This window comes from Phyllobates terribilis, unplaced genomic scaffold (assembly GCF_046119375.1).
Source record: "Phyllobates terribilis strain yellow unplaced genomic scaffold, ASM4611937v1 Scaffold_2__4_contigs__length_985480577, whole genome shotgun sequence".
NCBI classification, from domain to species: Eukaryota; Metazoa; Chordata; class Amphibia; order Anura; family Dendrobatidae; genus Phyllobates; species Phyllobates terribilis.
Genome location: NW_027362762.1, coordinates 657,208,974 through 658,362,406, shown reverse-complemented (window position 1 = coordinate 658,362,406; position 1,153,433 = coordinate 657,208,974). Strand labels below are relative to the sequence as shown.

The 1,153,433-nt window shown below is 44.9% G+C and overlaps 4 protein-coding genes across 6 annotated transcripts; 1 reads left to right on the top strand and 3 right to left on the bottom strand.

Moving 5' to 3' along the window:
• Positions 1-525,851: 525,851 nt before the first annotated feature.
• Positions 525,852-548,867, bottom strand: LOC141223072 (gastricsin-like). The gene is made up of 9 exons (XM_073666751.1): positions 548,709-548,867; positions 540,738-540,879; positions 540,002-540,119; positions 531,442-531,572; positions 530,963-531,162; positions 528,631-528,738; positions 527,358-527,502; positions 526,609-526,707; positions 525,852-526,157 (listed from the first exon to the last, which is right to left on the bottom strand). Exons 1-9 carry the CDS (start codon positions 548,762-548,764, stop codon positions 526,005-526,007), a joined length of 1,152 nt encoding a protein of 383 aa, XP_073522852.1. The 5' UTR covers positions 548,765-548,867; the 3' UTR covers positions 525,852-526,004.
• A 59,888-nt stretch (positions 548,868-608,755) lies between these two features.
• On the bottom strand, positions 608,756-1,096,841 carry LOC141223046 (gastricsin-like). Of its 2 annotated transcripts, none has more exons than XM_073666750.1 (9): positions 1,096,836-1,096,841; positions 615,353-615,488; positions 615,092-615,209; positions 614,524-614,642; positions 610,870-611,069; positions 610,646-610,768; positions 609,540-609,687; positions 609,121-609,219; positions 608,756-609,028 (listed from the first exon to the last, which is right to left on the bottom strand). In XM_073666750.1, the coding sequence occupies exons 2-9, from the start codon at positions 615,461-615,463 to the stop codon at positions 608,876-608,878; spliced, it is 1,071 nt and encodes a 356-aa protein (XP_073522851.1). In that variant the 5' UTR covers positions 615,464-615,488; positions 1,096,836-1,096,841; the 3' UTR covers positions 608,756-608,875. The 2 variants fall into 2 exon arrangements, with proteins under 2 accessions (XP_073522851.1, XP_073522850.1); XM_073666749.1 differs by lacking the exon at positions 1,096,836-1,096,841 and adding an exon at positions 623,147-623,287.
• On the bottom strand, positions 826,425-876,905 carry FRS3 (fibroblast growth factor receptor substrate 3). The gene is made up of 7 exons (XM_073666746.1): positions 876,686-876,905; positions 864,657-864,792; positions 858,973-859,055; positions 850,447-850,633; positions 847,402-847,563; positions 843,893-844,044; positions 826,425-836,885 (listed from the first exon to the last, which is right to left on the bottom strand). The coding sequence occupies exons 3-7, from the start codon at positions 859,030-859,032 to the stop codon at positions 835,893-835,895; spliced, it is 1,554 nt and encodes a 517-aa protein (XP_073522847.1). The 5' UTR covers positions 859,033-859,055; positions 864,657-864,792; positions 876,686-876,905; the 3' UTR covers positions 826,425-835,892.
• On the top strand, positions 1,019,899-1,127,799 carry PRICKLE4 (prickle planar cell polarity protein 4). Of its 2 annotated transcripts, none has more exons than XM_073666748.1 (7): positions 1,019,899-1,020,041; positions 1,042,940-1,043,067; positions 1,048,345-1,048,443; positions 1,099,655-1,099,792; positions 1,117,530-1,117,736; positions 1,126,131-1,126,317; positions 1,127,096-1,127,799. In XM_073666748.1, the coding sequence occupies exons 2-7, from the start codon at positions 1,042,954-1,042,956 to the stop codon at positions 1,127,659-1,127,661; spliced, it is 1,311 nt and encodes a 436-aa protein (XP_073522849.1). In that variant the 5' UTR covers positions 1,019,899-1,020,041; positions 1,042,940-1,042,953; the 3' UTR covers positions 1,127,662-1,127,799. The 2 variants fall into 2 exon arrangements, with proteins under 2 accessions (XP_073522849.1, XP_073522848.1); XM_073666747.1 differs by having other exon boundaries at positions 1,042,937-1,043,067.
• The last annotated feature ends 25,634 nt before the right edge of the window (positions 1,127,800-1,153,433 follow it).

Genomic DNA, 1,153,433 nt, shown 5'->3' with positions numbered 1-1,153,433 from the left:
TGACTGACAGAACTTATTCAGTAAACGTGAGTGAACTATGTGGCACTGTGACTGAGAGAACTTATCCAGTAAACGTGTCTGAACTACGTGGCACTGTGACTGACAGAACATGTTCAGTAAACGTGAGTGAACTACATGGCACTGTGACTGAGAGAACTTGTTCAGTAAACGTGAGTGAACTACGTGGCACTGTGACTGACAGAACTTATCCAGTAAACGTGAGTGAACTACGTGGCACTGTGACTGACAGAACGTGTTCAGTAAACGTGAGTGAACTACGTGGCACTGTGACTGACAGAACTTATCCAGTAAACGTGAGTGAACTGCGTGGCACTGTGACAGACAGAATGTGTTCAGTAAACGTGAGTGAACTACGTGGCACTGTGACTGACAGAAGGTGTTCAGTAAACGTGAGTGAGCTACGTGGCACTGTGACTGACAGAACTTATCCAGTAAACGTGAGTGAACTACTTGGCACTGTGACTGACAGAACTTTTTCAGTAAACGTGAGTGAACTATGTGGCACTGTGACTGACAGAACGTGTTCAGTAAATGTGACTGAACTATGTTGCACTGGGACTGACAGAACTTATTCAGTAAACGTGAGTGAACTACGTGGCACTGTGACTGACAGAACTTATCCAGTAAACATGTCTGAACTACGTGGCACTGTGACTGACAGAACGTGTTCAGTAAACCTGAGTGAACTACGTGGCACTGTGACTGACAGAACATGTTCAGTAAACATGAGTGAACTACGTGGCACTGTGACTGACAGAACTTATTCAGTAAACGTCAGTGAACTACGTGGCACTGTGACTGACAGAACGTGTTCAGTAAACGTGAGTGAACTACGTGGCACTGTGACTGACAGAACGTGTTCAGTAAACGTGAGTGAACTATGTGGCACTGTGTCTGACAGAACTTATCCAGTAAACGTGAGTGAACTACGTGGCACTGTGACTGACAGAACTTATCCAGTAAACGTGAGTGAACTACGTGGCACTGTGACTGACAGAACTTGTTCAGTAAACGTGAGTGAACTACGTGGCACTGTGACTGACAGAACGTGTTCAGTAAACGTGACTGAACTATGTGGCACTGGGACTGACAGAACTTATTCAGTAAACGTGAGAGAAATACGTGGGACTGTGACTGACAGAACGTGTTCAGTAAACGTGAGTGAACTACGTGGCACTGTGACTGACAGAACATATCCAGTAAACGTGAGTGAACCACGTGGCACTGTGACTGACAGAACTTGTTCAGTAAACGTCTGTGAACTACGTTGCACTGTGACTGACAGAACTTATCCAGTAAACGTGTCTGAACTACGTGGCACTGTGACTGACAGAACTTATCCAGTAAACGTGTCTGAACTACGTGGCACTGTGACTGACAGAACTTATTCAGTAAACGTGAGTGAACTACGTGGCACTGTGACTGACAGAACTTATTCAGTAAACGTGTCTGAACTACGTGGCACTGTGACTGACAGAACGTATTCAGTAAACGTGAGTGAACTACGTGGCACTGTGACTGAGAGAACGTGTTCAGTAAACGTGAGTGAACTACGTGGCACTGTGACTGACAGAACTTATCCAGTAAACGTGAGTGAACTGCGTGGCACTGTGACTGACAGAACATGTTCAGTAAACGTGAGTGAACTATGTGGCACTGTGACTGACAGAACTTATCCAGTAAACGTGAGTGAACTACGTGGCACTGTGACTGACAGAACATGTTCAGTAAATGTGAGTGAGCTACTAGGCACTGTGACTGACAGAACTTATCCAGTAAACGTGCGTGAACTACGTGGCACTGTGACTGACAACTTATCCAGTAAACGTGAGTGAACTACTTGGCACTGTGACTGACAGAACTTGTTCAGTAAACGTGAGTGAACTACGTGGCACTGTGACTGACAGAATGTGTTCAGTAAACGTGACTGAACTATATGGCACTGGGACTGACAGAAATTATTCAGTAAACGTGAGTGAACTACGTGGCACTGTGACTGACAGAACTTATCCAGTAAACATGTCTGAACTACGTGGCACTGTGACTGACAGAACGTGTTCAGTAAACGTGAGTGAACTACGTGGCACTGTGACTAACAGAACGTGTTCAGTAAACGTGAGTGAACTACGTGGCACTGTGACTGACAGAACATATCCAGTAAACGTGACTGAACTATGTGGCACTGGGACTGACAGAAATTATTCAGTAAACGTGAGTGAACTATGTGGCACTGTGACTGACAGAACTTATCCAGTAAACATGTCTGAACTACGTGGCACTGTGACTGACAGAATGTGTTCAGTAAACGTGAGTAAACTACGTGGCACTGTGACTGACAGAACGTGTTCAGTAAATGTGAGTGAACTACGTGGCACTGTGACTGACAGAACTTATCCAGTAAACGTGTCTGAACTACGTGGCACTGTGACTGACAGAACGTGTTCAGTAAACGAGAGTGAACTACGTGGCACTGTGACTGACAGAACGTGTTCAATAAACGTGAGTGAACTACGTGGCACTGTGACTGACAGAACATATCCAGTAAACGTGAGTGAACTACGTGGCACTGTGACTGACAGAACTTGTTCAGTAAACGTGAGTGAACTACGTGGCACTGTGACTGACAGAACTTATCCGGTAAATGTGTCTGAACTACGTGGCACTGTGACTGACAGAACTTATCCAGTAAATGTGTCTGAACTACGTGGCACTGTGACTGACAGAACTTATCCAGTAAACGTGTCTGAACTACGTGGCACTGTGACTGACAGAACGTGTTCAGTAAACGTGAGTGAACTACGTGGCACTGTGACTGAGAGAACGTGCTCAGTAAACGTGAGTGAACTACGTGGCACTGTGACTGACAAAATGTGTTCAGTAAACGTGAGTGAACTATGTGGCACTGTGACTGACAGAATGTGTTCAGTAAACGTGAGTGAACTACGTGGCACTGTGACTGACAGAACTTATCCAGTAAACGTGAGTGAACTACGTGGCACTGTGACTGACAGAACGTGTTCAGTAAACGTGAGTGAACTACGTGGCACGGTGACTGACAGAACTTATCCAGTAAATGTGTCTGAACTACGTGGCACTGTGACTGACAGAACTTATGCAGTAAACGTGAGTGAACTATGTGGCACTGTGACTGAGAGAACTTATCCAGTAAACGTGTCTGAACTACGTGGCACTGTGACTGACAGAACGTGTTCAGTAAACGTGAGTGAACTACATGGCACTGTGACTGAGAGAACTTGTTCAGTAAACGTGAGTGAACTACGTGGCACTGTGACTGACAGAACTTATCCAGTAAACGTGAGTGAACTACGTGGCACTGTGACTGACAGAACGTGTTCAGTAAACGTGAGTGAACTACGTGGCACTGTGACTGACAGAACTTATCCAGTAAACGTGAGTGAACTGCGTGGCACTGTGACAGACAGAATGTGTTCAGTAAACGTGAGTGAACTACGTGGCACTGTGACTGACAGAAGGTGTAGAGTAAACGTGAGTGAGCTACGTGGCACTGTGACTGACAGAACTTATCCAGTAAACGTGAGTGAACTACTTGGCACTGTGACTGACAGAACTTTTTCAGTAAACGTGAGTGAACTATGTGGCACTGTGACTGACAGAACGTGTTCAGTAAATGTGACTGAACTATGTTGCACTGGGACTGACAGAACTTATTCAGTAAACGTGAGTGAACTACGTGGCACTGTGACTGATAGAACTTATCCAGTAAACATGTCTGAACTACGTGCCACTGTGACTGACAGAACGTGTTCAGTAAACGTGAGTGAACTACGTGGCACTGTGACTGACAGAACATGTTCAGTAAACATGAGTGAACTACGTGGCACTGTGACTGACAGAACTTATTCAGTAAACGTGAGTGAACTACGTGGCACTGTGACTGACAGAACGTGTTCAGTAAACGTGAGTGAACTACGTGGCACTGTGACTGACAGAACGTGTTCAGTAAACGTGAGTGAACTACATGGCACTGTGACTGACAGAACATATCCAGTAAACGTGAGTGAACCACGTGGCACTGTGACTGACAGAACTTGTTCAGTAAACGTCTGTGAACTACGTGGCACTGTGACTGACAGAACTTATCCAGTAAACGTGTCTGAACTACGTGGCACTGTGACTGACAGAACGTGTTCAGTAAACGTGAGTGAACTACGTGGCACTGTGACTGGCAGAACATGTTCAGTAAACGTGAGTGAACTACGTGGCACTGTGACTGACAGAACTTATCCATTAAACGTGAGTGAACTACGTGGCACTGTGACTGACAGAACTTATCCAGTAAACGTGTCTGAACTACGTGGCACTGTGACTGACAGAACGTGTTCAGTAAACGTGAGTGAACTACTTGGCACTGTGACTGACAGAACGTGTTCAGTAAACATGAGTGAACTACGTGGCACTGTGACTGACAGAACTTATCCAGTAAACGTGAGTGAACTACGTGGCACTGTGACTGACAGAACGTGTTCAGTAAACGTGAGTGAACTATGTGGCACTGTGACTGACAGAACGTGTTCAGTAAACGTGAGTGAACTACGTGGCACTGTGACTGACAGAACTTATCCAGTAAACGTGAGTGAACTACGTGGCACTGTGACTGACAGAACGTGTTCAGTAAACGTGAGTGAACTACGTGGCACTGTGACTGACAGAACGTGTTCAGTAAACGTGAGTGAACTACATGGCACTGTGACTGAGAGAACTTGTTCAGTAAACGTGAGTGAACTACGTGGCACTGTGACTGACAGAACTTATCCAGTAAACGTGAGTGAACTACGTGGCACTGTGACTGACAGAACTTATCCAGTAAACATGTCTGAACTACGTGGCACTGTGACTGACAGAACGTGTTCAGTAAACCTGAGTGAACTACGTGGCACTGTGACTGACAGAACATGTTCAGTAAACATGAGTGAACTACGTGGCACTGTGACTGACAGAACTTATTCAGTAAACGTCAGTGAACTACGTGGCACTGTGACTGACAGAACGTGTTCAGTAAACGTGAGTGAACTACGTGGCACTGTGACTGACAGAACGTGTTCAGTAAACGTGAGTGAACTATGTGGCACTGTGTCTGACAGAACTTATCCAGTAAACGTGAGTGAACTACGTGGCACTGTAAATGACAGAACTTATCCAGTAAACGTGAGTGAACTACGTGGCACTGTGACTGACAGAACTTGTTCAGTAAACGTGAGTGAACTACGTGGCACTGTGACTGACAGAACATGTTCAGTAAACGTGACTGAACTACGTGGCACTGTGACTGACAGAACGTGTTCAGTAAACGTGAGTGAACTACGTGGCACTGTGACTGACAGAACATATCCAGTAAACGTGAGTGAACCACGTGGCACTGTGACTGACAGAACTTGTTCAGGAAACGTCTGTGAACTACGTGGCACTGTGACTGACAGAACTTATCCAGTAAACGTGTCTGAACTACGTGGCACTGTGACTGACAGAACTTATCCAGTAAACGTGTCTGAACTACGTGGCACTGTGACTGACAGAACTTTTTCAGTAAACGTGAGTGAACTACGTGGCACTGTGACTGACAGAACTTATTCAGTAAACGTGTCTGAACTACGTGGCACTGTGACTGACAGAACGTATTCAGTAAACGTGAGTGAACTACGTGGCACTGTGACTGAGAGAACGTGTTCAGTAAACGTGAGTGAACTACGTGGCACTGTGACTGACAGAACTTATCCAGTAAACGTGAGTGAACTACGTGGCACTGTGACTGACAGAACATGTTCAGTAAACGTGAGTGAACTACGTGGCACTGTGACTGACAACTTATCCAGTAAACGTGAGTGAACTACTTGGCACTGTGACTGACAGAACGTGTTCAGTAAACGTGACTGAACTACGTGGCACTGTGACTGACAGAACGTGTTCAGTAAACGTGAGTGAACTACGTGGCACTGTGACTGAGAGAACGTGTTCAGTAAACGTCAGTGAACTACGTGGCGCTGTGACTGACAGAACTTATCCAGTAAACGTGCGTGAACTACATGGCACTGTGACTGACAGAACTTATCCAGTAAACGTGAGTGAACTACGTGGCACTGTGACTGACAGAACGTGTTCAGTAAAGGTGAGTGAACTACGTGGCACTGTGACTGACAGAACGTGTTCAGTAAACGTGAGTGAACTACGTGGCACTGTGACTGACAGAACTTATCCAGTAAACGTGAGTGAACTACGTGGCACTGTGACTGACAGAACTTATCCAGTAAACGTGAGTGAACTACGTGGCACTGTGACTGACAGAACTTGTTCAGTAAACGTGAGTGAACTACGTGGCACTGTGACTGACAGAACGTGTTCAGTAAACGTGACTGAACTATGTGGCACTGGGACTGACAGAACTTATTCAGTAAACGTGAGAGAAATACGTGGGACTGTGACTGACAGAACGTGTTCAGTAAACGTGAGTGAACTACGTGGCACTGTGACTGACAGAACTTATCCAGTAAACGTGAGTGAACTACGTGGCACTGTGGCTGACAGAACGTGTTCAGTAAATGTGAGTGAACTACGTGGCACTGTGACTGACAGAACTTATCCAGTAAACGTGAGTGAACTACGTGGCACTGTGACTGACAGAACTTATCCGGTAAATGTGTCTGAACTACGTGGCACTGTGACTGACAGAACTTATCCAGTAAATGTGTCCGAACTACATGGCACTGTGACTGACAAAACTTATCCAGTAAACGTGTCTGAACTACGTGGCACTGTGACTGACAGAACGTGTTTAGTAAATGTGAGTGAACTATGTGGCACTGTGACTGAGAGAACGTGCTCAGTAAACGTGAGTGAACTACGTGGTACTGTGACTGACAGAACTTATCCACTAAACGTGAGTGAACTACGTGGCACTGTGACTGACAAAACGTGTTCAGTAGACGTGAGTGAACTACGTGGCACTGTGACTGACAGAACGTGTTCAGTAAACGTGAGTGAACTACGTGGCACTGTGACTGACAGAACTTATCCAGTAAACGTGAGTGAACTACGTGGCACTGTGACTGACAGAACATGTTCAGTAAACGTGAGTGAACTACGTGGCACTGTGACTGACAGAACGTGTTCAGTAAACGTGAGTGAACTACGTGGCACTGTGACTGACAGAACATATCCAGTAAACGTGAGTGAACTACGTGGCACTGTGACTGACAGAACTTGTTCAGTAAACATGAGTGAACTACGTGGCACTGTGACTGACAGAACTTATCCAGTAAATGTGTCTGAACTACGTGGCACTGTGACTGACAGAACTTATTCAGTAAACGTGAGTGAACTATGTGGCACTGTGACTGAGAGAACTTATCCAGTAAACGTGTCTGAACTACGTGGCACTGTGACTGACAGAACGTGTTCAGTAAACGTGAGTGAACTACATGGCACTGTGACTGAGAGAACTTGTTCAGTAAACGTGAGTGAACTACGTGGCACTGTGACTGACAGAACTTATCCAGTAAACGTGAGTGAACTACGTGGTACTGTGACTGACAGAACGTGTTCAGTAAACGTGAGTGAACTACGTGGCACTGTGACTGACAGAACTTATCCAGTAAACGTGAGTGAACTACGTGGCACTGTGACAGACAGAATGTGTTCAGTAAACGTGAGTGAACTACGTGGCACTGTGACTGACAGAAGGTGTTCAGTAAACGTGAGTGAGCTACGTGGCACTGTGACTGACAGAACTTATCCAGTAAAAGTGAGTGAACTACTTGGCACTGTGACTGACAGAACTTGTTCAGTAAACGTGAGTGAACTACGTGGCACTGTGACTAACAGAACGTGTTCAGTAAACGTGAGTGAACTACGTGGCACTGTGACTGACAGAACATATCCAGTAAACGTGACTGAACTATGTGGCACTGGGACTGACAGAAATTATTCAGTAAACGTGAGTGAACTATGTGGCACTGTGACTGACAGAACTTATCCAGTAAACATGTCTGAACTACGTGGCACTGTGACTGACAGAACGTGTTCAGTAAACGTGAGTAAACTTCGTGGCACTGTGACTGACAGAACGTGTTCAGTAAACGTGAGTGAACTACGTGGCACTGTGACTGACAGAACGTGTTCAGTAAACGAGAGTGAACTACGTGGCACTGTGACTGACAGAACGTGTTCAATAAACGTGAGTGAACTACGTGGCACTGTGACTGACAGAACATATCCAGTAAATGTGAGTGAACTACGTGGCACTGTGACTGACAGAACTTGTTCAGTAAACGTGAGTGAACTACGTGGCACTGTGACTGACAGAACTTATCCGGTAAATGTGTCTGAACTACGTGGCACTGTGACTGACAGAACTTATCCAGTAAATGTGTCTGAACTACGTGGCACTGTGACTGACAGAACTTATCCAGTAAACGTGTCTGAACTACGTGGCACTGTGACTGACAGAACGTGTTCAGTAAACGTGAGTGAACTACGTGGCACTGTGACTGAGAGAACGTGCTCAGTAAACGTGATTGAACTACGTGGCACTGTGACTGACAGAACTTATCCAGTAAACGTGAGTGAACTATGTGGCACTGTGACTGACAAAACGTGTTCAGTAAAGGTGAGTGAACTATGTGGCACTGTGACTGACAGAACGTGTTCAGTAAACGTGAGTGAACTACGTGGCACTGTGACTGACAGAACTTATCCGGTAAACATGAGTGAACTACGTGGCACTGTGACTGACAGAACTTGTTCAGTAAACGTGAGTGAACTACGTGACACTGTGACTGACAGAACGTGTTCAGTAAACGTGAGTGAACTACGTGGCACTGTGACTGACAGAACATATCCAGTAAACGTGAGTGAACTACGTGGCACTGTGACTGACAGAACTTGTTCAGTAAACGTGAGTGAACTACGTGGCACTGTGACTGACAGAACTTATCCAGTAAATGTGTCTGAACTACGTGGCACTGTGACTGACAGAACTTATTCAGTAAACGTGAGTGAACTATGTGGCACTGTGACTGAGAGAACTTATCCAGTAAACGTGTCTGAACTACGTGGCACTGTGACTGACAGAACATGTTCAGTAAACGTGAGTGAACTACATGGCACTGTGACTGAGAGAACTTGTTCAGTAAACGTGAGTGAACTACGTGGCACTGTGACTGACAGAACTTATCCAGTAAACGTGAGTGAACTGCGTGGCACTGTGACAGACAGAATGTGTTCAGTAAACGTGAGTGAACTACGTGGCACTGTGACTGACAGAAGGTGTTCAGTAAACGTGAGTGAGCTACGTGGCACTGTGACTGACAGAACTTATCCAGTAAACGTGAGTGAACTACTTGGCACTGTGACTGACAGAACTTTTTCAGTAAACGTGAGTGAACTATGTGGCACTGTGACTGACAGAACGTGTTCAGTAAATGTGACTGAACTATGTTGCACTGGGACTGACAGAACTTATTCAGTAAACGTGAGTGAACTACGTGGCACTGTGACTGACAGAACTTATCCAGTAAACATGTCTGAACTACGTGGCACTGTGACTGACAGAACGTGTTCAGTAAACCTGAGTGAACTACGTGGCACTGTGACTGACAGAACATGTTCAGTAAACATGAGTGAACTACGTGGCACTGTGACTGACAGAACTTATTCAGTAAACGTCAGTGAACTACGTGGCACTGTGACTGACAGAACGTGTTCAGTAAACGTGAGTGAACTACGTGGCACTGTGACTGACAGAACGTGTTCAGTAAACGTGAGTGAACTATGTGGCACTGTGTCTGACAGAACTTATCCAGTAAACGTGAGTGAACTACGTGGCACTGTGACTGACAGAACTTATCCAGTAAACGTGAGTGAACTACGTGGCACTGTGACTGACAGAACTTGTTCAGTAAACGTGAGTGAACTACGTGGCACTGTGACTGACAGAACATGTTCAGTAAACGTGACTGAACTACGTGGCACTGTGACTGACAGAACGTGTTCAGTAAACGTGAGTGAACTACGTGGCACTGTGACTGACAGAACATATCCAGTAAACGTGAGTGAACCACGTGGCACTGTGACTGACAGAACTTGTTCAGGAAACGTCTGTGAACTACGTGGCACTGTGACTGACAGAACTTATCCAGTAAACGTGTCTGAACTACGTGGCACTGTGACTGACAGAACTTATCCAGTAAACGTGTCTGAACTACGTGGCACTGTGACTGACAGAACTTTTTCAGTAAACGTGAGTGAACTACGTGGCACTGTGACTGACAGAACTTATTCAGTAAACGTGTCTGAACTACGTGGCACTGTGACTGACAGAACGTATTCAGTAAACGTGAGTGAACTACGTGGCACTGTGACTGAGAGAACGTGTTCAGTAAACGTGAGTGAACTACGTGGCACTGTGACTGACAGAACTTATCCAGTAAACGTGAGTGAACTACGTGGCACTGTGACTGACAGAACATGTTCAGTAAACGTGAGTGAACTACGTGGCACTGTGACTGACAACTTATCCAGTAAACGTGAGTGAACTACTTGGCACTGTGACTGACAGAACGTGTTCAGTAAACGTGACTGAACTACGTGGCACTGTGACTGACAGAACGTGTTCAGTAAACGTGAGTGAACTACGTGGCACTGTGACTGAGAGAACGTGTTCAGTAAACGTCAGTGAACTACGTGGCGCTGTGACTGACAGAACTTATCCAGTAAACGTGCGTGAACTACATGGCACTGTGACTGACAGAACTTATCCAGTAAACGTGAGTGAACTACGTGGCACTGTGACTGACAGAACGTGTTCAGTAAAGGTGAGTGAACTACGTGGCACTGTGACTGACAGAACGTGTTCAGTAAACGTGAGTGAACTACGTGGCACTGTGACTGACAGAACTTATCCAGTAAACGTGAGTGAACTACGTGGCACTGTGACTGACAGAACTTATCCAGTAAACGTGAGTGAACTACGTGGCACTGTGACTGACAGAACTTGTTCAGTAAACGTGAGTGAACTACGTGGCACTGTGACTGACAGAACGTGTTCAGTAAACGTGACTGAACTATGTGGCACTGGGACTGACAGAACTTATTCAGTAAACGTGAGAGAAATACGTGGGACTGTGACTGACAGAACGTGTTCAGTAAACGTGAGTGAACTACGTGGCACTGTGACTGACAGAACTTATCCAGTAAACGTGAGTGAACTACGTGGCACTGTGGCTGACAGAACGTGTTCAGTAAATGTGAGTGAACTACGTGGCACTGTGACTGACAGAACTTATCCAGTAAACATTTCTGAACTACGTGGCACTGTGACTGACAGAACGTGTTCAGTAAACGTGAGTGAACTACGTGGCACTGTGACTGACAGAACATGTTCAGTAAACATGAGTGAACTACGTGGCACTGTGACTGACAGAACTTATTCAGTAAACGTGAGTGAACTACGTGGCACTGTGACTGACAGAACGTGTTCAGTAAACGTGAGTGAACTACGTGGCACTGTGACTGACAGAACGTGTTCAGTAAACGTGAGTGAACTATGTGGCACTGTGTCTGACAGAACTTATCCAGTAAACGTGAGTGAACTACGTGGCACTGTGACTGACAGAACTTATCCAGTAAACGTGAGTGAACTACGTGGCACTGTGACTGACAGAACTTGTTCAGTAAACGTGAGTGAACTACGTGGCACTGTGACTGACAGAACATGTTCAGTAAACGTGAGTGAACTACGTGGCACTGTGACTGACAGAACGTGTTCAGTAAACGTGAGTGAACTACGTGGCACTGTGACTGACAGAACATATCCAGTAAACGTGAGTGAACCACGTGGCACTGTGACTGACAGAACTTATTCAGTAAACGTCTGTGAACTACGTGGCACTGTGACTGACAGAACTTATCCAGTAAACGTGTCTGAACTACGTGGCACTGTGACTGACAGAACTTATCCAGTAAACGTGTCTGAACTACGTGGCACTGTGACTGACAGAACTTTTTCAGTAAACGTGAGTGAACTACGTGGCACTGTGACTGACAGAACTTATTCAGTAAACGTGTCTGAACTACGTGGCACTGTGACTGACAGAACGTATTCAGTAAACGTGAGTGAACTACGTGGCACTGTGACTGAGAGAACGTGTTCAGTAAACGTGAGTGAACTACGTGGCACTGTGACTGACAGAACTTGTTCAGTAAACGTGAGTGAACTACGTAGCACTGTGACTGACAGAACGTGTTCAGTAAACGTGACTGAACTATGTGGCACTGGGACTGACAGAACTTATTCAGTAAACGTGAGAGAAATACGTGGGACTGTGACTGACAGAACGTGTTCAGTAAACGTGAGTGAACTACGTGGCACTGTGACTGACAGAACTTATCCAGTAAACGTGAGTGAACTACGTGGCACTGTGGCTGACAGAACGTGTTCAGTAAAAGTGAGTGAACTACGTGGCACTGTGACTGACAGAACGTATTCAGTAAACGTGAGTGAACTACGTGGCACTGTGACTGAGAGAACGTGCTCAGTAAACGTGAGTGAACTACGTGGCACTGTGACTGACAAAACGTGTTCAGTAAACGTGAGTGAACTATGTGGCACTGTGACTGACAGAACGTGTTCAGTAAACGTGAGTGAACTACGTGGCACTGTGACTGACAGAACTTATCCAGTAAACGTGAGTGAACTACGTGGCACTGTGACTGACAGAACGTGTTCAGTAAACGTGAGTGAACTACGTGACACTGTGACTGACAGAACGTGTTCAGTAAACGTGAGTGAACTACGTGGCACTGTGACTGACAGAACTTGTTCAGTAAACGTGAGTGAACTACGTGGCACTGTGACTGACAGAACTTATCCAGTAAATGTGTCTGAACTATGTGGCACTGTGACTGACAGAACTTATGCAGTAAACGTGAGTGAACTATGTGGCACTGTGACTGAGAGAACTTATCCAGTAAACGTGTCTGAACTACGTGGCACTGTGACTGACAGAACGTGTTCAGTAAACGTGAGTGAACTACATGGCATTGTGACTGAGAGAACTTGTTCAGTAAACGTGAGTGAACTACGTGGCACTGTGACTGACAGAACTTATCCAGTAAACGTGAGTGAACTACGTGGCACTGTGACTGACAGAACGTGTTCAGTAAACGTGAGTGAACTACGTGGCACTGTGACTGACAGAACTTATCCAGTAAACGTGAGTGAACTGCGTGGCACTGTGACAGACAGAATGTGTTCAGTAAACGTGAGTGAACTACGTGGCACTGTGACTGACAGAAGGTGTAGAGTAAACGTGAGTGAGCTACATGGCACTGTGACTGACAGAACTTATCCAGTAAACGTGAGTGAACTACTTGGCACTGTGACTGACAGAACTTTTTCAGTAAACGTGAGTGAACTATGTGGCACTGTGACTGACAGAACGTGTTCAGTAAATGTGACTGAACTATGTTGCACTGGGACTGACAGAACTTATTCAGTAAACGTGAGTGAACTACGTGGCACTGTGACTGATAGAACTTATCCAGTAAACATGTCTGAACTACGTGCCACTGTGACTGACAGAACGTGTTCAGTAAACGTGAGTGAACTACGTGGCACTGTGACTGACAGAACATGTTCAGTAAACATGAGTGAACTAGGTGGCACTGTGACTGACAGAACTTATTCAGTAAACGTGAGTGAACTACGTGGCACTGTGACTGACAGAACGTGTTCAGTAAACGTGAGTGAACTACGTGGCACTGTGACTGACAGAACGTGTTCAGTAAACGTGAGTGAACTACGTGGCACTGTGACTGACAGAACATATCCAGTAAACGTGAGTGAACCACGTGGCACTGTGACTGACAGAACTTGTTCAGTAAACGTCTGTGAACTACGTGGCACTGTGACTGACAGAACTTATCCAGTAAACGTGTCTGAACTACGTGGCACTGTGACTGACAGAACGTGTTCAGTAAACGTGAGTGAACTACGTGGCACTGTGACTGGCAGAACATGTTCAGTAAACGTGAGTGAACTACGTGGCACTGTGACTGACAGAACTTATCCAGTAAATGTGATTGAACTACGTGGCACTGTGACAGACAGAACGTGTTGAGTAAATGTGAGAGAACTACGTGGCACTGTGACTGACAGAACATGTTGAGTAAACGTGAGTGAACTACGTGGCACTGTGACTGACAGAACTTATCCATTAAACGTGAGTGAACTACGTGGCACTGTGACTGACAGAACTTATCCAGTAAACGTGTCTGAACTACGTGGCACTGTGACTGACAGAACGTGTTCAGTAAACGTGAGTGAACTACTTGGCACTGTGACTGACAGAACGTGTTCAGTAAACATGAGTGAACTACGTGGCACTGTGACTGACAGAACTTATCCAGTAAACGTGAGTGAACTACGTGGCACTGTGACTGACAGAACGTGTTCAGTAAACGTGAGTGAACTATGTGGCACTGTGACTGACAGAACGTGTTCAGTAAACGTGAGTGAACTACGTGGCACTGTGACTGACAGAACTTATCCAGTAAACGTGAGTGAACTACGTGGCACTGTGACTGACAGAACGTGTTCAGTAAACGTGAGTGAACTACGTGGCACTGTGACTGACAGAACGTGTTCAGTAAACGTGAGTGAACTACATGGCACTGTGACAGAGAGAACTTGTTCAGTAAACGTGAGTGAACTACGTGGCACTGTGACTGACAGAACTTATCCAGTAAACGTGAGTGAACTACGTGGCACTGTGACTGACAGAACGTGTTCAGTAAACGTGAGTGAACTATGTGGCACTGTGACTGACAGAATGTGTGCAGTAAACGTGAGTGAACTACGTGGCACTGTGACTGACAGAACGTGTTCAGTAAACGTGAGTGAACTACGTGGCACTGTGACTGACAGAACATATCCAGTAAACGTGAGTGAACTACGTGGCACTGTGACTGACAGAACTTGTTCAGTAAACGTGAGTGAACTACGTGGCACTGTGACTGACAGAACTTATCCGGTAAATGTGTCTGAACTACGTGGCACTGTGACTGACAGAACTTATCCAGTAAACGTGTCTGAACTACGTGGCACTGTGACTGACAGAACGTGTTTAGTAAATGTGAGTGAACTATGTGGCACTGTGACTGAGAGAACGTGCTCAGTAAACGTGAGTGAACTACGTGGTACTGTGACTGACAGAACTTATCCACTAAACGTGAGTGAACTACGTGGCACTGTGACTGACAAAACGTGTTCAGTAGACGTGAGTGAACTACGTGGCACTGTGACTGACAGAACGTGTTCAGTAAACGTGAGTGAACTACGTGGCACTGTGACTGACAGAACTTATCCAGTAAACGTGAGTGAACTACGTGGCACTGTGACTGACAGAACATGTTCAGTAAACGTGAGTGAACTACGTGGCACTGTGACTGACAGAACGTGTTCAGTAAACGTGAGTGAACTACGTGGCACTGTGACTGACAGAACATATCCAGTAAACGTGAGTGAACTACGTGGCACTGTGACTGACAGAACTTGTTCAGTAAACATGAGTGAACTACGTGGCACTGTGACTGACAGAACTTATCCAGTAAATGTGTCTGAACTACGTGGCACTGTGACTGACAGAACTTATTCAGTAAACGTGAGTGAACTATGTGGCACTGTGACTGAGAGAACTTATCCAGTAAACGTGTCTGAACTACGTGGCACTGTGACTGACAGAACGTGTTCAGTAAACGTGAGTGAACTACATGGCACTGTGACTGAGAGAACTTGTTCAGTAAACGTGAGTGAACTACGTGGCACTGTGACTGACAGAACTTATCCAGTAAACGTGAGTGAACTACGTGGTACTGTGACTGACAGAACGTGTTCAGTAAACGTGAGTGAACTACGTGGCACTGTGACTGACAGAACTTATCCAGTAAACGTGAGTGAACTACGTGGCACTGTGACAGACAGAATGTGTTCAGTAAACGTGAGTGAACTACGTGGCACTGTGACTGACAGAAGGTGTTCAGTAAACGTGAGTGAGCTACGTGGCACTGTGACTGACAGAACTTATCCAGTAAAAGTGAGTGAACTACTTGGCACTGTGACTGACAGAACTTGTTCAGTAAACGTGAGTGAACTACGTGGCACTGTGACTAACAGAACGTGTTCAGTAAACGTGAGTGAACTACGTGGCACTGTGACTGACAGAACATATCCAGTAAACGTGACTGAACTATGTGGCACTGGGACTGACAGAAATTATTCAGTAAACGTGAGTGAACTATGTGGCACTGTGACTGACAGAACTTATCCAGTAAACATGTCTGAACTACGTGGCACTGTGACTGACAGAACGTGTTCAGTAAACGTGAGTAAACTTCGTGGCACTGTGACTGACAGAACGTGTTCAGTAAACGTGAGTGAACTACGTGGCACTGTGACTGACAGAACGTGTTCAGTAAACGAGAGTGAACTACGTGGCACTGTGACTGACAGAACGTGTTCAATAAACGTGAGTGAACTACGTGGCACTGTGACTGACAGAACATATCCAGTAAATGTGAGTGAACTACGTGGCACTGTGACTGACAGAACTTGTTCAGTAAACGTGAGTGAACTACGTGGCACTGTGACTGACAGAACTTATCCGGTAAATGTGTCTGAACTACGTGGCACTGTGACTGACAGAACTTATCCAGTAAATGTGTCTGAACTACGTGGCACTGTGACTGACAGAACTTATCCAGTAAACGTGTCTGAACTACGTGGCACTGTGACTGACAGAACGTGTTCAGTAAACGTGAGTGAACTACGTGGCACTGTGACTGAGAGAACGTGCTCAGTAAACGTGATTGAACTACGTGGCACTGTGACTGACAGAACTTATCCAGTAAACGTGAGTGAACTATGTGGCACTGTGACTGACAAAACGTGTTCAGTAAAGGTGAGTGAACTATGTGGCACTGTGACTGACAGAACGTGTTCAGTAAACGTGAGTGAACTACGTGGCACTGTGACTGACAGAACTTATCCGGTAAACATGAGTGAACTACGTGGCACTGTGACTGACAGAACTTGTTCAGTAAACGTGAGTGAACTACGTGACACTGTGACTGACAGAACGTGTTCAGTAAACGTGAGTGAACTACGTGGCACTGTGACTGACAGAACATATCCAGTAAACGTGAGTGAACTACGTGGCACTGTGACTGACAGAACTTGTTCAGTAAACGTGAGTGAACTACGTGGCACTGTGACTGACAGAACTTATCCAGTAAATGTGTCTGAACTACGTGGCACTGTGACTGACAGAACTTATTCAGTAAACGTGAGTGAACTATGTGGCACTGTGACTGAGAGAACTTATCCAGTAAACGTGTCTGAACTACGTGGCACTGTGACTGACAGAACATGTTCAGTAAACGTGAGTGAACTACATGGCACTGTGACTGAGAGAACTTGTTCAGTAAACGTGAGTGAACTACGTGGCACTGTGACTGACAGAACTTATCCAGTAAACGTGAGTGAACTGCGTGGCACTGTGACAGACAGAATGTGTTCAGTAAACGTGAGTGAACTACGTGGCACTGTGACTGACAGAAGGTGTTCAGTAAACGTGAGTGAGCTACGTGGCACTGTGACTGACAGAACTTATCCAGTAAACGTGAGTGAACTACTTGGCACTGTGACTGACAGAACTTTTTCAGTAAACGTGAGTGAACTATGTGGCACTGTGACTGACAGAACGTGTTCAGTAAATGTGACTGAACTATGTTGCACTGGGACTGACAGAACTTATTCAGTAAACGTGAGTGAACTACGTGGCACTGTGACTGACAGAACTTATCCAGTAAACATGTCTGAACTACGTGGCACTGTGACTGACAGAACGTGTTCAGTAAACCTGAGTGAACTACGTGGCACTGTGACTGACAGAACATGTTCAGTAAACATGAGTGAACTACGTGGCACTGTGACTGACAGAACTTATTCAGTAAACGTCAGTGAACTACGTGGCACTGTGACTGACAGAACGTGTTCAGTAAACGTGAGTGAACTACGTGGCACTGTGACTGACAGAACGTGTTCAGTAAACGTGAGTGAACTATGTGGCACTGTGTCTGACAGAACTTATCCAGTAAACGTGAGTGAACTACGTGGCACTGTGACTGACAGAACTTATCCAGTAAACGTGAGTGAACTACGTGGCACTGTGACTGACAGAACTTGTTCAGTAAACGTGAGTGAACTACGTGGCACTGTGACTGACAGAACATGTTCAGTAAACGTGACTGAACTACGTGGCACTGTGACTGACAGAACGTGTTCAGTAAACGTGAGTGAACTACGTGGCACTGTGACTGACAGAACATATCCAGTAAACGTGAGTGAACCACGTGGCACTGTGACTGACAGAACTTGTTCAGGAAACGTCTGTGAACTACGTGGCACTGTGACTGACAGAACTTATCCAGTAAACGTGTCTGAACTACGTGGCACTGTGACTGACAGAACTTATCCAGTAAACGTGTCTGAACTACGTGGCACTGTGACTGACAGAACTTTTTCAGTAAACGTGAGTGAACTACGTGGCACTGTGACTGACAGAACTTATTCAGTAAACGTGTCTGAACTACGTGGCACTGTGACTGACAGAACGTATTCAGTAAACGTGAGTGAACTACGTGGCACTGTGACTGAGAGAACGTGTTCAGTAAACGTGAGTGAACTACGTGGCACTGTGACTGACAGAACTTATCCAGTAAACGTGAGTGAACTACGTGGCACTGTGACTGACAGAACATGTTCAGTAAACGTGAGTGAACTACGTGGCACTGTGACTGACAACTTATCCAGTAAACGTGAGTGAACTACTTGGCACTGTGACTGACAGAACGTGTTCAGTAAACGTGACTGAACTACGTGGCACTGTGACTGACAGAACGTGTTCAGTAAACGTGAGTGAACTACGTGGCACTGTGACTGAGAGAACGTGTTCAGTAAACGTCAGTGAACTACGTGGCGCTGTGACTGACAGAACTTATCCAGTAAACGTGCGTGAACTACATGGCACTGTGACTGACAGAACTTATCCAGTAAACGTGAGTGAACTACGTGGCACTGTGACTGACAGAACGTGTTCAGTAAAGGTGAGTGAACTACGTGGCACTGTGACTGACAGAACGTGTTCAGTAAACGTGAGTGAACTACGTGGCACTGTGACTGACAGAACTTATCCAGTAAACGTGAGTGAACTACGTGGCACTGTGACTGACAGAACTTATCCAGTAAACGTGAGTGAACTACGTGGCACTGTGACTGACAGAACTTGTTCAGTAAACGTGAGTGAACTACGTGGCACTGTGACTGACAGAACGTGTTCAGTAAACGTGACTGAACTATGTGGCACTGGGACTGACAGAACTTATTCAGTAAACGTGAGAGAAATACGTGGGACTGTGACTGACAGAACGTGTTCAGTAAACGTGAGTGAACTACGTGGCACTGTGACTGACAGAACTTATCCAGTAAACGTGAGTGAACTACGTGGCACTGTGGCTGACAGAACGTGTTCAGTAAATGTGAGTGAACTACGTGGCACTGTGACTGACAGAACTTATCCAGTAAACATTTCTGAACTACGTGGCACTGTGACTGACAGAACGTGTTCAGTAAACGTGAGTGAACTACGTGGCACTGTGACTGACAGAACATGTTCAGTAAACATGAGTGAACTACGTGGCACTGTGACTGACAGAACTTATTCAGTAAACGTGAGTGAACTACGTGGCACTGTGACTGACAGAACGTGTTCAGTAAACGTGAGTGAACTACGTGGCACTGTGACTGACAGAACGTGTTCAGTAAACGTGAGTGAACTATGTGGCACTGTGTCTGACAGAACTTATCCAGTAAACGTGAGTGAACTACGTGGCACTGTGACTGACAGAACTTATCCAGTAAACGTGAGTGAACTACGTGGCACTGTGACTGACAGAACTTGTTCAGTAAACGTGAGTGAACTACGTGGCACTGTGACTGACAGAACATGTTCAGTAAACGTGAGTGAACTACGTGGCACTGTGACTGACAGAACGTGTTCAGTAAACGTGAGTGAACTACGTGGCACTGTGACTGACAGAACATATCCAGTAAACGTGAGTGAACCACGTGGCACTGTGACTGACAGAACTTATTCAGTAAACGTCTGTGAACTACGTGGCACTGTGACTGACAGAACTTATCCAGTAAACGTGTCTGAACTACGTGGCACTGTGACTGACAGAACTTATCCAGTAAACGTGTCTGAACTACGTGGCACTGTGACTGACAGAACTTTTTCAGTAAACGTGAGTGAACTACGTGGCACTGTGACTGACAGAACTTATTCAGTAAACGTGTCTGAACTACGTGGCACTGTGACTGACAGAACGTATTCAGTAAACGTGAGTGAACTACGTGGCACTGTGACTGAGAGAACGTGTTCAGTAAACGTGAGTGAACTACGTGGCACTGTGACTGACAGAACTTGTTCAGTAAACGTGAGTGAACTACGTAGCACTGTGACTGACAGAACGTGTTCAGTAAACGTGACTGAACTATGTGGCACTGGGACTGACAGAACTTATTCAGTAAACGTGAGAGAAATACGTGGGACTGTGACTGACAGAACGTGTTCAGTAAACGTGAGTGAACTACGTGGCACTGTGACTGACAGAACTTATCCAGTAAACGTGAGTGAACTACGTGGCACTGTGGCTGACAGAACGTGTTCAGTAAAAGTGAGTGAACTACGTGGCACTGTGACTGACAGAACGTATTCAGTAAACGTGAGTGAACTACGTGGCACTGTGACTGAGAGAACGTGCTCAGTAAACGTGAGTGAACTACGTGGCACTGTGACTGACAAAACGTGTTCAGTAAACGTGAGTGAACTATGTGGCACTGTGACTGACAGAACGTGTTCAGTAAACGTGAGTGAACTACGTGGCACTGTGACTGACAGAACTTATCCAGTAAACGTGAGTGAACTACGTGGCACTGTGACTGACAGAACGTGTTCAGTAAACGTGAGTGAACTACGTGACACTGTGACTGACAGAACGTGTTCAGTAAACGTGAGTGAACTACGTGGCACTGTGACTGACAGAACTTGTTCAGTAAACGTGAGTGAACTACGTGGCACTGTGACTGACAGAACTTATCCAGTAAATGTGTCTGAACTATGTGGCACTGTGACTGACAGAACTTATGCAGTAAACGTGAGTGAACTATGTGGCACTGTGACTGAGAGAACTTATCCAGTAAACGTGTCTGAACTACGTGGCACTGTGACTGACAGAACGTGTTCAGTAAACGTGAGTGAACTACATGGCATTGTGACTGAGAGAACTTGTTCAGTAAACGTGAGTGAACTACGTGGCACTGTGACTGACAGAACTTATCCAGTAAACGTGAGTGAACTACGTGGCACTGTGACTGACAGAACGTGTTCAGTAAACGTGAGTGAACTACGTGGCACTGTGACTGACAGAACTTATCCAGTAAACGTGAGTGAACTGCGTGGCACTGTGACAGACAGAATGTGTTCAGTAAACGTGAGTGAACTACGTGGCACTGTGACTGACAGAAGGTGTAGAGTAAACGTGAGTGAGCTACATGGCACTGTGACTGACAGAACTTATCCAGTAAACGTGAGTGAACTACTTGGCACTGTGACTGACAGAACTTTTTCAGTAAACGTGAGTGAACTATGTGGCACTGTGACTGACAGAACGTGTTCAGTAAATGTGACTGAACTATGTTGCACTGGGACTGACAGAACTTATTCAGTAAACGTGAGTGAACTACGTGGCACTGTGACTGATAGAACTTATCCAGTAAACATGTCTGAACTACGTGCCACTGTGACTGACAGAACGTGTTCAGTAAACGTGAGTGAACTACGTGGCACTGTGACTGACAGAACATGTTCAGTAAACATGAGTGAACTAGGTGGCACTGTGACTGACAGAACTTATTCAGTAAACGTGAGTGAACTACGTGGCACTGTGACTGACAGAACGTGTTCAGTAAACGTGAGTGAACTACGTGGCACTGTGACTGACAGAACGTGTTCAGTAAACGTGAGTGAACTACGTGGCACTGTGACTGACAGAACATATCCAGTAAACGTGAGTGAACCACGTGGCACTGTGACTGACAGAACTTGTTCAGTAAACGTCTGTGAACTACGTGGCACTGTGACTGACAGAACTTATCCAGTAAACGTGTCTGAACTACGTGGCACTGTGACTGACAGAACGTGTTCAGTAAACGTGAGTGAACTACGTGGCACTGTGACTGGCAGAACATGTTCAGTAAACGTGAGTGAACTACGTGGCACTGTGACTGACAGAACTTATCCAGTAAATGTGATTGAACTACGTGGCACTGTGACAGACAGAACGTGTTGAGTAAATGTGAGAGAACTACGTGGCACTGTGACTGACAGAACATGTTGAGTAAACGTGAGTGAACTACGTGGCACTGTGACTGACAGAACTTATCCATTAAACGTGAGTGAACTACGTGGCACTGTGACTGACAGAACTTATCCAGTAAACGTGTCTGAACTACGTGGCACTGTGACTGACAGAACGTGTTCAGTAAACGTGAGTGAACTACTTGGCACTGTGACTGACAGAACGTGTTCAGTAAACATGAGTGAACTACGTGGCACTGTGACTGACAGAACTTATCCAGTAAACGTGAGTGAACTACGTGGCACTGTGACTGACAGAACGTGTTCAGTAAACGTGAGTGAACTATGTGGCACTGTGACTGACAGAACGTGTTCAGTAAACGTGAGTGAACTACGTGGCACTGTGACTGACAGAACTTATCCAGTAAACGTGAGTGAACTACGTGGCACTGTGACTGACAGAACGTGTTCAGTAAACGTGAGTGAACTACGTGGCACTGTGACTGACAGAACGTGTTCAGTAAACGTGAGTGAACTACATGGCACTGTGACAGAGAGAACTTGTTCAGTAAACGTGAGTGAACTACGTGGCACTGTGACTGACAGAACTTATCCAGTAAACGTGAGTGAACTACGTGGCACTGTGACTGACAGAACGTGTTCAGTAAACGTGAGTGAACTATGTGGCACTGTGACTGACAGAATGTGTGCAGTAAACGTGAGTGAACTACGTGGCACTGTGACTGACAGAACGTGTTCAGTAAACGTGAGTGAACTACGTGGCACTGTGACTGACAGAACATATCCAGTAAACGTGAGTGAACTACGTGGCACTGTGACTGACAGAACTTGTTCAGTAAACGTGAGTGAACTACGTGGCACTGTGACTGACAGAACTTATCCGGTAAATGTGTCTGAACTACGTGGCACTGTGACTGACAGAACTTATCCAGTAAACGTGTCTGAACTACGTGGCACTGTGACTGACAGAACGTGTTTAGTAAATGTGAGTGAACTATGTGGCACTGTGACTGAGAGAACGTGCTCAGTAAACGTGAGTGAACTACGTGGTACTGTGACTGACAGAACTTATCCACTAAACGTGAGTGAACTACGTGGCACTGTGACTGACAAAACGTGTTCAGTAGACGTGAGTGAACTACGTGGCACTGTGACTGACAGAACGTGTTCAGTAAACGTGAGTGAACTACGTGGCACTGTGACTGACAGAACTTATCCAGTAAACGTGAGTGAACTACGTGGCACTGTGACTGACAGAACATGTTCAGTAAACGTGAGTGAACTACGTGGCACTGTGACTGACAGAACGTGTTCAGTAAACGTGAGTGAACTACGTGGCACTGTGACTGACAGAACATATCCAGTAAACGTGAGTGAACTACGTGGCACTGTGACTGACAGAACTTGTTCAGTAAACATGAGTGAACTACGTGGCACTGTGACTGACAGAACTTATCCAGTAAATGTGTCTGAACTACGTGGCACTGTGACTGACAGAACTTATTCAGTAAACGTGAGTGAACTATGTGGCACTGTGACTGAGAGAACTTATCCAGTAAACGTGTCTGAACTACGTGGCACTGTGACTGACAGAACGTGTTCAGTAAACGTGAGTGAACTACATGGCACTGTGACTGAGAGAACTTGTTCAGTAAACGTGAGTGAACTACGTGGCACTGTGACTGACAGAACTTATCCAGTAAACGTGAGTGAACTACGTGGTACTGTGACTGACAGAACGTGTTCAGTAAACGTGAGTGAACTACGTGGCACTGTGACTGACAGAACTTATCCAGTAAACGTGAGTGAACTACGTGGCACTGTGACAGACAGAATGTGTTCAGTAAACGTGAGTGAACTACGTGGCACTGTGACTGACAGAAGGTGTTCAGTAAACGTGAGTGAGCTACGTGGCACTGTGACTGACAGAACTTATCCAGTAAAAGTGAGTGAACTACTTGGCACTGTGACTGACAGAACTTGTTCAGTAAACGTGAGTGAACTACGTGGCACTGTGACTAACAGAACGTGTTCAGTAAACGTGAGTGAACTACGTGGCACTGTGACTGACAGAACATATCCAGTAAACGTGACTGAACTATGTGGCACTGGGACTGACAGAAATTATTCAGTAAACGTGAGTGAACTATGTGGCACTGTGACTGACAGAACTTATCCAGTAAACATGTCTGAACTACGTGGCACTGTGACTGACAGAACGTGTTCAGTAAACGTGAGTAAACTTCGTGGCACTGTGACTGACAGAACGTGTTCAGTAAACGTGAGTGAACTACGTGGCACTGTGACTGACAGAACGTGTTCAGTAAACGAGAGTGAACTACGTGGCACTGTGACTGACAGAACGTGTTCAATAAACGTGAGTGAACTACGTGGCACTGTGACTGACAGAACATATCCAGTAAATGTGAGTGAACTACGTGGCACTGTGACTGACAGAACTTGTTCAGTAAACGTGAGTGAACTACGTGGCACTGTGACTGACAGAACTTATCCGGTAAATGTGTCTGAACTACGTGGCACTGTGACTGACAGAACTTATCCAGTAAATGTGTCTGAACTACGTGGCACTGTGACTGACAGAACTTATCCAGTAAACGTGTCTGAACTACGTGGCACTGTGACTGACAGAACGTGTTCAGTAAACGTGAGTGAACTACGTGGCACTGTAACTGAGAGAACGTGCTCAGTAAACGTGATTGAACTACGTGGCACTGTGACTGACAGAACTTATCCAGTAAACGTGAGTGAACTATGTGGCACTGTGACTGACAAAACGTGTTCAGTAAAGGTGAGTGAACTATGTGGCACTGTGACTGACAGAACGTGTTCAGTAAACGTGAGTGAACTACGTGGCACTGTGACTGACAGAACTTATCCAGTAAACATGAGTGAACTACGTGGCACTGTGACTGACAGAACTTGTTCAGTAAACGTGAGTGAACTACGTGACACTGTGACTGACAGAACGTGTTCAGTAAACGTGAGTGAACTACGTGGCACTGTGACTGACAGAACATATCCAGTAAACGTGAGTGAACTACGTGGCACTGTGACTGACAGAACTTGTTCAGTAAACGTGAGTGAACTACGTGGCACTGTGACTGACAGAACTTATCCAGTAAATGTGTCTGAACTACGTGGCACTGTGACTGACAGAACTTATTCAGTAAACGTGAGTGAACTATGTGGCACTGTGACTGAGAGAACTTATCCAGTAAACGTGTCTGAACTACGTGGCACTGTGACTGACAGAACATGTTCAGTAAACGTGAGTGAACTACATGGCACTGTGACTGAGAGAACTTGTTCAGTAAACGTGAGTGAACTACGTGGCACTGTGACTGACAGAACGTGTTCAGTAAACGTGAGTGAACTACGTGGCACTGTGACTGACAGAACTTATCCAGTAAACGTGAGTGAACTGCGTGGCACTGTGACAGACAGAATGTGTTCAGTAAACGTGAGTGAACTACGTGGCACTGTGACTGACAGAAGGTGTTCAGTAAACGTGAGTGAGCTACGTGGCACTGTGACTGACAGAACTTATCCAGTAAACGTGAGTGAACTACTTGGCACTGTGACTGACAGAACTTTTTCAGTAAACGTGAGTGAACTATGTGGCACTGTGACTGACAGAACGTGTTCAGTAAACGTGAGTGAACTACGTGGCACTGTGACTGACAGAACGTGTTCAGTAAACGTGAGTGAACTATGTGGCACTGTGTCTGACAGAACTTATCCAGTAAACGTGAGTGAACTACGTGGCACTGTGACTGACAGAACTTATCCAGTAAACGTGAGTGAACTACGTGGCACTGTGACTGACAGAACTTGTTCAGTAAACGTGAGTGAACTACGTGGCACTGTGACTGACAGAACATGTTCAGTAAACGTGAGTGAACTACGTGGCACTGTGACTGACAGAACGTGTTCAGTAAACGTGAGTGAACTACGTGGCACTGTGACTGACAGAACATATCCAGTAAACGTGAGTGAACCACGTGGCACTGTGACTGACAGAACTTATTCAGTAAACGTCTGTGAACTACGTGGCACTGTGACTGACAGAACTTATCCAGTAAACGTGTCTGAACTACGTGGCACTGTGACTGACAGAACTTATCCAGTAAACGTGTCTGAACTACGTGGCACTGTGACTGACAGAACTTTTTCAGTAAACGTGAGTGAACTACGTGGCACTGTGACTGACAGAACTTATTCAGTAAACGTGTCTGAACTACGTGGCACTGTGACTGACAGAACGTATTCAGTAAACGTGAGTGAACTACGTGGCACTGTGACTGAGAGAACGTGTTCAGTAAACGTGAGTGAACTACATGGCACTGTGACTGACAGAACTTGTTCAGTAAACGTGAGTGAACTACGTAGCACTGTGACTGACAGAACGTGTTCAGTAAACGTGACTGAACTATGTGGCACTGGGACTGACAGAACTTATTCAGTAAACGTGAGAGAAATACGTGGGACTGTGACTGACAGAACGTGTTCAGTAAACGTGAGTGAACTACGTGGCACTGTGACTGACAGAACTTATCCAGTAAACGTGAGTGAACTACGTGGCACTGTGGCTGACAGAACGTGTTCAGTAAAAGTGAGTGAACTACGTGGCACTGTGACTGACAGAACGTATTCAGTAAACGTGAGTGAACTACGTGGCACTGTGACTGAGAGAACGTGCTCAGTAAACGTGAGTGAACTACGTGGCACTGTGACTGACAAAACGTGTTCAGTAAACGTGAGTGAACTATGTGGCACTGTGACTGACAGAACGTGTTCAGTAAACGTGAGTGAACTACGTGGCACTGTGACTGACAGAACTTATCCAGTAAACGTGAGTGAACTACGTGGCACTGTGACTGACAGAACGTGTTCAGTAAACGTGAGTGAACTACGTGACACTGTGACTGACAGAACGTGTTCAGTAAACGTGAGTGAACTACGTGGCACTGTGACTGACAGAACTTGTTCAGTAAACGTGAGTGAACTACGTGGCACTGTGACTGACAGAACTTATCCAGTAAATGTGTCTGAACTATGTGGCACTGTGACTGACAGAACTTATGCAGTAAACGTGAGTGAACTATGTGGCACTGTGACTGAGAGAACTTATCCAGTAAACGTGTCTGAACTACGTGGCACTGTGACTGACAGAACGTGTTCAGTAAACGTGAGTGAACTACATGGCATTGTGACTGAGAGAACTTGTTCAGTAAACGTGAGTGAACTACGTGGCACTGTGACTGACAGAACTTATCCAGTAAACGTGAGTGAACTACGTGGCACTGTGACTGACAGAACGTGTTCAGTAAACGTGAGTGAACTACGTGGCACTGTGACTGACAGAACTTATCCAGTAAACGTGAGTGAACTGCGTGGCACTGTGACAGACAGAATGTGTTCAGTAAACGTGAGTGAACTACGTGGCACTGTGACTGACAGAAGGTGTAGAGTAAACGTGAGTGAGCTACATGGCACTGTGACTGACAGAACTTATCCAGTAAACGTGAGTGAACTACTTGGCACTGTGACTGACAGAACTTTTTCAGTAAACGTGAGTGAACTATGTGGCACTGTGACTGACAGAACGTGTTCAGTAAATGTGACTGAACTATGTTGCACTGGGACTGACAGAACTTATTCAGTAAACGTGAGTGAACTACGTGGCACTGTGACTGATAGAACTTATCCAGTAAACATGTCTGAACTACGTGCCACTGTGACTGACAGAACGTGTTCAGTAAACGTGAGTGAACTACGTGGCACTGTGACTGACAGAACATGTTCAGTAAACATGAGTGAACTAGGTGGCACTGTGACTGACAGAACTTATTCAGTAAACGTGAGTGAACTACGTGGCACTGTGACTGACAGAACGTGTTCAGTAAACGTGAGTGAACTACGTGGCACTGTGACTGACAGAACGTGTTCAGTAAACGTGAGTGAACTACGTGGCACTGTGACTGACAGAACATATCCAGTAAACGTGAGTGAACCACGTGGCACTGTGACTGACAGAACTTGTTCAGTAAACGTCTGTGAACTACGTGGCACTGTGACTGACAGAACTTATCCAGTAAACGTGTCTGAACTACGTGGCACTGTGACTGACAGAACGTGTTCAGTAAACGTGAGTGAACTACGTGGCACTGTGACTGGCAGAACATGTTCAGTAAACGTGAGTGAACTACGTGGCACTGTGACTGACAGAACTTATCCAGTAAATGTGATTGAACTACGTGGCACTGTGACAGACAGAACGTGTTGAGTAAATGTGAGAGAACTACGTGGCACTGTGACTGACAGAACATGTTGAGTAAACGTGAGTGAACTACGTGGCACTGTGACTGACAGAACTTATCCATTAAACGTGAGTGAACTACGTGGCACTGTGACTGACAGAACTTATCCAGTAAACGTGTCTGAACTACGTGGCACTGTGACTGACAGAACGTGTTCAGTAAACGTGAGTGAACTACTTGGCACTGTGACTGACAGAACGTGTTCAGTAAACATGAGTGAACTACGTGGCACTGTGACTGACAGAACTTATCCAGTAAACGTGAGTGAACTACGTGGCACTGTGACTGACAGAACGTGTTCAGTAAACGTGAGTGAACTATGTGGCACTGTGACTGACAGAACGTGTTCAGTAAACGTGAGTGAACTACGTGGCACTGTGACTGACAGAACTTATCCAGTAAACGTGAGTGAACTACGTGGCACTGTGACTGACAGAACGTGTTCAGTAAACGTGAGTGAACTACGTGGCACTGTGACTGACAGAACGTGTTCAGTAAACGTGAGTGAACTACATGGCACTGTGACAGAGAGAACTTGTTCAGTAAACGTGAGTGAACTACGTGGCACTGTGACTGACAGAACTTATCCAGTAAACGTGAGTGAACTACGTGGCACTGTGACTGACAGAACGTGTTCAGTAAACGTGAGTGAACTATGTGGCACTGTGACTGACAGAATGTGTGCAGTAAACGTGAGTGAACTACGTGGCACTGTGACTGACAGAACGTGTTCAGTAAACGTGAGTGAACTACGTGGCACTGTGACTGACAGAACATATCCAGTAAACGTGAGTGAACTACGTGGCACTGTGACTGACAGAACTTGTTCAGTAAACGTGAGTGAACTACGTGGCACTGTGACTGACAGAACTTATCCGGTAAATGTGTCTGAACTACGTGGCACTGTGACTGACAGAACTTATCCAGTAAACGTGTCTGAACTACGTGGCACTGTGACTGACAGAACGTGTTTAGTAAATGTGAGTGAACTATGTGGCACTGTGACTGAGAGAACGTGCTCAGTAAACGTGAGTGAACTACGTGGTACTGTGACTGACAGAACTTATCCACTAAACGTGAGTGAACTACGTGGCACTGTGACTGACAAAACGTGTTCAGTAGACGTGAGTGAACTACGTGGCACTGTGACTGACAGAACGTGTTCAGTAAACGTGAGTGAACTACGTGGCACTGTGACTGACAGAACTTATCCAGTAAACGTGAGTGAACTACGTGGCACTGTGACTGACAGAACATGTTCAGTAAACGTGAGTGAACTACGTGGCACTGTGACTGACAGAACGTGTTCAGTAAACGTGAGTGAACTACGTGGCACTGTGACTGACAGAACATATCCAGTAAACGTGAGTGAACTACGTGGCACTGTGACTGACAGAACTTGTTCAGTAAACATGAGTGAACTACGTGGCACTGTGACTGACAGAACTTATCCAGTAAATGTGTCTGAACTACGTGGCACTGTGACTGACAGAACTTATTCAGTAAACGTGAGTGAACTATGTGGCACTGTGACTGAGAGAACTTATCCAGTAAACGTGTCTGAACTACGTGGCACTGTGACTGACAGAACGTGTTCAGTAAACGTGAGTGAACTACATGGCACTGTGACTGAGAGAACTTGTTCAGTAAACGTGAGTGAACTACGTGGCACTGTGACTGACAGAACTTATCCAGTAAACGTGAGTGAACTACGTGGTACTGTGACTGACAGAACGTGTTCAGTAAACGTGAGTGAACTACGTGGCACTGTGACTGACAGAACTTATCCAGTAAACGTGAGTGAACTACGTGGCACTGTGACAGACAGAATGTGTTCAGTAAACGTGAGTGAACTACGTGGCACTGTGACTGACAGAAGGTGTTCAGTAAACGTGAGTGAGCTACGTGGCACTGTGACTGACAGAACTTATCCAGTAAAAGTGAGTGAACTACTTGGCACTGTGACTGACAGAACTTGTTCAGTAAACGTGAGTGAACTACGTGGCACTGTGACTAACAGAACGTGTTCAGTAAACGTGAGTGAACTACGTGGCACTGTGACTGACAGAACATATCCAGTAAACGTGACTGAACTATGTGGCACTGGGACTGACAGAAATTATTCAGTAAACGTGAGTGAACTATGTGGCACTGTGACTGACAGAACTTATCCAGTAAACATGTCTGAACTACGTGGCACTGTGACTGACAGAACGTGTTCAGTAAACGTGAGTAAACTTCGTGGCACTGTGACTGACAGAACGTGTTCAGTAAACGTGAGTGAACTACGTGGCACTGTGACTGACAGAACGTGTTCAGTAAACGAGAGTGAACTACGTGGCACTGTGACTGACAGAACGTGTTCAATAAACGTGAGTGAACTACGTGGCACTGTGACTGACAGAACATATCCAGTAAATGTGAGTGAACTACGTGGCACTGTGACTGACAGAACTTGTTCAGTAAACGTGAGTGAACTACGTGGCACTGTGACTGACAGAACTTATCCGGTAAATGTGTCTGAACTACGTGGCACTGTGACTGACAGAACTTATCCAGTAAATGTGTCTGAACTACGTGGCACTGTGACTGACAGAACTTATCCAGTAAACGTGTCTGAACTACGTGGCACTGTGACTGACAGAACGTGTTCAGTAAACGTGAGTGAACTACGTGGCACTGTAACTGAGAGAACGTGCTCAGTAAACGTGATTGAACTACGTGGCACTGTGACTGACAGAACTTATCCAGTAAACGTGAGTGAACTATGTGGCACTGTGACTGACAAAACGTGTTCAGTAAAGGTGAGTGAACTATGTGGCACTGTGACTGACAGAACGTGTTCAGTAAACGTGAGTGAACTACGTGGCACTGTGACTGACAGAACTTATCCAGTAAACATGAGTGAACTACGTGGCACTGTGACTGACAGAACTTGTTCAGTAAACGTGAGTGAACTACGTGACACTGTGACTGACAGAACGTGTTCAGTAAACGTGAGTGAACTACGTGGCACTGTGACTGACAGAACATATCCAGTAAACGTGAGTGAACTACGTGGCACTGTGACTGACAGAACTTGTTCAGTAAACGTGAGTGAACTACGTGGCACTGTGACTGACAGAACTTATCCAGTAAATGTGTCTGAACTACGTGGCACTGTGACTGACAGAACTTATTCAGTAAACGTGAGTGAACTATGTGGCACTGTGACTGAGAGAACTTATCCAGTAAACGTGTCTGAACTACGTGGCACTGTGACTGACAGAACATGTTCAGTAAACGTGAGTGAACTACATGGCACTGTGACTGAGAGAACTTGTTCAGTAAACGTGAGTGAACTACGTGGCACTGTGACTGACAGAACGTGTTCAGTAAACGTGAGTGAACTACGTGGCACTGTGACTGACAGAACTTATCCAGTAAACGTGAGTGAACTGCGTGGCACTGTGACAGACAGAATGTGTTCAGTAAACGTGAGTGAACTACGTGGCACTGTGACTGACAGAAGGTGTTCAGTAAACGTGAGTGAGCTACGTGGCACTGTGACTGACAGAACTTATCCAGTAAACGTGAGTGAACTACTTGGCACTGTGACTGACAGAACTTTTTCAGTAAACGTGAGTGAACTATGTGGCACTGTGACTGACAGAACGTGATCAGTAAATGTGACTGAACTATGTTGCACTGGGACTGACAGAACTTATTCAGTAAACGTGAGTGAACTACGTGGCAATGTGACTGACAGAACTTATCCAGTAAACATGTCTGAACTACGTGGCACTGTGACTGACAGAATGTGTTCAGTAAACCTGAGTGAACTACGTGGCACTGTGACTGACAGAACATGTTCAGTAAACATGAGTGAACTACGTGGCACTGTGACTGACAGAACTTATTCAGTAAACGTCAGTGAACTACGTGGCACTGTGACTGACAGAACGTGTTCAGTAAACGTGAGTGAACTACGTGGCACTGTGACTGACAGAACGTGTTCAGTAAACGTGAGTGAACTATGTGGCACTGTGTCTGACAGAACTTATCCAGTAAACGTGAGTGAACTACGTGGCACTGTGACTGACAGAACTTATCCAGTAAACGTGAGTGAACTACGTGGCACTGTGACTGACAGAACTTGTTCAGTAAACGTGAGTGAACTGCGTGGCACTGTGACTGACAGAACATGTTCAGTAAACGTGACTGAACTACGTGGCACTGTGACTGACAGAACGTGTTCAGTAAACGTGAGTGAACTACGTGGCACTGTGACTGACAGAACATATCCAGTAAACGTGAGTGAACCACGTGGCACTGTGACTGACAGAACTTGTTCAGGAAACGTCTGTGAACTACGTGGCACTGTGACTGACAGAACTTATCCAGTAAACGTGTCTGAACTACGTGGCACTGTGACTGACAGAACTTATCCAGTAAACGTGTCTGAACTACGTGGCACTGTGACTGACAGAACTTTTTCAGTAAACGTGAGTGAACTACGTGGCACTGTGACTGACAGAACTTATTCAGTAAACGTGTCTGAACTATGTGGCACTGTGACTGACAGAACGTATTCAGTAAACGTGAGTGAACTACGTGGCACTGTGACTGAGAGAACGTGTTCAGTAAACGTGAGTGAACTACGTGGCACTGTGACTGACAGAACTTATCCAGTAAACGTGAGTGAACTACGTGGCACTGTGACTGACAGAACATGTTCAGTAAACGTGAGTGAACTACGTGGCACTGTGACTGACAACTTATCCAGTAAACGTGAGTGAACTACTTGGCACTGTGACTGACAGAACGTGTTCAGTAAACGTGACTGAACTACGTGGCACTGTGACTGACAGAACGTGTTCAGTAAACGTGAGTGAACTACGTGGCACTGTGACTGAGAGAACGTGTTCAGTAAACGTCAGTGAACTACGTGGCGCTGTGACTGACAGAACTTATCCAGTAAACGTGCGTGAACTACATGGCACTGTGACTGACAGAACTTATCCAGTAAACGTGAGTGAACTACGTGGCACTGTGACTGACAGAACGTGTTCAGTAAAGGTGAGTGAACTACGTGGCACTGTGACTGACAGAACGTGTTCAGTAAACGTGAGTGAACTACGTGGCACTGTGACTGACAGAACTTATCCAGTAAACGTGAGTGAACTACGTGGCACTGTGACTGACAGAACTTATCCAGTAAACGTGAGTGAACTACGTGGCACTGTGACTGACAGAACTTGTTCAGTAAACGTGAGTGAACTACGTGGCACTGTGACTGACAGAACGTGTTCAGTAAACGTGACTGAACTATGTGGCACTGGGACTGACAGAACTTATTCAGTAAACGTGAGAGAAATACGTGGGACTGTGACTGACAGAACGTGTTCAGTAAACGTGAGTGAACTACGTGGCACTGTGACTGACAGAACTTATCCAGTAAACATGAGTGAACTACGTGGCACTGTGGCTGACAGAACGTGTTCAGTAAATGTGAGTGAACTACGTGGCACTGTGACTGACAGAACTTATCCAGTAAACGTGAGTGAACTACGTGGCACTGTGACTGACAGAACGTGTTCAGTAAACGTGAGTGAACTACGTGGTACTGTGACTGACAGAACGTGTTCAGTAAACGTGAGTGAACTACGTGGCACTGTGACTGACAGAACTTATCCAGTAAACGTGAGTGAACTACGTGGCACTGTGACTGACAGAACTTGTTCAGTAAACGTGAGTGAACTACGTGGCACTGTGACTGACAGAACTTATCCAGTAAACGTGTCTGAACTACGTGGCACTGTGACTGACAGAACTTTTCCAGTAAACGTGAGTGAACTACATGGCACTGTGACTGACAGAACTTGTTCAGTAAACGTGAGTGAACTACGTGGCACTGTGACTGACAGAACTTATCCAGTAAACGTGAGTGAACTACGTGGCACTGTGACTAACAGAACGTGTTCAGTAAACGTGAGTGAACTACGTGGCACTGTGACTGACAGAACATATCCAGTAAACGTGAGTGAACTACGTGGCACTGTGACTGACAGAACTTGTTCAGTAAACGTCAGTGAACTACGTGGCACTGTGACTGACAGAACTTATCCAGCAAACGTGTCTGAACTACGTGGCACTGTGACTGACAGAACTTATTCAGTAAACGTGAGTGAACTACGTGGCACTGTGACTGACAGAACTTATTCAGTAAACGTGTCTGAACTACGTGGCACTGTGACTGACAGAACGTGTTCAGTAAACGTGAGTGAACTACGTGGCACTGTGACTGAGAGAACGTGTTCAGTAAACGTCAGTGAACTACGTGGCGCTGTGACTGACAGAACTTATCCAGTAAACGTGCGTGAACTACATGGCACTGTGACTGACAGAACTTATCCAGTAAAAGTGAGTGAACTACTTGGCACTCTGACTGACAGAACTTGTTAAGTAAACGTGAGTGAACTACGTGGCACTGTGACTAACAGAATGTGTTCAGTAAACGTGAGTGAACTACGTGGCACTGTGACTGACAGAACATATCCAGTAAACGTGACTGAACTATGTGGCACTGGGACTGACAGAAATTATTCAGTAAACGTGAGTGAACTACGTGGCACTGTGACTGACAGAACTTATCCAGTAAACATGTCTGAACTACGTGGCACTGTGACTGACAGAACGTGTTCAGTAAACGTGAGTAAACTACGCGGCACTGTGACTGCCAGAACGTGTTCAGTAAACGTGAGTGAACTACGTTGCACTGTGACTGACAGAACTTATCCAGTAAACGTGAGTGAACGACGTGGCACTGTGACTGACAGAACGTGTTCAGTAAACGAGAGTGAACTACGTGGCACTGTGACTGACAGAACATGTTCAATAAACGTGAGTGAACTACGTGGCACTGTGACTGACAGAACATATCCAGGAAACGTGAGTGAACTACGTGGCACTGTGACTGACAGAACTTGTTCAGTAAACGTGAGTGAACTACGTGGCACTGTGACTGACAGAACTTATCCGGTAAATGTGTCTGAACTACGTGGCACTGTGACTGACAGAACTTATCCAGTAAATGTGTCTGAACTACGTGGCACTGTGACTGACAGAACTTATCCAGTAAACGTGTCTGAACTACGTGGCACTGTGACTGACAGAACGTGTTCAGTAAACGTGAGTGAACTACGTGGCACTGTGACTGAGAGAACGTGCTCAGTAAACGTGAGTGAACTACGTGGCACTGTGACTGACAGAACTTATCCAGTAAACGTGAGTGAACTATGTGGCACTGTGACTGACAAAACGTGTTCAGTAAAGGTGAGTGAACTATGTGGCACTGTGACTGACAGAACGTGTTCAGTAAACGTGAGTGAACTACGTGGCACTGTGACTGACAGAACTTATCCAGTAAACATGAGTGAACTACGTGGCACTGTGACTGACAGAACGTGTTCAGTAAACGTGAGTGAACTACGTGACACTGTGACTGACAGAACGTGTTCAGTAAACGTGAGTGAACTACGTGGCACTGTGACTGACAGAACATATCCAGTAAACGTGAGTGAACTACGTGGCACTGTGACTGACAGAACTTGTTCAGTAAACGTGAGTGAACTACGTGGCACTGTGACTGACAGAACTTATCCAGTAAATGTGTCTGAACTACGTGGCACTGTGACTGACAGAACTTATTCAGTAAACGTGAGTGAACTATGTGGCACTGTGACAGAGAACTTATCCAGTAAACGTGTCTGAACTACGTGGCACTGTGACTGACAGAACATGTTCAGTAAACGTGAGTGAACTACATGGCACTGTGACTGAGAGAACTTGTTCAGTAAACGTGAGTGAACTATGTGGCACTGTGACTGACAGAACTTATCCAGTAAACGTGAGTGAACTACGTGGCACTGTGACTGACAGAACGTGTTCAGTAAACGTGAGTGAACTACGTGGCACTGTGACTGACAGAACTTATCCAGTAAACGTGAGTGAACTGCGTGGCACTGTGACAGACAGAATGTGTTCAGTAAACGTGAGTGAACTACGTGGCACTGTGACTGACAGAAGGTGTTCAGTAAACGTGAGTGAGCTATGTGGCACTGTGACTGACAGAACTTATCCAGTAAACGTGAGTGAACTACTTGGCACTGTGACTGACAGAACTTTTTCAGTAAACGTGAGTGAACTATGTGGCACTGTGACTGACAGAACGTGTTCAGTAAATGTGACTGAACTATTTTGCACTGGGACTGACAGAACTTATTCAGTAAACGTGAGTGAACTACATGGCACTGTGACTGACAGAACTTATCCAGTAAACATTTCTGAACTACGTGGCACTGTGACTGACAGAACGTGTTCAGTAAACGTGAGTGAACTACGTGGCACTGTGACTGACAGAACATGTTCAGTAAACATGAGTGAACTACGTGGCACTGTGACTGACAGAACTTATTCAGTAAACGTGAGTGAACTACGTGGCACTGTGACTGACAGAACGTGTTCAGTAAACGTAAGTGAACTACGTGGCACTGTGACTGACAGAACGTGTTCAGTAAACGTGAGTGAACTATGTGGCACTGTGTCTGACAGAACTTATCCAGTAAACGTGAGTGAACTACGTGGCACTGTGACTGACAGAACTTATCCAGTAAACGTGAGTGAACTACGTGGCACTGTGACTGACAGAACTTGTTCAGTAAACGTGAGTGAACTACGTGGCACTGTGACTGACAGAACATGTTCAGTAAACGTGAGTGAACTACGTGGCACTGTGACTGACAGAACGTGTTCAGTAAACGTGAGTGAACTACGTGGCACTGTGACTGACAGAACATATCCAGTAAACGTGAGTGAACCACGTGGCACTGTGACTGACAGAACTTATTCAGTAAACGTCTGTGAACTACGTGGCACTGTGACTGACAGAACTTATCCAGTAAACGTGTCTGAACTACGTGGCACTGTGACTGACAGAACTTATCCAGTAAACGTGTCTGAACTACGTGGCACTGTGACTGACAGAACTTTTTCAGTAAACGTGAGTGAACTACGTGGCACTGTGACTGACAGAACTTATTCAGTAAACGTGTCTGAACTACGTGGCACTGTGACTGACAGAACGTATTCAGTAAACGTGAGTGAACTACGTGGCACTGTGACTGAGAGAACGTGTTCAGTAAACGTGAGTGAACTACGTGGCACTGTGACTGACAGAACTTGTTCAGTAAACGTGAGTGAACTACGTAGCACTGTGACTGACAGAACGTGTTCAGTAAACGTGACTGAACTATGTGGCACTGGGACTGACAGAACTTATTCAGTAAACGTGAGAGAAATACGTGGGACTGTGACTGACAGAACGTGTTCAGTAAACGTGAGTGAACTACGTGGCACTGTGACTGACAGAACTTATCCAGTAAACGTGAGTGAACTACGTGGCACTGTGGCTGACAGAACGTGTTCAGTAAAAGTGAGTGAACTACGTGGCACTGTGACTGACAGAACTTATCCAGTAAACGTGAGTGAACTACGTGGCACTGTGACTGACAGAACGTGTTCAGTAAACGTGAGTGAACTACGTGGTACTGTGACTGACAGAACGTGTTCAGTAAACGTGAGTGAACTACGTGGCACTGTGACTGACAGAACTTATCCAGTAAACGTGAGTGAACTACGTGGCACTGTGACTGACAGAACTTGTTCAGTAAACGTGAGTGAACTACGTGGCACTGTGACTGACAGAACTTATCCAGTAAACGTGTCTGAACTACGTGGCACTGTGACTGACAGAACTTTTCCAGTAAACGTGAGTGAACTACATGGCACTGTGACTGACAGAACTTGTTCAGTAAACGTGAGTGAACTACGTGGCACTGTGACTGACAGAACTTATCCAGTTAACGTGAGTGAACTACGTGGCACTGTGACTAACAGAACGTGTTCAGTAAACGTGAGTGAACTACGTGGCACTGTGACTGACAGAACATATCCAGTAAACGTGAGTGAACTACGTGGCACTGTGACTGACAGAACTTGTTCAGTAAACGTCAGTGAACTACGTGGCACTGTGACTGACAGAACTTATCCAGTAAACGTGTCTGAACTACGTGGCACTGTGACTGACAGAACTTATTCAGTAAACGTGAGTGAACTACGTGGCACTGTGACTGACAGAACTTATCCAGTAAACATGTCTGAACTGCGTGGCACTGTGACTGACAGAACGTGTTCAGTAAACATGAGTAAACTACGCGGCACTGTGACTGCCAGAACGTGTTCAGTAAACGTGAGTGAACTACGTTGCACTGTGACTTACAGAACTTATCCAGTAAACGTGAGTGAACGACGTGGCACTGTGACTGACAGAACGTGTTCAGTAAACGAGAGTGAACTACGTGGCACTGTGACTGACAGAACGTGTTCAATAAACGTGAGTGAACTACGTGGCACTGTGACTGACAGAACTTATCCAGTAAACGTGAGTGAACTACGTGGCACTGTGACTGACAGAACTTGTTCAGTAAACGTGAGTGAACTACGTGGCACTGTGACTGACAGAACGTGTTCAGTAAACGTGACTGAACAATGTGGCACTGGGACTGACAGAACTTATTCAGTAAACGTGAGTGAACTACGTGGCACTGTGACTGACAGAACTTATCCAGTAAACGTGACTGAACTACGTGGCACTGTGACTGACAGAACTTATCCAGTAAACATGAGTGAACTACGTGGCACTGTGACTGACAGAACGTGTTCAGTAAACGTGAGTGAACTACGTGGCACTGTGACTGACAGAACTTATCCAGTAAACGAGAGTGAACTACGTGGCACTGTGACTGACAGAACGTGTTCAGTAAACGTGAGTGAACTACGTGGCACTGTGACTGACAAAAATTATCCAGTAAACGTGAGTGAACTACGTGGCACTGTGACTGACAGAACGTGTTCAGTAAACATGAGTGAACTACGTGGCACTGTGACTGACAGAACGTGTTCAGTAAACGTGAGTGAACTACGTGGCACTGTGACTGACAGAACTTATCCAGTAAACGTGAGTGAACTACGTGGCACTTTGACTGACAGAACTTGTTCAGTAAACGTGAGTGAACTACATGGCACTGTGACTGACAGAACTTATCCAGTAAACGTGAGTGAACTACGTGGCACTGTGACTGACAGAACTTGCTCTGTAAATGTGAGTGAACTACGTGGCACTGTGACTGACAGAACTAATCCAGTAAACGTGTCTGAACTACGTGGCACTGTAACTGACAGAACGTGTTCAGTAAACGTGAGTGAACTACGTGGCACTGTGACTGACAGAACTTATCCAGTAAACGTGAGTGAACTACATGGCACTGTGACTGACAGAACTTATCCAGTAAACGTGAGTGAACTACGTGGCACTGTGACTGACAGAACTTATCCAGTAAACGTGAGTGAACTACGTGGCACTGTGACTGACAGAACTTATCCAGTAAACGTGAGTGAACTACGTGGCACTGTGACTGACAGAACGTGTTCAGTAAACGTGAGTGAACTACGTGGCACTGTGACTGACAGAACATGTTCAGTAAACGTGAGTGAACTACGTGGCACTGTGACTGACAGAACGTGTTCAGTAAACGTGAGTGAACTACGTGGCACTGTGACTGACAGAACATATCCAGTAAACGTGAGTGAACCACGTGGCACTGTGACTGACAGAACTTATTCAGTAAACGTCTGTGAACTACGTGGCACTGTGACTGACAGAACTTATCCAGTAAACGTGTCTGAACTACGTGGCACTGTGACTGACAGAACTTATCCAGTAAACGTGTCTGAACTACGTGGCACTGTGACTGACAGAACTTTTTCAGTAAACGTGAGTGAACTACGTGGCACTGTGACTGACAGAACTTATTCAGTAAACGTGTCTGAACTACGTGGCACTGTGACTGACAGAACGTATTCAGTAAACGTGAGTGAACTACGTGTCACTGTGACTGAGAGAACGTGTTCAGTAAACGTGAGTGAACTACGTGGCACTGTGACTGACAGAACTTGTTCAGTAAACGTGAGTGAACTACGTAGCACTGTGACTGACAGAACGTGTTCAGTAAACGTGACTGAACTATGTGGCACTGGGACTGACAGAACTTATTCAGTAAACGTGAGAGAAATACGTGGGACTGTGACTGACAGAACGTGTTCAGTAAACGTGAGTGAACTACGTGGCACTGTGACTGACAGAACTTATCCAGTAAACGTGAGTGAACTACGTGGCACTGTGGCTGACAGAACGTGTTCAGTAAAAGTGAGTGAAATACGTGGCACTGTGACTGACAGAACTTATCCAGTAAACGTGAGTGAACTACGTGGCACTGTGACTGACAGAACGTGTTCAGTAAACGTGAGTGAACTACGTGGTACTGTGACTGACAGAACGTGTTCAGTAAACGTGAGTGAACTACGTGGCACTGTGACTGACAGAACTTATCCAGTAAACGTGAGTGAACTACGTGGCACTGTGACTGACAGAACTTGTTCAGTAAACGTGAGTGAACTACGTGGCACTGTGACTGACAGAACTTATCCAGTAAACGTGTCTGAACTACGTGGCACTGTGACTGACAGAACTTTTCCAGTAAACGTGAGTGAACTACATGGCACTGTGACTGACAGAACTTGTTCAGTAAACGTGAGTGAACTACGTGGCACTGTGACTGACAGAACTTATCCAGTTAACGTGAGTGAACTACGTGGCACTGTGACTAACAGAACGTGTTCAGTAAACGTGAGTGAACTACGTGGCACTGTGACTGACAGAACATATCCAGTAAACGTGAGTGAACTACGTGGCACTGTGACTGACAGAACTTGTTCAGTAAACGTCAGTGAACTACGTGGCACTGTGACTGACAGAACTTATCCAGTAAACGTGTCTGAACTACGTGGCACTGTGACTGACAGAACTTATTCAGTAAACGTGAGTGAACTACGTGGCACTGTGACTGACAGAACTTATCCAGTAAACATGTCTGAACTACGTGGCACTGTGACTGACAGAACGTGTTCAGTAAACATGAGTAAACTACGCGGCACTGTGACTGCCAGAACGTGTTCAGTAAACGTGAGTGAACTACGTTGCACTGTGACTTACAGAACTTATCCAGTAAACGTGAGTGAACGACGTGGCACTGTGACTGACAGAACGTGTTCAGTAAACGAGAGTGAACTACGTGGCACTGTGACTGACAGAACGTGTTCAATAAACGTGAGTGAACTACGTGGCACTGTGACTGACAGAACTTATCCAGTAAACGTGAGTGAACTACGTGGCACTGTGACTGACAGAACTTGTTCAGTAAACGTGAGTGAACTACGTGGCACTGTGACTGACAGAACGTGTTCAGTAAACGTGACTGAACAATGTGGCACTGGGACTGACAGAACTTATTCAGTAAACGTGAGTGAACTACGTGGCACTGTGACTGACAGAACTTATCCAGTAAACGTGACTGAACTACGTGGCACTGTGACTGACAGAACTTATCCAGTAAACATGAGTGAACTACGTGGCACTGTGACTGACAGAACGTGTTCAGTAAACGTGAGTGAACTACGTGGCACTGTGACTGACAGAACTTATCCAGTAAACGAGAGTGAACTACGTGGCACTGTGACTGACAGAACGTGTTCAGTAAACGTGAGTGAACTACGTGGCACTGTGACTGACAAAAATTATCCAGTAAACGTGAGTGAACTACGTGGCACTGTGACTGACAGAACGTGTTCAGTAAACATGAGTGAACTACGTGGCACTGTGACTGACAGAACGTGTTCAGTAAACGTGAGTGAACTACGTGGCACTGTGACTGACAGAACTTATCCAGTAAACGTGAGTGAACTACGTGGCACTTTGACTGACAGAACTTGTTCAGTAAACGTGAGTGAACTACATGGCACTGTGACTGACAGAACTTATCCAGTAAACGTGAGTGAACTACGTGGCACTGTGACTGACAGAACTTGCTCTGTAAATGTGAGTGAACTACGTGGCACTGTGACTGACAGAACTAATCCAGTAAACGTGTCTGAACTACGTGGCACTGTAACTGACAGAACGTGTTCAGTAAACGTGAGTGAACTACGTGGCACTGTGACTGACAGAACTTATCCAGTAAACGTGAGTGAACTACATGGCACTGTGACTGACAGAACTTATCCAGTAAACGTGAGTGAACTACGTGGCACTGTGACTGACAGAACTTATCCAGTAAACGTGAGTGAACTACGTGGCACTGTGACTGACAGAACTTATCCAGTAAACGTGAGTGAACTACGTGGCACTGTGACTGACAGAACGTGTTCAGTAAACGTGAGTGAACTACGTGGCACTGTGACTGACAGAACTTATCAAGTAAACGTGAGTGAACTACGTGGCACTGTGACTGACAGAACTTGTTCAGTAAACGTGAGTGAACTATGTGGCCCTGTGACTGACAGAACTTACCAGTAAACGTGAGTGAACTACGTGGCACTGTGACTGACAGAACTTGTTCAGTAAATGTGAGTGAACTACGTGTCACTGTTACTGACAGAACGTGTTCAGTAAACGTGACTGAACTATGTGGCACTGGGCCTGACAGAACTTACCAGTAAACGTGAGTGAACTATGTGGCACTGTGACTGACAGAACTTGTTCAGTAAATGTGAGTGAGCTACGTGTCACTGTGACTGACAGAACGTGTTCAGTAAACGTGAGTGAACTACGTGACACTGTGACTGACAGAACGTGTTCAGTAAACGTGAGTGAACTACGTGGCACTGTGACTGACAGAACATATCCAGTAAACGTGAGTGAACTACGTGGCACTGTGACTGACAGAACTTGTTCAGTAAACGTGAGTGAACTACGTGGCACTGTGACTGACAGAACTTATCCAGTAAATGTGTCTGAACTACGTGGCACTGTGACTGACAGAACTTATTCAGTAAACGTGAGTGAACTATGTGGCACTGTGACAGAGAACTTATCCAGTAAACGTGTCTGAACTACGTGGCACTGTGACTGACAGAACATGTTCAGTAAACGTGAGTGAACTACATGGCACTGTGACTGAGAGAACTTGTTCAGTAAACGTGCGTGAACTATGTGGCACTGTGACTGACAGAACTTATCCAGTAAACGTGAGTGAACTACGTGGCACTGTGACTGACAGAACGTGTTCAGTAAACGTGAGTGAACTACGTGGCACTGTGACTGACAGAACTTATCCAGTAAACGTGAGTGAACTGCGTGGCACTGTGACAGACAGAATGTGTTCAGTAAACGTGAGTGAACTACGTGGCACTGTGACTGACAGAAGGTGTTCAGTAAACGTGAGTGAGCTACGTGGCACTGTGACTGACAGAACTTATCCAGTAAACGTGAGTGAACTACTTGGCACTGTGACTGACAGAACTTTTTCAGTAAACGTGAGTGAACTATGTGGCACTGTGACTGACAGAACGTGTTCAGTAAATGTGACTGAACTATGTTGCACTGGGACTGACAGAACTTATTCAGTAAACGTGAGTGAACTACATGGCACTGTGACTGACAGAACTTATCCAGTAAACATGTCTGAACTACGTGGCACTGTGACTGACAGAACGTGTTCAGTAAACGTGAGTGAACTACGTGGCACTGTGACTGACAGAACATGTTCAGTAAACATGAGTGAACTACGTGGCACTGTGACTGACAGAACTTATTCAGTAAACGTGAGTGAACTACGTGGCACTGTGACTGACAGAACGTGTTCAGTAAACGTGAGTGAACTACGTGGCACTGTGACTGACAGAACGTGTTCAGTAAACGTGAGTGAACTATGTGGCACTGTGTCTGACAGAACTTATCCAGTAAACGTGAGTGAACTACGTGGCACTGTGACTGACAGAACTTATCCAGTAAACGTGAGTGAACTACGTGGCACTGTGACTGACAGAACTTGTTCAGTAAACGTGAGTGAACTACGTGGCACTGTGACTGACAGAACATGTTCAGTAAACGTGAGTGAACTACGTGGCACTGTGACTGACAGAACGTGTTCAGTAAACGTGAGTGAACTACGTGGCACTGTGACTGACAGAACATATCCAGTAAACGTGAGTGAACCACGTGGCACTGTGACTGACAGAACTTATTCAGTAAACGTCTGTGAACTACGTGGCACTGTGACTGACAGAACTTATCCAGTAAACGTGTCTGAACTACGTGGCACTGTGACTGACAGAACTTATCCAGTAAACGTGTCTGAACTACGTGGCACTGTGACTGACAGAACTTTTTCAGTAAACGTGAGTGAACTACGTGGCACTGTGACTGACAGAACTTATTCAGTAAACGTGTCTGAACTACGTGGCACTGTGACTGACAGAACGTATTCAGTAAACGTGAGTGAACTACGTGGCACTGTGACTGAGAGAACGTGTTCAGTAAACGTGAGTGAACTACGTGGCACTGTGACTGACAGAACTTGTTCAGTAAACGTGAGTGAACTACGTAGCACTGTGACTGACAGAACGTGTTCAGTAAACGTGACTGAACTATGTGGCACTGGGACTGACAGAACTTATTCAGTAAACGTGAGAGAAATACGTGGGACTGTGACTGACAGAACGTGTTCAGTAAACGTGAGTGAACTACGTGGCACTGTGACTGACAGAACTTATCCAGTAAACGTGAGTGAACTACGTGGCACTGTGGCTGACAGAACGTGTTCAGTAAAAGTGAGTGAACTACGTGGCACTGTGACTGACAGAACTTATCCAGTAAACGTGAGTGAACTACGTGGCACTGTGACTGACAGAACGTGTTCAGTAAACGTGAGTGAACTACGTGGTACTGTGACTGACAGAACGTGTTCAGTAAACGTGAGTGAACTACGTGGCACTGTGACTGACAGAACTTATCCAGTAAACGTGAGTGAACTACGTGGCACTGTGACTGACAGAACTTGTTCAGTAAACGTGAGTGAACTACGTGGCACTGTGACTGACAGAACTTATCCAGTAAACGTGTCTGAACTACGTGGCACTGTGACTGACAGAACTTTTCCAGTAAACGTGAGTGAACTACATGGCACTGTGACTGACAGAACTTGTTCAGTAAACGTGAGTGAACTACGTGGCACTGTGACTGACAGAACTTATCCAGTTAACGTGAGTGAACTACGTGGCACTGTGACTAACAGAACGTGTTCAGTAAACGTGAGTGAACTACGTGGCACTGTGACTGACAGAACATATCCAGTAAACGTGAGTGAACTACGTGGCACTGTGACTGACAGAACTTGTTCAGTAAACGTCAGTGAACTACGTGGCACTGTGACTGACAGAACTTATCCAGTAAACGTGTCTGAACTACGTGGCACTGTGACTGACAGAACTTATTCAGTAAACGTGAGTGAACTACGTGGCACTGTGACTGACAGAACTTATCCAGTAAACATGTCTGAACTACGTGGCACTGTGACTGACAGAACGTGTTCAGTAAACGTGAGTAAACTACGCGGCACTGTGACTGCCAGAACGTGTTCAGTAAACGTGAGTGAACTACGTTGCACTGTGACTTACAGAACTTATCCAGTAAACGTGAGTGAACGACGTGGCACTGTGACTGACAGAACGTGTTCAGTAAACGAGAGTGAACTACGTGGCACTGTGACTGACAGAACGTGTTCAATAAACGTGAGTGAACTACGTGGCACTGTGACTGACAGAACTTATCCAGTAAACGTGAGTGAACTACGTGGCACTGTGACTGACAGATCTTGTTCAGTAAACGTGAGTGAACTACGTGGCACTGTGACTGACAGAACGTGTTCAGTAAACGTGACTGAACAATGTGACACTGGGACTGACAGAACTTATTCAGTAAACGTGAGTGAACTACGTGGCACTGTGACTGACAGAACTTATCCAGTAAACGTGACTGAACTACGTGGCACTGTGACTGACAGAACTTATCCAGTAAACATGATTGAACTACGTGGCACTGTGACTGACAGAACGTGTTCAGTAAACGTGAGTGAACTACGTGGCACTGTGACTGACAGAACTTATCCAGTAAACGTGAGTGAACTACGTGGCACTGTGACTGACAGAACGTGTTCAGTAAACGTGAGTGAACTACGTGGCACTGTGACTGACAAAAATTATCCAGTAAACGTGAGTGAACTACGTGGCACTGTGACTGACAGAACGTGTTCAGTAAACATGAGTGAACTACGTGGCACTGTGACTGACAGAACGTGTTCAGTAAACGTGAGTGAACTACGTGGCACTGTGACTGACAGAACTTATCCAGTAAACGTGAGTGAACTACGTGGCACTTTGACTGACAGAACTTGTTCAGTAAACGTGAGTGAACTACATGGCACTGTGACTGACAGAACTTATCCAGTAAACGTGAGTGAACTACGTGGCACTGTGACTGACAGAACTTGCTCTGTAAATGTGAGTGAACTACGTGGCACTGTGACTGACAGAACTTATCCAGTAAACGTGTCTGAACTACGTGGCACTGTAACTGACAGAACGTGTTCAGTAAACGTGAGTGAACTACGTGGCACTGTGACTGACAGAACTTATCCAGTAAACGTGTGTGAACTACATGGCACTGTGACTGACAGAACTTATCCAGTAAACGTGAGTGAACTACGTGGCACTGTGACTGACAGAACTTATCCAGTAAACGTGAGTGAACTACGTGGCACTGTGACTGACAGAACTTATCCAGTAAACGTGAGTGAACTACGTGGCACTGTGACTGACAGAACGTGTTCAGTAAACGTGAGTGAACTACGTGGCACTGTGACTGACAGAACTTATCAAGTAAACGTGAGTGAACTACGTGGCACTGTGACTGACAGAACTTGTTCAGTAAACGTGAGTGAACTATGTGGCCCTGTGACTGACAGAACTTACCAGTAAACGTGAGTGAACTACGTGGCACTGTGACTGACAGAACTTGTTCAGTAAATGTGAGTGAACTACGTGTCACTGTTACTGACAGAACGTGTTCAGTAAACGTGACTGAACTATGTGGCACTGGGCCTGACAGAACTTACCAGTAAACGTGAGTGAACTATGTGGCACTGTGACTGACAGAACTTGTTCAGTAAATGTGAGTGAGCTACGTGTCACTGTGACTGACAGAACGTGTTCAGTAAACGTGAGTGAACTACGTGACACTGTGACTGACAGAACGTGTTCAGTAAACGTGAGTGAACTACGTGGCACTGTGACTGACAGAACATATCCAGTAAACGTGAGTGAACTACGTGGCACTGTGACTGACAGAACTTGTTCAGTAAACGTGAGTGAACTACGTGGCACTGTGACTGACAGAACTTATCCAGTAAATGTGTCTGAACTACGTGGCACTGTGACTGACAGAACTTATTCAGTAAACGTGAGTGAACTATGTGGCACTGTGACAGAGAACTTATCCAGTAAACGTGTCTGAACTACGTGGCACTGTGACTGACAGAACATGTTCAGTAAACGTGAGTGAACTACATGGCACTGTGACTGAGAGAACTTGTTCAGTAAACGTGAGTGAACTATGTGGCACTGTGACTGACAGAACTTATCCAGTAAACGTGAGTGAACTACGTGGCACTGTGACTGACAGAACGTGTTCAGTAAACGTGAGTGAACTACGTGGCACTGTGACTGACAGAACTTATCCAGTAAACGTGAGTGAACTGCGTGGCACTGTGACAGACAGAATGTGTTCAGTAAACGTGAGTGAACTACGTGGCACTGTGACTGACAGAAGGTGTTCAGTAAACGTGAGTGAGCTACGTGGCACTGTGACTGACAGAACTTATCCAGTAAACGTGAGTGAACTACTTGGCACTGTGACTGACAGAACTTTTTCAGTAAACGTGAGTGAACTATGTGGCACTGTGACTGACAGAACGTGTTCAGTAAATGTGACTGAACTATGTTGCACTGGGACTGACAGAACTTATTCAGTAAACGTGAGTGAACTACATGGCACTGTGACTGACAGAACTTATCCAGTAAACATGTCTGAACTACGTGGCACTGTGACTGACAGAACGTGTTCAGTAAACGTGAGTGAACTACGTGGCACTGTGACTGACAGAACATGTTCAGTAAACATGAGTGAACTACGTGGCACTGTGACTGACAGAACTTATTCAGTAAACGTGAGTGAACTACGTGGCACTGTGACTGACAGAACGTGTTCAGTAAACGTGAGTGAACTACGTGGCACTGTGACTGACAGAACGTGTTCAGTAAACGTGAGTGAACTATGTGGCACTGTGTCTGACAGAACTTATCCAGTAAACGTGAGTGAACTACGTGGCACTGTGACTGACAGAACTTATCCAGTAAACGTGAGTGAACTACGTGGCACTGTGACTGACAGAACTTGTTCAGTAAACGTGAGTGAACTACGTGGCACTGTGACTGACAGAACATGTTCAGTAAACGTGAGTGAACTACGTGGCACTGTGACTGACAGAACGTGTTCAGTAAACGTGAGTGAACTACGTGGCACTGTGACTGACAGAACATATCCAGTAAACGTGAGTGAACCACGTGGCACTGTGACTGACAGAACTTATTCAGTAAACGTCTGTGAACTACGTGGCACTGTGACTGACAGAACTTATCCAGTAAACGTGTCTGAACTATGTGGCACTGTGACTGACAGAACTTATCCAGTAAACGTGAGTGAACTACGTGGCACTGTGACTGACAGAACTTGTTCAGTAAACGTGAGTGAACTACGTGGCACTGTGACTGACAGAACGTGTTCAGTAAACGTGACTGAACAATGTGGCACTGGGACTGACAGAACTTATTCAGTAAACGTGAGTGAACTACGTGGCACTGTGACTGACAGAACTTATCCAGTAAACGTGACTGAACTACGTGGCACTGTGACTGACAGAACTTATCCAGTAAACATGAGTGAACTACGTGGCACTGTGACTGACAGAACGTGTTCAGTAAACGTGAGTGAACTACGTGGCACTGTGACTGACAGAACTTATCCAGTAAACGAGAGTGAACTACGTGGCACTGTGACTGACAGAACGTGTTCAGTAAACGTGAGTGAACTACGTGGCACTGTGACTGACAAAAATTATCCAGTAAACGTGAGTGAACTACGTGGCACTGTGACTGACAGAACGTGTTCAGTAAACATGAGTGAACTACGTGGCACTGTGACTGACAGAACGTGTTCAGTAAACGTGAGTGAACTACGTGGCACTGTGACTGACAGAACTTATCCAGTAAACGTGAGTGAACTACGTGGCACTTTGACTGACAGAACTTGTTCAGTAAACGTGAGTGAACTACATGGCACTGTGACTGACAGAACTTATCCAGTAAACGTGAGTGAACTACGTGGCACTGTGACTGACAGAACTTGCTCTGTAAATGTGAGTGAACTACGTGGCACTGTGACTGACAGAACTAATCCAGTAAACGTGTCTGAACTACGTGGCACTGTAACTGACAGAACGTGTTCAGTAAACGTGAGTGAACTACGTGGCACTGTGACTGACAGAACTTATCCAGTAAACGTGAGTGAACTACATGGCACTGTGACTGACAGAACTTATCCAGTAAACGTGAGTGAACTACGTGGCACTGTGACTGACAGAACTTATCCAGTAAACGTGAGTGAACTACGTGGCACTGTGACTGACAGAACTTATCCAGTAAACGTGAGTGAACTACGTGGCACTGTGACTGACAGAACGTGTTCAGTAAACGTGAGTGAACTACGTGGCACTGTGACTGACAGAACTTATCAAGTAAACGTGAGTGAACTACGTGGCACTGTGACTGACAGAACTTGTTCAGTAAACGTGAGTGAACTATGTGGCCCTGTGACTGACAGAACTTACCAGTAAACGTGAGTGAACTACGTGGCACTGTGACTGACAGAACTTGTTCAGTAAATGTGAGTGAACTACGTGTCACTGTTACTGACAGAACGTGTTCAGTAAACGTGACTGAACTATGTGGCACTGGGCCTGACAGAACTTACCAGTAAACGTGAGTGAACTATGTGGCACTGTGACTGACAGAACTTGTTCAGTAAATGTGAGTGAGCTACGTGTCACTGTGACTGACAGAACGTGTTCAGTAAACGTGAGTGAACTACGTGACACTGTGACTGACAGAACGTGTTCAGTAAACGTGAGTGAACTACGTGGCACTGTGACTGACAGAACATATCCAGTAAACGTGAGTGAACTACGTGGCACTGTGACTGACAGAACTTGTTCAGTAAACGTGAGTGAACTACGTGGCACTGTGACTGACAGAACTTATCCAGTAAATGTGTCTGAACTACGTGGCACTGTGACTGACAGAACTTATCCAGTAAACGTGAGTGAACTACGTGGCACTGTGACTGACAGAACTTGTTCAGTAAACGTGAGTGAACTACGTGGCACTGTGACTGACAGAACATGTTCAGTAAACGTGAGTGAACTACGTGGCACTGTGACTGACAGAACGTGTTCAGTAAACGTGAGTGAACTACGTGGCACTGTGACTGACAGAACTTATCCAGTAAACGTGTCTGAACTACGTGGCACTGTGACTGACAGAACTTATCCAGTAAACGTGTCTGAACTACGTGGCACTGTGACTGACAGAACTTTTTCAGTAAACGTGAGTGAACTACGTGGCACTGTGACTGACAGAACTTATTCAGTAAACGTGTCTGAACTACGTGGCACTGTGACTGACAGAACGTATTCAGTAAACGTGAGTGAACTACGTGGCACTGTGACTGAGAGAACGTGTTCAGTAAACGTGAGTGAACTACGTGGCACTGTGACTGACAGAACTTGTTCAGTAAACGTGAGTGAACTACGTAGCACTGTGACTGACAGAACGTGTTCAGTAAACGTGACTGAACTATGTGGCACTGGGACTGACAGAACTTATTCAGTAAACGTGAGAGAAATACGTGGGACTGTGACTGACAGAACGTGTTCAGTAAACGTGAGTGAACTACGTGGCACTGTGACTGACAGAACTTATCCAGTAAACGTGAGTGAACTACGTGGCACTGTGGCTGACAGAACGTGTTCAGTAAAAGTGAGTGAACTACGTGGCACTGTGACTGACAGAACTTATCCAGTAAACGTGAGTGAACTACGTGGCACTGTGACTGACAGAACGTGTTCAGTAAACGTGAGTGAACTACGTGGTACTGTGACTGACAGAACGTGTTCAGTAAACGTGAGTGAACTACGTGGCACTGTGACTGACAGAACTTATCCAGTAAACGTGAGTGAACTACGTGGCACTGTGACTGACAGAACTTGTTCAGTAAACGTGAGTGAACTACGTGGCACTGTGACTGACAGAACTTATCCAGTAAACGTGTCTGAACTACGTGGCACTGTGACTGACAGAACTTTTCCAGTAAACGTGAGTGAACTACATGGCACTGTGACTGACAGAACTTGTTCAGTAAACGTGAGTGAACTACGTGGCACTGTGACTGACAGAACTTATCCAGTTAACGTGAGTGAACTACGTGGCACTGTGACTAACAGAACGTGTTCAGTAAACGTGAGTGAACTACGTGGCACTGTGACTGACAGAACATATCCAGTAAACGTGAGTGAACTACGTGGCACTGTGACTGACAGAACTTGTTCAGTAAACGTCAGTGAACTACGTGGCACTGTGACTGACAGAACTTATCCAGTAAACGTGTCTGAACTACGTGGCACTGTGACTGACAGAACTTATTCAGTAAACGTGAGTGAACTACGTGGCACTGTGACTGACAGAACTTATCCAGTAAACATGTCTGAACTACGTGGCACTGTGACTGACAGAACGTGTTCAGTAAACGTGAGTAAACTACGCGGCACTGTGACTGCCAGAACGTGTTCAGTAAACGTGAGTGAACTACGTTGCACTGTGACTTACAGAACTTATCCAGTAAACGTGAGTGAACGACGTGGCACTGTGACTGACAGAACGTGTTCAGTAAACGAGAGTGAACTACGTGGCACTGTGACTGACAGAACGTGTTCAATAAACGTGAGTGAACTACGTGGCACTGTGACTGACAGAACTTATCCAGTAAACGTGAGTGAACTACGTGGCACTGTGACTGACAGATCTTGTTCAGTAAACGTGAGTGAACTACGTGGCACTGTGACTGACAGAACGTGTTCAGTAAACGTGACTGAACAATGTGACACTGGGACTGACAGAACTTATTCAGTAAACGTGAGTGAACTACGTGGCACTGTGACTGACAGAACTTATCCAGTAAACGTGACTGAACTACGTGGCACTGTGACTGACAGAACTTATCCAGTAAACATGATTGAACTACGTGGCACTGTGACTGACAGAACGTGTTCAGTAAACGTGAGTGAACTACGTGGCACTGTGACTGACAGAACTTATCCAGTAAACGTGAGTGAACTACGTGGCACTGTGACTGACAGAACGTGTTCAGTAAACGTGAGTGAACTACGTGGCACTGTGACTGACAAAAATTATCCAGTAAACGTGAGTGAACTACGTGGCACTGTGACTGACAGAACGTGTTCAGTAAACATGAGTGAACTACGTGGCACTGTGACTGACAGAACGTGTTCAGTAAACGTGAGTGAACTACGTGGCACTGTGACTGACAGAACTTATCCAGTAAACGTGAGTGAACTACGTGGCACTTTGACTGACAGAACTTGTTCAGTAAACGTGAGTGAACTACATGGCACTGTGACTGACAGAACTTATCCAGTAAACGTGAGTGAACTACGTGGCACTGTGACTGACAGAACTTGCTCTGTAAATGTGAGTGAACTACGTGGCACTGTGACTGACAGAACTTATCCAGTAAACGTGTCTGAACTACGTGGCACTGTAACTGACAGAACGTGTTCAGTAAACGTGAGTGAACTACGTGGCACTGTGACTGACAGAACTTATCCAGTAAACGTGTGTGAACTACATGGCACTGTGACTGACAGAACTTATCCAGTAAACGTGAGTGAACTACGTGGCACTGTGACTGACAGAACTTATCCAGTAAACGTGAGTGAACTACGTGGCACTGTGACTGACAGAACTTATCCAGTAAACGTGAGTGAACTACGTGGCACTGTGACTGACAGAACGTGTTCAGTAAACGTGAGTGAACTACGTGGCACTGTGACTGACAGAACTTATCAAGTAAACGTGAGTGAACTACGTGGCACTGTGACTGACAGAACTTGTTCAGTAAACGTGAGTGAACTATGTGGCCCTGTGACTGACAGAACTTACCAGTAAACGTGAGTGAACTACGTGGCACTGTGACTGACAGAACTTGTTCAGTAAATGTGAGTGAACTACGTGTCACTGTTACTGACAGAACGTGTTCAGTAAACGTGACTGAACTATGTGGCACTGGGCCTGACAGAACTTACCAGTAAACGTGAGTGAACTATGTGGCACTGTGACTGACAGAACTTGTTCAGTAAATGTGAGTGAGCTACGTGTCACTGTGACTGACAGAACGTGTTCAGTAAACGTGAGTGAACTACGTGACACTGTGACTGACAGAACGTGTTCAGTAAACGTGAGTGAACTACGTGGCACTGTGACTGACAGAACATATCCAGTAAACGTGAGTGAACTACGTGGCACTGTGACTGACAGAACTTGTTCAGTAAACGTGAGTGAACTACGTGGCACTGTGACTGACAGAACTTATCCAGTAAATGTGTCTGAACTACGTGGCACTGTGACTGACAGAACTTATTCAGTAAACGTGAGTGAACTATGTGGCACTGTGACAGAGAACTTATCCAGTAAACGTGTCTGAACTACGTGGCACTGTGACTGACAGAACATGTTCAGTAAACGTGAGTGAACTACATGGCACTGTGACTGAGAGAACTTGTTCAGTAAACGTGAGTGAACTATGTGGCACTGTGACTGACAGAACTTATCCAGTAAACGTGAGTGAACTACGTGGCACTGTGACTGACAGAACGTGTTCAGTAAACGTGAGTGAACTACGTGGCACTGTGACTGACAGAACTTATCCAGTAAACGTGAGTGAACTGCGTGGCACTGTGACAGACAGAATGTGTTCAGTAAACGTGAGTGAACTACGTGGCACTGTGACTGACAGAAGGTGTTCAGTAAACGTGAGTGAGCTACGTGGCACTGTGACTGACAGAACTTATCCAGTAAACGTGAGTGAACTACTTGGCACTGTGACTGACAGAACTTTTTCAGTAAACGTGAGTGAACTATGTGGCACTGTGACTGACAGAACGTGTTCAGTAAATGTGACTGAACTATGTTGCACTGGGACTGACAGAACTTATTCAGTAAACGTGAGTGAACTACATGGCACTGTGACTGACAGAACTTATCCAGTAAACATGTCTGAACTACGTGGCACTGTGACTGACAGAACGTGTTCAGTAAACGTGAGTGAACTACGTGGCACTGTGACTGACAGAACATGTTCAGTAAACATGAGTGAACTACGTGGCACTGTGACTGACAGAACTTATTCAGTAAACGTGAGTGAACTACGTGGCACTGTGACTGACAGAACGTGTTCAGTAAACGTGAGTGAACTACGTGGCACTGTGACTGACAGAACGTGTTCAGTAAACGTGAGTGAACTATGTGGCACTGTGTCTGACAGAACTTATCCAGTAAACGTGAGTGAACTACGTGGCACTGTGACTGACAGAACTTATCCAGTAAACGTGAGTGAACTACGTGGCACTGTGACTGACAGAACTTGTTCAGTAAACGTGAGTGAACTACGTGGCACTGTGACTGACAGAACATGTTCAGTAAACGTGAGTGAACTACGTGGCACTGTGACTGACAGAACGTGTTCAGTAAACGTGAGTGAACTACGTGGCACTGTGACTGACAGAACATATCCAGTAAACGTGAGTGAACCACGTGGCACTGTGACTGACAGAACTTATTCAGTAAACGTCTGTGAACTACGTGGCACTGTGACTGACAGAACTTATCCAGTAAACGTGTCTGAACTATGTGGCACTGTGACTGACAGAACTTATCCAGTAAACGTGAGTGAACTACGTGGCACTGTGACTGACAGAACTTGTTCAGTAAACGTGAGTGAACTACGTGGCACTGTGACTGACAGAACGTGTTCAGTAAACGTGACTGAACAATGTGGCACTGGGACTGACAGAACTTATTCAGTAAACGTGAGTGAACTACGTGGCACTGTGACTGACAGAACTTATCCAGTAAACGTGACTGAACTACGTGGCACTGTGACTGACAGAACTTATCCAGTAAACATGAGTGAACTACGTGGCACTGTGACTGACAGAACGTGTTCAGTAAACGTGAGTGAACTACGTGGCACTGTGACTGACAGAACTTATCCAGTAAACGAGAGTGAACTACGTGGCACTGTGACTGACAGAACGTGTTCAGTAAACGTGAGTGAACTACGTGGCACTGTGACTGACAAAAATTATCCAGTAAACGTGAGTGAACTACGTGGCACTGTGACTGACAGAACGTGTTCAGTAAACATGAGTGAACTACGTGGCACTGTGACTGACAGAACGTGTTCAGTAAACGTGAGTGAACTACGTGGCACTGTGACTGACAGAACTTATCCAGTAAACGTGAGTGAACTACGTGGCACTTTGACTGACAGAACTTGTTCAGTAAACGTGAGTGAACTACATGGCACTGTGACTGACAGAACTTATCCAGTAAACGTGAGTGAACTACGTGGCACTGTGACTGACAGAACTTGCTCTGTAAATGTGAGTGAACTACGTGGCACTGTGACTGACAGAACTAATCCAGTAAACGTGTCTGAACTACGTGGCACTGTAACTGACAGAACGTGTTCAGTAAACGTGAGTGAACTACGTGGCACTGTGACTGACAGAACTTATCCAGTAAACGTGAGTGAACTACATGGCACTGTGACTGACAGAACTTATCCAGTAAACGTGAGTGAACTACGTGGCACTGTGACTGACAGAACTTATCCAGTAAACGTGAGTGAACTACGTGGCACTGTGACTGACAGAACTTATCCAGTAAACGTGAGTGAACTACGTGGCACTGTGACTGACAGAACGTGTTCAGTAAACGTGAGTGAACTACGTGGCACTGTGACTGACAGAACTTATCAAGTAAACGTGAGTGAACTACGTGGCACTGTGACTGACAGAACTTGTTCAGTAAACGTGAGTGAACTATGTGGCCCTGTGACTGACAGAACTTACCAGTAAACGTGAGTGAACTACGTGGCACTGTGACTGACAGAACTTGTTCAGTAAATGTGAGTGAACTACGTGTCACTGTTACTGACAGAACGTGTTCAGTAAACGTGACTGAACTATGTGGCACTGGGCCTGACAGAACTTACCAGTAAACGTGAGTGAACTATGTGGCACTGTGACTGACAGAACTTGTTCAGTAAATGTGAGTGAGCTACGTGTCACTGTGACTGACAGAACGTGTTCAGTAAACGTGAGTGAACTACGTGACACTGTGACTGACAGAACGTGTTCAGTAAACGTGAGTGAACTACGTGGCACTGTGACTGACAGAACATATCCAGTAAACGTGAGTGAACTACGTGGCACTGTGACTGACAGAACTTGTTCAGTAAACGTGAGTGAACTACGTGGCACTGTGACTGACAGAACTTATCCAGTAAATGTGTCTGAACTACGTGGCACTGTGACTGACAGAACTTATTCAGTAAACGTGAGTGAACTATGTGGCACTGTGACAGAGAACTTATCCAGTAAACGTGTCTGAACTACGTGGCACTGTGACTGACAGAACATGTTCAGTAAACGTGAGTGAACTACATGGCACTGTGACTGAGAGAACTTGTTCAGTAAACGTGCGTGAACTATGTGGCACTGTGACTGACAGAACTTATCCAGTAAACGTGAGTGAACTACGTGGCACTGTGACTGACAGAACGTGTTCAGTAAACGTGAGTGAACTACGTGGCACTGTGACTGACAGAACTTATCCAGTAAACGTGAGTGAACTGCGTGGCACTGTGACAGACAGAATGTGTTCAGTAAACGTGAGTGAACTACGTGGCACTGTGACTGACAGAAGGTGTTCAGTAAACGTGAGTGAGCTACGTGGCACTGTGACTGACAGAACTTATCCAGTAAACGTGAGTGAACTACTTGGCACTGTGACTGACAGAACTTTTTCAGTAAACGTGAGTGAACTATGTGGCACTGTGACTGACAGAACGTGTTCAGTAAATGTGACTGAACTATGTTGCACTGGGACTGACAGAACTTATTCAGTAAACGTGAGTGAACTACATGGCACTGTGACTGACAGAACTTATCCAGTAAACATGTCTGAACTACGTGGCACTGTGACTGACAGAACGTGTTCAGTAAACGTGAGTGAACTACGTGGCACTGTGACTGACAGAACATGTTCAGTAAACATGAGTGAACTACGTGGCACTGTGACTGACAGAACTTATTCAGTAAACGTGAGTGAACTACGTGGCACTGTGACTGACAGAACGTGTTCAGTAAACGTGAGTGAACTACGTGGCACTGTGACTGACAGAACGTGTTCAGTAAACGTGAGTGAACTATGTGGCACTGTGTCTGACAGAACTTATCCAGTAAACGTGAGTGAACTACGTGGCACTGTGACTGACAGAACTTATCCAGTAAACGTGAGTGAACTACGTGGCACTGTGACTGACAGAACTTGTTCAGTAAACGTGAGTGAACTACGTGGCACTGTGACTGACAGAACATGTTCAGTAAACGTGAGTGAACTACGTGGCACTGTGACTGACAGAACGTGTTCAGTAAACGTGAGTGAACTACGTGGCACTGTGACTGACAGAACATATCCAGTAAACGTGAGTGAACCACGTGGCACTGTGACTGACAGAACTTATTCAGTAAACGTCTGTGAACTACGTGGCACTGTGACTGACAGAACTTATCCAGTAAACGTGTCTGAACTACGTGGCACTGTGACTGACATAACTTATCCAGTAAACGTGTCTGAACTACGTGGCACTGTGACTGACAGAACTTTTTCAGTAAACGTGAGTGAACTACGTGGCACTGTGACTGACAGAACTTATTCAGTAAACGTGTCTGAACTACGTGGCACTGTGGCTGACAGAACGTATTCAGTAAACGTGAGTGAACTACGTGGCACTGTGACTGAGAGAACGTGTTCAGTAAACGTGAGTGAACTACGTGGCACTGTGACTGACAGAACTTGTTCAGTAAACGTGAGTGAACTACGTAGCACTGTGACTGACAGAACGTGTTCAGTAAACGTGACTGAACTATGTGGCACTGGGACTGACAGAACTTATTCAGTAAACGTGAGAGAAATACGTGGGACTGTGACTGACAGAACGTGTTCAGTAAACGTGAGTGAACTACGTGGCACTGTGACTGACAGAACTTATCCAGTAAATGTGAGTGAACTACGTGGCACTGTGGCTGACAGAACGTGTTCAGTAAAAGTGAGTGAACTACGTGGCACTGTGACTGACAGAACTTATCCAGTAAACGTGAGTGAACTACGTGGCACTGTGACTGACAGAACGTGTTCAGTAAACGTGAGTGAACTACGTGGTACTGTGACTGACAGAACGTGTTCAGTAAACGTGAGTGAACTACGTGGCACTGTGACTGACAGAACTTATCCAGTAAACGTGAGTGAACTACGTGGCACTGTGACTGACAGAACTTGTTCAGTAAACGTGAGTGAACTACGTGGCACTGTGACTGACAGAACTTATCCAGTAAACGTGTCTGAACTACGTGGCACTGTGACTGACAGAACTTTTCCAGTAAACGTGAGTGAACTACATGGCACTGTGACTGACAGAACTTGTTCAGTAAACGTGAGTGAACTACGTGGCACTGTGACTGACAGAACGTGTTCAGTAAACATGAGTGAACTACGTGGCACTGTGACTGACAGAACGTGTTCAGTAAACGTGAGTGAACTACGTGGCACTGTGACTGACAGAACTTATCCAGTAAACGTGAGTGAACTACGTGGCACTTTGACTGACAGAACTTGTTCAGTAAACGTGAGTGAACTACATGGCACTGTGACTGACAGAACTTATCCAGTAAACGTGAGTGAACTACGTGGCACTGTGACTGACAGAACTTGCTCTGTAAATGTGAGTGAACTACGTGGCACTGTGACTGACAGAACTAATCCAGTAAACGTGTCTGAACTACGTGGCACTGTAACTGACAGAACGTGTTCAGTAAACGTGAGTGAACTACGTGGCACTGTGACTGACAGAACTTATCCAGTAAACGTGAGTGAACTACATGGCACTGTGACTGACAGAACTTATCCAGTAAACGTGAGTGAACTACGTGGCACTGTGACTGACAGAACTTATCCAGTAAACGTGAGTGAACTACGTGGCACTGTGACTGACAGAACTTATCCAGTAAACGTGAGTGAACTACGTGGCACTGTGACTGACAGAACGTGTTCAGTAAACGTGAGTGAACTACGTGGCACTGTGACTGACAGAACTTATCAAGTAAACGTGAGTGAACTACGTGGCACTGTGACTGACAGAACTTGTTCAGTAAACGTGAGTGAACTATGTGGCCCTGTGACTGACAGAACTTACCAGTAAACGTGAGTGAACTACGTGGCACTGTGACTGACAGAACTTGTTCAGTAAATGTGAGTGAACTACGTGTCACTGTTACTGACAGAACGTGTTCAGTAAACGTGACTGAACTATGTGGCACTGGGCCTGACAGAACTTACCAGTAAACGTGAGTGAACTATGTGGCACTGTGACTGACAGAACTTGTTCAGTAAATGTGAGTGAGCTACGTGTCACTCTGACTGACAGAACGTGTTCAGTAAACGTGAGTGAACTACGTGACACTGTGACTGACAGAACGTGTTCAGTAAACGTGAGTGAACTACGTGGCACTGTGACTGACAGAACATATCCAGTAAACGTGAGTGAACTACGTGGCACTGTGACTGACAGAACTTGTTCAGTAAACGTGAGTGAACTACGTGGCACTGTGACTGACAGAACTTATCCAGTAAATGTGTCTGAACTACGTGGCACTGTGACTGACAGAACTTATTCAGTAAACGTGAGTGAACTATGTGGCACTGTGACAGAGAACTTATCCAGTAAACGTGTCTGAACTACGTGGCACTGTGACTGACAGAACATGTTCAGTAAACGTGAGTGAACTACATGGCACTGTGACTGAGAGAACTTGTTCAGTAAACGTGCGTGAACTATGTGGCACTGTGACTGACAGAACTTATCCAGTAAACGTGAGTGAACTACGTGGCACTGTGACTGACAGAACGTGTTCAGTAAACGTGAGTGAACTACGTGGCACTGTGACTGACAGAACTTATCCAGTAAACGTGAGTGAACTGCGTGGCACTGTGACAGACAGAATGTGTTCAGTAAACGTGAGTGAACTACGTGGCACTGTGACTGACAGAAGGTGTTCAGTAAACGTGAGTGAGCTACGTGGCACTGTGACTGACAGAACTTATCCAGTAAACGTGAGTGAACTACTTGGCACTGTGACTGACAGAACTTTTTCAGTAAACGTGAGTGAACTATGTGGCACTGTGACTGACAGAACGTGTTCAGTAAATGTGACTGAACTATGTTGCACTGGGACTGACAGAACTTATTCAGTAAACGTGAGTGAACTATGTGGCACTGTGACTGACAGAACGTGTTCAGTAAATGTGACTGAACTATGTTGCACTGGGACTGACAGAACTTATTCAGTAAACGTGAGTGAACTACATGGCACTGTGACTGACAGAACTTATCCAGTAAACATGTCTGAACTACGTGGCACTGTGACTGACAGAACGTGTTCAGTAAACGTGAGTGAACTACGTGGCACTGTGACTGACAGAACATGTTCAGTAAACATGAGTGAACTACGTGGCACTGTGACTGACAGAACTTATTCAGTAAACGTGAGTGAACTACGTGGCACTGTGACTGACAGAACGTGTTCAGTAAACGTGAGTGAACTACGTGGCACTGTGACTGACAGAACGTGTTCAGTAAACGTGAGTGAACTATGTGGCACTGTGTCTGACAGAACTTATCCAGTAAACGTGAGTGAACTACGTGGCACTGTGACTGACAGAACTTATCCAGTAAACGTGAGTGAACTACGTGGCACTGTGACTGACAGAACTTGTTCAGTAAACGTGAGTGAACTACGTGGCACTGTGACTGACAGAACATGTTCAGTAAACGTGAGTGAACTACGTGGCACTGTGACTGACAGAACGTGTTCAGTAAACGTGAGTGAACTACGTGGCACTGTGACTGACAGAACATATCCAGTAAACGTGAGTGAACCACGTGGCACTGTGACTGACAGTACTTATTCAGTAAACGTCTGTGAACTACGTGGCACTGTGACTGACAGAACTTATCCAGTAAACGTGTCTGAACTACGTGGCACTGTGACTGACAGAACTTATCCAGTAAACGTGTCTGAACTATGTGGCACTGTGACTGACAGAACTTTTTCAGTAAACGTGAGTGAACTACGTGGCACTGTGACTGACAGAACTTATTCAGTAAACGTGTCTGAACTACGTGGCACTGTGACTGACAGAACGTATTCAGTAAACGTGAGTGAACTACGTGGCACTGTGACTGAGAGAACGTGTTCAGTAAACGTGAGTGAACTACGTGGCACTGTGACTGACAGAACTTGTTCAGTAAACGTGAGTGAACTACGTAGCACTGTGACTGACAGAACGTGTTCAGTAAACGTGACTGAACTATGTGGCACTGGGACTGACAGAACTTATTCAGTAAACGTGAGAGAAATACGTGGGACTGTGACTGACAGAACGTGTTCAGTAAACGTGAGTGAACTACGTGGCACTGTGACTGACAGAACTTATCCAGTAAACGTGAGTGAACTACGTGGCACTGTGGCTGACAGAACGTGTTCAGTAAAAGTGAGTGAACTACGTGGCACTGTGACTGACAGAACTTATCCAGTAAACGTGAGTGAACTACGTGGCACTGTGACTGACAGAACGTGTTCAGTAAACGTGAGTGAACTACGTGGTACTGTGACTGACAGAACGTGTTCAGTAAACGTGAGTGAACTACGTGGCACTGTGACTGACAGAACTTATCCAGTAAACGTGAGTGAACTACGTGGCACTGTGACTGACAGAACTTGTTCAGTAAACGTGAGTGAACTACGTGGCACTGTGACTGACAGAACTTATCCAGTAAACGTGTCTGAACTACGTGGCACTGTGACTGACAGAACTTTTCCAGTAAACGTGAGTGAACTACATGGCACTGTGACTGACAGAACTTGTTCAGTAAACGTGAGTGAACTACGTGGCACTGTGACTGACAGAACTTATCCAGTTAACGTGAGTGAACTACGTGGCACTGTGACTAACAGAACGTGTTCAGTAAACGTGAGTGAACTACGTGGCACTGTGACTGACAGAACATATCCAGTAAACGTGAGTGAACTACGTGGCACTGTGACTGACAGAACTTGTTCAGTAAACGTCAGTGAACTACGTGGCACTGTGACTGACAGAACTTATCCAGTAAACGTGTCTGAACTACGTGGCACTGTGACTGACAGAACTTATTCAGTAAACGTGAGTGAACTACGTGGCACTGTGACTGACAGAACTTATCCAGTAAACATGTCTGAACTACGTGGCACTGTGACTGACAGAACGTGTTCAGTAAACGTGAGTAAACTACGCGGCACTGTGACTGCCAGAACGTGTTCAGTAAACGTGAGTGAACTACGTTGCACTGTGACTTACAGAACTTATCCAGTAAACGTGAGTGAACGACGTGGCACTGTGACTGACAGAACGTGTTCAGTAAACGAGAGTGAACTACGTGGCACTGTGACTGACAGAACGTGTTCAATAAACGTGAGTGAACTACGTGGCACTGTGACTGACAGAACTTATCCAGTAAACGTGAGTGAACTACGTGGCACTGTGACTGACAGAACTTGTTCAGTAAACGTGAGTGAACTACGTGGCACTGTGACTGACAGAACGTGTTCAGTAAACGTGACTGAACAATGTGGCACTGGGACTGACAGAACTTATTCAGTAAACGTGAGTGAACTACGTGGCACTGTGACTGACAGAACTTATCCAGTAAACGTGACTGAACTACGTGGCACTGTGACTGACAGAACTTATCCAGTAAACATGATTGAACTACGTGGCACTGTGACTGACAGAACGTGTTCAGTAAACGTGAGTGAACTACGTGGCACTGTGACTGACAGAACTTATCCAGTAAACGTGAGTGAACTACGTGGCACTGTGACTGACAGAACGTGTTCAGTAAACGTGAGTGAACTACGTGGCACTGTGACTGACAAAAATTATCCAGTAAACGTGAGTGAACTACGTGGCACTGTGACTGACAGAACGTGTTCAGTAAACATGAGTGAACTACGTGGCACCGTGACTGACAGAACGTGTTCAGTAAACGTGAGTGAACTACGTGGCACTGTGACTGACAGAACTTATCCAGTAAACGTGAGTGAACTACGTGGCACTTTGACTGACAGAACTTGTTCAGTAAACGTGAGTGAACTACATGGCACTGTGACTGACAGAACTTATCCAGTAAACGTGAGTGAACTACGTGGCACTGTGACTGACAGAACTTGCTCTGTAAATGTGAGTGAACTACGTGGCACTGTGACTGACAGAACTTATCCAGTAAACGTGTCTGAACTACGTGGCACTGTAACTGACAGAACGTGTTCAGTAAACGTGAGTGAACTAAGTGGCACTGTGACTGACAGAACTTATCCAGTAAACGTGAGTGAACTACATGGCACTGTGACTGACAGAACTTATCCAGTAAACGTGAGTGAACTACGTGGCACTGTGACTGACAGAACTTATCCAGTAAACGTGAGTGAACTACGTGGCACTGTGACTGACAGAACTTATCCAGTAAACGTGAGTGAACTACGTGGCACTGTGACTGACAGAACGTGTTCAGTAAACGTGAGTGAACTACGTGGCACTGTGACTGACAGAACTTATCAAGTAAACGTGAGTGAACTACGTGGCACTGTGACTGACAGAACTTGTTCAGTAAACGTGAGTGAACTATGTGGCCCTGTGACTGACAGAACTTACCAGTAAACGTGAGTGAACTACGTGGCACTGTGACTGACAGAACTTGTTCAGTAAATGTGAGTGAACTACGTGTCACTGTTACTGACAGAACGTGTTCAGTAAACGTGACTGAACTATGTGGCACTGGGCCTGACAGAACTTACCAGTAAACGTGAGTGAACTATGTGGCACTGTGACTGACAGAACTTGTTCAGTAAATGTGAGTGAGCTACGTGTCACTGTGACTGACAGAACGTGTTCAGTAAACGTGAGTGAACTACGTGACACTGTGACTGACAGAACGTGTTCAGTAAACGTGAGTGAACTACGTGGCACTGTGACTGACAGAACATATCCAGTAAACGTGAGTGAACTACGTGGCACTGTGACTGACAGAACTTGTTCAGTAAACGTGAGTGAACTACGTGGCACTGTGACTGACAGAACTTATCCAGTAAATGTGTCTGAACTACGTGGCACTGTGACTGACAGAACTTATTCAGTAAACGTGAGTGAACTATGTGGCACTGTGACAGAGAACTTATCCAGTAAACGTGTCTGAACTACGTGGCACTGTGACTGACAGAACATGTTCAGTAAACGTGAGTGAACTACATGGCACTGTGACTGAGAGAACTTGTTCAGTAAACGTGAGTGAACTATGTGGCACTGTGACTGACAGAACTTATCCAGTAAACGTGAGTGAACTACGTGGCACTGTGACTGACAGAACGTGTTCAGTAAACGTGAGTGAACTACGTGGCACTGTGACTGACAGAACTTATCCAGTAAACGTGAGTGAACTGCGTGGCACTGTGACAGACAGAATGTGTTCAGTAAACGTGAGTGAACTACGTGGCACTGTGACTGACAGAAGGTGTTCAGTAAACGTGAGTGAGCTACGTGGCACTGTGACTGACAGAACTTATCCAGTAAACGTGAGTGAACTACTTGGCACTGTGACTGACAGAACTTTTTCAGTAAACGTGAGTGAACTATGTGGCACTGTGACTGACAGAACGTGTTCAGTAAATGTGACTGAACTATGTTGCACTGGGACTGACAGAACTTATTCAGTAAACGTGAGTGAACTACATGGCACTGTGACTGACAGAACTTATCCAGTAAACATGTCTGAACTACGTGGCACTGTGACTGACAGAACGTGTTCAGTAAACGTGAGTGAACTACGTGGCACTGTGACTGACAGAACATGTTCAGTAAACATGAGTGAACTACGTGGCACTGTGACTGACAGAACTTATTCAGTAAACGTGAGTGAACTACGTGGCACTGTGACTGACAGAACGTGTTCAGTAAACGTGAGTGAACTACGTGGCACTGTGACTGACAGAACGTGTTCAGTAAACGTGAGTGAACTATGTGGCACTGTGTCTGACAGAACTTATCCAGTAAACGTGAGTGAACTACGTGGCACTGTGACTGACAGAACTTATCCAGTAAACGTGAGTGAACTACGTGGCACTGTGACTGACAGAACTTGTTCAGTAAACGTGAGTGAACTACGTGGCACTGTGACTGACAGAACATGTTCAGTAAACGTGAGTGAACTACGTGGCACTGTGACTGACAGAACGTGTTCAGTAAACGTGAGTGAACTACGTGGCACTGTGACTGACAGAACATATCCAGTAAACGTGAGTGAACCACGTGGCACTGTGACTGACAGAACTTATTCAGTAAACGTCTGTGAACTACGTGGCACTGTGACTGACAGAACTTATCCAGTAAACGTGTCTGAACTATGTGGCACTGTGACTGACAGAACTTATCCAGTAAACGTGAGTGAACTACGTGGCACTGTGACTGACAGAACTTGTTCAGTAAACGTGAGTGAACTACGTGGCACTGTGACTGACAGAACGTGTTCAGTAAACGTGACTGAACAATGTGGCACTGGGACTGACAGAACTTATTCAGTAAACGTGAGTGAACTACGTGGCACTGTGACTGACAGAACTTATCCAGTAAACGTGACTGAACTACGTGGCACTGTGACTGACAGAACTTATCCAGTAAACATGAGTGAACTACGTGGCACTGTGACTGACAGAATGTGTTCAGTAAACGTGAGTGAACTACGTGGCACTGTGACTGACAGAACTTATCCAGTAAACGAGAGTGAACTACGTGGCACTGTGACTGACAGAACGTGTTCAGTAAACGTGAGTGAACTACGTGGCACTGTGACTGACAAAAATTATCCAGTAAACGTGAGTGAACTACGTGGCACTGTGACTGACAGAACGTGTTCAGTAAACATGAGTGAACTACGTGGCACTGTGACTGACAGAACGTGTTCAGTAAACGTGAGTGAACTACGTGGCACTGTGACTGACAGAACTTATCCAGTAAACGTGAGTGAACTACGTGGCACTTTGACTGACAGAACTTGTTCAGTAAACGTGAGTGAACTACATGGCACTGTGACTGACAGAACTTATCCAGTAAACGTGAGTGAACTACGTGGCACTGTGACTGACAGAACTTGCTCTGTAAATGTGAGTGAACTACGTGGCACTGTGACTGACAGAACTAATCCAGTAAACGTGTCTGAACTACGTGGCACTGTAACTGACAGAACGTGTTCAGTAAACGTGAGTGAACTACGTGGCACTGTGACTGACAGAACTTATCCAGTAAACGTGAGTGAACTACATGGCACTGTGACTGACAGAACTTATCCAGTAAACGTGAGTGAACTACGTGGCACTGTGACTGACAGAACTTATCCAGTAAACGTGAGTGAACTACGTGGCACTGTGACTGACAGAACTTATCCAGTAAACGTGAGTGAACTACATGGCACTGTGACTGACAGAACGTGTTCAGTAAACGTGAGTGAACTACGTGGCACTGTGACTGACAGAACTTATCAAGTAAACGTGAGTGAACTACGTGGCACTGTGACTGACAGAACTTGTTCAGTAAACGTGAGTGAACTATGTGGCCCTGTGACTGACAGAACTTACCAGTAAACGTGAGTGAACTACGTGGCACTGTGACTGACAGAACTTGTTCAGTAAATGTGAGTGAACTACGTGTCACTGTTACTGACAGAACGTGTTCAGTAAACGTGACTGAACTATGTGGCACTGGGCCTGACAGAACTTACCAGTAAACGTGAGTGAACTATGTGGCACTGTGACTGACAGAACTTGTTCAGTAAATGTGAGTGAGCTACGTGTCACTGTGACTGACAGAACGTGTTCAGTAAACGTGAGTGAACTACGTGACACTGTGACTGACAGAACGTGTTCAGTAAACGTGAGTGAACTACGTGGCACTGTGACTGACAGAACATATCCAGTAAACGTGAGTGAACTACGTGGCACTGTGACTGACAGAACTTGTTCAGTAAACGTGAGTGAACTACGTGGCACTGTGACTGACAGAACTTATCCAGTAAATGTGTCTGAACTACGTGGCACTGTGACTGACAGAACTTATTCAGTAAACGTGAGTGAACTATGTGGCACTGTGACAGAGAACTTATCCAGTAAACGTGTCTGAACTACGTGGCACTGTGACTGACAGAACATGTTCAGTAAACGTGAGTGAACTACATGGCACTGTGACTGAGAGAACTTGTTCAGTAAACGTGCGTGAACTATGTGGCACTGTGACTGACAGAACTTATCCAGTAAACGTGAGTGAACTACGTGGCACTGTGACTGACAGAACGTGTTCAGTAAACGTGAGTGAACTACGTGGCACTGTGACTGACAGAACTTATCCAGTAAACGTGAGTGAACTGCGTGGCACTGTGACAGACAGAATGTGTTCAGTAAACGTGAGTGAACTACGTGGCACTGTGACTGACAGAAGGTGTTCAGTAAACGTGAGTGAGCTACGTGGCACTGTGACTGACAGAACTTATCCAGTAAACGTGAGTGAACTACTTGGCACTGTGACTGACAGAACTTTTTCAGTAAACGTGAGTGAACTATGTGGCACTGTGACTGACAGAACGTGTTCAGTAAATGTGACTGAACTATGTTGCACTGGGACTGACAGAACTTATTCAGTAAACGTGAGTGAACTACATGGCACTGTGACTGACAGAACTTATCCAGTAAACATGTCTGAACTACGTGGCACTGTGACTGACAGAACGTGTTCAGTAAACGTGAGTGAACTACGTGGCACTGTGACTGACAGAACATGTTCAGTAAACATGAGTGAACTACGTGGCACTGTGACTGACAGAACTTATTCAGTAAACGTGAGTGAACTACGTGGCACTGTGACTGACAGAACGTGTTCAGTAAACGTGAGTGAACTACGTGGCACTGTGACTGACAGAACGTGTTCAGTAAACGTGAGTGAACTATGTGGCACTGTGTCTGACAGAACTTATCCAGTAAACGTGAGTGAACTACGTGGCACTGTGACTGACAGAACTTATCCAGTAAACGTGAGTGAACTACGTGGCACTGTGACTGACAGAACTTGTTCAGTAAACGTGAGTGAACTACGTGGCACTGTGACTGACAGAACATGTTCAGTAAACGTGAGTGAACTACGTGGCACTGTGACTGACAGAACGTGTTCAGTAAACGTGAGTGAACTACGTGGCACTGTGACTGACAGAACATATCCAGTAAACGTGAGTGAACCACGTGGCACTGTGACTGACAGAACTTATTCAGTAAACGTCTGTGAACTACGTGGCACTGTGACTGACAGAACTTATCCAGTAAACGTGTCTGAACTACGTGGCACTGTGACTGACAGAACTTATCCAGTAAACGTGTCTGAACTACGTGGCACTGTGACTGACAGAACTTTTTCAGTAAACGTGAGTGAACTACGTGGCACTGTGACTGACAGAACTTATTCAGTAAACGTGTCTGAACTACGTGGCACTGTGACTGACAGAACGTATTCAGTAAACGTGAGTGAACTACGTGGCACTGTGACTGAGAGAACGTGTTCAGTAAACGTGAGTGAACTACGTGGCACTGTGACTGACAGAACTTGTTCAGTAAACGTGAGTGAACTACGTAGCACTGTGACTGACAGAACGTGTTCAGTAAACGTGACTGAACTATGTGGCACTGGGACTGACAGAACTTATTCAGTAAACGTGAGAGAAATACGTGGGACTGTGACTGACAGAACGTGTTCAGTAAACGTGAGTGAACTACGTGGCACTGTGACTGACAGAACTTATCCAGTAAATGTGAGTGAACTACGTGGCACTGTGGCTGACAGAACGTGTTCAGTAAAAGTGAGTGAACTACGTGGCACTGTGACTGACAGAACTTATCCAGTAAACGTGAGTGAACTACGTGGCACTGTGACTGACAGAACGTGTTCAGTAAACGTGAGTGAACTACGTGGTACTGTGACTGACAGAACGTGTTCAGTAAACGTGAGTGAACTACGTGGCACTGTGACTGACAGAACTTATCCAGTAAACGTGAGTGAACTACGTGGCACTGTGACTGACAGAACTTGTTCAGTAAACGTGAGTGAACTACGTGGCACTGTGACTGACAGAACTTATCCAGTAAACGTGTCTGAACTACGTGGCACTGTGACTGACAGAACTTTTCCAGTAAACGTGAGTGAACTACATGGCACTGTGACTGACAGAACTTGTTCAGTAAACGTGAGTGAACTACGTGGCACTGTGACTGACAGAACTTATCCAGTTAACGTGAGTGAACTACGTGGCACTGTGACTAACAGAACGTGTTCAGTAAACGTGAGTGAACTACGTGGCACTGTGACTGACAGAACATATCCAGTAAACGTGAGTGAACTACGTGGCACTGTGACTGACAGAACTTGTTCAGTAAACGTCAGTGAACTACGTGGCACTGTGACTGACAGAACTTATCCAGTAAACGTGTCTGAACTACGTGGCACTGTGACTGACAGAACTTATTCAGTAAACGTGAGTGAACTACGTGGCACTGTGACTGACAGAACTTATCCAGTAAACATGTCTGAACTACGTGGCACTGTGACTGACAGAACGTGTTCAGTAAACGTGAGTAAACTACGCGGCACTGTGACTGCCAGAACGTGTTCAGTAAACGTGAGTGAACTACGTTGCACTGTGACTTACAGAACTTATCCAGTAAACGTGAGTGAACGACTTGGCACTGTGACTGACAGAACGTGTTCAGTAAACGAGAGTGAACTACGTGGCACTGTGACTGACAGAACGTGTTCAATAAACGTGAGTGAACTACGTGGCACTGTGACTGACAGAACTTATCCAGTAAACGTGAGTGAACTACGTGGCACTGTGACTGACAGAACTTGTTCAGTAAACGTGAGTGAACTACGTGGCACTGTGACTGACAGAACGTGTTCAGTAAACGTGACTGAACAATGTGGCACTGGGACTGACAGAACTTATTCAGTAAACGTGAGTGAACTACGTGGCACTGTGACTGACAGAACTTATCCAGTAAACGTGACTGAACTACGTGGCACTGTGACTGACAGAACTTATCCAGTAAACATGATTGAACTACGTGGCACTGTGACTGACAGAACGTGTTCAGTAAACGTGAGTGAACTACGTGGCACTGTGACTGACAGAACTTATCCAGTAAACGTGAGTGAACTACGTGGCACTGTGACTGACAGAACGTGTTCAGTAAACGTGAGTGAACTACGTGGCACTGTGACTGACAAAAATTATCCAGTAAACGTGAGTGAACTACGTGGCACTGTGACTGACAGAACGTGTTCAGTAAACATGAGTGAACTACGTGGCACTGTGACTGACAGAACGTGTTCAGTAAACGTGAGTGAACTACGTGGCACTGTGACTGACAGAACTTATCCAGTAAACGTGAGTGAACTACGTGGCACTTTGACTGACAGAATTTGTTCAGTAAACGTGAGTGAACTACATGGCACTGTGACTGACAGAACTTATCCAGTAAACGTGAGTGAACTACGTGGCACTGTGACTGACAGAACTTGCTCTGTAAATGTGAGTGAACTACGTGGCACTGTGACTGACAGAACTTATCCAGTAAACGTGTCTGAACTACGTGGCACTGTAACTGACAGAACGTGTTCAGTAAACGTGAGTGAACTACGTGGCACTGTGACTGACAGAACTTATCCAGTAAACGTGAGTGAACTACATGGCACTGTGACTGACAGAACTTATCCAGTAAACGTGAGTGAACTACGTGGCACTGTGACTGACAGAACTTATCCAGTAAACGTGAGTGAACTACGTGGCACTGTGACTGACAGAACTTATCCAGTAAACGTGAGTGAACTACGTGGCACTGTGACTGACAGAACATGTTCAGTAAACGTGAGTGAACTACGTGGCACTGTGACTGACAGAACTTATCAAGTAAACGTGAGTGAACTACGTGGCACTGTGACTGACAGAACTTGTTCAGTAAACGTGAGTGAACTATGTGGCCCTGTGACTGACAGAACTTACCAGTAAACGTGAGTGAACTACGTGGCACTGTGACTGACAGAACTTGTTCAGTAAATGTGAGTGAACTACGTGTCACTGTTACTGACAGAACGTGTTCAGTAAACGTGACTGAACTATGTGGCACTGGGCCTGACAGAACTTACCAGTAAACGTGAGTGAACTATGTGGCACTGTGACTGACAGAACTTGTTCAGTAAATGTGAGTGAGCTACGTGTCACTGTGACTGACAGAACGTGTTCAGTAAACGTGAGTGAACTACGTGACACTGTGACTGACAGAACGTGTTCAGTAAACGTGAGTGAACTACGTGGCACTGTGACTGACAGAACATATCCAGTAAACGTGAGTGAACTACGTGGCACTGTGACTGACAGAACTTGTTCAGTAAACGTGAGTGAACTATGTGGCACTGTGACTGACAGAACTTATCCAGTAAATGTGTCTGAACTACGTGGCACTGTGACTGACAGAACTTATTCAGTAAACGTGAGTGAACTATGTGGCACTGTGACAGAGAACTTATCCAGTAAACGTGTCTGAACAACGTGGCACTGTGACTGACAGAACATGTTCAGTAAACGTGAGTGAACTACATGGCACTGTGACTGAGAGAACTTGTTCAGTAAACGTGAGTGAACTATGTGGCACTGTGACTGACAGAACTTATCCAGTAAACGTGAGTGAACTACGTGGCACTATGACTGACAGAACGTGTTCAGTAAACGTGAGTGAACTACGTGGCACTGTGACTGACAGAACTTATCCAGTAAACGTGAGTGAACTGCGTGGCACTGTGACAGACAGAATGTGTTCAGTAAACGTGAGTGAACTACGTGGCACTGTGACTGACAGAAGGTGTTCAGTAAACGTGAGTGAGCTACGTGGCACTGTGACTGACAGAACTTATCCAGTAAACGTGAGTGAACTACTTGGCACTGTGACTGACAGAACTTTTTCAGTAAACGTGAGTGAACTATGTGGCACTGTGACTGACAGAACGTGTTGAGTAAATGTGACTGAACTATGTTGCACTGGGACTGACAGAACTTATTCAGTAAACGTGAGTGAACTACATGGCACTGTGACTGACAGAACTTATCCAGTAAACATGTCTGAACTACGTGGCACTGTGACTGACAGAACGTGTTCAGTAAACGTGAGTGAACTACGTGGCACTGTGACTGACAGAACATGTTCAGTAAACATGAGTGAACTACGTGGCACTGTGACTGACAGAACTTATTCAGTAAACGTGAGTGAACTACGTGGCACTGTGACTGACAGAACGTGTTCAGTAAACGTGAGTGAACTACGTGGCACTGTGACTGACAGAACGTGTTCAGTAAACGTGAGTGAACTATGTGGCACTGTGTCTGACAGAACTTATCCAGTAAACGTGAGTGAACTACGTGGCACTGTGACTGACAGAACTTATCCAGTAAACGTGAGTGAACTACGTGGCACTGTGACTGACAGAACTTGTTCAGTAAACGTGAGTGAACTACGTGGCACTGTGACTGACAGAACATGTTCAGTAAACGTGAGTGAACTACGTGGCACTGTGACTGACAGAACGTGTTCAGTAAACGTGAGTGAACTACGTGGCACTGTGACTGACAGAACATATCCAGTAAACGTGAGTGAACCACGTGGCACTGTGACTGACAGAACTTATTCAGTAAACGTCTGTGAACTACGTGGCACTGTGACTGACAGAACTTATCCAGTAAACGTGTCTGAACTATGTGGCACTGTGACTGACAGAACTTATCCAGTAAACGTGTCTGAACTACGTGGCACTGTGACTGACAGAACTTTTTCAGTAAACGTGAGTGAACTACGTGGCACTGTGACTGACAGAACTTATTCAGTAAACGTGTCTGAACTACGTGGCACTGTGACTGACAGAACGTATTCAGTAAACGTGAGTGAACTACGTGGCACTGTGACTGAGAGAACGTGTTCAGTAAACGTGAGTGAACTACGTGGCACTGTGACTGACAGAACTTGTTCAGTAAACGTGAGTGAACTACGTAGCACTGTGACTGACAGAACGTGTTCAGTAAACGTGACTGAACTATGTGGCACTGGGACTGACAGAACTTATTCAGTAAACGTGAGAGAAATACGTGGGACTGTGACTGACAGAACGTGTTCAGTAAACGTGAGTGAACTACGTGGCACTGTGACTGACAGAACTTATCCAGTAAATGTGAGTGAACTACGTGGCACTGTGGCTGACAGAACGTGTTCAGTAAAAGTGAGTGAACTACGTGGCACTGTGACTGACAGAACTTATCCAGTAAACGTGAGTGAACTACGTGGCACTGTGACTGACAGAACCTGTTCAGTAAACGTGAGTGAACTACGTGGTACTGTGACTGACAGAACGTGTTCAGTAAACGTGAGTGAACTACGTGGCACTGTGACTGACAGAACTTATCCAGTAAACGTGAGTGAACTACGTGGCACTGTGACTGACAGAACTTGTTCAGTAAACGTGAGTGAACTACGTGGCACTGTGACTGACAGAACTTATCCAGTAAACGTGTCTGAACTACGTGGCACTGTGACTGACAGAACTTTACCAGTAAACGTAAGTGAACTACATGGCACTGTGACTGACAGAACTTGTTCAGTAAACGTGAGTGAACTACGTGGCACTGTGACTGACAGAACTTATCCAGTTAACGTGAGTGAACTACGTGGCACTGTGACTAACAGAACGTGTTCAGTAAACGTGAGTGAACTACGTGGCACTGTGACTGACAGAACATATCCAGTAAACGTGAGTGAACTACGTGGCACTGTGACTGACAGAACTTGTTCAGTAAACGTCAGTGAACTACGTGGCACTGTGACTGACAGAACTTATCCAGTAAACGTGTCTGAACTACGTGGCACTGTGACTGACAGAACTTATTCAGTAAACGTGAGTGAACTACGTGGCACTGTGACTGACAGAACTTATCCAGTAAACATGTCTGAACTACGTGGCACTGTGACTGACAGAACGTGTTCAGTAAACGTGAGTAAACTACGCGGCACTGTGACTGCCAGAACGTGTTCAGTAAACGTGAGTGAACTACGTTGCACTGTGACTTACAGAACTTATCCAGTAAACGTGAGTGAACGACGTGGCACTGTGACTGACAGAACGTGTTCAGTAAACGAGAGTGAACTACGTGGCACTGTGACTGACAGAACGTGTTCAATAAACGTGAGTGAACTACGTGGCACTGTGACTGACAGAACTTATCCAGTAAACGTGAGTGAACTACGTGGCACTGTGACTGACAGAACTTGTTCAGTAAACGTGAGTGAACTACGTGGCACTGTGACTGACAGAACGTGTTCAGTAAACGTGACTGAACAATGTGGCACTGGGACTGACAGAACTTATTCAGTAAACGTGAGTGAACTACGTGGCACTGTGACTGACAGAACTTATCCAGTAAACGTGACTGAACTACGTGGCACTGTGACTGACAGAACTTATCCAGTAAACATGAGTGAACTACGTGGCACTGTGACTGACAGAACGTGTTCAGTAAACGTGAGTGAACTACGTGGCACTGTGACTGACAGAACTTATCCAGTAAACGTGAGTGAACTACGTGGCACTGTGACTGACAGAACGTGTTCAGTAAACGTGAGTGAACTACGTGGCACTGTGACTGACAAAAATTATCCAGTAAACGTGAGTGAACTACGTGGCACTGTGACTGACAGAACGTGTTCAGTAAACATGAGTGAACTACGTGGCACTGTGACTGACAGAACGTGTTCAGTAAACGTGAGTGAACTACGTGGCACTGTGACTGACAGAACTTATCCAGTAAACGTGAGTGAACTACGTGGCACTTTGACTGACAGAACTTGTTCAGTAAACGTGAGTGAACTACATGGCACTGTGACTGACAGAACTTATCCAGTAAACGTGAGTGAACTACGTGGCACTGTGACTGACAGAACTTGCTCTGTAAATGTGAGTGAACTACGTGGCACTGTGACTGACAGAACTTATCCAGTAAACGTGTCTGAACTACGTGGCACTGTAACTGACAGAACGTGTTCAGTAAACGTGAGTGAACTACGTGGCACTGTGACTGACAGAAATTATCCAGTAAACGTGAGTGAACTACATGGCACTGTGACTGACAGAACTTATCCAGTAAACGTGAGTGAACTACGTGGCACTGTGACTGACAGAACTTATCCAGTAAACGTGAGTGAACTACGTGGCACTGTGACTGACAGAACTTATCCAGTAAACGTGAGTGAACTACGTGGCACTGTGACTGACAGAACGTGTTCAGTAAACGTGAGTGAACTACGTGGCACTGTGACTGACAGAACTTATCAAGTAAACGTGAGTGAACTACGTGGCACTGTGACTGACAGAACTTGTTCAGTAAACGTGAGTGAACTATGTGGCCCTGTGACTGACAGAACTTACCAGTAAACGTGAGTGAACTACGTGGCACTGTGACTGACAGAACTTGTTCAGTAAATGTGAGTGAACTACGTGTCACTGTTACTGACAGAACTTGTTCAGTAAACGTGACTGAACTATGTGGCACTGGGACTGACAGAACTTACCAGTAAACGTGAGTGAACTATGTGGCACTGTGACTGACAGAACTTGTTCAGTAAATGTGAGTGAACTACGTGTCACTGTGACTGACAGAACGTGTTCAGTAAACGTGACTGAACAATGTGGCACTGTGACTGACAGAACTTATCCAGTAAACGTGTCTGAACTACGTGGCACTGTGACTGACAGAACTTATTCAGTAAACGTGAGTGAACTACGTGGCACTGTGACTGACAGAACTTATTCAGTAAACGTGTCTGAACTACGTGGCATTGTGACTGACAGAACATGTTCAGTAAACGTGAGTGAACTACGTGGCACTGTGACTGAGAGAACATGTTCAGTAAACGTCAGTGAACTACGTGGCGCTGTGACTGACAGAACTTATCCAGTAAACGTGCGTGAACTACATGGCACTGTGACTGACAGAACTTATCCAGTAAAAGTGAGTGAACTACTTGGCACTGTGACTGACAGAACTTGTTCAGTAAACGTGAGTGAACTACGTGGCACTGTGACTAACAGAACGTGTTCAGTAAACGTGAGTGAACTACGTGGCACTGTGACTGACAGAACATATCCAGTAAACGTGACTGAACTATGTGGCACTGGGACTGAGAGAAATTATTCAGTAAACGTGAGTGAACTACGTGGCACTGTGACTGACAGAACTTATCCAGTAAACGTGAGTGAACTACGTGGCACTGTGACTGACAGAAGGTGTAGAGTAAACGTGAGTGAGCTACGTGGCACTGTGACTGACAGAACTTATCCAGTAAACGTGAGTGAACTACTTGGCACTGTGACTGACAGAACTTTTTCAGTAAACGTGAGTGAACTATGTGGCACTGTGACTGACAGAACGTGTTCAGTAAATGTGACTGAACTATGTTGCACTGGGACTGACAGAACTTATTCAGTAAACGTGAGTGAACTACGTGGCACTGTGACTGATAGAACTTATCCAGTAAACATGTCTGAACTACGTGCCACTGTGACTGACAGAACGTGTTCAGTAAACGTGAGTGAACTACGTGGCACTGTGACTGACAGAACATGTTCAGTAAACATGAGTGAACTACGTGGCACTGTGACTGACAGAACTTATTCAGTAAACGTGAGTGAACTACGTGGCACTGTGACTGACAGAACGTGTTCAGTAAACGTGAGTGAACTACGTGGCACTGTGACTGACAGAACGTGTTCAGTAAACGTGAGTGAACTATGTGGCACTGTGACTGACAGAACTTATCCAGTAAACGTGAGTGAACTACGTGGCACTGTGACTGACAGAACTTGTTCAGTAAACGTGAGTGAACTACGTGGCACTGTGACTGACAGAACGTGTTCAGTAAACCTGACTGAACAATGTGGCACTGGGACTGACAGAACTTATTCAGTAAACGTGAGTGAACTACGTGGCACTGTGACTGACAGAACTTATCCAGTAAACGTGACTGAACTACGTGGCACTGTGACTGACAGAACTTATCCAGTAAACATGAGTGTACTACGTGGCACTGTGACTGACAGAACGTGTTCAGTAAACGTGAGTAAACTACGTGGCACTGTGACTGACAGAACTTATCCAGTAAACGTGAGTGAACTACGTGGCACTGTGACTGACAGAACGTGTTCAGTAAACGTGAGTGAACTACGTGGCACTGTGACTGACAAAAATTATCCAGTAAACGTGAGTGAACTACGTGGCACTGTGACTGACAGAACGTGTTCAGTAAACGTGAGTGAACTACGTGGCACTGTGACTGACTGAACGTGTTCAGTAAACGTGAGTGAACTACGTGGCACTGTAACTGACAGAACGTGTTCAGTAAACGTGAGTGAACTACGTGGCACTGTGACTGACAGAACTTATCCAGTAAACGTGAGTGAACTACATGGCACTGTGACTGACAGAACTTATCCAGTAAACTTGAGTGAACTACGTGGCACTGTGACTGACAGAACTTATCCAGTAAACGTGAGTGAACTACGTGGCACTGTGACTGACAGAACTTATCCAGTAAACGTGAGTAAACTACGTGGCACTGTGACTGACAGAACGTGTTCAGTAAACGTGAGTGAACTACGTGGCACTGTGACTGACAGAACTTATCAAGTAAACGTGAGTGAACTACGTGGCACTGTGACTGACAGAACTTGTTCAGTAAACGTGAGTGAACTATGTGGCCCTGTGACTGACAGAACTTACCAGTAAACGTGAGTGAACTACGTGGCACTGTGACTGACAGAACTTGTTCAGTAAATGTGAGGGAACTACGTGTCACTGTTACTGACAGAACGTGTTCAGTAAACGTGACTGAACTATGTGGCACTGGGACTGACAGAACTTACCAGTAAACGTGAGTGAACTATGTGGCACTCTGACTGACAGAACTTGTTCAGTAAATGTGAGTGAACTACGTGTCACTGTGACTGACAGAACGTGTTCAGTAAACGTGACTGAACAATGTGGCACTGTGACTGACAGAACTTATCAAGTAAACGTGAGTGAACTACGTGGCACTGTGACTGAGAGAACATGTTCAGTAAACGTCAGTGAACTACGTGGCGCTGTGACTGACAGAACTTATACAGTAAACGTGCGTGAACTACATGGCACTGTGACTGACAGAACTTATCCAGTAAAAGTGAGTGAACTACTTGGCACTGTGACTGACAGAACTTATTCAGTAAACGTGAGTGAACTACGTGGCACTGTGACTAACAGAACGTGTTCAGTAAACGTGAGTGAACTACGTGGCACTGTGACTGACAGAACATATCCAGTAAACGTGACTGAACTATGTGGCACTGGGACTGACAGAAATTATTCAGTAAACGTGAGTGAACTACGTGGCACTGTGACTGACAGAACTTATCCAGTAAACGTGAGTGAACTGCGTGGCACTGTGACAGACAGAATGTGTTCAGTAAACGTGAGTGAACTACGTGGCACTGTGACTGACAGAAGGTGTAGAGTAAACGTGAGTGAGCTACGTGGCACTGTGACTGACAGAACTTATCCAGTAAACGTGAGTGAACTACTTGGCACTGTGACTGACAGAACTTTTTCAGTAAATGTGACTGAACTATGTTGCACTGGGACTGACAGAACTTATTCAGTAAACGTGAGTGAACTACGTGGCACTGTGACTGATAGAACTTATCCAGTAAACATGTCTGAACTACGTGCCACTGTGACTGACAGAACGTGTTCAGTAAACGTGAGTGAACTACGTGGCACTGTGACTGACAGAACATGTTCAGTAAACATGAGTGAACTACGTGGCACTGTGACTGACAGAACTTATTCAGTAAACGTGAGTGAACTACGTGGCACTGTGACTGACAGAACGTGTTCAGTAAACGTGAGTGAACTACGTGGCACTGTGACTGACAGAACGTGTTCAGTAAACGTGAGTGAACTATGTGGCACTGTGTCTGACAGAACTTATCCAGTAAACGTGAGTGAACTACGTGGCACTGTGACTGACAGAACTTATCCAGTAAACGTGAGTGAACTACGTGGCACTGTGGCTGACAGAACGTGTTCAGTAAATGTGAGTGAACTACGTGGCACTGTGACTGACAGAACTTATCCAGTAAACGTGAGTGAACTACGTGGCACTGTGACTGACAGAACGTGTTCAGTAAACGTGAGTGAACTACGTGGTACTGTGACTGACAGAACGTGTTCAGTAAACGTGAGTGAACTACGTGGCACTGTGACTGACAGAACTTATCCAGTAAACGTGAGAGAACTACGTGGCACTGTGACTGACAGAACTTGTTCAGTAAACGTGAGTGAACTACGTGGCACTGTGACTGACAGAACTTATCCAGTAAACGTGTTTGAACTACGTGGCACTGTGACTGACAGAACTTTTCCAGTAAACGTGAGTGAACTACATGGCACTGTGACTGACAGAACTTGTTCAGTAAATGTGAGTGAACTACGTGGCACTGTGACTGACAGAACTTATCCAGTAAACGTGAGTGAACTACGTGGCACTGTGACTAACAGAACGTGTTCAGTAAACGTGAGTGAACTACGTGGCACTGTGACTGACAGAACATATCCAGTAAACGTGAGTGAACTACGTGGCACTGTGACTGACAGAACTTGTTCAGTAAACATCAGTGAACTACGTGGCACTGTGACTGACAGAACTTATCCAGTAAACGTGTCTGAACTACGTGGCACTGTGACTGACAGAACTTATTCAGTAAACGTGAGTGAACTACGTGGCACTGTGACTGACAGAACTTATTCAGTAAACGTGTCTGAACTACGTGGCACTGTGACTGACAGAACGTGTTCAGTAAACGTGAGTGAACTACGTGGCACTGTGACTGAGAGAACGTGTTCAGTAAACGTCAGTGAACTACGTGGCGCTGTGACTGACAGAACTTATCCAGTAAACGTGCGTGAACTACATGGCACTGTGACTGACAGAACTTATCCAGTAAAAGTGAGTGAACTACTTGGCACTCTGACTGACAGAACTTGTTCAGTAAACGTGAGTGAACTACGTGGCACTGTGACTAACAGAACGTGTTCAGTAAACGTGAGTGAACTACGTGGCACTGTGACTGACAGAACATATCCAGTAAACGTGACTGAACTATGTGGCACTGGGACTGACAGAAATTATTCAGTAAACGTGAGTGAACTACGTGGCACTGTGACTGACAGAACTTATCCAGTAAACATGTCTGAACTACGTGGCACTGTGACTGACAGAACGTGTTCAGTAAACGTGAGTAAACTACGCGGCACTGTGACTGACAGAACGTGTTCAGTAAACGTGAGTGAACTACGTTGCACTGTGACTGACAGAACTTATCCAGTAAACGTGAGTGAACGACGTGGCACTGAGACTGACAGAACGTGTTCAGTAAACGAGAGTGAACTACGTGGCACTGTGACTGACAGAACGTGTTCAATAAACGTGAGTGAACTACGTGGCACTGTGACTGACAGAACTTATCCAGTAAACGTGAGTGAACTACGTGGCACTGTGACTGACAGAACTTGTTCAGTAAACGTGAGTGAACTACGTGGCACTGTGACTGACAGAACGTGTTCAGTAAACGTGACTGAACAATGTGGCACTGGGACTGACAGAACTTATTCAGTAAACGTGAGTGAACTACGTGGCACTGTGACTGACAGAACTTATCCAGTAAACGTGACTGAACTACGTGGCACTGTGACTGACAGAACTTATCCAGTAAACATGAGTGAACTACGTGGCACTGTGACTGACAGAACGTGTTCAGTAAACGTGAGTGAACTACGTGGCACTGTGACTGACAGAACTTATCCAGTAAACGTGAGTGAACTACGTGGCACTGTGACTGACAGAACGTGTTCAGTAAACGTGAGTGAACTACGTGGCACTGTGACTGACAAAAATTATCCAGTAAATGTGAGTGAACTACGTGGCACTGTGACTGACAGAACGTGTTCAGTAAACGTGAGTGAACTACGTGGCACTGTGACTGACAGAACGTGTTCAGTAAACGTGAGTGAACTACGTGGCACTGTGACTGACAGAACTTATCCAGTAAACGTGAGTGAACTACGTGGCACTGTGACTGACAGAACTTGTTCAGTAAACGTGAGTGAACTACATGGCACTGTGACTGACAGAACTTATCCAGTAAACGTGAGTGAACTACGTGGCACTGTGACTGACAGAACTTGCTCTGTAAATGTGAGTGAACTACGTGGCACTGTGACTGACAGAACTTATCCAGTAAACGTGTCTGAACTACGTGGCACTGTAACTGACAGAACGTGTTCAGTAAACGTGAGTGAACTACGTGGCACTGTGACTGACAGAACTTATCCAGTAAACGTGAGTGAACTACATGGCACTGTGACTGACAGAACTTATCCAGTAAACGTGAGTGAACTACGTGGCACTGTGACTGACAGAACTTATCCAGTAAACGTGAGTGAACTACGTGGCACTGTGACTGACAGAACTTATCCAGTAAACGTGAGTGAACTATGTGGCACTGTGACTGACAGAACGTGTTCAGTAAACGTGAGTGAACTACGTGGCACTGTGACTGACAGAACTTATCAAGTAAACGTGAGTGAACTACGTGGCACTGTGACTGACAGAACTTGTTCAGTAAACGTGAGTGAACTATGTGGCCCTGTGACTGACAGAACTTACCAGTAAACGTGAGTGAACTACGTGGCACTGTGACTGACAGAACTTGTTCAGTAAACGTGAGTGAACTACGTGTCACTGTTACTGACAGAATGTGTTCAGTAAACGTGACTGAACTATGTGGCACTGGGACTGACAGAACTTACCAGTAAACGTGAGTGAACTATGTGGCACTGTGACTGACAGAACTTGTTCAGTAAATGTGAGTGAACTACGTGTCACTGTGACTGACAGAACGTGTTCAGTAAACGTCAGTGAACTACGTGGCGCTTTGACTGACAGAACTTATCCAGTAAACGTGCGTGAACTACATGGCACTGTGACTGACAGAACTTATCCAGTAAAAGTTAGTGAACTACTTGGCACTGTGACTGACAGAACTTGTTCAGTAAACGTGAGTGAACTACGTGGCACTGTGACTAACAGAACGTGTTCAGTAAACGTGAGTGAACTACGTGGCACTGTGACTGACAGAACATATCCAGTAAACGTGACTGAACTATGTGGCACTGGGACTGACAGAAATTATTCAGTAAACGTGAGTGAACTACGTGGCACTGTGACTGACAGAACTTATCCAGTAAACGTGAGTGAACTGCATGGCACTGTGACAGACAGAATGTGTTCAGTAAACGTGAGTGAACTACGTGGCACTGTGACTGACAGAAGGTGTAGAGTAAACGTGAGTGAGCTACGTGGCACTGTGACTGACAGAACTTATCCAGTAAACGTGAGTGAACTACTTGGCACTGTGACTGACAGAACTTTTTCAGTAAACGTGAGTGAACTATGTGGCACTGTGACTGACAGAACGTGTTCAGTAAACGTGAGTGAACTACGTGGCACTGTGACTGACAGAACTTATCCAGTAAACGTGAGTGAACTACATGGCACTGTGACTGACAGAACTTATCCAGTAAACGTGAGTGAACTACGTGGCACTGTGACTGACAGAACTTATCCAGTAAACGTGAGTGAACTACGTGGCACTGTGACTGACAGAACTTATCCAGTAAACGTGAATGAACTACGTGGCACTGTGACTGACAGAACTTATCCAGTAAACGTGAGTGAACTACGTGGCACTGTGACTGACAGAACGTGTTCAGTAAACGTGAGTGAACTACGTGGCACTGTGACTGACAGAACTTATCAAGTAAACGTGAGTGAACTACGTGGCACTGTGACTGACAGAACTTGTTCAGTAAACGTGAGTGAACTACGTGGCACTGTGACTGACAGAACTTATCCAGTAAACGTGAGTGAACTACATGGCACTGTGACTGACAGAACTTATCCAGTAAACGTGAGTGAACTACTTGGCACTGTGACTGACAGAACTTTTTCAGTAAACGTGAGTGAACTATGTGGCACTGTGACTGACAGAATGTGTTCAGTAAACGTGAGTGAACTACGTGGCACTGTGACTGACAGAACTTATCCAGTAAACGTGAGTGAACTACATGGCACTGTGACTGACAGAACGTGTTCAGTAAACGTGAGTGAACTACGTGGCACTGTGACTGACAGAACTTATCAAGTAAACGTGAGTGAACTACGTGGCACTGTGACTGACAGAACTTATCCAGTAAACGTGAGTGAACTACGTGGCACTGTGACTGACAGAACTTATCCAGTAAACGTGAGTGAACTACGTGGCACTGTGACTGACAGAACGTGTTCAGTAAACGTGAGTGAACTACGTGGCACTGTGACTGACAGAACTTATCAAGTAAACGTGAGTGAACTACGTGGCACTGTGACTGACAGAACTTGTTCAGTAAACGTGAGAGAACTATGTGGCCCTGTGACTGACAGATCTTACCAGTAAACGTGAGTGAACTACGTGGCACTGTGACTGACAGAACTTGTTCAGTAAATGTGAGTGAACTACGTGTCACTGTTACTGACAGAACGTGTTCAGTAAAAGTGACTGAACTATGTGGCACTGGGACTGACAGAACTTACCAGTAAACGTGAGTGAACTATGTGGCACTGTGACTGACAGAACGTGTTCAGTAAACGTGACTGAACAATGTGGCACTGTGACTGACAGAACTTATCCAGTAAACGTGTCTGAACTACGTGGAACTGTGACTGACAGAACTTATTCAGTAAACGTGAGTGAACTACGTGGCACTGTGACTGACAGAAATTATTCAGTAAACGTGTCTGAACTACGTGGCACTGTGACTGACAGAACGTGTTCAGTAAACGTGAGTGAACTACGTGGCACTGTGACTGAGAGAACATGTTCAGTAAACGTCAGTGAACTACGTGGCGCTGTGACTGACAGAACTTATCCAGTAAACGTGCGTGAACTACATGGCACTGTGACTGACAGAACTTATCCAGTAAAAGTTAGTGAACTGCTTGGCACTGTGACTGACAGAACTTGTTCAGTAAACGTGAGTGAACTACGTGGCACTGTGACTAACAGAACGTGTTCAGTAAACGTGAGTGAACTACGTGGCACTGTGACTGACAGAACATATCCAGTAAACGTGACTGAACTATGTGGCACTGGGACTGACAGAAATTATTCAGTAAACGTGAGTGAACTACGTGGCACTGTGACTGACAGAACTTATCCAGTAAACGTGAGTGAACTGCGTGGCACTGTGACAGACAGAATGTGTTCAGTAAACATGAGTGAACTACGTGGCACTGTGACTGACAGAAGGTGTAGAGTAAACGTGAGTGAGCTACGTGGCACTGTGACTGACAGAACTTATCCAGTAAACGTGAGTGAACTACTTGGCACTGTGACTGACAGAACTTTTTCAGTAAACGTGAGTGAACTATGTGGCACTGTGACTGACAGAACGTGTTCAGTAAATGTGACTGAACTATGTTGCACTGGGACTGACAGAACTTATTCAGTAAACGTGAGTGAACTATGTGGCACTGTGACTGATAGAACTTTCCAGTAAACATGTCTGAACTACGTGCCACTGTGACTGACAGAACGTGTTCAGTAAACGTGAGTGAACTACGTGGCACTGTGACTGACAGAACATGTTCAGTAAACATGAGTGAACTACGTGGCACTGTGACTGACAGAACTTATTCAGTAAACGTGAGTGAACTACGTGGCACTGTGACTGACAGAACGTGTTCAGTAAACGTGAGTGAACTACGTGGCACTGTGACTGACAGAACGTGTTCAGTAAACGTGAGTGAACTATGTGGCACTGTGTCTGACAGAACTTAATCAGTAAACGTGAGTGAACTACGTGGCACTGTGACTGACAGAACTTATCCAGTAAACGTGAGTGAACTACGTGGCACTGTGACTGACAGAACTTGTTCAGTAAACGTGAGTGAACTACGTGGCACTGTGACTGACAGAACATGTTCAGTAAACGTGAGTGAACTACGTGGCACTGTGACTGACAGAACGTGTTCAGTAAACGTGAGTGAACTACGTGGCACTGTGACTGACAGAACATATCCAGTAAACGTGAGTGAACCACGTGGCACTGGGACTGACAGAACTTATTCAGTAAACGTGAGTGAACTACGTGGCACTGTGACTGATAGAACTTATCCAGTAAACATGTCTGAACTACGTGCCACTGTGACAGACAGAACGTGTTGAGTAAATGTGAGAGAACTATGTGGCACTGTGACTGACAGAACATGTTGAGTAAACGTGAGTGAACTACGTGGCACTGTGACTGACAGAACTTATCCATTAAACGTGAGTGAACTACGTGGCACTGTGACTGACAGAACTTATCCAGTAAACGTGTCTGAACTACGTGGCACTGTGACTGACAGAACATGTTCAGTAAACGTGAGTGAACTACTTGGCACTGTGACTGACAGAACGTGTTCAGTAAACATGAGTGAACTACGTGGCACTGTGACTGACAGAACTTATCCAGTAAACGTGAGTGAACTACGTGGCACTGTGACTGACAGAACGTGTTCAGTAAACGTGAGTGAACTACGTGGCACTGTGACTGACAGAACGTGTTCAGTAAACGTGAGTGAACTACGTGGCACTGTGACTGACAGAACTTATCCAGTAAACGTGAGTGAACTATGTGGCACTGTGACTGACAGAACGTGTTCAGTAAACGTGAGTGAACTACGTGGCACTGTAACTGACATAACGTGTTCAGTAAACGTGAGTGAACAATGTGGCACTGTGACTGACAGAATGTGTGCAGTAAACGTGAGTGAACTACGTGGCACTGTGACTGACAGAACGTGTTCAGTAAACGTGAGTGAACTACGTGGCACTGTGACTGACAGAACATATCCAGTAAACGTGAGTGAACTACGTGGCACTGTGACTGACAGAACTTGTTCAGTAAACGTGAGTGAACTACGTGGCACTGTGACTGACAGAACTTATCCGGTAAATGTGTCTGAACTACGTGGCACTGTGACTGACAGAACTTATCCAGTAAATGTGTCTGAACTACATGGCACTGTGACTGACAAAACTTATCCAGTAAACGTGTCTGAACTACGTGGCACTGTGACTGACAGAACGTGTTTAGTAAACGTGAGTGAACTACGTGGCACTGTGACTGAGAGAACGTGCTCAGTAAACGTGAGTGAACTACGTGGTACTGTGACTGACAGAACTTATCCACTAAACGTGAGTGAACTACGTGGCACTGTGACTGACAAAACGTTTTCAGTAAACGTGAGTGAACTACGTGGCACTGTGACTGACAGAACGTGTTCAGTAAACGTGAGTGAACTACGTGGCACTGTGACTGACAGAACTTATCCAGTAAACGTGAGTGAACTACGTGGCACTGTGACTGACAGAACATGTTCAGTAAACGTGAGTGAACTACGTGGCACTGTGACTGACAGAACGTGTTCAGTAAACGTGAGTGAACTACGTGGCACTGTGACTGACAGAACATATCCAGTAAACGTGAGTGAACTACGTGGCACTGTGACTGACAGAACTTGTTCAGTAAACATGAGTGAACTACGTGGCACTGTGACTGACAGAACTTATCCAGTAATTGTGTCTGAACTACGTGGCACTGTGACTGACAGAACTTATTCAGTAAACGTAAGTGAACTATGTGGCACTGTGACTGAGAGAACTTATCCAGTAAACGTGTCTGAACTACGTGGCACTGTGACTGACAGAACGTGTTCAGTAAACGTGAGTGAACTACATGGCACTGTGACTGAGAGAACTTGTTCAGTAAACGTGAGTGAACTACGTGGCACTGTGACTAACAGAACGTGTTCAGTAAACGTGAGTGAACTACGTGGCACTGTGACTGACAGAACATATCCAGTAAACGTGACTGAACTATGTGGCACTGGGACTGACAGAAATTATTCAGTAAACGTGAGTGAACTACGTGGCACTGTGACTGACAGAACTTATCCATTAAACGTGAGTGAACTACGTGGCACTGTGACTGACAGAACTTATCCAGTAAACGTGTCTGAACTACGTGGCACTGTGACTGACAGAACGTGTTCAGTAAACGTGAGTGAACTACTTGGCACTGTGACTGACAGAACGTGTTCAGTAAACATGAGTGAACTACGTGGCACTGTGACTGACAGAACTTATCCAGTAAACGTGAGTGAACTACGTGGCACTGTGACTGACAGAACGTGTTCAGTAAACGTGAGTGAACTACGTGGCACTGTGACTGACAGAACTTATCCAGTAAACGTGAGTGAACTACGTGGCACTGTGACTGACAGAACGTGTTCAGTAAACGTGAGTGAACTACGTGGCACTGTAACTGACATAACGTGTTCAGTAAACGTGAGTGAACAATGTGGCACTGTGACTGACAGAATGTGTGCAGTAAACGTGAGTGAACTACGTGGCACTGTGACTGACAGAACGTGTTCAGTAAACGTGAGTGAACTACGTGGCACTGTGACTGACAGAACATATCCAGTAAACGTGAGTGAACTACGTGGCACTGTGACTGACAGAACTTGTTCAGTAAACGTGAGTGAACTACGTGGCACTGTGACTGACAGAACTTATCCGGTAAATGTGTCTGAACTACGTGGCACTGTGACTGACAGAACTTATCCAGTAAATGTGTCTGAACTACATGGCACTGTGACTGACCAAACTTATCCAGAAAACGTGTCTGAACTACGTGGCACTGTGACTGACAGAACGTGTTTAGTAAACGTGAGTGAACTACGTGGCACTGTGACTGAGAGAACGTGCTCAGTAAACGTGAGTGAACTACGTGGTACTGTGACTGACAGAACTAATCCACTAAACGTGAGTGAACTACGTGGCACTGTGACTGACAAAACGTGTTCAGTAAACGTGAGTGAACTACGTGGCACTGTGACTGACAGAACGTGTTCAGTAAACGTGAGTGAACTACGTGGCACTGTGACTGACAGAACTTATCCAGTAAACGTGAGTGAACTACGTGGCACTGTGACTGACAGAACATGTTCAGTAAACGTGAGTGAACTACGTGGCACTGTGACTGACAGAACGTGTTCAGTAAACGTGAGTGAACTACGTGGCACTGTGACTGACAGAACATATCCAGTAAACGTGAGTGAACTACGTGGCACTGTGACTGACAGAACTTGTTCAGTAAACATGAGTGAACTACGTGGCACTGTGACTGACAGAACTTATCCAGTAAATGTGTCTGAACTACGTGGCACTGTGACTGACAGAACTTATTCAGTAAACGTGAGTGAACTATGTGGCACTGTGACTGAGAGAACTTATCCAGTAAACGTGTCTGAACTACGTGGCACTGTGACTGACAGAACGTGTTCAGTAAACGTGAGTGAACTACATGGCACTGTGACTGAGAGAACTTGTTCAGTAAACGTGAGTGAACTACGTGGCACTGTGACTGACAGAACTTATCCAGTAAACGTGAGTGAACTACGTGGTACTGTGACTGACAGAACGTGTTCAGTAAACGTGAGTGAACTACGTGGCACTGTGACTGACAGAACTTATCCAGTAAACGTGAGTGAACTACGTGGCACTGTGACAGACAGAATGTGTTCAGTAAACGTGAGTGAACTACGTGGCACTGTGACTGACAGAAGGTGTTCAGTAAACGTGAGTGAGCTACGTGGCACTGTGACTGACAGAACTTATCCAGTAAAAGTGAGTGAACTACTTGGCACTGTGACTGACAGAACTTGTTCAGTAAACGTGAGTGAACTACCTGGCACTGTGACTAACAGAACGTGTTCAGTAAACGTGAGTGAACTACGTGGCACTGTGACTGACAGAACATATCCAGTAAACGTGACTGAACTATGTGGCACTGGGACTAACAGAAATTATTCAGTAAACGTCAGTGAACTATGTGGCACTGTGACTGACAGAACTTATCCAGTAAACATGTCTGAACTACGTGGCACTGTGACTGACAGAACGTGTTCAGTAAACGTGAGTAAACTACGTGGCACTGTGACTGACAGAACGTGTTCAGTAAACGTGAGTGAACTACGTGGCACTGTGACTGACAGAACTTATCCAGTAAACGTGAGTGAACTACGTGGCACTGTGACTGACAGAACGTGTTCAGTAAACGAGAGTGAACTACGTGGCACTGTGACTGACAGAACGTGTTCAATAAACGTGAGTGAACTACGTGGCACTGTGACTGACAGAACATATCCAGTAAACGTGAGTGAACTACGTGGCACTGTGACTGACAGAACTTGTTCAGTAAACATGAGTGAACCACGTGGCACTGTGACTGACAGAACTTATCCGGTAAATGTGTCTGAACTACGTGGCACTGTGACTGACAGAACTTATCCAGTAAATGTGTCTGAACTACGTGGCACTGTGACTGACAGAACTTATCCAGTAAACGTGTCTGAACTACGTGGCACTGTGACTGACAGAACGTGTTCAGTAAACGTGAGTGAACTACGTGGCACTGTGACTGAGAGAACGTGCTCAGTAAACGTGAATGAACTACGTGGCACTGTGACTGACAGAACTTATCCAGTAAACGTGAGTGAACTATGTGGCACTGTGACTGACAAAACGTGTTCAGTAAAGGTGAGTGAACTATGTGGCACTGTGACTGACAGAACGTGTTCAGTAAACGTGAGTGAACTACGTGGCACTGTGACTGACAGAACTTATCCAGTAAACATGAGTGAACTACGTGGCACTGTGACTGACAGAACGTGTTCAGTAAACGTGAGTGAACTACGTGACACTGTGACTGACAGAACGTGTTCAGTAAACGTGAGTGAACTACGTGGCACTGTGACTGACAGAACATATCCAGTAAACGTGAGTGAACTACGTGGCACTGTGACTGACAGAACTTGTTCAGTAAACCTGAGTGAACTACGTGGCACTGTGACTGACAGAACTTATCCAGTAAATGTGTCTGAACTACGTGGCACTGTGACTGACAGAACTTATTCAGTAAACGTGAGTGAACTATGTGGCACTGTGACTGAGAGAACTTATCCAGTAAACGTGTCTGAACTACGTGGCACTGTGACTGACAGAACGTGTTCAGTAAACGTGAGTGAACTACATGGCACTGTGACTGAGAGAACTTGTTCAGTAAACGTGAGTGAACTACGTGGCACTGTGACTGACAGAACTTATCCAGTAAACGTGAGTGAACTACGTGGCACTGTGACTGACAGAACGTGTTCAGTAAACGTGAGTGAACTACGTGGCACTGTGACTGACAGAACTTATCCAGTAAACGTGAGTGAACTGCGTGGCACTGTGACAGACAGAATGTGTTCAGTAAACGTGAGTGAACTACGTGGCACTGTGACTGACAGAAGGTGTTCAGTAAACGTGAGTGAGCTACGTGGCACTGTGACTGACAGAACTTATCCAGTAAACGTGAGTGAACTACTTGGCACTGTGACTGACAGAACTTTTTCAGTAAACGTGAGTGAACTATGTGGCACTGTGACTGACAGAACGTGTTCAGTAAATGTGACTGAACTATGTTGCACTGGGACTGACAGAACTTATTCAGTAAACGTGAGTGAACTACGTGGCACTGTGACTGACAGAACTTATCCAGTAAACATGTCTGAACTATGTGGCAGTGTGACTGACAGAACGTGTTCAGTAAACGTGAGTGAACTACGTGGCACTGTGACTGACAGAACATGTTCAGTAAACATGAGTGAACTACGTGGCACTGTGACTGACAGAACTTATTCAGTAAACGTGAGTGAACTACGTGGCACTGTGACTGACAGAACGTGTTCAGTAAACGTGAGTGAACTACGTGGCACTGTGACTGACAGAACGTGTTCAGTAAACGTGAGTGAACTATGTGGCACTGTGTCTGACAGAACTTATCCAGTAAACGTGAGTGAACTACGTGGCACTTTGACTGACAGAACTTATCCAGTAAACGTGAGTGAACTACGTGGCACTGTGACTGACAGAACTTGTTCAGTAAACGTGAGTGAACTACGTGGCACTGTGACTGACAGAACATGTTCAGTAAACGTGAGTGAACTACGTGGCACTGTGACTGACAGAATGTGTTCAGTAAACGTGAGTGAACTACGTGGCACTGTGACTGACAGAACATATCCAGTAAACGTGAGTGAACCACGTGGCACTGTGACTGACAGAACTTGTTCAGTAAATGTCTGTGAACTACGTGGCACTGTGACTGACAGAACTTATCCAGTAAACGTGTCTGAACTACGTGGCACTGTGACTGACAGAACTTATCCAGTAAACGTGTCTGAACTACGTGGCACTGTGACTGACAGAACTTATTCAGTAAACGTGAGTGAACTACGTGGCACTGTGACTGACAGAGCTTATTCAGTAAACGTGTCGGAACTACGTGGCACTGTGACTGACAGAACGTATTCAGTAAACATGAGTGAACTACGTGGCACTGTGACTGAGAGAACGTGTTCAGTAAACGTGAGTGAACTACGTGGCACTGTGACTGACAGAACTTATCCAGTAAACGTGAGTGAACTACGTGGCACTGTGACTGACAGAACATGTTCAGTAAATGTGAGTGAACTATGTGGCACTGTGACTGACAGAACTTATCCAGTAAACGTGATTGAACTACGTGACACTGTGACAGACAGAACGTGTTCATTAAACGTGAGTGAACTACGTGGCACTGTGACTGACAGAACGTGTTCAGTAAATGTGAGTGAACTACTTGGCACTGTGACTGACAGAACTTATCCAGTAAACGTGCGTGAACTACGTGGCACTGTGACTGACAACTTATCCAGTAAACGTGAGTGAACTACTTGGCACTGTGACTGACAGAACTTGTTCAGTAAACGTGAGTGAACTACGTGGCACTGTGACTGACAGAACTTATCCAGTAAACATGTCTGAACTACGTGGCACTGTGACTGACAGAACGTGTTCAGTAAACGTGAGTGAACTACGTGGCACTGTGACTGACAGAACGTGTTCAGTAAACGTGAGTGAACTACGTGGCACTGTGACTGACAGAACTTATCCAGTAAACGTGAGTGAACTACGTGGCACTGTGACTGACAGAACGTGTTCAGTAAAGGTGAGTGAACTACGTGGCAGTGTGACTGACAGAACGTGTTCAGTAAACGTGAGTGAACTACGTGGCACTGTGACTGACAGAACTTATCCAGTAAACATGAGTGAACTACGTGGCACTGTGACTGACAGAACTTATCCAGTAAAGGTGAGTGAACTACGTGGCACTGTGACTGACAGAACTTGTTCAGTAAACGTGAGTGAACTACGTGGCACTGTGACTGACAGAACGTGTTCAGTAAACGTGACTGAACTATGTGGCACTGGGACTGACAGAACTTATTCAGTAAACGTGAGAGAACTACGTGGCACTGTGACTGACAGAACGTGTTCAGTAAACGTGAGTGAACTACGTGGCACTGTGACTGACAGAACTTATCCAGTAAACGTGAGTGAACTACGTGGCACTGTGGCTGACAGAACGTGTTCAGTAAATGTGAGTGAACTACGTGGCACTGTGACTGACAGAACTTATCCAGCAAACGTGAGTGAACTACGTGGCACTGTGACTGACAGAACGTGTTCAGTAAACGTGAGTGAACTACGTGGTACTGTGACTGACAGAACGTGTTCAGTAAACGTGAGTGAACTACGTGGCACTGTGACTGACAGAACTTATCCAGTAAACGTGAGTGAACTACGTGGCACTGTGACTGACAGAACTTGTTCAGTAAACGTGAGTGAACTACGTGGCACTGTGACTGACAGAACTTATCCAGTAAACGTGTCTGAACTACGTGGCACTGTGACTGACAGAACTTATCCAGTAAACGTGAGTGAACTACGTGGCACTGTGACTGACAGAACATGTTCAGTAAATGTGAGTGAACTATGTGGCACTGTGACTGACAGAACTTATCCAGTAAACGTGAGTGAACTACGTGACACTGTGACAGACAGAACGTGTTCATTAAACGTGAGTGAACTACGTGGCACTGTGACTGACAGAACGTGTTCAGTAAATGTGAGTGAACTACTTGGCACTGTGACTGACAGAACTTATCCAGTAAACGTGCGTGAACTACGTGGCACTGTGACTGACAACTTATCCAGTAAACGTGAGTGAACTACGTGGCACTGTGACTGACAGAACTTGTTCAGTAAACGTGAGTGAACTACGTGGCACTGTGACTGACAGAACTTATCCAGTAAACATGTCTGAACTACGTGGCACTGTGACTGACAGAACGTGTTCAGTAAACGTGAGTGAACTACGTGGCACTGTGACTGACAGAACGTGTTCAGTAAACGTGAGTGAACTACGTGGCACTGTGACTGACAGAACTTATCCAGTAAACGTGAGTGAACTACGTGGCACTGTGACTGACAGAACGTGTTCAGTAAAGGTGAGTGAACTACGTGGCAGTGTGACTGACAGAACGTGTTCAGTAAACGTGAGTGAACTACGTGGCACTGTGACTGACAGAACTTATCCAGTAAACATGAGTGAACTACGTGGCACTGTGACTGACAGAACTTATCCAGTAAAGGTGAGTGAACTACGTGGCACTGTGACTGACAGAACTTGTTCAGTAAACGTGAGTGAACTACGTGGCACTGTGACTGACAGAACGTGTTCAGTAAACGTGACTGAACTATGTGGCACTGGGACTGACAGAACTTATTCAGTAAACGTGAGAGAACTACGTGGCACTGTGACTGACAGAACGTGTTCAGTAAACGTGAGTGAACTACGTGGCACTGTGACTGACAGAACTTATCCAGTAAACGTGAGTGAACTACGTGGCACTGTGGCTGACAGAACGTGTTCAGTAAATGTGAGTGAACTACGTGGCACTGTGACTGACAGAACTTATCCAGTAAACGTGAGTGAACTACGTGGCACTGTGACTGACAGAACGTGTTCAGTAAACGTGAGTGAACTACGTGGTACTGTGACTGACAGAACGTGTTCAGTAAACGTGAGTGAACTACGTGGCACTGTGACTGACAGAACTTATCCAGTAAACGTGAGTGAACTACGTGGCACTGTGACTGACAGAACTTGTTCAGTAAACGTGAGTGAACTACGTGGCACTGTGACTGACAGAACTTATCCAGTAAACGTGTCTGAACTACGTGGCACTGTGACTGACAGAACTTATCCAGTAAACGTGAGTGAACTACGTGGCACTGTGACTGACAGAACGTGTTCAGTAAACGTGAGTGAACTACGTGGTACTGTGACTGACAGATCGTGTTCAGTAAACGTGAGTGAACTACGTGGCACTGTGACTGACAGAACTTATCCAGTAAACGTGAGTGAACTACGTGGCACTGTGACTGACAGAACTTGTTCAGTAAACGTGAGTGAACTACGTGGCACTGTGACTGACAGAACTTATCCAGTAAACGTGTCTGAACTACGTGGCACTGTGACTGACAGAACTTTTCCAGTAAACGTGAGTGAACTACATGGCACTGTGACTGACAGAACTTATCCAGTAAACGTGAGTGAACTACGTGGCACTGTGACTAACAGATCATGTTCAGTAAACGTGAGTGAACTACGTGGCACTGTGACTGACAGAACATATCCAGTAAACGTGAGTGAACTACGTGGCACTGTGACTGACAGAACTTGTTCAGTAAACGTCAGTGAACTACGTGGCACTGTGACTGACAGAACTTATCCAGTAAACGTGTCTGAACTACGTCCCACTGTGACTGACAGAACTTATTCAGTAAACGTGAGTGAACTACGTGGCACTGTGACTGACAGAACTTATTCAGTAAACGTGTCTGAACTACGTGGCACTGTGACTGACAGAACGTGTTCAGTAAACGTGAGTGAACTACGTGGCACTGTGACTGAGAGAACGTGTTCAGTAAACGTCAGTGAACTACGTGGCGCTGTGACTGACAGAACTTATCCAGTAAACGTGCGTGAACTACATGGCACTGTGACTGACAGAATTTATCCAGTAAAAGTGAGTGAACTACTTGGCACTCTGACTGACAGAACTTGTTCAGTAAACGTGAGTGAACTACGTGGCACTGTGACTGACAGAACGTGTTCAGTAAACGTGAGTGAACTACGTGGTACTGTGACTGACAGAACGTGTTCAGTAAACGTGAGTGAACTACGTGGCACTGTGACTGACAGAACTTATCCAGTAAACGTGAGTGAACTACGTGGCACTGTGACTGACAGAACTTGTTCAGTAAACGTGAGTGAACTACGTGGCACTGTGACTGACAGAACTTATCCAGTAAACGTGTCTGAACTACGTGGCACTGTGACTGACAGAGCTTTTCCAGTAAACGTGAGTGAACTACATGGCACTGTGACTGACAGAACTTATCCAGTAAACGTGAGTGAACTACGTGGCACTGTGACTAACAGAACGTGTTCAGTAAACGTGAGTGAACTACGTGGCACTGTGACTGACAGAACATTTCCAGTAAACGTGAGTGAACTACGTGGCACTGTGACTGACAGAACTTGTTCAGTAAACGTCAGTGAACTACGTGGCACTGTGACTGACAGAACTTATCCAGTAAACGTGTCTGAACTACGTCCCACTGTGACTGACAGAACTTATTCAGTAAACGTGAGTGAACTACGTGGCACTGTGACTGACAGAACTTATTCAGTAAACGTGTCTGAACTACGTGGCACTGTGACTGACAGAACGTGTTCAGTAAACGTGAGTGAACTACGTGGCACTGTGACTGAGAGAACGTGTTCAGTAAACGTCAGTGAACTACGTGGCGCTGTGACTGACAGAACTTATCCAGTAAACGTGCGTGAACTACATGGCACTGTGACTGACAGAATTTATCCAGTAAAAGTGAGTGAACTACTTGGCACTCTGACTGACAGAACTTGTTCAGTAAACGTGAGTGAACTACGTGGCACTGTGACTAACAGAACGTGTTCAGTAAACGTGAGTGAACTACGTGGCACTGTGACTGACAGAACATATCCAGTAAACGTGACTGAACTATGTGGCACTGGGACTGACAGAAATTATTCAGTAAACGTGAGTGAACTACGTGGCACTGTGACTGACAGAACTTATCCAGTAAACATGTCTGAACTACGTGGCACTGTGACTGACAGAACGTGTTCAGTAAACGTGAGTAAACTACGTGGCACTGTGACTGACAGAACGTGTTCAGTAAACGTGAGTGAACTACGTGGCACTGTGACTGACAGAACTTATCCAGTAAACGTGAGTGAACTACGTGGCACTGTGACTGACAGAACATGTTCAGTAAACGTGAGTGAACTACGTGGCACTGTGACTGACAGAACGTGTTCAGTAAACGTGAGTGAACTACGTGGCACTGTGACTGACAGAACATATCCAGTAAACGTGAGTGAACTACGTGGCACTGTGACTGACAGAACTTGTTCAGTAAACATGAGTGAACTACGTGGCACTGTGACTGACAGAACTTATCCAGTAAATGTGTCTGAACTACGTGGCACTGTGACTGACAGAACTTATTCAGTAAACGTGAGTGAACTATGTGGCACTGTGACTGAGAGAACTTATCCAGTAAACGTGTCTGAACTACGTGGCACTGTGACTGACAGAACGTGTTCAGTAAACGTGAGTGAACTACATGGCACTGTGACTGAGAGAACTTGTTCAGTAAACGTGAGTGAACTACGTGGCACTGTGACTGACAGAACTTATCCAGTAAACGTGAGTGAACTACGTGGTACTGTGACTGACAGAACGTGTTCAGTAAACGTGAGTGAACTACGTGGCACTGTGACTGACAGAACTTATCCAGTAAACGTGAGTGAACTACGTGGCACTGTGACAGACAGAATGTGTTCAGTAAACGTGAGTGAACTACGTGGCACTGTGACTGACAGAAGGTGTTCAGTAAACGTGAGTGAGCTACGTGGCACTGTGACTGACAGAACTTATCCAGTAAAAGTGAGTGAACTACTTGGCACTGTGACTGACAGAACTTGTTCAGTAAACGTGAGTGAACTACCTGGCACTGTGACTAACAGAACGTGTTCAGTAAACGTGAGTGAACTACGTGGCACTGTGACTGACAGAACATATCCAGTAAACGTGACTGAACTATGTGGCACTGGGACTAACAGAAATTATTCAGTAAACGTCAGTGAACTATGTGGCACTGTGACTGACAGAACTTATCCAGTAAACATGTCTGAACTACGTGGCACTGTGACTGACAGAACGTGTTCAGTAAACGTGAGTAAACTACGTGGCACTGTGACTGACAGAACGTGTTCAGTAAACGTGAGTGAACTACGTGGCACTGTGACTGACAGAACTTATCCAGTAAACGTGAGTGAACTACGTGGCACTGTGACTGACAGAACGTGTTCAGTAAACGAGAGTGAACTACGTGGCACTGTGACTGACAGAACGTGTTCAATAAACGTGAGTGAACTACGTGGCACTGTGACTGACAGAACATATCCAGTAAACGTGAGTGAACTACGTGGCACTGTGACTGACAGAACTTGTTCAGTAAACATGAGTGAACCACGTGGCACTGTGACTGACAGAACTTATCCGGTAAATGTGTCTGAACTACGTGGCACTGTGACTGACAGAACTTATCCAGTAAATGTGTCTGAACTACGTGGCACTGTGACTGACAGAACTTATCCAGTAAACGTGTCTGAACTACGTGGCACTGTGACTGACAGAACGTGTTCAGTAAACGTGAGTGAACTACGTGGCACTGTGACTGAGAGAACGTGCTCAGTAAACGTGAATGAACTACGTGGCACTGTGACTGACAGAACTTATCCAGTAAACGTGAGTGAACTATGTGGCACTGTGACTGACAAAACGTGTTCAGTAAAGGTGAGTGAACTATGTGGCACTGTGACTGACAGAACGTGTTCAGTAAACGTGAGTGAACTACGTGGCACTGTGACTGACAGAACTTATCCAGTAAACATGAGTGAACTACGTGGCACTGTGACTGACAGAACGTGTTCAGTAAACGTGAGTGAACTACGTGACACTGTGACTGACTGAACAGAACGTGTTCAGTAAACGTGAGTGAACTACGTGGCACTGTGACTGACAGAACATATCCAGTAAACGTGAGTGAACTACGTGGCACTGTGACTGACAGAACTTGTTCAGTAAACGTGAGTGAACTACGTGGCACTGTGACTGACAGAACTTATCCAGTAAATGTGTCTGAACTACGTGGCACTGTGACTGACAGAACTTATTCAGTAAACGTGAGTGAACTATGTGGCACTGTGACTGAGAGAACTTATCCAGTAAACGTGTCTGAACTACGTGGCACTGTGACTGACAGAACGTGTTCAGTAAACGTGAGTGAACTACATGGCACTGTGACTGAGAGAACTTGTTCAGTAAACGTGAGTGAACTACGTGGCACTGTGACTGACAGAACTTATCCAGTAAACGTGAGTGAACTACGTGGCACTGTGACTGACAGAACGTGTTCAGTAAACGTGAGTGAACTACGTGGCACTGTGACTGACAGAACTTATCCAGTAAACGTGAGTGAACTGCGTGGCACTGTGACAGACAGAATGTGTTCAGTAAACGTGAGTGAACTACGTGGCACTGTGACTGACAGAAGGTGTTCAGTAAACGTGAGTGAGCTACGTGGCACTGTGACTGACAGAACTTATCCAGTAAACGTGAGTGAACTACTTGGCACTGTGACTGACAGAACTTTTTCAGTAAACGTGAGTGAACTATGTGGCACTGTGACTGACAGAATGTGTTCAGTAAATGTGACTGAACTATGTTGCACTGGGACTGACAGAACTTATTCAGTAAACGTGAGTGAACTACGTGGCACTGTGACTGACAGAACTTATCCAGTAAACATGTCTGAACTATGTGGCAGTGTGACTGACAGAACGTGTTCAGTAAACGTGAGTGAACTACGTGGCACTGTGACTGACAGAACATGTTCAGTAAACATGAGTGAACTACGTGGCACTGTGACTGACAGAACTTATTCAGTAAACGTGAGTGAACTACGTGGCACTGTGACTGACAGAACGTGTTCAGTAAACGTGAGTGAACTACGTGGCACTGTGACTGACAGAACGTGTTCAGTAAACGTGAGTGAACTATGTGGCACTGTGTCTGACAGAACTTATCCAGTAAACGTGAGTGAACTACGTGGCACTTTGACTGACAGAACTTATCCAGTAAACGTGAGTGAACTACGTGGCACTGTGACTGACAGAACTTGTTCAGTAAACGTGAGTGAACTACGTGGCACTGTGACTGACAGAACATGTTCAGTAAACGTGAGTGAACTACGTGGCACTGTGACTGACAGAACGTGTTCAGTAAACGTGAGTGAACTACGTGGCACTGTGACTGACAGAACATATCCAGTAAACGTGAGTGAACCACGTGGCACTGTGACTGACAGAACTTGTTCAGTAAATGTCTGTGAACTACGTGGCACTGTGACTGACAGAACTTATCCAGTAAACGTGTCTGAACTACGTGGCACTGTGACTGACAGAACTTATCCAGTAAACGTGTCTGAACTACGTGGCACTGTGACTGACAGAACTTATTCAGTAAACGTGAGTGAACTACGTGGCACTGTGACTGACAGAGCTTATTCAGTAAACGTGTCGGAACTACGTGGCACTGTGACTGACAGAACGTATTCAGTAAACGTGAGTGAACTACGTGGCACTGTGACTGAGAGAACGTGTTCAGTAAACGTGAGTGAACTACGTGGCACTGTGACTGACAGAACTTATCCAGTAAACGTGAGTGAACTACGTGGCACTGTGACTGACAGAACATGTTCAGTAAATGTGAGTGAACTATGTGGCACTGTGACTGACAGAACTTATCCAGTAAACGTGAGTGAACTACGTGACACTGTGACAGACAGAACGTGTTCATTAAACGTGAGTGAACTACGTGGCACTGTGACTGACAGAACGTGTTCAGTAAATGTGAGTGAACTACTTGGCACTGTGACTGACAGAACTTATCCAGTAAACGTGCGTGAACTACGTGGCACTGTGACTGACAACTTATCCAGTAAACGTGAGTGAACTACTTGGCACTGTGACTGACAGAACTTGTTCAGTAAACGTGAGTGAACTACGTGGCACTGTGACTGACAGAACTTATCCAGTAAACATGTCTGAACTACGTGGCACTGTGACTGACAGAACGTGTTCAGTAAACGTGAGTGAACTACATGGCACTGTGACTGACAGAACGTGTTCAGTAAACGTGAGTGAACTACGTGGCACTGTGACTGACAGAACTTATCCAGTAAACGTGAGTGAACTACGTGGCACTGTGACTGACAGAACGTGTTCAGTAAAGGTGAGTGAACTACGTGGCAGTGTGACTGAGAGAACGTGTTCAGTAAACGTGAGTGAACTACGTGGCACTGTGACTGACAGAACTTATCCAGTAAACATGAGTGAACTACGTGGCACTGTGACTGACAGAACTTATCCAGTAAAGGTGAGTGAACTACGTGGCACTGTGACTGACAGAACTTGTTCAGTAAACGTGAGTGAACTACGTGGCACTGTGACTGACAGAACGTGTTCAGTAAACGTGACTGAACTATGTGGCACTGGGACTGACAGAACTTATTCAGTAAACGTGAGAGAACTACGTGGCACTGTGACTGACAGAACGTGTTCAGTAAACGTGAGTGAACTACGTGGCACTGTGACTGACAGAACTTATCCAGTAAACGTGAGTGAACTACGTGGCACTGTGGCTGACAGAACGTGTTCAGTAAATGTGAGTGAACTACGTGGCACTGTGACTGACAGAACTTATCCAGTAAACGTGAGTGAACTACGTGGCACTGTGACTGACAGAACGTGTTCAGTAAACGTGAGTGAACTACGTGGTACTGTGACTGACAGAACGTGTTCAGTAAACGTGAGTGAACTACGTGGCACTGTGACTGACAGAACTTATCCAGTAAACGTGAGTGAACTACGTGGCACTGTGACTGACAGAACTTGTTCAGTAAACGTGAGTGAACTACGTGGCACTGTGACTGACAGAACTTATCCAGTAAACGTGTCTGAACTACGTGGCACTGTGACTGACAGAACTTATCCAGTAAACGTGAGTGAACTACGTGGCACTGTGACTGACAGAACATGTTCAGTAAATGTGAGTGAACTATGTGGCACTGTGACTGACAGAACTTATCCAGTAAACGTGAGTGAACTACGTGACACTGTGACAGACAGAACGTGTTCATTAAACGTGAGTGAACTACGTGGCACTGTGACTGACAGAACGTGTTCAGTAAATGTGAGTGAACTACTTGGCACTGTGACTGACAGAACTTATCCAGTAAACGTGCGTGAACTACGTGGCACTGTGACTGACAACTTATCCAGTAAACGTGAGTGAACTACTTGGCACTGTGACTGACAGAACTTGTTCAGTAAACGTGAGTGAACTACGTGGCACTGTGACTGACAGAACTTATCCAGTAAACATGTCTGAACTACGTGGCACTGTGACTGACAGAACGTGTTCAGTAAACGTGAGTGAACTACGTGGCACTGTGACTGACAGAACGTGTTCAGTAAACGTGAGTGAACTACGTGGCACTGTGACTGACAGAACTTATCCAGTAAACGTGAGTGAACTACGTGGCACTGTGACTGACAGAACGTGTTCAGTAAAGGTGAGTGAACTACGTGGCAGTGTGACTGACAGAACGTGTTCAGTAAACGTGAGTGAACTACGTGGCACTGTGACTGACAGAACTTATCCAGTAAACATGAGTGAACTACGTGGCACTGTGACTGACAGAACTTATCCAGTAAAGGTGAGTGAACTACGTGGCACTGTGACTGACAGAACTTGTTCAGTAAACGTGAGTGAACTACGTGGCACTGTGACTGACAGAACGTGTTCAGTAAACGTGACTGAACTATGTGGCACTGGGACTGACAGAACTTATTCAGTAAACGTGAGAGAACTACGTGGCACTGTGACTGACAGAACGTGTTCAGTAAACGTGAGTGAACTACGTGGCACTGTGACTGACAGAACTTATCCAGTAAACGTGAGTGAACTACGTGGCACTGTGGCTGACAGAACGTGTTCAGTAAATGTGAGTGAACTACGTGGCACTGTGACTGACAGAACTTATCCAGTAAACGTGAGTGAACTACGTGGCACTGTGACTGACAGAACGTGTTCAGTAAACGTGAGTGAACTACGTGGTACTGTGACTGACAGAACGTGTTCAGTAAACGTGAGTGAACTACGTGGCACTGTGACTGACAGAACTTATCCAGTAAACGTGAGTGAACTACGTGGCACTGTGACTGACAGAACTTGTTCAGTAAACGTGAGTGAACTACGTGGCACTGTGACTGACAGAACTTATCCAGTAAACGTGTCTGAACTACGTGGCACTGTGACTGACAGAACTTATCCAGTAAACGTGAGTGAACTACGTGGCACTGTGACTGACAGAACGTGTTCAGTAAACGTGAGTGAACTACGTGGTACTGTGACTGACAGAACGTGTTCAGTAAACGTGAGTGAACTACGTGGCACTGTGACTGACAGAACTTATCCAGTAAACGTGAGTGAACTACGTGGCACTGTGACTGACAGAACTTGTTCAGTAAACGTGAGTGAACTACGTGGCACTGTGACTGACAGAACTTATCCAGTAAACGTGTCTGAACTACGTGGCACTGTGACTGACAGAACTTTTCCAGTAAACGTGAGTGAACTACATGGCACTGTGACTGACAGAACTTATCCAGTAAACGTGAGTGAACTACGTGGCACTGTGACTAACAGAACGTGTTCAGTAAACGTGAGTGAACTACGTGGCACTGTGACTGACAGAACATATCCAGTAAACGTGAGTGAACTACGTGGCACTGTGACTGACAGAACTTGTTCAGTAAATGTCAGTGAACTACGTGGCACTGTGACTGACAGAACTTATCCAGTAAACGTGTCTGAACTACGTCCCACTGTGACTGACAGAACTTATTCAGTAAACGTGAGTGAACTACGTGGCACTGTGACTGACAGAACTTATTCAGTAAACGTGTCTGAACTACGTGGCACTGTGACTGACAGAACGTGTTCAGTAAACGTGAGTGAACTACGTGGCACTGTGACTGAGAGAACGTGTTCAGTAAACGTCAGTGAACTACGTGGCGCTGTGACTGACAGAACTTATCCAGTAAACGTGCGTGAACTACATGGCACTGTGACTGACAGAATTTATCCAGTAAAAGTGAGTGAACTACTTGGCACTCTGACTGACAGAACTTGTTCAGTAAACGTGAGTGAACTACGTGGCACTGTGACTGACAGAACGTGTTCAGTAAACGTGAGTGAACTACGTGGTACTGTGACTGACAGAACGTGTTCAGTAAACGTGAGTGAACTACGTGGCACTGTGACTGACAGAACTTATCCAGTAAACGTGAGTGAACTACGTGGCACTGTGACTGACAGAACTTGTTCAGTAAACGTGAGTGAACTACGTGGCACTGTGACTGACAGAACTTATCCAGTAAACGTGTCTGAACTACGTGGCACTGTGACTGACAGAACTTTTCCAGTAAACGTGAGTGAACTACATGGCACTGTGACTGACAGAACTTATCCAGTAAACGTGAGTGAACTACGTGGCACTGTGACTAACAGAACGTGTTCAGTAAACGTGAGTGAACTACGTGGCACTGTGACTGACAGAACATTTCCAGTAAACGTGAGTGAACTACGTGGCACTGTGACTGACAGAACTTGTTCAGTAAACGTCAGTGAACTACGTGGCACTGTGACTGACAGAACTTATCCAGTAAACGTGTCTGAACTACGTCCCACTGTGACTGACAGAACTTATTCAGTAAACGTGAGTGAACTACGTGGCACTGTGACTGACAGAACTTATTCAGTAAACGTGTCTGAACTACGTGGCACTGTGACTGACAGAACGTGTTCAGTAAACGTGAGTGAACTACGTGGCACTGTGACTGAGAGAACGTGTTCAGTAAACGTCAGTGAACTACGTGGCGCTGTGACTGACAGAACTTATCCAGTAAACGTGCGTGAACTACATGGCACTGTGACTGACAGAATTTATCCAGTAAAAGTGAGTGAACTACTTGGCACTCTGACTGACAGAACTTGTTCAGTAAACGTGAGTGAACTACATGGCACTGTGACTAACAGAACGTGTTCAGTAAACGTGAGTGAACTACGTGGCACTGTGACTGACAGAACATATCCAGTAAACGTGACTGAACTATGTGGCACTGGGACTGACAGAAATTATTCAGTAAACGTGAGTGAACTACGTGGCACTGTGACTGACAGAACTTATCCAGTAAACATGTCTGAACTACGTGGCACTGTGACTGACAGAACGTGTTCAGTAAACGTGAGTAAACTACGCGGCACTGTGACTGCCAGAACGTGTTCAGTAAACGTGAGTGAACTACGTTGCACTGTGACTGACAGAACTTATCCAGTAAACGTGAGTGAACGACGTGGCACTGTGACTGACAGAACGTGTTCAGTAAACGAGAGTGAACTACGTGGCACTGTGACTGACAGAACGTGTTCAATAAACGTGAGTGAACTACGTGGCACTGTGACTGACAGAACTTATCCAGTAAACGTGAGTGAACTACGTGGCACTGTGACTGACAGAACTTGTTCAGTAAACGTGAGTGAACTACGTGGCACTGTGACTGACAGAACGTGTTCAGTAAACGTGACTGAACAATGTGGCACTGGGACTGACAGAACTTATTCAGTAAACGTGAGTGAACTACGTGGCACTGTGACTGACAGAACTTATCCAGTAAACGTGACTGAACTACGTGGCACTGTGACTGACAGAACTTATCCAGTAAACATGAGTGAACTACGTGGCACTGTGACTGACAGAACGTGTTCAGTAAACGTGAGTGAACTACGTGGCACTGTGACTGACAGAACTTATCCAGTAAACGTGAGTGAACTACGTGGCACTGTGACTGACAGAACGTGTTCAGTAAACGTGAGTGAACTACGTGGCACTGTGACTGACAAAAATTATCCAGTAAACATGAGTGAACTACGTGGCACTGTGACTGACAGAACGTGTTCAGTAAACGTGAGTGAACTACGTGGCACTGTGACTGACAGAACGTGTTCAGTAAACGTGAGTGAACTACGTGGCACTGTGACTGACAGAACTTATCCAGTAAACGTGAGTGAACTACGTGGCACTGTGACTGACAGAACTTATTCAGTAAACGTGAGTGAACTATGTGGCACTGTGACTGAGAGAACTTATCCAGTAAACGTGTCTGAACTACGTGGCACTGTGACTGACAGAACGTGTTCAGTAAACGTGAGTGAACTACATGGCACTGTGACTGAGAGAACTTGTTCAGTAAACGTGAGTGAACTACGTGGCACTGTGACTGACAGAACTTATCCAGTAAACGTGAGTGAACTACGTGGTACTGTGACTGACAGAACGTGTTCAGTAAACGTGAGTGAACTACGTGGCACTGTGACTGACAGAACTTATCCAGTAAACGTGAGTGAACTACGTGGCACTGTGACAGACAGAATGTGTTCAGTAAACGTGAGTGAACTACGTGGCACTGTGACTGACAGAAGGTGTTCAGTAAACGTGAGTGAGCTACGTGGCACTGTGACTGACAGAACTTATCCAGTAAAAGTGAGTGAACTACTTGGCACTGTGACTGACAGAACTTGTTCAGTAAACGTGAGTGAACTACCTGGCACTGTGACTAACAGAACGTGTTCAGTAAACGTGAGTGAACTACGTGGCACTGTGACTGACAGAACATATCCAGTAAACGTGACTGAACTATGTGGCACTGGGACTAACAGAAATTATTCAGTAAACGTCAGTGAACTATGTGGCACTGTGACTGACAGAACTTATCCAGTAAACATGTCTGAACTACGTGGCACTGTGACTGACAGAACGTGTTCAGTAAACGTGAGTAAACTACGTGGCACTGTGACTGACAGAACGTGTTCAGTAAACGTGAGTGAACTACGTGGCACTGTGACTGACAGAACTTATCCAGTAAACGTGAGTGAACTACGTGGCACTGTGACTGACAGAACGTGTTCAGTAAACGAGAGTGAACTACGTGGCACTGTGACTGACAGAACGTGTTCAATAAACGTGAGTGAACTACGTGGCACTGTGACTGACAGAACATATCCAGTAAACGTGAGTGAACTACGTGGCACTGTGACTGACAGAACTTGTTCAGTAAACATGAGTGAACCACGTGGCACTGTGACTGACAGAACTTATCCGGTAAATGTGTCTGAACTACGTGGCACTGTGACTGACAGAACTTATCCAGTAAATGTGTCTGAACTACGTGGCACTGTGACTGACAGAACTTATCCAGTAAACGTGTCTGAACTACGTGGCACTGTGACTGACAGAACGTGTTCAGTAAACGTGAGTGAACTACGTGGCACTGTGACTGAGAGAACGTGCTCAGTAAACGTGAATGAACTACGTGGCACTGTGACTGACAGAACTTATCCAGTAAACGTGAGTGAACTATGTGGCACTGTGACTGACAAAACGTGTTCAGTAAAGGTGAGTGAACTATGTGGCACTGTGACTGACAGAACGTGTTCAGTAAACGTGAGTGAACTACGTGGCACTGTGACTGACAGAACTTATCCAGTAAACATGAGTGAACTACGTGGCACTGTGACTGACAGAACGTGTTCAGTAAACGTGAGTGAACTACGTGACACTGTGACTGACAGAACAGAACGTGTTCAGTAAACGTGAGTGAACTACGTGGCACTGTGACTGACAGAACATATCCAGTAAACGTGAGTGAACTACGTGGCACTGTGACTGACAGAACTTGTTCAGTAAACGTGAGTGAACTACGTGGCACTGTGACTGACAGAACTTATCCAGTAAATGTGTCTGAACTACGTGGCACTGTGACTGACAGAACTTATTCAGTAAACGTGAGTGAACTATGTGGCACTGTGACTGAGAGAACTTATCCAGTAAACGTGTCTGAACTACGTGGCACTGTGACTGACAGAACGTGTTCAGTAAACGTGAGTGAACTACATGGCACTGTGACTGAGAGAACTTGTTCAGTAAACGTGAGTGAACTACGTGGCACTGTGACTGACAGAACTTATCCAGTAAACGTGAGTGAACTACGTGGCACTGTGACTGACAGAACGTGTTCAGTAAACGTGAGTGAACTACGTGGCACTGTGACTGACAGAACTTATCCAGTAAACGTGAGTGAACTGCGTGGCACTGTGACAGACAGAATGTGTTCAGTAAACGTGAGTGAACTACGTGGCACTGTGACTGACAGAAGGTGTTCAGTAAACGTGAGTGAGCTACGTGGCACTGTGACTGACAGAACTTATCCAGTAAACGTGAGTGAACTACTTGGCACTGTGACTGACAGAACTTTTTCAGTAAACGTGAGTGAACTATGTGGCACTGTGACTGACAGAATGTGTTCAGTAAATGTGACTGAACTATGTTGCACTGGGACTGACAGAACTTATTCAGTAAACGTGAGTGAACTACGTGGCACTGTGACTGACAGAACTTATCCAGTAAACATGTCTGAACTATGTGGCAGTGTGACTGACAGAACGTGTTCAGTAAACGTGAGTGAACTACGTGGCACTGTGACTGACAGAACATGTTCAGTAAACATGAGTGAACTACGTGGCACTGTGACTGACAGAACTTATTCAGTAAACGTGAGTGAACTACGTGGCACTGTGACTGACAGAACGTGTTCAGTAAACGTGAGTGAACTACGTGGCACTGTGACTGACAGAACGTGTTCAGTAAACGTGAGTGAACTATGTGGCACTGTGTCTGACAGAACTTATCCAGTAAACGTGAGTGAACTACGTGGCACTTTGACTGACAGAACTTATCCAGTAAACGTGAGTGAACTACGTGGCACTGTGACTGACAGAACTTGTTCAGTAAACGTGAGTGAACTACGTGGCACTGTGACTGACAGAACATGTTCAGTAAACGTGAGTGAACTACGTGGCACTGTGACTGACAGAACGTGTTCAGTAAACGTGAGTGAACTACGTGGCACTGTGACTGACAGAACATATCCAGTAAACGTGAGTGAACCACGTGGCACTGTGACTGACAGAACTTGTTCAGTAAATGTCTGTGAACTACGTGGCACTGTGACTGACAGAACTTATCCAGTAAACGTGTCTGAACTACGTGGCACTGTGACTGACAGAACTTATCCAGTAAACGTGTCTGAACTACGTGGCACTGTGACTGACAGAACTTATTCAGTAAACGTGAGTGAACTACGTGGCACTGTGACTGACAGAGCTTATTCAGTAAACGTGTCGGAACTACGTGGCACTGTGACTGACAGAACGTATTCAGTAAACGTGAGTGAACTACGTGGCACTGTGACTGAGAGAACGTGTTCAGTAAACGTGAGTGAACTACGTGGCACTGTGACTGACAGAACTTATCCAGTAAACGTGAGTGAACTACGTGGCACTGTGACTGACAGAACATGTTCAGTAAATGTGAGTGAACTATGTGGCACTGTGACTGACAGAACTTATCCAGTAAACGTGAGTGAACTACGTGACACTGTGACAGACAGAACGTGTTCATTAAACGTGAGTGAACTACGTGGCACTGTGACTGACAGAACGTGTTCAGTAAATGTGAGTGAACTACTTGGCACTGTGACTGACAGAACTTATCCAGTAAACGTGCGTGAACTACGTGGCACTGTGACTGACAACTTATCCAGTAAACGTGAGTGAACTACTTGGCACTGTGACTGACAGAACTTGTTCAGTAAACGTGAGTGAACTACGTGGCACTGTGACTGACAGAACTTATCCAGTAAACATGTCTGAACTACGTGGCACTGTGACTGACAGAACGTGTTCAGTAAACGTGAGTGAACTACGTGGCACTGTGACTGACAGAACGTGTTCAGTAAACGTGAGTGAACTACGTGGCACTGTGACTGACAGAACTTATCCAGTAAACGTGAGTGAACTACGTGGCACTGTGACTGACAGAACGTGTTCAGTAAAGGTGAGTGAACTACGTGGCAGTGTGACTGACAGAACGTGTTCAGTAAACGTGAGTGAACTACGTGGCACTGTGACTGACAGAACTTATCCAGTAAACATGAGTGAACTACGTGGCACTGTGACTGACAGAACTTATCCAGTAAAGGTGAGTGAACTACGTGGCACTGTGACTGACAGAACTTGTTCAGTAAACGTGAGTGAACTACGTGGCACTGTGACTGACAGAACGTGTTCAGTAAACGTGACTGAACTATGTGGCACTGGGACTGACAGAACTTATTCAGTAAACGTGAGAGAACTACGTGGCACTGTGACTGACAGAACGTGTTCAGTAAACGTGAGTGAACTACGTGGCACTGTGACTGACAGAACTTATCCAGTAAACGTGAGTGAACTACGTGGCACTGTGGCTGACAGAACGTGTTCAGTAAATGTGAGTGAACTACGTGGCACTGTGACTGACAGAACTTATCCAGTAAACGTGAGTGAACTACGTGGCACTGTGACTGACAGAACGTGTTCAGTAAACGTGAGTGAACTACGTGGTACTGTGACTGACAGAACGTGTTCAGTAAACGTGAGTGAACTACGTGGCACTGTGACTGACAGAACTTATCCAGTAAACGTGAGTGAACTACGTGGCACTGTGACTGACAGAACTTGTTCAGTAAACGTGAGTGAACTACGTGGCACTGTGACTGACAGAACTTATCCAGTAAACGTGTCTGAACTACGTGGCACTGTGACTGACAGAACTTATCCAGTAAACGTGAGTGAACTACGTGGCACTGTGACTGACAGAACATGTTCAGTAAATGTGAGTGAACTATGTGGCACTGTGACTGACAGAACTTATCCAGTAAACGTGAGTGAACTACGTGACACTGTGACAGACAGAACGTGTTCATTAAACGTGAGTGAACTACGTGGCACTGTGACTGACAGAACGTGTTCAGTAAATGTGAGTGAACTACTTGGCACTGTGACTGACAGAACTTATCCAGTAAACGTGCGTGAACTACGTGGCACTGTGACTGACAACTTATCCAGTAAACGTGAGTGAACTACTTGGCACTGTGACTGACAGAACTTGTTCAGTAAACGTGAGTGAACTACGTGGCACTGTGACTGACAGAACTTATCCAGTAAACATGTCTGAACTACGTGGCACTGTGACTGACAGAACGTGTTCAGTAAACGTGAGTGAACTACGTGGCACTGTGACTGACAGAACGTGTTCAGTAAACGTGAGTGAACTACGTGGCACTGTGACTGACAGAACTTATCCAGTAAACGTGAGTGAACTACGTGGCACTGTGACTGACAGAACGTGTTCAGTAAAGGTGAGTGAACTACGTGGCAGTGTGACTGACAGAACGTGTTCAGTAAACGTGAGTGAACTACGTGGCACTGTGACTGACAGAACTTATCCAGTAAACATGAGTGAACTACGTGGCACTGTGACTGACAGAACTTATCCAGTAAAGGTGAGTGAACTACGTGGCACTGTGACTGACAGAACTTGTTCAGTAAACGTGAGTGAACTACGTGGCACTGTGACTGACAGAACGTGTTCAGTAAACGTGACTGAACTATGTGGCACTGGGACTGACAGAACTTATTCAGTAAACGTGAGAGAACTACGTGGCACTGTGACTGACAGAACGTGTTCAGTAAACGTGAGTGAACTACGTGGCACTGTGACTGACAGAACTTATCCAGTAAACGTGAGTGAACTACGTGGCACTGTGGCTGACAGAACGTGTTCAGTAAATGTGAGTGAACTACGTGGCACTGTGACTGACAGAACTTATCCAGTAAACGTGAGTGAACTACGTGGCACTGTGACTGACAGAACGTGTTCAGTAAACGTGAGTGAACTACGTGGTACTGTGACTGACAGAACGTGTTCAGTAAACGTGAGTGAACTACGTGGCACTGTGACTGACAGAACTTATCCAGTAAACGTGAGTGAACTACGTGGCACTGTGACTGACAGAACTTGTTCAGTAAACGTGAGTGAACTACGTGGCACTGTGACTGACAGAACTTATCCAGTAAACGTGTCTGAACTACGTGGCACTGTGACTGACAGAACTTATCCAGTAAACGTGAGTGAACTACGTGGCACTGTGACTGACAGAACGTGTTCAGTAAACGTGAGTGAACTACGTGGTACTGTGACTGACAGAACGTGTTCAGTAAACGTGAGTGAACTACGTGGCACTGTGACTGACAGAACTTATCCAGTAAACGTGAGTGAACTACGTGGCACTGTGACTGACAGAACTTGTTCAGTAAACGTGAGTGAACTACGTGGCACTGTGACTGACAGAACTTATCCAGTAAACGTGTCTGAACTACGTGGCACTGTGACTGACAGAACTTTTCCAGTAAACGTGAGTGAACTACATGGCACTGTGACTGACAGAACTTATCCAGTAAACGTGAGTGAACTACGTGGCACTGTGACTAACAGAACGTGTTCAGTAAACGTGAGTGAACTACGTGGCACTGTGACTGACAGAACATATCCAGTAAACGTGAGTGAACTACGTGGCACTGTGACTGACAGAACTTGTTCAGTAAACGTCAGTGAACTACGTGGCACTGTGACTGACAGAACTTATCCAGTAAACATGTCTGAACTACGTCCCACTGTGACTGACAGAACTTATTCAGTAAACGTGAGTGAACTACGTGGCACTGTGACTGACAGAACTTATTCAGTAAACGTGTCTGAACTACGTGGCACTGTGACTGACAGAACGTGTTCAGTAAACGTGAGTGAACTACGTGGCACTGTGACTGAGAGAACGTGTTCAGTAAACGTCAGTGAACTACGTGGCGCTGTGACTGACAGAACTTATCCAGTAAACGTGCGTGAACTACATGGCACTGTGACTGACAGAATTTATCCAGTAAAAGTGAGTGAACTACTTGGCACTCTGACTGACAGAACTTGTTCAGTAAACGTGAGTGAACTACGTGGCACTGTGACTGACAGAACGTGTTCAGTAAACGTGAGTGAACTACGTGGTACTGTGACTGACAGAACGTGTTCAGTAAACGTGAGTGAACTACGTGGCACTGTGACTGACAGAACTTATCCAGTAAACGTGAGTGAACTACGTGGCACTGTGACTGACAGAACTTGTTCAGTAAACGTGAGTGAACTACGTGGCACTGTGACTGACAGAACTTATCCAGTAAACGTGTCTGAACTACGTGGCACTGTGACTGACAGAACTTTTCCAGTAAACGTGAGTGAACTACATGGCACTGTGACTGACAGAACTTATCCAGTAAACGTGAGTGAACTACGTGGCACTGTGACTAACAGAACGTGTTCAGTAAACGTGAGTGAACTACGTGGCACTGTGACTGACAGAACATTTCCAGTAAACGTGAGTGAACTACGTGGCACTGTGACTGACAGAACTTGTTCAGTAAACGTCAGTGAACTACGTGGCACTGTGACTGACAGAACTTATCCAGTAAACGTGTCTGAACTACGTCCCACTGTGACTGACAGAACTTATTCAGTAAACGTGAGTGAACTACGTGGCACTGTGACTGACAGAACTTATTCAGTAAACGTGTCTGAACTACGTGGCACTGTGACTGACAGAACGTGTTCAGTAAACGTGAGTGAACTACGTGGCACTGTGACTGAGAGAACGTGTTCAGTAAACGTCAGTGAACTACGTGGCGCTGTGACTGACAGAACTTATCCAGTAAACGTGCGTGAACTACATGGCACTGTGACTGACAGAATTTATCCAGTAAAAGTGAGTGAACTACTTGGCACTCTGACTGACAGAACTTGTTCAGTAAACGTGAGTGAACTACATGGCACTGTGACTAACAGAACGTGTTCAGTAAACGTGAGTGAACTACGTGGCACTGTGACTGACAGAACATATCCAGTAAACGTGACTGAACTATGTGGCACTGGGACTGACAGAAATTATTCAGTAAACGTGAGTGAACTACGTGGCACTGTGACTGACAGAACTTATCCAGTAAACATGTCTGAACTACGTGGCACTGTGACTGACAGAACGTGTTCAGTAAACGTGAGTAAACTACGCGGCACTGTGACTGCCAGAACGTGTTCAGTAAACGTGAGTGAACTACGTTGCACTGTGACTGACAGAACTTATCCAGTAAACGTGAGTGAACGACGTGGCACTGTGACTGACAGAACGTGTTCAGTAAACGAGAGTGAACTACGTGGCACTGTGACTGACAGAACGTGTTCAATAAACGTGAGTGAACTACGTGGCACTGTGACTGACAGAACTTATCCAGTAAACGTGAGTGAACTACGTGGCACTGTGACTGACAGAACTTGTTCAGTAAACGTGAGTGAACTACGTGGCACTGTGACTGACAGAACGTGTTCAGTAAACGTGACTGAACAATGTGGCACTGGGACTGACAGAACTTATTCAGTAAACGTGAGTGAACTACGTGGCACTGTGACTGACAGAACTTATCCAGTAAACGTGACTGAACTACGTGGCACTGTTACTGACAGAACTTATCCAGTAAACATGAGTGAACTACGTGGCACTGTGACTGACAGAACGTGTTCAGTAAACGTGAGTGAACTACGTGGCACTGTGACTGACAGAACTTATCCAGTAAACGTGAGTGAACTACGTGGCACTGTGACTGACAGAACGTGTTCAGTAAACGTGAGTGAACTACGTGGCACTGTGACTGACAAAAATTATCCAGTAAACATGAGTGAACTACGTGGCACTGTGACTGACAGAACGTGTTCAGTAAACGTGAGTGAACTACGTGGCACTGTGACTGACAGAACGTGTTCAGTAAACGTGAGTGAACTACGTGGCACTGTGACTGACAGAACTTATCCAGTAAACGTGAGTGAACTACGTGGCACTGTGACTGACAGAACTTGTTCAGTAAACGTGAGTGAACTACATGGCACTGTGACTGACAGAACTTATCCAGTAAACGTGAGTGAACTACGTGGCACTGTGACTGACAGAACTTGCTCTGTAAATGTGAGTGAACTACGTGGCACTGTGACTGACAGAACTTATCCAGTAAACGTGTCTGAACTACGTGGCACTGTGACTGAGAGAACTTGTTCAGTAAATGTGAGTGAACTACGTGGCACTGTGACTGACAGAACTTATCCAGTAAACGTGAGTGAACTACGTGGCAATGTGACTGACAGAACGTGTTCAGTAAAGGTGAGTGAACTACGTGGCAGTGTGACTGACAGAACGTGTTCAGTAAACGTGAGTGAACTACGTGGCACTGTGACTGACAGAACTTATCCAGTAAACGTGAGTGAACTACGTGGCACTGTCACTGACAGAACTTATCCAGTAAACGTGAGTGAACTACGTGGCACTGTGACTGACAGAACTTGTTCAGTAAACGTGAGTGAACTACGTGGCACTGTGACTGACAGAACGTGTTCAGTAAACGTGACTGAACTATGTGGCACTGGGACTGACAGAACTTATTCAGTAAACGTGAGAGAACTACGTGGCACTGTGACTGACAGAACGTGTTCAGTAAACGTGAGTGAACTACGTGGCACTGTGACTGACAGAACTTATCCAGTAAACGTCAGTGAACTACGTGGCACTGTGACTGACAGAACGTGTTCAGTAAACGTGAGTGAACTACGTGGTACTGTGACTGACAGAACGTGTTCAGTAAACGTGAGTGAACTACGTGGCACTGTGACTGACAGAACTTATCCAGTAAACGTGAGTGAACTACGTGGCACTGTGACTGACAGAACTTGTTCAGTAAACGTGAGTGAACTACGTGGCACTGTGACTGACAGAACTTATCCAGTAAACGTGTCTGAACTACGTGGCACTGTGACTGACAGAACTTATCCAGTAAACGTGAGTGAACTACGTGGCACTGTGACTGACAGAACGTGTTCAGTAAACGTGAGTGAACTACGTGGTACTGTGACTGACAGAACATGTTCAGTAAACGTGAGTGAACTACGTGGCACTGTGACTGACAGAACTTATCCAGTAAACGTGAGTGAACTACGTGGCACTGTGACTGACAGAACTTGTTCAGTAAACGTGAGTGAACTACGTGGCACTGTGACTGACAGAACTTATCCAGTAAACGTGTCTGAACTACGTGGCACTGTGACTGACAGAACTTTTCCAGTAAACGTGAGTGAACTACATGGCACTGTGACTGACAGAACTTATCCAGTAAACGTGAGTGAACTACGTGGCACTGTGACTAACAGAACGTGTTCAGTAAACGTGAGTGAACTACGTGGCACTGTGACTGACAGAACATATCCAGTAAACGTGAGTGAACTACGTGGCACTGTGACTGACAGAACTTGTTCAGTAAACGTCAGTGAACTACGTGGCACTGTGACTGACAGAACTTATCCAGTAAACGTGTCTGAACTACGTCCCACTGTGACTGACAGAACTTATTCAGTAAACGTGAGTGAACTACGTGGCACTGTGACTGACAGAACTTATTCAGTAAACGTGTCTGAACTACGTGGCACTGTGACTGACAGAACGTGTTCAGTAAACGTGAGTGAACTACGTGGCACTGTGACTGAGAGAACGTGTTCAGTAAACGTGAGTGAACTACGTGGCACTGTGACTGACAGAACTTATCCAGTAAACGTGAGTGAACTACGTGGCACTGTGACTGACAGAACTTGTTCAGTAAACGTGAGTGAACTACGTGGCACTGTGACTGACAGAACTTATCCAGTAAACGTGTCTGAACTACGTGGCACTGTGACTGACAGAACTTTTCCAGTAAACGTGAGTGAACTACATGGCACTGTGACTGACAGAACTTATCCAGTAAACGTGAGTGAACTACGTGGCACTGTGACTAACAGAACGTGTTCAGTAAACGTGAGTGAACTACGTGGCACTGTGACTGACAGAACATATCCAGTAAACGTGAGTGAACTACGTGGCACTGTGACTGACAGAACTTGTTCAGTAAACGTCAGTGAACTACGTGGCACTGTGACTGACAGAACTTATCCAGTAAACGTGTCTGAACTACGTCCCACTGTGACTGACAGAACTTATTCAGTAAACGTGAGTGAACTACGTGGCACTGTGACTGACAGAACTTATTCAGTAAACGTGTCTGAACTACGTGGCACTGTGACTGACAGAACGTGTTCAGTAAACGTGAGTGAACTACGTGGCACTGTGACTGAGAGCACGTGTTCAGTAAACGTCAGTGAACTACGTGGCGCTGTGACTGACAGAACTTATCCAGTAAACGTGCGTGAACTACATGGCACTGTGACTGACAGAATTTATCCAGTAAAAGTGAGTGAACTACTTGGCACTCTGACTGACAGAACTTGTTCAGTAAACGTGAGTGAACTACGTGGCACTGTGACTGACAGAACGTGTTCAGTAAACGTGAGTGAACTACGTGGTACTGTGACTGACAGAACGTGTTCAGTAAACGTGAGTGAACTACGTGGCACTGTGACTGACAGAACTTATCCAGTAAACGTGAGTGAACTACGTGGCACTGTGACTGACAGAACTTGTTCAGTAAACGTGAGTGAACTACGTGGCACTGTGACTGACAGAACTTATCCAGTAAACGTGTCTGAACTACGTGGCACTGTGACTGACAGAACTTTTCCAGTAAACGTGAGTGAACTACATGGCACTGTGACTGACAGAACTTATCCAGTAAACGTGAGTGAACTACGTGGCACTGTGACTAACAGAACGTGTTCAGTAAACGTGAGTGAACTACGTGGCACTGTGACTGACAGAACATTTCCAGTAAACGTGAGTGAACTACGTGGCACTGTGACTGACAGAACTTGTTCAGTAAACGTCAGTGAACTACGTGGCACTGTGACTGACAGAACTTATCCAGTAAACGTGTCTGAACTACGTCCCACTGTGACTGACAGAACTTATTCAGTAAACGTGAGTGAACTACGTGGCACTGTGACTGACAGAACTTATTCAGTAAACGTGTCTGAACTACGTGGCACTGTGACTGACAGAACGTGTTCAGTAAACGTGAGTGAACTACGTGGCACTGTGACTGAGAGAACGTGTTCAGTAAACGTCAGTGAACTACGTGGCGCTGTGACTGACAGAACTTATCCAGTAAACGTGCGTGAACTACATGGCACTGTGACTGACAGAATTTATCCAGTAAAAGTGAGTGAACTACTTGGCACTCTGACTGACAGAACTTGTTCAGTAAACGTGAGTGAACTACGTGGCACTGTGACTAACAGAACGTGTTCAGTAAACGTGAGTGAACTACGTGGCACTGTGACTGACAGAACATATCCAGTAAACGTGACTGAACTATGTGGCACTGGGACTGACAGAAATTATTCAGTAAACGTGAGTGAACTACGTGGCACTGTGACTGACAGAACTTATCCAGTAAACATGTCTGAACTACGTGGCACTGTGACTGACAGAACGTGTTCAGTAAACGTGAGTAAACTACGCGGCACTGTGACTGCCAGAACGTGTTCAGTAAACGTGAGTGAACTACGTTGCACTGTGACTGACAGAACTTATCCAGTAAACGTGAGTGAACGACGTGGCACTGTGACTGACAGAACGTGTTCAGTAAACGAGAGTGAACTACGTGGCACTGTGACTGACAGAACGTGTTCAATAAACGTGAGTGAACTACGTGGCACTGTGACTGACAGAACTTATCCAGTAAACGTGAGTGAACTACGTGGCACTGTGACTGACAGAACTTGTTCAGTAAACGTGAGTGAACTACGTGGCACTGTGACTGACAGAACGTGTTCAGTAAACGTGACTGAACAATGTGGCACTGGGACTGACAGAACTTATTCAGTAAACGTGAGTGAACTACGTGGCACTGTGACTGACAGAACTTATCCAGTAAACGTGACTGAACTACGTGGCACTGTGACTGACAGAACTTATCCAGTAAACATGAGTGAACTACGTGGCACTGTGACTGACAGAACGTGTTCAGTAAACGTGAGTGAACTACGTGGCACTGTGACTGACAGAACTTATCCAGTAAACGTGAGTGAACTACGTGGCACTGTGACTGACAGAACGTGTTCAGTAAACGTGAGTGAACTACATGGCACTGTGACTGACAAAAATTATCCAGTAAACATGAGTGAACTACGTGGCACTGTGACTGACAGAACGTGTTCAGTAAACGTGAGTGAACTACGTGGCACTGTGACTGACAGAACGTGTTCAGTAAACGTGAGTGAACTACGTGGCACTGTGACTGACAGAACTTATCCAGTAAACGTGAGTGAACTACGTGGCACTGTGACTGACAGAACTTGTTCAGTAAACGTGAGTGAACTACATGGCACTGTGACTGACAGAACTTATCCAGTAAACGTGAGTGAACTACGTGGCACTGTGACTGACAGAACTTGCTCTGTAAATGTGAGTGAACTACGTGGCACTGTGACTGACAGAACTTATCCAGTAAACGTGTCTGAACTACGTGGCACTGTGACTGAGAGAACTTGTTCAGTAAACGTGAGTGAACTACGTGGCACTGTGACTGACAGAACTTATCCAGTAAACGTGAGTGAACTACGTGGCAATGTGACTGACAGAAAGTGTTCAGTAAAGGTGAGTGAACTACGTGGCAGTGTGACTGACAGAACGTGTTCAGTAAACGTGAGTGAACTACGTGGCACTGTGACTGACAGAACTTATCCAGTAAACGTGAGTGAACTACGTGGCACTGTCACTGACAGAACTTATCCAGTAAACGTGAGTGAACTACGTGGCACTGTGACTGACAGAACTTGTTCAGTAAACGTGAGTGAACTACGTGGCACTGTGACTGACAGAACGTGTTCAGTAAACGTGAATGAACTATGTGGCACTGGGACTGACAGAACTTATTCAGTAAACGTGAGAGAACTACGTGGCACTGTGACTGACAGAACGTGTTCAGTAAACGTGAGTGAACTACGTGGCACTGTGACTGACAGAACTTATCCAGTAAACGTGAGTGAACTACGTGGCACTGTGGCTGACAGAACGTGTTCAGTAAATGTGAGTGAACTACGTGGCACTGTGACTGACAGAACTTATCCAGTAAACGTCAGTGAACTACGTGGCACTGTGACTGACAGAACGTGTTCAGTAAACGTGAGTGAACTACGTGGTACTGTGACTGACAGAACGTGTTCAGTAAACGTGAGTGAACTACGTGGCACTGTGACTGACAGAACTTATCCAGTAAACGTGAGTGAACTACGTGGCACTGTGACTGACAGAACTTGTTCAGTAAACGTGAGTGAACTACGTGGCACTGTGACTGACAGAACTTATCCAGTAAACGTGTCTGAACTACGTGGCACTGTGACTGACAGAACTTATCCAGTAAACGTGAGTGAACTACGTGGCACTGTGACTGACAGAACGTGTTCAGTAAACGTGAGTGAACTACGTGGTACTGTGACTGACAGAACATGTTCAGTAAACGTGAGTGAACTACGTGGCACTGTGACTGACAGAACTTATCCAGTAAACGTGAGTGAACTACGTGGCACTGTGACTGACAGAACTTGTTCAGTAAACGTGAGTGAACTACGTGGCACTGTGACTGACAGAACTTATCCAGTAAACGTGTCTGAACTACGTGGCACTGTGACTGACAGAACTTTTCCAGTAAACGTGAGTGAACTACATGGCACTGTGACTGACAGAACTTATCCAGTAAATGTGAGTGAACTACGTGGCACTGTGACTAACAGAACGTGTTCAGTAAATGTGAGTGAACTACGTGGCACTGTGACTGACAGAACATATCCAGTAAACGTGAGTGAACTACGTGGCACTGTGACTGACAGAACTTGTTCAGTAAACGTCAGTGAACTACGTGGCACTGTGACTGACAGAACTTATCCAGTAAACGTGTCTGAACTACGTCCCACTGTGACTGACAGAACTTATTCAGTAAACGTGAGTGAACTACGTGGCACTGTGACTGACAGAACTTATTCAGTAAACGTGTCTGAACTACGTGGCACTGTGACTGACAGAACGTGTTCAGTAAACGTGAGTGAACTACGTGGCACTGTGACTGAGAGAACGTGTTCAGTAAACGTGAGTGAACTACGTGGCACTGTGACTGACAGAACTTATCCAGTAAACGTGAGTGAACTACGTGGCACTGTGACTGACAGAACTTGTTCAGTAAACGTGAGTGAACTACGTGGCACTGTGACTGACAGAACTTATCCAGTAAACGTGTCTGAACTACGTGGCACTGTGACTGACAGAACTTTTCCAGTAAACGTGAGTGAACTACATGGCACTGTGACTGACAGAACTTATCCAGTAAACGTGAGTGAACTACGTGGCACTGTGACTAACAGAACGTGTTCAGTAAACGTGAGTGAACTACGTGGCACTGTGACTGACAGAACATATCCAGTAAACGTGAGTGAACTACGTGGCACTGTGACTGACAGAACTTGTTCAGTAAACGTCAGTGAACTACGTGGCACTGTGACTGACAGAACTTATCCAGTAAACGTGTCTGAACTACGTCCCACTGTGACTGACAGAACTTATTCAGTAAACGTGAGTGAACTACGTGGCACTGTGACTGACAGAACTTATTCAGTAAACGTGTCTGAACTACGTGGCACTGTGACTGACAGAACGTGTTCAGTAAACGTGAGTGAACTACGTGGCACTGTGACTGAGAGCACGTGTTCAGTAAACGTCAGTGAACTACGTGGCGCTGTGACTGACAGAACTTATCCAGTAAACGTGCGTGAACTACATGGCACTGTGACTGACAGAATTTATCCAGTAAAAGTGAGTGAACTACTTGGCACTCTGACTGACAGAACTTGTTCAGTAAACGTGAGTGAACTACGTGGCACTGTGACTGACAGAACGTGTTCAGTAAACGTGAGTGAACTACGTGGTACTGTGACTGACAGAACGTGTTCAGTAAACGTGAGTGAACTACGTGGCACTGTGACTGACAGAACTTATCCAGTAAACGTGAGTGAACTACGTGGCACTGTGACTGACAGAACTTGTTCAGTAAACGTGAGTGAACTACGTGGCACTGTGACTGACAGAACTTATCCAGTAAACGTGTCTGAACTACGTGGCACTGTGACTGACAGAACTTTTCCAGTAAACGTGAGTGAACTACATGGCACTGTGACTGACAGAACTTATCCAGTAAACGTGAGTGAACTACGTGGCACTGTGACTGACAGAACATTTCCAGTAAACGTGAGTGAACTACGTGGCACTGTGACTGACAGAACTTGTTCAGTAAACGTCAGTGAACTACGTGGCACTGTGACTGACAGAACTTATCCAGTAAACGTGTCTGAACTACGTCCCACTGTGACTGACAGAACTTATTCAGTAAACGTGAGTGAACTACGTGGCACTGTGACTGACAGAACTTATTCAGTAAACGTGTCTGAACTACGTGGCACTGTGACTGACAGAACGTGTTCAGTAAACGTGAGTGAACTACGTGGCACTGTGACTGAGAGAACGTGTTCAGTAAACGTCAGTGAACTACGTGGCGCTGTGACTGACAGAACTTATCCAGTAAACGTGCGTGAACTACATGGCACTGTGACTGACAGAATTTATCCAGTAAAAGTGAGTGAACTACTTGGCACTCTGACTGACAGAACTTGTTCAGTAAACGTGAGTGAACTACGTGGCACTGTGACTAACAGAACATGTTCAGTAAACGTGAGTGAACTACGTGGCACTGTGACTGACAGAACATATCCAGTAAACGTGACTGAACTATGTGGCACTGGGACTGACAGAAATTATTCAGTAAACGTGAGTGAACTACGTGGCACTGTGACTGACAGAACTTATCCAGTAAACATGTCTGAACTACGTGGCACTGTGACTGACAGAACGTGTTCAGTAAACGTGAGTAAACTACGCGGCACTGTGACTGCCAGAACGTGTTCAGTAAACGTGAGTGAACTACGTTGCACTGTGACTGACAGAACTTATCCAGTAAACGTGAGTGAACGACGTGGCACTGTGACTGACAGAACGTGTTCAGTAAACGAGAGTGAACTACGTGGCACTGTGACTGACAGAACGTGTTCAATAAACGTGAGTGAACTACGTGGCACTGTGACTGACAGAACTTATCCAGTAAACGTGAGTGAACTACGTGGCACTGTGACTGACAGAACTTGTTCAGTAAACGTGAGTGAACTACGTGGCACTGTGACTGACAGAACGTGTTCAGTAAACGTGACTGAACAATGTGGCACTGGGACTGACAGAACTTATTCAGTAAACGTGAGTGAACTACGTGGCACTGTGACTGACAGAACTTATCCAGTAAACGTGACTGAACTACGTGGCACTGTGACTGACAGAACTTATCCAGTAAACATGAGTGAACTACGTGGCACTGTGACTGACAGAACGTGTTCAGTAAACGTTAGTGAACTACGTGGCACTGTGACTGACAGAACTTATCCAGTAAACGTGAGTGAACTACGTGGCACTGTGACTGACAAAACGTGTTCAGTAAACGTGAGTGAACTACGTGGCACTGTGACTGACAAAAATTATCCAGTAAACATGAGTGAACTACGTGGCACTGTGACTGACAGAACGTGTTCAGTAAACGTGAGTGAACTACGTGGCACTGTGACTGACAGAACGTGTTCAGTAAACGTGAGTGAACTACGTGGCACTGTGACTGACAGAACTTATCCATTAAACGTGAGTGAACTACGTGGCACTGTGACTGACAGAACTTGTTCAGTAAACGTGAGTGAACTACATGGCACTGTGACTGACAGAACTTATCCAGTAAACGTGAGTGAACTACGTGGCACTGTGACTGACAGAACTTGCTCTGTAAATGTGAGTGAACTACGTGGCACTGTGACTGACAGAACTTATCCAGTAAACGTGTCTGAACTACGTGGCACTGTGACTGAGAGAACTTCTTCACTAAACGTGAGTGAACTACGTGGCACTGTGACTGACAGAACTTATCCAGTAAACGTGAGTGAACTACGTGGCAATGTGACTGACAGAACGTGTTCAGTAAAGGTGAGTGAACTACGTGGCAGTGTGACTGACAGAACGTGTTCAGTAAACGTGAGTGAACTACGTGGCACTGTGACTGACAGAACTTATCCAGTAAACGTGAGTGAACTACGTGGCACTGTCACTGACAGAACTTATCCAGTAAACGTGAGTGAACTACGTGGCACTGTGACTGACAGAACTTGTTCAGTAAACGTGAGTGAACTACGTGGCACTGTGACTGACAGAACGTGTTCAGTAAACGTGACTGAACTATGTGGCACTGGGACTGACAGAACTTATTCAGTAAACGTGAGAGAACTACGTGGCACTGTGACTGACAGAACGTGTTCAGTAAACGTGAGTGAACTACGTGGCACTGTGACTGACAGAACTTATCCAGTAAACGTGAGTGAACTACGTGGCACTGTGGCTGACAGAACGTGTTCAGTAAATGTGAGTGAACTACGTGGCACTGTGACTGACAGAACTTATCCAGTAAACGTCAGTGAACTACGTGGCACTGTGACTGACAGAACGTGTTCAGTAAACGTGAGTGAACTACGTGGTACTGTGACTGACAGAACGTGTTCAGTAAACGTGAGTGAACTACGTGGCACTGTGACTGACAGAACTTATCCAGTAAACGTGAGTGAACTACGTGGCACTGTGACTGACAGAACTTGTTCAGTAAACGTGAGTGAACTACGTGGCACTGTGACTGACAGAACTTATCCAGTAAACGTGTCTGAACTACGTGGCACTGTGACTGACAGAACTTATCCAGTAAACGTGAGTGAACTACGTGGCACTGTGACTGACAGAACGTGTTCAGTAAACGTGAGTGAACTACGTGGTACTGTGACTGACAGAACATGTTCAGTAAACGTGAGTGAACTACGTGGCACTGTGACTGACAGAACTTATCCAGTAAACGTGAGTGAACTACGTGGCACTGTGACTGACAGAACTTGTTCAGTAAACGTGAGTGAACTACGTGGCACTGTGACTGACAGAACTTATCCAGTAAACGTGTCTGAACTACGTGGCACTGTGACTGACAGAACTTTTCCAGTAAACGTGAGTGAACTACATGGCACTGTGACTGACAGAACTTATCCAGTAAACGTGAGTGAACTACGTGGCACTGTGACTAACAGAACGTGTTCAGTAAACGTGAGTGAACTACGTGGCACTGTGACTGACAGAACATATCCAGTAAACGTGAGTGAACTACGTGGCACTGTGACTGACAGAACTTGTTCAGTAAACGTCAGTGAACTACGTGGCACTGTGACTGACAGAACTTATCCAGTAAACGTGTCTGAACTACGTCCCACTGTGACTGACAGAACTTATTCAGTAAACGTGAGTGAACTACGTGGCACTGTGACTGACAGAACTTATTCAGTAAACGTGTCTGAACTACGTGGCACTGTGACTGACAGAACGTGTTCAGTAAACGTGAGTGAACTACGTGGCACTGTGACTGAGAGAACGTGTTCAGTAAACGTGAGTGAACTACGTGGCACTGTGACTGACAGAACTTATCCAGTAAACGTGAGTGAACTACGTGGCACTGTGACTGACAGAACTTGTTCAGTAAACGTGAGTGAACTACGTGGCACTGTGACTGACAGAACTTATCCAGTAAACGTGTCTGAACTACGTGGCACTGTGACTGACAGAACTTTTCCAGTAAACGTGAGTGAACTACATGGCACTGTGACTGACAGAACTTATCCAGTAAACGTGAGTGAACTACGTGGCACTGTCACTGACAGAACTTATCCAGTAAACGTGAGTGAACTACGTGGCACTGTGACTGACAGAACTTGTTCAGTAAACGTGAGTGAACTACGTGGCACTGTGACTGACAGAACGTGTTCAGTAAACGTGACTGAACTATGTGGCACTGGGACTGACAGAACTTATTCAGTAAACGTGAGAGAACTACGTGGCACTGTGACTGACAGAACGTGTTCAGTAAACGTGAGTGAACTACGTGGCACTGTGACTGACAGAACTTATCCAGTAAACGTCAGTGAACTACGTGGCACTGTGACTGACAGAACGTGTTCAGTAAACGTGAGTGAACTACGTGGTACTGTGACTGACAGAACGTGTTCAGTAAACGTGAGTGAACTACGTGGCACTGTGACTGACAGAACTTATCCAGTAAACGTGAGTGAACTACGTGGCACTGTGACTGACAGAACTTGTTCAGTAAACGTGAGTGAACTACGTGGCACTGTGACTGACAGAACTTATCCAGTAAACGTGTCTGAACTACGTGGCACTGTGACTGACAGAACTTATCCAGTAAACGTGAGTGAACTACGTGGCACTGTGACTGACAGAACGTGTTCAGTAAACGTGAGTGAACTACGTGGTACTGTGACTGACAGAACATGTTCAGTAAACGTGAGTGAACTACGTGGCACTGTGACTGACAGAACTTATCCAGTAAACGTGAGTGAACTACGTGGCACTGTGACTGACAGAACTTGTTCAGTAAACGTGAGTGAACTACGTGGCACTGTGACTGACAGAACTTATCCAGTAAACGTGTCTGAACTACGTGGCACTGTGACTGACAGAACTTTTCCAGTAAACGTGAGTGAACTACATGGCACTGTGACTGACAGAACTTATCCAGTAAACGTGAGTGAACTACGTGGCACTGTGACTAACAGAACGTGTTCAGTAAACGTGAGTGAACTACGTGGCACTGTGACTGACAGAACATATCCAGTAAACGTGAGTGAACTACGTGGCACTGTGACTGACAGAACTTGTTCAGTAAACGTCAGTGAACTACGTGGCACTGTGACTGACAGAACTTATCCAGTAAACGTGTCTGAACTACGTCCCACTGTGACTGACAGAACTTATTCAGTAAACGTGAGTGAACTACGTGGCACTGTGACTGACAGAACTTATTCAGTAAACGTGTCTGAACTACGTGGCACTGTGACTGACAGAACGTGTTCAGTAAACGTGAGTGAACTACGTGGCACTGTGACTGAGAGAACGTGTTCAGTAAACGTGAGTGAACTACGTGGCACTGTGACTGACAGAACTTATCCAGTAAACGTGAGTGAACTACGTGGCACTGTGACTGACAGAACTTGTTCAGTAAACGTGAGTGAACTACGTGGCACTGTGACTGACAGAACTTATCCAGTAAACGTGTCTGAACTACGTGGCACTGTGACTGACAGAACTTTTCCAGTAAACGTGAGTGAACTACATGGCACTGTGACTGACAGAACTTATCCAGTAAACGTGAGTGAACTACGTGGCACTGTGACTAACAGAACGTGTTCAGTAAACGTGAGTGAACTACGTGGCACTGTGACTGACAGAACATATCCAGTAAACGTGAGTGAACTACGTGGCACTGTGACTGACAGAACTTGTTCAGTAAACGTCAGTGAACTACGTGGCACTGTGACTGACAGAACTTATCCAGTAAACGTGTCTGAACTACGTCCCACTGTGACTGACAGAACTTATTCAGTAAACGTGAGTGAACTACGTGGCACTGTGACTGACAGAACTTATTCAGTAAACGTGTCTGAACTACGTGGCACTGTGACTGACAGAACGTGTTCAGTAAACGTGAGTGAACTACGTGGCACTGTGACTGAGAGCACGTGTTCAGTAAACGTCAGTGAACTACGTGGCGCTGTGACTGACAGAACTTATCCAGTAAACGTGCGTGAACTACATGGCACTGTGACTGACAGAATTTATCCAGTAAAAGTGAGTGAACTACTTGGCACTCTGACTGACAGAACTTGTTCAGTAAACGTGAGTGAACTACGTGGCACTGTGACTGACAGAACGTGTTCAGTAAATGTGAGTGAACTACGTGGTACTGTGACTCACAGAACGTGTTCAGTAAACGTGAGTGAACTACGTGGCACTGTGACTGACAGAACTTATCCAGTAAACGTGAGTGAACTACGTGGCACTGTGACTGACAGAACTTGTTCAGTAAACGTGAGTGAACTACGTGGCACTGTGACTGACAGAACTTATCCAGTAAACGTGTCTGAACTACGTCCCACTGTGACTGACAGAACTTATTCAGTAAACGTGAGTGAACTACGTGGCACTGTGACTGACAGAACTTATTCAGTAAACGTGTCTGAACTACGTGGCACTGTGACTGACAGAACGTGTTCAGTAAACGTGAGTGAACTACGTGGCACTGTGACTGAGAGAACGTGTTCAGTAAACGTCAGTGAACTACGTGGCGCTGTGACTGACAGAACTTATCCAGTAAACGTGCGTGAACTACATGGCACTGTGACTGACAGAATTTATCCAGTAAAAGTGAGTGAACTACTTGGCACTCTGACTGACAGAACTTGTTCAGTAAACGTGAGTGAACTACGTGGCACTGTGACTAACAGAACGTGTTCAGTAAACGTGAGTGAACTACGTGGCACTGTGACTGACAGAACATATCCAGTAAACGTGACTGAACTATGTGGCACTGGGACTGACAGAAATTATTCAGTAAACGTGAGTGAACTACGTGGCACTGTGACTGACAGAACTTATCCAGTAAACGTGCGTGAACTACATGGCACTGTGACTGACAGAATTTATCCAGTAAAAGTGAGTGAACTACTTGGCACTCTGACTGACAGAACTTGTTCAGTAAACGTGAGTGAACTACGTGGCACTGTGACTGACAGAACGTGTTCAGTAAACGTGAGTGAACTACGTGGTACTGTGACTGACAGAACGTGTTCAGTAAACGTGAGTGAACTACGTGGCACTGTGACTGACAGAACTTATCCAGTAAACGTGAGTGAACTACGTGGCACTGTGACTGACAGAACTTGTTCAGTAAACGTGAGTGAACTACGTGGCACTGTGACTGACAGAACTTATCCAGTAAACGTGTCTGAACTACGTGGCACTGTGACTGACAGAACTTTTCCAGTAAACGTGAGTGAACTACATGGCACTGTGACTGACAGAACTTATCCAGTAAACGTGAGTGAACTACGTGGCACTGTGACTGACAGAACATTTCCAGTAAACGTGAGTGAACTACGTGGCACTGTGACTGACAGAACTTGTTCAGTAAACGTCAGTGAACTACGTGGCACTGTGACTGACAGAACTTATCCAGTAAACGTGTCTGAACTACGTCCCACTGTGACTGACAGAACTTATTCAGTAAACGTGAGTGAACTACGTGGCACTGTGACTGACAGAACTTATTCAGTAAACGTGTCTGAACTACGTGGCACTGTGACTGACAGAACGTGTTCAGTAAACGTGAGTGAACTACGTGGCACTGTGACTGAGAGAACGTGTTCAGTAAACGTCAGTGAACTACGTGGCGCTGTGACTGACAGAACTTATCCAGTAAACGTGCGTGAACTACATGGCACTGTGACTGACAGAATTTATCCAGTAAAAGTGAGTGAACTACTTGGCACTCTGACTGACAGAACTTGTTCAGTAAACGTGAGTGAACTACGTGGCACTGTGACTAACAGAACATGTTCAGTAAACGTGAGTGAACTACGTGGCACTGTGACTGACAGAACATATCCAGTAAACGTGACTGAACTATGTGGCACTGGGACTGACAGAAATTATTCAGTAAACGTGAGTGAACTACGTGGCACTGTGACTGACAGAACTTATCCAGTAAACATGTCTGAACTACGTGGCACTGTGACTGACAGAACGTGTTCAGTAAACGTGAGTAAACTACGCGGCACTGTGACTGCCAGAACGTGTTCAGTAAACGTGAGTGAACTACGTTGCACTGTGACTGACAGAACTTATCCAGTAAACGTGAGTGAACGACGTGGCACTGTGACTGACAGAACGTGTTCAGTAAACGAGAGTGAACTACGTGGCACTGTGACTGACAGAACGTGTTCAATAAACGTGAGTGAACTACGTGGCACTGTGACTGACAGAACTTATCCAGTAAACGTGAGTGAACTACGTGGCACTGTGACTGACAGAACTTGTTCAGTAAACGTGAGTGAACTACGTGGCACTGTGACTGACAGAACGTGTTCAGTAAACGTGACTGAACAATGTGGCACTGGGACTGACAGAACTTATTCAGTAAACGTGAGTGAACTACGTGGCACTGTGACTGACAGAACTTATCCAGTAAACGTGACTGAACTACGTGGCACTGTGACTGACAGAACTTATCCAGTAAACATGAGTGAACTACGTGGCACTGTGACTGACAGAACGTGTTCAGTAAACGTTAGTGAACTACGTGGCACTGTGACTGACAGAACTTATCCAGTAAACGTGAGTGAACTACGTGGCACTGTGACTGACAAAACGTGTTCAGTAAACGTGAGTGAACTACGTGGCACTGTGACTGACAAAAATTATCCAGTAAACATGAGTGAACTACGTGGCACTGTGACTGACAGAACGTGTTCAGTAAACGTGAGTGAACTACGTGGCACTGTGACTGACAGAACGTGTTCAGTAAACGTGAGTGAACTACGTGGCACTGTGACTGACAGAACTTATCCATTAAACGTGAGTGAACTACGTGGCACTGTGACTGACAGAACTTGTTCAGTAAACGTGAGTGAACTACATGGCACTGTGACTGACAGAACTTATCCAGTAAACGTGAGTGAACTACGTGGCACTGTGACTGACAGAACTTGCTCTGTAAATGTGAGTGAACTACGTGGCACTGTGACTGACAGAACTTATCCAGTAAACGTGTCTGAACTACGTGGCACTGTGACTGAGAGAACTTCTTCACTAAACGTGAGTGAACTACGTGGCACTGTGACTGACAGAACTTATCCAGTAAACGTGAGTGAACTACGTGGCAATGTGACTGACAGAACGTGTTCAGTAAAGGTGAGTGAACTACGTGGCAGTGTGACTGACAGAACGTGTTCAGTAAACGTGAGTGAACTACGTGGCACTGTGACTGACAGAACTTATCCAGTAAACGTGAGTGAACTACGTGGCACTGTCACTGACAGAACTTATCCAGTAAACGTGAGTGAACTACGTGGCACTGTGACTGACAGAACTTGTTCAGTAAACGTGAGTGAACTACGTGGCACTGTGACTGACAGAACGTGTTCAGTAAACGTGACTGAACTATGTGGCACTGGGACTGACAGAACTTATTCAGTAAACGTGAGAGAACTACGTGGCACTGTGACTGACAGAACGTGTTCAGTAAACGTGAGTGAACTACGTGGCACTGTGACTGACAGAACTTATCCAGTAAACGTGAGTGAACTACGTGGCACTGTGGCTGACAGAACGTGTTCAGTAAATGTGAGTGAACTACGTGGCACTGTGACTGACAGAACTTATCCAGTAAACGTCAGTGAACTACGTGGCACTGTGACTGACAGAACGTGTTCAGTAAACGTGAGTGAACTACGTGGTACTGTGACTGACAGAACGTGTTCAGTAAACGTGAGTGAACTACGTGGCACTGTGACTGACAGAACTTATCCAGTAAACGTGAGTGAACTACGTGGCACTGTGACTGACAGAACTTGTTCAGTAAACGTGAGTGAACTACGTGGCACTGTGACTGACAGAACTTATCCAGTAAACGTGTCTGAACTACGTGGCACTGTGACTGACAGAACTTATCCAGTAAACGTGAGTGAACTACGTGGCACTGTGACTGACAGAACGTGTTCAGTAAACGTGAGTGAACTACGTGGTACTGTGACTGACAGAACATGTTCAGTAAACGTGAGTGAACTACGTGGCACTGTGACTGACAGAACTTATCCAGTAAACGTGAGTGAACTACGTGGCACTGTGACTGACAGAACTTGTTCAGTAAACGTGAGTGAACTACGTGGCACTGTGACTGACAGAACTTATCCAGTAAACGTGTCTGAACTACGTGGCACTGTGACTGACAGAACTTTTCCAGTAAACGTGAGTGAACTACATGGCACTGTGACTGACAGAACTTATCCAGTAAACGTGAGTGAACTACGTGGCACTGTGACTAACAGAACGTGTTCAGTAAACGTGAGTGAACTACGTGGCACTGTGACTGACAGAACATATCCAGTAAACGTGAGTGAACTACGTGGCACTGTGACTGACAGAACTTGTTCAGTAAACGTCAGTGAACTACGTGGCACTGTGACTGACAGAACTTATCCAGTAAACGTGTCTGAACTACGTCCCACTGTGACTGACAGAACTTATTCAGTAAACGTGAGTGAACTACGTGGCACTGTGACTGACAGAACTTATTCAGTAAACGTGTCTGAACTACGTGGCACTGTGACTGACAGAACGTGTTCAGTAAACGTGAGTGAACTACGTGGCACTGTGACTGAGAGAACGTGTTCAGTAAACGTGAGTGAACTACGTGGCACTGTGACTGACAGAACTTATCCAGTAAACGTGAGTGAACTACGTGGCACTGTGACTGACAGAACTTGTTCAGTAAACGTGAGTGAACTACGTGGCACTGTGACTGACAGAACTTATCCAGTAAACGTGTCTGAACTACGTGGCACTGTGACTGACAGAACTTTTCCAGTAAACGTGAGTGAACTACATGGCACTGTGACTGACAGAACTTATCCAGTAAACGTGAGTGAACTACGTGGCACTGTCACTGACAGAACTTATCCAGTAAACGTGAGTGAACTACGTGGCACTGTGACTGACAGAACTTGTTCAGTAAACGTGAGTGAACTACGTGGCACTGTGACTGACAGAACGTGTTCAGTAAACGTGACTGAACTATGTGGCACTGGGACTGACAGAACTTATTCAGTAAACGTGAGAGAACTACGTGGCACTGTGACTGACAGAACGTGTTCAGTAAACGTGAGTGAACTACGTGGCACTGTGACTGACAGAACTTATCCAGTAAACGTCAGTGAACTACGTGGCACTGTGACTGACAGAACGTGTTCAGTAAACGTGAGTGAACTACGTGGTACTGTGACTGACAGAACGTGTTCAGTAAACGTGAGTGAACTACGTGGCACTGTGACTGACAGAACTTATCCAGTAAACGTGAGTGAACTACGTGGCACTGTGACTGACAGAACTTGTTCAGTAAACGTGAGTGAACTACGTGGCACTGTGACTGACAGAACTTATCCAGTAAACGTGTCTGAACTACGTGGCACTGTGACTGACAGAACTTATCCAGTAAACGTGAGTGAACTACGTGGCACTGTGACTGACAGAACGTGTTCAGTAAACGTGAGTGAACTACGTGGTACTGTGACTGACAGAACATGTTCAGTAAACGTGAGTGAACTACGTGGCACTGTGACTGACAGAACTTATCCAGTAAACGTGAGTGAACTACGTGGCACTGTGACTGACAGAACTTGTTCAGTAAACGTGAGTGAACTACGTGGCACTGTGACTGACAGAACTTATCCAGTAAACGTGTCTGAACTACGTGGCACTGTGACTGACAGAACTTTTCCAGTAAACGTGAGTGAACTACATGGCACTGTGACTGACAGAACTTATCCAGTAAACGTGAGTGAACTACGTGGCACTGTGACTAACAGAACGTGTTCAGTAAACGTGAGTGAACTACGTGGCACTGTGACTGACAGAACATATCCAGTAAACGTGAGTGAACTACGTGGCACTGTGACTGACAGAACTTGTTCAGTAAACGTCAGTGAACTACGTGGCACTGTGACTGACAGAACTTATCCAGTAAACGTGTCTGAACTACGTCCCACTGTGACTGACAGAACTTATTCAGTAAACGTGAGTGAACTACGTGGCACTGTGACTGACAGAACTTATTCAGTAAACGTGTCTGAACTACGTGGCACTGTGACTGACAGAACGTGTTCAGTAAACGTGAGTGAACTACGTGGCACTGTGACTGAGAGAACGTGTTCAGTAAACGTGAGTGAACTACGTGGCACTGTGACTGACAGAACTTATCCAGTAAACGTGAGTGAACTACGTGGCACTGTGACTGACAGAACTTGTTCAGTAAACGTGAGTGAACTACGTGGCACTGTGACTGACAGAACTTATCCAGTAAACGTGTCTGAACTACGTGGCACTGTGACTGACAGAACTTTTCCAGTAAACGTGAGTGAACTACATGGCACTGTGACTGACAGAACTTATCCAGTAAACGTGAGTGAACTACGTGGCACTGTGACTAACAGAACGTGTTCAGTAAACGTGAGTGAACTACGTGGCACTGTGACTGACAGAACATATCCAGTAAACGTGAGTGAACTACGTGGCACTGTGACTGACAGAACTTGTTCAGTAAACGTCAGTGAACTACGTGGCACTGTGACTGACAGAACTTATCCAGTAAACGTGTCTGAACTACGTCCCACTGTGACTGACAGAACTTATTCAGTAAACGTGAGTGAACTACGTGGCACTGTGACTGACAGAACTTATTCAGTAAACGTGTCTGAACTACGTGGCACTGTGACTGACAGAACGTGTTCAGTAAACGTGAGTGAACTACGTGGCACTGTGACTGAGAGCACGTGTTCAGTAAACGTCAGTGAACTACGTGGCGCTGTGACTGACAGAACTTATCCAGTAAACGTGCGTGAACTACATGGCACTGTGACTGACAGAATTTATCCAGTAAAAGTGAGTGAACTACTTGGCACTCTGACTGACAGAACTTGTTCAGTAAACGTGAGTGAACTACGTGGCACTGTGACTGACAGAACGTGTTCAGTAAATGTGAGTGAACTACGTGGTACTGTGACTCACAGAACGTGTTCAGTAAACGTGAGTGAACTACGTGGCACTGTGACTGACAGAACTTATCCAGTAAACGTGAGTGAACTACGTGGCACTGTGACTGACAGAACTTGTTCAGTAAACGTGAGTGAACTACGTGGCACTGTGACTGACAGAACTTATCCAGTAAACGTGTCTGAACTACGTCCCACTGTGACTGACAGAACTTATTCAGTAAACGTGAGTGAACTACGTGGCACTGTGACTGACAGAACTTATTCAGTAAACGTGTCTGAACTACGTGGCACTGTGACTGACAGAACGTGTTCAGTAAACGTGAGTGAACTACGTGGCACTGTGACTGAGAGAACGTGTTCAGTAAACGTCAGTGAACTACGTGGCGCTGTGACTGACAGAACTTATCCAGTAAACGTGCGTGAACTACATGGCACTGTGACTGACAGAATTTATCCAGTAAAAGTGAGTGAACTACTTGGCACTCTGACTGACAGAACTTGTTCAGTAAACGTGAGTGAACTACGTGGCACTGTGACTAACAGAACGTGTTCAGTAAACGTGAGTGAACTACGTGGCACTGTGACTGACAGAACATATCCAGTAAACGTGACTGAACTATGTGGCACTGGGACTGACAGAAATTATTCAGTAAACGTGAGTGAACTACGTGGCACTGTGACTGACAGAACTTATCCAGTAAACATGTCTGAACTACGTGGCACTGTGACTGACAGAACGTGTTCAGTAAACGTGAGTAAACTACGCGGCACTGTGACTGACAGAACTTATCCAGTAAACGTGAGTGAACGACGTGGCACTGTGACTGACAGAATGTGTTCAGTAAACGAGAGTGAACTACGTGGCACTGTGACTGACAGAACGTGTTCAATAAACGTGAGTGAACTACGTGGCACTGTGACTGACAGAACTTATCCAGTAAACGTGAGTGAACTACGTGGCACTGTGACTGACAGAACTTGTTCAGTAAACGTGAGTGAACTACGTGGCACTGTGACTGACAGAACGTGTTCAGTAAACGTGACTGAACAATGTGGCACTGGGACTGACAGAACTTATTCAGTAAACGTGAGTGAACTACGTGGCACTGTGACTGACAGAACTTATCCAGTAAACGTGACTGAACTACGTGGCACTGTGACTGACAGAACTTATCCAGTAAACATGAGTGAACTACGTGGCACTGTGACTGACAGAACGTGTTCAGTAAACGTGAGTGAACTACGTGGCACTGTGACTGACAGAACTTATCCAGTAAACGTGAGTGAACTACGTGGCACTGTGACTGACAGAACGTGTTCAGTAAACGTGAGTGAACTACGTGGCACTGTGACTGACAAAAATTATCCAGTAAACATGAGTGAACTACGTGGCACTGTGACTGACAGAACGTGTTCAGTAAACGTGAGTGAACTACGTGGCACTGTGACTGACAGAACGTGTTCAGTAAACGTGAGTGAACTACGTGGCACTGTGACTGACAGAACTTATCCAGTAAACGTGAGTGAACTACGTGGCACTGTGACTGACAGAACTTGTTCAGTAAACGTGAGTGAACTACATGGCACTGTGACTGACAGAACTTATCCAGTAAACGTGAGTGAACTACGTGGCACTGTGACTGACAGAACTTGCTCTGTAAATGTGAGTGAACTATGTGGCACTGTGACTGACAGAACTTATCCAGTAAACGTGTCTGAACTACGTGGCACTGTGACTGAGAGAACTTGTTCAGTAAACGTGAGTGAACTACGTGGCACTGTGACTGACAGAACTTATCCAGTAAACGTGAGTGAACTACGTGGCAATGTGACTGACAGAACGTGTTCAGTAAAGGTGAGTGAACTACGTGGCAGTGTGACTGACAGAACGTGTTCAGTAAACGTGAGTGAACTACGTGGCACTGTGACTGACAGAACTTATCCAGTAAACGTGAGTGAACTACGTGGCACTGTCACTGACAGAACTTATCCAGTAAATGTGAGTGAACTACGTGGCACTGTGACTGACAGAACTTGTTCAGTAAACGTGAGTGAACTACGTGGCACTGTGACTGACAGAACGTGTTCAGTAAACGTGAATGAACTATGTGGCACTGGGACTGACAGAACTTATTCAGTAAACGTGAGAGAACTACGTGGCACTGTGACTGACAGAACGTGTTCAGTAAACGTGAGTGAACTACGTGGCACTGTGACTGACAGAACTTATCCAGTAAACGTGAGTGAACTACGTGGCACTGTGGCTGACAGAACGTGTTCAGTAAATGTGAGTGAACTACGTGGCACTGTGACTGACAGAACTTATCCAGTAAACGTCAGTGAACTACGTGGCACTGTGACTGACAGAACGTGTTCAGTAAACGTGAGTGAACTACGTGGTACTGTGACTGACAGAACGTGTTCAGTAAACGTGAGTGAACTACGTGGCACTGTGACTGACAGAACTTATCCAGTAAACGTGAGTGAACTACGTGGCACTGTGACTGACAGAACTTGTTCAGTAAACGTGAGTGAACTACGTGGCACTGTGACTGACAGAACTTATCCAGTAAACGTGTCTGAACTACGTGGCACTGTGACTGACAGAACTTATCCAGTAAACGTGAGTGAACTACGTGGCACTGTGACTGACAGAACGTGTTCAGTAAACGTGAGTGAACTACGTGGTACTGTGACTGACAGAACATGTTCAGTAAACGTGAGTGAACTACGTGGCACTGTGACTGACAGAACTTATCCAGTAAACGTGAGTGAACTACGTGGCACTGTGACTGACAGAACTTGTTCAGTAAACGTGAGTGAACTACGTGGCACTGTGACTGACAGAACTTATCCAGTAAACGTGTCTGAACTACGTGGCACTGTGACTGACAGAACTTTTCCAGTAAACGTGAGTGAACTACATGGCACTGTGACTGACAGAACTTATCCAGTAAATGTGAGTGAACTACGTGGCACTGTGACTAACAGAACGTGTTCAGCAAACGTGAGTGAACTACGTGGCACTGTGACTGACAGAACATATCCAGTAAACGTGAGTGAACTACGTGGCACTGTGACTGACAGAACTTGTTCAGTAAACGTCAGTGAACTACGTGGCACTGTGACTGACAGAACTTATCCAGTAAACGTGTCTGAACTACGTCCCACTGTGACTGACAGAACTTATTCAGTAAACGTGAGTGAACTACGTGGCACTGTGACTGACAGAACTTATTCAGTAAACGTGTCTGAACTACGTGGCACTGTGACTGACAGAACGTGTTCAGTAAACGTGAGTGAACTACGTGGCACTGTGACTGAGAGAACGTGTTCAGTAAACGTGAGTGAACTACGTGGCACTGTGACTGACAGAACTTATCCAGTAAACGTGAGTGAACTACGTGGCACTGTGACTGACAGAACTTGTTCAGTAAACGTGAGTGAACTACGTGGCACTGTGACTGACAGAACTTATCCAGTAAACGTGTCTGAACTACGTGGCACTGTGACTGACAGAACTTTTCCAGTAAACGTGAGTGAACTACATGGCACTGTGACTGACAGAACTTATCCAGTAAACGTGAGTGAACTACGTGGCACTGTGACTAACAGAACGTGTTCAGTAAACGTGAGTGAACTACGTGGCACTGTGACTGACAGAACATATCCAGTAAACGTGAGTGAACTACGTGGCACTGTGACTGACAGAACTTGTTCAGTAAACGTCAGTGAACTACGTGGCACTGTGACTGACAGAACTTATCCAGTAAACGTGTCTGAACTACGTCCCACTGTGACTGACAGAACTTATTCAGTAAACGTGAGTGAACTACGTGGCACTGTGACTGACAGAACTTATTCAGTAAACGTGTCTGAACTACGTGGCACTGTGACTGACAGAACGTGTTCAGTAAACGTGAGTGAACTACGTGGCACTGTGACTGAGAGCACGTGTTCAGTAAACGTCAGTGAACTACGTGGCGCTGTGACTGACAGAACTTATCCAGTAAACGTGCGTGAACTACATGGCACTGTGACTGACAGAATTTATCCAGTAAAAGTGAGTGAACTACTTGGCACTCTGACTGACAGAACTTGTTCAGTAAACGTGAGTGAACTACGTGGCACTGTGACTGACAGAACGTGTTCAGTAAACGTGAGTGAACTACGTGGTACTGTGACTGACAGAACGTGTTCAGTAAACGTGAGTGAACTACGTGGCACTGTGACTGACAGAACTTATCCAGTAAACGTGAGTGAACTACGTGGCACTGTGACTGACAGAACTTGTTCAGTAAACGTGAGTGAACTACGTGGCACTGTGACTGACAGAACTTATCCAGTAAACGTGTCTGAACTACGTGGCACTGTGACTGACAGAACTTTTCCAGTAAACGTGAGTGAACTACATGGCACTGTGACTGACAGAACTTATCCAGTAAACGTGAGTGAACTACGTGGCACTGTGACTGACAGAACATTTCCAGTAAACGTGAGTGAACTACGTGGCACTGTGACTGACAGAACTTGTTCAGTAAACGTCAGTGAACTACGTGGCACTGTGACTGACAGAACTTATCCAGTAAACGTGTCTGAACTACGTCCCACTGTGACTGACAGAACTTATTCAGTAAACGTGAGTGAACTACGTGGCACTGTGACTGACAGAACTTATTCAGTAAACGTGTCTGAACTACGTGGCACTGTGACTGACAGAACGTGTTCAGTAAACGTGAGTGAACTACGTGGCACTGTGACTGAGAGAACGTGTTCAGTAAACGTCAGTGAACTACGTGGCGCTGTGACTGACAGAACTTATCCAGTAAACGTGCGTGAACTACATGGCACTGTGACTGACAGAATTTATCCAGTAAAAGTGAGTGAACTACTTGGCACTCTGACTGACAGAACTTGTTCAGTAAACGTGAGTGAACTACGAGGCACTGTGACTAACAGAACATGTTCAGTAAACGTGAGTGAACTACGTGGCACTGTGACTGACAGAACATATCCAGTAAACGTGACTGAACTATGTGGCACTGGGACTGACAGAAATTATTCAGTAAACGTGAGTGAACTACGTGGCACTGTGACTGACAGAACTTATCCAGTAAACATGTCTGAACTACGTGGCACTGTGACTGACAGAACGTGTTCAGTAAACGTGAGTAAACTACGCGGCACTGTGACTGCCAGAACGTGTTCAGTAAACGTGAGTGAACTACGTTGCACTGTGACTGACAGAACTTATCCAGTAAACGTGAGTGAACGACGTGGCACTGTGACTGACAGAACGTGTTCAGTAAACGAGAGTGAACTACGTGGCACTGTGACTGACAGAACGTGTTCAATAAACGTGAGTGAACTACGTGGCACTGTGACTGACAGAACTTATCCAGTAAACGTGAGTGAACTACGTGGCACTGTGACTGACAGAACTTGTTCAGTAAACGTGAGTGAACTACGTGGCACTGTGACTGACAGAACGTGTTCAGTAAACGTGACTGAACAATGTGGCACTGGGACTGACAGAACTTATTCAGTAAACGTGAGTGAACTACGTGGCACTGTGACTGACAGAACTTATCCAGTAAACGTGACTGAACTACGTGGCACTGTGACTGACAGAACTTATCCAGTAAACATGAGTGAACTACGTGGCACTGTGACTGACAGAACGTGTTCAGTAAACGTTAGTGAACTACGTGGCACTGTGACTGACAGAACTTATCCAGTAAACGTGAGTGAACTACGTGGCACTGTGACTGACAAAACGTGTTCAGTAAACGTGAGTGAACTACGTGGCACTGTGACTGACAAAAATTATCCAGTAAACATGAGTGAACTACGTGGCACTGTGACTGACAGAACGTGTTCAGTAAACGTGAGTGAACTACGTGGCACTGTGACTGACAGAACGTGTTCAGTAAACGTGAGTGAACTACGTGGCACTGTGACTGACAGAACTTATCCAGTAAACGTGAGTGAACTACGTGGCACTGTGACTGACAGAACTTGTTCAGTAAACGTGAGTGAACTACATGGCACTGTGACTGACAGAACTTATCCAGTAAACGTGAGTGAACTACGTGGCACTGTGACTGACAGAACTTGCTCTGTAAATGTGAGTGAACTACGTGGCACTGTGACTGACAGAACTTATCCAGTAAACGTGTCTGAACTACGTGGCACTGTGACTGAGAGAACTTGTTCACTAAACGTGAGTGAACTACGTGGCACTGTGACTGACAGAACTTATCCAGTAAACGTGAGTGAACTACGTGGCAATGTGACTGACAGAACGTGTTCAGTAAAGGTGAGTGAACTACGTGGCAGTGTGACTGACAGAACGTGTTCAGTAAACGTGAGTGAACTACGTGGCACTGTGACTGACAGAACTTATCCAGTAAACGTGAGTGAACTACGTGGCACTGTCACTGACAGAACTTATCCAGTAAACGTGAGTGAACTACGTGGCACTGTGACTGACAGAACTTGTTCAGTAAACGTGAGTGAACTACGTGGCACTGTGACTGACAGAACGTGTTCAGTAAACGTGACTGAACTATGTGGCACTGGGACTGACAGAACTTATTCAGTAAACGTGAGAGAACTACGTGGCACTGTGACTGACAGAACGTGTTCAGTAAACGTGAGTGAACTACGTGGCACTGTGACTGACAGAACTTATCCAGTAAACGTGAGTGAACTACGTGGCACTGTGGCTGACAGAACGTGTTCAGTAAATGTGAGTGAACTACGTGGCACTGTGACTGACAGAACTTATCCAGTAAACGTCAGTGAACTACGTGGCACTGTGACTGACAGAACGTGTTCAGTAAACGTGAGTGAACTACGTGGTACTGTGACTGACAGAACGTGTTCAGTAAACGTGAGTGAACTACGTGGCACTGTGACTGACAGAACTTATCCAGTAAACGTGAGTGAACTACGTGGCACTGTGACTGACAGAACTTGTTCAGTAAACGTGAGTGAACTACGTGGCACTGTGACTGACAGAACTTATCCAGTAAACGTGTCTGAACTACGTGGCACTGTGACTGACAGAACTTATCCAGTAAACGTGAGTGAACTACGTGGCACTGTGACTGACAGAACGTGTTCAGTAAACGTGAGTGAACTACGTGGTACTGTGACTGACAGAACATGTTCAGTAAACGTGAGTGAACTACGTGGCACTGTGACTGACAGAACTTATCCAGTAAACGTGAGTGAACTACGTGGCACTGTGACTGACAGAACTTGTTCAGTAAACGTGAGTGAACTACGTGGCACTGTGACTGACAGAACTTATCCAGTAAACGTGTCTGAACTACGTGGCACTGTGACTGACAGAACTTTTCCAGTAAACGTGAGTGAACTACATGGCACTGTGACTGACAGAACTTATCCAGTAAACGTGAGTGAACTACGTGGCACTGTGACTAACAGAACGTGTTCAGTAAACGTGAGTGAACTACGTGGCACTGTGACTGACAGAACATATCCAGTAAACGTGAGTGAACTACGTGGCACTGTGACTGACAGAACTTGTTCAGTAAACGTCAGTGAACTACGTGGCACTGTGACTGACAGAACTTATCCAGTAAACGTGTCTGAACTACGTCCCACTGTGACTGACAGAACTTATTCAGTAAACGTGAGTGAACTACGTGGCACTGTGACTGACAGAACTTATTCAGTAAACGTGTCTGAACTACGTGGCACTGTGACTGACAGAACGTGTTCAGTAAACGTGAGTGAACTACGTGGCACTGTGACTGAGAGAACGTGTTCAGTAAACGTGAGTGAACTACGTGGCACTGTGACTGACAGAACTTATCCAGTAAACGTGAGTGAACTACGTGGCACTGTGACTGACAGAACTTGTTCAGTAAACGTGAGTGAACTACGTGGCACTGTGACTGACAGAACTTATCCAGTAAACGTGTCTGAACTACGTGGCACTGTGACTGACAGAACTTTTCCAGTAAACGTGAGTGAACTACATGGCACTGTGACTGACAGAACTTATCCAGTAAACGTGAGTGAACTACGTGGCACTGTGACTAACAGAACGTGTTCAGTAAACGTGAGTGAACTACGTGGCACTGTGACTGACAGAACATATCCAGTAAACGTGAGTGAACTACGTGGCACTGTGACTGACAGAACTTGTTCAGTAAACGTCAGTGAACTACGTGGCACTGTGACTGACAGAACTTATCCAGTAAACGTGTCTGAACTACGTCCCACTGTGACTGACAGAACTTATTCAGTAAACATGAGTGAACTACGTGGCACTGTGACTGACAGAACTTATTCAGTAAACGTGTCTGAACTACGTGGCACTGTGACTGACAGAACGTGTTCAGTAAACGTGAGTGAACTACGTGGCACTGTGACTGAGAGCACGTTTTCAGTAAACGTCAGTGAACTACGTGGCGCTGTGACTGACAGAACTTATCCAGTAAACGTGCGTGAACTACATGGCACTGTGACTGACAGAATTTATCCAGTAAAAGTGAGTGAACTACTTGGCACTCTGACTGACAGAACTTGTTCAGTAAACGTGAGTGAACTACGTGGCACTGTGACTGACAGAACGTGTTCAGTAAACGTGAGTGAACTACGTGGTACTGTGACTGACAGAACGTGTTCAGTAAACGTGAGTGAACTACGTGGCACTGTGACTGACAGAACTTATCCAGTAAACGTGAGTGAACTACGTGGCACTGTGACTGACAGAACTTGTTCAGTAAACGTGAGTGAACTACGTGGCACTGTGACTGACAGAACTTATCCAGTAAACGTGTCTGAACTACGTGGCACTGTGACTGACAGAACTTTTCCAGTAAACGTGAGTGAACTACATGGCACTGTGACTGACAGAACTTATCCAGTAAACGTGAGTGAACTACGTGGCACTGTGACTAACAGAACGTGTTCAGTAAACGTGAGTGAACTACGTGGCACTGTGACTGACAGAACATTTCCAGTAAACGTGAGTGAACTACGTGGCACTGTGACTGACAGAACTTGTTCAGTAAACGTCAGTGAACTACGTGGCACTGTGACTGACAGAACTTATCCAGTAAACGTGTCTGAACTACGTCCCACTGTGACTGACAGAACTTATTCAGTAAACGTGAGTGAACTACGTGGCACTGTGACTGACAGAACTTATTCAGTAAACGTGTCTGAACTACGTGGCACTGTGACTGACAGAACGTGTTCAGTAAACGTGAGTGAACTACGTGGCACTGTGACTGAGAGAACGTGTTCAGTAAACGTCAGTGAACTACGTGGCGCTGTGACTGACAGAACTTATCCAGTAAACGTGCGTGAACTACATGGCACTGTGACTGACAGAATTTATCCAGTAAAAGTGAGTGAACTACTTGGCACTCTGACTGACAGAACTTGTTCAGTAAATGTGAGTGAACTACGTGGGACTGTGACTAACAGAACGTGTTCAGTAAACGTGAGTGAACTACGTGGCACTGTGACTGACAGAACATATCCAGTAAACGTGACTGAACTATGTGGCACTGGGACTGACAGAAATTATTCAGTAAACGTGAGTGAACTACGTGGCACTGTGACTGACAGAACTTATCCAGTAAACATGTCTGAACTACGTGGCACTGTGACTGACAGAACGTGTTCAGTAAACGTGAGTAAACTACGCGGCACTGTGACTGCCAGAACGTGTTCAGTAAACGTGAGTGAACTACGTTGCACTGTGACTGACAGAACTTATCCAGTAAACGTGAGTGAACGACGTGGCACTGTGACTGACAGAACGTGTTCAGTAAACGAGAGTGAACTACGTGGCACTGTGACTGACAGAACGTGTTCAATAAACGTGAGTGAACTACGTGGCACTGTGACTGACAGAACTTATCCAGTAAACGTGAGTGAACTACGTGGCACTGTGACTGACAGAACTTGTTCAGTAAACGTGAGTGAACTACGTGGCACTGTGACTGACAGAACGTGTTCAGTAAACGTGACTGAACAATGTGGCACTGGGACTGACAGAACTTATTCAGTAAACGTGAGTGAACTACGTGGCACTGTGACTGACAGAACTTATCCAGTAAACGTGACTGAACTACGTGGCACTGTGACTGACAGAACTTATCCAGTAAACATGAGTGAACTACGTGGCACTGTGACTGACAGAACGTGTTCAGTAAACGTGAGTGAACTACGTGGCACTGTGACTGACAGAACTTATCCAGTAAACGTGAGTGAACTACGTGGCACTGTGACTGACAGAACGTGTTCAGTAAACGTGAGTGAACTACGTGGCACTGTGACTGACAAAAATTATCCAGTAAACATGAGTGAACTACGTGGCACTGTGACTGACAGAACGTGTTCAGTAAACGTGAGTGAACTACGTGGCACTGTGACTGACAGAACGTGTTCAGTAAACGTGAGTGAACTACGTGGCACTGTGACTGACAGAACTTATCCAGTAAACGTGAGTGAACTACGTGGCACTGTGACTGACAGAACTTGTTCAGTAAACGTGAGTGAACTACATGGCACTGTGACTGACAGAACTTATCCAGTAAACGTGAGTGAACTACGTGGCACTGTGACTGACAGAACTTGCTCTGTAAATGTGAGTGAACTACGTGGCACTGTGACTGACAGAACTTATCCAGTAAACGTGTCTGAACTACGTGGCACTGTGACTGAGAGAACTTGTTCAGTAAACGTGAGTGAACTACGTGGCACTGTGACTGACAGAACTTATCCAGTAAACGTGAGTGAACTACGTGGCAATGTGACTGACAGAACGTGTTCAGTAAAGGTGAGTGAACTACGTGGCAGTGTGACTGACAGAACGTGTTCAGTAAACGTGAGTGAACTACGTGGCACTGTGACTGACAGAACTTATCCAGTAAACGTGAGTGAACTACGTGGCACTGTCACTGACAGAACTTATCCAGTAAACGTGAGTGAACTACGTGGCACTGTGACTGACAGAACTTGTTCAGTAAACGTGAGTGAACTACGTGGCACTGTGACTGACAGAACGTGTTCAGTAAACGTGACTGAACTATGTGGCACTGGGACTGACAGAACTTATTCAGTAAACGTGAGAGAACTACGTGGCACTGTGACTGACAGAACGTGTTCAGTAAACGTGAGTGAACTACGTGGCACTGTGACTGACAGAACTTATCCAGTAAACGTGAGTGAACGACGTGGCACTGTGACTGACAGAACGTGTTCAGTAAACGAGAGTGAACTACGTGGCACTGTGACTGACAGAACGTGTTCAATAAACGTGAGTGAACTACGTGGCACTGTGACTGACAGAACTTATCCAGTAAACGTGAGTGAACTACGTGGCACTGTGACTGACAGAACTTGTTCAGTAAACGTGAGTGAACTACGTGGCACTGTGACTGACAGAACGTGTTCAGTAAACGTGACTGAACTATGTGGCACTGGGACTGACAGAACTTATTCAGTAAACGTGAGAGAACTACGTGGCACTGTGACTGACAGAACGTGTTCAGTAAACGTGAGTGAACTACGTGGCACTGTGACTGACAGAACTTATCCAGTAAACGTGAGTGAACTACGTGGCACTGTGGCTGACAGAACGTGTTCAGTAAATGTGAGTGAACTACGTGGCACTGTGACTGACAGAACTTATCCAGTAAACGTCAGTGAACTACGTGGCACTGTGACTGACAGAACGTGTTCAGTAAACGTGAGTGAACTACGTGGTACTGTGACTGACAGAACGTGTTCAGTAAACGTGAGTGAACTACGTGGCACTGTGACTGACAGAACTTATCCAGTAAACGTGAGTGAACTACGTGGCACTGTGACTGACAGAACTTGTTCAGTAAACGTGAGTGAACTACGTGGCACTGTGACTGACAGAACTTATCCAGTAAACGTGTCTGAACTACGTGGCACTGTGACTGACAGAACTTATCCAGTAAACGTGAGTGAACTACGTGGCACTGTGACTGACAGAACGTGTTCAGTAAACGTGAGTGAACTACGTGGTACTGTGACTGACAGAACATGTTCAGTAAACGTGAGTGAACTACGTGGCACTGTGACTGACAGAACTTATCCAGTAAACGTGAGTGAACTACGTGGCACTGTGACTGACAGAACTTGTTCAGTAAACGTGAGTGAACTACGTGGCACTGTGACTGACAGAACTTATCCAGTAAACGTGTCTGAACTACGTGGCACTGTGACTGACAGAACTTTTCCAGTAAACGTGAGTGAACTACATGGCACTGTGACTGACAGAACTTATCCAGTAAATGTGAGTGAACTACGTGGCACTGTGACTAACAGAACGTGTTCAGTAAACGTGAGTGAACTACGTGGCACTGTGACTGACAGAACATATCCAGTAAACGTGAGTGAACTACGTGGCACTGTGACTGACAGAACTTGTTCAGTAAACGTCAGTGAACTACGTGGCACTGTGACTGACAGAACTTATCCAGAAAACGTGTCTGAACTACGTCCCACTGTGACTGACAGAACTTATTCAGTAAACGTGAGTGAACTACGTGGCACTGTGACTGACAGAACTTATTCAGTAAACGTGTCTGAACTACGTGGCACTGTGACTGACAGAACGTGTTCAGTAAACGTGAGTGAACTACGTGGCACTGTGACTGAGAGAACGTGTTCAGTAAACGTGAGTGAACTACGTGGCACTGTGACTGACAGAACTTATCCAGTAAACGTGAGTGAACTACGTGGCACTGTGACTGACAGAACTTGTTCAGTAAACGTGAGTGAACTACGTGGCACTGTGACTGACAGAACTTATCCAGTAAACGTGTCTGAACTACGTGGCACTGTGACTGACAGAACTTTTCCAGTAAACGTGAGTGAACTACATGGCACTGTGACTGACAGAACTTATCCAGTAAACGTGAGTGAACTACGTGGCACTGTGACTAACAGAACGTGTTCAGTAAACGTGAGTGAACTACGTGGCACTGTGACTGACAGAACATATCCAGTAAACGTGAGTGAACTACGTGGCACTGTTTCTGACAGAACTTGTTCAGTAAACGTCAGTGAACTACGTGGCACTGTGACTGACAGAACTTATCCAGTAAACGTGTCTGAACTACGTCCCACTGTGACTGACAGAACTTATTCAGTAAACGTGAGTGAACTACGTGGCACTGTGACTGACAGAACTTATTCAGTAAACGTGTCTGAACTACGTGGCACTGTGACTGACAGAACGTGTTCAGTAAACGTGAGTGAACTACGTGGCACTGTGACTGAGAGCACGTGTTCAGTAAACGTCAGTGAACTACGTGGCGCTGTGACTGACAGAACTTATCCAGTAAACGTGCGTGAACTACATGGCACTGTGACTGACAGAATTTATCCAGTAAAAGTGAGTGAACTACTTGGCACTCTGACTGACAGAACTTGTTCAGTAAACGTGAGTGAACTACGTTGCACTGTGACTGACAGAACGTGTTCAGTAAACGTGAGTGAACTACGTGGTACTGTGACTGACAGAACGTGTTCAGTAAACGTGAGTGAACTACGTGGCACTGTGACTGACAGAACTTATCCAGTAAACGTGAGTGAACTACGTGGCACTGTGACTGACAGAACTTGTTCAGTAAACGTGAGTGAACTACGTGGCACTGTGACTGACAGAACTTATCCAGTAAACGTGTCTGAACTACGTGGCACTGTGACTGACAGAACTTTTCCAGTAAACGTGAGTGAACTACATGGCACTGTGACTGACAGAACTTATCCAGTAAACGTGAGTGAACTACGTGGCACTGTGACTAACAGAACGTGTTCAGTAAACGTGAGTGAACTACGTGGCACTGTGACTGACAGAACATTTCCAGTAAACGTGAGTGAACTACGTGGCACTGTGACTGACAGAACTTGTTCAGTAAACGTCAGTGAACTACGTGGCACTGTGACTGACAGAACTTATCCAGTAAACGTGTCTGAACTACGTCCCACTGTGACTGACAGAACTTATTCAGTAAACGTGAGTGAACTACGTGGCACTGTGACTGACAGAACTTATTCAGTAAACGTGTCTGAACTACGTGGCACTGTGACTGACAGAACGTGTTCAGTAAACGTGAGTGAACTACGTGGCACTGTGACTGAGAGAACGTGTTCAGTAAACGTCAGTGAACTACGTGGCGCTGTGACTGACAGAACTTATCCAGTAAACGTGCGTGAACTACATGGCACTGTGACTGACAGAATTTATCCAGTAAAAGTGAATGAACTACTTGGCACTCTGACTGACAGAACTTGTTCAGTAAACGTGAGTGAACTACGTGGCACTGTGACTAACAGAACGTGTTCAGTAAACGTGAGTGAACTACGTGGCACTGTGACTGACAGAACATATCCAGTAAACGTGACTGAACTATGTGGCACTGGGACTGACAGAAATTATTCAGTAAACGTGAGTGAACTACGTGGCACTGTGACTGACAGAACTTATCCAGTAAACATGTCTGAACTACGTGGCACTGTGACTGACAGAACGTGTTCAGTAAACGTGAGTAAACTACGCGGCACTGTGACTGCCAGAACGTGTTCAGTAAACGTGAGTGAACTACGTTGCACTGTGACTGACAGAACTTATCCAGTAAACGTGAGTGAACGACGTGGCACTGTGACTGACAGAACGTGTTCAGTAAACGAGAGTGAACTACGTGGCACTGTGACTGACAGAACGTGTTCAATAAACGTGAGTGAACTACGTGGCACTGTGACTGACAGAACTTATCCAGTAAACGTGAGTGAACTACGTGGCACTGTGACTGACAGAACTTGTTCAGTAAACGTGAGTGAACTACGTGGCACTGTGACTGACAGAACGTGTTCAGTAAACGTGACTGAACAATGTGGCACTGGGACTGACAGAACTTATTCAGTAAACGTGAGTGAACTACGTGGCACTGTGACTGACAGAACTTATCCAGTAAACGTGACTGAACTACGTGGCACTGTGACTGACAGAACTTATCCAGTAAACATGAGTGAACTACGTGGCACTGTGACTGACAGAACGTGTTCAGTAAACGTGAGTGAACTACGTGGCACTGTGACTGACAGAACTTATCCAGTAAACGTGAGTGAACTACGTGGCACTGTGACTGACAGAACGTGTTCAGTAAACGTGAGTGAACTACGTGGCACTGTGACTGACAAAAATTATCCAGTAAACATGAGTGAACTACGTGGCACTGTGACTGACAGAACGTGTTCAGTAAACGTGAGTGAACTACGTGGCACTGTGACTGACAGAACGTGTTCAGTAAACGTGAGTGAACTACGTGGCACTGTGACTGACAGAACTTATCCAGTAAACGTGAGTGAACTACGTGGCACTGTGACTGACAGAACTTGTTCAGTAAACGTGAGTGAACTACATGGCACTGTGACTGACAGAACTTATCCAGTAAACGTGAGTGAACTACGTGGCACTGTGACTGACAGAACTTGCTCTGTAAATGTGAGTGAACTACGTGGCACTGTGACTGACAGAACTTATCCAGTAAACGTGTCTGAACTACGTGGCACTGTGACTGAGAGAACTTGTTCAGTAAACGTGAGTGAACTACGTGGCACTGTGACTGACAGAACTTATCCAGTAAACGTGAGTGAACTACGTGGCAATGTGACTGACAGAACGTGTTCAGTAAAGGTGAGTGAACTACGTGGCAGTGTGACTGACAGAACGTGTTCAGTAAACGTGAGTGAACTACGTGGCACTGTGACTGACAGAACTTATCCAGTAAACGTGAGTGAACTACGTGGCACTGTCACTGACAGAACTTATCCAGTAAACGTGAGTGAACTACGTGGCACTGTGACTGACAGAACTTGTTCAGTAAACGTGAGTGAACTACGTGGCACTGTGACTGACAGAACGTGTTCAGTAAACGTGACTGAACTATGTGGCACTGGGACTGACAGAACTTATTCAGTAAACGTGAGAGAACTACGTGGCACTGTGACTGACAGAACGTGTTCAGTAAACGTGAGTGAACTACGTGGCACTGTGACTGACAGAACTTATCCAGTAAACGTGAGTGAACTACGTGGCACTGTGGCTGACAGAACGTGTTCAGTAAATGTGAGTGAACTACGTGGCACTGTGACTGACAGAACTTATCCAGTAAACGTCAGTGAACTACGTGGCACTGTGACTGACAGAACGTGTTCAGTAAACGTGAGTGAACTACGTGGTACTGTGACTGACAGAACGTGTTCAGTAAACGTGAGTGAACTACGTGGCACTGTGACTGACAGAACTTATCCAGTAAACGTGAGTGAACTACGTGGCACTGTGACTGACAGAACTTGTTCAGTAAACGTGAGTGAACTACGTGGCACTGTGACTGACAGAACTTATCCAGTAAACGTGTCTGAACTACGTGGCACTGTGACTGACAGAACTTATCCAGTAAACGTGAGTGAACTACGTGGCACTGTGACTGACAGAACGTGTTCAGTAAACGTGAGTGAACTACGTGGTACTGTGACTGACAGAACTTATCCAGTAAACGTGAGTGAACTACGTGGCACTGTGACTGACAGAACTTGTTCAGTAAACGTGAGTGAACTACGTGGCACTGTGACTGACAGAACTTATCCAGTAAACGTGTCTGAACTACGTGGCACTGTGACTGACAGAACTTTTCCAGTAAACGTGAGTGAACTACATGGCACTGTGACTGACAGAACTTATCCAGTAAACGTGAGTGAACTACGTGGCACTGTGACTAACAGAACGTGTTCAGTAAACGTGAGTGAACTACGTGGCACTGTGACTGACAGAACATATCCAGTAAACGTGAGTGAATTACGTGGCACTGTGACTGACAGAACTTGTTCAGTAAACGTCAGTGAACTACGTGGCACTGTGACTGACAGAACTTATCCAGTAAACGTGTCTGAACTACGTCCCACTGTGACTGACAGAACTTATTCAGTAAACGTGAGTGAACTACGTGGCAATGTGACTGACAGAACTTATTCAGTAAACGTGTCTGAACTACGTGGCACTGTGACTGACAGAACGTGTTCAGTAAACGTGAGTGAACTACGTGGCACTGTGACTGAGAGAACGTGTTCAGTAAACGTGAGTGAACTACGTGGCACTGTGACTGACAGAACTTATCCAGTAAACGTGAGTGAACTACGTGGCACTGTGACTGACAGAACTTGTTCAGTAAACGTGAGTGAACTACGTGGCACTGTGACTGACAGAACTTATCCAGTAAACGTGTCTGAACTACGTGGCACTGTGACTGACAGAACTTTTCCAGTAAACGTGAGTGAACTACATGGCACTGTGACTGACAGAACTTATCCAGTAAACGTGAGTGAACTACGTGGCACTGTGACTAACAGAACGTGTTCAGTAAACGTGAGTGAACTACGTGGCACTGTGACTGACAGAACATATCCAGTAAACGTGAGTGAACTACGTGGCACTGTGACTGACAGAACTTGTTCAGTAAACGTCAGTGAACTACGTGGCACTGTGACTGACAGAACTTATCCAGTAAACGTGTCTGAACTACGTCCCACTGTGACTGACAGAACTTATTCAGTAAACGTGAGTGAACTACGTGGCACTGTGACTGACAGAACTTATTCAGTAAACGTGTCTGAACTACGTGGCACTGTGACTGACAGAACGTGTTCAGTAAACGTGAGTGAACTACGTGGCACTGTGACTGAGAGCACGTGTTCAGTAAACGTCAGTGAACTACGTGGCGCTGTGACTGACAGAACTTATCCAGTAAACGTGCGTGAACTACATGGCACTGTGACTGACAGAATTTATCCAGTAAAAGTGAGTGAACTACTTGGCACTCTGACTGACAGAACTTGTTCAGTAAACGTGAGTGAACTACGTGGCACTGTGACTGACAGAACGTGTTCAGTAAACGTGAGTGAACTACGTGGTACTGTGACTGACAGAACGTGTTCAGTAAACGTGAGTGAACTACGTGGCACTGTGACTGACAGAACTTATCCAGTAAACGTGAGTGAACTACGTGGCACTGTGACTGACAGAACTTGTTCAGTAAACGTGAGTGAACTACGTGGCACTGTGACTGACAGAACTTATCCAGTAAACGTGTCTGAACTACGTGGCACTGTGACTGACAGAACTTTTCCAGTAAACGTGAGTGAACTACATGGCACTGTGACTGACAGAACTTATCCAGTAAACGTGAGTGAACTACGTGGCACTGTGACTAACAGAACGTGTTCAGTAAACGTGAGTGAACTACGTGGCACTGTGACTGACAGAACATTTCCAGTAAACGTGAGTGAACTACGTGGCACTGTGACTGACAGAACTTGTTCAGTAAACGTCAGTGAACTACGTGGCACTGTGACTGACAGAACTTATCCAGTAAACGTGTCTGAACTACGTCCCACTGTGACTGACAGAACTTATTCAGTAAACGTGAGTGAACTACGTGGCACTGTGACTGACAGAACTTATTCAGTAAACGTGTCTGAACTACGTGGCACTGTGACTGACAGAACGTGTTCAGTAAACGTGAGTGAACTACGTGGCACTGTGACTGAGAGAACGTGTTCAGTAAACGTCAGTGAACTACGTGGCGCTGTGACTGACAGAACTTATCCAGTAAACGTGCGTGAACTACATGGCACTGTGACTGACAGAATTTATCCAGTAAAAGTGAGTGAACTACTTGGCACTCTGACTGACAGAACTTGTTCAGTAAACGTGAGTGAACTACGTGGCACTGTGACTAACAGAACGTGTTCAGTAAACGTGAGTGAACTACGTGGCACTGTGACTGACAGAACATATCCAGTAAACGTGACTGAACTATGTGGCACTGGGACTGACAGAAATTATTCAGTAAACGTGAGTGAACTACGTGGCACTGTGACTGACAGAACTTATCCAGTAAACATGTCTGAACTACGTGGCACTGTGACTGACAGAACGTGTTCAGTAAACGTGAGTAAACTACGCGGCACTGTGACTGCCAGAACGTGTTCAGTAAACGTGAGTGAACTACGTTGCACTGTGACTGACAGAACTTATCCAGTAAACGTGAGTGAACGACGTGGCACTGTGACTGACAGAACGTGTTCAGTAAACGAGAGTGAACTACGTGGCACTGTGACTGACAGAACGTGTTCAATAAACGTGAGTGAACTACGTGGCACTGTGACTGACAGAACTTATCCAGTAAACGTGAGTGAACTACGTGGCACTGTGACTGACAGAACTTGTTCAGTAAACGTGAGTGAACTACGTGGCACTGTGACTGACAGAACGTGTTCAGTAAACGTGACTGAACAATGTGGCACTGGGACTGACAGAACTTATTCAGTAAACGTGAGTGAACTACGTGGCACTGTGACTGACAGAACTTATCCAGTAAACGTGACTGAACTACGTGGCACTGTGACTGACAGAACTTATCCAGTAAACATGAGTGAACTACGTGGCACTGTGACTGACAGAACGTGTTCAGTAAACGTGAGTGAACTACGTGGCACTGTGACTGACAGAACTTATCCAGTAAACGTGAGTGAACTACGTGGCACTGTGACTGACAGAACGTGTTCAGTAAACGTGAGTGAACTACGTGGCACTGTGACTGACAAAAATTATCCAGTAAACATGAGTGAACTACGTGGCACTGTGACTGACAGAACGTGTTCAGTAAACGTGAGTGAACTACGTGGCACTGTGACTGACAGAACGTGTTCAGTAAACGTGAGTGAACTACGTGGCACTGTGACTGACAGAACTTATCCAGTAAACGTGAGTGAACTACGTGGCACTGTGACTGACAGAACTTGTTCAGTAAACGTGAGTGAACTACATGGCACTGTGACTGACAGAACTTATCCAGTAAACGTGAGTGAACTACGTGGCACTGTGACTGACAGAACTTGCTCTGTAAATGTGAGTGAACTACGTGGCACTGTGACTGACAGAACTTATCCAGTAAACGTGTCTGAACTACGTGGCACTGTGACTGAGAGAACTTGTTCAGTAAACGTGAGTGAACTACGTGGCACTGTGACTGACAGAACTTATCCAGTAAACGTGAGTGAACTACGTGGCAATGTGACTGACAGAACGTGTTCAGTAAAGGTGAGTGAACTACGTGGCAGTGTGACTGACAGAACGTGTTCAGTAAACGTGAGTGAACTACGTGGCACTGTGACTGACAGAACTTATCCAGTAAACGTGAGTGAACTACGTGGCACTGTCACTGACAGAACTTATCCAGTAAACGTGAGTGAACTACGTGGCACTGTGACTGACAGAACTTGTTCAGTAAACGTGAGTGAACTACGTGGCACTGTGACTGACAGAACGTGTTCAGTAAACGTGACTGAACTATGTGGCACTGGGACTGACAGAACTTATTCAGTAAACGTGAGAGAACTACGTGGCACTGTGACTGACAGAACGTGTTCAGTAAACGTGAGTGAACTACGTGGCACTGTGACTGACAGAACTTATCCAGTAAACGTGAGTGAACTACGTGGCACTGTGGCTGACAGAACGTGTTCAGTAAATGTGAGTGAACTACGTGGCACTGTGACTGACAGAACTTATCCAGTAAACGTCAGTGAACTACGTGGCACTGTGACTGACAGAACGTGTTCAGTAAACGTGAGTGAACTACGTGGTACTGTGACTGACAGAACGTGTTCAGTAAACGTGAGTGAACTACGTGGCACTGTGACTGACAGAACTTATCCAGTAAACGTGAGTGAACTACGTGGCACTGTGACTGACAGAACTTGTTCAGTAAACGTGAGTGAACTACGTGGCACTGTGACTGACAGAACTTATCCAGTAAACGTGTCTGAACTACGTGGCACTGTGACTGACAGAACTTATCCAGTAAACGTGAGTGAACTACGTGGCACTGTGACTGACAGAACGTGTTCAGTAAACGTGAGTGAACTACGTGGTACTGTGACTGACAGAACATGTTCAGTAAACGTGAGTGAACTACGTGGCACTGTGACTGACAGAACTTATCCAGTAAACGTGAGTGAACTACGTGGCACTGTGACTGACAGAACTTGTTCAGTAAACGTGAATGAACTACGTGGCACTGTGACTGACAGAACTTATCCAGTAAACGTGTCTGAACTACGTGGCACTGTGACTGACAGAACTTTTCCAGTAAACGTGAGTGAACTACATGGCACTGTGACTGACAGAACTTATCCAGTAAATGTGAGTGAACTACGTGGCACTGTGACTAACAGAACGTGTTCAGTAAACGTGAGTGAACTACGTGGCACTGTGACTGACAGAACATATCCAGTAAACGTGAGTGAACTACGTGGCACTGTGACTGACAGAACTTGTTCAGTAAACGTCAGTGAACTACGTGGCACTGTGACTGACAGAACTTATCCAGTAAACGTGTCTGAACTACGTCCCACTGTGACTGACAGAACTTATTCAGTAAACGTGAGTGAACTACGTGGCACTGTGACTGACAGAACTTATTCAGTAAACGTGTCTGAACTACGTGGCACTGTGACTGACAGAACGTGTTCAGTAAACGTGAGTGAACTACGTGGCACTGTGACTGAGAGAACGTGTTCAGTAAACGTGAGTGAACTACGTGGCACTGTGACTGACAGAACTTATCCAGTAAACGTGAGTGAACTACGTGGCACTGTGACTGACAGAACTTGTTCAGTAAACGTGAGTGAACTACGTGGCACTGTGACTGACAGAACTTATCCAGTAAACGTGTCTGAACTACGTGGCACTGTGACTGACAGAACTTTTCCAGTAAACGTGAGTGAACTACATGGCACTGTGACTGACAGAACTTATCCAGTAAACGTGAGTGAACTACGTGGCACTGTGACTAACAGAACGTGTTCAGTAAACGTGAGTGAACTACGTGGCACTGTGACTGACAGAACATATCCAGTAAACGTGAGTGAACTACGTGGCACTGTGACTGACAGAACTTGTTCAGTAAACGTCAGTGAACTACGTGGCACTGTGACTGACAGAACTTATCCAGTAAACGTGTCTGAACTACGTCCCACTGTGACTGACAGAACTTATTCAGTAAACGTGAGTGAACTACGTGGCACTGTGACTGACAGAACTTATTCAGTAAACGTGTCTGAACTACGTGGCACTGTGACTGACAGAACGTGTTCAGTAAACGTGAGTGAACTACGTGGCACTGTGACTGAGAGCACGTGTTCAGTAAACGTCAGTGAACTACGTGGCGCTGTGACTGACAGAACTTATCCAGTAAACGTGCGTGAACTACATGGCACTGTGACTGACAGAATTTATCCAGTAAAAGTGAGTGAACTACTTGGCACTCTGACTGACAGAACTTGTTCAGTAAACGTGAGTGAACTACGTGGCACTGTGACTGACAGAACGTGTTCAGTAAACGTGAGTGAACTACGTGGTACTGTGACTGACAGAACGTGTTCAGTAAACGTGAGTGAACTACGTGGCACTGTGACTGACAGAACTTATCCAGTAAACGTGAGTGAACTACGTGGCACTGTGACTGACAGAACTTGTTCAGTAAACGTGAGTGAACTACGTGGCACTGTGACTGACAGAACTTATCCAGTAAACGTGTCTGAACTACGTGGCACTGTGACTGACAGAACTTTTCCAGTAAACGTGAGTGAACTACATGGCACTGTGACTGACAGAACTTATCCAGTAAACGTGAGTGAACTACGTGGCACTGTGACTGACAGAACATTTCCAGTAAACGTGAGTGAACTACGTGGCACTGTGACTGACAGAACTTGTTCAGTAAACGTCAGTGAACTACGTGGCACTGTGACTGACAGAACTTATCCAGTAAACGTGTCTGAACTACGTCCCACTGTGACTGACAGAACTTATTCAGTAAACGTGAGTGAACTACGTGGCACTGTGACTGACAGAACTTATTCAGTAAACGTGTCTGAACTACGTGGCACTGTGACTGACAGAACGTGTTCAGTAAACGTGAGTGAACTACGTGGCACTGTGACTGAGAGAACGTGTTCAGTAAACGTCAGTGAACTACGTGGCGCTGTGACTGACAGAACTTATCCAGTAAACGTGCGTGAACTACATGGCACTGTGACTGACAGAATTTATCCAGTAAAAGTGAGTGAACTACTTGGCACTCTGACTGACAGAACTTGTTCAGTAAACGTGAGTGAACTACGTGGCACTGTGACTAACAGAACATGTTCAGTAAACGTGAGTGAACTACGTGGCACTGTGACTGACAGAACATATCCAGTAAACGTGACTGAACTATGTGGCACTGGGACTGACAGAAATTATTCAGTAAACGTGAGTGAACTACGTGGCACTGTGACTGACAGAACTTATCCAGTAAACATGTCTGAACTACGTGGCACTGTGACTGACAGAACGTGTTCAGTAAACGTGAGTAAACTACGCGGCACTGTGACTGCCAGAACGTGTTCAGTAAACGTGAGTGAACTACGTTGCACTGTGACTGACAGAACTTATCCAGTAAACGTGAGTGAACGACGTGGCACTGTGACTGACAGAACGTGTTCAGTAAACGAGAGTGAACTACGTGGCACTGTGACTGACAGAACGTGTTCAATAAACGTGAGTGAACTACGTGGCACTGTGACTGACAGAACTTATCCAGTAAACGTGAGTGAACTACGTGGCACTGTGACTGACAGAACTTGTTCAGTAAACGTGAGTGAACTACGTGGCACTGTGACTGACAGAACGTGTTCAGTAAACGTGACTGAACAATGTGGCACTGGGACTGACAGAACTTATTCAGTAAACGTGAGTGAACTACGTGGCACTGTGACTGACAGAACTTATCCAGTAAACGTGACTGAACTACGTGGCACTGTGACTGACAGAACTTATCCAGTAAACATGAGTGAACTACGTGGCACTGTGACTGACAGAACGTGTTCAGTAAACGTTAGTGAACTACGTGGCACTGTGACTGACAGAACTTATCCAGTAAACGTGAGTGAACTACGTGGCACTGTGACTGACAAAACGTGTTCAGTAAACGTGAGTGAACTACGTGGCACTGTGACTGACAAAAATTATCCAGTAAACATGAGTGAACTACGTGGCACTGTGACTGACAGAACGTGTTCAGTAAACGTGAGTGAACTACGTGGCACTGTGACTGACAGAACGTGTTCAGTAAACGTGAGTGAACTACGTGGCACTGTGACTGACAGAACTTATCCAGTAAACGTGAGTGAACTACGTGGCACTGTGACTGACAGAACTTGTTCAGTAAACGTGAGTGAACTACATGGCACTGTGACTGACAGAACTTATCCAGTAAACGTGAGTGAACTACGTGGCACTGTGACTGACAGAACTTGCTCTGTAAATGTGAGTGAACTACGTGGCACTGTGACTGACAGAACTTATCCAGTAAACGTGTCTGAACTACGTGGCACTGTGACTGAGAGAACTTCTTCACTAAACGTGAGTGAACTACGTGGCACTGTGACTGACAGAACTTATCCAGTAAACGTGAGTGAACTACGTGGCAATGTGACTGACAGAACGTGTTCAGTAAAGGTGAGTGAACTACGTGGCAGTGTGACTGACAGAACGTGTTCAGTAAACGTGAGTGAACTACGTGGCACTGTGACTGACAGAACTTATCCAGTAAACGTGAGTGAACTACGTGGCACTGTCACTGACAGAACTTATCCAGTAAACGTGAGTGAACTACGTGGCACTGTGACTGACAGAACTTGTTCAGTAAACGTGAGTGAACTACGTGGCACTGTGACTGACAGAACGTGTTCAGTAAACGTGACTGAACTATGTGGCACTGGGACTGACAGAACTTATTCAGTAAACGTGAGAGAACTACGTGGCACTGTGACTGACAGAACGTGTTCAGTAAACGTGAGTGAACTACGTGGCACTGTGACTGACAGAACTTATCCAGTAAACGTGAGTGAACTACGTGGCACTGTGGCTGACAGAACGTGTTCAGTAAATGTGAGTGAACTACGTGGCACTGTGACTGACAGAACTTATCCAGTAAACGTCAGTGAACTACGTGGCACTGTGACTGACAGAACGTGTTCAGTAAACGTGAGTGAACTACGTGGTACTGTGACTGACAGAACGTGTTCAGTAAACGTGAGTGAACTACGTGGCACTGTGACTGACAGAACTTATCCAGTAAACGTGAGTGAACTACGTGGCACTGTGACTGACAGAACTTGTTCAGTAAACGTGAGTGAACTACGTGGCACTGTGACTGACAGAACTTATCCAGTAAACGTGTCTGAACTACGTGGCACTGTGACTGACAGAACTTATCCAGTAAACGTGAGTGAACTACGTGGCACTGTGACTGACAGAACGTGTTCAGTAAACGTGAGTGAACTACGTGGTACTGTGACTGACAGAACATGTTCAGTAAACGTGAGTGAACTACGTGGCACTGTGACTGACAGAACTTATCCAGTAAACGTGAGTGAACTACGTGGCACTGTGACTGACAGAACTTGTTCAGTAAACGTGAGTGAACTACGTGGCACTGTGACTGACAGAACTTATCCAGTAAACGTGTCTGAACTACGTGGCACTGTGACTGACAGAACTTTTCCAGTAAACGTGAGTGAACTACATGGCACTGTGACTGACAGAACTTATCCAGTAAACGTGAGTGAACTACGTGGCACTGTGACTAACAGAACGTGTTCAGTAAACGTGAGTGAACTACGTGGCACTGTGACTGACAGAACATATCCAGTAAACGTGAGTGAACTACGTGGCACTGTGACTGACAGAACTTGTTCAGTAAACGTCAGTGAACTACGTGGCACTGTGACTGACAGAACTTATCCAGTAAACGTGTCTGAACTACGTCCCACTGTGACTGACAGAACTTATTCAGTAAACGTGAGTGAACTACGTGGCACTGTGACTGACAGAACTTATTCAGTAAACGTGTCTGAACTACGTGGCACTGTGACTGACAGAACGTGTTCAGTAAACGTGAGTGAACTACGTGGCACTGTGACTGAGAGAACGTGTTCAGTAAACGTGAGTGAACTACGTGGCACTGTGACTGACAGAACTTATCCAGTAAACGTGAGTGAACTACGTGGCACTGTGACTGACAGAACTTGTTCAGTAAACGTGAGTGAACTACGTGGCACTGTGACTGACAGAACTTATCCAGTAAACGTGTCTGAACTACGTGGCACTGTGACTGACAGAACTTTTCCAGTAAACGTGAGTGAACTACATGGCACTGTGACTGACAGAACTTATCCAGTAAACGTGAGTGAACTACGTGGCACTGTCACTGACAGAACTTATCCAGTAAACGTGAGTGAACTACGTGGCACTGTGACTGACAGAACTTGTTCAGTAAACGTGAGTGAACTACGTGGCACTGTGACTGACAGAACGTGTTCAGTAAACGTGACTGAACTATGTGGCACTGGGACTGACAGAACTTATTCAGTAAACGTGAGAGAACTACGTGGCACTGTGACTGACAGAACGTGTTCAGTAAACGTGAGTGAACTACGTGGCACTGTGACTGACAGAACTTATCCAGTAAACGTCAGTGAACTACGTGGCACTGTGACTGACAGAACGTGTTCAGTAAACGTGAGTGAACTACGTGGTACTGTGACTGACAGAACGTGTTCAGTAAACGTGAGTGAACTACGTGGCACTGTGACTGACAGAACTTATCCAGTAAACGTGAGTGAACTACGTGGCACTGTGACTGACAGAACTTGTTCAGTAAACGTGAGTGAACTACGTGGCACTGTGACTGACAGAACTTATCCAGTAAACGTGTCTGAACTACGTGGCACTGTGACTGACAGAACTTATCCAGTAAACGTGAGTGAACTACGTGGCACTGTGACTGACAGAACGTGTTCAGTAAACGTGAGTGAACTACGTGGTACTGTGACTGACAGAACATGTTCAGTAAACGTGAGTGAACTACGTGGCACTGTGACTGACAGAACTTATCCAGTAAACGTGAGTGAACTACGTGGCACTGTGACTGACAGAACTTGTTCAGTAAACGTGAGTGAACTACGTGGCACTGTGACTGACAGAACTTATCCAGTAAACGTGTCTGAACTACGTGGCACTGTGACTGACAGAACTTTTCCAGTAAACGTGAGTGAACTACATGGCACTGTGACTGACAGAACTTATCCAGTAAACGTGAGTGAACTACGTGGCACTGTGACTAACAGAACGTGTTCAGTAAACGTGAGTGAACTACGTGGCACTGTGACTGACAGAACATATCCAGTAAACGTGAGTGAACTACGTGGCACTGTGACTGACAGAACTTGTTCAGTAAACGTCAGTGAACTACGTGGCACTGTGACTGACAGAACTTATCCAGTAAACGTGTCTGAACTACGTCCCACTGTGACTGACAGAACTTATTCAGTAAACGTGAGTGAACTACGTGGCACTGTGACTGACAGAACTTATTCAGTAAACGTGTCTGAACTACGTGGCACTGTGACTGACAGAACGTGTTCAGTAAACGTGAGTGAACTACGTGGCACTGTGACTGAGAGAACGTGTTCAGTAAACGTGAGTGAACTACGTGGCACTGTGACTGACAGAACTTATCCAGTAAACGTGAGTGAACTACGTGGCACTGTCACTGACAGAACTTATCCAGTAAACGTGAGTGAACTACGTGGCACTGTGACTGACAGAACTTGTTCAGTAAACGTGAGTGAACTACGTGGCACTGTGACTGACAGAACGTGTTCAGTAAACGTGAATGAACTATGTGGCACTGGGACTGACAGAACTTATTCAGTAAACGTGAGAGAACTACGTGGCACTGTGACTGACAGAACGTGTTCAGTAAACGTGAGTGAACTACGTGGCACTGTGACTGACAGAACTTATCCAGTAAACGTGAGTGAACTACGTGGCACTGTGGCTGACAGAACGTGTTCAGTAAATGTGAGTGAACTACGTGGCACTGTGACTGACAGAACTTATCCAGTAAACGTCAGTGAACTACGTGGCACTGTGACTGACAGAACGTGTTCAGTAAACGTGAGTGAACTACGTGGTACTGTGACTGACAGAACGTGTTCAGTAAACGTGAGTGAACTACGTGGCACTGTGACTGACAGAACTTATCCAGTAAACGTGAGTGAACTACGTGGCACTGTGACTGACAGAACTTGTTCAGTAAACGTGAGTGAACTACGTGGCACTGTGACTGACAGAACTTATCCAGTAAACGTGTCTGAACTACGTGGCACTGTGACTGACAGAACTTATCCAGTAAACGTGAGTGAACTACGTGGCACTGTGACTGACAGAACGTGTTCAGTAAACGTGAGTGAACTACGTGGTACTGTGACTGACAGAACATGTTCAGTAAACGTGAGTGAACTACGTGGCACTGTGACTGACAGAACTTATCCAGTAAACGTGAGTGAACTACGTGGCACTGTGACTGACAGAACTTGTTCAGTAAACGTGAGTGAACTACGTGGCACTGTGACTGACAGAACTTATCCAGTAAACGTGTCTGAACTACGTGGCACTGTGACTGACAGAACTTTTCCAGTAAACGTGAGTGAACTACATGGCACTGTGACTGACAGAACTTATCCAGTAAATGTGAGTGAACTACGTGGCACTGTGACTAACAGAACGTGTTCAGTAAACGTGAGTGAACTACGTGGCACTGTGACTGACAGAACATATCCAGTAAACGTGAGTGAACTACGTGGCACTGTGACTGACAGAACTTGTTCAGTAAACGTCAGTGAACTACGTGGCACTGTGACTGACAGAACTTATCCAGTAAACGTGTCTGAACTACGTCCCACTGTGACTGACAGAACTTATTCAGTAAACGTGAGTGAACTACGTGGCACTGTGACTGACAGAACTTATTCAGTAAACGTGTCTGAACTACGTGGCACTGTGACTGACAGAACGTGTTCAGTAAACGTGAGTGAACTACGTGGCACTGTGACTGAGAGAACGTGTTCAGTAAACGTGAGTGAACTACGTGGCACTGTGACTGACAGAACTTATCCAGTAAACGTGAGTGAACTACGTGGCACTGTGACTGACAGAACTTGTTCAGTAAACGTGAGTGAACTACGTGGCACTGTGACTGACAGAACTTATCCAGTAAACGTGTCTGAACTACGTGGCACTGTGACTGACAGAACTTTTCCAGTAAACGTGAGTGAACTACATGGCACTGTGACTGACAGAACTTATCCAGTAAACGTGAGTGAACTACGTGGCACTGTGACTAACAGAACGTGTTCAGTAAACGTGAGTGAACTACGTGGCACTGTGACTGACAGAACATATCCAGTAAACGTGAGTGAACTACGTGGCACTGTGACTGACAGAACTTGTTCAGTAAACGTCAGTGAACTACGTGGCACTGTGACTGACAGAACTTATCCAGTAAACGTGTCTGAACTACGTCCCACTGTGACTGACAGAACTTATTCAGTAAACATGAGTGAACTACGTGGCACTGTGACTGACAGAACTTATTCAGTAAACGTGTCTGAACTACGTGGCACTGTGACTGACAGAACGTGTTCAGTAAACGTGAGTGAACTACGTGGCACTGTGACTGAGAGCACGTGTTCAGTAAACGTCAGTGAACTACGTGGCGCTGTGACTGACAGAACTTATCCAGTAAACGTGCGTGAACTACATGGCACTGTGACTGACAGAATTTATCCAGTAAAAGTGAGTGAACTACTTGGCACTCTGACTGACAGAACTTGTTCAGTAAACGTGAGTGAACTACGTGGCACTGTGACTGACAGAACGTGTTCAGTAAACGTGAGTGAACTACGTGGTACTGTGACTGACAGAACGTGTTCAGTAAACGTGAGTGAACTACGTGGCACTGTGACTGACAGAACTTATCCAGTAAACGTGAGTGAACTACGTGGCACTGTGACTGACAGAACTTGTTCAGTAAACGTGAGTGAACTACGTGGCACTGTGACTGACAGAACTTATCCAGTAAACGTGTCTGAACTACGTGGCACTGTGACTGACAGAACTTTTCCAGTAAACGTGAGTGAACTACATGGCACTGTGACTGACAGAACTTATCCAGTAAACGTGAGTGAACTACGTGGCACTGTGACTGACAGAACATTTCCAGTAAACGTGAGTGAACTACGTGGCACTGTGACTGACAGAACTTGTTCAGTAAACGTCAGTGAACTACGTGGCACTGTGACTGACAGAACTTATCCAGTAAACGTGTCTGAACTACGTCCCACTGTGACTGACAGAACTTATTCAGTAAACGTGAGTGAACTACGTGGCACTGTGACTGACAGAACTTATTCAGTAAACGTGTCTGAACTACGTGGCACTGTGACTGACAGAACGTGTTCAGTAAACGTGAGTGAACTACGTGGCACTGTGACTGAGAGAACGTGTTCAGTAAACGTCAGTGAACTACGTGGCGCTGTGACTGACAGAACTTATCCAGTAAACGTGCGTGAACTACATGGCACTGTGACTGACAGAATTTATCCAGTAAAAGTGAGTGAACTACTTGGCACTCTGACTGACAGAACTTGTTCAGTAAACGTGAGTGAACTACGTGGCACTGTGACTAACAGAACATGTTCAGTAAACGTGAGTGAACTACGTGGCACTGTGACTGACAGAACATATCCAGTAAACGTGACTGAACTATGTGGCACTGGGACTGACAGAAATTATTCAGTAAACGTGAGTGAACTACGTGGCACTGTGACTGACAGAACTTATCCAGTAAACATGTCTGAACTACGTGGCACTGTGACTGACAGAACGTGTTCAGTAAACGTGAGTAAACTACGCGGCACTGTGACTGCCAGAACGTGTTCAGTAAACGTGAGTGAACTACGTTGCACTGTGACTGACAGAACTTATCCAGTAAACGTGAGTGAACGACGTGGCACTGTGACTGACAGAACGTGTTCAGTAAACGAGAGTGAACTACGTGGCACTGTGACTGACAGAACGTGTTCAATAAACGTGAGTGAACTACGTGGCACTGTGACTGACAGAACTTATCCAGTAAACGTGAGTGAACTACGTGGCACTGTGACTGACAGAACTTGTTCAGTAAACGTGAGTGAACTACGTGGCACTGTGACTGACAGAACGTGTTCAGTAAACGTGACTGAACAATGTGGCACTGGGACTGACAGAACTTATTCAGTAAACGTGAGTGAACTACGTGGCACTGTGACTGACAGAACTTATCCAGTAAACGTGACTGAACTACGTGGCACTGTGACTGACAGAACTTATCCAGTAAACATGAGTGAACTACGTGGCACTGTGACTGACAGAACGTGTTCAGTAAACGTTAGTGAACTACGTGGCACTGTGACTGACAGAACTTATCCAGTAAACGTGAGTGAACTACGTGGCACTGTGACTGACAAAACGTGTTCAGTAAACGTGAGTGAACTACGTGGCACTGTGACTGACAAAAATTATCCAGTAAACATGAGTGAACTACGTGGCACTGTGACTGACAGAACGTGTTCAGTAAACGTGAGTGAACTACGTGGCACTGTGACTGACAGAACGTGTTCAGTAAACGTGAGTGAACTACGTGGCACTGTGACTGACAGAACTTATCCAGTAAACGTGAGTGAACTACGTGGCACTGTGACTGACAGAACTTGTTCAGTAAACGTGAGTGAACTACATGGCACTGTGACTGACAGAACTTATCCAGTAAACGTGAGTGAACTACGTGGCACTGTGACTGACAGAACTTGCTCTGTAAATGTGAGTGAACTACGTGGCACTGTGACTGACAGAACTTATCCAGTAAACGTGTCTGAACTACGTGGCACTGTGACTGAGAGAACTTGTTCACTAAACGTGAGTGAACTACGTGGCACTGTGACTGACAGAACTTATCCAGTAAACGTGAGTGAACTACGTGGCAATGTGACTGACAGAACGTGTTCAGTAAAGGTGAGTGAACTACGTGGCAGTGTGACTGACAGAACGTGTTCAGTAAACGTGAGTGAACTACGTGGCACTGTGACTGACAGAACTTATCCAGTAAACGTGAGTGAACTACGTGGCACTGTCACTGACAGAACTTATCCAGTAAACGTGAGTGAACTACGTGGCACTGTGACTGACAGAACTTGTTCAGTAAACGTGAGTGAACTACGTGGCACTGTGACTGACAGAACGTGTTCAGTAAACGTGACTGAACTATGTGGCACTGGGACTGACAGAACTTATTCAGTAAACGTGAGAGAACTACGTGGCACTGTGACTGACAGAACGTGTTCAGTAAACGTGAGTGAACTACGTGGCACTGTGACTGACAGAACTTATCCAGTAAACGTGAGTGAACTACGTGGCACTGTGGCTGACAGAACGTGTTCAGTAAATGTGAGTGAACTACGTGGCACTGTGACTGACAGAACTTATCCAGTAAACGTCAGTGAACTACGTGGCACTGTGACTGACAGAACGTGTTCAGTAAACGTGAGTGAACTACGTGGTACTGTGACTGACAGAACGTGTTCAGTAAACGTGAGTGAACTACGTGGCACTGTGACTGACAGAACTTATCCAGTAAACGTGAGTGAACTACGTGGCACTGTGACTGACAGAACTTGTTCAGTAAACGTGAGTGAACTACGTGGCACTGTGACTGACAGAACTTATCCAGTAAACGTGTCTGAACTACGTGGCACTGTGACTGACAGAACTTATCCAGTAAACGTGAGTGAACTACGTGGCACTGTGACTGACAGAACGTGTTCAGTAAACGTGAGTGAACTACGTGGTACTGTGACTGACAGAACATGTTCAGTAAACGTGAGTGAACTACGTGGCACTGTGACTGACAGAACTTATCCAGTAAACGTGAGTGAACTACGTGGCACTGTGACTGACAGAACTTGTTCAGTAAACGTGAGTGAACTACGTGGCACTGTGACTGACAGAACTTATCCAGTAAACGTGAGTGAACTACATGGCACTGTGACTGACAGAACTTATCCAGTAAACGTGAGTGAACTACGTGGCACTGTGACTAACAGAACGTGTTCAGTAAACGTGAGTGAACTACGTGGCACTGTGACTGACAGAACATATCCAGTAAACGTGAGTGAACTACGTGGCACTGTGACTGACAGAACTTGTTCAGTAAACGTCAGTGAACTACGTGGCACTGTGACTGACAGAACTTATCCAGTAAACGTGTCTGAACTACGTCCCACTGTGACTGACAGAACTTATTCAGTAAACGTGAGTGAACTACGTGGCACTGTGACTGACAGAACTTATTCAGTAAACGTGTCTGAACTACGTGGCACTGTGACTGACAGAACGTGTTCAGTAAACGTGAGTGAACTACGTGGCACTGTGACTGAGAGAACGTGTTCAGTAAACGTGAGTGAACTACGTGGCACTGTGACTGACAGAACTTATCCAGTAAACGTGAGTGAACTACGTGGCACTGTGACTGACAGAACTTGTTCAGTAAACGTGAGTGAACTACGTGGCACTGTGACTGACAGAACTTATCCAGTAAACGTGTCTGAACTACGTGGCACTGTGACTGACAGAACTTTTCCAGTAAACGTGAGTGAACTACATGGCACTGTGACTGACAGAACTTATCCAGTAAACGTGAGTGAACTACGTGGCACTGTGACTAACAGAACGTGTTCAGTAAACGTGAGTGAACTACGTGGCACTGTGACTGACAGAACATATCCAGTAAACGTGAGTGAACTACGTGGCACTGTGACTGACAGAACTTGTTCAGTAAACGTCAGTGAACTACGTGGCACTGTGACTGACAGAACTTATCCAGTAAACGTGTCTGAACTACGTCCCACTGTGACTGACAGAACTTATTCAGTAAACATGAGTGAACTACGTGGCACTGTGACTGACAGAACTTATTCAGTAAACGTGTCTGAACTACGTGGCACTGTGACTGACAGAACGTGTTCAGTAAACGTGAGTGAACTACGTGGCACTGTGACTGAGAGCACGTGTTCAGTAAACGTCAGTGAACTACGTGGCGCTGTGACTGACAGAACTTATCCAGTAAACGTGCGTGAACTACATGGCACTGTGACTGACAGAATTTATCCAGTAAAAGTGAGTGAACTACTTGGCACTCTGACTGACAGAACTTGTTCAGTAAACGTGAGTGAACTACGTGGCACTGTGACTGACAGAACGTGTTCAGTAAACGTGAGTGAACTACGTGGTACTGTGACTGACAGAACGTGTTCAGTAAACGTGAGTGAACTACGTGGCACTGTGACTGACAGAACTTATCCAGTAAACGTGAGTGAACTACGTGGCACTGTGACTGACAGAACTTGTTCAGTAAACGTGAGTGAACTACGTGGCACTGTGACTGACAGAACTTATCCAGTAAACGTGTCTGAACTACGTGGCACTGTGACTGACAGAACTTTTCCAGTAAACGTGAGTGAACTACATGGCACTGTGACTGACAGAACTTATCCAGTAAACGTGAGTGAACTACGTGGCACTGTGACTAACAGAACGTGTTCAGTAAACGTGAGTGAACTACGTGGCACTGTGACTGACAGAACATTTCCAGTAAACGTGAGTGAACTACGTGGCACTGTGACTGACAGAACTTGTTCAGTAAACGTCAGTGAACTACGTGGCACTGTGACTGACAGAACTTATCCAGTAAACGTGTCTGAACTACGTCCCACTGTGACTGACAGAACTTATTCAGTAAACGTGAGTGAACTACGTGGCACTGTGACTGACAGAACTTATTCAGTAAACGTGTCTGAACTACGTGGCACTGTGACTGACAGAACGTGTTCAGTAAACGTGAGTGAACTACGTGGCACTGTGACTGAGAGAACGTGTTCAGTAAACGTCAGTGAACTACGTGGCGCTGTGACTGACAGAACTTATCCAGTAAACGTGCGTGAACTACATGGCACTGTGACTGACAGAATTTATCCAGTAAAAGTGAGTGAACTACTTGGCACTCTGACTGACAGAACTTGTTCAGTAAACGTGAGTGAACTACGTGGCACTGTGACTAACAGAACGTGTTCAGTAAACGTGAGTGAACTACGTGGCACTGTGACTGACAGAACATATCCAGTAAACGTGACTGAACTATGTGGCACTGGGACTGACAGAAATTATTCAGTAAACGTGAGTGAACTACGTGGCACTGTGACTGACAGAACTTATCCAGTAAACATGTCTGAACTACGTGGCACTGTGACTGACAGAACGTGTTCAGTAAACGTGAGTAAACTACGCGGCACTGTGACTGCCAGAACGTGTTCAGTAAACGTGAGTGAACTACGTTGCACTGTGACTGACAGAACTTATCCAGTAAACGTGAGTGAACGACGTGGCACTGTGACTGACAGAACGTGTTCAGTAAACGAGAGTGAACTACGTGGCACTGTGACTGACAGAACGTGTTCAATAAACGTGAGTGAACTACGTGGCACTGTGACTGACAGAACTTATCCAGTAAACGTGAGTGAACTACGTGGCACTGTGACTGACAGAACTTGTTCAGTAAACGTGAGTGAACTACGTGGCACTGTGACTGACAGAACGTGTTCAGTAAACGTGACTGAACAATGTGGCACTGGGACTGACAGAACTTATTCAGTAAACGTGAGTGAACTACGTGGCACTGTGACTGACAGAACTTATCCAGTAAACGTGACTGAACTACGTGGCACTGTGACTGACAGAACTTATCCAGTAAACATGAGTGAACTACGTGGCACTGTGACTGACAGAACGTGTTCAGTAAACGTGAGTGAACTACGTGGCACTGTGACTGACAGAACTTATCCAGTAAACGTGAGTGAACTACGTGGCACTGTGACTGACAGAACGTGTTCAGTAAACGTGAGTGAACTACGTGGCACTGTGACTGACAAAAATTATCCAGTAAACATGAGTGAACTACGTGGCACTGTGACTGACAGAACGTGTTCAGTAAACGTGAGTGAACTACGTGGCACTGTGACTGACAGAACGTGTTCAGTAAACGTGAGTGAACTACGTGGCACTGTGACTGACAGAACTTATCCAGTAAACGTGAGTGAACTACGTGGCACTGTGACTGACAGAACTTGTTCAGTAAACGTGAGTGAACTACATGGCACTGTGACTGACAGAACTTATCCAGTAAACGTGAGTGAACTACGTGGCACTGTGACTGACAGAACTTGCTCTGTAAATGTGAGTGAACTACGTGGCACTGTGACTGACAGAACTTATCCAGTAAACGTGTCTGAACTACGTGGCACTGTGACTGAGAGAACTTGTTCAGTAAACGTGAGTGAACTACGTGGCACTGTGACTGACAGAACTTATCCAGTAAACGTGAGTGAACTACGTGGCAATGTGACTGACAGAACGTGTTCAGTAAAGGTGAGTGAACTACGTGGCAGTGTGACTGACAGAACGTGTTCAGTAAACGTGAGTGAACTACGTGGCACTGTGACTGACAGAACTTATCCAGTAAACGTGAGTGAACTATGTGGCACTGTCACTGACAGAACTTATCCAGTAAACGTGAGTGAACTACGTGGCACTGTGACTGACAGAACTTGTTCAGTAAACGTGAGTGAACTACGTGGCACTGTGACTGACAGAACGTGTTCAGTAAACGTGACTGAACTATGTGGCACTGGGACTGACAGAACTTATTCAGTAAACGTGAGAGAACTACGTGGCACTGTGACTGACAGAACGTGTTCAGTAAACGTGAGTGAACTACGTGGCACTGTGACTGACAGAACTTATCCAGTAAACGTGAGTGAACTACGTGGCACTGTGGCTGACAGAACGTGTTCAGTAAATGTGAGTGAACTACGTGGCACTGTGACTGACAGAACTTATCCAGTAAACGTCAGTGAACTACGTGGCACTGTGACTGACAGAACGTGTTCAGTAAACGTGAGTGAACTACGTGGTACTGTGACTGACAGAACGTGTTCAGTAAACGTGAGTGAACTACGTGGCACTGTGACTGACAGAACTTATCCAGTAAACGTGAGTGAACTACGTGGCACTGTGACTGACAGAACGTGTTCAGTAAACGTGACTGAACTATGTGGCACTGGGACTGACAGAACTTATTCAGTAAACGTGAGAGAACTACGTGGCACTGTGACTGACAGAACGTGTTCAGTAAACGTGAGTGAACTACGTGGCACTGTGACTGACAGAACATATCCAGTAAACGTGACTGAACTATGTGGCACTGGGACTGACAGAAATTATTCAGTAAACGTGAGTGAACTACGTGGCACTGTGACTGACAGAACTTATCCAGTAAACATGTCTGAACTACGTGGCACTGTGACTGACAGAACGTGTTCAGTAAACGTGAGTAAACTACGCGGCACTGTGACTGCCAGAACGTGTTCAGTAAACGTGAGTGAACTACGTTGCACTGTGACTGACAGAACTTATCCAGTAAACGTGAGTGAATGACGTGGCACTGTGACTGACAGAACGTGTTCAGTAAACGAGAGTGAACTACGTGGCACTGTGACTGACAGAACGTGTTCAATAAACGTGAGTGAACTACGTGGCACTGTGACTGACAGAACTTATCCAGTAAACGTGAGTGAACTACGTGGCACTGTGACTGACAGAACTTGTTCAGTAAACGTGAATGAACTACGTGGCACTGTGACTGACAGAACGTGTTCAGTAAACGTGACTGAACAATGTGGCACTGGGACTGACAGAACTTATTCAGTAAACGTGAGTGAACTACGTGGCACTGTGACTGACGGAACTTATCCAGTAAACGTGACTGAACTACGTGGCACTGTGACTGACAGAACTTATCCAGTAAACATGAGTGAACTACGTGGCACTGTGACTGACAGAACGTGTTCAGTAAACGTGAGTGAACTACGTGGCACTGTGACTGACAGAACTTATCCAGTAAATGTGAGTGAACTACGTGGCACTGTGACTGACAGAACGTGTTCAGTAAACGTGAGTGAACTACGTGGCACTGTGACTGACAAAAATTATCCAGTAAACGTGAGTGAACTACGTGGCACTGTGACTGACAGAACGTGTTCAGTAAACGTGAGTGAACTACGTGGCACTGTGACTGACAGAACGTGTTCAGTAAACGTGAGTGAACTACGTGGCACTGTGACTGACAGAACTTATCCAGTAAACGTGAGTGAACTACGTGGCACTGTGACTGACAGAACTTGTTCAGTAAACGTGAGTGAACTACATGGCACTGTGACTGACAGAACTTATCCAGTAAACGTGAGTGAACTACGTGGCACTGTGACTGACAGAACTTGCTCTGTAAATGTGAGTGAACTACGTGGCACTGTGACTGACAGAACTTATCCAGTAAACGTGTCTGAACTACGTGGCACTGTAACTGACAGAACGTGTTCAGTAAACGTGAGTGAACTACGTGGCACTGTGACTGACAGAACTTATCCAGTAAACGTGAGTGAACTACATGGCACTGTGACTGACAGAACTTATCCAGTAAACGTGAGTGAACTACGTGGCACTGTGACTGACAGAACTTATCCAGTAAACGTGAGTGAACTACGTGGCACTGTGACTGACAGAACTTATCCAGTAAACGTGAGTGAACTACGTGGCACTGTGACTGACAGAACGTGTTCAGTAAACGTGAGTGAACTACGTGGCACTGTGACTGACAGAACTTATCAAGTAAACGTGAGTGAACTACGTGGCACTGTGACTGACAGAACTTGTTCAGTAAACGTGAGTGAACTATGTGGCCCTGTGACTGACAGAACTTACCAGTAAACGTGAGTGAACTACGTGGCACTGTGACTGACAGAACTTGTTCAGTAAATGTGAGTGAACTACGTGTCACTGTTACTGACAGAACGTGTTCAGTAAACGTGACTGAACTATGTGGCACTGGGACTGACAGAACTTACCAGTAAACGTGAGTGAACTATGTGGCACTGTGACTGACAGAACTTGTTCAGTAAATGTGAGTGAACTACGTGTCACTGTGACTGACAGAACTTATCCAGTAAACGTGACTGAACAATGTGGCACTGTGACTGACAGAACTTATCCAGTAAACGTGTCTGAACTACGTGGCACTGTGACTGACAGAACTTATTCAGTAAACGTGAGTGAACTACGTGGCACTGTGACTGACAGAACTTATTCAGTAAACGTGTCTGAACTACGTGGCACTGTGACTGACAGAACGTGTTCAGTAAACGTGAGTGAACTACGTGGCACTGTGACTGAGAGAACATGTTCAGTAAACGTCAGTGAACTACGTGGCGCTGTGACTGACAGAACTTATCCAGTAAACGTGCGTGAGCTACATGGCACTGTGACTGACAGAACTTATCCAGTAAAAGTGAGTGAACTACTTGGCACTGTGACTGACAGAACTTGTTCAGTAAACGTGAGTGAACTACGTGGCACTGTGACTAACAGAACGTGTTCAGTAAACGTGAGTGAACTACGTGGCACTGTGAATGACAGAACATATCCAGTAAACGTGACTGAACTATGTGGCACTGGGACTGACAGAAATTATTCAGTAAACGTGAGTGAACTACGTGGCACTGTGACTGACAGAACTTATCCAGTAAACATGTCTGAACTACGTGGCACTGTGACTGACAGAACGTCTTCAGTAAACGTGAGTAAACTACGTGGCACTGTGACTGACAGAACGTGTTCAGTAAACGTGAGTGAACTACGTGGCACTGTGACTGACAGAACTTATCCAGTAAACGTGAGTGAACTACGTGGCACTGTGACTGACAGAACTTATCCAGTAAACGTGAGTAAACTACGTGGCACTGTGACTGACAGAACGTGTTCAGTAAACGTGAGTGAACTACATGGCACTGTGACTGACAGAACTTATCCAGTAAACGTGAGTGAACTACGTGGCACTGTGACTGACAGAACGTGTTCAGTAAGCGTGAGTGAACTACGTGGCACTGTGACTGAGAAAACTTATCCAGTAAACGTGAGTGAACTACGTGGCACTGTGACTGACAGAACATGTTCAGTAAACGTGAGTGAACTACGTGGCACTGTGACTGACAGAACGTGTTCAGTAAACGTGAGTGAACTACGTGCACTGTGACTGACAGAACTTATCCAGTAAACGTGAGTGAACTACGTGGCACTGTGACTGACAGAACTTGTTCAGTAAACGTGAGTGAACTACATGGCACTGTGACTGACAGAACTTATCCAGTAAACGTGAGTGAACTACGTGGCATTGTGACTGACAGAACTTATCCAGTAAACGTGAGTGAACTACGTGGCACTGTGACTGACAGAACTTATCCAGTAAACGTGACTGAACTACGTGGCACTGTGACTGACAGAACTTATCCAGTAAACATGAGTGAACTACGTGGCACTCTGACTGACAGAACGTGTTCAGTAAACGTGAGTGAACTACGTGGCACTGTGACTGACAGAACTTATCCAGTAAACGTGAGTGAACTACGTGGCACTGTGACTGACAGAACGTGTTCAGTAAACGTGAGTGAACTACGTGGCACTGTGACTGACAGAACGTGTTCAGTAAACGTGAGTGAACTACATGGCACTGTGACTGACAGAACGTGTTCAGTAAACGTGAGTGAACTACGTGGCACTGTGACTGACAGAACTTATCCAGTAAACGTGAGTGAAGTACGTGGCACTGTGACTGACAGAACTTGTTCAGTAAACATGTGTGAACTACGTGGCACTGTGACTGACAGAACTTATCCAGTAAACGTGAGTGAACTACGTGGCACTGACTGGCAGAACTTGCTCAGTAAACGTGAGTGAACTATGGGGCACTGTGACTGACAGAACGTGTTCAGGAAACGTGACTGAACTATGTGGCACTGGGACTGACAGAAATTATTCAGTAAACGTGAGTGAACTACGTGGCACTGTGACTGACAAAACTTATCCAGTAAACATGTCTGAACTACGTGGCACTGTGACTGACAGAACGTGTTCAGTAAACGTGAGTGAACTACGTGGCACTGTGACTAACAGAACTTATCCAGTGAACGTGAGTGAACTACGTGGCACTGTGACTGACAGAACATGTTCAGTAAACGTGAGTGAACTACGTGGAACTGTGACTGACAACGTGTTCAGTAAACGTGAGTGAACTACGTGGCACTGGGACTGACAGAACGTGTTCAGCAAACTTGAGTGAACTACGTGGCACTGTGACTAACAGAACTTATCCAGTAAACGTGAGTGAACTACGTGGCACTGTGACTGACAGAACATGTTCAGTAAACGTTAGTGAACTACGTGGAACTGTGACTGACAACGTGTTCAGTAAACGTGAGTGAACTACGTGGCACTGTGACTGACAGAACTTATCCAGTAAACGTGAGTGAACTACGTGGCGCTGTGACTGACAGAACGTGTTCAGTAAACGTGAGTGAACTACGTGGCACTGTGACTGACAGAACTTGTTCAGTAAACGTGAGTGAACTACGTGGCACTGTGACTGACAGAACGTGTTCAGTAAACATAACTGAACTATGTGGCACTGGGACTGACAGAACTTATTCAGTAAACGTGAGTGAACTACTTGGCACTGTGACTGACAGAACTTATCCAGTAAACGTGACTGAACTACGTGGCACTGTGACTGACAGAACTTATCCAGTAAACATGAGTGAACTACGTGGCACTGTGACTGACAGAACGTGTTCAGTAAACGTGAGTGAACTACGTGGCACTGTGACTGACAGAACTTATCGAGTAAACGTGAGTGAACTACGTGGCACTGTGACTGACAGAACGTGTTCAGTAAACGTGAGTGAACTACGTGGCACTGTGACTGACAGAACTTATCCAGTAAACGTGAGTGAACTACGTTGCACTGTGACTGACAAAACGTGTTCAGTAAACGTGAGTGAACTACGTGGCACTGTGACTGACAGAACTTATCCAGTAAACGTGAGTGAACTACGTGGCACTGTGACTGACAGAACGTGTTCAGTAAACGTGAGTGAACTACGTGGCACTGTGAGTGACAGAACATGTTCAGTAAACGTGAGTGAACTACGTGGCACTGTGACTGACAGAACTTATCCAGTAAACGTGAGTGAACTACGTGGCACTGTGACTGACAGAACTTGTTCAGTAAACGTGAGTGAACTACGTGGCACTGTGACTGACAAAACGTATCCAGTAAACGTGAGTGAACTACGTGACACTGTGACTGACAGAACTTGTTCAGTAAACGTGAGTGAACTACGTGGCACTGTGACTGACAGAACTTATCCAGTAAACGTGTCTGAACTACGTGGCACTGTAACTGACAGAACGTGTTCAGTAAACGTGAGTGAACTACGTGGCACTGTGACTGACAGAACTTATCCAGTAAACGTGAGTGAACTACGTGGCACTGTGACTGACAGAACTTATCCAGTAAACGTGAGTGAACTACGTGGCACTGTGACTGACAGAACTTGTTCAGCAAACGTGAGTGAACTACGTGGCACTGTGACTGACAGAACGTGTTCAGTAAACGTGAGTGAACTACGTGGCACTGTGACTGACAGAATATATCCAGTAAACGTGAGTGAACTACTTGGCACTGTGACTGACAGAACATCTTCAGTAAACGTGAGTGAACTACGTGGCACTGTGACTGACAGAACTTATCCAGTAAACGTGAGTGAACTACGTGGCACTATGACTGACAGAACGTGTTCAGTAAACGTGAGTGAAGTACGTGGCACTGTGACTGACAGAACGTGTTCAGTAAACGTGAGTGAACTACGTGGCTCTGTGACTGACAACGTGTTCAGTAAACGTGAGTGAACTACGTGGCACTGTGACTGACAGAACTTATCCAGTAAATGTGAGTGAACTATGTGACACTGTGACTGACAGAACGTGTTCAGTAAACGTGAGTGAACTACGTGGCACTGTGACTGACAGAACTTGTTCAGTAAACGTGAGTGAACTACGTGGCACTGTGACTGACAGAACGTGTTCAGTAAACGTGACTGAACTATGTGGCACTGGGACTGACAGAACTTATTCAGCAAACGTGAGTGAACTACGTGGCACTGTGACTGACAGAACTTATCCAGTAAACGTGACTGAACTACGTGGCACTGTGACTGACAGAACTTGTTCAGTAAACGTCAGTGAACTACGTGGCACTGTGACTGACAGAACTTATCCAGTAAACGTGTCTGAACTACGTACCACTGTGACTGACAGAACTTATTCAGTAAACGTGAGTGAACTACGTGGCACTGTGACTGACAGAACTTATTCAGTAAACGTGTCTGAACTACGTGGCACTGTGACTGACAGAACGTGTTCAGTAAACGTGAGTGAACTACGTGGCACTGTGACTGATAGAACGTGTTCAGTAAACGTCAGTGAACTACGTGGCGCTGTGACTGACAGAACTTATCCAGTAAACGTGCGTGAACTACATGGCACTGTGACTGACAGAATTTATCCAGTAAAAGTGAGTGAACTACTTGGCACTCTGACTGACAGAACTTGTTCAGTAAACGTGAGTGAACTACGTGGCACTGTGACTGACAGAATGTGTTCAGTAAACGTGAGTGAACTACGTGGTACTGTGACTGACAGAACGTGTTCAGTAAACGTGAGTGAACTACGTGGCACTGTGACTGACAGAACTTATCCAGTAAACGTGAGTGAACTACGTGGCACTGTGACTGACAGAACTTGTTCAGTAAACGTGAGTGAACTACGTGGCACTGTGACTGACAGAACTTATCCAGTAAACGTGTCTGAACTACGTGGCACTGTGACTGACAGAACTTTTCCAGTAAACGTGAGTGAACTACATGGCAATGTGACTGACAGAACTTATCCAGTAAACGTGAGTGAACTACGTGGCACTGTGACTAACAGAACGTGTTCAGTAAACGTGAGTGAACTACGTGGCACTGTGACTGACAGAACATTTCCAGTAAACGTGAGTGAACTACGTGGCACTGTGACTGACAGAACTTGTTCAGTAAACGTCAGTGAACTACGTGGCACTGTGACTGACAGAACTTATCCAGTAAACGTGTCTGAACTACGTCCCACTGTGACTGACAGAACTTATTCAGTAAACGTGAGTGAACTACGTGGCACTGTGACTGACAGAACTTATTCAGTAAACGTGTCTGAACTACGTGGCACTGTGACTGACAGAACGTGTTCAGTAAACGTGAGTGAACTACGTGGCACTGTGACTGAGAGAACGTGTTCAGTAAACGTCAGTGAACTACGTGGCGCTGTGACTGACAGAACTTATCCAGTAAACGTGCGTGAACTACATGGCACTGTGACTGACAGAATTTATCCAGTAAAAGTGAGTGAACTACTTGGCACTCTGACTGACAGAACTTGTTCAGTAAACGTGAGTGAACTACGTGGCACTGTGACTAACAGAACATGTTCAGTAAACGTGAGTGAACTACGTGGCACTGTGACTGACAGAACATATCCAGTAAACGTGACTGAACTATGTGGCACTGGGACTGACAGAAATTATTCAGTAAACGTGAGTGAACTACGTGGCACTGTGACTGACAGAACTTATCCAGTAAACATGTCTGAACTACGTGGCACTGTGACTGACAGAACGTGTTCAGTAAACGTGAGTAAACTACGCGGCACTGTGACTGCCAGAACGTGTTCAGTAAACGTGAGTGAACTACGTTGCACTGTGACTGACAGAACTTATCCAGTAAACGTGAGTGAACGACGTGGCACTGTGACTGACAGAACGTGTTCAGTAAACGAGAGTGAACTACGTGGCACTGTGACTGACAGAACGTGTTCAATAAACGTGAGTGAACTACGTGGCACTGTGACTGACAGAACTTATCCAGTAAACGTGAGTGAACTACGTGGCACTGTGACTGACAGAACTTGTTCAGTAAACGTGAGTGAACTACGTGGCACTGTGACTGACAGAACGTGTTCAGTAAACGTGACTGAACAATGTGGCACTGGGACTGACAGAACTTATTCAGTAAACGTGAGTGAACTACGTGGCACTGTGACTGACAGAACTTATCCAGTAAACGTGACTGAACTACGTGGCACTGTGACTGACAGAACTTATCCAGTAAACATGAGTGAACTACGTGGCACTGTGACTGACAGAACGTGTTCAGTAAACGTGAGTGAACTACGTGGCACTGTGACTGACAGAACTTATCCAGTAAACGTGAGTGAACTACGTGGCACTGTGACTGACAGAACGTGTTCAGTAAACGTGAGTGAACTACGTGGCACTGTGACTGACAAAAATTATCCAGTAAACATGAGTGAACTACGTGGCACTGTGACTGACAGAACGTGTTCAGTAAACGTGAGTGAACTACGTGGCACTGTGACTGACAGAACGTGTTCAGTAAACGTGAGTGAACTACGTGGCACTGTGACTGACAGAACTTATCCAGTAAACGTGAGTGAACTACGTGGCACTGTGACTGACAGAACTTGTTCAGTAAACGTGAGTGAACTACATGGCACTGTGACTGACAGAACTTATCCAGTAAACGTGAGTGAACTACGTGGCACTGTGACTGACAGAACTTGCTCTGTAAATGTGAGTGAACTACGTGGCACTGTGACTGACAGAACTTATCCAGTAAACGTGTCTGAACTACGTGGCACTGTGACTGAGAGAACTTGTTCAGTAAACGTGAGTGAACTACGTGGCACTGTGACTGACAGAACTTATCCAGTAAACGTGAGTGAACTACGTGGCAATGTGACTGACAGAACGTGTTCAGTAAAGGTGAGTGAACTACGTGGCAGTGTGACTGACAGAACGTGTTCAGTAAACGTGAGTGAACTACGTGGCACTGTGACTGACAGAACTTATCCAGTAAACGTGAGTGAACTACGTGGCACTGTCACTGACAGAACTTATCCAGTAAACGTGAGTGAACTACGTGGCACTGTGACTGACAGAACTTGTTCAGTAAACGTGAGTGAACTACGTGGCACTGTGACTGACAGAACGTGTTCAGTAAACGTGACTGAACTATGTGGCACTGGGACTGACAGAACTTATTCAGTAAACGTGAGAGAACTACGTGGCACTGTGACTGACAGAACGTGTTCAGTAAACGTGAGTGAACTACGTGGCACTGTGACTGACAGAACTTATCCAGTAAACGTGAGTGAACGACGTGGCACTGTGACTGACAGAACGTGTTCAGTAAACGAGAGTGAACTACGTGGCACTGTGACTGACAGAACGTGTTCAATAAACGTGAGTGAACTACGTGGCACTGTGACTGACAGAACTTATCCAGTAAACGTGAGTGAACTACGTGGCACTGTGACTGACAGAACTTGTTCAGTAAACGTGAGTGAACTACGTGGCACTGTGACTGACAGAACGTGTTCAGTAAACGTGACTGAACTATGTGGCACTGGGACTGACAGAACTTATTCAGTAAACGTGAGAGAACTACGTGGCACTGTGACTGACAGAACGTGTTCAGTAAACGTGAGTGAACTACGTGGCACTGTGACTGACAGAACTTATCCAGTAAACGTGAGTGAACTACGTGGCACTGTGGCTGACAGAACGTGTTCAGTAAATGTGAGTGAACTACGTGGCACTGTGACTGACAGAACTTATCCAGTAAACGTCAGTGAACTACGTGGCACTGTGACTGACAGAACGTGTTCAGTAAACGTGAGTGAACTACGTGGTACTGTGACTGACAGAACGTGTTCAGTAAACGTGAGTGAACTACGTGGCACTGTGACTGACAGAACTTATCCAGTAAACGTGAGTGAACTACGTGGCACTGTGACTGACAGAACTTGTTCAGTAAACGTGAGTGAACTACGTGGCACTGTGACTGACAGAACTTATCCAGTAAACGTGTCTGAACTACGTGGCACTGTGACTGACAGAACTTATCCAGTAAACGTGAGTGAACTACGTGGCACTGTGACTGACAGAACGTGTTCAGTAAACGTGAGTGAACTACGTGGTACTGTGACTGACAGAACATGTTCAGTAAACGTGAGTGAACTACGTGGCACTGTGACTGACAGAACTTATCCAGTAAACGTGAGTGAACTACGTGGCACTGTGACTGACAGAACTTGTTCAGTAAACGTGAGTGAACTACGTGGCACTGTGACTGACAGAACTTATCCAGTAAACGTGTCTGAACTACGTGGCACTGTGACTGACAGAACTTTTCCAGTAAACGTGAGTGAACTACATGGCACTGTGACTGACAGAACTTATCCAGTAAATGTGAGTGAACTACGTGGCACTGTGACTAACAGAACGTGTTCAGTAAACGTGAGTGAACTACGTGGCACTGTGACTGACAGAACATATCCAGTAAACGTGAGTGAACTACGTGGCACTGTGACTGACAGAACTTGTTCAGTAAACGTCAGTGAACTACGTGGCACTGTGACTGACAGAACTTATCCAGTAAACGTGTCTGAACTACGTCCCACTGTGACTGACAGAACTTATTCAGTAAACGTGAGTGAACTACGTGGCACTGTGACTGACAGAACTTATTCAGTAAACGTGTCTGAACTACGTGGCACTGTGACTGACAGAACGTGTTCAGTAAACGTGAGTGAACTACGTGGCACTGTGACTGAGAGAACGTGTTCAGTAAACGTGAGTGAACTACGTGGCACTGTGACTGACAGAACTTATCCAGTAAACGTGAGTGAACTACGTGGCACTGTGACTGACAGAACTTGTTCAGTAAACGTGAGTGAACTACGTGGCACTGTGACTGACAGAACTTATCCAGTAAACGTGTCTGAACTACGTGGCACTGTGACTGACAGAACTTTTCCAGTAAACGTGAGTGAACTACATGGCACTGTGACTGACAGAACTTATCCAGTAAACGTGAGTGAACTACGTGGCACTGTGACTAACAGAACGTGTTCAGTAAACGTGAGTGAACTACGTGGCACTGTGACTGACAGAACATATCCAGTAAACGTGAGTGAACTACGTGGCACTGTTTCTGACAGAACTTGTTCAGTAAACGTCAGTGAACTACGTGGCACTGTGACTGACAGAACTTATCCAGTAAACGTGTCTGAACTACGTCCCACTGTGACTGACAGAACTTATTCAGTAAACGTGAGTGAACTACGTGGCACTGTGACTGACAGAACTTATTCAGTAAACGTGTCTGAACTACGTGGCACTGTGACTGACAGAACGTGTTCAGTAAACGTGAGTGAACTACGTGGCACTGTGACTGAGAGCACGTGTTCAGTAAACGTCAGTGAACTACGTGGCGCTGTGACTGACAGAACTTATCCAGTAAACGTGCGTGAACTACATGGCACTGTGACTGACAGAATTTATCCAGTAAAAGTGAGTGAACTACTTGGCACTCTGACTGACAGAACTTGTTCAGTAAACGTGAGTGAACTACGTTGCACTGTGACTGACAGAACGTGTTCAGTAAACGTGAGTGAACTACGTGGTACTGTGACTGACAGAACGTGTTCAGTAAACGTGAGTGAACTACGTGGCACTGTGACTGACAGAACTTATCCAGTAAACGTGAGTGAACTACGTGGCACTGTGACTGACAGAACTTGTTCAGTAAACGTGAGTGAACTACGTGGCACTGTGACTGACAGAACTTATCCAGTAAACGTGTCTGAACTACGTGGCACTGTGACTGACAGAACTTTTCCAGTAAACGTGAGTGAACTACATGGCACTGTGACTGACAGAACTTATCCAGTAAACGTGAGTGAACTACGTGGCACTGTGACTAACAGAACGTGTTCAGTAAACGTGAGTGAACTACGTGGCACTGTGACTGACAGAACATTTCCAGTAAACGTGAGTGAACTACGTGGCACTGTGACTGACAGAACTTGTTCAGTAAACGTCAGTGAACTACGTGGCACTGTGACTGACAGAACTTATCCAGTAAACGTGTCTGAACTACGTCCCACTGTGACTGACAGAACTTATTCAGTAAACGTGAGTGAACTACGTGGCACTGTGACTGACAGAACTTATTCAGTAAACGTGTCTGAACTACGTGGCACTGTGACTGACAGAACGTGTTCAGTAAACGTGAGTGAACTACGTGGCACTGTGACTGAGAGAACGTGTTCAGTAAACGTCAGTGAACTACGTGGCGCTGTGACTGACAGAACTTATCCAGTAAACGTGCGTGAACTACATGGCACTGTGACTGACAGAATTTATCCAGTAAAAGTGAATGAACTACTTGGCACTCTGACTGACAGAACTTGTTCAGTAAACGTGAGTGAACTACGTGGCACTGTGACTAACAGAACGTGTTCAGTAAACGTGAGTGAACTACGTGGCACTGTGACTGACAGAACATATCCAGTAAACGTGACTGAACTATGTGGCACTGGGACTGACAGAAATTATTCAGTAAACGTGAGTGAACTACGTGGCACTGTGACTGACAGAACTTATCCAGTAAACATGTCTGAACTACGTGGCACTGTGACTGACAGAACGTGTTCAGTAAACGTGAGTAAACTACGCGGCACTGTGACTGCCAGAACGTGTTCAGTAAACGTGAGTGAACTACGTTGCACTGTGACTGACAGAACTTATCCAGTAAACGTGAGTGAACGACGTGGCACTGTGACTGACAGAACGTGTTCAGTAAACGAGAGTGAACTACGTGGCACTGTGACTGACAGAACGTGTTCAATAAACGTGAGTGAACTACGTGGCACTGTGACTGACAGAACTTATCCAGTAAACGTGAGTGAACTACGTGGCACTGTGACTGACAGAACTTGTTCAGTAAACGTGAGTGAACTACGTGGCACTGTGACTGACAGAACGTGTTCAGTAAACGTGACTGAACAATGTGGCACTGGGACTGACAGAACTTATTCAGTAAACGTGAGTGAACTACGTGGCACTGTGACTGACAGAACTTATCCAGTAAACGTGACTGAACTACGTGGCACTGTGACTGACAGAACTTATCCAGTAAACATGAGTGAACTACGTGGCACTGTGACTGACAGAACGTGTTCAGTAAACGTGAGTGAACTACGTGGCACTGTGACTGACAGAACTTATCCAGTAAACGTGAGTGAACTACGTGGCACTGTGACTGACAGAACGTGTTCAGTAAACGTGAGTGAACTACGTGGCACTGTGACTGACAAAAATTATCCAGTAAACATGAGTGAACTACGTGGCACTGTGACTGACAGAACGTGTTCAGTAAACGTGAGTGAACTACGTGGCACTGTGACTGACAGAACGTGTTCAGTAAACGTGAGTGAACTACGTGGCACTGTGACTGACAGAACTTATCCAGTAAACGTGAGTGAACTACGTGGCACTGTGACTGACAGAACTTGTTCAGTAAACGTGAGTGAACTACATGGCACTGTGACTGACAGAACTTATCCAGTAAACGTGAGTGAACTACGTGGCACTGTGACTGACAGAACTTGCTCTGTAAATGTGAGTGAACTACGTGGCACTGTGACTGACAGAACTTATCCAGTAAACGTGTCTGAACTACGTGGCACTGTGACTGAGAGAACTTGTTCAGTAAACGTGAGTGAACTACGTGGCACTGTGACTGACAGAACTTATCCAGTAAACGTGAGTGAACTACGTGGCAATGTGACTGACAGAACGTGTTCAGTAAAGGTGAGTGAACTACGTGGCAGTGTGACTGACAGAACGTGTTCAGTAAACGTGAGTGAACTACGTGGCACTGTGACTGACAGAACTTATCCAGTAAACGTGAGTGAACTACGTGGCACTGTCACTGACAGAACTTATCCAGTAAACGTGAGTGAACTACGTGGCACTGTGACTGACAGAACTTGTTCAGTAAACGTGAGTGAACTACGTGGCACTGTGACTGACAGAACGTGTTCAGTAAACGTGACTGAACTATGTGGCACTGGGACTGACAGAACTTATTCAGTAAACGTGAGAGAACTACGTGGCACTGTGACTGACAGAACGTGTTCAGTAAACGTGAGTGAACTACGTGGCACTGTGACTGACAGAACTTATCCAGTAAACGTGAGTGAACTACGTGGCACTGTGGCTGACAGAACGTGTTCAGTAAATGTGAGTGAACTACGTGGCACTGTGACTGACAGAACTTATCCAGTAAACGTCAGTGAACTACGTGGCACTGTGACTGACAGAACGTGTTCAGTAAACGTGAGTGAACTACATGGTACTGTGACTGACAGAACGTGTTCAGTAAACGTGAGTGAACTACGTGGCACTGTGACTGACAGAACTTATCCAGTAAACGTGAGTGAACTACGTGGCACTGTGACTGACAGAACTTGTTCAGTAAACGTGAGTGAACTACGTGGCACTGTGACTGACAGAACTTATCCAGTAAACGTGTCTGAACTACGTGGCACTGTGACTGACAGAACTTATCCAGTAAACGTGAGTGAACTACGTGGCACTGTGACTGACAGAACGTGTTCAGTAAACGTGAGTGAACTACGTGGTACTGTGACTGACAGAACATGTTCAGTAAACGTGAGTGAACTACGTGGCACTGTGACTGACAGAACTTATCCAGTAAACGTGAGTGAACTACGTGGCACTGTGACTGACAGAACTTGTTCAGTAAACGTGAGTGAACTACGTGGCACTGTGACTGACAGAACTTATCCAGTAAACGTGTCTGAACTACGTGGCACTGTGACTGACAGAACTTTTCCAGTAAACGTGAGTGAACTACATGGCACTGTGACTGACAGAACTTATCCAGTAAACGTGAGTGAACTACGTGGCACTGTGACTAACAGAACGTGTTCAGTAAACGTGAGTGAACTACGTGGCACTGTGACTGACAGAACATATCCAGTAAACGTGAGTGAACTACGTGGCACTGTGACTGACAGAACTTGTTCAGTAAACGTCAGTGAACTACGTGGCACTGTGACTGACAGAACTTATCCAGTAAACGTGTCTGAACTACGTCCCACTGTGACTGACAGAACTTATTCAGTAAACGTGAGTGAACTACGTGGCACTGTGACTGACAGAACTTATTCAGTAAACGTGTCTGAACTACGTGGCACTGTGACTGACAGAACGTGTTCAGTAAACGTGAGTGAACTACGTGGCACTGTGACTGAGAGAACGTGTTCAGTAAACGTGAGTGAACTACGTGGCACTGTGACTGACAGAACTTATCCAGTAAACGTGAGTGAACTACGTGGCACTGTGACTGACAGAACTTGTTCAGTAAACGTGAGTGAACTACGTGGCACTGTGACTGACAGAACTTATCCAGTAAACGTGTCTGAACTACGTGGCACTGTGACTGACAGAACTTTTCCAGTAAACGTGAGTGAACTACATGGCACTGTGACTGACAGAACTTATCCAGTAAACGTGAGTGAACTACGTGGCACTGTGACTAACAGAACGTGTTCAGTAAACGTGAGTGAACTACGTGGCACTGTGACTGACAGAACATATCCAGTAAACGTGAGTGAACTACGTGGCACTGTGACTGACAGAACTTGTTCAGTAAACGTCAGTGAACTACGTGGCACTGTGACTGACAGAACTTATCCAGTAAACGTGTCTGAACTACGTCCCACTGTGACTGACAGAACTTATTCAGTAAACGTGAGTGAACTACGTGGCACTGTGACTGACAGAACTTATTCAGTAAACGTGTCTGAACTACGTGGCACTGTGACTGACAGAACGTGTTCAGTAAACGTGAGTGAACTACGTGGCACTGTGACTGAGAGCACGTGTTCAGTAAACGTCAGTGAACTACGTGGCGCTGTGACTGACAGAACTTATCCAGTAAACGTGCGTGAACTACATGGCACTGTGACTGACAGAATTTATCCAGTAAAAGTGAGTGAACTACTTGGCACTCTGACTGACAGAACTTGTTCAGTAAACGTGAGTGAACTACGTGGCACTGTGACTGACAGAACGTGTTCAGTAAACGTGAGTGAACTACGTGGTACTGTGACTGACAGAACGTGTTCAGTAAACGTGAGTGAACTACGTGGCACTGTGACTGACAGAACTTATCCAGTAAACGTGAGTGAACTACGTGGCACTGTGACTGACAGAACTTGTTCAGTAAACGTGAGTGAACTACGTGGCACTGTGACTGACAGAACTTATCCAGTAAACGTGTCTGAACTACGTGGCACTGTGACTGACAGAACTTTTCCAGTAAACGTGAGTGAACTACATGGCACTGTGACTGACAGAACTTATCCAGTAAACGTGAGTGAACTACGTGGCACTGTGACTAACAGAACGTGTTCAGTAAACGTGAGTGAACTACGTGGCACTGTGACTGACAGAACATTTCCAGTAAACGTGAGTGAACTACGTGGCACTGTGACTGACAGAACTTGTTCAGTAAACGTCAGTGAACTACGTGGCACTGTGACTGACAGAACTTATCCAGTAAACGTGTCTGAACTACGTCCCACTGTGACTGACAGAACTTATTCAGTAAACGTGAGTGAACTACGTGGCACTGTGACTGACAGAACTTATTCAGTAAACGTGTCTGAACTACGTGGCACTGTGACTGACAGAACGTGTTCAGTAAACGTGAGTGAACTACGTGGCACTGTGACTGAGAGAACGTGTTCAGTAAACGTCAGTGAACTACGTGGCGCTGTGACTGACAGAACTTATCCAGTAAACGTGCGTGAACTACATGGCACTGTGACTGACAGAATTTATCCAGTAAAAGTGAGTGAACTACTTGGCACTCTGACTGACAGAACTTGTTCAGTAAACGTGAGTGAACTACGTGGCACTGTGACTAACAGAACGTGTTCAGTAAACGTGAGTGAACTACGTGGCACTGTGACTGACAGAACATATCCAGTAAACGTGACTGAACTATGTGGCACTGGGACTGACAGAAATTATTCAGTAAACGTGAGTGAACTACGTGGCACTGTGACTGACAGAACTTATCCAGTAAACATGTCTGAACTACGTGGCACTGTGACTGACAGAACGTGTTCAGTAAACGTGAGTAAACTACGCGGCACTGTGACTGCCAGAACGTGTTCAGTAAACGTGAGTGAACTACGTTGCACTGTGACTGACAGAACTTATCCAGTAAACGTGAGTGAACGACGTGGCACTGTGACTGACAGAACGTGTTCAGTAAACGAGAGTGAACTACGTGGCACTGTGACTGACAGAACGTGTTCAATAAACGTGAGTGAACTACGTGGCACTGTGACTGACAGAACTTATCCAGTAAACGTGAGTGAACTACGTGGCACTGTGACTGACAGAACTTGTTCAGTAAACGTGAGTGAACTACGTGGCACTGTGACTGACAGAACGTGTTCAGTAAACGTGACTGAACAATGTGGCACTGGGACTGACAGAACTTATTCAGTAAACGTGAGTGAACTACGTGGCACTGTGACTGACAGAACTTATCCAGTAAACGTGACTGAACTACGTGGCACTGTGACTGACAGAACTTATCCAGTAAACATGAGTGAACTACGTGGCACTGTGACTGACAGAACGTGTTCAGTAAATGTGAGTGAACTACGTGGCACTGTGACTGACAGAACTTATCCAGTAAACGTGAGTGAACTACGTGGCACTGTGACTGACAGAACGTGTTCAGTAAACGTGAGTGAACTACGTGGCACTGTGACTGACAAAAATTATCCAGTAAACATGAGTGAACTACGTGGCACTGTGACTGACAGAACGTGTTCAGTAAACGTGAGTGAACTACGTGGCACTGTGACTGACAGAACGTGTTCAGTAAACGTGAGTGAACTACGTGGCACTGTGACTGACAGAACTTATCCAGTAAACGTGAGTGAACTACGTGGCACTGTGACTGACAGAACTTGTTCAGTAAACGTGAGTGAACTACATGGCACTGTGACTGACAGAACTTATCCAGTAAACGTGAGTGAACTACGTGGCACTGTGACTGACAGAACTTGCTCTGTAAATGTGAGTGAACTACGTGGCACTGTGACTGACAGAACTTATCCAGTAAACGTGTCTGAACTACGTGGCACTGTGACTGAGAGAACTTGTTCAGTAAACGTGAGTGAACTACGTGGCACTGTGACTGACAGAACTTATCCAGTAAACGTGAGTGAACTACGTGGCAATGTGACTGACAGAACGTGTTCAGTAAAGGTGAGTGAACTACGTGGCAGTGTGACTGACAGAACGTGTTCAGTAAACGTGAGTGAACTACGTGGCACTGTGACTGACAGAACTTATCCAGTAAACGTGAGTGAACTACGTGGCACTGTCACTGACAGAACTTATCCAGTAAACGTGAGTGAACTACGTGGCACTGTGACTGACAGAACTTGTTCAGTAAACGTGAGTGAACTACGTGGCACTGTGACTGACAGAACGTGTTCAGTAAACGTGACTGAACTATGTGGCACTGGGACTGACAGAACTTATTCAGTAAACGTGAGAGAACTACGTGGCACTGTGACTGACAGAACGTGTTCAGTAAACGTGAGTGAACTACGTGGCACTGTGACTGACAGAACTTATCCAGTAAACGTGAGTGAACTACGTGGCACTGTGGCTGACAGAACGTGTTCAGTAAATGTGAGTGAACTACGTGGCACTGTGACTGACAGAACTTATCCAGTAAACGTCAGTGAACTACGTGGCACTGTGACTGACAGAACGTGTTCAGTAAACGTGAGTGAACTACGTGGTACTGTGACTGACAGAACGTGTTCAGTAAACGTGAGTGAACTACGTGGCACTGTGACTGACAGAACTTATCCAGTAAACGTGAGTGAACTACGTGGCACTGTGACTGACAGAACGTGTTCAGTAAACGTGACTGAACTATGTGGCACTGGGACTGACAGAACTTATTCAGTAAACGTGAGAGAACTACGTGGCACTGTGACTGACAGAACGTGTTCAGTAAACGTGAGTGAACTACGTGGCACTGTGACTGACAGAACATATCCAGTAAACGTGACTGAACTATGTGGCACTGGGACTGACAGAAATTATTCAGTAAACGTGAGTGAACTACGTGGCACTGTGACTGACAGAACTTATCCAGTAAACATGTCTGAACTACGTGGCACTGTGACTGACAGAACGTGTTCAGTAAACGTGAGTAAACTACGCGGCACTGTGACTGCCAGAACGTGTTCAGTAAACGTGAGTGAACTACGTTGCACTGTGACTGACAGAACTTATCCAGTAAACGTGAGTGAACGACGTGGCACTGTGACTGACAGAACGTGTTCAGTAAACGAGAGTGAACTACGTGGCACTGTGACTGACAGAACGTGTTCAATAAACGTGAGTGAACTACGTGGCACTGTGACTGACAGAACTTATCCAGTAAACGTGAGTGAACTACGTGGCACTGTGACTGACAGAACTTGTTCAGTAAACGTGAATGAACTACGTGGCACTGTGACTGACAGAACGTGTTCAGTAAACGTGACTGAACAATGTGGCACTGGGACTGACAGAACTTATTCAGTAAACGTGAGTGAACTACGTGGCACTGTGACTGACGGAACTTATCCAGTAAACGTGACTGAACTACGTGGCACTGTGACTGACAGAACTTATCCAGTAAACATGAGTGAACTACGTGGCACTGTGACTGACAGAACGTGTTCAGTAAACGTGAGTGAACTACGTGGCACTGTGACTGACAGAACTTATCCAGTAAACGTGAGTGAACTACGTGGCACTGTGACTGACAGAACGTGTTCAGTAAACGTGAGTGAACTACGTGGCACTGTGACTGACAAAAATTATCCAGTAAACGTGAGTGAACTACGTGGCACTGTGACTGACAGAACGTTCAGTAAACGTGAGTGAACTACGTGGCACTGTGACTGACAGAACGTGTTCAGTAAACGTGAGTGAACTACGTGGCACTGTGACTGACAGAACTTATCCAGTAAACGTGAGTGAACTACGTGGCACTGTGACTGACAGAACTTGTTCAGTAAACGTGAGTGAACTACATGGCACTGTGACTGACAGAACTTATCCAGTAAACGTGAGTGAACTACGTGGCACTGTGACTGACAGAACTTGCTCTGTAAATGTGAGTGAACTACGTGGCACTGTGACTGACAGAACTTATCCAGTAAACGTGTCTGAACTACGTGGCACTGTAACTGACAGAACGTGTTCAGTAAACGTGAGTGAACTACGTGGCACTGTGACTGACAGAACTTATCCAGTAAACGTGAGTGAACTACATGGCACTGTGACTGACAGAACTTATCCAGTAAACGTGAGTGAACTACGTGGCACTGTGACTGACAGAACTTATCCAGTAAACGTGAGTGAACTACGTGGCACTGTGACTGACAGAACTTATCCAGTAAACGTGAGTGAACTACGTGGCACTGTGACTGACAGAACGTGTTCAGTAAACGTGAGTGAACTACGTGGCACTGTGACTGACAGAACTTATCAAGTAAACGTGAGTGAACTACGTGGCACTGTGACTGACAGAACTTGTTCAGTAAACGTGAGTGAACTATGTGGCCCTGTGACTGACAGAACTTACCAGTAAACGTGAGTGAACTACGTGGCACTGTGACTGACAGAACTTGTTCAGTAAATGTGAGTGAACTACGTGTCACTGTTACTGACAGAACGTGTTCAGTAAACGTGACTGAACTATGTGGCACTGGAACTGACAGAACTTACCAGTAAACGTGAGTGAACTATGTGGCACTGTGACTGACAGAACTTGTTCAGTAAATGTGAGTGAACTACGTGTCACTGTGACTGACAGAACTTATCCAGTAAACGTGACTGAACAATGTGGCACTGTGACTGACAGAACTTATCCAGTAAACGTGTCTGAACTACGTGGCACTGTGACTGACAGAACTTATTCAGTAAACGTGAGTGAACTACGTGGCACTGTGACTGACAGAACTTATTCAGTAAACGTGTCTGAACTACGTGGCACTGTGACTGACAGAACGTGTTCAGTAAACGTGAGTGAACTACGTGGCACTGTGACTGAGAGAACATGTTCAGTAAACGTCAGTGAACTACGTGGCGCTGTGACTGACAGAACTTATCCAGTAAACGTGCGTGAGCTACATGGCACTGTGACTGACAGAACTTATCCAGTAAAAGTGAGTGAACTACTTGGCACTGTGACTGACAGAACTTGTTCAGTAAACGTGAGTGAACTACGTGGCACTGTGACTAACAGAACGTGTTCAGTAAACGTGAGTGAACTACGTGGCACTGTGAATGACAGAACATATCCAGTAAACGTGACTGAACTATGTGGCACTGGGACTGACAGAAATTATTCAGTAAACGTGAGTGAACTACGTGGCACTGTGACTGACAGAACTTATCCAGTAAACATGTCTGAACTACGTGGCACTGTGACTGACAGAACGTGTTCAGTAAACGTGAGTAAACTACGTGGCACTGTGACTGACAGAACGTGTTCAGTAAACGTGAGTGAACTACGTGGCACTGTGACTGACAGAACTTATCCAGTAAACGTGAGTGAACTACGTGGCACTGTGACTGACAGAACTTATCCAGTAAACGTGAGTAAACTACGTGGCACTGTGACTGACAGAACGTGTTCAGTAAACGTGAGTGAACTACGTGGCACTGTGACTGACAGAACTTATCCAGTAAACGTGAGTGAACTACGTGGCACTGTGACTGACAGAACGTGTTCAGTAAGCGTGAGTGAACTACGTGGCACTGTGACTGAGAAAACTTATCCAGTAAACGTGAGTGAACTACGTGGCACTGTGACTGACAGAACATGTTCAGTAAACGTGAGTGAACTACGTGGCACTGTGACTGACAGAACGTGTTCAGTAAACGTGAGTGAACTACGTGCACTGTGACTGACAGAACTTATCCAGTAAACGTGAGTGAACTACGTGGCACTGTGACTGACAGAACTTGTTCAGTAAACGTGAGTGAACTACATGGCACTGTGACTGACAGAACTTATCCAGTAAACGTGAGTGAAATACGTGGCACTGTGACTGACAGAACTTGCTCTGTAAATGTGAGTGAACTACGTGGCACTGTGACTGACAGAACTTATCCAGTAAACGTGAGTGAACTACGTGGCACTGTGACTGACGGAACTTATCCAGTAAACGTGACTGAACTACGTGGCACTGTGACTGACAGAACTTATCCAGTAAACATGAGTGAACTACGTGGCACTGTGACTGACAGAACGTGTTCAGTAAACGTGAGTGAACTACGTGGCACTGTGACTGACAGAACTTATCCAGTAAACGTGAGTGAACTACGTGGCACTGTGACTGACAGAACGTGTTCAGTAAACGTGAGTGAACTACGTGGCACTGTGACTGACAAAAATTATCCAGTAAACGTGAGTGAACTACGTGGCACTGTGACTGACAGAACGTGTTCAGTAAACGTGAGTGAACTACGTGGCACTGTGACTGACAGAACGTGTTCAGTAAACGTGAGTGAACTACGTGGCACTGTGACTGACAGAACTTATCCAGTAAACGTGAGTGAACTACGTGGCACTGTGACTGACAGAACTTGTTCAGTAAACGTGAGTGAACTACATGGCACTGTGACTGACAGAACTTATCCAGTAAACGTGAGTGAACTACGTGGCACTGTGACTGACAGAACTTGCTCTGTAAATGTGAGTGAACTACGTGGCACTGTGACTGACAGAACTTATCCAGTAAACGTGTCTGAACTACGTGGCACTGTAACTGACAGAACGTGTTCAGTAAACGTGAGTGAACTACGTGGCACTGTGACTGACAGAACTTATCCAGTAAACGTGAGTGAACTACATGGCACTGTGACTGACAGAACTTATCCAGTAAACGTGAGTGAACTACGTGGCACTGTGACTGACAGAACTTATCCAGTAAACGTGAGTGAACTACGTGGCACTGTGACTGACAGAACTTATCCAGTAAACGTGAGTGAACTACGTGGCACTGTGACTGACAGAACGTGTTCAGTAAACGTGAGTGAACTACGTGGCACTGTGACTGACAGAACTTATCAAGTAAACGTGAGTGAACTACGTGGCACTGTGACTGACAGAACTTGTTCAGTAAACGTGAGTGAACTATGTGGCCCTGTGACTGACAGAACTTACCAGTAAACGTGAGTGAACTACGTGGCACTGTGACTGACAGAACTTGTTCAGTAAATGTGAGTGAACTACGTGTCACTGTTACTGACAGAACGTGTTCAGTAAACGTGACTGAACTATGTGGCACTGGGACTGACAGAACTTACCAGTAAACGTGAGTGAACTATGTGGCACTGTGACTGACAGAACTTGTTCAGTAAATGTGAGTGAACTACGTGTCACTGTGACTGACAGAACTTATCCAGTAAACGTGACTGAACAATGTGGCACTGTGACTGACAGAACTTATCCAGTAAACGTGTCTGAACTACGTGGCACTGTGACTGACAGAACTTATTCAGTAAACGTGAGTGAACTACGTGGCACTGTGACTGACAGAACTTATTCAGTAAACGTGTCTGAACTACGTGGCACTGTGACTGACAGAACGTGTTCAGTAAACGTGAGTTAACTACGTGGCACTGTGACTGAGAGAACATGTTCAGTAAACGTCAGTGAACTACGTGGCGCTGTGACTGACAGAACTTATCCAGTAAACGTGCGTGAGCTACATGGCACTGTGACTGACAGAACTTATCCAGTAAAAGTGAGTGAACTACTTGGCACTGTGACTGACAGAACTTGTTCAGTAAACGTGAGTGAACTACGTGGCACTGTGACTAACAGAACGTGTTCAGTAAACGTGAGTGAACTACGTGGCACTGTGAATGACAGAACATATCCAGTAAACGTGACTGAACTATGTGGCACTGGGACTGACAGAAATTATTCAGTAAACGTGAGTGAACTACGTGGCACTGTGACTGACAGAACTTATCCAGTAAACATGTCTGAACTACGTGGCACTGTGACTGACAGAACGTGTTCAGTAAACGTGAGTAAACTACGTGGCACTGTGACTGACAGAACGTGTTCAGTAAACGTGAGTGAACTACGTGGCACTGTGACTGACAGAACTTATCCAGTAAACGTGAGTGAACTACGTGGCACTGTGACTGACAGAACTTATCCAGTAAACGTGAGTAAACTACGTGGCACTGTGACTGACAGAACGTGTTCAGTAAACGTGAGTGAACTACGTGGCACTGTGACTGACAGAACTTATCCAGTAAACGTGAGTGAACTACGTGGCACTGTGACTGACAGAACGTGTTCAGTAAGCGTGAGTGAACTACGTGGCACTGTGACTGAGAAAACTTATCCAGTAAACGTGAGTGAACTACGTGGCACTGTGACTGACAGAACATGTTCAGTAAACGTGAGTGAACTACGTGGCACTGTGACTGACAGAACGTGTTCAGTAAACGTGAGTGAACTACGTGCACTGTGACTGACAGAACTTATCCAGTAAACGTGAGTGAACTACGTGGCACTGTGACTGACAGAACTTGTTCAGTAAACGTGAGTGAACTACATGGCACTGTGACTGACAGAACTTATCCAGTAAACGTGAGTGAAATACGTGGCACTGTGACTGACAGAACTTGCTCTGTAAATGTGAGTGAACTACGTGGCACTGTGACTGACAGAACTTATCCAGTAAACGTGTCTGAACTACGTGGCACTGTGACTGAGAGAACTTGTTCAGTAAACGTGAGTGAACTACGTGGCACTGTGACTGACAGAACTTATCCAGTAAACGTGAGTGAACTACGTGGCAATGTGACTGACAGAACGTGTTCAGTAAAGGTGAGTGAACTACGTGGCAGTGTGACTGACAGAACGTGTTCAGTAAACGTGAGTGAACTACGTGGCACTGTGACTGACAGAACTTATCCAGTAAACGTGAGTGAACTACGTGGCACTGTCACTGACAGAACTTATCCAGTAAACGTGAGTGAACTACGTGGCACTGTGACTGACAGAACTTGTTCAGTAAACGTGAGTGAACTACGTGGCACTGTGACTGACAGAACGTGTTCAGTAAACGTGACTGAACTATGTGGCACTGGGACTGACAGAACTTATTCAGTAAACGTGAGAGAACTACGTGGCACTGTGACTGACAGAACGTGTTCAGTAAACGTGAGTGAACTACGTGGCACTGTGACTGACAGAACTTATCCAGTAAACGTGAGTGAACTACGTGGCACTGTGGCTGACAGAACGTGTTCAGTAAATGTGAGTGAACTACGTGGCACTGTGACTGACAGAACTTATCCAGTAAACGTCAGTGAACTACGTGGCACTGTGACTGACAGAACGTGTTCAGTAAACGTGAGTGAACTACGTGGTACTGTGACTGACAGAACGTGTTCAGTAAACGTGAGTGAACTACGTGGCACTGTGACTGACAGAACTTATCCAGTAAACGTGAGTGAACTACGTGGCACTGTGACTGACAGAACGTGTTCAGTAAACGTGACTGAACTATGTGGCACTGGGACTGACAGAACTTATTCAGTAAACGTGAGAGAACTACGTGGCACTGTGACTGACAGAACGTGTTCAGTAAACGTGAGTGAACTACGTGGCACTGTGACTGACAGAACATATCCAGTAAACGTGACTGAACTATGTGGCACTGGGACTGACAGAAATTATTCAGTAAACGTGAGTGAACTACGTGGCACTGTGACTGACAGAACTTATCCAGTAAACATGTCTGAACTACGTGGCACTGTGACTGACAGAACGTGTTCAGTAAACGTGAGTAAACTACGCGGCACTGTGACTGCCAGAACGTGTTCAGTAAACGTGAGTGAACTACGTTGCACTGTGACTGACAGAACTTATCCAGTAAACGTGAGTGAACGACGTGGCACTGTGACTGACAGAACGTGTTCAGTAAACGAGAGTGAACTACGTGGCACTGTGACTGACAGAACGTGTTCAATAAACGTGAGTGAACTACGTGGCACTGTGACTGACAGAACTTATCCAGTAAACGTGAGTGAACTACGTGGCACTGTGACTGACAGAACTTGTTCAGTAAACGTGAATGAACTACGTGGCACTGTGACTGACAGAACGTGTTCAGTAAACGTGACTGAACAATGTGGCACTGGGACTGACAGAACTTATTCAGTAAACGTGAGTGAACTACGTGGCACTGTGACTGACGGAACTTATCCAGTAAACGTGACTGAACTACGTGGCACTGTGACTGACAGAACTTATCCAGTAAACATGAGTGAACTACGTGGCACTGTGACTGACAGAACGTGTTCAGTAAACGTGAGTGAACTACGTGGCACTGTGACTGACAGAACTTATCCAGTAAACGTGAGTGAACTACGTGGCACTGTGACTGACAGAACGTGTTCAGTAAACGTGAGTGAACTACGTGGCACTGTGACTGACAAAAATTATCCAGTAAACGTGAGTGAACTACGTGGCACTGTGACTGACAGAACGTGTTCAGTAAACGTGAGTGAACTACGTGGCACTGTGACTGACAGAACGTGTTCAGTAAACGTGAGTGAACTACGTGGCACTGTGACTGACAGAACTTATCCAGTAAACGTGAGTGAACTACGTGGCACTGTGACTGACAGAACTTGTTCAGTAAACGTGAGTGAACTACATGGCACTGTGACTGACAGAACTTATCCAGTAAACGTGAGTGAACTACGTGGCACTGTGACTGACAGAACTTGCTCTGTAAATGTGAGTGAACTACGTGGCACTGTGACTGACAGAACTTATCCAGTAAACGTGTCTGAACTACGTGGCACTGTAACTGACAGAACGTGTTCAGTAAACGTGAGTGAACTACGTGGCACTGTGACTGACAGAACTTATCCAGTAAACGTGAGTGAACTACATGGCACTGTGACTGACAGAACTTATCCAGTAAACGTGAGTGAACTACGTGGCACTGTGACTGACAGAACTTATCCAGTAAACGTGAGTGAACTACGTGGCACTGTGACTGACAGAACTTATCCAGTAAACGTGAGTGAACTACGTGGCACTGTGACTGACAGAACGTGTTCAGTAAACGTGAGTGAACTACGTGGCACTGTGACTGACAGAACTTATCAAGTAAACGTGAGTGAACTACGTGGCACTGTGACTGACAGAACTTGTTCAGTAAACGTGAGTGAACTATGTGGCCCTGTGACTGACAGAACTTACCAGTAAACGTGAGTGAACTACGTGGCACTGTGACTGACAGAACTTGTTCAGTAAATGTGAGTGAACTACGTGTCACTGTTACTGACAGAACGTGTTCAGTAAACGTGACTGAACTATGTGGCACTGGGACTGACAGAACTTACCAGTAAACGTGAGTGAACTATGTGGCACTGTGACTGACAGAACTTGTTCAGTAAATGTGAGTGAACTACGTGTCACTGTGACTGACAGAACTTATCCAGTAAACGTGACTGAACAATGTGGCACTGTGACTGACAGAACTTATCCAGTAAACGTGTCTGAACTACGTGGCACTGTGACTGACAGAACTTATTCAGTAAACGTGAGTGAACTACGTGGCACTGTGACTGACAGAACTTATTCAGTAAACGTGTCTGAACTACGTGGCACTGTGACTGACAGAACGTGTTCAGTAAACGTGAGTGAACTACGTGGCACTGTGACTGAGAGAACATGTTCAGTAAACGTCAGTGAACTACGTGGCGCTGTGACTGACAGAACTTATCCAGTAAACGTGCGTGAGCTACATGGCACTGTGACTGACAGAACTTATCCAGTAAAAGTGAGTGAACTACTTGGCACTGTGACTGACAGAACTTGTTCAGTAAACGTGAGTGAACTACGTGGCACTGTGACTAACAGAACGTGTTCAGTAAACGTGAGTGAACTACGTGGCACTGTGAATGACAGAACATATCCAGTAAACGTGACTGAACTATGTGGCACTGGGACTGACAGAAATTATTCAGTAAACGTGAGTGAACTACGTGGCACTGTGACTGACAGAACTTATCCAGTAAACATGTCTGAACTACGTGGCACTGTGACTGACAGAACGTGTTCAGTAAACGTGAGTAAACTACGTGGCACTGTGACTGTCAGAACGTGTTCAGTAAACGTGAGTGAACTACGTGGCACTGTGACTGACAGAACTTATCCAGTAAACGTGAGTGAACTACGTGGCACTGTGACTGACAGAACTTATCCAGTAAACGTGAGTAAACTACGTGGCACTGTGACTGACAGAACGTGTTCAGTAAACGTGAGTGAACTACGTGGCACTGTGACTGACAGAACTTATCCAGTAAACGTGAGTGAACTACGTGGCACTGTGACTGACAGAACGTGTTCAGTAAGCGTGAGTGAACTACGTGGCACTGTGACTGAGAAAACTTATCCAGTAAACGTGAGTGAACTACGTGGCACTGTGACTGACAGAACATGTTCAGTAAACGTGAGTGAACTACGTGGCACTGTGACTGACAGAACGTGTTCAGTAAACGTGAGTGAACTACGTGCACTGTGACTGACAGAACTTATCCAGTAAACGTGAGTGAACTACGTGGCACTGTGACTGACAGAACTTGTTCAGTAAACGTGAGTGAACTACATGGCACTGTGACTGACAGAACTTATCCAGTAAACGTGAGTGAAATACGTGGCACTGTGACTGACAGAAGTTGCTCTGTAAACGTGAGTGAACTACGTGGCACTGTGACTGACAGAACTTATCCAGTAAACGTGAGTGAACTACGTGGCATTGTGACTGACAGAACTTATCCAGTAAACGTGAGTGAACTACGTGGCACTGTGACTGACAGAACTTATCCAGTAAACGTGACTGAACTACGTGGCACTGTGACTGACAGAACTTATCCAGTAAACATGAGTGAACTACGTGGCACTCTGACTGACAGAACGTGTTCAGTAAACGTGAGTGAACTACGTGGCACTGTGACTGACAGAACTTATCCAGTAAACGTGAGTGAACTACGTGGCACTGTGACTGACAGAACGTGTTCAGTAAACGTGAGTGAACTACGTGGCACTGTGACTGACAGAACGTGTTCAGTAAACGTGAGTGAACTACGTGGCACTGTGACTGACAGAACGTGTTCAGTAAACGTGAGTGAACTACGTGGCACTGTGACTGACAGAACTTATCCAGTAAACGTGAGTGAAGTACGTGGCACTGTGACTGACAGAACTTGTTCAGTAAACATGTGTGAACTACGTGGCACTGTGACTGACAGAACTTATCCAGTAAACGTGAGTGAACTACGTGGCACTGACTGGCAGAACTTGCTCAGTAAACGTGAGTGAACTATGGGGCACTGTGACTGACAGAACGTGTTCAGGAAACGTGACTGAACTATGTGGCACTGGGACTGACAGAAATTATTCAGTAAACGTGAGTGAACTACGTGGCACTGTGACTGACAAAACTTATCCAGTAAACATGTCTGAACTACGTGGCACTGTGACTGACAGAACGTGTTCAGTAAACGTGAGTGAACTACGTGGCACTGTGACTAACAGAACTTATCCAGTGAACGTGAGTGAACTACGTGGCACTGTGACTGACAGAACATGTTCAGTAAACGTGAGTGAACTACGTGGAACTGTGACTGACAACGTGTTCAGTAAACGTGAGTGAACTACGTGGCACTGGGACTGACAGAACGTGTTCAGCAAACTTGAGTGAACTACGTGGCACTGTGACTAACAGAACTTATCCAGTAAACGTGAGTGAACTACGTGGCACTGTGACTGACAGAACATGTTCAGTAAACGTTAGTGAACTACGTGGAACTGTGACTGACAACGTGTTCAGTAAACGTGAGTGAACTACGTGGCACTGTGACTGACAGAACTTATCCAGTAAACGTGAGTGAACTACGTGGCGCTGTGACTGACAGAACGTGTTCAGTAAACGTGAGTGAACTACGTGGCACTGTGACTGACAGAACTTGTTCAGTAAACGTGAGTGAACTACGTGGCACTGTGACTGACAGAACGTGTTCAGTAAACATAACTGAACTATGTGGCACTGGGACTGACAGAACTTATTCAGTAAACGTGAGTGAACTACTTGGCACTGTGACTGACAGAACTTATGCAGTAAACGTGACTGAACTACGTGGCACTGTGACTGACAGAACTTATCCAGTAAACATGAGTGAACTACGTGGCACTGTGACTGACAGAACGTGTTCAGTAAACGTGAGTGAACTACGTGGCACTGTGACTGACAGAACTTATCGAGTAAACGTGAGTGAACTACGTGGCACTGTGACTGACAGAACGTGTTCAGTAAACGTGAGTGAACTACGTGGCACTGTGACTGACAGAACTTATCCAGTAAACGTGAGTGAACTACGTGGCACTGTGACTGACAGAACGTGTTCAGTAAACGTGAGTGAACTACGTGGCACTGTGACTGACAGAACTTATCCAGTAAACGTGAGTGAACTACGTGGCACTGTGACTGACAGAACGTGTTCAGTAAACGTGAGTGAACTACGTGGCACTGTGAGTGACAGAACATGTTCAGTAAACGTGAGTGAACTACGTGGCACTGTGACTGACAGAACTTATCCAGTAAACGTGAGTGAACTACGTGGCACTGTGACTGACAGAACTTGTTCAGTAAACGTGAGTGAACTACGTGGCACTGTGACTGACAAAACGTATCCAGTAAACGTGAGTGAACTACGTGACACTGTGACTGACAGAACTTGTTCAGTAAACGTGAGTGAACTACGTGGCACTGTGACTGACAGAACTTATCCAGTAAACGTGTCTGAACTACGTGGCACTGTAACTGACAGAACGTGTTCAGTAAACGTGAGTGAACTACGTGGCACTGTGACTGACAGAACTTATCCAGTAAACGTGAGTGAACTACGTGGCACTGTGACTGACAGAACTTATCCAGTAAACGTGAGTGAACTACGTGGCACTGTGACTGACAGAACTTGTTCAGTAAACGTGAGTGAACTACGTGGCACTGTGACTGACAGAACGTGTTCAGTAAACGTGAGTGAACTACGTGGCACTGTGACTGACAGAACTTATCCAGTAAACGTGAGTGAACTACTTGGCACTGTGACTGACAGAACATCTTCAGTAAACGTGAGTGAACTACGTGGCACTGTGACTGACAGAACTTATCCAGTAAACGTGAGTGAACTACGTGGCACTATGACTGACAGAACGTGTTCAGTAAACGTGAGTGAAGTACGTGGCACTGTGACTGACAGAACGTGTTCAGTAAACGTGAGTGAACTACGTGGCTCTGTGACTGACAACGTGTTCAGTAAACGTGAGTGAACTACGTGGCACTGTGACTGACAGAACTTATCCAGTAAATGTGAGTGAACTACGTGGCACTGTGACTGACAGAACGTGTTCAGTAAACGTGAGTGAACTACGTGGCACTGTGACTGACAGAACTTGTTCAGTAAACGTGAGTGAACTACGTGGCACTGTGACTGACAGAACGTGTTCAGTAAACGTGACTGAACTATGTGGCACTGGGACTGACAGAACTTATTCAGCAAACGTGAGTGAACTACGTGGCACTGTGACTGACAGAACTTATCCAGTAAACGTGAGTGAACTACGTGGCACTGTGACTGACAGAACTTGCTCTGTAAATGTGAGTGAACTACGTGGCACTGTGACTGACAGAACTTATCCAGTAAACGTGTCTGAACTACGTGGCACTGTAACTGACAGAACGTGTTCAGTAAACGTGAGTGAACTACGTGGCACTGTGACTGACAGAACTTATTCAGTAAACGTGAGTGAACTACATGGCACTGTGACTGACAGAACTTATCCAGTAAACGTGAGTGAACTACGTGGCACTGTGACTGACAGAACTTATCCAGTAAACGTGAGTGAACTACGTGGCACTGTGACTGACAGAACTTATCCAGTAAACGTGAGTGAACTACGTGGCACTGTGACTGACAGAACGTGTTCAGTAAACGTGAGTGAACTACGTGGCACTGTGACTGACAGAACTTATCAAGTAAACGTGAGTGAACTACGTGGCACTGTGACTGACAGAACTTGTTCAGTAAACGTGAGTGAACTATGTGGCCCTGTGACTGACAGAACTTACCAGTAAACGTGAGTGAACTACGTGGCACTGTGACTGACAGAACTTGTTCAGTAAATGTGAGTGAACTACGTGTCACTGTTACTGACAGAACGTGTTCAGTAAACGTGACTGAACTATGTGGCACTGGGACTGACAGAACTTACCAGTAAACGTGAGTGAACTATGTGGCACTGTGACTGACAGAACTTGTTCAGTAAATGTGAGTGAACTACGTGTCACTGTGACTGACAGAACTTATCCAGTAAACGTGACTGAACAATGTGGCACTGTGACTGACAGAACTTATCCAGTAAACGTGTCTGAACTACGTGGCACTGTGACTGACAGAACTTATTCAGTAAACGTGAGTGAACTACGTGGCACTGTGACTGACAGAACTTATTCAGTAAACGTGTCTGAACTACGTGGCACTGTGACTGACAGAACGTGTTCAGTAAACGTGAGTGAACTACGTGGCACTGTGACTGAGAGAACATGTTCAGTAAACGTCAGTGAACTACGTGGCGCTGTGACTGACAGAACTTATCCAGTAAACGTGCGTGAGCTACATGGCACTGTGACTGACAGAACTTATCCAGTAAAAGTGAGTGAACTACTTGGCACTGTGACTGACAGAACTTGTTCAGTAAACGTGAGTGAACTACGTGGCACTGTGACTAACAGAACGTGTTCAGTAAACGTGAGTGAACTACGTGGCACTGTGAATGACAGAACATATCCAGTAAACGTGACTGAACTATGTGGCACTGGGACTGACAGAAATTATTCAGTAAACGTGAGTGAACTACGTGGCACTGTGACTGACAGAACTTATCCAGTAAACATGTCTGAACTACGTGGCACTGTGACTGACAGAACGTGTTCAGTAAACGTGAGTAAACTACGTGGCACTGTGACTGACAGAACGTGTTCAGTAAACGTGAGTGAACTACGTGGCACTGTGACTGACAGAACTTATCCAGTAAACGTGAGTGAACTACGTGGCACTGTGACTGACAGAACTTATCCAGTAAACGTGAGTAAACTACGTGGCACTGTGACTGACAGAACGTGTTCAGTAAACGTGAGTGAACTACGTGGCACTATGACTGACAGAACTTATCCAGTAAACGTGAGTGAACTACGTGGCACTGTGACTGACAGAACGTGTTCAGTAAGCGTGAGTGAACTACGTGGCACTGTGACTGAGAAAACTTATCCAGTAAACGTGAGTGAACTACGTGGCACTGTGACTGACAGAACATGTTCAGTAAACGTGAGTGAACTACGTGGCACTGTGACTGACAGAACGTGTTCAGTAAACGTGAGTGAACTACGTGCACTGTGACTGACAGAACTTATCCAGTAAACGTGAGTGAACTACGTGGCACTGTGACTGACAGAACTTGTTCAGTAAACGTGAGTGAACTACATGGCACTGTGACTGACAGAACTTATCCAGTAAACGTGAGTGAAATACGTGGCACTGTGACTGACAGAACTTGCTCTGTAAATGTGAGTGAACTACGTGGCACTGTGACTGACAGAACTTATCCAGTAAACGTGTCTGAACTACGTGGCACTGTGACTGAGAGAACTTGTTCAGTAAACGTGAGTGAACTACGTGGCACTGTGACTGACAGAACTTATCCAGTAAACGTGAGTGAACTACGTGGCAATGTGACTGACAGAACGTGTTCAGTAAAGGTGAGTGAACTACGTGGCAGTGTGACTGACAGAACGTGTTCAGTAAACGTGAGTGAACTACGTGGCACTGTGACTGACAGAACTTATCCAGTAAACGTGAGTGAACTACGTGGCACTGTCACTGACAGAACTTATCCAGTAAACGTGAGTGAACTACGTGGCACTGTGACTGACAGAACTTGTTCAGTAAACGTGAGTGAACTACGTGGCACTGTGACTGACAGAACGTGTTCAGTAAACGTGACTGAACTATGTGGCACTGGGACTGACAGAACTTATTCAGTAAACGTGAGAGAACTACGTGGCACTGTGACTGACAGAACGTGTTCAGTAAACGTGAGTGAACTACGTGGCACTGTGACTGACAGAACTTATCCAGTAAACGTGAGTGAACTACGTGGCACTGTGGCTGACAGAACGTGTTCAGTAAATGTGAGTGAACTACGTGGCACTGTGACTGACAGAACTTATCCAGTAAACGTCAGTGAACTACGTGGCACTGTGACTGACAGAACGTGTTCAGTAAACGTGAGTGAACTACGTGGTACTGTGACTGACAGAACGTGTTCAGTAAACGTGAGTGAACTACGTGGCACTGTGACTGACAGAACTTATCCAGTAAACGTGAGTGAACTACGTGGCACTGTGACTGACAGAACGTGTTCAGTAAACGTGACTGAACTATGTGGCACTGGGACTGACAGAACTTATTCAGTAAACGTGAGAGAACTACGTGGCACTGTGACTGACAGAACGTGTTCAGTAAACGTGAGTGAACTACGTGGCACTGTGACTGACAGAACATATCCAGTAAACGTGACTGAACTATGTGGCACTGGGACTGACAGAAATTATTCAGTAAACGTGAGTGAACTACGTGGCACTGTGACTGACAGAACTTATCCAGTAAACATGTCTGAACTACGTGGCACTGTGACTGACAGAACGTGTTCAGTAAACGTGAGTAAACTACGCGGCACTGTGACTGCCAGAACGTGTTCAGTAAACGTGAGTGAACTACGTTGCACTGTGACTGACAGAACTTATCCAGTAAACGTGAGTGAACGACGTGGCACTGTGACTGACAGAACGTGTTCAGTAAACGAGAGTGAACTACGTGGCACTGTGACTGACAGAACGTGTTCAATAAACGTGAGTGAACTACGTGGCACTGTGACTGACAGAACTTATCCAGTAAACGTGAGTGAACTACGTGGCACTGTGACTGACAGAACTTATCCAGTAAACATGTCTGAACTACGTGGCACTGTGACTGACAGAACGTGTTCAGTAAACGTGAGTAAACTACGCGGCACTGTGACTGCCAGAACGTGTTCAGTAAACGTGAGTGAACTACGTTGCACTGTGACTGACAGAACTTATCCAGTAAACGTGAGTGAACGACGTGGCACTGTGACTGACAGAACGTGTTCAGTAAACGAGAGTGAACTACGTGGCACTGTGACTGACAGAACGTGTTCAATAAACGTGAGTGAACTACGTGGCACTGTGACTGACAGAACTTATCCAGTAAACGTGAGTGAACTACGTGGCACTGTGACTGACAGAACTTGTTCAGTAAACGTGAATGAACTACGTGGCACTGTGACTGACAGAACGTGTTCAGTAAACGTGACTGAACAATGTGGCACTGGGACTGACAGAACTTATTCAGTAAACGTGAGTGAACTACGTGGCACTGTGACTGACGGAACTTATCCAGTAAACGTGACTGAACTACGTGGCACTGTGACTGACAGAACTTATCCAGTAAACATGAGTGAACTACGTGGCACTGTGACTGACAGAACGTGTTCAGTAAACGTGAGTGAACTACGTGGCACTGTGACTGACAGAACTTATCCAGTAAACGTGAGTGAACTACGTGGCACTGTGACTGACAGAACGTGTTCAGTAAACGTGAGTGAACTACGTGGCACTGTGACTGACAAAAATTATCCAGTAAACGTGAGTGAACTACGTGGCACTGTGACTGACAGAACGTGTTCAGTAAACGTGAGTGAACTACGTGGCACTGTGACTGACAGAAGGTGTTCAGTAAACGTGAGTGAGCTACGTGGCACTGTGACTGACAGAACTTATCCAGTAAAAGTGAGTGAACTACTTGGCACTGTGACTGACAGAACTTGTTCAGTAAACGTGAGTGAACTACCTGGCACTGTGACTAACAGAACGTGTTCAGTAAACGTGAGTGAACTACGTGGCACTGTGACTGACAGAACATATCCAGTAAACGTGACTGAACTATGTGGCACTGGGACTAACAGAAATTATTCAGTAAACGTCAGTGAACTATGTGGCACTGTGACTGACAGAACTTATCCAGTAAACATGTCTGAACTACGTGGCACTGTGACTGACAGAACGTGTTCAGTAAACGTGAGTAAACTACGTGGCACTGTGACTGACAGAACGTGTTCAGTAAACGTGAGTGAACTACGTGGCACTGTGACTGACAGAACTTATCCAGTAAACGTGAGTGAACTACGTGGCACTGTGACTGACAGAACGTGTTCAGTAAACGAGAGTGAACTACGTGGCACTGTGACTGACAGAACGTGTTCAATAAACGTGAGTGAACTACGTGGCACTGTGACTGACAGAACATATCCAGTAAACGTGAGTGAACTACGTGGCACTGTGACTGACAGAACTTGTTCAGTAAACATGAGTGAACCACGTGGCACTGTGACTGACAGAACTTATCCGGTAAATGTGTCTGAACTACGTGGCACTGTGACTGACAGAACTTATCCAGTAAATGTGTCTGAACTACGTGGCACTGTGACTGACAGAACTTATCCAGTAAACGTGTCTGAACTACGTGGCACTGTGACTGACAGAACGTGTTCAGTAAACGTGAGTGAACTACGTGGCACTGTGACTGAGAGAACGTGCTCAGTAAACGTGAATGAACTACGTGGCACTGTGACTGACAGAACTTATCCAGTAAACGTGAGTGAACTATGTGGCACTGTGACTGACAAAACGTGTTCAGTAAAGGTGAGTGAACTATGTGGCACTGTGACTGACAGAACGTGTTCAGTAAACGTGAGTGAACTACGTGGCACTGTGACTGACAGAACTTATCCAGTAAACATGAGTGAACTACGTGGCACTGTGACTGACAGAACGTGTTCAGTAAACGTGAGTGAACTACGTGACACTGTGACTGACAGAACAGAACGTGTTCAGTAAACGTGAGTGAACTACGTGGCACTGTGACTGACAGAACATATCCAGTAAACGTGAGTGAACTACGTGGCACTGTGACTGACAGAACTTGTTCAGTAAACGTGAGTGAACTACGTGGCACTGTGACTGACAGAACTTATCCAGTAAATGTGTCTGAACTACGTGGCACTGTGACTGACAGAACTTATTCAGTAAACGTGAGTGAACTATGTGGCACTGTGACTGAGAGAACTTATCCAGTAAACGTGTCTGAACTACGTGGCACTGTGACTGACAGAACGTGTTCAGTAAACGTGAGTGAACTACATGGCACTGTGACTGAGAGAACTTGTTCAGTAAACGTGAGTGAACTACGTGGCACTGTGACTGACAGAACTTATCCAGTAAACGTGAGTGAACTACGTGGCACTGTGACTGACAGAACGTGTTCAGTAAACGTGAGTGAACTACGTGGCACTGTGACTGACAGAACTTATCCAGTAAACGTGAGTGAACTGCGTGGCACTGTGACAGACAGAATGTGTTCAGTAAACGTGAGTGAACTACGTGGCACTGTGACTGACAGAAGGTGTTCAGTAAACGTGAGTGAGCTACGTGGCACTGTGACTGACAGAACTTATCCAGTAAACGTGAGTGAACTACTTGGCACTGTGACTGACAGAACTTTTTCAGTAAACGTGAGTGAACTATGTGGCACTGTGACTGACAGAATGTGTTCAGTAAATGTGACTGAACTATGTTGCACTGGGACTGACAGAACTTATTCAGTAAACGTGAGTGAACTACGTGGCACTGTGACTGACAGAACTTATCCAGTAAACATGTCTGAACTATGTGGCAGTGTGACTGACAGAACGTGTTCAGTAAACGTGAGTGAACTACGTGGCACTGTGACTGACAGAACATGTTCAGTAAACATGAGTGAACTACGTGGCACTGTGACTGACAGAACTTATTCAGTAAACGTGAGTGAACTACGTGGCACTGTGACTGACAGAACGTGTTCAGTAAACGTGAGTGAACTACGTGGCACTGTGACTGACAGAACGTGTTCAGTAAACGTGAGTGAACTATGTGGCACTGTGTCTGACAGAACTTATCCAGTAAACGTGAGTGAACTACGTGGCACTTTGACTGACAGAACTTATCCAGTAAACGTGAGTGAACTACGTGGCACTGTGACTGACAGAACTTGTTCAGTAAACGTGAGTGAACTACGTGGCACTGTGACTGACAGAACATGTTCAGTAAACGTGAGTGAACTACGTGGCACTGTGACTGACAGAACGTGTTCAGTAAACGTGAGTGAACTACGTGGCACTGTGACTGACAGAACATATCCAGTAAACGTGAGTGAACCACGTGGCACTGTGACTGACAGAACTTGTTCAGTAAATGTCTGTGAACTACGTGGCACTGTGACTGACAGAACTTATCCAGTAAACGTGTCTGAACTACGTGGCACTGTGACTGACAGAACTTATCCAGTAAACGTGTCTGAACTACGTGGCACTGTGACTGACAGAACTTATTCAGTAAACGTGAGTGAACTACGTGGCACTGTGACTGACAGAGCTTATTCAGTAAACGTGTCGGAACTACGTGGCACTGTGACTGACAGAACGTATTCAGTAAACGTGAGTGAACTACGTGGCACTGTGACTGAGAGAACGTGTTCAGTAAACGTGAGTGAACTACGTGGCACTGTGACTGACAGAACTTATCCAGTAAACGTGAGTGAACTACGTGGCACTGTGACTGACAGAACATGTTCAGTAAATGTGAGTGAACTATGTGGCACTGTGACTGACAGAACTTATCCAGTAAACGTGAGTGAACTACGTGACACTGTGACAGACAGAACGTGTTCATTAAACGTGAGTGAACTACGTGGCACTGTGACTGACAGAACGTGTTCAGTAAATGTGAGTGAACTACTTGGCACTGTGACTGACAGAACTTATCCAGTAAACGTGCGTGAACTACGTGGCACTGTGACTGACAACTTATCCAGTAAACGTGAGTGAACTACTTGGCACTGTGACTGACAGAACTTGTTCAGTAAACGTGAGTGAACTACGTGGCACTGTGACTGACAGAACTTATCCAGTAAACATGTCTGAACTACGTGGCACTGTGACTGACAGAACGTGTTCAGTAAACGTGAGTGAACTACGTGGCACTGTGACTGACAGAACGTGTTCAGTAAACGTGAGTGAACTACGTGGCACTGTGACTGACAGAACTTATCCAGTAAACGTGAGTGAACTACGTGGCACTGTGACTGACAGAACGTGTTCAGTAAAGGTGAGTGAACTACGTGGCAGTGTGACTGACAGAACGTGTTCAGTAAACGTGAGTGAACTACGTGGCACTGTGACTGACAGAACTTATCCAGTAAACATGAGTGAACTACGTGGCACTGTGACTGACAGAACTTATCCAGTAAAGGTGAGTGAACTACGTGGCACTGTGACTGACAGAACTTGTTCAGTAAACGTGAGTGAACTACGTGGCACTGTGACTGACAGTACGTGTTCAGTAAACGTGACTGAACTATGTGGCACTGGGACTGACAGAACTTATTCAGTAAACGTGAGAGAACTACGTGGCACTGTGACTGACAGAACGTGTTCAGTAAACGTGAGTGAACTACGTGGCACTGTGACTGACAGAACTTATCCAGTAAACGTGAGTGAACTACGTGGCACTGTGGCTGACAGAACGTGTTCAGTAAATGTGAGTGAACTACGTGGCACTGTGACTGACAGAACTTATCCAGTAAACGTGAGTGAACTACGTGGCACTGTGACTGACAGAACGTGTTCAGTAAACGTGAGTGAACTACGTGGTACTGTGACTGACAGAACGTGTTCAGTAAACGTGAGTGAACTACGTGGCACTGTGACTGACAGAACTTATCCAGTAAACGTGAGTGAACTACGTGGCACTGTGACTGACAGAACTTGTTCAGTAAACGTGAGTGAACTACGTGGCACTGTGACTGACAGAACTTATCCAGTAAACGTGTCTGAACTACGTGGCACTGTGACTGACAGAACTTATCCAGTAAACGTGAGTGAACTACGTGGCACTGTGACTGACAGAACATGTTCAGTAAATGTGAGTGAACTATGTGGCACTGTGACTGACAGAACTTATCCAGTAAACGTGAGTGAACTACGTGACACTGTGACAGACAGAACGTGTTCATTAAACGTGAGTGAACTACGTGGCACTGTGACTGACAGAACGTGTTCAGTAAATGTGAGTGAACTACTTGGCACTGTGACTGACAGAACTTATCCAGTAAACGTGCGTGAACTACGTGGCACTGTGACTGACAACTTATCCAGTAAACGTGAGTGAACTACTTGGCACTGTGACTGACAGAACTTGTTCAGTAGACGTGAGTGAACTACGTGGCACTGTGACTGACAGAACTTATCCAGTAAACATGTCTGAACTACGTGGCACTGTGACTGACAGAACGTGTTCAGTAAACGTGAGTGAACTACGTGGCACTGTGACTGACAGAACGTGTTCAGTAAACGTGAGTGAACTACGTGGCACTGTGACTGACAGAACTTATCCAGTAAACGTGAGTGAACTACGTGGCACTGTGACTGACAGAACGTGTTCAGTAAAGGTGAGTGAACTACGTGGCAGTGTGACTGACAGAACGTGTTCAGTAAACGTGAGTGAACTACGTGGCACTGTGACTGACAGAACTTATCCAGTAAACATGAGTGAACTACGTGGCACTGTGACTGACAGAACTTATCCAGTAAAGGTGAGTGAACTACGTGGCACTGTGACTGACAGAACTTGTTCAGTAAACGTGAGTGAACTACGTGGCACTGTGACTGACAGAACGTGTTCAGTAAACGTGACTGAACTATGTGGCACTGGGACTGACAGAACTTATTCAGTAAACGTGAGAGAACTACGTGGCACTGTGACTGACAGAACGTGTTCAGTAAACGTGAGTGAACTACGTGGCACTGTGACTGACAGAACTTATCCAGTAAACGTGAGTGAACTACGTGGCACTGTGGCTGACAGAACGTGTTCAGTAAATGTGAGTGAACTACGTGGCACTGTGACTGACAGAACTTATCCAGTAAACGTGAGTGAACTACGTGGCACTGTGACTGACAGAACGTGTTCAGTAAACGTGAGTGAACTACGTGGTACTGTGACTGACAGAACGTGTTCAGTAAACGTGAGTGAACTACGTGGCACTGTGACTGACAGAACTTATCCAGTAAACGTGAGTGAACTACGTGGCACTGTGACTGACAGAACTTGTTCAGTAAACGTGAGTGAACTACGTGGCACTGTGACTGACAGAACTTATCCAGTAAACGTGTCTGAACTACGTGGCACTGTGACTGACAGAACTTATCCAGTAAACGTGAGTGAACTACGTGGCACTGTGACTGACAGAACGTGTTCAGTAAACGTGAGTGAACTACGTGGTACTGTGACTGACAGAACGTGTTCAGTAAACGTGAGTGAACTACGTGGCACTGTGACTGACAGAACTTATCCAGTAAACGTGAGTGAACTACGTGGCACTGTGACTGACAGAACTTGTTCAGTAAACGTGAGTGAACTACGTGGCACTGTGACTGACAGAACTTATCCAGTAAACGTGTCTGAACTACGTGGCACTGTGACTGACAGAACTTTTCCAGTAAACGTGAGTGAACTACATGGCACTGTGACTGACAGAACTTATCCAGTAAACGTGAGTGAACTACGTGGCACTGTGACTAACAGAACGTGTTCAGTAAACGTGAGTGAACTACGTGGCACTGTGACTGACAGAACATATCCAGTAAACGTGAGTGAACTACGTGGCACTGTGACTGACAGAACTTGTTCAGTAAACGTCAGTGAACTACGTGGCACTGTGACTGACAGAACTTATCCAGTAAACGTGTCTGAACTACGTCCCACTGTGACTGACAGAACTTATTCAGTAAACGTGAGTGAACTACGTGGCACTGTGACTGACAGAACTTATTCAGTAAACGTGTCTGAACTACGTGGCACTGTGACTGACAGAACGTGTTCAGTAAACGTGAGTGAACTACGTGGCACTGTGACTGAGAGAACGTGTTCAGTAAACGTCAGTGAACTACGTGGCGCTGTGACTGACAGAACTTATCCAGTAAACGTGCGTGAACTACATGGCACTGTGACTGACAGAATTTATCCAGTAAAAGTGAGTGAACTACTTGGCACTCTGACTGACAGAACTTGTTCAGTAAACGTGAGTGAACTACGTGGCACTGTGACTGACAGAACGTGTTCAGTAAACGTGAGTGAACTACGTGGTACTGTGACTGACAGAACGTGTTCAGTAAACGTGAGTGAACTACGTGGCACTGTGACTGACAGAACTTATCCAGTAAACGTGAGTGAACTACGTGGCACTGTGACTGACAGAACTTGTTCAGTAAACGTGAGTGAACTACGTGGCACTGTGACTGACAGAACTTATCCAGTAAACGTGTCTGAACTACGTGGCACTGTGACTGACAGAACTTTTCCAGTAAACGTGAGTGAACTACATGGCACTGTGACTGACAGAACTTATCCAGTAAACGTGAGTGAACTACGTGGCACTGTGACTAACAGAACGTGTTCAGTAAACGTGAGTGAACTACGTGGCACTGTGACTGACAGAACATTTCCAGTAAACGTGAGTGAACTACGTGGCACTGTGACTGACAGAACTTGTTCAGTAAACGTCAGTGAACTACGTGGCACTGTGACTGACAGAACTTATCCAGTAAACGTGTCTGAACTACGTCCCACTGTGACTGACAGAACTTATTCAGTAAACGTGAGTGAACTACGTGGCACTGTGACTGACAGAACTTATTCAGTAAACGTGTCTGAACTACGTGGCACTGTGACTGACAGAACGTGTTCAGTAAACGTGAGTGAACTACGTGGCACTGTGACTGAGAGAACGTGTTCAGTAAACGTCAGTGAACTACGTGGCGCTGTGACTGACAGAACTTATCCAGTAAACGTGCGTGAACTACATGGCACTGTGACTGACAGAATTTATCCAGTAAAAGTGAGTGAACTACTTGGCACTCTGACTGACAGAACTTGTTCAGTAAACGTGAGTGAACTACGTGGCACTGTGACTAACAGAACGTGTTCAGTAAACGTGAGTGAACTACGTGGCACTGTGACTGACAGAACATATCCAGTAAACGTGACTGAACTATGTGGCACTGGGACTGACAGAAATTATTCAGTAAACGTGAGTGAACTACGTGGCACTGTGACTGACAGAACTTATCCAGTAAACATGTCTGAACTACGTGGCACTGTGACTGACAGAACGTGTTCAGTAAACGTGAGTAAACTACGCGGCACTGTGACTGCCAGAACGTGTTCAGTAAACGTGAGTGAACTACGTTGCACTGTGACTGACAGAACTTATCCAGTAAACGTGAGTGAACGACGTGGCACTGTGACTGACAGAACGTGTTCAGTAAACGAGAGTGAACTACGTGGCACTGTGACTGACAGAACGTGTTCAATAAACGTGAGTGAACTACGTGGCACTGTGACTGACAGAACTTATCCAGTAAACGTGAGTGAACTACGTGGCACTGTGACTGACAGAACTTGTTCAGTAAACGTGAGTGAACTACGTGGCACTGTGACTGACAGAACGTGTTCAGTAAACGTGACTGAACAATGTGGCACTGGGACTGACAGAACTTATTCAGTAAACGTGAGTGAACTACGTGGCACTGTGACTGACAGAACTTATCCAGTAAACGTGACTGAACTACGTGGCACTGTGACTGACAGAACTTATCCAGTAAACATGAGTGAACTACGTGGCACTGTGACTGACAGAACGTGTTCAGTAAACGTGAGTGAACTACGTGGCACTGTGACTGACAGAACTTATCCAGTAAACGTGAGTGAACTACGTGGCACTGTGACTGACAGAACGTGTTCAGTAAACGTGAGTGAACTACGTGGCACTGTGACTGACAAAAATTATCCAGTAAACATGAGTGAACTACGTGGCACTGTGACTGACAGAACGTGTTCAGTAAACGTGAGTGAACTACGTGGCACTGTGACTGACAGAACGTGTTCAGTAAACGTGAGTGAACTACGTGGCACTGTGACTGACAGAACTTATCCAGTAAACGTGAGTGAACTACGTGGCACTGTGACTGACAGAACTTGTTCAGTAAACGTGAGTGAACTACATGGCACTGTGACTGACAGAACTTATCCAGTAAACGTGAGTGAACTACGTGGCACTGTGACTGACAGAACTTGCTCTGTAAATGTGAGTGAACTACGTGGCACTGTGACTGACAGAACTTATCCAGTAAACGTGTCTGAACTACGTGGCACTGTGACTGAGAGAACTTGTTCAGTAAATGTGAGTGAACTACGTGGCACTGTGACTGACAGAACTTATCCAGTAAACGTGAGTGAACTACGTGGCAATGTGACTGACAGAACGTGTTCAGTAAAGGTGAGTGAACTACGTGGCAGTGTGACTGACAGAACGTGTTCAGTAAACGTGAGTGAACTACGTGGCACTGTGACTGACAGAACTTATCCAGTAAACGTGAGTGAACTACGTGGCACTGTCACTGACAGAACTTATCCAGTAAACGTGAGTGAACTACGTGGCACTGTGACTGACAGAACTTGTTCAGTAAACGTGAGTGAACTACGTGGCACTGTGACTGACAGAACGTGTTCAGTAAACGTGACTGAACTATGTGGCACTGGGACTGACAGAACTTATTCAGTAAACGTGAGAGAACTACGTGGCACTGTGACTGACAGAACGTGTTCAGTAAACGTGAGTGAACTACGTGGCACTGTGACTGACAGAACTTATCCAGTAAACGTCAGTGAACTACGTGGCACTGTGACTGACAGAACGTGTTCAGTAAACGTGAGTGAACTACGTGGTACTGTGACTGACAGAACGTGTTCAGTAAACGTGAGTGAACTACGTGGCACTGTGACTGACAGAACTTATCCAGTAAACGTGAGTGAACTACGTGGCACTGTGACTGACAGAACTTGTTCAGTAAACGTGAGTGAACTACGTGGCACTGTGACTGACAGAACTTATCCAGTAAACGTGTCTGAACTACGTGGCACTGTGACTGACAGAACTTATCCAGTAAACGTGAGTGAACTACGTGGCACTGTGACTGACAGAACGTGTTCAGTAAACGTGAGTGAACTACGTGGTACTGTGACTGACAGAACATGTTCAGTAAACGTGAGTGAACTACGTGGCACTGTGACTGACAGAACTTATCCAGTAAACGTGAGTGAACTACGTGGCACTGTGACTGACAGAACTTGTTCAGTAAACGTGAGTGAACTACGTGGCACTGTGACTGACAGAACTTATCCAGTAAACGTGTCTGAACTACGTGGCACTGTGACTGACAGAACTTTTCCAGTAAACGTGAGTGAACTACATGGCACTGTGACTGACAGAACTTATCCAGTAAACGTGAGTGAACTACGTGGCACTGTGACTAACAGAACGTGTTCAGTAAACGTGAGTGAACTACGTGGCACTGTGACTGACAGAACATATCCAGTAAACGTGAGTGAACTACGTGGCACTGTGACTGACAGAACTTGTTCAGTAAACGTCAGTGAACTACGTGGCACTGTGACTGACAGAACTTATCCAGTAAACGTGTCTGAACTACGTCCCACTGTGACTGACAGAACTTATTCAGTAAACGTGAGTGAACTACGTGGCACTGTGACTGACAGAACTTATTCAGTAAACGTGTCTGAACTACGTGGCACTGTGACTGACAGAACGTGTTCAGTAAACGTGAGTGAACTACGTGGCACTGTGACTGAGAGAACGTGTTCAGTAAACGTGAGTGAACTACGTGGCACTGTGACTGACAGAACTTATCCAGTAAACGTGAGTGAACTACGTGGCACTGTGACTGACAGAACTTGTTCAGTAAACGTGAGTGAACTACGTGGCACTGTGACTGACAGAACTTATCCAGTAAACGTGTCTGAACTACGTGGCACTGTGACTGACAGAACTTTTCCAGTAAACGTGAGTGAACTACATGGCACTGTGACTGACAGAACTTATCCAGTAAACGTGAGTGAACTACGTGGCACTGTGACTAACAGAACGTGTTCAGTAAACGTGAGTGAACTACGTGGCACTGTGACTGACAGAACATATCCAGTAAACGTGAGTGAACTACGTGGCACTGTGACTGACAGAACTTGTTCAGTAAACGTCAGTGAACTACGTGGCACTGTGACTGACAGAACTTATCCAGTAAACGTGTCTGAACTACGTCCCACTGTGACTGACAGAACTTATTCAGTAAACGTGAGTGAACTACGTGGCACTGTGACTGACAGAACTTATTCAGTAAACGTGTCTGAACTACGTGGCACTGTGACTGACAGAACGTGTTCAGTAAACGTGAGTGAACTACGTGGCACTGTGACTGAGAGCACGTGTTCAGTAAACGTCAGTGAACTACGTGGCGCTGTGACTGACAGAACTTATCCAGTAAACGTGCGTGAACTACATGGCACTGTGACTGACAGAATTTATCCAGTAAAAGTGAGTGAACTACTTGGCACTCTGACTGACAGAACTTGTTCAGTAAACGTGAGTGAACTACGTGGCACTGTGACTGACAGAACGTGTTCAGTAAACGTGAGTGAACTACGTGGTACTGTGACTGACAGAACGTGTTCAGTAAACGTGAGTGAACTACGTGGCACTGTGACTGACAGAACTTATCCAGTAAACGTGAGTGAACTACGTGGCACTGTGACTGACAGAACTTGTTCAGTAAACGTGAGTGAACTACGTGGCACTGTGACTGACAGAACTTATCCAGTAAACGTGTCTGAACTACGTGGCACTGTGACTGACAGAACTTTTCCAGTAAACGTGAGTGAACTACATGGCACTGTGACTGACAGAACTTATCCAGTAAACGTGAGTGAACTACGTGGCACTGTGACTAACAGAACGTGTTCAGTAAACGTGAGTGAACTACGTGGCACTGTGACTGACAGAACATTTCCAGTAAACGTGAGTGAACTACGTGGCACTGTGACTGACAGAACTTGTTCAGTAAACGTCAGTGAACTACGTGGCACTGTGACTGACAGAACTTATCCAGTAAACGTGTCTGAACTACGTCCCACTGTGACTGACAGAACTTATTCAGTAAACGTGAGTGAACTACGTGGCACTGTGACTGACAGAACTTATTCAGTAAACGTGTCTGAACTACGTGGCACTGTGACTGACAGAACGTGTTCAGTAAACGTGAGTGAACTACGTGGCACTGTGACTGAGAGAACGTGTTCAGTAAACGTCAGTGAACTACGTGGCGCTGTGACTGACAGAACTTATCCAGTAAACGTGCGTGAACTACATGGCACTGTGACTGACAGAATTTATCCAGTAAAAGTGAGTGAACTACTTGGCACTCTGACTGACAGAACTTGTTCAGTAAACGTGAGTGAACTACGTGGCACTGTGACTAACAGAACGTGTTCAGTAAACGTGAGTGAACTACGTGGCACTGTGACTGACAGAACATATCCAGTAAACGTGACTGAACTATGTGGCACTGGGACTGACAGAAATTATTCAGTAAACGTGAGTGAACTACGTGGCACTGTGACTGACAGAACTTATCCAGTAAACATGTCTGAACTACGTGGCACTGTGACTGACAGAACGTGTTCAGTAAACGTGAGTAAACTACGCGGCACTGTGACTGCCAGAACGTGTTCAGTAAACGTGAGTGAACTACGTTGCACTGTGACTGACAGAACTTATCCAGTAAACGTGAGTGAACGACGTGGCACTGTGACTGACAGAACGTGTTCAGTAAACGAGAGTGAACTACGTGGCACTGTGACTGACAGAACGTGTTCAATAAACGTGAGTGAACTACGTGGCACTGTGACTGACAGAACTTATCCAGTAAACGTGAGTGAACTACGTGGCACTGTGACTGACAGAACTTGTTCAGTAAACGTGAGTGAACTACGTGGCACTGTGACTGACAGAACGTGTTCAGTAAACGTGACTGAACAATGTGGCACTGGGACTGACAGAACTTATTCAGTAAACGTGAGTGAACTACGTGGCACTGTGACTGACAGAACTTATCCAGTAAACGTGACTGAACTACGTGGCACTGTGACTGACAGAACTTATCCAGTAAACATGAGTGAACTACGTGGCACTGTGACTGACAGAACGTGTTCAGTAAACGTGAGTGAACTACGTGGCACTGTGACTGACAGAACTTATCCAGTAAACGTGAGTGAACTACGTGGCACTGTGACTGACAGAACGTGTTCAGTAAACGTGAGTGAACTACATGGCACTGTGACTGACAAAAATTATCCAGTAAACATGAGTGAACTACGTGGCACTGTGACTGACAGAACGTGTTCAGTAAACGTGAGTGAACTACGTGGCACTGTGACTGACAGAACGTGTTCAGTAAACGTGAGTGAACTACGTGGCACTGTGACTGACAGAACTTATCCAGTAAACGTGAGTGAACTACGTGGCACTGTGACTGACAGAACTTGTTCAGTAAACGTGAGTGAACTACATGGCACTGTGACTGACAGAACTTATCCAGTAAACGTGAGTGAACTACGTGGCACTGTGACTGACAGAACTTATCCAGTAAACGTGTCTGAACTACGTGGCACTGTGACTGACAGAACTTTTCCAGTAAACGTGAGTGAACTACATGGCACTGTGACTGACAGAACTTATCCAGTAAACGTGAGTGAACTACGTGGCACTGTGACTAACAGAACGTGTTCAGTAAACGTGAGTGAACTACGTGGCACTGTGACTGACAGAACATATCCAGTAAACGTGAGTGAACTACGTGGCACTGTGACTGACAGAACTTGTTCAGTAAACGTCAGTGAACTACGTGGCACTGTGACTGACAGAACTTATCCAGTAAACGTGTCTGAACTACGTCCCACTGTGACTGACAGAACTTATTCAGTAAACGTGAGTGAACTACGTGGCACTGTGACTGACAGAACTTATTCAGTAAACGTGTCTGAACTACGTGGCACTGTGACTGACAGAACGTGTTCAGTAAACGTGAGTGAACTACGTGGCACTGTGACTGAGAGAACGTGTTCAGTAAACGTGAGTGAACTACGTGGCACTGTGACTGACAGAACTTATCCAGTAAACGTGAGTGAACTACGTGGCACTGTGACTGACAGAACTTGTTCAGTAAACGTGAGTGAACTACGTGGCACTGTGACTGACAGAACTTATCCAGTAAACGTGTCTGAACTACGTGGCACTGTGACTGACAGAACTTTTCCAGTAAACGTGAGTGAACTACATGGCACTGTGACTGACAGAACTTATCCAGTAAACGTGAGTGAACTACGTGGCACTGTGACTAACAGAACGTGTTCAGTAAACGTGAGTGAACTACGTGGCACTGTGACTGACAGAACATATCCAGTAAACGTGAGTGAACTACGTGGCACTGTGACTGACAGAACTTGTTCAGTAAACGTCAGTGAACTACGTGGCACTGTGACTGACAGAACTTATCCAGTAAACGTGTCTGAACTACGTCCCACTGTGACTGACAGAACTTATTCAGTAAACGTGAGTGAACTACGTGGCACTGTGACTGACAGAACTTATTCAGTAAACGTGTCTGAACTACGTGGCACTGTGACTGACAGAACGTGTTCAGTAAACGTGAGTGAACTACGTGGCACTGTGACTGAGAGCACGTGTTCAGTAAACGTCAGTGAACTACGTGGCGCTGTGACTGACAGAACTTATCCAGTAAACGTGCGTGAACTACATGGCACTGTGACTGACAGAATTTATCCAGTAAAAGTGAGTGAACTACTTGGCACTCTGACTGACAGAACTTGTTCAGTAAACGTGAGTGAACTACGTGGCACTGTGACTGACAGAACGTGTTCAGTAAACGTGAGTGAACTACGTGGTACTGTGACTGACAGAACGTGTTCAGTAAACGTGAGTGAACTACGTGGCACTGTGACTGACAGAACTTATCCAGTAAACGTGAGTGAACTACGTGGCACTGTGACTGACAGAACTTGTTCAGTAAACGTGAGTGAACTACGTGGCACTGTGACTGACAGAACTTATCCAGTAAACGTGTCTGAACTACGTGGCACTGTGACTGACAGAACTTTTCCAGTAAACGTGAGTGAACTACATGGCACTGTGACTGACAGAACTTATCCAGTAAACGTGAGTGAACTACGTGGCACTGTGACTAACAGAACGTGTTCAGTAAACGTGAGTGAACTACGTGGCACTGTGACTGACAGAACATTTCCAGTAAACGTGAGTGAACTACGTGGCACTGTGACTGACAGAACTTGTTCAGTAAACGTCAGTGAACTACGTGGCACTGTGACTGACAGAACTTATCCAGTAAACGTGTCTGAACTACGTCCCACTGTGACTGACAGAACTTATTCAGTAAACGTGAGTGAACTACGTGGCACTGTGACTGACAGAACTTATTCAGTAAACGTGTCTGAACTACGTGGCACTGTGACTGACAGAACGTGTTCAGTAAACGTGAGTGAACTACGTGGCACTGTGACTGAGAGAACGTGTTCAGTAAACGTCAGTGAACTACGTGGCGCTGTGACTGACAGAACTTATCCAGTAAACGTGCGTGAACTACATGGCACTGTGACTGACAGAATTTATCCAGTAAAAGTGAGTGAACTACTTGGCACTCTGACTGACAGAACTTGTTCAGTAAACGTGAGTGAACTACGTGGCACTGTGACTAACAGAACGTGTTCAGTAAACGTGAGTGAACTACGTGGCACTGTGACTGACAGAACATATCCAGTAAACGTGACTGAACTATGTGGCACTGGGACTGACAGAAATTATTCAGTAAACGTGAGTGAACTACGTGGCACTGTGACTGACAGAACTTATCCAGTAAACATGTCTGAACTACGTGGCACTGTGACTGACAGAACGTGTTCAGTAAACGTGAGTAAACTACGCGGCACTGTGACTGCCAGAACGTGTTCAGTAAACGTGAGTGAACTACGTTGCACTGTGACTGACAGAACTTATCCAGTAAACGTGAGTGAACGACGTGGCACTGTGACTGACAGAACGTGTTCAGTAAACGAGAGTGAACTACGTGGCACTGTGACTGACAGAACGTGTTCAATAAACGTGAGTGAACTACGTGGCACTGTGACTGACAGAACTTATCCAGTAAACGTGAGTGAACTACGTGGCACTGTGACTGACAGAACTTGTTCAGTAAACGTGAGTGAACTACGTGGCACTGTGACTGACAGAACGTGTTCAGTAAACGTGACTGAACAATGTGGCACTGGGACTGACAGAACTTATTCAGTAAACGTGAGTGAACTACGTGGCACTGTGACTGACAGAACTTATCCAGTAAACGTGACTGAACTACGTGGCACTGTGACTGACAGAACTTATCCAGTAAACATGAGTGAACTACGTGGCACTGTGACTGACAGAACGTGTTCAGTAAACGTGAGTGAACTACGTGGCACTGTGACTGACAGAACTTATCCAGTAAACGTGAGTGAACTACGTGGCACTGTGACTGACAGAACGTGTTCAGTAAACGTGAGTGAACTACATGGCACTGTGACTGACAAAAATTATCCAGTAAACATGAGTGAACTACGTGGCACTGTGACTGACAGAACGTGTTCAGTAAACGTGAGTGAACTACGTGGCACTGTGACTGACAGAACGTGTTCAGTAAACGTGAGTGAACTACGTGGCACTGTGACTGACAGAACTTATCCAGTAAACGTGAGTGAACTACGTGGCACTGTGACTGACAGAACTTGTTCAGTAAACGTGAGTGAACTACATGGCACTGTGACTGACAGAACTTATCCAGTAAACGTGAGTGAACTACGTGGCACTGTGACTGACAGAACTTGCTCTGTAAATGTGAGTGAACTACGTGGCACTGTGACTGACAGAACTTATCCAGTAAACGTGTCTGAACTACGTGGCACTGTGACTGAGAGAACTTGTTCAGTAAACGTGAGTGAACTACGTGGCACTGTGACTGACAGAACTTATCCAGTAAACGTGAGTGAACTACGTGGCAATGTGACTGACAGAAAGTGTTCAGTAAAGGTGAGTGAACTACGTGGCAGTGTGACTGACAGAACGTGTTCAGTAAACGTGAGTGAACTACGTGGCACTGTGACTGACAGAACTTATCCAGTAAACGTGAGTGAACTACGTGGCACTGTCACTGACAGAACTTATCCAGTAAACGTGAGTGAACTACGTGGCACTGTGACTGACAGAACTTGTTCAGTAAACGTGAGTGAACTACGTGGCACTGTGACTGACAGAACGTGTTCAGTAAACGTGAATGAACTATGTGGCACTGGGACTGACAGAACTTATTCAGTAAACGTGAGAGAACTACGTGGCACTGTGACTGACAGAACGTGTTCAGTAAACGTGAGTGAACTACGTGGCACTGTGACTGACAGAACTTATCCAGTAAACGTGAGTGAACTACGTGGCACTGTGGCTGACAGAACGTGTTCAGTAAATGTGAGTGAACTACGTGGCACTGTGACTGACAGAACTTATCCAGTAAACGTCAGTGAACTACGTGGCACTGTGACTGACAGAACGTGTTCAGTAAACGTGAGTGAACTACGTGGTACTGTGACTGACAGAACGTGTTCAGTAAACGTGAGTGAACTACGTGGCACTGTGACTGACAGAACTTATCCAGTAAACGTGAGTGAACTACGTGGCACTGTGACTGACAGAACTTGTTCAGTAAACGTGAGTGAACTACGTGGCACTGTGACTGACAGAACTTATCCAGTAAACGTGTCTGAACTACGTGGCACTGTGACTGACAGAACTTATCCAGTAAACGTGAGTGAACTACGTGGCACTGTGACTGACAGAACGTGTTCAGTAAACGTGAGTGAACTACGTGGTACTGTGACTGACAGAACATGTTCAGTAAACGTGAGTGAACTACGTGGCACTGTGACTGACAGAACTTATCCAGTAAACGTGAGTGAACTACGTGGCACTGTGACTGACAGAACTTGTTCAGTAAACGTGAGTGAACTACGTGGCACTGTGACTGACAGAACTTATCCAGTAAACGTGTCTGAACTACGTGGCACTGTGACTGACAGAACTTTTCCAGTAAACGTGAGTGAACTACATGGCACTGTGACTGACAGAACTTATCCAGTAAATGTGAGTGAACTACGTGGCACTGTGACTAACAGAACGTGTTCAGTAAATGTGAGTGAACTACGTGGCACTGTGACTGACAGAACATATCCAGTAAACGTGAGTGAACTACGTGGCACTGTGACTGACAGAACTTGTTCAGTAAACGTCAGTGAACTACGTGGCACTGTGACTGACAGAACTTATCCAGTAAACGTGTCTGAACTACGTCCCACTGTGACTGACAGAACTTATTCAGTAAACGTGAGTGAACTACGTGGCACTGTGACTGACAGAACTTATTCAGTAAACGTGTCTGAACTACGTGGCACTGTGACTGACAGAACGTGTTCAGTAAACGTGAGTGAACTACGTGGCACTGTGACTGAGAGAACGTGTTCAGTAAACGTGAGTGAACTACGTGGCACTGTGACTGACAGAACTTATCCAGTAAACGTGAGTGAACTACGTGGCACTGTGACTGACAGAACTTGTTCAGTAAACGTGAGTGAACTACGTGGCACTGTGACTGACAGAACTTATCCAGTAAACGTGTCTGAACTACGTGGCACTGTGACTGACAGAACTTTTCCAGTAAACGTGAGTGAACTACATGGCACTGTGACTGACAGAACTTATCCAGTAAACGTGAGTGAACTACATGGCACTGTGACTAACAGAACGTGTTCAGTAAACGTGAGTGAACTACGTGGCACTGTGACTGACAGAACATATCCAGTAAACGTGAGTGAACTACGTGGCACTGTGACTGACAGAACTTGTTCAGTAAACGTCAGTGAACTACGTGGCACTGTGACTGACAGAACTTATCCAGTAAACGTGTCTGAACTACGTCCCACTGTGACTGACAGAACTTATTCAGTAAACGTGAGTGAACTACGTGGCACTGTGACTGACAGAACTTATTCAGTAAACGTGTCTGAACTACGTGGCACTGTGACTGACAGAACGTGTTCAGTAAACGTGAGTGAACTACGTGGCACTGTGACTGAGAGCACGTGTTCAGTAAACGTCAGTGAACTACGTGGCGCTGTGACTGACAGAACTTATCCAGTAAACGTGCGTGAACTACATGGCACTGTGACTGACAGAATTTATCCAGTAAAAGTGAGTGAACTACTTGGCACTCTGACTGACAGAACTTGTTCAGTAAACGTGAGTGAACTACGTGGCACTGTGACTGACAGAACGTGTTCAGTAAACGTGAGTGAACTACGTGGTACTGTGACTGACAGAACGTGTTCAGTAAACGTGAGTGAACTACGTGGCACTGTGACTGACAGAACTTATCCAGTAAACGTGAGTGAACTACGTGGCACTGTGACTGACAGAACTTGTTCAGTAAACGTGAGTGAACTACGTGGCACTGTGACTGACAGAACTTATCCAGTAAACGTGTCTGAACTACGTGGCACTGTGACTGACAGAACTTTTCCAGTAAACGTGAGTGAACTACATGGCACTGTGACTGACAGAACTTATCCAGTAAACGTGAGTGAACTACGTGGCACTGTGACTGACAGAACATTTCCAGTAAACGTGAGTGAACTACGTGGCACTGTGACTGACAGAACTTGTTCAGTAAACGTCAGTGAACTACGTGGCACTGTGACTGACAGAACTTATCCAGTAAACGTGTCTGAACTACGTCCCACTGTGACTGACAGAACTTATTCAGTAAACGTGAGTGAACTACGTGGCACTGTGACTGACAGAACTTATTCAGTAAACGTGTCTGAACTACGTGGCACTGTGACTGACAGAACGTGTTCAGTAAACGTGAGTGAACTACGTGGCACTGTGACTGAGAGAACGTGTTCAGTAAACGTCAGTGAACTACGTGGCGCTGTGACTGACAGAACTTATCCAGTAAACGTGCGTGAACTACATGGCACTGTGACTGACAGAATTTATCCAGTAAAAGTGAGTGAACTACTTGGCACTCTGACTGACAGAACTTGTTCAGTAAACGTGAGTGAACTACGTGGCACTGTGACTAACAGAACATGTTCAGTAAACGTGAGTGAACTACGTGGCACTGTGACTGACAGAACATATCCAGTAAACGTGACTGAACTATGTGGCACTGGGACTGACAGAAATTATTCAGTAAACGTGAGTGAACTACGTGGCACTGTGACTGACAGAACTTATCCAGTAAACATGTCTGAACTACGTGGCACTGTGACTGACAGAACGTGTTCAGTAAACGTGAGTAAACTACGCGGCACTGTGACTGCCAGAACGTGTTCAGTAAACGTGAGTGAACTACGTTGCACTGTGACTGACAGAACTTATCCAGTAAACGTGAGTGAACGACGTGGCACTGTGACTGACAGAACGTGTTCAGTAAACGAGAGTGAACTACGTGGCACTGTGACTGACAGAACGTGTTCAATAAACGTGAGTGAACTACGTGGCACTGTGACTGACAGAACTTATCCAGTAAACGTGAGTGAACTACGTGGCACTGTGACTGACAGAACTTGTTCAGTAAACGTGAGTGAACTACGTGGCACTGTGACTGACAGAACGTGTTCAGTAAACGTGACTGAACAATGTGGCACTGGGACTGACAGAACTTATTCAGTAAACGTGAGTGAACTACGTGGCACTGTGACTGACAGAACTTATCCAGTAAACGTGACTGAACTACGTGGCACTGTGACTGACAGAACTTATCCAGTAAACATGAGTGAACTACGTGGCACTGTGACTGACAGAACGTGTTCAGTAAACGTTAGTGAACTACGTGGCACTGTGACTGACAGAACTTATCCAGTAAACGTGAGTGAACTACGTGGCACTGTGACTGACAAAACGTGTTCAGTAAACGTGAGTGAACTACGTGGCACTGTGACTGACAAAAATTATCCAGTAAACATGAGTGAACTACGTGGCACTGTGACTGACAGAACGTGTTCAGTAAACGTGAGTGAACTACGTGGCACTGTGACTGACAGAACGTGTTCAGTAAACGTGAGTGAACTACGTGGCACTGTGACTGACAGAACTTATCCATTAAACGTGAGTGAACTACGTGGCACTGTGACTGACAGAACTTGTTCAGTAAACGTGAGTGAACTACATGGCACTGTGACTGACAGAACTTATCCAGTAAACGTGAGTGAACTACGTGGCACTGTGACTGACAGAACTTGCTCTGTAAATGTGAGTGAACTACGTGGCACTGTGACTGACAGAACTTATCCAGTAAACGTGTCTGAACTACGTGGCACTGTGACTGAGAGAACTTCTTCACTAAACGTGAGTGAACTACGTGGCACTGTGACTGACAGAACTTATCCAGTAAACGTGAGTGAACTACGTGGCAATGTGACTGACAGAACGTGTTCAGTAAAGGTGAGTGAACTACGTGGCAGTGTGACTGACAGAACGTGTTCAGTAAACGTGAGTGAACTACGTGGCACTGTGACTGACAGAACTTATCCAGTAAACGTGAGTGAACTACGTGGCACTGTCACTGACAGAACTTATCCAGTAAACGTGAGTGAACTACGTGGCACTGTGACTGACAGAACTTGTTCAGTAAACGTGAGTGAACTACGTGGCACTGTGACTGACAGAACGTGTTCAGTAAACGTGACTGAACTATGTGGCACTGGGACTGACAGAACTTATTCAGTAAACGTGAGAGAACTACGTGGCACTGTGACTGACAGAACGTGTTCAGTAAACGTGAGTGAACTACGTGGCACTGTGACTGACAGAACTTATCCAGTAAACGTGAGTGAACTACGTGGCACTGTGGCTGACAGAACGTGTTCAGTAAATGTGAGTGAACTACGTGGCACTGTGACTGACAGAACTTATCCAGTAAACGTCAGTGAACTACGTGGCACTGTGACTGACAGAACGTGTTCAGTAAACGTGAGTGAACTACGTGGTACTGTGACTGACAGAACGTGTTCAGTAAACGTGAGTGAACTACGTGGCACTGTGACTGACAGAACTTATCCAGTAAACGTGAGTGAACTACGTGGCACTGTGACTGACAGAACTTGTTCAGTAAACGTGAGTGAACTACGTGGCACTGTGACTGACAGAACTTATCCAGTAAACGTGTCTGAACTACGTGGCACTGTGACTGACAGAACTTATCCAGTAAACGTGAGTGAACTACGTGGCACTGTGACTGACAGAACGTGTTCAGTAAACGTGAGTGAACTACGTGGTACTGTGACTGACAGAACATGTTCAGTAAACGTGAGTGAACTACGTGGCACTGTGACTGACAGAACTTATCCAGTAAACGTGAGTGAACTACGTGGCACTGTGACTGACAGAACTTGTTCAGTAAACGTGAGTGAACTACGTGGCACTGTGACTGACAGAACTTATCCAGTAAACGTGTCTGAACTACGTGGCACTGTGACTGACAGAACTTTTCCAGTAAACGTGAGTGAACTACATGGCACTGTGACTGACAGAACTTATCCAGTAAACGTGAGTGAACTACGTGGCACTGTGACTAACAGAACGTGTTCAGTAAACGTGAGTGAACTACGTGGCACTGTGACTGACAGAACATATCCAGTAAACGTGAGTGAACTACGTGGCACTGTGACTGACAGAACTTGTTCAGTAAACGTCAGTGAACTACGTGGCACTGTGACTGACAGAACTTATCCAGTAAACGTGTCTGAACTACGTCCCACTGTGACTGACAGAACTTATTCAGTAAACGTGAGTGAACTACGTGGCACTGTGACTGACAGAACTTATTCAGTAAACGTGTCTGAACTACGTGGCACTGTGACTGACAGAACGTGTTCAGTAAACGTGAGTGAACTACGTGGCACTGTGACTGAGAGAACGTGTTCAGTAAACGTGAGTGAACTACGTGGCACTGTGACTGACAGAACTTATCCAGTAAACGTGAGTGAACTACGTGGCACTGTGACTGACAGAACTTGTTCAGTAAACGTGAGTGAACTACGTGGCACTGTGACTGACAGAACTTATCCAGTAAACGTGTCTGAACTACGTGGCACTGTGACTGACAGAACTTTTCCAGTAAACGTGAGTGAACTACATGGCACTGTGACTGACAGAACTTATCCAGTAAACGTGAGTGAACTACGTGGCACTGTCACTGACAGAACTTATCCAGTAAACGTGAGTGAAATACGTGGCACTGTGACTGACAGAACTTGTTCAGTAAACGTGAGTGAACTACGTGGCACTGTGACTGACAGAACGTGTTCAGTAAACGTGACTGAACTATGTGGCACTGGGACTGACAGAACTTATTCAGTAAACGTGAGAGAACTACGTGGCACTGTGACTGACAGAACGTGTTCAGTAAACGTGAGTGAACTACGTGGCACTGTGACTGACAGAACTTATCCAGTAAACGTCAGTGAACTACGTGGCACTGTGACTGACAGAACGTGTTCAGTAAACGTGAGTGAACTACGTGGTACTGTGACTGACAGAACGTGTTCAGTAAACGTGAGTGAACTACGTGGCACTGTGACTGACAGAACTTATCCAGTAAACGTGAGTGAACTACGTGGCACTGTGACTGACAGAACTTGTTCAGTAAACGTGAGTGAACTACGTGGCACTGTGACTGACAGAACTTATCCAGTAAACGTGTCTGAACTACGTGGCACTGTGACTGACAGAACTTATCCAGTAAACGTGAGTGAACTACGTGGCACTGTGACTGACAGAACGTGTTCAGTAAACGTGAGTGAACTACGTGGTACTGTGACTGACAGAACATGTTCAGTAAACGTGAGTGAACTACGTGGCACTGTGACTGACAGAACTTATCCAGTAAACGTGAGTGAACTACGTGGCACTGTGACTGACAGAACTTGTTCAGTAAACGTGAGTGAACTACGTGGCACTGTGACTGACAGAACTTATCCAGTAAACGTGTCTGAACTACGTGGCACTGTGACTGACAGAACTTTTCCAGTAAACGTGAGTGAACTACATGGCACTGTGACTGACAGAACTTATCCAGTAAACGTGAGTGAACTACGTGGCACTGTGACTAACAGAACGTGTTCAGTAAACGTGAGTGAACTACGTGGCACTGTGACTGACAGAACATATCCAGTAAACGTGAGTGAACTACGTGGCACTGTGACTGACAGAACTTGTTCAGTAAACGTCAGTGAACTACGTGGCACTGTGACTGACAGAACTTATCCAGTAAACGTGTCTGAACTACGTCCCACTGTGACTGACAGAACTTATTCAGTAAACGTGAGTGAACTACGTGGCACTGTGACTGACAGAACTTATTCAGTAAACGTGTCTGAACTACGTGGCACTGTGACTGACAGAACGTGTTCAGTAAACGTGAGTGAACTACGTGGCACTGTGACTGAGAGAACGTGTTCAGTAAACGTGAGTGAACTACGTGGCACTGTGACTGACAGAACTTATCCAGTAAACGTGAGTGAACTACGTGGCACTGTGACTGACAGAACTTGTTCAGTAAACGTGAGTGAACTACGTGGCACTGTGACTGACAGAACTTATCCAGTAAACGTGTCTGAACTACGTGGCACTGTGACTGACAGAACTTTTCCAGTAAACGTGAGTGAACTACATGGCACTGTGACTGACAGAACTTATCCAGTAAACGTGAGTGAACTACGTGGCACTGTGACTAACAGAACGTGTTCAGTAAACGTGAGTGAACTACGTGGCACTGTGACTGACAGAACATATCCAGTAAACGTGAGTGAACTACGTGGCACTGTGACTGACAGAACTTGTTCAGTAAACGTCAGTGAACTACGTGGCACTGTGACTGACAGAACTTATCCAGTAAACGTGTCTGAACTACGTCCCACTGTGACTGACAGAACTTATTCAGTAAACGTGAGTGAACTACGTGGCACTGTGACTGACAGAACTTATTCAGTAAACGTGTCTGAACTACGTGGCACTGTGACTGACAGAACGTGTTCAGTAAACGTGAGTGAACTACGTGGCACTGTGACTGAGAGCACGTGTTCAGTAAACGTCAGTGAACTACGTGGCGCTGTGACTGACAGAACTTATCCAGTAAACGTGCGTGAACTACATGGCACTGTGACTGACAGAATTTATCCAGTAAAAGTGAGTGAACTACTTGGCACTCTGACTGACAGAACTTGTTCAGTAAACGTGAGTGAACTACGTGGCACTGTGACTGACAGAACGTGTTCAGTAAATGTGAGTGAACTACGTGGTACTGTGACTCACAGAACGTGTTCAGTAAACGTGAGTGAACTACGTGGCACTGTGACTGACAGAACTTATCCAGTAAACGTGAGTGAACTACGTGGCACTGTGACTGACAGAACTTGTTCAGTAAACGTGAGTGAACTACGTGGCACTGTGACTGACAGAACTTATCCAGTAAACGTGTCTGAACTACGTGGCACTGTGACTGACAGAACTTTTCCAGTAAACGTGAGTGAACTACATGGCACTGTGACTGACAGAACTTATCCAGTAAACGTGAGTGAACTACGTGGCACTGTGACTAACAGAACGTGTTCAGTAAACGTGAGTGAACTACGTGGCACTGTGACTGACAGAACATTTCCAGTAAACGTGAGTGAACTACGTGGCACTGTGACTGACAGAACTTGTTCAGTAAACGTCAGTGAACTACGTGGCACTGTGACTGACAGAACTTATCCAGTAAACGTGTCTGAACTACGTCCCACTGTGACTGACAGAACTTATTCAGTAAACGTGAGTGAACTACGTGGCACTGTGACTGACAGAACTTATTCAGTAAACGTGTCTGAACTACGTGGCACTGTGACTGACAGAACGTGTTCAGTAAACGTGAGTGAACTACGTGGCACTGTGACTGAGAGAACGTGTTCAGTAAACGTCAGTGAACTACGTGGCGCTGTGACTGACAGAACTTATCCAGTAAACGTGCGTGAACTACATGGCACTGTGACTGACAGAATTTATCCAGTAAAAGTGAGTGAACTACTTGGCACTCTGACTGACAGAACTTGTTCAGTAAACGTGAGTGAACTACGTGGCACTGTGACTAACAGAACGTGTTCAGTAAACGTGAGTGAACTACGTGGCACTGTGACTGACAGAACATATCCAGTAAACGTGACTGAACTATGTGGCACTGGGACTGACAGAAATTATTCAGTAAACGTGAGTGAACTACGTGGCACTGTGACTGACAGAACTTATCCAGTAAACATGTCTGAACTACGTGGCACTGTGACTGACAGAACGTGTTCAGTAAACGTGAGTAAACTACGCGGCACTGTGACTGACAGAACTTATCCAGTAAACGTGAGTGAACGACGTGGCACTGTGACTGACAGAACGTGTTCAGTAAACGAGAGTGAACTACGTGGCACTGTGACTGACAGAACGTGTTCAGTAAACGTGAGTGAACTACGTGGCACTGTGACTGACAGAACTTATCCAGTAAACGTGAGTGAACTACGTGGCACTGTGACTGACAGAACGTGTTCAGTAAACGTGAGTGAACTACGTGGCACTGTGACTGACAGAACGTGTTCAGTAAACGTGACTGAACAATGTGGCACTGGGACTGACAGAACTTATTCAGTAAACGTGAGTGAACTACGTGGCACTGTGACTGACAGAACTTATCCAGTAAACGTGACTGAACTACGTGGCACTGTGACTGACAGAACTTATCCAGTAAACATGAGTGAACTACGTGGCACTGTGACTGACAGAACGTGTTCAGTAAACGTGAGTGAACTACGTGGCACTGTGACTGACAGAACTTATCCAGTAAACGTGAGTGAACTACGTGGCACTGTGACTGACAGAACGTGTTCAGTAAACGTGAGTGAACTACGTGGCACTGTGACTGACAAAAATTATCCAGTAAACATGAGTGAACTACGTGGCACTGTGACTGACAGAACGTGTTCAGTAAACGTGAGTGAACTACGTGGCACTGTGACTGACAGAACGTGTTCAGTAAACGTGAGTGAACTACGTGGCACTGTGACTGACAGAACTTATCCAGTAAACGTGAGTGAACTACGTGGCACTGTGACTGACAGAACTTGTTCAGTAAACGTGAGTGAACTACATGGCACTGTGACTGACAGAACTTATCCAGTAAACGTGAGTGAACTACGTGGCACTGTGACTGACAGAACTTGCTCTGTAAATGTGAGTGAACTATGTGGCACTGTGACTGACAGAACTTATCCAGTAAACGTGTCTGAACTACGTGGCACTGTGACTGAGAGAACTTGTTCAGTAAACGTGAGTGAACTACGTGGCACTGTGACTGACAGAACTTATCCAGTAAACGTGAGTGAACTACGTGGCAATGTGACTGACAGAACGTGTTCAGTAAAGGTGAGTGAACTACGTGGCAGTGTGACTGACAGAACGTGTTCAGTAAACGTGAGTGAACTACGTGGCACTGTGACTGACAGAACTTATCCAGTAAACGTGAGTGAACTACGTGGCACTGTCACTGACAGAACTTATCCAGTAAACGTGAGTGAACTACGTGGCACTGTGACTGACAGAACTTGTTCAGTAAACGTGAGTGAACTACGTGGCACTGTGACTGACAGAACGTGTTCAGTAAACGTGAATGAACTATGTGGCACTGGGACTGACAGAACTTATTCAGTAAACGTGAGAGAACTACGTGGCACTGTGACTGACAGAACGTGTTCAGTAAACGTGAGTGAACTACGTGGCACTGTGACTGACAGAACTTATCCAGTAAACGTGAGTGAACTACGTGGCACTGTGGCTGACAGAACGTGTTCAGTAAATGTGAGTGAACTACGTGGCACTGTGACTGACAGAACTTATCCAGTAAACGTCAGTGAACTACGTGGCACTGTGACTGACAGAACGTGTTCAGTAAACGTGAGTGAACTACGTGGTACTGTGACTGACAGAACGTGTTCAGTAAACGTGAGTGAACTACGTGGCACTGTGACTGACAGAACTTATCCAGTAAACGTGAGTGAACTACGTGGCACTGTGACTGACAGAACTTGTTCAGTAAACGTGAGTGAACTACGTGGCACTGTGACTGACAGAACTTATCCAGTAAACGTGTCTGAACTACGTGGCACTGTGACTGACAGAACTTATCCAGTAAACGTGAGTGAACTACGTGGCACTGTGACTGACAGAACGTGTTCAGTAAACGTGAGTGAACTACGTGGTACTGTGACTGACAGAACATGTTCAGTAAACGTGAGTGAACTACGTGGCACTGTGACTGACAGAACTTATCCAGTAAACGTGAGTGAACTACGTGGCACTGTGACTGACAGAACTTGTTCAGTAAACGTGAGTGAACTACGTGGCACTGTGACTGACAGAACTTATCCAGTAAACGTGTCTGAACTACGTGGCACTGTGACTGACAGAACTTTTCCAGTAAACGTGAGTGAACTACATGGCACTGTGACTGACAGAACTTATCCAGTAAATGTGAGTGAACTACGTGGCACTGTGACTAACAGAACGTGTTCAGCAAACGTGAGTGAACTACGTGGCACTGTGACTGACAGAACATATCCAGTAAACGTGAGTGAACTACGTGGCACTGTGACTGACAGAACTTGTTCAGTAAACGTCAGTGAACTACGTGGCACTGTGACTGACAGAACTTATCCAGTAAACGTGTCTGAACTACGTCCCACTGTGACTGACAGAACTTATTCAGTAAACGTGAGTGAACTACGTGGCACTGTGACTGACAGAACTTATTCAGTAAACGTGTCTGAACTACGTGGCACTGTGACTGACAGAACGTGTTCAGTAAACGTGAGTGAACTACGTGGCACTGTGACTGAGAGAACGTGTTCAGTAAACGTGAGTGAACTACGTGGCACTGTGACTGACAGAACTTATCCAGTAAACGTGAGTGAACTACGTGGCACTGTGACTGACAGAACTTGTTCAGTAAACGTGAGTGAACTACGTGGCACTGTGACTGACAGAACTTATCCAGTAAACGTGTCTGAACTACGTGGCACTGTGACTGACAGAACTTTTCCAGTAAACGTGAGTGAACTACATGGCACTGTGACTGACAGAACTTATCCAGTAAACGTGAGTGAACTACGTGGCACTGTGACTAACAGAACGTGTTCAGTAAACGTGAGTGAACTACGTGGCACTGTGACTGACAGAACATATCCAGTAAACGTGAGTGAACTACGTGGCACTGTGACTGACAGAACTTGTTCAGTAAACGTCAGTGAACTACGTGGCACTGTGACTGACAGAACTTATCCAGTAAACGTGTCTGAACTACGTCCCACTGTGACTGACAGAACTTATTCAGTAAACGTGAGTGAACTACGTGGCACTGTGACTGACAGAACTTTTTCAGTAAACGTGTCTGAACTACGTGGCACTGTGACTGACAGAACGTGTTCAGTAAACGTGAGTGAACTACGTGGCACTGTGACTGAGAGCACGTGTTCAGTAAACGTCAGTGAACTACGTGGCGCTGTGACTGACAGAACTTATCCAGTAAACGTGCGTGAACTACATGGCACTGTGACTGACAGAATTTATCCAGTAAAAGTGAGTGAACTACTTGGCACTCTGACTGACAGAACTTGTTCAGTAAACGTGAGTGAACTACGTGGCACTGTGACTGACAGAACGTGTTCAGTAAACGTGAGTGAACTACGTGGTACTGTGACTGACAGAACGTGTTCAGTAAACGTGAGTGAACTACGTGGCACTGTGACTGACAGAACTTATCCAGTAAACGTGAGTGAACTACGTGGCACTGTGACTGACAGAACTTGTTCAGTAAACGTGAGTGAACTACGTGGCACTGTGACTGACAGAACTTATCCAGTAAACGTGTCTGAACTACGTGGCACTGTGACTGACAGAACTTTTCCAGTAAACGTGAGTGAACTACATGGCACTGTGACTGACAGAACTTATCCAGTAAACGTGAGTGAACTACGTGGCACTGTGACTGACAGAACATTTCCAGTAAACGTGAGTGAACTACGTGGCACTGTGACTGACAGAACTTGTTCAGTAAACGTCAGTGAACTACGTGGCACTGTGACTGACAGAACTTATCCAGTAAACGTGTCTGAACTACGTCCCACTGTGACTGACAGAACTTATTCAGTAAACGTGAGTGAACTACGTGGCACTGTGACTGACAGAACTTATTCAGTAAACGTGTCTGAACTACGTGGCACTGTGACTGACAGAACGTGTTCAGTAAACGTGAGTGAACTACGTGGCACTGTGACTGAGAGAACGTGTTCAGTAAACGTCAGTGAACTACGTGGCGCTGTGACTGACAGAACTTATCCAGTAAACGTGCGTGAACTACATGGCACTGTGACTGACAGAATTTATCCAGTAAAAGTGAGTGAACTACTTGGCACTCTGACTGACAGAACTTGTTCAGTAAACGTGAGTGAACTACGAGGCACTGTGACTAACAGAACATGTTCAGTAAACGTGAGTGAACTACGTGGCACTGTGACTGACAGAACATATCCAGTAAACGTGACTGAACTATGTGGCACTGGGACTGACAGAAATTATTCAGTAAACGTGAGTGAACTACGTGGCACTGTGACTGACAGAACTTATCCAGTAAACATGTCTGAACTACGTGGCACTGTGACTGACAGAACGTGTTCAGTAAACGTGAGTAAACTACGCGGCACTGTGACTGCCAGAACCTGTTCAGTAAACGTGAGTGAACTACGTTGCACTGTGACTGACAGAACTTATCCAGTAAACGTGAGTGAACGACGTGGCACTGTGACTGACAGAACGTGTTCAGTAAACGAGAGTGAACTACGTGGCACTGTGACTGACAGAACGTGTTCAATAAACGTGAGTGAACTACGTGGCACTGTGACTGACAGAACTTATCCAGTAAACGTGAGTGAACTACGTGGCACTGTGACTGACAGAACTTGTTCAGTAAACGTGAGTGAACTACGTGGCACTGTGACTGACAGAACGTGTTCAGTAAACGTGACTGAACAATGTGGCACTGGGACTGACAGAACTTATTCAGTAAACGTGAGTGAACTACGTGGCACTGTGACTGACAGAACTTATCCAGTAAACGTGACTGAACTACGTGGCACTGTGACTGACAGAACTTATCCAGTAAACATGAGTGAACTACGTGGCACTGTGACTGACAGAACGTGTTCAGTAAACGTTAGTGAACTACGTGGCACTGTGACTGACAGAACTTATCCAGTAAACGTGAGTGAACTACGTGGCACTGTGACTGACAAAACGTGTTCAGTAAACGTGAGTGAACTACGTGGCACTGTGACTGACAAAAATTATCCAGTAAACATGAGTGAACTACGTGGCACTGTGACTGACAGAACGTGTTCAGTAAACGTGAGTGAACTACGTGGCACTGTGACTGACAGAACGTGTTCAGTAAACGTGAGTGAACTACGTGGCACTGTGACTGACAGAACTTATCCAGTAAACGTGAGTGAACTACGTGGCACTGTGACTGACAGAACTTGTTCAGTAAACGTGAGTGAACTACATGGCACTGTGACTGACAGAACTTATCCAGTAAACGTGAGTGAACTACGTGGCACTGTGACTGACAGAACTTGCTCTGTAAATGTGAGTGAACTACGTGGCACTGTGACTGACAGAACTTATCCAGTAAACGTGTCTGAACTACGTGGCACTGTGACTGAGAGAACTTGTTCACTAAACGTGAGTGAACTACGTGGCACTGTGACTGACAGAACTTATCCAGTAAACGTGAGTGAACTACGTGGCAATGTGACTGACAGAACGTGTTCAGTAAAGGTGAGTGAACTACGTGGCAGTGTGACTGACAGAACGTGTTCAGTAAACGTGAGTGAACTACGTGGCACTGTGACTGACAGAACTTATCCAGTAAACGTGAGTGAACTACGTGGCACTGTCACTGACAGAACTTATCCAGTAAACGTGAGTGAACTACGTGGCACTGTGACTGACAGAACTTGTTCAGTAAACGTGAGTGAACTACGTGGCACTGTGACTGACAGAACGTGTTCAGTAAACGTGACTGAACAATGTGGCACTGGGACTGACAGAACTTATTCAGTAAACGTGAGTGAACTACGTGGCACTGTGACTGACAGAACTTATCCAGTAAACGTGACTGAACTACGTGGCACTGTGACTGACAGAACTTATCCAGTAAACATGAGTGAACTACGTGGCACTGTGACTGACAGAACGTGTTCAGTAAACGTGAGTGAACTACGTGGCACTGTGACTGACAGAACTTATCCAGTAAACGTGAGTGAACTACGTGGCACTGTGACTGACAGAACGTGTTCAGTAAACGTGAGTGAACTACGTGGCACTGTGACTGACAAAAATTATCCAGTAAACATGAGTGAACTACGTGGCACTGTGACTGACAGAACGTGTTCAGTAAACGTGAGTGAACTACGTGGCACTGTGACTGACAGAACGTGTTCAGTAAACGTGAGTGAACTACGTGGCACTGTGACTGACAGAACTTATCCAGTAAACGTGAGTGAACTACGTGGCACTGTGACTGACAGAACTTGTTCAGTAAACGTGAGTGAACTACATGGCACTGTGACTGACAGAACTTATCCAGTAAACGTGAGTGAACTACGTGGCACTGTGACTGACAGAACTTGCTCTGTAAATGTGAGTGAACTATGTGGCACTGTGACTGACAGAACTTATCCAGTAAACGTGTCTGAACTACGTGGCACTGTGACTGAGAGAACTTGTTCAGTAAACGTGAGTGAACTACGTGGCACTGTGACTGACAGAACTTATCCAGTAAACGTGAGTGAACTACGTGGCAATGTGACTGACAGAACGTGTTCAGTAAAGGTGAGTGAACTACGTGGCAGTGTGACTGACAGAACGTGTTCAGTAAACGTGAGTGAACTACGTGGCACTGTGACTGACAGAACTTATCCAGTAAACGTGAGTGAACTACGTGGCACTGTCACTGACAGAACTTATCCAGTAAACGTGAGTGAACTACGTGGCACTGTGACTGACAGAACTTGTTCAGTAAACGTGAGTGAACTACGTGGCACTGTGACTGACAGAACGTGTTCAGTAAACGTGAATGAACTATGTGGCACTGGGACTGACAGAACTTATTCAGTAAACGTGAGAGAACTACGTGGCACTGTGACTGACAGAACGTGTTCAGTAAACGTGAGTGAACTACGTGGCACTGTGACTGACAGAACTTATCCAGTAAACGTGAGTGAACTACGTGGCACTGTGGCTGACAGAACGTGTTCAGTAAATGTGAGTGAACTACGTGGCACTGTGACTGACAGAACTTATCCAGTAAACGTCAGTGAACTACGTGGCACTGTGACTGACAGAACGTGTTCAGTAAACGTGAGTGAACTACGTGGTACTGTGACTGACAGAACGTGTTCAGTAAACGTGAGTGAACTACGTGGCACTGTGACTGACAGAACTTATCCAGTAAACGTGAGTGAACTACGTGGCACTGTGACTGACAGAACTTGTTCAGTAAACGTGAGTGAACTACGTGGCACTGTGACTGACAGAACTTATCCAGTAAACGTGTCTGAACTACGTGGCACTGTGACTGACAGAACTTATCCAGTAAACGTGAGTGAACTACGTGGCACTGTGACTGACAGAACATGTTCAGTAAACGTGAGTGAACTACGTGGTACTGTGACTGACAGAACATGTTCAGTAAACGTGAGTGAACTACGTGGCACTGTGACTGACAGAACTTATCCAGTAAACGTGAGTGAACTACGTGGCACTGTGACTGACAGAACTTGTTCAGTAAACGTGAGTGAACTACGTGGCACTGTGACTGACAGAACTTATCCAGTAAACGTGTCTGAACTACGTGGCACTGTGACTGACAGAACTTTTCCAGTAAACGTGAGTGAACTACATGGCACTGTGACTGACAGAACTTATCCAGTAAATGTGAGTGAACTACGTGGCACTGTGACTAACAGAACGTGTTCAGCAAACGTGAGTGAACTACGTGGCACTGTGACTGACAGAACATATCCAGTAAACGTGAGTGAACTACGTGGCACTGTGACTGACAGAACTTGTTCAGTAAACGTCAGTGAACTACGTGGCACTGTGACTGACAGAACTTATCCAGTAAACGTGTCTGAACTACGTCCCACTGTGACTGACAGAACTTATTCAGTAAACGTGAGTGAACTACGTGGCACTGTGACTGACAGAACTTATTCAGTAAACGTGTCTGAACTACGTGGCACTGTGACTGACAGAACGTGTTCAGTAAACGTGAGTGAACTACGTGGCACTGTGACTGAGAGAACGTGTTCAGTAAACGTGAGTGAACTACGTGGCACTGTGACTGACAGAACTTATCCAGTAAACGTGAGTGAACTACGTGGCACTGTGACTGACAGAACTTGTTCAGTAAACGTGAGTGAACTACGCGGCACTGTGACTGACAGAACTTATCCAGTAAACGTGTCTGAACTACGTGGCACTGTGACTGACAGAACTTTTCCAGTAAACGTGAGTGAACTACATGGCACTGTGACTGACAGAACTTATCCAGTAAACGTGAGTGAACTACGTGGCACTGTGACTAACAGAACGTGTTCAGTAAACGTGAGTGAACTACGTGGCACTGTGACTGACAGAACATATCCAGTAAACGTGAGTGAACTACGTGGCACTGTGACTGACAGAACTTGTTCAGTAAACGTCAGTGAACTACGTGGCACTGTGACTGACAGAACTTATCCAGTAAACGTGTCTGAACTACGTCCCACTGTGACTGACAGAACTTATTCAGTAAACGTGAGTGAACTACGTGGCACTGTGACTGACAGAACTTATTCAGTAAACGTGTCTGAACTACGTGGCACTGTGACTGACAGAACGTGTTCAGTAAACGTGAGTGAACTACGTGGCACTGTGACTGAGAGCACGTGTTCAGTAAACGTCAGTGAACTACGTGGCGCTGTGACTGACAGAACTTATCCAGTAAACGTGCGTGAACTACATGGCACTGTGACTGACAGAATTTATCCAGTAAAAGTGAGTGAACTACTTGGCACTCTGACTGACAGAACTTGTTCAGTAAACGTGAGTGAACTACGTGGCACTGTGACTGACAGAACGTGTTCAGTAAACGTGAGTGAACTACGTGGTACTGTGACTGACAGAACGTGTTCAGTAAACGTGAGTGAACTACGTGGCACTGTGACTGACAGAACTTATCCAGTAAACGTGAGTGAACTACGTGGCACTGTGACTGACAGAACTTGTTCAGTAAACGTGAGTGAACTACGTGGCACTGTGACTGACAGAACTTATCCAGTAAACGTGTCTGAACTACGTGGCACTGTGACTGACAGAACTTTTCCAGTAAACGTGAGTGAACTACATGGCACTGTGACTGACAGAACTTATCCAGTAAACGTGAGTGAACTACGTGGCACTGTGACTGACAGAACATTTCCAGTAAACGTGAGTGAACTACGTGGCACTGTGACTGACAGAACTTGTTCAGTAAACGTCAGTGAACTACGTGGCACTGTGACTGACAGAACTTATCCAGTAAACGTGTCTGAACTACGTCCCACTGTGACTGACAGAACTTATTCAGTAAACGTGAGTGAACTACGTGGCACTGTGACTGACAGAACTTATTCAGTAAACGTGTCTGAACTACGTGGCACTGTGACTGACAGAACGTGTTCAGTAAACGTGAGTGAACTACGTGGCACTGTGACTGAGAGAACGTGTTCAGTAAACGTCAGTGAACTACGTGGCGCTGTGACTGACAGAACTTATCCAGTAAACGTGCGTGAACTACATGGCACTGTGACTGACAGAATTTATCCAGTAAAAGTGAGTGAACTACTTGGCACTCTGACTGACAGAACTTGTTCAGTAAACGTGAGTGAACTACGAGGCACTGTGACTAACAGAACATGTTCAGTAAACGTGAGTGAACTACGTGGCACTGTGACTGACAGAACATATCCAGTAAACGTGACTGAACTATGTGGCACTGGGACTGACAGAAATTATTCAGTAAACGTGAGTGAACTACGTGGCACTGTGACTGACAGAACTTATCCAGTAAACATGTCTGAACTACGTGGCACTGTGACTGACAGAACGTGTTCAGTAAACGTGAGTAAACTACGCGGCACTGTGACTGCCAGAACATGTTCAGTAAACGTGAGTGAACTACGTTGCACTGTGACTGACAGAACTTATCCAGTAAACGTGAGTGAACGACGTGGCACTGTGACTGACAGAACGTGTTCAGTAAACGAGAGTGAACTACGTGGCACTGTGACTGACAGAACGTGTTCAATAAACGTGAGTGAACTACGTGGCACTGTGACTGACAGAACTTATCCAGTAAACGTGAGTGAACTACGTGGCACTGTGACTGACAGAACTTGTTCAGTAAACGTGAGTGAACTACGTGGCACTGTGACTGACAGAACGTGTTCAGTAAACGTGACTGAACAATGTGGCACTGGGACTGACAGAACTTATTCAGTAAACGTGAGTGAACTACGTGGCACTGTGACTGACAGAACTTATCCAGTAAACGTGACTGAACTACGTGGCACTGTGACTGACAGAACTTATCCAGTAAACATGAGTGAACTACGTGGCACTGTGACTGACAGAACGTGTTCAGTAAACGTTAGTGAACTACGTGGCACTGTGACTGACAGAACTTATCCAGTAAACGTGAGTGAACTACGTGGCACTGTGACTGACAAAACGTGTTCAGTAAACGTGAGTGAACTACGTGGCACTGTGACTGACAAAAATTATCCAGTAAACATGAGTGAACTACGTGGCACTGTGACTGACAGAACGTGTTCAGTAAACGTGAGTGAACTACGTGGCACTGTGACTGACAGAACGTGTTCAGTAAACGTGAGTGAACTACGTGGCACTGTGACTGACAGAACTTATCCAGTAAACGTGAGTGAACTACGTGGCACTGTGACTGACAGAACTTGTTCAGTAAACGTGAGTGAACTACATGGCACTGTGACTGACAGAACTTATCCAGTAAACGTGAGTGAACTACGTGGCACTGTGACTGACAGAACTTGCTCTGTAAATGTGAGTGAACTACGTGGCACTGTGACTGACAGAACTTATCCAGTAAACGTGTCTGAACTACGTGGCACTGTGACTGAGAGAACTTGTTCACTAAACGTGAGTGAACTACGTGGCACTGTGACTGACAGAACTTATCCAGTAAACGTGAGTGAACTACGTGGCAATGTGACTGACAGAACGTGTTCAGTAAAGGTGAGTGAACTACGTGGCAGTGTGACTGACAGAACGTGTTCAGTAAACGTGAGTGAACTACGTGGCACTGTGACTGACAGAACTTATCCAGTAAACGTGAGTGAACTACGTGGCACTGTCACTGACAGAACTTATCCAGTAAACGTGAGTGAACTACGTGGCACTGTGACTGACAGAACTTGTTCAGTAAACGTGAGTGAACTACGTGGCACTGTGACTGACAGAACGTGTTCAGTAAACGTGACTGAACTATGTGGCACTGGGACTGACAGAACTTATTCAGTAAACGTGAGAGAACTACGTGGCACTGTGACTGACAGAACGTGTTCAGTAAACGTGAGTGAACTACGTGGCACTGTGACTGACAGAACTTATCCAGTAAACGTGAGTGAACTACGTGGCACTGTGGCTGACAGAACGTGTTCAGTAAATGTGAGTGAACTACGTGGCACTGTGACTGACAGAACTTATCCAGTAAACGTCAGTGAACTACGTGGCACTGTGACTGACAGAACGTGTTCAGTAAACGTGAGTGAACTACGTGGTACTGTGACTGACAGAACGTGTTCAGTAAACGTGAGTGAACTACGTGGCACTGTGACTGACAGAACTTATCCAGTAAACGTGAGTGAACTACGTGGCACTGTGACTGACAGAACTTGTTCAGTAAACGTGAGTGAACTACGTGGCACTGTGACTGACAGAACTTATCCAGTAAACGTGTCTGAACTACGTGGCACTGTGACTGACAGAACTTATCCAGTAAACGTGAGTGAACTACGTGGCACTGTGACTGACAGAACGTGTTCAGTAAACGTGAGTGAACTACGTGGTACTGTGACTGACAGAACATGTTCAGTAAACGTGAGTGAACTACGTGGCACTGTGACTGACAGAACTTATCCAGTAAACGTGAGTGAACTACGTGGCACTGTGACTGACAGAACTTGTTCAGTAAACGTGAGTGAACTACGTGGCACTGTGACTGACAGAACTTATCCAGTAAACGTGTCTGAACTACGTGGCACTGTGACTGACAGAACTTTTCCAGTAAACGTGAGTGAACTACATGGCACTGTGACTGACAGAACTTATCCAGTAAACGTGAGTGAACTACGTGGCACTGTGACTAACAGAACGTGTTCAGTAAACGTGAGTGAACTACGTGGCACTGTGACTGACAGAACATATCCAGTAAACGTGAGTGAACTACGTGGCACTGTGACTGACAGAACTTGTTCAGTAAACGTCAGTGAACTACGTGGCACTGTGACTGACAGAACTTATCCAGTAAACGTGTCTGAACTACGTCCCACTGTGACTGACAGAACTTATTCAGTAAACGTGAGTGAACTACGTGGCACTGTGACTGACAGAACTTATTCAGTAAACGTGTCTGAACTACGTGGCACTGTGACTGACAGAACGTGTTCAGTAAACGTGAGTGAACTACGTGGCACTGTGACTGAGAGAACGTGTTCAGTAAACGTGAGTGAACTACGTGGCACTGTGACTGACAGAACTTATCCAGTAAACGTGAGTGAACTACGTGGCACTGTGACTGACAGAACTTGTTCAGTAAACGTGAGTGAACTACGTGGCACTGTGACTGACAGAACTTATCCAGTAAACGTGTCTGAACTACGTGGCACTGTGACTGACAGAACTTTTCCAGTAAACGTGAGTGAACTACATGGCACTGTGACTGACAGAACTTATCCAGTAAACGTGAGTGAACTACGTGGCACTGTGACTAACAGAACGTGTTCAGTAAACGTGAGTGAACTACGTGGCACTGTGACTGACAGAACATATCCAGTAAACGTGAGTGAACTACGTGGCACTGTGACTGACAGAACTTGTTCAGTAAACGTCAGTGAACTACGTGGCACTGTGACTGACAGAACTTATCCAGTAAACGTGTCTGAACTACGTCCCACTGTGACTGACAGAACTTATTCAGTAAACATGAGTGAACTACGTGGCACTGTGACTGACAGAACTTATTCAGTAAACGTGTCTGAACTACGTGGCACTGTGACTGACAGAACGTGTTCAGTAAACGTGAGTGAACTACGTGGCACTGTGACTGAGAGCACGTGTTCAGTAAACGTCAGTGAACTACGTGGCGCTGTGACTGACAGAACTTATCCAGTAAACGTGCGTGAACTACATGGCACTGTGACTGACAGAATTTATCCAGTAAAAGTGAGTGAACTACTTGGCACTCTGACTGACAGAACTTGTTCAGTAAACGTGAGTGAACTACGTGGCACTGTGACTGACAGAACGTGTTCAGTAAACGTGAGTGAACTACGTGGTACTGTGACTGACAGAACGTGTTCAGTAAACGTGAGTGAACTACGTGGCACTGTGACTGACAGAACTTATCCAGTAAACGTGAGTGAACTACGTGGCACTGTGACTGACAGAACTTGTTCAGTAAACGTGAGTGAACTACGTGGCACTGTGACTGACAGAACTTATCCAGTAAACGTGTCTGAACTACGTGGCACTGTGACTGACAGAACTTTTCCAGTAAACGTGAGTGAACTACATGGCACTGTGACTGACAGAACTTATCCAGTAAACGTGAGTGAACTACGTGGCACTGTGACTAACAGAACGTGTTCAGTAAACGTGAGTGAACTACGTGGCACTGTGACTGACAGAACATTTCCAGTAAACGTGAGTGAACTACGTGGCACTGTGACTGACAGAACTTGTTCAGTAAACGTCAGTGAACTACGTGGCACTGTGACTGACAGAACTTATCCAGTAAACGTGTCTGAACTACGTCCCACTGTGACTGACAGAACTTATTCAGTAAACGTGAGTGAACTACGTGGCACTGTGACTGACAGAACTTATTCAGTAAACGTGTCTGAACTACGTGGCACTGTGACTGACAGAACGTGTTCAGTAAACGTGAGTGAACTACGTGGCACTGTGACTGAGAGAACGTGTTCAGTAAACGTCAGTGAACTACGTGGCGCTGTGACTGACAGAACTTATCCAGTAAACGTGCGTGAACTACATGGCACTGTGACTGACAGAATTTATCCAGTAAAAGTGAGTGAACTACTTGGCACTCTGACTGACAGAACTTGTTCAGTAAATGTGAGTGAACTACGTGGCACTGTGACTAACAGAACGTGTTCAGTAAACGTGAGTGAACTACGTGGCACTGTGACTGACAGAACATATCCAGTAAACGTGACTGAACTATGTGGCACTGGGACTGACAGAAATTATTCAGTAAACGTGAGTGAACTACGTGGCACTGTGACTGACAGAACTTATCCAGTAAACATGTCTGAACTACGTGGCACTGTGACTGACAGAACGTGTTCAGTAAACGTGAGTAAACTACGCGGCACTGTGACTGCCAGAACGTGTTCAGTAAACGTGAGTGAACTACGTTGCACTGTGACTGACAGAACTTATCCAGTAAACGTGAGTGAACGACGTGGCACTGTGACTGACAGAACGTGTTCAGTAAACGAGAGTGAACTACGTGGCACTGTGACTGACAGAACGTGTTCAATAAACGTGAGTGAACTACGTGGCACTGTGACTGACAGAACTTATCCAGTAAACGTGAGTGAACTACGTGGCACTGTGACTGACAGAACTTGTTCAGTAAACGTGAGTGAACTACGTGGCACTGTGACTGACAGAACGTGTTCAGTAAACGTGACTGAACAATGTGGCACTGGGACTGACAGAACTTATTCAGTAAACGTGAGTGAACTACGTGGCACTGTGACTGACAGAACTTATCCAGTAAACGTGACTGAACTACGTGGCACTGTGACTGACAGAACTTATCCAGTAAACATGAGTGAACTACGTGGCACTGTGACTGACAGAACGTGTTCAGTAAACGTGAGTGAACTACGTGGCACTGTGACTGACAGAACTTATCCAGTAAACGTGAGTGAACTACGTGGCACTGTGACTGACAGAACGTGTTCAGTAAACGTGAGTGAACTACGTGGCACTGTGACTGACAAAAATTATCCAGTAAACATGAGTGAACTACGTGGCACTGTGACTGACAGAACGTGTTCAGTAAACGTGAGTGAACTACGTGGCACTGTGACTGACAGAACGTGTTCAGTAAACGTGAGTGAACTACGTGGCACTGTGACTGACAGAACTTATCCAGTAAACGTGAGTGAACTACGTGGCACTGTGACTGACAGAACTTGTTCAGTAAACGTGAGTGAACTACATGGCACTGTGACTGACAGAACTTATCCAGTAAACGTGAGTGAACTACGTGGCACTGTGACTGACAGAACTTGCTCTGTAAATGTGAGTGAACTACGTGGCACTGTGACTGACAGAACTTATCCAGTAAACGTGTCTGAACTACGTGGCACTGTGACTGAGAGAACTTGTTCAGTAAACGTGAGTGAACTACGTGGCACTGTGACTGACAGAACTTATCCAGTAAACGTGAGTGAACTACGTGGCAATGTGACTGACAGAACGTGTTCAGTAAAGGTGAGTGAACTACGTGGCAGTGTGACTGACAGAACGTGTTCAGTAAACGTGAGTGAACTACGTGGCACTGTGACTGACAGAACTTATCCAGTAAACGTGAGTGAACTACGTGGCACTGTCACTGACAGAACTTATCCAGTAAACGTGAGTGAACTACGTGGCACTGTGACTGACAGAACTTGTTCAGTAAACGTGAGTGAACTACGTGGCACTGTGACTGACAGAACGTGTTCAGTAAACGTGACTGAACTATGTGGCACTGGGACTGACAGAACTTATCCAGTAAACGTGAGTGAACGACGTGGCACTGTGACTGACAGAACGTGTTCAGTAAACGAGAGTGAACTACGTGGCACTGTGACTGACAGAACGTGTTCAATAAACGTGAGTGAACTACGTGGCACTGTGACTGACAGAACTTATCCAGTAAACGTGAGTGAACTACGTGGCACTGTGACTGACAGAACTTGTTCAGTAAACGTGAGTGAACTACGTGGCACTGTGACTGACAGAACGTGTTCAGTAAACGTGACTGAACTATGTGGCACTGGGACTGACAGAACTTATTCAGTAAACGTGAGAGAACTACGTGGCACTGTGACTGACAGAACGTGTTCAGTAAACGTGAGTGAACTACGTGGCACTGTGACTGACAGAACTTATCCAGTAAACGTGAGTGAACTACGTGGCACTGTGGCTGACAGAACGTGTTCAGTAAATGTGAGTGAACTACGTGGCACTGTGACTGACAGAACTTATCCAGTAAACGTCAGTGAACTACGTGGCACTGTGACTGACAGAACGTGTTCAGTAAACGTGAGTGAACTACGTGGTACTGTGACTGACAGAACGTGTTCAGTAAACGTGAGTGAACTACGTGGCACTGTGACTGACAGAACTTATCCAGTAAACGTGAGTGAACTACGTGGCACTGTGACTGACAGAACTTGTTCAGTAAACGTGAGTGAACTACGTGGCACTGTGACTGACAGAACTTATCCAGTAAACGTGTCTGAACTACGTGGCACTGTGACTGACAGAACTTATCCAGTAAACGTGAGTGAACTACGTGGCACTGTGACTGACAGAACGTGTTCAGTAAACGTGAGTGAACTACGTGGTACTGTGACTGACAGAACATGTTCAGTAAACGTGAGTGAACTACGTGGCACTGTGACTGACAGAACTTATCCAGTAAACGTGAGTGAACTACGTGGCACTGTGACTGACAGAACTTGTTCAGTAAACGTGAGTGAACTACGTGGCACTGTGACTGACAGAACTTATCCAGTAAACGTGTCTGAACTACGTGGCACTGTGACTGACAGAACTTTTCCAGTAAACGTGAGTGAACTACATGGCACTGTGACTGACAGAACTTATCCAGTAAATGTGAGTGAACTACGTGGCACTGTGACTAACAGAACGTGTTCAGTAAACGTGAGTGAACTACGTGGCACTGTGACTGACAGAACATATCCAGTAAACGTGAGTGAACTACGTGGCACTGTGACTGACAGAACTTGTTCAGTAAACGTCAGTGAACTACGTGGCACTGTGACTGACAGAACTTATCCAGAAAACGTGTCTGAACTACGTCCCACTGTGACTGACAGAACTTATTCAGTAAACGTGAGTGAACTACGTGGCACTGTGACTGACAGAACTTATTCAGTAAACGTGTCTGAACTACGTGGCACTGTGACTGACAGAACGTGTTCAGTAAACGTGAGTGAACTACGTGGCACTGTGACTGAGAGAACGTGTTCAGTAAACGTGAGTGAACTACGTGGCACTGTGACTGACAGAACTTATCCAGTAAACGTGAGTGAACTACGTGGCACTGTGACTGACAGAACTTGTTCAGTAAACGTGAGTGAACTACGTGGCACTGTGACTGACAGAACTTATCCAGTAAACGTGTCTGAACTACGTGGCACTGTGACTGACAGAACTTTTCCAGTAAACGTGAGTGAACTACATGGCACTGTGACTGACAGAACTTATCCAGTAAACGTGAGTGAACTACGTGGCACTGTGACTAACAGAACGTGTTCAGTAAACGTGAGTGAACTACGTGGCACTGTGACTGACAGAACATATCCAGTAAACGTGAGTGAACTACGTGGCACTGTTTCTGACAGAACTTGTTCAGTAAACGTCAGTGAACTACGTGGCACTGTGACTGACAGAACTTATCCAGTAAACGTGTCTGAACTACGTCCCACTGTGACTGACAGAACTTATTCAGTAAACGTGAGTGAACTACGTGGCACTGTGACTGACAGAACTTATTCAGTAAACGTGTCTGAACTACGTGGCACTGTGACTGACAGAACGTGTTCAGTAAACGTGAGTGAACTACGTGGCACTGTGACTGAGAGCACGTGTTCAGTAAACGTCAGTGAACTACGTGGCGCTGTGACTGACAGAACTTATCCAGTAAACGTGCGTGAACTACATGGCACTGTGACTGACAGAATTTATCCAGTAAAAGTGAGTGAACTACTTGGCACTCTGACTGACAGAACTTGTTCAGTAAACGTGAGTGAACTACGTTGCACTGTGACTGACAGAACGTGTTCAGTAAACGTGAGTGAACTACGTGGTACTGTGACTGACAGAACGTGTTCAGTAAACGTGAGTGAACTACGTGGCACTGTGACTGACAGAACTTATCCAGTAAACGTGAGTGAACTACGTGGCACTGTGACTGACAGAACTTGTTCAGTAAACGTGAGTGAACTACGTGGCACTGTGACTGACAGAACTTATCCAGTAAACGTGTCTGAACTACGTGGCACTGTGACTGACAGAACTTTTCCAGTAAACGTGAGTGAACTACATGGCACTGTGACTGACAGAACTTATCCAGTAAACGTGAGTGAACTACGTGGCACTGTGACTAACAGAACGTGTTCAGTAAACGTGAGTGAACTACGTGGCACTGTGACTGACAGAACATTTCCAGTAAACGTGAGTGAACTACGTGGCACTGTGACTGACAGAACTTGTTCAGTAAACGTCAGTGAACTACGTGGCACTGTGACTGACAGAACTTATCCAGTAAACGTGTCTGAACTACGTCCCACTGTGACTGACAGAACTTATTCAGTAAACGTGAGTGAACTACGTGGCACTGTGACTGACAGAACTTATTCAGTAAACGTGTCTGAACTACGTGGCACTGTGACTGACAGAACGTGTTCAGTAAACGTGAGTGAACTACGTGGCACTGTGACTGAGAGAACGTGTTCAGTAAACGTCAGTGAACTACGTGGCGCTGTGACTGACAGAACTTATCCAGTAAACGTGCGTGAACTACATGGCACTGTGACTGACAGAATTTATCCAGTAAAAGTGAATGAACTACTTGGCACTCTGACTGACAGAACTTGTTCAGTAAACGTGAGTGAACTACGTGGCACTGTGACTAACAGAACGTGTTCAGTAAACGTGAGTGAACTACGTGGCACTGTGACTGACAGAACATATCCAGTAAACGTGACTGAACTATGTGGCACTGGGACTGACAGAAATTATTCAGTAAACGTGAGTGAACTACGTGGCACTGTGACTGACAGAACTTATCCAGTAAACATGTCTGAACTACGTGGCACTGTGACTGACAGAACGTGTTCAGTAAACGTGAGTAAACTACGCGGCACTGTGACTGCCAGAACGTGTTCAGTAAACGTGAGTGAACTACGTTGCACTGTGACTGACAGAACTTATCCAGTAAACGTGAGTGAACGACGTGGCACTGTGACTGACAGAACGTGTTCAGTAAACGAGAGTGAACTACGTGGCACTGTGACTGACAGAACGTGTTCAATAAACGTGAGTGAACTACGTGGCACTGTGACTGACAGAACTTATCCAGTAAACGTGAGTGAACTACGTGGCACTGTGACTGACAGAACTTGTTCAGTAAACGTGAGTGAACTACGTGGCACTGTGACTGACAGAACGTGTTCAGTAAACGTGACTGAACAATGTGGCACTGGGACTGACAGAACTTATTCAGTAAACGTGAGTGAACTACGTGGCACTGTGACTGACAGAACTTATCCAGTAAACGTGACTGAACTACGTGGCACTGTGACTGACAGAACTTATCCAGTAAACATGAGTGAACTACGTGGCACTGTGACTGACAGAACGTGTTCAGTAAACGTGAGTGAACTACGTGGCACTGTGACTGACAGAACTTATCCAGTAAACGTGAGTGAACTACGTGGCACTGTGACTGACAGAACGTGTTCAGTAAACGTGAGTGAACTACGTGGCACTGTGACTGACAAAAATTATCCAGTAAACATGAGTGAACTACGTGGCACTGTGACTGACAGAACGTGTTCAGTAAACGTGAGTGAACTACGTGGCACTGTGACTGACAGAACGTGTTCAGTAAACGTGAGTGAACTACGTGGCACTGTGACTGACAGAACTTATCCAGTAAACGTGAGTGAACTACGTGGCACTGTGACTGACAGAACTTGTTCAGTAAACGTGAGTGAACTACATGGCACTGTGACTGACAGAACTTATCCAGTAAACGTGAGTGAACTACGTGGCACTGTGACTGACAGAACTTGCTCTGTAAATGTGAGTGAACTACGTGGCACTGTGACTGACAGAACTTATCCAGTAAACGTGTCTGAACTACGTGGCACTGTGACTGAGAGAACTTGTTCAGTAAACGTGAGTGAACTACGTGGCACTGTGACTGACAGAACTTATCCAGTAAACGTGAGTGAACTACGTGGCAATGTGACTGACAGAACGTGTTCAGTAAAGGTGAGTGAACTACGTGGCAGTGTGACTGACAGAACGTGTTCAGTAAACGTGAGTGAACTACGTGGCACTGTGACTGACAGAACTTATCCAGTAAACGTGAGTGAACTACGTGGCACTGTCACTGACAGAACTTATCCAGTAAACGTGAGTGAACTACGTGGCACTGTGACTGACAGAACTTGTTCAGTAAACGTGAGTGAACTACGTGGCACTGTGACTGACAGAACGTGTTCAGTAAACGTGACTGAACTATGTGGCACTGGGACTGACAGAACTTATTCAGTAAACGTGAGAGAACTACGTGGCACTGTGACTGACAGAACGTGTTCAGTAAACGTGAGTGAACTACGTGGCACTGTGACTGACAGAACTTATCCAGTAAACGTGAGTGAACTACGTGGCACTGTGGCTGACAGAACGTGTTCAGTAAATGTGAGTGAACTACGTGGCACTGTGACTGACAGAACTTATCCAGTAAACGTCAGTGAACTACGTGGCACTGTGACTGACAGAACGTGTTCAGTAAACGTGAGTGAACTACGTGGTACTGTGACTGACAGAACGTGTTCAGTAAACGTGAGTGAACTACGTGGCACTGTGACTGACAGAACTTATCCAGTAAACGTGAGTGAACTACGTGGCACTGTGACTGACAGAACTTGTTCAGTAAACGTGAGTGAACTACGTGGCACTGTGACTGACAGAACTTATCCAGTAAACGTGTCTGAACTACGTGGCACTGTGACTGACAGAACTTATCCAGTAAACGTGAGTGAACTACGTGGCACTGTGACTGACAGAACGTGTTCAGTAAACGTGAGTGAACTACGTGGTACTGTGACTGACAGAACTTATCCAGTAAACGTGAGTGAACTACGTGGCACTGTGACTGACAGAACTTGTTCAGTAAACGTGAGTGAACTACGTGGCACTGTGACTGACAGAACTTATCCAGTAAACGTGTCTGAACTACGTGGCACTGTGACTGACAGAACTTTTCCAGTAAACGTGAGTGAACTACATGGCACTGTGACTGACAGAACTTATCCAGTAAACGTGAGTGAACTACGTGGCACTGTGACTAACAGAACGTGTTCAGTAAACGTGAGTGAACTACGTGGCACTGTGACTGACAGAACATATCCAGTAAACGTGAGTGAACTACGTGGCACTGTGACTGACAGAACTTGTTCAGTAAACGTCAGTGAACTACGTGGCACTGTGACTGACAGAACTTATCCAGTAAACGTGTCTGAACTACGTCCCACTGTGACTGACAGAACTTATTCAGTAAACGTGAGTGAACTACGTGGCAATGTGACTGACAGAACTTATTCAGTAAACGTGTCTGAACTACGTGGCACTGTGACTGACAGAACGTGTTCAGTAAACGTGAGTGAACTACATGGCACTGTGACTGAGAGAACGTGTTCAGTAAACGTGAGTGAACTACGTGGCACTGTGACTGACAGAACTTATCCAGTAAACGTGAGTGAACTACGTGGCACTGTGACTGACAGAACTTGTTCAGTAAACGTGAGTGAACTACGTGGCACTGTGACTGACAGAACTTATCCAGTAAACGTGTCTGAACTACGTGGCACTGTGACTGACAGAACTTTTCCAGTAAACGTGAGTGAACTACATGGCACTGTGACTGACAGAACTTATCCAGTAAACGTGAGTGAACTACGTGGCACTGTGACTAACAGAACGTGTTCAGTAAACGTGAGTGAACTACGTGGCACTGTGACTGACAGAACATATCCAGTAAACGTGAGTGAACTACGTGGCACTGTGACTGACAGAACTTGTTCAGTAAACGTCAGTGAACTACGTGGCACTGTGACTGACAGAACTTATCCAGTAAACGTGTCTGAACTACGTCCCACTGTGACTGACAGAACTTATTCAGTAAACGTGAGTGAACTACGTGGCACTGTGACTGACAGAACTTATTCAGTAAACGTGTCTGAACTACGTGGCACTGTGACTGACAGAACGTGTTCAGTAAACGTGAGTGAACTACGTGGCACTGTGACTGAGAGCACGTGTTCAGTAAACGTCAGTGAACTACGTGGCGCTGTGACTGACAGAACTTATCCAGTAAACGTGCGTGAACTACATGGCACTGTGACTGACAGAATTTATCCAGTAAAAGTGAGTGAACTACTTGGCACTCTGACTGACAGAACTTGTTCAGTAAACGTGAGTGAACTACGTGGCACTGTGACTGACAGAACGTGTTCAGTAAACGTGAGTGAACTACGTGGTACTGTGACTGACAGAACGTGTTCAGTAAACGTGAGTGAACTACGTGGCACTGTGACTGACAGAACTTATCCAGTAAACGTGAGTGAACTACGTGGCACTGTGACTGACAGAACTTGTTCAGTAAACGTGAGTGAACTACGTGGCACTGTGACTGACAGAACTTATCCAGTAAACGTGTCTGAACTACGTGGCACTGTGACTGACAGAACTTTTCCAGTAAACGTGAGTGAACTACATGGCACTGTGACTGACAGAACTTATCCAGTAAACGTGAGTGAACTACGTGGCACTGTGACTAACAGAACGTGTTCAGTAAACGTGAGTGAACTACGTGGCACTGTGACTGACAGAACATTTCCAGTAAACGTGAGTGAACTACGTGGCACTGTGACTGACAGAACTTGTTCAGTAAACGTCAGTGAACTACGTGGCACTGTGACTGACAGAACTTATCCAGTAAACGTGTCTGAACTACGTCCCACTGTGACTGACAGAACTTATTCAGTAAACGTGAGTGAACTACGTGGCACTGTGACTGACAGAACTTATTCAGTAAACGTGTCTGAACTACGTGGCACTGTGACTGACAGAACGTGTTCAGTAAACGTGAGTGAACTACGTGGCACTGTGACTGAGAGAACGTGTTCAGTAAACGTCAGTGAACTACGTGGCGCTGTGACTGACAGAACTTATCCAGTAAACGTGCGTGAACTACATGGCACTGTGACTGACAGAATTTATCCAGTAAAAGTGAGTGAACTACTTGGCACTCTGACTGACAGAACTTGTTCAGTAAACGTGAGTGAACTACGTGGCACTGTGACTAACAGAACGTGTTCAGTAAACGTGAGTGAACTACGTGGCACTGTGACTGACAGAACATATCCAGTAAACGTGACTGAACTATGTGGCACTGGGACTGACAGAAATTATTCAGTAAACGTGAGTGAACTACGTGGCACTGTGACTGACAGAACTTATCCAGTAAACATGTCTGAACTACGTGGCACTGTGACTGACAGAACGTGTTCAGTAAACGTGAGTAAACTACGCGGCACTGTGACTGCCAGAACGTGTTCAGTAAACGTGAGTGAACTACGTTGCACTGTGACTGACAGAACTTATCCAGTAAACGTGAGTGAACGACGTGGCACTGTGACTGACAGAACGTGTTCAGTAAACGAGAGTGAACTACGTGGCACTGTGACTGACAGAACGTGTTCAATAAACGTGAGTGAACTACGTGGCACTGTGACTGACAGAACTTATCCAGTAAACGTGAGTGAACTACGTGGCACTGTGACTGACAGAACTTGTTCAGTAAACGTGAGTGAACTACGTGGCACTGTGACTGACAGAACGTGTTCAGTAAACGTGACTGAACAATGTGGCACTGGGACTGACAGAACTTATTCAGTAAACGTGAGTGAACTACGTGGCACTGTGACTGACAGAACTTATCCAGTAAACGTGACTGAACTACGTGGCACTGTGACTGACAGAACTTATCCAGTAAACATGAGTGAACTACGTGGCACTGTGACTGACAGAACGTGTTCAGTAAACGTGAGTGAACTACGTGGCACTGTGACTGACAGAACTTATCCAGTAAACGTGAGTGAACTACGTGGCACTGTGACTGACAGAACGTGTTCAGTAAACGTGAGTGAACTACGTGGCACTGTGACTGACAAAAATTATCCAGTAAACATGAGTGAACTACGTGGCACTGTGACTGACAGAACGTGTTCAGTAAACGTGAGTGAACTACGTGGCACTGTGACTGACAGAACGTGTTCAGTAAACGTGAGTGAACTACGTGGCACTGTGACTGACAGAACTTATCCAGTAAACGTGAGTGAACTACGTGGCACTGTGACTGACAGAACTTGTTCAGTAAACGTGAGTGAACTACATGGCACTGTGACTGACAGAACTTATCCAGTAAACGTGAGTGAACTACGTGGCACTGTGACTGACAGAACTTGCTCTGTAAATGTGAGTGAACTACGTGGCACTGTGACTGACAGAACTTATCCAGTAAACGTGTCTGAACTACGTGGCACTGTGACTGAGAGAACTTGTTCAGTAAACGTGAGTGAACTACGTGGCACTGTGACTGACAGAACTTATCCAGTAAACGTGAGTGAACTACGTGGCAATGTGACTGACAGAACGTGTTCAGTAAAGGTGAGTGAACTACGTGGCAGTGTGACTGACAGAACGTGTTCAGTAAACGTGAGTGAACTACGTGGCACTGTGACTGACAGAACTTATCCAGTAAACGTGAGTGAACTACGTGGCACTGTCACTGACAGAACTTATCCAGTAAACGTGAGTGAACTACGTGGCACTGTGACTGACAGAACTTGTTCAGTAAACGTGAGTGAACTACGTGGCACTGTGACTGACAGAACGTGTTCAGTAAACGTGACTGAACTATGTGGCACTGGGACTGACAGAACTTATTCAGTAAACGTGAGAGAACTACGTGGCACTGTGACTGACAGAACGTGTTCAGTAAACGTGAGTGAACTACGTGGCACTGTGACTGACAGAACTTATCCAGTAAACGTGAGTGAACTACGTGGCACTGTGGCTGACAGAACGTGTTCAGTAAATGTGAGTGAACTACGTGGCACTGTGACTGACAGAACTTATCCAGTAAACGTCAGTGAACTACGTGGCACTGTGACTGACAGAACGTGTTCAGTAAACGTGAGTGAACTACGTGGTACTGTGACTGACAGAACGTGTTCAGTAAACGTGAGTGAACTACGTGGCACTGTGACTGACAGAACTTATCCAGTAAACGTGAGTGAACTACGTGGCACTGTGACTGACAGAACTTGTTCAGTAAACGTGAGTGAACTACGTGGCACTGTGACTGACAGAACTTATCCAGTAAACGTGTCTGAACTACGTGGCACTGTGACTGACAGAACTTATCCAGTAAACGTGAGTGAACTACGTGGCACTGTGACTGACAGAACGTGTTCAGTAAACGTGAGTGAACTACGTGGTACTGTGACTGACAGAACATGTTCAGTAAACGTGAGTGAACTACGTGGCACTGTGACTGACAGAACTTATCCAGTAAACGTGAGTGAACTACGTGGCACTGTGACTGACAGAACTTGTTCAGTAAACGTGAGTGAACTACGTGGCACTGTGACTGACAGAACTTATCCAGTAAACGTGTCTGAACTACGTGGCACTGTGACTGACAGAACTTTTCCAGTAAACGTGAGTGAACTACATGGCACTGTGACTGACAGAACTTATCCAGTAAATGTGAGTGAACTACGTGGCACTGTGACTAACAGAACGTGTTCAGTAAACGTGAGTGAACTACGTGGCACTGTGACTGACAGAACATATCCAGTAAACGTGAGTGAACTACGTGGCACTGTGACTGACAGAACTTGTTCAGTAAACGTCAGTGAACTACGTGGCACTGTGACTGACAGAACTTATCCAGTAAACGTGTCTGAACTACGTCCCACTGTGACTGACAGAACTTATTCAGTAAACGTGAGTGAACTACGTGGCACTGTGACTGACAGAACTTATTCAGTAAACGTGTCTGAACTACGTGGCACTGTGACTGACAGAACGTGTTCAGTAAACGTGAGTGAACTACGTGGCACTGTGACTGAGAGAACGTGTTCAGTAAACGTGAGTGAACTACGTGGCACTGTGACTGACAGAACTTATCCAGTAAACGTGAGTGAACTACGTGGCACTGTGACTGACAGAACTTGTTCAGTAAACGTGAGTGAACTACGTGGCACTGTGACTGACAGAACTTATCCAGTAAACGTGTCTGAACTACGTGGCACTGTGACTGACAGAACTTTTCCAGTAAACGTGAGTGAACTACATGGCACTGTGACTGACAGAACTTATCCAGTAAACGTGAGTGAACTACGTGGCACTGTGACTGAGAGCACGTGTTCAGTAAACGTCAGTGAACTACGTGGCGCTGTGACTGACAGAACTTATCCAGTAAACGTGCGTGAACTACATGGCACTGTGACTGACAGAATTTATCCAGTAAAAGTGAGTGAACTACTTGGCACTCTGACTGACAGAACTTGTTCAGTAAACGTGAGTGAACTACGTGGCACTGTGACTGACAGAACGTGTTCAGTAAACGTGAGTGAACTACGTGGTACTGTGACTGACAGAACGTGTTCAGTAAACGTGAGTGAACTACGTGGCACTGTGACTGACAGAACTTATCCAGTAAACGTGAGTGAACTACGTGGCACTGTGACTGACAGAACTTGTTCAGTAAACGTGAGTGAACTACGTGGCACTGTGACTGAGAGCACGTGTTCAGTAAACGTCAGTGAACTACGTGGCGCTGTGACTGACAGAACTTATCCAGTAAACGTGCGTGAACTACATGGCACTGTGACTGACAGAATTTATCCAGTAAAAGTGAGTGAACTACTTGGCACTCTGACTGACAGAACTTGTTCAGTAAACGTGAGTGAACTACGTGGCACTGTGACTGACAGAACGTGTTCAGTAAACGTGAGTGAACTACGTGGTACTGTGACTGACAGAACGTGTTCAGTAAACGTGAGTGAACTACGTGGCACTGTGACTGACAGAACTTATCCAGTAAACGTGAGTGAACTACGTGGCACTGTGACTGACAGAACTTGTTCAGTAAACGTGAGTGAACTACGTGGCACTGTGACTGACAGAACTTATCCAGTAAACGTGTCTGAACTACGTGGCACTGTGACTGACAGAACTTTTCCAGTAAACGTGAGTGAACTACATGGCACTGTGACTGACAGAACTTATCCAGTAAACGTGAGTGAACTACGTGGCACTGTGACTAACAGAACGTGTTCAGTAAACGTGAGTGAACTACGTGGCACTGTGACTGACAGAACATATCCAGTAAACGTGAGTGAACTACGTGGCACTGTGACTGACAGAACTTGTTCAGTAAACGTCAGTGAACTACGTGGCACTGTGACTGACAGAACTTATCCAGTAAACGTGTCTGAACTACGTCCCACTGTGACTGACAGAACTTATTCAGTAAACGTGAGTGAACTACGTGGCAATGTGACTGACAGAACTTATTCAGTAAACGTGTCTGAACTACGTGGCACTGTGACTGACAGAACGTGTTCAGTAAACGTGAGTGAACTACATGGCACTGTGACTGAGAGAACGTGTTCAGTAAACGTGAGTGAACTACGTGGCACTGTGACTGACAGAACTTATCCAGTAAACGTGAGTGAACTACGTGGCACTGTGACTGACAGAACTTGTTCAGTAAACGTGAGTGAACTACGTGGCACTGTGACTGACAGAACTTATCCAGTAAACGTGTCTGAACTACGTGGCACTGTGACTGACAGAACTTTTCCAGTAAACGTGAGTGAACTACATGGCACTGTGACTGACAGAACTTATCCAGTAAACGTGAGTGAACTACGTGGCACTGTGACTAACAGAACGTGTTCAGTAAACGTGAGTGAACTACGTGGCACTGTGACTGACAGAACATATCCAGTAAACGTGAGTGAACTACGTGGCACTGTGACTGACAGAACTTGTTCAGTAAACGTCAGTGAACTACGTGGCACTGTGACTGACAGAACTTATCCAGTAAACGTGTCTGAACTACGTCCCACTGTGACTGACAGAACTTATTCAGTAAACGTGAGTGAACTACGTGGCACTGTGACTGACAGAACTTATTCAGTAAACGTGTCTGAACTACGTGGCACTGTGACTGACAGAACGTGTTCAGTAAACGTGAGTGAACTACGTGGCACTGTGACTGAGAGCACGTGTTCAGTAAACGTCAGTGAACTACGTGGCGCTGTGACTGACAGAACTTATCCAGTAAACGTGCGTGAACTACATGGCACTGTGACTGACAGAATTTATCCAGTAAAAGTGAGTGAACTACTTGGCACTCTGACTGACAGAACTTGTTCAGTAAACGTGAGTGAACTACGTGGCACTGTGACTGACAGAACGTGTTCAGTAAACGTGAGTGAACTACGTGGTACTGTGACTGACAGAACGTGTTCAGTAAACGTGAGTGAACTACGTGGCACTGTGACTGACAGAACTTATCCAGTAAACGTGAGTGAACTACGTGGCACTGTGACTGACAGAACTTGTTCAGTAAACGTGAGTGAACTACGTGGCACTGTGACTGACAGAACTTATCCAGTAAACGTGTCTGAACTACGTGGCACTGTGACTGACAGAACTTTTCCAGTAAACGTGAGTGAACTACATGGCACTGTGACTGACAGAACTTATCCAGTAAACGTGAGTGAACTACGTGGCACTGTGACTAACAGAACGTGTTCAGTAAACGTGAGTGAACTACGTGGCACTGTGACTGACAGAACATTTCCAGTAAACGTGAGTGAACTACGTGGCACTGTGACTGACAGAACTTGTTCAGTAAACGTCAGTGAACTACGTGGCACTGTGACTGACAGAACTTATCCAGTAAACGTGTCTGAACTACGTCCCACTGTGACTGACAGAACTTATTCAGTAAACGTGAGTGAACTACGTGGCACTGTGACTGACAGAACTTATTCAGTAAACGTGTCTGAACTACGTGGCACTGTGACTGACAGAACGTGTTCAGTAAACGTGAGTGAACTACGTGGCACTGTGACTGAGAGAACGTGTTCAGTAAACGTCAGTGAACTACGTGGCGCTGTGACTGACAGAACTTATCCAGTAAACGTGCGTGAACTACATGGCACTGTGACTGACAGAATTTATCCAGTAAAAGTGAGTGAACTACTTGGCACTCTGACTGACAGAACTTGTTCAGTAAACGTGAGTGAACTACGTGGCACTGTGACTAACAGAACGTGTTCAGTAAACGTGAGTGAACTACGTGGCACTGTGACTGACAGAACATATCCAGTAAACGTGACTGAACTATGTGGCACTGGGACTGACAGAAATTATTCAGTAAACGTGAGTGAACTACGTGGCACTGTGACTGACAGAACTTATCCAGTAAACATGTCTGAACTACGTGGCACTGTGACTGACAGAACGTGTTCAGTAAACGTGAGTAAACTACGCGGCACTGTGACTGCCAGAACGTGTTCAGTAAACGTGAGTGAACTACGTTGCACTGTGACTGACAGAACTTATCCAGTAAACGTGAGTGAACGACGTGGCACTGTGACTGACAGAACGTGTTCAGTAAACGAGAGTGAACTACGTGGCACTGTGACTGACAGAACGTGTTCAATAAACGTGAGTGAACTACGTGGCACTGTGACTGACAGAACTTATCCAGTAAACGTGAGTGAACTACGTGGCACTGTGACTGACAGAACTTGTTCAGTAAACGTGAGTGAACTACGTGGCACTGTGACTGACAGAACGTGTTCAGTAAACGTGACTGAACAATGTGGCACTGGGACTGACAGAACTTATTCAGTAAACGTGAGTGAACTACGTGGCACTGTGACTGACAGAACTTATCCAGTAAACGTGACTGAACTACGTGGCACTGTGACTGACAGAACTTATCCAGTAAACATGAGTGAACTACGTGGCACTGTGACTGACAGAACGTGTTCAGTAAACGTGAGTGAACTACGTGGCACTGTGACTGACAGAACTTATCCAGTAAACGTGAGTGAACTACGTGGCACTGTGACTGACAGAACGTGTTCAGTAAACGTGAGTGAACTACGTGGCACTGTGACTGACAAAAATTATCCAGTAAACATGAGTGAACTACGTGGCACTGTGACTGACAGAACGTGTTCAGTAAACGTGAGTGAACTACGTGGCACTGTGACTGAGAGAACGTGTTCAGTAAACGTGAGTGAACTACGTGGCACTGTGACTGACAGAACTTATCCAGTAAACGTGAGTGAACTACGTGGCACTGTGACTGACAGAACTTGTTCAGTAAACGTGAGTGAACTACATGGCACTGTGACTGACAGAACTTATCCAGTAAACGTGAGTGAACTACGTGGCACTGTGACTGACAGAACTTGCTCTGTAAATGTGAGTGAACTACGTGGCACTGTGACTGACAGAACTTATCCAGTAAACGTGTCTGAACTACGTGGCACTGTGACTGAGAGAACTTGTTCAGTAAACGTGAGTGAACTACGTGGCACTGTGACTGACAGAACTTATCCAGTAAACGTGAGTGAACTACGTGGCAATGTGACTGACAGAACGTGTTCAGTAAAGGTGAGTGAACTACGTGGCAGTGTGACTGACAGAACGTGTTCAGTAAACGTGAGTGAACTACGTGGCACTGTGACTGACAGAACTTATCCAGTAAACGTGAGTGAACTACGTGGCACTGTCACTGACAGAACTTATCCAGTAAACGTGAGTGAACTACGTGGCACTGTGACTGACAGAACTTGTTCAGTAAACGTGAGTGAACTACGTGGCACTGTGACTGACAGAACGTGTTCAGTAAACGTGACTGAACTATGTGGCACTGGGACTGACAGAACTTATTCAGTAAACGTGAGAGAACTACGTGGCACTGTGACTGACAGAACGTGTTCAGTAAACGTGAGTGAACTACGTGGCACTGTGACTGACAGAACTTATCCAGTAAACGTGAGTGAACTACGTGGCACTGTGGCTGACAGAACGTGTTCAGTAAATGTGAGTGAACTACGTGGCACTGTGACTGACAGAACTTATCCAGTAAACGTCAGTGAACTACGTGGCACTGTGACTGACAGAACGTGTTCAGTAAACGTGAGTGAACTACGTGGTACTGTGACTGACAGAACGTGTTCAGTAAACGTGAGTGAACTACGTGGCACTGTGACTGACAGAACTTATCCAGTAAACGTGAGTGAACTACGTGGCACTGTGACTGACAGAACTTGTTCAGTAAACGTGAGTGAACTACGTGGCACTGTGACTGACAGAACTTATCCAGTAAACGTGTCTGAACTACGTGGCACTGTGACTGACAGAACTTATCCAGTAAACGTGAGTGAACTACGTGGCACTGTGACTGACAGAACGTGTTCAGTAAACGTGAGTGAACTACGTGGTACTGTGACTGACAGAACATGTTCAGTAAACGTGAGTGAACTACGTGGCACTGTGACTGACAGAACTTATCCAGTAAACGTGAGTGAACTACGTGGCACTGTGACTGACAGAACTTGTTCAGTAAACGTGAGTGAACTACGTGGCACTGTGACTGACAGAACTTATCCAGTAAACGTGTCTGAACTACGTGGCACTGTGACTGACAGAACTTTTCCAGTAAACGTGAGTGAACTACATGGCACTGTGACTGACAGAACTTATCCAGTAAATGTGAGTGAACTACGTGGCACTGTGACTAACAGAACGTGTTCAGTAAACGTGAGTGAACTACGTGGCACTGTGACTGACAGAACATATCCAGTAAACGTGAGTGAACTACGTGGCACTGTGACTGACAGAACTTGTTCAGTAAACGTCAGTGAACTACGTGGCACTGTGACTGACAGAACTTATCCAGTAAACGTGTCTGAACTACGTCCCACTGTGACTGACAGAACTTATTCAGTAAACGTGAGTGAACTACGTGGCACTGTGACTGACAGAACTTATTCAGTAAACGTGTCTGAACTACGTGGCACTGTGACTGACAGAACGTGTTCAGTAAACGTGAGTGAACTACGTGGCACTGTGACTGAGAGAACGTGTTCAGTAAACGTGAGTGAACTACGTGGCACTGTGACTGACAGAACTTATCCAGTAAACGTGAGTGAACTACGTGGCACTGTGACTGACAGAACTTGTTCAGTAAACGTGAGTGAACTACGTGGCACTGTGACTGACAGAACTTATCCAGTAAACGTGTCTGAACTACGTGGCACTGTGACTGACAGAACTTTTCCAGTAAACGTGAGTGAACTACATGGCACTGTGACTGACAGAACTTATCCAGTAAACGTGAGTGAACTACGTGGCACTGTGACTGAGAGCACGTGTTCAGTAAACGTCAGTGAACTACGTGGCGCTGTGACTGACAGAACTTATCCAGTAAACGTGCGTGAACTACATGGCACTGTGACTGACAGAATTTATCCAGTAAAAGTGAGTGAACTACTTGGCACTCTGACTGACAGAACTTGTTCAGTAAACGTGAGTGAACTACGTGGCACTGTGACTGACAGAACGTGTTCAGTAAACGTGAGTGAACTACGTGGTACTGTGACTGACAGAACGTGTTCAGTAAACGTGAGTGAACTACGTGGCACTGTGACTGACAGAACTTATCCAGTAAACGTGAGTGAACTACGTGGCACTGTGACTGACAGAACTTGTTCAGTAAACGTGAGTGAACTACGTGGCACTGTGACTGACAGAACTTATCCAGTAAACATGTCTGAACTACGTGGCACTGTGACTGACAGAACGTGTTCAGTAAACGTGAGTAAACTACGCGGCACTGTGACTGCCAGAACGTGTTCAGTAAACGTGAGTGAACTACGTTGCACTGTGACTGACAGAACTTATCCAGTAAACGTGAGTGAACGACGTGGCACTGTGACTGACAGAACGTGTTCAGTAAACGAGAGTGAACTACGTGGCACTGTGACTGACAGAACGTGTTCAATAAACGTGAGTGAACTACGTGGCACTGTGACTGACAGAACTTATCCAGTAAACGTGAGTGAACTACGTGGCACTGTGACTGACAGAACTTGTTCAGTAAACGTGAGTGAACTACGTGGCACTGTGACTGACAGAACGTGTTCAGTAAACGTGACTGAACAATGTGGCACTGGGACTGACAGAACTTATTCAGTAAACGTGAGTGAACTACGTGGCACTGTGACTGACAGAACTTATCCAGTAAACGTGACTGAACTACGTGGCACTGTGACTGACAGAACTTATCCAGTAAACATGAGTGAACTACGTGGCACTGTGACTGACAGAACGTGTTCAGTAAACGTGAGTGAACTACGTGGCACTGTGACTGACAGAACTTATCCAGTAAACGTGAGTGAACTACGTGGCACTGTGACTGACAGAACGTGTTCAGTAAACGTGAGTGAACTACGTGGCACTGTGACTGACAAAAATTATCCAGTAAACATGAGTGAACTACGTGGCACTGTGACTGACAGAACGTGTTCAGTAAACGTGAGTGAACTACGTGGCACTGTGACTGACAGAACGTGTTCAGTAAACGTGAGTGAACTACGTGGCACTGTGACTGACAGAACTTATCCAGTAAACGTGAGTGAACTACGTGGCACTGTGACTGACAGAACTTGTTCAGTAAACGTGAGTGAACTACATGGCACTGTGACTGACAGAACTTATCCAGTAAACGTGAGTGAACTACGTGGCACTGTGACTGACAGAACTTGCTCTGTAAATGTGAGTGAACTACGTGGCACTGTGACTGACAGAACTTATCCAGTAAACGTGTCTGAACTACGTGGCACTGTGACTGAGAGAACTTGTTCAGTAAACGTGAGTGAACTACGTGGCACTGTGACTGACAGAACTTATCCAGTAAACGTGAGTGAACTACGTGGCAATGTGACTGACAGAACGTGTTCAGTAAAGGTGAGTGAACTACGTGGCAGTGTGACTGACAGAACGTGTTCAGTAAACGTGAGTGAACTACGTGGCACTGTGACTGACAGAACTTATCCAGTAAACGTGAGTGAACTACGTGGCACTGTCACTGACAGAACTTATCCAGTAAACGTGAGTGAACTACGTGGCACTGTGACTGACAGAACTTGTTCAGTAAACGTGAGTGAACTACGTGGCACTGTGACTGACAGAACGTGTTCAGTAAACGTGACTGAACTATGTGGCACTGGGACTGACAGAACTTATTCAGTAAACGTGAGAGAACTACGTGGCACTGTGACTGACAGAACGTGTTCAGTAAACGTGAGTGAACTACGTGGCACTGTGACTGACAGAACTTATCCAGTAAACGTGAGTGAACTACGTGGCACTGTGGCTGACAGAACGTGTTCAGTAAATGTGAGTGAACTACGTGGCACTGTGACTGACAGAACTTATCCAGTAAACGTCAGTGAACTACGTGGCACTGTGACTGACAGAACGTGTTCAGTAAACGTGAGTGAACTACGTGGTACTGTGACTGACAGAACGTGTTCAGTAAACGTGAGTGAACTACGTGGCACTGTGACTGACAGAACTTATCCAGTAAACGTGAGTGAACTACGTGGCACTGTGACTGACAGAACTTGTTCAGTAAACGTGAGTGAACTACGTGGCACTGTGACTGACAGAACTTATCCAGTAAACGTGTCTGAACTACGTGGCACTGTGACTGACAGAACTTATCCAGTAAACGTGAGTGAACTACGTGGCACTGTGACTGACAGAACGTGTTCAGTAAACGTGAGTGAACTACGTGGTACTGTGACTGACAGAACATGTTCAGTAAACGTGAGTGAACTACGTGGCACTGTGACTGACAGAACTTATCCAGTAAACGTGAGTGAACTACGTGGCACTGTGACTGACAGAACTTGTTCAGTAAACGTGAGTGAACTACGTGGCACTGTGACTGACAGAACTTATCCAGTAAACGTGTCTGAACTACGTGGCACTGTGACTGACAGAACTTTTCCAGTAAACGTGAGTGAACTACATGGCACTGTGACTGACAGAACTTATCCAGTAAATGTGAGTGAACTACGTGGCACTGTGACTAACAGAACGTGTTCAGTAAACGTGAGTGAACTACGTGGCACTGTGACTGACAGAACATATCCAGTAAACGTGAGTGAACTACGTGGCACTGTGACTGACAGAACTTGTTCAGTAAACGTCAGTGAACTACGTGGCACTGTGACTGACAGAACTTATCCAGTAAACGTGTCTGAACTACGTCCCACTGTGACTGACAGAACTTATTCAGTAAACGTGAGTGAACTACGTGGCACTGTGACTGACAGAACTTATTCAGTAAACGTGTCTGAACTACGTGGCACTGTGACTGACAGAACGTGTTCAGTAAACGTGAGTGAACTACGTGGCACTGTGACTGAGAGAACGTGTTCAGTAAACGTGAGTGAACTACGTGGCACTGTGACTGACAGAACTTATCCAGTAAACGTGAGTGAACTACGTGGCACTGTGACTGACAGAACTTGTTCAGTAAACGTGAGTGAACTACGTGGCACTGTGACTGACAGAACTTATCCAGTAAACGTGTCTGAACTACGTGGCACTGTGACTGACAGAACTTTTCCAGTAAACGTGAGTGAACTACATGGCACTGTGACTGACAGAACTTATCCAGTAAACGTGAGTGAACTACGTGGCACTGTGACTGAGAGCACGTGTTCAGTAAACGTCAGTGAACTACGTGGCGCTGTGACTGACAGAACTTATCCAGTAAACGTGCGTGAACTACATGGCACTGTGACTGACAGAATTTATCCAGTAAAAGTGAGTGAACTACTTGGCACTCTGACTGACAGAACTTGTTCAGTAAACGTGAGTGAACTACGTGGCACTGTGACTGACAGAACGTGTTCAGTAAACGTGAGTGAACTACGTGGTACTGTGACTGACAGAACGTGTTCAGTAAACGTGAGTGAACTACGTGGCACTGTGACTGACAGAACTTATCCAGTAAACGTGAGTGAACTACGTGGCACTGTGACTGACAGAACTTGTTCAGTAAACGTGAGTGAACTACGTGGCACTGTGACTGACAGAACTTATCCAGTAAACGTGTCTGAACTACGTGGCACTGTGACTGACAGAACTTTTCCAGTAAACGTGAGTGAACTACATGGCACTGTGACTGACAGAACTTATCCAGTAAACGTGAGTGAACTACGTGGCACTGTGACTGACAGAACATTTCCAGTAAACGTGAGTGAACTACGTGGCACTGTGACTGACAGAACTTGTTCAGTAAACGTCAGTGAACTACGTGGCACTGTGACTGACAGAACTTATCCAGTAAACGTGTCTGAACTACGTCCCACTGTGACTGACAGAACTTATTCAGTAAACGTGAGTGAACTACGTGGCACTGTGACTGACAGAACTTATTCAGTAAACGTGTCTGAACTACGTGGCACTGTGACTGACAGAACGTGTTCAGTAAACGTGAGTGAACTACGTGGCACTGTGACTGAGAGAACGTGTTCAGTAAACGTCAGTGAACTACGTGGCGCTGTGACTGACAGAACTTATCCAGTAAACGTGCGTGAACTACATGGCACTGTGACTGACAGAATTTATCCAGTAAAAGTGAGTGAACTACTTGGCACTCTGACTGACAGAACTTGTTCAGTAAACGTGAGTGAACTACGTGGCACTGTGACTAACAGAACATGTTCAGTAAACGTGAGTGAACTACGTGGCACTGTGACTGACAGAACATATCCAGTAAACGTGACTGAACTATGTGGCACTGGGACTGACAGAAATTATTCAGTAAACGTGAGTGAACTACGTGGCACTGTGACTGACAGAACTTATCCAGTAAACATGTCTGAACTACGTGGCACTGTGACTGACAGAACGTGTTCAGTAAACGTGAGTAAACTACGCGGCACTGTGACTGCCAGAACGTGTTCAGTAAACGTGAGTGAACTACGTTGCACTGTGACTGACAGAACTTATCCAGTAAACGTGAGTGAACGACGTGGCACTGTGACTGACAGAACGTGTTCAGTAAACGAGAGTGAACTACGTGGCACTGTGACTGACAGAACGTGTTCAATAAACGTGAGTGAACTACGTGGCACTGTGACTGACAGAACTTATCCAGTAAACGTGAGTGAACTACGTGGCACTGTGACTGACAGAACTTGTTCAGTAAACGTGAGTGAACTACGTGGCACTGTGACTGACAGAACGTGTTCAGTAAACGTGACTGAACAATGTGGCACTGGGACTGACAGAACTTATTCAGTAAACGTGAGTGAACTACGTGGCACTGTGACTGACAGAACTTATCCAGTAAACGTGACTGAACTACGTGGCACTGTGACTGACAGAACTTATCCAGTAAACATGAGTGAACTACGTGGCACTGTGACTGACAGAACGTGTTCAGTAAACGTTAGTGAACTACGTGGCACTGTGACTGACAGAACTTATCCAGTAAACGTGAGTGAACTACGTGGCACTGTGACTGACAAAACGTGTTCAGTAAACGTGAGTGAACTACGTGGCACTGTGACTGACAAAAATTATCCAGTAAACATGAGTGAACTACGTGGCACTGTGACTGACAGAACGTGTTCAGTAAACGTGAGTGAACTACGTGGCACTGTGACTGACAGAACGTGTTCAGTAAACGTGAGTGAACTACGTGGCACTGTGACTGACAGAACTTATCCAGTAAACGTGAGTGAACTACGTGGCACTGTGACTGACAGAACTTGTTCAGTAAACGTGAGTGAACTACATGGCACTGTGACTGACAGAACTTATCCAGTAAACGTGAGTGAACTACGTGGCACTGTGACTGACAGAACTTGCTCTGTAAATGTGAGTGAACTACGTGGCACTGTGACTGACAGAACTTATCCAGTAAACGTGTCTGAACTACGTGGCACTGTGACTGAGAGAACTTCTTCACTAAACGTGAGTGAACTACGTGGCACTGTGACTGACAGAACTTATCCAGTAAACGTGAGTGAACTACGTGGCAATGTGACTGACAGAACGTGTTCAGTAAAGGTGAGTGAACTACGTGGCAGTGTGACTGACAGAACGTGTTCAGTAAACGTGAGTGAACTACGTGGCACTGTGACTGACAGAACTTATCCAGTAAACGTGAGTGAACTACGTGGCACTGTCACTGACAGAACTTATCCAGTAAACGTGAGTGAACTACGTGGCACTGTGACTGACAGAACTTGTTCAGTAAACGTGAGTGAACTACGTGGCACTGTGACTGACAGAACGTGTTCAGTAAACGTGAGTGAACTACGTGGCACTGTGACTGACAGAACTTATCCAGTAAACGTGAGTGAACTACGTGGCACTGTGGCTGACAGAACGTGTTCAGTAAATGTGAGTGAACTACGTGGCACTGTGACTGACAGAACTTATCCAGTAAACGTCAGTGAACTACGTGGCACTGTGACTGACAGAACGTGTTCAGTAAACGTGAGTGAACTACGTGGTACTGTGACTGACAGAACGTGTTCAGTAAACGTGAGTGAACTACGTGGCACTGTGACTGACAGAACTTATCCAGTAAACGTGAGTGAACTACGTGGCACTGTGACTGACAGAACTTGTTCAGTAAACGTGAGTGAACTACGTGGCACTGTGACTGACAGAACTTATCCAGTAAACGTGTCTGAACTACGTGGCACTGTGACTGACAGAACTTATCCAGTAAACGTGAGTGAACTACGTGGCACTGTGACTGACAGAACGTGTTCAGTAAACGTGAGTGAACTACGTGGTACTGTGACTGACAGAACATGTTCAGTAAACGTGAGTGAACTACGTGGCACTGTGACTGACAGAACTTATCCAGTAAACGTGAGTGAACTACGTGGCACTGTGACTGACAGAACTTGTTCAGTAAACGTGAGTGAACTACGTGGCACTGTGACTGACAGAACTTATCCAGTAAACGTGTCTGAACTACGTGGCACTGTGACTGACAGAACTTTTCCAGTAAACGTGAGTGAACTACATGGCACTGTGACTGACAGAACTTATCCAGTAAACGTGAGTGAACTACGTGGCACTGTGACTAACAGAACGTGTTCAGTAAACGTGAGTGAACTACGTGGCACTGTGACTGACAGAACATATCCAGTAAACGTGAGTGAACTACGTGGCACTGTGACTGACAGAACTTGTTCAGTAAACGTCAGTGAACTACGTGGCACTGTGACTGACAGAACTTATCCAGTAAACGTGTCTGAACTACGTCCCACTGTGACTGACAGAACTTATTCAGTAAACGTGAGTGAACTACGTGGCACTGTGACTGACAGAACTTATTCAGTAAACGTGTCTGAACTACGTGGCACTGTGACTGACAGAACGTGTTCAGTAAACGTGAGTGAACTACGTGGCACTGTGACTGAGAGAACGTGTTCAGTAAACGTGAGTGAACTACGTGGCACTGTGACTGACAGAACTTATCCAGTAAACGTGAGTGAACTACGTGGCACTGTGACTGACAGAACTTGTTCAGTAAACGTGAGTGAACTACGTGGCACTGTGACTGACAGAACTTATCCAGTAAACGTGTCTGAACTACGTGGCACTGTGACTGACAGAACTTTTCCAGTAAACGTGAGTGAACTACATGGCACTGTGACTGACAGAACTTATCCAGTAAACGTGAGTGAACTACGTGGCACTGTCACTGACAGAACTTATCCAGTAAACGTGAGTGAACTACGTGGCACTGTGACTGACAGAACTTGTTCAGTAAACGTGAGTGAACTACGTGGCACTGTGACTGACAGAACGTGTTCAGTAAACGTGACTGAACTATGTGGCACTGGGACTGACAGAACTTATTCAGTAAACGTGAGAGAACTACGTGGCACTGTGACTGACAGAACGTGTTCAGTAAACGTGAGTGAACTACGTGGCACTGTGACTGACAGAACTTATCCAGTAAACGTCAGTGAACTACGTGGCACTGTGACTGACAGAACGTGTTCAGTAAACGTGAGTGAACTACGTGGTACTGTGACTGACAGAACGTGTTCAGTAAACGTGAGTGAACTACGTGGCACTGTGACTGACAGAACTTATCCAGTAAACGTGAGTGAACTACGTGGCACTGTGACTGACAGAACTTGTTCAGTAAACGTGAGTGAACTACGTGGCACTGTGACTGACAGAACTTATCCAGTAAACGTGTCTGAACTACGTGGCACTGTGACTGACAGAACTTATCCAGTAAACGTGAGTGAACTACGTGGCACTGTGACTGACAGAACGTGTTCAGTAAACGTGAGTGAACTACGTGGTACTGTGACTGACAGAACATGTTCAGTAAACGTGAGTGAACTACGTGGCACTGTGACTGACAGAACTTATCCAGTAAACGTGAGTGAACTACGTGGCACTGTGACTGACAGAACTTGTTCAGTAAACGTGAGTGAACTACGTGGCACTGTGACTGACAGAACTTATCCAGTAAACGTGTCTGAACTACGTGGCACTGTGACTGACAGAACTTTTCCAGTAAACGTGAGTGAACTACATGGCACTGTGACTGACAGAACTTATCCAGTAAACGTGAGTGAACTACGTGGCACTGTGACTAACAGAACGTGTTCAGTAAACGTGAGTGAACTACGTGGCACTGTGACTGACAGAACATATCCAGTAAACGTGAGTGAACTACGTGGCACTGTGACTGACAGAACTTGTTCAGTAAACGTCAGTGAACTACGTGGCACTGTGACTGACAGAACTTATCCAGTAAACGTGTCTGAACTACGTCCCACTGTGACTGACAGAACTTATTCAGTAAACGTGAGTGAACTACGTGGCACTGTGACTGACAGAACTTATTCAGTAAACGTGTCTGAACTACGTGGCACTGTGACTGACAGAACGTGTTCAGTAAACGTGAGTGAACTACGTGGCACTGTGACTGAGAGAACGTGTTCAGTAAACGTGAGTGAACTACGTGGCACTGTGACTGACAGAACTTATCCAGTAAACGTGAGTGAACTACGTGGCACTGTGACTGACAGAACTTGTTCAGTAAACGTGAGTGAACTACGTGGCACTGTGACTGACAGAACTTATCCAGTAAACGTGTCTGAACTACGTGGCACTGTGACTGACAGAACTTTTCCAGTAAACGTGAGTGAACTACATGGCACTGTGACTGACAGAACTTATCCAGTAAACGTGAGTGAACTACGTGGCACTGTGACTAACAGAACGTGTTCAGTAAACGTGAGTGAACTACGTGGCACTGTGACTGACAGAACATATCCAGTAAACGTGAGTGAACTACGTGGCACTGTGACTGACAGAACTTGTTCAGTAAACGTCAGTGAACTACGTGGCACTGTGACTGACAGAACTTATCCAGTAAACGTGTCTGAACTACGTCCCACTGTGACTGACAGAACTTATTCAGTAAACGTGAGTGAACTACGTGGCACTGTGACTGACAGAACTTATTCAGTAAACGTGTCTGAACTACGTGGCACTGTGACTGACAGAACGTGTTCAGTAAACGTGAGTGAACTACGTGGCACTGTGACTGAGAGCACGTGTTCAGTAAACGTCAGTGAACTACGTGGCGCTGTGACTGACAGAACTTATCCAGTAAACGTGCGTGAACTACATGGCACTGTGACTGACAGAATTTATCCAGTAAAAGTGAGTGAACTACTTGGCACTCTGACTGACAGAACTTGTTCAGTAAACGTGAGTGAACTACGTGGCACTGTGACTGACAGAACGTGTTCAGTAAACGTGAGTGAACTACGTGGTACTGTGACTGACAGAACGTGTTCAGTAAACGTGAGTGAACTACGTGGCACTGTGACTGACAGAACTTATCCAGTAAACGTGAGTGAACTACGTGGCACTGTGACTGACAGAACTTGTTCAGTAAACGTGAGTGAACTACGTGGCACTGTGACTGACAGAACTTATCCAGTAAACGTGTCTGAACTACGTGGCACTGTGACTGACAGAACTTTTCCAGTAAACGTGAGTGAACTACATGGCACTGTGACTGACAGAACTTATCCAGTAAACGTGAGTGAACTACGTGGCACTGTGACTAACAGAACGTGTTCAGTAAACGTGAGTGAACTACGTGGCACTGTGACTGACAGAACATTTCCAGTAAACGTGAGTGAACTACGTGGCACTGTGACTGACAGAACTTGTTCAGTAAACGTCAGTGAACTACGTGGCACTGTGACTGACAGAACTTATCCAGTAAACGTGTCTGAACTACGTCCCACTGTGACTGACAGAACTTATTCAGTAAACGTGAGTGAACTACGTGGCACTGTGACTGACAGAACTTATTCAGTAAACGTGTCTGAACTACGTGGCACTGTGACTGACAGAACGTGTTCAGTAAACGTGAGTGAACTACGTGGCACTGTGACTGAGAGAACGTGTTCAGTAAACGTCAGTGAACTACGTGGCGCTGTGACTGACAGAACTTATCCAGTAAACGTGCGTGAACTACATGGCACTGTGACTGACAGAATTTATCCAGTAAAAGTGAGTGAACTACTTGGCACTCTGACTGACAGAACTTGTTCAGTAAACGTGAGTGAACTACGTGGCACTGTGACTAACAGAACGTGTTCAGTAAACGTGAGTGAACTACGTGGCACTGTGACTGACAGAACATATCCAGTAAACGTGACTGAACTATGTGGCACTGGGACTGACAGAAATTATTCAGTAAACGTGAGTGAACTACGTGGCACTGTGACTGACAGAACTTATCCAGTAAACATGTCTGAACTACGTGGCACTGTGACTGACAGAACGTGTTCAGTAAACGTGAGTAAACTACGCAGCACTGTGACTGACAGAACTTATCCAGTAAACGTGAGTGAACGACGTGGCACTGTGACTGACAGAACGTGTTCAGTAAACGAGAGTGAACTACGTGGCACTGTGACTGACAGAACGTGTTCAATAAACGTGAGTGAACTACGTGGCACTGTGACTGACAGAACTTATCCAGTAAACGTGAGTGAACTACGTGGCACTGTGACTGACAGAACTTGTTCAGTAAACGTGAGTGAACTACGTGGCACTGTGACTGACAGAACGTGTTCAGTAAACGTGACTGAACAATGTGGCACTGGGACTGACAGAACTTATTCAGTAAACGTGAGTGAACTACGTGGCACTGTGACTGACAGAACTTATCCAGTAAACGTGACTGAACTACGTGGCACTGTGACTGACAGAACTTATCCAGTAAACATGAGTGAACTACGTGGCACTGTGACTGACAGAACGTGTTCAGTAAACGTGAGTGAACTACGTGGCACTGTGACTGACAGAACTTATCCAGTAAACGTGAGTGAACTACGTGGCACTGTGACTGACAGAACGTGTTCAGTAAACGTGAGTGAACTACGTGGCACTGTGACTGACAAAAATTATCCAGTAAACATGAGTGAACTACGTGGCACTGTGACTGACAGAACGTGTTCAGTAAACGTGAGTGAACTACGTGGCACTGTGACTGACAGAACGTGTTCAGTAAACGTGAGTGAACTACGTGGCACTGTGACTGACAGAACTTATCCAGTAAACGTGAGTGAACTACGTGGCACTGTGACTGACAGAACTTGTTCAGTAAACGTGAGTGAACTACATGGCACTGTGACTGACAGAACTTATCCAGTAAACGTGAGTGAACTACGTGGCACTGTGACTGACAGAACTTGCTCTGTAAATGTGAGTGAACTACGTGGCACTGTGACTGACAGAACTTATCCAGTAAACGTGTCTGAACTACGTGGCACTGTGACTGAGAGAACTTGTTCAGTAAACGTGAGTGAACTACGTGGCACTGTGACTGACAGAACTTATCCAGTAAACGTGAGTGAACTACGTGGCAATGTGACTGACAGAACGTGTTCAGTAAAGGTGAGTGAACTACGTGGCAGTGTGACTGACAGAACGTGTTCAGTAAACGTGAGTGAACTACGTGGCACTGTGACTGACAGAACTTATCCAGTAAACGTGAGTGAACTACGTGGCACTGTCACTGACAGAACTTATCCAGTAAACGTGAGTGAACTACGTGGCACTGTGACTGACAGAACTTGTTCAGTAAACGTGAGTGAACTACGTGGCACTGTGACTGACAGAACGTGTTCAGTAAACGTGAATGAACTATGTGGCACTGGGACTGACAGAACTTATTCAGTAAACGTGAGAGAACTACGTGGCACTGTGACTGACAGAACGTGTTCAGTAAACGTGAGTGAACTACGTGGCACTGTGACTGACAGAACTTATCCAGTAAACGTGAGTGAACTACGTGGCACTGTGGCTGACAGAACGTGTTCAGTAAATGTGAGTGAACTACGTGGCACTGTGACTGACAGAACTTATCCAGTAAACGTCAGTGAACTACGTGGCACTGTGACTGACAGAACGTGTTCAGTAAACGTGAGTGAACTACGTGGTACTGTGACTGACAGAACGTGTTCAGTAAACGTGAGTGAACTACGTGGCACTGTGACTGACAGAACTTATCCAGTAAACGTGAGTGAACTACGTGGCACTGTGACTGACAGAACTTGTTCAGTAAACGTGAGTGAACTACGTGGCACTGTGACTGACAGAACTTATCCAGTAAACGTGTCTGAACTACGTGGCACTGTGACTGACAGAACTTATCCAGTAAACGTGAGTGAACTACGTGGCACTGTGACTGACAGAACGTGTTCAGTAAACGTGAGTGAACTACGTGGTACTGTGACTGACAGAACATGTTCAGTAAACGTGAGTGAACTACGTGGCACTGTGACTGACAGAACTTATCCAGTAAACGTGAGTGAACTACGTGGCACTGTGACTGACAGAACTTGTTCAGTAAACGTGAGTGAACTACGTGGCACTGTGACTGACAGAACTTATCCAGTAAACGTGTCTGAACTACGTGGCACTGTGACTGACAGAACTTTTCCAGTAAACGTGAGTGAACTACATGGCACTGTGACTGACAGAACTTATCCAGTAAATGTGAGTGAACTACGTGGCACTGTGACTAACAGAACGTGTTCAGTAAACGTGAGTGAACTACGTGGCACTGTGACTGACAGAACATATCCAGTAAACGTGAGTGAACTACGTGGCACTGTGACTGACAGAACTTGTTCAGTAAACGTCAGTGAACTACGTGGCACTGTGACTGACAGAACTTATCCAGTAAACGTGTCTGAACTACGTCCCACTGTGACTGACAGAACTTATTCAGTAAACGTGAGTGAACTACGTGGCACTGTGACTGACAGAACTTATTCAGTAAACGTGTCTGAACTACGTGGCACTGTGACTGACAGAACGTGTTCAGTAAACGTGAGTGAACTACGTGGCACTGTGACTGAGAGAACGTGTTCAGTAAACGTGAGTGAACTACGTGGCACTGTGACTGACAGAACTTATCCAGTAAACGTGAGTGAACTACGTGGCACTGTGACTGACAGAACTTGTTCAGTAAACGTGAGTGAACTACGTGGCACTGTGACTGACAGAACTTATCCAGTAAACGTGTCTGAACTACGTGGCACTGTGACTGACAGAACTTTTCCAGTAAACGTGAGTGAACTACATGGCACTGTGACTGACAGAACTTATCCAGTAAACGTGAGTGAACTACGTGGCACTGTGACTAACAGAACGTGTTCAGTAAACGTGAGTGAACTACGTGGCACTGTGACTGACAGAACATATCCAGTAAACGTGAGTGAACTACGTGGCACTGTGACTGACAGAACTTGTTCAGTAAACGTCAGTGAACTACGTGGCACTGTGACTGACAGAACTTATCCAGTAAACGTGTCTGAACTACGTCCCACTGTGACTGACAGAACTTATTCAGTAAACATGAGTGAACTACGTGGCACTGTGACTGACAGAACTTATTCAGTAAACGTGTCTGAACTACGTGGCACTGTGACTGACAGAACGTGTTCAGTAAACGTGAGTGAACTACGTGGCACTGTGACTGAGAGCACGTGTTCAGTAAACGTCAGTGAACTACGTGGCGCTGTGACTGACAGAACTTATCCAGTAAACGTGCGTGAACTACATGGCACTGTGACTGACAGAATTTATCCAGTAAAAGTGAGTGAACTACTTGGCACTCTGACTGACAGAACTTGTTCAGTAAACGTGAGTGAACTACGTGGCACTGTGACTGACAGAACGTGTTCAGTAAACGTGAGTGAACTACGTGGTACTGTGACTGACAGAACGTGTTCAGTAAACGTGAGTGAACTACGTGGCACTGTGACTGACAGAACTTATCCAGTAAACGTGAGTGAACTACGTGGCACTGTGACTGACAGAACTTGTTCAGTAAACGTGAGTGAACTACGTGGCACTGTGACTGACAGAACTTATCCAGTAAATGTGTCTGAACTACGTGGCACTGTGACTGACAGAACTTTTCCAGTAAACGTGAGTGAACTACATGGCACTGTGACTGACAGAACTTATCCAGTAAACGTGAGTGAACTACGTGGCACTGTGACTGACAGAACATTTCCAGTAAACGTGAGTGAACTACGTGGCACTGTGACTGACAGAACTTGTTCAGTAAACGTCAGTGAACTACGTGGCACTGTGACTGACAGAACTTATCCAGTAAACGTGTCTGAACTACGTCCCACTGTGACTGACAGAACTTATTCAGTAAACGTGAGTGAACTACGTGGCACTGTGACTGACAGAACTTATTCAGTAAACGTGTCTGAACTACGTGGCACTGTGACTGACAGAACGTGTTCAGTAAACGTGAGTGAACTACGTGGCACTGTGACTGAGAGAACGTGTTCAGTAAACGTCAGTGAACTACGTGGCGCTGTGACTGACAGAACTTATCCAGTAAACGTGCGTGAACTACATGGCACTGTGACTGACAGAATTTATCCAGTAAAAGTGAGTGAACTACTTGGCACTCTGACTGACAGAACTTGTTCAGTAAACGTGAGTGAACTACGTGGCACTGTGACTAACAGAACATGTTCAGTAAACGTGAGTGAACTACGTGGCACTGTGACTGACAGAACATATCCAGTAAACGTGACTGAACTATGTGGCACTGGGACTGACAGAAATTATTCAGTAAACGTGAGTGAACTACGTGGCACTGTGACTGACAGAACTTATCCAGTAAACATGTCTGAACTACGTGGCACTGTGACTGACAGAACGTGTTCAGTAAACGTGAGTAAACTACGCGGCACTGTGACTGCCAGAACGTGTTCAGTAAACGTGAGTGAACTACGTTGCACTGTGACTGACAGAACTTATCCAGTAAACGTGAGTGAACGACGTGGCACTGTGACTGACAGAACGTGTTCAGTAAACGAGAGTGAACTACGTGGCACTGTGACTGACAGAACGTGTTCAATAAACGTGAGTGAACTACGTGGCACTGTGACTGACAGAACTTATCCAGTAAACGTGAGTGAACTACGTGGCACTGTGACTGACAGAACTTGTTCAGTAAACGTGAGTGAACTACGTGGCACTGTGACTGACAGAACGTGTTCAGTAAACGTGACTGAACAATGTGGCACTGGGACTGACAGAACTTATTCAGTAAACGTGAGTGAACTACGTGGCACTGTGACTGACAGAACTTATCCAGTAAACGTGACTGAACTACGTGGCACTGTGACTGACAGAACTTATCCAGTAAACATGAGTGAACTACGTGGCACTGTGACTGACAGAACGTGTTCAGTAAACGTTAGTGAACTACGTGGCACTGTGACTGACAGAACTTATCCAGTAAACGTGAGTGAACTACGTGGCACTGTGACTGACAAAGCGTGTTCAGTAAACGTGAGTGAACTACGTGGCACTGTGACTGACAAAAATTATCCAGTAAACATGAGTGAACTACGTGGCACTGTGACTGACAGAACGTGTTCAGTAAACGTGAGTGAACTACGTGGCACTGTGACTGACAGAACGTGTTCAGTAAACGTGAGTGAACTACGTGGCACTGTGACTGACAGAACTTATCCAGTAAACGTGAGTGAACTACGTGGCACTGTGACTGACAGAACTTGTTCAGTAAACGTGAGTGAACTACATGGCACTGTGACTGACAGAACTTATCCAGTAAACGTGAGTGAACTACGTGGCACTGTGACTGACAGAACTTGCTCTGTAAATGTGAGTGAACTACGTGGCACTGTGACTGACAGAACTTATCCAGTAAACGTGTCTGAACTACGTGGCACTGTGACTGAGAGAACTTGTTCACTAAACGTGAGTGAACTACGTGGCACTGTGACTGACAGAACTTATCCAGTAAACGTGAGTGAACTACGTGGCAATGTGACTGACAGAACGTGTTCAGTAAAGGTGAGTGAACTACGTGGCAGTGTGACTGACAGAACGTGTTCAGTAAACGTGAGTGAACTACGTGGCACTGTGACTGACAGAACTTATCCAATAAACGTGAGTGAACTACGTGGCACTGTCACTGACAGAACTTATCCAGTAAACGTGAGTGAACTACGTGGCACTGTGACTGACAGAACTTGTTCAGTAAACGTGAGTGAACTACGTGGCACTGTGACTGACAGAACGTGTTCAGTAAACGTGACTGAACTATGTGGCACTGGGACTGACAGAACTTATTCAGTAAACGTGAGAGAACTACGTGGCACTGTGACTGACAGAACGTGTTCAGTAAACGTGAGTGAACTACGTGGCACTGTGACTGACAGAACTTATCCAGTAAACGTGAGTGAACTACGTGGCACTGTGGCTGACAGAACGTGTTCAGTAAATGTGAGTGAACTACGTGGCACTGTGACTGACAGAACTTATCCAGTAAACGTCAGTGAACTACGTGGCACTGTGACTGACAGAACGTGTTCAGTAAACGTGAGTGAACTACGTGGTACTGTGACTGACAGAACGTGTTCAGTAAACGTGAGTGAACTACGTGGCACTGTGACTGACAGAACTTATCCAGTAAACGTGAGTGAACTACGTGGCACTGTGACTGACAGAACTTGTTCAGTAAACGTGAGTGAACTACGTGGCACTGTGACTGACAGAACTTATCCAGTAAACGTGTCTGAACTACGTGGCACTGTGACTGACAGAACTTATCCAGTAAACGTGAGTGAACTACGTGGCACTGTGACTGACAGAACGTGTTCAGTAAACGTGAGTGAACTACGTGGTACTGTGACTGACAGAACATGTTCAGTAAACGTGAGTGAACTACGTGGCACTGTGACTGACAGAACTTATCCAGTAAACGTGAGTGAACTACGTGGCACTGTGACTGACAGAACTTGTTCAGTAAACGTGAGTGAACTACGTGGCACTGTGACTGACAGAACTTATCCAGTAAACGTGAGTGAACTACATGGCACTGTGACTGACAGAACTTATCCAGTAAACGTGAGTGAACTACGTGGCACTGTGACTAACAGAACGTGTTCAGTAAACGTGAGTGAACTACGTGGCACTGTGACTGACAGAACATATCCAGTAAACGTGAGTGAACTACGTGGCACTGTGACTGACAGAACTTGTTCAGTAAACGTCAGTGAACTACGTGGCACTGTGACTGACAGAACTTATCCAGTAAACGTGTCTGAACTACGTCCCACTGTGACTGACAGAACTTATTCAGTAAACGTGAGTGAACTACGTGGCACTGTGACTGACAGAACTTATTCAGTAAACGTGTCTGAACTACGTGGCACTGTGACTGACAGAACGTGTTCAGTAAACGTGAGTGAACTACGTGGCACTGTGACTGAGAGAACGTGTTCAGTAAACGTGAGTGAACTACGTGGCACTGTGACTGACAGAACTTATCCAGTAAACGTGAGTGAACTACGTGGCACTGTGACTGACAGAACTTGTTCAGTAAACGTGAGTGAACTACGTGGCACTGTGACTGACAGAACTTATCCAGTAAACGTGTCTGAACTACGTGGCACTGTGACTGACAGAACTTTTCCAGTAAACGTGAGTGAACTACATGGCACTGTGACTGACAGAACTTATCCAGTAAACGTGAGTGAACTACGTGGCACTGTGACTAACAGAACGTGTTCAGTAAACGTGAGTGAACTACGTGGCACTGTGACTGACAGAACATATCCAGTAAACGTGAGTGAACTACGTGGCACTGTGACTGACAGAACTTGTTCAGTAAACGTCAGTGAACTACGTGGCACTGTGACTGACAGAACTTATCCAGTAAACGTGTCTGAACTACGTCCCACTGTGACTGACAGAACTTATTCAGTAAACATGAGTGAACTACGTGGCACTGTGACTGACAGAACTTATTCAGTAAACGTGTCTGAACTACGTGGCACTGTGACTGACAGAACGTGTTCAGTAAACGTGAGTGAACTACGTGGCACTGTGACTGAGAGCACGTGTTCAGTAAACGTCAGTGAACTACGTGGCGCTGTGACTGACAGAACTTATCCAGTAAACGTGCGTGAACTACATGGCACTGTGACTGACAGAATTTATCCAGTAAAAGTGAGTGAACTACTTGGCACTCTGACTGACAGAACTTGTTCAGTAAACGTGAGTGAACTACGTGGCACTGTGACTGACAGAACGTGTTCAGTAAACGTGAGTGAACTACGTGGTACTGTGACTGACAGAACGTGTTCAGTAAACGTGAGTGAACTACGTGGCACTGTGACTGACAGAACTTATCCAGTAAACGTGAGTGAACTACGTGGCACTGTGACTGACAGAACTTGTTCAGTAAACGTGAGTGAACTACGTGGCACTGTGACTGACAGAACTTATCCAGTAAACGTGTCTGAACTACGTGGCACTGTGACTGACAGAACTTTTCCAGTAAACGTGAGTGAACTACATGGCACTGTGACTGACAGAACTTATCCAGTAAACGTGAGTGAACTACGTGGCACTGTGACTAACAGAACGTGTTCAGTAAACGTGAGTGAACTACGTGGCACTGTGACTGACAGAACATTTCCAGTAAACGTGAGTGAACTACGTGGCACTGTGACTGACAGAACTTGTTCAGTAAACGTCAGTGAACTACGTGGCACTGTGACTGACAGAACTTATCCAGTAAACGTGTCTGAACTACGTCCCACTGTGACTGACAGAACTTATTCAGTAAACGTGAGTGAACTACGTGGCACTGTGACTGACAGAACTTATTCAGTAAACGTGTCTGAACTACGTGGCACTGTGACTGACAGAACGTGTTCAGTAAACGTGAGTGAACTACGTGGCACTGTGACTGAGAGAACGTGTTCAGTAAACGTCAGTGAACTACGTGGCGCTGTGACTGACAGAACTTATCCAGTAAACGTGCGTGAACTACATGGCACTGTGACTGACAGAATTTATCCAGTAAAAGTGAGTGAACTACTTGGCACTCTGACTGACAGAACTTGTTCAGTAAACGTGAGTGAACTACGTGGCACTGTGACTAACAGAACGTGTTCAGTAAACGTGAGTGAACTACGTGGCACTGTGACTGACAGAACATATCCAGTAAACGTGACTGAACTATGTGGCACTGGGACTGACAGAAATTATTCAGTAAACGTGAGTGAACTACGTGGCACTGTGACTGACAGAACTTATCCAGTAAACATGTCTGAACTACGTGGCACTGTGACTGACAGAACGTGTTCAGTAAACGTGAGTAAACTACGCGGCACTGTGACTGCCAGAACGTGTTCAGTAAACGTGAGTGAACTACGTTGCACTGTGACTGACAGAACTTATCCAGTAAACGTGAGTGAACGACGTGGCACTGTGACTGACAGAACGTGTTCAGTAAACGAGAGTGAACTACGTGGCACTGTGACTGACAGAACGTGTTCAATAAACGTGAGTGAACTACGTGGCACTGTGACTGACAGAACTTATCCAGTAAACGTGAGTGAACTACGTGGCACTGTGACTGACAGAACTTGTTCAGTAAACGTGAGTGAACTACGTGGCACTGTGACTGACAGAACGTGTTCAGTAAACGTGACTGAACAATGTGGCACTGGGACTGACAGAACTTATTCAGTAAACGTGAGTGAACTACGTGGCACTGTGACTGACAGAACTTATCCAGTAAACGTGACTGAACTACGTGGCACTGTGACTGACAGAACTTATCCAGTAAACATGAGTGAACTACGTGGCACTGTGACTGACAGAACGTGTTCAGTAAACGTGAGTGAACTACGTGGCACTGTGACTGACAGAACTTATCCAGTAAACGTGAGTGAACTACGTGGCACTGTGACTGACAGAACGTGTTCAGTAAACGTGAGTGAACTACGTGGCACTGTGACTGACAAAAATTATCCAGTAAACATGAGTGAACTACGTGGCACTGTGACTGACAGAACGTGTTCAGTAAACGTGAGTGAACTACGTGGCACTGTGACTGACAGAACGTGTTCAGTAAACGTGAGTGAACTACGTGGCACTGTGACTGACAGAACTTATCCAGTAAACGTGAGTGAACTACGTGGCACTGTGACTGACAGAACTTGTTCAGTAAACGTGAGTGAACTACATGGCACTGTGACTGACAGAACTTATCCAGTAAACGTGAGTGAACTACGTGGCACTGTGACTGACAGAACTTGCTCTGTAAATGTGAGTGAACTACGTGGCACTGTGACTGACAGAACTTATCCAGTAAACGTGTCTGAACTACGTGGCACTGTGACTGAGAGAACTTGTTCAGTAAACGTGAGTGAACTACGTGGCACTGTGACTGACAGAACTTATCCAGTAAACGTGAGTGAACTACGTGGCAATGTGACTGACAGAACGTGTTCAGTAAAGGTGAGTGAACTACGTGGCAGTGTGACTGACAGAACGTGTTCAGTAAACGTGAGTGAACTACGTGGCACTGTGACTGACAGAACTTATCCAGTAAACGTGAGTGAACTATGTGGCACTGTCACTGACAGAACTTATCCAGTAAACGTGAGTGAACTACGTGGCACTGTGACTGACAGAACTTGTTCAGTAAACGTGAGTGAACTACGTGGCACTGTGACTGACAGAACGTGTTCAGTAAACGTGACTGAACTATGTGGCACTGGGACTGACAGAACTTATTCAGTAAACGTGAGAGAACTACGTGGCACTGTGACTGACAGAACGTGTTCAGTAAACGTGAGTGAACTACGTGGCACTGTGACTGACAGAACTTATCCAGTAAACGTGAGTGAACTACGTGGCACTGTGGCTGACAGAACGTGTTCAGTAAATGTGAGTGAACTACGTGGCACTGTGACTGACAGAACTTATCCAGTAAACGTCAGTGAACTACGTGGCACTGTGACTGACAGAACGTGTTCAGTAAACGTGAGTGAACTACGTGGTACTGTGACTGACAGAACGTGTTCAGTAAACGTGAGTGAACTACGTGGCACTGTGACTGACAGAACTTATCCAGTAAACGTGAGTGAACTACGTGGCACTGTGACTGACAGAACGTGTTCAGTAAACGTGACTGAACTATGTGGCACTGGGACTGACAGAACTTATTCAGTAAACGTGAGAGAACTACGTGGCACTGTGACTGACAGAACGTGTTCAGTAAACGTGAGTGAACTACGTGGCACTGTGACTGACAGAACATATCCAGTAAACGTGACTGAACTATGTGGCACTGGGACTGACAGAAATTATTCAGTAAACGTGAGTGAACTACGTGGCACTGTGACTGACAGAACTTATCCAGTAAACATGTCTGAACTACGTGGCACTGTGACTGACAGAACGTGTTCAGTAAACGTGAGTAAACTACGCGGCACTGTGACTGCCAGAACGTGTTCAGTAAACGTGAGTGAACTACGTTGCACTGTGACTGACAGAACTTATCCAGTAAACGTGAGTGAACGACGTGGCACTGTGACTGACAGAACGTGTTCAGTAAACGAGAGTGAACTACGTGGCACTGTGACTGACAGAACGTGTTCAATAAACGTGAGTGAACTACGTGGCACTGTGACTGACAGAACTTATCCAGTAAACGTGAGTGAACTACGTGGCACTGTGACTGACAGAACTTGTTCAGTAAACGTGAATGAACTACGTGGCACTGTGACTGACAGAACGTGTTCAGTAAACGTGACTGAACAATGTGGCACTGGGACTGACAGAACTTATTCAGTAAACGTGAGTGAACTACGTGGCACTGTGACTGACGGAACTTATCCAGTAAACGTGACTGAACTACGTGGCACTGTGACTGACAGAACTTATCCAGTAAACATGAGTGAACTACGTGGCACTGTGACTGACAGAACGTGTTCAGTAAACGTGAGTGAACTACGTGGCACTGTGACTGACAGAACTTATCCAGTAAATGTGAGTGAACTACGTGGCACTGTGACTGACAGAACGTGTTCAGTAAACGTGAGTGAACTACGTGGCACTGTGACTGACAAAAATTATCCAGTAAACGTGAGTGAACTACGTGGCACTGTGACTGACAGAACGTGTTCAGTAAACGTGAGTGAACTACGTGGCACTGTGACTGACAGAACGTGTTCAGTAAACGTGAGTGAACTACGTGGCACTGTGACTGACAGAACTTATCCAGTAAACGTGAGTGAACTACGTGGCACTGTGACTGACAGAACTTGTTCAGTAAACGTGAGTGAACTACATGGCACTGTGACTGACAGAACTTATCCAGTAAACGTGAGTGAACTACGTGGCACTGTGACTGACAGAACTTGCTCTGTAAATGTGAGTGAACTACGTGGCACTGTGACTGACAGAACTTATCCAGTAAACGTGTCTGAACTACGTGGCACTGTAACTGACAGAACGTGTTCAGTAAACGTGAGTGAACTACGTGGCACTGTGACTGACAGAACTTATCCAGTAAACGTGAGTGAACTACATGGCACTGTGACTGACAGAACTTATCCAGTAAACGTGAGTGAACTACGTGGCACTGTGACTGACAGAACTTATCCAGTAAACGTGAGTGAACTACGTGGCACTGTGACTGACAGAACTTATCCAGTAAACGTGAGTGAACTACGTGGCACTGTGACTGACAGAACGTGTTCAGTAAACGTGAGTGAACTACGTGGCACTGTGACTGACAGAACTTATCAAGTAAACGTGAGTGAACTACGTGGCACTGTGACTGACAGAACTTGTTCAGTAAACGTGAGTGAACTATGTGGCCCTGTGACTGACAGAACTTACCAGTAAACGTGAGTGAACTACGTGGCACTGTGACTGACAGAACTTGTTCAGTAAATGTGAGTGAACTACGTGTCACTGTTACTGACAGAACGTGTTCAGTAAACGTGACTGAACTATGTGGCACTGGGACTGACAGAACTTACCAGTAAACGTGAGTGAACTATGTGGCACTGTGACTGACAGAACTTGTTCAGTAAATGTGAGTGAACTACGTGTCACTGTGACTGACAGAACTTATCCAGTAAACGTGACTGAACAATGTGGCACTGTGACTGACAGAACTTATCCAGTAAACGTGTCTGAACTACGTGGCACTGTGACTGACAGAACTTATTCAGTAAACGTGAGTGAACTACGTGGCACTGTGACTGACAGAACTTATTCAGTAAACGTGTCTGAACTACGTGGCACTGTGACTGACAGAACGTGTTCAGTAAACGTGAGTGAACTACGTGGCACTGTGACTGAGAGAACATGTTCAGTAAACGTCAGTGAACTACGTGGCGCTGTGACTGACAGAACTTATCCAGTAAACGTGCGTGAGCTACATGGCACTGTGACTGACAGAACTTATCCAGTAAAAGTGAGTGAACTACTTGGCACTGTGACTGACAGAACTTGTTCAGTAAACGTGAGTGAACTACGTGGCACTGTGACTAACAGAACGTGTTCAGTAAACGTGAGTGAACTACGTGGCACTGTGAATGACAGAACATATCCAGTAAACGTGACTGAACTATGTGGCACTGGGACTGACAGAAATTATTCAGTAAACGTGAGTGAACTACGTGGCACTGTGACTGACAGAACTTATCCAGTAAACATGTCTGAACTACGTGGCACTGTGACTGACAGAACGTCTTCAGTAAACGTGAGTAAACTACGTGGCACTGTGACTGACAGAACGTGTTCAGTAAACGTGAGTGAACTACGTGGCACTGTGACTGACAGAACTTATCCAGTAAACGTGAGTGAACTACGTGGCACTGTGACTGACAGAACTTATCCAGTAAACGTGAGTAAACTACGTGGCACTGTGACTGACAGAACGTGTTCAGTAAACGTGAGTGAACTACATGGCACTGTGACTGACAGAACTTATCCAGTAAACGTGAGTGAACTACGTGGCACTGTGACTGACAGAACGTGTTCAGTAAGCGTGAGTGAACTACGTGGCACTGTGACTGAGAAAACTTATCCAGTAAACGTGAGTGAACTACGTGGCACTGTGACTGACAGAACATGTTCAGTAAACGTGAGTGAACTACGTGGCACTGTGACTGACAGAACGTGTTCAGTAAACGTGAGTGAACTACGTGCACTGTGACTGACAGAACTTATCCAGTAAACGTGAGTGAACTACGTGGCACTGTGACTGACAGAACTTGTTCAGTAAACGTGAGTGAACTACATGGCACTGTGACTGACAGAACTTATCCAGTAAACGTGAGTGAACTACGTGGCATTGTGACTGACAGAACTTATCCAGTAAACGTGAGTGAACTACGTGGCACTGTGACTGACAGAACTTATCCAGTAAACGTGACTGAACTACGTGGCACTGTGACTGACAGAACTTATCCAGTAAACATGAGTGAACTACGTGGCACTCTGACTGACAGAACGTGTTCAGTAAACGTGAGTGAACTACGTGGCACTGTGACTGACAGAACTTATCCAGTAAACGTGAGTGAACTACGTGGCACTGTGACTGACAAAACGTGTTCAGTAAACGTGAGTGAACTACGTGGCACTGTGACTGACAGAACGTGTTCAGTAAACGTGAGTGAACTACATGGCACTGTGACTGACAGAACGTGTTCAGTAAACGTGAGTGAACTACGTGGCACTGTGACTGACAGAACTTATCCAGTAAACGTGAGTGAAGTACGTGGCACTGTGACTGACAGAACTTGTTCAGTAAACATGTGTGAACTACGTGGCACTGTGACTGACAGAACTTATCCAGTAAACGTGAGTGAACTACGTGGCACTGACTGGCAGAACTTGCTCAGTAAACGTGAGTGAACTATGGGGCACTGTGACTGACAGAACGTGTTCAGGAAACGTGACTGAACTATGTGGCACTGGGACTGACAGAAATTATTCAGTAAACGTGAGTGAACTACGTGGCACTGTGACTGACAAAACTTATCCAGTAAACATGTCTGAACTACGTGGCACTGTGACTGACAGAACGTGTTCAGTAAACGTGAGTGAACTACGTGGCACTGTGACTAACAGAACTTATCCAGTGAACGTGAGTGAACTACGTGGCACTGTGACTGACAGAACATGTTCAGTAAACGTGAGTGAACTACGTGGAACTGTGACTGACAACGTGTTCAGTAAACGTGAGTGAACTACGTGGCACTGGGACTGACAGAACGTGTTCAGCAAACTTGAGTGAACTACGTGGCACTGTGACTAACAGAACTTATCCAGTAAACGTGAGTGAACTACGTGGCACTGTGACTGACAGAACATGTTCAGTAAACGTTAGTGAACTACGTGGAACTGTGACTGACAACGTGTTCAGTAAACGTGAGTGAACTACGTGGCACTGTGACTGACAGAACTTATCCAGTAAACGTGAGTGAACTACGTGGCGCTGTGACTGACAGAACGTGTTCAGTAAACGTGAGTGAACTACGTGGCACTGTGACTGACAGAACTTGTTCAGTAAACGTGAGTGAACTACGTGGCACTGTGACTGACAGAACGTGTTCAGTAAACATAACTGAACTATGTGGCACTGGGACTGACAGAACTTATTCAGTAAACGTGAGTGAACTACTTGGCACTGTGACTGACAGAACTTATCCAGTAAACGTGACTGAACTACGTGGCACTGTGACTGACAGAACTTATCCAGTAAACATGAGTGAACTACGTGGCACTGTGACTGACAGAACGTGTTCAGTAAACGTGAGTGAACTACGTGGCACTGTGACTGACAGAACTTATCGAGTAAACGTGAGTGAACTACGTGGCACTGTGACTGACAGAACGTGTTCAGTAAACGTGAGTGAACTACGTGGCACTGTGACTGACAGAACTTATCCAGTAAACGTGAGTGAACTACGTTGCACTGTGACTGACAAAACGTGTTCAGTAAACGTGAGTGAACTACGTGGCACTGTGACTGACAGAACTTATCCAGTAAACGTGAGTGAACTACGTGGCACTGTGACTGACAGAACTTGTTCAGTAAACGTGAGTGAACTACGTGGCACTGTGAGTGACAGAACATGTTCAGTAAACGTGAGTGAACTACGTGGCACTGTGACTGACAGAACTTATCCAGTAAACGTGAGTGAACTACGTGGCACTGTGACTGACAGAACTTGTTCAGTAAACGTGAGTGAACTACGTGGCACTGTGACTGACAAAACGTATCCAGTAAACGTGAGTGAACTACGTGACACTGTGACTGACAGAACTTGTTCAGTAAACGTGAGTGAACTACGTGGCACTGTGACTGACAGAACTTATCCAGTAAACGTGTCTGAACTACGTGGCACTGTAACTGACAGAACGTGTTCAGTAAACGTGAGTGAACTACGTGGCACTGTGACTGACAGAACTTATCCAGTAAACGTGAGTGAACTACGTGGCACTGTGACTGACAGAACTTATCCAGTAAACGTGAGTGAACTACGTGGCACTGTGACTGACAGAACTTGTTCAGCAAACGTGAGTGAACTACGTGGCACTGTGACTGACAGAACGTGTTCAGTAAACGTGAGTGAACTACGTGGCACTGTGACTGACAGAATATATCCAGTAAACGTGAGTGAACTACTTGGCACTGTGACTGACAGAACATCTTCAGTAAACGTGAGTGAACTACGTGGCACTGTGACTGACAGAACTTATCCAGTAAACGTGAGTGAACTACGTGGCACTATGACTGACAGAACGTGTTCAGTAAACGTGAGTGAAGTACGTGGCACTGTGACTGACAGAACGTGTTCAGTAAACGTGAGTGAACTACGTGGCTCTGTGACTGACAACGTGTTCAGTAAACGTGAGTGAACTACGTGGCACTGTGACTGACAGAACTTATCCAGTAAATGTGAGTGAACTATGTGGCACTGTGACTGACAGAACGTGTTCAGTAAACGTGAGTGAACTACGTGGCACTGTGACTGACAGAACTTGTTCAGTAAACGTGAGTGAACTACGTGGCACTGTGACTGACAGAACGTGTTCAGTAAACGTGACTGAACTATGTGGCACTGGGACTGACAGAACTTATTCAGCAAACGTGAGTGAACTACGTGGCACTGTGACTGACAGAACTTATCCAGTAAACGTGACTGAACTACGTGGCACTGTGACTGACAGAACTTGTTCAGTAAACGTCAGTGAACTACGTGGCACTGTGACTGACAGAACTTATCCAGTAAACGTGTCTGAACTACGTACCACTGTGACTGACAGAACTTATTCAGTAAACGTGAGTGAACTACGTGGCACTGTGACTGACAGAACTTATTCAGTAAACGTGTCTGAACTACGTGGCACTGTGACTGACAGAACGTGTTCAGTAAACGTGAGTGAACTACGTGGCACTGTGACTGAGAGAACGTGTTCAGTAAACGTCAGTGAACTACGTGGCGCTGTGACTGACAGAACTTATCCAGTAAACGTGCGTGAACTACATGGCACTGTGACTGACAGAATTTATCCAGTAAAAGTGAGTGAACTACTTGGCACTCTGACTGACAGAACTTGTTCAGTAAACGTGAGTGAACTACGTGGCACTGTGACTGACAGAACGTGTTCAGTAAACGTGAGTGAACTACGTGGTACTGTGACTGACAGAACGTGTTCAGTAAACGTGAGTGAACTACGTGGCACTGTGACTGACAGAACTTATCCAGTAAACGTGAGTGAACTACGTGGCACTGTGACTGACAGAACTTGTTCAGTAAACGTGAGTGAACTACGTGGCACTGTGACTGACAGAACTTATCCAGTAAACGTGTCTGAACTACGTGGCACTGTGACTGACAGAACTTTTCCAGTAAACGTGAGTGAACTACATGGCAATGTGACTGACAGAACTTATCCAGTAAACGTGAGTGAACTACGTGGCACTGTGACTAACAGAACGTGTTCAGTAAACGTGAGTGAACTACGTGGCACTGTGACTGACAGAACATTTCCAGTAAACGTGAGTGAACTACGTGGCACTGTGACTGACAGAACTTGTTCAGTAAACGTCAGTGAACTACGTGGCACTGTGACTGACAGAACTTATCCAGTAAACGTGTCTGAACTACGTCCCACTGTGACTGACAGAACTTATTCAGTAAACGTGAGTGAACTACGTGGCACTGTGACTGACAGAACTTATTCAGTAAACGTGTCTGAACTACGTGGCACTGTGACTGACAGAACGTGTTCAGTAAACGTGAGTGAACTACGTGGCACTGTGACTGAGAGAACGTGTTCAGTAAACGTCAGTGAACTACGTGGCGCTGTGACTGACAGAACTTATCCAGTAAACGTGCGTGAACTACATGGCACTGTGACTGACAGAATTTATCCAGTAAAAGTGAGTGAACTACTTGGCACTCTGACTGACAGAACTTGTTCAGTAAACGTGAGTGAACTACGTGGCACTGTGACTAACAGAACATGTTCAGTAAACGTGAGTGAACTACGTGGCACTGTGACTGACAGAACATATCCAGTAAACGTGACTGAACTATGTGGCACTGGGACTGACAGAAATTATTCAGTAAACGTGAGTGAACTACGTGGCACTGTGACTGACAGAACTTATCCAGTAAACATGTCTGAACTACGTGGCACTGTGACTGACAGAACGTGTTCAGTAAACGTGAGTAAACTACGCGGCACTGTGACTGCCAGAACGTGTTCAGTAAACGTGAGTGAACTACGTTGCACTGTGACTGACAGAACTTATCCAGTAAACGTGAGTGAACGACGTGGCACTGTGACTGACAGAACGTGTTCAGTAAACGAGAGTGAACTACGTGGCACTGTGACTGACAGAACGTGTTCAATAAACGTGAGTGAACTACGTGGCACTGTGACTGACAGAACTTATCCAGTAAACGTGAGTGAACTACGTGGCACTGTGACTGACAGAACTTGTTCAGTAAACGTGAGTGAACTACGTGGCACTGTGACTGACAGAACGTGTTCAGTAAACGTGACTGAACAATGTGGCACTGGGACTGACAGAACTTATTCAGTAAACGTGAGTGAACTACGTGGCACTGTGACGGACAGAACTTATCCAGTAAACGTGACTGAACTACGTGGCACTGTGACTGACAGAACTTATCCAGTAAACATGAGTGAACTACGTGGCACTGTGACTGACAGAACGTGTTCAGTAAACGTGAGTGAACTACGTGGCACTGTGACTGACAGAACTTATCCAGTAAACGTGAGTGAACTACGTGGCACTGTGACTGACAGAACGTGTTCAGTAAACGTGAGTGAACTACGTGGCACTGTGACTGACAAAAATTATCCAGTAAACATGAGTGAACTACGTGGCACTGTGACTGACAGAACGTGTTCAGTAAACGTGAGTGAACTACGTGGCACTGTGACTGACAGAACGTGTTCAGTAAACGTGAGTGAACTACGTGGCACTGTGACTGACAGAACTTATCCAGTAAACGTGAGTGAACTACGTGGCACTGTGACTGACAGAACTTGTTCAGTAAACGTGAGTGAACTACATGGCACTGTGACTGACAGAACTTATCCAGTAAACGTGAGTGAACTACGTGGCACTGTGACTGACAGAACTTGCTCTGTAAATGTGAGTGAACTACGTGGCACTGTGACTGACAGAACTTATCCAGTAAACGTGTCTGAACTACGTGGCACTGTGACTGAGAGAACTTGTTCAGTAAACGTGAGTGAACTACGTGGCACTGTGACTGACAGAACTTATCCAGTAAACGTGAGTGAACTACGTGGCAATGTGACTGACAGAACGTGTTCAGTAAAGGTGAGTGAACTACGTGGCAGTGTGACTGACAGAACGTGTTCAGTAAACGTGAGTGAACTACGTGGCACTGTGACTGACAGAACTTATCCAGTAAACGTGAGTGAACTACGTGGCACTGTCACTGACAGAACTTATCCAGTAAACGTGAGTGAACTACGTGGCACTGTGACTGACAGAACTTGTTCAGTAAACGTGAGTGAACTACGTGGCACTGTGACTGACAGAACGTGTTCAGTAAACGTGACTGAACTATGTGGCACTGGGACTGACAGAACTTATTCAGTAAACGTGAGAGAACTACGTGGCACTGTGACTGACAGAACATGTTCAGTAAACGTGAGTGAACTACGTGGCACTGTGACTGACAGAACTTATCCAGTAAACGTGAGTGAACGACGTGGCACTGTGACTGACAGAACGTGTTCAGTAAACGAGAGTGAACTACGTGGCACTGTGACTGACAGAACGTGTTCAATAAACGTGAGTGAACTACGTGGCACTGTGACTGACAGAACTTATCCAGTAAACGTGAGTGAACTACGTGGCACTGTGACTGACAGAACTTGTTCAGTAAACGTGAGTGAACTACGTGGCACTGTGACTGACAGAACGTGTTCAGTAAACGTGACTGAACTATGTGGCACTGGGACTGACAGAACTTATTCAGTAAACGTGAGAGAACTACGTGGCACTGTGACTGACAGAACGTGTTCAGTAAACGTGAGTGAACTACGTGGCACTGTGACTGACAGAACTTATCCAGTAAACGTGAGTGAACTACGTGGCACTGTGGCTGACAGAACGTGTTCAGTAAATGTGAGTGAACTACGTGGCACTGTGACTGACAGAACTTATCCAGTAAACGTCAGTGAACTACGTGGCACTGTGACTGACAGAACGTGTTCAGTAAACGTGAGTGAACTACGTGGTACTGTGACTGACAGAACGTGTTCAGTAAACGTGAGTGAACTACGTGGCACTGTGACTGACAGAACTTATCCAGTAAACGTGAGTGAACTACGTGGCACTGTGACTGACAGAACTTGTTCAGTAAACGTGAGTGAACTACGTGGCACTGTGACTGACAGAACTTATCCAGTAAACGTGTCTGAACTACGTGGCACTGTGACTGACAGAACTTATCCAGTAAACGTGAGTGAACTACGTGGCACTGTGACTGACAGAACGTGTTCAGTAAACGTGAGTGAACTACGTGGTACTGTGACTGACAGAACATGTTCAGTAAACGTGAGTGAACTACGTGGCACTGTGACTGACAGAACTTATCCAGTAAACGTGAGTGAACTACGTGGCACTGTGACTGACAGAACTTGTTCAGTAAACGTGAGTGAACTACGTGGCACTGTGACTGACAGAACTTATCCAGTAAACGTGTCTGAACTACGTGGCACTGTGACTGACAGAACTTTTCCAGTAAACGTGAGTGAACTACATGGCACTGTGACTGACAGAACTTATCCAGTAAATGTGAGTGAACTACGTGGCACTGTGACTAACAGAACGTGTTCAGTAAACGTGAGTGAACTACGTGGCACTGTGACTGACAGAACATATCCAGTAAACGTGAGTGAACTACGTGGCACTGTGACTGACAGAACTTGTTCAGTAAACGTCAGTGAACTACGTGGCACTGTGACTGACAGAACTTATCCAGTAAACGTGTCTGAACTACGTCCCACTGTGACTGACAGAACTTATTCAGTAAACGTGAGTGAACTACGTGGCACTGTGACTGACAGAACTTATTCAGTAAACGTGTCTGAACTACGTGGCACTGTGACTGACAGAACATGTTCAGTAAACGTGAGTGAACTACGTGGCACTGTGACTGAGAGAACGTGTTCAGTAAACGTGAGTGAACTACGTGGCACTGTGACTGACAGAACTTATCCAGTAAACGTGAGTGAACTACGTGGCACTGTGACTGACAGAACTTGTTCAGTAAACGTGAGTGAACTACGTGGCACTGTGACTGACAGAACTTATCCAGTAAACGTGTCTGAACTACGTGGCACTGTGACTGACAGAACTTTTCCAGTAAACGTGAGTGAACTACATGGCACTGTGACTGACAGAACTTATCCAGTAAACGTGAGTGAACTACGTGGCACTGTGACTAACAGAACGTGTTCAGTAAACGTGAGTGAACTACGTGGCACTGTGACTGACAGAACATATCCAGTAAACGTGAGTGAACTACGTGGCACTGTTTCTGACAGAACTTGTTCAGTAAACGTCAGTGAACTACGTGGCACTGTGACTGACAGAACTTATCCAGTAAACGTGTCTGAACTACGTCCCACTGTGACTGACAGAACTTATTCAGTAAACGTGAGTGAACTACGTGGCACTGTGACTGACAGAACTTATTCAGTAAACGTGTCTGAACTACGTGGCACTGTGACTGACAGAACGTGTTCAGTAAACGTGAGTGAACTACGTGGCACTGTGACTGAGAGCACGTGTTCAGTAAACGTCAGTGAACTACGTGGCGCTGTGACTGACAGAACTTATCCAGTAAACGTGCGTGAACTACATGGCACTGTGACTGACAGAATTTATCCAGTAAAAGTGAGTGAACTACTTGGCACTCTGACTGACAGAACTTGTTCAGTAAACGTGAGTGAACTACGTTGCACTGTGACTGACAGAACGTGTTCAGTAAACGTGAGTGAACTACGTGGTACTGTGACTGACAGAACGTGTTCAGTAAACGTGAGTGAACTACGTGGCACTGTGACTGACAGAACTTATCCAGTAAACGTGAGTGAACTACGTGGCACTGTGACTGACAGAACTTGTTCAGTAAACGTGAGTGAACTACGTGGCACTGTGACTGACAGAACTTATCCAGTAAACGTGTCTGAACTACGTGGCACTGTGACTGACAGAACTTTTCCAGTAAACGTGAGTGAACTACATGGCACTGTGACTGACAGAACTTATCCAGTAAACGTGAGTGAACTACGTGGCACTGTGACTAACAGAACGTGTTCAGTAAACGTGAGTGAACTACGTGGCACTGTGACTGACAGAACATTTCCAGTAAACGTGAGTGAACTACGTGGCACTGTGACTGACAGAACTTGTTCAGTAAACGTCAGTGAACTACGTGGCACTGTGACTGACAGAACTTATCCAGTAAACGTGTCTGAACTACGTCCCACTGTGACTGACAGAACTTATTCAGTAAACGTGAGTGAACTACGTGGCACTGTGACTGACAGAACTTATTCAGTAAACGTGTCTGAACTACGTGGCACTGTGACTGACAGAACGTGTTCAGTAAACGTGAGTGAACTACGTGGCACTGTGACTGAGAGAACGTGTTCAGTAAACGTCAGTGAACTACGTGGCGCTGTGACTGACAGAACTTATCCAGTAAACGTGCGTGAACTACATGGCACTGTGACTGACAGAATTTATCCAGTAAAAGTGAATGAACTACTTGGCACTCTGACTGACAGAACTTGTTCAGTAAACGTGAGTGAACTACGTGGCACTGTGACTAACAGAACGTGTTCAGTAAACGTGAGTGAACTACGTGGCACTGTGACTGACAGAACATATCCAGTAAACGTGACTGAACTATGTGGCACTGGGACTGACAGAAATTATTCAGTAAACGTGAGTGAACTACGTGGCACTGTGACTGACAGAACTTATCCAGTAAACATGTCTGAACTACGTGGCACTGTGACTGACAGAACGTGTTCAGTAAACGTGAGTAAACTACGCGGCACTGTGACTGCCAGAACGTGTTCAGTAAACGTGAGTGAACTACGTTGCACTGTGACTGACAGAACTTATCCAGTAAACGTGAGTGAACGACGTGGCACTGTGACTGACAGAACGTGTTCAGTAAACGAGAGTGAACTACGTGGCACTGTGACTGACAGAACGTGTTCAATAAACGTGAGTGAACTACGTGGCACTGTGACTGACAGAACTTATCCAGTAAACGTGAGTGAACTACGTGGCACTGTGACTGACAGAACTTGTTCAGTAAACGTGAGTGAACTACGTGGCACTGTGACTGACAGAACGTGTTCAGTAAACGTGACTGAACAATGTGGCACTGGGACTGACAGAACTTATTCAGTAAACGTGAGTGAACTACGTGGCACTGTGACTGACAGAACTTATCCAGTAAACGTGACTGAACTACGTGGCACTGTGACTGACAGAACTTATCCAGTAAACATGAGTGAACTACGTGGCACTGTGACTGACAGAACGTGTTCAGTAAACGTGAGTGAACTACGTGGCACTGTGACTGACAGAACTTATCCAGTAAACGTGAGTGAACTACGTGGCACTGTGACTGACAGAACGTGTTCAGTAAACGTGAGTGAACTACGTGGCACTGTGACTGACAAAAATTATCCAGTAAACATGAGTGAACTACGTGGCACTGTGACTGACAGAACGTGTTCAGTAAACGTGAGTGAACTACGTGGCACTGTGACTGACAGAACGTGTTCAGTAAACGTGAGTGAACTACGTGGCACTGTGACTGACAGAACTTATCCAGTAAACGTGAGTGAACTACGTGGCACTGTGACTGACAGAACTTGTTCAGTAAACGTGAGTGAACTACATGGCACTGTGACTGACAGAACTTATCCAGTAAACGTGAGTGAACTACGTGGCACTGTGACTGACAGAACTTGCTCTGTAAATGTGAGTGAACTACGTGGCACTGTGACTGACAGAACTTATCCAGTAAACGTGTCTGAACTACGTGGCACTGTGACTGAGAGAACTTGTTCAGTAAACGTGAGTGAACTACGTGGCACTGTGACTGACAGAACTTATCCAGTAAACGTGAGTGAACTACGTGGCAATGTGACTGACAGAACGTGTTCAGTAAAGGTGAGTGAACTACGTGGCAGTGTGACTGACAGAACGTGTTCAGTAAACGTGAGTGAACTACGTGGCACTGTGACTGACAGAACTTATCCAGTAAACGTGAGTGAACTACGTGGCACTGTCACTGACAGAACTTATCCAGTAAACGTGAGTGAACTACGTGGCACTGTGACTGACAGAACTTGTTCAGTAAACGTGAGTGAACTACGTGGCACTGTGACTGACAGAACGTGTTCAGTAAACGTGACTGAACTATGTGGCACTGGGACTGACAGAACTTATTCAGTAAACGTGAGAGAACTACGTGGCACTGTGACTGACAGAACGTGTTCAGTAAACGTGAGTGAACTACGTGGCACTGTGACTGACAGAACTTATCCAGTAAACGTGAGTGAACTACGTGGCACTGTGGCTGACAGAACGTGTTCAGTAAATGTGAGTGAACTACGTGGCACTGTGACTGACAGAACTTATCCAGTAAACGTCAGGGAACTACGTGGCACTGTGACTGACAGAACGTGTTCAGTAAACGTGAGTGAACTACATGGTACTGTGACTGACAGAACGTGTTCAGTAAACGTGAGTGAACTACGTGGCACTGTGACTGACAGAACTTATCCAGTAAACGTGAGTGAACTACGTGGCACTGTGACTGACAGAACTTGTTCAGTAAACGTGAGTGAACTACGTGGCACTGTGACTGACAGAACTTATCCAGTAAACGTGTCTGAACTACGTGGCACTGTGACTGACAGAACTTATCCAGTAAACGTGAGTGAACTACGTGGCACTGTGACTGACAGAACGTGTTCAGTAAACGTGAGTGAACTACGTGGTACTGTGACTGACAGAACATGTTCAGTAAACGTGAGTGAACTACGTGGCACTGTGACTGACAGAACTTATCCAGTAAACGTGAGTGAACTACGTGGCACTGTGACTGACAGAACTTGTTCAGTAAACGTGAGTGAACTACGTGGCACTGTGACTGACAGAACTTATCCAGTAAACGTGTCTGAACTACGTGGCACTGTGACTGACAGAACTTTTCCAGTAAACGTGAGTGAACTACATGGCACTGTGACTGACAGAACTTATCCAGTAAACGTGAGTGAACTACGTGGCACTGTGACTAACAGAACGTGTTCAGTAAACGTGAGTGAACTACGTGGCACTGTGACTGACAGAACATATCCAGTAAACGTGAGTGAACTACGTGGCACTGTGACTGACAGAACTTGTTCAGTAAACGTCAGTGAACTACGTGGCACTGTGACTGACAGAACTTATCCAGTAAACGTGTCTGAACTACGTCCCACTGTGACTGACAGAACTTATTCAGTAAACGTGAGTGAACTACGTGGCACTGTGACTGACAGAACTTATTCAGTAAACGTGTCTGAACTACGTGGCACTGTGACTGACAGAACGTGTTCAGTAAACGTGAGTGAACTACGTGGCACTGTGACTGAGAGAACGTGTTCAGTAAACGTGAGTGAACTACGTGGCACTGTGACTGACAGAACTTATCCAGTAAACGTGAGTGAACTACGTGGCACTGTGACTGACAGAACTTGTTCAGTAAACGTGAGTGAACTACGTGGCACTGTGACTGACAGAACTTATCCAGTAAACGTGTCTGAACTACGTGGCACTGTGACTGACAGAACTTTTCCAGTAAACGTGAGTGAACTACATGGCACTGTGACTGACAGAACTTATCCAGTAAACGTGAGTGAACTACGTGGCACTGTGACTAACAGAACGTGTTCAGTAAACGTGAGTGAACTACGTGGCACTGTGACTGACAGAACATATCCAGTAAACGTGAGTGAACTACGTGGCACTGTGACTGACAGAACTTGTTCAGTAAACGTCAGTGAACTACGTGGCACTGTGACTGACAGAACTTATCCAGTAAACGTGTCTGAACTACGTCCCACTGTGACTGACAGAACTTATTCAGTAAACGTGAGTGAACTACGTGGCACTGTGACTGACAGAACTTATTCAGTAAACGTGTCTGAACTACGTGGCACTGTGACTGACAGAACGTGTTCAGTAAACGTGAGTGAACTACGTGGCACTGTGACTGAGAGCACGTGTTCAGTAAACGTCAGTGAACTACGTGGCGCTGTGACTGACAGAACTTATCCAGTAAACGTGCGTGAACTACATGGCACTGTGACTGACAGAATTTATCCAGTAAAAGTGAGTGAACTACTTGGCACTCTGACTGACAGAACTTGTTCAGTAAACGTGAGTGAACTACGTGGCACTGTGACTGACAGAACGTGTTCAGTAAACGTGAGTGAACTACGTGGTACTGTGACTGACAGAACGTGTTCAGTAAACGTGAGTGAACTACGTGGCACTGTGACTGACAGAACTTATCCAGTAAACGTGAGTGAACTACGTGGCACTGTGACTGACAGAACTTGTTCAGTAAACGTGAGTGAACTACGTGGCACTGTGACTGACAGAACTTATCCAGTAAACGTGTCTGAACTACGTGGCACTGTGACTGACAGAACTTTTCCAGTAAACGTGAGTGAACTACATGGCACTGTGACTGACAGAACTTATCCAGTAAACGTGAGTGAACTACGTGGCACTGTGACTAACAGAACGTGTTCAGTAAACGTGAGTGAACTACGTGGCACTGTGACTGACAGAACATTTCCAGTAAACGTGAGTGAACTACGTGGCACTGTGACTGACAGAACTTGTTCAGTAAACGTCAGTGAACTACGTGGCACTGTGACTGACAGAACTTATCCAGTAAACGTGTCTGAACTACGTCCCACTGTGACTGACAGAACTTATTCAGTAAACGTGAGTGAACTACGTGGCACTGTGACTGACAGAACTTATTCAGTAAACGTGTCTGAACTACGTGGCACTGTGACTGACAGAACGTGTTCAGTAAACGTGAGTGAACTACGTGGCACTGTGACTGAGAGAACGTGTTCAGTAAACGTCAGTGAACTACGTGGCGCTGTGACTGACAGAACTTATCCAGTAAACGTGCGTGAACTACATGGCACTGTGACTGACAGAATTTATCCAGTAAAAGTGAGTGAACTACTTGGCACTCTGACTGACAGAACTTGTTCAGTAAACGTGAGTGAACTACGTGGCACTGTGACTAACAGAACGTGTTCAGTAAACGTGAGTGAACTACGTGGCACTGTGACTGACAGAACATATCCAGTAAACGTGACTGAACTATGTGGCACTGGGACTGACAGAAATTATTCAGTAAACGTGAGTGAACTACGTGGCACTGTGACTGACAGAACTTATCCAGTAAACATGTCTGAACTACGTGGCACTGTGACTGACAGAACGTGTTCAGTAAACGTGAGTAAACTACGCGGCACTGTGACTGCCAGAACGTGTTCAGTAAACGTGAGTGAACTACGTTGCACTGTGACTGACAGAACTTATCCAGTAAACGTGAGTGAACGACGTGGCACTGTGACTGACAGAACGTGTTCAGTAAACGAGAGTGAACTACGTGGCACTGTGACTGACAGAACGTGTTCAATAAACGTGAGTGAACTACGTGGCACTGTGACTGACAGAACTTATCCAGTAAACGTGAGTGAACTACGTGGCACTGTGACTGACAGAACTTGTTCAGTAAACGTGAGTGAACTACGTGGCACTGTGACTGACAGAACGTGTTCAGTAAACGTGACTGAACAATGTGGCACTGGGACTGACAGAACTTATTCAGTAAACGTGAGTGAACTACGTGGCACTGTGACTGACAGAACTTATCCAGTAAACGTGACTGAACTACGTGGCACTGTGACTGACAGAACTTATCCAGTAAACATGAGTGAACTACGTGGCACTGTGACTGACAGAACGTGTTCAGTAAATGTGAGTGAACTACGTGGCACTGTGACTGACAGAACTTATCCAGTAAACGTGAGTGAACTACGTGGCACTGTGACTGACAGAACGTGTTCAGTAAACGTGAGTGAACTACGTGGCACTGTGACTGACAAAAATTATCCAGTAAACATGAGTGAACTACGTGGCACTGTGACTGACAGAACGTGTTCAGTAAACGTGAGTGAACTACGTGGCACTGTGACTGACAGAACGTGTTCAGTAAACGTGAGTGAACTACGTGGCACTGTGACTGACAGAACTTATCCAGTAAACGTGAGTGAACTACGTGGCACTGTGACTGACAGAACTTGTTCAGTAAACGTGAGTGAACTACATGGCACTGTGACTGACAGAACTTATCCAGTAAACGTGAGTGAACTACGTGGCACTGTGACTGACAGAACTTGCTCTGTAAATGTGAGTGAACTACGTGGCACTGTGACTGACAGAACTTATCCAGTAAACGTGTCTGAACTACGTGGCACTGTGACTGAGAGAACTTGTTCAGTAAACGTGAGTGAACTACGTGGCACTGTGACTGACAGAACTTATCCAGTAAACGTGAGTGAACTACGTGGCAATGTGACTGACAGAACGTGTTCAGTAAAGGTGAGTGAACTACGTGGCAGTGTGACTGACAGAACGTGTTCAGTAAACGTGAGTGAACTACGTGGCACTGTGACTGACAGAACTTATCCAGTAAACGTGAGTGAACTACGTGGCACTGTCACTGACAGAACTTATCCAGTAAACGTGAGTGAACTACGTGGCACTGTGACTGACAGAACTTGTTCAGTAAACGTGAGTGAACTACGTGGCACTGTGACTGACAGAACGTGTTCAGTAAACGTGACTGAACTATGTGGCACTGGGACTGACAGAACTTATTCAGTAAACGTGAGAGAACTACGTGGCACTGTGACTGACAGAACGTGTTCAGTAAACGTGAGTGAACTACGTGGCACTGTGACTGACAGAACTTATCCAGTAAACGTGAGTGAACTACGTGGCACTGTGGCTGACAGAACGTGTTCAGTAAATGTGAGTGAACTACGTGGCACTGTGACTGACAGAACTTATCCAGTAAACGTCAGTGAACTACGTGGCACTGTGACTGACAGAACGTGTTCAGTAAACGTGAGTGAACTACGTGGTACTGTGACTGACAGAACGTGTTCAGTAAACGTGAGTGAACTACGTGGCACTGTGACTGACAGAACTTATCCAGTAAACGTGAGTGAACTACGTGGCACTGTGACTGACAGAACGTGTTCAGTAAACGTGACTGAACTATGTGGCACTGGGACTGACAGAACTTATTCAGTAAACGTGAGAGAACTACGTGGCACTGTGACTGACAGAACGTGTTCAGTAAACGTGAGTGAACTACGTGGCACTGTGACTGACAGAACATATCCAGTAAACGTGACTGAACTATGTGGCACTGGGACTGACAGAAATTATTCAGTAAACGTGAGTGAACTACGTGGCACTGTGACTGACAGAACTTATCCAGTAAACATGTCTGAACTACGTGGCACTGTGACTGACAGAACGTGTTCAGTAAACGTGAGTAAACTACGCGGCACTGTGACTGCCAGAACGTGTTCAGTAAACGTGAGTGAACTACGTTGCACTGTGACTGACAGAACTTATCCAGTAAACGTGAGTGAACGACGTGGCACTGTGACTGACAGAACGTGTTCAGTAAACGAGAGTGAACTACGTGGCACTGTGACTGACAGAACGTGTTCAATAAACGTGAGTGAACTACGTGGCACTGTGACTGACAGAACTTATCCAGTAAACGTGAGTGAACTACGTGGCACTGTGACTGACAGAACTTGTTCAGTAAACGTGAATGAACTACGTGGCACTGTGACTGACAGAACGTGTTCAGTAAACGTGACTGAACAATGTGGCACTGGGACTGACAGAACTTATTCAGTAAACGTGAGTGAACTACGTGGCACTGTGACTGACGGAACTTATCCAGTAAACGTGACTGAACTACGTGGCACTGTGACTGACAGAACTTATCCAGTAAACATGAGTGAACTACGTGGCACTGTGACTGACAGAACGTGTTCAGTAAACGTGAGTGAACTACGTGGCACTGTGACTGACAGAACTTATCCAGTAAACGTGAGTGAACTACGTGGCACTGTGACTGACAGAACGTGTTCAGTAAACGTGAGTGAACTACGTGGCACTGTGACTGACAAAAATTATCCAGTAAACGTGAGTGAACTACGTGGCACTGTGACTGACAGAACGTGTTCAGTAAACGTGAGTGAACTACGTGGCACTGTGACTGACAGAACGTGTTCAGTAAACGTGAGTGAACTACGTGGCACTGTGACTGACAGAACTTATCCAGTAAACGTGAGTGAACTACGTGGCACTGTGACTGACAGAACTTGTTCAGTAAACGTGAGTGAACTACATGGCACTGTGACTGACAGAACTTATCCAGTAAACGTGAGTGAACTACGTGGCACTGTGACTGACAGAACTTGCTCTGTAAATGTGAGTGAACTACGTGGCACTGTGACTGACAGAACTTATCCAGTAAACGTGTCTGAACTACGTGGCACTGTAACTGACAGAACGTGTTCAGTAAACGTGAGTGAACTACGTGGCACTGTGACTGACAGAACTTATCCAGTAAACGTGAGTGAACTACATGGCACTGTGACTGACAGAACTTATCCAGTAAACGTGAGTGAACTACGTGGCACTGTGACTGACAGAACTTATCCAGTAAACGTGAGTGAACTACGTGGCACTGTGACTGACAGAACTTATCCAGTAAACGTGAGTGAACTACGTGGCACTGTGACTGACAGAACGTGTTCAGTAAACGTGAGTGAACTACGTGGCACTGTGACTGACAGAACTTATCAAGTAAACGTGAGTGAACTACGTGGCACTGTGACTGACAGAACTTGTTCAGTAAACGTGAGTGAACTATGTGGCCCTGTGACTGACAGAACTTACCAGTAAACGTGAGTGAACTACGTGGCACTGTGACTGACAGAACTTGTTCAGTAAATGTGAGTGAACTACGTGTCACTGTTACTGACAGAACGTGTTCAGTAAACGTGACTGAACTATGTGGCACTGGAACTGACAGAACTTACCAGTAAACGTGAGTGAACTATGTGGCACTGTGACTGACAGAACTTGTTCAGTAAATGTGAGTGAACTACGTGTCACTGTGACTGACAGAACTTATCCAGTAAACGTGACTGAACAATGTGGCACTGTGACTGACAGAACTTATCCAGTAAACGTGTCTGAACTACGTGGCACTGTGACTGACAGAACTTATTCAGTAAACGTGAGTGAACTACGTGGCACTGTGACTGACAGAACTTATTCAGTAAACGTGTCTGAACTACGTGGCACTGTGACTGACAGAACGTGTTCAGTAAACGTGAGTGAACTACGTGGCACTGTGACTGAGAGAACATGTTCAGTAAACGTCAGTGAACTACGTGGCGCTGTGACTGACAGAACTTATCCAGTAAACGTGCGTGAGCTACATGGCACTGTGACTGACAGAACTTATCCAGTAAAAGTGAGTGAACTACTTGGCACTGTGACTGACAGAACTTGTTCAGTAAACGTGAGTGAACTACGTGGCACTGTGACTAACAGAACGTGTTCAGTAAACGTGAGTGAACTACGTGGCACTGTGAATGACAGAACATATCCAGTAAACGTGACTGAACTATGTGGCACTGGGACTGACAGAAATTATTCAGTAAACGTGAGTGAACTACGTGGCACTGTGACTGACAGAACTTATCCAGTAAACATGTCTGAACTACGTGGCACTGTGACTGACAGAACGTGTTCAGTAAACGTGAGTAAACTACGTGGCACTGTGACTGACAGAACGTGTTCAGTAAACGTGAGTGAACTACGTGGCACTGTGACTGACAGAACTTATCCAGTAAACGTGAGTGAACTACGTGGCACTGTGACTGACAGAACTTATCCAGTAAACGTGAGTAAACTACGTGGCACTGTGACTGACAGAACGTGTTCAGTAAACGTGAGTGAACTACGTGGCACTGTGACTGACAGAACTTATCCAGTAAACGTGAGTGAACTACGTGGCACTGTGACTGACAGAACGTGTTCAGTAAGCGTGAGTGAACTACGTGGCACTGTGACTGAGAAAACTTATCCAGTAAACGTGAGTGAACTACGTGGCACTGTGACTGACAGAACATGTTCAGTAAACGTGAGTGAACTACGTGGCACTGTGACTGACAGAACGTGTTCAGTAAACGTGAGTGAACTACGTGCACTGTGACTGACAGAACTTATCCAGTAAACGTGAGTGAACTACGTGGCACTGTGACTGACAGAACTTGTTCAGTAAACGTGAGTGAACTACATGGCACTGTGACTGACAGAACTTATCCAGTAAACGTGAGTGAAATACGTGGCACTGTGACTGACAGAACTTGCTCTGTAAATGTGAGTGAACTACGTGGCACTGTGACTGACAGAACGTGTTCAGTAAACGTGAGTGAACTACGTGGTACTGTGACTGACAGAACATGTTCAGTAAACGTGAGTGAACTACGTGGCACTGTGACTGACAGAACTTATCCAGTAAACGTGAGTGAACTACGTGGCACTGTGACTGACAGAACTTGTTCAGTAAACGTGAGTGAACTACGTGGCACTGTGACTGACAGAACTTATCCAGTAAACGTGTCTGAACTACGTGGCACTGTGACTGACAGAACTTTTCCAGTAAACGTGAGTGAACTACATGGCACTGTGACTGACAGAACTTATCCAGTAAACGTGAGTGAACTACGTGGCACTGTGACTAACAGAACGTGTTCAGTAAACGTGAGTGAACTACGTGGCACTGTGACTGACAGAACATATCCAGTAAACGTGAGTGAACTACGTGGCACTGTGACTGACAGAACTTGTTCAGTAAACGTCAGTGAACTACGTGGCACTGTGACTGACAGAACTTATCCAGTAAACGTGTCTGAACTACGTCCCACTGTGACTGACAGAACTTATTCAGTAAACGTGAGTGAACTACGTGGCACTGTGACTGACAGAACTTATTCAGTAAACGTGTCTGAACTACGTGGCACTGTGACTGACAGAACGTGTTCAGTAAACGTGAGTGAACTACGTGGCACTGTGACTGAGAGAACGTGTTCAGTAAACGTGAGTGAACTACGTGGCACTGTGACTGACAGAACTTATCCAGTAAACGTGAGTGAACTACGTGGCACTGTGACTGACAGAACTTGTTCAGTAAACGTGAGTGAACTACGTGGCACTGTGACTGACAGAACTTATCCAGTAAACGTGTCTGAACTACGTGGCACTGTGACTGACAGAACTTTTCCAGTAAACGTGAGTGAACTACATGGCACTGTGACTGACAGAACTTATCCAGTAAACGTGAGTGAACTACGTGGCACTGTGACTAACAGAACGTGTTCAGTAAACGTGAGTGAACTACGTGGCACTGTGACTGACAGAACATATCCAGTAAACGTGAGTGAACTACGTGGCACTGTGACTGACAGAACTTGTTCAGTAAACGTCAGTGAACTACGTGGCACTGTGACTGACAGAACTTATCCAGTAAACGTGTCTGAACTACGTCCCACTGTGACTGACAGAACTTATTCAGTAAACGTGAGTGAACTACGTGGCACTGTGACTGACAGAACTTATTCAGTAAACGTGTCTGAACTACGTGGCACTGTGACTGACAGAACGTGTTCAGTAAACGTGAGTGAACTACGTGGCACTGTGACTGAGAGCACGTGTTCAGTAAACGTCAGTGAACTACGTGGCGCTGTGACTGACAGAACTTATCCAGTAAACGTGCGTGAACTACATGGCACTGTGACTGACAGAATTTATCCAGTAAAAGTGAGTGAACTACTTGGCACTCTGACTGACAGAACTTGTTCAGTAAACGTGAGTGAACTACGTGGCACTGTGACTGACAGAACGTGTTCAGTAAACGTGAGTGAACTACGTGGTACTGTGACTGACAGAACGTGTTCAGTAAACGTGAGTGAACTACGTGGCACTGTGACTGACAGAACTTATCCAGTAAACGTGAGTGAACTACGTGGCACTGTGACTGACAGAACTTGTTCAGTAAACGTGAGTGAACTACGTGGCACTGTGACTGACAGAACTTATCCAGTAAACGTGTCTGAACTACGTGGCACTGTGACTGACAGAACTTTTCCAGTAAACGTGAGTGAACTACATGGCACTGTGACTGACAGAACTTATCCAGTAAACGTGAGTGAACTACGTGGCACTGTGACTAACAGAACGTGTTCAGTAAACGTGAGTGAACTACGTGGCACTGTGACTGACAGAACATTTCCAGTAAACGTGAGTGAACTACGTGGCACTGTGACTGACAGAACTTGTTCAGTAAACGTCAGTGAACTACGTGGCACTGTGACTGACAGAACTTATCCAGTAAACGTGTCTGAACTACGTCCCACTGTGACTGACAGAACTTATTCAGTAAACGTGAGTGAACTACGTGGCACTGTGACTGACAGAACTTATTCAGTAAACGTGTCTGAACTACGTGGCACTGTGACTGACAGAACGTGTTCAGTAAACGTGAGTGAACTACGTGGCACTGTGACTGAGAGAACGTGTTCAGTAAACGTCAGTGAACTACGTGGCGCTGTGACTGACAGAACTTATCCAGTAAACGTGCGTGAACTACATGGCACTGTGACTGACAGAATTTATCCAGTAAAAGTGAGTGAACTACTTGGCACTCTGACTGACAGAACTTGTTCAGTAAACGTGAGTGAACTACGTGGCACTGTGACTAACAGAACGTGTTCAGTAAACGTGAGTGAACTACGTGGCACTGTGACTGACAGAACATATCCAGTAAACGTGACTGAACTATGTGGCACTGGGACTGACAGAAATTATTCAGTAAACGTGAGTGAACTACGTGGCACTGTGACTGACAGAACTTATCCAGTAAACATGTCTGAACTACGTGGCACTGTGACTGACAGAACGTGTTCAGTAAACGTGAGTAAACTACGCGGCACTGTGACTGCCAGAACGTGTTCAGTAAACGTGAGTGAACTACGTTGCACTGTGACTGACAGAACTTATCCAGTAAACGTGAGTGAACGACGTGGCACTGTGACTGACAGAACGTGTTCAGTAAACGAGAGTGAACTACGTGGCACTGTGACTGACAGAACGTGTTCAATAAACGTGAGTGAACTACGTGGCACTGTGACTGACAGAACTTATCCAGTAAACGTGAGTGAACTACGTGGCACTGTGACTGACAGAACTTGTTCAGTAAACGTGAGTGAACTACGTGGCACTGTGACTGACAGAACGTGTTCAGTAAACGTGACTGAACAATGTGGCACTGGGACTGACAGAACTTATTCAGTAAACGTGAGTGAACTACGTGGCACTGTGACTGACAGAACTTATCCAGTAAACGTGACTGAACTACGTGGCACTGTGACTGACAGAACTTATCCAGTAAACATGAGTGAACTACGTGGCACTGTGACTGACAGAACGTGTTCAGTAAATGTGAGTGAACTACGTGGCACTGTGACTGACAGAACTTATCCAGTAAACGTGAGTGAACTACGTGGCACTGTGACTGACAGAACGTGTTCAGTAAACGTGAGTGAACTACGTGGCACTGTGACTGACAAAAATTATCCAGTAAACATGAGTGAACTACGTGGCACTGTGACTGACAGAACGTGTTCAGTAAACGTGAGTGAACTACGTGGCACTGTGACTGACAGAACGTGTTCAGTAAACGTGAGTGAACTACGTGGCACTGTGACTGACAGAACTTATCCAGTAAACGTGAGTGAACTACGTGGCACTGTGACTGACAGAACTTGTTCAGTAAACGTGAGTGAACTACATGGCACTGTGACTGACAGAACTTATCCAGTAAACGTGAGTGAACTACGTGGCACTGTGACTGACAGAACTTGCTCTGTAAATGTGAGTGAACTACGTGGCACTGTGACTGACAGAACTTATCCAGTAAACGTGTCTGAACTACGTGGCACTGTGACTGAGAGAACTTGTTCAGTAAACGTGAGTGAACTACGTGGCACTGTGACTGACAGAACTTATCCAGTAAACGTGAGTGAACTACGTGGCAATGTGACTGACAGAACGTGTTCAGTAAAGGTGAGTGAACTACGTGGCAGTGTGACTGACAGAACGTGTTCAGTAAACGTGAGTGAACTACGTGGCACTGTGACTGACAGAACTTATCCAGTAAACGTGAGTGAACTACGTGGCACTGTCACTGACAGAACTTATCCAGTAAACGTGAGTGAACTACGTGGCACTGTGACTGACAGAACTTGTTCAGTAAACGTGAGTGAACTACGTGGCACTGTGACTGACAGAACGTGTTCAGTAAACGTGACTGAACTATGTGGCACTGGGACTGACAGAACTTATTCAGTAAACGTGAGAGAACTACGTGGCACTGTGACTGACAGAACGTGTTCAGTAAACGTGAGTGAACTACGTGGCACTGTGACTGACAGAACTTATCCAGTAAACGTGAGTGAACTACGTGGCACTGTGGCTGACAGAACGTGTTCAGTAAATGTGAGTGAACTACGTGGCACTGTGACTGACAGAACTTATCCAGTAAACGTCAGTGAACTACGTGGCACTGTGACTGACAGAACGTGTTCAGTAAACGTGAGTGAACTACGTGGTACTGTGACTGACAGAACGTGTTCAGTAAACGTGAGTGAACTACGTGGCACTGTGACTGACAGAACTTATCCAGTAAACGTGAGTGAACTACGTGGCACTGTGACTGACAGAACGTGTTCAGTAAACGTGACTGAACTATGTGGCACTGGGACTGACAGAACTTATTCAGTAAACGTGAGAGAACTACGTGGCACTGTGACTGACAGAACGTGTTCAGTAAACGTGAGTGAACTACGTGGCACTGTGACTGACAGAACATATCCAGTAAACGTGACTGAACTATGTGGCACTGGGACTGACAGAAATTATTCAGTAAACGTGAGTGAACTACGTGGCACTGTGACTGACAGAACTTATCCAGTAAACATGTCTGAACTACGTGGCACTGTGACTGACAGAACGTGTTCAGTAAACGTGAGTAAACTACGCGGCACTGTGACTGCCAGAACGTGTTCAGTAAACGTGAGTGAACTACGTTGCACTGTGACTGACAGAACTTATCCAGTAAACGTGAGTGAACGACGTGGCACTGTGACTGACAGAACGTGTTCAGTAAACGAGAGTGAACTACGTGGCACTGTGACTGACAGAACGTGTTCAATAAACGTGAGTGAACTACGTGGCACTGTGACTGACAGAACTTATCCAGTAAACGTGAGTGAACTACGTGGCACTGTGACTGACAGAACTTGTTCAGTAAACGTGAATGAACTACGTGGCACTGTGACTGACAGAACGTGTTCAGTAAACGTGACTGAACAATGTGGCACTGGGACTGACAGAACTTATTCAGTAAACGTGAGTGAACTACGTGGCACTGTGACTGACGGAACTTATCCAGTAAACGTGACTGAACTACGTGGCACTGTGACTGACAGAACTTATCCAGTAAACATGAGTGAACTACGTGGCACTGTGACTGACAGAACGTGTTCAGTAAACGTGAGTGAACTACGTGGCACTGTGACTGACAGAACTTATCCAGTAAACGTGAGTGAACTACGTGGCACTGTGACTGACAGAACGTGTTCAGTAAACGTGAGTGAACTACGTGGCACTGTGACTGACAAAAATTATCCAGTAAACGTGAGTGAACTACGTGGCACTGTGACTGACAGAACGTGTTCAGTAAACGTGAGTGAACTACGTGGCACTGTGACTGACAGAACGTGTTCAGTAAACGTGAGTGAACTACGTGGCACTGTGACTGACAGAACTTATCCAGTAAACGTGAGTGAACTACGTGGCACTGTGACTGACAGAACTTGTTCAGTAAACGTGAGTGAACTACATGGCACTGTGACTGACAGAACTTATCCAGTAAACGTGAGTGAACTACGTGGCACTGTGACTGACAGAACTTGCTCTGTAAATGTGAGTGAACTACGTGGCACTGTGACTGACAGAACTTATCCAGTAAACGTGTCTGAACTACGTGGCACTGTAACTGACAGAACGTGTTCAGTAAACGTGAGTGAACTACGTGGCACTGTGACTGACAGAACTTATCCAGTAAACGTGAGTGAACTACATGGCACTGTGACTGACAGAACTTATCCAGTAAACGTGAGTGAACTACGTGGCACTGTGACTGACAGAACTTATCCAGTAAACGTGAGTGAACTACGTGGCACTGTGACTGACAGAACTTATCCAGTAAACGTGAGTGAACTACGTGGCACTGTGACTGACAGAACGTGTTCAGTAAACGTGAGTGAACTACGTGGCACTGTGACTGACAGAACTTATCAAGTAAACGTGAGTGAACTACGTGGCACTGTGACTGACAGAACTTGTTCAGTAAACGTGAGTGAACTATGTGGCCCTGTGACTGACAGAACTTACCAGTAAACGTGAGTGAACTACGTGGCACTGTGACTGACAGAACTTGTTCAGTAAATGTGAGTGAACTACGTGTCACTGTTACTGACAGAACGTGTTCAGTAAACGTGACTGAACTATGTGGCACTGGAACTGACAGAACTTACCAGTAAACGTGAGTGAACTATGTGGCACTGTGACTGACAGAACTTGTTCAGTAAATGTGAGTGAACTACGTGTCACTGTGACTGACAGAACTTATCCAGTAAACGTGACTGAACAATGTGGCACTGTGACTGACAGAACTTATCCAGTAAACGTGTCTGAACTACGTGGCACTGTGACTGACAGAACTTATTCAGTAAACGTGAGTGAACTACGTGGCACTGTGACTGACAGAACTTATTCAGTAAACGTGTCTGAACTACGTGGCACTGTGACTGACAGAACGTGTTCAGTAAACGTGAGTGAACTACGTGGCACTGTGACTGAGAGAACATGTTCAGTAAACGTCAGTGAACTACGTGGCGCTGTGACTGACAGAACTTATCCAGTAAACGTGCGTGAGCTACATGGCACTGTGACTGACAGAACTTATCCAGTAAAAGTGAGTGAACTACTTGGCACTGTGACTGACAGAACTTGTTCAGTAAACGTGAGTGAACTACGTGGCACTGTGACTAACAGAACGTGTTCAGTAAACGTGAGTGAACTACGTGGCACTGTGAATGACAGAACATATCCAGTAAACGTGACTGAACTATGTGGCACTGGGACTGACAGAAATTATTCAGTAAACGTGAGTGAACTACGTGGCACTGTGACTGACAGAACTTATCCAGTAAACATGTCTGAACTACGTGGCACTGTGACTGACAGAATGTGTTCAGTAAACGTGAGTAAACTACGTGGCACTGTGACTGACAGAACGTGTTCAGTAAACGTGAGTGAACTACGTGGCACTGTGACTGACAGAACTTATCCAGTAAACGTGAGTGAACTACGTGGCACTGTGACTGACAGAACTTATCCAGTAAACGTGAGTAAACTACGTGGCACTGTGACTGACAGAACGTGTTCAGTAAACGTGAGTGAACTACGTGGCACTGTGACTGACAGAACTTATCCAGTAAACGTGAGTGAACTACGTGGCACTGTGACTGACAGAACGTGTTCAGTAAGCGTGAGTGAACTACGTGGCACTGTGACTGAGAAAACTTATCCAGTAAACGTGAGTGAACTACGTGGCACTGTGACTGACAGAACATGTTCAGTAAACGTGAGTGAACTACGTGGCACTGTGACTGACAGAACGTGTTCAGTAAACGTGAGTGAACTACGTGCACTGTGACTGACAGAACTTATCCAGTAAACGTGAGTGAACTACGTGGCACTGTGACTGACAGAACTTGTTCAGTAAACGTGAGTGAACTACATGGCACTGTGACTGACAGAACTTATCCAGTAAACGTGAGTGAAATACGTGGCACTGTGACTGACAGAACTTGCTCTGTAAATGTGAGTGAACTACGTGGCACTGTGACTGACAGAACTTATCCAGTAAACGTGAGTGAACTACGTGGCACTGTGACTGACGGAACTTATCCAGTAAACGTGACTGAACTACGTGGCACTGTGACTGACAGAACTTATCCAGTAAACATGAGTGAACTACGTGGCACTGTGACTGACAGAACGTGTTCAGTAAACGTGAGTGAACTACGTGGCACTGTGACTGACAGAACTTATCCAGTAAACGTGAGTGAACTACGTGGCACTGTGACTGACAGAACGTGTTCAGTAAACGTGAGTGAACTACGTGGCACTGTGACTGACAAAAATTATCCAGTAAACGTGAGTGAACTACGTGGCACTGTGACTGACAGAACGTGTTCAGTAAACGTGAGTGAACTACGTGGCACTGTGACTGACAGAACGTGTTCAGTAAACGTGAGTGAACTACGTGGCACTGTGACTGACAGAACTTATCCAGTAAACGTGAGTGAACTACGTGGCACTGTGACTGACAGAACTTGTTCAGTAAACGTGAGTGAACTACATGGCACTGTGACTGACAGAACTTATCCAGTAAACGTGAGTGAACTACGTGGCACTGTGACTGACAGAACTTGCTCTGTAAATGTGAGTGAACTACGTGGCACTGTGACTGACAGAACTTATCCAGTAAACGTGTCTGAACTACGTGGCACTGTAACTGACAGAACGTGTTCAGTAAACGTGAGTGAACTACGTGGCACTGTGACTGACAGAACTTATCCAGTAAACGTGAGTGAACTACATGGCACTGTGACTGACAGAACTTATCCAGTAAACGTGAGTGAACTACGTGGCACTGTGACTGACAGAACTTATCCAGTAAACGTGAGTGAACTACGTGGCACTGTGACTGACAGAACTTATCCAGTAAACGTGAGTGAACTACGTGGCACTGTGACTGACAGAACGTGTTCAGTAAACGTGAGTGAACTACGTGGCACTGTGACTGACAGAACTTATCAAGTAAACGTGAGTGAACTACGTGGCACTGTGACTGACAGAACTTGTTCAGTAAACGTGAGTGAACTATGTGGCCCTGTGACTGACAGAACTTACCAGTAAACGTGAGTGAACTACGTGGCACTGTGACTGACAGAACTTGTTCAGTAAATGTGAGTGAACTACGTGTCACTGTTACTGACAGAACGTGTTCAGTAAACGTGACTGAACTATGTGGCACTGGGACTGACAGAACTTACCAGTAAACGTGAGTGAACTATGTGGCACTGTGACTGACAGAACTTGTTCAGTAAATGTGAGTGAACTACGTGTCACTGTGACTGACAGAACTTATCCAGTAAACGTGACTGAACAATGTGGCACTGTGACTGACAGAACTTATCCAGTAAACGTGTCTGAACTACGTGGCACTGTGACTGACAGAACTTATTCAGTAAACGTGAGTGAACTACGTGGCACTGTGACTGACAGAACTTATTCAGTAAACGTGTCTGAACTACGTGGCACTGTGACTGACAGAACGTGTTCAGTAAACGTGAGTTAACTACGTGGCACTGTGACTGAGAGAACATGTTCAGTAAACGTCAGTGAACTACGTGGCGCTGTGACTGACAGAACTTATCCAGTAAACGTGCGTGAGCTACATGGCACTGTGACTGACAGAACTTATCCAGTAAAAGTGAGTGAACTACTTGGCACTGTGACTGACAGAACTTGTTCAGTAAACGTGAGTGAACTACGTGGCACTGTGACTAACAGAACGTGTTCAGTAAACGTGAGTGAACTACGTGGCACTGTGAATGACAGAACATATCCAGTAAACGTGACTGAACTATGTGGCACTGGGACTGACAGAAATTATTCAGTAAACGTGAGTGAACTACGTGGCACTGTGACTGACAGAACTTATCCAGTAAACATGTCTGAACTACGTGGCACTGTGACTGACAGAACGTGTTCAGTAAACGTGAGTAAACTACGTGGCACTGTGACTGACAGAACGTGTTCAGTAAACGTGAGTGAACTACGTGGCACTGTGACTGACAGAACTTATCCAGTAAACGTGAGTGAACTACGTGGCACTGTGACTGACAGAACTTATCCAGTAAACGTGAGTAAACTACGTGGCACTGTGACTGACAGAACGTGTTCAGTAAACGTGAGTGAACTACGTGGCACTGTGACTGACAGAACTTATCCAGTAAACGTGAGTGAACTACGTGGCACTGTGACTGACAGAACGTGTTCAGTAAGCGTGAGTGAACTACGTGGCACTGTGACTGAGAAAACTTATCCAGTAAACGTGAGTGAACTACGTGGCACTGTGACTGACAGAACATGTTCAGTAAACGTGAGTGAACTACGTGGCACTGTGACTGACAGAACGTGTTCAGTAAACGTGAGTGAACTACGTGCACTGTGACTGACAGAACTTATCCAGTAAACGTGAGTGAACTACGTGGCACTGTGACTGACAGAACTTGTTCAGTAAACGTGAGTGAACTACATGGCACTGTGACTGACAGAACTTATCCAGTAAACGTGAGTGAAATACGTGGCACTGTGACTGACAGAACTTGCTCTGTAAATGTGAGTGAACTACGTGGCACTGTGACTGACAGAACTTATCCAGTAAACGTGTCTGAACTACGTGGCACTGTGACTGAGAGAACTTGTTCAGTAAACGTGAGTGAACTACGTGGCACTGTGACTGACAGAACTTATCCAGTAAACGTGAGTGAACTACGTGGCAATGTGACTGACAGAACGTGTTCAGTAAAGGTGAGTGAACTACGTGGCAGTGTGACTGACAGAACGTGTTCAGTAAACGTGAGTGAACTACGTGGCACTGTGACTGACAGAACTTATCCAGTAAACGTGAGTGAACTACGTGGCACTGTCACTGACAGAACTTATCCAGTAAACGTGAGTGAACTACGTGGCACTGTGACTGACAGAACTTGTTCAGTAAACGTGAGTGAACTACGTGGCACTGTGACTGACAGAACGTGTTCAGTAAACGTGACTGAACTATGTGGCACTGGGACTGACAGAACTTATTCAGTAAACGTGAGAGAACTACGTGGCACTGTGACTGACAGAACGTGTTCAGTAAACGTGAGTGAACTACGTGGCACTGTGACTGACAGAACTTATCCAGTAAACGTGAGTGAACTACGTGGCACTGTGGCTGACAGAACGTGTTCAGTAAATGTGAGTGAACTACGTGGCACTGTGACTGACAGAACTTATCCAGTAAACGTCAGTGAACTACGTGGCACTGTGACTGACAGAACGTGTTCAGTAAACGTGAGTGAACTACGTGGTACTGTGACTGACAGAACGTGTTCAGTAAACGTGAGTGAACTACGTGGCACTGTGACTGACAGAACTTATCCAGTAAACGTGAGTGAACTACGTGGCACTGTGACTGACAGAACGTGTTCAGTAAACGTGACTGAACTATGTGGCACTGGGACTGACAGAACTTATTCAGTAAACGTGAGAGAACTACGTGGCACTGTGACTGACAGAACGTGTTCAGTAAACGTGAGTGAACTACGTGGCACTGTGACTGACAGAACATATCCAGTAAACGTGACTGAACTATGTGGCACTGGGACTGACAGAAATTATTCAGTAAACGTGAGTGAACTACGTGGCACTGTGACTGACAGAACTTATCCAGTAAACATGTCTGAACTACGTGGCACTGTGACTGACAGAACGTGTTCAGTAAACGTGAGTAAACTACGCGGCACTGTGACTGCCAGAACGTGTTCAGTAAACGTGAGTGAACTACGTTGCACTGTGACTGACAGAACTTATCCAGTAAACGTGAGTGAACGACGTGGCACTGTGACTGACAGAACGTGTTCAGTAAACGAGAGTGAACTACGTGGCACTGTGACTGACAGAACGTGTTCAATAAACGTGAGTGAACTACGTGGCACTGTGACTGACAGAACTTATCCAGTAAACGTGAGTGAACTACGTGGCACTGTGACTGACAGAACTTGTTCAGTAAACGTGAATGAACTACGTGGCACTGTGACTGACAGAACGTGTTCAGTAAACGTGACTGAACAATGTGGCACTGGGACTGACAGAACTTATTCAGTAAACGTGAGTGAACTACGTGGCACTGTGACTGACGGAACTTATCCAGTAAACGTGACTGAACTACGTGGCACTGTGACTGACAGAACTTATCCAGTAAACATGAGTGAACTACGTGGCACTGTGACTGACAGAACGTGTTCAGTAAACGTGAGTGAACTACGTGGCACTGTGACTGACAGAACTTATCCAGTAAACGTGAGTGAACTACGTGGCACTGTGACTGACAGAACGTGTTCAGTAAACGTGAGTGAACTACGTGGCACTGTGACTGACAAAAATTATCCAGTAAACGTGAGTGAACTACGTGGCACTGTGACTGACAGAACGTGTTCAGTAAACGTGAGTGAACTACGTGGCACTGTGACTGACAGAACGTGTTCAGTAAACGTGAGTGAACTACGTGGCACTGTGACTGACAGAACTTATCCAGTAAACGTGAGTGAACTACGTGGCACTGTGACTGACAGAACTTGTTCAGTAAACGTGAGTGAACTACATGGCACTGTGACTGACAGAACTTATCCAGTAAACGTGAGTGAACTACGTGGCACTGTGACTGACAGAACTTGCTCTGTAAATGTGAGTGAACTACGTGGCACTGTGACTGACAGAACTTATCCAGTAAACGTGTCTGAACTACGTGGCACTGTAACTGACAGAACGTGTTCAGTAAACGTGAGTGAACTACGTGGCACTGTGACTGACAGAACTTATCCAGTAAACGTGAGTGAACTACATGGCACTGTGACTGACAGAACTTATCCAGTAAACGTGAGTGAACTACGTGGCACTGTGACTGACAGAACTTATCCAGTAAACGTGAGTGAACTACGTGGCACTGTGACTGACAGAACTTATCCAGTAAACGTGAGTGAACTACGTGGCACTGTGACTGACAGAACGTGTTCAGTAAACGTGAGTGAACTACGTGGCACTGTGACTGACAGAACTTATCAAGTAAACGTGAGTGAACTACGTGGCACTGTGACTGACAGAACTTGTTCAGTAAACGTGAGTGAACTATGTGGCCCTGTGACTGACAGAACTTACCAGTAAACGTGAGTGAACTACGTGGCACTGTGACTGACAGAACTTGTTCAGTAAATGTGAGTGAACTACGTGTCACTGTTACTGACAGAACGTGTTCAGTAAACGTGACTGAACTATGTGGCACTGGGACTGACAGAACTTACCAGTAAACGTGAGTGAACTATGTGGCACTGTGACTGACAGAACTTGTTCAGTAAATGTGAGTGAACTACGTGTCACTGTGACTGACAGAACTTATCCAGTAAACGTGACTGAACAATGTGGCACTGTGACTGACAGAACTTATCCAGTAAACGTGTCTGAACTACGTGGCACTGTGACTGACAGAACTTATTCAGTAAACGTGAGTGAACTACATGGCACTGTGACTGACAGAACTTATTCAGTAAACGTGTCTGAACTACGTGGCACTGTGACTGACAGAACGTGTTCAGTAAACGTGAGTGAACTACGTGGCACTGTGACTGAGAGAACATGTTCAGTAAACGTCAGTGAACTACGTGGCGCTGTGACTGACAGAACTTATCCAGTAAACGTGCGTGAGCTACATGGCACTGTGACTGACAGAACTTATCCAGTAAAAGTGAGTGAACTACTTGGCACTGTGACTGACAGAACTTGTTCAGTAAACGTGAGTGAACTACGTGGCACTGTGACTAACAGAACGTGTTCAGTAAACGTGAGTGAACTACGTGGCACTGTGAATGACAGAACATATCCAGTAAACGTGACTGAACTATGTGGCACTGGGACTGACAGAAATTATTCAGTAAACGTGAGTGAACTACGTGGCACTGTGACTGACAGAACTTATCCAGTAAACATGTCTGAACTACGTGGCACTGTGACTGACAGAACGTGTTCAGTAAACGTGAGTAAACTACATGGCACTGTGACTGTCAGAACGTGTTCAGTAAACGTGAGTGAACTACGTGGCACTGTGACTGACAGAACTTATCCAGTAAACGTGAGTGAACTACGTGGCACTGTGACTGACAGAACTTATCCAGTAAACGTGAGTAAACTACGTGGCACTGTGACTGACAGAACGTGTTCAGTAAACGTGAGTGAACTACGTGGCACTGTGACTGACAGAACTTATCCAGTAAACGTGAGTGAACTACGTGGCACTGTGACTGACAGAACGTGTTCAGTAAGCGTGAGTGAACTACGTGGCACTGTGACTGAGAAAACTTATCCAGTAAACGTGAGTGAACTACGTGGCACTGTGACTGACAGAACATGTTCAGTAAACGTGAGTGAACTACGTGGCACTGTGACTGACAGAACGTGTTCAGTAAACGTGAGTGAACTACGTGCACTGTGACTGACAGAACTTATCCAGTAAACGTGAGTGAACTACGTGGCACTGTGACTGACAGAACTTGTTCAGTAAACGTGAGTGAACTACATGGCACTGTGACTGACAGAACTTATCCAGTAAACGTGAGTGAAATACGTGGCACTGTGACTGACAGAAGTTGCTCTGTAAACGTGAGTGAACTACGTGGCACTGTGACTGACAGAACTTATCCAGTAAACGTGAGTGAACTACGTGGCATTGTGACTGACAGAACTTATCCAGTAAACGTGAGTGAACTACGTGGCACTGTGACTGACAGAACTTATCCAGTAAACGTGACTGAACTACGTGGCACTGTGACTGACAGAACTTATCCAGTAAACATGAGTGAACTACGTGGCACTCTGACTGACAGAACGTGTTCAGTAAACGTGAGTGAACTACGTGGCACTGTGACTGACAGAACTTATCCAGTAAACGTGAGTGAACTACGTGGCACTGTGACTGACAGAACGTGTTCAGTAAACGTGAGTGAACTACGTGGCACTGTGACTGACAGAACGTGTTCAGTAAACGTGAGTGAACTACGTGGCACTGTGACTGACAGAACGTGTTCAGTAAACGTGAGTGAACTACGTGGCACTGTGACTGACAGAACTTATCCAGTAAACGTGAGTGAAGTACGTGGCACTGTGACTGACAGAACTTGTTCAGTAAACATGTGTGAACTACGTGGCACTGTGACTGACAGAACTTATCCAGTAAACGTGAGTGAACTACGTGGCACTGACTGGCAGAACTTGCTCAGTAAACGTGAGTGAACTATGGGGCACTGTGACTGACAGAACGTGTTCAGGAAACGTGACTGAACTATGTGGCACTGGGACTGACAGAAATTATTCAGTAAACGTGAGTGAACTACGTGGCACTGTGACTGACAAAACTTATCCAGTAAACATGTCTGAACTACGTGGCACTGTGACTGACAGAACGTGTTCAGTAAACGTGAGTGAACTACGTGGCACTGTGACTAACAGAACTTATCCAGTGAACGTGAGTGAACTACGTGGCACTGTGACTGACAGAACATGTTCAGTAAACGTGAGTGAACTACGTGGAACTGTGACTGACAACGTGTTCAGTAAACGTGAGTGAACTACGTGGCACTGGGACTGACAGAACGTGTTCAGCAAACTTGAGTGAACTACGTGGCACTGTGACTAACAGAACTTATCCAGTAAACGTGAGTGAACTACGTGGCACTGTGACTGACAGAACATGTTCAGTAAACGTTAGTGAACTACGTGGAACTGTGACTGACAACGTGTTCAGTAAACGTGAGTGAACTACGTGGCACTGTGACTGACAGAACTTATCCAGTAAACGTGAGTGAACTACGTGGCGCTGTGACTGACAGAACGTGTTCAGTAAACGTGAGTGAACTACGTGGCACTGTGACTGACAGAACTTGTTCAGTAAACGTGAGTGAACTACGTGGCACTGTGACTGACAGAACGTGTTCAGTAAACATAACTGAACTATGTGGCACTGGGACTGACAGAACTTATTCAGTAAACGTGAGTGAACTACTTGGCACTGTGACTGACAGAACTTATGCAGTAAACGTGACTGAACTACGTGGCACTGTGACTGACAGAACTTATCCAGTAAACATGAGTGAACTACGTGGCACTGTGACTGACAGAACGTGTTCAGTAAACGTGAGTGAACTACGTGGCACTGTGACTGACAGAACTTATCGAGTAAACGTGAGTGAACTACGTGGCACTGTGACTGACAGAACGTGTTCAGTAAACGTGAGTGAACTACGTGGCACTGTGACTGACAGAACTTATCCAGTAAACGTGAGTGAACTACGTGGCACTGTGACTGACAGAACGTGTTCAGTAAACGTGAGTGAACTACGTGGCACTGTGACTGACAGAACTTATCCAGTAAACGTGAGTGAACTACGTGGCACTGTGACTGACAGAACGTGTTCAGTAAACGTGAGTGAACTACGTGGCACTGTGAGTGACAGAACATGTTCAGTAAACGTGAGTGAACTACGTGGCACTGTGACTGACAGAACTTATCCAGTAAACGTGAGTGAACTACGTGGCACTGTGACTGACAGAACTTGTTCAGTAAACGTGAGTGAACTACGTGGCACTGTGACTGACAAAACGTATCCAGTAAACGTGAGTGAACTACGTGACACTGTGACTGACAGAACTTGTTCAGTAAACGTGAGTGAACTACGTGGCACTGTGACTGACAGAACTTATCCAGTAAACGTGTCTGAACTACGTGGCACTGTAACTGACAGAACGTGTTCAGTAAACGTGAGTGAACTACGTGGCACTGTGACTGACAGAACTTATCCAGTAAACGTGAGTGAACTACGTGGCACTGTGACTGACAGAACTTATCCAGTAAACGTGAGTGAACTACGTGGCACTGTGACTGACAGAACTTGTTCAGTAAACGTGAGTGAACTACGTGGCACTGTGACTGACAGAACGTGTTCAGTAAACGTGAGTGAACTACGTGGCACTGTGACTGACAGAACTTATCCAGTAAACGTGAGTGAACTACTTGGCACTGTGACTGACAGAACATCTTCAGTAAACGTGAGTGAACTACGTGGCACTGTGACTGACAGAACTTATCCAGTAAACGTGAGTGAACTACGTGGCACTATGACTGACAGAACGTGTTCAGTAAACGTGAGTGAAGTACGTGGCACTGTGACTGACAGAACGTGTTCAGTAAACGTGAGTGAACTACGTGGCTCTGTGACTGACAACGTGTTCAGTAAACGTGAGTGAACTACGTGGCACTGTGACTGACAGAACTTATCCAGTAAATGTGAGTGAACTACGTGGCACTGTGACTGACAGAACGTGTTCAGTAAACGTGAGTGAACTACGTGGCACTGTGACTGACAGAACTTGTTCAGTAAACGTGAGTGAACTACGTGGCACTGTGACTGACAGAACGTGTTCAGTAAACGTGACTGAACTATGTGGCACTGGGACTGACAGAACTTATTCAGCAAACGTGAGTGAACTACGTGGCACTGTGACTGACAGAACTTATCCAGTAAACGTGAGTGAACTACGTGGCACTGTGACTGACAGAACTTGCTCTGTAAATGTGAGTGAACTACGTGGCACTGTGACTGACAGAACTTATCCAGTAAACGTGTCTGAACTACGTGGCACTGTAACTGACAGAACGTGTTCAGTAAACGTGAGTGAACTACGTGGCACTGTGACTGACAGAACTTATCCAGTAAACGTGAGTGAACTACATGGCACTGTGACTGACAGAACTTATCCAGTAAACGTGAGTGAACTACGTGGCACTGTGACTGACAGAACTTATCCAGTAAACGTGAGTGAACTATGTGGCACTGTGACTGACAGAACTTATCCAGTAAACGTGAGTGAACTACGTGGCACTGTGACTGACAGAACGTGTTCAGTAAACGTGAGTGAACTACGTGGCACTGTGACTGACAGAACTTATCAAGTAAACGTGAGTGAACTACGTGGCACTGTGACTGACAGAACTTGTTCAGTAAACGTGAGTGAACTATGTGGCCCTGTGACTGACAGAACTTACCAGTAAACGTGAGTGAACTACGTGGCACTGTGACTGACAGAACTTGTTCAGTAAATGTGAGTGAACTACGTGTCACTGTTACTGACAGAACGTGTTCAGTAAACGTGACTGAACTATGTGGCACTGGGACTGACAGAACTTACCAGTAAACGTGAGTGAACTATGTGGCACTGTGACTGACAGAACTTGTTCAGTAAATGTGAGTGAACTACGTGTCACTGTGACTGACAGAACTTATCCAGTAAACGTGACTGAACAATGTGGCACTGTGACTGACAGAACTTATCCAGTAAACGTGTCTGAACTACGTGGCACTGTGACTGACAGAACTTATTCAGTAAACGTGAGTGAACTACGTGGCACTGTGACTGACAGAACTTATTCAGTAAACGTGTCTGAACTACGTGGCACTGTGACTGACAGAACGTGTTCAGTAAACGTGAGTGAACTACGTGGCACTGTGACTGAGAGAACATGTTCAGTAAACGTCAGTGAACTACGTGGCGCTGTGACTGACAGAACTTATCCAGTAAACGTGCGTGAGCTACATGGCACTGTGACTGACAGAACTTATCCAGTAAAAGTGAGTGAACTACTTGGCACTGTGACTGACAGAACTTGTTCAGTAAACGTGAGTGAACTACGTGGCACTGTGACTAACAGAACGTGTTCAGTAAACGTGAGTGAACTACGTGGCACTGTGAATGACAGAACATATCCAGTAAACGTGACTGAACTATGTGGCACTGGGACTGACAGAAATTATTCAGTAAACGTGAGTGAACTACGTGGCACTGTGACTGACAGAACTTATCCAGTAAACATGTCTGAACTACGTGGCACTGTGACTGACAGAACGTGTTCAGTAAACGTGAGTAAACTACGTGGCACTGTGACTGACAGAACGTGTTCAGTAAACGTGAGTGAACTACGTGGCACTGTGACTGACAGAACTTATCCAGTAAACGTGAGTGAACTACGTGGCACTGTGACTGACAGAACTTATCCAGTAAACGTGAGTAAACTACGTGGCACTGTGACTGACAGAACGTGTTCAGTAAACGTGAGTGAACTACGTGGCACTATGACTGACAGAACTTATCCAGTAAACGTGAGTGAACTACGTGGCACTGTGACTGACAGAACGTGTTCAGTAAGCGTGAGTGAACTACGTGGCACTGTGACTGAGAAAACTTATCCAGTAAACGTGAGTGAACTACGTGGCACTGTGACTGACAGAACATGTTCAGTAAACGTGAGTGAACTACGTGGCACTGTGACTGACAGAACGTGTTCAGTAAACGTGAGTGAACTACGTGCACTGTGACTGACAGAACTTATCCAGTAAACGTGAGTGAACTACGTGGCACTGTGACTGACAGAACTTGTTCAGTAAACGTGAGTGAACTACATGGCACTGTGACTGACAGAACTTATCCAGTAAACGTGAGTGAAATACGTGGCACTGTGACTGACAGAACTTGCTCTGTAAATGTGAGTGAACTACGTGGCACTGTGACTGACAGAACTTATCCAGTAAACGTGTCTGAACTACGTGGCACTGTGACTGAGAGAACTTGTTCAGTAAACGTGAGTGAACTACGTGGCACTGTGACTGACAGAACTTATCCAGTAAACGTGAGTGAACTACGTGGCAATGTGACTGACAGAACGTGTTCAGTAAAGGTGAGTGAACTACGTGGCAGTGTGACTGACAGAACGTGTTCAGTAAACGTGAGTGAACTACGTGGCACTGTGACTGACAGAACTTATCCAGTAAACGTGAGTGAACTACGTGGCACTGTCACTGACAGAACTTATCCAGTAAACGTGAGTGAACTACGTGGCACTGTGACTGACAGAACTTGTTCAGTAAACGTGAGTGAACTACGTGGCACTGTGACTGACAGAACGTGTTCAGTAAACGTGACTGAACTATGTGGCACTGGGACTGACAGAACTTATTCAGTAAACGTGAGAGAACTACGTGGCACTGTGACTGACAGAACGTGTTCAGTAAACGTGAGTGAACTACGTGGCACTGTGACTGACAGAACTTATCCAGTAAACGTGAGTGAACTACGTGGCACTGTGGCTGACAGAACGTGTTCAGTAAATGTGAGTGAACTACGTGGCACTGTGACTGACAGAACTTATCCAGTAAACGTCAGTGAACTACGTGGCACTGTGACTGACAGAACGTGTTCAGTAAACGTGAGTGAACTACGTGGTACTGTGACTGACAGAACGTGTTCAGTAAACGTGAGTGAACTACGTGGCACTGTGACTGACAGAACTTATCCAGTAAACGTGAGTGAACTACGTGGCACTGTGACTGACAGAACGTGTTCAGTAAACGTGACTGAACTATGTGGCACTGGGACTGACAGAACTTATTCAGTAAACGTGAGAGAACTACGTGGCACTGTGACTGACAGAACGTGTTCAGTAAACGTGAGTGAACTACGTGGCACTGTGACTGACAGAACATATCCAGTAAACGTGACTGAACTATGTGGCACTGGGACTGACAGAAATTATTCAGTAAACGTGAGTGAACTACGTGGCACTGTGACTGACAGAACTTATCCAGTAAACATGTCTGAACTACGTGGCACTGTGACTGACAGAACGTGTTCAGTAAACGTGAGTAAACTACGCGGCACTGTGACTGCCAGAACGTGTTCAGTAAACGTGAGTGAACTACGTTGCACTGTGACTGACAGAACTTATCCAGTAAACGTGAGTGAACGACGTGGCACTGTGACTGACAGAACGTGTTCAGTAAACGAGAGTGAACTACGTGGCACTGTGACTGACAGAACGTGTTCAATAAACGTGAGTGAACTACGTGGCACTGTGACTGACAGAACTTATCCAGTAAACGTGAGTGAACTACGTGGCACTGTGACTGACAGAACTTATCCAGTAAACATGTCTGAACTACGTGGCACTGTGACTGACAGAACGTGTTCAGTAAACGTGAGTAAACTACGCGGCACTGTGACTGCCAGAACGTGTTCAGTAAACGTGAGTGAACTACGTTGCACTGTGACTGACAGAACTTATCCAGTAAACGTGAGTGAACGACGTGGCACTGTGACTGACAGAACGTGTTCAGTAAACGAGAGTGAACTACGTGGCACTGTGACTGACAGAACGTGTTCAATAAACGTGAGTGAACTACGTGGCACTGTGACTGACAGAACTTATCCAGTAAACGTGAGTGAACTACGTGGCACTGTGACTGACAGAACTTGTTCAGTAAACGTGAATGAACTACGTGGCACTGTGACTGACAGAACGTGTTCAGTAAACGTGACTGAACAATGTGGCACTGGGACTGACAGAACTTATTCAGTAAACGTGAGTGAACTACGTGGCACTGTGACTGACGGAACTTATCCAGTAAACGTGACTGAACTACGTGGCACTGTGACTGACAGAACTTATCCAGTAAACATGAGTGAACTACGTGGCACTGTGACTGACAGAACGTGTTCAGTAAACGTGAGTGAACTACGTGGCACTGTGACTGACAGAACTTATCCAGTAAACGTGAGTGAACTACGTGGCACTGTGACTGACAGAACGTGTTCAGTAAACGTGAGTGAACTACGTGGCACTGTGACTGACAAAAATTATCCAGTAAACGTGAGTGAACTACGTGGCACTGTGACTGACAGAACGTGTTCAGTAAACGTGAGTGAACTACGTGGCACTGTGACTGACAGAACGTGTTCAGTAAACGTGAGTGAACTACGTGGCACTGTGACTGACAGAACTTATCCAGTAAACGTGAGTGAACTACGTGGCACTGTGACTGACAGAACTTGTTCAGTAAACGTGAGTGAACTACATGGCACTGTGACTGACAGAACTTATCCAGTAAACGTGAGTGAACTACGTGGCACTGTGACTGACAGAACTTGCTCTGTAAATGTGAGTGAACTACGTGGCACTGTGACTGACAGAACTTATCCAGTAAACGTGTCTGAACTACGTGGCACTGTAACTGACAGAACGTGTTCAGTAAACGTGAGTGAACTACGTGGCACTGTGACTGACAGAACTTATCCAGTAAACATGAGTGAACTACATGGCACTGTGACTGACAGAACTTATCCAGTAAACGTGAGTGAACTACGTGGCACTGTGACTGACAGAACTTATCCAGTAAACGTGAGTGAACTACGTGGCACTGTGACTGACAGAACTTATCCAGTAAACGTGAGTGAACTACGTGGCACTGTGACTGACAGAACGTGTTCAGTAAACGTGAGTGAACTACGTGGCACTGTGACTGACAGAACTTATCAAGTAAACGTGAGTGAACTACGTGGCACTGTGACTGACAGAACTTGTTCAGTAAACGTGAGTGAACTATGTGGCCCTGTGACTGACAGAACTTACCAGTAAACGTGAGTGAACTACGTGGCACTGTGACTGACAGAACTTGTTCAGTAAATGTGAGTGAACTACGTGTCACTGTTACTGACAGAACGTGTTCAGTAAACGTGACTGAACTATGTGGCACTGGGACTGACAGAACTTACCAGTAAACGTGAGTGAACTATGTGGCACTGTGACTGACAGAACTTGTTCAGTAAATGTGAGTGAACTACGTGTCACTGTGACTGACAGAACTTATCCAGTAAACGTGACTGAACAATGTGGCACTGTGACTGACAGAACTTATCCAGTAAACGTGTCTGAACTACGTGGCACTGTGACTGACAGAACTTATTCAGTAAACGTGAGTGAACTACGTGGCACTGTGACTGACAGAACTTATTCAGTAAACGTGTCTGAACTACGTGGCACTGTGACTGACAGAACGTGTTCAGTAAACGTGAGTGAACTACGTGGCACTGTGACTGAGAGAACATGTTCAGTAAACGTCAGTGAACTACGTGGCGCTGTGACTGACAGAACTTATCCAGTAAACGTGCGTGAGCTACATGGCACTGTGACTGACAGAACTTATCCAGTAAAAGTGAGTGAACTACTTGGCACTGTGACTGACAGAACTTGTTCAGTAAACGTGAGTGAACTACGTGGCACTGTGACTAACAGAACGTGTTCAGTAAACGTGAGTGAACTACGTGGCACTGTGAATGACAGAACATATCCAGTAAACGTGACTGAACTATGTGGCACTGGGACTGACAGAAATTATTCAGTAAACGTGAGTGAACTACGTGGCACTGTGACTGACAGAACTTATCCAGTAAACATGTCTGAACTACGTGGCACTGTGACTGACAGAACGTGTTCAGTAAACGTGAGTAAACTACGTGGCACTGTGACTGACAGAACGTGTTCAGTAAACGTGAGTGAACTACGTGGCACTGTGACTGACAGAACTTATCCAGTAAACGTGAGTGAACTACGTGGCACTGTGACTGACAGAACTTATCCAGTAAACGTGAGTAAACTACGTGGCACTGTGACTGACAGAACGTGTTCAGTAAACGTGAGTGAACTACGTGGCACTGTGACTGACAGAACTTATCCAGTAAACGTGAGTGAACTACGTGGCACTGTGACTGACAGAACGTGTTCAGTAAGCGTGAGTGAACTACGTGGCACTGTGACTGAGAAAACTTATCCAGTAAACGTGAGTGAACTACGTGGCACTGTGACTGACAGAACATGTTCAGTAAACGTGAGTGAACTACGTGGCACTGTGACTGACAGAACGTGTTCAGTAAACGTGAGTGAACTACGTGCACTGTGACTGACAGAACTTATCCAGTAAACGTGAGTGAACTACGTGGCACTGTGACTGACAGAACTTGTTCAGTAAACGTGAGTGAACTACATGGCACTGTGACTGACAGAACTTATCCAGTAAACGTGAGTGAAATACGTGGCACTGTGACTGACAGAAGTTGCTCTGTAAACGTGAGTGAACTACGTGGCACTGTGACTGACAGAACTTATCCAGTAAACGTGAGTGAACTACGTGGCATTGTGACTGACAGAACTTATCCAGTAAACGTGAGTGAACTACGTGGCACTGTGACTGACAGAACTTATCCAGTAAACGTGACTGAACTACGTGGCACTGTGACTGACAGAACTTATCCAGTAAACATGAGTGAACTACGTGGCACTCTGACTGACAGAACGTGTTCAGTAAACGTGAGTGAACTACGTGGCACTGTGACTGACAGAACTTATCCAGTAAACGTGAGTGAACTACGTGGCACTGTGACTGACAGAACGTGTTCAGTAAACGTGAGTGAACTACGTGGCACTGTGACTGACAGAACGTGTTCAGTAAACGTGAGTGAACTACGTGGCACTGTGACTGACAGAACGTGTTCAGTAAACGTGAGTGAACTACGTGGCACTGTGACTGACAGAACTTATCCAGTAAACGTGAGTGAAGTACGTGGCACTGTGACTGACAGAACTTGTTCAGTAAACATGTGTGAACTACGTGGCACTGTGACTGACAGAACTTATCCAGTAAACGTGAGTGAACTACGTGGCACTGACTGGCAGAACTTGCTCAGTAAACGTGAGTGAACTATGGGGCACTGTGACTGACAGAACGTGTTCAGGAAACGTGACTGAACTATGTGGCACTGGGACTGACAGAAATTATTCAGTAAACGTGAGTGAACTACGTGGCACTGTGACTGACAAAACTTATCCAGTAAACATGTCTGAACTACGTGGCACTGTGACTGACAGAACGTGTTCAGTAAACGTGAGTGAACTACGTGGCACTGTAACTAACAGAACTTATCCAGTGAACGTGAGTGAACTACGTGGCACTGTGACTGACAGAACATGTTCAGTAAACGTGAGTGAACTACGTGGAACTGTGACTGACAACGTGTTCAGTAAACGTGAGTGAACTACGTGGCACTGGGACTGACAGAACGTGTTCAGCAAACTTGAGTGAACTACGTGGCACTGTGACTAACAGAACTTATCCAGTAAACGTGAGTGAACTACGTGGCACTGTGACTGACAGAACATGTTCAGTAAACGTTAGTGAACTACGTGGAACTGTGACTGACAACGTGTTCAGTAAACGTGAGTGAACTACGTGGCACTGTGACTGACAGAACTTATCCAGTAAACGTGAGTGAACTACGTGGCGCTGTGACTGACAGAACGTGTTCAGTAAACGTGAGTGAACTACGTGGCACTGTGACTGACAGAACTTGTTCAGTAAACGTGAGTGAACTACGTGGCACTGTGACTGACAGAACGTGTTCAGTAAACATACCTGAACTATGTGGCACTGGGACTGACAGAACTTATTCAGTAAACGTGAGTGAACTACTTGGCACTGTGACTGACAGAACTTATCCAGTAAACGTGACTGAACTACGTGGCACTGTGACTGACAGAACTTATCCAGTAAACATGAGTGAACTACGTGGCACTGTGACTGACAGAACGTGTTCAGTAAACGTGAGTGAACTACGTGGCACTGTGACTGACAGAACTTATCGAGTAAACGTGAGTGAACTACGTGGCACTGTGACTGACAGAACGTGTTCAGTAAACGTGAGTGAACTACGTGGCACTGTGACTGACAGAACTTATCCAGTAAACGTGAGTGAACTACGTGGCACTGTGACTGACAGAACGTGTTCAGTAAACGTGAGTGAACTACGTGGCACTGTGACTGACAGAACTTATCCAGTAAACGTGAGTGAACTACGTGGCACTGTGACTGACAGAACGTGTTCAGTAAACGTGAGTGAACTACGTGGCACTGTGAGTGACAGAACATGTTCAGTAAACGTGAGTGAACTACGTGGCACTGTGACTGACAGAACTTATCCAGTAAACGTGAGTGAACTACGTGGCACTGTGACTGACAGAACTTGTTCAGTAAACGTGAGTGAACTACGTGGCACTGTGACTGACAAAACGTATCCAGTAAACGTGAGTGAACTACGTGACACTGTGACTGACAGAACTTGTTCAGTAAACGTGAGTGAACTACGTGGCACTGTGACTGACAGAACTTATCCAGTAAACGTGTCTGAACTACGTGGCACTGTAACTGACAGAACGTGTTCAGTAAACGTGAGTGAACTACGTGGCACTGTGACTGACAGAACTTATCCAGTAAACGTGAGTGAACTACGTGGCACTGTGACTGACAGAACTTATCCAGTAAACGTGAGTGAACTACGTGGCACTGTGACTGACAGAACTTGTTCAGTAAACGTGAGTGAACTACGTGGCACTGTGACTGACAGAACGTGTTCAGTAAACGTGAGTGAACTACGTGGCACTGTGACTGACAGAACTTATCCAGTAAACGTGAGTGAACTACTTGGCACTGTGACTGACAGAACATCTTCAGTAAACGTGAGTGAACTACGTGGCACTGTGACTGACAGAACTTATCCAGTAAACGTGAGTGAACTACGTGGCACTATGACTGACAGAACGTGTTCAGTAAACGTGAGTGAAGTACGTGGCACTGTGACTGACAGAACGTGTTCAGTAAACGTGAGTGAACTACGTGGCTCTGTGACTGACAACGTGTTCAGTAAACGTGAGTGAACTACGTGGCACTGTGACTGACAGAACTTATCCAGTAAATGTGAGTGAACTACGTGGCACTGTGACTGACAGAACGTGTTCAGTAAACGTGAGTGAACTACGTGGCACTGTGACTGACAGAACTTGTTCAGTAAACGTGAGTGAACTACGTGGCACTGTGACTGACAGAACGTGTTCAGTAAACGTGACTGAACTATGTGGCACTGGGACTGACAGAACTTATTCAGCAAACGTGAGTGAACTACGTGGCACTGTGACTGACAGAACTTATCCAGTAAACGTGACTGAACTACGTGGCACTGTGACTGACAGAACTTATCCAGTAAACATGAGTGAACTACGTGGCACTGTGACTGACAGAACGTGTTCAGTAAACGTGACTGAACTACGTGGCACTGTGACTGACAGAACTTATCCAGTAAACGTGAGTGAACTAAGTGGCACTGTGACTGACAGAACGTGTTCAGTAAACGTGAGTGAACTACGTGGCACTGTGACTGACAGAACTTATCCAGTAAACGTGAGTGAACTACGTGGCACTGTGACTGACAGAACGTGTTCAGTAAACGTGAGTGAACTACGTGGCACTGTGAGTGACAGAACGTGTTCAGTAGAGATGAGCGGTGTTCGACTAGAACTGTTCGCCAATCTCAAATTCGAGCTGTTTTGGGCGGTGTTCGAGTTGTACGACGAACCCGAACGATTTGCAAAAAATTCGGCTGTTCGAGGTTATGTTCGATAACTGTTCGTGCACCAAAAGCGTGTCCTGCATGTCTGGTGCTATTTAGAGCACCAATCATGCAGGGATTGTCTGCCACTCACTGTAATGCCACAGCCATGGTGGTTGTGGCATTACAGTGATTGCCCAAATCGATGGGAACAGTGCCAACAGTGAAACATGAAAAGCCGGCAATTCAGCAGCGGCATACACCGGTACCCGACAATTTAGAACCGAAAGAATAGAGCTTCACACATAGATTAGATAGATAGAAACATGTCAGTCACATATATATGAAGTACAGTGACAATGTTGCTTACTGTACTTGTCATTTAGCGTAAAGGATTTATCAAAAAAAATAATAGTGTTTTCATGCACCGTCTCTTTAAGAAAGCCGGCCGGCAATTCAGCATCTGTACCCGACAATTTAGAATAGAAGGAATAGAGAATCACACATAGATTAGATAGATAGAAACATGTCAGTCACATATAAATGAAGTACAGTGACAGTGTTGCTTACTGTGCTTGTCATTTAGTGTAAAGGATTTATTAAAAAAAATAATAGTGTTTTCATGCACCGTCTCTTTAAGAAAGCCGGCCGGCAATTCAGCAGCGGTACCCGACAATTTATAACAGACAGAATAGAGCTTCACACATAGATTAGATAGATAGAAACATGTCAGTCACATATATATGAAGTACAGTGATAGTGTTGGTTACTGTACTTGTCATTTAGTATTAAAATAAAGGATTTATTATTAAAAAAATTGGCGTGGGGTTCCCCTTAATTTTAGGCTCTAGCGTAGGTTAAGCAGACAGCTGGGGCAGATGTTTGAAGCCTGGGAAGGGGGTAATACCCACGGAGCTTCCCAGGCTACTAATATCAGCCCCCAGCTGAATACATAGCCTTTACTAGCTATTAAAATGGGGGACCCCCCCAAAAAAATGACGTGGGGTCCCCCCTAATTTAATAGCTAGCAAAGGCTAGGCAGACAGCTGGGGGCTGATATTAATAGCCCAGGAAGGGAGCCATGAATATTGGCCCCCTCCCAGGCTAGAAACACCAGCCGTCAGCCGCCCCAGAAATGGCGCATTCATAGGATGCGCCAATTCTGGCACTTAGCCTCGCTCTTCCACGCTGCCCTGGTGCGGTGGCAGGGGGTAATAGGGCTGGGGTTGATGTCAGCTTATAATGCCAGCTGACATCAAGCCCAGGTTAGTAATGGAGAGGCGTCTATAAGTCACCCCCATTACTAACTCCATAATCAAAGTTAAAAAAAACACAAACACCCAGAATAAAGTCCTTTAATTGAAATAAAGACACAATTCTTTATTGTTCTAAATTAAACCATACTTACCATCACGCCCATTCCAGCTGAAGCCAACGATCTCCTGTAATAAAAATAAAATAATAAAGCAACCTCATCCTTACCTTTCCATGGTTCCCACGACAGCTTCAGCTCTGCTACATCGAGATGACAGGCTGGACCGCAGCAGAAAGCTGCCATCCAGCCTGTCATCCCGCAGACACTGAGAAGCGCAGGCATGCTTGCGCTCTGCAGTGTCTGGCTGTGACGGCATAAAGATGAGACGAGTTCATGTCCAATGAACTCGGCTCACCTCATGCACGTCACTGACAGCGTGGGAAAATTCTCACGCTGAAGCGCTGAGTGCAGGAGAATTCTCCCACGCTGTCAGTGAGGTGCATGAGGTGAGCTGAGTTCATTGGACATGAGCTCACCTCATGCACGTCACTGACAGCGTGGGAGAATTCTCCTGCACTCAGCACTTCAGCGTGAGAATTTTCCCACGCTGTCAGTGACGTGCATGAGGTGAGCCGAGTTCATTGGACATGACCTCGGCTCATCTGGATGCCGTCACAGCGAGACACTGAGGAGCGCAAGCATGCCTGCTCTTCTCAGTGTCTGCGGGATGACAGGCTGGATGGCAGCGTTCTGCTGCGGTCCAGCCTGTCATCTCGATGTAGCAGAGCTGAAGCTGTCGTGGGAACCATGGAAAGGTAAGGATGAGGTTGGTTTATTATTTTTCTTTTATTGCAGGAGATCGTTGGCTTCAGCTGGAATGGGCGTGATGGTAAGTATAGTTTAATTTAGAACAATAAAGAATTGTGTCTTTATTTCAATTAAAGGACTTTATTCTGGGTGTTGTGTTTTTTTTAAATACTTTACTAGAAATTCATGGCGGTCATGTCTAATACTGGCGTGACCCCATGAATTTTGGGCTTGGGGCCAGCTGACAATACCAAGCTGGCCCTAACCCCTTTATTACCCAGTGAGCCACCGCACCAGGGCCCTGGATGAGTTGGGTACAGCGCCAGAAGATGGTGCTTCTATGAACGCGCCATTTTCCGGGGTGGCTGCGGACTGCAATTTGCAGCGGGGGGGGCCCAGAAAGCTTGGGCCTCCCTGCGCTGCAGATTCCAGCCCCCAGCTGCCTAGTTGTACCTGGCTGGACACAAAAATAGGGCGAAGCCCCACGTATTTTTTTTTTAATTATTTCATGAAATTCATGAAATAATTAAGAAAAAAAGGCCTTCCCTATATTGTTGTGTCCGGCCAGATACAAATAGTCAGCTGGTGGTTGGGGGCAGCCCGTTCCTGCCTGCTGTACCTGGCTGGACACAAATATAGTGCGAAGCCCCACTTGAATTTTTTTTAATTATTTCATGAAATTTATGAAATAATTAAGAAAAAAAGGCCTTCCCTATATTGTTGTGTCCGGCCAGGTACAAATAGGCAGCTGGTGGTTGGGGGCAGCCCATTCCTGCCTGCTGTACCTGGCTGGACACAAATATAGTGCGAAGCCCCACTTCAATTTTTTTAAATTATTTCAGGAAATAATTAAAAAAAAATTGACGAGGGGCTTCGCACTATATTTGTGTCCAGTCAGGTGCAGCAGGCAGGAACGGGCTGCCCCCAACCAACAGCTGCCTATTTGTACCTGGCCGGACACAACAATGTAGGGAAGCCCTTTTTTTCTTAATTATTTCATGAAATAATTTAAAGAAAATTGACGTGGGGCTTCGCCCTGTTTTTGTGTCCAGCCAGGTACAACTAGGCAGCTGGGGGCTGGAATCCGCAGCGCAGGGAGGCCCAAGCTTTCTGGGCCACCCCCGCTGCAAATTGCTGTCCGCAGCCACCCCGGAAAATGGCGCGTTCATAGAAACGCCATCTTCTGGCGCTGTACCCAACTCATCCAGGGCCCTGATGCGGTGGCTCACTGGGTAATAAAGGGGATAGGGCCAGCTTGGCATTATCAGCTGGCCCTAAGCCCAAAATTCATGGGGTCACGCCAATATTAGACATGACCACCATGAATTTCTAGTAAAGTATTTAAAAAAAACACAACCCCCAGAAAAAAGTCCTTTAATTGAAATAAACACACAATTCTTTATTGTTCTAAATTAAACCATACTTACCGTCACGCCCATTCCAGCTGAAGCCAACGATCTCCTGAAATAAAAGAAAAATAATAAAGCAACATCATCCTTACCTTTCCATGGTTCCCATGACAGCTTCAGCTCTGCTACATCGAGATGACAGGCTGGACCGCAGCAGAACGCTGCCATCCAGCCTGTCATCCCGCAGACACTGAGAAGCGCAGGCTTGCTTGCGCTCCACAGTGTCTCTCTGTGAGGGCATCCAGATGAGCCGAGTTAATGTCCAATGAACTCGGCTCACCTCATGCACGTCACTGACAGCGTGGGAAAATTCTCCTGCACTCAGCACTTCAGCGTGGGAGAATTCTTACACTGAAGCGCTGAGTGCAGGAGAATTCTCCCACGCTGTCAGTGACGTGCAGGAGGTGAGCTGAGTTCATTGGACATGAGCTCACCTTATGCACGTCACTGACAGCGTGGGAAAATTCTCCTGCACTCAGCGCTTCAGCGTGAGAGAATTCTCACGCTGAAGCGCTGAGTGCAGGAGAATTCTCCCACGCTGTCAGTGACGTGCAGGAGGTTAGCTGAGTTCATTGGACATGAGCTCACCTTATGCACGTCACTGACAGCGTGGGAGAATTCTCCTGCACTCAGCGCTTCAGCGTGAGAATTTTCCCACGCTGTCAGTGACGTGCATGAGGTGCGCCGAGTTCATTGGACATGAACTCGTCTCATCTTTATGCCGTCACAGCCAGACACTGCAGAGCGCAAGCATGCCTGCGCTTCTCAGTGTCTGCGGGATGACAGGCTGGATGGCAGCGTTCTGCTGCGGTCCAGCCTGTCATCTCGATGTAGCAGAGCTGAAGCTGTCGTGGGAACCATGGAAAGGTAAGGATGAGGTTGCTTTATTATTTTTCTTTTATTGCAGGAGATCGTTGGCTTCAGCTGGAATGGGCGTGATGGTAAGTATGGTTTAATTTACAACAATAAAGGATTGTGTCTTTATTTCAATTAAAGGACTTTATTCTGGGTGTTTGTGTTTTCTTTTAACTTTGACTATGGGGTTAGTAATGGGGGTGTCTTATAGACGCCTCTCCATTACTAACCTGGGCTTGATGTCAGCTGGCATTATAAGCTGACATCAACCCCAGCCCTATTACCCCCTGCCACCGCTACAGGGCAGCGTGGAAGAGCGAGGCTAAGTGCCAGAATTGGCGCATCCTATGAATGCGCCATTTCTGGGGCGGCTGACGGCTGGTGTTTCTAGCCTGGGAGGGGGCCAATATTCATGGCTCCCTTCCTGGGCTATTAATATCAGCCCCCAGCTGTCTGCCTAGCCTTTGCTAGCTATTAAATTAGGGGGGACCCCACGTCATTTTTTTGGGGGGGTCCCCCATTTTAATAGCTAGTAAAGGCTATGTATTCAGCTGGGGGCTGATATTAGTAGCGTGGGAAGCTCCGTGGGTATTACCCCCTTCCCAGGCTTCAAACATCTGCCCCAGCTGTCTGCTTAACCTCCGCTAGAGCCTAAAATTAAGGGGAACCCCACGCCAATTTTTTTTAATAATAAATCCTTTATTTTAATACTAAATGACAAGTACAGTAACCAACACTATCACTGTACTTCATATATATGTGACTGACATGTTTCTATCTATCTAATCTATGTGTGAAGCTCTATTCTGTCTGTTATAAATTGTCGGGTACAGATGCTGAATTGCCGGCCGGCTTTTTTAAAGAGACGGTGCATGAAAACACTATTATTTTTTTTAATAAATCCTTTACACTAAATGACAAGTACAGTAAGCAACATTGTCACTGTACTTCATATATATGTGACTGACATGTTTCTATCTATCTAATCTATGTGTGAAGCTCTATTCTGTCTGTTATAAATTGTCGGGTACAGATGCTGAATTGCCGGCCGGCTTTTTTAAAGAGACAGTGCATGAAAACACTATTATATTTTTTAATAAATCCTTTACACTAAATGACAAGTACAGTAAGCAACACTGTCACTGTACTTCATATATATGTGACTGACATGTTTCTATCTATCTAATCTATGTGTGAGGCTCTATTTCTTCTTGTCTAAATTGTCGGGTACCGGTGTATGCCGCTGCTGAATTGCCGGCCGGCTTTTTTAAAGAAAGCGTCTTCTGAGCAGTTTGTCAGCTTTTGGACACCTTTCAAGGTGTTTTCTATGTGTTTCTATGTGTTTTTGTTTGCCTGCCATTGGTTTTAACGGTGTTCGACGGTGTTCTAAGGTGTTCGACGAACAGTTCGACGAACAGTTCCTCGAACATCCCGGTGTTCGACGAACCGAACCGAACCCGAACACTACGGGGGTGGCTCAACACTAGTGTTCAGTAAACGTGCGTGAACTACGTGGCACTGTGACTGACAGAACTTATGCAGTAAACGTGAGTGAACTACGTGGCACTGTGACTGACAGAACTTGTTCAGTAAACGTGAGTGAACTACGTGGCACTGTGACTGACAAAACGTATCCAGTAAACGTGAGTGAACTACGTGGCACTGTGACTGACAGAACTTGTTCAGTAAACGTGAGTGAACTACGTGGCACTGTGACTGACAGAACTTATCCAGTAAACGTGTCTGAACTACGTGGCACTGTAACTGACAGAACGTGTTCAGTAAACGTGAGTGAACTACGTGGCACTGTGACTGACAGAACTTATCCAGTAAACGTGAGTGAACTACGTGGCACTATGACTGACAGAACTTATCCAGTAAACGTGAGTGAACTACGTGGCACTGTGACTGACAGAACTTGTTCAGTAAACGTGAGTGAACTACGTGGCACTGTGACTGACAGAACGTGTTCAGTAAACGTGAGTGAACTACGTGGCACTGTGACTGACAGAACTTATCCAGTAAACGTGAGTGAACTACGTGGCACTGTGACTGACAGAACGTCTTCAGTAAGCGTGAGTGAACTACGTGGCACTGTGACTGACAGAACTTATCCAGTAAACGTGAGTGAACTACGTGGCACTGTGACTGACAGAACGTGTTCAGTAAACGTGAGTGAACTACGTGGCACTGTGACTGACAGAACGTGTTCAATAAACGTGAGTGGGCTACGTGGCACTGTGACTGACAGAACTTTTCCAGTAAACGTGAGTGAACTACGTGGCACTGTGACTGACAGAACTTGTTCAGTAAACGTGCGTGATCTACGTGGCACTGTGACTGACAGAACTTATCCAGTAAACGTGAGTGAACTACATGGCACTGTGACTGACAGAACTTGTTCAGTAAACGTGAGTGAACTACGTAGCACTGTGACTGACAGAACGTGTTCAGTAAACGTGACTGAACTATGTGGCACTGGGACTGACAGAACTTATTCAGTAAACGTGAGTGAACTACATGGCACTGTGACTGACAGAACTTTTCCAGTAAACGTGTATGAACTACGTGGCACTGTGACTGACAGAACGTGTTCAGTAAACGTGACTGAACTATGTGGCACTGGGACTGACAGAATTTATTCAGTAAACGTGAGTGAACTACGTGGCACTGTGACTGACAGAACTTTTCCAGTAAACGTGTCTGAACTACATGGCACTGTGACTGACAGAACGTGTTCAGTAAACGTGAGTGCAATACGTGGCACTGTGACTGACAGAACGTGTTCAGTAAACGTGAGTGAACTACGTGCCACTGTGACTGACAGAACGTGTTCAGTAAACGTGAGTGAACTACGTGGCATTGTGACTGACAGAACTTATCCAGTAAACGTGAGTGAACTACGTGGCACTGTGACTGACAGAACGTGTTCAGTAAACGTGAGTGAACTACGTCGCACTGTGACTGACAGAACTTATCCAGTAAACGTGAGTTAACTACATGGCACTGTGACTGACAGAACTTATCCAGTAAACGTGAGTGAACTACGTGACACTGTGACTGACAGAACTTGTTCAGTAAACGTGAGTGAACTACGTGGCACTGTGACTGACAGAACGTGTTCAGTAAACGTGAGTGAACTACGTGGCACTGTGACTGACAGAACTTATCCAGTAAACGTGAGTGAACTACGTGGCACTGTGACTGACAGAACGTGTTCAGTAAACGTGAGTGAACTACGTGGCACTGTGACTGACAGAACTTAACCAGTAAACGTGAGTGAACTACGTGGCACTGTGACTGACAGAACGTGTTCAGTAAACGTGAGGGAACTACGTGGCACTGTGAGTGACAGAACGTGTTCAGTAAACGTGAGTGAACTACGTGGCACTGTGACTGACAGAACTTATCCAGTAAACGTGATTGAACTACGTGGCACTGTGACTGACAGAACGTGTTCAGTAAACGTGAGTGAACTACGTGGCACTGTGACTGACAAAACGTATCCAGTAAACGTGAGTGAACTACGTGGCACTGTGACTGACAGAACTTATCCAGTAAACGTGTCTGAACTACGTGGCACTGTAACTGACAGAACGTGTTCAGTAAACGTGAGTGAACTACGTGGCACTGTGACTGACAGAACTTATCCAGTAAACGTGAGTGAACTACGTGGCACTGTGACTGACAGAACTTATCCAGTAAACGTAAGTGAACTACGTGGCACTGTGACTGACAGAACTTGTTCAGTAAACATGAGTGAACTACGTGGCACTGTGACTGACAGAACGTGTTCAGTAAACGTGAGTGAACTACGTGGCACTGTGACTGACAGAACTTAACCAGTAAACGTGAGTGAACTACGTGGCACTGTGACTGACAGAACGTGTTCAGTAAACGTGAGTGAACTACGTGGCACTGTGACTGACAGAACTTATCCATTAAACGTGAGTGAACTACGTGGCACTGTGACTGACAGAACGTGTTCAGTAAATGTGAGTGAACTAAGTGGCACTGTGACTGACAGAATGTGTTCAGTAAACGTGAGTGAACTAAGTGGCACTGTGACTGACAGAACTTATCAAGTAAACGTGAGTGAACTACGTGGCACTGTAACTGACAGAACTTGTTCAGTAAACGTGAGTGAACTACGTGGCACTGTGACTGACAGAACTTACCAGTAAGCGTGAGTGAACTACGTGGCACTGTGACTGACAGAACTTGTTCAGTAAACATGAGTGAACTACGTGTCACTGTGACTGACAGAACTTATCCAGTAAACGTGTCTAAACTATGTGGCACTGTGACTGACAGAACTTTTCCAGTAAACGTGTCTGAACTACGTGGCACTGTGACTGACAGAACTTATCCAGTAAACGTGAGTGAACTACGTGGCACTGTGACTGACAGAACTTGTTCAGTAAACGTGCGTGAACTACGTGGCACTGTGACTGACAGAACTTATCCAGTAAACGTGAGTGAACTACATGGCACTGTGACTGACAGAACTTGTTCAGTAAACGTGAGTGAACTATGTAGCACTGTGACTGACAGAACGTGTTCAGTAAACGTGACTGAACTATGTGGCACTGGGACTGACAGAACTTATTCAGTAAACGTGAGTGAACTACATGGCACTGTGACTGACAGAACTTTTCCAATAAACGTGTCTGAACTACGTGGCACTGTGACTGACAGAACGTGTTCAGTAAACGTGACTGAACTACGTGGCACTGTGACTGACAGAACGTGTTCAGTAAACGTGAGTGAACTACGTCGCACTGTGACTGACAGAACTTATCCAGTAAACGTGAGTTAACTACGTGGCACTGTGACTGACAGAACTTATCCAGTAAACGTGAGTGAACTACGTGGCACTGTGACTGACAGAACTTGTTCAGTAAACGTGAGTGAACTATGTGGCACTGTGACTGACAGAACGTGTTCAGTAAACGTGACTGAACGATGTGGCACTGGGACTGACAGAACTTATCCAGTAAACGTGACTGAACTACGTGGCACTGTGACTGACAGAACTTATCCAGTAAACATAAGTGAACTACGTGGCACTGTGACTGACAGAACGTGTTCAGTAAACGTGAGTGAACTACGTGGCACTGTGACTGACAGAACTTATCCAGTAAACGTGAGTGAACTACGTGGCACTGTGACTGACAGAACGTGTTCAGTAAATGTGAGTGAACAACGTGGCACTGTGACTGACAGAACTTATCCAGTAAACGTGACTGAACTACGTGGCACTGTGACTGACAGAACGTGTTCAGTAAACGTGAGTGAACTACGTGGCACTGTGACTGACAGAACGTGTTCAGTAAACGTGAGTGAACTACGTGGCACTGTGACTGACAGAACTTATCCAGTAAACGTGAGTGAACTACGTGGCACTGACTGACAGAACTTGTTCAGTAAACGTGAGTGAACTACGTGGCACTGTAACTGACAGAACTTATCCAGTAAACGTGAGTGAACTACGTGGCACTGTGACTGACAGAACGTGTTCAGTAAACGTGAGTGAACTACGTGGCACTGTGACTGACAGAACTTATCCAGTAAACGTGAGTGAACTACGTGGCACTGTGACTGACAGAACGTGTTCAGTAAATGTGAGTGAACTACGTGGCACTGTGAGTGACAGAACGTGTTCAGTAAACGTGAGTGAACTACGTGGCACTGTGACTGACAGAACTTATCCAGTAAACGTGATTGAACTACGTGGCACTGTGACTGACAGAACGTGTTCAGTAAACGTGAGTGAACTACGTGGCACTGTGACTGACAAAACGTATCCAGTAAACGTGAGTGAACTACGTGGCACTGTGACTGACAGAACTTGTTCAGTAAACGTGAGTGAACTACGTGGCACTGTGACTGACAGAACTTATCCAGTAAACGTGTCTGAACTACGTGGCACTGTAACTGACAGAACGTGTTCAGTAAACGTGAGTGAACTACGTGGCACTGTGACTGACAGAACTTATCCAGTAAACGTGAGTGAACTACGTGGCACTGTGACTGACAGAACTTATCTAGTAAACGTAAGTGAACTACGTGGCACTGTGACTGACAGAACTTGTTCAGTAAACATGAGTGAACTACGTGGCACTGTGACTGACAGAACGTGTTCAGTAAACGTGAGTGAACTACGTGGCACTGTGACTGACAGAACTTATCCAGTAAACGTGAGTGAACTACGTGGCACTGTGACTGACAGAACGTGTTCAGTAAACGTGAGTGAACTACGTGGCACTGTGACTGACAGAACTTATCCATTAAACGTGAGTGAACTACGTGGCACTGTGACTGACAGAACGTGTTCAGTAAACGTGAGTGAACTAAGTGGCACTGTGACTGACAGAATGTGTTCAGTAAACGTGAGTGAACTAAGTGGCAGTGACTGACAGAACTTATCAAGTAAATGTGAGTGAACTACGTGGCACTGTAACTGACAGAACTTGTTCAGTAAACGTGAGTGAACTACGTGGCACTGTGACTGACAGAACTTACCAGTAAGCGTGAGTGAACTACGTGGCACTGTGACTGACAGAACTTATCCAGTAAACGTGACTGAACTACGTGGCACTGTGACTGACAGAACTTATCCAGTAAACATAAGTGAACTACGTGGCACTGTGACTGACAGAACGTGTTCAGTAAACGTGAGTGAACTACGTGGCACTGTGACTGACAGAACTTATCCAGTAAACGTGAGTGAACTACGTGGCACTGTGACTGACAGAACGTGTTCAGTAAATGTGAGTGAACAACGTGGCACTGTGACTGACAGAACTTATCCAGTAAACGTGACTGAACTACGTGGCACTGTGACTGACAGAACGTGTTCAGTAAACGTGAGTGAACTACGTGGCACTGTGACTGACAGAACGTGTTCAGTAAACGTGAGTGAACTACGTGGCACTGTGACTGACAGAACTTATCCAGTAAACGTGAGTGAACTACGTGGCACTGACTGACAGAACTTGTTCAGTAAACGTGAGTGAACTACGTGGCACTGTAACTGACAGAACTTATCCAGTAAACGTGAGTGAACTACGTGGCACTGTGACTGACAGAACGTGTTCAGTAAACGTGAGTGAACTACGTGGCACTGTGACAGACAGAACTTATCCAGTAAACGTGAGTGAACTACGTGGCACTGTGACTGACAGAACATGTTCAGTAAATGTGAGTGAACTACGTGGCACTGTGAGTGACAGAACGTGTTCAGTAAACGTGAGTGAACTACGTGCCACTGTGACTGACAGAACGTGTTCAGTAAACGTGAGTGAACTACGTGGCATTGTGACTGACAGAACTTATCCAGTAAACGTGAGTGAACTACGTGGCACTGTGACTGACAGAACGTGTTCAGTAAACGTGAGTGAACTACGTCGCACTGTGACTGACAGAACTTATCCAGTAAACGTGAGTTAACTACGTGGCACTGTGACTGACAGAACTTATCCAGTAAACGTGAGTGAACTACGTGGTACTGTGACTAACAGAACTTGTTCAGTAAACGTGAGTGAACTATGTGGCACTGTGACTGACAGAACGTGTTCAGTAAACGTGACTGAACGATGTGGCACTGGGACTGACAGAACTTATCCAGTAAACGTGACTGAACTACGTGGCACTGTGACTGACAGAACTTATCCAGTAAACATAAGTGAACTACGTGGCACTGTGACTGACAGAACGTGTTCAGTAAACGTGAGTGAACTACGTGGCACTGTGACTGACAGAACTTATCCAGTAAACGTGAGTGAACTACGTGGCACTGTGACTGACAGAACGTGTTCAGTAAATGTGAGTGAACTACGTGGCACTGTGACTGACAGAACTTATCCAGTAAACGTGACTGAACTACGTGGCACTGTGACTGACAGAACGTGTTCAGGAAACGTGAGTGAACTACGTGGCACTGTGACTGACAGAACGTGTTCAGTAAACGTGAGTGAACTACGTGGCACTGTGACTGACAGAACTTATCCAGTAAACGTGAGTGAACTACGTGGCACTGTGACTGACAGAACTTGTTCAGTAAACGTGAGTGAACTACGTGGCACTGTAACTGACAGAACTTATCCAGTAAACGTGAGTGAACTACGTGGCACTGTGACTGACAGAACGTGTTCAGTAAACGTGAGTGAACTACGTGGCACTGTGACTGACAGAACTTATCCAGTAAACGTGAGTGAACTACGTGGCACTGTGACTGACAGAACGTGTTCAGTAAATGTGAGTGAACTACGTGGCACTGTGAGTGACAGAACATGTTCAGTAAACGTGAGTGAACTACGTGGCACTGTGACTGACAAAACGTATCCAGTAAACGTGAGTGAACTACGTGGCACTGTGACTGACAGAACTTGTTCAGTAAACGTGAGTGAACTACGTGGCACTGTGACTGACAGAACTTATCCAGTAAACGTGTCTGAACTACGTGGCACTGTAACTGACAGAACGTGTTCAGTAAACGTGAGTGAACTACGTGGCACTGTGACTGACAGAACTTATCCAGTAAACGTGAGTGAACTACGTGGCACTGTGACTGACAGAACTTATCTAGTAAACGTAAGTGAACTACGTGGCACTGTGACTGACAGAACTTGTTCAGTAAACATGAGTGAACTACGTGGCACTGTGACTGACAGAACGTGTTCAGTAAACGTGAGTGAACTACGTGGCACTGTGACTGACAGAACGTGTTCAGTAAATGTGAGTGAACTACGTGGCACTGTGAGTGACAGAACATGTTCAGTAAACGTGAGTGAACTACGTGGCACTGTGACTGACAAAACGTATCCAGTAAACGTGAGTGAACTACGTGGCACTGTGACTGACAGAACTTGTTCAGTAAACGTGAGTGAACTACGTGGCACTGTGACTGACAGAACTTATCCAGTAAACGTGTCTGAACTACGTGGCACTGTAACTGACAGAACGTGTTCAGTAAACGTGAGTGAACTACGTGGCACTGTGACTGACAGAACTTATCCAGTAAACGTGAGTGAACTACGTGGCACTGTGACTGACAGAACTTATCTAGTAAACGTAAGTGAACTACGTGGCACTGTGACTGACAGAACGTGTTCAGTAAACGTGAGTGAACTACGTGGCACTGTGACTGACAGAACTTATCCAGTAAACGTGAGTGATCTACGTGGCACTGTGACTGACAGAACGTGTTCAGTAAACGTGAGTGAACTACGTGGCACTGTGACTGACAGAACTTATCCATTAAACGTGAGTGAACTACGTGGCACTGTGACTGACAGAACGTGTTCAGTAAACGTGAGTGAACTAAGTGGCACTGTGACTGACAGAATGTGTTCAGTAAACGTGAGTGAACTAAGTGGCACTGTGACTGACAGAACTTATCAAGTAAATGTGAGTGAACTACGTGGCACTGTAACTGACAGAACTTGTTCAGTAAACGTGAGTGAAGTACGTGGCACTGTGACTGACAGAACTTACCAGTAAGCGTGAGTGAACTACGTGGCACTGTGATTGACAGAACTTGTTCAGTAAACGTGAGTGAACTACGTGGCACTGTGACTGACAGAACTTATCCAGTAAACGTGTCTGAACTACGTGGCACTGTGACTGACAGAACTTTTCCAGTAAACGTGTCTGAACTACGTGGCACTGTGACTGACAGAACTTATCCAGTAAACGTGAGTGAACTACGTGGCACTGTGACTGACAGAACTTGTTCAGTAAACGTGCGTGAACTACGTGGCACTGTGACTGACAGAACTTATCCAGTAAACGTGAGTGAACTGCGTGGCACTGTGACTGACAGAACGTGTTCAGTAAACGTGAGTGAACTACGTGGCACTGTGAGTGACAGAACGTGTTCAGTAAACGTGAGTGAACTACGTGGCACTGTGACTGACAGAACTTATCCAGTAAACGTGATTGAACTACGTGGCACTGTGACTGACAGAACGTGTTCAGTAAACGTGAGTGAACTACGTGGCACTGTGACTGACAAAACGTATCCAGTAAACGTGAGTGAACTACGTGGCACTGTGACTGACAGAACTTGTTCAGTAAACGTGAGTGAACTACGTGGCACTGTGACTGACAGAACTAATCCAGTAAACGTGTCTGAACTACGTGGCACTGTAACTGACAGAACGTGTTCAGTAAACGTGAGTGAACTACGTGGCACTGTGACTGACAGAACTTATCCAGTAAACGTGAGTGAACTACGTGGCACTGTGACTGACAGAACTTATCCAGTAAACGTAAGTGAACTACGTGGCACTGTGACTGACAGAACTTGTTCAGTAAACATGAGTGAACTACGTGGCACTGTGACTGACAGAACGTGTTCAGTGAACTACGTGGCACTGTGACTGACAGAACTTATCCAGTAAACGTGAGTGAACTACGTGGCACTGTGACTGACAGAACGTGTTCAGTAAACGTGAGTGAACTACGTGGCACTGTGACTGACAGAACTTATCCATTAAACGTGAGTGAACTACGTGGCACTGTGACTGACAGAACGTGTTCAGTAAACGTGAGTGAACTAAGTGGCACTGTGACTGACAGAATGTGTTCAGTAAACGTGAGTGAACTAAGTGGCACTGTGACTGACAGAACTTATCAAGTAAACGTGAGTGAACTACGCGGCACTGTAACTGACAGAACTTGTTCAGTAAACGTGAGTGAACTACGTGGCACTGTGACTGTCAGAACTTACCAGTAAGCGTGAGTGAACTACGTGGCACTGTGACTGACAGAACTTGTTCAGTAAACATGAGTGAACTACGTGGCACTGTGACTGACAGAACTTATCCAGTAAACGTGTCTGAACTACGTGGCACTGTGACTGACAGAACTTTTCCAGTAAACGTGTCTGAACTACGTGACACTGTGACTGACAGAACTTATCCAGTAAACGTGAGTGAACTACGTGGCACTGTGACTGACAGAACTTGTTCAGTAAACGTGCGTGAACTACGTGGCACTGTGACTGACAGAACTTATCCAGTAAACGTGAGTGAACTACATGGCACTGTGACTGACAGAACTTGTTCAGTAAACGTGAGTGAACTATGTAGCACTGTGACTGACAGAACGTGTTCAGTAAACGTGACTGAACTATGTGGCACTGGGACTGACAGAACTTATTCAGTAAACGTGAGTGAACTACATGGCACTGTGACTGACAGAACTTTTCCAATAAACGTGAGTGAACTACGTGGCACTGTGACTGACAGAACGTGTTCAGTAAACGTGACTGAACTATGTGGCACTGGGACTGACAGAACTTATTCAGTAAACGTGAGTGAACTACGTGGCACTGTGACTGACAGAACTTTTCCAGTAAACGTGTCTGAACTACATGGCACTGTGACTGACAGAACGTGTTCAGTAAATGTGAGTGAACTACGTGGCACTGTGACTGACAGAACGTGTTCAGTAAACGTGAGTGAACTACGTGCCACTGTGACTGACAGAACGTGTTCAGTAAACGTGAGTGAACTACGTGGCATTGTGACTGACAGAACTTATCCAGTAAACGTGAGTGAACTATGTGGCACTGTGACTGACAGAACGTGTTCAGTAAACGTGAGTGAACTACGTCGCACTGTGACTGACAGAACTTATCCAGTAAACGTGAGTTAACTACGTGGCACTGTGACTGACAGAACTTATCCAGTAAACGTGAGTGAACTACGTGGCACTGTGACTGACAGAACTTGTTCAGTAAACGTGAGTGAACTATGTGGCACTGTGACTGACAGAACGTGTTCAGTAAACGTGACTGAACGATGTGGCACTGGGACTGACAGAACTTATCCAGTAAACGTGACTGAACTACGTGGCACTGTGACTGACAGAACTTATCCAGTAAACATAAGTGAACTACGTGGCACTGTGACTGACAGAACGTGTTCAGTAAACGTGAGTGAACTACGTGGCACTGTGACTGACAGAACTTATCCAGTAAACGTGAGTGAACTACGTGGCACTGTGACTGACAGAACGTGTTCAGTAAATGTGAGTGAACAACGTGGCACTGTGACTGACAGAACTTATCCAGTAAACGTGACTGAACTACGTGGCACTGTGACTGACAGAACGTGTTCAGTAAACGTGAGTGAACTACGTGGCACTGTGACTGACAGAACGTGTTCAGTAAACGTGAGTGAACTACGTGGCACTGTGACTGACAGAACTTATCCAGTAAACGTGAGTGAACTACGTGGCACTGACTGACAGAACTTGTTCAGTAAACGTGAGTGAACTACGTGGCACTGTAACTGACAGAACTTATCCAGTAAACGTGAGTGAACTACGTGGCACTGTGACTGACAGAACGTGTTCAGTAAACGTGAGTGAACTACGTGGCACTGTGACTGACAGAACTTATCCAGTAAACGTGAGTGAACTACGTGGCACTGTGACTGACAGAACGTGTTCAGTAAATGTGAGTGAACTACGTGGCACTGTGAGTGACAGAACGTGTTCAGTAAACGTGAGTGAACTACGTGGCACTGTGACTGACAGAACTTATCCAGTAAACGTGATTGAACTACGTGGCACTGTGACTGACAGAACGTGTTCAGTAAACGTGAGTGAACTACGTGGCACTGTGACTGACAAAACGTATCCAGTAAACGTGAGTGAACTACGTGGCACTGTGACTGACAGAACTTGTTCAGTAAACGTGAGTGAACTACGTGGCACTGTGACTGACAGAACTTATCCAGTAAACGTGTCTGAACTACGTGGCACTGTAACTGACAGAACGTGTTCAGTAAACGTGAGTGAACTACGTGGCACTGTGACTGACAGAACTTATCCAGTAAACGTGAGTGAACTACGTGGCACTGTGACTGACAGAACTTATCTAGTAAACGTAAGTGAACTACGTGGCACTGTGACTGACAGAACTTGTTCAGTAAACATGAGTGAACTACGTGGCACTGTGACTGACAGAACGTGTTCAGTAAACGTGAGTGAACTACGTGGCACTGTGACTGACAGAACTTATCCAGTAAACGTGAGTGAACTACGTGGCACTGTGACTGACAGAACGTGTTCAGTAAACGTGAGTGAACTACGTGGCACTGTGACTGACAGAACTTATCCATTAAACGTGAGTGAACTACGTGGCACTGTGACTGACAGAACGTGTTCAGTAAACGTGAGTGAACTAAGTGGCACTGTGACTGACAGAATGTGTTCAGTAAACGTGAGTGAACTAAGTGGCAGTGACTGACAGAACTTATCAAGTAAATGTGAGTGAACTACGTGGCACTGTAACTGACAGAACTTGTTCAGTAAACGTGAGTGAACTACGTGGCACTGTGACTGACAGAACTTACCAGTAAGCGTGAGTGAACTACGTGGCACTGTGACTGACAGAACTTATCCAGTAAACGTGACTGAACTACGTGGCACTGTGACTGACAGAACTTATCCAGTAAACATAAGTGAACTACGTGGCACTGTGACTGACAGAACGTGTTCAGTAAACGTGAGTGAACTACGTGGCACTGTGACTGACAGAACTTATCCAGTAAACGTGAGTGAACTACGTGGCACTGTGACTGACAGAACGTGTTCAGTAAATGTGAGTGAACAACGTGGCACTGTGACTGACAGAACTTATCCAGTAAACGTGACTGAACTACGTGGCACTGTGACTGACAGAACGTGTTCAGTAAACGTGAGTGAACTACGTGGCACTGTGACTGACAGAACGTGTTCAGTAAACGTGAGTGAACTACGTGGCACTGTGACTGACAGAACTTATCCAGTAAACGTGAGTGAACTACGTGGCACTGACTGACAGAACTTGTTCAGTAAACGTGAGTGAACTACGTGGCACTGTAACTGACAGAACTTATCCAGTAAACGTGAGTGAACTACGTGGCACTGTGACTGACAGAACGTGTTCAGTAAACGTGAGTGAACTACGTGGCACTGTGACTGACAGAACTTATCCAGTAAACGTGAGTGAACTACGTGGCACTGTGACTGACAGAACGTGTTCAGTAAATGTGAGTGAACTACGTGGCACTGTGAGTGACAGAACGTGTTCAGTAAACGTGAGTGAACTACGTGGCACTGTGACTGACAGAACTTATCCAGTAAACGTGATTGAACTACGTGGCACTGTGACTGACAGAACGTGTTCAGTAAACGTGAGTGAACTACGTGGCACTGTGAGTGACAAAACCTATCCAGTAAACGTGAGTGAACTACGTGGCACTGTGACTGACAGAACTTGTTCAGTAAACGTGAGTGAACTACGTGGCACTGTGACTGACAGAACTTATCCAGTAAACGTGTCTGAACTACGTGGCACTGTAACTGACAGAACGTGTTCAGTAAACGTGAGTGAACTACGTGGCACTGTGACTGACAGAACTTATCCAGTAAACGTGAGTGAACTACGTGGCACTGTGACTGACAGAACGTGTTCAGTAAACGTGAGTAAACTACGTGGCACTGTGACTGACAGAACTTATCCATTAAACGTGAGTGAACTACGTGGCACTGTGACTGACAGAACGTGTTCAGTAAACGTGAGTGAACTAAGTGGCACTGTGACTGACAGAACTTATCCAGTAAACGTGAGTTAACTACGTGGCACTGTGACTGACAGAACTTATCCAGTAAACGTGAGTGAACTACGTGGCACTGTGACTAACAGAACTTGTTCAGTAAACGTGAGTGAACTATGTGGCACTGTGACTGACAGAACGTGTTCAGTAAACGTGACTGAACGATGTGGCACTGGGACTGACAGAACTTATCCAGTAAACGTGACTGAACTACGTGGCACTGTGACTGACAGAACTTATCCAGTAAACATAAGTGAACTACGTGGCACTGTGACTGACAGAACGTGTTCAGTAAACGTGAGTAAACTACGTGGCACTGTGACTGACAGAACTTATCCATTAAACGTGAGTGAACTACGTGGCACTGTGACTGACAGAACGTGTTCAGTAAACGTGAGTGAACTACGTCGCACTGTGACTGACAGAACTTATCCAGTAAACGTGAGTTAACTACGTGGCACTGTGACTGACAGAACTTATCCAGTAAACGTGAGTGAACTACGTGGCACTGTGACTAACAGAACTTGTTCAGTAAACGTGAGTGAACTATGTGGCACTGTGACTGACAGAACGTGTTCAGTAAACGTGACTGAACGATGTGGCACTGGGACTGACAGAACTTATCCAGTAAACGTGACTGAACTACGTGGCACTGTGACTGACAGAACTTATCCAGTAAACATAAGTGAACTACGTGGCACTGTGACTGACAGAACGTGTTCAGTAAACGTGAGTGAACTACGTGGCACTGTGACTGACAGAACTTATCCAGTAAATGTGAGTGAACTGCGTGGCACTGTGACTGACAGAACGTGTTCAGTAAACGTGAGTGAACTACGTGCCACTGTGACTGACAGAACGTGTTCAGTAAACGTGAGTGAACTACGTGGCACTGTGACTGACAGAACGTGTTCAGTAAACGTGAGTGAACTACGTGGCACTGTGACTGACAGAACTTATCCAGTAAACGTGAGTGAACTACGTGGCACTGTGACTGACAGAACGTGTTCAGTAAATGTGAGTGAACTACGTGGCACTGTGAGTGACAGAACGTGTTCAGTAAACGTGAGTGAACTACGTGGCACTGTGACTGACAGAACTTATCCAGTAAACGTGATTGAACTACGTGGCACTGTGACTGACAGAACGTGTTCAGTAAACGTGAGTGAACTACGTGGCACTGTGACTGACAAAACGTATCCAGTAAACGTGAGTGAACTACGTGGCACTGTGACTGACAGAACTTGTTCAGTAAACGTGAGTGAACTACGTGGCACTGTGACTGACAGAACTTATCCAGTAAACGTGTCTGAACTACGTGGCACTGTAACTGACAGAACGTGTTCAGTAAACGTGAGTGAACTACGTGGCACTGTGACTGACAGAACTTATCCAGTAAACGTGAGTGAACTACGTGGCACTGTGACTGACAGAACTTATCTAGTAAACGTAAGTGAACTACGTGGCACTGTGACTGACAGAACTTGTTCAGTAAACATGAGTGAACTACGTGGCACTGTGACTGACAGAACGTGTTCAGTAAACGTGAGTGAACTACGTGGCACTGTGACTGACAGAACTTATCCAGTAAACGTGAGTGAACTACGTGGCACTGTGACTGACAGAACGTGTTCAGTAAACGTGAGTGAACTACGTGGCACTGTGACTGACAGAACGTATCCATTAAACGTGAGTGAACTACGTGGCACTGTGACTGACAGAACGTGTTCAGTAAACGTGAGTGAACTAAGTGGCACTGTGACTGACAGAATGTGTTCAGTAAACGTGAGTGAACTAAGTGGCAGTGACTGACAGAACTTATCAAGTAAATGTGAGTGAACTACGTGGCACTGTAACTGACAGAACTTGTTCAGTAAACGTGAGTGAACTACGTGGCACTGTGACTGACAGAACTTACCAGTAAGCGTGAGTGAACTACGTGGCACTGTGACTGACAGAACTTATCCAGTAAACGTGACTGAACTACGTGGCACTGTGACTGACAGAACTTATCCAGTAAACATAAGTGAACTACGTGGCACTGTGACTGACAGAACGTGTTCAGTAAACGTGAGTGAACTACGTGGCACTGTGACTGACAGAACTTATCCAGTAAACGTGAGTGAACTACGTGGCACTGTGACTGACAGAACGTGTTCAGTAAATGTGAGTGAACAACGTGGCACTGTGACTGACAGAACTTATCCAGTAAACGTGACTGAACTACGTGGCACTGTGACTGACAGAACGTGTTCAGTAAACGTGAGTGAACTACGTGGCACTGTGACTGACAGAACGTGTTCAGTAAACGTGAGTGAACTACGTGGCACTGTGACTGACAGAACTTATCCAGTAAACGTGAGTGAACTACGTGGCACTGACTGACAGAACTTGTTCAGTAAACGTGAGTGAACTACGTGGCACTGTAACTGACAGAACTTATCCAGTAAACGTGAGTGAACTACGTGGCACTGTGACTGACAGAACGTGTTCAGTAAACGTGAGTGAACTACGTGGCACTGTGACTGACAGAACTTATCCAGTAAACGTGAGTGAACTACGTGGCACTGTGACTGACAGAACGTGTTCAGTAAATGTGAGTGAACTACGTGGCACTGTGAGTGACAGAACGTGTTCAGTAAACGTGAGTGAACTACGTGGCACTGTGACTGACAGAACTTATCCAGTAAACGTGATTGAACTACGTGGCACTGTGACTGACAGAACGTGTTCAGTAAACGTGAGTGAACTACGTGGCACTGTGAGTGACAAAACCTATCCAGTAAACGTGAGTGAACTACGTGGCACTGTGACTGACAGAACTTGTTCAGTAAACGTGAGTGAACTACGTGGCACTGTGACTGACAGAACTTATCCAGTAAACGTGTCTGAACTACGTGGCACTGTAACTGACAGAACGTGTTCAGTAAACGTGAGTGAACTACGTGGCACTGTGACTGACAGAACTTATCCAGTAAACGTGAGTGAACTACGTGGCACTGTGACTGACAGAACGTGTTCAGTAAACGTGAGTAAACTACGTGGCACTGTGACTGACAGAACTTATCCATTAAACGTGAGTGAACTACGTGGCACTGTGACTGACAGAACGTGTTCAGTAAACGTGAGTGAACTAAGTGGCACTGTGACTGACAGAACTTATCCAGTAAACGTGAGTTAACTACGTGGCACTGTGACTGACAGAACTTATCCAGTAAACGTGAGTGAACTACGTGGCACTGTGACTAACAGAACTTGTTCAGTAAACGTGAGTGAACTATGTGGCACTGTGACTGACAGAACGTGTTCAGTAAACGTGACTGAACGATGTGGCACTGGGACTGACAGAACTTATCCAGTAAACGTGAGTAAACTACGTGGCACTGTGACTGACAGAACTTATCCATTAAACGTGAGTGAACTACGTGGCACTGTGACTGACAGAACGTGTTCAGTAAACGTGAGTGAACTACGTCGCACTGTGACTGACAGAACTTATCCAGTAAACGTGAGTTAACTACGTGGCACTGTGACTGACAGAACTTATCCAGTAAACGTGAGTGAACTACGTGGCACTGTGACTAACAGAACTTGTTCAGTAAACGTGAGTGAACTATGTGGCACTGTGACTGACAGAACGTGTTCAGTAAACGTGACTGAACGATGTGGCACTGGGACTGACAGAACTTATCCAGTAAACGTGACTGAACTACGTGGCACTGTGACTGACAGAACTTATCCAGTAAACATAAGTGAACTACGTGGCACTGTGACTGACAGAACGTGTTCAGTAAACGTGAGTGAACTACGTGGCACTGTGACTGACAGAACTTATCCAGTAAATGTGAGTGAACTGCGTGGCACTGTGACTGACAGAACGTGTTCAGTAAACGTGAGTGAACTACGTGCCACTGTGACTGACAGAACGTGTTCAGTAAACGTGAGTGAACTACGTGGCACTGTGACTGACAGAACGTGTTCAGTAAACGTGAGTGAACTACGTGGCACTGTGACTGACAGAACTTATCCAGTAAACGTGAGTGAACTACGTGGCACTGTGACTGACAGAACGTGTTCAGTAAATGTGAGTGAACTACGTGGCACTGTGAGTGACAGAACGTGTTCAGTAAACGTGAGTGAACTACGTGGCACTGTGACTGACAGTACTTATCCAGTAAACGTGATTGAACTACGTGGCACTGTGACTGACAGAACGTGTTCAGTAAACGTAAGTGAACTACGTGGCACTGTGACTGACAAAACGTATCCAGTAAACGTGAGTGAACTACGTGGCACTGTGACTGACAGAACTTGTTCAGTAAACGTGAGTGAACTACGTGGCACTGTGACTGACAGAACTTGTTCAGTAAACGTTAGTGAACTACGTGGCACTGTGACTGACAGAACTTATCCAGTAAACGTGTCTGAACTACGTGGCACTGTAACTGACAGAACGTGTTCAGTAAACGTGAGTGAACTACGTGGCACTGTGACTGACAGAACTTATCCAGTAAACGTGAGTGAACTACGTGGCACTGTGACTGACAGAACTTATCCAGTAAACGTGAGTGAACTATGTGGCACTGTGACTGACAGAACTTGTTCAGTAAACGTGAGTGAACTACGTGGCACTGTGACTGACAGAACGTGTTCAGTAAACGTGACTGAACTATGTGGTACTGGGACTGTCAGAATTTATTCAGTAAACGTGAGTGAACTACGTGGCACTGTGACTGACAGAACTTATCCAGTAAACGTGTCTGAACTACGTGGCACTGTGACTGACAGAACTTATCCAGTAAACGTGAGTGAACTACGTGGCACTGTGACTGACAGAACTTGTTCAGTAAACGTGAGTGAACTACGTGGCACTGTGACTGACAGAACTTATCCAGTAAACGTGAATGAACTACGTGGCACTGTGATTGACAGAACGTGTTCAGTAAACGTGAGTGAACTACATGGCACTGTGACTGACAGAACATATCCAGTAAATGTGAGTGAACTACGTGGCACTGTGACTGACAGAACTTGTTCAGTAAACGTCAGTGAACTACGTGGCACTGTGACTGACAGAACTTATCCAGTAAACGTGTCTGAACTACGTGGCACTGTGACTGACAGAACTTATTCAGTAAACGTGAGTGAATTACGTGGCACTGTGACTGACAGAAATTATTCAGTAAACGTGTCTGAACTACGTGGCACTCTGACTGACCGAACGTGTTCAGTAAACGTGAGTGAACTACTTGGCACTGAGACTGAGAGAACGTGTTCAGTAAACGTGAGTGAACTACGTGGCACTGTGACTGACAGAACTTATCCAGTAAACGTGAGTGAACTACGTGGCACTGTGACTGACAGAACTTATCCAGTAAACTTGAGTGAACTACGTGGCACTGTGACAGACAGAACGTGTTCAGTAAACGTGAGTGAACTACGTGGCACTGTGACTGACAGAACGTGTTCATTAAATATGAGTGAACTACGTGGCACTGTGACTGACAGAACTTATCCAGTAAACGTGAGTGAACTACTTGGCACTGTGACTGACAGAACTTGTTCAGTAAACGTGAGTGAACTACGTGGCACTGTGACTGACAGAACTTATCCAGTAAACGTGTCTGAACTACGTGGCACTGTAAGAGACAGAACGTGTTCAGTAAACGTGAGTGAACTACGTGGCACTGTGACTGACAGAACTTATCCAGTAAACGTGAGTGAACTACGTGGCACTGTGACTGACAGAACTTATCCAGTAAACGTGAGTGAACTATGTGGCACTGTGACTGACAGAACTTGTTCAGTAAACGTGAGTGAACTACGTGGCACTGTGACTGACAGAACGTGTTCAGTAAACGTGACTGAACTATGTGGTACTGGGACTGACAGAATTTATTCAGTAAACGTGAGTGAACTACGTGGCACTGTGACTGACAGAACTTATCCAGTAAACGTGTCTGAACTACGTGGCACTGTGACTGACAGAACTTATCCAGTAAACGTGAGTGAACTACGTGGCACTGTGACTGACAGAACTTGTTCAGTAAACGTGAGTGAACTACGTGGCACTGTGACTGACAGAACTTATCCAGTAAACGTGAATGAACTACGTGGCACTGTGATTGACAGAACGTGTTCAGTAAACGTGAGTGAACTACATGGCACTGTGACTGACAGAACATATCCAGGAAATGTGAGTGAACTACGTGGCACTGTGACTGACAGAACTTGTTCAGTAAACGTCAGTGAACTACGTGGCACTGTGACTGACAGAACTTATCCAGTAAACGTGTCTGAACTACGTGGCACTGTGACTGACAGAACTTATTCAGTAAACGTGAGTGAATTACGTGGCACTGTGACTGACAGAAATTATTCAGTAAACGTGTCTGAACTACGTGGCACTCTGACTGACCGAACGTGTTCAGTAAACGTGAGTGAACTACTTGGCACTGAGACTGAGAGAACGTGTTCAGTAAACGTGAGTGAACTACGTGGCACTGTGACTGACAGAACTTATCCAGTAAACGTGAGTGAACTACGTGGCACTGTGACTGACAGAACTTATCCAGTAAACTTGAGTGAACTACGTGGCACTGTGACAGACAGAACGTGTTCAGTAAACGTGAGTGAACTACGTGGCACTGTGACTGACAGAACGTGTTCATTAAATATGAGTGAACTACGTGGCACTGTGACTGACAGAACTTATCCAGTAAACGTGAGTGAACTACTTGGCACTGTGACTGACAGAACTTGTTCAGTAAACGTGAGTGAACTACGTGGCACTGTGACTGACAGAACGTGTTCAGTAAACTTGACTGAACTATGTGGCACTGGGACTGACAGAAATTATTCAGTAAACGTGAGTGAACTACGTGGCACTGTGACTGACAGAACTTATCCAGTAAACATGTCTGAACTACATGGCACTGTGACTGACAGAACGCATTCAGTAAACGTGAGTGAACTACGTGGCACTGTGACTGACAGAACGTGTTCAGTAAACGTGAGTGAACTACGTGGCACTGTGACTGATAGAACTTATCCAGTAAACGTGAGTGAACTACGTGGCACTGTGACTGACAGAACGTGTTCAGTAAACGTGAGTGAACTACGTGGCACTGTGACTGACAGAACGTGTTCAGTAAACGTGAGTGAACTACGTGGCACTGTGACTGACAAAACTTATCCAGTAAACGTGAGTGAACTACGTGGCACTGTGACTGACAGAACTTATCCAGTAAACGTGAGTGAACTACGTGGCACTGTGACTGACAGAACTTGTTCAGTAAACGTAAGTGAACTACGTGGCACTGTGACTGACAGAACGTGTTCAGTAAACGTGACTGAACTATGTGGCACTGGAACTGACAGAACTTATTCAGTAAACGTGAGTGAACTACGTGGCACTGTGACTGACAGAACTTATCTAGTAAACGTAAGTGAACTACGTGGCACTGTGACTGACAGAACTTGTTCAGTAAACATGAGTGAACTACGTGGCACTGTGACTGACAGAACGTATCCAGTAAACGTGAGTGAACTATGTGGCACTGTGACTGACAAAACGTATCCAGTAAACGTGAGTGAACTATGTGGCACTGTGACTGACAGAACTTGTTCAGTAAACGTGAGTGAACTACGTGGAACTGTGACTGACAGAACTTATCCAGTAAACGTGTCTGAACTACGTGGCACTGTAACTGACAGAACGTGTTCAGTAAACGTGAGTGAACTACGTGGCACTGTGACTGACAGAACTTATCCAGTAAACGTGAGTGAACTACGTGGCACTGTGACTGACAGAACTTATCTAGTAAACGTAAGTGAACTACGTGGCACTGTGACTGACAGAACTTGTTCAGTAAACATGAGTGAACTACGTGGCACTGTGACTGACAGAACGTGTTCAGTAAACGTGAGTGAACTACGTGGCACTGTGACTGACAGAACTTATCCAGTAAACGTGAGTGAACTACGTGGCACTGTGACTGACAGAACGTGTTCAGTAAACGTGAGTGAACTACGTGGCACTGTGACTGACAGAACTTATCCATTAAACGTGAGTGAACTACGTGGCACTGTGACTGACAGAACGTGTTCAGTAAACGTGAGTGAACTAAGTGGCACTGTGACTGACAGAATGTGTTCAGTAAACGTGAGTGAACTAAGTGGCACTGTGACTGACAGAACTTATCAAGTAAATGTGAGTGAACTACGTGGCACTGTAACTGACAGAACTTGTTCAGTAAACGTGAGTGAACTACGTGGCACTGTGACTGACAGAACTTATCCAGTAAACGTGTCTGAACTACGTGGCACTGTGACTGACAGAACTTTTCCAGTAAACGTGTCTGAACTACGTGGCACTGTGACTGACAGAACTTATCCAGTAAACGTGAGTGAAGTACGTGGCACTGTGACTGACAGAACTTGTTCAGTAAACGTGCGTGAACTACGTGGCACTGTGACTGACAGAACTTATCCAGTAAACGTGAGTGAACTACATGGCACTGTGACTGACAGAACTTTTCCAATAAACGTGTCTGAACTACGTGGCACTGTGACTGACAGAACGTGTTCAGTAAACGTGACTGAACTATGTGGCACTGGGACTGACAGAACTTATTCAGTAAACGTGAGTGAACTACATGGCACTGTGACTGACAGAACTTTTTCAATAAACGTGTCTGAACTACGTGGCACTGTGACTGACAGAACGTGTTCAGTAAACGTGACTGAACTATGTGGCACTGGGACTGACAGAACTTATTCAGTAAACGTGAGTGAACTACGTGGCACTGTGACTGACAGAACTTTTCCAGTAAACGTGTCTGAACTACATGGCACTGTGACTGACAGAACGTGTTCAGTAAATGTGAGTGAACTGCGTGGCACTGTGACTGACAGAACGTGTTCAGTAAACGTGAGTGAACTACGTGCCACTGTGACTGACAGAACGTGTTCAGTAAACGTGAGTGAACTACGTGGCGCTGTGACTGACAGAACGTGTTCAGTAAACGTGAGTGAACTACGTGGCACTGTGACTGACAGAACTTATCCAGTAAACGTGAGTGAACTACGTGGCACTGTGACTGACAGAACGTGTTCAGTAAATGTGAGTGAACTACGTGGCACTGTGAGTGACAGAACGTGTTCAGTAAACGTGAGTGAACTACGTGGCACTGTGACTGACAGAACTTATCCAGTAAACGTGATTGAACTACGTGGCACTGTGACTGACAGAACGTGTTCAGTAAACGTGAGTGAACTACGTGGCACTGTGACTGACAAAACGTATCCAGTAAACGTGAGTGAACTACGTGGCACTGTGACTGACAGAACTTGTTCAGTAAACGTGAGTGAACTACGTGGCACTGTGACTGACAGAACTTGTTCAGTAAACGTGAGTGAACTACATGGCACTGTGACTGACAGAACTTATCCAGTAAACGTGTCTGAACTACGTGGCACTGTAACTGACAGAACGTGTTCAGTAAACGTGAGTGAACTACGTGGCACTGTGACTGACAGAACTTATCCAGTAAACGTGAGTGAACTACGTGGCACGGTGACTGACAGAACTTATCCAGTAAACGTGAGTGAACTATGTGGCACTGTGACTGACAGAACTTGTTCAGTAAACGTGAGTGAACTACGTGGCACTGTGACTGACAGAACGTGTTCAGTAAACGTGACTGAACTATGTGGTACTGGGACTGACAGAATTTATTCAGTAAACGTGAGTGAACTACGTGGCACTGTGACTGACATAACTTATCCAGTAAACGTGTCTGAACTACGTGGCACTGTGACTGACAGAACTTATCCAGTAAACGTGAGTGAACTACGTGGCACTGTGACTGACACAACTTGTTCAGTAAACGTGAGTGAACCACGTGGCACTGTGACTGACAGAACTTATCCAGTAAACGTGAATGAACTACGTGGCACTGTGACTGACAGAACGTGTTCAGTAAACGTGAGTGAACTACATGGCACTGTGACTGACAGAACATATCCAGTAAATGTGAGTGAACTACGTGGCACTGTGACTGACAGAACTTGTTCAGTAAACGTCAGTGAACTACGTGGCACTGTGACTGACAGAACTTATCCAGTAAACGTGTCTGAACTATGTGGCACTGTGACTGACAGAACTTATTCAGTAAACGTGAGTGAATTACGTGGCACTGTGACTGACAGAAATTATTCAGTAAACGTGTCTGAACTACGTGGCACTCTGACTGACCGAACGTGTTCAGTAAACGTGAGTGAACTAATTGGCACTGAGACTGAGAGAACGTGTTCAGTAAACGTGAGTGAACTACGTCGCACTGTGACTGACAGAACTTATCCAGTAAACGTGAGTGAACTACGTGGCACTGTGACTGACAGAACTTATCCAGTAAACTTGAGTGAACTACGTGGCACTGTGACAGACAGAACGTGTTCAGTAAACGTGAGTGAACTACGTGGCACTGTGACTGACAGAACGTGTTCATTAAATATGAGTGAACTACGTGGCACTGTGACTGACAGAACTTATCCAGTAAACGTGAGTGAACTACTTGGCACTGTGACTGACAGAACTTGTTCAGTAAACGTGAGTGAACTACGTGGCACTGTGACTGACAGAACATGTTCAGTAAACGTGACTGAACTATGTGGCACTGGGACTGACAGAAATTATTCAGTAAACGTGAGTGAACTACGTGGCACTGTGACTGACAGAACTTATCCAGTAAACATGTCTGAACTACATGGCACTGTGACTGACAGAACGCATTCAGTAAACGTGAGTGAACTACGTGGCACTGTGACTGACAGAACGTGTTCAGTAAACGTGAGTGAACTACGTGGCACTGTGACTGATAGAACTTATCCAGTAAACGTGAGTGAACTACGTGGCACTGTGACTGACAGAACGTGTTCAGTAAACGTGAGTGAACTACGTGGCACTGTGACTGACAGAACGTGTTCAGTAAATGTGAGTGAACTACGTGGCACTGTGACTGACAGAACTTATCCAGTAAACGTGAGTGAACTACGTGGCACTGTGACTGACAGAACTTGTTCAGTAAACGTAAGTGAACTACGTGGCACTGTGACTGACAGAACGTGTTCAGTAAACGTGACTGAACTATGTGGCACTGGAACTGACAGAACTTATTCAGTAAACGTGAGTGAACTACGTGGCACTGTGACTGACAGAACTTATCCAGTAAATGTGACTGAACTACGTGGCACTGTGACTGACAGAACTTATCCAGTAAACATGAGTGAACTACGTGGCACTGTGACTGACAGAACGTGTTCAGTAAACGTGAGTGAACTACGTGGCACTGTGACTGACAGAACTTATCCAGTAAACGTGAGTGAACTACGTGGCACTGTGACTGAGAGAACGTGTTCAGTAAACATGAGTGAACTACGTGGCACTGTGACTGACAGAACTTGTTCAGTAAACGTCAGTGAACTACGTGGCACTGTGACTGACAGAACTTATCCAGTAAACGTGTCTTAACTACGTGGCACTGTGACTGACACAACTTTTTCAGTAAACGTGAGTGAACTACGTGGCACTGTGACTGACAGAACTTATTCAGTAAACGTGTCTGAACTACGTGGCACTGTGACTGACAGAACATGTTCAGTAAACGTGAGAGAACTACGTGGAACTGTGACTGACAGAACTTGTTCAGTAAACGTGAGTGAACTATGTGGCACTGTGACTGACAGAACTTATCCAGTAAACGTGAGTGAACTGCGTGGCACTGTGACTGACAGAACGTGTTTAGTAAACGTGAGTGAACTACGTGGCACTGTGACTGACAGAACATATCCAGTAAACGTGAGTGAACTACGTGGCACTGTGACTGACAGAACTTATCCAGTAAACGTGTCTGAACTACTTGGCACTGTGACTGATAGAACTTATTCAGTAAACGTAAGTGAACTACGTGGCACTGTGACTGACAGAACTTATTCAGTAAACGTGTCTGAACTACGTGGCACTGTGACTGACAGAACATGTTCAGTAAACGTGAGTGAACTACTTGGCACTGAGACTGAGAGAACGTGTTCAGTAAACGTGAGTGAACTACGTGGCACTGTGACTGACAGAACTTATCCAGTAAACGTGAGTGAACTACGTGGCACTGTGACTGACAGAACTTATCCAGTAAACTTGAGTGAACTACGTGGCACTGTGACACACAGAGCGTGTTCAGTAAACGTGAGTGAACTACGTGGCACTGTGACTGACAGGACGTGTTCAGTAAATGTGAGTGAACTACGTGGCACTGTGACTGAAAGAACGTGTTCAGTAAACGTGACTGAACTATGTGGCACTGGGACTGACAGAAATTATTCAGTAAACGTGAGTGAACTACGTGGCACTGTGACTGAAAGAACTTATCCAGTAAACATGTCTGAACTATGTGGCACTGTGACTGACAGAACGTGTTCAGTAAACGTGAGTAAACTACGTGGCACTGTGACTGACAGAACGTGTTCAGTAAACGTGAGTGAACTACGTGGCACTGTGACTGACAGAACTTATCCAGTAAACGTGAGTGAACTACGTGCACTGTGACTGACAGAAATTATTCAGTAAACGTGAGTGAATTACGTGGCACTGTGACTGACAGAAATTATTCAGTAAACGTGTCTGAACTACGTGGCACTCTGACTGACCGAACGTGTTCAGTAAACGTGAGTGAACTACTTGGCACTGAGACTGAGAGAACGTGTTCAGTAAACGTGAGTGAACTACGTGGCACTGTGACTGACAGAACTTATCCAGTAAACGTGAGTGAACTACGTGGCACTGTGACTGACAGAACTTATCCAGTAAACTTGAGTGAACTACGTGGCACTGTGACAGACAGAACGTGTTCAGTAAACGTGAGTGAACTACGTGGCACTGTGACTGACAGAACGTGTTCATTAAATATGAGTGAACTACGTGGCACTGTGACTGACAGAACTTATCCAGTAAACGTGAGTGAACTACTTGGCACTGTGACTGACAGAACTTGTTCAGTAAACGTGAGTGAACTACGTGGCACTGTGACTGACAGAACGTGTTCAGTAAACTTGACTGAACTATGTGGCACTGGGACTGACAGAAATTATTCAGTAAACGTGAGTGAACTACGTGGCACTGTGACTGACAGAACTTATCCAGTAAACATGTCTGAACTACATGGCACTGTGACTGACAGAACGCATTCAGTAAACGTGAGTGAACTACGTGGCACTGTGACTGACAGAACGTGTTCAGTAAACGTGAGTGAACTACGTGGCACTGTGACTGATAGAACTTATCCAGTAAACGTGAGTGAACTACGTGGCACTGTGACTGACAGAACGTGTTCAGTAAACGTGAGTGAACTACATGGCACTGTGACTGACAGAACTTTTCCAATAAACGTGTCTGAACTACGTGGCACTGTGACTGACAGAACGTGTTCAGTAAACGTGACTGAACTATGTGGCACTGGGACTGACAGAACTTATTCAGTAAACGTGAGTGAACTACGTGGCACTGTGACTGACAGAACTTTTCCAGTAAACGTGTCTGAACTACATGGCACTGTGACTGACAGAACGTGTTCAGTAAATGTGAGTGAACTGCGTGGCACTGTGACTGACAGAACGTGTTCAGTAAACGTGAGTGAACTACGTGCCACTGTGACTGACAGAACGTGTTCAGTAAACGTGAGTGAACTACGTGGCGCTGTGACTGACAGAACGTGTTCAGTAAACGTGAGTGAACTACGTGGCACTGTGACTGACAGAACTTATCCAGTAAACGTGAGTGAACTACGTGGCACTGTGACTGACAGAACGTGTTCAGTAAATGTGAGTGAACTACGTGGCACTGTGAGTGACAGAACGTGTTCAGTAAACGTGAGTGAACTACGTGGCACTGTGACTGACAGAACTTATCCAGTAAACGTGATTGAACTACGTGGCACTGTGACTGACAGAACGTGTTCAGTAAACGTGAGTGAACTACGTGGCACTGTGACTGACAAAACGTATCCAGTAAACGTGAGTGAACTACGTGGCACTGTGACTGACAGAACTTGTTCAGTAAACGTGAGTGAACTACGTGGCACTGTGACTGACAGAACTTGTTCAGTAAACGTGAGTGAACTACATGGCACTGTGACTGACAGAACTTATCCAGTAAACGTGAGTGAACTACGTGGCACTGTAACTGACAGAACGTGTTCAGTAAACGTGAGTGAACTACGTGGCACTGTGACTGACAGAACTTATCCAGTAAACGTGAGTGAACTACGTGGCACTGTGACTGACAGAACTTATCCAGTAAACGTGAGTGAACTATGTGGCACTGTGACTGACAGAACTTGTTCAGTAAACGTGAGTGAACTACGTGGCACTGTGACTGACAGAACGTGTTCAGTAAACGTGACTGAACTATGTGGTACTGGGACTGACAGAATTTATTCAGTAAACGTGAGTGAACTACGTGGCACTGTGACTGACATAACTTATCCAGTAAACGTGTCTGAACTACGTGGCACTGTGACTGACAGAACTTATCCAGTAAACGTGAGTGAACTACGTGGCACTGTGACTGACAGAACTTGTTCAGTAAACGTGAGTGAACCACGTGGCACTGTGACTGACAGAACTTATCCAGTAAACGTGAATGAACTACGTGGCACTGTGACTGACAGAACGTGTTCAGTAAACGTGAGTGAACTACATGGCACTGTGACTGACAGAACATATCCAGTAAATGTGAGTGAACTACGTGGCACTGTGACTGACAGAACTTGTTCAGTAAACGTCAGTGAACTACGTGGCACTGTGACTGACAGAACTTATCCAGTAAACGTGTCTGAACTATGTGGCACTGTGACTGACAGAACTTATTCAGTAAACGTGAGTGAATTACGTGGCACTGTGACTGACAGAAATTATTCAGTAAACGTGTCTGAACTACGTGGCACTCTGACTGACCGAACGTGTTCAGTAAACGTGAGTGAACTAATTGGCACTGAGACTGAGAGAACGTGTTCAGTAAACGTGAGTGAACTACGTCGCACTGTGACTGACAGAACTTATCCAGTAAACGTGAGTGAACTACGTGGCACTGTGACTGACAGAAGTTATCCAGTAAACTTGAGTGAACTACGTGGCACTGTGACAGACAGAACGTGTTCAGTAAACGTGAGTGAACTACGTGGCACTGTGACTGACAGAACGTGTTCATTAAATATGAGTGAACTACGTGGCACTGTGACTGACAGAACTTATCCAGTAAACGTGAGTGAACTACTTGGCACTGTGACTGACAGAACTTGTTCAGTAAACGTGAGTGAACTACGTGGCACTGTGACTGACAGAACGTGTTCAGTAAACGTGACTGAACTATGTGGCACTGGGACTGACAGAAATTATTCAGTAAACGTGAGTGAACTACGTGGCACTGTGACTGACAGAACTTATCCAGTAAACATGTCTGAACTACATGGCACTGTGACTGACAGAACGCATTCAGTAAACGTGAGTGAACTACGTGGCACTGTGACTGACAGAACGTGTTCAGTAAACGTGAGTGAACTACGTGGCACTGTGACTGATAGAACTTATCCAGTAAACGTGAGTGAACTACGTGGCACTGTGACTGACAGAACGTGTTCAGTAAACGTGAGTGAACCACGTGGCACTGTGACTGACAGAACGTGTTCAGTAAATGTGAGTGAACTACGTGGCACTGTGACTGACAGAACTTATCCAGTAAACGTGAGTGAACTACGTGGCACTGTGACTGACAGAACTTATCCAGTAAACGTGAGTGAACTACGTGGCACTGTGACTGACAGAACTTGTTCAGTAAACGTAAGTGAACTACGTGGCACTGTGACTGACAGAACGTGTTCAGTAAACGTGACTGAACTACGTGGCACTGTGACTGACAGAACTTATCCAGTAAACGTGAGTGAACTACGTGGCACTGTGACTGACAGAACGTGTTCAGTAAACGTGAGTGAACTACGTGGCACTGTGACTGACAGAACTTGTTCAGTAAACGTCAGTGAACTACGTGGCACTGTGACTGACAGAACTTATCCAGTAAACGTGTCTTAACTACGTGGCACTGTGACTGACACAACTTTTTCAGTAAACGTGAGTGAACTACGTGGCACTGTGACTGACAGAACTTATTCAGTAAACGTGTCTGAACTACGTGGCACTGTGACTGACAGAACATGTTCAGTAAACGTGAGAGAACTACGTGGCACTGTGACTGACAGAACTTGTTCAGTAAACGTGAGTGAACTATGTGGCACTGTGACTGACAGAACTTATCCAGTAAACGTGAGTGAACTGCGTGGCACTGTGACTGACAGAACGTGTTTAGTAAACGTGAGTGAACTACGTGGCACTGTGACTGACAGAACATATCCAGTAAACGTGAGTGAACTACGTGGCACTGTGACTGACAGAACTTATCCAGTAAACGTGTCTGAACTACTTGGCACTGTGACTGATAGAACTTATTCAGTAAACGTAAGTGAACTACGTGGCACTGTGACTGACAGAACTTATTCAGTAAACGTGTCTGAACTACGTGGCACTGTGACTGACAGAACATGTTCAGTAAACGTGAGTGAACTACTTGGCACTGAGACTGAGAGAACGTGTTCAGTAAACGTGAGTGAACTACGTGGCACTGTGACTGACAGAACTTATCCAGTAAACGTGAGTGAACTACGTGGCACTGTGACTGACAGAACTTATCCAGTAAACTTGAGTGAACTACGTGGCACTGTGACAGACAGAGCGTGTTCAGTAAACGTGAGTGAACTACGTGGCACTGTGACTGACAGGACGTGTTCAGTAAATGTGAGTGAACTACGTGGCACTGTGACTGACAGAACGTGTTCAGTAAACGTGACTGAACTATGTGGCACTGGGACTGACAGAAATTATTCAGTAAACGTGAGTGAACTACGTGGCACTGTGACTGAAAGAACTTATCCAGTAAACATGTCTGAACTATGTGGCACTGTGACTGACAGAACGTGTTCAGTAAACGTGAGTAAACTACGTGGCACTGTGACTGACAGAACGTGTTCAGTAAACGTGAGTGAACTACGTGGCACTGTGACTGACAGAACTTATCCAGTAAACGTGAGTGAACTACGTGCACTGTGACTGACAGAAATTATTCAGTAAACGTGAGTGAATTACGTGGCACTGTGACTGACAGAAATTATTCAGTAAACGTGTCTGAACTACGTGGCACTCTGACTGACCGAACGTGTTCAGTAAACGTGAGTGAACTACTTGGCACTGAGACTGAGAGAACGTGTTCAGTAAACGTGAGTGAACTACGTGGCACTGTGACTGACAGAACTTATCCAGTAAACGTGAGTGAACTACGTGGCACTGTGACTGACAGAACTTATCCAGTAAACTTGAGTGAACTACGTGGCGCTGTGACAGACAGAACGTGTTCAGTAAACGTGAGTGAACTACGTGGCACTGTGACTGACAGAACGTGTTCATTAAATATGAGTGAACTACGTGGCACTGTGACTGACAGAACTTATCCAGTAAACGTGAGTGAACTACTTGGCACTGTGACTGACAGAACTTGTTCAGTAAACGTGAGTGAACTACGTGGCACTGTGACTGACAGAACGTGTTCAGTAAACTTGACTGAACTATGTGGCACTGGGACTGATAGAAATTATTCAGTAAACGTGAGTGAACTACGTGGCACTGTGACTGACAGAACTTATCCAGTAAAGATGTCTGAACTACATGGCACTGTGACTGACAGAACGCATTCAGTAAACGTGAGTGAACTACGTGGCACTGTGACTGACAGAACGTGTTCAGTAAACGTGAGTGAACTACGTGGCACTGTGACTGATAGAACTTATCCAGTAAACGTGAGTGAACTACGTGGCACTGTGACTGACAGAACGTGTTCAGTAAACGTGAGTGAACTACGTGGCACTGTGACTGACAGAACGTGTTCAGTAAACGTGAGTGAACTACGTGGCACTGTGACTGACAAAACTTATCCAGTAAACGTGAGTGAACTACGTGGCACTGTGACTGACAGAACTTATCCAGTAAACGTGAGTGAACTACGTGGCACTGTGACTGACAGAACTTGTTCAGTAAACGTAAGTGAACTACGTGGCACTGTGACTGACAGAACGTGTTCAGTAAACGTGACTGAACTATGTGGCACTGGAACTGACAGAACTTATTCAGTAAACGTGAGTGAACTACGTGGCACTGTGACTGACAGAACTTATCTAGTAAACGTAAGTGAACTACGTGGCACTGTGACTGACAGAACTTGTTCAGTAAACATGAGTGAACTACGTGGCACTGTGACTGACAGAACGTGTTCAGTAAACGTGAGTGAACTACGTGGCACTGTGACTGACAGAACTTATCCATTAAACGTGAGTGAACTACGTGGCACTGTGACTGACAGAACGTGTTCAGTAAACGTGAGTGAACTAAGTGGCACTGTGACTGACAGAATGTGTTCAGTAAACGTGAGTGAACTAAGTGGCACTGTGACTGACAGAACTTATCAAGTAAATGTGAGTGAACTACGTGGCACTGTAACTGACAGAACTTGTTCAGTAAACGTGAGTGAACTACGTGGCACTGTGACTGACAGAACTTACCAGTAAGCGTGAGTGAACTACGTGGCACTGTGACTGACAGAACTTGTTCAGTAAACGTGAGTGAACTACGTGGCACTGTGACTGACAGAACTTATCCAGTAAACGTGTCTGAACTACGTGGCACTGTGACTGACAGAACTTTTCCAGTAAACGTGTCTGAACTACGTGGCACTGTGACTGACAGAACTTATCCAGTAAACGTGAGTGAACTACGTTGCACTGTGACTGACAGAACTTGTTCAGTAAACGTGCATGAACTACGTGGCACTGTGACTGACAGAACTTATCCAGTAAACGTGAGTGAACTACATGGCACTGTGACTGACAGAACTTGTTCAGTAAACGTGAGTGAACTACGCAGCACTGTGACTGACAGAACGTGTTCAGTAAACGTGACTGAACTATGTGGCACTGGGACTGACAGAACTTATTCAGTAAACGTGAGTGAACTACATGGCACTGTGACTGACAGAACTTTTCCAATAAACGTGTCTGAACTACGTGGCACTGTGACTGACAGAACGTGTTCAGTAAACGTGACTGAACTATGTGGCACTGGGACTGACAGAACTTATTCAGTAAACGTGAGTGAACTACATGGCACTGTGACTGACAGAACTTTTCCAGTAAACGTGTCTGAACTACATGGCACTGTGACTGACAGAACGTGTTCAGTAAATGTGAGTGAACTGCGTGGCACTGTGACTGACAGAACGTGTTCAGTAAACGTGAGTGAACTACGTGCCACTGTGACTGACAGAACGTGTTCAGTAAACGTGAGTGAACTACGTGGCACTGTGACTGACAGAACGTGTTCAGTAAACGTGAGTGAACTACGTGGCACTGTGACTGACAGAACTTATCCAGTAAACGTGAGTGAACTACGTGGCACTGTGACTGACAGAACGTGTTCAGTAAATGTGAGTGAACTACGTGGCACTGTGAGTGACAGAACTTATCCAGTAAACGTGATTGAACTACGTGGCACTGTGACTGACAGAACGTGTTCAGTAAACGTGAGTGAACTACGTGGCACTGTGACTGACAAAACGTATCCAGTAAACGTGAGTGAACTACGTGGCACTGTGACTGACAGAACTTGTTCAGTAAACGTGAGTGAACTACGTGGCACTGTGACTGACAGAACTTGTTCAGTAAACGTGAGTGAACTACGTGGCACTGTGACTGACAGAACTTATCCAGTAAACGTGTCTGAACTACGTGGCACTGTAACTGACAGAACGTGTTCAGTAAACGTGAGTGAACTACGTGGCACTGTGACTGACAGAACTTATCCAGTAAACGTGAGTGAACTACGTGGCACTGTGACTGACAGAACTTATCCAGTAAACGTGAGTGAACTATGTGGCACTGTGACTGACAGAACTTGTTCAGTAAACGTGAGTGAACTACGTGGCACTGTGACTGACAGAACGTGTTCAGTAAACGTGACTGAACTATGTGGTACTGGGACTGACAGAATTTAGTCAGTAAACGTGAGTGAACTACGTGGCACTGTGACTGACAGAACTTATCCAGTAAACGTGTCTGAACTACGTGGCACTGTGACTGACAGAACTTATCCAGTAAACGTGAGTGAACTACGTGGCACTGTGACTGACAGAACTTATCCAGTAAACGTGAATGAACTACGTGGCACTGTGACTGACAGAACGTGTTCAGTAAACGTGAGTGAACTACATGGCACTGTGACTGACAGAACATATCCAGTAAATGTGAGTGAACTACGTGGCACTGTGACTGACAGAACTTGTTCAGTAAACGTCAGTGAACTACGTGGCACTGTGACTGACAGAACTTATCCAGTAAACGTGTCTGAACTACGTGGCACTGTGACTGACAGAACTTATTCAGTAAACGTGAGTGAATTACGTGGCACTGTGACTGACAGAAATTATTCAGTAAACGTGTCTGAACTACGTGGCACTCTGACTGACCGAACGTGTTCAGTAAACGTGAGTGAACTACTTGGCACTGAGACTGAGAGAACGTGTTCAGTAAACGTGAGTGAACTACGTGGCACTGTGACTGACAGAACTTATCCAGTAAACGTGAGTGAACTACGTGGCACTGTGACTGACAGAACTTATCCAGTAAACTTGAGTGAACTACGTGGCACTGTGACAGACAGAACGTGTTCAGTAAACGTGAGTGAACTACGTGGCACTGTGACTGACAGAACGTGTTCATTAAATATGAGTGAACTACGTGGCACTGTGACTGACAGAACTTATCCAGTAAACGTGAGTGAACTACTTGGCACTGTGACTGACAGAACTTGTTCAGTAAACGTGAGTGAACTACGTGGCACTGTGACTGACAGAACGTGTTCAGTAAACGTGACTGAACTATGTGGCACTGGGACTGACAGAAATTATTCAGTAAACGTGAGTGAACTACGTGGCACTGTGACTGACAGAACTCATCCAGTAAACATGTCTGAACTACATGGCACTGTGACTGACAGAACGCATTCAGTAAACGTGAGTGAACTACGTGGCACTGTGACTGACAGAACGTGTTCAGTAAACGTGAGTGAACTACGTGGCACTGTGACTGATAGAACTTATCCAGTAAACGTGAGTGAACTACGTGGCACTGTGACTGACAGAACGTGTTCAGTAAACGTGAGTGAACTACGTGGCACTGTGACTGACAGAACGTGTTCAGTAAACGTGAGTGAACTACGTGGCACTGTGACTGACAGAACTTATCCAGTAAACGTGAGTGAACTACGTGGCACTGTGACTGACAGAACTTGTTCAGTAAACGTAAGTGAACTACGTGGCACTGTGACTGACAGAACGTGTTCAGTAAACGTGACTGAACTATGTGGCACTGGAACTGACAGAACTTATTCAGTAAACGTGAGTGAACTACGTGGCACTGTGACTGACAGAACTTATCCAGTAAATGTGACTGAACTACGTGGCACTGTGACTGACAGAACTTATCCAGTAAACATGAGTGAACTACGTGGCACTGTGACTGACAGAACGTGTTCAGTAAACGTGAGTGAACTACGTGGCACTGTGACTGACAGAACTTATCCAGTAAACGTGAGTGAACTACGTGGCACTGTGACTGACAGAACGTGTTCAGTAAACGTGAGTGAACTACGTGGCACTGTGACTGACAGAACGTGTTCAGTAAACGTGAGTGAACTACGTGGCACTGTGACTGACAGAACTTATCCAGTAAACGTGAGTGAACTACGTGGCACTGTGACTGACAGAACGTGTTCAGTAAACATGACTGAACTATGTGGCACTGTGACTGACAGAACTTGTTCAGTAAACGTCAGTGAACTACGTGGCACTGTGACTGACAGAACTTATCCAGTAAACGTGTCTGAACTACGTGGCACTGTGACTGACACAACTTTTTCAGTAAACGTGAGTGAACTACGTGGCACTGTGACTGACAGAACTTATTCAGTAAACGTGTCTGAACTACGTGGCACTGTGACTGACAGAACATGTTCAGTAAACGTGAGAGAACTACGTGGCACTGTGACTGACAGAACTTGTTCAGTAAACGTGAGTGAACTACGTGGCACTGTAACTGACAGAACTTATCCAGTAAACGTGAGTGAACTACGTGGCACTGTGACTGACAGAACGTGTTCAGTAAACGTGAGTGAACTACGTGGCACTGTGACTGACAGAACTTATCCAGTAAACGTGAGTGAACTACGTGGCACTGTGACTGACAGAACGTGTTCAGTAAATGTGAGTGAACTACGTGGCACTGTGAGTGACAGAACGTGTTCAGTAAACGTGAGTGAACTACGTGGCACTGTGACTGACAGAACTTATCCAGTAAACGTGATTGAACTACGTGGCACTGTGACTGACAGAACGTGTTCAGTAAACGTGAGTGAACTACGTGGCACTGTGACTGACAAAACGTATCCAGTAAACGTGAGTGAACTACGTGGCACTGTGACTGACAGAACTTGTTCAGTAAACGTGAGTGAACTACGTGGCACTGTGACTGACAGAACTTATCCAGTAAACGTGTCTGAACTACGTGGCACTGTAACTGACAGAACGTGTTCAGTAAACGTGAGTGAACTACGTGGCACTGTGACTGACAGAACTTATCCAGTAAACGTGAGTGAACTACGTGGCACTGTGACTGACAGAACTTATCTAGTAAACGTAAGTGAACTACGTGGCACTGTGACTGACAGAACTTCTTCAGTAAACATGAGTGAACTACGTGGCACTGTGACTGACAGAACGTGTTCAGTAAACGTGAGTGAACTACGTGGCACTGTGACTGACAGAACTTATCCAGTAAACGTGAGTGAACTACGTGGCACTGTGACTGACAGAACGTGTTCAGTAAACGTGAGTGAACTACGTGGCACTTTGACTGACAGAACTTATCCATTAAACGTGAGTGAACTACGTGGCACTGTGACTGACAGAACGTGTTCAGTAAACGTGAGTGAACTAAGTGGCACTGTGACTGACAGAATGTGTTCAGTAAACGTGAGTGAACTAAGTGGCACTGTGACTGACAGAACTTATCAAGTAAATGTGAGTGAACTACGTGGCACTGTAACTGACAGAACTTGTTCAGTAAACGTGAGTGAACTACGTGGCACTGTGACTGACAGAACTTACCAGTAAGCGTGAGTGAACTACGTGGCACTGTGACTGACAGAACTTATCCAGTAAACGTGTCTGAACTACGTGGCACTGTGACTGACAGAACTTTTCCAGTAAACGTGTCTGAACTACGTGGCACTGTGACTGACAGAACTTATCCAGTAAACGTGAGTGAACTACGTGGCACTGTGACTGACAGAACTTGTTCAGTAAACGTGCGTGAACTACGTGGCACTGTGACTGACAGAACTTATCCAGTAAACGTGATTGAACTACGTGGCACTGTGACTGACAGAACGTGTTCAGTAAACGTGAGTGAACTACGTGGCACTGTGACTGACAAAACGTATCCAGTAAACGTGAGTGAACTATGTGGCACTGTGACTGACAGAACTTGTTCAGTAAACGTGAGTGAACTACGTGGCACTGTGACTGACAGAACTTATCCAGTAAACGTGTCTGAACTACGTGGCACTGTAACTGACAGAACGTGTTCAGTAAACGTGAGTGAACTACGTGGCACTGTGACTGACAGAACTTATCCAGTAAACGTGAGTGAACTACGTGGCACTGTGACTGACAGAACTTATCTAGTAAACGTAAGTGAACTACGTGGCACTGTGACTGACAGAACTTGTTCAGTAAACATGAGTGAACTACGTGGCACTGTGACTGACAGAACGTGTTCAGTAAACGTGAGTGAACTACGTGGCACTGTGACTGACAGAACTTATCCAGTAAACGTGAGTGAACTACGTGGCACTGTGACTGACAGAACGTGTTCAGTAAACGTGAGTGAACTACGTGGCACTGTGACTGACAGAACTTATCCATTAAACGTGAGTGAACTACGTGGCACTGTGACTGACAGAACGTGTTCAGTAAACGTGAGTGAACTAAGTGGCACTGTGACTGACAGAATGTGTTCAGTAAACGTGAGTGAACTAAGTGGCACTGTGACTGACAGAACTTATCAAGTAAATGTGAGTGAACTACGTGGCACTGTAACTGACAGAACTTGTTCAGTAAACGTGAGTGAACTACGTGGCACTGTGACTGACAGAACTTACCAGTAAGCGTGAGTGAACTACGTGGCACTGTGACTGACAGAACTTGTTCAGTAAACGTGAGTGAACTACGTGGCACTGTGACTGACAGAACTTATCCAGTAAACGTGTCTGAACTACGTGGCACTGTGACTGACAGAACTTTTCCAGTAAACGTGTCTGAACTACGTGGCACTGTGACTGACAGAACTTATCCAGTAAACGTGAGTGAAGTACGTGGCACTGTGACTGACAGAACTTGTTCAGTAAACGTGCGTGAACTACGTGGCACTGTGACTGACAGAACTTATCCAGTAAACGTGAGTGAACTACATGGCACTGTGACTGACAGAACTTTTCCAATAAACGTGTCTGAACTACGTGGCACTGTGACTGACAGAACGTGTTCAGTAAACGTGACTGAACTATGTGGCACTGGGACTGACAGAACTTATTCAGTAAACGTGAGTGAACTACATGGCACTGTGACTGACAGAACTTTTCCAATAAACGTGTCTGAACTACGTGGCACTGTGACTGACAGAACGTGTTCAGTAAACGTGACTGAACTATGTGGCACTGGGACTGACAGAACTTATTCAGTAAACGTGAGTGAACTACGTGGCACTGTGACTGACAGAACTTTTCCAGTAAACGTGTCTGAACTACATGGCACTGTGACTGACAGAACGTGTTCAGTAAATGTGAGTGAACTGCGTGGCACTGTGACTGACAGAACGTGTTCAGTAAACGTGAGTGAACTACGTGCCACTGTGACTGACAGAACGTGTTCAGTAAACGTGAGTGAACTACGTGGCGCTGTGACTGACAGAACGTGTTCAGTAAACGTGAGTGAACTACGTGGCACTGTGACTGACAGAACTTATCCAGTAAACGTGAGTGAACTACGTGGCACTGTGACTGACAGAACGTGTTCAGTAAATGTGAGTGAACTACGTGGCACTGTGAGTGACAGAACGTGTTCAGTAAACGTGAGTGAACTACGTGGCACTGTGACTGACAGAACTTATCCAGTAAACGTGATTGAACTACGTGGCACTGTGACTGACAGAACGTGTTCAGTAAACGTGAGTGAACTACGTGGCACTGTGACTGACAAAACGTATCCAGTAAACGTGAGTGAACTACGTGGCACTGTGACTGACAGAACTTGTTCAGTAAACGTGAGTGAACTACGTGGCACTGTGACTGACAGAACTTGTTCAGTAAACGTGAGTGAACTACATGGCACTGTGACTGACAGAACTTATCCAGTAAACGTGTCTGAACTACGTGGCACTGTAACTGACAGAACGTGTTCAGTAAACGTGAGTGAACTACGTGGCACTGTGACTGACAGAACTTATCCAGTAAACGTGAGTGAACTACGTGGCACTGTGACTGACAGAACTTATCCAGTAAACGTGAGTGAACTATGTGGCACTGTGACTGACAGAACTTGTTCAGTAAACGTGAGTGAACTACGTGGCACTGTGACTGACAGAACGTGTTCAGTAAACGTGACTGAACTATGTGGTACTGGGACTGACAGAATTTATTCAGTAAACGTGAGTGAACTACGTGGCACTGTGACTGACATAACTTATCCAGTAAACGTGTCTGAACTACGTGGCACTGTGACTGACAGAACTTATCCAGTAAACGTGAGTGAACTACGTGGCACTGTGACTGACAGAACTTGTTCAGTAAACGTGAGTGAACCACGTGGCACTGTGACTGACAGAACTTATCCAGTAAACGTGAATGAACTACGTGGCACTGTGACTGACAGAACGTGTTCAGTAAACGTGAGTGAACTACATGGCACTGTGACTGACAGAACATATCCAGTAAATGTGAGTGAACTACGTGGCACTGTGACTGACAGAACTTGTTCAGTAAACGTCAGTGAACTACGTGGCACTGTGACTGACAGAACTTATCCAGTAAACGTGTCTGAACTATGTGGCACTGTGACTGACAGAACTTATTCAGTAAACGTGAGTGAATTACGTGGCACTGTGACTGACAGAAATTATTCAGTAAACGTGTCTGAACTACGTGGCACTCTGACTGACCGAACGTGTTCAGTAAACGTGAGTGAACTAATTGGCACTGAGACTGAGAGAACGTGTTCAGTAAACGTGAGTGAACTACGTCGCACTGTGACTGACAGAACTTATCCAGTAAACGTGAGTGAACTACGTGGCACTGTGACTGACAGAACTTATCCAGTAAACTTGAGTGAACTACGTGGCACTGTGACAGACAGAACGTGTTCAGTAAACGTGAGTGAACTACGTGGCACTGTGACTGACAGAACGTGTTCATTAAATATGAGTGAACTACGTGGCACTGTGACTGACAGAACTTATCCAGTAAACGTGAGTGAACTACTTGGCACTGTGACTGACAGAACTTGTTCAGTAAACGTGAGTGAACTACGTGGCACTGTAACTGACAGAACGTGTTCAGTAAACGTGAGTGAACTACGTGGCACTGTGACTGACAGAACTTATCCAGTAAACGTGAGTGAACTACGTGGCACTGTGACTGACAGAACTTATCCAGTAAACGTGAGTGAACTATGTGGCACTGTGACTGACAGAACTTGTTCAGTAAACGTGAGTGAACTACGTGGCACTGTGACTGACAGAACGTGTTCAGTAAACGTGACTGAACTATGTGGTACTGGGACTGACAGAATTTATTCAGTAAACGTGAGTGAACTACGTGGCACTGTGACTGACATAACTTATCCAGTAAACGTGTCTGAACTACGTGGCACTGTGACTGACAGAACTTATCCAGTAAACGTGAGTGAACTACGTGGCACTGTGACTGACAGAACTTGTTCAGTAAACGTGAGTGAACCACGTGGCACTGTGACTGACAGAACTTATCCAGTAAACGTGAATGAACTACGTGGCACTGTGACTGACAGAACGTGTTCAGTAAACGTGAGTGAACTACATGGCACTGTGACTGACAGAACATATCCAGTAAATGTGAGTGAACTACGTGGCACTGTGACTGACAGAACTTGTTCAGTAAACGTCAGTGAACTACGTGGCACTGTGACTGACAGAACTTATCCAGTAAACGTGTCTGAACTATGTGGCACTGTGACTGACAGAACTTATTCAGTAAACGTGAGTGAATTACGTGGCACTGTGACTGACAGAAATTATTCAGTAAACGTGTCTGAACTACGTGGCACTCTGACTGACCGAACGTGTTCAGTAAACGTGAGTGAACTAATTGGCACTGAGACTGAGAGAACGTGTTCAGTAAACGTGAGTGAACTACGTCGCACTGTGACTGACAGAACTTATCCAGTAAACGTGAGTGAACTACGTGGCACTGTGACTGACAGAACTTATCCAGTAAACTTGAGTGAACTACGTGGCACTGTGACAGACAGAACGTGTTCAGTAAACGTGAGTGAACTACGTGGCACTGTGACTGACAGAACGTGTTCATTAAATATGAGTGAACTACGTGGCACTGTGACTGACAGAACTTATCCAGTAAACGTGAGTGAACTACTTGGCACTGTGACTGACAGAACTTGTTCAGTAAACGTGAGTGAACTACGTGGCACTGTGACTGACAGAACGTGTTCAGTAAACGTGACTGAACTATGTGGCACTGGGACTGACAGAAATTATTCAGTAAACGTGAGTGAACTACGTGGCACTGTGACTGACAGAACTTATCCAGTAAACATGTCTGAACTACATGGCACTGTGACTGACAGAACGCATTCAGTAAACGTGAGTGAACTACGTGGCACTGTGACTGACAGAACGTGTTCAGTAAACGTGAGTGAACTACGTGGCACTGTGACTGATAGAACTTATCCAGTAAACGTGAGTGAACTACGTGGCACTGTGACTGACAGAACGTGTTCAGTAAACGTGAGTGAACTACGTGGCACTGTGACTGACAGAACGTGTTCAGTAAATGTGAGTGAACTACGTGGCACTGTGACTGACAGAACTTATCCAGTAAACGTGAGTGAACTACGTGGCACTGTGACTGACAGAACTTATCCAGTAAACGTGAGTGAACTACGTGGCACTGTGACTGACAGAACTTGTTCAGTAAACGTAAGTGAACTACGTGGCACTGTGACTGACAGAACGTGTTCAGTAAACGTGACTGAACTATGTGGCACTGGAACTGACAGAACTTATTCAGTAAACGTGAGTGAACTACGTGGCACTGTGACTGACAGAACTTATCCAGTAAATGTGACTGAACTACGTGGCACTGTGACTGACAGAACTTATCCAGTAAACATGAGTGAACTACGTGGCACTGTGACTGACAGAACGTGTTCAGTAAACGTGAGTGAACTACGTGGCACTGTGACTGACAGAACTTATCCAGTAAACGTGAGTGAACTACGTGGCACTGTGACTGACAGAACGTGTTCAGTAAACGTGAGTGAACTACGTGGCACTGTGACTGACAGAACTTGTTCAGTAAACGTCAGTGAACTACGTGGCACTGTGACTGACAGAACTTATCCAGTAAACGTGTCTTAACTACGTGGCACTGTGACTGACACAACTTTTTCAGTAAACGTGAGTGAACTACGTGGCACTGTGACTGACAGAACTTATTCAGTAAACGTGTCTGAACTACGTGGCACTGTGACTGACAGAACATGTTCAGTAAACGTGAGAGAACTACGTGGCACTGTGACTGACAGAACTTGTTCAGTAAACGTGAGTGAACTATGTGGCACTGTGACTGACAGAACTTATCCAGTAAACGTGAGTGAACTGCGTGGCACTGTGACTGACAGAACGTGTTTAGTAAACGTGAGTGAGCTACGTGGCACTGTGACTGACAGAACATATCCAGTAAACGTGAGTGAACTACGTGGCACTGTGACTGACAGAACTTATCCAGTAAACGTGTCTGAACTACTTGGCACTGTGACTGATAGAACTTATTCAGTAAACGTAAGTGAACTACGTGGCACTGTGACTGACAGATCTTATTCAGTAAACGTGTCTGAACTACGTGGCACTGTGACTGACAGAACATGTTCAGTAAACGTGAGTGAACTACTTGGCACTGAGACTGAGAGAACGTGTTCAGTAAACGTGAGTGAACTACGTGGCACTGTGACTGACAGAACTTATCCAGTAAACGTGAGTGAACTACGTGGCACTGTGACTGACAGAACTTATCCAGTAAACTTGAGTGAACTACGTGGCACTGTGACAGACAGAGCGTGTTCAGTAAACGTGAGTGAACTACGTGGCACTGTGACTGACAGGACGTGTTCAGTAAATGTGAGTGAACTACGTGGCACTGTGACTGACAGAACGTGTTCAGTAAACGTGACTGAACTATGTGGCACTGGGACTGACAGAAATTATTCAGTAAACGTGAGTGAACTACGTGGCACTGTGACTGAAAGAACTTATCCAGTAAACATGTCTGAACTATGTGGCACTGTGACTGACAGAACGTGTTCAGTAAACGTGAGTAAACTACGTGGCACTGTGACTGACAGAACGTGTTCAGTAAACGTGAGTGAACTACGTGGCACTGTGACTGACAGAACTTATCCAGTAAACGTGAGTGAACTACGTGCACTGTGACTGACAGAACGTGTTCAGTAAACGTGAGTGAACTACGTGGCACTGTGACTGACAGAACGTGTTCAGTAAACGTGAGTGAACCACGTGGCACTGTGACTGACAGAAATTATCCAGTAAACGTGAGTGAACTACGTGGCACTGTGACTGACAGAACTTATCCAGTAAACGTGAGTGAACTACGTGGCACTGTGACTGACAGAACTTGTTCAGTAAACGTGAGTGAACTACGTGGCACTGTGACTGACAGAACGTATTCAGTAAACGTGACTGAACTATGTGGCACTGGGACTGACAGAACTTATTCAGTAAACGTGAGTGAACTACGTGGCACTGTGACTGACAGAACTTATCCAGTAAATGTGACTGAACTACGTGACACTGTGACTGACAGAACTTATCCAGTAAACATGAGTGAACTACGTGGCACTGTGACTGACAGAACGTGTTCAGTAAACGTGAGTGAACTACGTGGCACTGTGACTGACAGAACTTATCCAGTAAACATGAGTGAACTACGTGGCACTGTGACTGACAGAACGTGTTCAGTAAACGTGAGTGAACTATGTGGCACTGTGACTGACAGAACGTGTTCAGTAAACGTGAGTAAACTACGTGGCACTGTGACTGACAGAACTTATCCAGTAAACGTGAGTGAACTACGTGGCACTGTGACTGACAGAACGTGTTCAGTAAATGTGACTGAACTATGTGGCACTGTGACTGACAGAACTTGTTCAGTAAACGTCAGTGAACTACGTGGCAATGTGACTGACAGAACTTATCCAGTAAACGTGTCTGAACTACGTGGCACTGTGACTGACACAACTTATTCAGTAAACGTGAGTGAAGTACGTGGCACTGTGACTGACAGAACTTATTCAGTAAACGTGTCTGATCTACGTGGCACTGTGACTGACAGAACTTATCCAGTAAACATCAGTGAACTACGTGGCACTGTGACTGACAGAACGTGTTCAGTAAACGTGAGTTAACTACATGGCACTGTGACTGACAGAACTTATCCAGTAAACGTGAGTGAACTACGTGGCACTGTGACTGACAGAACGTGTTCAGTAAACGTGAGTGAACTACGTGGCACTGTGACTGACAGAACGTGTTCAGTAAACGTGAATGAACTACGTGGCACTGTGACTGACAGAACTTATCCAGTAAACGTGAGTGAACTACGTGGCACTGTGACTGACAGAACTTTTCCAGTAAACGTGAGTGAACTACGTGGCACTGTGACTGATAGAACTTGTTCAGTAAACGTGAGTGAACTACGTGGCACTGTGACTGACAGAACGTGTTCAGTAAACGTGACTGAACTATGTGGCAATGGGACTGACAGAACTTATTCAGTAAACGTGAGTGAACTACGTGGCACTGTGACTGACAGAACTTATCCAGTTAATGTGACTGAACTACGTGGCACTGTGACTGACAGAACTTATCCAGTAAACATCAGTGAACTACGTGGCACTGTCACTGACAGAACGTGTTCAGTAAACGTGAGTGAGCTACGTGGCACTGTGACTGACAGAACTTATCCAGTAAACGTGAGTGAACTACGTGGCACTGTGACTGACAGAACGTGTTCAGTAAACGTGAGTGAACTACGTGGCACTGTGACTGACAGAACGTGTTCAGTAAACGTGAGTGAACTACGTGGCACTGTGACTGACAGAACTTATCCAGTAAACGTGAGTGAACTACGTGGCACTGTGACTGACAGAACGTGTTCAGTAAACGTGACTGAACTATGTGGCACTGTCACTGACAGAACTTGTTCAGTAAACATCAGTGAACTACGTGGCACTGTGACTGACAGAACTTATCCAGTAAACGTGTCTGAACTACGTGGCACTGTGACTGACACAACTTATTCAGTAAATGTGAGTGAACTATGTGGCACTGTGACTGACAGAACTTATTCAGTAAACGTGTCTGAACTACGTGGCACTGTGACTGACAGAACATGTTCAGTAAACGTGAGTGAACTACTTGGCACTGTGACTGAGAGAACGTGTTCAGTAAACGTGAGTGAACTACGTGGCACTGTGACTAACAGAGCTTATCCAGTAAACGTGAGTGAACTACGTGGCACTGTGACTGACAGAACGTGTTCAGTAAACGTGACTGAACTATGTGGCACTGGGACTGACAGAAATTATTCAGTAAACGTGAGTGAACTACGTGGCACTGTGACTGACAGAACTTATCCAGTAAACATGTCTGAACTACATGGCACTGTGACTGACAGAACGCATTCAGTAAACGTGAGTGAACTACGTGGCACTGTGACTGACAGAACGTGTTCAGTAAACGTGAGTGAACTACGTGGCACTGTGACTGATAGAACTTATCCAGTAAACGTGAGTGAACTACGTGGCACTGTGACTGACAGAACGTGTTCAGTAAACGTGAGTGAACTACGTGGCACTGTGACTGACAGAACGTGTTCAGTAAATGTGAGTGAACTACGTGGCACTGTGACTGACAGAACTTATCCAGTAAACGTGAGTGAACTACGTGGCACTGTGACTGACAGAACTTATCCAGTAAACGTGAGTGAACTACGTGGCACTGTGACTGACAGAACTTGTTCAGTAAACGTAAGTGAACTACGTGGCACTGTGACTGACAGAACGTGTTCAGTAAACGTGACTGAACTATGTGGCACTGGAACTGACAGAACTTATTCAGTAAACGTGAGTGAACTACGTGGCACTGTGACTGACAGAACTTATCCAGTAAATGTGACTGAACTACGTGGCACTGTGACTGACAGAACTTATCCAGTAAACATGAGTGAACTACGTGGCACTGTGACTGACAGAACGTGTTCAGTAAACGTGAGTGAACTACGTGGCACTGTGACTGACAGAACTTATCCAGTAAACGTGAGTGAACTACGTGGCACTGTGACTGACAGAACGTGTTCAGTAAACGTGAGTGAACTACGTGGCACTGTGACTGACAGAACTTGTTCAGTAAACGTCAGTGAACTACGTGGCACTGTGACTGACAGAACTTATCCAGTAAACGTGTCTTAACTACGTGGCACTGTGACTGACACAACTTTTTCAGTAAACGTGAGTGAACTACGTGGCACTGTGACTGACAGAACTTATTCAGTAAACGTGTCTGAACTACGTGGCACTGTGACTGACAGAACATGTTCAGTAAACGTGAGAGAACTACGTGGCACTGTGACTGACAGAACTTGTTCAGTAAACGTGAGTGAACTATGTGGCACTGTGACTGACAGAACTTATCCAGTAAACGTGAGTGAACTGCGTGGCACTGTGACTGACAGAACGTGTTTAGTAAACGTGAGTGAGCTACGTGGCACTGTGACTGACAGAACATATCCAGTAAACGTGAGTGAACTACGTGGCACTGTGACTGACAGAACTTATCCAGTAAACGTGTCTGAACTACTTGGCACTGTGACTGATAGAACTTATTCAGTAAACGTAAGTGAACTACGTGGCACTGTGACTGACAGATCTTATTCAGTAAACGTGTCTGAACTACGTGGCACTGTGACTGACAGAACATGTTCAGTAAACGTGAGTAAACTACTTGGCACTGAGACTGAGAGAACGTGTTCAGTAAACGTGAGTGAACTACGTGGCACTGTGACTGACAGAACTTATCCAGTAAACGTGAGTGAACTACGTGGCACTGTGACTGACAGAACTTATCCAGTAAACTTGAGTGAACTACGTGGCACTGTGACAGACAGAGCGTGTTCAGTAAACGTGAGTGAACTACGTGGCACTGTGACTGACAGGACGTGTTCAGTAAATGTGAGTGAACTACGTGGCACTGTGACTGACAGAACGTGTTCAGTAAACGTGACTGAACTATGTGGCACTGGGACTGACAGAAATTATTCAGTAAACGTGAGTGAACTACGTGGCACTGTGACTGAAAGAACTTATCCAGTAAACATGTCTGAACTATGTGGCACTGTGACTGACAGAACGTGTTCAGTAAACGTGAGTAAACTACGTGGCACTGTGACTGACAGAACGTGTTCAGTAAACGTGAGTGAACTACGTGGCACTGTGACTGACAGAACTTATCCAGTAAACGTGAGTGAACTACGTGCACTGTGACTGACAGAACGTGTTCAGTAAACGTGAGTGAACTACGTGGCACTGTGACTGACAGAACGTGTTCAGTAAACGTGAGTGAACCACGTGGCACTGTGACTGACAGAAATTATCCAGTAAACGTGAGTGAACTACGTGGCACTGTGACTGACAGAACTTATCCAGTAAACGTGAGTGAACTACGTGGCACTGTGACTGACAGAACTTGTTCAGTAAACGTGAGTGAACTACGTGGCACTGTGACTGACAGAACGTATTCAGTAAACGTGACTGAACTATGTGGCACTGGGACTGACAGAACTTATTCAGTAAACGTGAGTGAACTACGTGGCACTGTGACTGACAGAACTTATCCAGTAAATGTGACTGAACTACGTGACACTGTGACTGACAGAACTTATCCAGTAAACATGAGTGAACTACGTGGCACTGTGACTGACAGAACGTGTTCAGTAAACGTGAGTGAACTACGTGGCACTGTGACTGACAGAACTTATCCAGTAAACATGAGTGAACTACGTGGCACTGTGACTGACAGAACGTGTTCAGTAAACGTGAGTGAACTATGTGGCACTGTGACTGACAGAACGTGTTCAGTAAACGTGAGTAAACTACGTGGCACTGTGACTGACAGAACTTATCCAGTAAACGTGAGTGAACTACGTGGCACTGTGACTGACAGAACGTGTTCAGTAAACGTGACTGAACTATGTGGCACTGTGACTGACAGAACTTGTTCAGTAAACGTCAGTGAACTACGTGGCAATGTGACTGACAGAACTTATCCAGTAAACGTGTCTGAACTACGTGGCACTGTGACTGACACAACTTATTCAGTAAACGTGAGTGAAGTACGTGGCACTGTGACTGACAGAACTTATTCAGTAAACGTGTCTGATCTACGTGGCACTGTGACTGACAGAACTTATCCAGTAAACATCAGTGAACTACGTGGCACTGTGACTGACAGAACGTGTTCAGTAAACGTGAGTTAACTACATGGCACTGTGACTGACAGAACTTATCCAGTAAACGTGAGTGAACTACGTGGCACTGTGACTGACAGAACGTGTTCAGTAAACGTGAGTGAACTACGTGGCACTGTGACTGACAGAACGTGTTCAGTAAACGTGAATGAACTACGTGGCACTGTGACTGACAGAACTTATCCAGTAAACGTGAGTGAACTACGTGGCACTGTGACTGACAGAACTTTTCCAGTAAACGTGAGTGAACTACGTGGCACTGTGACTGATAGAACTTGTTCAGTAAACGTGAGTGAACTACGTGGCACTGTGACTGACAGAACGTGTTCAGTAAACGTGACTGAACTATGTGGCAATGGGACTGACAGAACTTATTCAGTAAACGTGAGTGAACTACGTGGCACTGTGACTGACAGAACTTATCCAGTTAATGTGACTGAACTACGTGGCACTGTGACTGACAGAACTTATCCAGTAAACATCAGTGAACTACGTGGCACTGTCACTGACAGAACGTGTTCAGTAAACGTGAGTGAGCTACGTGGCACTGTGACTGACAGAACTTATCCAGTAAACGTGAGTGAACTACGTGGCACTGTGACTGACAGAACGTGTTCAGTAAACGTGAGTGAACTACGTGGCACTGTGACTGACAGAACGTGTTCAGTAAACGTGAGTGAACTACGTGGCACTGTGACTGACAGAACTTATCCAGTAAACGTGAGTGAACTACGTGGCACTGTGACTGACAGAACGTGTTCAGTAAACGTGACTGAACTATGTGGCACTGTCACTGACAGAACTTGTTCAGTAAACATCAGTGAACTACGTGGCACTGTGACTGACAGAACTTATCCAGTAAACGTGTCTGAACTACGTGGCACTGTGACTGACACAACTTATTCAGTAAATGTGAGTGAACTATGTGGCACTGTGACTGACAGAACTTATTCAGTAAACGTGTCTGAACTACGTGGCACTGTGACTGACAGAACATGTTCAGTAAACGTGAGTGAACTACTTGGCACTGTGACTGAGAGAACGTGTTCAGTAAACGTGAGTGAACTACGTGGCACTGTGACTAACAGAGCTTATCCAGTAAACGTGAGTGAACTACGTGGCACTGTGACTGACAGAACTTATCCAGTAAACGTAAGTGAACTACGTGGCACTGTGACAGACAGAACGTGTTCAGTAAACGTGAGTGAACTACGTGGCACTGTGACTGACAGAATGTGTTCAGTAAATGTGAGTAAACTACGTGGCACTGTGACTGACAGAACTTATCCAGTAAACGTGCGTGAACTACGTAGCACTGTGACTGACAGAACTTATCCAGTAAACGTGAGTGAACTACGTGGCACTGTGACTGACAGAACGTGTTCAGTAAACGTGACTGAACTATGTGGCACTGTGACTGACAGAACTTGTTCAGTAAACGTCAGTGAACTACGTGGCACTGTGACTGACAGAACTTATCGAGTAAACGTGTCTGAACTACTTGGCACTGTGACTGACACAACTTATTCAGTAAACGTGAGTGAACTACGTGGCACTGTGACTGACACAACTTATTCAGTAAACGTGAGTGAACTACGTGGCACTGTGACTGACAGAACTTATTCAGTAAACGTGTCTGAACTACGTGGCACTGTGACTGACAGAACATGTTCAGTAAACGTGAGTGAACTACTTGGCACTGTGACTGAGAGAACGTGTTCAGTAAACGTGAGTGAACTACGTGGCACTGTGACTGACAGAACTTATCCAGTAAACGTGACTGAACTACGTGGCACTGTGACTGACAGAACTTATCCAGTAAACGTGAATGAACTACGTGTCACTGTGACTGACAGAACTTATCCAGTAAACGTGAGTGAACTACGTGGCACTGTGACTGACAGAACTTGTTCAGTAAACGTGAGTGAACTACGTGGCACTGTGACTGACAGAACGTGTTCAGTAAACGTGACTGAACTATGTGGCACTGGGACTGACAGAACTTATTCAGTAAACGTGAGTGAACTACGTGGCACTGTGACTGACAGAACTTATCCAGTAAACGTGACTGAATTACGGGGCACTGTGACTGACAGAACTTATCCAGTAAACATGATTGAACTACGTGGCATTGTGACTGACAGAACGTGTTCAGTAAACGTGAGTGAACTACGTGGCACTGTGACTGACAGAACTTATCCAGTAAACGTGAGTGAACTACGTGGCACTGTGACTGACAGAACTTGTTCAGTAAACGTGAGTGAACTACGTGGCACTGTGACTGACAGAACGTGTTCAGTAAATGTGAGTGAACTACGTGGCACTGTGACTGACAGAACTTATCCAGTAAACGTGAGTGAACTACGTGGCACTGTGACTGACAGAACGTGTTCAGTAAACGTGACTGAACTATGTGGCACTGTGACTGACAGAACTTGTTCAGTAAACGTCAGTGAAGTACGTGGCACTGTGACTGACAGAACTTATCCAGTAAACGTGCGTGAACTACGTGGCACTGTGACTGACAGCACTTATCCAGTAAACGTGAGTGAACTACGTGGCACTGTGACTGACAGAACTTATTCAGTAAACGTGTCTGAACTACGTGGCACTGTGACTGACAGAACATGTTCAGTAAACGTGGCACTGTGACTGACAGAACTTATCCAGTAAACGTGCGTGAACTACGTGGCACTGTGACTGACAGCACTTATCCAGTAAACGTGAGTGAACTACGTGGCACTGTGACTGACAGAACTTGTTCAGTAAACGTGAGTGAACTACGTGGCACTGTGACTGACAGAACATGTTCAGTAAACGTGACTGAACTATGTGGCACTGGGACTGACAGAAATTATTCAGTAAACGTGAGTGAACTACGTGGCACTGTGACTGACAGAACTTGTTCAGTAAACATGTCTGAACTACGTGGCACTGTGACTGACAGAACGTGTTCAGTAAACGTGAGTGAACTACGTGGCACTGTGACTGACAGAATGTGTTCAGTAAACGTGAGTGAACTACGTGGCACTGTGACTGACAGAACTTATCCAGTAAACGTGAGTGAACTACGTGGCACTGTGACTGACAGAACATGTTCAGTAAACGTGAGTGAACTACGTGGCACTGTGACTGACAGAACGTGTTCAGTAAACGTGAGTGAACTACTTGGCACTGTGACTGACAGAACTTATCCAGTAAATGTGAGTGAACTACGTGTCACTGTGACTGACAGAACTTATCCAGTAAACATGAGTGAACTACGTGGCACTGTGACTGACAGAACTTGTTCAGTAAACGTGAGTGAACTATGTGGCACTGTGACTGACAGAACGTGTTCAGTAAACGTGACTGAACTATGTGGCACTGGGACTGACAGAACTTATTCAGTAAACGTGAGTGAACTACGTGGCACTGTGACTGACAGAACTTATCCAGTAAATGTGACTGAATTACGTGGCACTGTGACTGACAGAACTTATCCAGTAAACATGAGTGAACTACGTGGCACTGTGACTGACAGAACGTGTTCAGTAAACGTGAGTGAACTACGTTGCACTGTGACTGACAGAACTTATCCAGTAAACGTGAGTGAACTACGTGGCTCTGTGACTGACAGAACGTGTTCAGTAAACGTTAGTGAACTACGTGGCACTGTGACTGACAGAACTTATCCAGTAAACGTGAGTGAACTACGTGGCACTGTGACTGACAGAACGTGTTCAGTAAACGTGAGTGAACTACGTGGCACTGTGACTGACAGAACGTGTTCAGTAAACGTGAGTGAACTACGTGGCACTGTGACTGACAGAACTTATCCAGTAAACGTGAGTGAACTATGTGGCACTGTGACTGACAGAACTTGTTCAGTAAACGTGAGTGAATTACGTGGCACTGTGACTGACAGAACTTATCCAGTAAACGTGAGTGAACTACGTGGCACTGTGACTGACAGAACTTGTTCAGTAAACGTGAGTGAACTACGTGGCACTGTGACTGACAGAACTTATCCAGTAAACGTGTCTGAACTACGTGGCACTGTAACTGACAGAACGTCTTCAGTAAACGTGAGTGAACTACGTGGCACTGTGACTGACAGAACTTATCCAGTAAACGTGAGTGAACTACGTGGCACTGTGACTGACAGAACTTATCCAGTAAACGTGAGTAAAATACGTGGCACTGTGAGACAGAACATGTTCAGTAAACGTGAGTGAACTACGTGGCACTGTGACTGACAGAACGTGTTCAGTAAATGTGAGTGAACTACGTGGCACTGTGACTGACAGAACTTATCCAGTAAACGTGTGTGAACTACGTGGCACTTTGACTGACATAACTTATCCAGTAAACGTGAGTGAACTAGGTGGCACTGTGACTGACAGAACGTGTTCAGTAAACGTGAGTGAACTACGTGGCACTGTGACTGACAGAACTTATCCAGTAAACGTGAGTGAACTATGTGGCACTGTGACTGACAGAACGTGTTCCGTAAACGTGAGTGAACTACGTGGCACTGTGACTGACAGAACGTGTTCAGTAAATGTGAGTGAACTACGTGGCACTGTGACTGACAGAACTTATCCAGTAAACGTGAGTGAACTACGTGGCACTGTGACTGACAGAACTTGTTCAGTAAACATGAGTGAACTACGTGGCACTGTGACTGACAGAAATTATCCAGTAAACGTGAGTGAACTACGTGGCACTGTGACTGACAGAACTTGTTCAGTAAGCGTGAGTGAACTACGTGGCACTGTGACTGACAGAACTTATCCAGTAAACGTGAATGAACTACGTGGCACTGTGACTGACAGAACGTGTTCAGTAAACGTGAGTGAACTACATGGCACTGTGACTGACAGAACATATCCAGTAAATGTGAGTGAACTACGTGGCACTGTGACTGACAGAACTTGTTCAGTAAACGTCAGTGAACTACGTGGCACTGTGACTGACAGAACTTATCCAGTAAACGTGTCTGAACTACGTGGCACTGTGACTGACAGAACTTATTCAGTAAACGTGAGTGAATTACGTGGCACTGTGACTGACAGAAATTATTCAGTAAACGTGTCTGAACTACGTGGCCCTCTGACTGACCGAACGTGTTCAGTAAACGTGAGTGAACTAATTGGCACTGAGACTGAGAGAACGTGTTCAGTAAACGTGAGTGAACTACGTCGCACTGTGACTGACAGAACTTATCCAGTAAACGTGAGTGAACTACCTGGCACTGTGACTGACAGAACTTATCCAGTAAACTTGAGTGAACTACGTGGCACTGTGACAGACAGAACGTGTTCAGTAAACGTGAGTGAACTACGTGGCACTGTGACTGACAGAACGTGTTCATTAAATATGAGTGAACTACGTGGCACTGTGACTGACAGAACTTATCCAGTAAACGTGAGTGAACTACTTGGCACTGTGACTGACAGAACTTGTTCAGTAAACGTGAGTGAACTACGTGGCACTGTGACTGACAGAACGTGTTCAGTAAACGTGAGTGAACTACGTGGCACTGTGACTGATAGAACTTATCCAGTAAACGTGAGTGAACTACGTGGCACTGTGACTGACAGAACGTGTTCAGTAAACGTGAGTGAACTACGTGGCACTGTGACTGACAGAACGTGTTCAGTAAACGTGAGTGAACTACGTGGCACTGTGACTGACAGAACTTATCCAGTAAACGTGAGTGAACTACGTGGCACTGTGACTGACAGAACTTGTTCAGTAAACGTAAGTGAACTACGTGGCACTGTGACTGACAGAACGTGTTCAGTAAACGTGACTGAACTATGTGGCACTGGAACTGACAGAACTTATTCAGTAAACGTGAGTGAACTACGTGGCACTGTGACTGACAGAACTTATCCAGTAAATGTGACTGAACTACGTGGCACTGTGACTGACAGAACTTATCCAGTAAACATGAGTGAACTACGTGGCACTGTGACTGACAGAACGTGTTCAGTAAACGTGAGTGAACTACGTGGCACTGTGACTGACAGAACTTATCCAGTAAACGTGAGTGAACTACGTGGCACTGTGACTGACAGAACGTGTTCAGTAAACGTGAGTGAACTACGTGGCACTGTGACTGACAGAACGTGTTCAGTAAACGTGAGTGAACTACGTGGCACTGTGACTGACAGAACTTATCCAGTAAACGTGAGTGAACTATGTGGCACTGTGACTGACAGAACGTGTTCAGTAAACGTGAGTAAACTACGTGGCACTGTGACTGACAGAACGTGTTCAGTAAACGTGAGTGAACTACGTGGCACTGTGACTGACAGAACTTATCCAGTAAACGTGAGTGAACTACGTGCACTGTGACTGACAGAAATTATTCAGTAAACGTGAGTGAATTACGTGGCACTGTGACTGACAGAAATTATTCAGTAAACGTGTCTGAACTACGTGGCACTCTGACTGACCGAACGTGTTCAGTAAACGTGAGAGAACTACTTGGCACTGAGACTGAGAGAACGTGTTCAGTAAACGTGAGTGAACTACGTGGCACTGTGACTGACAGAACTTATCCAGTAAACGTGAGTGAACTACGTGGCACTGTGACTGACAGAACTTATCCAGTAAACTTGAGTGAACTACGTGGCACTGTGACAGACAGAACGTGTTCAGTAAACGTGAGTGAACTACGTGGCACTGTGACTGACAGAACGTGTTCATTAAATATGAGTGAACTACGTGGCACTGTGACTGACAGAACTTATCCAGTAAACGTGAGTGAAATACTTGGCACTGTGACTGACAGAACTTGTTCAGTAAACGTGAGTGAACTACGTGGCACTGTGACTGACAGAACGTGTTCAGTAAACTTGACTGAACTATGTGGCACTGGGACTGACAGAAATTATTCAGTAAACGTGAGTGAACTACGTGGCACTGTGACTGACAGAACTTATCCAGTAAACATGTCTGAACTACATGGCACTGTGACTGACAGAACGCATTCAGTAAACGTGAGTGAACTACGTGGCACTGTGACTGACAGAACGTGTTCAGTAAACGTGAGTGAACTACGTGGCACTGTGACTGATAGAACTTATCCAGTAAACGTGAGTGAACTACGTGGCACTGTGACTGACAGAACGTGTTCAGTAAACGTGAGTGAACTACATGGCACTGTGACTGACAGAACTTTTCCAATAAACGTGTCTGAACTACGTGGCACTGTGACTGACAGAACGTGTTCAGTAAACGTGACTGAACTATGTGGCACTGGGACTGACAGAACTTATTCAGTAAACGTGAGTGAACTACGTGGCACTGTGACTGACAGAACTTTTCCAGTAAACGTGTCTGAACTACATGGCACTGTGACTGACAGAACGTGTTCAGTAAATGTGAGTGAACTGCGTGGCACTGTGACTGACAGAACGTGTTCAGTAAACGTGAGTGAACTACGTGCCACTGTGACTGACAGAACGTGTTCAGTAAACGTGAGTGAACTACGTGGCGCTGTGACTGACAGAACGTGTTCAGTAAACGTGAGTGAACTACGTGGCACTGTGACTGACAGAACTTATCCAGTAAACGTGAGTGAACTACGTGGCACTGTGACTGACAGAACGTGTTCAGTAAATGTGAGTGAACTACGTGGCACTGTGAGTGACAGAACGTGTTCAGTAAACGTGAGTGAACTACGTGGCACTGTGACTGACAGAACTTATCCAGTAAACGTGATTGAACTACGTGGCACTGTGACTGACAGAACGTGTTCAGTAAACGTGAGTGAACTACGTGGCACTGTGACTGACAAAACGTATCCAGTAAACGTGAGTGAACTACGTGGCACTGTGACTGACAGAACTTGTTCAGTAAACGTGAGTGAACTACGTGGCACTGTGACTGACAGAACTTGTTCAGTAAACGTGAGTGAACTACATGGCACTGTGACTGACAGAACTTATCCAGTAAACGTGTCTGAACTACGTGGCACTGTAACTGACAGAACGTGTTCAGTAAACGTGAGTGAACTACGTGGCACTGTGACTGACAGAACTTATCCAGTAAACGTGAGTGAACTACGTGGCACTGTGACTGACAGAACTTATCCAGTAAACGTGAGTGAACTATGTGGCACTGTGACTGACAGAACTTGTTCAGTAAACGTGAGTGAACTACGTGGCACTGTGACTGACAGAACGTGTTCAGTAAACGTGACTGAACTATGTGGTACTGGGACTGACAGAATTTATTCAGTAAACGTGAGTGAACTACGTGGCACTGTGACTGACATAACTTATCCAGTAAACGTGTCTGAACTACGTGGCACTGTGACTGACAGAACTTATCCAGTAAACGTGAGTGAACTACGTGGCACTGTGACTGACAGAACTTGTTCAGTAAACGTGAGTGAACCACGTGGCACTGTGACTGACAGAACTTATCCAGTAAACGTGAATGAACTACGTGGCACTGTGACTGACAGAACGTGTTCAGTAAACGTGAGTGAACTACATGGCACTGTGACTGACAGAACATATCCAGTAAATGTGAGTGAACTACGTGGCACTGTGACTGACAGAACTTGTTCAGTAAACGTCAGTGAACTACGTGGCACTGTGACTGACAGAACTTATCCAGTAAACGTGTCTGAACTATGTGGCACTGTGACTGACAGAACTTATTCAGTAAACGTGAGTGAATTACGTGGCACTGTGACTGACAGAAATTATTCAGTAAACGTGTCTGAACTACGTGGCACTCTGACTGACCGAACGTGTTCAGTAAACGTGAGTGAACTAATTGGCACTGAGACTGAGAGAACGTGTTCAGTAAACGTGAGTGAACTACGTCGCACTGTGACTGACAGAACTTATCCAGTAAACGTGAGTGAACTACGTGGCACTGTGACTGACAGAACTTATCCAGTAAACTTGAGTGAACTACGTGGCACTGTGACAGACAGAACGTGTTCAGTAAACGTGAGTGAACTACGTGGCACTGTGACTGACAGAACGTGTTCATTAAATATGAGTGAACTACGTGGCACTGTGACTGACAGAACTTATCCAGTAAACGTGAGTGAACTACTTGGCACTGTGACTGACAGAACTTGTTCAGTAAACGTGAGTGAACTACGTGGCACTGTGACTGACAGAACGTGTTCAGTAAACGTGACTGAACTATGTGGCACTGGGACTGACAGAAATTATTCAGTAAACGTGAGTGAACTACGTAGCACTGTGACTGACAGAACTTATCCAGTAAACATGTCTGAACTACATGGCACTGTGACTGACAGAACGCATTCAGTAAACGTGAGTGAACTACGTGGCACTGTGACTGACAGAACGTGTTCAGTAAACGTGAGTGAACTACGTGGCACTGTGACTGATAGAACTTATCCAGTAAACGTGAGTGAACTACGTGGCACTGTGACTGACAGAACGTGTTCAGTAAACGTGAGTGAACTACGTGGCACTGTGACTGACAGAACGTGTTCAGTAAATGTGAGTGAACTACGTGGCACTGTGACTGACAGAACTTATCCAGTAAACGTGAGTGAACTACGTGGCACTGTGACTGACAGAACTTATCCAGTAAACGTGAGTGAACTACGTGGCACTGTGACTGACAGAACTTGTTCAGTAAACGTAAGTGAACTACGTGGCACTGTGACTGACAGAACGTGTTCAGTAAACGTGACTGAACTATGTGGCACTGGAACTGACAGAACTTATTCAGTAAACGTGAGTGAACTACGTGGCACTGTGACTGACAGAACTTATCCAGTAAATGTGACTGAACTACGTGGCACTGTGACTGACAGAACTTATCCAGTAAACATGAGTGAACTACGTGGCACTGTGACTGACAGAACGTGTTCAGTAAACGTGAGTGAACTACGTGGCACTGTGACTGACAGAACTTATCCAGTAAACGTGAGTGAACTACGTGGCACTGTGACTGACAGAACGTGTTCAGTAAACGTGAGTGAACTACGTGGCACTGTGACTGACAGAACTTGTTCAGTAAACGTCAGTGAACTACGTGGCACTGTGACTGACAGAACTTATCCAGTAAACGTGTCTTAACTACGTGGCACTGTGACTGACACAACTTTTTCAGTAAACGTGAGTGAACTACGTGGCACTGTGACTGACAGAACTTATTCAGTAAACGTGTCTGAACTACGTGGCACTGTGACTGACAGAACATGTTCAGTAAACGTGAGAGAACTACGTGGCACTGTGACTGACAGAACTTGTTCAGTAAACGTGAGTGAACTATGTGGCACTGTGACTGACAGAACTTATCCAGTAAACGTGAGTGAACTGCGTGGCACTGTGACTGACAGAACGTGTTTAGTAAACGTGAGTGAACTACGTGGCACTGTGACTGACAGAACATATCCAGTAAACGTGAGTGAACTACGTGGCACTGTGACTGACAGAACTTATCCAGTAAACGTGTCTGAACTACTTGGCACTGTGACTGATAGAACTTATTCAGTAAACGTAAGTGAACTACGTGGCACTGTGACTGACAGAACTTATTCAGTAAACGTGTCTGAACTACGTGGCACTGTGACTGACAGAACATGTTCAGTAAACGTGAGTGAACTACTTGGCACTGAGACTGAGAGAACGTGTTCAGTAAACGTGAGTGAACTACGTGGCACTGTGACTGACAGAACTTATCCAGTAAACGTGAGTGAACTACGTGGCACTGTGACTGACAGAACTTATCCAGTAAACTTGAGTGAACTACGTGGCACTGTGACAGACAGAGCGTGTTCAGTAAACGTGAGTGAACTACGTGGCACTGTGACTGACAGGACGTGTTCAGTAAATGTGAGTGAACTACGTGGCACTGTGACTGACAGAACGTGTTCAGTAAACGTGACTGAACTATGTGGCACTGGGACTGACAGAAATTATTCAGTAAACGTGAGTGAACTACGTGGCACTGTGACTGAAAGAACTTATCCAGTAAACATGTCTGAACTATGTGGCACTGTGACTGACAGAACGTGTTCAGTAAACGTGAGTAAACTACGTGGCACTGTGACTGACAGAACGTGTTCAGTAAACGTGAGTGAACTACGTGGCACTGTGACTGACAGAACTTATCCAGTAAACGTGAGTGAACTACGTGCACTGTGACTGACAGAAATTATTCAGTAAACGTGAGTGAATTACGTGGCACTGTGACTGACAGAAATTATTCAGTAAACGTGTCTGAACTACGTGGCACTCTGACTGACCGAACGTGTTCAGTAAACGTGAGTGAACTACTTGGCACTGAGACTGAGAGAACGTGTTCAGTAAACGTGAGTGAACTACGTGGCACTGTGACTGACAGAACTTATCCAGTAAACGTGAGTGAACTACGTGGCACTGTGACTGACAGAACTTATCCAGTAAACTTGAGTGAACTACGTGGCGCTGTGACAGACAGAACGTGTTCAGTAAACGTGAGTGAACTACGTGGCACTGTGACTGACAGAACGTGTTCATTAAATATGAGTGAACTACGTGGCACTGTGACTGACAGAACTTATCCAGTAAACGTGAGTGAACTACTTGGCACTGTGACTGACAGAACTTGTTCAGTAAACGTGAGTGAACTACGTGGCACTGTGACTGACAGAACGTGTTCAGTAAACTTGACTGAACTATGTGGCACTGGGACTGATAGAAATTATTCAGTAAACGTGAGTGAACTACGTGGCACTGTGACTGACAGAACTTATCCAGTAAAGATGTCTGAACTACATGGCACTGTGACTGACAGAACGCATTCAGTAAACGTGAGTGAACTACGTGGCACTGTGACTGACAGAACGTGTTCAGTAAACGTGAGTGAACTACGTGGCACTGTGACTGATAGAACTTATCCAGTAAACGTGAGTGAACTACGTGGCACTGTGACTGACAGAACGTGTCCAGTAAACGTGAGTGAACTACGTGGCACTGTGACTGACAGAACGTGTTCAGTAAACGTGAGTGAACTACGTGGCACTGTGACTGACAGAACGTGTTCAGTAAACGTGAGTGAACTACGTGGCACTGTGACTGACAAAACTTATCCAGTAAACGTGAGTGAACTACGTGGCACTGTGACTGACAGAACTTATCCAGTAAACGTGAGTGAACTACGTGGCACTGTGACTGACAGAACTTGTTCAGTAAACGTAAGTGAACTACGTGGCACTGTGACTGACAGAACGTGTTCAGTAAACGTGACTGAACTATGTGGCACTGGAACTGACAGAACTTATTCAGTAAACGTGAGTGAACTACGTGGCACTGTGACTGACAGAACTTATCTAGTAAACGTAAGTGAACTACGTGGCACTGTGACTGACAGAACTTGTTCAGTAAACATGAGTGAACTACGTGGCACTGTGACTGACAGAACGTGTTCAGTAAACGTGAGTGAACTACGTGGCACTGTGACTGACAGAACTTATCCATTAAACGTGAGTGAACTACGTGGCACTGTGACTGACAGAACGTGTTCAGTAAACGTGAGTGAACTAAGTGGCACTGTGACTGACAGAATGTGTTCAGTAAACGTGAGTGAACTAAGTGGCACTGTGACTGACAGAACTTATCAAGTAAATGTGAGTGAACTACGTGGCACTGTAACTGACAGAACTTGTTCAGTAAACGTGAGTGAACTACGTGGCACTGTGACTGACAGAACTTACCAGTAAGCGTGAGTGAACTACGTGGCACTGTGACTGACAGAACTTGTTCAGTAAACGTGAGTGAACTACGTGGCACTGTGACTGACAGAACTTATCCAGTAAACGTGTCTGAACTACGTGGCACTGTGACTGACAGAACTTTTCCAGTAAACGTGTCTGAACTACGTGGCACTGTGACTGACAGAACTTATCCAGTAAACGTGAGTGAACTACGTGGCACTGTGACTGACAGAACTTGTTCAGTAAACGTGCGTGAACTACGTGGCACTGTGACTGACAGAACTTATCCAGTAAACGTGAGTGAACTACATGGCACTGTGACTGACAGAACTTGTTCAGTAAACGTGAGTGAACTACGCAGCACTGTGACTGACAGAACGTGTTCAGTAAACGTGACTGAACTATGTGGCACTGGGACTGACAGAACTTATTCAGTAAACGTGAGTGAACTACATGGCACTGTGACTGACAGAACTTTTCCAATAAACGTGTCTGAACTACGTGGCACTGTGACTGACAGAACGTGTTCAGTAAACGTGACTGAACTATGTGGCACTGGGACTGACAGAACTTATTCAGTAAACGTGAGTGAACTACGTGGCACTGTGACTGACAGAACTTTTCCAGTAAACGTGTCTGAACTACATGGCACTGTGACTGACAGAACGTGTTCAGTAAATGTGAGTGAACTGCGTGGCACTGTGACTGACAGAACGTGTTCAGTAAACGTGAGTGAACTACGTGCCACTGTGACTGACAGAACGTGTTCAGTAAACGTGAGTGAACTACGTGGCACTGTGACTGACAGAACGTGTTCAGTAAACGTGAGTGAACTACGTGGCACTGTGACTGACAGAACTTATCCAGTAAACGTGAGTGAACTACGTGGCACTGTGACTGACAGAACGTGTTCAGTAAATGTGAGTGAACTACGTGGCACTGTGAGTGACAGAACGTGTTCAGTAAACGTGAGTGAACTACGTGGCACTGTGACTGACAGAACTTATCCAGTAAACGTGATTGAACTACGTGGCACTGTGACTGACAGAACGTGTTCAGTAAACGTGAGTGAACTACGTGGCACTGTGACTGACAAAACGTATCCAGTAAACGTGAGTGAACTACGTGGCACTGTGACTGACAGAACTTGTTCAGTAAACGTGAGTGAACTACGTGGCACTGTGACTGACAGAACTTGTTCAGTAAACGTGAGTGAACTACGTGGCACTGTGACTGACAGAACTTATCCAGTAAACGTGTCTGAACTACGTGGCACTGTAACTGACAGAACGTGTTCAGTAAATGTGAGTGAACTACGTGGCACTGTGACTGACAGAACTTATCCAGTAAACGTGAGTGAACTACGTGGCACTGTGACTGACAGAACTTATCCAGTAAACGTGAGTGAACTATGTGGCACTGTGACTGACAGAACTTGTTCAGTAAACGTGAGTGAACTACGTGGCACTGTGACTGACAGAACGTGTTCAGTAAACGTGACTGAACTATGTGGTACTGGGACTGACAGAATTTATTCAGTAAACGTGAGTGAACTACGTGGCACTGTGACTGACAGAACTTATCCAGTAAACGTGTCTGAACTACGTGGCACTGTGACTGACAGAACTTATCCAGTAAACGTGAGTGAACTACGTGGCACTGTGACTGACAGAACTTATCCAGTAAACGTGAATGAACTACGTGGCACTGTGACTGACAGAACGTGTTCAGTAAACGTGAGTGAACTACATGGCACTGTGACTGACAGAACATATCCAGTAAATGTGAGTGAACTACGTGGCACTGTGACTGACAGAACTTGTTCAGTAAACGTCAGTGAACTACGTGGCACTGTGACTGACAGAACTTATCCAGTAAACGTGTCTGAACTACGTGGCACTGTGACTGACAGAACTTATTCAGTAAACGTGAGTGAATTACGTGGCACTGTGACTGACAGAAATTATTCAGTAAACGTGTCTGAACTACGTGGCACTCTGACTGACCGAACGTGTTCAGTAAACGTGAGTGAACTACTTGGCACTGAGACTGAGAGAACGTGTTCAGTAAACGTGAGTGAACTACGTGGCACTGTGACTGACAGAACTTATCCAGTAAACGTGAGTGAACTACGTGGCACTGTGACTGACAGAACTTATCCAGTAAACTTGAGTGAACTACGTGGCACTGTGACAGACAGAACGTGTTCAGTAAACGTGAGTGAACTACGTGGCACTGTGACTGACAGAACGTGTTCAGTAAACGTGAGTGAACTACGTGGCACTGTGACTGACAGAACGTGTTCATTAAATATGAGTGAACTACGTGGCACTGTGACTGACAGAACTTATCCAGTAAACGTGAGTGAACTACTTGGCACTGTGACTGACAGAACTTGTTCAGTAAACGTGAGTGAACTACGTGGCACTGTGACTGACAGAACGTGTTCAGTAAACGTGACTGAACTATGTGGCACTGGGACTGACAGAAATTATTCAGTAAACGTGAGTGAACTACGTAGCACTGTGACTGACAGAACTTATCCAGTAAACATGTCTGAACTACATGGCACTGTGACTGACAGAACGCATTCAGTAAACGTGAGTGAACTACGTGGCACTGTGACTGACAGAACGTGTTCAGTAAACGTGAGTGAACTACGTGGCACTGTGACTGATAGAACTTATCCAGTAAACGTGAGTGAACTACGTGGCACTGTGACTGACAGAACGTGTTCAGTAAACGTGAGTGAACTACGTGGCACTGTGACTGACAGAACGTGTTCAGTAAATGTGAGTGAACTACGTGGCACTGTGACTGACAGAACTTATCCAGTAAACGTGAGTGAACTACGTGGCACTATGACTGACAGAACTTATCCAGTAAACGTGAGTGAACTACGTGGCACTGTGACTGACAGAACTTGTTCAGTAAACGTAAGTGAACTACGTGGCACTGTGACTGACAGAACGTGTTCAGTAAACGTGACTGAACTATGTGGCACTGGAACTGACAGAACTTATTCAGTAAACGTGAGTGAACTACGTGGCACTGTGACTGACAGAACTTATCCAGTAAATGTGACTGAACTACGTGGCACTGTGACTGACAGAACTTATCCAGTAAACATGAGTGAACTACGTGGCACTGTGACTGACAGAACGTGTTCAGTAAACGTGAGTGAACTACGTGGCACTGTGACTGACAGAACTTATCCAGTAAACGTGAGTGAACTACGTGGCACTGTGACTGACAGAACGTGTTCAGTAAACGTGAGTGAACTACGTGGCACTGTGACTGACAGAACTTGTTCAGTAAACGTCAGTGAACTACGTGGCACTGTGACTGACAGAACTTATCCAGTAAACGTGTCTTAACTACGTGGCACTGTGACTGACACAACTTTTTCAGTAAACGTGAGTGAACTACGTGGCACTGTGACTGACAGAACTTATTCAGTAAACGTGTCTGAACTACGTGGCACTGTGACTGACAGAACATGTTCAGTAAACGTGAGAGAACTACGTGGCACTGTGACTGACAGAACTTGTTCAGTAAACGTGAGTGAACTATGTGGCACTGTGACTGACAGAACTTATCCAGTAAACGTGAGTGAACTGCGTGGCACTGTGACTGACAGAACGTGTTTAGTAAACGTGAGTGAACTACGTGGCACTGTGACTGACAGAACATATCCAGTAAACGTGAGTGAACTACGTGGCACTGTGACTGACAGAACTTATCCAGTAAACGTGTCTGAACTACTTGGCACTGTGACTGATAGAACTTATTCAGTAAACGTAAGTGAACTACGTGGCACTGTGACTGACAGAACTTATTCAGTAAACGTGTCTGAACTACGTGGCACTGTGACTGACAGAACATGTTCAGTAAACGTGAGTGAACTACTTGGCACTGAGACTGAGAGAACGTGTTCAGTAAACGTGAGTGAACTACGTGGCACTGTGACTGACAGAACTTATCCAGTAAACGTGAGTGAACTACGTGGCACTGTGACTGACAGAACTTATCCAGTAAACTTGAGTGAACTACGTGGCACTGTGACAGACAGAGCGTGTTCAGTAAACGTGAGTGAACTACGTGGCACTGTGACTGACAGGACGTGTTCAGTAAATGTGAGTGAACTACGTGGCACTGTGACTGACAGAACGTGTTCAGTAAACGTGACTGAACTATGTGGCACTGGGACTGACAGAAATTATTCAGTAAACGTGAGTGAACTACGTGGCACTGTGACTGAAAGAACTTATCCAGTAAACATGTCTGAACTATGTGGCACTGTGACTGACAGAACGTGTTCAGTAAACGTGAGTAAACTACGTGGCACTGTGACTGACAGAACGTGTTCAGTAAACGTGAGTGAACTACGTGGCACTGTGACTGACAGAACTTATCCAGTAAACGTGAGTGAACTACGTGCACTGTGACTGACAGAAATTATTCAGTAAACGTGAGTGAATTACGTGGCACTGTGACTGACAGAAATTATTCAGTAAACGTGTCTGAACTACGTGGCACTCTGACTGACCGAACGTGTTCAGTAAACGTGAGTGAACTACTTGGCACTGAGACTGAGAGAACGTGTTCAGTAAACGTGAGTGAACTACGTGGCACTGTGACTGACAGAACTTATCCAGTAAACGTGAGTGAACTACGTGGCACTGTGACTGACAGAACTTATCCAGTAAACTTGAGTGAACTACGTGGCGCTGTGACAGACAGAACGTGTTCAGTAAACGTGAGTGAACTACGTGGCACTGTGACTGACAGAACGTGTTCATTAAATATGAGTGAACTACGTGGCACTGTGACTGACAGAACTTATCCAGTAAACGTGAGTGAACTACTTGGCACTGTGACTGACAGAACTTGTTCAGTAAACGTGAGTGAACTACGTGGCACTGTGACTGACAGAACGTGTTCAGTAAACTTGACTGAACTATGTGGCACTGGGACTGATAGAAATTATTCAGTAAACGTGAGTGAACTACGTGGCACTGTGACTGACAGAACTTATCCAGTAAAGATGTCTGAACTACATGGCACTGTGACTGACAGAACGCATTCAGTAAACGTGAGTGAACTACGTGGCACTGTGACTGACAGAACGTGTTCAGTAAACGTGAGTGAACTACGTGGCACTGTGACTGATAGAACTTATCCAGTAAACGTGAGTGAACTACGTGGCACTGTGACTGACAGAACGTGTCCAGTAAACGTGAGTGAACTACGTGGCACTGTGACTGACAGAACGTGTTCAGTAAACGTGAGTGAACTACGTGGCACTGTGACTGACAGAACGTGTTCAGTAAACGTGAGTGAACTACGTGGCACTGTGACTGACAAAACTTATCCAGTAAACGTGAGTGAACTACGTGGCACTGTGACTGACAGAACTTATCCAGTAAACGTGAGTGAACTACGTGGCACTGTGACTGACAGAACTTGTTCAGTAAACGTAAGTGAACTACGTGGCACTGTGACTGACAGAACGTGTTCAGTAAACGTGACTGAACTATGTGGCACTGGAACTGACAGAACTTATTCAGTAAACGTGAGTGAACTACGTGGCACTGTGACTGACAGAACTTATCTAGTAAACGTAAGTGAACTACGTGGCACTGTGACTGACAGAACTTGTTCAGTAAACATGAGTGAACTACGTGGCACTGTGACTGACAGAACGTGTTCAGTAAACGTGAGTGAACTACGTGGCACTGTGACTGACAGAACTTATCCATTAAACGTGAGTGAACTACGTGGCACTGTGACTGACAGAACGTGTTCAGTAAACGTGAGTGAACTAAGTGGCACTGTGACTGACAGAATGTGTTCAGTAAACGTGAGTGAACTAAGTGGCACTGTGACTGACAGAACTTATCAAGTAAATGTGAGTGAACTACGTGGCACTGTAACTGACAGAACTTGTTCAGTAAACGTGAGTGAACTACGTGGCACTGTGACTGACAGAACTTACCAGTAAGCGTGAGTGAACTACGTGGCACTGTGACTGACAGAACTTGTTCAGTAAACGTGAGTGAACTACGTGGCACTGTGACTGACAGAACTTATCCAGTAAACGTGTCTGAACTACGTGGCACTGTGACTGACAGAACTTTTCCAGTAAACGTGTCTGAACTACGTGGCACTGTGACTGACAGAACTTATCCAGTAAACGTGAGTGAACTACGTGGCACTGTGACTGACAGAACTTGTTCAGTAAACGTGCGTGAACTACGTGGCACTGTGACTGACAGAACTTATCCAGTAAACGTGAGTGAACTACATGGCACTGTGACTGACAGAACTTGTTCAGTAAACGTGAGTGAACTACGCAGCACTGTGACTGACAGAACGTGTTCAGTAAACGTGACTGAACTATGTGGCACTGGGACTGACAGAACTTATTCAGTAAACGTGAGTGAACTACATGGCACTGTGACTGACAGAACTTTTCCAATAAACGTGTCTGAACTACGTGGCACTGTGACTGACAGAACGTGTTCAGTAAACGTGACTGAACTATGTGGCACTGGGACTGACAGAACTTATTCAGTAAACGTGAGTGAACTACGTGGCACTGTGACTGACAGAACTTTTCCAGTAAACGTGTCTGAACTACATGGCACTGTGACTGACAGAACGTGTTCAGTAAATGTGAGTGAACTGCGTGGCACTGTGACTGACAGAACGTGTTCAGTAAACGTGAGTGAACTACGTGCCACTGTGACTGACAGAACGTGTTCAGTAAACGTGAGTGAACTACGTGGCACTGTGACTGACAGAACGTGTTCAGTAAACGTGAGTGAACTACGTGGCACTGTGACTGACAGAACTTATCCAGTAAACGTGAGTGAACTACGTGGCACTGTGACTGACAGAACGTGTTCAGTAAATGTGAGTGAACTACGTGGCACTGTGAGTGACAGAACGTGTTCAGTAAACGTGAGTGAACTACGTGGCACTGTGACTGACAGAACTTATCCAGTAAACGTGATTGAACTACGTGGCACTGTGACTGACAGAACGTGTTCAGTAAACGTGAGTGAACTACGTGGCACTGTGACTGACAAAACGTATCCAGTAAACGTGAGTGAACTACGTGGCACTGTGACTGACAGAACTTGTTCAGTAAACGTGAGTGAACTACGTGGCACTGTGACTGACAGAACTTGTTCAGTAAACGTGAGTGAACTACGTGGCACTGTGACTGACAGAACTTATCCAGTAAACGTGTCTGAACTACGTGGCACTGTAACTGACAGAACGTGTTCAGTAAATGTGAGTGAACTACGTGGCACTGTGACTGACAGAACTTATCCAGTAAACGTGAGTGAACTACGTGGCACTGTGACTGACAGAACTTATCCAGTAAACGTGAGTGAACTATGTGGCACTGTGACTGACAGAACTTGTTCAGTAAACGTGAGTGAACTACGTGGCACTGTGACTGACAGAACGTGTTCAGTAAACGTGACTGAACTATGTGGTACTGGGACTGACAGAATTTATTCAGTAAACGTGAGTGAACTACGTGGCACTGTGACTGACAGAACTTATCCAGTAAACGTGTCTGAACTACGTGGCACTGTGACTGACAGAACTTATCCAGTAAACGTGAGTGAACTACGTGGCACTGTGACTGACAGAACTTATCCAGTAAACGTGAATGAACTACGTGGCACTGTGACTGACAGAACGTGTTCAGTAAACGTGAGTGAACTACATGGCACTGTGACTGACAGAACATATCCAGTAAATGTGAGTGAACTACGTGGCACTGTGACTGACAGAACTTGTTCAGTAAACGTCAGTGAACTACGTGGCACTGTGACTGACAGAACTTATCCAGTAAACGTGTCTGAACTACGTGGCACTGTGACTGACAGAACTTATTCAGTAAACGTGAGTGAATTACGTGGCACTGTGACTGACAGAAATTATTCAGTAAACGTGTCTGAACTACGTGGCACTCTGACTGACCGAACGTGTTCAGTAAACGTGAGTGAACTACTTGGCACTGAGACTGAGAGAACGTGTTCAGTAAACGTGAGTGAACTACGTGGCACTGTGACTGACAGAACTTATCCAGTAAACGTGAGTGAACTACGTGGCACTGTGACTGACAGAACTTATCCAGTAAACTTGAGTGAACTACGTGGCACTGTGACAGACAGAACGTGTTCAGTAAACGTGAGTGAACTACGTGGCACTGTGACTGACAGAACGTGTTCATTAAATATGAGTGAACTACGTGGCACTGTGACTGACAGAACTTATCCAGTAAACGTGAGTGAACTACTTGGCACTGTGACTGACAGAACTTGTTCAGTAAACGTGAGTGAACTACGTGGCACTGTGACTGACAGAACGTGTTCAGTAAACGTGACTGAACTATGTGGCACTGGGACTGACAGAAATTATTCAGTAAACGTGAGTGAACTACGTGGCACTGTGACTGACAGAACTTATCCAGTAAACATGTCTGAACTACATGGCACTGTGACTGACAGAACGCATTCAGTAAACGTGAGTGAACTACGTGGCACTGTGACTGACAGAACGTGTTCAGTAAACGTGAGTGAACTACGTGGCACTGTGACTGATAGAACTTATCCAGTAAACGTGAGTGAACTACGTGGCACTGTGACTGACAGAACGTGTTCAGTAAACGTGAGTGAACTACGTGGCACTGTGACTGACAGAACGTGTTCAGTAAACGTGAGTGAACTACGTGGCACTGTGACTGACAGAACTTATCCAGTAAACGTGAGTGAACTACGTGGCACTGTGACTGACAGAACTTGTTCAGTAAACGTAAGTGAACTACGTGGCACTGTGACTGACAGAACGTGTTCAGTAAACGTGACTGAACTATGTGGCACTGGAACTGACAGAACTTATTCAGTAAACGTGAGTGAACTACGTGGCACTGTGACTGACAGAACTTATCCAGTAAATGTGACTGAACTACGTGGCACTGTGACTGACAGAACTTATCCAGTAAACATGAGTGAACTACGTGGCACTGTGACTGACAGAACGTGTTCAGTAAACGTGAGTGAACTACGTGGCACTGTGACTGACAGAACTTATCCAGTAAACGTGAGTTAACTACGTGGCACTGTGACTGACAGAACGTGTTCAGTAAACGTGAGTGAACTACGTGGCACTGTGACTGACAGAACGTGTTCAGTAAACGTGAGTGAACTACGTGGCACTGTGACTGACAGAACTTATCCAGTAAACGTGAGTGAACTACGTGGCACTGTGACTGACAGAACGTGTTCAGTAAACATGACTGAACTATGTGGCACTGTGACTGACAGAACTTGTTCAGTAAACGTCAGTGAACTACGTGGCACTGTGACTGACAGAACTTATCCAGTAAACGTGTCTGAACTACGTGGCACTGTGACTGACACAACTTTTTCAGTAAACGTGAGTGAACTACGTGGCACTGTGACTGACAGAACTTATTCAGTAAACGTGTCTGAACTACGTGGCACTGTGACTGACAGAACATGTTCAGTAAACGTGAGAGAACTACGTGGCACTGTGACTGACAGAACTTGTTCAGTAAACGTGAGTGAACTACGTGGCACTGTAACTGACAGAACTTATCCAGTAAACGTGAGTGAACTACGTGGCACTGTGACTGACAGAACGTGTTCAGTAAACGTGAGTGAACTACGTGGCACTGTGACTGACAGAACTTATCCAGTAAACGTGAGTGAACTACGTGGCACTGTGACTGACAGAACGTGTTCAGTAAATGTGAGTGAACTACGTGGCACTGTGAGTGACAGAACGTGTTCAGTAAACGTGAGTGAACTACGTGGCACTGTGACTGACAGAACTTATCCAGTAAACGTGATTGAACTACGTGGCACTGTGACTGACAGAACGTGTTCAGTAAACGTGAGTGAACTACGTGGCACTGTGACTGACAAAACGTATCCAGTAAACGTGAGTGAACTACGTGGCACTGTGACTGACAGAACTTGTTCAGTAAACGTGAGTGAACTACGTGGCACTGTGACTGACAGAACTTATCCAGTAAACGTGTCTGAACTACGTGGCACTGTAACTGACAGAACGTGTTCAGTAAACGTGAGTGAACTACGTGGCACTGTGACTGACAGAACTTATCCAGTAAACGTGAGTGAACTACGTGGCACTGTGACTGACAGAACTTATCTAGTAAACGTAAGTGAACTACGTGGCACTGTGACTGACAGAACTTCTTCAGTAAACATGAGTGAACTACGTGGCACTGTGACTGACAGAACGTGTTCAGTAAACGTGAGTGAACTACGTGGCACTGTGACTGACAGAACTTATCCAGTAAACGTGAGTGAACTACGTGGCACTGTGACTGACAGAACGTGTTCAGTAAACGTGAGTGAACTACGTGGCACTTTGACTGACAGAACTTATCCATTAAACGTGAGTGAACTACGTGGCACTGTGACTGACAGAACGTGTTCAGTAAACGTGAGTGAACTAAGTGGCACTGTGACTGACAGAATGTGTTCAGTAAACGTGAGTGAACTAAGTGGCACTGTGACTGACAGAACTTATCAAGTAAATGTGAGTGAACTACGTGGCACTGTAACTGACAGAACTTGTTCAGTAAACGTGAGTGAACTACGTGGCACTGTGACTGACAGAACTTACCAGTAAGCGTGAGTGAACTACGTGGCACTGTGACTGACAGAACTTATCCAGTAAACGTGTCTGAACTACGTGGCACTGTGACTGACAGAACTTTTCCAGTAAACGTGTCTGAACTACGTGGCACTGTGACTGACAGAACTTATCCAGTAAACGTGAGTGAACTACGTGGCACTGTGACTGACAGAACTTGTTCAGTAAACGTGCGTGAACTACGTGGCACTGTGACTGACAGAACTTATCCAGTAAACGTGATTGAACTACGTGGCACTGTGACTGACAGAACGTGTTCAGTAAACGTGAGTGAACTACGTGGCACTGTGACTGACAAAACGTATCCAGTAAACGTGAGTGAACTATGTGGCACTGTGACTGACAGAACTTGTTCAGTAAACGTGAGTGAACTACGTGGCACTGTGACTGACAGAACTTATCCAGTAAACGTGTCTGAACTACGTGGCACTGTAACTGACAGAACGTGTTCAGTAAACGTGAGTGAACTACGTGGCACTGTGACTGACAGAACTTATCCAGTAAACGTGAGTGAACTACGTGGCACTGTGACTGACAGAACTTATCTAGTAAACGTAAGTGAACTACGTGGCACTGTGACTGACAGAACTTGTTCAGTAAACATGAGTGAACTACGTGGCACTGTGACTGACAGAACGTGTTCAGTAAACGTGAGTGAACTACGTGGCACTGTGACTGACAGAACTTATCCAGTAAACGTGAGTGAACTACGTGGCACTGTGACTGACAGAACGTGTTCAGTAAACGTGAGTGAACTACGTGGCACTGTGACTGACAGAACTTATCCATTAAACGTGAGTGAACTACGTGGCACTGTGACTGACAGAACGTGTTCAGTAAACGTGAGTGAACTAAGTGGCACTGTGACTGACAGAATGTGTTCAGTAAACGTGAGTGAACTAAGTGGCACTGTGACTGACAGAACTTATCAAGTAAATGTGAGTGAACTACGTGGCACTGTAACTGACAGAACTTGTTCAGTAAACGTGAGTGAACTACGTGGCACTGTGACTGACAGAACTTACCAGTAAGCGTGAGTGAACTACGTGGCACTGTGACTGACAGAACTTGTTCAGTAAACGTGAGTGAACTACGTGGCACTGTGACTGACAGAACTTATCCAGTAAACGTGTCTGAACTACGTGGCACTGTGACTGACAGAACTTTTCCAGTAAACGTGTCTGAACTACGTGGCACTGTGACTGACAGAACTTATCCAGTAAACGTGAGTGAAGTACGTGGCACTGTGACTGACAGAACTTGTTCAGTAAACGTGCGTGAACTACGTGGCACTGTGACTGACAGAACTTATCCAGTAAACGTGAGTGAACTACATGGCACTGTGACTGACAGAACTTTTCCAATAAACGTGTCTGAACTACGTGGCACTGTGACTGACAGAACGTGTTCAGTAAACGTGACTGAACTATGTGGCACTGGGACTGACAGAACTTATTCAGTAAACGTGAGTGAACTACATGGCACTGTGACTGACAGAACTTTTCCAATAAACGTGTCTGAACTACGTGGCACTGTGACTGACAGAACGTGTTCAGTAAACGTGACTGAACTATGTGGCACTGGGACTGACAGAACTTATTCAGTAAACGTGAGTGAACTACGTGGCACTGTGACTGACAGAACTTTTCCAGTAAACGTGTCTGAACTACATGGCACTGTGACTGACAGAACGTGTTCAGTAAATGTGAGTGAACTGCGTGGCACTGTGACTGACAGAACGTGTTCAGTAAACGTGAGTGAACTACGTGCCACTGTGACTGACAGAACGTGTTCAGTAAACGTGAGTGAACTACGTGGCGCTGTGACTGACAGAACGTGTTCAGTAAACGTGAGTGAACTACGTGGCACTGTGACTGACAGAACTTATCCAGTAAACGTGAGTGAACTACGTGGCACTGTGACTGACAGAACGTGTTCAGTAAATGTGAGTGAACTACGTGGCACTGTGAGTGACAGAACGTGTTCAGTAAACGTGAGTGAACTACGTGGCACTGTGACTGACAGAACTTATCCAGTAAACGTGATTGAACTACGTGGCACTGTGACTGACAGAACGTGTTCAGTAAACGTGAGTGAACTACGTGGCACTGTGACTGACAAAACGTATCCAGTAAACGTGAGTGAACTACGTGGCACTGTGACTGACAGAACTTGTTCAGTAAACGTGAGTGAACTACGTGGCACTGTGACTGACAGAACTTGTTCAGTAAACGTGAGTGAACTACATGGCACTGTGACTGACAGAACTTATCCAGTAAACGTGTCTGAACTACGTGGCACTGTAACTGACAGAACGTGTTCAGTAAACGTGAGTGAACTACGTGGCACTGTGACTGACAGAACTTATCCAGTAAACGTGAGTGAACTACGTGGCACTGTGACTGACAGAACTTATCCAGTAAACGTGAGTGAACTATGTGGCACTGTGACTGACAGAACTTGTTCAGTAAACGTGAGTGAACTACGTGGCACTGTGACTGACAGAACGTGTTCAGTAAACGTGACTGAACTATGTGGTACTGGGACTGACAGAATTTATTCAGTAAACGTGAGTGAACTACGTGGCACTGTGACTGACATAACTTATCCAGTAAACGTGTCTGAACTACGTGGCACTGTGACTGACAGAACTTATCCAGTAAACGTGAGTGAACTACGTGGCACTGTGACTGACAGAACTTGTTCAGTAAACGTGAGTGAACCACGTGGCACTGTGACTGACAGAACTTATCCAGTAAACGTGAATGAACTACGTGGCACTGTGACTGACAGAACGTGTTCAGTAAACGTGAGTGAACTACATGGCACTGTGACTGACAGAACATATCCAGTAAATGTGAGTGAACTACGTGGCACTGTGACTGACAGAACTTGTTCAGTAAACGTCAGTGAACTACGTGGCACTGTGACTGACAGAACTTATCCAGTAAACGTGTCTGAACTATGTGGCACTGTGACTGACAGAACTTATTCAGTAAACGTGAGTGAATTACGTGGCACTGTGACTGACATAAATTATTCAGTAAACGTGTCTGAACTACGTGGCACTCTGACTGACCGAACGTGTTCAGTAAACGTGAGTGAACTAATTGGCACTGAGACTGAGAGAACGTGTTCAGTAAACGTGAGTGAACTACGTCGCACTGTGACTGACAGAACTTATCCAGTAAACGTGAGTGAACTACGTGGCACTGTGACTGACAGAACTTATCCAGTAAACTTGAGTGAACTACGTGGCACTGTGACAGACAGAACGTGTTCAGTAAACGTGAGTGAACTACGTGGCACTGTGACTGACAGAACGTGTTCATTAAATATGAGTGAACTACGTGGCACTGTGACTGACAGAACTTATCCAGTAAACGTGAGTGAACTACTTGGCACTGTGACTGACAGAACTTGTTCAGTAAACGTGAGTGAACTACGTGGCACTGTAACTGACAGAACGTGTTCAGTAAACGTGAGTGAACTACGTGGCACTGTGACTGACAGAACTTATCCAGTAAACGTGAGTGAACTACGTGGCACTGTGACTGACAGAACTTATCCAGTAAACGTGAGTGAACTATGTGGCACTGTGACTGACAGAACTTGTTCAGTAAACGTGAGTGAACTACGTGGCACTGTGACTGACAGAACGTGTTCAGTAAACGTGACTGAACTATGTGGTACTGGGACTGACAGAATTTATTCAGTAAACGTGAGTGAACTACGTGGCACTGTGACTGACATAACTTATCCAGTAAACGTGTCTGAACTACGTGGCACTGTGACTGACAGAACTTATCCAGTAAACGTGAGTGAACTACGTGGCACTGTGACTGACAGAACTTATTCAGTAAACGTGAGTGAACCACGTGGCACTGTGACTGACAGAACTTATCCAGTAAACGTGAATGAACTACGTGGCACTGTGACTGACAGAACGTGTTCAGTAAACGTGAGTGAACTACATGGCACTGTGACTGACAGAACATATCCAGTAAATGTGAGTGAACTACGTGGCACTGTGACTGACAGAACTTGTTCAGTAAACGTCAGTGAACTACGTGGCACTGTGACTGACAGAACTTATCCAGTAAACGTGTCTGAACTATGTGGCACTGTGACTGACAGAACTTATTCAGTAAACGTGAGTGAATTACGTGGCACTGTGACTGACAGAAATTATTCAGTAAACGTGTCTGAACTACGTGGCACTCTGACTGACCGAACGTGTTCAGTAAACGTGAGTGAACTAATTGGCACTGAGACTGAGAGAACGTGTTCAGTAAACGTGAGTGAACTACGTCGCACTGTGACTGACAGAACTTATCCAGTAAACGTGAGTGAACTACGTGGCACTGTGACTGACAGAACTTATCCAGTAAACTTGAGTGAACTACGTGGCACTGTGACAGACAGAACGTGTTCAGTAAACGTGAGTGAACTACGTGGCACTGTGACTGACAGAACGTGTTCATTAAATATGAGTGAACTACGTGGCACTGTGACTGACAGAACTTATCCAGTAAACGTGAGTGAACTACTTGGCACTGTGACTGACAGAACTTGTTCAGTAAACGTGAGTGAACTACGTGGCACTGTGACTGACAGAACGTGTTCAGTAAACGTGACTGAACTATGTGGCACTGGGACTGACAGAAATTATTCAGTAAACGTGAGTGAACTACGTGGCACTGTGACTGACAGAACTTATCCAGTAAACATGTCTGAACTACATGGCACTGTGACTGACAGAACGCATTCAGTAAACGTGAGTGAACTACGTGGCACTGTGACTGACAGAACGTGTTCAGTAAACGTGAGTGAACTACGTGGCACTGTGACTGATAGAACTTATCCAGTAAACGTGAGTGAACTACGTGGCACTGTGACTGACAGAACGTGTTCAGTAAACGTGAGTGAACTACGTGGCACTGTGACTGACAGAACGTGTTCAGTAAATGTGAGTGAACTACGTGGCACTGTGACTGACAGAACTTATCCAGTAAACGTGAGTGAACTACGTGGCACTGTGACTGACAGAACTTATCCAGTAAACGTGAGTGAACTACGTGGCACTGTGACTGACAGAACTTGTTCAGTAAACGTAAGTGAACTACGTGGCACTGTGACTGACAGAACGTGTTCAGTAAACGTGACTGAACTATGTGGCACTGGAACTGACAGAACTTATTCAGTAAACGTGAGTGAACTACGTGGCACTGTGACTGACAGAACTTATCCAGTAAATGTGACTGAATTACGTGGCACTGTGACTGACAGAACTTATCCAGTAAACATGAGTGAACTACGTGGCACTGTGACTGACAGAACGTGTTCAGTAAACGTGAGTGAACTACGTGGCACTGTGACTGACAGAACTTATCCAGTAAACGTGAGTGAACTACGTGGCACTGTGACTGACAGAACGTGTTCAGTAAACGTGAGTGAACTACGTGGCACTGTGACTGACAGAACTTGTTCAGTAAACGTCAGTGAACTACGTGGCACTGTGACTGACAGAACTTATCCAGTAAACGTGTCTTAACTACGTGGCACTGTGACTGACACAACTTTTTCAGTAAACGTGAGTGAACTACGTGGCACTGTGACTGACAGAACTTATTCAGTAAACGTGTCTGAACTACGTGGCACTGTGACTGACAGAACATGTTCAGTAAACGTGAGAGAACTACGTGGCACTGTGACTGACAGAACTTGTTCAGTAAACGTGAGTGAACTATGTGGCACTGTGACTGACAGAACTTATCCAGTAAACGTGAGTGAACTGCGTGGCACTGTGACTGACAGAACGTGTTTAGTAAACGTGAGTGAGCTACGTGGCACTGTGACTGACAGAACATATCCAGTAAACGTGAGTGAACTACGTGGCACTGTGACTGACAGAACTTATCCAGTAAACGTGTCTGAACTACTTGGCACTGTGACTGATAGAACTTATTCAGTAAACGTAAGTGAACTACGTGGCACTGTGACTGACAGATCTTATTCAGTAAACGTGTCTGAACTACGTGGCACTGTGACTGACAGAACATGTTCAGTAAACGTGAGTGAACTACTTGGCACTGAGACTGAGAGAACGTGTTCAGTAAACGTGAGTGAACTACGTGGCACTGTGACTGACAGAACTTATCCAGTAAACGTGAGTGAACTACGTGGCACTGTGACTGACAGAACTTATCCAGTAAACTTGAGTGAACTACGTGGCACTGTGACAGACAGAGCGTGTTCAGTAAACGTGAGTGAACTACGTGGCACTGTGACTGACAGGACGTGTTCAGTAAATGTGAGTGAACTACGTGGCACTGTGACTGACAGAACGTGTTCAGTAAACGTGACTGAACTATGTGGCACTGGGACTGACAGAAATTATTCAGTAAACGTGAGTGAACTACGTGGCACTGTGACTGAAAGAACTTATCCAGTAAACATGTCTGAACTATGTGGCACTGTGACTGACAGAACGTGTTCAGTAAACGTGAGTAAACTACGTGGCACTGTGACTGACAGAACGTGTTCAGTAAACGTGAGTGAACTACGTGGCACTGTGACTGACAGAACTTATCCAGTAAACGTGAGTGAACTACGTGCACTGTGACTGACAGAACGTGTTCAGTAAACGTGAGTGAACTACGTGGCACTGTGACTGACAGAACGTGTTCAGTAAACGTGAGTGAACCACGTGGCACTGTGACTGACAGAAATTATCCAGTAAACGTGAGTGAACTACGTGGCACTGTGACTGACAGAACTTATCCAGTAAACGTGAGTGAACTACGTGGCACTGTGACTGACAGAACTTGTTCAGTAAACGTGAGTGAACTACGTGGCACTGTGACTGACAGAACGTATTCAGTAAACGTGACTGAACTATGTGGCACTGGGACTGACAGAACTTATTCAGTAAACGTGAGTGAACTACGTGGCACTGTGACTGACAGAACTTATCCAGTAAATGTGACTGAACTACGTGACACTGTGACTGACAGAACTTATCCAGTAAACATGAGTGAACTACGTGGCACTGTGACTGACAGAACGTGTTCAGTAAACGTGAGTGAACTACGTGGCACTGTGACTGACAGAACTTATCCAGTAAACATGAGTGAACTACGTGGCACTGTGACTGACAGAACGTGTTCAGTAAACGTGAGTGAACTATGTGGCACTGTGACTGACAGAACGTGTTCAGTAAACGTGAGTAAACTACGTGGCACTGTGACTGACAGAACTTATCCAGTAAACGTGAGTGAACTACGTGGCACTGTGACTGACAGAACTTATCCAGTAAACGTGACTGAACTATGTGGCACTGTGACTGACAGAACTTGTTCAGTAAACGTCAGTGAACTACGTGGCAATGTGACTGACAGAACTTATCCAGTAAACGTGTCTGAACTACGTGGCACTGTGACTGACACAACTTATTCAGTAAACGTGAGTGAAGTACGTGGCACTGTGACTGACAGAACTTATTCAGTAAACGTGTCTGATCTACGTGGCACTGTGACTGACAGAACTTATCCAGTAAACATCAGTGAACTACGTGGCACTGTGACTGACAGAACGTGTTCAGTAAACGTGAGTTAACTACATGGCACTGTGACTGACAGAACTTATCCAGTAAACGTGAGTGAACTACGTGGCACTGTGACTGACAGAACGTGTTCAGTAAACGTGAGTGAACTACGTGGCACTGTGACTGACAGAACGTGTTCAGTAAACGTGAATGAACTACGTGGCACTGTGACTGACAGAACTTATCCAGTAAACGTGAGTGAACTACGTGGCACTGTGACTGACAGAACTTTTCCAGTAAACGTGAGTGAACTACGTGGCACTGTGACTGATAGAACTTGTTCAGTAAACGTGAGTGAACTACGTGGCACTGTGACTGACAGAACGTGTTCAGTAAACGTGACTGAACTATGTGGCAATGGGACTGACAGAACTTATTCAGTAAACGTGAGTGAACTACGTGGCACTGTGACTGACAGAACTTATCCAGTTAATGTGACTGAACTACGTGGCACTGTGACTGACAGAACTTATCCAGTAAACATCAGTGAACTACGTGGCACTGTCACTGACAGAACGTGTTCAGTAAACGTGAGTGAGCTACGTGGCACTGTGACTGACAGAACTTATCCAGTAAACGTGAGTGAACTACGTGGCACTGTGACTGACAGAACGTGTTCAGTAAACGTGAGTGAACTACGTGGCACTGTGACTGACAGAACGTGTTCAGTAAACGTGAGTGAACTACGTGGCACTGTGACTGACAGAACTTATCCAGTAAACGTGAGTGAACTACGTGGCACTGTGACTGACAGAACGTGTTCAGTAAACGTGACTGAACTATGTGGCACTGTCACTGACAGAACTTGTTCAGTAAACATCAGTGAACTACGTGGCACTGTGACTGACAGAACTTATCCAGTAAACGTGTCTGAACTACGTGGCACTGTGACTGACACAACTTATTCAGTAAATGTGAGTGAACTATGTGGCACTGTGACTGACAGAACTTATTCAGTAAACGTGTCTGAACTACGTGGCACTGTGACTGACAGAACATGTTCAGTAAACGTGAGTGAACTACTTGGCACTGTGACTGAGAGAACGTGTTCAGTAAACGTGAGTGAACTACGTGGCACTGTGACTAACAGAGCTTATCCAGTAAACGTGAGTGAACTACGTGGCACTGTGACTGACAGAACTTATCCAGTAAACGTAAGTGAACTACGTGGCACTGTGACAGACAGAACGTGTTCAGTAAACGTGAGTGAAATACGTGGCACTGTGACTGACAGAATGTGTTCAGTAAATGTGAGTAAACTACGTGGCACTGTGACTGACAGAACTTATCCAGTAAACGTGCGTGAACTACGTGGCACTGTGACTGACAGAACTTATCCAGTAAACGTGAGTGAACTACGTGGCACTGTGACTGACAGAACGTGTTCAGTAAACGTGACTGAACTATGTGGCACTGTGACTGACAGAACTTGTTCAGTAAACATCAGTGAACTACGTGGCACTGTGACTGACAGAACTTATCCAGTAAACGTGTCTGAACTACTTGGCACTGTGACTGACACAACTTATTCAGTAAACGTGAGTGAACTACGTGGCACTGTGACTGACACAACTTATTCAGTAAACGTGAGTGAACTACGTGGCACTGTGACTGACAGAACTTATTCAGTAAACGTGTCTGAACTACGTGGCACTGTGACTGACAGAACATGTTCAGTAAACGTGAGTGAACTACTTGGCACTGTGACTGAGAGAACGTGTTCAGTAAACGTGAGTGAACTACGTGGCACTGTGACTGACAGAACTTATCCAGTAAACGTGACTGAACTACGTGGCACTGTGACTGACAGAACTTATCCAGTAAACGTGAATGAACTACGTGTCACTGTGACTGACAGAACTTATCCAGTAAACGTGAGTGAACTACGTGGCACTGTGACTGACAGAACTTGTTCAGTAAACGTGAGTGAACTACGTGGCACTGTGACTGACAGAACGTGTTCAGTAAACGTGACTGAACTATGTGGCACTGGGACTGACAGAACTTATTCAGTAAACGTGAGTGAACTACGTGGCACTGTGACTGACAGAACTTATCCAGTAAACGTGACTGAATTACGGGGCACTGTGACTGACAGAACTTATCCAGTAAACATGATTGAACTACGTGGCATTGTGACTGACAGAACGTGTTCAGTAAACGTGAGTGAACTACGTGGCACTGTGACTGACAGAACTTATCCAGTAAACGTGAGTGAACTACGTGGCACTGTGACTGACAGAACTTGTTCAGTAAACGTGAGTGAACTACGTGGCACTGTGACTGACAGAACGTGTTCAGTAAATGTGAGTGAACTACGTGGCACTGTGACTGACAGAACTTATCCAGTAAACGTGAGTGAACTACGTGGCACTGTGACTGACAGAACGTGTTCAGTAAACGTGACTGAACTATGTGGCACTGTGACTGACAGAACTTGTTCAGTAAACGTCAGTGAAGTACGTGGCACTGTGACTGACAGAACTTATCCAGTAAACGTGCGTGAACTACGTGGCACTGTGACTGACAGCACTTATCCAGTAAACGTGAGTGAACTACGTGGCACTGTGACTGACAGAACTTATTCAGTAAACGTGTCTGAACTACGTGGCACTGTGACTGACAGAACATGTTCAGTAAACGTGGCACTGTGACTGACAGAACTTATCCAGTAAACGTGCGTGAACTACGTGGCACTGTGACTGACAGCACTTATCCAGTAAACGTGAGTGAACTACGTGGCACTGTGACTGACAGAACTTGTTCAGTAAACGTGAGTGAACTACGTGGCACTGTGACTGACAGAACATGTTCAGTAAACGTGACTGAACTATGTGGCACTGGGACTGACAGAAATTATTCAGTAAACGTGAGTGAACTACGTGGCACTGTGACTGACAGAACTTGTTCAGTAAACATGTCTGAACTACGTGGCACTGTGACTGACAGAACGTGTTCAGTAAACGTGAGTGAACTACGTGGCACTGTGACTGACAGAATGTGTTCAGTAAACGTGAGTGAACTACGTGGCACTGTGACTGACAGAACTTATCCAGTAAACGTGAGTGAACTACGTGGCACTGTGACTGACAGAACATGTTCAGTAAATGTGAGTGAACTACGTGGCACTGTGACTGACAGAACGTGTTCAGTAAACGTGAGTGAACTACTTGGCACTGTGACTGACAGAACTTATCCAGTAAATGTGAGTGAACTACGTGTCACTGTGACTGACAGAACTTATCCAGTAAACATGAGTGAACTACGTGGCACTGTGACTGACAGAACTTGTTCAGTAAACGTGAGTGAACTATGTGGCACTGTGACTGACAGAACGTGTTCAGTAAACGTGACTGAACTATGTGGCACTGGGACTGACAGAACTTATTCAGTAAACGTGAGTGAACTACGTGGCACTGTGACTGACAGAACTTATCCAGTAAATGTGACTGAATTACGTGGCACTGTGACTGACAGAACTTATCCAGTAAACATGAGTGAACTACGTGGCACTGTGACTGACAGAACGTGTTCAGTAAACGTGAGTGAACTACGTTGCACTGTGACTGACAGAACTTATCCAGTAAACGTGAGTGAACTACGTGGCTCTGTGACTGACAGAACGTGTTCAGTAAACGTTAGTGAACTACGTGGCACTGTGACTGACAGAACTTATCCAGTAAACGTGAGTGAACTACGTGGCACTGTGACTGACAGAACGTGTTCAGTAAACGTGAGTGAACTACGTGGCACTGTGACTGACAGAACGTGTTCAGTAAACGTGAGTGAACTACGTGGCACTGTGACTGACAGAACTTATCCAGTAAACGTCAGTGAACTATGTGGCACTGTGACTGACAGAACTTGTTCAGTAAACGTGAGTGAATTACGTGGCACTGTGACTGACAGAACTTATCCAGTAAACGTGAGTGAACTACGTGGCACTGTGACTGACAGAACTTGTTCAGTAAACGTGAGTGAACTACGTGGCACTGTGACTGACAGAACTTATCCAGTAAACGTGTCTGAACTACGTGGCACTGTAACTGACAGAACGTCTTCAGTAAACGTGAGTGAACTACGTGGCACTGTGACTGACAGAACTTATCCAGTAAACGTGAGTGAACTACGTGGCACTGTGACTGACAGAACTTATCCAGTAAACGTGAGTAAAATACGTGGCACTGTGAGACAGAACATGTTCAGTAAACGTGAGTGAACTACGTGGCACTGTGACTGACAGAACGTGTTCAGTAAATGTGAGTGAACTACGTGGCACTGTGACTGACAGAACTTATCCAGTAAACGTGTGTGAACTACGTGGCACTTTGACTGACATAACTTATCCAGTAAACGTGAGTGAACTAGGTGGCACTGTGACTGACAGAACGTGTTCAGTAAACGTGAGTGAACTACGTGGCACTGTGACTGACAGAACTTATCCAGTAAACGTGAGTGAACTATGTGGCACTGTGACTGACAGAACGTGTTCCGTAAACGTGAGTGAACTACGTGGCACTGTGACTGACAGAACGTGTTCAGTAAACGTGAGTGAACTACGTGGCACTGTGACTGACAGAACTTATCCAGTAAACGTGAGTGAACTACGTGGCACTGTGACTGACAGAACTTGTTCAGTAAACATGAGTGAACTACGTGGCACTGTGACTGACAGAAATTATCCAGTAAACGTGAGTGAACTACGTGGCACTGTGACTGACAGAACTTGTTCAGTAAGCGTGAGTGAACTACGTGGCACTGTGACTGACAGAACTTATCCAGTAAACGTGAATGAACTACGTGGCACTGTGACTGACAGAACGTGTTCAGTAAACGTGAGTGAACTACATGGCACTGTGACTGACAGAACATATCCAGTAAATGTGAGTGAACTACGTGGCACTGTGACTGACAGAACTTGTTCAGTAAACGTCAGTGAACTACGTGGCACTGTGACTGACAGAACTTATCCAGTAAATGTGTCTGAACTACGTGGCACTGTGACTGACAGAACTTATTCAGTAAACGTTAGTGAATTACGTGGCACTGTGACTGACAGAAATTATTCAGTAAACGTGTCTGAACTACGTGGCCCTCTGACTGACCGAACGTGTTCAGTAAACGTGAGTGAACTAATTGGCACTGAGACTGAGAGAACGTGTTCAGTAAACGTGAGTGAACTACGTCGCACTGTGACTGACAGAACTTATCCAGTAAACGTGAGTGAACTACGTGGCACTGTGACTGACAGAACTTATCCAGTAAACTTGAGTGAACTACGTGGCACTGTGACAGACAGAACGTGTTCAGTAAACGTGAGTGAACTACGTGGCACTGTGACTGACAGAACGTGTTCATTAAATATGAGTGAACTACGTGGCACTGTGACTGACAGAACTTATCCAGTAAACGTGAGTGAACTACTTGGCACTGTGACTGACAGAACTTGTTCAGTAAACGTGAGTGAACTACGTGGCACTGTGACTGACAGAACGTGTTCAGTAAACGTGAGTGAACTACGTGGCACTGTGACTGACAGAACTTATCCAGTAAACGTGAGTGAACTACGTGGCACTGTGACTGACAGAACTTGTTCAGTAAACGTAAGTGAACTACGTGGCACTGTGACTGACAGAACGTGTTCAGTAAACGTGACTGAACTATGTGGCACTGGAACTGACAGAACTTATTCAGTAAACGTGAGTGAACTACGTGGCACTGTGACTGACAGAACTTATCCAGTAAATGTGACTGAACTACGTGGCACTGTGACTGACAGAACTTATCCAGTAAACATGAGTGAACTACGTGGCACTGTGACTGACAGAACGTGTTCAGTAAACGTGAGTGAACTACGTGGCACTGTGACTGACAGAACTTATCCAGTAAACGTGAGTGAACTACGTGGCACTGTGACTGACAGAACGTGTTCAGTAAACGTGAGTGAACTACGTGGCACTGTGACTGACAGAACGTGTTCAGTAAACGTGAGTGAACTACGTGGCACTGTGACTGACAGAACTTATCCAGTAAACGTGAGTGAACTACGTGGCACTGTGACTGACAGAACGTGTTCAGTAAACATGACTGAACTATGTGGCACTGTGACTGACAGAACTTGTTCAGTAAACGTCAGTGAACTACGTGGCACTGTGACTGACAGAACTTATCCAGTAAACGTGTCTGAACTACGTGGCACTGTGACTGACACAACTTTTTCAGTAAACGTGAGTGAACTACGTGGCACTGTGACTGACAGAACTTATTCAGTAAACGTGTCTGAACTACGTGGCACTGTGACTGACAGAACATGTTCAGTAAACGTGAGAGAACTACGTGGCACTGTGACTGACAGAACTTGTTCAGTAAACGTGAGTGAACTACGTGGCACTGTAACTGACAGAACTTATCCAGTAAACGTGAGTGAACTACGTGGCACTGTGACTGACAGAACGTGTTCAGTAAACGTGAGTGAACTACGTGGCACTGTGACTGACAGAACTTATCCAGTAAACGTGAGTGAACTACGTGGCACTGTGACTGACAGAACGTGTTCAGTAAATGTGAGTGAACTACGTGGCACTGTGAGTGACAGAACGTGTTCAGTAAACGTGAGTGAACTACGTGGCACTGTGACTGACAGAACTTATCCAGTAAACGTGATTGAACTACGTGGCACTGTGACTGACAGAACGTGTTCAGTAAACGTGAGTGAACTACGTGGCACTGTGACTGACAAAACGTATCCAGTAAACGTGAGTGAACTACGTGGCACTGTGACTGACAGAACTTGTTCAGTAAACGTGAGTGAACTACGTGGCACTGTGACTGACAGAACTTATCCAGTAAACGTGTCTGAACTACGTGGCACTGTAACTGACAGAACGTGTTCAGTAAACGTGAGTGAACTACGTGGCACTGTGACTGACAGAACTTATCCAGTAAACGTGAGTGAACTACGTGGCACTGTGACTGACAGAAAGTATCTAGTAAACGTAAGTGAACTACGTGGCACTGTGACTGACAGAACTTGTTCAGTAAACATGAGTGAACTACGTGGCACTGTGACTGACAGAACGTGTTCAGTAAACGTGAGTGAACTACGTGGCACTGTGACTGACAGAACTTATCCAGTAAACGTGAGTGAACTACGTGGCACTGTGACTGACAGAACGTGTTCAGTAAACGTGAGTGAACTACGTGGCACTTTGACTGACAGAACTTATCCATTAAACGTGAGTGAACTACGTGGCACTGTGACTGACAGAACGTGTTCAGTAAACGTGAGTGAACTAAGTGGCACTGTGACTGACAGAATGTGTTCAGTAAACGTGAGTGAACTAAGTGGCACTGTGACTGACAGAACTTATCAAGTAAATGTGAGTGAACTACGTGGCACTGTAACTGACAGAACTTGTTCAGTAAACGTGAGTGAACTACGTGGCACTGTGACTGACAGAACTTACCAGTAAGCGTGAGTGAACTACGTGGCACTGTGACTGACAGAACTTGTTCAGTAAACGTGAGTGAACTACGTGGCACTGTGACTGACAGAACTTATCCAGTAAACGTGTCTGAACTACGTGGCACTGTGACTGACAGAACTTTTCCAGTAAACGTGTCTGAACTACGTGGCACTGTGACTGACAGAACTTATCCAGTAAACGTGAGTGAACTACGTGGCACTGTGACTGACAGAACTTGTTCAGTAAACGTGCGTGAACTACGTGGCACTGTGACTGACAGAACTTATCCAGTAAACGTGATTGAACTACGTGGCACTGTGACTGACAGAACGTGTTCAGTAAACGTGAGTGAACTACGTGGCACTGTGACTGACAAAACGTATCCAGTAAACGTGAGTGAACTATGTGGCACTGTGACTGACAGAACTTGTTCAGTAAACGTGAGTGAACTACGTGGCACTGTGACTGACAGAACTTATCCAGTAAACGTGTCTGAACTACGTGGCACTGTAACTGACAGAACGTGTTCAGTAAACGTGAGTGAACTACGTGGCACTGTGACTGACAGAACTTATCCAGTAAACGTGAGTGAACTACGTGGCACTGTGACTGACAGAACTTATCTAGTAAACGTAAGTGAACTACGTGGCACTGTGACTGACAGAACTTGTTCAGTAAACATGAGTGAACTACGTGGCACTGTGACTGACAGAACGTGTTCAGTAAACGTGAGTGAACTACGTGGCACTGTGACTGACAGAACTTATCCAGTAAATGTGAGTGAACTACGTGGCACTGTGACTGACAGAACGTGTTCAGTAAACGTGAGTGAACTAAGTGGCACTGTGACTGACAGAATGTGTTCAGTAAACGTGAGTGAACTAAGTGGCACTGTGACTGACAGAACTTATCAAGTAAATGTGAGTGAACTACGTGGCACTGTAACTGACAGAACTTGTTCAGTAAACGTGAGTGAACTACGTGGCACTGTGACTGACAGAACTTACCAGTAAGCGTGAGTGAACTACGTGGCACTGTGACTGACAGAACTTGTTCAGTAAACGTGAGTGAACTACGTGGCACTGTGACTGACAGAACTTATCCAGTAAACGTGTCTGAACTACGTGGCACTGTGACTGACAGAACTTTTCCAGTAAACGTGTCTGAACTACGTGGCACTGTGACTGACAGAACTTATCCAGTAAACGTGAGTGAAGTACGTGGCACTGTGACTGACAGAACTTGTTCAGTAAACGTGCGTGAACTACGTGGCACTGTGACTGACAGAACTTATCCAGTAAACGTGAGTGAACTACATGGCACTGTGACTGACAGAACTTTTCCAATAAACGTGTCTGAACTACGTGGCACTGTGACTGACAGAACGTGTTCAGTAAACGTGACTGAACTATGTGGCACTGGGACTGACAGAACTTATTCAGTAAACGTGAGTGAACTACATGGCACTGTGACTGACAGAACTTTTCCAATAAACGTGTCTGAACTACGTGGCACTGTGACTGACAGAACGTGTTCAGTAAACGTGACTGAACTATGTGGCACTGGGACTGACAGAACTTATTCAGTAAACGTGAGTGAACTACGTGGCACTGTGACTGACAGAACTTTTCCAGTAAACGTGTCTGAACTACATGGCACTGTGACTGACAGAACGTGTTCAGTAAATGTGAGTGAACTGCGTGGCACTGTGACTGACAGAACGTGTTCAGTAAACGTGAGTGAACTACGTGCCACTGTGACTGACAGAACGTGTTCAGTAAACGTGAGTGAACTACGTGGCGCTGTGACTGACAGAACGTGTTCAGTAAACGTGAGTGAACTACGTGGCACTGTGACTGACAGAACTTATCCAGTAAACGTGAGTGAACTACGTGGCACTGTGACTGACAGAACGTGTTCAGTAAATGTGAGTGAACTACGTGGCACTGTGAGTGACAGAACGTGTTCAGTAAACGTGAGTGAACTACGTGGCACTGTGACTGACAGAACTTATCCAGTAAACGTGATTGAACTACGTGGCACTGTGACTGACAGAACGTGTTCAGTAAACGTGAGTGAACTACGTGGCACTGTGACTGACAAAACGTATCCAGTAAACGTGAGTGAACTACGTGGCACTGTGACTGACAGAACTTGTTCAGTAAACGTGAGTGAACTACGTGGCACTGTGACTGACAGAACTTGTTCAGTAAACGTGAGTGAACTACATGGCACTGTGACTGACAGAACTTATCCAGTAAACGTGTCTGAACTACGTGGCACTGTAACTGACAGAACGTGTTCAGTAAACGTGAGTGAACTACGTGGCACTGTGACTGACAGAACTTATCCAGTAAACGTGAGTGAACTACGTGGCACTGTGACTGACAGAACTTATCCAGTAAACGTGAGTGAACTATGTGGCACTGTGACTGACAGAACTTGTTCAGTAAACGTGAGTGAACTACGTGGCACTGTGACTGACAGAACGTGTTCAGTAAACGTGACTGAACTATGTGGTACTGGGACTGACAGAATTTATTCAGTAAACGTGAGTCAACTACGTGGCACTGTGACTGACATAACTTATCCAGTAAACGTGTCTGAACTACGTGGCACTGTGACTGACAGAACTTATCCAGTAAACGTGAGTGAACTACGTGGCACTGTGACTGACAGAACTTGTTCAGTAAACGTGAGTGAACCACGTGGCACTGTGACTGACAGAACTTATCCAGTAAACGTGAATGAACTACGTGGCACTGTGACTGACAGAACGTGTTCAGTAAACGTGAGTGAACTACATGGCACTGTGACTGACAGAACATATCCAGTAAATGTGAGTGAACTACGTGGCACTGTGACTGACAGAACTTGTTCAGCAAACGTCAGTGAACTACGTGGCACTGTGACTGACAGAACTTATCCAGTAAACGTGTCTGAACTATGTGGCACTGTGACTGACAGAACTTATTCAGTAAACGTGAGTGAATTACGTGGCACTGTGACTGACAGAAATTATTCAGTAAACGTGTCTGAACTACGTGGCACTCTGACTGACCGAACGTGTTCAGTAAACGTGAGTGAACTAATTGGCACTGAGACTGAGAGAACGTGTTCAGTAAACGTGAGTGAACTACGTCGCACTGTGACTGACAGAACTTATCCAGTAAACGTGAGTGAACTACGTGGCACTGTGACTGACAGAACTTATCCAGTAAACGTGAGTGAACTACGTGGCACTGTGACTGACAGAACGTGTTCAGTAAACGTGAGTGAACTACGTGGCACTGTGACTGAGAGAACGTGTTCAGTAAACGTGAGTGAACTACGTGGCACTGTGACTGACAGAACTTATCCAGTAAACGTGAGTGAACTACGTGGCACTGTGACTGACAGAACTTGTTCAGTAAACGTAAGTGAACTACGTGGCACTGTGACTGACAGAACGTGTTCAGTAAATGTGACTGAACTATGTGGCACTGGAACTGACAGAACTTATTCAGTAAACGTGAGTGAACTACGTGGCACTGTGACTGACAGAACTTCTCCAGTAAATGTGACTGAACTACGTGGCACTGTGACTGACAGAACTTATCCAGTAAACATGAGTGAACTACGTGGCACTGTGACTGACAGAACGTGTTCAGTAAACGTGAGTGAACTACGTGGCACTGTGACTGACAGAACTTATCCAGTAAACGTGAGTGAACTACGTGGCACTGTGACTGACAGAACGTGTTCAGTAAACGTGAGTGAACTACGTGGCACTGTGACTGACAGAACGTGTTCAGTAAACGTGAGTGAACTACGTGGCACTGTGACTGACAGAACTTATCCAGTAAACGTGAGTGAACTACGTGGCACTGTGACTGACAGAACGTGTTCAGTAAACATGACTGAACTATGTGGCACTGTGACTGACAGAACTTGTTCAGTAAACGTCAGTGAACTACGTGGCACTGTGACTGACAGAACTTATCCAGTAAACGTGTCTGAACTACGTGGCACTGTGACTGACACAACTTTTTCAGTAAACGTGAGTGAACTACGTGGCACTGTGACTGACAGAACTTATTCAGTAAACGTGTCTGAACTACGTGGCACTGTGACTGACAGAACATGTTCAGTAAACGTGAGAGAACTACGTGGCACTGTGACTGACAGAACTTGTTCAGTAAACGTGAGTGAACTACGTGGCACTGTAACTGACATAACTTATCCAGTAAACGTGAGTGAACTACGTGGCACTGTGACTGACAGAACGTGTTCAGTAAACGTGAGTGAACTACGTGGCACTGTGACTGACAGAACTTATCCAGTAAACGTCAGTGAACTACGTGGCACTGTGACTGACAGAACGTGTTCAGTAAATGTGAGTGAACTACGTGGCACTGTGAGTGACAGAACGTGTTCAGTAAACGTGAGTGAACTACGTGGCACTGTGACTGACAGAACTTATCCAGTAAACGTGATTGAACTACGTGGCACTGTGACTGACAGAACGTGTTCAGTAAACGTGAGTGAACTACGTGGCACTGTGACTGACAAAACGTATCCAGTAAACGTGAGTGAACTACGTGGCACTGTGACTGACAGAACTTGTTCAGTAAACGTGAGTGAACTACGTGGCACTGTGACTGACAGAACTTATCCAGTAAACGTGTCTGAACTACGTGGCACTGTAACTGACAGAACGTGTTCAGTAAACGTGAGTGAACTACGTGGCACTGTGACTGACAGAACTTATCCAGTAAACGTGAGTGAACTACGTGGCACTGTGACTGACAGAACTTATCTAGTAAACGAAAGTGAACTACGTGGCACTGTGACTGACAGAACTTGTTCAGTAAACATGAGTGAACTACGTGGCACTGTGACTGACAGAACGTGTTCAGTAAACGTGAGTGAACTACGTGGCACTGTGACTGACAGAACTTATCCAGTAAACGTGAGTGAACTACGTGGCACTGTGACTGACAGAACGTGTTCAGTAAACGTGAGTGAACTACGTGGCACTTTGACTGACAGAACTTATCCATTAAACGTGAGTGAACTACGTGGCACTGTGACTGACAGAACGTGTTCAGTAAACGTGAGTGAACTAAGTGGCACTGTGACTGACAGAATGTGTTCAGTAAACGTGAGTGAACTAAGTGGCACTGTGACTGACAGAACTTATCAAGTAAATGTGAGTGAACTACGTGGCACTGTAACTGACAGAACTTGTTCAGTAAACGTGAGTGAACTACGTGGCACTGTGACTGACAGAACTTACCAGTAAGCGTGAGTGAACTACGTGGCACTGTGACTGACAGAACTTGTTCAGTAAACGTGAGTGAACTACGTGGCACTGTGACTGACAGAACTTATCCAGTAAACGTGTCTGAACTACGTGGCACTGTGACTGACAGAACTTTTCCAGTAAACGTGTCTGAACTACGTGGCACTGTGACTGACAGAACTTATCCAGTAAACGTGAGTGAACTACGTGGCACTGTGACTGACAGAACTTGTTCAGTAAACGTGCGTGAACTACGTGGCACTGTGACTGACAGAACTTATCCAGTAAACGTGATTGAACTACGTGGCACTGTGACTGACAGAACTTATCCAGTAAACGTGTCTGAACTACGTGGCACTGTGACTGACAGAACTTTTCCAGTAAACGTGTCTGAACTACGTGGCACTGTGACTGACAGAACTTATCCAGTAAACGTGAGTGAACTACGTGGCACTGTGACTGACAGAACTTGTTCAGTAAACGTGCGTGAACTACGTGGCACTGTGACTGACAGAACTTATCCAGTAAACGTGATTGAACTACGTGGCACTGTGACTGACAGAACGTGTTCAGTAAACGTGAGTGAACTACGTGGCACTGTGACTGACAAAACGTATCCAGTAAACGTGAGTGAACTATGTGGCACTGTGACTGACAGAACTTGTTCAGTAAACGTGAGTGAACTACGTGGCACTGTGACTGACAGAACTTATCCAGTAAACGTGTCTGAACTACGTGGCACTGTAACTGACAGAACGTGTTCAGTAAACGTGAGTGAACTACGTGGCACTGTGACTGACAGAACTTATCCAGTAAACGTGAGTGAACTACGTGGCACTGTGACTGACAGAACTTATCTAGTAAACGTAAGTGAACTACGTGGCACTGTGACTGACAGAACTTGTTCAGTAAACATGAGTGAACTACGTGGCACTGTGACTGACAGAACGTGTTCAGTAAACGTGAGTGAACTACGTGGCACTGTGACTGACAGAACTTATCCAGTAAACGTGAGTGAACTACGTGGCACTGTGACTGACAGAACGTGTTCAGTAAATGTGAGTGAACTACGTGGCACTGTGACTGACAGAACTTATCCATTAAACGTGAGTGAACTACGTGGCACTGTGACTGACAGAACGTGTTCAGTAAACGTGAGTGAACTAAGTGGCACTGTGACTGACAGAATGTGTTCAGTAAACGTGAGTGAACTAAGTGGCACTGTGACTGACAGAACTTATCAAGTAAATGTGAGTGAACTACGTGGCACTGTAACTGACAGAACTTGTTCAGTAAACGTGAGTGAACTACGTGGCACTGTGACTGACAGAACTTACCAGTAAGCGTGAGTGAACTACGTGGCACTGTGACTGACAGAACTTGTTCAGTAAACGTGAGTGAACTACGTGGCACTGTGACTGACAGAACTTATCCAGTAAACGTGTCTGAACTACGTGGCACTGTGACTGACAGAACTTTCCAGTAAACGTGTCTGAACTACGTGGCACTGTGACTGACAGAACTTATCCAGTAAACGTGAGTGAAGTACGTGGCACTGTGACTGACAGAACTTGTTCAGTAAACGTGCGTGAACTACGTGGCACTGTGACTGACAGAACTTATCCAGTAAACGTGAGTGAACTACATGGCACTGTGACTGACAGAACTTTTCCAATAAACGTGTCTGAACTACGTGGCACTGTGACTGACAGAACGTGTTCAGTAAACGTGACTGAACTATGTGGCACTGGGACTGACAGAACTTATTCAGTAAACGTGAGTGAACTACATGGCACTGTGACTGACAGAACTTTTCCAATAAACGTGTCTGAACTACGTGGCACTGTGACTGACAGAACGTGTTCAGTAAACGTGACTGAACTATGTGGCACTGGGACTGACAGAACTTATTCAGTAAACGTGAGTGAACTACGTGGCACTGTGACTGACAGAACTTTTCCAGTAAACGTGTCTGAACTACATGGCACTGTGACTGACAGAACGTGTTCAGTAAATGTGAGTGAACTGCGTGGCACTGTGACTGACAGAACGTGTTCAGTAAACGTGAGTGAACTACGTGCCACTGTGACTGACAGAACGTGTTCAGTAAACGTGAGTGAACTACGTGGCGCTGTGACTGACAGAACGTGTTCAGTAAACGTGAGTGAACTACGTGGCACTGTGACTGACAGAACTTATCCAGTAAACGTGAGTGAACTACGTGGCACTGTGACTGACAGAACGTGTTCAGTAAATGTGAGTGAACTACGTGGCACTGTGAGTGACAGAACGTGTTCAGTAAACGTGAGTGAACTACGTGGCACTGTGACTGACAGAACTTATCCAGTAAACGTGATTGAACTACGTGGCACTGTGACTGACAGAACGTGTTCAGTAAACGTGAGTGAACTACGTGGCACTGTGACTGACAAAACGTATCCAGTAAACGTGAGTGAACTACGTGGCACTGTGACTGACAGAACTTGTTCAGTAAACGTGAGTGAACTACGTGGCACTGTGACTGACAGAACTTGTTCAGTAAACGTGAGTGAACTACATGGCACTGTGACTGACAGAACTTATCCAGTAAACGTGTCTGAACTACGTGGCACTGTAACTGACAGAACGTGTTCAGTAAACGTGAGTGAACTACGTGGCACTGTGACTGACAGAACTTATCCAGTAAACGTGAGTGAACTACGTGGCACTGTGACTGACAGAACTTATCCAGTAAACGTGAGTGAACTATGTGGCACTGTGACTGACAGAACTTGTTCAGTAAACGTGAGTGAACTACGTGGCACTGTGACTGACAGAACGTGTTCAGTAAACGTGACTGAACTATGTGGTACTGGGACTGACAGAATTTATTCAGTAAACGTGAGTCAACTACGTGGCACTGTGACTGACATAACTTATCCAGTAAACGTGTCTGAACTACGTGGCACTGTGACTGACAGAACTTATCCAGTAAACGTGAGTGAACTACGTGGCACTGTGACTGACAGAACTTGTTCAGTAAACGTGAGTGAACCACGTGGCACTGTGACTGACAGAACTTATCCAGTAAACGTGAATGAACTACGTGGCACTGTGACTGACAGAACGTGTTCAGTAAACGTGAGTGAACTACATGGCACTGTGACTGACAGAACATATCCAGTAAATGTGAGTGAACTACGTGGCACTGTGACTGACAGAACTTGTTCAGTAAACGTCAGTGAACTACGTGGCACTGTGACTGACAGAACTTATCCAGTAAACGTGTCTGAACTATGTGGCACTGTGACTGACAGAACTTATTCAGTAAACGTGAGTGAATTACGTGGCACTGTGACTGACAGAAATTATTCAGTAAACGTGTCTGAACTACGTGGCACTCTGACTGACCGAACGTGTTCAGTAAACGTGAGTGAACTAATTGGCACTGAGACTGAGAGAACGTGTTCAGTAAACGTGAGTGAACTACGTCGCACTGTGACTGACAGAACTTATCCAGTAAACGTGAGTGAACTACGTGGCACTGTGACTGACAGAACTTATCCAGTAAACGTGAGTGAACTACGTGGCACTGTGACTGACAGAACGTGTTCAGTAAACGTGAGTGAACTACGTGGCACTGTGACTGACAGAACGTGTTCAGTAAACGTGAGTGAACTACGTGGCACTGTGACTGACAGAACTTATCCAGTAAACGTGAGTGAACTACGTGGCACTGTGACTGACAGAACTTGTTCAGTAAACGTAAGTGAACTACGTGGCACTGTGACTGACAGAACGTGTTCAGTAAACGTGACTGAACTATGTGGCACTGGAACTGACAGAACTTATTCAGTAAACGTGAGTGAACTACGTGGCACTGTGACTGACAGAACTTATCCAGTAAATGTGACTGAACTACGTGGCACTGTGACTGACAGAACTTATCCAGTAAACATGAGTGAACTACGTGGCACTGTGACTGACAGAACGTGTTCAGTAAACGTGAGTGAACTACGTGGCACTGTGACTGACAGAACTTATCCAGTAAACGTGAGTGAACTACGTGGCACTGTGACTGACAGAACGTGTTCAGTAAACGTGAGTGAACTACGTGGCACTGTGACTGACAGAACGTGTTCAGTAAACGTGAGTGAACTACGTGGCACTGTGACTGACAGAACTTATCCAGTAAACGTGAGTGAACTACGTGGCACTGTGACTGACAGAACGTGTTCAGTAAACATGACTGAACTATGTGGCACTGTGACTGACAGAACTTGTTCAGTAAACGTCAGTGAACTACGTGGCACTGTGACTGACAGAACTTATCCAGTAAACGTGTCTGAACTACGTGGCACTGTGACTGACACAACTTTTTCAGTAAACGTGAGTGAACTACGTGGCACTGTGACTGACAGAACTTATTCAGTAAACGTGTCTGAACTACGTGGCACTGTGACTGACAGAACATGTTCAGTAAACGTGAGAGAACTACGTGGCACTGTGACTGACAGAACTTGTTCAGTAAACGTGAGTGAACTACGTGGCACTGTAACTGACAGAACTTATCCAGTAAACGTGAGTGAACTACGTGGCACTGTGACTGACAGAACGTGTTCAGTAAACGTGAGTGAACTACGTGGCACTGTGACTGACAGAACTTATCCAGTAAACGTCAGTGAACTACGTGGCACTGTGACTGACAGAACGTGTTCAGTAAATGTGAGTGAACTACGTGGCACTGTGAGTGACAGAACGTGTTCAGTAAACGTGAGTGAACTACGTGGCACTGTGACTGACAGAACTTATCCAGTAAACGTGATTGAACTACGTGGCACTGTGACTGACAGAACGTGTTCAGTAAACGTGAGTGAACTACGTGGCACTGTGACTGACAAAACGTATCCAGTAAACGTGAGTGAACTACGTGGCACTGTGACTGACAGAACTTGTTCAGTAAACGTGAGTGAACTACGTGGCACTGTGACTGACAGAACTTATCCAGTAAACGTGTCTGAACTACGTGGCACTGTAACTGACAGAACGTGTTCAGTAAACGTGAGTGAACTACGTGGCACTGTGACTGACAGAACTTATCCAGTAAACGTGAGTGAACTACGTGGCACTGTGACTGACAGAACTTATCTAGTAAACGTAAGTGAACTACGTGGCACTGTGACTGACAGAACTTGTTCAGTAAACATGAGTGAACTACGTGGCACTGTGACTGACAGAACGTGTTCAGTAAACGTGAGTGAACTACGTGGCACTGTGACTGACAGAACTTATCCAGTAAACGTGAGTGAACTACGTGGCACTGTGACTGACAGAACGTGTTCAGTAAACGTGAGTGAACTACGTGGCACTTTGACTGACAGAACTTATCCATTAAACGTGAGTGAACTACGTGGCACTGTGACTGACAGAACGTGTTCAGTAAACGTGAGTGAACTAAGTGGCACTGTGACTGACAGAATGTGTTCAGTAAACGTGAGTGAACTAAGTGGCACTGTGACTGACAGAACTTATCAAGTAAATGTGAGTGAACTACGTGGCACTGTAACTGACAGAACTTGTTCAGTAAACGTGAGTGAACTACGTGGCACTGTGACTGACAGAACTTACCAGTAAGCGTGAGTGAACTACGTGGCACTGTGACTGACAGAACTTGTTCAGTAAACGTGAGTGAACTACGTGGCACTGTGACTGACAGAACTTATCCAGTAAACGTGTCTGAACTACGTGGCACTGTGACTGACAGAACTTTTCCAGTAAACGTGTCTGAACTACGTGGCACTGTGACTGACAGAACTTATCCAGTAAACGTGAGTGAACTACGTGGCACTGTGACTGACAGAACTTGTTCAGTAAACGTGCGTGAACTACGTGGCACTGTGACTGACAGAACTTATCCAGTAAACGTGATTGAACTACGTGGCACTGTGACTGACAGAACGTGTTCAGTAAACGTGAGTGAACTACGTGGCACTGTGACTGACAAAACGTATCCAGTAAACGTGAGTGAACTATGTGGCACTGTGACTGACAGAACTTGTTCAGTAAACGTGAGTGAACTACGTGGCACTGTGACTGACAGAACTTATCCAGTAAACGTGTCTGAACTACGTGGCACTGTAACTGACAGAACGTGTTCAGTAAATGTGAGTGAACTACGTGGCACTGTGACTGACAGAACTTATCCAGTAAACGTGAGTGAACTACGTGGCACTGTGACTGACAGAACTTATCTAGTAAACGTAAGTGAACTACGTGGCACTGTGACTGACAGAACTTGTTCAGTAAACATGAGTGAACTACGTGGCACTGTGACTGACAGAACGTGTTCAGTAAACGTGAGTGAACTACGTGGCACTGTGACTGACAGAACTTATCCAGTAAACGTGAGTGAACTACGTGGCACTGTGACTGACAGAACGTGTTCAGTAAACGTGAGTGAACTACGTGGCACTGTGACTGACAGAACTTATCCATTAAACGTGAGTGAACTACGTGGCACTGTGACTGACAGAACGTGTTCAGTAAACGTGAGTGAACTAAGTGGCACTGTGACTGACAGAATGTGTTCAGTAAACGTGAGTGAACTAAGTGGCACTGTGACTGACAGAACTTATCAAGTAAATGTGAGTGAACTACGTGGCACTGTAACTGACAGAACTTGTTCAGTAAACGTGAGTGAACTACGTGGCACTGTGACTGACAGAACTTACCAGTAAGCGTGAGTGAACTACGTGGCACTGTGACTGACAGAACTTGTTCAGTAAACGTAAGTGAACTACGTGGCACTGTGACTGACAGAACTTATCCAGTAAACGTGTCTGAACTACGTGGCACTGTGACTGACAGAACTTTTCCAGTAAACGTGTCTGAACTACGTGGCACTGTGACTGACAGAACTTATCCAGTAAACGTGAGTGAAGTACGTGGCACTGTGACTGACAGAACTTGTTCAGTAAACGTGCGTGAACTACGTGGCACTGTGACTGACAGAACTTATCCAGTAAACGTGAGTGAACTACATGGCACTGTGACTGACAGAACTTTTCCAATAAACGTGTCTGAACTACGTGGCACTGTGACTGACAGAACGTGTTCAGTAAACGTGACTGAACTATGTGGCACTGGGACTGACAGAACTTATTCAGTAAACGTGAGTGAACTACATGGCACTGTGACTGACAGAACTTTTCCAATAAACGTGTCTGAACTACGTGGCACTGTGACTGACAGAACGTGTTCAGTAAACGTGACTGAACTATGTGGCACTGGGACTGACAGAACTTATTCAGTAAACGTGAGTGAACTACGTGGCACTGTGACTGACAGAACTTTTCCAGTAAACGTGTCTGAACTACATGGCACTGTGACTGACAGAACGTGTTCAGTAAATGTGAGTGAACTGCGTGGCACTGTGACTGACAGAACGTGTTCAGTAAACGTGAGTGAACTACGTGCCACTGTGACTGACAGAACGTGTTCAGTAAACGTGAGTGAACTACGTGGCGCTGTGACTGACAGAACGTGTTCAGTAAACGTGAGTGAACTACGTGGCACTGTGACTGACAGAACTTATCCAGTAAACGTGAGTGAACTACGTGGCACTGTGACTGACAGAACGTGTTCAGTAAATGTGAGTGAACTACGTGGCACTGTGAGTGACAGAACGTGTTCAGTAAACGTGAGTGAACTACGTGGCACTGTGACTGACAGAACTTATCCAGTAAACGTGATTGAACTACGTGGCACTGTGACTGACAGAACGTGTTCAGTAAACGTGAGTGAACTACGTGGCACTGTGACTGACAAAACGTATCCAGTAAACGTGAGTGAACTACGTGGCACTGTGACTGACAGAACTTGTTCAGTAAACGTGAGTGAACTACGTGGCACTGTGACTGACAGAACTTGTTCAGTAAACGTGAGTGAACTACATGGCACTGTGACTGACAGAACTTATCCAGTAAACGTGTCTGAACTACGTGGCACTGTAACTGACAGAACGTGTTCAGTAAACGTGAGTGAACTACGTGGCACTGTGACTGACAGAACTTATCCAGTAAACGTGAGTGAACTACGTGGCACTGTGACTGACAGAACTTATCCAGTAAACGTGAGTGAACTATGTGGCACTGTGACTGACAGAACTTGTTCAGTAAACGTGAGTGAACTACGTGGCACTGTGACTGACAGAACGTGTTCAGTAAACGTGACTGAACTATGTGGTACTGGGACTGACAGAATTTATTCAGTAAACGTGAGTGAACTACGTGGCACTGTGACTGACATAACTTATCCAGTAAACGTGTCTGAACTACGTGGCACTGTGACTGACAGAACTTATCCAGTAAACGTGAGTGAACTACGTGGCACTGTGACTGACAGAACTTGTTCAGTAAACGTGAGTGAACCACGTGGCACTGTGACTGACAGAACTTATCCAGTAAACGTGAATGAACTACGTGGCACTGTGACTGACAGAACGTGTTCAGTAAACGTGAGTGAACTACATGGCACTGTGACTGACAGAACATATCCAGTAAATGTGAGTGAACTACGTGGCACTGTGACTGACAGAACTTGTTCAGCAAACGTCAGTGAACTACGTGGCACTGTGACTGACAGAACTTATCCAGTAAACGTGTCTGAACTATGTGGCACTGTGACTGACAGAACTTATTCAGTAAACGTGAGTGAATTACGTGGCACTGTGACTGACAGAAATTATTCAGTAAACGTGTCTGAACTACGTGGCACTCTGACTGACCGAACGTGTTCAGTAAACGTGAGTGAACTAATTGGCACTGAGACTGAGAGAACGTGTTCAGTAAACGTGAGTGAACTACGTCGCACTGTGACTGACAGAACTTATCCAGTAAACGTGAGTGAACTACGTGGCACTGTGACTGACAGAACTTATCCAGTAAACGTGAGTGAACTACGTGGCACTGTGACTGACAGAACGTGTTCAGTAAACGTGAGTGAACTACGTGGCACTGTGACTGACAGAACGTGTTCAGTAAACGTGAGTGAACTACGTGGCACTGTGACTGACAGAACTTATCCAGTAAACGTGAGTGAACTACGTGGCACTGTGACTGACAGAACTTGTTCAGTAAACGTAAGTGAACTACGTGGCACTGTGACTGACAGAACGTGTTCAGTAAACGTGACTGAACTATGTGGCACTGGAACTGACAGAACTTATTCAGTAAACGTGAGTGAACTACGTGGCACTGTGACTGACAGAACTTATCCAGTAAATGTGACTGAACTACGTGGCACTGTGACTGACAGAACTTATCCAGTAAACATGAGTGAACTACGTGGCACTGTGACTGACAGAACGTGTTCAGTAAACGTGAGTGAACTACGTGGCACTGTGACTGACAGAACTTATCCAGTAAACGTGAGTGAACTACGTGGCACTGTGACTGACAGAACGTGTTCAGTAAACGTGAGTGAACTACGTGGCACTGTGACTGACAGAACGTGTTCAGTAAACGTGAGTGAACTACGTGGCACTGTGACTGACAGAACTTATCCAGTAAACGTGAGTGAACTACGTGGCACTGTGACTGACAGAACGTGTTCAGTAAACATGACTGAACTATGTGGCACTGTGACTGACAGAACTTGTTCAGTAAACGTCAGTGAACTACGTGGCACTGTGACTGACAGAACTTATCCAGTAAACGTGTCTGAACTACGTGGCACTGTGACTGACACAACTTTTTCAGTAAACGTGAGTGAACTACGTGGCACTGTGACTGACAGAACTTATTCAGTAAACGTGTCTGAACTACGTGGCACTGTGACTGACAGAACATGTTCAGTAAACGTGAGAGAACTACGTGGCACTGTGACTGACAGAACTTGTTCAGTAAACGTGAGTGAACTACGTGGCACTGTAACTGACAGAACTTATCCAGTAAACGTGAGTGAACTACGTGGCACTGTGACTGACAGAACGTGTTCAGTAAACGTGAGTGAACTACGTGGCACTGTGACTGACAGAACTTATCCAGTAAACGTCAGTGAACTACGTGGCACTGTGACTGACAGAACGTGTTCAGTAAATGTGAGTGAACTACGTGGCACTGTGAGTGACAGAACGTGTTCAGTAAACGTGAGTGAACTACGTGGCACTGTGACTGACAGAACTTATCCAGTAAACGTGATTGAACTACGTGGCACTGTGACTGACAGAACGTGTTCAGTAAACGTGAGTGAACTACGTGGCACTGTGACTGACAAAACGTATCCAGTAAACGTGAGTGAACTACGTGGCACTGTGACTGACAGAACTTGTTCAGTAAACGTGAGTGAACTACGTGGCACTGTGACTGACAGAACTTATCCAGTAAACGTGTCTGAACTACGTGGCACTGTAACTGACAGAACGTGTTCAGTAAACGTGAGTGAACTACGTGGCACTGTGACTGACAGAACTTATCCAGTAAACGTGAGTGAACTACGTGGCACTGTGACTGACAGAACTTATCTAGTAAACGAAAGTGAACTACGTGGCACTGTGACTGACAGAACTTGTTCAGTAAGCATGAGTGAACTACGTGGCACTGTGACTGACAGAACGTGTTCAGTAAACGTGAGTGAACTACGTGGCACTGTGACTGACAGAACTTATCCAGTAAACGTGAGTGAACTACGTGGCACTGTGACTGACAGAACGTGTTCAGTAAACGTGAGTGAACTACGTGACACTTTGACTGACAGAACTTATCCATTAAACGTGAGTGAACTACGTGGCACTGTGACTGACAGAACGTGTTCAGTAAACGTGAGTGAACTAAGTGGCACTGTGACTGACAGAATGTGTTCAGTAAACGTGAGTGAACTAAGTGGCACTGTGACTGACAGAACTTATCAAGTAAATGTGAGTGAACTACGTGGCACTGTAACTGACAGAACTTGTTCAGTAAACGTGAGTGAACTACGTGGCACTGTGACTGACAGAACTTACCAGTAAGCGTGAGTGAACTACGTGGCACTGTGACTGACAGAACTTGTTCAGTAAACGTGAGTGAACTACGTGGCACTGTGACTGACAGAACTTATCCAGTAAACGTGTCTGAACTACGTGGCACTGTGACTGACAGAACTTTTCCAGTAAACGTGTCTGAACTACGTGGCACTGTGACTGACAGAACTTATCCAGTAAACGTGAGTGAACTACGTGGCACTGTGACTGACAGAACTTGTTCAGTAAACGTGCGTGAACTACGTGGCACTGTGACTGACAGAACTTATCCAGTAAACGTGATTGAACTACGTGGCACTGTGACTGACAGAACTTATCCAGTAAACGTGTCTGAACTACGTGGCACTGTGACTGACAGAACTTTTCCAGTAAACGTGTCTGAACTACGTGGCACTGTGACTGACAGAACTTATCCAGTAAACGTGAGTGAACTACGTGGCACTGTGACTGACAGAACTTGTTCAGTAAACGTGCGTGAACTACGTGGCACTGTGACTGACAGAACTTATCCAGTAAACGTGATTGAACTACGTGGCACTGTGACTGACAGAACGTGTTCAGTAAACGTGAGTGAACTACGTGGCACTGTGACTGACAAAACGTATCCAGTAAACGTGAGTGAACTATGTGGCACTGTGACTGACAGAACTTGTTCAGTAAACGTGAGTGAACTACGTGGCACTGTGACTGACAGAACTTATCCAGTAAACGTGTCTGAACTACGTGGCACTGTAACTGACAGAACGTGTTCAGTAAACGTGAGTGAACTACGTGGCACTGTGACTGACAGAACTTATCCAGTAAACGTGAGTGAACTACGTGGCACTGTGACTGACAGAACTTATCTAGTAAACGTAAGTGAACTACGTGGCACTGTGACTGACAGAACTTGTTCAGTAAACATGAGTGAACTACGTGGCACTGTGACTGACAGAACGTGTTCAGTAAACGTGAGTGAACTACGTGGCACTGTGACTGACAGAACTTATCCAGTAAACGTGAGTGAACTACGTGGCACTGTGACTGACAGAACGTGTTCAGTAAATGTGAGTGAACTACGTGGCACTGTGACTGACAGAACTTATCCATTAAACGTGAGTGAACTACGTGGCACTGTGACTGACAGAACGTGTTCAGTAAACGTGAGTGAACTAAGTGGCACTGTGACTGACAGAATGTGTTCAGTAAACGTGAGTGAACTAAGTGGCACTGTGACTGACAGAACTTATCAAGTAAATGTGAGTGAACTACGTGGCACTGTAACTGACAGAACTTGTTCAGTAAACGTGAGTGAACTACGTGGCACTGTGACTGACAGAACTTACCAGTAAGCGTGAGTGAACTACGTGGCACTGTGACTGACAGAACTTGTTCAGTAAACGTGAGTGAACTACGTGGCACTGTGACTGACAGAACTTATCCAGTAAACGTGTCTGAACTACGTGGCACTGTGACTGACAGAACTTATCCAGTAAACGTGAGTGAAGTACGTGGCACTGTGACTGACAGAACTTGTTCAGTAAACGTGCGTGAACTACGTGGCACTGTGACTGACAGAACTTATCCAGTAAACGTGAGTGAACTACATGGCACTGTGACTGACAGAACTTTTCCAATAAACGTGTCTGAACTACGTGGCACTGTGACTGACAGAACGTGTTCAGTAAACGTGACTGAACTATGTGGCACTGGGACTGACAGAACTTATTCAGTAAACGTGAGTGAACTACATGGCACTGTGACTGACAGAACTTTTCCAATAAACGTGTCTGAACTACGTGGCACTGTGACTGACAGAACGTGTTCAGTAAACGTGACTGAACTATGTGGCACTGGGACTGACAGAACTTATTCAGTAAACGTGAGTGAACTACGTGGCACTGTGACTGACAGAACTTTTCCAGTAAACGTGTCTGAACTACATGGCACTGTGACTGACAGAACGTGTTCAGTAAATGTGAGTGAACTGCGTGGCACTGTGACTGACAGAACGTGTTCAGTAAACGTGAGTGAACTACGTGCCACTGTGACTGACAGAACGTGTTCAGTAAACGTGAGTGAACTACGTGGCGCTGTGACTGACAGAACGTGTTCAGTAAACGTGAGTGAACTACGTGGCACTGTGACTGACAGAACTTATCCAGTAAACGTGAGTGAACTACGTGGCACTGTGACTGACAGAACGTGTTCAGTAAATGTGAGTGAACTACGTGGCACTGTGAGTGACAGAACGTGTTCAGTAAACATGAGTGAACTACGTGGCACTGTGACTGACAGAACTTATCCAGTAAACGTGATTGAACTACGTGGCACTGTGACTGACAGAACGTGTTCAGTAAACGTGAGTGAACTACGTGGCACTGTGACTGACAAAACGTATCCAGTAAACGTGAGTGAACTACGTGGCACTGTGACTGACAGAACTTGTTCAGTAAACGTGAGTGAACTACGTGGCACTGTGACTGACAGAACTTGTTCAGTAAACGTGAGTGAACTACATGGCACTGTGACTGACAGAACTTATCCAGTAAACGTGTCTGAACTACGTGGCACTGTAACTGACAGAACGTGTTCAGTAAACGTGAGTGAACTACGTGGCACTGTGACTGACAGAACTTATCCAGTAAACGTGAGTGAACTACGTGGCACTGTGACTGACAGAACTTATCCAGTAAACGTGAGTGAACTATGTGGCACTGTGACTGACAGAACTTGTTCAGTAAACGTGAGTGAACTACGTGGCACTGTGACTGACAGAACGTGTTCAGTAAACGTGACTGAACTATGTGGTACTGGGACTGACAGAATTTATTCAGTAAACGTGAGTCAACTACGTGGCACTGTGACTGACATAACTTATCCAGTAAACGTGTCTGAACTACGTGGCACTGTGACTGACAGAACTTATCCAGTAAACGTGAGTGAACTACGTGGCACTGTGACTGACAGAACTTGTTCAGTAAACGTGAGTGAACCACGTGGCACTGTGACTGACAGAACTTATCCAGTAAACGTGAATGAACTACGTGGCACTGTGACTGACAGAACGTGTTCAGTAAACGTGAGTGAACTACATGGCACTGTGACTGACAGAACATATCCAGTAAATGTGAGTGAACTACGTGGCACTGTGACTGACAGAACTTGTTCAGTAAACGTCAGTGAACTACGTGGCACTGTGACTGACAGAACTTATCCAGTAAACGTGTCTGAACTATGTGGCACTGTGACTGACAGAACTTATTCAGTAAACGTGAGTGAATTACGTGGCACTGTGACTGACAGAAATTATTCAGTAAACGTGTCTGAACTACGTGGCACTCTGACTGACCGAACGTGTTCAGTAAACGTGAGTGAACTAATTGGCACTGAGACTGAGAGAACGTGTTCAGTAAACGTGAGTGAACTACGTCGCACTGTGACTGACAGAACTTATCCAGTAAACGTGAGTGAACTACGTGGCACTGTGACTGACAGAACTTATCCAGTAAACGTGAGTGAACTACGTGGCACTGTGACTGACAGAACGTGTTCAGTAAACGTGAGTGAACTACGTGGCACTGTGACTGACAGAACGTGTTCAGTAAACGTGAGTGAACTACGTGGCACTGTGACTGACAGAACTTATCCAGTAAACGTGAGTGAACTACGTGGCACTGTGACTGACAGAACTTGTTCAGTAAACGTAAGTGAACTACGTGGCACTGTGACTGACAGAACGTGTTCAGTAAACGTGACTGAACTATGTGGCACTGGAACTGACAGAACTTATTCAGTAAACGTGAGTGAACTACGTGGCACTGTGACTGACAGAACTTATCCAGTAAATGTGACTGAACTACGTGGCACTGTGACTGACAGAACTTATCCAGTAAACATGAGTGAACTACGTGGCACTGTGACTGACAGAACGTGTTCAGTAAACGTGAGTGAACTACGTGGCACTGTGACTGACAGAACTTATCCAGTAAACGTGAGTGAACTACGTGGCACTGTGACTGACAGAACGTGTTCAGTAAACGTGAGTGAACTACGTGGCACTGTGACTGACAGAACGTGTTCAGTAAACGTGAGTGAACTACGTGGCACTGTGACTGACAGAACTTATCCAGTAAACGTGAGTGAACTACGTGGCACTGTGACTGACAGAACGTGTTCAGTAAACATGACTGAACTATGTGGCACTGTGACTGACAGAACTTGTTCAGTAAACGTCAGTGAACTACGTGGCACTGTGACTGACAGAACTTATCCAGTAAACGTGTCTGAACTACGTGGCACTGTGACTGACACAACTTTTTCAGTAAACGTGAGTGAACTACGTGGCACTGTGACTGACAGAACTTATTCAGTAAACGTGTCTGAACTACGTGGCACTGTGACTGACAGAACATGTTCAGTAAACGTGAGAGAACTACGTGGCACTGTGACTGACAGAACTTGTTCAGTAAACGTGAGTGAACTACGTGGCACTGTAACTGACAGAACTTATCCAGTAAACGTGAGTGAACTACGTGGCACTGTGACTGACAGAACGTGTTCAGTAAACGTGAGTGAACTACGTGGCACTGTGACTGACAGAACTTATCCAGTAAACGTCAGTGAACTACGTGGCACTGTGACTGACAGAACGTGTTCAGTAAATGTGAGTGAACTACGTGGCACTGTGAGTGACAGAACGTGTTCAGTAAACGTGAGTGAACTACGTGGCACTGTGACTGACAGAACTTATCCAGTAAACGTGATTGAACTACGTGGCACTGTGACTGACAGAACGTGTTCAGTAAACGTGAGTGAACTACGTGGCACTGTGACTGACAAAACGTATCCAGTAAACGTGAGTGAACTACGTGGCACTGTGACTGACAGAACTTGTTCAGTAAACGTGAGTGAACTACGTGGCACTGTGACTGACAGAACTTATCCAGTAAACGTGTCTGAACTACGTGGCACTGTAACTGACAGAACGTGTTCAGTAAACGTGAGTGAACTACGTGGCACTGTGACTGACAGAACTTATCCAGTAAACGTGAGTGAACTACGTGGCACTGTGACTGACAGAACTTATCTAGTAAACGTAAGTGAACTACGTGGCACTGTGACTGACAGAACTTGTTCAGTAAACATGAGTGAACTACGTGGCACTGTGACTGACAGAACGTGTTCAGTAAACGTGAGTGAACTACGTGGCACTGTGACTGACAGAACTTATCCAGTAAACGTGAGTGAACTACGTGGCACTGTGACTGACAGAACGTGTTCAGTAAACGTGAGTGAACTACGTGGCACTTTGACTGACAGAACTTATCCATTAAACGTGAGTGAACTACGTGGCACTGTGACTGACAGAACGTGTTCAGTAAACGTGAGTGAACTAAGTGGCACTGTGACTGACAGAATGTGTTCAGTAAACGTGAGTGAACTAAGTGGCACTGTGACTGACAGAACTTATCAAGTAAATGTGAGTGAACTACGTGGCACTGTAACTGACAGAACTTGTTCAGTAAACGTGAGTGAACTACGTGGCACTGTGACTGACAGAACTTACCAGTAAGCGTGAGTGAACTACGTGGCACTGTGACTGACAGAACTTGTTCAGTAAACGTGAGTGAACTACGTGGCACTGTGACTGACAGAACTTATCCAGTAAACGTGTCTGAACTACGTGGCACTGTGACTGACAGAACTTTTCCAGTAAACGTGTCTGAACTACGTGGCACTGTGACTGACAGAACTTATCCAGTAAACGTGAGTGAACTACGTGGCACTGTGACTGACAGAACTTGTTCAGTAAACGTGCGTGAACTACGTGGCACTGTGACTGACAGAACTTATCCAGTAAACGTGATTGAACTACGTGGCACTGTGACTGACAGAACGTGTTCAGTAAACGTGAGTGAACTACGTGGCACTGTGACTGACAAAACGTATCCAGTAAACGTGAGTGAACTATGTGGCACTGTGACTGACAGAACTTGTTCAGTAAACGTGAGTGAACTACGTGGCACTGTGACTGACAGAACTTATCCAGTAAACGTGTCTGAACTACGTGGCACTGTAACTGACAGAACGTGTTCAGTAAATGTGAGTGAACTACGTGGCACTGTGACTGACAGAACTTATCCAGTAAACGTGAGTGAACTACGTGGCACTGTGACTGACAGAACTTATCTAGTAAACGTAAGTGAACTACGTGGCACTGTGACTGACAGAACTTGTTCAGTAAACATGAGTGAACTACGTGGCACTGTGACTGACAGAACGTGTTCAGTAAACGTGAGTGAACTACGTGGCACTGTGACTGACAGAACTTATCCAGTAAACGTGAGTGAACTACGTGGCACTGTGACTGACAGAACGTGTTCAGTAAACGTGAGTGAACTACGTGGCACTGTGACTGACAGAACTTATCCATTAAACGTGAGTGAACTACGTGGCACTGTGACTGACAGAACGTGTTCAGTAAACGTGAGTGAACTAAGTGGCACTGTGACTGACAGAATGTGTTCAGTAAACGTGAGTGAACTAAGTGGCACTGTGACTGACAGAACTTATCAAGTAAATGTGAGTGAACTACGTGGCACTGTAACTGACAGAACTTGTTCAGTAAACGTGAGTGAACTACGTGGCACTGTGACTGACAGAACTTACCAGTAAGCGTGAGTGAACTACGTGGCACTGTGACTGACAGAACTTGTTCAGTAAACGTAAGTGAACTACGTGGCACTGTGACTGACAGAACTTATCCAGTAAACGTGTCTGAACTACGTGGCACTGTGACTGACAGAACTTTTCCAGTAAACGTGTCTGAACTACGTGGCACTGTGACTGACAGAACTTATCCAGTAAACGTGAGTGAAGTACGTGGCACTGTGACTGACAGAACTTGTTCAGTAAACGTGCGTGAACTACGTGGCACTGTGACTGACAGAACTTATCCAGTAAACGTGAGTGAACTACATGGCACTGTGACTGACAGAACTTTTCCAATAAACGTGTCTGAACTACGTGGCACTGTGACTGACAGAACGTGTTCAGTAAACGTGACTGATCTATGTGGCACTGGGACTGACAGAACTTATTCAGTAAACGTGAGTGAACTACATGGCACTGTGACTGACAGAACTTTTCCAATAAACGTGTCTGAACTACGTGGCACTGTGACTGACAGAACGTGTTCAGTAAACGTGACTGAACTATGTGGCACTGGGACTGACAGAACTTATTCAGTAAACGTGAGTGAACTACGTGGCACTGTGACTGACAGAACTTTTCCAGTAAACGTGTCTGAACTACATGGCACTGTGACTGACAGAACGTGTTCAGTAAATGTGAGTGAACTGCGTGGCACTGTGACTGACAGAACGTGTTCAGTAAACGTGAGTGAACTACGTGCCACTGTGACTGACAGAACGTGTTCAGTAAACGTGAGTGAACTACGTGGCGCTGTGACTGACAGAACGTGTTCAGTAAACGTGAGTGAACTACGTGGCACTGTGACTGACAGAACTTATCCAGTAAACGTGAGTGAACTACGTGGCACTGTGACTGACAGAACGTGTTCAGTAAATGTGAGTGAACTACGTGGCACTGTGAGTGACAGAACGTGTTCAGTAAACGTGAGTGAACTACGTGGCACTGTGACTGACAGAACTTATCCAGTAAACGTGATTGAACTACGTGGCACTGTGACTGACAGAACGTGTTCAGTAAACGTGAGTGAACTACGTGGCACTGTGACTGACAAAACGTATCCAGTAAACGTGAGTGAACTACGTGGCACTGTGACTGACAGAACTTGTTCAGTAAACGTGAGTGAACTACGTGGCACTGTGACTGACAGAACTTGTTCAGTAAACGTGAGTGAACTACATGGCACTGTGACTGACAGAACTTATCCAGTAAACGTGTCTGAACTACGTGGCACTGTAACTGACAGAACGTGTTCAGTAAACGTGAGTGAACTACGTGGCACTGTGACTGACAGAACTTATCCAGTAAACGTGAGTGAACTACGTGGCACTGTGACTGACAGAACTTATCCAGTAAACGTGAGTGAACTATGTGGCACTGTGACTGACAGAACTTGTTCAGTAAACGTGAGTGAACTACGTGGCACTGTGACTGACAGAACGTGTTCAGTAAACGTGACTGAACTATGTGGTACTGGGACTGACAGAATTTATTCAGTAAACGTGAGTGAACTACGTGGCACTGTGACTGACATAACTTATCCAGTAAACGTGTCTGAACTACGTGGCACTGTGACTGACAGAACTTATCCAGTAAACGTGAGTGAACTACGTGGCACTGTGACTGACAGAACTTGTTCAGTAAACGTGAGTGAACCACGTGGCACTGTGACTGACAGAACTTATCCAGTAAACGTGAATGAACTACGTGGCACTGTGACTGACAGAACGTGTTCAGTAAACGTGAGTGAACTACATGGCACTGTGACTGACAGAACATATCCAGTAAATGTGAGTGAACTACGTGGCACTGTGACTGACAGAACTTGTTCAGTAAACGTCAGTGAACTACGTGGCACTGTGACTGACAGAACTTATCCAGTAAACGTGTCTGAACTATGTGGCACTGTGACTGACAGAACTTATTCAGTAAACGTGAGTGAATTACGTGGCACTGTGACTGACAGAAATTATTCAGTAAACGTGTCTGAACTACGTGGCACTCTGACTGACCGAACGTGTTCAGTAAACGTGAGTGAACTAATTGGCACTGAGACTGAGAGAACGTGTTCAGTAAACGTGAGTGAACTACGTCGCACTGTGACTGACAGAACTTATCCAGTAAACGTGAGTGAACTACGTGGCACTGTGACTGACAGAACTTATCCAGTAAACTTGAGTGAACTACGTGGCACTGTGACAGACAGAACGTGTTCAGTAAACGTGAGTGAACTACGTGGCACTGTGACTGACAGAACGTGTTCATTAAATATGAGTGAACTACGTGGCACTGTGACTGACAGAACTTATCCAGTAAACGTGAGTGAACTACTTGGCACTGTGACTGACAGAACTTGTTCAGTAAACGTGAGTGAACTACGTGGCACTGTGACTGACAGAACGTGTTCAGTAAACGTGACTGAACTATGTGGCACTGGGACTGACAGAAATTATTCAGTAAACGTGAGTGAACTACGTGGCACTGTGACTGACAGAACTTATCCAGTAAACATGTCTGAACTACATGGCACTGTGACTGACAGAACGCATTCAGTAAACGTGAGTGAACTACGTGGCACTGTGACTGACAGAACGTGTTCAGTAAACGTGAGTGAACTACGTGGCACTGTGACTGATAGAACTTATCCAGTAAACGTGAGTGAACTACGTGGCACTGTGACTGACAGAACGTGTTCAGTAAACGTGAGTGAACTACGTGGCACTGTGACTGACAGAACGTGTTCAGTAAATGTGAGTGAACTACGTGGCACTGTGACTGACAGAACTTATCCAGTAAACGTGAGTGAACTACGTGGCACTGTGACTGACAGAACTTATCCAGTAAACGTGAGTGAACTACGTGGCACTGTGACTGACAGAACTTGTTCAGTAAACGTAAGTGAACTACGTGGCACTGTGACTGACAGAACGTGTTCAGTAAACGTGACTGAACTATGTGGCACTGGAACTGACAGAACTTATTCAGTAAACGTGAGTGAACTACGTGGCACTGTGACTGACAGAACTTATCCAGTAAATGTGACTGAACTACGTGGCACTGTGACTGACAGAACTTATCCAGTAAACATGAGTGAACTACGTGGCACTGTGACTGACAGAACGTGTTCAGTAAACGTGAGTGAACTACGTGGCACTGTGACTGACAGAACTTATCCAGTAAACGTGAGTGAACTACGTGGCACTGTGACTGACAGAACGTGTTCAGTAAACGTGAGTGAACTACGTGGCACTGTGACTGACAGAACTTGTTCAGTAAACGTCAGTGAACTACGTGGCACTGTGACTGACAGAACTTATCCAGTAAACGTGTCTTAACTACGTGGCACTGTGACTGACACAACTTTTTCAGTAAACGTGAGTGAACTACGTGGCACTGTGACTGACAGAACTTATTCAGTAAACGTGTCTGAACTACGTGGCACTGTGACTGACAGAACATGTTCAGTAAACGTGAGAGAACTACGTGGCACTGTGACTGACAGAACTTGTTCAGTAAACGTGAGTGAACTATGTGGCACTGTGACTGACAGAACTTATCCAGTAAACGTGAGTGAACTGCGTGGCACTGTGACTGACAGAACGTGTTTAGTAAACGTGAGTGAACTACGTGGCACTGTGACTGACAGAACATATCCAGTAAACGTGAGTGAACTACGTGGCACTGTGACTGACAGAACTTATCCAGTAAACGTGTCTGAACTACTTGGCACTGTGACTGATAGAACTTATTCAGTAAACGTAAGTGAACTACGTGGCACTGTGACTGACAGATCTTATTCAGTAAACGTGTCTGAACTACGTGGCACTGTGACTGACAGAACATGTTCAGTAAACGTGAGTGAACTACTTGGCACTGAGACTGAGAGAACGTGTTCAGTAAACGTGAGTGAACTACGTGGCACTGTGACTGACAGAACTTCTCCAGTAAACGTGAGTGAACTACGTGGCACTGTGACTGACAGAACTTATCCAGTAAACTTGAGTGAACTACGTGGCACTGTGACAGACAGAGCGTGTTCAGTAAACGTGAGTGAACTACGTGGCACTGTGACTGACAGGACGTGTTCAGTAAATGTGAGTGAACTACGTGGCACTGTGACTGACAGAACGTGTTCAGTAAACGTGACTGAACTATGTGGCACTGGGACTGACAGAAATTATTCAGTAAACGTGAGTGAACTACGTGGCACTGTGACTGAAAGAACTTATCCAGTAAACATGTCTGAACTATGTGGCACTGTGACTGACAGAACGTGTTCAGTAAACGTGAGTAAACTACGTGGCACTGTGACTGACAGAACGTGTTCAGTAAACGTGAGTGAACTACGTGGCACTGTGACTGACAGAACTTATCCAGTAAACGTGAGTGAACTACGTGCACTGTGACTGACAGAACGTGTTCAGTAAACGTGAGTGAACTACGTGGCACTGTGACTGACAGAACGTGTTCAGTAAACGTGAGTGAACCACGTGGCACTGTGACTGACAGAAATTATCCAGTAAACGTGAGTGAACTACGTGGCACTGTGACTGACAGAACTTATCCAGTAAACGTGAGTGAACTACGTGGCACTGTGACTGACAGAACTTGTTCAGTAAACGTGAGTGAACTACGTGGCACTGTGACTGACAGAACGTATTCAGTAAACGTGACTGAAATATGTGGCACTGGGACTGACAGAACTTATTCAGTAAACGTGAGTGAACTACGTGGCACTGTGACTGACAGAACTTATCCAGTAAATGTGACTGAACTACGTGACACTGTGACTGACAGAACTTATCCAGTAAACATGAGTGAACTACGTGGCACTGTGACTGACAGAACGTGTTCAGTAAACGTGAGTGAACTACGTGGCACTGTGACTGACAGAACTTATCCAGTAAACATGAGTGAACTACGTGGCACTGTGACTGACAGAACGTGTTCAGTAAACGTGAGTGAACTATGTGGCACTGTGACTGACAGAACGTGTTCAGTAAACGTGAGTAAACTACGTGGCACTGTGACTGACAGAACTTATCCAGTAAACGTGAGTGAACTACGTGGCACTGTGACTGACAGAACGTGTTCAGTAAACGTGACTGAACTATGTGGCACTGTGACTGACAGAACTTGTTCAGTAAACGTCAGTGAACTACGTGGCAATGTGACTGACAGAACTTATCCAGTAAACGTGTCTGAACTACGTGGCACTGTGACTGACACAACTTATTCAGTAAACGTGAGTGAAGTACGTGGCACTGTGACTGACAGAACTTATTCAGTAAACGTGTCTGATCTACGTGGCACTGTGACTGACAGAACTTATCCAGTAAACATCAGTGAACTACGTGGCACTGTGACTGACAGAACGTGTTCAGTAAACGTGAGTTAACTACATGGCACTGTGACTGACAGAACTTATCCAGTAAACGTGAGTGAACTACGTGGCACTGTGACTGACAGAACGTGTTCAGTAAACGTGAGTGAACTACGTGGCACTGTGACTGACAGAACGTGTTCAGTAAACGTGAATGAACTACGTGGCACTGTGACTGACAGAACTTATCCAGTAAACGTGAGTGAACTACGTGGCACTGTGACTGACAGAACTTTTCCAGTAAACGTGAGTGAACTACGTGGCACTGTGACTGATAGAACTTGTTCAGTAAACGTGAGTGAACTACGTGGCACTGTGACTGACAGAACGTGTTCAGTAAACGTGACTGAACTATGTGGCAATGGGACTGACAGAACTTATTCAGTAAACGTGAGTGAACTACGTGGCACTGTGACTGACAGAACTTATCCAGTTAATGTGACTGAACTACGTGGCACTGTGACTGACAGAACTTATCCAGTAAACATCAGTGAACTACGTGGCACTGTCACTGACAGAACGTGTTCAGTAAACGTGAGTGAGCTACGTGGCACTGTGACTGACAGAACTTATCCTGTAAACGTGAGTGAACTACGTGGCACTGTGACTGACAGAACGTGTTCAGTAAACGTGAGTGAACTACGTGGCACTGTGACTGACAGAACGTGTTCAGTAAACGTGAGTGAACTACGTGGCACTGTGACTGACAGAACTTATCCAGTAAACGTGAGTGAACTACGTGGCACTGTGACTGACAGAACGTGTTCAGTAAACGTGACTGAACTATGTGGCACTGTCACTGACAGAACTTGTTCAGTAAACGTCAGTGAACTACGTGGCACTGTGACTGACAGAACTTATCCAGTAAACGTGTCTGAACTACGTGGCACTGTGACTGACACAACTTATTCAGTAAATGTGAGTGAACTATGTGGCACTGTGACTGACAGAACTTATTCAGTAAACGTGTCTGAACTACGTGGCACTGTGACTGACAGAACATGTTCAGTAAACGTGAGTGAACTACTTGGCACTGTGACTGAGAGAACGTGTTCAGTAAACGTGAGTGAACTACGTGGCACTGTGACTGACAGAGCTTATCCAGTAAACGTGAGTGAACTACGTGGCACTGTGACTGACAGAACTTATCCAGTAAACGTAAGTGAACTACGTGGCACTGTGACAGACAGAACGTGTTCAGTAAACGTGAGTGAACTACGTGGCACTGTGACTGACAGAATGTGTTCAGTAAATGTGAGTAAACTACGTGGCACTGTGACTGACAGAACTTATCCAGTAAACGTGCGTGAACTACGTGGCACTGTGACTGACAGAACTTATCCAGTAAACGTGAGTGAACTACGTGGCACTGTGACTGACAGAACGTGTTCAGTAAACGTGACTGAACTATGTGGCACTGTGACTGACAGAACTTGTTCAGTAAACGTCAGTGAACTACGTGGCACTGTGACTGACAGAACTTATCCAGTAAACGTGTCTGAACTACTTGGCACTGTGACTGACACAACTTATTCAGTAAACGTGAGTGAACTACGTGGCACTGTGACTGACACAACTTATTCAGTAAACGTGAGTGAACTACGTGGCACTGTGACTGACAGAACTTATTCAGTAAACGTGTCTGAACTACGTGGCACTGTGACTGACAGAACATGTTCAGTAAACGTGAGTGAACTACTTGGCACTGTGACTGAGAGAACGTGTTCAGTAAACGTGAGTGAACTACGTGGCACTGTGACTGACAGAACTTATCCAGTAAACGTGACTGAACTACGTGGCACTGTGACTGACAGAACTTATCCAGTAAACGTGAATGAACTACGTGTCACTGTGACTGACAGAACTTATCCAGTAAACGTGAGTGAACTACGTGGCACTGTGACTGACAGAACTTGTTCAGTAAACGTGAGTGAACTACGTGGCACTGTGACTGACAGAACGTGTTCAGTAAACGTGACTGAACTGTGTGGCACTGGGACTGACAGAACTTATTCAGTAAACGTGAGTGAACTACGTGGCACTGTGACTGACAGAACTTATCCAGTAAACGTGACTGAATTACGTGGCACTGTGACTGACAGAACTTATCCAGTAAACATGATTGAACTACGTGGCATTGTGACTGACAGAACGTGTTCAGTAAACGTGAGTGAACTACGTGGCACTGTGACTGACAGAACTTATCCAGTAAACGTGAGTGAACTACGTGGCACTGTGACTGACAGAACTTGTTCAGTAAACGTGAGTGAACTACGTGGCACTGTGACTGACAGAACGTGTTCAGTAAATGTGAGTGAACTACGTGGCACTGTGACTGACAGAACTTATCCAGTAAACGTGAGTGAACTACGTGGCACTGTGACTGACAGAACGTGTTCAGTAAACGTGACTGAACTATGTGGCACTGTGACTGACAGAACTTGTTCAGTAAACGTCAGTGAAGTACGTGGCACTGTGACTGACAGAACTTATCCAGTAAACGTGCGTGAACTACGTGGCACTGTGACTGACAGCACTTATCCAGTAAACGTGAGTGAACTACGTGGCACTGTGACTGACAGAACTTATTCAGTAAACGTGTCTGAACTACGTGGCACTGTGACTGACAGAACATGTTCAGTAAACGTGGCACTGTGACTGACAGAACTTATCCAGTAAACGTGCGTGAACTACGTGGCACTGTGACTGACAGCACTTATCCAGTAAACGTGAGTGAACTACGTGGCACTGTGACTGACAGAACTTGTTCAGTAAACGTGAGTGAACTACGTGGCACTGTGACTGACAGAACATGTTCAGTAAACGTGACTGAACTATGTGGCACTGGGACTGACAGAAATTATTCAGTAAACGTGAGTGAACTACGTGGCACTGTGACTGACAGAACTTGTTCAGTAAACATGTCTGAACTACGTGGCACTGTGACTGACAGAACGTGTTCAGTAAACGTGAGTGAACTACGTGGCACTGTGACTGACAGAATGTGTTCAGTAAACGTGAGTGAACTACGTGGCACTGTGACTGACAGAACTTATCCAGTAAACGTGAGTGAACTACGTGGCACTGTGACTGACAGAACATGTTCAGTAAACGTGAGTGAACTACGTGGCACTGTGACTGACAGAACGTGTTCAGTAAACGTGAGTGAACTACCTGGCACTGTGACTGACAGAACTTATCCATTTAATGTGAGTGAACTACGTGTCACTGTGACTGACAGAACTTATCCAGTAAACATGAGTGAACTACGTGGCACTGTGACTGACAGAACTTGTTCAGTAAACGTGAGTGAACTATGTGGCACTGTGACTGACAGAACGTGTTCAGTAAACGTGACTGAACTATGTGGCACTGGGACTGACAGAACTTATTCAGTAAACGTGAGTGAACTACGTGGCACTGTGACTGACAGAACTTATCCAGTAAATGTGACTGAATTACGTGGCACTGTGACTGACAGAACTTATCCAGTAAACATGAGTGAACTACGTGGCACTGTGACTGACAGAACGTGTTCAGTAAACGTGAGTGAACTACGTTGCACTGTGACTGACAGAACTTATCCAGTAAACGTGAGTGAACTACGTGGCTCTGTGACTGACAGAACGTGTTCAGTAAACGTTAGTGAACTACGTGGCACTGTGACTGACAGAACTTATCCAGTAAACGTGAGTGAACTACGTGGCACTGTGACTGACAGAACGTGTTCAGTAAACGTGAGTGAACTACGTGGCACTGTGACTGACAGAACGTGTTCAGTAAACGTGAGTGAACTACGTGGCACTGTGACTGACAGAACTTATCCAGTAAACGTGAGTGAACTATGTGGCACTGTGACTGACAGAACTTGTTCAGTAAACGTGAGTGAATTACGTGGCACTGTGACTGACAGAACTTATCCAGTAAACGTGAGTGAACTACGTGGCACTGTGACTGACAGAACTTGTTCAGTAAACGTGAGTGAACTACGTGGCACTGTGACTGACAGAACTTATCCAGTAAACGTGTCTGAACTACGTGGCACTGTAACTGACAGAACGTCTTCAGTAAACGTGAGTGAACTACGTGGCACTGTGACTGACAGAACTTATCCAGTAAACGTGAGTGAACTACGTGGCACTGTGACTGACAGAACTTATCCAGTAAACGTGAGTAAAATACGTGGCACTGTGAGACAGAACATGTTCAGTAAACGTGAGTGAACTACGTGGCACTGTGACTGACAGAACGTGTTCAGTAAATGTGAGTGAACTACGTGGCACTGTGACTGACAGAACTTATCCAGTAAACGTGTGTGAACTACGTGGCACTTTGACTGACATAACTTATCCAGTAAACGTGAGTGAACTAGGTGGCACTGTGACTGACAGAACGTGTTCAGTAAACGTGAGTGAACTACGTGGCACTGTGACTGACAGAACTTATCCAGTAAACGTGAGTGAACTATGTGGCACTGTGACTGACAGAACGTGTTCCGTAAACGTGAGTGAACTACGTGGCACTGTGACTGACAGAACGTGTTCAGTAAACGTGAGTGAACTACGTGGCACTGTGACTGACAGAACTTATCCAGTAAACGTGAGTGAACTACGTGGCACTGTGACTGACAGAACTTGTTCAGTAAACATGAGTGAACTACATGGCACTGTGACTGACAGAAATTATCCAGTAAACGTGAGTGAACTACGTGGCACTGTGACTGACAGAACTTGTTCAGTAAGCGTGAGTGAACTACGTGGCACTGTGACTGACAGAACTTATCCAGTAAACGTGAATGAACTACGTGGCACTGTGACTGACAGAACGTGTTCAGTAAACGTGAGTGAACTACATGGCACTGTGACTGACAGAACATATCCAGTAAATGTGAGTGAACTACGTGGCACTGTGACTGACAGAACTTGTTCAGTAAACGTCAGTGAACTACGTGGCACTGTGACTGACAGAACTTATCCAGTAAACGTGTCTGAACTACGTGGCACTGTGACTGACAGAACTTATTCAGTAAACGTGAGTGAATTACGTGGCACTGTGACTGACAGAAATTATTCAGTAAACGTGTCTGAACTACGTGGCCCTCTGACTGACCGAACGTGTTCAGTAAACGTGAGTGAACTAATTGGCACTGAGACTGAGAGAACGTGTTCAGTAAACGTGAGTGAACTACGTCGCACTGTGACTGACAGAACTTATCCAGTAAACGTGAGTGAACTACGTGGCACTGTGACTGACAGAACTTATCCAGTAAACTTGAGTGAACTACGTGGCACTGTGACAGACAGAACGTGTTCAGTAAACGTGAGTGAACTACGTGGCACTGTGACTGACAGAACGTGTTCATTAAATATGAGTGAACTACGTGGCACTGTGACTGACAGAACTTATCCAGTAAACGTGAGTGAACTACTTGGCACTGTGACTGACAGAACTTGTTCAGTAAACGTGAGTGAACTACGTGGCACTGTGACTGACAGAACGTGTTCAGTAAACGTGACTGAACTATGTGGCACTGGGACTGACAGAAATTATTCAGTAAACGTGATTGAACTACGTGGCACTGTGACTGACAGAACTTATCCAGTAAACATGTCTGAACTACATGGCACTGTGACTGACAGAACGCATTCAGTAAACGTGAGTGAACTACATGGCACTGTGACTGACAGAACGTGTTCAGTAAACGTGAGTGAACTACGTGGCACTGTGACTGATAGAACTTATCCAGTAAACGTGAGTGAACTACGTGGCACTGTGACTGACAGAACGTGTTCAGTAAACGTGAGTGAACTACGTGGCACTGTGACTGACAGAACGTGTTCAGTAAACGTGAGTGAACTACGTGGCACTGTGACTGACAGAACTTATCCAGTAAACGTGAGTGAACTACGTGGCACTGTGACTGACAGAACTTATCCAGTAAACGTGAGTGAACTACGTGGCACTGTGACTGACAGAACTTGTTCAGTAAACGTAAGTGAACTACGTGGCACTGTGACTGACAGAACGTGTTCAGTAAACGTGACTGAACTATGTGGCACTGGAACTGACAGAACTTATTCAGTAAACGTGAGTGAACTACGTGGCACTGTGACTGACAGAACTTATCCAGTAAATGTGACTGAACTACGTGGCACTGTGACTGACAGAACTTATCCAGTAAACATGAGTGAACTACGTGGCACTGTGACTGACAGAACGTGTTCAGTAAACGTGAGTGAACTACGTGGCACTGTGACTGACAGAACTTATCCAGTAAACGTGAGTGAACTACGTGGCACTGTGACTGACAGAACGTGTTCAGTAAACGTGAGTGAACTACGTGGCACTGTGACTGACAGAACGTGTTCAGTAAACGTGAGTGAACTAAGTGGCACTGTGACTGACAGAATGTGTTCAGTAAACGTGAGTGAACTAAGTGGCACTGTGACTGACAGAACTTATCAAGTAAATGTGAGTGAACTACGTGGCACTGTAACTGACAGAACTTGTTCAGTAAACGTGAGTGAACTACGTGGCACTGTGACTGACAGAACTTACCAGTAAGCGTGAGTGAACTACGTGGCACTGTGACTGACAGAACTTGTTCAGTAAACGTGAGTGAACTACGTGGCACTGTGACTGACAGAACTTATCCAGTAAACGTGTCTGAACTACGTGGCACTGTGACTGACAGAACTTTTCCAGTAAACGTGTCTGAACTACGTGGCACTGTGACTGACAGAACTTATCCAGTAAACGTGAGTGAACTACGTGGCACTGTGACTGACAGAACTTGTTCAGTAAACGTGCGTGAACTACGTGGCACTGTGACTGACAGAACTTATCCAGTAAACGTGATTGAACTACGTGGCACTGTGACTGACAGAACTTATCCAGTAAACGTGTCTGAACTACGTGGCACTGTGACTGACAGAACTTTTCCAGTAAACGTGTCTGAACTACGTGGCACTGTGACTGACAGAACTTATCCAGTAAACGTGAGTGAACTACGTGGCACTGTGACTGACAGAACTTGTTCAGTAAACGTGCGTGAACTACGTGGCACTGTGACTGACAGAACTTATCCAGTAAACGTGATTGAACTACGTGGCACTGTGACTGACAGAACGTGTTCAGTAAACGTGAGTGAACTACGTGGCACTGTGACTGACAAAACGTATCCAGTAAACGTGAGTGAACTATGTGGCACTGTGACTGACAGAACTTGTTCAGTAAACGTGAGTGAACTACGTGGCACTGTGACTGACAGAACTTATCCAGTAAACGTGTCTGAACTACGTGGCACTGTAACTGACAGAACGTGTTCAGTAAACGTGAGTGAACTACGTGGCACTGTGACTGACAGAACTTATCCAGTAAACGTGAGTGAACTACGTGGCACTGTGACTGACAGAACTTATCTAGTAAACGTAAGTGAACTACGTGGCACTGTGACTGACAGAACTTGTTCAGTAAACATGAGTGAACTACGTGGCACTGTGACTGACAGAACGTGTTCAGTAAACGTGAGTGAACTACGTGGCACTGTGACTGACAGAACTTATCCAGTAAACGTGAGTGAACTACGTGGCACTGTGACTGACAGAACGTGTTCAGTAAATGTGAGTGAACTACGTGGCACTGTGACTGACAGAACTTATCCATTAAACGTGAGTGAACTACGTGGCACTGTGACTGACAGAACGTGTTCAGTAAACGTGAGTGAACTAAGTGGCACTGTGACTGACAGAATGTGTTCAGTAAACGTGAGTGAACTAAGTGGCACTGTGACTGACAGAACTTATCAAGTAAATGTGAGTGAACTACGTGGCACTGTAACTGACAGAACTTGTTCAGTAAACGTGAGTGAACTACGTGGCACTGTGACTGACAGAACTTACCAGTAAGCGTGAGTGAACTACGTGGCACTGTGACTGACAGAACTTGTTCAGTAAACGTGAGTGAACTACGTGGCACTGTGACTGACAGAACTTATCCAGTAAACGTGTCTGAACTACGTGGCACTGTGACTGACAGAACTTTCCAGTAAACGTGTCTGAACTACGTGGCACTGTGACTGACAGAACTTATCCAGTAAACGTGAGTGAAGTACGTGGCACTGTGACTGACAGAACTTGTTCAGTAAACGTGCGTGAACTACGTGGCACTGTGACTGACAGAACTTATCCAGTAAACGTGAGTGAACTACATGGCACTGTGACTGACAGAACTTTTCCAATAAACGTGTCTGAACTACGTGGCACTGTGACTGACAGAACGTGTTCAGTAAACGTGACTGAACTATGTGGCACTGGGACTGACAGAACTTATTCAGTAAACGTGAGTGAACTACATGGCACTGTGACTGACAGAACTTTTCCAATAAACGTGTCTGAACTACGTGGCACTGTGACTGACAGAACGTGTTCAGTAAACGTGACTGAACTATGTGGCACTGGGACTGACAGAACTTATTCAGTAAACGTGAGTGAACTACGTGGCACTGTGACTGACAGAACTTTTCCAGTAAACGTGTCTGAACTACATGGCACTGTGACTGACAGAACGTGTTCAGTAAATGTGAGTGAACTGCGTGGCACTGTGACTGACAGAACGTGTTCAGTAAACGTGAGTGAACTACGTGCCACTGTGACTGACAGAACGTGTTCAGTAAACGTGAGTGAACTACGTGGCGCTGTGACTGACAGAACGTGTTCAGTAAACGTGAGTGAACTACGTGGCACTGTGACTGACAGAACTTATCCAGTAAACGTGAGTGAACTACGTGGCACTGTGACTGACAGAACGTGTTCAGTAAATGTGAGTGAACTACGTGGCACTGTGAGTGACAGAACGTGTTCAGTAAACGTGAGTGAACTACGTGGCACTGTGACTGACAGAACTTATCCAGTAAACGTGATTGAACTACGTGGCACTGTGACTGACAGAACGTGTTCAGTAAACGTGAGTGAACTACGTGGCACTGTGACTGACAAAACGTATCCAGTAAACGTGAGTGAACTACGTGGCACTGTGACTGACAGAACTTGTTCAGTAAACGTGAGTGAACTACGTGGCACTGTGACTGACAGAACTTGTTCAGTAAACGTGAGTGAACTACATGGCACTGTGACTGACAGAACTTATCCAGTAAACGTGTCTGAACTACGTGGCACTGTAACTGACAGAACGTGTTCAGTAAACGTGAGTGAACTACGTGGCACTGTGACTGACAGAACTTATCCAGTAAACGTGAGTGAACTACGTGGCACTGTGACTGACAGAACTTATCCAGTAAACGTGAGTGAACTATGTGGCACTGTGACTGACAGAACTTGTTCAGTAAACGTGAGTGAACTACGTGGCACTGTGACTGACAGAACGTGTTCAGTAAACGTGACTGAACTATGTGGTACTGGGACTGACAGAATTTATTCAGTAAACGTGAGTCAACTACGTGGCACTGTGACTGACATAACTTATCCAGTAAACGTGTCTGAACTACGTGGCACTGTGACTGACAGAACTTATCCAGTAAACGTGAGTGAACTACGTGGCACTGTGACTGACAGAACTTGTTCAGTAAACGTGAGTGAACCACGTGGCACTGTGACTGACAGAACTTATCCAGTAAACGTGAATGAACTACGTGGCACTGTGACTGACAGAACGTGTTCAGTAAACGTGAGTGAACTACATGGCACTGTGACTGACAGAACATATCCAGTAAATGTGAGTGAACTACGTGGCACTGTGACTGACAGAACTTGTTCAGTAAACGTCAGTGAACTACGTGGCACTGTGACTGACAGAACTTATCCAGTAAACGTGTCTGAACTATGTGGCACTGTGACTGACAGAACTTATTCAGTAAACGTGAGTGAATTACGTGGCACTGTGACTGACAGAAATTATTCAGTAAACGTGTCTGAACTACGTGGCACTCTGACTGACCGAACGTGTTCAGTAAACGTGAGTGAACTAATTGGCACTGAGACTGAGAGAACGTGTTCAGTAAACGTGAGTGAACTACGTCGCACTGTGACTGACAGAACTTATCCAGTAAACGTGAGTGAACTACGTGGCACTGTGACTGACAGAACTTATCCAGTAAACGTGAGTGAACTACGTGGCACTGTGACTGACAGAACGTGTTCAGTAAACGTGAGTGAACTACGTGGCACTGTGACTGACAGAACGTGTTCAGTAAACGTGAGTGAACTACGTGGCACTGTGACTGACAGAACTTATCCAGTAAACGTGAGTGAACTACGTGGCACTGTGACTGACAGAACTTGTTCAGTAAACGTAAGTGAACTACGTGGCACTGTGACTGACAGAACGTGTTCAGTAAACGTGACTGAACTATGTGGCACTGGAACTGACAGAACTTATTCAGTAAACGTGAGTGAACTACGTGGCACTGTGACTGACAGAACTTATCCAGTAAATGTGACTGAACTACGTGGCACTGTGACTGACAGAACTTATCCAGTAAACATGAGTGAACTACGTGGCACTGTGACTGACAGAACGTGTTCAGTAAACGTGAGTGAACTACGTGGCACTGTGACTGACAGAACTTATCCAGTAAACGTGAGTGAACTACGTGGCACTGTGACTGACAGAACGTGTTCAGTAAACGTGAGTGAACTACGTGGCACTGTGACTGACAGAACGTGTTCAGTAAACGTGAGTGAACTACGTGGCACTGTGACTGACAGAACTTATCCAGTAAACGTGAGTGAACTACGTGGCACTGTGACTGACAGAACGTGTTCAGTAAACATGACTGAACTATGTGGCACTGTGACTGACAGAACTTGTTCAGTAAACGTCAGTGAACTACGTGGCACTGTGACTGACAGAACTTATCCAGTAAACGTGTCTGAACTACGTGGCACTGTGACTGACACAACTTTATCAGTAAACGTGAGTGAACTACGTGGCACTGTGACTGACAGAACTTATTCAGTAAACGTGTCTGAACTACGTGGCACTGTGACTGACAGAACATGTTCAGTAAACGTGAGAGAACTACGTGGCACTGTGACTGACAGAACTTGTTCAGTAAACGTGAGTGAACTACGTGGCACTGTAACTGACAGAACTTATCCAGTAAACGTGAGTGAACTACGTGGCACTGTGACTGACAGAACGTGTTCAGTAAACGTGAGTGAACTACGTGGCACTGTGACTGACAGAACTTATCCAGTAAACGTCAGTGAACTACGTGGCACTGTGACTGACAGAACGTGTTCAGTAAATGTGAGTGAACTACGTGGCACTGTGAGTGACAGAACGTGTTCAGTAAACGTGAGTGAACTACGTGGCACTGTGACTGACAGAACTTATCCAGTAAACGTGATTGAACTACGTGGCACTGTGACTGACAGAACGTGTTCAGTAAACGTGAGTGAACTACGTGGCACTGTGACTGACAAAACGTATCCAGTAAACGTGAGTGAACTACGTGGCACTGTGACTGACAGAACTTGTTCAGTAAACGTGAGTGAACTACGTGGCACTGTGACTGACAGAACTTATCCAGTAAACGTGTCTGAACTACGTGGCACTGTAACTGACAGAACGTGTTCAGTAAACGTGAGTGAACTACGTGGCACTGTGACTGACAGAACTTATCCAGTAAACGTGAGTGAACTACGTGGCACTGTGACTGACAGAACTTATCTAGTAAACGTAAGTGAACTACGTGGCACTGTGACTGACAGAACTTGTTCAGTAAACATGAGTGAACTACGTGGCACTGTGACTGACAGAACGTGTTCAGTAAACGTGAGTGAACTACGTGGCACTGTGACTGACAGAACTTATCCAGTAAACGTGAGTGAACTACGTGGCACTGTGACTGACAGAACGTGTTCAGTAAACGTGAGTGAACTACGTGGCACTTTGACTGACAGAACTTATCCATTAAACGTGAGTGAACTACGTGGCACTGTGACTGACAGAACGTGTTCAGTAAACGTGAGTGAACTAAGTGGCACTGTGACTGACAGAATGTGTTCAGTAAACGTGAGTGAACTAAGTGGCACTGTGACTGACAGAACTTATCAAGTAAATGTGAGTGAACTACGTGGCACTGTAACTGACAGAACTTGTTCAGTAAACGTGAGTGAACTACGTGGCACTGTGACTGACAGAACTTACCAGTAAGCGTGAGTGAACTACGTGGCACTGTGACTGACAGAACTTGTTCAGTAAACGTGAGTGAACTACGTGGCACTGTGACTGACAGAACTTATCCAGTAAACGTGTCTGAACTACGTGGCACTGTGACTGACAGAACTTTTCCAGTAAACGTGTCTGAACTACGTGGCACTGTGACTGACAGAACTTATCCAGTAAACGTGAGTGAACTACGTGGCACTGTGACTGACAGAACTTGTTCAGTAAACGTGCGTGAACTACGTGGCACTGTGACTGACAGAACTTATCCAGTAAACGTGATTGAACTACGTGGCACTGTGACTGACAGAACGTGTTCAGTAAACGTGAGTGAACTACGTGGCACTGTGACTGACAAAACGTATCCAGTAAACGTGAGTGAACTATGTGGCACTGTGACTGACAGAACTTGTTCAGTAAACGTGAGTGAACTACGTGGCACTGTGACTGACAGAACTTATCCAGTAAACGTGTCTGAACTACGTGGCACTGTAACTGACAGAACGTGTTCAGTAAATGTGAGTGAACTACGTGGCACTGTGACTGACAGAACTTATCCAGTAAACGTGAGTGAACTACGTGGCACTGTGACTGACAGAACTTATCTAGTAAACGTAAGTGAACTACGTGGCACTGTGACTGACAGAACTTGTTCAGTAAACATGAGTGAACTACGTGGCACTGTGACTGACAGAACGTGTTCAGTAAACGTGAGTGAACTACGTGGCACTGTGACTGACAGAACTTATCCAGTAAACGTGAGTGAACTACGTGGCACTGTGACTGACAGAACGTGTTCAGTAAACGTGAGTGAACTACGTGGCACTGTGACTGACAGAACTTATCCATTAAACGTGAGTGAACTACGTGGCACTGTGACTGACAGAACGTGTTCAGTAAACGTGAGTGAACTAAGTGGCACTGTGACTGACAGAATGTGTTCAGTAAACGTGAGTGAACTAAGTGGCACTGTGACTGACAGAACTTATCAAGTAAATGTGAGTGAACTACGTGGCACTGTAACTGACAGAACTTGTTCAGTAAACGTGAGTGAACTACGTGGCACTGTGACTGACAGAACTTACCAGTAAGCGTGAGTGAACTACGTGGCACTGTGACTGACAGAACTTGTTCAGTAAACGTAAGTGAACTACGTGGCACTGTGACTGACAGAACTTATCCAGTAAACGTGTCTGAACTACGTGGCACTGTGACTGACAGAACTTTTCCAGTAAACGTGTCTGAACTACGTGGCACTGTGACTGACAGAACTTATCCAGTAAACGTGAGTGAAGTACGTGGCACTGTGACTGACAGAACTTGTTCAGTAAACGTGCGTGAACTACGTGGCACTGTGACTGACAGAACTTATCCAGTAAACGTGAGTGAACTACATGGCACTGTGACTGACAGAACTTTTCCAATAAACGTGTCTGAACTACGTGGCACTGTGACTGACAGAACGTGTTCAGTAAACGTGACTGAACTATGTGGCACTGGGACTGACAGAACTTATTCAGTAAACGTGAGTGAACTACATGGCACTGTGACTGACAGAACTTTTCCAATAAACGTGTCTGAACTACGTGGCACTGTGACTGACAGAACGTGTTCAGTAAACGTGACTGAACTATGTGGCACTGGGACTGACAGAACTTATTCAGTAAACGTGAGTGAACTACGTGGCACTGTGACTGACAGAACTTTTCCAGTAAACGTGTCTGAACTACATGGCACTGTGACTGACAGAACGTGTTCAGTAAATGTGAGTGAACTGCGTGGCACTGTGACTGACAGAACGTGTTCAGTAAACGTGAGTGAACTACGTGCCACTGTGACTGACAGAACGTGTTCAGTAAACGTGAGTGAACTACGTGGCGCTGTGACTGACAGAACGTGTTCAGTAAACGTGAGTGAACTACGTGGCACTGTGACTGACAGAACTTATCCAGTAAACGTGAGTGAACTACGTGGCACTGTGACTGACAGAACGTGTTCAGTAAATGTGAGTGAACTACGTGGCACTGTGAGTGACAGAACGTGTTCAGTAAACGTGAGTGAACTACGTGGCACTGTGACTGACAGAACTTATCCAGTAAACGTGATTGAACTACGTGGCACTGTGACTGACAGAACGTGTTCAGTAAACGTGAGTGAACTACGTGGCACTGTGACTGACAAAACGTATCCAGTAAACGTGAGTGAACTACGTGGCACTGTGACTGACAGAACTTGTTCAGTAAACGTGAGTGAACTACGTGGCACTGTGACTGACAGAACTTGTTCAGTAAACGTGAGTGAACTACATGGCACTGTGACTGACAGAACTTATCCAGTAAACGTGTCTGAACTACGTGGCACTGTAACTGACAGAACGTGTTCAGTAAACGTGAGTGAACTACGTGGCACTGTGACTGACAGAACTTATCCAGTAAACGTGAGTGAACTACGTGGCACTGTGACTGACAGAACTTATCCAGTAAACGTGAGTGAACTATGTGGCACTGTGACTGACAGAACTTGTTCAGTAAACGTGAGTGAACTACGTGGCACTGTGACTGACAGAACGTGTTCAGTAAACGTGACTGAACTATGTGGTACTGGGACTGACAGAATTTATTCAGTAAACGTGAGTGAACTACGTGGCACTGTGACTGACATAACTTATCCAGTAAACGTGTCTGAACTACGTGGCACTGTGACTGACAGAACTTATCCAGTAAACGTGAGTGAACTACGTGGCACTGTGACTGACAGAACTTGTTCAGTAAACGTGAGTGAACCACGTGGCACTGTGACTGACAGAACTTATCCAGTAAACGTGAATGAACTACGTGGCACTGTGACTGACAGAACGTGTTCAGTAAACGTGAGTGAACTACATGGCACTGTGACTGACAGAACATATCCAGTAAATGTGAGTGAACTACGTGGCACTGTGACTGACAGAACTTGTTCAGCAAACGTCAGTGAACTACGTGGCACTGTGACTGACAGAACTTATCCAGTAAACGTGTCTGAACTATGTGGCACTGTGACTGACAGAACTTATTCAGTAAACGTGAGTGAATTACGTGGCACTGTGACTGACAGAAATTATTCAGTAAACGTGTCTGAACTACGTGGCACTCTGACTGACCGAACGTGTTCAGTAAACGTGAGTGAACTAATTGGCACTGAGACTGAGAGAACGTGTTCAGTAAACGTGAGTGAACTACGTCGCACTGTGACTGACAGAACTTATCCAGTAAACGTGAGTGAACTACGTGGCACTGTGACTGACAGAACTTATCCAGTAAACGTGAGTGAACTACGTGGCACTGTGACTGACAGAACGTGTTCAGTAAACGTGAGTGAACTACGTGGCACTGTGACTGACAGAACGTGTTCAGTAAACGTGAGTGAACTACGTGGCACTGTGACTGACAGAACTTATCCAGTAAACGTGAGTGAACTACGTGGCACTGTGACTGACAGAACTTGTTCAGTAAACGTAAGTGAACTACGTGGCACTGTGACTGACAGAACGTGTTCAGTAAACGTGACTGAACTATGTGGCACTGGAACTGACAGAACTTATTCAGTAAACGTGAGTGAACTACGTGGCACTGTGACTGACAGAACTTATCCAGTAAATGTGACTGAACTACGTGGCACTGTGACTGACAGAACTTATCCAGTAAACATGAGTGAACTACGTGGCACTGTGACTGACAGAACGTGTTCAGTAAACGTGAGTGAACTACGTGGCACTGTGACTGACAGAACTTATCCAGTAAACGTGAGTGAACTACGTGGCACTGTGACTGACAGAACGTGTTCAGTAAACGTGAGTGAACTACGTGGCACTGTGACTGACAGAACGTGTTCAGTAAACGTGAGTGAACTACGTGGCACTGTGACTGACAGAACTTATCCAGTAAACGTGAGTGAACTACGTGGCACTGTGACTGACAGAACGTGTTCAGTAAACATGACTGAACTATGTGGCACTGTGACTGACAGAACTTGTTCAGTAAACGTCAGTGAACTACGTGGCACTGTGACTGACAGAACTTATCCAGTAAACGTGTCTGAACTACGTGGCACTGTGACTGACACAACTTTTTCAGTAAACGTGAGTGAACTACGTGGCACTGTGACTGACAGAACTTATTCAGTAAACGTGTCTGAACTACGTGGCACTGTGACTGACAGAACATGTTCAGTAAACGTGAGAGAACTACGTGGCACTGTGACTGACAGAACTTGTTCAGTAAACGTGAGTGAACTACGTGGCACTGTAACTGACAGAACTTATCCAGTAAACGTGAGTGAACTACGTGGCACTGTGACTGACAGAACGTGTTCAGTAAACGTGAGTGAACTACGTGGCACTGTGACTGACAGAACTTATCCAGTAAACGTCAGTGAACTACGTGGCACTGTGACTGACAGAACGTGTTCAGTAAATGTGAGTGAACTACGTGGCACTGTGAGTGACAGAACGTGTTCAGTAAACGTGAGTGAACTACGTGGCACTGTGACTGACAGAACTTATCCAGTAAACGTGATTGAACTACGTGGCACTGTGACTGACAGAACGTGTTCAGTAAACGTGAGTGAACTACGTGGCACTGTGACTGACAAAACGTATCCAGTAAACGTGAGTGAACTACGTGGCACTGTGACTGACAGAACTTGTTCAGTAAACGTGAGTGAACTACGTGGCACTGTGACTGACAGAACTTATCCAGTAAACGTGTCTGAACTACGTGGCACTGTAACTGACAGAACGTGTTCAGTAAACGTGAGTGAACTACGTGGCACTGTGACTGACAGAACTTATCCAGTAAACGTGAGTGAACTACGTGGCACTGTGACTGACAGAACTTATCTAGTAAACGAAAGTGAACTACGTGGCACTGTGACTGACAGAACTTGTTCAGTAAACATGAGTGAACTACGTGGCACTGTGACTGACAGAACGTGTTCAGTAAACGTGAGTGAACTACGTGGCACTGTGACTGACAGAACTTATCCAGTAAACGTGAGTGAACTACGTGGCACTGTGACTGACAGAACGTGTTCAGTAAACGTGAGTGAACTACGTGGCACTTTGACTGACAGAACTTATCCATTAAACGTGAGTGAACTACGTGGCACTGTGACTGACAGAACGTGTTCAGTAAACGTGAGTGAACTAAGTGGCACTGTGACTGACAGAATGTGTTCAGTAAACGTGAGTGAACTAAGTGGCACTGTGACTGACAGAACTTATCAAGTAAATGTGAGTGAACTACGTGGCACTGTAACTGACAGAACTTGTTCAGTAAACGTGAGTGAACTACGTGGCACTGTGACTGACAGAACTTACCAGTAAGCGTGAGTGAACTACGTGGCACTGTGACTGACAGAACTTGTTCAGTAAACGTGAGTGAACTACGTGGCACTGTGACTGACAGAACTTATCCAGTAAACGTGTCTGAACTACGTGGCACTGTGACTGACAGAACTTTTCCAGTAAACGTGTCTGAACTACGTGGCACTGTGACTGACAGAACTTATCCAGTAAACGTGAGTGAACTACGTGGCACTGTGACTGACAGAACTTGTTCAGTAAACGTGCGTGAACTACGTGGCACTGTGACTGACAGAACTTATCCAGTAAACGTGATTGAACTACGTGGCACTGTGACTGACAGAACTTATCCAGTAAACGTGTCTGAACTACGTGGCACTGTGACTGACAGAACTTTTCCAGTAAACGTGTCTGAACTACGTGGCACTGTGACTGACAGAACTTATCCAGTAAACGTGAGTGAACTACGTGGCACTGTGACTGACAGAACTTGTTCAGTAAACGTGCGTGAACTACGTGGCACTGTGACTGACAGAACTTATCCAGTAAACGTGATTGAACTACGTGGCACTGTGACTGACAGAACGTGTTCAGTAAACGTGAGTGAACTACGTGGCACTGTGACTGACAAAACGTATCCAGTAAACGTGAGTGAACTATGTGGCACTGTGACTGACAGAACTTGTTCAGTAAACGTGAGTGAACTACGTGGCACTGTGACTGACAGAACTTATCCAGTAAACGTGTCTGAACTACGTGGCACTGTAACTGACAGAACGTGTTCAGTAAACGTGAGTGAACTACGTGGCACTGTGACTGACAGAACTTATCCAGTAAACGTGAGTGAACTACGTGGCACTGTGACTGACAGAACTTATCTAGTAAACGTAAGTGAACTACGTGGCACTGTGACTGACAGAACTTGTTCAGTAAACATGAGTGAACTACGTGGCACTGTGACTGACAGAACGTGTTCAGTAAACGTGAGTGAACTACGTGGCACTGTGACTGACAGAACTTATCCAGTAAACGTGAGTGAACTACGTGGCACTGTGACTGACAGAACGTGTTCAGTAAATGTGAGTGAACTACGTGGCACTGTGACTGACAGAACTTATCCATTAAACGTGAGTGAACTACGTGGCACTGTGACTGACAGAACGTGTTCAGTAAACGTGAGTGAACTAAGTGGCACTGTGACTGACAGAATGTGTTCAGTAAACGTGAGTGAACTAAGTGGCACTGTGACTGACAGAACTTATCAAGTAAATGTGAGTGAACTACGTGGCACTGTAACTGACAGAACTTGTTCAGTAAACGTGAGTGAACTACGTGGCACTGTGACTGACAGAACTTACCAGTAAGCGTGAGTGAACTACGTGGCACTGTGACTGACAGAACTTGTTCAGTAAACGTGAGTGAACTACGTGGCACTGTGACTGACAGAACTTATCCAGTAAACGTGTCTGAACTACGTGGCACTGTGACTGACAGAACTTATCCAGTAAACGTGAGTGAAGTACGTGGCACTGTGACTGACAGAACTTGTTCAGTAAACGTGCGTGAACTACGTGGCACTGTGACTGACAGAACATATCCAGTAAATGTGAGTGAACTACGTGGCACTGTGACTGACAGAACTTGTTCAGTAAACGTCAGTGAACTACGTGGCACTGTGACTGACAGAACTTATCCAGTAAACGTGTCTGAACTATGTGGCACTGTGACTGACAGAACTTATTCAGTAAACGTGAGTGAATTACGTGGCACTGTGACTGACAGAAATTATTCAGTAAACGTGTCTGAACTACGTGGCACTCTGACTGACCGAACGTGTTCAGTAAACGTGAGTGAACTAATTGGCACTGAGACTGAGAGAACGTGTTCAGTAAACGTGAGTGAACTACGTCGCACTGTGACTGACAGAACTTATCCAGTAAACGTGAGTGAACTACGTGGCACTGTGACTGACAGAACTTATCCAGTAAACGTGAGTGAACTACGTGGCACTGTGACTGACAGAACGTGTTCAGTAAACGTGAGTGAACTACGTGGCACTGTGACTGACAGAACGTGTTCAGTAAACGTGAGTGAACTACGTGGCACTGTGACTGACAGAACTTATCCAGTAAACGTGAGTGAACTACGTGGCACTGTGACTGACAGAACTTGTTCAGTAAACGTAAGTGAACTACGTGGCACTGTGACTGACAGAACGTGTTCAGTAAACGTGACTGAACTATGTGGCACTGGAACTGACAGAACTTATTCAGTAAACGTGAGTGAACTACGTGGCACTGTGACTGACAGAACTTATCCAGTAAATGTGACTGAACTACGTGGCACTGTGACTGACAGAACTTATCCAGTAAACATGAGTGAACTACGTGGCACTGTGACTGACAGAACGTGTTCAGTAAACGTGAGTGAACTACGTGGCACTGTGACTGACAGAACTTATCCAGTAAACGTGAGTGAACTACGTGGCACTGTGACTGACAGAACGTGTTCAGTAAACGTGAGTGAACTACGTGGCACTGTGACTGACAGAACGTGTTCAGTAAACGTGAGTGAACTACGTGGCACTGTGACTGACAGAACTTATCCAGTAAACGTGAGTGAACTACGTGGCACTGTGACTGACAGAACGTGTTCAGTAAACATGACTGAACTATGTGGCACTGTGACTGACAGAACTTGTTCAGTAAACGTCAGTGAACTACGTGGCACTGTGACTGACAGAACTTATCCAGTAAACGTGTCTGAACTACGTGGCACTGTGACTGACACAACTTTTTCAGTAAACGTGAGTGAACTACGTGGCACTGTGACTGACAGAACTTATTCAGTAAACGTGTCTGAACTACGTGGCACTGTGACTGACAGAACATGTTCAGTAAACGTGAGAGAACTACGTGGCACTGTGACTGACAGAACTTGTTCAGTAAACGTGAGTGAACTACGTGGCACTGTAACTGACAGAACTTATCCAGTAAACGTGAGTGAACTACGTGGCACTGTGACTGACAGAACGTGTTCAGTAAACGTGAGTGAACTACGTGGCACTGTGACTGACAGAACTTATCCAGTAAACGTCAGTGAACTACGTGGCACTGTGACTGACAGAACGTGTTCAGTAAATGTGAGTGAACTACGTGGCACTGTGAGTGACAGAACGTGTTCAGTAAACGTGAGTGAACTACGTGGCACTGTGACTGACAGAACTTATCCAGTAAACGTGATTGAACTACGTGGCACTGTGACTGACAGAACGTGTTCAGTAAACGTGAGTGAACTACGTGGCACTGTGACTGACAAAACGTATCCAGTAAACGTGAGTGAACTACGTGGCACTGTGACTGACAGAACTTGTTCAGTAAACGTGAGTGAACTACGTGGCACTGTGACTGACAGAACTTATCCAGTAAACGTGTCTGAACTACGTGGCACTGTAACTGACAGAACGTGTTCAGTAAACGTGAGTGAACTACGTGGCACTGTGACTGACAGAACTTATCCAGTAAACGTGAGTGAACTACGTGGCACTGTGACTGACAGAACTTATCTAGTAAACGAAAGTGAACTACGTGGCACTGTGACTGACAGAACTTGTTCAGTAAACATGAGTGAACTACGTGGCACTGTGACTGACAGAACGTGTTCAGTAAACGTGAGTGAACTACGTGGCACTGTGACTGACAGAACTTATCCAGTAAACGTGAGTGAACTACGTGGCACTGTGACTGACAGAACGTGTTCAGTAAACGTGAGTGAACTACGTGGCACTTTGACTGACAGAACTTATCCATTAAACGTGAGTGAACTACGTGGCACTGTGACTGACAGAACGTGTTCAGTAAACGTGAGTGAACTAAGTGGCACTGTGACTGACAGAATGTGTTCAGTAAACGTGAGTGAACTAAGTGGCACTGTGACTGACAGAACTTATCAAGTAAATGTGAGTGAACTACGTGGCACTGTAACTGACAGAACTTGTTCAGTAAACGTGAGTGAACTACGTGGCACTGTGACTGACAGAACTTACCAGTAAGCGTGAGTGAACTACGTGGCACTGTGACTGACAGAACTTGTTCAGTAAACGTGAGTGAACTACGTGGCACTGTGACTGACAGAACTTATCCAGTAAACGTGTCTGAACTACGTGGCACTGTGACTGACAGAACTTTTCCAGTAAACGTGTCTGAACTACGTGGCACTGTGACTGACAGAACTTATCCAGTAAACGTGAGTGAACTACGTGGCACTGTGACTGACAGAACTTGTTCAGTAAACGTGCGTGAACTACGTGGCACTGTGACTGACAGAACTTATCCAGTAAACGTGATTGAACTACGTGGCACTGTGACTGACAGAACTTATCCAGTAAACGTGTCTGAACTACGTGGCACTGTGACTGACAGAACTTTTCCAGTAAACGTGTCTGAACTACGTGGCACTGTGACTGACAGAACTTATCCAGTAAACGTGAGTGAACTACGTGGCACTGTGACTGACAGAACTTGTTCAGTAAACGTGCGTGAACTACGTGGCACTGTGACTGACAGAACTTATCCAGTAAACGTGATTGAACTACGTGGCACTGTGACTGACAGAACGTGTTCAGTAAACGTGAGTGAACTACGTGGCACTGTGACTGACAAAACGTATCCAGTAAACGTGAGTGAACTATGTGGCACTGTGACTGACAGAACTTGTTCAGTAAACGTGAGTGAACTACGTGGCACTGTGACTGACAGAACTTATCCAGTAAACGTGTCTGAACTACGTGGCACTGTAACTGACAGAACGTGTTCAGTAAACGTGAGTGAACTACGTGGCACTGTGACTGACAGAACTTATCCAGTAAACGTGAGTGAACTACGTGGCACTGTGACTGACAGAACTTATCTAGTAAACGTAAGTGAACTACGTGGCACTGTGACTGACAGAACTTGTTCAGTAAACATGAGTGAACTACGTGGCACTGTGACTGACAGAACGTGTTCAGTAAACGTGAGTGAACTACGTGGCACTGTGACTGACAGAACTTATCCAGTAAACGTGAGTGAACTACGTGGCACTGTGACTGACAGAACGTGTTCAGTAAATGTGAGTGAACTACGTGGCACTGTGACTGACAGAACTTATCCATTAAACGTGAGTGAACTACGTGGCACTGTGACTGACAGAACGTGTTCAGTAAACGTGAGTGAACTAAGTGGCACTGTGACTGACAGAATGTGTTCAGTAAACGTGAGTGAACTAAGTGGCACTGTGACTGACAGAACTTATCAAGTAAATGTGAGTGAACTACGTGGCACTGTAACTGACAGAACTTGTTCAGTAAACGTGAGTGAACTACGTGGCACTGTGACTGACAGAACTTACCAGTAAGCGTGAGTGAACTACGTGGCACTGTGACTGACAGAACTTGTTCAGTAAACGTGAGTGAACTACGTGGCACTGTGACTGACAGAACTTATCCAGTAAACGTGTCTGAACTACGTGGCACTGTGACTGACAGAACTTATCCAGTAAACGTGAGTGAAGTACGTGGCACTGTGACTGACAGAACTTGTTCAGTAAACGTGCGTGAACTACGTGGCACTGTGACTGACAGAACTTATCCAGTAAACGTGAGTGAACTACATGGCACTGTGACTGACAGAACTTTTCCAATAAACGTGTCTGAACTACGTGGCACTGTGACTGACAGAACGTGTTCAGTAAACGTGACTGAACTATGTGGCACTGGGACTGACAGAACTTATTCAGTAAACGTGAGTGAACTACATGGCACTGTGACTGACAGAACTTTTCCAATAAACGTGTCTGAACTACGTGGCACTGTGACTGACAGAACGTGTTCAGTAAACGTGACTGAACTATGTGGCACTGGGACTGACAGAACTTATTCAGTAAACGTGAGTGAACTACGTGGCACTGTGACTGACAGAACTTTTCCAGTAAACGTGTCTGAACTACATGGCACTGTGACTGACAGAACGTGTTCAGTAAATGTGAGTGAACTGCGTGGCACTGTGACTGACAGAACGTGTTCAGTAAACGTGAGTGAACTACGTGCCACTGTGACTGACAGAACGTGTTCAGTAAACGTGAGTGAACTACGTGGCGCTGTGACTGACAGAACGTGTTCAGTAAACGTGAGTGAACTACGTGGCACTGTGACTGACAGAACTTATCCAGTAAACGTGAGTGAACTACGTGGCACTGTGACTGACAGAACGTGTTCAGTAAATGTGAGTGAACTACGTGGCACTGTGAGTGACAGAACGTGTTCAGTAAACGTGAGTGAACTACGTGGCACTGTGACTGACAGAACTTATCCAGTAAACGTGATTGAACTACGTGGCACTGTGACTGACAGAACGTGTTCAGTAAACGTGAGTGAACTACGTGGCACTGTGACTGACAAAACGTATCCAGTAAACGTGAGTGAACTACGTGGCACTGTGACTGACAGAACTTGTTCAGTAAACGTGAGTGAACTACGTGGCACTGTGACTGACAGAACTTGTTCAGTAAACGTGAGTGAACTACATGGCACTGTGACTGACAGAACTTATCCAGTAAACGTGTCTGAACTACGTGGCACTGTAACTGACAGAACGTGTTCAGTAAACGTGAGTGAACTACGTGGCACTGTGACTGACAGAACTTATCCAGTAAACGTGAGTGAACTACGTGGCACTGTGACTGACAGAACTTATCCAGTAAACGTGAGTGAACTATGTGGCACTGTGACTGACAGAACTTGTTCAGTAAACGTGAGTGAACTACGTGGCACTGTGACTGACAGAACGTGTTCAGTAAACGTGACTGAACTATGTGGTACTGGGACTGACAGAATTTATTCAGTAAACGTGAGTCAACTACGTGGCACTGTGACTGACATAACTTATCCAGTAAACGTGTCTGAACTACGTGGCACTGTGACTGACAGAACTTATCCAGTAAACGTGAGTGAACTACGTGGCACTGTGACTGACAGAACTTGTTCAGTAAACGTGAGTGAACCACGTGGCACTGTGACTGACAGAACTTATCCAGTAAACGTGAATGAACTACGTGGCACTGTGACTGACAGAACGTGTTCAGTAAACGTGAGTGAACTACATGGCACTGTGACTGACAGAACATATCCAGTAAATGTGAGTGAACTACGTGGCACTGTGACTGACAGAACTTGTTCAGTAAACGTCAGTGAACTACGTGGCACTGTGACTGACAGAACTTATCCAGTAAACGTGTCTGAACTATGTGGCACTGTGACTGACAGAACTTATTCAGTAAACGTGAGTGAATTACGTGGCACTGTGACTGACAGAAATTATTCAGTAAACGTGTCTGAACTACGTGGCACTCTGACTGACCGAACGTGTTCAGTAAACGTGAGTGAACTAATTGGCACTGAGACTGAGAGAACGTGTTCAGTAAACGTGAGTGAACTACGTCGCACTGTGACTGACAGAACTTATCCAGTAAACGTGAGTGAACTACGTGGCACTGTGACTGACAGAACTTATCCAGTAAACGTGAGTGAACTACGTGGCACTGTGACTGACAGAACGTGTTCAGTAAACGTGAGTGAACTACGTGGCACTGTGACTGACAGAACGTGTTCAGTAAACGTGAGTGAACTACGTGGCACTGTGACTGACAGAACTTATCCAGTAAACGTGAGTGAACTACGTGGCACTGTGACTGACAGAACTTGTTCAGTAAACGTAAGTGAACTACGTGGCACTGTGACTGACAGAACGTGTTCAGTAAACGTGACTGAACTATGTGGCACTGGAACTGACAGAACTTATTCAGTAAACGTGAGTGAACTACGTGGCACTGTGACTGACAGAACTTATCCAGTAAATGTGACTGAACTACGTGGCACTGTGACTGACAGAACTTATCCAGTAAACATGAGTGAACTACGTGGCACTGTGACTGACAGAACGTGTTCAGTAAACGTGAGTGAACTACGTGGCACTGTGACTGACAGAACTTATCCAGTAAACGTGAGTGAACTACGTGGCACTGTGACTGACAGAACGTGTTCAGTAAACGTGAGTGAACTACGTGGCACTGTGACTGACAGAACGTGTTCAGTAAACGTGAGTGAACTACGTGGCACTGTGACTGACAGAACTTATCCAGTAAACGTGAGTGAACTACGTGGCACTGTGACTGACAGAACGTGTTCAGTAAACATGACTGAACTATGTGGCACTGTGACTGACAGAACTTGTTCAGTAAACGTCAGTGAACTACGTGGCACTGTGACTGACAGAACTTATCCAGTAAACGTGTCTGAACTACGTGGCACTGTGACTGACACAACTTTTTCAGTAAACGTGAGTGAACTACGTGGCACTGTGACTGACAGAACTTATTCAGTAAACGTGTCTGAACTACGTGGCACTGTGACTGACAGAACATGTTCAGTAAACGTGAGAGAACTACGTGGCACTGTGACTGACAGAACTTGTTCAGTAAACGTGAGTGAACTACGTGGCACTGTAACTGACAGAACTTATCCAGTAAACGTGAGTGAACTACGTGGCACTGTGACTGACAGAACGTGTTCAGTAAACGTGAGTGAACTACGTGGCACTGTGACTGACAGAACTTATCCAGTAAACGTCAGTGAACTACGTGGCACTGTGACTGACAGAACGTGTTCAGTAAATGTGAGTGAACTACGTGGCACTGTGAGTGACAGAACGTGTTCAGTAAACGTGAGTGAACTACGTGGCACTGTGACTGACAGAACTTATCCAGTAAACGTGATTGAACTACGTGGCACTGTGACTGACAGAACGTGTTCAGTAAACGTGAGTGAACTACGTGGCACTGTGACTGACAAAACGTATCCAGTAAACGTGAGTGAACTACGTGGCACTGTGACTGACAGAACTTGTTCAGTAAACGTGAGTGAACTACGTGGCACTGTGACTGACAGAACTTATCCAGTAAACGTGTCTGAACTACGTGGCACTGTAACTGACAGAACGTGTTCAGTAAACGTGAGTGAACTACGTGGCACTGTGACTGACAGAACTTATCCAGTAAACGTGAGTGAACTACGTGGCACTGTGACTGACAGAACTTATCTAGTAAACGTAAGTGAACTACGTGGCACTGTGACTGACAGAACTTGTTCAGTAAACATGAGTGAACTACGTGGCACTGTGACTGACAGAACGTGTTCAGTAAACGTGAGTGAACTACGTGGCACTGTGACTGACAGAACTTATCCAGTAAACGTGAGTGAACTACGTGGCACTGTGACTGACAGAACGTGTTCAGTAAACGTGAGTGAACTACGTGGCACTTTGACTGACAGAACTTATCCATTAAACGTGAGTGAACTACGTGGCACTGTGACTGACAGAACGTGTTCAGTAAACGTGAGTGAACTAAGTGGCACTGTGACTGACAGAATGTGTTCAGTAAACGTGAGTGAACTAAGTGGCACTGTGACTGACAGAACTTATCAAGTAAATGTGAGTGAACTACGTGGCACTGTAACTGACAGAACTTGTTCAGTAAACGTGAGTGAACTACGTGGCACTGTGACTGACAGAACTTACCAGTAAGCGTGAGTGAACTACGTGGCACTGTGACTGACAGAACTTGTTCAGTAAACGTGAGTGAACTACGTGGCACTGTGACTGACAGAACTTATCCAGTAAACGTGTCTGAACTACGTGGCACTGTGACTGACAGAACTTTTCCAGTAAACGTGTCTGAACTACGTGGCACTGTGACTGACAGAACTTATCCAGTAAACGTGAGTGAACTACGTGGCACTGTGACTGACAGAACTTGTTCAGTAAACGTGCGTGAACTACGTGGCACTGTGACTGACAGAACTTATCCAGTAAACGTGATTGAACTACGTGGCACTGTGACTGACAGAACGTGTTCAGTAAACGTGAGTGAACTACGTGGCACTGTGACTGACAAAACGTATCCAGTAAACGTGAGTGAACTATGTGGCACTGTGACTGACAGAACTTGTTCAGTAAACGTGAGTGAACTACGTGGCACTGTGACTGACAGAACTTATCCAGTAAACGTGTCTGAACTACGTGGCACTGTAACTGACAGAACGTGTTCAGTAAATGTGAGTGAACTACGTGGCACTGTGACTGACAGAACTTATCCAGTAAACGTGAGTGAACTACGTGGCACTGTGACTGACAGAACTTATCTAGTAAACGTAAGTGAACTACGTGGCACTGTGACTGACAGAACTTGTTCAGTAAACATGAGTGAACTACGTGGCACTGTGACTGACAGAACGTGTTCAGTAAACGTGAGTGAACTACGTGGCACTGTGACTGACAGAACTTATCCAGTAAACGTGAGTGAACTACGTGGCACTGTGACTGACAGAACGTGTTCAGTAAACGTGAGTGAACTACGTGGCACTGTGACTGACAGAACTTATCCATTAAACGTGAGTGAACTACGTGGCACTGTGACTGACAGAACGTGTTCAGTAAACGTGAGTGAACTAAGTGGCACTGTGACTGACAGAATGTGTTCAGTAAACGTGAGTGAACTAAGTGGCACTGTGACTGACAGAACTTATCAAGTAAATGTGAGTGAACTACGTGGCACTGTAACTGACAGAACTTGTTCAGTAAACGTGAGTGAACTACGTGGCACTGTGACTGACAGAACTTACCAGTAAGCGTGAGTGAACTACGTGGCACTGTGACTGACAGAACTTGTTCAGTAAACGTAAGTGAACTACGTGGCACTGTGACTGACAGAACTTATCCAGTAAACGTGTCTGAACTACGTGGCACTGTGACTGACAGAACTTTTCCAGTAAACGTGTCTGAACTACGTGGCACTGTGACTGACAGAACTTATCCAGTAAACGTGAGTGAAGTACGTGGCACTGTGACTGACAGAACTTGTTCAGTAAACGTGCGTGAACTACGTGGCACTGTGACTGACAGAACTTATCCAGTAAACGTGAGTGAACTACATGGCACTGTGACTGACAGAACTTTTCCAATAAACGTGTCTGAACTACGTGGCACTGTGACTGACAGAACGTGTTCAGTAAACGTGACTGATCTATGTGGCACTGGGACTGACAGAACTTATTCAGTAAACGTGAGTGAACTACATGGCACTGTGACTGACAGAACTTTTCCAATAAACGTGTCTGAACTACGTGGCACTGTGACTGACAGAACGTGTTCAGTAAACGTGACTGAACTATGTGGCACTGGGACTGACAGAACTTATTCAGTAAACGTGAGTGAACTACGTGGCACTGTGACTGACAGAACTTTTCCAGTAAACGTGTCTGAACTACATGGCACTGTGACTGACAGAACGTGTTCAGTAAATGTGAGTGAACTGCGTGGCACTGTGACTGACAGAACGTGTTCAGTAAACGTGAGTGAACTACGTGCCACTGTGACTGACAGAACGTGTTCAGTAAACGTGAGTGAACTACGTGGCGCTGTGACTGACAGAACGTGTTCAGTAAACGTGAGTGAACTACGTGGCACTGTGACTGACAGAACTTATCCAGTAAACGTGAGTGAACTACGTGGCACTGTGACTGACAGAACGTGTTCAGTAAATGTGAGTGAACTACGTGGCACTGTGAGTGACAGAACGTGTTCAGTAAACGTGAGTGAACTACGTGGCACTGTGACTGACAGAACTTATCCAGTAAACGTGATTGAACTACGTGGCACTGTGACTGACAGAACGTGTTCAGTAAACGTGAGTGAACTACGTGGCACTGTGACTGACAAAACGTATCCAGTAAACGTGAGTGAACTACGTGGCACTGTGACTGACAGAACTTGTTCAGTAAACGTGAGTGAACTACGTGGCACTGTGACTGACAGAACTTGTTCAGTAAACGTGAGTGAACTACATGGCACTGTGACTGACAGAACTTATCCAGTAAACGTGTCTGAACTACGTGGCACTGTAACTGACAGAACGTGTTCAGTAAACGTGAGTGAACTACGTGGCACTGTGACTGACAGAACTTATCCAGTAAACGTGAGTGAACTACGTGGCACTGTGACTGACAGAACTTATCCAGTAAACGTGAGTGAACTATGTGGCACTGTGACTGACAGAACTTGTTCAGTAAACGTGAGTGAACTACGTGGCACTGTGACTGACAGAACGTGTTCAGTAAACGTGACTGAACTATGTGGTACTGGGACTGACAGAATTTATTCAGTAAACGTGAGTGAACTACGTGGCACTGTGACTGACATAACTTATCCAGTAAACGTGTCTGAACTACGTGGCACTGTGACTGACAGAACTTATCCAGTAAACGTGAGTGAACTACGTGGCACTGTGACTGACAGAACTTGTTCAGTAAACGTGAGTGAACCACGTGGCACTGTGACTGACAGAACTTATCCAGTAAACGTGAATGAACTACGTGGCACTGTGACTGACAGAACGTGTTCAGTAAACGTGAGTGAACTACATGGCACTGTGACTGACAGAACATATCCAGTAAATGTGAGTGAACTACGTGGCACTGTGACTGACAGAACTTGTTCAGTAAACGTCAGTGAACTACGTGGCACTGTGACTGACAGAACTTATCCAGTAAACGTGTCTGAACTATGTGGCACTGTGACTGACAGAACTTATTCAGTAAACGTGAGTGAATTACGTGGCACTGTGACTGACAGAAATTATTCAGTAAACGTGTCTGAACTACGTGGCACTCTGACTGACCGAACGTGTTCAGTAAACGTGAGTGAACTAATTGGCACTGAGACTGAGAGAACGTGTTCAGTAAACGTGAGTGAACTACGTCGCACTGTGACTGACAGAACTTATCCAGTAAACGTGAGTGAACTACGTGGCACTGTGACTGACAGAACTTATCCAGTAAACTTGAGTGAACTACGTGGCACTGTGACAGACAGAACGTGTTCAGTAAACGTGAGTGAACTACGTGGCACTGTGACTGACAGAACGTGTTCATTAAATATGAGTGAACTACGTGGCACTGTGACTGACAGAACTTATCCAGTAAACGTGAGTGAACTACTTGGCACTGTGACTGACAGAACTTGTTCAGTAAACGTGAGTGAACTACGTGGCACTGTGACTGACAGAACGTGTTCAGTAAACGTGACTGAACTATGTGGCACTGGGACTGACAGAAATTATTCAGTAAACGTGAGTGAACTACGTGGCACTGTGACTGACAGAACTTATCCAGTAAACATGTCTGAACTACATGGCACTGTGACTGACAGAACGCATTCAGTAAACGTGAGTGAACTACGTGGCACTGTGACTGACAGAACGTGTTCAGTAAACGTGAGTGAACTACGTGGCACTGTGACTGATAGAACTTATCCAGTAAACGTGAGTGAACTACGTGGCACTGTGACTGACAGAACGTGTTCAGTAAACGTGAGTGAACTACGTGGCACTGTGACTGACAGAACGTGTTCAGTAAATGTGAGTGAACTACGTGGCACTGTGACTGACAGAACTTATCCAGTAAACGTGAGTGAACTACGTGGCACTGTGACTGACAGAACTTATCCAGTAAACGTGAGTGAACTACGTGGCACTGTGACTGACAGAACTTGTTCAGTAAACGTAAGTGAACTACGTGGCACTGTGACTGACAGAACGTGTTCAGTAAACGTGACTGAACTATGTGGCACTGGAACTGACAGAACTTATTCAGTAAACGTGAGTGAACTACGTGGCACTGTGACTGACAGAACTTATCCAGTAAATGTGACTGAACTACGTGGCACTGTGACTGACAGAACTTATCCAGTAAACATGAGTGAACTACGTGGCACTGTGACTGACAGAACGTGTTCAGTAAACGTGAGTGAACTACGTGGCACTGTGACTGACAGAACTTATCCAGTAAACGTGAGTGAACTACGTGGCACTGTGACTGACAGAACGTGTTCAGTAAACGTGAGTGAACTACGTGGCACTGTGACTGACAGAACTTGTTCAGTAAACGTCAGTGAACTACGTGGCACTGTGACTGACAGAACTTATCCAGTAAACGTGTCTTAACTACGTGGCACTGTGACTGACACAACTTTTTCAGTAAACGTGAGTGAACTACGTGGCACTGTGACTGACAGAACTTATTCAGTAAACGTGTCTGAACTACGTGGCACTGTGACTGACAGAACATGTTCAGTAAACGTGAGAGAACTACGTGGCACTGTGACTGACAGAACTTGTTCAGTAAACGTGAGTGAACTATGTGGCACTGTGACTGACAGAACTTATCCAGTAAACGTGAGTGAACTGCGTGGCACTGTGACTGACAGAACGTGTTTAGTAAACGTGAGTGAACTACGTGGCACTGTGACTGACAGAACATATCCAGTAAACGTGAGTGAACTACGTGGCACTGTGACTGACAGAACTTATCCAGTAAACGTGTCTGAACTACTTGGCACTGTGACTGATAGAACTTATTCAGTAAACGTAAGTGAACTACGTGGCACTGTGACTGACAGATCTTATTCAGTAAACGTGTCTGAACTACGTGGCACTGTGACTGACAGAACATGTTCAGTAAACGTGAGTGAACTACTTGGCACTGAGACTGAGAGAACGTGTTCAGTAAACGTGAGTGAACTACGTGGCACTGTGACTGACAGAACTTCTCCAGTAAACGTGAGTGAACTACGTGGCACTGTGACTGACAGAACTTATCCAGTAAACTTGAGTGAACTACGTGGCACTGTGACAGACAGAGCGTGTTCAGTAAACGTGAGTGAACTACGTGGCACTGTGACTGACAGGACGTGTTCAGTAAATGTGAGTGAACTACGTGGCACTGTGACTGACAGAACGTGTTCAGTAAACGTGACTGAACTATGTGGCACTGGGACTGACAGAAATTATTCAGTAAACGTGAGTGAACTACGTGGCACTGTGACTGAAAGAACTTATCCAGTAAACATGTCTGAACTATGTGGCACTGTGACTGACAGAACGTGTTCAGTAAACGTGAGTAAACTACGTGGCACTGTGACTGACAGAACGTGTTCAGTAAACGTGAGTGAACTACGTGGCACTGTGACTGACAGAACTTATCCAGTAAACGTGAGTGAACTACGTGCACTGTGACTGACAGAACGTGTTCAGTAAACGTGAGTGAACTACGTGGCACTGTGACTGACAGAACGTGTTCAGTAAACGTGAGTGAACCACGTGGCACTGTGACTGACAGAAATTATCCAGTAAACGTGAGTGAACTACGTGGCACTGTGACTGACAGAACTTATCCAGTAAACGTGAGTGAACTACGTGGCACTGTGACTGACAGAACTTGTTCAGTAAACGTGAGTGAACTACGTGGCACTGTGACTGACAGAACGTATTCAGTAAACGTGACTGAAATATGTGGCACTGGGACTGACAGAACTTATTCAGTAAACGTGAGTGAACTACGTGGCACTGTGACTGACAGAACTTATCCAGTAAATGTGACTGAACTACGTGACACTGTGACTGACAGAACTTATCCAGTAAACATGAGTGAACTACGTGGCACTGTGACTGACAGAACGTGTTCAGTAAACGTGAGTGAACTACGTGGCACTGTGACTGACAGAACTTATCCAGTAAACATGAGTGAACTACGTGGCACTGTGACTGACAGAACGTGTTCAGTAAACGTGAGTGAACTATGTGGCACTGTGACTGACAGAACGTGTTCAGTAAACGTGAGTAAACTACGTGGCACTGTGACTGACAGAACTTATCCAGTAAACGTGAGTGAACTACGTGGCACTGTGACTGACAGAACGTGTTCAGTAAACGTGACTGAACTATGTGGCACTGTGACTGACAGAACTTGTTCAGTAAACGTCAGTGAACTACGTGGCAATGTGACTGACAGAACTTATCCAGTAAACGTGTCTGAACTACGTGGCACTGTGACTGACACAACTTATTCAGTAAACGTGAGTGAAGTACGTGGCACTGTGACTGACAGAACTTATTCAGTAAACGTGTCTGATCTACGTGGCACTGTGACTGACAGAACTTATCCAGTAAACATCAGTGAACTACGTGGCACTGTGACTGACAGAACGTGTTCAGTAAACGTGAGTTAACTACATGGCACTGTGACTGACAGAACTTATCCAGTAAACGTGAGTGAACTACGTGGCACTGTGACTGACAGAACGTGTTCAGTAAACGTGAGTGAACTACGTGGCACTGTGACTGACAGAACGTGTTCAGTAAACGTGAATGAACTACGTGGCACTGTGACTGACAGAACTTATCCAGTAAACGTGAGTGAACTACGTGGCACTGTGACTGACAGAACTTTTCCAGTAAACGTGAGTGAACTACGTGGCACTGTGACTGATAGAACTTGTTCAGTAAACGTGAGTGAACTACGTGGCACTGTGACTGACAGAACGTGTTCAGTAAACGTGACTGAACTATGTGGCAATGGGACTGACAGAACTTATTCAGTAAACGTGAGTGAACTACGTGGCACTGTGACTGACAGAACTTATCCAGTTAATGTGACTGAACTACGTGGCACTGTGACTGACAGAACTTATCCAGTAAACATCAGTGAACTACGTGGCACTGTCACTGACAGAACGTGTTCAGTAAACGTGAGTGAGCTACGTGGCACTGTGACTGACAGAACTTATCCAGTAAACGTGAGTGAACTACGTGGCACTGTGACTGACAGAACGTGTTCAGTAAACGTGAGTGAACTACGTGGCACTGTGACTGACAGAACGTGTTCAGTAAACGTGAGTGAACTACGTGGCACTGTGACTGACAGAACTTATCCAGTAAACGTGAGTGAACTACGTGGCACTGTGACTGACAGAACGTGTTCAGTAAACGTGACTGAACTATGTGGCACTGTCACTGACAGAACTTGTTCAGTAAACGTCAGTGAACTACGTGGCACTGTGACTGACAGAACTTATCCAGTAAACGTGTCTGAACTACGTGGCACTGTGACTGACACAACTTATTCAGTAAATGTGAGTGAACTATGTGGCACTGTGACTGACAGAACTTATTCAGTAAACGTGTCTGAACTACGTGGCACTGTGACTGACAGAACATGTTCAGTAAACGTGAGTGAACTACTTGGCACTGTGACTGAGAGAACGTGTTCAGTAAACGTGAGTGAACTACGTGGCACTGTGACTGACAGAGCTTATCCAGTAAACGTGAGTGAACTACGTGGCACTGTGACTGACAGAACTTATCCAGTAAACGTAAGTGAACTACGTGGCACTGTGACAGACAGAACGTGTTCAGTAAACGTGAGTGAACTACGTGGCACTGTGACTGACAGAATGTGTTCAGTAAATGTGAGTAAACTACGTGGCACTGTGACTGACAGAACTTATCCAGTAAACGTGCGTGAACTACGTGGCACTGTGACTGACAGAACTTATCCAGTAAACGTGAGTGAACTACGTGGCACTGTGACTGACAGAACGTGTTCAGTAAACGTGACTGAACTATGTGGCACTGTGACTGACAGAACTTGTTCAGTAAACGTCAGTGAACTACGTGGCACTGTGACTGACAGAACTTATCCAGTAAACGTGTCTGAACTACTTGGCACTGTGACTGACACAACTTATTCAGTAAACGTGACTGAACTACGTGGCACTGTGACTGACACAACTTATTCAGTAAACGTGAGTGAACTACGTGGCACTGTGACTGACAGAACTTATTCAGTAAACGTGTCTGAACTACGTGGCACTGTGACTGACAGAACATGTTCAGTAAACGTGAGTGAACTACTTGGCACTGTGACTGAGAGAACGTGTTCAGTAAACGTGAGTGAACTACGTGGCACTGTGACTGACAGAACTTATCCAGTAAACGTGACTGAACTACGTGGCACTGTGACTGACAGAACTTATCCAGTAAACGTGAATGAACTACGTGTCACTGTGACTGACAGAACTTATCCAGTAAACGTGAGTGAACTACGTGGCACTGTGACTGACAGAACTTGTTCAGTAAACGTGAGTGAACTACGTGGCACTGTGACTGACAGAACGTGTTCAGTAAACGTGACTGAACTGTGTGGCACTGGGACTGACAGAACTTATTCAGTAAACGTGAGTGAACTACGTGGCACTGTGACTGACAGAACTTATCCAGTAAACGTGACTGAATTACGTGGCACTGTGACTGACAGAACTTATCCAGTAAACATGATTGAACTACGTGGCATTGTGACTGACAGAACGTGTTCAGTAAACGTGAGTGAACTACGTGGCACTGTGACTGACAGAACTTATCCAGTAAACGTGAGTGAACTACGTGGCACTGTGACTGACAGAACTTGTTCAGTAAACGTGAGTGAACTACGTGGCACTGTGACTGACAGAACGTGTTCAGTAAATGTGAGTGAACTACGTGGCACTGTGACTGACAGAACTTATCCAGTAAACGTGAGTGAACTACGTGGCACTGTGACTGACAGAACGTGTTCAGTAAACGTGACTGAACTATGTGGCACTGTGACTGACAGAACTTGTTCAGTAAACGTCAGTGAAGTACGTGGCACTGTGACTGACAGAACTTATCCAGTAAACGTGCATGAACTACGTGGCACTGTGACTGACAGCACTTATCCAGTAAACGTGAGTGAACTACGTGGCACTGTGACTGACAGAACTTATTCAGTAAACGTGTCTGAACTACGTGGCACTGTGACTGACAGAACATGTTCAGTAAACGTGGCACTGTGACTGACAGAACTTATCCAGTAAACGTGCGTGAACTACGTGGCACTGTGACTGACAGCACTTATCCAGTAAACGTGAGTGAACTACGTGGCACTGTGACTGACAGAACTTGTTCAGTAAACGTGAGTGAACTACGTGGCACTGTGACTGACAGAACATGTTCAGTAAACGTGACTGAACTATGTGGCACTGGGACTGACAGAAATTATTCAGTAAACGTGAGTGAACTACGTGGCACTGTGACTGACAGAACTTGTTCAGTAAACATGTCTGAACTACGTGGCACTGTGACTGACAGAACGTGTTCAGTAAACGTGAGTGAACTACGTGGCACTGTGACTGACAGAATGTGTTCAGTAAACGTGAGTGAACTACGTGGCACTGTGACTGACAGAACTTATCCAGTAAACGTGAGTGAACTACGTGGCACTGTGACTGACAGAACATGTTCAGTAAACGTGAGTGAACTACGTGGCACTGTGACTGACAGAACGTGTTCAGTAAACGTGAGTGAACTACCTGGCACTGTGACTGACAGAACTTATCCATTTAATGTGAGTGAACTACGTGTCACTGTGACTGACAGAACTTATCCAGTAAACATGAGTGAACTACGTGGCACTGTGACTGACAGAACTTGTTCAGTAAACGTGAGTGAACTATGTGGCACTGTGACTGACAGAACGTGTTCAGTAAACGTGACTGAACTATGTGGCACTGGGACTGACAGAACTTATTCAGTAAACGTGAGTGAACTACGTGGCACTGTGACTGACAGAACTTATCCAGTAAATGTGACTGAATTACGTGGCACTGTGACTGACAGAACTTATCCAGTAAACATGAGTGAACTACGTGGCACTGTGACTGACAGAACGTGTTCAGTAAACGTGAGTGAACTACGTTGCACTGTGACTGACAGAACTTATCCAGTAAACGTGAGTGAACTACGTGGCTCTGTGACTGACAGAACGTGTTCAGTAAACGTTAGTGAACTACGTGGCACTGTGACTGACAGAACTTATCCAGTAAACGTGAGTGAACTACGTGGCACTGTGACTGACAGAACGTGTTCAGTAAACGTGAGTGAACTACGTGGCACTGTGACTGACAGAACGTGTTCAGTAAACGTGAGTGAACTACGTGGCACTGTGACTGACAGAACTTATCCAGTAAACGTGAGTGAACTATGTGGCACTGTGACTGACAGAACTTGTTCAGTAAACGTGAGTGAATTACGTGGCACTGTGACTGACAGAACTTATCCAGTAAACGTGAGTGAACTACGTGGCACTGTGACTGACAGAACTTGTTCAGTAAACGTGAGTGAACTACGTGGCACTGTGACTGACAGAACTTATCCAGTAAACGTGTCTGAACTACGTGGCACTGTAACTGACAGAACGTCTTCAGTAAACGTGAGTGAACTACGTGGCACTGTGACTGACAGAACTTATCCAGTAAACGTGAGTGAACTACGTGGCACTGTGACTGACAGAACTTATCCAGTAAACGTGAGTAAAATACGTGGCACTGTGAGACAGAACATGTTCAGTAAACGTGAGTGAACTACGTGGCACTGTGACTGACAGAACGTGTTCAGTAAATGTGAGTGAACTACGTGGCACTGTGACTGACAGAACTTATCCAGTAAACGTGTGTGAACTACGTGGCACTTTGACTGACATAACTTATCCAGTAAACGTGAGTGAACTAGGTGGCACTGTGACTGACAGAACGTGTTCAGTAAACGTGAGTGAACTACGTGGCACTGTGACTGACAGAACTTATCCAGTAAACGTGAGTGAACTATGTGGCACTGTGACTGACAGAACGTGTTCCGTAAACGTGAGTGAACTACGTGGCACTGTGACTGACAGAACGTGTTCAGTAAACGTGAGTGAACTACGTGGCACTGTGACTGACAGAACTTATCCAGTAAACGTGAGTGAACTACGTGGCACTGTGACTGACAGAACTTGTTCAGTAAACATGAGTGAACTACATGGCACTGTGACTGACAGAAATTATCCAGTAAACGTGAGTGAACTACGTGGCACTGTGACTGACAGAACTTGTTCAGTAAGCGTGAGTGAACTACGTGGCACTGTGACTGACAGAACTTATCCAGTAAACGTGAATGAACTACGTGGCACTGTGACTGACAGAACGTGTTCAGTAAACGTGAGTGAACTACATGGCACTGTGACTGACAGAACATATCCAGTAAATGTGAGTGAACTACGTGGCACTGTGACTGACAGAACTTGTTCAGTAAACGTCAGTGAACTACGTGGCACTGTGACTGACAGAACTTATCCAGTAAACGTGTCTGAACTACGTGGCACTGTGACTGACAGAACTTATTCAGTAAACGTGAGTGAATTACGTGGCACTGTGACTGACAGAAATTATTCAGTAAACGTGTCTGAACTACGTGGCCCTCTGACTGACCGAACGTGTTCAGTAAACGTGAGTGAACTAATTGGCACTGAGACTGAGAGAACGTGTTCAGTAAACGTGAGTGAACTACGTCGCACTGTGACTGACAGAACTTATCCAGTAAACGTGAGTGAACTACGTGGCACTGTGACTGACAGAACTTATCCAGTAAACTTGAGTGAACTACGTGGCACTGTGACAGACAGAACGTGTTCAGTAAACGTGAGTGAACTACGTGGCACTGTGACTGACAGAACGTGTTCATTAAATATGAGTGAACTACGTGGCACTGTGACTGACAGAACTTATCCAGTAAACGTGAGTGAACTACTTGGCACTGTGACTGACAGAACTTGTTCAGTAAACGTGAGTGAACTACGTGGCACTGTGACTGACAGAACGTGTTCAGTAAACGTGACTGAACTATGTGGCACTGGGACTGACAGAAATTATTCAGTAAACGTGAGTGAACTACGTGGCACTGTGACTGACAGAACTTATCCAGTAAACATGTCTGAACTACATGGCACTGTGACTGACAGAACGCATTCAGTAAACGTGAGTGAACTACATGGCACTGTGACTGACAGAACGTGTTCAGTAAACGTGAGTGAACTACGTGGCACTGTGACTGATAGAACTTATCCAGTAAACGTGAGTGAACTACGTGGCACTGTGACTGACAGAACGTGTTCAGTAAACGTGAGTGAACTACGTGGCACTGTGACTGACAGAACGTGTTCAGTAAACGTGAGTGAACTACGTGGCACTGTGACTGACAGAACTTATCCAGTAAACGTGAGTGAACTACGTGGCACTGTGACTGACAGAACTTATCCAGTAAACGTGAGTGAACTACGTGGCACTGTGACTGACAGAACTTGTTCAGTAAACGTAAGTGAACTACGTGGCACTGTGACTGACAGAACGTGTTCAGTAAACGTGACTGAACTATGTGGCACTGGAACTGACAGAACTTATTCAGTAAACGTGAGTGAACTACGTGGCACTGTGACTGACAGAACTTATCCAGTAAATGTGACTGAACTACGTGGCACTGTGACTGACAGAACTTATCCAGTAAACATGAGTGAACTACGTGGCACTGTGACTGACAGAACGTGTTCAGTAAACGTGAGTGAACTACGTGGCACTGTGACTGACAGAACTTATCCAGTAAACGTGAGTGAACTACGTGGCACTGTGACTGACAGAACGTGTTCAGTAAACGTGAGTGAACTACGTGGCACTGTGACTGACAGAACTTGTTCAGTAAACGTCAGTGAACTACGTGGCACTGTGACTGACAGAACTTATCCAGTAAACGTGTCTTAACTACGTGGCACTGTGACTGACACAACTTTTTCAGTAAACGTGAGTGAACTACGTGGCACTGTGACTGACAGAACTTATTCAGTAAACGTGTCTGAACTACGTGGCACTGTGACTGACAGAACATGTTCAGTAAACGTGAGAGAACTACGTGGCACTGTGACTGACAGAACTTGTTCAGTAAACGTGAGTGAACTATGTGGCACTGTGACTGACAGAACTTATCCAGTAAACGTGAGTGAACTGCGTGGCACTGTGACTGACAGAACGTGTTTAGTAAACGTGAGTGAACTACGTGGCACTGTGACTGACAGAACATATCCAGTAAACGTGAGTGAACTACGTGGCAATGTGACTGACAGAACTTATCCAGTAAACGTGTCTGAACTACTTGGCACTGTGACTGATAGAACTTATTCAGTAAACGTAAGTGAACTACGTGGCACTGTGACTGACAGAACTTATTCAGTAAACGTGTCTGAACTACGTGGCACTGTGACTGACAGAACATGTTCAGTAAACGTGAGTGAACTACTTGGCACTGAGACTGAGAGAACGTGTTCAGTAAACGTGAGTGAACTACGTGGCACTGTGACTGACAGAACTTATCCAGTAAACGTGAGTGAACTACGTGGCACTGTGACTGACAGAACTTATCCAGTAAACTTGAGTGAACTACGTGGCACTGTGACAGACAGAGCGTGTTCAGTAAACGTGAGTGAACTACGTGGCACTGTGACTGACAGGACGTGTTCAGTAAATGTGAGTGAACTACGTGGCACTGTGACTGACAGAACGTGTTCAGTAAACGTGACTGAACTATGTGGCACTGGGACTGACAGAAATTATTCAGTAAACGTGAGTGAACTACGTGGCACTGTGACTGACAGAACTTATCCAGTAAACATGTCTGAACTATGTGGCACTGTGACTGACAGAACGTGTTCAGTAAACGTGAGTAAACTACGTGGCACTGTGACTGACAGAACGTGTTCAGTAAACGTGAGTGAACTACGTGGCACTGTGACTGACAGAACTTATCCAGTAAACGTGAGTGAACTACGTGCACTGTGACTGACAGAACGTGTTCAGTAAACGTGAGTGAACTACGTGGCACTGTGACTGACAGAACGTGTTCAGTAAACGTGAGTGAACCACGTGGCACTGTGACTGACAGAAATTATCCAGTAAACGTGAGTGAACTACGTGGCACTGTGACTGACAGAACTTATCCAGTAAACGTGAGTGAACTACGTGGCACTGTGACTGACAGAACTTGTTCAGTAAACGTGAGTGAACTACGTGGCACTGTGACTGACAGAACGTATTCAGTAAACGTGACTGAACTATGTAGCACTGGGACTGACAGAACTTATTCAGTTAACGTGAGTGAACTACGTGGCACTGTGACTGACAGAACTTATCCAGTAAATGTGACTGAACTACGTGACACTGTGACTGACAGAACTTATCCAGTAAACATGAGTGAACTACGTGGCACTGTGACTGACAGAACTTATCCAGTAAACGTGAGTGAACTACGTGGCACTGTGACTGACAGAACTTGTTCAGTAAACGTGAGTGAACCACGTGGCACTGTGACTGACAGAACTTATCCAGTAAACGTGAATGAACTACGTGGCACTGTGACTGACAGAACGTGTTCAGTAAACGTGAGTGAACTACATGGCACTGTGACTGACAGAACATATCCAGTAAATGTGAGTGAACTACGTGGCACTGTGACTGACAGAACTTGTTCAGTAAACGTCAGTGAACTACGTGGCACTGTGACTGACAGAACTTATCCAGTAAACGTGTCTGAACTATGTGGCACTGTGACTGACAGAACTTATTCAGTAAACGTGAGTGAATTACGTGGCACTGTGACTGACAGAAATTATTCAGTAAACGTGTCTGAACTACGTGGCACTCTGACTGACCGAACGTGTTCAGTAAACGTGAGTGAACTAATTGGCACTGAGACTGAGAGAACGTGTTCAGTAAACGTGAGTGAACTACGTCGCACTGTGACTGACAGAACTTATCCAGTAAACGTGAGTGAACTACGTGGCACTGTGACTGACAGAACTTATCCAGTAAACGTGAGTGAACTACGTGGCACTGTGACTGACAGAACGTGTTCAGTAAACGTGAGTGAACTACGTGGCACTGTGACTGACAGAACGTGTTCAGTAAACGTGAGTGAACTACGTGGCACTGTGACTGACAGAACTTATCCAGTAAACGTGAGTGAACTACGTGGCACTGTGACTGACAGAACTTGTTCAGTAAACGTAAGTGAACTACGTGGCACTGTGACTGACAGAACGTGTTCAGTAAACGTGACTGAACTATGTGGCACTGGAACTGACAGAACTTATTCAGTAAACGTGAGTGAACTACGTGGCACTGTGACTGACAGAACTTATCCAGTAAATGTGACTGAACTACGTGGCACTGTGACTGACAGAACTTATCCAGTAAACATGAGTGAACTACGTGGCACTGTGACTGACAGAACGTGTTCAGTAAACGTGAGTGAACTACGTGGCACTGTGACTGACAGAACTTATCCAGTAAACGTGAGTGAACTACGTGGCACTGTGACTGACAGAACGTGTTCAGTAAACGTGAGTGAACTACGTGGCACTGTGACTGACAGAACGTGTTCAGTAAACGTGAGTGAACTACGTGGCACTGTGACTGACAGAACTTATCCAGTAAACGTGAGTGAACTACGTGGCACTGTGACTGACAGAACGTGTTCAGTAAACATGACTGAACTATGTGGCACTGTGACTGACAGAACTTGTTCAGTAAACGTCAGTGAACTACGTGGCACTGTGACTGACAGAACTTATCCAGTAAACGTGTCTGAACTACGTGGCACTGTGACTGACACAACTTTTTCAGTAAACGTGAGTGAACTACGTGGCACTGTGACTGACAGAACTTATTCAGTAAACGTGTCTGAACTACGTGGCACTGTGACTGACAGAACATGTTCAGTAAACGTGAGAGAACTACGTGGCACTGTGACTGACAGAACTTGTTCAGTAAACGTGAGTGAACTACGTGGCACTGTAACTGACAGAACTTATCCAGTAAACGTGAGTGAACTACGTGGCACTGTGACTGACAGAACGTGTTCAGTAAACGTGAGTGAACTACGTGGCACTGTGACTGACAGAACTTATCCAGTAAACGTCAGTGAACTACGTGGCACTGTGACTGACAGAACGTGTTCAGTAAATGTGAGTGAACTACGTGGCACTGTGAGTGACAGAACGTGTTCAGTAAACGTGAGTGAACTACGTGGCACTGTGACTGACAGAACTTATCCAGTAAACGTGATTGAACTACGTGGCACTGTGACTGACAGAACGTGTTCAGTAAACGTGAGTGAACTACGTGGCACTGTGACTGACAAAACGTATCCAGTAAACGTGAGTGAACTACGTGGCACTGTGACTGACAGAACTTGTTCAGTAAACGTGAGTGAACTACGTGGCACTGTGACTGACAGAACTTATCCAGTAAACGTGTCTGAACTACGTGGCACTGTAACTGACAGAACGTGTTCAGTAAACGTGAGTGAACTACGTGGCACTGTGACTGACAGAACTTATCCAGTAAACGTGAGTGAACTACGTGGCACTGTGACTGACAGAACTTATCTAGTAAACGTAAGTGAACTACGTGGCACTGTGACTGACAGAACTTGTTCAGTAAACATGAGTGAACTACGTGGCACTGTGACTGACAGAACGTGTTCAGTAAACGTGAGTGAACTACGTGGCACTGTGACTGACAGAACTTATCCAGTAAACGTGAGTGAACTACGTGGCACTGTGACTGACAGAACGTGTTCAGTAAACGTGAGTGAACTACGTGGCACTTTGACTGACAGAACTTATCCATTAAACGTGAGTGAACTACGTGGCACTGTGACTGACAGAACGTGTTCAGTAAACGTGAGTGAACTAAGTGGCACTGTGACTGACAGAATGTGTTCAGTAAACGTGAGTGAACTAAGTGGCACTGTGACTGACAGAACTTATCAAGTAAATGTGAGTGAACTACGTGGCACTGTAACTGACAGAACTTGTTCAGTAAACGTGAGTGAACTACGTGGCACTGTGACTGACAGAACTTACCAGTAAGCGTGAGTGAATTACGTGGCACTGTGACTGACAGAACTTGTTCAGTAAACGTGAGTGAACTACGTGGCACTGTGACTGACAGAACTTATCCAGTAAACGTGTCTGAACTACGTGGCACTGTGACTGACAGAACTTTTCCAGTAAACGTGTCTGAACTACGTGGCACTGTGACTGACAGAACTTATCCAGTAAACGTGAGTGAACTACGTGGCACTGTGACTGACAGAACTTGTTCAGTAAACGTGCGTGAACTACGTGGCACTGTGACTGACAGAACTTATCCAGTAAACGTGATTGAACTACGTGGCACTGTGACTGACAGAACGTGTTCAGTAAACGTGAGTGAACTACGTGGCACTGTGACTGACAAAACGTATCCAGTAAACGTGAGTGAACTATGTGGCACTGTGACTGACAGAACTTGTTCAGTAAACGTGAGTGAACTACGTGGCACTGTGACTGACAGAACTTATCCAGTAAACGTGTCTGAACTACGTGGCACTGTAACTGACAGAACGTGTTCAGTAAATGTGAGTGAACTACGTGGCACTGTGACTGACAGAACTTATCCAGTAAACGTGAGTGAACTACGTGGCACTGTGACTGACAGAACTTATCTAGTAAACGTAAGTGAACTACGTGGCACTGTGACTGACAGAACTTGTTCAGTAAACATGAGTGAACTACGTGGCACTGTGACTGACAGAACGTGTTCAGTAAACGTGAGTGAACTACGTGGCACTGTGACTGACAGAACTTATCCAGTAAACGTGAGTGAACTACGTGGCACTGTGACTGACAGAACGTGTTCAGTAAACGTGAGTGAACTACGTGGCACTGTGACTGACAGAACTTATCCATTAAACGTGAGTGAACTACGTGGCACTGTGACTGACAGAACGTGTTCAGTAAACGTGAGTGAACTAAGTGGCACTGTGACTGACAGAATGTGTTCAGTAAACGTGAGTGAACTAAGTGGCACTGTGACTGACAGAACTTATCAAGTAAATGTGAGTGAACTACGTGGCACTGTAACTGACAGAACTTGTTCAGTAAACGTGAGTGAACTACGTGGCACTGTGACTGACAGAACTTACCAGTAAGCGTGAGTGAACTACGTGGCACTGTGACTGACAGAACTTGTTCAGTAAACGTAAGTGAACTACGTGGCACTGTGACTGACAGAACTTATCCAGTAAACGTGTCTGAACTACGTGGCACTGTGACTGACAGAACTTTTCCAGTAAACGTGTCTGAACTACGTGGCACTGTGACTGACAGAACTTATCCAGTAAACGTGAGTGAAGTACGTGGCACTGTGACTGACAGAACTTGTTCAGTAAACGTGCGTGAACTACGTGGCACTGTGACTGACAGAACTTATCCAGTAAACGTGAGTGAACTACATGGCACTGTGACTGACAGAACTTTTCCAATAAACGTGTCTGAACTACGTGGCACTGTGACTGACAGAACGTGTTCAGTAAACGTGACTGAACTATGTGGCACTGGGACTGACAGAACTTATTCAGTAAACGTGAGTGAACTACATGGCACTGTGACTGACAGAACTTTTCCAATAAACGTGTCTGAACTACGTGGCACTGTGACTGACAGAACGTGTTCAGTAAACGTGACTGAACTATGTGGCACTGGGACTGACAGAACTTATTCAGTAAACGTGAGTGAACTACGTGGCACTGTGACTGACAGAACTTTTCCAGTAAACGTGTCTGAACTACATGGCACTGTGACTGACAGAACGTGTTCAGTAAATGTGAGTGAACTGCGTGGCACTGTGACTGACAGAACGTGTTCAGTAAACGTGAGTGAACTACGTGCCACTGTGACTGACAGAACGTGTTCAGTAAACGTGAGTGAACTACGTGGCGCTGTGACTGACAGAACGTGTTCAGTAAACGTGAGTGAACTACGTGGCACTGTGACTGACAGAACTTATCCAGTAAACGTGAGTGAACTACGTGGCACTGTGACTGACAGAACGTGTTCAGTAAATGTGAGTGAACTACGTGGCACTGTGAGTGACAGAACGTGTTCAGTAAACGTGAGTGAACTACGTGGCACTGTGACTGACAGAACTTATCCAGTAAACGTGATTGAACTACGTGGCACTGTGACTGACAGAACGTGTTCAGTAAACGTGAGTGAACTACGTGGCACTGTGACTGACAAAACGTATCCAGTAAACGTGAGTGAACTACGTGGCACTGTGACTGACAGAACTTGTTCAGTAAACGTGAGTGAACTACGTGGCACTGTGACTGACAGAACTTGTTCAGTAAACGTGAGTGAACTACATGGCACTGTGACTGACAGAACTTATCCAGTAAACGTGTCTGAACTACGTGGCACTGTAACTGACAGAACGTGTTCAGTAAACGTGAGTGAACTACGTGGCACTGTGACTGACAGAACTTATCCAGTAAACGTGAGTGAACTACGTGGCACTGTGACTGACAGAACTTATCCAGTAAACGTGAGTGAACTATGTGGCACTGTGACTGACAGAACTTGTTCAGTAAACGTGAGTGAACTACGTGGCACTGTGACTGACAGAACGTGTTCAGTAAACGTGACTGAACTATGTGGTACTGGGACTGACAGAATTTATTCAGTAAACGTGAGTGAACTACGTGGCACTGTGACTGACATAACTTATCCAGTAAACGTGTCTGAACTACGTGGCACTGTGACTGACAGAACTTATCCAGTAAACGTGAGTGAACTACGTGGCACTGTGACTGACAGAACTTGTTCAGTAAACGTGAGTGAACCACGTGGCACTGTGACTGACAGAACTTATCCAGTAAACGTGAATGAACTACGTGGCACTGTGACTGACAGAACGTGTTCAGTAAACGTGAGTGAACTACATGGCACTGTGACTGACAGAACATATCCAGTAAATGTGAGTGAACTACGTGGCACTGTGACTGACAGAACTTGTTCAGTAAACGTCAGTGAACTACGTGGCACTGTGACTGACAGAACTTATCCAGTAAACGTGTCTGAACTATGTGGCACTGTGACTGACAGAACTTATTCAGTAAACGTGAGTGAATTACGTGGCACTGTGACTGACAGAAATTATTCAGTAAACGTGTCTGAACTACGTGGCACTCTGACTGACCGAACGTGTTCAGTAAACGTGAGTGAACTAATTGGCACTGAGACTGAGAGAACGTGTTCAGTAAACGTGAGTGAACTACGTCGCACTGTGACTGACAGAACTTATCCAGTAAACGTGAGTGAACTACGTGGCACTGTGACTGACAGAACTTATCCAGTAAACTTGAGTGAACTACGTGGCACTGTGACAGACAGAACGTGTTCAGTAAACGTGAGTGAACTACGTGGCACTGTGACTGACAGAACGTGTTCATTAAATATGAGTGAACTACGTGGCACTGTGACTGACAGAACTTATCCAGTAAACGTGAGTGAACTACTTGGCACTGTGACTGACAGAACTTGTTCAGTAAACGTGAGTGAACTACGTGGCACTGTGACTGACAGAACGTGTTCAGTAAACGTGACTGAACTATGTGGCACTGGGACTGACAGAAATTATTCAGTAAACGTGAGTGAACTACGTGGCACTGTGACTGACAGAACTTATCCAGTAAACATGTCTGAACTACATGGCACTGTGACTGACAGAACGCATTCAGTAAACGTGAGTGAACTACGTGGCACTGTGACTGACAGAACGTGTTCAGTAAACGTGAGTGAACTACGTGGCACTGTGACTGATAGAACTTATCCAGTAAACGTGAGTGAACTACGTGGCACTGTGACTGACAGAACGTGTTCAGTAAACGTGAGTGAACTACGTGGCACTGTGACTGACAGAACGTGTTCAGTAAATGTGAGTGAACTACGTGGCACTGTGACTGACAGAACTTATCCAGTAAACGTGAGTGAACTACGTGGCACTGTGACTGACAGAACTTATCCAGTAAACGTGAGTGAACTACGTGGCACTGTGACTGACAGAACTTGTTCAGTAAACGTAAGTGAACTACGTGGCACTGTGACTGACAGAACGTGTTCAGTAAACGTGACTGAACTATGTGGCACTGGAACTGACAGAACTTATTCAGTAAACGTGAGTGAACTACGTGGCACTGTGACTGACAGAACTTATCCAGTAAATGTGACTGAACTACGTGGCACTGTGACTGACAGAACTTATCCAGTAAACATGAGTAAACTACGTGGCACTGTGACTGACAGAACGTGTTCAGTAAACGTGAGTGAACTACGTGGCACTGTGACTGACAGAACTTATCCAGTAAACGTGAGTGAACTACGTGGCACTGTGACTGACAGAACGTGTTCAGTAAACGTGAGTGAACTACGTGGCACTGTGACTGACAGAACTTGTTCAGTAAACGTCAGTGAACTACGTGGCACTGTGACTGACAGAACTTATCCAGTAAACGTGTCTTAACTACGTGGCACTGTGACTGACACAACTTTTTCAGTAAACGTGAGTGAACTACGTGGCACTGTGACTGACAGAACTTATTCAGTAAACGTGTCTGAACTACGTGGCACTGTGACTGACAGAACATGTTCAGTAAACGTGAGAGAACTACGTGGCACTGTGACTGACAGAACTTGTTCAGTAAACGTGAGTGAACTATGTGGCACTGTGACTGACAGAACTTATCCAGTAAACGTGAGTGAACTGCGTGGCACTGTGACTGACAGAACGTGTTTAGTAAACGTGAGTGAACTACGTGGCACTGTGACTGACAGAACATATCCAGTAAACGTGAGTGAACTACGTGGCACTGTGACTGACAGAACTTATCCAGTAAACGTGTCTGAACTACTTGGCACTGTGACTGATAGAACTTATTCAGTAAACGTAAGTGAACTACGTGGCACTGTGACTGACAGATCTTATTCAGTAAACGTGTCTGAACTACGTGGCACTGTGACTGACAGAACATGTTCAGTAAACGTGAGTGAACTACTTGGCACTGAGACTGAGAGAACGTGTTCAGTAAACGTGAGTGAACTACGTGGCACTGTGACTGACAGAACTTCTCCAGTAAACGTGAGTGAACTACGTGGCACTGTGACTGACAGAACTTATCCAGTAAACTTGAGTGAACTACGTGGCACTGTGACAGACAGAGCGTGTTCAGTAAACGTGAGTGAACTACGTGGCACTGTGACTGACAGGACGTGTTCAGTAAATGTGAGTGAACTACGTGGCACTGTGACTGACAGAACGTGTTCAGTAAACGTGACTGAACTATGTGGCACTGGGACTGACAGAAATTATTCAGTAAACGTGAGTGAACTACGTGGCACTGTGACTGAAAGAACTTATCCAGTAAACATGTCTGAACTATGTGGCACTGTGACTGACAGAACGTGTTCAGTAAACGTGAGTAAACTACGTGGCACTGTGACTGACAGAACGTGTTCAGTAAACGTGAGTGAACTACGTGGCACTGTGACTGACAGAACTTATCCAGTAAACGTGAGTGAACTACGTGCACTGTGACTGACAGAACGTGTTCAGTAAACGTGAGTGAACTACGTGGCACTGTGACTGACAGAACGTGTTCAGTAAACGTGAGTGAACCACGTGGCACTGTGACTGACAGAAATTATCCAGTAAACGTGAGTGAACTACGTGGCACTGTGACTGACAGAACTTATCCAGTAAACGTGAGTGAACTACGTGGCACTGTGACTGACAGAACTTGTTCAGTAAACGTGAGTGAACTACGTGGCACTGTGACTGACAGAACGTATTCAGTAAACGTGACTGAAATATGTGGCACTGGGACTGACAGAACTTATTCAGTAAACGTGAGTGAACTACGTGGCACTGTGACTGACAGAACTTATCCAGTAAATGTGACTGAACTACGTGACACTGTGACTGACAGAACTTATCCAGTAAACATGAGTGAACTACGTGGCACTGTGACTGACAGAACGTGTTCAGTAAACGTGAGTGAACTACGTGGCACTGTGACTGACAGAACTTATCCAGTAAACATGAGTGAACTACGTGGCACTGTGACTGACAGAACGTGTTCAGTAAACGTGAGTGAACTATGTGGCACTGTGACTGACAGAACGTGTTCAGTAAACGTGAGTAAACTACGTGGCACTGTGACTGACAGAACTTATCCAGTAAACGTGAGTGAACTACGTGGCACTGTGACTGACAGAACGTGTTCAGTAAACGTGACTGAACTATGTGGCACTGTGACTGACAGAACTTGTTCAGTAAACGTCAGTGAACTACGTGGCAATGTGACTGACAGAACTTATCCAGTAAACGTGTCTGAACTACGTGGCACTGTGACTGACACAACTTATTCAGTAAACGTGAGTGAAGTACGTGGCACTGTGACTGACAGAACTTATTCAGTAAACGTGTCTGATCTACGTGGCACTGTGACTGACAGAACTTATCCAGTAAACATCAGTGAACTACGTGGCACTGTGACTGACAGAACGTGTTCAGTAAACGTGAGTTAACTACATGGCACTGTGACTGACAGAACTTATCCAGTAAACGTGAGTGAACTACGTGGCACTGTGACTGACAGAACGTGTTCAGTAAACGTGAGTGAACTACGTGGCACTGTGACTGACAGAACGTGTTCAGTAAACGTGAATGAACTACGTGGCACTGTGACTGACAGAACTTATCCAGTAAACGTGAGTGAACTACGTGGCACTGTGACTGACAGAACTTTTCCAGTAAACGTGAGTGAACTACGTGGCACTGTGACTGATAGAACTTGTTCAGTAAACGTGAGTGAACTACGTGGCACTGTGACTGACAGAACGTGTTCAGTAAACGTGACTGAACTATGTGGCAATGGGACTGACAGAACTTATTCAGTAAACGTGAGTGAACTACGTGGCACTGTGACTGACAGAACTTATCCAGTTAATGTGACTGAACTACGTGGCACTGTGACTGACAGAACTTATCCAGTAAACATCAGTGAACTAGTGGCACTGTCACTGACAGAACGTGTTCAGTAAACGTGAGTGAGCTACGTGGCACTGTGACTGACAGAACTTATCCAGTAAACGTGAGTGAACTACGTGGCACTGTGACTGACAGAACGTGTTCAGTAAACGTGAGTGAACTACGTGGCACTGTGACTGACAGAACGTGTTCAGTAAACGTGAGTGAACTACGTGGCACTGTGACTGACAGAACTTATCCAGTAAACGTGAGTGAACTACGTGGCACTGTGACTGACAGAACGTGTTCAGTAAACGTGACTGAACTATGTGGCACTGTCACTGACAGAACTTGTTCAGTAAACGTCAGTGAACTACGTGGCACTGTGACTGACAGAACTTATCCAGTAAACGTGTCTGAACTACGTGGCACTGTGACTGACACAACTTATTCAGTAAATGTGAGTGAACTATGTGGCACTGTGACTGACAGAACTTATTCAGTAAACGTGTCTGAACTACGTGGCACTGTGACTGACAGAACATGTTCAGTAAACGTGAGTGAACTACTTGGCACTGTGACTGAGAGAACGTGTTCAGTAAACGTGAGTGAACTACGTGGCACTGTGACTGACAGAGCTTATCCAGTAAACGTGAGTGAACTACGTGGCACTGTGACTGACAGAACTTATCCAGTAAACGTAAGTGAACTACGTGGCACTGTGACAGACAGAACGTGTTCAGTAAACGTGAGTGAACTACGTGGCACTGTGACTGACAGAATGTGTTCAGTAAATGTGAGTAAACTACGTGGCACTGTGACTGACAGAACTTATCCAGTAAACGTGCGTGAACTACGTGGCACTGTGACTGACAGAACTTATCCAGTAAACGTGAGTGAACTACGTGGCACTGTGACTGACAGAACGTGTTCAGTAAACGTGACTGAACTATGTGGCACTGTGACTGACAGAACTTGTTCAGTAAACGTCAGTGAACTACGTGGCACTGTGACTGACAGAACTTATCCAGTAAACGTGTCTGAACTACTTGGCACTGTGACTGACACAACTTATTCAGTAAACGTGAGTGAACTACGTGGCACTGTGACTGACACAACTTATTCAGTAAACGTGAGTGAACTACGTGGCACTGTGACTGACAGAACTTATTCAGTAAACGTGTCTGAACTACGTGGCACTGTGACTGACAGAACATGTTCAGTAAACGTGAGTGAACTACTTGGCACTGTGACTGAGAGAACGTGTTCAGTAAACGTGAGTGAACTACGTGGCACTGTGACTGACAGAACTTATCCAGTAAACGTGACTGAACTACGTGGCACTGTGACTGACAGAACTTATCCAGTAAACGTGAATGAACTACGTGTCACTGTGACTGACAGAACTTATCCAGTAAACGTGAGTGAACTACGTGGCACTGTGACTGACAGAACTTGTTCAGTAAACGTGAGTGAACTACGTGGCACTGTGACTGACAGAACGTGTTCAGTAAACGTGACTGAACTGTGTGGCACTGGGACTGACAGAACTTATTCAGTAAACGTGAGTGAACTACGTGGCACTGTGACTGACAGAACTTATCCAGTAAACGTGACTGAATTACGTGGCACTGTGACTGACAGAACTTATCCAGTAAACATGATTGAACTACGTGGCATTGTGACTGACAGAACGTGTTCAGTAAACGTGAGTGAACTACGTGGCACTGTGACTGACAGAACTTATCCAGTAAACGTGAGTGAACTACGTGGCACTGTGACTGACAGAACTTGTTCAGTAAACGTGAGTGAACTACGTGGCACTGTGACTGACAGAACGTGTTCAGTAAATGTGAGTGAACTACGTGGCACTGTGACTGACAGAACTTATCCAGTAAACGTGAGTGAACTACGTGGCACTGTGACTGACAGAACGTGTTCAGTAAACGTGACTGAACTATGTGGCACTGTGACTGACAGAACTTGTTCAGTAAACGTCAGTGAAGTACGTGGCACTGTGACTGACAGAACTTATCCAGTAAACGTGCGTGAACTACGTGGCACTGTGACTGACAGCACTTATCCAGTAAACGTGAGTGAATTACGTGGCACTGTGACTGACAGAACTTATTCAGTAAACGTGTCTGAACTACGTGGCACTGTGACTGACAGAACATGTTCAGTAAACGTGGCACTGTGACTGACAGAACTTATCCAGTAAACGTGCGTGAACTACGTGGCACTGTGACTGACAGCACTTATCCAGTAAACGTGAGTGAACTACGTGGCACTGTGACTGACAGAACTTGTTCAGTAAACGTGAGTGAACTACGTGGCACTGTGACTGACAGAACATGTTCAGTAAACGTGACTGAACTATGTGGCACTGGGACTGACAGAAATTATTCAGTAAACGTGAGTGAACTACGTGGCACTGTGACTGACAGAACTTGTTCAGTAAACATGTCTGAACTACGTGGCACTGTGACTGACAGAACGTGTTCAGTAAACGTGAGTGAACTACGTGGCACTGTGACTGACAGAATGTGTTCAGTAAACGTGAGTGAACTACGTGGCACTGTGACTGACAGAACTTATCCAGTAAACGTGAGTGAACTACGTGGCACTGTGACTGACAGAACATGTTCAGTAAACGTGAGTGAACTACGTGGCACTGTGACTGACAGAACGTGTTCAGTAAACGTGAGTGAACTACCTGGCACTGTGACTGACAGAACTTATCCATTTAATGTGAGTGAACTACGTGTCACTGTGACTGACAGAACTTATCCAGTAAACATGAGTGAACTACGTGGCACTGTGACTGACAGAACTTGTTCAGTAAACGTGAGTGAACTATGTGGCACTGTGACTGACAGAACGTGTTCAGTAAACGTGACTGAACTATGTGGCACTGGGACTGACAGAACTTATTCAGTAAACGTGAGTGAACTACGTGGCACTGTGACTGACAGAACTTATCCAGTAAATGTGACTGAATTACGTGGCACTGTGACTGACAGAACTTATCCAGTAAACATGAGTGAACTACGTGGCACTGTGACTGACAGAACGTGTTCAGTAAACGTGAGTGAACTACGTTGCACTGTGACTGACAGAACTTATCCAGTAAACGTGAGTGAACTACGTGGCTCTGTGACTGACAGAACGTGTTCAGTAAACGTTAGTGAACTACGTGGCACTGTGACTGACAGAACTTATCCAGTAAACGTGAGTGAACTACGTGGCACTGTGACTGACAGAACGTGTTCAGTAAACGTGAGTGAACTACGTGGCACTGTGACTGACAGAACGTGTTCAGTAAACGTGAGTGAACTACGTGGCACTGTGACTGACAGAACTTATCCAGTAAACGTGAGTGAACTATGTGGCACTGTGACTGACAGAACTTGTTCAGTAAACGTGAGTGAATTACGTGGCACTGTGACTGACAGAACTTATCCAGTAAACGTGAGTGAACTACGTGGCACTGTGACTGACAGAACTTGTTCAGTAAACGTGAGTGAACTACGTGGCACTGTGACTGACAGAACTTATCCAGTAAACGTGTCTGAACTACGTGGCACTGTAACTGACAGAACGTCTTCAGTAAACGTGAGTGAACTACGTGGCACTGTGACTGACAGAACTTATCCAGTAAACGTGAGTGAACTACGTGGCACTGTGACTGACAGAACTTATCCAGTAAACGTGAGTAAAATACGTGGCACTGTGAGACAGAACATGTTCAGTAAACGTGAGTGAACTACGTGGCACTGTGACTGACAGAACGTGTTCAGTAAATGTGAGTGAACTACGTGGCACTGTGACTGACAGAACTTATCCAGTAAACGTGTGTGAACTACGTGGCACTTTGACTGACATAACTTATCCAGTAAACGTGAGTGAACTAGGTGGCACTGTGACTGACAGAACGTGTTCAGTAAACGTGAGTGAACTACGTGGCACTGTGACTGACAGAACTTATCCAGTAAACGTGAGTGAACTATGTGGCACTGTGACTGACAGAACGTGTTCCGTAAACGTGAGTGAACTACGTGGCACTGTGACTGACAGAACGTGTTCAGTAAACGTGAGTGAACTACGTGGCACTGTGACTGACAGAACTTATCCAGTAAACGTGAGTGAACTACGTGGCACTGTGACTGACAGAACTTGTTCAGTAAACATGAGTGAACTACATGGCACTGTGACTGACAGAAATTATCCAGTAAACGTGAGTGAACTACGTGGCACTGTGACTGACAGAACTTGTTCAGTAAGCGTGAGTGAACTACGTGGCACTGTGACTGACAGAACTTATCCAGTAAATGTGAATGAACTACGTGGCACTGTGACTGACAGAACGTGTTCAGTAAACGTGAGTGAACTACATGGCACTGTGACTGACAGAACATATCCAGTAAATGTGAGTGAACTACGTGGCACTGTGACTGACAGAACTTGTTCAGTAAACGTCAGTGAACTACGTGGCACTGTGACTGACAGAACTTATCCAGTAAACGTGTCTGAACTACGTGGCACTGTGACTGACAGAACTTATTCAGTAAACGTGAGTGAATTACGTGGCACTGTGACTGACAGAAATTATTCAGTAAACGTGTCTGAACTACGTGGCCCTCTGACTGACCGAACGTGTTCAGTAAACGTGAGTGAACTAATTGGCACTGAGACTGAGAGAACGTGTTCAGTAAACGTGAGTGAACTACGTCGCACTGTGACTGACAGAACTTATCCAGTAAACGTGAGTGAACTACGTGGCACTGTGACTGACAGAACTTATCCAGTAAACTTGAGTGAACTACGTGGCACTGTGACAGACAGAACGTGTTCAGTAAACGTGAGTGAACTACGTGGCACTGTGACTGACAGAACGTGTTCATTAAATATGAGTGAACTACGTGGCACTGTGACTGACAGAACTTATCCAGTAAACGTGAGTGAACTACTTGGCACTGTGACTGACAGAACTTGTTCAGTAAACGTGAGTGAACTACGTGGCACTGTGACTGACAGAACGTGTTCAGTAAACGTGACTGAACTATGTGGCACTGGGACTGACAGAAATTATTCAGTAAACGTGAGTGAACTACGTGGCACTGTGACTGACAGAACTTATCCAGTAAACATGTCTGAACTACATGGCACTGTGACTGACAGAACGCATTCAGTAAACGTGAGTGAACTACATGGCACTGTGACTGACAGAACGTGTTCAGTAAACGTGAGTGAACTACGTGGCACTGTGACTGATAGAACTTATCCAGTAAACGTGAGTGAACTACGTGGCACTGTGACTGACAGAACGTGTTCAGTAAACGTGAGTGAACTACGTGGCACTGTGACTGACAGAACGTGTTCAGTAAACGTGAGTGAACTACGTGGCACTGTGACTGACAGAACTTATCCAGTAAACGTGAGTGAACTACGTGGCACTGTGACTGACAGAACTTATCCAGTAAACGTGAGTGAACTACGTGGCACTGTGACTGACAGAACTTGTTCAGTAAACGTAAGTGAACTACGTGGCACTGTGACTGACAGAACGTGTTCAGTAAACGTGACTGAACTATGTGGCACTGGAACTGACAGAACTTATTCAGTAAACGTGAGTGAACTACGTGGCACTGTGACTGACAGAACTTATCCAGTAAATGTGACTGAACTACGTGGCACTGTGACTGACAGAACTTATCCAGTAAACATGAGTGAACTACGTGGCACTGTGACTGACAGAACGTGTTCAGTAAACGTGAGTGAACTACGTGGCACTGTGACTGACAGAACTTATCCAGTAAACGTGAGTGAACTACGTGGCACTGTGACTGACAGAACGTGTTCAGTAAACGTGAGTGAACTACGTGGCACTGTGACTGACAGAACTTGTTCAGTAAACGTCAGTGAACTACGTGGCACTGTGACTGACAGAACTTATCCAGTAAACGTGTCTTAACTACGTGGCACTGTGACTGACACAACTTTTTCAGTAAACGTGAGTGAACTACGTGGCACTGTGACTGACAGAACTTATTCAGTAAACGTGTCTGAACTACGTGGCACTGTGACTGACAGAACATGTTCAGTAAACGTGAGAGAACTACGTGGCACTGTGACTGACAGAACTTGTTCAGTAAACGTGAGTGAACTATGTGGCACTGTGACTGACAGAACTTATCCAGTAAACGTGAGTGAACTGCGTGGCACTGTGACTGACAGAACGTGTTTAGTAAACGTGAGTGAACTACGTGGCACTGTGACTGACAGAACATATCCAGTAAACGTGAGTGAACTACGTGGCAATGTGACTGACAGAACTTATCCAGTAAACGTGTCTGAACTACTTGGCACTGTGACTGATAGAACTTATTCAGTAAACGTAAGTGAACTGCTTGGCACTGAGACTGAGAGAACGTGTTCAGTAAACGTGAGTGAACTACGTGGCACTGTGACTGACAGAACTTATCCAGTAAACGTGAGTGAACTACGTGGCACTGTGACTGACAGAACTTATCCAGTAAACTTGAGTGAACTACGTGGCACTGTGACAGACAGAGCGTGTTCAGTAAACGTGAGTGAACTACGTGGCACTGTGACTGACAGGACGTGTTCAGTAAATGTGAGTGAACTACGTGGCACTGTGACTGACAGAACGTGTTCAGTAAACGTGACTGAACTATGTGGCACTGGGACTGACAGAAATTATTCAGTAAACGTGAGTGAACTACGTGGCACTGTGACTGACAGAACTTATCCAGTAAACATGTCTGAACTATGTGGCACTGTGACTGACAGAACGTGTTCAGTAAACGTGAGTAAACTACGTGGCACTGTGACTGACAGAACGTGTTCAGTAAACGTGAGTGAACTACGTGGCACTGTGACTGACAGAACTTATCCAGTAAACGTGAGTGAACTACGTGCACTGTGACTGACAGAACGTGTTCAGTAAACGTGAGTGAACTACGTGGCACTGTGACTGACAGAACGTGTTCAGTAAACGTGAGTGAACCACGTGGCACTGTGACTGACAGAAATTATCCAGTAAACGTGAGTGAACTACGTGGCACTGTGACTGACAGAACTTATCCAGTAAACGTGAGTGAACTACGTGGCACTGTGACTGACAGAACTTGTTCAGTAAACGTGAGTGAACTACGTGGCACTGTGACTGACAGAACGTATTCAGTAAACGTGACTGAACTATGTAGCACTGGGACTGACAGAACTTATTCAGTTAACGTGAGTGAACTACGTGGCACTGTGACTGACAGAACTTATCCAGTAAATGTGACTGAACTACGTGACACTGTGACTGACAGAACTTATCCAGTAAACATGAGTGAACTACGTGGCACTGTGACTGACAGAAAGTGTTCAGTAAACGTGAGTGAACTACGTGGCACTGTGACTGACAGAACTTATCCAGTAAACATGAGTGAACTACGTGGCACTGTGACTGACAGAACGTGTTCAGTAAACGTGAGTGAACTATGTGGCACTGTGACTGACAGAACGTGTTCAGTAAACGTGAGTAAACTACGTGGCACTGTGACTGACAGAACTTATCCAGTAAACGTGAGTGAACTACGTGGCACTGTGACTGACAGAACGTGTTCAGTAAACGTGACTGAACTATGTGGCACTGTGACTGACAGAACTTGTTCAGTAAACGTCAGTGAACTACGTGGCAATGTGACTGACAGAACTTATCCAGTAAACGTGTCTGAACTACGTGGCACTGTGACTGACACAACTTATTCAGTAAACGTGAGTGAAGTACGTGGCACTGTGACTGACAGAACTTATTCAGTAAACGTGTCTGATCTACGTGGCACTGTGACTGACAGAACTTATCCAGTAAACATCAGTGAACTACGTGGCACTGTGACTGACAGAACGTGTTCAGTAAACGTGAGTTAACTACATGGCACTGTGACTGACAGAACTTATCCAGTAAACGTGAGTGAACTACGTGGCACTGTGACTGACAGAACGTGTTCAGTAAACGTGAGTGAACTACGTGGCACTGTGACTGACAGAACGTGTTCAGTAAACGTGAATGAACTACGTGGCACTGTGACTGACAGAACTTATCCAGTAAACATGAGTGAACTACGTGGCACTGTGACTGACAGAACTTTTCCAGTAAACGTGAGTGAACTATGTGGCAATGGGACTGACAGAACTTATTCAGTAAACGTGAGTGAACTACGTGGCACTGTGACTGACAGAACTTATCCAGTTAATGTGACTGAACTACGTGGCACTGTGACTGACAGAACTTATCCAGTAAACGTGAGTGAACTACGTGGCACTGTGACTGACAGAACGTGTTCAGTAAACGTGAGTGAACTACGTGGCACTGTGACTGACAGAACGTGTTCAGTAAACGTGAGTGAACCACGTGGCACTGTGACTGACAGAACTTATCCAGTAAACGTGAGTGAACTACGTGGCACTGTGACTGACAGAACGTGTTCAGTAAACGTGACTGAACTATGTGGCACTGTCACTGACAGAACTTGTTCAGTAAACGTCAGTGAACTACGTGGCACTGTGACTGACAGAACTTATCCAGTAAACGTGTCTGAACTACGTGGCACTGTGACTGACACAACTTATTCAGTAAATGTGAGTGAACTATGTGGCACTGTGACTGACAGAACTTATTCAGTAAACGTGTCTGAACTACGTGGCACTGTGACTGACAGAACATGTTCAGTAAACGTGAGTGAACTACTTGGCACTGTGACTGAGAGAACGTGTTCAGTAAACGTGAGTGAACTACGTGGCACTGTGACTGACAGAGCTTATCCAGTAAACGTGAGTGAACTACGTGGCACTGTGACTGACAGAACTTATCCAGTAAACGTAAGTGAACTACGTGGCACTGTGACAGACAGAACGTGTTCAGTAAACGTGAGTGAACTACGTGGCACTGTGACTGACAGAATGTGTTCAGTAAATGTGAGTGAACTACGTGGCACTGTGACTGACAGAACTTATCCAGTAAACGTGCGTGAACTACGTGGCACTGTGACTGACAGAACTTATCCAGTAAACGTGAGTGAACTACGTGGCACTGTGACTGACAGAACGTGTTCAGTAAACGTGACTGAACTATGTGGCACTGTGACTGACAGAACTTGTTCAGTAAACGTCAGTGAACTACGTTGCACTGTGACTGACAGAACTTATCCAGTAAACGTGTCTGAACTACTTGGCACTGTGACTGACACAACTTATTCAGTAAACGTGAGTGAACTACGTGGCACTGTGACTGACACAACTTATTCAGTAAACGTGAGTGAACTACGTGGCACTGTGACTGACAGAACTTATTCAGTAAACGTGTCTGAACTACGTGGCACTGTGACTGACAGAACATGTTCAGTAAACGTGAGTGAACTACTTGGCACTGTGACTGAGAGAACGTGTTCAGTAAACGTGAGTGAACTACGTGGCACTGTGACTGACAGAACTTATCCAGTAAACGTGAGTGAACTACGTGGCACTGTGACTGACAGAACTTATCCAGTAAACGTGAATGAACTACGTGTCACTGTGACTGACAGAACTTATCCAGTAAACGTGAGTGAACTACGTGGCACTGTGACTGACAGAACTTGTTCAGTAAACGTGAGTGAACTACGTGGCACTGTGACTGACAGAACGTGTTCAGTAAACGTGACTGAACTATGTGGCACTGGGACTGACAGAACTTATTCAGTAAACGTGAGTGAACTACGTGGCACTGTGACTGACAGAACTTATCCAGTAAACGTGACTGAATTACGTGGCACTGTGACTGACAGAACTTATCCAGTAAACATGATTGAACTACGTGGCATTGTGACTGACAGAACGTGTTCAGTAAACGTGAGTGAACTACGTGGCACTGTGACTGACAGAACTTATCCAGTAAACGTGAGTGAACTACGTGGCACTGTGACTGACAGAACTTGTTCAGTAAACGTGAGTGAACTACGTGGCACTGTGACTGACAGAACGTGTTCAGTAAATGTGAGTGAACTACGTGGCACTGTGACTGACAGAACTTATCCAGTAAACGTGAGTGAACTACGTGGCACTGTGACTGACAGAACGTGTTCAGTAAACGTGACTGAACTATGTGGCACTGTGACTGACAGAACTTGTTCAGTAAACGTCAGTGAAGTACGTGGCACTGTGACTGACAGAACTTATCCAGTAAACGTGCGTGAACTACGTGGCACTGTGACTGACAGCACTTATCCAGTAAACGTGAGTGAACTACGTGGCACTGTGACTGACAGAACTTATTCAGTAAACGTGTCTGAACTACGTGGCACTGTGACTGACAGAACATGTTCAGTAAACGTGGCACTGTGACTGACAGAACTTATCCAGTAAACGTGCGTGAACTACGTGGCACTGTGACTGACAGCACTTATCCAGTAAACGTGAGTGAACTACGTGGCACTGTGACTAACAGAACTTGTTCAGTAAACGTGAGTGAACTACGTGGCACTGTGACTGACAGAACATGTTCAGTAAACGTGACTGAACTATGTGGCACTGGGACTGACAGAAATTATTCAGTAAACGTGAGTGAACTACGTGGCACTGTGACTGACAGAACTTGTTCAGTAAACATGTCTGAACTACGTGGCACTGTGACTGACAGAACGTGTTCAGTAAACGTGAGTGAACTACATGGCACTGTGACTGACAGAATGTGTTCAGTAAACGTGAGTGAACTACGTGGCACTGTGACTGACAGAACTTATCCAGTAAACGTGAGTGAACTACGTGGCACTGTGACTGACAGAACATGTTCAGTAAACGTGAGTGAACTACGTGGCACTGTGACTGACAGAACGTGTTCAGTAAACGTGAGTGAACTACTTGGCACTTTGACTGACAGAACTTATCCAGTAAATGTGAGTGAACTACGTGTCACTGTGACTGACAGAACTTATCCAGTAAACATGAGTGAACTACGTGGCACTGTGACTGACAGAACTTGTTCAGTAAACGTGAGTGAACTATGTGGCACTGTGACTGACAGAACGTGTTCAGTAAACGTGACTGAACTATGTGGCACTGGGACTGACAGAACTTATTCAGTAAACGTGAGTGAACTACGTGGCACTGTGACTGACAGAACTTATCCAGTAAATGTGACTGAATTACGTGGCACTGTGACTGACAGAACTTATCCAGTAAACATGAGTGAACTACGTGGCACTGTGACTGACAGAACGTGTTCAGTAAACGTGAGTGAACTACGTTGCACTGTGACTGACAGAACTTATCCAGTAAACGTGAGTGAACTACGTGGCTCTGTGACTGACAGAACGTGTTCAGTAAACGTTAGTGAACTACGTGGCACTGTGACTGACAGAACTTATCCAGTAAACGTGAGTGAACTACGTGGCACTGTGACTGACAGAACGTGTTCAGTAAACGTGAGTGAACTACGTGGCACTGTGACTGACAGAACGTGTTCAGTAAACGTGAGTGAACTACGTGGCACTGTGACTGACAGAACTTATCCAGTAAACGTGAGTGAACTATGTGGCACTGTGACTGACAGAACTTGTTCAGTAAACGTGAGTGAATTACGTGGCACTGTGACTGACAGAACTTATCCAGTAAACGTGAGTGAACTACGTGGCACTGTGACTGACAGAACTTGTTCAGTAAACGTGAGTGAACTACGTGGCACTGTGACTGACAGAACTTATCCAGTAAACGTGTCTGAACTACGTGGCACTGTAACTGACAGAACGTCTTCAGTAAACGTGAGTGAACTACGTGGCACTGTGACTGACAGAACTTATCCAGTAAACGTGAGTGAACTACGTGGCACTGTGACTGACAGAACTTATCCAGTAAACGTGAGTAAAATACGTGGCACTGTGAGACAGAACATGTTCAGTAAACGTGAGTGAACTACGTGGCACTGTGACTGACAGAACGTGTTCAGTAAATGTGAGTGAACTACGTGGCACTGTGACTGACAGAACTTATCCAGTAAACGTGTGTGAACTACGTGGCACTGTGACTGACATAACTTATCCAGTAAACGTGAGTGAACTAGGTGGCACTGTGACTGACAGAACGTGTTCAGTAAACGTGAGTGAACTACGTGGCACTGTGACTGACAGAACGTGTTCAGTAAACGTGAGTGAACTACGTGGCACTGTGACTGACAGAACTTATCCAGTAAACGTGAGTGAACTATGTGGCACTGTGACTGACAGAACGTGTTCCGTAAACGTGAGTGAACTACGTGGCACTGTGACTGACAGAACGTGTTCAGTAAACGTGAGTGAACTACGTGGCACTGTGACTGACAGAACTTATCCAGTAAACGTGAGTGAACTACGTGGCACTGTGACTGACAGAACTTGTTCAGTAAACATGAGTGAACTACGTGGCACTGTGACTGACAGAAATTATCCAGTAAACGTGAGTGAACTACGTGGCACTGTGACTGACAGAACTTGTTCAGTAAGCGTGAGTGAACTACGTGGCACTGTGACTGACAGAACTTATCCAGTAAACGTGTCTGAACTACGTGGCACTGTAACTGACAGAACGTGTTCAGTAAACGTGAGTGAACTACGTGGCACTGTGACTGACAGAACTTATCCAGTAAACGCGAGTGAACTACGTGGCACTGTGACTGACAGAACTTATCCAGTAAACGTGAGTGAACTACGTGGCACTGTGACTGACAGAACTTGTTCAGTAAATGTGAGTGAACTCCGTGGCACTGTGTCTGACAGAACTTGTTCAGTAAACGTGACTGAACTATGTGGCACTTGGACTGACAGAACTTATTCAGTAAACGTGAGTGAACTACGTGGCACTGTGACTGACAGAACTTATCCAGTAAACGTGTCTGAACTACGTGGCACTGTGACTGACAGAACTTATCCAGTAAACGTGAGTGAACTACGTGGCACTGTGACTGACAGAACTTGTTCAGTAAACGTGCGTGAACTACGTGGCACTGACTGACAGAACTTATCCAGTAAACGTGAGTGAACTACATGGCACTGTGACTGACAGATCTTGTTCAGTAAACGTGAGTGAACTACGTAGCACTGTGACTGACAGAACGTGTTCAGTAAACGTGACTGAACTATGTGGCACTGGGACTGACAGAACTTATTCAGTAAACGTGAGTGAACTACATGGCACTGTGACTGACAGAACTTTTCCAGTAAACGTGTCTGAATTACGTGGCACTGTGACTGACAGAACGTGTTCAGTAAACGTGACTGAACTATGTTTCACTGGGACTGACAGAACTTATTCAGTAAACGTGAGTGAACTACGTGGAACTGTGACTGACAGAACTTTTCCAGTAAACGTGTCTGAACTACATGGCACTGTGACTGACAGAACGTGTTCAGTAAACGTGAGTGAACTACGTGGCACTGTGACTGACAGAACGTGTTCAGTAAACATGAGTGAACTACGTGCCACTGTGACTGACAGAGCGTGTTCAGTAAACGTGAGTGAACTACGTGGCACTGTGACTAACAGAACTTATCCAGTAAACGTGAGTGAACTACGTGGCACTGTGACTGACAGAACGTGTTCAGTAAACGTGAGTGAACTACGTCGCACTGTGACTGACAGAACTTATCCAGTAAACGTGAGTGAACTATGTCGCACAGTGACTGACAGAACGTGTTCAGTAAATGTGAGTGAACTACGTGGCACTGTGACTGACAGAACGTGTTCAGTAAACGTGAGTGAACTACGTGGCACTGTGACTGACAGAACTTATCCAGTAAACGTGAGTGAACTACGTCACACTGTGACTGACAGAACTTATCCAGTAAACGTGAGTGAACTACGTTGCACTGTGACTGACAGAACGTGTTCAGTAAACGTGAGTGAACTACGTCGCACTGTGACTGACAGAACGTGTTCAGTAAATGTGAGTGAACTACGTCGCACTGTGACTGGGGGTTAAATTCTGCGCCAATATCTCTGATTGGTCACGGCCGGCCGGGCGCGACCAATCCGCAAAGCCGGGTTTGAATTGCGCACCAATATCGCTGATTGGTCGCGGCCGGGTGCGACTAATCAGCGAAGCGGGGCTTAAAAGGGTTGTCCACTACTTTAAATTAACCCCCCAATGTATCCCCCCGGGGCCCCTAATGAATTTCATAAATACCTCATGCTGCCAATACTGCCAATTCGCGGCCGGACTGTGCCTGTCACTGATTGGTCGCAGGCGGCTGGCGCGACCAATCAGCGACGCGGGATTTCCGTTACAGACAAACAGACAGTATTAGATGATTATATACTGTATATAGATTGTACGTGTGCACTGATTCATTCAGACGACTGATTTTATATGCTGTCAGTGTGCTGCCAAGCTCAACTAACAGCACACGGACCGCATATACAATCATCTGAATGTGCCAGAACTGAAATTTAACCCTTTTGCAACATAGGACATAATATATATGTCCTATGTTGCGTCCCTATGTATGGAAGGGGCTCAGGAGGTGACCCCAACCATACCCAGCAGAAGTAGCCATCAATACACAGGTAAATAACGTAAAAACGATGATCTTTTTTTTGTTCCTAATTACATAAAAAAAAATAACAAATGTGCAACAGTTATATATACATATATACTTTTATATATATATATATATATATATATATATATATATATATATATATACACACACATGTTTGTAAAAATGGCACTTAACAAAATTACAGCTCGTCTCACAAAAATCAAGTCTTTATAACTATGAATGAATAAGCAAAAAAAATCATCTGGTGATGCGAAGAAGTGCATGACAATATATATAGGTATTATATATATGCTTTTGTGCATGTGTATACTATGTACATGTATGTATAATGTGTAAATCGACATATTACAGTATATTATATTGTGCTCAATGTCAATATGAATGTATTTATGTGGTTGGGGCTTAATAGTGGGGCCCAGACACAAGTCCTGCACAGGTGCCCTTCACTGTCAGTGTCCACCCCAGATTAAATGTATCTCAATCGGTCAAATTGCTTCGCTAGTTGAGTCATTCAGTTGTAGTATACATATGGGTAGATTGATCTACCTATTTTTAGCTATATACAGTATTTTTCAGACTATAAGACGCACTTTCTTCCTCCAAAATTTTGGAGGAACAATGTTCAAATGTTCGGCTGTGGCTGTGGGTGGTGGTGGGACACGGGGGGGCGGCAGCGGGGGATGAGCGGGGCACAGGAAGCAGCAGCCGCCTGTTGCAGTCTACACTGAGCCCGCTACTAAAGAAAATGAATATTCACTGCTCCCCACTGCTAACCACTTTTGTAATTAGCTTTATTGTACAATGCCCTATACTTCTCCCTACCTAACTAATCCCTAATTGTGATTTTTTTTTTACTTCACATCCTATGACAATTCGTATGAGAAGTGTCTCAAGCAGGATGTCACAGGAGGCCAGGCCTGCACTCACTTCCTTGCAATGTCTATCGACCCTCATGGAACAGAACGTCAACAGAACACCTCAGGGAGGTAAGTGCAGCCCCAGCCTCCTTTGACTTTCTGTTTGAGACTCCTCTCAAACTAAACATCACAGGTAGTGAAGTAAAAAAACACATTTAGGGATTAGCTAGATAGGAAGAAGTGTATGGGATTGTATAATAAAAATAATTACAAAAGTAATTGTGGTGTAAAGGTAGATAGTTAGAAAGAACATTTTTGGCGTAAGACCAACCCTTTAAGTACAGTTTTAGGAGACCTCAGAGTAGGAGTTTTTTAAGAGTAACTTCAGGCTTTGCAGAACTTGCAATTCATGGCAAATTGATTAGCTGCTAATCAAAGTTTTTGAATTCCACAAAGCAGGCAAATGTGAATTACAAAAGATTTGCTCATCTCTAATAAACCATGATTTTTTTTTTGTGTCAGAAAATATTCAAGTGGAAACAGTATTGGCAATTATAATGTAAATAATATAATTCAGAAACATGTTGGCAAATATAAAATAGTTTGTGATTTTCCTACGATTAGCTTTTCTTCACCGAAGAAAATAAAAAAATGACAAACATTAAGTAATTTTTTGCAACCAGTTTATTGTTAGAAATAGGAAACATGGATATGAAATAAGACTATTCCGCAAATGATATTGCAATATAATTGGCTGATATATATTGTCATCGATCATGACGTTCTCATGTTTCCAGCACACTGGTAATCCCAGGCAGTCTATGCCACTTGAGCAAATCCAATGCGGTTGTTTCCAAAGTCGAAGACTGAATAATACTGCCTCAGGAAAACATCTCCCAGAATCCAGAGAGGGTCTCCATTCTGAGCTGGAAGGCTGATGTCCAGGAAGTTGGCGTAACAGTATCCATTCTCCTAGAATTTTAACACAATTATAATATAATCCTCTATATAAAAAAGATGTATCAACATGTTCAGAGGGTTTGAACCTTTATTATAATGTAAGTCATATAAATGAAGAATTTGTATTAAAACAAAAACACTGAAAAAGTAATGTCTATCTTTTTTTTTTCTCTTCTAATGTCTATCTAAAGCAGACTGAAAATTAATATCTACAAAAATCAAACTCACTATTGTATAGATTAGTTACCCTCAACCAGTATAGTCTAGGATTTTGGTAAACCTCCTGGAAGCTCTGCATCCATCTTTTCAAGTTTATCCATATTGCGACTCCTTATTTGTTTTTCTCTAGATGATCAGTATGTACGATTTAACTTTAAAATCTCTGCCGATTTTTGGAAGTTCATGATTTCCTTCATATCTGGTCATAAATATTTAAAACAGATATAATATTTCAAGTTCTTACCTGAATGATGTATGCGGATGATTCCAGGGGGAAGGAGACTCCATTGATGGTGAAGCTGAGAGTTGGCATGTTCTGAAGGTCGTTGCAGTTAACGTAGTACTGAAAATGGAAAGTATAATTAGGATATAGATCCGATATAGCGCCAACATATTTCTCAGTTATTAACTAAATATTGCAGCTCAACCTATATCTGCAATGCTCTCCTATATACAAATTAATACCATCATTTTGTAACTGTCAATATAAATGAAACATATACAGTACTGTGCAAAAGATTTAGGACATTGTGAAAAAAATGCTTGAAAGTAAGAATTATTTAAAAAATATATGCTTATAGTTTACTTTTACCAAATCATCAAAATGCAAAATGAACGAACAAAGGGGAAATCTATATCAAATCTATATTTGGTGTGACTGCTGTTTGCCTTCAAAACAGCATCAATTCTTCTGAGTACATTTGTACAAAATCAGGGATTTTGTAAGATTATAGCCAGGTGTATGAGTAACTATTGTGTATGAGTAACTATTTATATCAAAGAGGTGACAATGATCATCAATTTCATATGTGAAACAGGAGGTGGACACAGACAGAAAAGGGCCACAGTGGAAGACCAATATATGGTCCCTTAGCAGTCTATAGATATACACATATATATATATATATATATATGTATAAAGAATATACATATATATTCTATATACATATATATATAAACATTTGTATAGAAAATAAATAAAAACAGTCTTACATTTCCGCTCCCTGACTGGATGCCAAGGTATGGTAGCAGCTGTTGCATGTATGTTTGGGGAATATTGAGCTGAGTGGTTCCAGTATCTACGATGGCTTGACAACCACCACTGCACCAACCAGTAGCTTGTCCATTGATGGAAAATCTGTAAAAATATACAAAAGCTTCAGTAAAAAGTAAAATACACACCAATCATTACATATATGTTTAACAATTGTTTCTATGGTCTTGTAACACATATTTATTAACAGTAAGATATATTAATTAAATGTTTAGGAAAAAATATGCTCTAGTATGACTTACAAGTCAACAAATGCTTATTTATTTATTTTACTCACTTATATAGCGCCATTAATTTCACAGCGCTTTACAGGCTCACAATCTAAATTCCCTATCAGTATGTCTTTGGAGTGTGGGAGAAAACCGGAGAACCTGGAGGAAACCCACACAAACACGGGGAGAACATACAAACTCCTTGCAGATGTTGTCCTTGGTGGGATTTGAACCCAGGACCCCAGCACTGCAAGGCTGCAATGCTAACCACTGAGCCACCATGCTGTCCCTATTATAAACCAATTGTTTAATTATTCAGAAAAGTGAAAGCCAACAATACATTGGGATGAAAAATAACACTTGAGTTCACACTTACAAATTTTCAGGCATGTTTGAAGACCACTGTTTGATGAACTGATATTTCTCTTATGTATACCTCACATTCCTAGGTTTCAGTTCCTTGCATTAACTGGCGATAGTAGCCAAATGTAACAGTGAATTAATAGCTTTCCATTTAAAGGCAGTATTTGAACTCTGTTTTTATGTGAATTGTAGACCTCATTAAGATAGATGTATGGTACCAATCTTTGACTATCCATATTTTAAATGTACCATCCAGACCCCTATCACTCTGCTGTATGATCTTGCATTACCATAGACACTGATATGTGGACTAACGACGGCCACATTCAATTCTGTGTTAGAACTTATTTTGTAATGGAGGTAGTAATTGGACTTTAAAATAACCTGAAACTAACCTTACATTGTAATGATCATCAAGACTATTACACAAAAGGTTTATACAATCTAGATAACTAAGGAGTCAATTTGTTCTTCATCCATAAGACCTGTACGCTGATCTATTGGTGAAGCTTTGGTATCCAATGCATCTAGAAATATAGTTATTAAGAATATTTTTTTTTATTTAGGCCTCCATCTGAATGTAAGACGCAGAAACAGGATAGAATAAAAGAAAAATATAATAGTAGACGATACTTACTCCTGAAGAGCAACCTGCCAGTATAGCTGATCTGAAAGTGGAGCCCAGTTAATTTGTCCAGTGTAATAGTTAGGATCCACTCCTCCAAACACAACTTCACCTGATTGGCTAAAAACAAGAAATAAAATATAAAAAAATATTATAGATGGATGGCTAGTGCTAGGAGAATACCATGAATTTAACACCTGGAGTTAAGAAAATATGTCATTCTGGTGATGAGAACTTTTTTTTTCCATTGAAGAGCATCAAAAGATACAAACATCATTTACCTTTAATCTTTATGCACATGAAAATATTGAACCATCAAAAAAAACATCATTTACCTCTAATCTTTATGCACATTAATGCATGAGTGTTGTTCATTTTTTACTTAGTATGAGGCATTCAGAATATTCTCATGGATCTAAATATTCCATAAAAAACATAATTTAATCTTTTTGCATGTGAGTGCATGAATCCTGATAATTCCTTACTTACAGATAGGTTCAGAAATATTTGGACAGTGACCGATTCTTCATGATTTGGACTTTGCATGACACTATTTTGAATTGAAAATGAAACAACTGAGATGTAATTGAAGTTTAGACTTTCAGGTTTAATTTAAGGGGTTGAACAAAAATATTCTGTGACACGTTTAGGAATTGCAACCGTTATTCTACAAAGCTTCCTCATTTCAGGGGCTCAAAAGTAATTGGACAAATTAACTTTTCCATAAATAAAATGTTCACTTTTAATACTTTGTAGAGAATACTTTGCAGACAATGACTGCCTGAAGTCTGAAAGCAATGGATGTCACCAAAAACTAGGTTTCCTCCTTTGTGATGCTTTGCCAGGCCTTTACTGAAGCTGGCTTCAGTTGTTGCTTGTTTGTGGGTTTTCCTGCCTTACGTTTTATCTAAAGCATGTGAAATGCTCAATGGGGTTGGGATTTGGTGATTGACTCTGCCATTGCAGAATATTCTACTTCTTTGCCTTAATAAACTCCTGGGTTGCTTTTGCAATAAGTGTTGGGTCAATGTCTTTCTGTATTGTGAAGCGCTGTCCAATCAACCTTACTGCATTTGGTTGAATCTGACCAGAAAGTATAGCTCTGTCCATTTCAGAGTTCATCTGACTGCTTCTGTCTTCAGTCACATCATCAATAAACACTAGTGACCCAGTGCCATTGGAAGCCATGCATGCCCATGCCATCTCACTGCCTCCACCATGTTTTACACAGAATGTGGTGTGCTTTGGATCATAAGCCGTTCCAAGACTTCTCCATACTTTCTTCTTCATGCTTTCAAGAATGCTTTTCCAGACCTGGGCTGGCTTCTTAAAATGTTTTTTTGGAAAAGTCAAATCTGGCCTTTCTATTTTGAAGGCTGATTAATGGTTTACACCTTGTGGTGAACCCTCTGTATTTGCTCTCTTGAAGCCTTCTCTTTATGGTAGACTTAGATACTGAAACACCTACTTCCTGGAGAGTGTTCTTCACTTCGGTGGATGTTGTGAAGGGGTTTTTCTTCACTATGGAAAGGATTCTGTGATCATTCACCACTGCTGTCTTCTGTGGACGTCCAGACCTTTTTGAGTTCCCAAGCTCACCAGTGCACTCCTTTTTTTGTAGAATGTACCAAACTGGTGATTTGGTCACTCTAAAAATTTCTGCTATCTCTCTGATGGATTTCTTCTTTCTTTCAGTCTAATTCTTTTATATTGAGAGCTCCTTTGAATGCAGGTTGTGGGTTCACAGCAACAGCTTCCAAATGCAAATTTGTAATCAGCTCCAGACCTTTTACCTGCTTAACTGATGATGAATTAACTAGGGAAAAGCCCATGCCGCCCAATAAAGAACTTTTGCGATAATTGTCCAATTACATTTTGGTTCCTTGAAAAAGAGGCAGCTACATATTAGAGAGCTGTAATTCCTAAACCCTTACTCCAATTAGGATGTGAATACCCTCAAATTAAGGCCACATTCACACGTTCAGTATTTGGTCAGTATTTTACATCTGTATTTACAAGCCAAAGTCAGGAATGGAACAATCAAAGGAAAAGTATACTAGAAACACATGCACCACTTCTACATTTTTCACACACTGCTGGTTTTGGCTTACAAATACTGATGTAAAATACTGACCAAATACTGAAGGTGTGAACATGGCCTAAAGATCAGAGTTTGCACTTTATGCCCATATTGATTATATAACTGTGTCTTGAATATTTTTTTGTAAACAGCTAAAAACTTGTGTCACTATCCAAACATTTCTGGACCTAACTGTAATTTTTGGTCATCAGCCCATTCTCATGTATCTAAATATTCCATAAAAAAACATTAAACATATTTTACCTGCCAAGGTAGATGCCAAAAATGGGCTGATTCAAGAGGTTCTCCTGTAATATTCCTTGCATCACAGTGGTAGCACCACCAACTGAAAGACCAGGATAAGCTAATCCCAAGATACCATCAAATGGGGAATAATAAAAGTTACCGGAGGGCTCTGTAATGGTCAGACCAAATTCCTGATTTGTGATGGTAAGGCCTTGAATCTAGAAGAATGAAAACAAGGGATGCCGTAAATCTTTCAAGATCACACAAATGGCCTAATATTCTGGCCCTTTGGTCTTTGAGATGTATTGATTAATACTATTATTTTTGAGCAGACATCTTCATAATGCAATCATAACTGTTATTGCATGTTATTTATTTCAGCAAACTTTGTAGATTTTTTCCACATTAGCGATTGTCAAGGCTTAACCTCGTGAAGTCAATTTTAGCAAATGCTGAATTAGACCGAAAGGGTTAACTGGTGCAACACAATGCCTTACATAGACAGTATCATATCCAAACAATCCAGTGACGCTGCTGGCAACGTTTCCACCTCCATATCCCATATTGAATCGCTGTCCATTGGAAGTATAAGTGGAGGACTGACTTGGGTTAAATACATGATGGTTTGCTAAAGAAGAAATAAAAAAGCAAATAAAACATTTATATTAACTATATATTTAAATTTAACAACAATTATTTTTAAAATGTCTTTACAGCTAGTGTAAGAGGTAAATATCACCATCTAACATCTATCCGATGGCGTAGCTGCATCCTATTGTTTATGGGGATTTTTTAGGCTATATTCACACATCATGGTTTTTTCGGCGTTTTTTATGCAAATTTTCAGCAGAGTTTTGCAGTACCAGCAAAGTCTATGAGATTGTAGAATTCTTAGTTCACACATCATTTTGTTTTTTCAGGATTTTGGGCTTTGTATGGTTTTTTGAAAGATAGAACATGTCACTTCTTTCAGCATTTTTTGAGCGTTTTTTTACCCATTGGAAGTAATGAGTGATGAAAAAAACGCAGAAAAAACGCACCAAAGTTTTCAACGTTTTTTGAGCGTTTTTTGTGCATAAACCAGGTAGCGTCCTGGGTTCAGTCACAGGAGTGGCACCTACTCATAAAGTGCAGGACCCCCCTCCTGTTCCCCTTGAGAAAGATTACAAAACGTACGTTGGGGGACTGCATTTCACCCTGAGGGGGGGGGGTCCTGCACTTTATGGGTAGGTGTTTACTGCCTTAGGGCAATCATTAAGTATTAACTGTTTCTATCTGATGAGCTTCAATGTAAAGTATCAGGAGATCAGGAGATCCTGGCAATTGTGTGTGGTTCTTTTAGACCACTATATGGATTTTGAGCATTAACCGGTTCCCGACCGCCCACTGTAGATAAACGTCGGCGCTTGCCGGGCTCTGTGCAGTGCCGACGTTTAAAAACGGTGGGTGGTCTCGCAGTGCTCAGGACCCCCAGGGTCCTGCAAGCACTGCGATTCCGGTGCAGAGCGTTAGCTCTGACAGGGTACATCATCGGGACCTGATTAGATCAGGTCCCAGTGATGTTAACCCTTTGCTGTCTTCTATATGCTGTGATCTATAGTGATCGCGGCATATAGGAGACAGCAGGAAGAGAGGGGGTAGTCTTACTTACCTCCGAAGACCTCCGTTTCGTTTGAGGACCTGGGGTTGCTATGGCAGCTGGAGGTCACATGACCGTCTCCAGCTCTGCCATATATGGTGTCCTTCCTGTCTGGCTTCAGCTTGTATGTAGCTGAAGTCAGACAGGAGACTCTGACTGAAACAGTCAGTGAAGATCTCATATAATGTAATATATGTGTATTACATTACATGAGATCAGTGATCAGAAAAATAAAAATTAATGTCCCATACAGGGACTAAGTAAAAATGTAAAAAAAAGTAAAAAAAAAAGTTTTTAAACTATTAAAAAAAAAAATCACAAAATAAATAAAAATAAATAAATAAAATATTAAACCAATAAATCCGTAAATTATTACAAAACCAAAAAAAGTACACATATTTGGTATCGCCGCGTCTGAAACAACCCGAGCTATAAAACTGTCACACTAATTAACTCCTTCTGTGCACACCGTAATAAAAATAAATAAAAAACGGAGCAAAAAAATATGCTTTTTCATCATATCGCCAAACAAAAAGTGGAAAAAAATGTGATCAAAAAGCAGAATAGAAATAAAAATGGTACCACTGAAAACGTCATCTTGTTTCGCAAAAAAAGCCGCCATACAGCTCCATCAGCCAAAAAATAAAAAAGTTATAGCGCTCAGAATAAAGCAATGCAAAAAAAATATTTTTTTTTCTATAAAATTGTTTTATTGTGTAAAAGCGCCAAAACATAAAAAAAATACAGTAAGTGTAGTATCGCTGTAAACGTACTGACCCGAAGAATAATGCTGCCTGATCACTTTTACCACACGCAGAACGGCATAAAAAAAAACTCAAAAAACAATTCCTGAAGTGTTTGTTTTTGCTAACTTTACCTCCCAAAAAACGGAATAGAAGGCGATCAAAAAATGTCACGTGCCCAAAAATGGTTCCAATAAAAATTTCAACTCGTCCCGCAAAAAACAAGCCGTCACATGACTCTATCGGCCGAAATATGGAAAAATTATAGCTCTCAAAATATGGTGATGCAAAAACTAGATTTTGCAAAAAAAGCGTATTTTAGTGTGTGACAGCTGTCAGTCATAAAAACCCGATATAAATCAGGTATCTCTGTAATCGCACCGACCCGAAGAATAAAGTAATCTAATCAGTTATATCACACTAGGAACGGCATAAAAAATAAATAAAACAAATATTATTCACCTGCTACTGATTTGTTTATTATGTCTCCCAAAGATCCCAGTAAGGCTCTGCTCACATTTATCCTGTGCTCTGCGCTGAGCACTTACACCAGAGTTTCCGTGTAAATCTCTGAAATACGTGATTCAGCCAGAACCCATGATGGAAGATTCCCTGTAATGAGGCAGATATAGGCCACTGTGGATGCCGTCTAGCCTGGGATCCCACGGTGTCATTTGTTTTAGGCGTGCATAAAAGTGCGGTTGGCCACAGTTTTGTGCACTTCTGAAAAAAAGGACACCACTAAACAGAGGCCAGACGGAGTCCAGAGTAACTCTGCTGCCTCATTACAGTGAATGGATCCTGCAGGGGTTTCATCTGAATTACATCACTTGGAAAATTAGATGGAAACCCCGATGTAAGTGCTCAGCCTAGAGCGCCGAATAAATGTTACGTAAAATGTTCCCAATAAAAGCTTCAACTCAGTCCTCAAAAAAAGCTAGTCCCCACTCAGGTCCATCATCTGTTAAAAATATAAGGGACTTCCAAGTTACTGGTAGCAGAAAGGCTCTGGAAAAGCAAAATGGTCCTTGCCCCCCAAAAGAAATTCAGAAAATGTTGTGCTCCCAAATCCAAATGCCTATTCTACAATAATTTGTTCTCCAATTGTCAAATAGCGCTCCTTCCCCCTCAAATCTCACCGTATGGCTAAGTGGTACGATACAGCCACATATGGGGTATTGACACTTTTAGAAGAAATTGTGTGACACATTTCGGCACCATTTTTACCCATTGCCCTGTGTGAAAATGTAAAATCTGAGGGTAAAACATTTTTTTGTGGTAAAAATATAATTATGCTTTTTTCACTGCCCAATGGTATAAATTTAAAAATTTAAAAATGCTCACTACTTCCCTAGATGAATTCCTTGAGAGGTGTAGTTTACAAAATGGGGTCACTTGTGGGGGTTTCTGCTGTTTTGGCATGTCAGCGACACTTCAAATGTGACATGGTGTCTGCTGCCTATCCCAGCCAACATAGCGCTTCTTTCTCTTCCGAACCCTGCCGTACACCAAAGCAGTGGTTTTCCCCCACATATGGGGTATCGGCGTACTCAGGAGAAATTGTACAACAAATTTCATGGTGCAATTTATCCTGTTACTCTTATGATAATGCAAAATTAGGGAATGAAAAACATTTTTTATGGGAAAAATGTGAAAATTTTATTTTTACGGCTCAATATTATAAACTTCTGTGAAGCAGCTGGGGGTGCAAGGTGCTCACCACACATCTAGATAAGTTCCCTAAGGGGTCTAGTTTCCAAAATGGTGGCACTTGTGGGGGGTTTCCGCTGTTTAGGCACATTAGGGGCTCCCCAAATGTGACATGGCGTCCGCTAATTGTTAGAACCTTGCTGTTAGGTTTTTTTTCCTTTGCTGGTCACATGACCTTGTTGGCCTATTTAATCCTGCTCCGCCCTTCTGGCTTTGCTGGACTTCATTGTATATCTACTTTCTAGCTAGCCTGTGCTCTGTATCTAACTCTGTTAGTTTGCTTGGTCGTGGACCGTTTTAGCAAGATGTGTCACTTGGTTCCCTTCGTCAAACTGCCCTGCGCTAAAACTCTCGCTAAGGCCTTTGTCAAGGAAATTGTCAGACTTCATGGCGTTCCTACTGACATTGTTTCTGATAGGGGTCCTCAGTTCGTGGCTCGTTTTTGGCGTGCCTTTTGTGACAGGTTGGGAATTCATTTGTCGTTTTCGTCCGGATATCATCCTGAATCTAATGGCCAGACAGAAAGGAAAAACCAGGATGTTGAGCAGTTCTTGCGTTGTTTTGTGGCAGACAATCAAGAGGGGTGGTCTGAGTTTCTGCCACTTGCCGAATTTGCTCTGAACAATCATACATCTTCTTCTGCTGGTTGTTCGCCTTTTTTTTGTTGTTCTGGGAGACATCCGTCGTTTGGGTCGTTCTCCAAGTTGGGATCTGCCGTGCCTGAGGAGGAGAATTTTTCCGGTGATTTGGAAAGAGTTTGGACGGATGTGCGTGGTAATCTTCAGGAGGCCAACAGAAAATCTAAAGACTACTTTGATAGGAAACGACAGGAGGTTTTGTTCGCTGTTGGTGACATGGTTTGGTTGTCCTCTAGGAATCTGCGGTTGAGGATTCCTTCTAAGAAATTGGGTCCCAAGTTTGTAGGGCCCTTTAAGGTGCTTCAGGTTGTCAACCAATCTGCTGTTAGGTTGGAGGTTCCTACCTCCTGGAGAATTAATCCGGTCTTTCATGTCTCTCTGTTAAAAAAAGCTGTTGTGTCGGATGGTGACGCCTCTGCCTCTGTTCCTCCGGTGGTGGAGGACGGGGAATATGAAATTTCTCGCATCCTTGACTCTAGACGGTATAGAGGTAGTTTGCAGTATCTTGTGGCCTGGAAAGGTTTCGGACCCGAGGATAACTCTTGGGTGAGGTCAGATGATGTTTCCGCGTCCAGACTTATCAGAGCGTTTCACAGGAGATTTCCTGATAAGCCTGGTCCTAGGGGATCCGGAGGATCCTCTTAGAAGGGGGGGTACTGTTAGAACCTTGCTGTTAGGTTTTTTTTCCTTTGCTGGTCACATGACCTTGTTGGCCTATTTAATCCTGCTCCGCCCTTCTGGCTTTGCTGGACTTCATTGTATATCTACTTTCTAGCTAGCCTGTGCTCTGTATCTAACTCTGTTAGTTTGCTTGGTCTACGGACCTCTATGTTCTATCTATTTTGTTTGTTCGTCTGTCTGCTACTATTTCTGTTAGGAGGTGTCCCATATTCCTCCCAGTCCTTAGTACTTGTAGGGATTCCCTCCTCACATCTATAGGTCTCCGTACAGACTAGATTAGGACTTTAGCAGGTCTGATCGCAGGATCAGGTTCCCTGTTACATCGTAGGGATTCAGCTGAGTCTTATAGTAGGGACAGATCTCCTCTCTTTCCTTAGCTTTGGTAGCAGAACATAACACTAATTATTCAAACAAATTTTACATTCAAAAAGTCAAATGGCGCTCCTTCCCTTTCAAATCCTGCCATGTGCCCAAACAGTAATTTGCCTCCACATATGGGGTATCGGCGTGTTCAGGAGAAATTGCACAACAAATTTCATGGTGCAATTTATCCTGTTACCCTTATGATAATACAAAATTAGGGAATGAAAAACATTTTTTGAGGGAAAAATGTGAAAATTTTATTTTTACGGCTCAATATTATAAACTTCTGTGAAGCAGCTGGGGGTGCAAGGTGCTCACCACACATCTAGATAAGTTCCCTAAGGGGTCTAGTTTCCAAAATGGTGGCACTTGTGGGGGGTTTCCACTGTTTAGGCACATTAGGGGCTCCCCAAATGTGACATGGCGTCCGCTAATTATTCAAACAAATTTTACATTCAAAAAGTCAAATGACGCTCCTTCCCTTTCAAACCCTGCCGTGCGCCCAAACAGTAATTTGCCTCCACATATGGGGTATTGGCGTGTTCAGGAGAAATTGCACAACAAATTTCATGGTGCAATTTATCCTATTACCCTTATGATAATGCAAAATTAAGGGATGAAAAACGGTTTTGTGGGAAAAATGTGAAAATTTTATTTTTACAGCTCAATATTATAAACTTCTGTGAAGCACCTTGGGGTTCAAGGTGCTCACCACACATCTAGATAAGTTCCCTAAGGGGTCTAGTTTCCAAAATGGTGTCACTTGTGGGGGGTTTCCACTGTTAAGGCACATCAGGAGCTCTCCAAACGCAACATGGCGTCCGCTAATTATTCAGACAAATTTTACATTCAAAAAGTCTAATGGCGCTCCTTCCCTTCCGAACCCTGCCGTGCACCCAAACAGTGGTTTTCCCTCACATATGGGATATCAGCACGCTCAAGAGAAATTGCACAAAAAAATTTGGGGTCCATTTTTTCATGTTACCCCTGTGAAAATAAAAAATTGGGTCTAAAGTAACATTTTTGTGAAAAAAGTTAAATGTTAATTTTTTTCTTCCACATTCCAAAAATTCCTGTGAAGCACCGGAAGGGTTAATAAAGTTCTTGAATGTGGTTTTGAGCACCTTGAGGGGTGCAGTTTTTAGAATGGTGTCACTTTTGGGTATTTTCTGTCATAAAGACCCCTCAAAGTGACTTCAAATATGATGTGGTCCCTAAAAAAATGTTTTTGTAAATTTTGTTGGAAAAATGAGAAATCGCTGGTCAACTTTTAACCCTTATAGCTCCCTAACAAAAAAAAATTTGGGTTCCAAAATTGTGCTGATGTAAAGTAGACATGTGGGAAATGTTATTTATTAACTATTTTGTGTGACATATCTCTCTGATTTAAGGGCATGAAAATTCAAAGTTTGAAAATTGCAAAATTTTCAAAATTTTCGCCAAATTTCCAATTTTTTCACAAATAAACGCAAGTGATATCGAAGAAATTTTACCACTATCATGAAGTACAATATGTCACGAAAAAACAGTCTCAGAATCAGGGGAATACGTTGAAGCGTTCCAGGGTAATTACTTCATAAACTGGCAGTGGTCAGAATTGAAAAAATTGGCCCGGTCACGAAGGCAAAAACAGGCTCTGGCGCGAAGTGGTTAATTGAGATTCTCCAATATAATTCACTAAGCTCTCCTATTATTTGGATCACCTACCCTTATGTCATACGTTCCTCCTCCCAAAGCGTACTTTCTGTTTTAAATTTTTGTTGTTTGTTGTTGTTACATGTTTTTGGGAACTCATTGCTGAGATCCAGTGTATTTTTCTATACGTGTTTTTAGCAATTTATCTATAAATAAAGATTCACTTTTATTGTTCAAAAAACTCCTTTTTCTCCTCCTTATTCATATGTATGTATGTATGTATATACAGTACTGACCAAAAGTTTGGACACACCTCATTTAAAGATTTTTCTGTATTTTCATGACTATGAAAATTGTACATTCACACTGAATGCATCAAAACTATGAATTAACACATGTGGAATTATATACTTAACAAAAAAGTGTGAAACAACTGAAAATATGTCTTATATTCTAGGTTCTTCAAAGTAGCCACCTTTTGCTTTGATGACTGCTTTGCACACTCTTGGCCCTAGCTGCTGATCTCTCGACGGTAGCCGCATGGAGGTCAGCGGTGCCGCCGGTCGGGGTACTTATGCTGCGAGCAGCCGAAAGATGACCGGCTAGCGCCGGTCATCTCCCGGCTGCATCGCCGCTGACCTCCGTGCAGCAGATGAGCCGCTAACGGCCGCCATCTTGTTCTGAAATCCCGTGTCGCTGATTGGCCGCGGCCGGACCAATCAGCGAAGCGGGATTTCCTGGACAGAAGGACAGACAGACAGACGGGATAAGACGATTATATATATTAGATCATTACTATTATTACTATTATTAGATCAGCTTTTAAAATAAAGAATACAAATTTAGTGATAGGTTCTCTTTAAATTTTGCAGTTGGTATTGATCTAGGCATCCAAGTGATGTAACAGTCAAGATAAGGCTCCCTATGTTATCCCATAGTTGTCATCCTGTCCATTGTTATAGGGTTTCAATTGTATGTAATAGCTGTGGATAGCATAGCCCATGCAATCCCCACATCATAAATGTCTGTAGTCAGCAAAAATAGCACTATAAGGCTATGTGCACACAGTGCGTTTTTTGGTGCGTTTTTTCCACGCAGAAATAGCCCAAAAACGCATTGCATACCTTATCCCATGGCTTCCTATGACATTTTGCAAGTTCTGTGCACATGATCAGGATTTTTCCTAACTGCATTTCATGTGCAGAAAAAGAAGCAGCATGTCCATTCTTTGTGTGTTTTTTCCTATACAATTCATTGGAAAAAACGCGTGGCAAATCCGCAGGCAAAAACGCTGCGGTCTTTCCAAAGCGATTTTGCTTCCAAGAGGTGCAGCAACGCTGCAGAAATTTTCCTGATCGTGCACACCATAGCCTAAAGTTATGCCTGCCTAGAGCTGGCGTTCATGTGAAAGATTAGCATACTTCTGGCCACATTCCGACTAGACATGCCTGACCTCGCTCACTTCACTTGTATTGAGCGAGGCCATGCACGTCTAGTAAGCACATGACCGCACGCCCGCTCAATCCCAGCATCGGAGAACCCTGACAGTGTGCAGTGAGTCACTAGAGACTTTAACCTCAAGCCTCGACAACACCTTTAAGGAAAGAGACTGAAATCAATGTACTGTACTGGCCACTTTCATACTCACTGCAGGCTGTGCTTTGACAGTAAGTAGATGGGACCCAGAGGTTGGAGGAACCTGTGTCAAACAAAACCAGGAAGTTCTGAGGAGGTGTTCCAATACTAATTGGTCCATAGTAATATGTCTAAAAGCCAAACATAAAAGTTATGTTACATTATTGAAATATAATATCTGCTGCATAATAATGATAAAAATGTAGACACCAATTAAAAAAAACAAAGCAATATAGCGCTTCTCCAGGGAAGTTCTACATTTAAAGAGGTTGTCAACTACTTTTTCACTGATGACCTATCCTCAGGATAGGTCATCAATGTCGGATCGGTCGGGTTTTGACACCCAGCACTGCCGCCGATCAGCTGTTCTCTGTGTCGACGGCGGTCGAAAGTGCTCAATTTCAGAGCTGCTCCATCTTCTGATAGTGGCTGCCGCAGGGTACTGCATATTCGCTTCCGATTGATTTGAATAGGAGGCGGATGTGCAGTACCCAGCCGCGGCCACTATTAGAAGATGGAGAAGCTCCGCAATTGAGCAGTTCCAGTCGCGCACCACTGAAAACAGCTGTTTGGCGAGGGTGCTGGGTGTCAGACCCAATCCATCAGACATTGATGACCTATCCCAGGGATAGGTCATCAGTGATAAAGTAATGGACAACCTGTTTAATATTTGAGTACAATTGACTATGATCCATTAAAAAAAAATCACTAAACATTTAATAAATGCTATCTTAGGAAGTCTAACATACATCAAAATACATGGACTCTGTAGCAACGGCATATCCTCTGTATTTATCGGACAAATCAATCTTGTGCGTCTTCAGATATTCATCCAGAACTCCAGCTTCCCTCATTTTCTGCCGGATGGACTTTCCTTTACTCAGAGGAACTCTAAAAATGAACATAAATAGTATAAATGTGATGTAGCAGCGCTGTTGTAATAATGTTGGTATTCTTGATGAATAAATTAGTTTGACGGATTAAACTTGAATTTCACAAATAAATTGGTTTCTCCTGCATTCATATTTTTTTGTGATTTTCTTTGAGTGAATTCAGCTACATCTCAGCCAGTCTGCCATCATTTTGCTGATTTGTGGAGGGGCAGCTAAGGGGTGAAAAAAATAAAATCGAAAAATAATATGTTGATGTTCACCTGTCCAACTGCAGCTCACCATCTGGTCCTTCATATCCCCTCCAGCTTCTTCTTTATTTATCCACCTCGTGTGACGTACACTTCCTCCATCTTCACTGCAGGCCTTGGACATCAAGAACAAGGACCCAGGCAACGCAAGTCACGATGTCTGTCGTGATGTCAGAGGCCTACTCACCACCAGACACCAGAGTGAAGATGGAGGAATAAAATGTCACTTACGGTGAACAAGCAAAGAAGGGGCCCGAGTCAGCTGTGTGGAGTACTGATGAAGTGCTGCGGTGGTGGGGGAGAGACAGACACACATGAGCAGAGCGTATTATTTTACTTTGTTCACCCTACATTTATTGTCCTCCGAGTTCTGGAGACCCCAGAGGATAATAAGGAATATGACATTTGCGTTGAATAGATTACATGCCAATTACAGTTCTTCTCCAAATTTGAGCAAATTCACATTTAGGCAAATTCGCTCATCACTAGTTTCTATATTTTGAAGCTATTTAGAAGCTCCAGATAATGGGCTGTGCTATTATCAGTATGTAAAACTGATATTCAGTATCTCTGGATAGATGTGAGTTGATAAGAAGCATGTAGCCATCTTAAGCAGAGACAGAGGAATAACGATCATGGTTGTCGAGGGTGCAACCTGTGGAGTCAAGGGGCCCACCGATGCCAGCACCGTTTTCAGCTGAATGAGTGTCCTGGACGAACATGCAGCAGCAATGTATTGCAGCACATAGAGCTGCCGGCTCCCTGCACCGCAATCACTATACATGTCATTGGCTAATCAGAAGTCAGCAGCGCGTGCCTGTCTTGGTCGGTGCCTGATGTCACTGCCATGTGTTGCTGCCCCCCCTGCTCCAGGTATAGAGGAGAAAGAGGACACTGTGTGACTTGGGAGCTGGGAGATGTAAAAGGAATTGTTTATTTTTTTTTAAATGTTTTGGAGAAGAGCACCAGGATAGGGACATTACTACAGGAAGGGGTCAGGATGGGAAACATTATAACAAGAAAGGGTCAGGATGGGGGAAATCATTATAGGAAAGAGTCAGGAATGGGGACATTATTGCCGGAAGCCTCTTAGGATGGGGGACAGTATTATATGAAGGGGCCAAGATAGGTGACATTATTACAGGAAGGGGCCCAGGACGGGGGACATCAATACAGGAAAAGGCCAGAATGGGGAATATTAATTATTAAAGGAAGATACCAGGATGAGGGACATTATTACAGGCGGGGGGACAGGACGGAGAACATTATTGCAGGATAAGGGCCAGGCAGATGACATTATTACATTTTACCAACATGATGGTGGATGCCCAGGTCCAAATTTTAGCCCGGGCACCATAGGACTCTCGGTACACCACTGAACAAAGATAATGATGATAATTACAGCTGTCAGGAGATTTAGAACTGTCTTCTAGGACATTCCTATGAGGAGATATGACTTTATTTGGAAATGTGTCCTCCAACACTGTCCTCCGGTAAATGGCAATTAAATAGACATTGAAAGATGTGTACACCTTAGGGGACATTTTTTTATTGACCAGTGAAAATAAATGATCAGTTATTCACGAGATAGGTGATAGCTTACAGATCAGTGTGTGTCTGACCACTGAGATCTACACTGATCAGAAGACACTTTCATGCTCATTGTTCTAATTCAAAATGTAGCAGCAGTTCACATGTCTGACCAGCTCTCTATCCACTCCCTACGGGACTGTCAAGTGCTGAACTTAGCTTTAATGAAAGCCACAAAGAGAATGAATGGAGCAATGGTCGGGTATGTACATTCCCTGACAGAAGTTATGTCGCTTATCCATGTTATGTAAATAAAAGCTTATAACCTGACGTTAAATTCATCCATTGGTTTTATAAATGACTCTTTTGAAAGTTGAAACCCTCCCAAATTTGGTTTAGGTAAAGAAAATAAATTGGCATCAATGCTGAAATATTGATCATTTAATGAACACAGGATGGTCAGATTTTGGAAAGACAAAAGTTTTGTCGCCTGGTCATATAATGCACCCAATCCTAGTTTACATCCTCACCAGTGATCAGTAAATGATCGGTTAATTAGTGGGTGTGTATAAAAAGAAACCCAGCACCCCAGACCTTCACTTGAACTGCAACTTGAGCTCTGACAACATGCCAAAAATCCACCCTGCGACCAAAGCATTGATTATCAAGAGGCTGAAGACTAGATCCACTGCAGAGGTGGCTGGCATCTTTAATGTGTCTCAGCGTCAAGTACAAAGAATTAAAAAAAGATATGAAGAGACTGGAGAAGTGTTTGACAAGCCCAGGTCCAGCAGACCCCGCAAGACAACTTCTCAGGAGGAACGTTTGTTGGTTAGAAAATCCAAAGCAAGCCCCTCTTCCACTGAAGCAGAGCTCCAACAGGCCTGGTGACCTCAAGTCCCTGTGTCAACTAGAAAAGTTTGTAGGATTCTGTCTCGAAATGGCCTCCATGGTTGAATCAGTGCTCAGAAGCCAGCACTAAACAAAAGGCAAATAAAGAACCGTGTGGCATTTGCAAAGTCCCACAGCCTGCTAAACAGATGGACGCTGGAAAAGTGGCAGAAGGTGGATTTCTCTGATGAATCTTCAGTAGAATTATACCACAGCCGCCGCAAATACTGCAGGAGACCTACTGGAGCCCGTATGGATCCAAAATACACCCACAAAACAGTTAAATTTGGTGGTGGAAAGATCATGGTCTGGGGTTACATTCAGTATGGGGGGTGTGCGAAACATTTGCAAGGTGGAAGGTAATATCAATAGCCTAAAATATCAAGAAGTATTAGCTACCTCTTACATTCCAAATCATAAAAGGGGTCAAATTCTGCAGCAGGATGGTGCTCCATCTCATACATCCATCTCTACAACAAAGTTCCTCCAGGCAAAAAAGATCAAGGTGCTCAAGGACTGGCCAGCCCTGTCACCAAACATGAACATCATTCAGCATGTTTGGGGTAGGATGAAAGAGGAAGCTTGTAAGACAAAACCAAAGGATCTAGATGAACTTCTGGAGGCATGTAAGACTGCATTCTTTGCTATTCCTGACGACTTCATTAATAAATTGTGTGAATCATTGTTGAACCGCATGGATGCAGTTCTTCAAGCTCATGGAAGTCACACAAAATATTAAATATGACTCTAATAGCACCACAACTTCATTCAACAATGTTATGTAACATATATTTGTATTTTAAGATAATTATTTGTTTGAATATCACATTACTTTCTGTGGGCGACAAAACTTTTGTCTTGCCAAAATCTGACCATTTTGTGTTCATTAAATGATCAATATTTCAGCATTGATGCTAACTTATTTTCTTAACCTAAACCAAATTTGAGAGGGTTTCAGCTTTCAAAAGAGTAATTTATAAAACCAATGGATGAATTTAACGTCAGGTTATAAGTTTTTATTTACATAACATGGATAAGCGACATAACTTCTGTCAGGGAGTGTACACTGCCGCTCCATTCTAACAACGATAAAAGTGCCCCATTCTGCCAATTGGTCCCAATGGCTGGCCCCCACAGATATCCAAATGCTGATTTTTACCCCAAAATACAGGCATTTAAGTAAAAAAAATTGTCCCCTGAAGATCTCCATATTCTTTAAAGGGAATCTGACAGCAGATTTTTGCTATTAAATTTGAGAGCATATAATGAGAGAATAATGTACCGGCAAACACCCTCATTCCTAGGATGTGTCACTTGCTCGCAGCTTGTTATAGTGTCATTACAATCAGTGTTTTATTACCAGGAAATTATCACTGCAGGATTAGGTGTCTCATGACAGCAATCCAGCGCATCTGTGTAGCCCCGCCCATACCACTGATTGACCGCTTGCTGACAATGTATGTAACGAGGTGGCACGGGGTGGTAGTCGTGGGCGAGTCTACTGAGCAACCTTCAGCGAGCACCCCGGCACCTCGCACATGAATAAACGGATAGAGTCAGTGCTTTTAAATAAAACCAACTTTACTGACAGATTGCAGTGTACAGGCAGGTGCAGCAGATATTCTCAGGCCCAGGTCTTATGCAGGGACAATAAGCCGTTTCTCTAACTTCAGACTCAGTTTATCACAGCAGGCAGGCTTTCACCTTCAGCACACCCTCTGTCCTGGTTGCCGCTTGTCCAAGGGAAGCTGTGCTACTCGGATATAGATATATATATATTGTAATGCAGCGACTTGCTGGCATTACGGTAATGGTCCAGGATGTGTTTTACCTGACCATGTACCTTCCCCCTCAGGTGACTGGTCACATGACTGTGACATAGCACAGGTCCTGCGCGCACAGAATGTCTGTCTGATCACATGACTGTGACATCAGCAAGGTCCTGTCTGTGTGTGTGTGTGCACGGGATGGATATATAAACCCTGCTTGATGGGAGACAGGTGTGTTCGGTGTCAGGTGTGAAAGGCATGAGGCCTGTTCCTGTGAGAGAGGCACGAGGCTGTTCCCTGTGTGTGGGGGAACACCGCTCGTGTGAGGCCTGGTGAGGCCTGGTGGACTCCTGGGATGTGAAGCCTGGATCCTTGTATGAGAGTGTAAGGGATGCCAGTAAGCCTCGGAGTGCCAGACAAGCGTCCTGGAGGGCAGAGCCTGGATCTGAGAGTGGGAGAAATGCCAGTGGCCTTGGACGGGAGGAGGGCTGGAGACCACGTGTAGTCAAGCCTTAGAGCCACAGTGGTGGCGGACTGAAGCAGCTAAAACCGACAAAGGTAATACTCTTTGTGTTATGGACATTTACATGGACATTGCTTTATTATTACCTTGCGGAAGGCTGTAACTAGAACCAAGTGGGCCTGTCTGCCACTTGGGCTTGTTTGACATTATATGTGTGAACGGCTGTTTATGATGAGGCAATAAACTGCTGAGTTGAGAAAAACGGAGAGACATTGCACGTGTGCATTGATTGACGCAGCGAAGCGAGTATCCCCCAGGATGATGACAAGCGCTGCCTTACAATATACATCCCTTTTCCACAGCCTCTGTTCGGTCCTCAGCTCCTGCTGAGGGCTGTCAGCACTCTCTTTCTCTCCCGCGCACCTTCTAACCCTGGCCTGGGTCTATGGCTGCCGGACTCTGCTTAGTGCCTAGTCTCTGTCCTCGGATCCGCGCACCTTCTAACCCTGGCTCAGGTCTCTGGCTGCCGGACTCTCTGCTACTCACATGGACCCTTGATGTCTCGTGTACTGGCCTCTTCTCTGAGTGCATTTACACCATCACTGGTCCACTCATGGGCTTACGGCCCCACTGCCTCGACCTGTCCTCGGTCCTGACCTGCCATGAGAAGGTCCTCACTCATGGGCTTACGGCCCCCACTGCCTCGACTCCTTCTTTGCGGGGACACACAAGCTCCCTTTCTCTGGAGCTCTTCTCTGACATCTTGTCCTATTCATGGCCGCCCGGACACTGCCCCTTGACTTCCTGTCTCCTGTCTCTAAGCTCACTGCCTCTGCTCCTCCCTGCTACGCTCCTCCCCCTGGCCAGCTCTGCCATGCTGCTGTCACTAGGCAACTACTGCCCTGTACAATACAGGGAGAACACATAAAAGCATCAACATTACATTAGACATTACACTCACACGGGGACAACTACTGCTGCACCGTGGGAATAATAACAGGGAAAAGTCCTTCTTAAAGGGGTGGTGGCGTCCATCCCCCTTACATGTACACAGGAAGCTACCAATCAGGGGTGTGGGTGAGGTTATACACAGCTCAGCATTCTGTCCACTGCAACATCTACAGCAGAGAAAACGGATTCTACCAAAACTGCACCAAGCAATCCAGTAAGTGATACATCCCTGGAATCAGGCTCTCTGCCTCTACATCATGAGGCATTCTGATTTCATAGCAAAAACCTGCTGACAGATTCTCTAACTTATTTGATTCTAGAGAGCAGTGTGCACTTGAGAGAACCTGTGTGTTATTATAGTCTATAGGCATGTTCACATGTCCATCTTTTTGAGGACCAGTTGTTGCTTAGATCATTTTTAGCCAAGTATGACAGGTCAATGTAAGATTAGGGTCACACAATCATTTTCTCCACATTCAAGAAAATCGGTCCGCTTATGCTAATCACACTCTGCACAGACTTGGATCAAGTTTGATCAGAGTGTGATCCAATTTTCTCGGAGGTGGAGAGAAAAAAAAAAGTTTTTCCACCTCTATAATGTCGGTCCGTGAAAATCGGACTGCACTCTGATGTCATCTGAGTGCGGTCCAATATTTTTCCCGGACCCATAGACATGAATAGGTGAGTGCCATCCAATTTTGGAGACAAATCATGCAATGCTGAGATTTTTTCCTTGGATTGACTCAGTCTGAGGAAAAAATCGGACATGTGCACGTCCCCATAGAATAACATGGGGACGAGTGCTATCTGTCAAAACCACTTAATGAGTTCAAGAGAGGCCTTGACGCCTTTCTTGAGAACAATAAAATTACATCTTATGCTTAGTTAATTAATACAGGGATTTAATCTGACTGCCAGATTGGTGTCGGGAAGTGAATTTTTCCTCAATGATGTAAATTGGCCTATACCGCATGGTATAGGAATAGCGGAATAGCTGCAGTGCACAAGAAATAGGCTGAACTGGATGGACGCTTGTCTTTTTTCGGCCTTATAAACTATGTAACTATGTAACTATGTAATATAGATAGCACTTGTCCAAGTTATAGGGCTCGAGCATACGACTGTAGAACTCACATACATGTGCATAGATATAGATGTAGGTATTGATAATCAATTTTCTAAAAAAAATTTCTATGCAAAGTTGATTCATTTTTCATTAATACATACATACATACATTTGAATACATTATACAGATCTATAACATAAGTTGATTGTCCATTTCTTTTATTCCATTGGCATCTTCTACATAAAATTATCAAGTAGAGCTGTAGTTTCCCACTTGCGCTCCAGTGCCAACTCTCCTTTGCTGCTCTGGTCTTTATTGGTATGGCTGCAGCGGTTATATCTCATCAGCATCACATGTCCGCTCCAGCCAAACACTAGGATCAGCAGTGATCCAGACTGTTGTGATCAGTGATTGGCTGCAGGGGTGATGTGAGCTGTCAATGTGACTTCACCACTGCAGCCAAAATACTGAGACCAGATCAGCGGCAGGGAGCTGGCTCTGGAGCAAGGGGAAAAGTGAGTACCATCTGTCTTTGCTTTTTTACATTCCGGGCAGTGTCAGACTGGCTTGCCAAGGGCCCACAAATAACATTGACTTTGGGGTCCCACTGTTCTATTATGTGCAGATATTACATTACCCTCATTCAGTAATTTACCTCTGCTTATATATAATAATACACTGGGTAGTTTGTTATATGAATGATGAGATACTGCCCTTATCTGTACATTGTGAGTCAAGTATATGTTGCCAACTAATGCTCATATAGAGGAGAGAGGAGCACAGGGGTCCACCAGGGGATTCACCGGTTTCCCTGTGGGCCAGTCCGAGCCTGATTACAGGAATCGTTTGGCATCTACTTTTCTAAATGTGGAAAACCCCTTTAAAGTGATTTCACTTATGTCACTTACCTCACGAGTCCCTCTGAGAGATGTAAGCAAACGAGTGCAAAGACCAAAACCTTCATGATTGCGGTATTCCCCCAACCTGGCTGATTCCTGTCACTTGCAGGGTCTTTTATACTGCACGCCTCATGACCCAATCAGTTAGCACAATCCTACAATTGCTCAGTATCTTGTATTGTGTTTGCTTTCCTTTCAAGCAATATTTAAATCAGGAAGTAGATTTGGCAAAAATATTCCATTGCCTAAGATAATATCTAAAATATATTAAGTGATACAACACTACAATACCCATTACTTACGGTTTAGTTAACCTTCAGGCTTTGGATTTGATTTTACTGAGGTAGAATAATGTACTAATTCATGCTATAGGCTGGCATACGAATAAGCACGTGGCCTAGTTAAGTTACCCTACGTAATTACTTTTAGGGCCAGCGTATAAATCGGACGAGTGCTATTGGATTTTTTATCGGATAGCACTCTTACCAATGTTACTCAATGGGGCAGTGCTGATGACTGATTTTTGTCACTGACTGAATCTGTTTCACTCCAAAATCGGATCAGGTCTATGGGTGCACGGAAAACATAGGACTGCACTCAGACGACATCCGAGTGCAGTCAGATTTACGTTGACTCACATAATGGAGATGATGGAGAAATTTGGTTCTCCATCTTCTCCTCACAATGTGCTACCATTGTCTCATCCGAGAGAACCGCATCACACTATGCTGACATTTGGATCAGAGTTTGAGAGAATCTACGGCCATCTGACCGTAGCCTTAGGCCATTTTTTCCTGCATTTTTCAGTATCTGACTGCACCAAAATCCACAATAGCCATCTGTTTTGTTTGCTGCATTTTTGTTGCTTTTTAATAATATGTTTTTCAGGATCCCTTGAAAAGTCTCTGGGAAAACCACGTATCACAAAATGCACAATGGGCATGAATAATCATTAAATCATATCCATTTTGCTTCAACTTTTAAACGCTGCTGATGTTCTGCACACAAAAAATGCAACAATTATGATATGACATGATTTGATACAGTTGTGCTCAAAAGTTTACATACCCCGGCAGAATTTTTCCTTTTTTGGCCTTGTTTCAGATTATATGAATGATAACAAAAAAACTTTTTCTCCACTCATGGTTATTGGTTGTGTGAAGCCATTTATTGTCAAACTACTGTGTTTTCTCTTTTTAAATCTTAATGATAACTAAAAACATCCAATGACCCTGATCAAAAGTTCACATACCCCAGTTCTTAATAACGTGTAATGCCCTCTCTAACATCAATGACAGCTTGAAGTCTTTTGTGGTAGTTGTGGATGAGGTTCTTTCTTTTCTCAGATGGTAAAGCTGCCCATTCTTTTGGCAAAAAGCCTCCAGTTCCTGTAAATCCCTGGGCTGTCTAGCATGAACTGAGTGCTTGAGATCTCCCCAGAGTGGCTCAATGATATTGAGGTCAGGAGACTGAGATGGCCACTCCAGAACCTTCACTTTGTTCTGCTGTAGCCAATGACAGGTTGACTTGACCTTGTGTTTTTGATTGTTGTCATGATGGAACGTCCAAGTACGTCCTATGCGCAGCTTCCGGGCTGATGAGTGTAAATTTGCCTCCAGTATTTGCTGATAACGTGCTGCATTCATCTTTCCTTCAACTTTTACCAAGTTTCCTGTGCGTTTGTAGCTCACACATCCCCAAAACATCAGCGATCCACCTCTGTACTTTACTGTAGGAATGGTGTTCCTTTCATCATAGGCCTTGTTGACCTCTCTCCAAATGTAACGTTTATGGTTGTGGCCAAAAAGTTACATTTTGGTCTCATCACTCCAAATTTCCTTGTTCCAAAAATTTTGAGGCTTGTCTCTGTGCTGTTTGGCGTATTGTTGGCGAGATACTTTTTGGCATTTGTGCAGTAATGGCTTTCGTCTGGCAACTCAATCATACAAACTATTTTTCGTCAAGTGTCTCCTTATTGTATATCTTGAAACAGCCACACCACTAGTTTTCAGAGTCCTGAATTTCAGCTGATGTTATTTGTGGGTTTTTCTTTGCATCTCGAACAATTTTCTGTTGCACAGCTTCTGGATACCCACAGTAGCTGTAGAAACTTCACAGAGCAGATTACATGGGATAACAAGCTTTTACTTTTCAGAACATGATTTAAAGGAAAAACGCACAGTCACACAGCACTGCACCAGGAAGTAAGAACAAAACAGAAAATACAAGAGAGTCTTTTTTCTTTTACAATACAGTAAACAAGGAAACTTTACACAACATCGCCATCTACTGTCAGATCAGCATAAAGTCCTCCTTTATACAAACAAAGAAGTCCACAATGTTGCATATACCAACATTTTCCTGGCAGTTGTGGCCGAAATTGTTGTTGATCTACCTGACCGTGGTTTGGTTTTTACAGAGCCACTAATTGTCCATTTGTTAATCACAGTTTGAACGCTGTTGACTGGCATTATCAATTCCTTGGATATATTTTGTATCCCTTTCCTGTGTTATACAGTTCAGTTACCTTTTCCCGTAGATCCATTGACAATTCTTTTGCTTTGCCCATGACTCACAATCCAGAAACATCAGTGGCTGGATGAAAAATGCAAGAGTCTGTCTGGATCCCAGAAACTCACTCAGCTTTTACGCACACACACTGATTACAAGCAAACAGGTCACAGGTGAGGATGTTACCTTTAGTAGCCATTCAAACCCATTTGTGTCAAATTCTGTGCATGTTATCAAGCCAAAATCACCAGGGTATGTGAACTTTTGATCAGGGTAATTTGTATGTTTTTGGTTGTCATTAAGATTTTAAAAGAGAAAACACAGTAGTTTGACAATAAATGGCTTCATCCAACCAATAACCATGAGTGGAGAAACAGTTTTTTTGTTATCATTCATATTCTCTGAGGCCAAGAAAGCAAAAATTCTCCCGGGGTATGTTAACTTTTGAGCACAACTGTACATGGCTTCATGGCTTAGGATGTGAATACTGCTTTAAAGACTGGGTCAGAGCAACTCTAAAACGATAGGTCTTATAAGCGTTTCCTACCAAACGTGGTTCTAAAATGAATCAACTGGCAAAACATCATGGGCACCCATGGCATATTTATGCATGTAGGAAACTAATTTGGTCTGATCATACAAAAGGGGCGCAGTTGGACTAATTTCTAAGTTGTACAACTTTTTGTGAGCAGTATATCTATTATATATTATAAACCTGTATATTGTATCTTAGGTTTGTAATTGGATATGCATATATAATATTTAGTTATTATATACTGTATATACATTAAATATTTTTCATTATTATGGGATATATGTACATTATTTGATTGCTCTGATAGACTTTCTTGCCAATTGCGGTATTTACATTTTGTTTTGCTGTTATTTATTAATTATTGATACACTTTGATACATGTGGTCATTTTGGAGAATTTCCTTGTTTATGTGCATCATGTCAGTGATGAAGGCTATTTATAATTAGTTTTAAATGGTTTTAATCATGTAGTTTGTTGCTTTTTGAATAAATATACATACATACAGTACAGACCAAAAGTTTGGACACACCTCATTTAAAGATTTTTCTGTATTTTCTTGACTATGAAAATTGTACATTCACACTGAAGGCATCAAAACTATGAATTAACACATGTGGAATTATATACGTAACAAAAAAGTGTGAAACAACTGAAAATATGTCTTATATGCTAGGTTCTTCAAAGTAGCCACCTTTTGCTTTGATGACTGCTTTGCACACTCTTGGCATTCTATTGATGAGCTTCAAGAGGTAGTCACCGGAAATGGTTTTCACTTCACAGGTGTGCCCTGTCAGGTTTAATAAGTGGGATTTCTTGCCTTATAAATGGGGTTGGGACCATCAGTTGTGTTGTGCAGAAGTCTGGTAGATACACAGCTGATAGTCCTACTGAATAGACTGTTAGAATTTGTTTTATGGCAAGAAAAAAGCAGCTAAGTAAAGAAAAACGAGTGGCCATGATTACTTTAAGAAATGAAGGTCAGTCAGTCTGAAAAATTGGGAAAACTTTGAAAGTGTCCCCAAGTGCAGTTGCAAAAACTATCAAGCGCTACAAAGAAACTGGCTCACGTGAGGACCGCCCCAGGAAAGGAAGACCAAGAGTCACCTCTGCTTCTGAGGATAAGTTTATCCGAGTCACCAGCCTCAGAAATCGCAGGTTAGCAGCAGCTCAGATTAGAGACCAGGTCAATGCCACAGCGTTCTAGCAGCAGACACATCTCTTCAACAACTGCTAAGAGGAGACTTTGTGCAGCAGGCCTTCATGGTAAAATAGCTGCTAGGAAACCACTGCTAAGGACAGGCAACAAGCAGAACAGACAGGTTTGGGCTAAAGAACACAAGGAATGGACATTAGACCAGTGGAAATCTGTGCTTTGGTCTGATGAGTCCAAATTTGAGATCTTTGGTTCCAACCACCGTGTCTTTGTGCGATGTAGAAAAGGTGAACGGATGGACTCTACATGCCTAGTTCCCACCGTGAAGCATGGAGGAGGAGGTGTGATGGTGTGGGGGTGCTTTGCTGGTGACACTGTTGGGGATTTATTCAAAACTGAAGGCATACTGAACCAGCATGGCTACCACAGCATCTTGCAGCGGCATGCTATTCCATCCGGTTTGCGTTTAGTTGGACCATCATTTATTTTTCATAAGGACAATGACCCCAAACACACCTCCAGGCTGTGTAAGGGCTATTTGATCAAGGGGAAGAGTGATGGGGTGCTACGCCAGATGACCTGGCCTCCACAGTCACCAGACCTGAACCCAATCGAGATGGTTTGGGGTGAGCTGGACCGCAGAGTAAAGGCAAAAGGGCCAACAAGTGCTAAGCATCTCTGGGAACTCCTTCAAGATTGTTGGAAGACCATTTCCGGTGACTACCTCTTGAAGCTCATCAAGAGAATGCCAAGAGTGTGCAAAGCAGTCATCAAAGCAAAAGGTGGCTACTTTGACGAACCTAGAATATAAGACATATTTTCAGTTGTTTCACACTTTTTTGTTAAGTATATAATTCCACATGTGTTAATTCATAGTTTTGATGCCTTCAGTGTGAATGAACAATTTTCATAGTCAAGAAAATGCAGAAAAGTCTTTAAATGAGAAGGTGTGTCCAAATTTTTGGTCTGTACTGTATATTCCTGTGTGCACATCGTTATGGGTATCATCTTTTTCTTCTGTTTTTTTATTTGCTCCTCCTGCTTCACTGACAGCCTCTATGCTGTGTGACTTCAGGCAAGGGAGGCATCAGCCGCCGGGTGCAGTGTTGAGCCTGTGCCGCTGCTCCATTTATTTGTTGTGGTATTGTTGTGATATTATCTGTAGTACTGACCAGGGGCGTACATAGAAATCATGGGGCCCCATAGCAGAAGTTCTGATTGGGCTCAATGCTCAATCCTTCATACAGTATAATGCACCCTCATGGTCCTCCATACAGTATAATGCACCCCCCCCATGATCTTCCATACAGTATAATGCACCTCCATGGTCCTCCATACAGCATAATGAACCCCCATGGTCCTCAATACAGCATAGTGCACCCCCCATGATCCTCCATACAGTATAATGCACCCCCATGGTCCTCCATAAAGCTTAATGCACCCCAATGATCCTCCATACAGTATAATGCACCCCCATGGTCCTACATACAGTATAATGCACCCCAGGTGTCCCCATACAGCATAATGCTCCCCCCATGATCCTCCATACAGTATAATGCACCCCTATGGTCCTTCATACAGTATAATGTAGCCCCATGTCCTCCATACAGTATAATGCACCCCCATGGTCCTCCATACAGCATAATGCACCCCCATAGTTCTCCATACAATATAATGCATCCCATGGTCCTTTATACAGTATAAGGCACCCCCCATGGTCCTCCATATAGTATAATGCACTCCCAGCAGATGCTTCCAAACCCATCATTCTGTGCGGGTGGACAGGAAGCGCGGGTGCTGAAAGGCGGAGGCGGGGCCCAGTGCGGGGAGGGCCTGCTGCAGTGTGGGCCCGCTGCAGTGAGGGCCTGGTGTGGTGAGGGCCGAGTGTGGACCACTTCAGCTCACGGGCCCCATAGCAGTGTCCTGCAGACAATCCATGCAATAACAGACACCAGGAGCAGTGGTGGAGAATCACCACTGGTAGGATGAGTAAAGCAAACTGCAGATTTAGGACAGAGATTTTATGAAACTTGATTATCCCTTTAATATTCAAAGGCCACCTGCCATGTTTGAAAATGGCTTACAGCCTCCATAAAGTTGGCGGCCTATGACATTAATTTATGACAATGCTCTTAAAGAGAACCTGTGAGCATGATTTTGTAATGTAAAGTACATTACATCCAACTGCCTCCGGTCTCTGAGTTTCCTGCCTCCTCTGTTTGAAATCTCAGCAGTGACCTGTCATTCAAAGACCGGAGGCGGCGGAGAGGCCGGGGAATAACAGACAAGGCGGAGAAGATGCAGTGCACAGTCCGGCCCCAGTGTACCAAAATCTAATAAGCAGTCAACATGAAATGGTGATTAAAGAAGAAGCACAAAGCAGATTTCTTCACCAATGGTATCAATGTAATCTGTATATCAGCCCCATTACAGCCATGTCTCTACTTTACATTGCAAAATTGTGCTGACAGGTTCTCTTTAAGTAACTTTGGTCCTGTTCCATAATCAGTAAAACTGCCTGGCCCAGAATTCCTTATCTTTTTGTAATAACACATAAGATCAGTCTTTGACTATTGACATCTTGGTCAGTAATTAGGGAAAACTAAACATTTATTTTATGAAGAACAAAGCACTATCCACGCACCAGGGTTATCAAGGGAAAGTCTTTCATTATTACTAATTATCTTATCTTTATAATCCATGTTGATATTTGCCAGACAATAAAGTCTGAATTCAAAGTTAAGTAAATTCTCTATGACACAAAATACATGTTACCACACTTCTTTTGGCACATTCATTTGATATTTGTACGGGCTTTTGTCACTACTGAGATATCCATTTACCCATTAGCAGTACTAAACAACTGTACCATATCTGCTCTTTGGGCTACTTCGGAAAAACCAGGTTTCAAATGTTTGCTTTTGCTATGTTGGCCGGTGTAAGATGTCAGATTGGTAAAGATTTAACCCCAAAAGGAAATACAACAATTACGCTGATATGCAGGCTTTCATGGCCTGGGGGAAATTCTTAGGACACCGGAAGCCATAAGAAAGCAGAGGCTGTGGGGTTGATGAGGATGGACTAGCTGAAAGTCACCATCTTCTGTCAGACAACTTAGATGACGAGGTCACTATTGACTGCAACGTGTAAGGGTTTAAACAATTAGAGACCAACTTTATCTGTCTGATTATTTTCTGACACCCAAGGTTCTTGGCAACATCTTGGAAATCAGGATAGTACAGCACATAGTTTCTTCTGAAGAACTGAAATTCACGGTGGGTGGCTATGTCACAATCTGTACAGGCATGTCAAAAATCTCCTGATCCATATCATTCAATGCTATTTGCTGCTATTAGAGAAAAGGTCCCAGCTCCAATATGACAATTTGAAAAGTTTACCTGATCTACAGTACAGACCAAAAGTTTGGACACACCTTCTCATTTAAAGATTTTTCTGTTTTTTCATGACTATGAAAATTATACATTCACACTGAAGGCATCAAAACTATGAATTAACACATGTGAAATTATATACTTAACAAAAAAGTGTGAAACAACTGAAAATATGTCTTATATTCTAGGTTCTTCAAAGTAGCCACCTTTTGCTTTGATGACAGCTTTGCACGCTCTTGGCATTCTCTTGATGAGCTTCAAGAGGTAGTCACCGGAAATGGTTTTCACTTCACAGGTGTGCCCTGTCAGGTTTAATAAGTGGGATTTCTTGCCTTATAAATGGGGTTGGGACCATCAGTTGTGTTGTGCAGAAGTCTGGTGGATACACAGCTGATAGTCCTACTGAATAGACTGTTAGTATTTGTATTATGGCAAGAAAAAAGCAGCTAAGTAAAGAAAACTGAGTGGCAATCATTACTTTAAGAAATGAAGGTCAGTCAGTCTGAAAAATTGGGAAAACTTTGAAAGTGTCTCTAAGTGCAGTTGCAAAAACCATCAAGCGCTACAAAGAAACTGGCTCATATGAGGACCGCCCCAGGAAAGGAAGACCAAGAGTCACCTCTGCTTCTGAGGATAAGTTTATCCGAGTCACCAGCCTCAGAAATCGCAGGTTAACAGCAGCTCAGATTAGAGACCAGGTCAATGCCACACAGAGTTCTAGCAGCAGACACATCTCTACAACAACTGTTAAGAGGAGACTTTGTGCAGCAGGCCTTCATGGTAAAATAGCTGCTAGGAAACCACTGCTAAGGACAGGCAACAAGCAGAAGAGACTTCTTTGGGCTAAAGAACAGAAAGAATGGACATTAGACCAGTGGAAATCTGTGCTTTGGTCTGATGAGTCCAAATTTGAGATCTTTGGTTACAACCACCGTGTCTTTGTGCGACGCAGAAAAGGTGAACAGATGGACTCTACATGCCTGGTTCCCACCGTGAAGCATGGAGGAGGAGGTGTGATGGTGTGGGGGTGCTTTGCTGAGGACACTGTTGGGGATTTATTCAAAATTGAAGGCATACTGAACCAGCATGGCTACCACAGCATCTTGCAGTGGCATGCTATTCCATCCGGTTTGCGTTTAGTTGGACCATCATTTATTTTTCAACAGGACAATGACCCCAAACACACCTCCAGGCTGTGTAAGGGCTATTTGACCAAGATGGAGAGTGATGGGGTGCTACGCCAGATGACCTGGCCTCCACAGTCACCAGACCTGAACCCAATCGAGATGGTTTGGGGTGAGCTGGACCGCAGAGTGAAGGCAAAGGGGCCAACAAGTGCTAAGCATCTCTGGGAACTCCTTCAAGATTGTTGGAAGACCATTACCGGTGACTACCTCTTGAAGCTCATCAAGAGAATGCCAAGAGTGTGCAAAGCAGTCATCAAAGCAAAAGGTGGCTACTTTGAAGAACCTAGAATATAAGACATATTTTCAGTTGTTTCACACTTTTTTGTTAAGTATATAATTCCACATGTGTTAATTCATAGTTTTGATGCCTTCAGTGTGAATGTACAATTTTCATAGTCATGAAAATACAGAAAAATCTTTAAATGAGAAGGTGTGTCCAAACTTTTGGTCTGCACTGTAAGTTTACATGGACCGACCAGTGGCTCTAAATGATCACCAATCGGTAAACTCGTAGTGATCGGCAGTCATAAAATAGCTTGCTTACACAGGCTGACCGCAGTAAATGATGGGCACTGAGCAATCTGTAATAGATTGATTGGGGCGCGTAAGCTTCCATTGGTCTCCGCAGTGTAAGTCCTCTTTATGATGCATCGCCAAGAACGATATTTTTTTGCGCTGTGCAAAAGATCATTTCACAAGATGATCTTTTGCCCACCAATACCATGGCACCCTGCCCCGGACCCCGGCTTTCTGCACCTCCACGCTTCGGAGGCGACCCCGCTCAAGCTCGGGGCTTCATAAACCAGTGCACCCTGCACTTTGAACTCCTGTCCCACCAGTTTATCTCCGACCGGGCCAAAGTAGCCTTCATCATGTCCCATCTCACGGGGGAGGCACTGGCTTGGCTAAATCCTCTATGGGAGAGAGGAGACCCCCTGGTGTCCAACCTGCCAGCCTTTCTCACGGCTTTCCGGAAAGTCTTCGAAGAACCCGGACGGAAGACCTCATCCGCATCATCTCTGCTACGCCTCCATCAAGGAAATCTCACCGTGGGCCAATATGCCATACGGTTCTGTAGCCTTGCTTCGGAGCTGGCCTGGGATAACGACGCCCTGGTGTCTGTCTTTTGGGAGGGTCTGTCCGGCCGTATTAAAGATGAACTCGCCGGTCGGGACATACCTACCACTCTCGACGACTTAATAACTCTTGCCACCCGGATTGACATCCGGTTCCATGAACGCGCCAAAGAGGTCACCCGTGAGAGGAGGTTTCCACGTCTAGCCTCTACCTTTCAGAAACCTGTCACTTCTCCCGCTACTCCCCAGGCGCACTCACCCGAGCCTATGCAGGTCGACCAGACCAAGATGGTCAAAACCCGTCAAGAGTTACGCCGTGCCGAGGGGAGCTGCTTCTACTGTGGCAGTAAGGAGCACCGGATCCGTTCCTGCCCGGAGAGGTCGGGAAACACCTGTGTCTAGGATCGCTCAGAGAGTTCGTCCTAGACAAGAGTAAACCCTCTCCATCTCTGTTGCTGTCGGTCTCTATCATCTGCGGGGAGAACCGTTATTTTGAACTAGCCCAACTTGACTCTGGAGCTGCCAGAAATCTCATTTCTCAGTCTCTGGTAGAGAAATACCGCATTCCCACCAAACCTCTAGCTGTACCCTTATCTGTCGCTGCCGTGGATGGGGGCCTCTTACCACATCCCATCCAACTCATTACCGAATCCATAACCCTGCAGGTGGGAATGCTGCACTCTGAGAGCATCTTCTTTCATGTTCTGCCTGGACTCTCTCACGCCCTCTTACTAGGCCTACCTTGGCTTCAGAGACATGCACCCGTGCTTGATTGGCAGACCGGAGAAGTCCTTCGCTGGGGACAGGACTGCCATAAGACTTGTTTAGTTCCCGTCCATCCTGTCCGTCCTTCTCCTACTCCAGCCAATCTACCTGGTCTTCCGGCTCCTTATTGGTCGTATGCGGACGTCTTTAATAAAAAGGAGGCAGAGACATTACCCCCTCATAGACCATACGACTGCCCGATCGACCTGATGCCCGGCGCTATTCCTCCCCGTGGGCGCATTTACCCTTTGTCCGCTGCTGAGACCCGATCCATGTCAGAATATATTGAGGAGAATCTGGCCCGGGGATTCATCCGGAAATCTACTTCCACGGCGGGAGCAGGTTTCTTCTTCGTCAAAAAGAAGGACGGCTCACTCCGTCCCTGTATAGACTATAGAGGCCTTAACCAGATCACGGTGAAGAATAAATACCCCCTTCAGCTCATTCCGGAATTATTTGACCGTCTGAGGGGGGCTAGAATCTTCACCAAGCTGGACCTCCGTTTGGCGTATAACCTGGTCCGTATCCATCAGGGGGATGAATGGAAGACGGCATTCAACACCCGGGAAGGCCACTATGAATACCTGGTAATGCCCTTCGGTCTCTGTAACGCTCCCGCCGTCTTTCAAGAGTTGGTCAATGACATCTTCCGGGACCTTCTCTACTCCTGCGTAGTGGTTACCTGGACGACATCTTGGTCTTCTCTCCGGATCTCCCCACACACCGGAGGGATGTTCGTCAGGTTCTGCTCAGGCTCAGGCAGGACCACCTCTACGCCAAATATGAGAAGTGCCTCTTTGAGCAGACCTCGCTTCCGTTTTTGGGCTACATAATTTCTCAGACCGGCCTACGAATGGATCCTGAGAAACTGTCTGCCATCGAGAAGTGGCCTCGACCAGAGGGGTTGAAGGCTATTCAGCGGTTCCTGGGCTTCGCCAACTACTACCGCCTCTTCATACTGCACTTCTCTTCCCGGACTGCCCCAATCTCTGCGCTCACCCGTAAGGGCACTAATCCCAGAGAATGGCCGCCCGAAGCTGAGGAAGCCTTTCTTTCCTTAAAACAGGCTTTCTCTTCCGCCCCTGTGCTGCATCGCCCGGACGGTAACAAACAATTCTTCCTGGAAGTTGACGCCTCCTCTTCTGGAGCCGGAGAGGTACTTACCCAAAAATCGTCTTCCGGGAGAATGGTAACTTGCGGCTTCTTCTCCAAACTCTTCTCCTCTTCCGAGCGCAACTATTCTATAGGAGACCGAGAGTTATTGGCCATTAAGCTGGCATTGGAGGAGTGGCGTTACCTGCTCGAGGGGGCTCTTCACCCGGTAATAATTTACACGGACCACAAGAACTTGGCTTACCTCCAGAGTGCCCAGAGACTTAACCCGCGCCAAGCCCGGTGGTCCTTGTTTTTTGCTCGCTTTGATTTTGTTCTTCATTTTCACCCGGCTGACAAAAACATCAAAGCTGACGCCTTGTCCCGATCCTTCCTGGTGTCTGATCTTGAGGAGGAACCTAAACACATCATCGATCCCGCCGTGAGTCTAAATCGTCTCCCTCCCGGAAAGACGTTCGTAACGGTACCTGATCGGGAGAAGATCCTACACTGGGGTCACTCGTCTAAGCTTGCTGGCCATGCCGGTCAGAAAAAGACCCTCCAGCTTATCACCCGGCACTACTTGTGGCCTACCCTGCACAGGGACATAATAGACCTTGTTTCTGCCTGTGTGTCCTGCGCCCGCAACAAGGTTCCGAGACACCTGCCAGCCGGTCGCCTCCTTCCTCTTCCAGTACCTGCTGCTCCCTGGCAGCATATAGCTATGGACTTTATAACAGATCTCCCTGTCTCTGCCGGTTGTACGGTCATTTGGGTGGTCGCTGACCGCTTTTCCAAATTGGCTCATTTCATTCCCCTGCCAGGCCTCCCGTCTGCACCCGAGCTGGCTAAAGACTTTATCCGCCACATCTTCCGTCTCCATGGCCTGCCCCTCCACATCGTGTCGGATCGTGGGGTTCAGTTCACCTCACGCTTCGGGAGAGCCACATGTAAGCTGCTAGACGTCACCCTGGACTTCTCCTCCGCATACCACCCACAGTTCAATGGTCAAGTGGAGCGGATCAATCAGATCCTGACCAGTTACCTCCGGCACTTCGTTAATGCCCACCATTCAGACTGGGTGGATCTCCTGCCATGGGCCGAATTTTCTTACAATAATCACGAGAGCGAATCTTCCTCCAAATCCCCGTTTTTTGTAGTCTTCGGTCAGCATCCTCGGATCCCATTTCCCGTCTCCACCTCGGTGGACAATCCGGCTGCGGAATCTCTCGTTAGCAAATTTTCCTCCATTTGGGAGAGTACCCGATCCGCACTCCTTCAGTCGTCCGAGCAGATGAAAAAACACGCTGCCAAAAAACGCCTGGATCCTCCACAATTTCGTCCTGGAGATAAAGTCTGGCTCTCGTCCAAGATTCCTTCCTACAAGTTAGGGCCTCGGTTCATCGGCCCACTAGAAGTTATCAAACAAATCAACCCAGTGGCCTATAAATTGAAACTCCCGGCCAACTTGCGGATCCCTAACTCCTTCCATGTATCTCTCCTCAAACCCGTGGTACTTAACTCTTTTTCAAAGTCTACAGGTACGCCTCCTGCTCCGGTTTCCGCTGAAAACAAGTTTGAGGTAGAGAACATTCTGGCCACCAAAAGGGTAAGAGGAAAAACCTTTTTTCTGGTAGATTGGAAGGGGTTTGGTCCTGAGGAGAGAACGTGGGAGCCCCGGGAGAACATTCATGCCCCTCTCATCCTTGATAAATTTCTGTCTGGCCTAAAAAAGGGGGGGCCTAAAGGGGGGGGGGGTACTGTAGCGTCGGCGTCCCTGCCTCCTGCTAGGCAGGGACGCTGTTCCCCTCACCTCTCCGCTCCGTGCCCGGCGTCCTCCTCCCGCTCTGCTGGCAGCGCCCGCTGCTTCCCGGCCACTGTGCTTAGGGCGCGCGCGTGCTCCCCCTCTCTTAAAGGGGCCGCGCGCGCCGTCCTAAGGAGTCCCCGGCCAATGGCTGGAGGACCTCACCATATATAAGGCACCTCCTCCAAAATGGAGGTGCCCGAGCAATGTTGTTGCAAAGCCTTCACTCTGCTTCAGCCCTCAGGTCCCGTTTCCAGTTACCTGCCAGTCACCTGCCAGATTCCTGCTTGATACCTGCCTGATATCCGCTTACCTGCTTGCAAGCCTGCGGTCCGACGGTCTGCCTTCCGACACCTGTCAGTCTGTCTATGGACCAGCCTGCCCGCTCACCTGGGAGCGCTCACCTGCTACCTGCCTGCTAGCCTACCTGGAGGCTCTGCCGTCACTTGCCGTGACCACCTGCCAGTCCAGAGACTCTTGCCCGCTCACCTGGGAGAGCTCACCTGCTACCTGCCTGCTAGCCTACCTGGAGGCTCTGCCATCTCTTGCCGTGACCACCTGCCAGTCCAGAGACTCTTGCCCGCTCACCTGGGAGCGTTCACCTGCTACCTGCCTGCTAGCCAACCTGGAGGCTCTGCCGTCACTTGCCGTGACAACCTGCCTGTCCAGAGACTCTTGCCCGCTCACCTGGGAGCGCTCACCTGCTACCTGCCTGCTAGCCTACCTGGAGACTCTGCCGTCACTTGCTGTGACCACCTGCCCGTCCAGAGACTCTTGCCCGCTCACCTGGGAGCGTCCACCTGCTACCTGTCTGCTAGTCTACCCAGAGACTGTCCCTGTCACTTGCTGTGACTACCTGCCCTTCTACCCAGAGACTGTCCCTGTCACTTGCCGTGACTACCTGCCCTTCTACCCAGAGACTGTCCCTGTCACTTGCCGTGACTACCTGCCCGTCTTCCCTGGGAGCCACCCGCTTCCTTACAAGGACCGCCCCCTTGTAGAGTTGCTCAGAGGTTCCGCCTCCCAGACCCATTACATGCGCATTGTCAAAATCTGTTTAGACTTATCCTCTACTTATCAATCCTAAAGTAATGACAAACTGAGAGAATCAATTGATCAAAGTGGAAGGGATACAGTCTTGAAGAGAGAAGCTGGGTTCTTAAAAGAGATATTAAAGCTCCACTCTTAACAGATTTCATTCCAAGCATTCTCTCTAGTGTTACAATGTCTTCTGGGGGAGTTCTAAATGTATCAAACCAGTTGTTTTCTTTGAGGAGCGCTAAACAGGAGTACTGCTACATATATGTCTTGGCTCAGGCTATTGTTTTCTTTCGCTAACTTTATTAGAACATGATTAAAAATAATTCTAGTAGTATTCTGTATTTAACATGGATATTTGTTAGGTGAAGACACAAAAAAAGAAAATGACAAAAGTTAATATTTAAATATAAATACATGGGTAGTGTTACTATAAACATTATAATCCAAAATTACATATCCAAGAGTCTTTAAGGTTATATTAATTGTTTATAGCAGATATATTTACGTTGTTTTACCACATTAATAGGGGAGCTTGTTTCATAAAGTCTATAATTTTGCATATTGTCAACATTATATCTATCAGAATCAAGTAAAGTGGCAACTGCATATATCATAGATCTAGTAAGCTATTGAAACAGCCAAATAGGATAAATAGCAAATATACCCTATAGTGGGAACATGCTTACCCGTGTATTAGTGAGTGCGTCCTGCGTGTCAAACTACCCCAATGTGCATTTCGCACAAGCTGCTTCCTCAAGGGACCTCCTTGATCGATGGGAGGCAGAATGAACAAATGAACAACAGGTGAAGAATTGGCTTTATTTATTTTTGATGCCGTTCCTCGTGCAGTATAAGTGATAAGACAACTTTATTCTTCGGGTCAGTGCTATTACAGCGATACCAGATTTTTATCAGTTTTTTATGTTTGGCTGCTATCACACACTAACAGACACTTTTTTTTGTAAAACAAAATTTTTGCATCATCATATTTTGAAAGCTATAATTTTTCATATTTCTGCTAACAGAGTCCTGTGAGGGCTTGTTTTTTGCGGGACAAGTTGACGTTTTTATTGGTGCCATTTTCAGTCACATAACATTTTTGGTCGCTTTCTATTTTGATTTTTGGGAGGACAATTGAACAAAACCAGAAATTCTGGATTTTTTTTTTGGGGGGGGGGTTAATGCCATTCACAGTGTGGTAAAAGTGATAAGACAACTTTATTCTTTGGGTCAGTACGATTACAGTGATACCACATTTCTATAATTTTTTTTTATGTTTTGCCGCTTTTATACAATAAAAACTATTTTATAGAAAAAATAATTGTTTTTGCATCACTCTATTCTGAGAACTATAACTTTTTTATTTCTCTGCTAATGGAGCTGTGTAGTGGCTTGTTTTTTGCTGGGCAATATAACGTTTCCAGTGATACCATTTTTATTTGCATTCGACCTCCTGTTCATGTTTTATTCTACTTTTTGTTAATGTTTTATTCTACTTTTTTTTCAGCAGTATGATGAAAAAGCATAGTTTTTTGCTACTTTTTTACGGTGTTTACTGAAGGGATTAACTAGTGGGACAGTTTTATAGGTCAGGTTGATCACGATGCTATACCAAATATGTTTACTTTATTTGTTTTTACATAAATATATGTATTTATTGGATTAATATTTTTTTCTCTTTATTTTGTGATTTTTTTTTAAATATTCTTACAATTTTTTTAAAAACTTTTTTTTTATTTTGTCCCAGGATGAGACATTCCCTGCCCTGATCGCTGATCAAATACTCTGCAGTACTTTTGTATTGCAGTGCATTAGATCAGTGCAACGAACACAGGGAGGAGGCATGTCAGCCCTTCTCTGAGCAGGAGCTTGCAGGCCACCGTACCTGGGTGACCCCGTGGCCATCTTTCGGCATAGGGTCACCATGGAGACCATCGGCACAACGTGATCGCAATCGTGCCGATCTTAGCAGAGAGGGAGCTACCTCCCTCTGCTATGCCGATAGATGTTGCTGTCACTATTGACAGCGGCATCAGAGGGGCTAAATGTCCGTGATCGGCGCTAGCACCGAACATGGGCATTGCTGTAGGGTGTCAGCTCTCGTATAGCTCTGACACCCGCTTTTGATTCGCCGGCGCTCAGAATGAGCCCGCGCAATCACGTCATACATGCACGGCGTTTACAGGAACGCACCTCCCGCATCGCCGTATATGTACAATGGATGTCGTGAAGGGGTTAAATAAAATTTAGATTTGGACCACCCCTTTAATAGCCTGCTTAAACAGACAGAAAACAGTGAATGACTGCCGATGGGTAATGTTTTACCGATTGGTGGTCATTTAGTGCCGCTGATGGCTCTGTGAAAATGTACCACTATACAGTAACCCTAAACAGAATATATATTTACATCCAGTAACACACCTGTCTCTTTTTATCTTGTCAAACTTTCATGTCGACGTCCTAACACCGGGACTCCGTCATTGCAGTTTGCTGCACTAATCATGGCATCCTTGAAAATAAAAAAGGTAATATTATGTACACTTTTGTTTCCTGAATAAGAAATTCCTCCACACTGCGCAGCTGAATACAGACATGCACCCACCATTAATATATAATTAGTTATTATGCAACTCACCATTCCAAATTTAGATTGATAATCCACCACTTTGCCCCCCACTCACTATAAATAGCCACTTTTCCCCACCCAATAAATATATAAATTAATTAGCACTCTTTCCTCCAATTCAATACCAGTCACACTCCTACATCCTCTACGCCCCCCAATTCTGTACCTCCCAATCCCCAATTCATTATATTTACATGCCCCCCTCCGCTCCAATTCATTATGTCATGTCCTCTCTCACCAACACCCATTATTCATTATCATTAGCTCTCACCCATCCTCAATTCATTATCAATTGCTCTCCCCACCCCACACCCTCAATTCATCATCATTTGCTCTCCCCCGACCTCCACCCTCAATTCATCATGATTTGCTGTCCCCACCCTCAGTCTCAATACATCTTAATTTGCTCTCCCCCACACTCAATACATCACCATTTACTCTACCCACCGTCAATTTATCATTATTTCCTTTCCCCCCTCAATTCATCATAATTTTCATTCCCTAACCCCAGTCTCAATTCATCATTTGCTGTCCCCCACCAACACCCTCAATTCCTGACCATTTGCTGTTCATCACCCCCCCACCCTCAATTCATCATTTACTGTCCCCAACCCTCCATTCATCATCATTTGCTATCCCACATCTCCCAGTCTCAATACATCATCATTTGCTATCCCCCATCTCCCAGTCTCAATACATCATCATTTGCTCTCCCCCATCCTCAGTACATCATCATTTACTCCCCCACCCTCAATTCATCATTATTTGCTCTCCTTCACCCTCAATTTTTCATCATTTACTGTCCCCCACATCCCACTCTCAATTTATAATCATTTGCTCTTTCCCACTGCCCACCCTCAATTCATCATCATTTGCTGTCCCGCAGCCCCAATTCATCATCATTTGCTGTCCCTCACCCCCACCTTCAATACATCATCATTTGCTCTCCCCCACCTTCAATATAGCATCATTTACTCTCCCCCACCCGCAATTCATCATTATTTTCTCTTCCCACCCCCCACCCTCAATTTGTTCTGTCCTACCCCAACCTCAATTCATCATCATTTTCTCTCCCCCACCCTCAATTCATCATCATTTGCTCTCTCCCCCTTCAATTCATAATTTGCGCTCCCCCTCCTCCCAGTCTTAATACAGCATATTTTACTCTCCCCCACCCACAATTAATTTTATTAAATTAAAAAAAAAGTTTTCATAGTTACATCTCCATACGATCCCCTTCAGCTCCACTTCTGACGTCAGCGCGCAGGCGCTATTGCCAACCCGTGACAGTACCCCCCATTCTACGAGCGACCTCCGAAACCTCAGGGCCGGGTTTTCCCGAGTGTGCCATGTGAAAAGACTGGATCAACCTAACCGGATGGACATCAGGTGATGATACTCACATCCTTTATTCAGGACCGTAACCCCTCCAGTGTACCAGATACTGAAGAGACTGACGAACCAAGCGAGAGTCAACAATCTTAGCAATCTGAAACTCCAAATTACCATCAACAATGACTGTAGATGGAGGTAAAGATGATGGTACAGATGATACAACATATGTTTTGAGTAGAGACCGGTGAAACACATTATGAATCCTAAAGGTGGGCGGCAAAGCTACAGGGTTGACAACGTCCATAATTTTATAAGGACTGATGAACCTGGGTCCCAGTTTCCAAGAAGGAACCTTCAACTTAATGTTCTTCAAGGACAACGACACCAAATCACCAACAAATAGGTCCGGACCCACCAAATGTCTCCAATCAGCCACACACTTAAATTTGGACCCCATCGTCTTCAAGTTATTTAAAACCACTTGCCACACAGATATAATAGATGATGAAAATCGTTCCTCTTCAAGTATTCCTGACGAATGATTCCTATTAAACGATCTGAACTGAGCTAAACTGAGGATGAAACCCATAGTCCCCGAAGAACTGGGATTTACTAGTAGACTCATGACAACGGTTATTAACCGCAAATTCAGCTAGAGGTAGGTAAGTAACCCAATCCACCTGATTGTCAGACACAAAATACCTAAGATAAGTTTCAAGATTCTGGTTAACACGTTCAGTTTACCCATAAGACTGTGGATGAAAAAAAAAATGACAGATGGATCCCCAAATGAGCGCAAAACCCCTTCCAATACTTGGAAATAAATTGCACCCCCCGATCAGAAACAATATCGGTAGGAATCCCATGTAATTTTACGATCTCTCTAATGAAAAGTGGCACCAAGGTCTTGGCATTAGGTAAAGCAGGTAGCACATTGAAATGTGACATCTTACTCAATCTGTCCGCCACCACCAAAATTACAGTATTACCTGCCGACATGGGTAGATCAGTCATGAACTCAACCGATAAATGAGTCCAAGGTCTACTGGTAATCACCAATGGTTGGAGAGACCCATTACTATGCCTTTAAACAATTCTGGACTGCCCATATGATGATGTCATGTGTATGGAAGCTTATGATTGTTTTGGCAACATCTGAGTTAATTAGAGACACACCTGTGGATGTATTTTAATGCACCCCTGAAACACACTGCTTCTTTGTGTAGCATCATGGGAAAGCCTAAAGAAATCAGCCAAGATATCAGGAAGAGAATTGTGGACTTGCACAAGTCTGGCTCATCCTTGGGTAGAATTTCAAGATACCTGAAGGTGCCTTGTTCATCTGAACAAACAATTATATGCAAGTACAAACAAGATGGGGATGTCCAGACATCATACTGCTCAGGAAGGAGACGGGTTCTGTGTCCCAGAGATGAATGTGCTTTGATCCGACATGTGCATATCAACCCAAGGACAAAAGCAAAACACATTGTGAAGATGATGGCGGAAGCTGGTAAGATTGTGTCTTTGGAGGAAAAAGGGAGAAGCTTGGAAGCGTAAGAACACCATCCCAACTGTGAAACACGGAGGTGGCAGCATCATGTTGTGGGGTTGTTTTGCTGCAGGAGGGACTGGTGCACTTCACAAAATAGATGGCATCATGAGAAAAGAAGATGATGTGGCGATACTGAAGCAACATCTCAAGACATCAGCCAGAAAGTTAAAGATTGGGCGGAAATGGGTCTTCCAAATGGACAATAACCCGAAGCATGCTGCCAAAATGGTAACAAAGTGGCTTAAGGATGACAAAATCAATGTTTTGGAGTGGCCATCACAAAGCCCTGATCTCAATCCTATTGAAAATTTATGGGCAAAGAGGAAAAGGCAGGTGCTAGCAAGGCGACCTACAAACCTGGATCAGTTACACCAGTTTTGTCAGGAGGAATGGACCCAAATTCCAACCAACTATTGTGAGAAGTTTGTGGAAGGATATCCTAAACGTTTGACCTAAGTCATTCAGTTTAAGGGCAATGATACCAAATCCTAATAAAATGTATGTAAACTTTTAACTTTGCAGTAAGTAATAAAAATGCCTTAAACATTATCTCTCTCTCATTATTCTGGCATTTGGCAAATATTAAAAATTATGGTAATCATAATTGACCTAAAACAGGAAAGGTTTACTCTGATTTCTTGTCAGATATTGAGAAAAACATGCATATGTGTCCTTTTATATAGTGTATGTAAACTTCTGGTTTCAACTGTACATACTCCCAAACATGCTGGTGTACCCCTAACCCCCAAAAACGCAGAGTAAGGAGATTTGTGGTGGGTTTACTACCAGGATGCCAGGCCAAGACCGAATCATGATGTTCACTTAAAACTCTTAGATGGAGATTCACAGTTACGAACAGTGTACCAAATGGACAGGCAGCAGGGGCGTCCCCCTGAGCCTCTACAATCTCCTTCTCAAGATCGGAGCATATAGATGCAATAACCACCCTTTTTTGTAGTATAGGAACCAGTTCAAAATTATCTCCACCCCCGGAAAAATTACAAGATAAGGCATCCGCCTTTATGTTCTTGTTCCCTGGCCTATATGTAACAAAAAAGTTAAATCTGGTGAAGAATAACGCCCACATTGCCTGTCTTAGCATTAGACGTTTTTCAGACTCTAGATATACAAGATTATTTTTATCCGTGATTACCAAATCTGGATGAACTGCCCCTCCAGAAAATGACGCCACTCTTCAAAGGCCCACTTGATTTCCAAGAGTGCCCTGTTACCAATGTCATAGTTTTTCTCAGCAAATGACAGTTTTTTAGAAAAATATGCACACAGACGCCATTTACCAGGAGATGAAACCTGTGACAAAACAGTTCCCACCCCTACTTCAGACGCGTCAACTTCAACAATAAATAGTTGAGTGATGTAAGGCTGTATGAGAATCACCGCAAATACAAAACACTCCTTCAATGTATCAAATGAATCCCTGGCCGGATTGGACCTTTTTCGAAAGTCTGTCCCTTTCCTGGTCATATCCGTCAGAGGTTTGGCCACTACCAAAAAGTTTTTGATGAACTTACCGTAGTAGTTGGCGAAACTCAAAAACCTTTGTAATGACTTTAAGTCCTCAGGACGATCCCAATCCAGTACTGCCTGGACTTTCACCATGTGAAAAACGGTGGACCATAAAACATAGCCCAGAAAAAGGATCTCTTCAACTAAGAACATACATTTTTCTGGTTTGACAAATAATTTATTGTCTCAGAGTATCTGTAAGACCTGCCTGACATGTACCTGATGTAACTCAAGGTCAGGCGAATAAATTAACATGTCATCAAGACAAATCACAACAAATCTACATGGCAAGTGACAAAAAATGTCATCTACAAAGTACTTAAAGACGGCGGGAGCATTAGTCAACCCAAATGGCATTGAGGTTGTCATAGTGTCCCTCTGGTGTATTGAAGGATGTTTTCTACTAGTCCTGTGGCGCCCCTGAGGGTTCAGTCGCCACAGGGGTACTGCACCTCAGATAGAGGTGTGGTATCTCCTCTTCCACGTAAGGATGGAGCATCTCTCAGGACCCCACTTCACCATTCAACACTACACCACTCCTAAATGCACCAGGGTGCTGCCCCGGTCCGGGATAGAGGAGATGGGGGTAACCAAAGATAGGTGAAACCCTGTAATGGGTGAGGGTGGAGGACACACTTTTAGGAAACACTTATTGATTCATATTTAATCTACGGCCATCTTAGGTTCAAGGTCTTTTGATTGTGGTCTTCTGTCAAGGTCCAGCAAGAGTCTGCTGCTGGCTGAAGATACACGGTCCTCGTTCTCTGGTCTTGAGACGAGGAGCAGGTCAAAGTTAACCACTGTCTCTACCCGGTCAGGGTCCTGTCCTAAGAAGGGCTTGGAGGGGAGCAGAGGAGATAGGCTCCACAGGCAAAAGGATCCCAGGGGGATACGGACGGAGCAGAGTCGCCACCTGTATTCTTTACTCTGGCCTGGCCAGAGGGATTCCTGCTGCAAAAGGGGTGACCGGCCCCCGATATCTGACTTTGTTACTTCACGTCTCAGTCAGAAAAGCCCGGAGGCTTAGTGGATCCCAGGGGGGATACGGACGGAGCGGAGTAGCCACCTGTATCTCTCACACTGCGTTTATCCAGTGGGACCCGGCCTTACACCACGTTCGTACCACACACAGTCATGAAAAGACTCAGTGGGAGAACTTACAAAGGAGAGGAACACACACCAGCGGGGTCTCGACAGGTGCTCCTGATCTACCTGGGAAGTGCTGAACCCCCTTCCCGGTGGCCGCAGTGCGCCATGTGTAGCAGACAGAAGCTTTGCAGCTGAAAGTTCATCTAAAGTGAGTAAAGACCCGGATGACTTCATTCACCGCCTCCGCTTGTTTATTCCTGCGCGGCATTGCACCCACCATCCCTTCTCATACTGCCCTGAGGCCTGCTCCGCCTGTGGGGAGCCGTCCCATCTTAGCTGCCCCTAACACTGGCCTCAGAGGACTGTCGCAGCGCTGGTGGCCATCACCAGGAACCGCAGGTGGCGTAGTCGAAATACCACTCATCCTTGAAAGCCCAATATTTTTTTGATGTGACAGCCCTGGGCACGGAACGGGTCGAGGCCACGACTGCATCCCCCGCAACCCCTACACTGACCCGGCTCCGAGTAACCCCAAAAGCCCAGGGAGGGCGTCGCAATCCCCTCTTTAATATGAAGGAGATTATACGCCCCCTGAGATCCAATTTAAAAAAACATTTTGCTCCTATGATCTGGTCAAAGAGGTCCAGGATGAGAGGGAGAAGGTTCGGAACCCGGACCATGATCTGATTGAGTTTGTGGAAATATAGGCAGGGGAGTAACCCCCCCCCCCGACTTTTTTCTTTACAAAGAAAAACCCCTCAGTAATGGAGGATGAGAATAGTCTGCTATTGTCACGGGTGTGTCAAATATGACAGACAGTCATCCTCCAGTTGGTTCCAGAAGATCTTTTCGTTTGGCATTACAGACACCTTCTTAGCTGTTTCACTCTAGGACCCAGTGGCTGCCTCCCTCCTACTCTAATTGACACCCTTGCCTGGGTGTTTAAATAGTTTCACTTTGCTGCAGGGCGGTGCCGGTGATATTCACATGTTTACTTGTGAAAGCTTGGAGCGAGTGGTGTCTGTTTACTTCCTCTCTGGTGCTAAGAGGACTTGTGTATTATCTCTCTGAAGTCGGCTTAAGCTAAGTTATTTTTCCCCCGTGTCTGCTTACCTTGTAGTATTTAGTTGTTAGTGGGGATTGACTAGTGCTCATCCACACTTCCTTATTCAGAGCCAAGTGCTAGGGAAATACAGGGTAGGTTCCTGTGCGGCGATTGGTGAAGAACCAATATAGGGACGGTAGGGAAGACAGGGTGATATCAGATTAGCCAAGGAGGTCTCCACTCCCCCCTTTCCCTAGAGTCTGGGCTCCCTTCCCCTCTTCCCTTTGTGCTACACTTAGTCTTTCTGACACCTTGCGTGACAGATATGATCCTTTGCCAAACTTTCCGCTATACAGATCTTCATAGCTTGCCTCTCTGGACCAGTGATGTTATATAGTCTGCTCTTTGGCAGCTTGGCCCCAGGAATAAGATTAACGGCGCAGTCATAAGAATGATGGGGAAGTTCTTGGCAGCCCTGCTCTGAAAACACATCGCCAAAGTCAGACAGGTATTTAGACACAGATTGGGTATCCACCCTGGCTAGCCGAGTGCCCAAGCAGTGTCCTTGACAATACTCGCTCCACTTTGCCACCTCCCGAGTCTGCCAATCTACCACAGGAGACGGCAGACCCTCTAGCACATAACAGTGAATACATTCTGAGTGCATTGCCCCTACCTATAGATGTATCCCTCAGATGACTTGAGTAAAATGCCCCTAGCTCAAAAGTGCTGAGTCAATGGCGATTATGGGTATGTGTCTAGACAGTGTATGTGGTTTGAGGCCTTGGACCTGGATGAATCTAGCGTTGATCAAATTAAACTGCCCCACTGTCCAGAAAGGCTGAAATAACCACCTTATTTTTGCCAAGATGGATATCAGCCGGTAGAAAAAATTGTGTCCTACCCACGGAGGAAATATGTACACCCAGGTTGCTAACTTCCCCGCAACCTGGGCTCCTTAGTTTTCCAGCGGTTGTTTTGCGGTGTGGTAGGGAAGAACAAACATCCACAAAATTACCCTTTCCTCCACAGTAAAAAAAACTCCCCCTTTGTGCTGAACTATAGTTTAACCTAGAGAACAAGTTGCCCCAAACTGCTTGGGTTACTCAATTGACCCTGACCAAGGTTTCCTTGACCCCAGACCTCCTGCAAATTGGAGGGACTCTATGTCTCTGGCAAAGACGACGATCCACCTAGATAGCCAGAGACATAGCCGCCTTAAGGGAAACCGGAGTCTCATACAAAGCAAATGCGTCCTTTACCGATAGCCCTTGACAGAACTGACTACGGATCGCAGGGTCATTCCATTTAGTATCTGTGGACCACCTCCAAAACTCGAAGCAATACTCCTCTGCTGGCCGGCCTCCCTGCTGGAACTGATGTAGCATGGACTTGGCCAGAGAGACACAGTCGGGGTCATCATATATATGACCTAGCACCTGGAAAAATTCATCAACTGTCCAAAGCAACAGAGAGTCGGCAGGGAGAGAAAATGCCCAGGATTGAGGGTCATCCTGAAGGAGGGATATTACAATTCCGACCCGCTGCTCCTCAGTTCCTGAGGATGTAACTTAAAGTAAAGCTTACAGGCCTCCCTGAAAACAACAAACTTGTCCCGCCCCCAGAGAATCTGTCAGGCAAAGCTATATTGAGCTCCACTAGGGGTTACTTGATAATCACGGTTCTCAAACCTGACGGGTTAGGATGCTGCAAAGCTACTATACATAGGTCTGCCACCTCCAGGCTAAGTTGCTGCAGTTTTCCTTCCAAAGCAGTCACTGGATCCATGGTGGATAAAAAAAAAAAACAGTTACAGCCAGAGTTAATGTCATGACTCTGTTGGGGCAAGGAGCTTCTTCCCTGTCCCTAACGCTAGGGGCACCCTAGCTAATCCTGTTTTCTGGATTACTTCTAATGGTGAAGACGCCGGGGCCATGTACCTTGCTGAGTTCCTGAATCCACCCTCAGTCTGTTCCCTCTTTCCACTCAAGGAAGAGGGGAGTAGTAGTGTATGGCAATACACCAACCACACTAACAAGGTAATACAAACAGGGATAAAGGAAAATACCAATCATACAAAAATGTACTCACAAACAACATAGGGAAACACCAGGGAGTGAAGGATGTTTAACAGGGAAGCTCAAACACACAGGCTTATACTTTTCATGTGGGAACATGCTCACATATGACTTGCCATCATTTCCCAAAATGCTAAAAACACTTTCATCACTAAATAGCACATTCTGCCACTCCGCCTTTCTCCATTTTGAATATTTCAATGCCCATAGTGTTTGCTTTTGTCTTTGTATGGCTGTCATCAATGGCTTCTTTCAGGCCTTGCACCCTCTCAAACCTGCTTCCAAACGTCTCTTCTTAACAGTTGATGTTGCTACCTCAACATTGTACTTTTCTTGCCATTCTCACAGAAGCTGAGGAGAGGTGAGCTTTTGATTGGCAAGGGATGTTCTTATTAGTACTCTATCCTCCCTTTTTGTTGACTTTCTGGGCCGACCAGATCTGGGCCTTTTCTGAGTTATTCCAAGCTGCTTATGTTTCTGCAAAATCCTTAAAACTGTACTCTGATTATAGCCTTGTGATGTGAGGGCCAGAATAACCCTCTTCATGCAGTACCACAACTCGCACATGATTCTCCGCCTACAAAAATCTGAAAGCCCTTATCATAATCAGTTCTTTTCTCTAGATTGACCAACAAATAAACCAAAGATTAAAGCAGCAGATGTGATGCAATGTACTTGGCTACCACATCCAGCTTATGATTGGTCACACCATCATCATCTGTGATTGGCTAATTTTGGATCTGAAATTGTACAATATTTAGTTGTGCTCTTAATTTCAATATTGTTGGAGAAATTGCTGGCAAAGCTGCTTCAAAATCTAAAAATATTACACGGAGAGAATGCAAAATTTAATTTTGAACAATACCATATATAATATGTCATATTAGTGTCAAAGACATTTGACAGAAGATGTTTTAGACTTGAAAAATATATTTATCCTACGCCTATGCAGAACTTTTGAACACCACTGTACCTTTTTTATATTATACTTTTTTCAGTAGAAAAGTCACTTTTTTTCTTAAAAATAATTTTTATTGGTTGTCTTATTTGAAAATTCCTAATTTTTTTTCATTTTCATCTACTGAGATGCATAAGGGCTTGTTATATGTACAATGAGCTATTGATTTTATTGATGCCATTTTGAAATCTAAGTATTTGTTTGATCACTTTTTTAACGGATATGAACAAAGGCATCAATTATGGCATAATTTTAAAAAATTCTCTAGCGGCGTTCACCATACAGGATGAAAAATAACCCTTTACATTAATTTAGTATGGAAACACATTTTGACTCGCCTGTGATAAATTACAAAAGAGATTCAACCTGTGATTAATTGTCGGTGGCCACGTGACATGATTAGCCAATGAATGATGACTTCAGTGTTTTAAAAAGCCACATGGCAGGCACTGTTCCTTTGCCACAATGGTGAAGACAAATGAGCTGTCTGAGGACATCAGAACAGCTATTATTCACAAACATAAGACTTCCAAATGGTATAAGGCCATCTCCTAAGACCTTGGTATCCCAGTTTTAACAGTGTGCAATGTTATTAAGAAGTTTGCCAAGCATGCAACCGTCAAGAACCTCCCTAGAAGTTGGGGAAAGAGGAAAATTAACAAGATACAGTACAGACCAAAAGTTTGGACACACTTTCTCATTTAAAGATTTTTCTGTATTTCATGACTTTGAAAATTGTACATTCACACTGAAGGCATCAAAACTATGAATTAACACATGTGGAATTATATACTTAAGAAAAAAGTGTGAAACAACTGAAAATATGTCTTATATTCTAGGTTCTTCAAAGTAGCCACCTTTTGCTTTGATGACTGCTTTGCACACTCTTGGCATTCTCTTGATGAGCTTCAAGAGGTAGTCACCGGAAATGGTTTTCACTTCACAGGTGTGCCCTGTCAGGTTTAGTAAGTGAGATTTCTTGCCTTATAAATGGGGTTGGGACCATCAGCTGGGTTGTGCAGAAGTCAGGTGGATACACAGCTGATAGTCCTACTGAACAAACTGTTAGAATTTGTATTATGGCAAGAAAAAAGCAGCTAAGTAAAGAAAAACGAGTGGCCATCATTACTTTAAGAAATGAAGGTCAGTCAGTCCGAAAAATTGGGCAAACTTTGAAAGTGTCCCCAAGTGCAGTTGCAGAAACCATCAAGTGCTACAAAGAAACTGGCTCACATGAGGACCGCCCCAGGAAAGGAAGACCAAGAGTCACCTCTGCTTCTGAGGATAAGTTTATCAGAGTCACCAGCCTTAGAAATCGCAGGTTAACAGCAGCTCAGATTAGAGACCAGGTCAATGCCACACAGAGTTCTAGCAGCAGACACATCTCTGCAACAACTGTTAAGAGGAGACTTTGTGCAGCAGGCCTTCATGATAAAATAGCTGCTAGGAAACCACTGCTAAGGACAGGCGATAAGCAGAAGACACTTTTTTGGGCTAAAGAGCACAAGGAATGGACATTAGACCAGTGGAAATCTGTGCTTTGGTATGATGAGTCCAAATTTGAGATCTTTGGTTCCAACCACCGTGTCTTTGTGCGACGCAGAAAAGGTGATCGGATGGACTCTACATGCCTGGTTCCCACCGTGAAGCATGGAGGAGGAGGTGTGATGATGTGGGGGTGCTCTGCTGGTGACACTGTTGGGGATTTATTCAAAATTGAAGGCATACTGAACCAGCATGGCTACCACAGCATCTTGCAGCGGCATGCTATTCCATCCGGTTTGCGTTTAGTTGGACCATCATTTATTTTTCAACAAGACAATGACCCCAAACACACCTCCAGGCTGTGTAAGGGCTATTTGACCAAGCAGGAGAGTGATGGAGTGCTACGCCAGATGACCTGGCCTCCACAGTCACCAGACCTGAACCCAATCGAGATGGTTTGGGGTGAGCTGGACCGCAGATTGAAGGCAAAAGGGCCAACAAGTGCTAAGCATCTCTGGGAACGCCTTCAAGATTGTTGGAAGACCATTTCCAGTGACTACCTCTTGAAGCTCATCAAGAGAATGCCAAGAGTGTGCAAAGCAGTGATCAAAGCAAAAGGTGGCTACTTTGAAGAACCTAGAATATAAGACATATTTTCAGTTGTTTCACACTTTTTTCTTAAGTATACAATTCCACATGTGTTAATTCATAGTTTTGATGCCTTCAGTGTGAATGTACAATTTTCATAGTCATGAAAATACAGAAAAATCTTTAAATGTGAAGGTGTGTCCAAACTTTTGGTCTGTACTGTATGTCTTCGAAGGTTGGTGCGAATGGTGGAAAAAACACCAAGTCAAACATCCAAAGACCTGAAGGCCAACCTGGAACAGTCTGGGGTCATGGTTTCCACAAGTACCATATGCTGCACACTAAATCAAGCAAAGCTTTATGGGCAAAGGCCAAGGAAAAAAACATTGCTGAAGAAAAGGCATCAAAAGGAATGACTGATCTTTGCCATAGAGTACCTTGACAAACCACAAACCTTCTGGGAAAATGTTCTGTGGACAGATGAAACAAAAATAGAGCTTTTTGGCAATGCAAAGCAACAGTTTGTTTACAGACGTCGCAATGAAGCTTATAAGGAAAAAAACACCTTACCAAAAGTTAAGCATGGTTGAGGAACCATTGTTAGAACTCTCCTGTTAGTTTTTTTCTATTATGCTGGTTACATGACCGTTTTTGCCTATTTAATCCTGCTCCGCCCTTCTGGCCTTGCTAGACTTCATTGTAATTTCTACCCTTAAGCTAGCCAGGTGCTTAGTTACCTTTCTCAGTCAGTTTAGCTAGGTCTTTTGATCTCTATGTTCTATGTGGTTTGTTCGTCTTTTACTGCTACAATTTCTTCTAAGAGGTGTCCATCTTTCTCCCAGTCCCTAGTTCTTGTAGGGATCCCTCCCTCACATCTATAGGTCTTCGTTCAGACTAGCTGAGGACTTTAGTGGGTCTGATTGCAGGATCAGGTTCCCCGTTACATCGTAGGGATCTAGCTTAGTTCTATTGTAGGGACAGATCTCCTGTCTTTCCTTAGTGCCTGTAGTAGATCATAACAGTAAGTCCAGCCCAAAAAAATTCTCTAAGGAAAGACCTCCAGTTTCCATCATGATGTCGGTTCAGGATTTGGCTCAACGCCTGCAGGGACTCTCTCTGGAGGTGGCCGAGCTCCAACAACACGTGAGTAGCTGTTCTGGAGCGCATTTTGTGGAACCAAAGGTACGATTGCCTGATTTATTTTTTGGTGAACAACAAGATTTTTTTTCCTTTAAAAATGCTTGTTTATTGTATTTTCGTTTGAGACCCAGATCCTCTGGTGATGAATCACAGTGCATAGGGTTCATAATGTCACTTTTGCGCAAAGAACCTCAGGGATGGGCCTTTTCTCTCCAACCTAGTGATCCGTGCTTTAGATCAGTGGATAGTTTTTTTTCTGCTTTGGAGTTGTTGTATGATGATCCTGATCGTGTCTCATCAGCTGAGACGGAATTGAGACATTTGAGGCAGGGATCAGGTAATGTGGAAAATTATTGTACCCACTTCCGTCGGTGGTTTGCTCAGGTGGGGTGGAACGATTCAGCTTTGAAAAGTTTGTTTCTTGCTGGGCTAGGTGAAAGGGTTAAGGATCTGCGGATTGCTTATCCTACACCTGGAAACTTGCAGGAGGCAATGCAATTAGCTATATGGGTGGACAGGAGACTGCGTGCAAGGGTTAATGAGAGTAAATCATCTGCTATGTCAGCTCCGAGTCTTGAGAGGGTCTGTACTGACACTGGAGAGGCGATGGAGATTGGGGCGATGTCACCCCGCTCTCAGGAAAAAGACCGCAGGTTTTTTGAAGGTTTGTGCTTCTATTGCGGCAAATCTGACCATTTCATTAAGAACTGTGTGCTTCGTATGAACAAAGAAAAAAAAAAGGTCAGTTACGCCCATATAGCCTGTTTAAATACTAAGGGGGTATTTCTTTCTGCTACTACCGCAGCTCAGGAAGAATTAATTGAATTTTGGGTATTTGTGGATTGTGGTTCAACTCTGAATGTGATTGATGGGGGATTCTTGGAAAAACTTAATTTAAAACCCAAACCTTTGTCATCCCCTATTGCCATGGTTTCTGTCGATGGCACTCCCTTGAAATGTGTTACTCACAAGGTTTATGAATTTCCCCTCACTATTAATGGTATTCACCAAGAAAATTTGGATTTGGTGGTATTAAATAATTTGCCTTCTCCAGTAGTTTTGGGGTTGCCCTGGTTAAAATTGCACAATCCTGTACTGGATTGGTCTACCAATGAAATTAAGTCCTGGAGCCCTAAGTGTTATGACAAGTGTTGTAACGGGTGCATTGCTGCTGTGGATAAAGGGGAGTTACCTGTACCTATTCAGGATTTTTGGAAAGTTTTTTCTGAGGAGGAGTCGCAAATTTTTTCCTCCCCATAGAGACTACGATTGTACCATTGAATTTGTCCCTGGAGCGACTCTTCCTAAAAGTCGTTTATTTAATCTGACTATTCCTGAGAGAAAGGCTTTGGAGGAATACATACAGACGAGCTTGGCCGTCGGTCATATCAGACCCATATCTAAGTCACCTGTGGCTGTTGGATTTTTTTTTTTGTTAAAAAAAAGGACGGCGGTTTACGTCCTTGTTTGGACTTCCGCGAGATTAATAAAATTACTGTACGCAATCCCTACCCACTGCCATTGATTCCTGATTTGTTTAACCAGTTAGTGGGGGCCAAGTGGTTCTCTAAAATTGACCTCCGGGGGCATACAATTTGTTGCGCATGAAGGAGGGTGACGAATGGAAGACTGCTTTTAACACTCTTGTGGGTCATTTTGAGAATTTGGTTATGCCTTTTGGTCTTACCAATGCACCAGCATTTTTTCAGAATCTTATTAATGACATCCTTAGACCTTTGATCGGCAAAAATGTGGTTGTGTATTTGGATGACATTTTGATTTATTCGCCTGACCTGGAGTCTCATTGGCGGAGCGTACGTTAGGTATTGCAGTTATTGATTGACAATTCGCTTTTTGCTAAGCTGGAGAAATGTGAGTTCGCTGTACAGAGAATTAGTTTTTTGGGCTAAATTATCTCCAGCGAAGGCTTTGAGATGGACCCGGTGAAAGTGCAAGCTGTGCAGGAATGGCCTAGGCCTATTGGTTTGAAATCGATACAGAGGTTTTTGGGTTTCGCCAATTATTACAGAAAATTCATTAAAAATTTTTCTATTATTGTTAAACCACTGACCGATCTCACCAGGAAAGGTTCTAATACGGTTCAGTGGACTACTGAGGCCATTGAAGCTTTTGTGTTTCTAAAGGAGAGGTCCAGCTCTGCCCCCATCCTTATGCAGCCTGATGTGACTAAGCCGTTTTTGGTTGAGGTTGATACTTCTTCTGTGGGGGTCGGTGCGGTGTTGTCTCAGGAAAGCAAGGATGGAGTACATCCCTGTGCCTTTTTTTCAAAAAAAATTTCTGAGACTGAACTTAATTACGATATTGGTAATCGGAAATTGCTGGCTATTAAACTCGCATTTGAACACTGGCGTCATCTCTTGGAAGGTGCTGATTTTCCCATTCAGGTTTTCACTGATCATAAAAATCTGATCTACCTTGATGCTGCCAAGCGCTTGAATGCCCGTCAAGCTAGGTGGGCACTTTTTTTTCGCGGTTTAATTTTTCTGTTACTTACATTCCGGGTACCAAGAATGTAAAAGCTGATGCTTTATCTCGCAGTTTTTCTCCCATGGTTGGTACTGAGGAGGAGGAGAGCATTTTACAAGAAGGTGTTGTGATAGCAGCATTGGACTCCGTTTTGGAAGATGGGATTCTGAAAGCCCAGGAGAATGCCCCATCTAACACTCCCCATGGGAGGTTGTTTGTGCCTAGGACCTTTAGGAGAGATTTGTTTGTTGAGTGTCATGAGTCTCGGTTGGCAGGTCATCCTGGAATTTCTGAGACCAAGAGACTTGTGGGTCGCAGTTTTTGGTGGCCTGGATGGCAGAAGGAGGTCATTAAGTGGGTGCGTCAATGTACTGTGTGTGCTAGATCTAAGTCTTCACATACTCCTGCTGCGGGGTTGCTCTGCCCTCTGGAGGTTCCTAGTGCACCTTGGACACATCTGGCTATGGACTTTATTACTAACCTTCTCCCCTCTGAGGGTTTCACGGTCATCTGGGTGGTCGTGGACCGTTTTAGCAAGATGTGTCACTTGGTTCCCTTCATCAAACTGCCCTGCGCTAAGACACTCGCTAAGGCCTTTGTCAAGGAGATTGTCAGACTCCATGGTGTTCCTACTGACATTGTTTCCGATAGGGGACCTCAGTTCGTGGCTCGTTTTTGGCGTGCCTTTTGTGACAGGTTGGGAGTTCATTTGTCATTTTCATCTGGATATCATCCTGAGTCTAATGGCCAGACAGAAAGGAAGAACCGGGATGTTGAGCAGTTCTTGCGTTGTTTTGTGGCAGACAATCAAGAGGGGTGGTCTGAGTTTCTGCCGCTTGCTGAATTTGCTCTTAACAACCATACATCCTCTTCTGCTGGGTGTTCGCCTTTTTTTTGTTGTTCTGGGAGACATCCGTCTTTTGGGTCATTCTCCAAATTGGTATCGGCTGTGCCTGAGGAGGAGAGTTTTTCCGGTGATTTGGAAAGAGTTTGGACGGATGTGCGTGGTAATCTTCAGGAGGCTAACAAAAAATCTAAGAGGTACTTTGACAGGAAACGTCAAGAGGTTTTGTTTACGGTTGGTGACATGGTTTGGTTGTCCTCTAAGAATCTGCGGTTGAGGATTCCTTCTAAAAAATGGGGCCCAAGTTTGTAGGGCCCTTTAAGGTGCTTCAGGTAGTTAACCAATCTGCTGTTAGGTTGGAGGTTCCTACCTCCTGGAAGATTAATCCGGTGTTTCATGTTTCTCTATTGAAAAAAGCTTATGTATCTGATAGAGACGCCACTGCCACTGTTTCTCTGGTGGTGGAGGACGGGGAATATGAAATTTCCCGCATCCTTAATTCTAGACGGTATAGAGGGAGTTTGCAGTATCTCTTCGCTTGGAAGGGTTTCGGTCCCGGGGATAACTCATGGGTGAGGGCAGATGATGTTTCTGCTTCTAGACTTGTCAGAGCGTTTCACAAGAGGTTTCCTGATAAGCCTGGGCCTAGGGGATCCGGAGGATCCTCTTAGAAGAGGGGGTACTGTTAGAACTCTCCTGTTAGGTTTTTTCTATTATGCTGGTCACATGACCATTTTTGCCTATTTAATCCTGCTCCGCCCTTCTGACCTTGCTGGACTTCATTGTAATTTCTACTCTTAAGCTAGCCAGGTGCTTAGTTACCTTTCTCAGTCAGTTTAGCTAGGTCTTTTGATCTCTATGTTCTATGTGGTTTGTTCGTCTTTTACTGCTACAATTTCTGCTAGGAGGTGTCCATCTTTCTCCCAGTCCCTAGTTCTTGTAGGGATCCCTCCCTCACATCTATAGGTCTTCGTTCAGACTAACTGAGGACTTTAGCGGGTCTGATCGCAGGATCAGGTTCCCCGTTACATCGTAGGGATCTAGCTTTGTTCTATTGTAGGGACAGATCTCCTGTCTTTCCTTAGTGCCTGTAGCAGATCATAATAACCATAATGCTTTGGGGTTGATTTGCTGCACCCGGTACTGGAGGCCTTGACCGTATCACAGAAATCATGAAATCAGAGAATTATTAAGAGATTTTAGAGCGAAATGTCCTACCCAGTGTAAGAAAACTTGGTTTGAGTTGAAGATCATGGGTCCTCCAGCAAGACAATGACCCAAAGCACACATCCAGAAGTACACAGGAATGGTTGAAAAAGAAAAAATGGACTGTTTTAAGATGGGAAGCAATGAGTATTGACCTCATTCCCATTGAAAATCTTTTGGGTGAGCTGTAATCTGCCATTGGGAATAAGAACGCTGCAAACATTCAAGAGCTTGAACAAACTGCAAAGGAAGAGTGAGGGAAAATTGTAGCTGAAAAGTGCAAGAAGCTTATAAACAAGAAACGTTTGGAGGCTGTCAGCAATGCCAAAGGGTATGCAACCAAGTATTAATTAGGGGTGCCTTTATTGCTGCAAATGCTATTTATTATCTTTTTTTTCTTTGAAATTGCATCATGGAAGTTGAAAAGCAATGTTTTATTGTTGTATAACTTTGGACAACTAATTAAAAAATCCTGAGTATATAACTTTGGTACATTTCCATTTATTTCTGAAGATATATTACAGTCTATGAAAAAAATGAAAGGGTGATCAGCTCTGTACATCACATAGGAGACACCAGGGCTGGAGTATATACATTGCTCAAAAAAATAAAGGGAACACTCAAATAACATATCCTAGATCTGAATGAATGAAATATCCTCACTGAATACTTTGTTCTGTACAAAGTTGAATGTGCTGACAACAAAATCACACAAAAATCATCAATGGAAATCAAATTTATTAACCAATGGAGGCCTGGATTTGGAGTCACCCCCAAAATTAAAGTGGAAAAACACAATACGGGCTGATCCAACTTTGATGCAATGTCCTTAAAACAAGTCAAAATGAGGCTCAGTATTGTGTGTGGCCTCCACATGCCTGTATGACCTCCCTACAATGCCTGGGCATGCTCCTGATGAGGTTGCGGATGGTCTCCTGTGAAATCTCCTCCCAGACCTGAACTAAAGCATCCGCCAACTCCTGGACAGTCTGTGGTGCAACGTGACGTTGTAGTATCGGCGTCTATGCTCCACCACCCCCCCGTGCCTGAGGTTCCTCACCATTGCCCTAAAGGGATAATCTTTTGTTTCTAAAGCTCTTTACCTCTTTACCAGGGCTTGTCTTATCTAATTATCCTGAAGTGAAACATGCTACATAATTCCTTTCTTGTTTTTTTTGATTGCCCAAGTAGAGTAGAAGACATAAATTCAAATTTACTTATCAGGTGCCTCTCGGTCCCTTACAGCTTCTGCCCATTCCTCAAAAAGCCTCGTCCAAAATATTCATGGATTTTGTCATGAATCTTCTTGCTGCTCAAGACGTAACTTGGTTGTGATGCATTTTATCTCCAAAATGGTGCACTTTGTTCCTTTATCCGGTCTGCCTTCCTCTTCACAGTTGGCCCAAGTCTGTTTCAAGGAGACCTTCTATTCCATGTTCTTGTTTCCTGTATTGTTTCTAACCAAAGAGTTCAGTTTGTTTCATAATTCTGCAGGGCTCTCTCCACAATTCTGAAGATTCCTCTAGATTTCTACTCTGATAAATCAGCCTCAATGCAATTGTCAGACTGAGACAATTGATCAATCAATGGAACTATATCTTTGAATATTTTTTGAATATTTTTTAACACCCATCAAAACTTTAAGTTTGAATTTGCTCATAAAAACTGAGTGACTGAGACCACTGGGCATTCCGAATTCTTTACAGTCTGTTATCGGGAGCCTTGTCTTCTTTGCCTATAGGGGCCAGTTTCCTGCTGTGGAGAAGATTTGTCCACATTCAAGATGTCAGGGCCGAGGTCCAAGCCAATCTGTCTGCAGATATAGCTAAAATGAAGGGAATATAGATGTCATACTCCAAAAATATTTCTCCTGGAGAATACTTTTGTCTCTTTATTTGAAGCATCAGTCTGAAAACTATCTGTAAAACACTCACTTCAGGATTCATTGGTTCATTCAAGATGAAAAAAACAAAACCATGTGGTCACATTTCATTTGAAACTGCCATTCACTCTTAAAACTCCTACCATCTTACAGGTATCTTTGCTCCATCCTCTGGTCCTTAATGAATTCTCTACTGAGATCAAAACAGTTCCTGTTTCTGTCCAGGACCCCAGTAGAGAAAATGAAATTAACCAAATTATGAACTGCAAGAGATTTTGTGGGAAGCTACTCCATGTTATTGATTGGAAAGGATACAATCCTGAAGAGAAGAGTTGGGTTCCTAAAAAGACATTAATGGTCAAATTTTAGCTTAAAAAGTTCCATGCCAAATACCATATCTTTTTTCTCTTTTGGACATGTCTGGGAGGGGTCCAAAATGGGGGTACTATTAATATTATTTATTATAGCGCCATTTATTCCATGGCGCTTTACATGTGAAAAAGGGGTTTACATAATAAAAACAAGTATAATAATCTTAGACAATAGAAGTCGCTGACTAGTGCAAGAAGAGAGAGGACCCTGCCCGCGAGGGTTCACAATCTACAAGGGATGGGTGAGGATACAATAGATGGGGGCAAAGCTGGTTGTATAGTGGTTTGGTGGAGCAGTGGTTACTGTAGGTTGTAGGCTTATCGGAAGAACCTATCTTGGCTCCAGTAACGAGTGCTGCCGGCCTAGCCCTTTTCTTATCCTATGTGTTGTGTTGTCTTGGCAACCCGACATGTTCCTATGACATCATAACCCAAGGCATTACCATCTGAATATTCAGAAGGTTGGCTTATTTGCGCTGTGAACCACCTCTCTTCTTACCCTGCTGTCCCATTGTTCCCGCAATGTACCACCCTGCTACACTGTGGTTCAAGGATTACTACATTTGTATACAACACTGCTACTTACGGTTAAAACCCTGCTACATTGATGTTACCAACTCTGCTACATTGTTGTTACAAAGTCTGATATATTATGATTTGAGCACTATTTCATTGCAAACACATCACTGCCGTAAAGTATATTCCGGTTTTCGGAGTTCCAGCACTACTACCTCAGTCACCACTCTAAACACAACTGATATTTCAGTCATCTGCGCTCCAGCACTGCTACATCAGTCACTGTTGCAAACTCAACGCTGCTATTTCACTAGACCATCTTTGGTACATCAGTTCATTATATCTGAGCTTTACTACGCTATTCAAGCTCTACTTCATCAAAGATTGTTGTTTAAAGCTTTGCTGCATCAGTCTTCACTGATCCAGCCCTGCTATACCAGTCATTACTGTTCCAGCTCTTCTACATCTCCTCTGCAGCCCACTGTTCCATACTGTTGCTCCAATGCCACCTGTCTGAGCTGCTCTAAAACTGCTCTTCCAGATCTGGGGCTGCAATGATCCACCTCACCAAGGGAGGCGTAACATACTCTTTGTCATACAAATAATGCAGCATTGGTGATTCACCTAAACCTGTGCGTTAGAAGTTAGAAAAAAAAATAAAGACATAAACATAAAAAATATAACATTTTCAACTAAAAAGGTTGAAAATTAGGGAGAGTGTGTCATGTCATTAGTCATGTGGGGTAGTGTAACAGAAAACCATGTAAGAATAATCTGTATGTTGAAACGCTAAAATTTTTCCTCATCATGATTTCCTATGTGACAATTTAGGGGCCAATTCATTAAGACTGTCACTGCTTATGCCAGTCATAATGAAGGGCAAGCCTTTGAAGTTGGCACATTTTCTCAGTGACATGCGTCTTCATGAACCGAGACAGAAATTTTTTAGTCAGGGACTAGAGTAGCATTTCTGGCATAAAAAATGCCCGGAGTTTTGCCGAATTTGACATTGGGTGTAGCCACACCCCATCCCTCCCCAGGGACTCCCAACTCATGTCATTTTGGCAAAGCTACTTCAAACTGGCATGAAAATGACAAAAGTTGCAAAATTTCAGTTACTGAAAAGTGTAGACTTTTCAAAGGATTTAATACTTAGGTCCCATTTATGCCAGCATTAATGAGGGGGCGTGTTGTAGTCAGAGGTGCCTGATTTATTAAGATCACCTTAAAAGTGGCTTGGGCTTCTGTCCCTGACTGGAATGAGAATTGTGGTGAAGGTGCGCAACATCTTGTCGTGAAATAGAAGAGTGGTAGTTGCCTTGTTCCTTCCCGAAAGCTCTGCCTATTTTGGCCATGCTGACAGAAACTGGGGAGTAACACCAAAAGTCGCAAACTTTTTGCACAATGTCGTATTGTGCAAAAATGTTGTGACTTTTAAGTATTTTAAGACAGATTTCTGGCGTAAACACTTTGTTGAATCAGAGCCATACTTTTCAAGGATTTCTGATCACCTTCTGCACCAATAAGACAACAGTCTTCACTAACCCAGGTTGGCTGGATTCTTGAAGACTGTTGGGAGACAATGTCCAAATCTGGATCCTCTGGATACTGCTGCTGCTCTCTTTTATTTTGCTATCTATCGGAAAGGAAAACCTTATCTGTAGGAGAGTTCATTGTAATGGAATAAAGTTAGAAAACTTAGGGCACTTTTCTGTTGCAAAGTAAGTCAAGATTCTTCTTGATAAAGTTTGATTTTGATTTTTTTAAGCATCAGTCTGCTGGAGCAGCTTCAGGTTCAGGAACCGCAGGTGCGGCCACAGGCTAAGGTATTGCAGGTTGCGGTGTCAAGCTCAGGTATCGCAGGTTGAAGTGTCAGGGTTCACGTGCAGCTTCAGACACAAGTAACGCAAGGAGCGGTGAAAGGCTGAGATACCGCAGAGAGCGGTGTCTGGCTCAGGTACCACTAGGAGCGGTGTCAGGCTCAAGTACTGCAGTGAGCGGTGTCACGGCTCGCATACAGTGGGTGCAGCTTCATGCACAGGTACCACAGGGAGCGGTGTCGGCTCAGGTTCTGCAGGGAGCTGTGTCAGGTTTATCGTACTGCGAGTGTGGCTTCAGGCACAGGTATCGCAGGGAGTGGTGTCAGTGTTCACATACTGTGGGTGCGGCTTCAGACACAGGTACCGCAGGGAGCGGCGTCAGGCTCAGGTACCGCAGGGAGCGGTGTCAGGGTTCATGTACCACGGGTGCGGCTTCAGGCACAGGTATTGCAGGGAGCGGTGTCAGGCTCAGGTACCACAGGGAGCGGTGTCAGGGTTTACGTACTGCGGGTGTGGCTTCAGGCACAGGTACCGCAGGGAGCGGTGTCAGGGTTCATGTACCGTGGGTGCAGCTTCAGGCACAGGTACCATAGGGAGCGGTGTTAAGCTCAGGTACTGAAAGGAGTGGTGTCAGGGTTCACATACTGCGGGTGCAGCTTCAGACACAGGTACCGCAGGGAGCGGTGTCAGGCTAAAGTATCGCAGGGAGCGGTGTCAGGGTTCACGTACCGCGGGTGCAGCTTCAGGCACAGGTACCGTAGGGAGCGGTGTTAGGCTCAGGTACTGCAAGGAGTGGTGTCAGGGTTCACATACTGCGGGTGCGGCTTCAGACACAGGTACCGCAGGGAGCGGTGTCAGGCTAAGGTATCGCAGGGAGCGGTGTCAGGGTTCATGTACTGCGGGTGCGGCTTCAGACACAGGTACCGCAGGTAGTGGTGTTAGGCTCAGGTACTGCAAGGAGTGGTGTCGGGGTTCACGTACCGCTGGTGCAGCTTCAGGCACAGGTACCGTAGGGAGCGGTGCTAGGCTCAGGTACTGCAAGGAGTGGTGTCAGGGTTCAAGTACCGCGGGTGCGGCTTCAGACACAGGTACTGCAGGGAGCGGTGTCAGGCTAAGGTATCGCAGCCAGCGGTGTCAGGGTTCATGCACAAGGTACCGCCGGAGCGGTATCAGGGTTCAGGTGCCGCGGGTGCAGCTTTAAGGAAAGGGTACCACTGAAGCGGCTTCAGGATTTAGGGCTACACAAGAAGGGATAAAGGAAAAGGTTTAGACTAAACACAGTATGGGATACAGGGACCTGGCAACTCACTAGTTGCACAAAAGTATAGAATGGAAAATGTTACTCAGGCACCTCTCTACTGGGGAGAGGGCCTCAAATACTTAATACCTCCCAGCTATTGGCTGGGTGCATTTACAAAGTGCGTGCACTGCTCCTTTAAGAACGGGGGAACACGCGTGCACTAGGCGTGCTGCCAGGAGACCTGTGTGGCATTCACAGAGCAGGAGGAAGCACAGCGGAGAAAAAGAGTGCCGCCGGGGCCCGGACGGTGAGTATGTCAGCGTCCCTGCCAGGAGGAGGGAGGAGAACCACACAGGGACACCGACATGGTGTTACATAAGGGAATTCAAGTAAAGCTGCATGAACAAATCAGCCAGTATAAGTCTAGATACAAAGTGTTACTGATCGCATAGGGGTGTGTGAACACGTGATAGAAAGGACCAAATTTTGAGGAGAATTTAAGAAGGAACAGTAAAGACCAGTTGGAATAGTAATGTGATTTGGTAGTCCTGTCTGAAGAGATGTGTTTTAGATATTGGGAATGAACCGGATTTTCCACGGGTGTGCATTAAAGAGAACTGGCGCAGCTCGAGAAAAGTCTTGGAAACGGGAGTGAGACGTTCAGATTATGGAGGATGTTAGCTTTAGATCATTAACAGAACTGAGATGAGGGAGATGTAGGGTGGTGCAGAACTATAGAGACCTTTGTCGGCGAGTGTTATAAGTCTTTATTGTATTCTGTAGTGGATGGGCAACCACTGCAATAACTGGATCAGGGCAGTGGCATCAATGTAGTCCAGATGAGAATAAATAAGTTTTTGCAGTTTCAAAGGTAGGAAGAGAGTGAATTCTGAAGATGTTTTTGAAGTGCAGATGGCATGAGCGAGTGAGTGATTGTAAATAAGGGGTAAAGAAAAGATCCGAGTCATAAAACCTCAACCTCAAGACAGTGGGAGTGCTGCTTGGGACTTAAGTTAGAACTAGCCTTGGAAATGGCACTATCAGGTTTAGATAGGATATTAGATTGAGGAAACACAAGAAGTTCAGATTTGGAAAGATTCATTTTCAGATACAGTGACGATATGCTGTTGGAGACAGCAGAAAAAGGCAATCACTGGTATTTTTTAGTAGTGTGGGGGCGATGTGAGGAGAAGATTTGTATAATTGGGTATCATCTGCATTGAGATAGCACTGAAAACCAAATCTTCTGATGGTTTGTCCAAAAAGGATAGGTCATAGAGAAAAGAGGGCATCTAGGACTGAACCTTGAGGGACCCCAATAATAAGGGGAAGAGAAGAGGCAGAAGAGCAAGCAAAAGATACACTGAAGGAATGGTCAGAGAGGTAGGAGGTGAACCAATAGAGAGCAGTATCTTTGAGACTGATAGAGCAGAGCACGGTGAGGAGGAGTTGGTGATCCACAGTGTCAGATGCTGAAGCAAGGTGCCTGGTAACTTCTGTGGCCAGTTCAAAGGCGGAAAGTAAATTTGATAAAGTGCAGTACAGAGGGGATCCATGATATTATGGATTTGAGATCAAATTTCCTCTAAGATATTGTACATTTTTTTTAGAAATAAGCGGCCAGATTGTTAATGCTGAGATTAGTAACGGGACATGCAATTTATGACTAAGGAGGAAATGAAAAGTGTCAGAGTCATTTTGGATTATCAGATAACGAGGTGATGAATTAAGTAGGCTTATTTGGCAAGGAGAAGGGCAGAGTTATTAGTTTTGGGCAGTACATTTGATAAAGTTGTAAGGTGCCTCAGCGAGGTAGTCGTGGGCGAGCTGTAGCCCCTGCTCGCTCTGGCACCCTACAGACAATACATGTCCTCTCTCTGATGTGTGGTTGTGTATGTGGTGTTCTCCACCTACTTCAAACCATACGATCGCGGCTGTCTCCAGACATTTCTCTTCTGGGACCAGGGCAGCAATAAATTCAGAGGACACGAGGTTCTTAACCATAACGTGGACTTTACTTGGGCAGAGGAGTATGTACAATATTTACAGGCAGATATAATGGCAGGTTATTATCTCCCTCACAGGCGCTGGCAACATCTTCAGCCCTGGTTCCCTCTTTAAGTGAAGCATCTCTGTGACTCTAATCTCTAGCCCAAGAGACTCTTCTGCAATACCAACAGTGTTCCGGATCCGATATCTCCCCCACGTCTTAGCCTGGAGTCCTATTTATCTTCCTCTGCTACCTGCAGACTAGAAGTGCCCCGGGTCCTCAATACCTCCGTTGAGTTTCTCCGGCCGGCTAACAGGACTCTTGCGTAGGGAGACTTTTACACTGGTGATCCCACTGTCTGAGGGTATGGAGCTCCCGTCTACCCTAGCAGCCACCATATAGTCAGGCTGCCCGTACGGTTCACTGTACTAACTCTTACTACTCATCACTTCCTGCTCCTGGAAACTAAGCAGGGATTTTCCTAATGTGCCCTGATGGGCTGCCATCGCACAGCATTAACCCCATCACTGTCTGTAACACTGCTAGCAGACTCAACCTGACATCTGCACCCAGGACAGTGGCATCTTGCGGCTGGTTACAGGTACTGCAGCCCACAAGGAATTATGCCAGGAACAAGCTCTATAACACTCAAGGCTTGATCAGGGCACTAAGTTCCCCCTCTACACTACTGACTGGACTACTGAAGCTAACCCCTTAGCCTGGTCTTCCAACAGTTCAGAGAGGTCTAACTACGGGAACACTTTCTTTAACTACTTCAGTGCCAAAGGAAGGCTGCGTCCTTCCCCACTATTACAAAGTCTTCAGCCAGATGTGATTTTCTCCACAGATTTTCAAGACCTCTGGAGAATTGATGGACAAAACATTTTGGCAGCGTATGCCGTCGTCTGTGCTAAGGTATTTTGTCTGTAGGGGGTGCTGCTTCATTCAAGGCAGTTTTGAGTGTGTTATTACTGTATAATGTATCAATGCTAAGTCAGGACAGGATGGAGGAGATTGGGTACAATGAAGACTGTAAAGTCTTCATAAGTTTTCTGAGTATTGATGGCATGTAGATTTCTATAAGTGTGGTAAGTAGGTGTGTCCTGAGAAGGAAGTTAAATCTTAGAGACTTATAGATAAATGATAGAATAAATATTATAGGTTGTATATTATTATGTTATATCACAAAACCAAACAACCCACTTACATTAAAATGAACATATTTTATGCATTTTACTTAAAAACATACCCACAGTGGAAAATATCACAAATATGTATATTCATAAGAATTAGGCTTGGATAAATCCCCAAGCAGGAAATAACTTTAATTTATGACCATGAAAAAGGGCTAATACAGTATGACCATAGAAAATTAGCTTAAATAGGGGAAAATAGGGGAAAAAATATTCAATTAAAGCAGTATGGGGAAAAGGAATCTGGTCCAATAATACCATAGCAAATCTGACCCATTCCTGACGCTGGAGATTGGCACCCTAATAGGTAACGATAAGGGCGCCTTCACTCAGCGAAGGCTGTCCCTAAAATTTCCCTATAACAGCGCTAATATTTACACGATATCATAGCACAACCAAGAAAGTAAGAAATAAGCTTCTCTTTGATGAGCATGATTCCCCAAAATTTCATAATGCAAAAGCGTCTTCAAAAGTCTCAGCTCATTTTCCCCTACAGATGAGCAGGGTTCATTAGGAAACCAAGTTCCAACGCTAGGTTCAATCACCCATGGCAGAAGAAAGTGACAGTGGTCATTCTAATTAGTGCACCAAGGGATTTTAAAGCTTCCCGGAGAAGGAACATCACTTCTGACATGTCATAGCCAGCACCCACAGTAACAGAATGCCACGTCTGTTCCATACAAGGTGTAGCGTGCGTTCTAACTCTAAGACCTCACTTCTGGAACGTCATATTCAAGTGCCACCTAGAAAGGATGTATGCGGCGGATGAGATCAGCGTGCTTATTATTGCACTAGCCGCGAGCATTCCAGCAACACAACCAGTAAGTAAAACCTATTGCAATAATTGCTATGTCCCATAACCACAGCGAACATGCAAATTGTATTGAAATAGCAAAAATCCACATTTGCCAAATAATAAGGGCTCTTGAATAACAATTAATAAAGACAAATAGATAGAGCCTTTTATTATAGTGCAGTCAACATGATGAAAGGAAATAAAGGACAATACTAAATATGTAGACAAAAAATGGGGAATTATAGGGTACAGTAATAAATAGTGATGAGCGACCACTAAAATGCTTAGGTACTCGTTGCTCGGGTCAAGCAAATTGGAATACTCGGGTGCTCGACCCGAGCAACGAGCCCAATGTAAGTCTATGGGAAACTCGAGCATTTTTCAGGCGGCTCCCCCCGGCGGTCTGCAGAGGGCCTAAAAATTGCCCAGATCGATGGAAACAGTGCTCAAATGACATGGAAACAGCATAGGGAAGAGCCCTGGAAGCATTTCTGACTCCCAGGTCACTGCTGTCAACAACGTTGTCAGAGATATTACGCCACTTTTACGGATTCACAATAAAACATACAAAAACGAATCCAAAATGGATTTTCCTGGGAAATATGTTAAGGAACATCCTTTCCAGGGTAATGACTTGTATATAAGGCAAAATAAATAACCAAAACCAAAAATACTCCTCCACACCTTGGGCTATGTTCACACGTAGCGTTTTTGATGCATTTTTGCTTTCAACCAAGACAAATGCATTCACTGGGAAATGTCATTTTAACATTTTACAACCTTATCTGGTCATGTGGTGTGTGACACATCATCAGACATATGCATACAGTGCTGAAAAGACATGGGAACAGCATGGGGAAGACCCCTGGAAGCATCTCTGACTCCTAGGTCACTGCCTAAAAGTGTGCCTATCATAAGTGATCCTTTGCGCATGTGAAGATGCCTCCCGCCATGCACCTGTCGTTGCAGACTTGCAACAATCACCTTCCACGTCTTTGTCCCAGTGCAGCGTTCAGTTGCCCCTACCCCATTCCTTGGAATGCAAGCGCAAGTATGCAGCCACCCACAGGCTGCAATACTATACTGCCAAATTTTTGACAGCTGCTTGCACTTGAAATGTGGCCTTTTAGGTTTGTGGAGGCGCAGTCTTATGGTGGCGGCGGCCGGGTATCCATACTCGGTCTCGAGCCGCCACTATTTCTCCCGGTGTCGTCTCCGCCTTCCACAAGCACGGGTCACACAACATTGCCCGTGCCCTCCCCAGTGAACTTACTGGGAAGGACCGCCTACCCACCAACTCGTGGTCAAGTGAATGTGGCCAGGGACGGTACGGAACCAGTCCACAGCTTTTTTTGCTGAGAGTTGTATTTCACCACAGCCATATTCTTTAGCTTGGTGAAAGGACTTGGGAAACCATATCTACTCCAGCTGTCATTTCTCCCAGGAAGTCCTCTAAAGCTGCTTTCACTTGAAATGTGGTCTTTTAGGCTCGTGGAGGCGGAAGCTTTTCACAACCTCATGCCTCATGTCCATACTCGGTCTCCAGCTGCCACTATTTCTCCCGGTCTTGTCTCCGCCTTCTACAACTGCGGGTCCCTGAACATTCATGCTGCTACTTTTCTGTGGGAATCTGCTTGCCTCCTACCAGCCTGGAATATTTTCAGTAAACTATGGTACGGCACCATGGTATTAGCACTGCCCCCAGTACCAGTAGCGAAGCCATACCCAATTTCCGTCTCAGAAATTTAATTTGGTAGACTGAGTGGCTGCCCAAATACATTAGTTTCTTACAAAGGAGCTGAAGATAGAGTGGCAGTAGGTGCAGGTTTCTCCAGCCTGTTAGATATCAGAGGGTGAACAGCAGCACATTGGATCAGTAGTTAGCACTGAAGCCTTGCAGCGCTGGGATCCTGGGTTCAAATCCCAGCAATGACAACATCTGCAAGGATTTTGTATGTTTTCCTCATGTTTGCGTGGGTTTCCACCTCAGTAAAAAAGCAGCCATAGAGTGTCTGGGAACTTTCCCACACACTTTCCTTAGCCAGGACTGCTTCTCGGCAGGGATGGACAGTCCCTGGCATTTACATCAGGAGGGTTCATGATAGCGCTAACTTTGCAGCTGCTATGGGGCTCTTGAGCGGGGGAGAAAGGTGAGCCCTCAGAATCAAATCCTCTGGTGGGCCCAATGTTTTTCAATCTGAGACAGCTTCTCAGTGGGAGTTGTATTTCACCACAGCCATATTCTTTATCTCGGTGAAAGGACTGGCATAGAGGGAAACCGTATCTACTCTGGCTGTCATTTCTCCATCACCAGGTTACGCCCATTGTCACACATGACCATGCCTGGCTGTATGTTCAGCAGTGAGAGCCACAGATCAGGCTGCTGTGTTACAACTTTCAACAACTCTGCAGCGCTGGGCGGTTTATCACTTAAGCATTAAGCATGTTATCTTCAGCACAGCCTGTTGCCGCTTGGCCAAGGCAGTGCTGCAGTGCTTTCAGCTTGTGACTGATATGGTCATTTCGGAGATGGAGGAGGAGGTGCAGGAGCTGAACAATGTGATTACATTGAGGTTACATTGGCGACTCTGTTTTTTATACTAAAGAAAGATCCTACTGTTTTTTTTTTAACGTTATTTTTTAAGACAAATGCATTCATCGGGAAATGTCATTTTAACATTTTACAACCTTATCTTTCATTTATGATAGAGGGACTCTGAAAGTCACAAAGCCTATTTTTATAGGGCCATCAGATGGCCCTTACTATTCTTAAAAGGCCATGAGTTGGCCCTCGCTATTGTTACAGAGCCATCAGCCGGCTATGTTGTTGTTCCCATTATTAACGAGTGGGTCTCCTATACTGTTATTGCGTAAGCAGTGACTGCAAGGGCTACCAAAAATTCAGATGCAACCCAATAACCCTTTGAAGAGACATAGAGGAGGGTCTCAGTAAAAAAAATGTTCCCATTATAAAGGAGCGGGTCTCCTATAGTAGTAATGCCCATGCTATGACAGCAAGGGCTGCCAAAATTTGGGAAAAACCCCACTAAAAATTTAAAGACACATAGAGCAGGGCCACAGTAACGAGTACGACATGTTCCCATTAGAAAGCTGAGAGTCTGCTATACAGTTACAGGGTATGCAGTGAGTCCAACGGCTAACCAAATTTAGGAAAAACCCCACTAACAATTTAAAGACACATAGAGCAGGGCCACAGTAACGAGTACGACATGTTCCCATTAGAAAGGAGCGGGTATGCTATACAGTTATAGACTATTCAGTGAGTCCAATGGCTGACCAAATTTAGGAAAAACCCCACTAAGAATTTAAAGACACATAGAGCAGGGCCACAGTAACGACTTATTCCCATTAAAAGGAGAGGGTCTCCCATAGTGTTGGCCTACGCAGTGAATGCAAGGGCTGCCAAAAATTGAGAGGCACTCCAATGCCCCATGGAAGAGACGTACAGGGCCTCATGAAAACATATTCCCATTATTAGGAAGTGGGTCTCCCATAGTGTTGTTCTATGCAGTGAATGCAAGGGCTGCCAAAAATTGGGAAGCTCTCCAATGCCCCTTGGAAGAGACTTAGAGCGCCTCATAAAAAAATGTTTCCATTAGAAAGGAGCGGGTCTCCTATACTTGTAATGCCCATGCACTAAGTGTATGGGCTGACAAACATTTACCGCTGGGGGTTTACTGTATAAAAATTTTTTTTTACGGTCATCATAAACACCCTTTAAAAAAATTAGGAGTGTGTTGCATCACGGACCACGGTCACCCTGGTGATATGGTGGGGGAGGATGAGGAGAAGGAGGAGGACAAGAGCAAATAGCCAAAATCAGAAAGCGTATACCCATGTGTGGGTGTGAAAAGGTGCATGGGAATACACCTCCCAAAAAAAGACCCTGGATTTGAGTTTATGTTATGCTGCTATCATTCGGTGGTGTTGAGAAGTCTGGCCCAATCCAGTCCTTGTTCATTTGCCTGTCAGCATTTTCGGTTGACAGGGGGATGCGCTTATCAGTTATAATTTCACCAGCGGCAATAAAAACCCGCTCTGATAAAATGCTGGCGGCAGGGCAGGCCAGGACCTCCAAGGCATAGAGAGCCAGTTCATTCCACGTATCCACCTTGGATACCCAATAATTATAAGACACAGAAGAATCACGGAGGATATTGGTAAGGTCGGCAAGGTACTCCGTCAGCATATTCCCAAACTTTGCACTCCTTGTGAGAGTACCCCGCGCCTCAGGTCTTGTGCGATGGGAGGGGCTGAGAAAATTCTCCCAGAACTTTGAAAGTGGTCCCCTGCCTCTTCTGGATTGGAGTCCAGCGAACTATAACCTCTGCCGCCAGCGTTTTCAGATGGAAATTTTTTTTAATAGTTCCGCAACAAGGGCCTTCTGGTACTGCCCCATTTTTGTAGACCTGTCCACCTCAGGAATAAGAGATATAAAGTTCTCCTTGTAGCGTGGGTCTAGGAGTGTCACCAACCAGTAATGACTGTCACCCAAAATTTTGAGAACGCGAGGGTCAATGGAAAGGCAGCGTAACATAAACTCAGCCATGCATGCCAGACTGCTAACAGGCAAGAATTCTGTGTCCTCACCAAGAGGACGAGTGACCATGCTCTCTTCCTCCTCCTCCTCCTCTTCCTCTTTGTCCTCAGACCATCCACGCTGAACAGACGGTATGACAGTTGTGCAGGTAGTACCATCTATAGCGCATGAAACTAGCTCCTGTTCTTCCTCCTCATCCTCCTCTTCCTCATTGTCACCCAATCCATGTTGTGACGAGATGAGGCTTGGCTGTGTGTAATCACCCTGTATGGTTCCTTGCTCCATCACATCGTGCTCCGCCTGCAATGCATCCTCTTTGATCTTGAGCAGAGAGCGTTTCAGAAGACAGAGAAGCGGGATGGTGATGCTAATTATGGCGTCATCGCCGCTCACCATCTTGGTGGAGTTCTCAAAGTTTTGGAGGATGGTACATATGTCTGACATACATGTCCACTCCTGAGGTCTTATGTGCGGAGTCTGAACTGAATACATCTGCAGTGTAGAGTTCCAACGCGTGGGGACATCACACACCAGTCTGTGAGCCAGAAGCTGCAAACGCTGCTAAAGCACGGCAAGGAAGGCTGAAGCTGTAGCTGATTTTCTAAAATGGGCACACAGGTGGCACACTTTCACAAGCAGATCTGGCAGCTCCGGGTAGGATTTGAGAAATCACTGAACCACGAGGTTAAGCACATGGGCCAGGCATGGTACGTGTGTGAGCTCCCTTGCCTCAGAGCCGCCATCAAGTTCCAGCCATTGTCACACACGACCATGCCTGGATGTAGGTTCAGCGGTGTGAGCCACAGATCTGCCTGCTCTTTCAGAGCTGTCCACAACTCTTCAGCATTGTGCGGTTTGTCACCTAAGCATATTAGCTTCAACAAAGCCTGTTGCTGCTTGGCAGAGGCAGTGCTGCAGTGATTCCAGCTTGTGACTGATGTGGTCATTTCAGAGATGGAGGCTGAAGAGGAGGAGGAGGCTGAGGAGGATAAGGTGCAGCAGGTGTAGACTGTGGTGGCAACCCTGATTGACCTAGGGCCTGCGATCCTTGGCATCGGGAGGACGTGTTCCGTCCCAAGGTCCGACTGGGTCTCGGCTTCCACTATGTTAACCCAGTGTGCCGTCAGCGAGACGTGCACCGTCCCTACCCACAAGCACTTGTCCACGTATCCGTGGTTAGGTGGACTTTCCCTGTAACTGCGTTGTTGAGGGCATGGCTAATGTTTTAGGACACGTGCTTGTGTAATGCGGGGACGGCACACCTGGAGAAATAGTGGCAGCTGGGGACCGAGTGCTGAGCAACGGCCACCGCCATTAGGTTGTGGAATGCTTCCGTCTCCACGAGCCTAAAAGGCAAAATTTCTACCGCAAGCAGTCGTGAAATGTAGGAATATAGTAGTGTGGCCTGTGGGGTCGTTGGCTTCGTATTTCGCGTACGTTCCAAGGACTGGGGTATGGACAAGGACGTGGACATGCTTCCTGATGCTGCTACTTGAGAGCAGGCTGGTCGTTTTGCCACCCCCGCTGATGCTGGTGTGGCAGGTGGTGCAAATGGCCTTTTTGGGGTTATCGACAGAGTCTTTAAAAAACAACCAAACTCGGGAAGACCTAACAGTTGTACTGGCAACTTCCTCCGTATTGTTGTTACGGGGAACGGTTGCCTGCCTTCTTTCTGCGGCCACCACACTGCTTCTTCCTGCCTGTTGGGGTACTCTGCCTCCCTCCCCCTGTGTGCTGTTGTCCTCGCTCTGCATGTCCTCCTGCCAGGTTGAGTCAGTTAGTATTTCATCCAACATCTCGTCTTCCACTTCCGCACTCTGGTCCTCCTCCTGACTTTCTGGCAATTGTGTCTCATCATCGTCCACCTCTTGTGACACTTTCCCACCGTTGCCTTCGTGTGACCGTGACTGCTCAAATATTTGGGCATTGCTACATGCGATCTCCTCTTGCCCCGCTTCAAGTGGACCAGGCGAGAGACCCGAATCTATAAATGGAAAAGTGAACAGCTCTTCGGAGTGTCCAAGAGTGGCACATGGCATGGTGGGAGGAAGGATGTTCAGGGTGAGGAATATGCGGTCACAGCTACTGAGACTTGACCGTGTGGAAGACAAGGTGGTGGTGGTGGTGGCTAAATGACTGGAAGCATTATCTGCTATTCAACCAATAACCTTTTCACACTGCTCTGTGTTCAATAGTGGTGTTCAGCGGTCCCCTATTAATTGGGACAGGAAGGTCGAGCGAGAAGATGTGGGTGTTTGTTGTGGCACAATTTCAGCTTGCCCATGGCCTCGGCCTCTGCATGCACCATCACCATCACGTCCAGTTCCCCGTCCCTTGCCACGTGCCTTGCCTATTTTAAATGGAGGACAATATCTTCCACGCTCACTATAAAATGACTGAATTTAGAGCAAACTTATATGTGATCTGTGTGATGGACAAACCACAGTTTTAAATACCTGGCCTGTAGGTAACTATTTTGATCAGCAAACTGGTGTCAATTGCTTCACTGACACACTGAAACAAATTTTTAATGGAGGTCAGAAATGGCAGAATTTTCTGAAAATGTATATGTGATCTGTGTGACGGAGAAAACACAGTTTTGAATACCTGGTCTGTAGGTAACTATTTTGATCAGCAAACTGGTGTCAATTGCTTCACTGACACACTGAAACAAATTTTTAATGGAGTTCAGAAATGGCAGTATTTTCTGAAAACGTATATGTGATCCGTGTGACGGACAAACCACAGTTTTAAATACTTGACCTGTAGGTAACTATTTTGAACAGCAAACTTGTGTCAATTGCTTCACTGAAACACTGAAACAAATTTTTGCTTTTTCGTTTTTTGCTCCCCTTGTTCCCAGAGCCATAGCGTTTTTATTTTTTGGTCAATATGGCCATGTGAGGGCTTATTTTTTGCGAGACGAGTTGTACTTTTCAACGCCATTACTAGTTTTACCATATCTTGTACGGGAAAACCGGAAAAAAATTCCAAGTGCGGTAAAATTGAAAAAAAAGTGCAATACCACAGTTGTTTTTTATTTATTTTTTTACCACGTTCACTCAATGCTAAAACTGACCTGCCATTCTTATTCTCCAGGTCATTACGAGTTCTTAGACACCAAACATGTATAGGTTCTTTCATATTTAAGTGGTGGAAAAAATTTCCAAAATTTGGTAAAAAAAAAAAAATAGCGCCATTTTCCGAGACCTGTAGCGTCTCCATTTTTCGTGATCTGGGGCTGGGTGAGGGCTTATTTTTTGCGAGCCGGGCTGACGTTTTTATTGATAACATTTTGGGGTAGATCCGATGTTTTGATCGCCCGTTATTGCATTTTATTGCAATTTTGCAGCAACCAAAAAACGTAATTCTGGCGTTTAGAATTTTTTTCTCGTTACACCGTTTACCGATCGGATTAATTCTTTTTTTATATTGATAGATGGGGCGATTCTGAACGCGACGATACCAAATATGTCTATGTGGCTTTTTTTTTATATATATATTTTATTTTGAATGGGGTGAAAGGGGGGTGATTTAAACTTTTATATTTTTTTAATTTTTTTATATTTTTAAAAACTTTTTTTTTTCACTTACTGCATGCTTCAATAGTCTCCATAGGAGACTAGAAGCAGCAGTTGTCTGATCGGTTCTGCTACATACAGGGGACCAGCAGATCCCCTGCATGCAGCAGAAATGGTCCTGTGCTATGAGCACCGACCACTAGGTGGCGCTCATAGCGACCAGATCATGACAACCACAGGCATCTGCTGCAGACCCTGGGTTGTCATGCCCACCCATCGGTGACCCGCGATCACGTGACGGGGTCGCCGATGGGCGGGGCTTATGACGCGCAGTCCGGAAGCGCACGTTAAATGCTGCTGTCGGAGATTGACAGCGGCATTTAACATGTTAACAGCCGCGGGTGGATCGCGATTCCACCCGCGGCTGTTGCGGGCACATGTCAACTGTAAGAATCCGTTGACATGTGCTCGGTTCAGTGAGGGCTCAGCGCAGCAGCCCTCACTGAACGGGGGGTACGCAAATGTGCGTACTAAGACGTCATGGGTTGTAAAGGGGTTAAATACCTGGCCTGTAGGTTATAATTTTGATCAGCAAACTGGTGTCAATTGCTTCACTGACACACTGAAACAAATTTTTAATGGAGGTCTGAAATGGCAGTATTTTCTGAAAACGTATATGTGATCCTTGTGACTGACAAAACACAGTTTTAAATACCTTGCCTGTAGGTAACTATTTTGAACAGCAAACTGGTGTCAATTGCTTCACTGACTCACTGAAAAAAAATTTTAATGGATGCTAGAAATGGCAGTATTTTTTGAAAACGTATATGTGATCCATGTGACGGAGAAAAGACAGTTTTAAATACCTTGCCTGTAGGTAACTATTTTGAACAGCAAACTTGTGTCAATTGCTTCACTCACACACTGAAATTTTTTTTAATGGAGGCCAGAAATTGCAGTATTTTCTGAAAACGTATATGTGATCCGTGTGACGGAGAAAGCACAGCTTTAAATACCTGGCCTGTAGGTAACTATTTTGAACAGCAAACTGGTGTCAATTGCTTCACTGACACACTGAAACAAATTTTTAATGTAGGCCAGAAATGGCAGTATTTTCTGAAAACATATATGTGATCTGTGTGACAGACAAACCACAGTTTTAAATACCTGGCCTGTAGTTAACTATTTTGTACGGCAAACTGGTGTCAATTGCTTCACTGACACACTGAAACAAATTTTTAATGGATGCCAGAAATGGCTGTATTTTCAGCGCAATTATATGTAATCCGTGTGACGGACAAACCACAGTTTTAAATAGCTGGATTTTTAGCGCTGTAATATGGAAAGGACATGGCTGTATTCTGCAGTGCCAACAAGCAAATGGCGCAGAGCAGCGGTGTTCTCTGGATTGCTTTTTAAGCAATGAGGATTAAGATCCCAAAAAAATTATTCCTGGCCTCTGAAACCTGGGCCTATTTCTAGAAATATCTAACAGCAGCAGCAGACAAAACTGGAATGGAGCCTCTTGTGCTATGTGCACTGCAGTCTGCTATATACCCTGCCTGCCTGCCTATATACACTGCCTGCCTGATATCTCTGCAGATGGATTAGTCCTCAGAAAGACTGTTTGTTGAGATGGATGTGTGTCTCTAATATAGTTTGGCACACCTACACTAACTAGAAACAAGCAAATCTCTCCCTAGCTCAGCAGCACCTCTCCCTACACTGTCTGATTCCGGAGTCACTGTGACGAGCATGGCGGTGCCAGGTCTGATATAGACTTGATGACGCTGTGCGGCCAGCCAATCACTGTAATGCCACAACCAACATGGCTACGGCATTACAGTGAGTGGCAGGTAATCCCTGCATGTTCATTAGCTCTGTAAAGAGCGCCAAACATGCAGGGAGGAGACCCGAACTCCCGCCGAGCAACCCCGGAAATACTCAATATTTCAAGAAACATTGAGTTGATTACACCTGCCCAACAAATTCATTAAAAGTGGCGGCGTTTCTTACTCCAGACTTGAGTAAAATTACTGATTCGCTGAGTTCAGTAAGTGGCATGTGCCTATTAATAAATTCAGTGCATCTTATTCCTGCATGCCCCTCATTAAGTGTGGTGGAGGAAACATCAGTATTAATGTATGAGGGCCAGTCAGAATTTTATGTAGATTGTAAAAAACTTCTTCATCTATTAGAATAAATTAACTTTTTTTTGCAAATGTATATATTTAAATAGAAGCTTCACGTACAGAGACAGTGTCATATCCCAGGATTCCAGTCAAGCTTCCAGTTCCGTACTGCAGAGAAAACTGCTGGTTGTTTGAAGAATAGGTAGAAGACAGGCTGTGTTGAAGTGTTGAATTTTAACAATTTAAGGGATAAAGGAATATAAATATGATCAAAGCAATAAATACCAATCATACTAGTAAATAATTATTCAAATCAGACAATTAAGTAAAACATTCTAACTTATAGGAAAATATTAGGAAAGAAGGAAGGGGTAAAAGCAGAAGGGGGGAGAGAATAGGAAGAGGATAATGAAAAAGGGCAATATGAGGGGATAGGAACATGAAGGGAGAGGAATAAAAGGAAGAATGGTGAAGGATAAACAAAAAAGAACAAAGATACATATAGAAAAGATCATCCGTATTGTAATAATAGTTTAAACAATACAATTTTTTCAATTTGTTTGAACAGATATACAGTTGTACACGTGTTTCCTGCCATAAGATAATACTTCTTATCTAAAGAGGCATTCCTACTTGGATGACAGATACAAATTCCAAGGAGACCATAGGGTATAATATTTCTTTAAAGAATTATTTCCTAAAGCATACAAATATTCGAAAGAATTATGAGAAAACATTCTTTTTATAATTTCTGAAATAGTAGGCACATCCGTTGATTTCCACTTAGATGCTATCAGTATTTTTGTCACAGGGAATATATCAATTGCAATATGTTTAATTTTCCAGGAGAGTCGGTTTGAGTCAAGGGATAGTAGAATTAGTTGAGGTGAAATTTCAACCGTGGCGTTGTTCATGTTACTCAATAGTTTAGCTACTTCTTCCCATAAATCAGTAATTTTAGGACAGGACCAGAAGATATATAATAGGTTAGCTTTTTGACCACAGTTTCTCCAACATAAACAGTAGTTTGACAATAAATGGCTTCACCCAACCAATAACCATGAGTGGAGAAAAAGTTTTTTTGTTATCATTCATATTCTCTGAAACAAGGCCAAGAAAGCAAAAATTCTGCCGGGGTATGTAAACTTTTGAGCACAACTGTATGTTTTTTGTATTCCAAAAAATACATACACTTTTGATACAGTTTCCATAAGAGAAATAATAACTCTTAAAAGTATAGGAAGAGAAAATTTCTCACTTATATAATTTCAAAGGTCCAAAAAATTAAACAATTCCTCCTTTGGAAGGTTATACACGGTTGTTAGAGAGAAAAAATGTATAATTGAGTCTTTTTTAGGGCCAGTGATTAAATCCAAGTAATTTGTGATACCAATCCTCCATGTATCTATGGGAAAATCAGGGAGGGCAGTTTGAAATATAAATAGAGGAAGTAAATGGGTAACTACTTGACTATTTTTGGTAGTATTATATAGTTTCCTCCATGACAAAATAGTAGATTTTATTAGTGTATTATCTGGTAATGGGAGAGTTTGATCTCGTAAATTCGATATATTAAGAGCCTCTAAGGATAGATCCTCAATATATGATTTTTCCATTGCTGTCCAGCTGGTTTTCGCCTAGCCTGAGAGCCACTTCCTGCTCTGCACAATGATGTTGGCTTCGGAATAGGCCTGTAAATTTGGGAGACCTATGCCTCCATTTATTTTATTTGTATATAGTAGCGTTTTTGCGACTCTTGGGGCTTTTTTATTCCATATGTAGCTTAACATTTGTTTATTATTACTTTTAATCAAAGTTTCTAGAATCTGGTTTGGGATGGTTCTGAAAACATAGCGAAGTTTTGGTAGGATTATCATTTTATATAGGACAATCCTATCAAGCTACAAATTGTTTGTTTTGTCAAAATTATTAATACCGATTTGAATTTGTTTTTGCAAAAAACTGAAATTCTCATCTAGGATCTTACTTAAAGGATTAGTAATTTTTATTCCTAAGTAAGGAATGTGAGATTTTTCCCAGATGTAGGGAAATGTAATGCCAATTGGTCTATATTTAATTGTGGAATATTAGCTTTTGAAAGAAAATTATTTATTCCTGAAGAATTTGGCTCTTCAGTGTCATCCTTCAAATTATATAAAGAAGAGTAAATCCCAGCAAATTGTTCAGCTATTTCATGTGGATGTGTATATGTTATTCTATTTTTCTTAATAGAATTGACCCTAGTTTTTGTATGTTGCTTTTTGACCCTGTTTGGTCATTTTATTATAGGAAAAACAATGTTTGAGCTTAATACAATTCATGAGTTTATCATATTCATCTACCAGAATAGATTTTAATTTTGCTCTAAGACTGGGTAGAACTGAGTGTGTTTTCTCTGTAAGGTTTTTTTGTAGTTTTTTCTCTTCTTCCACAATTTTTTGTGTAATTTTTTGTATTTCTTCATTAGTTTTCCTTTTATGTTGCCATTCAATTGGATAAGGATCCCTCTGAGGACAGCCTTATGGGCATTCCAAGTAATGATGGGGGATGTCTCTTTCACTTGTTTTCTTGAAAGTATAATTTGATAGCATTATCAAGTTTGGTTTTATATGTTGGGGAGTGAAGTTGAAGCCTTGTTTTGGCTAAGCTGTTTGAAGATGTAGGTTTCAAAACTATCTACATGCTAGCATGGTCTGACCTTGTAATATTATCAATTTGAATTTCTTTGAATCTTTCAAGAGATTTAATATTGGTCAGAACCATCTCAATTCTTGAAAAAGTTTTATGCATGTTAGAATAGTACATATATTCCCTTGAAGATGAATTAAGAAACCTAAATGCGTCAAACAATTGTTCCTTTATCAACCAATTTTTTAATGTAAATGTTTTATTCCTGGGTGAGGTTTAAGTATCCATGTTCTGATCATTAATTATATTAAAATCTCCAAAAATAAGTAAATTAATATCCATCTTTTTGATGTCTTTGTACTTTTTTCATAAGTTTAAAAACTAAATTTGGCCTCCATTAGGCACGTACAGTATATATATTAACTAAGGTATAGGTGATAGTGTCTATGGTACATATAAGAATATGGTGTCTTCCATTGTTATCATGAATTTCTTCAATTAGCTGAAAGGTCACAGAATTCTTTATTGCGGTGATCACACTGGCTTTTTTTTTCCTCTGAAGAGGATTTAAAAGTATGGGGAAAGTTGTTATGTGAAAATTCTGGTGGATTATTCTGAGAAAATTTTGCTTCCTGAAACGCTACAATATCAGAGCTGGATCTCTTTGCCTCCCTCCCTGCGGAATACCTCTTGAAAGGACTATTAAGTCCTTTCACATTCAATGTCAATCTTGTTAACGCCATATTAGTTCAAGTTAACAAAGTATTGATAAGCCAGGAATAAACATGTACATACATTTTCATTATTTAGGCAATTGAACCTGTGAAAATAAAAAGGGTAAATAACACAAAGTTTTCAAAACACTCAGAAACACAAATCAAAAACAAGAGAATACCAAAAAGAAAAAACTGAGTTTCCTCAGATGATCTGGTGGAGAGAACGAAAACTGCATGACTCAAGCTCACAAGTACCTCTCCCTGGTGTTGGGGGGTGAAAAAGTTTGGCGGAGTCCGCCCATGAGTCCTGAAATTAGGACATCTACAATTATAGTATCCAATAAAATGGTATCAGAAGACTTTTTATAAAACCTGGAAATAGGAAGAAAAAACTCTAAATATCATTATAATAGTACAATGAAAAAGTGTTTTTTACACCTTCTCAGTATGCAACTCTGGAGGTTCTTGACTTCTTTTCTGAGGAGGGTTACATTTGTGACCAAGTACATTGTAATTTTTCAGAAAGCTCCAGCCTTCATCTGGATCATAGACTAGATGAGATTTTCCATGAATAAACACAATGAGTTTAGTGGGAACACCCCATTTGTAGGGTATGTTATTAGATCTCAGCATGGTGGTTATTCCTGTAAATGATTTCCTTGCATTTTAAAGTCTCCATTGAGAAATCCAGAAATACTTTAATATTTTCATATGGGGGGGGGGGGCAAATTCTTGTGCTTCCCGAGGTAATCTAATAAGCGGTCTTTTCTTTGAAAGAAATGGAGCTTGGCAATCACTTCTCTTAGGACCTCTTTTGGGAGGAAGCTGGGCTTCTGTAATCTGTGGACCCTGTCTGTGTTGAGGTCAATAGTAGAGGAAGTTGGTATAGCTTTATGAATTAGATCTTGGAAGTATGGAACAAGATCTGAGGGGGGGGGACATTTCCTGGGACACCTCTGAACTTTAGGTTGAATCTTCTTTTACAATCCTCTAAATTGGTGAGCTTTGCCTTTAATGCTTTAACCTCACTTTTTAGCAAGTAGTGGTCTGTCTCCAGTGTATTTTGCTTGGTAGTTATAGATTCAACCTTCTTGTCGGTGTCTGTAATTTTTTGGTTCACAGCTTCTAATTGTGTACAAATAACAGCAAATTTATTGTCAATGTTTAGGCTCACCTGCTGAATAGAAAATGTCAGAAGGTCTGACAAGTATTTTACAGAGGCCACTAGACTGTCTGTGTTCCCCAAGGGGGGAGGAGGTTGGCAGATATCACTGTTTATGTTTGTTGCTGTAGATATGGAAGAAATGGAATATGCAAAAGGAGAATTTGCTTTTTCCAATCTTGGTTTTCGTTTAAAAGGAGTTATGTTAGGGGAAATGTCCTCCGATTCTTCATCTGTGTCAGATGTATACATTACTATGTTAGTATTTGTGATGTCACGACTACTAGCTAACTCCTTTCTTTTATTTCTTACGGATAGCCTTCCTGATTGAAATGCTGTATCCATGTCTATGTGTGGGGTACTTGCTGTAGATGACTTACTAGCAGACAGGTTTGTATTGCTATCAGACATCTTGCTTCTGGAATACCATGTATTAGGCTCATTTATTGAAGGTATAGCTGAATTAGAGCTTGTGTTGTCTGTATTACAAGAAATTTGGACAGGGGACCTCTTCGGTCTGGTTTGCTATCCTTGGTGGAAAATTTATATATTCCCATTTTCTGTTATTATGATGGTAATGCAATTTGAAACTGGAACATGTTATTTGTTACAAATTAACAATGTCCTCTTCAATTTTTAATTCAATAATGATCTGAACATCACAAGAGATCTATGCACAACCGGATCATTTCAATCTAGCATTACACTTTACAAGATTTGTTCAAAGTTGCTTTTAAAAAAATTTAAAACAATATTTATTACTAGCAAATTAATAGTAACATTGCTCTTCTCCGGGGTTGAGTGTTTTTTTTTAGTAAATTACAATAATGGACTCATGACTCTAAATTTAATGACAGCAACTAATTATAGAATTAATTAATTAGAACTTATAGAATAGCACGTGAGCATAACTTAAATCATTGCTTCCAAATTACACAATAAAAGTATCCTCAGGGTTCAGGATATCCACATATCATTGCCTTTCAAAAATATTCAAGAAACATTGAGTTGATTATACACTTTTATTAATGGCATTTTAAGCAACATACTGTATACCCATTCTGTATAATGATTTTTAATAATCTGTTACTAGGAAAATCATGCACACCACTAACAAGTATATCTGGTTTATGCAGCAGAAGCAAAACCAACTTGGTTATTTCCCAGATCATATACAGAGTAGTACTGCCTGAGGAAGACATCACCAAGGATCCAAAGTGGCTGTCCATTCTGAGAAGGCAGGTAAGTTGGCATAATACCAATAGTGCAGTATCCATTGCTCTAAATGTATAAAAACACAACACAATATAAATAATATTCATTAATTTTTGTCACATGCCCCCCAAAAATTGTATTTTAAGAAAGAAGACTACCTGAAGAACGTAGGCAGATGGTGGAAGTGGAAAAGAAGTTCCACTAATGGTGAAGCTTATTGTGGGAAGACTCTGAATGTTATCACAGCTCACGGCATACTGCAAAAAAAAATACAATTATTACTACAATTTAGGGTGATCGATGTAAAATAAAGCAAAACATCTACACGCAACAGAAAAGTGTACAAAATCTGCTCTGTGAAGAAAAATGTGAATGTGGACACATTTGGAATCCAAGGAAAATAAGTAGTGACATGTATTTGTTATAACATATAATAGACATAACATGAAGAAGACATTGTGCTTACTGAATGTTTAATACTTAGCATCACACCAACTTCATAAACATATACAGAAAATATATAACTATAGAATTGACTTGACTAAAATATTTGCCATACGCAGCCATTTTATCTTACCTGTCCATTTTGATCTTGTTGTGCACCAATGGATTGCATGAGGGAGGAGAACTCTCCTTGAGGGGCTGTCAGCAGGGAAGTTCCAGTGTCAACGATACCCTGGCATCCTTGGCTACACCATCCAGTTGCTTGCCCATTGATGGAGAATCTAAAGGAAATACATTCAGCTTTTGTTGTTTGGCGTTTGACAATGGAAGAACGCTCCAACTGTTAGCCCAATGGCACCCCCACAGCGTGATTATGAGGCACCAGTTAATTGCTATGGCATCCGTAGGTCTGAAAAAAAGTCTGTTCCAGGTCTGTTATAAACTACAGCCAATCAGATCCTCCATATGCAGTGTCTAATCGGCTACCTGATTGACAGGATGGACACTGCTCCATATTTATTACATTCGTGGAGCATTGAATTAACCATAGATTCGCATGTTCAAGTATTAAGTTTTGAAAAAAAATGTTTTTAAGTGTTTAAAAAAAGTAAAACACCCAATTTTCCAAAATACTAGTATGCCAGTCATGTCAGGTCAATATTAGTGAATAAGAGCGGATTACTGTCTCCTCACGCAGACAGCAGGTTGTCCTCCTCAGACATTCCTCAGGTAACTGACCAGCCCAAGCTGGATCATTTTATCCAGAACTAGAACTAGTACTAGCATGTGATTATATCTCCAGTCATCTTTTTACACCAGTGCCATTCCCGTGACGTTGGCACTGGGTCACCCAGTGAAATTAGTATGTGATTAACTTTCTAGTCATCTTTCTGCACCAGCGCCATACCAGTGATGTTGGCACTGGGTTTCCCAGTGTTCATGTAACATTCATGTGAGCGCTATAACCACTCAACGGCCGTTAATGGGCTGCATCACTTACACTTCTGTTGGACAAAACTTGGATGTCTGAGGGAACTGCAGCCGATTAGCTGCCACTGGTTTGCTGCAGCGTTCACCTGGCATAAAAATGTCACGCGAGCACCAGCAGACAGTCACCACTGGAACGATGTTGGTGTGGGAGGTAAGTATCAGTTGTTGTTTTTTTTACTCTAGGTAGTATAATATTTAAGAAGCGGTTGTCCAAGTAGGGAAGAACCCATTTAAGGCTTGAGCACCCACCCCTGAATTCCAATTTGCCAGTATGTTTCAGAGGTGACAGGAGTCCAATAGATTTGTCCTGAGTAGTAGTTCTGGTCAACTCCTCCAAAAGCTACTTCTCCACCATTTTGAGAGCTCTCTTGGCTGCAAAAAAAAATAAATGATGTGCATAAGTTTACATTCAGGATAATTGTTACAACACAGAGTAAACAAGAAACCAGAATTTTCAGAATATATAACCTTACCCGCTCAGGTAGAAACCAAATAAAGGCTGATCAATGAGATTCTGCTGGATCATTTCCTGCATTACGGTGGTGGCTCCTCCTTCGGCAATAGATGGATAAGCTAGACCCAGAATACCATCAAACTGTGCGTACACAAAGTTGGTTCCAGGCTCAGTCTCACTCAAGCCAAATTCTTGTTGGGAAATAGCTATATTTTGGATCTATGGGAAAGCAAATATTTAAAGGTGAGACTATTAGCTGTTATAGGTAAATTTGTAATTTAAAAGGGGCTGTCCGGAACTAACATATTGATGACCTATCATTAGGATAGGTCACCATTATAACAGTGATAGTTTCACACCTGGTACCACCAGTTATTATCAGCGCCTGCAGCAACTGGATGTAAAGTACAGAGGGGCACAGCACAGTTCTGCACATTGGTTATTAGCTGCTACAAAGTGCTGTATGTATTTTATCTCCCTGTCGAGTGAGAATAGCAGATAAGCTGCAGTACTCAGCTGTGGCCACTGTGGCGTTCCCCTCCATACATCGCTTACATCCAGCGGCTGCAGGCATAGATAGCAGCTGATTGGTGTGTGTGCCAGGTGTCAGACCTCCACCAATCTAGCATTGATGACCTATTACACAGATAGGTAATCAATTTAATAATCCCGGACCACTCCTATATGCATAACTTTGTGAGGAACAACTGATTCGGAACTTTAAATTCATGTTTGACATCTGTGATCATTTGAAGATTTGTAAAAAATGTTCTCCTAGTGCTTTAGAATGGCAAAATACATATATCAGTTTGAATAGTAGTAGTCACAGATTTATATTAATCCCTTACTGAACCTTTCAACATGTATAATGCAGGTTCAGGAGTTATACAGCCAGAATCTGCCCCTAAGGCCGGGGTCACACTGACGTATAACACAGCTGATATGTGATAAAACATTGCATAGCGCTCAGCCCAGTGTAATTCTATGGGGCAGCTCAGATCTGCGATTATTTTCTCATGTTGATTGATGGCATGAGAGAACAGTCTCAGATCACATGCACCCATACAAGTCTATGAGTGCATGTGAAACATCGGACTGCACTCGGATGTCATCTCAGTGTAGTCCGATATACGCCGAGTCAGGCCATGGAAGAAATAGAGAAATTACTCTCTCTGCCTGCTCCGCACCTGTGCTACCATTCTCCAATGCGAGAGGATCGGAGCACAGAGCACTGACACTCGGCTCACGCTCGCAGCAGAGCTGGAGCCGAGGGTCATTAGCATATCACATGGGATGCCATTCACTAGTCTGTTTCTAGCCTAACAGCAGCTAGCAGAGTCAAGTTCTGCTCTCTGCTAACCCCTTAGATGTTGTTGTAAATCACCGACACAAAGCACAAGGTCTGGGGAGTGCAGGGGCTGGCTGGGCCAGGGAGCAGGGGGGCATATGCCCCCCGGGCCTTTCCCTCAGCAGCTAGTTAGGGCCACCCAGCCGCTTGCTGCTTTAGTAGCTGGGAGGCACTGCACCTTTAAATTCTGCAGCCTGTGCACGGCCGAGTCCTGTCATTGTGATTATATTCTCATGCTGATACGGTATGGGAAAGTAATCACAGCATGCTGCAAGTGCATGCAAGAATCAAATCATGAGCACCCATACAAGTCTATGGATGTGAGTGAAACATCAGACTGCACTCGGATGCCATCCCAGTGCAGTCCGATATATGCCGAGACAGTCAATCGAGGAGATGGAGAAATTACTTTGCACCTGTGCTGCGATTCTCTCATGCGAGACAATCGGATCACAGTAAGATGACACTCGGCTCACACTCTGACAGAGTTGTCATTTGTATAATCGGCCCCAATTCTCTTGCACGACAGAACATACTCTCATGTGACCCCGGCCTATGGCTACGTTCACACATTCAGTACTTGGTCAGTATTTTCCCTCAGTATTTGTAAGCCAAAATCAGGAGGGAACAATCAGAGGAAAAGTATAATAGAAACACGTCACCACTTCTGTATTTATCACCCACTCCTGGTTTTGGCTTACAAATAATGAGGTAAAATACTGACCAAATACTGAACATTTGGTTCCCGTATCTATGTAGTGAGCTTAGTCCTGTTCCCATATCCATGTATTAAGCTCAGATTTTCTCGCATAACTATAGACAGCTTGGTTTTGCTCCCGTATCTATTTAGTAAGCTCAGTTGTTGTATTATGCAGCAGCCTGAGGTAAGTAGGTTAAAGATGGGCCCACTGTTGTGTGCTTGCCCCCCAGGCTAAAATTTGCCAGCAAGCCCCTGGGGGACTGTACCCTTCCGATTCATACGAGTTACTGTGGTAGCCAGGGGTGTGCTGAAGGCCCCTGTGAATGCCATATCAGTACTCTATTGAAGCTCAGCTAGTCGCTGGGCTTCAAAGGAAACCATTGTTTTCTAAATATACTGCTATAATGTTGTATTGTCCTATATAGAAAAAGCTATCAGTCAATCGCAGGCAAAAGTCCCCTAAGGGGGTGTAAAAAATGAAAACTTTGAATTATTTATTTTTTGCCACATTAAAAATAAAGATATTTAAAATATTCAAAAATAAACAAACTCAGTATTACTACGTCCGTAAAAGACTGATCTATGAAAGTATAAAAATATTTCAATTGTAAAGTAACTGCTGTTTGGCAAAAAAAAAATCGAAATGCCAGAATTGCAATTTTTGGGTAGATACACATCTGCAGAAATACAAAATAAAAGTGATAAGACGTCGTATTTACCCAGATATTACATCAATAAAAATGCCAGATTGTCCCCAATTATACCCAAAAAACAATGGTACAAAGGCAGTTTTTTTACAATTTCACCACACTTGGAATTTTTTTTTTACTATTTTCCAGTACATTGTAAGGTAAAAGTTGTGATGTAATTTCAAACTACAAATCGTTCCACAAAAAATAAGACCTCATATCTACGCAGACAGAAAAAAATGCTATGGTTCTTGGGAAAAGAGGAGGAAAAATCTAAATCAATGTATGTAATTGATGAATAGGTTACAGATCATCAATCCACCTTATTTATCTGTCACTGAATTCTCTCTTGGCCATCAGCCATCACTCGTCAGGGAAGATTTGAGAGGATCCAGTAAACATTAAATGGTTGGCCAGACCTGCCACATTGGCTGACTAACGTGCATGGGACTGGGAGATGAAGGAAAGCATATTTATAGTCAGGTGATCAATTCATGAATATGTAGGCCCCAATTCATCAAAATGTTTATGCCAGAATATTTTGAAAAGTTGCAAAATGTTTGCGTCACTCCAGTTTCGGGCAGCTCCGCCAAAATGTGAGGCAGAGCTGGAGCAGGACAGGTGCGGCATCACCTGCCCAACAAATTCATTAAAAGTGGCGGCGTTTCTTACTTCAGACTCAAGTAAAATTACTGATGAGGCACATGGAGGTCACTTATAAGATTCGCTGAGTTCACTAAGTGGCATGTTCCTCTTAATAAATTCAGCGCATCTTATTCCTGCATGCCCCTCATTAAGAGTGGAGGAGGAAACACCAGTTTTCATGAATGAGGGTCAGTCAGAATTTTATGTGGATTGTAAAAAAACTTCTTCATCTATTAGAATTAATTTACTCTTTTTTGCAAATGTATACATTTAAATAGAAGCTTCACGTACAGAGACAGTGTCATATCCCAGGATTCCAGTCAAGCTTCCAGTTCCGTACTGCAGAGAAAACTGCTGGTTGTTTGAAGAATAGGTAGAAGACTGACTTGGGTTGAAGTTAGGGTGATTGGCTGGGGAAATAATACAAGGATCATTGATTCTGTTACATGAATGAACAATATATGAGTGTTGCTCACAGCTTATCAGCAGTCATAATTAACAAAATAATATTTCTATAAACCCCTTGAGGACACAATCATTTTGGACCATTAAGACCCAGCATCATTTTTTTTTCATTGTCACATTCAAGAGCCATAATATTCTTATTATTTGCTATAGGAATGATAAATTGATGATACTTATGAATTTCAGGTATCTTAGTTGTGTCTTTAATGCTACAGTAGAACTACCGCAAGGTTACAACTTAAACTAGTTCTTGATCCAATATTTAATATGCAGCTTCATTTTCTGAAATTGCCTCCTGGTGTCATAGCATCATAAGTTAGGTATCATGAAGCCAAATATTTCTAACTTTTTATTTTACTTATACTTATTTAACCTCAAATCTTCATTTACTTACTGCATGCCTGGCTTTGACAATAGGTTGAGGCTACCCACAAGTTTGAAGATCCAGTGTCAAACAGAACGAGGAAGTTCTGGGGTGGTGTGCCAATGCTGATTTCTCCATAGTATGACATCTATCCTCAAAGAAAGAACAAAAACAATGACTACGTTTACAGTTTTTCTAATCTATGTACCTTTAGAACTAATAACATTCGTTTTTAGAAATCTTCCCTTAGGTTAGTCTATGAATTACTAATCTAATATCATTACTACTCACATCCATATAGTTAGCCAGAGGCTCATAAGCAACGGCAAGCTGGTTGTAATACTTTGAAGCTGGGTCCACCCTTGGGGCTTTGATACCATGCTCACTCATCACCTCTCTCATGGATTTGAACCTCTTCAGGGGGACTCTGTGAAGGAAATTTCAGAGTTACTATAGAGGATGTCTTTATAAGCATTGGTAGTGGCAGGACAATTGTTCAACCCTCTTTGTAAATTAGGTTTATTATCAACACTTACAAACATTCTGCTCTCTGCAATATATTAATAACTACAATTATAATACTAAAGACATAACTAATAAAACAAGGTGCTTGTCTAAGTTCAAAATGCCTAATTTATTGACTACTGCAGTCTCAGAAATATTCAACCTCTTCATGTACTAATTCTAAAGCACTTAGTAGAGCACGCTTTAGCTGTTGTGACTTGCTACAAACATGATGCATAGACAGATACCAGCTTCTGGTATCATTCTTGAGGAACCATAGCCCATTCCTCATGTGCAATGGCTTCCAGTTCACAAATATATTTTTGAGATGTCAAGAGAATGGTCCAAAAGGTTAAGAGGAGAGAATATTAGGAAACTGGAGGCCATTGCTTATGAAGAATGGGCTAAATGTCTTCAGAAACACTGCCAAAAGCCGTTGTCTGGTTATGCATCGCATTTGCAGCAGGTCATAACAGCCAAAGGTGTTCTAATGTAGTAAAGACACTTGTCATGTAGGAATTGTATCATTCTGAGACTACAGTAGTTATTAAAAATGGCATTTTGTGTTTAATTTGGAGAAACCACTTGTTATATTAGTTGTGTTGAGCTAATTAAGCCGCTCTTATTTGTAAATTTTGCTAATAAACATAATGTGCAATAGGAGTTGAATAATTATGATTGCAACTTTATATTTATATGCATTTTTTGGATATTATAAGATTGGAAGATGGAAGGTTACACTAAACTCCTGTTAACCCTTTACCACCATTGAACATACTGGTACGTCATATGTTAGCATACCTGACAGATGTCAACTGTTTTACATAGCCAGCATGTTACAGCAGCAATTAGATTTAAGGTCCATTTGCTGCTGTTAACCCATTAAATGCCACTGTCAATCGCTTACCATTCCTTTCACCCATTGGCCTTTACAATATGATCATCAGATGTCGAAAGGTTAAACTTCATAGGGGACCTTGATTTTTGCTATATACTTCAATACTGTAGTAATGCATTATATGCATTCTGTTACAAATATATTGTGGGCCAGGAGTCTGTGTCAGACTTTAGTCTGTGTCCATTACCTTAAGTGTGGCCACTAGCTGAAGTGTGAGAAACATGAATTATATCTGAATTGAACCTGAAGTGAACTGAAGGTAACTGGATACTAAGTCACAGTAAACAATGTTTGTGTTTGTTTTCACTCTCACCCCCTTAATCCTTCACCTTTTCCAACCACCCCTAATCCCTACATCTGGTAACGAATTCTTCATCTCTCCCTCCATTCTCCCCACCCATCTCACCTCCTCCTCAGAGCTATTCCTCAACATACAATCCTTTGCCTCCAAACACTGACAGCCACCTCATGCCCTCTCCTGCTCCCACCTACTAACGCTTTCTCTGCTCCTCCTCACTGCCGGAGACATCTCTTCACATCCCGGCCCTCCTCACCACATCCCCACTGTCACTTCCACCTCCTACCCACGATCTATCCCAAAACTCTCGTAACCCTTCTAACCTTATACCCATCCGCCCAGCCCCCGCTTCCCCAGTCCCCCGAACAGGAGCTCTATGGAACGCGCGCTCGGTCTGCAACAAACTTTCCTACATTCACGATCTCTTCATCACTAACAAGCTTTCCTTCTCGGCATCACTGAAACCTGGCTCACCCCCTCCGACACGGCCTCTCCTGCTGCACTTTTGTACGGCAGATTCCACCTCTCCCATACCCCCCGCCCCACCAGCAAGCACGGTGGAGGAATAGGTTTCCTCCTCTCAGATAACTGCTCCTTCACCCATATCCCACTGCCACCCTCAATTACTTTCCCCTCTTTTGAAGTGCACTGCGTGCGCATCTACTCCCCCTCCAACCTCCAACTGGCTGTCATCTACCGCCCCCCAGGATCAGCCACCACTTTCTTTGACCACTTCACCACTTGGCTACTTCATTTCCTCTCCGTTGACATCCCCACTATCCTCATGGGCGACTTCAACATCCCCATTGACACTTCCCTCTCAGCTGCCTCTAAGCTTCTATCCCTCACTTCCTCCTTCGGTCTTACCCAGTGGTCTTCCACACCCACCCACAAAGACGGCCACACGCTGGACCTCATCTTCACCCACCTCTGTTCCCTATGTAACCTCTCTAACTCACCTCTCCCTCTCTCTGACCACAACCTACTAACATTCTCTACCCTCTCCTCTCCAGGGCAACAATCCCCACTCCACAAACTTGCATACCCTCGCAGAAATCTCAAACACCTTGACCTACACTCACTCTGAATCCCTTCTCCCTCTTACAGACATTAATTCCTTACATGATGCAGATGTTGCTGCCACTTTATACAACACCACAACAGCTGCAGCTCTCGATTCAGTCGCCCCCCTCACACATACCAAAGCTTGCACAATCAACAGACAACCCTGGCACACCAGCCTAACTAAAGAACTGCGACGGGCCTCCAGGGTTGCTGAGTGTAGATGGAAAAGGTCCCACTCCAATGAGCACTTCATCGCATTCAAATAGTCCCTCACTACCTTCAAGTCCACACTCACTGCAGCAAAACAAACATACTTCTCATCTCTCATATCCTCCCTGTCTCACAAGCCCAAACAACTATTCAACACCTTAAATTCTCTCCTCCATCCCCCAGTGCCTCCTCCCTCTCCTCTTATTTCAGCCGAAGACTTTGCCTCACTCTTCAAGCAGAAGATTGACACCATCAGACAAAGCTTTTGCCTAGAGCCCCCACAGCCCCTCCCCACACCTACTCAACCCTCCCCCTCCAAAACCACATTCTCCACCATTACGGAAGATCAACTTTCCTCTTTACTCTCCAAATCACACCTCACCACCTGTAAACTTGACCCAATCCCGTCCCACCTCATCCCAAACCTTACCACTATCTTCATCCCACCCCTAGCCCACCTCTTCAACCTGTCACTAACAACTGGTGTCTTCCCCTCATGCTTCAAACATGCCTCAATCACATCAATCCTCAAAAAGCCCTCCCTTGACTCATCCTCTCTGTCTAGCTATCGCCCCATATCACTTCTCCCCTATGCCTCAAAACTACTGGAACAACACGTCCATTCTGAGATGTCCTCCCACCTCTCCTCCTGCTCCCTCTTCGACCGCCTACAATCTGGTTTCCGACTGCACCATTCTACTGAAACTGCAGTAAAGTCACCAACGACCTACTAACCTCCAAATCTAAGCGACACTACTCTGTCCTTCTTCTCTTAGACCTGTCATCTGCTTTCGACACAGTGGACCATTCCCTCTTACTACAAACTCTCTCATCTCTCGGCATGACAGACTTGGCCCTATCCTGGATCTCCTCATACCTAACAGATAGGAAATTCAGTGTCTCTCACTCACAGACCACCTCCTCATCTCGCCCCCTATCTGTCGGTGTCCCCCAAGGTTCAGTTCTAGGACCTCTGCTCTTCTCCATCTACACCTTAGGCCTGGGACAGCTCATAGAGTCTCATGGCTTTCATTATCACCTCTATGCTGATGACACACAGATCTACCTCTCTGGACCCGATATCACCTCCTTACTAACCAAAATCCCACAATGTCTGTCTGCTATTTCATCCTTCTTCTCTGCTAGATTTCTAAAACTTAACATGGACAAAACAGAATTCATCATCTTTCCGCCATCACATTCAATCCCCCCAACTGACCTATCTATCAATGTCAATGGCTGCCCACTCTCCCCCGTCCCTCAGGCTTGCTGCCTTGGGGTAACCCTGGACTCTGAACTCTCCTTCAAACCACATATCCAAGCCCTTTCCACTTCCTGCCGACTCCAACTCAAAAATATCTCCTGGATCCGCACATTCCTCAACCATGAATCTGCAAAAACACTAGTGCACGCCCTCATCATCTCCCGCCTTGACTACTGCAACCTCCTGCTCTGTGGCCTCCCTTCCAACACTCTCGCACCCCTCCAATCCATCCTAAACTCTGCTGCCCGACTAATCCACCTGTCCCCCCGCTATTCCCCAGCCTCTCCTCTCTGTCAATCTCTTCACTGGCTCCTTATTGCCCAGAGACTCCAGTTCAAAACCCTAACATGACATACAAAGCCATTCACAACCTGTCTCCTCCATATATCTCTGACCTAGTCTCCCGGTACATACCCGCACGCAACCTCCGATCCTCACAAGATCTCCTTCTCTACTCCCCTCTAATCTCCTCCTCCCACAATCGCATACAAGATTTCTCCCGTGCTTCCCCCCTACTTTGGAACTCTCTACCCCAACACATCAGACTCTCGTCGACCGTGGAAACCTTCAAAAAGAGCCCGAAGACCCACCTCTTCCGACAAGCCTACAACCTGCAGTAACCACCACTCCACCAATACCGCTGCACGACCAGCTCTACCCTCACCTACTGTATCCTCACCCATGTAATAATTATATAGATTATATATGTAGGTTATATAGATCAAGTGATCAAACCAACGCAGTTTAAGTCCCCCAAAGAAACTAAGAAAGTTTTTTTAAAAAATTGTTAGAAATATACAAACATTTTAATTTCACTCCTATTCCCCCCATTTAAAAATAAAAAAAAATATGCTGTAGATATATTTGTTATTGGCGCCTCAATAAAATTCCAATCTGTAAATTATGAAATTAAATATCCTATATAGTAAAAGCTGTAAAGAGAAAAAAATTAAAACGCCAGATTTGCATTCTTTTTGTTGCTGCATTTCCACAAAATAATTCAATAAGAATCTATCAAACATTGAGTATACCTCACCAATGGAAATAATCAAAATGTTACAGATTTCAGATAATTGCAATGTAAATCCAATTTTTCATTACTAAATTAAGATTTTTTTACCCCACTAAAAAAAACCTTTACATGTTTGGTATTGCCGTCATCGTAGTGACCAGAAATATCACCATAAGAACAAAACCCAAAAAACAGTGGCGGAATTCTTTGGCATTTTTTCCCATATTCCAGTACATAACATAGTAAACTGAAAAGTGTAATTTAAAACTACAACTTGTCCTGACAAAAAATAGCTCTCCTATGGCTATGTCAACATAAAAAAAGGTTTTGCTTTTGGAAGAGGTGAAACGCAGAAATGAAAAATTTCCCGGTCACAAAGGGATTAAGTCCAGAAGTTATTAGAGAACTACTTTCAAATAAGGGCAAACTATTTAAAAATTAAATGTGTTTGGTTAGTATCAGTGGAGAAAATGGAAGGTATATTTACACGGTAGCCTTTAATCTGAATGGTAAACAATGTAATACATGGACAGACCTACTCCACCAAAGCAAGGGCCATTCTTTCAAAGTATCCCTTTGCTCTGGCTAAAATGAAGGAGTCCCAAGTGTGGGACCCAGTGTTATGATGTCCACATGCTCTGAAGGCCCCCATACACATTAGACTAATGCCGATATTGATGGGTTTGTCCAACGGTCTAAAGTGTATAGGGGCGCCTGCCGTCTCATGGTTGAATGAGATGTCGATTGCGCATGCCTGATTTCAGACTGCCGATCGCATTGCTCTCCCAAAGATAAGGCGCCATCCAATTTGTCATGCCAGTGGCTTTCTCATATAGTACATTGGGGAGCAGAGTGTCAGCCAAGTGAGCGATACTGTGTATGGGAGAGTTGGGAGAGTTTGAACAATCAACCGAAGCATCATTTGGCAGTGAAAAGTAACAAAAGTAAAATTCTGATATTTTCATGGTAGAATATATTGAGGTAAATTATAGTCACATCTAGAATTGCAGGTTTTCAAATAGGGTTTCAAAGGGGGCAAAAGCAGCTTATATTTGGAGGACCCCCTTCAATGGTGTTGAGTTGGCATGTCAGACACAGCCCTTAAAGAGGTTATCCAGGATATTTTTTTTCACTACGTGCGTAAAAACTAACAGGCATGTAGTTGCTAACAGTACCAACAACCTGCCTGTTGTACCCAGCTCAGAGCAGTCACTGATTGCTCCTGCCAACGATTCAGCTGCTCCGTGCCAATAGAGTGGCTCTTCTTCTGGGCGTGACTACTGGTGTCATGCTGATTGACTGCCCACTCCTGCAGTTAGGAAGGAAAGAAGCCACTACTTTGTCAAAGTGATGTCAGCGGAAGCCACTGGATCGCCGGCAGGAGTGGTCTGTAACCGCTCTGTGCTGGCAGAAATCGGTGCCAGGCACTAGAGGCAGGTAGTTAGCAACTTAGGCACATTGTAGAAGGAAAAAAAGTCCCAGATAACCCCTTTAAAAAGAATTGTGTTGTTTTGGTTCTGATCTAAAACAGTTCTTTTAACCAGTTCAAGGTCAGGCCATTCACTCTTGTTCATGACAGGCACATTTTTGAGATTTTTCCATACATGCAACTTAAAGTGCTGTAAAATGTTTATCATTTGGATATTCAAGTAATTTTTGCATCTTTTTTGTGATACACGGAGCCTAATTTTTATGTTATTTTCTTTTTTATTTTATTGCTGATATTGAGCGATTTCGGTGTGAAAATAAAGAAGTTATGTTTCTGTTTTTTATATTTTTTTCATTTATTTATTTTTTTAATGACAACAAAGGACCACTGAAATACATTTTAAAATGTGTTCACCTTTCCAGAACAATTAGTAATATATATCAGACACGTTTTTTTTTTTTTCTCAATGTAGGTGTGGCTAGAAACATCAGTTTGGATTATTAAAGGCCTCTTTTATTTATACAGGTTTTTTTTCTTTTTATTTATGTATTTATTTAATTATATTTCATTTAATTTACACATTGTGTCACCATAATGTCATAAAAGATCTTTAGGGGGGCATTTCAACATTTAAATACTTTTTTTTTAGTAGCCAATTTCCTTTGTAACTGAGGCTGGTATATTAGCTCCATTTACAGTGGTAATTCAGCCTTTTGGCTGCATAGCAGAGATGATTGGGTTTCTTACGACCCTGTAGCTCCTGTGCCCTCCCTAAATCCTGTATTCATATGACCGCTAAGTCTGGAAGAGGAGGCGACATTAGTGACTCCTATATACTGAGTGCACAGCACTTTTTCAGCACTATATATACAGTGATTGGGAAGGCAGAAACGGTAACAAACTGTCTCTGCCTTCTTTAAAAGGAGTTTGGTTGTGTCTGACAGTCAACTCCGGCTCTCACAGCTGCACAATGTCATGCAGCTGCTCTACTATGCAGTAATGTTTTAGAAAGACACTTGGGAGTAAAACGCAGACTGCCTAGACGTTTATCGACTATGGGTGGTCCGGAAGTAGTCGATAATTAAAGCGTAGTATATAGTGATGCAATATTTTTCATAATTAACCAGTTAATATGATGCAATGTCTTTTCTTGAGTCTTACAATTCATAGTATAGATCAGAAGAAGGAGGAAAAAAAAGAATGTAAAATAATAAAAGTACAAAAAAAATTAGAATTTCGTTTTTTGCCAAGGATTTAAATATAACTAACATTAACATTAAATATTTTCCAAATGGATAAGAGCGACATGTTGTGTTGATTTGCGTAGCTTTATAATTAGTGTATGTACAAAAAAAATAAAACTTTAAAGCATTATTATTATTATTATTATGCGGCTTATACTTACTTAACAATCCCCTCTGAGAGGTGGAGGCAAATGAAAGCAAGAATTAAACACTTCATGTTGGTGGATAAAGTTCCACTTCTGTTCAGACTTGCACAGCTATGACCACTTTATATACTCAGAGAACTCTTACTATCTTATCGCTAAAACATTTTATCAAAATGTCAATGTCATTAAGATTCTGTTATCAAAGATCTGAGCCTCCTACATTTTTTCCACTAAGGTTAGATTACAAAATTCTTTCAGGTACTTTGAAAACAAGTAGGAAAAATATAATTAATTCCTTAACCCTTTTGCTGCCACTGGTTTTGTACATTTTGCACCTCATGTAGCCTGGGCAATTTCCACACAATATTTAAAGTGAATAACATATTTTGAGTTCATACAATTTTGTGTCAAGGTGTGATTTTTTTCTTAAAAATTGATAAAGATGACATTTTAAGATGTCCAGCATCTAAAGTTTCTTTTAGGCCAATGTCTATGGAAATAGTATTTGGATTGCGCTACTTTGAATAAATAGAATATAGTGGCACTTGGTGGTAGAGTGGTTTTCTCAGTTAGGGATGACAAAGGGAATGCAGACATACAGTGACTTGCGAAAGCATTCACCCCCTTGGCTTTTTACCTTTTTACCTATTTTTTTTTTTTTACATTACGACCTATGTTTAAATATTTTTTAATCTGATTTGTATGTGATGCATCAGCACTAAATAGTTTAAGTTGGGGAAGTGAAGTGAGAAAAGTATAGGCAAAAATTAAATTTATGGGATATAATAAATAAAAATTGGCATGTACATATGTATTCACCCCTTTTGCAATGAAGCCCCTAAAAATATCTGGTGTTAGCAATTACCTTCATAAATCACATGCTTAGTGAAATGAAGTCCACCTGTGTGCAATCTAAGTGTCACATGGTTTGTCAGTATATACACACCTTTTCTGAAAGGCCACAAAGTCTGCAACACCATTAAGCTAGAGGCATCACTAACCAAACAACATCATGAATGCCAAGGAGATAGCCAAACAAGTCAGGGATTAAAGGCCCCATCACACATAACGAGATCGCTAGCGAGATCGTTATTATGTCACGGTTTTGGGATCGCTGGAGAGTCGTTTCGTGATCGCTGGGGAGCTATCTAACATGCAGAACTTCCCAACGATTTCGGCCGCCCCAGCGATCTAACTAACGATCTCGGCGGTCGTTGGGACGCTTTCACACAGCAGCTATTTCAACGATCCACACCTTGATAGGGACTGTACTGTGTCACAAAGGCGTGCATAAAATTACTTTTCCGCGCCCCCTCATCTCCGATTGGTGGACGCTACTGCGTTCTGATTGGGCGGCCTTGGTTTAACACAAGACCCCCCACCAGACGGGATCGCTACTGCGTCTCCAGTCAGATGGGATCGCTACTGCGTCTCTGGTCAGACGGGAACACTGGTGTGTGCATTGTTCCTGTACAGATGTATGGATGTCCATATATTTATATGGATATATTTATAGAGATGTAAATGGCCATTTATGTGTATGCATATCTGTATGTTTGATAGTATGTATGTGTACATATAGTTATCTGTATACGTATGTGTATATGAGTGTGTGTATATATATTTATGTACATTTAAAGATATGTATGAGTACATGGATGAATCTGTTTACATACGAGTACACGAATGTATATGTGTGTATGTATGTATGTATGTATCTGTATACGCATGTGTATACATAGGTATATATATATATATGGACTGCTTACTGCGGTGACTACTGCTACTACTGAAAGAATGAGAAACAAAGCTTTTGCATAGTAGAACACACAGTTTATTAGACACATCACTACAGAAATGTCAGTAGTGTAGAAACATGAATAGTTGCCCACTATAGATTCTGATGCTGCCAAGGAACAGCACCAGGACCGTTAAAATACTGGCAGTAGTTGTCGTGGCAGGTCTTCGCATCATGGGTGTTTCTGCCATGTCCCACTGGTCGAAGGCCTGCAATTGCAGGATCGTTTGCACGCCATTCACCGAGCTCCACTTCCCCATTGGCTAGGTCCACAGAGTCCACGAAGCCAGGCGGACAGTACGTAATTGCATCACGTCGACGATGAAAGTTGTGAAGCGTGCAACAGGCCAAAACAACAGAGTCTATTGATTTAAGCTTCATGTTAATTGGCGTGTGAAAAATTCTGAAGCGGTTGGCCAGGACAGCGTGTCAGAAAACGTGCTGTGTGGGTGTGTGTGCACGAGACCCCTAAAATATCTGCCCATGCAAAAGCATATATATATACAGATAGAAGCCAAGCCCTCCCTCCCTGAAGAGCAATGATAGCAGATAATTGGTAGATGTCCTATAAATTAATTAAAAATCAAAACTCATTTGAGACCCCAAACAATACCTACCTTGCTAAAGATGTCTGATTTCTTCAAAGTGGAGTCACAGTCGGAGAACGCTGGTGGGATCCGAAAAACAAGGACGCAGTAGCGACCACCAATCGGGGACGAGGGGCGCGGAAAAGTCCAATTTATGCACGCCTATGTGTCTCAGTTCTGAATCGCTAACGAGGTCGTTGATAAGGTGTCAAATACAGCGATGCACACTGCCCAGCGGGAGCGCAACGACCCAGGAATGGTCCAGGAAGCTTTGTAACGATCAGCAATCTCACAGCAGGGGCCTGATCGTTGCTACCTGTCAGACGTAACGAGATCGCTAGCGAGATCGCTATTGCGTCACGAAAACCGTGACGTATCAATGATCTCGCTAGTGATCTCGTTATGTGTGACGGGGCCTTTAGTATTTGAGAAGTACAAATCCGGATTGTGTTATAAAAAAAATCCCAATCTCTGATGATCCCTTGGATCACCATCAAATCCATTTTCATCAAATGGAAAGAACATGGTACCACAACAAACCTACCAAGAGAGGGCCGCCCACCAAAACTCTTATTCCAGGCAAGGAGGGCATTAATCAGAGAGGCAGCACAGAGACCAAAGGTAATCCTGAAGGAGCTGCAGAGTTCCCAAGCAGACACTGGAGTATCTGTCCATACGACCACAATAAGCTGTACACTCCATTGAGGTGGCCTTTATAGAACAGTTGCCAGAAAAAAAGCCTTTACTTACACACAAAAATTGTAAGGCTCGTTTTGAGTTTGCCAAAAGACATGTGGGAGACTCCCCAAACATATGGGGGAATGTGCTGTGTCCAGATGAGACCAAAATTGAACTTTTTGGTCACCAAGGTAAATGCTTTGTCTGGCCCCAAACCAACACAGCTTATCACCCCAAGAACACCATCCCCACAGTTAAACATGGTGGTGGCAGCATCATGCTGTGGGGATGTTTTTGGTAACAGGGACCGGGAAAATGGTCATCGTCAAAGGCAAGATGGTTTGTGTGAAATACAGGGATATTCTTGAGCAAAACCTGTTTCAATCTGTCAGTGATTTGAGACTGGGTTGGAGGTTCACTTTTCAACAAGACAATGACCCAAAGCATACTGATAAAGCAATACTCAAGTGGTTTTATGGGAAATGTGTAAATGTTTTGGAGCAGCGTAGTCAAAGCCCAGACCTTAATCCAAAGCTTAGTCTGTGGTCAGAATTGAAGATTGCTGTTCACCAGAGTAAACCAACTAACTTGTAGGAGCAGGAGCATTTTTACCTTGAAGAATGGGCAAAAATCACAGTGGCAAGATGTGGAAATCTCATAGAGACTTATCCAAAGAGACTTGCAGCTTTAATTTCCACAAAAGGAGGCGCTACAAAGAACTGACATTGGGGGCGTGAATAGTTATGCACACTGAAGTTTTAAATTATTTTGTCCAATTTATTGTTTTTGTTTACAAAATGGGGAGAACACCAACAAAACCCCTCTCTAACAAGCCATAAAACTTAGCTTTTATTTATTAATTGTATTAAAATACATAAGGGTATAAAATCTTGTCCTTAATCCGCCTTCAGTTTTGTCATAGCAATAAACTTATATATTTACTTGGTGACACCCCGGGGTGCCATCATTCATATGGCAGAATAGGACAATTTGCACTCATAGCACGAGTCCCCACAACATGTTTCACCACATGTGTGTCGTCAACAAGGGATGGTACACTGGCAAACTGAAGTTTTCATTTCTTTTGTCCTATTTGCTGTTTGCTTGACAAAAAAAGAAAAACATATGTTCACAGTTATATGTATGATCTTTACATGAAATGATGCAAACCCTCAAAAGAAAACAGTGAAATTCCAGGCTGTGAGGTAGAAAAACACGAAAAATGCCAATGGGGGTGAATACTTTCGCAAGCCACTGTACACAGAAAACAGTTAAAGGGATTGTCTATTACATAGTTACATATTACTTTAAATTGATAGCCTATCCTTAGTATAGGTTATCAATATCAGATTGGTGAAAGTGCAACACCCAACACCCCCCGCCAATCAGCTGTTTTTGGTGCCTTTGGCAGCCAAATGTGATAGGGAAAAGCTTATTGACAGGGGTGCCAAGTGTAGCATCCACACCAATCTGATATTGATGACCTATCCTAAGGATAGGCCATCAATATAAAGTACTAGACAACCCCCTTTAATAAAAAGATTTACTTATGATGAGACAACAAGCTTGATGACTACAGAATCTTAAGAGATGTGTTCATGGTAAAAACAAACAGAATGCAATGGCTTGGCTTGAACGAAGGCAGATAGTTGACATTTGCAATAACAGTGGGCTTGCAGTTGTGTGAACAGCTTACTAGGATGCAACAACACTGATAATGCTGATGCGGAAGTAGCCAATCAAAGCTGTTTATTTTTCTACCACAGAAAGGAAGTCTAACTATAGGAACATATGGTTATGCAGGTATATGGAAACAAGTAAACACAATCTTAGAAATAATGGCAATATAAGCGGTATAATACATTGACGCTTAATGCAATATTTTATCCTAGGTTCTATTTGCATACACTGTCTTGTTATTCAACAGTTAAATGAATATTGATGTCTTAGCTCACTGGACGCCACTCCTAATGCTAGGGCTGTCGTTATCGTATGCTCTCCAATTGTTATACTAGCACTAATGTGGGTCACCGGTACTTTCCGCTAGGCCGCCCCTCATATATGAGTCACTTAGAACCCTGTGTGTTCCTCTTTCCGGCTGCCTTCGTTCCCCGAAGCACGGCCACTCGGGTCTCCTCGTCAGCATGGCAGACGTTCTGTCTCTTCCAAAGACCATCGTTCGACCTTCGAAGTTTGGATGTCAGGTCTTGGCTGATGAAGTCTGGGCTTCTGGTCTTGACCACGGGAATCTGGGACTTGGGTCTTAACCGTCGATGTCTGGGCTTCGGTGCTTGACCAACGACATCTCGCCTGTCCCTGTATCAAGCCACTCCTCGGTCGCTCTGCTCCTGGGTTAGATACTAGTGCCTTACACTGCTCACGCGTCCTCTCTGTATTGCATGCTGATACTGACTGCCTTCCCGCCTCACCACTCCGGCCTTTTATATTTGACAACTGCACCACCGCTATCACCTGACCCAGCGTCCCCTTCAAGTTCATCCCGCTAGAAACACTTCCTCTATCTTTTAGGTTCCTGCCTACTCGGTTCGTAAGCAGATGACAATATTCAGTAGCAAGTGCCGTGGAACGTTGATGAACCACATCATCCATTCTCCACCCCCTTACATTCCTCCTTCCTTTAAACTTGCCAGTCCTCGGGCGAGAAGGGCCCTCACATGTCTTGATATTCTTCAGGGGTGGTCCTATTGCTGCCAGCAACAGAGCACACTCATCTGTCTTTTGTATCATACGTTGCCAAATGAACTCGTCTTGCGCATATCTTGTATAGGAACACCGGTGTTGGTGCATTTAGTTTTACGAGGTTCCTCTTGCAGGGACTTTTCAGGGACACTCAAGACTTAGGGTGCTTCACACGAAGCTTTAATTTCAGACTCCTTCTCCAATTCTGGCAAAGGCAGCAGCGCCACCTCACAGGGTTCCATCGGCACGGCAAACTACTCATCCTCATCGCTAGCAGTCTTTCCTGATTCAGCATTTTGCTGTTCCTTTTATTTTCTTTTTCTTCCGAAAAGCGGGGACAGAGCATGTTCTGGTGTAACACCTTACTAGGGGCCTATTCCTTTCCTTTCGGGTCGAACTTCATACACTGGGTTATCAGGGTGAACCCTTCTCGTCACTCAGTGAGGTACTGCCTCCCAGCGCTAAACTAACTTGTTTTTAAGATGCTTGGCTCGCACCAACACCTGATCTCCCGGCTGGAGTGACGCTTCCTGCACTGAGGTTACATCTGGATAATCCAGTTCCCAAAATTTCTGCTCCACTAGTCATCTCAGTGTCTGTAGCCAATGTCTATGTTCTCGGACCCAGATGCTTGGATTGCACCTTGCACAATGTTCCTCAAGATTCAGCTCTAATTCAGGGATCTCTGCCATTCCAACCAAATAGCAACATGTATGGCATGTACCCGGTGGTGGCATGGACTTGATTGTTTTACACCCACACTAGCTCACAGGCCCCATTCCCTTACAGAAGGAATGGTGTCATTTGGGACTTGTCAGTGTCATAGAGTCGGTGCAATTCCTCCATGATTCTTCCATGAAAGCAGGCTCTCTGGTTGGAGTGTATTCTCTTTGGGCACTTGTACATATGAATAAAGTCTCGGCATATTGCTCTGGCTGCCACCTTAGCCGTCTAATCACTAGTTGGAGTCACAACTGCAAACTTGGTGAAGTGATCAGTCATTGCTAGACAGTACTCGTAGCCATTATGGGACGCACCAGTCACCAAGTAGTCGATCATCAGTACCTCCAGTGTTGCAGAAGTTCGGATCACTTGGATGAGGGCCCTTTGTTCTGGGAGTTTGGTCAGCTCACACTGTCGGCACCTTTGGCAAACTTCCTCCACCGCTCAGCGTAATTGAGGCCAATACATTAGTCGCTGCAGCCACTCGAAGGTCCTTTCTGTTCCAAAGTGCGTGCCCATTTTGTCCCTTTTGCTAAGCTCAGTGCCATCCCTTCTGGTATCACCACCTGCCATGTGGTGCTGAATTCTCGGGGCATCTGCATACATCGGTATAGTAAACCGTTCTTCTTGAGGAGTCTTTCCCACGGTCCTAGTATTTGTAGAGCATTGATTGATAAGGCCCCTCTCTTTTCCCTGCTGGTTTTCTGACTTAGGGTGACCCACTTTCACAACTCGGCCAGCTTGGAATTAGACTGCTGTAACTGCACCCATTCGTCTATTGGGCGTCCAGGTATCAGAGTGGATTGAGGTTCCTCTCCTGACTCAAGAGCAGCTAATAAGACTGTCACAAAGAGCTTGAATTCTGGAGTCTCGTTCCCTTCCAACTCTTCATCTGTGTCACGAATTGTGCGTTCTTGAGTTACCCTAGACAGTGCATCTGCATATGTATTCTCAGCCTTCAACCAGTAGGATATCTTGTATCGTAATTTGGACATTCGCGCAACCCACCTCTGGGCGAGAGGAATGTTATCAGTTTGCACATACAGTCATGGCCAAAAGTATTGAGAATGAGACAAATAGTAATTTTTCCAAAGTTTACTGCTTCATTTTTTGTAATGGCAATTTGCATATACTCCTGAATGTCAAAGAGTGATCAGCTTAACAGCAATTACTGTACTTGCAAAGTCAATATTTGCCCAGAAAATGAACTTTAACCCCCAAAACACATTTCAACATCATTGCAGTCCTGCCTTAAAAGGAGCAGCTAACATCGTTTTAGTGATTTATCCATTAACACAGGTGTGGGTGTTGATGAGGACAGGGCTGGCGATCAATCAGTCATGATTAAGTAAGAATGACATCACTGGACACTTTAAAAGGAGGATGGTTCTTGGTATCATTGTTTCTCTTCAGTTAACCATGGTTATCTCTAAAGAAACACGTGCAGCCATCATTGCACTGCGCAAAAATGGCCTAACAGGGAAGAGTATCGCAGCTACAAAGATTGCACCTCAGTCAACAATCTATCGCATCATCAAGAACTTCAAGGAGAGAGCTTCCATTGTTGTCAAAAAGGCTCCAGGGCGCCCAAGAAAGACCAGCAAGCGCCAGGACCGTATCTTAAAACTGTTTCAGCTGCGGGATCGGACTACCAGCAGTTCCGAGCTTGCTCAGGAATGGCAGCAGGCTGGTGTGAGTGCTTCTGCACGCACTGTGAGGCGGAGACTCTTTGAGCAAGGGCTGGTTTCAAGGAGGGAAGCAAAGAAGCCACTTCTCTCCAGAAAAAAACATCAGGGACCGACTGATATTCTGAAAAAGGTACAGGGAGTGGACTGCTGAGGACTGGGGCAAAGTCATTTTCTCTGATAAATCCCCTTTTCGATTGTTTGGGACATCTGGAAAACAGCTTATTCGGAGAAGAAGAGGTGAGCGCTACCACCAGTCTTGTCTCATGCCAACTGTAAAGCATCCTGAAACCATTCATGTGTGGGGTTGCTTCTGAGCCAAGGGAATCGGCTCACTCACAGTCTTGCCTAAAAACACAGCCATGAATAAAGAATGGTACCAGAATGTCCTCCAAGAGCATCTTCTCCCAACCATCCAAGAGCAGTTTGGCGCCCAACAATGCCTTTTCCAGCATGATGGAGCACCTTGCCATAAAGAAAAGGTGATAACTAAATGGCTCATGGAACAAAACATAGAGAATTTGGGTCCATGGCCTGGAAACTCCCCAGATCTTAATCCCATTGAGAACTTGTGGTCAATCATCAAGAGACGGGTGGACAAACAAAAACCAACAAATTCTGGAAAATGCAAGAATTGATTATGCAAGAATGGACTGCTATCAGTCAGGATTTGGTCCAAAAGTTGATTGAGAGCATGCCAGGGAGAATTACAGAGGTCTTGAAGAAGAAGGGGCAACACTGCAAATATTGACTTGCTGCATTAACTCATTCTAACTGTCAATATAACCTATTAGTACTCATAATATGATTGCAATTATATTTCTGTATGTGATATAAACATCAGACAAACACTAATAAAAACCAGAGGCCAGCAGATCATGTGAAAATATAATTTTGGTGTCATTCTCAAAACTTTTGGCCATGACTGTACACTTCCGATCCTTACAGGTATTCTACAAGTTTTTCCATCATAGCCCACACCAAGTGCTAGCAACTCCATCTTGAACGAACTGTAGTTATTGGGATTCTTCTCCAAGTCCTTCAAGGACCGACTGTCATACACAATCACCCCTTCATGTCCTTCTTGGATCTGAGCCAACATCGCTCCTAGACCGTAGAGTCTTCCATCCGTATATAGCACAAAGGGTAGGGAGAAGTCTGCATACGCCAGGCTGGGGATATTAGTCAGTGTGAGCTTCAGGGCCCGGAAGGCCTCTTCCTGTCCTGGGCCCCGCTGACTTGACTGACACTTGGTCTCTCTGGGTGTTCCCCTCAATAATTCATGTAGTGGTGCCACAGTCTTGGCAAAATCCTTGATGAACCTTCATTAGTACTCAGACAGGCCCAGTAATGCTCTCAGCTCTCTCAGTGTTGTGGGTGTAGGCTATTTTTATACAGCAGCCACCTTCTCCATTGTGGGATAGACCCCCTCACTGGAGAAAATGTGCCCCAAGCACTCAATCTCTCTCAGGCGGGGTTTTATCTTTAGTTGATGCCTTTGAAGCCACTCCTGCACTTGTCGACGCCTGACGAGATGTTCTTCGAAGGTGGCAGAGTAGATGATAATGTCGTTGAGTTATATTAGTGTTGCTTCGAAGTGTAGGTCCCTTAGACACCTATCCTTCAGGCGCTGGAATGTTCATGGCGCCTGATGGAAACCCGAACAGCATCTGGGTGAACTCAAATAACACCATGGGAAGGATGAAAGCAGTCTTTGGCTGAACTTGCGCAGCCATAGGTACCTGCCAGTAGCCACTGGCCAGATCAAGAGAGGAGAAGTACTTGGCTGTTCTTAAGGTGGACAGGGACTCTTCTATCCTCGGCAGAGAGAATGAGTCTCGAACGGTGCAGGCGTTTAACCGCCGATATTCCACATAGAACATTAGTGTCCCTTCCTTCCTGACCAATACAATGGGTGCAGCCCATGGGCTCTGGCTTTCGCGTATCACTCTATTTACGTAGCATGTGTGACACCAAGTCTTTCACCTCCTGGTACATTTGGCGTGTGATCTGACTGTACCTTTCTCGGATGGGGGGCATACTTCCCCTGGGGATTTCATGCATGATAGCCTTAGTGCACCAGAAGTCGGCATCATGTTGGGCAAAGACCTCTTGATATCTCCTCAGCAGGTCTTCTACCTGTCCTCCTTGCCTGGAGGAGAATTCTGTCAGGTTCGCTTTCATCTGCTCCAAGATGCTCTGGTTTCACCTCTACTCTTCTTTGGGTTAAGAGACACCAACAGGGTCCACGAGTTCCCTTTCACTGGAGTAAATTCTATGGCATCAGACTGCATGAGATCCTCTGGCATCATATACACTCAAGCAACTTCCTTCCTGGAGATCAGCTGTAGGCACTCCCCTCTCAGTTCAATGCATCTCACTAACACACACTTCTGGGGTAAGGTCACCAAAGTACGAGTGACCATTGGTCCCGGCATCTCTTTCCCTTCTTGTGGGGATTTGACCTGTAGCTGCACCCACTCTAATGGCATGTGGGCTCAGACTTGCATGTTGAGTACCGTCTATCTTGATGGCAGCATCACTGCAGCTTCGGGAGACGCCACCACTTTTCCAAGGTACAGAGACGTAGTTGGACAGTGTCGAGTCAAGAGGACCCAGCTACTCCCTCGCCATCTGCCTGCCACGAACTGCCCCACTTCTCTTAGGACATTCATCCCCAGAGTCATGATAGGTCCTACACTGTTGGGGCTTTTCACTAATACAATCCCCTTCTTCCCCAGATCCTTTCCACATACTTGTATTGTCATCCACACTACTTCTGCCACAGGGATGGGCAGCTGGTTGGCAGCTATCAGCCATATAGTATGTTCCTCCCTGGAGCGGGAAATGTCCGGGAATTGCCATTGGAAGTATTCTTCGGGCATGGTGGTTGTCTGGGACCTGGTGTACATTAGACAGCAGATTCTCCTCCCATTAAATTCAGCCCAGATAGTGGGTCTTTCAGAAACGATGTCTTCAGAGTCTTCGTTCCCCATCTTCCGCCACAGGTTCAGCATTCGACCCCACATTATTCAGGTGTGGCCGGTGCTGTTGGCCTCTGGGTGGGGGGTACCTCTGCTCTGGCTTCTCCTCATACCGGGTCGCAGTGTTAAGCGTTGTGGTATTGGCTGGAGATCCCCTGTTGCTGCGTAGTTTCCCCCCTTATTTCTTGCATCTCTTGCCGTAAGTCCCAAACCTAATCTGGATCGGCATTGGGCAGCTCAGAGGCCGTTAACTCATGGCGTCTGTGTCAGACTTTACTCTGTGTCCATTACCTTAAGTGTGTCCATTTCTTAAGTGTGAGAAATATGAATTAATCCTGAATTGAACCTGAAGTAAACTGAAGGTAACTGGATACTAAGTCACAGTAAACAATGTTTGTCTTTGTTTTCACTCTCACCCCCTTAATCCTTCACCTTTTCCAACCACGGCCTCTCCTGCTGCACTTTCTTATGGTGGTTTCCACCTTTCCCACACCCCCAGCTCCACCGGCAAGCATGGTGGAGGAATAGATTTCCTCTTATCAGATAACTGCTCCCTCACCCAAATCCCACTGCCGCCCTCCATTACTTTCCCCTCTTTTGAGTTGCACTGTGTGTGCATCTACTCCCCCTCCAACCTCCAACTGGCTGTCATTTATCGCCCTCCAGGATCAACCACCACCTTCTTTGACCACTTCACCACCTGGCTACTTCATTTCCTCTCTGTTGACATCCCCACTATCCTTATGGGCGACTTCCACATCCCCATTGACACTTCCCTCTCAGCTGTCTCTAAGCTTCTATCCCTCACTTCCTCCTTCGGCCTTACTCAGAGGTCTTCCGCAGCTACCCACAAAGACGGCCACACACTGGACCTCATCTTCACCCGCCTCTGTTCCCTATCTAAGCTCTCTAGATCACCTCTCCCTCTTTCTGACCACAACCTACTTACATTCTCTACCCTCTCCTCTCCAGGGCAACAATCCCCACTCCACAAACATGCACACCCTCGCAGAAATCTTAAACACCTTGACCTACATTCACTCTCTGAATCTCTTCTCCCTCTTACAGACATTAGTTCCTTACATGATGCAGATGTTGCTGCCACTTTATACAACACCACAACAGCTGCAGCTCTCAATTCGGTTGCCCCCCTCACACATACCAAAGCTCGCACAATCAACAGACAACCCAGGCACACCAGCCTAACTAAAGAACTGCGACGGGCCTCCAGGGTTGCTGAGATGGAAAAGGTCCCACTCCAATGCGCACTTCATCACATTCAAACAGTCCCTCACTACCTTCAAGTCCACACTCACTGTAGCAAAACACACATACTTCTCATCTCTCATATCCTCCCTGTCTCACAACCCCAAACAATTATTCTACACCTTCAATTTTCTCCTCCGTCCCCCAGTGCCTCCTCCCTCTCCTTTTATTTCAGCCAAAGACTTTGCCTCATTCTTCAAGCAGAAGATTGATACCATCAGACAAAGCTTTTGCCTAAAGTCCCCACAGCCCCTCCCCACACCTACTCAATCCTCCTCCTCCATAATCAACTTCTCCACCATTACGGAAGACCAACTTTCCTCTTTACTCTTCAAATCACACCTCACCACCTGTGAACTTGACCCAATCCCGTCCCACCTTATCCCAAACCTTACCACTATCTTCATCCCAACTCTAGCCCACCTTTTCAACTTGTCACTAACAACTGCCATCTTCCCCTCATGCTTCAAACATGCCTCGATCACACCCATTCTCAAAAATCCATCCCTTGACCTATCCTCTCTGACTAGCTATCACCCCATATCCCTTCTCCCCTATGCCTCAAAACTACTGGAACAACACGTCCTTTGTGAACTGTCCTCCCACCTCTCCTCCTGCTCCCTCTTCGACCGCCTACAATCTGGTTTCCGACCGCACCATTCTACTGAAACTGCACTGACTAAAGTCACCAACGACCTACTAACCGCCAAACCCAGCGACACTACTCTGTCCTCCTCCTCCTGGACTCTCTCATCTCTCGGAATCACAGACTTGGCCCTATCCTGGATCTCCTCGTACCTAACAGACCGGACATTCAGTGTCTCCCACTCACACACCACCTCCTCATCTCACCCCCTATTTGTCGGTTTCCCCCAAGGTTCAGTTCTAGGACCCCTACTCTTCTCCATCTACACCTTAGGCCTGGGACAGCTCATAGAGTCTGACGGCTTTCATTATCACCTCTATGCCGACGACACACAGATGTACCTCTCTGGACCCGATATCTCCTCCCTACTAACCAAAATTCCACTATGTCTGTCCACTATTTCATCCTTCTTCTCTGCTAGATTTCTAAAACTTAACATGGACAAAACAGAATTCATCATCTTTCCACCATCTCATTCAACCCCCCCCCAACTGACCTATCTATCAACTTCAATGGCTGTCCACTCTTCTCAGTCCCTCAAGCTCGCTGCCTTGGGGTAACCCTAGACTCTGAACTCTCCTTCAAACTACATATCCAATCCCTTTCCACTTCCTGCCGACTCCAACTTAAAAATAACTCCTGGATCCGCACATTCCTCAACCCTGAATCTTCAAAAACACTAGTGCACGCCCTCATCATCTCCCGCCTCGACTACTGCAACCTCCTGCTCTGTGGCCTCCCTTCCAACACTCTCGCACCCCTCCAATCTATCCTAAACTCTGTTGCCCGACTAATCCACCTGTCCTCCGCTATATCTTGGCCTCTCCTCTCTGTCAATCTCTTCACTGGTTACTCATTGCTCAGAGACTCCAGTTGAAAACCCTAACCAATTGCATACAAAGCCATTCACAACCTGTCTCCTCCATATATCTCTGACTTAGTCTCCCGGTACATACCCGAACGCAACCTCCGATCCTCACAAGATCTCCTTCTCTATTCCCCTCTTATCTCCTCCTTCCACAATCGCATACAAGATTTATCCCGTGCATCCCCCCTACTCTGGAACTCTCTACCCCAACATATCAGACTCTCGCCGACCGTGGAAACCTTCAAAAGGAACCTGAAGACCCACCTCTTCTGACAAGCCTACAACCTGCATTAACCATCGCTCCACCATACCGCTCCACGACGAACCCTACCCTCACCTACTGTATCCTCACTCATCCCTTGTAGATTGTGAGCCCTCTCGGGCAGGGTCCTCGCTCCTCCTCTATCAGTCGCTGTCACATTTTGTTCAAGATTATTGTAATTGTTTTTGCTATGTATACTCCTTTTTCACATGTAAAGCGCCATGGAATAAATGGTGGTATAATAATAAATAATAATAATAAATGGTTCTGGACCACACCTGTCATGGCTGGTGCCTCCAGTTCTCAAACCCTAGCTTCCTCCCCGAACTCCAGGAAGCTCATGTTGGGGTTATAGCGTAGAAGTTCCTTCAGGGCCTCAGATTGGGATCCCTCAAGCTCATCAGCATCTCGTCCAGTTGTCTCAATCTCCGATTCTCTTCATGAGTCTTCTTAGTGATGTAGGCCGTTACTTTCTCTAGAGGGTTCACATACTGGGCCACTGTCTCTCCTTCCCTCTGAGCCCAACGGAATAGGCGTATGCGTAACTTATCCAAGTCAGTAGTGTCGTTGTGCATATCTTCTAGGATCCTAATCACTTTGTCTATCATATCACAGTCTTGGGGTTGTTGGAACATAACTGTCTGTCGGGTCTCCCCATCTAAGATCAGCAGAGCCAACTCTGCCCGTGTTACGGATCCAGGTGGTGGAACCTCTGTGCTGCGGTGCAAGGAGGGACCGGAGGGGCGTAACTAGGTATCAACTCGGACTGACCAAGGTCGCACGGTGGCTCAATCGACTCCATGAACCAGGGAAGGACCGAGCAGAGGGACAAGGTGCTACTCTGGGCCAGTCCTTGTATGAGAGCAGGTGACTCCCACGGGTAACTGGCAGGAGCCTCCAGGTAGGCTGGCTGGTAGGCACGGCAGGTAACTGGTAGGAGCCTCCAGGTAGGCTGGCTGGTAGGCACGGCAGGTAACTGGTAGGATCTCCGGGTAGGCAGGCAAGCCAGGCCCATAGACAGACTAGCGGGTTTGGACCGTAGGCAGACCGTCGGGCTGGAGAGTGCACTTGGCTGACGGAGACAGGTAGTCAGGCTGGCGGACTGGACTGGTAGTCAGGCTGGAGGACTGGACTGGTAGTCAGGCTGGCAGACTGGACTGGTAGTCAGACTAGCAGCGGGACCTGAGGGCTGAAGCAGAGTTTAGAACACAAAGCTACAATCTTGCACGGGCACCTCCATTTTGGAGGAGGTGCCTTCTATATGAGAAGTCCTCCGGCGCAGTGCCCGGGAAGCTGCGCGCGCCGGCAGCAGCAGCAGGAGAGCCGGAAGATGCCGGGCCAGGAGCGCGTCAGTAAGGGGGATGGCGTCTCTGCCTGTCAGGGGGCAGAGACGCCGATGCTACAGCTTGTAAGGCAGGTGTCATGGGATTCATGTGCAACATGCTCCTCAGTTGCCCCACCCAGTCCCATGGCAACAAATTGTTTTCCGTAAGTTTTGGTAGGTTGCTAAGCATAGCCCCCAGGGGAATGCTCCCCCTGGTGGACTTGGTCACTCACTGATCTGCCATTTCTGCTCTGGATTGTCGCATCCTTCAGACTATGCCAAATGTGAACAGGTTACTAGGATGCAACCACGCAGATAATGCTGATGCGGAAGTAGTCAATCAGAGCTGCTTATATTTCTACCACAGTAAGGAAGCCTAACTATAGGAACATATGGTTATGCAGGTATATAGAAACAAGTAAATACTATCTTAGAAGTAATGACAATAAAAGCAGTATAATACTTTTTGACGATTGATGCAATATTTTATCCTAGGTTCTATTTGCATACACTGTCTTGTTATTCAACAGTTAAAATGAATATTGATGTCTCCCTGTCTTAGCTCACTGAGCACCAATTCCAATGCTAGGCCCTTCATTGTTGTAGCACCTTTGATTGTTATACTGGTACTTCCCACTAGGCCGCAAGTCCCTCATATGTGAGTCACTTAACACCCCATGTGTTTCTTGTTCCAGCCGCCTTCATTCCCCGAAGCATGGCCTCTGCCCACATCCTGTACAGGTTCATGCGGGTCTCCTTGTCAGCACAGCAGACGTCCTGTCTCATCGAAAGACCAGCGTTTGACTTTCGGTGCTTGACCTGTGGAGTCTGGATGTCGGGTCTTGACTGATGAAGTCCGGATTTCAGGCCTTGACCAATGTAGTCTGGGCCTCGGGTCTTGACCGGCAAAGTCTTGCTTGTCCCGGTATCTAGGTACTCCTCAGTCACTCCTCTCCTGGGTTGGATACTCGTGCATTACACTGCTCACGCATCCTCTTTCTCTCACAATTACACCACAGCTATCACCTGACCTGACATCCCCTTCAAGTTCTGGAAACACTTTCTCTATCTTTTAGTTCCTACTTACTCGGTTCGCTCAGCAGATGATGATATTCGGTAGCAAGTGCCGTGGAACATTGATGAATCACATCCTCCGTTCTATACCCCCTTACATTTGCAAGAATTTCCACAGCCTGCTGTCAATCCCCTCTTTTCTTAGCTGCTTCATAATAATAATAATGATTTTTATTTTTATAGCGCCAAACATATTCCGCAGCACTTTCAATTTTAAAGGGGACTTGTACAGGCACAAAAGACATTACAGAATAAGCATAACTCAGATATCAAAATCAGTGATGGCCCTGCTTACAATATATGAGGAAATAGGGGAGACACAATAGGTAAATGGTAAAATGTGGTTATATTGTACAATACAGCCATAATATGATATACATTTTCATTGCAGCACAGCACACACTCTCGGTGATTGTCACAGCATCCTCAGACAATTCTATTGACAGAAATGCATTGCTCTAGCTTGTAGAGCAATTTTGCAAACTTCTATGTCCTACTGTGAGGGTCACATACAAGCAACAGTCTTCTTGTTGTCTCTGATGTGGCACGTCTTCTCTGAGGCGTACAGACTTTCCTTGGTTTGGCTCCACAACTCTTGGGGGGGGGGGGGGGGCAATACTTTGACTTTTTGACAGATGCACTTTTCACACACACAGAACTAAGCTTCCTTGCTCCCTTCTATGGTGAGAAGCTTCACCGTCTCTCAATGCTAGGCTGCACTGTCATCTACTGGAAAGAAACAGGAACTTTTTATTTCCTCTCTAATTATACCAGGAGACCTGCTATCCAGCTATTTCCTCAGCAATTTAATCACAAAGAGCAACTATCGCTTCTTGGACCCCCTAATCCACGCTAAGGTCATTCATTACATTACTGACCGGATGCATATCTCCCATATTATTCATGCCGTGTTTCCTTATTTTGTCACAACTCTATTTGCAGCCCCAGACATAAATAATAGTGATGTATAGCATGTTCATTGGCTGATCGCTGACGGACCTCTGCCCAGAGAGGTGTCAGCCCTGGACTACTTGCAAGGGGGAAGAAAGGCTGTGACCCCTTCCCACCCCCTTCCCCCTGATCCCAGCAGAGTCCATAAAATTAAGTTCCACAGGATAAGATATCTTCACCCTAGGAGCAACTTTCATGGGACTATCCCCTGTAGGGACAGAAAAAAACACTGAAGTGCGGTGGTGGGAGGGGCCTTTTAACCTCTCAATGATCCTGTTCCTGCATGGGTCAAGGAGGACTACCTCCTGTGTGCAGTCTAGAGGGACGACCTGGAAGTCAGATGTTATGATTTACATCACAAAGAGCCAGCACTCCCAAAAATGCTGGAACAGAGACTATGCAGTATTTAATCGGGTTTTACAAATGTGTTTAAAATATATACTTCACACAAAGCAAGCTGCTATAATACCAAAATGTAAATGTTTTCAAAGAGCATAGTATGCTAGATATATATAAAAATACAAATTTATAATCTATTTGTACAACCCATTTCCCTTTTGCATCAGTGATAAAAAAAAATTGCATGAAAATTCACAATGAAAATGGGCACTAAAATGCCTTATGCAAACAAAATATACTCTGCAAAAATGTGCAAGATGCAAAAAGTTCACACATCCGATCATTGGTGCATGTGTCAAAGAAACACCAAAACCACAGAAATGTGTACTCCAGTGTTTGCATGCAAATGAAATTGGGAATTCTCATATAGATATATAATTTTCCATCACCCTACACAAACTCTAAAGCTGGCCAAACATATTACATACCGTTGAAACCAGAAGTTTATATACACTATATAAAAAGACACATATGCATGTTTTTCTCAATATCTGACTTGAAATCAGAATAAACCTTTCCCGTTTTAGGTCAATTAGGATTACCATAATTTTTAATATTTGCCAAGTGCCAGAATAATGAGAGCGAGAGTGTGTTTTAAGGCATTTTATTACTTACTGCAAAGTCAAAAGTTTACATACATTTCATTAGTATTTGGTACCATTGCCCTTAAACTGAATGACTTGGGTCAAACATTTGGGATATCCTTCCACAAGCTTCTCACAATAGTTGGTGGGAATTTGGGTCCATTCCTCCTGACAAAACTGGTGTGACTGATCCAGGTATGTAGGTCGCCTTGCTCGCACCTGCCTTTTCAGCTTTGCCCATAAATTTTCAATAGGATTGAGATCAGGGCTTTGTGATGGCCACTCCAAAACATTGACTTTGTTATCCTTAAGCCACTTTGTTACCATTTTGGCAGCATGCTTTGGGTCATTGTCCATTTGTGACGAATAACTCACTCTGTTGATAACATCACAGAAGGTTATCTCATTTAAAAGGAAATATGATGTTTTAAAGGGAATCTGTTAGCAGGATTTTCATGCTATAGACTATTTAACCCCTTAATAACATCTGACGTACTAATACGCGTCTGTGCCCTGGGACTTAAGAGCCAGACCCGTATTAGTACGTCATATCTTTAATGCGGCACCGCGACTTAAGTCGCGGTGACAGCATTAAAGTTACGGTGCCATCTTACCTCCTGGTAGATGGCGTCATCATCCCGGGGGCTGTCACCGCCCCCCCGCACCAGCGATCGCTGTGATTGGCTGTTCAAATCTGAACAGCCAATCACAGCATTTCTCACTGTTTCCGGCAATGTGATTGCCGGAAACAGTGATCTGCAGCCTAGGATCGGTGCTCCTATGAGCACCGATCCTAGACTGTTGCTAGGACACCCCAGCCCTGGCCCCGGACTGCTATGATCGGTGCGATCGCCGATCACATCGATCTCACCGATCGTAGCACCGCGACCGCGTGGTGACAGGGCGTTCATGGGGCGGTGACCGGCTTGTGACCTGCCTGTCACCGCCCCATGACCCCCTGTAATGTGATTCAAGCCCCCAGACTGCTGTGATTGGAGCGATCGATGATGACATCGATCGCTCCAATCAGAGTACCTGAATACAGGTGACCAGGCGGTCACAGGGAGGTGTCACCCCTCTGTGACCCCCTGTGGTGCGTGCTCTGCTCCAGCCATGTCTGATTGGTGCAATCAGTGTCACCAATCAGATGGCTGGGGCACAACATGCACCACAGGGGGTCACAGAGGGGTGACACCTCCCTGTGACCGCCTGGTCACCTGTATTCAGGTACTCTGATTGGAGCGATCGATGTCATCAATGATTGCTCCAATCAGATTACCTCCACCTGTCACCACCCCATCATCACCCTGTGACCGCCCTGCAGACCCTCACATTTGGTGAGGATTTCTACAGAGCGATCACATCTGATGTGTCTGTGCTGGGCCTTGTAGTGCCACAGAATATTCTGTGACACCACAAGACCATCTTCTCACTGTTCCAGTCGCTGCTGCTGCCGCTGCTCCTGGATCTTCTGTTCCAGCGTCCTGGATCTTCTGCTCCAGCTCCTAGATCTTCTGCTCCTGACCTGCTGTGGTTCCTGCTCCAGAGCCTGCTGCTGATCCTGCAGAGAAGACTTTGGTAAGTCTGTTCTCCCCTCATCCACCCCAATCCCCCCTCCCCCCTCTTTTTACCCCCCCCTTACCTTTTTTTTCTGCGTCCTGCAGCGGTCTCCAGCTCTGGTCCGAGTCTCCAGCTCCACTCCCGGTCACCAGCGCCGGGCTCCTGGTCACCAGCGCCGGGCTCCCGGTCTCCTGCTCTGGGTCTTCTGTTCCAGTCCTGCTGACCCTTTGGTAAGTCCATCACTGATCTCCCCTCATTCACCCCAATCCCCCTCTTCCCACTCCCCTGTCTTTTTACCCCTCTTCCCACTCCCCTGTCTTTTAACCCCCCTTCCCACCCCAGTGTCCCTGTTAATTCTTTTGCTTCTGATCTCCAGCTCCAGTACCGGTCTCCTGCTCCGGGCTCCTGGTCTCCTGCACCGGGCTCCTGGTCTCCTGCACCGGGCTCCTGGTCTCCGGCACCGGGCTCCTGGTCTCCTGCACCGGGCTCCTGGTCTCCTGCACCGGGCTCCTGGTCTCCTGCTCCGGGCTCCTGGTCTCCTGCTCCGGGTTCCTGGTCTCCTGCTCTGGGTCTTCTGTTCCAGTCCTGCTGACCCTTTGGTAAGTCCATCTCTGATCTCCCCTCATCCACCCCAATCCCCCTCTTCCCCCTCTTCCCACTCCCCTGTCTTTTTACCCCTCTTCCCACTATCCTGTCTTTTAACCCCCCTTCCCACCCCAGTGTCCCTGTTAATTCTTTTGCTTCTGATCTCCAGCTCCAGTACCGGTCTCCTGCTCCGGGCTCCTGGTCTCCTGCTCCGGGCTCCTGGTCTACTGCTCCCGGGCTCCTGCGCCGGGCTCCCGATCACCAGCTTCGGGCTCCCGGTCAACAGCGCCGGGCTCCTGGTCTCCTGCACCGGGCTCCTGGTCTCCTGCACCGGGCTCCTGGTCTCCTGCTCCGGGTTCCTGGTCTCCTGCTCCGGGCTCCCGGGCTCCTGCTCTGGGTCTTCTGTTTCAGTCCTGCTGACCCTTTGGTAAGTCCATCTCTGATCTCCCCTCATCCACCCCAATCCCCCTCTTCCCACTCTCCTGTCTTTTTACCCCTCTTCCCACTCCCCTGTCTTTTTACCCCCCTTCCCATCCCAATCCGCCTCACCCCAGTGTCCCTGTTAATTCTTTTGCTTCTGATCTCCAGGCTCCCGTCTTCCTGCTCCGGGCTCCCGGTCTCCTGCTCCGGGCTCCCGTCTTCCTGCTCCGGGCTCCCGGTCTCCTGCTCCGGGCTCCCGGTCTCCTGCTCCAGGCTCCCGTCTTCCTGCTCCGGGCTCCCGGTCTCCTGCTCCGGGCTCCCGGTCTCCTGCTCCGGGCCCCTGGTCTCCTGCTCCGGGCCCCCGGTCTCCTGCTCCGGGCTCCCGGTCTCCTGCTCCGGGCTCCCGGTCACCAGCGCCGGGCTCCGGCTACTGGCTCCCGGTCCTGAAAGAACAGAGAGGACTTTGGTAAGTAATCTGATCTCCCCTCATCCAACCCAATTCCCCTCTTCCCACTCCCCACACATTTGTGCGCACATCCAGCAGCCGCCGAGTATTGATCGGTGGCATAGTTCACCAATCCACACTCGTGCTCGCTGTTTGCACCACATACAGTATTTCCTTTTTCCACACACTCTAAATAAAGTACTGACACACACACACTCTCAAAGAATTGACACACACGCACCACATACATAACAAACAATGTCCTGCTCATCCCAAACTCATTATTCAGCGGAGGAGGCTTGCGCTATTCTTGCCTCCGACACTGACAGTGAGGGTGAGGATCCCACATTTCTTTGTTTTTCCGACTCCTCGTCGCCTTCCTCCTTCTCTTCTTCCTCCTCTTCCTCAGGTTCTGCTGGCCCGCCCCGCCGTCGTCGCAGGAGAGATGTTCCAGCACCCCCCACTACTGAGCCTATATGGACTTCGCCCCCCGAAAATTATGAGCCGCTGATTCCTGATTTCATAGCGGAATCAGGAATCAAGTTTGACACCACCGGCCTCACAGAAATAGACTTTTTCAAAGTCTTTTTCTCTGAGGATTTTATAAACCTCATGGTGGGCCAAACTAATTTATACGCTCATCAATTTTTAGAACAAAACCCCTCTTCATCATTTTCTAAGTGGTCTCCTGTAGACGCAGTAGAAATGATGAAGTTTTGGGGCCTGGTCCTTCTTATGGGGATCTTGAAGAAGCCCAAGCTTCGGCAATACTGGAGTGTTGACGTTTTGTATAACACTCCAGTGTTCCGAATGGTCATGCCCCGGACACGTTTTCAGGCCATCTACAAGTTCTTGCATTACCAAGATAATGCAAGGTGTCCTGCACGCGATGACCCAAACTTTGATCGTCTTTTCAAAGTTCGGCCGGTCATCGAACACTTCAACAACAAGTTTGGTGAAGTGTACGTGCCCCAAAGGGACATTTGTGTGGATGAGTCCTTAATTTCTTTTAAGGGGCGGCTTGGATTCCGGCAGTACCTGCCCAGTAAGAGGGCAAGGTATGGGATCAAGCTGTATAAACTTTGTGAGAGTACCTCAGGATACACTCACAAGTTTAGAGTTTATGAAGGGAAGGACTCCCGGATTGAACCCCCTGAATGCCCCCCTGTTCTGGGAGTGAGTGGGAAAATTATGTGGGACTTGGTGCACCCACTGCTTGATAAAGGTTATCACCTCTACGTGGATAACTTTTATACAAGTATCCCGCTCTTCCAGTCCCTCTCTGCGCGACGTACCGCAGCCTGCGGTACTGTCCGCAAAATTCAGAAAGGCCTCCCAAAGACGCTAATTGGGCAGCTGCTCAAAAGGGGTGAGAGCAGAGCCCAATGTAGCGACCACCTGTTGATGGTCAAGTACAAGGACAAAAGGGATGTCCTTTTCTTGACCACCATACATGGTGATGGCAGCACACTCAGCACTGTACGAGATTCCACTACACAGGTCGTCAAACCAGACTGTGTAGTGGGGTACAACAAGTACATGGGGGGAGTTGATCTCTCTGATCAAGTCCTCCAGCCATACAGTGCTTTGAGAAAGTCCAGAGTGTGGTACAAGAAGCTGGCCGTGCACATTGTACAGATGGCAATGCACAATGCTTTCCTTCTGTCACAATGTGCAGGCCAGACTTCTGCGTCGTACCTTCAGTTTCAGGAAACAGTTATCAAGGCCCTGATATTTGGCAGCGGTGACAGAGAGGGCCCCAGTACTTCTGGAATTGAAGGACCAAGAATTGTACCAGGCCAGCATTTCCCAGGGCAGATCCCTCACAGCGGAAAAAAAGGAAAGTCACAAAAGAGGTGCCGAGTGTGTTATAAAAGTGGAATACGCAAGGACACCATTTATCAATGTGACACCTGCCCTGACAAACCTGGCCTGTGTATGAAAGACTGCTTCAAAAGGTACCATACTTCGATGGACTATTGAATTAATTTCTGAAGTATGACAACCTGACGAACACTGCACAGCTGACGTAGTGTTCGTCAGGTTGTCATACATCAGTTGTGTAGTGTTCGTCAGATTGTCCTACACAATTGATGTATAACACTACATTACAAAATTCAAAAATCAACTAACACTACCAAAAAGGGGGCACTTGTTAGGCATTTCACTGTTTAGGCACATCAAGGGCTCTGAGAACATGACATGACGCCCGCAGACCATTCCATCAAAGTCTGCGTTCAAAAGCGTCACTCCTTCCCTTCCGAGCCCTTACATGCGCCCAAACAGTAGTTTTTTTCCAACACATGGGGTATATGAGTACTCAGGAGAAATTGCACAACAACTTATGGGGTGCAATTTCTCCTAGTACCCTTGTGAAAATATTTTTTTTTGCATTTTTGTGGAAAAAATGTTTTTTTTTTATTTTCACAAGTCAACATTATGATTTTCTGAGAGGCACCTGGGGGTTCAATGGGCTCACCACACATCTATATAAGTTCCCTGGGGGGTCTAGTTTCCAAAATGGGGTCACTTGTGGGGGAGCTCCAATGTTTAGACACACAGGGGCTCTCAAAACGCAACATGGTGTCCGCTAACAAATTGGAACCATGTCGCGTTTGGAGAGATCCTGTGTGTCTAAACATTGGAGCTCCCCCACAAGTGACACCATTTTGGAAACTAGACCCCCCAAGGCACCTATCTAGATGCATAGTGAGCACTTGGAACCCCCAGGTGCTTCACAAATTGATCCATAAAAATGAAAAAGTGTTTTTTTTTCACTTATTCAATTTTACGAATCAATTTGTGAAGCACCTGGGGGTTCCAAGTGCTCATTATGCATCTAGATAGGTGCCTTGGGGGGTCTAGTTTCCAAAATGGGGTCACTTGTGGGGGAGCTCCAATGTTTGGGCACACAGGAACTCTTCAAATGCAACATGGTATCCGCTAACAAATTGTCGGCTCAAATTGTTAGCGGATACCATGTTGCATTTGAAGAGTCCCTGTGTGCCCAAACATTGGAGCTCCCCCACAAGTGACCCCATTTTGGAAACTAGACCCCCCAAGGCACCTATCTAGATGCATAATGAGCACTTGGAACCCCCAGGTGCTTCACAAATTGATTTGTAAAATTGAATAAGTGAAAAAAAAACACTTTTTCATTTTTATGGATCAATTTGTGAAGCACCTGGGGGTTCCAAGTGCTCACTATGCATCTCAATAGGTGCCTTGGGGGGTCTAGTTTCCAAAATGGGGTCACTTGTGGGGGAGCTCCAATATTTGGGCACACAGCGGCTCTCCAAATGCAACATGGTGTCCGCTAACAAATTTAACGGAAAATCGGCTCAAATTGTCAGCGACACCATGTTGCGTTTGGAGAGCCGCTGTGTGCCCAAACATTGGAGCTCCCCCACAAGTGACCCCATTTTGGAAACTAGACCCCCTAAGGCACCTATCTAGATGCATAGTGAGCACTTGGAACCCCCAGGTGCTTCACAAATTGATTCGTAACAATGAAAAAGTGAAAAAAAAAACACTTTTTCATTTTTATGAATCAATTTGTGAAGCACCTGAGGGTTCCAAGTGCTCACTTTGCATCTAGATAGGTGCCTTGGGTGGTCTAGTTTCCAAAATGGGGTCACTTGTGGGGGAGCTCCAATATTTGGGCACACAGCGGCTCTCCAAATGCAACATGGTGTCCGCTAACAAATTTAACGGAAAATCGGCTCAAATTGTTAGCGACACCATGTTGCGTTTGGAGAGCCGCTGTGTGCCCAAACATTGGAGCTCCCCCACAAGTGACCCCATTTTGGAAACTAGACCCCCCAAGGCACCTATCTAGATGCATTGTGAGCACTTGGAACCCTCAGGTGCTTCACAAATTGATTCATAAAAATGAAAAAGTGTTGTTTTTTTCACTTTTTCATTGTTACGAATCAATTTGTGAAGCACCTGGGGGTTCCAAGTGCTCACTATGCATCTAGAAAGGTGCCTTGGGGGGTCTAGTTTCCAAAATGGGGTCACTTGTGGGGGAGCTCCAAAGTTTGGGCACACATGGGCTCTCCAAACACAACATGGCATCCGCTAATTATTCAAGCAAATTTTACAATCAAAAAGTCAAATGGCGCTCCTTCCCTTCCGAGCCCTGCCGTGCGCCCAAACAGTGTTTTTTCCCCAAATATTGGGTATCTGCGTGCCCAGGGGACATTGCACAACAAATTTTGGGGTCCATTTTTTCTTGTTACCCCTGTGAAAATAAAAAAAATTGGGTCTAAAGTAACATTTTTGTGAAAAAAGTTAAATGTTCATTTTTTTCTTCCACATTCAAAAAATTCCTGTGAAGCACCTGAAGGGTTAATAAAGTTCTTGAATGTGGTTTTGAGCACCTTGAGGGGTGCAGTTTTTAGAATGGTGTCACTTTTGGGTATTTTCTGTCATAAAGACCTCTCAAAGTCACATCAAATGTGATGTGGTCCCTAAAAAAATGGTTTTGTAAATTTTGTTGGAAAAATGAGAAATCGCTGGTCAACTTTTAACCCTTATAGCTCCCTAACAAAAAAAAATTTTGGTTCCAAAATGGTGCTGATGTAAAGTAGACATGTGGGAAATGTTATTTATTAACTCTTTTGTGTGACATATCGCTCTGATTTCAGGGCTTAAAAATTCAAATTTTGAAAATTGCTAAATTTTCAAAATTTTCGCCAAATTTCCGTTTTTTTCACAAATAAACGCAAGTGATATCGAAGAAATTTTTCCACAATCATGAAGTACAATATGTCACAAAAAAACAATCTCAGAATAAGAGGGATCCGTTGAAGCGTTCCAGAGTAATTACCTCATAAATTGACAGTGGTCAGAATTGTAAAAATTGGCCCGGTCATTAACGTGCAAACCACCCGCGGGGCTTAAGGGGTTAAATGTCCATGTAGGCCTTTCAAAGACAAGTCCAGCAATACCTTCACATGGCCAGTCCATTCATCTGTAACTGAGAAATTAATGTTTGAATTGATAGGCAAATGAGGCTGTATATCTGTTAATCCAGTGCTATACCGCACTCAGTGCCGCCACCTCCTGCGTGACTGACAGCCTCTATGCTGTGTGAGGTCAGGTAAGCAGCAGTCAGTCAAGCAGGAGGAGGCAGCGCTGAGTGGGGAATAGAGCTGTAGTAGATCTACCATGATCCTTCAGCCTCATTGATTCCTCAATAACAAAGGAAAAGAGTGGCCATATGAGGGTTGATGTTCTTGTCTTTGAAAGATGTACATGCGCATATAACTAGTTAGGGTTGTGAAATCTTGCTGACAGATTCCCTTTAACATTACACAAGCCATTGACTGATGTTTGACACACGTGGATCATCAATTTTGCTCCAAAAATAGAAGCTACAGCCATGGGGGCATCTTTTGAACCCTCATATGCCAACCTGTTCTTGAGGCTGTGGGAGAGGGATTTGTTCTTGTCAGATCGATATACGTCAATAGGACCACGTCCCCTTCTGGACACGATACATTGACGACATATTTTTGATCTAGCAGGATTTTGTTGAAGTGTTGCACACATTCATGGCTTCATTGAATCAAAACGAATACAATATTCATCTTACGTGTAGATGGGATAAGACATCGATTGATTTCCTGGATGTTGTGGTAAAGAGAGACCAATTTGATTGTTGACAAACTGATTTGTTCCGCAAACCAAATGCAGTCAATGCACTGCTACATGCGTCCCAATGATATCCACCTGCAATCATCAGGTCCATACCAACAAGCCAATTCTTACGCATTAGACGCATTTGCTCAAATGATATTGATTTTGAGCGTCAAGCCTTGGACTTAAAGAATAGATTTCTTGACCGTGGCTACAGACATAGATCAGTAAAAAGGGCAAACAATACAGCAAAACATTCACTAAGATGCACTGGCCAGGAGTCATTATCAAAATAAACATACTACCTTTCTTGACTCTATCAAACCACCTTGGGGGTGTGCTCCATGCGGGAAATGTGTGGCTTGTCTTAACATTTGTTGGGCCACGAAAATAACAAAGTCTGTACTATGACCCAAACAATTTCTTGTACCACTCGTGCAGTAATATATTAATCCACATGCCTGTGTCCTAAAATTTATATTGGCCTCACCACATGGCAATTGAAAGTCGGTGTGCGTGAGCATATCAATGGAATCATTGCAGCCTGAGATGTGGATGACCCCTCCACTCTCAAGACTATCCCCAGACATTTCAGGAAGCACCATAATTGTGATCCTTCACAATTTATGGTAAGTGGGATTGACAGAATCATCCACAACATAAGGGGCGCCAATGTAAGTAATCAATCTGCAAGATTAGAATCCAAATGGATTTGGTTCCTTAACACTGTACATCCCCTGGGTGTCAATTAGAACCTAAGCTTTGTCTCCTTTCTACAAATACTTGTATGTCTTGTGTTTTGTGGGTTTTTATTTTTTTATCTGATGTTAATACCTTGCTTTTTATTCCGTAGTCTCATTCACGGTATGAATTTACCTGTCTTTCTGTTTGGTTCCATGGATATTGGATACCTCCTATGTCTATGGACGTCTGCTGTCTATGAATCAAGTATTGCGGATCCCAAAACATCTTCCAATTTTGGCTAAGAGCCATATTGTTACTTCCATGGACTATAATTTTCTTTTTTCTTGTTTATATATTTTTTTTTTTCAATTAATGTTTAAATGTGATTCTCCGTTTTTGATACTGTTTGTATGGGTTCTGTAATATATTTGGGTGTATTGATGGATAAATTTTTCCAACTAATGTTTGTGATCCCTATTATCGTTGTTTACACCAATCTCAATACATTTTGAACACATTTTATGGACACTATATATATATATATATATATATATATATATATATATATATTATATATATATTTCTTTCCCCCTTATTCTTTCCCCTTCCCCCCCTTTTCTTCTCCTATCCTTACACCATATACTCTAATAAGGCATATAATCATACCATCTATTGTATATTCTGTGTATTCACTGTTTTCTATGTAATGAATGATTTACACCATCTTAATTATGCTGATTCCTTTTTTTCACTTATTTTTCTTCACTTATATTATTTTTATATACACTGTGTGCAGAATTATTAGGCAAGTTGTATTTTAGAGGATTATTTTTATTATTGATCAACAACTATGTTCTCAATCAGCCCAAAAGACTCATAAATATCCAAGCTTAATATTTTTGGAAGTTGGAGTGTTTTTTTTTTTAGATTTGGCTTTCTTAGGAGGATATCTGTTTGTGCAGGTAACTATTACTGTGCAGAATTATTAGGCAACTTAATATAAACCAAATATAATCCCATCTCACTTGTTTATTTTCACCAGGTAAACCAATATCAGTGCACAAAATTTAGAAATAAACATTTCTGACATGCAAAAACAAAAAAAAATAGTGATGAATATAGCCACCTTTCTTTATGATGACACTCAACAGCCTTCCATCCATAGATTCTGTCATTTGCTTGATCTGTTTTCGATCAACATTGCGTGCAGCTGCCACCACAGCCTCCCAGACAGTGTTCCGAGAGGTGTACTGTTTTCCCTCCCTGTAAATCTCACATTTTATGATGGACCACAGGTTCTCTATGGGGTTCAGATCAGGTGAACAAGGGGGCCATGTCATTATTTTTTCTTCTTTTAGACCTTTACTGGCCAGCCACGCTGTGGAGTAGTTGGATGCATGTGATGGAGCATTGTCCTGCATGAAAATCATGTTTTTCTTGAACGATACCGACTTCTTCCTGTACCACTGCTTGAAGAAGTTGTCTTCCAGAAACTGGCAGTAGATCTGGGAGTTGAGCTTCACTCCATCCTCAACCCGAAAAGGTCCCACAAGTTCATCTTTGATGATACCAGCCCATACCAGTACCCCACCTCCACCTTGCTGGTGTCTGAGTCGGAGTGGAGCTCTCGCCTTTTACTGATACAGCCTCTGGCCCATCCATCTGGCCCATCAAGAGTCACTCTCATTTCATCAGTCCATAAAACCTTTGAAAAATCAGTCTTAAGATATTTCTTGGCCCATTCTTGATGTTTTATCTTATGTTTCTTGTTCAAAGGTGGTAGTTTTTCAGCCTTCCTTACCGTGGCCATGTCTCTGAGTATCGCACACCTTGTGCTTTTTGATACTCCAGTAACGTTGCAGCTCTGAAATATGGCAAAACTGGTGGCGAATGGCATCTTGGCAGCTTCACACTTGATTTTCCTCAATTCATGGGCAGTTATTTTGCGCCTTTTTTGGCCAACACGCTTCTTACGACCCTGTTGGCTATTTGCCATGAAACACTTGATTGTTCGGTGATCACGCTTCAAAAGTTTGGAAATTTCAAAACTGCTGCATCCCTCTACAAGACATCTCACAATTTTGGACTTTTCAGAGCCCGTCAAATCTCTCTTATGACCCATTTTGCCAAAGGAAAGGAAGTTGCCTAATAATTAAGCACACCTTATATAGGGTGTTGATGTCATTAGTCAACACCCCTCCTCATCACAGAGATGCTCATCACCAGATTTACTTAATCAGTAGTTGGCTCTCAAGCCTATGCAGCTTGGAGTAGGACAACATGTATAAAAAGTATCATGTGATCAAAATACTCATTTGCCTAATAATTCTGCACACAGTGTATATTATCCACTTTACTCTCACTTATAATTAGTGTAATTCACTTATATTTAAAATTTTATTTTGGTATGACTATACAATTTGATGTGGTATAATAAACATCACTGGTCTCATTATTCACTTTTTACACAATTTTATATTTGATCTTTATATCATATTCCACCCCTTAGCTCGGTTATACTATTTTTCACCTGCTTTATATCATATAGTTATATTTATTATTTATTAATTTTTTTCCTTATTGCTAATATATTGTTTATTATTTTCATAATCACATCATCGATTTTATTATTATGTACAATACTGTTCAAAACAATTTTGTGTTTTCCATGAAACCTCATACTTTTATTTATCAAATGAGTTGCAAAATGATTAGAAAATATAGTCCAGACATTGACAAAGTTAGAAATAATTATTTTTATTAGAAAGCATAATTTTTTCCTTCAAACTTTGCTTTCGTCACAGAATGCTCCCTTTGCAGTAATTACAGCATTGCAGACCTTTGGCATTCTAGCTGTTAATTTGCTGAGGTAATCTTGAGAAATTTCACCCCATGCTTCCTGAAGCCCCTCCCACAAGTTGGATTGGCTTGATGGGCATTTTTTGCGTACCATACGGTCAAGCTGCTCCCACAACAGCTCAATGGGGTTGAGATCTGGTGACTGCGCTGGCCACTCCATTGCAGATAGAATACCAGCTGCCTGCTTCTTCCCTAAATAGTTCATGCATAATTTGGAGGTGTGCTTTGGGTCCTTGTCCTGTTGCAGGATGAAATTGGTTCCGATCAAGCGCTGTCCACAGGGAATAGCATGGCGTTGCAAAATGGAGTGATAGCTTTCCTTATTCAAAATCCCATTTACATTGTACAAATCTCCCACTTTACCAGCACCAAAGCAACCCCAGACCATCACATTACCTCCACCATGCTTTACAGATGGCGTCAGGCACTCTTCCAGCATCTTTTCAGTTGTTCTGCGTCTCACAAATGTTCTTCTGTGTGATCCAAACATCTCAAACTTTGAATCGTCTGTCCATAAAACTTTTTCCAATCTTCCTCTGTCCAATGTCTGTGTTCTTTTGCCCATATTAATCTTTTCCTCTTATTAGCCAGTCTCAGATATAGCTTTTTCTTTGCCACTTTACCCTGAAGGCCAGCATCCCGGAGTTGCCTCTTCACTGTAGACTTTGACACTGGCGTTTTGGGTGTACTATTTAATGCAGCTGCCAGTTGAGGAGCTGTGAGGTGTTGATTTCTCAAACTAGAGACTCTAATGTACTTGTCTTGTTGCTCAGTTGTGCAGCGGGGCCTCCCACTTTTCTTTCTACTCTGGTTAGAGCCTGTTTGTGCTCTCCTCTGAAGGGAGTAGTACACACCGTTGTAGGAAATCTTCAGTTTCTTGGCAACATCTCGCATGGAATAGCCTTCATTTCTAAGAACAAGAATAGACTGTCGAGTTTCACATGAAAGTTCTCTTTTTCTGGCCATTAAGAGAGTTTCATAGAACAAACAAATGTAATGCTTCAGATTCTCAACTTGCTCAAAGGAAGGTCAATTTTATAGCTTCTCAAATCAGCCAAACCATTTTCAGCTGGGCTAACATACTTGTGCAAGGGTTTCCTAGGGTTTTCTAAACATCCATTAGCCTTCTTACACAGTTAGCAAACACAATGTACCATTAAAACACTGAAGTGGTGGTTGTTGGAAATGGGCCTCTCTACACCTATGTAGATATTGCAATGAAAACAAGACGTTTGCAGCTAGAATAGTCATTTATCACATTAACAGTGTATAGAGTGTATTTCTGATTCATTTAATGCTAGCTTCATTGAAGAAAATGTGCTTTTCTTTCAAAAATAATAACATTTCTAAATGACCCCAAACTTTTGAACGGTAGTGTACCTACATACATCTCTCAATTCCATATTTTCCATCTAATCATATCTACACTGCGGAGTAATATTCATTTTGCATTTAATAACCAACGATTGGTGACAGATATGCGCATGCACTCTCTGTGTCCCTAATTCTCCCTGCGTCTGCGTCTCGATGTTGCCCGGGCCACCCGATCATGTGATGCCCCAGTTGATGCGTCACGTGGCTGGTGACTCCCACGGCCATATGACGCGGCCGCCGGCTGAACTTCCGGGTCCTCCTGAGACTGAACGCGCTGCCAATCTCTGCTCTTTTCTCATTGGCTACGGGAACTATTTATACCACACCCCCACAACGACACCACTCCCTGATGAAGGTCTGTTCCAAAACGTGGTTCGGGGTTCTGTCGCCACTCTTAACAGCTCACTATTCATACTGGTATGTATTTTTAGCATCATGCTACCTTCTAGTACTTATTACTGACATCCATAATCTTAAGGCTATGTGCCCACGATGCAGAAATGCTGCATATTTTTTACGCTTCTCCCTGGGAGGAAAAACGCATGCAGATTTTACATGCGTTTTTCCCGCCAGGTAGAAGCGTTTGTCAAGCGTTTTTGCATGCATTTCTGTATGCGGGTTATCAAGCGCTTTTCCAAGCAATTTTAGCATCACTAGGAAAAGTGCTTGACAACTTGGTCACACTATATAAATCCATGCAACCGGCATGGATTTATACAGTGTGACCAAGTAATAGTTTAAAAAAAAGAATAAGAATGGTAAAAAATAAAAAATAACGATTATACTTACCTTCCGATGGCCCGCGGTCTCCTTCTCCGCTCCGTCCTGTCTCCCCGGTGTCTCGCGGTGGTGTGAAGGACCTGCGATGACGTCATTGAGTCATGTGACAGGTCACGCGACCGCCGACGTCAGCGGTCGCGTGACCTGTCACATGACTCAATGACGTCATGTCAGGTCCTCACACCACCGCGAGCTGCCCAACACCTCGCTTGCATCGCTGAGGAGGCCGGGGGACATCGGAAGGTGAGTATAATCTTTATTTTTTATTTTAAATTCTTTTTTTTTACAGTTTCTATGGTACCTGGGCCCGGAGGAGAGTCTCCTCTTCTCCAGACCTGGGTACCATCAGCACATTGAACCGTGTGATATCCGCATGTGCAGATGCAGTGATGCGGATGTCACGCGGTCCAATGCAAGTCAATGGCAGCGATTACACTGCGTGTCCACAAAATTAATGGACATGCTGCGTATTGTTCCGCATTGATAATCCGCAGCGGAAATTTCCGCAGCATGTGCACAGCACATGTGGATTATCATTGGGGACCATAGGGCACGTATTACCAAGCATTTTTTAAGCGTTTTCGCTGCGGAAATTCCACGGCAGAAACGCTTGAAAAATGCATAGTGGGCACGCAGCCTAACAGTTTAACATGCAGCATTGCCCTCTTCACCATTGGACAGGTTAAAGACTCCCCATTCTTGATCATGTACTTTTGCACCTGTCTTGTTCATATATACTAGCAGTACTATGAATCCATATTGACTCATTGTTATATATATGAAGGACTCATTTTCGTCCATTCTGACCCTCATTTTCATGGGTGTGAAGTACATAATCTATTTTATAATCATCAATGTACATATACAGTATGTATTCTCACTATTGATTGCTTATGTACGAGTATGTTCCATTAAATCTCCTTGCTGCTAGCAGTTTGCACTTTGTTTATGAAAATATATCATTCATATAATTCATGGTGGATTTATGCTGCTTCTTATTATTATTGTATGTTATATACTCTCATATATTTTTTGGGAGCGCCTTCTGTGCCACCACATGCCCAATATTTTGCAGTAAAGGCTATTTTTAATTCAACAATGTCCCTTCATCCATATATTCTTTGACCTTTTCTTCGAATTTTTATTTTCGGTTCTGATATATAGAGTATGTATATGTTTGAATATTGGGCACAGCGTATTTATGCACCTACATGATAAATTAATACTATAGGTGTGCTGGCCCTTTTTATATTTTTTGTGGCAAATCACCAAAAACTAAACAAAAAAGAGGCACCAATGCTATAATAAATCAGGCTCAAAGAGCCCGATTCATTAATACTGGTGTTTAATAGATCATTCTTAGTCAAGGACTAACTGGAGTATGATGCCCCGAATGCATTATGAGGTGCACGCCATTTAATGATTTTGGTGCGTCTTCTCAGTGTCAATTGCCAAGAGACAATTTGCATATTTCCAAGAGGAGCATTGTGGCTTTAAAAGTCTCCTCACCGTGACATGCTTAACATGTCGCTCTCCGCAAGGAGAAATGTTACTACTTAGATACCGGTCTGACACCTCTCATCTAGCCAAACCAGAACTCACACTTTGCACTGACGAGGGGCAGTACCCCGAAACACAGTGTCTGCAAATTGAGTTTCTGGTTCTGGCTTATATCCTAAGTGATGTGATAAGGCTCGTTAAAGAGTCACTATTGACTTTTAGGATTGCTACTTCCTGTAGGTGGCACTAGAGTTCTGGTCCTCTTCCTCTCTGAAGAGACAATTCTCAGTGTCATGTGCCTCCATTTCAGAAATGCCAGAACATGAGTATCAATTTTGACGTAAAAAAACGCTGGTGGATTCAACAGGCGGATGAAACCATGCCCTGCCAAACTCCAGCTCTATTCCTGCTCCACCTACTTCTGAAAAACTGATTCAAACTGGAGTGAAAATGCCAAAAGTCACAACATTTTTGCACAACTACGCATTGAGGAAAATGTTACATCTTTTCAAAGCATTTTCAATGTATAGCAAAAAGAAAAAGAGCGGCACTCACCAAATCCTTTTCTTAAAAGTCCTTTAATCCATCAAGTGGGACAATAGTGCGGTGCGCAGGAGGTATATGCGGGAGAGAGAGGACCTTCTCTCTTCCGCATATACCCCCTGTGCAGCGCAGTAATGTTGCACTTGATGGTGTGGTAGATTGACTCACTAGGCTGATTAAAGAGGTATTCACAGGAACACTTTTCTTTTAAGTTTTCAACTGGTTTATTAAAACCGTACTGCATAAACCAGTCCAAAATTAGGTAAACAAACACAGCCCTTCTGGAATAACAGGAAAAATAAATTAGCATACAGTACACTCAGTGGAACAAAAACAAGGTTCAGTTCTCTTTAACAGGAGCATAGCTCTGGAGCCCTCAACTCCCAAACACTGAATGAATCCAAATTCCACGTTTAGCTTCTCGACCACTCCCTGGGGTGGAGATATGGTGAACAGCCTCCCACCCACTCTTCAGATGCTTACAAAAATCCAGCCCTTAATATGGCTGATTAACCCCTCTCAGCACTTAGTATGCTGAAGCATTTTTCCAGGTTCATATCACTGAGGCTAACATCCTGAGTAACGTGTATTTCACCTCCAGTATTTTACCAGTGGCAATGTAATTAAAGGACTTTTAAGAAAATGATTTGGTGAGTGCCGCTCTTCTTTTTGCTACAAATTGATTTTCGTGGCTCTAAGCAGAGCACCACCATTAACCTTGTAATGCGGATGTTATTCAATATGGACGTATAGGATCTCAATAGTAGAGATGAGCGGTGTTCGACTCGAACTGTTTGCCAATCTCAAATTCAAGCTGTTTTGGGCGGTGTTCGAGCCGTTTGGCGAACACGAACGATTTGAAAAAAATTTGGCTGTTCGAGGTTATCTTCGATAACTGTTCATGCACCAAAATCATAACTGGATTTTTTCTCAGTAATGCTGAAAATTAATGTTAATACGCAGTTTGAGTGTACAGCGGGGCGGGGGGAGGGGCAGGAGATGGATCTCTGCAGGAATAATGAAGATCTCCATTTTTTTTTCTCTTTCCCGCATTTACAGTGGGGAGGTGCAGTCTGTCAGCCTATCAGCAGCGCACACACGGAGCGAACTGCTTTTTTTCACACAAGAAAGGGCATGTGTCATTGGCAGTGTATGTCACATGTCCTTGCCCTATAAGACCCAGCCATTTTCCCTGTCGCCACCATTTTCTCACTGCTGCAGCTGCGTGTTAGACGGCACCGCTGTTGCTGTGTGCGCTATACTTTGTTAATTTCAAGCCAATTTTCGCACAAATCTACAGATAGCTTGGGAGTAGGGAAGAGTTGTGATTGCATTCCTTTTAAGGACTAGGATACATTATTTCCTACGACTTTTATCAGGCAGGTCTGTGCTTTTAAATAGATTGGTTGTGGGAGTAAAGACTAATTGTAATTGCAGGCCTTTTCAGGGCTAGGTTACATCAGTTCCTATCACTTTTATCAGGCAGGTCTGTGATCTTAAATAGATAGGTTGGGAGTAAAGACTAATTGTAATTGCAGTCCTTTTCAGGGCTAGGTTACATCAGTTTCTATCACTTTTTGCCAGGCAGGTCTGTGCCAGTGCTGCGCAAGTTTTTTTCCACAGCATTTGGCTAAATATAGCAAAGCAAATCCTTTTTGGCCTATTGCAGAGTGTGTTAGTCAGTGGAGTAGCCTATCTGTGTTGCAAGCTACACCACCTGTGCATAGAATACAAATTTTTTTACTGCCCCTAGTGAAGTAAAACCTTTTGGGCATAGCATCATTATATTAGTCCATCTATACTAACCTCCACCAGGTTGCAAATTCAATATAATATTTTTCTGCATCGAGCTCTGAAAAACTATTTAGGCTTCTAGCAGTGTGTGGGACTTGTTCTATTAGTCCATCTATACTGACCTCCAACAGGTTGCAAATTCAATATAATTTTTTTCTGCATCTAGCTCTGAAAAAATATTTAGGCTTCTAGCAGTGTGTGGGACTTGGTCTATTAGTCCATCTATACTAACCTCCATCAGGTTGCAAATTCAATATAATTTTTTTCTGCATCTAGCTCTGAAAAAATATTTAGGCTTCTAGCAGTGTGTGGGACCTAGTCTATTAGTCCATCTATACTAACCTCCACCAGGTTGCAAATTAAAAATAATTTTTATCTGCATCTAGCTCTGAAAAAATATTTAGGCTTCTAGCAGTGTGTGGGACTTGTTCTATTAGTCCATCTATACTGACCTCCATCAGGTTGCAAATTCAATATAATTTTTTTCTGCATCTAGCTCTGAAAAAATATTTCAGCTTCTAGCACTGTGTGGGACTTGTTCTATTAGTCCACCTATACTGACCTCCATCAGGTTGCAAATTCAATATAATTTTTTTCTGCATCTAGCTCTGAAAAAATATTTAGGCTTCTAGCAGTGTGTGGGACTGGTTCTATTAGTCCATCTATACTGACCTCCATCAGGTTGCAAATTCAAAATTTTTGTTTTCTGCATCTAGCTCTGAAAAAATATTTAGGCTTCTAGCAGTGTGTGGGACTTGGTCTATTAGTCCATCTATAATAACCTCCATCAGGTTGCAAATTCAATATAATTTTTTTCTGCATCGAGCTCTGAAAAAATATTTAGGCTTCTAGCAGTGTGTGGGACTTGGTCTATTAGTCCATCTATACTAACCTCCACCAGGTTGCAAATTAAAAATAATTTCTATCTGCATTTAGCTCTGAAAAATTATTTAGGCTTCTAGCAGTGTGTGGGACTTGTTCTATTAGTCCATCTATACTGACCTCCATCAGGTTGCAAATTCAATATAATTTTTTTCTGCATCTAGCTCTGAAAAAATATTTCAGCTTCTAGCAGTGTGTGGGACTTGTTCTATTAGTCCATCTATACTGACCTCCATCAGGTTGCAAATTCAATATAATTTTTTTCTGCAACTAGCTTTGAAAAATATTTAGGCTTCTAGCAGTCTGTGGGACTTGTTCTATTAGTCCATCTATACTGACCTCCATCAGGTTGTAAATTCAATATAATTTTTTTCTGCATCTAGCTCTGAAAAAATATTTCAGCTTGTAGCAGTGTGTGGGACTTGTTCTATTAGTCCATCTATACTGACCTCCATCAGGTTGCAAATTCAATATAATTTTTTTCTGCATCTAGCTCTGAAAAAATATTTAGGCTTCTAGCAGTGTGTGGGACTTGGTCTATTAGTCCATCTATACTGACCTCCATCAGGTTGCAAATTCAATATCATTTTTTTCTGCATCTAGCTCTGAAAAAATATTTCAGCTTCTAGCAGTGTGTGGGACTTGTTCTATTAGTCCATCTATACTGACTTCCATCAGGTTGTAAATTCAATATCATTTTTTTCTGGATCTAGCTCTGAAAAAATATTTAGGCTTCTAGCAGTGTGTGGGACTTGTTCTATTAGTCCATCTATACTGACCTCCATCAGGTTGCAAATTCAATATAATTTTTTTCTGCATCTAGCTCTGAAAACATATTTAGGCTTCTAGCAGTGTGTGGGACTTGGTCTATTAGTCCATCTAAACTAACCTCCATCAGGTTGCAAATTCAGTATAATTTTTTTCTGCATCTAGCTCTGAAAAGATATTTAGGCTTCTAGCAGTGTGTGGGACTTGGTCTATTAGTCCATCTATACTAACCTCCACCAGGTTGCAAATTAAAAATAATTTTTATCTGCATTTAGCTCTGAAAAAATATTTAGGCTTCTAGCAGTGTGTGGGACTGGGTCTATTAGTCCATCCTTACTAACCTCCATCAGGTTGCAAATTCAATATAATTTTTTCCTGCATCTAGCTCTGAAAAAATATTTAGGCTTCTAGCAGTGTGTGGGACTTGGTCTGTTAGTCCATCTATACTAACCTCCATCAGGTTGCAAATTCAATATAATTTTTTTCTGCATCTAGCTCTGAAAAAATATTTAGGCTTCTAGCAGTGTGTGGGACTTGGTCTATTAGTCCATCTATACTAACCTCCACCAGGTTGCAAATTAAAAATATTTTTTATCTGCATCTAGCTCTGAAAAAAATATTTAGGCTTCTAGCAGTATGTGGGACTTGTTCTATTAGTCCATCTATACTGACCTCCATCAGGTTGCAAATTCAATATAATCTTTTTCTGCATCTAGCTCTGAAAAAATATTTAGGCTTCTAGCAGTGTGTTGGACTTGGTCTATTAGCCCATCTATACTAACCTCCATCAGGTTGCAAATTCAATATAATTTTTTTCTGCATCTAGCTCTGAAAAAATATTTAGGCTTTTAGCAGTGTGTGGGACTTGTTCAATTAGTTCATCTATACTGACCTCCATCAGGTTGCAAATTCAATATAATTTTTTTCTGCATCTAGCTCTGAAAAAATATTTCAGCTTGTAGCAGTGTGTGGGACTTGTTCTATTAGTCCATCTATACTGACCTCCATCAGGTTGAAAATTCAATATAATTTTTATCTGCATCTAACCCAGCCAATACTTTTGGCCTAATACCATAGTTTGGCCACTCAGCTCTGCTCGGTTCCCATCCATTGTTTTTTTGTGCAAACAACTCCAGAGTTGTGAATTAGTTAACCACCAAAATGAGTGGAAAAAGGCCTGCTGCTGGTGGAAAGGGGAATAGGCGTGTTGGGAAGGGGAAAAAAGGTTGTGTCCGTGGGGTAGGCGTTAAAGCAACAGTAACATCTGCAGAAGAAAGACCATCTTCCAGTAAAACTAAAATGTCTACTTCTTTTAGCGGACAATGTGATAAGATCCCTTTCTTACGGCCACGCCAATCGCTTCAAATTCCAGATGAGGCACAAAAACAGCAGGTGCTTCAACGGATATCAAGTGCTCCTTTAAGTGGGCTCTCCTCCACCTCAACTTCAACATCACAAATACTCCAGTCCTCAGAGTTGTCACCCCAATCGCACTTGCTTTCTCACAGCTCCCAAGTCTCCAGCTGCCCGTCTGAGTATGGGGTAGAACAGATGGTTGAGTCTGCAGATCTGTTTACTCATACTATAGCCTGGGAATCAGAGGTCGGCTCCAGAGCTTCTGTGAATCCAGATGAGGAAATGATCTGCACTGATGCCCAGAATCTTTATGAGTCGGATCCAGGACCAGACGCAGAAGGTTCTGACTAGTGTTGAGCCACCCCCGTAGTGTTCGAGTTCGGTTCGGTTCGTCGAACACCCGTGTGTTCGCCGAACTGTTCGTCGAACACCTTCGAACACCGTTAAAACCAATGGCAGGCAAACAAAAACACATAGAAACACATAGAAAACACCTTCAAAGGTGTCCAAAAGCTGACAAACTGCTCAGAAGACACAACTAACACATGGAAAAGTGACAAGTACATATAGTCATGCGAAAAGAAAAGAGGTGGAGGAGTAAAAGGAGGGGGAGACACAGATATAGGCATGTCATGCCCTTCTAAAATCCAAAAAGTGAGAAGCCGAGACGGCCAGTCCGCTCCTGCCCGTGCCACCTCCGTGTCGCCGGGTTTGTGCCAGAGCCGCGGTGAACCCTGACGGCCAGCCCCCCTCTCCCAATACTGGTGCCTGTCCGCTGGTGGGTCGAGAGAGCCCCCCTGTGGTGGAGGCAGCTCTAAGCTTTTTAATTTAAATTGTCCCTCTAATTTGAATGAATACACTTTAAATCCATTTACAAGGATCTATTGGAGGGCAAGTCTCATGCCAGCAGCCGCGTAATTCCAGCTCCAGTAGCGTCCACTAAAGCTGCTGCAGTTAAAAAGCTTTTATAAGGATCGAGCTCGGCTGTCCACCGCAAGGCATCCTAGTGCCAGTCCCAGCCCCTATGCCTTGGGGTGCCTCCTGATGCTCTTCACTAAGTATCCCGGGGTCCCGAAGCATTTCCTTTGAAAAAATTAAGTGTCCAAACTACAGGTGGTGTAGCTTGCTTAACAGCCGGGATAATCCGCTGACTAGCAGACACTGCTACTAGGCACAAAGTATTTCCTGGGCTAGATGCAGTTAAAAATTTGTAAGTAGATACTCTCGTTGGATGCTGAGAAAGCATTCCATAGAGTCTCCTGGCACGCCATATATGATTCTCTTAAAAAGCTTGGGGTAGGGGTCTAGGGGACCATTTTATAGCCAAAATCACGGCCCTGTATCACAATACGTCACCTAGGCTGAAGATAAATGGAACTGTAGCACCGAGGGTTCGGTTGCTACAGACGTATTGCACCTCACCCAGAGGTGTGATATCTCACTCTCAGATAAGGATGGAGTGTGGATCAGGACCCGACACCTGCATGCATTACACCACATTGCCGTGGGGCAGGGCGACCAATATGCCCCTGAGATGGGCACGACAGTCCCTGTCCCTGGCTGGAGTGGGGGGAGGGAACACTGAGGAAGGGGAACCCTGCAGTGCAGGAGCAGGGAGGAAGCAGTTCCTGGGTGCATTGAGAAGGGAGTATAAAAGGTGGGCACCATCTTAGTTCAGTGCAGAGAAGTCTGAGCAGAAGTGGCAGGGAGCAGGGGCTCTGCATGAGCTCTGCTCCGGAGGCGGGCCTAGTAACAGAGGCCCAGGCCTGCAAGAGGGAGAAGGAAGGAAGAGGAGCGGAGAAGGCTCCAGGAACGAGGAATGAAGGGATCCCAGGGGTGCGGACGGGCGAGTCGCCACCGCACGCCCGAATCCACCTGCGTGGAGGGGTCAGGCCAAAGGGGGAGACCGGTCCCCGAACTAGTGGAGGCAGGAAACGACCCTCAGCTAGAAACCGGAGGCTCTGACATTTTATGTGGCGCAGCCCCTTGCTCCACCCGCTAGGAAGGCACCACATAGGGTCAGGGAAACTGGCGCCAAGTTTACCAAGAGGAGGCCTGAGGCAGCCGGACAGAAGTGTTGGTAAGAAAGGCCAGACAAAGGACACACAAAGGGGGTCCTGTGAAGCGCTCCAAAGTTATCTGGGAGTTGTCTGAGCCCCTCACCTGGTGAGCACAGTACGACGTGGGCAGCCGTTACCTGCAGACGTGGTCTGGATAATAAGAACTGTGAGTAAAGGCCCTGAACTGCATCACTGACTCCGTGTCGTTACTGCTGCTGCCCTGCACCATCACCCCCATCCTCCGCATACACTGCCCTGAGGCTATACTCCTCCCGTGGGGAGTTATGCTACGCTCTGCTGCACCCACAACACCAGCCTTAGCGGTCTGCCCTGTAGCGGCGGTTCACTCTGACCGCAATCCACGGGTGGCGTAGTCGGACATTTAAACATCAAAACCACATAAATAGTTCCGCCACTGGTTTGACCGCCCTGAGCCACGGAACTGGGTCGCCGCCACGAAGACTACAACCACCAGCATCCACCAAAAAGGGTCCGGCTCCGGGTGTCCCAAGGCCCAGGGGGTGCGTCAGAACATTTTCATCACCTTTCACAATCACCAATGGGACAAGGCAGGGATGTCCTCTGTCCCCTCTCTTATACATCCTAGTGACGGAGCACCTGCTCTCATCAATTCGCCATAACCCCAATATTAGGTGGATTGAGGTGGGAGGCACCGAGTACAAGTGCTCTCTATTTGCTGATGATGTCCTAGTATATATCACTCAATCACATATATCCATCCCTGCTGTTATGGCTGAAATAGATCACTTTGTTACATGGTAAAATTTTAAAATCAATGCAGCGAAGTCTGAGGCCCTCGATGTCTCCCTCCCTAAATCCATATAGGATTCCATCCAGTCCAACTTTCCCTTTGCCTGGCCCTCACAGGGTATCAAATACTTAGGAATTCCTATTCATAGAGACCTCTCCCATCTATGTTATCTTAATTTTGGGCCCTTTATTGAACAATTCCATACAGACCACGGTTGGCAAGTTGGAACTGTGAGATTCACTACGTGCACCACTGGTATTTTGTGGAAAAGCACATGTAAGATTCTGCAACAGTCTCTGCTGATACTCCTGCATGCGTGCATCCCTTTCTATGGCAGGAATAATTTCTGCAAATTTACTTTTGTACCGGGGATCTAACAGTGTGGCAACCCAGTAGTCAGGATTATTTCTAATTCTCACAATTCGAGGGTCATGTTGCAGGTAGTGCAGCAAGAAGGCACTCATGTGTGTTGCGCATCCAGGAGCACCAAGTCCCTGTTGTGTTGGTGGCGAGGTAACAATCATGCTTCCTTCCTCTGTCCTCTCCCCCCAACCTCGCACAACAGAAATGTGATCAAGGTCTCCCTCATCTGATGAGTCTTCCATCAGTTCATCCTCCACTTCTTCCTGGGCTCCTGCACCTTCCTCACTAGTTTGGCTGCTACCATGCGCCCTGGTAAAATCATCTCCCCCACCCTCACATGCCTGCCGCCCTGGTGCTGCCGACCGTCTGGACCTTGCAGATGTTAGCCCTTCCGCATACAACTCCTCCTCCTCTACTTCCTCCACCTCCTCTTGTGCCACCACCTGACTCCGAATTCTGTTTAACATGTGCTCCAGCATGTAAATCACCGGAATAGTCATGCTGATAATGGCATCGTCAGCACTAAACATCTTCGTCGCCATTTCAAAACTGTGCAGAAGGGTGCATAGGTCCCTGATCTGAGACCACTCCTCCAGCGTGATTTGCCCCACCTCTGAATCTCGTTGGCCCAGGCTATACGTCAGAACGTATTGCACCAGGGCTTGTCGGTGCTGCCACAGTCGCTGCAACATGTGCAGAGTTGAATTCCACCGGGTAGGCACATCGCATTTTAGCCGGTGAAGTGGCAGGCCCAACGACTTCTGTAGAGATGTAAGTCGCTGAGCTGCGGGATGCGAACGGCGGAAGTGAGCACACAGCGACCGTGCCCTCTGCAGAAGGCCATCTAGTCTGGGATAGTGGGCTAAAAATTGCTGGACAACCAGGTTCAACACGTGAGCCATACAAGGCACGTGTGTGACATTGCCCCGGCGAAGGGCCGCACCCAGGTTTGCAGCATTGTCGCACACGGCCTTCCCTGGTTTCAGGTCCAGTGGAGACAACCATTCATGAAATTGGTTCTCCAGAGCTGACCACAACTCCTCAGCTGTGTGACTCACATTTCCCAGACATTTCAATGTAAAAACCGCCTGATGACGTTGAGCCCTACTGCCAGCATAGTAAGGAGGTGTGCAGGATCCCTTCTGCGCAGTTAGAAAGCTTGTGGCATGACCAGACAGGCTTTGGGTGCAGGTGGAAGACCGAGAGGAGGTTGAGGAGGCAGAAGCAGTGGAGGAAAAATGACATAAAGAGGATTGACGCACAACTCGTGGGGACGGCAAGACTTGGACAGCAGCCCCTTGTCCTGCTGTCACCATAGTTACCCAGTGCCCAGTCAGCGACATGTAACGCCCCTGTCCATGCCTACTCGTCCAAGTGTCTGTGGTGAAATGCACCCTGTCACACACAGAGTTTCTCAAAGAAGCGGTGATGTTGTGTGCGACATGCTGGTGGAGCGCAGGCACACCTTTCTTTGAGAAGTAGTGCCGACTGGGCATCTGGTACTGGGGCACTGCGACGGACATAAGGTCTCGAAAATCCTCTGTGTCCACCAGGCGGAAAGGCAGCATTTCTGTAGCCAAGAGCTTGCAGATGGTGAAATTCAACCTCTTAGCTTTCTCATGGCTAGGAGGAAATGGTCTTTTACTTGTCCACATCTGAGGGACCGAGGGCTGGCTATTGTGCTTAGACGGGGTTGATAAGGGTGTCCCCGGCAAACTGCCGGTCTGTGAGGAAGATGCAGGCGGACATGTTAGGTTGCCTTGATCCAAAGGTGGTGCTATCGATGTCGGACAGCGCTCAACACCAGCTGGTGTTACCACCTCCAAAGAAAATGATGACCTGCCAATCACGCTGGCTGTTGCGGGTAAAGAGGTGGCAGGTCTGCGCCCCAAAACAGGTGTGACTGCTGTCCCCCCAGTCACAGAGGATGAAGAGGCCGCGGATGCACAAGATATGGCAGACGGTGGTTGGCCCGGCCGGCTAGACCGCATTGTAGCACACTGAGCTTCCCACTGCAACTTATGCTTCATGTCCATGTGCCGGTTCATGCATGAAGTACTCTAACTATGTATTTTTTGGCCTCTACTTAGCTTTTGCTGACAAATGTTACAGATAACACGAGTTGGGTCATCTTTATCAATCTGAAAAAATGCCCAGGCTATGCAAGGCTTAGCACCCATGCGACCTGAAGAGCCACCACGACTTGTGGTGAGAGGCAGAGTTGTGTTTGAGGATGCAGTTGTTGACGTGCTTCCAGTACTACGTCTCTGTCCAGGAAGGCGCAACCTGACCTCGTCGTCACTAGCATCTTCCTCCACCTCCTCTGCTGACCTCATCTCTTGGCTGACTGTGGGTTGACAGTAAGTGGGATCTCCGACCTCATCATCATCACCCTGTGCGTTATCACACCCGTCGTCCTCAGAGCCAACCTGTTCCTGCCCTGACAAAAAACTAAAGTTGTCGCTCCAATCAGGTATTTGAGTCTTATCATCGTCTTCCTCATTGTCTCCACCAACAGGAGTTACAGTTTGGGAATGAGGGTCTACATTATGGTCAGAACCTTCTGCGTCTGGTCCTGGATCCGACTCATAAAGATTCTGGGCATCAGTGCAGATCATTTCCTCGTCTGGATTCACAGAAGCGCTGGAGTCGACCTCTGATTCCCAGGCTATAGTATGAGTAAACAGCTCTGCAGACTCAACCATCTGTTCTACCTCATACTCAGACGGGCAGCTGGAGATTTGGGAGCTGTGAGGAAGCAAGTGCGATTTGGGTGACACCTTTGAGGACTGGAGTATTTGTGATGTTGAAGTTGATGTGGAGGAGAGCCCACTTAAAGGAGCACTTGATATCCGTTGAAGCACCTGCTGTTTTTGTGCCTCATCTGGAATTTGTAGCGATTGGCGTGGCCGTAAGAAAGGGATCTTATCACATTGTCCGCTAAAAGAAGTAGACATTTTAGTTTGGCTGGAAGATGGTCTTTCTTCTGCACCTACCCCACGGACACAACCTTTTTTCCCCTTCCCAACACGCCTATTCCCCTTTCCACCAGCAGCAGGCCTTTTTCCACTCATTTTGGTGGTTAACTAATTCACAACTCTGGAGTTGTTTGCACAAAAAAACAATGGATGGTAACCGAGCAGAGCTGAGTGGCCAAACTGTGGTATTAGGCCAAAACTATTGGCTGGGTTAGATGCAGAAAAAAATTATTTTTAATTTGCAACCTGATGGAGGTCAGTATAGATGGACTAATAGACCAAGTCCCACACACCGCTAGAAGCCCAAATATTTTTTCAGAGCTAGATGCAGAAAATTTTTTTATTCAATTTGCAACCTGATGGAGGTCAGTATAGATGGACTAATAGACCAAGTCCCACACACTGCTAGAAGCCCAAATATTTTTTCAGAGCTAGATGCAGAAAAAAATTATTTTTAATTTGCAACCTGATGGAGGTCAGTATAGATGGACTAATAGACCAAGTCCCACACACCGCTAGAAGCCCAAATATTTTTTCAGAGCTAGATGCAGAAAAAAATTATTTTTAATTTGCAACCTGATGGAGGTCAGTATAGATGGACTAATAGACCAAGTCCCACACACCGCTAGAAGCCCAAATATTTTTTCAGAGCTAGATGCAGAAAAAAATTATATTCAATTTGCAACCTGCTGGAGGTCAGTATAGAAGGACTAATAGAACAAGTCCCAAACACTGCTAGAAGCCCAAATATTTTTTCAGAGCTAGATGCAGAAAAAAATTATATTCAATTTGCAACCTGCTGGAGGTCAGTATAGAAGGACTAATAGAACAAGTCCCACACACTGCTAGAAGCCCAAATATTTTTTCAGAGCTAGATGCAGAAAATTTTTTTATTCAATTTGCAACCTGATGGAGGTCAGTATAGATGGACTAATAGACCAAGTCCCACACACTGCTAGAAGCCCAAATATTTTTTCAGAGCTAGATGCAGAAAAAAATTATTTTTAATTTGCAACCTGATGGAGGTCAGTATAGATGGACTAATAGACCAAGTCCCACACACCGCTAGAAGCCCAAATATTTTTTCAGAGCTAGATGCAGAAAAAAATTATTTTTAATTTGCAACCTGATGGAGGTCAGTATAGATGGACTAATAGACCAAGTCCCACACACCGCTAGAAGCCCAAATATTTTTTCAGAGCTAGATGCAGAAAAAAATTATATTCAATTTGCAACCTGCTGGAGGTCAGTATAGAAGGACTAAAAGAACAAGTCCCACACACTGCTAGAAGCCCAAATATTTTTTCAGAGCTAAATGAAGAAAAAAATTATTTTTAATTTGCAACCTGATGGAGGTCAGTATAGATGGACTAATAGACCAAGTCCCACACACTGCTAGAAGCCCAAATATTTTTTCAGAGCTAGATGCAGAAAAAAATTATTTTTAATTTGCAACCTGATGGAGGTCAGTATAGATGGACTAATAGACCAAGTCCCACACACTGCTAGAAGCCCAAATATTTTTTCAGAGCTAGATGCAGAAAAAAATTATTTTTAATTTGCAACCTGATGGAGGTCAGTATAGATGGACTAATAGACCAAGTCCCACACACCGCTAGAAGCCCAAATATTTTTTCAGAGCTAGATGCAGAAAAAAATTATATTCAATTTGCAACCTGCTGGACGTCAGTATAGAAGGACTAATAGAACAAGTCCCACACACTGCTAGAAGCCCAAATATTTTTTCAGAGCTAAATGAAGAAAAAAATTATTTTTAATTTGCAACCTGATGGAGGTCAGTATAGATGGACTAATAGACCAAGTCCCACACACTGCTAGAAGCCCAAATATTTTTTCAGAGCTAGATGCAGAAAAAAATTATTTTTAATTTGCAACCTGATGGAGGTCAGTATAGATGGACTAATAGACCAAGTCCCACACATCGCTAGAAGCCCAAATATTTTTTCAGAGCTTGATGCAGAAAATTTTTTTATTCAATTTGCAACCTGATGGAGGTCAGTATAGATGGACTAATAGACCAAGTCCCACACACTGCTAGAAGCCCAAATATTTTTTCAGAGCTAGATGCAGAAAAAAATTATTTTTAATTTGCAACCTGATGGAGGTCAGTATAGATGGACTAATAGACCAAGTCCCACACACTGCTAGAAGCCCAAATATTTTTTCAGAGCTAGATGCAGAAAAAAAATATTTTTAATTTGCAACCTGATGGAGGTCAGTATAGATGGACTAATAGAACAAGTCCCACACGCTGCTAGAAGCCCAAATATTTTTTCAGAGATAAATGAAGAAAAAAATTATTTTTAATTTGCAACCTGCTGGAGGTCAGTATAGATGGACTAATAGACCAAGTCCCACACACTGCTAGAAGCCCAAATATTTTTTCAGAGCTAGATGCAGAAAAAAATTATTTTTAATTTGCAACCTGATGGAGGTCAGTATAGATGGACTAATAGACCAAGTCCCACACACCGCTAGAAGCCCAAATATTTTTTCAGAGCTAGATGCAGAAAAAAATTATATTCAATTTGCAACCTGCTGGAGGTCAGTATAGAAGGACTAATAGAACAAGTCCCACACACTGCTAGAAGCCCAAATATTTTTTCAGAGCTAAATGAAGAAAAAAATTATTTTTAATTTGCAACCTGATGGAGGTCAGTATAGATGGACTAATAGACCAAGTCCCACACACTGCTAGAAGCCCAAATATTTTTTCAGAGCTAGATGCAGAAATAAATTATATTCAGTTTGCAACCTGATGGAGGTCAGTATAGATGGACTAATAGAATGATGCTATGCCCAAAAGATTTTACTTCACTAGGTGCAGTAAAAAAATTGGTATTCTATACACAGGTGGTATATCTTGCAACACAGATAGGCTACTCCACTGACTAACACACTCTGCAATAGGCCAAAAAGGATTAGCTTTGCTAGATTCAGCCAAATGCTGTGAAAAAAACTTGCACAGCACTGGCACAGACCTGCCTGGCAAAAACTGATAGGAACTGATGTAACCTAGTCCTGAAAAGGACTCCAATTACAATTAGTCTTTACTCCCACAATCTATCTATTTAAGAGCACAGACCTGCCTGATAAAAGTCGTAGGAAATGCTGTAACCTAGTCCTTAAAAGGACTGCAATCACAACTATTCCCTACTCCCAAGCTATCTGTATATTTGTGCGAAAATTGGCTTGAAATTAACAAGGTATAGCGCACACAGCAACAGCGGTGCCGTCTAACACGCAGCTGCAGCAGTGAGAAAATGGTGGCGACGGGGAAAATGGCTTGGTCTTATAGGGCAAGGACATGTGACATACACTGCCAATCACACATGCCCTTGCTTGTGTGAAAAAAAGCACTTCGCTCCGTGTGTGCGCTGCTGATAGGCTGACAGATTGCACCTCCCCACTGCAAATGCGGGAAAGAGAAAAAAAAATGGAGATCTTCATTGTTCCTGCAGAGATCCATCCCCTGCCCCTCCCCCCGCCCCGCTGTACACTCAAACTGCGTATTAACATTAATTTTCATCATTACTGAGAAAAAATCCAGTTATGATTTTGGTGCACGAACAGTTATCGAACATAACCTCGAACAGCCGAATTTTTCTCAAATTGTTCGTGTTCGCCGACCGGCTCGAACACCGCCCAAAACAGCTCGAATTTGAGATTGGCGAACAGTTCGAGTAGAACAACGCTCATCTCTAGTTCTGACCATAATGTAGACCCTCGTTCCCAAACTGTAACTCCTGTTGGTGGAGACAATGAGGAAGACGATGATGAGACTCAAATACCTGATTGGAGCGACAACTTTAGCTTTTTGTCAGGGCAGGAACAGGTTGGCTCTGAGGACGACGGGTGTGATAACACACAGGGTGATGATGATGAGGTTGGAGATCCCACTTACTGTCAACCCACAGTCAGCCAAGAGATGAGGTCAGCAGAGGAGGTGGAGGAGGATGCTAGTGACGATGAGGTCAGGTTGCGCCTTCCTAGACAGAGACGTAGTACTGGAAGCACGTCAACAACTGCATCCTCAAACACAACTCTGCCTCTGACCACAAGTCGTGGTGGCTTTTCAGGTTTCATGTGTGCTAAGCCTTGCATAGCCTGGGCATTTTTTCAGATCGATAAAGATGACCCAATTCGTGTTATCTGTAACATTTGTCAGCAAAAGCTAAGTAGAGGACAAAAAATACATAGTTTGAGTACTTCATGCATGAACCGGCACATGGACATGAAGCATAAGTTGCAGTGGGAAGCTCACTGTGCTACAATGCGGCCTAGCCGGCCGGGCCAACTGCCGTCTGCCACATCTTGTGCATCCGCGGCCTCTTCATCCTCTGTGACTGGGGGGACAGCAGTCACACCTGTTTTGGGACGCAGACCTGCCACCTCTTTACCCGCAACAGCCAGCGTGATTGGCAGGTCATCATTTTCTTTGGAGGTGGTAACACCAGCTGGTGTTGAGCGCTGTCCGACATCGATAGCACCGCCTTTGGATCAAGGCAACCTAACATGTCCGCCTGCATCTTCCTCACAGACCGGCAGTTTGCCGGGGACACCCTTCTCAACCCCGTCTAAGCACAACAGCCAGCCCTCGGTCCCTCAGATGTGGACAAGTAAAAGACCATTTCCTCCTAGCCATGAGAAAGCTAAGAGGTTGAATTTCACCATCTGCAAGCTCTTGGCTACAGAAATGCTTCCTTTCCGCCTGGTGGACAAAGAGGATTTTCGAGACCTTATGTCCGTCGCAGTGCCCCAGTACCAGATGCCCAGTCGGCACTACTTCTCAAAGAAAGGTGTGCCTGTGCTCCACTAGCATGTCACATACAACATCACCCCTTCTTTGAGAAACTCTGTGTGTGACAGGGTGCATTTCACCACAAACACTTGGACGAGTAGGCATGGACAGGGGCGTTACATGTCGCTGACTGGGCACTGGGTAACTATGGTGACAGCAGGACAAGGGGCTGCTGTCCAAGTCTTGCCGTTCCCACGAGTTGTGCGTCAATGCTCTTTATCTCAAAGTTCCTCCACTGCTTCTGCCTCCTCAACCTCCTCTCGGTCCTCCACCTGCACCCAAAGCCTGTCTGGTCATGCCACAAGCTTTCTAACTGCGCAGAAGGGATCCTGCACACCTCCTTACTATGCCGGCAGCAGGGCTCAACGTCATCGGGCAGTTTTTACTTTGAAATGTCTGGGAAATGTGAGTCACACAGCTGAGGAGTTGTGGTCAGCTCTGGAGAACCAGTTTCATGAATGGTTGTCTCCACTGGACCTGAAACCAGGGAAGGCCGTGTGCGACAATGCTGCAAACCTGGGTGCGGCCCTTCGCCGGGGCAATGTCACACACGTGCCTTGTATGGCTCACGTGTTGAACCTGGTTGTCCAGCAATTTTTAGCCCACTATCCCGGACTAGATGGCCTTCTGCAGAGGGCACGGTCGCTGTGTGCTCACTTCCGCCGTTCGCATCCCGCAGCTCAGCGACTTACATCTCTACAGAAGTCGTTGGGCCTGCCACTTCACCGGCTAAAATGCGATGTGCCTACCCGGTGGAATTCAACTCTGCACATGTTGCAGCGACTGTGGCAGCACCGACAAGCCCTGGTGCAATACGTTCTGACGTATAGCCTGGGCCAACGAGATCCAGAGGTGGAGCAAATCACGCTGGAGGAGTGGTCTCAGATCAGGGACCTATGCACCCTTCCGCACAGTTTTGAAATGGCGACGAAGATGTTTAGTGCTGACGATGCCATTATCAGCATGACTATTCCGGTGATTTACATGCTGGAGCACATGTTAAACAGAATTCGGAGTCAGGTGGTGGCACAAGAGGAGGTGGAGGAAGTAGAGGAGGAGTTGTATGCGGAAGGGCTAACATCTGCAAGGTCCAGACGGTCGGCAGCACCAAGGCGGCAGGCATGTGAGGGTGGGGGAGATGGTTTTACCAGGGCGCATGGTAGCAGCCAAATTAGTGAGGAAGGTGCAGGAGCCCTGGAAGAAGTGGAGGACAAACTGATGGAAGACTCATCAGATGATCACATTTCTGTTGTGCGAGGTTGGGGGGAGAGGACAGAGGAAGGAAGCATGATTGTTACCTCGCCACCAACACAACAGGGACTTGGTGCTCCTGGATGTGCAAGACACATGAGTGCCTTCTTGCTGCACTACCTGCAACATGACCCTCGAATTGTGAGAATTAGAAATAATCCTGACTACTGGGTTGCCACACTGTTAGATCCCCGGTACAAAAGTAAATTTGCAGAAATTATTCCTGCCATAGAAAGGGATGCACACATGCAGGAGTATCAGCACAGACATCTTACATGTGCTTTTCCACAAAACACCAGTGGTGCACGTAGTGAATCTCACAGTTCCAACTTGCCAACCGTGGGACCGTCGAGTGTTCAGCACTCAAACCGTAACAGAAACACAGTATCTGCTGGTAACATCAATTTTGCGGAATCATTTCACCACTTTTTTAGCCCATCCTTTGCAAGGCCACAGGAGACAAGAAGTCTGACACATAGTCAACGCCTAGAGACGATGGTACAGGAGTATCTCCAAGTAAACATTGAAGCCATGACTGTGTCACTAGACCCTTGCTCTTTTTGGGCTTCCAATGTGGATAAATGGCCGGAGCTCGCCACTTACGCCTTGGAGATCTTGTCATGCCCTGCAGCCAGCGTTCTGTCTGAACGTGTGTTCAGCGCTGCTGGTGGTGTGCTGACAGATAAGCGCACGTGGCTCTCCACTGATAATGTAGACAGACTCACGTTCATAAAGATGAACAAATCATGCATCCGAAACGACTTTTCTACCCCTGTGGGAGAGTAAAAGCTTGATGATTTGTTAAAATCACCTCACCAACCGTTTTAAGCTTTAAAATTACTAATCATGTTTATCTGTATCTTGGCTGGAAAATAATTTGGGCTTTGTAGCAGTGTGCAGTACTGATTCTATTAGGCTATCTATACTAAGCTCCACCAGATTTAAAATTACTTATCATGTTTATCTGTATCTTGGCTGGAAAATAATTTGGGCTTTGTAGCAGTGTGCAGTACTGATTCTATTAGGCCATCTATACTAAGCTCCACCAGATTTAAAATTACTAATCATGTTTATCTGTATCTTGGCTGGAAAATAATTTGGGCTTTGTAGCAGTGTGCAGTACTGATTCTATTAGGCCATCTATACTAAGCTCCACCAGATTTAAAATTACTAATCATGTTTATCTGTATCTTGGCTGGAAAATAATTTGGGCTTTGTAGCAGTGTGCAGTACTGATTCTATTAGGCCATCTATACTAAGCTCCACCAGCTTTCAAATTAATAATAATTTTTAGCTGCATTTAGCCCGGAAAATAATTTTGGGTCTCCTAGATGCGTAAGACACATGAGTGCCTTCTTGCTGCACTACCTGCAACATGACCCTCAGATTGTCAGAATTCGAAGTAATCCTGACTACTGGGTTGCCACACTCTTAGATCCCCCACACTCTTTGATCAACCTTTTCATTTTAATAAAGAACAAAAAAATGTCCATTTTTGAAATTATAAGCATTAGCAGGTTATTAGAAACTGAAATTAAACAGTTTTCAACTCAAAACTTTATTCTAGGTGATGTTACATTTGCACATTGGACCCCTTGTTCGAAAGGAGCTTCTGAACTGTCTCGTCCATTGAATTTGTCTGGTTTTGGGTGGTTTCTGCTTCAATTGTTTTGCATGAGGACAGAATACCCTCCCAGAGCTGTTGCTTAGATGTGAACTGCCTCCCGCCATCATAGACACTCCTTTTGATGATGCTCCAGAGGTTCTGAATGGGGTTGAGGTCAGGGAGCATGGGGTCACACCATAAGTTTGTCCCCTTTTATGCCCATATCAGCCAGAGATGCAGATGTGTTATGTGCAGCATGAGACGGTGCACTATCATGCATGAAAATGATCTTGCTGTGGAATACACGGTTCTTCTTCTTGAACCATGGCAGGAAGTGCTGTTTGAGAAACTCCACATACATTATGGAGTTCATCTTTACCCCTTCAGGGATCCTAAAGGGGCCGACAATCTCTCTCCCCATGATTCCAGCCCAAAACATTACTCCACCTCCTCCTTGTTGGCGCTGTAGCCGTGTTTGCGTGGGGTGTCCATCAACCAGCCATCCTCCACTCCATCCATCTGGACCATCGAGCGTTGCACGGCACTCATCGGTGAATAAAACAGTTTTGAAGTCAGTCTTCATGTATTGTTTGGCCCACTGGAGCCGTTTCTGCTTGTGTGCAGTGGATAGAGGAGGTCGACAGGATGGCTTACGCACAGCTGCAAACCTCTGAAGGACTCTGCATCTTGTTGTTCGGGGGACGTTGGAGGCACCAGCAGCTTCAAAACCTTGTCTGCTGCTATGACAAGGCTTTTTTGCCGCTGCTCTTTTAACCTGACGTAATTGCCTGTAGGAAAGAGTCCTCAATTTTCCCTTAACAGCACGCACACGTGTGTACTGTGAATCAGCTACATACTTCTTGATTGTGCGATGATCAGGATGAAGTGTCTTGGCAATGTTGATTGTAGTCATGCCTTGACCTAAACACTCCACAATTTGTTGCTTCTCAGCAGCCGACACATCCTTTTTCTTTCCCATTTTGGCAGAAAATGTAGGCTGCTTAATAATGTGGGACAGCCTTCTTAAGTAGTTTTGCCTTTCATTGGACACACCTGCCAAACTAATTAGCACAGGTGTCTGCATTTGCTTACAGTGATATAAAGAGCCCTGACACACATCACCATCAATGAGTTTAACTGACAAACAAACAAATTCTTCCCTTATCACTCCTAAACACTTTTTGCATAATAATTTGGAACACAGTGTACATGTGCTTTTCCACAAAACACCAGTGGTTCACGTAGTGAATCTTACAGTTCTAACTTGCCAACCGTGGTCTGTATGGAGTTGTTCAATAAAGGGCCCAAAATTAAGATAACATAGACGGGAGAGGTCTCTATGAATAGGAATTCCTAAGTATTTGATACCCTGTGAGGGCCAGGCAAAGGGAAAGTTGGACTGGATGGAATCCTGTATGGATTTGGGGAGGGAGACATCGAGGGCCTCAGACTTCGCTGCATTGATTTTAAAATTTGACCATGTAACAAAGTGATCTATTTCAGCCATAACAGCAGGGATGGATATATGTGATTGAGTGATATATACTAGGACATCATCAGCACATGCAGAGCACTTGCACTCGGTGCCTCCCACCTCAATCCACCTAATATTGGGGTTATGACGAATTGATGAGAGCAGGTGCTCCGTCACTAGGATGTATAAAAGAGGGGACAGAGGACATCCCTGCCTTGTCCCATTGGTGATTATGAAAGGTGATGAAAATGTTCTGACGCGCCCCCTGGGCCTTGGAGCACCCGGAGCCGGACCCTTTTTGGTGGATGCTGGTGGTTGTAGTCTCCGTGGCGGCGACCCGGTTCCGTTGCTCAGGGCGGTCAAACCAGTGGCGGAACTATTTATGTGGTTTTGATGTTTAAATGTCCGACTACGCCACCCGTGGATTGCGGTCAGAGTGAACCGCCGCTGCAGGGCAGACCGCTGAGGCTGGTGTTGTGGGTGCAGCAGATCGTAGTATAACTCCCCACGGGAGGAGTATAGCCTCAGGGCAGTGTATGCGGAGGATGGGGGTGATGGTGCAGGGCAGCAGTAGTAACGACACGGAGTCAGTGATGCAGTCCAGGGCCTTTACTCACAGTTCTTATTATCCAGACCACTTCTGCAGGTAACGGCTGCCCACGTCGTACTGTGCTCACCAGGTGAGGGGCTCAGACAACTCCCAGATAACTTTGGAGCGCTTCACAGGACCCCCTTTGTGTGTCCTTTGTCTGGCCTTTCTTACCAACGCTTCTGTCCGGCTGCCTCGGGCCTCCTCTTGGTAAACTTGGCGCCAGTTTCCCTGACCCTATGTGGTGCCTTCCTAGCGGGTGTAGCAAGGGGCTGCGCCACATAAAAAGTCACAGCCTCCGGTTTCCAGCTGAGGGTTGTTTTCTGCCTCCACTAGTTTCGGGGAACGGTCTCCCCCTTTGGCCTGACCCCTCCACGCAGGTGGATTCGGGCGTGCGGTGGCGACTCGCCCGTCCGCACCCCTGGGATCCCTTCGTTCCTCGTTCCTGGAGCCTTCTCCGCTCCTCTTCCTTCTTTCTCCCTCTTCCAGGCCTGGGCCTCTGTTACTAGGCCCGCCTCCGGAGCAGAGCTCATGCAGAGCCCCTGCTCCCTGTCACTTCTGCTCAGACTTCTCTGCACTGAACTAAGATGGTGCCCACCTTTTATACTCCCTTCTCAATGCACCCAGGAACTGCTTCCTCCCTACTCCTGCACTACAGGATTCCCCTTCCTCGGTGTTCCCTCCCCCCACTCCAGCCAGGGACAGGGACTGTCGTGCCAATCTCAGGGGCATATTGGTCGCCCTGCCCCACGGCAGTGTGGTGTAATGCATGCAGGTGTCGGGGTCCTGATCCACACTTCATCCTTACCTGAGAGTGAGATATCACACCTCTGGGTGAGGTGCAATACCTCTGTAGCAACCGAGCCCTCGGGGTGCTACAGTTCCATTTATCTTCAGCCTAGGTGACGTATTGCGATACAGGGCCGTGATTTTGCCTATAAAAGGGTCCCCTAGACCCCTACCCCAAGCTTTTTAAGAGAATAATATATGGCGTGCCAGGAGACTCTATGGAATGCTTTCTCAGCATCCAACGAGAGTATCTAATTACAAATTTTTAACTGCATCTAGCCCAGGAAATACTTTGTGCCTAGTAGCTGTGTCTGCTAGTCAGCGGATTATCCCAGCTGTTAAGCAAGCTACACCACCTGGACACTTCATTTTTTCAAAGGAAATGCTTCGGGACCCCGGGATACTCAGTGAAGAGCATCAGGAGGCACCCCAAGGCATAGGGGCTGGGACTGGCGGTAGGACGCCTTGCGGTGGACCGCCGAGCTCGATCCTTATAAAAGCTTTTTAACTGCAGCAGCTTTAGTGGACTCTACTGGAGCTGGAATTACGCGGCTGCTGGCATGAGACTTGCCCTCCAATAGATCCTTGTAAAAGGATTTAAAGTGTATTCATTCAAATTAGAGAGACAATTTAAATTAAAAAGCTTAGACCTGCCTCCACCACAGGGGGGCTCGCTCGACCCACCAGCGGACAGGCACCAGTATTGGGAGAGGGGGGCTGGCTGTCAGGGTCCACCGCAGCTCTGGCACAAACCCGGCGACACGGAGGTCGCACGGGCAGGAACGGACTGGCCGTGTCGGCTTCGCACTTTTTCAGTTTTAGAAGGGCATGACATGCCTATATCTGTGTCTCCCCCTCCTTTTACTCCTCCACCTCTTTTCTTTTCGCATGTGACGCGCCCCCTGGGCCAGTGCTGTTTGGGGATTACCCGGAGCCGGATCTGATGGGGGTTGTAGTCTCCGAGTGGCGGCGACCCGGTCCGTGCCCAGGGTGTCAAACTCAGTGTGTGGCAGTCTTTACAGATGTTATTAGTTGTTCTTAGTGTCGACTACGCCACCCGTTGATTTGCGGTCAAAAGGCCGCCGCTGCAGCAGGGTCCGCTGAGGCTGGTGGTATATGTGCAGCTGTGGTAGTATAACCCCCAACGGGAGGGGTATAGCCTCAGGGCAGCAGGTGTAGAGGATGGTGGTAGTGGTGGTGCAGTGTGGATGGTAAGAAGACTCAGAGTCGGGCTGTGCAGTTCAGGGTTTTTACTTACTGCTGTTCTGTTGGTCACTCTGGCCTTGAGTGACCGCCCGAGCCGTGCTGCGTCCACCAGGTCCTGGACTCGGCCAACCCCCAAGCAATTCTGGAGCGTGGTCCTGAGCCCCCTTTCTGACTGTCCTCTCTACTGGCCGTTCCCACCAGGGGTCCACTTATGTCCGGCTCCCTCGGGTCTCCTGTTGGGTGAACCTTCTTTGGCTTCCCTGACCCTATGCTCGGTGTGCCTTCTTAGTGGACTTGGTGAGGGGCTGCTCCACATGTAATGTCGCAGCCTCTGGTTCTTAGTTGAGGGTAGTTTCTCTCCTCCACTAATTTGGGATCCGGTTCCCTTGCGTGCCAACCCTTCACCCTTCTGGTTGTATACTGGGTTCTTGGGGTTCCTTCTTCTCCCCCTCTGGGTCCTTCTCTTCTCCTCTCTCTCTTCTCTCTGCAGGCGCTCCTGGACCTCTCTCAGGACTGACTGACCCTCTACAGAAGACTGACCGACCCTCTACAGAAGACTGACCCTGATCTAAGATGGTGCCCACCTTATATACTCCCTCTATGTGTGAGCTCAGGTGACCAGCACCCAATGAGCTCCTAGCCTTACCCAAACTGCTCCCCCTATCTGCCCCTACACTACTGGGATGTTCCACCCCCCTCCCACTCCAGCCAGGGACAGACGCTGTCGTACCTGCACATAAACTTGGTGGGAGTACCGTAGTTCTGTCCCCCGGAAATGGGATGTATGTAGTGCATGCAGCCTACTGAGCTCAGTTCCACACTCCATCCTTACCCGGGAGTGGAATACCACACCTCTGGCTTGAGGTGTAATACCCCTGTAGCAGCCGAATCCTCAGGGTGCTACATTCCCCCCCTGGTAAATCACAGCACGTCCTCGGGCTGTAAAAGAATAAACATCCAAAAACATACAATTTTTTCAAAACATCATAAACATATAAAACATTATATATATATTTCTGCAGCATAAAACTTTTTCATAATAACCATTCTTGTAAACTTTCTTGTTCCTCCGGCCACGGTGCAACTTGTGACCGGGTAAAGTGCGACAGTCTCTTGTAGAATAACACAGCTTTCCTATAAAACCAGTAGGGGGCGCCTTAAAAAGCGCAACTATATACAAGGGGAAATATGGCCGCTCTCAGTCCTCGGCCAGGTATTAGGAAAGGAATGACCGCTCTCAGTCCTTGGTCAGTGGGAATAGGGACACACGGGTTTCAGTTCAATTTGCTGGTCCCAACGGGGACTATATTTTAACTAGCAGCAGTAACAGTTCTTATACCCTGACGGGTAACTATGTACAGTCTCTTTACCGTACTTTAATGACGGCGTACTCCTGCTCCTCCTTCACACCGTAGCTCCTCCGGTGGGGTCCCACTCGAACTGCGCTTCTTCCAGCGGGAGCGGGGTTCTCTTAACGGGCTTCGGAGCCGGAATCAGGGGCTCGCACAGGGGCCTTGCTTTTTGGAGTTCCAGTTGGTAGTACTCCGGTGGCCATCTAAAGGGCTGCCCATCCGGGCACGTATGCTGGGCAAATAGGTCTTCACCCAGGTGTGGCGCTGTGGATGTTGAGGGCGCGGTGGTGGTGGCGGCGCCCGGGTTCGCCAGGCCTTGCGACCAGGCCTGGGGTACCCTGAACGTAAAGGGCACCGTGAAGACGGCGGCGCCCGGGGTTACTTGGCCCAGCGACCAGGCCGGTGGCTCAGTGGAGGTAGAGGGCGCTGTTGGTACTGCGGCGCCCGGGGGTACTAGACCTTTGCGACCAGGCCGGTGGTGTTTCCTGCTTTGCCGCGCTCAGGGTTGAGGCGCGTGACGTCACAGGGGTCGCGGCCGCGGCTTCTGCTTGAGGCCTTGTCTGGAGCGATGATGATGCAGCGACGGGCACGGCAGGGGGAATTTCGGGCTCTGCGACGGGGAGCTGGGGCAGGCACGCGGTTTCTCGGCTCGGGGTAGTGACGTCCCCTTTACCTGCCTCCATCTGTTCAGCTCCCTCTTCGGCGCCGTCTCCGGCCTTCACTCCTCCTGCACCATCCTCAGAGGCGGTCTGTTTCCTCGTCTCGGGTGGCGTGCTTCGCTGGCGGGTTCTTGCCTGCAGGGCCATCTCTCGGCTCCACTCCGTCAGCGTCTCTCGCTGCACCTGGGCCATCCTCCATGCGAGGCGCTCCAGCGCGGTCTGCGCACACTCCCGGTCTCGGGGGAGCTGTGCCAGGATCTCCACTAAGCCTAGTGGGGTTGTTGCTTGCAGCAGGCTCCTGACCACAGGGTCGGTGCTGCCTGACTCTCCTTCCATCTCCGGGTACGACTTCTCCGGAGTCCTCTCCAGACTTCTTGTCTCCGGGTGCGCTCTCTCCAGACTCCTCCAGGCTGCACCCATCTTCGCTCTCTTGTTCTGTCTCCGCCCACATTGAAGGTGGTCCCGGGGCAACTTTGTGATTGTCAGTTCCAGGGGCAGTTCTCTCACGCTGATGGACATATCAATCATCACAGTCTCTGCTGGTGGGGGCGGTTTCCACTTTTGGCGCCATTTCCGATCCTGGCCCACGATGGGAGGTGGCCTCTTGCCACCCTCTGGCACGCCCATAATGGCGTCCGCTCTTCCAAGGCGGGAAATCTTCTGGAAATGGCGGGAATCGTCTCCCAGTGGCGGGAAACTCCGTGGATGGCGGGAAAAAGCTGCAGATGGCGGGCAACCGGCGGGAAACGATCCGTGATGGCGTCCCATGGCGGGGACCCTCTGGAACCGGCGGGAGACTTCTTCTTGAGGTAAATTTGAACTTTTCTTCAGGCACGCAGTACCCGGTGGTTGCGGGCACGAGATCCTGCCGACTACGCCAAAGTTGGCACGCCCACTGGGCCAGTGCTGTTTGGGGATTACCCGGAGCCGGATCTGATGGGGGTTGTAGTCTCCGAGTGGCGGCGACCCGGTCCGTGCCCAGGGTGTCAAACTCAGTGTGTGGCAGTCTTTACAGATGTTATTAGTTGTTCTTAGTGTCGACTACGCCACCTGTTGATTTGCGGTCAAAAAGCCGCCGCTGCAGCAGGGTCCGCTGAGGCTGGTGGTATATGTGCAGCTGTGGTAGTATAACCCCCAACGGGAGGGGTATAGCCTCAGGGCAGCAGGTGTAGAGGATGGTGGTAGTGGTGGTGCAGTGTGGATGGTAAGAAGACTCAGAGTCGGGCTGTGCAGTTCAGGGTTTTTACTTACTGCTGTTCTGTTGGTCACTCTGGCCTTGAGTGACCGCCCGAGCTGTGCTGCGTCCACCAGGTCCTGGACTCGGCCAACCCCCAAGCAATTCTGGAGCGTGGTCCTGAGCCCCCTTTCTGACTGTCCTCTCTACTGGCCGTTCCCACCAGGGGTCCACTTATGTCCGGCTCCCTCGGCTCTCCTGTTGGGTGAACCTTCTTTGGCTTCCCTGACCCTATGCTCGGTGTGCCTTCTTAGTGGACTTGGTGAGGGGCTGCTCCACATGTAATGTCGCAGCCTCCGGTTCTTAGTTGAGGGTAGTTTCTCTCCTCCACTAATTTGGGATCCGGTTCCCTTGCGTGCCAACCCTTCACCCTTCTGGTTGTATACTGGGTTCTTGGGGTTCCTTCTTCTCCCCCTCTGGGTCCTTCTCTTCTCCTCTCTCTCTTCTCTCTGCAGGCGCTCCTGGACCTCTCTCAGGACTGACTGACCCTCTACAGAAGACTGACCGACCCTCTACAGAAGACTGACCCTGATCTAAGATGGTGCCCACCTTATATACTCCCTCTATGTGTGAGCTCAGGTGACCAGCACCCAATGAGCTCCTAGCCTTACCCAAACTGCTCCCCCTATCTGCCCCTACACTACTGGGATGTTCCACCCCCCTCCCACTCCAGCCAGGGACAGACGCTGTCGTACCTGCACATAAACTTGGTGGGAGTACCGTAGTTCTGTCCCCCGGAAATGGGATGTATGTAGTGCATGCAGCCTACTGAGCTCAGTTCCACACTCCATCCTTACCCGGGAGTGGAATACCACACCTCTGGCTTGAGGTGTAATACCCCTGTAGCAGCCGAATCCTCAGGGTGCTACACATGACTATATGTACTTGTCACTTTTCCATGTGTTAGTTGTGTCTTCTGAGCAGTTTGTCAGCTTTTGGACACCTTTGAATATGTTTTCTATGTGTTTCTATGTGTTTTTGTTTGCCTGCCATTGGTTTTAACGGTGTTCGAAGGTGTTCGACAAACAGTTCGACGAACAGTTCTGCAAACATACGGGTGTTCGACGAACCGAACCGAACTCGAACACTACGGGGGTGGCTCAACACTACTCAATAGGCTCTGAGTAGCCTGGTGCTCGAAAACTTTTTTTCCCTTGAATTTTCAAAGCATTTTACTACAGTTTTCCTCCATGAAATCTATGATGAATCGCTCTCAAAGTGCATTAACTAAGGCCAGTTTCAGCTGGGCATAACATCCAAACTTCTTGCTGATAATCACAAAGTAAAGCCAAATTCACACATCATTCTGCTTACATCAGATACACATTCATTGAAATCTGCGAGTTATATACAGTTGTTGTGCCTAATGTAGGTGCTAAAAAGCACTTCTGCTAGACCTGTGTAAAGCCCCCAAATATAATTTTTTTGTGAAACTAGCTGAAAACAGTCATTTATGGCACCAGTTAATAGGTATTTTCTGAAAATCTTTATCTGTTAGAAATGTATTAAGGTACATTTATTTGGGTCAAGAATTGGTAAATGTTATTATGAAGGCTCATTGACAATTATTGGCCCATGTATAAATGCCGACAATCACCCAAGTCAAAATTGAATTTGTCATTGATTAGATCGTTTATGCTGGCAAAAAAAAAATCATAAAAATTGTCAGTATATTACACAGTGCAAACAGGGCATGTTCCTCCGACAATCTCATGTGCATTCATGTACCGGTTTGACTCTCCTCCACTAGAACATTGAGAAGCAAAGGAGGGTCTAGTCGGCATGTGACTGCAAGTATGCAAATCACAAATTGAAATACAGGGCACTTGACAGTCTGCCAACATATAGGGAAGCTGCAGACTTTTCTTTTCAGCTCAGAAAACCCCTTTAAAAGTGTAAAGATCTGAGGTTGTGGGTTATAAGTAATCACCTAGGCAGGTTAACGATGCAACAATATTTTATTAATCACATCCATGGTAATGCAGGAATTCCAAGTAAATGGCCAAATTACAGTTCTCTCAGTCCTTAAGTTCTCAACCTTGGATCAGTAGTTCTACTGGCTTTGTATCAGGCCACACTCACTGTCTCCCAACTTTTGGTTGGCCCACAGATTTCGTATCTCCAGCCAGTATAGTTTGTGGCCACAGTCTACAATCCTCCAGATGACAGATAAACAATGGAAGCACAGGTATCCAGTAGCAGCACTCCTTCAATAAAGTTTAAATCCAAACGACATATCCTTAACTGTAGCACGTTTATCCAGCTTAGTTGATAACTCATCTCCAACACTCCGTAATCCTTCAGCTCCACATCCACAGCCATAAATCCTATCCCTTCAGCGTCCTTCCACCACTCACCTGTGGTGACGACTCCTCTGAGTCTACTCTTTCCATCTACCCCTGAGATAAGGCCACTGAATGGAATTGATACCGGAGGTTGAACTGATGAGCAAACAAATCACTAACACAACAAAGCAAGCAAATTTCTAACAAAACACAAAAATAAGATTGACGAAAATGGGTGCTCCGGGCTGGAAAAGTATTTAGTAAACGGGCAGTTCCTCACACTCCTCCCCCACTTTTTCAGCACGGACACGAATGTAAGAGGTCTCACCTTTGTGAGAATGAAACTTTGTATCATCCAGTTTCCTCAGAGCATATTCCATGTCGTTCTTACGAATTAGCGCCACAATCCCCATTCCACCCTGGTATACATCAGTATAATAGACATCTGCAGCTTAGTTCGCTGGATCAGGGGTCTGTCCCTTCCACAGGGTCCTCCATATCCTCCCCCTGATCCCTGGTTTGTCCTGGGAAACTCCACACATACCCCATGAGAACCAAACTTGTATCCATGGCGACCAACCCCAGGGTGTTGACACACAGTTAGGGGGATGGCCACTTGGCGGCCAGGTAAATAGTGTTCTGGGAGAACAATATCTGGGCTGACCAGGGTGAAGGTAGAACCAGTGTCCCGAAGTCCATGGGCCTCCTCCCTGATGTCATTTACCTCCCCCAGGTCACATTCCTTCATGGTAGCAGTCATTGCATTTTGTGCATTACTCACCACAGGTGGGGGGTTAGTCTGCAGATAGCTCGCTCCCTCTCGGCTGAAGCAGTGTGAACTGGTCCTTGGCTTTGGGTTACGACATTGGCCCAGTGGCACACCAATCCTGCTCCAAGGTTGTGATGTTGGCTAGAACATTCATGGCATTCCCTGGCAAAATGTCCCATGCATCCACAGTTATGGCAGTTTAGCCCTCCTCGCCCCAACACGGGCCGTACTTGGGGGCTTTGGAAACCTGCCCCCTCTTTGCGAAGTCCAAAATCCCTGCAGTTCCTCATCTGACCAGTCCATGGGTCTCACTAGCCTCCTGTAAGCTCCTGTTCCCCACTCGCTGGGGCTGTCCTTCCACATAGCCATGGTCAATTAGCAGACCAATCATCAGTCAATCTTGCAGCCTCATCCAGGCTAAGACGTTTTCTATCCGCCACCCATTCTTTTAAGTCACCTGGGAGTTTGGACATAAATTGTTCAAGCATGAATATATCCACGACATGTTCTGCTTCTTGAGCCCTCAGTCCTTCTATCCACAAAGTGCATGCCGTACGTAGTGTGTTGGCGAACTCCCGATGCGTGTGTGCAGGGGGCTTGTCAGTCTCCCGAAACTTGCTCCGGTAGGTTACAGGCGTGACTGCATACCTCTCTAGTAATGCGCTGCAAATGGTATAGTAGCTAGTGTTGAGCCACCCCCGTAGTGTTCGAGTTCGGTTCGGTTCGTCGAACACCCGTGTGTTCGCCGAACTGTTCGTCGAACTGTTCGTCGAACACCTTCGAACACCGTTAAAACCAATGGCAGGCAAACAAAAACACATAGAAACACATAGAAAACACCTTCAAAGGTGTCCAAAAGCTGACAAACTGCTCAGAAGACATAACTAACACATGGAAAAGTGACAAGTACATATAGTCATGCGAAAATAAAAGAGGTGGAGGAGTAAAAGGAGGGGGAGACACAGATATAGGCATGTCATGCCCTTCTAAAATCCAAAAAGTGAGAAGCCGACACGGCCAGTCCGCTCCTGCCCGTGCCACCTCCGTGTCGCCGGGTTTGTGCCAGAGCCGCGGTGAACCCTGACGGCCAGCCCCCCTCTCCCAATACTGGTGCCTGTCCGCTGGTGGGTCGAGCGAGCCCCCCTGTGGTGGAGGCAGCTCTAAGCTTTTTAATTTAAATTGTCTCTCTAATTTGAATGAATACACTTTAAATCCATTTACAAGGATCTATTGGAGGGCAAGTCTCATGCCAGCAGCCGCGGTAATTCCAGCTCCAGTAGCGTCCACTAAAGCTGCTGCAGTTAAAAAGCTTTTATAAGGATCGAGCTCGGCTGTCCACCGCAAGGCATCCTACTGCCAGTCCCAGCCCCTATGCCTTGGGGTGCCTCCTGATGCTCTTCACTAAGTATCCCATGGTCACGAAGCATTTCCTTTGAAAAAATTAAGTGTCTAAACTACAGGTGGTGCAGCTTGCTTAACAGCCGGGATAATCCGCTCACTAGCAGACACTGCTACTAGGCACAAAGTATTTCCTGGGCTAGATGCAGTTAAAAATTTGTAATTAGATACTCTCGTTGGATGCTGAGAAAGCATTCCATAGAGTCTCCTGGCACGCCATATATGATTCTCTTAAAAAGCTTGGGGTAGGGGTCTAGGGGACCCTTTTATAGCCAAAATCACGGCCCTGTATCGCAATACGTCACCTAGGCTGAAGATAAATGGAACTGTAGCACCCTGAGGGCTCGGTTGCTACAGACTTATTGCACCTCACCGAGAGGTGTGATATCTCACTCTCAGGTAAGGATGGAGTGTGGATCAGGACCCGACAACTGCATGCATTACACCACATTGCAGTGGGGCAGGGCGACCAATATGCCCCTGAGATGGGCACGACAGTCCCTGTCCCTGGCTGGAGTGGGGGGAGGGAACACTGAGGAAGGGGAACCCTGTAGTGCAGGAGCAGGGAGGAAGCAGTTCCTGGGTGCATTGAGAAGGGAGTATAAAAGGTGGGCACCATCTTAGTTCAGTGCAGAGAAGTCTGAGCAGAAGTGGCAGGGAGCAGGGGCTCTGCATGAGCTCTGCTCCGGAGGCGGGCCTAGTAACAGAGGCCCAGGCCTGGAAGAGGGAGAAGGAAGGAAGAGGAGCGGAGAAGACTCCAGGAACGAGGAATGAAGGGATCCCAGGGGTGCGGACGGGCGAGTCGCCACCGCACGCCCGAATCCACCTGCGTGGAGGGGTCAGGCCAAAGGGGGAGACCGGTCCCCGAACTAGTGTAGGCAGGAAACGACCCTCAGCTAGAAACCGGAGGCTCTGACATTTTATGTGGCGCAGCCCCTCGCTACACCCGCTAGGAAGGCACCACATAGGGTCAGGGAAACTGGCGCCAAGTTTACCAAGAGGAGGCCCGAGGCAGCCGGACAGAAGTGTTGGTAAGAAAGGCCAGACAAAGGACACACAAAGGGGGTCCTGTGAAGTGCTCCAAAGTTATCTGGGAGTTGTCTGAGCCCCTCACCTGGTGAGCACAGTACGACGTGGGCAGCCGTTACCTGCAGACGTGGTCTGGATAATAAGAACTATGAGTAAAGGCCCTGAACTGCATCACTGACTCCGTGTCGTTACTGCTGCTGCCCTGCACCATCACCCCCATCCTCCGCACACACTGCCCTGAGGCTATACTCCTCCCGTGGGGAGTTATGCTACGCTCTGCTGCACCCACAACACCAGCCTCAGTGGTCTGCCCTGTAGCGGCGGTTCACTCTGACCGCAATCCACGGGTGGCGTAGTCGGACATTTAAACATGAAAACCACATAAATAGTTCCGCCACTGGTTTGACCGCCCTGAGCCACGGAACTGGGTCGCCGCCACGAAGACTACAACCACCAGCATCCACCAAAAAGGGTCCGGCTCCGGGTGTCCCAAGGCCCAGGGGGTGCGTCAGAACATTTTCATCACCTTTCACTATCACCAATGGGACAAGGCAGTGATGTCCTCTGTCCCCTCTCTTATACATCCTAGTGATGGAGCACCTGCTCTCATCAATTCGCCATAACCCCAATATTAGGTGGATTGAGGTGGGAGGCACCGAGTACAAGTGCTCTCTATTTGCTGATGATGTCCTAGTATATATCACTCAATCACATATATCCATCCATGCTGTTATGGCTGAAATAGATCACTTTGTTACATGGTAAAATTTTAAAATCAATGCAGCGAAGTCTGAGGCCCTCGATGTCTCCCTCCCCAAATCCATATAGGATTCCATCCAGTCCAACTTTCCCTTTGCCTGGCCCTCACAGGGTATCAAATACTTAGGAATTCCTATTCATAGAGACCTCTCCCATCTATGTTATCTTAATTTTGGGCCCTTTATTGAACAACTCCATACAGACCACGGTTGGCAAGTTAGAACTGTAAGATTCACTACGTGAACCACTGGTGTTTTGTGGAAAAGCACATGTACACTGCGTTCCAAATTATTATACAAAAAGTGTTTAGGAGTGATAAGGGAAGAATTTGTTTGTTTGTCAGTTAAACTCGTTGATGGTGATGTGTGTCAGGGCTCTTTATATCACTGTAAGCAATTGCAGACACCTGTGCTAATTAGTTTGGCAGGTGTGTCCAATGAAAGGCAAGACTACTTAAGAAGGCTCTCTCACATTATTAAGCAGCCTACATTTTCTGCCAAAATGGGAAAGAAAAAGGATGTGTCGGCTTCTGAGAAGCAACAAATTGTGGAGTGTTTAGGTCAAGGCATGACTACAATCAACATTGTGCGATGATCAGGATGAAGTGTCTTGGCATTCAAGAAGTATGTAGCTGATTCACAGTACACACGTGTGCGTGCTGATAAGGGCAAATTGAGGACTCTTTCCTACAGGCAATTACGTCAGGTTGAAAGAGCAGCGGCAAAAAAGCCTTGTCATAGCAGCAGACAAGTTTTTGAAGCTGCTTGTGCCTCCAACGTCCCCCGAACAACAAGATGCAGGGTCCTTCAGAGGTTTGCAGCTGTGCATGCGCCATCCTGTCGACCTCCTCTATCCACTTCACACAAGCAGAAACGGCTCCAGTGGGCCAAACATTACATGAAGACTGATTTCAAAACTGTTTTGTTCACGGATGAGTGCCGTGCAGCGCTCGATGGTCCAGATGGATGGAGTGGAGGATGGCTGGTTGATGGACACCCCACGCAAACACGGCTACAGCGCCAACAAGGAGGAGGTGGAGTAATGTTTTGGGCTGGAATCATGGGGAGAGAGATTGTCGGCCCCTTTAGGATCCCTGAAGGCGCTAAAGATGAACTCCATAATGTATGTGGATTTTCTCAAACAGCACTTCCTGCCATGGTTCAAGAAGAAGAACCGTGTATTTCACAGCAAGATCATTTTTCTGCATGATAATGCACCATCTCATGCTGCACATAAAACATCTGCATCTCTGGCTGATATGGGCATAAAAGGGGACAAACTTATGGTGTGACCCCCATGCTCCCCTGACCTCTACCCCATTCAGAACCTTTGGAGCATCATTAAAAGGAGTGTCTATGATGGCGGGAGGCAGTTCACATCTAAGCAACAGCTCTGGGAGGGTATTCTGTCCTCATGCAAAACAATTGAAGCAGAAACCATCCAAAACCTGACAAATTCAATGGACGAGAGAGTTCAGAAGCTCCTTTCGAACAAGGGGTCCTATGTGAAAATGTAACATCACCTAGAATAAAGTTTTGAGTTGAAAACTGTTTGATTTCAGTTTCTAACAACCTGCTAATGCTTATAATTTCAAAAATGACCATTTTTTTGGTCTTTATTAAAATGAAAAGGTTGATCGAAAAGTTTGGGGGATCTAAGAGTGTGGCAACCCAGTAGTCATGATTACTTCGAATTCTGACAATATGAGGGTCATGCTGCAGGTAGTGCAGCAAGAAGGCACTTATGTGCCTTGCGCATCTCGGAGCCCCAAAATTATTTTCCGGGCTAGATGCAGCTAAAAATTATTTTTAATTTTAAATCTGGTGAAGCTTTAGTATAGATGGCCTAATAGGATCAGTGCTGCACACTGCTACAAAGCCCAAATTATTTTCCAGTCAAGATACAGATAAACATGATTAGTAATTTGAAAGCTTAAAACGGTTGGTAGGGTGATTTTAACCAATCATCAAGCTTTTACTCTCCCCAGGATGACACAGGGGTAGAAAAGTCGTTTCGGATCCATGATTTGTTCATCTTTATGAACGTGAGTCTGTCTACATTATCAGTGGAGAGCCGCGTGCGCTTATCTGTCAGCACACCACCAGCAGCGCTGAACACACGTTCAGACAGAACGCTGGCTGCGGGGCATGACAAGATCTCCAAGGCGTAAGTGGCTAGCTCCGGCCATTTATCCAGATTGGAAGCCCAAAAAGAGCAAGGGTCCAGTGACACAGTCGTGGCTTCAATGTTTACTTGGAGATACTCCTGTACCATCGTCTCTAGGCGTTGACTATGTGTCAGACTTCTTGTCTCCTGTGGCCTTGCAAAGGATGGGCTAAAAAAGTGGTGAAATGATTCCGCAAAATTGATGTTACCAGCAGATACTGTGGTTCTGTTACGGTTTGAGTGCTGAACACTTGACGGTCCCACGGTTGGCAAGTTGGAACTGTGAGATTCACTACGTGCACCACTGGTATTTTGTGGAAAAGCACATGTAAGATTCTGCAACAGTCTCTGCTGATACTCCTGCATGCGTGCATCCCTTTCTATGGCAGGAATAATTTCTGCAAATTTACTTTTGTACCGGGGATCTAACAGTGTGGCAACCCAGTAGTCAGGATTATTTCTAATTCTCACAATTCGAGGGTCATGTTGCAGGTAGTGCAGCAAGAAGGCACTCATGTGTGTTGCGCATCCAGGAGCACCAAGTCCCTGTTGTGTTGGTGGCGAGGTAACAATCATGCTTCCTTCCTCTGTCCTCTCCCCCCAACCTCGCACAACAGAAATGTGATCAAGGTCTCCCTCATCTGATGAGTCTTCCATCAGTTCGTCCTCCACTTCTTCCTGGGCTCCTGCACCTTCCTCACTAGTTTGGCTGCTACCATGCGCCCTGGTAAAACCATCTCCCCCACCCTCACATGCCTGCCGCCTTGGTGCTGCCGACCGTCTGGACCTTGCAGATGTTAGCCCTTCCGCATACAACTCCTCCTCCTCTACTTCCTCCACCTCCTCTTGTGCCACCACCTGACTCCGAATTCTGTTTAACATGTGCTCCAGCATGTAAATCACCGGAATAGTCATGCTGATAATGGCATCGTCAGCACTAAACATCTTCGTCGCCATTTCAAAACTGTGCAGAAGGGTGCATAGGTCCCTGATCTGAGACCACTCCTCCAGCGTGATTTGCCCCACCTCTGAATCTCGTTGGCCCAGGCTATACGTCTGAACGTATTGCACCAGGGCTTGTCGGTGCTGCCACAGTCGCTGCAACATGTGCAGAGTTGAATTCCACCGGGTAGGCACATCGCATTTTAGCCGGTGAAGTGGCAGGCCCAACGACTTCTGTAGAGATGTAAGTCGCTGAGCTGCGGGATGCGAACGGCGGAAGTGAGCACACAGCGACCGTGCCCTCTGCAGAAGGCCATCTAGTCTGGGATAGTGGGCTAAAAATTGCTGGACAACCAGGTTCAACACGTGAGCCATACAAGGCACGTGTGTGACATTGCCCCGGCGAAGGGCCGCACCCAGGTTTGCAGCATTGTCGCACACGGCCTTCCCTGGTTTCAGGTCCAGTGGAGACAACCATTCATGAAATTGGTTCTCCAGAGCTGACCACAACTCCTCAGCTGTGTGACTCACATTTCCCAGACATTTCAATGTAAAAACCGCCTGATGACGTTGAGCCCTACTGCCAGCATAGTAAGGAGGTGTGCAGGATCCTGTTATGTTCTGCTACCAAAGCTAAGGAAAGAGAGGAGATCTGTCCCTACTATAAGACTCAGCTGAATCCCTACGATGTAACAGGGAACCTGATCCTGCGATCAGACCTGCTAAAGTCCTAATCTAGTCTGTACGGAGACCTATAGATTTGGGGAGGGAATCCCTACAAGTACTAAGGACTGGGAGGAATATGGGACACCTCCTAACAGAAATAGTAGCAGACAGACGAACAAACAAAATAGATAGAACCTAGAGGTCCGTAGACCAAGCAAACTAACAGAGTTAGATACAGAGCACAGGCTAGCTAGAAAGTAGATATACAATGAAGTCCAGCAAAGCCAGAAGGGCGGAGCAGGATTAAATAGGCCAACAAGGTCATGTGACCAGCAAAGGAAAAAAAAACCTAACAGCAAGGTTCTAACAGTACCCCCCCTTCTAAGAGGATCCTCCGGATCCCCTAGGACCAGGCTTATCAGGAAATCTCCTGTGAAACGCTCTGATAAGTCTGGACGCGGAAACATCATCTGACCTCACCCAAGAGTTATCCTCGGGTCCGAAACCTTTCCAGGCCACAAGATACTGCAAACTACCTCTATACCGTCTAGAGTCAAGGATGCGAGAAATTTCATATTCCCCGTCCTCCACCACCGGAGGAACAGAGGCAGAGGCGTCACCATCCGACACAACAGCTTTTTTTAACAGAGAGACATGAAAGACCGGATTAATTCTCCAGGAGGTAGGAACCTCCAACCTAACAGCAGATTGGTTGACAACCTGAAGCACCTTAAAGGGCCCTACAAACTTGGGACCCAATTTCTTAGAAGGAATCCTCAACCGCAGATTCCTAGAGGACAACCAAACCATGTCACCAACAGCGAACAAAACCTCCTGTCGTTTCCTATCAAAGTAGTCTTTAGATTTTCTGTTGGCCTCCTGAAGATTACCACGCACATCCGTCCAAACTCTTTCCAAATCACCGGAAAAATTCTCCTCCTCAGGCACGGCAGATCCCAACTTGGAGAACGACCCAAACGACGGATGTCTCCCAGAACAACAAAAAAAAGGCGAACAACCAGCAGAAGAAGATGTATGATTGTTCAGAGCAAATTCGGCAAGTGGCAGAAACTCAGACCACCCCTCTTGATTGTCTGCCACAAAACAACGCAAGAACTGCTCAACATCCTGGTTTTTCCTTTCTGTCTGGCCATTAGATTCAGGATGATATCCGGACGAAAACGACAAATGAATTCCCAACCTGTCACAAAAGGCACGCCAAAAACGAGCCACGAACTGAGGACCCCTATCAGAAACAATGTCAGTAGGAACGCCATGAAGTCTGACAATTTCCTTGACAAAGGCCTTAGCGAGAGTTTTAGCGCAGGGCAGTTTGACGAAGGGAACCAAGTGACACATCTTGCTAAAACGGTCCACGACCACCCAGATGACAGTAAAACCCTCAGAGGGGGGAAGGTCAGTTATAAAGTCCATAGCCAAATGTGTCCAAGGAGCACTGGGGACCTCCAAAGGACAAAGCAACCCCGCAGCAGGAGTATGTGAGGACTTAGATCTAGCACATATAGTACATTGGCGCACCCACTTAATGACTTCCTTCTGCCATCCAGGCCACCAAAAACTGCGACCCACCAGTCTCTTGGTCTCAGAGATTCCGGGATGACCTGCCAACCGAGATTCGTGACACTCAACAAACAAATCTCTCCTAAAGGTCCCAGGCACAAACAACCTCCCATGAGGAGTGTTAGATGGGGCATTCTCCTGAGCTTTAAGAATCTCATCTTCCAAAACGGAGTCTAAAGCAGCTATCACAACACCTTCTTGTAAAATGTTTTCCTCTTTCTCAGCACCGACTATGGGAGAAAAACTGCGAGACAAGGCATCCGCCTTAACATTCTTAGTACCAGGGATGTAAGTAACGGAGAAATTAAACCGCGAGAAAAACAGTGCCCACCTAGCCTGACGGGCATTCAGGCGCTTGGCAGCGTCAAGATATATCAGATTTTTATGATCCGTAAGAACCTGAACGGGAAATTCCGCACCTTCCAAGAAGTGGCGCCAGTGTTCAAATGCGAGTTTAATAGCCAATAATTCCCGATTACCAATATCGTAATTCAATTCAGTCTCCGAAAATTTTTTTGAAAAAAATGCACAGGGATGTAATCCATCCCCGTTATCCTGCGACAATACTGCGCCAACCCCCACAGAGGAAGCATCAACCTCAACCAAAAACGGCCTAGTAACATCAGGCTGCATAAGGATGGGAGCAGAGGTGAACCTCTCCTTGAGATACACAAAAGCTTCAATGGCCTCAGAAGACCACTGAACCGCATCAGCACCTTTCCTGGTGAGATCAGTCAGAGGTTTGACAATACTAGAAAAATTTTTTATGAATTTTCTATAGTAATTGGCGAAACCCAAAAACCTCTGTATTGATTTCAAACCAATAGGCCTAGGCCATTCCTGCACAGCCTGAACCTTAACCGGATCCATCTCAAAACCTTTGCTGGAGATAATGTAGCCCAAAAAACTAATTCTCTGTACAGCGAACTCACATTTCTCCAGCTTAGCAAAAAGCGAATTGTCCATTAATAACTGTAATACCTCACGCACGCTCCGCCAATGAGACTCCAGATCTGGCGAATAAATCAAAATGTCATCCAAATACACAACCACATTTTTACCGATCAAAGGTCTAAGGATGTCATTAATCAGATTCTGAAAAAATGCAGGAGCATTAGTAAGACCAAAAGGCATAACCAGATTCTCAAAATGACCCACAGGAGTGTTAAAAGCAGTCTTCCATTCATCACCCTCCTTCATGCGCAACAGATTGTATGCCCCCTTAAGGTCAATTTTAGAGAACCACTTGGCCCCCAATAACTGGTTAAACAGATCAGGAATCAATGGCAGTGGGTAAGGATTGCGTACCGTAATTTTGTTAATCTCACGAAAATCCAGACAAGGACGTAAACCGCCGTCCTTTTTTTTTACAAAAAAAAATCCAACCGCCACAGGAGACTTAGAGGGCCTAATGTGACCGGCGGCCAAACTTGTCTGTATGTATTCCTCCAAAGCCTTCCTCTCAGGAATAGTAAGGTTAAATAAACGACTTTTAGGAAGAGTCGCTCCAGGGACAAATTCAATAGAACAATCATAGTCTCTATGGGGAGGCAAAACCTGCGATTCTTTCTCAGAAAAAACTCTCCAAAAATCCTGAATAGGAATAGGCAATTCTCCCCTATCCAAAGCTGCAATACGCCCATTACAACACTTGTCATAACATTTATGGCTCCAGGATTTAATTTCACTGGTAGACCAATCCAGTACAGGATTGTGAAATTTTAACCAGGGCAAACCCAATATTACTGGAGAAGGCAAGTTATTCAACACTACCAAATCCAATTTCTCATGGTGAACACCATTAATAGTGAGAGGAAATTCACTGACCTTGAGAGTAATATTCTTCAAAGGGGAGCCATCCACAGAAACCACAGCAATGGGGGATGATAAAGGTTCAGGTTTTAAATTGAGTTTTTCCACGAATCCCCCATCAATAACATTCAGTGTAGACCCGCAATCAACAAACACCCGAAATTCCATTAATTTTTCCTGAGCAATCGTGGAAGCAGCTAAAAATATACCCTTGGAATTTAAACAGGCAATACGGGCGTGACTGACCATTTTTTTTTCTTTCTTCATACGAAGCTCACAGCCTTTAATCAAATGACCAGATTTCCCGCAATAGAAACACAAGCCTTCTGAAAAACGACGGTGTTTTTCTTGAGAGCGAGGTGCCACCGATCCAATCTCCATCGGTTCACCACTGTTAGTACACACATTATCATAACCAGAAACTGACATAGCAGAGGATTTGCTCTCATTAACCCTAGCACGCAGTCTTCTGTCCACCCGTATAGCTAATTGCATAGCCTGTTGCAAATCCTCAGGTGTAGGATAAGCAATTAGCAGGTCTTTAACCTTTTCACTGAGCCCAGCAAGAAATAGACTTTTCAGAGCAGAATCGTTCCACCCTGTTTGAGTGGACCAACGACGAAAATGTGTACAATATTTTTCCATATTACCTGACCCTTGTTTTAAACGTCTCAACTCAGTCTCAGCTGATGCCACACGGTCAGGATCATCATATAATAGTCCTAAAGCAGAAAAAAAACTATCCACTGATCTGAAGCATGTATCACTAGGTTGCAAAGAAAAGGCCCACTCCTGAGGCTCTTTGCGCAAAAGTGACATTATGAACCCTACGCGCTGGGATTCATCCCCAGAGGACTTGGGTCTCAAACGAAAATACAATAAGCAAGCATTTTTAAATGAAAAAAATTCTCGGTGTTCACCAAAAAATAAATCCGGCAAACATACCTTAGGCTCCAAGAAATATGCTCCAGGACAGTTACTCACGTGCTGACGGAGCTCGGCCACTTCCAGAGAGAGTCCCTGCAGGTGTTTAGCCAAATCCTGAACCGACACCATGATGGAACAAAAAAAAAAAATCTTTCCTTAGAGAATTTACAGGCTGGACTTACTGTTATGTTCTGCTACCAAAGCTAAGGAAAGAGAGGAGATCTGTCCCTACTATAAGACTCAGCTGAATCCCTACGATGTAACAGGGAACCTGATCCTGCGATCAGACCTGCTAAAGTCCTAATCTAGTCTGTACGGAGACCTATAGATTTGGGGAGGGAATCCCTACAAGTACTAAGGACTGGGAGGAATATGGGACACCTCCTAACAGAAATAGTAGCAGACAGACGAACAAACAAAATAGATAGAACCTAGAGGTCCGTAGACCAAGCAAACTAACAGAGTTAGATACAGAGCACAGGCTAGCTAGAAAGTAGATATACAATGAAGTCCAGCAAAGCCAGAAGGGCGGAGCAGGATTAAATAGGCCAACAAGGTCATGTGACCAGCAAAGGAAAAAAAAACCTAACAGCAAGGTTCTAACAGATCCCTTCTGCGCAGTTAGAAAGCTTGTGGCATGACCAGACAGGCTTTGGGTGCAGGTGGAAGACCGAGAGGAGGTTGAGGAGGCAGAAGCAGTGGAGGAACTTTGACATAAAGAGGATTGACGCACAACTCGTGGGGACGGCAAGACTTGGACAGCAGCCCCTTGTCCTGCTGTCACCATAGTTACCCAGTGCCCAGTCACCGACATGTAACGCCCCTGTCCATGCCTACTCGTCCAAGTGTCTGTGGTGAAATGCACCCTGTCACACACAGAGTTTCTCAAAGAAGCGGTGATGTTGTGTGCGACATGCTGGTGGAGCGCAGGCACACCTTTCTTTGAGAAGTAGTGCCGACTGGGCATCTGGTACTGGGGCACTGCGACGGACATAAGGTCTCGAAAATCCTCTGTGTCCACCAGGCGGAAAGGCAGCATTTCTGTAGCCAAGAGCTTGCAGATGGTGAAATTCAACCTCTTAGCTTTCTCATGGCTAGGAGGAAATGGTCTTTTACTTGTCCACATCTGAGGGACCGAGGGCTGGCTATTGTGCTTAGACGGGGTTGATAAGGGTGTCCCCGGCAAACTGCCGGTCTGTGAGGAAGATGCAGGCGGACATGTTAGGTTGCCTTGATCCAAAGGTGGTGCTATCGATGTCGGACAGCGCTCAACACCAGCTGGTGTTACCACCTCCAAAGAAAATGATGACCTGCCAATCACGCTGGCTGTTGCGGGTAAAGAGGTGGCAGGTCTGCGCCCCAAAACAGGTGTGACTGCTGTCCCCCCAGTCACAGAGGATGAAGAGGCCGCGGATGCACAAGATATGGCAGACGGTGATTGGCCCGGCCGGCTAGGCCGCATTGTAGCACACTGAGCTTCCCACTGCAACTTATGCTTCATGTCCATGTGCCGGTTCATGCATGAAGTACTCAAACTATGTATTTTTTGGCCTCTACTTAGCTTTTGCTGACAAATGTTACAGATAACACGAGTTGGGTCATCTTTATCGATCTGAAAAAATGCCCAGGCTATGCAAGGCTTAGCACCCATGCGACCTGAAGAGCCACCACGACTTGTGGTGAGAGGCAGAGTTGTGTTTGAGGATGCAGTTGTTGACGTGCTTCCAGTACTACGTCTCTGTCCAGGAAGGCGCAACCTGACCTTGTCGTCACTAGCATCTTCCTCCACCTCCTCTGCTGACCTCATCTCTTGGCTGACTGTGGGTTGACAGTAAGTGGGATCTCCGACCTCATCATCATCACCCTGTGCGTTATCACACCCGTCGTCCTCAGAGCCAACCTGTTCCTGCCCTGACAAAAAACTAAAGTTGTCGCTCCAATCAGGTATTTGAGTCTTATCATCGTCTTCCTCATTGTCTCCACCAACAGGAGTTACAGTTTGGGAATGAGGGTCTACATTATGGTCAGAACCTTCTGCGTCTGGTCCTGGATCCGACTCATAAAGATTCTGGGCATCAGTGCAGATCATTTCCTCGTCTGGATTCACAGAAGCGCTGGAGTCGACCTCTGATTCCCAGGCTATAGTATGAGTAAACAGCTCTGCAGACTCAACCATCTGTTCTACCTCATACTCAGACGGGCAGCTGGAGATTTGGGAGCTGTGAGGAAGCAAGTGCGATTTGGGTGACACCTTTGAGGACTGGAGTATTTGTGATGTTGAAGTTGATGTGGAGGAGAGCCCACTTAAAGGAGCACTTGATATCCGTTGAAGCACCTGCTGTTTTTGTGCCTCATCTGGAATTTGTAGCGATTGGCGTGGCCGTAAGAAAGGGATCTTATCACATTGTCCGCTAAAAGAAGTAAACATTTTAGTTTGGCTGGAAGATGGTCTTTCTTCTGCAGATGTTACTGTTGCTTTAACACCTACCCCACGGACACAACCTTTTTTCCCCTTCCCAACACGCCTATTCCCCTTTCCACCAGCAGCAGGCCTTTTTCCACTCATTTTGGTGGTTAACTAATTCACAACTCTGGAGTTGTTTGCACAAAAAAACAATGGATGGTAACCGAGCAGAGCTGAGTGGCCAAACTGTGGTATTAGGCCAAAACTATTGGCTGGGTTAGATGCAGAAAAAAATTATTTTGAATTTGCAACCTGATGGAGGTCAGTATAGATGGACTAATACAAATAGTCCCACACACTGCTAGAAGCCCAAATATTTTTTCAGAGGTACTGTAGATGCAGATAAAAATTATTTTTAATTTGCAACCTGATGGAGGTCAGTATAGATGGACTAATAGACCAAGTCCCACACACTGCTAGAAGCCCAAATATTTTTTCAGAGCTAGATGCAGAAAAAAATTATTTTTAATTTGCAACCTGATGGAGGTCAGTATAGATGGACTAATAGACCAAGTCCCACACACCGCTAGAAGCCCAACTATTTTTTCAGAGCTAGATGCAGAAAAAAATTATATTCAATTTGCAACCTGCTGGAGGTCAGTATAGAAGGACTAATAGAACAAGTCCCACACACTGCTAGAAGCCCAAATATTTTTTCAGAGCTAAATGAAGAAAAAAATTATTTTTAATTTGCAACCTGATGGAGGTCAGTATAGATGGACTAATAGACCAAGTCCCACACACTGCTAGAAGCCCAAATATTTTTTTCAGAGCTAGATGCAGAAAAAAAATATTTTTAATTTGCAACCTGATGGAGGTCAGTATAGATGGACTAATAGACCAAGTCCCACACACCGCTAGAAGCCCAAATATTTTTTCAGAGCTAGATGCAGAAAAAAATTATTTTTAATTTGCAACCTGATGGAGGTCAGTATAGATGGACTAATAGACCAAGTTCCACACACTGCTAGAAGCCCAAATATTTTTTCAGAGCTAGATGCAGAAAAAAATTATTTTTAATTTGCAACCTGATGGAGGTCAGTATAGATGGACTAATAGACCAAGTCCCACACACCGCTAGAAGCCCAAATATTTTTTCAGAGCTAGATGCAGAAAAAAATTATTTTTAATTTGCAACCTGATGGAGGTCAGTATAGATGGACTAATAGACCAAGTCCCACACACTGCTAGAAGCCCAAATATTTTTTCAGAGCTAGATGCAGAAAAAAATTATTTTTAATTTGCAACCTGATGGAGGTCAGTATAGATGAACTAATAGACCAAGTCCCACACACCGCTAGAAGCCCAACTATTTTTTCAGAGCTAGATGCAGAAAACAATTATATTCAATTTGCAACCTGCTGGAGGTCAGTATAGAAGGACTAATAGAACAAGTCCCACACACTGCTAGAAGCCCAAATATTTTTTCAGAGCTAAATGAAGAAAAAAATTATTTTTAATTTGCAACCTGATGGAGGTCAGTATAGATGGACTAATAGACCAAGTCCCACACACTGCTAGAAGCCCAAATATTTTTTCAGAGCTAGATGCAGAAAAAATTATTTTTAATTTGCAACCTGATGGAGGTCAGTATAGATGGACTAATAGACCAAGTCCCACACACTGCTAGAACCCCAAATATTTTTTCAGAGCTAGATGCAGAAAAAAATTATTTTTAATTTGCAACCTGATGGAGGTCAGTATAGATGGACTAATAGACCAAGTCCCACACACTGCTAGAAGCCCAAATATTTTTTCAGAGCTAGATGCAGAAAAAAATTATTTTTAATTTGCAACCTGATGGAGGTCAGTATAGATGGACTAATAGACCAAGTCCCACACACCGCTAGAAGCCCAACTATTTTTTCAGAGCTAGATGCAGAAAAAAATTATATTCAATTTGCAACCTGCTGGAGGTCAGTATAGAAGGACTAATAGAACAAGTCCCACACACTGCTAGAAGCCTAAATATTTTTTCAGAGCTAAATGAAGAAAAAAATTATTTTTAATTTGCAACCTGATGGAGGTCAGTATAGATGGACTAATAGACCAAGTCCCACACACTGCTAGAAGCCCAAATATTTTTTCAGAGCTAGATGCAGAAAAAAATTATATTCAGTTTGCAACCTGATGGAGGTCAGTATAGATGGACTAATAGAATGATGCTATGCCCAAAAGATTTTACTTCACTAGGTGCAGTAAAAAAATTGGTATTCTATACACAGGTGTTATATCTTGCAACACAGATAGGCTACTCCACTGACTAACACACTCTGCAATAGGCCAAAAAGGATTAGCTTTGCTAGATTCAGCCAAATGCTGTGAAAAAAACTTGCACAGCACTGGCACAGACCTGCCTGGCAAAAACTGATAGGAACTCATGTAACCTAGTCCTGAAAAGGACTCCAATTACAATTAGTCTTTACTCCCACAACCTATCTATTTAAGAGCACAGACCTGCCTGATAAAAGTCGTAGGAAATGCTGTAACCTAGTCCTTAAATGGACTGCAATCACAACTATTCCCTACTCCCAAGCTATCTGTATATTTGTGCGAAAATTGGCTTGAAATTAACAAGGTATAGCGCACACAGCAACAGCGGTGCCGTCTAACACGCAGCTGCAGCAGTGAGAAAATGGTGGCGACGGGGAAAATGGCTTGGTCTTATAGGGCAAGGACATGTGACATACACTGCCAATGACACATGCCCTTGCTTGTGTGAAAAAAAGCACTTCGCTCCGTGTGTGCGCTGCTGATAGGCTGACAGATTGCACCTCCCCACTGCAAATGCGGGAAAGAGAAAAAAAAATGGAGATCTTCATTGTTCCTGCAGAGATCCATCCCCTGCCCCTCCCCCCACCCCGCTGTACACTCAAACTGCGTATTAACATTAATTTTCATCATTACTGAGAAAAAATCCAGTTATGATTTTGGTGCACGAACAGTTATCGAACATAACCTCGAACAGCCGAATTTTTCTCAAATTGTTCGTGTTCGCCGAACGGCTCGAACACCGCCCAAAACAGCTCGAATTTGAGATTGGCGAACAGTTCGAGTAGAACAACGCTCATCTCTAATAGTAGCATCTCTGATCCCCAGAAGACAAGTTATTAAAAGCTTCTCTTGCTTTTCCGGTCAGGCCAACGCTCAAAAAGCTGGGCCAGTCACTGACTGACACCTCATGCAGCATGCAGAGGTTCTCAAATAACCAGAGATGTTCATCAATATTTGAGGTGTTCTCATTAAACTGTGGTATATCCTGGTATCTTAAAGATGCAGGCCCCTCTCTCCTTTTATCCACTGTCCTCTGCGATGGGGCGGGTGGGGGTAGTGCTACATGCACACCCAGATATTTGCTTAACATTGCCATCTCCTAGCGCATCCAGCATCCGCCTCAACTCAGTCAGTCGATCCTCCGCCATCTATTCTGCCAAGTCACTGCTCGATAGCTTTCCCTGGTATGCTGTCCAGAGATATGTGATCCTACTTGCTTGTCACCACTTGTAATGATCTGAGGTTGTGGGTTATAAGTAATCACCTAGGCAGGTTAACGATGCAACAATATTTTATTAATCACATTCATGATAATGCAGGAATTCCAAATAAATGGCCAAAATACAGCTCTCTCAGTCTTTAAGTTCTCAACCTTGGATCAGTAGTTCCACTGGGCTTTGTATCAGGCCATACTCACTGTCTCCCAACTTTTGGTTGGCCCACAGATTTCGTATCTCCAGCCAGTATAGTCTGTAGCCACAGTCCATGATCCTCCAGATGACAGATAAATGATGGAAGCACAGATATCCAGTAGCAGCACTCCTTAAATAAAGTTTAAATCCAAATGACATATCCACAACTGTAGCACGTTTATCCAGATTAGTTGATAACTCATCTCCAACATCCATCCATAAGCCATCCATCCATTAGCTCCACAGCCATAGATCCTATCCCTTCAGCATCCTTCCACCACTCCCACTAAACACGTCTCCTCTTTCCTCTGGGCTCAGCCCCCTCCTAGGTCAGTAGTGATGACACCCTCCACCTTAAGCATTTAAGCTTTTAGCTGAAACAATGAAGAATATTCCAGGAGTCCTCACCTGAGACTGCATGTTAAACCCCCTATGGTGACAGCTCCTCTGCGTCTACTCTTTCCATCTACTCAAGGGGTCTATTGGTTGAGAGAACAATGGCCCAAGGCCCCTGAGATAAGGCCACTGAATGGAATTGATACCAGAGGTTGAACTGATGACCAAACAAATCACTAATACAACAAAGCAAGCAAATTTCTAACAAAACACAAACATAAGATCGACGAAAATGGGTGCTCTGGGCTGGAAAAGTATTTAGTAAATGGCCAGTTCCTCACAAAAAGGTTTTTCCATGTCTCAGTATGATGGCTCATCTTTCAGCTTCCTCCCTTCTTCCCCCATTTTTAAAAAATGTTAAACATTCTCTGATAATTTTATTTATCTCTTAAGCTGTAATGCTCATAGTAGTAAGTCTGGGAGGCCGCTGTATATCCAACAATTAGCCCATCTCCTACCTTCTTGTTCTTTGAGGCACTTTGTGAGTACCAGCAGGGTGTTAGGCTCACCCGGTGAGATGCACCCTCCAAGCCCAAGGTCCGGGTGGGAACATGGGCATTAGTGCAGCAGGCAGGTGAGGCACATGGAAGACAAATAGCAAAGGTACTGGAGGCTGCAGGTGGACAGTAGGGTGAGGGACTGGAAGCTGCAGGTAGCCTGGAAACGTTTTGGACATTTGCAGACAGGTTGCAGCGATGCATTCAGATGCAGATAAGAAAAATCCACAGCAAATTGTGAACTAGTGCGACCAGACTCGAACTTTATTCTGTGGTACTTACTGCAAACAATTGGTTAACCAGCAGCAGAAGAAAGAATTGTGAACAGAGTGACAACACAGAATTTTTAAATTATGGCAGACACATATTTAGTAAGCCCAGGGACATAGGCCATTGTTATACGAGCCTCAACATTGACTCTTGAGTTGATATTTACTGCAGCAAATTGTGTTGCTATTAGTGTTGAGCCACCCCCGTAGTGTTCGGGTTCGGTTCGGTTCGTCGAACACCGGGATGTTCGAGGAACTGTTCGTCGAACTGTTCGTCGAACACCTTAGAACACCGTCGAACACCGTTAAAACCAATGGCAGGCAAACAAAAACACATAGAAACACATAGAAAACACCTTCAAAGGTGTCCAAAAGCTGACAAACTGCTCAGAAGATGCTTTCTTTAAAAAAGCCGGCCGGCAATTCAGCAGCGGCATACACCGGTACCCGACAATTTAGACAAGAAGGAATAGAGCCTCACACATAGATTAGATAGATAGAAACATGTCAGTCACATATATATGAAGTACAGTGACAGTGTTGCTTACTGTACTTGTCATTTAGTGTAAAGGATTTATTAAAAAATATAATAGTGTTTTCATGCACTGTCTCTTTAAAAAAGCCGGCCGGCAATTCAGCATCTGTACCCGACAATTTATAACAGACAGAATAGAGCTTCACACATAGATTAGATAGATAGAAACATGTCAGTCACATATATATGAAGTACAGTGACAATGTTGCTTACTGTACTTGTCATTTAGTGTAAAGGATTTATTAAAAAAAATAATAGTGTTTTCATGCACCTTCTCTTTAAAAAAGCCGGCCGGCAATTCAGCATCTGTACCCGACAATTTATAACAGACAGAATAGAGCTTCACACATAGATTAGATAGATAGAAACATGTCAGTCACATATATATGAAGTACAGTGATAGTGTTGGTTACTGTACTTGTCATTTAGTATTAAAATAAAGGATTTATTATTAAAAAAAATTGGCGTGGGGTTCCCCTTAATTTTAGTCTCTAGCGGAGGTTAAGCAGACAGCTGGGGCAGATGTTTGAAGCCTGGGAAGGGGGTAATACCCACGGAGCTTCCCAGGCTACTAATATCAGCCCCCAGCTGAATACATAGCCTTTACTAGCTATTAAAATGGGGGACCCCCCAAAAAAAATGACGTGGGGTCCCCCCTAATTTAATAGCTAGCAAAGGCTAGGCAGACAGCTGGGGGCTGATATTAATAGCCCAGGAAGGAAGCCATGAATATTGGCCCCCTCCCAGGCTAGAAACACCAGCCGTCAGCCGCCCCAGAAATGGCGCATTCATAGGATGCGCCAATTCTGGCACTTAGCCTCGCTCTTCCACGCTGCCCTGTAGCGGTGGCAGGGGGTAATAGGGCTGGGGTTGATGTCAGCTTATAATGCCAGCTGACATCAAGCCCAGGTTAGTAATGGAGAGGCGTCTATAAGACACCCCCATTACTAACCCCATAGTCAAAGTTAAAAGAAAACACAAACACCCAGAATAAAGTCCTTTAATTGAAATAAAGACACAATCCTTTATTGTTCTAAATTAAACCATACTTACCATCACGCCCATTCCAGCTGAAGCCAACGATCTCCTGCAATAAAAGAAAAATAATAAAGCAACCTCATCCTTACCTTTCCATGGTTCCCACGACAGCTTCAGCTCTGCTACATCGAGATGACAGGCTGGACCGCAGCAGAACGCTGCCATCCAGCCTGTCATCCCGAAGACACTGAGAAGCGCAGGCATGCTTGCGCTCTGCAGTGTCTGGCTGTGACGGCATAAAGATGAGACGAGTTCATGTCCAATGAACTCGGCGCACCTCATGCACGTCACTGACAGCGTGGGAAAATTCTCACGCTGAAGCGCTGAGTGCAGGAGAATTCTCCCACGCTGTCAGTGACGTGCATAAGGTGAGCTCATGTCCAATGAACTCAGCTAACCTCCTGCACGTCACTGACAGCGTGGGAGAATTCTCCTGCACTCAGCGCTTCAGCGTGAGAATTCTCTCACGCTGAAGCGCTGAGTGCAGGAGAATTTTCCCACGCTGTCAGTGACGTGCATAAGGTGAGCTCATGTCCAATGAACTCAGCTCACCTCCTGCACGTCACTGACAGCGTGGGAGAATTCTCCTGCACTCAGCGCTTCAGTGTGAGAATTCTCCCACGCTGAAGCGCTGAGTGCAGGAGAATTTTCCCACGCTGTCAGTGACGTGCATGAGGTGAGCCGAGTTCATTGGACATTAACTCGGCTCATCTGGATGCCCTCACAGAGAGACACTGTGGAGCGCAAGCAAGCCTGCGCTTCTCAGTGTCTGCGGGATGACAGGCTGGATGGCAGCGTTCTGCTGCGGTCCAGCCTGTCATCTCGATGTAGCAGAGCTGAAGCTGTCATGGGAACCATGGAAAGGTAAGGATGATGTTGCTTTATTATTTTTCTTTTATTTCAGGAGATCGTTGGCTTCAGCTGGAATGGGCGTGACGGTAAGTATGGTTTAATTTAGAACAATAAAGAATTGTGTGTTTATTTCAATTAAAGGACTTTTTTCTGGGTGTTGTGTTTTTTTTAAATACTTTACTAGAAATTCATGGTGGTCATGTCTAATATTGGCGTGACCCCATGAATTTTGGGCTTAGGGCCAGCTGATAATGCCAAGCTGGCCCTAACCCCTTTATTACCCAGTGAGCCACCGCATCAGGGCCCTGGATGAGTTGGGTACAGCGCCAGAAGATGGCGCTTCTATGAACGCGCCATTTTCCGGGGTGGCTGCGGACTGCAATTTGCAGCGGGGGTGGCCCAGAAAGCTTGGGCCTCCCTGCGCTGCGGATTCCAGCCCCCAGCTGCCTAGTTGTACCTGGCTGGACACAAAAACAGGGCGAAGCCCCACGTCAATTTTCTTTAAATTATTTCATGAAATAATTAAGAAAAAAAGGGCTTCCCTACATTGTTGTGTCCGGCCAGGTACAAATAGGCAGCTGTTGGTTGGGGGCAGCCCGTTCCTGCCTGCTGCACCTGACTGGACACAAATGTAGTGCGAAGCCCCTCGTCAATTTTTTTTTAATTATTTCCTGAAATAATTTAAAAAAATTGAAGTGGGGCTTCGCACTATATTTGTGTCCAGCCAGGTACAGCAGGCAGGAATGGGCTGCCCCCAACCACCAGCTGACTATTTGTATCTGGCCGGACACAACAATATAGGGAAGGCCTTTTTTTCTTAATTATTTCATGAATTTCATGAAATAATTAAAAAAAAAATACGTGGGGCTTCGCCCTATTTTTGTGTCCAGCCAGGTACAACTAGGCAGCTGGGGGCTGGAATCTGCAGCGCAGGGAGGCCCAAGCTTTCTGGGCCCCCCCCGCTGCAAATTGCAGTCCGCAGCCACCCCGGAAAATGGCGCGTTCATAGAAGCGCCATCTTCTGGCGCTGTACCCAACTCATCCAGGGCCCTGGTGCGGTGGCTCACTGGGTAATAAAGGGGTTAGGGCCAGCTTGGTATTGTCAGCTGGCCCCAAGCCCAAAATTCATGGGGTCACGCCAGTATTAGACATGACCGCCATGAATTTCTAGTAAAGTATTTAAAAAAAACACAACACCCAGAATAAAGTCCTTTAATTGAAATAAAGACACAATTCTTTATTGTTCTAAATTAAACTATACTTACCATCACGCCCATTCCAGCTGAAGCCAACGATCTCCTGCAATAAAAGAAAAATAATAAACCAACCTCATCCTTACCTTTCCATGGTTCCCACGACAGCTTCAGCTCTGCTACATCGAGATGACAGGCTGGACCGCAGCAGAACGCTGCCATCCAGCCTGTCATCCCGCAGACACTGAGAACAGCAAGCATGCTTGCGCTCCCCAGTGTCTCGCTGTGACGGCATCCAGATGAGCCGAGGTCATGTCCAATGAACTCGGCTCACCTTATGCACGTCACTGACAGCGTGGGAAAATTCTCACGCTGAAGTGCTGAGTGCAGGAGAATTCTCCCACGCTGTCAGTGACGTGCATGAGGTGAGCTCATGTCCAATGAACTCAGCTCACCTCATGCACCTCACTGACAGCGTGGGAGAATTCTCCTGCACTCAGCGCTTCAGCGTGAGAATTTTCCCACGCTGTCAGTGACGTGCATGAGGTGAGCCGAGTTCATTGGACATGAACTCGTCTCATCTTTATGCCGTCACAGCCAGACACTGCAGAGCGCAAGCATGCCTGCGCTTCTCAGTGTCGGCGGGATGACAGGCTGGATGGCAGCTTTCTGCTGCGGTCCAGCCTGTCATCTCGATGTAGCAGAGCTGAAGCTGTCATGGGAACTATGGAAAGGTAAGGATGAGGTTGCTTTATTATTTTATTTTTATTACAGGAGATCGTTGGCTTCAGCTGGAATGGGCGTGATGGTAAGTATGGTTTAATTTAGAACAATAAAGAATTGTGTCTTTATTTCAATTAAAGGACTTTATTCTGGGTGTTTGTGTTTTTTTTAACTTTGATTATGGGGTTAGTAATGGGGGTGTCTTATAGACGCCTCTCCATTACTAACCTGGGCTTGATGTCAGCTGGCATTATAAGCTGACATCAACCCCAGCCCTAATACCCCCTGCCACCGCACCAGGGCAGCGTGGAAGAGCGAGGCTAAGTGCCAGAATTGGCGCATCCTATGAATGTGACGCGCCCCCTGGGCCATATTCGTTAGTGGGAATATCCGGAGCCGGATCAGATGGGGGTTGTAGTCTTCCGAGTGGCTGTGACCCGGTCCGTGCCCAGGGTGTCAAACTCAGTTGTATGTGGCAGTCCTACAGATGTTATAAGTTCTTAATTGTCGACTACGCCACCCGTTGTGTTGCGGTCACTATGGCCGCCGCTGCAGCAGGGTCCACTGAGGCTGATGGTATAGGTGCAGCTTGTGATGGTATAACCCCCAACGGGTGGGGTATAGCCTCAGGGGGTCAGGTGCAGAGGATGGGGGTTGTGGTGGTGCAGCATAGGTGTTACAGGAAGACAGAGTCGGGTTGTGCAGTTTTGGGGTATTTACTCACTGCTGATGTTCCGGTCACTCCAGCTTCGAGTGACCTCCCGAGCCGTGCTGCGTCCACCAGGTCCTGGATCCAGCCAACCCCCAAGCGAGTCCGGAGCGTGACCCTGAGCTCTCCTTCTGTCCTTTCTCTGGCCGTCCCCACTAGTGATCCACCCAGGTCCAGCTCCCTCGGGCCTTCTGTTGGGAGACCCTTGGCCTTGGGTTCCCTGACCCTCCACGTGGTATGCCTTCGGGGTGGATGTGGTGGGTAGCCGTGGCAGACGCTGCCCACGGCCTCCGGTCTCTGGCTAGGGTGTGCTTTTGCCCCCACCAGCTTGGGTTCCGGTACCCTAATGCCGGCTCTTCACCCGTTGTTTGAATTTGGGGTCTTAGAGTCCTCTCTTCTGCTTCCCCCCTCTGGGTCTCTCTTTCTCTGCTCCACTCTCTCTCTCTCTAGGGCTCTGCTCTGCTCCTCTTCCTGATTCTGACAGACTGACCCTGATCTCTGATGGTGCCCACCTTATATACACCCTCTATGTGTGAGCTCAGGTGACCAGCACCCAATGAGCTCCTATCTTTACCCAGGCTGCTCCCCCTATCTGCCCCTACACTACTTGGGATGTACCACCCCCCTCCCACTCCAGCCAGGAACAGACTCGGTCGTACCTGCACATTTCTAAGTGGGAGTACCGTCGGTCTGCTCCTCGGAAATGGGATGTGTGTAGTGCATGCAGCCTACCGAGCTCAGTTCCACACTCCATCCTTACCCGGGAGTGGAATATCACACCTCTGGGTTGAGGTGCAATACCCCTGTAGCAGCCGAATCCTCAGGGTGCTACATTCCCCCCTGGTAAATCACAGCACGTCCTCGGGCTGTAAGACAAAAACACCATAAAACATACAAGTTTTTTTCATAAACATATAAAACATATAAAACATTATATAAAACTTTTCATTCTGGTTCCTCCTCCTCCGGACACTGTGCAACGTGTGTCCGGGAAAAGTGCGACAGTCTCTTAGAAAAATGGTTTTTCTGTAAAACCGGTAGGGGGCGCTTTAGGACGCGCAACTATATACAGGGATATGGCCGCTCTCAGTCCTCGGCCAGGTATTGGGGAGGAATGACCGCTCTCAGCCCTCGGTCAGTGGGATTTAGGGGTTAAACGGGTAACAGTTCACACTTGCTGGTCCCAACGGGGACTATATTAGCAGTAACAGTTTCAGTTTCAGTTTCAATTCACTGTGCCCCGACGGGCAACTATATACAGCTCCTGCTTCGCTGTCCTTAACGACGGCGTCCTCCTGCTCTTTCTTTATTGTTACCTTTGGCTTCAGACCTGTCCGGGCACGTATGCTGGGCGAACAGGTCCTCTCCCAGATGCGGCACTCTTGGTCTTATGGGCGCGGTGGTGTTAGCGCCCAGGTTGCCCGGGCCTTGCGGCCAGGCCTGGGGTATCTGGAAGGTGAAGGGCACCGTAAGGACGGCGGCGCCCTGGGCTACTTGGCCCTGCGACCAGGCCGGGGGCTCCGCGGAGGTAGGGGGCGCTGTTGGTATTGCGGCGCCCGGGGGTACTAGGCCTTGCGACCAGGCTGGTGGTACTTCCTGCTTGGTCACGCTCGGGGTCGAGGCGTGTGACGTCACAGGGGTCGCGGCTCCCGTTTGAGGCCTAGTCTGCGGCGGTGACGTTGCAGCGACGGGCACGGCAGGATAGACTTCGGGCTCTGCGACGGGGAGCTGGGGCAGGTTCGCGGTTTCCCGGTTTGGGGTATAGACGTCCCCTTTACCTGCCTCCACTCGTTCGGCTCCCTTCTCGGCGCCGTCTCCGGCCTTGAGTCCTCCCGCGCCATCCTCAGAGGCGGTCGGTCTCCTCGTCTTGGGTGGCGTGCTCCGCTGACAGGTCTCGGTCTGCTGGGCCATCTCACGGCTCCACTCCGCCAACGTCTCTCGCTGCACCCGGGCCATCCTCCTTGCGAGGCCCTCCAGAGCGGTCTGCGCACACTCCCGATCTCGGGGGAGCTGTGCTAGGACCTCCACTAGGCCTAGTGGGGTCGTTGTTTCCAGCAGGCTCCTGACCAACGGGTCGGTGCTGCTCTGCTCTTCTACAGTTGTCTCCAGCAGGCTCCTGGCCAGCGGGCCGGTGCTGCTCTGCTCTCCCTCTTCTGTTTCTAGCAGGCTCCTGGCCAACGGGCCGGTGCTGCTCTGCTTTCTCGCCATCTCCGGGTAAGCTCCTCCGAAACTCTTCTCCAGGCTTCTTGCCTCCGGTTGCGCTCGCTCTAGACTGCTCCAGGCGGCACCCATCTTTTTTCTCTCCTTTCGTCTCCTCCCCCTTCGAGGGCGGTCCCGGGGCCACTTGGTGACTGTCAGCTCCAGGGGCTGTTCTTTCACGCTGACAGACACCTCTAGCATCACAGTCTCTGTTGGTGGGGGCGGTTTCCACTTTTGGCGCCATTTTCGGTCCTGGCCCACGATGGGAGGTGGCCTCTCGCCATCCTCTGGCACGCCCATAATGGCGTCCGCTCTTCCAAGGCGGGAAACCTTTGGAAATGGCGGGAATCGTCTCCCAGTGGCGGGAAACTCTGCAGATGGCGGGAAAAAGCTGTTAATGGCGGACAACCGGCGGGAATCGATCTGTGACGGAGTCCGATGGCGGGGACCCTCCGGAACCGGCAGGAGACTTCTTTTTGAGGTAACGGTGTACTTTTCTTCAGGCACGCAGTACCCGGTTGTTGCGGGCACGTAATCCTGCCGACTACGCCAAAGTTGACGCGCCCCCTGGGCCATATTCGTTAGTGGGAATATCCGGAGCCGGATCAGATGGGGGTTGTAGTCTTCCGATTGGCTGTGACCCGGTCCGTGCCCAGGGTGTCAAACTCAGTTGTATGTGGCAGTCCTACAGATGTTATAAGTTCTTAATTGTCGACTACGCCACCCGTTGTGTTGCGGTCACTATGGCCGCCGCTGCAGCAGGGTCCACTGAGGCTGATGGTATAGGTGCAGCTTGTGATGGTATAACCCCCAACGGGTGGGGTATAGCCTCAGGGGGTCAGGTGCAGAGGATGGGGGTTGTGGTGGTGCAGCATAGGTGTTACAGGAAGACAGAGTCGGGTTGTGCAGTTTTGGGGTATTTACTCACTGCTGATGTTCCGGTCACTCCAGCTTCGAGTGACCTCCCGAGCCGTGCTGCGTCCACCAGGTCCTGGATCCAGCCAACCCCCAAGCGAGTCCGGAGCGTGACCCTGAGCTCTCCTTCTGTCCTTTCTCTGGCCGTCCCCACTAGTGATCCACCCAGGTCCAGCTCCCTCGGGCCTTCTGTTGGGAGACCCTTGGCCTTGGGTTCCCTGACCCTCCACGTGGTATGCCTTCGGGGTGGATGTGGTGGGTAGCCGTGGCAGACGCTGCCCACGGCCTCCGGTCTCTGGCTAGGGTGTGCTTTTGCCCCCACCAGCTTGGGTTCCGGTACCCTAATGCCGGCTCTTCACCCGTTGTTTGAATTTGGGGTCTTAGAGTCCTCTCTTCTGCTTCCCCCCTCTGGGTCTCTCTTTCTCTGCTCCACTCTCTCTCTCTCTAGGGCTCTGCTCTGCTCCTCTTCCTGATTCTGACAGACTGACCCTGATCTCTGATGGTGCCCACCTTATATACACCCTCTATGTGTGAGCTCAGGTGACCAGCACCCAATGAGCTCCTATCTTTACCCAGGCTGCTCCCCCTATCTGCCCCTACACTACTTGGGATGTACCACCCCCCTCCCACTCCAGCCAGGAACAGACTCGGTCGTACCTGCACATTTCTAAGTGGGAGTACCGTCGGTCTGCTCCTCGGAAATGGGATGTGTGTAGTGCATGCAGCCTACCGAGCTCAGTTCCACACTCCATCCTTACCCGGGAGTGGAATATCACACCTCTGGGTTGAGGTGCAATACCCCTGTAGCAGCCGAATCCTCAGGGTGCTACAAATGCGCCATTTCTGGGGCGGCTGACGGCTGGTGTTTCTAGCCTGGGAGGGGGCCAATATTCATGGCTCCCTTCCTGGGCTATTGATATCAGCCCCCAGCTGTCTGCCTAGCCTTTGCTAGCTATTAAATTAGGGGGGACCCCACGTCATTTTTTTGGGGGGGTCCCCCATTTTAATAGCTAGTAAAGGCTATGTATTCAGCTGGGGGCTGATATTAGTAGCCTGGGAAGCTCCGTGGGTATTACCCCCTTCCCAGGCTTCAAACATCTGCCCCAGCTGTCTGCTTAACCTCCGCTAGAGCCTAAAATTAAGGGGAACCCCACGCCAATTTTTTTAATAATAAATCCTTTATTTTAATACTAAATGACAAGTACAGTAACCAACACTATCACTGTACTTCATATATATGTGACTGACATGTTTCTATCTATCTAATCTATGTGTGAAGCTCTATTCTGTCTGTTATAAATTGTCGGGTACCGCTGCTGAATTGCCGGCCGGCTTTCTTAAAGAGACGGTGCATGAAAACACTATTATTTTTTTTAATAAATCCTTTACACTAAATGACAAGCACAGTAAGCAACACTGTCACTGTACTTCATATATATGTGACTGACATGTTTCTATCTATCTAATCTATGTGTGATTCTCTATTCCTTCTATTCTAAATTGTCGGGTACAGATGCTGAATTGCCGGCCGGCTTTCTTAAAGAGACGGTGCATGAAAACACTATTATTTTTTTTGATAAATCCTGTACGCTAAATGACAAGTACAGTAAGCAACATTGTCACTGTACTTCATATATATGTGACTGACATGTTTCTATCTATCTAATCTATGTGTGAAGCTCTATTCTTTCGGTTCTAAATTGTCGGGTACCGGTGTATGCCGCTGCTGAATTGCCGGCTTTTCATGTTTCACTGTTGGCACTGTTCCCATCGATTTGGGCAATCACTGTAATGCCACAACCACCATGGCTGTGGCATTACAGTGAGTGGCAGACAATCCCTGCATGATTGGTGCTCTAAATAGCACCAGACATGCAGGACACGCTTTTGGTGCACGAACAGTTATCGAACATAACCTCGAACAGCCGAATTTTTTGCAAATCGTTCGGGTTCGTCGAACAACTTGAACACCGCCCAAAACAGCTCGAATTTGAGATTGGCGAACAGTTCTAGTCGAACACCGCTCATCTCTAGTTGCTATCCTTGGACGACAGGGACGCTGGGTCATTGAACAATCGATGTTTGCTAATATGTTGATTATCCATTGTATATGTGCATGCAACTTGTTGACCTGCAAGCAGGGAAGGGCAAACTATGCAGATTGATTAGATAATCAAACAATGAGAGTTGATCTCATCCCACCTTCCCCCTGACAAGTGAATGATGACCTGGAGGACAGATGGGGTATAAAGAGGGACCTCCATGCTTCAGCAAGAAGATTTTGACAGAAAAGCAGCAAGGCAGCATGACTCGAACCGGAAGAATACAGATTTGATCCACTGCCCATCACAGAGTCCATGGAGACGTTTGACGCACCCAGGTTGGGAAAATCAGGTCACCTGGCCACATACCTCAATGAACTGTCAGCTTCCTAAGCTTGCTGCTACCTCCCCTCTGTGGGTGCCTGCCAAAAATGGGGTGCCACTGGTTGGGGTAGTTGGCCCTGGAAGCCCCGAAGTCGCAGCTGCTCTAATCCCGGCAAGCCAGTGGACGAGTGAGACTGTGTAATTTGCACCATCTTGTGTATTTACTGGGACTGTTATAGATGTTATTGTCTGTTGGTGGTTCAATAAAGTATTGCCACACTGTTTTACCCTCACCCTGTGTTGTCTGAGTAGTATTCTGCCCACGGGAAAGGAGTGCAGGCATTCAGTGGGATGAGCCCTAGTGCATGTGGTCTTTCTAAAGACAGCCGGGCAAGCGGACGAGAGCACCCACTGACACTCGGTCTCCACAGTGCAGAAGCAAATGGGAGGAATCGCAAGAGCCTGAAGAAATTATGGAAACAAAAGAAACAGGATGATCACAATCTCCAAATGGCTACTAAACACATACAGGCGCAATACTCAGAAACAGAAGTGTGTCTAATTATGTCTTTAACCCCTTCCTGACCTTAGACATATCCATACATCCTAGTTGGAAGCACTTCCCAACCTTGGAAATATGGATACGTCATAGCGATTTTGCGCACACAGAACCTGTGCGCGCACAATCCCTGCTGGGTGTTCAGCGAATCTGACAGCTGACACAGCTCTCACTGCCAGAAGCGGTGCCCACGCCGCACCCGTCAGTTTAATATCGATCGCTGCATTTAGACGACCTCTGGTCACCATGACAACGATGGGGCCTCTGCAATTATGTCGCGGGGGATGTCGATCGGAGGGGAGAGGGAGCCCCCCTTCCCTCTCACCTCCGATTGGCACCCCATAACATAATTGCAATGGTTTATAACAGCGATCAGACTACAAAAAGTGTAAGGCCTATAGAGGGACTAAGTAAAAAAGTTTAAAAAAAATGTAAAAATAATTTTTTTAGAAAAAAATTACAGAATTATAAACAAGAAATAAAAATATATTGTACCCATAAATAAATATTTTTATGAAAAAAAAACATAAAACAAATTTTAAAAAAGTACACATTTAATATCGCCGTGTCCGGAACGACTCAACCTATAAAACTGTCAAACTAGTTAACCCCTTCAGTGGACATCATAAACAAAATAAATAAAAAACAAGGCAAAAAATTATGCTTTTTATTCATACCACTGAACATTAAGTGGAATAAAACGCGATCAAAAGGAAAAATGTAAATAAAAATAGTATCGCTGAAAACATCATCTTGTCCTGCAAAAGCAAGCCACCATACAGCTACATCAATGGAAAAATAAAAAAGTTATAGCTCTCAGAAAAGAACGATGCAAAAATAATTATTTTTTCTATAAAATAGTTTTTATCGTGTAAAAGCGCCAAAACGTAAAAAAATTCTATAAATTTGATTTCACTGTACTGACCCAAAAAATATAGCTGCCTTATCAATTTTACCACACATGGTTGATTTGTTCATTTTGCCTCCCAAAGATCACAGTAAGGCTTGGGGCACATTTATCCTGCGCTCTGCTCTGAGTGCTTACACCGGGGTTTCCATGTAAATCTCTGAAATACGTGATTCAGACGGAACCCTCGGTGGAAGATTCCCTAAAATGAGGTAGATGCAGTCAGTTTGTATGTTGTTATGAGAGCAGGATTTATACTTTATCTGTCCTGACTCCATTTTGATTTTTGAATGTGTAACTCCTTGCTTTCTGAAATGGAGTTTGAGCAAGTATGTGTGTTTTCAGATAAGGGGTCCCTTAGGAATGTCTTTATCTAAAGACTTAAGGCCCCGTCACACTTAGCGACGCTGCAACGATCCCGACAACGATACGACCTGTCAGGGATCGTTGCTGCGTCGCTATGTGGTCGCTGGTGAGCTGTCAAACAGGCAGGCAGACCAACGATCAGGGGAGCAGCGACATCGTGGAAAGAATCTTTCCACGATGTCCTGCTCCTGGTTACCAGCCTGCTGAAGCAGGAGCAGGCTGGTAGCCATGATAAACATCAGGTTACTAGGGGCACACGTGCAACTAGTAACCCGTTGTTTATCATGGTTACCACTCTGCTACAGTGAGTGGGAGGTTACCGCTCACTTTAGCAGGCTCGTAACCATGATAAACAGCGGATTACTAAGTGCGCGTGTGCCCCTAGTAACCCGATGTTTATCATGGTTACCAGCCTGATCGCTGCTCCCGCTGGTCACACACAGCGATGTGTGGTGACCAGCGGGAGGGCAATGACCAAAAAATGGTCTCGGACACTTTGCAGCGATCAGCGACCTCACAGCAGGGGTCTGATCGCTGCAAAGTGTCACACATAGCGACATCGCTGGTGAGGTCGCTGTTTCGTCACCAAAACCGTGACACAGCAGCGATCTCGCTAGCGATCTCGCTATGTGAGACGGGGGCTTTAGAGAAAACACAGGAAAGAGAAACGAAACTAGAAAGTGAGAGATTCCTAAATCCAAAAGATGGGTATAGACAGAATTACCTTTAGCCAATGAGATGTATGTATGCTAATGCCAGCACATATGTAGAGATAAGCTGAGCCAATTATATTGTTACCATGTATGACTATTAACAACCTATAAAACCCTTATAAATGATGTAATAAAGTCAGACCTTCCATGATGCTCAAAAGTATCAGTGTAGTTCTTCCGTTCATGTATTTGAATTTTACATTTTAATTTAGAACAGGCACAATGTCTCAGAACGTCCCACATTATGTGGCGACGACATTGTCTTGCCTATGATCCGGCAGTGTCCGTCTTTTTAGGCGTGCCTCCGTCTTTTTAGGTGTGCATAAAAGTGCCGTCAGCCACAGTTTTGTGCACCTCTGAAAAGAGGGACACTACTGAGCACAGGCCAGACAGAGTCCAGAGTAATTCTGTTGCCTCACTATAGTGAATGGATCCCTTGGGAGTTTCATCTGAATCATGTCATTCAGAGATTTAGATGGCAATCCCGATGTAAGTGCTTAGCGAAGAGCGCAGAATAAATGTGATCCCAATTGTTCTGTAAAACGTTCTCAATAAAAGTTTCAACTCAATCCACAAAAAAAAGTAAGTCCACACTCAAGTCCATCATCTGTTAACAGCAAATATCGGGGGCTTCCACGTTACTGGTAGTACAAAGGCTCTGGAAAAGCGCTATGGCTCCTCACCCACAAAAGAAATCCAGCGAATTCTGTGCTCCCAAGTCCAAATAGCCCCCTCCCTTCTGAGCCCCAAAGTGTGTCTAAACCACATTTAGCAACCACATGTTTGGCATTTCTGTAGCGATGAGATCCTGCTTAATTTACGGATGCATGTCTCCAGAAGCATGAGCTGGGCATAACGAACTGGGCACTACAATGTATGGGCATTACAAAGTACTGGCACTACAATAGCAGATTTGCAATTTTCACTCACCAACATTCACTGCTGCTTCTTTCTGGAAAACACCCATAGAGTCAAATCATCAGTACACCTATAGATAAATTGCCAAAGGGATAAAATTTCCAAAAAGGGGTCACTTGAGGGTGTATTCTGCTGTTCTAGCACTTAGGAGCTCTGTATATATAGTCTGCAAACTATTTTAGGACAATCTGCACTGCAGGAGGCAAATAGCCGTGTGGCTAAGCCAGCACTGTACAGCAACATATGGGGTATTGCAACATACAACAGAAATTGTGTGACAAATTTTGAAGCCATATTTACCCATTTCCCCTTGTAAAAATGTAAAATCTGGGGCTAAAACTAAATTTTTGTGGTAAAAATGCAATTATTTTTTCTTCACTGCCCAATGGTATAAAATTATGTGACACACCCGTGGTGTCAATATGATCACTGCACCCTTAGATGAATTCAGTGAGAAGTGAAGTTTGTAAAATGGGGTCACTTATGGGTGGGTTTTGCTGTTCGGACACCTCAGGGGCTCTTCCAGTGGGTCATGGCACCAGTAGTCCATAGCAGTAAAATTTGCACTAAATTATGGTGCTCCTTCCCTTCTGAGTTTTTCACTGTGCCTCAAAAGGAGCTCCCGATTACACAGTATTGTTGTACTCAGGAGAAATTTTACAACAATAGACAGGTCCATTTTTTCCTATTAACCCTTATAAAAATTTAAAATTTGGGGCAAAAACATTTTAGCTGTAAAAATGTAATTATTCTTTCACCACCACCCAATGGTATAAATTTCTGTGAGGCATATGTCGTGTCAACATGCTCACTGCACCCCTAAATGAATTCATTGAGAGGTATAGTTTGTAAAATGATGTCACTTATGGGGGTTTCTGCTGTTCTGGCACCTTGGTGGCCCTGCCAATATGACATGGCACCCTCAAATCATTACAGCAAAATCTGAACTCCAATATTGTGCTTCTTCCCTTCTGAGCTATGTACTGTGCCAAAAAAGTCGTTTTCGACCACATATGGGGTACGCATTTTTGTGGCCATAGGATGATGCCTCATTGACGACATGCCATTATATCCCCTGATGAACCCCAGCTATTCTTAATGGGGGGAAACGATTTGGGATTTTAGATATGAATTCTGATGAAGGATTGATTGAAATTAATCTGATGAAGTTGGCTATAAGCTAAGTATAACTTTTACTCATCCAGGATAGTGTCTGTTATTGCCCTATCTTCTTACTAAATTCCTAAATTATTTGTATTAACTACTTCCTTGCCTATGGGAGTCAAGGATCTGTCAATAATTATAGAAATGTATCCTGATTATTAGATAGGAGCAATATGGTGTTTATGTCTATCTAAGATTTTTACTACCTGTGCTGCACTTTATATTGTAGGTGTTATAAGATCATAAGGGATAGCCACCGACGAATGGGGGCGCCATACCATTACAAATTAGGGCGCCAACCTCCGCTGGTAGGCAGAGACTTCTTAGGGGAGTATTAGGGTGTGATAGTTTTGCACATTATATCCGGTCTTACATATCTTTCCCTTGATAGATAATGTGTACATAGGTATACACCCTATAATATTTTAGATGTTATTTGAGAGTATATGTGAGTTTTTAACTTTATTATTAAAGGTTATATTTTAGAGGTCTTCTTTTATATTCTGGTCTGTTAACTAAGTGGGGCCCCGTCCATTATATATTTTTCCATTTTTATGTCACCCTCAAACCATTCCAGAAAAATCTGAACTCCAATATGGTGCTTCTTCCCGTCTGAGCTATGCACTGTGCCTATAAAGTAGTTTTCGTCTACTTATGGGGTATCGGTGTACTCAGGAGACGTTGCACAACAAATTGTGTGGTGCATTTGTTCTTCTTACCCTTGTGAAAATTTGGGGCTAAAAACATTTGTGGGAAAAAAGTGACTTTTCATTTTCACAGCTGTACGTTATAAACTTCTGGGGGTTCAAGGTGCTCACCACACATCTAGATACATCCTCAAGGGGTGGTTTCCAAAATGGGGTCACTTGTGGGGGTATTCCACTGTTTAAGCACAACAGGGGCTTTCTACATGCGACATGGCTCTCGATTCCAGCCAAAAAGTCAAAGGGTGCTCCTTCCCTTCCGAGCCCTGCAATGCGCCCAAACAGTAGTTTCTCCTCAAATATAGGGTATTGGCATACTCAGAAGACGTTGCACAACAAATCTTGGGGTCTATTTTCTCCTGTTACCCTTGTGAAAATAAAAAAATTAGGGCTAAATTAAAATTTTGGTGAAAAAAAGTAAAATGTTCATTTTTTCCTTCCACATTGCATTAATTTCTGTGTAGCACCTGAAGGGTTAATAAACTTCTTGATTGTGATTTTGTAGACGTTGAGGGGTACAGTTTTTATAATGAAGTCACTTTTGGGTATTTTATGTCATATAGGTCCCCCAAAGTCACTTCAAAATCTGATGTGGCCCCTAAAAAAATGATTTTGTAAATTTGAATGGAAAAATTAGAAATTGCTGATCAACTTTTAACCCATCTAATTTCCTAACAAAAAAAAATTATGTTTAAAAAATGATGCAGATGTAAAGAAGACATGTGGGAAATGTTATTTATTTTCTATTTTCGTGACATAACTCTCTGGCTTAAAGGTATAAGAATTAAAATTTTGAAAAATGTAAAATTTTCAAAAACTTTGACGAATTTTCGATATTTTCACAAATAAACACAAGACATATGGAGCAAATGTTACCACTATTATGAAGCACAATATGTCACGAAAAAACAATCTCAGAATCAATGGGATCCGTTGAAGGGTTCCAAAGTTATTATCCCATAAATTGAAACTGGTGAGAATTGTAAAATTTGGCCTGGTCATGAAGGTGAAAACTGGCTTGGGGGTGAAAGAGTTGGGATATTATGTTACTGAGGAATGCCAGGTCTCTTGTAAGATCCAACATGGATCACTGCAAAGGGCAGCAGTCATAGGGGAACAGAGCAGAGCATGGTCTGAATCAGGTTTGCGTAGAAACATAACAATTTTGGAATTGCTTACAATAATCAACATGTATGTATTTAAAGACCTGTTTTCCAGAAATGCTTCAACTGAGTTCAATCCAGCAAAAGAAATTATAATTATCTTAACTAAGCTTGGGAAGGCATAGATGATTTCAAAAAGTTGTCTTTTTGGTCTTCTTATGGCTATGTATAGTTTAAAGTAATAGTCTCATAAGGCATTGGCTATGCCTCTAGGAGAGAGAATAGTTTGGTTGTAGGGTGTCTTATGAAGAAAATTTTATTTTTTTGTGTTTGTTTCAACTTCTTAGCTAAAGACAGTGCCTGCTATCTGAGAATAGAAGCGTAGTTTGCCTGTTTTTTTTTCTTTTTTAGAGTGTGTGTTTGTATTTGTGTAGCAAAATATTACGGAGATGAAGCACATTAAGTCACCACTCACCTAACTAAAATATTTAACCTCTCTCTTTCTTCAGGTATCTTTCCCTCCTCATTTAAACATGCCATCATAACCCCTTTACTTAAAAAGCCATCCCCGGACCAGAACTGCACTGCTAACTACAGACCGGTCTCTAATCTTCCTTTCATCTCTAAACTCCTGGAACGCTTGGTTCACTCCCGTCTAATCCTCTATCTCTCAGATAACTCTCTCCTTGACCCTCTACAATCTGGTTTCCGCTCCCTACACTCCACTGAAACTGCCCTCACTAAAGTCTCTAATGATCTACTAACAGCCAAATCCAAAGGTCACTGCTCCCTGCTGATTCTCCTGGATCTCTCTGCAGCATTTGACACTGTGGATCACCAGCTCCTCCTCACTATGCTCCGCTCTATAGGCCTCAAGGAAACCGTTCTCTCCTGGTTCTCCTCCTACCTCTCTGACCGCTCCTTCACTGTATCTTTTGCCGGCTCCTCTTCCCCTCCTCATCCCCTTACTATCGGGGTTCCGCAGGGCACAGTCCTAGGCCCCCTCCTCTTCTCTCTATACACTGCCCCTATTGGACAAACAATCAGCAGATTTGGGTTCCAGTATCATCTCTATGCTGACGACACCCAATTATACACTTCTTCCCCTGACATCACCCCTCCCCTAATACAGAATACCAAGGATTGTCTGTCTGCTGTGTCTAACATCATGTCCTCCCTCTATCCTAAACTAAATCTCTCCAAAACTGAACTTCTTGTGTTTCCCCCCTCTACTAACCTAACTCTACCTAACATCGAAATTACCTTGTAGGGTTCAACCATAACTCTCAATCAGCACGCCCGCTGCCTTGGGGTCATATTCGACACTAACCTTTCCTTTTCTCCCTATATCCGATCACTCACTCGCTTTTGTCACCTGCATCTTAAAAACATCTCCAGAATCCGATCTTTTCTCACTTTTGAAACTGCTAAAACTCTTACTGTCGCTCTTATTCACTCTCGTCTGGACTACTGCAACTCTCTTCTGATCGGTCTCCCTCTTACCAAAATTTTGCAATTTGCTCATCCATGTATCTCTTGGCCTCAGTAACGCCTTAGGAATTCTGATGGGAGGGGTGAAGTCGTTTCTCAGCGCCATCTTTGCCAACTCGACATGAATCTCTCTGTTATCAGCCATGCACATGCATACGTCATTCCCAGGAAATCATTTAGTTGTTCATGCCTACAATAAGAACAGAAATGGTTAGTTATATATTCATTAACTATTAGCATAATCCATGTGCATATACACATTTTCATACATACATACACATAGATTATTCCATCATCTCTATATTAATTCACACTGATTAGGTAATCTATTAAAATAAACTAATTGATTTTCTATAATATATATATTTTACCTTGACAGACCCCCTAAAATCAATTATTTGCTTTTAATATCCATATGCTAAAAATCAGAGGGGGAGAAGGAATTGACCCTATGTTAAGACTATTCTGGAAACCGACGATGTGGCGGGCGCCCCGTCCCGTTTAGACGGACCCACCATTGTTTCCTAAATCTAACTCAAACGGAGACCTACAGGAAAGGGATGGAGACCCTAAAAGATCTAGTGACTGGTTAATCGAGGGCCACCCCTAACACAGAAATATGGATATTAACTTTACCAACCCATTTACTTCCGGTAATCTCTCTGGTACAACCATGTTCTAAGGGGAACTGTTTGTTCATAGGCCTCTTCATTAGATTCTTCGGACAAGACGCTGACAGGTACTGCTGCATCTACTGTTTTGGCAATTAACCTTTTGACACAGGGAATCACACAGATTAGCAATAAACTAATTAGAATTATCACACTTAGTAAAATAATTCCCCCTTGGATTAACCAACTCTTCCAATCTCTCATCCAAGAAAAATATTTATCCCAGGGATCAGTCACACCTGAATTCCTTTCCAGTTCTTCACTTAAATCTGTCAATTTTTTGAGAGCCTTAGTAACTTTCCCTGTGGGGCCGGTATTGTCTGGGATATAAGTACAACAATGCTCACCTATCATTTTGCATACCCCTCCTTTTTCTGCAAGTAACATATCCAGAGCTATTCTGTTTTGGAAGGCCATGGTAGATGTGGGTGCCAGTTGGTCAGCTATCCCTTGTAAGGCATCTTTGGTGTAATTGACAAATCTTTGTTGGTTATAATATATGTAATTTATCTAATCTACATTCTTGTTAACGGTTATTATGGGTATTATGGACTCAAATCCCGCCTTCACTTGGTCTTGGGCCTTGAATTCGTCTGGCACCCTCTAGGCACTCCGAGAACATCAATATATATATGTGGGTCAAAACTGCCTTTGGGGTTAACTTCTCTCTTGGCCCTGTATGTATCTGCAAACGCAGCCTTTATTTCCTCTTTGGATTCCTGGGACTCAGATATAAGGTAAACAGATATTATTGCTTTAGCTAAGGCACATTACACAGTCCATGTGCCCTCCAGTCTAGTCCTAATCTTCATGTCACCACAATTCCACTACACGTCACTCAGAGATTGTTTCTGGTCCTCGGCCTCTGTACCCTCTATAGTACTGTAATTCCCACAGTGACCTTGTGTAAAATTCCCTAAGAAATCCCCACTCCCCCGGGTATTTTGGAAACAAGTGTAATTTCCTGGGTAGATGATTATTCCCTGTCCGGAGCTTGATATTTCGGCGGTAATTAACTACTTTGTTCTCCAGGGGATGCAGACACTGTGTAATGCACACGCCCGGACTGACTGACGTGTGCGTGTTTAGTGGTTCCACTGTGCCATGAACCAGAGAGTGCCTGGAGGGGCGTAACTAAGTATCTGCTCGATCCGACCAAGGTCGCACGACGGCATACGACGCCAGTGCACCAGGTAGGAACCGAGCAGAGGGACCAGGGTCTACTCCAGGTCAGACTCCGGACACGGCTGTTGACCCACACCAGGGAATACAGGAACAGGCAGGCTAGAGCACAGGCTGGGTAGGGTCCAGTACAGACTGGGAGACGAGTTCAGAGCCGCAGAGTAAAGCGAAACCGCAGGTGCGGTAGACAAGGCTGAGCAGAGCGAAACCGCAGACGCGGTAGACAGGGCTGAGCAGAGCGAAACTGCAGACGCGGTGGACAAAGCTGAGCAGAGCAAAACCACAGACGCGGTAGACAAGGCTGAGCAGAGCAGAACCGCAGACGCGGTAGACAAGGCTGAGCAGAGCGAAACCACAGACGCAGTAGACAAGGCTGAGCAGAGCGAAACCGCAGACGCGGTAGACAAGGCTGAGCAGAGCGAAACCGCAGACGCGGTAGACAAGGCTGAGCAGAGCGAAACCGCAGACGCGGTAGACAAGGCTGAGCAGAGCGAAACCGCAGACGCGGTAGACAAGGCTGAGCAGAGCGAAACCGCAGACGCGGTGGACAAGGCTGAGCAGAGCAAAACCGCAGACGCGGTGGACAAGGCTGAGTAAAGCGAAACCGCAGACATGGTGGACAGGGCTGAGCAAAGCGAAACCGCAGACGCGGTGGACAAGGCTGAGCAGAGCGAAACCGCAGACGCGGTGGACAAGGCTGAGCAGAGCGAAACCGCAGGTGCGGTGGACAAGGCTGAGCAGAGCGAAACCGCAGACGCGGTGGACAAGGCTGAGCAGAGCGAAACTGCAGACGCGGTGGACAAGGCTGAGCAGAGCGAAACCGCAGACGCGGTGGACAAGGCTGAGCAGAGCGAAACCGCAGACGTGGTGGACAGCGCTGAGATAAATCGCCGAAGGGGTAAACAAAGACAAAGCAAAGGGGATAGGGCTCTGTTCACACGGAACAGAAAGAAAGGCAGAACCAGATACACACTAGATACTTGCAAAGAAGTAGCGAGAGGACTCTAACTCACAAACGGAAGTACAGCGACAACGAGAAGGAGTTAGGTGCAGGTTCAGACAACGCAGGAAAAGGGAAGGGACGGACCTAGAGACGAAACAGGTAAAAGGTAAGGAGACAGTTCAGACAGGAACTGCAACAAAATACAGGAACGAGCCAAGGCAAAGCCAAGTGCTGGTTTAGACAAAGCAGGAGAAAGGGAAGGTAGGAACATAGAAAGAAACAGGAAGCAGGTTAGGAGACAGTTCAGACAGGAACTGTACTGCAACAAATACAGGAGCGAGTCTGGGTATGCGGCCCCCAGAGGGCAAGACGTGTTCAGACTGGTCTGGAAATACAGCCTCCAGGAAGGCGGACAGACAACAGGCTAGAGTGCACAGACAGGACACAGTTCAGACACGGGAACTGATACCGATAGGCAGGAAACATAGACAGGACCTGGCATGTCAGCGACCAGAAGCCAACTGACAGAACAAGATGCTCAGGCAAGGATTCCAAGGAGGAGCTGGGTTAAATACCAGGTGACAGACAGCAGTAGGCTGAGGACTAGTGTTGAGCGATACCTACCGATATCAGGAAATATCGTATCGGATTGGATCGGACCGATACTCAAAAAGTATCGGATATCGCCGATTCCGATACCGGAAACCAATGCAAGTCAATGGGACACAAATATCGGAATGAAAATAAACCCTTTCTTTCCTTGTAGGTTAATTCTACATGAAGTAAAACAACTAAGAATAATGTAGAATGTATTACGCGAAAAGCCGGCAATTCATCAGCGCATACACTGGTACCCGACAATTTACAACAGAAAGAATAGAGCTTCACACATAGATTAGATAGACAGAAACATGTCAGTCACATATATATGAAGTACAGTGACAGTGTTGCTTAATGTACTTGTCATTTAGTGCAAAGGATTTATTAAAAAAAATATTAGTGTTTTCATGCACCGTCTCTTTAAAAAAGCCGGCCGGCAATTCAGCAGCGGTACCCGACAATTTATAACAGACAGAATAGAGCTTCACACATAGATTAGATAGATAGAAACATGTCAGTCACATATATATGAAGTACAGTGACAGTGTTGCTTACTGTACTTGTCATTTAGTGTAAAGGATTTATTTAAAAAAATAATAGTGTTTTAATGCACCGTCTCTTTAAGAAAGCCGGCCGGCAATTCAGCATCTGTACCCGACAATTTAGAATAGAAGGAATAGAGAATCACACATAGATTATATAGATAGAAACATGTCAGTCACATATATATGAAGTACAGTGATAGTGTTGCTTACTGTACTTGTCATTTAGTGTTAAAATAAAGTCCATATTTATTGATATTATTGATACTTATTGATCCCCAGTCCTTAGTTAATTGACCCACCGTCCATACCTATTTATTTGCTTTACCCCCATCCTATTTAATTAAACCCCCTGTCCATAATTAATTGATTGATTCCCTAGTCCACAATTAATTATTTCCCCAGTCCATACTTATTGATCCCAGTCCATAGTTAATTGACACACCGTCCATACTTAATTAATCCACCTGACCCACTCAGCTGATCCCCCGTCCATACTTAATTGATACTTAATTGATCCCCTGTCCATACTTAACTGATCCCGCGCCGATATCTAATCGATACACTTGCACATCCCTAATTGATCCCCGTCCATACACCTATATATAAATAATTGTGTTTTGTACTTGTACATATATACTGACTGTATCCCCATATTTAGAATGACGTCCATGTTGGCCGGAGCCGTGCAGTGTACATCTTGCGCAATGTATGCATTCCCTGAGCTACCGCTCAGGGATCCATACTGCTGCGAGAGATGTGAGCATATCGTGCACTTGGAAGCCCAAATCCTGGATCTAAGTGCTCAGATAGCGGTACTGAGGAGCATCGACAACATGGAACGGAGTTTGCTGCTCACCGAGCAGACACTCAATGGGTCAACACTGGGGGTGGAGCTTAGTAGGGAAGCGCAGGCTGAACAGGCAGGGAGCTGGGTAACAGTTAGAAGGGATAGAGGGAAGAAGTATAGGAAGGCTGGTTCAGAACCGGCATTATTGGAGCACGACAGATCCTCTGACCGCCGGGGGAGTGTATGCTCCAGTAATGAGGGGGAGGGGGGAAGTGTAGGGCAGGCTAGACAGGTCCTGGTAGTGGGTGACTCTATTATTAGGGGGACAGACAGGGCAATCTGTCACAAAGACCGGGATCGCCGAACGGTGTGCTGCCTCCCTGGCGCTCGAGTCCGGCACATCGCGGATCGGGTTGACAGGTTACTGGGTGGGGCTGGCGAAGACCCAGCGGTCATGGTCCACATTGGCACCAATGACAAAGTGAGTGGTAGATGGAGGGTCCTTAAAAATGATTTCAGGGATCTAGGTAGGAAGCTTAGGGCAAGGACCTCCAAGGTAGTTTTCTCAGAAATACTACCAATCCCGCGAGCCACACAGGAGCGCCAACGGGAGGTTAGGGAGGTGAATAAGTGGCTAAAGAGTTGGTGCAAGGCAGAAGGGTTTGGGTTCATGGAGAACTGGGCCGACTTCGCTGTCGGCTACAGGCTCTACCGTAGGGACGGGCTGCATCTCAATGGGGAGGGTGCAGCGGTGCTGAGGAAGAAGATGGCTAATAGGTTGGAGGAGTTTTTAAACTAGAGACGGGGGGGGGAACCAAGGAAATAGGTGGGATGTGAGGCAAGCAAGGGGGAAGGGGAGAAGTGAATATAATGAGGGTGGAGAGGGGGGTGGGGATAGTACAGTTAGATCGTTAGAGAAGAATAGGATGCTAAATAACCCCAAAGTTTTATCTTGCATGCTGATCAACGCAAGAAGCCTGACCAATAAGGCGGATGAGCTGCGGGCGCTTATATCGGAGGAGAGGTATGACATCGTAGGTATAACAGAGACTTGGCTAGACGATAGCTACGACTGGGCGGTAAATTTAACAGATTATAGTTTATTTAGAAGGGACCGGAAACAGGGGAAGGGCGGAGGAGTCTGCTTATATGTAAAGTCACGTCTAAAGCCTAGACTAAGGGAAGATATAGGAGAGGGAGAAGAGGGGGTCGAGTCCATGTGGGTAGAGATAGAGGGGGCAAAAAATAATAATAAAATATTACTGGGGGTCTGCTATAAGCCACCCAATATAACAGAGGAGAATGAGAAACTGCTATTAGGACAAATAGACAAAGTAGCAAAACATAATGAGGTGATTGTAATGGGGGATTTCAACTACCCGGATATTGACTGGGAAACAGAAACCTGTAGATCGCAGAAAGGAAAAAGGTTCTTGACAAATATCAAGGATAATTATCTCTCCCAACTAGTGCAGGAACCAATGAGAGGGAAGGCAGTGTTGGACTTAATATTGACTAATAGGCCTGATAGAATAACTGAGGTACAGATAGGGGGGCACCTAGGTAATAGCGATCATAATATTATCAATTTCAAAATGCCCTTCAGTAGGGTTATCAATAAGGGAACAACTAAAACATTAAACTTTAGGAGGGCGAAGTTTGATCAGCTGAAAGAAAACCTTCATCTTATAGACTGGGACAAAGTTCTTAATCAAGGAAATACGAATAGTAAATGGGAAACCTTCAAAAGAATTCTGAATACTCAGTGCGAGAGGTATATACCGTATGGGAATAAAAGGGCCAGAAATAAGAGGAAACCAATATGGTTGAATAAGAACGTAAAAGGGGCGTTAAATAGCAAAAAAGAGGCATTCAAGAGATTAAAACAGGAAAACAGCAAGGAGGCACTAATGTGTTACAAGGAAAAAACGAGAACCTGCAAAAAACAAATAAAAATAGCAAAGGAGGAAACAGAGAGACGTATTGCTAGGGAAAGTAGATCAAATCCCAAACTGTTCTTTACGTATATAAATAGTAAAAGGATTAAATCGAATAATATTGGACCGATAAAAAGTGATGAAGGCAAAATCATAGAGAAAGATGAGGATAAAGCTAATCTATTAAATAAATTTTTTTCGTCAACTTTCACAAAGGAAAAAGAACTAACAGGCGAAATGAGAAGTGACAAGTAGAGATGAGCGTTGTTCTACTCGAACTGTTCGCCAATCTCAAATTCGAGCTGTTTTGGGCGGTGTTCGAGCCGTTCGGCGAACACGAACAATTTGAGAAAAATTCGGCTGTTCGAGGTTATGTTCGGTAACTGTTCGTGCACCAAAATCATAACTGGATTTTTTCTCAGTAATGATGAAAATTAATGTTAATACGCAGTTTGAGTGTACAGCGGGGTGGGGGGAGGGGCAGGGGATGGATCTCTGCAGGAACAATGAAGATCTCCATTTTTTTTTCTCTTTCCCGCATTTGCAGTGGGGAGGTGCAATCTGTCAGCCTATCAGCAGCGCACACACGGAGCGAAGTGCTTTTTTTCACACAAGCAAGGGCATGTGTCATTGGCAGTGTATGTCACATGTCCTTGCCCTATAAGACCAAGCCATTTTCCCCGTCACCACCATTTTCTCACTGCTGCAGCTGCGTGTTAGACGGCACCGCTGTTGCTGTGTGCGCTATACCTTGTTAATTTCAAGCCAATTTTCACACAAATATACAGATAGCTTGGGAGTAGGGAATAGTTGTGATTGCAGTCCTTTTAAGGACTAGGTTACAGCATTTCCTACGACTTTTATCAGGGAGGTCTGTGCTCTTAAATAGATAGGTTGTGGGAGTAAAGACTAATTGTAATTGGAGTCCTTTTCAGGACTAGGTTACATGAGTTCCTATCTGTTTTTGCCAGGCAGGTCTGTGCCAGTGCTGTGCAAGTTTTTTTCACAGCATTTGGCTGAATCTAGCAAAGCTAATCCTTTTTGGCCTATTGCAGAGTGTGTTAGTCAGTGGAGTAGCCTATCTGTGTTGCAAGATATAACACCTGTGTATAGAATACCAATTTTTTTACTGCACCTAGTGAAGTAAAATCTTTTGGGCATAGCATCATTCTATTAGTCCATCTATACTGACCTCCATCAGGTTGCAAACTGAATATAATTTTTTTCTGCATCTAGCTCTGAAAAAATATTTGGGCTTCTAGCAGTGTGTGGGACTTGGTCTATTAGTCCATCTATACTGACCTCCATCAGGTTGCAAATTAAAAATAATTTTTTTCTTCATTTAGCTCTGAAAAAATATTTGGGCTTCTAGCAGTGTGTGGGACTTGTTCTATTAGTCCTTCTATACTGACCTCCAGCAGGTTGCAAATTGAATATAATTTTTTTCTGCATCTAGCTCTGAAAAAATAGTTGGGCTTCTAGCGGTGTGTGGGACTTGGTCTATTAGTCCATCTATACTGACCTCCATCAGGTTGCAAATTAAAAATAATTTTTTTCTGCATCTAGCTCTGAAAAAATATTTGGGCTTCTAGCAGTGTGTGGGACTTGGTCTATTAGTCCATCTATACTGACCTCCATCAGGTTGCAAATTAAAAATAATTTTTTTCTGCATCTAGCTCTGAAAAAATATTTGGGTTTCTAGCAGTGTGTGGGACTTGGTCTATTAGTCCATCTATACTGACCTCCATCAGGTTGCAAATTAAAAATAATTTTTTTCTGCATCTAGCTCTGAAAAAATATTTGGGCTTCTAGCAGTGTGTGGGACTTGGTCTATTAGTCCATCTATACTGACCTCCATCAGGTTGCAAATTAAAAATAATTTTTTTCTTCATTTAGCTCTGAAAAAATATTTGGGCTTCTAGCAGTGTGTGGGACTTGTTCTATTAGTCCTTCTATACTGACCTCCAGCAGGTTGCAAATTGAATATAATTTTTTTCTGCATCTAGCTCTGAAAAAATAGTTGGGCTTCTAGCGGTGTGTGGGACTTGGTCTATTAGTCCATCTATACTGACCTCCATCAGGTTGCAAATTAAAAATTATTTTTTTCTGCATCTAGCTCTGAAAAAATATTTGGGCTTCTAGCAGTGTGTGGGACTTGGTCTATTAGTCCATCTATACTGACCTCCATCAGGTTGCAAATTAAAAATAATTTTTTTCTGCATCTAGCTCTGAAAAAATATTTGGGCTTCTAGCGGTGTGTGGGACTTGGTCTATTAGTCCATCTATACTGACCTCCATCAGGTTGCAAATTAAAAATATTTTTTTTCTGCATCTAGCTCTGAAAAAATATTTGGGCTTCTAGCAGTGTGTGGGACTTGGTCTATTAGTCCATCTATACTGACCTCCATCAGGTTGCAAATTAAAAATAATTTTTTTCTGCATCTAGCTCTGAAAAAATATTTGGGCTTCTAGCGGTGTGTGGGACTTGGTCTATTAGTCCATCTATACTGACCTCCATCAGGTTGCAAATTAAAAATAATTTTTTTCTGCATCTAGCTCTGAAAAAATATTTGGGCTTCTAGCAGTGTGTGGGACTTGGTCTATTAGTCCATCTATACTGACCTCCATCAGGTTGCAAATTAAAAATAATTTTTTTCTTCATTTAGCTCTGAAAAAATATTTGGGCTTCTAGCAGTGTGTGGGACTTGTTCTATTAGTCCTTCTATACTGACCTCCAGCAGGTTGCAAATTGAATATAATTTTTTTCTGCATCTAGCTCTGAAAAAATAGTTGGGCTTCTAGCGGTGTGTGGGACTTGGTCTATTAGTCCATCTATACTGACCTCCATCAGGTTGCAAATTAAAAATATTTTTTTTCTGCATCTAGCTCTGAAAAAATATTTGGGCTTCTAGCAGTGTGTGGGACTTGGTCTATTAGTCCATCTATACTGACCTCCATCAGGTTGCAAATTAAAAATAATTTTTATCTGCATCTACAGTACCTCTGAAAAAATATTTGGGCTTCTAGCAGTGTGTGGGACTATTTGTATTAGTCCATCTATACTGACCTCCATCAGGTTGCAAATTCAAAATAATTTTTTTCTGCATCTAACCCAGCCAATAGTTTTGGCCTAATACCACAGTTTGGCCACTCAGCTCTGCTCGGAAACCATCCATTGTTTTTTTGTGCAAACAACTCCAGAGTTGTGAATTAGTTAACCACCAAAATGAGTGGAAAAAGGCCTGCTGCTGGTGGAAAGGGGAATAGGCGTGTTGGGAAGGGGAAAAAAGGTTGTGTCCGTGGGGTAGGTGTTAAAGCAACAGTAACATCTGCAGAAGAAAGACCATCTTCCAGCCAAACTAAAATGTCTACTTCTTTTAGCGGACAATGTGATAAGATCCCTTTCTTACGGCCACGCCAATCGCTACAAATTCCAGATGAGGCACAAAAACAGCAGGTGCTTCAACGGATATCAAGTGCTCCTTTAAGTGGGCTCTCCTCCACATCAACTTCAACATCACAAATACTCCAGTCCTCAAAGGTGTCACCCAAATCGCACTTGCTTCCTCACAGCTCCCAAATCTCCAGCTGCCCGTCTGAGTATGAGGTAGAACAGATGGTTGAGTCTGCAGAGCTGTTTACTCATACTATAGCCTGGGAATCAGAGGTCGACTCCAGCGCTTCTGTGAATCCAGACGAGGAAATGATCTGCACTGATGCCCAGAATCTTTATGAGTCGGATCCAGGACCAGACGCAGAAGGTTCTGACCATAATGTAGACCCTCATTCCCAAACTGTAACTCCTGTTGGTGGAGACAATGAGGAAGACGATGATAAGACTCAAATACCTGATTGGAGCGACAACTTTAGTTTTTTGTCAGGGCAGGAACAGGTTGGCTCTGAGGACGACGGGTGTGATAACGCACAGGGTGATGATGATGAGGTCGGAGATCCCACTTACTGTCAACCCACAGTCAGCCAAGAGATGAGGTCAGCAGAGGAGGTGGAGGAAGATGCTAGTGACGACGAGGTCAGGTTGCGCCTTCCTGGACAGAGACGTAGTACTGGAAGCACGTCAACAACTGCATCCTCAAACACAACTCTGCCTCTCACCACAAGTCGTGGTGGCTCTTCAGGTCGCATGGGTGCTAAGCCTTGCATAGCCTGGGCATTTTTTCAGATCGATAAAGATGACCCAACTCGTGTTATCTGTAACATTTGTCAGCAAAAGCTAAGTAGAGGCCAAAAAATACATAGTTTGAGTACTTCATGCATGAACCGGCACATGGACATGAAGCATAAGTTGCAGTGGGAAGCTCAGTGTGCTACAATGCGGCCTAGCCGGCCGGGCCAATCACCGTCTGCCATATCTTGTGCATCCGCGGCCTCTTCATCCTCTGTGACTGGGGGGACAGCAGTCACACCTGTTTTGGGGCGCAGACCTGCCACCTCTTTACCCGCAACAGCCAGCGTGATTGGCAGGTCATCATTTTCTTTGGAGGTGGTAACACCAGCTGGTGTTGAGCGCTGTCCGACATCGATAGCACCACCTTTGGATCAAGGCAACCTAACATGTCCGCCTGCATCTTCCTCACAGACCGGCAGTTTGCCGGGGACACCCTTATCAACCCCGTCTAAGCACAATAGCCAGCCCTCGGTCCCTCAGATGTGGACAAGTAAAAGACCATTTCCTCCTAGCCATGAGAAAGCTAAGAGGTTGAATTTCACCATCTGCAAGCTCTTGGCTACAGAAATGCTGCCTTTCCGCCTGGTGGACACAGAGGATTTTCGAGACCTTATGTCCGTCGCAGTGCACCAGTACCAGATGCCCAGTCGGCACTACTTCTCAAAGAAAGGTGTGCCTGCGCTCCACCAGCATGTCGCACACAACATCACCGCTTCTTTGAGAAACTCTGTGTGTGACAGGGTGCATTTCACCACAGACACTTGGACTAGTAGGCATGGACAGGGGCGTTACATGTCGATGACTGGGCACTGGGTAACTATGGTGACAGTAGGACAAGGGGCTGCTGTCCAAGTCTTGCCGTCCCCACGAGTTGTGCGTCAATCCTCTTTATGTCAAAGTTCCTCCACTGCTTCTGCCTCCTCAACCTCCTCTCGGTCTTCCACCTGCACCCAAAGCCTGTCTGGTCATGCCACAAACTTTCTAACTGCGCAGAAGGGATCCTGCACACCTCCTTACTATGCTGGCAGTAGGGCTCAACGTCATCAGGCGGTTTTTACATTGAAATGTCTGGGAAATGTGAGTCACACAGCTGAGGAGTTGTGGTCAGCTCTGGAGAACCAATTTCATGAATGGTTGTCTCCACTGGACCTGAAACCAGGGAAGGCCGTGTGCGACAATGCTGCAAACCTGGGTGCGGCCCTTCGCCGGGGCAATGTCACACACGTGCCTTGTATGGCTCACGTGTTGAACCTGGTTGTCCAGCAATTTTTAGCCCACTATCCCAGACTAGATGGCCTTCTGCAGAGGGCACGGTCGCTGTGTGCTCACTTCCGCCGTTCGCATCCCGCAGCTCAGCGACTTACATCTCTACAGAAGTCGTTGGGCCTGCCACTTCACCGGCTAAAATGCGATGTGCCTACCCGGTGGAATTCAACTCTGCACATGTTGCAGCGACTGTGGCAGCACCGACAAGCCCTGGTGCAATACGTTCTGACGTATAGCCTGGGCCAACGAGATTCAGAGGTGGGGCAAATCACGCTGGAGGAGTGGTCTCAGATCAGGGACCTATGCACCCTTCTGCACAGTTTTGAAATGGCGACGAAGATGTTTAGTGCTGACGATGCCATTATCAGCATGACTATTCCGGTGATTTACATGCTGGAGCACATGTTAAACAGAATTCGGAGTCAGGTGGTGGCACAAGAGGAGGTGGAGGAAGTAGAGGAGGAGGAGTTGTATGCGGAAGGGCTAACATCTGCAAGGTCCAGACGGTCGGCAGCACCAAGGCGGCAGGCATGTGAGGGTGGGGGAGATGGTTTTACCAGGGCGCATGGTAGCAGCCAAACTAGTGAGGAAGGTGCAGGAGCCCAGGAAGAAGTGGAGGACGAACTGATGGAAGACTCATCAGATGAGGGAGACCTTGATCACATTTCTGTTGTGCGAGGTTGGGGGGAGAGGACAGAGGAAGGAAGCATGATTGTTACCTCGCCACCAACACAACAGGGACTTGGTGCTCCTGGATGCGCAACACACATGAGTGCCTTCTTGCTGCACTACCTGCAACATGACCCTCGAATTGTGAGAATTAGAAATAATCCTGACTACTGGGTTGCCACACTGTTAGATCCCCGGTACAAAAGTAAATTTGCAGAAATTATTCCTGCCATAGAAAGGGATGCACGCATGCAGGAGTATCAGCAGAGACTGTTGCAGAATCTTACATGTGCTTTTCCACAAAATACCAGGGGTGCACGTAGTGAATCTCACAGTTCCAACTTGCCAACCGTGGGACCGTCAAGTGTTCAGCACTCAAACCGTAACAGAACCACAGTATCTGCTGGTAACATCAATTTTGCGGAATCATTTCACCACTTTTTTAGCCCATCCTTTGCAAGGCCACAGGAGACAAGAAGTCTGACACATAGTCAACGCCTAGAGACGATGGTACAGGAGTATCTCCAAGTAAACATTGAAGCCACGACTGTGTCACTGGACCCTTGCTCTTTTTGGGCTTCCAATCTGGATAAATGGCCGGAGCTAGCTACTTACGCCTTGGAGATCTTGTCATGCCCCGCAGCCAGCGTTCTGTCTGAACGTGTGTTCAGCGCTGCTGGTGGTGTGCTGACAGATAAGCGCACGCGGCTCTCCACTGATAATGTAGACAGACTCACGTTCATAAAGATGAACAAATCATGGATCCGAAACGACTTTTCTACCCCTGTGTCATCCTGGGGAGAGTAAAAGCTTGATGATTGGTTAAAATCACCCTACCAACCGTTTTAAGCTTTCAAATTACTAATCATGTTTTTCTGTATCTTGACTGGAAAATAATTTGGGCTTTGTAGCAGTGTGCAGCACTGATCCTATTAGGCCATCTATACTAAAGCTTCACCAGATTTAAAATTAAAAATAATTTTTAGCTGCATCTAGCCCGGAAAATAATTTTGGGGCTCCGAGATGCGCAAGGCACATAAGTGCCTTCTTGCTGCACTACCTGCAGCATGACCCTCATATTGTCAGAATTCGAAGTAATCATGACTACTGGGTTGCCACACTCTTAGATCCCCCAAACTTTTCGATCAACCTTTTCATTTTAATAAAGACCAAAAAAATGGTCATTTTTGAAATTATAAGCATTAGCAGGTTGTTAGAAACTGAAATCAAACAGTTTTCATCTCAAAACTTTATTCTAGGTGATGTTACATTTTCACATAGGACCCCTTGTTCGAAAGGAGCTTCTGAACTCTCTCGTCCATTGAATTTGTCAGGTTTTGGATGGTTTCTGCTTCAATTGTTTTGCATGAGGACAGAATACCCTCCCAGAGCTGTTGCTTAGATGTGAACTGCCTCCCGCCATCATAGACACTCCTTTTAATGATGCTCCAAAGGTTCTGAATGGGGTAGAGGTCAGGGGAGCATGGGGGTCACACCATAAGTTTGTCCCCTTTTATGCCCATATCAGCCAGAGATGCAGATGTTTTATGTGCAGCATGAGATGGTGCATTATCATGCAGAAAAATGATCTTGCTGTGAAATACACGGTTCTTCTTCTTGAACCATGGCAGGAAGTGCTGTTTGAGAAAATCCACATACATTATGGAGTTCATCTTTAGCGCCTTCAGGGATCCTAAAGGGGCCGACAATCTCTCTCCCCATGATTCCAGCCCAAAACATTACTCCACCTCCTCCTTGTTGGCGCTGTAGCCGTGTTTGCGTGGGGTGTCCATCAACCAGCCATCCTCCACTCCATCCATCTGGACCATCGAGCGCTGCACGGCACTCATCCGTGAACAAAACAGTTTTGAAATCAGTCTTCATGTAATGTTTGGCCCACTGGAGCCGTTTCTGCTTGTGTGAAGTGGATAGAGGAGGTCGACAGGATGGCGCATGCACAGCTGCAAACATCTGAAGGACCCTGCATCTTGTTGTTCGGGGGACGTTGGAGGCACAAGCAGCTTCAAAAACTTGTCTGCTGCTATGACAAGGCTTTTTTGCCGCTGCTCTTTCAACCTGACGTAATTGCCTGTAGGAAAGAGTCCTCAATTTGCCCTTATCAGCACGCACACGTGTGTACTGTGAATCAGCTACATACTTCTTGATTGCCAAGACACTTCATCCTGATCATCGCACAATGTTGATTGTAGTCATGCCTTGACCTAAACACTCCACAATTTGTTGCTTCTCAGCAGCCGACACATCCTTTTTCTTTCCCATTTTGGCAGAAAATGTAGGCTGCTTAATAATGTGAGAGAGCCTTCTTAAGTAGTCTTGCCTTTCATTGGACACACCTGCCAAACTAATTAGCACAGGTGTCTGCAATTGCTTACAGTGATATAAAGAGCCCTGACACACATCACCATCAATGAGTTTAACTGACAAACAAACAAATTCTTCCCTTATCACTCCTAAACACTTTTTGTATAATAATTTGGAACGCAGTGTACATGTGCTTTTCCACAAAACACCAGTGGTTCACGTAGTGAATCTTACAGTTCTAACTTGCCAACCGTGGTCTGTATGGAGTTGTTCAATAAAGGGCCCAAAATTAAGATAACATAGATGGGAGAGGTCTCTATGAATAGGAATTCCTAAGTATTTGATACCCTGTGAGGGCCAGGCAAAGGGAAAGTTGGACTGGATGGAATCCTATATGGATTTGGGGAGGGAGACATCGAGGGCCTCAGACTTCGCTGCATTGATTTTAAAATTTTACCATGTAACAAAGTGATCTATTTCAGCCATAACAGCATGGATGGATATATGTGATTGAGTGATATATACTAGGACATCATCAGCAAATAGAGAGCACTTGTACTCGGTGCCTCCCACCTCAATCCACCTAATATTGGGGTTATGGCGAATTGATGAGAGCAGGTGCTCCGTCACTAGGATGTATAAGAGAGGGGACAGAGGACATCACTGCCTTGTCCCATTGGTGATTGTGAAAGGTGATGAAAATGTTCTGACGCACCCCCTGGGCCTTGGGACACCCGGAGCCGGACCCTTTTTGGTGGATGCTGGTGGTTGTAGTCTTCGTGGCGGCGACCCAGTTCCGTGGCTCAGGGCGGTCAAACCAGTGGCGGAACTATTTATGTGGTTTTCATGTTTAAATGTCCGACTACGCCACCCGTGGATTGCGGTCAGAGTGAACTGCCGCTACAGGGCAGACCACTGAGGCTGGTGTTGTGGGTGCAGCAGAGCGTAGCATAACTCCCCACGGGAGGAGTATAGCCTCAGGGCAGTGTATGCGGAGGATGGGGGTGATGGTGCAGGGCAGCAGCAGTAACGACACGGAGTCAGTGATGCAGTTCAGGGCCTTTACTCACAGTTCTTATTATCCAGACCACGTCTGCAGGTAACGGCTGCCCACGTCGTACTGTGCTCACCAGGTGAGGGGCTCAGACAACTCCCAGATAACTTTGGAGCACTTCACAGGACCCCCTTTGTGTGTCCTTTGTCTGGCCTTTCATACCAACACTTCTGTCCGGCTGCCTCGGGCCTCCTCTTGGTAAATTTGGCGCCAGTTTCCCTGACCCTATGTGGTGCCTTCCTAGCGGGTGTAGCGAGGGGCTGCGCCACATAAAATGTCAGAGCCTCCGGTTTCTAGCTGAGGGTCGTTTCCTGCCTCCACTAGTTCGGGGACCGGTCTCCCCCTTTGGCCTGACCCCTCCACGCAGGTGGATTCGGGCGTGCGGTGGCGACTCGCCCGTCCGCACCCCTGGGATCCCTTCATTCCTCGTTCCTGGAGCCTTCTCCGCTCCTCTTCCTTCCTTCTCCCTCTTCCAGGCCTGGGCCTCTGTTACTAGGCCCGCCTCCGGAGCAGAGCTCATGCAGAGCCCCTGCTCCCTGCCACTTCTGCTCAGACTTCTCTGCACTGAACTAAGATGGTGCCCACCTTTTATACTCCCTTCTCAATGCACCCAGGAACTGCTTCCTCCCTGCTCCTGCACTACAGGGTTCCCCTTCCTCAGTGTTCCCTCCCCCCACTCCAGCCATGGACAGGGACTGTCGTGCCCATCTCAGGGGCATATTGGTCGCCCTGCCCCACGGCAATGTGGTGTAATGCATGCAGGTGTCGGGTCCTGATCCACACTCCATCCTTACCTGAGAGTGAGATATCACACCTCTGGGTGAGGTGCAATACGTCTGTAGCAACCGAGCCCTCAGGGTGCTACAGTTCCATTTATCTTCAGCCTAGGTGACGTATTGCGATACAGGGCCGTGATTTTGGCTATAAAAGGGTCCCCTAGACCCCTACCCCAAGCTTTTTAAGAGAATCATATATGGCGTGCCAGGAGACTCTATGGAATGCTTTCTCAGCATCCAACGAGAGTATCTAATTACAAATTTTTAACTGCATCTAGCCCAGGAAATACTTTGTGCCTAGTAGCAGTGTCTGCTAGTGAGCGGATTATCCCGGCTGTTAAGCAAGCTGCACCACCTGTAGTTTAGACACTTAATTTTTTCAAAGGAAATGCTTCGGGACCATGGGATACTTAGTGAAGAGCATCAGGAGGCACCCCAAGGCATAGGGGCTGGGACTGGCAGTAGGATGCCTTGCGGTGGACAGCCGAGCTCGATCCTTATAAAAGCTTTTTAACTGCAGCAGCTTTAGTGGACGCTACTGGAGCTGGAATTACCGCGGCTGCTGGCATGAGACTTGCCCTCCAATAGATCCTTGTAAATGGATTTAAAGTGTATTCATTCAAATTAGAGAGACAATTTAAATTAAAAAGCTTAGAGCTGCCTCCACCACAGGGGGGCTCGCTCGACCCACCAGCGGACAGGCACCAGTATTGGGAGAGGGGGGCTGGCCGTCAGGGTTCACCGCGGCTCTGGCACAAACCCGGCGACACGGAGGTGGCACGGGCAGGAGCGGACTGGCCGTGTCGGCTTCTCACTTTTTGGATTTTAGAAGGGCATGACATGCCTATATCTGTGTCTCCCCCTCCTTTTACTCCTCCACCTCTTTTATTTTCGCATGACTATATGTACTTGTCACTTTTCCATGTGTTAGTTATGTCTTCTGAGCAGTTTGTCAGCTTTTGGACACCTTTGAAGGTGTTTTCTATGTGTTTCTATGTGTTTTTGTTTGCCTGCCATTGGTTTTAACGGTGTTCGAAGGTGTTCGACGAACAGTTCGACGAACAGTTCGGCGAACACATGGGTGTTCGACGAACCGAACCGAACTCGAACACTACGGGGGTGGCTCAACACTAGTGACAAGCTTAATCCTCCACTAAGTATGACAAATCTAACCCAAGCTGGGGTACAGAAACGCCTCAGTAACATTAAAATAAACAAATCACCAGGACCTGATGGCATACACCCACGGGTACTAAGGGAACTAAGTAATGTGATAGACAGACCGTTATATCTTATATTTAAGGACTCTGTTGAGACTGGGTCTGTACCACTTGATTGGCGACAGGCGAATGTAGTGCCAATATTCAAAAAGGGAGCAAAAAGTAACACCGGAAACTATCGGCCGGTGAGTCTGACGTCCGTTGTGGGCAAAATTTTTGAAGGCTTTATTAATGAGGCAATCATGGAGCATCTTGACGCTAATAATCTATTAACCCCGAACCAACATGGATTCATGAGGAATCGCTCCTGCCAAACAAACCTGATTGACTTCTACGAGGAGGTTAGCTCTCGAGTAGATCAGGGGGAACCAGTGGATGTCGTGTATCTCGACTTCTCAAAAGCGTTCGATAGCGTGCCACATAATAGGTTGGTATACAAAATGAGAATGATGGGGCTGGGGGAAAATGTCTGCAAGTGGGTAGCTAACTGGCTAAAGGATAGAAGGCAGAGGGTGGTTATAAATGGAATATACTCAGATTGGGTAAGCGTCACTAGTGGGGTACCACAGGGGTCTGTACTAGGCCCAATGTTATTTAATATCTTTATTAACGACATAGTCAACGGGATAAATAGTAAAATATCAATATTTGCAGATGACACAAAGTTATGTAAAACAATTAATACAAAAGAGGACAGTGCAGACCTACAGAGGGATTTGGATAAGCTGGGTAGGTGGAACATTAAATGGCAAATGAGGTTTAACGAGGAGAAATGTAAGGTCATACATATGGGAAGGAAAAATGGAAGTCACCAGTACTCACTGAATGGGAAATCATTGGGGAATTCAGAGATGGAGAAGGACTTGGGCATCTTGATTGATAGCAAATTAAATTGGAGTGCCCAAAGTCAGGCCGCTGCTGTAAGGGCAAACAGGGTAATGGGATGTATCAGAAGAGGTATAGCTGCAAAGGATGAGAACATTGTTCTTACACTGTACAAAGCACTGGTCAGACCACACTTGGAATACTGTGCTCAGTTATGGGCCCCAATATATAGAAAGGATATAAATGAGCTTGAAAAGGTACAAAGGAGGGCAACAAAATTAATAAGGGGAATGGAGGGACTGCAATACCCAGAGAGGTTGGCAAAACTAGGACTATTCAGCCTGGAAAAGAGAAGGTTGAGGGGGGACATAATAAATGTGTACAAATATGTTAGGGGACAGTATAGAGACCTTGCCCGGGATTTGTTCAAAAGGAGGGATATTACGGTAACAAGAGGGCATTCACTAAGACTGGAAGAGAAAAGGTTTCAGCACCAGCATAGGAAGGGGTTCTTTACGGTAAGAGCAGTGAGAATATGGAATTCACTGAGTGAGGAGACGGTAATGTCGAATTCACTAAACCAGTTCAAGTGGGGACTGGATGCTTTTCTAGATACCAGGCAGATTTCTGCATATACTTAAAAATAGAACAAAATAGTAGGTTGATACAGGGATTTATTCTGACTGCTGGTTTCAGAGTCGGGAGGGAATTTTTCCTCAGGTGAAGATTGGCTAAATCATTTGGGGTTTTTGCCCTCCTCTGGATCAACTTTAGCAATTACAGAACTAACAGGTCGAACTTAATGGACGCAAGTCTTTATTCGGCTTTACTAACTATGTAACTATGTAACTATGCAACTATGATTTATTTAAAAAAAAATTGGCGTGGGGTTCCCCTTAATTTTAGTCTCTAGCGGAGGTTAAGCAGACAGCTGGGGCAGATGTTTGAAGCCTGGGAAGGGGGTAATACCCACGGAGCTTCCCAGGCTGCTAATATCAGCCCCCAGCGGAATACTTAGCCTTTACTAGCTATTAAAATGGGGGACCCCCCCCAAAAAATGACGTGGGGTCCCCCCTAATTTAATAGCTAGCAAAGGCTAGGCAGACAGCTGGGGGCTGATATTAATAGCCCAGGAAGGGAGCCATGAATATTGGCCCCCTCCCAGGCTAGAAACACCAGCCGTCAGCCGCCCCAGAAATGGCGCATCCATAGGATGCGCCAATTCTGGCACTTAGCCTCGCTCTTCCCACTGCCCTGGTGCGGTGGCAGTGGGGTAATAGGGTTGGGGTTGATGTCAGCTTATAATGCCAGCTGACATCAAGCCCAGGTTAGTAATGGAGAGGCGTCTATAAGACACCCCCATTACTAACCCCATAGTCAAAGTTAAAAAAAAAACACAAACACCCAGAATAAAGTCCTTTAATTGAAATAAACACGCAATTCTTTATTGTTCTAAATTAAACCATACTTACCGTCACTCCCATTCCAGCTGAAGCCAACGATCTCCTGCAATAAAAGAAAAATAATAAAGCAACCTCATCCTTACCTTTCCATGGTTCCCATGACAGCTTCAGCTCTGCTACATCGAGATGACAGGCTGGACCGCAGCAGAATGCTGCCATCCAGCCTGTCATCCCGCAGACACTGAGAAGCGCAGGCATGCTTGCGCTCCTCAGTGTCTCTCTGTGACGGCATCCAGATGAGCCGACAATGAACTCAGCTCACCTCATGCACGTCACTGACAGCGTGGGAGAATTCTCCTGCACTCAGCGTTTCAGCGTGAGAATTTTCCCACGCTGTCAGTGACGTGCATGAGGTGAGGCATTGTCCAATGAACTCAGCTCACCTCATGCACGTCACTGACAGCGTGGGAAAATTCTCCTGCACTCAGCGCTTCAGCGTGAGAATTTTCCCACGCTGTCAGTGACGTGCATGAGGTGAGCTGAGTTCATTGGACATGAACTCGGCTCATCTGGATGACGTCACAGAGAGACACTGAGGAGCGCAAGCATGCCTGCGCTTCTCAGTGTCTGTGGGATAACAGGCTGGATGGCAGCGTTCTGCTGCGGTCCAGCCTGTCATCTCGATGTAGCAGAGCTGAAGCTGTCGTGGGATCCATGGGAAGGTAAGGATGAGGTTGGTTTATTATTTTTCTTTTATTGCAGGAGATCGTTGGCTTCAGCTGGAATGGGCGTGATGGTAAGTATAGTTTAATTTAGAACAATAAAGAATTGTGTCTTTATTTCAATTAAAGGACTTTATTCTGGGTGTTGTGTTTTTTTTAAATACTTTACTAGAAATTCATGGTGGTCATGTCTAGTATTGGCGTGACCCCATGAATTTTGGGCTTAGGGCCAGCTGATAATGCCAAGCTGGCCTTAACCCCTTTATTACCCAGTGAGCCACCGCACCAGGGCCCTGGATGAGTTGGGTACAGCGCCAGAAGATGGCGCTTCTATGAACGCGCCATTTTCCGGGGTGGCTGCGGACTGCAATTTGCAGCGGGTGGGGCCCAGAAAGCTTGGGACTCCCTGCGCTGCAGATTCCAGCCCCCAGCTGCCTAGTTGTACCTGGCTGGACACAAAAAAAGGGCGAAGCTCCACGTATTTTTTTTTTTCATTATTTCATGAAATTCATGAAATAATTAAGAAAAAAAGGGCTTCCCTATATTGTTGTGTCCGGCCAGGTACAAATAGGCAGCTGGTGGTTGGGGGCAGTCCGTTCCTGCCTGCTGTACCTGGCTGGACACAAATATAGTGCGAAGCCCCACGTCAATTTTTTTTTAATTATTTCATGAATTTCCTGAAATAATTAAAAAAAAATTGACGTGGAGCTTCGCATTATATTTGTGTCCAGTCAGGTACAGCAGGCAGGAACGGGCTGCCCCCAACCACCAGCTGCCTATTTGTACCTGGCCGGACACAACAATATCGGGAAGCCCTTTTTTAAAAAAAATATTTCATGAAATAATTTAAAAAAAAAATACGTGGGGCTTCTCCCTATTTTTGTGTCCAGCCAGGTACAACTAGGCAGCTGGGGGATGGAATCTGCAGCGCAGGGAGACCCAAGCTTTCTGGGCCTCCCCCCCACTGCAAATTGCAGTCCGCAGCCACCCCAGAAAATGGCGCGTTGATAGAAGCTGGATGCTGTACCTGGCTGGCATACAAAAATATGGCAAAGCCCACATCAAATTTTTGGGAAAAATTTATTAAAAAATAAATAATAATTTAGGGACTGCATCTTTATTAACTCCTCAAATGTCATTTAGTGTTAAAATAAAGGATTTATTTAAAAAAAAAATTGGCGTGTGATCCCCCATAATTTTAGTCTCTAGCGGAGGTTAAGCAGACGGCTGGGGCAGATGTTTGAAGCCTGGGAAGGGGGTAATACCCACGGAGCTTCCCAGACTACTAATATCAGCCCCTAGCTGAATACCTAGCCTTTACTAGCTATTAAAATGGGGGACCCCCCAAATAAAATCACGTGTGGTCCCCCCTATTTTAATAGCTAGCAAAGGCTAGGCAGACAGCTGGGGGCTGATATTAATAGCCCAGGAAGGGTGCCATGAATATTGGCCCCCTCCCAGGCTAGAAACACCAGCCGCCAGCCGCCCCAGAAATGGCGCATCCATAGGATGCGCCAATTCTGGCACTTAGCCTCGCTCTTCCACGCTGCCCTGGTGCGGTGGCAGGGGGTAATAGGGTTGGGGTTCATGTCAGCGCCAGCTGCCATGATGCCCAGGTTAGTAATGATGGGCGTCTATAAGACACCCCCATTACTAACCTACAAAGTGTTAAAAATAAAAAACACACTACACCCAGAAAAAAATAATTTATTTGAAATAAAACACACCATTTTATTTAATTCTTAGTTTACTAAAAAAAAATAGTTACCTGTTCACGTTCCTGCGCTGATCTCCCATGCACAGCTGTCACATCTGGAGATGGTGACAGCTGTGCATGGCTGCTGTAAGCTCACACTGCCAGGAACACGTCTGCTCCCGGCAGCGGGAGCCACTGACTGAGGTCACCGGAGTGCATTCAGGCAGCGCAGCTCCGGAGACCTCCTTTACGGCACTGCTGTACCGTGGGAATTTCTCACGATACAGCAGGGCCGTAAAGGAGCTGACCGGAGCAGCGCTGCCTGAACTCCGGCGAACCCGCTTATGCAATGACGGGGCTGCTTTACGGCCCCATCATTCTAGCGGCGGCAGCGGTTCAGAGCGGTCACATTCTATGTGGCTGCTCTAAACTGGAGATCTTCGTGGGACACTCGTGGACTACTACGGAGGGGTAAGGATAAGGTTGTGGTTTATTATTTTATATTTTATTACAGGAGATCGATGGCTTCGGGGAATTAGGTGTCTAGGTGAGTATAGGTGTAGTTTTTTATTTTTTACTTTATTTTAGGTGGCGATCGGCGGGGACAGGTAATGTATGAACTAATTTATTGTAGGTAACCACTGGCCACCAATGACATGTATTTAATATTTATTGGGGACACAGTAGGGCAATTTAAATAGCAGGATCAGGCTGATGGGAACTACTGCTCCCATCGAGCTGATCCCTCTGGCACGAGTGGACGGGGGACAGACATAGGCCGATGGGAGTAGTAGTATCACATCGGCCTATGTCTGCCTGCACGCACACACCCGCAGACATCGCGCAGACATCGCACAGACACCGCACACACTCGCAGACATCGCACAGACACCGCACACACCCGCAGACACCGCACAGACACCGCACACACCCGCACACACCTGCAGACATCGCGCAGACATCGCGCACACACCACACACACCCACAGACACCGCGCACACCCGCAGACACCGCACACACCCGCAGACACCGCACAGACACCCCACACACCGCGCACACCCACACAGACACCCACACACACCAATGATGACCGGTCTGATGGTCTGGGAGGTGAGGCTGACCTGTGCGACCGTGGGAAAGTTCATGTGAGTTCATGCAATGCAGTCAAGCATGAACTCACATGAACCCTCCGAGGGCACCGCGGCGACTTCAAATGAACAGCTGATCAGCATCACCTGATACCTCAGCTGTTCATTTGAAATAACCGACGGGAAAGAACAGCACAGAACGGGAAAGCCGGCGGTGAAGTCTTTTCACTGCCGGCTTCCCCGCCCGGGTCCTTCGCTCCCCGCTCCTTGGTGCTGCGCTCCCCGCCCGGTCCTAACTTACGATCGGGATGGGAGGTGGCGAGGGGAGCAGAGGATCGGGGTGGGAGGCTGTGGGGAAGCAGTATGGGGCTGTGTGATTGTTTAAAAGCCGGCGGCTTTTTACCGCGCGCCGGCTTTTAAACAATCAGGAGAATTCTCCCACGCTGGGATGGCATTCTGATGACAGGCTGGATCTCAGCTGAGCGCTGCCATCCATCTTGTCATCCTTCAGAGACACTGCAGAGCGCAGGCATTATGGGAACTTCCGATTCCGGTATTCGATATTGTAAAAGTATCGGAATTAAGTATCGGAATTCCAATACCGCGAATATCGACCGATACCCGATATTTCAGTATCGGAATGCTCAACACTAATGGTGACAGAAGGTGCCAAGCCCTCCGGCTTTGGACAGAGGGGGGGTGTATGTAAGGTTGCTGCCGGACAGGTCGTGGATGGGAGGTATGTGTCCTCGAAGTGCCATGCTTCGGTGATGTAGGACCCGGAGAAGCAGGCTCCAGCACACATAGTGCTGAGAGGAATTTAATGGGTCCGGATTACAGGGCCGGGTTTTATGAGCAGCTGAAAGAGCTGGGGGGGAACAGCTGCTCACTTACCTCCAGTCCAGGTCTTGGAAGGCTAATTTAAGACTGCTGCGCCTGTCTCTGTCTGTCTGTGTTTGCTGGGCAAGGTGAGCAGACCTTGCAGGTGCTTCTTAGACTCTGCAGGAGGCAGAGAAAAGCACCTTGTTTAAACGGCTGAAGCCGTGCTGCATGGACTTGTCATTTTGAGCTTTTTTCTGTTATTCTTTTTTGTGCCAGGAAAAGGCTGTAACTTTTGTTTCTTAACTGGTGTATGGACACTAAAATAAGCCACCAGTTTGTTTGAACCCGTGGACTGAATCACTGTGTGAACCCGTGCCTGCCTCCAACGCGGCTCAGTGAGTACAAATCCCTACACTATCTATCTATCTATTTATCTATCTATCCATCTATCTATCCATCTATTTATCCATCTATCCATCTATCTATCCATCCATCATACATGGATAGATAGAAAGATAGATAGATACATATATGGATAGATAGATGGATAGATAGATATGAAATAGATTATATAAGGATAGATAGATGATAGATAATCCTATGATATGATAGGTTTGATCGTGCATTTCCAATGTCTCATACCACTGCTGCCATGATAGAGCATTTTCTACACTTTCTCGGTTCCCTCTTCCATTGCTGGAGGCTAACTTCTGCCGCATGAAATACAGTGGTGGCCAAAAGTATTGGCACCCCTGCAATTCTGTCAAATAATATTCTGTTTCTTCCTGAAAATGATTGCAATCACAAATTCTTTGGTATTATTATCTTCATTTAATTTGTCTTCAATGAAAAAAACACAAAAAGAATTGTCCTAAAGCCAAATTGGATATAATTCCACACCAAACCTAAAAAAGGAGGTGGACAAAAGTATTGGCACTGTTTGAAAAATCATGTAATGCTTCTCTAATTCATGTAATTAACAGCACCTGTAACTTACCTGTGGCACCTAACAGGTGTTGGCAATAACTAAATCACACTTGCAGCCAGTTAACATGGATTAAAGTTGACTCAACCTCTGTCCTGTGTCCTTGTGTGTACCACATTGAGCATGGAGAAAAGAAAGAAGACCAAAGAACTGTCTGAGGACTTGAGAAACCAAATTGTGAGGAAGCATGAGCAATCTCAAGGCTACAAGTCCATCTCCAAAGACCTGAATGTTCCTGTGTCTTCCGTGCGCAGTGTCATCAAGAAGTTTAAAGCCCATGGCACTGTGGCTAACCTCCCTAGATGTAGACGGAAAAGAAAAATTGACGAGAGATTTCAACGCAAAATTGTGCGGATGGTGGATAAAGAACCTCGACTAACATCCAAACAAGTTCAAGCTGCCCTGCAGTCCGAGGGTACAACAGTGTCAACCCGTACTATCCGTCGGCGTCTGAATGAAAAGGGACTGTATGGTAGGATACCCAGGAAGACCCCACTTCTTACCCCAAGACATAAAAAAGCCAGGCTGGAGTTTGCCAAAACTTACCTGATAAAGCCTAAAACATTTTGGAAGAATGTTCTCTGGTCAGATGAGACAAAAGTCGAGCTTTTTGGGTAAAACCATCAACATAGAGTGTACAGAAAAAAAAATAGGAATTCAAAGAAAAGAACATGGTCCCTACAGTCAAACATGGCGGAGGTTCCCTGATATTTTGGGGTTGCTTTGCTGCCTCTGGCACTGGACTGCTTGACCGTGTGCATGGCATTATGAAGTCTGAAGACTACCAACAAATTTTGCAGCATAATGTAGAGCCCAGTGTGATAAAGCTGGGGCTCCCTCAGAGGTCATAGGTCTTCCAGCAGGGCAATGACCCAAAATCACTATAAAATGGTTTTAGAGAAAGCACTGGAGACTTCTAAGGTGGCCAGCAATGAGTCCAGACCTGAATCCCATAGAACACCTGTGGAGAGATCTCAAAATGGCAGTTTGGAGAAGGCACCCTTCAAATATCAGGGACCTGGAGCAGTTTGCCAAAGAAGAATGGTCTACAATTCCAGCAGAGCATTGTAAGAAACTCATTGATGGTTACCGGAAGCTGTTGTTCGCAGTTATTTTGACTAAAGGTTGTGCAACCAAGTATTAGGCTGAGGGTGCAAATACTTTTGTCTGGCCCATTTTTGGAGTTTTGTGTGAAATGATCAAGGTTTTGATTTTTGCTTCATTCTCTTTTGTGTTTTTTCTTTGCAAGCAAATTAAATGAAGATAAAAATAGCAAAGAATTTGTGATTGCAATCATTTTCAGGAAGAAACTGAGTATTATCTGACAGAATTGCAGGGGTGCCAATACTTTTGGCCACCACTGTAATAAGTGAGCTGTCATTTATTCATAAGACGTTCTATTCTTCAGAGCTGAGACTGTAAAATAAAAAGTGAAGAATAAAATATCTGATGACTGTTCTTTCACTGTGAGTAAGAAACTGATAATAAAATTAAAGGAAAAAATAACTGAGGGGAGAACCCTGCAGGTTTATTGTCCTTCTATAGCTGTATGGTGGCAGGATGGTGACACTGCAGGAGTCCTGGTGAGGATCTGCATGATATTCATTTCTGTTGACTTTTTATTGCCAACATATTCTGCAGTGATGTACATATAGTCCCTGCCCACAATGCGGTACACATGAGGGACAATTTCATATTAAGCCAAGTAACCTATGATGTCAGTTTGTTTTTGCAGTATGAGTGAAAATGGAGAACAGAGAGGAAATTCATGCAAACACGGGGAGAACATACAAACTCCTTGAAGATGTTGTCCTTTTTATTTACATTATATCCCTACCCTAAACTCATTAAAGTGGTTGTCCAGCTCCTTCTTAACAGCTAAACTCACCATCATAAAATAAACAACTACTTACCACCTGGATCAGCGCTTTTCAACCATCAGGAGAGATCTCTGCAGTGGCTTAACTAGAGTCCGATTGGCCCCATGCAAAATTTGGACCTAGGCTCCTGCCTTCTGTAAGCGTTCTAGAACCTACAAAAACATATATATTCGCCCCCCCCCCATGTAATAATGTCCCCCATCCTGTCTCCTTCCTGTAATAATTTTCCTCATCCTTGTCCTTGCCTGTAATAATGTCCTCCATCCTAGCCCCTTCAAGTAATAATGTTCCCCTCCTGACCCCTTCCTGAATTATTGTCCCCTGTCCTGGGCCCATTCCTGTATTAATGCCCCTCTATCCGATAACAATGTACCCCTTACTGTGCCCTTTCCTGGCAAAATATTCCCCATACTGTGTTCCTTTCTGGTATAATGTCTCCAAACTTTGACCACTTCCTGGTATAAAGTCCTCCATCCTTGGCCCCTTCCAGTAATAATGTCCCCTTCCTGAAACCTTCCAGTAATAATGTTCCCCTCTTGGCTTCTTCCTGTAATAATGCCCCACTTCATCCTGGGCCCCATCCTATAACAATTTCCCACATCCTTGGCCCCTTCCTGATATATAGCTCCCCATCCTGAGTCCCTTCCAGTAATAATGTCCCCCTCCTGGCTTCTCCCTGTAATAATGCCCTTCTCCATCCTGGGCCCCATCTTAGAACAATTTCCCACTTCCTGGTCCCCATCCTGCTATACAGCCCGTCATTCTAGGCCCCTTCCAGTAATAATTTGTTCTCCAGTACATTTAAAAAAAAACAAAAAACATTAATTCTTACCTTCCCGCTGCCACAATGTGCGGCATCCTCTTTTATAGCTGGTGCAAAAGCCAGCAGCTGACTTTGATGAGCCTGCATGAGTAGCGCAAGACGTCATTTCCATGTGCTGCCCATGACGGGCAAGCCAAGGTCAGCTGCCGCCTCTGATTGGCCGGCAGCATGTATTGAAGTGCAGGGAATCAGCGGGTCTCTGCGCCACAGTACATTTCATCTGAATGTGCATCCGAGGATGTACATCTAGGTGGAATAAGCGCTGGCGTAGGCGACGTCCCCCACATGTGCCTGATTGCCGTCGCCCACTCTTGTGATGTGATCATTATGCCCCTTCCTCCCCGCTGCCAATGGCTGCTGATTGGCTGCAGTGGTCATCAGACATGTCATGTGAAAGCTGGCAGACACAGCCCTGTGATTGGAGGAACCATGTTGGTCCGGGAGGTGTGTGTTTTTAATTTTCAAAATGGCCAGTAAAGCTATTGGCCATTAGTGGAAAGCCCCTTTAACAATCACTTTTAAATCAGGTGATAACTAGTGTTGAGCGATACCTTCCGATATCAGGAAATATCGTATCGGATTGGATCGGACCGATACTCAAAAAGTATCGGATATCGCCGATTCCGATACCGGAAACCAATGCAAGTCAATGGGACACAAATATCGGAATGAAAATAAACCCTTTCTTTCCTTGTAGGTTAATTCTACATGAAGTAAAACAACTAAGAATAATGTAGAATGTATTACGCGAAAAGCCGGCAATTCATCAGCGGCATACACCGGTACCCGACAATTTACAACAGAAAGAATAGAGCTTCACACATAGATTAGATAGACAGAAACATGTCAGTCACATATATATGAAGTACAGTGACAGTGTTGCTTAATGTACTTGTCATTTAGTGCAAAGGATTTATTAAAAAAAATATTAGTGTTTTCATGCACCGTCTCTTTAAAAAAGCCGGCCGGCAATTCAGCAGCGGTACCCGACAATTTATAACAGACAGAATAGAGCTTCACACATAGATTAGATAGATAGAAACATGTCAGTCACATATATATGAAGTACAGTGACAGTGTTGCTTACTGTACTTGTCATTTAGTGTAAAGGATTTATTTAAAAAAATAATAGTGTTTTAATGCACCGTCTCTTTAAGAAAGCCGGCCGGCAATTCAGCATCTGTACCCGACAATTTAGAATAGAAGGAATAGAGAATCACACATAGATTATATAGATAGAAACATGTCAGTCACATATATATGAAGTACAGTGATAGTGTTGCTTACTGTACTTGTCATTTAGTGTTAAAATAAAGGATTTATTTTAAAAAAAATTGGCGTGGGGTTCCCCTTAATTTTAGTCTCTAGCGGAGGTTAAGCAGACAGATGGGTCAGATGTTTGAAGCCTGGGAAGGGGGTAATACCCACGGAGCTTCCCAGGCTGCTAATATCAGCCCCCAGCGGAATACTTAGCCTTTACTAGCTATTAAAATGGGGGACCCCCCCCAAAAAAATGACGTGGGGTCCCCCCTAATTTAATAGCTAGCAAAGGCTAGGCAGACAGCTGGGGGCTGATATTAATAGCCCAGGAAGGGTGCCATGAATATTGGCCCCCTCCCAGGCTAGAAACACCAGCCGTCAGCCGCCCCAGAAATGGCGCATCCATAGGATGCGCCAATTCTGGCACTTAGCCTCGCTCTTCCCACTGCCCTGTAGCGGTGGCAGTGGGGTAATAGGGTTGGGGTTGATGTCAGCTTATAATGCCAGCTGACATCAAGCCCAGGTTAGTAATGGAGAGGCGTCTATAAGACACCCCCATTACTAACCCCATAGTCAAAGTTAAAAAAAAAAAAAAACACCCAGAATAAAGTCCTTTAATTGAAATAAACATGCAATTCTTTATTGTTCTAAATTAAACCATACTTACCGTCACGCCCATTCCAGCTGAAGCCAACGATCTCCTGCAATAAAAGAAAAATAATAAAGCAACCTCATCCTTACCTTTCCATGGTTCCCATGACAGCTTCAGCTCTGCTACATCGAGATGACAGGCTGGACCGCAGCAGAACGCTGCCATCCAGCCTGTCATCCCGCAGACACTGAGAAGCGCAGGCATGCTTGCGCTCCTCAGTGTCTCTCTGTGACGGCATCCAGATGAGCCGACAATGAACTCAGCTCACCTCATGCACGTCACTGACAGCGTGGGAGAATTCTCCTGCACTCAGCGCTTCAGCGTGAGAATTTTCCCACGCTGTCAGTGACGTGCATGAGGTGAGGCATTGTCCAATGAACTCAGCTCACCTCATGCACGTCACTGACAGCGTGGGAAAATTCTCCTGCACTCAGCGCTTCAGCGTGAGAATTTTCCCACGCTGTCAGTGACGTGCATGAGGTGAGCTGAGTTCATTGGACATGAACTCGGCTCATCTGGATGACATCACAGAGAGACACTGAGGAGCGCAAGCATGCCTGCGCTTCTCAGTGTCTGCGGGATGACAGGCTGGATGGCAGCGTTCTGCTGCGGTCCAGCCTGTCATCTCGATGTAGCAGAGCTGAAGCTGTCGTGGGATCCATGGGAAGGTAAGGATGAGGTTGGTTTATTATTTTTCTTTTATTGCAGGAGATCGTTGGCTTCAGCTGGAATGGGCGTGATGGTAAGTATAGTTTAATTTAGAACAATAAAGAATTGTGTCTTTATTTCAATTAAAGGACTTTATTCTGGGTGTTGTGTTTTTTTTAAATACTTTACTAGAAATTCATGGTGGTCATGTCTAATATTGGTGTGACCCCATGAATTTTGGGCTTAGGGCCAGCTGATAATTCCAAGCTGGCCTTAACCCCTTTATTACCCAGTGAGCCACCGCACCAGGGCCCTGGATGAGTTGGGTACAGCGCCAGAAGATGGCGCTTCTATGAACGCGCCATTTTCCGGGGTGGCTGCGGACTGCAATTTGCAGCGGGTGGGGCCCAGAAAGCTTGGGTCCTCCCTGCGCTGCAGATTCCAGCCCCCAGCTGCCTAGTTGTACCTGGCTGGACACAAAAATAGGGCGAAGCTCCACGTATTTTTTTTTTTCATTATTTCATGAAATTCATGAAATAATTAAGAAAAAAGGGCTTCCCTATATTGTTGTGTCCGGCCAGGTACAAATAGGCAGCTGGTGGTTGGGGGCAGTCCGTTCCTGCCTGCTGTACCTGGCTGGACACAAATATAGTGCGAAGCCCCACGTCAATTTTTTTTTAATTATTTCATGAATTTCCTGAAATAATTTAAAAAAATTTGACGTGGAGCTTCGCACTATATTTGTGTCCAGTCAGGTACAGCAGGCAGTAACGGGCTGCCCCCAACCACCAGCTGCCTATTTGTACCTGGCCGGACACAACAATATCGGGAAGCCCTTTTTTAAAAAAAATATTTCATGAAATAATTTAAAAAAAAAATACGTGGGGCTTCTCCCTATTTTTGTGTCCAGCCAGGTACAACTAGGCAGCTGGGGGATGGAATCTGCAGCGCAGGGAGACCCAAGCTTTCTGGGCCTCCCCCCCACTGCAAATTGCAGTCCGCAGCCACCCCAGAAAATGGCGCGTTCATAGAAGCTGGATGCTGTACCTGGCTGGCATACAAAAATATGGCAAAGCCCACGTCAAAGTTTTTGGGAAAAATTTATTAAAAAATAAATAATAATTTATGGACTGCATCTTTATTAACTCCTCAAATGTCATTTAGTGTTAAAATAAAGGATTTATTTAAAAAAAAAATTGGCGTGGGATTCCCCGTAATTTTAGTCTCTAGCGGAGGTTAAGCAGATGGCTGGGGCAGATGTTTGAAGCCTGGGAAGGGGGTAATACCCACGGAGCTTCCCAGACTACTAATATCAGCCCCTAGCTGAATACCTAGCCTTTACTAGTAGAGATGAGCGTTGTTCTACTCGAACTGTTCGCCAATCTCAAATTCTAGCTGTTTTGGGCGGTGCTCGAGCCGTTCGGCGAACACGAACAATTTGAGAAAAATTCGGCTGTTCGAGGTTATGTTCGATAACTGTTCGTGCACAAAAATCATAACTGGATTTTTTCTCAGTAATGATGAAAATTAATGTTAATACGCAGTTTGAGTGTACAGCGGGGTGGGGGGAGGGGCAGGGGATGGATCTCTGCAGGAATAATGAAGATCTCCATTTTTTTTTCTCTTTCCCGCATTTGCAGTGGGGAGGTGCAGTCTGTCAGCCTATCAGCAGCGCACACACGGAGCGAACTGCTGTTTTTCACACAAGCAAGGGCATGTGTCATTGGCAGTGTATGTCACATGTCCTTGCCCTATAAGACCAAGCCATTTTCCCCGTCGCCACCATTTTCTCACTGCTGCAGCTGCGTGTTAGACGGCACTGCTGTTGCTGTGTGCGCTATACCTTGTTAATTTCAAGCCAATTTTCGCACAAATCTACAGATAGCTTGGGAGTAGGGAATAGTTGTGATTGCAGTCCTTTTAAGGACTAGGTTACAGCATTTCCTACGACTTTTATCAGGCAGGTCTGTGCTCTTAAATAGATAGATTGTGGGAGTAAAGACTAATTGTAATTGCAGTCCTTTTCAGGACTAGGTTACATCAGTTCCTATCAGTTTTTGCCAGGCAGGTCTGTGCCAGTGCTGTGCAAGTTTTTTTCACAGCATTTGGCTGAATCTAGCAAAGCTAATCCTTTTTGGCCTATTGCAGAGTGTGTTAGTAAGTGGAGTAGCCTATCTGTGTTGCAAGATATACCACCTGTGTATAGAATACCAATTTTTTTACTGCACCTAGTGAAGTAAAATCTTTTGGGCATAGCATCATTCTATTAGTCCATCTATACTGACCTCCATCAGGTTGCAAATTGAATATAATTTTTTTCTGCATCTAGCTCTGAAAAAATATTTGGGCTTCTAGCAGTGTGTGGGAATTGTTCTATTAGTCCATCTATACTGACCTCCATCAGGTTGCAAACTGAATATAATTTTTTTCTGCATCTAGCTCGGAAAAAATATTTGGCCTTCTAGCAGTGTGTGGGACTTTCTCTATTAGTCCATCTATACTGACCTCCATCAGGTTGCAAATTAAAAATAATTTTCATCTGCATCTAGATCTGAAAAAATATTTGGCCTTCTAGCAGTGTGTGGGACTTTCTCTATTAGTCCATCTATACTGACCTCCATCAGGTTGCAAATTAAAAATAATTTTTATCTGCATCTACCTCTGAAAAAATATTTGGCCTTATAGCAGTGTGTGGGACTTTCTCTATTAGTCCATCTATACTGACCTCCATCAGGTTGCAAACTGAATATATTTTTTTTCTGCATCTACCTCTGAAAAAATATTGGGCTTCTAGCTGTGTGTGGGACTTGTTCTATTAATCCATCTATACAGACCTCCATCAGGTTGCAAACTGAATATATTTTTTTTCTGCATCTACCTCTGAAAAAATATTGGGCTTCTAGCTGTGTGTGGGACTTGTTCTATTAATCCATCTACACAGACCTCCATCAGGTTGCAAACTAAATATAATTTTTTTCTGCATCTAGCTCTGAAAAAATAGGTGGCCTTCTAGCAGTGTGTGGGACTTTCTCTATTAGTCCATCTATACTGACCTCCATCAGGTTGCAAATTAAAAATAATTTTTATCTGCATCTACCTCTGAAAAAATATTTGGGCTTCTAGTTGTGTGTGGGACTTGTTCTATTACTCCATCTATACTGACCTCCATCAGGTTGCAAACTGAATATAATTTTTTTCTGCATCTAGCTCTGAAAAAATATTTGGCCTTCTAGCAGTGTGTGGGACTTTCTCTATTAGTCCATCTATACTGACCTCCATCAGGTTGCAAATTAAAAATAATTTTTATCTGCATCTAGCTCTGAAAAAATATTTGGCCTTCTAGCAGTGTGTGGGACTTTCTCTATTAGTCCATCTATACTGACCTCCATCAGGTTGCAAATTAAAAATAATTTTTATCTGCATCTACCTCTGAAAAAATATTTGGCCTTCTAGCAGTGTGTGAGACTTTCTCTATTAGTCCATCTATACTGACCTCCATCAGGTTGCAAATTAAAAATAATTTTTATCTGCATCTACCTCTGAAAAAATATTTGGGCTTCTAGCTGTGTGTGGGACTTGTTCTATTAGTCCATCTATACTGACCTCCATCAGGTTGCAAACTGAATATAATTTTTTTCTGCATCTAGCTCTGAAAAAAATATTTGGCTTTCTAGCAGTGTGTGGGACTTTCTCTATTAGTCCATCTAAACTGACCTCCATCAGGTTGCCAATTAAAAATAATTTTTTTTCTGCATCTACCTCTGAAAAAATATTGGGCTTCTAGCTGTGTGTGGGACTTGTTCTATTAATCCATCTATACAGACCTCCATCAGGTTGCAAACTGAATATATTTTTTTTCTGCATCTACCTCTGAAAAAATATTGGGCTTCTAGCTGTGTGTGGAACTTGTTCTATTAATCCATCTATACAGACCTCCATCAGGTTGCAAACTGAATATAATTTTTTTCTGCATCTAGCTCTGAAAAAATATTTGGCCTTCTAGCAGTGTGTGGGACTTTCTCTATTAGTCCATCTATACTGACCTCCATCAGGTTGCAAATTAAAAATAATTTTTTTTCTGCATCTACCTCTGAAAAAATATTGGGCCTCTAGCTGTGTGTGGGACTTGTTCTATTAATCCATCTATACAGACCTCCATCAGGTTGCAAACTGAATATAACTTTTTTCTGCATCTACCTCTGAAAAAATATTTGGGCTTCTAGCTGTGTGTGGGACTGGTTCTATTAGTCCATCTATACTGACCTCCATCAGGTTGCAAACTGAATATAATTTTTTTCTGCATCTAGCTCTGAAAAAATATTTGGCCTTCTAGCAGTGTGTGGGACTTGTTCTATTAGTCCATCTATACTGACCTCCATCAGGTTGCCAATTAAAAATATTTTTTTTTCTGCATCTACCTCTGAAAAAATATTGGACGTCTAGCTGTGTGTGGGACTTGTTCTATTAATCCATCTATACAGACCTCCATCAGGTTGCAAACTGAATATAACTTTTTTCTGCATCTACCTCTGAAAAAATATTTGGGCTTCTAGCTGTGTGTGGGACTGGTTCTATTAGTCCATCTATACTGACCTCCATCAGGTTGCAAACTGAATATAATTTTTTTCTGCATCTAGCTCTGAAAAAATATTTGGGCTTCTAGCAGTGTGTGGGACTTGTTCTATTAGTCCATCTATACTGACCTCCATCAGGTTGTCAATTAAAAATAATTTTTTTTCTGCATCTACCTCTGAAAAAATATTGGACTTCTAGCTGTGTGTGGGACTTGTTCTATTAATCCATCTATACAGACCTCCATCAGGTTGCAAACTGAATATATTTTTTTTCTGCATCTACCTCTGAAAAAATATTGGGCTTCTAGCTGTGTGTGGGACTTGTTCTATTAATCCATCTATACAGACCTCCATCAGGTTGCAAACTGAATATAATTTTTTTCTGCATCTAGCTCTGAAAAAATAGTTGGCCTTCTAGCAGTGTGTGGGACTTTCTCTATTAGTCCATCTATACTGACCTCCATCAGGTTGCAAATTAAAAATAATTTTTATCTGCATCTAGCTCTGAAAAAATATTTGGCCTTCTAGCAGTGTGTGGGACTTTCTCTATTAGTCCATCTATACTGACCTCCATCAGGTTGCAAATTAAAAATAATTTTTATCTGCATCTAGCTCTGAAAAAATATTTGGCCTTCTAGCAGTGTGTGGGACTTTCTCTATTAGTCCATCTATACTGACCTCCATCAGGTTGCAAATTAAAAATAATTTTTATCTGCATCTACCTCTGAAAAAATATTTGGGCTTCTAGCTGTGTGTGGGACTTGTTCTATTAGTCCATCTATACTGACCTCCATCAGGTTGCAAACTGAATATAATTTTTTTCTGCATCTAGCTCTGAAAAAATATTTGGCCTTCTAGCAGTGTGTGGGACTTTCTCTATTAGTCCATCTATACTGACCTCCATCAGTTTGCAAATTAAAAATAATTTTTTTTCTGCATCTACCTCTGAAAAAATATTGGGCCTCTAGCTGTGTGTGGGACTTGTTCTATTAATCCATCTATACAGACCTCCATCAGGTTGCAAACTGAATATAACTTTTTTCTGCATCTACCTCTGAAAAAATATTTGGGCTTCTAGCTGTGTGTGGGACTGGTTCTATTAGTCCATCTATACTGACCTCCATCAGGTTGCAAACTGAATATAATTTTTTTCTGCATCTAGCTCTGAAAAAATATTTGGCCTTCTAGCAGTGTGTGGGACTTGTTCAATTAGTCCACCTATACTGACCTCCATCAGGTTGCAAATTCAAAATAATTTTTTGTCTGCATCTAGCTCTGAAAAAATATTTGGCCTTCTAGCAGTGTGTGGGACTTTCTCTATTAGTCCATCTATACTGACCTCCATCAGGTTGCAAACTGAATATATATTTTTTCTGCATCTACCTCTGAAAAAATATTTGGGCTTCTAGCTGTGTGTGGGACTTGTTCTATTAGTCCATCTATACTGACCTCCATCAGGTTGCAAATCGAATATAATTTTTTTCTCCATCTAACCCAGCCAATAGTTTTGGCCTAATACCACAGTTTGGCCACTCAGCTCTGCTCGGTTCCCATCCATTGTTTTTTTGTGCAAACAACTCCAGAGTTGTGAATTAGTTAACCACCAAAATGAGTGGAAAAAGGCCTGCTGCTGGTGGAAAGGGGAATAGGCATGTTGGGAAGGGGAAAAAAGGTTGTGTCCGTGGGGTAGGTGTTAAAGCAACCGTAACATCTGCAGAAGAAAGACCATCTTCCAGCCAAACTAAAATGTCTACTTCTTTTAGCGGACAATGTGATAAGATCCCTTTCTTACGGCCACGCCAATCGCTACAAATTCCAGATGAGGCACAAAAACAGCAGGTGCTTCAACGGATATCAAGTGCTCCTTTAAGTGGGCTCTCCTCCACATCAACCTCAACATCACAAATACTCCAGTCCTCAAAGGTGTCACCCCAATCGCACTTGCTTCCTCACAGCTCCCAAATCTCCAGCTGCCCGTCTGAGTATGAGGTAGAACAGATGGTTGAGTCTGCAGAGCTGTTTACTCATACTATAGCCTGGGAATCAGAGGTCGACTCCAGCGCTTCTGTGAATCCAGACGAGGAAATGATCTGCACTGATGCCCAGAATCTTTATGAGTCGGATCCAGGACCAGACGCAGAAGGTTCTGACCATAATGTAGACCCTCATTCCCAAACTGTAACTCCTGTTGGTGGAGACAATGAGGAAGACGATGATGAGACTCAAATACCTGATTGGAGCGACAACTTTAGTTTTTTGTCAGGGCAGGAACAGGTTGGCTCTGAGGACGACGGGTGTGATAACGCACAGGGTGATGATGATGAGGTTGGAGATCCCACTTACTGTCAACCCACAGTCAGCCAAGAGATGAGGTCAGCAGAGGAGGTGGAGGAAGATGCTAGTGACGACGAGGTCAGGTTGTGCCTTCCTGGACAGAGACGTAGTACTGGAAGCACGTCAACAACTGCATCCTCAAACACAACTCTGCCTCTCACCACAAGTCGTGGTGGCTCTTCAGGTCGCATGGGTGCTAAGCCTTGCATAGCCTGGGCATTTTTTCAGATCGATAAAGATGACCCAACTCGTGTTATCTGTAACATTTGTCAGCAAAAGCTAAGTAGAGGCCAAAAAATACATAGTTTGAGTACTTCATGCATGAACCAGCACATGGACATGAAGCATAAGTTGCAGTGGGAAGCTCAGTGTGCTACAATGCGGCCTAGCCGGCCGGGCCAACCACCGTCTGCCATATCTTGTGCATCCACGGCCTCTTCATCCTCTGTGACTGGGGGGACAGCAGTCACACCTGTTTTGGGGCGCAGACCTGCCACCTCTTTACCCGCAACAGCCAGCGTGATTGGCAGGTCATCATTTTCTTTGGAGGTGGTAACACCAGCTGGTGTTGAGCGCTGTCCGACATCGATAGCACCACCTTTGGATCAAGGCAACCTAACATGTCCGCCTGCATCTTCCTCACAGACCGGCAGTTTGCCGGGGACACCCTTCTCAACCCCGTCTAAGCACAATAGCCAGCCCTCGGTCCCTCAGATGTGGACAAGTAAAAGACCATTTCCTCATAGCCATGAGAAAGCTAAGAGGTTGAATTTCACCATCTGCAAGCTCTTGGCTACAGAAATGCTGCCTTTCCGCCTGGTGGACACAGAGGATTTTCGAGACCTTATGTCCGTCGCAGTGCCCCAGTACCAGATGCCCAGTCGGCACTACTTCTCAAAGAAAGGTGTGCCTGCGCTCCACCAGCATGTCGCACACAACATCACCGCTTCTTTGAGAAACTCTGTGTGTGACAGGGTGCATTTCACCACAGACACTTGGACGAGTAGGCATGGACAGGGGCGTTACATGTCGCTGACTGGGCACTGGGTAACTATGGTGACAGCAGGACAAGGGGCTGCTGTCCAAGTCTTGCCGTCCCCACGAGTTGTGCGTCAATCCTCTTTATGTCAAAGTTCCTCCACTGCTTCTGCCTCCTCAACCTCCTCTCGGTCTTCCACCTGCACCCAAAGCCTGTCTGGTCATGCCACAAGCTTTCTAACTGCGCAGAAGGGATCCTGCACACCTCCTTACTATGCTGGCAGTAGGGCTCAACGTCATCAGGCGGTTTTTACTTTGAAATGTCTGGGAAATGTGAGTCACACAGCTGAGGAGTTGTGGTCAGCTCTGGAGAACCAATTTCATGAATGGTTGTCTCCACTGGACCTGAAACCAGGGAAGGCCGTGTGTGACAATGCTGCAAACCTGGGTGCGGCCCTTCGCCGGGGCAATGTCACACACGTGCCTTGTATGGCTCACGTGTTGAACCAGGTTGTCCAGCAATTTTTAGCCCACTATCCCAGACTAGATGGCCTTCTGCAGAGGGCACGGTCGCTGTGTGCTCACTTCCGCCATTCACATCCCGCAGCTCAGCGACTTACATCTCTACAGAAGTCGTTGGGCCTGCCACTTCACCGGCTAAAATGCGATGTGCCTACCCGGTGGAATTCAACTCTGCACATGTTGCAGCGACTGTGGCAGCACCGACAAGCCCTGGTGCAATACGTTCTGACGTATAGCCTGGGATCCAGAGGTGGGGCAAATCACGCTGGAGGAGTGGTCTCAGATCAGGGACCTATGCACCCTTCTGCACAGTTTTGAAATGGCGACGAAGATGTTTAGTGCTGACGATGCCATTATCAGCATGACTATTCCGGTGATTTACATGCTGGAGCACATGTTAAACTGAATTCGGAGTCAGGTGGTGGCACAAGAGGAGGTGGAGGAAGTAGAGGAGGAGGAGTTGTATGCGGAAGGGCTAACATCTGCAAGGTCCAGACGGTCGGCAGCACCAAGGCGGCAGGCATGTGAGGGTGGGGGAGATGGTTTTACCAGGGCGCATGGTAGCAGCCAAACTAGTGAGGAAGGTGCAGGAGCCCAGGAAGAAGTGGAGGACGAACTGATGGAAGACTCATCAGATGAGGGAGACCTTGATCACATTTCTGTTGTGCGAGGTTGGGGGGAGAGGACAGAGGAAGGAAGCATGATTGTTACCTCGCCACCAACACAACAGGGACTTGGTGCTCCTGGATGCACAACACACATGAGTGCCTTCTTGCTGCACTACCTGCAACATGACCCTCGAATTGTGAGAATTAGAAATAATCCTGACTACTGGGTTGCCACACTGTTAGATCCCCGGTACAAAAGTAAATTTGCAGAAATTATTCCTGCCATAGAAAGGGATGCACGCATGCAGGAGTATCAGCAGAGACTGTTGCAGAATCTTACATGTGCTTTTCCACAAAACACCAGTGGTGCACGTAGTGAATCTCACAGTTCCAACTTGCCAACCGTGGGACCGTCAAGTGTTCAGCACTCAAACCGTAACAGAAACACAGTATCTGCTGGTAACATCAATTTTGCGGAATCATTTCACCACTTTTTTAGCCCATCCTTTGCAAGGCCACAGGAGACAAGAAGTCTGACACATAGTCAACGCCTAGAGACGATGGTACAGGAGTATCTCCAAGTAAACATTGAAGCCATGACTGTGTCACTGGACCCTTGCTCTTTTTGGGCTTCCAATCTGGATAAATGGCCGGAGCTAGCCACTTACGCCTTGGAGATCTTGTCATGCCCCGCAGCCAGCGTTCTGTCTGAACGTGTGTTCAGCGCTGCTGTTGGTGTGCTGACAGATAAGCGCACGCGGCTCTCCACTGATAATGTAGACAGACTCACGTTCATAAAGATGAACAAATCATGGATCCGAAACGACTTTTCTACCCCTGTGTCATCCTGGGGAGAGTAAAAGCTTGATGATTGGTTAAAATCACCCTACCAACCGTTTTAAGCTTTCAAATTACTAATCATGCTTATCTGTATCTTGGCTGGAAAATAATTTGGGCTTTGTAGCAGTATGCAGCACTGATACTATTAGGCAATCTATACTAAGCTCCACCAGATTTAAAATTAATAATAATTTTTAGCTGCATCTAGCCCGGAAAATAATTTTGGGGCTCCGAGATGCGCAAGACACATAAGTGCCTTCTTGCTGCACTACCTGCTACATGACCCTCATATTGTCAGAATTCGAAGTAATCATGACTACTGGGTTGCCACACTCTTAGATCCCCCAAACTTTTCGATCAACCTTTTCATTTTAATAAAGACCAAAAAAATGGTCATTTTTGAAATTATAAGCATTAGCAGGTTATTAGGCACTGAAATCAAACAGTTTTCAGCTCAAAACTTTATTCTAGGTGATGTTACATTTTCACATAGGACCCCTTGTTCGAAAGGAGCTTCTGAACTCTCTCGTCCATTGAATTTGTCAGGTTTTGGATGGTTTCTGCTTCAATTGTTTTGCATGAGGACAGAATACCCTCCCAGAGCTGTTGCTTAGATGTGAACTGCCTCCCGCCATCATAGACACTCCTTTTGATGATGCTCCAGAGGTTCTGAATGGGGTAGAGGTCAGGGGAGCATGGGGGTCACACCATAAGTTTGTCCCCTTTTATGCCCATATCAGCCAGAGATGCAGATGTTTTATGTGCAGCATGAGATGGTGCATTATCATGCAAAAAAATGATCTTGCTGTGAAATACACGGTTCTTCTTCTTGAACCATGGCAGGAAGTGCTGTTTGAGAAAATCCACATACATTATGGAGTTCATCTTTAGCGCCTTCAGGGATCCTAAAGGGGCCGACAATCTCTCTCCCCATGATTCCAGCCCAAAACATTACTCCACCTCCTCCTTGTTGGTGCTGTAGCCGTGTTTGCGTGGGGTGTCCATCAACCAGCCATCCTCCACTCCATCCATCTGGACCATCGAGCGCTGCACGGCACTCATCCGTGAACAAAACAGTTTTGAAATCAGTCTTCACGTAATGTTTAGCCCACTGGAGCCGTTTCTGCTTGTGTGAAGTGGATAGAGGAGGTCGACAGGATGGCGTATGCACAGCTGCAAACCTCTGAAGGACCCTGCATCTTGTTGTTCGGGGGACGTTGGAGGCACCAGCAGCTTCAAAAACTTGTCTGCTGCTATGACAAGGCTTTTTTGCCGCTGCTCTTTTAACCTGACGTAATTGCCTGTAGGAAAGAGTCCTCAATTTGTCCTTATCAGCACGCACACGTGTGTACTGTGAATCAGCTACATACTTCTTGATTGCCAAGACACTTCATCCTGATCATCGCACAATGTTGATTGTAGTCATGCCTTGACCTAAACACTCCACAATTTGTTGCTTCTCAGCAGCCGACACATCCTTTTTCTTTCCCATTTTGGCAGAAAATGTAGGCTGCTTAATAATGTGAGACAGCCTTCTTAAGTAGTCTTGCCTTTCATTGGACACACCTGCCAAACTAATTAGCACAGGTGTCTGCAATTGCTTACAGTGATATAAAGAGCCCTGACACACATCACCATCAATGAGTTTAACTGACAAACAAACAAATTCTTCCCTTATCACTCCTAAACACTTTTTGCATAATAATTTGGAACACAGTGTACATGTGCTTTTCCACAAAACACCAGTGGTTCACGTAGTGAATCTTACAGTTCTAACTTGCCAACCGTGGTCTGTATGGAGTTGTTCAATAAAGGGCCCAAAATTAAGATAACATAGATGGGAGAGGTCTCTATGAATAGGAATTCCTAAGTATTTGATACCCTGTGAGGGCCAGGCAAAGGGAAAGTTGGACTGGATGGAATCCTATATGGATTTGGGGAGGGAGACATCGAGGGCCTCAGACTTCGCTGCATTGATTTTAAAATTTGACCATGTAACAAAGTGATCTATTTCAGCCATAACAGCATGGATGGATATATGTGATTGAGTGATATATACTAGGACATCATCAGCAAATAGAGAGCACTTGTACTCGGTGCCTCCCACCTCAATCCACCTAATATTGGGGTTATGGCGAATTGATGAGAGCAGGTGCTCCATCACTAGGATGTATAAGAGAGGGGACAGAGGACATCCCTGCCTTGTCCCATTGGTGATTGTGAAAGGTGATGAAAATGTTCTGATGCACCCCCTGGGCCTTGGGACACCCGGAGCCGGACCCTTTTTGGTGGATGCTGGTGGTTGTAGTCTTCGTGGCGGCGACCCGGTTCCGTGGCTCAGGGTGGTCAAACCAGTGGCGGAACTATTTATGTGGTTTTGATGTTTAAATGTCCGACTACGCCACCCGTGGATTGCGGTCAGAGTGAACCGCCGCTGCAGGGCAGACCGCTGAGGCTGGTGTTGTGGGTGCAGCAGAGCGTAGCATAACTCCCCACGGGAGGAGTATAGCCTCAGGGCAGTGTATGCGGAGGATGGGGGTGATGGTGCAGGGCAGCAGCAGTAACGACACGGAGTCAGTGATGCAGTCCAGGGCCTTTACTCACAGTTCTTATTATCCAGACCACGTCTGCAGGTAACGGCTGCCCACGTCGTACTGTGCTCACCAGGTGAGGGGCTCAGATAACTCCCAGATAACTTTGGAGCGCTTCACAGGACCCCCTTTGTGTGTCCTTTGTCTGACCTTTCTTACCAACCCTTCTGTCCGGCTGCCTCGGGCCTCCTCTTGGTAAACTTGGCACCAGTTTCCCTGACCCTATGTGGTGCCTTCCTAGCGGGTGTAGCGAGGGGCTGCGCCACATAAAATGTCAGAGCCTCCGGTTTCTAGCTGAGGGTCGTTTCCTGCCTCCACTAGTTTCGGGGACCGGTCTCCCCCTTTGGCCTGACCCCTCCACGCAGGTGGATTCGGGCGTGCGGTGGCGACTCGCCCGTCCGCACCCCTGGCATCCCTTCATTCCTCGTTCCTGGAGCCTTATCCGCTCCTCTTCCTTCCTTCTCCCTCTTCCAGGCCTGGGCCTCTGTTACTAGGCCCGCCTCCGGAGCAGAGCTCATGCAGAGCCCCTGCTCCCTGCCACTTCTGCTCAGACTTCTCTGCACTGAACTAAGATGGTGCCCACCTTTTATACTCCCTTCTCAATGCACCCAGGAACTGCTTCCTCCCTGCTCCTGCACTACAGGGTTCCCCTTCCTCAGTGTTCCCTCCCCCCACTCCAGCCAGGGACAGGGACTGTCGTGCCCATCTCAGAGGCATATTGGTCGCCCTGCCCCACGGCAATGTGGTGTAATGCATGCAGGTGTCGGGTCCTGATCCACACTCCATCCTTACCTGAGAGTGAGATATCACACCTCTGGGTGAGGTGCAATAGCTCTGTAGCAACCGAGCCCTCAGGGTGCTACAGTTCCATTTATCTTCAGCCTAGGTGACGTATTGTGATACAGGGCCATGATTTTGGCTATAAAAGGGTCCCCTAGACCCCTACCCCAAGCTTTTTAAGAGAATCATATATGGCGTGCCAGGAGACTCTATGGAATGCTTTCTCAGCATCCAACGAGAGTATCTAATTACAAATTTTTAACTGCATCTAGCCCAAGAAATACTTTGTGCCTAGTAGCAGTGTCTGCTAGTCAGCGGATTATCCTTATAAAAGCTTTTTAACTGCAGCAGCTTTAGTGGACGCTACTGGAGCTGGAATTACGCGGCTGCTGGCATGAGACTTGCCCTCCAATAGATCCTTGTAAATGGATTTAAAGTGTATTCATTCAAATTAGAGAGACAATTTAAATTAAAAAGCTTAGAGCTGCCTCCACCACAGGGGGGCTCGCTCGACCCACCAGCGGACAGGCACCAGTATTGGGAGAGGGGGGCTGGCCGTCAGGGTTCACCGCGGCTCTGGTACAAACCCGGCGACACGGAGGTGGCACGGGCAGGAGCGGACTGAACGTGTCGGCTTCTCACTTTTTGGATTTTAGAAGGGCATGACATGCCTATATTTGTGTCTCCCCCTCCTTTTACTCCTCCACCTCTTTTCTTTTCGCATGACTATATGTACTTGTCACTTTTCCATGTGTTAGTTGTGTCTTCTGAGCAGTTTGTCAGCTTTTGGACACCTTTGAAGGTGTTTTCTATGTGTTTCTATGTGTTTTTGTTTGCCTGCCATTGGTTTTAACGGTGTTCGAAGGTGTTCGACGAACAGTTCGACGAACAGTTCGGCGAACACACGGGTGTTCGACGAACCGAACCGAACTCGAACACTACGGGGGTGGCTCAACACTATTTACTAGCTATTAAAATGGGGGACCCCCCCAAAAAAATGACGTGGGGTCCCCCCTATTTTAATAGCTAGCAAAGGCTAGGCAGACAGCTGGGGGCTGATATTAATAGCCCAGGAAGGGTGCCATGAATATTGGCCACCTCCCAGGCTAGAAACACCAGCCGTCAGCCGCCCCAGAAATGGCGCATCCATAGGATGCGCCAACTCTGGCACTTAGCCTCGCTCTTCCACGCTGCCCTGGTGCGGTGGCAGGGGGTAATAGGGTTGGGGTTCATGTCAGCGCCAGCTGCCATGAAGCCCAGGTTAGTAATGATGGGCGTCTATAAGACACCCCCATTACTAACCTACAAAGTGTTAAAAATAAAAAACACACTACACCCAGAAAAAAATAATTTATTTGAAATAAAACACACCATTTTATTTAATTCTTAGTTTCCTAAAAAAAAATAGTTACCTGTCCACGTTCCTGCGCTGATCTCCCATGCACAGCTGTCACATCTGGAGATGGTGACAGCTGTGCATGGCTGCTGTAAGCTCACACTGCCGGGAACACGTCTGCTCCCGGCAGCGGGAGCCACTGACTGAGGTCACCGGAGTGCATTCAGGCAGCGCAGCTCCGGAGACCTCCTTTACGGCACTGCTGTACCGTGGGAATTTCTCACGATACAGCAGGGCCGTAAAGGAGCTGACCGGAGCAGCGCTGCCTGAACTCCGGCGAACCCGCTTATGCAATGACGGGGCTGGTTTACGGCCCCATCATTCTAGCGGCGGCAGCGGTTCAGAGCGGTCACATTCTATGTGGCTGCTCTAAACTGGAGATCTTCGTGGGACACTCGTGGACTACTACGGAGGGGTAAGGATAAGGTTGTGGTTTATTATTTTATATTTTATTACAGGAGATCGATGGCTTCGGGGAATTAGGTGTCTAGGTGAGTATAGGTGTAGTTTTTTATTTTTTACTTTATTTTAGGTGGCGATCGGCGGGGACAGGTAATGTATGAACTAATTTATTGTAGGTAACCACTGGCCACCAATGACATGTATTTAATATTTATTGGGGACACAGTAGGGCAATTTAAATAGCAGGATCAGGCTGATGGGAACTACTGCTCCCATCGAGCTGATCCTGCTGGCACGAGTGGAAGGGGGACAGACATAGGCCGATGGGAGTAGTAGTGTCACATCGGCCTATGTCTGCCTGCACGCACACACCCGCAGACATCGCGCAGACATCGCACAGACACCGCACAGACACCGCACACACCCGCAGACACTGCACAGACACCGCACACACCCGCACACACCCGCAGACATCGCGCAGACACCGCACACACCCGCAGACACCGCGCACACCCGCAGACACCGCACACACCCGCAGACACCGCACAGACACCCCACACACCGCGCACACCCGCACAGACACCCACACACACCAATCATGACCGGTCTGATGGTCTGGGAGGTGAGGCTGACCTGTGCGACCGTGGGAAAGTTTATGTGAGTTCATGCAATGCAGTCAAGCATGAACTCACATGAACCCTCCGAGGGCACCGCGGCGACTTCAAATGAACAGCTGATCAGCATCACCTGATACCTCAGCTGTTCATTTGAAATAACCGACGGGAAAGAACAGCACAGAACGGGAAAGCCGGCGGTGAAGTCTTTTCACTGCCGGCTTCCCCGACCGGGTCCTTCGCTCCCCGCTCCTTGGTGCTGCACTCCCTGCCCGGTCCTAACTTACGATCGGGATGGGAGGTGGCGAGGGGAGTGGAGGATCGGGGTGGGAGGCTGTGGGGAAGCAGTATGGGGCTGTGTGATTGTTTAAAAGCCGGCGACTTTTTACCGCGCGCCGGCTTTTAAACAATCAGGAGAATTCTCCCACGCTGGGATGGCATTCTGATGACAGGCTGGATCTCAGCTGAGCGCTGCCATCCAGCTTGTCATCCTTCAGAGACACTGCAGAGCGCAGGCATTATGGGAACTTCCGATTCCGGTATTCGATATTGTAAAAGTATCGGAATTAAGTATCGGAATTCCGATACCGCGAATATCGGCCGATACCCGATATTTCAGTATCGGAATGCTCAACACTACTGAGGACGCATCAGGGGAGTGTCAGCAGCAGCTACAAGAAACAGGAAGTTCAGCGGGCGTCGCCCTAAGCAGCAAGAGCAAAGCAGACAACATGGAAAGAAGCCACAGTGGCAGTCTGGACTGGAGATCAAGTGCGCGCTCTTGCACAGTGGGAGATGGACCACTATGCAAGGATGCCGCCAGGTATGTTACACACTGGAATTTGAAGTCCTGTTGATATACATATCCAAGAGACACCTTTGCACCTCCTCTGGGTAAATTAGAGGGACTGTACCCAAGTGTGGCCTGGCCTTTGAACATACATAACAATCACTAAAGTTATGTTAAGTTGCTGTATACTTCGTCCATTCTAACCACCAGTTATGATCTGAAAATCCCGTTTCTATGGTTAGAGTATCATCATAACTGGGATTGGCTATGGCTACCATACCTTCCATCCTGTGGTGTCGAGGGGCTAATGGGTTTATCTTCGGACCCACTTTATTAGAAATACTGGGCAATTTGAACTTTCCCATACCTCCCATCCTTCCTTCACTCCAGGATCCTAATATATATATTCCTCCATCTTGCTCTGTAGGGTTCTCTATGGTGATAGTCAACTCATTACATCCTATAACCCTACACCCAGGTTTAAATGGTCTTTTTAGTAGTTTGAAACGGTCAAGCAAAGATTTCCCGCTATTATCCTTTTTGTCCTTAGCAGATTGTGGTTTGTATCCCCAGTCATAGTCACCTGTGTTCCACCTAACAGCACCCCAGTAATCACATTTTTGTCCCCAGTAATTGTCAGTGACACAGATATATTGGTCAGCGTCCACCCACAAAGCTCTTAACCAGGCACTACTCAATAACTCATACCCCCTACAAGATACTATCCCACAGTAATCAAACTGGAAAGTCACCACATTCAAGGAAGTGTTGTACAAGAAAACTGGAATATCATTCTCTTTTGTAATAATTGCTTGGAATGCACGTGTTACCGTAACAAAGGCTTCCCCCATAGCTACCGTCATCAGTAAAAGGAACATCAGGGTTGTCGGTCTGAGACCGCTTTCTTGCAATGGGATGCATGGACCACTGATGTTCGGCCTTCGACCTTCACCGCCGTAGGTGATGTAAGCAACACTTGGTAGGGCCCTTCAATCCTGGCATCCAGTGTGCCTTGCACGCGATTCTTTATCCAGACAAAATCTCCAGGCTGGATGCTGAGTACCTGGTTCAAGATCTGAGTACGGATGGTACAGTGAAACGGCGATTGGCTCATTAAATCAGTAAGTGTGTACTTACGCGTGCATGGCTTAATCTTTGGGACAAGCATATGCTACTGGCAGGATCAACCATGTAGCCCCCCAACACGACTGGACCATGTCGAGGTTCGGGAGAGGAGAGGCCTCCTTTCTTGAGTAATTCTTGGTTCAGGGCATCTAATGACGCTTCTTGGGCTGCTTTTAGTGGGTACTGTTGGAGTCTGGGAATTTCAGGAAAACTTGGACAGGCAGTCGGCCTATATCATCAGGACCTTGAGACCAGAGTTCAGGTGGTATGCAGTCAAGATAATGCTGTGGTATGGCGGTTGTTGCAAATTGGATGACACACAATGGGAGGGCATGTACCTTTGTTTGTTCCTTTAATGATAACGGAGTAGAGACATCTAGGTGCATTCCATTCTCATCATATGATATCTGTGCATTTAACTTCTGGAGTAGATCTGCTCCCAACAAATTAAGCGGGCAGGTGTCTGAAACGAGCAATCTGGCGAGCAGCTTCTGTTCTTTCCCAATAGGCAATGGAAATGTTAGTCGGGATGAGTGTGGTTTTCCATTCACTCCCACACATGAAAGGAAATCATCAGATATAAGCGATTCATAGGGTAAATCTCTTAACCGTATTACTGATCTGACGGCACCCGTGTCTACTAGAAAAGGTAAAGTTCTGTCCACTACCTCTTTTTTGACAGTAGAAATCAGTCCAGATTTAGTGGGCACGTTTTCAACTGAGGTCAAGGTGAGCACAGGTTTGCCACTGTCCTATGCGGGGTAATTCTGGTCTTCCCCCAGAAACCGGTGAGGTGGGTCCCTGTTATTTTGATACATCTGTTGCGGTGGCTGGTCTCTGTAATTCTGCACAGGTTCTCTTGGCATTGTCTCATACTCTCTCTGTGGTGGCTGCCGTGATGGCTGTCTATACTCTTGTTGGGAGTACCGTGAATTCCCTTGGTAGCGTGGAGAATCTCTTCTTTCAAATTCAGGTTGTAGGAGAGTGGCATCGAGCCATAAAAAGGATCCCCTCTATTCTCTGGACATCCTCTTCTGAAATGACCAAGTTGGTTACAACAGTGACAGATTGGTTCCCTTAGTCTTAATCTCTGTCCTCTGTACATTTGTGGAGGACCCATCCATTGTGGGGATGAGCGGTATAGTTGTTGTGGGTATCCTGGGGAATATGGCAACTGTTCTTGTTGATTATCTGCAGGTTGATAGACTGCTAGAGCAGTTGGAGCAGGAGCAGGAACAGGAGTTGGTGTAGGTGCTGGAGTAGGCTCTGGAGCAGGCCTTGGTACAGCATTCAATTGTTTCTCTATAGCTTTAGCAATGAGGAATACCTTTCGCGGGGACATGTCCACATATTCTGGTCTGGAGTCTGTAAGCTTTGCTGAGATTTCCTCTCTGAGTCCCCTAACAAATGAAGTGGCTAGCAGATTCTGTTGGATCCTCTGACCTTCATCGAACCCTTGATCCTTGAACAGAGTATGGATTCTGGTGTAAAATTTTTCGACATTCTCTCCTGATTCTTGAGTACAGTCCGATACACTGGTAGATGAGTCTGTGAGCCGCTCCTTGGCCCATTGCTGAAGTTGTTAACAAAAAGGTCCTCCTGATTGGTAAGTCTCCTTGTCTGTCACTTGGCTGTCATTCAGAGCTACTTGAATTATTGTCCAGAAGGCATCTCCCGCTCTAATGCTAGTGATTTCATGAAGATCTTTCCAAGTGGCTGAATAAGTTTGTTGAATTTGTCTGATTCTTCTGTAGAACGCCACAGGGTGTCTCTGTGGGTCAGGTAGTTGACTAATCACTTGATTAACTTGTGAGGGTGTGAATGCCATATATCTATTATGGTGATCTGGCACTGGAAATTCTAACTGAGAAGATGTTGAGGGAGATACCGGCAACACAGCAACAGGAGGTGGGCTTGTTTGTCTAGGAAATAGTTCATTTGGGTTATCTTCTGAGATCATCTGGAGGCTGAGTGGGTCTGATCTAGCTGTGGCACTTTCCATAGCTCGGGAGAAAATTTGAGATTTATGATAGTGACTCGCCCCCTGGGCCGTGGGGCACGCGGATCCGGGCAATAGGGAGACGCTGGGAGTAGTAGTGGCGGCCCGGTCCCGCAGCTCAGGGTGGTCAGACCAATGGTAGTCTGCTACGTACCGTTGATAATGTCCGACTACGCCACCCGTGGATTGCGGCTATTAGGAACCGCCGCTGCAATGCAGTCCGCTGGGGCCGATGATGTATGCAGCTGGGATGGTGAGACTCCCCACGGGAAGAGTGCGGCCCCAGGGCAGTGTAGTGAATGGTGGGAGTGATGGTGGTGAGAGTCCCAGTACCGGTAGTGCTGGAGGAGTGAAAGAGCACACAGACAACGTACTGCAGTCCAGCGTCTTTTACTCACAGTTCAGGTACTCCAGGTCACTTCTGTACAGGTAGTTACCACCCAAGCCGTGCAGTGTCCACCAGGTGAGGGGCTCGGTCAACCCCCAGGCAGTTCAGGAGCATGGCACAGGACCCCCTTCAATCCTTTCTCTGGCCTGCCTCACCATTGACCCACTTTTGTCCAGCTGCCGCGGACTTGCGCGGGTAAACGTGGGCCCCGTTCTCCGCTGTCCTATATGGTGCCTTCCTAGCAGGTTTGATGAGGTGCTGCACCAATAAATGGTCACAGCCTCCGGTCTTTGGCTGAGGGTTGTTTCTCCTCCACCAACTTGGGATCCGGTACCCTTAATCTGCCTGACCCTTCACCCTGGATTCTCGTGGGTTCTTAGGGTCCCTTCCACCTTCTTGTTCCTGAGCCCTTCTGTCTCTCTCTCTTCTTCTTTCCTGTTCTGTCTTCTCCTTCCCTTGGCCTCTTCTCCAGGCCCACTTCTCCTTCTCCTCTCAGGCTCTGGCCTTTTCTCTAGGCCTGCCTCTGAGCAGAGCTCCTACAGAGCCTCTGCTCCCTGTCTTCTCTGACTGGACTTCTCTTCTCCCAAAGCTAAGATGGTGCCCACCTTTTATACCTCCCTCTAGCCATGAGCCCAGGTGACCAGCAACCAATGGGCTCCTACCTACGCTCAGGAACCAACCTCTATCTGCCCCTACAGCACTGGGTGTTCCATCCCCCTCCCCACTCCAGACAGGGACATAGTCGGTCGTGCCTGCACTTCTGTCTAGTGGGAGCACCGTTGAGCTGTCCCTCGGAAATGGGGTGAGTGTGCTCTATGCAGCTAACTGAGCCCTGGTCCATACTCCATCCTTACCTGGGAGTGGAGTACCACACCTCTGGCAGAGGTGCAATACCCCTGTAGCGGCCGAACCCTCGTGGCGCTACAATAGTCATTGCTGATTAGTCTTATCTCCTCCAACGTACTTAGTCCTCTATACTCCTGAATAGCTTGGACTATTGCTTGGGCACAGGCTTGCATAGGAAATGCATACATTCCAGAACTTATAGCAGGAAGAGCAATAGAAGTAAGGTTCCTTGTTCCAGCATAGTTCAGAATATTGTTGATTGTAGCTCTGAGTTGTGACACACACTGATCATGATGATCTTCATCATACACTGGACCTACTGCATGAATGATAAGCCTGCATGGCAATCTCCCTGGTCTGGTGGCTGCCAGGTCTGTTGCCTCGACCGATCCTGAAGAATGTACAATGCTGTTACAGTCTTCCTGAATAGCATTAACTCTGGCTTGCACAATAGTCTTAGCCACTCCTCCCATATGTTGTAATCTAGGGTTTGCTGCATTAACTATAGCATCCACCCGCTGTGCTACCAGATCCCCCAGACCTGCTGTGAGTACCGTTGATGACTTCCAAATCATTCTTTCTGTCCATGGTTTCCACACCTGTGGGTATTCTTCCTCTGAAAGGTTGGCACGAGAATCCTCCCGATCCGGAGAGAATGCTGATATTGGTGTACAAAATGTCACATGAGCCGGTTTACCTTCTGGATCGCTTATTGGTGTGGACGCTGATGGTGATGCTGCTGCTGCCTCTTCCCACGGCTCCTCCGGTTCAATAGTATTTCTCCTTCAATTAAGGGCCTGCCTTAACTCCGGACTATTAAATAGAGTTTCAGCACTAGGCAAATGAGGATAGAGAGGGACATAGTCTTTTGGGACATAGTACGCACCCTCCGGAGTGACAACCGGACACACTGGTATAGGAGTAAATGTTGCGGTTGATGTTCCGGGTGTAGTGTGTATTGTGGCCTGTATTCCGGGTGCACCAAGATGCCCGCCACCGGAAGGAAGCACACTGCAGGGAGGGTGTGTGCCACTGGGAAGGAGCACACCCACTGATGTCTATTCAGAGGCCGGAGGTGATGCAATGGGTGTAGTAACATGGCCGCTGCAGGAAGGGTTGGACATACAGTACAGACCAAAAGTTTGGACACACCTTCTCATTTAAATCTTTTTCTGTATTTTCATGACTATGAAAATTGTACATTCACACTGAAGGCATCAAAACTATGAATTAACACATGTGGAATTATATGCTTAACAAAATAGTGTGAAACAACTGAAAATATGTCTTATATTCTAGGTTCTTCAAAGTAGCCACCTTTTGCTTTGATGACTGCTTTGCACACTCTTGATGAGCTTCTAGAGGTAGTCACCGGAAATGGTCTTCCAACAATCTTGAAGGAGTTCCCAGATATGCTTAGCACTTGTTGGCCCTTTTGCCTTCACTCTGCGGTCCAGTTCACCCCAAACCATCTCGATTGGGTTCAGGTCTGGTGACTGTGGAGGCCAGCTCATCTGGCATAGAACCCCATCACTCTCCTTCTTGGTCAAATAGCCCTTACACAGCCTGGAGGTGTGTTTGGGGTCATTGTCCTGTTGAAAAATAAATGATGATCCAACTAAATGCAAACCGGATGGAATAGCATGCTGCTGCAAGATGCTGTGGTAGCCATGCTGGTTCAGTATGCCTTCAACTTTGAATAAATCCTCAACAGTGTTGCCAGAAAATCACCCCCACACCATCACACCTCCTGCTCCATGCTTCACGGTGGGAACCAGGCATCCGTTCACCTTTTCTGCATACCACAAAGACACGGTGGTTGGAACCAAAGATCTCAAATTTGGACTCATCATACCAAAGCACAGATTTCCACTGGTCTAATGTCCATTCCTTGTGTTCTTTAGCCCAAACAAGTCTCTTCTGCTTGTTGCCTGTCCTTAGCAGTGGTTTCCTAGCAGCTATTTTACCATTAAGGCCTGCTGCACAAAGTCTCCTCTTAACAGCTGTTGAAGAGATGTGTCTGCTGCTAGAACTCTGTGACATTGACCTGGTCTCTAATCTGAGCTGCTGTTAACCTGCGATTTCTGAGGCTGGTGACTCGGACAAACTTATCCTCAGAAGCAGAGATGACTCTTGGTCTTCCTTTCCTGGGGCGGTCCTCATGTGAGCCAGTTTCTTTGTAGCGCTTGGTGGTTTTTGCAACTGCACTTGGGGACACTCTCAAAATTTTCCCAATTTTTCACACTGACTGACGTTCATTACTTAAAGTAATGATGGCCACTCGTTTTTCTTTACTTAGAATTTGTAGTATGACAAGAAAAAAGCAGCTAACAGTCTATTCAGTAGAACTATCAGCTGTGTATCCACCAGACTTCTGCACAACACAACTGATGGTCCCAACCCCATTTATAAGGCAAGAAATCCCACTTATTAAACCTGACAGGGCACACCTGTGAAGTGAAAACCATTTCCGGTGACTACCTCTTGAAGCTCATCAAGAGAATGCCAAGAGTGTGCAAAGCAGTCATCAAAGCAAAAGGTGGCTACTTTGAAGAACCTAGAATACAAGACATATTTTCAGTTGTTTCACACTTTTTTGTTAAGTATATAATTCCACATGTGTTAATTCATAGTTTTGATGCCTTCAATGTGAATGTACAATTTTCATAGTCATGAAAATACAGAAAAATCTTTAAAATGAGAAGGTATGTCCAAACTTTTGGTCTGTACTGTAGGTATAACGGATGAGGATGGGGTGTTGAGGGAGGGCAATAACCCTTCACGGTTGACCAAGTGAGTGTCAAATTATTATGTTGATTGCAATCCACAGAAAACCAAACGGAAACAGTGTTCTGTATTGGGAGGATTCAACGAATCTCTGATCCCATTTATTTTGCTTAGCATTTTATATTGTTTTGAGTATATCAATAGTCAATCAACTCTACAGCCATACTACAGTACTACAGGCTAACCAATGTTAGTGCAATTATTACGGAAACACATATATGGTCATATGATCATCGTCAGTTCGAAGCACGATTTACAAGGTCAATCCTGGCCTAGACCAGTTAGATAACAGAAGCAGGTGTCTGACAAAATGTTCTCTTGAGAAAAAGTTAGTATAAGAAAGTTCCATGTCAAGCATGAGAAAAGATGGAAAGAATGTATGTTATGCAAGGAGTGATAATAAGATGATTTTGAAACAAGCAGACAAAATGGAGTTGCTATAGCATGAATATCAATATGTCCTTTACATTTCCCCCATAAAAATTATGTTATTATCAACAATAGAGGTGCTATCCCAGGGTCATGCTTTGAGCCTGAGGGACATTGGTCTTCACTCAATTAGTGCCCTTGTTACCAATCAAGGCTGTCGCGGCATGTCCATCCCCCCTTGTTAGTTGATATAATCATAAAGCTCTGATCTTCAGACGTGAGGTTGGTTGGGGTACGCGGGTAAAGGTCATCATTCCCTTGTCATCCAGGTCCTCAATGCTGGTTACATCTGGGAGGTCCGTGTACAGTAGCACTGGATGTCGGTTAACAGCGTCCTCCTTGCTCTCTGATGACTGGCAGGTTTTCCTCATGCAAAATGGGATACAATAAAACACTAGTTTTAGTAAGACATATATTAAGATGCAAGCAGCAATATGCAACACTCATTGCAATATTCCAGCAATCCACCCACCTATCCCTTTAAACCAATTAGCAGGATTCAAAAAGGAGAATGTATCAGACCACCAACTGTGTTTGGTCAATTCGTTATGTTTGTTATAGTCTTCCCTGAGTTTCCTAATATCTTCCATTTTAGTCTTTAACCGTATGGTAGAGTCGGGATCAATATAGTGACAACAGGCTGGACCTATAACCTGACACATCCCTCCTTGAGCTGCTGTCAAATAGTCCAGCACTAAAGTATGTTGATTGGCCACTATAATAAGCTGATTCTGCACTGCAACAGTAGAATAAATTACTTCCAAAATATTCCAAATCTGGTCATCTAAGTAATCAGTGACTTCCACTAACTTGTCCCACATTTGTGTTACCATAGGGTAGAGGAAGACAGTACTGGCTATCTTATTTGGTATACTCATTTGTACTAAATGAGGTCTTCCTGATGGGCGTGGGGTGTTGTCTTTGGCACGTTTATAAATGGTATTAAGAGGGATGGCTCTCATATCTACTTTACTATGGGGAATAAGATAAGTGGCTGGAGTTAGCCGGACCAACGTACAAGTCCCCCCTACTCCGACTGGGAGCCATTTATATGCATTATTCCCACAGACCCAATATGTGGCTGATGGCAAATCCCATAAAACAGAGTGCTGTAATACTAACTTATGTACCAAATCAATAAAAACGGTGTTATTTGATAACATACACCATGAAGGCATTTGTCCCAGGGGGCTACAATATCCAACATTCGGATTGCCACATGTTGGATCACTAGGCTTATATTCAGAGGATTCATTACAAGGGACGTTACCAGATATTTTATAACATGTGTCATTGGTACCTTTTATAAACAGATTTGCATGTACCCATGAGTGATTATGAATGTATCTTTCCAATAATGACGGTTTAAAAGCATCTGCCGTACTAGAGGTAGCATTAAAACTGATTTGTAAACCTTCAGTTGGTATGAAGCCTAAATTAGTCAAGGAAGACTTGTTTCTGGGCACCCATATGTTTCCATTAAGGGCAAGAAATTGTAGGTATTTACTGGTGGCAGTAAGATTTCCTTGCCACCAGGGGAGATCCACCCACCAACTACTGGTATACCTACAGTGGTGTTCCATAATCTACTAAACATAGTAGCGTTATTAGCAAGGGCGTCCCTACAATTGGGAGAGTTTAGTATTTCTTCCAGAGTGACTGGGACCGCCAGAAAGGGCATACTAGCAGCTGAAACTGGTGAGTACATATCCAACAGTCACTGATCTGGTTGTTCTCTAATTGTCTCAATTCTTGTACCAAAATCTGGTGGTGAGTAATGAACTGGTTATTAAAAGGGTCAGTACTCTGTTGTAGACTATTCCAGGTATTGCCTAGTCCAACCATACATATCATAAAACATCTCAAGATGGTTGACGTTTGCAGTGTGAAGCATGGATCCATGTTGACTTCCCTTCAAGTTTTACTGCTGTTGGGGGTGTCAGGAGCACTTGGTATGGTCTGTCATACAATGGCTCTAGTCCGTGTTTCCGAACATGCTTCTTCACATACACATAATCTCCAGGCTTGAGGGTATGACAACCTTCTGCATCAGCTGGATCTGGAATAGAAGATGATACTAATGCATGGGTGTTAGTTAAGGCTTTGGCAAGCTGAATCACATATTGTACAACATGATCTGTTTCTTCTGATAATTGTTGTGGGGTAAATCGAGCTATAGCTGGTTGTGAACCAAATAGTATCTCATAGGGTGACAGTTTGTGTTTCCCTATGGGGGTGGTACGTATGTGATATAGTGCAATGGGAAGGCGCTCAGGCGACTGGGCCATAGTCTCCTGCATCATTTTGGTCAACTGCCTTTTCAGTGTGCCATTCAATCTCTCCACCTTGCCGCTTGCCTGTGGATGATAAGGAGTATGCAGTGCCACTGTTGATCCGATCATGGTAAGTATTTCTTGATACACGCATGGGGAAAAATCTGGTCCTTGATCACTTTCGATAACTTCTGGGACTCCATACCGGCAAACAACTTCAGAGATCAGCTTCTTGGCGGTAGTCTTGGCAGTCATGTTTGGAACGCCGAATGCTTCTGGCCAACTGGAAAACATATCCACTACCACTAAGCAGTATTCATATTGTCCTGCTTTAGGGAGAGTGATGTGATCAACTTGCAATCGTTGGAACGGATACTCTGGTTTGGCAAGGTGTTTTGTCGGTACATTCTGTAATCTGCCTGGGTTGCAGGTTTGGCATATTGTGCAACCTTTGTTCTGTGCACTCAACACGGTGGAAATTCCTGGGGCCCAATAGAGTTTCTGTACCAGTAGCAAAGCTTGATTCTTCCCTCGATGTACCGGTCCATGGGCCGAGGCCGCAACGGCTGGATATAGAAGTCGAGGCAAACAATACAGTTGTTCCTTCTTCCATAGCCCATCTATCAACTTAGCACCCGCCTCCTTCCACAACTGGCATTCTTCTTTAGAGACTTTTTTGCTGTGTGGAGCGTACCTTTGTGATTGGAGGGACCGGTTGATGCTCTTTTGCAGGTTGATCCTGGGTTGGCACAGAATTTAGCTGTTTGGCCTGTTGCCGCGTAACAGCCATGGACATGGATGTCGGAAGAAGAGCTGCTCGCTTAGCATGGAGATTAGCAAGTGCATTACTTCTTGCTTCAGGGGCATCTGGTCGGGTATGAGCTTTTACCTTTACGACAGCCAACTGTCTTGGTAGTTGCACCGCTTCCATAAATCGTCTGACGCTTTCAGCATTTTTCACTGGGGAACCTGCAGTCGTGACAAAGCCTCTCCTTGCCCAGATATCCCCAAAATCATGTGCAATCCCGAATGCGTATCTCGAGTCAGTAAATATATTCACACGTTTTCCTTTGGCCTGTTGACAAGCAGCAATCAGAGCTTTGAGCTCGGCTTCTTGTGCTGACATACTGGGAGGTAAGGCTGCAGCCTCTACCAATGTATCTTCAGTTGTGACAGCATATCCAGTATGAAACCTGCCACAGGTGTCAGCATATCTTAATCCATCCGTATATAACGTAAGTTATGGGTCATCCAAGGGTGCTTCCCCCACTAAAACAAGTGGAGTTGACTCCGCAGTGATCTGTTCCAGACAGTCATGTGGTGGAGCCTCTTTCCCCTCTCCTTCAGGTGCTGGTAGCAGGGTGGCCGGGTTGATGGTGGTTCACATTTTCTGGCAACATCAATGAACACTGCAGCCGCAGGTGTCTCTGTGTGGACAGATGTTTAGGTTGCTGTAAAGCCAGAACAGCCGCAATATCGTGCGGAGCATAAATGCGAGTCTCATGTCCAAGGATGATGTCCGCCATTTTTTCAAGTAACTGTTGTGTGGCGTGAACCACTCATAGACAGCTGGGGGAGGCCCTGGCTACCGGGTCCAGATGCGCTGAGTAATACCTGACTGGGCGTTGCTTTGTACAGTGTTTCTGCGTGAGTACTCCGGCTGCATGCCCTCCTGTCTCAGAGACATACAAATGGAAAGGTTGAGCATAGTCCGGGTTTCCAAGGGCAGGGGCTGTCATTATCCTTGACTTTAGTTGCTCAAAGGCTTGTTGCAGCAGTTCTTGGTGGTCCTTGTTGTTTACATCAGCCAGAGTGTCTTCTTTTAATGCATCATATAGGGGCTGCATCAGACGTGAGGCGTCTGGGATCCATTGTCTGCAATATGTAAATGCAAACAGAAACTGACAGTCTTTGTGTAGTGGAATACTGAAAAAGGCGTTTGCTAAATCAATTACTGTAAACCAGGCAGCAGTAGATGGTATCTGTGAGAGAAGTGTATGTGGGTTAGGCACCACAGGAGTTTCCAAGACTGTCGCTGCATTTACTGCCCTCAAATCCTGAACCAATCGATAAGTGGGCGGCTGCCCCGGTTGGGATTTTTTCTTTACGGGGAACAACGGCGTATTGCACGGGGAGACGCAGGGAATTAGTGCCCCTTTCTCTAGCAAGGTCTGAATTTGCTGGTGTAGACCTTGTTCTTGTGCATGTGTGAGCGGGTACTGGCGAACCTTGGGAAAGGGAGCTTCAGGCTTGTATTGGTTCTACCGGCAATCTCCCAATGTCGTCTGGGCCTTGTGACCACAGATGGGAAGGGATTTCCTCTATGTATGGAGCTAACCTGGGATCTTTTGGGAGATTTCCATTGGTATCTGATATGTTAATCATAACCGTGGGTAGTGCCCGTAAGATGCAGACCTCCTCTATATGTGTATCAGAGTTTGGATCTTTTAAAGTAAGGATCATCTGACCATTGTCCTGGAATTGAATTCGGGATCGGAATTTAGACAAGACGTCTGCTCCTAAAAGATTTACCGGGCAGGTCGGGGATATGACAAATTGTGCCATTACTTCTGGAAATGGGCCAATCGGAATAGGTTTGGCGAGAGTGTGTTTGTTAGGTCTGCCATCTACACCGATCAATATTAGATTGTCGTTAGAAAATTGGACTGGGAGACCCTGGGTCAGTTCAGTGGATTATAAAATGGAGTTGGCCGCCCCAGTGTCTACCATGAACTTCACCGGATTCCCTCCCACTGGGAGAACTACAGATGAACAGAGCCCGGGGGTGGTTACGGGCATCACGATGGCAGACACTGGTTGGCCTTCATTTCAGAATGGGCGGTCCTGGGGGACATTTTCTCGTGACAAGTCCCGTGGGCCAGGCGTCCTATTTGTGGATACGGGGGCTTGTGTGGTGCACTTACCAGCAGGGGTGTGACAGTCCCTTTGGAAGTGTCCTGCTCGGCCACACCTCCAACACTGAAGACGGGAATTCACTACTGGTCTTCTCTCAGGATACATTATTCGCTGATCAGGTACTGCCATGGGGTAATAGTGGGGCTGTAAGGGAGGAGTAGGATACTGGGGGGGCAAGGGGGGATACTGTGCTATGGGTACTGCGGGTGCAGCAACTACCATTGCAGCAGGTTTGGATTTAGACTTAACCGCAGAAGCGGTCCGGGCGACACTTTTCTGGAAGCTTTTTGCTACCTTTAGGGCATCTCCTGGGGTGGCTGACTCAACATCTGGTCGTACAGCCAATATCGCGTCCTTGATTTCAGCCCGTAACCCCTGGATAAAGGCGGATACCAACAGCTGGCAATGAGTTTTAGTATGCAAGGAAAACCCAAGGTCCTTATAGACCTGCATAAGGCGCCCATAAAACTTCTCAGCCGACTCTCCCTTCTCTTGAGTGACATCTGTGATGGTAGTGGATTGATCAGTCAACTTAGCCCATATTTTAAGGGCTTTACAAAAGTCAACCCCACTCTCATACGTATTGGAGTCTAATGCTCTGTTATATGGGATAGCAGTCTCTATCATTGGATAATATCCTTCATCGGCTTTTACACGGAGCAGTAAAAGATCTTGCCTTGTTGTTGAATATATATCTCTATTTGCGGCCATGGCTCTGTAAAAAGCCATGGGGGAATGTTCGGGATCCGGGAGACGGTTACACAGAGTATCCGTCTGTGTTGGGGTAGACGGGGTATATTTGCGTGGTTTGGTACTTGTATTCTGGGCCGCTTCCTCCAGAGGGGGTGGAGGTGGAGGGAAATCAGCATGAGTACTGATTGTGGGGAGATCTTGGAGGTAGGGGAACACTGGGGGAGACCAGATATCGGGTTTGATTGTGGGTTTGATTAATTGAGCGGCATAATCAACAAGGTCCCTGTCGATGGCCAAGAGTCTTATCTCTCTCAATTTAGTTGGATGCATGGCAATATACTGCTTTATAGCCCCGACTATTATTTTGGCCGCATCCTCTTTTGGGTATCCCAAGATACCAGTGGAAATGAATGGCAGGGCTAGGGTTGGCGCCGCATGAAGCTGTGATGCGTATGCTAAGGTGTTTTGAATTGTTTCTGTAAGCAGGTGTTGTGACCTGGGTAAATCCAGGGGATCATATTTTGGTCCAACCGCATGTATAACAAACTGACATGATAGCTGTCCGGTTCTTGTAGCCATCACCTCTCCTTCTCTTAACGGACCGTGGTCACGGATGTAATCATTGGATGCAGCTTGTATTGTAGGTCCCCCAATACGACATATCTCTGCAGCTAGCCCCCACCCATGCTGCAGTTTTGCATTTGCTGCGTTTACAATGATCCCAACTTGCTGTTGTGGTATACTCCCCATGCCGATTCTCAGTATAGTGGAATATTCCGAAGGACCATTCAGTAAAACAGACGCCACCTCCTGATACTCGTGTCCATGTTCTATTTCCCCAGTTTGGGAGAGGGTGGATAGGGTAGAGTTCAGAGGACCCTGCGTCTCCCTGAATGGAGTGTGGACCATGGCGGGGGCAGGTGGGGGCAATGGTTTATGATACCCGCCGTCAGCATTAAGTAATGGGCAGGTTTGCGTGCTCCACAATTATAGCACGTCTTGCGCCATCCTGGATTAGTGGCCCAACACACATTACAGAGCCAACCGTCTGGGTTATATGGTGGTGGCTGGCTATCAGTGGGAAGTGCAGGGTATTTAATCTCCTTAGGTATAAATTGCTCAGTTTCCGGATTTAGGGGCTGGGGTACTGCTACATTTGTGGGAGTAGGGGATGCTTCTTTAGGGGCTTTAGATTCGGGTTGTGGACACACAAGTTGGGAAGGGGGATTTACTTCCTCCTGTACTTTTTCCCCATCAGCTTCATTTTGTAGCACAAAACAACCAGTTTTTGTCACAGTGCTAGATAATTTGCCTTTCTTGACATAAAAGTAATTGAAATAACCAGGCTTCATCTCCTCCTCTATTTCAACATATCCTTCATCACAAATCTCATGTGCCACTTTCCTAAAGTTTTCAGCATCTTCCAGCAATCCACAATCAACTAACTTTCCCCTATTCTGATGAATTCCTTCGTCCCACAATGCAGGCTTCAGTCTGCCCTGCACTGGAAAGTTTAATCACCTTAAACACTTTTGGTGCATGCTTAAATGATCTTTTCCCTTCTCGACTGATCATGATATTCATCAAATTCTCCCCCTCCTGCAGGGAAGACAAATTCTTTCTGCTCCACGGAAACATTGATTAATCACTACTTCCGCTTCCCAACCAACAAAGATTCTTAATTATTGTGCACAGCAGAGTCTGGCCAGACCTCCCAGCTGTTCCACCACTAACTTTTAATTCACCCCCCCCGTCGGGGAAGTTGTACGGACGGCTGATGAAAGGAGGAGCGCTTTTGCAGCTTTGCAGCGCTCCGGACACTCGATATATGTATATCTACTTGCGCGTCCTACCCAATCTTTGATCACCTGCCGCGACTGAAACTAACAATGTTCAGTCTCCTAACAATCTTTGTCAGAAGTTAAAGGGAAGATTCACACAATATTCACTTGTCAATCCGAGGTGATACTGCTTTGAAAGTTATCAATATCAGACCCCTAATGGGACTACACCCCTTAAAGTCTCACCTTTGACTATATCCAACCAAGACGTCCGGAGACACTGCAAACAACCACACACCACATGGAAACCACGCCAAATGGTCAGTATCACTAGTAAAGAACTCGTGCACTTACCATGGCTTTTTGTGGGGGATGATCAGTCCCAATTCCAGTGGGGGAGGCTGAAAGCAAGTCTCTCTTTGTGGACGTCCAGAGGTGGAGGGGCGTCCCTGGTTAGGGATCAGAGTCATGGCACCAGCTGTTGAGGGAGGGCAATAACCCTTCACAGTTGACCAAGTGAGTGTCAAATTATTATGTTGATTGCAATCCACAGAAAACCAGACGGAAACAGTGTTCTGTATTGGGAGGATTCAACGAATCTCTGATCTCGTTTATTTTGCTTAGCATTTTATATTGTTTTGAGTATATCAATAGCCAATCAACTCTACAGCCATACTACAGTACTACAGGCTAACCAATGTTAGTGCAATTATTACGGAAACACATATATGGTCATATTATCATCATTAGTTCGAAGCACGATTTACAAGGTCAATCCTGGCCTAGACTAGTTAGATAACAGAACCAGGTGTCTGACAAAATGTTCTCTTGAGAAAAAGTTAGTGTGAGAAAGTTCCATGTAAAGCGTGAGAAAAGATGGAAAGAATGTATGTTATGCAAGGAGTGATAATAACATGATTTTGAAACAAGCAGACAAAATGGAGTTGCTATAGCATGAATATCAATATGTCCTTTACAGGGGCACTAGGAGTGGCTTGGGTAGTAGCGAGTGGTGGGCCTCCTGGATGGGGCGCATGACATGCAACACAATAATCTGCTGACACTGGGTTCTGCTGGCCACAATTAAAACACACCCAACAATTCATTGCGCCGCCATTATAGGGCAGTGGCATCTCTCTAACATAGAAATAAGCAGTTATGTTCCCTTTCTTATCCCTATCCTCAATTTCCACAAACCCTTCTTTCAATAAACTCAGCGCAACCTTTTTCCACGTGTATGCACTTTGCAACAACCCATTATCTTCTAGTTTTCCCCTGTTTTCACAAATTGCTGCATTCAACATCTCGTACTGTAATCTACCCCCCGGGTACAATCCACACAATGACATTACTTTTTTGGTTTTCTCTACATATTTCCTTCCTTCTCTTCTAGCAACTATATCTTTGGGGTCCTGTTGCTCCTGATCGAGCGACCCTTGCGACCCAAACAACGTCTTTAGTTTTTCCATGATTTTGGCTCCAGGCGTTCTGTCCGCTTAGACTTATGATCAGACCAGGCAGCTGATACACAAGTAGAATTGTAACAGGTCCCTACACTCCCTACAAAGTACTGAATTGATTCTTTTACGACTTAATGAAGCACTGAACATCCCGCGCACACGCGTCCTAGTGACGTTGGCTCCCCGCGTATTCCACGTCTTAATAGAGGATTGGGTGACCCCACGTGCCAGTGCCCTAATGGCGTCTTAATACATGACTTATGAGCAATGTCACTCCACGCGTGCCCGCGTTATAAACAAAGACATTTTCCTAAATTCTCAAGTGTATACTTGTACGCCCCTGCGTACAAAGATCGTTCTAATGGGACGGAACACCTCAGAAACCACAGAGCATCAGTTAGCCAGGAGCAACTACACCAGAGTTCTTGGACTCACACAGCGGGGACCCGCCCAGTCGCACAGGGCTGTCCCTAAGGGCCAATCTAGACACCACAAACTCACCAGAGACCACTCAAAATACGAATAAGCACTACGGATTCATTAAATCTGCAGACTTACCGTATTCAGTGATGACAGTTGTCAGGCTCTCACTTTGAGCAGTCCCGGCTCGTCCGTAGGTGGTCCGGTGATGGGCACCCCAAGACCTAGAGTCCCCTCGAGTGTGATCCGAGTCACGGCACCATTTGTGGAGGTTTCACCAATTTAAGATACACTAGGTAACTGCTCTCCTTCAAATTAAAGATGTCTGAGTGCATGCAAAGAAGCTAATCAACCAAATTTGCTTATCTGGTCGAAAAACTTCACTCAGAGACTGAACCACGCAAAATGGCATACTTTATTACGTAAACATGAGGTTATATAGTATTCTACGCCTAGGTGGGATTAGTAAAATTCATTGCTCTTTCTGATTACTTGGCACACTGCAATTTGCTCATCCATGTATTTCTTGGCCTCAGTAACGCCTTAGGAATTCTGATGGGAGGGGTGAAGTCGTTTCTCAGCGCCATCTTTGCCAACTCGACATGAATCTCTCTGTTATCAGCCTTGCACATGCATACGTCATTCCCAGGAAATCATTTAGTTGTTCATGCCTACAATAAGAACAGAAATGGTTAGTTATATATTCATTAACTATTAACATAATCCATGTGCATATACACATTTTCATACATACATACACAGATTATTCCATCATCTCTAAATTAATTCACACTGATTGGGTAATTATTAAAAGAAACTAATTGATTTTCTATAATATATATTTTACCTTGACACCTATGCCATGCCAAGATCAGCAGGGGCCTGACCACTAAAAACCTAACCACCACCAGCATGATCAGGCACAGGTCATCTAAGCACCTGACTCGGTGGGCCTAACGCCTGGGTCCACGATTGGTGCCAGTGGGTGACACCACTGCCTCTTCCCCTGTGCTAGGTGCTTCCCAATTCCCTTTCCATGACACTGGCACAGATGTCTCTCATCCTGCACCTGTCCTTGCACATTCTGAGGCACCATCATCAGGCACTTCTGAATCCTTGTCCCAGCACAATGTTCAGCTGTGCCTACCCCAGGCTTGAAACAAAAAAAAAAAGTTCCCAGCCACCCACCCACAGGCCCAAATGCTAAATGGGAACATTTTCAGGCTGCTTGTTGTGGAAATGTTGACATTTACGCTGGTAGACACAGCGGATTTACGCTGACTCATGGCAGTAGCCGTCTCTCGGTACTCAGTCCCCAGCCACAACTTTTTCTGCCGGTGTGGCGTCCCCGCCTTGTACCAGGACGTGTGCAGGTACATCACCTTACCAATGCAGTTACTGGCATTGTTCACTTAACAACCGACATGTGGACAAGCACTTGTGGCAAGGGACGCTACATTTCCCTGACTACACACTGGGTCAACATTGTGGAGGCTGGGGCCGAGTCACACCCTGGCACGGCACATGTGCTCCCAACGCCATGGATTGCTGGCCCTACTGCTATCAGGGTTTCCTTCACCCCCTACACTAGTTCCAGAACCCCCTCCTGCTCCTCCTCATCATCCATCTCCAATGTGCTATCACAGAGCACGTCGTCCACATCGTATTTGATTACTCATCCATAGAGTATTACGTGCTTTCTGTCACATTTAGATGGCATATAGCACTCCAAAAAAGCGTTAAAGTTGGCTGGATTACATTTCTCCCCTATACACCATTCCGTGGTCTGGGGGTACACTTCTGTGATATATAACACGCACAAAAAGCATTGAAAATTTTTGCTGGGTTAAATTTCTAACCCATACACTATTCCGCTTCTGGGGTACATTTTTGTGATATACAGGTGCATCTCACTAAATTAGAATATCATCAAAAAGTTAATTTATTTCAGTTCTTCAATACAAAAAGTGAAGCTCATATTATATAGTCATTAGAAGCAGAGTGTTCTATTTCAAGTGTTTATTTCTGTTAATGATGAGGATTATGGCTTATAGCCAATGAAAACACAAAAGTCATTATCTCAGTAAATTAGAATAATTAACAAAAAACACCTGCAAAGGTTTTCTACGTTTTTAAAAAGGTTCCTTAGTCTGTTTCAGTAGGCTCCACAATCATGGGGAAGACTGCTGACTTGACAGATGTCCACAAGGCAGTCATTGACACACTCCATAAGAACCCAGAGTTCCAATTATCATTTGGAAATCAAGGTCCCAGAGTCTGGAGGAAGAGTGGAGAGGTACACAATCCAAGTTGCTTGAGGTCTAGTGTGAAGTTTCCACAATCAGTGATGGTTTGGGGAGCCATGTCATCTGTTGGTGTAGGTCCACTGTGTTTTGTCAAGACCAAAGTCAGCGCAGCCGTCTACCTGGAAATTTTAGAGCACTTCATGCTTCCCTCTGCTGCAAGCTATTTGGAGATGGAAATTTCATTCTCCAGCAGGACTTGGCACCAGTGCACACTGCCAAAAGTACCAATACCTGGTTTAAAAACAGCAGTATCACTGTGCTTGATTGGGGTTAAGGTCAGGAGAGTTTGCTGGCCATAGAGAATCTATGGGGTACTGTCAAGAGGATGAGAGACACCAGACCCAACAATGCAGACGAGCTGAAGGCTGCTATCAAAGCAACCTGGGCTTCCATAACACCTCAGAAGTGCCACAGGCTGATCGCCTACATGCCACGCCGCATTGATTCAGAAATTGATGCAAAAGGAGCCCCGACCAAGTATTGAGTGCATTTACTGAACATACATTTCAGTAGGCCAACATTTTGGATTTTAAAAACATTTTTCAAGCTGTTATAAAGTATTCTAATTTATTGAGATAATGACTTTAGTGTTTTCATTGGCTGTAAGCCATAATAATCAACATTAACAGAAATAAACACTTGAAATAGATCACTGTTTGTAATGATTCTATATAATATAGGAGTTTCACTTTTTGTATTGAAGAAGTGAAGTAAATTAACTTTTTGATGATATTCTAATTTAGTGATATGCACCTGTATAACATTCAAAAAAAGTGTTTAAAAATTTGCTGGGTTCAATTCCTCAAATCATACAGTATTACATTTCTGTGGCATATAACTCTAACAAAAAAAAAGTGTTACAAAAAGTTGGCTGGATTACATTTCTCACCCATTCACTTAAGTGTTCTGGGGTACATTTCAGTGGTATATAACCCTCAAAATACTTGTTCAAAAATTTATTGCCATTATATTTCTCATCCATAGGGTATTACATCTTCTTGGGTAGATTGTGTTGCTATATAAGCCTCAAAAAACCTTGTTCAAAATTTTATCAGGGTTATATTGCTCACCCATTAACTATTCTGTGGTCTGGAGTACATTTCCTAGGTATATAACCCTCAAAAGTGCATGGCCTTTATGAGTTTAGGACTACCACTACATGACAATTTGAACAGTACGTGTATGAGGCCCTCCTTTATGTCTAATACAGGGTGTATCTGAGTCCCTCTGAGTCCCTAATTTTTGGCAGTTCTTGCTTCGTTTATAAATTAAACTGAAATTTCCTATTTTTTAATACAAAAACTATTACTTAAATTATTTTTTTGAAATCCTTTTTAAATTTGGCCTTATATACACAAGTAATTATACAGGAAAAAATTAACATTTTTATTCCTGTAAAATGCAATTTCTTGTCAGTTTGGAATGTTTTATTTTCAGTCCTTAAAGTAGCGTAAAAGTGTGACACCATTGTTCTCAATAACGATCGGAGAGTCAGAGATGCTTTCAAGGGTCTTCCCCATGCTCTTCTAATTCCTTTCAGCACTTTTCCCAACCATCGGAACATTTTCACTGCCCCCAGACCTCATTGTAGGGTCTGCCGGATAAAATCTCGGCTTTCCCATTAACTCCTATTATACTCGTTTCTCGTAATGAGCATTCGAATATTAGGAATTGCTTGGTTCGAGCAAATAACACCCAAGCATGTTAGTGCTGGCTCATCTCTAGAATTTATTCAAAGTAAATAATTTAATATGGAACTCAGTTGTTGAATCTTTAACCGGGTTGTTTATCGTGTTAAAGTTTCTACATAATACAGGGTGTTTCACTGGCTACTTTACCCGGATAAATTGCTGTAACTTCTAAAAGACGGTCGACCGTACTGAAATTTGCACTATACATAATTTGGTTCATGAGAAGTGAGAGTGCAATGAGCCTCAACAACAGCGACTATAAACATCCTCATGCCGAGTGGTCTCGCCAACTTGTCGTCCCGTCGGTCATCTCCACTACGAGAGACTTGCTGCACGCCTTTCTGCGCGTTGATAGTTTGTGTGGTGCTTGCATTTCACTCCTGCTAAATTCCTTCATTTATTAATGTACAGATACAGTCTGAGCCCATAAAGAGGTGCCAAAGTGAGTTTCTAAAAAATTTTGGAGGTCGAAATCCACTGTCCAAACAGTGTATTGAAGCCTTCTTTGATAACAGAGTAATCTCCAAGGGATTGTAGCCACCAAGATCACCTGATTTAACACCGCCGGATTTTTTCTATGGGGCTATTTGTAAGGTTGGGTGTACAGTAACAAGCCCTGAACATTACAGGCACTCCGAGAGAACATACAGCAAGAAATTCAGGCCATGTATTCAACAATATGGAACGGCACATGCAAGCATACTTAGATGCGAACCGTGGACATTTTCAAAACGTGCTTTAAAACATACGTTTCTCATGAACCGAGGTATGTACAGCCCAAATTTCAGTACGATATATAGTCTCTTAAAAGTTACAGCAATTTTTCCCGGTAAAGTAGCAAGTGAATCACCCGGTGTAAAATCCCTTTCCTGGATTTTTGTTAAGCTCCTCGGATTTTATTGAAAAATGATCACTGTATGCTATTCCCGGCATAAGGGCATAAAGCTTGGCTATAGTATGGTCAATATTGTTAATAGAACATACTGCTTTGATTTATCTGTTTGCTAACCAATAAATGGTCTGTGGATATTCGCCAGGGATAATTAAATGGTTTCAAGGCCCCTTTTATGTGTCAATATGAAAATTTTATAGGCAAATTTTTGTGACATTTTGGGAAGTTTTTTTGTGGCAAAATATTTTTCTTGTAAACATATGTCACTATTGTGATGTTTGGTCTCCTGTCATCCAAGAGATGATTTCATTGTTCTGTTAAGGCCCGTGACGTTCATAGACAGCAACTTTATACCCATTTTAGCGAGGAAAAAGGTTTTATATCCAAAAAGGTAATATATGCAAGGCAAAATGAGTTAGGTTAGGGAACACTTGAATGTGTAAGTAATCTTGGGTAGCTTTGTAGGGAATATAGTTAGTATATAGCAGAACTACCTTTCCACAAGTCTTTGTTGACTTATATAGTACATAGCAATAGGAGATAAGATCTGAGAATATATACACTGCTCAAAAAAAAATAAATGGAACACTTAAACAACAGAATATAACTCCAAGTAAATCAAACTTCTGTGAAATCAAACTGTCCACTTAGGAAGCAATACTGATTGACAATCAATTTCACATGCTGTTGTGCAAATGGAATAGACATTAGATGGAAATTATTGGCAATTATCAAGACACACAATAAAGAGGTGGTTCTGCAGGTGGGGACCACAGACCACATCTCAGTACCAATGCTTTCTGGCTGATGTTTTGATCACTTTTGAATGTTGGTTGTGCTTTCACACTCCTGGTAGCATGAGACGGACTCTACAACCCACAGAAGTTGCTCAGGTAGTGCAGCTCATCCAGGATAGCACATCAATGCGAGCTGTGGCAAGAAGGTTTGCTGTGTCTGTCAGCGTAGTGTCCAGAGGCTGGAGGCACTACCAGGAGACAGGCCACTACACCAGGAGACGTGGAAGGGGCCATAGGAGGGCAACAACTCAGCAGCAGGACCGCTACCTCCGCCTTTGTGCAAGAAGGAACAGGAGGAGCACTGCCAGAGCCCTGCAAAATGACCTCCAGCAGGCCACAAATGTGCGTCTGTACAAACGGTTAGAAACCAACTCCATGAGGGTGATATGAGGGCCCGACATCCACAGATGGGGGTTGTGCTCACAGCCCAACACCGTGTAGGACCCTTGGAATTTACCACAGAACACCAGGATTGGCAAAGTCGCCACTGGCGCCCTGTGCTCTTCATAGATGAAAGCAGGTTCACACTGAGCACATGTGACAAACGGGACAGAGTCTGGAGACGGTGTGGAGAGTGATCTGCTGCCTGCAACATCCTTCAGCATGACCGGTTTGGCAGTGGGTCAGTAATGGTGTGGAGTGGCATTTCTTTGGAGGGCCGCACAGCCCTCCATGTGCTCGCCAGAGGTAGCCTGACTGCCATTAGGTACCGAGAGGAGATCCTCAGACCCCTTGTGAGACCATATGCTCGTGCGGTTGGCCCTGGGTTCCTCAAATTGCAGGACAATGCCAGACCTCATGTGGCTGGAGTGTGTCAGCAGTTCCTGCAAGATGAAGGCATTGAAGCTGTGGACTGGCCCACCCATTCCCCAGACATGAATCCGATTGAGCACATCTGGGACATCATATCTTGCTCCATCCACCAACGTCACGTTGCACCACAGACTGTCCAGGAGTTGGCGGATGCTTTAGACCAGGCCTGGGAGGAGATCCCACAGGAGACCATCCACAAGCGTTGTAGAGAGGTCACACAGGCACGTGGAGGCCACACACAATACTGAGCCTCATTTTGACTTGTTTTAAGGACATTACATCAAAGTTGGATCAGCCTGTAGTGTGTTTTTCCACTTTAATTTTGGGGGCGACTCCAAATCCAGGCCTCCATTGGTTAATAAATTTGATTTCCATTGATGATTTTTGTGTGAATTTGTTGTCAGCATATTCAACTTTGTACAGAACAAAGTATTCAATGAGAATATTTCATTCATTAAGATCTAGGATGTGTTATTTGAGTGTTCCCTTTATTTTTTGAGCAGTGTACAATAATTTACCACAAGATTAACCACAATAGTGAAATATGCAGTGCCCAAAGCTCCTTGGTACTTACAACTGTACCATAAATGATAAGGGAGTTGGTCACTTCAAGGACTGACAATGCCTAAGTCCTAGCAAATATGTGACTAGATAGTATAGTCTAGTGGACTGGTCAGGTGGCATTGTTCTGGCACAGATTTTCCTCAAAGAGGGCTTCCAAACATTTGGAACCATGTAAAGATTGCTCTTCTGGTTCAGTGTTCCAGAATAGAATTGCAGATGATCAGGTCCTTCAGCTCCAGATTTGATTGGGTGAATGGATCAGTTTCATTCTATCAGGATTTTTGTTGTGTAGCGCCAGCCTTCTGGCTTTTTGTGTTCTTGTAGAATACAGGTTTCTGGTCAAAAATCTCTTCTAGCCTGCAACGTCGTAGTCCACAAAGAAATAAGACTACGGAGATGGTAGATTGCAGTTTTCTAGATGGGAACAGGAGTTGGTCATTAACATGAAAGAATGTGTACCACGCTAAGACATTTCTGTGAACACTGACTGGTAGGTTTTGCCATACGATGTGCAAAATCAGTGCTTAATTGATCGTTTTTAACTAAAGCAATAGCATCTTTGAGTTGTTGAATGTAGGATTTCAATTCATTATTCCATGAATTCTATAATTTTACCATCTAAGTTGGTAATTTGTTCTTCCAAATTGTTGTGTGAATTGATAAGCTCATTGTGAATTATGGCAAAAGAAAGCCATCTTGTTTGAAACTGTCTTTAATCTCGGAGAGAGAGGTTTGAAATTACAAAATTGTTTTACTAAAGTTTCTGTGCTGGAAACTTCATATTCTTTAGATTGTTTTTTTAATTTTTTCTTCTCAGGTCTTGAACTTAGCGAATTATCTTGAGTTTCAAGCAATGTCACTGCAGCATGAGGGTTTAGCCTGAATTACTGAGACTCCAATGGATCTAGTAACCTCAATTCCTGTTAACTGGGTGGAAAACAAAGGAGTCCAGTTCTGTATTCATCAAGACTGGAGAAGTCAAAGGAAAGCTAAAGCTTGTGTGAAAATGTAGACATAAGGGCAGCATGCAATAAATAGAAAGGCCCATATCACTGGAATCATATGGGGGATTTAAAAAAAATAAATAAAAAAAAAACAACCACATTCAGAGAAACAGCGGGTATAAAATAAAATCAAAGACTGGCCACTAGTGATGATCATTAAAATGCTCGAGTGCTCGGTAGTTGGTACTAGTTTCGAACAGGTCAGATGCTTAGACGGGCTCGACTCAAGTACCAAGTATAATGAAAGTCAATGGGAAACTTGAGCATTTTTCCAGAAGACACCAACAGAAGAGCTGGGGAGGCAGGAAAATCAATGAAATGGATGGAAACCGTGCTCAAATGGAATGGGAACAGCATGGGAAAGACTCCTGGATGCATCTCTGACTCCCAGGTCACTGCTGGGAACAATGTTGTCAGATTATTATTCCACTTTTACGGACTGACAATAAAACATACAAAACCAAAGATAAATTTTTTTCCTGTAAAATTCATTTTAGGAAACATTCTTTCCTGTATGAAGACTTGTAGAAAAGGTAAAATTAAAAAGAGAAAAAAAAACACCTCCTCCTCCCCTTAATAGTCAGGCCATCTCTCATTGTATTTCCCGTTGCCTTTGACTACAGTAGTAGAGGGGGAAATAAAACTACACCCACTGGTAAATGTAATTTTATTACCTTATCTGGGCATGTGGTGTGTGTGTGACATGGTCAGGCACATCCTGTTCAATTTATGAAGGGGAGATTCTGAAACTTACAAAGCCTATGTGGACAATGCACAAACTGCCAAAAATTAGAAGGAAGAGGGGACTCCGGTACACCCTGTATTAGACATAAAGGAGGGTCTCATACACATTCTGTTAAAATTGTTAAGTGGGACTCCTAGACTCAAAGCCTATGCACTAAGTGCAAGGGCTGCCAAAAAAATTGAAGGAGGTACTTCAATACACTGGGCCTCAGATAACAATTTTTCTCATTTTAAGGAGTTGGTCTCCTAGACTGGTAAAGCCTATGCACCAAGTGCAAGGGCTGAAAAACATTTACCCCCTGAGGAATATACATATGTATAGGTAAGAGAATTGTAGAGGTTGGTCTCATACACATCCTGTAAAAATTATAAATGAGGGTATCATACACACTCTGGAAAAATTAAGAGCGGGGGAAAATACCCAGACTGCAGACTCAATGAATCAGGGTACTCCTGGGGTCTCCCATGCAGGTACTTGCCAGGCCTCAAGCTGTGCAACGACTGTGATCTGATAAGCGAAGGAATGTTCAGTTTAGACTGATCATTAACAAGCACAAGTCACATCCACTGGCCTTTTTAATATGGAATATATAGGATGAGAAAGATTAAAATGCCTAAATAAAACTCACCAGAACCATGGATTCCTAGCCACTCTACCTTAGGTTTTATTCACACGAGTATATTGGATCTGTATTTCATCAGTGTTTGTATGCTAAAACCAGAAGAGTCTACAAAAAAACACAGGACAGGGATCAATCCTTCAATTATAGTTTTTCTTTGTAAGTTCCTTTTTCAATGATTTTTATTGAAAACATTTTTATTCAGTGTATAGGGGAAATTGAGGTAAAAGAGGGAGGTTAGGAAGTGAAAAATTGGATGTGGTAGGAAAGTATAGGAGAGAAATTAGGGGGGGGGGGGGACTTGAAACAAGCAAATATAAATCAGTATAAAGATATATAAATATACATAGAATTATAATAAACAAAACATCCATTAACATGGTACCGTTATCAACTGTTATGAAATGCAAAGTACAAATTACAAATTACAGATGTATTGAACTCACACCACTAATATGGAAATTTGACAGACCAGTTGTCCCATTTTTTTGAAAATTTATCAAAACAGTTAATAATGGCGAATCTTTTTTCTTAAGACCTGTGTAGATTGATTCTTTCTACAATATCTGTTAATAAAGGTATTTCGTTTTTTTTTTCCAGTGGAATGCAATTGCATTTTTTACAACTAAAAAGATATGGATTAGGATATATATCTCTGATGAGTTGAGTGTTTCCATACCTAATGAGAATAAGACCATTTGAGGGGGGATAACTAATGACCTGTTTAACAACTTACTAATTAGATTAAATATTTCTGTCCATGGGTTTTGGATTTTTGGACAACTCCAAAATAAATGTAAAATGTTTCCACGTAGGCCACAGTTTCTCCAGCACAGAGGGGAATTGAATAAAGGAAGGAGAAAATGTGAGTATTGCGGCATTAAAAACATCATTTTATTAAATACAAATTACATGATCAGACATATCACAAAACTTCATATAAATCGCATGGGAGGTATAAGGTGCGGGGTGCCTCACAAACCAGGGACACAGCATAAACTATAGTTTCAGGGGTGTGTGGCAGTATTCATAAATTAGTGAGGATGTTGATAATACAGCATCATTATCAGGAAAATTCCCTGTGGCTGGGAAGGTCCAAATGGACCAGGGTATGTGACAGGTTCCCTTCCCAGTTTTCCCACTCCCAGCACTGCCACTCACCAAAATAAATTATAATGTAGAACCCTCTGATCCAAGGGGGATCCCTGGTGAGCAAGTGGTAACAAAACAGACGCGCCTCGATGCGCGTTTTGTCTGCCTTCTTCAAGAGACGCGTATATGAGAGTGCCACAAGGACCTTCTTAATATACGCCCCTAAATGAGCATGTGACCGCAATGGTAACAGCCTATTGGAGGTTTTGCGGCGAGTGCGTCTGGAGCCCCGCCCCCCAAGCCCCGGCCGTCATGCCCACCAAGCGCGCGCCGGCGAATGCGATGACATCGCAGGAGCGCGCCGGCAGCATGGAGATAGCCGGGCCTGGGCACAAGGGAACAGGGCACCGGATAGCACGCGCACACCCCCAACAGGATGAGTAGCTATGGCAGCACAAAATGCGCTGCCCCAAGTCACATGGAGAGGGGGAGGTAACTACTACAGGGGGGGGGGGGGAGGAACGAGGGAAAGGAAAGATCCATCCATATGTAGGGGGCACATCAATCAAAGCAATATGCAATAATACATAGATATACACATACAGTGATATGGGCATATACATAATACAAATGTGTCCCAGGAAAAAACATGCAATGAAGGACCCCTACATCCTAGGAGAATACATATACACATTCAGCAAAAAGCATACATATAGATAGATATACTATTCTTCCAAAAAGCTGAAAAAATAATAAGCAATGTCCAGTTGATCCGGACATATACGAAGAATAATAGAAGAAAGACATCCCTCTAACGTCCTCAAAGGAAGTCAGGGTCAATCCCATAGTACAAATCCGGGCTAGAGTCAGGCACTAGCGAGCTGGTCAAAGAATTGGCACTAATCAAGAAATGTGAATAAACAAAAAGAAAATTAAAAACAAATAAAAACAAGCTGACAATAAAATCACACAACGTAATGACCAATTCCGAGCAGGGGAAGCAGGAGAGCAACAGAGTAACAATTCATCCCTATAGGAACGATGAGAATCCCAGATTCTCATTTAGGCCACGTGGAGCCATGGTATCCAGGATGGTAATCCATCTAGCCTCCTTCAGAGCCATGAGTTGCTTGGCATTTCCTCCCCGGGCACCCAAATTCACCATGTCTATGCCACATTTTTAACGGATGCAGATCACAATTGTGTACCGCACGAAAATGACGTGGTAGTGTTTTGAGTTCCCGGGGATCCGTAACTGACCTGGCCGCACCAATGTCCCGTACATGTTCTCGCACTCTCACTCTCAACTCCCTCTTGGTAAGTCCGACATAAATTTTTGGACAACCACATGTGGCATAGTATACCACATGGGTGGAGCTACACGAGATAAATTTAGAGATCTTAAAGGTGCGGGAACCATCTGATGAACTAAAGGAAGTGCAACGGAGAACATTGGAGCAGGCCAGGCAGTGCCCACAGGAGAAGGAGCCCACCCTGGGGCCACGTGAGTCAAATGGGTTTGATGGTGGAGTGACGTAATGGCTAGAAACAAGAAGATCTCCAAGATTGTTTGCACGTCTTGCTGTCATGAGTGGATAATCACCAACATGTTCCCTTAGGGAAGGGTCCGTGCTGAGAATATTCCAGTGTCGGGAGAGGACCCGCCTCATCGTGCCCCACTCGTGATTAAAAGTGGAGATGAAGAAATCTGTGATCGCTACCCGCGAACGGGATACAACAAGAGACTGCGGGGTGTCCTGCGTGCCCTATCATAGGCACGGCCGATGCACCTGTTACTATATCTGGGGAATTGGTAGGATTAATATGAGAGAGTCTTGTTGGTGTATAATACCACCTTGATAGTAGTTTTTAGTATGATCCTTGAAGAGGCATAGAAATATTGGACGCGTGAGTGAATGCTAGTGCATTCTCCCATTGTTCGATGTGGAAGGAATCTTTTAAGTCTATTTCCCACTTTATCATATACGGGTTATTTGTAAATAAAAGGTCATTGTTAAACCCATTATAAATGTTCTTTAAGCTCCAGAATATTTTATGATTGTTATTACAGATAAGGTTTGATGCTGACTCTGAAATTAAAGGTTTGCCTGTAAGAAAGTTGTGAATAAATTCTTTTATACTAGAGTAATGGAAAAAGTCTGATGAGTAGTGTTGAGCATTCCGATACTGTAATATCGGGTATCGGCCGATATTCGCGGTATCGGAATTCCGATACTTAATTCCGATACTTTTACAATATCGGATACCGGAATCGGAAGTTCCCATAATGCCTGCGCTCTGCAGTGTCTGTGAAGGATGACAAGTTGGATGGCAGCGCGATCCAGCCTGTCATCAGAATGCCATCCCAGCGGGGGAGAATTCTCCTGATGGCTTTTAAACAATCACACAGCCCCATACTGCTTCCCCGCAGCCTCCCACCCCGATCCTCCGCTCCCCTCGCCACCTCCAATCCCAATCGTAAATTAGGACCGGGCGGGGAGCGCAGCACCAAGGAGCGAAGGACCCGGGCGGGGAAGCCGGCAGTGAAAAGACTTCACCGCCGGCTTTCCCGTTCTGTGCTGCGCTTTCCCGCCGGTTATTTCAAATGAACAGCTGAGGTATCAGGTGATGCCGATCAGCTGTTCATTTGAAGTCGCCGCGGTGCCCTCAGAGGGTTCATGTGAGTTCATGCTTGACTGCATTGCATGAACTCACATGAACTTTCCCACGGCCGCACAGGTCAGCCTCACCTCCCAGACCCGTCATGATTGGTGTGTGTGGGTGTCTGTGCGATGTGTGCGGGTGTGTGCGGGGTGTCTGTGCGTGTGTGTGCGGGGTGTGTGTGCGATGTCTGCGTGTGTGTGCGGGGTGTGTGTGCGGGGTGTGTGTGCGATGTTTGTGCGGGTGTGTGCGGTGTCTGTGCAGTGTGTGCGGGGTGTCTGTGCGATGTTTGTGCGGGTGTGCGCGGTGTCTGTGCGTGCAGGCAGACATAGGCCGATGTGACACTACTACTCCCATCGGCCTATGTCTGTCCCCCGTCCACTCCTGCCAGCAGGATCAGCTCGATGGGAGCAGTAGTTCCCATCAGCCTGATCCTGCTATTTAAATTGCCCTACTGTGTCCCCAATAAATTGTAAATACATGTCATTGGTGGCCAGTGGTTACCTAAAAGAAATTAGTTCATACATTACCTGTCCCCGCCGATCGCCACCTAAAATAAAGTAAAAAATAAAAAACTACACCTATACTCACCTAGACACCTAATTCCCCGAAGCCATCGATCTCCTGTAATAAAATATAAAATAACAAACCACAACCTTATCCTTACCCCTCCGTAGTAGTCCACGAGTGTCCCACGAAGATCTCCAGTTCAGAGCAGCCACATAGAATGTGACCGCTCTGAACTGCTGCCGCCGCTAGAATGACGGGGCCGTAAGGGTTCACCGGAGTTCAGGCAGCGCTGCTCCGGTTAGCTCCTTTACGGCCCTGCTGCATAGTGAGAAATTCCCACGGTACAGCAGTGCCGTAAAGGAGGTCTCCGGAGCTGCGCTGCCTGAATGCACTCCGGTGACCTCAGTCAGTGGCTCCCGCTGCCGGGAGCGGACGTGTTCCCGGCAGTGTGAGCTTACAGCAGCCATGACAGCTGTCACCATCTCCAGATGTGACAGCTGTGCATGGGAGATCAGCGCAGGAACGTGGACAGGTAACTATTATTTTTAGTAAACTAAGAATTAAATAAAATTGTGTGTTTTATTTCAAATAAATTATTTTTTTCTGGGTGTAGTGTCTGTTTTTTCTTTTTAACACTTTGTAGGTTAGTAATGGGGGTGTCTTATAGACGCCCATCATTACTAACCTGGGCTTCATGGCAGCTGGCGCTGACATGAACCCCACCACTATTACCCCCTGCCACCGCACCAGGGCAGCGTGGAAGAGCGAGGCTAAGTGCCAGAATTGGCGCATCCTATGGATGCGCCATTTCTGGGGCGGCTGACGGCTGGTGTTTCTAGCCTGGGAGGGGGCCATTATTCATGGCACCCTTCCTGGGCTATTAATATCAGCCCCCAGCTGTCTGCCTAGCCTTTGCTAGCTATTAAAATAGGGGGGACCCCACGTCATTTTTTTTGGGGGGTCCCCCATTTTAATAGCTAGTAAAGGCTAGGTATTCAGCTGGGGGCTGATATTAGTAGCCTGGGAAGCTCCGTGGGTTTTACCCCCTTCCCAGGCTTCAAACATCTGCCCAGCCGTCTGCTTAACCTCCGCTAGAGACTAAAATTATGGGGGATCCCACGCCATTTTTTTTTTAAATAAATCCTTTATTTTAACACTAAATGACATTTGAGGAGTTAATAAAGATGCAGTCCCTAAATTATTATTTATTTTTTAATTAATTTTTCCCAAAACTTTTGACGTGGGCTTCGCCATATTTTTGTATGCCAGCCAGGTACAGCATCCAGCTTCTATGAACGCGCCATTTTCCGGGGCGGCTGCAGACTGCAATTTTCAGCAGGGGGGCAGAAAGCTTGGGCCTCCCTGCGCTGCAGATTCCATCCCCCAGCTGTCTAGTTGTACCTGGCTGGACACAAAAATAGGGAGAAGCTCCACGTTTTGTTTTTTTTAATTATTTCATGAAATTCATGGAATAATTAAGAAAAAAAGGGCTTCCCTATATTGTTGTGTCCAACCAGGTACAAATAGGCAGCTGGTGGTTGGGGGCAGCCCGTTCCTGCCTGCTGTACCTGGCTGGACACAAATATAGTGCAAAGCCCCACGTCAATTTTTTTTAAATTATTTCAGGAAATTCATGAAATAATTAAAAAAAAATTATGTGGGGCTTCGCCCTATATTTGTGTCCAGTCAGGTACAGCAGGCAGGAACGGGCTGCCCCCAACCACCAGCTGCCTATTTGTACCTAGCCGGACACAACAATATAGGGAAGCCCTTTTTTTCTTAATTATTCCATGAATTTCATGAAATAATTAAAAAGAACAAAACGTGGAGCTTCTCCCTATTTTTGTGCCCAGCCAGATACAACTAGGCAGCTGGGGGCTGGAATCCGCAGCGCAGGGAGACCCAAGCTTTCTGGGCCACCCCCGCTGCAAATTGCAGTCCGCAGCCGCCCCAGAAAATGGCGCGTTCATAGAAGCGCCATCTTCTGGCGCTGTACCCAACTCATCCAGGGCCCTGGTGCGGTGGCTCACTGGGTAATAAAGGGGTTAAGGCCAGCTTGGCATTATCAGCTGGCCCTAAGCCCGAAATTCATGGGGTCACGCCAATATTAGACATGACCACCATGAATTTCTAGTAAATTATTTAAAAAAACACAACACCCAGAATAAAGTCCTTTAATTGAAATAAACACACAATTCTTTATTGTTCTAAATTAAACCATACTTACCATCACGCCCATTCCAGCTGAAGCCAACGATCTCCTGCAATAAAAGAAAAATAATAAAGCAACATCATCCTTACCTTTCAATGGTTCCCAGGACAGCTCCAGCTCTGCTACATCGAGATGACAGGCTGGACCGCAGCAGAACGCTGCCATCCAGCCTGTCATCCCGCAGACACTGAGAAGCGCAGGCATGCTTGCGCTCCTCAGTGTCTCTCTGTGACGTCATCCAGATGAGCCGAGTTCATGTCCAATGAACTCAGCTCACCTCATGTACGTCACTGACAGCGTGGGAAAATTCTCCTGCACTCAGCACTTCAGCGTGAGAATTTTCCCACGCTGTCAGTGACGTGCATGAGGTGAGCTGAGTTCATTGGACATGAACTCGGCTCATCTGGATGACGTCACAGAGAGACACTGAGGAGCGCAAGCATGCCTGCGCTTCTCAGTGTCTGCGGGATGACAGGCTGGATGGCAGCGTTCTGCTGCGGTCCAGCCTGTCATCTCGATGTAGCAGAGCTGGAGCTGTCCTGGGAACCATTGAAAGGTAAGGATGATGTTGCTTTATTATTTTTCTTTTATTGCAGGAGATCGTTGGCTTCAGCTGGAATGGGCGTGATGGTAAGTATGGTTTAATTTAGAACAATAAAGAATTGTGTGCTTATTTCAATTAAAGGACTTTATTCTGGGTGTTTGTGTTTTTCTTTAACTTTGACTATGGGGTTAGTAATGGGGGTGTCTTATAGACGCCTCTCCATTACTAACCTGGGCTTGATGTCATCTGGCATTATAAGCCGACATCAACCCCAGCCCTATTACCCCACTGCCACCGCTACAGGGCAGTGGGAAGAGCGAGGCTAAGTGCCAGAATTGGCGCATCCTATCGATGCGCCATTTCTGGGGCGGCTGACGGCTGGTGTTTCTAGCCTGGGAGGGGGCCAATATTCATGGCACCCTTCCTGGGCTATTAATATCAGCCCCCAGCTGTCTGCCTAGCCTGTGCTAGCTATTAAATTAGGGGGGACCCCACGTTATTTTTTTGGGGGGGTTCCCCCATTTTAATAGCTAGTAAAGGCTAGGTATTCAGCTGGGGGCTGATATTAGTAGCCTGGGAAGCTCCGTGGGTATTACCCCCTTCCCAGGCTTCAAACATTTGCCCCAGCTGTCTGCTTAACCTCCGCTAGAGCCTAAAATTAAGGGGAACCCCACGCCATTTTTTTTTTAAATAAATCCTTTATTTTAACACTAAATGACAAGTACAGTAATCAACACTATTACTGTACTTCATATATATGTGACTGACATGTTTCTATCTAATCTATGTGTGAAGCTCTATTCTGTCTGTTATAAATTGTCGGGTGCAGATGCTGAATTGCCGGCCGGCTTTTTTAAAGAGACGGTGCACGAAAACACTAATATTTTTTTAAATAAATCCTTTACACTAAATGACAAGTACAGTAAGCAACACTGTCACAGTACTTCATATATATGTGACTGACATGTTTCTATCTATCTAATCTATGTGTGAAGCTCTATTCTTTCTGTTGTAAATTGTCGGGTACCGGTGAATGCCGCTGATGAATTGCCGGCTTTTCATGTCATTCTACATTATTCTTAGTTGTTTTACTTCATGTAGAATTAACCTACAAGGAAAGAAAGGGTTTATTTTCATTCCGATATTTGTGTCCCATTGACTTGCATTGGTTTCCGGTATCGGAATCGGCGATATCCGATACTTTTTGGGTATCGGCCCGATCCAATCCGATACGATATTTCCTGATATCGGAAGGTATCGCTCAACACTACTGATGAGGTTAAGTTAAATTTGTTTTTGATATTTTTAAATGGAATAAAATTACTTCCATCATGTATGTCTTATTTTCTTTAACCCCTGACTTTCCCAAAAGATAGGGATAGTTGATTTGTAGAGAGAAGCTATAAAAGATAACGAAAATATTTTAGATAATTACATTTGTTTGAATTATTTTTGTGTTTTGGTTTTTGTTTTGATATATTTGCCTGGAAAAAACTAGCAGCCTGGAAAATTGGGTGAGTTGGATCATGGTAAGTTTTTTGAAAAAGGTGTTTGAATAATAATTCTCGTGGGGGTGAATTGTTGTTGATTAAAATTTCTAAAATCAATCCAGGCTGGTGGATTTTCTTGGTTAAGCCAATAAGCATTTTGCTTGATAAGATTGGCTAAGTAGTAAGCTGCAATATTCGGTAACCCTAGTCCGCCATTAGATTTATTTTTATAAAGAATATTTGTGGAAATTCTAGCTTTTTTATTATTCCATATGAACGTGTTGATTAAATTTTGTAATCTGAGAAGAAATGAATGAGGAATGTTTAAAAGAAGATTCCTAATTATATATAAAATTTGGGGGGCTAAAAACATCTTAATTGTTAATATCTTACCCCACCATGAGGTCTTGATCTCTGTACCTAGAAATATCTTTAGATAGATTATCAATTGTGGATTCCAGGTTGGTGGAAATAATAGTGCTAATATTTTTAGAAATAGATATCCCTAAATATGTAATGTTTTTTTCTGCACAACCAAAGGAAAAAAGTTGTTTTTTAGTATGTTGGTCTCATTAGCTTTTAAATTGAAATGTAACAGTTTAGATTTGTCGTTATTAATTTTAAAGTATGATATTTCTGAAAAAGAGTCCAAAATTTCAGAGATTTCACTCACAGAATTGGTAGGATCCATGAGGGTTAGCATGATATCGTCAGCAAATAAGCTTATTTTGTACTGATGAGATGGAGTAGATAAACCTTTGATTTTTTGATTCTCCCTGATTTTTTGGGCTTGGGGCTCCATTACGATTACGAAAAGTAAAGGAGAGAGCGGACACCCCTGCCTTGTGCCATTGGAGATAGATCTTAGTTTAGATAGATGGTTATTAACGTATACTTTGGCACATGGGTTTAAGTATAGTGCCATAACGGAAGAGAGAAATTGGTTGTTAAAGCCAAATTTGAGAAGTGAGAGTTTTAGATAGTTCCAATTTAACCTGTCAAAGGCCTTCTCAGCATCAAACGCTAAAAGGATTGGAGGAATTTTAGAAGAATGAATCAATTTGACGATGTTTAATATTCTTCTAGTGCCTTCTCTGTAGGTTGTCTACCGTCTACGAATCCAATTTGATCATTATTGATCAGATAAGGGAGGATATTTTTGAGTCTGTTGGCTAAAGTTTTTGAATATATTTTAATAGAGTTAATTAATGAAATGGGTCTATAATTTTTTAACATTGTCTAACTCTCCTTTCGGTTTAGGTATTAAAATGATGGTGCCTCAAGCATTTCTGCAGGGAAGGATCCTAATGAGGAAGCGGAGTTGAAAATTTGGGTTAACTGGGGGATTAAATGTTGGTTAAAAGTTTTGTAACATTCATTACAAAATCTGTCTGGGCCTGGAGATTTAAAAGGTTTTAATTGGTGAATTGTGTTTAGTATTTCTTCTGTAGTAAAAGGGGTATTTAAAGAATATAAATCGGAAGAATTTACTTTAGGGAGGCTAATAGAGGAGAGAAATTAATTAATAATCTCTTTATCTGGTTGTGGAGAGGAGGAGTGGAGATTTGTCCTCCTAATGCAGGACAATGCCAGACACTCCAGCCCCATGAGGTCTGGCATTGTCCTGCATTAGTAGGAACCCAGGGCCAACCACACCAGCGTATGGTCTCACAAGGGGTCTGAGGATCTCATCTCGGTACCTAATGGCAGTCAGGCTACCTCTGGTGAGCACATGGAGGGCTGTGCGGCCCTCCAAAGAAATGCCACCCCACACCATTACTGACCCACTGCCAAACCGGTCATGCTGAAGGATGTTGCAGACAGCAGATCACTCTCCATGGCGTCTCCAGACTCTGTCACGTCTGTCACATGTGCTCAGTGTGAACCTGCTTTCATCTGTGAAGAGCACAGGGCACCAGTGGCGACTTTGCCAATCCTGGTGTTCTGTGGCAAATGCCAAGCATCCTGCACGGTGTTGGGCTGTGAGCACAACCCCCATCTGTGGACGTCAGGCCCTCATACCACCCTCATGGAGTCGGTTTCTAACCGTTTGTGCAGACACATGCACATTTGTGGCCTGCTGGAGGTCATTTTGCAGGGTTCTGGCAGTGCTCCTCCTGTTCCTTCTTGCACAAAGGAGGTAACGGTCCTGCTGTTGGGTTGTTGCCCTCCTATGGCTTCCTCCACATCTCCTGGTATCTGCTCGATGCTCTGGATACTGTGCCGACAGACACAGCTACCCTTCTTGCCACAGCTTGCACTGATGTGCCATCCTGGATGAACTGCAATACCTAAGCAACTTCTGTGGGTTGTACTGTAGACACCGCCTCATGCTACTGTACCTCTAGGGGTGAGAGCAATGGCAATATGAAAAAGTGACCAAAACAACAGCCAAAAAGGATGAGAACAGAGAAATGGTCTGTGGTCACCACCTGCAGAACCACTCCTTTATAGGGGGTATCTTGCTAATTGCCTTTCATTTCTACAAGTTGTCTGTTCCATTTGCACAACAGCAGGAGAAATTGATTCACTATCAGTGTTGCTTCATTACTGGACAGGTAGATTTCACAGAAGTGTTATTGACTTGGAGTTATATTGTGTTGTTTAAGTGTTCCCTTTATTTTTTTGAGGTGTGTGTGTGTGTGTGTGTGTGTATGCATGTATACATACACACACACACACACACACACTATAAAAAAAAATATTAGATATATATATATATATATATATATATATATATATATATATATATATATATATATATATATATATATATATATATATATATATATATATATATATATATATATATTACACACATACACACACACTACAGACCAAAAGTTTTGGAATTATATACTTAACAAAAAAGTGTGAAACAACTGAAAATATGTCTTATATTCTAGGTTCTTCAAAGTAGCTACCTTTTGCTTTGATGACTGCTTTGCACACTCTTGGCATTCTCTTGATGAGCTTCAAGAGGTAGGCACCAGAAATGGTCTTCCAACAATCTTGAAGGAGTTCCCAGATATGCTTAGCACTTGTTGGCCCTTTTGCCTTCACTCTGCGGTCCAGCTCACCCCAAACCATCTCGATTGGGTTCAGGTCTGGTGACTGTGGAGGCCAGGTCATCTGGCGTAGCACCCCATCACTATCCTTCTTGGTCAAACAGCCCTTACACAGCCTGGAGGTGTGTTTGGGGTCATTGTCCTGTTGAAAAATAAATGATGGTCCAACTAAACGCAAACTGGATGGAATAGCATGCCGCTGCCAGATGCTGTGGTAGCCATGCTGGTTCAGTATGCCTTCAATTTTGAATAAATCCCCAACAGTGTCACCAGAAAAGCACCCCCACACCATCACACCTCCTCTTCCATGCTTCACGGTGGAACCAGGCATGTAGAGTCCATCCGTTCACCTTTTCTGCGTCGCACAAAGACACGGTGGTTGGAACCAAAGATCTCAAATTTGGACTCAGACCAAAGCACAGATTTCCACTGGTCTAATGTCCATTCCGTGTGTTCTTTAGCCCAAACAAGTCTCTTCTGCTTGTTGCCTGTCCTTAGCAGTGGTTTCCTAGCAGCTATTTTACCATGAAGGCCTGCTGCACAAAGTCTCCTCTTAACAGTTGTTGAAGAGATGTGTCTGCTGCTAGAACTCTGTGTGGCATTGACCTGGTCTCTAATCTGAGCTGTTAACCTGCGATTTCTGAGGCTGGTGACTCGGATAAACTTATCCTCAGAAGCAGAGGTGACTCTTGGTCTTCCTTTCCTGGGGCGGTCCTCATGCAAGTCAGTTTCTTTGTAGCGCTTGATGGTTTTTGCAACTGCACTTGGGGACACTTTCAAAGTTTGCCCAATTTTTCGGACTGACTGACCTTCATTTCTTAAAGTAATGATGGCCACTCGTGTTTCTTTACTTAGCTGCTTTTTTCTTGCCATAATACAAATTTTAACAGTCTATTCAGTAGGACTATCAGCTGTGTATCCACCAGACTTCTGCACAACACAACTGATGGTTTGTGATATGCACTACTGCACTTTTCTTATATAATCATGTTTTTGTATAAATTAATTATAATTATGGAATCACTGTTTGTAACTATATATATTGCACTATATGCACTTGAACTCTGCTTGAGAAAGGTTCTGTGAACCGAAACGTTGCCTTTGGGCTCATCAAAGTCCATTTTTCTATAATATTTTTGGAGTGCTGCCTCTTGATATTCTTTCTATTGATATGCAGCAGTTTGAACAGACTGTTTGGAGGCCTGGCACCCACTAGTGAGTAAGATTAAATGGTGCTGTCTTTAATATATATTTTTTATCTATATGTCCAAAAAGACGTGCACATTTTTCTTTTTTCTAAAATAAATTTTTACTGTGATTTTGAGTAATGGACGGTATAGAGCCTGATGTTTTTTCATATACTGCTGAGGAGGAAGAACGGATCCTGGGTGCACTGAAGGATGATGGAACATTTTTAAGCACACCTACCTTAGTGGATCTTAAGCGGAAATATGAAAGTGATTCTAAAAGGATGATTATTCTACAACTGCATTTGGTGACTTTGGGACAGTATCATAAAGCTCGGAAAATACCACGAGGTTTACGCTCAAGTATAAGACCTAATCTTTTTGGAAATAACGTGACTTTTTGTTCCCGTTTCTGTCAAATTTCCAACAGATATGCTCTGGATATAATTCTGTTGAATATTGATTTTTTACAACACGAAATATTGAAAATGACAACCTGCATTGTGGACACGGAGGAAAAATTGAAATCATTGCTTAAAATTGAGGAATTGGATTCCTTCAATGATTTAATAGCGACTAAGGTACAGAGTTTGCGCATGGAATTGGAAGATGTAAAATGCCGCAAATGGAATCGAGATATGGAGGATTATCAAACTGGTCACATTTATAACTGGCAGAAGGGTGGATCCAACTCATCATGGAGTAAAAGAGGTTATTTAAGGGCTGATAAAAGGCCTAACAACCATAATAAAAAAGGACATTTACAAGTGTTTAATAATTTTTCCTTTAGATCTAGATCAGGAACAACTGAGAGGATCCAACGGAAAAGAAGAGGGGGCCAACGGCACTGAAGACAACAGAAAAAAACAAGACAAAACCAAACCACGACAACAGAGACAAATGATGACACGGAAAAAAGAAATTAACTTGTGGTAAATATTTCTAAAAAAAATTTGACTCCATTACAGATGACTGTCTTAAATAAGGGTTTGTCATTTAGTATGAGTAAACATGTGGACTGGTTTCAGCTGGAGCTAGATCTTCAAAAAATTTTTAGAAATGTCAAATTGAAAAACTGGTTCCCTGGTAGTGTGACTGTTCCTAAACATATAACTAGTGAACTTAATTTGCAACAGGTTCAGGTGGCTAAAAGAGGTACCTTTACGCCACCTGTGAACCCTCCGGTAATTAATGCGTTTATGGAAGCGGTACAGAGGGATGTGAAAGCATTGAAGGTAAACTCAAATAAGGATTTGAAATCTCCAAATCTAACTACAGAGGAGATATGGGCTTTGAAGGACCTTGTCCATGACGACGACATCATTATAAAACCTGCTGACAAAGGTGGGGCTGTCGTCGTCATGGACAAGGTCATGTATATTGAAGAGATCAGAAGACAGTTGAGCGATAGTGAAGTTTATGCCAAGTTGGAAAGGGATCCAAGATTTCTATTTTTAAATTCTTTGAGAACCATTTTGGATAGGGCTTTGGAAAATAGTATAATTGATAGAGATCTTTATGATTATCTATATGTGGAGAATCCCACTACCCCTGTAATATATGTACTTCCTAAAATACATAAAGATCTTGATCATCCCCCGGGACGGCCTACAGTCTCTGGGGTAAATTCATTAACGAATAAAATTGGTATCTACTTGGACAAAATACTAAATCCATTGGCAAAAAATACTAAATCTTTTGTGAGAGATACCACGGATTTTTTTATTAAAAATACAGGAAGTTGAATTAAAAAATGAGGTCATTTTGGCCTCATTTGATGTTGTGTCTCTATACACCTCCATTGATAACGTTAGGGGGATAGAAGCGATTGAACGGAGATGGTCTTACACAGATCTTAGTGAAAATAGTAGGAAATTTATTATTGAATTATTGGAGTTCGTATTATATCATAACTATTTCCTATTTGGTGATGAATATTTCCTCCAAAAATGTGGAACCGCGATGGGGGCCAATTTGGCCCCTGCTTGCGCAAATATTGTTATGGCTACATTGGAGGAGGACCTTATCTATGTGTCCCACCACTTTAGACATGTTATGGTGTGGTGTTGATACATAGATGACGTCTTCTTCCTCTGGACAGGGACACAAGGGGAACTGGAGGATTTTTATGAATATTTGAATCAGATTGATAGAACTATTAAATTTACACTAGTGAGCTCCTGTAAATCTATTCAGTTTTTGGATGTTCTTGTTGACTTCTCTCTTTACTAAACCAACGGATCGAAATGATTTCCTGAGGTATAATAGCCACCACCCAAAACGCATGATAGAATCATTACCTTTCAGTCAATATCTAAGAATTAAGAGAATAGAGAGTAATGAGGAGGGTCTGCATAAGAGTACACAGAAACTTATGAAAAAACTCAGGTCAAGAGGTTATCCTTAGAGACTGTTAAATAAACAGGAGAGAAAAAAGTAAGTGGATTAGAAAGGGATATTATTTTGAATAAAACGATCAAAAATAATAAAAATGATAGAATACCAATGGTGTCGACATTTGGTGAAGAGTGTGAACAAGTGGCAAATATAGTTAGAAGACATTGGAAAATGTTAAACAGGTGTTTACCAGATGTGCCAGAATTTAAAAAAAACAACTTTTTTTATAGAAGGAATAAAAATATTAAGGATGTATTCGTACACTCAGATATAGGCCCCTCTAAAACTCTGACTCAGACCTTTATTACGGGTAGAAATAGAAAAGGCTGTTATCCATGTTTATCATGTGTTAACTGCCAGTTTATGTTAAAGGGTGATCAGTTTGTTCATCCAAAAACTCAAAATATATAATATAAAATTTTTTTTTACATGCGACTCTCATTATATAATATACCTATTGGAGTGCCCTTGCTCACTTTGGTATATAGGAGAAACTACGTGCGATTTTAAAACTCGTATGAATAATCATAGACATTCCATTAGAAAAAAAAGAGGATGGATTTACCTGTATCAAAGAATTTTGTGGAGGCAGGACATACTGTGACACAATTAAGATTTAGAATTATAGATACTGTCCCTGTGCAAAGACGAGGTGGGGATAGAATACAATTATTAAAAAGAAAGGAACTTGAGTGGATTCATAACTTGAATACGTTGAAGCCAAATGGATTGAATGTTGAATTTAATATAGCAAGCATCACCTGAGGAGTATGTTCAGACTTGGCAGTATATGAAATTTGAAGTATTTTTTGTATTTTAATATATTTATATATGGATTTTTCTGGTTTCTTGCAGATCAAATCACCCTCACTTTGGTGGTTTGTGGAGGTGACTCGACCTGCAGCAACATGCGTATAAAGAGAGAGAAACTTTCTCTGGGAATGGATTTTTTTTCTTGAAAAAAATTGCTCTTCTATATCTATATATATCTATATATATCTATATATATATCTATATATATATATACACATATATATATATATATATATATATATATACATATATACATATATATACATATATACATACAGTACAGACCAAAAGTTTGGACACACCTTCTCATTTAAAGAAATTTCTGTATTTTCATGACTATGAAAATTGTACATTCACACTGAAGGCATTAAAACTGAATTATCACATGTGGAATTATATACTTATCAAAAAAGTGTGAAACAGCTGAAAATATGTCTTATATTCTAGGTTCTTCAAAGTAGCCACCTTTTGCTTTGATGACTGCATTGCACACTCTTGGCATTCTCTTGATGAAATTCAAGAGGTAGTCACCGGAAATGGTCTTCCGACAATCTTGAAGGAGTTCCCAGAGGTGCTTAGCACTTGTTGGCCCTTTTGCCTTCACTCTGCGGTCCAGCTCACCCCAAACCATCTCGATTGGGTTCAGGTCTGGTGACTGTGGAGGCCAGGCGTAGCACCCAATCACTTTCCTCCTTGGTCAAATAGCCCTTACACAGCTTGGAGGTGTATTTGGGGTCATTGTTCTGTTGAAAAATAAATGATGGTCCAACTAAACGCAAACCGGATGGAATAGCATGTCGCTGCAAGATTCTGTGGTAGCCATGCTGGTTCAGTATGCCTTCAATTTTGAATAAATCCCCAACAGTGTCACCAGAAAAGCACCGACACACCATCACACCTCCTCCTCCATGCTTCACGGTGGAAATCAGGCATGTAAAGTCCATCCGTTCAATTTTCTGCACCGCACAAAGACACGGTGGTTGGAACCAAAGATCTCAAATTTGGACTCATCAGACCAAAGCACAGATTTCCACTGGTCTAATGTCCATTCCTTGTGTTCTTTAGCCCAAACAAGTCTCTTCTGCTTGTTGCCTGTCCTTAGCAGTGGTTTCCTAGCAGCTATTTTACCATGAAGGCCTGCTGCACAAAGTTTCCTCTTAACAGTTGTTGTAGAGATGTGTCTGCTGCTAGAACTCTGTGTGGCATTGACCTGGTCTCTAATCTGAGCTGCTGTTAACCTGTGATTTCTGAGGCTGGTGACTCGGATAAACTTATCCTCAGAAGCAGAGGTGACTCTTGGTCTTCCTTTCCTGGGGCGGTCCTCATGTGAGCCAGTTTCTTTGTAGCGCTTGATGGTTTTTGCAACTGCACTTGGGGACACTTTCAAAGTTTGCCCAATTTTTCGGACTGACTGACCTTCATTTCTTAAAGTAATGATGGCCACTCGTTTTTCTTTACTTAGCTGCTTTTTTCTTGCCATAATACAAATTCTAGCAGTCTATTCAGTAGGACTATCAGCTGTGTATCCACCAGACTTCTGCACAACACAACTGATGGTCCCAACCCCATTTATAAGGCAAGAAACCCCACTTATTAAACCTGACAGGGCACTCCTGTGAAGTGAAAACCATTTCCAGTGACTACCTCTTGAAGCTCATCAAGAGAATGCCAAGAGTGTGCAAAGCAGTCATCAAAGCAAAAGGTGGCTACTTTGAAGAACCTAGAATGTAAGACATGCTTTCAGTTGTTTCACACGTTTTTGCTAAGTATATAATTCCACATGTGTTATTTCATAGTTTTGATGCCTTCAGTGTGAATGTACAATTTTCATAGTCATGAAAATACAGAAAAATCTTTAAAGGAGAAGGTGTGTCCAAACTTTTGGTCTGTACTAATATATATATATATATATATATATATATATATATATATATATATATATATATATATATATATATATATATATATATATATATATATATATATATATATATATATTAGATTTATTATTTATTTTTAGGCTGGATAGTATAGGATGAGAGACCTCAAGCTGTCAAAATAAGGTGTAAAAACAGTGGATTTGTATATCAGGTTCGGTTAAGATGAAGAAACAAAAAAAAAAAAAAAAAAAAAAAAAAAAAAAAAAAAAAGCTAAAAACACAAAAATAAATATATATAAGAAAGATAATATATGATGAAAAAGTTTAAATGCCAAATTAAAAGGTTCAACGGAACCAGGGTTTCCCAGGCCATCTACTATGTGGATACTTGCCAGACCTCAAGCCATGTAACATTAGTGACCTGACAAAGGCAGTCACACTCAGCTTCCAAAGGCTTTTGAAAATCACAATACAGATCCTCTGATCTTAATGGTGGATACTATAGGAAAAGAAGGTTTAAAATGCCTTAAGGGTCAACGGAAAACGAAAAGGCTATGCAACATCTGCAATCCAGCTAGGGCAGGCAAACTCTGCATAAAAAAAAAGCGATCTGGTTTATGCTTTTCAAAAGGTCATTCTAAGATATAGCATAGAAAGAGAAAAATTGAAATGCTGAAAGCCTACAGAATCAGGGATTCCCAGACAGTTGTCCATGCTCTTACTTGCCAGGCCTCAAATGGTTTAACGTCTGATGAGTGCAGGGACATTCCGCTTAGACTGCCCATTGACAAGAATAAGCCATATCCATCGGTCTTTTTAAGATTCATAACATGAAAGGAAGTTAAAAAGACCAAGACTGAAGAGTCCAGGTACTCCCAAGCAAGTCTCTCATGCTGGTTCTTACCAGGCCTGAAGATGTGCAACAGCTATTTTCAAGTTGTTTCACACGTTTTTGCTAAGTATATAATTCCACATGTGTTATTTCATAGTTTTGATGCCTTCAGTGTGAATGTACAATTTTCATAGTCCTGAAAATACAGAAAAAATCTTTAAAGGAGAAGGTGTGTCCAAACTTTTGGTCTGTACTATATATATATATATATATATATATATATATATATATATATATATATATATATATATATATATATATATATATATATATATATATATATATATATATATATATATATATATATATATATATATATATATATATATATATATATATATAGCTTTTGAGTAATTTACCTGCAAGCAGAAAATCTTTTTCAAAACAAAGTTGTTGCGTTGGAATGGCTTAGATCAAATGGTATGCTATAGCGTGGAAGCATTCTGAAAAAGATGATGGATTTCAGTCAGTGGACTTTTAACCCCTTCACCCCCGAGCTTGTTTTCACCTTCATGACTGGGCCAAATTTTACAATTCTGACTTTCACTTTAGGAGGTAACAACTTAGGAACTTCAACTGATTCTGAGAATGTTTCTTCGTTACATGTTGTATTTCATGATAGCGGTAAAATTTGATATGACTTGCGTTTATTTGTGAAAAAAATGGAAATTTGACAGACATTTTGAAAATGTTGCAATTTTCAATTTTTATGCCCTTTAATCAGAGTTAGGTCACACAAAATCGTTAATAAATAACATTTGCCACATGTCTACTTTACATCAGCACAATTTTGGAAACATACCAAAAAAATATTAGGAAGTTATAAAGGTTAAAATTTAACCAGCAATTTCTCATTTTTCCAACAAATTTTAAAAAACCTTCTTTTAGGGACCACATCACATTTGAAGTGACTTTGAGGGGGTCTATATGACAGAAAATACCCAAAAGTGACACCATTCTAAAATCTGCACCCCTCACGATGCTCAAAACCACATTCAAGAAGTTTATTAACCCTTCAGGTGCTTCACAGGAATTAATGGAATGTGAAAGGAAAAAAATTAACATTTTACTTTGTTTTCACAAAAATTTTACTTTAACCCCTTAATAACGTCTGACGTACTAATACGCGTCTGTGCCCTGGGACTTAAGAGCCAGACCCGTATTAGTACGTCATGGCGATCGCGCGCGCACACAGGCTGTGCGGGCGCGATCGCCGCCGGGTGTCAGCTGATTGTCACAGCTGACACCCGGTACTATGTGCAGGGAGCAGTCCTGCACCGCTCCCAGCACATTAACCCCCGCGATGCTGCGATCGAAGTCGATCGCGGCATTGCGGGGGCAAGGGGAGGTGATCGGCGATACTCACCTCCTCTTCCGGCTTCCAGCGCAGTCTGCAAAGGCTTCCCGGGTGTTGCCATGACGACCCGATGTCACCAGAGAGCAGGAAGATTGCTTGGGCATGCGCAGTGCATCTCCAAGCAATCTTCACACTGTGCACTTCTGACAGCCTTCATGGCATAGGGATGGCGCTTCATTCCTGTGCCATGCAGGCAATCAGAAAAAAAAAAGTGAAAGTCCCAGAGTGGGACAAAGTAATAAAGTGTATAAACTGTGTGAAAGTGGAAAAAAAAAAAAAAAATGCAAAAATATTATAAAAAAATAAAAAAAATAATACACCAAAAATAAAAATATAATGTACCCATCAATAAATATTATTATAAAAAAAAAAAAAAAAAAAAAACAACAATAAAAGTACACATATTTGGTATTTCCGCGTCCGGAACAACCTGACCTATAAAACTGTCCCACTAGTTAACCCCTTCAGTGAACACGGTAAAAAAAAAAAAAAAAAACGAAGCAAAAAACAATGCTTTATCACCATACCGCCAAACAAAAAGTGGAATAAAACGCGATCAAAAAGACGCATATAAATAAAAATGATACCGCTGAAAACGTCATCTCGTCCCGCAAAAAACAAGCCACCATACAGCTCCATCAGCCGAAAAATAAAAAAGTTATAGCTCTCAGAATAAAGCGATGCTAAAAAATATTTTTTTCTATAAAATAGCTTTTATTGTGTATAAGCGCCAAAAAATAGAAAAATGATACAAATGTGGTACCGCTGTAAATGTACTGACCCGAAGAATAAAGCTACCTCATCAATTTTACCACACGCGGAACAGAATAAAAAAAAAAAAAACAATTCCTGAATTGTTGGTTTTTGTTTATTCTGCCTCCCAAAAATCGGAATAGAAAGCGATCAAAAAATGTCACGTGCCTGAAAATGGCACCAATAACAACGTCAAGTCATCCCGCAAAAAATGAGCCGTCACATGACTGTCTGCCAAAATCTGGAAAAATTATAGCTCTCAAAATATGGCGATGTAAAAACTAGATTTTACAAAAAATGCGTCTTTTAGTGTGTGACAGCTGTCAGTCATAAAAACCCCATATGATTCTGGTATTGCTGTAATCACACCGACCCGAAGAATAAAGTCGTCTAATCACTTACACCACACAAGGAACGGCGTCAAAAATAAACTCTTGGGTTAGGATTGGGCTAGGGTTAGGGCTGGGTTTGGGGCTAGGGTTGTGCTGGGGCTAGGGTTGTGGTTGGGATTTTTTTCAAAAGTAAGAAAAAAAGATGACAATATGGCGACTAGTGTTGAGAGCAAGTGCTCGCTACTTGAGTTTGCATCGGGTGCTCTGGTATGCATTGAGTATCGTGGGTATTTGAGTGACATGCTCGAGTCTCTGCCCCATATGCTTCGCGGCCAAAAAACTTTACGGGGATTGCCTGCCATGCACGAGCGATCCCCGCATGTTTTTTTTTGGGTGTCTAATAACCGTGAAACATGCGGAGCAGGGACTCGAGCATGTCACTCGAGCACACGCTGTACATGGTGCATACCTGAGTACCCGATGCAAACTCAAGTAGCGAGCACTTGCGCTCAAGAATAGTGACAACTTATTCAATATGATGACCTAATGTAAACAAATTCTGTGCCGTACCTCTGGGTTCAAAATGTTCACTATACACCTTAATAAAATCCTTGAGGGGTATAGTTTCCAAAATGGGGACACTTGTGGGGGAGCTCCACTGTTTAGGCACATCACGGGCTCTCCAAACGCGACATGGTGTCCGCTAACAAATTGAATGGAAAATCGGCTCAAATTGTTAGCGGATATCATGTTGCATTTGGAGAGTCCCTGTGTGCCCAAACATTGGAGCTCCCCCACAAGTGACCCCATTTTGGAAACTAGACCCCCCAAGGCACCTATCTAGATGCATAGTGAGCACTTGGAACCCCAGGTGTTTCACAAATGGATTCATAAAAATGAAAAAGTGTTTTTTTTTTCCACGTTTTCATTTTTACGAATCAATTTGTGAAGCACCTGGGGGTTCCAAGTGCTCACTATGCATCTAGAAAGGTGCCTTGGGGGGTCTAGTTTCCAAAATGGGGTCACTTGTGGGGGAGCTCCAAAGTTTGGGCACACAGGGGCTCTCCAAACACAACATGGCGTCCGCTAATTATTCAAGCAAATTTTACAATCAAAAAGTAAATGGCGCTCCTTCCCTTCCGAGCCCTGCCGTGCGCCCAAACAGTGTTTTTTTCCCAAATATTGGGTATCTGCGTGCCCAGGGGAAATTGCACAACAAATTTTAGGGTCCATTTTTTCTTGTTACCCCTGTGAAAATAAAAAAAATTGGGTCTAAAGTAACATTTTTGTGAAAAAAGTTAAATGTTCATTTTTTTCTTCCACATTCAAAAAATTCCTGTGAAGCACCTGAAGGGTTAATAAAGTTCTTGAATGTGGTTTTGAGCACCTTGAGGGGTGCAGTTTTTAGAATGGTGTCACTTTTGGGTATTTTCTGTCAAAAAGACCTCTCCAAGTGACTTCAAATGTGATGTGGTCCCTAAAAAAATGGTTTTGTAAATTTTGTTGGAAAAATGAGAAATCGCTGGTCAACTTTTAACCCTTATAGCTCCCTAATAAAAAAAAATTTTGGTTCCAAAATTGTGCTGATGTAAAGTAGACATGTGGGAAATGTTATTTATTAACTCTTTTGTGTGACATATCGCTCTGATTTCAGGGCTTAAAAATTCAAATTTTGAAAATTGCAAAATTTTCAAAATTTTCACCAAATTTCCGTTTTTTTCACAAATAAACGCAAGTGATATCGAAGAAATTTTTCAACAATCATGAAGTACAATATGTCACGAAAAAACAATCTCAGAATCAGGGGGATCCGTTGAAGCGTTCCAGAGTTCACCTCATAAAGTGACAGTGGTCAGAATTGTAAAAATTGGCCCGGTCATTAACGTGCAAACCACCCGCGGGGCTTAAGGGGTTAAACCAAAAGTTTTTAATTTTCACAAGGGTAACAAGAGAACATAGATCCCAAAATTTGTTGTGCAATTTCTCCTGAGCACACAGATACCCCCTAGGTGGGAGAAAATCACTGTTAGATGCACGACAGAGCTCGGAAGGAAAGGAGCGCCATTTGACTTTTTAAATGTAAAGTTTGCTGGAATAATTAACGGATGCTATGGCGCGTTTGGAGAGCCTCTGATGTGCCTAAACAGTGGAAACCCCCACAAGTGACACCATTTTTGAAAACTAGACCCATCAAGGAATTTATCTAGATTTGTGGTGAGCATATTGAACCCCCAGGTGCGTCACAGAAATTTAGAACATTGAGCCGTGAAAATAAAGAAACATCTAATTTTTCCCACAAAAAGTTTTTTTAGCCCCAAATTTTTCATTTTCACAAGGGTAACAAGAGAAATTGTACCATAAAATTTGTTTTTCAATTTCTCCTAACTATGCCTATATCCAATATGTAAAAGGAAAACTACTGTTTGGGCGCACGGCAGGGCTCAGAAAGGAAGGAGTGACGTTTTGGAATGCATACTTTGATGGAATGGTCTGCAGGTGTCATGTTTTGTTTGGAAAGCGCCTGGTGTGCCTAAACAGTGGAAAACCACCACAAATGACCCCATTTTGGAAACTAGACCCTTCAATTTATTTAGATGTGTGGTAAGCACCTTGAACCCACAGGTGATTCACAGAATTTTACAACGTGGATCTGTAAAAATGAAATTTCCCACAAAAATGTTGTTTTAGCCCCAATTTTTTTTCATTTTCACAAGGATAGCAGGAGAACATGGACCCCAAAATTTGTTGTGCAATTTTTCCTGTGTACACCAATACCCCATATGTGGTCAAAAACTACTTTTGAGGCACAGTGCAAAGCTCAGAAGGGAAGAAGCAACCATATTGGAGTTCAGATTTTGCTGGACTGGTTTGAGGGTGCCATGTCACATTGGCAGAGCCCCTGAGGTGCCAGAACAGCAGACCCCCCCCCCCCATAAGAGACCCCATTTTACAAACTACACCTCTCAGTGAATTCATCTAGGGATGCAGTGATCATATTGACACCACAGGTGGGTCACTGAATGTTATACCATTGGGCAAATTTTGTTTTAGCCCCAGATTTCACATTTTCATACTGGGAAATGGGTACAAATGGCAACAAAATTAGTCCCACAATTTCTGCTGAATGTAGAAATACCTGATATGTGCCTGTACAGTTCTGCTTAGCCACACAGAGAGACTCACGAGGGATGAAGTGCTATTTGCCTCCTGGAGCGCAGATTTACCTAGAATAGTATGCGGACCCCATATACAGAGCCCCCAAGTGACCCCGTTTTGGAAAGGATACCCCTTTGGGAATTTATCTACAGCTGTAGTGACGATTTTGACTCCATCTGTCTTTTCAAGAAACAAGCAGCATCGCAAACTACCGTTATAGTGACCAGTACATGCTTCTGGAGACACACACCCATAAATTAGGCGAACTCATCGCTACAGAAGTGCCAAACATGTGTACGCTAACTGCTGTTTAGGCACACACTAGAGCTCAAAAGGGAGGGGGGGGGGGCATTTCGATTTGGGAGCGCAAAATCTGCAGAATTTCTTGGGGGGGGGGGGCTTTACCAGAGCCTCTGTGCTACCCATAACGTGGAAACCCCTATATTTCCATTGACAGATGATGGACCTGAGTGGGGACTTGCTTTTTTTGTGAATTGATTTGAAGCTTATTAGGAACATTTTAAATAACATTTACCCTGCGCTCTATGCTTAGCACTTAAATCAGGGTTTCCATTTAAATCTCAAAGTGATGCAATTCAGATGAAATCCTCGAAGGATCCATGCACTATAATGAGGCAGCAGTTACTTTGGACTCCGTCTGGCCTCTGCTCAGCGGTGTACTTTTCAGAAGTGCACAAAACTGTGGCCGACGGCACTTTTATGCACGCCTAAAGACGGACACCGCCGTATCATAGGCCAGACAGTCCACAGCGCCTCCATCTGCCTCCTTATAGGGAGCGCAGGAAAAAAAATGCGTCCAACCTTACTGCGATCTTTGGGCGGCAGAATGAACAAATAAACAGCACTTCAGGAATTGTTTTTGATTTTTTTTATGGCGTTCCACATGTGGTAAAATTGATAAGGCAGCTTTATTCTTCGGGTTGGTGCGATTACAGTGATACCACATTTCTATATTTTTTAATGTTGTGGCACTTTTAAACAAACTATTTTATAGAAAAGTTATTTTTGCATCGCTTTATATTGAGAACTATAACTTATTTTTCCGCTGATCAAGCTATATCGCAGCTTCTTTTTTGCGGGACAAGATGACGTTTTCAGAGATCCCATATTTATTTACATTCATCATTTTAAATCGCGTTTTATTCCACTTTTTGTTCAGCGATATAATAAAGCATAGTTTTTTGCCTTTTTTTTACGGAGCTCACTGAAGGGGTTAACTAGTGGGATAGTTTTATAGGTTAAGTCGTTATGGACGAAGTGATACCAAATGTGTGTACTTTTATTTATTTTTTTTCATAAAAATGTGCAAAATATAGAATTTTTTTTTATTATTTTGTGACTATTTTGGTATATTTTTACAATTTTTTTTTTCACTTAGTTTTTACTTTGTCCCACTATGGGACTTTCACTTTTTTCAGCCTCATCACTTATAAAGCATAGGGATGCAAGAGCATTCCTATGCCTTATAAACTGTCAGTGCTGCACTGACACACAAGCTTGCTCATTATGAGCTGGTTGCCAGAGCCAGTGTTTGCCATGCCTTTAATCCTTGCATGTGCGGTTCAGTATTTTGCCTTTCAGCCAGCCAACACAGTTCAACTAAGCTTTGCTGAGCCAGTGCATCAAATGTCTGTCCTGAAGCCACACTGGTGCATTACCCTGCAATGACTTTGGAGACGGCAGTCAGCAAAGTTCAACTACTCATGGAGCGCCACATCTCACCTCTTTAGCAAAGCTAGTGGGCCTCTCCACACTACACTAGAAGCTGGTTAGCACAGGGGCTTTGTGCTCCACATCCCATCCCTGAAACTGCACTGGCACATTCCATGCTCTAACCTATAAATACGCCAACACTGCTCAACGATGCTGTGTTGGCACTCCGCTCTGCTTAACAATGCAGTGGTCACTGAGGTCAGAACACTACAGTGTTTTGGAGCACTTTTGTTTTAGGAGACGTAAAATCAATTTACATTTGATGCCTTTCTATAAAGATGTATTTTCTGTTAAAACTGATGTTGAGTTTATTTTTTTTTTTTTTTAATTCTGCCAGTCTTTGCTGCTTGCAAAATTAATTTACTCACATACAGTAGATAAAGGTGTGGGAATTGAGACACAATAGAGCAGTGGGAGGGATACTGCAGCACTGAGGAGAAGCTGGGTACTGCTGGGAAATGTAGTTTTACAACCACTCAGCCCTGTAAAGCTAGATGCACAGAGGAGAAAAAGAATTAAAAAGGCAGAAAGATACAAGTAGGAAATCTAATCTTGGGTTTAGTCTGTATATTAACAATTGTTATGCCGATTTTGTGCTTTGTGAAAAATAACACCTTTAAATAACCCTTTAAATACTTCAGATTGGTTTAGCTTTCTAAAACTAACAGTTACCTTAAGCTGGAAAATTCATACCTTGCGTAATTCCGCTGAATAGATCTTGGTTCTCCAAAAAAGCCTCTGGGCAAAGTTGACCTATTGCGACTAATATTGATGCACAAATTGCACTATAAAATAGTAACATGTAAAAAAAATAACCTGAGCACTGTTTAACACAGTAGGTTCTCAAATGTAAACAACCGAAAATTGACAATTGGTGGTTGTTTAGTAGACTGCTTAGACAACTTCCAGTGTGCACAGAACGATCAGTAATAAGCAGCATATCTCTAGTTTATCCAGGACAATGTGCTGCTGAGAATGGATTTTTAAGCAAGCTTAAAAACCATTTCACCGGATGTATGTTTGTTTGTCGGGTTATTGTGTGCCTGCTTACACTGCCACACCTTTGTGCAGTGTAATTTCACAATAAGGACATATGCAAATTGCCTCTTCAGAGAGGAAGAGGACTTGGACTCTATAGCGCCACCTGTTGGAAGTAGCAATCCTAAAAGTCACTATCGACCCTTTAACGAGTCTTGCAATATGACTTGGCAAAATCAGTTCTCATACTTTGCACTGACCAGGGGCAATACCCCGAAACGCGGTATCTGCAAATTGAGATTCTGATTTGGTTTTTATCCCAAATCATATTGCATGACTCGTTAAAGGGTCGATAGTGACTTGTAGAATTGCTTCTACCAATAGGTGACACTATAGCGTTTAAGTCCTTTTCCTCTCTGAAGAGGCAATTTGTATATTATATTTCCCAGAGGAGCATTGCACGGCAAATAAGCCTCCTTACATTGGCATGCCAGACCCGGTATGTCACTCTCCACAAGGAGAAACGTTGCCCCTTAAAACACCAATAAGGACAGACATTTGAGTTTAGATGGGTACATATTCCTTTGGAGACCCAGGAAAAACATTGCGATAGTCCTAGCTTTAATTGGCTGTATCTAAGCCAATGGAAATGCAGCCACCACATTTTCAAGGTGCCGAATAAAACATTAGTTTTGTCTGTTTGGAATCACTTTTCATTTTATTTGCATTAATAATCTTATAGATGGAATATAAAGAGGTATGGAATGCAAAATAATAAAGTGCTCTACATTGAGCCAAAAATGGAATCAAAACAGGAAGAGTTTAAAGATGTATTCTCCACCCATATAATCTCTATATTTAATACACACGACCACAGATAGGTACAACAAAGTCACAGATTTTTTTTTTTTTCTGGAAATGCCCAGTTGGCCATAATACACACACCCGACTAGAATAGCAAAATAAATAAAATGATACATACAATTCAGAGAATGTGAATGTACAATACTGCATCAATGCAACACTAGAGAAACAAACAAAAATGTGGTGTTGGTGCATTGTCCTTGTGCTTGGTCATATCTTTGTGCAACGGCTATGTAAAGAAATTCTTCAAAAACCGCGTTGCACACAGCATTTGGGTCAGTCTGAAAGCAGTTTTCTACCATCTAATTCACTGTGAATGTGTATATATTTCTGACAATGGAATTCCGCCTCTTAAAAGTACATTTCTTTTTTTTTTTGGGATATCACTTTAGATTGTATAAAAAGTACACAGTGACTATGCAAACTATCGCTACAGGTCTAGCGCAATATCACACCTTCGGGTCATTTCACACTGCTTTGGTGGTATTTTTGTGAGGATACCCCAAATGAAGACTTCAGACATATACTTGTAATGGATGTCAATAACTGCCATCTGTCACACAGACAATACATAACGTGAGTTTTTATTGGATATCTCGGTATTTAATAGCATATCTGACTGTGCTGAGCTATGCCATCAAAAAAGGGGCGAAAGGTCTTAACAAGTGACTGGGGTAAAGATCCATGTCAATCATGTGTCTGCAGCTTTCTAGGTGTATATGGGAATAGCACAGTGCTGACACGGTATGAAAACATCCATAAAGGCTGTTCTAACAACAAAGTTCTAAGTTCTGCTGGTTTCAGAACCAACATCCATAAGGGACACAATCAGATAAGATTGACTGTCCTTCTGGAAATGTAGTCTATGTACTGTACAGTAATTTGACTTCATTAAGTGAGCTTTGCTGATCTATCAAAAGGCAAATGACTCACTCCAGCAGAAAGTTCTGCTTACAAGATTAAAAAAAAAAAAAAAAAAAAAATCAACATTTACAAAGATGCTCCAATTTGGTGAAAGTGTAAAGATTATTTAGTCAGCCACACCAGCTCCGCTCAAGCTCTATAAAACACACACACACACACACACACACACACACACACACACACACACGTGAACCTATACTTGAAACTAGAGATTATGCTTTTTAGGAAGAATGCAGAGGTTAAAGGTAACCTGTCACCATGAAAACGCAGACCAAAATGACAGCTACAGGTGCATCTCACTAAATTAATCAGCAAAAAGTTAATTTATTTCAGTTCTTCAATACAAAAAGTTAAATTCATATTTTAATTCGAGTCATTACAGAGTGATCTATTTCAAGTGTTTATTTCTGTTAATGTTGATGATTATGGCTTACAGCCAATGAAAACACAAAAGTCATTAACTCCAGTAAATTAGAATGGATTAACAAAAAACACCTGCAAAGGCTTCTAAAGCGTTTAGAAAGGTCCGTTAGTCTTTTTCAGTAGGCTCCACAATCACGGGGAAGACTGCTGACTTGACAGATGTCCAGAAGGCAGTCATTGACACATTCCGCAAGGTCCCAGAGTTCCAATTTTCATTTGGAAATCAAGGTCCCAGAGTCTGGAAGAAGAGTGGAGAGGCCACAATCCAAGCTGCTTGAGGTCTACTGTGAAGTTTCCACAATCAGTGATGGTTTGGGGAGCCATGTTATCTGCTGGTGTAGGTCCACTGTGTTTTATCAAGACCAAAGTCAGCGCAGCCGTCTACCAGGAAATTTTAGAGCACTTCATGCTTCCCTCTGCCGACAAGCTTTTTGGAGATGGAAATTTCATTCTCCAGCAGGACTTGGCACCTGTCCACACTGCCAAAAGTACCAATACCTGGTTTACACACAACAGTATCACTGTGCTTGATTGGCCAGCAAACTCGCCCGACCTTAACCCCATAGAGAATCTATGGGGTATTGTCAATAGGAAGAAGAGAGACACCAGACCCAACAATGTAGATGAGCTAAAGGCTGCTATCAAAGCCACCTGGGCTTCCATAACACCTCAGAAGTGCCACAGGCTGATCGCCTCCATGCCACGCCGCATTGATGCAGTTATTGATGCAAAAGGAGCCCAGACCAAGTATTGAGTGCATTTACTGAACATACATTTCAGTAGACCAACATTTAAGATTTTAAAAACATTTTTTAAGCTGTTATAATGTATTCTAATTTACTGAGATAATGACTTTTTTTGTTTTCATTGGCTGTAAGCCATAATCATCAACATTAACAGAAATAAACACTTGAAATAGATTACTCTGTTTGTAATGACTATATAATATACGAGTTTCACTTTTTGTATTGAAGAACTGAAATAAATTAACTTTTTGATGATATTCTAATTTAGTGAGATGCACCTGTATCTCAGTATACACACGTATAGAAGAAAGGCCATCAGTCACTGATTGGCTCCAGTAGGCGGTCCTATCAGTGACTGAAAGCCATCTCAGTATGCACAAATATACAGAGACATCTGGCAATCACTGATGGTACCGCTCACTGGACCGAAAGCCCCAGAAAGAGCAGAGGATTAAATGTTTAAATCACAGGTTATACGGAATCTTTTCTCACAAAACTATGTATCAATCCCATTCAGCTCCTCTTGCTCTATAACATGATGCCTGCAGATTGGTCTGCATTTTCATGGTGGCAGGTTCCCTTTAAGCCTCCAAATGCTCTTGACCCATTTACAGAACTCAGTGGAATTTTAAATAGGACTTGTCCCTTGACATGAATATGTATTTTTATTTTTTTTAACCTGGTGTAAATGCTGTTGTTCTGAATCTGGCATGATTTTTGGTTCCTGACGTATGATACACTCCCTCTTCCCTAAATGCAAATCTAGGGGACATGGTCCTAAAAAACTACACCCACAGAACAGCTAAGAACCAGAGTCATCCAAAAGATAAGATTTACACATACGGAAGAGGGGGGCCATATCTCAGGAACGTAGAGGAGCATGAACAAAATCGAAATACCATGCTGGATTCAGGAGAACAGCATTTACAGCAAGCAAAAATTATACACAGATAAATATAGATATATATATCTATCTCAAGTTCTAGGTCCTCAAAGATTAAAACCCTAAATATCCAAAAGTCAGAGGTTTGTCCTGAATTCAAAAAACTATGCAAATGAAAACAAAACATTTTTCGCTTTTCATTTAAACACATGACAAACTAAAGGCATTTGTACCATTTTTAACAAATTATTTCAGCATTTAAAAGGAACGGGACATCAATAAATTACCTACTATTTTAAGGTTTAATGTACCTTTTTTTTTTTTTTTTTCACTTTCCATATCACTTGCAATAAAAATCGTATCTGGTAGTTGTGACTGCAGCGGACATCACCTACAGTAAATAATGATTCCTGTGTTATGTACCTATTAATAGAATTGTAGCCTGTCATAATTCGGTTTGTGATGATAATGAGACTGATGAAGTCTTCAGCACAGAGCAGGAATAGTGGGTCTGCGATTCGGCCTAATGTGAAAACCTACAAGTTTTTTGTTTTTTTTTAATCATAAAAAGAGGTTTAAAGGGAATCTGATAGCGGGTTTTTGCCATTTAATTTGAGAATAGCATGATGTAGGGGCAGATAGCCTGATTTCAGCTATGTATCAATTATTGGGCTGTGTGCAGTATTTTCAATACAATCAATGTTTTATTAGCAGGAGATTATCAATATAGGACTAGGTCTCACGTGCAGGCCAGTCAAGCTAATTTATGTAATTCTATGTAACCCTGTGACCACAACCAATTGTCAGCTTGCAGACAATGTACAGTATACACAGGAAGCTGACAATCAGGGGTCTATGCAGGGTTATATGTAGCACAGGAATCTGACCACAGCTGCATCTACAACAGAGATTGTCAAAACTACATCAAGCAGCCCAGTAAGTGATACATCACTGTAATCAGGGTCTCTGTCCCTACATCATGCCACTCTCAGATTACATAACAAAAACCTGCTGATTACCTTTAACATAAAAACAGTACATAATTTTTGGAGGACACATTCCCTTTAAGATGTTACAATCGGCATCAACAGAACTGTAATCTGTTCTTCCTACAAGTCCATTAAAATGAGTGTGTAAACAATTAAAATATGGCGATTAATGACTGCTCACAGCACTCATATTAAAAGGTTATGGCACAATATCTATATCTTATTGACATTAACAACTTTAATAAAAAGAAATTGGCCAAACTAGATCTCTATATACTTCTGTCTTTCCTTTTTTAAACAGCTGTATTACAGCTCCTATTAAAGTGCGCTAAATTTCCATGACATCAGCAGAAAGAACGTATTCGGTTTATAACAGCGAATGAAATTAAAGTATTGTACATCAAATAATTATTACTCTACCTACATGATCACATTACTTTTGCTTGTACAGTGAACTTGTTAGAGCAGAAACTTTATATTACAAACATGAGACAAATAATCTACTGAAAATAAATAGCTGTGTGAATAAAATAAGAAAATGTAAGTAACAAGATAAAAATATAATCTTTTGACATCAGTGTAAACAGTCAGCAATAGACCATTATTCATAACATGTCCCATGTAAGCCAAAAATGAGTAAAGAAAATAGTGATCTATTGCGATATGAGTGATAAGAACTGGTACAGACAGTTGGACAGTACAAAGAAAATAAACATTGCAACATTTGCCAAATTTGGTATATGCTACACGTTTCAAAATAAACGTACAAAAAATACCCCCAAAATAAAAATGTTATTCAAGATACAGCAAAATCATGTATTTTTAATTTACTTTCCCTGTCCATTGTTTGACTGTTGATGTAAGAGGAAGTCTTGCAGTATTACATAATTCAGCAGTTTATTAGCTATACTGTAACCTTTATGAAATAAATCATTGAATTAATGAGTAAAGTTTAGACGCACTGCCTCACAATGCTTATAAAGGGTTCACACCAAGTATAGCACTACTGTGACTTACAGTGCCTCCATTCGTACTTCTTGTTCACATGGGGACACCAACAAATAGATAAGAATTACAGTAACATTAAATAATTAGAAGAATACACTCACACAGTATACTTCCTTTAATTCGGCACACAATAGTCAGCAAGTCTCACAAATCTGTAAAATAAACCCCAATCCGCATTGTAATTAATGGGCATCTGTCAGTAGGCTCAACCCTCCTAAGCCGTCTATATGGACACGTAGGTCATAGGAAGTGAAATAAAACGATACCTTGAGATCTGCGATCCAATGTCTTATTCCAGAGAAATCCAGATTTTTCTTAATATGTAAATGAGCTGTTAAGAGCTACACAAGCTCGGAAGGCAGACTCTCCGGGAGATCAGTGTCCGGCCCATAGATCTTAACAGTTCAGCTACATATTAAAGAAAAATGTGGATTTATCAGAAATAAGACATCGGATTGCAGATCTCAAGGTATCCTTTTATTCAAGTTTCTATATCCTACACATTCATTTTGATGACTTAGGTTTTATATTTTTATGCGGTGAACCCTCCTACATTGAACGTGAGAAACAGGGGGAAAAACAAAAGCTAGATTTTCAGTCACTGTTTCTCCCCAAAAATGCAATAACAAGTGATCAATATGTTGTATGTACCCCAAAATGGTATGAATAGAAAGGTCAGCTTGGCATGCAAAAAAAAAAAAAAAGCGTTCATGCAGCTCCATCAACGGAAAAAAAGTTATCTTTAAGTTAAAGTTAATCTTTGCTTCATTTACAAATTTCTGAAATTTTTTTCAGTACCAAAATTAAAAAAAAAAAAAAAAACGAAAAAAAACTATACATGTTTGGTATCACCATGATTCTAATGACCTGGAGAATCATACTGCCAGGTCATTCTTACAGCACAATGAAGGCAGTAAAAACTAAACCCAATAAATGCAAAATTGCATTTCCCCCTCCCTGCCCCCCACATTACACACAATTTTACCCCAATTAAACTTTCATGATATGGTATGATACTCCCTTTTGTCATTATGGGGTAAAATGTAATGGCGTCATTTGAAACTACTTTATACAGCTACACTGAAAAATATTACGGCAAATAAAAATTATGACTATTGGAAGAAGGGTAGTAGAAAAAAAACTAAAATTAGATTCTCTTGAAGGGGTTAATCCAGAATCAAAGTAGTGGTATGAAATGGTAAAAAAAAATGCAATTCTGCCATAGTCTTTTTTGGGGTTAAAAAACAAACAAACAAACAAAAAAAAACAAAAAAAAAAACACAACATTGGGTTTCTGTGGCCATTTTCTGAAATCCATAACATTTTTCCGTCAATGGAGCTGTGTAGACTTATTTTTGGCATGGTGATCTGTTTTATCTATACTATTTTGGAGTAGATTATTGCATTTTTTTTTCATTATTATTATTTTTTTTATTTTTTTTTTAATAAATGGGAAGTATGGTGACCTAAACATTGCAACCGATTCATTAATTTTATATTATATTTTGATAGACTGGACTTTTGTGGACACAGCAATACCAGATATGTTTATTTTTTACTTTGAAATACCTATACTTTTTATTAATAAGAAAAACAAAAAACAAAAAGGGGCGAGGGTGGGCAGGGGATTCTTTTTTTTTTTTAATGCTTACTTTTCAGTCCCCATAGGGGACCTGAATCTTGCAATCCACCGATCACTTATACCATACACTGCAGTACAACAATATTGCAGTATATAGTGGAAATCATGGTCTATAATCACAGGAGTATCAAGATGGCAGCGAAGGCCTCTGGCTGCCATTGTAACCCATCAGTTCCCCGTAATCTTGTTGCAGGGAGTCAATGGAAGTTGGTTTGTGCAAGTATTGTCAAATTCAGGAGGGGGATTGACAGGAACATCTAAATGGTTACCAGCCATGGGTGGAGCCCAGTTCTTGCAACAGCTGTTAGACAGATGCTGGCTATATAATTTATCTGACATCTGCCAAGTGTGGGGCAGGCCCAGCTCCTGACCCCGCTCCACACAATCCGAACCACTCCATGACAAATATAATAGTCATTGGGTGATAACAAGATAAACATAAAATTAAATTCATGACCAGGAGATATTTTTTGTCTGGATATCATGCAGGTAATTTGTACATGTAAATGTGTATTAGAACAGTGTTTTGTAGTGCCTGAATGTATCATCCTAGATGTACAGTCCTTAAAGGGTTAGCAGGCAGATCATATTCTCGCACCTACAACATACAAAACAGCACTGCACCCCTATTATTTTTGGTTACAAACACCAAAAGAAAAAAAAAGCACAATGAAAGGCACACTCATAACAATTTGTAACATTGGTGGGGAAAATATTTCAACGCAATATTTTACCAGATAACTGCAAAGCATAACCACCCAGGTTTAAGCTTTTTTTTTCCTCTAGTTTTGCCAGCAAAACCTATTGCTTTGGTGCAAGTAATAACAGATATACTATACAGGCACAGAGGAATTAACATGTGAAGACTGTCACCTCCCCTCGGTCATCATCTCTCTAATAAGAGAGTATGGGCATTTATACAAGACCCAGTTCACACCAGTGCCATGGTTCTATTTAAGTCAGCATCCTCTGGCCAACTGGCAGAATTATATAGGCTGCTGTACGGTTATCTTTTACGTAGCAAAAATAACAGTGTCTCTTAGGATATTTATCAAAATGGAATATCATAGAATCAGAACTGGTCCAGTGAAAGCAGAAACCACGATTAGGGTCAGCATTTTTTTCCTCTAACAGCACTTTTGAAATCTTGTATAAGCCCCCTCCCCTGCAGTGCAATCATTTATGTCCTTTTTACCAAAGATGGAATAAAGTGAGCTTGTAAGATGTGGGGTGTGCCTTCTCTTTTATACAAGATATCTCTCTATAGCTCTCTCTCATCATCCCTAGTACACAACAGTGCCAATTTATTTTTTTTAACATCAACTATAGCACTTCTGACCTGTACATTTCCCTTATTCTAATTAGTTGCATGTTGTAAGTAACAGAAAACAACTTGACATGTTACAAAGGCCTCCAAGATTGCTCATATTCAGGCCAACTAAACTGCTCACACTTATGGATGCATGTTACGGTACTTACCATTTTGTCTTGACCTCCATGTGAAATCTTGATATACACAGATTTGCTGAGATTACCAATTTGCTATTAGGTGCCAAAAATATATCCAAGTGACCTTTTTTGTAAACACCTGCACTCTCTTTAGACATTTAAAATAACATTTATGCTAATAAAACTCACCTTAGTATGTACATTATTAAACTGAAAGAGTACCTATCACTAGTCTGAGGTTGCTCTGTATTTAAGGGAATCGGTCAGCAAGTTTTTGCTATGTAATTTGAGGGCATGAGGTAGGGGCTTGAACCCTGATTTCAGCGATGTGTCATTTATTAGGCTGTGTGCCATTTCAATACAATGAGTAGTTTATCAGCAAGAGAGCAACACTACAGGACTACAGCTCACGTGCATCCTGGTCTAACTCCACCCTCGGCACCAAGTAGCAGCTTACTGTCAATATACAATGTACATGGAAAGCGGCTAACCGGGGTTGTGGGCAAGGTTAGCTTTCTGAGCTCTGCGACTTCTAAAAACTGATTGTATAACAACTGCTGCACCCAGTAAACTATGTGATATATTGTTGGAATCAGGGTCTCTTTTCCTCCATCATGCTGCTCTCAGATTAGGTAGCAAAACCTGGTGACAGATTCCCTTTAATAAATGAATAGCGAGCCCCAGATTGATCTCCAAGTTATAGTTAAAAGTGCTCATAAGTCACCCTTATGCCCCCAAACAGGCATGACTTTCTAGCAGAAGTCAGTCCCGAAATTTCTGGTAGTGAGAACTTTCTACCCTCAATGGCCCCTCTTGAAATAGAAGGGCAAGATCTTGCTCTCTCTGCATTAACCAAGCATGGCTACATACTTTGGGGCCCAACTTCTGATAGAAAATCATGTTCTTTAGGGAGGCATTATGGTTATTTATCACAACTTATATTTAGAAAACTAACCAAGTTTGGTTAGGGCATCGATGCAAAAACTACATTCTTTGCAAAATCCCTCCCAAAGAATCTTGAAATTATCTAGAAAATCTGCAAAAGGTGCCGGATTAAAGGAAAGTATCTGTGATCTGATATTTTCATCTTGGCACAGGTAGCAACATTTGGCACTTTTCATTCAAGTAGATGCATAAAATATTGGGCTTGTATCTATTCCTTATACATATCATTCAGTCTTTTAAGTAAGTTAGTTTTCTCTAAGCCCCTTATATCTTTATATAAATGTCTATATATCTTCATACATGTCTTTCCATTGAGGACCATCAGATTCTTAAATTAGCACTTACGAGAGTCGGAAAACAAAAAAATTGCAATGAAGGGGGCATATACATTTTTTCTCTGTAACATGGCAATGTTCTGACGGTATCAGAAGAGGTACAAAGATCAAAACCAGTAACGCACATTGGTCAAGAAAAGAGACCTTAAGTGTCTGCTCAGAAGCAGTGCTTAATAAGTAAGGAGGGCACAATAAGGCATGGAATGGTTATACAAAAATAAATAGAAAAAAAATAAGTTAAATTAATAAATTAATCTGAAATGAAAAACATTATTTACAAAAGTAACTGTAGCAACAAAAAAATAAAAACACCAAAAAGCAAATTTTATCAAGGTGCCAACACAGGCTTCGCCCAAAAAAAAAAAAAAAAAGACAAAAAACAATCCACCCAGTATTCTCTTCGGCAGCTACTTTTGCTTTTAAATCATCACATCCTGGAAAGTTAGCTTTCACATTCTACGTAGTTTAAGAGTTTGCACTGCTTTGGGTAAAAATGAAAATCAAATAAAAGCCAAGGTAAGAGCAGTAAGAATGGCTTTTAGAGAAGATCAAAAGAAGATGGGGCAAGAACAAGCAGCTTTTACAGAGGAAGGTCCGTGCTGTTGTGTCGGGTTTTCCTAGAGGTGCCATCATCACGAGGCATAGCTCTTTGTAGGCTGGACATCGCAGCTGTCTTTTTAAGGTCAATGACAGCATAAGAGTCTGCTCGGCGTGCTGCGTGATTGGGAGCAGGCGTACAGGTGATCTGAGGAATCTGCCTCCCTTTTCCTTCATTTTTCCCCTCCAACTCCACTTGAATATAGTTGAGTTGCCTCTGTTCTGTACGTGGCCTTCTGAAGTCAAAGTTGAACACGTTGGGAGGGCAACTTCTCAGTGGTTGGCAGTCTGGTCGATGATGATGATGGTGCCCACCACATGCATTAATACTCTCAGCGTTTATGTAGTTTTGCACCGGGTCATCATGGTATCCATTAAGAGATGGTGTCATGGCGTCAGTAGAATCATCTTCTTCATCTTCCTCCTCCTCGTCCTCATTGTGTTGCAGGGACTGACACTCCCAAACAGGAGGCAGTGGGGGTAGGTTCTCGTAGTGTAACATTGCCGTCCTGCGGTGTGAACAACTGCTATATGGCAGTCCCTCAGTTGATAATTTGAGACTTCGGCTTGCATTACCCCTTCGCAGAGCAATATTTCCTGATGGTACTAAGCCATTGATATTTTCATAGGCACACTTGTGTGAACCCCACTGTTCCTTGCACTCATTATTGTTGTTATGTGGAGGTAAGTGCTCTCTCTCTCCAGAACAGACGTGGCCTTGACAATCCCTATGGTGTCGGCAAAAGCTTTCTCCCCTCAAAGGCAGTCGTCTGTAGGCTGGTGCTGGACCTAGAACAAATTTCACTTCACCAGGCTGAAGAAAGACTTGTGGATTCCGCTCTTCCATCGAACAACCAGGACCTAACACATGCCTTTGTGGATCATGGTATGGTACACGTGCTTCAGGCAAGGAGTGCATGCAATGGCGACCACCCATTTCCTCTTCCCCACTGGTCGTATTCACATAAGTATGAGACTGAAATAAAGAAAAAGAAATAGAAATAATGACAACATATCCACACTAGTACTAGAAGTCAAAGAAAACAATGCAGGTATAACAGTGTCTTGACAAAAAAAAAAAAGAAGACTTCAATTATTCCTTTAGTTTAAAATGTAGGGTAGGAAATTCTGACAAAAATGGAAATGAGTGATTAGCAAGGTCTAAAGACTAAACACCGAGGTGATCCCTGTAAGTAACAGTTTTTCCATACTGGTCTAGATATATTAAAAAAGGTTTTGCTTTTTCTCTCCCCAGAATAAAAACCATGTCTCTCCATGGGGTGCTAGCTTTACTGCCCAGCTCATATTTCTATAACTTTGCAAAGTTTAATAATGCCGGTTATCACAAATCCATTTACGAGATGCATTGCCAAATGAAGGCATTACAGAACAAAGGTGACCTTCTGTACGTTATATATACTGCTTTTAAAAAATAAAAGATATACTATAACATTAAAGACAGGACTTAAAGAGGTTGTCCACTACTTTTACACTGATGACCTATCCTTAGGATAGGTCATCAATGTGTAACCGGCTGGGGTCCGACACCAGGCACCCCCACCTGTCAGCTGTTATCTGGGTCGGCGGTGGTGGGATACTGCACATCTCCAAGTAGACGGAACAGCTCAGCAAGTGAGTACACCAATAATGTCTGATTGGTGGGGGTGCTGGGTGTCGGACCCCAGCGGATCAATAAATTAATTTTTTAAGCCATTGTTTTTATATGGTTCACATTAACCTCCTTAAAAGGAGTTTTCCCAGGAACAAAAGTTCATTTTAATAATTGGCTGTGTCTGACCAGGGGAGGAAGCAGAAGACGATACAGACATTACAGCCGGGGATCGCAGAGGATTCATTTTGTGAGGCAAAACATTTCACTGCCTGTTTTTAAACAATGTTTTACCTCACAAAATGAATCCTCTGCGATCCCCGGCTGTAATGTCTGTATTGTCTTTCGCATCCTCCCCTGCCCAGGAGATGTGGTATGTTCCATACACGGCCAGATACAGACTATTTTTAAAATGAACTTTTGTTCATGGGAAAACCCCTTTAAGTAACATAACCTTACGAAGGCTGGTGTCTGTGAGAATAGCTGTTGTTCAGAACATTTTTATTTTACCATAAATTGTAAAAGGGAGAGGGGAGATAAAATAAAATTCTAAACTATATAAAAAAAATGTATGAAATAAAAAGTTTTCGAAGACTCCATCAATGGAGCTGTGTGAGGGCTCTTTTTTTGCATGCGGAGCTATACTTCTTATTAGTACCATTTTAGGGTCCGTTTGTTTTGATCGCTTTATGCTGCATTTTTGGAGGGAGGAGCAGAGTGGAACAGTAATTCTGGCGTGATTTTTTTCTTTACGGTTTTTACATTATGGATTAAAAAAATTATATATAAAATAAACAGTACTGTGCAAAGGTTTTAGGCAGGCGTGAAAAATATGCTGCAAAGTAAAAATTCTTTAAGTAAAAGTATTTATAAAGTAATTTTTATTAATAAGACAAAATAAGTGAACAAAAGAAAAAAACGACAAAATCAATATTTGGTGTAATCACTCTTTCCATTCATAACAGCTTTAATTTCTTCTAGTTACACTTGCACTCAGTTTTTGAAAAAACGTCACACGGAGCTTTTTCTAAACATCTTGGAGAACTAACCACAGATTATGTCTCTAGACTTGTGCAAATTCTCTGGTCTCTTCATGTTATCCCCCAAAAAATTTTGATATCAGGGGCCATATAATCACTTGCAGGACTCTTTGTTCTTTACACTGAAGATCAGTCTTGATGACATTGGCAGTATGTTTGGGGTCGTTTTCTTGCTGCAGCATAAATTTGGAGGCAATCAGATGCTTCCCTGACTGTATTGCATGATGGACAAGTATTTGTCTGTATTTCTCAACATTGAGGACACCAAAAAAATGGGAAAAGTTGAGGACTGTAAATGCAGTGGTCTGCCAAGTAGACTGTGTTAACAAATGAAAGACACATCATGCTTACTTCCCATTGACATGGGAAGATGTCCAGCAAGTGCCATGCACAGAACTGGTAGCAACCAGTGTTTCCCAGTTGCACTCCTATACCATTCGGAGATGTTTGGAACAATGTGGTCTTCATAGAAAAACTGCAGACAAAAAGCCATACTTTCAACATGGAATCAAGGCCAAGTGATGCAACTATGCACAAAAACATATGAACTGTGGTGCAGAAAAATGACATCAAGAGGTTCTGAACTGATAAGCCAAAATGAGAAACAATTGGGTGTAACAGAAGGCAGTGTGTTTTATTATCAGGGAGGAAACGAATTGGCTCCAATTTTGTTTCCTGTAGCAAAACAACGACTTCAAACATCAAAGTAACCAATGACCTTCTGACAGCAAAACGTAATGGTGACCACTCTCTGCTCACTCTTCTTGACCTCTCTGCCGCCTTTGACACTGTTGACCACCACCTCCTACACTCTACGCTCCACTCAATCGGCATAAAGGACACTGCTCTCTCCTGGTTCTCCTCCTACCTATCTGACCGCTCTTTCAGTGTATCGTTCGCTGGCTCCACTTCTTCCCCTCTTCCTCTCACTATTGGGGTTCCTCAGGGTCCAGTCCTTGGCCCTCTTCTCTCTCTACACAGCCCCAATTGGACAGACCATCAGCAAATTTGGTTTTCAGTACCATCTTTATGCTGATGACACACAACTATACACCTCATCCCCTGACCTTACCCCCGCTGTACTACAGAACACCAGTGACTGTCTGGCCGCAGTTTCTAACAATGTCCGCTCTCTACCTGAAACTCAACCTTTCCAAAACTGAACAACTTCTGCTCCCGCCGTCTACTCACCTCTCGAAATCTGACATCTCTCTCTCTCCGTGTGTGGCACAACAATAATGCCGAGCCAGTAGGCGCGTTGTCTGGGCATTGTGTTTGAAACCAATCTCTCCTTCACCTCCCACATACAATCTCTTGCCCGCTCTTGTCGCTTGCACCTGAACATCATCTCTAGAATAAGCCCCTTTCTCACCTTAGAAACAACAAAAACCCTCACTGTTGCCCTGATCCACTCCCGCCTCGACTACTGCAACTCTCTATTAATTGGCCTCCCCCTCACTCGACTTTCCCCCCTCCAGTCCATCCTTAATGCAACAACCAGGGTCATCTATTTGGCTAACCGTTACTCAGACTCCTCCGCTCTGAGCCAGTCATTGCACTGGCTGCCCATGAATTATAGGATCCAATTTAAATTGCTTGTTCTCACCCACAAAGCTCTCCACAGTGTGGCACCCCCCTACATCTCTTCCCTCATTTCTGTTTATCGGCCTACCCATTCTCTACACTCCGCAAGCGACTTTCGACTAACATCCACACTAATCCGTACCTCCCACTCCCGGCTTCAAGACTTCTCCCGAGCTGCACCTATTCTTTGGAATGCTCTACCCCAAGAAATTAGGATGAACCACAATTTACACAGTTTTAGGTGCTCCCTAAAAACACACCTGTTTAGGGCAGCCTATCACCTTCCCTAATTGAAGTCATTTTATCTTCTTGTAGCCCATCCCTTATTTCTCCACACAACTCTCCACCGAACCAAAAAGCACCACAAATACTGGCGGGTGATGAGTTCATGCAGCCTTTATCTATCCCTCATCCCCTCAAGATGGCTGGACCATCCTTGTAAATAAGCCCCTGTACTTTGTGCCACCCCCACCTCATTGTAGATTGTAAGCTCTTAAGAGCAGGGTCGCCATTATTTTTGCTGTAATTATTGTATTATCTTTAGCTATGTTACTTATGACTGTTGTACATGAACCTGTGAATTGTTAAGCACTGCGGAATATGTTGGCGCTATATAAATAAAGATTATTATTATCTTCAGCGTAAAGATTATCAAGTCCTGGTAGTGATGATATGGCATCCAGAGAGGCCTGTTCTCAACATGATTGAGTGTATGTGGGATTACATGAAAAGACCGGAGAATTTGCGCAAGCCTACATCCACACAAGATCTGTGGTCAGTTCTCCAAAACAACCACCACCCTGACAAGTTCCTGTAAGTAGAATTTAAGTGGTTACCAAAAGTAGACAATGTTCCACTGCTGTTAATGGCTATGTTACACAACCACCTGCCTCTATCTGCTGGGAATGATGCAAGCTCAGTTACTGAGCTTGCATCAAAGATTGCGACCCCACATATGACATAATAGTACCTCTTAAAGGATTAAGGGTTAATCCAGTGGTGTATGAAAGGGGTTTCTGAGGATTTCTAGTGAAGTATTATAAGACAATGAGCAGCAGCCAAAGCCTGAGGATGGTGAGGAGTTGGCTCGGGATAATGGGAGGAAATAGTCAGAGGAGGCCTACTTTTGGGAAGGCAAAAGGAATTATTTTGAAGACCGGCTGCCAAAGATATGTATCAGGTCACATCCTCATCAAATATGTAATTAGGTTCCCTCGGCCAAGTTACATTTTTAGCACTTACCGCTTGAGAAGCAGTACATTTGTTTTCATTTTGTTAGTCAGGTACCAACAGGAAAGAATTTTGTATGAATTTTCTTGCAGAATTATGCAGCAAGAGGAGACTCTCGGGCCTTTCAAAATGTATTAGTGTTCCAGTGGTAAGAAAGTACAGTTTCTCAATTTTATTTCTTAATCAAGTAAGAGACCGTATGGGTGGAGAGAAGGTATTATTGGTTTGCTAAACAATGAAAGCAGATTTTTAGGGTGTTTTCTCAAATCAGTTGAGATCTCTGGGCTGTTCTGTTGAGCGGTACCAACCAAAGCACACTTTAACCCTTCATATCTCAGGCTGGGTCACAACTACAATGATGAATCTGGTCTTCATTTGAAGCTGGGAGTCTGCCATGGCTGCAATACTACAGCTTGTTAAAATGTCCCCCATCCCTCATCTGCCTGAGTTCAGCCAGCGTGAAGGAGAAGGGATCTGCGAGGTAGTTGACAGGTCAAAAAGACAGGAGAGAGTGATCATTTTCTGTTCCTGTGTAAGACTGTGTATATCTCAACAAAGTTATTACAAAAAAGTTCAGAGAAAGGAAAAAAAAGGGGGCCATTTACATCTTCAGATGATTATTTTTGAAATTCCCTTAATATTGCAAAAGAATTAACCTAGAACACACACAATTTTGGCATTACTGCGTAACAACTTGAACTAGAAAGACAAGTTGTCAATTCTCAGTGAACGTTATATATATTTTAAAAAAAAAGAAAACAGAATTGCTAATTTTTTGCCACTTCACCTCGAAAAAAATTGTATAAAAAGAATCAGATCAAAAATTATACCAACTAAATTTACAGTTCATCTCACAAAAAACAAGTCCTCAAGCATTCCCAAAAATAAGTTATGACTCTTAGAATAGAAGACACAAATGTTACTTGTTTTGTAAATGGGATCTTAAATGTGATAAAGTAAAAGTATAAATAGACTATCCGTAGCGTCATGTCCATAATGACCCAAACTATAGAAAGAGCGCACCATTTATATCTCGCCCAGTTCACTTAAAAAATAAATAAATACATTTGAATAAAAAGCTATGAAAAGACAACCCCTTTAATGGAGAAGATATTTTTAAAACTTTAGGCTCATCTTCTCTTATGTCCGACACATCCAAGAGGGTTTTATTTAGTCTCCAAAAGGCATTTTGGGGAATGACGATAGGGAGTCAAAAGACTGAAGATACAAGAGTAGTCCAAGTGAACCTTAGAAGGAGGAGCAATGCTGGAGGAGATGGGTAAGAAAGCATATGGTATCTAGCCGGTCATATGATTTTTGCAGTAATAAGTGTAATATTTTACATGTAAATTAATGTGACACCAAGTGTCAAAGCAAGCTAGATTATGGAAAGATTTTTTTTTTTTAATAGAAGCTAAGAATTTTATAATACACCACCACAGAATTTCAATTGGGTTGAGGTTTGGACTTTGAAAGGGGACCATTGCAATGCCTTAATTCTTTTCCTTTTCAGCTATTCGAATGTAAATTTGTTGGTGTGCTTGAGATCATTGTCCTGTTGCATGACGCAAGCTATTTGACTTGAAGAGTAGTTCATGGTCAACTATATGACAGCAAGGTGCCCATGTTGTGGGGCAGTAAAACAAGCCCAGATCATCACCCCCTCATTTCCGTACTTGGTAAGAGGTGTTTGGTTTTCACTAAATGTGATGCAGAATATTACAGTCAAACATCTTCACTTTGGTCTTGTCTGTCGATAGGACATTGTTCCAGAAGTGTTATGGTTTGTTCAGATCCAACTTTGCAAACGTGAACCATGTACACAAATTCCATTTAGAAAGAGGAGGCTTGCTCCTGGCAATCCCTCAAAATAAGCCATACTTATGACTTTTTCTAAAAATGTACTGCAATGAACTTGAACAGTTCACATGCTGATGGAAGTCAGTCTCACATCTTGGTTTTTTTCTTTTTGCCATTTCTCCGAGCAGGACATTCTGACCTTTGGAAAGAACTATTAGTCTTCCCATGTTGATAGGCAGTAACAACCAATCGCTTCTCTAAGACCATTGTTGATATATTTCCCCTTTGGCATGTGGTAACACACCAGATTCGAGCAACTGCCATGACTTCTACTTGTATAGAAGTGGTCACACTTGCTACTTACTCTTAATTCCTATAGAAGCAGTAAGGGTGTACTTAATTTTTCATATACTGCTTCTGCATTTTACTCTTGCTTTTGTTAAAAAATAACAGTGTAGTAATAATAATAATAATAACAGTATGTGTTGTTGTTCATCTGAGGTTGCATTTACCTTCCGAAGGGCGAGGTTTTTTTATGTCCCGATACAAAAAGCCATAAAACTCAAACAGTGTATACTTAGATATTCTCATGACTGTATATTAGAGAACTGCTGGATTGCTTATTTCTATAAAGTAAAACAATAACTGTAAAACATCCTTATACACGTTTCTGTTCTATAGTAATACATGCTATATAGAGTTATCTAAATGAGTATATACCTGATCATCTGGAGTTATTATGCCATGTGTAGAATCCTCCCCAACAGATTGGTGCCTTAGGTTTCCCATTGATGGGTGATGTGCTGAAGGGTATGAAGGACCATCCCGTGGAAAATTGTGAAAACCATTTGGAAAACCGGTGTATCCTAGAGCTTGGTGAGGGGCATAAGTAGAGAAAAAGAAAATAAAAAAATACATATATGTAAGTATTACATTTATTTATAAGTTTATTTATTCAGAAACATGAAAAACAATATCTTCAAAAAGCAGGCAGACGCCACTATTGGGCCTTATTCAGACTTCGGCCTTTTCACATACACGTTCTATCCACGATTTTCAGACAGAACACGTACCTATTATAGTCTACATGGCTGGTCACATGTGTTGCTTTGATTTAAAGGCACGGCTCAAAGTCACCAATACAAGTCTATGAAAATCACGGACAGCATAAGGATGCCATCAGTTTTTAACATTTCAATGGGCAGGAGAAGCTTTGTAATACTTTTTTTGTTTGTATATGAGAAAAATCACACTGACCAGACACTGCTAAAAATCAGATCTAAAACACTAATGAAAGTTGATCAGTGATTTTTATTGTACACAGAAAAACAGATGTTTGAATGAGGCCTTAGGCTGCGTGCCCATGATGCGTTTTTGGTGAGTTTTCGAAGCTGCGTATTTTCAAGTCTCACATAAGAGTATGGCATCCGATGTTAGAGCGTCGGATGTGATATGCTAAACGACCTTCGACTCCAGCTCTGCTGCAAGCGTGAGCCATGTCAGTGCACTGTGCTCCGATCCTCTCGCATCAGAGAATCGGAGCACAGGGGCGGTGGAGACAGAAGGTAATTTCTCCATCTCCTCTGTTGCCAGCATCCGCGGGAATCGCACTGCACTCAGGTGACATCAGAGCACAGTCCGATTGTTTCACACGTAGCCATAGACTTGTATGGGTGTGCGCGATCTGAATTTCACAGCATGCTGCAGGATTTTTTTTTTTTTTTTTTCAGTCTGAAAAAAAAAAAACACCACCGATTAGTACAGAAATATAAAATAACACTGGTCCGAATGCAATCAGATTTTTTTTTTTTATTCCCCTTCCTCCAAGCCTGTTTTCACCTTCATGACCAGGCAACATTTTACAATTCTGACCAGCGTCACTTTATGTGGTAATAACTCTGGAATGCCTCAATGGATCGCACTGATTCTGAGACTGTTTTTTTTTTGTGACATATTGTACTTCATGATAGTGGTAACATTTGTAAAATATGACTTGCGTTTATTTGTGTAAAAAATTTAGCAATTTCCAAACTTTCAATTTTTATGCCCTTAAATCAGAGAGTTATGTAACATAAAATAGTTAATAAATAACATTTCCCACATGTCTACTTTACATTAGCACAATTTTTGAAACATTTTTTTTTCTTAGGAACTTATAAGGGTTAAAAGTTGATCAGAGATTTCTAATTTTTAAAACAAAATTATTTATTTATTTTTATTTTTTTTAGGAACCCCATTACATTTGAAGTGACTTTGAGAGGGTCTATATGACAGAAAATACCCAAAAGTGACACCATTCTTAAAACTGCACCCATCAAGCTGCTCAAAACCAAGGAGTTTATTAACCCTTCAGGTGCTTCATAGGAATTAATGGAATGTGGCAAAAAATATAAACATTTAACTTTTTTTCACAAAGATGTTACTTTAGACTCTATTTTTTTACTTTCACAAGGGTAACAGGAAAAAACGGACACCAAAATTTGTTGTGCGACTTCTCCTGAGCACGCCGATATCCCATATGTGGGGGAAAACTACTGTTCGGGCCTACAGCAGGGCTTGGAAGGGAAGGAGCGCCATTTGACTTTTTGAATGTAAAACTTGTTGGAATAATAGTGGATGACATGTCGTGTTTGGGGAGCCTCTGATGTGCCTAAACAGTGGAAACTTCCCACAAGTGACATCATTATGGAACCTCTCAGGGAACTTATCTAGATGTGTGGTGAGCACCTTGAACCCCCAGGTGCTTCACAGAAGTTTATAATGTTGAGCCGTGAAAATAAAGAAATCATATTTTTCCACAAATTTTTTTTTTTTCAGCCCGAAATTTCGCATTTTGACAACTGTAACAGAAAAAAATTGCACCTCACAATTTGTTGTGCAATTTCTCCTGAGTACGCTAATACCCAATATGTGGAGGAAAACTACTGTTTGGGTGCCCAGCAGGGCTTGGAAGCTAAGGAGTGCCATTTAACTTTTATAATGCAAAATTTTCTGGAATAATTCGCAGATGCCATATCACATTTTTTTCCCCACAAAAATGTTCATTTAGCCCCAATTTTTTTCATTTTCACAAGGGTAACAGGAGAAATTGCACCACAAATTTTGGGGTCCATTTTCTTTTGAGTACGCAGATAACTCATGCGGGGGAAAACTACTGTTTGCGAGCACGGCAGGGCTCAGAAAGGAAGGAGTGATGTTTTGGAATACAGACTTTGATGGAACGGTCTGTGGGTGTCATGTCAAGTTTGGAGAGCCCCTGATCTGCCTAAACTGTGGAGAATCCCCATAATTGGCCCCATTTGGGAAACTAGACCCCTCAAGGAATTTATCTAGACGTTTGGTGAGCACCTTGGTGTGGTGTGAATTTATAAAGATGTGTGGTGAGTACTACAGGTGCTTCACAGAATTTTACAACGCTGATCTGTGAAAATGAAAATAATATTTTTCCCACAAAAATGTGCTGGGAGGTAAGGAAGGAAAGTGCACGTCACAGCGCCCTGTGACGTGCGGGGGAGGGAGGGAAAAATGGTAATTAGGATGATAGTTGGCGATTTAGGGGAATAATAAATCAGATAGGCGGGCATTGCTTGGCGTCCCCCGGACATCAAGCCTGTTGAAAACCAAAAAGATAAAACTACTTTTCTCTGCAATTAGACCTCTACCATGGGCCATACAGGTAAGTATAGATTTACTTTCCTATAACCTGTATGCCCATAGAAGCGGTCTGATATCTCCAAAGTGGTGACAGATTCCCTTTAACATGCTTGTCTATAATTTTCTTTCTAATCTCCTGAGAGATGTTGAGTGTGGTACACACCATGTCACCAAACAGCACAGTAAGTATCTGTAGCCCTATATATAGGCCCACTGACTGATTACAAGATTGTAGACACCTGTGATGCTAATTAGTGGACACAACTTGAACCCTTAACATGTCCCTTTTGTCACATTACTTTCAGGGGTACCATTATTTCTGATGAGGCCTACTTCATGAGTTTAATTTTCTTTTAAATTCTGTGGAAGCAGGGTTGAAAAGCAATGTCGGACTTTAATTTGTTCATTTTCATAGATTTTTAATTTATTATTACTTTTGTCAGATTCAAGTTATTTCTGTGACCATTGTGGGGTTTTAGTTCATTAAAAGAGAGGTAGCAACAATTTTGACCACGTGTGTTCGTCCAAGGTTGTAAAGGGGTTTAAAAAAAAAAAGAAGATTCATTTTTATATACCTCCAGGGGTCTGTGGCGTTCGGGGCATTTCCATTTCAGCTGGGTGGCCAGTTCTTGTGATCATGACTGGCTCTTCAACAACACTGATGCTGTTACGTTGCATTAGTTCCTGCAACAGGTTGAAAATTTCTTCTGCTCGAGAACATTTAAATGCAAATATCCCTAAAAGGAAAACAAGAATATTTGAAGCAGTTTTCTTATTGACCATCAAAATCCGGTCCATGGGCTCTTGGTAAAGCATCCTCTAATTGAATGTGCCATGGCACTACTATGCGCGTCATGTTCCCTTCATTGTTCATGAAGATGGCTCGCAAACTAACTTCCCTTTATCAGACACACAGGTCAATTAAAGGGGTAGTCATTTACCTCTCATACAGTCACAAATATTGCGCAAATCAACAGCAGACTACCCCCCCCCCCCCATTACCTGGCATTCAGAGTCACTACTGCGCCAGTTTACTTTTGTTGACATCACCCCCCTGTGTTTCCTCGGATTACAGCAGACACAAGGCGTATCTGTAGTGTCTGTAGGGGCGCTGGTTTTTGGTTGCCCTCACCACTTCCCTTTGTACACTCCTATCTTTTCTCTGGGCAGCCTCCTACCACTGAGGAGGAAAGTCTCTGCCGATGTCACATTGTCAGGGTGGTGCTTTGGGTTCTCACTACCACCTGACTTGGCGACGTGATGTCAGAAGAGCAGTACAGGCAGAAATGGCAAGGTCACATGATCACTGGTTGCAGCGTCGAAACAGGACCTCAGCGCTGATGGAAGGGATTTAGAAAGTAGCTTGCAGTGCTACTGGGCCCAGCTCAAAAAAGGTAAAAATGTGAAAAATGACCAACCCTGTAATATATTTTAGGAGTGTAGGGATGGGGAGGATCATAGGAAACTCAAAACACGGTAAGAACATAAAAGCTCTACGCAGATGCTGCAACACAACAGTGGTAACCACTGAGCCATCCAAACATATGCTGCAGAAACAGCTCTTTCATTAAATAAACATAAATGTAGATTTTTATAGGGCTCCTACAGACAAATTCATATAGAACAACAGGACTAGAAGAATGTTACCTGGCACAGCCACCAACCAAGCAGATTGACTACTACATCAGGCAAATCCTCCTCATTTCCTCCCCAAACATAACTGCATGCTGCCATAGGGTGGTGCTTTACCCACGTCATTGTAGTATTTATAGAAAATTAAAGAAATAGCTGGCACTCACCAGGTTCAGACGTTATCTTCTTGGTTGGTACAAATCCATGAAAATAGTGCTGACAGGCAAGAGGGATTGGTTGAGATGTTCTCTTCTTGATTGCACTATTTTCATCGATTTGGACCATTCAAGAAGATATTGTCTTGGCTACACACACTTCCCTGTTTGCACTATTTTTGTGGATTTGTACCTATAAATAAGAAAGTCTGAACCTAGTGAGTGCCACCCATTTATTTTATTTTAATATACATAGCTAATAATAGACCCAGCAAAAACAATTACCCTCTCGAGTATATCTGGTCAACTAGACAAAATAAGCACTTTGTAAAGAACTGTGCCATTTCCCTCAACCACATTGAATATTGTAAGCTACAATAGGGTACACAGCGATAAATATATACATTTATTATCATCTTACAAATTGAAATTATTCCTTTTTCCCAAATGGGGAGAAAAAAAAAATTGCAAAATGTAAAAAATAAAAATGAAACAAATTAGTATTACTGTAAATGCCCATACAAAATAAATGTTACATTATTTAGCTCTTACAGTGAATACAGAAAAAAATAAAATGCCACAAAATTATGAATATAAATAAATACGTTTATATGCCCACGTAGTGAACTGAAAGAAAAATGCATTGATGCCTATTTGCTGTCATTTATGTTATTCCAGACAACTCCATTTGCCGATTTATAAAATTGTGAAGAGTTCGTTGCTTCATCCCACCCACAGCATTTAACAAAAATCTGCATCCCCAGGTAATTTACATCCTGAACAGGCCGTGTCGGTGACGTCAGAAGCCGGGCAGGAAATTTTACACCTGCTAATATCTCCACAGCACCATCGTTATGAGGTGCCCTTCTGGCTTCAGCATGCTGCTGTGCGGGTGCCACTCGTCGACACTATACCTGCTTCCCTGCTGGTCTTCTTCTGGGTGTACAGTGTCAATGGGCGGTCAGAGTCTTACAGCGCAAGGACTGCGGCAATATGAGCCGGCTCAAGATTTCCTACACAGCGCCTGATGTCAGCGAGACAACTTAGTATCCATGAAAAAAAAGAGGGACGCAGGCGCCAAGAATGAAAAGAACTCCGGAAGGTAGACATTCGATACGTGCTCTGGACAGAACGATGCACCAACAGCTTCATCCAAATCATGGATTACTGTGCAATAACAAAACAAACAGCAAATAGTAAGGCATCAATGCATTATTTTTCAATTACCCACTTGAGCATATAACCAGTTAAGAGGGATTAATCTTGCTTACAGATGCCCTTTAAGTTTAGTATAGCTATAACGGTAACTAACTTGGAGAACCACGTTGCCAGATGATTTGTACCTCACAAATGTCGTAATAGCAAAACCCAAAAAACATGCCAGAATTGCAATGTTTTTTTTCCACCAAATTTGGATTTTTTTTCCAGTTTTTCACAGTACATTATATGAGAAAATGAATTGTGGCATTCAAAACACTACATCAAGTAAAGGACAAGCCCGCATGTGGATAGGTGAAAAGAAAAATAAAAAGTTCTGACTCTTGGGGAAAAAAAAGGGAGGAAAAATGAAATATTTCCCAGTACTCAAGGGGTTGAAGATTTTAAACACAATCTTTCAATGGTTATCATCTGGACCCTGTAGGGAAGATCAATCATAATGAAAAATGCCTTGTAAAAAGGGCATTTCTAAGCGAAGGACAAAATTATAAGCGCAGTTTTATCAATACACGTGCAATAAAATAGAAAGGTCTCCAGCATGCAAGGCAAGTTGAGAAAAAAGTAGCATGCCAATGTGCCTTTATCACCAGCTTATAACTTGGAGTAGAAACACACCTTGCCCAGTTTGACAACGTCGGCCACTTTCAAAAGAGAACAGGTTAGAATCATATCCATAGCGCCGCAAGCACAGGTATGGCCATCTCACAGCATCCCGCTTCCTGGTGTGTAAAACCAGCTCAGTCTGCGTTAGCTCCATAATTCCAGAGCCCAGCTCCGTCCCCTCATCGTCTACATTAGTTACCTGCAAGAAAATTGATAGTTTCCAAATGAAATAGAGGGTCAATGTTTGTTGTTTTTTTTTTTTATAATGTGTTTGCCCCCTACTTCTTGCTATAATATATTTGGTACTATAGCAATAACTATGATACAGATGAAACGTACGGCTGCCTAGGAAGACACAAAACAGTAGCACAATTTGGAAAGCAGTTAAAGGGGTTATCCAGGATTTATATTATTTTTTGGCTACATGGCTAAGAAATAACAGGCAAGTAGTTGCCAACTACGGGGAGGATCTCTGCCAGCTCAGCTGACGATCCCCTGCTTCATTTCACCGCTCGTTAACAGAACAGTTCTTCCTCAGCCGGCTCCCTTCAGTTAGGCAGCGGGGAGCTGGCTGTTATTCAGGATGACATCGGCAGAAATTCCCCGTCAGAGCAGAGCAGAAGAGAAGCAGCTACTCTGTCAACGTGACGTCAGTGGAAGTAGGGGAATCACCTGCAGCAGAAATAGTCACCAGGCAGAACAGCCAGGCAGTTACCAACTACCTGCCGGTTAGTGCTTGGCCCCATAAGAAAAAAATACTAAAAGTCATGGATAACCCCTTTATATGCCTGACAGTAGAGGTGTTATTGCAAGCATAAATCACATGTTATCTTCAGGTTTGTGAAGCCGATAAGCCTAACTTGACAACTTAACCAGACTTTATAAATAACTGAAGTACAATAACTAGTAAATACATTTAGTGCAGTAAAGTAGTAAAGGGCCCTAGGTAGATCTAACTTAGGGTCATTTCATTTCAAGTGATCCAAATCTGAATGTTTTTTTTACTGTCATAGAAAATATTGTCATTTACGGTCATAGAAAATATTAATATCTCTGAAACCCATCTCCCCCCTCCCTTCTGTCATTAAAGTAAAAAAAAAAATACCGATGGAAAATATGGCGTCAATCTCAAACTTCTGCGATCATCCGGACAGGGGTTATCGCACAAGTTGGGGATTTTATAAAATCAAGAAGGGCCGAGATCAGCCCACAACCTGGCCAACGTGAGGTCATCACGGAGGGGTGTGTGGGTGAGACTCAGGGGCTGATAGTAGAATTTATAAACAGTGATATCTCATCTACCATTGCCTCTCTGAAATGATTTAATATTTTTACTGGAGGACAATTTTTGCAGATATTTACTGTATTTTTCGGACTATAAGACGCACCCCAAATTTTGAGGTGAAAAATAGGAAAAAAAATATTTTTTATAAGATGGGGATCCGTCTTATAGTCTGAATAGGTATCTTAACTGCGGGGGGCGTTGGAGCGAGGGTCACAGGAGGCAGGGTCCTTCAGGAAGCCGGCGAAAGTGGGGCCTGGGCTTGTGAGCGGCGTGAGCTTTTGTCCGGTGGCTGCAGCTGTGCATCGTTGCGGCTTTCCAGTGGCTGTGGCCATCTTCATGAAGCTGTGATCCACAGAAAAATGGCCACCCAAGCTCCCTGACGGTGCATGTGCTGGCTCGGGCGGCCATTTTCCTGTAGATCACTGTGCACCCACCGCCGCTCTGCCTCGCCGCCGCAGCGCTGTACATCCACTCTGCCTCGCCGCCGCACAGCCGCTCTGCTGCATCGGCCCTGCCGCTGCATAGGCCCTGCTGCTGCACCCACTACCGCATGTATGTGGTAAGGTTCGGACCATAAGACGCACCCCCCCCCCCCCCCATTTTCCTCCTAAATTTGGGGGGAAAAAGTGCGTCTTATAGTCCGAAAAATACGGTAGGTAACAGTTTGAACTCTTTTTTGGACACATTATTTGAAAAACACATACTTTGTAATCACCAAGGTTGGACTCAATCTGAATTTCTTTCAGCTTACCTCCTTCAATCATAAGCTTAATGTTCTGGTGTGATGTACTTATGCATATTGAGTGTGTACCACTATCACCAACCAGGACGCAATTCTTAAGTCGCAGGTCAGCAAATTCTGAAAATACTATTTTGGCAGAAGTTTAATTAAAAAAAAAAAAAAAAAAATTCATAGGTCTCTTTCAAACTGGCAAGAACCAGCCTCTTTTGGACGGGAGTTTTCTTATTGTTCACTTTCATAGACACACAGTCTTTCGTACCAGGTATAATTCACTCACTTCATCACTATTGTAAAAACCTTTCACAGTATCCACTATAGATTTATCTAATGACTGGCCTGGTTTAAGATCAGGTCAAGTCATGAAACTTTTTTTTTTTTTTTTTTTTTTTTTTTTTTTTTAGTATTTTATTTGGAAAATATAGACCCTACACTTTCAGATCACAGGCTGAACATATCTTAATTCAAGATTTTCAAATTGACACTGTTCAAAAAACAACAACTATATGAAGTATGATCCCTTTCAGATCCCAACTTGAATTCTGGTACAGATGTGGCTAGGAGCATAGGAGGCACATGTGAGATTTTGAAAATGTTCTATTTGGAAATGCTTTTCAAAATTTAACATTTGAGGCCGAAAGGGTAAAATATTAACAAAGATACTCTTGTGACATATAGGGTGATAGCCTGTACAGTTCTGAATGGAATGGCGGTTTTTCTGTTTCTTTATCTTGGTTTGTGGCCTGGGTTATGAGGAGAAATGTAAAAGGCGTGCAACACAGAAATTCGCATGTCTTCAAAACTTTTACATTTTTTTGAAAAAAAAGAACAATATCTCAAAAGAATTAAAAAATAGAGGAAAACTGCATTGCTTCATTTGAAATGGAATGACCCCTTAGCATGTTTCTACAATTAAAATTGTTAAATGGAGTTGGTCACCATAAAAATGCAGTCTAATCTACAGGTGTAAGCTGTGTACTGGGGTGGACTCCCCAGGATACAGCGAAGTCCTAAACAAGAACGACTAACACCAGTTCAAGCACTGAAAATTCTTTGCTTAAATACCGTATTTTTCGGACTATAAGACGCACATAGATTTTAGAGGAGGAAAATAGAAAAAAAAATGTAAGCATAAAATGTGGTATGATGCCCTGTTAAGGGGGAGGGGGGTTTCCTGCTGACACTGTTATAGGGGTAATGTCCCCCAATTCTGTAAATATCCCCCATCCTGGTATATATATGGCCCCCTCCTCATCCCGGGATGTATGCCCCCCATCATCCCTTTTCCTGGTATGTATGGCCCCCCTCATCCCTCTTCCTGGTATGTATGGCCCTGTCACATGACTAAATAAAGTCATGAAAGGTCCTTTTACACCACCGCGAGCCGTACAAGAGACTGGACGCAGCGGAGAAAAGACCGGGGGCCATCAGAAGGTAAGTATAATCTTTATTTTTTACCATTCTTTTTTTTTTTTTAACTATTAGTTGGTCACACTATATAAATCCATGGCGGCTGCATTGATTTATATAGTGTGACCAAGTTGTCAAGCACTTTTCCAAGTGATGCTAAAATCGCTTGGAAAAGCGCTCGACAACCTGCATGAAAAAACACTTGACAAACGCTTCTACCTGGCAGGAAAAACGCATGTAAAATCCGCATACGTTTCTCCTGCCAGGGAGAAGCGGAAGAAATATGCAGCATTTCTGCATCGTGGGCACTTAGCCTTATACTCACCTCCTCTCGCCTCCAGCGCTGCGTCCAGCTCTGTTGCCGATAGGGATTTCATTGTGTGAGCCGCGCATGGCGTAACTGCCATGCACCCTCACACAGCGAGATGCTGTGTCAGAATAATCACTGCTCCCCACGGCGGGAGCAGTGACTATTCCGGCACAGCGCGGGACATAGTGCTGGAGGAGAGTATAGGCGAGTATAATTGTTTATTTTTTTCTGTGCAGCGTGACGGGGATCAGGGGGTGCCAAGCATACCAGTATGAGGGGGGCCATACATACAGGGATAAATGGTGCCATACATACCAGGAAGAGGGATGAGGGGAGCCATTACAGGGATGAAGGGTGCCATACATATCAGGAAGAGGGATGAGGGGGGCCTTACATGCCAGGAGCCATGCCGCAGGCACAGTGTGCCGGCTATTAAAAGAAAAATATTCACTGCTCCCCACGCCAATGGGCATGGAGAGCAGTGAATATTAATTTTCTTTAGTAGCGGGCACAGTGTAGGCTGCAACAGGCGGCTGCTGCCTTCTGTGCCCCGCCGCTTTCCCCACATCCCCCACCACCCACAGCCACAGTATTTATGTATATCATACTATAAGACGCAACCCTCCCCCCTCCTCTAGTCCGAAAAATACAGTAAGCGGATAAACCAGAAAGAGGAGAACCATTCAAAGAAGTCCACAAACACTCAGTTGGGAGGCCGAAACCCTTGTACTGAACAGCGCGGCGACCTGCAATATGTGCCAACTATACTCACTATATATCTTTGCCTTCTTGCGTGCCTGAATAGACCAATTGTCTATTACCTGTTAATACCCTAAACTCCGGAACAAATGGATGGGTGTGTAGTACGGGCTCGTCTGCGTTACAGCACAACAGCTTACAACTTACAATGAAATTACCTCAATTTCCTAACCGAATACTCCCCTCCCAAAAAGGACTACAGTGAAAACTGAAGAATGGTTATTCTCTGTGTAGCTGGGAAAGGACCAAACAAATAACCAATTGCAGCAACTGCTCAGCCAGAATGAAGTTTAAGGCTGTGTGCCCATTATGCGCTTTTAAGCGTTTCTGCAGCGGCAATTCCACTGCAGAAACGCTTAAAAAACGCTTAGTGACGTCTGCAATGTTCCACAATGATAATCCACATGTGCTGTGCACATGCTGCGGAAATTTCCGCTGTGGATTATCATTGAGGAAAAATCCGCAGCACTACCAATTATCTTGCGTAATCGCGGCGTTTTCGCCGCCATTAACTTGCATTGAATCGCTTAATATCCGCATGACTACATGTGCACATGAGGATATTAAGCGATTTAATGTGCGGATGGTAACCGGGTCTGGAGAAGAGGAGACTCTCATCCAGACCCGGCTACCATTGTACCAGTATAAAAAAAAAAAAAAAAAAAAAAAAAAAAAGAATTAAAATAAAAAAAATAACCTTATACTCACCTTCTGATGGCCCCCGGTCTCCACAGCGATGCGTCCTGGCTCCCCGGCAGCTCGCGGTTGTGTAAAAGGACCTGCCATGACGTCATTTAGTCATGTGACGGGTCACACGACCACTGACGTTGGTGGTCGTGTGACCAGTCAAATGACTAAATGATGTCATGGAAGGTCCTTTTACACAACCGCGTGACACCGGGAAGACCGGAGGCATCGGATAAGGAGACCGGGAGCCATCGGAAGGCGAGTAGGTTTGTTTTTTTTTTTGTTGTTTTTTATTATTATTTTTTACCATTTTTATTCTTTTTTTTAACTAACTTGGTCACACTATATAAAATCCATGCCGGTTGCATGGATTTATATAGTGTGACCAAGTTGTCAAGCACTTTCCAAGTGATGCTAAAAATCGCTTGGAAAGTGCTTGACAACCGGCATGCGAAATCGCATGATCAAAACGCTTCACTTACGCTTGTCCCTGGCAGGAAAAACGCATGTAAAATCCGCATGTGTTTTTTCTGCCAGGAAGATGCAGAAACGCCCAGGAGAAATCCGGAGCATTTCTGCATCGTGGGCACTTAGCCTTAAGAGTACGAGCAACTATTAGACTGCTTTAAGGCTTCTCAGAAGTTCCCACCTGCACAAGTTCAAGTATGGCCTGAAATCCATTGCGTGCCTCGACAGCACCTAGGTATGAATTGTAACTTTATGGCAAGCACGGAATCCTTAATGACGAAGAAATAGGTGATGTATCAACGAAGCTGAAGGTCCCGGACGCTGATCTTGGCAGTAATTATGGCCTAAAATGGTCAATTTGCCCATCTTGATAACTGTAGGTCCTGTCTCAGTCTCAAGTACTTTTGTGCCAAAATTTGGCGAGAAATGTGCACGGTTATCCACTTTGGTGGCGCAGTGGGCCTAAGTTATCTTACTGACCTAGGTCTGCTCCAGACAAACAACCGATGCCTGCAGACAGATGAGGGCCCCCTCCGGACAGGCAAGCGTTACCGCTTATGACTGATTTGACTCCTCCACGGTGTTTAGCTCTGCTTGAGCTAGGCATCGGCCTTTTCCAGCCTTTCAGCGGTGTTCCTGTCAGTAATCTTCTCCTATCTGGTAAGGATCTAGTCACGGACATGATCAGCACCACACCACCGTGGCTCTGGTCCCGGTGGGATGATTCTATGCGTGGATGTCACAGGAATACAGCAGTATAGAGGTGATGACGCTGTCAAATATCTTGAGCCAGACTCTCACAGGTGGTTTGAGGGGGTACAGTTGTCTTCTGATGGCATAGAAGGTTCTGCACACTTTTCTTTTCAGGGCTTCTGCTGCTTGCTTGAGGCTCCCGGTTTGGCTTAGTTCCAGACCGAGGTAGGTATAGCTGCTGCTCTTCTCCAGCTTGGAGCCATTTAATGTGAGGGAGGGAGTGGGGGTTTTGTTCTGGTTCCTTCTCTGAAACACCATGACTTTGGTCTTCTTTTGGTTGATGGGCAGCGCCCATGTGGTGCTGATTGTTTCCAGCACTGCCAGGCTATCTTGGAGGCCTCTTTCGGTTGGGGAGAGTAGCAGGAGGTCATCTGCATGCAGTAAGAACTTCACCTCTCGGTCATGCAAACTGAGGCCTGAGGCAGAGGAGGATTCCAGAGCTGCAGCCAGTCTATTTATGTAGATGTTGAATAGGGTTGGGTTCAGACTGCATCCCTGTCTGACCCCGCAGCCATGTCTGAAGAAAGTAGTCCTTTTCCCATTCAACTTTACGCTGCAATGGTTCTCAGTGTACGAGCTCTTGATGACGTCTTAGGTTCTGCCGCCTATTCCGCACTCTGGGAGATTCAGGAACAAGCCAGGCTGCCACACTGAGTCAAAAGCCTTCTTGAAGTCCACAAAACATGCAAATATTTTACCTTGTTTTTTGCTGTGGACATGGGTCTTGATGAGGCTCTGCAGGGTGTAGATGTGATCGGTGGTTCGGCATGAATCCAGCATGGCTTCCGCTGATATCATGTTGGCTGAGGAAGGTGGCGATCCTTTTATTAATGATGCTGTTAAACAGTTTTCCCAGAATGCCGTTGACACCGTTCCCTCTGTAGTTTGCTGGATTGTATCGGTCCCATTCTTGTAGATGGGCGTTATGAGACCTTGATTCCAGCTTTGAGGGAAGTAGCCGGCACTCAGGATGTGGGTGAATAGTTTTGACAGTGCTGCATGCATGTCTGGGGAACTGTATTTGATCATCTCCGGCAAGATGCTGTCACTGCCCCAGCCTTCTTGCACTTCATCAGTTTGATTCTGTCTTTTATTTCCATCACACTGAATGGAATGTCCAGAGGATTTTGGAAGTAGTTCTTGATTGTCTTCTCCATGTCCCTCGGTCCAACTGTCCAAACATCCAACTTTCTTCTGGGCACACTTAACCTTTCAGTTGTGCTTAGGAAACAGCAGCCTCTTGTGGTCAAATAACAGTATTTCAGTCCATGTAAAGCAATGCTGACAGCAAGCAGCTGATTAAACTTTTATACAACAGGTACAATGTTTACATTTATATGGACACAGATATGCACATCTAGACCACACATTGAGCCGAGTGCTACACCGTATGTACAGGGCTTATCAGCCTCTTTAACCAGATACATATCTCTGGCCTTGGGCAATGGCGGCTCTTTCAACATCTCACATAGGCACCATGCAACAGAGCAGGGACAGCAGAGTAGATGTATAGTTTTATGAGAAATTATTTATTATAACCAGTGATTTAATCATTTTATTCTCTGCTCTCTTTGGGATTTTCAGTCCAGTGGATGGTCAATGACTGACATCTTTCTTTGCGTAAGTGTTCATATAGAGAGAGCTGTCAGTCACTGATCGGACCACCCACTGGACCAAAAATCCCAGAGGCTTAAATGATTAAAACACAGATTATACTTAATATTTTCTCTCAAAGCTACATATCAATCTGCTCAGCCCCCCCTGCTCTATAACATGGAGCTTGCAGATTGGACTACGTTTTCATGGTGACAGGTTCTCTTTAAAACATTCCTGAATTCCTATGAAAAGAATTGTGTAACAAGCTATGCAATTAATAAAATTAAATTATACAATATTTAAATTTGAAGCTGCTTTATTTAGTCATCTCCGACTCCACCCAAAATGGGCTAACTCCACAGTCATAGTTATTGTTTAAATAGCAATTTTACACTTAAATGTTCTTTTTAAATTTAGAGGCATTTTTTAAGATCTTCAATTCGCAAAGGATTCAACTTTGAACTCATTCATTTTTATTTGTACCCAAAAGCCCAAATCTCTACTGCACACTTGGGTTAGACGGCAATTTACTTTGAACTTGGTTGGATGATTTTCTGGGAGTCCGTCTCGACAGCTGCAGCAGCTTCCCATGATATCAGCACATCAGTTTTCCTCTGAAATCAAAAAGTGCAAAAAAAAATAGTAAACTTTTACAAGAATTATCCTTGTCTTATGCAGTTTCAAAATAATGATGGTTAAAGGGGTTGTATGGTGAGAACAAGTTATCACCCATCCAGAGATTGTTGAATGGTGGGGGTCAAACTGCTGAGACCTTCCATTGATCGGCAGAATAGTGAATTTTTACACCGTTAAAATAGAGCATCAGTGCGCATGCCAAATTTCTAGAGATAAAAGTGCCCCGGCAAGAATAAAAAGTCCCCGCTCTGCAGTTCAGTGAGCGTAACAGTAGTAATCAGTAAGTGATTATGTGTCCTATGGATAGGTGATAAGGGGTTAAACAGTGAAAATGAAACTGGATTTTAAAAGGAGCAATAAGGTGCTTGCTCACAGCAATGCAAAGAGAATTAAAATGTGTCTTGGAACCCCTATTCAAATGATTGTTGGGAGTACATGTGATCTTACATTTATTACCTATTTGTCCCTTTGTTTTTGTTTTTTTAAACAACTGTAATTTTGACCTCTTCTCGTCGGAGGCAGCTGTTTTTTACTCTCCCTTCAAGAGGCATAACTAAGTTTCTGAATACATAGCTGATGAGGGCTTGGTTTTTGCAAGACTAGTTTGTACAATATAGTGCAAAAAAAAAAAAAAAAAACACTAAAAATTCTGAAAGGGATCACACATATATACATACACACATACATACATACATACATACATACACACAGTACAGACCAAAAGTTTGGACACACCTTCTCATTTAAAGATTTTTCTGTATTTTCTTGACTATGAAAATTGTACATTCACACTGAAGGCATCAAAACTATGAATTAACACATGTGGAATTATATACGTAACAAAAAAGTGTGAAACAACTGAAAATATGTCTTATATTCTAGGTTCTTCAAAGTAGCCACCTTTTGCTTTGATGACTGCTTTGCACACTCTTGGCATTCTCTTGATGAGCTTCAAGAGGTAGTCACCAGAAATGGTCTTCCAACAATCTTGAAGGAGTTCCCAGAGATGCTTAGCACTTGTTGGCCCTTTTCCCTTCACTCTGCGGTCCAGCTCACCCCAAACCATCTCGATTGGGTTCAGGTCTGGTGACTGTGGAGGCCAGGTCATCTGGCGTAGCACCCCATCATTCTCGTTCTTGGTCAAATAGCCCTTACATAGCCTGGAGGTGTGTTTGGGGTCATTGTCCTGTTGAAAAATAAATGATGGTCCAACTAAACGCAAACCGGATGGAATAGCATGCCGCTGCAAGATGCTGTGGTAGCCATGCTGGTTCAGTATGCCTTCAATTTTGAATAAATCCCCAACACAGTGTCAGACAGTCTATTCAGTAGGACTATCAGCTGTGTATCCACCAGACTTCTGCACAACACAACTGATGGTCCCAACCCCATTTATAAGGCAAGAAATCCCACTTATTAAACCTGACAGGGCACACCTGTGAAGTGAAAACCATTTCCGGTGACTACCTCTTGAAGCTCATCAAGAGAATGCCAAGAGTGTGCAAAGCAGTCATCAAAGCAAAAGGTGGCTACTTTGAAGAACCTAGAATATAAGACATATTTTCAGTTGTTTCACACTTTTTTGTTAACTATATAATTCCACATGTGTTAATTCATAGTTTTGATGCCTTCAGTGTGAATGTACAATTTTCATAGTCATGAAAATAAAGAATAATCTTTAAATGAGAAGGCGTGTCCAAACTTTTGGTCTGTACTGAATATATATGTGTGCGTGAGAGTGAGCGTGAGAGTGTGCGCGCGCATGCATATGTACCATCATTTCTGTCCAGGCCTATTTCATGAGTTTAATTTTTTTTTTTTTAATTCTGTGGAAGCAGGGTTGAAAAGCAATGACTGACATTCATTTGTTCATTTTCATAGATTTTAATTGGTTACTACTTTTGTCAGATTCAAGTTATTTCTGTGACCATGGTGTTTTTTTTTTTTTTCATTAAACGAGGGATACCAACAATTTTCGCCACGTGTGTATGGAAAAAATAAACAGAAGGTAACCAACATGTTAAATAACATGCAGACAAACTTTTCACACTTTTTAACATGTAAAAATTAATACTTTTTGATGCAAATGCTTGCTGTGCAAGTGTTTATACGCAGGCGGGTGTCATTTTGACAAATGATGTTCCTCAAATTATCCCTTTCAACATTCTTGTTGTTTAGAAAGTGAATAAGCAATGGTTTTTTAAATAATCGTCCAAAATGTTTCCCTTTTTTTGGGAGCAGTTTCAGGTTTGCTTACCCTTTTGCAGGGTAGGATTTGTAGTAACAATACAGTATGTAGTTAGGGAACACAATGAACAGGCAGGACGTGTGTGGCTGTATCGGCAGTGGGAACAGTTTCACAGATGGGACAGACCAGCAGAAATCCGCCTGTGATAGGACATATGCCGGGTCTACCAGGGCTGGTCCACATCTTTAGTCCCAATTTAGACTGAGAAAATACATGTTTGTTACTATGCTAATTGTATATTGTACTAAAGCCTGCTATATGTTTATTTACAAGAGCCCCCTGCTATACCAACTATGTAAATTGATTAAAGGCTCAAACAATTGCCCTGTGGATGTGTACTTGAAAGGACAGTTGAACTATTTAAAGGAACAAATGCCTCTGTAACAGGCAGATTTGAGACAGAGAATTGAAAGAGTTTATAAGTAGAATCAAAGCTTGGTAGCATGGCTTTATCCAAAGAGACTCCGATTTGGATTCTACATGATTCTGGCCTAAGGGTATATGGCACTGACTGGAAAGATACGGATCTGCTCCACTGACCATCAGAGAGGCCATGGATACATTTGGGGAGACCAAATTGGGACGATGACATCACCTGGCCCCATGGATATGTTGTTTGAGGTTGCCAGGTGGGGCCCTCCGGTCTCCTAGAACCTATGGAGACATTCAGAGAAGCCAGATTGGGACCAGCCGGTCATCTCGCCCCATGGAAACTATTGGAGAGGTCAGGATAGGGCCCTCGGATCTCCTGGCCTTGTACCTCAATGGACTGTCAGCTTCCTAAGCTTGCTGCCATCTCCTCTCTGTTGGGACCCACCAAAATCGGGGGGCCACTGGTTGAGGTAGCAGGCCCTGGAAGTCTAAAAATCGCAGCTGTTCTATCCCAGGCAGGCCAGCGGTAGGGTGACTGTGTAATTTTGCACCATCTTGGGTATTTGCTGGGACTGTTCTGTTTATTGTCCGTTTGGTGGTTCAATAAAATATTGCCACACTGTTTTGCCGATTCCTGCAGAAGCAAGTGATCAAAAACTATAAATGAGTGAAAAAGTCCTGCAGCAAGATTTTGTGTCAGCAAGATGATTAATAAATGCTAAAGGTCTCAAACTCCAAAAGGTGTAAACCTCTTCTGACCACCCTCCCCCCACCCCACCTCCCAGAACTGGAAAATGGATTCTATATGCTCTAAACCAAAGAAGTCCTCACATTCCATCCTGTGGCACAAGGCACAATGGAACAAAACACAGATGAGTAATCTGTCCAGAGGAGTAAGAATGAAGCTAATGCTGGAACGAATATGCTGCTTACAGTGAATCAAGCACTGGTTCAGTGATCCTCTGGGGCTACGTTGCTTCCTTTGACACTGGAAACCTGTAGTGTGCGGAAGATAAGATGGATTCAATCACGTATCAGGAAGTCCTCGGAAAAAATATCATGCCTTCTGTGAGGAAGCTGAAGTGTAGACATAATAGGACCTTCCAACAGTGATCCAAAGCATACCTCAATGCTAAGGCTCCAGTTCAGAAGAAGTCCTGGAGGTTTCTGGACTAGAAACCCATAGAAAATCTTTGGTGGGATTTGAAAAAGGTGATTGCATCCAGCAAAACCAAGAATATTCAAGAATTGGAGGCTCTTACTCATGAGAAATGGGCAATGAGTCCTCAAGAACGCTGCCAGAAGCTGGTTTCTGGTTAGGTAAAAAAACTGCGGCAGGGCATAACAACCAAAGGCTTCTCTACTAAGTAGAAAAGACTCTTGTTATGCAGGAGTTGAATTATTCTGAGACCGGAGAAGTCACTAAATGTGACATTTTGTGTTAAATTTGGAGAAACCACTTGTTATATTAGCTGTGTTGATACTCTTGATAATGATATTCATTCTTGTTTCAATGGTTTAAATTAAATTTTGGATGGGGTTTGAAACATTCTGATTGCAACTGCAAGGTTTATACAGTCAACACATTTGTTAAGGCTATGGACATAGCTGGGGGAATATTTTCCATTATATGCTTTCATTTTTGGGCTAAAAAAAAAAAAACAAACACATCTCTATCAGCTAAAATGGTTAACGAGCTCTTCTAATTGCATGGTCTTTTACCCTTTACCTATCTTCTCAAGAACTCTCCTAAGCCAATTTATGACCACATGAAAACAGCTTATAAGTCCAGAACTGCTGGCACTTCAACTGAGTTTGCCATCATTTGGTGTTTTGCACAGGAGAGATCAAAGTAGCTTCTGAAATAAAAGCTTTCCATGTCTCCTATGTGTCTGATGGCTATGATATTGTCTGTTAGGACACGAGTGATCATCCCACTAGAATTTCTTGCTAGTGAAATAAAAAGAGGAAAATTGCAATGAGCTTTAAGATGTCGATGACCAGGAGTCCTTGGAGACTAGCATCTATGATAAGGACCAGTCAATGAAAGGAAAGCCATTATAGCAAGAATCAAAATCAGAGTGCCGACATCTCAGTATATGACTGGAGTGCAAGGTTGGGGTAGTAGGATAGGGTGATCAAATGAGAGTGGACATTGCTCCCATTTGAAGAGGCACTAGTCTGAAGATCTGCAAAGAAACTTAGCAAAAAGAATCTGTTGACATGGCTGCTACCAACCTTTCCATGATCATCAAGCAAAACCAGAGCAAAAAGAGATAGATTAAACTGGAGAATGGAGGGCCACTTGTGTTATCTGGAAGTAGAAGCTACGCCACTCACGTGTCAAACAGGACCAGATAAGTTAGGAGGCACCCCTTGACTGGCATCATGGCTTATGAAATCCTGACTAGTTACCCAACAAACAAACAGGAAGAAAGCTTTATCAGGAGGAAGGGCATTGGTACACTAAAAACTGATCTCCTAGGCAATCTACAGTGGGGCAATGGACAGTCACAGGAGGAGCAGGTAGACTTGGTCTGGTCAATAAGAAATTTACATAATAGTGCAAGCAAATAAGTAACTGAAAACAAAGCATATGTTGGGACAGAGCTCCCCATTTTTGGTCTTTGAAGAAATAGATAAGGGAATTACCTCACTAACAAAACTGGAGCTTTTGGGGGGGTTTTGAGAAAAAAGCCTCCTGAGAAAAGGCGTTCAGTTGTTGAGCACAATGATGTTACACACACAGCAGCTGAGCATCAACACATCTGTAGCAAAGGCAAACAACCAATTTGTAAGTTGCAGTCAGCCAGGTATTTCCACTGCCGCACCTTCTGCTGAGGAAATGTAGTGTTACGTAGTGACCATGCAAATAACTGGCCATCCATGTAATATAAAGATAGTACGTGTCCTAAAATATTTGTTATTCAGGTAGTCTATTAATAAAAATACTTTTTACCTTAATGAGGCCATGGATGAAGAATATTCTTAGAATTCAGGGCCCATAAGTTCCACCTCGCTGCACCATTTCTCTGCTTGACGACATGAAACCGAATAGGCCAGAAGAGGCTACATGCCATCAATCCACATATCACCTGTCAGGAAGAAAACAAAGATCCATACAGTTATACACTTAATTTTTTTCACTATGTTCTGCAACAGAGAGGGAGGAAACCAAACTAGGCTCTTCAACAGAGGCCTAGGCAGCCATTTCTCCCTAGTTGAAGCCAAAGATGGAGAACAACAGTAGAATTTAGGAAACACTTCACCGTAGGAGCCTCTCTGGTTCTTTGGCAAGACTTCTTTTCTCCTGTATCTACCAGTAGCAAATTTATATGAAACCCTAGGCCCTGGAAGCTGTGCATCCCTGGTTAGACATCCATAGGCCCTTGCTCACAGATATAGTTAAGACAGTCAAAGTCATAGGGTGTCCTCTGCTGGGACACCGGCACCTATAATCTTTGGGAATCTTGGCTGTAGGAAATGCAAGGGAATCTGAACCTCCAGAAACATTATTTACCTGCACATATAGGTATAGTCTGCATGTAAATCATGTAAGCCAGACTTGCTGGAACAGCAGCTACAGGGAAAAAATGAAGTTTTATTCTCCTTGTAGCCAATTGCTTCCAGTCATTGAGGCATTGAAGAGTGATTACAATTATCGCTCATTATACTGTGAGCTGAATATAATTACTCCCCATTACATTGATTGACAGCTTGTTTTGCAGTGTGTGCGTGCGGAGCAAGCCATCAATGAGCTGAAGAGTGAATTAATTTACAAGCCACACCTGATATAAAAGGTATGGGCATTACTAAAAGTCTGTAAGCCAGACACTAAGCACTACACATATCTGTGTGCATATATAATAGACGACCACCCCCCCTATACAAATGGTTGTTTCAACAGTATTCTGCATCAGTGCTTCCTCCGCCTTGATCATTAGGCTTGCTGCATCCTGTAGTGCATCAGTACTGTGACATACTGTTGGTAAATACAGCTGTTTTATTTCTGTGATTTTTTATTTTATTGTAAACGGTCCGGGAGACGGTTCGTAATCCCCTTCACAGTAATTGTAACAGAGGTTTTCCAAGCAAAATTAGCAACTGATGAGAGCTTCCGCACCCCACTTCTGTGGTACATTCCATGCAGTTTTATCATACTGAGGATAACCTTGATTTGGTAGGTGAGGGTGAATTTACAAATAAAAAAAATAAAAAAATTTAAGTAAAATAATACACTGCTCAAGAAAATAAAGGGATCACTTAAATAACAGAATATAACTCCAAGTAAATCAAACTGTCCAATTAGGAAGCAACACTGATTGACAATCAATTTCACATGCTGTTGTGCCAATGGAATAGACAATAGATGGAAATTATTGGCAATTATCAAGACACCCTCAAAGGAGTGGTTCTGCAGGTGGGGACCACAGACCACATCTCAGTACCAATGCTTTCTGGCTGATGTTTTGGTCACTTTTGAATGTTGGTTGTGCTTTCACACTCGTGGTAGCATGAGACGGACTCTACAACCCACAGAAGTTGCTCAGGTAGTGCAGCTCATCCAGGATGGCACATCAATGCGAGATGTGGCAAGAAGGCTTGCTGTGTCTGACAGCGTAGTGTCCAGAGGCTATAGGTGCTACCAGGAGACAGGCCAGTACACCAGGAGACCTGGAGGAGGCCATAGGAGGGCAACAACCCAGCAGCAGGACCGCTGTCTCAGCCTTTGTGCAAGGAGGAACAGGAGGAGCACTGCCAGAGCTTTGCAAAATGACCTCCAGCAAGCCACAAATGTGCATGTGTCTGCACAAACGGTTGGAAACCGACTCCATGAGGGTGGTATGAGGGCCCGACGTCCACAGATGGGGGTTGTGCTCACAGCCCAACACTGTGCAGGACACTTGGCATTTGCCACAGAACACCAGAATTGGCAAAGTCGCCACTGGCGCCCTGTGCTTTTCACAGATGAAAGCAGGTTCACACTGAGCACATGTGACAGACATGACAGAGTCTGGAGATGAAGTGGAGAGCGATCTGCTGTCTGCAACATCCTTCAGCATGACCGGTTTGGCAGTGGGTCAGTAATGGTGTGGGGTGGCATTTCTTTGGAGGGCCGCACAGCCCTCCATGTGCTCGCCAGAGGTAGCCTGACTGCCAGTAGGTACTGAGATGAGATCCTCAGACCCCTTGTGAGACCATATGCTGGAGCGTTTGGATAATGCCAGACCTCATGTGGCTGGAGTGTGTCAGCAGTTCCTGCAAGATGACGGCATTGAAGCTATGGACTGGCCCGCCCGTTCCCCAGACCTGAATCCAATTGAGCACATCTGGGACATCATGTCTCGCTCCATCCACCAACGTCACGTTACACCACAGACTGTCCAGGAGTTGGCGGATGCTTTAGTCCACATCTGGGAGGAGATCCCACAGGAGACCATCCGCAACCTCATCAGAAGCATGCTCAGGCGTTGTAGGGAGGTCATACAGGCACGTGGAGGCCACACACAATACTGAGCCTCATTTTGACTTGTTTTAAGGACATTACATCGAAGTTGGATCAGCCTGTAGTGTGTTTTTCCACTTTAATTTTGGGGGTGACTCCAAATCCAGGCCTCCATTGGTTAATACATTTGATTTCCATTGATGATTTTTGCGTGATTTTGTTGTCAGCACATTCAACTTTGTACAGAACAAAGTATTCAATGAGAATATTTCATTCATTCAGATCTAGGATGTGTTAACTGAGTGTTCCCTTTATTTTTTGGAGCAGTGTATATATAAAAAAAATTGAATGATGGGATGGGGATAACTTCCAAATGTGTTGATACCCTTTTAAGTGAATAATTTAAAAATATTTCCCCTAATCCTTTCTAAATATCTATGTAGTGTGCCATAGTGCAAGTATTAAATAGCCGTGGTCTTTGGTTTCCACAGTCCCTCTGGACCTCATCTGCAAAAAGAGGACTGCTCTTCAGCTTTGCCGGACCATGCAGCATCTGTGTGGGACAGTGCTGCTTTCTTAACTTAAGCCGATGGGAACTAGAACAAGGCGCCATTGCCTTTCTTAATGTAAGTGACTTCCGATGCATACAAAGCCTAGTGAGGCAACTGGTCTGATTGGAGGTCACATGGGCCAGAAGAGGACTGGAGCAGAACTGGAAGAAGACAGACTGGTAAGCATTTTTAGAAAGTATTAGGGGATAAAAATGGGAGAGCTTCTTTAATCTATCATGTGAATGAGCCACTGTAAAGCAACAATCCAGGAAAGCATATGGCGACAACTAGAACACTTCTCATCAGGACACATTTATCACACTGAAGCAAACAATCAAGGTTTTGCAAGTAGAGATCTTGAAAACCCATGAGAAATTATGAGTATTATACAGGTAGCACATGGTGAAAAATGAATGAGCCCTGTTAATGTAAGCACAGCCATAAAATCAGTTCTAGTGTCGCCCTTGGCCCGATTTCCCTGGCTCCTTTCATATTGGGAGTCCTTTCTAGGGAGTGCACTGTAGATAGTTATGACTGTACTTTTCTGTGCGTATTTTGGTCATATACAAGCCTCTTACAGAAAATACTAATTTTACAGGGCCAGTTCATCTTTCACCTGGTGTCCACTATTCAGTTTTATTTTCTGTTTTGTACAGTTTTTCCAGACTTTTTATTATTATCCCAATAATCCGAACCTCGCACCTCCATCTCCAAGACTCGTGCTTCACCAGTTCTCTGGAATGCTCTACCCCAGACGATCCAACTGATGCCTAGCCACCACGTCTTCAAACGCGCCTTAAAAAACTCTCTTTAAACAAGCCTACCACCCAGGGCTGTGGAGTCGGAGTCGGTATAAAATGGACCGACTCCAACTTCTAAAATATATAATAAATTGGGTACAGTAGTTCAATGCAGTTTGTGGGGAATATTTTTTTCATAAAAATTTGGGAAAGTTATGAAATGTCCTATAAATGTCTGTCCTATTCCTGATCTAAGGGTCTAGACCAGGGGTGGGCAATTAATTTTCCCGAGGGGCCACATGAGAGACCGTGACTGTTGGGGAGGGCCGAACCAATAGGCTGAAATGAATTCTGCTCAATATTAATATTAACATGAGCATGAGCCCCACACAGCCTCCCCATGTCCAGCATGAGCCCCACACAGCCCTCCCGTGTCCAGCATGTGCCCCACACAGCCCTCCCGTGTCCAGCATGAGAGCTCGAGAGCCTCCTCATGTCCAGCATGACAGCCCCCCCCTAGTGTCCAGCATGACAGCCCCCCCCTAGTGTCCAGCATGACAGCCCCCCCCTAGTGTCCAGCATGACAGCCCCCCCCCTACTGTCCAGCATGACAGCCCCCCCCTACTGTCCAGCATGACAGCCCCCCCCCTACTGTCCAGCATGACAGCCCCCCCCCTACTGTCCAGCATGACAGCCCCCCCCTAGTGTCCAGCATGACAGCCCCCCCCTAGTGTCCAGCATGACAGCCCCCCCCTAGTGTCCAGCATGACAGCCCCCCCCTAGTGTCCAGCATGACAGCCCCCCCCCTAGTGTCCAGCATGACAGCCCCCCCCCTAGTGTCCAGCATGACAGCCCCCCCCCCTAGTGTCCAGCATGACAGCCCCCCCCCCTAGTGTCCAGCATGACAGCCCCCCCCCCCCTAGTGTCCAGCATGACAGCCCCCCCCCCTAGTGTCCAGCATGACAGCCCCCCCCCCCTAGTGTCCAGCATGACAGCCCCCCCCCTAGTGTCCAGCATGACAGCCCCCCCCCTAGTGTCCAGCATGACAGCCCCCCCCCTAGTGTCCAGCATGACAGCCCCCCCCCTAGTGTCCAGCATGACAGCCCCCCCCCCTAGTGTCCAGCATGACAGCCCCCCCCCCTAGTGTCCAGCATGACAGCCCCCCCCCTAGTGTCCAGCATGACAGCCCCCTCCCTAGTGTCCAGCATGACAGCCCCCTCCCTAGTGTCCAGCATGACAGCCCCCTCCCTAGTGTCCAGCTTGACAGCCCCCTCCCTAGTGTCCAGCATGACAGCCCTCCCTAGTGTCCAGCATGACAGCCCTCCCTAGTGTCCAGCATGACAGCCCTCCCTAGTGTCCAGCATGACAGCCCCCCCCCTAGTGTCCAGCATGACAGCCCCCCCCCTAGTGTCCAGCATGACAGCCCCCCCCCCTAGTGTCCAGCATGACAGCCCCCCCCCCCTAGTGTCCAGCATGACAGCCCCCCCCCTAGTGTCCAGCATGACAGCCCCCTCCCTAGTGTCCAGCATGACAGCCCCCTCCCTAGTGTCCAGCTTGACAGCCCCCTCCCTAGTGTCCAGCATGACAGCCCTCCCTAGTGTCCAGCATGACAGCCCTCCCTAGTGTCCAGCATGACAGCCCTCCCTAGTGTCCAGCATGACAGCCCTCCCTAGTGTCCAGCATGACAGCCCTCCCTAGTGTCCAGCATGACAGCCCCCCTGCGTCCAGCATGACAGCCCTCCCTGCGTCCAGCATGACAGCCCTCCCTGTGTCCAGCATGAGAGCCCCCCCGTGTCCAGCATGAGAGCCCCCCCCTGTGTCCAGCATGAGAGCCCCCCCCTGTGTCCAGCATGAGAGCCCCCCCCTGTGTCCAGCATGAGAGCCCCCCCCTGTGTCCAGCATGAGAGCCCCCCCCTGTGTCCAGCATGAGAGCCCCCCCCTGTGTCCAGCATGAGAGCCCCCCCCTGTGTCCAGCATGAGAGCCCCCCCCTGTGTCCAGCATGAGAGCCCCCCCCTGTGTCCAGCATGAGAGCCCCCCCCTGTGTCCAGCATGAGAGCCCCCCCCTGTGTCCAGCATGAGAGCCCCCCCCTGTGTCCAGCATGAGAGCCCCCCCCTGTGTCCAGCATGAGAGCCCCCCCCTGTGTCCAGCATGAGAGCCCCCCCCTGTGTCCAGCATGAGAGCCCCCCCCTGTGTCCAGCATGAGAGCCCCCCCCTGTGTCCAGCATGAGAGCCCCCCCGTGTCCAGCATGAGAGCCCCCCCCTGTGTCCAGCATGAGAGCCCCCCCCTGTGTCCAGCATGAGAGCCCCCCCCTGTGTCCAGCATGAGAGCCCCCCCCTGTGTCCAGCATGAGAGCCCCCCCCTGTGTCCAGCATGAGACCCCCCCCTGTGTCCAGCATGAGACCCCCCTGTGTCCAGCATGAGAGCCCTCCACTATGTCCAGCATGAGAGCACCCCTGTGTCCAGCATGAGAGCATCTCTTGTGTCCAGCATTAAAGCCCCCCTGTGCCCAGCATCAAAGCAAAGCCGTCCCTGTGTCCAGCATTAAAGCCCCCCCTGTGTCCAGCATATACTTACTTCACTCCCCGTTTCCCTACGCTCCTGTCTCTGATGCACTGACTCTCCACAGTGTGCAGGCTGATGCTATTGTGTCAGCTGTTTCTAACGCTGATTGGTGGAAGAGGGAAGTGGCGGCCCCTCCTCCACCAATGCATTCACCGCGGATTGAGACCACGGATTGAGACAGCGGTGACGGTGTGCAGGCGGGCAGTGACTGCGTGCGGTGCAGTGCGGCCCGTGGGCCACTGTTATCAGCCCTTCGGCTGTCTCGGTCCGCGGGCCGCACGTTGCCCAGATCTGGTCTAGACTTTTAGCTGAGATGAATCTGTGCTACAGTAAATTTATCACTTAAACATGAGCCATGTATGAGGGAGTTGGAGTCAGGCTGAGTTCACACGATGCGTTTTTCATGCGTTTCCGCGGCGTTTTTGCAGTTGCGTAAACGCCGCGGAAACGCATGAAAAACGCATGGTAGAAGGGCAGCAATGTTCCCCAATGGAAATCCGCATGTGCTGTGCACATGATGCGGATTTTTCCGCAGCGTAAACGCTGCGGTCAAAAATCCGCAGCATGTCAATTAATTTTGCGGAAACGCTGCTCTTTTGCCGCCATTGACTTGCATTAGACCGCATGGAATCCGCATCACTGTATATGTTGATGCGCTTTTCATGCGGTCTAATGTGCGGATGGTACCCGGGTGTGGATGAGAGGACTCTCATCCAGACCCAGGTATCATTAAAAAAAAAAAGAATAAAATAAAAAATATATATATTCTCACCTTCTGACGGCCCGCGCTGCGTCCTGCCGGCTTCCCGGGCACTTCACGGTTGAATGAAGAAGGACCTTCGCTGACGTCAGAGTCATGTGACGGGTCACGTGACGCTGACGTCGGAAGGTCCTAAAGTCTTCACTGCCGGCAGCCGGGACCGATGAAGCAGGACACCGGGGGCCATCAGAGGGTAAAGTATAGATTTATTTTTTATTTTTTGACATTCACACACTATATAAATCCATGCCGGTTGCATGGATTTATATGGTGTGAAGTTGACAAGCACTTTCCAAGTGATGCTAAAAATCGCTTGGGAAGCGCTTGTCAACCCGCATGCGGAAATGAAAGTGAAGACCGCTTCATTTCCGCATGTCCCTGGCAGGAAACCGCATGTACAATCCGCATGCGTTTTTTCCTGCCAGAGAGATGCAGAAACGCTCAGGAAAAAATCCTGAGCGTTTCTGCATCGTGTGCACATACCCTCAGAGGTATTGCTTACCGACTACACAGCCCTGCTACCACCTCAACTCAGTAAACTAACTTTCCCCTGTTCCCTCCTTCTAAATATTATACAGAATCTGTTCCCTACTATTCATCTGTCTCCACACCCTCCATGGACATGATAACTGCACTCTATACTTGATTATTGCACTTAAGCATACTGGCTGATGACCGGATCATGCAGCCTTATATGAAAATCCCTACTTATTAGAATTGATAGACCTGAAATTACAAGCACTTTTCACCTATTGTGTCCCCCATTTCCTTGTAGATTGTAAGCAGGACCCTCACTCCTAATGTAACTGTTTAAACTGTCTTACCTTATATTGAATTTATTGTCTGTACACGGCCCTGCTTAATTATAAGATGCAGCGGAATATGTTGGCACTATATAAGTAATAAATTATTATGTGTTTTTATGAGTGCTCACTAAAGGTTCTGTCTAGTGAAAACAAGTTGTCAACTTGTAACAGGATAGGTGATGACTTGTTGATCGGGAGGGGGGGGGGGGTTCTGACTGCTGGGACCTGCACTGATCGGGGATGGGGATAGAGCAAAGTACACATGATCGACTGCTGCTTCCTTTATTTTCTATATGGCAGCTGAGCACTAAGCTTGGCTTTTTCGGAAGCCCTAGAGAGAAAGATGGAGCAGCGGTCATATGTCCAACATGACGCTTCATTTTGTAAAAGCAATAAAAGTTCTCCACATGGAATAAAAGTTCTCCACATGGAATAAAAGTTCTCCACATGGAATAAAAGTTCTCCACATGGAATAAAAGTTCCACATTCTGCTGATCAGTGCTCGGCCCCTCACCGATCAGCAAGTTATCACTTATCCTGCGGAGGTAAAGAGGTTTTTCCAGACTTGTATAAGTTGCCTGGCACTTTTTTCTTTTGCAGATGATATTTCATAAGCAGGTACTATAGGCTGCTACATATGGTTTACTTTGCAGTTGTTTAATTCTAGCTCTATTAGACCAGGTGACCAGATCATATCATAGCTGCTCCATCCCACGTTCATTGAAGCCTGTTTTCGGGCCTGTGCAAGGCATAGGGTCAGCAGACTGCTTATTTCAAAGGCTAAGTCAGCCCCTTCCTCTCTCTATGCACTGGATGTCAAAGGAGAGACAATGATTAGCTATTAAAAACAAGCAGTCGCCCAGCTTCTTGACACACTGCTAAGGTTATGTGCCGACACAGGAAACAGTCTCCTGTATCCAACAAAATATTAAGTAGTAAATTGCAGGTTAGAATATTAGCTGAAATTTGTTACCTAGGCATTTTATCAACTTTACCCATCAGTAGACAAGAAATTAACTCAAAAGTGACACCAAACATTGGTGAAGTTATCATTTACAGAAATGGTCACTTCCCATAAAACTAAAATGTAATATACAGACAGGGGTTTCATTGTGTCCAAACAGAACTCTGGCATTTATTTGGGCTGACACTCTTAAAAAGACACTTGCCACTTTCTAACAGACACGTCTCAATACTATGGAAAGAAAAAGAGTTCCTTGCCACTAGCTCACGTAGGCCACAGGCTACTTTAGGCTTGAGATCTAGAAGACACTGGGGTCTTCGTGCAGCCCAGTATGATGCAGAGATATCACAGGCCAGAAGAGGCTTGTAGCTTGAGATGTTCCTTTGTTGTGGGAATACGGTTAGGCGGTAATAATAGTAATAGTTTTGTGGGATACTTACTATATGTAGGAGATTGTTAGTAAGCACAATTTCTATGTGAGCGACATAAAAGCCATACTTTTACGGTGTTGGGGCGTACTTGGGGGCACAGTTACTGTGTGGGTTGCCCGATACTGTATCAGGGCAGTATGGGAACATTATTACTGTGAAGCAGCACAAGGAGGGGCACAAAATCAGGAACATTACTGTGTAGGAAGCTTACTATCAGGGGCACTATTTATTTGGCACTATTTTTTTTTTGGGGGGGGGGGGGGGGGAGAGAGTGTAACCAATAGTTATGACATTTAAGTATTTGGAGGCATTTTACTACATGGCAGATAAAAAAAACGAGAACAGATAGAGCAGTAAGAGGCACAGTAATGGGAACTTGTATAGGGTGGGAAATACCATAGGTGGGAGAAACGGCCACAAAGACCTGTCACAGAAGGCTTCTGTTCAGAGCCGAAAAACGGTTTGTGATCTTTAAACTGAGGACTTCTAATAAAGGACCAACTAGTCACTGGATATTCTGATTCTTTACTCCTCTGCTTATTCTAGTTATTGTTAAGCCGCTTAATTCCCGAACGGGTTCTCTCCTGGCGCCGTCCCCCACACCTAAGGTGAAACTGTATCACCCAACCCCCTCCTATACTATATTTTTCTACAAAGGCCTAGGCATCAATCTGAACACAGGAGACATGATCTGGAGAAGTATGGTAGCCTGGGTCCGATGGAGACAAAAACAAACGTTTCCAGATATGATATTTCCAATTCAAAGTCCGCACTGAAGTTGACATCACAGAAACAGACATAAAAAAAAAAAAATGGATGGAAATCAAATGAACTCATAATAGCCAATGACATCTGTCTTGCGCCATTGGTGTCCAACATGCAGAGAGCCAGGATTTCATCCATTTTTTTTTATTTTTATGGTTATAACACAGATGTGAAACAGCGCCTAAGTGAATGGAGTTACCCATGCAATGTGCACTCGCACGGTCTGCAGTGTGACTTTGACCATGTAGTGGTACATACTAGTTTTTATTTATTTTACTCACTTATATAGCGCCATTAATTCCACAGCACTTTACAGACACTATAAGCACTGTCCCCATTGGGGCTCATAATTTAGATTCCCTATCTGTATGTCTTTTGGAATGTGGGAGGAAACCAGAGAACCTGGAGGAAACCCATGCAAACACGGGGAGAATATGCAAACTCCTTGCAGATGTTGTCCTTGGTGGGATTTGAACCCAGGACCCCAGCGGTGCAAGGCTGCAGTGCTAACCACTGAGCCACCGTGCTGCCTCTAGTTCTATATAGTATGGTGGTAGTATCGATCTTACACATTAGGAATCTTCAATAGATTGAGTTACCAGCCGTCACAGAACTAGTTTCTATTATAATGTAATATCCAGGGACTATTTACTGCGGAGCCACTGTATTGCAACATATGTATACAAATATGTACTTACAGATGAAGTGGTATTGCAGCATATAGAACAATCATAGGTTAAATCCCTCTATATGGGGACAAAAAAAAGTAAGAAAAAGAACCAAAACAACACTTATCTCCATTTAAATAAAAATAAAAAAAAGCTTATTTGGCCTCACTGCGACCACAAGAATCTGATGTAATGAAATGGTTATCAGTGTGGCTTTGAGGCACTGGGGTCCTGGGTTCAAATCCCACCAAGGACAACATCTGCAAGGAGTTTGTATGTTCTCCCCATGTTTTCATGGGTTTCCTCCCACACTCCAAAGACATACTGATAGGGAATGTAGATTGTGAGCCCCAATGGGGACAGTGCCGATAATGTCTGTAAGGTGCTGTGGAATATGATGGCGCTATGTAAACAAAGCATAATAAAATATAGGTCCCGAATCATCATTTGTGAGTGTGGGGGAGGGTTCAGTCACTTTACTTTTTTTCCCCCACTTTCTTTGCATTAAATTCTTCAAAAACAGCACGTCATTCCTCTTACGCAAAATCAATTTGATATATTTTTTTGCCTCTGACCTGCTTTGTGACAAGTTTCCCCCAAAGGCACAAAGTAACTGGCGCACATGAAATCCCTCCAGGGAAGGGGGAATTGGATTCCTTTTGCGCGATTATTTATTTTTTAAAAAAATGTAACTTGCACTTCATAAATGAGGCAAAAACATCTGGAAATTGACATAAACATCTGAAAACAACAAAAGACAACATTAAAGACGGCGCAAATGAAGAAGTCACTGAGTCACAGAAACACTGAGGATACTAGAATGAATCGGGCCCAGAAAGTGAATGAACCCATCCAGCACATGCCAGAGCTATCAGTGCCCACATCCAGGCGGCAGCAGGACCCCCAGACTGGAGACTAACGAGCCCGAGCTGAGAGTCTGCTGCATGGACCAAACAATGAGGAAAGAAGAGCAGCCCTGACGTATTCCAATGTCACCCCGCACCCGCCCAGCACGGTGACGGCTCGCCGCCTATGCACAGGGCACTCGGTCCGGCCGCGAAGGCAGGATGCTTAGGCCTCTCTGTTTACCTGTCGGTGCGAGGACACTGCAGGACATGGACACGGCGCACAGCGGCCTCAGCCCAGGAGCGGGCACAGTACCCGGCCGGGAGTCAGCTGGACATCACTGGCACACGTCTGTATGTGCACGAGGATGCACTCAGTGACTGCTGCTTCCCATTCAAATCAATAGACTGCTATGCGCGCACACGTAGACACGAAGCCGTACGTACATGTCTGCCTTCCGTCATCCCTCGCAGCCCGTCCACTGTGGCTCCATGTCCCGCGGGGTCGCCCTCACACACAGCTCTCCGGGAGCCGCTCCGTCCTCTCTTCCCATTCACATCACAACCCAGGAGAATGCTCTGCCCTCAACGCGAAAGCCCGGGGCAGGCGAGAAAGCCTAGTGGACGAAAGGACCTTTGATGATGTCATGACCATGTGATCAGTCACGTGCTTGGGAGGAGCCAGGCTGTGTGACCGGCGGTTTCATATCGCTTTTTTCTCAATTATATATAAAAATGGCCTCCTGACTACAAGAGAAGTGTCCCCAAAAATTCATCTGTGCCACTGCTGTGCCCACTGCTCACCTCTCCATACACAGCGCTGTGCCCACCTATCCATGCACAGTGCTGTGCCCACCTATCCATACACAGTGCTGTGCCCCCTATCCATACCCAGTGCTGTGCCCACCTATCCATACACAGCGCTGTGCCCACCTATCCATGCACAGTGCTGTGCCCACCTATCCATGCACAGTGCTGTGCCCACCTATCCATACCCAGTGCTGTGCCCACCTATCCATGCACAGTGCTGTGCCCACCTATCGATACCCAGTGCTGTGCCCACCTATCCATGCACAGTGCTGTGCCCACCTATCCATACCCAGTGCTGTGCCCCCTATCCATACACAGTGCTGTGCCCACCTATCCATACCCAGTGCTGTGCCCCCTATCCATACCCAGTGCTGTGCCCACCTATCCATACCCAGAGCTGTGCCCCTTATCCATATACAGTGCTGTGCCCCCTATCCATACCCAGTGCTGTGCCCCCTATCCATACCCAGTGCTGTGCCCCCTATCCATACCCAGTGCTGTGCCCACCTATCCATACCCAGAGCTGTGCCCCTTATCCATATACAGTGCTGTGCCCCCTATCCATACCCAGAGCTGTGCCCCCTATCCATACACAGTGCTGTGCCCCCTATCCATACCCAGTGCTGTGCCCCCTATCCATACCCAGTGCTGTGCCCACCTATCCATACCCAGAGCTGTGCCCCTTATCCATATACAGTGCTGTGCCCCCTATCCATACCCAGAGCTGTGCCCCCTATCCATACACAGTGCTGTGCCCCCTATCCATACACAGTGCTGTGCCCACCTATCCATACACAGCGCTGTGCCCACCTATCCATGCACAGTGCTGTGCCCACCTATCCATGCACAGTGCTGTGCCCACCTATCCATACCCAGTGCTGTGCCCCCTATCCATGCACAGTGCTGTGCCCCCTATCCATACCCAGTGCTGTGCCCACCTATCCATACCCAGAGCTGTGCCCCTTATCCATATACAGTGCTGTGCCCCCTATCCATACCCAGAGCTGTGCCCCCTATCCATACACAGTGCTGTGCCCCCTATCCATACCCAGTGCTGTGCCCACCTATCCATACACAGTGCTGTGCCCCCTATCCATACACAGTGCTGTGCCCCCTATCCATACCCAGTGCTGTGCCCACCTATCCATACACAGCGCTGTGCCCACCTATCCATGCACAGTGCTGTGCCCACCTATCCATGCACAGTGCTGTGCCCACCTATCGATACCCAGTGCTGTGCCCACCTATCCATGCACAGTGCTGTGCCCACCTATCCATACCCAGTGCTGTGCCCCCTATCCATACACAGTGCTGTGCCCACCTATCCATACCCAGTGCTGTGCCCCCTATCCATACCCAGTGCTGTGCCCACCTATCCATACCCAGAGCTGTGCCCCTTATCCATATACAGTGCTGTGCCCCCTATCCATACCCAGTGCTGTGCCCCCTATCCATACCCAGTGCTGTGCCCCCTATCCATACCCAGTGCTGTGCCCACCTATCCATACCCAGAGCTGTGCCCCTTATCCATATACAGTGCTGTGCCCCCTATCCATACCCAGAGCTGTGCCCCCTATCCATACACAGTGCTGTGCCCCCTATCCATACCCAGTGCTGTGCCCCCTATCCATACCCAGTGCTGTGCCCACCTATCCATACCCAGAGCTGTGCCCCTTATCCATATACAGTGCTGTGCCCCCTATCCATACCCAGAGCTGTGCCCCCTATCCATACACAGTGCTGTGCCCCCTATCCATACCCAGTGCTGTGCCCCCTATCCATACCCAGTGATGTGCCCACCTATCCATACCCAGTGCTGTGCCCACCTATCCATACCCAGTGCTGTGCCCACCTATCCATGCACAGTGCTGTGCCCACCTATCCATACCCAGTGCTGTGCCCCCTATCCATACACAGTGCTGTGCCCACCTATCCATACCCAGTGCTGTGCCCCCTATCCATACACAGTGCTGTGCCCACCTATCCATGCACAGTGCTGTGCCCACCTATCCATACCCAGAGCTGTGCCCCCTATCCATACCCAGTTCTGTGCCCACCTATCCATGCACAGTGCTGTGCCCACCTATCCATACCCAGTGCTGTGCCCACATCCATACCCAGAGCTGTGCCCCTTATCCATACACAGTGCTGTGCCCCCTATCCATACACAGTGCTGTGCCCCTCCATCCATACCCAGTGCTGTGCCCACCTATCCATACCCAGTGCTGTGCCCCCTATCCATACCCAGAGCTGTGCCCCCTATCCATACCCAGTGCTGTGCCCCCCTATGCATACCCAGAGCTGTGCCCCTTATCCATACACAGTGCTGTGCCCCCCCCCTGTCCATGCCCAGAGCTGTGCCCCCTATCCATGCACAGTGCTGTTCCCACCTATCCATACCCAGTGCTGTGCCCACCTATCCACACAAAGTGCTGTGCCCACCTATCCAAACAGTGCTGTGCCCACCTCTCCAAACAGTGCTGTGCCCACCTATCCATACACAGTGCTGTGCCCCCTATCCATACACAGTGCTGTGCCCACCTATCCACACACAGTGCTGTGCCCACCTGTCCATACACAGTGATGTGCCCACCTATCCATACACAGTGCTGTGCCCCCTATCCATACAAAGTGCTGTGCCCCCTATCCATACACAGTGCTGTGCCCACCTATCCAAACAGTGCTGTGTCCCCTATCCATACAGTGCTGTGCCCCCCTATCCACACACAGTGCTGTGCCCACCTGTCCATACACAGTGATGTGCCCACCTATCCATACACAGTGCTGTGCCCCTTATCCATACAAAGTGCTGTGCCCACCTATCCAAACAGTGCTGTGCCCACCTGTCCATACACAGTGCTGTGCCCACCTCTCCAAACAGTGCTGTGCCCACCTATCCATACACAGTGCTGTGCCCCCTATCTATACCCAGTGCTGTGCCCACCTCTCCAAACAGTGCTGTGCCCACCTATCCATACACAGCGCTGTGCCCCCTATCCATACACAGCGCTGTCTCCTATCCATACACAACGCTGTGCCCCCTATCCATACACAGTGCTGTGCCCACCTATCCATACACAGTGCTGTGCCCCCTATCTATACCCAGTGCTGTGCCCACCTCTCCAAACAGTGCTGTGCCCACCTATCCATACACAGCGCTGTGCCCCCTATCCATACACAGCGCTGTGCCTCCTATCCATACACAACGCTGTGCCCCCTATCCATACACAGTGCTGTGCCCACCTCTCCAAACAGTGCTGTGCCCACCTATCCATACACAGTGCTCTGCCCACCTCTCCAAACACAGTGCTGTGCCCCCCCTGTCCATGCACAGTGCTGTGCCCACCTATCCATACACAGTGCTGTGCCCACCTCTCCAAACAGTGCTGTGCCCACCTATCTATACACAGTGCTGTGCCCCCTATCCATACCCAGTGCTGTGCCCACCTCTCCAAAAAGTGCTGTGCCCACCTATCCATACACAGCGCTGTGCCCCCTATCCATACACAGTGTTGTGCTCCCCTATCCATACACAGTGTTCTGCCCACCTATCCATACACAGTGCTGTGCCCACCTATGCTTTCACAGTGCTGCGCCCCCCTATCCATACAAAGTGCTGTGCACCCCATCCATACATAGTGCTCTGCCCCCCTATCCAAACACAGTGCTGTGCCCCCCTGTCCATGCACAGTGCTGTGCCCACCTCTCCAAACACAGTGCTGTGCCCACCACTCCATACACAGTGTTGTGCCCACCTATCCATACCCAGTTCTTTGCCCACCAGTCGGTACACAGCGCTGTGCCCTCTATCCGTACAGTGCTGTGCCCCCCTATCCATACACAGTTCTGTGCTTCCCTATCCGTATACAGTGCTGTGCCCACTTATCCATACATAGTGCTGTGCCCCCCTGTCCATACACAGTGTTGTGCCCACCTATCCATACACAGTGCTATGCCCACCTATCCATACAGTGCTGTGCCCACCTGTCCATACACAGCGCTGTGCCCACCAATACAGTGGCTTGCGACAGTATTAATTCTCTTGGCATATTTCTTGTTTTGCTACCCCACAACCTGCAATTTGACAGTTTGTTTTTAGATTTTTCATCAGTTCATGTAAAGAACATGCCTACAACTGTGAACATTTGGTTTTCTTTTTATTGTGAAGCAAAGAACAAATAGGACAAAATAACTGAAAACTTCAGTGTGTATAAGTATTCACCCCCCTAAAGTCAGTACTTTGTAGAGCCTTCTTTGGTGGCAATTACAGCTGCAAGTTGCTTTGGATAAGTTTCTGAGCTTTCCACATCTTGCCACTGGGGTTTTGCCCATTCCTCAAGGCAAAACTGCTCCAGCTTCTTCAAGTTACAGTGGCATGTAAAAGTCTGGGCACCCCTGGGCAAAATAACTGTTATTGTGAACAGTTAAGCAAGTTGAAGATGAAATGATCTCTAAAAGACCTAAAGTTAAAGATGACACATTTCCTTTGTATTTTAGGCAAATATATATATACTAGCTATTGAACCCGTTCTACGCCCGGGTGGCGAGCATTTTTATTGGTACAGTACAGACCAAAAGTTTGGACACACCTTCTCATTTAAAGATTTTTCTGCATTTTCTTGACTATGGAAATTGTACCTTCACACTGAAGGCATCAAAACTATGAATTCACACATGTGGAATTATATACTTAACAAAAAAGTGTGAAACAACTGAAAATATGTCTTATATTCTAGGTTCTTCAAAGTAGCCACCTTTTGCTTTCATGACTGCTTTGCACACTCTTGGCATTCTCTTGATGAGCTTCGACAGGTAGTCACCGGAAATGGTTTTCACTTCACAGGTGGGCCCTGTCAGGTTTAATAAGTGGGATTTCTTGCCTTATAAATGGGGTTGGGACCATCAGTTGTGTTGTGCAGAAGTCAGGTGGATACACAGCTGATAGTCCTACTGAATAGACTGTTAGAATTTGTATTATGGCAAGAAAAAAACAGCTAAGTAAAGAAAAACAAGTGGCCATCATTACTTTAAGAAATGAAGGTCAGTCAGTCCGAAAAATTGGGCAAACTTTGAGAGTGTCCCCAAGTGCAGTTGCAAAAACCATCAAGCGCTACAAAGAAACTGGCTCACATGAGGACCGCCCCAGGAAAGGAAGACCAAGAGTCACCTCTGCTTCTGAGGATAAGTTTATCCGAGTCACCAGCCTCAGAAATCGCAGGTTAACAGCAGCTCAGATTAGAAACCAGGTCAATGCCACACAGAGATCTAGCAGCAGACATATCTCTTCAACAACTGTTAAGAGGAGACTTTGTGCAGCAGGCCTTCATGGTAAAATAGCTGCTAGGAAACCACTGCTAAGAACAGGCAACAATCAGAAGAGAACTGTTTGGGCTAAAGAACACAAGGAATGGACATTAGACCAGTGGAAATCTGTGCTTTGGTCAGATGAGTCCAAATTTGAGATCTTTGGTTCCAACCTCTTCTTTGTGCGACGCAGAAAAGGTGAACGGATGGACTCTACATGCCTGGTTCCCACCGTGAAGCATGGAGGAGGAGGTGTGATGGTGTGGGGGTGCTTTGATGGTGACACTGTTGGGGATTTATTCAAAATTGAAGGCATACTGAACCAGCATGGCTACCACAGCATCTTGCAGCGGCATGCTATTCCATCCGGTTTGCGTTTAGTTGGACTATCATTTATTTTTCAACAGGACAATGACCCCAAACACACCTCCAGGCTGTGTAAGGGCTATTTGACCAAGGAGGAGAGTGATGGGATGCTACGCCAGATGACCTGGCCTCCACAGTCACCAGACCTGAACCCAATCGAGATGGTTTGGGGTGAGCTGGACCGCAGAGTGAAGGCAAAAGGGCCAACAAATGCTAAGCATCTCTGGGAACTCCTTCAAGATTGTTGGAAGACCATTTCCGGTGACTACCTCTTGAAGCTCATCAAGAGAATGCCAAGAGTGTGCAAAGCAGTCATCAAAGCAAAAGGTGGCTACTTTGAAGAACCTAGAATATAAGACATATTTTCAGTTGTTTCACACTTTTTTGTTAAGTATATAATTCCACATGTGTTAATTCATAGTTTTGATGCCTTCAGTGTGAATGTACAATTTTCATAGTCATGAAAATACAGAAAAATCTTTAAATGAGAAGGTGTGTCCAAACTTTTGGTCTGTACTGTACATTTTTAATTTTATTAATGGCACCGAAGTCAGCACGTGCGCATACCGTGCTATCTTGCGCCATTTTTTTTAAAGACACTGTGTCTGCGAATTTACATATACAGTGTCTTCAATAAAGCGGTGCCGGAGATCGCGGTATACGCACGCACTGACTCCGGCGCTGATTCATTGAAGTAATGTACTACAACGTCAACATAGCAGTGCGCACGCGAAGGCCATAGGGATAATGGCAATGGCCAGCGTGTGCGCACTACAATGTTGATGTTGTAGTAGAATTCTTCAATAACATGGTGCAGGAGTCAACGCTTGCGTATCTCGCGATGTCCTGATCCATTTTGTTGAAGACACTGTCTGCGAATTCTCATACACATTGTCTTCAATAAAATGGCGCCGTAGTGCGGTATACACACGTGCTGACTCCGGCGCCACACTGTGCAGGCAACACCCATCCCGGCTTCGGACAGAAGGACCCATTCAGCATTATATATAAGATGTACTGATAATACAGGGGTGTACTCACTTGTGCTAAGCAATGTATATATAATGTACTGATAATATGGGGGTGTACTCACTTAAGCACTGTATATACAATGTTCTGATAATACTGGGTGTGTACTCACACTGAGCACTATATATATATATATATATATATATATTTATTGTGCTGATGATACAGGGGCATACTCACTTAAGCTGTGCACTGAAGTAAATATAAAATATACTGATAATACTGGGGGTGTACTCACTTATTCTGAGCGCTGTATATATAATGTACAGAGAATACAGGGGTGTACTCAATTATGCTGAGCCCTGTATATATAATGTACTGATAATGTGGGGGTGTACTCACTTAAGCTGAGCGCTGTATATACAACCCCTGGCAAAAATTATGGAATCACCGGGCTCGGAGGATGTTCATTCAGTTGTTTAATGTTGTTGAAAAAAAGCAGATCACAGACATGGCACAAAACTAAAGTCATTTCAAATGGCAACTTTAGGGCTTTAAGAAACACTAAAAGAAATCAAGATTAAAAATGTGGTACTCAGGGTAATTTTTTTCAGACCAAGCAGAGGGAAAAAATTATGGAATCCCTCAATTCTGAGGAAAAAATGATGGAATCATGAAAAACAAACACACAAAAGAACAACCCAATACATCACTAGTATTTTGTTGCACCACCTCTGGCTTTAATAACAGCTTGCAGACTCTGAGGCATGGACTGAAAGGGGTATTCCCATATCCAAGATCCTATCCCAATATGTAGTAGGTGTAATAATAATAATATTAGCAAATACCTACAATTATAAGTGTAGTATAGTTTTTTTGATTTGCTATGTCTCTTTCCTCATGTGCAGGCATTGCAGGACCTTAGGTATCCATGGTTACGTCCACTGATAAAGTGACAGTTAGCTAGCTGCTAGTGGTCATAACCGTGGATACCTAAGGTCCTGTACTGCCTGCACATGAGGTAAGTGGCATAGCGAATCTAAAATAATATACTACATTTCTAATTGGAGGTATTTGCTAATATTATTATTATTATTATTATTATTATTAAACCTACTACATATTGAGATAGGATCTTGGAGATGGGAATACCCCTTTAATGAGTGACAAACAGTACTCTTCATCAATCTGGCTCCAACTTTCTCTGATTGCTGTTGCCAGATCAGCTTTGCAGGTTGGAGCTTTGTCATGAACCATTTTCTTCAACTTCCACCAAAGATTTTCAATTGGATTGAGATCTGGACTATTTGCAGGCCATGGCATTGACCTTATGTGTCTTCTTTCAAGGAATGTTTTCATAGTTTTTGCTCTATGGCAGGATGCATTATCATCTTCAAAAATTATGTCATCATCCCCAAACATCCTTTCAATTGATAGGATAAGAAAACTGTCCAAAATATCAATGTAAACTTGGGCATTTATTGAAGATCTAATGACAGCCATCTCCCCAGTGCCTTTACCTGACATGCAGCCCCATATCATCAATGACTGTGGAAATTTGCATATTCTCTTCATGCAGTCATCTTTATAAATCTCATTGGAACGGCACCAAACAAAAGTTCCAGCATCATCACCTTGCCCAATGCAGATTCGCGATTCATCACTGAATATGACTTTCATCCAGTCATCCACAGTTTCACAATTGCTTTTCCTTAGCCCTTTGTAACCTTGTTTTTTTTTGTTTAGGTGTTAATGATGGCTTATGTTTAGCTTTTCTGTATGTAAATCCCATTTCCTTTAGGCGGTTTCTTACAGTTCGGTCACAGACATTGACTCCAGTTTCCTCTCATTCGTTCCTCATTTGTTTTGTTGTGCATTTCCTGTTTTGGAGACATATTGCTTTAAGTTTCCGGTCTTGACACTTTGATGTCTTCCTTGGTCTACCAGTATGTTTGCCTTTAACAACCTTCCCATGTTGTTTGTATTTGGTCCAGATTTTAAACACAGCTGACTGTGAACAACCAACATCTTTTGCAACATTGCGTGATGATTTACCTTCTTTTAAGAGTTTGATACATAGTCACCTGTATAAAAGACTCCTGTCCATAGACTCAATTAATCAGTCAGACTCTAACCTCTACAACATTGGCAAGACCAAAGAGCTTTCTAAGGATGTCAGGGACAATATCATAGACCTGCACAAAGCTGGAATGGGCTACAAAACCATAAGTAAGACGCTGGGTGAGAAGGAGACAACTGTTGGTGCAATAGTGAGAAAATGGAAGAAATACAAAATGACTGTCAATCGACATCGATCTGGGGCACCATGCAAAATCTCACCTCGTGGGGTATCCTTGATCATGAAGAAGGTGAGAGATCAGCCTAAAACTACACGGGGGGAACTTGTTAATGATCTTCTGCAGCTGGGACCACAGTCACCAAGAATACCATTGGTAACACATTACACCTTAAAGGTTTAAAATCCTGCAGTGCCCGCAAGGTCCCCCTGCTCAAGAAGGCACATGTGCAAGCCCGTCTGAAGTTTGACAATTAACACCTGGATGATTCTGTGAGTTATTGGGAGAAGGTGCTGTGGTCAGATGAGACAAAAATTGAGCTCTTTGGCATTAACTCAACTCGCCGTGTTTGGAGGAAGAGAAATGCTGCCTATGACCCAAAGAACACCATCCCCACTGTCAAGGATGGAGGTGGAAACATTATGTTTTGGGGGTGTTTCTCGGCACAGGACTACTTTACCCCATCAATTGGAGAATGGATGGAGCCATGTACCGTAAAATCCTGAGTGACAACCTCCTTCCGTCCGCCAGGACATTAAAAATGGGTCGTGGCTGGGTCTTCCAGCAAGACATTGACCCAAAACATACAGCCAAGGCAACAAAGGAGTGGCTCAAAAAGAAGCACATTAAGGTCATGGAGGGGCCTAGCCAGTCTCCAGACCTTAATCCCATAGAAAACTTATGGAGGGAGTTGAAGCTCCAAGTTGCCAAGCGACAGCCTCAAAATCTTAATGATTTAGAGATGATCTGCAAAGAGGAGTGGACCAAAATTCCTCCTGACATGTGCGCAACTCTCACCATCAACTACAAAAAACGTCTGACTGCTGTGCTTGCCAATAAGGGTTTTCCCACCAAGTATTGTGTTGTTTCCCAGAGGGATCAAATACTTATTTCTCACTGCAAAATGCAAATAAATGTATGTAGTTTATACAATGTGATTTTCTTGATTTTTTGGGGATATTCTGACTCTCAATGTTAAAATTAACCTACCCTTAAAATTATAGACTGCTCATGTCTTGGTCAGTGGGCAAACATACAAAAACAATAATTATTTCCTTCATTGTAATTTACTGAAAATATAAGGGGTGTACTCACTTACTCTAAGCACCGTGTATATAATATACTGATAATAAAGGGGTGTACTCACTTATGCTGAGCGATGTATATATATATATATATATAATGTACTGATAATACGGGGGGGTACTCACTTATGTTGAGTGCTGTATATATAGTGTACTGATAATACAGAGGGTGTACTCACTTATGCTGAGCACTGTATAAATAATGTACTGATAATATGTGAGTGTACTCACTTATGCTGAGCGCTGTACATATATAATGTACTGATAATACAGGGGTGTACTAATTTATGCTGAGCGCTGTATATATATATAATGTACTGATTATACGGGGGTGTACTCACCTACGCTGAGCGCTGTGTATATAATGTACTGATAATACAGGGGTGTACTCACTTGTGCTGAGTATTATATATATAATGTACTGATAATACTGGGGTGTACTCACTTATGTTGAGCACTTTATATATATATAATCTAATGATAATATGGGGATGTACTCACTTACGCTGAGCACTATATATAATGTACTAATAGTACAGGGGTGTACTCACACTGAGCGCTTTATATATAATGTACTGATAATACAGGGGGTGTACTCACTTATGCTGAGCGCTTTATATATAATGTACTGATAATACAGGAGGTGTACTCATTTATGCTGAGCGCTGTATATATAATGTACTGATAATACAGGGGCTGTACTCACCTATGCTGAGCACTGTATATATAATGTACTGATATTATAGGGGTGTACTCACTTATGTTGAGCACTTTATATATATATAATCTACTGATAATATGGGGGTGTACTCACTTACGCTGAGCACTATATATAATGTACTAATAGTACAGGGGTGTACTCACACTGAGCACTTTATATATAATGTACTGATAATACAGGGGGTGTACTCACTTATGCTGAGCGCTTTATATATAATGTACTGATAATACAGGAGGTGTACTCATTTATGCTGAGCGCTGTATATATAATGTACTGATAATACAGGGGCTGTACTCACCTATGCTGAGCGCTGTATATATAATGTACTGATATTATAGGGGTGTACTCACTTATGTTGAGCACTTTATATATATATAATCTACTGATAATATGGGGGTGTACTCACTTACGCTGAGCACTATATATAATGTACTAATAGTACAGGGGTGTACTCACACTGAGCGCTTTATATATAATGTACTGATAATACAGGGGGTGTACTCACTTATGCTGAGCGCTTTATATATAATGTACTGATAATACAGGAGGTGTACTCATTTATGCTGAGCGCTGTATATATAATGTACTGATAATACAGGGGCTGTACTCACCTATGCTGAGCGCTGTATATATAATGTACTGATATTATAGGGGTGTACTCACGCTGAGCACTGTATCTATTGTGACAGAGTCACTGGTATGATATATGAGGGGAGGAATGTGTCACTCAGGTTGCTATCCTGTGTGAACTGAAACCTACTAAATTTCTGCCAGCATGTTATATGCTGGGGGTTAACCCTCTTAAAGGGTGTGGTTTTATGGGAATGGCAAAGAGGGTGGGAGGCCATTCCCCTACCTCCCCAAGGGTGTAGCTGAGCAGGGTTAAATACTCAGTCAGTAGTTTGTTCACTTTAGTGTGTGGTCTGGACAGGAAAGTCTCCAGGCTGTGTTGGGCTGAAGCCAGAGAGCAACACCAGAGGACTGGTGTTGCTGAGACTTCACTGCGCTACCTGGAGCAGGCTGAGGCTTGCTTGCTAATATACTCTGTTGTACTTTCTCTTTTGTTTTCCCGTTAACCCCAAGAGGGCATGTTTATTTTTTTATGGGACGCTACTGGAGTTAGTGCCGCACAATAAACCTGCAGGAAGTTTAATCGAACCGTGTGTCCTGTGTCTGCTTCCGGAGAGCCGAGCAAGTCACTTTATCACACTATATAATGTACTGATAATACAGGAGGTGTACACACTTACGCTGAGTGCTTTATATATAATGTACTGATAATACAGGGGTGTACTAACTTATGCTGAGCGCTGTATATATAATGTACTGATAATATAAAGTGTGTACTCATTTATGCTGCGCGCTGTATAAATAATGTACTGATAATACAGGGGTGTACTCACTTATGCTGAGCACTCTGTATACATAATATACTGAAAATACAGGGGGTGTACTCACTTACGCTGAGTGCTTTATATATAACTAGCTGTACTACCCGGCTTCGCCCGGGTTAATAACTCCTGTTAGCAAAATAGAATGTGGTAACAAAAATGTATTCTCCACACAAAAACCACAAAACAAATAGATAGAAAGTTCATTGGCTCTTGAGGAAGCAGTTCTTGTTCTCTTGTCTGCAAGCCTCGCTTCCCTCTCCTCAGAAAGTTCATTGGCCCTTGAGGAAGCAGCTCTTGTTTTCATGTCTGCAAGCCTAGCTTCCCTCTCCTCAGAAAGTTCATTGGCTCTTCAGGAAGCAGCTCTTGTTCTCATGTCTGCAAGCCTCGCTTCCCTTTCCTCAGAAAGTTCATTGGCCCTTAAGGAAGCAGCTCTTGTTCTCTTGTCTGCAAGCCTTGCTTCCCTCTGCTCAGAAAGTTCATTGGCTCTTGAGGAAGCAGCTGCTGTTCTCATGTGTGTCAGCCTTGTTTCTCGGTCTTCACATTTTTCATTGGCCCGTAATGCAGCTTTTCTTTTCGCATCAGCTGACATTCGTGCCATGAACTTTTCTTATGAGGCATTATTGTAGTAAAAATAGTCTGTAACTGGCAGTTTCTATATCCTCTCACACAGAAGTAATGTGACTGACATCAGCCTTTCCACCAGCACACCCTAACTGACATCTTATTACCTTACACAAGCTTTGTTATACTGAGAATGTCCTTTGTTGCCTATATTAACAAATCACAGCTCAGATTAATTAACTGTAGCAAAATAGAAGCTGAGCTGTGATTGGTTGCTATTGGCAGCCTGGTAAATCTTTGTGAGATGAGTTTTGTGTGTGCTGAGGGTGGTATATGTGTTCAAGCACGTGGTAGTGTGTGCCGCATTTTGTGTGTGTGTTCATATCCCCGTGTTTGGTGAGTATGAGTATCCCATGTCGGGGCCCCACCCTAGCAACTGTACGGTATATACTCTTTGGCGCCATCGCTCTCATTCTTTAATTCTCCCTTGTTCACATGTGGCAGCTGTCAATTTGCCTCCAACACTTTTCCTTTCACTTTTTCTCCATTATGTAGATAGGGGCAAAATTGTTTCGTGAATTGGAACGCGCGGGGTTAAAATTTCGCCTCACAACATAGCCTATGACGCTCTCAGGGTCCAGACGTGTGACTGTGCAAAATTTTGTGGCTGTAGCTGCGACGGTGCAGATGCCAATCCCGGACATACACACATACATACACACATACATACATACACACATACATACATACACATACATACATACATACACACACACACATTCAGCTTAATATATTAGATGTACTGATAATAATAATACAGGGGGTGTACTCACTTACGTTGAGCGCTGTATATATAATGTACTGATAATACAGGGGGTGTACTCACTTACGCTGAGCGCTGTATATATATAATGTACTGATACTATGGGGCTGTACTCACTTATGCTGAGCACTGTATATATATATATATATATAATGTACTGATAATACAGGGGTGTACTCACGCTGAGCGCTGTATATATATAATGTACTGATAATATGGGGTGTACTCACTTATGCTGAGCACTGTATATATAATGTACTGATAATACAGGGGTGTACTCACTTATGTTGAGCACTGTATATATAATGTACTGATAATACAGGGGTGTACTCACTTATGCTGAGCACTGTATATATATAATGTACTGATACTATGGGGCTGTACTCACTTATGCTGAGCACTGTACATATATAATGTACTGATAATACAGGGGGTGTACTCACTTACGCTGAGCGCTGTATATATATAATGTACTGATAATATGGGGTGTACTCACTTATGCTGAGCACTGTATATATATATATATATAATGTACTGATAATACAGGGGTGTACTCACGCTGAGCGCTGTATATATATAATGTACTGATAATATGGGGTGTACTCACTTATGCTGAGCACTGTATATATATAATGTACTGATAATACAGGGGTGTATTCACTTATGTTGAGCACTGTATATATAATGTACTGATAATACAGGGGTGTACTCACTTATGCTGAGTGCTTTATATATAATGTACTGATAATACAGGGGGTGTACTCACATATGCTGAGCGCTGTATATATAATGTACTGATAATACAGGGGTGTACTCACACTGAGCGCTTTATATATAATGTACTGATAATATGGGGTGTATTCACTTATGCTGAGCCCTGTATATATAATGTACTGATAATACAGGGGTGTACTCACTTATACTGAGCACTGTATATATAATGTACTGATAATACAGGGGTGTACTCACTTATCCTGAGCGCTGTATATATAATGTACTGATAATACAGGGGTGTACTCACACTGAGCGCTGTATATATAATGTACTGATAATATGGGGTGTACTCACTTATGCTGAGCCCTGTATATATAATGTACTGATAATACAGGGGTGTACTCACCTATGCTGAGCGCTGTATATATAATGTACTGATAATACAGGGGTGTACTCACTTATCCTGAGCGCTGTATATATAATGTACTGATAATACAGTGGTGTACTCACTTATGTTGAGCACTGTATATATATAATGTACTGATAATACAGGGGTGTACTCACTTATCCTGAGCGCTGTATATATAATGTACTGATAATACAGTGGTGTACTCACTTATGTTGAGCCCTGTATATATAATGTACTGATAATATGGGGTGTACTCACTTATGCTGAGCCCTGTATATATAATGTACTGATAATACAGGGGTGTACTCACTTATGCTGAGCACTCTATATATAATGTACTGATAATACAGTGGTGTACTCACTTATGCTGAGCTCTGTATATATAATGTACTGATAATACAGTGGTGTACTCACTTATGTTGAGCACTGTATATATATAATGTACTGATAATACAGGGGGTGTACTCACTTATGCTGAGCGCCATATACAGCTCTGGCAAAAATTAAGAGACCACTTCAAAATTTTCATTTTCTCTGATTTTTCTCTTTATAGGTATATTTTTTGAGTAAAACGTACATTGATGTTTTATTCTATAAACTACTGACAACATGTCTCCGAAATTCAAAGCTAAACATTTTGTATTTATTTGCAGCAAATGAGAAATCGTCAAAATAATAAAAAAGAAACAGTGCTTTCAGACCTCAAATAATGCAAAGAAAACAAGTTATTATTCATGTAGAAACAACAATACTCATGTTTTAACTCAGCAAGAGTTCAGAAATCAATATTTGGTGGAATAACCATGATTCTTAATCCCAGCTTTCATGCGTCTTTCCATGCTTTCCACCAGTCTTTCACACTGCTTTTGGGTGACCTTATGCCACTCCTGGCACAAAAATTTAAGCAGTTCTTCTTTGTTTGATGGCTTGTGACTGACTATCCATCTTCCTCTTGATTACATTCCAGAGGTTTTCAATGGGGTTCAGGTCTGGAGATTGGGCGGGTCATGACAGGGTCTTGATGTGGTGCTCCTTCATCCACACATTGATTGACCTAGCTGTGTGCCATGGGGCATAGTCCTGCTGGAAAAAACAGTCCTCAGAGTTGGGGAACATTGCCTGAGCAGAAGGAAGCAAGTGTTTTTCAAGGATAACCTTGTATGTGGCTTGATTCATACGTCCTTCGCAAAGATTAACCTGCCCAATTCCGGCCTTGCTGAAGCATCCCCAGATCATCACCGATCCTCCACCAAAATTCACAGTGGGTGCAAGATACTGTGGCTTGTAAGCCTCTCCAGGTCTCCATTAGACGACCGGGTGTTGGGCAAAGCTGAAAATTAGACTCATCAGAGAATATTACCTTACTCCAGTCCTCTATGGTCCAATCCTTATGGTCTTTGGCAAACTTCAGCCTGGCTCTCCTTTGCTTCTCATTGATGAAATTATTTTTCTAGTTTTACATGACTTGAGGCCTGCCTCTAGGAGCCTGTTACCAACTGTTCTTGCCGTGCACTTCACCCCAGCTGCCATTTGCCATTCCTTTTGTAGGTCACTTGATGTCATCCTGTGGTTGCTGAGTGACATTCGAATAAGATGACCGTCATCCCGGTCAGTGGAGAGTCACTTTCGCCCTCTGCCGGTCTGTAGCTTTGTTGTCCCCAATGTCTGCTGCTTGACCTTGTTGTAATGGACTGCCGTCTTTGAAATTTTAAGGATGGAGGCAACATGACGCTCACTGTATCCCTCAGCTAGTAAAGCCAGAATTGAGCCCTTCTATTCCCTACTCATTTTTTTTTTTTCCAAGTTCTTTGGCATGGTTAAAAGTTATTTTTTCATTCAAATTACTTTTGGGCTATTCCTAGCACTTGTTTTGCCATCCAGCTTGTCCTATTGCAAGAGGATTGTGAAGACCACAGCAGTGCTTTCCCTCGTTACGTAACATTTGGTTCAGGTGATCACCTAATCAAAAGCACATTAAGTAGAATGAGGTGGACTTTGGTTGGAATTCAACTGACACTGGAATGGAATGGCTGTCAGACATGTAGAGATGGGGATTTTTAGAAAACTGTGCAGTGGTCTCTTAATTTTTGCCAGAGCTGTATATATGTAATGTACTGATAATACAGGGGTATGCTCACTTACGCTGAGCGCTTTATATATAATGTACTAATAGTACAGGGGGTGTACTCACTTATGCTGAGCGCTATATATATATAATGTAATGATAATACAGGGGGTGTACTCAATTATGTTGAGCACTGTATATATATAATGTACTAATAATACAGGGGGTGTACTTACTTATGCTGAGCGCTGTATAAATAATGTACTGATTATACAGGGGTGTACTCACTTATGCTGAGCATTGTATATATATAATTTATTGATAATACAGAGGTGTGCTTACTTACGCTATGCGCATTATATATAATGTACTGATAATACAGGGGGTGTACTCACTTATGCTGAGCGCTGTATATATAATGTATTGATAATACGGGGGTGTACTCACTTATGAATTTCTTTCTTTCTCTCTCTCTCGTCCCGGACATAATGTCGTTATTGCGCCATACTGAGCATGCTCAGTCTATAGAGGCTTCAGACAGACGGACACATCTCTGGTTATATTATAGATATTTTCATCTTTTACATTTTAAAAATTACCAAAAGAAAAATTGGGAAATTGCTAAATTTTTCGCACCCTGTTTGGTAATACCTAGTAACACCCCCTTTTGAAAGCATCACAGCTTGTAAACGCTTTTTGTAGCAAGATAAGAGTCTTTTAATTCTTGTTTGAGGGATTTTCATCCATTCTTCCTTGGAAAATTCTTCCAGTTCTGTGAGATTCCTGGACCATCTTGCAGGCACTGCTATTTTGAGGTTTAGCCACATATTTTCAATGATGTTCAGATCAGGGGACTGTGATGGCCATTGTAAAACCTTCAGCTTGCACCCTATGTGGTAGTCTATTGTGGATTTTGACATGTGTTTAGGATCATTATCCATTTGCAGAAGCCATTCTCTGTTCAACTTCAGCTTTTTTACAGATGGTGTTATGTTTGCATCACGAATTTGTGGAAATTTTATTGAATCCATTCTTCCCTCTACCCGTGAAATGTTCCTCGTGCCTTTGACTGCAACACAACCCCAATGCATGATTGAGCCACCCCCATGCTTAATGGTTGGCGAGATGTTCTTTTCCTGAAATTCTGTGCCTTTTTTTCTCCACACATACCTTTGATCATTGTGCACAAAGAGTTCTATTTTAACCTCATCAATCCACAGGATTTGTTCTTTTGCATACTTCTGACGCTGAATTTTATGGTGAGGACACAGTAGAGGTTTTTTTATGATGACTCTTCCATGAAAGCCATAATTTTGCAGGTATCTCTGAACAGTAGAACAATGTACGACAACTCCAGATTTTGCTTAATCTTTCTGATAGTCTTTTGCAGTCAAGCAGGGGGTCTGATTTGCATCTCTAGCAATCCTACAAGCAGCTCTTGCTGAAATTTTGCTTGGTCTTCCAGTCCTTATCTTGAACTACACTGTTTCTGTTAGCTGTCATTTTTTAATTACATTTCAAACTGAGCAAAGTGAAACTTGAAAATGCTTTGCTATCTTCTTATAACCTTCTCCTGTTTTGTAGGCCTCCACCATTTTCATTTTCAGAGTGCTAGGCAGCTGATTAGAAGAACTGATGGCTGCGGTTTTTTGGCACAAGGTTAGAGGAGGCTGGGTTTTTATAAAGCTGGGAAATTTGCATCATCTGGCTTTTCCTAACGATGATAGTGAACAAGCCATAACTGTCACGGTCTCCACACTTTCCTCATCTGCTTTGTTACTATTGTCTGGAGGCTGTCAGTCTGTTTTGGTTTTGCTGGGTCGGTTCTGCAATCATCTGTGTTCACTTCCCTTGATTAGTCTTCTACTTAAGCATGCTAGCTCCTTCACCCAGTGTCAATTTTACACTTGTTGCCTGTGTAGGACTGATCTCTCTGTGCTCTGTGCCTGACCCAGCCTGACTATTTTCCCTTACCTGGATTTTGACCATTTGCCTGTTATCTGGCTATTCCTTGTCTTTCTGTTTTTTCTGACCCCGGCTTGTGTTGTGGATTACGTCTCTGTCTTCTCCTTGTTGTACTGCGCCATTTTCCTGGACTTGACTTTGGATCGTTTGACCTCCCTCTATTTATCCAGTAAGTAGTATTTATGGTATTTATGTAATATTTCTTTCAGTAATATTAGTCTCTTCTTCTGGGACTGTTATTTCTGTAGTGACTTGCGTCACAATAACCATAACAGGCTAATTAAGGTCTGAAACCTTGGTCAAAGTTATCTGAGCACACAAATCTCCAAGGGTGCCCAAACTTTTGCATTAGCCCATTTTCCTTTTTTTAATTTTAAAAATGTAAAAGATGAAAATATTTTTTTTTGCCTAAAATACAAAGGAAATGTGTAATCTTTAACTTTAGGCCTTTTAGAGATCATTCATCTTCAACTTGCTTAATTGTTCGCAATAACAGTAATTTTGACAAAGGGTTGTCCAAATTTTACATGCCACTATAATTGAATGAAGGATGAATGGACAAATGTACAGAGAAATTATTGATAAAAATCTGCTGCCATTTGCGATGATGAAGATGAAATGAGGGTGCACATTTCAGCAAGACAATGATCCCAAACACACAGCCAAGGAAACTCTTAAATGGTTTCAGACAAAGAAAATAAAGCTGCTAGAATGCCCCAGCCAATCACATTACCTGATTCCAATAGAAAATTTATGGAAGGAACTAAAGGTCAGAGTTCATAGAAGGAGTCCACTGAACCTTCAGGATTTGAAGAGTGTTTGTGTGGAAGTGAGCGATGCATGCTGTTACGCTCGCGCCCGGACTGACTGACGTGAGCGTGATTAGTGATCCCACTGGACCATGAACCGAGGAGTGCCTGGAGGGGCGTAACTAAGTATCAACCCGGTCCGGCCAAGGTCACACGGCGGCTCAGTCAACTCCGTGAACCAGGGAGGAACCGAGCAGAGGGACCAGGTGCTACTACAGGTCAGACCCCGGTCACAGCTGTTGACCCACACCGGGGAATGCAGGAACAGGCAGGTTAGACTGGCATATTGACAGGTGGGTACTGGCAGGCACGGCTGGTATGCAGACAGGTGGATATTGACAGGCACAGCTGGTATGCAGACAGGTGGGCACTGGCAGGCACGGCTGGCAAGCAGACAGGTGGGCACAGGCAGGCACGGCTGACATGCAGACAGGCGGGTACTGGCAGGTAGGAACGTAGGCAGGATAGGGACCAGTACAGACTGGGATACAGGAACGGAGCCGCAGGTGCGGTAGACAAGCAGAGCTGAGCAAAACCCGCAGGTGCGATAGACAAGCAGAGCAAAGCAAAACCCGCAAGTGCGGTAGACAAGCGGAGCAAGGTTAAACCCGCAAGTGAGGTAGACAAGTGGAGTGGAGCAAAACCCGCAGGTGCGGTGAACAAGCAGAGCAGAGCAAAGCCGCAGGTGCGGTAAACAAGCAGAGCAAAGCAAAACCCGCAGATGTGGTGAACAAGCAGAGCAGAGCAAAACCGCAGATGCGGTAAACAAGCAGAGCAGAGCAAAACCCGCAGATGCGGTGAACAAGCAGAGCAGAGCAAAACCGCAGATGCGGTGAACAAGCAGAGCAGAGCAAAACCTGAAGATGCGGAGAACAAGCAAAGCAGGGCAAAACCCGCAGGTGCGGTGAACAAGCAAAGCAAAGCCCGCAGATGCGGTGAACAAGCAGAGCAAAACCGCAGGTGCGGTGAACAAGCAGAGCAAAGCAAAACCTGCAGATGCTGTGAACAAGCCGAGCAGAGCAAAACCGCAGGTGCGGTAAACAAGCAGAGCAGAGCAAAACCCCCAGATGCGGTGAACAAGCAGAGCAGAGCAAAACCGCAGGTGCGGTAAACAAGCAGAGCAGAGCAAATCCCGCAGATGCCGTGAACAAGCAGAGCAGAGCAAAACCGCAGATGCGGTGAACAAGCAAAGCAGAGCAAAACCCGCAGATGCGGTGAACAAGCAGTGCAGAGCAAAACCGCAGGTGCGGTGAACAAGCAGAGCAAAGCAAAACCCGCAGATGCGGTAAACAGGACAGGGCTCTGTTCACATGGAACAGACTGGAAAACACAAAAAGATAGCTGGAACACAGGAGTTACATACAGAGGCAGGGAAACAGAACGAGCAGAACCAGATACACACAAGGTACTTGCAATGAAGTAGCGAGTGGACACAAAACTCACAAACAGAAGTACAGAGACAACGAGTTGGAGTTAGGTGCAGGTTCAGATACTGCAGGAAAAGGGGAAGGTACAGACATAGAGACAAACAGGTAACGGACTAGGACACTGTTCAGACAGGATCTGAACCAGGAACAAGATACAGGAACGAGCCAGGGAACTCAGCCCCCAGGGCGGTGGAAACTAACTAGAAGTCACAGGCACAGGTAACAGGCCTGGGTATACAGCCCCCAGGGTGGCAGAGACAGACTAGATACAGGACAGGACCTGGCAACTCAGTTGCAAGAAACACACAGATGGAAAGTGTTGCTCAGGCCCCTCCTACTGGGTGGAGGGGGTTTAAGTATCCAGTGACTCACAGCAATAGGCTGGGGACGCATTAGGACTGCGCACACTGTAGCTTTAAGAATCAGGAAGCAACAGCGCCGCCGCCCTAAGCCAGCAGACGTGACATACAAACAGCAGGTACTGGAGCAAAGTGTGCAGCCTGGCCTGATAGGTAAGATTGCGGTCTTGCATGGTGGGAGGTGGTAAGCCATGCAAGCACGCCGCCAGGGATGTTACAGTACCCCCCCTTTACACCCCCTCTTCTTCAAGCCTGCAAGGATTTCCTGCAGAGAATTTAGAGGCCGATCCTTCTCTTCAAGAAGATACCCTCTTCTGTCCACTAGAGGGAATGAAACTGGTCTCACCATCTTGGTGACTAGGATGCTTCCTCCCATCGAGCCATCCTCAGCAACAGATGAAATAGGTGAAGTACCAGGAACAGCATACAGGAAAGTCTCTCTCCATTTGTTAATATCGGGTAGCACCCCAAAGAATTCACAGGACAACTGGAGATCCTCCACCGGGTAGGAGGGGTGCAGAGACTCGGGAGTAACCACCGCCTTGATGTACACTTTGCCAAGCTTACTGGAAGAAGCGGGCGAAGTACCAGGTACAGGGTGCAGAAAAGTCTCTCTCCATTTGTTATCAGGTAGCACCCCGAAGGATTCAGGAGGCAACTGGAGGTCCTCCACCGGGTTGGAGGGGTGCAGAGACTCAGGGGTAACCACCGCCTTGATGTACACTTTGCCAAGCTTACTGGATGAAGTGGGCGAAGTACCAGGTACAGGGTGCAGAAAAGTCTCTTTCCATTTGTTATCAGATAGCACCCCGGAGGATTCAGGACGCAACTGGAGGTCCTCCGCCTGGTTGGAGGGGTGCAGAGACTTGAAGGTAGCCACCGCCTTGATTGACTTATTGCCAGATTTGTTAAAGATGGAGGATCCTTGCTTAGGGACCAACTTCAGTCTGGTTTCTGAGATGACACGTCTGCGAGGCGGGGCGGTGCCTAAAGCCAGATCATTGGTACAATTGTCGAGACTGTGTGGGGACAATGCCTCCGCTTCCCTTCCTTCGGAGACTTCAGCACACAGCGAGTCAGCAACTAGCAGATCTGGTGAAGAAAAAGAAGAAACTGCTGACTGTCCTGAAGATATGGGGACTGGACACCCCCCTTGCACCTCAGCAGTCCCCCAGGAAACACCATGCAGGATCTCCAGTCCTGAGCGGGCAACAGATCTTTCGGCTCTGGACGGCCTGTGGGTAAACCAGACAGCACCTGGAATGTGAACTTCTTCATGTATAATGCTCCAATCTGGAGCTTAATTTGTACAGATATATTTTGACTGTTTCTGAGTAGGGCTCGTCCTTCCGCTGACAATGCCCAAACCGGCTTCTGGAGTTTTCGGACGGGAATCAGACACCGACTCTTCAAGGCTTTAAGCACGAAACTTCTGGTTAATCTGAGGCCTTCACTTGCCACGGAGACCTCCACTTTATTTTTTACATTGGAAATGACCTTATTTTACATGTATTATGAAGTAATATTGTATATTATGCATTAACCTTGTTTATTATAAATTCACCTCCCCTTTTTTTTCCCCTTTTTAATTTGCATTACTTGTCTTCCTATAGAGTAAACCTTGATAAAGACCTGCATAGGTCGAAAACGTCAGCTCATTATGTTTTTTGACCTAAAAAAGCTCTAAGATGTATGATGAATATATTGCCACAAGAAAGGGATTGTGCTTCGAGTGAATAAATTTGATTTTGCTGCACCTCCGGAACTCTATGAAATTTTTTTCGGACTCATATTGGTGTGCCGAGGTTCTCTTTATACATTAGATCTCTCTTTACCTCTGAGCACCCACTCCACAGTGAGCGACCCCTCACTCAAAATTGCCACGGAGACAGACATGGTCATCTGTGGAGAGTAGAAAACCAGAAAAAGAGAAAAAATACCCAATAAAAATTAACTTTTAATAATTAATCTTAAAAAGTGTACCCAATAGTGCAAATGGAACAAAAACTACATAGGTAAATATAGCGACACCATAAGGGGATAATAATATTAGATAATGCAGTCAGGCTTTCCCTACAAGGCACCTAATAGAGAAACTCTCCCTGCCTGACAGCGGAGTGTTTTCACCCTAAGGTTCAGAATGGTGTCCCCGCTCCTCGGAGGCTATCCCTCACCTTACCCTAGATGTCCCTAGACAAACACACAATTGACACACATATATATATAAAGACCAGTCATAAAAATTAGTTATGCCATAATTGACATGTTACACTTAAAAATACATACAATATCTATGTCAATAAGGAGTGAGCAGGAAATGTAGGTATACACAAAGGCGCAAATATATAGCCCACTCACACAGGCAAAGATAACCACTGGTCAGAAATATCAAATAATTAACAATGGACTTATCTTATCTCTAGTCCATCTGGGGTTCCAAGCGGCGCCTTGAGCGATGTTCCTTATACATCCTTCATTAGATGGTTGCATAAGCTCCGTGAACAATCTTGAGCTTCACAAATTAATTTCAGCCACTCAAGGCATCCGTTTTTGATAGTCCCTCAGGCCAGTATATGGCCATAAACAATCTGCAATCAAGTTGTCCCTCAAAGTTAGTTCCAACGCGTTTCGCCCCCTCCTCGATGCGGGGCTCATCAGGGGACAGAAAGTATTAGAGGAGATAAGCCATAGTAGGTGCATGCTTAATAGCTGCTTTCATATCGGAGTCCAACAACGTGTTGGTTAGTGGAAGTCGTCTCTTTAAACCCCCACTTTATCTACCATGTGCTATGTAACACAGGATTCAATACCCCTGTGAATAATCCCAGCGTTACCTTGACTGTGGAACGCAAACTTCTGAGACTTCCCTATCGCGTACCGCTAGATTTCACATCACTTCCGGTTCTTACGCCAGACGTCATTTCCGGTTGCGTAGCCGAGATTATTGACTAGGGAGTAAAATGCAAATTGCGTAAGCAAATAATCGCCATTTTCCAAGCGTCACTTCCTGGTTATACAAAAGCTGACATTACCAAGAGTGGAACGCAGACTGCGTTTCACTGTCTGCATAAATAATTAACGCTACAGTAGGGGGGGAAATAAGTAAGCACTACCAACGAAAAAGGACCCCCGAAATTACCAAATTGTTCAAAAATGAGGTACTTATGTTAAATGTGCTTAATAAACCACCATAATTAGGCAGATGTGTGTACAAGACAAAAATATATTGATAGGTAGTATATTATCCATTTACACCCAGATATCAATAAATAATTAGATGGATATCCGGAACAACCAGTGTACAAAATACGCATACCTGGAATAAGAGCAACTATACAATTAGAGGGACTGATAATCATTTTGTCAATAAAGGCTAATAGAAACAACAGAAGGGCTACACAAAGCTAGAGAAGTTTAACTGCTCATTGATACCTCCAGGATTCAGAGATTCAAGCCAGAAAATCCATCTGGACTCCCGCTGTAAGATTTTTTTGTCCCAATCCCCCTGTCTGACCGAAGGACTAACCACTTCAATGGAGCGAAAAGTAATGGAGTTTAGATCTCCTCCATGGTGCATGTTGACATGTTTCGCTAGGGGTGTGTCTCTTTTGTTACGAATATCCCCCAGATGTTCACCAATTCGTACCTTAAATTGCCTCCTGGTCTTTAGGACAAGTACAGGTACAAATGTAAACAACACCCATAGTTTTGCAATTGGCAAAATGTTTATTCCTATAGATGCGTCCAGTCACCGAGCTCGCAAAAGGTATCAGAGATAGATATATATCTACAAAAGGTGCATTGTCCGCATCTAAAGGTGCCAACAGACCTCCTATCCAACCAAGTCCCTTCCTTTTTGGGAGGTACAAAATGACTATGCACCAAATGGTCTTTGACAGATCTGCCCCACCTAAAGGTAACGGATGGATAGTCTGCAATCCATTTGGAGATGTCGGGGTCCGTCCTCAGGATACCCCAGTACTTTCTCAAAATTGTCATGATCTTAGGATGCTGATCATCATATGTTCCAATCAGTCTAGTCAGAGAGGTTTGTTCAGGCCTAGAGTGAGATACAAGTAATTTGGATCTATCCTGCTGCAAAGCGTGATTAAATGCTTTGTTAATCACCTTAGTCGGATAGTCTCGATCAGAGAATCGATCCTTCAGTTCCCTGGCCTTATGAAAAAAATCAGAAGTAGAGGAACAGTTTCTCCTCAGTCTTGAGAACTGTCCTTTAGGGATACCTTTTTTAACGGGGTAGGATGGTAACTTCCCCATTTCAATAGGCTATTAGCCGCCGACGGTTTCCTAAAAATGGACGATCTCAGAGAACCAAATTCATCAATTGATATTATGACGTCCAAAAAGGCAATCTTCATACCTCCTATCTCGTAGGTGAATTTTAGGCCCAGATTGTTATCATTAAGACGCTGTATAAATCTAACAAAAGACGCCTCATTTCCAGTCCAGAGGACGAGGATATCATCGATGTAGCGGCCCCAAAATTGAATATGCGGGCCACCAGCAACATCCCTGTCCCCAAAGACTATAGTATCCTCCCACCAGCCCAGGAGCAAATTAGCATAAGTGGGGGCACAGGGGCTCCCCATTGCTGTGCCCCTGAGCTGGTGGTAGAACTTCCCATGAAAAATAAAAAAATTATGCGTCAGAACATAATCAAGCAGTTGAAGAATAAATCCATTATGTGGAATCGAATGGTTTCCCCTCGTTTTGAGGAAAAATTCTACTGCCAGCAAACCTGCCGTATGATGAATACTGGAATACAGCGCCTCAACATCTATGGAAACCAGAATAGTCCCAGGATCAACTGTAATGTCATCCAATTTTGTTAATAAGTCTGTTGTGTCCCTCAAGTAAGACGGGAGAGCTGTAACAAAGGGTCTGAGCATCTGATCAAGATAGACGCTCAAATTTTGGCTCAATGCATCCACACCAGAAACAACTGGTCTCCCTTTCAATGGGGGATAACCCTTATGCACCTTAGGGAGAGTATAAAAGGTTGCAATTACAGGAAATTTTGGGAGAAGGAAATTAAACTCACTTGATGAGATCAGACTATTAGATCTTGCTTGTTGTAGAATATCAGATAATATCCTTGTATAAGCAGAAGTAGGGTCCTTTTGCAGTACCTGATAGGTCATGGTGTCAGAGAGGATATCCATGCACATTGAAATATAGAAGCACTATATGTCCTCCCTTGTCAGAAGGCTTAATGACAAGGGAGGTATCATTACTAGTGTTGAGCCACCCCCGTAGTGTTCGAGTTCGGTTCGGTTCGTCGAACACCCGTGTGTTCGCCGAACTGTTCGTCGAACTGTTCGTCGAACACCTTCGAACACCGTTAAAACCAATGGCAGGCAAACAAAAACACATAGAAACACATAGAAAACACCTTCAAAGGTGTCCAAAAGCTGACAAACTGCTCAGAAGACATAACTAACACATGGAAAAGTGACAAGTACATATAGTCATGCGAAAATAAAAGAGGTGGAGGAGTAAAAGGAGGGGGAGACACAGATATAGGCATGTCATGCCCTTCTAAAATCCAAAAAGTGAGAAGCCGACACGGCCAGTCCGCTCCTGCCCGTGCCACCTCCGTGTCGCCGGGTTTGTGCCAGAGCCGCGGTGAACCCTGACGGCCAGCCCCCCTCTCCCAATACTGGTGCCTGTCCGCTGGTGGGTCGAGCGAGCCCCCCTGTGGTGGAGGCAGCTCTAAGCTTTTTAATTTAAATTGTCTCTCTAATTTGAATGAATACACTTTAAATCCATTTACAAGGATCTATTGGAGGGCAAGTCTCATGCCAGCAGCCGCGGTAATTCCAGCTCCAGTAGCGTCCACTAAAGCTGCTGCAGTTAAAAAGCTTTTATAAGGATCGAGCTCGGCTGTCCACCGCAAGGCATCCTACTGCCAGTCCCAGCCCCTATGCCTTGGGGTGCCTCCTGATGCTCTTCACTAAGTATCCCATGGTCCCGAAGCATTTCCTTTGAAAAAATTAAGTGTCTAAACTACAGGTGGTGCAGCTTGCTTAACAGCCGGGATAATCCGCTTACTAGCAGACACTGCTACTAGGCACAAAGTATTTCCTGGGCTAGATGCAGTTAAAAATTTGTAATTAGATACTCTCGTTGGATGCTGAGAAAGCATTCCATAGAGTCTCCTGGCACGCCATATATGATTCTCTTAAAAAGCTTGGGGTAGGGGTCTAGGGGACCCTTTTATAGCCAAAATCACGGCCCTGTATCGCAATACGTCACCTAGGCTGAAGATAAATGGAACTGTAGCACCCTGAGGGCTCGGTTGCTAAAGACGTATTGCACCTCACCCAGAGGTGTGATATCTCACTCTCAGGTAAGGATGGAGTGTGGATCAGGACCCGACACCTGCATGCATTACACCACATTGCCGTGGGGCAGGGCGACCAATATGCCCCTGAGATGGGCACGACAGTCCCTGTCCCTGGCTGGAGTGGGGGGAGGGAACACTGAGGAAGGGGAACCCTGTAGTGCAGGAGCAGGGAGGAAGCAGTTCCTGGGTGCATTGAGAAGGGAGTATAAAAGGTGGGCACCATCTTAGTTCAGTGCAGAGAAGTCTGAGCAGAAGTGGCAGGGAGCAGGGGCTCTGCATGAGCTCTGCTCCGGAGGCGGGCCTAGTAACAGAGGCCCAGGCCTGGAAGAGGGAGAAGGAAGGAAGAGGAGCGGAGAAGGCTCCAGGAACGAGGAATGAAGGGATCCCAGGGGTGCGGACGGGCGAGTCGCCACCGCACGCCCGAATCCACCTGCGTGGAGGGGTCAGGCCAAAGGGGGAGACCGGTCCCAGAACTAGTGGAGGCAGGAAACGACCCTCAGCTAGAAACCGGAGGCTCTGACATTTTATGTGGCGCAGCCCCTCGCTACACCCGCTAGGAAGGCACCACATAGGGTCAGGGAAACTGGCGCCAAGTTTACCAAGAGGAGGCCCGAGGCAGCCGGACAGAAGTGTTGGTAAGAAAGGCCAGACAAAGGACACACAAAGGGGGTCCTGTGAAGTGCTCCAAAGTTATCTGGGAGTTGTCTGAGCCCCTCACCTGGTGAGCACAGTACGACGTGGGCAGCCGTTACCTGCAGACGTGGTCTGGATAATAAGAACTGTGAGTAAAGGCCCTGAACTGCATCACTGACTCCGTGTCGTTACTGCTGCTGCCCTGCACCATCACCCCCATCCTCCGCATACACTGCCCTGAGGCTATACTCCTCCCGTGGGGAGTTATGCTACGCTCTGCTGCACCCACAACACCAGCCTCAGTGGTCTGCCCTGTAGCGGCGGTTCACTCTGACCGCAATCCACGGGTGGCGTAGTCGGACATTTAAACATGAAAACCACATAAATAGTTCCGCCACTGGTTTGACCGCCCTGAGCCACGGAACTGGGTCGCCGCCACGAAGACTACAACCACCAGCATCCACCAAAAAGGGTCCGGCTACGGGTGTCCCAAGGCCCAGGGGGTGCGTCAGAACATTTTCATCACCTTTCACAATCACCAATGGGACAAGGCAGTGATGTCCTCTGTCCCCTCTCTTATACATCCTAGTGACGGAGCACCTGCTCTCATCAATTCGCCATAACCCCAATATTAGGTGGATTGAGGTGGGAGGCACCGAGTACAAGTGCTCTCTATTTGCTGATGATGTCCTAGTATATATCACTCAATCACATATATCCATCCATGCTGTTATGGCTGAAATAGATCACTTTGTTACATGGTAAAATTTTAAAATCAATGCAGCGAAGTCTGAGGCCCTCGATGTCTCCCTCCCCAAATCCATATAGGATTCCATCCAGTCCAACTTTCCCTTTGCCTGGCCCTCACAGGGTATCAAATACTTAGGAATTCCTATTCATAGAGACCTCTCCCATCTATGTTATCTTAATTTTGGGCCCTTTATTGAACAACTCCATACAGACCACGGTTGGCAAGTTAGAACTGTAAGATTCACTACGTGAACCACTGGTGTTTTGTGGAAAAGCACATGTACACTGCGTTCCAAATTATTATACAAAAAGTGTTTAGGAGTGATAAGGGAAGAATTTGTTTGTTTGTCAGTTAAACTCATTGATGGTGATGTGTGTCAGGGCTCTTTATATCACTGTAAGCAATTGCAGACACCTGTGCTAATTAGTTTGGCAGGTGTGTCCAATGAAAGGCAAGACTACTTAAGAAGGCTCTCTCACATTATTAAGCAGCCTACATTTTCTGCCAAAATGGGAAAGAAAAAGGATGTGTCGGCTGCTGAGAAGCAACAAATTGTGGAGTGTTTAGGTCAAGGCATGACTACAATCAACATTGTGCGATGATCAGGATGAAGTGTCCTGGCAATCAAGAAGTATGTAGCTGATTCACAGTACACACGTGTGCGTGCTGATAAGGGCAAATTGAGGACTCTTTCCTACAGGCAATTACGTCAGGTTGAAAGAGCAGCGGCAAAAAAGCCTTGTCATAGCAGCAGACAAGTTTTTGAAGCTGCTTGTGCCTCCAACGTCCCCCGAACAACAAGATGCAGGGTCCTTCAGAGGTTTGCAGCTGTGCATACGCCATCCTGTCGACCTCCTCTATCCACTTCACACAAGCAGAAACGGCTCCAGTGGGCCAAACATTACATGAAGACTGATTTCAAAACTGTTTTGTTCACGGATGAGTGCCGTGCAGCGCTCGATGGTCCAGATGAATGGAGTGGAGGATGGCTGGTTGATGGACACCCCACGCAAACACGGCTACAGCGCCAACAAGGAGGAGGTGGAGTAATGTTTTGGGCTGGAATCATGGGGAGAGAGATTGTCGGCCCCTTTAGGATCCCTGAAGGCGCTAAAGATGAACTCCATAATGTATGTGGATTTTCTCAAACAGCACTTCCTGCCATGGTTCAAGAAGAAGAACCGTGTATTTCACAGCAAGATCATTTTTCTGCATGATAATGCACCATCTCATGCTGCACATAAAACATCTGCATCTCTGGCTGATATGGGCATAAAAGGGGACAAACTTATGGTGTGACCCCCATGCTCCCCTGACCTCTACCCCATTCAGAACCTTTGGAGCATCATTAAAAGGAGTGTCTATGATGGCGGGAGGCAGTTCACATCTAAGCAACAGCTCTGGGAGGGTATTCTGTCCTCATGCAAAACAATTGAAGCAGAAACCATCCAAAACCTGACAAATTCAATGGACGAGAGAGTTCAGAAGCTCCTTTCGAACAAGGGGTCCTATGTGAAAATGTAACATCACCTAGAATAAAGTTTTGAGTTGAAAACTGTTTGATTTCAGTTTCTAACAACCTGCTAATGCTTATAATTTCAAAAATGACCATTTTTTTGGTCTTTATTAAAATGAAAAGGTTGATCGAAAAGTTTGGGGGATCTAAGAGTGTGGCAACCCAGTAGTCATGATTACTTCGAATTCTGACAATATGAGGGTCATGCTGCAGGTAGTGCAGCAAGAAGGCACTTATGTGCCTTGCGCATCTCGGAGCCCCAAAATTATTTTCCGGGCTAGATGCAGCTAAAAATTATTTTTAATTTTAAATCTGGTGAAGCTTTAGTATAGATGGCCTAATAGGATCAGTGCTGCACACTGCTACAAAGCCCAAATTATTTTCCAGTCAAGATACAGATAAACATGATTAGTAATTTGAAAGCTTAAAACGGTTGGTAGGGTGATTTTAACCAATCATCAAGCTTTTACTCTCCCCAGGATGACACAGGGGTAGAAAAGTCGTTTCGGATCCATGATTTGTTCATCTTTATGAACGTGAGTCTGTCTACATTATCAGTGGAGAGCCGCGTGCGCTTATCTGTCAGCACACCACCAGCAGCGCTGAACACACGTTCAGACAGAACGCTGGCTGCGGGGCATGACAAGATCTCCAAGGCGTAAGTGGCTAGCTCCGGCCATTTATCCAGATTGGAAGCCCAAAAAGAGCAAGGGTCCAGTGACACAGTCGTGGCTTCAATGTTTACTTGGAGATACTCCTGTACCATCGTCTCTAGGCGTTGACTATGTGTCAGACTTCTTGTCTCCTGTGGCCTTGCAAAGGATGGGCTAAAAAAGTGGTGAAATGATTCCGCAAAATTGATGTTACCAGCAGATACTGTGGTTCTGTTACGGTTTGAGTGCTGAACACTTGACGGTCCCACGGTTGGCAAGTTGGAACTGTGAGATTCACTACGTGCACCACTGGTATTTTGTGGAAAAGCACATGTAAGATTCTGCAACAGTCTCTGCTGATACTCCTGCATGCGTGCATCCCTTTCTATGGCAGGAATAATTTCTGCAAATTTACTTTTGTACCAGGGATCTAACAGTGTGGCAACCCAGTAGTCAGGATTATTTCTAATTCTCACAATTCGAGGGTCATGTTGCAGGTAGTGCAGCAAGAAGGCACTCATGTGTGTTGCGCATGTTAGAACCTTGCTGTTAGGTTTTTTTTCCTTTGCTGGTCACATGACCTTGTTGGCCTATTTAATCCTGCTCCGCCCTTCTGGCTTTGCTGGACTTCATTGTATATCTACTTTCTAGCTAGCCTGTGCTCTGTATCTAACTCTGTTAGTTTGCTTGGTCTACGGACCTCTATGTTCTATCTATTTTGTTTGTTCGTCTGTCTGCTACTATTTCTGTTAGGAGGTGTCCCATATTCCTCCCAGTCCTTAGTACTTGTAGGGATTCCCTCCCCAAATCTATAGGTCTCCGTACAGACTAGATTAGGACTTTAGCAGGTCTGATCGCAGGATCAGGTTCCCTGTTACATCGTAGGGATTCAGCTGAGTCTTATAGTAGGGACAGATCTCCTCTCTTTCCTTAGCTTTGGTAGCAGAACATAACAGTAAGTCCAGCCTTTAATCAAATGACCAGATTTCCCGCAATAGAAACACAAGCCTTCTGAAAAACGACGGTGTTTTTCTTGAGAGCGAGGTGCCACCGATCCAATCTCCATCGGTTCACCACTGTTAGTACACACATTATCATAACCAGAAACTGACATAGCAGAGGATTTGCTCTCATTAACCCTAGCACGCACTCTTCTATCCACCCGTATGGTTGGATTTTTTTTTGTAAAAAAAAAGGACGGCGGTTTACGTCCTTGTCTGGATTTTCGTGAGATTAACAAAATTACGGTACGCAATCCTTACCCACTGCCATTGATTCCTGATCTGTTTAACCAGTTATTGGGGGCCAAGTGGTTCTCTAAAATTGACCTTAAGGGGGCATACAATCTGTTGCGCATGAAGGAGGGTGATGAATGGAAGACTGCTTTTAACACTCCTGTGGGTCATTTTGAGAATCTGGTTATGCCTTTTGGTCTTACTAATGCTCCTGCATTTTTTCAGAATCTGATTAATGACATCCTTAGACCTTTGATCGGTAAAAATGTGGTTGTGTATTTGGATGACATTTTGATTTATTCGCCAGATCTGGAGTCTCATTGGCGGAGCGTGCGTGAGGTATTACAGTTATTAATGGACAATTCGCTTTTTGCTAAGCTGGAGAAATGTGAGTTCGCTGTACAGAGAATTAGTTTTTTGGGCTACATTATCTCCAGCAAAGGTTTTGAGATGGATCCGGTTAAGGTTCAGGCTGTGCAGGAATGGCCTAGGCCTATTGGTTTGAAATCCATACAGAGATTTTTGGGTTTCGCCAATTACTATAGAAAATTCATAAAAAATTTTTCTAGTATTGTCAAACCTCTGACTGATCTCACCAGGAAAGGTGCTGATGCGGTTCAGTGGTCTTCTGAGGCCATTGAAGCTTTTGTGTATCTCAAGGAGAGGTTCACCTCTGCTCCCATCCTTATGCAGCCTGATGTTACTAGGCCGTTTTTGGTTGAGGTTGATGCTTCCTCTGTGGGGGTTGGCGCAGTATTGTCTCAGGATAACGGGGATGGATTACATCCCTGTGCATTTTTTTCAAAAAAATTTTTCGGAGACTGAATTGAATTACGATATTGGTAATCGGGAATTATTGGCTATTAAACTCGCATTTGAACACTGGCGCCACTTCTTGGAAGGTGCGGAATTTCCCGTTCAGGTTCTTACGGATCATAAAAATCTGATATATCTTGACGCTGCCAAGCGCCTGAATGCCCGTCAGGCTAGGTGGGCACTGTTTTTCTCGCGGTTTAATTTCTCCGTTACTTACATCCCTGGTACTAAGAATGTTAAGGCGGATGCCTTGTCTCGCAGTTTTTCTCCCATAGTCGGTGCTGAGAAAGAGGAAAACATTTTACAAGAAGGTGTTGTGATAGCTGCTTTAGACTCCGTTTTGGAAGATGAGATTCTTAAAGCTCAGGAGAATGCCCCATCTAACACTCCTCATGGGAGGTTGTTTGTGCCTGGGACCTTTAGGAGAGATTTGTTTGTTGAGTGTCACGAATCTCGGTTGGCAGGTCATCCCGGAATCTCTGAGACCAAGAGACTGGTGGGTCGCAGTTTTTGGTGGCCTGGATGGCAGAAGGAAGTCATTAAGTGGGTGCGCCAATGTACCATATGTGCTAGATCTAAGTCCTCACATACTCCTGCTGCGGGGTTGCTTTGTCCTTTGGAGGTTCCCAGTGCTCCTTGGACACATTTGGCTATGGACTTTATAACTGACCTTCCCCCCTCTGAGGGTTTTACTGTCATCTGGGTGGTCGTGGACCGTTTTAGCAAGATGTGTCACTTGGTTCCCTTCGTCAAACTGCCCTGCGCTAAAACTCTCGCTAAGGCCTTTGTCAAGGAAATTGTCAGACTTCATGGCGTTCCTACTGACATTGTTTCTGATAGGGGTCCTCAGTTCGTGGCTCGTTTTTGGCGTGCCTTTTGTGACAGGTTGGGAATTCATTTGTCGTTTTCGTCCGGATATCATCCTGAATCTAATGGCCAGACAGAAAGGAAAAATCAGGATGTTGAGCAGTTCTTGCGTTGTTTTGTGGCAGACAATCAAGAGGGGTGGTCTGAGTTTCTGCCACTTGCCGAATTTGCTCTGAACAATCATACATCTTCTTCTGCTGGTTGTTCGCCTTTTTTTTGTTGTTCTGGGAGACATCCGTCGTTTGGGTCGTTCTCCAAGTTGGGATCTGCCGTGCCTGAGGAGGAGAATTTTTCCGGTGATTTGGAAAGAGTTTGGACGGATGTGCGTGGTAATCTTCAGGAGGCCAACAGAAAATCTAAAGACTACTTTGATAGGAAACGACAGGAGGTTTTGTTCGCTGTTGGTGACATGGTTTGGTTGTCCTCTAGGAATCTGCGGTTGAGGATTCCTTCTAAGAAATTGGGTCCCAAGTTTGTAGGGCCCTTTAAGGTGCTTCAGGTTGTCAACCAATCTGCTGTTAGGTTGGAGGTTCCTACCTCCTGGAGAATTAATCCGGTCTTTCATGTCTCTCTGTTAAAAAAAGCTGTTGTGTCGGATGGTGACGCCTCTGCCTCTGTTCCTCCGGTGGTGGAGGACGGGGAATATGAAATTTCTCGCATCCTTGACTCTAGACGGTATAGAGGTAGTTTGCAGTATCTTGTGGCCTGGAAAGGTTTCGGACCCGAGGATAACTCTTGGGTGAGGTCAGATGATGTTTCCGCGTCCAGACTTATCAGAGCGTTTCACAGGAGATTTCCTGATAAGCCTGGTCCTAGGGGATCCGGAGGATCCTCTTAGAAGGGGGGGTACTGTTAGAACCTTGCTGTTAGGTTTTTTTTCCTTTGCTGGTCACATGACCTTGTTGGCCTATTTAATCCTGCTCCGCCCTTCTGGCTTTGCTGGACTTCATTGTATATCTACTTTCTAGCTAGCCTGTTCTCTGTATCTAACTCTGTTAGTTTGCTTGGTCTACGGACCTCTATGTTCTATCTATTTTGTTTGTTCGTCTGTCTGCTACTATTTCTGTTAGGAGGTGTCCCATATTCCTCCCAGTCCTTAGTACTTGTAGGGATTCCCTCCCCAAATCTATAGGTCTCCGTACAGACTAGATTAGGACTTTAGCAGGTCTGATCGCAGGATCAGGTTCCCTGTTACATCGTAGGGATTCAGCTGAGTCTTATAGTAGGGACAGATCTCCTCTCTTTCCTTAGCTTTGGTAGCAGAACATAACAGCGCATCCAGGAGCACCAAGTCCCTGTTGTGTTGGTGGCGAGGTAACAATCATGCTTCCTTCCTCTGTCCTCTCCCCCCAACCTCGCACAACAGAAATGTGATCAAGGTCTCCCTCATCTGATGAGTCTTCCATCAGTTCGTCCTCCACTTCTTCCTGGGCTCCTGCACCTTCCTCACTAGTTTGGCTGCTACCATGCGCCCTGGTAAAACCATCTCCCCCACCCTCACATGCCTGCCGCCTTGGTGCTGCCGACCGTCTGGACCTTGCAGATGTTAGCCCTTCCGCATACAACTCCTCCTCCTCTACTTCCTCCACCTCCTCTTGTGCCACCACCTGACTCCGAATTCTGTTTAACATGTGCTCCAGCATGTAAATCACCGGAATAGTCATGCTGATAATGGCATCGTCAGCACTAAACATCTTCGTCGCCATTTCAAAACTGTGCAGAAGGGTGCATAGGTCCCTGATCTGAGACCACTCCTCCAGCGTGATTTGCCCCACCTCTGAATCTCGTTGGCCCAGGCTATACGTCAGAACGTATTGCACCAGGGCTTGTCGGTGCTGCCACAGTCGCTGCAACATGTGCAGAGTTGAATTCCACCGGGTAGGCACATCGCATTTTAGCCGGTGAAGTGGCAGGCCCAACGACTTCTGTAGAGATGTAAGTCGCTGAGCTGCGGGATGCGAACGGCGGAAGTGAGCACACAGCGACCGTGCCCTCTGCAGAAGGCCATCTAGTCTGGGATAGTGGGCTAAAAATTGCTGGACAACCAGGTTCAACACGTGAGCCATACAAGGCACGTGTGTGACATTGCCCCGGCGAAGGGCCGCACCCAGGTTTGCAGCATTGTCGCACACGGCCTTCCCTGGTTTCAGGTCCAGTGGAGACAACCATTCATGAAATTGGTTCTCCAGAGCTGACCACAACTCCTCAGCTGTGTGACTCACATTTCCCAGACATTTCAATGTAAAAACCGCCTGATGACGTTGAGCCCTACTGCCAGCATAGTAAGGAGGTGTGCAGGATCCCTTCTGCGCAGTTAGAAAGCTTGTGGCATGACCAGACAGGCTTTGGGTGCAGGTGGAAGACCGAGAGGAGGTTGAGGAGGCAGAAGCAGTGGAGGAACTTTGACATAAAGAGGATTGACGCACAACTCGTGGGGACGGCAAGACTTGGACAGCAGCCCCTTGTCCTGCTGTCACCATAGTTACCCAGTGCCCAGTCAGCGACATGTAACGCCCCTGTCCATGCCTACTCGTCCAAGTGTCTGTGGTGAAATGCACCCTGTCACACACAGAGTTTCTCAAAGAAGCGGTGATGTTGTGTGCGACATGCTGGTGGAGCGCAGGCACACCTTTCTTTGAGAAGTAGTGCCGACTGGGCATCTGGTACTGGGGCACTGCGACGGACATAAGGTCTCGAAAATCCTCTGTGTCCACCAGGCGGAAAGGCAGCATTTCTGTAGCCAAGAGCTTGCAGATGGTGAAATTCAACCTCTTAGCTTTCTCATGGCTAGGAGGAAATGGTCTTTTACTTGTCCACATCTGAGGGACCGAGGGCTGGCTATTGTGCTTAGACGGGGTTGATAAGGGTGTCCCCGGCAAACTGCCGGTCTGTGAGGAAGATGCAGGCGGACATGTTAGGTTGCCTTGATCCAAAGGTGGTGCTATCGATGTCGGACAGCGCTCAACACCAGCTGGTGTTACCACCTCCAAAGAAAATGATGACCTGCCAATCACGCTGGCTGTTGCGGGTAAAGAGGTGGCAGGTCTGCGCCCCAAAACAGGTGTGACTGCTGTCCCCCCAGTCACAGAGGATGAAGAGGCCGCGGATGCACAAGATATGGCAGACGGTGATTGGCCCGGCCGGCTAGGCCGCATTGTAGCACACTGAGCTTCCCACTGCAACTTATGCTTCATGTCCATGTGCCGGTTCATGCATGAAGTACTCAAACTATGTATTTTTTGGCCTCTACTTAGCTTTTGCTGACAAATGTTACAGATAACACGAGTTGGGTCATCTTTATCGATCTGAAAAAATGCCCAGGCTATGCAAGGCTTAGCACCCATGCGACCTGAAGAGCCACCACGACTTGTGGTGAGAGGCAGAGTTGTGTTTGAGGATGCAGTTGTTGACGTGCTTCCAGTACTACGTCTCTGTCCAGGAAGGCGCAACCTGACCTCGTCGTCACTAGCATCTTCCTCCACCTCCTCTGCTGACCTCATCTCTTGGCTGACTGTGGGTTGACAGTAAGTGGGATCTCCGACCTCATCATCATCACCCTGTGCGTTATCACACCCGTCGTCCTCAGAGCCAACCTGTTCCTGCCCTGACAAAAAACTAAAGTTGTCGCTCCAATCAGGTATTTGAGTCTTATCATCGTCTTCCTCATTGTCTCCACCAACAGGAGTTACAGTTTGGGAATGAGGGTCTACATTATGGTCAGAACCTTCTGCGTCTGGTCCTGGATCCGACTCATAAAGATTCTGGGCATCAGTGCAGATCATTTCCTCGTCTGGATTCACAGAAGCGCTGGAGTCGACCTCTGATTCCCAGGCTATAGTATGAGTAAACAGCTCTGCAGACTCAACCATCTGTTCTACCTCACACTCAGACGGGCAGCTGGAGATTTGGGAGCTGTGAGGAAGCAAGTGCGATTTGGGTGACACCTTTGAGGACTGGAGTATTTGTGATGTTGAAGTTGATGTGGAGGAGAGCCCACTTAAAGGAGCACTTGATATCCGTTGAAGCACCTGCTGTTTTTGTGCCTCATCTGGAATTTGTAGCGATTGGCGTGGCCGTAAGAAAGGGATCTTATCACATTGTCCGCTAAAAGAAGTAGACATTTTAGTTTGGCTGGAAGATGGTCTTTCTTCTGCACCTACCCCACGGACACAACCTTTTTTCCCCTTCCCAACACGCCTATTCCCCTTTCCACCAGCAGCAGGCCTTTTTCCACTCATTTTGGTGGTTAACTAATTCACAACTCTGGAGTTGTTTGCACAAAAAAACAATGGATGGTAACCGAACAGAGCTGAGTGGTCAAACTGTGGTATTAGGCCAAAACTATTGGCTGGGTTAGATGCAGAAAAAAATTATTTTTAATTTGCAACCTGATGGAGGTCAGTATAGATGGACTAATAGACCAAGTCCCACACACCGCTAGAAGCCCAAATATTTTTTCAGAGCTAGATGCAGAAAATTTTTTTATTCAATTTGCAACCTGATGGAGGTCAGTATAGATGGACTAATAGACCAAGTCCCACACACTGCTAGAAGCCCAAATATTTTTTCAGAGCTAGATGCAGAAAAAAATTATTTTTAATTTGCAACCTGATGGAGGTCAGTATAGATGGACTAATAGACCAAGTCCCACACACTGCTAGAAGCCCAAATATTTTTTCAGAGCTAGATGCAGAAAAAAATTATTTTTAATTTGCAACCTGATGTAGGTCAGTATAGATGGACTAATAGACCAAGTCCCACACACTGCTAGAAGCCCAAATATTTTTTCAGAGCTAGATGCAGAAAAAAATTATTTTTAATTTGCAACCTGATGGAGGTCAGTATAGATGGACTAATAGACCAAGTCCCACACACCGCTAGAAGCCCAAATATTTTTTCAGAGCTAGATGCAGAAAATTTTTTTATTCAATTTGCAACCTGATGGAGGTCAGTATAGATGGACTAATAGACCAAGTCCCACACACTGCTAGAAGCCCAAATATTTTTTCAGAGCTAGATGCAGAAAAAAATTATTTTTAATTTGCAACCTGATGGAGGTCAGTATAGATGGACTAATAGACCAAGTCCCACACACTGCTAGAAGCCCAAATATTTTTTCAGAGCTAGATGCAGAAAAAAATTATTTTTAATTTGCAACCTGATGTAGGTCAGTATAGATGGACTAATAGACCAAGTCCCACACACTGCTAGAAGCCCAAATATTTTTTCAGAGCTAGATGCAGAAAAAAATTATTTTTAATTTGCAACCTGATGGAGGTCAGTATAGATGGACTAATAGACCAAGTCCCACACACCGCTAGAAGCCCAAATATTTTTTCAGAGCTAGATGCAGAAAAAAATTATTTTTAATTTGCAACCTGATGTAGGTCAGTATAGATGGACTAATAGACCAAGTCCCACACACTGCTAGAAGCCCAAATATTTTTTCAGAGCTAGATGCAGAAAAAAATTATTTTTAATTTGCAACCTGATGGAGGTCAGTATAGATGGACTAATAGACCAAGTCCCACACACCGCTAGAAGCCCAAATATTTTTTCAGAGCTAGATGCAGAAAAAAATTATTTTTAATTTGCAACCTGATGGAGGTCAGTATAGATGGACTAATAGACCAAGTCCCACACACTGCTAGAAGCCCAAATATTTTTTCAGAGCTAGATGCAGAAAAAAATTATTTTTAATTTGCAACCTGATGGAGGTCAGTATAGATGGACTAATAGACCAAGTCCCACACACTGCTAGAAGCCCAAATATTTTTTCAGAGCTAGATGCAGAAAAAAATTATTTTTAATTTGCAACCTGATGGAGGTCAGTATAGATGGACTAATAGACCAAGTCCCACACACCGCTAGAAGCCCAAATATTTTTTCAGAGCTAGATGCAGAAAAAAATTATTTTTAATTTGCAACCTGATGGAGGTCAGTATAGATGGACTAATAGACCAAGTCCCACACACCGCTAGAAGCCCAAATATTTTTTCAGAGCTAGATGCAGAAAAAAATTATTTTTAATTTGCAACCTGATGTAGGTCAGTATAGATGGACTAATAGACCAAGTCCCACACACTGCTAGAAGCCCAAATATTTTTTCAGAGGTAGATGCAGAAAAAAATTATTTTTAATTTGCAACCTGATGGAGGTCAGTATAGATGGACTAATAGACCAAGTCCCACACACCGCTAGAAGCCCAAATATTTTTTCAGAGCTAGATGCAGAAAAAAATTATATTCAGTTTGCAACCTGATGGAGGTCAGTATAGATGGACTAATAGAATGATGCTATGCCCAGAAGATTTTACTTCACTAGGTGCAGTAAAAAAATTGGTATTCTATACACAGGTGTTATATCTTGCAACACAGATAGGCTACTCCACTGACTAACACACTCTGCAATAGGCCAAAAAGGATTAGCTTTGCTAGATTCAGCCAAATGCTGTGAAAAAAACTTGCACAGCACTGGCACAGACCTGCCTGGCAATAACTGATAGGAACTCATGTAACCTAGTCCTGAAAAGGACTCCAATTACAATTAGTCTTTACTCCCACAACCTATCTATTTAAGAGCACAGACCTCCCTGATAAAAGTCGTAGGAAATGCTGTAACCTAGTCCTTAAAAGGACTGCAATCACAACTATTCCCTACTCCCAAGCTATCTGTATATTTGTGCGAAAATTGGCTTGAAATTAACAAGGTATAGCACACACAGCAACAGCGGTGCCGTCTAACACGCAGCTGCAGCAGTGAGAAAATGGTGGCGACGGGGAAAATGGCTTGGTCTTATAGGGCAAGGACATGTGACATACACTGCCAATCACACATGCCCTTGCTTGTGTGAAAAAAAGCACTTCGCTCCGTGTGTGCGCTGCTGATAGGCTGACAGATTGCACCTCCCCACTGCAAATGCGGGAAAGAGAAAAAAAAATGGAGATCTTCATTGTTCCTGCAGAGATCCATCCCCTGCCCCTCCCCCCGCCCCGCTGTACACTCAAACTGCGTATTAACATTAATTTTCATCATTACTGAGAAAAAATCCAGTTATGATTTTGGTGCACGAACAGTTATCGAACATAACCTCGAACAGCCGAATTTTTCTCAAATTGTTCGTGTTCGCCGACCGGCTCGAACACCGCCCAAAACAGCTCGAATTTGAGATTGGCGAACAGTTCGAGTAGAACAACGCTCATCTCTAATCATTACTTAAGTCCTGTAATGCTCTCCGTTCAGAAAACGTGAGATTATGGTCCACCCTGTATGTCCTTGGATTTATCCTCCTAATTTCCGCCGTGACCAATGATGAAAAAATATCTATACTACTAATATCTCCTAAAGGTGGCATTTTGGTACTCTTGGGCTTTAAGTTCGAAAAAGGACCCTTCCCCAGTTCACGAGTGCCCTCATCTGCAAGTTCAGATAAGAGATGAACATCCTGGAGATCCTCCATGGAGATGCCCAGTTGTAAACATTTATTTTTATCATTAAGGGCAAAAACTTTTTCCATCTCAATTTCCTCAGGAATAGGTGAATATCTTTCACCCACAAAAAGGGGTCAAAGCGAGTCGTTGGTACAAAGGACAATCCTGTCCCTAGGACCCTAGTTTAAATTTCTGTTAAAGCATGTGAGGACAAATTTATCACATTCCTACCCCCACCAATATGAGATCCAGATGAAATTTTATTTTTACCTAGCGGTTGGGGTCCGCCATTCTTTCTTGCGAATGGTAACGTGCTTCCCTCTTCTCTAAAAAAGAGGGAGTTGAGATAGAGGATATTCCAGTAGAAGGAGATGAGGAGAAGGATGGCCCATGGCCCAAAAAGCCTCTGTTTTGCCATCTTCTATTGAAGCCTCTCCTTCCCTGTCCTCTGGATCTACTGGATGATCTAGAAACTTCTTTCGAAGTACGCTCAGTATCAGAAGACTCAAGATCAGTGGAAGAAATGTCCGTCGTCACAACAGACTTGCTATTTAAGACAGGATATGCTCGTTTCTCCCTGAAATCAGTTAGATCCCTAATGAACCGTTTGTGTTTTCTGTCTTTCAAAATAAGTTGATATTTTTCTACCGAAACCCTCAATGCTTCTTCTCTTGTGGAGAAGTCCGATGCGGACTTAAAATTTAGAGCCCTATCTATCTGTTCCTTCAGAGTTACTGCAGACTTCTCAAAAGTAACCCTTTCCTCCTCTAGTAGAATCTGCATAAACCTCAGGGATGAGGCTATAGACTCTTTCTCCCACTTAGACAACAATGAGGTTGACCTACTCCTAGGTGCTGGTAATAAATGAATCCTTAAACCGCGTGGTACTATCCCTTGTTTTATATAGTTATCTAGTGACTGAACCTCCCACCACGACTTAATGTTCTCTTTATATACTTCTAACAAATCCGAAAAAAATGTTCTTAATACTGGGCTCTGTTGAAGTATTAACTCCACACTCAATCCCTGAAAAAACTTCTTTAGCCTCATCCAGCCATCTACTAGTATTTAGAGGCCCCGACAAAAATCCAGTCATATTACTTTAGAGCAAAACCAGAATAAGTAGACCAAACTAAATTGGCAAGAGGGGTATATATATCAAATAGAAAACCAGAAAAAGAGAAAAAATACCCAATAAAAATTAACTTTTAATAATTAATCTTAAAAAGTGTACCCAATAGTACAAATGGAACAAAAACTACATAGGTAAATATAGCGACACCATAAGGGGATAATAATATTAGATAATGCAGTCAGGCTTTCCCTACAAGGCACCTAATAGAAAAACTCTCCCTGCCTGACAGCGGAGTGTTTTCACCCTAAGGTTCAGAATGGTGTCCCCGTCATCTGTGGAGAGGAAATACTAACGCCAAGGGCAGCCTCTCCTACAGGCCTAATGCCTTGGGATTCTCCAACCTTCGCTGGACAAAGACCGTCAGGGGGTCCCAAACAACCGCAGCGGGACCACAATCCGATTTTGTGACTGAGTTCTGGCCTCTGCTTTGCCTGACGAACATAGTCATCTTTCATGGATTCTGAGCGGAAAGCTGCCTTTACAGGCTGGGGAACAGGAGGTCTTTGGGATGACAGAACCTGGCGTGACGGTTTACCTCTACGCCTTGCACGTCTGGACTGTCTCTTGAGGTTGGGAAGAGAAGTATTCTGTGGAGCATTGTCATCCTGTGTGGATTCTGTGTGGGCAGCACTCTCTTCAGGCTGGAGAACTGGTAGGCTACTGTAATGCAGCGACTTGCTGGCATTACGGTAATAGTCCAGGATGTGTTTTACCTGACCATGTACCTTCCCCCTCAGGTGACTGGTCACATGACTGTGACATAGCACAGGTCCTGCGCGCACAGAATGTCTGTCTGATCACATGACTGTGACATCAGCAAGGTCCTATCTGTGTGTGTGTGTGTGCACGGGATGGATACATAAACCGTGCTTGATGGGAGACAGGTGTGTTTGGTGTGTTGGGCGTGAGGCCTGTTCCCCGTGTGTGTGGGACACCGTGATACAGAGAAGCCTGGCAGCCTGAAAGGTCGAGGCTGGATCTTGTGTAGATGCCAGTGGCCTTGGAAGGCAGAGGCTTGCAGAAGAGTCCTGAAAGGCGCAGGCTGGATGTGAGTGAACACATACCAGTAGCCTACGAGGGACGACGGCTAGAGACCCCCACCTGGGAAGCCGCAAAGCCACAGTGGTGGCGGATTAAATGGACTGCAGCAACTAAACCCGGCAAAGGTAATACACTTTGTTATATGGACACTTATATAGACATTGCTATAGTATTACCTTGCTGAAGGCTGTAACCTGGGCCAATTGGGCCTGTCTGCTACTTGAAAGACTCCCGGATGTTAAGTGTGTAAACATGCCGGTGATAAACTAAGAAGGAATGTGTGATATGCGGTTTATGATAATATAATGAACAGCTGTATTGAGAAAATACCGGAAGGACATTGCACGTGTGCTTAATTTACCCGGTGCAGCGAGTATCCCCCATTATGATGACTAGTGCTGCCTTACATATGGTTCGAGAATGCGGGCAACTGCAGCCCGGTTGCTAGCGGCAATGACAGCCCGGTTGCTAGGGGCAACTGCAGTCTGGTTGCTTGAGGCAACTGCAGCCCGGTTGCTAGGGGCAACGGCACAGGGCGAGTGTGGATTAAAGCATCTGGCTGCAACTCGGTGGGGTTGCGAAGATTGGCGTCGCACTCACACCTAGTTTGCTGTGGCTCGACGGGGCTCACGAAGTTTAAAGCATCTGGCTGAAACTCGGCGGGGTTGCAAAGGTTGTCGTCGCACTCAAATCCGGTTTTGCTGTGGCTCGGCGGGGCCACGAAGATTTTTCCGGGGATAGCGGTGTGTGAATAGTGTCCTGAGGAAATGCAGAAGCAGATAAAAATGTCTGTGAAAGGAGCAGCAACTGAGTCTGAAGCTATTGAGCGATTAGAGCGATTAAAGTGCCTGTTAAAACCGGAGCAGGTATTTGAGAAACGTCTACTGGACATGAAACTGGACATGGTGCAGGAACCACAGGAGCTGTGGGCACCATATGGAATGGCGGCAGTTTACCATTCCTTGAACTCTCCGGGGGCGCCCTTGTTGTCCCAGAGTGCCCGGGGATGTGGTAAGAGCAGTCCTAAGACTATTGTTGATTTTTCTTGTAAAAATTCCCCTGCCGGTGTGGTTGTTATAAAGGGGGCGGGGTCTAAAAAAGGGGCCGTTGTTCAAAACAGCGTGGAGGATAGAAAATCAAAAAAAATTACTGGTGGTGGGTTGGTACCTCCTAAAAATGACAATGTGACCGTTGATAACGGGGTAGCTCCAGTAGAAGGGGGTGACATCAAAGTGGGAGGTGACCTGTTAGTCCACAACACCATGGGGAGTGACACAGACCCCGTAGCTGACGGTAACACTACGAAAGTAGAAGGAGAGGTCAGTCAGGAGGGGCTAGACGAGGTGAGAAAGTCCCCATCTCATAGACGGCGCAAGGGCCACAAAAAGGTTGCTCCTGTAGACTTGGCTGAAAATGAAAATAAAGAGAATGTAGTACTGTGTGCCTTTGCTTCAAGTGTGGATCCTCCATTAGAGGTAGAAGAGGAGGTGACGTTGCCAGTAGCAACCTCCGGTACGGTACCGAGTCAGAAGGATCTGACAGCCCTGAAAGAGGAGGCGGCCAGTCGTGACCAAGAGCTGGAGCCTATCGGCCAGCAGGGTCAGAGTGACGTGCAGCAATTATGTGAAAACCTGGGGAACGTGTCCTCAGACCAGTTGATCCTGGAGTCTGAACAGCAGAAAATACACCAGCTTATGAGGAACTGGCAGCGAGACGTGGAGCTAAGCCACGCGGAAATTAACCAGTGGAAGGAAATGTTCTACGGAATTAAGGAGGACCGCCGCAAAATCAAGGAGGAAGTTTTTCAATTAGAGATTGACAAAGCGGTGTGTGAAGATGAGTTATGCGAGGTGAAAGATCGCTTCTCCCTGGTACAGTTAGAGCTGTCTGCCCTCAAAGAGGCGCTGCAGCATGAAGTTGTTGGGCGTGAACAAAACCTAGAACGACTGCGCGAACAGTTCCACCAGAAACTGTGTGACTCCAAGAAGGAGTGCGATGAAAAGTTCGGTAAGGAACTGCAACAACGTAAGAGAGATTATGAGGATCTCATCAAGGTTAAAGTAAAACTAGAGGAGGATAAGGTGGGTGCAGAGCATGTGCGCCAAGTGGTTGAGACCACCCTGCAGGACACCCGTGATGAAAATGGTGATCTCCGCAGGAAGACCCTACGTCTGGAAGCTCAGGTGAAGGAGCTACAGATGTTCTGTGATACTCTCCAGAGGGCGGTGACGTGCCTTAAGGAAACAGTCAGCAAGATGGAAGCTGAGCGGAAAAAGATGGAGGAGTCTATCGGAGAAGCCACAGACCAGGGCCAGGAGTTGGCCGCTGGTGATGGGAGGTATGAAGCAGATACCTGCTCGAGTGATGTGAGCTCGGATGATTCGGGGGATGTAGGAGCCGAGATCAAGGAGCTCAAGGAGTCGCTACAAACCCATTGGAAGCAGGAAGAGCTTCATAGACGGGCCGCTGAGAGGCGAGTGGCGGAGCTAGAGGAAGAAGCTTCCGGGCTCAAAAGTCGCCTGACAAAGTATCACTCAGTGAACGAGGCCTTCTTGGAGAAGGAAAAGGGCGAACACGTTGCACTCACTCCCTTATACCATGAGAAGGTGGACCTGAGGAGAGGTAAGAGAGTGTTAACCACAGATAAATATGAGATGGAAGTGGTCAAGACGAAAATTCGTGAATTTGTAGCTGTTAGTCAGCTCAGAGGAAGCATACAGGGTGAAGAAGCTGGAGGTCAGTTGCCCCTGAAACCTGAGCTGGTTGATCGTCTGGAAACCACTGGTAAGACCGAAACGTCTCGGTACAAGTGCCTCGTAGATGTACCCGAGGATTTGAGGGAAGAATGCACCAGTGAGTCCGTGCATGAGGAGTTTAAGAAGGCCGTGGGAGCCTGTAAGGTGTACTTGACCTCAGAAGCTAAACAGCTGGTGGTCCTGTCCACGACCGAAGTCACAGTGAAGAGGGTGGCTATCCTAAGTGACATGCACTGGTGATGTATTCGCACGAAGCGGTTTCTCCGGTTGAAGACGGAACAAGCCGTTAGACAACTGGAGTTGATGAGGAAAGCTCACAGTATGCGTGAAGAGGTGATCCAGGTACCTCATGTTCTAGTGAGGAAGCTCGTTGGGAGAAATGGTCGAGCCATGCAGATGATGGTCAAGAAGTCTGGTGTGGTGAAAGTAAGCAGTCCACGTGATCGTCAGGACTGGATACCAGACGAAGACGGCATGGTATCATTCTCCGCTGTAGGAACAGAAGAAAGCCTGGGATATATGCGCATGCTGTTGGAGTACCGAGTGACCTACCTGCGAGAGGTAGAACAGTTGAATCTCGCTAGACTGCGAGTGGATAGACAGCATCATCTGAGTAGCAGAAGATGGCAGCCGTCTAGAAATTATGAGACCAGACAGAGAAAGGGCCCCCTAAATAACAGAACAGCTATAGCTGGTGTTAGGGACCTTTCAAGATGTCCTGAGAGTAGTGGGCGTGGGTTTAGAGGTAGTGAGACCTCCAGTAACTCAGGTTTGAACAGCCCATACAAACGACCCAATAGAGGACGGGACATTACGGAGTTGGACCGGACCTTAGATACCAGGGCATGTGAGTCACACCGCTGTATGACTGACCGCTGGGAGCGGGGGGAGACCTGACAAGGTTACAACTGACCGCTGGGAGCGGGGGAGGTCTGACAAGATTATGACTGACCGCTGGGAGCGGGGGAGACCAGACAAGGTTACAACTGACCGCTCGGAGCGGGGGAGCTCTGACAAGGTTACGACCCGGAAAGGTGACCTGACGAAGTCAGTGACAGTGACAAATGGTAGGTCCCTAAGGAATGGGCTAATGTCGTTGACTAATGTTCCAGGGGCTGAGTAGCACAATTGTAAAGTACATGGTCTCTATGTGAGCTGGGGGTTATAGTGATTGTGTATATTATGTGTTCAACCCCACAAGTTTGAACAGAGGGGGGGGATATGTAATGTAGCGACTTGCTGGCATTACGGTAATGGTCCAGGATGTGTTTTACCTGACCATGTACCTTCCCCCTCAGGTGACTGGTCACATGACTGTGACATAGCACAGGTCCTGCGCACAGAATGTCTGTCTGATCACATGACTGTGACATCAGCAAGGTCCTGTCTGTGTGTGTGTGTGCACGGGATGGATATATAAACCCTGCTTGATGGGAGACAGGTGTGTTCGGTGTGTTGTGCATGAGGCCTGTTCCCCGTGTGTGTGGGACACCGTGATACAGAGAAGCCTGGCAGCCTGAAAGGTCGAGGCTGGATCTTGTGTAGATGCCAGTGGCCTTGGAAGGCAGAGGCTTGCGGAAGAGTCCTGAAAGGCGCAGGCTGGATGTGAGTGAAGACATACCAGTAGCCTACGAGGGACGACGGCTAGAGACCCCCACCTGGGAAGCCGCAAAGCCACAGTGGTGGCGGATTAAATGGACTGCAGCAACTAAACCCGGCAAAGGTAATACACTTTGTTATATGGACACTTATATAGACATTGCTATAGTATTACCTTGCTGAAGGCTGTAACCTGGGCCAATTGGGCCTGTCTGCTACTTGAAAGACTCCCGGATGTTAAGTGTGTAAACATGCCGGTGATAAACTAAGAAGGACTGTGTGATATGCGGTTTATGATAATATAATAAACGGCTGCATTGAGAAAATACCGGAAGGACATTGCACGTGTGCTTAATTTACCCGGTGCAGCGAGTATCCCCCATTATGATGACTAGTGCTGCCTTACACTACCTACACACATTACCCATCGGGGCTGCTCCAAGATATTGGGAAGGGAAGCTTTAGCAGAAACTTCAGGATTAGGGTCATCGAAGACCATTAGAAAGGCCACCAGGAAGGCCTGCAGGTCCAAGACCATAGGATCCCATGCTTCCCATAGGGGGATGATCCATTTCAAGGCATCACCCGCTAGGTAGGACATCAGAAATGCTACTTTAACCCGATCAGTGGGAAAATAGTGAGCATAAAATTTGAAATGTAGCATGCATTGCTCCACAAACGCACGGCTTTGTTTTGGGTCCCCATAATACTGTGGTGGATCCTCAGGAACGGGTGCTGATAGCTCCATTTGGACTGGTGCGTAAATCGCCTGGACCTCAGCTTGAGAAAAATGTTTTCCTTGGTGCACGTATTCGCCAGACAAGGATTCAAATGTCTCTGAGAGCGAAGGGCCGTGGGGCTCAACGGGAACCATGGCCTGAGCGAACTGTTACGCTCGCGCCCGGACTGACTGACGTGAGCGTGATTAGTGATCCCACTGGACCATGAACCGAGGAGTGCCTGGAGGGGCGTAACTAAGTATCAACCCGGTCCGACCAAAGTCACACGGCGGCTCAGTCGACTCCGTGAACCAGGAAGGAACCGAGTAGAGGGACCTGGTGCTACTCCAGGTCAGACTCCGGTCACAGATGTTGACCCACACCGGGGAATGCAGGAACAGGCAGGTTAGACTGGCATATTGACAGGTGGGTACTGGCAGGCACGGCTGGTATGCAGACAGGTGGATATTGACAGGCACAGCTGGTATGCAGACAGGTGGGCACTGGCAGGCACGGCTGGCATGCAGACAGGTGGGCACAGGCCGACACGGCTGATATGCAGACAAGCGGGTACTGGCAGGTAGGAACGTAGGCAGGATAGGGACCAGTACAGACTGGGATACAGGAACGGAGCCGCAAGTGCGGTAGACAAGCAGAGCGGAGCAAAACCCGCAGGTGCGGTAGACAAGGAAAGCAAAGCAAAACCCGCAAGTGCGGTAGACAAGCCTAACAGAGCAAAACCCGCAGGTGCGGTGAATAAGCAGAGCAGAGCAAAGCCGCAGGTGCGGTAAACAAGCAGAGCAAAGCAAAACCCGCAGATGTGGCGAACAAGCAGAGCAGAGCAAAACCGCAGGTGCGGTAAACAAGCAGAGCAGAGCAAAACCCGCAGATGCGGTGAACAAGCAGAGCAGAGCAAAACTGCGGATGCGGTGAACAAGCAGAGCAGAGCAAAACCCGCAGATGCGGTGAACAAGCAAAGCAGGGCAAAACCCGCAGGTGCGGTGAACAAGCAGAGCAAAGCAAAACCCGCAGATGCGGTGAACAAGCCGAGCAGAGCAAAACCGCAGGTGCGGTAAACAAGCAGAGCAAAGCAAAACCCGCAGATGCGGTGAACAAGCAGAGCAGAGCAAAACCGCAGGTGCGGTAAACAAGCAGAGCAGAGCAAAACCGCAGATGCGGTGAACAAGCAAAGCAAAGAAAGACCTGCAGATGTGGTGAACAAGCAGAGCAGAGCAAAACCGCAGGCGCGGTGAACAAGCAGAGCAAAGCAAAACCGCAGATGCGGTAAACAGGACAGGGCTCTGTTCACATGGAACAGACTGGAAAACACAAAAAGATAGCTGGAATACAGGAGTTAGATACAGAGGCAGGGAAGAATGAGCAGAACCAGATACACACAAGGTACTTGCAATGAAGTAGCGAGTGGACACAAAACTCACAAACAGAAGTACAGAGACAACGAGTTGGAGTTAGGTGCAGGTTCAGATACTGCAGGAAAAGGGGAAGGTACAGACATAGAGACAAACAGGTAACGGACTAGGACACTGTTCAGACAGGATCTGAACCAGGAACAAGATACAGGAACGAGCCTGGGAACTCATCCCCCAGGGTGGTGGAAACTAACTAGAAGTCACAGGTACAGGTAACAGGCCTTTGTATACAGCCCCCAGGGTGGCAGAAACAGACTAGATACAGGACAGGACCTGGCAACTCAGTTGCAAGAAACACACAGATGGAAAGTGTTGCTCAGGCCCCTCCTACTGGGTGGAGGGGGTTTAAGTATCCAGTGACTCACAGCAATAGGCTGGGGACGCATTAGGACTGCGCACACTGTAGCTTTAAGAATCAGGAAGCAACAGCGCCGCCGCCCTAAGCCAGCAGACGAGACATACAAACAGCAGGTACTGGAGCAAAGTGTGCAGCCTGGCCTGATAGGTAAGATTGCTGTCTTGCATGGAGGGAGGTGGTAAGCCATGCAAGCACGCCTCCAGGGATGTTACAGTACCCCCCCTTTACACCCCCTCTTCTTCAAGCCTGCAAGGATGCGACTAGTTTCTCCATACAGGAGGCATCTTGAAGCTGTCATCGTCAACAAAGGCTTTTCTACAAAGTATTAAATAAACTTCAGTTAGTGTGTTCAATACTTTTTCCTGTGTCATTTCTCATTATTACACATACTTTATGGACCTCTATGGTTTTATTATTTTGCCTATGTGGATTGGATGGGTTGTTACCGACATCTGGTGAGAATTTCATGTCAATAGCACCTTTAGAAATATATTTACTTAGAAAATTGGTGACGTGTTCAGTACGTATTTCACACGCTGTATATACTCTGTGTATACATGTGTATATGCGTGTTCTTTGTGTATAAATATATATGTATATAATAAATAAATATATATATAAATATATATACGTATATATGCGTGTATGTATGTGTTCTGTGTATACATATATGTGTATGCTTGTGCTCTGTGTATTTGTTATACACATGCCCCGGTCCATTTGATTTTCTTGTGCTCCACGTTGGACTTTGAAAGTATTCCAGCGTGCTCCCATGTATGAACGTCCTAGGCCTATTTAATGCTCCCAAGACTCACACCTTAGTCTTGGTATTGCTCTGAGACTTGATAGTAACTCTTAGTTGTGTGTGTGCACATGTCCAGTACTACCATCAGGAAATCTCCTGCTTGCCTGTTGTTTCCAGTCCTTGAGTAACTTGTATGCGGTTTACATTAACCTTACTACCTGTCTCTGGAGGCCCTCATTTACTTCTCGGCGGTTTCCAGTAACCCTGCTACCTGTCTGTGGAGGACCTACCTGCCTGCAGTTTCCAGTATCGCTGCTTACTTGTCTGCGGTTTCCAATAATCTTGCTACCTGTCTGGGGAGGTCCTCACATACTTGTCTGCAGTTTCCAGTAACCCTGCTACCTGTCAGTGAGGACCTATCTGCCTGCAGTTTCCTTATCGCAACCTACTTGCCTATGGTTCCCAGTATCAACCTGCCTGTAGTTTACAAGACGTCTTCCTGGCTGTCTACGGCTTCCAGTTCCAGCCACCTACCTGTCTGTGGTTTCCAGTATCGCTACCTACTTGCCTGCGGTTGCCAGTATCAACCTGCCTCCAGTTTTCAGGACGTCTTACTGGCTGTCTGTGGCTTCCAAGTTATTCAGACTCAGACTTTCTAGTCCATCAGCAGTCCTGTCTTCTACCTGTCACCAGTCTTCTAGGATCTCTTCATCATGCGCGCCTGCGGTGCGTGATGCCTTCTGTTTGTCTACGTTCTTCAGTAACTCCGCTATCTGTCTGAGCTCTTCATTTACCCTGTTTTCGGTCTTAGGTGTTCAGTAATTCTGCTATATTCCCAAGGTGTTCAGTAATTCTGCTATCTGTCTGTGGTTTCCAGGTCTTTGTTGACCTTTTAGTTTGCATTCTATGTGTTCCATGTGCTCCATCTGGCTACTTCACACATGCCAGTGGCCCGTGTGCCCACCCGGACCTTTGGCTTAGAGCAGGGGACCTCACACTACGGCCCGAGGGCCGGAGGATTTTTATCCGGCCCGCCGGGCTGTGGGAGGAGGAGAGCAGTGCCAGCGCCCGCTGCCCCCCGCTTGCTCAGGGCCCCGGCAGCCGGATACTTGCCTCTCCCCGTGCCTCCGCAGATCCGCTGTCTTCCTGCTCTGTGCTCCCTGTGACGTCTCAGGTCAGAGGGTGCGGTGACGTCTTTACACCGCGCCCTCCCCTGAGCCATCACAGGCAGTGCAGAGCGGGAAGACGCCGGCAAACCTGGAGTCCAGACCAGAGCAGCGACAGCAGGTGAGGAGGAGTGAGGTGAGTATTTCATTTTTTATTTTTTTTCAATGTATGGAGGCATGGGACATAATATTAGGGGTGACATCCTGCATGGGGCATAATATGGGGGGGGTGACATCCTGCATGGGGCATTATATGGGGGAGTGACGTGCTGCATGGGGCATTATATGGGGGGGTAACAGCCTGCATGGGGCATAATATGGGGGGTGACATGCTGCATAGGGCATTATATGGGGGAGTGACATGCTGCATGGGGCATTATATAGGGGAGTGACATGCTGCATGGGGCATTATATGGGGGGGTGACATCCTGAATGGGGCATTATAACGACAGGGGAGTGATATCCTGCATGGGGCATTATATGGGGGGATGATATCCTGAATGGGGCATTATAACGACAGGGGAGTGATATCCTGCATGGGGCATTATATGTGGGGGGTGACATCCTGAATGGGGCATTATATGGGGGGGGTGACATGCTACATGGGGCATTATATGGGGGGTGACATCCAGCATGGGGCATTATATGGGGGGGTGACATCCAGTATGGGGCATTATATGGGGGGTGACATCCTGAACGCGGCATTATAAAGACAAAGGAGTGATATCCTGCATGGGGCATTATATGGGGGGGTGACATCCTGCATGGGGCATTATAAAGACAGGGGAGTGATATCTTGCATGGGGCATTATATGGTGGGAGAAAGGGACATCCTGCATGGGGCATTATATGGGGGGTGACATCCTGCATGGGGCATTATAATGGGGGAACAGCCTGCATGGGGCATTATAAGGGGGAAACAGCCTGCTTATTGAGGACCTATGCTGCCTATTGGGGACATTTACCTGCCCATTGAGGGCCTATGCTGCCTATTGGGGACATTTACCTCCCCATTGAGGACCTATGCTGCCTATTGGGGACATTTACCTGCCTATTGGGGACCTATGCTGCCTATTGGGGACATTTACCTGCCTATTGGGGACATTTACCTGCCTATTGGGGACCTATGCTACCTATTGGGGATATTTACCTGCCTATTGGGGACCTATGCTGCCTATTGGGGACATTTACCTGCCTATTGGGGACCTATGCTGCCTATTGGGGACATTTACCTCCCCATTGAGGACCTATGCTGCCTATTGGGGACATTTACCTGCCTATTGGGGACCTATGCTGCCTATTGGGGACATTTACCTGCCTATTGGGGACATTTACCTGCCTATTGGGGACCTATGCTACCTATTGGGGATATTTACCTGCCTATTGGGGACCTATGCTGCCTATTGGGGACATTTACCTGCCTATTGGGGACCTATGCTGCCTATTGGGGACATTTACCTGCCTATTGGGGACATTTACCTGCCTATTGAGGACCTATGCTACCTATTGGGGATATTTACCTGCCTATTGGGGACCTATGATGCCTATTGGGGACATTTACCTGCCTATTGAGGACCTATGCTGCCTATTGGGGACATTTACCTGCCTATTGGGGACCTATGCTGCCTATTGAGGACCTATGCTGCCTATTGGGGACATTTACCTGCCTATTGAAACACCGGTTGATTGAACTTCACTTGTTCTTCATTTTAAATATTGTATTTGTTCCTGTATTGTTTTTTTACTTCAAAATAAGATATGTGCAGTGTGCATAGGAATTTGTTCATATATTCCGGCCCTCCAATGGTCTGAGGGACCGTGAACTGGCCCCCTGTTTAAAAAGTTTGAGGACCCCTGGCTTAGAGGATCCACCTCACTATTTGAGCCTGCTGTACATATGAGTATTCCTATGTGTGTGCTCTGTGTATACATACAGTCCGTAGCTTAAATGAGTACACTTCATTTGAAAAGTAAGATTTTAATCAATATCTCAATGAAAACAAGAGCAATTTTCTAAATTTTGACAAGAGTTAGTTTCATAGAATATTTTTTTAATCCATAACACGAAAGTAAGAAAAAAGGGTAAGTAAAGTCCGCTAACCATTGGGGTGTGGGGCAGTCTCAGCCTCGCTCGGATCCAGCCAGAGCAGCAGGGTTCATGAATCAGAAAATAGGAGGAATGATCCAGCGTGTCAGGCTATAAACTTGAATAAAACATAGCTCATGGTTTGGCCATGATTAAGACTGCACGTCGAAACGCGTAGGTCGAAAAAACTGTGATCCTTGTGTGCACTAAGATTTATTATGGTGGTAGCAGCATTTTTTAATGGCTCAATAAAAGCTATGTTTTATTCAAGTTTATAGCCTGATAAGCTGGATCATTCCTACTATTTTCTGCTAACATGAAAGTAGAGTTAATAATATAACTTTCATTCCAAAATCATACACCTACATAAAGTACTATATCTAGTATTTTGTATGACTCATGATTTTTGAGGACAGCACCAAGTCTTCTAGGCATGGAATGAACAAGTGGAAGACATATTGCAACATATATCTTTTTCCAGTCTTCAAGAACTAGCTCTTTTTTGGAGCCTGGATGCTGGATGGAGAGTGATGCTCAAGTTGTCTCTTCAGAATTCCCCATTGAATTTTAATTGGGTTCAGATCAGGAGACATACTTTTCCACTGAATCACATTCGCCCTGTCCTTCAGAAATGCAACAAATGTGTGTCATGTTGGAAATGTGGCATCTACAAAGGGCACGGAGTGGTGGTAGCATCTTCTCTTTCAATATAGAGCAGTACATCTGTGAAATGTAGCTCCTTGATACCAAATAAGTACACTGTCAACATCATGTTTCCCCATTTTCACTGTAGGCACTATGCAATTTCGAAAAATGAATTCATAAAAAATGTATGGTGCCTACAGTGAAGCATTGTGGTGGCAGTGTCCTTATGTGGCTGCATGAGTGCTGCTGGTGTCGGGGAGATACATTTCATTTATGGGATCATGAATTCACAGAAGTACTGCTCTATGTGGAAAGAAAAGATGCTACCATCCCTCCATGCTCTTGGTAGTCGTTCCTTTTTTCTAAATGCATGGTGCCTACAGTGAAACGTGGTGGTAGTGGCGGTGTCCTGATATGGGGCTGCATGAAAGCTCCTGGTGTCAGGGAGATAAAATGGGATCCAGGGACACTTAGAAAATCCTGTTAAGGCGCGTGCCGCATAGTTAAATTTGACACTATGGTCTGTGTCTGACTCTGTCTCCTATGCCTGTAGCTGCCTTTGCAGTGAATGGTGCACCCTCGGCTGCCCAGGTGACCGATGCACTTAGTAAAATACACAGCTCTGAATGTGAGACTGCCATCATTTTATAGACAATCATCTTGGCTATCTCATACATAAATTTGACTTGCAACTATTTTGCATATGAATAGTTGTATTGTTACTGTTTTGGTCCTAAAAACCTAAACCTAACCTGAAGCAGAAACACTTCTTTAGGGGATGTGGCTTCTTATGAATGGGACTGTCATGTTTATATATGCTTTACATAGACAGCACTATTGTATATCATCAACGTGTGATTAGGTATGAACAGGTGGTAATCTACATAAAGGTACAACACTATATCACCAACGTGTGGATTTATATTATGTTATGGCCACCAAGTACTATAGACAGAATTATATATACCACTTTATCATCAGTATGTGACAGAAACTGTCAGTGAAGCACCACTATATATCTGTCAACGTGTGCCAGTATGTATCGGTCAAGTACTATTATGTGTATATTTAACTCCTGATGAACCTTTGAGAAACAACAAAGACGAAACGTGTCAAGTTTTTTTCTTGAGTCTATTTTTAGTATCTGTCCCATAGAGGGGGTCTTTTCCTGAGACATTCTTCCCATATAAGGTAAATTTATTTTTGGAAATTTACTTTCGTAATTTGTAACTTTGTAACAAATTTTTGTCATTTGTAACTTTGTAATTGTTTTAAATAATTTTAATATTATTTTTTTTTGTAATTTGTAGCTTTGGAAAATTACTTTTTTACTTAATTTACTATATTTTTGGAAATTGTGGCTACAGGCTATGAGGCCTATGAGGGCATTGCAGGGCACTTTAGCACAAAGCGCTTTTGTATACTCGTATTCCTCTCCACAAAGGGGTATAGGACATACTTAGACATTATATCCAGATTTTATTTTATGTTATAAGTTCTCCTCTGTAGACCTTTTTAATGCATATCTAATAAACCTAATGTTTTATATTGTAGTATTTTCTCTGAGGTTTCACATTTACTGCAGTAGCATTGTGAACTAGCCCTACACTAGGTCTTCATGTCAAATGTGAGCAGCTGCTCCCCCTGGTGTTTAAAAGTGGAAAATATGAATTTTTTAAAAATAATTTCTCATATTTTTTTTATACCATTCCACCCGAAATTTTTGTTGTACATTCCCTTTAATTACATTTTCCCTTGGATAGTAAAATATACATTACTTTGCAACTGTGCAGTTTTATTGTATTATAGTCTGCATCAGAGGACAACTTTTCGGATGACCCAGGAGAGGAATGCAATTTTAGTGAAGAAAGTAGCTCAAAATTACAGTGGCATTTTGTTTGTTGATAAACTAGAGCCAAAGTTTCTCTACAATGGTAACAATAACCAGGAAACATCTGTGAATGCCGCTTATAATTGGCAACTTTAAAGAGGATCTGACACCAGATAAAAAGTGGCCATTTACAATTTTTCTTTTTTTAAACTTAGCCTCTTTATGTAGTGCGACTTTCCATGGTCTTTACTAAGACACCATTCCTCACAAGGTTAAGGTAGGTTCACAGAAACATATTGTGGTATAGCGACAAGCTTGGCTGTATGCAGAGGTAAAACATGAGATACTGTCTCTTTAAATTTTTGGGTTACTTTATTTAGCAGTCATAAACCACCCTGGAGTCCATAAAGAAAACACAGCCCATTCGGCTAAAGAGACAAAACAAATTACAAAACTTGCAGCACAGTCTGTATCTCAGCCAAGGTCTGGCCACTCACAATTAGCCACACACAGGCTCAGCACAGCCCGTGCTAGCTCCTACCTGGAGCAAAATTTCCCCAGGTACTGACCACACCTGAGTGTCAGGGCTGACTATTTAAAGCCCAGACACTCCCCTGATTGGATGGGTGGTGGATTACGTCCCTCCCTGCACTTCTTTATCCACTGAAAACATTCCCTTGTAAATGTTGTTCTATTAACTCTCTCTGCACCTACTTGTGCAGGAGAACTTGCATGTTTTCACATCACTGAGGCTGAGGGTATGTGCCCACAATGCAGAAATGCTCTGGATTTTTTACTGAGCGTTTCTGCATCTCCCTGGCAGAAAAAAACGCATGCGGATTGTACATGTGGATTGTACATGCGTATTGTACATGCGTATTGTACATGCGGATTGTACATGTGGATTGTACATGTGGATTGTACATGCGGATTGTACATGCGTTTTTCCTGCCAGGGACATGCGGAGGTGAAGCGTTCTTCACATGCATTTCCGCATGCGGGTTGACAAGCGATTTCCAAGTGATTTTAGCATCACTTGGAAAGTGCTTGACAACTTGGTCACACTATATAAATCCATGCAAACGGCATGGATTTATATAGTGTGACCGAAAGAATGATAAAAAATAAATATTATACTTACCGTCTGATGGCCCCCGGTGTCTTTGTCCTGGCTTGCCGGCAGCTCGCGGTAGACTAAAGGACCTGCCGACGTCAGCGGTCGCGTGACCTGTCACATGACTAAATGACGTCACCGCAGGTCCTTTAGTCTACCGCGAGCTGCTGGCAAGCCGAGACAAGGACCCCGGGGGCTATCAGAAGGTAAGTATAATATTTATTTTTTATTTTATTCTTTTTTTGTACAGGTACTATGGTACCCGGGTCTGGAGGAGAGTCTCCTCTTCTCCAAACCCGGGTACCATCTGCACATTGAAACGCATGGAATCCGCATGTACCGATGCAGTGATGCGGATTCCATGCGTTCCAATGCAAGTCAATGGCGGCGAAAACGCAGCGCTTGCGCAAAGTAATTGGTAGTGCTGCGTTTTTTTCCGCAATGATAATCCGCAGTGGAAATTTCCGGAGCATGTGCACGGCACATGCAGATTATCATTGGGGAACATGGCAGACCTTCTACCAAGCGTTTTTTAAGCATTTCTGCAGCGGAATTGCCGCTGCAGAAATGCTTAAAAAACGCATAGTGGGCACACAGCTTAAGAGTCTCAAGAACACATACCTCCCTTCTGACACACTACCAGTGACAGGACCATTTACCGTTTCCTATGTTACAGAATTGCAATGATTCAGTAAAACCCGGATGCTGTACTTTCTCTATGACATCCGATTTTTTATTTATTTTTTTTTTTTTTTACACACCCATAGACTAGTGCATGCTGTGATTTTTTTTTTCAAATGGAGATTCAGTCGTTCATCTGCAGTTCCCCATTAAATAATATTGGCCCGAGTGCTGTCCATTTTTTTCATGGATAGCTCTTAGAATGAAAATATGGTCGTGTGAACAAGCCCTAAAAATGTGATTAAACCTGTGAGCAACATCCACCTTGTTAAGACAATAAAAATTAGCACTGAATATAAAGCTCATATCTCCTAAACTGTATACTTGTTTATAAAAATAAAAAAAAGAACAGCAGGCATAAAAGAAGAGAAGAAACTCGCCACTTATGACTTGATAACAGGTCCTCTTAAACCTACCAATTTCAAATTTACATTATAAAGCAGAGATCCGAGGAAGAGAAAACAGATAAATATTGAGATGTAGCTTCTTCCTCTGATTCTGTTAGCATTTTTTTTCATTTATGTTTTTTCCTTAATAATGAAAAGTGGGCATTAAATATCAACAATTAACTATACTGTAGTACCATTAGGGGCTTTTCACAATTCTTTTAGCAGTTCTTTAACAACTTTGTTCTGGACTTGCATAAAAAATCCTTTGATAAAAGGAGTTCAGACATAGTTTTCAGGGAGCCATTGAACTTTATGAAGCAAACTGTGTCCACAGTATTAAAGTTATGATGGCATTTGCTCTTTGTCAACATTGTCCATCTTTTGAGATGAGAACGATGTTGTAGTCTCATACATCTGACTCTGACTCTCTCAACTTAATGACTCTGGCAGGAGCACATCTAAACCTTTTCTTTTGGGATGCATAATCAGATGTAGTCATGGATATACTGCCTAACAGCCAGTCAACTTTTCAATGGGGCCCACTAGTCACCCTCCAGCTGTGCTGCCCCTCTTTCCTATTAGCACTTCACCGACAGCCACCTAGCATCCCCAAAGCCACCATTCAACACTCCTGCAGTGCTCACCACTCTGATAGCACCTACAGCTGCCACCACTGCATGAGGGGTCGGTGGGGATGAACAGGTGGGGGATAAGAGCTTATGGCATTGCAGAAAGTCTTGGTAGTAACATGAACAAATTTGCCTGCCCAGTGTCCTGTTTCTTCCTGCTATTACAAGCCCCATTGAAAGCAGCTACGGCTGCTTTTTCTATAGCTCCATCACTGCCCATTAGGCTCTATTCACATTGCCTGTTGGCCACGTGTAGGGTGTTCAATCTAAATCATTTATGTTTTGGTTGTTTTTTATGGTGTCTTTCTTTTGAGTTGGACACAAAAACATTGTAGACTACAACTAAATAGTAGACTAAAAGTCCATTCAAGCTCATTTGTGTCATTTCATTTTTTCCCCCTCAGGGGTTCAATCTGATTCTGTCTTTTTTTTCAGGGATTTTGATGTAAGACACCAGATACAAAATGGTATGTGAATGGCCCCTTACTACCATTCTTACTTATCTTGCCTCTTTTTCCAACAACAAAGTCTATTACCGATATTTGTTTACTGGGATATGAGAGACGTTAGAATCTCTGATCTGCTGCAACTTATATCCGTTGACAGCGTTTATTGATTAGGTGATTATTTTTGTTTAATTTTTACCTTTACATTAAAGCTCATTTAAAATTTTACATTTTTTTCAAGCTTTCCAAAGTTTCCTTCAACAACTCCGTAAAAAAAATCGATGATAATTGTATCAGCCCTGAAGAACACATATCAAATAATAGACGTGGAAGGCAGACTCCAAAACACAAACTGGTGTTACTCCAGAGACTGGAAGCTGATGCACAGCGTTAACGAAAGCCCATGTTGTGTGGAATTCAGTGCCATAGATGGCTTTCCAGAAAATAAAAGTGTGATCCAACATGCTGACTTTGGAAATGTGTTGTCCAGAGAAAACTGATTGAATTACTGCAGTTTGCTACAATGCTGACAGCTATTAGACATGGAGGAAATTAAAACAGGTAAAAAAATGAAAAAAACAGGAAAATGTTTCCACCCCAAAAAAACAAACAAAATCCTTACTAATATTTATTTCTTCTCATAGGCATTTCCGTTTAGTTGCCTATAAAAGATTTCCAACATGGTATACAGTTGCTTCAGAAAATGACATCTCATCCCAATTCCATTATGTGCAGTAAATAAGACTTGTGAATCTTTTTCCGATCCTGAAGGCTTAGATTTCCGGGAATGGAAGATTTAATTTAACCCGTTCACTATGAAGCCTGTTTTCACCTTCCTGACAAGGCCAATTTTTTCAGTTCTGACCAGTGTCGCTTTATGAGATAATAACTCTGGAACGCTTCAATGGATCCCAGTGATTCTGAAACTGTTATTTTCGTGACATATTGTACTTCATAATACTGGTAAAATTTGTTCGATATGACTTGCGTTTATTTGTGAAAACATCGTAAATTTGGCGAAAATTTTGCAATTTTCAAACTTTTAATTTTTACAGTGGCATGTAAAAGTTTCAGCACCCTTGGTCAAAATTACTGTTATTGTGAACAGTTAAAAATTGAATCTTCAAATTGCTTTCTAAAAGGCTTCAAGTTAAAGAGGTCACATTTCCTTTGTATTTTAGGCAAACAAATATATAATATATTTATATCTTTTACATTTAAAAAAAGTAAAATGGGCCAATGCAAAAGTTTGGGCACCCTGCATGGTTAGTACCTAATAGCACCCCCTTTTGAAAATATCACTTTACTTTGTAAAAGCTTTTTGTAGCCAGCCAAGAGTCCTTCAGTTCTTGTTTGAGGGATTTTCATCCATTCTTCCTTGGAAAATTCTTCCAGTTCTGTGAGATTCCTGGGTTATCTTGCATGTACTACTATTTTGAGGTCTAGCCACAGATTTTCAATGATGTTCAGATCAAGGGACTGTGAGGGCCATTGTAAAACCTTCAGCTTGTGCCTTTTGAGGTAGTCTATTGTGGATTTTGATGTGTGTTTCGGATCATTATTCATTTGTAGAAGCCACCCTCTTTTCAAGTTTGGCTTTTTTTTACAGATGGTGTTATGTTTGCATCAAGAATTTGTTGAAATTTAATTAAAGCACTACTCTAGCTTTTCTTTTTTTCAGCGCTGGAGTGGCACTTTAAGTGTAAGCCCCCTGCCCCCAGTGATACACTCACCCTCTGGCGTCTTCACTGTTTTCAGCACTGCTCCGTTCCCACGGCGCCATCTTGTGAGCGCAGCTTCAGACAGCCAGAAGTCAGTAGCTCTGCCCACAAGCTCTCAATACAAGTATATAAGAGCCCGAACGAGGCTCTCATAGACTTGTATTGAAAAGTGACCTCCGCGCAGCTCCATGAAACACTGGACCTGCAAGCAGGTCACTTTTCACAGGAGATAGACCAGAGCAACGCTGGAAATGGATGAAGGCGGCGGAAGGTGAGTATATGACAGGGGGCAGAGGACTTACATTTAAAGCACCACTTCAGCGGTGCAGTAAAAAAAAACGCTGGAGTGGTACCTTAAATTATTATACTTATTATTTATTATAGTGTCATTTATTCCATGGCGCTTTACATGTGAAAAAGGAGTATACATAGCGAAAATAATTACAATAATCTTGAACAAAACATGACGGCGACTGGTACAGGAGGAGTGAGGACCCTGCCTGGGAGGGCTCACAGTCTACAAGGGATGGGTGAGGATACAGTAGGTGAGGGTAGGGCTGGTTGTGGAGCGGTATGGTGGAGCGATGGTTAATGCAGGTTGTAGGCTTGTCGGAAGAGGTGGGTCTTCAAGGTCCTTTTGAAGGTTTCCACGGTCGGCGAGAGTCTGATATGTTGGGGTAGACAGTTCCAGAGTAGGGGGGATGCACGGGAAAAATCTTGTATGCGATTGTGGGAGGAGGAGATAAGAGGGAAGTAGAGAAGGAGATCTTGTGAGGATCGGAGGTTACATGCAGGTAAGTACCAGGAGACTAGGTCAGAGATATATGGAGGAGACAGGTTGTGAATGGCTGTGTATGCCATGGTTAGGGTTTTGAACTGGAGTCTCTGAGCAATGGGGAGCCAGTGAAGAGATTGACAGAGAGGAGAGGCCGAGTGTCATGCCAGGTGTGAGTGCAACACAGAGAGGAAGCCCAGACACTAGGGAAAGAGGGAAGAGGTGACCTCCTAATCTGGACTAGCATCACCCTGACTCCCCCTAACATCCCTATACAGCCTCTGCAGCTGTCGCCTATCACATGCCTCGCCCTACTATCCCTGGCGCAAAGCTATAGCTGGGGGTGGAAAGATTTGAGCACTAGTCAACCTCCGCTAGCACTCTAAAGACAAAAGGGGAAGACAACACAAGGGAATAACAACTTAGCTTTAGAAGAAACTCCAACATGGCAAACGGTCTCAAGACTCCAGAGAGGACGTGATGCTGCTTCAGCCAAGTTCCAAGTAGAAATGAGTATAACCGGCGACGCCCACCTGGAGAGATCAGGTATATATACACCCAGGCCAGAGGGAGGTAGTCGCTGGATCCTAAAGACAGCCTCCTATTTAGGCAGCTGTCTGCATTGCCAAACGTGGAGCTCTCCTGCAAACTACTGCAGGACGACTGTCTGTCACCTCTGACACACCCGTGACAATACCCCCTCCTCTACGAGTGGCCTCTGGACACTCAGGACCAAGTTTCTCAGGAAAAGAGGTGTGAAAAGAGCGAACCAATTTGAGAGCGTTTACCTCTGATGCTGAAACCCACATCCTCTCCTCTGGACCATAGCCTTTCCTGTGCATCAAGTATTGTAGAGAACGACGTTGGAGACAAGAATCTACAATCCTCGAAATCGCGAACTCCAGGTTACCATCAACTGGGGGCGGTGGTAGATGTGAGGGCTCAAGAGGTTCAACGTACCTTTTGAGTAAGGACCTGTGAAACACATTATGGACCTTAAGGGCCCGAGGAAGTTCAAGGCGAAATGCTGCTGGTTAATGACAGCGGTTATTTTGTAGGGACCAATAAACCTAGGTCCCAGCTTCCAAGAAGGAACTTTCAATCTTATATTTTTGGTAGACAACCACACAAAGTCATTCACATTCAGGTCCGGACCTGGCAAGCATTTTCTGTCAGCCATACGTTTATACCTGTCACCCATGGTCTTTAAATTACACAGAACACCCTACCATACCGAGGAGAGCGACGAAGTAAACCGTTCCTCCTCAGGAACTCCTGAAGCTCCACCCTCACTGAAGGTACCAAACTGTGGATGACAACCATATGCACCGAAGAACGGTGACCTGCCAGTGGATTCTTGACGATGATTATTGATGGCAAATTCTGCCAGCGGTAAGTAGGATGCCCAATCCTCCTGATTTTCGGAGATGAAACACCTGAGGTATGTCTCCAAGTTCTGATTGACACGCTCGGTCTGACCATTCAACTGAGGGTGGAAGGCAGAGGAAAAGGATAGCTGCACCCCCAGTCGAGAACAGAATGCCTTCCAGAACTTGGAAACAAACTGGGTCCCCCGATCAGACACCACATCGGAGGGAACCCCACGAAGCTTCACAATCTCATTTATGAACACCTGGGCAAGTGTCTTAGCATTGGGAAGTGCAGATAAAGCAATGAAGTGAACCATTTTACTGAACCTATCTACCACTACCAAATCCACCGTTTTGCTTGCGGAAACCAGTAGGTCAGTAATAAAATCCATGGACAAGTGTGTCCATGGCCTGCTAAGGATAGGTAGCGGAAGAAGAGTACCAGATGGACGGGTGTGTCAAACCTTAGAACGTGCGCAAATACTACAAGCAGCTACGTGTTCAATTACATCCCGATGCAACCCCGGCCACCAAAAACAACGAGAGAGGAGGTTAACGGTTGCCTTACCACCTGGATGCCCAGTAAGCACAGAGTTATGATGTTCCTTGATTACTTTACGGTGCAGATCAGGTGGTACAAATAACTTTCCTGAAGGGCAGGAGGCAGTAGCGTCCCCCTGAGCCTCCAGCACCCCCACTCCAGTTCAGGAAAAAGAGCCGAAATAACTACCCCTTTCTGTAATATCGGGGCAGGGTTCTCATGGTCACCACCACCAGGGAAGCTCCGGGACAAAGCATCAGCCTTGACATTTTTGACCCCTGGACGAAAAGTGACAACAAAATTGAACCTAGTAAAAAACAGGTACCATCTGGCTTGCCTACGGTTGAGACATTTAGCTGACTGGAGATATGACAGGTTCTTATGGTCAGTAATAACAGTAATAGGATGGACTGCCCCCTCCAACCAGTGTCGCTATTCCTCAAACGCCAATTTGATCGCCAAAAGTTCCCTATTACCCACGTCATAATTTCTCTCAGCCAAAGACAATTTTTTAGAAAAGAAAGCGCATGGACGCCATTTACCAGGGGACGAACCCTGGGACAACACAGCCCAAACCCCGACATCCGAAGCATCGACCTCCACCATAAAGGGTTGAGAAACATCAGGTTGACTGAGTATAGGTGCAGTGGCAAAGTGATTCTTTAAGGAAGAAAAAGCCTGGAGGGAAGCCTCCGACCATTTGGAAAAATCAGACCCCTTCTTAGTCATGTCAGTAAGGGGTTTCACTACAACAGAGTAATTTTGGATGAATGTCCTGTAAAAATTAGTAAAGCCCAGAAAACGTTGTAGGGCCTTCAGGTTCTCGGGACGTTCCCAGTCAAGGATTGCACGGATCTTCTCCGGATCCATCCGAAAACCTGAAAATGACAACAATTACCCCAAAAACTGCACCTCCTGAACAGCGAAAACACATTTCTCTAGTTTGGCATAGAGTTTTTTATCCCTTAATATCTGGAGCACCTGCTTAACATGCCCCCAATGGGTCTCAAAATCAGGTGAATAAACCAAAATATCGTCCAGATAGACCACCACAAACCTCCCCACCAAATGATGAAAAATATCATTTATGAAAGGCTGGAAAACCGCAGGTGCATTGGTCAAGCCAAAAGGCATAACTAGACTCTCGAAATGACCTTCCGGGGTATTGAACGCTGTCTTTCATTCGTCCGCTTCTCTGATTCTAACTAGATTGTTGGCGGCCCTTAAATCCAACTTGGAGAATACCTTAGCTTCCACAACCTGGCTGAACAAATCAGGAATCAGAGGAAGAGGGTATGGATCACGGATGGTAATTTGATTTAATTCACGGAAATCTAAACAGGGACGTAGACCGCCATCTTTTTTCTTCGAAAAGAATAACCCTGCCACCACAGGCGAAGATGAGGGTCTGATATGTCCCTTCTCCAGATTTTACGCAATGAAATCCTTCATGGCTTGTCTCTCAGGGCTAGAAAGATTATACAGTCTGGTAGTTTAGCTCCGTGGGTCAGGTTAATAGGACAGTCATAAGCACGATGAGGAGGCAAATCCTGACACCCCGTCTTAGAAAAAACGTCCTCAAAACCCTACAGAAAAGCAGGCAGTATCTCCGCAGAGACAGCAGCAATGGAAACATTCATACAGTTCTCATGGCAGTAATCTCCCCATTCAATAATCTCCCCGGTTTGCCAATCCACTAATGGATTATGTTTATAATCGGAGTAGGGAGATTCTCCAAAACATAGCAAGTAATGATTTCACAATGAACTGACCCCACCCTCAGTTTCACATTATGTACAATCTAAGTAAATGCTTTCTGTGCAAGTGGCGGTGAGTCAATGGCAAAGATGGAATTAGGTTCAGCTAAAGCACAGCAAGCGAGGCCATGAGTTTTCAAAAACTCAGCATCAACCATGATGACCCCGGCTCTACTGTCAACGAACACACAATTTTTTTTTATTTCGCTCTCTAGCACCACCTCTGTAGTCAGGACAAAGCAGGAACTGCAGTTTGGCAACAAATGCACCCCTTGTTTATCCAACTCCAGACTACCGAGGGTTAATCGAGTCTCTTTTTGTTTAGAAATTGAAGGATAGGTCCCAACAAAGTGTCCCTTTTTCCCAAAAATAGGCACGCCTTTTTTCTTGCGAATCTCCGGGGAGATGTATGATGTAGAGACACCCCCTAACTGCATAGGTTCCTCCACCTCCCTCAGTATTGGTTCACTCCCAGACCGCTCCCTTGGCAAAGGTACACAACCCCAACAAGAAGGCCCCGGAGAAGGGGGTCACACCCGTCTATGCCGAAGGCGCCTATCCAGACGTATGGCCAAAGACATGGCAGCCTCCATGGACTGAGGGGTATCATATACAGCCAAGGCATCTTTCAACCATTCCATTAGCTCCTCACTAAATTGACTTAAGGGCTGAGTCATTCCATTTGGAATGCGTTGCCCATCTACGGAATTCCGAACTGTATGTTTCCACTGACCCAATCCCCTGCTGAAGGCAACGTAGCTTAGACTTAGCCAAGGCGACTCGGTCAGGGTCATCAAATATAAGGGCAAGAGCTTCAAAAAAAACCTCCACAGATTGGAGACAAACCGAATCCTGCTGTAACGAAAATTCCCACGACTGAGGATCTCTCTGCAGTAGAGAGATCACAATGCCAACCTGTTGCTCCTCATTACCGGAGGAGTAGGGACGAAGCTTGAAATAAATTTTGCATGCCTCCTTAATCACAAAAAACCTGTCCCTACCTCCTGAAAACCTGTCTGGGAGGGCAACCTTGGGTTCAGGCTGGACAGGCCTACCTGCAGAGACCCTCACATTGGTGGCCTGTAAACGATGATACTGATGCTGAACCTCACAGTGGAGGTCTTCACCTCCAGAGACAGACAGTGGAACTGCTCTGCGAGCTCTGCAACTGATCCCATGCTAAAGGGAGTAAGGAAAAAAAAGGTGCATGCCCAAAAACACACAAAGAAACAAAAAACAAAATGTCCAGCTTGTGTCATTTTTTTTTTTTCCCCAAACGTGTTCGGCCGGTTATAATGTCGCGCCAGGTGTGAGTGCAACACAGAGGGGAAAGGGAGCCCAGACACTAGAGAAAGGGGGAAGAGGTGACCTCCTAATCTGGACTAGCGCCACCCTGTCTCCCCCTAACGTACCTACAGTGGTGGCCAAAAGTATTGGCACCCCTGCAATTCTGTCAGATAATACTCAGTTTCTTCCTGAAAATTATTGCAATCACAAATTCTTTGGTATTATTATCTTCATTTAATTTGCTTGCAAGGAAAAAACACAAAAGAGAATGAAGCAAAAATCAAATCATTGATCATTTCACACAAAACTCCAAAAATGGGCCAGACAAAAGTATTGGCACCCTTAGCCTAATACTTGGTTGCACAACCTTTAGCCAAAATAACTGCGAACAATCGCTTCCGGTAAGCATCAATGAGTTTCTTACAATGCTCTGCTGGAATTGTAGACCATTCTTCTTTGGCAAACTGCTCCAGGTCCCTGATATTTGAAGGGTGCCTTCTCCAAACTGCCATTTTGAGATCTCTCCTCAGGTGTTCTATGGGATTCAGGTCTGGACTCATTGCTGGCCACCTTAGAAGTCTCCAGTGCTTTCTCTCAAACCATTTTATAGTGCTTTTGGAAGTGTGTTTTGGGTCATTGTCCTGCTGGAAGACCCATGACCTCTGAGGGAGACCCAGCTTTCTCACACTGGGCCCTACATTATGCTGCAAAATTTGTTGGCAGTCTTCAGACTTCATAATGCCATGCACACGGTCAAGCAGTCCAGTGCCAGAGGCAGCAAAGCAACCCCAAAACATCAGGGAACCTCCGCCATGTTTGACTGTAGGGACCGTGTTCTTTTCTTTGAATGCCTCTTTTTTTTCCCTGTACACTCTATGTTGATGCTTTTTGCCATGAAGCTCTACTTTTGTCTCATCTGACCAGAGAACATTCTTCCAAAACGTTTTAGGCTTTCTCAGGTAAGTTTTGGCAAACTCCAGCCTGGCTTTTTTATGTCTCGGGGTAAGAAGTGGGGTCTTCCTTGGGAATCCTACCATACAGTCCCTTTTCATTCAGACGCCGACGGATAGTACGGGTTGACACTGTTGTACCCTCGGACTGCAGGGCAGCTTGAACTTGTTTGGATGTTAGTCGAGGTTCTTTATCCACCATCAGCACAATCTTGCGTTGAAATCTCTCGTCAATTTTTCTTTTCCGTTCACATCTAGGGAGGTTAGCCACATTGCCATGGGCTTTAAACTTCTTGATGACACTGCGCACGGAAGACACAGGAACATTCAGGTCTTTGGAGATGGACTTGCAGCCTTGAGATTGCTCATGCTTCCTCACAATTTGGTTTCTCAAGTCCTCAGACAGTTCTTTGGTCTTCTTTCTTTTCTCCATGCTCAATGTGGTACACACAAGGACACAGGACAGAGGTTGAGTCAACTTTAATCCATGTTAACTGGCTGCAAGTGTGATTTAGTTATTGCCAACACCTGTTAGGTGCCACAGGTAAGTTACAGGTGCTGTTAATTACACGAATTAGAGAAGCATCACATGATTTTTCAAACAGTGCCAATACTTTTGTCCACCCCCTTTTTTAGGTTTGGTGTGGAATTGTATCCAATTTGGCTTTAGGACAATTCTTTTTGTGTTTTTTTATTGAAGACAAATTAAATGAAGATAATAATACCAAAGAATTTGTGATTGCAATCATTTTCAGGAAGAAACTGAGTATTATCTGACAGAATTGCAGGGGTGCCAATACTTTTGACCACCACTGTATACAGCCTCCGCAGCTGTCGCCGATCACGTGCCTCGTCCTACCATCCCTGGCGTAAGGCTATAGCTGGGGGTGGAAGGAGATGAGCACTAGTCAACCTCCTCTAGCACTCTAAAGACAAAAGGGGAAGACAACACAAGGGAATAACAACTTAGCTTTAGAATAAACTCCAACAGGGCACACGGCCTCAAGACTCCAGAGAGGACGTGATGCTGCTTCAGCCAAGTTCCACGTAGAAATTAGTATAACCCGCGATGCCCACCTGGAGAGATCAAGTATATATACACCCAGGCCAGAAGAAGGTAGTCGCTGGGTCCTAAAGACAGCCTCCTATCTAGGCAGCTGTCTGCATTGCCAAATGTGGAAATCTCCTGCAAACCACTGCAGGACGACTGTCTTTCACCTGTGACACCGAGGAATAGCGTGGGGACAGGTGGATTAGTCCGGCAGCAGAGTTTAGGATAGATTGGAGGGGTGCGAGAGTGTTGGAAGGGAGGCCACAGAGCAGGAGGTTGCAGTAGTCGAGGCGGGAGATGATGAGGGCGTGCATTAGTGTTTTTGCAGATTTATGGTTGAGGAATGTGCGGATCCGGGAGATATTTTTAATTTGGAGTCGGCAGGAAGTGGAAAGGGCTTGGATATGTGGTTTGAAGGAGAGTTCAGAGTCCAGGGTTACCCCAAGGCAGCAAGCTTGAGGGACTGGGGAGAGTGGACAGCCATTGACGTTGATAGATAGGTCAGTTGGGGGGGGGTAAATGAGATGGTGGAAAGATGATTAATTCTGTTTTGTCCATGTTAAATTTTAGAAATCTAGCAGAGAAGAATGGTGAAATAGCGGGCAGACATTGTGGGATTTTGGTTAGTAGGGAGGAGATATCGGGTCCAGAGAGGTAGATCTGTGTGTCGTCGGCATAGAGGTGATAATGAAAGCCATGAGACTCTATGAGATGTCCCAGGCCTAAGGTGTAGATGGAGAAGAGTAGGGGTCCTAGAACTGAACCTTGAGGGACACCGACAGATAGGGGGTGAGATGAGGAGGTGGTGTGTGTGAGTGGGAGACAGTGAATGTCCGGTCTGTTAGGTATGAGGCGATCCAGGATAGGGCCAAGTCTGTGATGTCGAGAGATGAGAGAGTCTGGAGTAAGAGGGAATGGTCCACTGAGTCAAAGGCAGATGACAGGTCCAAGAGGAGGAGGACAGAGTAGTGTCGCTTGGATTTGGCAGTTAGTAGGTCGTTGGTGACTTTAGTCAGTGCAGTTTCAGTAGAATGGTGCGGTCGGAAACCAGATTGCAGGTGGTCGAAGAGGGAGCAGGAGGAGAGGTGGGAGGACAGTTGAGAATGGATGTGTTGTTCCAGTAGTTTTGAGGCATAGGGGAGAAGTGATAAGGGGCGATAGCTAGTCAGAGAGGATGGGTCAAGGGAGGGCTTTTTGAGGATGGGTGTGATCGAGGCATGTTTGAAGCATGAGGGGAAGAAGCCAGTTGTTAGTGACAGATTAAAAAGGTGGGCTAGGGTTGGGATGAAGATAGTGGTAAGGTTTGGGATGAGGTGGGACAGGACTGGGTCAAGTTCACAGGTGGTGAGGTGTGATTTGGAGAGTAAAGAGGAAAGTTGATCTTCCGTAATGGTGGAGAAGGTGGTTATGGAGGAGGAGGATTGAGTAGGTGTGGGGAGGGGCTGTGGGGGCTTTAGGCAAAAGCTTTGCCTGATGGTGTCAATCTTCTGCTTGAAGGATGAGGCAAAGCCTTCGGCTGAAATAAGAGGAGAGGGAGGAGGCACTGGGGGACGGATGAGAGAATTGAAGGTGTTGAATAGCTGTTTGTGATTGTGAGGCAGGGAGGATATGAGAGATGAGAAGTACAGTCATGGCCAAAAGTTTTGAGAATGACACCAAAATTATATTTTCACATGATCTGCTGGCCTCTGGTTTTTATTAGTGTTTGTCTGATGTTTATATCACATACAGAAATATAATTGCAATCATATTATGAGTACCAATAGGTTATATTGACAGTTAGAATGAGTTAATGCAGCAAGTCAATATTTGCAGTGTTACCCCTTCTTCTTCAAGACCTCTGTAATTCTCCCTGGCATGCTCTCAATCAACTTTTGGACCAAATCCTGACTGATAGCAGTTCATTCTTGCATAATCAATGCTTGCATTTTGCCAGAATTTGTTGGTTTTTGTTTGTCCACCCGTCTCTTGATGATTGACCACAAGTTCTCAATGGGATTAAGATCTGGGGAGTTTCCAGGCCATGGACCCAAAATCTCTATGTTTTGTTCCATGAGCCATTTAGTTATCACCTTTGCTTTATGGTGCTCCATCATGCTGGAAAAGGCATTGTTGGGCGCCAAACTGCTCTTGGACGGTTGGGAGAAGTTGCTCTTGGAGGACATTCTGGTACCATTCTTTATTCATGGCTGTGTTTTTATGCAAGACTGTGAGTGAGCCGATTCCCTTGGCTGAGAAGCAACCCCACACATGAATGGTTTCAGGATGCTTTACAGTTGGCATGAGACAAGACTGGTGGTAGCGCTCACCTCTTCTTCTCCGAATAAGCTGTTTTCCAGATGTCCCAAACAATCGAAAAGGGGATTCATCAGAGAAAATGACTTTGCCCCAGTCCTCAGCAGTCCACTCCCTGTACCTTTTGCAGAATATCAGTCGGTCCCTGATGTTTTTCCTGGAGAGAAGTGGCTTCTTTGCTGCCCTCCTTGAAACCAGCCCTTGCTCAAAGAGTCTCCGCCTCACAGTGCGTGCAGAAGCACTCACACCAGCCTGCTGCCATTCCTGAGCAAGCTCGGCACTGCTGGTAGTCCGATCCCGCAGCTGAAACAGTTTTAAGATACGGTTCTGGCGCTTGCTGGTCTTTCTTGGGCGCCCTGGAGCCTTTTTGACAACAATGGAAGCTCTCTCCTTGAAGTTCTTGATGATGCGATAGATTGTTGACTGAGGTGCAATCTTTGTAGCTGCGATACTCTTCCCTGTTAGGCCATTTTTGTGCAGTGCAATGATGGCTGCACGTGTTTCTTTAGAGATAACCATGGTTAACTGAAGAGAAACAATGATACCAAGAACCAGCCTCCTTTTAAAGTGTCCAGTGATGTCATTCTTACTTAATCATGACTGATTGATCGCCAGCCCTGTCCTCATCAACACCTACACCTGTGTTAATGGATCAATCACTAAAACGATGTTAGCTGCTCCTTTTAAGGCAGGACTGCAATGATGTTGAAATGTGTTTTGGGAGTTAAAGTTCATTTTCTGGGCAAATATTGACTTTGCAAGTACAGTAATTGCTGTTAAGCTGATCACTCTTGACATTCAGGAGTATATGCAAATTGCCATTACAAAAAATGAAGCAGTAAACTTTGGAAAAATTACTATTTGTCTCATTCTCAATACTTTTGGCCATGACTGTATGTGTGTTTTGCTGCAGTGAGTGTGGGCTTGAAGGTAGTGAGGGACTGTTTGAATGCGATGAAGTGCTCATTGGAGTGGGACCTTTTCCATCTACGCTCAGCAACCCTGGAGGCTCGTTGCAGTTCTTTATTTAGGCTGGTGTGCCAGGGTTGTCTGTTGATTGTGCGAGCTTTGGTATGTATGAGGAGGGCGACTGAATTGAGAGCTGCAGCTGTTGTCGTGTTGTATAAAGTGGCAGCCACATCTGCATCATGTAAGGAACTAATGTCTGTAAGAGGGAGAAGGGATTCAGAGAGTGAGTGTAGGTCAAGGTGTTTAAGATTTCTGCAAGGGTGTGCAAGTTTGTGGAGTGGGGATTGTTGCCCTGGAGAGGAGAGGGTAGAGAATGTAAGTAGGTTGTGGTCAGAAAGAGGGAGAGGTGAGTTAGAGAGGTTAGATAGGGAACAGAGGCAGGTGAAGAAGAGGTCCAGTGTGTGGCCGTCTTTGTGGGTGGCTGCAGAAGACCACTGTAGCGTCGGCGTCCCTGCCTCCTGCTAGGCAGGGACGCCGTTCCCCTCACCTCTCCGCTCCGTGCCCGGCGTCTTCCTCCCGCTTTGCTGGCAGAGCGCGCTGCTTCCCATCCTCTGTGCTTAGGGCGCGCGCGCGTTCCCCCTCTCTTAAAGGGGCCGCGCGCGCCGTCCTAAGGAGTCCCCGGCCAATGGCCGGAGGACCTCACCATATATAAGGCACCTCCTCCAAAATGGAGGTGCCCGAGCAATGTTGTTGCAAAGCCTTTCAACTCCGCTTCAGCCCTCAGGTCCCGTTACCAGTTACCTGCCAGTCACCTGCCAGATTCCTGCTTGATACCTGCCTGATACCTGCCTGATATCTGCTTACCTGCTTGCTATCCTGTGGTCCGACAGTCTGCCTACCAGCACCTGCCAGTCTGTCTATGGATCAGTCCGCCTGCGGACCAGGAAGTACCTGCTAGATACCTGCCTGATACCTGCCTGCCTGTCCAGAGACTCTTACTCGCTCATCTGGGAGCGCTCACCTGCTACCTACCTGCTAGCCTACCTGGAGGCTTAGCCGTCACTTGCTGTGACCACCTGCCTGTCCAGAGACTCTTGCCCGCTCACCTGGGAGCGCTCACCTGCTACCTGCCTGCTAGCCTACCTGGAGGCTCTGCCGTCACTTGATGTGACCACCTGCCTGTCCAGAGACTCTTGCCCGCTCACCTGGGAGCGCTCACCTGCTACCTGCCTGCTAGCCTACCTGGAGGCTCTGCCGTCACTTGCCGTGACCACCTGCCTGTCCAGAGACTCTTGCCCGCTCACCTGGGAGCGCTCACCTGCTACCTGCCTGCTAGCCTATCTAGAGACTCTTCCCTGCTGTCACTTGCCGTGACCACCTGCCCGTCTAGAGACTCATACCCTGCTGTCACTTGCCGTGACCATCCGCCTGTCAAGAGACTGTCCCCGTCACTTGCCGTGACTTCCTGCCCTTCTACCCAGAGACTGTCCCTGTCACTTGCCGTGACTACCTGCCCGCCTTCCCTGGGAGCCACCCGCTTCCTTACAAGGACTGCCCCTTTGTATAGTTGCTCAGAGGTTCCACCTCCCAGACCCGTTACAACCACTGAGTAAGGCTGAAGGAGGAAGTGAGGGATAGAAGCTTAGAGAGAGATGAGTGGGAAGTGTCAATGGGGATGTTGAAGTCGCCCATGAGGATAGTGTGGATGTGAAAGGAGAGGAAATTAAGTAGCCAGGTAGTGAAGTGGTCAAAGAAAATGGTGGTTGATCCTGGGGGGCGATAAATGACAGCCAGTTGGAGGTTGGAGGGGGAGTAGATGCACACACAGTGCACTTCAAAACAGGGGAGAGTAACGGAGGGCGACAGTGGGATTTGGGTGAAGGAGCAGTTATCTGATATGAGAAAACCTATTCCTCCACCATGCTTGCTGGTGGGGCGGGGTGTGTGGGAAAGGTGGAAACCACCGTACGAAAGTGTGACAGGAGAGGCCGTGTCGGAGGAGGTGAGCCAGGTTTCAGTGATGCCGAGGAAGAAAAGCTTGTTAGTGATGAAGCGATCGTGAATGTAGGAAAGTTTGTTACAGACAGAGCGAGCGTTCCATAGAGCTCCTGTTAGAGGGACTGGAGAAGCCAGGGCTGGGCGGATGGGTATAAGGTTAGAAGGGTTATGAGAGTTTGGGATAGATCGTGGGTATGAGGTGGAAGTGATTGTAAATCCATTCTTCCCTCTACCAGTAAAATGTTTCCTGTGCCATTGGCTGCCACACAACCCCAAAGCATGATTGATTCACCCCCATGCTTAATGGTTGGCGAGATATTCTTTTTATGAAATTCAGTAACCTTTTTTCTCCACACATACCTTTGATCATTGTGGCCAAAGAGTTCTATTTTAACCTCACTGGTTCACAGGACTTGTTTCCAAAATGCATCAGGCTTGTTTAGATGTTCTTTTGCATACCTCTGACGCAGAATATTATGGTGAGGACGCTGGAGAGGTTTACTTCTGATGACTCTTCCATGAAGGCCATATTTATGCAGGTGTCTCTGAACAGTAGAACAATGTACCACAATTCCAGAGTCTGCTAAATCTTGATGAAGGTCTTTTGCAGTCAGGGTTCTGATTTGCCTCTCTAGCAATCCTACGAGCAGCTCACAAATTTTGCTTGGTCTTCCAGACATTATATTGACAACTACTGTTCCTGTTAACTGTCATTTCTTAATTACATTTCAAACTGAAGAAAGGGCAACTTGAAAATGCTTTGCTTTGCTATCTACTTATAGCCTTCTTCTGCTTAGAAGAACCCATGGCTGCTGTGTTTTTGGCACAAGGTTAATTAAGGTCTGAAAACTTGGTCAAAGTTATTTGAGCACACAAATCTCCAAGGGTGCCCGAACTTTTGCATCAGTCCATCTTCCTTTTTGTAATTAAACTAAAATACAAAGGAAATGTGTCATCATTAACTTTAGGCATTTTTTAGATCATTTCATCTTCAACTTGCTTAACTCTTCACAAGAACAGTAATTTTGACCAGGGGCGCCCAAACTTCTACATGCCACTGTATGCCCTTAAACCAGAGACTTCTATCACACAAAATAGTTAATAAATAACATTTACCACATGTCTACTTTACATCTGCTTTTGTAAAAATATTTTTATTTTGTTAGGAAGTTAGAAGGGTTAAAAGTTTGTCAGCAATTTAAATTTTTTTCTACAAAATTAACAATCCTCTTTTTTAGTGACCGCCTCACGTTTTAAGTGACTTTGAGGGACCTATATGACAGAAAATACCCCAAAGTGATCCAATTTTCAAAACTGCACCCCTCAAAGAGCTCAAAACCACATTCAATAAGTTTAACAACCCTTTAGGCACTTCACAGAAATGAAAGCAATATGGAAGGAAAAAATGAACATTTTAATTTTCCCCACAAAAATGTTCACTTAGCCCAAAATTTAGCATTTTTACACGGGTAACAGGAGAAAATGAATCATATTATTTATTGTGCATTTTCTCCCGAGTATACCGATACCCCATACGTGGAGGAAAACTACTGTTTGGGCACACGGCAGAGCTAGAAAGGGAAGGAGTGCCAATTGACTTTTGGAATGCAAAATTGCCTGGAATAGATAGCAAATGCCATGTTGTATTTGCAGAGCCCCTGATCTGCCTAAACAGTGGAAACCCCCCACAATTGACCCAATTTTGAAAATTATACCCCTCAAGGAACGTATCTATAGGTGTAGTGAGCACCTTGAACCCACAGGTACTTCACAGAATTTTATAATTGTTACGGATCCGGGTGGTGGAACCTCTGTGCTGCGGTGCAAGGAGGGACCAGAGGGGCGTAACTAGGTATCAACTTAGACTGACCAAGGTCGCACGGTGGCTCAATCGACTCCGTGAACCAGGGAAGGACCGAGCAGAGGGACCAGGTGCTACTCTGGGCCTGTCCTTGTATGAGAGCAGGTGACTCTCACGGGTAACTGGCAGTAGCCTCCGGGTAGGCACGGCAGGTAACTGACAGGAGCCTCCAGGTAGGCTGACTGATAGGCACGGCAGGTAACTGGTAGGAGCCTCCGGGTAGGCTGACAGATAGGCACGGCAGGTAACTGGTATGTTCTCCGGGTAGGCAGGCAAGCCCTGCCCATAGACAGGCTGGCGGGTTAGTGTTATGTTCTGCTACCAGAGCTAAGGAAAGAGAGGAGATCTGTCCCTACGATAGAACTCAGCTGAATCCCTACGATGTAACAGGGAACCTGATCCTGCGATCAGACCTGCTAAAGTCCTAAGCTAGTCTGTACGGAGACCTATAGATGTGGGGAAGGAATCCCTACAAGTACTAAGGACTGGGAGGAAAATGGGACACCTCCTAACAGAAATAGTAGCAGACAGACGAACAAACAAAATATATAGAACATAGAGGTCCGTAGACCAAGCAAACTAACAGAGTTAGATACAGAGCACAGGCTAGCTAGAAAGTAGTTATACAATGAAGTCCAGCAAAGCCAGAAGGGCGGAGCAGGATTAAATAGGCCAACAAGGTCATGTGACCAGCAAAGGAAAAAACCTAAGAGCAAGGTTCTAACAGTACCCCCAATTCTAAGAGGATCCTCCGGATCCCCTAGGACCAGGCTTATCAGGAAATCTCCTGTGAAACGCTCTGATAAGTCTGGACGCGGAAACATCATCTGACCTCACCCAAGAGTTATCCTCGGGTCCGAAACCTTTCCAGGCCACAAGATACTGCAAACTACCTCTATACCGTCTAGAGTTAAGGATGCGAGAAATTTCATATTCCCCGTCCTCCACCACCGGAGGAACAGAGGCAGAGGCGTCACCATCCGACACAACAGCTTTTTTTAACAGAGAGACATGAAATACCGGATTAATTCTCCAGGAGGTAGGAACCTCCAACCTAACAGCAGATTGGTTGACAACCTGAAGCACCTTAAAGGGCCCTACAAACTTGGGACCCAATTTCTTAGAAGGAATCCTCAACCGCAGATTCCTAGAGGACAACCAAACCATGTCACCAACAGCGAACAAAACCTCCTGTCGTTTCCTATCAAAGTAGTCTTTAGATTTTCTGTTGGCCTCCTGAAGATTACCACGCACATCCGTCCAAACTCTCTACAAATCACCGGAAAAATTCTCCTCCTCAGGCACGGCAGATCCCAACTTGGAGAACGACCCAAACGACGGATGTCTCCCAGAACAACAAAAAAAAGGCGAAAAACCAGCAGAAGAAGATGTATGATTGTTCAGAGCAAATTCAGCAAGTGGCAGAAACTCAGACCACCCCTCTTGATTGTCTGCCACAAAACAACGCAAGAACTGCTCAACATCCTGGTTTTTCCTTTCTGTCTGGCCATTAGATTCAGGATGATATCCGGACGAGAACGACAAATGAACTCCCAACCTGTCACAAAAGGCACGCCAAAAACGAGCCACGAACTGAGGACCCCTATTAGAAACAATGTCAGTAGGAACGCCATGAAGTCTGACAATTTCCTTGACAAAGGCCTTAGCGAGAGTTTTAGCGCAGGGCAGTTTGACGAAGGGAACCAAGTGACACATCTTGCTAAAACGGTCCACGACCACCCAGATGACAGTAAAACCCTCAGAGGGGGGAAGGTCAGTTATAAAGTCCATAGCCAAATGTGTCCAAGGAGCACTGGGAACCTCCAAAGGACAAAGCAACCCCGCAGCAGGAGTATGTGAGGACTTAGATCTAGCACATATAGTACATTGACGCACCCACTTAATGACTTCCTTCTGCCATCCAGGCCACCAAAAACTGCGACCCACCAGTCTCTTGGTCTCAGAGATTCCGGGATGACCTGCCAACCGAGATTCGTGACACTCAACAAACAAATCTCTCCTAAAGGTCCCAGGCACAAACAACCTCCCATGAGGAGTGCTAGATGGGGCATTCTCCTGTGCTTTAAGAATCTCATCTTCCAAAACGGAGTCCAAAGCAGCTATCACAACACCTTCTTGTAAAATGTTCTCCTCTTTCTCAGCACCGACTATGGGAGAAAAACTGCGAGACAAGGCATCCGCCTTAACATTCTTAGTACCAGGGATGTAAGTAACGGAGAAATTAAACCGCGAGAAAAACAGTGCCCACCTAGCCTGACGGGCATTCAGGCGCTTGGCAGCATCAAGATATATCAGATTTTTATGATCCGTAAGAACCTGAACGGGAAATTCCGCACCTTCCAAGAAGTGGCGCCAGTGTTCAAATGCGAGTTTAATAGCCAATAATTCCCGATTACCAATATCGTAATTCAGTTCAGTCTCCGAAAAATTTTTTGAAAAAAAGGCACAGGGATGTAATCCATCCCCGTTATCCTGAGACAATACTGCGCCAACCCCCACAGAGGAAGCATCAACCTCAACCAAAAACGGCTTAGTCACATCAGGCTGCATAAGGATGGGAGCAGAGGTGAACCTCTCCTTGAGATACACAAAAGCTTCAATGGCCTCAGAAGACCACTGAACCGCATCAGCACCTTTCCTGGTGAGATCGGTCAGAGGTTTGACAATACTAGAAAAATTTTTTATGAATTTTCTGTAATAATTGGCGAAACCTAAAAACCTCTGTATCGATTTCAAACCAATAGGCCTAGGCCATTCCTGTACAGCTTGAACTTTAACCGGGTCCATCTCAAAACCTTCGCTGGAGATAATGTAACCCAAAAAACTAATTCTCTGTACAGCGAACTCACATTTCTCCAGCTTAGCAAAAAGCGAATTGTCCATTAATAACTGTAATACCTCACGTACGCTCCGCCAATGAGACTCCAGATCCGGCGAATAAATCAAAATGTCATCCAAATACACAACCACATTTTTGCCGATCAAAGGTCTAAGGATGTCATTAATAAGATTCTGAAAAAATGCAGGAGCATTAGTAAGACCAAAAGGCATAACCAGATTCTCAAAATGACCCACAGGAGTGTTAAAAGCAGTCTTCCATTCGTCACCCTCCTTCATGCGCAACAGATTGTATGCCCCCTTAAGGTCAATTTTAGAGAACCACTTGGCCCCCATTAACTGGTTAAACAGATCAGGAATCAATGGCAGTGGGTAAGGATTGCGTACAGTAATTTTGTTAATCTCACGAAAATCCAGACAAGGACGTAAACCGCCGTCCTTTTTTTTTTACAAAAAAAAATCCAACCGCCACAGGAGACTTAGAGGGCCTAATGTGACCGGCGGCCAAACTTGTCTGTATGTATTCCTCCAAAGCCTTCCTCTCAGGAATAGTAAGGTTAAATAAACGACTTTTAGGAAGAGTCGCTCCAGGGACAAATTCAATAGAACAATCATAGTCTCTATGGGGAGGCAAAACCTGCGATTTCTTCTCAGAAAAAACTCTCCAAAAATCCTGAATAGGAACAGGCAATTCTCCCCTATCCAAAGCTGCAATACGCCCGTTACAACACTTGTCATAACATTTATGGCTCCAGGATTTAATTTCACTGGTAGACCAATCCAGTACAGGATTGTGAAATTTTAACCAGGGCAATCCCAATATTACTGGAGAAGGCAAGTTATTCAAAACTACCAAATCCAATTTCTCATGGTGAACACCATTAATAGTGAGAGGAAATTCACAGACCTTGAGAGTAATATTCTTCAAAGGGGAGCCATCCACAGAAACCACAGCAATGGGGGATGATAAAGGTTCGGGTTTTAAATTGAGTCTTTCCAAGAATCCCCCATCAATTACATTCAGAGTAGACCCACAATCAACAAACACCCGAAATTCCATTAATTTTTCCTGAGCAATCGTGGAAGCAGCTAAAAATACACCCTTGGAATTTAAACAGGCAATACGGGCATGACTGACCATTTTTTTTTCTTTCTTCATACGAAGCTCACAGTCTTTAATCAAATGACCAGATTTTCCGCAATAGAAACACAAGCCTTCAGAAAATCTACGGTCTTTTTCTTGAGAGCGAGGTGCCACCGATCCAATCTCCATCGGTTCACCACTGTTAGTACACACATTCTCATAACCAGAAACTGACATAGCAGAGGATTTGCTCTTGCTCTCATTAACCCTTGCACGCAGTCTCCTATCCACCCGTATAGCTAATTGCATAGCCTGTTGCAAATCTTCAGGTGTAGGATAAGCAATTAGCAGGTCTTTAACCCTTTCATTGAGCCCAGCAAGAAATAGACTTTTCAGAGCAGAATCGTTCCACCCTGTTTGAGTAGACCACCGACGGAAAGGAGTACAATATTTTTCCACATTACCTGATCCCTGTTTCAAACGTCTCAACTCAGTCTCAGCTGATGCGACACGGTCAGGATCACCATATAATAGTCCCAAAGCAGAAAAAAAACTATCCACTGATCTGAAGCATGTATCACTAGGTTGCAAAGAAAAGGCCCACTCCTGAGGCTCTTTGCGCAAAAGTGACATTATGAACCCTATGCGCTGGGATTCATCCCCAGAGGACCTGGGTCTCAAACGAAAATACAATAAGCAAATGAAAAAAATTCTCGGTGTTCACCAAAAAATAAATCCGGCAAACATACCTTAGGCTCCAAGAAATGTGTTCCAGGACAGTTACTCACGTGCTGACGGAGCTCGGCCACCTCCAGAGAGAGTCCCTGCAGACGATGAGCCAAATCCTGAACCGACACAATGATGGAACAGAAAAATCTTTCCTTAGAGAATTTGCAGGCTGGACTTACTGTTATGTTCTGCTACCAGAGCTAAGGAAAGAGAGGAGATCTGTCCCTACGATAGAACTCAGCTGAATCCCTACGATGTAACAGGGAACCTGATCCTGCGATCAGACCTGCTAAAGTCCTAAGCTAGTCTGTACGGAGACCTATAGATGTGGGGAAGGAATCCCTACAAGTACTAAGGACTGGGAGGAAAATGGGACACCTCCTAACAGAAATAGTAGCAGACAGACGAACAAACAAAATATATAGAACATAGAGGTCCGTAGACCAAGCAAACTAACAGAGTTAGATACAGAGCACAGGCTAGCTAGAAAGTAGTTATACAATGAAGTCCAGCAAAGCCAGAAGGGCGGAGCAGGATTAAATAGGCCAACAAGGTCATGTGACCAGCAAAGGAAAAAACCTAAGAGCAAGGTTCTAACAGTTAGGATCGCAGGCAGACCGTCGGGCTGGAGAGTACACTTGGCAGGCGGAGACAGGTAGTCAGGCTTGCGGATAGGACTGGTAATCAGGCTGGCGGACAGGACTGGTAGTCAGGCTGGCGGACAGGACTGGTAGTCAGGCTGGCGGACTGGACTGGTAGTCAGGCTGGCGGACTGGACTGGTAGTCAGGCTGGCAGACTGGACTGGTAGTCAGGCTGGCGGACTGGATTGGTTGTCATGCTAGCAGCGGGACCTGAGGGCTGAAGCAGAGTTTAGGACACAAAGCTACAACCTTGCACGGGAACCTCCATTTTGGAGGAGGTGCCTTTTATATGAGAGGTCCTCCAGCCATTGGCCGGGGACTCCTTAGGATGGTGCGCGTGGCCCCTTTAAGAGGAAGGGAGTGCGCGCGCCCTAAGCACAGTGCCAGGGAAGCTGTGCGCGCCGGCAGCAGCAGCAAGAGAGCCGGAAGACGCCGGGCCGGGAGCGTGGCAGTAAGAGGGACGGCGTCTCTGCCTGTCAGGGGGCAGAGACGCCGATACTACAGTGCCCCCCCTTTACGCCCCCTCTTTTTTAGGCCGGAAAGAAATTTTTTAAGGAGAAGCGGGGCGTGGATGTTCTCCCTGGGGTCCCAAGTTCTCTCCTCTGGGCCAAACCCCTTCCAATCCACCAGAAAAAAGGTTTTTCCTCTTACCCTCTTGGTGGCCAGAATGCTCTCTACCTCATAGACATCCTCAGCGGAGACCGGAGCTGGGGAGGTACCTGGATTGTCGGAAAAAGAATTAATCACAACTGGTTTGAGGAGAGATACGTGGAAGGAGTTGGGAATCTGTAAGGTGGCCGGGAGTTTTAACTTGTAGGCTACTGGGTTGATTTGCTTGAGGACTTCAAATGGACCGATGTACCGTGGACCCAACTTATAGGAGGGTATTTTGAGGACGAACATGTTTGGAGGAGAGCCAAACCTTGTCCCCCGGACGGAATTGAGGCGGATCCAGACGTCTCTTATCAGCATGTTTCTTCATCCGCTCGGAGGATTGATGAAGTGCGGACCTAGTGTCTCCCCAAATGGTGGAAAATTCGCTGACCAGTGACTCCGCGGCAGGGTTGTCCACTGAAGCGGAGACCGGAAACGGAATCCGGGGATGTTGACCGTAGACCACAAAGAACGGGGACTTGGAAGAAGATTCACTCTCATGCTTGTTATAGGAGAACTCGGCCCATGGTAGGAGCTCCACCCAATCGGTATGGTGAGCGTTGACGAAGTGCCGGAGGAAGTTGGTAAGGATCTGGTTGATAAGTTCCACTTGGCCATTGGACTGCGGATGGTAAGCAGAAGAGAAATCCAGGGTGACATCCAGCAGTTTACACGTTGCTCTCCAGAAACGCAAAGTAAACTGGACCCCGCGATCAGACACAATGTGGAGGGGTAGGCCATGGAGACGAAAGATGTGATGAATGAAATCCTTAGCCAGCACAGATGCAGACGGGAGACCAGGCAGAGGGATGAAGTGGGCCATTTTAGAAAAGCGGTCAGCGACCACCCAAATGACCGTACAACCGGCAGAAACAGGGAGATCAGTAATAAAGTCCATAGCAATGTGTTGCCACGGGGCAGCAGGTACGGGACGAGGCAGGAGACGGCCAGCTGGAAGATGTCTGTGAACCTTGTTGTGGGCACAGGACGAACAGGCCGTGACGAAGTTTACCACATCCTTGCACAGGGTAGGCCACCAGTAATGCCGGGTAATGAGCAGGAAGGTCTTCTTCTGGCCAGCATGGCCGGCTAGTTTAGATGAATGACCCCAGTGAAGAATCTTCTTACGATCCGGAACCGCTACGAACGTCTTACCGGGTGGGAGACGAGACAGGTCCAAGGGGGCCACATTCATCACTTTGGAGGGATCCATGATATGCATAGGCTCCTCCTCTTGATCGGAAGACAGGAAGGATCGGGACAAGGCGTCGGCTTTAACGTTCTTGTCCGCCGGGCGGTAATGTAAGGTAAAGTTGAAGCGGGCGAAGAACAAAGACCACCGGGCCTGACGCGGATTGAGTCTTTGGGCATTCTGTAGATATGCCAGGTTTTTGTGGTCAGTATAGATGACCAACAGGTGCAGAGCCCCTTCAAGCAGGTAACGCCACTCCTCCAGCGCCAATTTGATGGCTAGCAGTTCTCGGTCTCCTATGGAGTAGTTGCGCTCGGACAAGGAGAAGAGCTTGGAGAAGAAGCCGCAGGTTACCATTCTCCCGGACGGAGATTTCTGGGTGAGCACCGCTCCGGCTCCGGAAGAGGAAGCATCAACCTACAGAAAGAACTGTTTGCTGCTATCCGGACGGTGCTGCATTGGGGCAGAAGAGAAGGCTTGTTTTAAGGAGAGGAAGGCCTCCTCCGCTTCAGATGGCCATTCCTTAGGATTTGCTCCCTTTCGGGTGAACGCAGAGATGGGAGCAGTCCGGGAAGAGAAATGTGGGATGAAGAGACGGTAATAGTTGGCGAAGCCCAGGAATTGCTGAATCGCCTTCAACCCCTCTGGACGGGGCCACTTTAAGACAGCAGAGACCTTCTCGGGGTCCATCTGTAGACCTGTCTTAGAGATAATATAGCCCAGGAACGGAAGAGAGGTCTGCTCGAAGAGGCATTTCTCAAATTATGCATATAGGTGATTCTGCCTGAGCCTAAGCAGGACCTGACGAACATCCCTCCGGTGTGTGGGAAGATCCAGAGAGAAGACCAAGATGTCGTCCAGGTACACCACCACGCAAAAATATAAGAGGTCATGGAAGATGTCGTTAACTAATTCTTGGAAGACAGCTGAAGCATTACAGAGACCGAAGGGCATCACACGGTATTCATAGTGGCCGTCACGGGTATTGAATGCCGTCTTCCACTCGTCTCCTTGGCAGATCCGGACCAAGTTATACGCCCCACGAAGATCAAGCTTGAAGAAGATCTTCGCGCCTTTAAGGCGGTCGAACAGCTCAGAGATGAGCGGCAGGTGGTATTTGTTTTTAATAGTAATCTGGTTGAGTCCTCTATAATCGATACAGGGGCGTAGTGAACTGTCTTTCTTTTTTACGAAGAAGAATGCGGCTCCAGCCGGGGAGGTAGATTTCCGGATGAATCCCCTAGCCAGATTTTCTTTGATGTACTCTGACATGGCCCGGGTCTCGGCCAACGACAACGGGTAAATACGCCCACGGGGTGAAGTGGCTCCGGGTACCAGGTCGATAGGGAAATCATATGGCCTATGAGGTGGCAGTGTCTCTGCTTCCTTCTTGTCGAAGACATCTGCATAGGACAAGTAAGGTGCTGGTAGACCAGGTAAATTAGCCGGAGTAGACAGAGGTCGAACCGGGCGAACCGGGGCCAGGCAGGTCTCGTGGCAATCCTGCCCCCAATGGAGCACCTCACCGGATTGCCAATTCAGAACGGGTTCATATCTCTGTAGCCAGGGTAGACCTAGCAAAAGGGAGTGAGAGAGTCCGGAAAGCACATGGAAGGAGATCCTCTCTGAGCATTCCCACCTGCAGGGTTACGGGCTTTGTGACGTGCAAGATGATCACCGGAAGGAGTCTTCCATCCACGGAAGCGACTGCCAATGGTTCAGCCAGAGGTTTGGTAGGAATCTGATACTTCTCTACGAGGGACTGGGAAATGAGATTCCCAGCAGCTCCGGAATCCAGATGTGCGGTTTCAAAGAAGCAGTTCTCTCCACAGGAGATAGAGACGAATAAAGTCAAGAACGGAGAGGATTTACTCTTGCCTAGGACGACCTCTCTGAGCGGTCCTAGGAGTTTCCCGGCTTCACCGGGCAGGAACGGATCAGGTGCTCCTTGCTACCACAGTAGAAACAGCTCCCCTCAGCTCGGCATGTTACTTGGCGAGATTTGACCATCTTGGTCTGGTCGATCTGCATAGGTTCGGGTGAGCGTGCCCGGGGAGTCCGGGTTGGGAAGCCGGTCTCTGGAAAACAGGAGCAAGACGAGGAAATCTTCTCTCCCGGGTAGTCTCCTTAACACGTTCTAGGAAACGGATGTCAATCTGGGTAGCTAGTGACACCAGGTCATCCAGGGTGGTAGGAATGTCCCGGCCGGTTAACTCGTTCTTAATCCGACCGGAAAGACCCTCCCAGAAGGTGGACACCAGGGCCTCGTTGTCCCAGGCAAGCTCAGAAGCGAGGGTACGGAACTGTATGGCTGGTATATAAAATGAGAATGCTTGGTCTGGGGGATAATGTGTGCAAGTGGGTAAATAGCTGGCTGAGTGATAGAAAGCAGAGGGTGGTTATCAATGGTGTAAGCTCAGGGTGTGTCAGGGTTACTAGCGGGGTGCCTCAAGGGTCTGTCTTGGGCCCTATATTATTTAATATATTTATTAATGATCTAGTGGAAGGGTTGCATAGTAAAATAGCAATATTTGCAGATGATACTAAACTTTGCAAAGTAGTTAATACAGATGAGGATAGGGCACAGCTACAAGAGGATTTAAATAAATTGGGGAGTTGGGCCAAAAAATGGCAAATGGGGTTCAATGCCGATAAATGTAAGGTCATGCACATGGGAAAGAAAAACAGCAGTCACCCATACATATTAAATGGGAAACCGTTGGGGGAATCTGACATGGAGAAGGACCTGGGCGTCTTGGTTAATAGCAAATTAAATTGGAGTGCCCAGTGTCAGGCAGCAGCTGCGAAGGCAAATAGAGTCATGGCATGCATGAGAAGAGGAATAGGGGCATATGATGAGAACATTGTTCTTCCTCTGTATAAAGCGCTGGTAAGGCCGCACTTAGAATATTGTGCACAGTTCTGGGCTCCGGTGCTCAGGAAAGACATATTGGAGCTAGAGAGGGTACAAAGGAGGGCGACTAAGGTAATAAAGGGAATGGAGGGACTAGAATACCCAGAGAGGTTGTCAAAATTAGGCCTATTTACGTTGGAAAAGAGAAGGCTTAGGGGAGACCTCATAAACATGTATAAATACATCAGGGGGCAGTACAGAGATCTCTCCCATGACCTGTTTATACCAAGGATGGTGACAAAGACGAGGGGGCACACTATGCGTCTGGAGGAAAGGAGGTTCCTGCACCAGCATAGAAGGGGGTTCTTTACGGTCAGAGCCGTGAGACTCTGGAACTCTCTGGGAGAGGAAGTGGTGATGTCCAACTCACTTAATGAGTTCAAGAGAGGCCTGGACGCCTTTCTTGAGAACAATAAAATTACATCTTATGCTTAGTGATAGTTAATTAATACAGGGATTTAATCTGACTGCCAGATTGGTGTCGGGAAGTGAATTTTTCCTCAATGATGTAAATTGGCCTATACCGCATGGTTGTTTTTTGCCTTCCCCTGGATCAACGCTGCGGAATAGCTGCAGTGCACAAGAAATAGGCTGAACTGGATGGACGCTTGTCTTTTTTCGGCCTTATAAACTATGTAACTATGTAACTACTGGCCCACGGTGAGACTCCCTTGGCAGAGACGGAGCAATGAGAAGGCAGTAGAAATCCTTCGTCCGGGCTCATCGAAGACCCTCCGGAAAGTAGCGAGGAAAGCCGGAAGATCGGACACCAGGGAATCCCCTCTCTCCCATAGAGGGTTTAGCCATGCCAGTGCTTCCCCGGTGAGGTGAGACATTATGAACGCCACCTTGGCCTGGTCGGAGGGAAACTGATGTGCCAGAAGTTCAAAGTGCAGCGTGCACTGGTTCAGAAAACCCCGACATAAGACGAGGTCACCTCCAAAACGAGGAGGCGCAGAAATCCGGGGTCCTAGGCTGGATGCCGTGGTATTGGTAGGCAGCGACACCGCCGGAGCGGGTGTCGCTCGGCTCGAGGTGGGCACAGGTGGGACAGACAGCGTGTCCAGGCGAGAGTTGACAGACCGCAGGTAGGTCAGGATGGTTTCCTGTTGGGATCTCTGACGAGAAACCTCCTGGTATAGGTCAGCAAGCGAAGGAGCCTGGGGGCCACCAGGTTCCATGGCCCGTGCAAACTGTTACGGATCCGGGTGATGAAACCTCTGTGCTGCGGTGCAAGGAGGGACCAGAGGGGTGTAACTAGGTATCAACTCGGACTGACCAAGGTCGCACGGTGGCTCAATCGACTCCGTGAACCAGGGAAGGACCGAGCAGAGGGACCAGGTGCTACTCTGGGCCTGTCCTTGTATGAGAGCAGGTGACTCCCACAGGTAGCTGACAGAAGCCTCCAGGTAGGCTGACAGATAGGCACGGCAGGTAACTGGTACATTCTCCAGGTAGGCAGGCAAGCCAGGCCCATAGACAGACTGGCGGGTTAGGATCGCAGGCAGACCGTCGGGCTGGAGAGTACACTTGGCAGGCGGAGACAGGTAGTCAGGCTGGCAGACAGGACTGGTAATCAGACTGGTGGACAGGACTGGTAGTCAGGCAGGCGGACTGGACTGGTAGTCAGGCTGGCGGACTGGACTCATAGTCAGGCTGGCGGACTGGACTGGTAGTCAGGCTGGCGGACTGGACTGGTAGTCAGGCTGGCGGACTGGACTGGTAGTCAGGCTGGCGGACTGGACTGGTAGTCAGGCTGGCGGACTGGACTGGTAGTCAAGCTAGCAGCAGGACCTGAGGGCTGAAGCAGAGTTTAGGACACAAAGCTACAACCTTTCACGGGCACCTCCATTTTGGAGGAGGTGCCTTTTATATGAGGGGTCCTCCGGCCATTGGCCGGGGACTCCTTAGGACGGCGCGCGCGGCCCCTTTAAGAGGGAGCGCGCGCACCCTAAGCACAGTGGCTGGGAAGCTGCGCGCCGGCAGCAGCAGGAGAGCCGGAAGACGACGGGAGCGCGGCGGTAAGAGGGACGGCGTCTCTGCCTGTCAGGGGGCAGAGACGCCGATACTACAATAATGTTGGGTCGTGAAAATCAGAAAATTAATTTATCCCACAAAAATGTTGCTTCAGCCCCAAATACAATTTGTTGTACAATGTGTCCTGAGTACACTGATACCCTATATGTGGTAGAAAACTACTGTTTGGGCACTCGGCAGGGCGCGGAAGGGAAGGAGGGCCAATTGAATTCTGGAGCGCAATTTGGCTGAAACAGATTCAGGCAAATGCCTCTGACATGCCAAAACAGCAGAAATCCCCAAAAGTGACCCCATTTGGAAAACTACATCTTTTGAGGAAATCATCTAGTGTAGTGAGCATTTTTAACCCTCAAGCAATTCACAGAATTGTATAATATTGGATGGAGTCAATGGAAAATTACCATTTTTACCACTAAAATGTTACTTTGGCCTCAAGATTTCAGTTTTCAAAGTAGAAAATGGACCAGAAAATATGTGGACGTAAACTAATTTTAAGGCACAGTCCAAACCTCACAAAGGAAGGAGCAATATATTGTAGTGCACATTTTGCTGGTATGGTTTGAGTATCCCATGTCACATTGGCAGAGCCTCTGAGGTGCCAGAACTGCAGAACCCCCCACAAGTGACCTCATTTTACAAACTGCACCTCTCAATGAATTCATCTAGGGGTGCAGTGATCATATTGACACCACGGGTGTGTCACAGAACCTTACACCATTGGGCAGTGAAGAAAAAATAATTTAGTTTTAGCCCCAGATTTTACATTGTCACACGGGGAACTGGGTAAAAGTGGCACCAAAATGTGTCACACAACTTCTGCTGAACATAGCAATACCCCATATGTGGCTGTACTGTAGTGCTTAGCAACACGACGAGGCTCAGGAGGGAAGGAGCGCTATTTGACTCTTGGAGAATAAATCATAGAATAGTTTGCAGACTCTATACACAGAGCCCCTAAATGCCAGAAGAGCAGAATCCTCCACCCCCCAAGTGACCCAATTTTGGAAATTACACCCCTCTGGGAATTTATCTACAGGTGAATGTTGCTGAGTAAAAATTTAAAATCTGCCATTGTAGTGCCCGTACATTGTAATGCCCATACATTGTGCTTCAGGAGACATGAAGCGTAAATTAAGTGGGCTCTCATCGCTACAGAAATGCCAAACGTGGATGCTAACTACGATTTAGGCACACTGTACGACTCAGAAGGCAAGGGAGCATTTGGATTTGAGAGCGCAGAATTTGCTGAATTTCTTTTGGGGGGTGATGAGCCATTTTGCTTTTCCAGAGCCTTTGTATTACCAGTAACGTGGAAGCCCCCTATATTTCCATTAAAAGATGATGGACCTGGGTGAGGACTTGTTTTTTTTGTCGATTGATTTGAAGTTTTTGTTGAGAACATTTTACATAATATTTTGGATCATGTTTATCATGTTCTCTATTCTGAGCACTTACATCAGGGTTTCCATCTAAATCTCCAAGTGACGAAATTCAGATGAAACACCCGAGGGATTCATTCACTATACTGAGACAGCAGGGTTATTCTGGACTCTGTCTAGCTTTTGATCAGCGTTGTCCATCTTTGCAGATGTGCACAAAACTGTGGCCGACGCACTTTTATGCACACTTAAAAAGACAGACATCGCTGGATCATAAGCCAGACGGTATCCACAGTGCTTCCTTCTGCCTCACTATTGGAAATTTTCCACAGGGGGTTCCGTCTGAATCACGTATTTCAGATATTTACACGGAAAACCAGTGTAAGCGCTCAGTCCTTGGGATGCACAATGAACAAATCAACAGCAGGTGAAGAATTTGTTTTATTTATTTTTTACGCCATTCCTTGTGCGGTATAAGTGATCAGACGACTTTATTCTTCGTGTCGGAGCGATTATATACCAGACTTATATTGTTTTTGTATGTTTGGCTGCTGTCACACACTAAAAGACGCTTTTTCTTTTTGCAAAAAAAGATTTTGCATCACCATATTTTAGAGGTATAATTTTTCCATATTTCTGTCGACAGTCATTTGAAGACTTGTTTTTCTGCAGGATGAGTTGAAGTTTTTATTGGTACCATTTTTGGACACATAACTTTTTTTGTTCACTTTCTAGTCCGATTTTTGGACCAGCAATTCAATAATTCTTTTTTTTCATGCCGTTCTGCGTGTAGTAAAAAATTGATACAGCAACTTTATTCTTCGGGTCAGTACGATTACAGTGATACCAAATTTTTATCATTTTTTATGTTTTGGCGCTTTTACACAATAAAAACTATTTGATAGAAAAATGTATTATTTTTTCATCGCTTTATTCTGAGAGCTATAACTTTTTTTTCCACTGATGGAGCTTATTTTTTTGTGGGGCAAAATAACATTTTCTGAGATACCAAATATATATATTGAGATATATATCTGAGATATACACTGCTCAAAAAAATAAAGGGAACACTCAAATAACACATCCTAGATGAATGAATGAAATATTCTCATTGAATACTTTGTTCTGTACAAAGTTGAATGTGCTGACAACAAAATCACACAAAAATCATCAATGGAAATCAAATTTATTAACCAATGGAGGCCTGGATTTGGAGTCACCCCCAAAATTAAAGTGGAAAAACACACTACAGGCTGATCCAACTTTGATGTAATGTCCTTAAAACAAGTCAAAATGAGGCTCAGTATTGTGTGTGGCCTGGGCATGCTCCTGATGAGGTTGGGGATGGTCTCCTGTGGTATCTCGTCCCAGACCTGGACTAAAGCATCCGCCAACTCCTGGACAGTCTGTGGTGCAACGTGACGTTGGTGGATGGAGCGAGACATGATGTCCCAGATGTGCTCAATCGGATTCAGGTCAGGGGAACAGGCGGGCCAGTCCATAGCTTCAATGCCTTCATCTTGCAGGAACTGCTGACACACTACAGCCACATGAGGTCTGGCATTGTCCTGCATTAGGAAGAACCCAGGGCCAACCGCACCAGCATATGGTCTCACAAGGGGTCTGAGGATCTCATCTCGGTACCTAATGGCAGTCAGGCTACCTCTGGTGAGCACATGGAGGGCTGTGCGGCCCTCCAAAGAAATGCCACCTCACACCATTACTGACCCACTGCCAAACCGGTCATGCTAAAGGATGTTGCAGGCAGCAGATCGCTCTCCACGGCGTCTCCAGACTCTGTCACATGTGCTCAGTGTGAACCTGCTTTCATTTGTGAAGAGCAAAGGGCGCCAGTGGCGACTTTGCCAATCCTGGTGTTCTGTGGTAAATGCCAAGCGTCCTGCACGGTGTTGGGCTGTGAGCACAACCCCCATCTTTGGACGTCGGGCCCTCATACCACCCTCATGGAGTCGGTTTCTAACCATTTGTGCAGATACATGCACATTTGTGGCCTTCTGGAGGTCATTTTGCATGACTCTGACAGTAATCCTCCTGTTCCTCTTTGCACAAAGGCGGAGGTAGCGGTCCTGCTGCTGGGTTGTTGCCCTCCTCCACGTCTCCTGGTGTACTGGCCTGTCTCATGGTAGCGCCTCCAGCCTCTGGACACTACACTGACAGACACAGCAAACCTTCTTGCCACATCTCGCATTGATGCGCCATCCTGGATGAGCTGCACTACCTGAGCAACTTCTGTGGGTTGTAGAGTCCGTCTCATGCTACCACAAGTGTGAAAGCACAACCTACATTCAAAAGTGACCAAAACATCAGGCAGAAAGCATTGGTACTGAGATGTGGTCTGTAGTCCCCACCTGCAGAACCACTCCTTTATTGAGTATGTCTTGATAATTGCCAATAATTTCCATCTATTGTCTATTCAATTTGCTCAACAGCATGTGAAATGGATTGTCAATTAGTGTTGCTTTCTAAGTGGACAGTTTGATTTCACAGAAGTTTGATTTACTTGGACTTATATTCTGTTATTTAAGTGTTCCCTTTATTTTTTTGAGCAGTGTATACACACTACTGTTCAAAAGTTTGGGGTCATTTAGAAATTTCATTATTTTTGAAAGAAAAGCACATTTTTTTTCAATGAAGCTAACATTAAATGAATCAGAAATACACTCTATACATTGTCAAAGCGGTAAATGACTATTCTAGCTGCAAACGTCTTGTTTTTATTGCAATCTCTACATAGGTGTATAGAGGCCCATTTCCAACAACCACCACTCCAGTGTTTTAATGGTACATTGTGTTTGCTAACTGTGTAAGAAGGCTAATGGATTTAGAAGACCCTAGAAAACCCTTGCACAAGTATGTTAGCCTAGCTGAAAACGGTTTGGCTGATTTGAGGAGCTATAAAATTGACCTTTCTTTGAGCTAGTTGAGAATCTGGAGCATTACATTTGTTTGTTCTATGAAACTCTCAAAATGGCCGGAAAAAGAGAACTTTCATGTGAAACTCGACAGTCTATTCTTGTTCTTAGAAATGAAGGCTATTCCATGTGAGAAGTTGCCAAGAAACTGAAGATTTCATACAACGGTGTGTACTACTCCCTTCAGAGGAGATCACAAACAGGCTCTAACCAGAGTAGAAAGAGAAGTGGGAGGCCCCACTGCACAACTGAGAAACAAGACAAGTACATTATAGTCTCTAGTTTGAGAAATCGAGGCCTCACAGCTCCTCAACTGGCAGCTTCATTAAATAGTACACGCAAAACGCCAGTGTCAACGTCTACAGTGAAGAGGCGACTCCGGGATGCTGGCCTTAAGGGCAAAGTGGCAAAGAAAAAGCCATATCTGAGACTGGCTAATAAAAGGAAAAGATTAATATGGGCAAAAGAACACAGACATTGGACAGAGGAAGATTGGAAAAAAGTTTCATGGACAGAAAAATCAAAGTTTGAGGTGTTTGGATCACACAGAAGAACATTTGTGAGACACAGAACAACTGAAAAGATGATGGAAGAGTGCCTGATGCCATCTGTCAAGCATGGTGGAGGTAATGTGATGGTCTGAGGTTGTTTTGGTGTTGGTAAAGTGGGAGATTTGTACAAGGTAAATGGGATTTTGAATAAGGAACGCTATCACTCCATTTTGCAACGCCATGCCATACCCTGTGGACAGTGCTAGATTGGAGCCAATTTCATCCTACAACAGGACAATGACCCAAAGCACACCTCCAAATTATGCATGAACTATTTAGGGAAGAAGCAGGCAGCTGGTATTCTATCTGTAATGGAGTGGCCAGCACAGTCACCAGATCTCAACCCCATTGAGCTGTTGTGGAAGCAGCTTGACCGTATAGTATGCAAAAAGTGCCCATCAAACCAATCCAACTTGTGGGAGGGGCTTCAGGAAGCATGGGGTGAAATTTCTCAAGATTACCTCAGCAAATTAACAGCTAGAATGCCAAAGGTCTGCAATGCTGTAATTGCTGCAAAGGGAGCATTCTTTGACGAAAGCAAAGTTTGAAGGAGAAAATTATTCTTTCTAATAAAATCATTATTTCTAATCTTGTCAATGTCTGGACTCTATTTTGTAATCATTTTGCAACTCATTTGATAAATAAAAGTATGAGTTTTAATGGAAAACACAAAATTGTCTGGGTGACCCCAAACTTTTGAACAGTTGTGTTTATTTTTATATTTTTTTACTTTATTACTTAGTCCCTTAATCGGACTTTGGCTTTTAGCAGTCTGATCACTGTTATAAAGCATTGCAATGCACCAGCATTGCAATGCTTTATAACTGTCAGTTCTGCACTGACAAACAAGCTTGTTAGCACAAAATTCTTTAATGGGCTGCATAGGCTATTCCCTTGTTAATCCGTCATCAAATAAGCAGGTAAAGGTCTGGAGCTCATTAATTGTGTGGCATTTGCATTTGGTAGCTGTTGCTGGGAACCCACAACATGCGGTGAAAGGCGCTCTCAATGTAGGAGAAACAGACCATCATTAGACTGAAAAAAAAATAATTAATCCATCAGAGAGGTAGTATAAAAATTAGGAGTGGCCAAATCAACAGTTTGGTACATTCTGCAAAAAAATGCGCACTGGTGAGCTTGGGAACTCAAAAAAGGCCTAGACATCCTCTGCAGAAATTTCTGGAAAGTGCTGATTGTGTATTGCATGTGACAACAATCTCTTGTATTCTATATATGTCTGGCCTGTGGGGTAAGGTGGTAAGATGGAAGCCAATTCTTACAAAGAAAAACATCCACAGTCTTCCTCAAGCATGTGGGAAAACTTGTTATGGTCTGATGTGAAAAAGGTTTACATTTTTGGCTATGATTCCAAAAGGTATGTTTGGCACAAAGCCAACACTGCACATCACCAAAAGAACACCAAATTCACAATGAAGCACGGTGAAGACAGTATTATGCTTTGGGGCTGTTTTTGGCAGCTGAAACTAGGACTTTAGTCTAAGTGGAGGGAATTATGAACAGTTACAAATATCAGTCAATTTTGAAACAAAACAGGCCTCTGCTAAAAAGCTGAAGATGAAGAAGAATTTCACATTTCTGCACAACAATAACCCTAGGCATACCCCCAAATCAACAAAAGAATGGCTTTACCAGAAGAAGTTCAAAGTTTTGGAATAACCCAGGCAGATCCCCAAACAGAATCCAAATTGAAAATCTGTGGGTTGATCATGAAGAAGACTATAAACAGGAGATGCCCTGACAGATTGGGAAAGCTATTGCAAGAAAGAATGGGCATTAGTGACTACAGTAATATTTCTGGCATAATGTACTGTGTTTCGTCACCTTGAATTAATATTATGGCCAGCGTAGCCCCGCTCTGCAAAAATGTTGTGACTTCTCAAAGTTCTTTACGCTAGTAAGAGTTTTAATTAAATACCTTACATTGTAAAAAATGACAAATGTTAGTTAGTGATACTAATATGAGCTACTATTTTGAACTGTTTGTAAAATGCATAACGTTAAATGTAATAAAACATGTTAAAATTAAAAATGGGAGTTACCTCTTAGGCTATGTGCCCACGATGCAGAAATGCTCAGGATTTTTTCCTGAGTGTTTCTGCATCTCCCTGGCAGAAAAAGCGCATGCGGATTGTACATGCGGATTGTACATGCGGATTGTACATGCGGATTGTACATGCATTTTTCCTGCCAGGGACATGCGGATGTGAAGCGTTCTTCACATGCATTTCCGCATGCGGGTTGACAAGCGCTTTCCAAGCGATTTTAGCATCACTTGGAAAGAGCTTGTCAACTTGGTCACGCTATATAAATCCATGCAAACTGCATGGATTTATATAGTGTGACCTTAAAGAATGGTAAAAAATAAAAAAATAAATCTATACTTACCTTCCGATGACCCCTGTAGTCTTGCTTTGCTCCGTCCTGGCTAGCCGGCAACTCGCGGTACACTACACTAAAGGACCTGCCGTCACATGACTATAACGTCAGCGCAGGTCCTTCAGTCCACCGCGATCTGCCAGCAAGGGAAGACAAGGAGACCAGGGGCCATCAGAAGGTAAATATAATATTTATTTTTTATTTTATTATTTTTTTTACAGGTTCTATGGTACCTGGGTATGGAGGAGAGTCTCCTGTCCTCCAGACCCGGGTACCATCCGCACATTGAAACGTTTGGATTACGCATGTACGGATCCAGTGATGCGGAATCCAAGCGTTCCAATGAAAGTCAATGGTGGCAACAACGCAGCACTTCCTCAAAATAATTGGTAGTGCTGCATTTTTTTCCGCAATGATAACAGCACATGCGGATTATCGTTGGGGAACATGGCAGGCCTTCTACCATACGTTTTTTAAGCGTTTCTGCAGCGTTTTGCCGCTGCGGAAACGCTTAAAAAACACATCGTGGGCACACAGCCTAACAGTTTGGAAAAATGCACTTCACTTTATCCTGTATGGCAAAGTTACTGTGAAACTCCTATACCCAGACCAACATGTTTCTATGCACAAAATGATATAGGATGACTATTTATCCATAACTCATTGGCTTGACATCTAACAATTTTTTCCTCATATGCTTCCAAGAGCCATATCCTATTAATTATACCATCACATCATAGCCGTGTGAGGCTTTTTTTTTTGCAAAGCTAGTTGTAGTTTTGAATACTACCATTTATTTTACCACATAAATGACTGAAAAACAGGAAACAATTCTAAGTACAGTGAGTTTTAAAAAGAACTCACAATTCCATCAGCACAGGAATACATCACCAGAACCATCATAAAAACCATCATAAGTGCATGAATACAGACTGTGGTAGGACGACTCGCTCAGCCACTTTCGGAAGTAGACTCAGGAACCCGGGTTTTCATTGCAGGCTTTATTAACAGCATAAAGCTCTGCACTCCAGCAAAATAAATACAGCCTTACTTGGCTAAACAACAAAACAAAAGATAAACTGTAGCACAGTCCATATATGTGTGCGCGGGTCGTCCACACAGGTTATGTCCAGCCTTCAGCTCCCTCCTGAGCTATGGCTGTCCAGTCTGGAGACCTTGCCTCTCCAAACACAACACAGAGGAAAAAAAACAGGACGGAACATTTAGCCACACCCTGAGGGGAGGTATGAGGAATGACATCCCTCCCATCACTGTCATTCCCCTGAAACCACGCCCTTTAAGTGAGTTAACCCACAAGCATATAACATGCTGGCAGAAAGTCCATTGGTTTCAGTTCACACAGGCTAGCAACCTGTGCGACGCATACCTCCCCTCATATATCATACCAGTGACTCTGTCACATATTCCCCCCCTCTGCCCAAAGCTGGGGGTTTGGGCACCTTCCGATACCAGACAGGGAATTCTAGAAAGGGCATCAGCGTTCCCGTGTAACTTCCCGGGCCTATGCTCTACGTGAAAGTTGAAGTCCTGAATAGCTAGGAACCATCCAGTTACCCTAGCATTTTTACCCCTCTTTTCCCTCAACCATCTCAACTCTTTTTCTACAATTGCGTAGTTTTTCTCGCAGGACGAAAGCTTCCAGCTCAGATAGAGAATGGGATGTTCTTCTCCATTTATCTCTTGAGAGAGTACGGCTCCTAGACCAACCTCTGAAGCGTCTGTCTGGACAAGAAACTCTTTCTTGAAGTCTGGTGCGACCAGGACCGGCTGTTTACACAGTGCTGACTTCAACTGTTGAAACGCAGTCTCTGTTTCCTCCATCCACTTCACCATGGTTGATCTGGTGCCTTTTAGGAGATCCGTCAGTGGCGCGGCCATCATGGCAAAATTTGGGATAAACCGCCGGTAATATCCCACCATTCCCAGGAATGCACTCACTTGCTTCTTGGAGAGCAGTTTAGGCCAGGTCTGGATTGCCTCCACTTTATTAACTTGCGGCTTTATTTCCCCTCTCCCGACGACATAGCCCTAGTACTTGGCCTCCTCTTTTCCAATTGCTCATTTTTTTGGATTTATTGTAAATCCCGCCTTCCTTAGAGCATCCAGAATGGCCTGTAGTTTAGGTAGATGACTTTCCCAGTCTGGGCTAAAGACTACAATGTCGTCAAGGTAGGCTGCGGCATACTTCTTATGTGGGGCTAGGATCCGATCCATAGCCCTCTGGAAGGCGGCTGGGGCCCCCTGTAGTCAGAACGGCATCCGAGTGTATTGGAAGCACCCATGAGGTGTTGAGAAAGCCGTCTTCTCCTTGGCCGTCTGGGACATGGGGATCTGCCAGTAGCCCTTCATCAGATACAGAGTGGTGATGTACCTCGCCGGTCCAAGCCTCTCGATGAGTTCATCGACACGGGGCATCGGGTACGCGTCACACTTGGACACCTCATTCAGCCGGCGGTAATCATTACAAAACCTCCACTCTCCGTTGGGTTTTGGCACAAGGACGATGGGGCTCGACCATCCACTCTTTGACTCCTCTATCACACCGAGGTCTAACATCCTCTTTACCTCGGCCGATATCACCTCCCGGCGTGCTTCAGGAATGCTGTATGGCTTCAGGTTCACCCTTATATGTGGCTCTGTTAGCACATCATGTTCTACCACCTGGATATGCCCCGGCAACTCTGAGAACAGGTCCCGATTTTGCTGGAGCAGTTTTCGACACTGTTGCTTCTGGGCTGGCGAAAGGGTCTCCGCTATCATGACATCTTCCACCTGGCCTTCGGGAGTGGCTCCCAGGCAAGGAGTTCCCATGGGTTCACCATTCTCGCCATGGCTTGAGCAGGTTTACATGGTACACCTGGTGTGGCTTTCTTCAGCCAGGCTGGTGGACTCTCTAGTTCACTTCACCGAGCTCCTCCACCACCTCATATGGGCTTTGCCACTTGGCCAGAAACTTACTTTCAACGGTGGGAATAAGAACCATGACCCGATCCCCAGGTTGGAACTGTCTCAACCTTGCCGACCGGTTATACAGCCTCGCCTGGGCTTCCTGCGCCTGCAGGAGATGTTCCTTCACGATGGGCATGACCTTCGCCATTCTCTCCTGTAACTGGGCGACATGTTCGATGATGCTCCGGTGGGGCGTGACTTCGGCCTCCCAGGTTTCCTTGGCGATGTCTAGGAGACCTCTTGGATGCCGTATATACAGGAGCTCAAATGGAGAGAAGCCAGTGGAGGCTTGAGGAACTTCTCTGTATGTAGTCCACCTGCAGTCTCTGAAATAGGTAATCTGGTTTTGGTGTGCATTTTCGTGGAACTCGAATAGGCCTACCAGGGTTATGTTTTGCACAAACTAGACATTCTTGAACATACTTTGCAGCCGTATTCGGGAACCCTGGGACACACCAGTTTTGTAGCACCAATGCACACATAACCCCCTTTGAGTTATGCACCGGAGAATGTGCAAGGGCAGCCATCATGGGGAACAGGCAGCGTGGAAGGCAAATACGTTTGTTTACCTGCCATACCCCTGACACTGACTGTACGGCGCCCGCTTTGACCCATGCATTCTGCTCGTGGGGGGGGGAGCCTGGGTCTGGAAGACCTGCAGTAGTTCGAGGTCCACGGCCACTGGGACCAGTGCAGGGGATGTCTCCTTATTTGAAAGGGGGCTTCCTGCACTCCCTGACTCTGAGTCTCCTGGGGTTCCCGCACTTGGGATAGCTAGTATCTCTGTCAGAGGTAATCGTGCTGCTTCCTTAGTAGCCTGGTCGGCGAAAGCATTCCCTACTGCAAGGGGAGTTTGTTCCCGAGTGTATGCTGACACTTTGACTATGGCTGCCCTTCGGTGAAGGGTGAGTGCTGTGAGTAGCTGCTCTACCGCTTGCGCATTCCTTATAGGTTTGCCAGCAGAAGTCAAGAAATTACGGCATATTGCAAGTCAGAAAATACATTAATTTCTTTACCTTTTCCCAGATTACACATTGCAGCGAGTGCTTTAAGCTCTGCCTCTTGCGCAGAGCAGCTGGAGGGGAGTGGTTCTTGTATCACTGCCTTACCATTGTGGACTACTGCATACCCGGTGATGAATCGTCCTTGTTCACTGTCCCAAGCTCTGGAAACATCTACAAAATACTCAGCAGAGGGGTTAGTGAGTGGCTTCCATCAATGCCTGACAATCATGTTCATGTGCCATATCAAACTGAGCTTCCTCATCTGCTAATTTGAAAAACAGGGGCAAATCTTGGCTCATGGTCTCTCCCTCTTCCCCATCCTGATACTTTCCTCCCTTTTCTAAATCCACTGGTAGTAGTGTAGCTGGATTTAGAACATTACAGCGTTTGATAGTTATATGGGGAGGTGTAAGGAGTGAGATCTAAACTTGAGCTTGTCATCCACCAATACACCCAGGTCTTTTTCAGTTACAGTTTTGCCCAGTATTTTACAATTAAGCATATAATTATACATTTTATTTCCTCTGCCCAAGTGCATTACCTTACATTTATCCCCATTAAACCTCATTTGCCATTTATCAGCCCAAGCTTCTAGCTTACATAGATCCTCCAGTAATATAAAATTGTCCCCCTCGGTATTGATTACCCTGCAGAGTTTAGTGTCATCTGCAAATATTGAAATATTACTCTGTATGCCCCCTACAAGGTCATTAATAAATATGTTAAAAAGAAGGGGGCCCAATACTGACCCCTGTGGTACCCCACTGTTAACTGAGACCCAGTCTGAGTGTTTTCCATTAATAACCACCCTTTGTTTCCTTCGCTCTGCTCAGCCTTGTCCACCGCATCTGCGGTTTCGCTCTGCTCAGCCCTGTCCACCGCACCTGCGGTTTCGCTCTGCTCAGCCCTGTCCACCGCACCTGCGGTTTCGCTCTGCTCAGCCCTGTCCACCGCACCTGCGGTTTCGCTCTGCTCAGCCCTGTCCACCGCACCTGCGGTTTCGGTCTGCTCAGCCCTGCCCAACGCACCTGCGGTTTCGCTCTGCTCAGCCCTGTCCACCGCACCTGCGGTTTCGCTCTGCTCAGCCCTGTCCACCGCACCTGCGGTTTCGCTCTGCTCAGCCCTGTCCACCGCACCTGCGGTTTCGCTCTGCTCAGCCCTGCCCCCCGCACCTGCGGTTTCGCTCTGCTCAGCCTTGTCCACCGTACCTGCGGTTTCGCTCTGCTCAGCCCTGTCCACCGCACCTGCGGTTTCGCTCTGCTCAGTCCTGTCCACCGCACCTGCGGTTTCGCTCTGCTCAGCCCTGTCCACCGCACCTGCAGTTTCGCTCTGCTCAGCCCTGTCCACCGCACCTGCGGTTTCGCTCTGCTCAACCCTGCCCACCGCACCTGCGGTTTCGCTCTGCTCAGCCTTGTCCACCGTACCTGCGGTTTCGCTCTGCTCAGCCCTGTCCACCGCACCTGCGATTTCGCTCTGCTCAGCCCTGTCCACCGCACCTGGGGTTTCGCTCTGCTCAGCCCTGTCCACCGCACCTGCAGTTTCGCTCTGCTCAGCCCTGTCCACCGCACCTGCGGTTTCGCTCTGCTCAGCCCTGTCCACCGCACCTGCAGTTTCGCTCTGCTCAGCCCTGTCCACCGCACCTGCGGTTTCGCTCTGCTCAGCCCTGCCCACCGCAGCTGCGGTTTCGCTCTGCTCAGCCTTGTCCACCGTACCTGCGGTTTCGCTCTGCTCAGCCTTGTCCACCGCATCTGCGGTTTTGCTCTGCTCAGTCTTGTCCACTGCACCTGCAGTTTCGCTCTGCTCAGCCTTGTCCACCGCACCTGCGGTTTCGCTCTGCTTAGCCTTGTCCACCGCACCTGCGGTTTCGCTCTGCTCTGCCTTGTCCACCGCACCTGCGGTTTCGCTCTGCTCTGCCCTGTCCACCGCACCTGCGGTTTCGCTCTGCTCAGCCCTGTCCACCGCACCTGCGGTTTCGCTCTGCTCAGCCTTGTCCACCGCATCTGCGGTTTCACTCTGCTCAGCCTTGTCCACCGCATCTGCGGTTTCGCTCTGCTCAGCCCTGTCCACCGCACCTGCGGTTTCGCTCTGCTCAGCCCTGTCCACCGCACCTGCGGTTTCGCTCTGCTCAGCCCTGTCCACCGCACCTGCGGTTTCGCTCTGCTCAGCCCTGCCCACTGCACCTGCGGTTTCGCTCTGCTCAGCCTTGTCCACCGTACCTGCAGTTTTGCTCTGCTCAGCCCTGTCCACCGCACCTGCGGTTTCGCTCTGCTCAGCCCTGTCCACCGCACCTGCAGTTTCGCTCTGCTCAGCCCTGTCCACCGCACCTGCGGTTTCGCTCTGCTCAGCCCTGTCCACTGCACCTGCAGTTTCACTCTGCTCAGCCCTGTCCACCGTACCTGCGGTTTCGCTCTGCTGAGCCCTGCCCACCGCACATGCGGTTTCGCTCTGCTCAGCCTTGTCCACCGTACCTGCGGTTTCGCTCTGCTCAGCCTTGTCCACCGCATCTGCGGTTTTGCTCTGCTCAGTCTTGTCCACCGCACCTGCGGTATCGCTCTGCTCAGCCTTCTCCACCGCATCTGCGGTTTCGCTCTGCTCAGCCCTGTCCACCGCACCTGCAGTTTCGCTCTGCTCAGCCCTGTCCACCGCACCTGCGGTTTCGCTCTGCTCAGCCCTGCCCACCGCAGCTGCGGTTTCGCTCTGCTCAGCCTTGTCCACCGTACCTGCGGTTTCGCTCTGCTCAGCCTTGTCCACCGCATCTGCGGTTTTGCTCTGCTCAGTCTTGTCCACTGCACCTGCAGTTTCGCTCTGCTCAGCCTTGTCCACCGCACCTGCGGTTTCGCTCTGCTTAGCCTTGTCCACCGCACCTGCGGTTTCGCTCTGCTCTGCCTTGTCCACCGCACCTGCGGTTTCGCTCTGCTCTGCCCTGTCCACCGCACCTGCGGTTTCGCTCTGCTCAGCCCTGTCCACCGCACCTGCGGTTTCGCTCTGCTCAGCCTTGTCCACCGCATCTGCGGTTTCACTCTGCTCAGCCTTGTCCACCGCATCTGCGGTTTCGCTCTGCTCAGCCCTGTCCACCGCACCTGCGGTTTCGCTCTGCTCAGCCCTGTCCACCGCACCTGCGGTTTCGCTCTGCTCAGCCCTGTCCACCGCACCTGCGGTTTCGCTCTGCTCAGCCCTGCCCACTGCACCTGCGGTTTCGCTCTGCTCAGCCTTGTCCACCGTACCTGCAGTTTTGCTCTGCTCAGCCCTGTCCACCGCACCTGCGGTTTCGCTCTGCTCAGCCCTGTCCACCGCACCTGCAGTTTCGCTCTGCTCAGCCCTGTCCACCGCACCTGCGGTTTCGCTCTGCTCAGCCCTGTCCACTGCACCTGCAGTTTCGCTCTGCTCAGCCCTGTCCACCGCACCTGCGGTTTCGCTCTGCTGAGCCCTGCCCACCGCACATGCGGTTTCGCTCTGCTCAGCCTTGTCCACCGTACCTGCGGTTTCGCTCTGCTCAGCCTTGTCCACCGCATCTGCGGTTTTGCTCTGCTCAGTCTTGTCCACCGCACCTGCGGTTTCGCTCTGCTCAGCCTTGTCCACCGCACCTGCGGTTTCGCTCTGCTCAGCCCTGTCCACCGCACCTGCGGTTTCGCTCTGCTCAGCCCTGTCCACCGCACCTGCGGTTTCGCTCTGCTCAGCCCTGCCCCCCGCACCTGCGGTTTCGCTCTGCTCAGCCTTGTCCACCGTACCTGCGGTTTCGCTCTGCTCAGCCCTGTCCACCGCACCTGCGGTTTCGCTCTGCTCAGTCCTGTCCACCGCACCTGCGGTTTCGCTCTGCTCAGCCCTGTCCACCGCACCTGCAGTTTCGCTCTGCTCAGCCCTGTCCACCGCACCTGCGGTTTCGCTCTGCTCAACCCTGCCCACCGCACCTGCGGTTTCGCTCTGCTCAGCCTTGTCCACCGTACCTGCGGTTTCGCTCTGCTCAGCCCTGTCCACCGCACCTGCGATTTCGCTCTGCTCAGCCCTGTCCACCGCACCTGGGGTTTCGCTCTGCTCAGCCCTGTCCACCGCACCTGCAGTTTCGCCCTGCTCAGCCCTGTCCACCGCACCTGCGGTTTCGCTCTGCTCAGCCCTGTCCACCGCACCTGCAGTTTCGCTCTGCTCAGCCCTGTCCACCGCACCTGCGGTTTCGCTCTGCTCAGCCCTGCCCACCGCAGCTGCGGTTTCGCTCTGCTCAGCCTTGTCCACCGTACCTGCGGTTTCGCTCTGCTCAGCCTTGTCCACCGCATCTGCGGTTTTGCTCTGCTCAGTCTTGTCCACTGCACCTGCAGTTTCGCTCTGCTCAGCCTTGTCCACCGCACCTGCGGTTTCGCTCTGCTTAGCCTTGTCCACCGCACCTGCGGTTTCGCTCTGCTCTGCCTTGTCCACCGCACCTGCGGTTTCGCTCTGCTCTGCCCTGTCCACCGCACCTGCGGTTTCGCTCTGCTCAGCCCTGTCCACCGCACCTGCGGTTTCGCTCTGCTCAGCCTTGTCCACCGCATCTGCGGTTTCACTCTGCTCAGCCTTGTCCACCGCATCTGCGGTTTCGCTCTGCTCAGCCCTGTCCACCGCACCTGCGGTTTCGCTCTGCTCAGCCCTGTCCACCGCACCTGCGGTTTCGCTCTGCTCAGCCCTGTCCACCGCACCTGCGGTTTCGCTCTGCTCAGCCCTGCCCACTGCACCTGCGGTTTCGCTCTGCTCAGCCTTGTCCACCGTACCTGCGGTTTCGCTCTGCTCAGCCCTGTCCCTGCAGTTTTGCTCTGCTCAGCCCTGTCCACCGCACCTGCGGTTTCGCTCTGCTCAGCCCTGTCCACCGCACCTGCAGTTTCGCTCTGCTCAGCCCTGTCCACCGCACCTGCGGTTTCGCTCTGCTCAGCCCTGTCCACTGCACCTGCAGTTTCGCTCTGCTCAGCCCTGTCCACCGCACCTGCGGTTTCGCTCTGCTGAGCCCTGCCCACCGCACATGCGGTTTCGCTCTGCTCAGCCTTGTCCACCGTACCTGCGGTTTCGCTCTGCTCAGCCTTGTCCACCGCATCTGCGGTTTTGCTCTGCTCAGTCTTGTCCACCGCACCTGCGGTTTCGCTCTGCTCAGCCTTGTCCACCGCACCTGCGGTTTCGCTCTGCTCTGCCTTGTCCACCGCACCTGCGGTTTCGCTTTACTCTGCTTGATTACCGCATCTGCGGCTCTGAACCCGTCTCCCAGTCTGTACTGGACCCTACCCAGCCTGTGCTCTAACCTGCCTGTTCCTGTATTCCCCGGTGTGGGTCAACAGCCGTGTCCGGGGTCTGACCTGGAGTGGCACCTGGTCCCTCTGCTCGGTTCTTCCCTGGTGCACGGCGTCATAGCCGTCATGCGACCTGGGTCGGATCGGGTTGATACTTAGTTACGCCCCTCCAGGCACTCTCCGGTTCATCGCACAGTGGGATCACTAATCACGCACACGCCAGTCAGTCCGGGCGTGTGCATAACATTTGCTATACGCCAGTCCTGTGGTACAGACCCTGTTATTATTGAATCTTTAAAGATTAAAAATAATGGTCTACTATGATGTTACTTAATTCCTGCAGTACTCGCTTGTGTATCCCATCCAGGCCCGGGGATTTGTCAACTTTAGTGATTTTTAGACGCCGCCGTACTTCCTGCTGGGTTAAGCAAGTGACATTTAATGGAGAATTTTTGTTATCACTAATCATGTTTTCTGTCATGCGATTTTCTTGTGTAAATACGGTTGAAAAAAAATCATTTAGCATATTGGCTTTTTCCTCATCGTCATCCACCATTTCACCAGACTATTTTTAAGGGGACCAACACTATCATTTTTTTGTTTTTTACTATTTATGTAGTTAAAGAATATTTTGGGGTTATCTTTACTTTCTCTGGCAATGATTCTCTCTGCCTCAATCTTTGCTGCCTTGATTTGGTTTTTACAGAATTTATTTAATTTTCTTTATTTATTTAATGCCTCATCACTACCTATTTGCTTTAGTTCTCTAAATGCTTTCTTTTTGTCACTTATTGCGCCCCTTACAGCTCTATTTAGCCATAGTGGTTTCCTCCTATTTCTAGCATGTTTATTCCCATAGGGTATATATTGTGCACATGTCCTATTCAGGATGCTAATAAATGTCTCCCATTTGCTTTGTGTAGCTTTATGTCTCAGGATATCGTCCCAGTATATTGCACTAAGATCATCTCTCAACCGTTGGAAATTTGCCTTCCTGAAGTTTAGTGTCCTTGTAACTCCTCTACTACACATCTTATTAAAGGTTACATGAAAACGTATTATTTTGTGATCACTATTACCTAAGTGACCCCCAACTCGTATGTTTGATATGCGGTCTGGCCTATTGGTTAATATTAGGTCTAGCAGTGCCCCCCTTCTTGTGGGGTCCTGAACCAGTTGTAAAAGGTAATTGTCTCTCATAGTTGTCAAAAACCTATTACCTTTGCTTGAACTACAGGTTTCTGTCCCCCAATGTATTTCAGGGTAGTTGAAGTCCCTCATAATAATGACTTCTCCTTGAGTCGCTGCTTCATCTATTTGCTTTACGAGGATATTCTCCGCTGCTTCCATTATTTTTGGAGACTTATAACAAACCCCTATCAGTAATTTATTATTTTTTCCCCCTCTCCTTATCTCCACCCACAGGGACTCTACATTTTCATTAGATTCACATATATCCTCCCGCAAGATGGGTTTTAAGGATGATTTTACATATATGTTTGTACGGTCATTTCTGAACCGACTATAGCCCTGTAAATTAACTGCCCAGTCATGGCTCTCGTCCAGCCACGTCTCAGATATCCCTACCATGTCATAATCATTTTCCAACAAAATTAATTCTAATTCCTCCATTTTGTTGGTGAGGCTTCTGGCATTAGTGTACATGCATTTTATGTATCTCTCTGTACCTCTATTCCTTCTTACTTTATTGACCGTTCTAACCCCACCCCCAATTTCTTTATTTGTGCCCAGGTCACTATCTGCACTATCTTCCCCACCTATAAAATGAATACCCCCCCAATCCCTAGTTTAAACACTCCTCCAACCTTCTAGCCATTTTCTCCCCCAGCACAGCTGCACCATCCCCATTGAGGTGTAGCCAGTCCCTAGGGTAGAGTCTGTAGCCAACTGAGAAGTCGGCCCAGTTCTCCAGGAACCCAAATCCCTCCTTCCTACACCAGTTCTTGAGCCACTTATTTATCTCCCTAATCTCCCGTTGCCTCTCTGGCGTGGCACGTGGTACCGGTAGTATTTCAGAGAATACCACCTTGGAGGTCCTTGCTTTCAGCTTGCAACCTAATTCCCTGAAATCATCTTTAAGGACCTTCCACCTACCTCTAACTTTGTCATTTGTGCCAATGTGCACCATGACCGCTGGGTCCTCACCAGCCCCTCCCAGTAATGAGTCAACCCAATCAGCGATGTGTCGGACTCGAGCGCCAGATAGGCAGCACACTGTTCGACGATCCCTGTCTTTCTCCCATTCCTTCTCCTCCAAATTTCCCCACTTTTCCATACCAAATTTCCTCAATATTATTTCACATCCCTCTACTGCTTCTTTCCCTTTCAGTCTCTCCACTATCTCACATGCTGGAACTGGGGCCACGCCCTTTAGGTTAGTCAATTCCTTACTGTTGCCAGTCCCCATGACTGCAACCACTGTGCCAGAGTTACCGCAGAACTCTCTTCAGCACACCTAGAGCCTCTCAGACTCTAAATTTGATCCCTTCCTAGTCTCCTCTGATCCTCGAAAGACGGATCTGATCCTGTCCCAGTCTCCTCTGAGCCTAGGAAGACAGATCTTTAAGGAAGTACTAACACAGATTTTCCAGCCCTGTGAACTAGGGAGATTCTTACACACAACCAAACAAATAACAATACCAAGCCTACTGCTCCACTTACTATTGCAATTATTTCTACATGATCATATAACATTTCCCAGTTCAGAGATTTTCCTTCTACACCTTGTAAAGGCACTGCGTGACAATTATATCTGCAATAAGTGTTACTGTTATGGCTTATTTAGACATTTGTTTTTTGTGTACGATTTCTATGCTTGTCGAAGGAAATGCCTCACCTTGAAACATATTTTTTATCAGTACTAAGAATTTTTGACAATGCCTCATCTTGCTTTAGAACAGGAATGGAGTTCTTTATCAATGATACTGTATGTTTGTAATGTTTGTAGTATATGATTTCGAAATTGATGGGTTTTATAGTTTAAGTAGTTTGTACAGGTTAAGATTTTATTTGAATACGCTCGTAAACGTAATCTATTTTCAACAGTTTTACACTCTAACAATTTCCCCAATAAGCAGATTTTTGCTAAAGTGGCAGGGATGTCAAAAATTCTTAGTTCTTATATAAAGCCATTTTCCTTGGCAACTGACTTTCCCCAAATCATTTCAAAGAAAACCATAACACAAAACACATGGCTACAGTGTAGGGGTACACAGTTGGTGACATAGTAAAGGGTAAATAAAACTACACCCACCAGTGGTCACTGGTAAATGTAATTTTAACATTTTACCTTATCTGGACATGTGGTGTGTGTGTGAATTGGTCAGACACATCCTGTTTAATTTATGAAGGAGGAACTCTGAAACTCAAAGCCTATGCGGACAATGCAAGAACTGCCAAAAATTAGAAGGAAGATATACCCTGTATTAGACATAAAGGAGGGTCTCACACACATTCTGTTAAAATTCTTAGGTAGTGGGACACCTAGACTCATAAAGCCTATGCATATGCACTAAGTGCAAGGGTTGCCAAGTATTTGAAGACGGGACTGCAATACACCCTGGAAGACATGTATAGGAGGGCCTCAGAAAACAATTTTTTCCCATTTTTAAGGAGTGGGACTCCTAGTCTGGTAAAGCCTATGCACTAAGTGCAAGGGCTGAAAAACATTTACCCCTGGGCGTATACATGTATATACATGTATATACATGTATATATATATATATACATATATATATATATATATATATATATATATATATATATATATATATATGTAAAAAAAATTATAGAGGTAGGCCTCATACACATCCTCTAAAAATTATGAAGGAGAAATTTGGAGCGGTGACGCATGATGACACTCTAAAAATTTGGAATGATGGCCCCTAAAAATTATGAGCAAGGGCCGCCTAATGACCCTCTAAAAATTTGGAACGAGGGATGCATGATGACCCTCTAAAAGTTTGGAGTAAGGGATGCCTGATGATACTCTAAAAAATTTGAGCAAGGGACACATGATGACCCTTTAAAAATTTGGAGCAAGAGACGCATGATGACCCTGTTGATATGGTGGAGGAGAAGGCGGATGACAAGAAAAAGAAGAAACCATGAACCATATACCCTTTTTGGGTGGGAAGGGGTGCATGGGAATACACTAGAAAAAAGGAACATTTGAATTGGCTTTATATTCCACTGTTGTCATCTGGTGGGGTTGAGAATTCTGGGCCAATGCAGGCCTTGTTCATTTTGATAAGTCAGCCTGTCAGCATTTTCAGTTGACAGGCGGATGCGCCTATCAGTAATTATGCCCCCAGCAGCACTAAAAACCCACTCTGACAAAACGCTAGCGACAGGGTAGGCCAGCACCTCCAAGGCATAGAGAGACAGTTCATGCCACATGTCCAGCTTGGACACCCAATAGTTGTACAGCACAGAGGAGTCACAGAGGACGCTGCTACGATCGACTAGATACTCCTTCACCATCTTCCAAAATGTTTTCCTTCCTTGTCAGACTACCCCATGCATCAGGGCCTGGGCGCTGGGAGTGTCTAATGAAAATGTCCCAGACCTTTTATATTGTTCCCCTGCCTCTGTTGGACCTGGTGTGTGTCTCCCTCGTCTCGACTCCTTGGTTGCCCAAGAAACCATGACCTCTGCCACCAGCATTGTCAGATGGGAATTTTTGTACTAATTGTTCAACTAGGGCCTTATGGTTTGCATAATTTTACTAGCCCCCTCCGCCACAGGAAAGAAAGATGGAAAGTTGTCCTTGTAGGGTAGGTTGAAAGTGGTGAACAACCAGTAATTAGTGTTGGCCAAAATGAGTAATGAGGGTAATGGGAAAGACAGTGGGACATACAGTCAGCTATATGTGCCAGACTCCCAACAGACAAGATTTCCCTGTCCCCACAAGGAGGACGACTATCCATCTCCTGCTCCTCCTCCTCTTCAGCCCATCCACGCTGAACAGACAGGATGAAGCTGGTGTGGATCGTACTCTATGTAGCGCAGGCAACCATATCTTGTTCATTCTCTTCTTCCTCAGTCTCCTCCTCCTCATTATCACTCAATACACACTGAGAAGATACGGCTGGGCTGGGTAGTACTTTCTTCCTCCATCTCCACCTGGTCCACATGCAAAGCTTCCTCTTTGTTTATTAAAACAAATTTAAAAAAAAATCTTTTAAACAATTACACATTACAGATGGTAATAAAGAATATCCAGAATACATCATACTAATACAAATTTGTATCCTTTACTGTCAATGAGGGCACATTAAAATAAACTGAGCAGATGGGTTGTCGTATGCGTAACTTCTTTGCCCTATGAATGTCACTGCTTCTGGATTTATGTGTGAGAGTCCAATACATCAAAGAAACAACCAAATTTAGGCACAGCTCGAACTCTGAACCTTCAACCATAACAACATTTCAAACTTATGCTGTCTACATAGTTTCCATGCTCAAATTGACTCTTATCATAATATATGAAACATTAAAACCTGCCCATATAGACATCACTTATCATGATAACATGTGGTTTCCTATTTGTTCACATATCAAATACAAAGATACTCTCTAAACCCACATCCTATAGCTAAATAGAAACTGTGAGATGTGCGGAATTCCAGTAATCCCATATTTTGGAGAATTTTAGCAGACATCCTCTATTTTGATATACTATCTTTTTGTATGGGATTATTGAGTTAACCAATGTAATCCAAGATTGCAATGTTGGCTGTGAGTTGCCCATCCATCTTAGTGCCAACAGTTTTCTGGCCAAAAATAAAGTTTCTCTCAAGAAAATTTTAATATAGTGATCCCAGGCATCTTCCTCCAGTACCCCAAATAAACAGATCAGAGGATCACATGGAATTGGGATAGATATTAAAGAGGTTAATAAAGAGATTGCCTCCTGCCAAAAGGACCGGATGATTGGGCAGTCCCAAATTAAATGGACGAAGTCAGCATCAGATGCATGGCATTGTAAACATTCTGAGTTAAAGGAACGCCCCATTTGATATAGTCTAAGGCAGGTAAGATATGATTGATGAACAATATACAGCTGAATCATCTTATTATTAGCGGAGGGGGAAACGACGGATGCGGACTCCAAAACTCCCTCCCATTCCTCCTCCCCCATATTCGGAATCAAAAGTCTCCACTTATTTTTAGCTGTCAAATGATTCCGATACAAACCTTTTGATAACAAGTATGTATATAAACTGGTTATAAGACCTTATGGAACTTGAGATTTAAGTATTCCTATTAAAGGAAATGAGGAAATAATCTGGTTTGTATCTAGATTTAGTAGATGAAATCTAAGCCCTGTTGTCAGGACTGCAAATATTTTTAATTACATTTTGGCCCTTTTTGCCCTCTTTCAAGATGGTGTCTTTTGTCTCATGTGCCCATTGTCTTCCTGCTTTATAACTCCACCCCAGCCTCTAATTAGTGCTAGAGTATTCTGCCAGTGATCTGCTCCAGGTGGTTTCCTAGTTTCCTGCTCTGCCCTGCAGACTTGTTTGGATCTTCTGTTACCTGCTCTCAGAGACTCTGCTGCATTCAGTTATTACCAGTATTCCTCCTTCTCCTGGCTGCTCCTGCTGCTACCTCTGAGCCTCAGTCTTCACCTGTGTAGCATCGGCGTCTCTGCCCCGTACTAGGCAGAGACGCCGTCCCTCTCACCTCCCCGCTCCTGGCGCGGCATCCTCCAGCGCTTCTCTCCCCGCTGCTTCCAGCACGCGCTCCTTCCCCGGCAGTGTGCTTAGTGCGCGCGCGCGCGCGCTCCCCCTCTCTTAAAGGTACCGCGCGCGCCGTCCTAAGGAGTCCCCGGCTAATTGCCGGAGGACCTCTCATATTTAAGGCACCTCCTCCAAAATGGAGGTGCCCGAGCAATGTTGTTGCAAAGCCTTCACTCTGCTTCAGCCCTCAGGTTCCGTTACCAGTTACCAGCCAGTCACCTGCCAGATTCCTGCTTGTTACCTGCCAGTCACCTGCCGGATTCCTGCCTGTTACCTGCCAGTTACCTGCCAGATTCCTGCTTGATACCTGCCTGATATCCGTTTACCTGCTTGCAAGCCTGCGGTCCGACGGTCTGCTTTCCGACACCTGTCAGTCTGTCTATGGACCAGCCTGCCCGCTCACCTGGGAGCGCTCATCTGCTACCTGCCTGCTAGCCTACGTGGAGGCTCCGCCGTCACTTGCCGTGACCACCTGCCTGTCCAGAGACTCTTGCCTGCTCACCTGGGAGCGCTCACCTGCTACCTGTCTGCTAGCCTACCTGGAGGCTCTGCCGTCACTTGCCGTGACCACCTGCCCGTCCAGAGACTCTCGCCCGCTCACCTGGGAGCGCTCACCAGCCACCTGCCTGCTGTCCTTCTACCCAGAGATTGTCCCTGTCACTTGCCGTGAGTACCTGTCCTTCTACCCAGAGACTGTCCCTGTCACTTGCCGTGAGTACCTGTCCTTCTACCCAGAGACTGTCCCTGTCACTTGCCATGAGTACCTGCCCCTCTACCCAGAGACTGTCCCTGTCACTTGCCGTGACTACCTGCCCGTCTTCCCTGGGAGCCAACAGCTTCCTTACAAGGACGGCCCCCTTGTATAGTTGCACAGAGGTTCCACCTCCCAGACCCGTTACAACCTGCATTCTGCTAACAAGTAAGCTGGTTTCTGCTCTAACTCACCTGCTTTAGATAGCTGCAGAGCACGGGACTGTGCTGCACTATCAGGGACTTCCTACCCAGGCCTCCCTGGATTATCTAAATATTGTATGGACTTCCTTGCATGGACTTGATAAGGACTTCCTTGTTTTCTAGCATCCTCTAGTGTGAATTGTGCTTTACAGATTGCTTTGCTGATTACATTTAGAGCACGGGAGTGTGCTGCATTATCTGGGACTTCCTACCCAGGCCTCCCTGGATTATATAATATATATTGTTTGGACTTGATAAAGACTTCCTTGTTTTCTAGCATCCTCTAGTGTGAACAGTGATTTACAAACTGCTCTAATTGCATTTTCCCCTGAGTGTTTATGGACTTTGTGTTTTCGTCTGCACTTGTTTGAAACACCGTGTGTTTATAATATACACTTTGACACCTATAAATTGTGTTCTGTTGTATCTTTGTTCCACGCAAAAAGACTCCTGTGGTATCCATTATAATTATTACAGGATACTCTAGCCATAAAAAATAAGGAGTCTGCTGGAACAATGTCTGCAGAAAGCAAATTAGAGCAGGTGTATTCCGTAATTAGATCTCTTCAGAAGGAGGTGGAAGGTCTGCAAAAGAAACTTGGAGGCATTGAACGTAATGAACAAGCATTTGGACAAACTTTACAGAACTTAAATACCCGAATGGCGGCCCAGGAAAACAAACTTGCGGGCTTGGACTCCCAGTACGGACGGGCTTTCCAGGACATTAGTACTCAAATGGCGGCACAAGTGACTTTACCTTCTGGGATACAGCCACCAGCTAGCCCACCTAAGTTGCCTCCATTCAGATTTAATGGTGAACGTGACAAATTTCGTGGCTTTGTGAATCAGTGTATGCTATATTTTGATGTACATGCTGACCGCTTCCTTATTGATAGATCTAAGGTATTGTGTGTAATTATGCTGCTGACCTCACGAGCACTCGCCTGGGCGAATCCGATGATCGAGTCTCGTGACCCACGGTTAAATAATTTGGATGATTTCTTAGCCGCTATGGCATTAATGTTTGATGACCCTAACCGCCATGCTACCGCTGAGTCTGCTTTACTATCTTTACGCCAGGGTAAACGTTCTGTTATTGAAGATGCTACTGAATTTAGGAGATTAGCGGTAGATACCAACTGGGACAGTTATGCACAATTGCCTATTTTTAAGAGGGGTCTGTCTAGCATTGTAAAAGATTAAATGGCCCGCTCTGAGTCACCACAAGAGCTAGAAATGTTTATACAGCATTGTGTACTCATAGACATAAGCCTTACTGAACATAGGCAGGAGAAATTGGCTGTATTCAATCGTATGTCTAACTTTTCCCTTCCTCCCAAAGAGCCTGCAGGTAAAACATCTCGGGAGGTAGAAGAAGCGCCCCTGCAAATTGATTCTGTGCAGAGGCGTGAGAGTAATGAGCGCCGGGAGCACCGCCTGCGAGAGAGGCTAAGTTTCTACTGCGGCCAATCTGACCACTTTCTAATCAACTGTCCCAAGCGGCCTAACAAGGTGTTAGCAGCGGTAGGAGAGTATGATAACACTGATGATGAATCTGACATCTCTGAATGTAGCCTGCCATTAAATGCTGTATTCCATTCTCTCTCTATGACTACACCTCCCAAGGAGTTGAAGGAAAAGAACTCTCACTGTTCACTCCCTATTAAGATCCTGTGTTCAGGGCAGTGGATTTCCAGTGCAGCTATGATTGACTCTGGTGCAGGGGGCAACTTTATGGACATTACATTTGCCCAAAAACATGGTATTGAGATACAGCGAAGAGCCTCTCCAATTACCATGGAAACAGTGGATGGGTCACCTTTAATCTCCGGGCCTGTGGATCAGGAGACTGTACCTCTTAAGATTTTGTTGGAGCCTAATCATCAGGAGCAACTTTCTTTCTTGTTAATTTCTTCTCCTCATTTCCCTGTGATTTTAGGCTTCCCTTGGTTGCGTTCTCAGAACCCGACTATCAACTGGGAGACCAAGGAGATTATTTTTCCGACTAGGAGCAACCCAGCGATAACTGAAGCTGTCCCTGAGTCCACGGATACAAAATCTACTGCACAGGTATTCACTTTACCTTCAGCGTATAAAGCATTCTCTGACATCTGTGACAAGAAGAAAGCAGATCAGCTTCCTCCACATAGGCATTATGACTGTCCCATTGAGCTGCTTCCTGGGGCGGCTATTCCTTTTAGCAACGTATATCCTTTAGCAGCACCTGAACTTCAAGCCTTGAAGGAGTATATTGATGAAAATCTGGCCAAAGGCTTTATACGTCCTTCTTCCTCACCAGCAGGGGCGCCTATATTTTTTGTAAAAAAGAAGGATGGGACCCTAAGACCCTGTATTGACTATCGGGAACTCAATAAGGTAACCATACGGAATCGTTATCCTTTGCCTTTGATTCCAGAATTATTGGAAAGAGTCCGCCATGCCAAGGTGTTCTCTAAATTAGATCTTCGTGGGGCTTATAATTTGGTGCGTATTCGTTCCGGTGATGAATGGAAGACCGCATTCAGATGCCGGTATGGACACTTTGAATATCTGGTGATGCCCTTCGGGCTTTGTAATGCCCCTGAGACTTTTCAACATCTGGCTAATGACATTTTTAGAGATTTATTGGATCAGTTTGTGGTGATTTATTTGGATGATATTTTAATTTTTTCTGACTCTCTACAGGAACATGAAGAACATGTCAAAACTGTTTTGAAATGTCTGAAAGAGAACCATCTGTATATTAAGCCGGAGAAGTGTGAGTTCCATCGTTCTGAGATACAGTTTTTAGGTTATGTCATCTCTCCTCAGGGGCTGAACTTGGAATATGGTAAGATTCAGGCAATCCTTGACTGGCCAGTACCCAGGAACGTTAAAGAGGTCCAACGTTTTATTGGTTTTCCAAATTTCTATAGACGTTTTATTAGAAATTTTTCTGACATTGTCCGTCCCATTACTTCCTTGACAAAGAAGGAAAAGCCCTTTAAGTGGTCATCACAGGCTCAAGAGGCTTTTGATAGACTTAAGGTTTGTTTCACCTCAGCACTGCTGTTGATCCACCCAGACCCAGCACTTCCTTTCATTGTGGAGGTGGACGCTTCTGATAATGCTTTAGGGGCCATTCTCTCCCAAAGAACTGGAGAGAAGAGTCTGCTACACCCTTGTGCTTTCTTTTCCGTAGACTTACTTCAGCTGAGAAAAACTACGATGTGGGAGACAAGGAACTGCTAGCTATTATTGTAGCTTTCAAAGAATGGAGGCATCATCTACAAGGAGCCACACAACAGATCGTAGTGCTGACTGACCATCGCAATTTGGAGTTTCTCAGATCCGCTAGATGTCTTTCTCCTCGTCAGGCTCGTTGGAACCTATTTTTAAATCAATTTAATTTTGTTATTTCGTACCATCCAGGTTCTCGTAATGGGAAGGCTGATGCTTTATCCCGAATCCATGCTGCGGATTCCGTACCTGGAGCCCCGTCCAAGACCATTCTATCCGATGCCAACTTCATCGGAGTTATCCACGATCAGAATTTGTGGAAGGAGTTCAAGGAGGCCTATGATGGTAATCTTATCCTTAAGGGTGGCATGTGGTTCAGGGATCGACGTATCTACGTCCCTGAGGCCGTTCGTCTGCAGAGCCTCAAGTTGGTCCCTGACTCTAAGGTGGCTGGTCACAGGGGGGTACAGAAGACACAAGAGTTCCTAAGCCAATTTTTCTGGTGGCCGACTTACCTGAAGGATACTAAGGACTATGTTCTCTCTTACGAGGTATGTGCTCGTTATAAGACTCCTCGTATGTCACCTACGGGTCTTCTTCAACCATTACCTGTTCCGTCCCACCCATGGGGGTCTATCTCAATGGACTTCATTGTGGAGCTGCCTACATCAGGTGGCATGAATACGATCCTGGTGGTAGTGGATCGCCTAACTAAAGCTGCTCATTTTGTTCCTTGCCCCGGTCTTCCCTCAGCTAAGGATACAGTGAACTTGGTTATACAGAATGTTTTTCGGCTGCATGGGGTACCGGATGAAATCATCTCTGACCGTGGAGTGCAGTTTACCTCAAGATTCTGGAAGGAGTTTTGCTCTGCACTCAATATTAATGTCTGTCTTTCTTCCGCTTGTCACCCCCAGACGAACGGTCAAACCGAGCGTACCAACCAGACCTTGGAACAATATCAACGATGTTATGTCAGCCATCTTCAGGATGATTGTTTGGAGTTACTTCCATTAGCTGAATTCTCATATAACAATTCTCAGAGTGCCTCCACTAAGTTCACACCTTTCTTTGCCAATCTGGGTTACCATCCGAGTATCTTACCTAGGTCTCCGATTAATGCTTCGGTTCCAGCTGTAGAGGAGAGGCTGACTGCGATGAGGCAAAATCTGGAGGTTCTGAAGGAATCTTTGACCTCAGCTCAGGAACATTACAAGAAATCGGCTGATAGACTTCGTAAACCGGCACCCATGTTCAAGGTAGGAGATTCCGTGTGGTTATCCACTAAAAATCTGAAGTTGAACGTTCCTTCACAGAAACTTGGACAGAAATTCATCGGCCCTTTCAAGATCAACGGTATTGTGAGCTCTGTGGCCTGCCGTCTGAAGTTGCCTAGGACTATGAAGGTACACCCAGTTTTCCATGTTTCTTTACTAAAGTCTGTATCTCCTAATACCTTGCAGGGACGTGTTGTGCCACCTCCACAGCCTGTGGTGATTGATGGGCAGGAACAATTTGTGGTGGAAGAGATTATTGATTCTAGGTTTCGCAGGAATCGGCTCCAATATCTAATAAGATGGCAAGGGTATCCCCCTGAAGAAGACTCTTGGGAACCTGTGGAAAACATCAATGCCCAACAGAAGATTTCTCGTTTCCATCAGAGATTTCCTGAGAAACCGGGTCCAGGATCGTCCTGAGGCCGCTTCTAAGGAGGGAGTAATGTCAGGACTGCATATATTTTTAATTACATTTTGGCCCTTTTTGCCCTCTTTCAAGATGGTGTCTTTTGTCTCATGTGCCCATTGTCTTCCTGCTTTATAACTCCACCCCAGCCTCTAATCAGTGCTAGAGTATTCTGCATGTGATCTGCTCCAGGTGTTAGAACTCTCCTGTTTTTTCTATCTTGCTGGTCACATGACCCTTTTTGCCTATTTAATCCTGCTCCGCCCTCCTGGCCTTGCTGGACTTCATTGTAATTTCTACTCTTTAGCTAGCCTGGTGCTTAGTTACCTTTCTCAGTCAGTTTTGCTAGGTCTTCGGACCTTTATGTTCTATGTTGTGTGTTTGTCTTTTTTCTGCTACAATTTCTGCTAGGAGGTGTCCAACTTTATCCCAGTCCCTAGTTCTTGTAGGGATCCCTCCCTTGCATCTATAGGTCTTCGTACAGATTAGCCGAGGACTTTAGCGGGTCTGATCGCAGGATCAGGTTCCCCGTTACAGCGTAGGGATCTAGCTTAGTTCTATTGTAGGGACAGATCTCCTTTCTTTCCTTAGTGCTTGTAGCAGATCATAACACCAGGTGGTTTCCTAGTTTCCTGCTCTGCCCTGCAGACTTGTTTGGATCTTCTGTTACCTGCTCTCAGAGACTCTGCTGCAGTCAGTTGTTACCAGTATTCCTCCTTCTCCTGGCTGCTCCTGCTGCTACCTCTGAGCCTCAGTCTTCACCTGCATTCTGCTAACAAGTAAGCTGGTTTCTGCTCTAACTCACCTGCTTTAGATAGCTGCAGAGCACGACTGTGCTGCACTATCAGGTACTTCCTACCCAGGCCTCCCTGGATTATCTAAATATTGTATGGACTTCCTTGCATGGACTTGATAAGGACTTCCTTGTTTTCTAGCATCCTCTAGTGTGAATTGTGCTTTACAGATTGCTTTGCTGATTACATTTAGAGCACGGGACTGTGCTGCATTTTCTGGGACTTCCTACCCAGGCCTCCCTGGATTATATAATATATATTGTTTGGACTTGATAAAGACTTCCTTGTTTTCTAGCATCCTCTAGTGTGAACAGTGCTTTACAAACTGCTCTGCTAATTGCATTTTCCCCTGAGTGTTTATGGACTTTGTGTTTTCGTCTGCACTTGTTTGAAACACCGTGTGTTTATAATATACACATTGACACCTATAAGTTGTGTTCTGTTGTATCTTTGTTCCATGCAAAAAGACCCCTGTGGTATCCATTATAATTATTACACCTGTTCTGAGTTGAAGGTATCTGAAGAATTGAAATCTCGGAATTTTGAATTTGTTTTGCATCTGTTCAAATGACATCAGTATAGACCCTTCATAGATGTCTCTCAACAAACAGACCCCACTAGCTATCCAAAAAAAGAGGCAGATGGATGTTCCATTAACGTTGCGAAATATGGATTTCCCCATATCGGCATTTCAGCTGTAATATGTGTGAAGTCAACCCTCTTTTTAGCCTGCTTCCACACTAATCGTGCCAACCTAAGTAGGGGTAACTTCTTAGTGGTAGTAGATTTATTTAATTCCAAGAAACCCAACAAACAGCTAGTACCAGAGGCTTGCGCCAAGTGGTTCTCTGAATTTGGTAACTGGGAGTCAGGCATCCAGCTACGAATCGCTGTGAGTTGACCTGCCAAATAAAATAAATAAAAGTCGGGCAAAGCTGCTCCTCCCATAGCTTTTGGCCTCTGGAGGGTGGATAACCTGAGTTTAGGTCTAGAATTCCCCCAAATAAATGTAGACATCAGTGAATTAAGAGATGTAAAGAATGTTTTAGGGACTGGTACTGCACTATGTTGCAATATATAGCTAAATTTAGGGAGTAAGATCATTTTAATTAAGTTTATCCTTCCAGACGCTGATAACGGTAATTTCCCTCACAAAGAGAATTTACATTTAGCATATTCTAATAAAGGGAGAATATTACTTGGGAGGTCCTCTCTATCATCTCTATGAATTACAATTCCCAAATATTTGAAATGTGACACTACAGGTAGAGGAGATAACGTTTCCAAATCAGGGCAGGAGACAGAGACATGAGTGAAGACTGAGGCTATGTGCCCACGATGCAGAAATGAAGCAGAAAATTTCTGCAGCATTTCTGCATCTCCCTGGCAGAAAAAACGCATGCAGATTGTGCATGCATTTTTCCTGCAGAATACATGCGGATCCACATGCGGATTCACATGCGTTTCCGCATGCAGATTGACAAGCGCTTTCCAGGCGATAGCATCACTTGGAAAGTGCTTGACAACTAGGTCACACTATATAAATCCATGCAAACGGCATGGATTTATACAGTGTGAACCGTAAAAATTAAAACAAATAAAGCTATACTCACCCCCGAGGCCCCGGTGTGTGCAGCAGCGCTCGTTCCTGTCTGGTTCCCGGCTGCCGGCATATCGCGAGACAGAGCGGTGAAGGGCCTGCGGTCACATGACTGTGACTTCACCGCAGGTCCTCAAGCGATGCCGGCATTCAGAGAAAAGCCTTCGGAAAGGTGAGTATAAACTTTATTTGTTATTTTATTCTTTTTATACAGGTACAATGGTACCCAGGTCTGGATGAGAGTCTCCTCTTCTCCAGACCTGGGTACCATCCGCACATAGAGACGCATAGAAGCCGCTTGTACAAATGTACAGTCGCGGTTTCTATGCGTTTCAATGCAAGTCAATGGCGGGAGTTCCGCTGCTATTCCGCAAAATTAAATGACATGCTGCGGATTTTTGTACGCAGCATAAACGCTGCGGAAAAATCCGCAGCATGTGCATAGAACATGCGGAATCCCCTTGGGGACCATGGGGTGCGGATTACCTAGCGTTTCACAAGCGTTTCCGCTGCGGAAATTCCGCAGCATAAACGCTTGAAAAACGCTACGTGGGCACCCAGCCTTACCCCAATTTATAAAGTGACCCGAATATTCACTAAACTTATCAATAGTAAATATGACACATTGAAGGGTATCTTTAACCTGGTCCATAAAAATTATCATGTCATCTGCATATAGACCAATTTTATCAGTTCTATCAGCAATTGTAATACCCTTAATACACCCAGATGATCGTATTCTTATTGCTAATTGCTTCAATTGTCAAAGCGAATAGAGCCGGGGCCAGAGGGCATCCCTGACGAGTTCCCCTTCCCAATGAAAAAGATGTGGAGGACATATTATTTATCACAATCTTAGCTTTGAGGGCAGCATACAATATTTGAATCCAGGTCCGAAATTTAAGGCCAAAGTCAAATTTCTTTAGGCAAGCGAATAGGAATGGCCACTCCAATGAGTCGAAAGACTTAGCCGCATCTAATGAAGCCAAGGCCCAGTGCTAGAGCTATATTGAACTATTAATTGTACTCTCCTAATGATAAGAAAGGTGTTTTTCGGTGGCATAAAACCGGTTTGGTTTGGGTAGACAATGGATAGGATCACCTTATTAAGTCTCATAGCTAAAAGCTTCCTCTTTAATTGTGAGAAACGAGCATTTGAGTAGACACAGAAGCGGGATAGTTACACTGATTTATGGCATCATCGCCGCTCACCATATTGGTTGATTCTTTAAATTTTGTAGAACCTGACAGATGTCACACAGCCATGCCCACTTGTCTGTTATGTGCAGAGGCTGACCGGAATACTGACGGCATGTTGTACCTGGTATTCAACTACTGCCCTCTGCTGCTCACAAAGCCTTCCCAACATACAGTACAGACCAAAAGTTTGGACACACTTTCTCATTTAAAGATTTTTCTATATTTTCATGACTATCAAAAATTGTACATCAAAACTATGAATTAACACATGTGGAATTATATACTTAACAAAAAAGTGTGAAACAACTGAAAATATGTCTTATATTCTAGGTTCTTCAAAGTAGCCACCTTTTGCTTTGATGACTGCTTTGCACACTCTTGGCATTCTCTTGATGAGCTTCAAGAGGTAGTCACCGGAAATGGGTTTCACTTCACAGGTGTGCCCTGTCAGGTTTAATAAGTGGGATTTCTTGCCTTATAAATGGGGTTGGGACCATCAGTTGTGTTGTGCAGAAGTCTGGTGGATACACAGCTGATAGTCCTACTGAATAGACTGTTAGAATTTGTATTATGGCAAGAAAAAAGCAGCTAAGTAAAGAAAAACGAGTGGCCATCATTACTTTAAGAAATGAAGGTCAGTCAGTCCGAAAAATTGGGAAAACTTTGAAAGTGTCCCCAAGTGCAGTTGCAAAAACCATCAAGCGCTACAAAGAAACTGGCTCACATGAGGACCGCCCCAGGAAAGGAAGACCAAGAGTCACCTCTGCTTCTGAGGATAAGTTTATCCGAGTCACCAGCCTCAGAAATCGCAGGTTAACAGCAGCTCAGATTAGAGACCAGGTCAATGCCACACAGAGTCCTAGCAGCAGACACATCTCTACAACAACTGTTAAGAGGAGACTTTGTGCAGCTGGCCTTCATGGTAAAATAGCTGCTAGGAAATCACTGCTAAGGACAGGCAACAAGCAGAAGAGACTTGTTTGGGCTAAAGAACACAAGGAATGGACATTAGACCAGTGGAAATCTGTGCTTTGGTCTGATGAGTCCAAATTTGAGATCTTTGGTTCCAACCACCGTGTCTTTGTGCGACGCAGAAAAGGTGAACAGATAGACTCTACATGCCTGGTTCCCACCGTGAAGCATGGGGGAGGAGGTGTGATGGTGTGGGGGTGCTTTGCTGGTGACACTGTTGGGGATTTATTCAAAATTGAAGGCATACTGAACCAGCATGGCTACCACAGCATCTTGCAGCAGCATGCTATTCCATCCGGTTTGCGTTTAGTTGGACCATCATTTATTTTAGAACAGGACAATGACCACAAACACACCTCCAGGCTGTGTAAGGGCTATTTGACGAAGAGGGAGAGTGATGGGGTGCTACGCCTGATGACCTGGCCTCCACAGTCACCAGACCTGAACCCAATCGAGATGGTTTGGGGTGAGCTGTACCCAGGGCCGGCTCCAGGTTTTTCTGGGACCCGGGCGAAAGAGTCTCAGTGGGCCCCTTTAATACATACCACGATTCATGATGCACAGATACCGCAGAGAAATCTATATATATAGTACAATGCAAAGATTTCACTACTTACATTACATGAGCGATCTCTATTATAAATTCCACAATAGCTCAGAAACCAGCGAATCACTCCACACAGAATACTGGCCCCCATATAAGGCCCCATACGGAATACTGGCCCCCATATAAGGCCCCATACGGAATACTGGCCCCCATAAAAGGCCCCATACGGAATACTGGCCCCTATATAAGGCTCCATACGGAATACTTGGCCCCCATGCAGAATACTGGCTTCCATATAAGGCTCCATACGGAATACTGGCCCCCATATAAGGCCCCATATGGAATACTGGCCCCCATATAAGGCCCCATATGGAATACTGGCCCCCATATAAGGCCCCATACGGAATACTGGCCCCATATAAGGCCCCATACGGAACACTGGCTCCCATATAAGGCCCCATACGGAATACTGGCCCCCATATAAGGCCCCATACGGAATACTGGCCCCCATAGAAGGCCCCATACGGAATACTGGCCCCCATAGAAGGCTCCATACGGAATACTTGGCCCCCATACAGAATACTGGCCTCCATATAAGGCTCCATACGGAATACTGGCCCCCATATAAGGCTCCATACAGAATACTGGCCCCCATATAACGCTCCATACAGGTTACTGGTCCCCTTATAGCGCTCCATACAGGATACTGGCCCCCATATAACGCTCCATACAGGATACTGGTCCCCTTATAAAGCTCCATACAGGATACTGGCCCCCATATAACGCTCCATACAGGATACTGGTCCCCTTATAACACTCCATACAGGATACTGGCCCCCATATAATGCTGCATGCAGGCTGTTACCCCCACATAATGCCCCATACAGGCTGTCCCCCCCCTTATAATGCTCCATGCAGGCTGTTACCCCCCACATAATGCCCCATACTGGCTGCCCCCCCCTTATAATGCTCCATGCAGGCTGTTCCCCCCACAAAATGCACTATGCAGGCTGTCCCCCCCCTTATAATGCCCCATGCAGGCTGTTCCCCACCTTATAATGCCCCATGCAGGCTGTCACCCCTCCTCTTTATAATGACCCATGCAGGATGTACCCCCCCTCTTTATAAGGCCCCATGCAGGATGTCACCCCTCTCTTTATAATGCCCCATGCAGGATGTCATCCCCCTCTCTTTATAATGCCCCATGCAGGATGTCACCCCCTCTCTTTATAATGCCCCATGCAGGATGTCACCCCCTCTCTTTATAATGCCCCATGCAGGATGTCACCCCCTCTCTTTATAATGCCCCATGCAGGATGTCACCCCCCACTCTCTCTATAATGCCCCATGCAGGATGTCACCCCCCCTCTCTATAATGCCCCATGCAGGATGTCACCCCCCCTCTTTCTATAATGCCCCATGCAGGATGTCACACCCCCCCTCTCTGTATAATGCCCCATGCAGGATGTCACCCCCCCTCTCTTTATAATGCCCCATGCAAGATGTCACCCCCCCATATTATGCCCCATGCCTCCATACATTAAAAAAAAAAAATCAAATACTCACCTCCCTCCTCCTCACCTGCTGCCCGCTGCTCGGGTCCGGACTCCAGCGTTGCTGGCGTCGTCTCACTCTGCGCTCCCTGTGACGGCTCAGGGGAGCACGCGGTGGAAAGACGTCTCCGCACCCTCTGACCTGAGACGTCACAGGGAGCGCAGAGCAGGAAGACAGCGGATCTGCGGAGGCACGGGGAGAGGTAAGTATCCGGCTGCCGGGGCCCTGAGCAAGCGGCGGAGAATGGCGGGCCCTGACACCGCTCTCCTCCGCCCGTAGCCCGGCGGGATGCGCGACCGCCAGTGGGCCCCCCTGCCTGCTCAGGGCCCCGGCACTTGCCCGGGTGCGCCTGGTGCTGACGCCGGCCCTGGCTGTACCGCAGAGTGAAGGCAAAAGGGCCAACAAGTGCTAAGCATCTCTGGGAACTCCATCAAGATTGTTGGAAGACCATTTCCGGTGACTACCTCTTGAAGCTCATCAAGAGAATGCCAAGAGTGTGCAAAGCAGTCATCAAAGCAAATGGTGGCTACTTTGAAGAACCTAGAATATAAGACATATTTTCAGTTGTTTCACACTTTTTTGTTAAGTATATAATTCCACATGTGTTAATTCATAGTTTTGATGCCTTCAGTGTGAATGTACAATTTTCATAGTCATGAAAATACAGATAAATCTTTAAATGAGAAGGTGTGTCCAAACTTTTGGTCTGTACTGTATGTAATGTGGAGTTCCAGCATATGGTCACGTAGCACACCAGTCGGTGAGCTGGCACTTGCAAGTGCTGCTGCAGCACTTCCAGACAGGCAGCAGATAGCAGACCTTCCCAGTAACTGCGTTGGTCAGGGCATGGGTGATGTTATGGCACACGTGCTTGTGTAAGGCAGCACACTGGGAAAAATAGTGCTGGCTGGGGACCGAGTACCAAGGGACAGCAACAGCCATGAGTTTGCGGAAAGCATCAGTGTCCACGATCCTAAATGGAAACATTTCAAGGGCATTTCAAGGGCAAGCAGTCTGGAAATGTGTCCATTTAGTGTTTCGGCCTGTGGGTGGCTGGGTATTTTGATTGGCATTCTAAGGCCTGGGGTCGGGATAGCTGAACGCTTCACTAGGACAAATAATTGGACGTGGTTGCTGATGGTGCTTGAGAATTTGAAATGACAGGTGCAGGGTGGGAGACATCTGTGCTTGCGCCCTGAACAGGGGATTGGCAAGCATGTAGCACAGGGGAAGAGGTAGTGGTGTCACACACAGACACTGATTGTGGACCCAGGCTTTCGGCTCACCTAGTCGAGTGCTTTGACATATGCCTGAGCATGCTGGTGGTGGTCAGGCTGGGAGTGGTCAGGTACCTGCTGATCTTGGTATGGCACAGGTTGCAAATGACCGTTCTTTTATCATCCACATTTTCTTTACGAAAGCACCAGACTGGGGAAAACCTAACCCTTGGCCTGGAATCTTGACGTGTGTTGATGTTCTGGGGAACAGTTGCCCACCTTCTCCCTGTGGCCACTCCACTGCTGTCACACAAGGTGTGGGGAAGGCAAAGTGCAACACGAAGGGAAGAGGAGAAGGGAGCCCAGACTCTAGGGAAAGGGGGAGTGGAGACCTCCTAGGCTGATCTAATATCACCCTGTCTCCCCTATCGTCCCTCTATTGGTTTCTCACCAATTTCCCTAGCGCTTGGCCCTGGATAGGGAAAGGGGGATGAGCACTAGTCAGTCCCCACTAACAACTAAAGACAACAAAGGAGACAAAAACTGGGGAAAGTAACTTAACTTGAGCCTACTTCAGAGAGATTACTCCTAACGTCCTCAAAGCACCAAAGAGGAAGTAAGCAGACTGCAACAGCTCCAAGTATTCACAAGAGAAAAAGTGAATATAACCGGCGCCTCCCTGTAGCAAACAGCAAGTATTTAAACACTCAGGCCTGGGTGTCAATTAGCAAGAGGGAAGTAGCCTCTGGGTCCTAGAGTGAGACATCTAAGAAGGTGTCTGTAATGCCAAACAAAGAGATATTCTGTAACCAACTTCAGGGCGACTGTCTGTCACTTCTGACACACCGGTGACAGTACCCCGCCTCTACAAGTGGCCTCCGGACACTCAACACCAGGTTTCTCAGGATAAAAGGTGTGAAATGAGCGAACCAACCTGGGAGCGTTTACGTCTGATGCTGAAACTCACATCCTCTCCTCTGGACCATAACCCTTCCAGTACACCAAGTATTGTAGAGAACGACGTTGGAGACGAGAATCTACAATCCTTGAAATCTGAAACTCCAGATTCCCATCAACCATTATTGGGGGCGGCTGTAGGGGTGAGGGCTCAAGAGGTTCCACATATTTCTTGAGTAAGGAGCTATGGAAGACGTTGTAGACCTTAAGGGCCTGAGTAAGCTCAAGACGAAACGCTGCTGGGTTAATGATGGCGGTTATTTTATAGGGACCAATAAACCTAGGTCCCAACTTCCAAGATGGGACTTTCAATTTGATATTCCTGGTAGACAACCACACAGTCATTCACATCCAGGTCCGGACCTGGCAAGCGTTTTCTGTCAGCCATATGTTTATACCTGTCTCCCATGATCTTTAAATTACTCAGAACCCCCCGCCACACCGAGGAGAGCGACAAAGCAAAACATTCCTCCTCAGGAACTCCCAAAGCTCCTCCCCCACTAAAGGTACCAAACTGAGGATGGTAACCGTGTGCCCCAAAGAACGGTGACCTGCCAGTGGATTCTTGACGATGATTATTAATGGCAAATTCTGCCAGCGGTAAATAGGATGTCCAATCCTCCTGATTTATGGAGACGAAACACCTGAGGTATGTCCCCAAATTCTGATTGAAGGGCTTGGTTTGTCTATTTGACTGACGGTGGAAGGCAGAGGAAAAGGACAGCTGCACCCTCAGTCGAGAACAGAATGCTTTCCAGAACTTGGAAACAAACTGGGTCACCCAACTTGACACCACATCGGAGGGAACCCCGTGAAGCTTCACGATTTCATTTATAAATGCCTGAGCAAGTGTCTTGGCATTTGGAAGTGCAGGTAATGCGACAAAGTGAACCTATCTACAACCCCCAAAACCACCGTTTTGCCTGCAGAAACTGGTAGGTCAGTAATAAAATCCATGAACAAATGTGTCCATGGCCTGCTAGGGATAGGTAGCGGAAGAAGAGTACTAGACGGACGGGTATGCGATACTTTAGAACGCGCACAAATACTACAAGCAGATACGTGTTCAATTACATCCCGAAGCAAACCCGGCCACCAAAATCGACAAGAGAGGAGGTCTGCGGTTGCCTTACCACCTGGATGACCAGCAAGCACAGGTTCGATGGTACAAACAGCCTTCCTAAAGGGCAGGAGGCAGGGACCTCCCTCGGGGCCTCCAACACCACACCCTCAAGTTCAGGATACAGTGCCAAAATGACTACCCCCTTCAGTAATATTGGGGCAGGGCTCTCATGGTCACCACCACAAGAGAAGCTCTGGGACAAAGCATCAGCCTTGACATTTTTGACCACTGGACGAAAAGTGACAACAAAATTTAACCTAGTAAAAAACAGGGACCATCTGGATTGCCTAGGGTTGAGACATTTAGCTGATTTGAGATATGACAGGTTCTTTTGGTCAGTAATAACAGTAATAGGATGGACAGCCCCCTCCAACCAATGTCGCCATTCTTCGAACGCCAATTTGATCGCCAAAAGTTCCCTCTTACCCACGTCATAATTTCTCTCAGCCAAAGACAATTTTTTAGAAAACAAAACCGCATGGATGCCATTTACCAGGGGATGGACCCTGAGACAACACAGCCCCAACTCCCACATCTGACGCATCAACTTCCACAATAAAGGGTTGGGAAACATCGGGTTGACTGAGTATAGGTGCCGTGGCAAAACAATTCTTTAAGGAAGAAAAAGCCTGAAGGGATGTCTCCGACCATTTGGAAAAATTAGACCCCTTCCTAGTCATGTCAGTAAGGGGTTTCACGATTACTGAGTAATTTTGGATGAATTTCCGGTAAAAATTAGTAAAGCCCAGTAAACGTTGTAGAGCCTTCAGGTTCTCGGGACGGTCCCAATCAAGGACTGCATGGATCTTCTCCGAATCCATCCGAAAACCCGAAGATGACAACAAATACCCCAAAAACTGCACCTATTAAATGGCGAAAACACATTTTTCTAGATTGGCATATAGTTTGTTGTCCTTAATATCTGGAGCACCTGTTTAACATGCCCCCAATGTGTCTCAAAATCAGGTGAGTAAACCAAAATATCGTCCAGATAGACCACCACAAACCTCCCCACCAAATGATGGAAAATATAATTTATGAAATGCTGGAACACCACAGATGCATTGGTCAAACCGAAAGGCATAACCAGACTCTCAAAATGCCTTTCAGTGGTATTGAACGCTGTTTTCCATTCATCCCCTACTCTGATTCTAACCAGATTGTAGGCTTCCCTTAAATCTTAAAACTTGGAGAACACCCTAGCTCCCACAACCTAGCTAAACAAATCTGGAATCAGAGGAAGAGGATATGGATTTCAGATGGTAATTTGATTTAATTCCCGGAAATCTAAACAGGGACGTAGGCCCCCATCTTTTTTCTTCATGAAGAAGAATCCAGCCACCACAGGTGAAGATGAGGGCCTGATGTGTCCCTTCTACAGACTTTCCGCAATGAAACCCTTCATGGCTTGTCTCTCGGGGCCAGAAATATTATACAATCTGGATTTTGGTAGTTTAGCTCCGGGGGTCAAGTTAATAGGACAGTCATGTGCACGACGAGGAGGCAAATCCTGACACCCCCTCTCAGAAAAAACGTCCTCAAAACCAGACAGGAAAGCAGGTAATATTTCCGTAGAGACTGTAGCAAGGGAAATGTCTAAACAGTTCTCATGGCAGTAATCTTCCCATTCAATGATCTCCATGGCTTGCCAATCCACCAATGGATTATGTTTCACCAACCATGGGAGATCTAAAACAATTGGGGTGGGAAGACCATCCAGGACATAGCAAGGGATTATCTCACAATGAACTGACCCCACCCTCAGTTTTACATTATGTACAATCTGGGTTAGTGCTTTCTGTGCAAGGGGTGCTGAGCTGATGGCAAAGATGGGAATAGGCTTAGCTAACGTACAGCAAACAAGACCATGAGTTTTCACAAACTCAGCATCAACCATGCTGACTCCAGTTCCACTGTCAACAAACACAGAAATTTTCTCGGTTTTGATCTCTAGCACCACCTCTGCTGTCAGGACAAACCGGGAAGTGCAGGTTGGTGATAAATGCACCCTTTGCTTATCCAACTCCGGACTACCAAGGGTTAATCGAGTCTCCTTTTGCCTAGGAATTGAAGGACAGGCCCCAATAAAATGTCCCTTTTTCCCTCACCTTCAATACACCTTTATTCTTGTCAATCTCCGGGGAGATGTATGATGCTGAGGCACCCCCTAACTACATGGGTTCCTCCACCTCCCCCAGTACTAGTTCACAGTCAGACCGCTCCCCTGGCAGAGGCACACAACCCCGACAGGAAGGTCCCGGAGAAGGAGGTCTCACCCGCCTATCCTGAAGGCGTCTATCAATACACATAGCCAACAACATGACAGCCTCCAAGGACCCAGGGGTTTCATATACTGCGAAAGTATCTCTCAGAATGGCCCTCACAAAATTGGCTTCTGAGGGCTGAGTCATTCCATTTAGAATCCGTTGCCCATCTACGGAATTCAGAACTGTATGTCTCCACTGACCGATTCCACTGCTGAAGGCAATGTAGCCTAGACTCAGCCAAGGCGACTCGGTCAGTGTCATCATAGATGAGGGCCAGGGCCCCAAACAAAACCTCCACAGACTGTAGACGAACTGATTCCTGTGGCAAAGAGAAAGCCCAGAATTGCGGATCTCCCTGCAGCAGTGAGATCACACGTTGCTCCTCACTTCCGGAGGAGTAAGGACGAAGTTTAAAGTACAGTTTGCAGGCCTCCTTGAACACAAACAACTTGTCCCTACCTCCTGAAAACCTGTTTGGGAGGGTAACCTTGGGTTCAGGCAGGGCAGGTCTACCTGCAGAGACCCCCACATTAGCAACCTGTAGCAGCTGATTCTGCTGCTGAACCTCACAGCGGAGGTCATTCACCTCCAGAGACAGACTGCGCAGCTGCTCTGCGAGCTCTGCAACTGAACCCATACCAATGGAGAAGGGAAAAAAAAACACGGCCGAAAAAAAAACACACAAATAAACCCAAGTGTCAGTTGTTGTTTTTTTCTCTAAATGTGCACGGCCGGTTATAATGTCACACAAGGTGTGGGAAAGACTTAGTGCAACACAAAGGGAAGAGGGGAAGGAAGCCCAGACTCTAGGGAAATGGGGAGTGGAGACCTCCAAGTCAGATCTGATATCACCCTGTCTCCCCTATCGTCCCTCTATTGGTTTCTCACCAATCGCCGCACAGGAACCTAGCTGATCTGACATCAACCTGTCTCCCCTACAGTCCCTATATTGGTTCCTCACCAATAGCCGCACAGTAACCTAAACCCTGTATTTCCCTAGCGCTTGGCCTTGGATAGGAAAGGGGGGTGAGCACTAGTCAGTCCCCACTAACAACTAAAGACAACAAAGGAGAAAAACACAGGGAAAAGTAACTTAGCTTGAACGACTTCCGAGAGATTACTCCAAACGTCCTCAAAGCACCAAAGAGGAAGTAAGCAGACTGCAACAGCTCCAAGCCTTCACAAGAGAACAAGTGAATATAATTGGCGCCTCCCTGTAGCAAACAGCAAGTATTTAAACACTCAGGCCTGGGTGTCAATTAGCAAGAGGGAGGTAGCCGCTGGGTCCTAGAGTGAGACATCTAAGAAGGCGTCTGTAATGCCAAACGAAGAGATCTTCTGCAACCAACTGTAGGGCAACTGTAAGTCACTTCTGACACACCCGTGACAACTGCCTCTCCTGCCTGTTGCGGTGCTGCGGATCTCTACCCCTCTGTGCTGCAGTACTTGCTCTGCATAGCACCTTCCCAGGTTGGGTCAGTGAATTCATTATCCACCACCTCATCTTCCATTTCCGCACTCTGGTCCTCCTGACTTGTTAACTTAACAACATCACCTTTTGGTAACTGTGTTTCATTCTCTACCTTTTGAGACACTAATTGACGTTCCCCACCATCATCTTCTTCTGACCGTGGCTGCTCAAATATTCGAGCATCACCACACACCATCTCCTCATGTCCCTCTTGAAACGTGTAGGGTGAGAAGCCAGAATCAATAAATGGAAATGTAAAGAGCTCCACTGAGTGTCCGAGTGTGGGATCACTTGTCTCCTGGGACTCGCCATGGTGGGAAGAAGGAGGATTAGGGTGAGGAATATGTGGTCCAGACTCTTGGCTAGTGAGACTTTACCATGTGGAAGACATGCTGTTGCTGGGAAACATATTGGAAGCATTATCGGACATCCAACTGACCACCTGTTGGCACTGTTCTGGCTTCAGGAGTGGTGTCCCGCGCCCCCCCTGCAAAAGTGGGACAGGAAGCTAGTTCTTGTGGATGAGCATGTTTGTTGTGCTCCCTCAGCAGTTAGTTTCACCTGGCCCATGGCTTCAGATTCTGCGCACACTGTCAGCAGCATGTCCACTTCCCGTCCCTTACCGCACGCCTTGCGCATTTTAAATTAGGTATATAATATTGGCCTTGTAGCGCCAGCATCTTTGCACTCTGCCTCCCTTCCCTGGGAGAGGCGACGACTCACTCACAGCCGCGGTCTCGCACTTCCTCCCTCCTCTCCTGCTGCTGATGTCCGGGGTACACGCACTGCGCTCAGATCCCCGGGCAATGTGATTATGTTACGCACGCGTTCCCTTCTTCTTAAAGGGGCCACGCGTGCTTTCCTAAAGTATCCACAGCCAATGGCTGTTGGACAACTACTGTTTAAAGCACCTACACCTGCATGGAGGTACCTGTGCAATGTTGTTAGTCTGTTTCTAAACACACTTGCTAGTTCTCAGGTCCCAGTGCTCGTATCCCAGTCCTGTATATCAGCCATGTCCGTCTGCCTGTACATCAGTCATGCCCGCCAGCCCGCCTGTATATCAGTCGTGCCCTCCAGCACCTGCCTGTCTGTACATCAGCTGTGCCCGCCAGCCTGCCTGAGTATCAGCCGTGCCTGCCAGCACCTGCCTGCTTATATAACAGCTGAGCCAGCCAGCACCTCCTTGTCTGTGTGTCAGTTGTGCCCACCTGCCTGCCTGAATATCAGTCGTGCCCGTCTGCACCAGCCTGCCTGTATATCAGCTGTGCCCACCTGCACCCGCCTGCCTGGATACCAGTCATGCCCACGACTACCTGCCTGCCTGTTTGTCTGTCGTGCCAGTGACTATACCAGCCGTGCCAGTCAGTACTTGTCAAGTCTACCATTCATAGCCGTTCCTACCTCCTGTCCCTTGGGGGTAAGCTGCTATCCACCCGTGGTCAGTCCTGGTGTAGCACCTGGTTCCACCTCCCTCGTCTCTCCTCGATCGCGTTATCGTCAGCTGCCATGCATCCAAGGTCGGACTTGGTGAGGCACCTTGTCATGCCCCTCCAGGCTCTCCTCGGATTATGGCACAGAGGTTCCACCACCCAGTCCGTTACATGCCTGCAAACTTTCCGGTATTAATAGGGAAAAGAAAATATGTAGTCCTGAAAAGGACTTTTGTTTTTAAATTGCAGCAGCAGTATCTCTATAAAAGGACTGTAAGGCAATAAACCCTGCCTATATGCCTGCTCTAAAATAAGCTCTCACTCCTATAGCAACTCTCCCTGAACTGCTTCCAGAGAAGAGTGTGCCGAGCATCGCGTCACCGCGTCTTATATAAGACCCTATGACGCGATGTGGCTGGCCAATCACAGTAATGCCAGTAGTCAACATGGCTATGGCATTACCGTAGGCAATCCCCGCATGTTTATTGAATGTCTAACAGGCGCAAAACATGCAGGGCGCGGACTTGAGCATGGCGTATCGAGCGTACTTGAGGACCCGATGCTTAATCGAGTGTCGAGCAGTGCCAAACACGCTCACTGATCACTAGATTTAATATGTGTAAATAAATTAAAAACAAGCTAAAACTAAAACTTTTTCTGACAGTAACCATAATAAAATCACTAATGAATTACACAATACCACCCGTTTAATATACAGTATATCAAATCAAATGTGTGGTCTGTGACAAATTAAAAATTGGTTGCACTACCAGAACCCTTAAAAAAATGGTCTCGGAACACATTTAAGGTGCTCAACCAAATAACACATCATCTAAACGATCTTGGAAGTCGATAGTGGCGAGAAAGCCATGGTAGAGCTAACAGCAATATAACAAATAAATAAACCATTCTGGTGAATTGATTGGAAAAAGATCCTCTTAATAAAAGAGGCAAAATAGAAAAATGGTCAACGGACCTACATACGAGAATACTAAAAGGTGCAGACTACAAAATAGATCTTATAAATCTTTATTAATAAGTGTAAATTATATTGTTTGCTTTTCTCTGCCAGTGCATACCATTCCTGCTCAATTTCTGTCAGCTTCATTTGACTAATTGACTAATTAAACCTACATATGTGCCATTAGTTAATTAAAAAAATTCCACAGTATATACTGCTTCACTAGCTATGATTAAGTGCATCTTGGTAGCACGAAATGCGATCATAAAGATATTTTTTTCTATAAAAGCTGATGCATGCACAAATTTATTGTTTTAAATTAAAAATAAAAGTGACGTTTTAATTATTCTCAAGTGGTTCCCCCCACCACCACCACAGGCCTCTGTGCTGTTGAACAGGCTGCACATGCAGTCTGTCTACTCCTGATAGAATTTATACTAGAAAAAGTAATCACTTCTAATCTTTATCACCCCATTAACAATTAAGCTTCTAGTATCAAACAAGCTGTTCTCTGAACAGCTGGACACTAAAGCAAAAAAAAAAATTAGCCTCTTTTTGGGGCTCTATGCCAGCTATACCACCTTTATGAAAAGTTGCTCAAGCTTACTGTTATGACGTGTAGACACATGTGGCCCACCAGGTTAATCAAAATGGATGCCACAAAAGTGATGCGGTTTTCATGACGTTTTAATAATCCATAGACACATGCATTTAAAAAATGTATCTGTGCATTTGATCCATGAGACTCAGAGCAAGTCCTATTCTGATGTGTTCTTTGAATCAAATAGGGCCAATAAAATCCACTTTCATCAGTTAAATTGAATGAAAACCAGAATATATTGTTTTTAATCTGTTTCATATATCTTTAAATGATCAGTTGATAAAAGCCATTGATATAATAAAGTTCACGTCCTTAAGTTTTTAAAACTGATAAGAAAAATATGGATATAAAATGAATGATGCATCGAAGGAAAACTCTGTTTTTCATGTATGTAAAATGGAAACGTATGTGTGAATGTAGCCTTAAATGCTGCTGTCAGAGATTCACAGCAGCAATGATCAGAACTAGCTCTTAAAGGGGTTTTACACTACTAGGATAACCCCTTCTTGAACTAAATATTTGGCGCCGATAAAATAAAAAAGCCTAAACTCACCTGTGCCGGCACCATTCCAGCAGAGTTGGCACTCGCAGTCCCAGGGCTCTCGTGCGGTTCTTATGACATGTGAGCCCAATCAGCGCTGCCATCACTGTCTCTGCCTTTGTATGAATTGAACATGTAGATGCTACGAGGTTCCGGATTTTTAAGAAAATTTTGTATGGACAAAATGAGGATACTTAGATAAGTGAGATGAGACAATAGGCCAGTGTAAAGACATGCATTTTTAGGACACGCTTAAAACTGTGGGTTTTTGGAATTAATCGAATTGTCCTGGGTAATGCATTCCAGACAATTGGCGCAGCACGCGAGAACTATTGGAGACAGGAGTGGGATGTTTGGATTATTTGGCATGTTAGTCTTAGGTCATTAGCAGAACGGAGGGCATGGGTAGGGTGGTAAACTGAGACGAGGGAGGAGATGAAGGGTGGTGCTGAACCACGGAATGCTTTGTGGGTAATAGAGATAAGACTCTGTAGCGGATGGGCAACCAGGGCAGCAACGTTCATAACACAGAGCCATCAGTAGTACATGAATACAGCACCAGAACAACAATCACTACATGAATGTCACCAGAACCACTGTTCAGTTTCCATTAGGCTATCCACCAAATGTTGGACACCTTAATTGAATCCAAATGGCCCCCTATTATAAACAATATTAGTTTCCATTACTCTCCTTGTGTCTGACATTTCAAATATAGGACATCAGGGATAAATAGTGCTATTTGCCCCTTGTATTGTGAAAATGGTCCACAAACAATGAATGATTCTGTATCTAGCTTTGAAATTGCACTGGCTGTTGAGCTTCACCCCTAGAGAACATGACTTTTGCTTGTATTTTTTGGTGAAAAAGGTAAAAATTTTAGTGGAAGTGGCCGTCAGTGCTTGTTACCTGATCCATTGGAGGGGATGCGTTGGTGTGAGGAGTCCTGTTACCTTAGTCTCTAACCCATTCCTTTACTTGGGGGCTGAGAGTTCATTGGGAAGGGAAACCATTGGCTTTATCTGTCTAGGGCACCAAAATACCTTATCCCGGCCCAGGGCTAAACATATAACGTTCTTTTACAAGATGACATCTGTCTATGGGACCTGCATATGATGAACATCTATGACATGCAGTATCCTATAGTTTGCTAATATGATTTACCAACACTTATTATTATAAAGTAATTATAAAACTTACACCATCCTCACGCTAACAGAGGCCATGTGTTCTAAATGCAATATACTTGTAGTTGTGTGTTCAAGGTGTGCCTGCTGAGATGGTTTTCCACTGCGTCATTATAAATTAATTGCTAATCGACTTGACTTTTGTTAATGGTTGCACAGTTTTGCAGAAACATGTGGCCATTAATAATAGAAAAGCCATTTGCAATAAATTTCTAAGGCTACAGCTCAAAGCCACTTGTGACAGACCATTTTCCCTTGTGCACTAACGCTGCTTTTTTTCTACAGGAGTCTACACTGAAATACTAGCAATTTGTTCTTATTATTGCATTATTGCTGCATTTTATAATGTGCTTTCCCGTTATTTTATGTTTTTGCTGCGGCTTTGAAGCAGTGTATATTTATGCAGGGTTTTTTTCAGGGCAGAAACAAAGGGATCCGCAGGGAAATATAACAGTGTTTTTACATGCATTTTTTCAAACTCCCCATTAACCCTTTAATGCAGGGGTGGGGAATCTTTTTTCTGCCAAGGGCCATTTGGATATTTATACCATCCTTCGGGGGCCGTGCAAATTGTGTGCTATCTCCGCCCACAAAGTACATCCTGACCCTGGCACTGGCATCAGGACATAATCTTTCATTGCACGCGCCTCAGCGTTCAGTAGTGAACACTGCATGTGCGTGCTCACAGACCAAGAAGAAATTAATGGGCCGGCGGCCGGCAAAATACAGCTGCCGGACCAAGCACTGAGGTCCCTGGCAATCTGCCTGGGGGCCGGATAAAAGGTCATCTAAGTAAGAAAACACCAAGCGCTGCAGAAAAATTGCAGCGTTTACGGTATGTGGGAACATGGACTTAAGAAGCAGCTTCTTAAACTGTCGCACCTCTGACACATGCCCAATACTTGTGGGACCCAAGCCATACGGTGATAGCCTTAGGCTAAGCTCACGCAAGCATATAAAAAATTGCCTGATTTTCATCCAGAAAAAAACCTGACGATTTTTCATCCATTTTGTCATCAGTATGCCATCCGTATGTTCAATTTTTTGGCATCCGTTGTTATACAACAGCAGTTAATAAAATGTACAAGACTAAATACAGTTTCTTGTGTGAATTTCAATGTATCCGTAAATATTGGACAGTATGTAGATGATCTGCATGTAATACGATTTTTGTTTGCAAACCCACAGATTTAAATGGACGAGTCTCACCAGAAATATAGAAGTGACTAGTGCATGGTACAAATTTTTTTCAAGTGGACATTCAGTCTCTGAAAAAAATGATCATCTGTACTTGTGATGTCATTTTTTTTTCATGAACAGCACTGACTGAAAATACGGTTGTGGGAATGTACTGTTCCTGCAAGGTTTTCAACAAGTATTTGCACGTACAAGTATCTGTGACTCTGAATATACCTTAAGGCTTCACTCAGACGCTGTTTTTCACATACATGTTCTATTCGCTGTTCACATGTCCGTATTTTTTTGAAGACCATGTATTTACAAAAAAATCATAGAAACACATCTGTTTTTGACCAGTCATGGCTCAAACTTACCCTTACAAGTCTATGGGTCCATGAAAATCACAGACAGCACAAGTATAGCATCACTGTGCAGTACTGTGCGCTGTCTGAGATTAACATTGTAACAGATAGGAGAAGCTTTGTACTTTAATTTTTTCATCAGTGAAAATCACTGATGAAATTCTGATGGTAAAAAAGTGAAACACTGACCAAACACTGATGATACTCGGATCCAAAACACTGATGACATTCTGTTTTTTTTGCATACGTGAAAAATAACTGATGTCTGAATAAGGCCTTAAATTAGGAATACGGATTTTTTTTAGATCATTCTAAATCATACTGTTTAAACAGTATTAAGGCCTCATTCAGAAGTTAGTGATTTTTTTACGTACACAAAAAACTGTCATCAGTGTCTTTGATTCGCTTTTCATCAGTGTTTGGTCAGTGTGTCAGTTTTTTACCATTAGCAATTTTCCCATCTGGATAAATAAATTGCAAAGTTTCTTCTGTACAATACAATGTTAATCATGGACAGCACAGATGGCATCCGTGTGATTTTTACAGAACCATGGACTTCTATGGGGAATTTTGATCTGTAAGTTGAACCAAAAATAAACATGTTGCAGTGATTTTTTTGTGGACCACTCGGTTCGTAAACAATAAAACCCACATAAATGTGAATAGCAGTGGCATAACTAGAGTGTGATGGGCCCCGATGCAAGATTTGTATCTGGCTCCCTCCATCTTAGTATATATGTCCCTCACCCTACTATATATGCTCTCCATCCTAGTATATATGTCCCTCCTCCTGATATACAGGGTGGTCCAAAAGTAGGTGGACAGAAAGTGTAATAAGGTTATGAAGGGGGAGATTTATCAAACATGGTGTAAAGTGAAACTGGCTCAGTTGCCCTTAGCAACCAATCAGATTCCACTTTTCATTCCTCACAGACTCTTTGAAAAAAGAGTCTTTATTTCCAACAAGATGGGGCCCCTCCACATTATTCAAGAGTAGTCCGCGAGTATCTTGATGAAACATTTCCTAATAAATGGATTGGCCGAAGAGGCCCACTTGATTGGGGTCACCAGACTTGACCCCAATGGATTTTTTCTTTTGGGGAGTACTCAAGGACAAAGTTTATAGTCAAAAACCAAAAAGTGCCAGTGATTTGAAAAATTACATAAGAGATGCAGTTCAAGAAATTAATACCCAAAGAGACTTGTGCAAAAAAGTTTGTTGAAGCATAAGAGGCAGACTTCAAAACTGTGCAAATTGTAATGGAAAACAGTTTGAGCACCTGCGTTGATAAAATTTAAGGGCTTTTGTATTATTGTTCAGAATAAAATTTATTTGTTAATGTTATGCTTGTGTTAGTAAATATAATTTTATATATAAATCAAAATAAATATTATTTTCTGTCCACCTACTTTTGGACCACCCTGTATATACTGTATGTCCTCTATTCTGGTATACAGTACAGACCAAAAGTTTGGACACACCTTCTCATTTAAAGATTTTTATGACTATGAAAATTGCACATTCACACTGAAGGCATCAAAACTATGAATTAACACATGTGGAGTTATATACTTAACAAAAAAGTGTGAAACAACTAAAAATATGTATTATATTCTAGTTTCTTCAAAGTAGCCACCTTTTGCTTTGATGACTGCTTTGCACACTCTTGGCATTCTCTTGATAAGCTTCAAGTGGTAGTCACCGGAAATGGTTTTCACTTCACAGGTGTGCCCTGTCAGGTTTAATAAGTGGGATTTCTTGCCTGAGGCTGCGTGCCCACGTTGCGTATTACAAGCGTATATGCTGCGGAATTTCCGCAGCGTAAACGCTTGTAAAACGCATGTATATCCGCACCCCATGGTCCCCAATGGCATTCCGCAATGTCAATGCCCATGCTGCGGATTTTTCCGCAGCGTATATGCTGCGGTCAAAAATCCGCAGCATGTTCATTAATTTTGCGTTTCCGCATGCGGAATCAATGTGCGGATGGTACCCAAGTCTGGAGGAGAGGAGACTCTCCTCCAGACCTGGGTACCAAAGAACCTGTAAAAAAAGAATAAAATAAAGTTTATACTTATCTTCTGATGTTTTCCCTCCGTCGCGCTGTTGTGTGAAGGACCTGCCACGTCATTGAGTCATGTGACCCATCACATGACTCAATGACGTCACCGCAGGTCCTGCACACCACAGCGTGAGCCGCTCAAGACTCCGGACGGGGCAGAGAATGCATCGGAAGGTGAGTATAAACTTTATTTTTTACCATTCTGATTCTTTTTTTTTAACTATTACTTGGTCACACTATATAAATCCATGTCGGTTGCATGGATTTATATAGTGTGAACAAGTTGTCAAGCACTTTTCCAAGTGATGCTTAAATCACTTGGAGAAGTGCTTGATAACCCGCATGCGGAAATGCATGCAAATACGCTGCAAAGACGCCTCACAAACGCTTCTACCTGGCGGGAAAACCGCATGTAAAATCCGCATGCGATTTTCCCGCCAGGGAGAAGCGTAAAAAATATGCTTCAGTTCCACAACGTGGGCACTTAGCCTTATAAATGGGGTTGGGACCATCAGTTGTGTTGTGCAGAAGTCTGGTGGATACACAGCTGATAGTCCTACTGAATAGACTGTTAGAATTTGTATTATGGCAAGAAAAAAAGCAGCTAAGTAAAGAAAAATGAGTGGCCATCATTACTTTAAGAAATGAAGGTCAGTCAGTGCGAAAAATTGGGAAAACTTTGAATGTGTCCCCAAGTGCTGTTTCAAAAACCATCAAGCGCTACAAAGAAACTAGCTCACATGAGGACCGCCCCAGGAAAGGAAGACCAAGAGTCACCTCTGCTTCTGAGGATAAGTTTATCCGAGTCACCAGCCTCAGAAATCGCAGGTTAACAGCAGCTCCGATTAGAGACCAGGTCAATGCCACACAGAGTTCTAGCAGCAGACATATCTCTTCAACAACTGTTAAGAGGAGACTTTGCGCAGCAGGCCTTCATGGTAAAATAGCTGCTAGGAAACCACTGCTAAGGACAGCCAACAAGCAGAAGAGACTTGTTTGGGCTGAAGAACACAAGGAATGGACATTAGACCAGTGGAAATCTGTGCTTTGGTCTGATGAGTCCAAATTTGAGATCTTTGGTTCCAACCACCGTGTCTTTGTGCGACGCAGAAAAGGTGAACGGATGGACTCTACATGCCTGGTTCCCACCGTGAAGCATGGAGGAGGAGGTGGGATGGTGTGGGGGTGCTTTGCTGGTGACACTGTTGGGGATTTATTCAAAATTGAAGGCATACTGAAACAGCATGGCTACCACAGCATCTTGCAGCGGCATGCTATTCCATCCGGTTTGCGTTTAGTTAGACCATCATTTATTTTTCAACAGGACAATGACCCCAAACACACCTCCAGGCTGTGTAAGGGCTATTATACCAAGAAGGAGAGTGATGGGGTGCTACGCCAGATGACCTGGCCTCCACAGTCACCAGACCTGAACCCAATCGAGAAAGTTTGGGGTGAGCTGGACCGCAGAGTGAAGGCAAAAGGGCCAACAAGTGCTAAGCATCTTTGGGAACTCCTTCAAGATTGTTGGAAGACCATTTCCGGTGACTACCTCTTGAAGCTCATCAAGAGAATGCCAAGAGTGTGCAAAGCAGTCATCAAAGCAAAAGGTGGCTACTTTGAAGAACCTAGAATATAAGACATATTTTCAGTTGTTTCACACTTTTTTGTTAAGTATATAATTCCACATGTGTTAATTCATAGTTTTGATGCCTTCAGTGTGAATGTACAATTTTCATAGTCATGAAAATACAGAAAAATCTTTAAATGAGGTGTGTCCAAACTTTTGGTCTGTACTGTATATGTTCCCCTTCTTGGCATATATATGCCCTCCATCCTAGTATATATGTCCCTTATCCTGGTATAGATATTCCCCATCCTGGTATATGTATCCCCCAGCCTGGGCTCCTTCCTGGTATACTGTATATATCCCCCATCCTGGTATATGTCTCCCGTTCTGCCGCTGTTTTTTAATGCATAGAAAAAAATAAACCATTATACTCACCTTCCCTCTGCGCGGTGTCCTCTTTTGAAGCCGGCAGCTGACTTCAGCGTGCAAGCGATGGGAGCCCATGATGTCACTGCCATGCATACGCAGTCACGTGCACGCCGACGTCAGCTGCTGGCCTCTGATTGGCCGGCAGCGTGTATTGCCGTGCATGGACCTGACGAGTCTCTGCGCTGCAATACACTTCAACTGAATGTGAGTCCGAGGATGTACATCCAGTAGAAAATTGAGCTGGCATCGGCGGGTCCCCACCTGCACCGGCAGTCGTGACCTCTGCGACCGCGGTCAATTTGCCCTGGTGAATAGCCCTATAGATTATAATGGGTATGTGTGCTAGACATGAAAAGCATAGACCACCTACTTGAATAACCAACGTCTGAGTGAGGTTTTGGGTTACAAGATGAGCAGCTCTAACACCAGCTGATAAGAACAGTTTATGAAATCAGGAGGACGCCCTGCTCTGCCATGGGGTAGTTAATAATGCAGAATTGCTAAGAAGACTCTGCCAACAGTGCCCTGCTGAAAAAAAATGCCAGCTTATAACAAATGCCAGCTTATAGCAAATGCCAGTTTATAGCAAATGCCAGGCGTACAAAAGGGTACTGTGTAATTTCTTTATGCCCTATGCGCTAATGTCATCACTGAGGTCCGAGAGCGCTGGCCATGAACAGTGACTGACTGACTGTCACTAAGCCGCCGAGGAAAGACTGTGAGGAAAAGAGGCTGCACGAATCTCGCAGCCAATGAGCGCTCTGCAGAGTTCCCGCCCTCCGCTGCTATTGGCTGCTCCGCCGCTGAAGTCCCCGTGAGGAGGGGCCGGCAGGTAGATGTAGTTCCTGATCTCACCCAGATCCTGTTTCTTTTCCGCTCAGTGGCTGCAGCAGGCGGACATCGCGGCGTCCAGTCTCTGTCACCTCCTGGACACAGGTCAGTTAATGGCTCTACTATTCCATGGTGAACAGGACCAGTAAATAGCTCTACTGTTCCATGGTGAACAAGGCACCATGGAGTGGAGGGAGCAGTCACCTGCGCGCCGGTTAAACCCGGCAGTTCCTGGCTGTGCACGGGTGTGTTCTTGGCATTTGTCGTGTTTATGGCTGCAGACAGATGACATTGCTCAGGTTACTCACTTTCTACAGCTGTTAGTAGAGAAACCAGTTCTGGTATAATAAGAACTGTTGTATAATTCTGAATTTCACTGTATTATGTCATAACCCTGCGGCTGGCATTAGTCGGGCACCAGTCGGCCCTGAGAGGCTGCTTCATGCCAGTCTGTGCTAAGCTCACCTCTATGGGTGCTTGGATGGTTAGGAAATGTTAAGTAATCGACATGTCCTCATGATAGGACGGTTGTGATTATACCTGCAAGACCTATGAGAGTTTAAGAAGGACACTTAGCACCTCCTAATTGCTGCAGGTTCACTGATTCTGGAACAGTGTTTCTTTTTTTTTTTGTTGTGCCCCCTAGTAATTAACAGCCTAGTATGCAAATGTTCCCTTCATCCAAGTGGGTGTCCACCACAGAACTTCACTGTGGGCATTTCCTTTTTTCCCCTCTATGATGCTGTACAATCAAAACACGGCCTTGTCATAGAGGGGGAAAAAGCAAATGTCCCCTGAGAATGATCAAATAGCAAAATAAAGGAACAAACCTAGAAAGGACAAAATGCGTAGGGTCTAGTGTTGAGCGAGTATGTTCTATTAACCCTTTCGCCGAGTATGCTCGGGCCGAGCTCCGAGTATTTATAGCTGCTCGGTGATATGGTTAAATCCCTCCCGTGTGCATGATTTGCAACTGTTTGACAGCTTTATTACATATGAGGAATGTGTAAGAAATTGACAGTTTTATTACATGGGAGGAATGTCTAACAGTCGCAAATCATGCACACGGGAGTGATTCAACCATATTACTGAGCAGCTGTAAATATTCGGAGCTCGGCCCGAGCATACTCAGCGAAAGGGTTAATAGAACATACTCGCTCAACACTACTAGGGTCTTATCTGGGTAAATATGGAAAGGAGTATGCACTCACCTTATGTAGCTGCATGCACACAACCACTGAAAGAGACTTAGGCTGCTGCCGAACCACGAGGAAGGAATCAAAGATGCTGGAACAATGTGGGTTTCACCTGCGCCGCCGTCAAATAATAAGACAGGAATCCGGAGATCAATTTCTGCGCTTTGTTGGTCAACGTGTTTCAAAGTGATTTTGTCGTGATGAAGAAGTTTGAAACCTCGAAACTCGTTGACCAATAAACAGCAGAAATTGATCTACAGATTCCTGTCTTATCATTATTTGATGGCAGCGCAGGTGAAACCTACATTGTTCCAGTATCTTTGATAGCAAATAGTATACTAAATGCTTATACGGTATATGGCTATGTGCCCACGTTGCATTTATGCAGCAGAAAATTTCTGCTGCATAAATGCAAGTCCTCTCCCGGAAAAACGCATGCGGAATTCCGCACGCGTTTATCGCGCATTTTTCGCGCGTTTATCACGCGTTTTCCACATGCGGAATTGCCTTGCGTTTTTTATGCATTGGACTAAGGCAATTCCGCTTGCGGAAACGCAAAATTAAATGACATGCTGCAGATTTTTGAACGCGGCATAAACGCTGCGGAAAAATCCGCAGCATGTGCATAGAACTTGCGGAATCCCATTGGGGACCATGGGGTGCGGATATACATGCGTTTTTCAAGCGTTTACGCTGCGGAAATTCCGCAGCATATACGCTTGAAAAATGCTATGTGGGCACACAGCCTATAAAATTGAAAAAATGACATCTTTCAATGTCATTGTTTTCCACAGCGGTTTAGGAAGCTGTAAGACAGTTTGGACATACACAGACTGGGTTTACTTAGGCACTTTATAGGGTATTTGTATGGAGTATAACTGTCACAGAATATGCGTGTGGATAATATATGAAAACACGTGGTGAAAAAAGTTGAATGGAAGACAAACTAAAATTCCATTTCTGACTGGTGCTGTTTAAGCATTCTAGTGATCAGTGTAGTATTAAAGGGGTTGTCTGGCCTCGCAGCCTACCCAGTCATGACTGACAGTGTGGTGTGCTTGCAGTCAAGATTCCTGGTGCAAGTGTTTGGTCACGGTACTACATGTATCTGATCTTCATATTTGCGGTCATGTGCTGGCTAGACTCATTCTCTTCTCTCAATGGCACTGAATGCACATCAGCTAGTATTAATGGGAAACTAACTCATCAGTAAACGTTCTGTACTCCTAAGAATGTGGCATATTACTGTAGACGACAACAGTTGTGCTAATTGAAGCCAAAAAAGGCTGTGTAGCCCTGTCCTGAAAGAAGCCTGCCATAAGAATTACCTCATCAAACATTGCTGTCCTAGTTTTTAATGGGATAGGCTCTTAAATGTATTATAATTATGTGCCTTGTAGTACAAGTTATTTCAAATATTACTATCATGCAGCACATAAAATAAATGTTATTGAAATTATTCAAAGATTCTAAAAATATCCTTTGTTTTGGGCATTTCTGACTTAGGCCTCATTCAGATGTTGTTTCTGCTTTTTATCTCGTTCGTGAAAATAAAAATTGTCATCTGTGTTCTGGATCAGATGTATATCACTGATTGGTCTGTGTGTTCTTTTTTAACCATGAGTGTTTCATCATCGTTTTTTCTCATGCAAAAAAAAACAACTGACTTTTTTTCACGCTTCTATCAAATAGTAAAAATGGACAGCCTTGGGATGCCATCCATATGTTGTCCTAGTTTTTCAGGGGCTTGCTTGCATTGACGAGTTTAATCTGTGTCGAAGGACACTCAGTCCACAAAAAAAGATGTGAAAACAATCATAGACTGTAATGGGTATGCGTTCTATCCATGAAAAATAGGGATAGAACACATTTCATGAATAACAGATGTCTGAATGAAACTTAAAGGGGTTGTCCCATGAACAAAATACATTTGAATCACTTGGTCTTGGAATAATAAGTTCCAAAATTGGGTGTGTTAAAAAAAAATGTTCCTGTGCTGAGATAAACTTGTAAGGCTATGTTCCCACGATGCAGAAATGCTCAGGATTTTTTCCTGAGCATTTCTGCATATTCCTGGCAGAAAAAACGCATGCTTATTGTACATGCGTTTTTCCTGCCAGGAACATGCGGATGTGAAGCGTTCTTCACATGCATTTCCGCATGTGGGTTGTCAAGCGCTTTCCAAGAGATTTTAGCATCACTTGGAAAGTGCTTGACAACTTGGTCACACTATATAAATCCATGCAAACGGCATGGATTTATATACTGTGACCTTTAAAGAATGGTAAAAAATAAATCTATACTTACCTTCTGATGGCCCCCGGAGTCTTGCTTCGCTCCGTCCTGGCTGCCGGACCTACCGTCACATGACTATAACGTCAGCGCAGGTCCTTCAGTCCACCGCGAGTTGCCGGCAAGTGAAGACAAGGAGACCGGGGGCTATCAGAAGGTAAATATAATATTTATTTTTTATTTTATTCTTTTTTTCACAGGTTCCATGGTACCCGGGTCCGGAGGAGAGTCTCCTGTTCTCCACACCCGGGTACCATCCGCACATTGAAACGCATGGATTCCGCATGTACAGATGCAGTGATGCGGAATCCAAGCGTTCCAATGCCAGTCAATGGCGGCGAAACCGCAGCGCTTCCGCAAAATAATTGGTAGTGCTGCGTTGTTTTCCACAATGATAATCCGCAGCGGAAATTTCCGCAGCATGTGCACAGCACATGCGGATTATCATTGGGGAACATGGCAGACCTTCTACCAAGCGTTTTTTAAGCGTTTCTGCAGTGTTTTTGCCACTGCGGAAACGCTTAAAAAAAGCATCGTGGGCACACAGTCTAAATGTGCCTGTGTAATGGCTGTGTCTGACCGTGTAGAAACCTTATCTGATATACCACATCTCCTGGCCAGGGGAGGAAGGAAAAGCGCGTATATAGGCAGGACAGCATGGGATCTCAGCTGCTGCTTTCTGTGGGGTAACATATCTAAAAACAGGCAGCAATAGCTTTACCTTACGGAAAGAATCAGCAGTGAGCTTGTGCTGTAATGTCTGTATCCTCCCCTGCCCAGAAGCTGTTGTATGTGCCGACAATGTTCCTGTGCGGTCAGACACAACCATTACACAGTACACAGCGGGGGCACATTTATAAGAATATCTCAGCACAGGAAAATTTTTAACACCTCCAATTGTGGAACTTATTTTTATTCTAACATCTATTGATTAATATATACTTTGCTTGTGGGTAAACCCCTTCCCAAAATATGACGTTCTAGGTACGTCATATGCCAGCTTCTTGATTTTAATGCAGGCTCACAAGCTGAGCTTGCATCTTTGTCATCAGATGATGGCTGTGATAATCATCCATCATCTGCCTCTAACATCCATAGGTGGAGCAAAGCTCTACTCGTGGCTGTTAACCTGTTAAATGGCGCTGTCAGTCTGTGATAGCGACATTTACAGCACGCTTGCAGGGGAGGGGAAGTGCCGTTCTATTCGCCCATCAGCGATCCTGTGACATGATTGCAAGGCATCGATGGATTGCAAAGACGGCCAGGGGTCTGCTGAAAACTGTTGTACCTGTCATGAGTACTTGCTGTGACAGTCAGCTGGTGTGGGGCCGGGAGAGAGAGCCGAAAACCTCACTCAGTCGCACCACTATGCGCCTGAAGCTTATGAACTTTAATTGCTAATTAAACAACCAGAATTCAGATTTCTTCACTAAAGGTATCTATTGAATCTGTATAACAGCGCCATTATGGCCATGCCTTTTACTTTAACATGCATGATCTTGATGACAGGTTCTCGTTGATGAAATTTTAGGTGGGGTTACCCCACCAATCATCTGAAAGAATGGGCCCTTTGACTTCATTACCTGACAGCAATGCAGACATGGACTGCCTTTGTTCTGCTGATCGTTGGGTGTGGAATACACACAAGTTAATGGCCTTTTGTTATTTTTTGTTACACGGAGAGGATCCCTTGTTAACATGTGATATTACTGTACAATCTCTACATTATTTTGCTTTTTTAATTTTTGGGTGGAGCAAGCAGTCAGTGCAGCAGCTATCTAATACAAGTAAAATGCATTTGTGATATGAAAATCTCTTGTGGGGATTTTCATTTTAAAGAATGTAGTAAGTCAAGTTTTGTGGTTCGAACTGTGTAAAAAGTATAGTCTGAGGAGGTCCTTGAACTAAATAATCACCCGTCACCCAATTCACCCTTGAAATATTCTATCGTTTTATAGTCATCACTAAGAATCTCGCAAGTGTATACAGTAGTTACAGAAGTTATTTTTTGTTTATATAATAAAACCTCTGTTTTTGTAAAACCATAGCATGATTTTTAAAATTGTCTGGGATAAGGAAAAATCTGTGTCTGCTTTTTCAGACAACTTTGACCCTTGATTGTAGATGCATATGTCACATCTGTCACTTTCACTATAATATAGGATGATAAAGGGGGCAATCGGGGACATTTTATTTTTTTCTTTTATTTTCTTAGCTTCTGCACTACAGATCTTCACTGTGACCAACTCTGACAAGATCTGTAGCATAAATGAGCCTGTCATGGCCGGCGATGATGCTGAACTCTGCCCAGAATGCTTGTGATTGGCTAATCACTACTGACTGGCCAATCACAGTGACCATCAGCAAGGGATGGCAATGATTGGTCCCATGCAAGCAAGCCCTGGGTTACGATTCCGAGCCAGCCATGTTTGTTATGCTGACTGTTGAATGGCTTGACGTAACTTTGTGTTAGATATCGCTGAATCACTTGCAGTCCTGATGTACAGGTACATAATTTTGTGGGAAGGGGTTAAGGTTGAAAGAAGAGTTCATCCATAACCTAACATATTGATCCAGTGGAAGACAAAAATCCCATAAGCCAGATGCTAATTGACCTATATTAGAGGTAAAAATGTTGTGGACTGGGGTTCCACACAGTCTTGGTACTGCAGTCCACCCTTATCTTTGTCTGTTTAGTCATGGATGCGCTTAAAATAAAAAAAACTTTGTTGCATAATCCCCTTCCAGCACAGGCCGCTGGGTCAGAGGACTGCTGCAGCAATCAGGAAGTTAGAAGTGCTTGTCATGAGTTGTTTCTTGCTTCTGGAGCCAGTGCAGACCTCAAGAGAGGCGTGAACAGGATCCGTGGGGTGCCAGAAAGGGAGTATGCCCCTGTTTATATTTTAAGCGTATCCATGTTTTAGGGCTCATACTCACTTACGGGAAAAACGGATGAGTGCAATCCGATAAAAAATCTGATTGCACTTCTACCAATGTTAATCAATTAGTAACATCTCATCTGCGATTTTTTTTTCTCAGCTGAAATCGAAATGAGAAAAAAATCACAGCATTCTGCGATTTGCCACGTATCTCGGACGAGACTTGCCAATGCAAGTCAATGGGTGCATGAAAAAAATTACACGGCATTTAAGTGCCGTCCGATTTTCACACACCCGTCTCTTTAAAAGCCGGCAATTCATCATCCGGTGTACTGTAAAATCACAGCGGTCCCCGGCTGTGATTTTAGAATAGAAAAAATAGAACACACATAGAATAGATAGATATAAAGATGTCAGTCACATACATAATTAATATAGTGACAGCGTTGGTTACTGTACTTGTCATTTATTTTTAAAATTGTAGCATCGGCCTCTGCCCCCGGCCAGGCAGAGACGCCGTCTCCCTTACCGCCGTGGTCCTGGTCCGGCGTCTTCCGGCCTCCCTGCTGCTGCTGGTGCACGCAGCTTCCCGGGCATTGTGCTTAGGGCGCGCGCGCGCTCCCTCCCTCGTAGAGGAGCCGCACACGCCGTCCTAAAAGTCCCCGGCCAATGGCCGGAGGACTTTCCCTATTTAAAGCACCTCCTCCAATATGGAGGTGTCCGAGCAAGGTTGTTGCTCTGTATTCTAACTGTTGCTTCAGCCCTCAGGCCCCTCTGTTCTTCAGTCCAGCCCGCCAGTCTGACTACAATCCCACCCGACAGTCTGTCTACAGTCCAGTCCACCAGTCTGTCTATGGGCTCTACCCGCCTGCTTACCTGGAAGCACCTGCCAGTTACCTGCCGTGTCCGCCAGCCTGCTTACCTGGAAGCATCTGCCAGTTACCCGTTGTGCCCACCAGGCTGTCTACCTGGAGCACCCGTCTGGCTATCTGCCGAATCAGCCTGCTTATCCACTGTACCGGTCTGTTTCTGCCATCTGACCCGTGGGAGTCACCTGCTCTCATACAAGGTCGGTCCCAGAGTGGCACCTGGTTCCCCTGCTCGGTCCTTCCCTCCCTCCCTGGTTCATGGAGTCGACTGAGCTGCCGTGCAACCTTGTTAAGGTCGAGTAGGTACTTAGTCACGCCCCTCTGGTCCCTCCTTGCACCGCAGCACAGAGGTTTCACCACCCGGACCCGTAACAGTTTGCTCGGGCCCCTCCATATTGGAGGAGGTGCTTTAAATAGGGAAAGTCCTCCGGACATTGCCCGGGGGGTTTTAGGACAGCGCGAGTGGCTCCTTTAAGAGGGAGGGAGCACGCGCACGCCCTAAGCACAGTGCCCAGGAAGCTGCGTGCACCAGCAGCAGCAGGGAGGCCGGAAGACGCCGGACCAGGACCGCAGCGGTAAGGTGGACGGGGCAGAGATGCTGATGCTACAAAAATAAAGAATTTATTTAAAAAAGAAATTGGCGTGGGGTCCCCCGTAATTTTATTGTCTAGCATAGGTTAAGCAGACATCTGGGGCAGATGTATGAAGCCTGGGAAGGGGGTAATACCCAGTTAGCTTCCCAGGCTACTAATATCAACCCCCTAGCTGAATACTTAGCCTTTACTGGCTATTAACCCCTTGACAACCTTCCGTTTTTGCGTTTTCATTTTTTGCTCCCCTTCTTCCCAGAGCCATAGCCTTTTTATTTTTCGGTCACTATGGCCATTTGAGGGCTTATTTTTTGCGGGACAAGTTGTACTTTTGAACTGGTTTTTCCATATCGTGTACTGGAAAATGGGGAAAATTCCAAGTGCGGTGGAATTGCTTTTGCGGTGAAATTGCAAAAAAAAAGCAATTCCACGGTTGTGTATTTTTTTTAATTTTTTTTTTACCACGTTTACTGAATGCTGAAACTGACCTGCCATTGTTATTCTCCATGTCATTCCGAGCTCGTAGACCCCAAACATGTATAGGTTCTTTTTTATTTAAGTGGTGGAAAAAAATCCAAAGTTTGCTAAAAAAAATGAAGAAAAATAGTGCCATTTTCCGAGACCCGTAGCGTCTCCATTTTTTGGGATCTGGGGCCGGGTGTGGGCTTATTTTTTGCTTGTCAAGCTGATGTTTTTATTGATACCATGTTGGGGCAGATATAATGTTTTGATCGCTTGTTATTGCATTTTATTGCAATGTTGCGACGACCAAAAAAAGTAATTCTGGCGTTTAGAATTTTTTTATGCAGTTTACCGATCGGATTAATTTTTTTTTATTTTGATTGATCGGGTGATTCTGAACGTGGCGATACCAAATATGCGTATGTAGTTTTTTTTGTGTTTTTTTTTTTTTATATTATTTTGAATGGGGCAAAAGGTGAGCGATTTAAACTTTTATATTTTTTATATTTTTTTAAAATACTCTTACTTTAAAATAAAATTACTCTTTTTGCTTGCTTCAATAGTCTCCGTAGGAGACTAGAAACAGCAGTTTTCTGATTGCTTATACTGCATACAAGCGTTGAGCAGATCGCCTGTATGCAATAGAAATGCTCACTTGCTATAAGTGCCGACCACTGGGTGGTGCTCATAGCAATCGAGACATCACAACCACAGGAGTCTGCTGCAGACCCCAGGTTGTCATGCCCACCCATCGGTGACCAGCGTTCGTGTGATGGGGTTGATGTCCGCTTATAATGCCAGCTGACATCAAGCTCAAGTTAGTAATGAAGAGGCGTCTATAAGATGACCCCATTACTAGCCCCATAGTGAGGGTGAAATGTAAAATAAAGACACCCACAACGTAAAACCACTCAAGGAATTTATCTAGAGGTGTGGTGAGCACCTTAAACCCCCAGGTGCTTCAGAGAATTTACAACGTTGATCTGTGAAAATTAAGAAAAAATATTTTTCCCACAAAAATATTTTAGCCCCAAATTGTCATTTTCACAAGGATAGCAGCATACCGCCAAATTTGTTGTGCAATTTCTCCTGAGTACATCGATATCCCATATGTGGTCAAAAACTACTTTCGCGGCACAGTGTAAAGCTTAGAAGGGAAGAAGCGCCATGTTGGAGTTCAGATTTTGCTGGAATGGTTTGAGGGTGCCATGTCACATTGGCAGAGCCCCTGAGGTGCTCTCCATTTTACAAACGACACTCCCTAATGAATTCATCAAGGGGTGCAGTGAACATATTGACACCACATATGCCTCACAGAATTTTATACCATTGGGTGGTGAAGAAAAAACAATTACATATTTACCACTAAAATAATGTTTTAGCCCCAAATTTTTATTTTTTTAAGGGCTAGTAGTAAAAAATGGACTTCAGTTTGTTGTAAAAATTTCTCCTGAGTTCGCCAACAACCTGCATGTAATCAGGAAATACTTTTGAGGCACAGTGCAAAGCTCAGAAGGAAAGGATCGCCATACTATAGTTCAGATTTTACTTCTATGGTTTGCGGGTTCCATGACCCACTGGGAGAGCCCCTGAGGTGCCAGAACAGCAGAATCCCTCATAAGTGACCCCATTTTACAAACTACACCTCTCACTGAATTCATCTAGGGGTGCAGTGATCATATTGACACCACAGGTGGGTCACAGAATTTTATACCATTGGGCAATAAAGAAAAAATAATTACATTTTTACCACCAAAATTTAGTTTTAACCCCAGCTTTTACATTTTCACACGGGGAAGTGGGTAAAAATGGCACCAAAATTTGTCCCACAACTTCTGCTGAACGTGGAAATAATCCATATGGGCTGTACAGTACTGTTTAGCCATAAGACAATACCCCTTCAAGAATTTATCTACAGGTCTAGTGACGATTTTGACTCCATGGGTGTTTTCCAGAAACAAGCAGCAGTGGATGTTGTTGATTGAAAACTGAAAACTGCCGTTGTAGTGACCAGTATGTTGTAGAGACCAGCTCATGCTTCTAGAGACACGCACCCGTTAATTAGGCAGGCTTTCACAGCTACAGAAATGGCAAACGTGGGCGCTAAATGTGGTTTAGGCACACTGTGGCTCAGAAGGGAGGGGGGCATTTGGATTTGGGAGCTAAGAATTTGCTGAATTTCTTTTGGGGGGCGAGGAGCTATAGCGCATTTCCAGAGCCTTTGTGCTAGCAATAACGTGGAAGCCTCATATATTTCCATCGACAGATGATGGACCTGAGTAGGGGCTTTTTTGTGGACTGAGTTGAAGCTTTTGTTAGGAACATTTTACATAACATTTAGGATCGCATTTATCCTGCACTCTACACTGAGCATTTATATCGAGGTTTACATCTAAATCTCCGCGTGACGTGATTCAGATGAAACCCCCGAAAGATCCATTCACTATAATGAGGTGGCAGAGTTTCTCTGGACTGCGTCTGGCCTCTGTTCAGCATTGTCCTTCTTTTGAGAAGCGCACAATATTGTGGCCAACGGCACTTTCATGTACGCCTAAAAAGATGGACACAGCTGGATCACAAGTCAGACAGTGTCCACAGTGCCTCCATCTGCCTCATTATAGGGAATCTTCCGCCAGGGTTCTGTCTGAATCCAACAACAGTTAAAGAATTGGTTTTATTTATTTTTTACGCCATTCCTTATGCGACTTTATTATTCCGGTCTGTGCGATTACAGCGATGCCAGATTTATATCGGTTTTTATGTTTGGCTGCTGTCACACACTAAAAATACACTTTTGCAATTACAAGTTTTTGCATCGCCATATTTTAGTAGCCATAATTTTTCCATATTTCTGCTGACAGTCATGTCAGGGCTTGTTTTTTGCGGCATGAGTTGACATTTTTATTGGTACAATTTTCGGTCACATGATATTTTTTGATTGCTTTCTATTACAATTTTTGGGAGGCAAAATGAACCAAAAACAGCAATTTTGGAATTGTTTTTTGTTAGTTTTTTTTTATGCCGTTCCGCGTGTGGTAAAATTGATAAGGTAGCTTTATTCTTTGGGTCAGTACGATTGCAGCGATACCACATTTATATAGTTTTTTTTTAATGTTTTGGCGCTTTTACACAATAAAAACTATTTTATAGAAAAAATAATTATTTTTGCATCGCTTTATTCTGAGAACTATAACTTTGTTACTTTTCCACCGATGGAGCTGTATGGTGGCTTGTTTTTTTTTGCGGAAGAAGATGACTTTTTCAGCGTTACCATTTTTATTTACATTCGTCTTTTTGATCGCGTTTTATTCCACTTTTTGTTTGGCAGTATGATAAAGCATCTTTTTTGCCTTTTTTTTTTTATGGTGTTCACTGAAGGGGTTAACTAGTGTGACATCTTTATAGGGCGTGACTATAGGACTTTGCCATCTTCTGGCATAAATGCTTTGATGAATTGGGGTATATAGCTACAGCTATCCCTCCCTTCTTTCCAGGTTTCTACTCACTACTTCATAAAAACTAATCGGGTTCATTGCTAACTTCTGTTCATAGTAAAATTATGCTGGCTATCACAAGCCCCTGAAAATTTTTCCCACAATGGATGCTACCCAGCAAAGAAAACACCTGGAGCCCTTTGTGAAATTGGCACTGCCTTACCCTTGTGCCTGTCACTTGGGAGTCTACAAGTCATTAGACATGAGATGATGATTCTATCTAATATCAGTGGGTTTGGGTGATTGTAATATGTTATAAAAATAACTAAAGGTCCTTAAAGGGGTTTTCCCATGAACAATAGTTCATTTTAATCCATGACGGTGTCTGACCGTGTACGGAACATACCACATCTCCTGGGCAGGGGAGGACGCGAAAGACAATACAGACATTACATCAGGGGATCACAGAGGATTCATTTTGTGAGGTAAAATATTGTTTAAAAACAGGCAGTGAAATGTTTTACCTCGGAAAATGAATCCTCTGTGATCCCCTGCTGTAATATCTGTATTGTCTTTCGCGTCCTCCCCTGCCCAGGAGCTGTGGTATGTTCCATACACAGTCAGACACAGACAATTATTAAAATGAACTTTTGTTTGTGGGAAAACCCATTTAAGGGCCTTTAGTCTTGGGTGTTTCCACATGGATCCACAGTGGTCTGTATATTATGCCTTTTATATAAAATAAAAATTAATATAAATGGCAAAGTTATCCTGCGAGGAGACATTGTGTGGGGAACATCAAGAACGTAATTCACGGTTTAAGAACCTACTGACTGCCTGTAAACTGTATTTGAACTAATGGGTCCAGCAAAAATCGTGAGACAGACCCAGTTTGTTTGTCTACATCGTGAAAGTTTGCAGGTGGCACGACTTATCTATGCAGGGGAATGTGTTTTCACTGCTTCAGATCCAAATGTAGCATGGTTTAAACCAGCCTGCTTCTCTGATATTTTGCACCTGTTAACTATAGGTGTGCCCTAAACCAGTTTTGCGAAAAAATGTCGGTATTAGTTATGTATAGTTTGTTTGTGTGTATAATTTACAGTGTAGATTTGTATATGTCTTTTATGTGTGTTTGGGTTCCCCCAAGATATCAGCAAAACAGGATTTGTGAGGCTTCCTGAGTCAGGAAGGGAGTGTGCACTGTCAGCAGAGAATTTAAAAGGACACCCAACAGGGGAGAGTGGGTGATTGGGGGGAGGTGTGTAGAATTCTATGCTGTCAAACAGAGCTAATTCTGTAATAATAGGTGTGGTATTTGAGATCAAAGTAAACTAATGATATTCGTCATTTATACTTAAATTTATATAATGTGCCTTTTATTGCATTTGACAAACCTCATATTGTGATAAATGTGTGTAACAGAAAAGTGTGTATGCAATGGAAAGTGAGTAAATAGGAAGAGTGCAGTAGGAAACAAAAAATATATTACATAGGTACCTAGAAAAACCCTAAGGCCATACTCTTTAAGTATTTGGTCAGTATTTGTAAGCCAAAAAAATCGCACAGCACACGGATTTTTACACATGCATCTCATAGAAAACCCGACAGTTCATCAGCCTCGTACAGTAAATTCACAGCGCGAAGCAGCAGAATAGATATATAGGTAGAAGAAAAAAATGTCATGTGATCCCTTGAATTTTTATTAACCAGCTGAGGGAAAGCGAACAGCTGGGGGCTGATGTTTATAGCCTGGAAAGGGGTAATACCCATTGAGCTTCCCAGGCTATTAATATCATCTCACAGCTGTATACTTAATCAGTAAAGGCTATTAAAATGGGGGACCTCCCAAAAAAAGACATTGGGTCCCCCTCGCCCACTAAGAACAAGAGCTCTCAGCTGCCCCAAAAATGGAGCATCTAAAAGATGCGCCAATTCTGGTGCTTAGCCTCCGCTCTACCCATTTTCCCTAGTGCAGTGGCAAGTGGGGTAATAGTATTGGAGTTGATGTCAGCTTTGTGTTGGCAGCTGAATAGAGTCCTTTATTTGAAATAATGACACTCATTTATTGAAATGAACACTCCCTGTCCCTCTTCTACCCATTTATATTATAAAAAGGAAAAATAATTAAAAAAAAACAAACATATTCCTCACCTGTCCGACGAGAAGATAATCCATATGTCCCACAACATAAATCCATCTCTGCTACATCTGGATACATAGCTGAATGGTGGCATGATGCGACTGTTGAGCTATGCATCCAGGAGGCACTGAGCTGCACATGATAGCGCAGCATAATTGCCTCGCAGTGTCTTGAGAAAGGTGAGCGGAGTCCATAGCCAATGAACTCCTTTCACCTCACTGATGTCAGCGCGAGTGTGAGAAAGTTCTCACGCTAGCGGTGACGTGAATAAGGTGAGCGGAGTTCATAGGCTATGAACGCCTCTCACCTTTATTCATGAGGCAAAAATGTATATTGTTGAAGGCTAAATTACCACATTAATTGCTTTGCCGCATATGCACATGGACATATACATAGGAGGTTCCATCAAAATATAAAGCAACATAGATGCCCTTAAGTACAGCCCATTGTAAAGGATAGATACCTCAGTAGCCAAAAATGAAAGCAAAGTGTTGATTGAAAAAGATATAGCCATAACAGAGCATGTACACATGCACACTTGATGCTTGTTTCACTGAGGTTTTGTCTGGGGTAAAGAAATAATGGAAAGCGACTAATCAAGTTGCATATCTGGTAATGTGTAGTCAGACACCTGACCAGTATCAAGGCACAAGTTACTAGATACCTGGAATTCAATGTAGGACACCAGAGCCTGCACAATAAACTCAGAAGCAGAGATGCTAACACGATTGAACAGTCAGGTGATCAATGGCATTGGTTACATGATCACAGCCATGATGTGTAAATAGTTCTGTGATTTACAGATGCGGTGTGAAAAGGAAATGGGGGGTGTTTATACAAGTGAATGTTTGGGTGCTGTAGCACTGGTCATATGATCGCAATCATGATTTATACACAGATATGTGGTTGCAGATGCGATGAAAAAGAAAGTGTTAATGCAAATGAATGATTGGCTGGCGTGGCAGGTGACATGGCAGGCAATGACCTCTGTATCACATGGCATACCACACGAGGAAAATAAGAGAAGAATAAGTGACTAAGGCTGTGTGCCCACTATGCATTTTTTAAGCGTTTCCGCAGCGGCAATTCCGCTGCAGAAACGCTTAAAAAACGCTTGGTAGAAGGCCTGCCATGTTCCCCAATATTAATCCGCATGTGCTGTGCACATGCTGCGGAAATTTCCGCTGCGGATTATCATTGCGGAAAAAAACGCAGCACTACCAATTATTTTGCGGAAGCGCGGCATTTTCGCTGCCATTGACTTGCATTGGAACGCATGGAATCCGCATCACTGCATCTGTACATGCTTATTCCAGGCTTTTCAATGTGCGGATGGTACCCGGGTTTGGAGAAGAGGAGACTCTCCTCCGGACCCGGGTACCATAGTACCTGTAAAAAAAAGAATAAAATAAAAAATATACATTATACTTACCTTCTGATGGTCCCCGGTGTCCATAGCGATGCTTCCTGGCTTGCCGGCAGCTCGCGTTGGTCTGAAAAGGTTCTGCCATGACGTCATTTAGTCATGTGACCGGTCACGCGACTGCTGACGTCGGCAGGTCCTTTAGTCTACCGCGAGCTGCCGGCAAGCCAGGACGCATCAGATAAAGACACTGGGGGCCATCAAAAGGTAAGTATAGATTTATTTTTTAATTTTTTAACATTCTTTAAGGTCACACTATATAAATCCATGCCTTTTGCATGGATTTATATAGTGTGACCAAGTTGACAAGCACTTTCCAAGTGATGCTATAATTGCTTGGAAAGCGCTTGACAACCCGCATGCGGAAATGCATGTGAAGAACTCTTCACATCCACATGTCCCTGGCAGGAAAAACGCATGTACAATCCGCATGTACAATCCGCATGTACAATCCACATGCGTTTTTTCTGCCAGGGAGATGCAGAAATGCTCAGAAAAAAATCCTGAGCAATTCTGCATCGTGGGCACATAGGTTATTTTATAAAAGACTTCTTTAGGCTATGTGGGTAAAAAGCATTATATTAGCTTAAATCGTTTAAAAGAATAAAAGCTCATGACATGATCAAAGACCATGTACAGTTAGGTCCAGAAATATTTGGATAGTGGCTGAAACTTCTTGATTTTGGCTCTGCATGACACTGTTTTTTATTTAAAATGAAACTGCATTGCAATTGAAGTGGAGACTTTCAGGTTTAATTAAAGGGGTTGAAGAAAAATACCCTATGAAATGTTTAGGAATTGCAACCATTATTCTACAAAGTCTTTTTATTTTAGGGGCTCAAAAGTAATGAAATTAACTTTACTATAAATAAAATATTCATAATTAATACTTTGTAAAGAATCTTTTGCAGGCAATGACTGCCTAAAGTCTGCAAACCATGGATGTCACCAATCTTTGGGTTTCCTCCTTTGTGATGCTTTGCCAGGCCTTCACTGCGGCTGGCTTCAGTTATTGCTTGTTTGTGGGTCTTTCTGCCTTAAAGGGAACCTGCCTCCAGAAAAAAATGCTATTAACCTGCAGATATGGGGTAAATCTGTAGATAAATAGCGTTATGTTGACTGGCGCCTGCACTTTGCCTAACGCTGTGGGGAGAAAATTAACTTTATTTCCCCAGCAGTGTTCCCGTTTCAGTCATGGGTTCGCAGAGGTTCAGTCACTGCTCTGAGTATACAGAGCGGCTTCTATAACAACACCCCCGGCACTGACTGATAGCTAGCCCTAATGCTAGGGGCGTGGTTACAGCTGCCTCTCAGAGCAGTGACTGAACCAGCACTGGCGCCGCCCCTGTGACTGAAACTGGCTCTGCATTGGGGCCGCCTGTCAGTCAGGGCTTGGGGCAAAATTTCAGTCACTGGAGCGGCCCCGGTGCAGGTTCTGTCACCACTCTAAGTATACATCACGGCGGCTGTAACCGCACCCCCGGCCCTGACTGACACTGGCTCTGTATTGGAACCGGCTGTCAGTAAGAGCAGGGACACGGTAATATCTGCCGCTCTGTATACTCAGAATGGTTACTGAACCAATGCCGGCGCCAACCTCATGACTGAAACCCAACTGCTGCCTGGGAGAATAAAATTACATTTCCTCCCAAGAGCATTCGGCTACGTGCAGGTGCCTGCCAGCATAATAACGCTATTAACTTGCAGATTATCCCCTTAGCTGCAGGTTTTATAACGTTGTTTTTGGTGACAGATTCCCTTTAAGTTTTATCGTAAGCATGTGAAATAAATGCTTGATGGGATCGAGATCTGATGATTGACTCGGCCATTGCAGAATATTCTACTTCTTTGCCTTAAACTTCCGGTTTGCTTTCGCAGTATGTTTTGGGCCATTGTCCATCTGTACTGTGAAGTGCTGTCCAATCAACCTTGCTCCATTTGGTTGAATCTGAGCAGAAAGTATCGCCCTGTAAACTTCACAAATCATCTGGCTGCTTCTGTCTTCAGTCACATCATCAGCTTTTGAAATGTTTTTATAACCTTTTCCAGACTGATAGATCTCAATTACTTTGTTTCTCATTTGTTCCTCAACTTCTTTGGATCGCAGCATGATATCTAGCTTTTGAGGACCTTTTGGTCTACTTCACTTTGTCAGGCAGGTCCTATTTAAGTGATTTCTTGATTGAGAACAGGTGTGGCAGTAATCAGGCCTGCGTGTGGCTAGGGGAATTGAACTCGGATTCCCAAAGATGTAATAAACCACAGTTAATTTATGTTTTAAAGAGGGGGGGGCAATCACTTTTTCACACAGGGCCCTGTAGGTTTGGATTTATTTTTCCCTTAATCATAAACACCTGCATTTTCTGTTTCCTTGTGTTATCTTTGCCTATTATTTAAATTTTGTTTTGTGATCTGAAACATTGAAGTGTGACAAATATGTAAAAGAACTAGATGGTGGCCCGATTCTAACGTATCGGGTATTCTAGAATATGTATGCGGCCGACTGGGCGCAATGAGCAGAGTGGTGTTTAAATTTGGCGCCAATAATGCTGATTGGTCGCGGCCAGCGACTGCTCAGCAAAGCGGTGTTTAAATTTGGGGCCAATATCGCTGATTAGTCGCGACCAATCAGCAGAGCAGGGTTTAAATTTGGCGCCAATATCGCTGATTGGTCGCTGCCGGTGGTCGCAACCAATCAGCAGAGCGGTGTTTAAATTTGGCGCCAAAATCGCTGATTGGTCGTGGCCGCCGGCTAATCAGCGAATCGTATTGGTGAGGAGCGGGGAGCGGCGCTGCAGCAGATGACCGGCTGCTCGCAGCAGAAGTATTCTGACCGGTGGCGCCGCTTCCCGGTCCTCCTTTCTCACCGACGGTAGCCGCATGGAGGTCAATGACGCCGCCGGTCGGGGTACTTCTGCTGCGAGCAGCCAGGAAATGACCGGCTAGCGCCGGTCATCTCCCGGCTGCATCACCGCTGACCTCCGTGTTGCAGATGAGCCACTAACGGCCGCCATCTTTTTCTGAAATCCGGACCGAAGAGCGTGTTTAAATTTGGCGCCAAAGTCGCTGATTGACCAATCAGCGAATCATATTAGTGAGGACCGGGGAGCGGGGCTGACTCTGCGGGTACTTCCACTGCGAGCAGCCGGGAGATAACTGGCTGCTCGCAGCAGAAGTATCCCGACTGGCGGCGCCGCTCCCCGTTCCTCCCTTCACACTTGCTGCATGGAGGTCAGCTGCACCGCCGGTCGGGGTCCTTCTGTTGCGAGCAGCCGGGAGATGACCGGCTAGCGCCGTTCATCTCCCGGCTGCATCGCCGCTGACCTCCGTGCTGCAGATGAGCCACTAACGGCCGCCATCTTTTTCTGAAATCCCGCGTCGCTGATTGGCCGCGGCCGGACCAATCAGCGACGCGGGATTTCCTGGACAGAAGGACAGACAGACGGGATAAGACGATTATATATATTAGATAAGAAATCAGGTAGGGGGCAAACACTTTTTCACACTATTGTAGATACTGAAACACCTTCCTGGAGAGTGGTCTTCACTTGGGTGGATGTTATGAAGGGGTTTTTCTTCACAATGGAAAGGATTTTGCCAGCTTCCACCATTTTATGAAGAATGTACCAAACTGTTGATTTGGCCACTAACATTTCTGCTATCTCTCTGATATATTGATGTATCCTGAATATGTTTTGGTAAACAGCTAAAATGCCTAAACTTGTGTCACTGTCCAAATATTTCTGGACCTAACTGTATGTACATATAATGGCAAAAAAATAAATAAAAAAAGAATATATTATTAAAGGGAACCTGTCACCAGGCTCTTAATCTGCAGGTTAATGGCATTATAATAATAATAATAAAAAATCCTATAAAAAGAAGGAAATACCAAAAGTAAGCTCACAGTAAGCCCTAAATACCAAACAATTCAAAGCGAAACCCAAGGAAAGGTATTCAAAAAGGGACAACAATAATTCAACATTATATCAAATAGCAAGAGGCACCTGGAGGAAGGTGCAAGGATACAACCTGCTTAGTACATAAATGGGAACCACAAGAGGTAAGCTGCCAACCCAAGGTATGTGTGGAGAGCCACCACGCGTATCGCCACACGCAGACGGCTTCGTCAGGGAAAAGTCAGAGGGGGCCCCCCTAGACAGCAGTACTGAACGCATGCATGCTCATTAAATCTTGGTATTTTTCAGCTGTCATGCATGAGCTACCTGTCCTGGGAACGCCCTCACCATCCCTGTTGGCTGCCACATGCTTTTTTCGCTCTTTTGCCACTAGCCTATTCAGGTTACTTTTCTGTCTACGGCACCTGGCACCGCTCCCCTCATCCATATCACTGTGGTCACATGACTTGTGTCTACGGCTCCTGTCCATCTATGGCATTTGGCTCCGCCTCCCATATCCACATGATTGCAGTCATATGATCGCGCCTACTTCCGGTCCTCCGACGCCCGCTGCCTCCAGTGTCTCCACCAGTGAGCACTTTATCTAATTAAGGCATACATAAATACACCTTGAGCATGATATGGGATTCACTTTCCCCTGACGAACCCATCTGCGTGCAGCGATACTCGTGGGGTCTCTCGACACATGGCAGCTTACCTCTTGTTGTTCCCATTTATGTACTTAGCAGGTTGTATCCTTGCACCTTCTACCAGGTGCCTTTTGCTATTTGGGGCCTTTTTGTTGGCTAGATTGGGGTACTCCTTATTTTGCTCCATATGGTGTTCATACCACATACAGATTAGGACCCTTCTTGATACTGGGGCTACTGTGCACCACACATATGAAATATACAACTCTTGTGTCCTATGACTGTGATCATATTCCATTGACTTGGTCTGGGGTGGTCTTTGTATTAATTAATGTGATATCTGTATAGGCTATACAATTTCAAATATCTACTTTTTAATGGCCATCAACTGTGCAACAGATCACATGTACTTTTGTTATTTATTTATTTTTATTGCTGTGTGGTGCATAGGTTGCTGCCTCTATTGATATTATTATATTTACCCCGGGATATACAGTACAGACCAAAAGTTTGGACACACCTTCTCATTTAAAGATTTTTCTGTATTTTCATGACTTTGAGAATTGTACATTCACACTGAAAGCATCAAAACTATGAATTAACACATGTGGAATTATATACTTAACAAAAAAGTGTGAAACAACTGAAAATATGTCTTATATTCTAGGTTCTTGAAAGTAGCCATCTTTTGCTTTGATGACTGCTTTGCACACTCTTGGCATTCTCTTGATGAGCTTCAAGAGGTAGTCACCGGAAATGGTCTTCCAACAATCTTGAAGGAGTTCCCAGAGATGCTTAGCACTTGTTGGCCCTTTTGCATTCACTCTGCGGTCCAGCTCACCGCAAACCATCTCAATTGGGTTCAGGTCTGGTGACTGTGGAGGCCAGGTCCTCTGGCGTAGCACCCCATCACTCTCCTTCTTGGTCAAATAGCCCTTACATAGCCTGGAGGTGTGTTTGGGGTCATTGTCCTGTTGAAAAATAAATGATGGTCCAACTAAACGCAAACCGGATGGAATAGCATGCCGCTGCAAGATGCTGTGGTAGCCATGCTGGTTCAGTATGCCTTCAATTTTGAATAAATCCCCAACAGTGTCCCCAGCAAAGCACCCCTACACCATCACACCTCCTCCTCCATGCTTCACGGTGGGAACCAGGCATGTAGAGTCCATCCGTTCACCTTTTCTGCATCGCACGAAGACACAGTGGTTGGAACCAAAGATCTCAAATTTGGACTCATCAGACCAAAGAACAGATTTCCACTGGTCTAATGTCCATTCCTTGTGTTCTTTAGCCCAAACAAGTCTCTTCTGCTTGTTGCCTGTCCTTAGCAGTGGTTTCCTAGAAGCTATTTTACCATGAAGGCCTGCTGCACAAAGTCTCCTCTTAACAGTTGTTGTAGAGATGTGTCTGCTGCTAGATCTCTGTGTGGCATTGACCTGGTCTCTAATCTCAGCTGCTGTTAACCTGCGATTTCTGAGGCTGGTGACTCTGATAAACTTATCCTCAGAAGCAGAGGTGACTCTTGGTCTTCTTTTCCTGGGGCGGTCCTCATGTGAGCCAGTTTCTTTGTAGCGCTTGATGGTTTTTGCAACTGCACTTGGGGACACTTTCAAAGTTTTCCCAATTTTTCGCACTGACTGACCTTCATTTCTTAAAGTAATGATGGCCACTCGTTTTTCTTTACTTAGCTGCTTTTTTCTTGCCATAATACAAATTCTAACAGTCCATTCAGTAGGACTATCAGCTGTGTATCCACTAGACTTCTGCACAACACAACTGATGGACCCAACCCCATTTATAAGGCAAGAAATCCCACTTATTAAACCTGACAGGGCACACCTGTGAAGTGAAAACCATTTCTGGTGACTACCTCTTGAAGCTCATCAAGAGAATGCCAAGAGTGTGCAAAGCAGCCATCAAACCCAAAGGTGGCTACTTTGAAGAACCTAGAATATAAGACATATTTTCAGTAGTTTCACACTTTTTTGTTAAGTATATAATTCCACATGTGTTAATTCATAGTTTTGATGCTTTCAGTGTGAATGTACAATTTTCATAGTCAGGAAAATACAGAAAAATCTTTAAATGAGAAGGTGTGTCCAAACTTTTGGTCTGTACTGTATATATACCATTGCTTGATTTTTAAGTGTTTTTAATCTCCCCTGTTCCCTTGTGCTTAATAAAATTATATATTTTTGTATTATTACCTACTGTATATATCAGGTGTGCACATCCTTATGTGGTGCTTTTTCCTCCCCTTCAATATATAGTCCCACAAAGGGACTGAAACATGTGACCCCCTGGATCGCATAGATAATGCACTGTATTGAATACATTTAGATTTTTCTTTTTGTTTGTTCGCTTTGTATTTTGTTAATTGATAACAGTGAACTATTAACACTTACAGTGCCTGCAAAAAAATCTTTACAAATTCAACGAAACCACAAAATCTTAACGTTCAAGTGTTTTATTGCGGATATTTCGTTACAATTAGTATTTTAATTAATTAGTATTGATATTTACATTTTATTAAGCCAGTTTTGCTATTATATAGTTTTTGATTATCTCCTTCATTGTGTGCACTTTTAAGAAGTGAAATCATGATGCGGATTTCACACGTAAAGTTTTTTTTTACCGCACAAATGTAAAGATTTTTTTTGCCGGCACTGTATTTTTTGAAAGCATTCTTACTTTGCAGATTTTTTTCCACACCTGCCTAAAAATTTAGCACAGCAATATATATAGAAAAGTATGTATACATAAATATATACTTTCTTTTTATAGGACATATCCATCACAAATTTCACTTCCTGCATAGCACCCAAAACCTGTTCAGCAACCAGTTATGTTATCTGTATTAATATGCACAGTAATGCACAGTAATTTGAGTAAAGGCTAATAAGCTGTGTTAATTTGCATTTTAAAAGAGTGACGTGAAGTTTTTATTAGAAAATAATTGCAGTTTGATGACCCATACATACAGTATGCTGAATACATGGGCAATCTAAAAGTCCAATACATTCTCTACTAACTAATGCAATCTAGATCAGCATACAGATTAGTAAATTCTTAATACTTAAAAGGTGACAAACCACTGAATATTTTGTCTTGCAGTCTCACTCTGTTCTTGTTTGACAGACTTTTGTGATGCTTCTTTCAGTAGATGAGTGTGTCCAAATGGCACCAGAAACTCCAGACCAGACTGTTGCATCCCCGAAATCTACGGTCTCCTCTTCTGACAGTGATTCAGGCTGTGCTTTGGAAGAGTATCTTGATCTTAAGGTGAAACAGGTAATGTATAAATACCAAATTTGTTGCTTTGAACAGTAGTATAAGTTTTGCTATGAAGAAGTTTCCAGAAGTTTGATATTATTGGCCCACAATATTTGGTGGGGGCGTGGATTCCAGGACCTCCACTATAAGCAGAATTAAAGGGAAGGTGCTGTAATTTTTATTTTTATATTATCTAATCAATTATTTTAACACAAATTTAAATACACTGCATTAACATTTTTATTAATTTTATCTTCTGCTATTTTCATTTGCTGGTGTGTTAAGTGTCTGATCATGACACTTGCCTCAAATACGGCAGCCTCTGAGCATAGACTGCGGTCGGTGTCTGACAGCTTCTCCTGCATTGTGGCTACCTCCACCTGTCACAGCTGTGGGCTACCTCCAGCTGCACCGCTCAGTGTTCGTGCGAGCGGTGATAGGAGGTGTCGGGATGCAAGGAGCGGAGGTCCAGGATGTGGTATCGGCGGCGAGTAAGTGGTGGTTATCAGTTTGGAATAACTAGTACAATACCAGGTGCTGAGCACCGCCGCTGTCAGCCTGCAGTGTTAGGAGCACAGCAGTGTAATCACGCTGCTGTGCTCTGAACACTGACTCCGCTTACACTGACATGGCACAACCGTGTATCTAATGCCCGTCATGTGTGATACAACCCAGAGCTGCGTATCTAATAACCATGATGCATGATACAACCCAGTCATGTATCTAATGCCCATCATGTGTGATCCAGCCCGCAGAGACTCGCATGCAATCCCAGCACGTGATATTCTGTGTATCCAATCCCAATATGTATTACACATTACACTGCATTACACTACTCTTCTCATAGAAGTGCATGGAGCGGTGTCACACGTTACACCACTGCTCCTATAGAAGTGAATGGAGCGGGGGCCACACATCTAATCCAATACTGTGCGATACACTCTGTGGAGACCTGTATCTAATCCCATTCTAATTCAAGCACGTTATACAGTCCGTATGTATGTAATCCCATCCTGTGTGATACACTCTGCTTAGCCCTGTATTTCATTCCATTATGTGATACAATACACTGAGCCCTGTATCTAATACAAGGGTGTGTCACAGTCCGTGTATATCCTCAGCGTGTGACAGTCTGCAAATGTAATGCCAGCGTGTGATACAGTCAACGTATGTAATCCCAGTTTGTCATATAGTCTACGTATAGCAGCATCAGCTAACAGAATCAAAGCTGCCAGCCATCCTCAGTGACAGTGTCCACATCTCGGTATCAGTTTGCAATCAGATCACAAATAGAATATTCAGGTCATATCAAAAACGGTTAACAGAGTAAACCCTCCAAATGTAAAAGATAACTTTTAATAGATATGGATAAAATTTCAATAGAACACATATAACAAATGCAAAAAAAGTGTCTTGGTGCAATGATCCACACGCCCAATAGTAAGGTACAGAGCCTCTAACAACTACCCCGATAAAGAGGGAAAAATTTGTAGGCTTCTTTTAACAAATCTCGCTACAAGATATAATGTTCATGTGGTTAGACCAAGTCAGCCTCATTAAAATAAGCAGGAGTATTGTAGAGAATGCATTAATCTAAATCCTTCTATAGTATTGATCAGATACACTCAAGAAAAAGCTGTGATCCCATAACTAATTGATGAGGATTCCTCACAGCAAATGCTACAGTCAGTATACTAGATACTATTTGTTTTTGTTCAAACTATTGTACTTGTTGTTTGCTATATATACCCCTTTTTCACATGTAAAGCGCCATGGAATTAATGGCGCTATAATAATAAATAATAATAATACTACTTGACCATCACTCTACATCCAAGATATAAAAATAAAAATATCTATCGAGGGTAATCAAGACCTGCAAGATAAGGATTACATATATAGCAATATAAGTGAGACCCATATTATAGTACCAGCCAAACAACTGGCTATAGTATGCATTCTACAAGGTCAATCAATCCAGTATATAACATATGAAAAACAGATACATAGGGCAGCACGGTGGCTCAGTGGTTAGCACTGCAGCCTTGCAGCACTGGGGTCCTGGATTCAAATCCCACCAAGGACAACATCTGCAAGGAGTTTGTATGTTCTCCCCATGTTTGCGTGGGTTTCCCCCAGGTTCTCCAGTTTCCTCCCACACTCCAAAGACATACAGATAGGGAATGTAGATTGTAAGCTCCAATGGGGACAGTGCCAGTAATGTCTGTAAATTGTCTGAATTGTAAAGCGCTGCAGAATATGTTGGCGCTATATAAATAAAAAGATTAATATTATTATTACTATTATATTGGATGGGTATTTCACACTAAAATCCTTGCATGATAGAAATCCTGAATAGCAACTTATCTTGCACCGATAGAATGGTCATCTCCCATGCAATTTTCATGCCCTTTAATCCGAGAGATATGTCACACAAAATAGTTAATAAATAACATTCCCCACATGTCTATGTTACATCAGCACAATTTTGGAACCCAATTTTTTTTTTGTTAGGAAGTTATAAGGGTTTCCAACAAAATTTACAAAACCATTTTTTTTTTGGGACCACATCACATTTGAAGTGACTTTGAGGGGCCTTTATGACAGAAAATACCCAAAAGTGACACCGTTCTAAAAATTGCACCCCTTCAATGTGTTCAAAATCTCATTCAAAAAGTTTATTAACGCTTCAGGTGTTTCACAGGAATTTTTGGAATGTGGAAGGAAAAAATGAACATTTAACTTTTTTCACAAAAATGTTACTTTAGACCCCAATTTTTTTCATTTTTGCAAGGGAATCAGGAAAAATGGACCTCAAAATTTGTTGTGCAATTCTTCCTGAGCAAGCCGATACCCTTTATGTGGGGGAAAACCACTGTTTGGGCACATAGCAGGGTTCGGAAGGGAAGGAGCGCCATTTGACTTTTTGAATGTAAAATTTGCTTAAATAATTAGCGGACGCCATGTTGCGTTTGGAGAGCCCCTGATGTGCCTAAACAGTGGAAACCCCCCACAAGTGATACCATTTTGGAAACTAGACCCCTCAGGGAACTTATCTAGGTGTGTGGTGAGCACCTTGAACCCCCATTTGCTTCACAGAAGTTTAGAACATTGAGCCATGAAAATACAATTTTCACATTTTTCCCACAAAAATGTTTTTCAGCCCTCAATTTTGCATTTTTATTAGGGCAACAGGGGAAATTGCACCATGCAACTTGTTGTGCAATTTGTCCTGAGTACGCCGATACCCCATATGTGGGGAAAATACAGTGTTTGGGCGCACGGCAGAGTTCAGAAGGGAAGGAGCACTGTGTGACTTTTTGAACGCAAAATTGGCTGGAATCGAGAGCGGACGCCATGTCGCGTTTGGAGAGCCCCTGATGTGCCTAAATAGTGCAAACCCCCCACAAGTGACACCATTTTGGGAACTACACCCCTCAAGGATTTTATAAAGGGGTATAGTGAACATTTTTAACCCAGAGGTACGACACAGAAATTAATAACATTAGGTCATCATATTGAATAAGTTGTCAATAGTCTTGAGTGCAAGTACTCGCTACTTGAGTTTGCATCGGGTACTCAGGTATGCACCATGTATCACGGGTGCTCGAGTGACATGCTCTAGTCTCCGCCCGCATGTTTCACGGTTGTTAGACATTAAAAAAAAAAAAACATGCGGGGATCGCTCGTGCATGGCAGGCAAAACCCTTAAGGTTTTTTTAGGCTGTATAACCGCTGCAAAACATATGGGGCGGAGACTCGAGCATGTCCCAAGAGCACCCACTAGACTCTGTGCACACTAGTCGCCATATCGTCGTCATTTTTTTTCTTTACATTTGAAAAAATCCCAACCCTAATACAACCCTAGCACAACCCTAACCCTAGAGTTTATTTTTTACGCTGTTCCTCGTGCGGTAAAAGTGATTAGACAAGTTTATTCTTCGGGTCGGTGCAATTACAGCGATACCAGATTCATATTGAGTTTTTATTATTGACAGCTGTCGCACACTTAAAAAACACGTTTTTTGCAAAGACTAGTTTTTGCATCGCCATATTTTGAGAGCTATAATTTTTTCAGATTTTGGCCGACAAGTTGACATTTTTATTGGTACCATTTTTGGGCACGTGACATTTTTTGATCGCTTTCTATTCTAATTTTTGGGAGCCAGAATAAACAAAAACCAACAACTTAGGAATAGTTTTTTTTTTGTTTTTTTTTTACGTTGCGTGTGTGGTAAAATTGATAAGGCAGCTTTATTATTCGGGTCAGTACATTTACAGCAGTACCACATTTATATCTTTTTTTTTATGTTTTGGCACTTTTACACAATAAAAAGTATTTTCTAGAAAAAAAAAATTTGTATCGCTTTATTCTGAGAGCTATAACTTTTTTATTTTTTGGCTGATTGAGCTGTATGGCGGCTTGTAGTTTGCGGGACAAGATGACATTTTCATTGGTACCATTTTTATTTACATTGCATACTTTTTGATCGCGTTTTATTCCATTTTTGTATGACGGTATGATCATTTTATCTTTTTTTTTTTTTTTTACCGTGTTCACTAAAGGGGTTAACTAGGGGGACATTTTTATAGGTCAGGTCGTTCCTGACGTTGCGATACCAAATATGTGTACTTTTATTGTTTTGTTTTTTTTCATAATTATTTATGGGTACAGTATATTTTTATTTTTGGGGGTTTTTGTTTATTTATTTTTTCACTTTCTGACACTTTTCTTACTTTTTACACATTGTCCCACTATGGGACTTTCACCTTTTTGCAGTCTAATCGGCTGCACAGGGAGAAGTTACTTTGATCGCGCACTGCATATGATCAAGGTAACTTCCTACTGTCTGGTGACCAGGATGTCGTCATGACGACATCTGGGTCACCATGACAACCACCGGGACATGGCTCAGACAGCCGGAGAGGAGGTAAGTATCGGTGCTTACTTCCCCTTGCTCCCAGAATTCTGCGATTGACTTTGATCGCAGCATTTTGGGGGTAAATGTGCGAGACCACTCCCTGCACATAGTACCAGGTGTCAGTTGTGACAATCAGCTGACACCTGGCAATGATTGCCCCGCACCACTTGTGTCAATTGTTGAGAAAAAAAAAATTTGATGACATATTCCCTTTTAAAGACTTGTTTTGTATCTGTATAAACAAAGGAGGAGCAGCATCTCTATGCAATTGTGGTACTTTATCCAGAGATGTAAAAAGTTTACCAAAGTATTTACATTAAAATGTCAGCATTGAAAGGCAAGATTTTAGCTTCCTATATTCTTGTCTCATCAGGCCCTTTCCAGCTCTTTAAAAGACCCATCGAACAATGCAGCTGAAGAACTGAAGTTTGTCCAGACTCTGCTTCATTTGCTGCCGCCACAAGACTGTGATGTAAGTTAAGTGACATGTGAATAAAAGTGCTCAATCTCGGGTTGACTAAAGGTTTTTATTACAAATCTTTATCACTAGGACCAAGATGTGTGGTGGACCCATCGTTTATTCCTAGTTTTGAAAAAGTATAACGATTGTATAATTGTATTGTTGGTAAATGTCAAATCTATTAGTAGATAATATATTTGTGGGCTACAACATTGCCAGGCACCACTAGGACTATGTGGGTCTCCTTCGTTGTCCTCTTCATTGCAGGATCTTACTTGTGGAGCAGTGGCCACTGTTCTTTGTTTAGCTGATAAGTATCTGATCACTGGGACCCACTTGAACACCAGAACACAGGGTGCAGGGTCTCCTTTCTCTCCTCATGTAATAGCAAAGTGAAGAGGAGTGTGAAGTGAGCTGCATTCATGCATGTGACCTGCTGCTTCCTTTAGGGTCTATGGGACCAGTCGAAAACTAAAATGTTTTGTTTTATGTTTGTAACCTTGGCTGTTATGCACCGCATGGACAATAGTGTTGGGGCACACCACCTTCATTGTTGAATTCAGGTTTTTCATTCAGTCCCATTAACACAGGTATGTAAGATCCATCCCATAGACATGCTTGTCTGCCTTTGCAAACATTTGGGAATTAGTAATTCTAAAGATCTTATTGAATATGAGCATTGTACTGTAATAGTATCCCATTGTTGTAAAGTCATTTAAAAAAATGTCTTCATTCTTAAATGTTCTACAATGAATTCTGCGTTGTATTATTGAAATGCAGAAGCATTTAAGAATCACACCAACTCAGCAGCAAAGTGGCAGAGTGGGGTCACAAAATGCTGAGGTGTATATCTGCCAATGCTCTACTGACTCCATGTCTACAAAGTTCCAAACCTCCCCTGGCATGAACGACAGCACAAAAACTGCACCGGTAGCCTCAAGTAGGTGTTTCCATAGCTGAGCAGCTGCATGGAAGCCTTACATCACCAAGTACAATGACATGCGTCGTTTGGAGTTGTGTAAAGCATGATGCCACTGGTCCCTAGGGGATTGTACATGTTTTCTGTGGATTGACTAATTACGCTTCTCTATCTGTCAGCCTGATGGACAAGTCTGGGTTTAGCAAATACTAGGAGAACGATACCTGCCTGACTGCATTGTGACAACTCTGAAGTTTGGCATAGAAGTGATAATTATATGGGATTGTTTTTCTGGTGTTGTGCATAACAAGACATTTTGGACAATTGTATGCTTCTTTGCGTCAATTTGTAAAATGCCTTCCATGGGAAAGCTACTTTTCTATTGGAGCAGGCTGACAGATTGGTCTGGCTTAGGGTTGAGCGAGTATGTTCTGTCCGAGTATGCTCGGGCCGAGCTCCGAGTATTTACAGCTGCTCGGTGATATGGTTGAATCACTCCCGTGTGCATGATTTGCGACTGTTTGACAGCTTTATTACATGTGAGGAATGTGTAAGAAATAGACATTCCTCACATGTAATAAAACTGTCAAACAGTCGCAAATCATGCACACGGGAGCGATTCAACCACATCACCGAGCAGCTATAAATACTCGGAGCTCGGCCCGAGCATACTCGGCGAAAGGGTTAATAGAACATACTCGCTCAACACTAGTCTGGTTACATACCCCTCTTTCAGCAGCCGTTTTATGATCAGAAGTGCTGGTCAGTTTGAGGAAAACTAACAGAGTGACCAACCCCTTTCAGACGGACTTATCTAGGTTTACTGTGTCTAGAGAATAGGCAGGGTTAGTAGATTTCCCTGTCTAAGGCTGTGTGCCCACGTAGCATTTTTCAAGCGTATATGCTGCGGAATTTCCGCAGCGTAAATGCTTGAAAAACGCATGTATATTCGCACCCCATGTTCCCCAATGGGATTCCGCAAGTTCTATGCACATGCTGCGGATTTTTCCGCAGCGTTTATGCCGCGTTCAAAAATCTGCAGCATGTCATTTAATTTTGCGTTTCCGCAAGCGGAATTGCCTTTGTCCAATGCATAAAAAACGCAAGGCAATTCCGCATGTGGAAAACGCGTGATAAACGCACGAAAAATGCGCGATAAATGCGTGCGGAATTCCGCATGCGTTTTTCCGGGAGAGGACTTGCATTTATGCAGCAGAAATTTTCTGCTTCATAAATGCAACGTGGGCACATAGCCTAAGGAAGTGCTCAGAACAATTTGAGCTAAGGTTAACACACTAAGGCCATGTGCCCACGTAGCGTTTTCGCGGCATTTTTACTGCTGCGAAAACGCTTGTAAAACAGTCTGCCATGCAAAGCAATGTGAATTCGGATGTGCTGTGCACATGATGCGCTAATTTGCGCGCCAAATTCGCATTGCATTGCAAAACGTAGCATGACCATTTCTACCGCGATTACGCTGCAAATTCGCGGCCATTGAGGAACCTTGAAACGCAGCAAACCCGCAGGTATATGTGGATTTGCTGCGTTTCAATTAAATTCAATGGCCGTGAATTTGCAGCGTAATCGTGGTGCGTGTGGTACCCGGGATGAAGAGGAGACTACAACTCCTCTTCATCCCGGCTACCACGCCGTGAAAAAAAGAAATAAAAAAAGTTAAACAAAACCTGTATATTCACCTCTCCGGCGGCTCCCGGTCTGCTCCCGGCCACGTCCTCTCTCCTTGGCGTCCCGCGGTGTACTGTCAGGACCTGCGGTGACGTCATTTAGTCACATAATGGTCATGCGACCGCTGACGTCGGCGGTCAGGTGATGGTAGCCTGACCATCAGCTGACTAAATGACGTCACCGCAGGTCCTGACAGTACACTGCGGGACGCCGAAGAGAGAGGACGCCGCCGGGAGCAGACTGGAGGAGACCGGAGAGGTGAGTATACAGGTTTTTTATTATTTTTAATATTTCAAATTCTCTTTTTTTTACTATAGATGCTGCATTTAAAGCATCAGTTGTTCACATATTATAAATCCATGCCGGTTGCATGGATTTATATTGTGTGACCAACTTGTCAAGCACTTTCCAAGTGATGCTCAAAATCGCTTGGAAAACTGCTTGAAAAAACGCATTCGAAAACGCATGTAAAAACGCTGAAAAAACGCTTCTGTCAGAAAAAACCCATGTAAATCTGCGTGCGTTTTTTTCTGCCAGAGAGAAGCAAAAACGCTCTGCATCAAATCTGCTATGTGGGCACATAGCCTGATCTTTCTGCAAAACGTTTACTTGTCTACACTAGAACCAGCTGCACAGTGATTGTTTTGACCTTTATAAATGGCAGGCTAGCAGAAACAGTATTGTTTAGTAGTAAAATCTACATACAAGTTTTCAAGTGTATAATAGGCCACAATTAACAGCAATTGTACAGATTTGAACTGTTAACGTCATATTAATAAGGATGTATATGGATTCTGTTGTACAGAAACCATTATAAACCATTTCTCATGTAATTATTTTTTTTGTATGATAGAAACCCTGCTCAAACTACATTAGATTAGATTATTTTTATCAACCAAGGTCTGACTGACCTTTCTGAAAATCTCACAAGCCCTATTCTCATAGAGCAGGGTGAGGGGCGACTGCTCTATTCAAACACCACTGTTGTGTGCAGTTCAGTGGAACAAGGGTATGGGATTCCTATTGTAGTGATTGATGTGAAACCCTAAGTGATCAGCCATTAGATAGGTGAGAAATCTCTTTTGTATGACAACCATTTTAACTTTTTCCCAACGTGTGACAAACATCTGTCTAGTGTGGGTGTATGGAATAAGCAGCTCAGGAGCTGAGCCTGCTCCATACACTGCGGGTGTCTGCTGTTTTTATAAAGCCAGCACCTACCGCTAACCCCAGCGATCGGAGCACACTAGTGTTTAACCTTTAGATGAAACTTTCAATAACTGACAAAATCTAAAACAATAAAAGCTTACACCCCCTCCTCTTCCCTTTCACTATAACAAAATAAAAAGCAAGCCACTTTGATAATGTGAACAGATGTATTTGGTGTTCGTGATGCTGACCTCTCCTCTGTGAAGCAATACCACTTCCTGGCCCATGTGGGATGCTTACTGGCCTCCCAATGTGTTGCAGCTGTGGCAGTGGCAGACTGCCTAATGCAACAAGCACTATGGACACAGCAGCTTTTTCTGACTATCTGGCTGGGGAAGCAGTAGTGGTAGTAGTGTACTGTCTGATTATAAGCAACTGTTCAGCAGTCCTGCTATGTGCACCCAGCTGTTAAATTGATTTCTCACTTGATTTAACCCTTTACCATCAAAGTCTGTTTTCATCTTCCTGACCAGGCCAGATTTTTCAACTCTGACCAGTGTCACTTTATGTGGTAAAAACTCTAAAATGCTTCAACTTACCTAGGCGATTCAAAGATTTTTTTTATTTTTTTTCATGACGTATTGTACTTCATGTTGGTGGTAAATTTGGGTCGATATGACTCGCGTTTATTTATGAAAATATCGAACATTTGACAAATTTTGAAAAATTCACAATTTTCGAACTTTAAATTTTTATGCCCTTAAAACAAATAGTCCCACTACACAAAAGACTAAAGACAGCATATTGTATATAGGTCACTTAGAGATAATTTGTTTCTTTTTTATTTTGGTCTAGCCAATTCTGTCACTCTAGGGATTGAAATACATGTGTGCACCATGTTGTACGATACATAGGTTATTTATTATAGTTGTTGTTAATAAAAGTTATGCTTTCTATGAGTCACACTACACAAAATAATTAATAAATAACATTTACCACATGTCTACTTTACATCAACATAATTTATGAAATATTTTTTGATAAACTTTTAATCCTTTTACATTTCTAACAGCCATTTTTTCCAACAAAATTTACGAAACCTTTTTTATTAGGGACCACTTCACATTTGAAGTGACTTTTGCAGGCCTATATGTCAAACACCCAAATGTGACCTTATTATAAAACTGCACCCCTCAAGGTATTCAAAACTACATCTAGAAAGTTTGTTAACCCTTAGATGCTTCACAATAATTAAAACAAAGTGGGAGGAAACAATTAAAAATTATTTTCCACAAAAATTGTTACTCTAGCCCCAAAATGTTGTTTTCATAAAGGTAATGAGAAACTGCACAACAAATTACATGGTCCATTTCTTCCTGAGTACGCCAATACCCCATACGTGGTTGGAACCTACTAGTTGGGCACATGGCAGGGCTCGGAAGGGAAGGAGCGATATATGAATTTTTGGATGCAATTTTGGCTGGAATAAATTGCTGATGCCATGTTGCATTTGAAAAGCCTCTGATGTACACAAAACAGCAGAATCCCCACCCCCCAAAAATGACTCCATTTTGGAAACTGTATCCCTCAAGGAATCAATCTAGGGATGTGATGAGCATATCGAACCCACAGGTGCTTCACAGAACTTTATTACATTGGAATGGGAAAATGAAAGATTACATTTTTTTTCCACACAAGTGTTGCTTTAGCCCCAAATTTTACCATTTTCACAAAGGTAACAGGAGAAACTGGACCCCACAATTTGTTAGCTATTACTCCTGAGTGCATCAAAACCACATATGTCATCAGAAACTACTGTTTGGACAAACATTATCAGAAAAGAGTCCGCCAAACTATATCTATATGGCACATCAAACAATAACCTATAAACCTTTCTCGGGACTCAAAATGTCCCCCAAGAAAAAGATGCGATCCATGCAGTATACTACAAATTCATCTTTAACATTAATAAAAACACATCAAATAATTGATCAATAAAAAAGCAGAATATATATACACTTGCAGCTAGGTATTCATTGAGATACTACTAAAGGTGATTATAGCTAATAGGATTATTTGTTTCATCTACACAGCCACAGTGCCCTCTTGAGGCATTTCCTGCTTTTTTATTGATCAATTATTTGATGTGTTTTTATTAATGTTAATAAAGATGAATTTGTAGTCTACTGCATGGATCACTTCTTTTTCTTGGGGAACATTTTCAGTCCTGAGAAGTTTGTTTGGGCAAGCAGCAAGGCTAGGAAGGAAAGGAGTGCCATTTGAATTTTGGGGAGCAATTTTGGCTAGAATAGATTGCAGACGCCATTTCACATTAGGAGAGCCCTTTAGAAGCCATAACAGCAAAAATCCCCAATACATTTTCAGATTCCGCTGCGGATTATCATTGCGGAAAAATCCGCAGCACTACCAATTATTTTGCGTAATCGCGGCGTTTTCGCCGCCATTGACTTGCATTGAATTGCTTAATATCTGCATGACTACATACACTAGGAGCATTTCTGCATCGTGGGCACATAGCCTAAGTCATATTTCAAGGTTCATTAAAGGGTCAATAATTTTTCCTACCTTCTCAACCCTGTTATCTTATAATTAATAATAATTTTTAAGTTGTGTTTGAAAATCAATTTTGTTAAACCCAATAAAAATTGAAAACAACAATACTGACTTTTAGGATTGCTCCTTCCAATAGGTGGCACTAGAGTTCAAGTCCTCTTCCTCCCTGAAGAGACAATTTGCATATTTAATTTCCTAGAGGAGCATGCGTGGCATTTGAGTCTCCTCATACTGGTGTTCCAGACCTGGCATGTCACTCTCCAAAAGGAGACACCTTACCCCTTAGATCTGGAAGTGTAGTGATTTTGACTCAAATGATGATTTCTAGAAACAAACAAGCCGTGGATGTTACGAAGTGAAAATTCCAAATATGCCATTCTACTGCCCCATACACTGTGCCCAGCTTGTGCTTCTGAACACAAGCAACCTATAAATTAAAGTGATCCTTTCATGTAAAATAACGCTATTAACCTTCAGATATGGGGTCAATATGCAGGTTAATAGTGTTCTGACACATGCAGTGTCCGCACTGAGAGCCCTGCTGCTGGTGTATAGAGAGCAGTGGCTGTAACCGTGCCCCTGGCACTGACTGACAGCAGGCTCTCTATACACTGAACGGTGACTGAATCCATGCCCGTGCCACCCCTGAGTGACAGAGCGAGCCTGCCTGGAGGAATAAAGTTAATTTCCTCCCAGCAGCAAGGGTCTCAGTCCGAGCACCGCAGTCCAGGCCAGAACGCTATCAACCAGTAGATAAACCCCATATCTGCAGGCTAATAGCTTAATGTTACATGACAGCTTCCCTTTAAGTGGATCTCCTTGCTACAGTAATGCCAAACATGTGAGTGCTAGCTGTGGTTTAGGCACACTGCGGGGCTCAGAAGGGAGGGGGGAATTTGTATTTGGGAGTGCAAGTTTCCCTTGATTTCTTTTGGGGGAGCTATGTGGCTTTTCGAGAGACTTTATGCTGCCAGGAACATGGACACCCCCTATATTTCTCTTAACAGATGATGGACCTGAGTGGGGATTTATTTTTTATGGGTTGAGTTGAAGCTTTTATTGATACCATTTTGAGGTACATGACATATGGATCACTCTTAAAGGGGTTTTCCCACAAACAAAAGTTCATTTTAATCAATGGCTGTGTCTGACCGTGTATGGATCATACCACATCTCCTGGGCAGGGGAGGAGGCAGAAGACAATACAGACATTACAGCCGGGGAGCGCAGAGGATTCATTTTGTGAGGTAAAACATTTCACTGCCTGTTTTTAAACAATGTTTTACCTCACAAAATGAATCCTCTATGATCCCCTGCTGTAATATCTGTATTGTCTTCTGCTTCCTCCCCTGCCCAGGAGATGTGGTATGTTCCGTACACGGTCAGACACAGCCATGGATTAATATGAACTTTTGTTTGTGGGAAAACCCCTTTAAGGCTCGGTTGACATTTATCCTGTGATTTACGCTGAGCACTTACATTGGGATTTCCATCTACATCTCTGAAATACATGATTCAGTTTAAACCCTTGACGGATCCATTCACTATAATGAGGCGGGCAGAATATCTGTGGACTCCCTCTGGCCTCTGTTCAGCGGTTTCCGTCTTTTGAGGTGCACAACGCTATGGTCGACCACACTTTTGTGTACTACTGAGAAGACTAACCCTGTCAGATCATAGGCCATACGGCATCCAGTGTGTCTCTATCTGCCTCATCACAGTGAATTTTCCGTCGGGTGGGTCGTTTAAATGACGTATTTCAGAGATTTAAGCTAAAACCCTGATGTAAGTGCTCAGCGTAGAATGCAGGATAAATGTGAACAGAGTCTTATTGCAATTTTTGAGAGGTAGAAGCCAACAGCAGTTCAAGAATTGCTTTTTTTTATGTGGTATAAATGATAAGGTGGCTTTATCCCCAAGGTCAGTACGATTACATCGAAAGCAACAATTCAGGAATCCTGTTAATATGACCCTCTGCTTTGACAGGCAATCTCTGCTGCGAGAAGCCTGAAACAAGCAAGAGAAAGTGTCAAAGAACTTTTTTGCCTGGGAGGAGGCTGATTTGGAATTAAAAGCCTCAGTGTTGTGCTAGAAATTGGAGCCTGCAAGTAGAGAAGAAAAGTAAAAGCTACAGCTGACCTTCTGCATAACCTTGCAGCTGAGAGCTTTCTCTTCTAACCATCTTAGAATGGACATTGGTAGAAATACAGAAATGGCAAAATGTGCTTTTATATCTTTTTAGTATTTTTCTGAACCATGTCGACATTCAAACCAACACTGTTTGATAATGTGATGTTGAAAGCGTAAGTTCCGAATTGCTGTCGTGTGACTGATTTGGGGCTGAGTGAAGAGAAGCCAAAGCTAAAACTACGTACACACTGATCTGACTGTGATCTGAGATGACTGGCCCTTCACTGAATAGGAGTGGCAGCTGTAACACATAGCAGGCATGCCCAAGAGAGCAAAACACTGGAAAAAACAGCAAATCAACCATTGCAAACTAGGAAGAACAAATGAATTAAAAAACAGAGAGTGCTTCCTCTGCCAAAACTGATAAATGTTTTAACCCATCAAATTCTCTTAAAAAAAAAAAAAAAGGCAATGGAAGCAGGGTTAGGATGGCATAGTTAAGCAGACAAAGGAAACAGAGGGAGCATATTAGAACAACAGCTTTTGATAAACATAGGGCGGATACTGATGATGATGAGAAAGTTGTGTCAAATATACAGTTGAAACCAGAAGGTTACATACACCTTATAAAAGACACATGCATGTTTTCCTCAATATCTGACATGAAATCAGAATAAACCTTTCCCGTTTTAGGTCAATTAGGATTACCATAATTTTTAATGTTTGCCAAATGCCAGAAAGAGAGAGAATTTTTAAGGCATTTTTATTACTTACTGCAAAGTCTAAAGTTTACATACACTAAGATTACTATGCCTTTAAATAATTCTGGACTGCCCATAAGTTGATGTCATGTGTTTGGAAGCTTCTGATTGTCCTTTTGGTAACATCTGAGTTAGAGACACACCTGTGGATGTATTTTACTGTACACCTTAAACACACTGCTTCTTTGTGTAGCATCATGGGAAAGTCTAAAGAAATCAGCCAAGATGTCAGGAAGAGAGTTGTGGATTTGCACTAGTCTGGCTCATCAGGTGCCTCGTTCATCTGTACAAACAATTATACGCAGTACAAACAAGATGGGAATGTCCAGCCATCATACCGCTCAAGAAGGAGACTGGTTCTGTGTCCCAGAGATGAACATGCTTTATTCCGACATGTGCATATCAACCCAAGGACAAAAGCAAAAGACCTTGTGAAGATAATGGCGGAAGCTGGTAAGATTGTGTCAATATCCACAGTGAATCGAGTACTGTATCAACATGGGCTGAAAGGCCACTCTGCCAGGAAGAAGCCATCACTCCAAAAAAAACATAAAAAGGCAGATTAGGGTTTGCAAATGCACACAGGAACACAGACCTTAATTTTTGGAGACATGTCCTGTGGTCTGATGAAACTAAAATTTAGCTTTTGGGGCACAATGACCATCGTTACATTTGGAGGAAAAAGGGAGAAGCTTGGTGGAAGTCTAAGAACACCATTCCAACTGTGAAACATGGCGGTGGAAGCATCATGTTGTGGGGTTGTTTTGCTGCAGGAGGGACTGGTGCCCTTCACAAAATAGACGGCATTATGAGAAAAGATTATGTATCAATACTGAAGCAACATCTCAAAACATCATCCAGGAAGTTAAAGCTTGGGGGGCAATGGGTCTTCCAAATGGACAATGACCCAAAGCATACTGCCAAAATGGTAACAAAGTGGCTTAAGGATAAAAAAGTCAATGTTTTGGACTGGCCATCACAAAGCCCTGATCTCAATCCTATTGTGAATTTATGGGCAACGCTGAAAAGGCAGGTGCGAGCAAGGCGACCTACAAACCTGGATCAGTTACACCAGTTTTGTCAGGAGGAATGGAAAACATTATCTGTCTCTCATTATTCTGACATTTGGCAAATATTATAAATGATGATAATCCTAATTGACCTAAAAAGGGAAAGGTTTATTCTGATTTCAGGTCAGATATTGAGAAAAACATACATATGTGTCTTTTTATATAGTGTATGTAAACGTCTAGTTTCAACTGTTGGTTGAATACTCTAAGTCAATAGAATGCATAAATTGTTGAATGATTAGGAATATGTCCAATAAAAATATATACAGTACAGTTTTTCTTTACTTAGCTGCTTTTTTCTTGCCATAATACAAATTCTAACAGTCTATTCAGTAGGACTATCCGCTGTGTATCCACCAGACTTCTGCACAACACAACTGATGGTCCCAACTCCATTTATAAGGCAAGAAATCCCACTTATTAAACCTGACAGGGCACACCTGTGAAGTGAAAACTATTTCCAGTGACTACCACTTGAAGCTCATCAAGAGAATGCCAAGAGTGTGCAAAGCAGTCATCAAAGCAAAAGGTGGCTACTTTGAAGAAGCTAGAATATAAGACATATTTTCAGTTGTTTCACACTTTTTTGTTAAGTATATAATTCCACATGTGTTAATTCATAGTTTTGATGCCTTCAGTGTGAATGTACAATTTTCATAGTCATGAAAATACAGAAAAATCTTTAAATGAGAAGGTGTGTCCAAACTTTTGGTCTGTACTGTATATATTTACTTTTTTTTGGTGTGGAGGTTAATGTTTGTACTTCATGAGTTGGTTGAGTGGCTAAATGGAGTAGCATCCTTTAGGGGATTCCTGTTCTTTTACTTTCTCTTCTATCTGATTCCGATATATTACAAGACTGATTTGACTTAGATTTTGTAAAGTGGCTCTGTCAGTTATCGCCTGGCAGCTCTAAAACGACTACTACAAACTAGCTAGGCGCAAGCTACTCAATTTCCCAGAGCTCTGGGGATGCCCTGGCCTTCATTGTTATACCCCTATACAGGGATCTGTGGGCAAGGGCCACAGAGTCAGCTCTTGTTCGGTGGCGCAAGAAGGATAGTCAGGTAACAGGGTCAAAACCAAGAGGGCAGCAAAGGTACAAAATAGGCAGAAAAAGCATCAATAAACAAGCCGATGTTAAAACAGGAAAGAAAGCATACAAGACAGGAGCAGAAGCCACAGCCTTACACCAGGGAAGCACATATCTGGTGTAGCGTCGGCGTCCCTGCCTCCTGCTAGGCAGGGACGCTGTTCCCCTCACCTCTCCGCTCCGTGCCCGGCTTCCTCCTCCCACTCTGCTGGCAGCGCGCGCTGCTTCCCGGCCACTGTGCTTAGGGCGCCCGCTCCCCCTCTCTTAAAGGGGCCGCGCGCGCCGTCCTAAGGAGTCCCCGGCCAATGGCCGGAGGACCTCACCATATATAAGGCACCTCCTCCAAAATGGAGGTGCCCGAGCAATGTTGTTGCAAAGCCTTCACTCTGCTTCAGCCCTCAGGTCCCGTTACCAGTTACCTGCCAGATTCCTGCTTGTTACCTGCCAGTCACCTGCCAGATTCCTGCTGGATACCTGCCTGATATCCGCTTACCTGCTTGCAAGCCTGCGGTCCGACGGTCTGCCTTCCGACACCTGTCAATCTGTCTATGGACCAGCCTGCCCGCTCACCTGGGAGCGCTCACCTGCTACCTGCCTGCTTGCCTACCTGGAGGCTCTGCCGTCACTTGCCGTGACCACCTGCCTGTCCAGAGACTCTTGCCCGCTCACCTGGGAGCGCTCACCTGCTACCTGCCTGCTAGCCTACCTGGAGGTTCTGCCGTCACTTGCCGTGACCACATGCCTGTCCAGAGACTCTTGCCCGCGCACCTGGGAGCGCTCACCTGCTACCTGTCTGCTAGCCTACCTGGAGGCTCTGCCGTCACCTGCCGTGACCACCTGCCTGTCCAGAGACTCTTGCCCGCTCACCTGGGAGCGCACACCTGCTACCTGCCTGCTAGCCTACCTGGAAGCTCTGCCGTCACTTGCCGTGACCACCTGCCCGTCCAGAGACTCTTGCCCGCTCACCTGGGAGCGTCCACCTGCTACCTGTCTGCTAGTCTACCCAGAGACTGCCCTGTCACTTGCCGTGACTTCCTGCCCTTCTACCCAGAGACTGTCCCTGTCACTTGCCGTGACTACCTGCCCGTCTTCCCTGGGAGCCACCCGCTTCCTTACAAGGACCGCCCCCTTGTATAGTTGCTCAGAGGCTCCGCCTCCCAGACCCGTTACAGTTTGCTCGGGCCATAGAACCCGGTGGCACCCAAGCTCCCTCGCTCTCGGACCTATGTCATGAACTGTCCCGTCAGAGGTCCCAACAGGAGTCCATCCTGAGTCATCTGCGGAATGTCAACTCTCGCCTGGACACTCGGACTGCTCCACCAGCAACCACCGCTAGTGTCTTGACTCGCAGCCCGGCAGCGCCGCTGCCCACCAATGCCATGGCATCCTGCCCCGGACCCCGGCTTTCTGCACCTCCTCGCTTCGGAGGCGACCCCGCTCAAGCTCGGGGCTTCATAAACCAGTGCACCCTGCACTTTGAACTCCTGTCCCACCAGTTTATCTCCGACCGGGCCAAAGTAGCCTTCATCATGTCCCATCTCACGGGGGAGGCACTGGCTTGGCTAAATCCTCTATGGGAGAGAGGAGGCCCCCTGGTGTCCAACCTGCCAGCCTTTCTCACGGCTTTCCGGAAAGTCTTCGACGAACCCGGACGGAAGACCTCATCCGCATCATCTCTGCTACGCCTCCATCTAGGAAATCTCACCGTGGGCCAATATGCCATACGGTTCCGTACCCTTGCTTCGGAGCTGGCCTGGGATAACGACGCCCTGGTGTCTGTCTTTTGGGAGGGTCTGTCTGGCCGTATTAAAGATGAACTCGCCGGTCGGGACATACCTACCACTCTCGACGACTTAATAACTCTTGCCACCCGGATTGACATCCGGTTCCAGGAACGCGCCAAAGAGGTCACCCGTGAGAGGAGGTTTCCACATCTAGCCCTTACCTTTCAGAAACCTGTCACGTCTCCCGCTACTCCCCAGGCGCACTCACCCGAGCCTATGCAGGTCGACCAGACCAAGATGGTCAAAACCCGTCAAGAGTTACTCCGAGCCGAGGGGAGCTGCTTCTACTGTGGCAGTAAGGAGCACCGGATCCGTTCCTGCCCGGAGAGGTCGGGAAACGCCTGTGTCTAGGATCGCTCAGAGAGGTCGTCCTAGACGAGAGTAAACCCTCTCCATCTCTGTTGCTGTCGGTCTCTATCATCTGCGGGGAGAACCGTTATTTTGAACTAGCCCAACTTGACTCTGGAGCTACCGGAAATCTCATTTCTCAGTCTCTGGTAGAGAAATACCGCATTCCCACCAAACCTCTAGCTGTACCCTTATCTGTCGCTGCCGTGGATGGGGGCCTCTTACCACATCCCATCCAACTCATCACCGAATCCATAACCCTGCAGGTGGGAATGCTGCACTCTGAGAGCATCTTCTTTCATGTTCTGCCTGGACTCTCTCACGCCCTCTTACTAGGCCTACCTTGGCTTCAGAGACATGCACCCGTGCTTGATTGGGAGACCGGAGAAGTCCTTCGCTGGGGACAGGACTGCCATAAGACTTGTTTAGTTCCCGTCCATCCTGTCCGTCCTTCTCCTACTCCAGCCAATCTACCTGGTCTTCCGGCTCCTTATTGGTCGTATGCGGACGTCTTTAATAAAAAGGAGGCAGAGACATTACCCCCTCATAGACCATACGACTGCCCAATCGACCTGATGCCCGGCACTACTCCTCCCCGTGGGCGCATTTACCCTTTGTCCGCTGCTGAGACCCGATCCATGTCAGAATATATTGAGGAGAATCTGGCCCGGGGATTCATCCGGAAATCTACTTCCCCGGCGGGAGCAGGCTTCTTCGTCAAAAAGAAGGACGGCTCACTCCGTCCCTGTATAGACTATAGAGGCCTTAACCAGATCACGGTGAAGAATAAATACCCCCTTCCGCTCATTCCGGAATTATTTGACCGTCTGAGGGGGGCTAGAATCTTCACCAAACTGGACCTCCGTGGGGCGTATAACCTGGTCCGTATCCGTCAGGGGGATGAATGGAAGACGGCATTCAACACCCGGGACGGCCACTATGAATACCTGGTAATGCCCTTCGGTCTGTGTAACGCTCCCGCCATATTTCAAGAGTTGGTCAATGACATCTTCCGGGACCTTCTCTACTCCTGCGTAGTGGTGTACCTGGACGACATCTTGGTCTTCTCTCCGGATCTCCACACACACCGGAGGGATGTTCGTCAGGTTCTGCTCAGGCTCAGGCAGAACCACCTCTACGCTAAATATGAGAAGTGCCTCTTTGAGCAGACCTCACTTTCGTTTTTGGGCTACATAATTTCTCAGACCGGCCTACGAATGGATCCTGAGAAACTGTCTGCCATCGAGAAGTGGCCTCGACCAGAGGGGTTGAAGGCTATTCAGCGGTTCCTGGGCTTCGCCAACTACTACCGCCTCTTCATACCGCACTTCTCTTCCCGGACTGCCCCAATCTCTGCGCTCACCCTTAAGGGCACTAATCCCAGAGAATGGCCGCCCGAAGCAAAGGAAGCCTTTCTTTCCTTAAAACAGGCTTTCTCTTCCGCCCCGGTGCTGCATCGCCCGGACGGCAACAAGCAATTCTTCCTGGAAGTTGACGCCTCCTCCTCTGGAGCCTGAGCGGTGCTTACCCAAAAATCGTCTTCCGGGAGAATGGTAACTTGCGGCTTCTTCTCCAAACTCTTCTCCTCTTCCGAGCGCAACTATTCTATAGGAGACCGAGAGTTATTGGCCATTAAGCTGGCATTGGAGGAGTGGCGTTACCTGCTCGAGGGGGCTCTTCACCCGGTAATAATTTACACGGACCACAAGAACTTGGCTTACCTCCAGAGCGCCCAGAGACTTAACCTGCGCCAAGCCCGGTGGTCCTTGTTTTTTGCTCACTTTGATTTTGTTCTTCATTTTCGCCCGGCTGACAAAAACATCAAAGCTGACGCCTTGTCCCGATCCTTCCTGGTGTCTGATCTTGAGGAGGTACCTAAACACATCATCGATCCCGCCAGAGTTATGCAGGTGGCCCCCGTGAGTCTAAATCGTCTCCCTCCCGGTAAGAAGTTCGTAACGGTACCTGATCGGGAGAAGATCCTACACTGGGGTCACTCGTCTAAGCTTGCTGGCCAAGCCGGTCAGAAAAAGACCCTCCAGCTTATCACCCGGCACTACTGGTGGCCTACCCTGCACAAGGACGTAATAGACTTTGTTTCTGCCTGTGTGTCCTGCGCCCGCAACAAGGTTCCGAGACACCTGCCAGCCGGTCGCCTCCTTCCTCTTCCAGTACCTGCTGCCCCCTGGCAGCATATAGCTATGGACTTCATAACAGATCTCCCTGTCTCTGCCGGTTGTACAGTCATTTAGGTGGTCGCTGATCGCTTTTCCAAAATGGCTCATTTCATTCCCCTGCCAGGCCTCCCGTCTGCACCCGAGCTGGCTAAAGACTTTATCCGCCACATCTTCCGTCTCCATGGCCTGCCCCTCCACATCGTGTCGGATCGTGGGGTTCAGTTCACCTCACGCTTCTGGAGAGCCACATGTAAGCTGCTAGACGTCACCCTGGACTTCTCCTCCGCATACCACCCACAGTCCAATGGTCAAGTGGAGCGGATCAATCAGATCCTGACCAGTTACCTCCGGCACTTCGTTAATGCCCACCATTCAGACTGGGTGGATCTCCTGCCATGGGCCCAATTCTCTTACAATAATCACGAGAGCGAATCTTCCTTCAAATCCCCTTTTTTTTTGTAGTCTTCGGTCAGCATCCTCGGATCCCATTTCCCGTCTCCACCTCGGTGGACAATCCGGCTGCGGAATCTCTCGTTCGCAAATTTTCCTCCATTTGGGAGAGTACCCGATCCGCACTCCTTCAGTCGTCCGAGCGGATGAAAAAACACACTGACAAAAAACGCCTGGATCCTCCACAATTCCGTCCTGGAGATAAAGTCTGGCTCTCGTCCAAGTATGTCCGGCTCAAGATTCCTTCCTACAAGTTAGGGCCTCGGTTCATCGGCCCTCTGGAAGTTATCAAACAAATCAACCCAGTGGCCTATAAATTGAAACTCCCGGCCAACTTGCGGATCCCTAACTCCTTCCATGTATCTCTCCTCAAACCCGTGGTACTTAACTCTTTTTCCAAGTCTACAGGTACGCCTCCTGCTCCGGTTTCCGCTGAAAACGAGTTTGAGGTAGAGAACATTCTGGCCACCAAAAGGGTAAGAGGAAAAACATTTTTTCTGGTAGATTGGAAGGGGTTTGGTCCTGAGGAGAGAACTTGGGAGCCCCGGGAGAACATCCATGCCCCTCTCATCCTTGATAAATTTCTGTCTGGCCTAAAAAAGGGGGGGCCTAAAGGGGGGGGTACTGTAGCGTCGGCGTCCCTGCCTCCTGCTAGGCAGGGACGCTGTTCCCCTCACCTCTCCGCTCCGTGCCCGGCGTCCTCCTCCCGCTCTGCTGGCAGCGCGCGCTGCTTCCCGGCCACTGTGCTTAGGGCGCGCACGCGCGCTCCCCCTCTCTTAAAGGGGCCGCGCGGTCCGTCCTAAGGAGTCCCCGGCTAATGGCCGGAGGACCTCACCATATATAAGGCACCTCCTCCAAAATGGAGGTGCCCGAGCAATGTTGTTGCAAAGCCTTCACTCTGCTTCAGCCCTCAGGTCCCGTTACCAGTTACCTGCCAGTCACCTGCCAGATTCCTGCTTGTTACCTGCCAGTCACCTGCCAGATTCCTGCCTGTCACCTGTCAGTCTGTCTATGGACCAGCCTGCCCGCTCACCTGGGAGCGCTCACCTGCTACCTGCCTGCTTGCCTACCTGGAGGCTCTGCCGTCACTTGCCGTGACCACCTGCCTGTCCAGAGACTCTTGCCCACTCACCTGGGAGCGCTCACCTGCTACCTGCCTGCTAGCCTACCTGGAGGCTCTGCCGTCACCTGCCGTGACCACCTGCCTGTCCAGAGACTCTTGCCCGCTCACCTGGGAGCGCACACCTGCTACCTGCCTGCTAGCCTACCTGGAGGCTCTGCCGTCACTTGCCGTGACCACCTGCCCGTCCAGAGACTCTTGCCTGCTCACCTGGGAGCGTCCACCTGCTACCTGTCTGCTAGTCTACCCAATGACTGTCCCTGTCACTTGCCGTGACTACCTGCCCTTCTACCCAGAGACTGTCCCTGTCACTTGCCGTGACTTCCTGCCCTTCTACCCAGAGACTGTCCCTGTCACTTGCCTTGACTACCTGCCCGTCTTCCCTGGGAGCCACCCGCTTCCTTACAAGGACCGCCCCCTTGTATAGTTGCTCAGAGGTTCCGCCTCCCAGACCCATTATATCTGGCAGCTACCAGCAGTAAGCTGGAAGCTTAAAGTAGACCTGTCAGCAGGATTGTGCTCAGTAAACCACATACTGTCAGGTGGGCGCTGTTACACTGATTAAAATGATACCTTGGTGTCACGGGTGTGTCAGAGGTGACAGTCGCCCTGCAATGGTTTGCAGGAGATCTCCACGTTTGGCAATGCAGACAGCTGCCTAGATAGGAGGCTGTATTTAGGACCCAGCGACTACCTTCTTCTGGCCTGGGTGTATATATACCTGGTGTGTCTAGGTGGGCGTCGCCGGTTATACTAATTTCTACTTGGAACTTGGCTGAAGCATCACGTCCTCTCTGGTGTCTTTAGGCCGTGTGCCCTGTTGGAGTTCTTCTAAAGCTGAGTTGTTGTTCCCCTGTGTTGTTTTCCCCTTTTCTCTTTAGAGTGCTAGCAGAGGTTGACTAGTGCTAATCTCCTCCCTAACCCAGCTATAGCCTTACGCCAGGGATAGTAGGGCGAGGCGCGTGATTGGCGACAGCTGCGGAGGATGTATAGGGACGTTAGGGGGAGACAGGGTGATGCTAGTCCAAATGAGGAGGTCACCTCTTCTTCCTTTCCCTAGTGTCTGGGCTCCCTTTCTCTTTCCCCTCTGTGTTTCACTCACATCTGGCGTGACATTTGGTTGATGAAATCCGTTAAGTGATTATTTTTTAATCTTTATTTTCAGTTTTGAGATAATGACATTCTCGTGCTTCGGGGCTGCCTTTCGGGAGTGGCTTTATCTGGTCCCCTGCTTATGTATTCCACTGTATGCATTCTGACAGATCACTGTGCCCTCAGTGACCTGCCTCCTATTTTAACCCCTTCATGCCGCTGCCCTTTTTTCTTTTTTGCGTTTTCATTTTTTGCTCCCCTAGTTCCCAGAGCCATAGCCTTTTTTATTTTTCAGTCAATATAGCCATGTGAGGGCTTGTTTTTTGCGGCATGAGTTGTACTTTTCAACGCCACCATTGGTTTTACCATAACTTGTACTGGAAAACGGGAAATAAATTCCAAGTTCAGTGAAATTGCAAAAAAAGTGCAATTTTTTTTTTACCATGTTCACTAAATGCTAAAACTGACCTGCCATTATTATTCCCCAGGTCATTATGAGTTCGTAGACACCAAACATGTATAGGTTCTTTTTTATTTGAGTGGTGAAAAAAAATTCCAAAGTTTGTTAAACAAACAAAAAAAAAACAACTCCATTTTCCGATACCCGTAGCATCTCCATTTTTCGGGACCTGGGGCCGGGTGAGGGCTTATTTTTTGCGTGCAGAGTTGACGTTTTTATTAATACCATTTTGGTTCATATACGATTTTTTTTATCGCCTGTTATTGCAATTTTGCGGTGACAAAAAAAAACGTAATTCTGGCGTTTAGATTTTTTCATCTTTACGCCGTTTACCAATATGTGTATATTTGATTTTTTTTTTATTATAATTGTTTGATTTTGAATGCGGCGAAAGGGGGGTGATTTTAAACTTTTATATTTTTTTTATTTTTTTTTAAATATTTTTAGAAACTTTTTTTTTTTTTACTTGCTTCAATAGTCTCCTCCTTAGGAGACTTGAAGCTGTAATTGTCCAATCACCTCTGTTATACATAGCAGGGCTTCAGCACATAGCCCTGCTATGTGTAACAAAAGTGCTCATCTACTATGAACGCCGACCACTGGGTGGCGCTCATAGCAGATCGGCTATGACAAGAATAGGGGTCTCATCCAGAAGCAGGGTTGTCATGCCTACCCATCGGCAGCCCACGATCACGCGACTGGGTCGCTGATGGTCGGGGCCAACAATGCGCTTCCCAGAAGCGCGAGTTAAATGCCGCTGTCAGAGTTTGACAGCGACATTTAACTAGTTAACAGCCACGGGTGGATCGCGATTCCACCTGCGGCTGTTGCGGGCACACGTCAGCTGTAAGAATCAGCTGACATGTTCCTGGAAAAGTGCGGGCTCAGCGCTGGAGCCCGCACCACAGGGGGGAAACTGCATGCGCCGTACATGTACGGCGCATGTCGTGAAGGGGTTAAATACTGCATGTGTAATTCTGTGGTAAAAATCTATAAATTTACATACAGCAAAATGGCCCCGCTGCTCGCAGAAGCGCAGTAGGATCTCTCTGTTGCCAAGAGATGGTACTGCGCAAGCACGGCTGGCGGCACCATATTGCTGCAGCCAATTTTTTTTTCCTCCAGCAGAATGGCGCCGATAGCGGCGCTTGCGCAGTAGCATCTATCAGCCTTCGATAGATGCTACTGCGCACGCGTGGGTGCCATTTTGTTGAAGGAAAATTTGGCTGCAGCAATATTTGCTGCATGTAAATTTCTGGATTTGTACCACAGAATTACACAGGCAGCATTTGAAATCGGAGGCAGGTCACTGAAGGCACAGTGACCTATCAGAAGGCATACAGTGGAATACATAAGCAGAGCAGCAGATAAAAGCCCCTCTCCACACGCCGCCCCGAAGCACAAGAACATCATTACCTCAAAACTGAAAATAAAGATTAAGAAAGATCCACAGGACAGATTTCATCATCCAAGTTATCATTTTAATCAGTGTATTGGTGCCCACCTGACAGTGTATGTGGTTTACTGCGCACAATCCTACTGACAGGTGCGCTTTAAGTAGGGTGTGGTGCTCTCCAATTGGCTGAAGCAGGAAGCTGATAACTCAAGCTGGACGGCACACACACCCATGCTGCCAGACTGGACAGCACTGCAGGTCCCAGCCATCCAAATCTAAGTGGCAGGACAGAGTCTGCGCCATCCAGAGTTTCTGGCTCCCAACATCTTTTCTATCACCAGTGCCGCCTGCAAAATGAATACTTTCGTGCCTGGGGACAGAAGCAGACTGTGCAGGGACAGGTCCTGGTGTAGATATGATGGATTGTTTTTGTGAGTGGAGTGTCACGTATACACTTCCCGGCATGTGATGTGGGATGTGACAATAAGGGTTAATCGATCTCTTCTCACTCAATCTTGATCTAAACCTGTTATAGGCTGCAAAAAGCATAAATTGCCCCCCAACACAGTCCATACACCCCAGATACACAACGCGCTGCCACACTCAAACACACTGTGATGGGTCCTCAAAATATATACTACTGTCTCACAGTCAAAAGACTGCACTCTCTGAAAGGTTATGGATTCTTTAGAGCATACAAAGACCAAACTTTAAAGTTTTATGCTTTAATATAAAAAATACAGTGCTTACAAAAAACGTGTCAAAGGATAAAAGTAAAGCAATACACGAACAAAACTGTTATGAAATAAAAATTAAGAAATAACAAATGCCTAACCTTTTCCATACGAAGTTGTTCTTCTGTTTCCTTGAAGGTTGGAGAAAGTTTATAGATCACATCCAGCTCAGGCTGACCCCCACATGCAATCCCCTTTCCATCATTTAGCCCATTTTGTATATTCCTGGACTCAAGTTTATTATTGAAATTGCAGGTCTTTCATTAAACCATAGAGGTGATCACATTGCATATTAAATACCTTGTTTCTTCAAACATCTTTCTCTACCATAAATGGATATTGTGAAGCCAGGCCACAAAGGGCCATATGCCCAAGCTTTGAAGCTCTGGCTCACCAGACCGACGTGTCAGGAATGACATTTTGTAGTCCCTGTGATGCCCCCCCACCCCATGGTTCTGAGTTCCTGTAAAAAGAGTACATAGATGTCGTAACCATTTGTGTAGTGTCAATCATGTGAATTACACAAACTTAATCTAATATTGTTTTGCTAATGTTATCATTTCCCTTGTTTGGGGAAAGAACAGCAGTCTATATATACTACTGTACATTCTCCAGATGTGTTAGCCTGCTCATTCTCTAAATCATTGCATTGAATGTAATGGAATAAAAATGGATACATACAGGAGCTATTTTATGTGGTGTTTTTTTTTGCCCAATAAAAAATTGATTGTGTATAATTGCGGGTATATATCCTGCCCTTTCTTGATAGAGGTGCTTGTAATGTTGCAAAACTAGAAATTCCTTGGTTGTTCATTAATTACAATGGGTGGTTTTTAATGAAGCTATAGAAAATGGGTTGTAAAGGTTTTTAAAAGGACATTTAATTCACAAGATATATCCGTTTTTGTTACATTTATAAAGAAAGTTGCATTTTATGATGACTGGAGGTTTCACAATCCACATGTGATTTAATCGGTACGTAATTATTACTGATGTGATTCCTAAACTTGTACACAGGTCAATCCGAAAGAATGAGTAATAAGAGATTAGCTAGTTTTTCAGTATATTACAAAGGTCTTATAGGATACTGGTTGTCTTTCTGATCAGTGTCACAGCCCTGTGTGAAACTTAGTTAGGGGGGGGGTAAAAACAAGACCCAAGATTTGGAATAAACCCTGTATGATTTAATTTGATTTGCACACATGTGGTGATCAACATTTCTTTTCTTTTTTTTTAGCTGAAGTAGAAGCTTTAATCACTTGTTCTACATATTTTCAAAAGCTGTCAGGATTAGTTATGAAATTAGTCATTTCTCAATGATTTTGACCTCCTGAATTCGAATTTTTAGTTGCCTCTTGTTTCTATATCAAATAGTTTTCCTTTTAATGCTACATATAATTAATGCATACAAGTTTCAGCACTTTGAAACATTTATTTTTGCAAATATAAAGATACAGCTATGCCAATTTTCTGATATTTATTTAGAGGAAACTTGGTAGCAATTAAAATAACTAAAACATGTTTAAACACTATTGCGAATTATAAGTGGTTACAGAAATTGCACTACAAAATTTGGTCCTCATTCAGTGACAACTTTTTTTGCTTGTCTCTTGTACTCCTGAATTGGATCATCGCTTACAATTGTCCAAAAGTAATCTGCAATCATTGATGGATTCCATTTTCCTTGATATCTTTGCTCCATAGCCGCAAATCTATCACTGTGCTCGTTACTCACTGCTCTGCAGTTTGGTGGAAAATGTAAATATGAGAAATTAATCATTAAGGACATGTTACAGTCAAGAGTCTTATGTTTTGAGGAGATTTTCCACCAACTCTTCATAGTTACCAGCTCTTGAGTTTCCCAAAAAATGAATTACCACTAATGCGAATGCTACCAATGTAGCCTTTTCCATGCCGTGCAACAAATGGAGAAACTCCTCATCTTGAAGAAGTTTACGAATCTGAGGTCCAATAAAGACTCCTTCCTTTATCTTTGCTTGACTCAGCCTTGGAAATTTATCAATGAGATACTTGAATTCTTTTGCATTTCATTGCCTTTACAAAGTTCTTCATTTGGCTCAACTTGATATGCAATGGTGGTAACAAAATCTTATGTGGGTAAACAAATGCTGGATGCCGGACATTTTTCTCCCTGGCTGAAGTGAATGTCTGAGAGGCCAGTCTTTTATTGTAGTGATATTTTCTTGTACAACTGTCCCACTCACACAGAAAGCAGCAGTACTTTATGTATCCTCCCTGAAGACCAAGTAAGAGGACAACTACCTTAAGTCATCACAGAGGGGCCACAAATGTTGGTCATAGGTCGGGTACCTCAACAGCTGTTTCATGTCATATGTTTCTTTCATATGGACTCCATAGCCAACTGGAATTGAAGATAGCGTATTGCTGTTGTGCAGCGAGACGTCTTTTAGACTTGTTTTGGACGAATCGATGAAGAGCCTCCATTCCTCTGGATTATGACTTATATTCAGAGCTTCCATTAAACTGTTGATCTTGTTCCATGCAACAAGATCGCCCTCCATTAAAAACTATTGGACAATATCATTATCACTGTTGCGGAACAAAGAAATCTGAACATCGCCTGTTAGGTTTCAGGCTACAGCAGTGGAATCTCCTAGGAGCTCAACCTTATTCTTGGGCAGATCCAGATCTCTAACAAGATCCTTCAGTTCATTTTGTGTTATAAGGTGTGGTTCAGTTAAGATTGCTGACAAAGTCTGGGTCATGAGAGGAAGATGCTTCATGACACCAAGCGCCCTGTTCTTCCTCACTTGACTCGACTGAAAATGTTTCTGGTGCTTTTGTAACTGGCAGTTCTTCTGTATATGTGGTACTGGGCGTATTGCAGATGGAATGTTTGGATACTGTAAAGTTCACTTCTTCCTTGAAACTCCTTTCCTAATGGGGGTGCACAATACAGAAATAGCAATTGGTAGTGTGATCGGTTGGCTCTCTCCAGATCATTGGGACTACAAAAGGCATAGATTGCCACTTCCCATGCATTCACTGGGTAAGATGTGATGTACATCTATTGCAGCATATGTGGAGCCCAACTCTTGTCTTGATCTCCTATTTTGCAACCAAAATACAGGTTGAAGGCTTTCCTTATGGTAGTCAAGTTTCGCCTTTGTGAAGCAACATTGACTTCTTCGCATATGTATCAACACAAAAAGTAGAAATAATTAGTGACTCTGTGTCCACCAAACTAACCATACCTATGAATATGACACATAGTCAGTGTAATATAAAATATATCATTTATTAAAGCAACTAAGAACAACTAAGAAATACAACAAGGAAAAAATACCCAAGGAACAACGAACATTCGGGGATCGGCTGGTATAAAATCACAAAGACACAGATCTCAAAATATAAAATCTGTCATATCAAATATGGTATAATGGTGCGCTATACAGAGTGCATAGTGCAAATATAGGGAATATATTTATTGCACTATGCACTTTGTATAACGCACCATTATACCATAATTTAGCAACACATGATCCGTGAGCCCCATGATAGATTTTGTATTTTGAGGTCTGTGTCTTTGTGATTTAATACCAGCCGATCCCCGGATGTTCGTTGTTCCTTAGTAGTTTTATTCTCATGCTTTAATAAATGATATCTTTTATTTTACACTGACTGTCATATTCATAGGCATGGTTCTTCGCATAGGTAGCAAAAACTATCTGCTTTGTTAATGCAAGAACGAGACATATCTGAAATAAACATATAGAAACTTCAACATCAGTGGCGTACCGCCAATGGCGACAGGCCACGTGACTGCTATGGGGCCCATGAGTAGGGGGGGCCCCAAAGCAGAGGGGGAATGAGGAGGATAGGTGAGTATTGTATTTACCCTATATACTCAAGTATAAGCCGACTAAAACCCCCTTGGCTTATACTCGAGTATATATATACTAGCTATTGAACCACCCGTTCTACGCCCGGGTGGCGAGCATTTTTATTGGCATATGGTCTCTCATGCTGGTATGTACTGCCCACCTCCTGGTATTTGTGCTGCCCCCATCCTTTCCCCACCATCCTATACTGGTATGCGTGGTACCCTTCACCCCAATCCTGGTATGTGTGGTACCCCTCACCCCAATCCTGGTATGTGTGGTACCCCTCACCCCAATCCTGGTATGTGTGGTACCCCTCACCCCAATCCTGGTATGTGTGGTACCCCTCACCCCAATCCTGGTATGTGTGGTACCCCTCACCCCAATCCTGGTATGTGTGGTACCCCTCACCCCAATCCTGGTATGTGTGGTACCCCTCACCCCAATCCTGGTATGTGTGGTACCCCTCACCCCAATCCTGGTATGTGTGGTACCCCTCACCCCAATCCTGGTATGTGTGGTACCCCTCACTCCAATCCTGGTATGTGTGGTACCCCTCATCCCAATCCTGGTATGTGTGGTACCCCTCACCCCAATCCTGGTATGCGTGGCACCCCCTCACCCCCAATCCCGGTATGCGTGGCACCCCCAATCCCGGTATGCGTGGCACCCCCTCACCCCCAATCCCGGTATGCGTGGCACCCCTCACCCCCAATCCTGGTTTGCGTGGTACCCCTCACTCCCAATCCCGGTATGTGTGGTACCCCTCACCCCAATCCTGGTATGTGTGGCCCCCTCATCCTTTTCACACTGTACACACATACAAAAAAAATAAACAGTTATACTCGCCTTTCTTCTCTGTACTCCAGCGCTGCTGCGTCCTCTTCTGCTGGGGGAGCAGTGCGGCGCCGGAGCACCGCGCTGTCCGGCGCCATTTTGCTGAAGACACACTGTGAATGTGTCTTCAGTAAAATGGCGCTGGATAGCGCAATGCGCACGCGCCGGTCCGACGCCTTCACTCCGCCCCCCGGTCTCCAGCGAAGAGAGGCGCCGCGGCAACGCTCCTACCGGTCAGGTAAGTATGTAAATATGGCGCCGGAGATCCGCGGTAAGCGTTCAGTGTCTATGCATACCGCGATCTCCGGCGCCATACACCTTCTCTTACCTGTAACAGCTGGATGCCTGCTTCTGTCTGGAGCCAGACTGCGCGTCACGCATGCGCAGTCTATCGAGGCTTCGGACAGAGACGCGCTTCTACGATTATATTATAGATATTCCGTTGTTGGATAGTGGGGAAGGATGGGGTTGCGGCGGAGGAGCGGGCACACGCAGTAGCCGCTGCTTCAGCTACCACGTGTGCCCGCTACTAAAGAGAATGCATATTCCCTCTTCTCCACTCCCATGGGCATGGAAAAGAATGAATATGCCGGCAGCAGCTCTCATCAACGTCTGTGAGCGTGCGCTGTGCCTCAGATGCTGACACGAGCTGCTGGCAGACGGGATGCAGCACTGGAGCAGAGGTGGGGAAGGAAGGTGAGTATTAGTGTTTGGTTTTTTTATGTGTAAAGTGATTGGGCCATGCATACCAGGATTGGGGGATGAGGGGGCCACACATACCAGGATTGGGGGATGAGGGGACCACACATACCAGGATTGGAGGATAAGGGGACCACACATACCAGGATTGGGAAATGAGGGGGCCATATATACCAGGATTGGGGGATGAGGGGGCCATACATACCAGGATTTTGGGATGAGGGGGCCATACATACCAGGATTGGGGAATGAGGGGCCATGCATTATATTCTGAGGTGCATGGGAAGTTCATTATACTATATGGAGGGTTATGGTAATGCATTATACTATATGGAAGGCTATGTGGGGGGCCATTATACTGTATGAAAGCAATTATACGGTGTGAAATTTTGTGTGGGGTCCATTATACTGTTTGGAGGGCTAGTAGTGCTGGCCATTATACTGTTTGGAGGGCTAGTGCGGGCCATTATACTCTATGTAGGCCCATTATACTGCATGGAGGGCTGTGTGGAGGTCACAGTTGGGGAATCATACTGTGGTGGGGTCACCATACTTTGCCTTGGGAGTTGAGATGGGGTACAGTAGGGTCATTATACTGTGCATGTGGAGGCTAATGTGGAGGAATGCACCATGGGGGTATCATACTGTGTTTAGGGGGCACTTTTATTGGCATTATACTTTATGGGGGCAATGAAAGAGGAATCTAGGATTTCAGCCGGAGGAAAATTGCTATGTAAAGGCTGGAAAGTTGTGAGATCTGCTCTTCTGTGACACAGACAAATATTTATTTTTTGTGGGGGTGGGGGCCCAATTAGAGCTTCTGCTATGGGGCCCCATGATTTCTATGTACACCCCTGGTCAATATGCTAAGAAATCCTAAAACTGTATACCTTTATACAGTGCATTTATAAAAGTAGGTGATGCAACTGTAATTTTTCTATAAGCCTGAATGAAAGGTGTCATGAACCAATCAGCCAATTTATGCATTATATTCATTTTCAGCATCACAGAATTGATTAAGATCAACTCTTTTAACCTCTGAATCAATTTGGCTGTAGAACAGTGTCATCTGAAACTGAAAAATCTGGTTTAAATTGTCAGCTCTCTAGGTAGAGGTTCTCTATCTTATGGAGTCAACTGATAAAAACAAGTTGGAGATGTTGGAGGCACAGAGGGTGTTTGATATCAAATTGGAAGAGCAGGCCAGAAGAATAATTATGACCACAAACCACAGGTATTTTTCGGACGGTACTAGATAAGGGAGTATACTTGCTGATATAGTAAATTAAAAAATCAAGAACCAAAGTAGTGACCAGCATTAGAAAAACAATAGGAATCTAGTACAGAACCCAGAGGCTATTGATTTCCATACAGATTTGTATAGTTTAGAGCTAGGTATACATCCTTAAGGCTAAAACCATTCTTGGGCACCATTATTCTTCCAAATTAGTCTGTGGAAAAAGCAGAAATCTGATAACTTTGGATGAATTGCGACATACCCATGGACATCTTTTTAAAGGGAAAATACCTCAGAATAGATTGCATACCAAAGGAGTTGAGGAAAACTAAAATGAGTCTCCAATACCTACTAAAAGTATTTTGTGACAGGTTGGTTACATACTTTGCTGGAGGCCCAAATTTTCATAATTGGGAAAGGACACAAAGACCCAGTGGATGTTGATTCATATAGTGCTATATCTTTAATCAGCGATGACCATGAACTGGGCAAGATTTTTATCCTCTAGATCAGTGTTTCCCAAACCCCATCCTCACGGCCCCCCACAGGTCATGTTTTCAGGATCTCCTTAGTATTGCACAGGTGAGAGAATTCCTGATGCCTTGATGATACTTCAATCACCTGTGTAATACTAAGGAAATCCTGAAAACATGACCTGTGGGGGGCCGTGAGGATGGGGTTTGGGAAACACTGCTCTAGATTATCCAAGGTTATAGTGACTATAATCTGGGTCAGTCAAACAGGGTTTGCATCAGGTAAGATTATTTTGGTAAATATTAAAAACTATATGGAAACCTCCATATGAGTAAATTACAAGGAAGGACACTATTGTCTATTGATGTGGTCAATGCATTTCACAGTATCGAATGGCAGTTTTTATGGACTATTCTCAAATTTGGATTATGAGTAAGAGTTTGTTTACACAGACCAACTGGCGGTATAAGCCAACCGATCGTTAACTTCTACCTATCGGCGGTCCTTTGCCTGTTTATACAGGCAGACCAAAGTAAACAATGGGTTGCCATTTTTCTCAGCAGTGCAAGTTATGGTTATATAGGAGGATGTACTGCCGAAAACGATAAGTCTTTTATGTTGCATAAAACATGATTTCACTCGTTGGACAAGCATTTTGCACATTCATCAGGTGATCGGCAGCCTCTTAACATGTCAAGATTGTAAAATGAGCACCTCTTACAACGCTCATTCACTATTATCTTACTGTAAATACCCCTTTAGATCTATAAAATTGATATAGATACCTTAAAACAACCCACCATAAGAGTGGAGGTTAATGGCTATGTCAGAGTTTTTTTTCTGTGACAAAGGGTACAAATGAGGGTTGCCTGTTGTCCCATCTGCTTTTTACTCTTGCAGTAGAGCCACTCAACTCATTGGTAAGACAGAGATAGGAGATTATTTGGTTCAAAGTTGGGTAAAAAAAAAGGAAAATCTTGTTTGCCTATGATATCCTGCTATTTTTGGAGTAAGGTTCTGAGATGGTTCATAAAGTAATAGAGATCTTTTAGAGCTTTGGAAAAGTCTCAGGATTTAAAATAAATAGGAGTAAGACCTCCGTATTATAATCGGATCGTGTTCCCTTTGAGCTTTTTGCAAACATACAGGTCCTTCTAAATAATAACGTCATATACTTGGGACTAAACATAGTAAGAAATTTAAAAATCTTAATGTAAACCTACTCCTTAACTAAACTAGATCTAAATATCAATGAAAAGCCTCTCTGCAATTTGTCTAGAATAAACCTAGTGAAAATATTACCACAGGTGTTATTTTATATAAATATATTATAAACCCCTCAATTAGGATAGAGGAAGCTTGATTTATGGTATTGGACACTATGACAAAAATGAGTGGATTTGGGAAGGGGATACGCCTATTACTGAAGCAAGCATAGCTGCCTAGAGTTGAAGATGGGTTTAGCTTGGCAAATGTTATGGTTCAATAACTTCTATTGACAAAACAAACCTAACATCACTGCAGTGTTTTGACAATTGGTACAAAAATGATACACATATTTCCTTAAAAGGGAAAGCCAGGTAGAAATTTATACAAGATATCCTGTACACATGTCGTATCTGCTATAGAACTTTATATTGCACCATGAGGACTATCCATCTTATGAAAGAATAAGGACTTGATAAGCAAAAAAGGAAAAAAGACAAGTATTATTATTATTTTTTGGTCTTCAGCTTGTTCTTGAGCCATGTGATTTGATAGATGAATAGTCTCTAGGAAAATCCATCTTGTGCATGTCTAGATGGGTTCACCAAGGTCTTCTCCGCCATTATCTTGATAGTTACAAGCCATCAGGTTGCTGGTCTTCCTCTTCTCCTTGTTCCTTTTATTCTTCCCATCATAATGTCCTTCTCCAGTAATTGCTCTTTTTGTATGATGTGTCCAAAGTAGGCAAATCGTAATTTGGTGATCCTTGCTTCGAGTGACGGGTCTTGCTTTATTTGTTACAAAATTGATTTGTTTTTGTCATCCCTGTTGATGATCTTTCTCCAGCACCACATTTCGAAGGCGTGGATTCTTCTCCTGTCTTGTTTCTTTATCGTCCAGGTTTTGCATCTGTATGTTACCACAGAAAAGTGGTATGTACAAACCGTGTTTTTGTCACCAGCGGGAAGTTCCTCGATTTGAAGACCGTGTCCAGTGACTTTATTGTTGATTTTGCCAATAGCTATTCTCCTATTGAGTTCTGGTGTTATTGCTGCATCTTGAGTTATCTGTCCGAGTAGGTTGAAGCCCTTTACAACTTCCAGTTCATTACCATTCATCTCAAATGTGTCACGGTCATATCTGGCAGTAGTCAATATTTTTGTCTTTGTGTTGAATAGCAGTTTCATGTATTAGCTTTCCATCTTGACTGCTTCATTCCGTCAATTTTTCTATCAAGGTTGTATCGTCTGCGTATTTAAGATTGGGTTCCTTCTATTTTGGCAAATTCTGCCTTTCTGAAAATAGCTTCTGCATGTAAATTGACGAGAAATGGTGACATGATGCAGCCTTGTCTGATGCTTAGCTGTACTTTGAACCATGCTGTGTCGCTGTGTTCCATTTAGACTGTTGCTTCTTGGTTGATGTAAAGTTTCCTAATGAGGCTAATCAGATGGTTCAACACACCCATATCATCTTGATGGTATTCCAATGTTTCTGGTGATCAACAGTCGAAGGCTTACCTGTAGTTGATGGATTAAAAATAGATCTCTGGATCAAATGTAATAAATATAGAAATATACAGGGTGGTACAGCAACACCGCAGAAGAAATGCTAGCACAGGCTTCCAGTATCCGTTGTTTCAGATGCTGCACATCTCGTATCTTCACAGCATAGACAATTGCCTTCAGATAACCCCAAAGATAAAAGTTTAAGGGGGTCAGATCGGGAGACCTTGGCGGACATTCAACTGGCCCATGACGACCAATCCCCTTTCCAGGAAACTGTTCATGTAGGAATTCTCAGATCTGACACAAATAATGTGGTGGTGCACCATCTTGTTGGAAAACTCAGGGAACGTGCCATCATCAGTGCATAAAGAGGGCAACACATCATCATGTAGCAATTTCAGATATCCAGTGGCATTGAGGTTCTATTAATGAAGAATGGCCCCACTATCTTTGTACCCCATATACCACACCATACCATCAGGATACAAGATGTGCAGCATCTGAAACAACGGATCCTGGAAGCCTGTGCTAGCATTTCTTCTGCCGTGTTGCTATCAGTGTGTCAAGAGTGGGAGAAGAGGGCTGCATTGACAATCCAACACAATGGGCAGCACTTTGAACGCATTTTAGAAGTGGTCATAAACTCGTAAAAAACTCATGAAAGAATAAAGTTACATTAAAACCAAGCACACCATTGTTTTTCTTATGAAATTCTCAATAAGTTTGATGTGTCACATGACCCTCTTCCCATTGAAAAAAAATAAAGTTGGATCCAAAATGGCCGACTTCAAAATGGCTGCCATGGTCACCACCCATCTGGAAAAGTTTTCCCGCTTTCATATACTAATGTGCCACAAACAGGAAGTTGATATCACCAACCATTCCCATTTAATTTAGGTGTATCCATATAAATGGCCCACTCTGTATATAAAAAAAAAACAAAAATACATCTAAAAAAAGATTGGAGGGTGGGAGAGTATTATATACAATATTATATTGTATATAATAGACCTGACGTGGAAGATGGAACAGTAGCAGTTTAGATAAAGAAGGTGGGAAGGCTGGAATTGAGACCTTGGCAGCCAAGTGGCAAAGAAGGAATATCTGATATTGCATGGGTTGGAGTTGTGGATGAAGAACATAACAAATGGATAGAAGCTTAATTAGCAGGAGCAAATTAGAATCTAGGCACTATGCATTCATATGCTAGTTCTATAAGATTGAGGACCACAATCCAAAATGAGTATAGTTGCGGTCAGGATCAAAGCATGTGGAAAATTCCTACTGCTGCCCCAGAGCAGCGCGGGCAATCAAAATTAGGTCTGAAACCAATATCAAATAGCATCATAGGAGATCTGTATAATCTATAATCTACCAGGTTTGCTAAATGAGAGTCCAGGAACTACAGACCAATCTCCAGTTCCCATTTTTGCCTTGACACGTAAAGGAAATTTTTTCAGAAATACGAATAACAAGTCATCATATATACAAGAAATTATTCCCTAAGTAGTAACCCCCGTTGAGCAAATGGTATCCAGTGTAATGTCTTTCAAGACCACAGCGTTCTTTACTTTACTCTGGGCTTTATATTCATATTTAAATTGCAGATATTGAAAGAAATTCCGCCTTCCTCCTTCAAACACTCAAAATGTTTTAGTATATCAGTACAAATTATCTGTTTAATATGTAGAATACCCCTGGACCTCCAGTTTCCAAATTCAGAAAATTTCTCAATTTCTGAAACATGTATATTATTCCAAATGGGTGAATTTTGTTTGTATCTAAACAGAGCAGTAATGATTGGCATAGAACAGAGTCCCCAGAACTTCCTTTGCTAAACCTCTACCCAACATAGCAGTAGGAGTGCAACTTTCCTCCCCCATTGGTAGATCAGGCGAATCCACTCCAACATACACAGTGGTGGCCAAAAGTATTGGCACCCCTGCAATTCTGTCAGATAATACTCAGTTTCTTCCTGAAAATGATTGCAATCATAAATTCTTTGGTATTATTATCTTCATTTAATTTGTCTTCAATGAAAAAACACAAAAAGAATTGTCCTAAAGCCAAATTGGATATACAGTTATATGAAAAAGTTTGGGCACCCCTATTAATCTTAAGCTTAATGTTTTATAAAAATTGGTGTTTTTGCAACAGCTATTTCAGTTTGATATATGTAATAACTGTTGGACACAGTAATGTTTCTGCCTTGAAATGAGGTTTATTGTACTAACAGAAAATGTGCAATCTGCATTCAAACAAAATTTGACAGGTGCATAAGTATGGGCACCCTTATCATTTTCTTGTTTTAAATACTCCTTCCTACTTTTTACTGACTTACTAAAGCACTTTTTTTGGTTTTGTAACCTCATTGAGCTTTGAACTTCATAGCCAGGTGTATGCAATCATGAGAAAAGCTACTTAAAGTGGCCATTTGCAAGTTGTTCTCCTGTTTGAATCTCCTCTGAAGAGTGGCATCATGGGCTCCTCAAAACAACTGTCAAATGATCTGAAAACAAAGATTATTCAACATAGTTGTTAAGGGGAAGGATACAAAAAGCTGTCTCAGAGATTTAACCTGTCAGTTTCCACTGTGAGGAACATAGTAAGGAAATGGAAGAACACTGGGACAGTTCTTGTTAAGACCAGAAGTGGCAGGCCAAGAAAAACATCAGAAAGGCAGAGAAGAAGAATGGTGAGATCAGTCAAGGACAATCCTCAGACCACCTCCAGAGAGCTGCAGCATCAACTTGCTGCAGATGGTGTCACTGTGCATCGGTCAACTATACAAAGCACTTTGCACAAGGAGAAGCTGTATGGGAGAGTGATGCGAAAGAAGTCGTTTCTGCAAGCACGCCACAAACAGTCGGCTGAGGTATGCAAAAGCACATTTGGAGAAGCCAATTTCTTTTTGGAAGAAGGTCCTGTGGACTGATGAAGCCAAGATTGAGTTGTTTGGTCATACAAAAAGGCGTTATGCATGGCGGCAAAAAAACACAGCATTCCAAGAAAAACACTTGCTACCCACAGTAAAATTTGGTGGTGGTTCCATCATGCTTTGGGGCTGTGTGGCCAATGCCGGCACCGGGAATCTTGTTAAAGTTGAGGGACGCATGGATTCCACTCAGTATCAGCAGATTCTTGACAATAATGTTCAAGAATCAGTGACAAAGTTGAAGTTACGCAGGTGATGGATCTTTCAGCAAGACAATGATCCAAAACACCACTCCAAATCTACTCAGGCATTCATGCAGGGGAACAATTACAATGTTCTGGAATGGCCATACCAGTCCCCAGACCTGAATATCATTGAACATCTGTGGGATCATTTGAAGAGAGCTGTCCATGCTCGGCGACCATCAAACTTAACTGAACTGGAATTGTTTTGTAAAGAGGAATGGTCAAAAATATCTTCATCCAGGATCCAGGAACTCATTAAAAGCTACAGGAAGCGACTAGAGGCTGTTATTTTTGCAAAAGGAGGATCTACTGAATATTAATGTCACTTTTCTGGTGAGGTGCCCATACTTATGCACCTGTCAAATTTTGTTTGAATGCAGATTGCACATTTTCTGTTAGTACAATAAACCTCATTTCAAGGCAGAAACATTACTATGTCCAACAGTTATTACATATATCAAACTGAAATAGCTGTTGCAAAAACGCCAATTTTTATAAAACATTAAGCTTAAGATTAATAGGGGTGCCCAAACTTTTTCATATAACTGTAATTCCACACCAAACCTAAAAAAGGGGATGGACAAAAGTATTGGCACTGTTTGAAAAATCATGTGATGCTTCTCTAATTCTTGTAATTAACAGCACCTGTAACTTACCTGTGGCACCTAACAGGTGTTGGCAATAACTAAATCACACTTGCAGCCAGTTAACATGGATTAAAGTTGACTCAACCTCTGTCCTGTGTCCTTGTGTGTACCACATTGAGCATGGAGAAAAGAAAGAAGACCAAAGAACTGTCTGAGGACTTGAGAAACCAAATTGTGAGGAAGCATGAGCAATCTCAAGGCTACAAGTCCATCTCCAAAGACCTGAATGTTCCTGTGTCTTCCGTGCGCAGTGTCATCAAGAAGATTAAAGCCCATGGCACTGTGGCTAACCTCCCTAGATGTGGACGGAAAAGAAAAATTGACGAGAGATTTCAACGCAAGATTGTGCTGATGGATGAAGAACCTCGACTAACATCCAAACAAGTTCAAGCTGCCCTGCAGTCCGAGGGTACAACAGTGTCAACCCGTACTATCCGTCGGCGTCTGAATGAAAAGGGACTGTATGGTAGGATACCCAGGAAGACCCCACTTCTTACCCCGAGACATAAAAAAGCCAGGCTGGAGTTTGCCAAAACTTACCTGAGAAAGCCTAAAATGTTTTGGAAGAATGTTCTCTGGTCAGATGAGACAAAAGTAGAGCTTTTTGGGAAAAAGCATCAACATAGTGTACAGGAAAAAAAAAGGGGCATTCAAAGAAAAGAACACGGTCCCTACAGTCAAACATGACGGAGGTTCCCTGATGTTTTGGGGTTGCTTTGCTGCCTCTGGCACTGGACTGCTTGACCGTGTGCATGGCATTATGAAGTCTGAAGACTACCAACAAATTTTGCAGCATAATGTAGGGCCCAGTGTGAGAAAGCCGGGTCTCCCTCAGAGGTCATGGGTCTTCCAGCAGGACAATGACCCAAAACACACTTCCAAAAGCACTATAAAATGGTTTGAGAGAAAGCACTGGAGACTTCTAAGGTGGCCAGCAATGAGTCCAGACCTGAATCCCATTGAACACCCGTGGAGAGATCTCAAAATGGCAGTTTGGAGAAGGCACCCTTCAAATATCAGGGACCTGGAGCAGTTTGCCAAAGAAGAATGGTCTACAATTCCAGCAGAGCAATGTAAGAAACTCATTGATGGTTACCGGAAGCGGTTGTTCGCAGTTATTTTGGCTAAAGGTTGTGCAACCAAGTATTAGGCTGAGGGTGCCAATACTTTTGTCTGGCCCATTTTTGGAGTTTTGTGTGAAATGATCAATGATTTGATTTTTGCTTCATTCTCTTTTGTGTTTTTTCCTTGCAAGCAAATTAAATGAAGATAATAATACCAAAGAATTTGTGATTACAATCATTTTCAGGAAGAAACTGAGTATTATCTGACAGAATTGCAGGGGTGCCAATACTTTTGGCCACCACTGTAACAATCATGTACACCATGGTCTCCCATTATTATATTCCCCTTCTGCTACTATCTTCTCAAGGATGGAATCATTAAATGTCAAACCGGTGAACATTATATTTCAAAAACAGGATACCTAAACATACTTTATTAGAAAGTCAAAGAGAATTGTTTTGAACGGATTCAAAATTAGAGCCAGAGTATAGCAGAATGCTGCATTCACAAGTGTGAAAAGCTCCCCACCAGGTGGTAGGGAAAAGATAGAAAAAAAAAGTTGCCTGCAGGACCAAACATTTTCCTCCTCCCTTAACAATCTTCATTCCGGATTTGTTGAGATGACGAAACTGCTGCGCGTAGTTGTCTTTCATGCTGATCCATCCATTTCATTGCCTCCTCCTCTCCCAGAAAAAAGTGGGATTCATTTAGAACAACTGTCGTGCCCGATAAAACAGAAAATAAGACCGGTTTAAAGGGGTTGCCCAGTACTTTATATCACACACCCCCCCATGTATCCCCCCAGGGGCCTTAAGGATTTTTGTAATTAGCTTACGTTACAGATAATGCCTGTGAGTGGCGCTGTCACTGGCTGCTCACAGGCATCACGTGACCCCCAGCTGCAGCCGGCTCTGACATCCGCTGATGTCATGACAAGTGCTGGCAGCAGCCGGGGGTCTCTGTCTTCCGCGTTCCAGGTGGCTGCCAGGCTGTGGGCGAGCCTTCCCCATATATCAATGTATGTGTATAGCAAGAATTTTGAATTGGGAAAGGTAACTGGCTTAGATATGTACAAATTCAACATATAATAGAAAAAGCATAAAATAAAATGGGGCTCTGTCTTAACTATACAGTAGGTTGGTTTAAAATGGCATGCATTCATGTGTGATATCATTAATGGTACATTATGCAGGTAAAGTCTTAGACACAATTAAAATCTGTTAAAATTGATTCCACTGCTATGCCATTATCCTGAATATTGAAAATCACAATATTTTAGAACCCACAGAATTTATTTTACTACTAAGAAAATGCATTCAATGGGTTTAAGAAAATGAACATATTGCCAAAAATGTATGAGGGGAGTTGGAGAATATACAGCTAGTATGGCAGAGGCCTTGTTTCCACTAGTGTTTGGAAGATATGCTTGATGGCGTGAGTGACCTATTCTCAGAGTGTTGTATATGGATATAAAATTGGATGCCAGATACTGGATGGCAGAAACGAGCTCCACAGTTGTGTATAGAAAAAAATGTATTCTGTATTCAACCTTGCTTGGAAAACATGGGTTTCCCCACTGAACCAAATGTATAAGAAAATCTTTACTCCTATTCTTTTCAACTGCAAAGCCTAATTTTAAAGGAAACCTGTGACCAGGATTTTCCTGTGTAAAGTAGGGCTGGCACCTTTAAGCCCTATGTAGCAGCATTCTAGAATGCCGTACATACGTCTCCAACGTTCTCTCCATAAAATAAAATAAAACTTAGTTTTTATTATACTCCCCTACGGGATGGTCCGGTCTGTTGGGCATCACTGGTCTTGATCCAGCGCTTCCTCTCTTCTTGCTTCATGTGGATGACGTGTTTGACACCATCCACAGTGTGTCCTCGGCATTACGCTACTGCATAGGCACACTTCTCTGACCTCCTGAGGGCAGAGCAAAGTACTGTAATGCACATGCATGGAGAAAGGCCAAAGAGCGTCGGGGCATGCACACTGCAATACTTTGCTCTGCCCTCGGCAGGGCAGAGAAGTGCGCCTGTGCAGGAGCGGGATGCTGACACATAGAATGCGTCATCCACACGAAGCAAGAAGAGAGGAGGCGCCAGATCAAGGACAGCGACTCCCATCGGACCGGACTTCCCCGTAGGTGAGTATAATAAAATCTATTTTTGATTAAATGGAAAGCGCATTGGAGACATATTGACTGCTGTATATAAGGGAGTACATGTGCTGGCCCTAATATATGGGAAAAACCTGTTGACAGGTTCCCTTTTAAGTCTCTAAATTTTATTTCTTATGTATGTTCGGACTAATCTAGTGTTTGCTATGACTCTTCAAAGTATGTTTTCTCTACAACATCGTAGCGTCTCAGAGGATAGCATACCTGGCTGCATTTGTCCACACCGAAAGCAGGAACAATACCTGAAAAAGTACACATAGAGCTGCATGTTGGATATATAAAAAAGTAATAAATGAAAACCCAGGTGCAAATAGTGTCGCTAGACTCGCTTGAAAATCAATAGACAAAATAGTAATGCATCAACTTGCAAGTGTGTAAGAAACAGGGCTGTGGAGTCGGTAAGCCAAACCTCGAACTCCAACTCAGACTCCTCAATTTCCATGACACCGACTCCAACTCCGACTCCCTCATACATGGCTCATGTTTAAGTGATATATTTACTGTAGCACAGATTCCTCTCAGCTAAAAGTCTAGATCCTTAAATCAGGAATAGTACAGACATTTATAGGACATTTCATAACTTTCCCAAATTCTTATGAAAAAAATATTCCCCACAAACTGCATTGAACTACTGTACCCAATTTATTATATATATTTCAGGAGTTGGACTAGGTCCACACCCATAGGAGTGGTGAATATTCATGGACTTTAATAGCGGGCACACTGATCGCCGAGCGCAGCAGGAGCAGCACTGCGGCTACAGTGTGCACGCTATTAGGGAGAATGATTGGTCACTGCTCCCCGTGCACACATTCCCGGCGCACAGAGCTGGAGGAGAGAGGAGGTGAGTATAATTGTTTGTTTTTTTTTCTGTGCAGCGCATGGGGGATCAGGGGGTGCCAAGCATACCAGGATGAGGGGTGCCATACATACCAGGAAGAGGGATGAGTGGGGTCATACATACAGGGATGAGGCATGAGGGGGGCCATACATACACGGATGAAGGGTGCCATACATACCAGAATGAGGGATGAAGGGTGCAATACATACCAGGATGAGGAATGAAGGTGCCATACATACCAGGAAGAAGGATGAAGGTGCCATACTTACAAGGATGGGTGTGAGGGGAGGGGGGGCATACATACCAGGAAGACGGATGAGGGGGGCCATGCATACCAGGATGGTGGATTGGGGTACCATTCATATCAGGAGAGGGATGAGGGCCACGTATAACAGGAAGGAGGGGGCCATATATACCAGGATGGGAGATATTAACAGAATTGGGGACATTACCCCTATGACAGTGTTAGCAGCAGACCCCCTCCCCCTTAACACCTTAAAAGCCCAGGGTGTACTAATATGTACCTGCGCCCTGGGCTTTAAGAGCCAGGTACGTATTAGTACGCCCTGTTGATTTCGCGCACACACAGGCTATGTGGGCACGATCGCTGCCGGGTGTCAGCTGATTGTCACAGCTGACACCCGATGCTATGTGCTGGGAGCGGTCCCACACCGCTCCCGGCACATTAACCCCGCAATGCTGCGATCGAAGTCGACGACTCGATGTCGCCATGACAACATCCGGGTCACCAGGAACGACCTGACCTATAAAACTGTCCCACTAGTTAGCCCCTTTAGTGAACGCGGTAAAAAAAAAAAATAAAAAACGAAGCTTATCATACCGCCAAACAAAAAATGGAATAACATGCGATCAAAAAGACAAATATAACTAAAAATGGTACCGCTGAAAACGTCATCTTGATCCGCAAAAAAACATGCTGCCATACAGCTCCATCAGCCAAAAAATAAAAAAGTTATAGCTCTCAGAATAAAGCGATGCAAAAATATTTTTTTCTATAAAATAGCTTTTATTGTGTAAAAGCGCCAAAACATAGAAAAACTATATAAATGTGGTACCGCTGTAAACGTACTGACCCAAAGAATAAAGCTACCTTATCAATTTTACCACACTCTGAACAGCATAAAATTTTTTTTAAAAAAAACAATTCCTGAATTGTTGGTTTTTGTTTATTCTGCCTCCCAAAAATCGGAATAGAAAGCAATCCAAGAATGTCATGTGCCTGAAAATGGCACCAATAAAAACGTCAACTCCTCCTGCAAAAAAACAAGCCGTCACATGACTCTGTTGGCCAAAATATGGAAAAATATTAGCTCTCAAAATATGGCGATGGAAAAACTAGATTTTACAAAAAAATGCGTCAATCATAAAAACCCGATATGATTCTGGTATTGCTGTAATCGCACCGACCCAAAGAATAAAGTCGTCGAATCACTTATACTGCACAAGGAACAGCGTAAAAAATAAACTCTAGGGTTAGGGTTGGGAATTTTTTCAAAAGTAGAAAAAAAAGATGACGATATGGCTACTAGTGTTGAGCGCAAGAGCTCGCTACTTGAGTTTGCATCGGGTGTTCGGGTGTGCACTGAGTATCGCGGGTGCTCGAGTGACATGCTCGAGTCTCTGCCCCGTATGCTTTGCGGCCAAAAATAACTCGCGGGGATTGCCTGCCATGCACGAGCGATCCCCACATGTTTGTTTTTGGGTGTTTAATAACCGTGAAACATGCGGGCGGGGATTCGAGCATGTCTCTCGAGCACGCGCGATTCATGGTGCATACCTGAGTCCCCGATGCAAACTCAAGTAGCGAACACTTGCGCTCAAGACTGACAACTTATTCAATATGATGACCTAATGTTATCAAATTCTGTCGTACCTCTGGGTTCAAAATATTCACTATACCCCTTGATAAAATCCTTGAGGGGTGTAGTTTCCAAAATGGGGTCACTTGTGGGGGGTTTCCACTATTTAGGCACATCAGGTGCTCTCCAAACGTGACATGGCGTCCGCTCTCAATTCCAGCCAATTTTGCGTTCAAAAAGTCACACAGTGCTCCTTCCCTTCTGAACTCTGCCGTTCACCTAAACACTGTATTTTCCCCACATATGGGGTATCGGCGTACTCAGGAAAAATTGCACAAAAGTTTTTGTTGTCCATTTTCTCCTCTTACCCTTGTGAAAATAAAAAAATTGGGGCTAAAACATCATTTTTGTGGAAAAAGTTAGATTTTTTTTATTTTCACAGCTCCATGTTATAAACTTCTGTAAAGCACTTGGGGGTTCAGGGTGCTCACCACACATCTAGATAAGTTCCCTAGGGGTCTAGTTTCCAAAATGGTGTCCCTTCTGGGGGTTTCCACTGTTTAGGCACATCAGGGGCACATCTGCTAATTATTCAAGCAAATTTTACATTCAAAAAGTCAAATGGTCCTCCTTCCTTTCCGAACCCTGCCGTATGCTCAAGCAGTGGTTTTTCCCCACATATGGGGTATCGGCGTACTCAGGAGAAATTGCACAACAAGTTGCATGGTGCAATTTCTCCTGTTGCCCTTATGAAAATGCAAAATTGAGGGCTGAAAAACATTTTTGTGGGAAAAATGTGAAAATTTTATTTTTACTGCTCAATGTTATAAACTTCTGTGAAGCACCTGGGGGTTCAAGGTGCTCACCACTCATCTAGATAAGTTTCCTGAGGGGTCTAGTTTCCAAAATGGTGTCACTTGTGGGGGGTTTCCACTGTTTAGGCACATCAGGGGCTCCCCAAATGCAACATGGCGTCCGCTAATTATTCAAGCAAATTTTACATTCAAAAAGTCAAATGGCGCGTCTTCCCTTCCGAAACCTGCCGTTCACCCAAACAGTGGTCTTTCCCCACATGTGGGGTATCTGCATGCTCAGGGGAAATTGCACAACAAATTTTGGGGTCCATTTTTTCCTGTTACCCCTGCAAAAATAAAAGAAATTGGGTCTAAAGTAACATTTTTGTGAAAAAAGTTAAATGTTCATTTTTTTTCTTCCACATTCCAAAAATTCCTGTGAAGCACCTGAAGGGTTAATAAAGTTCTTGAATGTGGTTTTGAGCACCTTGAGGGGTGCAGTTTTTAGAATGGTGTCACTTTTGGGTATTTTCTGTCATAAAGACCCCTCAAAGTGACTTCAAATGTGATGTGGTCCCTAAAAAAATGGTTTTGTAAATTTTGTTGTAAAAATGAGAAATCGCTGGTCAACTTTTAACCCTTATAGCGCCCTAATAAAAAAGGCGCTGATGTGCTGATGTAAAGTAGACATGTGGAAATGTTATTTATTAACTGTTTTGTGTGACATGCCTCTCTGATTTAAGGGCATAAAATTTTACATTTTGAAAATTGCAAAATTTTCAAAATTTTCGCCAAATTTCCATTTTTTTCACAAATAAACGCAAGTAATATCGAAATTTTTTTACCACAATCATGAAGTACAATATGTCTCGAAAAGCAGTCTCAGAATCAGTGGGATCCGTTGAAGCGTTCCAGAGTAATTACCTCATAAAGTGACAGTGGTCAGAATTGTAAAAATTGGCCTGGTCACTAACGTACAAACCACCTTGGGTTGCTAAGGGGTTAATCATCATGACCACATTTTTTGCTTAATTTTTTTTTTCTCCTCTAAAACCTAGGTGCGTCTTATAGTCCAAAAAATATGGTAACTATGTATCTTTCATCTGCTGCACTAAGTTTTCTTGGTCGACCACTTCATATACAGTTCTTAACATTGCCCACTTTTTGGTGTCCTCAATTACAAGACATACAGGCAGAAACTTATCCATTATGCTATACCATCAGGGAGGCATTTGATTGGCTCCAAATTTATTCAGCAGCAGGACAACGACCAGCAAATGCCATTAAGAAGTATCTTCAGCAGTAAAAAACAAAGGTGTCATGAAAGTGATGTTGAGATCAGTACCCTGTAAGCCAGGGGTGGGCAATTGATTTTCCTGAGGGGCCACATGAGAGACCGTGACTGTTGTGGAGAGCCGAACCAATAGGATGAAATTAATTCTGCTCAATATTAATAGTAACATATTATAATTATTTTATTATTAATAATTATACAACCCCTGGCAAAAATTATGGAATCACCGGGCTCAGAGGATGTTCATTCAGTTGTTTAATGTTGTTGAAAAAAAACAGATCACAGACATAGCACAAAACTAAAGTCATTTCAAATGGCAACTTTAGGGCTTTAAGAAACACTAAAAGAAATCAAGATTAAAAATGTGGTACTCAGTACCAAGCAGAGGGAAAAAATATGGAATCACTCAATTCTGAGGAAAAAATTATGGAATCACTCTGTAAATTTTCATTTCCAAAACTAACACCTGCATCAAATTAGATCTGCTCGTTAGTCTGCATCTAAAAAGGAGTGATTACACCTTGGAGAGCTGTTGCACCAAGTGGACTGACATGAATCATGGCTCCAACATGAAAGATGTCAATTGATACAAAGGAGAGGATTATCAAACTCTTAAAAGAAGGTAAATCATCATGCAATGTTGCAAAAGATGTTGGTTGTTCACAGTCAGCTGTGTCTAAAATCTGGGCCAAACACAAACAACATGGGAAGGTTGTTAAAGGCAAACATACTGGTAGACCAAGGAAGACATCAAAGCGTCAAGACCGGAAACTTAAAGCAATATGTCTCCAAAACAGGAAATGCTCAACAAAACAAATGAGGAATGAATGGGAGGAAACTGGAGTCAATGTCTGTGACCAAACTGTAAGAAGCCGCCTAAAGGAAATTGGATTTACATACAGAAAAGCTAAACACAAGCCATCATTAACACCTAACAGAAAAAAACAAGGTTACAATGGGCTAAGGAAAAGCAATCGTGGACTGTGGATAACTGATTGAAAGTCCTATTCGGTGATGAATCGCGAATCTGCATTGGGCAAGGTGATGATGCTGGAACTTTTGTTTGGTGCCGTTCCAATGAGATTTATAAAGATGACTGCATGAAGAGAACATGCAAATTTCCACAGTCATTGATGATATAGGGCTGCATGTCAGGTAAAGGCACTGAGGAGATGGCTGTCATTACATCTTCAATAAATGCCCAAGTTTACATTGATATTTTGGACAGTTTTCTTATCCCATCAATTGAAAGGATGTTTGGGGATGATGACATCATTTTTCAAGATGATAATGCATCCTGCCATAAAGCAAAAACTGTGAAAACATTCCTTGAAAGAAGACACATAAGGTCAAAGTCATGGCCTGCAAATAATCCGGATCTCAATCCAATTGAAAATCTTTGGTGGAAGTTGAAGAAAATGGTCCATGACAAGGCTCCAACCTGCAAAGCTAATCTGGCAACAGCAATCAGAAAAAGTTGGAGCCAGATTGATGAAGAGTACTGTTTGTCACTCATTAAGTCCATGCCTCAGAGACTGCAAGCTGTTATTAAAGCCAGAGGTGGTGCAACAAAATACTAGTGATGTATTGGAGTGTTCTTTTGTGTTTGTTTTTCATGATTCCATAATTTTTTCCTCAGAATTGAGTGATTCCATAATTTTTTCCCTCTGCTTGGTCTGAAAAAAATTACCCTTACTGAGTACCACATTTTTAATCTTGATTTCTTTTAGTGTTTCTTAAAGCCCTAAAGTTGCCATTTGAAATGACTTTAGTTTTGTGCTATGTCTGTGATCTGCTTTAACATTAAACAACTGAATGAACATCCTTCGAGCCTGGTGATTCCACAATTTTTGCCAGGGGTTGTATTACTATTAATTGTATCACTTAATATTGAGCAGAATTAAGTATGCTGACTTCCCCCTATACACAGTATGAGCCCCCACACAGCCTCCCTATATACTACATGAGCCCCACACTGCCTTCCTATATACCACATGAGCCCTACACAGCATGAGCTCCACACAGCCTTCCTATATACAGCATGAGCCCCATACAGCCTTCCTATATACAGCTTGAGCCCCATACAGCCTTCCTATATACAGCATGAGCCCCATACAGCCTTCCTATATACAGCATGAGCCCCATACAGCCTTCCTATATACAGCATGAGCCCCATACAGCCTTCCTATATACAGCATGAGCCCCATGCAGCCTTCCTATATACAGCATGAGCTCCACACAGCCTACCCATGTCCAGCACCAGAGCCCTATAGCCTCCCCATGTCCTTCATGAGCCCCACACAGCCTCCCCATGTCCTGCACGAGAGCCCAATAGCCTCCCCATGTCCAGCATGAGCCCCACACAGCCTTCCCATGTCCAGCATTAGAGCCCCATATAGCCTCCCCATGTCCAGCACGAGAGCCCCATATAGCCTCCCCATGTCCAGCATAAGCCCCACACAGCCTTCCCATGTCCAGCACGAGAGCCCCATATAGCCTCCCCATGTCCAGCACGAGAGCCCCATATAGCCTCCCCATGTCCAGCACGAGAGCCCCACACGGCCTCCCCATGTCCAGCACGAGAGCCCCACACGGCCTCCCCATGTCCAGCACGAGAGCCCCACACGGCCTCCCCATGTCCAGCACGAGAGCCCCACACGGCCTCCCCATGTCCAGCACGAGAGCCCCACACGGCCTCCCCATGTCCAGCACGAGAGCCCCACACGGCCTCCCCATGTCCAGCACGAGAGCCCCATACGGCCTCCCCATGTCCAGCACGAGAGCCCCACACGGCCTCCCCATGTCCAGCACGAGAGCCCCACACGGCCTCCCCATGTCCAGCACGAGAGCCCCACACGGCCTCCCCATGTCCAGCACGAGAGCCCCACACGGCCTAACCATGTCCAGCAGGAGAGCCCCACACGGGCTCCCCATGTCCAGCACGAGAACCCCACACGACCTCCCCATGTCCAGCACGAGAACCCCACACGACCTCCCCATGTCCAGCACGAGAACCCCACACGACCTCCCCATGTCCAGCACGAGAACCCAACACGACCTCCCCATGTCCAGCACGAGAACCCGACACGACCTCCCCATGTCCAGCACGAGAACCCGACACGGCCTCCCCATGTCCAGCATTAGAGCCCCACACGGCCTCCCCATGTCCAGCATTAGAGCCCCACACGGCCTCCCCATGTCCAGCATTAGAGCCCCACACGGCCTCCCCATGTCCAGCATTAGAGCCCCTCACGGCCTCCCCATGTCCAGCATTAGAGCCCCTCACGGCCTCCCCATGTCCAGCATTAGAGCCCCACACAGCCTCCCCATGTCCAGCATTAGAGCCCCACACGGCCTCCCCATGTCCAGCATTAGAGCCCCACACGGCCTCCCCATGTCCAGCATTAGAGCCCCACACGGCCTCCCCATGTCCAGCATTAGAGCCCCACACGGCCTCCCCATGTCCAGCATTAGAGCCCCACACGGCCTCCCCATGTCCAGCATTAGAGCCCCACACGGCCTCCCCATGTCCAGCATTAGAGCCCCACACACATACTTACCTGAGTCCCGTTCCCCCGGCGCTCTGCTTCTGCTCTGGTGCACTGACTCCTCGCAGTGCGCAGCTAACGTGATAAGATGACGTCATCGCGTCAGTTGTTTCTAACGCTGATTGGTGGAAGATGGGGCCGAAAGCCCCTCCTCCACCGGTGCATTCACCGCGGATGGAGACAGCGGGCGGGCACAATGCGGTCCGTGGGCCACTGTTTTCGTCGTCGTCTGTGTCGGTCCACGGACCAGACCGGAACAGGCAGAGGGCCGAATGTGGCCCACGGGCCGCACTTTGCCCATGTCTGCTGTAGGGTCATCATCATTTCTGTCAAGAGACAGAAGGATATGTGTAAGCCTACATCCACAGAAGATCTGTGTTGAATTCTCCAAAATGTTTGGAATAATCTCTCTGCAGAGTTCCTTCAAAAACTGGGTGCAAGTGTAACTAGAAGAATTGATGCTTTGTTCTGTTTTGAAGGTAAAGGGTGGTCACACCAAATATTGATTTGATTTTAGATTTAGCTTGTGTTTATTTACTTTGCATTTTGTATTTGATAACCATAAACTATTTTAACACTTCTGTGTATGAAAGCATTCTTACTTTGCAGCATTTTTTGCACACCTGTCTAAAAACTTTGGACTTGGGACATTATGCCTTGAAATTCTTCAGGTCAAGCTAGGGACATTTGTGCTTACTTTGTTATTGGGAGAGGAAAGATCTCTAGGAACTGTGTTTTATTAGTGCCGGGGTAAATGTGCCAGTAGATTTCACTATTGGTGGAAACACACTTCTGTATTATGTCTGTCTAGTGCATGTTCCATCCAGCCTCATTGTCCAGAACCAAGAGAAGACATAACCTCAAGAGAAATGTGCTGTCTTCCAGGAGCAAAAATTAAAGATGTGTCTGACAGGATATCAAGACTCTTCAGACCTACAGATCACTACCCATTCCTGCTAATACATGTGGGGACAAATGACACCGCAAGAAAGGACCTGGAAACCATCTGCAGTGACTTTGAAGACTTAGGCAAGAAAGTGAAAGAATTGGGAGCGCAGGTGGTCTTCTCATCCATCCTCCCAGTGGATGGCCATGGAACAATGAGGTGGAATAAGATTCTACAGGTGAACAACTGGCTACGTCGATGGTGCCGTCAACAAGGATTTGGATTTCTGGATCACGGAATGAATTACCTATATGATGGACTACTTGCTAGAGATGGGGTGCACCTTACGAAGACTGGAAAACATGTATTTGGAAGTCGCCTTGCTACACTCATCAGAAAAGCTTTAAACTAGAACAATGTGGGAAGGGAAGCAAAAGGCCAGAAAAAGCCATACAGCTGACAAATACTATTGAGATCTCTGCTACTGAAGTGGAAAGGAAGAACAAAGACAAAACAATTTAAATAATAAAAATATGGGAGGAAGAGAAACCAATCACAAACTAAAATGTTTTTATACAAATGCACAAAGCATGGGCAACAAACAAGGAGAATTGGAACTACTAATGCAGGAAAAGGAATATGATGTCATTGGAATCACTGAAACTTGGTGGGACGATACACATGATTGGAATAAAAGGCTAAAAGGATACAACTTATTTGCAAGAAACAGACTTGATAAACGAGGAGGAGGTGTTGCATTGTATGTTAGAAAAGCGTATATCTGCACAGAGATTGAAGCTTCAGAGACTGGGAGTTCTGTGGAAACTGTTTGGGTAAGAATACAAGGAGAGAACAACGGAAAGGACACCATTGTAGGCATTTACTACAGGCCACCTGGGCAAGCTGAAGATATGGATGAACTCTTTATGTATCAAATGACCAAGTTCTCCAAAAAATATGACGTAGTGGTCATGGGAGATTTCAACTATCCAGACATTTGTTGGGAATCTCTCTCAAGTAAAACTAACAGGTCAAGCAAATTCTTATCCTCTTGCTGACAACTTTATCTTCCAAAAGGTAGGGGAGAAAACAAGGGGATCTGCTACTTTGGATCTAATCCTTATAAACAGGGAGGAAATGGTTGAGGAGGTAAAGGTGGCTGGGACCCTAGGAGGCAGCGATCATGCTATTATAGAATTTTGGATAACTAGAGGAGGAAGACATGTGAAGACTCAAACTTCAAGGTTAGATTTTAGAAAGGCAGATTTTAAGAGACTCAGAAAGAGAATAGGAGGGATCCAATGGCTGGATGTCCTTAAGGACAAAAATGTCCAGGAAGGATGGGAAATTTTTAAAAATGAGATTCTCAAAGCACAATCGTTAACAATCCCGAAAAGTAGGAAGAATGGGAAGCATTTAAGGAAACCAGGATGGATGAACACAGAACTTAAACACATGCTAAAAAGAAAGAAAGAAATGTTTATTAAATGGAAAGAGGGAGGCATATCTAAAGAAGATTATAATGCAGTCTGCAGATCCTGCAGGGCACGTATCAGGTTAGCTAAAGCGGACAATGAATTAAGGCTTGCAAGAGATGTCAAAAGCAATAAAAAAGGATTTTGGGGGTATGTCAAAAGTAAAAGAAAAGTCAAAGATGCTATAGGATTTTTACAGGATGAAAATGGAGAAATGGTAAGAGAGGATGTTGAGAAGGCCGAACTTTTTAATTCCTATTTTGCATCTGTTTTCTCTCAGAAAGAAAATGTAACATCAACTGATCTTCACTGTCCTTTTAAAGGAATAGAGGAATCCAAGTTATCTGTAAACAGAAAGATTGTGAGGGAATATTTAGCTAACATAAATGAGTTCAAGTCTCCAGGTCCAGATGAATTACACCCCAGAGTACTGAAGGAGATCGTAGAAGAAATTTTAGAACCACTCTCCATAATCTTTGAAAATTCTTGGAGCACAGGAGAAGTCCCAGAAGACTGGAGAAGAGCAAATGTTGTTCCTATCTTCAAAAAGGGGAAGAAGGTGGACCCAGGGAACTATAGGCCGGTGAGTCTGACTTCTATACCAGGAAAGATCTTTGAACAAATTATTAAACAACATGTATGTAAGTACATGGATAAGAATGAAGTGATTAACCAGAGTCAGCATGGGTTTGTAACTAACAAGTCTTGTCAGACTAACTTAATTTCCTTCTATGACAGAATCACTGACTGGGGGGATCAGGGAAATGCTGTAGATATAGTATATCTTGACTTCAGCAAAGCATTTGACAAAGTATCTCACACCATCCTTATTGAAAAAATGACCAAGTATGCAATGGACCAGGCAACTGTTAGGTGGATTCATAACTGGCTTAGTGATCGGACTCAAAGGGTGGTTGTAAATGGCTTCACATCCAGCTGGATGAATGTCTCAAGTGGGGTACCACAGGGCTCCGTCCTGGGACCTGTATTGTTCAACATCTTTATCAATGATTTAGATGAAGGAATTGAGGGTAAACTGATTAAATTTGCTGATGACACAAAGCTAGGAGGGATAGCTAATACTAGAGAAGAGAGAGAGAGGATTCAAAAAGACCTAAATAAACTGGAGCAGTGGGCAGCAACCAACAGAATGGTTTTTAACAGGGAAAAATGCAAAGTACTACATCTGGGCAATAAAAATGAAAAAAGCATATACAGAATGGGAGGAATAGAGCTAAGCAACAGTACATGTGAAAAAGACTTAGGTATACTAATAGATCATAGACTGAACATGAGTCAACAGTGTGATGCAGCAGCAAAAAAGGCAAATACAATTCTGGGATGTATTAACAGAAGCATACAGTCTAGATCACGTGAAGTCATTATCGGTCTTTACTCCTCTTTGGTCAGACCTCATCTGGAATACTGTGTACAGTTTTGGGCACCACATTTTAAAAAAGACATAGACAAACTGGAGCAAGTTCAGAGAAGAGCGACCAGAATGGTGACTGGTCTGCAAACCATGTCCTATGAGAAACGGTTGCAGGATTTGGGAATGTTTAGCTTGCAAAAAAGAAGACTGAGAGGAGACTTAATAGCTGTCTACAAATATGTCAAGGGCTGTCACATTGTAGAAGGATCATCTTTATTCTCATTTGCACAAGGAAAGACTAGAAGCAATGGGATGAAACTAAATGGGAGGAGACACAGATTAGATATTAGAAAAAACTTTTTGACAGTTAGGGTGATTAATGAGTGGAACAGGCTGCCACGAGAGGTGGTGAGTTCCCCTTCAATGGACGTCTTCAAACAGAGGCTGGACAGACATCTGTCTGAGATGATTTAGTGAATCCTGCTTTGAGCAGGGGGTTGGACCAGATGACCCAGGAGGTCCCTTCCAACTCTACCATTCTATGATTCTATGAATCCAAAGGACAATGCACACGTTTATTGTGAAGGCAATTAAATGCAAAGGCATGAAATTTTGTGCAGATGTATTAGCACTCCAGTGTCATATAACACATTTTATTGCATTTTAATTGAATTGTTAAATGCAAATGTTGCATTACGTTGTTGCATTATCATCAGGGCTGAGGAGTCGGTAAGCCAAACCTCCGACTCCTCAATTTCCATGACTCCGACTCCGCGACTCTGACTCCCTCATACATGGCTCATGTTTAAGTGATAAATTTACTGTAGCACAGATTCATCTCTGCTAAAAGTCTAGACCCTTAGATCAGGAATAGGACAGACATTTATAGGACATTTAACTTTCCCAAATTCTTAGGAGAAAAGTATTCCCCACAAACTGCATTGAACTACTGTACCCAATTTATTATATATTTTAGGAGTCGGAGGTGGTCCATTTTATACCGACTTCGACTCCACCAAAATGGACACTGAGTCCACGACTGCGACTCCACAGCCTTGATTATCATACAATAATGTATACTTTTATTTTGGTCAATAGTAGTTAGGGTAAGAGCTAAATGGGCTAACATCGGAAGGTTGCAACGATTTGTCAAGTTTGCTTTAGTCTATGACCACACTGGAATAGAATATCCTACCATCAGAACTAATAGCACTTTCCCCACCAGAGCTAGCCATAGACGACCAGCTAAGATTTAATTTTGTAAACATGTTTTTTTCCTGCGTTTATTTTTTTAACTTACAGTAGCTTCTGAATGTAAATAGTGAAATTTCCCCCACCCTTGTGTATTTCAGGAAAGGTTCTGTGCGGCTTTGGGAGAGTTTGAAAGGAGGGAATTTCGAAAGTTTAGTGCACATCGGAGATCTCATTCTATGAGACATGGGGCCATCGTTCACATTACTGCAGACATTTCTGACACTTGTTGCATGCAGGTAAGTGCGTAGTGCAAGTCTTGAATTTCTTTGTCTTGTAATACTATATTGAGACTCAGGGCTGAATATAGTAATTTATGAAGAACCTATTCTGATTGACAAATTTTTAAATATCGTCTTGTAATAGTTTGATGAACAAGCAAAATGGAAAGAGTCCTTTCCGGTGTATTTAAGAAGTGACTTTATTTCTTGGAGTCAATTCAGCCTTTTTTTTATTATTCCAATTATTCCATAAAAGACTGGTGATTCATGACGTTTCATGACGAACACTGCAGCTGTGGAGGCAACTCCCACTGTTGTGCCGTAGAACTGCTGTATAGTGAAACACAATAACGTATGATGAGCTTTGGAATAGTTTCCAAGGTCAGTGCTCCATACAAATGCTGCACATCATTGTTAGTTCATCTCCACAAACAAGTATGACTAATTTATTTCTTATTTCTTTTTTTTTTTCATTTGGTGAAGGTTGGAGGCTAATTTTAGAGAAAAAAAATCAAACTTGTAGCAACCTAAACTTGTAGTATTATCATTAGTAGATGTTGGGTTTGGAAACTTTAAGTAAAATAAAAAAATTCATACAATTTGCCTATTTATAAGCATGGTCTATATGTGTAATGCGGTTTTCAATTCATATATTCATTGTTTGCATATATCTTGGCGCACACAGTTTGCTGCTCCACTATGTTTCATACAGTGGAGAAAATAAGTATTTGATACACTGCCAATCTTGCAAGTTTTCCCACCTACAAAGAATGGAGAGGGCTGTAATTTTTATCAGAGGTACATTTCAACTGTGAGTAGAATCTAAAAAGAAAAACCAGAAAATCACATTGTTTGATTTTTTAAATTGCATTTTATTGCATGAAATTAATATATTTGATCACCTACCAACCAGCAAGAATTCTGGCTCACCGACCTGTTAGAACAAAGAGCTGTCTAAGGACACCAGAGACAAAATTGTACAAGGCTGAGATGGGCTACAGGACAATAGGCCAGCAGCTTGGTGAGAAGGCACCAACTGTTAGCACAATTATTAGAGAATGGAAGAAACAAGATGACTGTCACTTACTCGGTCTGGAGCTCCATGCAAGGTCTTGCCTCTTGGGGTGTGTATTATTCTGAGAGGGGTCAGGCATCAGCCCAGAACTACACGGGAGGACCTGGTCAATGACCTTAAGAATGCTGGGACCACAGTCTCAAACATTACCGTTAGTAATACACTACGCTGTCATGGATTAAATCCTGCAGGGCACACAAGGTCCCCTTGCTCACGCCAGCACATGTCCAGGCCTGTTTGAAGTTTGCCAGTGACCATCTGGATGATCCAGAGGAGGCATGGGAGAAGGTTATGTGGTCAGATGAGACCAAAATATAACTTTTTGATATCCACTCCACTCGCCGTGTTTGTGTTATGCGCTTTGCAGAGGGAGCCAGCAAGACTGGCACCAAACCAGCAGAGGGGCAGCGACAGACGCACTTGGCACAATCTGCCCAGCTAGGCAAGACCTTGATGACCTGGAATACTCTTCATTCAGCTCCCAATATATGGAAGGGGGATTTTGCCAGAGCCTTTCCCAGGCCCACTGTCGCCGGACAGCTGGCGTCTGGTGACACGACTGATGCCTAGTGAAGAAACAGGTGAGTACCTCGGCAAGAAAATGAGGAAACCCCGAATAGGTAGCAAAACGAATGCTAGCACCACTCACCACTATAGCGCAAAGGACTGAGCAAGGAGCATGATTAAATAGCCCGCCTAATGATCAGTGTTGACTACCTCCCAATCATCCTCAGACTGCCACTCCCTGTTAGTTTGAACAGCAGAATGGACAACATCCCACCACTGCATAGTGCCAGACATAGCAGCATCCTGCGTTGCCTGGCAAAAGGATAAATCGGTGAGAGACATGGTGTCCCGCATCCTCACACATCCTACAACACCAGAGCGTGATGTTCTATAAGATTGGGACAGTCTCCGTGCACACGTAGTAGCTCCGTCTCCGAGGTCAGGACAATGGCGGCGCCTGCGATCGGAGTAGCGTAGCATCGGATCTGCTCCATTCCCAGGTGGGAGCACAGAACCACGATTCCTAACAGTTTGGAGGAAGAAGGATGAGTACAACCCCAAGAACACCGTCCCAACAATGAAGCATGGTGGGGAAAAAAATCATACTTTGGGGGTGCTTTTCTGCAAAGGGGACAGGACTACTGCACCGTATTGAAGGGAGGAAGAATGGGGTCATGTATCACGAGATTTTGGCCAACAACCTCCTTCCCTCAGTAAGAGCATTGAAGATGGGTCGTGGTTGGGTCTTCCAGCATGACAGTGACCCGAAACACACAGCCTGGGCAACTAAGGAGTGACTAAGCCAGTCTCCGGGCCTGAATCCAATAGAAAATCTTTGGAGGGAGCTGAAATTCAATGTTGCCCAGCAACAGCCCTGAAACATGAAAGATCTGTAGAAGATCTGTATGGAGGAGTGGGCCAAAATCCCTGCTGCAGTGTGTGCAAACTTGGTCAAGAACTACAAGAAACGTCTGACCTATGTAATTGCAAACAAAGGTTTCTGTACCAAATATGAAGTTCTGTTTTTCTGTTGCATCATATACTTATTTCATGCAATAAGCTGCAAATTAATTATGTAAAAATCGTACAATATGATTTTCTGGTTTTTATTTTTAGATTCTGTCTCTCACAGTTGAAGTGTACAGTACAGACCAAAAGTTTGGACATACCTCATTTAAAGATTTTTCTGTATTTTCATGTCTATGAAAATTGTACATTCACACTGAAGGCATCAAAACTATGAATTAACACATGTGAAATTATATACTTAAACAAAAAAGTGTGAAACAACTGAAAATATGTCTTATATTCTAGGTTCTTCAAAGTAGCCACCTTTTGCTTTGATGACTGCTTTGCACACTCTTGGCATTCTCTTGATGAGCTTCAAGAGGTAGTCACCGGAAATGGTCTTCCAACAATCTTGAAGGAGTTCCCAGAGATGCTTAGCACTTGTTGGCCCTTTTGCCTTCACTCTGCGGTCCAGCTCACCCCAAACCATCTCGATTGGGTTCAGGTCTGGTGACTGTGGAGGCCAGGTCATCTGGCGTAGCACCCCACCCCTATGGATGCGCCATTTCTGGGGCGACTGACGGCTGGTGTTTCTAGCCTGGGAGGGGGCCAATATTCATGGCACCCTTCCTGGGCTATTAATATCAGCCCCCAGCTGTCTGCCTAGCCTTTGCTAGCTATTAAAATAGGGGGGACCCCACGTCATTTTTTTGGGGGGTCCCCCATTTTAATAGTAAAGGCTAGGTATTCAGCTGGGGGCTGATATTAGTAGCCTGGGAAGCTCCGTGGATATTACCCCCTTCCCAGGTTTCAAACATCTGCCCCAGCGTCTGCTTAACCTTCGCTAGAGACTAAAATTATGGGGAACCCCACGCCAATTTTTTTTTTAATAAATCCTTTATTTTAACACAATGACAAGTACAGTAACCAACACTGTCACTGTACTTATTATATATGTGACTGACATGTTTCTATTAGTGTTGAGCGAGCATGCTCGACACTGCTCAGTAGTCGCCCGAGCATCTCACTACTCGGGATGTTTGGAGAGCACCGAGCATTTTCGGGTTACTCGGGCGGGAGCTCGGGTCTCCGCCCTGCATGTTTGGCGCTTTTTACAGAGCCAATGAACATGCAGGGATTGCCAGTCACTGTAATGCCGCAGCCATGTTGGTTGTGGGCATTACAGTGATTGGCTGGCCGCACAGCGTCACCTCGAGTATTTAAAACCGGGCGCCGCCATCTTGGACACAGTCGCTCCGGATCAGACAGTGTAGGGAGAGTGCTGCTGAGCTAGGGAGAGATTTATACTGCGAAATAGGTAGTGTAGGGTATCTAAAACCTGCAGAATCAAACAAACCTTCCTTCTGAGAACTAATATCCATCCCAGATAGACAAGGACTTGCACCGGGATAGTTGCAAGTCTGCATCTTCTGATGCGGTAAGGATCACTTCTGATGGGCACACTTTTAGGCAGTGACCTGGGTGTCAGATGCTTCCAGGGGTCTTCCCCATGCTGTTCCCATGTCTTTTTTAGCACTGTATGCATGTGTCACACAGCACATGGCCAGATAAGGTTGTAAAATGTTAAAATGACATTTCCCGGTGAATGCATTTGTCACGGTTGAAAGCAATACAAAAGTGCAAAAACGCATAAAAAATGCTACTTGTGAACATAGACCAAGGCGTGGAGGAGTATTTTTGTTTTTGGTTATTTATGCTATGTGCCCACGATGCAGAAATGATCCGGATTTTTCCTGAGCATTTCTGCATCTCCCCTGGCAGAAAAAACGCATGCGGATTGTACATGTGTTTTTCCTGCCAGGGACATGCGGATGTGAAGCTTTCTTCACATGCATTTCCGCATGCGGGTTGACAAGCGCTTTCCAAGCGATTTTAGCATCACTTGGAAAGTGCTTGTCAACTTGGTCACACTATATAAATCCATGCAAACCTAAAGAATGGTTAAAAATAAAAAAAATAAATCTATACTTACCTTCCGATGGCCGCCGCAGTCTTGCTTCACTGCGTCCTTGCTGCTGGCAGATCGCGGTACACTGAAGGACCTACCAACGTCAGCATCGCGTGACCCGTCACATGACTATGACGTCAGCGCAGGTCCTTCAGTCCATCGCTAGCTGCCGGCATGGAAGGACGAGCACAACGGGGGCCATCAGAAGGTAAGTATAACATTTATTTTTTATTTTATTCTTTTTTTCACAGGTTCTATGGTACCTGGGTCCGGAAGAGAGTCTCCTGTCCTCCACACCCGGGTACCATCCGCACATTGGAATGCATGGAATGCGCATCTACATATACAGTGATGCGGAATCCATGCGTTCCAATGCAAGTCAATGGCGGCGAAAACGTAGCGCTTCCGCAAAATAATTGGTAGTGCTGCATTTTTTTCCGCAATGATAATCTGCAGCGGAAATTTCTGCAGCATGTGCACAGCACATGCGGATTTTCATGGGGGAACATGGCAGGCCTTCTACCATGCTTTTTTTTAAGTGTTTCTGAAGCGTTTTTGCCGCTGCGGAAACGCTTAAAAAACGCATTGTGGGCACACAGCCTTATTTTACCTTATACACAAGTCTTTACCCTGGAAAGGATGTTCCTCGGTAACACAGTGAGCTCGGCCCGAGCTTCGAGCACCCGAGCATTTTAGTGCTCGCTCAACACTAGTCGCCATCCATCTCAAATATGTCCCAGTTACACCAGGCATTCAATATCTTTGTCTTTGTGTTGAGTAGCAATCCCATGTACGTGTTTTCAGTCTTGACACTCCATAATAAGTCCTTGATTACATCTATGCTTGTTGCTATCAATGTTGTATCGTCTGCGTATTTAAGATAGTTGATGATTCGTCCAGCCATTTGGATTCCTTTTTTTTTCCCGGCATGTTCAGCCTTCCTGAAAATGGCTTCTGCATATAAATTTAAGAGAAATGTTGACAGGATGCAGCCTTGTGTGACACCTTGCTCTACTTTGAACCATGCCGTGTTCTGTTAAGACTTTCTTCTGATGTAAAGGTTCCTAATGAGGCTGATCAAATGGTTAGGCACACCCATATCCTTTATGGTATTCCAAAGTTTCTGATGATCAACAGAGTTGAAGGCTTTGCTGTAGTCTATTAAGCAAAATGTGATTTCGTTGTATGCTTTGGCCTTTTCCATTATCCTTCTAATGTTAGCAATCACATCTCTTGTTCTTCTGCCTTTTTTGAATCCAGCTTCTTGTACCAGTTCTCCATATCTGTTGATGCAGGCATGTGATGACATCCACGGCTGCTTCAGAAGACTTTATTAACGCTATTGGAATATTGTCACATCCAGGTACTTTGTTGTGTGACAGAAACTTTCACAGCAACGACTTTGTCTTTCAGGATATTCGGCTCTTTATCATTTCCAGTCTGTTTCTTCCCTGTATCACTGAGATGTTCTTGTAGAGGTCCTCCATGTACTCTTTCCATTTTTCCTTGATCTGTTCTGTTTCAGTTAGTTTGTTACTGTTTGCGTCTTTCAACGTACCCACTCGTGGTTGACACTTTCGTTGTGTGTCTTTGATCTTTAAGTATGCCTTTCTGGTCTTGTTCGTGAGATGTTCACTTTCTATCTCTATACATATCTTTTGGTAATAAAGTTCTTTGTCTGCTCGAATGGCTCTTTAGTCTTTAACTGATGTCTGCGTCCTGTTTGTTACTTTTTGCTTTTGCCATTTGTCTTTCTTTGATCTTTAGGGTCTCTTCTATGAACCATGGTTCTTCTGCCTCTTGTATATGATCTTACTCTCTTCTTCAGAAATAATAGTCCTTATATGTGGCCATAATTCTTCAGGCTTTCTTTTATCCGTGTCCAGTGATGTAAATCGGTTGTGTAGACCATTCCAAAAAACTTTAGGTATTTTGGTCAATTTAAAGTTAAAAACAGCCTACAGCAAATTGTCTAGTCCTTTTGCGCAGCTTGACTCTAATTTTTGCTGTCAAAAGTTCATAATCAGTGCCATAGTCAGCTGTTGGCCTTATTTTCACGGTAATGATTGACTACCTCCATCTTTGGTGAACACATACGTAGTCAATCTAATTCTTATAGGCCCCATTCAGTGATGTCCATGTGTAGGGTCTCCTTTTGTGATTTTGGAAGGTGTTCATAATGAACAGATCATTTGTCGTATAAAAGTCAATGAATCTTCCTCCAGCCTCGTTTCGTTCACGATGTCCAAAGTTTGCAATGATGGTTCCATGTTTTCCATGGCCCACTTTGCCATTTAAGTCTCCCATGATAATGCGTAAGTCTTGTTTTGGCGACTTGTCGATTTCCTATTGAACTTGATCATAGAATAGTTGAATATCCTCCTCCTCTGCATCTGTTGTTGGGGAAGACGACTTGTATAACTGTGACATGGATTGACGCTCCTTGTAGTCGTATCAAGATAACTCTATCACTGACTGCATTGTACTTCAGGACTGTGCTGGCCAATCTTTGGTTGAGAATAAAAGCGATACCGTTTCATCTTCAGTTATCGTTGTCAGAATAGTAGACCCAATGTTCATTTGACTGGAACTGTCTAGATTGAGACTATATAAATTCGCTAATTTGGAGTACGTCGAGTCCTGTTCTGTACATTTCGGCTTTGACTATGTTGAGTTTGCTTTGGTTTATGGCTCGTACATTCCAAGTTGCGAACTTTATGATATCTCTGTAGCTTTTGATCTTTCCTATTGACCAAGCAATATCGGCACCAAGACGACCTTGCGACTTTGGTTCTGGCGCATTATGAGCATTGATCTTACTCAGGTCGACCATCGGATGTTCCCCAGGAGCTTGTTGCCTACCTTCCAAACCTAGGCGCATCTTCCTGCACTGTATCGAATTCCTTTAGCAGCACTGTTCATCAAGTTTTCTTGGCATAATGTAATGTGGAAGTAGATTGCCAGGCCTTTCTTCCATGCAGTAATGTGGCACCCGTAAACGAGCCACACTGAATCAGCGTTGTGTTGCCAATACAAACTGACTCATCATGCAACGTCCTGCTGCCGATGCTGGCACTGGGCAGTATGCTTAGTCTGGTACCTCCGTTAAAACCTGTTTGCCTCTGGTGTCCCTGATGGCAAAATACACTGCCGACGGCATAGCTTTTAACATTACTGATGCGTCCAAATACATTATGCACACAATACAGACATCAAATGCAGAAAACAAATACACAATACAGACAAATACACAATAACCCATGAGATATACACAATACAGACAGAAAATATACACAATATAGGCATCAAATACATAATACACACATCAACACAAAGCGTGCAACAAATACACAATAACACATCAAATACAGACAAAACATTATACAGTGCTAAAACAATACCAGTAAACAGAGCTCAAATATATACCAAAAAATCCCAACCAAATAATGCCAAAATACAGTGCTCAAATAATGCAAAACGAATGCCAATAGACAGTGAAACAATTACCAACATACAGTTCCCAAATATGTACCAAAAAATCCCATCCAATTAATACCAATATACAGTGCTCAAAAGATAACTATATATACAGAGCCCAAATACTTAACAAAACAACTATACAAGGCTAATAGGCTAATATATCAAAATAGAGAGGACAAATAATAGCAACATGTAGTGCTCAAAAATCCCAGTCAACTAATGCCAACATACAGTGCAAAAATAATGAGTATTTGGTGTCCAAATATTACCAATATACAGTGGCCAAATGCCAACATACAGAGCCTAAATAATACCAATTAACAATATGTAGTACCCTAATAATGGCAACAAAACGAAACTGAGTGTCCATATAATACAAACCAAATACTGATATACAGTGCCCAAATGATTCCAAAATATACCAATATACAGTACCTAAATAATACCAACCAAATTCCAATGTACAGTACTCAAATATTACAACTGCAGTGAATGGATAATGGAGATAACTTGCTGAGAGCTGGGATTAAGCGCTGTCCCAGCTCCAGACATCCTTACATAAAGGGGTTTTACCATTAACAAAGTATATTTTAATTAATAGATCTTGGAATAATAATCATGTGCTGAGATAATGTTATAAATGTGCCCCTGCTGTGTACTGTGTAATGGCTGTGTCTGACCGTACAGTAACATGGTCTGATGACACTACATCTCCTGGGCAGGGGAGAAGGCAAAAGAGCGTTTACAGAGATTAGACATTGCAGCATGGGATCACAACTGATTTCTTTTTGTGAGACAAAACATTTCCCTGCCAGTTTTTAAGCTGTTTTACCTCAAAGAAAGAATAATTTGATCTTGTGCTGTAATATCTGTATACTCTTTTGCTTCCTCCCCTGCCCAGGTGATGTGGTATGATCAGACCATGTTCCTGTATGGTCAGACACAGCCATTACACAGTACATAGAAGGGGCACATTTATAAGATTATCTCAGCAAAGAAACATTTTTTTAAACGCGTCTAGTTGTAGAACTTATTATTCAGAGATCTATTGATTAAAATGTTGATTAAAATTAACTTTGTGGAAAAACCTATTTAACTACTCGTACTAAAAAACGCCCACACAAGCTGTGTAATTGACAGTTCCTGGTGCTATTGGAGCAGTATGTACTGTACTAAGTGTGCAGACCTGTGTTAACTGATCACTGAACATTCAGATATTAGACTGTGTAGAATCTCAATGTACAGATAACAGACTTGGATATCCATCACAGAAATCATAGCAGGTACTGAGCTACCAGGAACTTCAAACCATGTCCCTCTCTTAGGATATTATTGAATTGTTTCTGCTCTGTTCATGTCTGGGTTTCCACACCTCTGCTGTCTGGAGAACTACTGTTTGTAGTTCTTGAAAAAATGAAGCTAGAATATCTCATCAAATGCATGTGTAATAGAAAAATAGTTCTACCATACTTTTTGGACTACAGGATTACTCATTTCCAATGAGTAATATTCAGGATGACATGGTACAGATTCAGTACCACTTTGCACCACACAAGGCTAGTCAATGCCCCACCATTCCACAAGAGACAGAACTTTCTAGAATTAAACCCTTTGCCCCTGGGCGATTTTTCTGTTTTTGTTCTTTCGTTTTTTGCTCCACTTTTTCCCAGAGCCATAACTTTTTATTTTTTGGTCAATATGGCCATGTGATGGTTTATTTTTTGATGGACAAATTATACTTTAGAACGACACCATTGTTTTTACCATATCGTGTACTGGAAAATGGGGAAAAAAATTTAAAGTGCGGTGAAATTCCAAAAAAAAGTGCAATTCCACAGTTGTTTGTTTTTTTACCACGTTCACTATATGGTAAAACTGACCTGCCATTATCATTCTCCAGGTCATTACAAGTTCGTAGATACCAAACATGTATAGGTTCTTTTTTATTTAAGTGGTGAAAAAAAAATCCAAAGTTTGTTTAAAAAAAAAGTCGCCATTTTCCAAGACCCATAGCGTCTCCATTTTTCGCGATCTGGGGCTCATTTTTTGCGTGCCGCGCTGATGTTTTTATTTTTACCATTTTAGGGTACATATGATGTTTTGATCGCCCATTATTGCATTTTATTGCCATTTTGCGGCTACCAAAAAAATGTAATTCTGGCCTTTTGATCTCTTTTCTCGTTACACCATTTACCGATTGTATTAATTATTTTGATATATTGATCGGATGATTCTGAATGCGGCGATACCAAATATGTGTATATTTGATTTTTTTATTGTTTTATTTTGAATGGGGTGATTTAAACTTTTTTTTATATATTTTTTAAAATATTTTTAAAATCCTTTTTTTTACTTTTCACCTGCTTCAATAGTCTACATGGGAGACTAGAAGTTGTGGTTATCTCATCGCCTGTGCTACACACAGGCGATCATCAGATCGCCCGTGTGTAGCGGAAATGCTCACTTGCTATGAGCGCTGACTACTGGGCTACGCTCATAGCATCCCTGAAATGACTACCGCAGGGGTCTCCTGCAGACCCCAGGTTGCCATGCCCACCCATTCGCGACCCGCAGTCATGTGACACGGCCGTTGATGGGCAGGACTTGTGATGTCCTTCCGCCGCTGCCATGATAAATGCCGCTGTCAGAGATTGACAGCGGCATTTAGCATGTTTACAACCGAGGGTGGATTGCGATTCTACCCGCGGCCGTTAGGGGCACATGACAGCTGTACAGATCACCTGTCATGTCCCTGGAAAAGTGCCGGAGCCCGCGCCAAAGGGAGAGACAGGACATGTGCCATACATGTACGGCATATGTCGGAAAGGGGTTAAGTAAATACTAACACTTCCACTAAAAATAAAAATACTGGGTATGAATGTATGATGGGAATCCACGCTCTCTGCAGGTGGCATCGGGCCATATGTGTGTTTCTGCTTACTCAAAGTAATATCAATATATAAAAGTTTACACTGACTCAGTGTGTGCCCCACGCTGTACATAATGTATCAGGTAATCCAGCACTCTATATCACTGCTCCATTGATATCCCAAGAAAACATATATGGGTATAAGTTAATATTGCTTTGTGATATACTCCTAGACTGACCTGTACACCTGCGCACAGTCCGCAAAAGAGGCGAATGTAAGATCCGTCAGTCGTGGTGAAAGAATCCGGAGGTGGTAGAGGATGGACATGTGGTCAAACACAGTTATGAGATCCAGCATTTAAGAGTGTTATGATCTGCTACAAGAACTAAGGATAGATAGGAAAACTGTCCCTACAATAGGACTAAGCTGATTCCCTACGATGCAGCGGGCAACCTGTTCCTTGTGAACAGACCCGCCTTCGTCCTCAGCTAGTCTGAACGCAGACCTATAGATATAAGGGAGGGGTCCCTAAAAGTACTAAAGACTGGGACAAAATTGGACACCACCTAGCAGAAGTTGTAGCAGAGCAAAAAGATAAACAGACAAAAATACTTAGAGGTCCAAGGACCAAGCAAACTATAGAGATAGGTACAAAGCACCTGGCTAGATTAAGAGTCAAAGTAACACTGAAGTCCAGCAAAGCCAGAAGGGCGGAGCTGGAATAAATAGGCAGCAGGTCACGTGACCACAAAATAGAAAAAAACTAACAGGAGGGTTCTAACAGTACAACCTCTTCTATGAGGATCCTCCAGGCCCAGGCCTAGCAGGAAACCTCCGGTGAAACGCTCTGATAAGTCTAGGAGCAGAGACATCATCTGCCCTTACCCAGGAGTTATCCTCAGGACCGAAACCTTTCCAAGCGACGAGATACTGCAATCTCCCTCTATGCCTTCTGGAATTCAGGATACGAGAAATTTCATATTCACCGTCTTCCACCACCGGAGGAACTGTGACAGTGGCATCCCTATCCGATACATCAGCTTTTTTCAACAAGGAAACATGAAACACCGGATTAATCTTCCAGGAGGAGGGAACCTCAAACCTAACAGCAGACTGGTTAACCACCTGAAGCACCTTAAATGGTCCCACAAACTTCGGACCCAATTTCTTAGAAGGAATCCTCAACCGCAGATTCTTTGAGGACAACCAAACCATGTCACCAACAGAAAACAAAACCTCTTGACGTTTCCTGTTAAAATACTTCTTAGACTTTTTGTTATCCTCTTGAAGGTTACAACGTACATCAGTCCAAACTCTCTCCAAATCACCGGAAAAATTCTCCTCCTCCGGCACAGCCGACACCAATTTGGAGAACGAACCAAACGACGGATGTCTCCCAGTACAACAAAAAAACGGAGAACACCCAGCAGAAGAGGATGTATGGTTGTTAAGAGCAAATTCAGCAAGTGGCAGAAACTCAGACCACCCCTCTTGATTGTCTGCCACAAAACAACGCAAAAACTGCTCAACATCCTGGTTCTTTCTTTCTGTCTGTCCATTAGACTCAGGATGATACCCAGATGAAAATGACAAATGAACTCCCAACCTGTCACAAAAGGCACGCCAAAAACGAGCCACAAACTGAGGTCCCCTATCAGAAACAATGTCGGTGGGAACGCCATGGAGTCTGACAATTTCCTTGACAAAAGCCTTAGCGAGTGTCTTAGCGCAGGGTAGTTTAATGAAAGGAACCAAGTGACACATCTTGCTAAAACGGTCCACGACTACCCAGATGACAGTGAAACCCTCGGACCCAGGAAGGTCAGTAATAAAATCCATTGCAAGATGCGTCCATGGTGCACTAGGAACCTCCAGAGGGCAAAGCAACCCCGCAGCAGGGGCATGTGAAGCCTTTGATCTAGCACACACCGTACATTGACGCACCCATTTAATGATTTCCTTCTGCCACCCAGGCCACCAAAAACTGCGACCTACCAGTCTCTTAGTCTCAAATTCCTGGATGACCTGCCAACCGAGACTCATGATACTCCACAAACAACTCTCTCCTAAAGGTTCTAGGTACAAACAACCTCCCATGGGGAGTGTTAGATGGGGCATCCTCCTGGGCTTTCAGAATCCCATCTTCCAAAACGGAGTCCAATGCTGCTATCACAACTCCTTCCTGTAAAATGCTCTCCTCCTCTTCGGTACCAACCATGGGAGAAAAACTGCTAGATAAAGCATCAGCTTTAACATTCTTAGTACCCGGGATGTAAGTAACAGAAAAATTAAACCGCGAAAAAAACAGTGCCCACCTAGCCTGACGGGCATTCAAGTGCTTGGCGGCATCTAGATAGATCAAATTCTTATGATCAGTGAAAACCTGAATGGGAAATTTAGCATCTTCCAAGAAATGACGCGAATGTTCAAACGCGAGTTTAATAGCCAGCAATTCCCGATTACCAACATCGTAATTAAGTTCGGTTTCAGAAAATTTTTTCGAAAAAAAAGCACAGGGATGAACCCCATCCTTGTTCTCCTGAGACAAAACCGCACCGACCCCCACCGAAGAAGCATCAACCTCGACCAAAAAAGGCTTGGTCTCATCAGGCTGCATAAGGATGGGGGCAGAACTGAACCTCTCCTTGAGATACACAAAAGCTTCAATGGCCTCAGTAGTCCACTGGACCGTATTAGCACCTTTCCTGGTGAGATCGGTCAGCGGCTTAACAATTATAGAAAAATTCTTAATGAATTTCCTGTAATAATTGGCGAAACCCAAAAATCTCTGTATCAATTTTAAACCAATAGGCCTAGACCATTGCTGCACAGCCTGAACCTTCACAGGGTCCATCTCAAAGCCCTCGCTGGAGATAATGTAGCCCAAAAAACTAATTCTCTGCACAGCGAACTCGCATTTCTCCAGCTTAGCAAAAAGTGAATTGTCACTTAATAACTGCAATACCTCACGTACGCTCTGCCAATGAGACTCCAGATCTGGCGAATAAATCAAAATGTCATCCAAATACACCACCACATTCTTACCAATCAAAGGTCTCAGGACGTCATTAATAAGGTTCTGAAAAAACGCTGGTGCATTGGTAAGACCAAAAGGCATAACAAGATTCTCAAAATGACCCACCGGAGTGTTAAAAGCAGTCTTCCATTCATCACCCTCCTTCATTCGCAACAAATTGTATGCTCCCCGGAGATCTATTTTAGAGAACCACTTGGCCCCCACTAACTGGTTAAACAAGTCAGGAATTAACGGCAGTGGGTAGGAATTGCGTACGGTAATTTTATTAATTTCGCGAAAGTCCAGACAAGGACGTAAACCGCCGTCTTTTTTTTTTTTTTTTACAAAAAAAAATCCAACAGCCACAGGTGACTTAGAAGGTCTAATGTGACCAGCAGCCAAGCTCGTCTGTATATATTCCTCCAAGGCTTTTCTTTCAGGGATAGTAAGATTAAATAAGCGACTCTTGGGAAGAGTAGCTCCAGGAACAAACACAATGGTGCAATCATAGTCCCTATGAGGAGGTAGAATTTGCGACTCCTCCTCTGAAAAAACCTTCCAAAAATCCTGAATATGTATAGGTAATTCCCCTCTTTCCACAGCAGCAATGCGACTGTTACAACATTTATCATAACACTTAGGACTCCAAGATTTAATCTCATTAGTAGACCAGTCCAGTAAAGGATTGTGCAGTTTTAACCAAGGCAAACCTAACACTACTGGAGAAGGTAAATTATTTAATACCACTAAATCCAAATTCTCTTGGTGAATACCATTAATAGTGAGGGGAAATTCAAAGACCTTGTGAGTAACACATTTCAAAGGAGTGTTATCAACAGCAACCACAGAAATAGGAGATGACAAAGGTTTAGGTTCCAATTTAAGTTTTTCCAAAAATCCCTTATCAATCACATTCAGTGTAGAACCACAATCCACAAATACCTGAAATTCAATCAACTCCTTCTGCAATGAGGTACTCCCTGAAAGAAATACTCCCTTAGAGTTTAAACAAGCAATACGGGCGTAACTGACCTTTTTTTTTTTTTTCTTTGTTTAACAGAAGCTCACAGTTCTTAACAAAATGGTCAGATTTACCACAGTAAAAACACAATCCCTTGGAAAACCTGCGGTCTTTTTCCTGAGAGCGGAGTGACATCGCCCCAATCTCCATCGGTTCTCCGTCGTCCGAGCAGACCCTCTGATGACTAGGAGCTGCCATAGCAGGAGTTTTCTCCTCATTAACCCTGGCACGCAGTCTCCTGTCCACCCTTATAGCTAATTGCATGGCTTCTTGCAAGTTTCCAGGTGCACGGAAAGCAATCAGCAGATCCTTAACCCTTTCACTTAGACCAGCAAGAAACAAACATTTTAAAGCCGAATCATTCCATCTCACTTCAGAAGACCACCTTCTGAAGTGTGTACAATAATTTTCAACATTACCTGACCCCTGCTTTAAACGTCTCAGTTGTGTCTCAGCAGAAGAGACTCGATCAGGATCGTCATACAACAACCCCATAGCAGAAAAAAAATCTTCCACTGATCTAAACCACGGATCATTAGGTTGGAGAGAAAAGGCCCATCCCTGTGGTTCCTTGCGCAAAAGTGACATGATAAACCCAATGCGATGTGATTCATTCCCAGAGGACCTGGGTCTCAAACGAAAATATAATAAACAAGCATTTTTAAAGGAAAAAAAATCTTGTTTACCATAAAAAAAATCAGGCAGTCCTACCTTCGGTTCAACAAAATGCGCTCCAGGACAGCTATTCACGTGTTGCTGGAGCTCGGCCACCTCCTGAGACAATCCCTGTAGGCGTTGAACCAATTCCTGAACAGACACCATGCTGATCTCCGGATCTCGTTCCTTAGGATATTTTTTTGATTTTGGGCTGGACTTACTGTTATGATCTGCTACAAGAACTAAGGAAAGATAGGAAAACTGTCCCTACAATAGGACTAAGCTGATTCCCTACGATGCAGCGGGCAACATGTTCCTTGTGAACAGACCCGCCTTCGTCCTCAGCTAGTCTGAACGCAGACCTATAGATATAAGGGAGGGGTCCCTAAAAGTACTAAGGACTGGGACAAAATTGGACACCACCTAGCAGAAGTTGTAGCAGAGCAAAAAGATAAACAGACAAAAATACTTAGAGGTCCAAGGACCAAGCAAACTATAGAGATAGGTACAAAGCACCTGGCTAGATTAAGAGTCAAAGTAACACTGAAGTCCAGCAAAGCCAGAAGGGCGGAGCTGGAATAAATAGGCAGCAGGTCACGTGACCACAAAATAGAAAAAAACTAACAGGAGGGTTCTAACAAAGAGCGCCCCAGCTGGTGGCATCTCTCAAAAACAAATGTTCGTACTGCTGCCCTCAGTGACGTCACTGCAAAACTATGGAGGGGTGTGACGATACCGCCTATAATAATAAGCCAGACATTTAGATTTGTTAATCCAAGAGAAATACACTATTGTGTTTCTGTTGACTTGTGAATGTATGTGTATTTATGTGCCTTGTCAATAACAACAGACCAGTATTTGTATAACGCTGATTGTTGTCTCCTCTTTGATTCTGGAACATTGAATGTTTGCTAATTATGTTGATTAACCTTTGTGGACCATGTGGCTTATTGACTCACAAGACAGGACAAACTAAGCAAATTCATTAAATGGTCAAACAATGAGACCTGAGTGAGCCCTGCACCTTTACCTCTAACCCCAACTTGTGACTGATGACCTTTATATGTAAATAGAAAAAAGGGTTTTTCTATCCTGCTGAAGTGAGACTTAAAAACAGAGAATCAAAGAGCATCAGAAAGACTTTACAAGGAGAATGAGAGACATCTTTCAGAACAGTAGATTGATTGCATGGCGGCTCCATCTAAAGAGACACAGATTTGGATTCTACATGATTCTAGTCTAAGGGTATATAGGCCGGACTGGAAAGATACGGATCTGCTCCATTGACCATCAGAGAGACCATGGATACATTTGGGGAGACAAGGTAGGGACGATGAAGTCACCTGGCTCCATGGATATGTTGTTTGGGGTTGCCAGGAGGGACCGTCCGGTTGCCTGGAACCCATGGGGACATTCGGAGAAGCCAGATTGGGACCAGCCGTCCATCTGACCCCATGGAAACTCTCGGAGAGGCCAGGGTGGGACCCTCGGGTCTCCTGGCCTTCTACCTTGATGGACTGCTAGCTTCCTAAGCTTGCCTCTACCTTCTCTCTGTGGGGGCCCACCAGAAGTGGGGGGGCCACTGGTTGAGGTAGTTGGCCCTAGAAGACCCAAAGTCGCAGCTGTTCTATCCCAGGCTGGCGGAGCGGAAGGTTGAGGACTGTGTAATATAGTACCATCTTGGGTACTTGTTGGGACTGTTTTGTGTGTCTATTGTCCGTTTGGTGGTTCAGTAAAGTATTGCCACGCTGTTTTACCCTCACCCTGTGTTGTCTGAGTAGTATTACGCCCACGGAAGACCCTGGGTCTTCATTAGGAAAAAAAAAGTCCTACGTGTTTTGGAAACAAATGTTTTCCTTCATCAAGGGCTATCGCAGTTTTCCAGAATTTCTCCTTTTGAAGTAGTATGAAGCAACGGGTTCCACTTGTGAGTATGACATGGTAGTATGAGAATAAATCTATATTTTCGCATGATTTTAGTTATTTTCAGGACAGGTATAAGATGTATAAAATGTGCATTCATATTACGGAAATATTTTTGCCTAAACATTTATCGTATTAAAATTTTGACACCAATTATACATGAAGACATTTATTTTTGATCGTTACTTTGAATTAACTTTTTTTTTTTTTGCTTATGATTTCTCTTTAGTGTGGTGGCAAGATTCTGGTGGGAGACACGGCAGTGTGCACAGAAGGGTTTCAAGATGAGAATCTTCGCTGGCATCTTAAGTGTTTTGTTTGTGAGACATGCCACCTTCCCTTGTCACAGTTCATATACTTTATGCAGGACAGCAGAATATACTGTGGTCGTCACCATGCAGAACTTACTAAAGCGCGTTGTGCAGCCTGTGACCAGGTAATAGAGAAACTGACAAAATGGTGAAATTAATGCTAACCGTTAATTCTTATTTTCTTGTTTTAATTGATTTATTGTTATGACAAATTTTGTTTAAATGTATTTGATAGTACTTTATTCTCCTTTCAGAACTATTGTATAATACTAAAGTCAGATACTCCTAAAAGCATAATGAGGAAAATGTTTTAACCACTTTGCGATTTCCCGTTTTTTGCGCTTTTGTTTTTTTGCTCCCCTTCTTCCCAGAGCCATAACTTTTTTTTATTTTTCTGTCAATATAGCCGCATGAGGGCTTTTCTTTTTATGAGTTGTACTTTTGATTGACACCATTGATTTTACCATATATAAAAGCTGAATTCTGGCATATTATTTATATATACACTCGTGGCCAAAAGTATTGGCACCCCTGCAATTCTGTCAGATAATACTCAGTTTCTTCCTGAAAATGATTGCAATCACAAATTCTTTGGTATTATTATCTTCATTTAATTTGTCTTCAATGAAAAAACACAAAAAGAATTGTCTTAAAGCCAAATTGGATATAATTACACACCAAACCTAAAAAAGGGGGTGGACAAAAGTATTGGCACTGTTTGAAAAATCATGTGATGCTTCTCTAATTCGTGTAATAACAGCACCTGTAACTTACCTGTGGCACCTAACAGGTGTTGGCAATAACTAAATCACACTTGCAGCCAGTTAACATGGATTAAAGTTGACTCAAACTCTGTCCTGTGTCCTTGTGTGTACCACATTGAGCTAGGAGAAAAGAAAGAAGACCAAAGAACTGTCTGAGGACTTGAGAAACCAAATTGTGAGGAAGCATGAGCAATCTCAAGGCTACAAGTCCATCTCCAAAGACCTGAATGTTCCTGTGTCTTCCGTGCGCAGTGTCATCAAGAAGTTTAAAGCCCATGGCACTGTGGCTAACCTCCCTAGATGTGGACGGAAAATAAAAATTGACGAGAGATTTCAACGCAAGATTGTGCGGATGGTGGATAAAGAACCTCGACTAACATCCAAACAAGTTCAAGCTGCCCTGCAGTCCGAGGGTACAACAGTGTCAACCCGTACTATCCGTCGGCATCTGAATGAAAAGGGACTCTATGGTAGGATACCCAGGAAGACCCCACTTCTTACCCCGAGACATAAAAAAGCCAGGCAGGAGTTTGCCAAAACTTACCTGAGAAAGCCTAAAATGTTTTGGAAGAATGTTCTCTGGTCAGATGAGACAAAAGTAGAGCTTTTTGGCAAAAAGCATCAACATAGAGTGTACAGGAAAAAAAAAGAGGCATTCAAAGAAAAGAACACGGTCCCTACAGTCAAACATGACGGAGGTTCCCTGATGTTTTGGGGTTGCTTTGCTGCCTCTGGCACTGGACTGCTTGACCGTGTGCATGGCATTATAAAGTCTGAAAACTACCAACAAATTTTGCAGCATAATGTAGGGCCCAGTGTGAGAAAGCTGGGTCTCCCTCAGAGGTCATGGGTCTTCCAGCAGGACAATGACCCAAAACACACTTCCAAAAGCACTATAAAATGGTTTGAGAGAAAGCACTGGAGACTTCTAAGGTGGCCAGCAATGAGTCCAGACCTGAATCCCATAGAACACCTGTGGAGAGATCTCAAAATGGCAGTTTGGAGAAGGCACCCTTCAAATATCAGGGACCTGGAGCAGTTTGCCAAAGAAGAATGGTCTATAATTCCAGCAGAGCATTGTAAGAAACTCATTGATGGTTACCGGAAGCGGTTCGCAGTTATTTTGGCTAAAGGTTGTGCAACCAAGTATTAGGTTGAGGGTGCCAATACTTTTGTCTGGCCCATTTTTGGAGTTTTGTGTGAAATGATCAATGATTTGATTTTTGCTTCATTCTCTTTTGTGTTTTTTCTTTGCAAGGAAATTAAATGAAGATAATAAGACCAAAGTATTTGTGATTGCAATCATTTTCAGGAAGAAACTGAGTATTATCTGACAGAATTGCAGGGGTGCCAATACTTTTGGCCACCACTGTGTATATATACTGCTCAAAAAAATAAAGGGAACACTCAAATAGCACATCCTAGATCTGAATGAAATATAGTCATTTAATACTTTGTTCTGTACAAAGTTGAATCTGCTGACAACAAAATCACACAAAAATCATAAATGGAAATCAAATATATGAACCAATGGAGGCCTGGATTTGGAGTCACCCCCAAAATTAAAGTGGAAAAACACACGACAGGCTGATCCAACTTTGATGTAATGTCCTTAAAACAAGTCAAAATGAGGCTCAGTATTGTCTGTGGCCTCCACGTGCCTGTATGACCTCCCTATAACGACTGGGCATGCTCCTGATGAGGTTGCGGATGGTCTCCTGTGGGATCTCCTCCCAGACCTGGATAAAGCATCCGCCAACTCCTGGACAGTCTGTGGTGCAACGTGACGTTGGTGGATGGAGCGAGACATGATGTCCCAGATGTGCTCAATTGGATTCAGGTCTGGGGAACGGGCGGGCCAGTCCATAGCCTCAATGCCTTCATCTTCCTGGAACTGCTGACACACTCCAGCCACATGAGGTCTGGCATTGTCCTGCATTAGGAGGAACCCAGGGCCAACCGCACCAGCATATGGTCTCACAAGGGGTCTGAGGATCTCATCTTGGTACCTAATGGCAGTCAGGCTACCAATGGCGAGCACATGGAGGGCTGTGCGGCCCTCCAAAGAAATGCCACCCCACACCATTACTGACCCACTGCCAAACCGGTCATGCTAAAGGATGTTGCAGGCAGCAGATCGCTCTCCACGGCGTCTCCAGACTCTGTCACGTCTTTCACATGTTCTCAGTGTGAAACTGCTTTCATCTGTGAAGAGCACAGGGCGCCAGTGCGACTTTGCCAATTCTGGTGTTCTGTGGCAAATGCAAAGCATCCTGCACTGTGTTGGGCTGTGAGTACAACCCCCATCTGTGGACGTCGGGCCCTCATACCATCCTCATGGAGTCGGTTTCTAACCGCTTGTGCAGACACATGCACATTTTTCGCCTGCTGGAGGTCATTTTGCAGGGCTCTGGCAGTGCTCCTCCTGTTCCTCCTTGCACAAAGGCGGAGCTAGCGCTCCTGGTGCTGGGTTGTTGCCCTCTTACGGCCCCCTCCACATCTCCTGGTGTACTGGCCTGTCTCCTGGTAGCGCCTCCAGCCTTTGGACAATACGCAGACAGACACAGCAAACCTTCTTGCCACAGCTCTCATTGATGTGCCATCCTGGATGAGCTGCACTACCTGAGCAACTTCTGTGGGTTGTAGAGTCTGTCTCATGCTACCATGAGTGTGAAAGCACAACCAACATTCAAAAGTGAGCAAAACATCAGCCAGAAAGCATTGGTACTGAAATGTGGTCTGTGGTCCCCTCCTGCTGAACCACTCCTTTATTGAGTGTGTCTTGATACTTGCCAATAATTTCCATCTATTGTCTATTCCATTTGCACAGCAGCATGTGAAATTGATTGTCAATCAGTGTTGCTTCCTAAGTGGACAGTTTGATTTACTTGGAGTTATATTCTGTTATTTAAGTGTTCCCTTTATTTTTTTGAGCAGTGTGTGTGTGTGTGTGTGTGTGTGTGTGTGTGTGTGTGTGTGTGTGTGTGTGTGTGTGTGTGTGTGTGTGTGAGTGAGACATGTGGCAGCTCTATCACTACTGTGGATGTGGTGTGGAGTGATCAGTGCTGCTTTCCACAGATAAGGGCACAGGATCACTGCTGGCAGATCACTAACAGTCAGTGAGTGTGTAGTGGGTGGGCAGAGGGCAGTGCTGTAGACGAAGGCTGTGCTATCTCTGGCTCTGAAGTTAAAAAAAAGCCCCGGGGGCGTGTCCTAGCAGCCATGTAAGGAGGACGTGTGTAGCAGATCTCCCGCTAAACATCCTGCTAATACCCTGTCATCAGCCCAGCAAACGTGGTTCCCTTGCAAACGCAGACCTGGAACAGAAGGAGCTAATTCCAGTGCAAATCGGTGGAGAGGATGACGCGCAGAAAAGCGCAGGAAGAGAGACCTGGAGAACGCAGCTTCCAAGATGGTGTCGGCACGCAGCAGCCCTGACAGAGTGGTGAGAGCGCAACAGTGAGGCTGGGGAGATTCGCCACGCTGGCAGTCGATGTACCCGCTCGAGATGCACAGATGACGTTGCCTCAGGAGCGAGAGATTCTATTCTGATGTGAAGGAGGAGGGAGTGGTGGAGACACAGCGGGAGACAGCTTTGCCATCCCTGCGGCGCCAGGTGAGAGATGGGGAGGCCAGTTCTGAGAAGGAACACACATCCTCAGACAGGATCATGGCGGGAGAGGAAAACAGAGAGCCCTCTCTTAGGGAAATCTACACAGCCATACATGGCTGCAGCTCTATAGACTGCCTCAGAGTACAAGTTGGGGAGATTAATGCTGACCTTATCCAGTATTCAAAATATTAATATGCTCCTCAACAAGGTGGATGATCTTGAAATACGTCAAGGCGATATCTGCGCATTGTGGGGGTGCCAGAAAGGGTGGAGGGCCAAGACCCCGTCATTTATTTTGAATCCTGGCTTCTGTACATGTTTGGTAGGGAGGCAGTGTCTCCCTTCTTTGCCATAGAGCGTGCGCACAGAGTCCCTGCACTTCCAGGTCCACCAGGTGCACCACTTCGTCCTATCATAATGAAACTCCTTCATTTTCGGGACAGAGACATGATTTTACGCAAATCAAGAGATCATAAAGCTCTGACCCTCAATGGAGCCACTGTGTCTATATATCCTGACTTCTCAGCAGAGGTCCAAAGGAGGAGAGCTCAATTCATAGACATAAAAAAGAGACTGCATGCAATACAAATTCCCTACTCCGTGTTATACTACTCCATGGTATCCAGCAAGCCTCAGAGTGGTGATAGAGGGGAAAGTTCAATTGTTTGATAATCCTAAAGAGGCGCTGGTCTGGTTGGACTCTAATGAGCGGTCAATGAGAACTGAAAGTGGAGGAAGAGGAGTCTCCTGAAGAAAGACACTGCCTATATATCCATACCCAAGTTAAACTACTTTTCTCCCCTGGGAGAGATTATCCTTTTTCTTAATCAGTTGCATAATATTTAATGCTGCAGCTAGTTCTGAACTGGGCTGATAAAGTAATCCCTTACTTAGGAAGGGAGTTAAGCAATTCGGGTTGATCTTTACTGTTTGGTCTATATATTTGTGTGGGAGGAGGGGAAGATGGAAAATGGAACTGGTTCTATTTTCCATTGGTAGGCAAATTAATAGTTCCAACTTTCACTGGATGAAAGGGTTAAGTTTAATTTGTTATTGGACTGTTTTAGTTATGGTTATTGAAAAGGGTTTATGCACCAGGAAAATCACAAGGGTTCCAAATGTTCTTAGTAAAAGTTTAATATCTGGAAACACACACCAGGAGGAGTCAGGGGATATTCTGATCAATATTACCATACATTGAGAATGGCGAATGTACTTAATATTGTTGCCTGGAATGTGAGGGGATTAGGTGATGCGGTGAAAAGGAGGGCAGTATTTGATTGGATGCGTCAATACCAACCAAACATAATTTGTATATCAAACACACATGACGAATGATAGACTACACCTAATGAGGAGGGCATGGAGTGGGTGGTGCTTTTATACAGTCTACTCTTCACATGCCGGTGGGGTAAGTGTTTTAATACATAGGAATATACCATTTACAGAACTGGCAACAAAAATGGACCCAAACGGAAGATATTTATGTATTGCCTGCTAGATTCATAATATTAAATTGATCATAGCAGCTATATACATACCATCTCCGTACTCCTCGAAAGTTTTGAAATTAATCCTTTCTTTTACTGAAAAGTTCCTGAATTATCCTGTTTTAGTGGTGGGAGATTTTGATGCGTACCCACACCCACAAACATCACTCGGGCAACATACCTCTGAATAGCAGACCAACTGCATTGCACTATTTATTGAAAGAAACGGGAATGATTGATCTATGGCGCTCGTGCCACCCATAAGGCAGTTTTCATGTTATTCAACCTCTTATCAGTCATTATCTCGCATAGATTTGGCTGTTGGGAATGAAGCTGTCTTGAGACATGTCAGGGCAGTAGAATTTCTAATAGAAAAAGATAATGAAGGCTGCACTCACCGTTCTTTATATATTGGATTAAGTCAGACCACATCTGGACCTGCAGAAGCGCTATTCACAGTGCGAAATGGCTGTCGTCCATCTCTTCTTCCCACACTCCCTGCTATCCACTGACTTTTAATCCAGTATATGAAATAAAGGATGATTGATTGTAAAGAACGGTGAGTGAAGCCTTCATTATCTTTTCCTGTTTGATACAAAACACTTTTTTAGGCTGGCACCTATATGTTCTTAATTCTCGGTCTGTGTGCCCTCTATATCAGGTGGGGTCTATAAATTGCCTAAGCAGGTGGTGCAGACATTCTGTTTTTGCTTTGCAGTAGAATTTCTGCCTAGAAGCCTGTCAGACCATGCCCCATTGATGATAAAGCTACGGATGGGGATGGGTGTCCAGGTGAGGAGACCTGTCTGTCGTTTACACCCATACTGGATGCATATTATAGAAGGCTCAGTGTCGGACAAAATTCTGGAGTTTTTTCGGATTAATGAGGGTTCAGCAGAGGATAATACGGTTTGGGACACAATGAAAGCTTATGCAAGGGGAATATATATAAGAAAAATTAGTGAACTTCAAACCAAAACTATAGAAAAATCCCAGAAACTACCACAGGAGGTTATGGTAAAGGAGGCGGCATATATAGAAAGTTGGTCAGATATTAACAAAACACAATGGGAAATGGCTAAAAAAAAATATGAAAGATCATTTATTAAATGTATCCTCACAGAAAGTATGTTCACTAAACAAAAATACTTCATTGAGGGTGAAAGTGCGGGTCACTTGCTGTCATTAATAGCTAAAGCATAGGAGGGGACTACATACATAATGAAACTTGTCCTGGGTGATGGGAAGACACATACTGAGTCTTCAGAAATCCTATAATTTCTAGGACAATACTTTAAAGATGTATACACCACTAGATTGGTTGTACTGGAGGTGGACGTTGTAACATACTTGGAGGGGGTAAAGCTCCCTAGTCTCTCAGAAGAGGTTAGAAATTTCTTGGATCAACCTTTATCAGTGGAGGAGTTAGATGAGGCAGTGGGTACACTTCAGAACGAAAAAGCTCCAGGTTCTGACAGCCTCCCCGGTGAATTTTTCAAAGAATATAGAGAGATTCTACTTCCTAGACTACTAGTATTGGAGGGAGCTGCAGTGATAGGGAGACTACCTGCCTCAATGAGTGAAACAATTGTAGTTCTGTTACTAAAGCCAGATAAGAATTCTGAATGCCCAGACACTTTTATAGACCGATCTTTGCTGCCGGTTAATGTCAAAATATTTGCTAAGATTCTTGCCAATAGACTTAATAAAGTCATTACTGCACTGATGCATGAAGATCAAACAGGATTCATGCCGAATAGGTCTACCGCTATTAATATTAGACGCGTATACCTTGGCATGCAGCTGTGTAGCATAGAGACTGGGAATAGAGCAATTATATCCTTGACGCCGCAAAGGCATTTGACAGTGAGTTGAACTACTTGTGGAAAGTGGGGAAAAAATGGGGTTTGGCTAAAACTTTATTGATTGAATTAAACTATTTTATATAGGTCACCATCTGCGAGACTGAGAATTAATGGACTTCTGTCAGCCCCAATTGCATTGGGTACAGGCACACGACAGGAATGCCCACTATCTCCCCTATTATTCGCTTTAGTGATAGAGCCATTAGCGTGTAGACTGAGATATGGGGAACTTTTTTGGATTTAGATGTAATGATATAGAGGAGAAAGTAAGCCTATATGCAAATGACATGTTGTTATACGTGGCAAATTTGGAGACATCATTAGAAATAATCATGACGAAAATAAAACATTTTTACTACTGCCTTCTGTATACTTTCTGCTTTCTCCCCTGGCCAGGAGCTGTGGTATGCACTGAACATGAACTGGAGCAGCTCTGAATAGCAATTAAGACACATTTATAAGATTATCTCAGCACAGGAATTTTTTTTTAACACATCCAATTTTGGAAATTATTATTATTTCAAGATCTGTCAATTAAAATGTACTTTGTTCGTGGGGCAACCCCTTTAAGACAAAATTCACTATGGAACAAAACACTTACGTGCCCTTTCGCTTTCTCAGATGTTTTTTAAAAATGCTTCCTTGTCCTTTCCTGCAAGACAGCCTGCAACTGTCTTCTCTGCAAGCTTTATTGTGCTGAACACTTTCCTTCTATAACTGAGTGTTGTGTTTTTGTTTTGTTTTTTAAATGAATGTTGGAATTGCTGGATTTTTTTTCCTGTTTTAGCTGATTATGTCAGAGAGATGTACTATAGCTGAAGGACTGTGCTGGCATGTGGAACACTTCTGTTGCTGGGAATGCGACAAGGTGTTGGGTGGAAGTCGATATATTATGAAATGTGGAAGACCTTTCTGCAGTAGCTGTTTCCAGCGACTTCATGCTGAAAGTTGCAAGGCCTGTGGTGAGCCTGTTGGTAAGTCTTCATGCCAATAAACATGGTTTCATTACATATATGGTAACTAATGTTGCTATTGGGTGTTTTTTTTGTAAGTGTAATATATTAGTAAATCCTGTTGCCATTTAAGGTGGACACATATGTCCAGGGGTATAATTTAATAATTTATTCTCATTTACTAGCCCCTTTATTACTCATTTCGCAGCCCCTTTGAGGGTGTTGGTCCACCAGGGCACTATAATCCATTTTTATCGTGAAGTATGTCTTTAGTGAGATTTGTGTCTATTATTTCACAATTACTTCATGTATGCTTTCCTTATCATTAAAGGGAACCTGTCACTAGAAATAACTCTATTAACCAGCAGATATGTGGTTAATCTGCAGGTTAATAGCGTTATTTCTAGTGACCGGTTCCCTTTAATGATAAGGAAAGCATACATGAAGTTAATATGCTGCCCAGCGCCTGCACTTAGCCGAATGTAGTGGGGAGAAAATTAACTTTATTCTCCCTGCCAGCATTCAGTTTCAGTCATGGAGGCCGGGGTGCCGTGGCTTCAGTCACCGCTCTGAGTCTAGAGAGCGGTGGTTGTAATTGCGCCCCCTGCCCTGACTGACAGCCAGCCGCAATGCAAAGCCAGTGTCAGTCAGGGCAACATATTAACTCTGTTAACTTGCATATTAACTGCATATCTGCAGGTTAATAGCGCTATTTCTGGTGACAGGTTACCTTTAAACTGTATAAGGCTGACAAACAGAAGTAGATACTATGTGTATTCAATAATATTATCTTTTCCAGATCCTGATGGAGAACTTGTGACATTAAAAGGGCAGTACTGGCATACAATACCCTCTTGTTTTTGCTGCTCCAGTTGCAGGACACCTCTCCACAGGTCAGAATCAGTGATTCATGATGACCATCTTTATTGCTCCATCCACTGCTTGTCATCTGGTCCTACAATGCACTTTCCTTCCAAACATAGTAATGTGATAAGAGCTTCAGATGCAGATTTCAGCTCTCAGATACATTGCACTACCTGGAAAACAAAGACCGGATCAAACGACAAGCAAATAAAACCCTGCCTCCGAAAAACGTGTTCTGCCACAACATGTCAAGAACTGCTCCCAAGACTATTTATAGGTACAGAAAGAGAGACATATAAATCCTGGTTGCCAGAATATAGCCAGGCTGTGGAAGGTGAGGATGAAACTTCATGTTCATCATCGGACTCTGAGCCAGAAGGATTTTTCCTGGGCAGGCCTATTCCCAATTACTCACTCAGTGGTGGAAAAAATTCACAGGCCCATGGAAAGAGTACTTCCATAAAAAGACATGACAGTCGAAAGAGCTGCAAGGTGTCCTAATATCCTCATCTGTTAGATTTCACATGTTGTATTTAAAGACATTATCTATTTTGCAGCTGTAAGCAATTACTTGATTTGTATGATTGAAAAGCAACAGAATGTATCATAATTATACCCACATTAAATTGTTTGCACGCACAGGTGTTATCTATTTAATGGTGTAGTTGCATTAGAAGAAAGTCTTAATATTTTTTCATTACTTACATTTTATTACATGCACATACCCGCAGTCACTATAGCTTTGTACCCCAATGCAAACAATTAGACTCCATAATATCGATTCACATAAAACAGATCATTCTTTGTGGTGGTCCAATACCTAAAATTCAGCAAAGCATTTGACAAAGTATCTCAAACCATCCTTATTGAAAAAATGACCAACTATGGAATGGACAAGGCAACTGTTGGGTGGATTCATAACTGGCTTACTGATCGGACCCGAAGAGTGGTCATAAATGGTTGCACATCCAGTTGGAAGAATGTCTCAAGTGGGGTACCACAAGGCTTTGTCATGGGCCCTGTGTTGTTCAACATCTTTATCAATGATTTAGATGAAGGAATTGAGGGTAAACTGATTAAATTTGCTGATGACTCAAAACTAGGAGGGATAGCTAACACTAGAGAAGAGAGAGAGAGGATTAAAAGAGATCTAAACAAACTGGAACTAGGGGCAGCAACTAACAGAATGGTTTTTAACAAGGAGAAATGCAAAGTCCTACATCTGGACAAGAAAAAAAGCATATACTGAATGGGAGAAATAGGGCTCGAATACTGTGCCCAGTCTTGGGCACCACATCTTATAAAAGGCATGAAGAAACTGAAGCAAGTTCAGAGAAGAGCGACTAGAATGGTGTCCGGTCTGCAAACAATGTTCTATGAGGAACGGTTAGAGGATTTGGGAATGTTTACCTTGCAAAAGAGAAGACTGAGAGGAGACTTAAAGGGGTTTTCCTACAAATAAAAGTTCATTATAAAAATTGTCTGTGTCTGACCGTGTATGGAACATACCACAGCTCCTGGGAAGGGGGGAAGCAAAAGACAATACAGACATTATAGCAGGGGATCACAGAGGATTCATTTTGTGAGGTAAAATATATTTTACTTCACAAAATGAATCCTCAGCGATCCCCTGCTGTATTGTCTTTTGCGTCCTCCCCTGCCCAGGAGCTGTGGTATGTTCCGCACACTGTCCGACACAAACAATTTTTAAAATGAAGTTTTGTTTGTGGGAAAACCCCTTTAATAGCGGTCTACAAATATCTCAACGGCTGTCACACTGTAGAGGGATCAGCTTTAGGAAGGTTTCCACGTCCATATATTTCCGGTACGGAAAAAAACTGTACCGGAGATATCCGTGTCCCTTGTGTGTCACACATGTGGCAACTGTACCGCATCAGGATCACACGGACAGGCGCCTGGGAATCAACGCTACAGTTAGCGCTGTTCCCAAGCGCCGAGTGCTGAACACTGCCCTCATCATGGTTCCCTGCAGCATGGCAGCACCAGCAGGGACAATGGTGAGGGTAGTAGTAGTCTGCTCCCTGTGTAAAAATAAGAATAAAATAATAAAATCCATATGCTCACCTGTCTGGAGATGTCCCCAGCTATAATCTGACCGCTGATGCCGGGGAGAATGAGCCGCTCCAGCGAGCGGCCCCAGTGCTGAGCTCAAGAGTGGTGTCCTGTCACTCACTGAGCGCAGCTCTGGAGTGCCTCATTCTCCACTGCTCCTTGGCGTCAGCGGTCAGAGGATTACAGCGGGGGACTTCTCAGGACAGGTGAGTATAAGGATTTTATTCTTATTTTTACACAGGGACACTGCGGGAGCAGACACTACTACCCTCCTCATTGTCCCTGATGGTGCTAATCGCAGCGCCGGAAGGGAACCATGATGAGGTCATCACTCGGCACCTTGGGAACAGCGCCAGCTGTAGCGCTCATTCCCAGGCGCCGGTACGTGTCACACGGATGACACGTGGATGTCATCAGTGTGGGACGTTTTGTGGACGGTGCCACCGCAAAAAACGGATATGTCAGCGTGTGGAGCACACGGACACAGGGTCCGTGGAAACACACTGACATGCACAGACCCATTCATTTGAATGAGTCTGCGTGTGTCAGTGTCTCCAGTACGTGTGGAAACTGTCACCACACGTACTGGAAACACGGACGTGTGAAAGAGTCCTTATTCTCATTTGCACAAAGAAAGACTAGAAGCAATGGGATGAAACTGAATGGGAGAAGATACAGATTAGATATTAGAAAAAACCTTTTAACAGTGAGGGTGATTAACGAGTGGAACAGACTGCCAATAGAGGTGGTGAGTGGTGAGTTCACCTTCAATGGAAGTCTTCAAATAGAGGCTGAGATAGTTTAGTGAATCCTGCATTGAGCAGGGGGTTGGACCAGATGACCCTGGAGGTCCCTTCCAACTCCAACATTCTATTCTATGATTCTATGAAATATCCTTTCTAAATATCTATTTTTACACCTAAGCACTTTTGTAATTTAGCTTATTATAAAATACCCTACAATTGTCCCTATACCACTAGTCCATTAATTTGGTGTTTTTTGGGGGGGGGTTTTACTGCCTTTAACGTTTTCTTTTGAGAGGAGTCTCCAAACAAGCGTTATCAGAAGGCTGGGGTTGCAGTCACTTCCCCGCAGTGACTATCACACCTCCTGGAAAAGGACATCATCAGGGGGCGGCATTGCAGTTACTTACTACAGTTTCTTTCTTTACTTCCGTCTGAAGATGTCCTGGATCCAGTAGTGTAGCAATTGGGAGGGGGGGGGCAAAAAGTGCGGCCGCCCTGGGTACCGCGCTCTGAGGGGCCCACTCGGAGCTATGCTACTTTAACAGTATCAGCGTACGCCGATACAGTAAAACTCTGCAGGAGAGCAGGAAGACACAATATCCCTGCACTGCTGCCATGGGGCGGTTCAACTGTATCAGCATCTGCAAATACAGTTGAAAGCGATGGAGGAGGGAGCGTCAGCTGACTGTTCCTCCCCCATCATTCTTCCTCGGCGTCTGACGTCTCAGCACGCTGACGTCACTACATGGTGTCCTCTACGCTGAGATGTGCGAGGCTTAGAACACAAGCTGCGGCGACCGGAGCAGCGGGGAATGAGGTGGTGAGGTGAGTATTACATTTTATTTTATTTTTTTAGAGAATTGTGGCCATTGAACTGTTTTGAGGACTATGGGGTGCATTATACTGTATGAGCTATGGGGTGCATTATACTGTATGGGAGTGCATTTTACAGTATGGGCTAAGGGGGTTAATTATACTGTATGATATGCAATATACTATATGGGCTATGGGGGTGCATTATACTGTATGGGCTATGGGGGTGCATTATACTATTTGGGGTGCATTATACTATATGGAGTGCATTATACTGTATGGGCTATGGGGGTGCATTATACTGTATGGGGGTGCATTATACTGTATGGGGTGCATTACACTGTATGGGGGTGCATTATACTCTATGGGCTATGGGGGTGCATTATACTGTGGGGTGCATTACACTGTATGGGCAATGGGGGTGCATTATACTATTTGGAGTGCATTATACTGTATGGGCTATGGGGGTGCATTATACTGTATGGGGGTGCATTATACTGTATGGTAGTGCATTATATTGTATGGGGTGCATTACACTGTATGGGCTATGGGGTGCATTACACTGTATGGGGGTGCATTATACTCTATGGGCTATGGGGGTGCATTACACTGTATGGGCAATGGGGTGCATTATACTGTATGGACTATTGGGGTGCATTATGCTGCATGGAGGACTATGTGGGGGCCTTTAAACTATATGCAAGCAATTATACAATATGAAAGTTTGTGCGGGGGGCCATTATACGGTGTGGGGCCATTTTATTGTATGTAGGCACATTATACCGCATGGAAAGCTGTGTGGGGTCACAGTTGGGGACCATACTGTCTTAGGGTCACCATATTTTTCCCAGATACAGTAGGGCCATCAGACTTTACGAATGCAATGAAAGGGGAATCTAGGACTCCAGCAGGAGAAAATTAGAGGGCGCACAGTATCACTCAGCAGGTGCAATAATAGGGACACATACAGCAGCAGCGGCTCAGTATTGGGGTATTAGCAGGATGAGGAGTTTGTGCAGGTTTTGGATAGCTGGAGACAGTGCTGGAAATGTGAGAATCCATCAGAATGAGCATCGACTGCAAGTCACAGTCTATAACTGTACTGTAATCTCCTATATGTTCTGCAGCCCTGGTATCTACCACTATATGGCCACCATATGGCGGTAATATCAGTGTAGATTTTGATATAGAGATATATTTTTTTAACCCCTTAACTACCGGTGCCTTATTAGTACGCATATTTGCGTACTGCCCGTTCAGTGAGGGCTGCTGCGCTGAGCCCTCACTGAACCGAGCACATGTCAGCTGATTATTACAGCTGACATGTGCCCGCAACAGCCCCGGGTGGAATCGCGATCCACCCGCGGCTGTTAACATGTTGAATGCCGCTGTCAATCTCCGACAGCGGCATTTAACGCGCGCTTCCGGGTAGCGCGTCATAAGCCCCGCCCACCGGCGACCCCGTCACGTGATCGCGGGTCACCGATGGGTGGGCTTGACAACCCAGGATCTGCAGCAGACGCCTGTGGTTGTCATGATCTTGTCGCTATGAGCGCCACCTAGTGGTCGGCGCTCATAGCACAGGACCATTTCTGCTGCATGCAGGGGACCTGCTCATCCCCTGTATGTAGCAGAGGCGATCGGACAGTTGCTGCTTCTAGTCTCCTATGGAGACTATAGAAGCAAGCAAAAAGTAAAAAAAAAAGTTTTTAAAAATATAAAAAAATATATATATATATAAAAGTTTAAATCACCCCCCTTTTGCCCCATTCAAAATAAAATATATAAAAAAAAAACCTACATAGACATATTTGGTGTCGCCGCGTTCAGAATCACCCGATCTATCAATATAAAAAAAGAATTAATCCGATCGGTAAACGACGTAACGAGAAAAAAATTCTAAACGCCAGAATTACGTTTTTTGGTCGCTGCAAAATTGCAATAAAATGCAATAACGGGCGATCAAAACATCGGATCTACCCCAAATGTTATCAATAAAAACGTCAGCCCGGTGCACAAAAAATAAGCCATCAACCAGCCCCAGATCACGAAAAATGGAGACGGTACAGGTCTTGGAAAATGGCGCTATTTTTATTTATTTTTTTTTACCAAATTTTGGAATTTTTTTTCACCACTTAAATATAAAAGAACCTATACATGTTTGGTGTCTATGAACTCGTAATGACCTGTAGAATAAGAAGGGCAGGTCAGTTTTAGCATTCAGTGAACGTGGTGAAAAAAAAAAAAATAACTGTGGTATTGCACTTTTTTTGCAATTTTACCGCACTTGGATTTTTTTTCCCGTTTTCCCGTACAGGATATGGTAAAGCTAGTAATGGCGTTGAAAAGTACAACTCGTCCCGCAAAAAATAAGCCCTCACATGGCCATATTGACCAAAAAATAAAAACGCTATGGCTCTGGGAACAAGGGGAGCAAAAACGAAAATGCAAAAACGGAAAATGCTCCGGGGCTTAAGGGGTTAATAGCTCTGTCATCTGCTGAGGTTCTCCTACATCCACTATTAGGGTGTGCCGCCATAGCTTTAATCAGGGTTACATAGATAGCGGCCCACTCAGAAGTTTCGCCCTCCCCCAAACCAAACCCCTAGCTACGCCTCTGCCTGGATCCATGGCACTAACCGAAGCTGCGGGAGAAGTGACTTCAGCTTCTTTCAGCGCCATAGATCCAGGACATCCTCAGAGGGTGTGGGCGGGGATAGCTCTCTCAGCTTTGCTGCATTCTAAGGCTGCGTGCCCACAAAGCATTTTCCAAGCGTTTATGCTGCGGAATTTACACAGCGTAAATGCTTGGGAAACGCTTGGTAATCCGTCCCCCATAGTCCCCAATGACAAGCCGCAATGTCAATGCCCATGCTGCTGATTTTTCCGCAGCATTTATGCTGCGCTCAAAAATCTGCAGCATGTCCAATAATTTTGCGGACACACAGCGTAATCACCGCCATTGACTTGCATTGGACCGCGTGACAACCGCATCACTGCATCTGCACATGCGGATATCACACAGTTCAATGTGCGGATGGTACCCAGGTCTGGAGGAGAGAAGACTCTCATCCAGACCTGGGTACCATAGAAACTGTAAAAAAAAGAATTTAAAATAAAAAATAAAGGTTATACTTACCTTCCGATGTCCTCCCGGTGTTTTCTCCCCTTCGTCTGGTCTGCTGTATGGGTCGCGGTGTTGTGAAGGACCTGCCATGACGTCATTGAGTCATGTGACCTGTCACATGACTCAATGACGTCACCACAGGTCCTTCACACCACCGCGAGCAGTGCAAGAGACCGGACGCAGCAGAGAAAACACCGGGAGGACATCGGAAGGTGAGTATAATCTTTATTTTTTACCATTATTATTTTTTTTTTTTTTTTTTTTAACTAACTTGGTCACACTACTATAAATCCATGCCGGTTGCATGAATTTATATAGTGTGACCATTTTGTCAAGCACTTTTCCAAGTGATGCTAAAATCGCTTGGAAAAGCGCTTGATAACCCGCATGCAGAAATGCATGCAAAAAAGCTGGACAAACGCTTCTACCTGGCGGGAAAAACGCATGTAAAATCCGCATGCGTTTTTCTTGCCAGGGAGAAGCGGAAAAAATATGCAGCATTTCTGCATCGTGGGCACTTAGTCTAAGTCTTAGAACTGTGTCAGAACAGCTGCACCCAGTAAACTAAGTGATACAGCGTTGGATTCAGGGTATCTTTGCCTACATCAGCCTGCTCTCAGATGAGGTAGCAAAAACCTGCTGACAGATTCCCTTTAAAGCACTACCCCATGGCTCTTAAAAAGATGTTCTGGCTTCATGGAAATAAAGTTTATTCACTGTAGAATAAAAAGTGCTGCAACATACTAATGTACTTTGGTTTAATTTATTTTTATTTTTAAGATAAAAAATATACATACATACATTTATTTGAGTAGGGTGATGTCCAGTGTTGCCAACAAAAATTAAAGAACATCTCTCATCAAAATCTAATTTGTACATTACACTTGCATCAGAAATCCGACCTTACCTAGTGGGCTATGCACAAGAATTCTCCCATTTACCAGAAAGCAGGATCCTAAAAATGCAGATTAGTCGAAACGCCAAAGTATGTGAATACAGGCTCATTCAAATGTCCTTTTTTGTTGTACAAGTTCTATGCATATTTTTCATGAACAGACCTTGTACCTATTGTAGTCTATGGTGCTTTTCTTATGTCTATATTCTTGCAGACTGATTAAAATTGGACATGTTTCTGTCATTTTGTGCTGACCAGAGTCTCAGATAAAACCTGCACATGCAAATCAATGGGTCCGTGAAAAAAAATCAGACTGTACTCTGATACCATCTGTGTGCTGTCATTTTTCGCACACTTTTTGTTTGATAGGACTCGCTTGAGAAACTTCCATCTGTGTTTTGGTTTATTTAATCTGAATAAAACGTATGAAACTGATATGATAAAAACTGACACACTGACCAAACTCTGATGAAATGCTGATCAAAAACACTGATGAAACTCTGACTGCTTTTTGTTTACAAGCAAAATCAGTGACATCTGAATAAACCCTTAGTTGTAGAACTTTTTACTATAAAATGGCAAAGGTCTCATTCAGTATTTTCCATGAGTGTTTGTATGCCAAAACCAGGAGTGGAACTTAGAGGGATAACTAGAATTGAAAGATTGACACTTGTTCCGTGTTTTGGAGACACTTCTGGCTTTGGCATACAAATACTGATCTAAAGCACTGATCTGTAAATAAAGCCTTAAGCCCCTGTCACACTAAGCGAGATCGCTAGTGAGATCGCTGCTGAGTCACAAGTTTTGTGACGCAACAGCGACTACAGTAGCGATCTCGCTCTGCTTGACACTTAGCAGCGACCAGGCCCCTGCCGTGAGATCGCTGGTCGTGTCGGAATGGTCTGGACATTTCTTTGATCGTTGAGGCCCCGCTGGGTAGCATGCATCAGTGTGTTTGACACCTTACCAATGACCTTGTTGACGACTCAGACACAGATACACATAGGCGTGCATCGTTATATGGGTCGCTGCATCGCTGCTGCGTCGTTGGGAAGATCTGACTGTTTGAAAGCTCACCAGCAACCACATAGCAACGCAGCAACGATCCCTGCCAGGTCGTATCGTTGTCGGGATCGCTGTAGCATGTCTTAGTGTGACGGGGCCTTAAGGCTTTGCAGTTTTATTCAAAGAAAGCCTTTTTATCCCGTTGACATCTATTACATATGAAGCTGCCACTGGAGAATTAGTCGTGCAGATAAAGGTTTGCTGCAGGCTCAGGAACAGAGACCATGCCATCCACAGGTGATGTCGGCTATATATTACAGCTGACACTCTGCTGCAACAACCAGAATCGGTGATGAATCTGATACCAGACATTTAGCCTCTTAGATGCTGCCATAAATGGTATCTTGGGTGTGCTTAGAGAGGGGGCTCTGTTACTCCATCTTCCTCCAGTGCAATTGGCTGCTAACTAACAGGATTCAAAAACTTTTTTCTTCCCAATTTAAAAAACTACTATGCAAACAAATTACCATAAGTTAAAAAGGACCTATAATTGTCATTGGCGCATCTTTCTGCTAAAAAATTATATATATTTTAACGATTTTGTTGTAAAATGCAAAGCCACAATAAAAATGAATACTGCTAAAAGAGACATGGAACAGTTACCAAATGAGAAACCAAACAATGATTATCTGTTATAATGGAAACTCATAGATTTTCTGTAACATGGAAAACACTTAGTTCTTTACTTTGATGCTTATAAATTCCTAGGTGGTCAAGATAAAACAGATGGCCAGGATAATTCTATATTTCTGGCTCAAAACCAACAACTAACAATAAAAGGAAGGAAAGAAATAAAAAGCAGGAAAAAAAAAGGTGTGGTGGGTTCATTCTCACCCAGAGTAACAACTAAGATAGGCGAGACCGAGAGTAGGCTAGGTGGACAATTGCATCCAATTTTATTGAGAGCAGGTGTATTGACGAGAAAGGGGTTAGTCAGTACAAAAAGCCTTTAGGGCAGAGACAGACGGCCGCATTTCTCGTGCGAGGATCGCATGGTAAACCTCCTACTGGCTGTCTGCTCTCCTGACCCGACCTTGACAGCTGCATAGAAATACATCATGCTCAGGTCAGGAGAGGTGCCGGCCAGTCCGTTCAGTACAATGCGATTATCGCACGAGTTATACGGCCGTCTGCAGTGAAAACATTCTTAAGGGCAGAGACAATCTGCCCACATTGATGTTTGCTTTTTTTTAATGTGTATCAAAGAAGTCTAGAATGTTTTCCTACCATATTTAAACAATTGTTGGGTTTGCAGCAAAAAGAAAGGAGAAATCCTTTTATTCAAAATGGCCTCCCAATTATTTTTCTGTATGCTGTGGGCTGTATTTGAGTGGAAAAGGCAGTAGACCAGAATTTAGACTGTATTTCCAGAGGGTCCCATTTTACACATCTTGTGTATCTGCCCTCATGCAAAGCTTTCTCTATACAGAACATCACATGTCGTCTTTTTCAGTCATATTCTGCTCTAGAAACAAACTTAAAAAGCGCTAACTAAACACTCAAAGAATGAACATATGCATTTCTACATAAAAACAACTTGCTGTCCGGATGTTCAGGCTGGTGAGTGTGTTTTTGTTTTTTATTTTAACTGCTTTAGATTTTGAAAGATGCCAAGTGGTTAAAAGATGTGAGCTGAGCACAACTGTTTTCCGCTCTGCACCCACTATGTACTTTATAATAGAAGTATGAATAATCAGTTAAATTGGTCTAATTACATTTTGAGAGTGTTTAAAGATTTTTTTTTTTCTTGGTAAAACCTTCTTTTCTGCTGCATTAAATGTAATTTTTGGACTATATATGTGTGTGTGTAAAATAAATATATATATATATATATATATATATAATGTATGTTTTTTTTAACCAGTGATCATTTAATCATTGCACCCTGGATCTCAGTAGAAGGGGGTCGGCCTGATTGTTTCCTGTACATCACGGGGAGGTTTTGTCTTTTCTAAACCCGTTCTCCCCTTCACTGCAGCCTGAATCTATCCCTCTCCTCTCCATTCAAGCTGCCTGATTTTCACTGTTCCACACAATAGTTTTCATAGACAAATCAGCCCTTAATTTAGTGTGACATAATTATGGAAATTAGAATACCACATTTTATAATTTTAGCTTAATGTTCATGGAGGTCTAGCAACAGTTAGGTAGGCTTCCACAATCAGTCTTAACCCCTTTACTCCCGAAGGTTGTTTGCATGTTAATGACCAGGCCAATTTTTACAATTCTGACCACTGTCACTTTATGAGGTAATAACTCTGGAACGCTTCAACAGATCCCACTGATTATGAGAGTGTTTTTTCTTGACATATTGTACTTTGTGATATTGGTAAAATTTATTTTATATGCCTTGCGTTTATTTGCGAAAAAATCTGAAATTTGGGGAAAATTTTGTAATTTTCAAACTTTGAATTTTCATGCCCTTAAATCAGAGATATGGCACACAAAATAGTTAATAAATAAAATTTCCCACATGTCTACTTTACATCAGCACAATTTTGGAACCCTTTTTTTTTTTTTTTCTTTGTTATAAAAAGTTGACCAGTGATTTCTAATTTCTCCAACGCAATTCACAAAACTATCTTTTTAGGGACCACATCACATTTGAAATTACTTTGAGGGGCCTTTATGACAGAAAAAGCCCAAAAGTGACACCACTGTAAAAACTGTACTCCTCAAGTTGCTCAAATACGAATTCAAGAAGTTTATTAACCATTCAGGTGCTTTACAGGAATTTTTGGAATGTGGAAGAAAACAATGAACATTTAACTTTTTTCACAAGGTGCTTCACAGAAGTTTATAACATTGATCTGCAAAAATAAAATTTTCCAATTTTTCCCACGAAAATGTTTTTCCGCCCCCAATTTTGCATTTTCATAAGGGTAACAGTAGAAATTGCACAATACCATTTGTTGTGCAATTTCTCCTGAGTAAGCCGATACCCCATGTGTGGGGGGAAAACCACTGTTTGGGCTCATGGCAGGATTCGGAAGAGAAGGAGTGCCACTTTTTGAATGTAAAATTTGCTTGAATAATTAGCGGACACCATTTCGCATTTGGGGAGCCCCTGATGTGCCTAAACAATGGAAACCCCCCCCCCCATAAGTGACACGATTTTGGAAACTAGAGCCCTCAGGGAACTTATCTAGATGTTCAGTGAGCCCTTTGAACCCCCAAGTGTTTCACAAAAGTTTATACTGTAGAGCCGTGAAAATAAAAAAAATCACTTTTTTTCCACAAAAGTGATCTTTTAGCCCCGTTTTTTTTATTTTTACAAAGGTAACAGGAGAAATTGGACCACAAAAGTTGTTGTGCAATTTCTCCTGAGTACGCAGATACCCATATGTGGTCGAAAACTACTTTTGAGGCACAGTGCAAAGCTCAGAAGGGAAGAAGTGCCATATTGGAGTTCATATTTTGCTGGACTGGTTTGACAGTGCCATATCACTTTAGCAGAGCGCTAAAGGTGCCAGAACAGCAGAACCCCATTTTACAAATTACACCTCTTAATGAATTCATCTAGGGGTGCAGTGGGCATGTTGACACCACATGTGCCTCACAGAATTTTACAACATTGGGCGGTGAAGAAAGAATAATTACATTTTTACCACCAAAATTTTGTTTTATCCCCAGATTTTACATTTCCACACTGGGAAATGGGCAAAAATGGCAACAAAATTTGTCACGCAATTTTTGCTGAATGTAGAAATACAGTACTGCTTAGCCACATGGTGAGACTCGGGAGGGACGGAGCGCTATCTGCATCTTGGAGCACAGATTTTCCTAGAATAGTGTGCAGACTCCATATACCATGCTCCTACGTAATTCAGATGAACCCCTGAGGGATCCATTCACTATAATGAGGCAGCAGAGTTAGGCCTCTTTCACACGTCAGTGTGTCCAGTACGTGTGTTCCGATCTAAGCAGAGGGGCTTTTGCGATAGCAGCATTTAGAAGGTTAAAGTGCGGGCACCGCTCTTGGCACTGAGTGTCAGCTGTCAGAATCAGCTGGCATCCGGTGGCGATCGCGCTCGCACAGCCTGTGTCGTAATAATACGTACCTAGCCCATAAGACCCATGGCACAGGGACATATTATTACGCACAATGTCAGAGGGGTTAATGTTAGTCACTTCACTTTCACAGGTTTCAAGAAACACATCATTGGGATTCAGACAGCCGTAAATACATTGGTGGAGGATGGGGCCGCGGTCTCCATCTTCCTCTAATCAGCGTCTGAGACAGCCGACCGAATGACATAATTTCATTGTGCTGCTGAGACTCTGAGCAGAGCGCCGGGGGAATGGGAGCAAAGTGAATATATGGTGAAGTTTTTTTTTCATGTGTTTGGGATATTTGTAAGTATATAGGAGGCTATATGGGGGCTCACGCAGTATGTAGGAAGCGATGTGCAAATACACACTGCACCAGACATATACCCCTGAGCCCAGGAACATAGGGGCTGCTATTTGAATTATGATCAGCCGGATTCTTAGTTCTCTACTTGTATATATATGAAATGATACATCTCTAGTGTATATTCTGAAGAAGGTCATACAGACTGAAACGACAAAAATTCTTCCTATACACTTAACTGATTATGTATAGTCAACGCCATCAGTACAGTTTCTTTAATAAGAGACTATCTTCGAAGCCTGCTAGTTATTAGTCAAAAGACCTGGAGATGCCACACCAAGGCGTCGGAAATGGCAGGCAACTATTGATAAGACCAGGAAGCAATGCCCCCCATGTTCGGATGCGGACCTACATATTTGTCAAAAGTTAGGGGGCAGTGCTGCAAACCATTTCTAGTAAGTAATTGCCACGCCTTCTCGATAACATGAGGATCTGTGCAGAACCTCTGTCCCACCCACTAAAGGCCACACTTAGCTGATGTCACTGATTACAAAAACACGAACACATTACAAAGCTGATTAGGCAGGGAAGCAGATCTCCCACTCACCCTTTGGTGAAGGTCCCATATAGTCTTGCCCACCTATTCTTTAGCACATTAGCAGATAATCTTGTAGTTTAACCCATTTTGTCTTGCTATTAATGAATGCATTAATTTGATTTTGTTGACCTCTTACTGAGCTTGCACATGATTTGCCAGTCTGTACAAAAGGGGATGCCACACAGCCACTGCACTTAAAGCATCCTATAATGCCAGCCCCTCTGCCTTCTGTCTCCCTCCCCCAAAGAGGTGCTGACTCTCTCACCGCTGTGCCCGCCAGCCGGCGTGTCCTGCTCCTCCTTCCTCCTCTCACACTGAAGCTGCCTGGGATACGCGAATGTCACGCAGATCCCTGGGCACTGTGCTTAGGGTTCCTCTTAAAGGGGCCGCACGCCGTCCTAAAGTGTACCCTGACAGTGGCCAAAGTACACTGACTATTTAAGGCACCTCCAACATGGAGGTGTCTGTGCAACATTGTAAGTTTGTCTTCACACTCTTGTTAGTTCTCAGGTCCCAGTGTTTGTATTTCCATATATCTGCCTGTCTATCAGTCATGCCCGCCTACCTGTCCATCAGCCGTGCCACACTGCCTGTCCATCAGCCGTACCACACTGCCTGTCCATCAGCCGTGCCACACTGCCTGTCCATCGGCTGTGCCAGCCTGCCTGTCCATCAGCCGTGCCAGCCTGTGCCTGTCTCCGGTCCCTTGGTGGTCAGCTGCAATCCACCCGAGGTCAGTCCCGGAGTAGCACCTGGTCCACCTTCCTCGACCCTCCTCGGATTACGGAGTCGTCAAGCCGCTGTACATCCGAGGTCTGACTTGGTGAGGCCCCTATTTACGCCCCTCCAGGCTTTTTCGGCCCACGCCACAGTGGTTCCATCACGCAGCCCGTTACACATCCCCTTAATTTTGTGGGAAACCATGATTCCATTCTTGATTCTTGATGGTGTTGGAGCAGTCTGTGGGCTAATTAATCTTTAAGAGAACTGCCCCTTCTAAAGATAATTTGTGTTTTTTATCCCTGTACATCTCTCAAATACTCATCCATGGTTTGTACATCCCAGTATTTGTTTATGAACAAATACTCCCTGGACACTGAGATACCATTATCAAATGTTGTGATCAATCTAATCAACTTACTGCCATCTCTTGATTCACCTTTTTTTGGAATCAAGAATTCAGATCTTTCTTTGGCTAGTGCCTCGTTAAGGGCTGGCCAAGGAACAGAAACCTGATACTCTCTGCTGAGAAACCTATTCTTAATTTCACATAACTGTATAATTATACTATATCCTCAGATATTGCCTCTTGGCGGGGTCAATTCCAGATTTTCTGCTTCCTGAGGTGAAAATTGTAGTGGTGTCTCTATCCACAATGCAATTTAAACTGCATTGTACAAACACAATTTTGCATTGTTTTTTGGGTTTTGCTTTTATGGTATTTATTCATTAATATTTAGTTCCCTTAGGCGACTTGAACCTGTGATAATCTGCTTATATTATATACTACGGTACCACAATATTGCAGTATATATAAAAAATCATTATCTTCTATGAAGTAATACAGCACCAAAACCATCATCAGTACATGAATACATCGCCAGCACTAACATAAATATAGCAACAAGCTCAGTACAGTGATCAATTGCAGTGTCAGGTAAGCACGATATACACTTGTATGACATTAACCTGCAACTCCAGTATGTCCTAAACACTAGTAAGGAGATACTAGGAGTTGCCAGTCAACATCAAACTGCGGACCATACAGGAACAATAGTACTGATTGGATAAATGTATGAATGTAGGATCCCAAATAAACATTTACATCCAGGTACCATACAGTTGTCGACATCTCTGATTGGACTTGTTCTCAACCCTTTTGTCTCCACCTGGTCCAGACGTCATGATGACTTTGGAAATCCACAGCAGACTTCCATCTTCTCTGGTTTTCTACTCTACATCACTAAATGATGCCCTTTAAAATAAGTGTTGTCATAATGTTCCTAAATAAAAATATCTGCCCTCTGCTGTACCTCTGAATAATTGCCCCTCAATGTGCTTCCTGCACAAATAGACTCCCACACTATAGCTCTTATTGTACATGGACTCCACACTGTCCCTCTTTATGAATTATAAGATAACATCACACCTTGCGATCTATAACTGCCACACCATCCATCCTTATAAACTATAACCTCTACACGAGCAAATTTATTAACTGTAACCTACACACCATCCACCTTTATGAACTATACATTCTATGCTTTTTTAGAATATTCATACCCCTGTACTTCCCTATAATGATGATAATGATCCCCCATTGTGCATCCTTATAATGATAACCCTCAGTTGCTCATACGCAGTCTGATGGCCATCACAGCCCACTATACATAGTATGATGCACTCACAGATTTCCACACAGTAGGATAGCTGTTCTCCACAGTAGGATGGTCCCCACAACCCTACATAAACAATAAAATTACACCGCAGCCCTGCTATACACAGTATAATGCCTCATAGCACTCTATACACTGTACAGTGGCATGTAAAAGTTTGGGCACACCTGGTAAACATTAAAGCTATTGTGAACAGTTAAGCAAGTTGAGGATGAAATGATCTCTAAAAGGACTAAAGTTAAAGATTACACATTTCCTTTGTATTTTAGGCCAATATATATATATATATATATATATATATATATATATATATATATATATATATACAGTGGGGAAAAAAGTATTTAGTCAGCCACCAATCGTGCAAGTTCTCCCCCTACTTAAAATGAAAAGAGAGGCCTGTAATTGACATCATAGGTAGACCTCAACTATAAGAGACAAAATGAGAAAACAAATCCTGAAAATCACATCTGATTTGGAAAGAAATTTTTTTCAAATTTCGGTGGAAAATAAATATTTGGTCAATTACAAACAAGCAAGATTTCTGTCTCTCACAGACCTGTAACTTATTCTTTAAGAGGCTCCTCTGTCCTCCACTCATTACCTGTAGTACTGGCACCTGTTTGAACTTATCAGTATAAAAGACACCTGTCCGCAACCTCAAACAGTCACACTCCAAACTCCACTATGATGAAGACCAAAGAGCTGTCGAATGACTCCAGAAACAAAATTGTAGCCCTGCACCAGGCTGGGAAGACTGACTCTGCAATGGGCAAGCAGCTTGGTGTGCAGAAATCAACTGTGGGAGCAATAATTAGAAAATGGAAGACATACAAGACCACTGATAATCTCCCTCGAGATTTCTATATACCGTTCGGCTATAGTAAGAATTTGAGTCGAACGCCAGTGCTGCCCTTAAAGGGAACCTGTCACGTCCTAGTTGCTATGTACACTGCCCCCATAGCGTTGTTAGTGATGCAATGTGCATCACTAACATGCTGTTTTCATGAAAATCTAATAACGTTTTATATACTTTGTCTTACCTGCCCGTATTCAGTCATAGGGGTGTGATTCTCAGATTCAGTCATGGGCGTTCGCCGCGTTCAGTTAGTGCTGGCGCCACCCATGACATTTGAATACTGCTTCTGGCAAGCGCAATGTTTGAGGGGCGCATGCGCATTTGCACACGTCAGGCCGCTGGTCCGGTGAGTGCGCACTGAGATTGTGTGATTACCAGCTTCAGTGCGCACGCGCTGTGATCTGTGGCTCCCGGCCCGTGCGCGGTCAATGTATCGTGCGGTCACCGCAGCGGCAAGATATATTGACTGCGCACGCGCCGGGAGCCACAGATCACAGCGCATGCACCCCTCAAACCTAGCGCTTGCCAGGAGCAGTATTCTAATGTCATGGGCGGCGTCAGCACTAACTTAACGCGGCGAATGCCCAAGACTGAATGTGAGAATCACACCCCTATGACTGAATACGGGTAGGTAAGATAAAGTATATAAAACATTATAACATCATTATACTTTCACCAATTTTCATAAAAAAAGCTTGTTAGTGATGCACATTGCATCACTAACAATGCTATGGGGGCAGTGTACATAGCAACGAGGACGTGACAGGTTCCCTTTAAGCAAAAACGAAGTATATCTTTCTTTTGATAGCTTATCAATGAAGGTAAACTATAAAGAAGCACAATCTGAGAAATGTTTTCAACCCTACCCCAGTGATTTGATAAGATGAAAGCACTTTCTCTTGAAAGGGTTTAATCTTAAGCCCCCATCTCACATAGCGAGTTCGCTGCTGTGTCACGGTTTTGGTGACGCAACAGCGACCTCACCAGCGATGTCGCTATGTGTGACACTTTGCAACGATCAGGCCCCTGCTGTGAGGTCGATGATTGCTGCAAAGTGTCCTGGACCATTTTTTGGTCATTGCTCTCCCGCTGGTCAGCACACATCGATGTGTGTGACCCGCGGGAGCAGCGATCAGGCTGGTAACTATGGTAAACATCGGGTTACTAGGGGCACACGCGCACCGTTGTTTATCATGGTTACAAGCCTGCTAAAGTGAGCGGTAACCTCCCGCTCACTGTAGCAGAGTGGTAACCATGATAAACAACGGGTTACTAGGAGCGCGTGTGCCCCTAGTAACCCGATGTTTACCACAGTTACCAGCCTGCTCCTGCTTCAGCAGTCTCGTAACCAGGAGCAGGACATCGTGGAAAGATTTTATATATAATGTTCGTGACGCCACCTGTGGTATGCGGCTATATGGGGCCACCGCTGCGGTGCAGATCCTCTGGAGCTGATGATGACACAGCAGAGTTGGTTCAGCTCTCCACAGGCAGAGCTTAGCTCCAGGGCAGTAAGTGGTGATTTTATAGATGTTGCTGGTGTAGTGCAATGCAGGTGATGGCGCAGATAATGACCAGTCCACAACTTAATGGCGGTTTCCTCTTATCTTTACTTGCGGTTATTAGGCGGACCGGGGCACGGATACTAGCTGGTAGTGGAGGTCCGGGCGGCCTGGAAGCAAGTTGGGAATCCACCTCGCCAGGTGAAGTTGGAGGCCTTCCCACTGCGCTAATCTCTTTGGCCCTGCTGCTTGTAGCTGTGCTGTGGCCCTCGTCCCTGAGTACAACGTCTTTGTGCTCACCCGTATGGCAGGTAGCTCAGGCCTTCCTGGAGTGTCGCTCCCATGTGGCGGTGCTGGGCCCTATGGTGCTGCTGAGCCTCCGGGCATCTGATGGGGCCAGGAGACCTGGAGTCTCTTACCCTCCGGTTTCTGCTGCTGGGCCTTCAGTGCCCCAGAACCTCGGACTCCGGTGTCCGGTTCTTCTGCGCTTCTCTCTGGGGTGAGCTGCCTTGCAGCTCCACTCCCCAGGTCTTTCCTGTCTTCAACTCCTCTCAACTATCTCTAACTAACCCCGAATCCATATTCCAGTTGCTAAGGGGAGGAGCTCCCCTTTCTGGTCTGGAGCCAAGAAAGTGTTGTATGATGGTAAACCTGATTAGGGGACCCTTCCTTGCTTCCAGGCATGGCATCACCCCTTGAGAGGGAGGCAATGCCACTGTGGCAACCGGACTCCTGGGGTGCTACACATGCTGAATAAAATGATAACTTAACATCTGCGATCCAATGTTTTATTCCAGAGAAATCCATGTTTTTCTTCTATATAAATAAGCTGTTCCAGGCTATGCAAATGAGCTTTCCAGGCTGTGGGGCGGACATCAATCTGAGGGAGAATCTGCCTCCAAGGCTTATCTTACATGAAGGGGGAGTTACATGTGTGATATGTAATGGCCACTCTATTCTCTCCTGAACTTACAGCAGAGCTGTGTGTGATTATACCTGATATACAGTGCCTACAAGTAGTATTCAACCCCCTGCAGATTTTGCTGGTTGACACATGCGGAATTAACTTGGCATTGTGACATTTGTACTGTAGATCAGCCTGGAAGTGGGAAATGCACTGCAGCAACTTTTTTTTTTTTTTTTTTTTTAAACGTTAAAAGTTAATTCAGAGTGTCATTTATTATTCAACCCCTCAAACCACAAGAATTCTGTTTGGTCCCCCTAAAGTATTAAGAAGTAGTTCAGGCACCAAGAATAATGAGCTTCACATGTGTGGATTAAAGATCTCTTTTGCCAGCCTTTTCTGACTATTTAAGACCCTCCCCAAACTTATGAACAGCACTCAGACATGGTCAACATGGGAAAGACAAAGGAGCATTCCAAGGCCATCAGAGACAAGATCGTGGAGGGTCACAAGGCTGGCAAGGGGTACAAAACCCTTTCCAAGGAGTTGGGCCTACCTGTCTCCACTGTTGGGAGCATCATCCGTAAGTGGAAGGCTTATGGAACTACTGTTAGCCTTCCACGGCCTGGACAGCCTTTGAAAGTGTCCTCCCGTGCCGAGGCCAGGCTTGTCCGAAGAGTCAAGGCTAACCCAAGGACAACAAGGAAGGAGCTCCGGGAAGATCTCATGGCAGTGGGGACATTGGTTTCAGTCAATACCATAAGTAACGTACTCTACCGCAATGGTCTCCGTTCCAGACGAGCCCGTAAGGTACCTTTACTTTCAAAGCGTCATGTCAAGGCTCGTCTACAGTTTGCTCATGATCACTTGGAGGACTCTGAGACAGACTGGTTCAAGGTTCTATGGTCTGATGAGACCAAGATCGAGATCTTTGGTGCCAACCACACACGTGACGTTTGGAGACTGGATGGCACTGCATACGACCCCAAGAATACCATCCCTACAGTCAAGCATGGTGGTGGCAGCATCATGCTGTGGGGCTGTTTCTCTGCCAAGGGGCCTGGCCATCTGGTCCGCATCCATGGGAAGATGGATAGCACGGCCTACCTGGAGATTTTGGCCAAGAACCTCCGCTCCTCCATCAAGGATCTTAAGATGGGTCGTAATTTCATCTTCCAACAAGACAACGACCCAAAGCACACAGCCAAGAAAACCAAGGCCTGGTTCAAGAGGGAAAAAGTCAAGGTGTTGGAGTGGCCTAGTCAGTCTCCTGACCTTAACCCAATTGAAAACTTGTGGAAGGAGCTCAAGAATAAAGTCCACATGAGACACCCAAAGAACCTAGATAACTTGGAGAAGATCTGCATGGAGGAGTGGGCCAAGATAACTCCACAGACCTGTGCCGGCCTGATCAGGTCTTATAAAAGACGATTATTAGCTGTAATTGCAAACAAGGGTTATTCCACAAAATATTAAACATAGGGGTTGTATAATAATTGACCCACACTTTTATGTTTAAAATTTAATAAAATTCAACTGAGCAACATAACTTTTTGGTTTGTAAGATTTATGCTTCTGTTCATAAAACCTACTCTCGTTTGCAGTTTGAAGGCTCTAACTTATTTGCATCTTATCAAACCAGCTAAATCTGCAGGGGGTTGAATACTACTTGTAGGCACTGTATCTACAGGTTCCTCTCACTGCTTCAGCTTAAATCTCACAGGCAACCAGTGTTACAATATTGTTAAAATTCAGCATAGTTCAGAGAGCTTCAAAAAATGTGTTTGCAAGAAGACAAGGTTCAATTTTAGGCTATGTTCACACATCATGGTTTTTTCAGCGTTTTTTTTCTGCAGCAAAACCTGATCTCTTGCCAGGAGGTTGTTCAAGATTTTTCTTGTTTTTTTGGTGCATTTTTTCAGCATTTTTTTCCACTGTCCTTTTGTCTCTATTATGCATGTACATAAAGTTCAGTGAAAAAAAAAATCTCATTCTGGTTTTGGCACAAAAAAATGCTGAAAAAACGCTGAAAAACCTAACACCTGCTTTTTTGGTGCATTTTATGAGCGATTTTTTCATCACCCATTACTTCCAATGGATGAAAAAATGCTGAAAAAATGCTGAAAGACGTGACAAGCTCTATTTTGCAAAAAAACATGCAAAGCACAAGATCCTGAACAAAAAAAAACATGTGTGCATGAGATTTCTAGAAAAAAATTTGATGTGTGAACATAACTTCCCCTTTTATTTAAAATAAGCTCTGGAGGCAGATTCTCATGCAGATCAGTGTCCACCCCATAGCCTGGAAAGCCCTTTTGCACAGCCTGGAACAGCTCATTTACATATAAGAAAAACATGGATTTCTCTGGAATAAAGAATCAGATTGCAGATATCAAGGCATCACTTTATTCAGCTTCCTATGACCTGCATGCCCATATAGACAGCTTATGAGGATTGATCCTATTGACAGATTCCCTTTAAAGAAGTTGAGGGATGAGAGATATATAAAAGGAGGTCGTCAGTATATAAAGCTGTTTTGTAATTTACAGAACCTATTTTAAGACCATGTATGTCAACGATATTTCTGATGGCTCTAATTAAATGTTCCATTACTATAACATAAGTGGGCAACCCTGTCTAGTCTTGTTTCATATCACATATCATAATAGGAGAGAATAATGCTCCATTAACCTTAATACATGTTGTGGGGCCAGAATACAGAGAAAAGATAATTTGTAGAAAATGTGGTCAATCAGAGATTGACAGCGGCATTTAACTGGTTAAAAGCCGCGGGTGGATCGCGATTCCACCTGCGGCTGTTGCGGGCACATGTCAGCTGTAAGAATCAGCTGACATGTGCCCTGTTCAGTGCGGGCTCAGTGCCAGAGCCCGCGCTGAACTGGGGGCGATAGTACGCTATAGGCTAATACGTTATAGGCTATTAAGGGGTTAATTAATCAAAATACCTCTCATGACGCATTTTATTGTTTGTAAGGGTAGTGAAGTTTGGTCTGAAGTGTGGACTTGCACAAAGGAATCAATAGAATATTTCAGGTTAGACGTACCTAAATTATCTTTGAGAAAGTTATTCTTCAATTTCCATGTCCAGGAGCATTGGGTAAGAGACGCAAGGGATAGAGAAAGATAGATTAGAGCGTGGTCCGACCACAGTATGTCTACGATTGTAGCAGAGGTATGCCATGAGAGAGCATGGTGACTCAGAAGAAAGAAATCTATGCGACTGCAAGGCTGTGTGCACACGGTGCGTTTTTGGTGCATTTTTCCGCAAGGAATCGTTATGCCAGCAAAGTTAATGAAAATTCTGAAGTGCTGTGCACATGATCAGTATTTTTCCTTTCAGGATTTGCTGTGCTTTTAAATCCGCAGCATGTCAATTCTTTGTGCGTTTTTGCAGTATTTTTCACCCATTGACTTCAATTGAGTCAGTCAAATCCGCAGCAAAAACGCAGGTATAAAAATATTTGTAGATTTGCTGCGGATTTTTGACTGACTCAATTGAAGTCAATGGGTGAAAAACACAGCAAAAATGCACAAAGAATTGACCGCGAGTCACAGGCGTCGGCTGATGAGAGAATACTACTCCCATCAGCCTACGTCTGCAGGCCCTGAGAACAGTGAGAGCAGGCGCCGCTGATGGGAGTTATCTTCAGCCGGCGTCTGTGCTCAAAGTAAAGGGAAAAAAAAGTTAAAATGAATAAATATTGAAATAAAAAGAAAAGCACATTATACTCTCCTAACATCAAATACCTGAAGCCCTTGTCCCCTGTAAAAAAAATCAAAAATAAAAAAACACCATATACTCACCTGACACCTAATCCTCCCCGAAGCTCATATCACCTGTAAAAAAGAAAAAATAATAAACCACCATATCCTTCAACTATCCGCCATAATCCATGTAATCCATAGTGTCCCACAGTGATCGGATCACTTGTAGAACAGTCACATCAGCGAATGTGACTGTTCTCCCTGACAGCCGGCTACACACTGACAGGAGAGTAATCGCTCCTGTAGTGTATAGCGCTCATTTGCTGTGATAGAGTTCACAGGAGTTCATCAGCTGAAAGTTCTCATGCTGTAAGTGAGGTCACTGGGGCTCATCATCTGATGAACTCCTGTGACCTCTCTTATGGCAGCTCAATGTTATACACTGTCTGTGTCAGTGTGTAGAGTGCTGTCATGTAGAGAAGTCACATCAGTCACTACTGATGTGACTGCTCTACAACTGACCCAGATCGTCATGGGTCACTATGGATTATTTCATCACTTGGGACAGATCAGGGATATGGTTGTTTGTTTTTTTTTACAGGGGACAATGGCTTCAATCAATTAGGTGTTGGTGAGTATAAGGCTGTGTGCCCACTATACGTTTTTTAAGTGTTTCCACAGCAGCATTTCCGCTGCGGAAACGCTTAAAAAACACTTGGCAGAAGGTCTGCAATGTTCCCCAATGATAATCCGCATGTGCGGTGCACATGCTGCGGAAATTTCTGCTGCGGATTATCATTGTGGAAAAATCTGCAGCAGTGCCATTAATTTTGCGGAATCGCTGCGTTGCCACCACTGACTTGCATTGGACCGCATAACATCTGCATGACTACACGTACACATGCGGATATTATGTGGTTCAATGCACGGATGGAGACTCTCCTCCAGACCCGGGTACCATAGTACCTGTAGTTAAAGAATGAAAATAAAGAAAAATCTTATTCTCACCTTTCCGGCGCCCCCCGGTCTCCTCTGAGCAGCGCTGCTGTCTCCTTGGCTTCCGGCGGTGGTCTGCAACGACCTTCCGTGACATCATTTAGTCATGTGATGGTCACGCGACCACTGACGTCAGCGATCAGATGATGGTCGCGTGACCATCGCATGACTAAATGACGTCATGGAAGGTCCTTTTTAGAGCACCGGGAGCCGCCGAAGATACCGGACGCATCGCTGAGGAGACCAGGGGCCATCTGAAGGTGAGTATAATGTTTTTTTTTATTTTTTTTTACTATTGATGCTGCATTTGCAGCATCGTAACTTGGTCACACTATATAAATCCATGGCGGTTGCATGGATTTATATAGTGTGACCAAGTTGTCAAGCACTTTTCCAAGTGATGCTAAAATCGCTTGGAAAAGCGCTTGACAACCCGCATGCGAAATCGCATGTTCAAAATGCTTCACTTACGCTTCTACCTGGCAGAAAAAAACGCATGTAAAATCCGCAGAAACGGTCAGGAAAAATCCGCAGCATTTCTGCATTGTGGGCACATAGCCTAACTGTGTCTTTTATTTTTAAATAAATGTGTAAAACCGTGCAAACTTTTATTTCAAATAAAGGATTTTTTTCATGCTGTGTCTCTATTTAGGTGTCTTATAGACACCTCTCCATTACTAACTCCTGGGTTTCATATCAGCTGCCAAAACAAAGCTTACATGAACCCCAAATTTATTATCCCACTTGTCACCACACCAGGGCAATTGGGAAGAGCCAAGGTTAAGCACCTGATTTGGTGCATCTTATTGACACGCCATATCTGGGGCAGCTGGGGGCTGATGTTATTAGTCTCGGAGGGGGCCAGTATCCATGGCCCCTTCCCTGGCTATTAATATCAGCCTGCAGCTGTCTGCCTAGCCTTTGCTGATTAGATTTTATAGAGGGACCCTACATCAATTTTTTTCTGGGGTCCCCCTGTAAGCTAGCCAGTAAAGGCTAACCAAACAGCTGTGAGCTGTTATTAATAGACAGGGAACATGTTGACCTAATGGCCCCTTCATAGGCTAAAAATACCAGACCTCAGCTGCCCCAGATATAGCACTTCATATTTGAAGTGCCAATTCTGGCATTTAACCTGGCTCTTCCAGATGCCCTGGTGCAGGAGTAATGGGATTAGGTGTCGCTGACACCAAGCGCTAGGTTTAGTAAGGAAGAGGTGTCAGCCAGACTCCCTCATTACTAAACCTGTAAGTAAATAAATACACACCGAGAATAAAACACTTTATTTGAAATAAAACAGACACATTCTTTAATCATTTAAATTAATCCAATATACTCTCCCCAGGTCCGACGGTAATCCAAGGGTTAATGCGATGTCCCACATTTCTTTTTTCAAATATCTTTATTTAGCTCCAAAAAGCATTCATTGCTGTACAAGAACGCATAAAAAAAACACATGCAAAAACGAGCATTTTTTCCACAGTGTTTTTGCTGCCAATAAATTCCTAGAGATGCAGAAACGTTGCAGAAATTTCTGCAATCAAATACTCAACATGTGCACATACCCTAACAGTTGTGAGCGGGAGAAAAGTAGGTGTAGTCTTTACCTTGTGGATTTACGTTTTGTCAGCTAGAGAGCATGGAGGTCCCTTTTCAAGGAGCGAATTTGTCTTAAGGGAATGGTACCCCATCCAGAAAAAAAAAAACACTAAAGGGTTCAGCGTGAAATTGAAGTCCCCGCCTGTAATCAGAACCCCCTCTGCAAATTCAGAGAGTGTTGTTAGAAAGGAGCGACATGTGGAAATCTGATCCTTATTCAGTAAATACCAATTAGCTATTGTAGAGACTATTTGCTATTCTCAATTTAAGAAAAATGAATCTGTCCTGTTTATCAATATGAGAATTTAGTCAGGAATAAACCAGGGATTTATGACAAGCTATGGAAACTCCTCTGAATCGCAACTGTGGATTGGTGCTGTGAAACCAGTCCGCAAATTATCTATCTTATAGGATGGGTATGTGACCTGTGTTGAAATGTTTTTCTTGAAAAAGTGGAATTTGTACTTTGTTTATGCATGGTATAAAGAATTTGTGAACGCTGCTGTGGTATATACACACCTCTCATGAGCTAACTTTAATTCATGCCATAATGTGACAATATACTGTAAAAGAAAGAGAGGGGGATCAGAGGGAAAAAAGGGGAAGGGGTGTAAGGGAGG

Coding starts and splice junctions, on each gene's coding strand:
- LOC141223072 (XM_073666751.1), bottom strand. CDS start 548,764: ATGAAGGTTTTGGTCTTTGCACTCGTTTGCTTACATCTCTCAGAGGGA. Junction 528,739..530,962: donor TTTGGCATCTACCTTGGCAG/GTAAAATATGTT, acceptor TCTTGTTTTTAG/CCAATCAGGTGAAGTTGTGT. Junction 526,158..526,608: donor CATCCGCATACATCATTCAG/GTAAGAACTTGA, acceptor TTAAAATTCTAG/GAGAATGGATACTGTTACGC.
- PRICKLE4 (XM_073666748.1), top strand. CDS start 1,042,954: ATGGCACCAGAAACTCCAGACCAGACTGTTGCATCCCCGAAATCTACG. Junction 1,048,444..1,099,654: donor TGCCGCCACAAGACTGTGAT/GTAAGTTAAGTG, acceptor TGTGTATTTCAG/GAAAGGTTCTGTGCGGCTTT. Junction 1,117,737..1,126,130: donor GTTGTGCAGCCTGTGACCAG/GTAATAGAGAAA, acceptor TTCCTGTTTTAG/CTGATTATGTCAGAGAGATG.
- FRS3 (XM_073666746.1), bottom strand. CDS start 859,032: ATGGGAAGCTGCTGCAGCTGTCGAGACGGACTCCCAGAAAATCATCCA. Junction 850,634..858,972: donor ATCATCCAACCAAGTTCAAA/GTAAATTGCCGT, acceptor ATTTTCTTGCAG/GTAACTAATGTAGACGATGA. Junction 847,564..850,446: donor ACGTTGTCAAACTGGGCAAG/GTGTGTTTCTAC, acceptor TTTTCCTTTTAG/GGATATTTGCATTTAAATGT.
- LOC141223046 (XM_073666749.1), bottom strand. CDS start 623,202: ATGAAGTGTTTAATTCTTGCTTTCATTTGCCTCCACCTCTCAGAGGGG. Junction 615,489..623,146: donor CTCTCAGAGGGGATTGTTAA/GTAAGTATAAGC, acceptor TTTCCTTCACAG/AGTCCCCCTGAAGAGGTTCA. Junction 609,688..610,645: donor TGGCAAATTGGAATTCAGGG/GTGGGTGCTCAA, acceptor TATTTCCTTTAG/ATTCTCCATCAATGGGCAAG.